Below are 1,153,433 nucleotides of genomic sequence, written 5' to 3'. Positions count from 1 at the left end.
TTTTTTCAAATTATTTGTTTATAGCACAAATGATTCCACTTTTCCTGGTGTCTGTCCCTAATTTTAGCTGTTTTGGCAGCATTTTGGCCCCCTTGAAGGTGTTGTCTATGCATTTGGTTTCATCTCCTGTTGAAGTCAATGGGGTGGGGATATGTTGAACTGTTTGGCATACATTGGTAAGTTCACCGATCTGAACCAAACTGAACCAAACCTTGAAAGGTTCGCTCATCTCTAATGGTAATGACCAGGGCTGGCTCCAGGTTTTTGAGGGCTCCGGGCGAAAGAGTCTCAGTGGGCCCCCCCTTTAACACATACCACCACGATTCATGATGCACAGATACAGCAGAGAAATATAGGTATAGTACAATGCCAGATTTCACTTTTTACATGAGTGATAGCTATTGTAAATTCTACAGTACCATACAGCAGAGGGGCTTTATATAAGTCAACCCTTATATGCCAATTTTTGTGACCAGCTCCCTCTTCCTCAGTTACCAGTAGGCATTTTATTGTTAGCTGAACTTGCTGCAAAGAAAAAACTGCATATATTGAATATGACAAATTTTTAATGGAAAACTTTTTAAAGTAAACATTAGAAAGTATTAACATAGAACATTTGTAAAAGTGCAAAATGGGTTGCAGCATCGCAACACATCAGTATTCGTTGTCCCATTGTTTTGAATTCACTGTCGATTTGTAGTGCTGATGAGTGACCCCAATAAGTGACATGTGTAAAAATACAGCTTAAGGCTGCCGTCACACTAGCAGTATTTGGTCAGTATTTTACATCAGTATTTGCAAGCCAAAACCAGGAGTGGAACAATCAGAGGAAAAGTATAATAGAAACATATGCATCACTTCAGGATTTATCTCCCACTCCTGGTTTTGGCTTACAAAGACTGATGTAAAATACTGACCAAATACTGCTAGTGTGACGGCAGCCTAAGAGCTATAAAACTAAAAAACTAAAAAAAATAAACCAATAGTGGAATTCGGTGGCAAACCAAAGATTTGATTTGAAAATTGCTACCACCACAGTGATCGAATAATGTCACATACAAGAAACAAATACCACAACACCATGACCAGACCACATATTACCACCACAAAGTGACCAAATAGCACATACAAGGGACAAATACAGCAACACCATGTCCAGACCACATATTACCAACACATAATGACTGAATACTACAATACTGATCAGTAATAAAAAAACACAATACTAATATGACCATAAGTGCCATTATACACAGGAGGTCTGTACTTAGTATGCAGTGTCTGTGTACAGGTAATACAGTGATTACCGTGACATTATACACAGGAGATCCATGATCCTGCACGATCTGTCACCAACCCTGCCCCATCTGTCTTCAATCCTGACCCCAGTGTCTCCAATCATGCCGCCATGTCTTTCATCCTGCCCCGTGTCTCCAATCATGCCCCGTATCTCCATTCAGACCCGTGTCTCCAATCATGCCATTATCTCCATTCCTGTCTCCATTCCTGCCCCATCTGTCCTCAATCCTGCCCCCAGTGTCTCCAGTCATGCCAACAGTGTCTCCAGTCATGCCCTCATGTCTTTCATCCTACCCCTGTGTCTCCAATCATGCCCGTGTCCAGAATTCTGCCCCCGTGTCCAGCATTCTGCCCCCTTTGTCCAGGATTCTGTCCTGTGTCCTGCATTCTGCCCCATGTCCAGCATTCTGCCCCCATGTCCAGCACTCTGCCCCCATGTCCAGCATTCTGTCCCCGTGTCCAGCATTCTGTCCCTGTGTCCAGTATTCTGCCCCCCATGTCCAGCATTCTGTCCCCCATGTCCAGCATTCTGTTGCCATGTCCAGCATTCTTCCCATGTAGCATATAACACAGCACACCTAGTATATAGCACAGCCCACGTAGTATATAGCAGCCACGTAGTATATAACACAGCCACATAGTATATAACATAGCCCACGTAGTATATAGCACAGGCCACATAGTATATATCACAGCCACGTAGTATATAACACAGCCACATATTATATAGCACAGCCCAAGTAGTATATAGCAGCCACGTAGTATATAACACAGCCACGTAGTATATAGCACAGCCCATGTAGTATATAGCAACCACATAGTATATAACACAGCCACATAGTATATAGCAGTGTGGCCACCATATCTCTGTTAAGAATTAAAATAAAAAATAGTTATATACTCACCTTCTGGCGGCCCCCGTATCGAGCCTAGGCCTTAGCGATGCTTCTGCCAGCTCCCGTTCCCAGTGATGCTTTGCGACAATAACCTGTGATGACGTAGTGGTCTCGCGTGATCCTACGTAATCTGGGATCATTTCGCAAGGCATAACTGGGAACGGGAGCTGCCGTGAGCATTGCAAAGATTGGGAAGGCTGCGGGGGCCGCCGGAAGGTGAGAATAGCACGTTTTTTTATTTTTTTTAATTAATTTTAACATTATATATATACATTATATATATATATAGGAAAATGTTGGTTACACTTGTCAAAATAGCCCCCCTCCCATCTCGCTAGGGCCCCGGCACTTGCCCGGGTGCACCGGGTGCTGACGCCGGCCTGGTAATGACACCTAAATGTCTGCTGTATTGTTTATCATGCTTTAGGATTTTGTAAATGAATTACAGTGCAGAAAACATACTGTTCACTGATTTTCTGAAAACATAAAAGTGGGTTCAGAGATATTATTATATGATTGGAATCTGAAAGATCAACTTTAAGTTTCGCATGCTCCCACGAATTTTAACACTCTGCTTTTTGATTTGTAAGGATTACGTAAGACAAATGTCTGCCGCCATTTCAAACTTTGCTGAATATTCAGTGGGTTATTGATGTCAGGAGTGACCACGCAATCTTTCCCATAATACCCTGCAGTTATCATATGACCTGATTTAACACAGCCAATGACAATTTAAGATGAGGGCCTGCCAAGGCAACCATTGCTGCTCGTTCTCAAATGGTCCCCTGATGAGCCCCGGTGCTGGGAAGGAGCGAAACGCGTAGGGATGGAAGCATGAGACATATTTATGCCAGATGTATTCAGATAAGTGAAATGTTTTTTGCATAGCAGTTCTATATCTGGTGTTTCTTGGTGGCACTTTACAGAACACTATTATGTGGTAGCCACGAGAGACCAGTAAAACCGCCTAGATATGTGTTTTTTTTTCTAGGTCTGCACGTTTGGGACAGAGGTATAAGATACTGAATGCTATATATTTGGCAGCATATTGGTGGCTGCAGCAGCATGTGTCTGGCATTCTCTGATAGTATTTCTGCCTAAAGATGCGTTAAACCTGTTTTCTTGTGGTGCTGATTGGAAACAGTAAATATCTTCCATTTATATAAAGTCGTTTCCATTTCTGCTATGTTTGTTTACTGGGTCATGGCAATTATGCTGGGCTCATTTGTGGCTCATTTGTGGCAACAGAATAAATTATAGTAATGATGGCAGTACAATAGTACATATGCACAATAGCACTTTATCAAATACTATGGCCTGTAAATAATCAGGTGTATAAGTCCCTCTCTGCCCAACAAATTAGGATACATACTGTATTTTACAAGATAGGTTCAGCCATTAGTTTGGCCCCTTGATGTGGTCAGTAGAAAATTAGAGGGCCTATTTTTTGATTTTTGTCAACATCTTAGTCAGTGCAGCAATCTATTACAGTTTTCGCTGCTGACACTATTCTAACCAGTGTACTAATATTGTCTGCTTCATTTATTTTTTATTTTTTATTTTTTTCACTTCACAGCGTGACCTAGGTTTCTGTTGTGTGAATGGTGTTGGGATGTGGGCGTGGGTAGATGCCAGGGTCTGATTAGCGCCAGAAGGGACAGCCGACGTTGAGTGGGGGCGCTAAGTCGAATTTTAGGGTGCCAACCTCCACTGTCAGGAAGGAAATCAGTATAGTAGGAGTCCTGACAGGGATTTAGCCAGGAATAATTGTTTATATTAATAGAGTTCCTGTAACACTCCGGCTGGAGCATCGGCCCACCCAGACCTATAGTTTTGTGGTGTTGGTAGTTCCATTTATTTAATTATCTATTTAGGTATTTTATGATGAAACATTAAAGTTATATTTTTGGGGGCGTTTTTTTCTCTTTTGGTTTACGTGTATGATATACCACTATACTATTTATTTTTTATTTTTTTCTGTAAATCTAGAAGAGCAGGGGCCCTAGGACTGAGCCTTGTGGGACTCCGACAGATAGGGGGAGAGGTGAGGAGGTGATGTGTGAGTGGGAGACGCTGAATGTCCTGTCTGTTAGGTATGATGAGATCCAGGATAGGGCCAAGTCTGTGATGCCAAGGGATGAGAGGGTCTGTAATAATAGGGAATAGCCCACTGTGTCAAAGGCAGCCGACAGGTCCAGGAGGAGCAGGACAGAGTAGTGTCGCTTGCTCTTGGCAGTTAAGAGGTCATTGGTGACCTTAGTTAGGGCAGTTTCAGTGGAGTGGTGTGACTGGAAGCCAGATTGTAAGCGGTCGAAGAGGGAGCAAGAAGAGAGATGGGAGGACAGTTCAAGGTAGATGTGTTGTTCCAGTAGTTTGGAGGCATAGGGGAGAAGTGATATAGGGCGATAGCTAGATACAAAGGATGGGTCAAGAGAGGGCTTTTTGAGGATAGGTGTGATAGAGGCATGTTTAAAGCTTGAGGGGAAAACACCAGTTGTTAGTGATAGGTTGAAGAGATGGGTTAGGGTTGGGATGAAGACTGTGGTGAGGTTTCGCATGAAGTGGGATGGGATCGGGTCAAGTGCACAGGTGGTGAGATGTGATCTTGAGAGTAGAGTGGAGAGTCGATCTTCTGTAATGGTGGAGAAGTTGCTTTTGGAGGTGGAGGGCTGGGAAGTCGGGAGGAAGGGCTCTGGGGGTTGTTGACCAAAACTGTCTCTGATGTTATCAATCTTCTGCTTGACAAATGAGGCAAAGTCTTCAGCTGAGATGAGTGGGGATGGAGGAGGTGCTGGGGGATGGAGGAGAGAATTTAAGGTGCTGAATAACTGTTTAGGGTTGTGAGACAGGAAGGATATGTGAGATGAGAAGTAGGTTTGTTTAGCTGTGGCGAGTGTGGTCTTGAAAGTAGTGAGGGACTGTTTGAATGCGATGAAGTGCTCGTTGGAGTGGGATCTTTTCCATCTGCGCTCAGCAGCCCAGTTCTTTGGTGAGGCTGGTGTGCCAGGGCTGTCTGTTGATTTTGCGAGCTTTGGTATGTGTAAGTGGGGCAGCAGATTCCAAAGCTACAGCTATTGTGGTGTTATATAGAGCGGCAGCGTCATCCGCATTTTGTAAGGAACTTATATCTGTGAGAGGGAGGAGGGATTCAGAGAATGAGTGTAGGTCAAGGTGTTTAAGATTTCTGCGAGGGTGTGAAAGTTTGTGGGGTGAGGATTGTAGACATGAAGTGAAGAGGGAAGAGAATGTGAGAAGGTTGTGGTCAGAGAGAGGAAGAGGTGAGTTAGAGAGTTTAGATACAGAGCAGAGGCGGGTGAAGATGAGGTCCAGTGTGTGGCCATCTTTGTGAGTGGCTGCAGCAGACCATTGAGTGAGGCCGAAGGAGGAAGTGAGAGATAGAAGTTTAGTGGCAGCTGAGAGGGAAGTGTCAATGGGGATGTTGAAGTCGCCCATAATGATAGTAGGGATGTCCGCGGAAAGGAAATGAAGTAGCCAGGTGGTGAAGTGGTCAAAGAAGATGGTGGCTGGCCCTGGGGGGCAGTAGATGACAGCCAGTTGGAGGTTGGAGGGGGAGTAGATGCGCACAAAGGAAGTGCACCTCAAAGGAAGGGAGGATAACAGAGGGTGGCAGTGGGATTGGGGTGAAGGAGCAGGTATCTGACATGAGAAAACCAACTCCTCCACCATGTTTGCTGCTGGAGCGGGGGGGGGGGGGTGAGAAAGGTGGATGCCACCATACGAAAGTGCTGCAGGAGAGGCTGTGTCAGAAGGGGTGAGCCAGGTTTCGGTGATGGCGAGGAAGGAAAGTTTGGCAGTAACAAAAAGATCATGGATGTAGGAAAGCTTGTTGCAGACAGAGCGAGCGTTCCACAGAGCTCCTGTTAGTGGGACTGGGGAAGCGGGGGCTGGGTGAATGGGTATAAGGTTAGAGAGGTTACGGAAGGTTGTGATAGAGCGTGGATGGGAGGTAGAAATGACTGTGGGAATGTGGTGAGGAGGACCAGGATTTGGAGAGATATCACCAGCAGTGAGAAGGAGCAGATAAAGTGTTAGCAGGTGGGAGCAGGACAGGGCATGAGGGGGCTGTCTGTGTTTGTAGACAGAGGATTGTATGTTAAGGAACAGTTTTGACGAGGAGGTGAGGTGGATGGGGAGGATTGAAGAAGAGATGAACAGTTCCTTACTGTAGGGATCAGGGGAGTTAGCAGAAAGTGAAGGATTATAAGGGTAAAAGTGAAAACAAATAGAAACATTGTTTACAGTGACTGGCCAGTTACCTTCAGTTCCCTTCTGGTTCAATTCTGGTTTTAATTCTAAAATTAATCTTCACACTTCAAATTTTGTGTGAATGCAGATTGCACATTTTCTGTTAGTACAATAAACCTCATTTCAAGGCAGAAACATTACTGTGTCCAACAATTATTAGATATATGAAACTGAAATAGCTGTTGCAAAAAAAAAACAATTTTTATAAAACATTAAGCTTAAGATTAATAGGGGTGCCCAAACTTTTTCATATAACTGTATACCCTCCATCACTTTACCAGTGACTTTGTCACAATATGTAAATATTGGCATATTTAGCCACCACACAAGCCCCTGAGGAAGCTGTTGTGTGGGTCAGTGCAAATACATTGATACTATATTTATGCAGCTTTGTTATGTTTGGTTGCTATCATACACTAAAAGACACTTTTTTTGGGCAAAACAAATTATTTGGATCACCATATTTTGGGAGTTATAATTTTTCTACAGTTCAGTCACTTTTACACAATAAAAACTATTTTATTATGTACTGTCTTTTGAAAACAAATCATGTGCACTCAAGTGTCAATGGAATTCACCATTATTTATTGTACAAAAAAGCTAACCCTGCTAGGTTTTGGCATACCATGCAATATTTTTTCAACTGCAAAATTTATAGGATTTTGTGCATTAATTTTTTTTTATACAAATCCCCTACTTTTTAATTTTGAATTAAGTTAATTTTTTGTGACTGCATCTTGGGTGAATTTTCAAGGTAGCATTCTGATTAGTATTTCGAGAAAGGGCAAAATTGTTGAAAATTATCAAAGCAAAATTCTTTGAATTCTTTAAGTTAAATTAAATATAAAAATGTTTTCCAACATTATCCAGAAATTTTTGAGGCAATTGCCATATTACCAAGAATCGAATTTCACCTGTCAGAAGTGTAGACTAGTGGCCCTTTTAGAAGAAAAGGTGCGGAGTCTGGAAGAAAGAATAGCAACTTTGAGACTCATCAAAGAGAATGAAGACTTCCTAGACATAACAGAAGCATCTCTACTGGTCACAGAAGGTGAAAAAAGTGTCAGAGAACCTCCAAAAGCAGATGAGTGGAAGCATGTGACCAAAAGAAGCAAGAAGACCATGGAGAAATCACCAACCACACAACTGAAGAACCGATATCAAATCTTTGTAGAGGTTGAAGATGGCACACCTAAGGATGAAGCAATACCAGCAAGCAAAAAAGAAAAGGGCACACAGCAACAAGTGACAGCAAAAAGTACAGCCAAGAAGCAACGAAGAGTGGTGGTGGTGGGAGACTCACTACTGAGAGGCACAGAAGCAGCCATCTGCAGACCGGACATAACTGCAAGAGAAGTATGCTGCCTTCCAGGTGCGATGATCAAGGATGTGACCGATAGGATACCAAAGCTCTTCAGCTCCAAGGACGTCCACCCATTTCTTCTGATACATGTTGGCACCAATGACACGGCAAGGAATGACCTACCGACAATCTGCAAGGACTTTGAAGAGTTGGGGAAGAAAGTAAAGGAACTGGATGCACAGGTAGTTTTTTCTTCTATCCTTCCAGTAGACGGGCATGGCACCAGGAGATGGAACAGGATCCTTCATGCGAACAACTGGCTAAGACGATGGTGCAGACAACAAGGATTCGGATTCCTGGACCACGGTGTGAATTACTTGTACGATGGACTCCTCGCCAGAGATGGACTACACCTCAACAAACCTGGGAAACACACATTCGCCAGAAGACTCGCTACACTCATCAGGAGGGCATTAAACTAGAAGAAGAGGGGACGGGAAGAAAAACATTAGACTCGAACAAAGAAGACCCAGGAAAACATACTCAGAAGGGAGGTAAGAACATTTCTAAAACAATCCACAGCGAGGAGATTGGAACAAAACAAAATCCTCTAAACTGCATGCTCGCAAACGCCAGAAGCCTGACAAACAAGATGGAAGAACTAGAAGCAGAAATATCTACAGGTAACTTTGACATAGTGGGAATAACCGAGACATGGTTAGATGAAAGCTATGACTGGGCAGTTAACTTACAGGGTTACAGTCTGTTTAGAAAGGATCGTAAAAATCGGAGAAGAGGAGGGGTCTCTATGTAAAGTCTTGTCTAAAGTCCACTTTAAGGGAGGATATTAGCGAAGGGAATGAGGATGTCGAGTCCATATGGGTCGAAATTCATGGAGGGAAAAATGGTAACAAAATTCTCATTGGGGTCTGTTACAAACCCCCAAATATAACAGAAACCATGGAAAGTCTACTTCTAAAGCAGATAGATGAAGCTGCAACCCATAATGAGGTCCTGGTTATGGGGGACTTTAACTACCCGGATATTAACTGGGAAACAGAAACCTGTGAAACCCATAAATGCAACAGGTTTCTGCTAATAACCAAGAAAAATTATCTTTCACAATTGGTGCAGAATCCAACCAGAGGAGCAGCACTTTTAGACCTAATACTATCTAATAGACCTGACAGAATAACAAATCTGCAGGTGGTCGGGCATCTAGGAAATAGCGACCACAATATTGTACAGTTTCACCTGTCTTTCACTAGGGGGACTTGTCAGGGAGTCACAAAAACACTGAACTTTAGGAAGGCAAAGTTTGACCAGCTTAGAGATGCCTTAATCTGGTAGACTGGGACAATATCCTCAGAAATAAAAATACAGATAATAAATGGAAAATGTTTAAGAACATCCTAAATAGGCACTGTAAGCGGTTTATACCTTGTGGGAATAAAAGGACTAGAAATAGGAAAAACCCAATGTGGCTAAACAAAGAAGTAAGACGGGCAATTAACAGTAAAAAGAAAGCATTTGCACTACTAAAGCAGGATGGCACCATTGAAACTCTAAAAAACTATGGGGAGAAAAATACTTTATCTAAAAAACTAATTAAAGCTTCCAAAAAGGAAACAGAGAAGCACATTGCTAAGGAGAGTAAAACTAATCCCAAACTGTTCTTCACCTATATCAATAGTAAAAGAATAAAAACTGAAAATGTAGGCCCCTTAAAAAATAGTGAGGAAAGAATGGTTGTAGATGATGAGGAAAAAGCTAACATATTAAACACCTTCTTCTCCACGGTATTCACGGTGGAAAATGAAATGCTAGATGAAATCCCAAGAAACAATGAAAACCCTATATTAAGGGTCACCAATCTAACCCAAGAAGAGGTGCGAAACCGGTTAAATAAGATTAAAATAGATAAATCTCCGGGTCCTGATGGCATACACCCACGAGTACTAAGAGAACTAAGTAATGTAATAGATAAACCATTATTTCTTATTTTTAGGGACTCTATAGTGACGGGGTCTGTTCCGCAGAATAACTGTTTAACTCCATATCAGCATGGGTTTATGAGAAATCGCTCCTGTCAAACCAATCTAATCAGTTTTTATGAAGAGGTAAGCTATAGGCTGGACCACGGTGAGTCATTGGACGTGGTATATCTCGATTTTTCCAAAGCGTTTGATACCGTGCCGCACAAGAGGTTGGTACACAAAATGAGAATGCTTGGTCTGGGGGAAAATGTGTGTAAATGGGTTAGTAACTGGCTTAGTGATAAAAAGCAGAGGGTGGTTATGAATGGTATAGTCTCTAACTGGGTCGCTGTGACCAGTGGGGTACCGCAGGTTGTCAGTATTGGGACCTGTTCTCTTCAACATATTCATTAATGATCTGGTAGAAGGTTTACACAGTAAAATATCGATATTTGCAGATGATTCAAAACTATGTAAAGCAGTTAATACAAGAGAATATAGTATTCTGCTACAGATGGATCTGGATAAGTTGGAAACTTGGGCTGAAAGGTGGCAGATGAGGTTTAACAATGATAAATGTAAGGTCATACACGTGGGAAGAAGGAATCAATATCACCATTACACACTGAACGGGAAACCACTGGGTAAATCTGACAGGGAGAAGGACTTGGGGATCCTACTTAATGATAAACTTACCTGGAGCAGCCAGTGCCAGGCAGCAGCTGCCAAGGCAAACAGGATCATGGGGTGCATTAAAAGAGGTCTGGATACACATGATGAGAGCATTATACTGCCTCTGTACAAATCCCTAGTTAGACCGCACATGGAGTACTGTGTCCAGTTTTGGGCACCGGTGCTCAGGAAGGATATAATGGAACTAGAGAGAGTACAAAGGAGGGCAACAAAATTAATAAAGGGGATGGGAGAACTACAATACCCAGATAGATTAGCGAAATTAGGATTATTTAGTCTAGAAAAAAGACGACTGAGGGGCGATCTAATAACGATGTATAAGTATATAAGGGGACAATACAAATATCTCGCTGAGGATCTGTTTATACCAAGGAAGGTGACGGGCACAAGGGGGCATTCTTTGCGTCTGGAGGAGAGAAGGTTTTTCCACCAACATAGAAGAGGATTCTTTACTGTTAGGGCAGTGAGAATCTGGAATTGCTTGCCTGAGGAGGTGGTGATGGCGAACTCAGTCGAGGGGTTCAAGAGAGGCCTGGATGTCTTCCTGGAGCAGAACAATATTGTATCATACAATTATTAGGTTCTGTAGAAGGACGTAGATCTGGGGATTTATTATGATGGAATATAGGCTGAACTGGATGGACAACTGTCTTTTTTCGGCCTTACTAACTATGTTACTATGTTACTATGTTACTGTGTTACCAGGAAAATCAGTATTACCAAATTGATCAAATGTTGCTCAGTGGACAGTTGATGATTAGAGATGAGTGAATATTTCAATGTTTGGTTCAGTTTGCAATAGCTGAATTTGCAATATTCACCGATTTATTTGTAATAATAATAATAATAATAATAATTTTATTTATATAGCGCCAACATATTCCGCAGAGCTTTCCAAATTATAGAGGGGACTTGTACAGACAATAAACATTACAGCATACAATAGACATCACAGCATAGCAGAAATCACAGTTCAAAATAGATACCAAGAGGAGTGAGGGCCCTGCTCACAAGCTTACAAACTATGAGGAAAAGGGGAGACACGAGAGGTGGATGGTAACAATTGCTTTAGTTAAGTTTGGAAATCTGAGGAAGCAGATACTTGTTTTTGACAGTGACTTTATTTAACCTTTGGAAATTGATCCCGGGTCACAACAATCAAACCTTTTACTGAACAGAGAAGAATCCAGCTCAAGCAGGATCCAAATGGGGGCAGATAAATCCCCTTTCTGTTTCCTTTAATATATACAGACAATAATGCATACACCCTGCCTCGAGGAGGAACAATTGGGAAGTCATATAACCTGTGTGGAGGCAAAGTCATAAAAAGGACATAAAAAGAACATGAATAAAATTTAGGCAATTGAGCCAAATCTTGCACCTTACGCTGAGTCATGAGTGGACAAATAACTTGCATCCAACGAAGTTGCATGGTCCTAGTAATTTTGCCAAGGTTCCAGTTTACGAATATAGTCCATAAGGACAGAGACACAGCGATGTTGGAGCAGAGTTGAATTAGAGATTTTAACCCCTTCATGACCCAGCCTATTTTGACCTTAAAGACCTTGCCAATTATTGCAATTCTGACCAGTGTCCCTTTATGAGGTAATAACTCAGGAATGCTTCAACGGATCCTAGCGGTTCTGAGATTGTTTTTTCGTGAGATATTGGGCTTCATGTTAGTGGTAAATTTAGGTCAATAAATTCTGCATTTATTTGTGATAAAAATGGAAATTTGGCGAAAATTTTGAAAATTTCGCAATTTTCACATTTTGAATTTTTATTCTGTTAAACCAGAGAGTTATGTGACACAAAATAGTTAATAAATAACATTTCACACATGTTTACTTTACATCAGCACAATTTTGGAAACAAAATTTTTTTTTGCTAGGAAGTTATAAGGGTTAAAATTTGACCAGCGATTTCTCATTTTTACAACGAAATTTACAAAACCATTTTTTTTAGGGACCACCTCACATTTGAAGTCAGTTTGAGGGGTCTATATGGCTGAAAATACCCAAAAGTGACACCATTCTAAAAACTGCACCCCTCAAGGTACTCAAAACCACATTCAAGAAGTTTATTAACCCTTCAGGTGCTTCACAGCAGCAGAAGCAACATGGAAGGAAAAAATGAACATTTAACTTTTTAGTCACAAAAATTATCTTTTAGCAACAATTTTTTTATTTTCCCAATGGTAAAAGGAGAAACTGAACCACGAAAGTTGTTGTCCAATTTGTCCTGAGTACGCTGATACCTCATATGTGGGGGTAAACCACTGTTTGGGCGCACGGCAGGGCTTGGAAGGGAAGGAGCGCCACTTGACTTTTTGAATCAAAAATTGGCTCCACTCTTTAGCGGACACCATGTCACGTTTGGAGAGCCCCCGTGTGCCTAAAAATTGGAGCTCCCCCACAAGTGACCCCATTTTGGAAACTAGACGCCCCAAGGAACTTATCTAGATGCATAGTGAGCACTTTGAACCCCCAGGTGCTTCACAAATTGATCCGTAAAAATGAAAAAGTACTTTTTTTTCACAAAAAAATTCTTTTAGCCTCAATTTTTTCATTTTCACATGGGCAACAGGATAAAGTGGATCCTAAAATTTGTTGGGCAATTTCTCCTGAGTACACTGATATCTTATATGTGGGGGTAAACCACTGTTTGGGCACATGGTAAGCCTCGGAAGGGAAGGAGCGCCATTTGACTTTTTGAATGAAAAATTATCTCCATCGTTAGCGGACACCATGTTGCGTTTGGAGAGCCCCTGTGTGCCTAAACATTGGAGCTCCCCCACAAGTGAGCCCATTTTGGAAACTAGACCCCCCAAGGAACTTATCTAGATGCATATTGAGCATTTTAAACCCCCAGGTGCTTCACAGAAGTTTATAACGCAGAGCCATGAAAATAAAAAATAATTTTTCTTTCCTCAAAAATGATTTTTTAGCCTGGAATTTCCTATTTTGCCAAGGGTAATAGGAGAAACTGGACCATAAGTGTTGTTGTCCAGTTTGTCCTGAGTACGCTGATACCCCATATGTGGGGGTAAACCACTGTTTGGGCGCACGGCAGGGCTCGGAAGGGAAGGCATGCCATTTGGCTTTTTAAATGGAAAATTAGCTCCAATCATTAGCGGACACCATGTCACGTTTGGAGAGCCCCTGTGTGCCTAAACATTGGAGATCCCCCAGAAATGACCCCATTTTGGAAACTAGTCCACCAAAGGAACTAATCTAGATGTGCAGTGAGGACTTTGAACCCCCAAGTGCTTCACAGAAGTTTATAACGCAGAGCCATGAAAATAAAAATAAAAAATTATTTTCTCAAAAATGATCTTTTAGCCTGCAATTTTTTATTTTCCCAAGGGTAACAGGAGAAATTTGACCCCAAAAGTTGTTGTCCAATTTCTCCTGAGTACGGTGATACCCCATATGTGGGGGTAAACTACTGTTTGGGCACATGCCGGGGCTCGGAAGTGAGGGAGCACCATTTGACTTTTTGAATACGAGATTGGCTGGAATCAATGGTGGCGCCATGTTGCGTTTGGAGACCCCTGATGTGCCTAAACAGTGGTAACCCCTCAATTCTACCTCCAACACTAACCCCAACACACCCCTAACCCTAATCCCAACTGTAGCCATAACCCTAATCACAACCCTAACCACAACACACCCCTAACCCTAATCCCAACTGTAGCCATAACCCTAATCACACCCCTAACCACAAGCCTAACCCTAAGGCTATGTGCCCACGTTGCGGATTCGTGTGAGATTTTTCAGCATCATTTTTGAAAAATCTGCGGGTAAAAGGCACTGCGTTTTACCTGCGGATTTTCCGCGGATTTCCAGTATTTTTTGTGCGGATTTCACCTGCGGATTCCTATTGAGGAACACGTGTAAAACGCTGCGGAATCCGCACAAAGAATTGACATGCTGCGGAAAATACAACGCAGCGTTTCCGCGCGGTATTTTCCGCACCATGGGCACAGCGGATTTTGTTTCCATATGTTTACATGGAACTGTAAACCTGATGGAACACTGCTGCGGATCTGCAGCCAAATCCGCACCGTGTGCACATAGCCTAATTCTAAAGGGTATGTGCACACGCTGCGGAAAACGCTGCGGATCCGCTACAGTTTCCCATGAGTTTACAGTTCAATGTAAACCTATGGGAAACAAAAATCGCTGTACACATGCTGCGGAAAAACTGCACGTAAACGCAGCGGTTTACATTCCGCAGCATGTCACTTCTTTCTGCGGATTCCGCAGCGGTTTTACAACTGCTGAAATAGAAAATCGCAGTTGTAAAACCGCAGTGAAATGCGCAGAAAAAATGCGGTAAATCCGCCATAAATACGCAGCGGTTTAGCACTGCGGATTTATCAAATCCGCAGCGGAAAAATCTGCAGAGGACCAGAATACGTGTGCACATACCAAAACCCTAACCCTAGCCCTAACCCTACCCCTACCCCTAACCCTAGCCCTAACCCTACCCCTAACCCTACTCCTAACCCTAGCCCTAACCCTAACCCTACCCCTAACCCTACCCCTAACCCTAGCCCTAACCCTACCCCTAACCCTACCCCTAACCCTAACCCTAGCCCTAACCCTAACCCTACCCCTAACCCTATTCTAACATTAGTGGAAAAAAAAAAATCTTTATTTTTTATTGTCCCTACCTATGGGGGGGGGGGGTCATTTATTATTTTTTTTATTTTGATCACTGAGATATAATCTATCTCAGTGATCAAAATGCACTTTGGAACAAATCTGCCGGCCGGCAGATTCGGCGGGCGCACTGCGCATGCGCCCGCCATTTTGGAAGATGGCGGCGCCCGGGGAGAAGACGGACGGACCCCGGCAGGATCGGTAAGTATGATGGGGTGGGGGGAGCACGGGGGGGGGGATCGGAGCATGGGGGGGTGGATCGGAGCGCGGGAGGGGTGGAACGGAGCACGGGGGGGTGGAACGGAGCACGGGGGGTTGGAACGGAGCACGGGGGGGTGGAACAGAGCACGGGGGGTGGATCGGAGTGCAGGGGGGGTGATTGGAGCACGGGGAGGGTGATTGGAGCATGGGGGGAGCGGACAAAAGCACGGGGGGAGCGGAGCACAGGACGGCAGGGAGCCGGAGCAGTGTACCGGCCAGATTGGAGGGCTGGGGGGCGATCGGTGGGGTGGGGGCACATTATTGTTTCCAGCCATGGCCGATGATATTGCAGCATCGGCCATGGCTGGATTGTAATATTTCACCAGTTATAATAGGTAAAATATTACAAATCGCTCTGATCGGCAGTTTCACTTTCAACAGCCAATCAGAGCGATCGTAGCCACGGGGGGGTGAAGCCACCCCCCCTGGGCTAAACTACCACTCCCCCTGTCCCTGCAGATCGGGTGAAATGGGAGTTAACCCTTTCACCCGGCCTGCAGGGACGCGATCTTTCCATGACGCCACATAGGCGTCACAGGTCGGATTGGCACCGACTTTCGTGACGCCTACGTGGCGTCAAAGGTCGGGAAGGGGTTAAAGTAGAACTGATCCAACATGAAAACAGTGTAAAAGGGGTTGTACACTACCCGGACAATGCATTTTTAAGTTAAATTGTCCCCCTTGTAAAATAATAGCATCTTCATCTCAAGATAATAACACTAAGACATTGGAGAAAATTAGGAGGAAGAAAATCTCATTTGATCTTCATCCCATTACATTGGCAAAATATCGCACGAGTCACATTTCCAGGTCTAACCAGGAACCTACTCTTTTTTTCTCATATTCTGCAATAAATTAGAGAAAATTTTGAAAAAAGCTTCCTCTGACATTATTCTTCTTGTCCGGTCACTGACACTGACGTGGGGTCTTCACATTTTGCTCCTTCAGAACTTTCCTGATGATCCTGGGGGACATTTTCCTCCTTCTCTGACCAATCCTGGGAATATAAAGGACTGGGACCTCTCTCCGGGGGATTTCTTGGACTGGATCCATCTGGAGATGTGATGGACCGGTGATCTTCCATCATTGCGTCCTTGTACAGATCCTTGTTTCCTTCTATGTACTCCCACTCCTCCATGGAGAAATAGACGGTGATGTCCTGACACCTAATAGGAACCTCTCCGCTTAGCAGCTCAGTGATCCTATTGGTCATTTCTAGGATCTTCTGCTCATGTATCAGTGAATGAGGTGGAGGCTCGGTGATGTCACTCGGGGTCCTGCTCCACCCTCCTGACACACGGGGGGTCACACACTCCCCAGATGACGTCTTCACTACTGTGTGATCCTCTCCAGTGATCCAGTAGATTATCTCCAGGGTGAGGTCTAATATCCGAGCCGCCATGTGGTCTCTGTCCTGCTCCATCCTCGGGGGATCACTGATGGAGAGGACCATCGTCCGACCGGTCACTGATCAGATGTGACCTCCTACAATATTTGCCAAAACGTAACTGAATGCCATTACAATCACTGGGAGGCAAAAACAAAGGTACGCACAAAATCTTCAAATGGCCCCAAAGGCTACCAAGACACATCAAATGAGGGACAGACACCAGAAAAGTGGCCTCAATTTACCCATAGTACAAATTGTAGCATGGCACTGCAGCAATCAGCCATGCATGAAGTATTGGGGTCTGGGCTAGCATTTACAGCTTTCAATTGAATGTCAAAGTAAGACGAGATGGGTGAGGGATCAGGGTAGGCCTGCTGTGCTGGGAGCCCTGATACCACATGCAACAGCTGAATCTGCTTTCATGCTAAGCCACACTCAGGTAGCACAATGTAAGTTTCATAAACTACTATTGTCAGAAAAATCTAAGTATAGTAACAAGGGTAGTTGACTTAAAGGAAGTACAGTCCAGATGGTCTCAGAGGCCTACTGCTACAGGTAACATGCATGAAGAAGACCCAAGCAGGAGTCTACACATTTACAAACATTAGTGGCAGACAACAAAGTGAAATCAATTGCAATAGATTAGAACTAGTATAGTGGGGACAGACATTTCTTCCACTACAGCCAACCCAGCAGATGGAGACTGTAATGGGCAAGGTGGTGGAACCACTGTGCTGTATCGCTCGCAAAAGCCTGGAGTGGTGTATCTAGGTGGCCTACCAAATCCCAACTTGGATAAGTGGCAGCAGGCAAAAACTGCGACCTAAGGAGGGACAAGGAGGTAGCACCAGGTGCTACTCCAGGGCTGATCTACAGAACGTGGCAGCTGACCCCCTACAGCGGTTAGACTGCTGCGGCCTGAAGTAGGTATGAAGAATGCAGGCAGGTACTGTAGGGACACTGTAACCATGTGTGCAGATGGGACCGTTTGAGGAATAGAAAAGCAGGTGCAGGCTAGACTGGGTGTTAGATAGATGAGCTCTGGCAGGTGCGATCTGAGCCACGTGATGAACAGAAGAGCACAGATAGGTATGAGCAGATGGGCATAGACAGGTACGAGCAGAAGGGTACAGGGTAGAGTAGCAGACGGGCGGAGCTGGGGAACCTGCCAACTATGAAGCATGCAAAGCAAACTAACAACATATCTCAGACACCTCCATTTCGGAGAAGCCATAAATAGAAGGTGTCGCCCAGCTATAGGATGGGAATACCTTAGGCTGATGTGAACGGTCCGTTTAAGAGGGAGGGATCATGCGCTCACCCTAAGCAGAGTACCCAGTCCTACAACTAAACCTTGGGGGAGAACCGACACATAAGGGGCAGGATGAGGAGGTGATGTGTGAGTGGGAGACATTGAATGTCCTGTCTGTTAGGTATGAGGATGGGACCGACTAAGAAAAAGAAAAGCAGGTGCGGGCTAGACCAGGTGTTAGATAGATGAACTCAGGCAGGTGCGATCTGAGCCAGGTGATGAACAGAATAGCACAGACAGGTATGAGCAGACAAGCATAGACAGGTACAAGCAGAAGGGTACAGGTTAGACTAGTAGACGGGTGGACCTGGGGAACCTGCCAACTATGAAGCATGCAAAGCAAACTAACAACATAGCTCAGACACCTCCATATTGGAGGATAAGCCTTAAATAGAAGGTGTCACCCAGCTATAGGATGGGAATACCTTAGGTTTACGTGGACGGTCCCTTTAAAAGGGAGGTATCATGCGCGCGCCCTAAGCATAGTGCCCGGTCCTACAACTAAATCTTGTGGCAGAACCTACACATACGGGCAGGATGAGAAGGTGGTGTGTAAGTGGGAGACACTGAATGTCCTGTCTGATAGGTATGAGGAGATTCAAAAAGGGCCAAGTTGGTAATGGCAAGAGATCAGAAAGTCTATAGTATGAGGGAATGGTCCACTGTGTCAAAGGAAGATGCCAGTCCCAGGAGAAAGAGGAAGACAAACTTGCATCGCTTTCATTTGGCTGTTAGTAGTTGATTGGTGACTTTAGTGAGGATCTTTTCATTGAAATGGTGCAGAAGACAGATTGTAAGTGGTCAAAGAGGGAGCAAGAGGAGTGGTGGGAGGACAGTTAAAAATTGACATGTTGTTCCAGTAGTTTGGAGGTATAGGGGAGAAATGATATGGCGCGATAGCTAGACACAGAGAATGGGTCAAGGGTGGGCTTTTTGAGTATGGGCGTGATTGAGGTATGTTTCAATCAGGAGGGAAGGCATCAGTTGTTAGTGATAGGTTGAAGAGATGAGCTATGCTTGTTATGAAGAATGTGGTAAGGTTTGGAATTAGGTGGGATGTTATTGTGCCGAGTTGACAGGTGATGAGGCAAAGTCTTCAGGTTAGATAAGAGGAGAGGGTGGTTGATGGTAGATGGAAGAAAGAATTGAAAGTACTGAATAGCTGTTTAGGGTTGTGATACTGGTATGATATGAAGGATGAGAAGTTGGTTTGTTTTGTTGCAGTGAGCAAGTGCAACTTCTGTTACATGTGCTCCAGTAGATGGCAAGCACTGCATTAAGTGGCCTCTGCTCCTCTTCCTCCACCTTAACATCACACACAGTACAGTCCTCAGTAATGGCACCTCAATTACCCTTGTTTTCCCCATGTCACAACTTTCCAACCACCCAATTGACTTTTGGGAGCCACAGATGGCTGAGTCTGTAGAACTGTTCACACATTGTGTCCCATGTGCATCAGAAGTGTACTCCAAAGATTCACAGAGTCAAGAGGAGGAAATCTGTCATGATAAGGTGATTCAGTACCACAATGGACATTGAGGTCAGAGCACATACAGTGACCTGACAATAACCCAAAAACATAGAACGAGCTCTGAGACGTGGAAACTCTGCTGACCGCAATCCCTAATCCTCTCCAACACACTAAAGGCAGCCGTGGATTGCGCCTAACGCTCCCTATGCAACTCGGCACAGCCTGAGAAACTAGCTAGCCTGAAGATAGAAAATAAGCCTACCTTGCCTCAGAGAAATACCCCAAAGGAAAAGGCAGCCCCCACATATAATGACTGTGAGTAAAGATGAAAAGACAAACGTAGAGATGAAATAGATTTAGCAAAGTGAGGCCCGACTTTCTAAACAGAGCGAGGATAGAAAGGTAACTTTGCGGTCAACACAAAACCCTACAAAAACCACGCAAAGGGGGCAAAAAGACCCTCCGTACCGAACTAACGGCACGGAGGTACACCCTCTGCGTCCCAGAGCTCCCAGCAAGCAGGAAAAAACAAATAGACAAGCTGGACAGAAAAAAACAGCAAACAAAATAGCAAAGCGGAACTTAGCTATGCAGAGCAGCAGGCCACAGGAACGATCCAGGAGGAAACAGGTCCAATACTAGAACATTGACTGGAGGCCAGGATCAAAGCACAAGGTGGAGTTAAATAGAGCAGCACCTAATGACTTCACCACATCACCTGAGGAAGGAAACTCAGAAGCAGCAGTACCACTTTCCTCCACCAACGGAAGCTCACAGAGAGAATCAGCCAAAGTACCACTTGTAACCACAGGAGGGAGCTCTGCCACAGAATTCACAACAGAAATCTTCTGCACTGATGGCCAAATTTTTTCTCAGTTTGATCTAGGGCCGTATAAAGTTGGGTCCGAGCATAATCCACACCCTCGTGAACAGACGTTAACCCAGTTGGGTGAAGGTGATTCATTCGTGATGAGACTCAGATACCTGAGGTGCTGGTAGACTCTACTGTGCTGTTAGGGCGGGAAGAGAAGACAGGTGACTCTCAGGGTGAGGAGTGGGAGAACAAAGAGGATGCTGATGAGGTAGTAGATCACACTTGGATTAAACACAGAGGCATGCAGCTGAGTAGCTCAGCAGTGGATGAGGAGGAGGACAAGAAGGTTACGCAGACACAGATTTATGCATCTGCAGCACCCCATGGTCCCGGTCGTTGCAGTAATATCATTCTTTCACCAGGGAGAGTGATGTTACGTTTGAAGGCAATAAAGGAGATCACTTTACCAGGTTTCACAAACCATAAAACACACTTCACACTCCAGTCCACCAGGGGGGAGCTATGCTCCTATTTATTAGGGCACTCTTCAAAATTAGGTAAAACTGGTGGTCTGGATAAGTCAGTCAGTCCCTGTCAGGCAGACAGAGGGAAAGGAGGAAAACCTAGCAGTTTCTGACAGAGTGGTCCCTGACAGGGGTGGGATCCTGTCAGAGGCCTAGACAGAAGGCCACGGAGCTGCGCCTGCCCGACTTGCGGCATCCTAAGAAAGAGACACGAACAGCGAATTGTATTGTAGAGGATGAGAAACGAAGTCTTAGCAAAAGGAGAGGAAACCAGAAGGAGTTCTGCCCTATACAGGCTGCCTCCTTCTGAGGCGCAGGATCCGGTAGCCAGACCACCGAAGGAGCAATCATCTCCATACCTTGCTCCAGAGATGGGCAGGACAGATAACTCCACGTTACCTGCCCGACCTATACCCAGGAGGTACAGTGGCAACTTGTGGGGGCTAGGGCATGCTAGAGTCCCTGTAAAAAGCCTCAGGCCACCAGTCATACGGGTTTGTTCCTATCCATCTGGGGGACAGAGAGAAAGACATAACATTTAGAACATCTACATCAGTTGTGAGGACCTTACCGAGAAGATCAGCAGGAAGGTACTACAACACCCAGGCTCTAGAGGAAGGCTACTGATTTCCACCTGGATAAGGGGACTCTGGATCTGCCTTCAGACTGGCCGGACTCTGCCTGCCCTGTGATCTGGTGCTCTGGACTGTGGATGCTGAAACCTTCAGTAAAAAGGTAAAGAGACTGCAACCTTGTGTCCTCGTTCTTCTCTGCGCATCTCACCTTCCACCACATACACACTAGGGAGCCCAGGGGACATACTTCACCTGTGGGAAGGTATACAATCTAGCTGCCATAACATCACCCCAGCGGACCCCTTAAAGCAGCGTCGGTCACCCTGACCAAATACCACAGGTGGCGTCACAAACATATCCCCTTTAAATACCTTTCCCTTTAATTAACGGACCTCCCGAGGGCCACGAACGGGACAGCCACTGTGACATTCCCCTTGAGAACCGAAGGACCCGGTACCGAGTACCCCTAGCCCTTGGGGGGCTCCAACTTTGGCATCACGAACAGGATCTACTTAAGCCTGAAAAATCAGGTCATGTGTGCCTAAGAACTGTGCCAGAATTGTGCTTGAACTGTGATTTACTAAAAGACTGTGTACTGAAAAAGACCGCCAAAATTCCCGCCAAAACCGCCACCATTATAGCGCCATGTGGCATGCAGGGGGAGTGGGGCATGTCATCGTGGGCGTAGCCTGGAAGATTGGTGCGAAAATGGAACAGGCCCCTCACAGATATTACTATGTCCGATAGATATGCCCATCAATGAGGAAGGTCCGCCTCCTGGTCTGGGATGGCGAAGTGAGAAGAAGGAACCGCCCTCCAGAAGAGGAGGAGCTGCAACAACAAGAAGACATTTGGCAGAACCTGGTTGGCAACATGGCAAGCGGAGGTCGGCCAGAAGAGGGGGAAAAAACCCACAGCTGCCCGGCCAATGGGAACAGAGCAGGACCCTACCCGGCTGTATGAACCAGTAAGTTCTTGGAGCAGAGGTGGAAGAGCTGTGTCATCAGCTCCAGAGCTTGTGGCATCACTCGACCACCGGCAACCAGGAGCAGCGATGCAGCTAGCCGCCAGAGCACCAGCCTGCAGAGGAGGATACCAGCACCGGAGACGCCGCGGAGGCAGGTAATGATGTCATCCCTGCCCGGTAGCCAAGAAACCCCTGCTAGTGGTCGTAGACTCACCCCCACCACCACCACCCGGCCGGGTGTGTAGCCGCATCAAGTGTGAAAGGCCCTCGGAGACCCTGAGGACCTCCGACGTCCCGCTGCAGCCCACTAAGCAGACTGTGAACGTCCAGGGAGAGTGGCTGATATTCAGATGGACCCATACCACCACCAACCTGATCGGGTTCCCTGGGGAGGCCCAGCCAGAAGGGGAGAGCATTGAGGTAATCTCCCAGCAAGATTACCACCAACAGCTGGCCCTGCAGCGTGAGGAGTGGGAGGGAATGAAGCAACTCAAATGCCAGGCAGACTGTGAGAAAGGCCTACAGGCCAAAGCCCAGACCAGGCAGATGAGTCAGGAGGACTGGGGCCCACAGCATTATGGGATGGTCGTGACATTCCGCCTTCAAGGAGGCTGGGGTTTCATCAAAGAGCCAGGTCTCTATCCTGATGTTTTTGTGAACCGGCATGATGTGGAGGCGCACCTAATGGAGGGACACCCAGGCCGGGATCTGTATCTGTGTCACATACACGCGACATTGAGGGGACAAAGGATGATAAGCCCTCCATGTCTATAAGTACAAGCCTGAAACCGCAGCATCGCCACCTCACAGCCCTGATTCAGCACCATCAGGAACATCACAATCTCCACCTGAACAGGTGACCCCTGCACCGGTCACCAGGTGCTCCAAGTGCACCCAAACAAATGTGGCACGGAGAACTGTGAGCACACAGACCCCCATCAGGAGTGCGGATGCACTCTATGTAGTACCAGGTGGTCACCAGTACCCAATGGGACTACCTCCGCCAGTACTACCTCCGGAGCAATTCAAATAGAAGAACACTGAAAAGACTGTAGTTACAAAACTTTCCCTTTTCTACTTTAAAACCTGCTTAGGGTTATTCCTTAAAGGGGTCCTCAGTTAAAGAGGATTCCAAGTTCTGCACACGTCCAGGGTTATTTCTACAAGGGGTCCCCTGTTAAAGAGATCCTATGTTTTGTTTGCATTAGTTTTACACAAGTTCAGCGTTACCTTAACCCCTTAGCGACCGAGCCAAATTTTTGAAATCTGACCAGTGTCACTTTATGTGGTAATAACTCTGCAACGCTTCAACAAATCCCAGTGATTTTGAGATTGTTTTTTCGTGACACATTATACTTTATGATAATGGTAAATTTAGTTCAACATTTTTTGTGTTTATTTATAAAAAATATAAAAAATTTGAGAAAAATGTTAAAAAATTAGCAATTTTCTAAATTTGATTAATTATCCCTTTAATCCAGATAGTCATACCACAGCAAACCATTCATAAATAACATTTCCCACATGTCTGCTTTACATCAGCACCATTTGTAAAATGTTATTTTATTTTGTTAGCATTTTAGGAGGTTTAAAAATGTAGCAGCAATTTTTCATTTTTTCAAAGAAATTTACCACATTTATTTTTTTAGGGCCTTATCCATGTTTAAAGTGGCTTTAGGGGTCCCATATATTGGGAAGCCCCCAAATGTGATACCATTTTAAAAACAGCACCCCTAAACATATTGAAAACTGCTGTCAGGTAGTTTATTAACCCTTCAGGTGCTTTACAGGAATTAATGCAAAATGGCATGACAGAAATGAAAATGTGTATTTTTACCACCTAAATGTTGCAAACTTCTAAACAGATTACTATAGCCGGCAGACTCTAAGGCCACTATTTGGTCATGAATTGCCATCGCAAACATCAGGACAACAAAATCATGATCCGAGGGCACCAATTGGGATAAAGAAGAAGCCCCCACACTCTGTTAACCATTTATAATGATGTAGTCACTATTGACAGCAGCATCTAAGGGGTTAAACAGATTTAGAAGGCGCAAATACTGATCGTGGCTGATACAGCAAGTTGTCAGCTATAGTGTACAACCAACAGATGCTGGATTGTCATCTGAATGGGGAGGCTATTCTCTTATATCTCAGGTCAGTTAAAAGACGTATTGGCGGTCATTAAGGTTTAAAGACTGTAGGATCATGGACAGTGAATGATTCCTGAACTGCTTGTAAATAGTTTGCACCTTCTTAAGGGTGCTTCCTACTGGTTTTACAAAGGAAGCTTTTACACAGACTGCCTCTAACAGAGACCACTACTATCCTTGTTGTAAGATTTGCTTTGTTTTACAGACCTGAAGAAAAACCCGTTGGTGCGGCAGAATTCCGGGTCAGGATACACGTCTTGTAGCCAATGTTGGGAGTTCGTCACGGGTCCCTCACATCACGTCACTCATAATGCTAAAACTGACTTGAATTTTGATGATGTGATTGTTTGCACTACCTCATTGAAAGACTTGAGTTTGCCCTTAAAGGGAATGATGAATAGTTGCACTTTGCCAGAATAGAGTTTATATAATAGATAGAATTAAGTTTACATAGTTAATAGTATGTAGCTTGAAGTAAAATTTTTGATAATGCACTTTTGAATAAAAGGGAGTTTGTCACGGAACATCAGCTAGGCAGAGTTGGTATGTTAGGAGAACAGCTGAGCAGACGTGAGAGTCTGTAGCTCCTGGTAGAAAGAAGGAACTGAGAGTTAATTTGAATCTGACGTTTGATATACTTGTGAATAAATTAAAGGAAAATGCAGTGAGCCCGTGCGGGTTGATAGACTGTTAAAGTAAACCCGTGGGGGTTGGTTAACATTTTGCACTTAGAAGAATAAGGAAAATAAATGTTGATTTGCACTTTGAGGTTCTACTTTAGTATACCCTTAGAGGGTACTTGCACTTAGTAAATAGTATACCTGTACGGGTAATTGTGTTTTATAGCTAGATAATAATTGTTTTCTACTTGACTTAAAGTCGCGCACGAAATGTAAATATGTTTTTGTTTGCAACGTTCACGTGTCCTCACCTCCCATAAAGGGAAGCAACAGTTAAATTAATTTGTTATATTGCATTTCAAAAATGTTTATGTCTTCTTGCTAATGTATTGTTATTTTCTTTTCCTAGTCCCGGAGTACTGGATTTAACAGGGGGGGGGGGAGTGCAGCACCCCAGGGTCCTGGTCGTTGCAGTAATATCATTCTTCCACCAGGGGGAATGATGTTACATTTGAAGGCAATAAAGGAGATCACTTTACCAGGTATCACAAACCATACAACACACTTCACACTCCAGTCCACCAGGGGGAGCTATGCTCCTATTTATTAGGGCACTCTTCACAATTAGGTAAAACTGGTGGTCTGGATAGGAAGTCAGTCAGTCCCTGTCAGGCAGACAGAGGGAAAGGAGGAACACCTAGCAGTTGCCGACAGAGTGGTCCCTGACAGGGGTGGGATCCTGTCAGAGGCTTAGACAGAAGGCCACGGAGCTGCGCCTGCCCGACGTGTGGCAGCATCCTAAGAAAGAGACACGAACAGCGAATTGTACTGTAGAGTGTGAGAAACAAAGTCTTAGCAAAAGGAGAGGAAACCAGAAGGAGTTCTGCCCTATACAGGCTGCCTCCTTCTGAGACGCAGGATGCGGTAGCTGGAACACCGAGGGAGCAATCATCTCCATGCCTTGCTCCAGAGACCGGCAGGACAGCTAATTCCACGTTACCTTCCCGACCTATACCCAGGAGGCACGGTGGCAACTTGTGGGGGCTGGGCCGTGCTAGAGTCCCTGTAAAAAGCCTCAGTCCACCAGTCATACGGGTTTGTTCCTATCCATCTGGGGGACAGAGAGAAATACATAACATTTAGAACATCTACATCAGTTGTAAGGACCTTATCAAGAAGCTCAGCAGGAAGGTACTACAACACCCAGGCACTAGAGGAAGGCTACTGATTTCCACCTGGATAAGGGGACTCTGGATCTGCCTTCAGACCGGCCGGACTCTGCCTGCCCTGTGATCTGGTGCTCTGGACTGTGGATGCTGAAGCCTTCAGTAAAAAAGTAAAGAGACTGCAACCTTGTGTCCTCGTTCTTCTCTGCGCCTCTCACCTTCCACCACATACACACTGGGGAGCCCTGGGGACATACTTCACCTGTGGGAAGGTATACCATCTAGCTGCCATAACATCACCCCATCGGACCCCTTAAAGCAGCGTCGGTCACCCTGACCGAATACCACAGGTGGCGTCACGAACATTTCCTCTTTAAAGGCCTTTCCCTTTAATTAACGGACCTCCTGAGTGCCACGGACCGGGTCAGCCACCGTGACATCCCCCTTGAGAACCGAAGGACTCGGTACCGAGTACCCCTCGCCCTTGGCGGCGCTCCACATCCATGACAACCAATGCATTACGAGCCCCAACTCTAGCAGTGGACAGCAGCATTTGTGGTTCTGCAGTTACCTAGCATTATCTTTTTTTTTTTCAGACCAGCAAAAATCTAAAAATAATACGAAATCTCTCAACTTTTTTAAGAACGACATAGTAGAGTTTAAAAAGATTAAATAATTTGAGTACTACATGCATGAAGTGGCACATACGCAATTAGCATGCATTAATCTGGGAATGTCACTGTGCTAAAATGCAAACTAGCAGGCCTTGCTAACCACTGTTCTTCCCATCCACCTTATCTTCTGATTCTTCCTCCTCCCTCATCGTGACAAGTGTTGTCACACAAATCTCCGGCCGCAGAACCTCCACTTCTTTACACCCTACAGTTGGGGTGACTGAGAGTCTGTCAGCTGATATGGAAGTGGACATGCCTGCTGTTTTTGACTGATCTTACATACCAAGGACACCCTATCTTTCTCAATCCACATTACTATCTCTGCCTGCACCTCTCTCACAGTCCAGAAGCTTGTCATGTTCACCCTACTCCACCTTATGTCAGCACAGCAGCAAGCCCTTTGTGCATTTGTGCTCATGTAGAAGATTCTTTCCTCCTACACATGGCAAAGTTAACAGCTTGAACTTCACCATCTTCAATCTACTAATAATAATAACCTTTATTTATATATTGCAAACATATTCCGCCTAGCTTTACAAGTCAGCAGTTCATACTAACAATCAAAAGTTAGCAAGTTTAAGATAATCAAACAATTATAGCAAAAATAATGATGGCCCTGCTCTTCAAAGCTTACCATCTACAATGAGATGAGGGTGAAAAAAAATTACACAGAGTCCTGTGATTATATCGCAAAAAAAAAACAAAAAAAAAAAAAACTGAGCCTTCTGCGTATCCTGCCGACTACGCCAAATTATGTATTGCAAAGTTTTTAACACTAAGGTTCTGATACGGCTTTAAAGAAGGCTACTACTTGCGATATAACGCAATTTTATTTCAAAATACAAAATTAAAGGAATAATATGATTGGATAGTATGATTGCATACACATTTGTATATTTTAAGATACAAAGTACATATAAGGATTAAATTCATATAATGATTAAGGACATATACTCACATCATCCATCACCAAGGGGCTTTTAAACATCATCTGTCTGGAAAATCAGAGAAGCAACACCAAGACAGAGAAACCCTGGAAAATTCACAACACTGCACGGGCGTCCCCAATTATTATTATTATTATTATACATTTTTATAGCGCCATTTATTCCATGGTGCTTTACATGTGAATACGAGGCAAATATAGACAAATACATTAAACATGAGCAGATAACAGGCACACGGGTACATAAGGAGGGAGGACCCTGCCCGCGAGGGCTCACAGTCTGCAGGGGATGGGTGATGAAACACTAGGAGAGGGTAGGGCAGGTTGCGCGGCGGTTCAGTAACTTCAGGATCACTGCAGGCTGTAGGCTTGTCGGAAGAGGTGGGTCTTCAGGTTCTTTTTGAAGGTTTCTATGGTAGGCGAGAGTCTGATGTGTTGGGGTAGAGAGTTCCAGAGTATGGGGCAGGCACGGGAGAAGTCTTGGATGCGGTTGTGAGAAGAAGAGATGAGAGGGGAGTAGAGAAGGAGGTCTAGAGAGGATCGGAGGTTGCGTGTAGGTAGGTACCGGGAGACCATGTCACAGATGTATGGAGGAGAAAGGTTGTGGATGGCTTTGTATGTCATTGTGAGGGTTTTGAACTGGAGTCTCTGGGCGATAGGAAGCCAGTGAAGGGCTTGACATAGGGGAGAGGCTGGGGAATAGCGGGGAGACAGGTAGATTAGTCGGGCAGCAGAGTGTAGGATGGATTGGAGCGGTGCCAGAGTGCTAGAGGGGAGTCCAGAGAGTAGGAGGTTGCAGGTATCTCAACACTGTACACATGTAAGTACAGATACACCAGTTTATGCTTCTGTCTTAGTCATGTTTCTCTGGCCTTACATATATAGTGATTTGCACTATGTTTAGCCCCTTCCCGACCTGTCACGCCATGTAGGCATCCTGAAAGTCAGTACCAATCCGACCTGTGACGCCGATGTGACGTCATGGAGGGATCACGTCCCTGCAGATCGGGTGAAAGGGTTAACTCCAATTTCACCCGATCCGCAGGGACAGGGGGAGTGGCTTTACCACCACATGGCTACGGTCGCTCTGATTGGCTTTTGAAAGTGCAACAGCCAATCAGAGCAATTTGTAATATTTCACCTATGAAATTTGGTGAAATATTACAATCCAGCCATGGCCGATGCTGCAATATTATCAGACATGGCTGGAGACCACGATCTGACCCCCCCACCAACTGACAGCAGCAATCTGCCGCCACTGTCAGTCTTTCCTCCACTCCGTTTTGTGCTCCGTTGCCCTCTGCTGCTTTCCTCTCCCCTCCTCTCCTGTGCTCCCCGCTGTCTGATCCCAGCCCCCCGTACCACTGGAGTCCCGGAGACCCTCCAGGTGTCCGTGCGGCATCTTCGATGGGCGCCGCCATCTTCCAAAATGGCGGGCACATGCGCAGTGCGCCCGCCGAATCTGCTTGCTGGCAAATTCGTTACAGGTACATTTTGATCACTGTAATATAAGCTATCACAGTGATCAAAATAAAAAAAAATAGTAAATAAAGCCCCCCCTTATCACCCCCATAAGTAGGAAAATAATAAAGTAAATAAAATAAATTTATTTTATTTTTCCACTAGGGTTAGGGTTAGAACTAGGATTAGGGCTAGGGTTAGGGTTAGTGTTAGGGATAGGGTTAGGGTTAGGGCTAGGGTTAGGGTTAGGTTTTCGGCTAGGGTTGCAATTAGGGTTAGAATTAGGCTATGTGCACATGGTGCGGATTCATGGCAGTTTTCCATCACGTTTACAGTACCATATAAACCTATGGAAAACCAAATCCACTGTGCCCATGGTGCGGAAAATACAGTGCGAAAACACTGCGCTGTATTTTCTGCAACATGTCAATTCTTTGTGTGGATTCCGCAACGATGTATACCTGTTCCTCAATAGGAATCCGCAGGTGAAATCCGCACAAAAACACTGGAAATCCGCAGTAAATCCACAAGTAAAACGCATGGTGGTCATGCAGTCAAATGTAAACATGAAACTCCTCGCCGGAGGTGCCAGCATTCTAGGGGCTTGACTGCATACAAAACATGACCACACTGGCGCTGAGCTCATACATGAATTGACACTAGCGCATGGCCGTGCGGTCATGAGAACCCTTTATAGCTGTAGTACCTACAGGACCTTCCAAGAAGGACCAATGGAAGGCTGCGACAGAACTTGATCAGGTACAGGGCCTTCCTGTAGGACCAATGGAAGTTGCTGCAGTATCTGAGCATGTGACCCTTGATCTCCACTGAGAGATCTTGCCCTGGGCATGCTCAGTGTGTGCAAAAGCAGGACTTAGTCCCAGAAAAGCCTGCTCGCCGCAGACCAGTGCAGGGTACAATAGTAAAGCCTGGAGAGGCAGCAGTAACCCTTTGCACAGTATCAGATTCAGTGAGACGCTGGGACCGACGTCTCTGCTGAGCAGGCTCCACTGCGGCAGATGCAGAATGGGAGACCGCAGCAGACATGGTTTGAGATTCCCCCTGTGCAGCGGCGGGAACTCAACTCCTAACATCCGCTAGTCTGATCCATTGCATCAGTGTTTCACAATCTGCAACGGATCCATTGAGCCAACGGATTGTCACTGACGGAAAAAAACTGATGTGTGAAAGGGGCCTAACACAAGCCATTATGTCAGGACTTTGTTGCTGTTTCCTGTGCCCTGATTGGCTAGCCACAATGTGCACACGTAAAGTTAGAAAATATTTTTATTAAATACTGTTTACAAGCATGCCGCGCCTATGAGCTCTGCAAACCCCCTCCCCTCTTCAAACACGTGGCCTTTGCTCATGATACACCATCATTATCATAGCCAAAGTGCTGAAAATACATTAGTGACAACACAAATATTTTAACACACTGTTTACCGAATATTACCGATTTTATCCATTTTTATAACATTTTGCTTGTGCTTCCGATCACGAAACCGAATGTGCCATATTCGTGATGAATTCATGTTTGCCGATCGTTTTTCAAACAAATTCATCCATCATTATTGATGATGACTACATGATATGTGACCAATTGATTACTGTCCACTCCATGCAGAGTCAACACTTCGGTATGTATACAGTCTCTGGAAGGCAGGCAGGTCAGAAAAGAAAAAATTATCAAAAATGATTAGAAAATTGTTTCAAGTGATCAAATTATCAAACTAAAATATTTTGAAATCTGTAAATGGAATTTTCTGTAACAAAATAAACATAACCCAGGAATCAGTAGCACCAATTTACAATATAATATACAGCTCTGACAAAAATTAAGAGACCACCACATCAAAACCCTGTCATGGGCAGCCCAATCTCCAGACCTGAACCCCATTGAAAACCTCTGGAATGTAATCAAAAGGATAATGGATAGTCACAAGCCATCAAACAAAGAAGAACTGCTTAAATTTTTGCGCCAGAAGCAGTGTGAAAGACTGGTGGAAAGCATGCCAAGACGCATGAAAGCTGTGATTAAAAATCATGGTTATTCAACAAAATATTGATTCCTGAACTCTTCCTGAGTTAAAACATTAGTATTGTTGTTTCTAAATGATTATTACCTTGTTTTTTTTTGCATTATTTGAAGTCTGAAAGCACTGTGTTTTTTTAACTTTGACCATTTTTCTTTGTCAGAAAAAAATACAAAATGTATTGCTTGGAAATTTGGAGACATATCGTCAGAAGTTTATAGAATAAAAGAGCAATTTACATTTTATTCAAAAATATACCTATAAAGAGAAAGATCAGAAAAACTGAACATTTTGCAGTGGTCTCTTAATTTTTGCCAGAGCTGTATTTGACATCATGGACCAGTTGGTTTATCTGCTGGTGAAACAAACTGATGCACATAAGCAAAGTTGTACTGCCGGAACAGCCAAATTCAGTTATACCTGCACTGTGTCCTTTCTCAAGAAAATACCCTGAACTCTGATACAATGAACTTCTGGATTAGCAGATTGAAAAAGTGGAAAGAAGTGACACAGTTTGCTGCATGCATACTTTCATGTCCAGCCTCCAGTGTACTGCCTTACAAGGGATTCAGAATGGGCGCTGACTTTGTCACAACAAAATAGACAGGTTATGCCTGTGTCAGTGAGCTTCATCCACCTACGACTGCTCCCACTAATTAAATGTGCCATACAATCTGCCTGCCTCATTGTCTGCTGTCTGTCTTCTATACTACTCTGCTACCACTGGTGCCAATGACCTAAGCTCGGCCAGGCATCTGCTGCTTGTTCATCATTTCTTTTATACTGTAGGACTGTTGCTTTCAGAGCTTCCATTTCGGGTACTGCACTGCCACACCTCTCTTTTCCTGCCCCATCATATCCCTTTAAATTGCCATTTGGGCTGTGATCTAACCAGGCCAGCTACACATCTCCTGGCTAACCACTGTGTTTTACAGCTACAACATACAGCGGATGTGAAGGATACTAACCTGAACATACATAAGCATGAAACAGCTCCCAAAATCTGGCTAATTTTTGAAAGGCTTTTTGAAAAGACATTATTTTTTCACTGCTCCCTACAAATGAGGATCATTTTTAGTCAGCTTGATAAAAGTCTTTGAACTTGTCAATTGCTTATTTTGTGAAAAGTAAACCTGTTTCAGATCCTAAAAAAGGATAATTTTTGTGATACGAAGTTGAGTAGCTATTACTTATTCACATTCAAAACAATACATCTTTTTGCCTGCAAACAACAAAGCTTTTGATACTTCCCAAACAATGATCATTTTTTTATTCAGCTGTGTGAAAATGCCACGGCTTCTTCTGTTTGCTCTGCTTATGCATACACACCAGAAAGGCAGGTATCTTCACTCCCAAAAAAGGATAATTTTATCACTTTTTCTACAATTGAAATAGCATGACAAGCCTGAAAATTCATTGTGGTATTAAATAGCCGATTCTTTTACCACTGGTTATATTACCAGCCATTGTAACCTGGCCAGATAGGTTGAGGTCATTTGGAAATTAGCCCTTTCATGACATGCGATGTGCATGTACTGCACATGTCATATCTCCCCCTTTGATGTGGGCTCTGGCGCTGAGCCCACATTTTTCCCAACACATGTCAGATGCCCAGTACAGCCGTCGGTGGAATTGCGATCCACCCGCAGCTATTATCCTGTTAAATGCCACTGTCAAACTGATAGCAACATTTAATGCACGTTTCTGGCAATCGGAATGGAAATCCGCCCATCGTTGACCTCATCATGTGATTGTGGTTCACCGATGGGTTGGCATGACAACCAGAGGTCTCCTACAGACCTCTATGGTTGTCATTGCCGGCTTGCTAGGAACACCACCTGGTGGTCGGCACGCATAGCAAGTTAGCAATTCTGCTACATACAGGTGATCTGATCATCGTCTGAATGTAGCAGAGCCGATTGGGTTATGGCAGCTTCTAGTCTCCTACGGAGATGAATGAAGCATGCCAAAAGTAAAAAAAAGTTCTTAAAAATATAAAAAATATAAAAAATATATAAAAGTTCAAATCCCCCCCCTTTCGCCCTATTCAAAATAAAACAATTTTAATAAAACTCAAACATACACATATATGGTATCCCCGAGTTCAGAATCGCCCGACCTATCACTATTAAAAAAAGAATTAACCCGATCGCTAAACATCGTAGCCAGAAAAAAAGTAAAAACACCAGAATTACATTTTTATGGTCACTGCAACATTGCACTAAAATACAATAATGGGCGATCAAAAGATCATATCTGCACCAAGATGGTATCTTTAAAAACATCAGTTCAGCACACAAAATATAAACCCTCACTGAACCTGAGATCACGAAAAATGGAGATGCTATGGGTCTCGGAAAATGACGCAAATTTTTAATTTATTTTTTAACAAACTATGGATTTTTTTTCACCACTTGAATAAAAAAGAACCTGCACATGTTTGGTGTCTACAAACTCGTAATGGCCTGGAGAATTATAATGGCAGGTCAGTTTTAGAATTTGGTAAACATGGTTAAAAAAAAAATCAAAAAAACTGTTGTGGAATTGCACTTTTATTCCAATTTCACCGCAATTGGAATTTTTTCCCTTTTTTGAGTACATGATATGGTAAAACCAATGGTGTCCTTCAAAAGTACAACTTGTCCAGCAAATAAACAATCCCTTATATGCCCATATTAATGGAAAATAAAAAAGTTATGGCTCTGGGAAGAAGGAGAGCGAAAAACAAATACAAAAATGAAAAAAGGCTCCATCTTCAAGGGGTTAATAAAGTTGTGCTTGTTTTACAAATCTCACAACAGGTTCAATACAAACCTAGGAGAAGTACAAATTAGAGGGGTTTTAGAATTGTCAATTGCTGCAAATTAACTTCCAACAAAAACAATTCTTAAATTCGGCAAAGCCAGCAAATATGATTTTCAAGTGATATGCTCATCTCTAGTCATGTTCTGTTTAGGAGATTTTCCTTATTTATAAAGATAAATTAGTGCATGTTTATGGAGAAAGCTTTTCACAGTATTTTACAATAATAACTGTGGAATTAATGTCATACATACTGTACCCTTATTAGCTTTAATACTTTAAGAAACTGTTTCTTTAAATATTCAACACTTGCTCACTTCTCGAACCATTTACAGATCTCCAGAGAACATCACTATAACCAGAAGTGAGTATGACAAATTACACCTTCAATACACTTTTCCCTTGATTCACACTCCAGTACTTCAACTTCACTCATCCTATTAATGTAACTGTTCTCAGCAACTCTATTTAGTCAGTTACTATTTTCTTTCTATGATTTCCTTTGTGTAACAAATAATACTGTAGAAAAACAATCACAAATCACAATCACTTCCTCAAAATCCATAGATATTTTTTACTCACCTATCAATTCCAGAGAGTTTAAGCTCAATTATATGTTAGAAAGCAGAAATACCTTCTAATTATGCTGATTTGAGGGCACTATGATTATCTTTTATATCTAAATGACTTAACTAACTTAAAAAACAATCAATAATGTTCAAATACAATGCCAGAAGTTATTATGGTATTACTATTATTTTTAAGGTTTAGCGTGACATGTCTAAGATTAGGTTTCCTTTATCTGCCTGTGACAATTAAGGAACATAGTGCTCAGTTACTGGTTTTGATCAAAATAATGGCTCAGCACAGTCAATACATTTTTCACGCTTTGACCCAAAAAGAAATCACAGCATGACTGCAGTGCTTCCATCAAAGGCAAGAGAAAAAAAATCTAAAGTAGCTGTTTATTGTGGGTAATCAAGATTTTCCTTTATTCCTGATTAACTGTCTTCCATGGGCACTGAAATCATAATGGTGTCTTCTGCTATCATAACTTCAACATTTTCATTGACTGGTTTGGGAATTTAAAGAGTAGATTCACTTTCAAATATCATGATTTTTGACACTTGCTGATATAAAAAGTATTTCAAGCTCTCCTTCTAATGCAGCTTGCCTTACAAAGAGCACAGAGCTCCTATTCTCAAATCTATGCATCTCCTCACAATATTATATACCTCCTGACAGTTGAATAGCTATAAGAGGAGAATGGGAAAAAGTGGGCAATCTTCTAGGACCACTTACATAGTAGGACCAACCTGGATCGACTACCACTCTAAACTGTATCAACATGCATAAGACGCCAATACAATTAGAGAGGATATCCAAGCACTAACAGGCATGCAGTTGCTAATAGAGGCAAACACCTTCCTCTTGTACTCGGCACTAGAGTTGAGCGACTTTTACTTTTTTCGGATCGAGTCGGGTTTCGCGAAACCCGACTTTGTCAAAAGTCGGGTAGGGTGAAATCGGCCGATTATTGCAAAAAGTCGGGGGCCGACTGAAACACGAAACCCAATGCAAATCAATGGGGAATCAAAGTCATCCTCAGAGGAGGACAGGAAAACACCTACAGTGCCCATTTTAATGCCAAAAACATCAATTCTTATTATTTAAGATTGTCAATCTTAATTTACTTTATAACAGCTAAGCATTGAAAACTGGGGGTCATTTGGCTAAAGTTGTGGGGGGGTGAGGCTGGCTCAAGATTTTCGTGGGCCCAGGAAACGCAGAATATGCCACTGCGGTGGAGCAAGGAGAGGTAAGTATTTCAACTTTGTCTTAAAGCAGTTCAAAATTGGTAACAGAACTAAGCAGGCGGCATTGCTTTGTTCAGTGGAAGACAACTGTAATGAGTGGCAGACACAGATAGTAGGCCCAAATAATAAAATAGGCTAAATGCAGTTCAAAACTGGTAACAGGACTAAATAGGCGGCATTGCTTTGTTCAGTGGAGGACAACTGTAATGAGTAGGGTTGAGCGAAACGGGTCGAAAATTTTCAGAAGTCGCCGACTTTTGGCAAGGTCGGGTTTCATGAAACCCGACCCGACCCCTGTGTGGGGTCGGCCATGAAGTCGGCGATCTTCTGAATCTGGAATCGGAATTCCGATACCGATTCCCGATATGTTTAAGATATCGGGAATTGGTATCGGAATTCAGATTTAAGTGTAAAATAAAGAATTAAAATAAAAAATATCGCCATACTTACCCTCTGACGCGCCCTGGTACTAACCAGAAACCTTCCTTCCTTAGAATCAGCCTTCCAAGACCTTGCGGTGACGTCGCGGCTTGTGATTGGTCGCGCGGCCGCCCATGTGACGGCTCGCGCAACCAATCACAAGCCGCGACGTCACCGCGACGTCACCGAAGGTCCTAAAAGGGCTGATTCTTAGGAAGGAAGGCTGCCGGAAAGAAGCAGGGCGCGTCCGAGGGTAAGTATATACCTAATAGGAATATACTTACCATCTGACGCGCCCTGCTTGTTTCCGGCAGCCTTCCTTCCTAAGAATCAGCCCTTCCAGGACCTTCGGTGACGTCGCGGTGACGTCGCGGCTTGTGATTGGTCGCGCGAGCCGTCACATGGGCGGCCGCGCGACCAATCACAAGCCGCGACGTCACCGCAAGGTCTTGGAAGGCTGATTCTAAGGAAGGAAGCTTTCCGGTTAGTACTAGGGAGCGTCAGAGGGTAAGTATGGCGATATTTTTTATTTTAATTCTTTATTTTACACTTAATTATGGATCCCAAGGCCTGAAAGAGAGTTTCCGCTCCTTCAGACCCTGGGAACCATTGGAAACCCAATGCACTGCATTGGGTTTCGAGTTTCGGCCGACCCCGACCCCGACTTTTCTATAGGATCGGCCGATTTCACTCGACCCGACTTTTGAAAAAGTCGGGTTTCGTGAAACCCGACCCGATCCTATAACAGTAAAGGTCGCTCAACCCTAGTAATGAGTGGAAGACACAGTTAGTAGGCCCAAATAATAAAGTAGGCTAAATGCAGTTCAAAATTGGTAACAGGACTAAACAGGTGGCATTGCTTTGTTCAGTGGAGGACAACTGTAATGAGTGGCAGACACAGTTATTGGGCCCAAATAATAAAGTAGGCTAAATGCAGTTCAAAATTGGTAACAGAACTAAACAGGCGGTATTGCTTTGTTCAGTGGAGGACAACTGTAATGAGTGGCAGACACATTGAGTAGGCCCAAAAAATAAAGTAGGCTAAATGCAGTTCAAAATTGGTAACAGGACTAAACAGGCGGCATTGCTTTGTTCAGTGGAGGACAACTGTAATGAGTGGCAGACACAGTTAGTAGGCCCAAATATTAAAATAGGCCAAATGCAGTTCAAAATTGGTAACAGTACTAAACAGGCGGCATTGCTTTGTTCAATGGAGGACAACTGTAATGAGTGGCAGACAAAGTTAGTAGGCCCAAATAATAAAGTAGGCTAAATGCAGTTCAAAATTGGTAACAGGACTAAACGGACGGCATTGCTTTGTTCAGTGGAGGACAACTGTAATGAATGGCAGACACAGTTAGTAGGTCAAAATAATAAAGTAGGCTAAATGCAGTTCAAAATTGGTAACAGGACTAAATATGCGGCATTGCTTTGTTTAGTGGAGGACAACTGTAATGAGTGGCAGACACAGCTAGTAGGCCCAAATAATAAAAAAAACTAAATATAGTTCAAAATTGGTAAAAGGACTAAACAGGTGGCAATGCTTTGTTCGGTGGAGGACAACTGTAATGAGTGGCAGACACAGTTAGTAGGCCCAAATAATAAAGTAGGCTAAATGTAGGTCAAAATTGGTAACAGGACTAAACAGGTGGCATTGCTTTGTTCAGTGGAGGACAACTGTAATGAGTGGCAGACACAGTTAGTAGGCCCAAATAATAAAGTAGGCTAAATGCAGTTCAAAATTGGTAACAGGACTAAACAGGCGGCATTGCTTTGTTCAGTGGATGACAACTGTAATGATTGGCAGACACAGTTAGTAGGCCCAAATAATAAAGTAGGTTAAATGCAGTTCAAAATTGGTAACAGGACAAAACAGGTGGCATTGCTTTGTTCAGTGGAGGACAACTGTAATGAATGGCAGACACAGTTAGTAGGCCCAAATAATAAAGTAGGCTAAATGCAGTTCAAAATTGGTAACAGGACTAAACAGGCGGCATTGCTTTGTTCAGTGGAGGACAACTGTAATGAGTGGCAGTCACAGTTAGTAGGCCCAAATAATAAAGTAGGCTAAATGCAGTTCAAAATTGGTAACAGGACAAAACAGGTGGCATTGCTTTGTTCAGTGGAGGACAACTGTAATGAATGGCAGACACAGTTAGTAGGCCCAAATAATAAAGTAGGCTAAATGCAGTTCAAAATTGGTAACAGGACTAAACAGGCGGAATTGCTTTGTTCAGTGGAGGACAACTGTAATGAGTGGCAGACACAGTTAGTAGGCCCAAATATTAAAATAGGCCAAATGCAGTTCAAAATTGGTAACAGTACTAAACAGGCGGCATTGCTTTGTTCAGTGGCGGACAAATGTAATGAGTGGCAGACAAAGTTAGTAGGCCCAAATAATAAAGTAGGCTAAATGCAGTTCAAAATTGGTAACAGGACTAAACGGACGGCATTGCTTTGTTCAGTGGAGGACAACTGTAATGAATGGCAGACACAGTTAGTAGGTCAAAATAATAAAGTAGGCTAAATGCAGTTCAAAATTGGTAACAGGACTAAACAGGCGGCATTGCTTTGTTTAGTGGAGGACTACTGTAATGAGTGGCAGACACAGCTAGTAGGCCCAAATAATAAAAAAAACTAAACATAGTTCAAAATTGGTAAAAGGACTAAACAGGTGGCAATGCTTTGTTCGGTGGAGGACTACTGTAATGAGTGGCAGACACAGTTAGTAGGCCCAAATAATAAAGTAGGCTAAATGTAGGTCAAAATTGGTAACAGGACTAAACAGGTGGCATTGCTTTGTTCAGTGGAGGACAACTGTAATGAGTGGCAGACACAGTTAGTAGGCCCAAATAATAAAGTAGGCTAAATGCAGTTCAAAATTGGTAACCGGACTAAACAGGCGGCATTGCTTTGTTCAGTGGATGACAACTGTAATGATTGGCAGACACAGTTAGTAGGCCCAAATAATAAAGTAGGTTAAATGCAGTTCAAAATTGGTAACAGGACAAAACAGGCGGAATTGCTTTGTTCAGTGGAGGACAACTGTAATGAGTGGCAGACACAGTTAGTAGGCCCAAATAATAAAGTAGGCTAAATGCAGTTCAAAATTGGTAACAGGACTAAACGGACGGCATTGCTTTGTTCAGTGGAGGACAACTGTAATGAGTGGCAGACACAGTTAGTAGGCCCAAATAATAAAGTAGGCTAAATGCAGTTCAAAATTGGTAACAGGACTAAACAGGCGGCATTGCTTTGTTTAGTGGAGGACAACTGTAATGAGGGGCAGACACAGCTAGTAGGCCCAAATAATAAAAAAAACTAAATATAGTTCAAAATTGGTAAAAGGACTAAACAGGTGGCAATGCTTTGTTCAGTGGAGGACAACTGTAATGAGTGGCAGACACAGTTAGTAGGCCCAAATATTAAAATAGGCTAAATGCAGTTCAAAATTCGTAACAGTACTAAACAGGCGGCATTGCTTTGTTCAGTGGAGGACAACTGTAATAAGTGGCAGACAAAGTTAGTAGGCTCAAATAATAAAGTAGGCTAAATGCAGTTCAAAATTGGTAACAGGACTAAACGGACGGCATTGCTTTGTTCAGTGGAGGACAACTGTAATGAGTGGCAGACACAGTTAGTAGGCCCAAATAATAAAGTAGGCTAAATGCAGTTCAAAATTGGTAACAGGACTAAACAGGCGGCATTGCTTTGTTTAGTGGAGGACAACTGTAATGAGTGGCAGACACAGCTAGTAGGCCCAAATAATAAAAAAAACTAAATATAGTTCAAAATTGGTAAAAGGACTAAACAGGTGGCAATGCTTTGTTCAGTGGAGGACAACTGTAATGAGTGGCAGACACAGTTAGTAGGCCCAAATAATAAAGTAGGCTAAATGTAGGTCAAAATTGGTAACAGGACTAAACAGGTGGCATTGCTTTGTTCAGTGGAGGACACCTGTAATGAGTGGCAGACACAGTTAGTAGGCCCAAATATTAAAATAAGCTAAATGCAGTTCAAAATTTGTAACAGTACTAAAAAGGCGGCATTGCTTTGTTCAGTGGAGGACAACTGTAATGAGTGGCAGACAAAGTTAGTAGGCCCAAATAATAAAGTAGGCTAAATGCAGTTCAAAATTGGTAACAGGACTAAACGGACGGCATTGCTTTGTTCAGTGGAGGACAACTGTAATGAGTGGCAGACACAGTTAGTAGGCCCAAATAATAAAGTAGGCTAAATGCAGTTCAAAATTGGTAACAGGACTAAACAGGCGGCATTGCTTTGTTTAGAGGAGGACAACTGTAATGAGTGGCAGACACAGCTAGTAGGCCCAAATAATAAAAAAATCTAAATATAGTTCAAAATTGGTAAAAGGACTAAACAGGTGGCAATGCTTTGTTCGGTGGAGGACAACTGTAATGAGTGGCAGACACAGTTAGTAGGCCCAAATAATAAAGTAGGCTAAATGTAGGTCAAAATTGGTAACAGGACTAAACAGGTGGCATTGCTTTGTTCAGTGGAGGACACCTGTAATGAGTGGCAGACACAGTTAGTAGGCCCAAATAATAAAGTAGGCTAAATGCAGTTCAAAATTGGTAACCGGACTAAACAGGCGGCATTGCTTTGTTCAGTGGATGACAACTGTAATGATTGGCAGACACAGTTAGTATGCCCAAATAATAAAGTAGGTTAAATGCAGTTCAAAATTGGTAACAGGACTAAACAGGCGGCATTGCTTTGTTCAGTGGAGGACAACTGTAATGAGTGGCAGTCACAGTTAGTAGGCCCAAATAATAAAGTAGGCTAAATGCAGTTCAAAATTGGTAACAGGACAAAACAGGTGGCATTGCTTTGTTCAGTGGACGACAACTGTAATGAATGGCAGACACAGTTAGTAGGCCCAAATAATAAAGTAGGCTAAATGCAGTTCAAAATTGGTAACAGGACTAAACAGGCGGCATTGCTTTGTTCAGTGGAGGACAACTGTAATGAGTGGCAGACAAAGTTAGTAGGTCCAAATAATAAAGTAGGCTAAATGCAGTTCAAAATTGGTAACAGGACTAAACGGACGGCATTGCTTTGTTCAGTGGAGGACAACTGTAATGAGTGGCAGACACAGTTAGTAGGCCCAAATAATAAAGTAGGCTAAATGCAGTTCAAAATTGGTAACAGGACTAAACAGGCGGCATTGCTTTGTTTAGTGGAGGACAACTGTAATGAGTGGCAGACACAGCTAGTAGGCCCAAATAATAAAAAAAACTAAATATAGTTCAAAATTGGTAAAAGGACTAAACAGGTGGCAATGCTTTGTTCAGTGGAGGACAACTGTAATGAGTGGCAGACACAGTTAGTAGGCCCAAATAATAAAGTAGGCTAAATGCAGGTCAAAATTGGTAACATGACTAAACAGGTGGCATTGCTTTATTCAGTGGAGGACAACTGTAATGAGTGGCAGACACAGTTAGTAGGCCCAAATAATAAAGTAGGCTAAATGCAGTTCAAAATTGGTAACTGGACTAAACAGGCGGCATTGCTTTGTTCAGTGGATGACAACTGTAATGATTGGCAGTCACAGTTAGTAGGTCCAAATAATAAAGTAGGCTAAATGCAGTTCAAAATTGGTAACAGGACAAAACAGGCAGCATTGCTTTGTTCAGTGGAGGACAACTGTAATGAATGGCAGACACAGTTAGTAGGCCCAAATAATAAACTAGGCTAAATGCAGTTCAAAATTGGTAACAGGACAAAACAGGCAGCATTGCTTTGTTCAGTGGAGGACAACTGTAATGAATGGCAGACACAGTTAGTAGGCCCAAATAATAAAGTAGGCTAAATGCAGTTCAAAATTGGTAACAGAAATAAACAGGCAGCATTGCTTTGTTCAGTGGAGGACAACTGTAATGAGTGGCAGACACAGTTAGTAGGCCCAAAAAATAAAGTAGGTTAAATGCATTTCAAAATTAGTAACAAGTCTAAACAGGAGGCATTGCTTTGTTCAGTGGAGGACAACTGTAGTGAGTGGCAGATACAGTTAATAGGCCCAAATAATAAAGTAGGCTAAATGCAGTTCAAAATTGGTAACAGGACTAAACAGGCAGCATTGCTTTGTTCAGTGGAGGACAACTGTAATGAGTTGCATACACAGTTAGTAGGCCCAAAAAATAAAGTAGGTTAAATGCAGTTCAAAATTAGTAACAAGACTAAACAGGAGGCATTGCTTTGTTCAGTGGAGGACAACTGTAGTGAGTGGCAGACACAGTTAGTAGGCCCAAATAATAAAGTAGGCTAAATGCAGTTCAAAATTGGTAACAGGACTAAACAGGTGGCATTGCTTTGTTCAGTGGAGGACAACTGTAATGAGTGGCAGACACAGTTAGTAGACCCAAATTAAAAAGTAGGCTAAAAAAAAGTTCAAAATTGGTAACAAGTGATTTGCACACTTAGTCATGCACCGACGAGCTCCTCTCCCTAATGCTCTCAATGTTCAGTGAAAAACAGAGGAAAAGCTCGTTGTCATAGGACCACAAGTATGAAAATCACATATGAGTGAAGTGTCCATGTGATGACTACTGGAACCTGCAGAGCTGAATCCTGACATTGCAGGCTTCTGAATTCTCACAACGCATGCACTGCACACTTTTAGGTTTCTCCCTTGCTGGTGGACAGTCATGTCAGCACAAGCTTGTGATTTGTATACTTCTGACCACATTCTGACTAGACGTGCGCGGCCTCGCTCCGTTCATTTTCATTGACGGAGGCCACATATGTCTAGTCAGTATGTGACCACATTAATGTAGATCCCCAGCACGAGAGAATCCTGACAGCGTGCAGTGTGCACTGTGAGAATTCAGAACTCTGCAGTCACAAAGAATTACTGCAGACTCATCACAAACCTGGACATCCCCTTTAATGCTCCTAACATAGATAAAAACATGAGAGTTATTATCACAAATAACATTTACATCCAGGTACCTTATAGATGATGTCGCCTCTGGAGCCGTTCTTCTTTTCTTCATCTTGTCCAGACCTCATGATGAGTTTACTCATCCACAGCCGTCTCTGCAGACTTACATTTTCTCTGCTCTTTTGCAGAAAATCTCCACATGACACCCTTAAAGATACAAGTGTCATTATAATGCTCCTGAATAAAAAATTGCCCCTCACTATATTGTCTGCACAAAATATGACCCCCACACTGTCCCTCTTATGGTACATGCTTTTCACACTGACCTCTCCTTTCCATACTAGCCCCCCTCTTCACATTGTCCTCTCACACTGTGTCCCCCTATAGGGCTCAGTATTTATAATGTACTCTCTCATCACACTCCCCCTCCTTGGTATACTGTCCCTTCCTGGCTGTGCCCTTACACTATCCCTCCATGCAACGCCCCCACTACTCAGTTTCTATTCTGTGCCCACTCACTTTTCTGCCCCTCACACTATTTCCCTCCCTACTCATACTGTCTCCTCTCACATCCCCCCTGTTCACCATCCTGTCTCCTCATATATTTACCCCCTCACTTTATATACTGCCTACTCACCTGACTCCCCATATTTTGTCTGCACACATCCCATCACCCTCACTCCCCGTAATCTGTCCACATCCATTTTTCACATCGCTACTCATACTGTGTCCACACACATTCCCTTGTTCACTCCCATACTGTTTGCACCCTTCCCCCATATTGTTTCCTCATATATGCCCCCATTCCCCAATACTGTTTTCTCATATATGCCCCCCATCCCCCAGTACTGTTTCCTCATACATGTCCCCCATCCTCCCATCCTGTATGCATGGCTCAGCTCCCCCATCTTGTATGCATGGCTAGGCTCCCCCATCCTCCTACCCTGTATGCATGGTTCCCCCATCCTGTATGCATGGCTCCCCCATCCTCCCACCCTGTATGCATTGCTCCCCCATCCTACCATCTTGTATGCATGGCTTTGCTCCTCCATCCTCCTATCCTGTATGCATGGTTCTCCCATCCTCCCACCCTGTATGCACGGCTCCTCCATCCTCCCACCCTGTATGCACGGCTCCCCCGTCCTCCCACCCTGTGTGCACGGCTCTCCCATCCTCCCACGGTGTGTGCACAGCTCCCCCATCCTCCCATGGTGTGTGCACATCTCCTCCATCCTCCCACGGTGTGTGCACGGCTCCCCCATCCTCCCACGGTGTGTGCATGGCTCCCCCATCCTCCCACCCTGTGTGCACTGCTCCTCCATCCTCCCACCCTGTGTGCATGGCTCCCCCATCTCCTCCCCTGTCATACTCACCTTTCTCTCACCGCGCGGCGCAGAACTTCCCGGCATCTCTGCAGCGTCTTCCTTCCTGTATGAGCGGTCATGTGGTACCGCTCATTAATAGTAATAATAATCTTTATTTTTATATAGCGCTAACATATTCCGCAGCGCTTTATAATTTTGCACACATTATCATCGCTGTCCCCAATGGGGCTCACAATCTACATTCCCTATCAGTATGTCTTTGGAATGTGGGAGGAAACTGGAGTGCCCGGAGGAAACCCACGCAAACACGGGGAAGACATACAAACTCCTTGCAGATGTTGTCCAAGGTGGGATTAGAACCCAGGACTCCAGCGCTGCAAGGCTGCAGTGCTATCCACTGAGCCACCGTGCTGCCCTGCATCCATATTCATCACCTTAATGAGCAGTACCACGTGACGGCTGAGGACAGGACGAGCTGCCAGCGCTGAGACGGAGTTGCAGCAGGCACCGCTGGAGGAGGGTGAGTATGAAGTCTTCAGGGAGGGGGCGGGAGGGAGGGGGGGACGGGCGTTTGACCCCGGACTGTATGAAAAAAAAACCTTGCTCAAGTGCGCCCCCCGCATCCTGCTGCCCTTGGCACGTGCCCTCAAGTGCCTAGTGGCAAATACGGCCCTGTATGCTGGTGTGTTTAAATGAGGAGGGAAAGATACCAGATGAGAGAGAGGTGTTGAATATATTAGTTAGGTTATTGAATAGGGTCAATGGTGTAAGTAATAGGGCGAGAAGATGCAAGGAGCCTGATCACTTCTTCTTCAGTAACTGGTTCAAATACAGAGAGTGAGCTAGATGCAGTGGGGGAGGGAGGACAGTGCATGGTATTAAGGGATTGGGAGAAAATTTCCTGTCGGATACGGTCAAATTTTTTATTTTAAATAATTGCCCAGATTGTCAGCGCTGAGGTCATTGGTCGGACCCTGTACTCTTTGATGGAGGAGGGAATGAAAAGTGTCAGAGACGTTTAGGATTGTTTTATGTAGTGAGATAATGTGGGTGTTGAAATAGGTTTGTCTAGAGAGGTGAAAGCCAGAGTTGTATGTCTTAAGCATAAACTTATAATGGATGAAATCTTTATCCAGATTGGATCTTCTCCACAGACCTCCGCGCACCTAGAGCACTGCTGAAGGAAATGTGTTTGCAGTATGTGTCGCCATTTCCATTGTCGCCATTTATCAGCATCAAAGCTTCGAATCTGGTCCTTTCTTGTATCTAGACAAACGGATACTGAATGGAGACTGGATCAGGCAGCTTTACATGAACACTCTTGTTTTAAAGATGACTGGACCCTACAGTACAGCACGTTTTACCTTCTTTTTACCATTCATATTTCCTTATAGAATGTAATATCTTGTTTGTATTGCTGAATTATGTGATAGTCTATAATGTCTGATATTATATGTACATATACCCTGCGAATTGTAAAGTGATACAAAATATGTTTGTGCTATATAAATAAAATTATTGTCATCATCACCATCATCATTTCCATAAATATCACCCCATTTCTAGACTCTGGGCTTTTGCTAGTGTTAGTGCTGGTGGGTCATTTGCCCCTGCTGATGGGTACATCAGCAGGGGGCAACAAGCCACTCAGCTTTAGCCAAGGAACATATCTAAAAGACTAGGGCTGTATGTTTAAACTAAGTCAATGAGGGTATACTGTATGCACGTGACTTCATTTTTAGGCAGACACACGCCATAATCCACCTGGAAATGTACTAAATAAATGTTTAAAAGAATTAACAAATGCACTACAATATAAAATTGACATGTTGAGAATACGTTCATTCGTTTCAGCGTCTTTTAATTTCTTCACATTTTTAAAGCCACAAAGCAGTAAAAAGAAGTGACATTACAATTCTATATACAAATATTAGGTTCTGTAGAAGGACGTAGATCTGGGGATTTATTATGATGGAATATAGGCTGAACTGGATGGACAAATGTCTTTTTTTCGGCCTTACTAACTATGTTACTATCTCTTCAAGTAGCAGGTCCCGAGTGCCGGTGGCAGTGCCAGGTATTGATGCAAGTTTCTCGCATTGCATTTGCACGCGTGACCCCGACCTTAGCATAAGTGTAATGTGTAGGTGCACATTCGGACTGCTGCCACTAAGGGCATAACCTAGAATAAAAACAGTGAATAGATATCCTGCATTAAGTAAATAAATAGTAGTAATACATGTAACTAACATAGGGTACTTAGTTGACACCATTGTGATTTAAAAAAAGTGCAAAAACGATCCGAGTGCAAATATTAGTACCCAATCAAGAATGATGCCAACTCTAGTGACTGACCTCGGCATGTTCCATCAGTTGAAAAGTGTGCAAAACCGTAATAGGTCTTGGCCAAAAAATTAAAAGACATTGAGGAGTGATAATTAGGGTTGAGCGACCTTGACCTTTTTAGAGTCGAGGCGTGTTTCGCGAAACCCTACTATCTTAGAAGTCGAGTCGAGTGGAATCGGCCGATTATCGCGAAAAGTCGGGTATCGACCGAAACACGAAACCCAATGCAAGTCAATGGGGGAGCATAGTCGGCAGTGAGTAGAGGCCAGAAAAACATGTACAGAGCCCATTGTATTGGCAAAAACATCCATTCTTGCTACTGAAGCTTGTCAATCGTAATTTAGCTTATAATAATTGTAAGGCATTTGAAATTGGGGGTCATTTGGCTAAAGTTGTGGGGGGTAGGGCTGGTTCAAGCAATTAGTGGGCCAAGGACATCTGGACCACGTCACGGCAGTGGAGCAGGGAGAGGTAAGTATTTCAACTTTGCAAGTGCTGTGATCCTGAGCAAGCAGGGGGGGGGGCACTCGTTGGCATTGGCACTGGCACAGGGCCCCTCAAAGTACAGCGGTGTGTTTGCACGGCGGAGGCGCCTCCCACCGGCAGCAACACTTTTGCGTACTATGAGAGGCCCTGTGCCAGTGACGTCGCCAACGAGTATTCCTCCCCCCACCTGATGAAGGAACCTGCACCTTCATCTGCACCTTCCTCTTTGTCCCCGTGTAATGTGGTATGGTATGCGGGAAGGGGGACCTGACTTTCAGCAGGGTCACAATCTTGCAGTGTAGCGTGCACGGGGAATGTTGCCTTATGGGTCAATGTACCAGCAGACTCATCTATCACTGGCTGGGCAATGGGCAGGATGAGGGGGAAACAGATATGGGCCCAAAGAACAAAGTGGGCTAAATGCAGTTCAAAATTGGTAACAGGACTAACCAGGGGGCATTGCTTTGTTCAGTGGAGGACAACTGGAATGAGAGGCTGACACAGAGAGTAGGCCCAAATCAGTAAGTATTCTAAATGCAGTTCAAAATTGGCAACAGTAATAAACCGGCGGCACAGCTTTGTTCGCTGGAGGAGAACAGCAAGGAGCGGCAGACACAGATAGAAGGCCCCAACCCAACTAGTAGGCCTAATACAGTGTTGTTTTCAACAACTACTAAACGAGAGTCGGAAGACCGAAGCAATGGAGAGGAAACCTGGGGAACACCTTGGAGTGGAACACACTGTCTCTACACCCCATACCCAATTTGTAGGCCTAATGCAGTGTAGTTTTCAACAACTACTAAACGAGAGTCGGAAGACCGAAGCAATGGAGAGGAAACCTGGGGAACACCTTGGAGTGGAACACACCGTCTCTACACCCCATACCCAATTTGTAGGCCTAATGCAGTGTAGTTTTCAACAACTACTAAACGATAGTCGGAAGACCCAAGCAATGGAGAGGAAACCTGGGGAACACCTTGGAGTGGAACACACCGTCTCTACACCCCATACCCAATTTGTAGGCCTAATGCAGTGTAGTTTTCAACAACTACTAAACGAGAGTCGGAAGACCGAAGCAATGTGGACGAAACCTGGGGAACACCTTGGAGTGTATCACACCATCTCTCTACACCCCATACCCAATTTGTAGGCCTAATGCAGTGTAGTTTTCTACAACTACTAAACGAGAGTCGGAAGACCGAAGCAATGTGGACGAAACCTGGGGAACACCTTGGAGTGTATCACACCATCTCTCTACACCCCATACCCAATTTGTAGGCCTAATGCAGTGTAGTTTCCAACAACTACTAAACGAGAGCCTGAAGATAGAAGCTCAGGAAAGGCAACCTGGAGAACACCTTGGAGTGGAACACACCGTCTCTACACCCCATACCCAATTTGTAGGCCTAATGCAGTGTAGTTTTCACCAACTACTAAACGAGAGTAGGAAGATCGAAGCAATGTGGACGAAACCTTGGGAACACCTTGGGGCGGCAGACACCGTTAGTAGGCCCTACCAAAGTTGTACCCCCAATGCAGTTTTAAAATTCCTAGAGGCTGAAAACAAGACTATTGACGCTCAGCTTTTCTAAAAGGAACACAGCTGAATTGAGTGTCGCAGACAGACACAGGTAGTAGGCCTTAAACCAAAAATGTGGCTCACTGCAGCTTAAAAAAGGTTACAGGGGTACACAGGCAGCATTGCTCTGGCAGTGGAGGACAATTTCAATAGTGGAAAGCAGACAGACTTTGTACGCCTACTATTAAAAAAAGGATGCTCTATGCAATAAAAAATAGGTTCCAGGGCTACACAGGCAGCAGTAGACTGGTCAGTGTAGTAGTAGTGGAAAGAAGGTGCCGCAGACAGGCTTCAAAGGCCTAACATAAAAAAAAAATTGGACTGTAGGCACTTTAACATTGGTTCCAGGGGTACACGGGCAGCAGTACACTGGTCAGTGTAGTAGTTGTGGAAAGAACGGGCCGCAGACAGGCTTCAAAGGCCTAACATAAAAAAAAATTGGACTGTAGGCACTTTAACATTGGTTCCAGGGGTACACGGGCAGCAGTACACTGGTCAGTGTAGTAGTTGTGGAAAGAACGGGCCGCAGACAGGCTTCAAAGGCCTAACTTAAAAAAAAATTGGACTGTAGGCACTTTAACATTGGTTCCAGGGGTACACGGGCAGCAGTACACTGGTCAGTGTAGTAGTAGTGGAAAGAACGGGCCGCAGACAGGCTTCAAAGGCCTAACTTAAAAAAAAATTGGACTGTAGGCACTTTAACATTGGTTCCAGGGGTACACGGGCAGCAGTACACTGGTCAGTGTAGTAGTAGTGGAAAGAACGGGCCGCAGACAGGCTTCAAAGGCCTAACATAAAAAATATTGTGCTGTAGGCACTTTAACATTGGTTCCAGGGGTACACGGGCAGCAGTAGACAGGTCAGTGGAGGCCTAGTGGAAGGAGGGACCGCAGACAGGCTTCGAAGGCCTAATATAATAAAATGGGCTGGCTGTAGGCAATTTAAAATTGGTTCCAGGGGTACACGGGCAGCAGTAGACAGGTCAGTGGAGGCCTAGTGGAAGGAGGGACCGCAGACAGGCTTCGAAGGCCTAACATAATAAAATGGGCTGGCTGTAGGCAATTTAAAATTGGTTCCAGGGGTACACGGGCAGCAGTAGACAGGTCAGTGGAGGCCTAGTGGAAGGAGGGACCGCAGACAGGCTTCGAAGGCCTAACATAATAAAATGGGCTGGCTGTAGGCATTTTAAAATTGATTCCAGGGGTACACGGGCAGCAGTAGACAGGTCAGTGGAGGCCTAGTGGAAGGAGGGACCGCAGACAGGCTTCGAAGGCCTAACATAATAAAATGGGCTGGCTGTAGGCATTTTAAAATTGGTTCCAGGGGTACACGGGCAGCAGTAGACAGGTCAGTGGAGGCCTAGTGGAAGGAGGGACCGCAGACAGGCTTCGAAGGCCTAACATAATAAAATGGGCTGGCTGTAGACAATTTAAAATTGGTTCCAGGGGTACACGGGCAGCAGTAGACAGGTCAGTGGAGGCCTAGTGGAAGGAGGGACAGCAGACAGGCTTCGAAGGCCTAACATAATAAAATGGGCTGGCTGTAGGCATTTTAAAATTGGTTCCAGGGGTACACGGGTAGCAGTAGACAGGTCAGTGGAGGCCTAGTGGAAAGAAGGACAGCAGACAGGCTTCGAAGGCCTAACATAATAAAATTGGCTGGCTGTAGGCATTTTAAAATTGGTTCCAGTGGTACACGGGCAGCAGTAGACAGGTCAGTGGAGGCCTAGTGGAAAGAAGGACAGCAGACAGGCTTCGAAGGCCTAACATAATAAAATGGGCTGGCTGTAGGCAATTTAAAATTGGTTCCAGGGGTACATGGGCAGCAGTAGACAGGTCAGTGGAGGCCTAGTGGAAGGAGGGACCGCAGACAGGCTTCGAAGGCCTAACATAATAAAATGGGCTGGCTGTAGGCAATTTAAAATTGGTTCCAGGGGTACACGGGCAGCAGTAGACAGGTCAGTGGAGGCCTAGTGGAAGGAGGGACCGCAGACAGGCTTCGAAGGCCTAACATAATAAAATGGGCTGGCTGTAGGCATTTTAAAATTGGTTCCAGGGGTACACGGGCAGCAGTAGACAGGTCAGTGGAGGCCTAGTGGAAAGAAGGACAGCAGACAGGCTTTGAAGGCCTAACATAATAAAATGGGCTGGCTGTAGGCAATTTAAAATTGGTTCCAGGGGTACACGGGCAGCAGTAGACAGGTCAGTGGAGGCCGATTGTAATGAGTGTCTGCCAGTTAGTAGTCCAAAACAATAAATAAATGTGAATGTCTCGCATTAAAACAAAACGAAAACACTAAAGGGTGCAATCATTAGGTTCAGGGGTGGGATCCTCTGCGTAGTTTCAGACCTACTAATATAACGCAAAGTATTTACTGTGGTAAATAGAGGACACTGCCCCTGACTATGTTAAGTACCATCATACATGTCAACACAATGGTATTGTCAGTGGCAGGAATGGAAGGATGTCAGCGCATAATCTAAACATTGGTGGAAGTGTGAGAGATAACTGTGGAAGTGGTAGAGCAATGTTTGACCTGGGGGTGGGTGAACTCTCTTGTGGCCGGCGGTACAGGCCCAGGGCCCCTCATGTTACAACAGTGTGTCTGACGTTGGGTGCGCACCACCACCGCCAGAGACACTTTATTGTACTATGAGGGACCCAGTGGCATTGCCGTCGACCAAAAGCGGGCACACCCACCTCTTAAGACAAACAGCACTCTCACGGTTGCTTGCGCCAAGTCGCGATACCACGGCCCCTTGTGGGGAGTTTAGCCATTTAGGGAGGTGTAAACATGTCGTATGCTGGACAATCAGCTGCAGCAAATTAGACATTAGAAAAGTAATTCACAGTAGTCCACAGGCAAGAGCTTTTCATAGGAAAGCTATGTGTCGGAAGGGCAAGGTGGGGCAAAATAATTCGAAATCCAGTTGTGGTTCATTTTAATGAATGTTAGATCATCAACATTTTGGGTAGCCAGACGAGTCCTTTTTTCGGTTAATATTGAACCTGCAGCACTGAATACTCTTTCTGATAGGACACTAGCTGCCGGGCAAGCAAGCTCCTGCAATGCATATTCTGCCAATTCTGGCCAGGTGTCTAATTTTGATGCCCAGTAATCAAATGGGAATAACGGTTGAGGGAGAACATCGATAAGGGATGAAAAATAGTTAGTAACCATACTGGACAAAAGTTGTCTCCTGTCACTTTCAATTGATGCAGCAGTACCTGTCCTGTCTGCGGTCATAGCAAAATCACTCCACAACCTGGTCAGAAAACCCCTCTGTCCAACGCCACTTCTGATGTGTGCACCCCTAACACTCCTGGTCTGCTGCCCCCTGGAGCTCGTGTGAGAACGATCACGTGCGCTGTGTGCTGGGAATGCCTGAAGCAAACGGTCAACAAGAGTTGATTGTTTGGTTGCTAATATTAGTTCCAAGTTCTCATGTGGCATAATATTTTGCAATTTGCCTTTATAGCGTGGATCAAGGAGGCAGGCCAACCAGTAATTGTCATCGTTCATCATTTTCGTAATGCGTGTGTCCCTTTTGAGGATACGTAAGGCATAATCCGCCATGTGGGCCAAAGTTCCAGTTGTCAAATCTGTGGTTGTGATTGGTTGAGGGGCAGTTTCAGGCAAATCTACGTTACTTGTGTCCCTCAAAAAACCAGAACCCGGCCTTGCCACGCAACCAATTTCCAGTGCCCCCGGGAAAGGTTCCTCATTAAAATATACTCATCCCCATCATCCTCCTCGTCCTCCACCTCCTCTTCGCCCGCTACCTCGTCCTGTACACAGCCCTGACCAGACAATGGCTGACTGTCATCAAGGCTTTCCTCTTCCTCTGGTGCAGACGCCTGATCCTTTATGTGCGTCAAACTTTGCATCAGCAGACACATTAGGGGGATGCTCATGCTTATTATGGCGTTGTCTGCACTAACCAGCCGTGTGCATTCCTCAAAACACTGAAGGACTTGACACATGTCTTGTATCTTCGACCACTGCACACCTGACAACTCCATGTCTGCCATCCTACTGCCTGCCCGTGTATGTGTATCCTCCCACAAAAACATAACAGCCCGCCTCTGTTGGCACAGTCTCTGAAGCATGTGCAGTGTTGAGTTCCACCTTGTTGCAACGTCTATGATTAGGCGATGCTGGGGAAGGTTCAAAGACCGCTGATAGGTCTGCATACGGCTGGAGTGTACAGGCGAACGTCGGATATGTGAGCAAAGTCCACGCACTTTGAGGAGCAGGTCGGAGAACCCAGGATAAGTTTTCAATAAGCACTGCACCACCAGGTTTAAGGTGTGAGCCAGGCAAGGAATGTGTTTCAGTTGGGAAAGGGAGATGGCAGCCATGAAATTCCTTCCGTTATCACTCACTACCTTGCCTGCCTCAAGATCTACTGTGCCCGGCCACGACTGCGTTTCTTGTTGCAAGAACTCGGACAGAACTTCCGCGGTGTGTCTGTTGTCGCCCAAACACTTCATAGCCAATACAGCCTGCTGACGCTTGCCAGTAGCTGGCCCATAATGGGACAACTGGTGTGCAACAGTGTCAGCTGCCGATGGAGTGGTTGGCCGACTGCGGTCTGTGGAAGAGCTGTCGCTTCTGCAGGAGGATGAGGAGGAGGAGGGGGTGCGAACGCCTACAGCCAACTGTTTCCTAGACCGTGGGCTAGGCACAACTGTCCCGAAATTGATGTCCCCTGTGGACCCTGCATCCACCACATTCACCCAGTGTGCCGTGATGGACACGTAACGTCCCTGGCCATGCCTACTGGACCCTGCATCCACCACATTCACCCAGTGTGCCGTGATGGACACGTAACGTCCCTGGCCATGCCTACTGGTCCATGCATCTGTAGTCAGGTGCACCTTTGTACTCACAGATTGCCTGAGTGCATGGACGATGCGCTGTTTAACATGCTGGTGCAGGGCTGGGATGGCTTTTCTGGAAAAAAAGTGACGACTGGGTAGCTCGTAGCGTGGTTCAGCGTACTCCATCAGGGCTTTGAAAGCTTCGCTTTCAACTAACCGGTAGGGCATCATCTCTAACGAGATTAGTCTAGCTATGTGGGCGTTCAAACCCTGTGTACGCGGATGCGAGGATAAGTACTTCCTTTTTCTAACCAGAGTCTCATGTAGGGTGAGCTGGACTGGAGAGCTGGAGATCGTGGAACTAGCGGGTGTGCCGGTGGACATGGCAGACTGAGAGACGGTTGGAGACGGTATTGTTTCCGCCGGTGCCCTAGATGCAATATTTCCTCCTACAAAACTGGTGATTCCCTGACCCTGACTGCTTTTGGCTGGCAAAGAAACCTGCACAGATACTGCCGGTGGTGCGGAAAATGGTGGCTTTACAGTGACGGAAGGGATGTTGCATTGCTGACTAGCTTCATTGGCCGAGGGTGCTACAACCTTAAGGGACGTTTGGTAGTTAGTCCAGGCTTGAAAATGCATGGTGGTTAAATGTCTATGCATGCAACTTTCTATTGAGACTTTTCAGATTCTGACCTCTTAAGTTGAACATTTTTGACAAATGACTTTGCGCTGATCAATTGGATGTTGTTTAAAAAAATGCCAGACTGCACTCTTCCTAGCATCGGATCCCTTTTCAGGGATTGCAGACTGAGCTTTAACCGGATGGCCACGCTGTCCTCCAACAGGTTTTGGCTTTGACACGCGTTTTGGGCCAGATACGGGCCCGGCAGATGGAACCTGTTGCGATGTTGATGCCTGCTGCGGCCCCTCCTCCACCTCCGCTTCTGAACTACTGCCACCTGCACCCTGTTCCCCCAATGGCTGCCAATCGGGGTCAACAACTGGGTCATCTATTACCTCCTCTTCTAGCTCGTGTTCAACTTCGTCTGTGTCACCGTCTCGGTTGGTGGTATAGCGTTCGTGACGGGGCAATGTTGTGGTCTGAGTCAAAGGACCAGCATTGTAGTCTGGCTGTGGCTGTGCATCAGTGCACTCCATGTCAGAATCTACTTGTAATGGGTATGGCCTGTTAAGTGTTTCACTTTCTAAGCCAGGGACGGTATGTGTAAAGAGCTCCGTGGAGTAACCCGTTGTGTCGCCTGCTGCATCCTTCTCTCTTGTTGTTGTTTTTGCTGAAGAGGACAATGAAGCGACTTGTCCCTGACCGTGAACATCCACAAGCGACGCGCTGCTTTTACATTTACCAGTTTCAGAAGAGGAGGCAAAAGAGCTAGAGGCTGAGTCTGCAAGGTAAGCCAAAACTTGCTGTTGCTGCTCCGGCTTTAAAAGCGGTTTTCCTACTCCCAGAAAAGAGAGCGTTCGAGGCCTTGTGTAGCCAGACGATGAACCTGGCTCCACAGCTCCAGACTTAGGTGGAATATTTTTTTCCCACGACCACATGATGCTCCACTACCACTACCATCATTACCAGCTGACAATGTATGGCCACGGCCTCTTGCACCAGACTTCCTCATTGGTTTAAAAACTTAACCTAAGTAACTTTGTTTGTTGCTGTCAAACAACTTACACGGTGAGCTATAACTTCAGTATGATTTCAATATCCCTTTACAGGTTGGTGAGACCACAAGGAAAATCAGGCACAATGTGACACACTCTGTTTTCTGTGGCACCAAATCACAGAGATGCCACACACGCAGGACTGTCACTCAAGCACTAATGTCAATATTAATCTCCCACCTATTTTTTTTTTTTTTCAGGGAGACTTTAGAAACAAAATAAAATAAAATGATTTTTTCAGGAAGAATTTAGAAACAAAATAAAATAAAATGATTTTTTCAGGAAGAATTTAGAAACCAAATAATATAAAATGATTTTTTCAGGGACAATTTAGAAACCAAATAAAAAAAAAAAAAAGGCTTTCTATGGCACACTGAGTGAGAGATGGCACACACAGGAGTCAGGAGTGGCACACAAGCCCAGAGGCCAATATTTTTCTCCCACTGATTGATTTATTGATTTTTACAGGTAGATTTTTGAACCTAAATGAAGCAAAAAAATTAATAGGCTTTCTATGGCCCACAATTTGAGAGAGAGAGAGAGAGATGGCACACCCAGGAGTCAAGACTGGCACAGAAGCAGAAAGGGCAATATTAATCTCCCACTGTTTTTTTTTTCAGGGAGACGTTAGAGACAAAATAAAATAAAATGATTTTTTCAGGAGGAATTTAGAAACCAAATAAAAAAAAAAGATTTTTTCAGGGACAATTTAGAAACCAAATAAAAAAAAGGCTTTCTATGGCCCACTGAGTGAGAGATGGCACACACAGGAGTCAGGAGTGGCACACAAGCCCAGAGGCCAATATTTTTCTCCCACTGATTGATTTATTGATTTTTACAGGTAGATTTTTGAACCCAAATCAAGCAAAAAAATTAATAGGCTTTCTATGGCCCACAATTTGAGAGAGAGAGAGAGAGAGATGGCACACCCAGGAGTCAAGACTGGCACAGAAGCAGAAAGGGCAATATTAACCTCCCACTGTTTTTTTTTTTTCAGGGAGACGTTAGAAACAAAATAAAATAAAATGATTTTTTCAGGAAGAATTTAGAAACCAAATAAAATAAAATGATTTTTTCAGGGACAATTTAGAAACCAAATTAAAAAAAAAAGGCTTTCTATGGCCCACTGAGTGAGAGATGGCACACACAGGAGTCAGGAGTGGCACACAAGCCCAGAGGCCAATATTTTTCTCCCACTGATTGATGTAGTGATTTTTTCAGGTAGATTTTAGAACCCAAATCAAGCAAAAGAATAAATAGGCTTTCTATGGCCCACTGAGTGAGAGATGGCACACGCAGGAGTCAGGAGTGGCACACAAGCCCTGAGGCCAATATTTTTCTCCCACTGATTGATGTAGTGATTTTTTCAGGTAGATTTTAGAACCCAAATCAAGCAAAAAAATAAATAGGCTTTCTATGGCCCACTGAGTGAGAGATGGCACACACAGGAGTCAGGAGTGGCACACAAGCCCAGAGGACAATATTTATCTCCCACTGATTGATTTATTGATTTTTACAGGTAGATTTTAGAACCCAAATCAAGCAAAAAAATAAATAGGCTTTCTATGGCCCACTGAGTGAGAGATGGCACACACAGGAGTCAGGAGTGGCACACAAGCCCTGGGGCCAATATTTTTCTCCCACTGATTGATGTAGTGATTTTTTCAGGTAGATTTTAGAACCCAAATCAAGCAAAAAAAAAAAATAGGCTTTCTATGGCCCACAATTTGTGAGAGAGAGAGAGATGGCACACCCAGGAGTCAAGACTGGCACAGAAGCAGAAAGGGCAATATTAATCTCCCACTGTTTTTTTTTGTTTGTTTTTTGTTTTTTTCAGGGAGACGTTAGAAACAAAATAAAATAAAATGATTTTTTCAGGAAGAATTTAGAAACCAAATAAAATAAAATGATTTTTTCAGGGACAATTTAGAAACCAAATTAAAAAAAAAAAGGCTTTCTATGGCCCACTGAGTGAGAGATGGCACACACAGGAGTCAGGAGTGGCACACAAGCCCAGAGGCCAATATTTTTCTCCCACTGATTGATGTAGTGATTTTTTCAGGTAGATTTTAGAACCCAAATCAAGCAAAAGAATAAATAGGCTTTCTATGGCCCACTGAGTGAGAGATGGCACACACAGGAGTCAGGAGTGGCACACAAGCCCAGAGGCCAATATTTTTCTCCCACTGATTGATGTAGTGATTTTTTCAGGTAGATTTTAGAACCCAAATCAAGCAAAAAAATAAATAGGCTTTCTATGGCCCACTGAGTGAGAGATGGCACACACAGGAGTCAGGAGTGGCACACAAGCCCAGAGGACAATATTTATCTCCCACTGATTGATTTATTGATTTTTACAGGTAGATTTTAGAACCCAAATCAAGCAAAAAAATAAATAGGCTTTCTATGGCCCACTGAGTGAGAGATGGCACACACAGGAGTCAGGAGTGGCACACAAGCCCTGGGGCCAATATTTTTCTCCCACTGATTGATGTAGTGATTTTTTCAGGTAGATTTTAGAACCCAAATCAAGCAAAAAAAAAAAATAGGCTTTCTATGGCCCACAATTTGTGAGAGAGAGAGAGATGGCACACCCAGGAGTCAAGACTGGCACAGAAGCAGAAAGGGCAATATTAATCTCCCACTGTTTTTTTTTGTTTGTTTTTTGTTTTTTTCAGGGAGACGTTAGAAACAAAATAAAATAAAATGATTTTTGCAGGAAGAATTTAGAAACCAAATAAAATAAAATGATTTTTTCAGGGACAATTTAGAAACCAAAAAAAAAAAAAAACAAGGACTGTCCTACAATTACTATCTCCCTGCAGTAATCTCAGCCAGGTATGGCAGGCAGCAATAAGGAGTGGACTGATGCACAAATTAACCCCTTCCCGACCTTTGACGCCACGTAGGCGTCATGAAAGTCGGTGCCAATCCGACCTGTGACGCCTATGTGGCGTCATGGAAAGATCATGTCCCTGCAGGCCGGGTGAAAGGGTTAACTCCCATTTCACCCGATCTGCAGGGACAGGGGGAGTGGTAGTTTAGCCCAGGGGGGGTGGCTTCACCCCCCCGTGGCTACGATCGCTCTGATTGGCTGTTGAAAGTGAAACTGCCGATCAGAGCGATTTGTAATATTTCACCTATTATAACTGGTGAAATATTACAATCCAGCCATGGCTGATGCTGCAATATCATCGGCCATGGCTGGAAACAATAATGTGCCCCCACCCCACCCCACCGATCGCCCCCCCAGCCCTCCAATCTGGCCGGTACACTGCTCCGGCTCCCCGCCGTCCTGTGCTCCGCTCCCCCCGTGCTTTTGTCCACTCTCCCCGTGCTCGAATCACCCTCCCCGTGCTCCAATCACCCCCCCTGCACTCCGATCCACCCCCCGTGCTCCGTTCCACCCCCCCGTGCTCCGTTCCAACCCCCCGTGCTCCGTTCCACCCCCCCGTGCTCCGTTCCACCCCTCCTGCGCTCCGATCCACCCCCCCATGCTCCGATCCCCCCCCCCGTGCTCCCCCCACCCCATCATACTTACCGATCCTGCCGGGGTCCGTCCGTCTTCTCCCCGGGCGCCGCCATCTTCCAAAATGGCGGGCGCATACGCAGTGCGCCCGCCGAATCTGCCGGCCGGCAGATTCGTTCCAAAGTGCATTTTGATCACTGAGATAGATTATATCTCAGTGATCAAAATAAAAAAAATAATAAATGACCCCCCACATAGGTAGGGACAATAAAAAATAAAGATTTTTTTTTTTCCACTAATGTTAGAATAGGGTTAGGGGTAGGGTTAGGGTTAGGGCTAGGGTTAGGGTTAGGGGTAGGGTTAGGGGTAGGGTTAGGGGTAGGGTTAGGGCTAGGGTTAGGGGTAGGGTTAGGGGTAGGGTTAGGGTTAGGGCTAGGGTTAGGAGTAGGGTTAGGGGTAGGGTTAGGGCTAGGGTTAGGGGTAGGGGTAGGGTTAGGGCTAGGGTTAGGGCTAGGGTTAGGGTTTCGGTATGTGCACACGTATTCTGGTCCTCTACAGATTTTTCCGCTGCGGATTTGATAAATCCGCAGTGCTAAACCGCTGCGTATTTATGGCGGATTTACCGCGTTTTTTCTGCGCATTTCACTGCGGTTTTACAACTGCGATTTTCTATTTCAGCAGTTGTAAAACCGCTGCGGAATCCGCAGAAAGAAGTGACATGCTGCGGAATGTAAACCGCTGCGTTTCCGTGCAGTTTTTCCGCAGCATGTGTACAGCGATTTTTGTTTCCCATAGGTTTACATTGAACTGTAAACTCATGGGAAACTGTAGCGGATCCGCAGCGTTTTCCGCAGCGTGTGCACATACCCTTTAGAATTAGGCTATGTGCACACGGAGCGGATTTGGCTGCAGATCCGCAGCAGTGTTCCATCAGGTTTACAGTTCCATGTAAACATATGGAAACCAAATCCGCTGTGCCCATGGTGCGGAAAATACCGCGCGGAAACGCTGCGTTGTATTTTCCGCAGCATGTCAATTCTTTGTGCGGATTCCGCAGCATTTTACACCTGTTCCTCAATAGGAATCCGCAGGTGAAATCCGCACAAAAAATACTGGAAATCCGCGGAAAATCCGCAGGTAAAACGCAGTGCCTTTTACCCGCGGATTTTTCAAAAATGATGCTGAAAAATCTCACACGAATCCGCAACGTGGGCACATAGCCTTAGGGTTAGGCTTGTGGTTAGGGGTGTGATTAGGGTTATGGCTACAGTTGGGATTAGGGTTAGGGGTGTGTTGTGGTTAGGGTTGTGATTAGGGTTATGGCTACAGTTGGGATTAGGGTTAGGGGTGTGTTGGGGTTAGTGTTGGAGGTAGAATTGAGGGGTTACCACTGTTTAGGCACATCAGGGGTCTCCAAACGCAACATGGCGCCACCATTGATTCCAGCCAATCTCGTATTCAAAAAGTCAAATGGTGCTCCCTCACTTCCGAGCCCCGACGTGTGCCCAAACAGTGGTTTACCCCCACATATGGGGTACCAGCATACTCAGGATAAACTGCGCAACAATTACTGGGGTCCAATTTCTCCTGTTACCCTTGTGAAAATAAAAAAATGCTTGCTAAAACATCATTTTTGAGGGAAGAAAAATGATTTTTTATTTTCACGGCTCTGCGTTGTAAACGTCTGTGAAGCACTTGGGGGTTCAAAGTGCTCACCACATATCTAGATAAGTTCCTTGGGGGGTCTAGTTTCTAAAATGGGGTCACTTGTGGGGGGTTTCTACTGTTTAGGCACACCAAGGGCTCTGCAAACGCAACGTGACGACCGCAGACCATTCCATCAAAGTCTGCATTTCAAAAGTCACTACTTCCCTTCTGAGCCCCGACGTGTGCCCAAACAGTGGTTTACCTCCACACATGGGGTATCAGCGTACTCAGGAGAAACTGGACAACAACTTTTGGGGTCCAATTTCTCCTGTAACCCTTGGGAAAATAAAAAATTCTGGGCTAAATAATTATTTTTGAGGAAAGAAAACGTATTTATTATTTTCACGGCTCTGCATTATAAACTTCTATGAAGCACTTGGGGGTTCAAAGTGCTCACCACACATCTAGATAAGTTCCTTTCGGGGTCTAGTTTCCAAAATGGGGTCACTTGTGGGGGGTTTCTACTGTTTAGCCACATCAGGGGCTCTGCAAACGCAACGTGACGCCCGCAGAGCATTCCATCAAAGTCTGCATTTCAAAACGTCACTACTTCAATACCGAGCCCCGGCATGTGCCCAAACAGTAGTTTACCCCCACATATGGGGTATCACCGTACTCAGGAGAAATTGGACAACAACTTTTGGGGTCAAATTTCTCCTGTTACCCTTGGGAAAATAAAAAATTGCAGGCTAAAAGATCATTTTTGAGAAAATAATTTTTTATTTTTATTTTCATGGCTCTGCGTTATAAACTTCTGTGAAGCACTTGGGGGTTCAAAGTCCTCACTACACATCTAGATTAGTTCCTTTGGTGGACTAGTTTCCAAAATGGGGTCATTTCTGGGGGATCTCCAATGTTTAGGCACACAGGGGCTCTCCAAACGTGACATGGTGTCCGCTAATGATTGGAGCTAATTTTCCATTTAAAAAGCCAAATGGCGTGCCTTCCCTTCCGAGCCCTGCCGTGCGCCCAAACAGTGGTTTACCCCCACATATGGGGTATCAGCGTACTCAGGACAAACTGGACAACAACATTTATGGTCCAGTTTCTCCTATTACCCTTGGCAAAATAGGAAATTCCAGGCTAAAAAATCATTTTTGAGGAAAGAAAAATTATTTTTTATTTTCATGGCTCTGCGTTATAAACTTCTGTGAAGCACCTGGGGGTTTAAAGTGCTCAATATGCATCTAGATAAGTTCCTTGGGGGGTCTAGTTTCCAAAATGGGGTCACTTGTGGGGGAGCTCCAATGTTTAGGCACACAGGGGCTCTCCAAACGCAGCATGGTGTCCGCTAACGATGGAGATAATTTATCATTCAAAAAGTCAAATGGCGCTCCTTCTCTTCCGAGCCTTACCATGTGCCCAAACAGTGGTTTACCCCCACATATAAGATATCAGTGTACTCAGGAGAAATTGCCCAACAAATTTTAGGATCCACTTTATCCTGTTGCCCATGTGAAAATGAAAAAATTGAGGCTAAAAGAATTTTTTTGTGAAAAAAAAGTACTTTTTCATTTTTACGGATCAATTTGTGAAGCACCTGGGGGTTCAAAGTGCTCACTATGCATCTATATAAGTTCCTTGGGGCGTCTAGTTTCCAAAATGGGGTCACTTGTGGGGGAGCTCCAATTTTTAGGCACACGGGGGCTCTCCAAACGTGACATGGTGTCCGCTAAAGAGTGGAGCCAATTTTTGATTCAAAAAGTCAAGTGGCGCTCCTTCCCTTCCAAGCCCTGCCGTGCGCCCAAACAGTGGTTTACCCCCACATATGAGGTATCAGCGCACTCAGGACAAATTGGACAACAACTTTCGTGGTCCAGTTTCTCCTTTTACCATTGGGAAAATAAAAAAATTGTTGCTAAAAGATAATTTTTGTGACTAAAAAGTTAAATGTTCATTTTTTCCTTCCATGTTGCTTCTGCTGCTGTGAAGCACCTGAAGGGTTAATAAACTTCTTGAATGTGGTTTTGAGTACCTTGAGGGGTGCAGTTTTTAGAATGGTGTCACTTTTGGGTATTTTCAGCCATATAGACCCCTCAAACTGACTTCAAATGTGAGGTGGTCCCTAAAAAAAATGGTTTTGTAAATTTCGTTGTAAAAATGAGAAATCGCTGGTCAAATTTTAACCCTTATAACTTCCTAGCAAAAAAAAATTTTGTTTCCAAAATTGTGCTGCTGTAATGTAAACATGTGGGAAATGTTATTTATTAACTATTCTGTGTCACATAACTCTCTGGTTTAACAGAATAAAAATTCAAAATGTGAAAATTGCAAAATTTTCAAAATTTTTGCCAAATTTCCATTTTTATCACAAATAAATGCAGAATTTATTGACCTAAATTTACCACTAACATGAAGCCCAATATGTCACGAAAAAACAATCTCAGAACCGCTAGGATCCGTTGAAGCATTCCTGAGTTATTACCTCATAATGGGACACTGGTCAGAATTGCAAAAAATGGCAAGGTCTTTAAGGTCAAAATAGGCTGGGTCATGAAGGGGTTAAATAAAAAGTGTGGACAAACAAAAAAGATAGCTGTGCAGAAAGGAAGGAACAAGAGGATTTGTGCTTTGAAAAAAGCAGTTGGTTTGCACAGCGGCGTACACACAGCAATGCAGCTATCAGGGAGCCTTCTAGGGCAGCCCAATGAGCTACAGCGCTGAGGAAAAAAAAAAATGTAGCTTCCACTGTCCCTGCACACCGAAGGTGGTGTTGGACAGTGGAAATCGCTACAGAACAAGCGGTTTGGTGGTTAATGGACCCTGCCTAACGCTATCCCTGCTTCTGACGAAGCGGCAGCAACCTCTCCCTAAGCTCAGATCAGCAGCAGTAAGATGGCGGTCGGCGGGAACGCCCCTTTATAGCCCCTGTGACGCCGCAGACAGCAAGCCAATCACTGCAATGCCCTTCTCTAAGATGGTGGGGACCAGGACCTATGTCATCACGCTGCCCACACTCTGCGTTCACCTTCATTGGCTGAGAAATGGCGCTTTTTGCGTCATTGAAACGCGACTTTGGCGCGAAAGTCGCGTACCGCATGGCCGACCACGCACAGGGGTCGGATCGGGTTTCATGAAACCCGACTTTGCCAAAAGTCGGCGACTTTTGAAAATGAACCACCCGTTTCGCTCAACCCTAGTGATAATACAATATTATGCCCCTACTAAATTACCAACTGTTAGACTGTTTCATATCTTTCACAATGGTGGCAATAACCTGTATGCATAATAAAGTAACAATTACAATATATACAGTAGTGCAGAGTTTCCAATTCATTCATTATATTTAGGATAGTTATTAGAATATATAAATCATCTGGTTCAAAGCTTTGATTCATTTTGTTTTTCATTACTTGACATTACCAGGCATAACCAGAAAGTTATTACAGCCAGAATTCCTCTTTGCACCTGTACAATTCCTGTCTGCAAATACATGACAAATGTGCTAATATCTTGAAAAACATATATATTGCTGTTTCAAAAGTGTAAATTAAACTATATCCAGGACCCAGCATTGTAGCAGAACTGAGGGCATATTTTTCATCTCTTGGATGCTGTAATTACAATTTCTGAAATCTCAATTAAAAGTAACAATATCAATCATTTTTGATTTTCATATTTAAAAATGGATGGGAATATATCAATTCTGCATCAATTATAGAATGTGGACAAGTGACAAATAGGAAGTACTTCTGGAGGCAGATTTAATGCATTATAAATGGGAAATTCAAGTTAAATCTTAAAATCCTAGTCCAGAAATTATTAGTGGAAAGACCTGTGCTTAAACATATCATCAAAACATACCGCTGATTGAGGTCTTCTTTTCACTCAGAGTCTTTTGTTATACTGAATAACTCAGATAACGCAATTTTAAGAACTCAATAAAATGCATAATATAGGTATATTTACAAGACGAAAAATGTTATGTGATCCATTATTCACTTTTACAGTTGCCACATGACTTGAGTGTACATAATGAAGTTCATTTATAGCCAGTGATGATTTTAGTACTTCCAAAAAGTTAACCAGCTCATTGGTTGTAGATAGGCATAATCCAAGGCACGGACCATGCCTCTATGTAGTATTCCAATGAGTATCCAAACATGCATCTTTAGTCCAGTGACATTGACAGAGCATAACATCTTCTTTATTGAATAATGAGCAAAAACAGGTTTTAAAAGAGTGACATCATAAAATAATGTATGCAGCATCATTGTATGATGTCACCTTGTTGCAACATGTTTTACTCAATATTCAAAAAAGAAGAACGGGTGCGCACACTCCCCAGGTCTTAAAGGGGCAGTGCATGCACATGGTAAATGAACCCAGCAACCGCTGAGAGGCATTAACTTAAATGTGCATTCACCTGCAAGGTGTATCCCAGCCAATAGCTGGCAGACATCTTGTATAAAAGGCATCCATTTCTACTGGGAGGTGCCTGAGCAACACCTATAGTTCTGTTAGGTGGTCAGTGGTAGCTGTTTGTTGCCAGGTCCCCTTTGCCTAGTCTGTTAGTGTCCCATACCCCGTATCCCTTTATCCCACTAGTCCGCTATAGTTAACTTATTTCCTGTAGCCGCTTCGGTGGTGGCGGTACCTGTTTTCCATGCTGGAGGCTGAATACCCTGGCCGGAACTGTGAACTTATCCCTGTGGCTGCCCTGTCTGCACATGGAGAATCTGTCCCAGTGGCCATACTGTGTGATCTTGTCCCAAGTGGACGTTCTGTCTGAACTTGTTCCGTTAGGCCATCCTCTTTGAACTTGTCCCATGTGGCCATCCAACTTTGTCCGAGTATCTGAAGTGACTTCTTTGTGCCTTTGGAGTCAACAGCCACTGCCGGATGTCACCCTGGAGTGGTATCCTGCAGCTACCTGCCGTACAAGTCTGACCTCACCACTAGAGGATATAGTGAACACCTAGGTAGCTGCTTAGTCATGCCCTTCCAGGTTAAGTCTGGCCTGTGGCACAGTGGGTCCACAAACCATGTGCACCACCTATGAGCTTAACTGATAGCCATGAGTCCTAAATCTGTTGTGACCTTGAAGCTTTGAAAGTGTCCTAAAATGCATATAATACTGTGCAGAGTTCTTATAGTAATATTTTTTCTGATATTTACTAGTGATGAGCGAATATACTCGTTACTCGAGATTTCCTGAGCACGCTTGGGTGTCCTCTGAGTATTTTTTAGTGCTCGGGGTTTTAGTTTTTAGCGCCGCAGCTGAATGATTTACATCTGTTAGCCAGCATAAGTACATGTGGGGGTTGCCTGGTTGCTAGGGAATCCCCACATTTACTTATGCTGGCTAAGAGATGTAAATCATTCAGCTGCGGCGCTAAAAACTAAATCTCCGAGCACTAAAAAATACTCGGAGGACACCCGAGCATGCTCAGGAAATCTCGAGTAACGAGTATATTCACTTATCACTAATATTTACGCATTTTCTTCTATTGCCATCATGTTCGTGCACTTCTAATATCCACTGCGGACAAAAGTGTTGCTATTCAGAGTATCTAAAGGAAATCTTTACTAGCATGTTGGTAGATATATTTGTTTAATTAGTACATTTCACCTAGAGGTTGAGTTTTAGCAATGTTTAGCACTTTTGATTTGTACAGTAATGTACAGTGCTAATCTATTGACTTTCAAGGTGGTTTGGTGTCTATTAAGAAAGGTTTCTTTTGAAAACAATTTAGTATTTTATAGCTGTGTTTAGTTCCTACATTTATGTTGCCCAAGGGTTACAGGATGTACGGCTGTGTGTTATTGAATATCAAGGTGTTTTGTTCTCCATTATTCAAAGTGTTCCATTTCCTCTTGAAAGCCTGTTAACAAAGATGTCCTTCTACTGTGAAGGAACATATTGATTGTGCATTGCTTACAATGTACATGTTGCATTGTGTATTTCCATCTTTGGATCTAACTGAGCTATTAACAGACCTTTTACTGAATGCATTTTTGTCTTGAATATGATGTGATGAAGATTTGCTGCAGGCTATAAAGCTGTTTTTATTGGACTATAGTCATATTGCATATAGCCAGAGAATGTTATATAATGATCTATATACTGTAGAAGTAAACTCTTCGCAAGAAGCATGACCTGAAAATTATTTTTACAAAAACATTATCTTATGTGTCATTATTACAATAACAAGTGTCCAAACAAGCCTATCAATACAATCAATGCTAACTCTGTTGCCAAGGGTACAGCATAATCTGAAAACATAACACTTATTGCCAATAATTATTTGTTTTGCTTTTCAAATGTCTTCAATAAGATGATGCTTCTTAGGAAACAATAACATGAAAAAAGTCAATATTACTTACAACAATCGCCATGGTATTTCCTCTTCTGACATGCTACTCTGATTCACATTACAATTCACATGTAAAAAAAATAATAAACTAAATGAAATCTACATTTTTCAAGTTCCTAGTATAATTTATTTTCCTCTCCTGAGAGTAATTGACTTAGCAGATGTGTGGGGCATGGTCCGCTTTATTTCTGACTTGGAATTTGTAAACTAATCCTAATCTATTAAAAGTACCAGAGAACATCACATAGTTAAAAGAGGTTGCCTTTCTTAGAAAATCCCTTTACATATGTCGTAATCAGGGCCGTATTTAGAGTTTCTGCTGCCCTAGGCACTTTTGTCCTGCCTCCCCCATTGGTGAGTATGACACTATCGGCAGTGACTTTGGCAAAAATCGCTGATGTGAAAGTAGCCTTTCGCAGCAGATCTGGCAGTTTTTCCACATCTGCCGCGTAACGGATCACTTATGGCAACACTGCGTTTGGCCTCATTCATTCCCTATGGGACTTGTGGAGATGTGTGGCACTTGCGGTTTTGCCACGATCCAGCAAATGCGGTGCTTGCAGCAATTGAAAAAATATGCTGCTAGCAGTGTTTTTTGTCTCACTGCAAGTGCCGCACATGTCCGCAAGTAGCCATCACTACCTGTCCCTGCACCTTGCTAGCTCATCCTTAACCATCCCAATCTGACCTAAAACTACACCATAAAGTTTTAGAAAAGCTATTTATTACCTGACATATTCCTATGACAATGAGGGCTCCGGGCTACGGCGTACACTGGGATGGGCAGTCTCCGGGTCTCCATTCTCTCTCTGTGTACACCCTCAGTCCCTGCCTCACTGCCTGTGCTGCACTGTGTATAAAGGCACGGATGATTGACCTCGTGGAGATCAAAACATCCAACACCGCGGAGACACCATCACGTGTTTCTCAACGCAGTGATCCAGAACACTGCCCCCAAATATGCAAATGCACTTAGAGGAGCTGCGAAGACACCATCACGTGTTTCTCAACGCAGGCAGTGAATAGCCAGGCCTTTCCCCGGGAAGGAATAACCAAGGGAAGGGCAGCATCCAATAAAGGAAAACATCCAATAAAGGAAAACCACCTATGCCAAGCATGGTATCCATCCACAGACAGCTGTTTCGGGGTTTTTGCCCCTCATCAGTGTGGAGTAGGAAACTGGCTATCAGGAGCAGTGCCTAGTAGAAAGTCTATAAAGGCACGGATGATTGAACTCGTGGAGACCAAAACATCCAACACCGCGGAGACACCATCACGTGTTTCTCAACGCAGTGATCCAGAACACTGCCCCCAAATATGCAAATGCATGTAGAGGAGCTGCGAAGACACCATCACGTGTTTCTCAACGCAGGCAGTGAATAGCCAGGCCTTTCCCCGGGAAGGAACAACCAAGGGAAGGGCAGCATCCAATAAAGGAAAACATCCAATAAAGGAAAACCACCTATGCCAAGCATGGTATCCATCCACAGACAGCTGTTTCGGGGTTTTTGCCCCTCATCAGTGTGGAGTAGGAAACTGGCTATCAGGAGCAGTGTCTAGTAGAAAGTCTATAAAGGCACGGATGATTGACCTCGTGGAGACCAAAACATCCAACACCGCAGAGACACCATCACAGCTGTCTGTTAATGGATACCATGCTTGGCATAGGTGGTTTTCCTTTATTGGATGTTTTCCTTTATTGGATGCTGCCCTTCCCTTGGTTGTTCCTTCCCGGGGAAAGGCCTGGCTATTCACTGCCTGCGTTGAGAAACACGTGATGGTGTTTCCACAGCTCCTCTACATGTGCTGCACTGTGCACAGACATCCCTCCACCGGACCCAGTAATCACCACTCGCAGTAGCATACCAGCAGAGGTGTATCTAGGTTTTCTGGCACCCGTGTCAAGAATTCATTTTGGCGCCCCCCCAAGTACATATGCGATTTGCACACTTAGTCATGTACCCACAAGCTCCTCTCCCTAATGCTCTCAATGGTCAGTGAAAAACAGAGAAGCAGAAGAGAAGCTCATTGTCACAGGACCACAAGTATGAAAATCGTATATGGGTGAAGCGTCCATGTGATGACTACTGGAACCTGCAGAGCTGAATGCTGGCATCGCAGGCTTCTGAATTCTCACAAGTAATGCACTGCACACTTTTAGGATTCTCCCTTGCCAGTGGACAGTCATGTCAGCACAAGCATGCGATTTGTATACCTCTGACCATATTCTCACTAGATGTGCCCGGCCTCGCTCAGTTAATTTTCATTGGGTGAGGCCTCACTTGTCTAGTCAGCGCACGACTGCATGTATTTAAATCTCCAGCATGAGAGAATCCTGACAGCTTGCACTGTGCACTGTGAGAATTCAGAAGTCTGCAGTCACAATGAATGACTGCAGACTCATTACAAACCTGGACATTCCCTTTAATGCTCCTAACATAAATAAAAACATGAGAATTAGTTAGTATCAAAAATAAGATTTACATCCAGGTACCTTATTGATAACGTCTTCTCTGGAATCATTCTCCTTCTTTTCTTCATCTTGTACAGACCCCATGATGAGTTTTCTCATCCACAGCTCGTCTCTGCAGACTTCCATCTTCTCCTCTCTTTTGTAGAAAATCTCCACATGATGCCCTTAAAGATAGAAGTGACATTATAATGCTCCTGAATAAAAAAAAGTCCCACTATATTGTCTGCACAAAATATGACCCCCACACTGTCTCTCTTATGGTACATGCTCTTTACACTGACCTCTCCTTTCCATACTGGCCCCCTCTTCACACTGTCCTTTCATAATGTGTCCCCTCTATAGGGCCCAGTATTTATACTGTACTCACAATCTCCCTTCTTAGTATACTGTCCTGGATGTGCCCTTACACTGTCCCTCCAAGCTACGCCCCCACTACTCAGTTTCTATTCTGTGCCCACTCACTTTTCTACCCCCATACCGTCTCCTCACACTATTCCTATCCCTCCTCATACTGTCTCCTCTCACATCCCCCTGTTCACCATACTGTCTCCTCATATATTTACCCCATCACTTTCTATACTGCCTGTCTGCTCACCTGACTCCCCATACTGTGTCTGCACACATCCCATCACCTTCACTCCCCATACTCTGTCCACATACATTTTTCACATCACTACTCATACTGTGTCCACATACACTCCCCGTTCGCTCCCCTTAGTGTCTACACCCATCCCCCCATACTGTTTCCCTAATATATGCCCCCCATTTCCCCATACTGTTTTCTCATGTATGCCCCCCATTCACCAGTACTGTTTCCCCATACATGCCCTCATTCATCCATAGTGTTTCCTCATACATGCCCCCACTCCCTAGTACTGTTTCCTCATACATGCCCTCATTCCCCCATACTGTTTCCTCTTATATGCCCCCATCTCCCCCTTTGCTCTTTATTTTGTGTCCTCAAATCTCCCCCACACATTAAATCCCCCATCCCCACTACAAATCTCCCCACACACAATAAATAACCACATCTCCACTCCAAATCTCACCCTACACATTAAACACCCCATCCCCACTCCAATTCTCCCCATACACATTAAAAACCACATCCCCACTCCAAATCTCCCCACACATAATAAATCCACCCATCCCCACTCAAATTCTCCCCACACACAATAAATTCCTCCATCCCCACTCCAATTCTCCCCACACATAATAAATCCCCGCATCCCCACTCAAATTCTCCCCACACATAACTAAATTCCCCTGTTCTCACTCAAATTCTCCCCACACATAATAAATCCCCCCATCCCCACTCACTTTGTCCCCCCATGCAATCAATCTTCGGTGTCTTCAGCTCCACTGGAGCACTTACCACCAGTGTTCGCCTCAGCAGTGTGAGTGAGCGACATCAGCAGCATGACCACATGATCTGATCACGCTGCTAGCGTCGCTCTGACCCGGCAGTCAGTGCCTCAATTTAACTCACTTTTGTAAGGTGCAAGTACAATTGATCCCTGGGCAGGGGCGGACACAGACAGCTTGGGGCCCCTGTGCAAAATATGTGTATGGGCCCCCTACTTTTTTGGTGACAAAGCTATATACACTACCGTTCAAAAGTTTAGGGTCAATTAGAAATGACCTTATTTTTGAAAGAAATGCACAGTTTTTTCCAATGAAGCTAACATTAAATGATTTAGAAATACACTCTATACATCCAAGTTTGAGGTGTTTGGATCACACAGAAAAACATTTGTGAGATGCAGAACAACTGAGTGCCTGACACCATCTGTCAAGCATGGTGGAGGTAATGTGATGGTCTGGGGTTACTTTTGGGCTGGAAAAGTGGAAGATTTGTACAAGGTAAAAGGGATATTGAATAAGGAAGGCTATCACTCCATTTTGCAATGTCATGTCATACCCTGTGGACAGCGCTTGATTGGAGCCAATTTCATCCTACGACAGGCCAATGACCCAAAGCACACCTCCAACTTATGCATGAACTATTTAGGGAAGAAGCAGGCAGCTGGTATTCTCTCTGTAATGGAGTGGCCAGCGCAATCACCAGATCTCAACCCCATTGAGCTGTTGTGGGAGCAGCTTGACCATATGGTGCGCAAAAAGTGCCCATCAAGCCAAACCAACTTGTGGGAGGGATTCTGGAAGCATGGGGTGAAATTTCTCCAGATTACCTCGGCAAATTAACTGCTAGAATGCCAAAGGTCTGCAATGCCGTAATTACTGCAAAAGGAGCATTCATTGACAAAAGCAAAGTTTGAAGGAGAAAATTATTATTTCAAATAAAAAATTTTTTTTTGAACCTTGTCTTGACTAGATTTTAAATTCATTTAGCAACTCATTTAATTAATAAAAGTATCAGTTTTCATGGAAAACACAAAATTGTCTGGGTGACCCTAAACGTTTGAATGGCAGTGTATATATGTAGCCACATATACATGTGTATATATTACATAATCTACTTTATTATGTATATTGCCATCCCTTATTATACAGTGCCCTCTCTCGTTATGTACAGTACCATCCCTTACATATTGAATTATACAGAACCCTGTTTTTTATTACACACCATTCTCTCTTGTTAGCTGTATAATGCAATGATGGCTAATGGAACATGGGAAAGCTTCTTTTCTAATGGAGGAGCTGATGAACTGATCGTATGGTCACCGACTCCTCCATCAGCAGTCATTTTATATCTAAATAGAGAGGGGACTATGTTAAAGAGGGTGCTGTGAATAACAAAATTATCAATAATACACTATGTAAGAGACAGTACTGTACATAACAGCATAGGAAGCTATATAATAAGGGACAACACCATAAATAACTAGAGATGATGGTATATATAAGGGACAATGTTATATATAATAAAAGAGGAAACTATGTAACTAAGGATGGTGTTATACAGAATAAGTGAGTACACTATATACTAAGGGAATGTACAATATATAATAAGTGAGTACACTATATACTAAGGGACTGTGTTATAATTAATAGGAATGTACATTCTATACTAAGAGACTGTGTTAGACATAAGTGATAATAATGTCTTCCTCCACTTCCCCCTGTCCCTAAGTTCGTTATAAGTCCCCATTCCTCCCATCCCAATCCCCAACACCCCTCATTGTCCCCCTCCCCCGCATCCCATTACTGTCCTCTACCCCACCCCATCATTGCCCTTTCACTACCTCTATCATTGCCTTCTCCACCACCACCCCATACTTGCGGCCGACCCGGACTTAAAAAAATAAAAATAACTTGCTCAGGTGCCGCCCCCCGCATCCTGGTGCCCTAGGCACATGCACTCAAGTGCCTAGTGGCAAATACTGGTCATAATAGGCATCGGATGTAGTTATACAATTGATTTAATGATGCAAGAATAAATATGTTTGCATACACAATCGCTAAATGATGTAATACAGCATACTTAAAGGGGTAGTGTCAAGTTATTATATACCTTTAATTAGTCAAATATCCTAAAAATAAGCAAGTCTGCAATTGTCTATCTGTTGTTATTCTCCTGCTATGGGAGCTTTTATCTTTCACAGTGTACAGCTGGCCTCCATGGAGCTCAGCCATTATTACCTGCCCAATCCCTGACTGAAAGTTGGCAGTAATTACATTCAGGAGAGAAGTTAACTCCTAACATACCAACCGCCTTTCTCTTGAACATTCATTTGTATACAGCAGTAATCTACTATCCTGCCACACTTTCTGAGAGTGTTACTGCAGAATTTGTGCTGAGATTTATAGTTCTACTAACACTGCATCTCTGCTGCTTACCAGAAATGTCATTCAAGGAGAAATTACAACCTTGCCAGAAGCCAGGAAATAATGAGACTGTTTAGCTCTGAGCTTCTCAATAAACACCTTCAAAATACGCCTTTAAGTGAAAATCATAACAAAAATATACAAAAAAACAAAACAAAGCAATACGCAGATGAACCACTCATCGCATTTCCTCTCTGGCTAAAAACGGGTTTCTGAAGAACAAGCCCTTTAAACTCCCAGAATCCATCTGTTAATGCTTCAGAATTTAGTTTTTCTTTGGCTTTCTGCCAATTCCCTGTTTTCTACTGTAATAATAGACAGGCTAGCATAGTATTACGATACATTTTTCAAATGACAAACTTAATTCAATACAACTGACATGGACAGTTTTGCTGCATCTGCACTACTCAAATAGGCTGTTATATAATTAGAAAGCATTTTCCTGCCACATTAAATCTCAGTTTTATTAATATTCTTTGTTCAACAAATGGAGATTAAAGTCAAGAATAATAAAGTGAATTAGTCACTGATGCTATACACGAGAGAATAGATGAAAACTGATTGGTCAAAATTATTGTTAGATTCATACCTTTGAGCAAAGTAGGCCTATAATAATGTTGTGGATATATGGATAATTTTACATAAAGGGGCAGGGAAATTTCGACAATTTTTTTTAAATTTTTTACAGTGAATCACTAAATGACATATAGAGTGGCATATAAAAGTTTGGGCACCCCTGGTCAAAATTACTGTTACTGTGAACAGTTAAGCGAGTTAAAGATGAAATATTCTCTAAAAGGCCTAAAGTTAAAGATGACACATTTTCTTTGAATTTTAGGCAAAAAATATATAAATACAGGGTGGAGCGCGGTAATTTGCTGATTTGGGAATGAAATAAAAAAATTATGATCATTAGAAAAATTTATTTTATATTTTAATTATACTGAACAGTAATGGAATTTTTAAATTACATGGTTTTAAATAGTGTATCTGGCAAATGTCGACCTTCGCTATCCACATACTGCTGCATACGTTTTCTGAAGTTTTCATGAACTCTAACAAGCATGTCCACTGGTATTCTGCCAATTTCAGCTTCAATATTGTTCCTTAGGTCTTCCAAGGTGTTGGGACGGTTGATATACACCTTAGACTTCAGGTAACCCCAAAGGAAAAAATCGCATGGGGCTAAATCTGGTGAGCGTGCTGGCCAGTTCACATCTCCCCTCAAAGAGATAAGCCGTCCAGGAAACATTTGCCTCAAACAATTCATGGTAACCCTCGCTGTGTGTGCAGTGGCACCATCCTGTTGGAACCATGTATCCTCTAGTTCCATTGCCTCAAGAGCCGGCTGAAAATAATCCTGTATCATAGACAAGTACCGTTCGGAGTTCACAGTTATGGCACGACCATTATCCTGAAAAAAGTAAGGACCAATGATGCCTACTCGTGCTCGTGATATGGCGCACCACACAGTGACGCGGTCCGAATGCAGAGGTCTCTCGTGAACTTCTCTGGGGTTTGTTTCACTCCAGTAACGCATATTTTGTTTGTTTACACACCCACTGAGGTGAAAATGTGCCTCATCAGAAAAAAACACAATTGCGTCACGGGGTATCGTTGCTAACATGTCTTCACAAGAGGTCCGCCGTGTCAAATAGTCCCATGCTGACAAATGTTGGACCACGCACATTTTATACGGGTAAAAATTCAGTTCATCATGAAGAATCCAGTGGAGAGAACGTCTTGAAATGCCAAGAGCAAATGATTGCTTCCGAGCAGAGCGTTTCGGAGATTGCAGTACTGCTGCTCTAACTCTCTCGATGTTTTGTGGTGTTGTAATCCTTCTCTCAGGTCCCCTTCATACACATGACACATTCCCTGCTGTTCTGAATGCATTCACCCAATTTACAATTGATTGCCGTCCAGGAACACGTCCGCGTGGAGGAACAGCGAATTGTAAACGAAAAGCACGCTGCACTGCAATGATCGAGTGGGCATTTGAAAAATACGCTTCAACACAAAATGACCTCTCCTCACGTGTCCACTGCATGATGGCAACTGAAAGGCAGAGGAATACAAATCTCCCATCAGCCACTGTAAGCCACACCCACTCTCCCCTCTCTTCGACCGACAGTGCCACCACAGCATGCAGTGCAAAAAAGCAAAATACCGCGCTCCACCCTGTACATATATTGTCATTTTTAAAATTACAAAAAGGAAAATGGGCCAATGCAAAATGTTGGGCACCCTTTGAGTTTTGTGTGCACAGATAACTTTTACAAAGGTTTCAAACTTTAATTAGCTTGTTAGGTTTATGGCTTGTTCACTATCTTCATTAAGAAAGGCAAGGCGATGCAAATTTCCCATCTTTATAAAAACCCAGCCTCCTCTAGACTTGTGCCAAAAGACATCAGCCATAGGTTCTGTTAAGCAGCTGCCTAGCACTCTGAAAATGAAAATGGTGGAGGCCTACAAAGCAGGAGAAGGCTATAAGAAGACAGCAAAGCGTTTTCAAGTTGTCATTTTCTCAGTTCAACATGTAATAAAGAAATGGCAATTAACAGAAAAATTGGAGGTCAATATAAGGTCTGGAAGACCAAACAAAATTTCAGTGAGCGCTGCTTGTAGGATTTCTAGAGAGGCAAATCAGTACCCCCTCTTCACTACAAAAGGCCTTCGGAAAGATTTAGCAGACTCTGGAGTTGTTGTACAGACTGAAGATATGGATGAACTCTTTTTACATCAGATATCTCTGTCCTCAAAAAAGTACAACATAGTGATCATGGGAGATTTTAACTATCCAGATATTTGTTGGGAATCTCTCTAAAGCGAAAGTAATGAGTCCAGAAAATTCTTATCTTCTCTTGCTGACAACTTTATCTTTCAAAAGGTAGAAGAGAGAGCAAGAGGATCTGCAATCTTGGACCTAATTCTTACCAACATGGAGGAAATGGTTGAGCAAGTAAAGGTGGCTGGGAAATTAGCAGACAGCGATCATGCTATCTTTACATTTTTGATTACAAAAGGAGGAAGACCAGTGAGAACTTTAAAGTTAAACTTAAGAAAGGCAGATTTTAATGGACTCACAAAGAGGGTAGGAAAGGTCTAATGGCTGAATGTTCTAATGGACAGAATGTTCAAGAAGGATGGGAGTTTTTGCTAAATGAAATTCTCACAGCACAATCAGTAACACTTCTGAAAAGAATTGGAAGCATTTTGTCACGACTCTGTTGTCAGGGGTACTGAGACAAGGGCCTCCTTCCCTTTCCTTAACGCTAGGGGAACCGTAGCTGGACCTATTACCTGGATTACTTCTGACGGTAAAGTCTGATTGGTATATTATGGTGTACTAACAAGGTAATATGAACAGGGGTAACGAAAAATACCAATCATACAAATATACTTACACATTCAACAGAGGAATGCATTGGGGATTGGAGGATGGGGTAAACCAAATTGGGAGAAGAAAGGGAATTATCACACACTCAAAACCTAGCAGCAGTCACAGATAAATCCACCAAACGCCTTCTCCAATAATAACCAACAACCTACAGTCATGCAGCCTAAGCTAATTCTGACAGTGAGTGCTAGTCAGGGCCCAGTTTACATAGAAGGTGGGAGTGGCGAACAGAGCACAGTTGAGAGCCTTAACGTAGGAAAGCTTTCAGAAGCTCTCAATTGAGCATAGTAACCCCTGCACTGCTAAAATAAACTTACATAATTTAATATGAAGGTGAAGTGCTTCTAATCAGTGCAGGAGTAGAATAGATCAGACACTGAGGTCTTCTGGTTCCTCTCTGTTGTGGTAAACCTGTGACACATTTTAAAGTGACCAGAATGCATGAACACAGAACTTAATCACTTATTTAGAAGGAAAAAAATAAATATACTGTATATTAAATAGTAAGAGGGGAGCATATCTAAAGAAGAATATAGTGTTATTGGCAGGGAATACAGGCCAAGCATTAGAAAAGCTAAATCCAGTAATAAAGTGAGGCTTGAAAAGGAGACCAAAAGCAGATAAAATAGGATTTGGGGGTATGTCAAATGCAAAAGAAAAGTGAAAGATGCTACAGGATTTTTACAGGATGAAAAGGGTGATGTGGCGAAAAACGATCTTGAGAAGGCAGAATTTTTAAATTCCTATTTTGCATCTGTGCTCTCTAAGAAAGTAATTGTAATATAAACTGATCTTTATGGTAACATCGAAGGAATAAAAGAAACCACACTATCTATAAACAGAGAGATGGTGAGGGAACACTTAGCTAAGTTAAATTAATTTAAACCTACGGGTCCAGATTAATTATATCCTAGGTTACTGAGTTAGCAGAGGAAATAGCAGAACCACTAGCCAGAATCTTTGAAAAATCCTGAAGAACAGAAGTCCCAGAAGATTGGAGAAGGGGAATTGTTGTCCCTATCTTCGAAGATGAAAAGAAGATGGAGCTCAGAAATTACAGGCCAGTGAGCCTTGCTTCTATTCCAGGAGAATATTTGAACAAATTATTAAACAGCATGCATGTAAGTACTTGGATAAGAATTCAGTAATTAATCAAAGCCAGTATGGGTTTGTAGCAAACAAGTCATGCTAGACTAATCAAATTTCCTTCTATGATGGAATCACTGGATCAGGGAAATACGGAAGATATAGTATGTCTCAACTTCAGCAAAGCATTGCATAAAGTATCTCATACTATCCTTATCAAAAAGATGACCAAGTATGGTATTCACAATGCTACGGTTAGGTGGATTCATAACTGGCTCAGTGATCATACTCAATGAGTGGTGATAAATGGTTGCACATCCAATTGGAAGAGTGTTTCAAGTGGAGTTCCAGAAGGCTCTGACCTGGCCCCAGTGCTGTGCAACATTTTTATAAATGATATAAATAAGAGAACTGAAGGAAAACTAATCAAATTTGCAGACAATGCAAAGCTAGGAGGGATAATTAACACTAAAGAAGACAAAGAAAGGATGCAGTTGGATCTAGATAAGCCTGAACAATGGGCAGTGACTAATAGAATGGTATTTAACAAGGAGAAATACAAGATTCTACATCTGGACAAGAAAAACAAAAATTATATCTAGAGAATGGGAGGAATAGAACTGAGCAACAGCAAATGTGAAAAATACTTGGGTATAGTAATAGATCACAGACTGCACATGAGCCAACAGTGTTATGCAGCCACAAAAAAGGCAAACACAGTTCTAGGATGTATTAAGAGAAGCATAGAGTCTAGATCACATGAAGCAATTATCCACATCTATACCTCCTTGGTCAGACCTCATGTAGAATACTGTGACCAGTTCTGGGCAACACATTTTAAAAAATGGAGCAATTTCATAGAAGAGCTACCAGAATCATGAGTGAAATGGAAGGTATGCTCTGTGAGGAATGATGAAAGGATCTGGGAATGTTTAGCTTGCAAAAAAGAAGGCTAAAAGGGGACTTAAAAGCGGTCTTCAAATATCTGAAGGGACATCACAGTGTAGAGGGATCATCCTTATTCTCAATTGCATATGGAAACACAAGAAGCAGAAGCAATGGAATGAAGCTGAAAGGGATAAGGCTAGGTTCCCAATGCGTTAGCGCAATCCGTTTAGCGCATAGCGCTAACGCAATGTATTTTTTTGGGTCGTGTTTAACGTCCCCGCTAGCGCAGATCCCCGATCTGCAAGAGCGGGGAATGAACCTAGGGCGCGCCACAAAAGAACGGCACATCGCTAGCGCGTGCCAAAAATGGCACGCGCTAGCGATGTGCGTTAACATTGCTGCCAATGGGTGCGCTAACGGACGCGTTGCACAGCATTAATTTCGCCGTGGAACGCTGTCCGTTAGAGCTGTCCCATTAATGCAATGGGAACCTAGCCTAAGATATAGATTAGATATTAGAAATGTCTTTTTCACGGGATTTGGATGTTTCGCCCCCAGCAGTTCGCCCCCAGCAGTTCACCCCCAGCAGTTCGCCCCTGGGTACATTTCGCCCCCGAACATTTCGTCCCTAGCATTTGGCCCCAGGATGTTTCGCCCCCGCACATTTGACCCCCGCACATTTTGCCCCCAGCAGTATGCCCTTGGGTACATTTCGTCCCCGCACATTTCATCCCCAGCATTTGGCCCCCAGGATGTTTCGCCCCTGGCAGTTCACCCCCAGCAGTTCGCCCCCGGATGTTTGTACTTTTCGACCCCAAATATTTCATCCTCAGCATTTGGCCCCCAGGATGTTTCGCCCCCGCACATTTCACAATTTTTTGCATTTTTTTCCGGAGGTTACCAATGCAATAATATAGTTGAAATCGACAAAAAATATGCAAAATTAATGAACATGCTGTGTTTTTTACCGTGATGCGTTTTTTTTTACAGAAAAAATGCGACGTGTACAAAATTGCAGAATGCATTATAAATTCCGAGTGTGCTCCATTAATAACCACCCTTTGTTTCCTATCCCTGAGCCAGCTCTCAACCCACTTGCACATATTTTCCCCTATCCCCATTATTCTCATTTTACGTATCAACCTTTTGTGTGGCACCGTATCAAAAGCTTTTGAAAAGTCCATATACACTACATCCACTGGGTTCCCTTGGTCCAATCTGGAACTTACCTCTTCATTGAAACTGATCAAATTAGTCTGACATTAACGGTCCCTAGTAAACCCGTGCTGATACTGGGTCATGAGGTTATTCCTCTTCAGATACTCCAGTATAGCGTCCCTTAGAATGCCCTCCAGGATTTTACCCACAGTAGAGGTTAAGCTTACTGGCCTATAATTTCCGAGTTCAGTTTTTGTTCCCATTTTGAATATTGGCACCACATTTGCTATACGCCAGTCCTGTGACACAGACCCTGTTATTATGGAGTCTTTAAAGATTAAAAATAATGGTCCATCAATGACTGTACTTAATTCCTGCAGTACTCGAGGGTGTATCGCATCCGGGCCCAGAGATTTGTCAATTTTAGTGATTTTTAGACGCCGCCGCACCTCCTGCTGGGTTAAGCAGGTGACATTTAATTGGGAATTTTTATCACTAGACATTTTGTCTGCCATGGGATTTTCTTGTGTAAATACTGATGAAAAAAAGTCATTTAGCATATTGGCTTTTTCCTCATCCTCATCCACCATCTCACCCAGACTATTTTTAAGGGGGCCAACACTATCATTTTTTAGTTTCTTACTATTTATGTAGTCAAAGAATATTTTAGGATTATTTTTACTCTCTCTGGCAATGAGTCTCTCTGTCTCAATCTTTGCTGCCTTGATTTGCTTTTTACAGAATTTATTTAATTTTCTGTATTTATTTAATGCCTCCTCACTACCTACTTCCTTTAATTCTCTAAATGCTTTCTTTTTGACACTTATTGCGCCCCTTACAGCTCTATTTATCCATATTGGTTTCCTCCTATTTCTAGTATGTTTATTCCCATACGGTATATACTGTGCACAGGTCCTATCCAGGATGCTAATAAACGTCTCCCATTTTCTTTGTGTATTTTTGTGTCTCAGGACATCGTCCCAGTTAATTGCACCAAGATCCTCTCTCATCCATTGGAAATTTGCCCTCCTGAAATTTAGTGTCCTTGTAACCCCTCTACTACACATCTTTTTAAAGGATACATGAAAACTTATTATTTTGTGATCGCTATTTCCCAAGTGACCCCCAACCCTTATATTTGATATGCGGTCTGGCCTGTTGGTTAATATTAGGTCTAGCAGTGCTCCCTTTCTTGTTGGGTCCTGAACCAGTTGTGAAAGGTAATTGTCTCTCATAGTTGTCAAAAACCGAATACCTTTGCTGGAACTGCAGGTTTCTGTTCCCCAATCTAGTTCAGGGTAGTTGAAGTCCCCATTGTCATGATCCAGTTCTGAGATTATGTTCAGCTCTCTTGTCTCTGGACTGGTCATGTGGGAGTTAATCCTCTCTGCCTCACCCTGGAGCTGGCTGTGCTATTTAAGTCCTCTGCAGCCTGGGGGCCAGTGTCAGCTATAAGTTCATCCTGCACTGTTTGAGCTCCTGACCTGGATCCCTGTTCTAAGTGTTCCTCTTTGCCTCTGACTGACTGCACCCGTTTGTTACTTGTTCTGACCTTTGGCCTGTACCCCGACTCTGTCTTACGCCTCACGTTTTGGTTACCACGTTCCCGGTAGGTTCTGACATCTTGCTTGCCCTCGACGATTCTCTGCTCGCCCCTTCTGTACCGCGCTGCTTTCTCCGTGTATGACCTTGGCTTGTTTCATGTCCCTTTCATTACCTGTGACACCTGTGTTGTTGTTCAGTGTAGCTGTGCTGTGTGTGCAGCCTCCTTTCCTTATCCAGCACCCCCTGGTGGAGATTGCTCCATACTGCACTGCAGCAGCACATCACATCCATAATAATGACTTCTCCTTGAGTCGCAGCTTCATCTATTTGCTTTATGAGGATATTCTCCATTGCTTCCACTAATTTTGGAGATTTATAACAAACCCCTATCAGTAATTTATTATTTTTCCCCCTCCCCTTATCTCCACCCACAGGGATTCTACATTTTCATTAAATTCACCTATATTATCGCGCAGGATGGGTTTTAAGGACGATTTTACATACAGACACACCCCTCCCCCTCGCTTATCTGTACGATCATTTCTGAACAGGCTATAGCCCTGCAAGTTAACAGCCCTGTCATGGCTCTCATCCAGCCACGCTTCAGATATCCCCACCATGTCATAATTATGCTCCAACAACATTAGTTCTAATTCGTCCATTTTGTTGGCGAGGCTTCTGGCATTAGTATACATGCACTTTATGTTCCTCTCTGTACTTCTATTTCTTAAATTATTAACTGTTCTGACCCCACCCCCCATGCCACCGCCACCCCCAACTTCCTTATTTGCGCCCAGGTCTCTGTCTGCACTATCTTCCCCTCCTATAAAATGAATACCCTCCCCCCAATTCCTAGTTTAAACACTCCTCCAACCTTCTAGCCATTCTCTCCCCCAGCACAGCTGCACCCTCCCCATTGAGGTGCAGCCTGTCCCTAGCGTAGAGCCTGTAGCCAACTGAGAAGTCGGCCCAGTTCTGCAGGAAACTGACACTAAACTCTGCAGGTTAATCAATACAGAGGAGGACAATTTTATATTACAGGATGATTTATGTAAACTAGAAGCTTGGGCTGATAAATGGCAAATGAGCTTTAATGGGGATAAATGTAAGGTCATGCACTTGGGTAGAAGTAATAAGATGTATAATTATGTGCTTAATTCTAAAACTCTGGGCAAAACCGTCAATGAAAAAGACCTGGGTGTATGGGTGGATGACAAACTCATATTCAGGGGCCAGTGTCAGGCAGCTACTACAAAGGCAAATAAAATAATGGGATGCATTAAAAGAGGCATAGATGCTCATGAGGAGAATATAATTTTGCCTCTATACAAGTCACTAGTTCGACCACACTTAGAATACTGTGCACAGTTCTGGTCTCCGGTGTATAAGAAAGACATAGCTGAACTGGAGCGGGTGCAGAGAAGAGCGACCAAGGTTATTAGAGGACTGGGGGGTCTGCAATACCAAGATAGGTTATTACACTTGGGGCTATTTAGTTTGGAAAAACGAAGACTAAGGGGTGATCTCATTTTAATGTATAAATATATGAGGGGACAGTACAAAGACCTTTCTGATGATCTTTTTAATCATAGACCTGAAACAGGGACAAGGGGGCATCCTCTGCGTTTGGAGGAAAAAAGGTTTAAGCATAATAACAGACGCGGATTCTTTACTGTAAGAGCAGTTAGACTATGGAATTCTCTGCCATATGATGTTGTAATGAGTGATTCATTACTTAAATTTAAGAGGGGACTGGATACCTTTCTGGAAAAGTATAATGTTACAGGGTATATACACTAGATTCCTTGATAGGGCGTTGATCCAGGGAACTAGTCTGATTGCCGTATGTGGAGTCGGGAAGGAATTTTTTTCCCCAATGTGGAGCTTACTCTTTGCCACATGGGGTTTTTTTTGCCTTCCTCTGGATCAACATGTTAGGGCATGTTAGGTTAGGCTATGGGTTGAACTAGATGGACATATAGTCTTCCTTCAACCTTAATAACTATGTAACTATGTAACTATGATGTAATGCATATGTATGCGTTTTTTCTGCAAGAAATCCGCATGTGTTTTTTCGCGTTGTAACCACTTTTTTTTCCAGAGCTTTCCCAATGCATTATATAGCAGTAAAAACATGAAAAAATGCAAAATTAATGAACATGCTGCGTTTTTTTACCACGACGCATTTTTTTTGCGGAAAAAAACGCAACATATGCACAAAAATTGCAGAATGCATTATAAATGATGGGATGCATATGTATGCATTTTTAAAGCATTTTTATCATGTTTTTATAGTGAAAAACATGAAAAAACATGAAAAATCATGAACGTGTGCACATAGCCTAAATGATGGGATGCATATTTATGTGTTTTTAAGCGTTTTTCTCGCATTTTTTGCACGGATTTTTTGCGTTTTTTCCGGAGGTTCCCAATGCAATAATGTAGTGGGAAATCTACAAAAAAGCTGCAAAATTAATGAATATGCTGCGTTTTTAACCACTATGCTTGCTTGGAATTGCTTGCCTGAGGAGGTGGTGATGGCGAACTCAGTCGAGGGGTTCAAGAGAGGCCTGGATGTCTTCCTGGAGCAGAACAATATTGTATCATACAATTATGTTCTGTAGAAGGACGTAGATCTGGGGATTTATTATGATGGAATATAGGCTGAACTGGATGGACAAATGTCTTTTTTCGGCCTTACTAACTATGTTACTATGTTACTATGCGTTTTTTTCACAGAAAAAACGCGACATATGTACAAAAATTGCAGAATGCATTATAAATGATGGGATGCATATGTTTGCATTTTTTAAGCGTTTTTATAGCGAAAAAACACGAAAAAAGGCAAAAAATCCTGAATGTGTGCACACAGGCTTATTAAAGTTTTGGAAAATGTCTTGTTAAAATTGCGGGCAAAATGCTATGACAGTATAATGCAATCAGTTGTAAGGTTTACAGATGGAAACAGTTGATTAAACATGTCATAAAAGTGCAGCACTCTGTACAATACTTTTGTGGCATGTGGATTGATGACGGATGGGTATTCATGAACCACAAGGACAAACTGGCGAAACATCCAAACACAAAATTCTGGGGGCAAAACAGGGTACAAACATCCGGGGGCGAATTGCTGGGGGCGAAACATTGATGACAGATGGGAATTCATGAACCACAAGGGTACAAACATCCTGGGGCGAACTGCCGGGGGAGAAACATTGATGACGGAGGGGAATTCATGAACCACAAGGGTACAAACATCCGGGGGCGAACTGCCGGGGGTGAACTGCCGGAGACAAAATTGGCGAACTGCTGGGGGCGAAATGTGTGGGGGTAAAATGCGGGGGCGAAACATCCTGGGGAGCCAAATGCTGGGGACAAAATGTGCAGGGACGAAATGTGCAGGGGTGAAATGTACCCAGGGGTGAACTGCTGGGGGCGAACTTCTGGGGGGCGAAATGTGCGGGTGCAAAACATCCTGGGGCCAAATGCTGGGGATGAAATGTGCAGGGGCGAAATGTACTGAGGGGCAAACTGCTGGGGGCACACTGCTGGGGGTGAACTGCTGGGGGCGAAACATCCTATAACCCTTTTTGACAGTGAGGGTGATCAATGAATGGAACAGGCTGCCACCAGAGGTGGTTAGTTCTCTTTCAAACAGAGGCTGGACAGACATCTGTCTGAAATGACTTAGTGAATTCTGCTCTGCATTGAGCAGGGAATTGGACACAGTGACTCTTGAGGTCCCTTCCAACTCTAACATTCTATGATTCTACTGTTCAGAGCCACTTTCACAAATTTGGCCTTCATGGAAGAGTCGTTGGAAGAAAACTTCTCCTGCCTCCTGACAAGTGGGGGCTACATGATTAATAGGGTCTTCTGATACTTTATCCAATTCTGGCCATCAGGGAGTTTCCTGCCACACTGGTGGAGCTCATTACTATCTCTACCCACATCGACCTTTGTTTTAACGAGTGGAGGTTAGAGCGGACCCAGTGTAGGCAGAGGTTCCGGTTGGCTCCTACCTTCGCCAGCCCTCTGGAATCTCCTGTTCAGGCATCCGACGCCCATGAGGCCATGGAGGTCTCTCGAGCAGGACCCAAGTCCCAGGCCGTTCGAGTACCCGTGGTTTGTAATATTTGCAAACAGTTAGGACATTATGCCAATAAATGTCCTCAGCGGTCGGGAAAACGATCACATCTAGTAACCATTGGAGGAGGTTCACTAGACACAGTGGCATTTTCCTCCAAGTTGTCCTTTAAAGGGGCAATCACTTTAGGCTCTTCCACTCTCACAGTCGAGCTTTGTGTGGACTCTGGGGCGGAGGGGATTTTTATGGCCTCTGCCTGCGCCCAGCGCCATGCCATACCCCTGGTGATGCTCGCCAGGCCAGTGGAATTGGATGGCGAACTGGCTGACCATGGACGAACCCTGTGTAATTGCCAACAGTTGGAGTGCCATATCGTGGGTGATACGAGATCCTAAAAAGACCTGTTTCAAAGTGTCCAGAAAGGGAGGAGCACTCTGCACCACACGATCATCACGCTACCACAGCAGCGTAGCCCATTCCAATGCCCTGCCCTACAAAAGGGATATGATAAATCCCACCTTAGCCCATTCCGTAGGAAAACATGCAGCCAGAAGCTCAAGAAGTATGGTGCACTGGCTCACGAATCCACGACATAGCTTACTGTCACCAGCAAACTTGTCTGGTAGTGGGAGATGGGATAACGTCAGAGCAGGGGTGGCAGAGGATAAACTGGCTGCAGCTACACTAGCAGCCTGAACAGCGACTGCGGTAACATCCACAGCTGAGGTTGTGGGCTCAAGAGCCACCAACCTACCCTCCAGCTGCTGGATGTACCGCTGTAGACGCTGATCGTCCACCATTTTCTAGCCAGACCCTGGCGCTAGTATTCTGTGAGGACTGGCGGAATGCACGAAGTTAATATGGATGTTATAATTGGTGCGTTCGCAGCCTGGGGTCCACTGTGCAGGGGACAACCTGCTGTTAGAAAATGACAGCACTATATGGTGGTATAAGTGAACTCAGTTACTTCACTGAACCAGAACATGCTGTGCCCTGTTAGCATTACAGGGGAACACAGCTCACTGCTGAGCTGATGGCAGTTAGTGGTCACGCACACAGAGAAGCACACAAAAACTCACCGGAGGTGTTGGTATACTAGGGGCTTATTTCTGCCTGGTCCCTGAATACAATCATACAGGCGTGACCACAATTAGCAAGATCATAACATGAAGTGATACTAGCGCATGGCCGTGCGGCCATGCAAACCTTTTATAGCTGCCACAGCTTCAGGACCTTCCTAGAGGACCAATAGAAGCTGATACAATACCAGAGCAACTTCAGGACCTTCCTAGAGGACCAATGGGAGCTGCAGCAGTACCTGAGCATGAGACCCCTGACCTCCAATGAGAGGTCTTACCTTGGACATGCTCAGAAGGGAAAAAGCAGGACTTAGTCCCAGAAACATCTGCTCGCCGCTGACCAGTACTGGCTACAATGGCTGAGCCTGGGAAATCAGTAGAAACCAACTGCACAGTATCAGGCTGAGCCAGACGCTGGGACTGATGTCTCCCATTGGTCTAGCCCATTTTGGCTCTCACTGAAGAGCTGGAGGAAGGTGAGCTTTAGTGCTCCTTTCATTTTGGTGCTGGTGCTGTGTGGCAGCCATTGTTGACGTGGCTTTGTGCTGGTGGGGCGGCGCAGTCTGGAGTCATGGGGGCTCAGTCTTGCAGCATGGGTGCTGGGGGGCAACAGGCCATCTGCCGTGCTGGTGCATTGCCGCTGTGGCGGTGGTCACCGCACGGCTCTGCTCCATTAGGGCGGTAGGACCCACTACGAGGTTTGCCGTGATGAGGCAGTGGGCTTCATACAGTCTGATCAGAATGTTAAACTGAAAACTTTAGATCAACGTATGATTTTTGGAGGTATGGTTAATGCTTTTTTTTTCTTTTTGGACTGACGTCTCCGCTGAACAGGTTCCACTGCAGCTGGAGAAGAATGGGAGACCTCAGAGGAGATGGCTCGAGATTCCTCCTGTGCAGAGGCGGGAACTCGACCCCTAATGGTATGCCTGCGAATAAAAGATTTCTCCACCACAGATACACCAGGCATCAGTCTGAGATAACAGACTATATTTTTTTGTGTGTTTTTTGTGAGTTTTTGAAAACAATAAAAAATGAGTAGAACAAGGCTAGCAGACAGAACTATGCAACGTATGCCTGCGAATAAAAGATTTTTCCACCACAGATACATCAGGCCTCAGCGTGACATAAAAGACTGTTTAATTTTTTTAATGTTTTTTGTGAATTTTTGAAAACAATAAAAAATGAGTAAAACAAGGCTAGCAGACAGAACTTTATCACATTACAAAAAGACATCAGAAACTAATAAATCGAGAGTCCTACTGGATTTTCAAGTTATCCACACTGGCAAATGAAAGGTTAAATGAAATAATTGAAAATCCAATATAGGGTCTCAAGTTCCTACATGAAATGGACTACTAAAATATTTGAAAACCTCAATACAAATGAGAAAATGAGAAAATGAGAAAAATTATATATGATCAGTGTGCCTTCAAAGCGAAGATTTTTCCACTACAGATACACCAGGCCTCAGCCTGAGATAACAGACTGTATAATTTTTTTTTATGTTTGTGGGTAATTTTGGAAAACAATAAAAAAAAGAGTAGAACAAGGCTATCAGCCAGAGCTATGCAACGTATGCCTGCGAATAAAAGATTTTTCCACCACAGATACACCAGCCGTCAGCCTGAGATAACAGACTGATCAAAAGGTGGCCTTAATTTTTTTGTACACACCAAAATTGTGTCAACAAGTTGGCTATGACACAAAAAAAAGGAGTACTAAAATTTAAAGATATTTTGCGCAATTATATGCGATGTGTGTGGCATATAACTCACAGTGATAAATCTAATAACTGTAGATAAATATTTTTGGGCCAGCTACAGATTTTTGGGGCAGCAAAATGGTGTCCAAAAATGTTGCAAGACACTGAAAAATATTAGATAGCACCAAAAAAAAGGACAGATTTTTTGGCACACTCACATCTGATGCCCGGGACAAAAAAAAATTAAAAATTAAATTCAAAGATTTGCACGCTCTTCTATTACAATGACCTGGCTGTAGTCTGCAGCGTGACCAAGCAAATAAATGTAGAAAAAAGGGGGCTATGCATTCCTTTAGAATAAAATGAGCAGGTATAAGCTGCAAAAAAAAGGCCACACTAGGTATAGCAGCTAGGTATATATTAAATAAGCAGCAGCAGCAGACAGTAATGGAGCTTTGAGAGATATGCAGTGAGATCTATATACTCACACACAGTGCCTGCAGGCCTTGCACTGATGTGGATATGTGCACATAGATTCCCCTGCCTACCAAGCTCTGCAATCTCAGGACCCCTGAATTAGCCCTAAAAAGGACTGTTGGTTTCTCAGGATTTGTGGACTGAACACTAGCAGACCCATACTAACTATTAAAAGGATGATTCTGAACCTATCTTGGCAGCAGCGCTCTCTACAATACCTAAGTCTGGAGCAGAATGCGTAGAGAAGGGCGGCGCCAGGTCTCTAATAAACCTGATGATGCTGTGTGGCCAGCCAATCACTATAATACCACAACAAAAATGGCTGCAGCATTAAAGTGCATGGCAGACAATCCCTGCATTCTCATAGGTGCTCTAAAGACCTGAGCTCCCACCGAATAAACCCAGAAATACTTTGTTAGGTCTCGAGTTCCCGCTTCTGCACAGGGGGAATCTCAAGCCATCTCCGCTGCGGTCTCCCATTCTTATCCAGCCGCAGTGGAGTCTGCTCAGCAGGGATGTCGGTCCCAGCGTCTTGCTCAGTCTCACTCTGTACAGAGAGTTACTGCTGCTTCTTCAGCTTCTGCCATTAAAGCCAGTGCTGGTCAGCAGCGAGCGGACTTCTCTGGGACTAAGTCCTTGTCTGCACACACTGAGCATGCCCAGGGCAAGATCTTCCGTTGGAGATCGAGGGTCATGTGCTCAGGCTCTGCAGCACATTCCATTGGTCCTCTTGGTAGGTCTTGGAAGGGCAAAGTTTCTGTGGCCACTTCCTGTGCTGCAACTATATAAACTGCGCATGACCGCACGGCCATGCGCTAGTGTACATTTGCTTACGTGTGTTTATTTTTGTGAGTGCAAGTCGTCCTGGGATACCCCTTCCCTATTGAATGTCTGTTTGCGGAAGGTGTATGGTTGCTATCTAGCGCCCGACTTATCCTACAGCACTAATCACACGTTACAGCGTCCAGTTGCTGTGACCGCCAGTACGGCGCCGTGCACTTCCTCTGTGCTTTCCTTACCCAAGCCTGGGTGGTTAGTGGCGTTCGTCAGTGCGGCACCGCATGCACTCTTGTGCCCTAATATTGTTATTCAGCTTCCTTACACACCCAGTTGCGGTGTTGTGCCAGCAAGGGTCTAATCGGACTTCAATCCTAGTTGGGGTTGAGTTCGCTGACTACTTGCTCGCCTTCTATGTGCGGTACCGTGATCCTGTGACGCAACAGGATCGCTTCCTTCACGCTGGGTAAAGTTTAACCCACGTGTGTATACTTATGAGTACCGCCATATAGTCTGTCATTACTTAGCAGCAGGTTCCATCTCTGCACAGTGGACCCCGGGCTGCGAACGCACCATACACTATCTGTCTTATTATTTGGTGCGTTCCGCTAGCCCTAACATTACACTAGCGCCAGGGTCTGGCTAGTAATGACGGACAAACAGCAATCCTTGCGGTATATCCAGCAGCTGGAGGGTAGGTTGGCAGCTCTTGAGAGCGCAACCTCAGCTGTGGATGTTACCGCAGTTGCTGTACAGGCTGTTAGCGTGGCTGCAGCAACCCTGTCCATTGCCACCCCTGCTCCGACATTTTCTCGCCTCCGGCTGCCAGAAAATTTTTCTGGTGATAGCAAGTTTTGTAGGGGATTTGTGAGTCAGTGCTCTATTCACCTCGAGCTCCTGGCTGCACGTTTTCCCACAGAGCGGGCTGAGGTGGGATTTATAGTGTCTCTCTTGTCGGACAGGGCGTTGGAATGGGCTACGACGCTGTGGGAGCGTGGTGATCATGTGGTGCAGAGTGCTCCGCTGCTTCTGAGCACTCTGAAACAGGTCTTTTTAGGACCTCAAGTCACCCATGATACTGCGCTCCAACTGCTGGCATTAACTCAGGGTGAGTCCTTGGTCAGTCATTTTGCCGTCCAATTCCGCACTTTAGCTACTGAGCTGGATTGGTCGGATAAAGCTCTTATCCCCATATTTTGGAGGGGCCTGGCTGACCACGTTAAGGACGCTCTGGCCACTAGGGAGATTCCTGCCACACTGGAGGAGTTAATAACTGTCTCCACTTGATTTGACCTCCGTTTTAACGAGCGGAGGTTAGAGCGAGCCCAGTGTAGGCAGAGGTTTCGGCTGGCTCCTACCTTCGCCAAACCTCTGGAATCTCCGGTCCTGGTTCCTGAGTCACATGAGGCCAGGGAAGTGTCACAAGCGGGATCTAAGTCTCGGACCGCTTGTGCACTCAAGGTCTGTCATGTTTGCCAGCAGTCAGGACATCTAGCCACCAGATGTTCTCAGCGGTCGAGGAAACGTCAGCGTCTAGTGGTAGTAGGTGGAGGTACACTAGACACGGCGACGTTTGCCTCTAAATTGTGCTTTAAGGGGACAATTACTATAGGCTCATTCTCCCACTCGGTAGAGCTCTGCGTGGATTCTGGGGCGGAGGGCAATTTTATGTCTTCTGCCTTCGCCCAACGTCACGCAATACCCCTGGTTATGCTAGCTCAACCAGTAACGGTACGAGTGGTGAATGGGTCGACACTGCCCTCACAGATAACACACCAGACCATCCCTTTTACTCTGTCCATGTCGCCATCTCATCAGGAGATTATATCTCTGCTCGTCATTCCAGAGGGAATTGATGAGGTCCTGTTGGGAATACCTTGGCTACGGTACCACTCTCCTCATATCGAGTGGTCCTCTTGCAGAATCCTGGGATGGGGTGAATCTTGTGGGGGTAGGTGTCAGAGGGAGTGCGTTCAGGTTGCTACTACAGAGGTACCCGCAGATCTTTCCTCTCTCCCCAAGCAGTATTGGTCTTGTGCAGACGTGTTCTCCAAAAAGGCGGCGGAGATCCTTCCGCCCCATCGCCCCTATGACTGTCCTATTGATCTCTTGCCTGGTGCTGAGCTTCCCCGGGGTCGAGTCTATCCGCTATCTCTCCCGGAGACGGAGGCAATGTCACAGTACATCCAGGAAAATCTGGCAAGAGGATTCATTAGGAAGTCAGTGTCACCTGCTGGGGCAGGGTTCTTCTTCGTGCAGAAGAAGAATGGGGAATTGCGTCCATGCATAGACTACAGGGGTCTTAACGCTATCACCGTTAAAAATAAGTATCCTTTGCCCTTGATATCTGAGCTCTTCGATAGGCTTCGGGGAGCAAGGGTATTTACTAAACTAGATCTGCAGGGTGCTTACAACCTGATTCGCATCCGTGAGGGGGACGAATGGAAGACGGCTTTTAACACCAGGGATGGGCACTATGAATATCTGGTGATGCCCTTCGGGGTCTGTAATGCCCCAGCCGTTTTCCAAGACTTTGTGAACGATATCTTCCGGGATATGCTTTCCACCTCGGTCGTAGTCTATCTGGATGATATTCTCATCTACTCTCCAGATATTGACTCCCACCGGAGAGATGTTTGCAAAGTCTTCGACCTCCTATGGGCAAACTCCCTCTATGCCAACTTGGAGAAGTGTATGTTTGAGCAGGAGTCCCTACCTTTCCTAGGCTACATCATCTCTGCCCAGGGATTGGCTATGGATCCTGCCAAACTACAGGCTGTGATGGACTGGCAGGAACCCCATTCTCTTAAAGCGGTGCAGCGCTTTATGGGGTTCATTAATTATTATCGCCAGTTCATTCCGCACTTCTCAACTTTGGTAGCTCCCTTGGTTGCCCTCACCAAGAAGGGGGCGAATCCCAAATTGTGGTCTGAGGAGGTCTCCAAGGCATTTAACTCTATAAAGTCACACTTCGCTAGCGCTCCCATCCTACATCGCCCCGATGTTGATAAGTAGTGTTGAGCATTCCGATACCGCAAGTATCGGGTATCGGCCGATACTTGCGGTATCGGAATTCCGATACCGAGATCCGATATTTTTGTGATATCGGGTATCGGTATCGGAAGTGTAAAATAAAGAATTAAAATAAAAAATATTGTTATATTCACCTCTCCGGCGGCCCCTGGACATCAGCGGGAGGATCCGGCGTCCGGCACGGCTTCTTTCTTCAAAATGCGCGCCTTCAGGACCTGTGGAATGACGTCCCGGCTTCTGATTGGTCGCGTGCCGCCCATGTGACCGCCACGCGACCAATCAGAAGCCGCGACGTCATTCCTCAGCTAAAGTCCTAGAATGAGCGCCTTCTAGGACCTGAGGAATGACGTCGCGGCTTCTGATTGGTCGCGTGGCGGTCACATGGGCGGCACGCGACCAATCAGAAGCCGGGACGCCATTCCACAGGTCCTGAAGGCGCGCATTTTGAAGAAAGAAGCCGTGCCGGACGCCGGATCCTCCCGCTGATGTCCAGGGGCCGCCGGAGAGGTGAATATAACAATATTTTTTATTTTAATTCTTTATTTTACACTTTAATATGGATCCCAGGGCCTGAAGGAGAGTTTCCTCTCCTTCAGACCCTGGGATCCATGAGGATACATTCCGATACTTGATGTCCCATTGACTTGTATTGGTATCGGATATCGGTATCGGCGATATCCGATATTTTTCGGGTATCGGCCGATACTATCCGATACCGATACTTTCAAGTATCGGACGGTATCGCTCAACACTATTGATAAGCCATTTATCATGGAGGTGGATGCCTCTTCTGTTGGTGCTGGAGCAGTCCTCTTCCAAAAGGATGCTCAAGGTCGGAAGCATCCTTGCTTCTTTTTCTCCAAAACCTTCTCACCAGCAGAGAGGAATTATTCCATCGGGGACAGGGAGTTGCTAGCCATGAAGTTGGCTTTCTCGGAGTGGAGACATCTCTTGAAGGGAGCATGTTTTCCCTTCCAAGTCTTCACAGACCATAAAAATTTGGTGTACCTGCAGACAGCCCAGCGGTTGAATTCTCGCCAGGCCAGATGGTCCTTATTCTTCTCCCGGTTTCATTTCACCCTCCATTTTCTTTCTGGGGAGAAGAACATTCGGGCCGACGCTCTCTCTCGCTCCGTTGTGTCATCTGCGGAGGAGGAGGAGGAGCCTCAGCTTATTGTCCCCACCGAGAGCTTGAGAACTGTGGCCCCGGTTTCGCTAGAGTCTGTGCCCCCGGGCAAGACTTTTGTTCCATCCAATTTGCGACCGGAGGTTCTCTCTTGGGCACACTCGTCCAGGGTGGGTGAACATTTTGGTACCAAAAGGACATCTGAGTTACTGGCGAGGACGTACTGGTGGCCGCATATGGCTCGTGATGTCGCAGAGTATGTTCGGGCGTGTGTCTCTTGCGCCAAGAACAAGACTCCTCGGCAACGGCCAGCTGGTTTGCTTTTTCCTCTGCCGGTGGCGGACAGGCCCTGGGAGATGGTCGAGATGGACTTTGTGGTGGGCTTACCCAAGTCTCGTAACTGCACCATTATCTGGGTGATCACCGACCATTTTTCCAAAATGGTGCACTTGGTGCCTCTTCCACGGCTACCTTCTGCACGGGCGTTGGCTGTCTTGTTCGTCAAGCATATCTTTCGCCTACACGATATGCCAGACAAAATTGTTAGTGACCGGGGTCCCCAGTTTGCGTCTCGATTCTGGAGAGAGCTTTGTCGTCTACTCAGTATTGAGTTGAATCTCTCTTCGGCATATCATCCCGAGACGAATGGGTTGGTAGAGAGGGCCAACCAGACCTTGGTCACATATTTACGACATTTTGTTTCTGCCAGGCAGGATGACTGGGCATCCTTGCTACCGTGGGCAGAGTTTGCACTTAACAATGCCGTAGCCGACTCCACCGGTCAGACTCCATTCCTCCTAAATTACGGCCAGCATCCGCGTGTTCCTGTGCCCATGCCTGTGTCTTCTGCTGACTCCAGGGTGGCAGACTGGGCTGTGGAGGCACGGGACATTTGGGACCGCACGCAGGATGCCATTCGGGCCTCCAAGGAGAGAATGAGGTCCTCCGCCCATGTTCATCGGTGCCCCGCTCCGACCTTTGCTCCTGGCGACTTGGTGTGGCTCTCCGCCCGTAACATCAGGCTGCGAGTTGAGTCCACTAAGTTTGCTCCTCGCTACTTGGGTCCCTTCAAGGTTCTCGAACAGGTTAATCCTGTGGTCTACCATTTGGCTCTTCCTCCACGCTTGGGTATCACCGACACCTTTCATGTGTCCCTCTTGAAACCCATATACATGTCCCGGTTTTCCCAGTCAACTGCCGGGACATCGGGTTCGTCTACGGACAATTACGAGGTGAACGCTATTTTGGGGTGCAAGGTGGTACGTGGCAAAAAGTTCTATCTGGTGGATTGGAAGGGTTATGGCCCAGAGGACAGGTCATGGGAGCCTGCTGAAAACATTCGGGCCCCACAGCTCATTGCTGCCTTCGAGCGTAGCGAGGCCCAAGGGGGGGGGGCCCTAGGAGGGGGGATAATGTTAGGTCTCGAGTTCCCACTTCTGCACAGGGGGAATATCGAGCCATCTCCGCTGCGGTCTCCCATTCTTATCCAGCCGCAGTGGAGTCTGCTCAGCAGGGACGTCGGTCCCAGCGTCTTGCTCAGTCTCACTCTGTACAGAGAGTTACTGCTGCTTCTTCAGCTTCTGCCATTAAAGCCAGTGCTGGTCAGCAGCGAGTGGACTTCTCTGGGACTAAGTCCTTGTCTGCACACACTGAGCATGCCCAGGGCAAGATCTCCCGTTGGAGATCGAGGGTCATGTGCTCAGGCTCTGCAGCACATTCCATTGGTCCTCTTGGCAGGTCTTGGAAGGGCAATGTTTCTGTGGCCACTTCCTGTGCTGCAACTATATAAACTGCGCATGACCGCACGGCCATGCGCTAGTGTACATTTGCTTACGTGTGTTTGTTGTGAGTGCAAGTCGTCCTTGGATACCCCTTCCCTATTGAATGTCTGTTCGCGGAAGGTGTATGGTTGCTATCTAGCGCCCGACTTATCCTACAGCACTAATCACACGTTACAGCGTCCAGTTGCTGTGACCGCCAGTACGACGCCGTGCACTTCCTCTGTGCTTTCCTTACCCAAGCCTGGGTGGTTAGTGGCGTTCGTCAGTGCGGCACCGCATGCACTCTTGTGCCCTAATATTGTTATTCAGCTTCCTTACACACCCAGTTGTGGTGTTGTGCCAGCAAGGGTCTAATCGGACTTCAATCCTAGTTGGGGTTGAGTTCGCTGACTACTTGCTCACCTTCTATGTGCGGTACCGCGATCCTGTGACGCAACAGGATCGCTTCCTTCATGCTGGGTGAAGTTTAACCCACGTGTGTATACTTATGAGTACCGCCATATAGTCCGTCATTACTTAGCAGCAGGTTCCATCTCTGCACGGTGGACCCCGGGCTGCGAACGCACCATACACTATCTGTCTTATTATTTGGTGCGTTCCGCTAGCCCTAACATACTTGGTGCTTGCCGAGTATACCGAGCACAGTGATACTCTGGCAAGTACTGAGTAGTGGCGAGCACATTTGCTCATCACTAGTAATAATGTATCCATCCTGGCCCCATTCTATAATAATAGCTCCCATCTTGTAATAATGTCCCTCATCCTGTAACAATGACCCCCATCCAGGCCTATAATTTCCCCCAGTCTGACCTCTATTCTGTAATTATGTCCCCCATCCTAGAAAAGATGTCAGCTGTCAAATAATAATGCATCCTGGCTTTCCTCTTGGCCTTCATGCTATAATAATGTGCCTCATACTGTAAGAATGTGCCCCATCCTAAGATAATGTCCCCCATTCTGGCTTCCATCTAATAATAATGTTCCCCTTCCAACATATTCAAAAAAACACCCTGCTCCGCAAAACATTTCAACTGAATGTGCATCCAAGGATGTACCTTAGCTGAAACAGCGCTGGTGTCAGTAAGCCCCCTGACTCCATGGACCCGGTCACAGTCGCACCCTCTATTACAGTGATTATTAAGCCCCTGTCTCCTCCTCCTTAGTAACAGTCTGCTCATCCTCTCCTGAAATGCTGTGGAATGAAGATAAGGGGGACCTTGCTTTCTTCCTACTGGTTTACCTCTGCTGCAGTGCACTTACACACTGTGATTGTGTAAAGCGATCGCAGGTGTTAGCCATGACCGAGCTGCTACTTCACATCACCCTGGCACTTTACAGGAAAATTGTGTCCCAGTCTCAGTGTGCTGCCCAGTGTGGGGTGAATCACACGAGTAGGCAATGTGCCTCCACTGTTTCCAGGCCTCCATGTAACGGAACCACCACGCATAATTTAGGGGACACCAAGTTCATATTAACCAACAACGGTATACTGGATAGCTCAAGTTCATAATATTTCAACATGCGGTATTCTGAACTCCAGAGAATAAGGCACTCTTCTCACCTATACCGAGCCCTGGGCGCTGGATTCTGCAGCAATGTCTGCAAGGGATTCTGGTAAAGCATCCCACTGCCTTGAACAATAGTTGCTTGCTGGCACCAGAATCCAACTTAACCATCATTACTGCAATTTCCTATCTGACTAACTATCAGAAAGTGCTTGATTTATACTAGCATTAGCTCCCTCCCATTGTGGGCTAGTCCCAAATATTATCTGTACCTTTCCCTATGTCCCCAGCTAACTACAGTTACTATTTTATACGAGTATGTACTAAGTCTATTGTCCTTTTCTTATGTCCTAAATCCTAATCTATACAGTATTTTACCCTATGCTGTACACTGCCATATCACAATACCTTACACACGATATATAAAAGACGCATAAAACTTGTTTACTAGTGTTGAGCGATACCGTCCGATATTTGAAAGTATCGGTATCGGATGGTATCGGCCGATATCCGAAAAATATCGGATATCGCCGATACCGATATCCGATACCAATACAAGTCAATGGGACACAAATATCGGAAGGTATCCTGTAATGGATCCCAGGGTCTGAAGGAGAGGACACTCTCCTTCAGGCCCTGGGATCCATATTCATGTGTAAAATAAAGAATAAAAATAAAAAATATTGATTTACTTACCCTCTGACGCGCCCTGGGCGCGATTTACTTACCCTCTGGGCGCCACATGACCGCTCAGCGACCAATCACAAGCCGCGACGTCATCGAAGGCCCTTTACGCGCTCATTCTTCGGAACGAAAGCAAGGCGGTTGCAGCGGTGACGACCAGGGCGCGGCAGAGGGTAAGTATATCAATATTTTTTATTTTTATTCTTTATTTTACACATTAATCTTAATCCCGATACCGATTCCCGATATCACAAAAATATCGGAACTCGGTATCGGAATTCCGATACGGCAAATATCGGCCGATACCCGATACTTGCGGTATCGGAATGCTCAACACTATTGTTTACATGATGCGATTGACTTCAGGGTGTAGAAACACAATAGTACAGTTCACCAGTACACAATTTTCTCAGCTCAGTGGAGAAGGTGCACTGAAGAGGGAACTTTCTCCTAATCATTTATCAGTAGCCTAGACTGAACTAAGAACGGTGCACACATCTACTAGAGTGAAAGTGTGAGGTGGCTAGGGTGGTAGTTATGGCGAAGGGCTACTGATCCAGCACACCCTGGCACCCCGCAAAGAAAACACAATGTCCCATTTTTTGTGTGATTTGTGTGCACTTCAAGTCACTCACTTTTAGGTCGGAGTTCTCCTCTGGTTGCACGGTTCCAGTTCTAGCTGTCATCACACACTGATTGACAGTGTCAAAGTCCATTTTCAACAAAACAACTTTACTCAGCAAGTTCAGTTCAGTCACAGACGTGACACAGTAATTCTCACTAATCATAGATCTTGTTCCTCTGTGCTGTCCTATGCTCTCCTGGCAATCTTTGTTCCAGTAACGTATTATCCGGGACCGCAGCTTTCCTACTAGCCAGACTAGTTCTTATCTGAGGGTCCCCGCCCATTTTTCCCCTCCGAGGGCAAAATAAAGGAAGGCTCTTCCAAACTTTTTCCAAATCATAAGTATCGGACTTTCCGGGATTTCCCACTGAACCTAATTGTTTTCGCTCTCATGCTGCTCCTGTTCCCTCATACTCATGTGACTTCCAGCCCCGAGGCCCTGAACTGCTGAACTCTTCTTCTAAAACTTGTTCCTAAAATAACCTTACTGTTCGCCATCCAACTTTCTAACTGACTAACACCAGGAAGTGTCTCAACTATCACTATTCTGGTCCCTCCAAACTTGGAAATACTTTATTCTCTTAGCCAGTTCTTATGCTAACCTTATCTAATCTCCTAATCAACAGTGCTCCCTAGGGTTGAGCGACCTTGACCTTTTTAGAGTCGAGCCGTGTTTCGCGAAACCCGACTATCTTAGAAGTCGAGTCGAGTGGAATCGGCCGATTATCGCGAAAAGTCGGGTATCGCCCGAAACACGAAACCCAATGCAAGTCAATGGGGGAGCATAGTCGGCAGTGAGTGGAGGCCAGGAAAACACCTACACTGCCCATTTTAATGGCAAAAACATCCATTCTTGTTAAAGAAGCTTGTCAATCGTAATTTACCTTATAATAATTGGAAGGCATTTGAAATTGGGGGTCATTTGGCTAAAGTTGTGGGGGGTAGGGCTGGTTCAAGTAATTAGTGGGCCCAGTAAATCTGGACCACGTCACGGCAGTGGAGCAGGGAGAGGTAAGTATTTCAACTTTGCAAGTGCTGTGATCCTGAGCAAGCAGGGGGGGCCCACTCGTTGGCATTGGCACTGGCACAGGGCCCCTCAAAGTACAGCGGTGTGTTTGCATGGCGGGGGCGCCTCCCACCGGCAGCAACACTTTTGCGTACTATGAGAGGCCCTGTGCCAGTGACGTCGCCAACTAGTATTCCTCCCCCCACCTGATGAAGGAACCTGCACTTTCATCTGCACCTTCCTCTTTGTCCCCGTGTAAGGTGGTATGGTATGCGGGAAGAGGAACCTGACTTTCAGCAGGGTCACAATCTTGCTGTGTAGCGTGCACGGGGAATTTTGCGTTATGGGTCAATGTACCAGCAGACTCATCTATCACTGGCTGGGCAATGGGCAGGATGAGGAGGAAACACAGATATAGGGCCAAAGAATAAAGTGGGCTAAATGCAGTTCAAAATTGGTAACACAGGACTAACCAGGGGGCATTGCAGTGGAGGACAACTGGAATGAGAGGCTGACACAGAGAGTAGGCCCAAATCAGTAAGTAGTCGAAATGCAGTTCAAAATTGGCAACCGTAGTAAACAGGCGGCACAGCTTTGTTCAGTGGAGGAGAACAGCAAGGAGTGGCAGACACCGATAGTAGGCCCCAACCCAACTAGTAGGCCAAATGCAGTCTAACATTAACAACTACTTAACGAGAGCCTGAAAATGGAATGTCAGGACAGGAAACCAGGAGAACAGCAAGGAGTGGCAGACACCGATAGTAGGCCCCAAACCAACTAGTACGCCAAATGCAGTTGTTCCGTTTAACCACAATTTAATGAGAGCCTGAAGATAGAAGTTCAGGAAAGGCAACCTGGAGAACACCTTGGAGTGTAACACACCATCTCTCTACACCCCATACCCAATTTGTAGGCCTAATGCAGCGTAGTTTCCAACAACTACTAAACGAGAGGCGGAAGATCGAAGCTCAGGAAAGGCAACCTGGAGAACACCTTGGAGTGGAACACACCATCTCTCTACACCCCATACCCAATTTGTAGGCCTAATGCAGTGTAGTTTCCAACAACTACTAAACGAGAGCATGAAGATCGAAGCATTGGCGAGGAAACCTGGGGAACACCTTGGAGTGGAACACACCATATCTCTACACCCCATACCCAATTTGTAGGCCTAATGCAGCGTAGTTTCCAACAACTACTAAACGAGAGCCGGAAGATCGAAGCTCAGGATAGGCAACCTGGAGAACACCTTGGAGTGGAACACACCATCTCTCTACACCCCATACCCAATTTGTAGGCCTAATGCAGTGTAGTTTCCAACAACTACTAAACGAGAGCATGAAGATCGAAGCATTGGCGAGGAAACCTGGGGAACACCTTGGAGTGGAACACACCATATCTCTACACCCCATACCCAATTTGTAGGCCTAATGCAGCGTAGTTTCCAACAACTACTAAACGAGAGGCGGAAGATCGAAGCTCAGGAAAGGCAACCTGGAGAACACCTTGGAGTGGAACACACCATCTCTCTACACCCCATACCCAATTTGTAGGCCTAATGCAGTGTAGTTTCCAACAACTACTAAACGAGAGCATGAAGATCGAAGCATTGGCGAGGAAACCTGGGGAACACCTTGGAGTGGAACACACCATATCTCTACACCCCATACCCAATTTGTAGGCCTAATGCAGCGTAGTTTCCAACAACTACTAAACGAGAGCCGGAAGATCGAAGCTCAGGATAGGCAACCTGGAGAACACCTTGGAGTGGAACACACCATCTCTCTACACCCCATACCCAATTTGTAGGCCTAATGCAGCGTAGTTTCCAACAACTACTAAACGAGAGCCGGAAGATCGAAGCTCAGGAAAGGCAACCTGGAGAACACCTTGGAGTGGAACACACCATCTCTCTACACCCCATACCCAATTTGTAGGCCTAATGCAGTGTAGTTTCCAAGAACTACTAAACGAGAGCCGGAAGATCGAAGCTCAGGAAAGGCAACCTGGAGAACACCTTGGAGTGGAACACACCATCTCTCTACACCCCATACCCAATTTGTAGGCCTAATGCAGTGTAGTTTCCAACAACTACTAAACGAGAGCATGAAGATCGAAGCATTGGCGAGGAAACCTGGGGAACACCTTGGAGTGGAACACACCATCTCTCTACACCCCATACCCAATTTGTAGGCCTAATGCAGCGTAGTTTCCAACAACTACTAAACGAGAGCCGGAAGATCGAAGCTCAGGAAAGGCAACCTGGAGAACACCTTGGAGTAGAACACACCATCTCTCTACACCCCATACCCAATTTGTAGGCCTAATGCAGTGTAGTTTCCAACAACTACTAAACGAGAGCCGGAAGATCGGAGCTCAGGAAAGGTAACCTGGAGAAAACCTTGGAGTGGAACACACCATCTCTCTACACCCCATACCCAATTTGTAGGCCTAATGCAGCGTAGTTTCCAACAACTACTAAACGAGAGGCGGAAGATCGAAGCTCAGGAAAGGCAACCTGGAGAACACCTTGGAGTGGAACACACCATCTCTCTACACCCCATACCCAATTTGTAGGCCTAATGCAGTGTAGTTTCCAAGAACTACTAAACGAGAGCCGGAAGATCGAAGCTCAGGAAAGGCAACCTGGAGAACACCTTGGAGTGGAACACACCATCTCTCTACACCCCATACCCAATTTGTAGGCCTAATGCAGTGTAGTTTCCAACAACTACTAAACGAGAGCATGAAGATCGAAGCTCAGGAAAGGCAACCTGGAGAACACCTTGGAGTGGAACACACCATCTCTCTACACCCCATACCCAATTTGTAGGCCTAATGCAGCGTAGTTTCCAACAACTACTAAACGAGAGGCGGAAGATCGAAGCTCAGGAAAGGCAACCTGGAGAACACCTTGGAGTGGAACACACCATCTCTCTACACCCCATACCCAATTTGTAGGCCTAATGCAGTGTAGTTTCCAACAACTACTAAACGAGAGCATGAAGATCGAAGCATTGGCGAGGAAACCTGGGGAACACCTTGGAGTGGAACACACCATCTCTCTACACCCCATACCCAATTTGTAGGCCAAATGCAGCGTAGTTTCCAACAACTACTAAACGAGAGCCGGAAGATCGAAGCTCAGGAAAGGCAACCTGGAGAACACCTTGGAGTGGAACACACCATCTCTCTACACCCCATACCCAATTTGTAGGCCTAATGCAGTGTAGTTTCCAAGAACTACTATACGAGAGCCGGAAGATCGAAGCTCAGGAAAGGCAACCTGGAGAACACCTTGGAGTGGAACACACCATCTCTCTACACCCCATACCCAATTTGTAGGCCTAATGCAGTGTAGTTTCCAACAACTACTAAACGATAGCATGAAGATCGAAGCATTGGCGAGGAAACCTGGGGAACACCTTGGAGTGGAACACACCATCTCTCTACACCCCATACCCAATTTGTAGGCCTAATGCAGCGTAGTTTCCAACAACTACTAAACGAGAGTCGGAAGATCGAAGCTCAGGAAAGGCAACCTGGAGAACACCTTGGAGTGGAACACACCATCTCTCTACACCCCATACCCAATTTGTAGGCCTAATGCAGTGTAGTTTCCAAGAACTACTAAACGAGAGTCGGAAGATCGAAGCTCAGGAAAGGCAACCTGGAGAACACCTTGGAGTGGAGCACACCATCTCTCTACACCCCATACCCAATTTGTAGGCCTAATGCAGTGTAGTTTCCAACAACTACTAAACGAGAGCATGAAGATCGAAGCTCAGGAAAGGCAACCTGGAGAACACCTTGGAGTGGAACACACCATCTCTCTACACCCCATACCCAATTTGTAGGCCTAATGCAGTGTAGTTTCCAACAACTACTAAACGAGAGCCGGAAGATCGGAGCTCAGGAAAGGTAACCTGGAGAACACCTTGGAGTGGAACACACCATCTCTCTACACCCCATACCCAATTTGTAGGCCTAATGCAGCGTAGTTTCCAACAACTACTAAACGAGAGCCGGAAGATCGAAGCTCAGGAAAGGCAACCTGGAGAACACCTTGGAGTGGAACACACCATCTCTCTACACCCCATACCCAATTTGTAGGCCTAATGCAGTGTAGTTTCCAACAACTACTAAACGAGAGCATGAAGATCGAAGCATTGGCGAGGAAACCTGGGGAACACCTTGGAGTGGAACACACCATCTCTCTACACCCCATACCCAATTTGTAGGCCTAATGCAGCGTAGTTTCCAACAACTACTAAACGAGAGCCGGAAGATCGAAGCTCAGGAAAGGCAACCTGGAGAACACCTTGGAGTGGAACACACCATCGCTCTACACCCCATACCCAATTTGTAGGCCTAATGCAGTGTAGTTTCCAAGAACTACTAAACGAGAGCCGGAAGATCGAAGCTCAGGAAAGGCAACCTGGAGAACACCTTGGAGTGGAACACACCATCTCTCTACACCCCATACCCAATTTGTAGGCCTAATGCAGTGTAGTTTCCAAGAACTACTAAACGAGAGCCGGAAGATCGAAGCTCAGGAAAGGCAACCTGGAGAACACCTTGGAGTGGAACACACCATCTCTCTACACCCCATACCCAATTTGTAGGCCTAATGCAGTGTAGTTTCCAACATCTACTAAACGAGAGCATGAAGATCGAAGCATTGGTGAGGAAACCTGGGGAACACCTTGGAGTGGAACACACCATCTCTCTACACCCCATACCCAATTTGTAGGCCTAATGCAGCGTAGTTTCCAACAACTACTAAACGAGAGCCGGAAGATCGAAGCTCAGGAAAGGCAACCTGGAGAACACCTTGGAGTGGAACACACCATCTCTCTACACCCCATACCCAATTTGTAGGCCTAATGCAGTGTAGTTTCCAACAACTACTAAACGAGAGCCGGAAGATCGGAGCTCAGGAAAGGTAACCTGGAGAAAACCTTGGAGTGGAACACACCATCTCTCTACACCCCATACCCAATTTGTAGGCCTAATGCAGCGTAGTTTCCAACAACTACTAAACGAGAGCCGGAAGATCGAAGCTCAGGAAAGGCAACCTGGAGAACACCTTGGAGTGGAACACACCATCTCTCTACACCCCATACCCAATTTGTAGGCCTAATGCAGTGTAGTTTCCAAGAACTACTAAACGAGAGCCGGAAGATCGGAGCTCAGGAAAGGCAACCTGGAGAACACCTTGGAGTGGAACACACCATCTCTCTACACCCCATACCCAATTTGTAGGCCTAATGCAGTGTAGTTTCCAACAACTACTAAACGAGAGCATGAAGATCGAAGCTCAGGAAAGGCAACCTGGAGAACACCTTGGAGTGGAACACACCATCTTTCTACACCCCATACCCAATTTGTAGGCCTAATGCAGCGTAGTTTCCAACAACTACTAAACGAGAGGCGGAAGATCGAAGCTCAGGAAAGGCAACCTGGAGAACACCTTGGAGTGGAACACACCATCTCTCTACACCCCATACCCAATTTGTAGGCCTAATGCAGTGTAGTTTCCAACAACTACTAAACGATAGCATGAAGATCGAAGCATTGGCGAGGAAACCTGGGGAACACCTTGGAGTGGAACACACCATCTCTCTACACCCCATACCCAATTTGTAGGCCTAATGCAGCGTAGTTTCCAACAACTACTAAACGAGAGCCGGAAGATCGAAGCTCAGGAAAGGCAACCTGGAGAACACCTTGGAGTGGAACACACCATCTCTCTACACCCCATACCCAATTTGTAGGCCTAATGCAGTGTAGTTTCCAAGAACTACTAAACGAGAGTCGGAAGATCGAAGCTCAGGAAAGGCAACCTGGAGAACACCTTGGAGTGGAGCACACCATCTCTCTACACCCCATACCCAATTTGTAGGCCTAATGCAGCGTAGTTTCCAACAACTACTAAACGAGAGCCGGAAGATCGGAGCTCAGGAAAGGTAACCTGGAGAACACCTTGGAGTGGAACACACCATCTCTCTACACCCCATACCCAATTTGTAGGCCTAATGCAGTGTAGTTTCCAACAACTACTAAACGAGAGCATGAAGATCGAAGCATTGGCGAGGAAACCTGGGGAACACCTTGGAGTGGAACACACCATCTCTCTACACCCCATACCCAATTTGTAGGCCTAATGCAGCGTAGTTTCCAACAACTACTAAACGAGAGCCGGAAGATCGAAGCTCAGGAAAGGCAACCTGGAGAACACCTTGGAGTGGAACACACCATCTCTCTACACCCCATACCCAATTTGTAGGCCTAATGCAGTGTAGTTTCCAAGAACTACTAAACGAGAGTCGGAAGATCGAAGCTCAGGAAAGGCAACCTGGAGAACACCTTGGAGTGGAGCACACCATCTCTCTACACCCCATACCCAATTTGTAGGCCTAATGCAGCGTAGTTTCCAACAACTACTAAACGAGAGCCGGAAGATCGGAGCTCAGGAAAGGTAACCTGGAGAACACCTTGGAGTGGAACACACCATCTCTCTACACCCCATACCCAATTTGTAGGCCTAATGCAGTGTAGTTTCCAACAACTACTAAACGAGAGCATGAAGATCGAAGCATTGGCGAGGAAACCTGGGGAACACCTTGGAGTGGAACACACCATCTCTCTACACCCCATACCCAATTTGTAGGCCTAATGCAGCGTAGTTTCCAACAACTACTAAACGAGAGCCGGAAGATCGAAGCTCAGGAAAGGCAACCTGGAGAACACCTTGGAGTGGAACACACCATCGCTCTTCACCCCATACCCAATTTGTAGGCCTAATGCAGTGTAGTTTCCAAGAACTACTAAACGAGAGCCGGAAGATCGAAGCTCAGGAAAGGCAACCTGGAGAACACCTTGGAGTGGAACACACCATCTCTCTACACCCCATACCCAATTTGTAGGCCTAATGCAGTGTAGTTTCCAACAACTACTAAACGAGAGCATGAAGATCGAAGCTCAGGAAAGGCGACCTGGAGAACACCTTGGAGTGGAACACACCATCTCTCTACACCCCATACCCAATTTGTAGGCCTAATGCAGTGTAGTTTCCAACAACTACTAAACGAGAGCCGGAAGATCGGAGCTCAGGAAAGGTAACCTGGAGAACACCTTGGAGTGGAACACACCATCTCTCTACACCCCATACCCAATTTGTAGGCCTAATGCAGTGTAGTTTCCAACAACTACTAAACGAGAGCATTAAGATCGAAGCAATGGCGAGGAAACCTGGGGCACACCTTGGGGAGGCAGACACCGTTAGTAGGCCCTACCAAAGTTGTACCCCCAATGCAGTTTTAAAATTCCTAGAGGCTGAAAACAAGACTATTGACGCTCAGCTTTTTTCAAAGGAACACAGCTGAATTGAGTGGCGCAGACAGACACAGGTAGTAGGACTTAACCCAAAAATGTGGCTCACTGCAGCTTAAAAAAGTTACAGGGGTACACAAGCAGCAGTGCTCTGGGCAGTGGAGGACAATTTCAATAGTGGACCGCAGACAGACTTTGTACGCCTACTATTAAAAAAAGGATGCTCTATGCAATTAAAAATAGGTTAAAGGGGTCCACGGGCAGCAGTGGTGTGGTCAGTGGACGAGTATTGGAAGGAGGGACTGCAGACAGGCGTAGTAGGCCTAACATAACAAAATTAGGCTGTAGACACTGTAAAATTGGTTCCAGGGGTACACGGGCAGCAGTGGTGTGGTCAGCGTAGGAAAATTGGAATTAGGGACTGCAGACAGACTTTGTAGGCTGTCCCCTGTGGACCATGCATCCAACACATTAACCCAGTGCGCCGTAATGGACACGTAACTTTTTGTGGACATGCCTACTGGTCCATGCGTCTCTTGTCAGGTGCACCTTTCTACTGTTTGATTGCCTGAGTGCTATGACAATGCAGAGTTTTTCATGCCGGTGGAGGGCTGGGATGGCTTTTCTTGCAAAAGAAATGTCGACTGGGTAGCTTGAACCGTTGCACAGCGTAGTTCATCTGGGCTTTCTAAATATAAAACAAAGAAAAAAAGGAGGCTACATGCACTTTCAGCTGGGTTCCAGGGGTACACGGCCAGCATTGGTCTGGTCAGTGGAGAACTATTGGAAGGAGTGACCGCAGACAGGCATCGAAGGCCTAAAATAAAAAAATTGGGCTGGCTGTAGGCAATTTTAAATTGGTTCCAGGGGTACACGGGCAGCAGTGGTGTGGTCAGTGGAGGCCTAGTGGAAGGAGTGACCGCAGACAGGCATCGAAGGCCTAAAATAATAACACATGGCTGTAGGCAATTTTAAATTGGTTCCAGGGGTACACGGGCAGCAGTGGCCTGGTCAGTGTAGTAGTAGTAGAAAGAACGGACCGCAGACAGGCATCGAAGGCCTAAAATAAAAAAATTGGGCTGGCTGTAGGCAATTTTAAATTGGTTCCAGGGGTACACGGGCAGCAGTGGTGTGGTCAGTGGAGGCATATTGTAAAGAGTGACTGCAGACAGGCATCGAAGGCCTAAAATAATAACACATGGCTGTAGGCAATTTTAAATTGGTTCCAGGGGTACACGGGCAGCAGTGGTGTGGTCAGTGGAGGCCTAGTGGAAGGAGTGACGGCAGACAGGCATCGAAGGCCTAAAATAATAACACATGGCTGTAGGCAATTTTAAATTGGTTCCAGGGGTACACGGGCAGCAGTGGTGTGGTCAGTGGAGGCCTAGTGGAAGGAGTGACCGCAGACAGGCATCGAAGGCCTAAAATAAAAAAATTGGGCTGGCTGTAGGCAATTTTAAATTGGTTCCAGGGGTACACGGGCAGCAGTGGTGTGGTCAGTGGAGGCCTAGTGGAAGGAGTGACCGCAGACAGGCATCGAAGGCCTAAAATAATAACACATGGCTGTAGGCAATTTTAAATTGGTTCCAGGGGTACACGGGCAGCAGTGGTGTGGTCAGTGGAGGCCTAGTGGAAGGAGTGACCGCAGACAGGCATCGAAGGCCTAAAATAAAAAAATTGGGCTGGCTGTAGGCAATTTTAAATTGGTTCCAGGGGTACACGGGCAGCAGTGGTGTGGTCAGTGGAGGCATATTGTAAGGAGTGACTGCAGACAGGCATCGAAGGCCTAAAATAATAACACATGGCTGTAGGCAATTTTAAATTGGTTCCAGGGTACACGGGCAGCAGTGGTGTGGTCAGTGGAGGCCTAGTGGAAGGAGTGACCGCAGACAGGCATCGAAGGCCTAAAATAATAACACATGGCTGTAGGCAATTTTAAATTGGTTCCAGGGGTACACGGGCAGCAGTGGTGTGGTCAGTGGAGGCCTAGTGGAAGGAGTGACCGCAGACAGGCATCGAAGGCCTAAAATAAAAAAATTGGGCTGGCTGTAGGCAATTTTAAATTGGTTCCAGGGGTACACGGGCAGCAGTGGTGTGGTCAGTGGAGGCCTAGTGGAAGGAGTGACCGCAGACAGGCATCGAAGGCCTAAAATAATAACACATGGCTGTAGGCAATTTTAAATTGGTTCCAGGGGTACACGGGCAGCAGTGGTGTGGTCAGTGGAGGCATAGTGGAAGGAGTGACCGCAGACAGGCATCGAAGGCCTAAAATAAAAAAATTGGGCTGGCTGTAGGCAATTTTAAATTGGTTCCAGGGGTACACGGGCAGCAGTGGTGTGGTCAGTGGAGGCATAGTGGAAGGAGTGACCGCAGACAGGCTTCGAAGGCCTAACATAACAAAAATGTCAATACAATGGTATTGTCAGTGGCAGGCATTGAATGATGTCAGCGCATAGACTAAACATTGGTGGAGCTGTGAGATAATTTTGCAAGTGGTAGAGCACTGTTTGAGCTGGGGGGGGGGACTGTCTTGTGGCCGGCGGTACAGGCCCAGGGCCCCTCATATTACAACGGTGTGTCTGACGTTGGGTGCGCACCACCACCGCCAGAGACACTTTATTGTACTAGGAGGGACCCAGTGGCAGTGCCGTCGACCAAAAGCGGGCACACCCACCTCTTCAGACAAACAGCACTCTCACGGGTGCTGTCGCCAAGTGTCGATACCACGGCCCCGTGTGGGGAGTTTGGCCATTTAGTGAGGTGTAAACATGTCGTATGCTGGACAATCAGGTGCAGAAAATTACGAGATTGGAAAAGGCATTCAGAATAGTCCACAGGCAAGACCTTTTCATAGGAAAGCTAGGTGTCAGCCGGGCAAGGTGGGGCAAAAGATTTCGAAATCCAGTTGTGGTTAATTTTAATGAAGGTTAGATCATCTACATTTTGGGTAGCCAGACGAGTCCTTTTTTCTGTTAGTATTGAACCTGCAGCACTGAATACTCTTTCTGATAGGACACTAGCTGCCGGGCAAGCAAGCTCCTGCAATGCATATTCTGCCAATTCTGGCCAGGTGTCTAATTTTGATACCCAGTAATCAAATGGGAATGACGGTTGAGGGAGAACATCGACAAGGGATGAAAAATAGTTTGTAACCATACTGGACAAATGTTGTCTCCTGTCACTTTGAATTGATGCTGCAGTACCTGTCCTGTCTGCGGTCATAGCAAAATCACTCCACAACCTGGTCAGAAAACCCCTCTGGCCAACGCCACTTCTGATTTCTGCCCCTCTAACTCCTCTGGTCTGCTGGCCCCTGCAGCTCGTGTGAGAACGATCACGGGCGCTGTGTGCAGGGAATGCCAGAAGCAAACGGTCAACAAGAGTTGATTGTTTGGTTGCTAATATTAGTTCCAAGTTCTCATGTGGCATTATATTTTGCAATTTGCCTTTATAGCGAGGATGAAGTAGGCAGGCCAACCAGTAATCATCATCGTTCATCATTTTAGTTATGCGTGTGTCCCTTTTGAGGATACGTAAGGCATAATCCGCCATGTGGGCCAAAGTTCCAGTTCTCAAATCTGCAGTTGTGCTTGGTTGAGGGGCAGTTTCAGGCAAATCCACATCACTTGTGTCCCTCCAAAAACCAGAACCCGGCCTTGCCGCGCCACCAATTTCCAGTGGCCCCGGAAAAGCTTTCTCATTAAAAATATAATCATCCCCATCATCCTCCTCGTCCTCCTCCTCCTCTTCGCCCGCTAACTCGTCCTGTACACTGCCCTGGCCAGACAATGGCTGACTGTCATCAAGGCTTTCCTCTTCCTCTGCTGCAGACGCCTGATCCTTTATGTGCGTCAAACTTTGCATCAGCAGACGCATTAGGGGGATGCTCATGCTTGGCGTTGTCTGCACTAACCAGCCGTGTGCATTCCTCAAAACACTGAAGGACTTGACACATGTCTTGAATCTTCGACCACTGCACACCTGACAACTCCATGTCTGCCATCCTACTGCCTGCCCGTGTATGTGTATCCTCCCACAAAAACATAACAGCCCGCCTCTGTTCGCACAGTCTCTGAAGCATGTGCAGTGTTGAGTTCCACCTTGTTGCAACGTCTATGATTAGGCGATGCTGGGGAAGGTTCAAAGAACACTGATAGGTCTGCATACGGCTGGAGTGTACGGGTGAACGGCGGATATGTGAGCAAAGTCCACGCACTTTGAGGAGCAGGTCGGATAACCCCGGATAACTTTTCAGGAAGCACTGCACCACCAGGTTTAAGGTGTGAGCCAGGCAAGGAATGTGTTTCAGTTGGGAAAGGGAGATGGCAGCCATGAAATTCCTTCCGTTATCACTCACTACCTTGCCTGCCTCAAGATCTACAGTGCCCAGCCACGACTGCGTTTCTTTCTGCAAGAACTCGGACAGAACTTCCGCGGTGTGTCTGTTGTCGCCCAAACACTTCATAGCCAATACAGCCTGCTGACGTTTGCCAGTAGCTGCCCCATGATGGGAGACCTGGTGTGCAACAGTGGCAGCTGCGGATGGAGTGGTTGTGCGACTGCGGTCTGTGGACGAGCTCTCGCTTCTGCAGGAGGACGAGGAGGAGGAGGAGGGGGTGCGAATGGCTACAGCCAACTGTTTCCTAGACCGTGGGCTAGGCAGAACTGTCCCAAAATTGCTGTCCCCTGTGGACCCTGCATCCACAACATTCACCCAGTGTGCCGTGATGGACACGTAACGTCCCTGGCCATGCCTACTGGTCCATGCATCTGTTGTCAGGTGCACCTTTGTGCTCACAGATTGCCTGAGTGCATGGACGATGCGCTCTTTAACATGCTGGTGGAGGGCTGGGATGGCTTTTCTGGAAAAAAAGTGTCGACTGGGTAGCTCGTAGCGTGGTACAGCGTAGTCCATCAGGGCTTTGAAAGCTTCGCTTTCAACTAACCGGTAGGGCATCATCTCTAACGAGATTAGTCTAGCTATGTGGGCGTTCAAACCCTGTGTACGCGGATGCGAGGCTAAGTACTTCCTTTTTCTAACCATAGTCTCATGTAGGGTGAGCTGGACTGGAGAGCTTGAGATCGTGGAACTAGCGGGGGTGCCGGTGGACATGGCAGACTGAGAGACGGTGGGAGATGGTATTGTTGCCGCCGGTGCCCTAGATGCAGTGTTTCCTACTACGAAACTGGTGATTCCCTGACCCTGACTGCTTTGGCCTGGCAAAGAAACCTGCACAGATACTGCAGATGGTGCGGAAAATGGTGGCCCTACACTGCCGGAAGGGATGTTGCGTTGCTGACTAGCTTCATTGGCCGAGGGTGCTACAACCTTAAGGGACGTTTGGTAGTTAGTCCAGGCTTGCAAATGCATGGTGGTTAAATGTCTATGCATGCAACTTGTATTGAGACTTTTCAGATTCTGTCCTCTGCTTAAGGTAGTTGAACATTTTTGACAGATGACTTTGCGCTGATCAATTGGATGTTGTTTAAAAAAATGCCAGACTGCACTCTTTCTAGCATCGGATACCTTTTCAGGCATTGCAGACTGAGCTTTAACCGGATGGCCACGCTGTCCTCCAACAGGTTTTGGCTTTGCCACGCGTTTTGGGCAAGATACGGGCCCGGCAGATGGAACCTGTTGCGATGTTGATGCCTGCTGCGGCCCCTCCTCCTCCGCTTCAGAACTGCTGCCGCCTGCACCCTGTTCCCCCAATGGCTGCCAATCGGGGTCAAGAACTGGGTCATCTATTACCTCTTCTTGTAGCTCGTGTGCAACTTCGTCTGTGTCACCGTGTCGGTCGGTGGTATAGCGTTCGTGATGGGGCAACATAGTCTCATCAGGGTCTGATTCTTGATCATTACCCTGCGAGGGCAATGTTGTGGTCTGAGTCAAAGGACCAGCATAGTAGTCTGGCTGTGGCTGTGCATCAGTGCACTCCATGTCAGATTCAACTTGTAATGGGCATGGACTGTTAACTGCTTCACTTTCTAAGCCAGGGACGGTATGTGTAAAGAGCTCCATGGAGTAACCCGTTGTGTCACCTGCTGCATTCTTCTCTGTTGTTGTTTTTGCTGAAGAGGACAAGGAAGCGACTTGTCCCTGACCGTGAACATCCATGTTGTGAGTTCTGTTTTTGGGCTTCCTCTGGTGGTTACTGATGGTACTGGGTGACTTGTCTTTCCTGGGTTTCTGGGTTCCACCTGTTCCATCAGCATATGGGAGTTTCCTATTTAACCTGGCTTTGCTGGCATTTCCTCGCCGGTTATCAATGTATCCAGTGTGTCTTGTTACCTCTGCTCCCTGCTCCTAGAACCTTCTGGACAAGCTAAGTTTGGATTTTCCTGTTTTGTGTTTTGCTTATTTTGGTTTTTAGTCCAGCCTGCAGATATGTGATTCTCTGCTGCTGGTTGCTCTAGTGGGCTGAAATTGCTTTTCATGTACCATGAGTTGGCACATGAGTTCAAGTAATTTCAGGATGGTTTTTTGAAGGGTTTTTCGCTGACCGCGCAGTTCACTTTTGTATCCTCTGCTATCTAGCTTTAGCGGGCCTCATTTTGCTGAAACTGTTTTCATACTACGTATGTGCTTTCCTCTCATTTCACCGTCATTATATGTGGGGGGCTGCTATTTGCTGTGGGGTATTTCTCTGGAGGCAAGAGAGGTCTGTGTTTCTTCTGATAGGGGAAGTTAGATCTTCGGCTGGAGCGAGACGTCTAGGATCATCGTAGGCACGTTCCCCGGCTACTTTTATTTGTGTGTTAGGTTCAGGGTCGCGGTCAGCTCAGGTTCCATCGCCCTAGAGCTTGTTTGTATCTGTGCTTGTCCTTTTTGTGATCCCCTGCCATTGGGATCATGACAGTATAACCGGCCCACAAAGTGTTAATTGTATTGGCTGAAGTAGGAGGATAAGTAGTCTGAGGAAGTTTTTTTTTTTTTTTTTCCCCTCAGAGTTTGCTGCCTAGCCTTATTGCAGCCTGGCTACTTCCTCCTCCTCTTAATCTTTGAATGGCTCTGATCTCAGCTGTTTATCATGGACGTCCAGAGTTTGGCTTCCAGCCTGAATAATCTTGCCACTAAGGTTCAAAATATACAGGATTTTGTTGTAGATGCTCCTATGTCTGAACCTAGAATTCCTGTCCCAGAGTTTTTTTCTGGAGATAGATCTCGTTTTCTGAATTTTAGGAACAATTGCAAGTTGTTTCTTTCTTTGAAATCTCGCTCCTCTGGAGACCCTGCTCAGCAAGTCAAGATAATTATATCTTTCCTGCGGGGTGACCCTCAGGATTGGGCATTTGCATTGGCACCAGGGGACCCTGCGTTGCTTAATGCAGATGCGTTTTTTCTGGCATTGGGTTTGCTCTATGAGGAACCTAACCAAGAGATTCAGGCTGAAAAAGCTTTGTTGGCCCTCTCTCAGGGGCAAGATGAAGCAGAAATTTATTGTCAAAAATTTCGGAAGTGGTCGGTACTTACTCAGTGGAATGAGTGCGCTCTGGCTGTAAAGTTTAGAGATGGCCTTTCTGAGGCCATTAAAGATGTTATGGTGAGGTTCCCTGCGCCTGCTGGTCTGAATGAGTCTATGACTATGGCTGTTCAGATTGATCGGCGTTTACGGGAGCGCAAACCTGTGCATCATTTGGCGGTGTCGTCTGAACCGTCACCTGAGATAATGCAATGTGATAGAATTCAGTCCAGAAGTGAACGGCAAAAGTATAGGCGGAAAAAAGGGTTGTGCTTTTATTGTGGTGATTCAGCTCATGTTATATCAGCATGCTCTAAACGCACAAAAAAGGTTGATAAGTCTGTTGCCATTAGTACTTTACAGTCTAAGTTCATTCTGTCTGTGACTCTGATTTGTTCATTATCATCCATTTCCGTCGATGCCTATGTGGATTCAGGCGCTGCCCTGAGTCTTATGGATTGGTCATTTGCCAATCGCTGTGGGTTTAGTCTGGAGCCTCTGGAAGTCCCTATTCCTTTGAAGGGAATTGACTCTACACCTTTGGCTATGAATAAACCTCAGTACTGGACAAAAGTGACCATGCGTATGACTCCCGTTCATCAGGAGGTGATTCGCTTCCTGGTACTGTATAATTTGCATGATGTTCTAGTACTTGGTCTGCCATGGTTACAAACTCATAATCCAGTCCTTGACTGGAAATCAGTGTCTGTGTTAAGCTGGGGTTGTCAGGGGGTTCATGATGATGCACCTCCGATTTCTATCGCTTCATCTACTCCTTCTGAGATTCCTGTGTTTTTGTCTGACTATCGGGATGTTTTTGAGGAGCCTAAGCTCAGTTCGCTTCCTCCTCACAGGGATTGCGATTGTGCTATAAATTTAATTCCGGGCAGTAAATTTCCTAAAGGTCGTTTGTTCAATCTGTCAGTGCCAGAGCATACTGCTATGCGGGATTATGTTAAGGAGTCCTTGGAAAAGGGACATATCCGTCCATCTTTGTCCCCTTTGGGAGCAGGTTTTTTTTTCGTGGCCAAGAAAGATGGTTCCTTGAGGCCTTGTATAGATTATCGTCTTTTGAATAAGATTACCGTAAAATATCAGTATCCTTTGCCATTGTTGACTGATTTGTTTGCTCGCATTAAGGGGGCTAAATGGTTCACTAAGATTGATCTTCGGGGTGCGTATAATCTTATACGAATAAAGCAAGGTGATGAGTGGAAAACCGCATTTAATACGCCTGAGGGCCATTTTGAGTATTTGGTAATGCCTTTTGGACTTTCTAATGCTCCTTCAGTCTTCCAGTCCTTTATGCACGATATTTTCCGTGAATATCTGGAAAAATTTATGATTGTGTATTTGGATGATATTTTGGTTTTTTCTGATGACTGGGAGTCTCATGTTCAGCAGGTCAGGAAGGTGTTTCAGGTCCTGCGGGCCAATTCCTTGTTTGTAAAAGGCTCAAAGTGTCTCTTTGGAGTCCAGAAGATTTCTTTCTTGGGGTATATTTTTTCCCCTTCTACTATTGAGATGGATCCCGTCAAGGTTCAGGCTATTTGTGACTGGACGCAGCCTACATCTCTTAAGAGTCTACAGAAGTTCTTGGGCTTTGCTAATTTCTATCGTCGTTTTATAACTAATTTTTCTAGTGTTGTTAAGCCTTTGACGGATTTGACTAAGAAGGGTGCTGATGTTGCTGATTGGTCTCCTGCGGCTGTGGAGGCCTTTCAGGAACTTAAGCGCCGGTTTTCTTCTGCTCCTGTGTTGCGTCAGCCAGATGTTTCGCTCCCTTTTCAGGTTGAGGTTGATGCTTCCGAGATTGGAGCGGGGGCGGTCTTGTCACAGAGAAGCTCCGATGGCTCAGTGATGAAGCCATGCGCGTTTTTTTCTAGAAAGTTTTCGCCGGCTGAGCGGAATTATGATGTTGGTAATCGGGAACTTTTGGCCATGAAGTGGGCATTTGAGGAGTGGCGTCATTGGCTAGAGGGTGCTAGACATCGTGTGGTGGTCTTGACTGATCACAAAAATTTGATTTACCTTGAGTCTGCCAGGCGTCTGAATCCTAGACAGGCTCGTTGGTCACTGTTTTTCTCTCGTTTCAATTTTGTGGTTTCATACCTGCCAGGTTCTAAGAATGTGAAGGCGGATGCTCTTTCTAGGAGTTTTGTGCCTGACTCCCTTGGAAATTCTGAGCCCTCTGGTATCCTTAGGGATGGGGTGATTTTGTCTGCTGTCTCCCCAGACTTGCGACGTGCTTTGCAGGAGTTTCAGGTGGCTAAACCTGATCGTTGTCCGCCTGAGAGACTGTTTGTTCCTGATAATTGGACCAGTAGAGTCATCTCCGAGGTCCATTCTTCTGCGTTGGCAGGTCATCCTGGAATATTTGGTACTAGAGACTTGGTGGCCAGGTCTTTTTGGTGGCCTTCCTTGTCGAGGGATGTGTGTTCTTTTGTGCAGTCTTGTGAGGTTTGTGCTCGGGCTAAGCCTTGCTGTTCTCGGGCAAGTGGATTGTTGTCACCTTTGCCTATCCCGAAGAGGCCTTGGACGCACATTTCCATGGACTTTATTTCGGATCTCCCTGTCTCTCAAAAAATGTCCGTCATCTGGGTTGTGTGTGATCGCTTTTCTAAAATGGTTCATCTGGTACCCTTGCCTAAGTTGCCTTCCTCCTCTGAGTTGGTCCCTCTGTTTTTTCAGAATGTGGTTCGTTTGCATGGGATTCCTGAGAACATCGTTTCTGACAGGGGATCCCAGTTTGTGTCTAGATTTTGGCGGACTTTCTGTGCTAAGATGGGCATTGATTTGTCCTTTTCGTCTGCATTCCATCCTCAGACGAATGGCCAGACTGAACGAACTAATCAGACCTTGGAAACTTATTTAAGGTGTTTTTGTTTCTGCTGATCAGGATGACTGGGTTACCTTTTTGCCGCTGGCCGAGTTTTTTAATAATCGGGCTAGTTCTGCTACCTTGGTTTCTCCTTTCTTTTGTAATTCGGGGTTTCATCCTCGTTTTTCCTCTGGTCAGGTGGAACCTTCTGATTGTCCTGGAGTGGACATGGTGGTGGATAGGTTGCATCGGATTTGGAGTCATGTGGTGGACAATTTGAAGTTGTCCCAGGAGAAGGCTCAGCAGTTTGCTAATCGCCGTCGCCGCGTGGGTCCTCGACTTCTTGTTGGTGACTTGGTGTGGTTGTCTTCTCGTTTTGTTCCTATGAAGGTCTCTTCTCCTAAGTTCAAGCCTCGGTTCATCGGTCCCTATAGGATCTTGGAAATTCTTAACCCTGTGTCGTTTCGTTTGGATCTCCCGGCATCGTTTGCTATTCATAATGTGTTTCATCGGTCGTTGTTGCGGAAGTATGAGGTACCTGTTGTTCCTTCTCTTGAGCCTCCTGCTCCAGTGCTGGTGGAGGGAGAATTGGAGTATGTTGTGGAGAAGATCTTGGATTCTCGTGTTTCCAGACGGAAACTCCAGTATTTGGTCAAGTGGAAGGGTTATGGTCAGGAGGATAATTCTTGGGTGGTTGCCTCGGATGTTCATGCTGATGATTTGGTTCGCGCTTTTCATAGGGCTCATCCTGGTCGCCCTGGTGGTTCTCGTGAGGGTTCGGTGACCCCTCCTCAAGGGGGGGGTACTGTTGTGAGTTCTGTTTTTGGGCTTCCTCTGGTGGTTACTGATGGTACTGGGTGACTTGTCTTTCCTGGGTTTCTGGGTTCCACCTGTTCCATCAGCATATGGGAGTTTCCTATTTAACCTGGCTTTGCTGGCATTTCCTCGCCGGTTATCAATGTATCCAGTGTGTCTTGTTACCTCTGCTCCCTGCTCCTAGAACCTTCTGGACAAGCTAAGTTTGGATTTTCCTGTTTTGTGTTTTGCTTATTTTGGTTTTTAGTCCAGCCTGCAGATATGTGATTCTCTGCTGCTGGTTGCTCTAGTGGGCTGAAATTGCTTTTCATGTACCATGAGTTGGCACATGAGTTCAAGTAATTTCAGGATGGTTTTTTGAAGGGTTTTTCGCTGACCGCGCAGTTCACTTTTGTATCCTCTGCTATCTAGCTTTAGCGGGCCTCATTTTGCTGAAACTGTTTTCATACTACGTATGTGCTTTCCTCTCATTTCACCGTCATTATATGTGGGGGGCTGCTATTTGCTGTGGGGTATTTCTCTGGAGGCAAGAGAGGTCTGTGTTTCTTCTGATAGGGGAAGTTAGATCTTCGGCTGGAGCGAGACGTCTAGGATCATCGTAGGCACGTTCCCCGGCTACTTTTATTTGTGTGTTAGCTTCAGGGTCGCGGTCAGCTCAGGTTCCATCGCCCTAGAGCTTGTTTGTATCTGTGCTTGTCCTTTTTGTGATCCCCTGCCATTGGGATCATGACACATCCACTAACGACGCGCTGCTTTGACATTTACCAGTATCACGAGAGGAGGCAAAAGAGCTAGAGGCTGAGTCAGCAAGATAAGCCAAAACTTGCTCTTGCTGCTCCGGCTTTAAAAGCGGTTTTCCTACTCCCAGAATAGGGAGCGTTCGAGGCCTTGTGTAGCCAGACGACGAACCTGGCTCCACAGCTCCAGACTTAGGTGCAATATTTTTTTTCCCACGACCAGCTGATGCTCCACCACTACCACTACCCTCATTACCAGCTGACAATGAACGCCCCCGGCCACGACCTCTTCCACCAGACTTCCTCATTGTTTTAAAAACGTAACCAAACTAACGGTATTTGTTGCTGTCACACAACTTACACGGTGAGCTATAACTTCAGTATGATTTAGCTACCCCTTTACAGGTGAGTGAGACCACAACGAAAATCAGGCACAATATTACACACTCTGTTGTTGGTGGCAACAAATGAGAGAGATGCCACACACGCAGGACTGTCACTGAAGCACAAATGTAAATATTAATCTCCCACTGATTTGATTTTTTTTTTTTTCAGGGAGACTTTAGGAAAAAAAATAATAGAATAAAATGATTTTTTCAGGAAGAATTTAGAAACCAAATAAAATAAAATGATTTTTTCAGGGAGAATTTAGAAAACAAATAAAACAAAAAAAGGCTTTCTATGGCCCACTGAGTGAGAGATGACGCACACAGGAGTCAGGAGTGGCACACAAGCCCAGAGGCCAATATTTATCTCCCACTGATTGATGTAGTGATTTTTTCAGGTAGATTTTGGAACCCAAATCAAGCTAAAAAATAATAGGCTTTCTATGGCCCACAATTGGAGAGAGAGAGAGATGGCACACCCAGGAGTCAAGACTGGCACACAAGCAGAAAGGGCAATATTAATCTCCCACTGATTTGTTTTTTTTTGTTTTTCAGGGAGACTTTAGGAAAAAAAAATAATAGAATAAAATGATTTTTTCAGGAAGAATTTAGAAACCAAATAAAATAAAATGATTTTTTCAGGGAGAATTTAGAAAACAAATAAAACAAAAAAAGGCTTTCTATGGCCCACTGAGTGAGAGATGATGCACACAGGAGTCAGGAGTGGCACACAAGCCCAGAGGCCAATATTTATCTCCCACTGATTGATGTAGTGATTTTTTCAGGTAGATTTTGGAACCCAAATCAAGCTAAAAAAATAATAGGCTTTCTATGGCCCACAATTGGAGAGAGAGAGAGAGATGGCACACCCAGGAGTCAAGACTGGCACACAAGCAGAAAGGGCAATATTAATCTCCCACTGATTTGTTTTTTTTTGTTTTTTCAGGGAGACTTTAGGAAAAAAAAAAATAGAATAAAATGATTTTTTCAGGAAGAATTTAGAAACCAAATAAAATAAAATGATTTTTTCAGGGAGAATTTAGAAAACAAATAAAACAAAAAAAGGCATTCTATGGCCCACTGAGTGAGAGATGACGCACACAGGAGTCAGGAGTGGTACACAAGCCCAGAGGCCAATATTTATCTCCCACTGATTGATGTAGTGATTTTTTCAGGTAGATTTTGGAACCCAAATCAAGCTAAAAAAATAATAGGCTTTCTATGGCCCACAATTGGAGAGAGAGAGAGATGGCACACCCAGGAGTCAAGACTGGCACACAAGCAGAAAGGGCAATATTAATCTCCCACTGATTTTTTTTATTTTTTTTTTTCAGGGAGACTTTAGGAAAAAAAATAATAGAATAAAATGATTTTTTCAGGAAGAATTTAGAAACCAAATAAAATAAAATGATTTTTTCAGGGAGAATTTAGAAAACAAATAAAACAAAAAAAGGCTTTCTATGGCCCACTGAGTGAGAGATGACGCACACAGGAGTCAGGAGTGGCACACAAGCCCAGAGGCCAATATTTATCTCCCACTGATTGATGTAGTGATTTTTTCAGGTAGATTTTGGAACCCAAATCAAGCTAAAAAATAATAGGCTTTCTATGGCCCACAATTGGAGAGAGAGAGAGATGGCACACCCAGGAGTCAAGACTGGCACACAAGCAGAAAGGGCAATATTAATCTCCCACTGATTTGTTTGTTTTTTTTTCAGGGAGACTTTAGGAAAAAAAAATAATAGAATAAAATGATTTTTTCAGGAAGAATTTAGAAACCAAATAAAATAAAATGATTTTTTCAGGGAGAATTTAGAAAACAAATAAAACAAAAAAAGGCTTTCTATGGCCCACTGAGTGAGAGATGACGCACACAGGAGTCAGGAGTGGCACACAAGCCCAGAGGCCAATATTTATCTCCCACTGATTGATGTAGTGATTTTTTCAGGTAGATTTTGGAACCCAAATCAAGCTAAAAAAATAATAGGCTTTCTATGGCCCACAATTGGAGAGAGAGAGAGAGATGGCACACCCAGGAGTCAAGACTGGCACACAAGCAGAAAGGGCAATATTAATCTCCCACTGATTTGTTTTTTTTTGTTTTTTTCAGGGAGACTTTAGGAAAAAAAATAATAGAATAAAATGATTTTTTCAGGAAGAATTTAGAAACCAAATAAAATAAAATGATTTTTTCAGGGAGAATTTAGAAAACAAATAAAACAAAAAAAGGCTTTCTATGGCCCACTGAGTGAGAGATGACGCACACAGGAGTCAGGAGTGGCACACAAGCCCAGAGGCCAATATTTATCTCCCACTGATTGATTTATTGATTTTTTCAGGTAGAATTTAGAACCCAAATCAACCAAAAACATAAATAGGCTTTCTATGGCCCACTATCTGAGAGAGAGAGATGGCACGCTTAGGACTGGCACACAAGCCCAAAGGCCAATATTAATCTCCCTTTTTTTTTCAGGGAGAATTTATAAAACCAAAAAATAAAAAATAAATATGCTTTCTATGGCCCACTATTTGTGAGAGAGATGGCACGCTCAGGACTGGCACACAAGCCCAGAGGCCAATATTAATCTCCCACTTTTTTTTTTTTGTTCCAGGGAAAATTTATAAACCCAATAAAAAAAATTATAAATAGGCTTTCTATGGCCCACTATCTGAGAGAGAGAGATGGCACGCTTAGGACTGGCACACAAGCCCAAAGGCCAATATTAATCTCCCACTGATTGATTTATTGTTTTTTTCAGGTAGAATTTAGAACCCAAATAAAGCAAAAAAAAAAAATGGGCTTTCTATGGCCCACTGAGTGAGTGATGATGCACACAGGAGTCAGGAGTGGCACACAAGCCCTGAGGCCAATATTTTTCTCCCACTGATTGATGTAGTGATTTTTTCAGGTAGATTTTAGAACCCAAATCAAGCAAAAAAATAATAGGCTTTCTATGGCCCACTGAGTGAGAGATGGCACACACAGGGATGGCACTCTAGCAGAAATGTCAATCTTAATCTCCCACAAAAAAAAAAAAAAAAAAAAACAGGGAGTGTCCAACAATTACTATCTCCCTGCAGTAATCTCAGCCAGGTATGGCAGGCAGCAATAAGGAGTGGACTGATGCACAAATTAAATAAAAAGTGTGGACAAACAAAAAAGATAGCTGTGCAGAAAGGAAGGAACAAGAGGATTTGTGCTTTGAAAAAAGCAGTTGGTTTGCACAACGGCGTACACACAGCAATGCAGCTATCAGGGAGCCTTCTAGGGCATCCCAATGAGCTACAGCGCTGAGGGGAAAAAAAAAAAAAATGTAGCTTCCACTGTCCCTGCACACCGAAGGTGGTGTTGGGCAGTGGAAATCGCTACAGCACAAGCGGTTTGGTGGTTAATGGACCCTGCCTAACGCTATCCCTGCTTCTGACGAAGCGGCAGCAACCTCTCCCTAAGCTCAGATCAGCAGCAGTAACATGGCGGTCGGCGGGAACGCCCCTTTATAGCCCCTGTGACGCCGCAGACAGCAAGCCAATCACTGCAATGCCCTTCTCTAAGATGGTGGGGACCAGGACCTATGTCATCACGCTGCCCACACTCTGCGTTTACCTTCATTGGCTGAGAAATGGCGCTTTTCGCGTCATTGAAACGCGACTTTGGCGCGAAAGTCGCGTACCGCATGGCCGACCCCGCACAGGGGTCGGATCGGGTTTCATGAAACCCGACTTTGCCAAAAGTCGGCGACTTTTGAAAATGAACGACCCGTTTCGCTCAACCCTAGTGCTCCCCACTGTAATAAACCCTAACTACCAGTTACTATTGCTCTCACTAAATCCTACACTTATTATGTATTTCCCCAACTCTATCCCTAATTCATAAAGATGCATAGCTACACATTATACATACATCACTACATCATAAAGCATCTTACTACACAATTGAGATATTGATTTGGCTTTTATCCTAAGTCATATTGCACAACTCGTTAAAGGGTTGATTGTGACTTTTAGGATCGCTACTTCCAACAGGTGGCGCTATAGAGTTTAAGTCCTCTTTTTCTCAGAAGAGGCAATTTGCATACTACACAATAAAGCATTATCACATAATACACCATCTCATACGTAACATGTACCTACCCGCTTTACCAGGAAGGGATGCAGGGCATGACTTGACCCCAACACACCCTTATAAAAGAAAGAGATGGGCACCAATTAGCGAGCAGCATAAGGCATGAAAGAGGAAAAATCAGGTAGTATATTATATTACAAATTAGTTTAATATAGTTAGATCCTCAGTGCTATTTAATAAAAATCTAAATGACAATCGCTGTTTAAGGCTTTGCTTTACAAATTCCAAATGTAGTAGATCCTAGGTTTCTCTTTTTGTAACTAATCATTGATTACTAATGTGTTGTATGGTCACATCCTGCCTTTTTGGATAATCATTGTGAACAAAAGAAACACTTCATTGAAAGAAAAATCTTGTAATAATCTATCTATTTAGAAACTGTTCATCATATAGCGCCAAAATAGTGCTCAGTGTGGTACAGAGATCATCATTCACATCAATCCTATTGTTCGAAGTCTGGGAAAAGGCCACAGAGCACAGAGGAAAGCTACACAATCATGGGGAGAATATGCAAATTTCATGCAGATGTTTTCCTTGGCAGAATTCGAATGCATGAGCCTAAACAACAGCAATGCCAACACCTCAGCAAATATCAACGATGCTGCAATGTTCCAATATACTTCCAGTAATGGATACTTTTATCCAAAGTTTGGCTCCAAATACGTCTAAAATGTGCATAGAATTATTTCTTTGTAAATTGGTAGATTGCTATGAAACAATGAATACAGTGGGTACGGAAAGTATTATTATTATTATTTATTTATTTAGCACCATTAATTCCATGGTGCTGTACATTAGACAGGGTTACATCAAAGTATAAATATTACTTACAGTAAACAAAGCTAACAATGAGAGACTGAAACAGAGGGAAGAGGACCTACAGAATTATGGGGAAGGAGACAGTAGGTCGGGGGTTGCAGTAGCTCCAATGGTGTTGAGGTGGCCGTGTGGTCATTACAGGTTGTAAGCTTTTAAAAAAAATGGGTTTTCAGTTTCCGTTTGAAGGATCCAAGTGTGTTGGATAACTGGACGTGTTGGGGCACAGAATTCTAAATGATGGGGGATATTCGGGAGAAGTCTTGGAGGCGATTGAGTGAGGAGCGAATAAGCATGGAATAGAGAAGGAGGTCTTGGGAAGATCAGAGATTACGGGAGGGAAGATATTGAGAGATTAATTCAGAAATATACAGAGGAGAAAGGATATGGATGGCTTTGTAGGTCAGTGTTAGTAGTTTAAACTGGATACGCTGGGAAATTGGGAGCCAGTGAAGGGATTTGCAAAGAGGGGAAGCAGAAGTGCAGTGAGGCGAGAGATTAATTAGTTGGACAGCAGAGTTAAGGATGGACTGGAGGGATGCGAGAGTGTTAGACGGTAGGCCACGGAGGATGTTTCTATAGTCAAGGTGGGAGATGATTAGGGCATGCACAAGCATTTTGGTAGAGTGAGGGTTGAGGAAAGGATGGATTTTGGAGACATTTTTGAGCTGGAGGCGACAGGAGGTGGTGAGATCTTTAATGTGCGGTTTGAAGGACAGGGAAGAGTCAAGGGTTACTCTGAGGCAGCAGATTACTGGAACAGGGGAAAGTGTAAATTCATTTATTGTGATAGATAGATCAGGTAGGGAGGGTATGCGAGATGGAGGAAAGATAATTAGTTCAGATTTGTCCACAGTGAGTTTATGGAAGCAAGAGGAGAAGAAGGAGGACATGGCTGATAGACACTCTGGGACTCTGGAGAGCAGAGAGGTGACATCTGGGCCAGAAAGGCAGATCTGAGTGTCATCAGCATATAGATGGTACTGGAAGCCATAGGACTTTATGAGTTGTCCCTGGCCAAAGGTATAGATTGAGAAGGGAATGGTCCTAGGACAGAGCCTTGAGGGACACCAACAGAGATGGGGCGAGATGAAGAGGTAGTATGGGAGTAGCAAACGCTAAATGTGCAGTTGGTAAGGTATGAGGAGATCCAGGATAGGGCATGGTCTTTGACACCAAAGGAAGAGAGGATCTGTAGTAGGAGGCAGTGGTCAACTGTGTCAAAGGCAGAGGACAGGTCTAGAAGGAGGAGTATAAAGAATTGTCTGCTAGCTTTGGCTGTAAGTAAGTTGTTTGTAAGTTTGGTCAGGGCAGTCTCAGTGGAATGGTGGGGACGGAAGCCAGATTGTAGTGAGTTAGATGCAGGGTGAGAGGAAAGTTCGGGGTAGAAATTCTGCTCAAGGAGTTTGGAAGCAAATGGGAGCAAAGATATGGGGCAATAGCTGGACATAGCGCTCGGGTCAAGGGATGGCTATTTGAGGATAGGTGTGATGGTGGCATGTTTGAAAGCAGAGTGGAAGGTACCAGAAGTTAGTGAAAGAGTGAAGAGATGGGTTAGGGATGGGATTAGTGTGATGGTGAGGTTGGGGAGGAGGTGGGATGGGATGGGGTCAAGTGTACAAGTGGTGAGGTGTGATTTGGAGAGAAGATGAGCAAGCTGTCCTTCTGTGATTTTGGAGAGGGAAGTTATGGGATTAGGGCATTGGTCTGGCATATAAAGGGGTTGTGGTGGTTGGACAACAAAGACTTGCCTTGTTTGGTCTATCTTATTTTTGAAGTGCTTGGTAAAGTCCTCGGCAGAGATTAGGGCAGTCAGAAGGGGCAGTGGTGGGTGGAGGAGGGAGTTAAAAGTGTTGAACAACTGTTTGGTGAGAGCTGATTTGAATGCGAGCATTGCTTGTTTTTGTGCAATGAAATCATTTTGCGAATACATTTTCTTCCAATGCCGTTCTGCAATTCTGGATACTTGCTGAAGCTTTTTAGTGATGTTATTGTGCAAGGGTTGTCTATTGATTCATCGCACTCTGCTATGCATGACAGGGGCAACCGATGGTTGATGCAAGAGTGGCATTGTAGAAACTAGTGGCCGTGTCTGTGTCATGGAGAGAGGCTATGGAGGACAGTGGCTGAATAGAGTGAGAGAGTGTGGAAGTGTCTAGATGTGTTAGGTCTCTGCAGGGGTGCGCATGTTGTTTGACATGGGTGACAGGTGTGGAGGACAGGGATGAGAAAGTGAGCAGATGGTGGTCAGATAGAGGGAGAGGGGAGGTTGTGAAGTTAGATAGGGAGCAGAAATGGGTGAAGACCAGGTCTAATGTGTGTCCCTCTGTGTGGGTGGCTGAGGAGGTCCACTGAGTAAGTCCAAAAGATGAAGTAAGCGACAGGAGTTTGGAGGCTGCTAACTGGTGGGTGTCAATGGGGATGTTGAAGTCACCCATGATGATGGTGGGAATGTCAGCAGAGAGAAAGTGAAGAAGCCAGGTGGAGACGGCAATTTGGAGGTTGGAGGGAGAGTAGATGCGGACAGAGTGGACTTCAAAAGAGGGGAGGATAATGGAGGGAAGAGGTGGGATTTGGTTAAAGGTGCAGTTAGAAGAAGGGAGAAGGCCAACTCCTCTACCATGTCTGTTGCTAGGGCGAGAAGTGTGGGTGAAGTGGAGGCCACCATTACATAGCGCAGCAGGGGAGGCTGTTAGCCATGTTTCGGTGAGGCCCAGGAAGGAAAGATTATGAGAGGTAAAGAGGTTGTAAATCACGTGGAGTTTATTGCAGACGGAGCGGGCATTCCAGAGTGATCCAGAGAGAGGGAGCAGAGTGCTGGGCGCCAATGGCACGGGTTTGAGGTGGGCAAGACTTTGGGTGTTTATATTGGGTTGTGAGCGATAGAAGGGGGTGATAATTGGAGGTATGACATTTGTCGTCCAGGATTTGAAGATATGTAGCCAGCAGTGAGGAGAAGTAGAGAAAGAGCAGGTGGGAGAAAGAGAGTGGGTGGCTTGTTTGTGTTTTATTAGGAGAGATCTGAGGTTGAGGAGCAGGTCAGCAGAGGAAGTCAGGTGGGGAGGCAAGAGGGAAGGAGAGATTATTACTTGGCTAGCAGGTGCTGGGGTTTGGGGATAGCAAAGGAGTAATGGAGCCAAAACTGTTAGAGTGTATGTCAGCATGATGAGAGTAAGTGTGGAGGAAAGAGAAATAAATTTAGTATATTTAATAACCGTGGTTGGGTGTACCTTTTGTTCGCTTCTGGCTCATTTCTGGCATATTTCTGCTGTATACTTTTAGAGACATCCCTACTATTCCTTAGTATTCAGACCCCTTTACATTTTTCACTATTTGTTTCATTGCAGCCATTTGGTAAATTCAAAAAAGTTCATTTTTTTCTCATTAATGTAGACTCTGCACCCCATCTTGACTGAGAAAAACAGAAATGAAGAAATTTTTGCAAATTACAAAAGAAAAACTGAAATATCACATATCACATGGTCATAAGTATTCAGACCCTTTGCTCAGTATTGAGTAGAAGAACCCTTTTGGGTTAGTAAAGCCATGAGTCGTCTAAGGAATGATGCAACAAGTTCTTCACACCTGGATTCGGGGATCCTCTGCAATTCTTCCTTGCAGATCCTCTCTAGTTCCATCAGGTTGGATGGTGAACGTTGGTGGACAGCCATTTATTGCATTTTTGCAATAAAACAAAGAGTGAAAATTTAAAGGGGTTTGAATACTTTCCGTACCCACTGTATTAGCTGCTAAAAGTTTCTCACTTTTTTCTTTTAAATATTCAAATTAATGGTTGTGCTGTTGGTCTATTAATAACGCTTTGCCATTCTAATATTTCAGTCCAATATTTTGTCCAAGTTTTTAATTGTGTGTATGTGATGTGCATTTTAATTCCAAAATAAAAATAAAAAGCAACCAACTAAGCACAGCCTTGGTTTAAGGTGTTAAAATCACAGTCTTATTCTTTAATATGATGTGATTAGTACCATCTGGACCCTTTATTTATTCTGTTTTAATTTTAAATTCTCTTACAAGTTTTTCCTTTGTATACATATGCTCAGTCCATCCACTGATATTTATTTATAATCTTTTATGTTTTGGTCATAATGCATTATGACATAATATAATACATCTTTCCCTTTTTGTTTAATGGTTACTATGTGTGGCCAATGTATCTCCACATTTATTGAATTTTAGAAAATGTTTTATAGTGTTTCTTTTCTTGAAATGTCAACTTATTGTTAAATTTAAATTATTGTTCATCTTCAGAATTCTGTAGTGTAGAGTAGCTATTTTTACATATTACAAATATTGCGAAAAAAATTTCTAAGTTAAATACGTCAGAATTCTGACTTCATTTGCATCAAGAAGACGATCTTAATTGCCTTGTATTAAATTATTTACGTGTTTTTTACAATTTTTTTCCAACTAACTGAACAAAGGCATAATGCGGGCAGCTTGTTAGGAAACGGGCATGCCTTTATGGGAAAAGGATGTGGCTTTAAATGTGGCACACTGTATCAAAATTATGTAAATTTTTGGAGCAAAGTCACTAGTGATGAGTGAACACATGAATATTCTGGTATGCCAGGTTTGGGCTGACTTTTAAAAAGATCGGTTTGAGGCCTTAGCTTGACCCCAGGCTCCGAACCCCATTCAAGTGAATGGGAACCTGAAGTTCAGTGCTGTAAAATGGCTGTAAAATTGTCAGATTAAGGAATAGGCTCTGCAAAAGGAAGTAAAATGGGAGAAAGAGCAGGACATTTGCCTGCAAATAAATATAGATAGAAAAATTATTTAAAAGGGTCCTGTTACCATAGCAATCATTGTAAAACAGGAACTACAGTTGAAACTAGAAATTTACATACACTATAAAAAAAGACACATATGCATGTTGTTCTCAATATCTGACATGAAATCAGAATAAACCTTTCCCATTGTAGGTCAATTAGGAATACCATAATTATTAACATTTGCAAATGCCAGAATAATGAGAGAGAGAGAGAGTGTTTTAAGGCATTTTTATTACTTACTGCAAAGTCTAAAGTTTACATACATTTCATTAATATTTGGTACAATTGCCCTTAAACTGAATGACTTGGGTCAAAAGTTTGGGATCTCCTTCCACAAGCTTCTCACAATAGTTGGTCGGAATTTGGGCCTATTTCTCCTGACAAAACTGGTGTAACTGATCCCGGTTTGTAGGTCACCTTGCTCGCACCTGACTTTTCAGCTTTGCCTACACATTTTCAATAGGATTAAGATCTGATCTTTGTGATGACTACTACAAAACATTGATTTTGCTATCCTTAACCCCTTTACCCCCAAGGATGGTTTGCACGTTAATGAACGGGCCAATTTTTACAATTCTGACCACTGTCCCTTTATGAGGTTATAACTCTGGAACGCTTCAACGGATCCCAATGATTCTGACATTGTTGACATATTGTACTTCATGATAGTGGTAAAATTTATTTGATATTACTAATGTTCATATGTGAAAAAAATGGACATTTGGTGAAAATTTGAAAACTTTGAATTTTTATGCCCTTAAATCACAGAGATATGTTACACAAAATACTTAATAAGTAACATTTCCCACATGTCTACGTTACATCAGCACAATTTTGGAACCAACATTTTTTTTGTTAAGGAGTTATAAGGGTTAAAAGTTGACCAGCGATTTCTCATTTTTGCAACACTATTTTTTTTAGGGACCACATCCCATTTTAAGTAACTTTGAGGGGTCTATATGATATAAAATACCAAAAAGTTACACCATTCTAAAAACTGCACCCCACAAGTTGCTCAAAACCACATTTAAGAAGTTTATTAACCCTTCAGGTGCTTCACAGGAATTATTGGAATGTTTAAAAAAAAAGAACATGTTGCGTTTGGAGAGCCCCTGATGTGCCTAAACAGTGGAAACCCCTCACAAGTGACACCATTTTGCAAAGTAGACCCCCTAAGGAACTTATATAGATGTGTGGTGAGCACTGTGATCCCCCAAGTGCTTCACAGAAGTTCATAATGTAGAGCCATAAAAATAAAAAATCATATTTTTTTCACAATAATGATCTTTTCGCCCCCAATTTTTTATTTCCCCAAGGGTAACAGGAGAAATTGGACCACAATAGTTGTTGTGCAGTTTGTCCTGAGTACACTGATACCCCATATGTGGGGGTAAACCACTGTTTGGGGGCATGACAGAGCTCAGAAGGGAAAGAGCATCGTTTGACTTTTTCAACGCAGAATTGGCTGGAACTGAGATCAGACGCCATGTCGCGTTTGGAGAGCCCCTGATGTGCCTAAACAGTGGAAATCCCCCAAAAGTAACCCTATTTTGGAAAGTAGGCCACCTGAGGAACTTATCTAGATGTGTTGTGTGCACTTTGAACCCCCAATTGTTTCACTAAAGTTTATAATGTAGAGCCGTGAAAATAAAAAATCTTTTTTTTCCACAAAAATGATTTTTTAGCCCCCAGTTTTGTATTTTTCCAAGGGCATCCATAGAAATTGCACCCCAAAAGTTGTGCAATTTGTCCTGAGCATGCTGTTACCCCTTATGTGGGAAAAAACTATGGTTTGGGCATATGTTTGGGCTCAGAAGTGAAGAAGTCGTTTTGGAATGCAGACTTTGATGGAATGGTCTGCAGGGGTCATGTTCCATTTGCAGAGCCCCCGATGAACCTAAACAGTAGAAACCCCCCACAAGTGACCCCATATTGGAAACTAGACCCCCCAAGGAACTTATCTAGATGTGTTGTGAGAACTTTGAGCCCCCAAGTGTTTCACTAAAGTTTATAACGCAGAGCCATGAAAATAAAAAATCTTTTTTTCCCACAGGAAAATTTGGACCGTAAAAGTGGTTGTACAATTTGTACTGAGTAAGCTGATACCATACATGTGTGGGTAAACCACTGTTTGGGTGCACGGCAGAGCTTGTAATGGAAGGAGCAATGTTTCACTTTGTCAGCGCAGAATTGGATGGAATTGAGATCGGATGTCATGTTGCGTTTGCAGAGTCCCTGATGTGCCTAAACAGTGGAAACCCGCCAATTATAACTACAACCCTAACCCCAACACACCCATAACCCTAATCCCAACCCTAACCACACCCCTAACCCCAACACACCCCTAACCTCAACATAGCCCTAACCCTAATCCCAATTGTTGTGAATTCTGTTGTCGAACTCCCTCCTGTGGTCGTGAGTGGTACTTCAGCGAGTTCTGTGTATGGGCTCCCTCTGGTGGCTATGAGTGAAGCTGCTGCTTCTGAGGTTCCTTACACAGGTGACGTGGGTTGTCCTTTGGCTGGCTGCTCTATTTAACTCCTCTCAGATCGTTACTCCATGCCAGCTGTCAATGTTTTTGCATTTGTTCAGCTGGCTCCTGGATCTCTCTGGTGACCTGCCTTCTCCTGCAGAAGCTAAGTTCCTGATAGTCATTATTTGTTCACTGTTTTCTTGTCCAGCTGGTTTTCATGATTTTGTCATTTTTGTCATGATTTTGAACCCCGCTCCTCTGGTGACCCCGTTCAACAGGTAAAAATTATTATTTCTTTGTTGCGTGGTGACCCTCAAGACTGGGCATTTTCCCTTGCGCCAGGAGATCCTGCATTGCGTGATGTTGATGCATTTTTTCTGGCGCTTGGATTGCTTTATGATGAACCTAATTCAGTGGATCAGGCAGAGAAAATCTTGCTGGCTTTGTGTCAGGGTCAGGATGAAGCGGAGTTTTACTGTCAAAAGTTTAGAAAGTGGTCTGTGCTTACTCAGTGGAATGAATGTGCCCTGGCGGCAATTTTCAGAAAGGGTCTTTCTGAAGCCCTTAAGGATGTCATGGTGGGATTTCCCACGCCTGCTGGTCTGAATGAGTCTATGTCTATGTCTTTGGCCATTCAGATCGATCGGCGCATGCGTGAGCGCAAAGCTGTGCACCATCTGGCGGTATTCTCTGAGCATAGGCCTGAGCCTATGCAGTGTGATAGAACTTTGACCAGAGCTGAACGGCAAGAACACAGACGTCGGAACGGGCTGTGTTTTTACTGTGGTGAATCCACTCATGCTATCTCCGATTGTCCTAAGCGCACTAAGCGGTTCGCTAGGTCTGCCACCATTGGTACGGTACAGTCTAAATTTCTTTTGTCCGTTACTCTGATCTGCTCTCTGTCGTCCTATTCTGTTATGGCATTTGTGGATTCAGGCGCTGTCCTGAATTTGATGGACTTGGAGTTTGCCAGGCGCTGTGGTTTTTTTCTTGGAGCCCTTGCAGTATCCTATTCCATTGAGAGGAATTGATGCTACGCCTTTGGCCAAGAATAAGCCTCAGTACTGGACTCAATTGACCATGTGCATGGCTCCTGCACATCAGGAGGATATTCGCTTTTTGGTGTTGCATAATCTGCATGATTTTGGGGTTGCCATGGCTACAGGTCCATAATCCAGTGTTGGATTGGAAATCTATGTCTGTGTCCAGTTGGGGTTTTCAGGGGGTACATGGTGATGTTCCATTGCTCTCAATTTCACCTTCCACTCCTTCTGAAGTCCCTGAGTTTTTATCAGATTACCGGGATGTATTTGAAGAGCCCAAATCTGGTGCCCTCCTCCTCATAGGGATTGCGACTGTGCTATTGATTTGATTCCTGGTAGTAAGTTTCCTAAGGGTCGTCTGTTTAATTTATCTGTGCCAGAGCACGCTGCTATGCGGAGATATGTAAAGGAATCCTTGGAGAAGGGTCATATTCGCCCGTCGTCGTCACCATTGGGAGCAGGGTTCTTTTTTGTGGCCAAGAAGGATGGTTCTTTGAGACCTTGTATTGATTACCGCCTTCTTAATAAGATCACAGTCAAATTTCAGTATCCTTTGCCACTGCTGTCTGATTTATTTGCTCGGATTAAGGGGGCTAGTTGGTTCACCAAGATAGATCTTCGTGGTGCGTATAATCTTGTGCGAATTAAACAGGGTGATGAATGGAAGACGGCATTTAATACGCCCGAGGGCCATTTTGAGTACCTGGTTATGCCATTCGGGCTTTATAATGCTCCATCTGTGTTTCAGTCCTTTATGCATGACATCTTCCGAGAGTACCTGGATAGATTCATGATTGTATATTTGGATGATATTTTGGTCTTTTCGGATGATTGGGAATCCCATGTGAAGCAGGTCAGAATGGTGTTCCAGGTCCTTCGTGCGAATTCCTTGTTTGTGAAGGGGTCAAAGTGTCTCTTTGGAGTTCAGAAGGTTTCATTTTTAGGTTTCATTTTTTCCCCTTCTACTATCGAGATGGACCCTGTTAAGGTTCAGGCCATTTACGATTGGACTCAGCCGACATCTGTGAAGAGCTTGCAGAAGTTCCTGGGCTTTGCTAATTTTTATCGTCGCTTCATCACTAACTTTTCCAGTGTTGCTAAGCCGTTGACTGATTTGACCAAGAAAGGTGCTGATGTGGTCAATTGGTCCTCTGCGGCTGTAGAGGCTTTTCAGGAGTTGAAGCGTCGTTTTGCTTCTGCCCCTGTGTTGTGCCAGCCAGATGTTTCGCTTCCTTTTCAGGTGGAGGTTGATGCTTCTGAAATTGGAGCAGGGGCTGTTTTGTCGCAAAGAAGTTCTGATGGCTCGGTGATGAAACCCTGTGTCTTCTTTTCTAGAAAATTCTCGCCTGCTGAGCGCAATTATGATGTGGGCAATAGGGAGTTGTTGGCCATGAAGTGGGCATTCGAGGAGTGGCGACATTGGCTTGAAGGAGCTAAACATCGCGTGGTGGTCTTGACGGATCACAAGAATTTAACTTATCTCGAGTCTGCCAAACGGTTGAACCCTAGACAGGCTCGATGGTCGCTCTTTTTCTCCCGTTTTGATTTTGTGGTTTCATACCTTCCGGGATCTAAGAATGTGAAGGCTGACGCCCTGTCAAGGAGTTTTGTGCCTGACTCTCCAGGTGTTCCGGAGCCGGCGGGTATTTTTAAAGGAGGGGTAATTTTGTCTGCCATTTCCCCTGATTTGCGGCATGTGCTGCAAAAGTTTCAGGTTGATAGACCTGACCGTTGTCCTACGGAGAAACTGTTTGTCCCTGATAGATGGACTAGTAGAGTTATCTCGGAGATTCATTGCTCAGTATTGGCTGGTTATCCTGGAATCTTTGGTACCAGAGATTTGATGGCTAGATCCTTTTGGTGGCCTTCTTTGTCACGGGATGTGCGTTCTTTTGTGTAGTCCTGTGGGATTTGTGCTCGGGCTAAGCCCTGCTGTTCTCGTGCCAGTGGGTTGCTTTTGCCCTTGCCGATCCCGAAGAGGCCCTGGACGCATATTTCCATGGATTTTATTTCTGATCTCCCTGTTTCTCAAAAGATGTCGGTCATTTGGGTGGTTTGTGATCGCTTCTCTAAGATGGTCCATTTGGTACCCTTATCTAAATTGCCTTCCTCCTCTGATTTGGTGCCATTGTTTTTCCAGCATGTGGTTCGTTTGCATGGCATTCCAGAGAACATCGTGTCGGACAGAGGTTCCCAGTTTGTTTCGAGGTTTTGGCGGTCCTTTTGCGCTAAGATGGGCATTGATTTGTCTTTTTCTTCGGCTATCCATCCTCAGACTAATGGCCAAACCGAACAAACTAATCAGACTTTGGAGACATATCTGAGATGCTTTGTTTCTGCTGATCAGGATGATTGGGTGTCTTTCTTGCCTTTGGCTGAGTTCGCCCTTAATAATTGGGCCAGCTCGGCTACTTTAGTTTCTCCGTTTTTCTGTAATTCTGGTTTCCATCCTCGTTTTTCTTCAGGGCAGGTTGAGTCTTCGGACTGTCCTGGTGTGGATGCGGTGGTGGACAGGCTGCAGCAGATTTGGACTCATGTGGTGGACAATTTGACATTGTCCCAAGAGAAGGCTCAACGTTTCGCTAACCGCCGGCGTTGTGTTGGTCCCCGACTTCGTGTTGGGGATTTGGTTTGGTTGTCATCTCGTCAAGTTCCTATGAAGGTTTCCTCTCCTAAGTTTAAGCCTCGTTTCATTGGACCATATAAGATTTCTGAAGTTCTTAATCCTGTGTCATTTCGTTTGGATCTTCCAGTTTCTTTTGCTATCCATAATGTGTTCCATAGGTCGTTGTTGCGGAGATACGTGGCGCCTATGGTTCCCTCCGTTGATCCTCCTGCCCCGGTGTTGGTCGAGGGGGAGTTGGAGTATGTGGTGGAGAAGATTTTGGATTCTTGTGTTTCGAGACGGAAACTCCAGTACCTTGTCAAGTGGAAGGGTTATGGTCAGGAAGATAATTCATGGGGTTTTGCCTCTGATGTTCATGCTGCCGATCTTGTTCATGCCTTTCATTTGGCTCATCCTGATCGGCCTGGGGGCTCTGATGAGGGTTCGGTGACCCCTCCTCAAGGGGGGGTACTGTTGTGAATTCTGTTGTCGAACTCCCTCCTGTGGTCGTGAGTGGTACTTCAGCGAGTTCTGTGTATGGGCTCCCTCTGGTGGCTATGAGTGAAACTGCTGCTTCTGAGGTTCCTTACACAGGTGACGTGGGTTGTCCTTTGGCTGGCTGCTCTATTTAACTCCTCTCAGATCGTTACTCCATGCCAGCTGTCAATGTTTTTGCATTTGTTCAGCTGGCTCCTGGATCTCTCTGGTGACCTGCCTTCTCCTGCAGAAGCTAAGTTCCTGATAGTCATTATTTGTTCACTGTTTTCTTGTCCAGCTGGTTTTCATGATTTTGTCTTGCTAGCTGGAAGCTCTGGGATGCAGAGTGGTCCCTCCGCACCGTGAGTCGGTGCGGAGGTCTTTTTTCTACACTCTGCGTGGTCTTTTGTAGGTTTTTGTGCTGATCGCAAAGTTACCTTTCCTATCCTCTGTCTATTTAGTAAGTCTGGCCTCCCTTTGCTGAAACCTGTTTCATCTCTGCGTTTGTGACTTTCATCTTTACTCACAGTCAATATATGTGGGGGGGTTCCTTTACCTTTGGGGAATTTATCTGAGGCAAGGTAGGCTTTATTTTCTATATCTAGGGCTAGATAGTTCTTAGGCTGTGACGAGGCGCCTAGGTCTGGTCAGGAGCGCTCCACGGCTATTTTTAGTGTGTGTGATAGGATTAGGGCTTGCGGTCAGCAGAGCTCCCACATCCCAGAGCTCGTCCTGTATGAGGTTTAACTATCAGGTCATTCCGGGTGCTCCTAACCACCAGGTAAAAACACCCAACCATAACCATAACCCTAATCACACCCCTAACCCTGACATACCCCTAACCAAACCGTAAACATAATCCAAACCCTAACCCCAACCCTAAGCTTAACTTTAGCCCCAACGCTAACCCGAACTTTAGCCCCAACTCTAACCCTAACTTTAGCCCCAACTCCAGCCCTAACTTTAGCACCAACTCTAACTCTAACTTTAGCCCCAACCCTAACCCTAATGGGAAAATGGAAATAAATACATTTTTTTATTTTATTATTTTTTCCCTAACTAAGGCAGTGATAAAGGGGGCTTGATTTACTATTTATAGCTGGTTTTTATAGCGCGTTTTTATATTTGGCAGCTGTCACACACTGAAAGAGGCTTTTTATTGCAAAAAATTGTTTTGCGTGACCACATTTTGAGAGCTATAATTTTTCCATATTTTGGTCCACAGAGTCATGTGAGGTCTTGTCTCTTTTGCAGGATGAGTTGACAATTTTATTGGTATCATTTTCGGGCATATGACATTTTTTGATCGCTTTTCGCAATTCATGAATTTCTTTTCGGGGGCGTTTATACCATTCTGCCTGTGGTAAAATTGATAAAGCAGTTTTATTCTTCGAGTTAGTACGATTACAGCGATACCTCGTTTATATATTTTTTATATTTTGGCGCTTCTATACAATAAAAGCTATTTTATATAAAAAATTATTATTTTTGCATCTCTTTATTCTCGCTACAACTTTTTTTTTTTTTTGCTGATGACGCTGTATGGCAGCTAATTTTTTGTGGGACAAGATGACATTTTCAGCGGTATCATGATTATTTATATTTGTCTTTATCATTGCGTGTTATTCCACTTTTTGTTCGGCGGTAAGATGATAAAACATTGTTTTTTGCCTCGCTTTTTATTTATTTTTTTACTGCGTTCACTGAAGGGGTTATCTAGTGGGACAGTTTTATAGGCCGGGTATTTATGGATGTGGCGATACTAAATATGTGTACTTTTATTGTTTTTTTACTTACATAAAGAAATGTATGAATTGGAACAATATATATATTTTTTTTTCTTTGTTTAGGAATCTTTTTAATATTTTTACACAGTGCAATATTTTTAAACTTTTTTACATTGTCCCAGGGTGGGACATCACTATATAGTGTCAGATCACTGATCTGACACTTTGCAGTCCGTGACTGCTCCTGGCACATAGTGCCGGATGTCAGCTATGATAATCTGCTGACATCTGGCCACGATCGGCCGCGCTCCCCCCCGGGAGCATGGCTGATAGTATATGATGTACTATCCCGACGATGGTCAAACAGGCCCAGGTCGCTCAACGGGATAGTACGTCTAATGTCAGAAAGGGGTTAAGCCACTTTGTTATCATTTTGGCAGTATGTTTTGGTACATTGTCCATTTGGAAAACCCATTTCCACCCAAGCTTTAACTTCCTGGCTGATGTATTGAGATGTTACTTCAGTATTGCCATGTAATCTTCTTTTCTCATGATGCCATCTGTTATGTGCAGTGCAACAGTGCCTTCTGCAGCAAAACAACCCCACAACATGATACCTCTGTGTTTCACACTTGGAATGGTGTTTTTAGGCTTCCAAGCTTCTTCCTTTTTCCTCCTAATGTAACGATGCTCATTATGCCAAAAAGTTAAATGTTAGTTTCTTCAGACCACAGAACACGTGTCCACAAATTAAGATTTGTGTTCCTGTTTGTATTTGCAAACATTAATCTGGCTTTTTTATGTTTCTTTTGAAGTAACGGCTTCTTCCTGGCAGAGTGGCCTTTCAGGTCATGTTGATACAGTACTCAATTCACTGTGGATATTGACACAATCTTACCAGCTTCCACCACCATCTTCACAAGGTCTTTTGTTTTTGTCCTTGGGTTGATATGCACATGTTGGACCAAAGTACCTTCATCTCTGGGACACAGAACTCGTCTCCTTCCTGAGCAGTATGATGGCTGGACATTCCCATCTTATTTGTACTTGCGTATAATTGTTTGTACAGATGAATGAGGCACCTTCAGGTATTTTGAAATTTTACCCAAGGATTAGCCAGACTTGTGCAAGTCCTCAATTCTCTTCTAGATATCTTGACTAATTTCTTTAGGCTTTCCTGTGATGCTAAGTAAATAAACAGTGTGTTTCGGGTGTGCATTAAAATACATCCACAGGTGTGTCTCTAATTAGCTCAGATGCTGCCAAAAACAGAAGCTTCCAAACACATGACATCATAATTTGGGCCGGTCAGAATTGTTTAACGTCATAGTAATCTTAGTGTATGTAAAGTTTTGACTTTGCAGTAAGTAATAAAAATGTGTTTAAACATTTTCTCTCTCATTATTCTGGCATTTGGCAAAAATTAATAGTTATGGAAATCCTAATTGACCTAAAACGGGACAGGTTTCTTTTGATTTCATGTCAGATATTGAGAAAAACATGCACAGGTCAGCACAGTTTCTCAGTGGTTAGCACTGCAGCCTTGCAGTGCTGGGGTTCTGGGTTCAAATCCCACCAAAGACAACATCTGCAAGGAGTTTGTATGTTCTCCTCTTGTTTGTGTGGGTTTCCTCCTGGTGCTCTGTTTTCCTCCCACCCTCCAAAGACATGTTGATAGGGAACCTAGATTGTGAGCCCCAATGCAGACAGTGTCAATAATGTCTGTAAAGTGCTGTGGAATTAATGGCACCAACAGAGCCAAAATTTTATCTTACAGTAGAGCAACTACTGATTAAAAAAAACAACTCGTAGTTTGATTCTGGATACAGCTGGTGGTCCGCCGAGAAGCTTGCTCCCATCAGTCCCAGCCCCTTTGCATTGGGATGCCTCCCCAATGCTGTTGCCTTAAGGTCCAGGGGGCCCAAAGTGTTTCTCTTGAAAAAATTAGTGTTCAAAGCAGTCAAACACACCTGAATACTATAGCTAGGGATAATAGAATTGTATTCCATTTCTATTTTTTGGATTGTTTAAACTGGGTCCATAATTAAAAATGGACCGGGTGGAACACAGTGAGCAAACTGGAGGCACTCTCAGCTATTTAATCTCAAACCATCCACAGGCGGGGTTGCAGAGTACATACGTGTAACAGAGAATCAGGTTTATATTCCAGAGACGCAACCTGATAAATGTGTACCACATCCAAGAATCACAGCAGTCAAGTAGATCCTAAGGCCATGTTCACATGTTGCGTTTTTTACCGTGGATACACAGTGTTTTTGACGCTGCGGATCTGCAGCAGTTTTCCATGCGTTCAACAGTACCATGTAAACCTATGTAAAACCAAATCCGCTGTGCACATGCTGTGGAAAAAAACGAGCGGAAACGCAGCGTGGTTTTTTCCGCAGCATGTCAATTCTTTGCGCGGAACTGCAGCGTTTCTGCACCCATTGACTTGCATTGAGTCGGGCACTTCCGCAGCAAAATCGCAGATGTAAAAAAGATCTGCGGTTTAGCTGAGGAGGAAATGCTGCAGTTTGGGAGGGGGGAAGAGTGTGGGCGGAGTGTGGGCAGTGACTGTGTGCGTGTGTGTGTGCAGGCGGGTTCTGCGAGCTCTTCGTACCGGGTTTGCGAGCTGTCCGGGTGGTCTGCGGGCTGTCTGGGGTCTGCCATCTCTCTGTACCTGGTCTGCGAGCTGTCCTGGTGGTGTACGGCCTGTCTGGGGGTCTGCCGTCTCTCCGTGCCGGGTCTGTGGGCTTTCTGGGTGGTCTGTGGCCTGTCCGGGGGTCTGCTGTCTTTCCATGCTGGGTCTGCGTCTTGTCTGGGTGGTCTGCGGCCTGTGTGGATGGTCTGCTTCCTGTCCGGGTGGTCTGCGGGCTGTCCGGGTGTGTGTGGCATTGTGTGTGTGTGGCATTGTGTGTGTGTGGCATTGTCCCATCGGGCTATGCCTGTAACTGTGACAGTGATTGACAAATTGGCCAATGATGGGACAGTTGTAGTCCCATCATCCGGCTAATGTGTTGAATGTATAAAAAAACACAAACATGCATACAACATATTACATACAACCTGCATACTACATACATACAGCATGTGATGGTGTCTCCGCGGCTTTTCTACATGCATTTGGATATTTCCCATAAGGGATGGGGGCAGTGTTCTGGATCACTGCATTGAGAAACATGTGATGGTGTCTCCGTGGTGTTGGATGTTTTGATCTCCCCGAGGTCATTCATCCTTATGTTTATAGTCCTTTTACTAGGCACTGCTCCTAATAGCCAGTTTCCTGCTCCACACTGATGAGGGGCAAATACCCCGAAACAGCTGTCTGTGGATGGATACCATGTTTTGGCATAGGTGGTTTTCCTTTTGGATGCTGCCCTTCCCGTGGTTGTTCCTTCCCGGTGAAAGACCTGGCTATAATTGCTTGCATTGAGAAACACATGATGGTGTCTCTGCAGCTTTTCTACATGCATTTGCATATTTCCCATAAGGAATGGAGGCAGTGTTCTGGATCACTGCATTGAGAAACACGTGATGGTGTTGGCTGTGGTGCTGGATGTTTTGATCTCCGCGGTGTTGGATGTTTTGATCTCCCCGTGGTCATTAATCCTTATGTTTATAGTCCTTTCACTAGGCAGTTCTCCTAATAGCCAGTTTCCTACTCCACACTGATGAGGTGCATATACCCTGAAACAGCTGTCTTTGGATGGATACCATGTTTTGGCATAGGTGATTTTCCTTTTGGATGCTGCCCTTCCCGTGGTTGTTCATTCCCAGTGAAAGACCTGGCTATTTATTGCTTACGTTGAGAAACACGTGATGGTGTCTCTATGGCTTTTCTACATGCATTTGCATATTTCCCATAAGGCATGGGGCAGTGTTCTGGATCACTGCGTTGAGAAACATGTGATGGTGTCTCCGCGGTGTTGGATGGTTTGATCTCCCCGAGGTCATTCATCCTTATGTTTATAGTCCTTTTACTAGGCACTGCTCCTAATAGCCAGTTTCCTACTCCAAACTGATGAGGGGCAAATACCCTGAAACAACTGTCTGTGGATGGATACCATGTTTTGGCATAGGTGGTTTTCCTTTTGGATGCTGCCCTTCCCGTGGTTGTTCCTTCCCGGTGAAAGACCTGGCTATATATTGCTTGCATTGAGAAACAAGTGATGGTGTCTCTGCGGTTTTTCTACATGCTACATACATATAACATACTACATGCATGCAACATACTACATACATGCAACATACTAAATACATACAACCTATATACAACATACTACATACATGCATTATACTACATACATACAACATGCAATATACATACAACATGCAACATACTACATACATGCAACATACATACAACATGCAACATACTACATACATGCAACATACTACATACATGCAACATACTACATACACCCAACATACTACATACATATGACATACTACATACATGCAACATGCTACATACATGCAACATACTACATACATGCAACATACATACTACATACTACATACTACAAACATGCAACATACGACATACATACAACATGATACATACATGCAACATACTACATACATGGAACATACTGCATACATACAACATAATACATGCATACAAGATACTACATATATGCAACATGCAACATACTACATACATACAACATACTACATACTACATACATACAACACACTACATACATGCAACATACATGCAACATACATACAACATGCAACATGCTACATACATACTAGATACAACATACTACATACATACAACATATCAAATGCAACATACATACAACATCTAGACATACAGTACATATAACATAGAGTACATACTCACCATCACTTGTCACTTTGATCCCCGAAGTTTCACTTGTGGCACTGCTGTGTGAGAAAGTTCCCACGCAGCAATGCCATAAAGTGAGACCAATGAACTCAGGTAACCTCAGTGATGCACTGCAGGAGCCATTGTCTCCAGTCAGTGTGTCATTGGAGGGTCTATAGAGCAGTGACATCACCTGATGTCACTGTTCTATAGGGGAGATTGTCGTGGGACACTCGTTATTAATTGGACTGCGTCAGACAGGGAGTATAAGGTTTATTATTTTTAATGTTTTACAGGCGATCGAGTATGGTAAGTATGGCTAAATTAAAAATATTAAAATACTTTTTCTGGCTGTGTCTTTATTTTTTTTAACTCTTTCACTACTCTAGGATTAATAATGGATAGGCGTCTTATTGACTCCACTCCATTATTAACCAGGCTTAATGTCACCTTACAATAGCAAGGTGACATTAACCCCTTATTATCCCATATCCCACCGCTACTCAGGAGTGGGAAGAGAGGGACTAAGTGCCGGAATTGGCGCATCTTACAGATGCGCCATTTCTGGGGCAGCTGGGGGCTGGTATTTGTAGCCGGGGGGCCAATATCCATGGCCCCTCTAGGCTATGAATATCAGCCCACAGCTGTCTGCGTAGCCTTTCTGGCTATAAAATAAAGGGGGACCCCACATCATTTACCAAACCTCATGCTATTGTGCAGAAAAATGAAGGCAGCACTCCAATAAAAATAATAAAAGTGGTTTATTGGCCCGTGTGTGACGTTTCAGTCCAGGGTGTGGACCTGCTTGAGAAAGGTCCACACCCTGGACTGAAACATCGCACATAAACCACTTTTATTTTTTCTATTGGAGTGCTGCCTTCATTTTTCTGGACATATATCTATCTGGCTACTTTCACACATTCACACATTTTTGCCGTCAGGCACAATCCGGCGAGTTATGAAAAAACGGATCCGTGTTTTTTTTCCACTGGATCCGTTTTTCTCATAGAGTTGTATTAGCGCCAGATTGCGCCTGATGGCCACACGTTTCATCCGTTTATTTGGTGGATCCATCAGAAAAGCTGTTTCCAGCAGACAGAGAAAAAGTAGAAGAATGATTTTTCTGTCCGGCGAATCCGGGGAAAAACGTATGAAACTGAGATGTGAAATGATGAATCCGACCTCCGAATCTGGTTTTTCATGCATGTTTCCATTCAAATCTATTATTATGATTTATTTATATAGCACCATTGATTCCATGGTGCTGTACATGAGAAGGGGTTACATACAAGTTACAAATATCACATACAGTAAACAAACTAACAATGACGGACTGATACAGAGGGGCGAGGACCCTGCCCTTGCGGGCTTACATTCTACAGGATTATGGGGAAGGAGACAGTAGGTTGAGGGTTGCAGGAGCTCCGGTGTTGGTGAGGCGGTAGCTCCGGTGTTGGTGAGGCGGTAGCTCCGGTGTTGTTGAGGCGGTAGCTTCGTTGGTGATGAGGCAGCAGCGGTGTCAGTGCAGGCTGTAGGCTTTCCTGAAGAGATGAGTTTTCAGGTTCCGTCTGAAGGATCCGACTGTGGTTGATAGTCGGACGTGTTGGGGCAGAGAGTTCCAGAGGATGGGGGATATTCGTGAGAAGTCTTGGAGGCGATTGGATGAGGAGCGAATAAGTGTGGAGGAGAGAAGGAGGTCTTGGGAGGACCGGAGGTCACGTGAGGGAAGATATCGAGAGATTAGTTCAGAGATATGTGGAGGAGACAGGTTGTGGATGGCTTTGTAGGTCCGTATTAGCAATTTGAACTGGATACGCTGAGGGAATGGGAGCCAGTGAAGAGATTTGCAGAGGGGGGAAGCGGAGGAGTAGCGAGGAGAGAGATGGATTAGTCGGGCAGCAGAGTTAAGGATGGACTGGAGAGGTGCAAGGGTGTTAGCAGGGAGGCCACAGAAAAGGATGTTGCAGTAGTCAAGGCGGGAAATGATGAAGGCGTGCACAAGCATTTTAGTAGATCGGGGGTTGAGGAAAGGACGGATCCTGGAGATATTTTTGAGCTGGAGGCGACAGGAGGTGGAAAGAGCTTGGATGTGTGGTTTGAAGGACAGGGCAGAGTCGAAGGTTACTCCGAGGCAGCGGACTTCGGGTACAGGGGAAAGCATGATGTCATTGACTGCGATAGATAGGTCAAGTAAGGAAGATTTGTGGGATGGAGGAAAGATGATGAGTTCAGATTTGTCCACATTGAGTTTGAGGAAGCGAGAGGAGATAGGCACTCTGGGATTCTGGACAGCAGAGCGGTGACGTCTGGGCCAGAGAGGTAGATCTGAGTGTCGTCAGCATAGAGGTGGTACTGGAATCCATGGGACTTTATGAGTTGTCCCAAGCCAAGTGTATAGATTGAGAAGAGTAGGGGTCCTAGAACAGAGCCTTGGGGGACTCCAACAGAGAGAGGGTGGGATGAGGAGGTAGTATGGGAGTGGGAGACGCTGAATGTGCGGTTGGAAAGGTACGAGGCGATCCAGGAAAGGGCGAGGTCTTTGATGCCAAAGGAGGAGAGGATCTGTAGTAGGAGGCAGTGGTCAACTGTGTCGAAAGCAGAGGACAGGTCTAGAAGGAGGAGTACAGAGTATTGTCCAGTAGCTTTGGCGGTAAGTAGGTCGTTAGTGATTTTGGTCAGGGCAGTCTCAGTTGAGTGATGGGGGCGGAAACCAGATTGTAGATTGTCGTACAACAAGTTAGATGAGAGGTGGGAGGAGAGTTCAGCATGGACGTGCTGCTCCAGGAGTTTGGAAGCAAATGGGAGCAGCGATATTGGGCGATAGCTGGACATAGCAGTTGGATCGAGGGTTGGCTTTTTAAGGATAGGCGTGATTGTGGCATGTTTGAACGCAGAGGGGAAGGTGCCAGAAGTTAGTGATAGGTTGAAGAGGTGGGTTAGGGATGGGATAAGTGTGGTGGTGAGGTTGGGGAGGAGGTGGGATGGGATGGGGTCGAGCGCACAGGTGGTGAGGTGGGATTTGGAGAGGAGACAATTAAGTCCCCCTTCAGTGATGTTGGATTGGGAGGTTATGGGGTTTGGGCATTGGTCTGGTATACAAAGGGGTTGTGGTGGTAGAACAATAAAGTCTTGCCTTGTCTGGTCGATCTTATTTTTAAAGTGTGTGGCAAAGTCCTCAGCAGAGATGAGGGAGGTTGGAGGGGGCAGTGGGGGGCGGAGGAGGGAGTTAAATGTTTTCAATAACTGTTTGGGGTTGTGGGATAGGGAAGATACGAGGGTTGTGAAGTAGGCCTGTTTAGCAGAGGTGAGTGCAGATTTAAAAGCGAGTGTTGCTTGTTTGAATACAGTGAAGTCGTGTTGCGAGTGTGTTCTCTTCCAATGCCGCTCCGCAACCCTGGACACTTGCCTTAGCTTTTTGGTGGTGTTATTATGCCAAGGTTGTCTATTGATACGTCGCGCTCTGCCATGGACGAGAGCGGCAACCGTGTCAATAGCTGATGCGAGAGTGGCATTGTAGAAAGCAGCAGTACCGTCTGTGTCGTGGAGTGAGGATATGGATGCCAGCGGTAGGATGGTGTCAGAGAGTGTGTGGGTGCCTAGGTGTGCAAGGTTTCTGCGTGGGTGCGCATGTTGCTGGATATGGATGATTGGTGAGGAGGACAGGGATGAGAAGGTGAGCAGATGGTGGTCAGATAGAGGGAGAGGGGAGGTGGTGAAGTTAGATAGAGAGCAGAGACGGGTGAATACCAGGTCTAGTGTATGCCCATCCGTGTGGGTGGCTGCGGAGGACCACTGAGTAAGTCCAAAGGATGAGGTAAGGGACAGAAGTTTGGAGGCTGTTGACTGAAGGGTATCAATGGGGATGTTGAAGTCACCCATGATGATGGTGGGAGTGTCAGCAGAGAGAAAGTGAAGAAGCCAGGTGGAGAATTGGTCAATAAAGGCAGTGGCCGGGCCCGGAGGTCGGTATATGACGGCCACTTGGAGGTTGGAGGGAGAGTAGATGCGGACAGAATGGACTTCAAAAGAGGGGAGGAATAGGGAGGGAAGAGGTGGGATTGGGTTAGAGGTGCAGTTTGAAGAAAGGAGAAGACCCACTCCTCCACCATGTTTGTTGCCGGGTCGAGGGGTGTGGGTGAAGTGGAGGCCTCCGTAACACAGCGCAGCAGGGGAGGCGGTGTCAGAGGGTGTTAGCCATGTTTCTGTGAGGCCAAGGAAGGCAAGATTGCGGGAGAGAAAAAGGTCGTGAATCACATGAAGCTTATTGCAGATTGAGCGGGCATTCCAGAGTGCTCCAGAGAGAGGGAGCAGGGGGGTGGGCGTCAGGGGCACGGGTTTTATGTTGGAAAGAGTGCGGAAGTTCATGTTGGATAGGGAGTGATAGGAGGGAGTAGTAATGGGAGGTATGAGATGTGGGGGTCCAGGGATGGGAGATATGTCTCCAGCAGTGAGGAGAAGGAGAGAGAGAGAGCAGGTGGGAGAAAGAGAGTGGCCGACTTGTTTTATGTGTTTGTTGGACAGATTTGAGGTTGAGGAGCAGGTCAGCAGAGGAGGACAGGTGGGGAGGTAAGAGGGAAGGGGAGATGATTATTAGGTTAGGGAGTGCTGGGATTTGTGATAGCGAAGGAGAGAGAGGACTAGAGGAGCAAACAATGTAGGGGCATAGGTAAACATGGCAAAGAAGTAAGATGGGTTAATAGAAAGCTAGATTCAAGTAATAAGAAGTGCTTACTCGGAAGACGCACCCAGAAGAAACAGAACATAGAGTGGGGTCCTGACTCCTGCCGTGACTAACTGCCGTTGAAATAACTGCGGCGTCTGTATGCTTAGCTGCCGTGATGCTTTGCTGCAAGGGATGCGCGTGCCTGACCCCACACGCGTGCACCCCTTAAGATGCTACTAAATTTATAGGACTGACTGAAGGATCAGGTGAGAGGGATTGTGGGTCCTTATTTGGGATAAATTAGCAATTGGCCAACACCCCGGGGGAGGTTACAAGATCAAAGGCACTAGACCTGGCTGCAAACATTTGCTCTAACACCATGAACACAATAATGTCTCCTGTGGCCCCAGCATGGATGGACAGCAGTAAGTAATACAATGCAACAAATGCATTTAGCATACAGTCAACAGGCACATTAAAGGGAAGGGTGCAGGATTAGGGGCGGCAGATAACAGCGAGTAGCAGAGATGTTCGTACCATTAAATCATGCACATTTTCCATTCTCTCTCTCTCAAAAAAACGGATCAGTTGCATCAGTTTTTCACAATTTGCAACGCATCCGTTTTTTCAAAAAATTTGCTGGATCCTGCCTGATGGATAGATGTAGATAGATATATCTATGGATAGTTAGGCTACTTTCACACATCGGTTTGTTTCCGTCAGGCAAGATCGAGCACATTTTTGAAAAAACGGATCCGTTGCAAATAGTGAAAACTGATGCAAGTGATCTGTTTGTTTTTTTAGAGAGAGAGCGAGAGAGAGAACGGAAAATGTACATGATTTCAATGGAAAAAATGCGTGAAAAACGGATTCGGAGGCCAGATTCTTCATTTCACATCTCAGTTTCATACGTTTTTTGCTGGATCCATCGCTGTGTGTTTTTTCGCTGGACAGAAAAAACTTTCCTGTGTACGTTTTCTCCGTCCACCTGAAAGAGTTTCTTTTGATGGATCCGGCAAAAAACGGATGAAACGTGTGGCCATCAGGTGCAATCCGGCGCTAATACAACTTTATGAGAAAAAAAACAGATCCAGCGAGAAAAAAAAACGGATCTGGTTTTTTCAAAACTCGCTAGATTATGCCTGACGGCAAAAACCTGATGTGTGAAAGTAGCCTAACTATTTGTTTGCACCACTATAGTAGACCTAAAGATTTTTACGTGGAAATCTGGCCTTCTGATTTGCCATTGAAAAATAGTTTTAGCACAAACGATTTGGAGTAGCTAGTTGCTCCTTGTGGTTGTACCACTGTATTCGGCCTAACAATTTTTAAGTGGAAATCTAGCCCTCAGATTTGCTACTGAAACATAGATTTAGTATAAATGATTTGGAGCAGCCAACTGAGTCTCTTGGCCGCACCACTATATTTTGCCTAATGATTTTTACATGGAACTCTGGCCTTCTAATTTTCCACTAAAACACAGTTTTAGCACAAACGATTTGTAGTAGCTAATTGCCCCTAGTGGTTGCACCATTATATTAGGCCTAACAATTTTTAAGTGGAAATCTTGGCTTTCTGATTTGCCACTGAAACACAGTTTCAGCATAAACCATTTGGAGTACCTAATTTGGCCTTCTTGCTGCACCACTATATTAGGCCTAATGATTTTTACGTGGAAACCTGGCATTCCGATTTGCCACTGAAACACAGTGTTAGCAGAAATGATTTGCAGTAGCCAATGGGACTTCCGGAGACTGTCACACAGTTTTTGCGCAATCTACTTTGATGGTGGAAGATCGATTTCACACAGGATAAGTCCTTTTTCTGCACCAGCTCTAGCGCAGAAGCGACCTCTCTGCACTGTGACACTGAGCAAATGGCGCCAGCAAAACAAGATGTCCGCTTTTTATATGGCCAGTTACCTGTGACTTTGGCAACCAAACACAGAAGACTTTTTGTCATGACGTGGATTTTTTCTACACCCTGACTATATGCCAGAATCAACACACATAAAGTTAAGGGAAGAAAAAAAAATCTGTAGTCTCTTTAGACGTTCCTCTGTCCTAGAGACATTATTTACCCTCATCAAACTCGTCCCGCCGCACCTCCGCTCTTCATACAGCACTACTAACTTAGCCAAAGTAATAACAAAAGCATTAGTGGAAACGCAATGATTTACCAAATTGTGACAGACTTTAGCCGACTTTGAGTAAAAATGCGTGAGAAAGCGTTCAAGAATCCGAATATGCTACGTTTGCGCCGAATTTGACATTGTCGAACGTTTTCCAAACACGTTCGCTCATCTCTAATACTCATCACAGTCCTGCTGACAGGTTCACTTTAAAAAGTCGGTGTCAAAACAGGTTCAATAGACTCCAAGAGAAATTTAGAGTGCAAGTCACATTTTACAGGCAACTATAGGCTTTCTATTTATGTGATTCAGGGCAAATTTATTTGCTGGGAACTAAATTTTGGGGGAACATTCAGCAGCGCCTGTGCATTTGAAAGTCAAAAAATAAGCTACTGTCTAGTGATTCCTTCTACAGACTTGGTGATATGAACATGAGGCATAAAAGAGGATTTATGTAATTAAATTTAAACGTTATATATTGAAAAAGATAAGTCATGCAGCTAATGGGAACTTTACTATTAACAAGAGGCTAAAACCAGCAGAGCACCAATACAGTTTTCTGCCAGTTTTATAAAATCAAGGCTATCCTTAATATCCAAGGCTATCGACTGAACAAGGAAGAGAAATATATTGCTATTGATTTATTTAGTTTACTGAAGATCAACTTGACACAGTTACAGTGAACTCTCAGTTTTTTACATAAATGCAGTGATTAAAATAAATAAAAATAAATTAAAAATAAAGGAAAATGTGGCACGTGCTCGCTTGAACTCTTGACCTAATGTTACATTTTTTTAATTCTCAGAACCCATTTAGTGTGACAAAATATGCAATATTAGACGACTTCTTGCTTTTTCTAAGCAATGTAGTCATTAGAGTAGACCAAAGATCAAAAGAAAACTGCGGTCTGAATGATTATGTGATTTAAAGGCATTCAAAATCAATAACATGAGATCTCCTGGGGCAGCTTTTGTACTGGTACACCTGGATTAACAGGATTAATGGGAAAAGATTCCTGCAATTATTTTACTATGTGTGGTACCTAGAGGGAAGTATGGTAATTAAAGGTTATTAGTGAATTCATGACTCAGAAATAGTAAGTCATACACTAGATTTTTCGTACCTTAAAATAACTGATTTTTAAATAGTTTTACTCTACACATTCAGCTTAGTATAAAATAGGTAACAAATAGTGAAGGGCAAACTCACCAGCTGTCTTAACTGCAGTTGCCAGCATTCTTATTCAAACTTTATTGCAAACTAGTAAAATTCTGCCGTTTGCAATAAACCAAACAAGAACAATTTAAAGTTTGGAGTTCATACCATACACCTAGTGTCGGTTGCTAAAATGTGGACTTCTCCTGGAAAAGAGAGAGGATTTCCTGCTCCAAAGTTCAAGAAAGCACAGGTAAAGATGGCTCCAATATAATCCAAATGATATAAATAAACTTTTAAAAAATTGTTACTCTGTTCTGTGTAGCAATAAAAAAAAAACTAGAAATTTTTGAGCTTTTGGATCAGTAGGATGTCTGGAAGAGTAAAAATAAAGCTTACTCTGAAAAGAACACCCTACCTACAGTGCAGTATTGCAGTGGCAGAGGGATGCTCCAGTGCTGCATTGCTTCCACTGGCAAACTAGCAAAATGTGGAAGGCAAGATGGATTCATTCAAGTTTTCAGAAAATCCTAGAAGAGAATGTCATGCCTTCTGTGAGAAAGCTGAAGCTTTGTCATCTTTGGACGTTCAAAAAAGGACATTGATCCTAAGCATACTTAGGCCTTTCTTGATTCCAATAAAAAATTTGGGATGGATTTTAAGAACTCAATTGCAGAACAAAATTAAAGAATATCAGTGAACTAATGGCCATTGCCCAGGAGTAAAGATGAGAAGATCGGTTTTTGTAGGATTGACTCTGAGTCGAATTTCCTAAAATTCGCAGGTAAGCATGAATTCAAACTCTACAATTTGATTCTTTAGGATAATCCCCACACTCAGAAATTTGGGCTAATGACATTAGGTGTGGACACACAGGGTTTTCCATAGTGCCCTGCAGCTATTGTAAGGAGGTTGCTTTCCCTGCTCTTTACCTGGAACCACTTAGTCAGACAGCTGGGTTGTTGGGGGGAAGACTTTCTGCCCTGGACAGAAGGGACCAAGTGACTGCTGGGGGCAGAGAGGAAGAGAGAGGGGTGTGGTCAGAAAAGAGCAGGAGAGCAGAGCGCACGGAACAGAGGGGACAGCGCACCAGAAAGAGAGCAGGCTGCAGCGCCACACTCCCCAAAAGAGAGTGCTCCCCGTCAGGGCACTGAGGCTGAGATACCAGCCGTAGTGAAGGCTGGATGTGAGAGTGTGGACTTGGAAGCCTCCATAATCAGAGAAGACGTGACCTAAGTGCGCAGCCCCGTTGACTGCAGTGACAAGCCAGGACCCCTGAGTGTGACAAAGTAAACTGCTCAGTGTGTGCGTAGCATTGCTGCTGCAGAGAGAGGCTGCCAGCCTGATATACAGAGACTCGCAGCAGAGTGGCTGTTACTTCCTGCTTCCAGCTTCACTGGGAGAAAAGACTGCAAAGACTTATCCCCGGAGTCTCCAGTTCTGAGGAGACACTTCAGGATCTTCAAGTGCTGCTGGTGACTGTAACCACGTTGGAATAAAGACCTTCCAGTCAGGACTGCCCTGGACTGATAAGTTACAAGAACATTCGTTAACCGTTTTGATTCCGATTAACTGTTTAATGTTTGCTTTATCTCTATTAACCCCCTGTTTACTCCGTGTGAGAAGAATCTTACTCCTGTTAATAAATTCCCCACAACAGTTGGTCTGTCTGTTCCGTGGTGACATACTCAACCCTGAACTCTATTACACTATCACATATCATGGTCTTGCACAGCAAATCAGAATGGCTGTCACAGACAGAATAAAAGATTTTGGCCAGTCAAGGAGCACTATTTTATGCATGTACAGAGTAGGGATAGAAGGTCACTGCAGTGCAAAAGTACATTAAAAATGGGAGTACTAGTTTCAGACTGAGAATAATAATCCAAAGATTCAAGTGATGTATAGGAGGTTCCATACCTATATATGGTAGTTACTCGGTGTGACTAAGAATTGATTGATTTAAGATATATTACAGTAACAGCACCTTAAAAACATCCATTTTTTATTACCGTATATACTCGAGTATAAGCTGACCCGAGTATAAGCCGACCACCCTAATTTTGCCACAAAAAACTGGGAAAACTTAATGACTCGAGTATAAGCCTAGGGTAGAAAATGCAGCAGCTACCGGTAAATTTAAAAAATAAAAATAGGTACCAATAAAAGTAAAATTAATTGAGATATCAGTAGGTTAAGTGTTTTTGAATATCCATATTGAATCAGGAGCCCCATAAGATGCTCCATACAGTTTATGATGGGCCCCATAAGATGCTCCATATTAAAATATGCCCCATACAGTTAGGTCCATATATATTTGGACAGAGACAACATTTTTCTAATTTTGGTTATAGACATTACTACAATGAATTTTAAACAAAACAATTTAGATGCAGTTGAAGTTCAGACTTTCAGCTTTCATTTGAGGGTATCCACATTAAAATTGGATGAAGGGTTTAGGAGTTTCAGCTCCATAACATGTGCCACCCTGTTTTTAAAGGGACCAAAAGTAATTGGACAATTGACTCCAAGGCTATTTCATGGACAGGTGTGGGCAATCCCTTCGTTATGTCATTCTCAATTAAACAGATAAAAGGCCTGGAGTTGATTTGAGGTGTGGTGCATGCATTTGGAAGGTTTTGCGGTGAAGTAAACATGTGGTCAAAGGTGCTCTCCATGCAGGTGAAACAAGCCATCCTTAAGCTGCGAAAACAGAAAAAACCCATCTGAGAAATTACTACAATATTAGGAGTGGCAAAATCTACAGTTTGGTACATCCTGAGAAAGAAAGAGAGCTCTGGTGAACTCATCAATGCAAAAAGACCTGGGCGCCCACAGAAGACAACAGTGGTGGATGATTGCAGAGTTATCTCCATGGTGAAGAGAAACCCCTTCACAACAGCCAACCAAGTGACCAACACTCTCCAGGAGGTCGGCGTATCAATATCCAAATCTACCATAAAGAGAAGACTGCATGAAAGTAAATACAGAGGGTTCACTGCACGGTTCAAGCCACTCATAAGCATCAAGAATAAAAAGGCTAAACTGGACTTTGCTAAAAAACATCTAAAAAAGCCAGCACAGTTCTGGAAGAACATTCTTTGGACAGATGAAACCAACATCAACCTCTACTAGAATGATGGAAAGAGAAAAGTATGGCGAAGGCGTGGTACAGCTCATGATCCAAAGCATACCACATCATCTGTAAAACACGGCGAAGGCAGTGTGATGGCTTGGGCATGCATGGCAGCCAGTGGCACTAGGTCACTAGTGATTATTGATGATGTGACACAGGACAGAAGCAGCCAAATGAATTCTGAGGTATTCAGAGACATACTGTGTGTTCAGATCCAGCCAAATGCAGCCAAACTGATTGGTCGTCATTAGTGTTGAGCATTCCGATACCGCAAGTATCGGGTATCGGCCGATACTTGCGGTATCGGAATTCCGATACCGAGATCCGATATTTTTGTGATATCGGGTATCGGTATCGGAAGTGTAAAATAAAGAATTAAAATAAAAAATATTGTTATATTCACCTCTCCGGCGGCCCCTGGACATCAGCGGGAGGATCCGGCGTCCGGGACGGCTTCTTTCTTCAAAATGCGCGCCTTTAGGACCTGTGGTATGACGTCCCGGCTTCTGATTGGTCGCGTGCCGCCCATGTGACCGCCACGCGACCAATCAGAAGCCGCGACGTCATTCCTCAGCTAAAGTCCTAGAATGAGCGCCTTCTAGGACCTGAGGAATGACGTCGCGGCTTCTGATTGGTCGCGTGGCGGTCACATGGGCGGCACGCGACCAATCAGAAGCCGGGACGTCATTCCACAGGTCCTGAAGGCGCGCATTTTGAAGAAAGAAGCCGTGCCGGACGCCGGATCCTCCCGCTGATGTCCAGGGGCCGCCGGAGAGGTGAATATAACAATATTTTTTATTTTAATTCTTTATTTTACACTTTAATATGGATCCCAGGGCCTGAAGGAGAGTTTTCTCTCCTTCAGACCCTGGGATCCATGAGGATACATTCCGATACTTGATGTCCCATTGACTTGTATTGGTATCGGATATCGGTATCGGCGATATCCGATATTTTTCGGGTATCGGCCGATACTATCCGATACCGATACTTTCAAGTATCGGACGGTATCGCTCAACACTAGTCGTCATTTCATACTACAGATGGACAATGACCCAAAACATAAAGCCAAAGCAACCCAGGAGTTTATTAAAGCAAAGAAGTGGAATATTCTTGAATGGCCAAGTCAGTCACCTGATCTCAACCCAATTGAGCAGCATTTAACTTGTTAAAGACTAAACTTCAGACAGAAAGGCCCACGAACTAACAGCAACTGAAAACCACCGCAGTGAAGGCCTGGCCGAGCATCAAATAGGAGGAAACCCAGCATCTGGTGATGTCCATTCAAGACTTCAGGCAGTCATTGCCAACAAAGGGTTTTCAACCCAAGAACTAAAAATGAACATTTTATTTAAAATAATTGAATCTGTCCAATAACTTTTGGTCCCTTTAAAAACAGGGTGGCATATGTTAAGGAGCTGAAACTCCTAAACCCGTCATCCAATTTTAATGTGGATACCCTCAAATGAAAGCTGAAAGTCTGAACTTCAACTGCATCTGAATTGTTTTGTTTAAAACTCATTGTGGTAATGTCTATAACCAAAATTAGAAAAATGTTGTCTCTGTCCAAATATATATGGACCTAACTGTATAATGCTGCACAAAGGTTTATAATGGCCCCATAAGATGTTCCATAGACACATTTGTGTTGTGAATTCTGTGGCAGAGCTCCCTCCTGTGGTCACAAGTGGTACTTCGGCTGATTCTCTCTGTGAGCTTCTGTTGGTGGAGGGAAGTGGTACTGCGGCTTCTGAGTTTCCTCCCTCAGGTGATCTGGTGAGGTCGTTAGGTGCTTCTCTACTTAACTCCACCTAATGCTTTGATCCTGGCTTCCTGTCAATGTTCCAGTGTTGGACTTGCTTTTCCCTGGATCATTCCTGTGGCCTGCTGCTCTGCATAGCTAAGTTCTTCTTTGCTATTTGTTTGCTATTTTTTCTGTCCAGCTTGTCTAATTTGTTGCTGGAAGCTCTGGGACGCAAAGGGTGTACCTCCGTGCCGTTAGTTCGGTACGGAGGGTCTTTTTGCCCCCTTTGCGTGGTTTTCTTTAGGGTTTTGTGTAGACCGCAAAGTTACCTTTTCTATCCTCGATCTGTTAAGAAAGTCGGGCCTCACTTTGCTGAATCTATTTCATCTCTACGTTTGTCTTTTCATCTTAACTCACAGTCATTATATGTGGGGGGCTGCCTTTTCCTTTGGGGTATTTCTCTGAGGCAAGGTAGGCTTATTTTCTATCTTCAGGCTAGTTAGTTTCTCAGGCTGTGCCGAGTTGCATAGGCAGAGTTAGGCGCAATCCACGGCTGCCTCTAGTGTTGTTTGGAGAGGATTAGGGATTGCGGTCTGCAGAGTTCCCACGTCTCAGAGCTCGTTCTATGATTTTGGGTTATTGTCAGATCACTGTATGTGCTCTGACCGCTATGTCCATTGTAGTACTGAATTGCCTTTCATAACACATTTGCCCCATACAGTACTGCATAAAGGTTAATAAGGGCCCCATAAAATGCTCCATAGAGCACATGTCACCTGTCTTATCCATGTTTTTTTTCTGTTTTTTCTTTTTTTTTCTGTGATGTGTTGTGCGTAAAGATGTGATTCTCCAGAATTTCTTTTAGTCTAGCCTGATGAAGAGACCTGTGTAGTCTCGAAAGCTTGCAATTTGTTGCCATCTTTTCAGTTAGCAATTAAAAGGTATCAACTACTGAGGACTCTCAATTCCAAATATTTTTTTATCCACTGGCTAACACGGTACCAAGATATATATCTTTCCTGTACCAATGTCTACTAATACACCTAGGAACAAATGACACAGCAAAAAAGGATGTGGAGACTATATGCAGAGACTTTGAAGACCTTGTTAGGTGTTGAGTTCCCGCCTCTGCACAGGGAGAATCTCAAACCATCTCTGCTGCGGTCTCCCATTCTTCTCCAGCCGCAGTGGAGTCTGCTTAGCAGAGACATCAGTCCCAGCATCTTGCTCAGTCTTACTCTGTGCATAGGGTTACTGCTACTTTTCCTGCTTCTGCCATTGAAGTCAGTGCTGGGCAGCAGCGAGCAGACGCTTTTGGGACTAAGTCCTGCTTTTCCCCTTCTGAGCATGCCCAGGGCAAGATCTCCCATTGGAGACACATGCTCAGATACTGCAGCAGATCCCATTGATCCTTTATTGGAAGGTCCTGAAGGTGCTAAACTTCTGTGGCAGCTTCCCATTAATCCTTTATTGGAAAGTCCTGAACGTGCTGCAGCTATATAAGCTTCGCATGACCGCACAGCCATGCGCTAGTATACATTTGTAAACGTGTGTGTGTTGTGAGTGAAAGTCGTTCTTTAAAATCCCCTCCCTATTGTATGACTGCTCGCGGAAGGTGGATGATTGCTATCTAGCGCCCGACTTAGCCATCAGCACATAACACACAATACAGCATCTAATTGCTGTGACCGCCAGTGCGGCACCGTGCGCTTTCACAGCGCTTTCCTGACCCAAGCCTGGATAGTTAGTGGCGTCCGCCAGTGCGGCACTGCACGCACTCTCGTGCATCTTTATTATTATTATTATTTCTGTCACTCTGACACCCCAGTTGCGGTGTCGAGCGCATGAGGTTTATATGAACTTAAATCCTGTGTCTTGGGATTGAGTTCTGAGACTCCTTGCTTGCGCTCTTGGTGCGGTACTGCGGCCCTGTGACGCAACAGGGTTCACTTCCTTCACACAGGGTGAAGTTAACCCGTGTGTGTATTCACATTGTACCGCCATATAGTCCGTCATTACTTGGCAGCAGGTTCCATCTCTGCTGCGAACGCACCTTACTCTATCTGTCTTATTATTTGGTGCGTTCCGCTAGCCCTAACAGACCTAGGCCAGAAAGTAAAGGAATTGGGAGTACAGATCGCATTTTCGTCCATCCTTCCAGTGGATGGACATGGACATGGACCAAGGTGAGTGAACAGGATTCTATATTTGAACGACTGGCTATGTCGTAGGTGCTGTGAGCAATGTTTTGTAATCATTGACTATGGAGTGAATTACCTGTATAATGGATTCCTTGCTAGAGATGGGTTGCATCTGATGAAAAATGGAAAACACATATTTCCCAGACACCTTGCTACAATCATCAGGACAATTTTAAACTAGAGCAATATGGTACGGGAAATATACGGCCAGAACAAAATATGCAGCTCCTGAATTCTTTTGAGACCCCTGCTATTACAAAGTGAAATAAACAACAAATTCTGAAAGATGATAGATGAGCAAGATAAACCGACTACAAACTAAAATGTTTATACAAATGCACAGATCATGAAAGACAAACAAGGAGAATTGGAGCTGCTAAGACAGGAAGAGACATGTATGATGTCATAGGGATCACCGAAAGTTGGTGGAATGATACAGATGATTGGAATACAAATCTTGAAGGCTACAACGTATTTATTAGAAAAAAGATTAACAGCAGGGGAAGAGGTGTTTCATTGTATGTTAGGAAAACTTATGTCTCTCTCCACAGAAATCCAAGCTTCAGAGAATGGTAGCCCCACTGTTTGGGTTAAATACAAGGAGAAACAAACAGAGAAGACACTATTGTAGGTGTTAACTATAGGCCACCTGAACAGATAGAAGATATGGATGAACTATTTTTACATCAGATGTCTCTGTTCTCAAAAAAGTATGACATAGTGATCATGGGAGATTTTAACTATTCAGATATTTGTTGGGAATCTCTCTCCGGCATAAGTAATGGGGTCCAGAAAATACTTATCTTCACTTGCTGGCAACTTTATCTTTCAAAAGGTAGAAGATAGAACAAGTCGATCAGCAATCTTCTTCCTAATTCTTACCAACAGGGAGCAAGTAGTTGAGGAACTAAAGGTGGCCAGAAATTTAGGAGGCAGTGATCATGCTATCCTCGAACTTTGGATTACAAGAGGAGGAAGACCAGCGAGAAGTCAGACTTTAAGGATGAACTTCAGAAAACCAGTTTTAATGGACTCAGAAAGAGGGTAGGAAAGGTCCAATTGCTGGATCTTCTGAAGGACAGAAATGTTCAAGAAGGATGGGAGATTTTGCTAAACGTAATTCTCACTGCACAATCAGTAGCAATCCCCAAAAAGAAGGAAGAATTGGAAGCGTTTAAAGAGATCAGGATGGATGAACACAGAACTTAACCCCTTTGCAACATTCGCCGTACTAGTACTGCTCTGCGGGAGGTGCGTTCATGCCCAGAGCAGGACTAGTACAGCGCCGTGATGGCATGGCCTCATGGGTCAGCTGACACTCCGCAGCAACGCCCACGGTCAGTGCTAGCAGTGACAGCGGCATATAGAAGCACCACGCAGGGAGGGAGCTCACTGCACGCTTCCCTCCGAACAACGCAATGCGATCGCGTTGTTCTAATGGTCTCAATGGAGACTCCTGGCACCAAGATGGCCACGGGGTCCTTCTGGGTCCTGCAAGGAGGTGGCTTATGATCGCCTGCTGAGAGCAGGCACTGGCATGGCTCCTTTTCTGCCTGTCAGATCGCAGGGCAGAGTGTCAGATCAGCGATCTGATGTAATATAGTAATGTCTCATACTGTGACAATGTAATAAAGTAAAAAAATATATATATTTTAATGTGTAAAAATATTTTGTTTTAAATCCCCAAATAAAGAAAAAAAATGTTACCAATAAATACATATATTTATGTAAATTTAACCCCTTTCTGCCAGCTGACGGAATAGTACGCCAACTGGCAGTATCCCCTGCTTTGAGGTGGGCTCGGGCGGTGAGCCCACCTAAAAGCTGTGACATGTCAGCTGTTTTCAACAGCTGACGGGTGCGCAATGGGCGCAAGCTGAATCACCCGCGCCCATTAACTAGTTAAATGCCACTGTCTAGCTCTAACAGCGGCATTGAACAAGCGCTGCCGGCTGGAAGTACTCGCACTGCTAACCCCCGTCACGTAATCAGGGGTCATCGGTGCATTGCCATCACAACCAGAGGTCTCCTCGAGACGTCTATGATTGTTGATGGCAGATTTCTATGAGCGCCACCCTGTGGCAAGCCTGTAATTCTGCTGCATAGAGGTGATCTGTGCATCACCTCTATGTAGCAGAGGCGATCGAGTAGTGCACGCTTCTAGCCTCCCATGGAGGCTATTGAAGCATACAAAAATTTTAAAAAGATGTGTTTATAAATATAAAAAAACAAAAAATTACATAAAAGTTCAAATCACCCCCCTTTCGCCCCAATTGAAATAAAACAATAAAAAAATCAAACCTACACATATTTGGTATCTCCGCGTTCAGAATCGCCCGATCTATTAACAAAAAACAAGGATTAACCTGATTGCTAAATGACGTAGCGATAAAAAAATCAAAATGCCAAAATTAAGTTTTTTTGGTCACCGTGAAATTGCATTAAAATGACATAACGGGCGATCAAAAGAAAGTATCTGCACCAAAATGGTTTCATTAAAAACATCAGGTCGGCACACAAAAAATAAGCCTCACCTGACCCCAGATCAAGAAAAATGGAGACATTACCGTTATCGGAAAATTGCGCACATTTTTTTTAGCAAATTTTGGAATTTTTTTTTACCACTTAGATAAAAGAGAACCTAGAAATATTTGGTGTCTATGAACTCATAATGACCTGGAGAATCATAATGGCTGGTCAGTTTTAGCATTTATTGAACCTAGCAAAAAAGCCAAACAAAAAACAAGTGTGGGATTGCAATTTCTTTGGAATTTCATAGCACTTGGAATATTTTTCCTGTTTTCTGTTACACGACATGGTAAACCAATGGTATCATTAAAAAGTACAACTCGACCCACAAAAAATAAGCCCCCACATGACCATATTGACAGAAAAATAAAAAAGTTATGGCTCTGGAAAGAAGGGGAGCGAAAAACGAAAACGAAAAAAGCTCCCGGGGTTAAAAAAAACAATAAAAGTACACATAATTGCATCGCTATGTCCATAACGAGGCAAAAAACAATGCTTTATCATCATACTGAGAAATAAAAAGTGCAATAAAACGCGATCAAAAAGACAGATGTAAATAAAAATGGTACGGCTGAAAACATCATCTTGTCCCACAAAAAACAAGCTGTCATACAGCTCTATCAGGAGAAAAATAAATAAGTTATAGCTCTTAGAATAACCAATGCAAAAATAATTATTATTTCTATAAAATTGTTTTTATTGTGTAAAATTATGCAAAACAAAAAAAAGATATATATGAGGTATCGCTGTAATCGTACTAACCCAAAGAATAAACCTGTCTTACCAATTTTACCACATGCGGAATGGTATAAAAAAAAGGAATTCCTGAATTGCTGGTTTTTGATCATTCTGTCTCACAAAAATCAGAATAGAAAGCGATCAAAACATGTCATGTGCCCGAAAATGGTACCAATAGAAACGTCAGCTAATCCCACAAAAAACAAGCCCTCCTATGACTCTGTCAGCTGAAATAGGAAAAAATTCTAGCTCTCAAAATGTGGTAATGCAAAAACTAGTTTTCGCAATAAAAAGCATCTTAGTGTGTGACTGTTGCCAAACATAAAAACCCAATATAAATCTGGTATCGTTGTAATCGCACCAACCCGAAGCATAAAGTCGCCTAATCACTTATACCGCATGAGGAATGGCATAAAAAAATAAATAAAACCAATTCTTCACATGCTGTTGATTTTTTCATTCTGCCTCCCAAAGATCGCAGTAAGGCTCGTTTCACATTTATCCTGCGCTCTGCGCTGAGTGCTTACACAGGGTTTTCCATGTAAATCTCTGAAGTACGTGATTCAGACAGAACCTCTGGTGGAAGATTCCCTATAATGAGGCAGATGGAGGCACTTTGGGCACCATAGGACCTGTGATCCGACAGTGTCAGTCTTATTAGGATTGCATAAAACTGTCGTCAGCCACAGTCTTGTGCACTTCTGAAAAAATGACAGCGCGAACAGAGGCCAGAAAGACTCCAGAGTAACTCTGCTGCCTCACTATAGTGAATTAATCCATTGGAGGTTTTCTGAATCACGTCACTCAGAGATTTAGATGGAAACACAAAAGTACCATAAGTGGTCGGCGTAGAGTGCCGGATAACTGTAATCCAAAACGTACTGTAAAATGTTCCCCAAAAAAGCTTCCACTCAATCCACAAAAAAACAACTCCCCACTCAGATATATCATCTGTTAATGGAAATATAGTGAGCATCCAAGTTACTGGTAGCACAAATGCTCTGGAAAAGTGAAATGGTTCCTCACCCGCCAAAGGAAATTCAGCAAATTTTCCGCTCCCAAATCCAAATGCCCCCCTCTTCTGAACCCCAATGTGCCTAAACAACAATTAGCGCCGAAATGTTTGGCATTTCTGTAGTGATGAAAGCCCACCTACTTTACAGGTGCATGCCTCTAGAAGCATGAGCTGGGCATAATGTACTGGTCACCACAACGGCAGTTTGCAATTTTTACTCAGCAACATCCACTGCTGCCTATTTCTGGAAAACACCTATGGAGTCAAAATCGTCACTACATGTGTAGATAAATTCCCAAAGAGTTATAATTTCCAAAATGGGGTCACGTGTGGGGAGATTCTACTTCTCTGGCACTTATGGGCTCTTTATATGGAATGCATAATCTAGTCTAGAAAAATCTGCGTTTCAGGAGGCAAATGGCACTCTGTCCCTCCCGAGTCACTCCATATGGCAAAGTAGTACTGTACAGCAACATATGGGATATTTCTACATTCAGCAGAAATTGTGGGACAAATTCTGGTGCCATTTTTACCCATTTCCCAGTGTGAAAATATAAAACTTGGGGCTAGCATGCAATCTTGTTGGTAAAAATGTAAATTATTTTTTCTTCACTTCCCAATGGTGTAAACGTTTGTGACACACCTGTGGTGTCAATATAATCACTGCACCCCTAGATTAGTTCATTGAGAGGTTTATTTGGTAAAATGGGGTCACTTATGGGGGGCTTTTGCTGTTCTGGTACCACAGGGGCTCTGTCAATGTAACATGGCACCATCAAACAAGTGCACCAAAATCTGCACTGTGATATGGCGCTACTTCCCTTCTGAGCTTTGCACTGTGCCTCAAAACTAGTTTTCGACCAAATATGGGGTATCTTTGAACTCAGGAGAAATTGCACAACAAACCTTGAGGCCCATTCTCTCATTTTGCCCTCGTGAAAATGCAACATTTGTAGCTAAAATAGATTTTTGTGGGAAAAATGTAATTTTTTTTTTTTATTTTCTCAGCTCGATGTTATCAACTCCTGTGAAGCACCTGAGGGTTCAAGGTGCTCAATACACATCTAGATAAGTCCCAAAGGGGTCTAGATTCCAAAATGGTGTCACTTGTGTGGGTTTCCTCTGTTTAGGCACATCAGGGGCTCTTCAAACGCGACATGGCATCCGCTAGTTATTCCATCAAATTATGCATTCAAAAAGTCAAATGGCGCTCCTTCCCTTCCAAGCCCTGCCGTGCACACAAACAGTAGTATTCCCCCACTTGTGGGGTATCAGTGTACTCAAGAGAAAAAAATGTATTTGGGAAAAATGTGATTTTTTTTTTTTATTTCCACGGCTCTACGCAATAAACTTCTGTAAAGCACCTGTGGGTTCAATGTGCTCAATACACATCTAGATAAGTTATATAAGGGGTCTAGTTTCCAAAATGGTGTCACTTGTTGGGAGTTCCCACTGTTCTGCGAAGAATGGTTAAAGGATCTGGGAATGTTTAGCTTGCAAAAAAGAAGGCTAAGAGGATACTTAATAGCTGTCTACAAATATTAGAAGGGATGTCACAGTCTAGAGGGATCATCCTTATTCTCATTTTCACATGGAAATATGAGAAGCAATGGAATGAAACTGAAAGGGAGAAGAAATATGTTATTGTTAGGACTGGCGGAACGCACCAAGACAGATGGTATAGATGCGTTCGCAGTCCGGGGTCCACCGTGCAGGTGAAAACCTGCTGCTAGCAATTAGCAGACTATATGGCGGTACACTAGAGTATACACGCGTGGGTTAACCTCACCCAGCGTGAAAGAAGCAATCCTGTTAAGGCACAGGACCGCGGTACCGCACCTAAAGCGCGAGCAAGTAGTCAGCGAACTCAACCCCAACTGGGATTGAAGTCCGATTAGACCCTTGCTGGCGCAACACCGCAATTGGGTGTGAAATGAAACAGAAGAGCATGCAGTGCCGCACCGACGAACGCCACTAACCACCCAGGCTTGGGTAAGGAAAGCACAGAGGAAGTGCACGGCGCCGTACTGGCGGTCACAGCAACTGGACGCTATAATGTGTGACTAGTGCTGTAGGATAAGTCGGGCGCTAGGTAGCAGCCATACACCTTCCGCGAACAGTCATACTATAGGGTAGGGGTATCCAAGGACGACTTGCACTCACAACATACACACATTAGCAATTGTTTGACAATACTAGCGCATGGCCGTGCGGTCATGCACAGTTTATATAGCAGCAGCACAGGAAGTGGCCACAGCACTTTTGCCCTTCTAGGACCTGCCAAGAGGACCAATGGAATGTGCTGCAGAGCCTGAGCACATGACCCTCGATCTCCAACGGGAGACCTTACGCTGGGCATGCTCAGTACGTGCAGACAAGGACTTAATCCCAGAGAAGTCTGCTCGCTGCTGACCAGCACAGACTTTAATAGCAGAGACTGGAGAAGCAGCAGTAACTCTCAGAACAGAGTGAGAATGAGCAAGACGCTGGGACCGACGTCCTTGCTGAGCAGACTCCACTGCGGCTGGACAAGAATGGGAGACCGCAGCGGAGGTGGCTCGAGATTAACCCTGTGGAGAAGCGGGAACTCGATCCCTAACAGTTATATATTAGAAAAAAAACATTTTCACAGTGAGGGTGATCAATGAGTGAAACAGGCTGCCATGAGAAGTGGTGAGTTCTCCTTCAATGGAAGTCTTCAGAAAGTGTCTAAATAGACATCTGTCTGAGATAGTTTAGTGAATCCTGCATTGAGCAGGGAGTTAGACATGAGGACCCTTCCAACTTTAAGATTCTATGATTCAGGGCATTCTCCCACAGAATTTGAGGAATGTGGGCGTGTGGTAATTCCTCATTTTTCAATTGTTCAAATAATAAGAGTCAACGTACAGGCTCATATGCAACACTGGCTCATGTCCCTTGATCTACTGAACAAAGGAACAGTATATCTGGCATGATAAGAATAATACACCCCTGCACCAGTGGCCAGGGTGGTGCTGTGTCATCACAGGACATATACCAGGATGGGGGTCACCAAAACAAATATTGCAATGGGGCCCATCAGACACTAGTTGTGTTCCTGGGGTTTATGTGGCATCAGGAGCTTCAGCTCTAAGTTAAGATGACAGAATACCTGAGGAGTACCCGTGAAGAACCAGACATGCAGACAACCCAATGAGGGGCTGCAGTGGCAGAATAGGTGAGCAGCAAGGTTTGTTATTTACCTTATGGTTATTATTCTCTTTGGTCCAGAGAATTCCCACAGCATAATGAAGAGCATTTTATTTGCATCGAATAACTTTGATTGAATGTATTTCCTGATCACATTCAAGCATACTGACATATTAGCATTTTGGCAAATTCACAAAATTACTATATGCAGCAGGTCATAACAGCCAAAGAGTCCTTTACTAAGTAATACAGACACTTGTCAGGAAGAGGTTGAATAATTCTATTTGTTCGGTAGTAATTAAAAGTGTCATTTTGTGATGAATTTGGAGAAACCACTTGTTATATTAGTTGTGTTCAGTTATTTAAAATGTTTTTGTTTCATTGCTTTATTGCAAACAGCAGAAAGTTTATAAATTTTGCTAATAAGCTTAATTCGTAGTGGGGGTTGAATAATTTGGCTTGCAACTGTAATTAGTTGTCTAGATAAACTTACAGGAAATATTTAACTATTGAGTTTCAAATAAAACTGTGAATTTTTATGTTTCTTTCTGTGCCACTTGCAATTTCTAGAGTCCTTAAAGGATATTATGAACCTGGTTGTTCAAGGTTGCCCTTTTACATTACAACTAGGGATGAGCGAGCACTACAATACTCGGATGATTGTTACTCGAACCAAGCAATTCCTAATGCTCGGATGCTCATTTAGAATAACGAGTATAATGGTAGTCAATGGGAAATGTTGATGGAAAAAGTGCTGAGCGGAAGGGAAACAGCATGGAGAAAACTAGAGATGAGCAAACTTGTTCGGAAAACTTTTGCCAATCTCAAATTCGGCACGAACATGGCTCATGCGGATTCGTGTTCACATCCCCAAGCATTTTCCCTCAAAGTTGGTGAAATTCGGAGACAGTTCGGTAAGTGATAGCGTTTCCACTAATGCTTTTGTTAGGACTTTGGCTAGGATAGTGGTGCTGTATGATGAGCGGGGGAGTACGTGATTGATGAGGGGCAAGGGTGGGAAAAGGTCAGAGGAGCTCTGGACTGCTATTTCTTTTTTTTTATTATTAACTTAATGTGTGGAGATTCCGGCAGCAATTTCATCGCATTTGGAATTTTTTTCCCATTTTCTGTTACAAAACATGGTAAAACCAATAGTACCCTTTAAAAGAACAACTCGTCCCACAAAAAATAAGCCCCCACATGACCATATTGATGGAAAAATAAAAAAGTTATGGCTCTGGAAAGAAGGGGAGCAAAAAACGAAAACGAAAAAAGCTTTGGGAGTTAAAAAAAAACAATAAAAGTACACATAATTGCATCGCCACGTCCATAATGACCCGCTCTATGAAAACGGTCCCACTAGTTAACCTCTTCAGTGAACACCCTAAAAATAAAAAAATGAGGCAAAAAACAATGCTTTATCATCATACTGAGAAATAAAAAGTGCAATAAAACGCGATCAAAAAGACAGATGTAAATGAAAATGGTACGGCTGAAAACATCATCTTGTCCCACAAAAAAAAACAGGTGCCATACAGCTGTATCAGGAGAAAAATAAAAAAGTTATAGCTCTTAGAATAACCTATGCAAAAATAATTATTCTTTCTATAAAATCGTTTTTATTGTGTAAAATTGTGCAAAACAAAAAAAAGATATAAATGAGGTATCGCTGTAATCGTACTAACCCAAAGAATAAACCTGTCTTACCAATTTTACCACATGCGGAATGGTATAAAAAAGCAATTCCTGAATTACTGGTTTTTGTTCATTCTGTCTCACAAAAACAGCAGAAAGTTTATAAATTTTGCTAATAAGCTTAATTCGTAGTGGGGATTGAATAATTTGGATTGGACACAGGTGAAGGACCTCTGCATCCTTCTGCACAGTTTCGAAATGGCTCCTAAGATGGTTAGCACTGATTCTGGTAAGCTACATGCTGGAGCACACTTTGAATAGACTGTGTGAGAAGGTGGTGGTCCCAGAGGAAGAGGTGGAAGCAGAGGAAGATGCGGAAGGGATAACAATATCTTTAAGTTCCGGACTCTCGTTGCACAGGTGGGTGCCTTGGGATGGTGGATTACAACGATCGAGGGGGGCTCATGGTACCAGACAAACTGTTACTGAAAGTGCAGCAACCATGGAATAAATGGAGTAGGACGAGGAAGATGTTATGGGCGCTCAACAGTCAGGAGATGAAGAGGATAATGATCCCCTCTCTGTTGTCCATGGTTGGCGGGAGGAGATGGAGGAAACAAGCTTGAGTGTTAGCCCACCACCAACACACCGCACCATGGAATTGGACCTGATGGAAGTGCTCGACAGGTGAGCGCTTTCTTGCTGCACTATCTACAACATGATGCCCATGTTATTAGGTTTAGAAATAGTGCTAACAAGTGGGTTGCCACGCTGTTAGATCCACGGTGCAAGAGTAAATTTTGCCAGATACTTTCCCCTCTGGAAAGGGATGCGTGCATACTGGAGTATCAAAACACGCTTGTAAACAATCTTAAGAGTGGGTTTTCCCCAAGACAGCAATAAGGCACAAAGTGTGCATCGCAGTTATAAAATTATAAACCATGAGAATATCGAGTTGTCAATGCAAAAACATTAGCAGCAGCAGTTGAAGTAGCAGAAGCAATTTCTGTGAATCATTTCACACATTTTTTAGGCCAGCCCGCCTGTCACACCTTGGAGGTTTTGTCATGCCCGGCAGCCAGTGTTCTCTCAGAACATGTCTTCAGCATTGCTGGTGGTGTCCTCACGGATAAATGCATACGGCTGTCTCCTTAAGGCTGTGTGCACACGTTGCTGATTTTTCATGTTTTTTTCACGATAAAAACGCTATAATACCGCAAAAAAACAGCATACAATAAGCATTCCATCATTTAGAATGAATTCTGCATGTTTTGTGCACATGATGCGTTTTTTTTCCGCGAAAAAATGCATCGCGGTAAAAAATGCAGCATGTTCATTAATTTTGCGGGGTTTTTTGCGGATTTCCCACTATAAAATGCATTGGGAAATGTCCGGAAAAAAACGCATCAAAAACGCACCAAAAAACGCATGCAGATTTCTTGCAGATTTCTTGCAGAAAATTTCAGGTTTTTCTCAGGAATTTTCTGCAAGAAATCCTGAACGTGTGCACATAGCCTAAAAGCAAATGTGACCTCCTCCCTGCACCACAATTTAAGCACACTATTAGCACAAACGAGTTATATGCTGGAAGATCAATTTTCCACAGGATCCTATTTAGATTAACTAACTGACAATAAACCACTTAGCTTACTATATGACTGCTTGCAGCAGGAGCAGCCACTCGTGTTGTGCTGTTACAAAATGGCGCCAAAACAACATGTCCACTTTTTATAGGGAGAGGCACATATGACTTTGGCTTGTGGTTTCTGTGCCCTGATTAGCGGCCAGAATCTCCACCCAATAAGTAAAAAAAAAATTACAGTCCGCCACTACTCCCCCTCTTCCACCCACCCCCTTATCAAACACGTCCCCCCATCATACAGCATTACAATCCTAGCAAAAGTCGCAACAAAAGCATTAGTGGAAACGCGATCATTAACCGAACTGTATCCGAATTTTGCTGACTTTGAGGGAAAATGCTGTGGAATCTGAACATGAATCTGAATGTAATATGTTTGTGCCAAATTTGAGGTTGATGACTGTGTTCAAAACAAGTTCGCTCATCTCTATTAGCTACCATGTTTCCAGGAAAATAAGACAAGGATGTATATTTTTTCCTCCACAAGATCATTTAGGGTCTATTTTCAGGGAATGTCTTATTGTTATTTCCATGATAAACAATCCACAAAAGAATCAACATTTATTCAAATACAATCATGTCAGCGATACACACTGTACATCCATATGTATATTGCACACATACACATGAATATACTCATACACTGCACACACATGCCCATGTATATTCATACACACAGTGGGGAAAATAAGTATTTGAAACACTGATGATATTGCAAGTTTGGGAAAAGAATGCAGAGGTCTGTAATTTTTATCGTAGGTACAAATCAACTATGAGAGACAGAATCTAAAAACTAAAAAAAAAAACAGAAAATCTCATTGTATGGTTTTTAAATACTTAAGTTGCATTTTAGTGCATGAAATAAGTATTTGATGCAATAGGAAAACAGAACTTTGGCACAGAAACATTTGTTTGAAATTAAAGAGATCAGGCAGTTCCTGTAGTTCTTAACCAAGTTTGCATACCCTGCAGTAGGGATTTTGACCAACTCCTCCATACAGATCTTCTCCATACAGATCTTCTCCAGATCTTTCACGTTTCGGGCTGTCGCTGGCAACAAGAAGTTTCCGCTCTCTCCAAAGATTTTCTATTGGGTTTGGGTCTCGAGACTGGCTGGGCCACACCAGGACCTTGAAATGTTTCCTACGGCACCACTCCTTTGTTGCTCTGGCTGTGTTTCGGGTCATTGTCATGCTGGAAGATTCCGCCATGACCCATCTTCAATGATCTTACTGAAGGGAAGGAGATACATGGCCCCATACATCCTCCCTTCAATACAGTGCAGTCATCCTGTCCGCTTTGCAGAAAAGCACCACTAACGTGTGATGTTTCCCCACCATGCTTCATGGTTGAGACAGTGTTCTTGTGGTTTAACTTATCCTTCTTTTACCTATAAGCATGGTGAGCGGAGTTGGTACAAAAAATTTTTTAGTTTGGTCTCATCTGGCCAAATGGGACTGGACATGTGCTGGCGTGAGCAGGGGGACCTTGCATGCCCTGCATGGTTTTTATCCATGATGGTGTAGTGTGTTGCTAATGTTTGAGACTTTGGTAATAGCTCTCTTCAGGTCATTAACCAGGTCCTCCCATGTAGGTCTGGGCTGATTACTGACATTTCTCAGAATCATCCTTATCTCATGAGGCAAGATCTTGAATGGATCCCCAGACTGGGGAAGATTGACCGTCATCTTGTGTTTCTTTCATTTTCTAACAATTATGCCCACAGTTGTTGCCTTCTCACCAAGCTGCTTGACTGTTGTCCTGTAGCCCATCCCAGCCATGTGCATGTCTGCAATTTAATACCTGGTGTCCTTTAACAGATCTTTGGTCTTGCCCATGGTAGAGAGGCTTTAGTGTGATTGATTGAATGTGTGGACAGTTTTTTTTTTATACAGGTAATGGGTTCAAACAGGTGTAATTAAAACAGGTAATGAGTGCAGAGTATGAGGGCTTCCTAAAGAAAAACTAACAGGTCTGTGATAGAATTCTTGCTGGTTTGTAGGTGATCAAATACTTATTTCAATCATGTAATAAAATGCAATTTAATTATTTAAAAATTAAAAATCATACAATGTGATTTTCTGGTTCTTAGTTTTAGAAACTGTCTCTCACAGTTGAAGTGCACCTGCCATAAAAATTTCACACCTCTCCATTCTTCGTAGGAGGGAAAACTTGCAAAATGGTCAGTGTATCAAATACTTGTTTTCCCCACTGTACATACCCTTATATATACACACATTTCGCATATAGTACATTCCAACCTGTCTCCTCTTCAGTTCCTCTAAACCTTCCCAATTAAAGAACTTTTGGAGACATCATGGTCACATGACCGTGATGTCACTGAAGGTCCTTAAAGGGAATCTGTCAACAGGTTTTTTTCTATGTAATCTGAGTACACCATGAGATAGGGGATAAAACACAGAATTCAATGATGTGTCACATGTCAAGCAGTGTGCTGCTGTGTATTTCGATAATTTTTTTACCACCTGGTGATTATCATTGTTGTGACTAAATACTCTGATTGTGTCAAAATGTCTGTTCTGTTCCCAATAAACACATTGATACATTGCTGGATTCCCGGTCTTTTTGTCTACATCATGCTTCTTTCAGATGAGGTAGCAAAAGCTTGCTGGCAGATTTTCTTTAAGCAGCCTAAAAATTAGAATAGAACTCTTGGGGGCCCCTAAGACAGTGGAAGTTCTGAGAAATTGCCCCTTGCCTTGAATACGGGCCCTGCATGCCAGCCTGTCTCATCTTCAGTTCCTTGAGACTTCAACAGTTAAAGGACCTAAGGTGATATATCATGGTCACTTGACTGATGCCACCAAAGGTCTTTAGGCAGTATTAACATCAAAACAAAAAATGCTGGGGGCCCAAGAGAGGGGGGCCCTGAGCTATTGCCCAATTTATACCTTTCCCCAATGCGGGCCATGACTGTAAATAGGGCATATTTTTGGTTTAGGGCTTATATTTCAAGCACGCTACAAAAATTCTGTAAAATCATGCTAGGGCTTATTTTAAAGGGAACCTGTCACCCCGTTTTTTCAGATTGAGATATAAATACTGTTAAATAGGGCCTGCGCTGTGCGTTACTATAGTGTATGTAGTGTACCCTGATTCCCCACCTATGCTGCGAAATACATTACCAAAGTCGCCGTTTTCGCCTGTCAATCAGGCTGGTCAGGTCAGGTGGGCGTGGTGACATCGCTCTTTTCTTCCCCAGCTTTCCGTTGGTGGCGTAGTGGTGTGCGCATGTCGCAGTGACGAATCCACTGCGCGCACGTGAAGAAGCAGCGCGCGATCTGCGCTATTACCCCCTGTCATCGGTGGGGGCGGCCATCTTCCTGGGGCCGCGCGTTCGCAGATGGAGTGCTCTGCTGCACGGGGCTTCAGGAAAATGGCCGCGGGATGCCGCGCGTGCGTAGAAGAGATCGCGGCGGCCATTTTCCCAAAGCCGAGATGCAAACTCACGTGTGCGCAGTGGATTCGTTACTGCGACATGCGCACACCACTACGCCACAAACGGAAAGCTGGGGAAGAAAAGAGCGATGTCACCACGCCCACCTGACCTGACCAGCCTGATTGACAGGCGAAAACGGCGACTTTGGTAATGTATTTCTCAGCATAGGTGGGGAATCAGGGTACACTACATACACTATAGTAACGCACAGCGCAGGCCCTATTTAACAGTATTTATATTGGCTTGCAAACGCCAGAAGCCTGACAAACAAGATGGAAGAACTAGAAGCAGAAATATCTACAGGTAACTTTGACATAGTGGGAATAACCGAGACATGGTTATATGAAAGCTATGACTGGGCAGTTAACTTACAGGGTTACAGTCTGTTTAGAAAGGATCGTAAAAATCGGAGAGGAGGAGGGGTTTGTCTCTATGTAAAGTCTTGTCTAAAGTCCACTTTAAGAGAGGATATTAGCGAAGGAAATGAGGATGTCGAGTCCATATGGGTCGAAATTCATGGAGGGAAAAATGGTAACAAAATTCTCATTGGGGTCTGTTACAAACCCCCAAATATAACAGAAACCATGGAAAGTCTACTTCTAAAGCAGATAGATGAAGCTGCAACCCATAATGAGGTCCTGGTTATGGGGGACTTTAACTACCCGGATATTAACTGGGAAACAGAAACCTGTGAAACCCATAAAGGCAACAGGTTTCTGCTAATAACCAAGAAAAATTATCTTTCACAATTGGTGCAGAATCCAACCAGAGGAGCAGCACTTTTAGACCTAATACTATCTAATAGACCTGACAGAATAACAAATCTGCAGGTGGTCGGGCATCTAGGAAATAGCGACCACAATATTGTACAGTTTCACCTGTCTTTCACTAGGGGGACTTGTCAGGGAGTCACAAAAACACTGAACTTTAGGAAGGCAAAGTTTGACCAGCTTAGAGATGCCCTTAATCTGGTAGACTGGGACAATATCCTCAGAAATAAGAATACAGATAATAAATGGGAAATGTTTAAGAACATCCTAAATAGGCACTGCAAGCGGTTTATACCTTGTGGGAATAAAAGGACTAGAAATAGGAAAAACCCAATGTGGCTAAACAAAGAAGTAAGACAGGCAATTAACAGTAAAAAGAAAGCATTTGCACTACTAAAGCAGGATGGCACCATTGAAGCTCTAAAAAACTATAGGGAGAAAAATAATTTATCTAAAAAACTAATTAAAGCTGCCAAAAAGGAAACAGAGAAGCACATTGCTAAGGAGAGTAAAACTAATCCCAAACTGTTCTTCAACTATATCAATAGTAAAAGAATAAAAGCTGAAAATGTAGGCCCCTTAAAAAATAGTGAGGAAAGAATGGTTGTAGATGACGAGGAAAAAGCTAACATATTAAACACCTTCTTCTCCACGGTATTCACGGTGGAAAATGAAATGCTAGGTGAAATCCCAAGAAACAATGAAAACCCTATATTAAGGGTCACCAATCTAACCCAAGAAGAGGTGCGAAACCGGCTAAATAAGATTAAAATAGATAAATCTCCGGGTCCGGATGGCATACACCCACGAGTACTAAGGGAACTAAGTAATGTAATAGATAAACCATTATTTCTTATTTTTAGGGACTCTATAGCGACAGGGTCTGTTCCGCAGGATTGGCGCATAGCAAATGTGGTGCCAATATTCAAAAAGGGCTCTAAAAGTGAACCTGGAAATTATAGGCCAGTAAGTCTAACCTCTATTGTTGGTAAAATATTTGAAGGGTTTCTGAGGGATGTTATTCTGGATTATCTCAATGAGAATAACTGTTTAACTCCATATCAGCTTGGGTTTATGAGAAATCGCTCCTGTCAAACCAATCTAATCAGTTTTTATGAAGAGGTAAGCTATAGGCTGGACCACGGTGAGTCATTGGACGTGGTATATCTCGATTTTTCCAAAGCATTTGATACCGTGCCGCACAAGAGGTTGGTACACAAAATGAGAATGCTTGGTCTGGGGGAAAATGTGTGTAAATGGGTTAGTAACTGGCTTAGTGATAGAAAGCAGAGGGTGGTTATAAATGGTATAGTCTCTAACTGGGTCGCTGTGACCAGTGGGGTACCGCAGGGGTCGGTATTGGGACCTGTTCTCTTCAACATATTCATTAATGATCTGGTAGAAGGTTTACACAGTAAAATATCGATATTTGCACATGATACAAAACTATGTAAAGCAGTTAATACAAGAGAAGATAGTATTCTGCTACAGATGGATCTGGATAAGTTGGAAACTTGGGCTGAAAGGTGGCAGATGAGGTTTAACAATGATAAATGTAAGGTTATACACATGGGAAGAAGGAATCAATGTCACCATTACACACTGAATGGGAAACCACTGGGTAAATCTGACAGGGAGAAGGACTTGGGGATCCTAGTTAATGATAAACTTACCTGGAGCAGCCAGTGCCAGGCAGCAGCTGCCAAGGCAAACAGGATCATGGGGTGCATTAAAAGAGGTCTGGATACACATGATGAGAGCATTATACTGCCTCTGTACAAATCCCTAGTTAGACCGCACATGGAGTACTGTGTCCAGTTTTGGGCACCGGTGCTCAGGAAGGATATAATGGAACTAGAGAGAGTACAAAGGAGGGCAACAAAATTAATAAAGGGGATGGGAGAACTACAATACCCAGATAGATTAGCAAAATTAGGATTATTTAGTCTAGAAAAAAGACGACTGAGGGGCGATCTAATAACCATGTATAAGTATATAAGGGGACAATACAAATATCTCGCTGAGGATCTGTTTATACCAAGGAAGGTGACGGGCACAAGGGGGCATTCTTTGCGTCTGGAGGAGAGAAGGTTTTTCCACCAACATAGAAGAGGATTCTTTACTGTTAGGGCAGTGAGAATCTGGAATTGCTTGCCTGAGGAGGTGGTGATGGCGAACTCAGTCGGGGGGTTCAAGAGAGGCCTGGATGTCTTCCTGGAGCAGAACAATATTGTATCATACAATTAGGTTCTGTAGAAGGACGTAGATCTGGGGATTTATTATGATGGAATATAGGCTGAACTGGATGGACAAATGTCTTTTTTCGGCCTTACTAACTATGTTACTATGTTACTATGTTTATATCTCAATCTGAAAAAACGGGGTGACAGGTTACCTTTAAGGGGAAGATAGTTTTTTCCTATTTGAATTGATAGGCATGAAAAGTGTAAGGGAAATTCTGAACCTGCTCTTTATTGTAATTTTTTAGTTTAATTTTATTTTGCTATTTTTTAAGATTCTGCAAATTTCAATAAGATCCTCTTAATAATTTGTGAATTCTATGATCATTGAAGAGAAATCTGAGTTACAGTTCATCTTCACACATTCTACGATTTCAGGACAACGTATCAGTTTAGTTTTAATATTTTATACACAGCGATATATTTTCTTACTAGATTTCGTTTTCTCATGTAATTAATAAAGAAAAAGGTATGACCTTATCAACCCAATTTACTGTTTTTACCCAGTAAGGACATTTTAAGCACTCACTGCATCCATTGCGAAAATCTAACAAATGTATTTTGCTTTACAATAAGGCAATCAAGGGAAGCATTATGGCAAGGAATATGTTAAATAGTATTGCTCTTTGGTGCTTAATATACATAAGCTTTATTATTGCCTAATTTCTAAAAGTGACATTATAATTTACTATTCTTTGAGATTTGTCCTCTGTGAGAAAATCAGCTTAGACTACACAGATATATTTTACATCTTTGGTGATGGAATTGTTGTGATTCATAGGCCTAAATGTGGTTTTAGACACTTAATTTGAATGTTCTTTATTCTACAATTAAGCTTTATTTGCATTATCTTTAAAACCACCTTAATGCTTAACCCCTCCAAAAAAAGTTATGTTTTTTGGCACTTTTGTTCCCTCCCCCTTTGTTTCAAGACCCACAACATTTTTGGAGGCTTGTTTATTTGTTGGATGAGTTGTAGTTTAACCCCTTAGTGACAGAGCCAATTTGGTACTTAATGACCAGGCCAATTTTTGCAATTCTGACCACTGTCACTTTATGAGGTTATAACTCTGGAACGCTTCAACGGATCCCGCTGATTCTGAGATTGTTTTTTCGTGACATATTGTACTTCATGGTAGTGGTAACATTTATTCGATATTACTTGCGATTATTTATGAAAAAAATATGGCGAAAATTTTTAAAATTTTGCAATTTTCAAACTTTGTATTTTTATGCCCTTAAATCAGAGAGATATGTCACGAAAAATAGTTAATAAATAACATTTCCCACATGTCTACTTTACATCAGCACAATTTTGGAAACAAAATTTTTTTTTGATAGGGAGTTATAAGGGTTAAAAGTTGACCAGCAATTTCTCATTTTTACAACACCATTTTTTTTTAGGGACCACATCACATTTGAAGTCATTTTGAGGGGTCTATATGATAGAAAATAATAGAAAATAATGAAGTGTGACACCATTCTAAAAACTACACCCCTCAAGGTTAATAAACTTCCACATTCAAGAAGTTTATTAACCCTTTACGTGCTTCACAGGAACTGAAACAATGTGGAAGGAAAAAATGAACATTTAACTTTTTTTTGCAAACATCTTAATTCAGAACCATTTTTTTTATTTTCACAAGTGTAAAAACAGAAATGTAACCATAAATTTTGTTAAGCAATTTCTCCTGAATACGCCAATACCCCATATGTGGGGGTAAACCACTGTTAGGGCGCACCGCAGAACTTAGAAGTGAAGGAGCGCCGTTTGACTTTTTCAATGCAGAATTGGCTGGAATTGAGATCGGACGCCATGTTGCGTTTGGAGAGCCCCTGATGTGCCTAAACAGTAGAAATCCCCCACAAGTGACCCCATTGTGGAAACTAGACCCCCCATGGAACTTATCTAGATGTGTGGTGAGCACTTTGAACCCCCAAGTGCTTCACAGAAGTTTATAACGTAGAGCCGTGAAAATAAAAAATCGCTTTTGTTTACACAAAAATGATCTTTTCGCCCACAAATTCTTATTTTCACAAGAGTAACAGGAGAAATTAGACCACAAAAGTTGTTGTGCAATTTCTCCTGAGTACGCTGATACCCAATATGTGGGGGTAAACCACTGTTAGGGCGCACCGCAGAGCTTGGAAGAGAAGGAGTGCCGTTTTACTTTTTCAATGTAGAATTGGCTGGAATTGAGATTGGACGCCATGTCGCGTTTGGAGAGCCCCTCATGTGCCTAAACAGTGGAAACCCCCCACAAGTGACACCATTTTGGAAACTAGACCCCTTAAGGAACTTATCTAGATGTGTGGCGAGCACTTTGAACCCCCATGTGCTTCACAGAAGTTTATAACGTAGAGCCGTGAAAAAAAAAATTTGCATTTTTTCTACAAAGATGATCTTTTTGCCCACAAATTTTTATTTTCACAAGGGTAACAGGAGAAATTAGACCACTAAAGTTGTTGTGCAATTTCTCCTGAGTACGTTGATACCCAATATGTGGGGGTAAACCACTGTTTGGGCGCACCGCAGAGCTTGGAAGAGAAAGAGTGCCGTTTTACTTTTTCAATGTAGAATTGGCTGGAATTGAGATCGGATGCCATGTCGTGTTTGGAGAGCCCCTGATGTGCCTAAACAGTAGAAATCCCCCACAAGTGACCCCATTGTGGAAACTAGACCCCCCATGGAACTTATCTAGATGTGTGGTGAGAACCTTGAATGCCCAAGTGCTTCACAGAAGTTTAGAATGCAGAGTCGTGAAAATAAAAAATTTTTTTTTTTCCACAAAAAAGATATTGTAGCCCCAAGTTTTTATTTTCACAAGGGTAACAGGAGAAATTGGACTGCAATAGTTGTTGTCCAATTTATCCCGAGTACGCTGATGCGCCATATGTGGGGGTAAACCACTGTTTGGGCGCACGGCAGAGCTCGGAAGGGAAGGAGCGCCTTTTGGAATGCAGACTTTGATAGAATGGTCTGTGGGCATTATGTTGCAATTGCAGAGCCCCTGATGTACCTAAACTGTAGTAACCCCCCACAAGTGACCCCATTTTGGAAACTAGACCCCCTAAGGAACTTATCTAGATGTGTGGTGAGAACTTTGAATGCCCAAGTGCTTCACAGAAGTTTAGAATGCAGAGTCGTGAAAATAAAAAATATTTTTTTTCCACAAAAAAGATATTGTAGCCCCCAAGTTTTTATTTTCACAAGGGTAACAGGAGAAATTGGACTGCAATAGTTGTTGTCCAATTTATCCCGAGTACGCTGATGCGCCATATGTGGGGGTAAACCACTGTTTGGGCGCACGGCAGAGCTCGGAAGGGAAGGAGTGCCTTTTTGGAATGCAGACTTTGATAGAATGGTCTGTGGGCATTATGTTGCGATTGCAGAGCCCCTGATATACCTAAACTGTAGTAACCCCCCACAAGTGACTCCATTTTGGAAACTAGACCCCCCAAGGAACTTATATAGATGTGTGGTGAGAACTTTGAATGCCCAAGTGCTTCACAGAAGTTTAGAATGCAGAGTCGTGAAAATAAAAAATATTTTTTTTTTCACAAAAAAGATTTTGTAGCCCCCAAGTTTTTATTTTCACAAGGGTAAGAAGAGAAATTGGACCCCAGAAGTTGTTGTCAAATTTATCCCGAGTACGCTGATGCCCCATATGTGGGGGTAACCCACTGTTTGGGCGCACGGCAGAGCTCAGAAGGGAGGGAGCACCATTTGACTTTTTGAGCGCAAAATTGGCTGTCGTGTTTGGAGACCCCCTGATGTACCTAAACAGTGGAAACCCCCCCAATTCTAGCTCCAACCCTAACCCCAACACACCCCTAACCCTAATCCCAACCTGATCCATAATCCTAATCACTAACCCTAACCATAATCACAACCCTTACCCCAAAACAACCCTAATGTCAACCCTAACCGTAACCCTAATCAAAACCCTAAATCCAACACACCCCTAATCCTAATCTCAACCCTAACCTCAAACCTAACCCTAATCCCAATACACCCCTAATCACAACCCTAACCTTAACCCTAATCCCAAACCTAACCCTAATCCCAAGCGTAACCCTAATGCCAACCCTAACCCTAATACCAACCCTAATCCAAACCCTAACCCTAATCCCAGCTCTAACCCTAATTTTAGCCCCAACCCTAGCCCTAACTTTAGCCCCAACCCTAACCCTAGCCCTAAGGCTACTTTCACACTTGCGTCGTTTGGCATTCCGTCTCAATCCGTCGTTTTGGACAAGAAACGGATCCTGCAAATGTGCCCGCAGGATGCGTTTTTTGCCCATAGACTTGTATTGCCGACGGATCGTGACGGAAGGCCACACGTCGCGTCCGTCGTGCACTGGATCAGTTGTGTTTTGGCGGAGCGTCGGCACAAAAAAACGTTCAATGAAACATTTTTTTGTACGTCGCATCCGCCATTTCTGACCGCGCATGCGTGGCCGTAACTCCGCCCCCTCCTCCCCAGGACATAGATTGGGCAGCGGATGCGTTGAAAAACTACAGCTGCTGCCCACGTTGTGCACAATTTTCACAACGTGCGTCGGTATGTCGGGCCGACGCATTGCGACGGCCCCGTACCGACGTAAGTGTGAAAGAAGCCTAACCCTAAATTTAGCCCCAACCCTAACCCTAAATTTAGCCCCAACCCTAACCCTAAATTTAGCCCCAACCCTAGCCCTAACCCTAGCCCTAACCCTAGCCCTAACCCTACCCCTAACCCTAGCCCTACCCCTAACCCTACCCCTAACCCTACCCCTAACCCTACCCCTAACCCTACCCCTAACCCTAACCCTACCCCTAACCCTAACCCTACCCCTAACTCTACCCCTAACCCTAACCCTAACCCTAACCCTACCCCTAACCCTACCCCTAACCCTACCCCTATCCCTAACCCTAATTTTAGCCCCAACTGCTGTTCTCCTGCCGGCCGGCAGATGGAGACAGATGGCGGGCGCACTGGGCATGCGTCCGCCATGTTCTTCTGCCGGCGGCCAGGAAGAGCAGCAAGAGGATCCAGGGACCTAGGTGAGTATGCTAGGGTCCCCGAATCCCCCTATTTCTCTGTCCTCTGATGTGCGATCACATCAGAGGACAGAGAATTACACTTTACTTTTTTTTTTTTTTTTTGCCGTCGCCGGTAAACAGTTAATTACCGGCGATCGCCAAACAGGGGTCGGTAATACCGACCCCGATCATGCTCTTTGGGGTCTCGGCTACCCCCGGCAGCCGAGACCCCAAAGATTCTCCCGGTGCCGGCCGACGGGCACAATGCGCATGCGCCCGCCATTTTGAAGATGGCGGCACCCACCGGGAGACACGAGGAGCATCGGGGGAGCTAGGTGAGTATTGGGGGGCCACCTGGGACCCCTTTTCTCTGTCCTCCGATGTGCGATCCCATCGGAGGACAGAGAAATTAAAAAGAGATCACTTTTTTTTTTTTTTTTTTGCGATCGCCGGTAAACGGTTAATTACCGGCGATCGCAAATGCGGGGTGGGTTAAAAAACCCCCGAATCATGTTCTCTGGGGTCTCGGCTACCCTCGGCAGCCGAGACCCCGGAGAAAATCGGCCTCTGGGGGGCGCTATTGACTTTTTCCACAGCGCCGTTAATTAACGGCGCTGTGGTTTAAGTACCCTTAGCGGCCGCCGTTAAAAGGCGTATCGGCGGTCGCTAAGGGGTTAAATAGCACCATTCATTTTAATGTGGAATGAACTGGAAAATTATAGCAACATTCGAAGTGAGATACAATAGCTAAAAAGAACTGTTCCACCTTTATTTTTGGGTTCTTATTTTTACATTGTTCATTTTGTTTTAAAGATTACCTGGCAATGGCAAAATTATTTTCCAGGTCAGTGTAATTAAAGGTCTACCAAACTTGCCTATTTTATTATTTTAGTAGTGAAAAAAAATTCAGAAATTTGTAACAACATGTTTTGTATGTGTTGCCATTTTCTGAGACCCATAACTTTTTCATTTTTAAATACACAGACCTGAGTGGCACTTATTTTTTGTGCCCTGATCTAATGACTTTATGGACAGGATTTGGGGTCATACTTACATTTTAATCATTTTGTATTCTATGTTTGAGGGACAGTGCTGTAATAAAAAAAAAATGTAACGTATTTTTTGGATTATAGGACACACGTTTTTCCTCAAAATTTAGGGGGGAAATAGGGGTGCGTCTGATGGAGCGGGGTCTGTTATGAAAGGCAATTCAGAATCACAATGGACATGGAGGTCAGAGCACATACAGTGATCTGACAATAACCCAAAATAATAGAACGAGCTCTGAGACGTGGGAACTCTGCAGACCGCAATCCCTACTCCTATCAAACCACACTAAAGGTAGCCGTGGAGCGCTCCTGACCAGAACCTAGGCGCCTCGTCACAGCCTGAGAAACTAGCTAGTCCTGAAGATAGAAAAATAAGCCTACCTTGCCTCAGAGAAATTCCCCAAAGGAAAAGGCAGCCCCCCACATATAATGACTGTGAGTAAGATGAAAACACAAACATAGAGATGAAACAGATTTAGCAAAGTGAGGCCCGACTAGCTGAATAGAACGAGGATAGGGAAGATAACTTTGCGGTCAGCACAAAAACCTATAAATAACCACGCAGAGGGGACAAAAAGACTCTCCGCACCGACTAACGGTACGGAGGTGGTCCCTCTGCGTCTCAAAGCTTCCAGCAGGCGAGAAAAACCAATAAAGCAAGCTGGACTGAAAAATAGCAACAAAATAACATAAGCAAAACTTAGCTTTGCAGAGCAGCAGGCCAAAGGAATGATCCAGGGAAAAAACAAGTCCTACACTGGAACATTGACAGGAAGCATGGATCAAAGCATCAGGTGGAGTTAAGTAGAGAAGAAGCTAACAAGCTCACCAGATCACCTGAGGGAGGAAACTCAGAAGCTGCAGTACCACTTTCCTCCACAAACGGAAGATCCCAGAGAGAATCAGCCGAAGTACCACTTGTGACCACAGGAGTGAACTCTGCCACAGAATTCACAACAGGGGTCCCAGAGTCGCTGCTGGAGGAGGTAAGAGTGGAGCATTGCTGCAGGCCGTAGGCTGGGATGAGTGGATGTTCAGATGTCCACTGAGATCTCATCTCCCGAGATCTTGATCTGTTGATGAGCCTCCCGGGTAGCCATTTTCCCAGAGTCCACCACATAGTAAACCATGTAAGTGTGGGGGCTCTGGGCTTTCACAAAATGACTGCAGAGCCACCGCACCACCGAACACCCGCAGCGCACCGGCGCATATCCGAACACCCCCTCAGTGCCTGTGCTGCATAATAAGTAATAAGACATAGTAAGCAATAAGACACATTGATTATAAAAAGCACAACATTTTATTAAATAAAGTTTTTTCCTATTTTTCTCCTCAAAATTTGGAGTGTGTCTTATAATCCAGTGCTTCTTGTAATCTGCAAAATACGGCAATCCTGCAGTTTCATTTTTTGACAGAAGGGACCTTTTTGGACATGATGATCCCAAATGTGTTTATTTTATCATTTTTAAACAAAATTAATGGAGAAAAGGGGGAAGAATAGCATTTTTTTTTTTAAAAAGGAATATTATTTAACCCTTTTATGCTCAAGCCTGTTTTCACCCACATGCCCAAGCCAAATTTTAACATTCTGACCAGTGTCATTTTATGGAGTAGCAACTCTGGAATGTTCAGCGGTATCCCAGTGATTTTAGGTCAATATATTTTGTGTTTATTTGTGAAAAAAAAATGGAATTTCTGTCAAAGTTTGAAAATTTTGCAATTTTCAAACTTTTATTTTTTATGCCCTTAAAACCAGATATTTTTATGACACAAAATAGTAAATAATATTTGCCACATGTCTACTTTACATAAGTCATTTTTTAAACGTAATTTTTTAGGAAGTTAAAAGGGTTAAAAATGTATCAGCAATTTCAAATTTTTCCAACAAAGTTTAGAAAATCAACTTTTTTAAAGACCACATCATATTTGAAGTGACTTTGAGAGGTCTATGTGACAGAAAATACCCCACAATTATGCAATATTAAAATCTGCACTCTCAAAGTGCTTAAAACCACATTCAAGAAATGTTTTAACCCTTCAGGTGCTTCACAGGAATTAAAGCAATGCGGAAGAAAAAAGTTATAATATTACTCAGTCCCAGAAAAATGTTGCTTTATCTCAAAATTTGGCATTTTCACAAGAATACCAGTAGAAAATGAACCATATAATTTGTTAAGCAATTTCTCCTGGGTACGCTGATACCTGATATGTGGTGGAAAACTACTGTTTGGACACACAGTAGGGCTCAGAAGGGAAGGAGCAGAAACTAACTTTTGGAGGCCAAAATTGATTCAAATAGCGGATATCGTGTCACGATTGCACAGCTTCCGATATGCCTAATCAGTTGAAACACCAATCAAGTGACCCCATATTGAAAACTACACCCCTCACTGAACTTATTTAGAGTTGTGGTGAGTATCTTGAACCCAAAGATACTTCACAGAGATTTAGAATGTTGAGCCTTGAAAATTAAAACAATTTACCACAAAAATGTTCTTTCAGCCATAAATTTTTCATTATTGCAGGGGTTTCTTCCACTAAGGTTGGGGTAAAAACTAGGGTTAGGGTTAGGGTTAGGGTTTGGGTTTCGGTATGTGCACACGTATTCTGGTCCTCTGCGGATTTTTCCGCTGCGGATTTGATAAATCCGCAGTGCTAAACCGCTGCGGATTTATCGCGGATTTACCACGGTTTTTTTGCGCATTTCGCTGCGGTTTTACAACTGCGATTTTCAAATGGAGCAGTTGTAAAACCGCTGCGCAATCCGCAGAAAGAAGCGACATGCTGCGGAATGTAAACCGCTGCGTTTCCGTGCAGTTTTTCTGCAGCATGTGTACAGCGATTTTTGTTTCCCATAGGTTTACATTGAAATATAAACTCATGGGAAACTGCTGCGGATCCGCAGCATTTTCCGCAGCGTGTGCACATACCTTTAGAATTAGGCTATGTGCACACGGTGCGGATTTGGCTGCGGATCCACAGCGGATTGGCTGCTGCAGCGTTCCATCAGGTTTACAGTTCCATGTAAACCTATGGAACACCAAATCCGCTGTGCCCATTGTGCGGAAAATACCACGCGGAAACGCTGCGTTGTATTTTCCGTAGCATGTCAATTCTTTGTGCGGATTCCGCAGCGTTTTACACCTGTTCCTCAATAGGAATCCGCAGGTGAAATCCGCACAATAAACACTGGAAATCCACGGTAAATCCGCAGGTAAAACGTGACATGGTGTCCGCTAATGATTGGAGCTAATTTTCCATTTAAAAAGCCAAATGGCGTGCCTTCCCTTCTGAGCCCTGCCGTGCGCCCAAACAGTGGTTTACCCCCACATATGGGGTATCAGCGTACTCAGGACAAACTGGACAACAACATTTGGGGTCCAATTTCTCCTATTACCCTTGGCAAAATAGGAAATTCCAGGCTAAAAAATCATTTTTGAGGAAAGAAAAGTTATTTTTTATTTTCATGGCTCTGCGTTATAAACTTGTGAGGCACCTGGGGGTTTAAAGTGCTCAATATGCATCTAGATAAGTTCCTTGGGGGGTCTAGTTTCCAAAATGGGGTCACTTGTGGGGGAGCTCCAATGTTTAGGCACACAGGGGCTCTCCAAACGCGACATGGTGTCCGCTAACAATTGGAGCTAATTTTCCATTCAAAAAGTCAAATGGCGCGCCTTCCCTTCCGAGCCCTGCCGTGTGCCCAAACAGTGGTTTACCCCCACATATGAGGTATCGGCGAACTCGGCAGAAATTGTTCAACAAACTTTATGATCCATTTTATCCTATTGCCCATGTGAAAATGAAAAAATTGAGGCGAAAATAAATTTTTTGTGAAAAAAAAGTACTTTTTCATTTTTACAGATCAATTTGTGAAGCACCTGGGGGTTTAAAGTGCTCACTAGGCATCTAGATAAGTTCCTTGGGGGGTCTAGTTTCCAAAATGGGGTCACTTCTGGGGGAGCACTAATGTTTAGGCACACAGGGGCTCTCCAAACGCGACATGGTGTCCGCTAACGATGGAGATAATTTTTCATTCAAAAAGTCAAATGGCGCTCCTTCCCTTCTAAGCCTTACCATGTGCCCAAACAGTGGTTTATCCCCACATGTGAGGTATCAGTGTACTCAGGAGAAATTGCCCAACATATTTTAGGATCCATTTTATCCTGTTGCCCAAGTGAAAATGAAAAAAATGAGGCTAAAAGGATTTTTTTGTGAAAAAAAGTACTTTTTCATTTTTACGGATCAATTTGTGAAGCACCTGGGGGTTCAAAGTGCTCACTATGCATCTAGATAAGTTCCTTGGGGTGTCTAGTTTCCAAAATGGGGTCACTTGTGAGGAAGCTCCAATTTTTAGGCACAAGGGGGCTCTCCAAACATGGAGAGTGGAGCCAATTTTCATTCAAAAAGTCAAATGGCGCTCCTTCCCTTCCAAGCCCTGCCGTGCGCCCAAACAGTGGTTACCCCTACATATGAGGTATCAGCGTACTCAGGACAAATTGGACAACAACTTTTGTGGTTCAGTTTCTCCTTTTACCATTGTGAAATCAAAAAAATTGTTGCTAAAAATAATTTTTGTGACTAAAACCTGAAGGGTTAATAAACTTCTTGAATGTGGTTTTGTGCACCTTGAGGGGTGCAGTTTTTAGAATGGTGTCACTTTTTGGTATTTTCAGCCATATAGACCCCGTAAACTGACTTCAAATGTGAGGTGGTCCCTAAAAAATATGGTTTTGTAAATTTTGTTGTAAAAATGAGAAATCGCTGGTCAAATTTTAACCCTTATAACTTCCTAGCAAAAAAAAAAAATTTGTTTCCAAAATTGTGCTGAAGTAAAGTATACATGTGGGAAATGTTATTTATTAACTATTTTGTGTCACATAACTCTCTGGTTTAACAGAATAAAAATTCAAATTGTGAAAATTGCGAAATTTTCAAAATTTTCATCAAATTTCCGTTTTTATTACAAATAAACGCATAATTTATTGACCTAAATTTACCACTAACATGAAGCCCAATATGTCACGAAAAAACCATCTCAGAACCGCTAGGATCCGTTGAAGCGTTCCTGAGTTATTACCTCAAAAAGGGACACTGGTGTTATGTTTGCTAATGACAGGTGTTATGAAGGCAATCCAGAAACACAGTGTGCTTAGCGATCAGAGCGCACACAGTGATCTGACAAATAACCAAAAATACAAGAACGAGCTCTGAGACGTGGAAACTCTGTAGACTGCACACCTGATCCTATCCTAAACACAACTAAAAGCGGCTGTGGATTGCGCCTAACAACTACCTAGGCAACTCGGCACAGCCTAAGAAACTAGCTAGCCTGAAGATAGAAAAATAGGCCTGACTTGCCCCAGAGAAATTCCCCAAAGGAAAAGGCAGCCCCCCACATATAATGACTGTGAGTAAGATGAAAAGACAAAACGTAGGGATGAAATAGATTCAGCAAAGTGGGGCCCGATATTCTAGGACAGAGCGAGAACAGTAAAGCGAACTTTGCAGTCTACAAAAAACCCTAAAGCAAAACCACGCAAAGGGGGCAAAAAAAACCCACCGTGCCGAACTAACGGCACGGCGGTACACCCTTTGCGTCTCAGAGCTTCCAGCAAAACAAAAGACAAGCTGGACAGAAAAAAAGCAACAAAAAAGCAAAAAGCACTTAGCTATACAGAGCAGCAGGTCACAGGAACAATCAGGAGAAGCTCAGATCCAACACTGAAACATTGACAAGGAGCAAGGATAGCAGCATCAGGCGGAGTTAAGTAATGAAGCAGTTAACGAGCTCACCAGAACACCTGAGGGAGGAAGCTCAGAAGCTGCAGTACCACTTGTGACCACAGGAGTGAATTCAGCCACAGAATTCACAACACACTGGTCAGAATTGCAAAAACGGCCAGGTCATTAAGGTCAAAATAGGCTGGGTCATGAAGGGGTTAAACCCACTCAGACAAGACGCTAGCAGCAAGGCAGCACAATGCCTCCAATACATAGAGGGACATGCCAGGTGTCCAGCTTTGAGACCCAATAGTTGAAGTTCCCAGAAGAATTATAGAGTATGGTGGTTTTGTCTGCCAGGTATTGCTTGACCATCATTAAAAACTTTTCTCTCTTTGTCAAAAATATCCAGTCATCAGGGCATGGACACTGGGAAAGTGTCCTGATATTGGCCCAGGCCTTTATCAGTGTACCCCTGCATATGCTGTACCTGCTGTGTGTCTCCCTCGCTTCTCCTCTTTGGTTGGGCAAGAAAGCTTGCCCCCTGCAGCTAGCGCTGTGTGATGGGAGTTTTATCAGCCTATTTTCCACAATGACCTTCTGGTAAAGCACCATTTCACTAGATCTCTTTGCCTTAAGAAAGATAAATGCTAAGTTCTCATTGTAGAGTGGGTCTAGTAAGATGAACAACCAGTACTCTTTTTTGGCCAAGATGAATGTATCGCGAAGGTCATGGGAAAGGCAGCACTACATAAAGTTGGTCATATGTGCCAAGCTCCCTATAGCCTACACTTTCACCACGATCAAAAGAAATGTAGGAACAAACAGAGTCCTCCAAGATTGATTTTCATAAAGACATAATTTTATTAAAGTACATAAATTTAGTTAAAAACACATTAAAAGTTGGAAATGCAATGCTTAGCCACTACATATACAGTTAGGTCCATATATATTTGGACAGAGACAACATTTTTCTAATTTTGGTTATAGACATTACCACAATGAATTTTAAACAAAACAATTCAGATGCAGTTGAAGTTCAGACTTTCAGCTTTCATTTGAGGGTATCCACATTAAAATTGGATGAAGGGTTTAGGAGTTTCAGCTCCTTAACATGTGCCACCCTGTTTTTAAAGGGACCAAAAGTAATTGGACAATTGACTCCAAGGCTATTTCATGGACAGGTGTGGGCAATCCCTTCGTTATGTCATTCTCAATTAAACAGATAAAAGGCCTGAAGTTGATTTGAGGTGTGGTGCATGCATTTGGAAGGTTTTGCTGTGAAGTAAACATGTGGTTAAAGGAGCTCTCCATGCAGGTGAAACAAGCCATCCTTAAGCTGCGAAAACAGAAAAAACCCATCCAAGAAATTGCTGCAATATTAGGAGTGGCAAAATCTACAGTTTGGTACATCCTGAAAAAGAAAGAAAGCTCTGGTGAACTCATCAATGCAAAATGACCTGGGCGCCCACAGAAGACAACAGTGGTGGATGATCGTAGAATAATCTCCATGGTGAAGAGAAAACCCTTCACAACAGCCAACCAAGAGAACAACACTCTCCAGGAGGTAGGCGTATAAATATTCAAATCTACCATAAAGAGAAGACTGCATGAAAGTAAATGCAGAGGGTTCACTTTATGGTGCAAGCAACTCATAAGCATCAAGAATAAGAAGGCTACACTGGACTTTGCTAAAAAAAACATCTAAAAAAGCCAGCACAGTTCTGGAAGAACATTCTTTGGACAGATGAAACCAACATCAACCTCTACTAGAATGATGGAAAGAGAAAAGTATGGCGAAGGCGTGGTACAGCTCATGATCCAAAGCATAGCACATCATCTGTAAAACACGGCGGAGGCAGTGTGATGGCTTGGGCATGCATGGCTGCCAGTGGCACTGGGTCACTTGTGTTTATTGATGATGTGACACAGGACAGAAGCAGCCAAATGAATTCTGAGGTATTCAGAGACATACTGTGTGTTCAGATCCAGCCAAATGCAGCCAAACTGATTGGTCGTCATTTCATACTACAGATGGACAATGACCCAAAACATAAAGCCAAAGCAACCCAGGAGTTTATTAAAGCAAAGAAGTGGAATATTCTTGAATGGCCAAGTCAGTCACCTGATCTCAACCCAATTGAGCATGCATTTCACTTGTTAAAGACTAAACTTCAGACAGAAAGGCCCACGAACAAACAGCAACTGAAAACCACCACAGTGAAGGCCTGGCAGAGCTTCAAAAAGGATGAAACACAGCATCTGGTGATGTCCATGAGTTCAACACTTCAGGCAGTCATTGCCAACAAAGGGGTTTCAACCCAAGTACTAAAAATGAACATTTTATTTAAAATTATTGAATCTGTCCAATAACTTTTGGTCCCTTTAAAAACAGGGTGGCACATGTTAAGGAGCTGAAACTCCTAAACCCTTCATCCAATTTTAATGTGGATACCCTCAAATTAAATCTGAAAGTCTGAACTTCAACTGTATGTGAATTGTTTTGTTTAAAACTCATTGTAGTAATGTCTATAACCAAAATTAGAAAAATGTTGTCTCTGTCCAAATATATATGGACCTAACTGTATACTACATACATACTACATACATACATACTACATACATACTACATACATACTAAATACATACTACATACCACATACATACTACATACTATATACATGCTACACACATACTACACACATACTACATACAACATACATACTGTTGTGAATTCTGTTGTCGGGCTCCCCCCTGTGGTCATGAATGGTACTTCGGCTGGTTCTATCCATGGACTTTCTCTGGTGGGTGTTTCTGAGTTTCCTTCCACAGGTGACGAGGTTAATTCGTTAGCTGGCTGCTCTATTTAACTCCACTTAGATCTTTGCTCCATGCCACCTGTCAATGTTCCAGTATTGGTCTAGTTCACTCCTGGATCGTTCTTGTGACCTGTCTTCCCAACAGAAGCTAAGTTCCTGTTTGTTTTCCTTTGGTTTGCTATTTTTCTGTCCAGCCTTGCTATTTTTATTGTTGTCTTGCTTGCTGGAAGCTCTGGGACGCAGAGGGAGCGCTGTTGTGAATTCTGTTGTCGGGCTCCCTCCTGTGGTCATGAATGGTTCTTCGGCTGGTTCTGTCCATGGACTTTCTCTGGCGGCTGTGGGTGTTTCTGAGTTTCCTTCCACAGGTGACGAGGTTAATTCGTTAGCTGGCTCCTCTATTTAACTCCACTTAGATCTTTGCTCCATGCCACCTGTCAATGTTCCAGTATTGGTCTAGTTCACTCCTGGATCTTTCTTGTGACCTGTCTTCCCAGCAGAAGCTAAGTGACTGCTTGTTTTTCTCTGGTTTGCTATTTTTCTGTCCAGCTTGCTATTTGGATTGTTGTCTTGCTTGCTGGAAGCTCTGGGACGCAGAGGGAGCGCCTCCGCACCGTGAGTCGGTGCGGAGGGTCTTTTTGCGCCCTCTGCGTGGTCTTTTTGTAGGTTTTTGTGCTGACCGCAAAGCTACCTTTCCTATCCTCAGTCTGTTCAGTAAGTCGGGCCTCACTTTGCTTAATCTATTTCATCTCTGTGTTTGTATTTTCATCTTTACTCACAGTCATTATATGTGGGGGGCTGCCTTATCCTTTGGGGAATTTCTCTGAGGCAAGGTGGGCTTTATTTTTCTATCTTTAGGGCTAGCTAGTTCCTTAGGCTGTGCCGAGTTGCATAGGGAGCGTTAGGAGCAATCCACGGCTATTTCTAGTGTGGTTGATAGGATTAGGGATTGCGGTCAGCAGAGTTCCCACGTCCCAGAGCTCGTCCTATATTATCAGTAACTATCAGGTCATTCCGTGTGCTCTTAACCACCAGGTCCATTGTTGTCCTGACCACCAGGTCATAACAACATACTACATACATACAACATACATACTACATACATACTACATACATACTACATACATATTACATACGTAATACATACGTACTACAGACATACTACATACATTACATTCATACATTACATACAATACAAACATACAGACATACAGTACAGGGCTCGGTGTGTGCCTACTGGGGCTCTGTGTGGCCTGCCAGGGCTCTGTGCGTGCCTGCCGGGGCTCTGTGCCGCCTGCCGGGGCTCTGTGCGGGCTGCCGGGCTCTGTGCGTGCCTGCTGGGGCTCTGTGGGCTGTCGGGGGTCTGTGCTTGTGTGCAGGCATCGTCCGATGGGACTACAAGTGACGATGCCTGCAACAGTGACAGTGATTGACACATTAGCCAATGATGGGACAGTAGTAGTCCCATCATCCGGCTAGTGTGTTGAATGTAAAAAAAAAACAAAATATACATGCTACATACATACATACTACATACATATTACATACATATTACATACGTACCACATACATACTACAGACATTACATTCAAACATTACATACAATACATACATACAGAAATACAGTACATTAAACATTGAGTACATAATCACCATCACTTGTCACTTTGTTCCTCGAAGCCAGTGTCACATGTAAAAAAGATTAAAATAACAAACAACCAATATACTCCCTGTCCGCTTTCCCCTCTGGCGCAGAAAATTGCGCGGGGACTGGTTTTTTTCATTTTTTTTTAAATTCAACGCTCATTAAGGAATTTTTCACACTTGCGTCGGTACGGGTCCGTCGCTAAGCGTCGGTCCGATGTACCGACGGACGTTGTGAAATTTGTGCACGACGTGGGCAGCGGATGCAGTTTTTCAACTTATCCACTGCCCATTCTGAAGTCCGGGGAGGATGGGGCGGAGTTTTGGCCACGCATGCACTGTAGAAAATGGTGGATGCGACGGACAAAAAAGTTCACTTGAACGTTATTGTGCCGACAGTCGCTAATACCAGTCTATGGGTAAAAAATGCATCCTGCAAGCACATTTGCAGGATCCATTTTTTTCCCAAAACAACGGATTGCTAAAAAACGCAAGTGTGAAAGTAGCCTTAGAAACATCGGCCTTTCTATTATATATCTATGGATATATCTATCTATAGATGTATTTATAGATAGATATATCTATAGATACATAGATGTATCTATCCATATATCTGGCGGCTTTCACACATCAGGTTTTTGCCGTCAGGCACAATCCGGAGAGTTTTGAAAAAAACTGATTTGTTTTCTTCCGCAGGATCCATTTTTTTCCACTGGATCTGTTTTTTTTCCACGGAATCAATTTTTTCCACAGGATCCGTTTTTTTCTGCCGGATCCATTTTTTTTCCGCAGGATCCATTTTTTTCCACCGGATCCGTTTTTTTCTGCTGGATCCATTTTTCCCACAGGATCCATTTTTTTCCACCGGATCCATTTTTTTCCTCCGGATCCATTTTTTCTGCAGGATCCGTTTTTTTCTGCCGGATCCATTTTTTTTCCACCGGATCCATTTTTGTCCACCGGATCTGTTTTTTTCCGCAGGATCCGGTTTTTTCCACCGAGTTGTTTTTTTCCGCAGGATCCGTTTTTTCCACCGGATCCGTTTTTTCTGCCAGATCCGTTTTTTTCTGCCGACCCCGCTTTGTTTTCAAAACTCGTCGGATTGTGCCTGACGGCAAAAACCTGATGTGTGAAAGCAGCCAGATATATGGATATATACATCTATGTATCTATAGATATATTTATCTATAAATATATCTATAGATAGATATATCCATATGCTTGAGAAAAGTCCACACCCTGGACTGAAATGTCGCACATGGGCCAATAAATCACCCTTACTTTTTCTATTAGAGTGCAGCATTCATTTTTCTGGACAAAAGCATGAGGTTTGGTATATACCTGGAAGGATTTTTTGCACCCTTTGTCTTCTTTTGGTGCTGCTTTTTGTCTTCTTTTTCTAGATATATCCATAGATATATAATAGAAAGGCCGATGTTTCTAAGGCTACTTTCACACTTGTGTTTTTAGCAATCCGTCGCAATCCGTCATTTTGGGAAAAAACAGATCCTGCAAAAGTGCTTGCAGGATGCGTTTTTTAGGCATAGACTTGTATTAGCGACGCATCGCCACGGATGGCCACACGTGAAAAACTGCATCCGCTGCCCATGTCATGCACAAATTTCACAACGTGCGTCGGTACGTCAGCCCGACGCATAGTGATGGACCCGTACCGACGCAAGTGTGAAAGATTCCTTAATGAGTGTTGAATTTTTTAAAAAAACGGCGTGGGCTCCCGCGCAATTTTCTGCACCAGAGTGGGAAAGCCGACAGCCGGGGGCCAATATTTGTAGCCTGCTATGAATATCAGCCCGCAGCTGTCTGCGTAGCTTTTACTGGCTATTAAAATAGGGGGACTCCCCCAAAAAGTGATGTGGGGTCCCCCTATATTTTATAGCCAGAAAGGCTACGCAAACAGCTGCGGGCTGATATTCATAGCCTAGAGAGGGGCCATGGACATTGCTCCCCCCCCCCCGGCTACAAATACCAGTCCGCAGCTGCCGCAGAAATGGCACATCTGTAAGATGCACCAATTCTGGCACTTAGCCCCTCTCTTCCCACTCCCGTGTAGCGGTGGGATATGGGGTAATAAGGGGTTAATGTCACCTTGCTATTGTAATGTGACATTAAGCCGGGTTAACAATGGAGAGGCGTCAATAAGACGCCTATCCATTATTAATCCAATAGTAGGAAAGGGTTAATAAAACACGCACACATTAGGAAAAAAGTATTTTAATATTCTTCATTTAACCATACTTACCATACTTCAGCGCCTGCAAAAAACGTAAAATAATAAATCGTATACTACCTGTCCGCCGTACTCCATTAATAATGAGTGTCCCACGACGATCTCCCCTATAGAACAGTGACATCGGGTGATGTCACCGCTCTATAGGACCTTCAGTGATACACTGACAGGAAACAATGGCTCCTGCAGTGCATCACTTAGAGATTACTTTAGGACAAAGTCTCACTTTATGGCAATTGCTGCATGGGAAAATTTCTTACACAGCAATGCCAAAAGTGAGACTAGGGGCTATTTTTTTACAGCGGCGGAGGAATACAGTGCGGAAGGATACCTTCCTCCCGTCATTGTGTTCCTGGAGCCCCTAGAGAGTGGTCGCATCAGCTGATGCTGCCGTTCTCCATGGGAGATCATCATGGGACACTCATGGATTTCTGCAGACAGGAAGTATATTGGTTGTTTGTTATTTTAATCTTTTTTACATGTGACACTGGCTTCGGGGAACAAAGTGACAAGTAATGGTGATTATGTACTCAATGTTTAATGTACTGTATTTCTGTATGTATGTATTGTATGTAATGTTTGAATGTAATGTCTGTAGTATGTATGTGGTACATATGTAATATGTATGTAGTATGTATGTAGTATGTATGTATGTAGCATGTATGTTTTTTGTTTTTTTTACATTCAACACACTAGCCGGATGATGGGACTACTACTGTCCCATCATTGGCTAATGTGTCAATCACTGTCACTGTTGCAGGCATCGTCCGATGGGACTTGTAGTCCCATCGGACGATGCCTGCACACAAGCACAGACCCCCGACAGCCCACAGAGCCCCAGCAGGCACGCACAGAGCCCGGCAGCCCGCACAGAGCCCCGGCAGGCGGCACAGAGCCCCGGCAGGCACGCACAGAGCCCTGGCAGGCCACACAGAGCCCCGGTAGGCACACACCGAGCACTGGCTGGCCGCACAGAGCCCCAGCAGGCATGTACAGAGCCCCGGTAGACCGCACAGAGCCCCGGCAGAGCCACACAGAGCCCCGGCAGGCCGCACAGAGCCCTGGCAGGCACACACAGAGCCCCGGCAGGCACGCACAGAGCCCCGGCAAGCCGCACAGAGCCCCGGCAGGCACGCACACCCCCCAGCACGCCGCACAGAACCCCGGCAGGCCGCACAGAGCCCCAGCAGGCACGCACAGAGCCCCGGCAGCCCGCACAGAGCCCCAGCAGGCACGCACAGAGCCCCGGCAGCCCGCACAGAGCCCCGGCAGGCACGCACAGACCCCCGAGATGCCTGTACAAATCCCCGGCAGGCCCGCACACACAGACACGCACAGTGTCTGCCCATGCACCGTTCACACTCTTCCCTCCTCCAGAACAGGATCTAGAAGGACAGAAAGGACTTATTTACATTACGATATTTGTGTCCCATTGACTTGCATTGGTATCGGGTATCGGTATCGGTGATTTCTGATATTTTTTGGATATCGGCCGATCCAATCCGATACCGATACTTCTGGATATCGGAAGGTATCGCTCAACACTAGTTCTAACACAGCATATCTTGGCCAGAAGATGTGGTAAATCTGGGTAGGTTTTCTGAAACTGCTGATACACCACATTTAGATTGTGGGCCAAGCATGGTATGTGTGTGAGCTTGCTATGCTTCATAGCCACCACCTGGTTACGGTAATTATCACACACGACCATGTCCGGTGGGAGTTTCACTGACGAGAGACACAGATCTGTGTGGTCTTTTATTTCTTTCAATAAATCTGCTACATTGTCTCTTAGACAAATTAGATTCAACAGAGCCCGTTGCTGCTTTGCTGATGCTATGCTGTAGAGCTAAGGCTGGTGTGGAAAAAGTGCTCTGCAATACCAAATCAGAGATGGAGGATGAGGTGAAGCAGAAGGGAGTGTAAGAACTACTGCAGGAGGTAGAGAAACCCTGTAAGAAGTAAGGCCAGCAATCCTCAAGATCAATAATACATATGCTGTGCAAGGGTGGGACTCGGCCCTGGTCTCCACAATGTTCACACAGTGTGACATCAGGAACATTTAGCATCTCTCGCCACAAATGCTACCTCTATTAATCAGCGGAAATCCATCTGGAAATGTGCCCATTTAGCCTTTGGGCCTGTGGGTAGGAGGGTGGAAACTTTCTGTTTCATTGCAAAACCTTAGATGACATGTGCCTAAGATGACAATGGTCAGGCTCAAGGTAGTCAGATCCATGCTGATCTTGGCATGGCACCAGTTGCAAATAACCATTTTTTTTGCCTCAGAGCTCGTTAAAAAAGTCACCGACTGGTGAACACATACCTCTTTGATGGAGAAATTAGGTGTATCTGGGCTCTGCGGAACAGTTGCCCACCTTCTACCTTTGGTCACTGCACTGCCTCTTCCTGTCTGTTTCGGTGCTGCTGATCCCTCTCCTTTAGCGCTGCTGGCCACAGTTTGGATGCCAGATTCCAGGTTAGGTCAGTGACTTTGTCATCCACCACCTCGTCTTCCACCACCACACCTTGGTCCTTCTCACTTGGTGAATTAATAACAACAACCTGACATATTGGCAACTGTGTCTCATCCTCATTTTCCTCCTTAGACAAACTTTGCTGTTCCCCATCATCATCTTCTTGTGGTCATGGCTGCTCTACGGTTTGTGTACCACTTTACAGCATCTCCTCCTATACCGCTTGGAACATGCTGGGTGAGCTGCCAAAATCAAGAAATGATGTTGTAAAGAGCTCTTTGGCATGTCCTAGTGTGTGATCACTGGTCTCCTGGGACTCAAAATGGAGGGAGGGAAGAGGATGAGAGTGAGGATTAAATGATCCAGACTTTTGGCTGGTGAGACTAGACTGTTTGGAAGATTGGGTGGTGCTGCCAAGCATGCTGGAAACATTATCTGCTATCTAACCAACCACTTGTTCGCCCTTCTCTGTCTTCAGAAATGGTGTACCATGCCTCCCTGCAAAGTAGGACAGGAACCTATGTGTTGTGGATGGGCGTGTTTTTTTTTGCTCCAGCAACAGGTGTTGTCGCACCTGCCTCATGTCCTCGGCGTCTGCGTGCATCATCATAAGCGCTTTCACTTCCCATCTAATACTGCATTCTTAATTGCATTTTCTAATTGCTAGTTTGTTGAAACCAAATTTATTTGGTAAAAAAAAGCTGGTAACCTGCAGCAGTCAAAACTTTTTTTGTATAATACCATAGTTATGTACCAAAAATCACATAATACTCTTTGGATGAGTAACTGACTCCATAAAATTTTCTCAACACTTTTTTGTAGTGTTATATACCACCAAAATGTACCACAAAGCACGTAGTATTCTATAGATGAGTAATTGAATCTAGAAACATTTTTATACACTTTTTGGAGTGTTATATACCACTGAAATGTACCCCAGGGCATGTTATACTGTATGGATGAGCAATTTTATCCAGGCAAATTTTTCAATGCTTTTTTGAAGTGTTAAATACCACCAAACTGTAACACAAATCACATAATACTCTATGGATGAGTAATTGAATCCTGAATGTTTTAATGCTTCTTTATAGTGTAATATACCACAGAAATGTACCACAAAGCACGTAATACTCTGAGTGAATAATTGATCCCAGAAACATTTTTCAACGCTTTTTGAAGTGTTACCAACAAAATGTATCAATGAGCAAGTAATACTGTATGGATGAGTAATTGAATCCAGAAAAAAATGTCAACACTTTTTTGAAGCTTTATATACCATACAAATGTAACACAAAGCACATAATACTCTAAGGATGATTAATTGAATCCAAAAACATTTTTCAACAATTTTTGGGAGTGTTGTATACAACTAAAATGTACCACAAAGCACATAATACTCTATGGATAACAATATAGTCCATTTTTTCACTCTTACCAAAAAATAATTTGGACACGGGCAGCAGATATAAATTTAACAATGGACTGCAAAGCACTAAGCCCTGTCTAGAGACTGTGTTCGGCCACTCTCTCTTTCTGTCCCTAAGCTAAATGAAAAATGTATCTGATAGGAACAGCAGAGCACAGATTTAACCCTTACAAGGGCTGTTATTATGGTGGTTCTGAATGAGCAACAGTAACAATGCAAGAGGACTCTGATCACTTCAACAGTCCTGGACAAGTACTCTCCCTCCAATACGAACTGTCCCTGAGGAGCTGTGCAGTGGTGTCAGTGTGCAAGTGTGGTGGCGCCTGTCATTTTATAACCTTATATGATGTCATATGGCCAGCCAATCAAAGTAATGCCACTGCCAAGATGGCTACCGCATTACAGTGACTCACAGGCAGGGCCGGCGTTATGCACAGGCAAACCAGGCAGCTGCCTGGGGCCCCCGCCCCTCCAAGGGCCCCCTGCTGGTTCCATGACCACAATGGAGCTTGCTTACAATTAAAATAGCACAAGGCAGTGCTTTGCTTTGCAGAAGAGGCAGACATAAGTGCATCTGTCTCTTATCTGTTCTGCAATTGTGAGTGTTTCCTGGCGGTGCTGACTGCCTTGTGTTATCTATGTCAGCTCAGCGGCTGCAATCCCTGAGGCAGAAGCAGTCAGGCGTGTTCTCCTGACCTGACCTGCGCTCTGCATGTTCTCCTGTTCTTCCGCTGTGGCCGTCCATCCTCACTCTGCAGCAGGCTTCAGGTTATAATTTATACTGTGTCCTGGGCTGGCAGCTGCTGTTCAGCGGCAGGACCTTCCTATGTGACACCGTCACCTGACCACTGGCGTTGTCCTGACGCTGCACAGCAGTCAGCAGCCCCTGTCAGGGACACAAAAATGCAGGAGCTGTGCTGCCACCCAGAAGACAAGTGTTCCCATTCACTGCTGCTTACTGGTGAGTTTTTTTCAACTGCACTACCACACCAGTCACACACTGCAGTCTGCAGCAACCAAAACTCCAATGTAATTAACGTGAAAAAGAAATGAAAAAAAAAGTGATATAAAAAAATGAATGATACCTACTACTGTCTGTCACTCGTCAGCATCCTGCACAGGCTGCTCTGCAGTGTGCGCTGGCACCAGGAGTGATGCGCTGGCACCAGGAGTGATGATGTCACTGATCGCTAGCCACGGGACCACTTTGTTCTGTGAGGCTATATGTGCACACTTTGCGGATTCCATTGTGGATTTTTCCACGTGGATTCTGAAGAATCAGCAGGTAAAACCCCTGCCTTTTACCTGCAGATTCACCGCGGATTATCTGCGGATTTTATGCAGAATTTGTTCGGATTCCACCTGCGTTTTTACACCTTTGTATTCCTATTATGGAATACATGTAAAACGCTGCAGAATCCACACAAAGAATTGACATGCTGCGGAAAATAAACCGGAGCGTTTCCGTGTGGAATTTTCCACAGCATGGGCACAGCGGATTTGGTTTTCCATAGGTTTACATAGTACTGTACACCAAATGTAAAACTGCTCCGAATCCGCAGGGCCAAGTCCGCTGCAGATCCGCAGCCAAATCCGCAATGTGTGCACATAGCCTTATAGGGGTCGCTCACAGTAACTAAACCTGCGTCTGAGATGCGGGCCCGCACGGCAATAAAGCGCCAGCCAATTGGAGGCTGACAGCTGACGTCAGCACGCACGCCACCGGCGTATTACAACATTGTCATTGGCCGGCGAGGGCGAGCTTGAAACGCTTGGAGGGATCATCGCCGCAGGAGAGCAGCCAGGTAAGGAGAAAGGTTTTTTTTTAAATTATATTTACTGAAAGCAGCAAGATGCAATATGTTTCGCCGGCAGGATGGAGACACATAGACCATATGTCTCCATTCTGCCCAGGGCAGAATGGAGAGTCGGGGGCAGGATTGGAGACACGGGGGCATGATGGAGACACAGGCAGGATGGAGACAGGCAGAATGAGAGACACGGGGGCAGGATGTGTCTGTGTGCATACATCAGACTGAACTCAGATAACATCTGAGTGCAGTCCGATGTCTTACATGTCCACACACTTGTATAGGTGCTGATAGAATATAACATTACTCAACAACAAGACTGTTAATATGAGGCATACAGGTAGCACTAGTGTAACATTTCTTTTACCTGTATGTAGGATACAACTAGAGTGAGGATACCCGAGAAAATGTGTTTTTAGTGACTTAACTAGTTGTAGTCAACAAAGAACAAACCCAACCTTGTGATATGTTTTACTCCTTGGACAGAAATTTTGTCTTTGTTATTTAGTGGCTTCTTGGGGGTTAAAGATGTTGCTACTAGTTAAAAACTCACTTAAATGCACTGAATTGACTGTAGTGTGGTTGTTAGTGCAATGTTTCAGAATTTGGGGCCCCACTTTGAATTTTGCCTAGGGGCCCACTTTGTCTAAAACCGGCCCTGCTCACAGGCAATACCTGCATGCTGATTGGCTGTGTATCAGACACTAAACATGTGAGGCAAGTATTCGAGTTTCAAATTTTCGAGTACCGAGTACATCCAAGCACCTAGCTACTCAAGTGATATCTGAGCATCAATGAGCACATTCGCTCATCCCTGCTCACCATCTGTGCTCTATAGAACTACTATTGCCAATTAGAGAATAGCTTCAATGAGGCTTGTATTTGCCTTTCTTTATAGGTATTCACTGATCCTTGTAATGGATTTATCTCCATTTTTATCCCTACATATTTTAGTCGCTTCTCTCCCTACCATATATTGTATATATTTGTGAAATATTGTAATATTCATTAATACACTTTTTTATTCACATTTTTTCTTATACCCATTTAGCTGTTTTTTTCTCTAATTATTTTGCACTGTAATTTTTGGTGTATTGGGGAAAAAAAATCAGTTTTTGGTTTAGATACTTTCTTTACTTTCCTACCGATATAGCTTGATAGAGCCCAATTGGTGGGCCGTATGGTGGCTCAGTAGTTAGCTCTGCAACCATTCAGGGATTGCGATCTTGGATTAAACTCCCATCTAGGACAAACATCTATAAGGTGTTTGTATGTTCTCCCATGTTTAAATTGGTTTCCTCCACTCTGATTGGAAATTTAGATTGTGAGCGCCCAATGGTAACAGTGATGACGAGTTCCGTAAACCACTGAGGAGATTAAAGATGTGATCTAAGCAAGTAAAATATCGGTAAAAAATAGATACAAGAGTGTGAAAATAACAAAAAAATTAGGCAACGCGTGTCAAGAAAAAAAGAGATGCAAACAATATTTAAATATCCCAATGAGAATTTTTTTTACAGCTCTTTAAACTGCATGTATGAAAAAATCCCAAAATGTGCCTGGTCAGGGATAAGTGAAAATGGCCTGGTTTTGAACTAGTTAAAGCTGTAGGAGAAGCTGAAATAGTATTCATATGGTCACTAAAGGTCATTATATCAATAGTGAAAAGTCTATAATAAATTACTTGGATGTGCTGCACAATTGATCTTTCTTCATTTTATATTATCAGGAAGTTTGTCAGCCCTTATCTAATGAGGTTAGATCTTTCTACCTCCCTGAGCTATGCATCTGCCTGTCATACCTGCCAAGTGGATCCTGTCATTTGCTTGTTGTTGCCAGTCCCTTCTCTGTCCTTTCCTGCCAGCCTGCGTGACTCTTCCTTATCTGTCCTCTTATCTGTTAGTAGCTCTTCCCTTTTCTTGCATGCATAATTCATATGTCAGTAGACTCCAAGTTATATTTAAGAAAGGAAATAGTCCATGTAAGAAATTCATGAGCTTTCTGTATATTGTTTTATGAAGCCATTAAGTTAAAAATCACACACTTGTCAGAAAAAACATGCCACATTTCTGATCTGATTTGCAATTTTAGTCATCTAAAATATTTATCCATTTATTATTTAATATGAAAATAAATATAAGCAGTATTAATATAGATACAAGGAAATATGTGATTTAATATGGGATCCAGTAATGCCAGTAATACAATCCACAATAAATGGGTTCCTTTGGAAGTTATCCTGGTGTAAGGGGGTGCAACGCCTCCAACCCCTTAAAAATGTATAGTTTTATAATAAGTTATGTTACTATCTGTAAGCCACATTGTTATGTGTATATAGTGATAGGGTATGTGTAGTACCCTTAGTTGGAAACTAGATGGGGCACAATATTATACATGGTTATGTAGGAGGGGCTGTCTGTGTTAATTGGAAAGTGTCTTCCTGTTTAGAGGCAGAAGGACCTAGTGCCTGTGCTGGGCAGACAAGCTCCACAACGTTCAAGTGTTATACCCAGCCATTCAGAGTCCGGATGGACAGCAAGTGCAGCTGTGCCAGCAGTGTAATTACAGTTCCGGACAGAAGCTAGAGAAGTGGTCCTTGTCCAGTACAGGGACGCAGGTCACCCACCATGTGGCAGTCATTGCTTGGGCTAATGCCCTCAGTACCGGTGTGAAACGGACAAGGGAACACTCAAATGTCATGAGCTTGCACAGGGAGGACTCTGTATTATTGCACGAGGTGATACGACCCCATAATGTACTACAGGACATAGGAGAATGCGTAGGGAGAGCTGAGAATGCGAACGGTTTGGGGACCTAATGCTTATAATGTAACTTATTGGAATGTGCTGCGACAAGTGAAAAGTAAAGTTTATCATTTTAAATTGGAAAAGGACTCTGTCTCTTATTCTACAATGGGAGCAGTGGAACTTCAGCGAGCCCGATGGGACCCAGATGGTGCAGAGGGTGAAGTGGAAGGTAGGCTGCAGAAGGCACATTGCAAGTAACTGGGGGCCAGGACATGTGTAACCAATTGTCCTCAGACACGACTCCGGTCCTGGCCCTGCCTTTTACACAGGCATCACCTCCAATGATACACTATATCAGAGGTAATCCTACTGCAGTTTTTACCACTAGAAATAAGCAAGTGTGCTGAAATTTGATTAGCCAAATTCACTCAAATATGGGTGGGAAATTGAGGTGCTTCCAGTAATCCCCCCAGGGGAAGGGACCCATATCCCACTCACGCGTTTCCGGGTCGAATGATGCGGACTCAGGAACTCTGCCAGCCGCGTAGACGGTCGGGTCAAAAGTCGGCGGAACGCCGATCCCCGGTCGGCCAGGACACCGAGCTCTCTCACAGGTGGGGGCTCTGTCGGCTCCACGCCGCTCCTCAGGGGCTGCCATCTGATCTGGTGCAGGCGGTGGGGGCTCCGCGGACAGCTCCCAGGGCTCGATCTTCTCCCACGGCGGCATGCCGGTATAATCCTCCGGTGATGGGGATCTAGACTGGGCCATCTTTTTCCGTAGGCCTTCTCTGTTCTCCAGCTCCACTCCATCTGAGTCATAGTTTCATTTCTTCGGTCTCCGCTTGCCATACAGAATTAGGAGGCAGACCTTGGCTGCTGACGGACACATCCTCAGGACACAGAAATATTTAGACTGGGCGGCCATTACATTTCGCACTTCTCAGTTCTTCCATGCCCACAACTTCCACGCCCTTCTTCTTCTCCTGCGCTCCTCGTGGCACTATAATGGTGGCAGTTTTGGCGGGAATCCTTGCGGCAATCAGCAATGCACAGTCTTTGCAATAAATCACAGTTCAAGCACAATTCCAACACAGTTCCAAGGCACACATGACCCAATTCTTCAGGCTTAAGTACGATCCTGTTCGTGACGCCAAGTTGGAGCCCCCCCAGACGCAGGGCCGTGGGTTACTCGGTACCGGTCCTCTCTGTCTCAGTTCTTGGGTTGTCACGGTGGCTGGACCCGGTCCATGACCCTGCCAAGGGGCGTCCAATAAAAGGAGTGATGAAAGTCGGCTAAAGTTTCGTGATGCCACCTGTGGTATTCGGTCAGGTCGACCGACACTGCTTGGGGTCCACTGGGGTGATGTGATGGCAGCTAGATGGAATACCTTCCCACAGGTGAAGTATATCCCCAGGGCTTCCCAGTAGAGTAGGTGGTGATGGTGTGAGGTGCAGTCAATAACGAGGACACAGGGTTGCAGTCTCTTTACCTTTTACTGAAGACTTCGGGATCCGCAATCCAGAGCACTGTCAACAGGGCTGTCTGAGACCGGCCGGTCTGACGGCACATCCAGAGTTCCCTTTGCAGGTGGAAATCGTTGCCTACCACTAGCGCCTGTGTATTGTAGTTCTTCCCTGCTGAGCATTCGGGATAGTCCTCACAACTTCTGCTCTCGTTCTTTCACTTTCTCTCTCTCTCTCCGTCCCCCAAGTTTATCTGGATAGGACGCACCCGTTTGACGGGAAGGCTCGGAGCTATTCTGGGACTCTAGAAACGCCCCTCTCCACGCTTGCCCCCTATGTCTGCTTAGGTGATGTATGGTAGACAGCCAACCTATAATTAACTGTCCTGTGGTATTTGAAGTAAGGCATGAAGTCAGTTACTTCCTCGGTGTTCCGGTCACCGGCTACGTGCCTCAGTAGGATGTTGCCGTTCTTGGGGCACGACTCCTACTGGCTCTCCTTTGTGCTTAATCTCGTTTCTCACTGTCCACAATATCCTTCTCTTCTTGTCCTTTCTTAGGATACCGCCGCAAGGTAGTGCAGGCGCGGTTCCGTTGCTTTCTATTCGTTCTGCTAGGCCCCTGTCAGGAACCCACCCCTGACAGGTCCTCCCTGGACTCTCCCCAGGCTGCGTTCTGTCCTAACTTCCTATCCGACCCCTAGTTTTACCAGTGTGAGGAGTGGCCTAATACATAGTGCCTTTTGCTCCCCTTAGTGGCCGGAGTGTGAAGTGTAATTTGTGCTTGTGATACCTGGTCAGGTGAACTCCTTTAGTGCAATCAGACATAACATCACCCTCCTTAGCGGCAGAGCGACATTACTGTAACGACCTGGTCTCTGGGGCGCTGCAGATAGATAGATAGATAGATAGATATATCTATAGATACATCTATGGATAGATATACCGTATATACTCGAGTATAAGCCGACCCGAGTATAAGCCGACCCCCCTAATTTTGCCACAAAAAACTGGGAAAACTTATTGACTCGAGTATAAGCCTAGGGTGGAAAATGCAGCAGCTACTCGTAAATTTCAAAAATAAAAATAGATGCTCCATACCGTTCATTATTGCCCCATAGATGCTCCATATACAACTGTGCTATATAGAATGCTCTGCACCGTTCATTATTGCCCCATAGATGCTCCTTATAAAGCTGTGCCATATAGAATGCTCTGCACCGTTGATTATGGCCCCATAGATGCTCCTTATAATGCTGTGCCATATATGCTCTGCACCTTTGATTATGGCCCCATAGATGCTCCTTATAATGCTGTGCCATATATGCTCTGCACCTTTGATTATGGCCCCATAGATGCTCCTTATAATGCTGTGCCATATATGCTCTGCACCTTTGATTATGGCCCCATAAATGCTCCTTATAATGCTGTGCCATATATGCTCTGCACCTTTGATTATGGCCCCATAGATGCCCCTTATAATGCTGTGCCATATATGCTCTGCACCTTTGATTATGGCCCCATAGATGCCCCTTATAATGCTGTGCCATATATGCTCTGCACCTTTGATTATGGCCCCATAGATGCCCCTTATAATGCTGTGCCATATATGCTCTGCACCTTTGATTATGGCCCCATAGATGCCCCTTATAATGTTGTGCCATATATGCTCTGCACCTTTGATTATGGCCCCATAGGTGCTCCTTATAATGCTGTGCCATAAAGGCTCTGCACCTTTGATTATGGCCCCATAGGTGCTCCTTATAATGCTGTGCCATATATGCTCTGCACCTTTGATTATGGCCCCATAAATGCCCCTTATAATGCTGTGCCATATATGCTCTGCACCTTTGATTATGGCCCCATAGATGCCCCTTATAATGCTGTGCCATATATGCTCTGCACCTTTGATTATGGCCCCATAAATGCCCCTTATAATGCTGTGCCATATATGCTCTGCACCTTTGATTATGGCCCCATAGATGCCCCTTATAATGCTGTGCCATATATGCTCTGCACCTTTGATTATGGCCCCATAGGTGCTCCTTATAATGTTGTGCCATATATGCTCTGCACCTTTGATTATGGCCCCATAGGTGCTCCTTATAATGCTGTGCCATATAGAATGCGGCTGCAATAAAAAAAAAAAATCACATACCCACCTCTCTTCTCAGGACGCCGGCGCTTTCAATAATTACCTGCTCCTCTGCGGCTCCGTCTCCAGCACTGACGCTCAGCAGAGGGCGCGCACTGACTACGTCACAGCGCCCTCTAACCTGAGCGTCACTGCTAGAGGACGCTGCAGACGGAGCCGCACCGGAGCGAGGAGCAGGTAATTATAGCGCTGCGCTCCCCTTACCTGCTGCGGCGCGGTCCCTGCAGTCCCTGGCTTCTCCGGCGCTGCAGCTTCTTCCTGTAATTGAGCGGTCACATGGCACCGATCATTTACAGCAATGAATATGCGGCTCCTCCCCTGTGGGGGTGGAGCCGCCTATTCATTTCTGTAATGAGCGGTGCCATGTGACCGCTCAGTACAGGAAGAATCTGCAGCACCGGAGAAGCCAGGGACTGCAGGGACCGCGCCGCAGCAGGTAAGTATGACTACACAGCCCCCGCTCCCCCTCCCCTGCCGACACCCGGGTATATGACTCGAGTATAAGCCGAGAGGGGGACTTTCAGCCCAAAAAAATGGGCTGAAAATCTCGGCTTATACTCGAGTATATACGGTAGATAGATATATCTATCTGTAGATAGATATATCTATCTATAGATCTATATATATAATTGTCTAAGGATTTTTCCGTCTGTCTGTCTGTCCTGGAAATCCCGTGTCTCTGATTGGTCGAGGCCGCCAGGCACAGCGACGATGATGTCATAATGGTTGCCATGGCGACGATGATGTCATAAAGGTTGCATCGATCAATCAGCGACGAACACAGTCTGCCGCGAATTCTGGAATCATCATTGTCCATATACTACGGGGACATGCATATTCTAGAATACCCGATGCGTTAGAATCGGGCCACAATCTAGTATATATATATATATCTATACCTATATCTATATAGCTATAGATATACAGTATCTATCTATATATATATACTGTATCTATCTAAAGATATATCTATAGATATACAGTGCCTTGTGAAGGTATTCGGCCCCCTGGAACTTTTCAACGTTTTCCCACATATGCTTCAAACATAAAGATACCAAATGTACATTTTTGGTGAAGAATCAACAAGTGGACCACAATTGTGAAGTTAAGAAATGTATTGGTTATTTTACATTTTTGTGGAAATTCAAAAACTGAAAAGTGGGGCGTGCAATATTATTCGGCCCCTTTACTTTCAGTGCAGCAAACTCACTCCAGTGGATCTCTGAATGATCCAATGTTGTCCTAAATGCCTAATGATGATAAATATAATCCCCCTGTGTGTAATCAAGTCTCTGTATAAATGCACCTGCTCTCTGATAGTCTCAGGGTTCTATTTCAAGCACAGAGAGCATCATGAAGATCAAAGATCACAACAGGCAGGTCCATGATACTGTTGTGAAGAAGTTTTGGATACAAAATGATTTCTAAAACTTTAAACATCCCAAGGAGCATTGTGCAAGCAATCATATTGAAATGGAAGGAGTATCATACCACTGCAAATCTACCAAGACCCGGTCGTCCCTCTAAACTTTCATCTCAAACAAGGAGAAGACTGATCAGAGATGCAGCCAAGAGGCCCATGATCACTCTGGATGAACTGCAGAGATCTACAGTTGAGGTGGGACAGTCTGTCCATAGGACAACAATCAGTTCTACACTGCACAAATCTGGCCTCTATGGAAAAGTGGCAAGAAGAATGCCATTTCTCAAACATATCCAAAAAAAGTGTTGTTTAAAGTTTGCAACAAGCCACCTGGGAGACGCACCAATCATGTGGAAGAAGGTGCTCTGGTCAGATGAAACCAAAATCGAACTTTTTGACAACAATGCCAAATGATAAGTTTGGCGTAAAGGCAACATAGCTCATCACCCTGAACACACAATCCCCACTGTCAAACATGGTGGTGGCAGCATCATGATTTGGGCCTGCTTTTCTTCAAGGGCAGGGAAGATTGTTAAAATTGATGGGAAGACGAATGGAGCAAAATACAGGACCATTCTTGAAGAAAACCTGTTGGAGTCTGCAGAAGACCTGAGACAGGGACAGAGATTTGTCTTTCAACAAGACAATGATCCCAAACATAACGCAAAATCTACAATGGAATGGTTCACAAAATAAACGTATCCAGGTGTTAGAATGGCCAAGTCAAAGTCCAGACCTCAATCCAAACGAAAATCTGTGGAAAGAGCTGAAAACTGCTGTTCACAAACGATCTCAATCAAACCTCACTGAACTCGAGCTGTTTGCCAAGGAAGAATGGGCAAGAACTTCATTCTCTCAATGTACAAAACTGATAGAGACATGCCCCAAATGACTTGCAGCTGTAATCACAGGAAAAGGTGCCGCAGCAAAGTAATAAGTTAAAGGGGCCGAATAATATTGCATGCCCCACTTTTCAGTTTTGAATTTCCACAAAAAATTTAAATAACCGATAAATTTTGTTCAACTTCACAATTGTGTTCCACTTGTTGATTCTTCACCAAAAATTTACATTTGGTATCTTTATGTTTGAATCATGATATTTGGGAAAAGGTTGAAAAGTTCCAGGGAGCCGAATACTTTCGCAAGGCACTGTACTGTATGTATCTGTCAATCTATCTATAGATCTATCTATCTATCGATCTATCTATAGGTCTATCTATCGATCTATCTATCTATCGTGTTAGGCCGAGGTCACACTTTACGAGAAACACGCACAAGTCTCACACCTCAATACCCGGCACTGCCACCGGCACTCGGACCGGAGTGTTCAGCTGCATAGAAATACATGCAGCCGCACACTCCGGTCCCGAGTGCCAGCGGCAGTGACGGGTATTGAGGTGCGAGACTTGTGCTAGTTTCCCGCAACTGTGACCCCGGCTTTAAATACAATATCTGTTTAATTTTTAAAAAATGGAAAAAAAAATGCAATTTTCAAGTCAAGAGTGGGAAAGCCGGTGACTGGGGGCTGGTGTTTATAGCCTGGGAAGTGGGTAATACCCATGGATCTTCCCAGGCTATGAATATCAGCCCACAGCTGTCTGCATAGCCTTTACTGGCTATTAAAATAGGGGGACCACCCAAAAAAAAGGTTTAGGGTCCCCCTATAATTTATAGCCAGAAAGGCTACACAGACAGCTGAAGAGGGGCCATGGATATTGCACCCCTCGGCTACAAATACCAGCTATCACTAAGGGAGTTATAAGTGATACTCACCGATGCCATCTCCTGGGAAGAGAGGACCCGGAGAGCCACAGACTCCCAGGAATGCGTGGAGAGATATTGCTTCAGGCCTGACAGGACCTAACGCAACAGACTGCTGAGGAGCGTGGCTTAAACTCCAGGGAGCTAGAAGCTGAAGGAAAACTCCTAGAAAGGTAACAAAAGAACAGAACTACCAAGGGGCACAGACAGGGACATAAACAGATCAGGCCGGGGTCAGAGCAAGGGATTGCGTAATGGTACCAAGGGACTAGACAGAAAGGATAGTAGGTGCCAAGCAAAGGTCAATACCAAAAGGACAGAGAAAGTACAGAGACGAAATCCAACAAACAGTATCCAGAGAATAGACCAAGTCAAAAAGCCAAGGGATCAAGCAAACCAGCACACAGCACAAAACTCACTCAGGGGTCAATACACTTAGCCAAGGGCGGAAGTATGACTGACAAAGGAAACTCCCAGATGGAGGCTATAAAAAGTCCACCTAGGATCAGTGTGAGGCTACAGGAATTAACCCTAGAAGAACTGACCTAGACAAACCATGACAGTGCCCCCCTCTCAATGAGGGCTCACTGAACCCCCAGGCTTACCAGGATACCTAGAATGAAATGCACAAACCAGGCGATCTGCGTGTTCCAAACGGGCCGTAACCCAGGACCTGTCCTCCGGCCCATACCCCTTCCAGTGAACCAGATACTGTACCGACCGCCGCACCAACCTAGAATCCATGATGTGATCAATCTCATATTCCATGTGTCCCTCAATCAAAACAGGAGGAGCAGCGGACCTGGACTTCCCCCAAACTGCCACAAAAGGTTTCAGTAGGGATTTATGGAATACATTAGGGATTTTGAATGAGACTGGTAGACACAACCTGTAAGCTACTGGATTGATCTTTTCCACAATCTTGTAAGGGCCCAACTTGGTTGATGGAACCTTCAACTTAATGTTTTGCGTGGAGAGCCAAACCTTGTCCCCAACCCGAAACACAGGACCTGGGGTTCTTTTTCTGTCAGCAAAAAAATTATATCTCCCTTGAGACCTGGAGATATTCTGCTGGACCTCCACCCATGAACCCTCAGCCCATGGACACCCATAATCCAAATGAGAAAACTTGCCGAAATATGGAATAAATCCATAATTGATCATGAAAGGAGACATACCGGTAGATTGGCTCGCCCGACTATTGAAGGCGAACTCCGCCAAAGGCAGAACATCACACCAGTCATTTTGTCTCGCGGAATTCAGACATCTGAGGATCTGTTCCAGAGACTGATTTGTGCGTTCTGTCTGACCATTGCTCTCTGGATGGTATGCAGATGAAAAGGACAGAGAAAGCTCCAATTTCTTACAAAAAGCAAACCAAAACTTTGCCACAAACTGCACCACACGATCAGACACCACATTCAGGGGTACCCCATGCAACCTGATTACATGCTGCACAAACAATCTGGACAAAGTCTCAGCTGAAGGTAGTGCGGTCAAGGGTACAAAATGAGCCTGCTTCGAGAACCTGTCCACCACTACTCATACCACTGTATTGCCCCTAGACGGGGAAGATTGGAAATAAAGTCCATGGACAAGTGAGTCCATGGCCTTTCGGGAACTGCCAAGGACATAAGTTCCCCAGCTCGCCGGCTGTGTGAGTTTTTAGAATGAACGCAGACCCCACAACCAGAAATGAATCTTTTAACACCAAAACTTAGAGTAGGCCACCAAAAGATCTTAGCCACCACCAGGCGCATGGCCGAGTTACCAGGGTGAGCTCTAAGCTTGGATTCATGAACTCCTGCAGGAGATTAAGCCGAAGTTGCAATGGGACAAACAACTTACCCCTCGGCTTAGCAGCAGGAGCCAGAGACTGGGCCCCCTCAAGCTCCCATTCCAACTCAGACAAGACCCTTGCCAACACTAATCCAGGGCGAAGAATGGAGGACAGTGGCTCAGGTGGAGACACCGGATGAATTTTATGAGATAAGGCATCAGCCTTGATATTCTTTGACCCCGGGTGAAACATAGTTGTAAACTGAAAGCGGGAGAAAAAAGTGACCAACGGGCCTGTCTGGGCATAAGTCTTTCTGCAGACTCGATATATGATAAATTTTTATGGTCGGTAATCACAGTGACCGGGTGACTGGCCCCCTCCAAAAATTGCCTCCATTCTTCAAACACCATTTTGATGGCAAGAAACTCTCTATTGCCTATATCATAATTCCTTTCAGCAGCAGAGAACTTCCTGGAAAAAAACCCACATGGCCTAAGGTTGGTCAGAGTGACGGGCCCTTAGGACAACACAGCACCCACCCTCACCTCAGAGGCGTCCAGTTCCACAATAAATGGTTTGGACGGATCTGGCTGTACCAAAATCGTGATCTTAGTAAAGCATTTCTTCAGAGCAGCAAAGGCCTCTTTTGCGGGCTAGGATCAATTTTTCACATCTGCACATTTGCATGTTAAATCTGTGAGTGGTTTGACCACCTGCGAAAACACCCTAATAAATTTACGATAATAATTGGCAAACCCAAAGAAGCTCCGGAGCCCTTTAAGATCTCGGGTTGCACCCAATCAGCATTGGCCTGCACCTTCTTGGGGTCCATACAAAAACCCACACAGGACACAATCAACCCCAGAAAAGATAACTCTAGAACAAAAAACAAACATTTCTCCAATTTGGAAAACAGATGATTTTCCCTAAGTTTTTGGAGGACAGTTCATACATGAATCATATGAGACTGACTGTCAGATGAGTATATCATCTAAGTAAATCACAACAAAACAACCAATGAGATCAGCAAATACAACATTGATGAAATTCTGAAATATGGCGGGGGCGTTGGTAAGACCAAATGGCATGACTAAATTTTCAAAAATTTCCTCAAATGTCAGGAACGCAGTTTTTCATTCGTCCCACTCCTGGACTCAAATTATATGCTCCCCAAAGATCCAGTTTGGAGAACCTTTAAGCACCTGATAGTTGATTACATAAATCAGGCATCAATGGAAGGGGATACATATTCTGAACTGTTATCTTATTAGGTTCACGAAAGTCGATACAGGGACATAAACCGCCATCTTTTTTTACAAAAAAGAACGCCGCCGCCACTGGTGAGACAGAGGGATGTATATGTCCGTTGCAAAGACTTTCTGCAATATAATTTTTTATAGCTAAGCGCTCCGGGCCAGACAAATTAAACAGATGGGCTTTAGGTAGTTTAGACCCGGGACTAACTCAATGGCACAATCAAAAGGTCTATGTGGCAGCAAAGTCTCGTCCTCGCTTTCTGAGAACACATCTTCGAAGTCTATCAGGTACTCCGGAATACCTTCTAGCTCGACAGATGACACAGACACAGATTTGACAGGTTCAACCAACAGTGCAGATTTATAACATAACGTAGAACAATTAGACCTCCATTGAACAATCTCCCCTGTTTTCCAATCAATTTCTGGGTTATAGCTTTGTAACCAGGGCATGCCCAACACCAACTCCACTGGCAGATTGTCCAGAACTAAACAACTTAACTTTTCCTCGTGAGCAGCACCCTCTTTGAGCGAAAACAAATTAGACATAAAGAGAATTCCCTCTTTCGTGAGGGGGGAGGAGTCAATGGCCACCACCCTGATCAAAGTCTTGAGCCTAGCTATCCCTATCTTGCAACATGTGACCAATTGAGAGTAAATCAGATTGATGGAAGACCCACAGTTCACAAACTCTGTAGAGAAAGAAGAATAACCATCCACTAACAGTTCCACATGAAGCAACACCTTAGAAAACGAGGAAAAGTGTACCTGTGGGACTGAGAAGTCTCCTCGATAACTACCCAGACCTAGTCGTTTCCTGCCGACGATGATGGGCAGGAAGGATACTCCTTCTTCCAATGTCCAGCTTCACCGCAGTAGAAGCATAACTGCTTTTCCCACCGGCACTTTCTCTCTTTTTCCTTTAAGATGAGAGAGCCTACTTCCATGGGCTCAGGAACAGTCTCTTTTCCACTGGGAAACAACAGAGTCTCCATCTGCATTAACCATCTGGCCCGCAACCTGTGGTCCATCCAGAACAGACTGAGTCATGGCGTCCTCAAGAGAGTTTGGTGGGGGGTGCAACGCCAGGGCATCCTGCAGCTGCTCGGACAAGCATTTTTGAAAGAGTCCTCGGAGAGCTTCGTCATCCCAAGAAACCTCCATGGCTGAGTGGTTCCCCTGACAGACACTCATCACCATGTCCTCTGCCAATCGCACTCGGTCAGGATCATCATATAAGTGCCCAAGGGTCTCAAAGAACGCATTCACTGACACTCTCTCAGGGGCGGTGGGAGAAAAAGAGAATACCAAAGCCTGTGGGGACCTTCTTAACAGGGACATGATGACCCCTACCCTCTGACTTTCATCCCCAGAGGATCGTGGTCTTAAATTGAAGAAGAGTTTACAACCCTCTTTGAAAACGCTAAACTTCGTCTTGTCCCCAGAAAAAAAGTCAGGCAATTTAACAGGAGGTTCTAGGGACCCTTGACGTGGGTTGCCGGCTTACGTATTGAGGCCCCAATATAAACCAATACCTTACATACATTGATATGTGGTTTTCTTTTTGCACTTTATCTTGCAGGGCACAGTTGGACAAAGATGGCTCTGTAAACCATTGGCCCCTGTTCGCACAGCATGCATTTTGGAGCACTGGGCAGCCCGCCTGTATGTGCGTTACTAATAGGCTGTATACCAGATGCTCTGCATTGCTTGTGTGAATTATGCCATATACAGACTAGTATCTCTTATCTTTTTGTGCACTAATGCCAAACAGCCAACACTGGATTGAAAGTGGTTGTTTCATCGGTATTTTTTGCACCTGTGTGTTTGCCATCATTTATCAGGTCCGCTGTGCCCTGTTGGTGCATTTGGTTGGAGGCTTCAGCAGGTAAACATCTCTGCTTTTTTCTCTGTGACTTTTTTGAGGTTCTAGGGACATCAGCAACATCACTTCACTCACCATAGCCCCCTGAAGACCAGAAGACAATGCCCCCTGCACAGTCTCATTGACCTGCAGCTGAGAACGAGAAAGGGCCTGCTGCTCCAGAGTTAAAGCCTGAAACATATGATTCAGTTTTTTCATCTGTTTAGATAAAGACTGTATGGGATCCATAATCCTCCCCACAACGCACACCCCAAACTCAGCAGTGAAACAGAAATAACTTAGTAGTCAGTGATAATATCATGAAGGGAGTTATAAGTGACACTCACCGATGCTATCTCCTGGGAATATACAAAAAAAGGTTGCACTCTATCATGCCAAAGCATGTCCAATATGAAATACATGAAATATGAATAGCAAAATGGCTTTTTGAACATTAGGAAAAATATTTATGAAACGCTGTTAGGTGTCGAGATTCCACCTCTGCACAGGGGGAATCTCGAACCTTCTCCAGCCGCAGTGGAGTCTGTTCAGCAGAGATATCGGTCCCAGCGTCTAGCTCAGGCTGATACTGGACAACTGGTTACTGCTGCCTTTCCAGCTTCTGCCATTGTAGCCAGTACTGGGCAGCGGCGAGCAGACGTGTTTGGGACTAAGTCCTGCTCTTCCCTTTCTGAGCATGCCCAGGGCAAGATCTCTCATTGGAGATCAAAGGCCACATGCTTAGATACTGCAACAAATCCCATTGGTCCTTTAGGAAGGTCCTGAAGGTGATCTTCTTCTGTGGCTGACTCCCATTGGTCCTTCTGGGAAGGTCCTGTTCTTGCTGCAGCTATAAAAGGTTTGCATGGCCGCACAACCATGCGCTAGTGTACATTTGGAATCATGTGTGTGTTGATGAGTGCAAGTCGTACTATAAAATCCCCTCCCTTGTGTATGACTGTTTACAAAAGGTGGATGCTTGCTGTCTAGCGCCCGACTAAGCTGTCAACATAAAGACACATGATACAGCGTCTATTGCTGTAACCGCCAGCGCGGCGCCATGCGCTTATAGAGCGCTTTCCTATCCCAAGTCTGGGTGGTTAGTAGCGTCCGCCAAAGCGGCACAGCACACACTCTTGCACTTTAAGTTATATTTTCTGTTAGTTTGACACCCCAGTTGCGGTGTCGAGCGCAAGTAGTCTGAACATACTCTAACCCTGTGTCTTGGGATAGAGTCCTGAGACTCCTTGCTTGCGCTCTTGGTGCAGTACCGCGGCCCTGTGACGCAACATGGTTTGCTTCCTTCACACAGGGTGAAGTTAACCCGTGTGTGTATCCACATTGTACCGCCATATAGTCCATCATTACTTAGCAGCAGGTTCCATCTCTGCACAGTGAACCCCGGGCTGCGAACGCACCTTATGCCATCTCTCTTATAATTTGGTGCGTTCCGCTAGCCCTAACAGACGCTTTGCACAGAACTTGGCCAAATAGTATGAGCCCATGAACCATCATCAAGGTGGCCTCATTAATCTGATGGGTCCCTGACCTCCCTGTCCAAATGTGAACACTTACCTAAGGCTTATGTCTGTATGCATGGGTGAATGTGGACACCTCTCTCAGTAAAGCCTACATATATGGGTTGGCCGGAACCAAGTGTGATTAGATGTAATTAAAAACCACATGGTGAAGGGAGGAGTGCTCAGTCATTGAAGCTAAGTTCACACTTTGCGGATTCCACTGCGGATTTTTCCGCAGCGGAATTCCAAAATCCGCAGTGAAAACCCGTTGCGGTTTTTACTGCGGATTTATCGCGGTTTTTACTGCGGATTCTTATGCGGATTTTCATCTGCAGTTTCCTATTGGAGCAGGTGAAAATCCACAGAAAAGAAGTGACATGCTGCGGAATGTAATCCACAGCGTTTCCGCGCTGTTTTTTCCACAGCATGTGAATAGCGTTTTTTGTTTCCCATAGGTTTACATTGTACTGTAAACTCATGGGAAACTGCTGCGGATCCGCAGCGGTCAAATCCGCTGTGGATCCGCAGCAAAATCCGCAAAGTGTGAACATAGCCTAAGCTAACATAGAAATGACAGAAAAACGACTGGCACATCCAAACTGGTGTGAATAGGTGCATACCAGGAGCTACCTCCATATACAATATACAAAAAAAAGGTTGCACTCTATCGTGCCAAAGCATGTCCAATATGAAATACATGAAATATGAATAGCAAAATGGCTTTTTGAACATTAGGAAAAATATTTATGAGACGCTTAGCACAGAACTTGGCCAAATAGTGTGAGCCCATCAACCATCGTCAAGGTAGCCTCATTAATAGAGATGAGCGGTGTTAGAGTCACCAGTCTCTAATTCGAGCTGTTTTGGGCGGTGTTCAAGTCGTTCGACGAACCTGAACAATTTGCACACAAGCAAGGGCATGTGTCATTGGCTGTGTATGTCACGTGTCCTTGCCCTATAAGAACCAGCCTTCATCAAAGAAAAGAAAGAAGAAAGGTGTATCCGTGGGGGGTTCATGTTTTAACACCCTATTAACAAAGTGGCTGACAAAAAAACAAAACACAATAGCATTTTTTATATATATTTTTGTATATAAAATTTGTAAGTTTTAACCATATGGATAATATCTATATGAATTCACAATACGACTAAGGGTGAAAACTCCTGACAATAATTCCAGTTATATGAAAAAGTTTGGGCATCCCTATTAAACTTAAGCTTAATGTTTTATAAAAAATTGTTTTTTTTTTGCAACAGCTATTTCAGTTTCATATATCTAATAACTGTTGGACACAGTAATGTTTCTGGCTTGAAATGAAGTTTATTGTACTAACAGAAAATGTGCAATCTGCATTCAAACAAAATTTGACAGGTGCATAAGTATGGGCACCCTTATCATTTTCTTGTTTTAAATACTCCTACCTACTTTTTACTGACTTACTAAAGCACTTTTTTTTTGGTTTTCTAACCTCATTGAGCTTTGAACTTCATAGCCAGGTGTATGCAATCATGAGAAAAGCTACTTAAAGTGGCCACTTGCAAGTTGTTCTCCTGTTTGAATCTCCTCTAAAAAGTGGCATCATGGGCTCCTATAAACAACTATCTAATGATCTGAAAACAAAGATTATTCAACATAGTTGTTCAGGGGAAGTATACAAAAAGCTGTCTCCGAGATTTAACCTGTCAATTTCCACTGTGAGGAACATAGTAAGGAACTGTAAGAACACAGGTACAGTTCTTGTTAAGGCCAGAAGTGGCAGGCCAAGAAAAACATCAGAAAGGCAGAGAAGAAGAATGGTGAGATCGGTCAAGGACAATCCTCAGACCACCTCCAGATAGCTGCAGCATCAACTTGCTGCAGATGGTGTCACTGTGCATCGGTCAACTATACAACGCACTTTGCACAAGGAGAAGCTGTATGGGAGAGTGATGCGAAAGAAGCCGTTTCTGCCACAAACAGAGTCAGCTGAGGTATGCAAAAGCACATTTGGAGAAGCCAATTTCTTTTTGGAAGAAGGTCCTGTGGACTGATGAAACCAAGATTGAGTTGTTTGGTCATACAAAAAGGCGTTATGCATGGTGGCCAAAAACCACAGCATTCCAAGAAAAACACTTGCTACCCACAGTAAAATTTGGTGGAGGTTCCGTCATGCTTTGGGGCTGTGTGGCCAATGCCGGCACCGGGAATCTTGTTAAAGTTGAGGGACATATGGATTCCTCTCAGTATCAGCAGATTCTTGACAATAATGTTCATGAATCAGTGACAAAGTTGAAGTTATGCAGGGGATGGATCTTTCAGCAAGACAATGATCCAAAACACCGCTCCAAATCTGCTCAGGCATTCATGCAGAGGAACAATTACAATGTTCTGCAATGGCCATCCCAGTCCCCAGACCTGAATATCATTGAACATCTGTGGGATCATTTGAAGAGGGCTGTCCATGCTCGGCGACCATCAAACTTAACTGAACTGGAATTGTTTTGTAAAGAGGAATGGTCAAAAATACCTTCATCCAAGAACTTATTAAAAGCTACAGGAAGCGACTAGAGGCTGTTATTTTTGCAAAAGGAGGATCTACTAAATATTAATGTCACTTTTCTGGTGGGGTGCCCATACTTATGCACCTGTCAAATTTTGTTGAATGCAGATTGCACATTTTCTGTTAGTACAATAAACCTCATTTCAAGGCAGAAACATTACTGTGTCCACTGTCCAACAGTTATTAGATATATGAAACTGAAATAGCTGTTGCAAAAAAAAAACAATTTTTATAAAACATTAAGCTTAAGATTAATAGGGGTGCCCAAACTTTTTCATATAACTGTATGTGTACAAAAAGGGAATGTAAATGATGGTAGCCATATACAATAGAAGTCCTGTTAGGCCGGGGACACACACAATGTATTTAAAAACGGTCCGTTTTTGACGGACGAGAATCGCACAAATTTTTACAAAACAGTGATCCGTGTGCAGTGCGAGGATGCCATTTTCTCGCATCAAATGATCCGTTTGACATCCGTGTGACATCCGTATGGCATCCGTATGGCGAGTTTTTCTCGCAGGCTTGCAAAATGGACATATAACGGTTTTTCCACCTGAAAAAATTTAAATCATCACCAAGAACATTATTTAATGGCCCTAAACACAGGTGCCACCCACCAATCTATGCAGTAGAGTCCCTGCTTGTGTTGGTGCACTTCGGATTGATGAGCAACATGTTTGATCGACTGACTTTCAACACCACAGAGCGTGTGCTTTTCAACTGGGTACTTTCCCAACGTTTTGGCCAGCCATACCCAGTTATTGTAGATCCGAGGAGGCGGAGACGGATGTGGGTACATCCACTTATCAAGCAACGTATCACTAAAGGCCATTTCAGCCATCTGTATGCTGCTCTGAGGACTAATCCGGACAAGTTCTTCAACTATTGTCGGATGAGGATTCAAACCTTTGACATTTTGTTGGAGATTTTGCGTCCAGGGATCACGAAGAAGGACACCAGGAGGCGCAAATCGATTTCAGCTGAGGAGCGCCTTATCCTTACCTTGCGGTATGCCTTAATACTAATTGACCCAATCTGTTACACATTTTTTGGTCGATACCCCTTATTCAAATTAGATACTTAAATGGTTAAGTAACTTCAACATCATTTGTCCTTCTTTTAGTAACTTAAATTTTTGCAAAGATCAAAGCTATAGCATCTCCTTTTTTTTTTTTTAAAGGGTTTTATTGCCCCATGTAACCCTGTATTGTGTTAATTTTATATTTGAAAACAATATTCTTTTGTCTTTTAGCTTCCTTGCCACTCTCCTATCATATGCGGCCCTGCATTTAGAGTTTTTATTGGGAAAATCTACAATTTCTGGGATTGTGCGGGATACATGCACGGAAATCTGGAGAAGACTCCATCAAGAGGTGATGGCTGAACCCAAAATTGCAGACTGGTTATGTATTGCTCAAGGATTTCAGGACACATGCCAGTTTCCGCACTGTATTGGGGCTCTTGACGGAAAGCACATCCGTGTGCGTAAGCCGCCAGGTTCAGGGACCCAATTCTATAATTATAAACAGTTTTTCTCTGTAGTGCTGTTGGCCCTAGTCGACAGCAACTACAGGTTTATAATTGTAGATATTGGGGCCTATGGGAGAACTGGAGACTCTAGAGTCTTTAGTTCTTCCATTATGGGTCGGCGGCTGCGCAACAATGAATTGGATCTCCCACCCCCAAGTCACATACCAGGGGCTAATTTGGATACGGTCCCTTACATGATGGTTGCAGATGAGGCCTTTCAATTATCAAGGAACGTCATGAGACCCTATCCACGGAGAGGCCTGGACTACCGGCGCAGAATCTTTAATTTGCGTCTTTCCCGTGCCCGCCGTCTGGTCGAGTGTTCATTTCGGCATTCTCAGTGCAAAATGGCGGGTCCTTCAGTCTGCAATCCAACTGAGTGAAGGCAATGTAAATGGCGTGATTAAAGCATGTGTTGTTCTTCACAACTTTACAAGAGACCATGATTGCCCATCATCTGCTGCAGATGACATTGATTATGCAAATACTGTCTTGACAACTACACGTGTTCGTCCTTCACGTCGTCAGCCCTCTGGCCTAAAAGTTCGTGATGTTTTAACCAATTTTTTTGTGTCACCAAAGGGATCTACGGTTTGGCAAGACAATGCTGTTTTGCCTTAATTTTATTTTAGATTGTAAGTTAATAAATCACATAATTTGCTTCAGAAATTGGTGTAATATGTATCTGATGATGAAAAGATGTAAGTGTGTAAAGTTGACAAATCATGTATGTAGCTGGACCAAGACATAAGACTCTGTTTTCCGAACAAATTTTTACTGCTCAGCGCATATATATATGTATTCAAACAACATATTTCCTTTCTCATATGTAATTTGAGAAAAATAAACAACACAGCTTTACATGCCATGGTCACAAAAAACTAAGGCCAACAAAAAGCCAAAGTGACAGCCAAAATATAACATCCAAAACATTACAGGTTATGGTAGGTTGGGGGTGGTGATGGTGATGGCGGGTGTCCAGCATGTGCGGAACTTGGCCTGGGTGGTTGACCAACCACTCTGTCTACCTGTGTTAGTGCAGATATAAATTGCGGGTGTTGCTGCAAGTTGCGATCATGTGTATGAACTAACACTTGATGTGGAGGGTAGAAGGGCATCAAGTCCTGGCTACTGGATTGACCCATTTGGTCAGAACCCCCAATATGGCCATGTCGAGCAGACACATGTTGGGACCAGCCTCCAAACATGTGTCTGTTCAAGTGGTCAGATTGGGGATGTGCTGCAAAATCATAACTACCCCTGTTTTGGGCTTGTTGTGTGGTTTGTGCAGGCTGTTGTTGGGGAGCTAGAGGTTGCGGGGGTGGTGCTGACACAGTTTGTGATTGGTCCTGTGGAAGGTCTTGCACCGCCAGAAGGTTTGTAGATGATATTTGCCACCGTTCTAGATAATTAAAGATATTAGTGGGGTTGTTCGGGGGTGTTGCCGCATCTAGCAAAATTTGGATGCAACCTCTGGTCCGCAGCCTGAGCGAGCGGGGAATGGGCCGTAAATAGCGGGCAAGACTGCGGAAGTAAGCTTCCTCCCCATCGTCATTGGCAGCTCGGGACAAATAGTCCAACACCCCGGTATCAACTTGCCTCCTGGTGCCAATGTTCAAAGCCACCCTTCTGCGACGACCACGGTTTGGTCTGGTAGTAGGCTGTGGTGATGTATCCAGAGCCAATGTTGGACTGCTGCTCTGGCCTCCTTCATCAACCTCAGGATTTGCCTCCTGTGGAGCGGAAGACGCTGCTGCTGGTTGTGGTGGTGGTGGTGGGTGGTTGCTGCCTGCTGCTTGCCCAGATGGTCCAGCCATTTCTGCATCTTCAGCAACAGGGTCAATCAGCAACTCTGAGTCAGATCCAGTCTCTCTTTCAGTCAGATTTGACTCTGTTCTGTATTTCACAAAAGATTATTTATATTAAAAAATACCTACATATTCACATCATAAGATGTGTAAAATATTTGTAGACATGCATGCACTTACGGTCGTAGCTCCATCACCGGGGCAAGAAAATTTAGACGGTCATAATAAAGGTATTTCCTTTTTTGGGGGGCTGCATCACCACTCCGACCAGAAAGTTGTCGTTCATGGCGGTATTGGTCCCGGCAACTCCGCCAGCGTCTATTTACATCATTGACTGCAAATATACAAAATATTTGATATAAATATCACACACAAACAGTTACAGGGTTTGCAATAACACATGGGCCCAGGAGGCTAGGGGGACATAAAATTCCTTTGGCCCTATATTAACGGACTATAGCTAAAATAATTTCAAACCATATTTGTGTCTCTTGGTAATGTTTTTGCATCTTCAACCAAGAGCATGGATGATTTACTCCCATCATAAACAAAACACATATGATGGTTTCAGGCTTATTTTTTTATCATGAAAAATCAAATAAGAAACATCATTTTTTGGTGAAGAATGGTACTTACATATTTCTTGCTGAACCTCTTGAGGTCGCTCATCAAAATCAGGGAACATGTGGTGACATATTGCCCTCCATGCTGCGTCTTTACGTGCACGGTCCGCATAATGTGCGTCGCGTTGGTCCCATAATTCGGGCCTATCATGGACCAGAGCAATGAGCATCTCCACATTAATATGCCTGGCCATGCTGCTACAACAGAACACTCCGTGGAGGCGTGCTTCCTGGTTTGCAATCCAGCGTGGGCCAGAAATTAGCATGCCAAAGCTTCCTGATAATGGATGATTCAATTTCCTGTCACCTGGAGAAGTCTTCCGTATTTCTCGCAATGCACACGCATGGTCCGTATCTAATCCGATTTTTTTCTCGCACCCATAGACTTGCATTGGCGATTCTCGGCCGAGATACGCTGACAATCGCAGCATGCTGCAATTTCACTCGGATCCGGAATACGGCCGAGAAAATATCGGATGATGGGAGCTGCCCCATAGATTAACATTGGGACGAGTGCTATGCGATTTTTTAGCGCACTGCACTCGTCCGTAATACGGTCTAGTGTGACCCCGGCCTAATACATATAAAACTTATGATTAGAGATGTGCTGACCAGACACAAATCTTAATTCACCTGTTTGCAATGATTTTTATTAGAAATTTGTTTAGTGGATAACTAAGTCTCTGCATTCCTCACCATCACCTCTTTGGTCCTCGTCATGGAGAAAATAGATTTTTGTAAAATTCAAATAGAATTAAATTCTACTGAAATAAATTTGTACAAATTTAACTTGGGAGACAAAATATGGGTCAGAAGCCACAAATAAACTGTGCATTAGCTGGATGCAACTTCCAATCCATATTTTGTCTCTCATAGAATATTAAAAGACACCTGAAGTATTAATAAGGTATAAAGCTTGAAAAAAGGAAGTTAAGTGATTCTATATAAACTGAGCAGTATAAATAAAATACTGGCAATTCATCAATGTTTTTTGTCAAATTTCTGGCAAAAAAGGTTTGAAAAAGTGCAAATTTTTTCGCAAAGCGAGGTTTCTAAAAATGCGGCATTTTCATACCATTCTTGTCCAAGCTACAATAAAGTGAGTGAAGTTGGAGAATGTGGGGCATGGTGATCAGCAGTGTTCAGTAAGCCACAACTCTTGCTCAGTAGAGGCTGGAGTAAGTCTTATGGCAAAGAGCACATAGCACTTCACTCTTTACCTGATTCATTAAGAGGCTTGAACCTCTTAACTTCTTAATGACCAAGCTAATTTTGACCTTAATGACTAGGCCAAATTTTAGAAGTCTGAAGAGAGTTTCTTTATGTTGTAATAACTCTGGAATGCTTCAACGAATCCCACTGATTCTTTTTCGTGACATATTGTACTTAATTATCGTGGTAAAATTTGGTCGACATGACTTGCATTTATTTGTAAAAATATTACAATTTTGGTAAAGATTTTGAATAAAAAAATGAAATTTGCAAACTTTTAATCTTTACATCCTTATAGCAGTTAGTTATGCTGTACAACAAAAATAATAAATGACATTTTCCATATGTCTACTTTTCATCTGCATCATTTTTCAAACGTCAATTTGTTTGGTATGATGTTAGAGGGGTTAAAAAATTTTTGAAAACTAAATCCTTCAAGGATTTTTTTCCAGGGATATAGTGAGGATTTTGAAGCCAAAGGCAATGAACAGAATTTGATAACATTAGGTCGCCATAATGAATATGTAGTCATTAGCATCAGTTGAGCGCAAGTGCTTGTTCTGCAAGTATCCATCGGGTACACTGGTATGCACCGAGTATTGTGGGTGTTCGAGTGACATGCTCGAGTCCCTGTTCCTAATATTTTGTGGCTGCTAGACAGCCAGAAAACATGCAGGGATTGCCCATGTATGGTAGGCAATCCCTGCTTGTTTTCTTTGGTTGGTTAAAAATTGCAAAACATACATGGCGGGGACTCGAGCATGTCATTCAAGCACCCAGGATACTCAATGCAAATTCAAATAGCGAGCACTTGTTTTCAACAGTAGTCATTATATCATTTTTTTTTTAAACTTTTGAAAAAACCCTATCATTAACCCTAAACTTAAGCCCAACCCAAACCCCAATCACAATAACCCTGAGCCCAACTCTAAGCCTAATCCTAATCTTAACCCCTTAATCCCATATGACGTACTATCCCGTCCAGGTGACCTGGGACTTAATTCCCAGTGACAGGATAGTACGTCATATGCGATCGGCCGCGCTCACGGGGGGAGCGCGGCCGATCGCGGCCGGGTGTCAGCTGACTATCGCAGCTGACATCCGGCACTATGTGCCAGGAGCGGTCACAGACCGCTCCCGGCACATTAACACCCGGCACACCGCGATCAAACATGATCGCGATGTGCCGGCGGTACAGGGAAGCATCGCGCAGGGAGGGGGCTCCCTGCGGGCTTCCCTGAGACGATCGGTACACGGTGATGTACTCACCGTGTACCGAGCGTCTTCTCCCTGCAGTCCCCGGATCCAAAATGGCCACGGGCTGCATCCGGGTCCTGCAGGGAGCACTTCCGGGTCCCATGCAGGCACTTGGTAACGCTGCAGCGATGAATGAGATCGCCGATCTTACAGAGTGCTGTGCAAACTGTAAGATCGGCGATCTGTGATGTCCCCCCCTGGGACAAAGTTAAAAAGTTAAAAAAAAAATTTCCACATGTGTAAAAAAAAAAAAAAAAAAATACTAAATAAATAAATTAAAAAAAAAATATTATTCCCATAAATACATTTCTTTATCTAAAAAAAAAAAAAAAAACAATAAAAGTACACATATTTAGTATCGCCGCATCTGTAACGACCCGACCTATAAAACTGTCCCACTAGTTAACCCCTTCAGTGAACACCGTAAAAAAAAAAAAAAAAAAAACGAGCCAAAAAACAACGCTTTATTATCATACCACCGAACAAAAAGTGGAATAACACGCGATCAAAAAGACGGATATAAATAACCATGATACCGCTGAAAACGTCATCTTGTCCCGCAAAAAATGAGCCGCCACAAAGCATAATAAGCAAAAAAATAAAAAAGTTATAGTCCTGAGAATAAAGCGATGCCAAAATAATTATTTTTTCTTTAAAATAGCTTTTATCGTATAAAAGCGCCAAAACATAAAAAAATGATATAAATGAGGTATCGCTGTAATCGTACTGACCCGACGAATAAAACTGCTTCATCCACTTTACCAAACGCGGAACGGTATAAACGCCTCCCCCAAAAGAAATTCATGAATAGCTGGTTTTTGGTCATTCTGCCTCACAAAAATCGGAATAAAAAGTGAACAAAAACTGTCATGTGTCCAAAAATGTTACCAATAAAAACGTCAACTCGTCCCACAAAAAACAAGACCTCACATGACTCTGTGAACCAAAATATGGAAAAATTATAGGTCTCAAAATGTGGAGACGCAAAAACTTTTTTGCTATAAAAAAGCGTATTTTAGTGTGTGACGGCTGCCAATCATAAAAATCCGATATAAAAAAAGCTATAAAAGTAAATCAAACCCCCCTTCATCACCCCCTTAGTTAGGGAAAAATAATAAAATTAAAAAAATGTATTTATTTTCATTTTCCCATCAGGGCTAGGGTTAGGGCTAGGGTTAGGGCTAGGGTTAGGGTTGGGGCTAGGGTTAGGGCTAGGGTTAGGGCTAAGGTTAGGGCTAGGGTTGGGGCTAGGGTTGGGGCTAGGGTTGGGGTTGGGGCTAGGGTTAGGGCTAGGGTTAGGGCTAGGGTTAGGGCTAGGGTTGGGGCTAGGGTTGGGGCTAGGGTTGGGGTTAGGGTTGGGGCTAGGGTTAGGGCTAGGGTTAGGGTTGGGGCTAGGGTTAGGGTTGGGGTTAGGGTTGGAGCTAAAGTTAGGGTTAGGGTTGGGGCTAAAGTTAGGGTTAGGGTTGGGGCTAAAGTTAGGGTTAGGGTTGGGGCTAAAGTTAGGGTTAGGGTTTGGATTATATTTACGGTTGGGATTAGGGTTGGGATTAGAATTAGGGGTGTGTCAGGGTTAGGGGTGTGATTAGGGTTACCGTTGGGATTAGGGTTAGGGGTGTGTTAGGGTTAGGATTTCAGGTAGAATTGGGGAGTTTCCACTGTTCAGGCACATCAGGGGCTCTCCAAACGCGACATGGCGTCCGATCTCAATTCCAGCCAATTCTGCGTTGAAAAAGTAAAACAGTGCTCCTTCCCTTCCGAGCTCTCCGTTGCGCCCAAACAGGGGTTTACCCCAACATTTGGGGTATCAGCGTACTCAGGACAAATTGGACAACAACTTTTGGGGTCCAAGTTCTCTTGTTATCCTTGGGAAAATAAAAATGTGGGGGACTAAAAATCATTTTTGTGGGAAAAATAAGACTTTTTTTATTTTTGCAGCTCTGCGTTGTAAACTGCAGTGAAACACTTGGGGGTTCAATGTTCTCACAACACATCTAGATAGGTTCCTTGGGAGGTCTAGTTTCCAATATGTTGGGGGTTTGTACTGTTTGGGTACATCAGGGGCTCTGCAAATGCAACGTGACGCCTGCAGACCAATCCATCTAAGTCTGTATTCCAAATGGCGCTCCTTCCCTTCCGAGCTCTGCCATGCGCCCAAACAGTGCTTCCCCCCCACATATGGGGTATCAGCGTACTCAGGACAAATTGGACAACAACTTTTGGGGTCCAATTTATCCTGTTACCCTTGTGAAAATACATAACTGGGGGCTAAAAAATCATTTTTGTGAAAAAAAATTTTTTTTTATTTTCACGGCTCTGCGTTATAAACTGTAATGAAAAACTTGGGGGTTCAAAGTTCTCTCAACACATCTAGATAAGTTCCTTGGGGGGTCTAGTTTCCAATATGGGGTCACTTGTGGGGGGTTTCTACTGTTTGGGTACATCAGGGGCTCTGCAACTGCAACGTGACGTCTGCAGACCAATCCATCTAAGTCTGTATTCCAAATGGCGCTCCTCCCCTTCCGAGCTCTGCCATGCGCCCAAACAGTGCTTCCCCCCCACATATGGGGTATCAGCGTACTCAGGACAAATTGGACAACAACTTTTGGGGTCCAATTTATCCTGTTACCCTTGTGAAAATACAAAACTGGGGACTAAAAAATCATTTTTGTGAAAAAAAAAAGAATTTTTATTTTCACGGCTCTGCGTTATAAACTGTAGTGAAAAACTTGGGGGTTCAAAGTTCTCACAACACATCTAGATAAGTTCCTTGGGGGGTCTAGTTTCCAATATGGGGTCACTTGTGGGGGGTTTCTACTGTTTGGGTACATCAGGGGCTCTGCAAATGCAACGTGACGCCTGCAGACCAATCCATCTAAGTCTGTATTCCAAATGGCGCTCCTTCCCTTCCGAGCTCTGCCATGCGCCCAAACAGTGGTTCCCCCCCACATATAGGGTATCAGCGTACTCAGGACAAATTGGACAACAACTTTTGGGGTCCAATTTATCCTGTTACCCTTGTGAAAATACAAAACTGGGGACTAAAAAATCATTTTTGTGAAAAACAAAAAGAATTTTATTTTCACGGCTCTGCGTTATAAACTGTAGTGAAACACTTGGGGGCTCAAAGATCTCAAAACACATCTAGATAAGTTCCTTAGGGGGTCTACTTTCCAAAATGGTGTCACTTTTGGGTGGTTTCAATGTTTAGGCACATCAGGGGCTCTCCAAACGCAACATGGCGTCCCATCGCAATTCCAGTCAATTTTGCATTGAAAAGTCAAATGGCACTCCTTCCCTTCCGAGCTCTGCCATGCCCCCAAACAATGGTTTACACCCACATATGGGGTATCAGCGTACTCAGGACAAATTGCACAACAACTTTTGTTGTCTAATTTCTTCTTTTACCCTTGGGGAAATAAAAAATTGGGGGCAAAAAGATCATTTTTGTGAAAAAATATGATTTTTTATTTTTACGGCTCTGCATTATAAACTTCTATGAAGCACTTGGTGGGTCAAAGTGCTCACCACACATCTAGATAAGTTCCTTAAGGGGTCTACTTTCCAAAATGGTGTCACTTGTGGGGGGTTTCAATGTTTAGGCACATCAGGGGCTCTCCAAACGCAACATGGCGTCCCATCTCAATTCCAGTCAATTTTGCATTGAAAAGTCAAATGTCGCTCCTTCCCTTCCGAGCTCTGCCATGCGCCCAAACAATGGTTTACACCCACATATGGGGTATCAGCGTACTCAGGACAAATTGTACAACAACTTTTGTGGTCCAATTTCTTCTCTGACCCTTGGGAAAATAAAAAATTGGGGGCAAAAAGATCATTTTTGTGAAAAAATATGATTTTTTATTTTTACGGCTCTGCATTATAAACTTCTATGAAGCACTTGGTGGGTCAAAGTGCTCACCACAGATCTAGATAAGTTCCTTAAGGGGTCTACTTTCCAAAATGGTGTCACTTGTGGGGGTCTCAATGTTTAGGCATATCAGGGGCTCTCCAAACGCAACATGGCGTCCCATCTCAATTCCAGTCAATTTTGCATTGAAAAGTCAAATGGCGCTCCTTTCCTTCCGAGCTCTGCCATGCGCCCAAACAGTGGTTTATCCCCACATATGGGGTATCAACGTACTCAGGACAAATTGTACAACAAATTTTGGGGTCCATTTTCTCCTGTTACCCTTGGTAAAATAAAACAAATTGGAGCTGAAATAAATTTTGTGTGAAAAAAAGTTAAATGTTTATTTTTATTTAAACATTCCAAAAATTCCTGTAAAACACCTGAAGGGTTAATAAACTTCTTGAATGTGGTTTTGAGCACCTTGAGGGGTGCAGTTTTTAGAATGGTGTCACACTTGGGTATTTTCTATCATATAGACCCCTCAAAATGACTTCAAATGAGATGTGGTCCCTAAAAAAAAAATGGTGTTGCAAAAATGAGAAATTGCTGGTCAACTTTTAACCCTTATAACTCCCTAACAAAAAAAATTTTGGTTCCAAAATTGTGCTTATGTAAAGTAGACATGTGGGAAATGTTACTTATTAAGTATTTTGCATGACATATCTCTGTGATTTAAGGGTATAAAAATTCAAAGTTGGAAAATTGCGAAATTTTCAAAATTTTCGCCAAATTTCCATTTTTTTCACAAATAAACGCAAGTTATATCGAATAAATTTTACCACTAACATGAAGAACAATACGTCACGAGAAAACAATGTCAGAATCGCCAAGATCCGTTGAAGCGTTCCAGAGTTATAACCTCATAAAGGGACAGTGGTCAGAATTGTAAAAATTGGCACGGTCATTAACGTGCAAACCACCCTTGGGGCTTAAGGGGTTAAACCTGACCCCAACCCAAAACCCAACCCTAACCATGAGACCAACTCTAACCCTAAGCCCAACCCTAACCTTAAGCCCAATGCTAACCCTAAGCCCAACTCTAAACTTGAGCCCAATCCTAACCCTTAGTCTAACCTTAACCCTAATGACAAAGAATGAAAGAAATAAAATTTATAAAATATTTTTTTTTTATCTGACTAAGGGGATGACATGGGGATGATTTGCTAATTATTGGCTTTTGATCACTGTGATAGGGTCTATCACAGCGATCAAGTCAGGAACCAATAGTAAAATTCCCGCTGTTGCAGCCAGCAGATCTCGGTGGACAGACTGCGCATGTGCCAGACATTTTTTTTAGGAAGAGGACACAGAGGGCTGGGGGATGGAGCAGGAGGGTCCGGGAGATGGTGAAAGTACTGGGAGGTGGGTTTGGGGACATAATATCTTTTCTCTGACATGTATATCATGTCAGAAGAGAGAGAAATTATTTTAATAGTGGGCGCACTTTTTTTTATACGTGATCGCTAGTCGGAAAATCTAGCCCTAATCGTGTTCTCCAGGGTTTTAGCTACCCCTCGTAGCTGAAAAAAATGAGATTTTGGACTTTGGGGGTACTATACCCATATTTCCGATCACCAGCGGGAATAAGGCCCCTTGACAGCTCCCGTTTTAATGTGTATTGGCGGTCGATAAGGGGTTAATGAATCAGGAGCATTTTCTCCAAAGCACCTCCTCATCAAGACCTGCCAGAGACTTTAATTCCAAAGTCTAGTTGGAAATATTATACACAATGTTAAAATCTTTAAGCTACCAAAACATTTGGCAGAATAATCCTTTTGTGAGTCATTGATGTATGATATCAAAATGCAAAAAGAGTCTTTCATATTTTAACACAAATATTGTTGGAATTTAGACTATGCATAATACTTGAGGTAGGCGATAGACGCAGCTGAGTGAATCATAGCCTTCCTTTACAAGATGGATAGAAAGAAATATAGCTAAACGAGAACATTTTTTTTAAAAACAAGATTAGGTAAAATAAATAATAGGCTATAAAATCTCCACCTCCGTCACTAAAAGATTACAACTTCAACACATGACCATATTTATCTGAGAACAATGCATTGAATGCATTTGTTGTTCTTTTGTAATTAAAATTTCTCCATCATAACACAGCTACTATCTTAACCTGCTGCATCCCTGATCCACTGTTTTTTACAGCAATGTCTTCTGAATCAGAACCTTACTCTGTTATTTGAGCTATTTTGATTGACAGTCTCTAATCTTCTCGCTGCTCATTAATCTGCATGAATGCTAGAACAAAAGAATTCTGGGTGATGCTGCTTTTTATTATTTTGATTTTGATGAATGCTCTCACTACTTTACCTTCTATGACACACAAATTTTTCAGAATTTGTAAGTGATGCACTATTTCTATTCAGAAAGTAAAATAAACATGTTAATGAATTTTTCCTTTCCTTTTCACCTTATTTTTAGCCCAAAGCTCGGTGCTCTGTAAAATGTCAAACTGTGCTTTATTATCCTTCCTGGGCCTAGCACTGTGTCTCTGGCTCCGACCTGGGCTTTGCTGATGGGCTGCAGCGAGATGTCAAAGCAACAGGACTTTAGCCAAATACTGAATTCGTCAGCTAGTGTAATCTACATCGGCTGAGACAACGAGCTCAGAGATTGGCTGCAGCGCTGTTTATGTGACGTCTCAATGTAACTGATTAACAAAGGGCAGCAGTAGAGAAGCAAATACTGGATCTGAGAAGGGTAAGTAAAACTTTGTCTAATAATTTACATAATGCTGCACATGTGGGCTAGTGACTGGTGAACCAGGACAATACCTTTAATAATTAAATAAGAGAAAAGTAAAATTATCCCACTAAGATTATCATGGCTCATAGCAACCCTTGTGAAATCATAAAAAGCAGAAAAAACCCAATAAGGGGACACTCATGGGCAGTGTTGTACAGAAAAAGGACATTTTCAAGTTAAAGCTTTTAATAATGCGCTCACATTGCATAATGTTTTTGCACATCTGGTGACTGCAGCTTTATCCTCTGCCTGGGGGCTGTGCGTGGTCAGGAAAAGATTACACTGAAGAGAAAGAAGAGGAGGATATTGACTTGTACACAAAGATATTGCGGAAAAGCAGCAGAACTATTGTATATTAAAGGGGTTATCCAGTGATTATTTTTATGTGGGGCTAAGAACTAACAGGCAGCTAGTTGCTAACTATCAGGAATGATCTCTCCTGGGTCAACCGGTGATTGCCCTGCTTCATTTTACTTCCTGTTGTAAGGGCAACCTCTTCTCTTCCACTCTGTTGATGAGAAGTTTCTGTAGACGTCATGCTGATTGATACCTAGCTCCCCGTAATTGGGTAACAGGGAGCCGGTAGTCAATCAGCATGACTTTGGCAGTGACACTCCATTGATGGAGCAAAGCAGAAGAGAAGGTGCTCCGATGTTGACATGATGTCAGTGGAAGCAGGGGATTCATCGGCAAGATCAGTCCGTGACAGCTCCGAGTCGGCAGAAATTATCATCAGGCAGAACAGGCAGGTAGACTGCAATTATCTGCCCGTTTTTCCTTAGTTCCAGATAACAATAATGCTCAAATCATGGAAATAATTTTCATATCATGGAAAAGTTTCCAGAGTAAACAATAGTAGTGTAGATTTTTTGTGAAGTAAAAAAAAACTGAAGCATGTCCTATGTGCCTTATCTTTATGATTCAATAGTATTTCAAGTTGTCTAGAAAAAAAATATTTGCTTTTTAGATATTTTTAGGTTTATTGTCCAGAAAAAGATGAAATATAAGGTTGGCAACTTTGACCAAGAAGAGAGATATCATGGAGTGTTTCACCGTCTTTTACGTTTGCTAATTAGTTTATACATAATCTTTATACATAATCAATTTCACAATCTGCTTTCATTTTTAGAAGAAATTATTTTTTTCATAATCCATTTGATTTAAACAATAAGTCATATTCTGATTATAGATGCCCTGTGTGAAAGTAAAGTATTTCTGTTAAGCTTGCATGATGGCAAGATTCTGGGACTGCATAATGAAGGAAATCAGCATGGAATCGAGACTCCCCCCATTGCGCTCAGCAGAACTAGAGCATCATTATTAGCAATGCATTTCTTTATGAGCACTGGAAGCTCCAAATCATGGAGGCATCAGGCTGGATTACAAAATTTCAGATAAAGCAGCACTATACCAGCAGTAGAAAAAAGGTCAATTTTATAAAGGGCATTGAAAGTCTAAGATAAACTTTTGTACACTATTTTCACCTTCTATGTTTTTCAAAGTTGACTTACATTAAAGGGGTTTTCTGTTTTAAGAAAACTCCAGTCCTCAAGCACAGTTTGGCTCTTTTTTTAAAAAGTCACCCCCCTCAGGTCCAGTGCTGAGTCTCCGCTGCTGCTCCTGGTGTCAGTTACTGTATCTGCTGACATTTCATCTATGGAATCCAGTTGGATGAAACTCATTATATAGGCTGCACTGCTGGAGTAAACCGATTCTTCAACAACGATGGTAATAAGGTTTTTTTTTATCACAACGCGTTACAATGTCGCATCAACTTCTTTATCAAGTGGAAAAAGAAAATTGATTATGATAATGAACCGGTGCGGCATTGAAATGTGTTGAGATAAAAAAAAAACCTCATTATCATCGTTGTTGAAGAATGGGTTTAATCCAGCATTGCAGCTCACCTAATGTGTTTTATCTAACTGGATGCAATATTTCACAAAGCATCAAAATTCTAGCCAAACGTCATCAGCAGCTGATTTTCTTCATGCCTACATAGCTGTTCCTGTGACTACTTCACCAGGTGAGCATTAACAAAGCCCTTACCCAACTCTCCTGCCATCGGGTATTATCTTATTGTGCTCTCTGTTCTCCACATCTAGAGTTCATCGACATTTCTTCTATAGCATGGCAACCAATCAGTGAGCTTTCCCGGAGTAGATGGGCACGAGCCACTGAGAGCCGCTTAACTTGTATGTAAAAGCACGGACCCTTATTGATCGGTATTTTTTTAATGAGAGTTCCATAAGTGTTGGTCAATGGCAGTTTTAATATTAGTGTTTCATCAGTGATTGGGTTGATCCTATGTGTACATCATTCTGTGCATATAAAACATCATGTTTCAGCAGCACATGTCTGTCCTGTTTACTTACATGGGACAAAGTGCTGCAGAGAACAATGATTTTTAAAAGGATTGCTGTAACTCTATATAACTGCATACTGCGGAGATATCAATGTGCCTAGTTAGGAGAAAGATCCTACTCAATGTTGTTGAATACATCTTCAAGAGATTAACAAGGTTAAACAACTATGTTGTGAAGGCATCAATTCTTCAATGGCTTCTAGTTCAACGGAATTTACAATAGTTATTAGTGATGACGAGTGAATATACTCGTTACTCGAGATTTCTCAAGCATGCTCAGGGGTCCTCCGAGTATTTTTTAGTGCTCGGAGATTTAGTTTTTCTTGCCCCAGCTGAATGATTTACATCTGTTAGCCAGCATAAGTACATGTGGGGGTTTACTGGTTGCTAGGGAATCCCCACAAGTACTTATGCTGGCTAACACTAAAAAATACTCAGAGGACTTCCGAGCGTGCTCGAGAAATCTCGAGTAACAACAAGTATATTCGCTCATCACAAATAGTTATGTCAGGATTAAAACCTAGCAGCTCCTGTGCACCAGGCAGCAGCTCTTCCCTCTGAGCTATTAAGCTCACTGGACAGTTCCATGCTAACCCAAATACTTGTACCTATGTTGTTGCTGATGTCTCCACCCTGAGTTTCCTGTTGGTTACCACCCTGAGTTCCTGATTGGCTCATCCTGGTTGCTCACCCTATTTAAACCTAGCCTTGCTCTCCTTTCCTTGCATGATTATTGATCTACTAGACTCTAGTTCAGCTTCTTTCCACCCGCTGCTTATTCCTTCAAATGACACTGCTGCTCCTGATATCGACCTCTGGCTTTCCTGACAATGCTTACTCTCTTCGCACAGGATGCAATACTGTTGTAACTACCAGGCGGCAGTGCAGCGCAGGAGGCAAGACCTTAGGAACAAGGACCTGCTGGAAAGCAGGGTCAGTGCTGCAAAAATGCTCTGTGACCAAGCCAGTGAGGAGACTACCAGTTACCCGGGACCTGGACCGAGGATGAGAGCAGTGCCAGATATGAGTCTACGGAGGCCGGCGGGGGTGAGCGTCAAATGAGAGGGAGAGATGTTGTGAGTTCTGTTTTTGGGCTCCCTCTGGTGGTTACTGATGGTGCTGGGTGATTTGTGCTCTGCTGTCTCTGGTGTCCACCTGTTCTATTAGGCTTTGGGAGTTTCCTATTTAACCGGGCTTTCTTGTCATTTCCCCGCCGGCTATCAAGGTTATCAGAGTGTTTTGTTACCTCAGCTTCTGGCTTCAGTAATCTTCAGGACAAGCTAAGTTTTTGATTTTCTTGTTCCACGTTTTGCTTTATTTTTGTCTTGTCCAGCTTGCATATAATTGTTTCTTTGCTGCTGGTTGCTCTAGCGGGCTGTAATTGCTCCTCATGTTCCATGAGTTGGAACATGAGTTCAAGTAATTACAGGATGGTTTTTTGAAGGGTTTTTTGCTGACCGCGCAGTTTACTTTTGTATCCTCTGCTATCTAGTTTTAGCGGGCCTCATTTTGCTGAATCTGTTTTCATACTGTGTATGTGCCTTCCTCTCATTTCACCGTCATTATATGTGGGGGGCTGCTATTTCTGTGGGGTATTTCTCTGGAGGCAAGAGAGGTCTGTGTTTCTTCTAATAGGGGAAGTTAGATCTTCGGCTGGTGCGAGACGTCTAGGATCAACGTAGGCACGTTCCCCGGCTATTTTTATTTGTGTGTTCAGGTTTAGGGTCGCGGTCAGCTCAGGTTCCATCACCCTAGAGCTCGTTGGTGCTTGTCCTTTTGTGATTCCCTGCCATTGGAATCATGACAGTATAGCCGGCCTAAAATGTTTGGGCTGAAGTAGGAGGAAAAGTAGTCTGAGGAAGTTTTTTTTTTTTTTTTTTTTTTTCTCCTCTGAGGTTGCTGCCTACCCCTAATTGCAGCCTGGCTGATTTTTTTTTTTTTTTCCTCCTCTTAATCCTTGAATGGCTCTGACCTTAGCTGTTTATCATGGACGTCCAGAGTTTAGCTTCCAGCTTGAATAATCTTGCTGCTAAGGTTCAAAATATACAAGATTTTGTTGTACATGCTCCTATGTCTGAACCTAGAATTCCTATTCCAGAGTTCTTTGCTGGAGATAGATCTAGTTTTCTGAATTTTAGGAACAATTGCAAGCTGTTCCTTTCTTTGAAATCTCGCTCTTCTGGAGACCCTGCTCAGCAGGTTAAGATTATTATATCTTTCCTGCGGGGTGACCCTCAAAATTGGGCATTTGCATTGGCACCAGGGGATCCTGCGTTGCTTAATGTGGATGCGTTTTTTCTGGCATTGGGTTTGCTCTATGAGGAACCTAACCAAGAGATTCAGGCTGAAAAAGCTTTATTAGCTCTCTCTCAGGGGCAAGATGAAGCAGAAATATATTGTCAAAAATTTCGGAAATGGTCAGTGCTTACTCAGTGGAATGAGTGCGCCCTGGCTGCAAAGTTCAGAGATGGCCTTTCTGAGGCCATTAAAGATGTTATGGTGAAGTTCCCTGCGCCTACGGGTCTGAATGAGTCTATGACTATGGCTATTCAGATTGATCGGCGTTTACGGGAGCGCAAACCTGTGCACCATTTGGTGGTGTCTTCTGAACAGGCACTTGAGACAATGCAATGTGATAGAGTTCAGTCTAGAAGTGAACGGCAAAACTATAGGCGGAAAAATGGGTTGTGCTTTTATTGTGGTGATTCAGCTCATGTTATATCAGCATGCTCTAAACGCACAAAAAAGGTTGATAAGTCTGTTGCCATTAGTACGTTACAGTCTAAGTTCATTCTGTCTGTGACTCTGATTTGCTCATTATCATCCATTTCCGTCGATGCCTATGTAGATTCAGGCGCTGCCCTGAGTCTTATGGATTGGTCATTTGCCAAGCGATGTGGGTTTAGTCTTGAGCCTCTGGAAGTCCCTATTCCTTTGAAGGGAATTGACTCTACACCTTTAGCTATGAATAAACCTCAGTACTGGACACAAGTGACCATGCGTATGACTCCCGTTCATCAGGAGGTGATTCGCTTCCTGGTATTGTATAATTTACATGATGTTCTAGTACTTGGTCTGCCATGGTTACAAACTCATAATCCAGTCCTTGACTGGAAAACAATGTCTGTGTTAAGCTGGGGATGTCAGGGGGTTCATGATGATGCACCTCCGATTTCTATCGCTTCATCTACTCCTTCTGAGGTTCCTGTATTTTTGTCGGATTATCGGGATGTTTTTGAGGAGCCTAAGCTCAGTTCGCTTCCTCCTCACAGGGATTGCGATTGTGCTATAGATTTATATCCTGGTAGTAAATTTCCTAAAGGTCATTTGTTCAATCTGTCAGTGCCAGAGCATACTGCTATGCGGGATTATGTTAAGGAGTCCTTGGAAAAGGGACATATCCGTCCATCTTCGTCCCCTTTGGGAGCAGGTTTTTTTTTCGTGGCCAAGAAAGATGGGTCCTTGAGGCCTTGTATAGATTATCGTCTTTTGAATAAGATTACCGTAAAATATCAGTATCCTTTGCCTTTGTTGACTGATTTGTTTGCTCGCATTAAGGGGGCTAAATGGTTCACTAAGATTGATCTCCGGGGTGCGTATAATCTTATACGAATAAAGCAAGGTGATGAGTGGAAAACCGCATTTAATACGCCTGAGGGCCATTTTGAGTATTTGGTAATGCCTTTCGGACTTTCTAATGCTCCTTCAGTCTTCCAGTCCTTTATGCACGATATTTTCCGTGAATATCTGGATAAATTTATGATTGTGTATTTGGATGATATTTTGTTTTTTTCTGATGACTGGGAGTCTCATGTTCAGCAGGTCAGGAAGGTGTTTCAGGTCCTGCGGGCTAATTCCTTGTTTGTAAAGGGCTCAAAGTGTCTCTTTGGAGTCCAGAAGATTTCTTTCTTGGGGTATATTTTTTCCCCTTCTACTATTGAGATGGATCCCGTCAAAGTTCGGGCTATTTGTGACTGGACGCAGCCTGCATCTCTTAAGAGTTTGCAGAAGTTCTTGGGCTTTGCTAATTTCTATCGTCGTTTTATAACTAATTTTTCTAGTGTTGTTAAGCCGTTGACGGATTTGACTAAGATGGGTGCTGATGTTGCTGATTGGTCTCCTGCGGCTGTGGAGGCCTTTCAGGAACTTAAACGCCGGTTTTCTTCTGCTCCTGTGTTGCGTCAGCCTGATGTTTCGCTTCCTTTCCAAGTTGAGGTTGATGCTTCCGAGATTGGAGCGGGGGCGGTTTTGTCACAGAGAAGCTCCGATTGCTCGGTGATGAAGCCATGTGCGTTCTTTTCTAGGAAATTTTCGCCCGCTGAGCGGAATTATGATGTGGGTAATCGGGAACTTTTGGCCATGAAGTGGGCATTTGAGGAGTGGCGTCATTGGCTGGAGGGTGCTAGACATCGTGTGGTGGTCTTGACTGATCACAAAAATCTGATTTACCTTGAGTCTGCCAGGCGTCTGAATCCTAGACAGGCTCGTTGGTCACTGTTTTTCTCTCATTTCAATTTTGTGGTTTCATACCTGCCAGGTTCAAAGAATGTGAAGGCGGATGCTCTTTCTAGGAGTTTTGTGCCTGACTCCCCTGGAAATTCTGAGCCCACTGGTATCCTTAGGGATGGGGTGATTTTGTTGGCCGTCTTCCCAGACTTGCGACGTGCTTTGCAGGAGTTTCAGGCGGGTAAACCTGATCGTTGTCCGCCTGAGAGACTGTTTGTTCCGGATAGTTGGACCAGTAGAGTCATCTCCGAGGTCCATTCTTCTGCGTTGGCAGGTCATCCTGGAATATTTGGTACTAGAGACTTGGTGGCCAGGTCTTTTTGGTGGCCTTCCTTGTCGAGGGATGTGCGTTCTTTTGTGCAGTCTTGTGAGGTTTGTGCTCGGGCTAAGCCTTGCTGTTCTCGAGCCAGTGGATTGTTGTCACCTTTGCCTATCCCGAAGAGGCCTTGGACACACATTTCCATGGACTTTATTTCGGATCTCCCTGTCTCTCAAAAAATGTCCGTCATCTGGGTTGTGTGTGACCGCTTTTCTAAAATGGTTCATCTTGTACCCTTGCCTAAGTTGCCTTCCTCCTCTGAGTTGGTCCCTCTGTTTTTCCAGAACGTGGTTCGTTTGCATGGGATTCCGGAGAACATCGTTTCTGACAGGGGATCCCAGTTTGTGTCTAGATTTTGGCGGACGTTCTGTGCTAAGATGGGCATTGATTTGTCCTTTTCGTCTGCATTCCACCCTCAGACGAATGGCCAGACGGAGCGAACTAATCAGACCTTGGAAACTTATTTGAGGTGTTTTGTTTCTGCTGATCAGGATGACTGGGTTACCTTTTTGCCGCTGGCCGAGTTTGCCCTTAATAATCGGGCTAGTTCTGCTACCTTGGTTTCTCCTTTCTTTTGTAATTCGGGGTTTCATCCTCGTTTTTCCTCTGGTCAGGTTCTGATTGTCCTGGAGTGGACATGGTGGTGGATAGGTTGCATCAGATTTGGAGTCATGTGGTGGACAATTTGAAGTTGTCCCAGGAGAAGGCTCAGCAGTTTGCTAATCGCCGTCGCCGCGTGGGTCCTCGACTTCGTGTTGGGGACTTGGTGTGGTTGTCTTCTCGTTTTGTTCATATGAAGGTCTCTTCTCCTAAGTTCAAGCCTCGGTTCATCGGTCCTTATAGGATCTTGGAAATTCTTAACCCTGTGTCGTTTCGTTTGGATCTCCCGGCATCGTTTGCTATTCATAATGTGTTCCATCGGTCGTTGTTGCGGAGGTATGAGGTACCTGTTGTTCCTTCGCTTGAGCCTCCTGCTCCGGTGCTGGTGGAGGGAGAATTGGAGTATGTTGTGGAAAAGATCTTGGATTCTCGTGTTTCCAGACGGAAACTCCAATATTTGGTCAAGTGGAAGGGTTATGGTCAGGAGGATAATTCTTGGGTGGTTGCCTCTGATGTTCATGCTGATGATTTGGTCCGCGCTTTTCATAGGGCTCATCCTGGTCGCCCTGGTGGTTCTCGTGAGGGTTCGGTGACCCCTCCTCAAGGGGGGGGTACTGTTGTGAGTTCTGTTTTTGGGCTCCCTCTGGTGGTTACTGATGGTGCTGGGTGATTTGTGTTCTGCTGTCTCTGGTGTTCACCTGTTCTATTAGGATTTGGGAGTTTCCTATTTAACCGGGCTTTCTTGTCATTTCCCCGCCGGCTATCAAGGTTATCAGAGTGTTTTGTTACCTCAGCTTCTGGCTTCAGTAATCTTCAGGACAAGCTAAGTTTTTGATTTTCTTGTTCCACGTTTTGCTATATTTTTGTCTTGTCCAGCTTGCATATAATTGTTTCTTTGCTGCTGGTTGCTCTAGCGGGCTGTAATTGCTCCTCATGTTCCATGAGTTGGAACATGAGTTCAAGTAATTACAGGATGGTTTTTTGAAGGGTTTTTTGCTGACCGCGCAGTTTACTTTTGTATCCTCTGCTATCTAGTTTTAGCGGGCCTCATTTTGCTGAATCTGTTTTCATACTGTGTATGTGCCTTCCTCTCATTTCACCGTCATTATATGTGGGGGGCTGCTATTTCTGTGGGGTATTTCTCTGGAGGCAAGAGAGGTCTGTGTTTCTTCTAATAGGGGAAGTTAGATCTTCGGCTGGTGCGAGATGTCTAGGATCAACGTAGGCACGTTCCCCGGCTATTGTTATTTGTGTGTTCAGGTTTAGGGTCGCGGTCAGCTCAGGTTCCATCACCCTAGAGCTCGTTGGTGCTTGTCCTTTTGTGATTCCCTGCCATTGGAATCATGACAGAGAGACAAGAGCCTGGTGACTGAAAAGCCAGGGGGTCGAGAACCAGCCAGGAGGACAGAGAGACAGGTCAAAAAATGAGCAGAGTCATACACGTGGGAGTCAAGCATACATAGAGATATAGGGCAGGGGCACAGGGAAATGGGGCAGACACTACACAGGAAGATTGGGAACAACAGAATCACACAGAGTAACCTAGGTCAGCTGCTCTAGCCGAGGTACTGGAACTATCACTGACAACGGGCCAGGACGGTAAGGAAGCAAACCCCATCCTGGATCATTACAAATGCTTATTCCTTCAAACGACACTGCTGTTCCTGATATCGATCTCTGGATTTTCTGACTACGATTACTGCTTATTCCTTCAAACTACATTGCTGTTCCTGTGTATCGACTCCTTGGTTATTCCTGACTATGCTACCTGCTGGTGCTGCCATTAGTGTTTGCAATATCGCTACTCCAAACCAGGTCAGTCCATAACAGGTTAATTCTTCTGGATTTGGAGTATCTATTGCCTGTTTTTCAGCTACAGCAAACTGCTCCATTGCAGCTTCTTCATTCAGTAGTGTCATTTTACTGTCACTAACTTATATTGTTGGATAGGATAATCACATAAGTAATCGAACCCTGACACAGACATAGTGTTATTTTCACAATATTGGAAAGTTGTAAATAAATCCAGGATCCTACATACTTCGTAAAATGCATGGCCAATCAGGCTTGGTTGTGGACCAAAGGGTTAGGCAGCTGAATTCATAGTTGGTCCCTTTGCAAAAAATTTCAATCATTCTTGTGGACTTACAGGTAGCAACAGAATGGTGTGTCTGATGACAAAAAAATAGGAGGGTTAATTTTTGGACCTTTTTTTGTTTTTGTTTTAAAAAGCATGACACATCTGTGCAGTATGTTATCAAACAGACAGTTGGTGCCTCCTGTTATTATGTTGAGGGCACTTTGAAATTACTAAGACTATGGTCCTTAAAAAGTCCTAGGAAACCTCAGAGTGCTACACATCTTTTCTAGTCAATAAAACGCTTAGAAATAGTTGTGATTCATTTCAAATATTGTTTTCTGGAAAAACTAATTGAAGCTGGCAAATTTTAATTCCAAAAGATTCCATCATCTCTAGTAATTAGTGTTGAGCGATACCGTCCAATACTTGAAAGTATCGGTATCGGATAGTATCGGCCGATACCCGAAAAGTATCGGATATCGCCGATACCGATATCCGATACCAATACAAGTCAATGGGACATCAAGTATCGGAAGGTATCCTGATGGTTCCCAGGGTCTGAAGGAGAGGAAACTCTCCTTCAGGCCCTGGGATCCATAGTGAGGTGTAAAATAAAGAATTAAAATAAAAAATATTGTTATATTCACCTCTCCGGCGGCCCCTGGAACATCACCGCGAGGAACCGGCGTCCGGCAGGCTTCTTTGTTCAAAATGAGCGCCTTTAGGACCTGCGGAATGACGTCGCGGCTTCTGATTGGTCGCGTGCCGCCCATGTGACCGCCACGCGACCAATCAGAAGCCGCGACGTCATTCCACAGGTCCTAAAGGCGCTCATTCTAGGAATTTATCTGAGGAATGACGTTGCGGCTTCTGATTGGTCGCGTGGCTGTCACATGGGCGGCACGCGACCAATCAGAAGCCGCGACGTCATTCCGCAGGTCCTAAAGGCGCTCATTTTGAACAAAGAAGCCTGCCGGACGCCGGTGACTCGCGGTGATGTTCCAGGGGCCGCCGGAGAGGTGAATATAACAATATTTTTTATTTTAATTCTTTATTTTACACCTCCGATACCGATACCCGATACCACAAAAATATCGGATCTCGGTATCGGAATTCCGATACCGCAAGTATCGGCCGATACCCGATACTTGCGGTATCGGAATGCTCAACACTACTAGTAATAAATGTTAAAGTAGTAAGATCCAACAACTCGGACATTCACTGATTGCTTAATCAATGCACCCTGTTTCTTTGTCCTCAGAAGCATAACCATGTCAAGGGAGAGTTTAAATGGAAAACAGATTAGCGATGGAAGCAGACAAGTTCCTGGTTGTACTGTGGCTGCTACGTCCCTTTATAATAGGATTATAAGGACAGTTTTCACATGCACCTGACCCAATTCACAAAGCAATACTGTATACTACCGTATATGTATATATTGCAAGGAAACATTAAGATTACATCACATTTTACATTTTTGCTCCATTAATTTTGTCTTTTGCTTCACGCATGTAAAAAAAATGCAAATTACATGCTTATAATCATAATATGTAGCATAATTATTAATATTTCTTGTGCACTCTTGTCTCATAAGGGTTAAACTAAACTTGATCATGGGCTGAAAGATGTGCAAGCTATGTCAATAATGGCTGTGCAGACATTCGGACATATCAAAGGCAGAAAGCGCAAAGAAATTCTATCTGTCTGGAAATTATTCTTTCTTTTATTACCAGTAAACAGACTCTCTGCTCATTATCTCCATTTATATATATTTTTACCACTTCAAACAAAGCTCTATTGCATCTTTTTATGTATTTTTTTAATTACGGTATGTTTGCATTGTGTGCTTTAAGGCATTGCAGTAATTTGACAAAGCAAAACAATAGGTACACATTGAGAAGTATAATATGGCCTCTATTGGTTGCGATTTCAGATCTAGTGAAATTAGAGATAGGGTCATGGAATCATGGTATCGAGAGTACTATTGACATTGGCTTATGCAGTAACTTTGCTCTGTATGTACTTAATGCTCCAGGACTGTTATTACTATTTCTCTCAGTTTAATAAATGAGGTATAGTAGGATTTCATAATAATTATTTTCATATTTTTAACAAACTGACCGTGTGTTACCAAGTCATACTAATGAGCATTCCTACAGTACTTTGATCCACGGAGTATTTTATTCAGTTTAAAGTAAGGCCATTTTTCCTCATTTGTGAACAAGGAATTTAAAAAAAAAATTTTTATTTTTTCACACGCGGCTTTAAGAGATCACTTTTTTCTCATTCCATTATCCAAAAAACTTTGGGCCTAGTTTTTGTCATTATTAAATTCATTTTTCATGATATTGTAAAAAGGTGTAGAGGAAAAAGGAAATACATGTCTGTTTTTGACAATTACAATTTTTTTGTATGTGAAACCATTCTTTTTATGATCTAGAAATTATGACTTAGGCTGACCGTGGTTTTGGTGTCTTTTTTATTTTTTTCTATTTTTAGTTTTCTTCCTTTCTTTATGTATTTTTTATGTATTTCACACATTTTGACCCACCATAATAAATACATTATTATTATTACTGATCTGCACTGTAAATATAGATGGGATATATGCCCAGTTATATGCACTGCTCAAAAAAATAAAGGGAACACCAAAATACTACATCCTAGATATCACTGAATGAAATATTTCATTTGTAAATCTTTATTCAGTAAATAGTGGAATGTGTTGAGAACAATAAAACATAAAAATGATCAATGTAAATAAAAATGAATGTCTCATGGAGGTCTGGAGTTGGAATGATGCTCAAAATTAAAGTGGAAAATCAAATTACAGGCTGGTCCAACTTCAGTGGAAATGCCTCAAGACAAGGAAATGATGTTCTGGTGTGTGAGGCCTCCAAGTGTCTGTATGACCTCCATACAATGCCTGGGCATGCTCCTGATGAGGCGGCAGATGGTCTCCTGAGGGATCACCTCCCAGACCTGGACTAAAGCATCCACCAACTCCTGAACAGTCTGTGGTGCAATGAGACGTTGGTGGATGGTGCGAGACATGATGTCCCAGATGTGTTCAATCAGATTCAGGTCTGGGGAATGGGAGGGTTAGTCCATTGCTTCAATGCCATCATCTTGCAGGAACTGCTGACACACTCCAGCCACATGAGGTCTGGCATTGTCCTGCATTAGGAAGAACCCAGTGCCAACCACACAAGCATCTGGTCTCAGAAGGTGTCTGAGGATCTCATCTCAGTACCTAATGACAGTCAGGCTACCTCTGGCAAGCACATGGAGGGCTGTGCCGCACTCCAAAGAAATGCTACCCCACACCATTACTGCCAAACCGGTCATGCTGACGGATGATGCAGGCAGAAGAACGCTCTCCACGGAGTCTCCAGACTCTGTCACGTCTGTCACATGTGCTTAGTGTGAACCTGCTTTCATCTGTGAAGAGCACAGGGCGCCAGTGGCGAATTTGACAATCCTGGTGTTCTGTGTTCTGTGTCAAATGCCAAGTGTCCTGCACAGTGTTGGGCTGTGAGCACAACCCCCATCTGTAGACGTCGGGCACTCAAACCATTCTCATGGAGTCGGTTTCTAACCGTTTGTGCAGACACATGCACATTTGTGGCCTGCTGGAGGTCATTTTACAGGGCTCTGGCAGTGCTCCTCCTGTTCCTTCTTGCACACATGTTGAGGTAGCAGTCCTGCTTCTGGGTTGTTGCCGTCCTATGGCCCCCTCCACATCTCTTTGTGTACTGGCCTGTCTCCTGGTAGCGTCTCCAACCTCTGGACACTACGCTGACAGACACAGCAAACCCTCTTGCCACAGCTCGCATTGATGTCCCATCCTGGATGAGCTGCACTACCTGAGCCACTTGTGTGGGTTGCAGAGTCCTTCTCATGGTACCACGAGTGTGAAAGCACAAACAACATTCAAAAGTGACCAAAACATCAGCCAGAAAGAATTGGTACTGAGATGTGGTCTGTGGTCCCCACCTGCAGAACCACTCCTTTTTGAGTGTGTCTTGATAATTGCCAATAATTTCCATCTCTTGTCTATTCCATTTGCACAACAGCATGTGAAATTGATTGTCAAACAGTGTTGCTTCCTAAGTGGACAGTTTGGTTTCACAGAAGTTTTTTAACATATTTTTTAATGATCTTGTAGGGGGCATACAGAGTAGAATTTCAATATTTACAGATGACACTAAACTCTGCAGGGTAATTTATACAGAGGAGGACAATTTGATATTACAGGATGATTTAAGTAAACTAGAAGCTTGGGCTGATAAATGGCAAATGAGCTTTAATGGGGATAAATGTAAGGTCATGCACTTGGGTAGAAGTAATAAGATGTATAACTATGTGCTTAATTCTAAAACTCTGGGCAAAACCATCAATGAAAAAGACCTGGGAGTATGGGTGGATGACAAACTCACATTTAGTGGCCAGTGTCAGGCAGCTGCTACAAAGGCAAATAAAATAATGGGATGCATTAAAAGAGGCATAGATGCTCATGAGGAGAACATAATTTTACCTCTATACAAGTCACTAGTTCGACCACACTTAGAATACTGTGCACAGTTCTGGTCTCCGGTGTATAAGAAAGACATAGCTGAACTGGAGCGGGTGCAGAGAAGAGCGACCAAGGTTATTAGAGGACTGGGGGGTCTGCAATACCAAGATAGGTTATTACACTTGGGGCTATTTAATTTGGAAAAACGAAGACTAAGGGGTGATCTTATTTTAATGTATAAATATATGAGGGGACAGTACAAAGACCTTTCTGATGATCTTTTAAATCATAGACCTGAGTCAGGACAAGGTGGCATCATCTACGTCTGGAGGAAAGAAGGTTTAAGCATAATAACATACGCGGATTCTTTACTGTAAGAGCAGTGAGACTATGGAACTCTCTGCCATTTGATGTTGTAATGAGTGATTCATTACTTAAATTTAAGAGGGGACTGGATGCCTTTCTTGAAAAGTATAATGTTACAGGGTAAATATATTCTAGATTCCTTGTTAAGGTGTTGATCCAGGGAACTAGTCTGATTGCCGTATGTGGAGTTGGAAAGGAATTTTTTCCCCAATGTGGAGCTTACTCTTTGCCACATGGGTTTTTTTGCCTTCCTCTGGATCAACATGTTAGGGCATGTTAGGTTAGGCTATGGGTTGAACTATATGGACTTAACGTCTTACTTCAACCTTAATAACGATGTTACTATGTTACTATGTTACTATGTTTGATTTATTTGCCGTTATATTCTGTTGTTTAAGTGTTCCCTTTATTTTTTTGAGCAGTGTAGTAAAGTCAGCCTCCTGCAGAACTTCCTATATTTGCTACCACCAAGCAGCTACTGTTTCATCTTAACACCTGGAGATCAGCAGGAGGAAACTTTGTGAGTAGTGACGGGCGAGAACTAAAATGTTTGGGTGCTCATTGCTCAGGTCAAGCAAATTGGAATACTCGGGTACTCGATCCAAGCAACGAGCCCAATGTAAGTCTGTGGGAAACCTGAGCATTTTTGCCGCAATCCCCCCGGAGGTCCTTTTAGGGTCTAAAAGCATATGAAATTGATGGGAACAGTGCTCAAATGATACGGGAACATCATTGGGAAGACCCCTGGAAGCATTTCTGACTCCTGGGTCACAGCTGTGACCAATGGTGTCAGAGTGTGACACCACTTTTACAGGCGCACACTAAAACATACAAAAACGAAACCAAAATGGATTTTTGGGGGGAAATATGTCAAAGAACATCCTTTCCAGGGTAATAATTTGTATGTAAGGCAAAATAAAGAGCACCCCCCAAAAAAATGTTCCTCCACCATTTGGGCTATGTTCACACGCAATGTTTTTGATGCGTTTTTCAACGATAGCATTGCTTTCAACCAATACAAATGCATTCCCTGGAAATGTCATTGCAACATTTAACAACCTGAGCTGGCTATGTGGTGTGTAACACATCATCAGACACACATCTTGTTTGATTTATGAAGGAGGGACTTTTAAAGTCACAAAGTCTATTTTTATAGTGGCATCAGGCAGCATTCATATTCTTAAGGGCCATTATTAAACAGTGGGTCTCCTATACGGCTATTGCCTATGCAGTGCGTGGCTGGGCTGGCAAAAATTAGCACGTACCACAATACCCCTTTCACGGGACGTAAAGGAGGGCCTCCTGAAAAAATGTTCCCACTATAAGAAAGTGGGTCTCCCATAGAGTTTGCCTATGCATTGAATGCAAGGCTTGGCGTGTACCAAAGTTACACGCATGCCAATAAGCCTTTGAGCCCATGTACTGGATGGCCACAGGAAAACCTAGTTCACATTATTCATTTGGTATTGCCATTTTGGTTGCCTATGCATTGAATGCAAGGCCTGCCCTGCCCTAAAGTTACATGCACCCCAATAAGCCTTTGAGTCCACGTACTAAATGGCCACAGGAAAATCTAGTTCACATTATTAATTTGGTATTTGCCATACTGGTTGCCTATGCATTAAATGCAAGGCCTGCACTGCCCCAAAGTTACATGCACCCCAATAAGCCTTTGAATCCACGTACAGGATGGCCACATGAAAGCAAAGATCACATTATTATAAATTTTTTAAGTCACATAACAACTGCAGATGAAGTGAATACAAGGCCTGCCCCAAATTTTTATCCACTCCTATCACTCAATGAAGAAATGTGGAAGATGGCCTCCGAAAAATGTTTTCCCAGTTTAAAGGAACAGGTCTCCTCTACTTGTAATGCCCATAAATAAAAACAAATGGGCTACTTGCACATTGAACAAGTCTGTAGGAACATGTTCACACCACCAAAAAACTTGAAGACACAAAAGAGCACAGTGTGGTCAAAAATACTCTGTTGTAAAAAAAATCACAGTAATAAGCAAGCGCTAGTCAAAAGAAGGAAAAAACAGGGTATTTATTTGATACTTTTTTTGCAAAAAAATGTATACTAAGCTGCTCCACCAATCGTCAAGGTATACCCATATAGAGCAGTCCTAACTAATGTATATAATCCCTATCTGATGTATTTAAAAACCTGATCATCTGTATAGTACCTGTATAAGCAGGGTTCAGAGAAGGAATATCCATGTGGACATGCTGGATGGAACAGCTTTGATGCAAATGGCCCACAGAGGAGTGGTGGACTCCCCAGTCTTGTAGAAACAAGAGAACAATTGTAGAACCAAAAACACATGGGCTACTTGCACGTTGAACAAGTCTGTAAGAACATGTTCACACCAACAAGAAACTTGAAGACAAAAAAGAGCACAGTGAGGTCAAAAATACTCAGTTTAAAAAAAATCACAGTAACAAACAAGTGCTAGTCAAAAGATGGAAAAAAACAGGGTATTTAGTTGATACGTTTTTTTTGCAAAAAAAAAATGTATACTAAGCTGCTCCAACAATCCTCAAGGTATACCCATATAGAGCAGTCCTAACTAATGTATATAATCCATATCTGATGTATTTAAAAACCTGATCATCTGTATAGTACCTGTATAAGCGGGGATAAGAGAGGGAAAATCCATGTGGACCTGCTAGATGGAACAGCTTTAGTGCAAATGACCCACAAAGGAGTGGTGGACTCCCCAGTCTTGTAAAAACAAGAGAACAACTAAAGAACCAAAAACACATGGGCTACTTGCACATTGAACAAGTCTGTAGGAACATGTTCACACCACCCAGAAACTTGAAGACACAAAAGAGCACAGTGAGGTCAAAAATACTCTGTTGTAAAAAAAATCACAGTAATAAGCAAGTGCTAGTCAAAAGATGGAAAAAAACAGGGTATTTAGTTGATACGTTTTTCTTACAACAGAGTATTTTTTACCTCACTGTGCTCTTTTGTGTCTTCAATTTTCTTTGTGGTGTGAACATGTTCCTACAGACTTGTTCAATGTGCAAGTAGCCCATGTGTTTTTGGTTCTATAATTGTTCTCTTGTTTCTACAAGACTGGGGAGTTAGTAGGTCACCTGATCATCTTATTATTTCAGTTAGTGTTCACCCTGCATGATGCCCCAGCTCTGCCTTCTTTTGATTATGTGACTTCTGGCTTTTGGCCTCTGGAATGCAAGCAGGCTGCATCACCCTTACATGATGCCATGACCTCACAGCCACGGTGCCCGAAATACCTAAAGTTTGAAGTGCAGGGGGAATGTGCATGCGCACCATCAACGCAATAAGCATGTAATTATATGCGGGAATAAAGTGTTTGAATTTATAATATATAAAAGTCTGCCATGACCTGAGATATGTGTTTTATTTAGCATATGGGTGAGCAAACAGCTTTGAAGGAAATGCAGATTTGGCAAGATGTGGTATTCAAACCATACAACAAAGGCAATAATTTGGTCATATGGCATAATAACTAGTGTTGAGCATTCCGATACTGCAAATATCAGGTATCACCGATATTCGCTGTATCGGAATTCCGATACCGAGATCCTATACTTTTGCGATATCGGATACCGGAATCGGAAGTTCCGATAGTGCAATTATGCACTATGATGAAGTGTGGGTGGTGTGTGGGTGGTGCGTGGGCGTAGACTGCGTGTGTGTGCGGGCGGTGTCTGTGCGTGACCATGGGGCTCTGTGCGTGTGTGCCGGGGCTCTGTGCGTGAGTGCCGGGGCTCTGTGTGGGCTGCCGTGGCTCTGTGCAGGCTGCCGTGGCTCTGTGCAGGATGCCTTGGCTCTGTGCGGGCTGCCGTGGCTCTGTGCGTGTGTGCCGGGGCTCTCTGCGTGTGTGCAGACATCGTCCGATGGGACTATAAGTCCCATCGGACGATGCCTGCTACACTGACAGTGATTGACACATTAGCCAATCATGGGACAGTACTAGTCTCATCATCCGGCTAATGTGTTGAATGAAAAAAAAAAAACTCCATACATACTCCAATCATACTCCATACATACTCCATACATACTCCATCCTACATACATACTACATACATACTACATATATACTACATACATACATACATACATACTACATACATACCACATACAACATACATACTACATACATACTATATACATACTACATACATACTGCATACATACATACTACATACATACTACATACATACATGCTACATACATACAACATACATACTACATACATACTATAAACATACTACATACATACATACTACATACATACTACATACATACATACATAATACATACATACTTCATACATACAGTGGGGCAAAAAAGTATTTAGTCAGTCAGCAATAGTGCAAGTTCCACCACTTAAAAAGATGAGAGGCGTCTGTAATTTACATCATAGGTAGACCTCAACTATGGGAGACAAACTGTGAAAAAAAAATCCAGAAAATCACATTGTCTGTTTTTTTAACATTTTATTTGCATATTATGGTGGAAAATAAGTATTTGGTCAGAAACAAACAATCAAGATTTCTGGCTCTCACAGACCTGTAACTTCTTCTTTAAGAGTCTCCTCTTTCCTCCACTCATTACCTGTAGTAATGGCACCTGCTTAAACTTGTTATCAGTATAAAAAGACACCTGTGCACACCCTCAAACAGTCTGACTCCAAACTCCACTATGGTGAAGACCAAAGAGCTGTCAAAGGACACCAGAAACAAAATTGTAGCCCTGCACCAGGCTGGGAAGACTGAATTTGCAATAGCCAACCAGCTTGGAGTGAAGAAATCAACAGTGGGAGCAATAATTAGAAAATGGAAGACATACAAGACCACTGATAATCTCCCTCGATCTGGGGCTCCATGCAAAATCTCACCCCGTGGGGTCAGAATGATCACAAGAACGGTGAGCAAAAATCCCAGAACCACGCGGGGGGACCTAGTGAATGAACTGCAGAGAGCTGGGACCAATGTAACAAGGCCTACCATAAGTAACACACTACGCCACCATGGACTCAGATCCTGCAGTGCCAGACGTGTCCCACTGCTTAAGCCAGTACATGTCCGGGCCCGTCTGAACTTTGCTAGAGAGCATTTGGATGATCCAGAGGAGTTTTGGGAGAATGTTACTATGTTACTATGTTACTATGTTAATGTCCTATGGTCTGATGAAACCAAACTGGAACTGTTTGGTAGAAACACAACTTGTCGTGTTTGGAGGAAAAAGAATACTGAGTTGCATCCATCAAACACCATACCTACTGTAAAGCATGGTGGTGGAAACATCATGCTTTGGGGCTGTTTCTCTGCAAAGGGGCCAGGACGACTGATCCGGGTACATGAAAGAATGAATGGGGCCATGTATCATGAGATTTTGAGTGCAAACCTCCTTCCATCAGCAAGGGCATTGAAGATGAAACGTGGCTGGGTCTTTCAACATGACAATGATCCAAAGCACACCGCCAGGGCAACGAAGGAGTGGCTTCGTAAGAAGCATTTCAAGGTCCTGGAGTGGCCTAGCCAGTCTCCAGATCTCAACCCTATAGAAAACCTTTGGAGGGAGTTGAAAGTCCGTGTTGCCAAGCGAAAAGCCAAAAACATCACTTCTCTAGAGGAGATCTGCATGGAGGAATGGGCCAACATACCAACAACAGTGTGTGGCAACCTTGTGAAGACTTACAGAAAACGTTTGACCTCTGTCATTGCCCACAAAGGATATATTACAAAGTATTGAGATGAAATTTTGTTTCTGACCAAATACTTATTTTCCACCATAATATGCAAATAAAATGTTAAAAAAACAGACAATGTGATTTTCTGGATTTTTTTTTTCTCAGTTTGTCTCCCATAGTTGAGGTCTACCTATGATGTAAATTACAGACGCCTCACATCTTTTTAAGTGGTGGAACTTGCACTATTGCTGACTGACTAAATACTTTTTTGCCCCACTGTATATACATACTACATACATACTACATACATACATACTACATTGTTATGAACAGGTGATTCAGAACCACAATGGACCTAGTGGTTAAGAGCACACAAAGTGACCTGATAGTTACAAACATAGGACGAGCTCTGAGACGTGGGAACTCTGCTGACCGCAATCCCTAATCCTATCATACCACACTAGAGTTAGCCGTGGATTGCGCCTAACGCTCCCTATGCAACTCGGCACAGCCTGAGAAACTAACTAGCCCTGAAGATAGAAAAATAAGCCTACCTTGCCTCAGAGAAATTCCCCAAAGGAAAAGGCAGCCCCCCACATATAATGACTGTGAGTTAAGATGAAAATACAAACACAGAGATTAAATAGATTTAGCAAAGTGAGGCCCGACTTACTGAATAGACCGAGGATAGGAAAGATAGCTTTGCGGTCAACACAAAAACCTACAAACAACCACGCAGAGGGGCAAAAAGACCCTCCACACCGACTAACGGTACGGAGGTGCTCCCTCTGCGTCTCAGAGCTTCCAGCAAACTAGAAAAACCAATATAGCAAGCTGGACAGAAAATATTGCAAACAAAAGTAACACAAGCAGAACTTAGCTTATGCAAGGCAGACAGGCCACAAGAACGATCCAGGAGAGAGCAAGACCAATACTGGAACATTGACTGGAGGCCAGGAACAAAGAACTAGGTGGAGTTAAATAGAGCAGCAACTAACGACTTAGCCTCGTCACCTGAGGAAGGAAACTCAGAAGCCGCAGCCCCACTCACATATACCAGCGGAAGCTCATAGACAGAACCAGCTGAAGTACCACTCATGACCACAGGAGGGAGCTTGACCACAGAATTCACAACAGTACCCCCCCTTGAGGAGGGGTCACCGAACCCTCACCAGAGCCCCCAGGCCGACCAGGATGAGCCAAATGAAAGGCACGAACCAGATCGGCAGCATGAACATCAGAGGCAAAGACCCAGGAATTATCTTCCTGACCATAACCCTTCCACTTAACCAGGTACTGAAGTTTCCGTCTCGAAATACGAGAATCCAAAATCTTCTCCACTATATACTCCAACTCCCCCTCAACCAAAACCGGGGCAGGAGGATCAACGGATGGAACCACAGGTGCCACGTATCTCCGCAACAATGACCTATGGAATACGTTATGGATGGAAAAAGAAGCTGGAAGGGTCAAACGAAAAGACACAGGATTAAGAACCTCAGAAATCCTATACGGACCAATGAAACGAGGCTTAAACTTAGGAGAGGAAACTTTCATAGGAATATAACGAGATGACAACCAAACCAAATCCCCAACACGAAGTCGGGGACCCACACAGCGCCTGCGGTTAGCGAAACGTTGAGCCTTCTCCTGAGACAATGTCAAATTGTCCACCACATGAGTTCAAATCTGCTGCAACCTATCCACCACAGTATCCACACCAGGACAGTCAGAAGACTCAACCTGCCCTGAAGAGAAACGAGGATGGAAACCAGAATTGCAGAAAAACGGCGAAACCAAAGTAGCCGAGCTGGCCCGATTATTAAGGGTGAACTCAGCCAAAGGCAAAAAAGACACCCAATCATCCTGATCGGCAGAAACAAAACATCTCAGATATGTTTCCAAGGTCTGATTGGTTCGTTCAGTCTGGCCATTTGTCTGAGGATGGAAAGCCGAGGAAAAAGACAAATCAATGCCCATCCTAGCACAAAAGGCTCGCCAAAACCTCGAAACAAACTGGGAACCTCTGTCAGAAACGATGTTCTCCGGAATGCCATGTAAACGAACCACATGCTGGAAGAACAATGGTACCAAATCAGAGGAGGAAGGCAATTTAGACAAGGGTACCAAATGGACCATCTTCGAGAAGCGATCACAAACAACCCAAATGACCGACATTTTTTGAGAGACGGGGAGATCCGAAATAATATCCATAGAGATACAGTTAGGGCCAGAAATATTTGGACAGTGACACAAGTTTTGTTATTTTAGCTGTTTACAAAAACATGTTCAGAAATACAATTATATATATAATATGGGCTGAAAGTGCACACTCCCAGCTGCAATATGATAGTTTCCACATCCAAATCGGAGAAAGGGTTTAGGAATCATAGCTCTGTAATGCATAGCATCCTCTTTTTCAAGGGACCAAAAGTAATTGGACAATGGACTCTAAGGGCTGCAATTAACTCTGAAGGCGTCTCCCTCGTTAACCTGTAATCAATGAAGTAGTTAAAAGGTCAGGGGTGGATTCCAGGTGTGTGGTTTTGCATTTGGAAGCTGTTGCTGTGAGCAGATAACATGCGGTCAAAGGAACTCTCAATTGAGGTGAAGCAGAACATCCTGAGGCTGAAAAAAAAGAAAAAATCCATCAGAGAGATAGCAGACATGCTTGGAGTAGCAAAATCAACAGTTGGGTACATTCTGAGAAAAAAGGAATTGACTGGTGAGCTTGGGAACTCAAAAAGGCCTGGGCGTCCACGGATGACAACAGTGGTGGATGATCGCCGCATACTTAATTTGGTGAAGAAGAACCCGTTCACAACATCAACTGAAGTCCAGAACACTCTCAGTGAAGTAGGTGTATCTGTCTCTAAGCCAACAGTAAAGAGAAGACTCCATGACAGTAAATACAAAGGGTTCACATCTAGATGCAAACCATTCATCAATACCAAAAATAGACAGGCCAGAGTTAAATTTGCAGAAAAACACCTCAAGAAGCCAGCTCAGTTCTGGAAAAGTATTCTATGGACAGATGAGACAAAGATCAACCTGTACCAGAATGATGGGAAGAAAAAAGTTTGGAGAAGAAAGGGAACGGCACATGATCCAAGGCACACCACATCCTCTGTAAAACATGGTGGAGGCAACGTGATGGAATGGGCATGCATGGCTTTCAGTGGCACTGGGTCACTTGTGTTTATTGATGACATAAGAGCAGACAAGAGTAGCCGGATGAATTCTGAAGTGTACCGGGATATACTTTCAGCCGAGATTCAGCCAAATGCTGCAAAGTTGATTGGACGGCGCTTTATAGTACAGATGGACAATGACCCCAAGCATACAGCCAAAGCTACCCAGGAGTTCATGAGTGCCAAAAAGTGGCACATTCTGCAATGGCCAAGTCAATCTCCAGATCTAAACCCAATTGAGCATGCATTTCACTTGCTCAAATCCAGACTTAAGACGGAAAGACCCACAAATAAGCAAGACCTGAAGGCTGCGGCTGTAAAGGCCTGGCAAAGCATTAAGAAGGAGGAAACCCAGCGTTTGGTGATGTCCATGGGTTCCAGACTTAAGGCAGTGATTGCCTCCAAAGGATTTGCAACAAAATATTGAAAATAAAAATATTTGTTTGGGTTATGTTTATTTGTCCAATTACTTTTGACCTCCTAAAATGTGGAGTGTTTGTAAAGAAATGTGTACAATTCCTACATTTTCTATCAGATATTTTTGTTCAACCCTTCAAATTAAACGTTACAATCTGCACTTGAATTCTGTTGTAGAGGTTTCAGTTCAAATCCAATGTGGTGGCATGCAGAGCCCAACTCGCGAAAATTGTGTCACTGTCCAAATATTTCTGGCCCTAACTGTATGTGTCCAGGGCCTCTTTGGGACTGGCAAGGGCAAAAGCAACCCACTGGCACGAGAACAGCAGGGCTTAGCCCGAGCACAAATCCCACAGGACTGCACAAATGAACACACATCCCACGACAGAGACGGCCACCAAAAGGATCTAGCCACCAAATCTCTGGTAGCAAAGATTCCAGGTTGACCAGCCAACACCGAACCATGAACCTCAGAGATAACTCTACTCGTCCATTTATCAGAGACAAACAGTTTCTCCGCTGGGCAACGGTCAGGTCTATTAGCCTGAAATTTTTGCAGCACCCGCCGCAAATCAGGGGAGATGGCAGACAAAAATACCCCCTCCTTGAGAACACCCGTCGGCTCAGACAAACCCGGAGAGTCGGGCACAAAACTCCTAGACAGGGCATCCGCCTTCACATTTTTAGAGCCCGGAAGGTACGAAACCACAAAGTCAAAACGGGAGAAAAACAGCGACCAACGAGCCTGTCTAGGATTCAACCGTTTGGCAGACTCGAGATAAGTCAAGTTCTTATGATCAGTCAAGACCACCACGCGATGCTTAGCTCCTTCAAGCCAATGACGCCACTCCTCGAATGCCCACTTCATGGCCAGCAACTCTCGATTGCCAACATCATAATTACGCTCAGCAGGCGAAAACTTCCTGGAAAAGAAGGCGCATGGTTTCATCACCGAGCTATCAGAACTTCTTTGCGACAAAACAGCCCCTGCTCCAATCTCAGAAGCATCAACCTCGACCTGGAACGGGAGCAAAACATCTGGTTGACACAACACAGGGGCAGAAGAAAAACGACACTTCAACTCTTGAAAAGCTTCCACAGCAGCAGAAGACCAATTGACCACATCAGCACCCTTCTTGGTTAAATCAGTCAATGGTTTAGCAATACTAGAAAAATTATTGATGAAGCGACGATAAAAATTAGCAAAGCCCAGGATCTTTTGCAGACTCTTCAGAGATGTCGGCTGAGTCCAATCATAAATGGCCTGAACTTTAACAGGGTCCATCTCGATAGTAGAAGGGGAAAAAATTAAACCCAAAAATGAAACCTTCTGAACACCAAAGAGACACTTTGACCCCTTCACAAACAAAGAATTCGCACGCAGGACCTGGAACACCATTCTGACCTGCCTCACGTGAGACTCCCAATCATCCGAGAAGACCAAAATATCATCCAAGTATACAATCAGGAATTTATCCAGGTACTCTCGGAAGATGTCATGCATAAAGGACTGAAACACTGATGGAGCATTAGAAAGCCCGAATGGCATAACCAGGTACTCAAAATGGCCCTCGGGCATATTAAATGCTGTTTTCCATTCATCGCCCTGTTTAATGCGCACAAGATTAAACGCACCACGAAGATCTATCTTGGTGAACCAACTAGCCCCCTGAATCCGAGCAAACAAATCAGACAGCAGCGGCAAGGGGTACTGAAATTTGACCGTGATTTTATTTAGAAGGCGGTAATCAATACAAGGTCTCAGCGAACCATCCTTCTTGGCCACAAAAAAGAACCCTGCTCCCAATGGCGACGACGACGGGCGAATATGACCCTTCTCCAAGGATTCCTTTACGTAACTCCGCATAGCGGCGTGCTCAGGCACAGACAAATTAAACAGTCGACCTTTAGGAAACTTACTACCAGGAATCAAATCGATAGCGCAATCACAATCCCTATGCGGAGGTAGGGCTCTGGGCTTGGGCTCATCAAATACATCCCGGTAATCCGACAAGAACTCTGGGACCTCAGAAGGGGTGGATGATGAAATAGACAGAAATGGAACATCACCATGTACCCCCTGACAACCCCAGCTGGACACAGACATTGATTTCCAATCCAATACTGGGTTATGGACTTGTAGCCATGGCAACCCCAACACGACCACATCATGCAGATTATGCAACACCAAAAAGCGAATATCCTCCTGATGCGCAGGAGCCATGCACATGGTCAGTTGGGTCCAGTACTGAAGCTTATTCTTGGCCAAAGGCGTAGCATCAATAGGATACTGCAAGGGCTCCAAGAAAAACCCACAGCGCCTAGCATACTCCAAGTCCATCAAATTCAGGGCAGCGCCTGAATCCACAAATGCCATGACAGAATAGGATGACAAAGAGCAGATCAATGTAACGGACAAAAGAAATTTCGACTGTACCGTACCAATGGTGGCAGAGCTAGCGAACCGCTTAGTGTGCTTAGGACAATCGGAGATAGCATGAGTGGAATCACCACAGTAAAAACACAGCCCATTCCGTTGTCTGTGTTCTTGCTGTTCAGCTCTGGTCAAAGTCCTATTGCATTGCATAGGCTCAGGTTTATGCTCAGATAATACCGGCAAATGGTGCACAGTTTTACGCTCATGTAAGCGTCGATCGATCTGAATGGCCAAAAACATAGACTCATTCAGACCAGCAGGCATAGGAAATCCCACCATGACATCCTTAAGGGCTTCAGAGAGACCCTTTCTGAAAATTGCTGCCAAAGCACATTCATTCCATTGAGTGAGCACAGACCACTTCCTAAATTTCTGACAATATATCTCTACCTCATCCTGACCCTGACACAGAGCCAGCAAGATTTTCTCTGCCTGATCCACTGAATTAGGTTCGTCATAAAGCAATCCAAGCGCCAGGAAAAACGCATCAACATCACGCAATGCCGGATCCCCTGGCGCAAGGGAAAATGCCCAGTCTTGAGGGTCGCCACGTAATAAAGAAATAATGATCTTTACTTGTTGAACTGGGTCACTAGAGGAGCGGGGTTTCAAAGCCAGAAATAGTTTACAATTATTTTTGAAATTCAGAAACTTAGCTCTATCTCCAGAAAATAACTCAGGAATAGGAATTTTAGGTTCTAACATAGGATTCTGAACCACTAAATCTTGAATGTTCTGAACACTTATAGCGAGATTATCCATCAAAGAGGACAGACCTTGAATGTCCATGTCTACACCTGTGTTCTGAACCACCCTGATGTAAAGGGGAAAAGAAAGACAAAACACAGTGCAAAGAAAAAAAAATGGTCTCAGAACTTCTCTTTTCCCTCTATTGAGAAGCATTAGTACTTTGGGCCTCCAGTACTGTTATGAACAGGTGATTCAGAACCACAATGGACCTAGTGGTTAAGAGCACACAAAGTGACCTGATAGTTACTAACATAGGACGAGCTCTGGGACGTGGGAACTCTGCTGACCGCAATCCCTAATCCTATCATACCACACTAGAGGTAGCCATGGATTGCGCCTAACGCTCCCTATGCAACTCGGCACAGCCTGAGAAACTAACTAGCCCTGAAGATAGAAAAATAAGCTTACCTTGCCTCAGAGAAATTCCCCAAAGGAAAAGGCAGCCCCCCACATATAATGACTGTGAGTTAAGATGAAAATACAAACACAGAGATGAAATAGATTTAGCAAAGTGAGGCCCGACTTACTGAATAGACCGAGGATAGGAAAGATAGCTTTGCGGTCAACACAAAAACCTACAAACAACCACGCAGAGGGGCAAAAAGACCCTCCGCACCGACTAACGGTACGGAGGTGCTCCCTCTGTGTCTCAGAGCTTCCAGCAAGCAAGAAAAACCAATATAGCAAGCTGGACAGAAAATATAGCAAACAAAAGTAACACAAGCAGAACTTAGCTTATGCAGGGCAGACAGGCCTCAAGAACGATCCAGGAGAGAGCAAGACCAATACTGGAACATTGACTGGAGGCCAGGAACAAAGAACTAGGTGGAGTTAAATAGAGCAGCACCTAACGACTTAACCTCGTCACCTGAGGAAGGAAACTCAGACGCCGCAGCCCCACTCACATATACCAGCGGAAGCTCATAGACAGAACCAGCCGAAGTACCACTCATGACCACAGGAGGGAGCTTGACCACAGAATTCACAACACTACATACAGTACATTCATACATTACATACATGACATACATATAGACATACAGAACATTAAGCATAGATTACATACTCACCATTACTTGTCATTTTGATCCCAGAAGCCAGTGTCAACCTGTAAAAAATATGAAAAAAACAAACAACCAATATACTCCCTGTCCGCAGAAATCCACGAGTGTCCCACGATAATCTCCCATGGAGAGCAGCATCAGATGATGCGACTGCTCTCCAGGGGCTCCAGAAACACAATGACGGGAGGAAGACATTCCTCCTCAGCTGTAAAAAAATAGTCCCTAGTCTCACTTTTGGCATTGCTGGGTGAGACATTTTCCCACGCAGCAATTGCCATAAAGTAAGAATTTGAGCTTTAGTAACCTCAGTGATGCACTGCAGGAGCCATTGTCTCCTGTCAGTGTGTCACTGAGGGTCCTATAGAGCAGTGACATCGCCCAATGTCACTTTTCTATAGGGGAGATCGTTGTGGGACACTCGTTATTAATTGGACTACGGCGGTCAGATAGAATACGGTTTATTATTTTACATTTTTTGCAGGCGCTGAAGTATGGTAAGTATGGTTAAATGAAGAATATTAAAATACTTTTTTCCTAATGTGTGCGTGTTTTATTAACCCTTTCTTACTATTGGATTTATAATGGATAGGTGTCTTATTGATGCCTCTCCATTATTAACCCGGCTTAATGTCTCAATAGCAAGGTGACATTAACCCCTTATTACCCCATATCCCACTGCTACATGGGAGTGGGAAGAGAGGGGCTAAGTGCCGGAATTGGCGCATCTTACTTATAGTCATGAGAAAAGAAAAGAGGTGGAGGAGTAAAAGGAGGAGGAGACACAGATACAGGCATGTCATGCCCTTCTAAAATCAAGAAAGGCTGGAGTAAAAATCTAAACTCACTCTACCAACACCCAGACGTCTTGACAAAAAAAATTAAAAAATAAATATCTTTAGGTAGAATGGCGGTGGGTCCATTCAGAAAACTTTCCTTAGAAGACGTAGTGGTACCCCCATTGGGAGTTGTGCCAACAGTGAACCCAATACATTCAGACTAATCCACCATTTGTCATATCCAAGGGGCAAATTCTGTGCAAAGCATCTCATAAATATTTTTCCTAATGTTCAAAAAGCCATTTTGCTATTCATTTTTCATGTATTTCATATTGGACATACTTTGGCAAGATCGAGTGCAACCTTTTTTTGTATATTGTGTATGGAGGTAGCTGCTCCTGGTATGCACCTATTCACACTAGTTTGGATGTGCCAGTTGTTTTTCTGTCATTTCTATGTTAGCTTACTGTCTAAGCACTCCTCCATTCACCATGTGGTTTTTAATTACATCTATTCACACTTGGTTTAGTCAATAGTTTCACTTACCAGTTCACACAGGCCTTTATTTCCAGCAACTATCGGTCTTCTGGGTGGATCTTGAGGATTATTTTGGACTTTCCAGATGAGATAAAAAGTTGGCAGACATGTATTCATAGCTCAAATGATATCAACCATTTTTCTCGGGATGATTACGTGCTCAAATGCTTTTTCCAGTATATGTAACTAGCTATTGAACCCGTTCTACGCCAGGGTGGTGAGCATTTATATTGGTATATGGTCTCCATCCTGGTATGTGCTGCTCCATCCTGCGTCCCCATCCTGTCATGTGCTGCTCCATCCTGCGTCCCCATCCTGTCATGAGCTGCTCCATCCTGCGCCCCCATCCTGTCATGTGCTGCTCCATCCTGCGTCCCCATCCTGTCATGTGCTGCACCCATCCTGCGCCCCCATTCTTTCATGTGCTGCTCCCATCCTGCGCCCCCATTCTGACATGTGCTGCTCCCATCCTGCGCCCCCATTCTGACATGTGCTGCACCCATCCTGCGCCTCCATTCTGACATGTGCTGCACCCACCCTGCGCCTCCATTCTGACATGTGCTGCACCCATCCTGCGCCTCCATTCTGTCACTGGCTGCTCCCATCCTGCGTCCCCATCCTGTCATGTGCTGCTCCCATCCTGCGCCCCCGTTCTGTCATGTGCTGCTTCCATCCTGCATTCCCGTTCTGTCATGTGCTGCTTCCATCCTGCACCCCCGTTCTGACATGTGCTGCTCCCATCCTGCGCTCCCGTTGTCATGTGCTGCTGCCATCCTGCGCCCCCGTTCTGACATGTGCTGCTCCCATCCTGCGCTCCCGTTGTCATGTGCTGCTGCCATCCTGCGCCCCCGTTCTGTCATGTGCTGCTTCCATCCTGCACCCCCATTCTGTCATGTGCTGCTGCCATCCTGCACCCCCGTTCTGTCATGTGCTGCCCTATTCTGTCATGTGCTGCTCCCATCCTGTGCCCCCGTTCTGTCATGTGCTGCTGCCATCCTGCACCCCTGTTCTGTCATGTGCTGCCATATTCTGTCATGTGCTGCTCCCATCCTGTGCCCCCGTTCTGTCATGTGCTGCTGCCATCCTGCACCCCTGTTCTGTCATGTGCTGCCATATTCTGTCATGTGCTGCTCCCATCCTGTGCCCCCGTTCTGTCATGTGCTGCTGCCATCCTGCACCCCTGTTCTGTCATGTGCTGCCATATTCTGTCATGTGCTGCTCCCATCCTGTGCCCCCGTTCTGTCATGTGCTGCTGCCATCCTGCACCCCCGTTCTGTCATGTGCTGCCCTATTCTGTCATGTGCTGCTCCCATCCTGCGCCCCCGTTCTGTCATGTGCTCCTCCCATCCATATGCCCCATACGCTGCTCCATAAAGGTTTATGACCCCCATCAGGTGGCATAAGTAACAAACAGCCTCATGGCACAGCAATTTGTTACTTACGCTACATGATTCATTTCCGGCGCCATTGTCTCGCTCCTCCTGGTGCCGGAATCGGCGCCTGCGCAGTCCGCGCTTACTGGCGCCATTTTCTTGAAGACACACTGCTGTGTGTCTTCAAGAAAATGGCGCCGGAAAGCGCGGACTGCGCAGGCGCCAATTCCGGCATCGGGAGGAGCAAGACAATGGCGCCGGAAAGGAATGGCGTAAGTAACAAATTGCTGTGGCATGAAGTGCCACAGCCTCATGGCACAGCAAGTTTTTACTTACGCTATTCGTTTCGGGCGCCATTGTCTTGCTCCTGGTGCCGGAATCGGCGCCTGCGCAGTCCGCGCTTTCCGGCGCCGGAAAGAGCGGACTGCGCAGGCGCCGATTCCGGCACCAGGAGGAGCAAGACAATGGCGCCCGAAACGAATAGCGTAAGTAAAAACTTACTATGGCGGCGGATTATTTGCATAATCAGGGCGCAAATATGTAGACGGCGTCCCCGTGCTCCCGACCCCCTGCTCTCGGCGGCATTTTTTCTATAATGTAACGCTAGGAGCGTCGCGCCTGCGCAGTCTATTAAGGCTTCGGACAGAGTGACGCTCCCAGCGTTATATTATAGATAATCCCATGTAGAATGAGACAAGGGGATTGGCAGTTAACTTCTTGTAGCAACCTGTGTTATTCACTAACTTGTTGGCTTGTTTTTTATACATTATTGTTGTTGAGCGATACCTTCCGATACCCAGAAGTACTTTTTTTTTGGCTGTGTCTTTAATTTTTTTCAACCCTTTCACTACTATAGGATTAGTAGTGGATAGGCATCATACAATAGCAAGGTGACATTAACCCCTTATTACCCAATATCCCACTGCTACTCGGGAGTGGGAAGAGAGGGGCTAAGTGCCGGAATTGGTGCATCTAACAGATGCACCATTTCTGGGGTGGGTGCGGGATGGTATTTGTAGCCAGGGGGGGGCAATATCCGTGGCCCCTTTCTAGGCTATGAATATCAGCCCGCAGCTGTCTGCGTGGCCTTTCTGGCTATAAAATATAGGGGGACCCCACATCATTTTTTGGGGGGGTCCCCCTATTTTAATATCCAAGAGTGAGCAAAGCAGTCATCAAAGCAAAAGGTGGCTACTTTGAAGAGCCTAGAATATAAGACATAATTTTAGTTGTTTCACACTTTTTTGTTAAGTATATAATTCCACATGTGTTAATTCATAGTTTTGATGCCTTCAGTGTGAATGTTCAATTTTCATGGTCATGAAAATACAGAAAAATCTTTAAATCTTTAAACTTTTTATCTGTACTGTATATCTATGGATAGATATATCTATTGATAGATGTATGGATAGTGTAGGGTGCGTGTCCACTGTCCGAATTACATCCAGGTTAGCTGCACATTGGATGCTGCATACTTGTAGTCCCATCGGATGATGCCTGCACACAAACACACACCCCCAAAGACCCACCGCACAGACCCGCACACACCCTGACAGTCCCGCACACACCCAAACAGTCCCGCACACACCCGAACAGTCCCACACAGCGCTGCACACATCTGAACAGCCCGAAGACCCCGCCCGCACACACATACATGCACAGTCTCCGCCCACACTCCACCCACACTCTTCCCTCCTCCCGAACTGCAGCGTTTCTCTGACCCACATCCGCATCAAAACTGCAGATCTGTTTACATCTGTGGTTTTCCTGTGGATGTGCCCAACTCAATGCAAGTCTATGGGTGCAGAAACGCTGCAGTTCTGCACAAAAGAAGTGACATGCTGTGGATAAAAAAGCTGCGTTTAAGTACGGCTTTTTCCACAGTATGTGCACAACAAGTCTCCGGCTTCCATAGACTTACATTTGTTGTGCACTACACTGCTGATTTGATGCAAATCCGTGTGGCAAAAAACGCTGCGATCTGCAATCAAAACCACAACGTGTGCACACAGCCTTAGCATTTGTGGCAAAATTAGGGGGATCGGCTTATACTCGGGTCGGCTTATACTCGAGTATATACAGTACACATTTTTTATTCATGCACTAGAAAGCAAAGCAGGACAGCACAATAATTTTTCTAAAAAAAAAAAGAAATTTGTGTCAGACACTGTGCATGCTTGTCACAAGGAACCGTACTGAATTTTTGCATTCCTTATGCAATCGTTTTTTGCAGAGGGAGGAGTAAACCTATATATACTGTATAAAGGTGAGAGTATCTGTGTGCATGTATGTATCAAGCCACGGCCACTCACATAGCCCTGCCTACTCCGCATAGCCACACTCACTCCACATACAAAGTCCTGTCCAAACGGCCCATGCTGTCAGCAGACATGGATGAAGACACATTTACCTCTAAAGCCACCCAGGTAAACTCACCGGCTGCGACATTCCAGCCACTGAAAGCTACACCGCCTTCAGAATATCAGTGCACAGCAGGCACAGGCCACATTTAGCTCTGTTGTGACTAGAAAGGAGTTGCTCCTGTGAGGCATGACTTCAAGGGAAAGGAATGAGCCTCATGGATTACACCGCTGTGCTCATAACAGGAAGTTGCTGTGCACATGTTTGGGGATTAGAGGAGTGAGGTAAAAATGAGAGGAGAGAGGTAAAAATGAGAAGAGTGGGGGGAAAATGAGAGGAGTGAGGGAAATATAGTGGAGTGTGTGAAAAATGAGAGGTGAAAATGAAGAGGTGTGAGTGAAAAATGAGAGAAGTGAGGGGAAAATAGTGGAGTGATCAGAATATGACAGGTGTGAAGGGGGAAAATGAGATGAGTGAGGGGGAACGTGAGGGGTGTGATGGCAAAAATGACAGGAGTGAGGGGAAAATGAGAGATGTGAGGAGGAAAATGACAAATGTTAGTGGGAAAATGAGAGGCGTTTTGTGGCAAAATTAGGGGGGTCGGCTTATACTCTGGTTGGCTTATACTCGAGTATATACGGTATTTAAAACTGTTTTCTTATTTAATTTGATCTATTGGTTCGACAACGTGAGGAAGTTCAACATGTTATTAACAATGACCTACTCATTCCACTGGTTCAAGAACGTGTAGCATTGTGGGACCCCCAGTGATCGTAATCATTCCGACTCAGTATTGATTCGACGACTCTGGGAAGAAGTGGCCAGATCGCTGTTGGATGACTGGGACCATGCAAGGCCAAAAGTCAGAAAGGATTTTCGTAAGTATTACAATGTGGTCTCTGGTTTGCTGTAAATGTTGCTGTGTTTTTTTTACAATTAATTTTTTTTTCTTCCCCCTTCACAGTGAAGAGAGTAAATGTTCGTTGATGTTCGATGAAGGATCGCTTCAATAAGGATATTAGTCAGGAGATGCAGGCTAAAAGTGGTGTTGCTCCACAGCTTTCGAATTATAAATACAATCGTATGCTGTCTTTTCTGAGGCCTGCGCTTGCTCAGCCAGCCTGAATATTTTTTTCTGTTATCTGACTATTATAGAAACTTTTAGAAAAATTTTAGTAATATTTTTCTTTTATTTTCCACACAGAACTTGGAACAGCACTAAAGCACCTGGATCTTCCTCTGTTGGAGCAGCCCCTCATCGACCAATCAGTTCCAATCATTCACCAGCAATCAAGCAACCAGGCAGGCTTCCCAGGCTGGGGAACAGGTAGCCGGTTCATCAGGTTTTCCCATCACCCAGCCCTCTGCCACTGCTTTTGTTGGGACTTCTCGTCAGTGGTAGAGGGCCTGGGAGAGGTCAGTCATGCCCGAGTTTATTCACTTAAGCTCGGTCTTCCAGGATGGAATGAAAGTGATTGGAGATAGACTGGACAGTGGGTTCACTCAGGTGAACACACTTTTCCAGGATGTCCACAAATGCTTTGACCGCCTGGAAGCCGACCTTCAGAGGCCGGCGAGACTTTGTTTTTCAGCAATAGAGCGTGGCGTGCTGGAAAACCTTACGCCTGGCTGCTTACAGCCAGGCAATACAGCAGCAGCAATCCCAAAGCTATCATCCGCAGGCTGGATTTTACCAGCATTAACAAGCACAGCATCACTGGCCTGTTCCCCTAGTTCACAGCTACACCATGCTCCAGAGTGCAGCAGCCCTGCAGCAAGCAGCATCTACCACGCTCCAGAATGCAGCATCCACCTCGCTCCAGAGTGCAGCACCCCTGCAGCAAGCGGCATCCACCACACTCCAGAGTGCAGCATCCACCTCGCTCCAGAGTGCAGCACCCCTGCAGCAAGCAGCATCTGCCATGCTGCACAGTCCAGCACCACGTGCTACTCCTACTCATACAACAAAGAAACTCAGAAAGACTCCCACTAGTGACTTGGTGCTGCACTGTAAAATGAAGACCAGGAGCTAGAAATGTCAGCCAAAAATGGTCCTACCACCTCCACCCTCACCTCCTAATATGTCTCTGTTGTCTAATATGTCACTATCTTCCCTTTGTTGTTTCCCTCCCAATTTGTATATCACTTCCAACAGATCAACTCCTAATGTGTCATCTACTCCCAATGTGCCCAGTCACAAACAGGAGCCAATCCTTCAATTTATTGCCCCTTCCCTTGTAACTTCTTCATCATCAAATGTTACTCAAATGTTACTCAATCATCACAGCTCAACACTCCTAAGGTCCACAATATATCACCATCATACAAACCCCAAACATAAAACCAATTGTTTGCTGTTAAATAAATGTTTTATTTTGTTTGCACAATCCCTATTTTCTTTGTCTCTTTATGCGAAAACACACATGTGTGTATTGTGTTGTTGAGTCAAGGTGTTTAACTGGAGGTGTTTTATTAGTAGTAAAGTCAGCAAACATATAGCATTTAATTAATGTGTATTAAACCATATTGTCTTGCCATGCCATGTCCAATATCCAAAAAAACTAAGCAGCAAACTTATCCCTCATGTGGGCAACTTCCACTGTAGTCCTCAGAGGGTGATCACGGTAATCCTACCAAGTGGTATCAACAGGTTCATCAAGTTCTAATTGTAGTCGCTCTTTTGCAAGGAGGTAATTGTGCATGACAACACACACTTTGACCACATCATCAATTGTCTCAATTTTTAGATTGATTGGTGTTCCGAAAACGTGCCATTTTGATGCCAGCAAACCAAAGGCACACTTCGCAGTTCTCTGTGCCCTTGTCATTTGGTAGTTGAAAACCCTTTTAGTGTCATTCAAGTCCCGACTTGAGTATGGTTTTATGAGGTTGGCACACATTTGAAACGCCTCATCCCCAACCACAACAAATGGCATTGGCGGTCCTCCAGTGTTCGGAAGAGGTTGTGGTGGTATAAAATTAAAATTATTACCATACAAACGTTGGCCCATGTCAGAGTTTTTGAAAGTCTGTGAGTCATTTCCTCATCCAAGTGAGCCAACGTCAATGGTGACAAATCGACACCCAGCATCTGCAATCGCCTTGAGAAAAATCGAAAAGTATTTTTTCTAATTGAAATACTCGGATACACTTCCAGCAGGTTTCAGAATCCGAATGTGTTTGCCGTCCACAGCCCTCAAACAGTTAGGAAAATTACAAATTAACTTGAATTTTGCTGCATTTTTCAGCCAGAATTCAGTTGTGGGTTGGGGGAGGAATTCTGCACGCAGAACGTCACATAAATCCGGAATTGGAAATGTAGAGATCTTAAGGTCTCTCCGGTAGCTAGGAATCTGATGAACAGAAAATGGGGGAAAAAAAATCAGTACATGACTTTTCTAACAATAATACAGATGACATGTTTATTTTTCAAAATTACGTACTTCACGGTCACCAACAGATGCTCCTCATCAGGAATTGCTCTACGTAGCTGCGTGTCCTGCCTGGTGATGGATCCTCGCACATGTTGCCGCAATTCATCGAAGCTCTGTTCAGACATCCTCATGTATTCTAATAACTTCTCCGGGTTTTAACGTAGCTCGGTGTTCAACTAGTGGTAGGCTCCACAGCTCTATTGGACTTCAACCATGCGGTGTTGCCAGTAGCGATGACGACGTCTTCTACGTCTTGCTCTTCTTCTTTCTTCATCATAAACCACAGCAAAAGGCAAAAACCAATTTCAATTCCAAATCCAGATTACGATAGACGCTCTCCATGAAAGGATCCATCTTGCAGCTAGATACAGCAGCAAAACATGAGGATTTCATCTGTGTAGGGTCTATATAAACAGAATCCCCATGAGACATGCCCATTGGGTGTGGCTTTTGTCAAGGAAATTCGCCTGGAACAGCATTTTCCGCATAACAAAATTCTTTGAAAATTCGAACGCATGAGCTGAAAAAACGCAAATGCATGCAAAAACGCATACATACGCATGCACAAGCAGTATTTATTTGGCGTCATGCATAAGCTAATGTGGATAAAAAACGCAGCCTAACCATGAGTTTGAATGCGTTTTGGCATGCGTTTGTGCATGCAGATGATACGCTGCGCACAGAGACGCTAATGTGAACTTAGTCTAACCCATGTCTGTGGGAGTTCTTTGTCAATAGCAGCTGTATGTATTCTTTAACCCATATCTGTGGGAGTACTGTGCATTTAAAGGGAACCTGTCACCCCCCCAGGCGTTTGTAACTAAAAGTGCCACCTTGTGCAGCACTGAGGCTGCATTATGAAAAGGTGGCTCTTTTAGTTCGGGTCTCTGGCACTGCTGAAATAATCGTTTTTGAAATTTGTCCCTCATACCTCGAAATCGACAGGGAGGCAGGTCTTTGCCCCCTAATCCAGACACCTACCAGCTGTCATTCATGGCCTCTGCACGCCGGGCGCTGCCTCCTCTTCCTTTATTAGCATTCTCTTTTAGTTACAAACGCCTGGGAGGGAGACGGGTTCCCTTTAAGCCACTGTGTGGGCTCTGCAATCCTTCCAGTGTGGGTTCTGTGCCCCATTCTTTAGGTGTGACATTTTTAATCTGCTTTCTCACAGAAATATGGAAACATTCTTTCCGGGTGAAATATGTTATTATGTTCCGTGGCATAAATGTGGAAACATGTTCTGTGGGTGAAATTTGTTATGCAGCTTCTGATGGATAAATGTGGAAACATGGACTGTGGGCAGTGGCGTAACTACAAAGTTATGGGCCCCGGTGCGAACTTTCAAATGGGGCCCCCCCCGCCAAAATATTTTTCACCCAAATCCACATCCTGCCCATGCTCCTGCCCCATCCGACTCCGCACTCTGCCCCATCTGACTCCGCACTCTGCCCCATCCGACTCCGCACTCTGCCCCATCAGACTCCGCACTCTGCCCCATCAGACTCCGCACTCTGCCCCATCCGACTCCTCACTCTGCCCCATCCGACTCCTCACTCTGCCCCATCTGACTCCTCACTCTGCCCGATCCGACTCCTCACTCTGCCCCATCCGACTCCGCACTCTGCCCCATCCGACTCCGCACTCTGCCCCATCCGACTCCGCACTCTGCCCCATCCGACTCCTCACTCTGCCCCATCCGACTCCTCACTCTGCCCCATCCGACTCCTCACTCTGCCCCATCCGTCTCCGCATTCTGCCCCATCCGTCTCCGCATTCTGCCCCATCCGTCTCCCCATTCTGCCCCATCCGTCTCCGCATTCTGCCCCATCCGTCTCCACATTCTGCCCCATCCGTCTCCACATTCTGCCCCATCCGTCTCCACATTCTGCCCCTGTCTCCACATCTCACCAGAACAGCAGGAACCGGAAATCTGCTGCTGGTTGATACCAGAGAACACGAGCTGCACACAACCAGGACTGAGCTGCTGAGAGCTGAAGGACCTGTGGTGACGTCATCGTCATGTGATCAGGAGGCGGAGCTGATAAATGGTGAAAGCCCTATGATAGTGATGACGTCACCACAGGATCTTCAGCTCTTCCTTTCAGATCAGGCGTCGGCTGCTGATCTGATGTGTGCGCCCGGCAGGTCAGGTGGAGGGCCGGTCTGTCTGTTGCCGTGCGGGAGGAATCACCTGCACGGCAACAGTTTTTAACTTTTTGCTGGTGTCGGCGTGCATCTGACCTGCCGGGGCCCCTGACTTCCCCCGGGCCCGGTCGCAGTGGCGACTGCTGCGACCGTGGTAGTTACGCCACTGACTGTGGGTGAAATTTATCAGCTTCTGTGGGATAAATGTGGAAACATGTTCTGTGGGTGAAATTTATCAGCTTCTGTGGGATAAATGTGGAAACATGGACTGTGGGTGAAATTTATCAGCTTCTGTGGGATAGATGTGGAAACATGGACTGTGGGTGAAATTTATCAGCTTCTGTGGGATAGATGTGGTAACATTCTCTGTGGGTGAAATGTTTTATCAGCTTCTGTGTGGGAAATGTGAAAACATGCTCTATGGGTGAAATTTGGTTTGAGCTTCTAGGGGGAAATGTAGAAACATGCTCTGTGGGTGAAATGTTTAACTGGACTACCAGTAGCAAGCTTTGCTGCGTACTGCTGGCTCAATCCAAGATCATACTATTAGCTTTTCATCGGTGGCATTTGTAATGTACGCTACTGGAGCTGTTTACTGTGTCCCATGATGAAGTTTTTAACTGGACTGGCGGTAGCAAGTCTTATTCTCTGTGAAGGCACTACTAAAATGTTAATTTTATTAATTTACTTCCAATTTTACTATGATTGCTATGGTGACAGAGCCCATTTAAGTCATTTCCTAATCCACATTTGTTTGCAGGGCAATTGTCCTGCTTTTTAACCCATTTCTCTTTGTTTTGCAGCCCCCTAGCCCTTATTCCTACCATTTCACATCCATTTTACAGCACTGAAGTTCGGGTCCCTAATTACTTTTATGAGGTTCAGTGTCTGGGGTCAAGTTCCGGTCCCGAACAGGACTTTTTAAAAAGTCCGACTGAATCAGGCAAACTGAAACATATTTTATATCGCTGAAAAGAACAAGATAAATGCTTTATTTGTGACTTATTGACATGTGTGGCTATGAAAGCATGCATGACTTAGCAGTTTATCCACTCCAAAGGTAATGTAATTCATCTTATATTTACTGTTTATCAATCCCTATTTGGCTTCACAAGATAAGAAAAGAAAATGTGTTGGCAAGAAAATTTAATACAACTCGATCTAACTGCAGCATTGTCACTGGGCGAGTTAGTGTGGGTGATGATCCTCAACTTAATGCATTTATCCTAGAGAAGAGAAGGCTCAGGGCTGATATGATATCTTTATAGACATTGGTAAACGACACCTTTAAAAACTAGTGTATTAAGTTATTCTTTTTGTACATCCACAGTGAGCTAAAAGTCGCTGCCTATGTTTAAGAGAAATGTAATTTCTGGATGATTGAATCGATCCGCTGCATATCAACTTCAAATCAAATTTCATGAAATTTGTGGTCCCTGAGATTGCGATCAATTTGAAATTTGATTCTCGTGAATCATCAAAAAATGTCTGGTACCATTTCACACATTACCAAGGACTGCATGAGCCGCAGGTTCAAATAACAAAAAGCACTGTTGCGAAGGTTTCTCCATTCTGCTTTGTAGCCATTACAGTACATTGTCTAGTGCAGGGAGTTTGGAGGGGACTATCACATTAAACATAGGGATAGAATATTGCTACCAGTACCACTACAGTACTGAAGAATGTAGAATATGGGAGTGATAGTCTCAGAACTTGAATAAGAATACATACATAGATTCAAGTGATAGGGGGAGACAGAGATGCCATAGGTGCAGGAGATGCAGAGTCTATGTGACTGGATAGATTATTATTAGTGATGAGCGAGTATACTCCTTGCTCGGGTTTTCCCGAGCACACTCGGGTGATCTCCGAGTATTTGTTATTGCTCGGAGATATAGTTTTCATCGCCTCAGTTGCATGATTTACGGCTTCCAGATACGCTGAATACATGTGAGGAATGCCTGTTTGTTAGGGAATTCCCACATGTGTTCAGTGTATCTGGAAGCTGTAAATCATGCTGCTGAGGCGATGAAAACTATATCTCAGAGCAATAACAAATACTCGGAGGTCACCAGAGCGTGCTCGGGAAAACCCGAGCAATGAGTACACTTTCTCATCACTAGGGTTGAGCGAAACGGGTCGTTCATTTTCAAAAGTCACCGACTTTTGGCAAAGTCGGGTTTCATGAAACCCGATCCGACCCCTGTGCGTGGTCGGCCATGCGGTACGCGACTTTCGCGCCAAAGTCGCGTTTCAATGACGCGAAAAGCGCCATTTCTCAGCCAATGAAGGTGAACGCAGAGTGTGGGCAGCGTGATGACATAGGTCCTGGTCCCCACCATCTTAGAGAAGGGCATTGCAGTGATTGGCTTGCTGTCTGCGGCGTCACAGGGGCTATAAAGGGGCGTTCCCGCCGACCGCCATCTTACTGCTGCTGATCTGAGCTTAGGGAGAGGTTGCTGCCGCTTCGTCAGAAGCAGGGATAGTGTTAGGCAGGGTCCATTAACCACCAAACCGCTTGTGCTGTAGCGATTTCCACTGTCCAACACCACCTTCGGTGTGCAGGGACAGTGGAAGCTACATTTTTTTTTTTTTCTCAGCGCTGTAGCTCATTGGGCTGCCCTAGAAGGCTCCCTGATAGCTGCATTGCTGTGTGTACGCCGCTGTGCAAACCAACTGCTTTTTTCAAAGCACAAATCCTGTTGTTCTGCACAGCTATCTTGTTTGTTTGTCCACACTTTTTATTTAATTTGTGCATCAGTCCACTCCTTATTGCTGCCTGCCATACCAGGCTGAGATTACTGAAGGGAGATAGTAATTGTAGGACAGTCCCTGTTGTTTTTTTTTTTTTTTTTTTTTTTGTGGGAGATTAAGATTGGCATTTCTGCTACAGTGCCATCCCTGTGTGTGCCATCTCTCACTCAGTGGGCCATAGAAAGCCTATTTATTTTTTTGCTTGATTTGGGTTCTAAAATCTACCTGAAAAAATCACTACATCAATCAGTGGGAGAAAAATATTGGCCTCAGGGCTTGTGTGCCACTCCTGACTCCTGTGTGTGCCATCTCTCACTCAGTGGGCCATAGAAAGCCTATTTATTTTTTTGCTTGATTTGGGTTCTAAAATCTACCTGAAAAAATCACTACATCAATCAGTGGGAGAAAAATATTGGCCTCAGGGCTTGTGTGCCACTCCTGACTCCTGTGTGTGCCATCTCTCACTCAGTGGGCCATAGAAAGCCTATTTATTTTTTTGCGTGATTTGGGTTCTAAAATCTAACTGAAAAAATCACTACATCAATCAGTGGGAGATAAATATTGGCCTCTGGGCTTGTGTGCCACTCCTGACTCCTGTGTGTGCCATCTCTCAGTCAGTGGGCCATAGAAAGCCTATTTATTTTTTTCCTTGATTTGGGTTCTAAAATCTACCTGAAAAAATCACTACATCAATCAGTGGGAGATAAATATTGGCCTCTGGGCTTGTGTGCCACTCCTGACTCCTGTGTGTGCCATCTCTCACTCAGTGGGCCATAGAAAGCCTATTTATTATTTTGCTTGATTTGGGTTCTAAAATCTACCTGAAAAAATCACTACATCAATCAGTGGGAGATAAATATTGGCCTCAGGGCTTGTGTGCCACTCCTGACTCCTGTGTGTGCCATCTCTCACTCAGTGGGCCATAGAAAGCCTATTTATTTTTTTGCTTGATTTGGGTTCTAAAATCTACCTGAAAAAATCACTACATCAATCAGTGGGAGAAAAATATTGGCCTCAGGGCTTGTGTGCCACTCCTGTGTGTGCCATCTCTCACTCAGTGGGCCATAGAAAGCCTATTGATTTTTTTGCTTGATTTGGGTTCTAAAATCTACCTGAAAAAATCACTACATCAATCAGTGGGAGAAAAATATTGGCCTCAGGGCTTGTGTGCCACTGCTGACTCCTGTGTGTGCTGTTGTGATAGGCAATTCAGTATCACTATGGACATGGAGGTCAGAGCACATACAGTGATCTGACAATAACCCAAAATAATAGAACGAGCTCTGAGACGTGGGAACTCTGCAGACCGCAATCCCTGATCCTCTCCAAACACAACTAGAGGCAGCCGTGGATTGCGCCTAACGCTCCCTATGCAACTCGGCACAGCCTGAGAAACTAACTAGCCTGAAGATAGAAAAAATAAGCCTACCTTGCCTCAGAGAAATACCCCAAAGGAAAAGGCAGCCCCCCACATATAATGACTGTGAGTAAGATGAAAAGACAAACGTAGGGATGAAATAGATTCAGCAAAGTGAGGCCCGATATTCTAGACAGAACGAGGATAGGAAAGATAACTTTGCGGTCTACACAAAACCCTAAAGAAAACCACGCAAAGGGGCAAAAAGACCCTCCGTACCGAACTAACGGCACGGAGGTACACCCTTTGCGTCCAAGAGCTTCCAGCAAAACAAATAGACAAGCTGGACAAAAAAAAATAGCAACAAATAGCAAAGAAGCACTTAGCTATGCAGAGCAGCAGGCCACAGGAATGATCCAGAGAAACACAAGTCCAACACTGGAACATTGACAGGAAGCATGAATCAAAGCATTAGGCGGGGTTAAGTAGAGAAACACCTAACGACCTCACCAGATCACCTGAGGGAGGAAACTCAGAAGCAGCAGTACCAGTTTCCTCCACAAACGGAAGCTCCCAGAGAGAATCAGCCGAAGTACCAAATGTGACCACAGGAGGGAGCTCTGCCACAGAATTCACAACAGTGTGCCATCTCTCACTCAGTGGGCCATAGAAAGCCTATTTATTTTTTTGCTTGATTTGGGTTCTAAAATCTACCTGAAAAAATCACTACATCAATCAGTGGGAGAAAAATATTGGCCTCAGGGCTTGTGTGCCACTCCTAACTCCTGTGTGTGCCATCTCTCACTCAGTGGGCCATAGAAAGCCTATTTATTTTTTTGCTTGATTTGGGTTCTAAAATCTACCTGAAAAAATCACTACATCAATCAGTGGGAGATAAATATTGGCCTCTGGGCTTGTGTGCCACTCCTGACTCCTGTGTGTGCCATCTCTCACTCAGTGGGCCATAGAAAGCCTATTTATTTTTTTGCTTGATTTGGGTTCTAAAATCTACCTGAAAAAATCACTACATCAATCAGTGGGAGATAAATATTGGCCTCAGGGCTTGTGTGCCACTCCTGACTCCTGTGTGTGCCATCTCTCACTCAGTGGGCCATAGAAAGCCTATTTATTTTTTTCCTTGATTTGGGTTCTAAAATCTACCTGAAAAAATCACTACATCAATCAGTGGGAGAAAAATATTGGCCTCAGGGCTTGTGTGCCACTCCTGACTCATGTGTGTGCCATCTCTCAATCAGTGGGCCATAGAAAGCCTATTGATTTTTTTGCTTGATTTGGGTTCTAAAATCTACCTGAAAAAATCACTACATCAATCAGTGGGAGATAAATATTGGCCTCAGGGCTTGTGTGCCACTCCTGACTCCTCTGTGTGCCATCTCTCACTCAGTGGGCCATAGAAAGCCTATTTATTTTTTTGCTTGATTTGGGTTCTAAAATCTACCTGAAAAAATCACTACATCAATCAGTGGGAGAAAAATATTGGCCTCAGGGCTTGTGTGCCACTCCTGACTCCTGTGTGTGCCATCTCTCACTCAGTGGGCCATAGAAAGCCTATTTATTTTTTTGCTTGATTTGGGTTCTAAAATCTACCTGAAAAAATCACTACATCAATCAGTGGGAGATAAATATTGGCCTCAGGGCTTGTGTGCCACTCCTGACTCCTGTGTGTGCCATCTCTCACTCAGTGGGCCATAGAAAGCCTATTTATTTTTTTGCTTGATTTGGGTTCTAAAATCTACCTGAAAAAATCACTACATCAATCAGTGGGAGATAAATATTGGCCTCTGGGCTTGTGTGCCACTCCTGACTCCTGTGTGTGCCATCTCTCACTTAGTGGGCCATAGAAAGCCTATTTATTTTTTTGCTTGATTTGGGTTCTAAAATCTACCTGAAAAAATCACTACATCAATCAGTGGGAGATAAATATTGGCCTCTGGGCATGTGTGCCACTCCTGACTCCTGTGTGTGCCATCTCTCACTCAGTGGGCCATAGAAAGCCTATTTATTTTTTTGCTTGATTTGGGTTCTAAAATCTACCTGAAAAAATCACTACATCAATCAGTGGGAGATAAATATTGGCCTCAGGGCTTGTGTGCCACTCCTGACTCCTGTGTGTGCCATCTCTCACTCAGTGGGCCATAGAAAGCCTATTTATTTTTTTGCTTGATTTGGGTTCTAAAATCTACCTGAAAAAATCACTACATCAATCAGTGGGAGAAAAATATTGGCCTCTGGGCTTGTGTGCCACTCCTGACTCCTGTGTGTGCCATCTCTCACTCAGTGGGCCATAGAAAGCCTATTGATTTTTTTGCTTGATTTGGGTTCTAAAATCTACCTGAAAAAATCACTACATCAATCAGTGGGAGATAAATATTGGCCTCTGGGCTTGTGTGCCACTCCTGACTCCTGTGTGTGCCATCTCTCACTCAGTGGGCCATAGAAAGCCTATTTATTTTTTTGCTTGATTTGGGTTCTAAAATCTACCTGAAAAAATCACTACATCAATCAGTGGGAGAAAAATATTGGCCTCTGGGCTTGTGTGCCACTCCTGACTCCTGTGTGTGCCATCTCTTACTCAGTGGGGCATAGAAAGCCTTTTTTTTTTTTTTTTTTTTTTTTATTTGGTTTCTAAATTCTTCCTGAAAAAATCTTTTTTTTTAATTTTGTTTCTAAAGTCTCCCTGAAAAAAAAAAAAACAGTGGGAGATTAATATTGACATTTGTGCTTGAGTGACAGTCCTGCGTGTGTGGCATCTCTGTGATTTGGTGCCACAGAAAACAGAGTGTGTAACATTGTGCCTGATTTTCCTTGTGGTCTCACCAACCTGTAAAGGGATATTGAAATCATACTGAAGTTATAGGTCACCGTGTAAGTTGTTTTACAGCAACAAATAAAGTTACTTTTGTTAAGTTTTTAAAACAATGAGGAAGTCTGGTGCAAGAGGTCGTGGCCGTGGGCGTTCATTGTCAGCTGGTAATGATGGTAGTGGTAGTGGAGCATCAGGTGGTCGTGGGAAAAAAAAATATTGCACCTAAGTCTGGAGCTGTGGAGCCAGGTTCGTCGTCTGGCTACACAAGGCCTCGAACGCTCTCTATTCTGGGAGTAGGAAAACCGCTTTTAAAGCCGGAGCAGCAACAGCAAGTTTTGGCTTACCTTGCAGACTCAGCCTCTAGCTCTTTTGCCTCCTCTTCTGAAACTGGTAAATGTAAAAGCAGCGCGTCGCTTGTGGATGTTCACGGTCAGGGACAAGTCGCTTCCTTGTCCTCTTCAGCAAAAACAACAACAAGAGAGAAGGATGCAGCAGGCAACACAACGGGTTACTCCATGGAGCTCTTTACACATACTGTCCCTGGCTTAGAAAGTGAAACACTTAACAGGCCATGCCCATTACAAGTAGATTCTGACATGGAGGGCACTGATGCACAGCCACAGCCTGACTACTATGCTGGTCCTTTAACTCAGACCACAACATTGCCCTCTCAGGGTACTGATCCACAATCAGACCCTGATGAGACTATGTTGCCCCATCACGAACGCTATACCACCGACCGACACGGGGACACAGACGAAGTTGCACACGAGCTAGAAGAGGAGGTAATAGATGACCCAGTTGTTGACCCCGATTGGCAGCCATTGGGGGAACAGGGTGCAGGTGGCAGTAGTTCAGAAGCGGAGGTGGAGGAGGGGCCGCAGCAGGCATCAACATCGCAACAGGTTCCATCTGCCGAGCCCGTATCTGGCCCACAACGCGTGTCAAAGCCAAAACCTGTTGGAGGACAGCGTGCCCTTCCGGTTAAAGCTCAGTCTGCAATCCCTGAAAAGGGATCCGATGCTAGGAAGAGTGCAGTCTGGCATTTTTTTAAACAACATCCAATTGATCAGCGCAAAGTCATCTGTCAAAAATGTTCAACTAGCTTAAGCAGAGGTCAGAATCTGAAAAGTCTCAATACAAGTTGCATGCATAGACATTTAACCACCATGCATTTTCAAGCCTGGACTAACTACCAAACGTCCCTTAAGGTTGTAGCACCCTCGGCCAATGAAGCTAGTCAGCAACGCAACATCCCTTCCCTCACTGTAAGGCCACCATTTTCCGCACCACCGGCAGTATCTGTGCAGGTTTCTTTGCCAGCCAAAAGCAGTCAGGGTCTGGGAATCACCAGTTTTGTAGGAGGAAATATTGCATCTAGGGCACCGGCGGAAACAATACCGTCTCCAACCGTCTCTCAGTCTGCCATGTCCACCGGCACACCCGCAAGTTCCACGATCTCCAGCTCTCCAGTCCAGCTCACCCTACATGAGACTCTGGTTAGAAAAAGGAAGTACTTATCCTCGCATCCGCGTACACAGGGTTTTAACGCCCACATAGCTAGACTAATCTCGTTAGAGATGATGCCCTACCGGTTAGTTGAAAGTGAAGCTTTCAAAGCCGTGATGGAGTACGCTGAACCACGCTACGAGCTACCCAGTCGACACTTTTTTCCAGAAAAGCCATCCCAGCCCTGCACCAGCATGTTAAACAGCGCATCGTCCATGCACTCAGGCAATCTGTGAGTACAAAGGTGCACCTGACTACAGATGCATGGACCAGTAGGCATGGCCAGGGACGTTACGTGTCCATCACAGCACACTGGGTGAATGTGGTGGATGCAGGGTCCACAGGGGACATCAATTTCGGGACAGTTGTGCCTAGCCCACGGTCTAGGAAACAGTTGGCTGTAGGCGTTCTCACCCCCTCTTCCTCCTCCTCGTCCTCCTGCAGAAGCGACAGCTCTTCCACAGACCGCAGTCGGCCAACCACTCCATCGGCAGCTGACACTGTTGCACACCAGTTGTCCCATTATGGGCCAGCTACTGGCAAGCGTCAGCAGGCTGTATTGGCTATGAAGTGTTTGGGCGACAACAGACACACCGCGGAAGTTCTGTCCGAGTTCTTGCAACAAGAAACGCAGTCGTGGCTGGGCACAGTAGATCTTGAGGCAGGCAAGGTAGTGAGTGATAACGGAAGGAATTTCATGGCTGCCATCTCCCTTTCCCAACTGAAACACATTCCTTGCCTGGCTCACACCTTAAACCTGGTGGTGCAGTGCTTATTGAAAACTTATCCTGGGTTCTCCGACCTGCTCATCAAAGTGCGTGGACTTTGCTCACATATCCGACGTTCACCTGTACACTCCAGCCGTATGCAGACCTATCAGCGGTCTTTGAACCTTCCCCAGCATCGCCTAATCATAGACGTTGCAACAAGGTGGAACTCAACACTGCACATGCTTCAGAGACTGTGCCAACAGAGGCGGGCTGTTATGTTTTTGTGGGAGGATACACATACACGGGCAGGCAGTAGGATGGCAGACATGGAGTTGTCAGGTGTGCAGTGGTCGAAGATACAAGACATGTGTCAAGTCCTTCAGTGTTTTGAGGAATGCACACGGCTGGTTAGTGCAGACAACGCCATAATAAGCATGAGCATCCCCCTAATGTGTCTGCTGATGCAAAGTTTGACGCACATAAAGGATCAGGCGTCTGCACCAGAGGAAGAGGAAAGCCTTGATGACAGTCAGCCATTGTCTGGTCAGGGCAGTGTACAGGACGAGGTAGCGGGCGAAGAGGAGGTGGAGGATGAGGAGGATGATGGGGATGAGTATATTTTTAATGAGGAAGCTTTCCCGGGGGCACTGGAAATTGGTTGCGTGGCAAGGCCGGGTTCTGGTTTTTTGAGGGACACAAGTGACGTAGATTTGCCTGAAACTGCCCCTCAACCAATCACAACCGCAGATTTGACAACTGGAACTTTGGCCCACATGGCGGATTATGCCTTACGTATCCTCAAAAGGGACACACGCATTACTAAAATGATGAACGATGATGATTACTGGTTGGCCTGCCTCCTTGATCCTCGCTATAAAGGCAAATTGCAAAATATTATGCCACATGAGAACTTGGAACTAATATTAGCAACCAAACAATCAGCTCTTGTTGACCGTTTGCTTCCGGCATTCCCAGCACACAGCGCCCGTGATCGTTCTCACACGAGCTCCAGGGGGCAGCAGACCAGGAGTGTTAGGGGTGCACACATCAGAAGTGGCGTTGGACAGAGGGGTTTTCTGACCAGGTTGTGGAGTGATTTTGCTATGACCGCAGACAGGACAGGTACTGCTGCATCAATTGAAAGTGACAGGAGACAACATTTGTCCAGTATGGTTACTAACTATTTTTCATCCCTTATTGATGTTCTCCCTCAACCGTCATTCCCATTTGATTACTGGGCATCAAAATTAGACACCTGGCCAGAATTGGCAGAATATGCATTGCAGGAGCTTGCTTGCCCGGCAGCTAGTGTCCTATCAGAAAGAGTATTCAGTGCTGCAGGTTCAATATTAACCGAAAAAAGGACTCGTCTGGCTACCCAAAATGTTGATGATCTAACATTCATTAAAATGAACCACAACTGGATTTCGAATTCTTTTGCCCCACCTTGCCCGGCAGACACCTAGCTTTCCTACGAAAAGCTCTTGCCTGTGGACTACTGTGAATTACTTTTCGAATGTCTAATTTGCTGCAGCTGATTGTCCAGCATACGACATGTTTACACCTCCCTAAATGGCCAAACTCCCCACACGGGGTCGTGGTATCGCGACTTGGCGCAAGCACCCGTGAGAGTGCTGTTTGTCTGAAGAGGTGGGTGTGCCCGCTTTTGGTCGACGGCACTGCCACTGGGTCCCTCATAGTGCAATAAAGTGTCTCTGGCGGTGGTGGTGCACACCCAACGTCAGACACACTGTTGTAACATGAGGGGCCCTGGGCCTGTACCGCCGGCCACAAGAGAGTTCACCCAACCCCAGGTCAAACATTGCTCTACCACTTCCACAGTTATCTCTCACACTTCCACCAATGTTTAGTCTATGCGCTGACATCCTTCCATTCCTGCCACTGACAATACCATTGTGTTGACATGTATGATGGTACTAAACATAGTCAGGGGCAGTGTCCTCTATTTACCACAGTAAATACTTTGCGCTAAATTAGTAGGTCTGAAACTACGCAGAGGATCCCACCCCTGAACCTATTGATTGCACCCTTTAGTGTTTTTATTTGTTTTAATGCGAGACATTCACATTTATTTATTGTTTTGGACTACTAACTGGCAGACACTCATTACAATCGGCCTCTGCTGACCAGACCACTGCTGCCCGTCTACCCCTGGAACCAATTTTAAATTGCCTACAGCCAGCCCATTTTATTATGTTAGGCCTTCGAAGCCTGTCTGCGGCCCGTTCTTTCAACTACTACTACACTGACCTGTCTAATGCTGCCCGTGTACTCCTGGAACCAATTATAAAGTGCCTACAGCCTGTCCAATTTTTTTATGTTAGGCCTTCGAAGCCTGTCTGCGGTCCCTCCTTCCACTAGGACTCCACTGACCATTCTACTGCTGCCCGTGTACCCCTGGAACCAATTTTAAATTGCCTACAGCCCAATTTTTTTATGTTAGGCCTTTGAAGCCTGTCTGCGGTCCCTCCTTCCACTAGGCCTCCACTGACCATTCTACTGCTGCCCGTGTACCCTTGGAACCAATTTTAAATTGCCTACAGCCAGACCAATTTTTTTTATGTTAGGCCTTCGAAGCCTGTCTGCGGTCCCTCCTTCCACTAGGCCTCCACTGACCATTCTACTGCTGCCTGTGTACCCCTGGAACCAATTTTAAATTGCCTACAGCCCGATTTTTTTATGTTAGGCCTTTGAAGCCTGTCTGCGGTCCCTCCTTCCACTAGGCCTCCACTGACCATTCTACTGCTGCCCGTGTACCCCTGGAACCAATTTTAAATTGCCTACAGCCAGCCCAATTTTTTTTATGTTAGGCCTTCGAAGCCTGTCTGCGGTCCCTCCTTCCACTAGGACTCCACTGACCATTTTACTGCTGCCCGTGTATCCCTGGAACCAATTTTAAATTGCCAACAGCCCTATTTTGTTATGTTAGGCCTTCGAAGCCTGTCTGCGGTCCCTCCTTCCACAAGGCCTCCACTGACCATTCTACTGCTGCCCGTGTACCCCTGGAACCAATTTTAAATTGCCTACAGCCAGCCCAATTTTTTTTATGTTAGGCCTTCGAAGCCTGTCTGCGGTCCCTCCTTCCACTAGGCCTCCACTGACCATTCTACTGCTGCCCGTGTACCCCTGGAACCAATTTTAAATTGCCAACAGCCCTATTTTGTTATGTTAGGCCTTCGAAGCCTGTCTGCGGTCCCTTCTTTCTACTACTCCTACACTGACCAGACCATTGCTGCCCGTGTACCCCTGGAAGCAATTTTAAATTGCCAACAGCCCTATTTTGTTATGTTAGGCCTTCAAAGCCTGTCTGCGGTCCCTCCTTCCACAAGGCCTCCACTGACCATTCTACTGCTGCCCGTGTACCCCTGGAACCAATTTCAAATTGCCAACAGCCCTATTTTGTTATGTTAGGCCTTCGAAGCCTCTCTGCGGTCCCTTCTTTCTACTACTACTACACTGACCAGACCATTGCTGCCCGTGTACCCCTGGAACCAATTTTAAATTGCCAACAGCCCTATTTTGTTATGTTAGGCCTTGGAAGCCTGTCTGCGGTCCCTTCTTTCTACTACTCCTACACTGACCAGACCACTGCTACCCGTGTACCCCTGGAACCTATTTTTTATTGCATAGAGCATCCTTTTTTTAATAGTAGGCGTACAAAGTCTGTCTGCGGTCCACTATTGAAATTGTCCTCCACTGCCCAGAGCAATGCTGCCTGTGTACCCCTGTAACCTTTTTTAAACTGCAGTGAGCCACAATTTTTGGTTTAAGGCCTACTACCTGTGTCTGTCTGCGCCACTCAATTCAGCTGTGTTCCTTTGAAAAAAGCTGAGCGTCAATAGTCTTGTTTTCAGCCTCTAGGAATTTTAAAACTGCATTGGGGGTACAACTTTGGTAGGGCCTACTAACGGTGTCTGCCGCCCCAAGGTGTGCCCCAGGTTTCGTCCACATTGCTTCGGTCTTCCGACTCTCGTTCAGTGGTTGTAGAAAACTACACTGCATTAGGCCTACAAATTGGGTATGGGGTGTAGAGAGATGGTGTGTACCACTCCAAGGTGTTCCCCAGGTTTCCTCGCCATTGCTTCGATCTTAATGCTCTCGTTTAGTAGTTGTTGGAAACTACACTGCATTAGGCCTAGAAATTGTGTATGGGGTGTAGAGACGGTGTGTTCCACTCTAAGGTGTTCTCCAGGTTGCCTTTCCTGAGCTTCTATCTTCAGGCTCTCGTTTAGTAGTTGTTGGAAACTACACTGCATTAGGCCTACAAAATGGGTATGGGGTGTAGAGAGATGCTGTGTTCCACTCCAAGGTGTTCCCCAGGTTTCCTCGCCATTGCTTCGATCTTAATGCTCTCGTTTAGTAGTTGTTGGAAACTACACTGCATTAGGCCTACAAATTGTGTATGGGGTGTAGAGACGGTGTGTTCCACTCCAAGGTGTTCTCCAGGTTGCCTTTCCTGAGCTTCTATCTTCAGGCTCTCGTTTAGTAGTTGTTGGAAACTACACTGCATTAGGCCTACAAAATGGGTATGGGGTGTAGAGAGATGGTGTGTTCCACTCCAAGGTGTTCCCCAGGTTTCCTCGCCATTGCTTCGATCTTAATGCTCTCGTTTAGTAGTTGTTGGAAACTACACTGCATTAGGCCTACAAATTGTGTATGGGGTTGTAAGACTCATGCTGGTGTGGTAGATGGAGGCAGGTATATCTCGCCCAGGTGTTTGTCCTATGTGAATTAGGCCACTCAGTATCTTCAGGGTGCTAATGGGTTAATGATTGCAGGAATAAAAGATGACCAGCTGGGTGTTTCCAGTGTCTGCCTGGGGCACACAGATTGCCTGCCTGTGTGAGACAAACGTGAGTGAAGAGCTCTGCTCAAGATCTGTATGATGTTAGCTGGGTGGGAGAAGCCCCCCCAGTTGTTGAGATAGCAACGTATTTGTTTAGTTAGTGCCGGACAGGCTAGGGTTTATTTTTATGTTTTGTTTTTTTGTGTTGCTTTCACGTTAATAAATCTGACCTGAGGTCAGCCTGCTCAGAAACCTGCTGTACGCCTCAGATTCAATGCACAAACCACGTGTCCTTTGACCCCAGCAAAGGCGATCCCAGAGTGTTTTGTCACATTGTGGTGGAGAATGCGGGCATACCGTGGCACAGGCGACAGCATGGAAGACGTGGTGAAAGCCTTAGTACAGTCCACTGCCGTACAGCGGCAGGCCACTGCCGCACAGCACGAAGCTAATCGCTTGATGGCCGCACAGCTGAAGGAGTTACTGGACATGATAGTTGCAGACCGCCAACTTCTCCAACAGGTGGCGCAGCGCCTGGTGAGCATGCCTGACGCTGACCCGGAAGCAGAGTCCAGAAGGATCCATGTGAGTCGATACTGGCAAAAGCTGACTGCAGAAGATGACGTCGAGGCATATCTGACAACTTTTGAGCGGACGGCATTGAGAGAGAAGTGGCCGAAGGCACGATGGGCCGATTTGATTTGCCCGTTTCTCTCCGGCGAGGCCCAAAAAGCTTACCATGATTTGGACCCGGAGGTCGCTCAGGACTTTGAGAAGCTGAAAGCTGAGATCCTGGCCCGGCTGGGTGTGACGACGGCTGTCCGTGCACAGAGGGTACATCAGTGGACATACCAGCAAGATAAACCAGCGCGGTCTCAGATGTTCGACCTGATCTACTTGACAAAGAAATGGCTGCAACCCGAGGTACTGACAATACCCGAAATAATCCAGCGGGTTGTCCTGGACAAGTACCTGAGAGAACTACCCCCAGCGCTGAAAAGGTGGGTAAGCCAAGGAAATCCCACGACAGCGGATCAACTTGTGGAGTTGGTCGAGCGTTATTCCGTGGCAGAAGGACTTCCCGACGACACCGCCAAACCCCGGACTGTGCCTCCTCCTCGTGGAACCGGTAAGACTGTTCCAGGGACCACGGGTGAAGGAAAATCGCTTAAAACTGTGGGGGAGGAGTCCGGGACTGCTCGCACTCCGAGACCAAGAGTATTGGACGGTGGTCTCAGTAGGGGACCTGTTAGGTGTTTCCGCTGCCATGAGAAGGGTCATGTTTCTGCGAACTGTCCTGTTACCGCTGAACCCATGCAGTGCGACGTTATAGACTCTAGAAAACGCATGTCTTTGGTTACACAGCTAGTGAGTGTGAATGCGGGTCAAAATGATACAGTGAAACACCTGTGTGAATTATCTGTTGATGGGAAAAATGTTGTGGCATTACTAGACTCTGGAAGTGTGGTGACTCTGGTGAAAGCTAGTCTGGTGGCACTTCCGTCTGGTCCGTCTGACAAGTTTTCTGTGACGTGTGTGCATGGTGACACCCGCTCGTACTTAACAGCGGTCATATGGATTTCTACTCCCTATGGGTCAGTGCAGCACAAAGTGGGACTCGTTCCCGCATTGTTACATGATGTAATCCTGGGCAGGGATTTTCCCTATTTTTGGCAGTTGTGGGAGAATCAGTTACTCCTTCACGGTAGCTGTACCCGTGAATCTTCTCCCATGCCATCTGGAGGTCCCGAGTCCCTAGAGGAGACCCCACAGGAAGATGTTGCTGGGGAGGTTAGTGAATCTAACCTTCAGTACCCCTTCTCCGTCATGGCGGGGGAAACAGAGGAAACTGAGGAACCTCAGCGAGAGGCGGAGGCAGACAGCCATCCGGCACCCTGCCTGCCAGATTTGGGAGTCCAGGTGGATGACTTCCACAGCGAGCAAATGAAAGATCCTACCCTGACTCCGGCTAGGAAAAATGTAAAAATGATAGATGGGGTACCCGTAGAACCTGACACTAGGCTAGCATACCCATATATGGTTCTTGAAAATGATTTGCTCTACCAGGTAGAAAAAAAAGGGGAAGACACAGTGCAACGGTTAGTGGTACCCAAACCTTATCGGCGGAAGGTACTGGATTTGGCCCACGGACATATAATGGGGGGACATCTGGGGGTACAGAAAACCACAGAAAGGATATTGCATTGTTTTGTGTGGCCTGGAATACATTGTGATGTGCGTAACTATTGTGAGTCCTGTCTAGAGTGCCAAATCGCGGCCCCTAAATCTCAGTTCCGTAGCCCTTTGGTACCCCTTCCTATCATCGGGGTCCCTTTTGAGAGAATTGGGATGGATTTGGTTGGGCCCCTTCCCCGATCCGCACGTGGGCACCAACATATTCTCGTCATCATGGACTATGCCACTCGTTACCCGGAAGCCGTCCCTTTGCGTAACACAGCTACCAAGACGATCGCCAAGGAATTGGTACAAGTGTTTAGTCGGGTGGGAATTCCAAAACAGATACTCACCGACCAGGGGACTCCCTTTATGTCGAGGGTAATGAAGGAGCTCTGCAGGCTCTTACAAATAGACCCGTTGCGTACGTCTGTCTATCACCCTCAAACAGATGGCCTGGTTGAGCGCTTCAACAAAACCTTAAAACAGATGCTCCGGAAGGCGATAGACAAAGATGGGAAGAACTGGGATTACTTGTTACCCTATTTGCTGTTTGCCATTAGGGAAGTTCCCCAGTCTTCCACAGGATTTTCGCCTTTCGAACTGTTGTACGCCCGTCGTCCCCGGGGACTGCTGGACGTCGCAAAAGAAACCTGGGAAGGTCAAGTCACTCCCTTTAAAACGGTGATCGACCATGTAACACAAATGCAGGATCGTATTGCCGCTGTCATGCCCATTGTTAGGGACCATATGTTACAGGCCCAGGGAGCCCAGAGGCAAAGTTATGATAGAGGCGCTAAGGTCCGTACATTTGCACCCGGCGATAGGGTGTTGGTCCTAATCCCTACGGTGGATAGTAAATTCCTGGCGAAATGGCAGGGCCCATTTGAGGTCCGAGAAAGAGTTGGTGAAGTGAACTATAAAGTGTACCAGCCGGGTAAGAGAAAACCGGAACAGATTTATCATGTGAATCTGATAAAATCCTGGAAAGACCGCTCTGCCCTAACGGCGGATCTGCCCCGTCCGGTTTGTTCACCTACTGTACCAGAGGTGCAGGTTGCTGAGACTCTCTCAGAACGACAAAAATCTGAGGTTAAGCAATTTTTGTTACAGAACCGACAGTTTTTCTCCGAAAAACCTGGCCGGACGAAGTTGGTGAAACATGAGATTGTCACAGAGCCTGGCGTCACTGTTCATGTGAAGCCCTACCGGATTCCGGAAGCCCGCCGTGAAGCTGTCTCCCGGGAAGTGATGGCAATGTTGGACTTAGGAGTCATTGAGGAGTCACACAGCGCCTGGTCCAGTCCAATTGTGTTGATACCTAAACTGGATGGCTCCATCCGGTTTTGTAATGACTTTAGGAAACTGAATGCAGTTTCTAAATTTGATGCGTACCCTATGCCCCGGGTCGATGAGTTGATCGACCGGCTTGGTAGAGCCCGATACATTACGACCCTGGATTTAACAAAGGGGTACTGGCAGATTCCTCTGGCCGAGGCGGCCAGAGAGAAGACGGCATTTGCTACACCGGAAGGTCTGTTCCAGTATGTCTATATGCCGTTTGGACTTCACGGAGCTCCCGCAACGTTCCAGAGATTGATGGATCGAGTCTTGAGGCCTCACAGACAGTACGCTTCTGCCTACCTGGATGACATCGTAATTTACAGCATGGACTGGGAAACTCATCTCCAGAAGGTACAAGCCGTGATTGATGACCTGCGAGATGCAGGTTTAACGGCAAACCCCAAGAAATGCCACATCGGGCTTGAAGAAGCCCGATACTTGGGCTACGTGATTGGCCGAGGAGTGGTTAAACCCCAGATCGACAAAATACAGGCAATTCAGGGCTGGCCACAACCAGTGAACAAGAAACAAGTGCAGGCTTTCCTGGGGATTGCCGGCTATTATCGCCGGTTCATACCCAATTTTGCAGCCATGGCTACTCCCTTGACGGATCTTACCAAGGGGAAGGGTTCCGTCATGGTAAAATGGACCTCAGCTGCTGAAGAGGCCTTCCACAGCCTGAAACGGGCTTTGTGCTCTCAGCCCGTACTAGTGACTCCTGATTTCAGCAGCGAGTTTGTGGTACAAACTGATGCCTCTGATACTGGTGTCGGAGCTGTACTTTCCCAGGTGAGGGACGGAGTCGAACACCCGGTCCTCTATCTCAGTCGGAAACTGAATGTACATGAGCAGAGGTATGCCGTGGTTGAAAAAGAGTGCCTAGCCATTAAATGGGCTCTCGACTCCCTCAAGTATTACCTGGCTGGTAGGAAGTTTAGGCTGGTCACAGACCATGCCCCTCTCAAGTGGATGCACCTCCACAAGGACCGTAATAGTCGGGTAACCAGGTGGTTCCTTGCCCCGCAGGCTTACTCTTTTACGGTGGAGCACCGACCTGGGGTGCAGATGGGGAACGCCGATGCCCTATCCCGAGTGCACTGTTTCAAAAGTGTTCTTGCTCGACCGGAGTGGTCTGAGCAAGGGGGGGGGATATGTAAGACTCATGCTGGTGTGGTAGATGGAGGCAGGTATATCTCGCCCAGGTGTTTGTCCTATGTGAATTAGGCCACTCAGTATCTTCAGGGTGCTAATGGGTTAATGATTGCAGGAATAAAAGATGACCAGCTGGGTGTTTCCAGTGTCTGCCTGGGGCACACAGATTGCCTGCCTGTGTGAGACAAACGTGAGTGAAGAGCTCTGCTCAAGATCTGTATGATGTTAGCTGGGTGGGAGAAGCCCCCCCAGTTGTTGAGATAGCAACGTATTTGTTTAGTTAGTGCCGGACAGGCTAGGGTTTATTTTTATGTTTTGTTTTTTTGTGTTGCTTTCACGTTAATAAATCTGACCTGAGGTCAGCCTGCTCAGAAACCTGCTGTACGCCTCAGATTCAATGCACAAACCACGTGTCCTTTGACCCCAGCAAAGGCGATCCCAGAGTGTTTTGTCACAGGGGTGTAGAGACGGTGTGTTCCACTCCAAGGTGTTCTCCAGGTTGCCTTTCCTGAGCTTCTATCTTCAGGCTCTCGTTTAGTAGTTGTTGGAAACTACACTGCATTAGGCCTACAAAATGGGTATGGGGTGTAGAGAGATGGTGTGTTCCACTCCAAGGTGTTCCCCAGGTTTCCTCGCCATTGCTTCGATCTTAATGCTCTCGTTTAGTAGTTGTTGGAAACTACACTGCATTAGGCCTACAAATTGTGTATGGGGTGTAGAGACGGTGTGTTCCACTCCAAGGTGTTCTCCAGGTTGCCTTTCCTGAGCTTCTATCTTCAGGCTCTCGTTTAGTAGTTGTTGGAAACTACACTGCATTAGGCCTACAAAATGGGTATGGGGTGTAGAGAGATGGTGTGTTCCACTCCAAGGTGTTCCCCAGGTTTCCTCACCATTGCTTCGATCTTAATGCTCTCGTTTAGTAGTTGTTGGAAACTACACTGCATTAGGCCTACAAATTGTGTATGGGGTGTAGAGACGGTGTGTTCCACTCCAAGGTGTTCTCCAGGTTGCCTTTCCTGAGCTTCTATCTTCAGGCTCTCGTTTAGTAGTTGTTGGAAACTACACTGCATTAGGCCTACAAAATGGGTGTGGGGTGTAGAGAGATGGTGTGTTCCACTCCAAGGTGTTCCCCAGGTTTCCTCTCCATTGCTTCGATCTTAATGCTCTCGTTTAGTAGTTGTTGGAAACTACACTGCATTAGGCCTACAAATTGGGTATGGGGTGTAGAGACGGTGTGTTCCACTCCAAGGTGTTCTCCAGGTTTCCTTTCCTGAGCTTCTATCTTCAGGCTCTCGTTTAGTAGTTGTTGGAAACTACACTGCATTAGGCCTACAAAATGGGTATGGGGTGTAGAGAGATGGTGTGTTCCACTCCAAGGTGTTCCCCAGGTTTCCTCGCATTGCTTCGATCTTAATGCTCTCGTTTAGTAGTTGTTGGAAACTACACTGCATTAGGCCTACAAATTGGGTATGGGGTGTAGAGACGGTGTGTTCCACTCCAAGGTGTTCTCCAGGTTGCCTTTCCTGAGCTTCTATCTTCAGGCTCTCGTTTAGTAGTTGTTAGAAACTACACTGCATTAGGCCTACAAAATGGGTATGGGGTTTAGAGAGATGGTGTGTTCCACTCCAAGGTGTTCCCCAGGTTTCCTCGCCATTGCTTCGATCTTAATGCTCTCATTTAGTAGTAGTTGGAAACTACACTGCATTAGGCCTACAAATTGGGTATGGGGAGTAGAGACGGTGTGTACCACTCCAAGGTGTTCTCCAGGTTGCCTTTCCTGAGCTTCTATCTTCAGGCTCTCGTTTAGTAGTTGTTGGAAACTACACTGCATTAGGCCTACAAAATGGGTATGGGGTGTAGAGAGATGGTGTGTTCCACTCCAAGGTGTTCCCAGGGTTTCCTCGCCATTGCTTCGATCTTAATGCTCTCGTTTAGTAGTTGTTGGAAACTACACTGCATTAGGCCTACAAATTGTGTATGGGGTGTAGAGACGGTGTGTTCCACTCCAAGGTGTTCTCCAGGTTGCCTTTCCTGAGCTTCTATCTTCAGGCTCTCGTTTAGTAGTTGTTGGAAACTACACTGCATTAGGCCTACAAATTGGGCATGGGGTGTAGAGAGATGGTGTGTTCCACTCCAAGGTGTTCCCCAGGTTTCCTCGCCATTGCTTCGATCTTAATGCTCTCGTTTAGTAGTTGTTGGAAACTATGCTGCATTAGGCCTACAAATTGGGTATGGGGTGTAGAGAGATGGTGTGTTCCACTCCAAGGTGTTCCCCAGGTTTCCTCGCCATTGCTTCGATCTTAATGCTCTCGTTTAGTAGTTGTTGGAAACTACGCTGCATTAGGCCTACAAATTGGGTATGGGGTGTAGAGAGATGGTGTGTTACACTCCAAGGTGTTCCCCAGGTTTCCTCTCCATTGCTTCGATCTTCTGGCTCTCGTTTAGTAGTTGTTGGAAACTACACTGCATTAGGCCTACAAATTTGGTATGGGGTGTAGAGAGATGGTGTGTTCCACTCCAAGGTGTTCCCCAGGTTTCATCCACATTGCTTCGGTCTTCCGACTCTCATTTAGTAGTTGTAGAAAACTACACTGCATTAGGCCTACAAATTGGGTATGGGGTGTAGAGAGATGGTGTGTTACACTCCAAGGTGTTCCCCAGGTTTCGTCCACATTGCTTCGGTCTTCCGACTCTCGTTTAGTAGTTGTAGAAAACTACACTGCATTAGGCCTACAAATTGGGTATGGGGTGTAGAGAGATGGTGTGTTCCACTCCAAGGTGTTCCCCAGGTTTCCTCGCCATTGCTTCGATCTTAATGCTCTTGTTTAGTACTTGTTGGAAGCTACACTGCATTAGGCCTACAAATTGGGTATGGGGTGTAGAGACGGTGTGTTCCACTCCAAGGTGTTCTCCAGGTTGCCTTTCCTGAGCTTCTATCTTCAGGCTCTCGTTTAGTAGTTGTTGGAAACTACACTGCATTAGGCCTACAAAATGGGTATGGGGTGTAGAGAGATGGTGTGTTCCACTCCAAGGTGTTCCCCAGGTTTCCTCGCCATTGCTTCGATCTTAATGCTCTCGTTTAGTAGTTGTTGGAAACTACACTGCATTAGGCCTACAAATTGGGTATGGGGTGTAGAGAGATGGTGTGTTCCACTCCAAGGTGTTCTCCAGGTTGCCTTTCCTGAGCTTCTATCTTCAGGCTCTCGTTTAGTAGTTGTTGGAAACTACACTGCATTAGGCCTACAAATTGGGTATGGGGTGTAGAGAGATGGTGTGTTCCACTCCAAGGTGTTCCCCAGGTTTCCTCGCCATTGCTTCGATCTTAATGCTCTCGTTTAGTAGTTGTTGGAAACTACGCTGCATTACGCCTACAAATTGGGTATGGGGTGTAGAGAGATGGTGTGTTCCACTGCAAGGTGTTCCCCAGGTTTCCTCACCATTGCTTCGATCTTAATGCTCTCGTTTAGTAGTTGTTGGAAACTACGCTGCATTAGGCCTACAAATTGGGTATGGGGTGTAGAGAGATGGTGTGTTACACTCCAAGGTGTTCCCCAGGTTTCCTCTCCATTGCTTCGATCTTCTGGCTCTCGTTTAGTAGTTGTTGGAAACTACACTGCATTAGGCCTACAAATTGGGTATGGGGTGTAGAGAGATGGTGTGTTCCACTCCAAAGTGTTCCCCAGGTTTCGTCCACATTGCTTCGGTCTTCCGAATCTCGTTTAGTAGTTGTAGAAAACTACACTGCATTAGGCCTACAAATTGGGTATGGGGTGTAGAGAGATGGTGTGTTCCACTCCAAGGTGTTCCCCAGGTTTCCTCGCCATTGCTTCGATCTTAATGCTCTCGTTTAGTAGTTGTTGGAAACTACACTGCATTAGGCCTACAAATTGTGTATGGGGTGTAGAGACGGTGTGTTCCACTCCAAGGTGTTCTCCAGGTTGCCTTTCCTGAGCTTCTATCTTCAGGCTCTTGTTAAATAGTGGTTAAATGGAACAACTGCATTTGGCGTACTAGTTGGTTTGGGGCCTACTAACAGTGTCTGCCGCTCCTTGCTGTTCTCCTGGTTTCCTGTCCTGAAATTCCATTTTCAGGCTCTCGTTAAGTAGTTGTTAATGTTAGACTGCATTTGGCCTACTAGTTGGGTTGGGGCCTACTATCGGTGTCTGCCACTCCTTGCTGTTCTCCTCCACTGAACAAAGCTGTGCCGCCTGTTTACTACGGTTGCCAATTTTGAACTGCATTTCGACTACTTACTGATTTGGGCCTACTCTCTGTGTCAGCCTCTCATTCCAGTTGTCCTCCACTGCAATGCCCCCTGGTTAGTCCTGTGTTACCAATTTTGAACTGCATTTAGCCCACTTTATTCTTTGGGCCTATATCTGTGTTTCCTCCTCGTCCTGCCCATTGCCCAGCCAGTGATAGATGAGTCTGCTGGTACATTGACCCATAACGCAAAATTCCCCGTGCACGCTACACAGCAAGATTGTGACCCTGCTGAAAGTCAGGTTCCTCTTCCCGCATACCATACCACCTTACACGGGGACAAAGAGGAAGGTGCAGATGAAAGTGCAGGTTCCTTCATCAGGTGAGGGGAGGAATACTAGTTGGCGACGTCACTGGCACAGGGCCTCTCATAGTACGCAAAAGTGTTGCTGCCGGTGGGAGGCGCCCCCGCCGTGCAAACACACCGCTGTACTTTGAGGGGCCCTGTGCCAGTGCCAATGCCAACGTGTGGGCCCCCCCTGCTTGCTCAGGATCTCAGCACTTGCAAAGTTGAAATACTTACCTCTCCCTGCTCCACTGCAGTGACGTGGTCCAGATTTCCTGGGCCCACTAATTACTTGAACCAGCCCTACCCCCCACAACTTTAGCCAAATGACCCCCAATTTCAAATGCCTTCCAATTATTATAAGGTAAATTACGATTGACAAGCTTCTGTAACAAGAATGGATGTTTTTGCCATTAAAATGGGCAGTGTAGGTGTTTTCCTGGCCTCCACTCACTGCCGACTATGCTCCCCCATTGACTTGCATTGGGTTTCGTGTTTCGGACGATACCCGACTTTTCGCGATAATCGGCCGATTCCACTCGGCTCAACTTCTAAGATAGTCGGGTTTCGCGAAACACGGCTCGACTCTAAAAAGGTCAAGGTCGCTCAACCCTAGTCAAGGTCGCTCAACCCTACTCATCAATAATTATTATGTGATATACTTCTGTGCCACAGCAGATTTTCCAGCCTTTTAACTTAATTGCACAAATTTCTGACATTCTTAATGTCCTATAATTTTTTAAAGGAACTTGAAAGCTGATACATGGTGCCTGATTACAAAGATGTAACTTTTTTTTGCACACTTTGTATTAATAGTCCAATTTTACATCCATATGCAGGCCTGTAAGAGGAGGACATAATTTTCGATATTCATACTTCATAAATTCATAGCCATGAGTCTGACCAGACGTGTCTGACCATCTTAGAAATTGCATTTTTAAATTGCAGTTTTTTAATTGCTATGAATTAGACTAGAATTCCATGGGGCATTTGAGCATTCATCACTGCTGTACTTTCATCATCCTCATCACCACCTGTATCCTCTAATCAAGCTGTTTTGTCTACCCACAGGTATGCTGCTGTCCATCTACTCTGCCTTTCCTGCAATGTGTGTTTATGTGAACTGCATATAATTCCCACCTGGTATGCTGCTGTCCATCTACTCTGCCTTTCCTGCAATGTGTGTTTATGTGAACTGCATATAATTCCCACCTGGTATGCTGCTGTCCATCTACTCTGCCTTTCCTGCAATGTGTGTTTATGTGAACTGCATATAATTCCCACCTGGTATGCTGCTGTCCATCTACTCTGCCTTTCCTGCAATGTGTGTTTATGTGAACTGCATATAATTCCCACCTGGTATGCTGCTGTCCATCTACTCTGCCTTTCCTGCAATGTGTGTTTATGTGAACTGCATATAATTCCCACCTGGTATGCTGCTGTCCATCTACTCTGCCTTTCCTGCAATGTGTGTTTATGTGAACTGCATATAATTCCCACCTGGTATGCTGCTGTCCATCTACTCTGCCTTTCCTGCAATGTGTGTTTATGTGAACTGCATATAATTCCCACCTGGTATGCTTTGCTTACCCATTGTTTTCTATCCATTTGTATTTCACTTCCCTTGCTTCTTGCTTGCATACCTGAGTGGCCATCTACCCCACCCCCTCTTTATGACCTGGCTTAACTGTGAACATGTGCTCTAGACACACACGCCCACATCCTCCCTCTCAGCTGTGAGCCCTTAGGTGCCCATAAATTCATAGCCATGAGTCTGACCAGACGTGTCTGACCATCTTAGAAATTGCATTTTTAAATTGCAGTTTTTTAATTGCTATGAATTAGACTAGAATTGGACTGGAATTGACTGGAAGGTAAAGGAATAGAAAACCACTATAATGTTTCGGTTTCTTTTCACATTCACCCCCATACTACTCTATTTCTTCCTATCTCCTGTAGTCCCTCCACCCAGTAAAGAACTAGTCATTTCTCCCTCCATCCTCCCCAGTCATCTCACCTCCTCCACAGAACTATTCCTCCACATACAATCCTTTCTCGCCAGGCACACACGGCCACATCACGACCTATCCAGCTCACACCTTCTAACGCTCTGTCTGCTGCTCCTCATTGCTGGCGACATATCCCCAAATCCTGGCCCTCCTCATCACATCCCCACATTCATTTCTAATCCCCTGCCACGATCCTCTACACGTCCTCGCAACCACAGTAACCTCATACCCATTCATCCTGCCCCCGCTCCCCCAATTTCCCTATCTGGAGCACTATGGAACGCACGCTCTGTCTGCAATAAACTTCCATTTATCCATGACCTCTTTATCAATAACAAACTCTCCTTCCTCGGCATCACTGAAACCTGGCTCACCCCTTCTGACACAGCCTCCCCTGCGGCACTTTCTTACGGTGGCTTCCACCTTTCTCACACACCCCGCCCCAGCAGCAAGCATGGCGGAGGAGTTGGTTTTCTCCTGTCAGATAACTGCTCCTTCACCCCAATCCCACTGCCACCCTCTGTTATCCTCCCTTCCTTTGAGGTGCACTCTGTGCGCATCTACTCCCCCTCCAACCTCCAACTGGCTGTCATCTACCGTCCCCCAGGGCCAGCCACCACCTTCTTCGACCACTTCACCACCTGGCTACTCCACTTCCTCGCCGCTGACATCCCCACTATCATCATGGGCGACTTCAACATCCCCATTGACACTTCCCTCTCAGCTGCCACTAAACTTCTATCTCTCACTTCCTCCTTTGGCCTCACTCAATGGTCTTCTACAGCCACCCACAAAGATGGTCACACACTGGAACTCATTCTCACCCGCCTCTGCTCCCTATCTAACCTCTCAAACTCACCTCTTCCTCTTTCTGACCACAACCTACTTACATTCTCTTCCCTTTCCACTCCTTGTCTACAACCCCCACCCCACAAACTCTCACACCCTCGCAGAAATCTTAAACACCTTGATCTTCACTCACTCTCTGAATCCCTCCTCCCTCTCACAGACATAAGCTCCCTACACAATGCGGATGATGCTGCCGCTCTATATAACACCACAATAGCTGCAGCTTTGGAATCTCTTGCCCCTCTCACACATACCAAAGCTCGCAAAATCAACAGACAACCCTGGCACACCAGCATGACAAAAGAACTGAGGCGAGCTTCCAGAGCTGCTGAGCGCAGATGGAAAAGATCCCACTCCATCGAGCACTTCATCGCATTCAAACAGTCCCTCACTGCTTTCAAAACCATGCTCGCCACAGCAAAACAAACCTACTTCTCATCTCTCATATCCTCCCTGTCTCACAACCCCAAACAGTTATTCAACACCTTCAACTCTCTCCTCCGTCCCCCAGCACCTCCTCCCTCCCCACTCATCTCAGCTGAAGACTTCGCCTCATTTTTCAAGCAGAAAATTGAGAACATCAGAGACAATTTTAGTAAACAACCCCCAGAACCCTTCCTCCCAACTACCCAGCCCTCCACCTCCAAAACCAACTTCTCCACCATTACAGAAGACGGACTCTCCACTCTACTCTCAAGATCGCATCTCACCACCTGTGCACTTGACCCACTCCCATCCCACATCATCCCAAACCTCACCACAGTCTTCATCCCAACCCTAACCCATCTCTTTAACCTATCACTAACAACTGGCATTTTCCCCTCAAGCTTTAAACATGCCACAATCACACCTATCCTCAAAAAGCCCTCTCTTGACCCATCCTCTGTATCTAGCTATCGCCCTATATCACTTCTCCCCTTTGCCTCAAAACTACTGGAACAACATGTCCATATTGAACTGTCCTCCCATCTATCTTCCTGCTCCTTCTTCGACCGCTTTCAATCAGGCTTCCGGTCACACCACTCCACTGAAACTGCCCTAACTAAGGTCACCAATGACCTATTAACCGCCAAGAGCAAGCGACACTACTCTGTCCTCCTCCTCCTGGACCTGTCCTCTGCCTTTGACACAGTGGACCATTCTCTGCTGCTGCAGACCCTCTCATCCCTTGGCATCACAGAATTGGCCCTATCCTGGATCTCATCATACCTAACTGACCGTACATTCAGCGTCTCCCACTCACACACCACCTCCTCACCTCGCCCCCTATCTGTCGGAGTCCCGCAAGGTTCAGTTCTAGGACCCCTGCTCTTCTCCATTTACACCTTTGGCCTGGGACAGCTCATAGAATCTCACGGCTTTCAGTATCATCTCTATGCTGACGACACACAGATCTACATCTCTGGACCAGATATCACCTCCCTACTAACCAGAATCCCTCAATGTCTGTCTGCTATTTCATCCTTCTTCTCCACTAGATTTCTAAAACTTAACATGGACAAAACAGAATTCATCATCTTTCCCCCATCTCACGCGATCTCCCCAAAGAACCTATCCATTACAGTAAACGGCTGCCCACTCTCCCCAGTCCCACAAGCCCGCTGTCTTGGGGTAATCCTTGACACTGATCTCTCCTTTAAACCACATATCCAAACCCTTTCCACTTCCTGCCGCCTCCAACTCAAAAATATTTCACGGATCCGCACATTCCTAAACCAAGAATCTGCAAAAACCCTAGTCCATGCCCTCATCATCTCCCGCCTTGACTACTGTAACCTCCTGCTCTGTGGCCTCCCCTCTAACACTCTTGCACCCCTCCAATCTATTCTAAACTCTGCTGCCCGACTAATCCACCTGTCCCCCCGCTATTCCCCGGCCTCTCCCCTCTGTCAATCCCTGCACTGGCTCCCCATCACCCAGAGACTCCAGTACAAAAGCCTAACCATGACATATAAAGCCATCCACAACCTGTCTCCTCCATACATCTGTGACCTCGTCTCCCGGTACTTTCCCGCACGCAACCTCCGATCCTCACAAGATCTCCTTCTCTACTCCCCTATTATCTCCTCTTCCCACAATCGCATACAAGATTTCTCTCGTGCATCCCCCCTACTCTGGAATGCTCTACCACAACATATCAGACTCTCGCCTACCATCCAAACCTTCAAAAAGAACCTGAAGACCCACCTCTTCCGACAAGCCTACAACCTGCAGTAACCACCGATTGACCAAACCGCTGCACGGCCAGCTCTACCCTCACCTACTGTATCCTCACCCATCCCTTGTAGATTGTGAGCCCTCGCGGGCAGGGTCCTCTCTCCTCCTGTACCAGTTGTGACTTGTATTTTCAAGATTATTGTACTTGTTTTATTATGTATACCCCTCCTCACATGTAAAGCGCCATGGAATAAATGGCGCTATAATAATAAATAATAATAATAATAATAATAATATGTGATGCTTTATATAATTGTTCGCTTGTTTCTGGGAAGTAAAGGAATCATGCAGATTTAACATCTTACAGCAATACTTTGGCAAAAGTCAACTATTAGGACAGCTAAACATTGTACCCGAGTAGAGTCCTTACCCTCCAGAATCTCTTACACTACAATCGGCATCAATAAGATGGTTGCCATAGATCAACCTTGAGTGAACTGAATCGGGTGGGAAAAGACTAGGTTCTGAACAGAAAAGGTTCCTCCAAAGTGCTAATGAGTGGCTACACAACATAGTGGAGGACAAGTAAATTCACAGAGAACTTTGTGCTAGCATGGTTTCAGGGCTGGAATGTGGAAAGCCTGGAAGAACAGTTAATCCAATGTATGGTGGTTACCTCTGTTAAGCTCAGAGGATTTGGGTGTATTCGAGAGCATGCTACGGGTTTGGATATTTATGTTAATCGAAATGGGATTATCTACCCCAATGTCTAAATAGCCTGAGATCACAGTAGAGGTGATGGACTTCCTTAAGATGCTCTGCCGAAAATAAGTTTTGCCACTAGTCTAACCTATATCAAGAAGGATAGGAAGAACACTCTGACTGTACAGAGTCTTATGGATTTCACCAAGAAGTGGGAAGTTATCGGTATGGGCCATTGCCACGCACAAAAGAGAAAAATGTCTCAACTACAGAAACCTCCAAAGAGTGAGTGGAAAGTGTCTGTCTAAGGGTAAGCTACAATGGGCCACAGATCAGGAGAGATGAATAGCAGAAGGGATTCAATAGCAACCAGCACCCCAACATGGCAGCCTCCAAGTCTAGTAAGCAGAGGCCAGCAATTTTAGTGTTCTGCAGAAGATAAGCAGAATTGGCAACAAATACCTTTATATGATGAGAGGAGAAGAAAATCATAATACAGTCATGGCCAAAAGTATTCACACCCCTGCAATTCTGTCAGATAATACTCAGTTTCTTCCTGAAAATGATTGCAATCACAAATTCTTTGGTATTATTATCTTCATTTAATTTGTCTTAAATGAAAAAAACACAAAAAGAATTGTCCTAAAGCCAAATTGGACATAATTCAACACCAAACATAAAAAAGGGGGTGGACAAAGGTATTGGCACCCTTTGAAAAATCATGTTATGCTTCTCTAATTTGTGTAATTAACAGCACCTGTAACTTACCTGTGGCACCTAACAGGTGTTGGCAATAACTAAATCACACTTGCAGCCAGTTGACATGGATTAAAGTTGACTCAACCTCTGTCCTGTGTCCTTGTGTGTACCACATTGAGCATGGAGAAAAGAAAGAAGACCAAAGAACTGTCTGAGGACTTGAGAAACCAAATTGTGAGGAAGCATGAGCAATCTCAAGGCTACAAGTCCATCTCTAAAGACCTGAATGTTCCTGTGTCTAGCGTGCGCAGTGTCATCAAGAAGTGTAAAGCCCATGGCACTGTGGCTATCCTCCCTAGATGTGGACGGAAAAGAAAAATTGACAAGAGATTTCAACGCAAGATTGTGCGGATGTTGGATAAAGAACCTAGACTAACATCCAAACAAGTTCAAGCTGCCCTGCAGTCCGAGGGTACAACAGTGTCAACGCGTACTATCCATCGGCGTCTGAATGAAAAGGGACTGTATGGTAGGAGAACCAGGAAGACCCCACTTCTTACCCCGAGACATAATAAAGCCAGGCTGGAGTTTGCCAAAACATACCTGAAAAGGCCTAAAATGTTTTGGAAGAATGTTCTCTGGTCAGATGAGACAAAAGTAGAGCTTTTTGAGCAAAGGCATCAACATAGAGTTTACAGGAGAAAAAAAGAGGCATTCAAAGAAAAGAACACTGTCCCTACAGTCAAACATGGCAGAGGTTCCCTGATGTTTTGGGGTTGCTTTGCTGCCTCTGGCACTGGACTGCTTGACCGTGTGCATGGCATTATGAAGTCTGAAGACTACCAACAAATGTTTCAGCATAATGCAGGGCCCATTGTGAGAAAGCAGGATCTCCCTCAGAGGTCATGGGTCTTCCAGCAGGACCCAAAACACACTTCAAAAAGCACTAGAAAATGGTTTGAGAGAAAGCACTGGAGGCTTCTAAGGTGGCCAGCAATGAGTCCAGACCTGAATCCCATAGAACACCTGTGGAGAGATCTAAAAATGGCGGTTTGGAGAAGGCACCCTTCAAATATCAGGGACCTGGAGCAGTTTGCCAAAGTAGAATGGTCTAAAATTCCAGCAGAGCATTGTAAGAAACTCATTGATGGTTACCGGAAGCGGTTGGTCGCAGTTATTTTGGCTAAAGGTTGTGCAACCAAGTATTAGGCTGAGGGTGCCAATACTTTTGTCTGGCCCATTTTTGGAGTTTTGTGTTAAATGATCAATGTTTTGCTTTTTGCTTCATTCTCTTTTGTGCTTTTTCATTTAAGACAAATTAAATGAAGATAATAATAAAGAATTTGTGTTTGCGATCATTTTCAGGAAGAAACTGAGTATTATCTGACAGAATTGCAGGGGTGTGAATACTTTTGGCCATGACTGTAATGTTCAATGTGTAGTACTTCAAGTAATAATACCCGCTTGGTGTGCCTTTAAAGTAGAAATGCCCACTTACAGTATAAAAACTAATAATATCCTTTGAAACCTCTTTGAAAGTAATAATGGTCCCTGAATGCCCCCTCAAAACTTATAATGCACCCTGAGTGCCCCTTCAAAACAAGTAATGCTCCCAGTGTTTCCTTGAAAACTAGTAATGCCCCTTGAATCCTCAAAACTAATAATTCTCCCTAATAATGCCTCCTGACTTTCCTCTTCAAAATGAATTATACCCCTTGAATGCTTTTACATAGAATATGAAAAAAAGGCTTATACTCATGTAGGAAAATGGACAAAATGGACCGGGCGGGTGATCCCTCTCCTGTGTCGGTTCCGGAACTATCAGAACTGTCACCATTGCTGCTGGGGGAAAAGCTTTCTGACCCAGACAGACTTTTGCACTCAACTGTAGGGGACGCATCAGGGATTAAAGGGATAGTGCACGGGAAAGCAGGACACTTGGCGAGAAGACAGAACGCGCAGCAGGAGAAGGTTGACTCACTCTCCGTGGGGCTACACGATAGTACAGGCCTGCGCTGCAGCTCCTCAGTCCTTGCGCACACTGACAATGAGGGACGTAACTTCATGTGCCCACTCACCCCTGTGACTGAGGGTCTGACCCACATCGTTCCACTGACTGCCACAAGTGCGCGGCCTAAATCTGAACAGGCAAACCACCTAGAACCGGGTAGTTTCATCCCCGTCACCACCACTGGACTGAGACACCTTCCGGCAGTGTCAGAGACTGCTTCACTTCGCGTGTGTCATCCCAGTAACCCAGGACCTCACCTCAGAGAACATGGATGCGCTGCTTCTGTCACTTACGGCGCCACCGTGGGATTTCAAGCCTCCACAGCCCGGAAACCATCAGACTGATAAGTTTACCTGTTTCATAACCGTTTGTTCTTACCCTGACACAATATCTAGTTTTACTCCCCTCTTAACCCTTTCTCTCCCTGTGTGGAGTATTCTTTGTAATAAACCTTAACTCTTGTTCTGCTGACTGCTCATCACTGCATCCCGCGTTCCTGCTATTCAACACTCACCAATCATGATTCCCCCTCCCATCAACTGCAGTCTCCAAGCCCTCTTCTGACTTGCATAGACAAAGCATACAGCAGCTTGCAACATATAAAACAGAGAGTGGTAGGACAGGGATCCTGTAGATCCCATCTCTCCCACATGACCAAACAGTATCGGCATCGTGTTTACGTCAGTACAGTTCAAAGTGGTGATTCAAAAAAGTCCGGGACACTGAGCAAGAAGTCCAGTGACATAGTCCCAGATTTTTAGGGTTAGAAACTCAATTATTTCTTAGCAAACTATATTGTATATTATATAGAGATATACAGCCTTCCTGGATTCCTTATACTTACCAAGGTTTTTATGGATGGGATCAGGGTGTTGTGACTGTGCCCTTGGAGGATGCAGATCCTCCGCTGCCTATTTTTATTTATTTTTTATAATCATTTTTATTGTGGGTACATTATTACTGTATGGAGGCAGGAATGGTGTATGATAGTGTGGCGCCCCAGGGTCCTGGTCGTTACAGTGGTATTGCTTTCCTCTCGGGGAGAGTGATGCTACGTTTGGAGGCAAGAAAGGATAACTGCATCCAGGTATCACAAACACTTTCACACTTCTGGCCACCAGGGGGAGATTCTGCTCCTATTTATTAGGTCACTCCCCATATATATATAACTGGTAGTCTGTAGCGAAAGGGAGAGAGAAAGTTCCAGACAGTAGTCTGAGGAGGACAGAGGGTCCACAGAGCTATGCATGCCCACAGAGCTGTAACTCCCAGAAAGAGACATTTTGAAGGATGGTATTGCAGCGAGCATGAAGGGAGTTGAAGAAAAGGAGAGGATACCAGAAGGGGACCAGCCCCAAACAGTCTGCCTCCTTCTGAGGCGCAGAACCCCGGTAGCCGGGACACCGAGGGAATAAGGACCTCTACGCCTTATTTCAGAGACCGACAGGACAGCTAATTGCAGGTTACCTGTTCGCACCTATACCCAGGAGGCACGGTGACACCCCACAGAGCCGGGTTATCTAAGAGACCCTATAAACATGCTCAAGTCACCAGTCATACGGGTTTTGTCCTATCCTATATAGGGGACAGCGAGAGCAAAACATCACATCTGTGAGACCCTTTTGTGAAGCCATAGGCAGTAAGGGACTACATCACTACAGCGCAAGGGAAGGCTACTGATTTCCACCTGGACAAGGGAAATCTGGACTAGCCTCTAAACCGGCCGGACTCTGCCTACCCTGTGGTCTGGTGCTCTCGACTGTGGATGCTGAAGTCTTCAGTAAAGATAAAGAGACTGCAACCTTGTGTCCTCGTTATTCACCGTGCCTTACATCATCCACCATCCTCCATCTACACTCTGGGAAGCCCTGGGGACATACTTCACCTGTGGGAAGGTATGCCATCTAGCTGCCATAACATCACCCCAGCGGACCCCTAAGCAGCGTCGGTCACCCTGACCGAATAACACAGGTGACATCACGAACATAAACTTTATCCCTTTAAAGACCTTTCCCTTTTATACGGACATCCCAGGGACACGGACCGGGTCAGCCACCATGACATCCCCCTGTGAAGTACCGAGTACCCCTTTGCCCTGACGGGGCGCTACAATAATACTGTATTCTATTTTTGCCACTAGTTGCGGGGGTGCATTACTGGTCTATTTGAGCACAGAGACAGACATTACTACTGTATGGGGGCATGAAGAGGGAATTTACTATTGAACAAGGGCCACAAAATAAGTGAAATGCATTAAAGGGAATCTCCCAGCAGGTTTTTGCTATGTTATCTGAGGATCTGAGGGCTGCATTAAGTCAGGGCTTAAATACAGATTTCAGGGATGTGTCACTTATTAGACTGTGTGCTGTTGTTTCCGTTCAATTAATGTTTTATCACCAGAAGATTATCACTGCTCCCTACTGCCAAGTGGTCTGACCATGCCCCCTTCTCTGATAAGCATCTTGTTTTCAATATATAATGCACACAAAAAGCTGTAGCATGGATGTTGTTTGCTTTCTGAGCTCTGTTACATGCGCCAACTAACAACTCTGACTGTGTTACAACTGTTGCACTCAGTAAACTAAATGATACATCATAGGAATCAGTCTTTTTTATTATATTATGGTGCTATCAGATAAGGTAACAAAAACCTTTTAACAAATTCCTTTTCATAATGTATAGGGGCCACAGAAGGAACATTTCTATTGTAAGGGGGTCCCAAAGAGAGGCATCACTACTATAATACACTTTAGTTTTGCTGATATTTTTACCGGGGAAGGAACAAAAGAGAAGTAATGTTACTATGTAATTCTATGCAGTATGATGAGGTACTACTGTAATTCTCTACTTCATCAGGCACAGCTAAAGTTGGCGAAAAAAGTGTAGAAGATGCTGAAGAAGTGATCAATCAATAGATACAGTATATGTATGTTACTTTCTGCAGAGATGTGTCCTATCTCGAAAAAGTCATATCAGTCTGTGCCAGAAAAAGAAAAGCAAATATCAATGAGTTCAATTGGAGGTGTTATGCAAAAGTCACTGGTTTTACCATATACATTATCAGGGCCGGACTGGCCATCTGGCAATTCTGGCAAATGCCAGAAGGGCCAGTCTGGTTGTGGGCTGGCTTGTCTGCTACGTTGTTAGCAGAATCGGTGTTCTCAAGACACCCATACTGTTAAGAGTTGTGACGGAGCACAAAGTCACTGATTCTATCACTTACCCCAATAGGCCACAGGTATCATTAGAAATATTGTTCTGGTGCTTGTGGACGGAGACAATATGGGCCTGTGTGATTTCAAATGCCAAGGCTGAATTTCAGCCCCGATCCGCACCTGTACATTATGCAAACTACAGAGCTCCTGTGTGATAACTGTCACTGATGGTGATAATATTAGTGCAAGTACTGTGTTTTTTTATAGTAATCAATATTCAGCTACTATATGATGGTATTATGTGATCTAGTCATGATGTGGCAGTATTTGTCAATTAATTGTATGTGGTAATATTACTATATTCGTCTTTGTATAATGGATTTTGCACAGTAACAGGATGGTGATTATACTCAGACACTATGTAGCGATAATATATGGTCTTTGTATGGCGGTATTTATCTCTTTCATTTGTTTTTTATTTTTATAATAGTTTTGGCATAGCTGACTTGTTCAGCTACAATATGGTGATATTTGTTATGTATGACTACTACCGTATTTATAAGTATTACTTAGAAAATGATTTTATTGCTGTGTTTGCTTCTTTTCAGCTAACTCTCCACCAGGAACTACCTCACCAGTCACCAATGTCCATTACACCTCGTCAACTCTGGGCCGGTTCTACAGTTAACCCTGTCTCCCCCTAACAGGAAACTGCCGTCTACATGAGGATAAAACACACAGTAAAATACAATTTGCACACAATAAAACAGAGGTCTTCAGAGTGGGTGCTGGTCCATCATCTTCACCTTTACACATGCATACAGTATCCATATAAACCGGTATGTGCATTTGGTAAATGTCTACTTAGTCATTATTCACCTAGTATATAAAAATAGATGGAAATCATATAAGATTAGCACCAGTATAATCTTTTTTTTTTCTCCAAATATCTGTAATAGGCATTAAACAAAAAAGCATTAAGCCAAGATTGAGTCTGTACTTTCAAATTGATGCAGAAAAACTCAATCTTGGTTTTCATCTGCCCTTCAGTCTTTCAGATCAATCATTTTATTGTGCACAGCCTTTAGATTCTCACTATACAAAAGCCTTGAACTGAAGTCAATTTTAGGCCCCTTATGTGAATGAAATGGTGTTAGTCATTTCTTTTTGTAAGATTTAAATTCCGCATTATCTTCAACGTTCTCGTCTTCTCCTAGCAACCCAACACTGCCAATCTGTACTTCCATCTCATCTGCACTTCAGAGGTTACGTCTGCCTCCCTTATCTCCCCTTCCTTGTTCTCTTCCCCTCTCTTCATGTCTAATTTCTCTATCGCTTTCCTCATGGTTTAATCTACAGTTATTGATGCACACAGGAGTTGTGCCTTCCTGTATTTTATGCCATTGATACATTTTATATAATATCTTTTTCTTTCCTTTTTTTTTTACCCTCAGCTGATTTCATGCTCTTGTGGTAAATTACAACGTCTTGTAAAGACCACTTTATATGAAGACTAATTGAATATCATGTGAATTAATATCATTTTAGAACACCATGGGTTAAGCTAGAATTAACAAAAGGTAAAAAAAAATAAAAGAACAATCCAGGGAGAAAGGAAAGCAACTCCTAGTGATGGGGAAGAGTGCAGAGCAGCTGCTAGGAAAATGGTTTTCAAAGAACTAATGGGATTTCAAGAACAATTTCTGGAAAGTTCATTTTTTTCCGCTTGGCAGGACAAGTTAGAGAAAATGAAAGAAATTTGTTTAGTGAACCTTAATCTACTCTCTCAGCACACTGCAGCTTCCTGAGGCTGTAATCTGTCACATACATTACAGTGTCACCCTACAGTGGGAGGAACGGGTTCTTGGAGAACAAAACTTCCTTATCGGTAATCAAATCAAAGACTCACTGGGGTATTCATGATGACCAAAAAGTAGACAACTTGTCAAGATATCACCCCATGAGTGTAAATGGACAGTTAGAATTGTTCGACTAGCTTCCAGGAATAAAAGACAGCATATGGCATCCTGAGAGAGCGGATGAGGTATAGTGAGACCATCATTGTAAAGGAAATAATCCTCATTAAAATATAATGACTAACGCTGCGTGATGTCAGCCGTACACGAACTGAAAAGAGGCAGCAGTATTTGTTGTATTGATTTGCAGAAAATGGTAAAAAAGGCTAGATATAAATCCAGTTTGAGGATTATTAGTAGTCTGGGTATTTGTGATGCCCTGTATATTACAAAGTCTGAGGAATATAGGAAAAAAAGGCGAAAAGGAGCGCTTCTGAGGAGGGAGTAGGGGAAGAAAAGCCAAAAAAACACACTAAATAGATATGTTGAATGTGTACAACTTGTTACAGCTCAATCAGCCTGCTGATCAGGTGCCGTATTGTAAGACGGCTGAAAAAACAAACAAAAAAAGGAGCTCCAGCCGAAGAGCACAGTGAGTCCACACGGGGAGATGGGGAGTTGAAGGATTGAAGCTCTACTCACTTTGTAGGGGTAGAAAGATTCCTATCCCCCCTTCTTCCAGGTCAGCCTCTCCTCCTTGCACATAGACCAATGCAGTGAAAGTTAAACCATATACCAGAGTGATTGTCAATCCAGAAATAGACTCGTAGAATTCATTTAATGGATAAAAAACTTTTACAGCTCAATAACAAATAAACAAACAAAGCCAAAGTTTGACAAATGCCCGACTAATCCACCTGTCTCCCCATTGTTCCCCAGCCTCTCCTCTCTGCCAGCCCCTTCACTGGCTTCCTATTGCACAGAGGCTACAGTTCAAAACACTAACAATGACATACAAAGCCATTCACAATCTGACTCCTCCATACATCTGTGACATGGTCTCCCGTTACCTACCTACACGCAACCTTCGATCATCTCATGATCTCCTTCTCTACTCCTCTCTCATCTCTTCCTCCCAAAACCGCATCCAAGAATTCTCCAGTGCTTCCCCTATACTCTGGAACTCTCTACCCCAACACATCAGGCTCTCACCTACCACGGAAACCTTCAAAAGGAACCTGAAGACCCACCTCTTCCGACAAGCCTACATCCTGCAGTGATCCCCAGTATACTGAACCGCCACGTGACCAGCTCTACCCTCACCTAGTGTATCCTCACTCATCCCCTGTAGACTGTGAGCCCTCGCGGGTAGGGTCTTCTCTCCTCCTGTACTTGTGTGTGCCTTCTAGGGTTGAGCGAAACGGGTCGGTCATTTTCAGAAGTCGCCGACTTTTGGCAAAGTCAAGTTTCATGAAACCCGATCCCTGTGTGGGGTCGGCCATGCGGTACGCGACTTTCGCGCCAAAGTCGCGTTTCAATGACGCGAAAAGCGCCATTTCTCAGCCAATGATGGTGGACGCAGAGTGTGGGCAGCGTGATGACATAGGTCTCAGTCCCCACCATCTTAGAGAAGGGAATTGCAGTGATTGGTTTGCTTTCTGCGGCGTCACAGGGGCTATAAAGGGGCGTTCCCGCCGACCGCCATCTTACTGATGCTGATCTGAGCATAGGGAGAGGTTACTGCCGCTTCGTCAGAAACAGGGATAGCGTTAGGCAGGGTACATTAACCCCCAAACCGCTTGTGCTGTAGCGAATTCCACTGTCCAACACCACCTTTTCTTAGCAGGGACAGTGGAGGCTACATTTTTTTTCCTCAGCGCTGTAGCTCATTGGGCTGCCCTAGAAGGCTCCCTGATAGCTGCATTGCTGTTTGTACACCACTGTGCAAACCAACTGCTTTTTTCAAAGCACAAATCCTGTTGCTCCTTCCTTTCTGCACAGCTTTCTTGTTTGTTTGTCCACACTTTTGACTTTTTTGTGCAGCAGTCCACTCCTTGTTATTGCTGCCTGCCTTACATTGCTGAGATTACTGCAGGGAGATAGTAATTGTAGGACAGTCCCTTTTTTTTATTGTTTCGTTATATCTCTTCAAGCCACTTTCTGCCACAGAAAATATACTCTAATACAGTGGCCCAGATTTATTCACTAGTCTCTCTGAAGAAAAAAAAAAGGGTGCAGATTAAAATTGGCAAATCTGTATCAGTGGCAGTCCTGTGTGTGGCATCTGTGTCTCATTTTGTGCCACATTAAACCTAGTGTGTAATACTGGGCCAGATTTCTTTGAAATTCTCCCTGAAAAAATAAAAATAGTGGGAGATTAAGATTGGCATTTCTGCTTCAGTGCCACTCCTGTGTGTGCCACCTGTCTCAAATTTTGTGCCACATTAAACCTAATGTGTAATACTGGGCCAGATTTATTTTCAATTCTCCCTGAAAAAATAAAAATAGTGGGAGATTAAGATTGGCATTTCTGCTTCAGTGCCACTCCTGTGTGTGCCACCTGTCTCAAATTTTGTGCCACATTAAACCTAGTGTGTAATACTGGGCCAGATTTCTTTTCAATTCTCCCTGAAAAAATAAAAATAGTGGGAGATTAAGATTGGCATTTCTGCCTCATTGTCAGTGCTGTGTGTGCCACCTGTCTCAAATTTTGTGCCACATTAAACCTAGTGTGTAATACTGGGCCAGATTTCTTTTCAATTCTCCCTGAAAAAATAAAAATAGTGGGAGATTAAGATTGGCATTTCTGCTTCAGTGCCACTCCTGTGTGTGCCACCTGTCTCAAATTTTGTGCCACATTAAACCTAGTGTGTAATACTGGGCCAGATTTCTTTTAAATTCTCCCTGAAAAAAAAAACGTAGTGGGAGATTAAGATTGGCATTTCTGCTTCAGTGCCACTTCGGTGTGTGCCACCTGTCTCAAATTTTGTGCCACATTAAACCTAGTGTGTAATACTGGGCCAGATTTCTTTTAAATTTTCCCTGAAAAAAAAAATAGTGGAGATTAAGATTGGCAATTCTGCCTCATTGCCAGTGCTGTGTGTGGCATCTGTCTCTAATTTTGTGCCACAGAATATATACTGTATAAGAGTGGGCCACATTTCTTCAATATTCTCCCAGAAAAAATAAAAAGGGGGAGATTTTAATTGTTAGTGTCTGCATCAGCGTCAGTCCTGTTAGTGGCATCCCTGCAGTCTCACCCACCTATAAAGAGATATATAAATCCAACAGAAGTTTGAGTTCACCTTGTAACTGGTTTTACAGTAACAAATACCGTTACTTTGGTTACGTTTTTCAAACAATGAGGAAGTCTGGTGGAAGAGGTCGTGGCCGTGGGCGGTCATTGCCAGGTGGTAATGATGGTAGTGGTGGTGGAGCATCAGGTGGTCGTGGAAAAAGCAATATAGCACCTGAGTCTCGAGTTGTTGAGCCAGGTTCGTCGTCTGGCTACACAAGGCCTCGAACGCTCCCTTTTCTGGGAGTAGGAAAACCTCTTTTAAAGCCGGAGCAGCAAGAACAAGTTTTGGCTTTCCTTGCTGACTCCGCCTCTAGCTCTTTTGCCTCCTCTTCTGAAACTGGTAAATGTAAAAGCAGCGCGTCGTTAGTGGATGTTCACGGTCAGGGACAAGTCGCTTCCTTGTCTTCTTCACCAAAAACAACAGAGAAGGATGCGTCAGGCAACACAACGGGTTACTCCATGGAGCTCTTTACACATACCGTTCCTGGGTTAGAAAGTGAAACAGTTAACAGGCCATGCCCATTACAAGTTGAATCGAACATGGAGTGCACTGATGCACAGCCACAGCCAGATTACTATGCTGTTCCTTTGACTCAGACCAGAACATTGCTCTCGCAGTGTACTGATCCAGAATCAAACCCTGATGAGACTATGGTGCCCCTCACGAACGCTATACCACCGGCTTACACGGTGACACAGACAAAGTTGCACACGAGATAGAAGAGGAGGTCATAGATGACCCAGTTGTTGACCCCGATTGGCAGCCATTGGGGGAACAGGGTGCAGGCGGCAGTACCTCTGAAGCGGAAGAGGAGGAGCCGCAGAAGGCATCAACATCGCAACAGGTTCCATCTGCCAGGCCCGTATCTGGCCAAAAACGCGTGGCAAAACCAAAACCAGTTGTAGGACAGCGTGGACATCCGGTTAATGAAGCTCAGTCTGCAATGCCTGAAAAGGTATCCTATAGTAGAAAGAGTGCAGTCTGGCATTTTTTTAAGCAACATCCAAATGATCAGCGCAAAGTCATCTGTCAAAAATGTTCAACTACCTTAAGCAGAGGTCAGAATCTTAACCCCTTCATGACCCAGCCTATTTTGACCTTAAAGACCTTGCCGTTTTTTGCAATTCTGACCAGTGTCCCTTTATGAGGTAATAACTCAGGAACGCTTCAACGGATCCTAGCGGTTCTGAGATAGTTTTTTCGTGACATATTGGGCTTCATGTTAGTGGTAAATTTAGGTCAATAAATTATGCGTTTATTTGTGATAAAAACGGAAACTTGGCGAAAATTTTGAAAATTTTGCAATTTTCACATTTTGAATTTTTATTCTGTTAAACCAGAGAGATATGTGACACAAAATAGTTAATAAATAACATTTCCCACATGTTTACTTTAGATTAGCACAATTTTGGAAACAAAATTTTTTTTTGTTAGGAAGTTATAAGGGTTAAAATTTGACCAGCGATTTGTCATTTTTACAACGAAATTTACAAAACCATTTTTTTAGGGACCACCTCACATTTGAAGTCAGTTTGAGGGGTCTATATGGCTGAAAATACCCAAAAGTGACACCATTCTAAAAACTGCACCCCTCAAGGTACTCAAAACCACATTCAAGAAGTTTATTAACCCTTCAGGTGCTTCACAGCAGCAGAAGCAACATGGAAGGAAAAAATGAACATTTAACTTTTTAGTCACAAAAATTATCTTTTAGCAACAATTTTTTTATTTTCCCAATGGTAAAAGGAGAAACTGAACCACGAAAGTTGTTGTCCAATTTGTCCTGAGTACGCTGATACCTCATATGTGGGGGTAAACCACTGTTTGGGCGCACGGCAGGGCTTGGAAGGGAAGGAGCGCCATTTGACTTTTTGAATCAAAAATTGGCTCCACTCTTTAGCGGACACCATGTCACGTTTGGAAAGCCCCCGTGTGCCTAAAAATTGGAGCTCCCCCACAAGTGACCCCATTTTGGAAACTAGACATCCCAAGGAACTTATCTAGATGCATAGTGAGCACTTTGAACCCCCAGGTGCTTCACAAATTGATCCGTAAAAATGAAAAAGTACTTTTTTTTCACAAAAAAATTCTTTTAGCCTCAATTTTTTCATTTTCACATGGGCAACAGGATAAAATGGATCCTAAAATGTGTTGGGCAATTTCTCCTGAGTACACCAATACCTCACATGTGGGGGTAAACCACTGTTTGGGCACATGGTAAGGCTCGGAAGGGAAGGAGCGCCATTTGACTTTTTGAATGAAAAATTATTTCCATCGTTAGCGGACACCATGTCGCGTTTGGATAGCTCCTGTGTGCCTAAACATTGGCGCTCCCCCACAAGTGACCCCATTTTGGAAACTAGACCCCCCAAGGAACTTATTTAGATGCCTAGTGAGCACTTTAAACCCTCAGGTGCTTCACAAATTGATCTGTAAAAATGAAAAAGTACTTTTTTTTCACAAAAAAATTATTTTCGCCTCAATTTTTTCATTTTCACATGGGCAGTAGGATAAAATGGATCATAAAATTTGTTGGGCAATTTCTCCCGAGTACGCCGATACCTCATATGTGGGGGTAAACCACTGTTTGGGCACTCGGCAGGGCTCAGAAGGGAAGGCGCGCCATTTGACTTTTTGAATGGAAAATTAGCTCCAATTGTTAGCGGACACCATGTCGCGTTTGGAGAGCCCCTGTGTGCCTAAGCTTTGGAGCTCCCCCACAAGTGACCCCATTTTGGAAACTAGACCCCCCAAGGAACTTATCTAGATGCATATTGAGCACTTTAAACCCCCAGGTGCTTCACAGAAGTTTATAACGCAGAGCCATGAAAATAAAAAATAATTTTTCTTTCCTCAAAAATGATTTTTTAGCCTGGAATTTCCTATTTTGCCAAGGATAATAGGAGAAATAGGACCCCAAATATTGTTGTCCAGTTTGTCCTGAGTATGCTGATACCCCATATGTGGGGGTAAACCACTGTTTGGGCGCACGGCAGGGCTCGGAAGGGATGGCACGCCATTTGGCTTTTTAAATGGAAAATTAGCTCCAATCATTAGCGGACACCATGCCACGTTTGGAGAGCCCCTGTGTGCCTAAACATTGGAGATCCCCCAGAAATGACACCATTTTGGAAACTAGACCCCCAAAGGAACTAATCTAGATGTGTGGTGAGGACTTTGAACCCCCAAGTGCTTCACAGAAGTTTATAACGCAGAGCCATGAAAATAAAAAAAAAAAATTATTTTCTCAAAAATGATCTTTTAGCCTGCAATTTTTTATTTTCCCAAGGGTAACAGGAGAAATTTGACCCCAAAAGTTGTTGTCCAGTTTCTCCTGAGTACGCTGATACCCCATATGTGGGGGTAAATCACTGTTTGGGCACATGCTGGGGCTCGGAAGTGAAGTAGTGACGTTTTGAAATGCAGACTTTGATGGAATGCTCTGTGGGCGTCACGTTGCGTTTGCAAAGCCCCTGATGTGGCTTAACAGTAGAAACCCCCCACAAGTGACCCCATTTTGGAAACTAGACCCCCAAAGGAACTTATCTAGATGTGTGGTGAGCACTTTGAACCCCCAAGTGCTTCATAGAAGTTTATAATGCAGAGCCGTGAAAATAATAAATACGTTTTCTTTCCTCAAAAATAATTATTTAGCCCAGAATTTTTTATTTTCCCAAGGGTTACAGAAGAAATTGGACCCCAAAAGTTGTTGTCCAGTTTCTCCTGAGTACGCTGATACCCCATATGAGGGGGTAAACCACTGTTTGGGCACATGCCGAGGCTCGGAAGTGAAGTAGTGACGTTTTGAAATGCAGACTTTGATGGAATGCTCTGTGGGCGTCACGTTGCGTTTGCAGAGCCCCTGATGTGGCTTAACAGTAGAAACCCCCCACAAGTGACCCCATTTTGGAAACTAGACCCCGAAAGGAACTTATCTAGATGTGTGGTGAGCACTTTGAACCCCCAAGCGCTTCATAGAAGTTTATAATGCAGAGCCGTGAAAATAATAAATACGTTTTCTTTCCTCAAAAATAATTATTTAGCCCAGAATTTTTTATTTTCCCAAGGGTTACAGGAGAAATTGGACCCCAAAAGTTGTTGTCCAGTTTCTCCTGAATACGCTAATACCCCATGAGTGGGGGTAAACCACTGTTTGGGCACACGTCGGGGCTCAGAAGGGAAGTAGTGACTTTTGAAATGCAGACTTTGATGGAATGGTCTACGGGTGTCACGTTGCGTTTGCAGAGCCCCTGGTGTGCCTAAACAGTAGAAACCCCCACAAGTGACCCCATTTTAGAAACTAGACCCCCCAAGGAACTTATCTAGATATGTGGTGAGCACTTTGAACCCCCAAGTGCTTCACAGACGTTTACAACGCAGAGCCGTGAAAATAAAAAATCATTTTTCTTTCCTCAAAAATTATGTTTTAGCAAGCATTTTTTTAGATTCACAAGGGTAACAGGAGAAATTGGACCCCAGTAATTGTTGCGCAGTTTGTCCTGAGTATGCTGGTACCCCATATGTGGGGGTAAACCACTGTTTGGGCACACTTCAGGGCTCGGAAGTGAGGGAGCACCATTTGACTTTTTGAATACGAGATTGGCTGGAATCAATGGTGGCGCCATGTTGCGTTTGGAGACCCCTGATGTGCCTAAACAGTGGTAACCCCTCAATTCTACCTCCAACACTAACCCCAACACACCCCTAACTCTAATCCCAACTGTAGCCATAACCCTAATCACAACCCTAACCGCAACACACCCCTAACCACAACCCTAACCCCAACACACCCCTAACCCTAACCACAACCCTAATTCCAACCCTAACCCTAAGGCTATGTGCCCACGTTGCGGATTCGTGTGAGATATTTCCGCACCATTTTTGAAAAATCCGCGGGTAAAAGGCACTGCGTTTTACCTGCGGATTTTCCGCGGATTTCCAGTGTTTTTTGTGCGGATTTCAGCTGCGGATTCCTATTGAGGAACAGGTGTAAAACGCTGCGGAATCCGCACAAAGAATTGACATGCTGCGGAAAATACAACGCAGCATTTCCGCGCGGTATTTTCCGCACCATGGGCACAGCGGATTTCGTTTTTCATATGTTTACATGGTACTGTAAACCTGATGGAACACTGCTGCGAATCCGCAGCCAAATCCGCACCGTGTGCACATAGCCTAATTCTAAAGGTATGTGCACACGCTGCGGAAAATGCTGCGGATCCGCAGCAGTTTCCCATGAGTTTACAGTTCAATGTAAACCTATGGGAAACAAAAATCGCTGTACACATGCTGCGGAAAAACTGCACGGAAACGCAGCGGTTTACATTCCGCAGCATGTCACTTCTTTTGTGCGGATTCCGCAGCGGTTTTACAACTGCTCCAATAGAAAATCGCAGTTGTAAAACCGCAGTGAAATGCGCAGAAAATAACGCGGTAAATCTGCCATAAATCCGCAGCGGTTTAGCACTGCGGATTTATCAAATCCGCAGCGGAAAAATCCGCAGAGGACCAGAATACGTGTGCACATACCGAAACCCTAACCCTAGCCCTAACCCTAACCCTACCCCTAGCCCTAACCCTAGCCCTAACCCTACCCCTAACCCTACCCCTAACCCTACCCCTACCCCTAGCCCTAACCCTAACCCTAACCCTACCCCTAACCCTACCCCTAACCCTAACCCTACCCCTAACCCTAACCCTATTCTAACATTAGTGGAAAAAAAAATTTCTTTATTTTTTTATTGTCCCTACCTATGGGGGTGACAAAGGGGGGGGTCATTTATTATTTTTTTTATTTTGATCACTGAGATAGATTATATCTCAGTGATCAAAATGCACTTTGGAACGAATCTGCCGGCCGGCAGATTCGGCGGGCGCACTGCACATGCGCCCGCCATTTTGGAAGATGGCGGCGCCCAGGGAGAAGACGGACGGGACCCCGGCTGGATCGGTAAGTATGATGGGGTGGGGGGGGGACCACGGGGGGGGATCGGAGCACGGGGGGGATCGGAGCACGGGGGGGGGGAATCGGAGCGCGGGAGGAGTGGAACGGAGCACGGGGGGGCTGGAATGGAGCACGGGGTGGCTGGAATGGAGCACGGGGGGGTGGAACGGAGCACCGGGGGGGGTGGATCGGAGTGCAGGGGGGGTGATTGGAGCACGGGGGGGTGATTGGAGCACGGGGGGAGCGGACGAGAGCACGGGGGGGAGTGGAGCACTGGACGGAGGGGAGCCGGAGCAGTGTACCGGCCAGATCGGGGGGCTGCGGGGGCGATCGGTGGGGTGGGGTGGGGTGGGGGCACATTAGTATTTCCAGCCATGGCCGATGATATTTCAGCATCGGCCATGGCTGGATTGTAATATTTCACCCGTTATAATAGGTGAAATATTACAAATCGCTCTGATTGGCAGTTTCACTTTCAACAGCCAATCAGAGCGATCGTAGCCACGAGGGGGTGAAGCCACCCCCCCTGGGCTAAACTACCACTCCCCCTGTCCCTGCAGATCGGGTGAAATGGGAGTTAACCCTTTCACCCGGCCTGCAGGGACGCGATCTTTCCATGACGCCGCATAGGCGTCATGGGTCGGATTGGCACCGACTTTCATGACGCCTACGTGGCGTCATGGGTCGGGAAGGGGTTAAAAGTCTAAATACAAGTTGCATGCGTAGACATTTAACCACCATGCATTTGAAAGCCTGGACTAACTACCAAACGTCCCTTAAGGTTGTAGCACCCTCGGCCAATGAAGCTAGTCAGCAATGCTACATCCCTTCCCTCACTGTAAGCCCACCATTTCCCGCACCACCTGCAGTAAATGTGCAGATTTCATCGCCAGGCCAAAGCAGTCAGGGAATCACCAGTTTCGTAGTAGGAAACACTGCATGTAGGGCTCCAGCAAGAATACCATCTCCAACCCTCTCTCAGTCTGCCATGTCCACCGGCACCCCCGCTAGTTCCACGATCTGCAGCTCTCCAGTCCAGCTCACCCTACATGAGACTCTCGTTAGGAAAAGGAAGTACTCATCCTCGCATCCGCGTACACAGGGTTTGAACGCCCACATTGCTAGACTAATCTCATTAGAGATGATGCCCTACCGGTTAGTTGAAAGCGAAGCTTTCAAAGCCATGATGGACTACGCTGAACCACGCTACGAGCTACCCAGTCGACACTTCTTTTCGAGAAAAGCCATCCCAGCCCTCCACCAGCATGTAAAAGACCGCATCGTCCATGCACTCAGGCAATCTGTGAGTACAAAGGTGCACCTGACAACAGATGCATGGACCAGTAGGCATGGCCAGGGACGTTACGTGTCCATCACGGCACACTGGGTTAATGTGTTGGATGCAGGGTCCACAGGGGACAGCAATATTGGGACAGTTCTGCCTAGCCCACGGTCTAGGAAACAGTTGGCTGTAGGCGTTCGCCCCCCCTCCTCCTCCTCCTCGTCCTCCTGCAGAAGCGAGAGCTCGTCCACAGACCGCAGTCGCACAACCACTCCGTCCGCAGCTGCCACTGTTGCACACCAGGTGTCCCATTATGGGACAGCTAGTGGCAAGCGTCAGCAGGCTGTATTGGCAATGAAGTGTTTGGGCGACAACAGACACACCACGGAAGTTCTGTCCGAGTTCTTGCAGAAAGAAACTCAGTCATGGCTGGGCACTGTACATCTTGAGGCAGGCAGGGTAGTGAGTGATAACGGAAGGAATTTTATGGCTGCCATAGCCCTTTCACAACTGAAACACATTCCTTGCCTGGCTCACACCTTAAACCTGGTGGTGCAGTGCTTCCTGAAAAGTTATCCGGGGTTACCCGACCTGCTCCTCCAAGTGCGCAGACTTTGCTCGCATAGCCACCGTTCGCCCGTGCAATCCAGCCGTATGCAGAACCATCAGCGGTCTTTGAACCTTCCCCAGCATTGCCTAATCATCGACATTGCAACAAGGTGGAACTCCACACTGCACATGCTTCAGAGACTGTGCGAACAGAGGCGTGCTGTTATGTATTTGTGGGAGGATACACATACACGGGCAGGCAGTTGGATGGCAGACATGGAGTTGTCAGGTGTGCAGTGGTCGAAGGTACAAGACCTGTGTCAAGTCCTTCAGTGTTTTGAGGAATGCACACCGCTGGTTAGTGCAGACAACGCCATAATAAGCATGAGCATCCCTCTAATGCGTCTGCTGATGCAAAGTTTGACGCACATAAAGGAGCAGGCGTCTGCAGCTGAGGAAGAGGGAAGCCTTGATGACAGTCAGCCATTGTCTGGTCAGGGCAGTCTACAGGATGAGGTAGTGGGCGAAGAGGAGGAGGACGAGGGGGATGATGGGGATGAGTATTTTTTGAATGAGGAAGCTTCTCCGGGGCCAATAGCAACTGGTGGCGTTGCAAGGCCGGGTTCAGGTTTTTTGAGCGAGACAAGTGATGTAGATTTGCCTGAAACTGCCCCTCAACCCAGCACAACCGCAGATTTGACACTGGAACTTTGGCCCACATGGCGGATTATGCCTTACGTATCCTCAAAAGGGACCCACGCATTATTAAAATGATGACTGATGATGATTACTGGTTGGCCTGCCTCCTTGATCCTCGCTATAAAGGCAAATTGCAAAATATCATGCCACATGAGAACCTCGAACAAATATTAGCAACCAAACAAGCAACTCTTGTTGACCGTTTGATTCAGGCATTCCCAGCACACAGCGCCGGTGATGGTTCTCACACGGGCTGTAGGGGGCAACAGGGCAGAGGTGTTAGAGTTGCACAAATCAGAAGTGGCGTTGGACAGAGGGGTTTTCTGACCAGGTTGTGGAGTGATTTCGCAATGACCGCAGACAGGACAGGTACTGCAGCATCAATTCAAAGTGACAGGAGACAACATTTGTCCAGTATGGTTACTAACTATTTTTCATCCCTTATCGATGTTCTCCCTCAACCGTCATTCCCATTTAATTACTGGGCATCCAAAATAGACACCTGGCCTGAATTAGCAGAATATGCATTGCAGGAGCTTGCTTGCCCAGCAGCTAGTGTGCTATCAGAAAGAGTATTCAGTGCTGCTGGTTCAATATTGACTGAAAAAAGGACTCGTCTGGCTACCCAAAATGTTGATGATCTAACCTTCATTAAAATGAGCCACTCATGGATTTCTAATTATTTTGCCCCACCTTGCCCGGCTGACACCTAGCTTTCCTATAAAAAGGTCTTGCTTGTGGACTGGTCTTACTGACTGTTCCAATCTCTTAATTTGCAGCAGCTGTTTGTCCAGCATACGACATGTTTACACCTACCTAAATGGGCTAACTCCCCCCACGGGGCCGTGGTCTCGCCACTTGGCGCACGCACCCGTGAGAGTGCCGTTTGTCTGAAGAGGTGGGTGTGCCAGCTTTTGGTCGACGGCACTGCCACTGGGTCCCTCATAGTACAATAAAGTGTCTCTGGCGGTGGTGGTGCGCACCCAACGTCAGACACACCGTTGTAACATGAGGGGCCCTGGGCCTGTACCGCCGGCCACAAGAGAGTTCCCCCCCAGCTCAAACAGTGCTCTACCACTTGCAAAATTATCTCTCACAGCTCCAACAATGTTTAGTCTACGCGCTGACATCCTTCAATGCCTGGCACTGACAATACCAATTTGTTGACATGTATGATGCTAGTTAAAAAAGTCAGGGTCAGTGTCCTATATTGACACCAGTAAATACTTAGCGCCAAATTACTATGTCTGAAACTCAGCAGAGGAGCCCACCCCTCTACCTAAGTATGCCACCCTTTTGTTTTTTGGTTTTGTTGTTTTGCGAGACATTAACATCTATTTATTTTTTGGAGTACTAACTGTGTCAGACACTCCTTCCAATCATCCTCCGCTGACGACACCAATGCTGCCTGTGTACCCCTGCCACATAATCGAAGGTGCTTTGAGCCTATTTTTTTTAATTTTAGGCCTACTAAGTGTGTCTGTGGTCCCTCCTTCCATTTGTCCTCTGCTGAGCACACCAATGCCGACCGTGTACCCATGTAACTTTTTTTCAACCTGCAGTGAGCCTACTTTGTGGTGTAAGGCCTACTAGCAGTGTCTGTCTGCGCCACTTAATACAGCTGTCCTCCTCTAAAAAAAAAAAAAAAAAAAGGCTGGTTTTCAGCCTGTCAGAATTATAAAACTGCATTGGGGCACAAGTTTCGTTGTGGTCTACAAACTGAGTCTTCCGCTCCAAGGTGTTCTCCTGATTGCCTTTACTGAGCTTCTATCTTCAGGCTCTTGTTAAATAGTTTTTTAATCGAACAACTGCAGTGGGGCTACTAGTTTGGTTGGGGCCTATTAACAGTGTCTGCTGCTCCAAGGTGTTCTCCTGGTTGCCTTTCCTGAGCTTCAATCTTCAGGCTCTTGTTAAATAGTTGTTAAATGGAACAACTGCATTTGGCCTACTAGTTGGGTTGGGGCCTACTAACGGTGTCTGCCGCTCCTTGCTGTTCTCCTGGTTTCCTGTCCTGAAATTCCATTTTCAGGCTCTCCTTAAGTAGTTGTTAATATTACACTGAATTTGGCCTACTAGTGTGGTTGGGGCCTACTATCGGTGTATGCCGCTCTGTGCTGTTCTCATGGTTTCTTGTCCTGAAATTCCATTTTCAGGCTCTCGTTAAGTAGTTGTTGAAACAACACTGCATTAGGCCTACAAGTTGGGTCTGGTTTGTAGAGACGGTGTCTGCTGCTCCAAGGTGTTCTCCAGGTTGCCTCTCCCTAGCTTCTATCTTGAAGCTCTCATTAAGTAGTTGTTGAAACAACACTGCATTAGGCCTACAAGTTGTGTCTGGGTTGTAGAGATGGTGTCTGCCGCTCCAAGGTGTTCTCCAGGTTGCCTCTCCCTAGCTTCTATCTTGAAGCTCTTGTTAAGTAGTTGTTGAAACAACACTGCATTAGGCCTACAAGTTGGGTCTGGGTTCTACAAACGGTGTCTTCCGCTCCAAGGTGTTCTCCAGGTTGCCTTTCCCTAGCTTCTATCTTCAGGCTCTCGTTAAATTGTTTTTAATATAACACTGCATTTGGCCTACTTGTTTTGTTGGCCCTACTAACGGTGTCTGTCGCTCCTTGATGTTCTCCTACACTGAACAAACCAGTGCCGCCTGTTTACTTCTGTTACCAATTTTGAACTGCATTTAGCCTACTTACTGATTTGGGCCTACTCTCTGTGTCTGCCTCTCATTACAGTAGTACTCCACTGAACAAAGCAATGCCCCCTGGTTAGTCCTGTTACCAATTTTCAACTGCATTTAGCCCACTTTATTATTTGGGCCTATATCTGTGTTTCCTCCTCATCCTGCCCATTGCCCAGCCAGTGATAGATGAGTCTGCTGGTACATTGACCCATAATGCAACATTCCCCGTGCACGCTACACAGCAAAATTGTGACCCTGCTGAAAGTCAGGTTACCCTTCCCGCATACCATAACACCTTACACGGGGACAAAGAGGAAGGTGCAGATGAAAGTGCAGGTTCCTTCATCAGGTGTGGGGGGGGGAACTCGTTGGCGACGTCACTGGCACAGGGCCCCTCATAGTACGCAAAAGTGTCGCTGCCGGTGGGAGGCGCCCCCGCCGTGCAAACACACCACCGTACTTTGAGGGGCCCTGTGCCAGTGCCAATGCCAACGAGTGGGCCCCCCCTGCTTGCTCAGGATCACAGCACTTGCAAAGTTAAAATACTTACCTCTCCCTGCTCCACTGCCATGACGTGGTCCAGATTTCCTGGGCCCACTAAATACTTGAACCAGCTCTACCCCCCACAACTTTAGCCAAATGTCCCCCAATTTCCAATGCCTAACTATTATTATAAGGTAAATTAAGATTGACAAGCTTCAGTAACAAGAATGTATGTTTTTGCCATTAAAATGGGCACTGTACATGTTTTCCTGGCCTCCAATCACTGCCGACTATGCTCCCCCATTGACTTGCATTGGGTTTCGTATTTCGGTTAATCCCCGACTTTTCGCGATAATCGGCCGATTTCACTCGACTCGACTTTTGAGATAGTCTGGTTTCGCGAAACCCGACTCGACCCTAAAAAACTAAAAGTCGCTCAACCCTAGTGCCTTCTTTTACTCATGTTTATTGTACTTGTCTATATTTGCACCGTTCACATGTAAAGCGCCATGGAATAAATGGCGCTATAAAAATGAATAATAATAATAATAATAATAATAAATAAGAACTGATGCTCAGAACTGTGTCGGTGTTGCTTTAGCAGTCCATCAGATTATTTCTTTTCCAAAGTCAAACGAAAGCTGCAATCTGTAATCACTATGGGTAGAGGCCTGGTAGTAGTAACATTTATTGCATGGATAATTGGATATTACTATGTTATTCATACTGCTTGTGGACTGTAAACGTCCAGGCTGTACCATTCCTACTCTTCAGTGACATTCTTCGACATCACTGCATAGCCGCACAGCTACACGTGATTCTGTAACTACAGAAGCTGGCGACGCTTCTTCCTCCATGCACAGCATTCATGTGATCGCTGTGTACAGAGAGGGAGCAGGAGCTGCTGAAAGCCAGAAAGCTACATTTACCTTGTAACTGGGGCTAATATACCAGGTACAAAGGAAAACCACACCCGTTTAAAAAAAATAAATAAATAAGTGCCCATTAAAGAATGGGGAAAAAAATTTAAATGTATAAAAAAACATTATTTTACCTTTCACATCGATATCAGCCAAAAAAAAAACAAAAGAGAAAATATGACAGTGACACAAAACTGAAACCTCATATATCACAAAATAAGATGGAAAAATTATTTGAATATTCAAAATGAAAAAAATTGCATAGGTCTTTTAACAACCTGTTAAAAAAAATTAGCCTGATCAGGAGCAGTGATAAATGGTATGGTCTTGAACTGGTTAAGATAAGTCATCTCTATCAGAACATGGGGTCAGATACAGACACTGTGATCAGAAGCGTAGCTACCGGGGGGCAGAGGAGGCGATTGCCCCGGGCCTCGCAATCTGAGGGGGCGCACCCAGAGCCTGTATCGGCATGCACAGTGCATCTATACAGTTATATTCTGCGGCAGAGCAGGGAGAATCAATCTCCCTGCACTGCTGCCCAGTCTATTTGGGTCCCTGAGCAGGCGGAGGGGCTCGGTGCCAGCAGTGGCTCCCCCTGTCCATGATCTCAAGATCAACTGTAGCAGCTAGATGCCGATACAGCTGACTGCATTGATGAGAGAAGAAGAGTTAACCTCCATCTCCCATCATCCCTCTCTCAGTATCTGACGACACTGACGTTGACACTGACAGGGTGTCACGATAACGTCGCTTCTCGGTGCCCGCTGTCCGTAAATGTGTCGGCACTCAGAGCAGCGGAGGAATCAGGAGGAAAGGTGAGTATTGCATTTATATATTATGGGCTGCATTATACTATAGAGTCTACCTATGGGGGTGCATTATATTAGGGGCTGCATTATACTATAGAGGCTGCCTATGGGGTGAATTATATTAGGTGCTGCATTATACTATAGAGGCTACCCATGGGGATGTATTGTATTTAGGGCTACATTATACTATAGAGTCTGCCTATGGGGGTGCATTATATTAGGGGCTGTATTATACTATAGAAGCTGCCTATAGGAGGTGCGTTATATTAAGGGCTGTATTATACTATAGAGGCTGCCTATGGGGGTGCATTATATTAAGGGGTGTATTATACTATGGAGTCTGCCTATGGACGTGCATTATATTAGGGGCTTCATTATGCTATAGAGTCTGCCTATGGGGATGCATTATACTATAATGGCTATCTATGGGAGTGCATTGTATTAGGGTCTGCATTATACTATAGAGTCTGCCTATGGAGGTTCATTATACTATAGAGGCTAACTATGGGGGTGCATTATATTAGGGGCTGCATTATTCTGTAGAGGCTACCAATGGGGATGCATTATATTTGGGGCTGCATAATACTATAGAGGCTGCCTATGGGGGTGCATTATATTAGGGGCTGCATTATACTATAGAGGCTGCATATGGGGAAGTATTATATTCAGGGCTGCACTATACTATAGAGTTTGCCTATGGGGGTGCATTATAATAGAGGCTGCATTATACTATAGAGGTTGCCAAAAGGGGGTGCATTATATTAGGGGCTGCTTTATATTAGGGACTGCATTATACTATAGAGGCTGCCCATGGGGATGCTTTATGTTAGGGGCTGCATTATACTATAGAGGCTGACGATGGGGATGCATTATATTAAGGGCTGTATTATACTATAGAGTCTGCCTATGGGGGTGCATTATACTATAGAAGCTACCTATGGGGGTGCATTATATTAAGGGCTGCATTATTCTATAGACGCTGCCTATGTGGGTGCTTTTAATTGGGGTCTGCATTATTCTATAGAGGCTGCCTATGGAGGTGCATTATATTAGGGGCTGCAATATACTATAGATCAGTGTTCCCCAACTCCGGTCCTCAAGAGCCACCAACAGGTCATGTTTTCAGGATTTCCTTAGTATTGCACAGGTGATAATTGAATCACCTGGACAGGCAAGCATTCAATCACCTGTGCAATACTAAGGAAATCCTGAAAACATAACCTGTTGGTGGCTCTTGAGGAGCGGAGTTGGGGAACACTGCTATAGATGCTGCCTATGGGGATGCATTATATTAAGGGCTGTATTATACTATAGAATCTGCCTATGGGGGTGCATTATACTATAGAGTCTGCCTATGGGGGTGCATTATTTTAGGGGCTGCATTATATTACACAGGCTGCCTATGGGGAGTGAATTATACTATAGAGTCTGCCTGTGGGGGGTACATTATATTATAGAGCCTGCCTATGGGGGTGCATTACACTATATAGTCTACCAATGGGAAGTGCATTATACTATATGGAGGACTAAATGGAGGATTGTCTGGTGCATTATACTATATGGAAGCTATCTATGGGGTCATCATACAGTGAGGAGATTACAGTGTTGGAGTTATCAAACAGTTTGGGGGATACTAAAAAGTCAGTATATATACAGCGAGGGGACATTAGACTGTGTATAAGAGAGCATCATGCTCTGTATAGGGGAGCTATACAGGGGGAGACTTGGGACATTATTAAATGTAAAGTGGGCAGTTATTGTTATAGGGGAACTCAGGTGACTGTGACTGTCAAAGAGGCACACAGAGGGCATTATTAATTTCTAGATGGCAAACTGTGGGCACTGTGTTCAAGGGCTCTTGCACACAGCATTACTATATTCTAGAGAGTTGCTTTAGAATTTAGAGGGCACAGAGAACCACACAATAGGTGCAGTAGTAGGGACACAAATGGAAGCAGTGGCTCTGAATTGGGGTATCAGCAGGATGAGCAGTTTGTGCAAGTTGGGAATAATACCATTGGTGACAGTGCAGAAAATGCTAGTGAAATATGTCTTTGTTGTAATCTCTGCAGCCGAATCCTGGCTAGATGAAGTTGTCATGTCGGTCTGGGCCAGATGGAAAAGATGTGAAAAGTGAACAATTCCATGAGAAAGAACGTCAGCGATAAGTCATTATCTGTATTTGTGCTTTGATTAGTGATGAGCGAATATACTCGCTACTCGAGATTTCCCGAGCACACTCGGGTGTTCTCCGAGTATTTGTAAGTGCTCGGAGATTTAGTTTTCATCGCCGCAGCTGAATGATTTATATCTGTTAGCCAACTTGATTACATGTGGGAATTCCCTAGCAACCAGGCAATCCTCACATGTACTTTTGCTGGCTAACAGATGTAAAACATTCAGCTGCGGTGATGAAAACTAAATCTCCGAGCACTAAAAAATACTCGGAGGACACCCGAGCATGCTCAAGAAATCTCGACTAACGAGTATATTCGCTCATCACTAGCTGTGATCTCTTATATGTTCTGTAGGACTGGGATCAATCACTGACCATATGGCGGTAATATCAATAATGGTCTTTATATAGAAGTTATTTTCAGCAATAGTGCGGTCATCTGCTGAGGTTCTCCTACGTCCACAATTATGGTGCGTCACCCAGTCATAATCAAGGTTATCTGGTTAGGGGCCCACTTAGAAGTTTCACCCCTCCTGAACCAAAACCCTAGCTATGCCTCTGACTGTGATGGAGTGTAACGTGACTCTGTGAATCTAATGAGCGGTATAGTTATTGATTTCACCGCTGTTCAGGGCCTCTGGGTCTCACGGGAGCCAGCAACTTTGAATCTATACAGCAACCTATGGAGCATCGTTCTGAGGATGAAGCTTCAAAGGTCACTTCTGGTGATGTCTCACGAGAGATGACGTTACTGACTTACTGATGTCATCACTTGTGAGACATGACCGGGATGAACCTATGAAGCGTCGTTCTGAGAACAAGGCTCCATAGATTGTGTTACAGAATTGGTGGACATTGTGGGAATGCCATGGATTACATTGGAGCTGCAGGGACAATTTTTTAATAATAAATTGGTGAATGAGATAGTGTTTCTTGTTTTAATTTCTTTACCCCTCTCTTTTTTTGTCTTTCAGGTTCCATTTGTGGACTACGTCGGAATCCCTCGACTGGATGTTTTTTTTTTCATAGATTGGTGAAATAGGGCTAGAGTCGGGTGGGGTGTTTTTTTTTAAATAAAATATATACAGTACAGACCAAAAGTTTGGACACACCTTCTCATTTAAAGATTTTTCTGTATTTTCATGACTATGAAAATTGTACATTCACACTGAAGGCATCAAAATTATGAATTAACACATGTGGAATTATATACTTAACAAAAAAGTGTGAAACAACTGAAATTATGTCTTATATTCTAGGTTCTTCAAAGTAGCCACCTTTTACTTTGATGACTGCTTTGCACACTCTTGGCATTCTCTTGATGAGCTTCAAGAGGTAGTCACTGGGAATGGTCTTCCAACAATCTTGAAGGAGTTCCCAGAGATGCTTAGCCCTTGTTGCCCTTTTGCCTTCACTCTGCGGTCCAGCTCACCCCAAACCATCTCGATAGGGTTCAGGTCTGGTGACTGTGACTTTAAATGAGGTGTGTCCAAACTTTTTGTCTGTACTGTACTGTATATATGTATTTTTTTCTTTGAATTTACTGGGTTAGTAATGGGTGTGTCTGACATTACATAGCTGGCATCTGCCCCATAAACCATTATCCTGATTGTCACCACACCAGGCAATCAGTAAGAGCCAGTGCGAAGTGCTGGAACTGGCGCATCTAATGTGATGCACCAATTTGGGAGTGGCTGTGGGCTGGTACTTTTAGGCTGGGAAGGGTCCAATAACCAGGGACCTTCCGAGCCTGATTATATAAATCTGCAGCTGTTTGCTTTACCTTGGCTAGTTATCAAAAATAGGGGGTCATTTGTAAAATTATTTATTTATTTCGCAGATTAAATAAGGTTAAACTCCTTTAGTGCTAAATGAAAGTCACTAAAGGGTGCTAATTTATTATATGTAGGGGGTTTGTGACATTAAATATCTACAGGTCATTTATCCCATCTATTTATCTATCCTATCTATTCTATTTATTATATCTATTCTATTCTCATGGTTCTGGCTCTGAATTTACTGCACTAGGTTTATGAAATTTCTTGTTTCCTTTGAGATTTGTGTCCGATTTTTATCTTTCACATATTGACTTGCATTGGCGAGTGCGATCCAATTTTTGCATCCACTCAACATGCTGCAATTTTTTCCTCAAAACTCGCAGATGAGCATTGACTCATTTAAAAACATTGGTTTCAGTGCAATGCGATATTTTCTCACGTTCAGGCTTGCTTCAGGCTTTGGTCAGGATTTTATGCAGGTAAAATCCTGACCAAAACTGCACCTGAGGTCACTGGCAGGTCACCTGCGGTGTTCTTGCGTGTTTTGCTCATTGTAACAACATGCTGCGTTCTGAAAAAACGCGCCGCATGTGCGTTTTCGCGCCTATGCCGCATGCATTTTTTCCTGCATAGTGGAGACTAGAGTTGAGCGACCTTGACCTTTTTAGAGTCGAGCCGGGTTTCGCGAAACCAGACTATCTCAAAAGTCGAGTCGAGTGGAATCGGCCGATTATCGCGAAAAGTCGGGGATCGACCGAAACACGAAACCCAATGCAAGTCAATGGGGGAGCATAGTCGGCAGTGAGTAGAGGCCAGGAAAACATGTACAGAGCCCATTGTATTGGCAAAAACATCCATTCTTGCTACTGAAGCTTGTCAATCGTAATTTAGCTTATAATAATTGTAAGGCATTTGAAATTGGGGGTCATTTGGCTAAAGTTGTGGGGGGTAGGGCTGGTTCAAGCAATTAGTGGGCCCAGGACATCTGGACCACGTCACGGCAGTGGAGCAGGGAGAGGTAAGTATTTCAACTTTGCAAGTGCTGTGATCCTGAGCAAGAAGGGGGGGCCCCCTCGTTGGCATTGGTTCTGGCACGGGGCCCCTCAAAGTACAGCGGTGTGTTTGCACGGCGGGGGCGCCTCCCACCGGCAGCAACACTTTTGCGTACTATGAGGGGCCCTGTGCCAGTGACGTCGCCAACGAGTATTCCTCCCCCCAACTGATGAAGGAACCTGCACCTTCATCTGCACCTTCCTCTTTGTCCCCGCGTAAGGTGGTATGGTATGCCGGAAGGGGGACCTGACTTTCAGCAGGATCACAATCTTGCAGTGTAGCGAGCACGGGGAATGTTGCGTTATGGGTCAATGTACCAGCAGACTCATCTATCACTGGCTGGGCAATGGGCAGGAAGAGGAGGAAACACAGATATAGTCCCAAAGACTAAAGTGGGCTAAATGCAGTTCAAAATTGGTAACAGGACTAACCAGGGGGCATTGTTTTGTTCAGTGGAGCACAACTGGAATGAGAGGCTGACACAGAGAGTAGGCCCAAATCTATAAGTAGTCTAAATGCAGTTCAAAATTGGCAAGAGTAGTAAACAGGCGGCACAGCTTTGTTCACTGAAGGAGAACAGCAAGGAGCGGCAGACACAGATAGAAGGCCCCAACCCAACTAGTAGGCCCACTGCAGTTTTAAAATCCCGATAGGCTGAAAACCAGATAATTGTAGGTAATTTTTTGTAAAGAGAACAGCTGTATTGAGTGGCGCAGCCAGACGCTACAAGTAGGCCTTAAACCACAAAGTTGGCTCAACGCTGGTTTAAAAATGGTTACATGGGTACACGTTCTGCATTGTTGTGCTCAGTGGAGGAAAATTGGAAGGAGGGACCGCAGAACGACTTTGTAGGCGTAAAATTACAAAATAGGCTCTATGCAGCTTCGATTAAGTGGCAACCTGGAGAACACCTTGGAGCGGCAGACAACGTCTCTACGACCCAGACCCAACTTGTAGGCCTAATGTAGTGTTGTTTCAACAACTACGTAAGACGAGCATGAAGATTGAAGCTATGGAGAGGAAACCTGGAGAACACCTTGGAGCGGAAGACACCGTCTCTACAACCCAGACCCAACTTGTAGGCCGAATGCAGTGTTGTTTTCAACAACTACTAAACAAGAGCTTTAAGATTGAAGCAATGGAGAGGCAACCTGGGGAACACCTTGGAGTGGAACACACCGTCTCTACACCCCTGACCCAACTTGTAGGCCGAATGCAGTGTTGTTTTCAACAACTACTAAACGAGAGCCAGAAGATTGAAGCAATGGAGAGGCAACCTGGGGAACACCTTGGAGTGGAACACACCTTCTCTACCCCTGACCCAACTTGTAGGCCGAATGCAGTGTTGTTTTCAACAACTACTAAACGAGAGCCAGAAGATTGAAGCAATGGAGAGGAAACCCGGGGAACACCTTGGAGTGGAACACACCGTCTCTACACCCCTGACCCAACTTGTAGGCCGAATGCAGTGTTGTTTTCAACAACTACTAAACGAGAGCCTTAAGATTGAAGCAATGGAGAGGCAACCTGGGGAACACCTTGGAGTGGAACACACCTTCTCTACACCCCTGACCCAACTTGTAGGCCGAATGCAGTGTTGTTTTCAACAACTACTAAACGAGAGCCAGAAGATTGAAGCAATGGAGAGGCAACCTGGGGAACACCTTGGAGTGGAACACACCTTCTCTACACCCCTGACTCAACTTGTAGGCCGAATGCAGTGTTGTTTTCAACAACTACTAAACGAGAGCCTTAAGATTGAAGCAATGGAGAGGCAACCTGGGGAACACCTTGGAGTGGAACACACCTTCTCTACACCCCTGACCCAACTTGTAGGCCGAATGCAGTGTTGTTTTCAACAACTACTAAACGAGAGCCAGAAGATTGAAGCAATGGAGAGGCAACCTGGGGAACACCTTGGAGTGGAACACACCTTCTCTACACCCCTGACCCAACTTGTAGGCCGAATGCAGTGTTGTTTTCAACAACTACTAAACGAGAGCTTTAAGATTGAAGCAATGGAGAGGAAACCTGGGGAACACCTTGGAGTGGAACACACCGTCTCTACACCCCTGACCCAACTTGTAGGCCGAATGCAGTGTTGTTTTCAACAACTACTAAACGAGAGCCAGAAGATTGAAGCAATGGAGAGGCAACCTGGGGAACACCTTGGAGTGGAACACACCTTCTCTACACCCCTGACCCAACTTGTAGGCCGAATGCAGTGTTGTTTTCAACAACTACTAAACGAGAGCCTTAAGATTGAAGCAATGGAGAGGCAACCTGGGGAACACCTTGGAGTGGAACACACCTTCTCTACACCCCTGACCCAACTTGTAGGCCGAATGCAGTGTTGTTTTCAACAACTACTAAACGAGAGCCAGAAGATTGAAGCAATGGAGAGGCAACCTGGGGAACACCTTGGAGTGGAACACACCTTCTCTACACCCCTAACTCAACTTGTAGGCCGAATGCAGTGTTGTTTTCAACAACTACTAAATGAGAGCCTTAAGATTGAAGCAATGGAGAGGCAACCTGGGGAACACCTTGGAGTGGAACACACCTTCTCTACACCCCTGACCCAACTTGTAGGCCGAATGCAGTGTTGTTTTCAACAACTACTAAACGAGAGCCAGAAGATTGAAGCAATGGAGAGGCAACCTGGGGAACACCTTGGAGTGGAACACACCTTCTCTACACCCCTGACCCAACTTGTAGGCCGAATGCAGTGTTGTTTTCAACAACTGCTAAACGAGAGCCAGATGATTGAAGCAATGGAGAGGAAACCTGGGGAACACCTTGGAGTGGAACACACCGTCTCTACACCCCTGACCCAACTTGTAGGCCGAATGCAGTGTTGTTTTCAACAACTACTAAACAAGAGCTTTAAGATTGAAGCAATGGAGAGGCAACCTGGGGAGCACCTTGGAGTGGAACACACCGTCTCTACACCCCTGACCCAACTTGTAGGCCGAATGCAGTGTTGTTTTCAACAACTACTAAACGAGAGTTAGAAGATCGAAGCAATGGCGAGGAAACCTGGGGAACACCTTGGAGCGGCAGACACCGTTAGTAGGCCCTACTGAAGTAGTAGCCCCAATGCAGTTTTCAAATTCCTAGAGGCTGAAAACAAGACTATTGACGCTCAGCTTTTTTCAAAGGAGGACAGCTGTATTGAGAGGCATAGACAGACACAGGTAGTAGGCCTTAAAACAAAAATGTGGCTCAATGCAGTTTAAAAAAGGTTACAGGGGAACACAGGCAGCAGTAGACAGGTCAGTGGACGCCTAGTGGAAGGAGGGACCGCAGACAGGCTTCGAAGGCCTAACATAATAAAATTTGGCTGTAGGCACTTTAAAATTGGTTCCAGGGGTACACGGGCAGCAGTGGTCTGGTCAGTGGAGGACTAGTGGAAGGAGGGACCGCAGACAGGCTTCGAAGGCCTAACATAATAAAATTGGGCTGTAGGCACTTTCAGCTGAGTTCCAGGGGTACACGGGCAGCAGTGGTTTGGTCAGTGGAGGACTAGTGGAAGGAGGGACCGCAGACAGGCTTCGAAGGCCTAACATAATAACATTGGGCTGTAGGCACTTTATAATTGATTCCAGGGGTACATGGGCAGCAGTGGTCTGGTCAGTGGAGGACTAGTGGAAAGAGGGACCACAGACAGGCTTCGAAGGCCTAACATAATAAAATTTGGCTGTAGGCACTTTATAATTGGTTCCAGGGGTACACGGGCAGCAGTAGACAGGTCAGTGGAGGCCTAGTGGAAGGAGGGACCGCAGACAGGCTTCGAAGGCCTAACATAATAAAATTGGGCTGTAGGCACTTTCAGCTGAGTTCCAGGGGTACACGGGCAGCAGTGGTCTGGTCAGTGGAGGACTAGTGGAAGGAGGGACCGCAGACAGGCTTCGAAAGCCTAACATAATAAAATTGGGCTGTAGGCACTTTCAGCTGAGTTCCAGGGGTACACGGGCAGCAGTGGTCTGGTCAGTGGAGGACTAGTGGAAGGAGGGACCGCAGACAGGCTTCGAAGGCCTAACATAATAACATTGGGCTGTAGGCACTTTATAATTGATTCCAGGGGTACATGGGCAGCAGTGGTCTGGTCAGTGGAGGACTAGTGGAAGGAGGGACCACAGACAGGCTTCGACGGCCTAACATAATAAAATTGGGCTGTAGGCACTTTATAATTGGTTCCAGGGGTACACGGGCAGCAGTGGTGTGGTCAGCGGAGGACAATTTGAATTAGGGACTGCAGACAGACTTTGTAGGCTGTCCCCTGTGGACCATGCATCCAACACATTAACCCAGTGCGCCGTAATGGACACGAAACTTTTTGTGGACATGCCTACTGGTCCATGCGTCTCTTGTCAGGTGCACCTTTCTACTGTTTGATTGCCTGAGTGCTATGACAATGCAGACTTTTTCATGCCGGTGGAGGGCTGGGATGGCTTTTCTCGCAAAAGAAATGTCGACTGGGTAGCTTGAACCGTTGCACAGCGTAGTTCATCTGGGCTTTCTAAATATAAAACAAAGAAAAAAAGGAGGCTACATGCACTTTCAGCTGGGTTCCAGGGGTACACGGCCAGCATTGGTCTGGTCAGTGGAGAACTATTGGAAGGAGGGACCGCAGACAGGCTTACAAGGCCTAACATAATAAAATTGGGCTGTAGGCACTTTAAAATTGGTTCCAGGGGTACACGGGCAGCAGTAGACAGGTCAGTGGAGGCCTAGTGGAAGGAGGGACCGCAGACAGGCTTCGAAGGCCTAACATAATAAAATTTGGCTGTAGGCACTTTAAAATTGGTTCCAGGGGTACACGGGCAGCAGTGGTCTGGTCAGTGGAGGACTAGTGGAAGGAGGGACCGCAGACAGGCTTCGAAGGCCTAACATAATAAAATTGGGCTGTTGGCACTTTCAGCTGAGTTCCAGGGGTACACGGGCAGCAGTGGTCTGGTCAGTGGAGGACTAGTGGAAGGAGGGACCGCAGACAGGCTTCGAAGGCCTAACATAATAACATTGGGCTGTAGGCACTTAATAATTGATTCCAGGGGTACATGGGCAGCAGTGGTCTGGTCAGTGGAGGACTAGTGGAAGGAGGGACCACAGACAGGCTTCGAAGGCCTAACATAATAACATTTGGCTGTAGGCACTTTAAAATTGGTTCCATGGGCACACGGGCAGCAGTAGACAGGTCAGTGGAGGCCTAGTGGAAGGAGGGACCGCAGACAGGCTTCGAAGGCCTAACATAGAAAAATTGGGCTGTAGGCACTTTAAAATTGGTTCCAGGGGTACACGGGCAGCAGTAGACAGGTCAGTGGAGGCCTAGTGGAAGGAGGGACCGCAGACAGGCTTCGAAGGCCTAACATAATAAAATTGGGCTGTAGGCACTTTAAAATTGGTTCCAGGGGCACACAGGCAGCAGTGGTCTGGTCAGTGGAGGCCTAGTGTAAGGAGGGACCGCAGACAGGCTTCGAAGGCCTAACATAATAAAATGTGGCTGTAGGCACTTTAAAATTGGTTCCAGGGGCACACGGGCAGCAGTAGACAGGTCAGTGGAGGCCTAGTGGAAGGAGGGACCGCAGACAGGCTTCGAAGGCCTAACATAATAAAATTGGGCTGTAGGCACTTTAAAATTGGTTCCAGGGGCACACGGGCAGCAGTAGACAGGTCAGTGGAGGCCTAGTGGAAGGAGGGACCGCAGACAGGCTTCGAAGGCCTAACATAATAAAATGTGGCTGTAGGCACTTTAAAATTGGTTCCAGGGGCACACGGGCAGCAGTAGACAGGTCAGTGGAGGCCTAGTGGAAGGAGGGACCGCAGACAGGCTTTGAAGGCTTAACATAATAAAATTTGGCTGTAGGCACTTTGAATTCTCTTGCAGGGGTACACAGGCAGCATTGGTGTTGTCAGCGTAGGCCGATTGTAATGAGTGTCTGCCAGTTAGTAGTCCCAAACAATAAATACAAGTTAATGTCTCGCATTACAACAAAACGAAAACACAAAAGGGTGCAATCATTAGGTACAGGGGTGGGCTCCTCTGCGTAGTTTCAGACCTAGTAATTTGGCGCAAAGTATTTACTTGGGTAAATATAGGACACGGCTCCTGGCTATGTTAAGTACCATCATACATGTCAACACAATGGTATTGTCAGTGGCAGGAATTTAAGGATGTCAGCGCATAGACTAAACATTGGTGGAACTGTGAGAGATAATTGTGCAAGTGGTAGAGCAATGTTTGAGCTGGGGGTGGGGGAACTCTCTTGTGGCCGGCGGTACAGGCCCAGGGCCCCTCATGTTACAACAGTGTGTCTGACGTTGGGTGCGCACCACCACCGCCAGAGACACTATATTGTACTATGAGGGACCCAGTGGCAGTGCCGTCGACCAAAAGCGGGCACACCCACCTCTTCAGACAAACAGCACTCTCACGGGTGCTTGCGCCAAGTGGCGATACCACGGCCCCGTGTGGGCAGTTTGGCCATTTAGGGAGGTGTAAACATGTCGTATGCTGGACAATCAGCTGCTGCAAATTACAAGATTGGTAAAGTCATTCAGAGTAGTCCACAGGCAATACCTTTTCCTAGGAAAGCTAGGTGTCGGCCGGGCAAGGTGGGGCAAAAGAATTCGAAATCCAGTTGTGGTTCATTTTAATGAAGGTTAGATCATCAACATTTTGGGTAGCCAGATGAGTCCTTTTTTCGGTTAATATTGAACCTGCAGCACTGAATACTCCTTCTGATAGGACACTAGCTGCCGGGCAAGCAAGCTCCTGCAATGCATATTCTGCCAATTCTGGCCAGGTGTCTAATTTGGATGCCCAGTAATCAAATGGGAATGACAGTTGAGGTAGAACATCGATAAGGGATGAAAAATAGTTAGTAACCATACTGGACAAATGTTGTCTCCTGTCACATTGAATTGATGCAGCAGTACCTGTCCTGTCTGCGGTCATAGCAAAATCACTCCACAACCTGGTCAGAAAACCCCTCTGTCCAACGCCACTTCTGATTTCTGCACCTCTAACACTTCTGGTCTGCTGCCCCCTGCAGCTCGTGTGAGAACGATCACGGGCGCTGTGTGCTGGGAATGCCTGAAGCAAACGGTCAACAAGAGTTGATTGTTTGGTTGCTAATATTAGTTCCAAGTTCTCATGTGGCATAATATTTTGCAATTTGCCTTTATAGCGAGGATCAAGGAGGCAGGCCAACCAGTAATCGTCATCGTTCATCATTTTCGTAATGCGTGTGTCCCTTTTGAGGATACGTAAGGCATAATCCGCCATGTGTGCCAAAGTTCCAGTTGTCAAATCTGCGGTTGTGCTTGGTTGAGGGGCAGTTTCAGGCAAATCTACGTCACTTGTGTCCCTCAAAAAACCAGAACCCGGCCTTGCCACGCCACCAATTTCCAGTGGCCCCGGAGAAGCTTCCTCATTAAAAAAATACTCATCCCCATCATCCTCCTCATTCTCCTCCTCCTGTTCGCCCGCTACCTCATCCTGTACACTGCCCTGACCAGACAATGGCTGACTGTCATCATGGCTTTCCTCTTCCTCGGCTGCAGATGCCTGCTCCTTTATGTGCGTCAAACTTTGCATCAGCAGACGCATTAGGGGGATGCTCATGCTTATTATGGCGTTGTCTGCACTAACCAGCCGTGTGCATTCCTCAAAACACTGAAGGACTTGACACAGGTCTTGTATCTTCGACCACTGCACACCTGACAACTCCATGTCTGCCATCCTACTGCCTGCCCGTGTATGTGTATCCTCCCACAAAAACATAACAGCCCGCCTCTGTTCGCACAGTCTCTGAAGCATGTGCAGTGTGGAGTTCCACCTTGTTGCAACGTCTATGATTAGGCGATGCTGGGGAAGGTTCAAAGACCGCTGATAGGTCTGCATACGGCTGGAGTGTACGGGCGAACGGCGGATATGTGAGCAAAGTCCGCGCACTTTGAGGAGCAGGTCGGATAACCCTGGATAACTTTTCAGGAAGCACTGCACCACCAGGTTTAAGGTGTGAGCCAGGCAAGGAATGTGTTGCAGTTGGGAAAGGGAGATGGCAGCCAAGAAATTCCTTCCGTTATCACTCACTACCTTGCCTGCCTCAAGATCTACTGTGCCCAGCCACGACTTCGTTTCTCTCTGCAAGAACTCGGACAGAACTTCCGCGGTGTGTCTGTTGTCGCCCAAACACTTCATAGCCAATACAGCCTGCTGACGCTTGCCAGTAGCTGGCCCATAATGGGACAACTGGTGTGCAACAGTGGCAGCTGCGGATGGAGTGGTTGGGCGACTGCGGTCTGTGGACGAGCTCTCGCTTCTGCAGAAGGACGAGGAGGAGGGGGTGCGAACACCTACAGCCAACTGTTTCCTAGACCGTGGGCTAGGCAGAACTGTCCCAAAATTGATGTCCCCTGTGGACCCTGCATCCACCACATTCACCCAGTGTGCCGTGATGGACACGTAACGTCCCTGGCCATGCCTACTGGTCCATGCATCTGTTGTCAGGTGCACGTTTGTACTCACAGATTGCCTGAGTGCATGGACGATGCGCTCTTTAACATGCTGGTGGAGGGCTGGGATGGCTTTTCTCGAAAAGAAGTGTCGACTGGTTAGCTCGTAGCGTGGTACAGCGTAGTCCATCAGGGCTTTGAAAGCTTCACTTTCAACTAACCGGTAGGGCATCATCTCTAACGAGATTAGTCTAGCTATGTGGGCGTTCAAACCCTGTGTACGCAGATGCGAGGATAAGTACTTCCTTTTTCTAACCAGAGTCTCATGTAGGGTGAACTGGACTGGAGAGCTGCAGATCGTGGAACTAGCGGGTGTGCCGGTGGACATGGCAGACTGAGAGACGGTTGGAGACGGTATTGTTTCCGCCTGTGCCCTAGATGCAGTGTTTCCTACTACGAAACTGGTGATTCCCTGACCCTGACTGCTTTGGCCTGGCAAAGAAACCTGCACAGATACTGCAGGTGGTGCGGAAAATGGTGGCCTTACAGTGACGGCAGGGATGTAGCGTTGGTGACTAGCTTCATTGGCCGAGGGTGTTACAACCTTAAGGGACGTTTGGTAGTTAGTCCAGGCTTGCAAATGCATGGTGGTTAAATGTCTATGCATGCAACTTGTATTGAGACTTTTCAGATTCTGACCTCTGCTTAAGGTAGTTGAACATTTTTGACAGATGACTTTGTGCGGATCAATTGGATGTTGTTTAAAAAAATGCCAGACTGCACTCTTTCGAGCCTCGGATCCCTTTTCAGGCATTGCAGACTGAGCTTTAACCGGATGGCCACGCTGTCCTCCAACAGTTTTTGGCTTTGCCACGCGTTTTGTCCCATCTACGGGCCCGGCAGATGGAACCTGTTGCGATGTTGATGCCTGCTGCGGCCCCTCCTCCTCCGCTTCAGAACTACTGCCGCCTGCACCCTGTTCCCCCAATGGCTGCCAATCGGGGTCAACAACTGGGTCATCTATAACCTCCTCTTCTAGCTCGTGCGCAACGTCGTCTGTGTCACCGTGTAAGTCGGTGGTAGAGCGTTCGTGACGGGGCAACATAGTCTCATCAGGGTCTGATTCTGGATCAGTACCCTGCGAGGGCAATGTTGTGGTCTGAGTCAAAGGACCAGCATAGTAGTCTGGCTGTGGCTGTGCATCAGTGCACTCCATGTCAGATTCAACTTGTAATGGGCATGGCCTGTTAACTGCTTCACTTTCTAAGCCAGGGACGGTATGTGTAAAGAGCTCCATGGAGTAACCCATTGTGTCGCCTGCTGCATCCTTCTCTGTTGTTGTTTTTGCTGAAGAGGACAAGGAAGCGACTTGTCCCTGACCGTGAACATCCACTAACGACGCGCTGCTTTTACATTTACCAGTTTCAAAAGAGGAGGCAAAAGAGCTAGAGGCTGAGTCTGCAAGGTAAGCCAAAACTTGCTCTTGCTGCTCCGGCTTTAAAAGCGGTTTTCCTACTCCCAGAAAAGGGAGCGTTCGAGGCCTTCTGTAGCCAGACGACGAACCTGGCTCCACAGCTCCAGACTTAGGTGCAATATTTTTTTTCCCACGACCACCTGATGCTCCACTACCACTACCATCATTACCAGCCGACAATGAACGCCCACGGCCACGACCTCTTCCACCAGACTTCCTCATTGTTTTAAAAACGTAACCAAAGTAATGGTATTTGTTGCTGTCAAACAACTTACACGGTGAGCTATAACTTCAGTATGATTTAGATATCCCTTCACAGGTGGGTGAGACCGCAAGGAAAATCAGGCACAATGTTACTCACTCTGTTTTCGGTGGCACCAAATGAGAGAGATGCCACACACGCAGGACTGTCACTCAAGCAGAAATGTCAATATTGATATCCCACTTTTTTTTTTTTTTTTTTCAGGGAGAATTTAGAAACCAAATAAAAAAAATGATTTTTTCAGGGAGAATTTAGAAACCAAATTTAAAAAAAATAGGCTTTCTATGGCTCACTATTTGAGAGAGAGAGATGGCACACCCAGGAGTCAGGAGTGGCACACAAGCAGAAAGGGCAATATTAATCTCCCACTGATTTTTTTTTATTTTTTCAGGGAGACTTTAGAAACAAAATAAAAAAAATGATTTTTTCAGGAAGAATTTAGAAACCAAATTAAAAAAAAATGATTTTTTCAGGGAGAATTTAGAAACCAAATAAAAAAAATAGGCTTTCTATGACCCACTATTTGAGAGAGAGAGATGGCACACCCAGGAGTCAGGAGTGGCACACAAGCAGAAAGGGCAATATTAATCTCCCACTGATTTTTTTTTTATTTTTTCAGGGAAAATTTAGAAACCAAATAAAAAAAAAATAGGCTTTCTATGGCCCACTATTTGAGAGAGAGAGATGGCACACCCAGGAGTCAGGAGTGGCACACAAGCAGAAAGGGCAATATTAATCTCCCACTGATTTTTTTTATTTTTTCAGGGAAAATTTAGAAACCAAAAAAAAAAAATTAATAGGCTTTCTATGGCCCACTATTTGAGAGAGAGATGGCACACTCAGGACTGGCACACAAGCCCAAAGGCCAATATTAATCTCCCACTGTTTTTTTTTTTTCAGGGAGAATTTATAAACCCCACAAAAAAAAAACAGAAAAATAAAAAGGCTTTCTATGGCCCACTATGTGAGAGAGATGGCACACGCAGGGATGGCACTCTAGCAGAAATACCAATCTTAATCTCCCACAACTTATTTTTTTAGGGAGAAAAAAAAAACAAAAACAGGGACTGTCCTACAATTACTATCTCCCTGCAGTAATCTCAGCCAGGTATGGCAGGCAGCAATAAGGAGTGGACTGATGCACAAATTAAATAAAAAGTGTGGACAAACAAACAAGATAGCTGTGCAGAAAGGAAGGAACAACCGGATTTGTGCTTTGAAAAAAGCAGTTGGTTTGCACAGCGGCGTACACACAGCAATGCAGCTATCAGGGAGCCTTCTAGGGCAGCCCAATGAGCTACAGCGCTGAGGAAAAAAAAATGTAGCTTCCACTGGCCCTGCAAACAAAGGTGGTGTTGGACAGTGGAAATCGCTACAGCACAAGCGGTTTGGTGGTTAATGGACCCTGCACAACGCTATCCCTGCTTCTGACGAAGCGACAGCAACCTTTCCCTAGGCTCAGATCAGCAGCAGTAAGATGGCGGTCGGCGGGAACGCCTATTTATAGCCCCTGTGACGCCGCAGACAGCAAGCCAATCACTGCAATGCCCTTCTTTAAGATAGTGGGGACCAGGACCTATGTCATCACGCTGCCCACACTCTGCGTCCACCTTCATTGGCTGAGAAATGGCGCTTTTCGCGTCATTGAAACGCGACTTTGGCGCGAAAGTCGCGTACCGCATGGCCGACCCCACACAGGGGTCGGGTCGGGTTTCATGAAACCCAACTTTGCCAAAAGTCGGCGACTTTTAAAAATGAACGATCCGTTTCGCTCAACCCTAGTGGAGACGGGATTTCATTAAATATCCTCCACTATGCTGTAACATCTGGACGCTGCGTTTTTGACGCTGCGGCTCAACGCAGCATCAAAAACCGCAGCGTTTCCTGAACGTGGAAACATACCCTTAGGGTATGTTTCCACGTTCAGGATTGCATTAGGATTTGATCAGGATTTGACGCAGGTAAAATCTGCACCAAATCTGCACCTGAGGTCACTGGCAGGCCACCTGCGTTTTTGATGCGTTTTTCATGCGTTTTTCATGCGTTTTTTTATGCGGATTTGTCCGTGTTTTTGTAAGCTCAATAAACATATACCAAAAAAAAGGGTGATGTAATTTCTTGTCCAACCTCTTCATTTACATACTCCATTGAAGAATAATGTTTACACACAGACAGATAGATGATAGATAGATAGATGATAGGTATGGGATAGATATGGAATAGATAGATAGATAGATAGATAGATAGATAGATAGATAGATAGATAGATAGATAGATAGATAGATAGATAGATAGATAGATCGGTTCTATCGCATCTATCTATCGTATCTATCATATCTATGTATCTATCTATCGTATCTATTATCCATCTATCAATATATCTATCGATAGATACTGTATATCTATAGATAGCTAGATAGATATATTGATAGATAGATAATAGATAGATAAATAGATAGATGATAGATAGATAATAGATAGATAGGATAGATAGATAGATAATGCCAAGCCCGATGTTTAGTATATCTATGTATCTATAGATATATCTATTTATACAGTAAATATATCTATAGATAGATTTTCCATCTATCTATATAATCATCTAAAGGGTACTTCTGTCTGTTTGTCTGTCTGTCTTTCTATCTGTAACAGAAATCCTGAGTCGCTGATTGGGCGCAGCTGGCAGGCCGCGAGCAATCAGCGACAGGTTTAGTCTGGCCGCGAATTGACCCCTCCCTACTCCCCTCCAGTCAGCGCCAGTGTGTCGCCCCATCCCGGACCAACTTTTCACTATTGATGCTGGCTATGCAGCATCAATAGTAAAGAGATATAATGTTAAAAATAATAATAATAAAAAAAAATCATGCTATTCTGACCTTCCGTTGCCTCCGCAGCTTTCCCGCTCCTCCTGATGCTCTCGGCAGCTTCCGTTCCCAGAGATGCATTGTGAAATTACCCAGATGACTTAGCGGTCTCTGACTAAGACTGCTAAGTCATCTGGGTAATTTTGCAATGCATCTCTGGGAACGGAAGCTGCCGGCCGCATTGCGAGGAGCGGGACAGCTTCGGTGGACGACGGAAGGTGAGTATATAACTATTTTTTATTTTAATTCTTTTTTTCACAGGGATATGGTGCCCACACTGCTGTATACTACATGAGCTATGTTATATACTATGTGGCCGGTGTTATATACTATGTGGGCTGTGTTATACAGTACGTGGCTGCTGTATACTACGTGGCTGCTATATACTACGTGGCTGTGCTATCTACTGTGTGGGCTGTGCTATATACTACGTGGGCTGTGTTATATACTATGTGGGCTGTGCTATATACTACATCGCTGAGGTGTATACTATGTGGCTGTGCTATATACTACGTGGCTGCTATATACTACGTGGCTGTGCTATATACTACGCGGCCGGCTGCGAGCAATCAGCGATATTGGCATGAAATTTAACCCCCACTCACAGCGCGATGTACATGCATACATACATATTTTAGAATACCCTCTGCATTAGAATTGGGCCACCATCTAGTAGATATGTAATAGCAAGGCCGATGTTTATGAATGAACGTTTAATTAAAAAAATGGGAAAAAATGGCATGGGCTCCAGCGCAATTTTCTGTGCCAGAGGGGGAAAGCCAATGGCTGAGGGCCAATATTTCTAGCCTAGGAAGGGGGTAATACCCATGGCCCCTCTCTAGGCTATGAATATCAGCCCGCAGCTGTCTGCGTAGCCTTTACTGGCTATTAAATTAAGGGGACCTCCAAAAAAATGATGTGGAGTCCCCCTATATTTTATAGCCAGATAGGCTACACAGACAGCTGCAGGCTGATATTCATAGCCTAGGGAGGTGCCATACTCATTGCCACCCCCGGCTACAAATACCAGCCCCCAGTCACCCCAGAAATGGTGCATCTGTAAGATACGCCAATTCCGGCACTTAGCCCCCTATCCTCCCACTCCCTTGTAGCGGTGGGATATGTGGTAATAAGGGGTTAATGTCACCTTGCTATTGTAAGGTGACATTAAGCCTGGTTAATAATGCTGAGGCGTCAATAAGACGCCTAACCATTATTAATCCTAGAGTAGTGAAAGGGTTAAAAAATAGACACAGCCAGAAAAAAATATTTTAATATTCTTAATTTTACCATACTTACCATACTCGATCGCTGCATAAAAATTTTAAATAATAAACCAACCGTATACTACCTGTCCGCCGTAGTCCAATTAATAACGAATGTCCCATGACGATCTCCCCTATAGAGCAGTGATATCAGGTGATGTCACTGCTCTATAGGCCCTCCAGTGACACACTGACAGGAGACAATGGCTCCTGCTGTGTATCACTGAGGTTACCTTAGTTCAGGGTCTCACTTTATGGCAAAGGCTGTGTGGGAATTTTCCCACACAGCAGTGCCACAAGTGAGACTAGGGATTTCTCACAGGGGTGTAGGAATACATTTCTGAAGGATACCTTCTGTCATTGTATTCCTGGAGCCCCAGGAGAGTGGTCACATCAGCTGATATGGCTGCTCTCCTCGGGAGATCGTCGTGGGACACTCGTTTTAATTGGATATCTGCGGACTCAGGGAGTATAGTGTTTGTTTATTTAATATTTTTTACGGTGACAATGGCTTCAGGGATCAAGGTGATGTTGAGTATGTACTCTGTTATATGTACTGTATGTCTATATGTATGTAGTGTATATATGTGCTGTATGGTGTATGTTGCATGTTGTATGTTGCATGGTGCATGGTGCATGTCACATGGTGCATGTCGTATGTCGCATGGTGCATGTTATTATTATTATTATTAATTGTTATAGCGCCATTTATTCCATGGCGCTTTACATGTGAGGAGGGGTATACATAATAAAAACAAGTACAATAATCTTAAACAATACAAGTCATAACTGGTACAGGAGGAGAGAGGACCCTGCCCGCGAAGTCTCACAATCTACAAGGGATGGGTGAGAATACAGTAGGCGAGGGTAGAGCTGATCATGCAGCGGTTTGGTCGATCGGTGGTTACTGCAGGTTATTGGCTTGCCGGAAGAGGTAGGTCCTCAGGTTCTTTTTGAAGGTTTCGATGGTAGTTGAGAGTCTGATATGTTGGGGTAGAGGGTTCCAGAGTAGGGGTGATTCGCGAGAGAAATCTTGTATACGATTGTGGGGAAAGGAGATAAGAGGGGAGTAGAGAAGGAGGTCTTGTGAGGATCGGAGGTTGCGTGTAGGTAAGTACCGGGAGACGAGGTCACAGATGTATGGAGGAGACAGGTTGTGGATGGCTTTGTATGTCATGGTTAGGGTTTTGTACTGGAGTCTCTGGGCAATGGGGAGCCAGTGAAGGGATTGACAGAGAGGAGAAGCTGGGGAATAGCGGGGGGACAGGTGGATTAGTCGGGCAGCAGAGTTTAGAATAGATTGGAGGGGTGCAAGAGTGTTCGAGGGGAGGCCACAGAGCAGGAGGTTGCAGTAGTCAAGGCGAGAGATGATGAGGGCATGGACAAGGGTTTTTGCAGATTCTTGGTTGAGGAATGTACGGATTCGTGAAATATTTTTGAGTTGAAGTCGGCAGGAAGTGAAAAGTGCTTGGATATGTGGTTTGAAGGAGAGATCAGCATCAAGGATTACCCCGAGGCAGCGAGCTTGTGGGACTGGGGAGAGTGGGCAGCTAATTACTGTAACAGATAGATTTGTTGAGGGGGTCACGTGAGATGGGGGAAAGATGATGAATTCTGTTTTGTCCATGTTAAGTTTCAGAAATCTAGCAGAGAAGAAGGATGAAATAGTGGACAGACATTGAGGGACAGACATTGTTAGTAGGGAGGTGATATCTGGTTCAGAGATGTAGATCTGTGTGTCATCAGCATAGAGATGATACTGAAAGCCATAAGATTCTATGAGCTGTCCCAGGCCAAAGGTGTAAATGGAGAAGAGCAGGGGTCCTAGGTCTGAACCTTGTGGGACTCCGACAGATAGGGGGCGAGGTGAGGAGGTGGTGTGTGAGTGGGAGACGCTGAATGTCCGGTCTGTTAGGTAAGATGAGATCCAGGATAGGGCCAAATCTGTGATGCCAAGGGATGAGAGGGTCTGTAATAATATGGAATGGTCCACTGTGTCAAAGGCAGCCGACAGGTCCAGAAGGAGGAGGACAGAGTAGTGTTGCTTGCTCTTGGTGGTTAAGAGGTCATTGGTGACCTTAGTTAGGGCAGTTTCAGTGGAGTGGTGTGACCAGAAGCCAGATTGTAAGCAGTCGAAGAGGGAGCAAGAAGAGAGATGGGAAGACAGTTCAAGGTAGACATGTTGTTCCAGTAGCTTGGAGGCATAGGGGAGATAGGGCGATAGCTAGATACAGAGGATGGGTCAAGAGAGGGCTTTTTAAGGATAGGTGTGATGGAGGCATGTTTAAAGCTTGAGTGGAAAACACCAGTTGTTAGTGATAGGTTGAAGAGATGGGTTAGGGTTGGGATGAAGACTGTGGTGAGGTTTGGGATGAAGTGGGATGGGATCGGGTCAAGTGCACAGGTGGTGAGATGTGATCTTGAGAGTAGAGTGGAGAGTCGATCTTCTGTAATGGTGGAGAAGTTTTTGGAGGTGGAGGGCTAGGAAGTCGCAAGGAAGGGCACTGGGGGTTGTTGACCAAAACTGTCTCTGATGTTATCAATCTTCTGCTTGAAAAATGAGGCAAAGTCTTCAGCTGAGATGAGTGGGGAGGGAGGAGGTGCTGGGGGATGGAGGAGAGAATTGAAGGTGTTGAATAACTGTTTAGGGTTGTGAGACAGGGAGGATATGAGAGATGAGAAGTAGGTTTGTTTAGCTGTGGCGAGTGTGGTCTCGACAGTAGTGAGGGACTGTTTGAATGCGATGAAGTGCTCGTTGGGTGGGATCTTTTCCATCTGCACTGAGCAGCCCTGGAAGCTCTCCTCAGTTCTTTGGTCAGGCTGGTGTGCCAGGGCTGTCTGTTGATTTTGCGAGCTTTGGTGTGTGTAAGTGGGCAGCAGATTCCAAAGCTACAGCTATTGTGGTGTTATATAGTGGCAGCATCATCTGCATTGTGTAAGGAACTTACAGTACCTACAAGTAGTATTCAACCCCCTGCAGATTTAGCAGGTTTACATATTTGGAATTAACTTGGTATTGTGACATTTGGACTGTAGATCAGCCTGGAAGTGTGAAATGCACTGCAGCAAAAAAGAATGTTATTTCTTTGTTTATTTTTTTTTTAAATTGTGAAAAGTCTTTTCAGAGGGTCATTTATTATTCAACCCCTCAACCCACCAGAATTCTGTTTGGTTCCCATAAAGTATTAAGAAGTAGTTCAGGCACAAAGAACAATGAGCTTCACATGTTTGGATTAATTATCTCTTTTTCCAGCCTTTTCTGACTATTTAAGACCCTCCCCAAACTTGTGAACAGCACTCATACATGGTCAACATGGGAAAGACAAAGGAGCATTCCAAGGCCATCAGAGACAAGATCGTGGAGGGTCACAAGGCTGGCAAGGGGTACAAAACCCTTTCCAAGGAGTTGGGCCTACCTGTCTCCACTGTTGGGAGCATCATCCGGAAGTGGAAGGCTTATGGAACTACTGTTAGCCTTCCACGGCCTGGAAAGCCTTTGAAAGTTTCCTCCCGTGCCAAGGCCAGGCTTGTCCGAAGAGTCAAGGCTAACCCAAGGACAACAAGGAAGGAGCTCCGGGAAGATCTCATGGCAGTGGGGACATTGGTTTCAGTCAATACCATAAGTAACGTACTCCACCGCAATGGTCTCCGTTCCAGACGAGCCCGTAAGGTACCTTTACTTTCAAAGCGTCATGTCAAGGCTCGTCTACAGTTTGCTCATGATCACTTGGAGGACTCTGAGACTGACTGGTTCAAGGTTCTCTGGTCTGATGAGACCAAGATCGAGATCTTTGGTGCCAACCACACACGTGACGTTTGGAGACTGGATGGCACTGCATACGACCCCAAGAATACCATCCCTACAGTCAAGCATGGTGGTGGCAGCATCATGCTGTGGGGCTGTTTCTCAGCCAAGGGGCCTGGCCATCTGGTCCACATCCATGGGAAGATGGATAGCACGGCCTACCTGGAGATTTTGGCCAAGAACCTCCGCTCCTCCATCAAGGATCTTAAGATGGGTCGTCATTTCATCTTCCAACAAGACAACGACCCAAAGCACACAGCCAAGAAAACCAAGGCCTGGTTCAAGAGGCAAAAAATCAAGGTGTTGCAGTGGCCTAGTCAGTCTCCTGACCTTAACCCAATTGAAAACTTGTGGAAGGAGCTCAAGATTAAAGTCAACATGAGACACCCAAAGAACCTAGATAACTTGGAGAAGATCTGCATGGAGGAGTGGGCCAAGATAACTCCAGAGACCTGTGCCGGCCTGATCAGGTCTTATAAAAGACGATTATTAGCTGTAATTGCAAACAAAGGTTATTCCACAAAATATTAAACCTAGGGGTTGAATAATAATTGACCCACACTTTTATGTTTAAAATTTATTAAAATTTAACTGAGCAACAAAACTTTTTGGTTTGTAAGATTTATGCATCTGTTAATAAATCCTGCTCTTGTTTGAAGTTTGAAGGCTCTAACTTATTTGCATCTTATTAAACCTGCTAAATCTGCAGGGGGTTGAATACTACTTGTAGGCATTGTATATCTGTGAGAGGGAGGAGGGATTCAGAGAATGAATGTAGGTCAAGGTGTTTAAGATTTCTGCGAGGGTGTGAAAGTTTGTGGGGTGGAGATTGTAGTCATGGAGTGGAGAGGGAAGAGAATGTGAGAAGGTTGTGGTCAGAGAGAGGAAGAGGTGAGATAGAGAGGTTAGATAGGGAGCAGAGGCGGGTGAAGATGAGGTCCAGTGTGTGGCCATCTTTGTGGATGGCTGCAGAAGACCATTGAGTGAGTCAATGGGGATGTTGAAGTCGCCCATGATGATAGTAGGGATATCCGCGGAAAGGAAATGAAGTAGCCAGGTGGTGAAGTGGTCAAAGAAGGTGGTGGCTGGCCCTGGGGGGTGGTAGATGACAGCCAGTTGGAGGTTGGAGGGTGTTGTATGGTGCATGTCACATGTTGTATGTTGCATGTTGCATGTCGCATGTTGTATGTTGCATGTCGTATGTCTCATGTTGCATGTCGCATGTTGTATGTCACATGTTGCATGTCACATGTCATAACTCTATGTTATGTATAGAGTACCATATGTACCTATGTTATATGTACTGTATGTCTGTATGTAGTGTATGTATGTGTTGTATGGTGCATGTCGCATGGTGCATGTTGCATGTCGTATGTCGCATGGTGCATGTTGTATGGTGCATGTCGCATGTTGTATGTCACATGTTGCATGTCACATGTTGCATGTCACATGTTGCATGTCGCATGTTGCATGTCGTATGTCACATGTCTCATGTTGCATGTCTCATGTCGTATGTCGCATGTTGTATGTTGCATGTTGTATGTCACATGTCACATGGTGCATGTTGCATGGTGCATGTTGTATGTCGCATGTCACATGGTACATGTTGTATGTCGCATGGTGCATGTCTTATGTTGCATGTCGTATGTTGCATGGTATATGTTGCATGGTGTATGTTGTGTGTTGTATGTTGTGTGTGCACACAGTCTAGACGAGTCCAGCTCTACTACATCTGGATGCCTGACATCCAGATGTAGCAGAGCCTGTAGATGATCGCTGGAGATAACTTCCCAATGATCACCAACACTACAGCGTTCTCACAATCAGCAGATCAGCTATTTGTGAGAACCAATCTAGTGACCAGAGGTAAGTCCCGGTCACGTGCGCGGCAGTTCTCGCGATAAGATAAGTTATCGCGAGAACTGCAGTGGACGAGGGACTTCCAGTGGCGGGACAGGTGAGCCGCCAGACATGAGTAGTAAGCTGCATTTACGCAGTTTCTAAGCATGTGACTAATCATTAGATGCGGTTTTACCGCATCTAATGATAGACTATGGGTAATTTACGGCGTGGCGACGGAGCTTCGCCGTGTTGTAAACAGACATGCTGCATTCTGAAAAGAAGTGCCGCATGTACATTTACGTGGGTCTGCCAACTGTGTGTTTTACTGCATAGTGGAGACGGGATTTCATGAAATCGCCTCCACTATGCTGTAACATCTGGGCGCTGCTTGTTTGATGCTGCGGCTCTACACAGCGTCAAACACGCAGCGTTTCCTGAAGGTGGAAACATACCCAAATACACCAGTGTGAGCGAACCCTAATGAGTTGTGAAAAAGTCTGCACCAAAAACGCATTTTAAAAACACATAAAGAATGCACCTATTTTTCGCTGTGCTTTTCCTGTGAAGAGATGGAGACATGGGGCAGAAATTTCTGCACCAATCACTGGATGTGTGCACATACCCTAAGGTGGCAAGCAGATGAGGGTTCTGATGAACAAAGCATTTAAAAAATAAATCTAATATTATGATAGCTTTAGTATGTTAACATGTATAAAAAGCTTATTAGTAATGGTAGTTGAGATCTATATTCAGGCATTTAACAGTCGGTTAGCTGAATGAAAATCTTTTACTGGATTTTTGCAAATATTTATCTAGAATGGCTAATTCCCCATGGGTAACGAGTAGCTGTAATATAATCATAATTGTATAGCCATAAAGAGGATGCTATTTTTACCAAAAGGGGAAGCAAGGGAGTTATTCGGACCAGAAGCATTATGATATTAATCAAAATATAGACCTTACAGAACAGGATGACCTCATTTGAAGTACACGGATAACACTAGCATAACACCAGTATCATTTCATTTTTTTTCAGTATGGATTGGAAAATTGATACATTTTTCTGCATGAGTTGTCCAATGCTAATTCCATCAATCTTAATGTAAAATAGAAAAAACAGTGTATTTTTTTCTATGGGAAGAATCATACAGAGTAACCCAGCAATCAATCCTTTCCATACTGAAACACCTAGCAGAAGTTCATATTATAAAACACTTCTAGTGTTAATTAAGTCTTATGAACCCTTTATACACAGCTCAAAAAATAAAGGGAACACTAAAATCCCTCATCCTAGATATCACTGAATGAAATATTCCAGTTGTAAATATTCATTACATAGTGGAATGTGTTGAGAACAATAAAATCTAAAAATTATCAATGTAAATCACAACTAATATCCCACGGAGGTCTGGAGTTGGAATGATGCTCAAAATCAAAGTGGAAAATTACAGGCTGATCCAACTTTAGTGGAAATGCCTCAAGACAAGGAAATGATGCTCAGTAGTGTGTGTGGCCTCCACGTGCCTGTATGACCTCCCTACAATGCCTGGGTATGCTCCTGATGTGGATAGTCTCTTGAGGGATCTCCTCCCAGGCCTGGACTAAAACAACTGCCAAATCCTGGACATTCTGTGGAGCAACGTGACATTGGTGGATGGTGTGAGACATGATGTCCAAGATGTATACAGTCGGATTCAGGTCTGGGGAATGGGCGGGCCAGTCCATAGCTTCAATGCCTTCATCTTGCAGGAACTGTTGACACTCTCCAGCCACATGAGGTCTGGCATTGTCCTGCATTAGGAGGAACCCAGGGCCAACTGCACCAGCATATGGTCTCACAAGGGGTCTGAGGATCTCATCTCGGTACCTAATGGCAGTCAGGCTACATCTGGCGAGCACATGGAGGGCTATGTGGCCCTCCAAATAAATGCCACCCCACCATTACTGACCCACTGAAAAAAACCGGTCATGCTGAAGGATGTTGCAGGCAGCAGATCGCTCTCCACGGCGCCTCCAGACTCTCTCACGTCTGTCACATGTGGTCAGTGTGAGCCTGCTTTCATCTGTGAAGAGCACAGGACACCAGTGGTGAATTTGCCAATCCTGGTGTTCTGTGGCAAATGCCAAGTGTCCTGCACGGTGTTGGGCTGTGAGCACAACCCCTATCTGTAGATGTCGGGCACTCAGACCATCGTCATGGAATCGGTTTCTAACCATTTGTGCAGACACATGCACATTTGTGGCCTGCTGGAGGTCAATTTGCAGGGCTCTGGCGCTGCTCCTCCTGTTCCTCCTTGCACAAAGGCTGAGGTAGCGGTCCTGCTGCTGGGTTGTTGCCCTCCTACGGCCCCCTCCACGTCTCATGGTGTACTGGCCTGTATCCTGGTAGTGCCTCCAGCCTCTGAACACTACGCTGACACTCTCAGCAAACCACAGCTTGCATTGATGTGCCATCCTGGATGAGTTGCACTACCTGAGCCACTTGTGTGGATTGTAGAGTCCGTCTCATGCTACCATGAGTGTGAAAGCACAACCAACATTCAAAAGTTATAAAAACATCAGCCAGAAAGCATTGGTACTGAGATGTGGTCTGTTGTCCCCACCTGCAGAATGACTCCTTTATTGAGTGTGCCTTGATAATTACCAATAATTTACATCTGTTGGTTATTCCATTTGCACAACAGCATGTGAAATTGATTGCCAAACAGTGTTGCTTCCTAAGTGGACAGTTTGATTTCATAGACGTTTGATTTACATGGAGTTATATTCTGTTGTTTAAATGTTCCCTTTATTTTTTTGAGCAGTGTATAATGTCCATTGTTGTTTAGCTTGAATATATGATGACTTTTTATAAATGTCAATTTACAGTGGGTATGGAAATTATTCATACCCCTTTAAATTTTTCACTCTTTGTGTCATTGCAGCCATTTGGTAAATTCAAAAAAGTTCATTTTTTCTCATTAATGTACACTCTGCACCCCATCTTGACTGAAAAAAACAGAAATTTTGTAATTTTTGCAAATTTATTAAAAAAGAAAAGCTTTTAACAAAGGTAGCAGGGGAAAATGGACTCCAAAAATTGTTGTTCAATTTTTCTTGATTATGTTGATACCTCATGTGTGGAGGAAGACCACTGTTTGGGCACATGGCAGGACCCGGAAGTGAAGGAGCAAGGTTTGACTTTTTGAACACAAAATCAAAATTGCCTGGAATCGAGAGCGGACGCCGTGTCACTTTTGGTGGGCCCCTGATGTGTCTAAACAGTGGAAACCCCCACAAGTGATATTATTTTGGAAACTAGACCCCTCAAGGAACTTATCTAGTTGTGTGATGTGCATCTTGAATCACCAGGTGCTCTACAGAAGTCTATAACAGAGCTAAGAAAATTTTAAAAAATAACATTTTCCCGCAAATTTTTACTTTTAGCTACACATTTTTTTTTCTCATGGGTAACAGGAAAAAATGGACCCAAAAATTTGTTGCGCAATTTCTCCTGAGTGTGCCAATACCCCATGTTTGGGTGAAAACTACTTTTGACGCACAGTGCAAAGCTCAAAAGGGAAGAAGCGCCATATTACAGTGCAGATTTTAATATTATGATTTGAGGGTGCCCTGACCAACTGGGAGAGCCCCTGAAGTGCCAGAACAGCAGAACTCCTTGTATGTGACCCCATTATACAAAATACACCTCTTGTTGAATTAATCTATGGGTGCAGTGATCATTTTGACACTTCTGGTGAGTCACAGAGTTTTATACCAGTGAATAAAAAAATATTACATTTTTACCACAAATTGTTGTTTTAGCCCTAGATTTAACATTTTCACACAATAAATGGGTAAAATTGGCACCAGAATTTGTTCCACAATTTCTGATGAAAATAGAAATACCCTATATGTGGCTGTACAGTACTGCTTAGCAATATGGAGAGTCTTGGTAGGCATGGAGTGCTATTTGCCTCCTGCAGTGCAGATTTTCCTTGAATAGTTTGTGGACTCCATATTCAGAGCCCCTAAGTGCTAGAGGGCAGAATCCCCCCCAATTAACCACACCTGCCAAATGTGCACGCTAAAGGTGGTTTATGCATCGCTGAAATGTTTGGGGGTAGGGCAAGGAGTAATTTTGCTTTTACAGAGCCTTTCTGCTTCCAGTAATGTGGAAGCCCCCTATATGATGACAGACCTGAGAGGGGACTTGCTTTTTTTTTGTGGATGAGTTGAAGAACATTTCTCATAATTGGGAACATTTCTCATAATATGTGGGATCACATTTATCCGGCTCTCTATGCTGAGCACTTACTTAGGGATGTCCTTCTAAATCTCTGACTGACATGACAGATGAAACCCCCAAGGGATCCAATCACTGTAATGAGGTAGCAGAGTTAATCTGGACTCCGTCTGGTATCTGTTCAGCGTTGTCCTTCCTTTCAGAGGTGCACAAAACTATGATGGACCACGTTTTTATGCACACCTAAAAAGAAGGATACTGCTGGATCATAGGTCCTATGGCGTTCACAGTGCCTCCATCTGCCTCTTCATAGGGAATCTTCCATCGGCGGTTCTGTCTGAATCACATATTTCAGAGATTTACACGGAAACCCTGGTGTAAGCGCTCAGTGTAGAGCACAGGATAAATGTGCGCCGAGCCTCACTGCGATCTATGGGAGGCAGAATGAACAACTGGTGTTATTTATTTTTTACGCCGTTTCTCGTGCATTATAAGTGAATAGATGACTTTATTTTTCGGGTCGGCGCGATTACAGGGATACCAGATTTATATCGTTTTTTTTATGTTTGGCTGCTTTTACACACTAAACGACGCATTTTTTTGCAAGAAGAAGTTTTTGCACCGCCATATTTTGAGAGCTATAATTTTTCCGAATTTCGTCCCACAGAGTCAAGTGGGGGCTAGTGTTTTGCGGGACAAGTTGACTTTTGTATTGGTATCATTTTTAGGCACATGCCATTTTTTGATCACTTTCTATTCCAATTTTTGGGAGGCAGAATGAACAAAAACCAGCAATTCAGAAATTGTTTTGTTTTTTTCCCTCCTGTGTGAGGTAAAATTGATATGGTTGCTTTATTTTTCGGGTCCGTACAATTACAGTGATGCCACATTTATATAGTTTTTTGTGATTTGACGCTTTTACGCAATAAAAACGTTTATAGATAAAATAATTATTTTTGCATTGATTTGTTCTGAGAGCTATGGAGTTTTCAGTGATACTATTTTTATTTACATTCGTCTTTTTTATGGCGTTTTATTGCAATTTTTCCAAGTGGTATTAATATAAGGCATAATTTGCTACTTTTTTTGGTGGTTTTTTTTGTGGAGTTCTCTGAAGGGATTAACTAGCATGAGAGTTTTATAGATCGGATTGTTCGGGACGCTGCGATACCAAACATGTACTTTTTTTTTTACTTAATTTTTTTTTTACATAAAAATGTGTATTTATTAGTGGATGTATTATTGTTATTATTATTAATATTTTGTAGTGGTTTTTATTACATATCTTTTTTATTTTTTTTTTCCTTTTTTATCTAGTCCCTTTTTTTCTTTAGTTGCAGGTATAATGCATTGCACTAGCATTGCACTGCACTATGCCTACTGTATACTGAAAGCTTCTGACACCATGCTGTGAGCATGATCTTAGAAACTTTCTGTAACTTGGTGACCCGGGGGTCATCATGATGACCCCGGGTTACCATGGCAACGATCAGGCTCCTGTGAATACATTGTGGGGACACCCCTCTGAAGGCAGAGGGAGCTTCTTTCCATCTGCCTCCTTCCTGAATGCTGCGATCGCACTCGATTGCATGATTGAGGTGGTGAACAGCCAGGGTCAGCCGATGCTGACTGCTCCTGGCTGTTAGTGCAAACGCTCGGCCACTGACAGAGCTGAGCTGCTACACTGATCTGGCAGGAAGTGCTAATATTTGAGCATCTCCTGCACAATCGTGCTATCTATGATCAGTCATTCAGATTGACTGACTGATCACAGTGATCTGGGTGCAAGGATCGACAGCATGGGCCTCAGCACTTCTTCCCGTGCCTCTCAGCTGTCATAGACAGCCTTTGGCCACCAAACACGTAGTTACAGTTTAAATTCATGATCATAGCCCGTCCTGTTGCAAGAATCAACACCCTGCCATGACAGGCTATCCCCGGGTTAATATGCTATCCTACCACTTGAGAAAAACACATTGGCAAAATGTGATGTTCATACCCTTTCAATATTTTCAAGTGGGGACGGGTCACACAAAAAAAAAATAGATGTTGTCAAAGTCATACAGTGAAGCTGACAACTCTAAAAAAGAATAAAACATACTGTCAATGTCTGGCTATGTGGCTTGTATGTTCTATGTGATTTAACATGTTTCCATTAGCTGAAAAGAACATGAGAAATGCTTTCTTTGTGTCTTAATATTTGTAGATCACACAGTTAAATAAGTAAGAAGGATATATGATTTTACCTTTCGGATGGATAAACGGCCATTCCCTTTGTCTTATATTTTCTGATTCTCAATTATTTCTTTTTATACATGAGGTAAGATATTATTGTGCAGGGAAGAAGATTTAAAACCGCTTGATCTATTTGAAGCAGTGTCCCTAGATGATTTACTGTGAGTGATGATTTCTAAACTTATAGAAGACTTTTCTCAGTTTAAGAACTTAAACTGGCCACATGATGGAATAGCGGCTGCAGAAGTGAATTAAACATTTTTTATTTTCTTTATTTCTTATCTCAATTGTAGAAATGTTAGCTCATAAAGTTTAGATTTTTATTTTCCCGCTCAATCAATGGGACATTAGCAGAGCTTCTTTTCATGGGGTGGTTACTTTTCCCCCTGCATGAAACCTCCTGCTTATGATTGGTCAACATCAGGCAGGGAAAAAAATTATCCTGAAAAAAAAGAAAAAACCTGCTGAATGAGAAGGTCAGAACTAGCTTTTTTCACCCTTTTATCAGAGAAAGATATGTGACGACAAATAGTTCTGCTCTCACTGATCTCTATAACAGCTTTTCCTGTATTTACAAGGAGGGGAGGTCATTACAAACACATCTGAATCTACATGTCTCATCCATCAGTTCTGTTTGACTTCCTGTTCTGTCACACAGAAAATGCCATTAGATGAGATCTACAGATTCAGATTTTTTTGTAATGACACACAGCTTTGTGCTGTTCCCTTCCCCTGCATGTAATCAAAGCAGTTTCCGGCATTGAGATCAGTGAGGAGAGTTGGGTTATCTGTTATTACATGTCTCACACACAGAATGCCAGTCTGATCTTCCTCCGAAGCTCAGAGGAAGGGTAACTCCCACGCAAAATGTCTGTAAGCCAAATTTTATCTCCACAATCTCTGTAATGAAAGTTCCAAGTATCACTACACACATACACTCATACACCATACACCCACACGTCTGTTTCTGCATTTCTTGGAACATAGACATCCACTATTTACAGTGATACAGTACCGTATGATTTAACTAATTTAACACAAAAAGAAGTACACCAACGTCTGAGTAATTTAAACATTATTATTATAATTACTATTATTATTATTAATAATTATGATAATTATTTATATAGCACCACGGATTCTGAGTTGTCCACCAGGGCAGTGGGGTACTCGGTACCGGGTCTGGTCACACTTAAAGGGGATGTCACGGTGGCTGCGACCCGGTCTGTGGCCCTGGTCGCTCAATGGGGAACGGTCTTTAAAGGGAATTGTGATGAAGTCTGTCGTGATGCCACCTGTGGTTCTCGGTCAGTAGGGACCGAAGCCACTTTAAGGGGTCCTCTGGGGTGATGATATGGCGGCTAGATGGTGTTGCTTCCCACAGGTGAAGCGGGGTCCCCAGGGCTCCCAAGGTGTGTGGCAAAGATGGTGTATCCTGACAAATAAGTGGAGGACAAAAGTTATAAAGTCTTTACCTGGTTTACTGTCGTTAGCAGGCCACAGTCCATGGTACCAGGCACAGGTGGTGCTGTGGTTTGGCCGGCTTGGAGGCAAAGATGATCCCTCTCCCAGGTGAGGTCCGTAAGCCTTTCCTACTTGCGCTAAGATGGTGAGGTCTCTGCTGCTTCTAGCTTACAGGCAAGGTATCCTCTCTCCCTGTCCTGGGACAGTTACCTGCATGGTAGGCAGTTTGAGCCTTTTTATAGGGTCTCTACCATGACCCAGGCTCTTAAAGTACTGCTGTACCTCAGGCGTGGTGCGGGCAGTTAACGTTTAGTCTTGTGCGTTCTGGTTCTGCTCATGTCTTAGAGTCCCACAAAAGCCTCGGGCTCCCGGTAACCGGTTTCTGCGCTCTGGCTCTGAGGGTGCCTGGTCACATTTCCCCTCTGAGGTCTGTTCCACTCCTGTGCTCCTTTCCTCAATTCTCCACTGTATGCAACAACCTTTCAGGTTCTCCTCTTCCCAGGAGCCGCAGCACAGTCCTGGATGCACGGCTCCGCTCTCAGCTCTCTCTGACTTCCTTCTCCTAGGTCTCCCTGCACCAAATGTCCTTGTCCACTGTCTGTGAACAACTGGCTTGCTTGGTCTCCCTGGACCAACTGGCTTCCTCCGCGCTCTCCCTCCAACTGGCTAACTCCTCCTCCAGACCAGGATACTTAAAGCTGAGGGAAGCTCCCCTGAATCCGGGTCCTGAGCTCCCCCTCCTGGCCTGGATTCAGAATGTGTTGCATGTGTGTGCTTACCTGGTAAAGAGAATCCTCTTTGCCTCCACTCATGATATCTCCCTCCCTGAAAGGAAGGCAACATCACTGTAACAACCGGTTACCTGGGGTGTCACAATTCCATGGTGCTGTACATGAGAAGGGATTGCATCAAAATACAAATATCACTTACAGTAGAGAAACTAACAATGGTAGATTGGTACAGAGGGAAGAGGATCCTGCCCTTGTGGGCTTACATTTTACAGGATGATGGGGAAATAGACAGTAGCTTTTGGGTTGCAGCAGCTACGATGGTGGTGAGGTGGCTGCATGATCATTGCAGGTTGTATGCTTTCTTGAAGAGATGAGTTTTCAGGTTCTGTCTGAAGGATCCAAATGTAGTTGATAGTCGGATGTGTTGGGGCACAGAATTCCAGATGATTTGGGATATTCTGGAGAAGTCTTGGAGACAAGTGGGTGAGGAGCGAATAAGTGTGGAGGAGAGAAGGAGGTCTTGGGAGGACCGGAGATTACGTGAGGGAAGATATCGGGAGATTAGTTCGGAGATATATGGAGGAGAAGGGTTATGGATGGCTTTGTAGGTCAGTATTAGTAATTTGAACTGGATATGCGGGGAAATTGGGAGCCAGTGAAGGGATTTGCAAAGGGGGGGAGCAGGAGTGTTGTGAGGAGAAAGATTAATTAGTCGGGTAGCAGAGTTAAGAATTGACTAATCCCTGGCCCAGATGGCATTCATCCACTATTACTGAGGGAATTGAGCTCAATAATTGTCAGACCACCGTATCTCATATTCTTAGATGCTCTTGTAAGAGGGGTGGTGCCACAGGATTGGAGGATGGCTGATGTGGTACCGATGTTTATGAAATGTAAGAACATGGATCCAGGCAACTACCGTCCAGTAAACCTGACATCAGTACTGTGCAACATTTTTGAGGGCATTATAAGTGATGACCTGCAGAAATATATTGGACATAATAATATAACAACTGGCAACCAGCATGGATTTATGAAGAATAAGTCATGTCTAACTAAAATGTTGGGTTTCTATGAGGCTGTAAGTGCAAATGTGGATGCTGGTAATACGGCTAGGAACGATTCTTTTTAACCTCTTCATTGAGAGGAAAGTGTCAATCTTTGCTGAAGAAACCAAACTATGTAGAATATTAAAATTTGACCTTGACTTTGCAATATTGCAAAACGATCTGGATAAGATGACTGAAAGGGAAAACACTTAGCAACTGAGGTTTAATTTAGATAAATGTAAAGTAATGCATCTAGGATGGAGTAATCCTATTGCTGCTGTAAGGAGAAGACCCAGATACGGCGTACCTACTCCGTGACGGATCCAGAACTGTCGGGGCCGTCACCCAGGTTGCATGGGGGAAAACATAAGGCCCGGACCGACTTTTGCATCCGGGTGTATGGGGCGTGACTAAGTTAAAAGAGCTGCAGCGGGCGGGAAAGCTGTCAGTCAGAGCGGGAACACACAGCGTGCAGGAGGATAGTGTCATGGCTCTTACTATTGGACCTTCAGGCAAGGCAGACCACAGTCAGAGGGGTCTACGAGCTGTGCTACTGCTAGTCCAGTTAAAATTTTCACTCACAGATCATGGGCTACAATACCCCTACATTTGCAAATTTCATCCACAGAGCATGTTTCCACATTTATCTCACAGAAGCTGATAACAAATTTCACCCACAGAGCTTGTTCCATATTTATCCCACAGAAGCTAATAATTTATCTTGTAGATGATGTTTCCACAGTTTTTCCAAAGAAGCTGATATCAAATTTCACCCACAGAGTATGTTTCTCCATTTATCCCACAGAAGCTAATAACAAATTTCACCCACAGAGAAAGCTGAAGATAAATTTCATACCCAGACAATGTGGTGTGATGAGAGAAAGCAGACCCAAAAATGCAGACAAGCTGAAGGCTGCTATCAAAGCAACCTGGGCTTCCATAACACCTCAGCAGTGCCACAGGCTGATTGCTTCCATGCCACACTGGATTGATGCAGTAATTGATGCAAAAGGAGCTCCGACCAAGTATTAAGTGCATTTACTGAACATACAGTTCAGTAGGCCAACATTTCAGATTTTAAAATCATTTTTCAATCTGGTGTTATAATGTATTCCAATTTACTGAGGTAATGACTTTTGGGTTTTCATTGGCTGTAAGCCATAATCATCAACATTAACAGAAATAAACACTTGAAATAGATCACTCTGTTTGTAATGACTCTAAATAATATGAGTTTCACTTTTTGTATTGAAGAACTAAAATAAGTTAACTTTTTGATTATATTCTAATTTTATGAGAAGCACTTGTATATGAGTGAGAAAGAGGGAGAATATGTTCCCAAAATAAACTAACATGGCGGTGTAGGTGGAATATGCAGCGGAGGAGTAGGTAGCCAACACAATGTATTGAATTTTTTGAGGAGGCACACAATTGAAACAAATGGCAAATAGAGTTGAAGACTGTATGGCCGTGCCTGTCACAGTTGTCTAGTTATCCGAAGGTATGGCCAAGTTCTGTGGAAGCCACGCCTGGTTCATTTTAAGGAATTTTAGCTTCCCCACGTTGGATGTAGACAGGCTGATGCACCTGTCAGTGATGACACCCCCTGCTGTGCTAAGTACATGTTCCAATAGTACACTTCCCACATGCCAGGCCTGCACCTCCAAGCCTTAAAGGCCAAACTCAGCCCATGTGTCCAATTTGGAGACGCAGATATTAATGCGGCAGACCCATCTGTTACTATGTTTAGACTTGTACTCTTCCACCATGTTGTCATAATGCTGCCTTCTGCTAATACAGACAATATCAGGTGGTGGTGCTGGACGTTTTGACATGCTCATAAAGTTTTTTCACATTTTGGCCACACTAACCCTAGCTTTTGAGATGCTGGCAGAGTAATAGCTGCGTTGGTGTCTTTCTCCTCCACCTCTGTCATGTTGTTCCACTGAGCCCCTGCTGTAAGGTGGGAAAGCTATTAGAAGTTTTTCTAACAGCATGTGCTTGCATGTAGGCATTTTGTGATCCCTCTCCAATGACAAAAATAATAATAGTAAATTGTCTTTGTAGTGAGTATCCAGCATGGTGGCCACCCAGTAATCTGCACTGGTAACAATATGGGCAACTTGACAGTCATTGTGCAGGCACTGCAACATGTATTCACTCATCTATGTCAGGCTACCCAGAGACAACAACAGCTGTCCTTGGTAGGAGGTATATTGTCTGGGTACTCTGTATCCACCCAGCCACACTGCAGTGATGCCTGTGAGCTGGTCTGAGTGCCACCCAGCTGTTAACATGGTTGTTCTTTCTACCCAACCTACTCTTCCTCATCATCACCCTCCCAAACTGTTCCCTTGCCTATACAGTTAGGTACCTAGCCGATGATGGGACAGGACCCCACCCTCCGAGCCATGTGTGAATGACAGGACTGATAATGGTGTGAATTGGCTCTGCTCCTCCTCATTCTCCATTTCCTCTTGTGTCACCACATCATCCATCATGGCCTGAATTATATTTTCCAGCAGGCATATAAGTGGTATAGTAACGGTGAAGATGGCATGTCAACTAGATGGCTGATGACAATTATTTATTTCACAAACTAGTAAAAAACAGACACCAGTCCAAAAAAATATTTTGGGCCCTAGAAATGGCAAGTAACCAGCTGATGCCAATTACTAATTTCATAGACTACTAAAAAACACAACACACCAGTCAAGAAAAATTATTTTTGGGGGCCTAGAAGTGGCAACAAGATGGCTGATGCCAATTATTTATTTCACAGGCTAGTAAAAGGCAACCACCAGTCCAGAAAAAAATATTTTTGGGGCCTAGAAACAGCAACAAGATGGCTAATGCCGATTATATATTTCACAAACTAGTAAAAAGCAATCACCAATCCCAAAAAATATTTTTTGGGCCTAGAAATGAGAATTAGATGGCTGATGCAATATATTTCTTTGCAAACTACTAGAAAACACACAGCGGTCCCAAAAAATTCTTTATTTGGACTACCATAGGCAATGAGATGCCTAATGCAAATAATTTATTTCTTAGACTACTAGAGAACACACATTGCTTAAAGGACAGTACTCCCACAGGTGAGGGGTGCAGAGTACACAGCGGTTTAAAGGACAGGACTCCCACAGGCTGGGGGGAGTGAAGAGTATACACAGTGGCTTAAGGAACAGTATTCCCACAAGTGGAGGGGTTCAGAGTAGACAGCGGTTTAAAGAACAGGGCTTCCAGATGCAGGGTGGTTCAGAATACACACAGTTTTTAGCACAGTATTTTCACAGACTGATTTGTAGAGAATACACAACACGGCTTTTACAACAGTACAAGTACATTACTAGCATATATATGAGTTGCAGAGTGCACACTGATTTTTTTTGCACAGTGCACAATCAGAATCTGTCCCTCACTCCAGCTGCATCCTATCGCTACATTAATGAGAGCATAATGGTGGCGGCACTCATGATCCAGCCTTAATGCAGGCCGGGTCACGTGCTGTACTGGCCAATACTTGGATGGCTGTGATAGTTCTGGAAGTGCCCACAGTCTAAAGGTTTGCTGATTGTCTGCGTTGCTCGCAAACTTTATCAAACTGACGAACATGAAACAGAGAACCATACAGTAAAAAGTCCATGTTCGGTAATGGACACTTTATTCCAGTTCGGGTTCACTCTTCGCTACTTCTGAACAATAGCTGTATTTTTACTTTTTCCCTAATTAAGCCATTTGCACAGCAATAGCACGTAAATTACACTAATTACATGTTTACTTACATTTTTTATGTTTTTATTAGCTCTCATTTTAGTAAGATATTAGTTAAGGTACTATTTTGTACCACATTGCACTATGATCTATTTTTTAATTCCCGAGCATGTGCAATTATATATCCTGTTATGACCTGGTGGTTAGGAGCACCCGGCACGACCTGATAGTTAAACTGACACAAGACAAGCTCTGGGATGTGGGAGCTCTGCTGACCGCAACCCCTAATCCTATCACACACACTAGAAATAGCCGTGGAGCGTTCCTGACTCTCCCTAGACGCCTCTTCACAGTCTAAGAGCTAGCTAGCCCTAGAGATAGAAAATAAAGCCTACCTTGCCTCAGAGAAATTCCCCAAAGGTAAATGAAGCCCCCCACATATATTGACTGTGAGTTAAGATGAAGTCACAAACATAGAAATGAAACAGATTTCAGCAAAGGGAGGCAAGACTTACTAAACAGACAGAGGATAGGAAAGGTATCTTTGCGGTCAGCATCAGCACAAAAAACTACAAAAGACCACACAGAGTGTGCAAAAAGACCTCCGCAGCGACTAACGGTGTGAAGATGCCACTCTGCATCCCAGAGCTTCCAGCTAGCAAGATAAAATCATGATATCCAGCTGGACAAGGAAACAATGAACAAATAATAACTAGCAGGAACTTAGCTTCTGCTGGAATAGACAGGTCACCATAAAGATCCAAGAGCGAACTGAACCAATGCAGGAACATTGACAGCTGGCATGGAGTAACGATCTGAGTGGAGTTAAATAGAGCAGCCAACCACAGGATAAACCACGTCACCTGTGCAGAAGCAGCACCTCCACTCACAGCCACCAGAGGGAGTCCATAGACAGAACTCGCCGAAGTACCATTCACGACCACAGGAGGGAGCTCGACAACAGAATTCACAACAATATCCCTAAAGTACTGCTCTTGCTCTCTTGCACAAAAATAGTGAATCTGGCAAATACAATTTATTGGGGCCAATATACCCAAACTATTTTTGTCACAGATAAGAAAATGTACTTATTTAAAGGATTTTTTGTGGCTTCAACTAAATGTATGCAGTCTCTCTATGTGACTAAAAATTGCTCAAACATGACAGTGTGAAATGTGCACACCGGCAGGATTCCGAACTATTATTTGCTCAAGCAGTTGTCACATAACAATTTTCATGCTTATGTGTTATGAACTGGTGATTCAGAACCACAATGGACCTAGTGATTAAGAGCACACAAGTGACCTGATAGTTACTAACATAGGACGAGCTCTGAGACGTGGGAACTCTGCTGACCGCAATCCCTAATCCTATCATACCACACTAGAGGTAGCCGTGGAGTGCTCCTGACCAGACCTAGGCACCTCGGGCACAGCCTGAGAAACTAGCTAGCCCTGAAGATAGAAAGATAAGCCTACCTTGCCTCAGAGAAATTCCCCAAAGGAAAAGGCAGCCCCCCACATATAATGACTGTGAGTAAAGATGAAAATACAAACACAGAGATGAAATAGATTTTAGCAAAGTGAGGCCCGACTTACTGAATAGACCGAGGATAGGAAAGACAGCTTTGCGGTCAACACAAAAACCTACAAACAACCACGCAGAGGGCGCAAAAAGACCCTCCGCACTGACTAACGGTACAGAGGTGCTCCCTCTGCGTCTCAGAGCTTCCAGCAAGCAAGAAAAACCAATATAGCAAGCTGGACAGAAAATATAGCAAACAAAAGTAACACAAGCAAAACTTAGCTTATGCAGGGCAGACAGGCCACAAGAACGATCCAGGAGAAAGCAAGACCAATACTGGAACATTGACTGGAGGCCAGGAACAAAGAACTAGGTGGAGTTAAATAGAGCAGCACCTAACGACTTAACCTCGGAAGGAAACTCAGAAGCCGCAGCCCCACTCACATCCACCAGAGGAAGCTCATAGACAGAACCAGCCGAAGTACCACTCATGACCACAGGAGGGAGCTTGACCACAGAATTCACAACAGTACCCCCCCCTTGAAGAGGGGTCACCGAACCCTCACCAGAGCCCCCAGTCCGACCAGGATGAGCCAAATGAAAGGCATGAACCAGATCGGCAGCATGAACATCAGAGACAAAGACCCAGGAATTATCTTCCTGACCATAACCCTTCCACTTAACCAGGTACTGGAGTTTCCGTCTCGAAATACGAGAATCCAAAATCTTCTCTACTATATACTCCAACTCCCCCTCAACCAAAACCGGGGCAGGAGGATCAACGGATGGAACCACAGGTGCCACGTATCTCCGCAACAATGACCTATGGAATACGTTATGGATGGAAAAAGAAGCTGGAAGGGTCAAACGAAAAGACACAGGATTAAGAACCTCAGAAATCCTATACGGACCAATGAAACGAGGCTTAAACTTAGGAGAGGAAACTTTCATAGGCATATAACGAGATGACAACCAAACCAAATCCCCAACACAAAGTCGGGGACCCACACAGCGCCTGCGGTTAGCGAAACGTTGAGCCTTCTCCTGGGACAACGTCAAATTGTCCACTACATGAGTCCAAATCTGCTGCAACCTATCCACCACAGTATCCACACCAGGACAGTCTGAAGACTCAACCTGCCATGAAGAGAAACGAGGATGGAAACCAGAATTGCAGAAAAACGGCGAAACCAAAGTAGCCGAGCTGGCCCGATTATTAAGGGCGAACTCAGCCAAAGGCAAAAAGGACACCCAATCATCCTGATCAGCAGAAACAAAACATCTCAGATATGTTTCCAAGGTCTGATTGGTTCGTTCAGTCTGGCCATTTGTCTGAGGATGGAAAGCCGAGGAAAAAGACAAATCAATGCCCATCCTAGCACAAAAGGCTCGCCAAAACCTCGAAACAAACTGGGAACCTCTGTCAGAAACGATGTTCTCCGGAATGCCATGTAAACGAACCACATGCTGGAAGAACAATGGCACCAAATCAGAGGAGGAAAGCAATTTATACAAGGGTACCAAATGGACCATCTTAGAGAAGCGATCACAAACCACCCAAATGACCGACATTTTTTGAGAGACGGGGAGATCCGAAATAAAATCCATAGAGATATGTGTCCAGGGCCTCTTCGGGACTGGCAAGGGCAAAAGCAACCCACTGGCACAAGAACAGCAGGGCTTAGCCCGAGCACAAATCCCACAGGACTGCACAAACGAACGCACATCCCGCGACAGAGACGGCCACCAAAAGGATCTAGCCACCAAATCTCTGGTACCAAAGATTCCAGGGTGACCAGCCAACACCGAACAATGAACCTCAGAGATAACTCTACTCGTCCATTTATCAGACACAAACAGTTTCTCCGCTGGGCAACGGTCAGTTCTATTAGCCTGAAATTTTTGCAGCACCCGCCACAAATCAGGGGAGATGGCAGACAAAATCACCCCCTCTTTGAGAATACCCGCCGGCTCAGGCAAACCCGGAGAGTCGGGCACAAAACTCCTAGACAGGGCATCCGCCTTCACATTTTTAGAGCCCGGAAGGTACGAAACCACAAAGTCAAAATGGGAGAAAAACAGCGACCAACGAGCCTGTCTAGGATTCAACCGTTTGGCAGACTCGAGATAAGTCAGGTTCTTGTGATCAGTCAAGACCACCACGCGATGCTTAGCTCCTTCAAGCCAATGACGCCACTCCTCGAATGCCCACTTCATGGCCAGCAACTCTCGATTGCCAACATCATAATTACGCTCAGCAGGCGAAAACTTCCTGGAAAAGAAGGCACACGGTTTCATCACTGAGCCATCGGAACTTCTTTGCGAGAAAACAGCCCCTGCTCCAATTTCAGAAGCATCCACCTCGACCTGGAACGGGAGCAAAACATCTGGCTGGAACAATACAGGGGCAGAAGAAAAACGACGCTTCAACTCCTGAAAAGCTTCCACAGCAGCAGAAGACCAATTGACCACATCAGCACCCTTCTTGGTTAAATCAGTCAACGGTTTAGCAATACTAGAAAAATTATTGATGAAGCGACGATAAAAATTAGCAAAGCCCAGGAACTTTTGCAGACTCTTCAGAGATGTCGGCTGAGTCCAATCATAAATGGCCTGAACTTTAACAGGGTCCATCTCGATAGTAGAAGGGGAAAAAATGAAACCCAAAAATGAAATCTTCTGAACACCAAAGAGACACTTTGACCCCTTCACAAGCAAAGAATTCGCACGCAGGACCTGGAACACCATTCTAACCTGCTTCACGTGCCACTCCCAATCATCCGAGAAGACCAAAATATCATCCAAGTATACAATCAGGAATTTATCCAGGTACTCTCGGAAGATGTCATGCATAAAGGACTGAAACACTGATGGAGCATTGGAAAGCCCCAATGGCATAACCAGGTACTCAAAATGGCCCTCGGGCGTATTAAATGCTGTTTTCCATTCATCGCCCTGTTTTATACGCACAAGATTATACGCACCACGAAGATCTATCTTGGTGAACCAACTAGCCCCCTTAATCCGAGCAAACAAATCAGACAGCAGCGGCAAGGGGTACTGAAATTTGACTGTGATTTTATTTAGAAGGCGGTAATCAATACAAGGTCTCAATGAACCATCCTTCTTGGCCACAAAAAAGAACCCTGCCCCCAATGGCGACGACGACGGGCGAATATGACCCTTCTCCAAGGATTCCTTAACGTAACTCCGCATAGCGGCGTGATCAGGTACAGACAAATTAAACAGTACCTTTAGGAAACTTACTACCAGAAATCAAATCGATAGCACAATCACAATCCCTATGCGGAGGTAGGGCATTGGACTTGGGCTCATCAAATACATCCCGGTAATCTGACAAGAACTCTGGGACCTCAGAAGGGGTGGATGATGAAATAGACAGAAATGGAACATCACCATGTATCCCCTGACAACCCCAGCTGGACACAGACATTGATTTCCAATCCAATACTGGGTTATGGACTTGTAGCCATGGCAACCCCAAAACGACCACATCATGCAGATTCTGCAACACCAAAAAGCGAATATCCTCCTGATGTGCAGGAGCCATGCACATGGTCAATTGAGTCCAGTACTGAGGCTTATTCTTGACCAAAGGCGTAGCATCAATTCCTCTCAATGGAATAGGATACTGCAAGGGCTCCAAGAAAAAACCACAGCGCCAGGCAAACTCCAAGTCCATCAAATTCAGGGCAGCGCCTGAATCCACAAATGCCATAACAGAATAGGACGACAAAGAGCAAATCAGAGTAACGGACAAAATAAATTTAGACTGTACCGTACCAATGGTAATCAGTTTTTATGAAGAGGTAAGCTATAGGCTGGACCACGGTGAGTCATTGGACGTGGTATATCTCGATTTTTCCAAAGCGTTTGATACCGTGCCGCACAAGAGGTTGGTACACAAAATGAGAATGCTTGGTCTGGGGGAAAATGTGTGTAAATGGGTTAGTAACTGGCTTAGTGATAGAAAGCAGAGGGTGGTTATAAATGGTATAGTCTCTAACTGGGTCGCTGTCACCAGTGGGGTACCGCAGGGGTCGATATTGGGACCTGTTCTCTTCAACATATTCATTAATGATCTGGTAGAAGGTTTACACAGTAAAATATCGATATTTGCAGATGATACAAAACTATGTAAAGCAGTTAATACAAGAGAAGATAGTATTCTGCTACGGATGGATCTGGATAAGTTGGAAACTTGGGCTGAAAGGTGGCAGATGAGGTTTAACAATGATAAATGTAAGGTTATACACATGGGAAGAAGGAATCAATATCACCATTACACACTGAACGGGAAACCACTGGGTAAATCTGACAGGGAGAAGGACTTGGGGATCCTAGTTAATGATAAACTTACCTGGAGCAGCCAGTGCCAGGAAGCAGCTGCCAAGGCAAACAGGATCATGGGGTGCATTAAAATAGGTCTGGATACACATGATGAGAGCATTATACTGCCTCTGTACAAATCCCTAGTTAGACCGCACATGGAGTACTGTGTCCAGTTTTGGGCACCGGTGCTCAGGAAGGATATAATGGAACTAGAGAGAGTACAAAGGAGGGCAACAAAATTAATAAAGGGGATGGGAGAACTACAATACACAGATAGATTAGCGAAATTAGGATTATTTAGTCTAGAAAAAAGACGACTGAGGGGCGATCTAATAACCATGTATAAGTATATAAGGGGACAATACAAATATCTCGCTTAGGATCTGTTTATACCAAGGGGTTCAAGAGAGGCCTGGATGTCTTCCTGGAGCAGAACAATATTGTATCATACAATTATTAGGTTCTGTAGAAGGACGTAGATCTGGGGATTTATTATGATGGAATATAGGCTGAACTGGATGGACAAATGTCTTTTTTCGGCCTTACTAACTATGTTACTATGTTACTATGTAATGGTGGCAGAACTAGCGAACCGCTTAGTGCGCTTAGGACAATCGGAGATAGCATGAGTGGAATCACCACAGTAAAAACACAGCCCATTCCGACGTCTGTGTTCTTGCCGTTCAGCTCTGGTCAAAGTCCTATCACATTGCATAGGCTCAGGCCTATGCTCAGAGAATACCGCCAAATGGTGCACAGCTTTGCGCTCACACAAGCGCCGATGGCCAAGGACATAGACTCATTCAGACAAGCAGGCGTGGGAAATCCCACCATGACATCCTTAAGGGCTTCAGAAAGACCCTTTCTGAAAATTGCCGCCAGGGCACACTCATTCCACTGAGTAAGCACAGACCACTTTCTAAACTTCTGACAATATACCTCCGCTTCATCCTGACCCTGACACAAAGCCAGCAAGATTTTCTCTGCCTGATCCACTGAATTTGGTTCATCATAAAGCAATCCAAGCGCCAGAAAAAACGCATCTACATCACGCAATGCAGGATCTCCTGGCGTAAGGGGTCGCCACGCAACAAAGAAATAATGATTTTTACTTGTTGAACGGGGTCACCAGAGGAGCGGGGTTTCAAAGCAAGAAACAGTTTACAATTATTTTTGAAATTCAGGAACTTAGATCTATCCCCAGAAAACAAATCAGGAATTGGAATTCTAGGCTCTAACATCAGATTCTGAACCACAAAATCTTGAATGTTTTGTACCCTTGCAGTGAGATGATCCACACAAGAGGACAGACCTTGAATGTCCATATCTACACCTGTGTCCTGAACCCAGAGGTTAAGGGGAAAAGAAAGACAAAACACACTGCAGAGAAAAAAAAATGGTCTCAGAACTTCTCTTATCCCTCTATTGAGATGCATTAACACTTTTGGCCAGCTGTACTGTTATGAACTGGTGATTCAGAACCACAATGGACCTAGTGATTAAGAGCACACAAGTGACCTGATAGTTACTAACATAGGACGAGCTCTGAGACATGGGAACTCTGCTGACCGCAATCCCTTATCCTATCATACCACGCTAGAGGTAGCCGTGGAGCGCTCCTGACCAGACCTAGGCGCCTCGGGCACAGCCTGAGAAACTAGCTAGCCCTGAAGATAGAAAGATAAGCCTACCTTGCCTCAGAGAAATTCCCCAAAGGAAAAGGCAGCCCCCCACATATAATGACTGTGAGTAAAGATGAAAATACAAACACAGAGATGAAATAGATTTTAGCAAAGTGAGGCCCGACTTACTGAATAGACCGAGTATAGGAAAGATAGCTTTGCGGTCAACACAAAAACCTACAAACAACCACGCAGAGGGCGCAAAAAGACCCTCCGCACCGACTAACGGTACAGAGGTGCTCCCTCTGCGTCTCAGAGCTTCCAGCAAGCAAGAAAAACCAATATAGCAAGCTGGACAGAAAATATAGCAAACAAAAGTAACACAAGCAAAACTTAGCTTATGCAGGGCAGACAGGCCACAAGAACGATCCAGGAGAAAGCAAGACCAATACTGGAACATTGACTGGAGGCCAGGAACAAAGAACTAGGTGGAGTTAAATAGAGCAGCATCTAACGACTTAACCTCGTCACCTGATGAAGGAAACTCAGAAGCCGCAGCCCCACTCACATCCACCAGAGGAAGCTCATAGACAGAACCAGCTGAAGTACCACTCATGGCCACAGGAGGGAGCTTGACCACAGAATTCACAACACTTATGGTCATGACTCTGGTTTCGTACCATTGAGCCTGTGCTTTTTAATCAGCTTCTCTATCCGTGGAGTGACAACAGGTTACACGTGTTCTTTGGGTGTTTATTATCTGTTATACTTGCTTTAGTCTTTTTAGGCTAACATGTGTTTTTATTTATTCATTTGTCTGCCCAATCACCTTTCGGGTGCGACTACATTTTGCCCTTCTGGTATTTCCTGCTGGTTATAATCTCAGTTGGATGTCCAACCAAACTACCGTTGTTTATGCTAGTCAGTGAAAGTCCAGCTAGGGTTTATCTCTCTGCTGATTATGCTTTTCACCCTGCACCTATCTTCTGTTTCTTGTTTGGGAAGTAGGCGGCATACTATCTAACAGTATGTACCTTATGTTTTAGTTTTGTACTTTGTGGTTTGTTTTAACTCATTCTGGTATCTCTTTCCATCTTAGCACTTTTGCTTCTGTAGGTAAATTGAACTTTGCTTTGCCATCCGATTACTTAGGAGGAGCGTAAAACGCTCAACAGCCTTTCAGGCAGCATAGGTCCGAGATGCCATTGTTTAGCCTTTTGTTAGGGCTATTCCAGCCCACATAGGAACCACTAGGGACTGTGAAGTCAGAATCTCTAGTCTGTACAGGAACAAACTGGGCCAGTTACAGTTTTTTAATGTTTTGCCTTTATTCCCTTATGAGTTGTTACGCAAACCTAATACTTGTGTTCACACAAGCCAACTGGAAACTTTTCTTGTTTCTTTCAATATTCTATTAAAGAGAAGTGAATGAGAAGCTCGTTGATATGTAACCACAGCCATGCAAACTGCATACTTGCAGTCACATGAAAACTTCTCAAACAGACAGAGTGGAAACCTGATAGTACATATATTGCAATATCATGATTTGGCAATCTGCAATTACTCTATGAAGCTGGAACCTGCAATATAGCTTTAATAAGAAAATATACAGAATGTGACCTTTTGTGTTTGGGACAGTTAGTCATCTTGCTTAAAGTGAACCTGACAGTAAATTAGTGCTGCCTAAACCACGGGCAGCATGAATCAGAGCCCAGCTACAAAATAGTCTTAAAAGTGGGTCAGGAACTAAAGAGAGAGACTTGACTGCTCTGGCATCTCCCCACACTGCTCTAATTGATAGGCAGATCTCTCTGTATACATATATTGGAGAGACTTGTCAATCAACTGGAGTGGGGCAAGGATAAGCTAGTTGAATGAGACAGGTCTCTCCTTTTCGTTCCCAGACAAGTTTTCAGTATATGTTTCTCTAAAACATAGTTTCAGAGTCAAAAATACCTGTCTGCAATTGCTTAGACAGGCTCTGATTTATGCTGCCCATGGTTCCGGCAGCATAAATCTAGTTACAGATTCCCTTTAATTCAAACTATATGTCAGATTTCAAATATCTATTGCTTTATATTTATACAACATTTTCTTTACTTTTTCCAGACTCATATTCAAGCATTGTGTAAGCACCACACCATTAAAATGGCTTGGCAACTAATACTAGAAAAAAATGTTTGCATGCTGTTTTTTTATGCTAGGTGCTTGTACTGATTCCTTTGTGCATAGCAAAGTAATCAGTAAACCTAACAGAACAAGACTTATCTTTAATATTGGCCATACTTACAGCAAGTACTATTTGTAATGTATTTATCTACAAAAATTCAAATACTGTAGGTTGGAAAATATTAAAGTTGACTCGTCTATTCAAAATTTGTGTTTGCTCCCCTCTCCCCTGTTTTCCCTACGAATGGCCGTTACATTACTTTTTACTCCCTAATCTTTTACTGATGCATTTTCTCTGCTTGCAATCTTTAGCATTCAGCACCAGCCGTAGACGCCTGATTCAAAGAATCATTTTTTTCCCACCTGTCTTCTTTCTGCAAGAAATGACAGAAAAGTACAGATAAAACAAGGATGTCACATATCTGGTTTTTAATAACTCATAGTGCTTCCTTGCTTTAATGTTATCATTCTAAACATAAAAAAAACTATATACTGATGGACATTGAGAATAACTCTCTTACTCTTTTTTGCTGTCCAATAGGGCAGAAGTGTAAAAGTGTAAAATGTTAAATTAAGCCCTAAATCAACAACTACTAGTCCCACTTCCAATGACTTGAAATGAAATATCTTGTATCATTCCTTTTATTTATGACTTTTCCTCTTATGCTGAATTTACAAAATCTTACCGTGACCATTAAACGACCACACATCTGCTATAAGAAAATTGGTTATTTAATGACCTATTGAGACCAGCTGACAGCACTAACATAAGCACATAACTTTTGCTAATACCATCATTCTACAATTATAGAATGCCATTGTTCTCGGCAGCATGTATCATGCTTACAGCGGCACAATGATCTCGGCAGCATATGTCACGTTTACAGCCGCACGATGATGTGCCGCCGAGAACAATACATTTAAATGTGGCTAAATAATCATCATCATTGTACAACTATGAGTTGCTATATAGCCCTAGCCTAATTTTATCCTTTTTTTAGTTCTATTTGTGTAATTTATCATTGCCACTTTATATAAATGTATATATTGTGGCAGCTCAGGGGAGATATCGCTCATTGGGTCACAATCCTCTGAGTAAGCTGTGTTTATACTGTATATTTCCCCTATGTTTGGCATGCACTCCAGGAAAGCTCCTGACAGGGCTGGCTGTTGTGAATTCTGTTATCGAACTCCCTCCGAATGGTACTTCGGCGAGTTCTGTCCATGGACTCCCTCTGGTGGCTGTGAGTGGAGCTGCTGCTTCTGAGGTTCCTTCCACAGGTGACTTAGTTTATTCTTTGGCTGGCTGCTCTATTTAACTCCACTCAGATCGTTACTCCATGCCAGCTGTCAATGTTCTTGTACTGGTTCAGTTCGCTCTTGGATCTTTCTGGTGACCTGTCTACTCCAGCAGAAGCTAAGTCCCTGCTAGTTAATTATTTGTTCATTGTTTTCTTGTCCAGCTTGCTATCATGATTTTGCCTTGCTAGCTGGAAGGTCTGGGATGCAGAGTGGCACCTCCGCACCGTGAGTTAGTGCGGGGGTCTTTTTGCACACTCTGCGTGGTCTTTTTGTAGTTTTTGTGCTGACCGCAAAGATAACTTTCCTATCCTCAGTCTGTTTAGTAAGTCTGGCCTTCTTTGCTGAAACCTGTTTCATTTCTGTGTTTGTGACTTTCATCTTAACTCACAGTCAATATATGTGGGGGGCTGCCTTTTCCTTTGGGGAATTTCTCTGAGGCAAGGTAGGCTTTATTTTCTATCTCTAGGGCTAGTTAGCTCTTAGGCTGTGAAGAGGCGTCTAGGCAGAGTTAGGTACGCTCCACGGCTATTTCTAGTGTGTGTGATAGGATTAGGGGTTGCGGTCAGCAGAGCTCCCACTTCCCAGAGCTTGTCCTGTGTTAGTTTAACCATCAGGTCGTTCCGGGTGCTCCTAACCACCAAGTCCATAACAGTACAGCTGGCCAAAAGTGTTAATGCATCTCAATAGAGGGATAAGAGAAGTTCTGAGACCATTTTTTTTTCTCTGCAGTGTGTTTTGTCTTTCTTTTCCCCTTAACCTCTGGGTTCAGGACACAGGTGTAGATATGGACATTCAAGGTCTGTCCTCTTGTGTGGATCATCTCACTGCAAGGGTACAAAACATTCAAGATTTTGTGGTTCAGAATCTGATGTTAGAGCCTAGAATTCCAATTCCTGATTTGTTTTCTGGGGATAGATCTAAGTTCCTGAATTTCAAAAATAATTGTAAACTGTTTCTTGCTTTGAAACCCCGCTCCTCTGGTGACCCCGTTCAACAAGTAAAAATCATTATTTCTTTGTTGCGTGGCGACCCCTTACGCCAGGAGATCCTGCATTGCGTGATGTAGATGCGTTTTTTCTGGCGCTTGGATTGCTTTATGATGAACCAAATTCAGTGGATCAGGCAGAGAAAATCTTGCTGGCTTTGTGTCAGGGTCAGGATGAAGCGGAGGTATATTGTCAGAAGTTTAGAAAGTGGTCTGTGCTTACTCAGTGGAATGAGTGTGCCCTGGCGGCAATTTTCAGAAAGGGTCTTTCTGAAGCCCTTAAGGATGTCATGGTGGGATTTCCCACGCCTGCTTGTCTGAATGAGTCTATGTCCTTGGCCATCGGCGCTTGTGTGAGCGCAAAGCTGTGCACCATTTGGCGGTATTCTCTGAGCATAGGCCTGAGCCTATGCAATGTGATAGGACTTTGACCAGAGCTGAACGGCAAGAACACAGACGTCGGAATGGGCTGTGTTTTTACTGTGGTGATTCCACTCATGCTATCTCCGATTGTCCTAAGCGCACTAAGCGGTTCGCTAGTTCTGCCACCATTACATAGTAACATAGTAACATAGTTAGTAAGGCCGAAAAAAGACATTTGTCCATCCAGTTCAGCCTATATTCCATCATAATAAATCCCCAGATCTACGTCCTTCTACAGAACCTAATAATTGTATGATACAATATTGTTCTGCTCCAGGAAGACATCCAGGCCTCTCTTGAACCCCTTGGTATAAACAGATCCTAAGCGAGATATTTGTATTGTCCCCTTATATACTTATACATGGTTATTAGATCGCCCCTCAGTCGTCTTTTTTCTAGACTAAATAATCCTAATTTCGCTAATCTATCTGTGTATTGTAGTTCTCCCATCCCCTTTATTAATTTTGTTGCCCTCCTTTGTACTCTCTCTAGTTCCATTATATCCTTCCTGAGCACCGGTGCCCAAAACTGGACACAGTACTCCATGTGCGGTCTAACTAGGGATTTGTACAGAGGCAGTATAATGCTCTCATCATGTGTATCCAGACCTATTTTAATGCACCCCATGATCCTGTTTGCCTTGGCAGCTGCTTCCTGGCACTGGCTGCTCCAGGTAAGTTTATCATTAACTAGGATCCCCAAGTCCTTCTCCCTGTCAGATTTACCCAGTGGTTTCCCGTTCAGTGTGTAATGGTGATATTGATTCCTTCTTCCCATGTGTATAACCTTACATTTATCATTGTTAAACCTCATCTGCCACCTTTCAGCCCAAGTTTCCAACTTATCCAGATCCATCCGTAGCAGAATACTATCTTCTCTTGTATTAACTGCTTTACATAGTTTTGTATCATCTGCAAATATCGATATTTTACTGTGTAAACCTTCTACCAGATCATTAATGAATATGTTGAAGAGAACAGGTCCCAATATCGACCCCTGCGGTACCCCACTGGTGACAGCGACCCAGTTAGAGACTATACCATTTATAACCACCCTCTGCTTTCTATCACTAAGCCAGTTACTAACCCATTTACACACATTTTCCCCCAGACCAAGCATTCTCATTTTGTGTACCAACCTCTTGTGCGGCACGGTATCAAACGCTTTGGAAAAATCGAGATATACCACGTCCAATGACTCACCGTGGTCCAGCCTATAGCTTACCTCTTCATAAAAACTGATTACCATTGGTACGGTACAGTCTAAATTTATTTTGTCCGTTACTCTGATTTGCTCTTTGTCGTCCTATTCTGTTATGGCATTTGTGGATTCAGGCGCTCCCCTGAATTTGATGGACTTGGAGTTTGCCTGGCGCTGTGGTTTTTTCTTGGAGCCCTTGCAGTATCCTATTCCATTGAGAGGAATTGATGCTACGCCTTTGGTCAAGAATAAGCCTCAGTACTGGACTCAATTGACCATGTGCATGGCTCCTGCACATCAGGAGGATATTCGCTTTTTGGTGTTGCATAATCTGCATGATGTGGTCGTTTTGGGGTTGCCATGGCTACAGGTCCATAATCGAGTATTGGATTGGAAATCTATGTCTGTGTCCAGCTCGGGTTGTCAAGGGGTACATGGTGATGTTCCATTGCTGTCAATTTCGTCTTCCACTCCTTCTGAAGTCCCTGAGTTTTTGTCGGATTACCGGGATGTATTTGATGAGCCCAAATCCAGTGCCCTACCTCCTCATAGGGATTGCGATTGTGCTATTAATTTGATTCCTGGTTGTAAGTTTCCTAAGGGTCGACTGTTCAATTTATCTGTGCCAGAGCACGCCGCTATGCAGAGTTATATAAAGGAATCCTTGGAGAAAGTTCATATTTGCCCGTCGTCATCCCCGTTGGGAGCAGGGTTCTTTTTTGTGGCCAAGAAGGATGGTTCTTTGAGACCTTGTATTGATTACCGCCTTCTTAATAAAATCACGGTCAAATTTCAGTACCCTTTGCCGCTGCTGTCTGATTTGTTTGCTCGGATTAAGGGGGCTAGTTGGTTCACCAAGATAGATCTTCAAGGGGCGTATAATCTTGTGCGTATTAAACAGGGCGATGAATGGAAAACAGCATTTAATACGCCCGAGGGCCATTTTGAGTACCTGGTGATGCCATTGGGGCTTTCTAATGCTCCATCTGTGTTTCAGTCCTTTATGCATGACATCTTCCGAAAGTACCTGGATAGATTCATGATTGTATATTTGGATGATATTTTGGTCTTTTCAGATGATTGGGAGTCTTATGTGAAGCAGGTCAGAATGGTGTTCCAGGTCCTTCGTGCGAATTCCTTGTTTGTGAAGGGGTCAAAATGTCTCTTTGGAGTTCAGAAGGTTTCATTTTTGGGTTTCATTTTTTCCCCTTCTACTATCGAGATGGACCCTGTTAAAGTTCAGGCCATTTATGATTGGACTCAGCCGACATCTGTGAAGAGCTTGCAGAAGTTCATGGGCTTTGCTAATTTTTACCGTCGCTTCATCGCTAATTTTTCTAGTGTTGCTAAACCGTTGAGTGATTTGACCAAGAAAGGTGCTGATGTGGTCAATTGGTCCTCTGCGGCCGTAGAGGCTTTTCAGGAGTTGAAGCGTCATTTTTCTTCTGCCCCTGTGTTGTGCCAGCCAGATGTTTCGCTCCCGTTTCAGGTCGAGGTTGATGCTTCTGAGATTGGAGCAGGGGCTGTTTTGTCTCAAAGAAGTTCTGATGGCTCGGTGATGAAACCATGTGCCTTCTTTTCTAGAAAGTTCTCGCCTGCTGAGCGCAATTATGATGTTGGTAATCGAGAGTTGTTGGCCATGAAGTGGGCATTCGAGGAGTGGCGACATTGGCTTGAAGGAGCCAAGCATCGCGTGATGGTCTTGATGGATCACAAGAATTTGACTTATCTCGAGTCTGCCAAACGGTTGAATCCTAGACAGGCTCGATGGTCGCTGTTTTCCTCCCTTTTTGATTTTGTGGTTTCGTACCTTCCGGGCTCTAAGAATGTGAAGGCTGATGCCCTGTCAAGGAGTTTTGTGCCTGACTCTCTGGGTGTTCCTGAGCCGGCGGGTATTCTCAAAGAGGGGGTAATTTTGTCTGCCATCTCCCCTCATTTGCGGTGGGTGCTGCAGAAGTTTCAGGCTGATAGACCTGACCGTTGTCCAGCGGAGAAACTGTTTGTCCCTGATAGATGGACTAGTAGAGTTATCTCTGAGGTTCATTGTTCGGTGTTGGCTGGTCATCCTGGAATCTTTGGTACCAGAGATTTGGTGGCTAGATCCTTTTGGTGGCCTTCTTTGTCATGGGATGTGCGTTCTTTTGTGCAGTCCTGTGGGACTTGTGCTCGGGCTAAGCCCTGCTGTTCTCGTGCCAGTGGGTTGCTTTTGCCCTTGCCGGTCCCGAAGAGGCCCTGGACGCATATTTCCATGGATTTTATTTCAGATCTCCCTGTCTCTCAAAGGATGTCGGTCATTTGGGTGGTTTGTGATCGCTTCTCTAAGATGGTCCATTTGGTACCCTTGTCTAAATTGCCTTCCTCCTCTGATTTGGTGCCATTGTTTTTCCAGCATGTGGTTCGTTTGCATGGCATTCCGGAGAATATTGTTTCTGACAGAGGTTCCCAGTTTGTTTCGAGGTTTTGGCTGTCCTTTTGTGCTAAGATGGGCATTGATTTGTCTTTTTCTTCGGCTTTCCATCCTCAGACAAATGGCCAAACCGAACGAACTAATCAGACTTTGGAAACATATCTGAGATGCTTTGTTTCTGCTGATCAGGATGATTGGGTGTCCTTCTTGCCTTTGGCTGAGTTCGCCCTTAATAATCGGGCCAGCTCGGCTACTTTGGTTTCGCCTTTTTTCTGTAATTCTGGTTTCCACCCTCGTTTCTCTTCAGGGCAGGTTGAGCCTTCGGACTGTCCTGGTGTGGATTCTGTGGTGGACATGTTGCAGCAGATTTGGACTCATGTGGTGGACAATTTGACGTTGTCCCAGGAGAAGGCTCAACGTTTCGCTAACCGCCGGCGCTGTGTTGGTCCCCGAATTCATGTTGGGGATTTGGTTTGGTTGTCGTCTCGTTATGTTCCTATGAAGGTTTCCTCTCCTAAGTTTAAGCCTCATTTCATTGGTCCGTATAAGATTTCTGAAGTTCTCAATTCTGTGTCATTTCGTTTGGCCCTTCCAGCTTCTTTTGCCATCCATAATGTGTTCCATAGGTCGTTATTGTGGAGATACATGGCGCCTATGGTTCCCTCCGTTGATCCTCCTGCCCCGGTGTTGGTCGAGGGGGAGTTGGAGTATGTGGTGGAGAAGATTTTGGATTCTTGTATTTCGAGACGGAAACTCCAGTACCTGGTCAAGTGGAAGGGTTATGGTCAGGAAGATAATTCCTGGGTTTTTGCCTCTGATGTTCATGCTGCTGATCTAGTTCGTGCCTTTCATTTGGCTCGTCCTGATTGGCCTGGGGGCTCTGGTGAGGATTCGGTGACCCCTCCTCAAGGGGGGGTACTGTTGTGAATTCTGTTATCGAACTCCCTCCTGTGGTCATGAATGGTACTTCGGCGAGTTCTGTCCATGGACTCCCTCTGGTGGCTGTGAGTGGAGCTGCTGCTTCTGAGGTTCCTTCCACAGGTGACTTAGTTTATTCTTTGGCTGGCTGCTCTATTTAACTCCACTCAGATCGTTACTCCATGCCAGCTGTCAATGTTCTTGTACTGGTTCAGTTCGCTCTTGGATCTTTCTGGTGACCTGTCTACTCCAGCAGAAGCTAATTCCCTGCTAGTTAATTATTTGTTCATTGTTTTCTTGTCCAGCTTGCTATCATGATTTTGCCTTGCTAGCTGGAAGCTCTGGGATGCAGAGTGGCACCTCCGCACCGTGAGTCGGTGCGGGGGTCTTTTTGCACACTCTGTGTGGTCTTTTTGTAGTTTTTGTGCTGACCGCAAAGATACCTTTCCTATCCTCAGTCTGTTTAGTAAGTCTGGCCTCCTTTGCTGAAACCTGTTTCATTTCTGTGTTTGTGACTTTCATCTTAACTCACAGTCAATATATGTGGGGGGCTGCCTTTTCCTTTGGGGAATTTCTCTGAGGCAAGGTAGGCTTTATTTTCTATCTCTAGGGCTAGTTAGCTCTTAGGCTGTGAAGAGGCGTCTAGGCAGAGTTAGGTACGTTCCACGGCTATTTCTAGTGTGTGTGATAGGATTAGGGGTTGCGGTCAGCAGAGCTCCCACTTCCCAGAGCTTGTCCTGTGTTAGTTTAACCATCAGGTCGTTCCGGGTCCTCCTAACCACCAGGTCCATAACAGCTGGCATCAGCACCCGGCGCACCTGGGCATGTGACGGGGTCCTGGCGAGACTGGGGGGCCCATAACGGTAAGACACTTTTTATGCCGGCATTGCCGACACTGATGTGCAGCGCATCATGCGCTCCTGGGGGGCCCCCGAAGCCGGACTACATCATTCCCGAGTCCGACCCTCCCTTCCTGTGCTAGTGTGCTGTGTGTGACTCCAGCCAGGACTCGGAGGTGGAGCTGGAGCGGATATATGATTCCCGACACTGGCAGCAGGAGGCGGGACTCACTGACTGGGACTCACTGCAGCAGGAATCACCGTCCATGGGGAAAGTAGAGTCACTTCCGGGCCGGCGGTCGTCACTTCCGGGTTAGAGTGAGGAGCTCGTCAATCCTAAGAAGAGCAGCGCTGACACACAGATCGCGTCACGACATGGTCCAGGACCCAGGTCCACCATCCAGTTCCAGCACAGCGAGCAGCAGAAGACGAGCAGCATTCGTCAGTGCATGTGCGCAGATCCTGAGTCCACAACAGTCAGGGGCGACGGCGATGGCGTGGTGGTGGGTGAGCTGGGCTGCCTGTGTTATATACTACGTGGGCTGCCTGTGTTATATACTACATACGTGCCTGGGCTGCCTGTGTTATATACTATGTGGGCTGCCTGTGTTATATACTACGTGGCTGTGCTATATGCTACGTGGCGGCCTGTGTTATATACTATGTACGTGAGCTGCCTGTGTTATATACTACGTATGTGCCTGGGCTGCCTGTGTTATGTACTAAGTGGGCTGCCTGTGTTAAATACTACGTGGGCTGCCTGTGTTATATACTACGTACGTGGGCTGCCTGTGTTATATACTACGTGGCTGTGCTATATACTACATGGCTGGGCAATATATTATGTGGCTGTGCAATATATTACGTGGCTGTGCAATATACTATGTGGCTGTACAATATATTACGTGGCAGGGCAATATACTACATGTCTGTGCTATATACTACGTGTCTGTGCTATATACTATGTGGCTGTGCTATATACTATGTGTCTGTGCTATATACTATGTGTCTGTGCTATATACTATGTGTCTGTGCTATATACTACGTGGCTGGGCAATATACTACGTGGCTGGGCAATATACTATGTGACTGGGCAATATACTACGTGTCTGTGCTATATACTACGTGGGCTGTGCTATATACTACGTGGCTGTGCTATTTACTACGTGGCTGCGTTATATACTACGTGGGCTGTGCTATATACCAGTGGCTGTGTTATATACTATGTGGGCTGTGCTATACGCTACGTGGGCTGTGCTATATTTCTCTGCTGTATCTGTGCATCATGAATTGTTTTATGTGTTAAAGAGGGGGGGCCGACTGAGATTCTTTCGCCCAGGGCCCTCAAAAACCTGGAGCCGGCCCTGGCTCCTGATGTACACACTAACATGACTATAAGGCTGTATAACCAAACAGGTGCCAACAGGGTCAGACTGGAATACATGGCCAGCACCAGTCGTAAGTCTGCAGTTCACAGGGACAGCAAGGATTGCCTACCCCTGACCTTTTTTGAGACCGCAAAGGATGACCAAACTCACGTTATCTGGCAAAATTGCCCAAAAAAACTCAGTAGAGGCAAAAATTGCAATCAATTGACAATTTCATGCATGAATCTGCACATGTGGGATCAACATGCCTTAGTCTGGGAATCTAACTGTGCTAAAATGCCGACTAACCGACCTCGCCAACCAATGGTCATCCCGTCAACCACATCTTCTGCTTCTTCCTCCTCTGTCACCCTCTTTCGGCCTACCAGTTAACTGTATGATTTGCAGTGTTCCAACACAGTGGAATTGCACTCTGCACATGTTGCAGTGACTGTGGCAGCAGCGACGAGCACTGGTGTAGTATGTCCTTTTGCATAACCCGGGCCAACGCAGTACAGACATGGTGCAAATCACTCTTGCAGAGTGGACACAGATGAAGTACCTCTGCACCCTTCCGCACAGTTTTGGTTAGCACTGACGATGTCATCATCAGCAACACTATTCCAGTCATCTATATGCTGGAGCATGCTTTGAATAGTCTGCATGAGGTTGATGGTGGTCATAGAGGAAGAGGTGGAAGCGGAGGAGGAAGCAGAAGGGATAACAATATCAGAGGCCTATTAGACTGTTTCTACGCTGTGGAAATTAATTCCACTTTAGTGGTGTGTTTGACAATTTTTTGAAATATGGGGAATCTCGTAGAAAAAGGACTCACAGACAGGCAGGCCTACACTTAAGCTCACTCAACTACCTGTGTTGCAATCCTTACATTTTTCTGCCAATAGTACTCTAGGAAACTGATGTTTGTGCCATTTCAAGTTGGAACTGTTGCATGAGGTGTCAGAGCTCCCAGCAAAGAAGGCTTACACCACTCACTTAAACACCAGGTCTTCTTTGAAACCTTAATTCAAAGCTAGACATGCTGGCCCAGACCCTAATGCCATATGCATGTCCCATGGCTGAATGCTTCTGTGCCATTATAAAATGTTCTACCGTGAGTCAATTGATTAGTAAACTATTTGTATTACTTTCCTTACATTGTTATACCAATAGTACTCTATGAAAATTATGTTTGTGCCATCTGAGAGTCGCTGGGAAAAAAAATTTATTTGATCCTCTTTGCTGCTGGAAGCGGTAAAATACGGTCAGTAGTATATAGAGGACCTCTTGTGTGTGTTGTAGTACACAGATGATCTCTCCTGTAAGGTGCTGTATATAGAGGATCTATTCCATAAAGTGTAGTATCCAGAGAATGTGTCCAGTGCAGTGTAGTATATAGAGAATGTATCCTGTGTGGTGCAGTATATAGAGAATGTGTCCTGAGTGGTATAGTATAAAGAGGATGTGTCCCATGTGGTGTAGTATATAGAGGATGTGTACTGTACGGTAGGGTTGAGCGACTTTTACTTTTATAGGATCGGGTCGGGTTTCACGAAACCCGACTTTCTCAAAAGTCGGGTCGAGTGAAATCGGCCGATCCTATAGAAAAGTCGGGGTCAGGGTCGGCCGAAACACGAAACCCAATGCAGTGCAATGGGATACTATGGTTCCCAGGGTCTGAAGGAGAGGAAACTCTCTTTCAGGCCCTGGGATCCATATTTAAGTGTAAAATAAAGAATTAAAATAAAAAGTATTGCTATACTTACCCTCTGACGCGCCCTGGTACTAACCGGCAGCCATCCTTCCTTAGAATCAGCGCGTGAAGGACCTTAGATGACGTCGCGGCTTGTGATTGGTCGCGCGACTATTAGGTATATACTCACCCTCGGACGCGCCCTGCTTCTTTCTGGCAGCCTTCCTTCCTAAGAATCAGTGCTTGAAGGACCTTCGGTGACGTCGCGGCTTGTGATTGGTCGCGTGAGCGGTCACATGGGCGGCCGCGCGACCAATCACAAGCCGCGACGTCATCTAAGGTCCTTCACGCGCTGATTCTAAGGAAGGAAGGCTGCCGGTTAGTACCAGGGCGCGTCAGAGGGTAAGTATAGCAATATTTTTTGTTTTAATTCTTTAATTTACACTTAAATATGGATTCCGATACCGATTTCCGATATTGCAAACATATCGGAACTCGGTATCGGAATTCCGATACCAGATTCAGAAGATCGCCGACCTAATGGCCGACCCCACACAGGGGTCGGGTCGGGTTTCATGAAACCCGACTTTGCCAAAAATCGGCGACTTCTGAAAATGGCCGACCCGTTTCGCTCAACCCTACTGTACGGTATTGTATATAGAGGATGTGTTCCATGCAGTGTAGTTTCTAGAGAATGTGTCCAGTGTAGTGTAGTATATAGAGCAGGGGTCTCAAACTGCATTCCTCGAGGGCTGCAAACAGGTCATGTTTTCAGGATTTCCTTGTACTGCACAGGTGATAATTTAATCACCTACACACATAATGATTGCAGCACCTTGTGCAAAGCTAAGGAAATCTTGAAAACACGCATGGTTTGCGGCCCTCGAGGAATGTAGTTTGACACCCCAGATATAGAGGATGTATCCAGTGTGGTGTAACATATAGAGGATGTATCCAGTGTGGTGTAGTATATAGAGGATGTGTCCTGAGTGGTATAGTATAAAGCAGGGGTGTCAAACTACATTCCTCAAGGGCTGCAAACAGGTCATGTTTTCAGGATTTCCTTGTACTGCACAGGTGATAATTTAATCACCTACACAAATAATGAGTTGGTGATTAAATTATCACCTGTGCAGTACAAGGAAATCCTGAAAACATGACCTGTTTGCAGCCCTCGAGGAATGCAGTTTAACACCTTTGGTATAAAGAGGATGTGTTCCATGTGGTGTAGTATATAGAGGATTTGTCCTGTGTGGTGTAGAATATAGAGGATGTGTCCTGTGTGGTGTAGAGTATGGAGGATACATCCTGTGTGGTGTAGTATATAGAGGTTTTGTGCTGTGTGGTATAGTATATAGAGGATGTGTCCTGTGTGGTGTAGTATATAGAGGATGTGTCCCGTGTGGTATAGTATATAGAAGATACATCCTGTGTGGTGTAGTATATAGAGGTTTTGTGCTGTGTGGTATAGTATATAGAGGATGTGTCCTGTGTGGTGTAGTATATAGAGGATGTGTGCCGTGTTATATAGTATATAGAGGATATGTCTTGTGTGGTATAATATATAGAGGATTTGTCCCGTGTGGTGCAGTAAATAGAGGATGTGTTCCATGTGGTGTTGTATATAGAGGATGTGTCCTGTGCGGTGTAGTATATAGATGATGTGTCCTGTGTGGTGTAGTATATAGAGGTTTTGTGCTGTGTGGTGTAGTATATAGAGGATGTGTCCCGTGTGGTGTAGTATATAGCGGATGTGTCCCGTGTGGTGTAGTATATAGCGGATGTGTCCTGTGTGGTGTTGTATATAGAGGATGTGTCCCTTGTGGTGTAGTATATAGAAGATGTGTCACATATGGTCCTGTATATAGAGGATGTGTCCCATGTGGTGTAGTCTTTTGAGGATGTGTCCCGTGTGGTGTAACATATAGAGGATGTGTCCCGTGTGGTGTAGTATATAGAGGATGTGTCCCTTGTGGTATAGTATATAGAGGTTTTGTGCTGTGTGGTATAGTATATAGAGGATGTGTCCTGTGTGGTGTAGTATATAGAGGATGTGTCCCTTGTGGTATAGTATATAGAGGATGTGTCCCTTGTAGTATAGTATATAGAGGATGTGTCCTGTGTGGTGTAGTATATAGAGGATGTGTCCCTTGTGGTATAGTATATAGAGGATGTGTCCCTTGTAGTATAGTATATAGAGGATGTGTCCTGTGTGGTGTAGTATATAGAGGATGTGTCCCTTGTGGTATAGTATATAGAGGATGTGTCCCTTGTAGTATAGTATATAGAGGATGTGTCCTGTGTGGTGTAGAATATAGAGGATGTGTCCTGTGCGGTGTAGTATATAGAGGATGTGTGCCGTGTGGTGTAGTATATAGAGGATGTGTCACTTGTGGTGTAGTATATAGAGGATGTGTCCCATGTGGTGTAGTATATAGAGGATGTGTCACTTGTGGTATAGTATATAGAGGATGTGTCCCATGTGGTGTAGAATATAGAGGATGTGTCCCGTGTGGTGTAGTATATAGAGGATGTGTGCCGTGTGGTGTAGTATATAGAGGATGTGTCACTTGTGGTGTAGTATATAGAGGATGTGTCCCATGTGGTGTAGTATATAGAGGATGTGTCCCGTGTGGTGTAGTATATAGAGGATGTGTCACTTGTGGTGTAGTATATAGAGGATGTGTGCCGTGTGGTGTAGTATATAGAGGATGTGTCCTGTGTGGTGTAGTATATAGAGGATGTGTCCCGTGTGGTGCAGTATATAGAGGATGTGTCACTTGTGGTGTAGTATATAGAGGATGTGTCCTGTGTGGTGCAGTATATAGAGGATGTGTCACTTGTGGTGTAGTATATAGAAGATGTGTCGCTTGTGGTATAGTATATAGAGGATGTGTCCCTTGTAGTATAGTATATAGAGGATGTGTCACTTGTGGTGTAGTATATAGAGGATGTGTCCCATGTGGTGCAGTATATAGAGGATGTGTCACTTGTGGTGTAGTATATAGAGGATGTGTCCTGTGTGGTGTAGTATATAGAGGATGTGTCCTGTGTGGTGCAGTATATAGAGGATGTGTCCTGTGTGGTGCAGTATATAGAGGATGTGTCCCATGTGGTGCAGTATATAGAGGATGTGTCACTTGTGGTGTAGTATATAGAGGATGTGTCCTGTGTGGTGTAGTATATAGAGGATGTGTCCTGTGTGGTGCAGTATATAGAGAATGTGTCCCGTGTGGTGCAGTATATAGAGGATGGGTCCCGTGTGGTGTAGTATATAGAGGATGTGTCCCTTGTGGTATAGTATATAGAGGATGTGTCCCTTGTAGTATAGTATATAGAGGATGTGTCCCGTGTGGTGTAGTATATAGAGGATGTGTCCCGTGTGGTGTAGTATATAGAGGATGTGTCACTTGTGGTGTAGTATATAGAGGATGTGTCCCGTGTGGTGTAGTATATAGAGGATGTGTCACTTGTGGTGTAGTATATAGAAGATGTGTCCTGTGCGGTGCAGTATATAGAGGATGTGTCCTGTGTGGTGCAGTATATAGAGAATGTGTCCCGTGTGGTGCAGTATATAGAGAATGTGTCCCGTGTGGTGCAGTATATAGAGGATGGGTCCCGTGCGGTGTAGTATATAGAGGATGTGTCCCTTGTGGTATAGTATATAGAGGATGTGTCCCTTGTAGTATAGTATATAGAGGATGTGTCCCGTGTGGTGTAGTATATAGAGGATGTGTCCCGTGTGGTGTAGTATATAGAGGATGTGTCACTTGTGGTGTAGTATATAGAGGATGTGTCCCGTGTGGTGTAGTATATAGAGGATGTGTCACTTGTGGTGTAGTATATAGAAGATGTGTCCTGTGCGGTGCAGTATATAGAGGATGTGTGCCGTGTGGTGTAGTATATAGAGGATGTGTCCCATGTGGTGTAGTATATAGAGGATGTGTCCCGTGTGGTATAGTATATAGAGGATACATCCTGTGTGGTGTAGTATATAGAGGTTTTGTGCTGTGTGGTATAGTATATAGAGCATGGGCGGACATACCGCCGGTTCAACTGGTGCGCCTGCACCGGGGCCCAGAGGCTCCAGGGGGCCCCTGCAGGGCAGCTAATAATAAGGGCAATCTGACCAGTTTATCCGGCCCCAAAGGGCCCCTGGCCAGATTGCTCTCATGTGCGGCGGCTAGGGAGCAATCCCTGCACTCCGCTGCCTGCAACAGAAAATGGGAGCAGAACTGCAGGGAATTGATCCATTTCACTCTCACTTCCTGCCTTTCTTGCTGCAGTGAGAGTGCTGACTGAATGATCCTCCCACAATCCTCTGCACATTGTGGGGGGCGGGGCCACAAGATCCCAGGAAATTCAGAGGCCCATTTGCGTGGCTGCTCCCGACACCATGGCAACCACAAGCACAACTGGGGCCCCCAGGAGCCAGCTGCGCAGTCCGCTGCAGGTGAGGAGCGGCGTCCATCCCCGAGGTGGGGGGTGTACGGATATGAAGCAACGAGGACGAGACGTCTGCTGTATAATTGGGGGACAGAGCACAAGCTGGTGCCATACACCCGAGTTATCAGAAGTCAAAGCATGCCCGCCAGGTTGGATCTGGAGCTGTTATGACTCGCACAGCAGCGGCTGAATGACATCATCTTTCAGCACTGCAGCTGTGCGAGACAAGAAGCTGCCGGCGATGGTTTGATTTGGGATACCGTGTGGTGAGGTGTGTGTATGTAGAGAGGTGACTGGTGCTGTGTGTGTGTGTGTAGGTGGAGGAGAGGGCAATATTGGGGGTGATGGGGCAGAAGGCAGTGATTGGGTTGAGGGCAATGATGGGGCAGAAGGCAATGATTGGGTTGACAGAGAGGGTAATGATAGGGTTGGTGAGGGAGAAGGAAATGTTGGAGGTTGTGAATGGGCAATAATGGGGGTGGTGGGGAGGAGGAAATGATGGAGGTTGTGAATGGGCAATAATGGGGTGGTGGGGGAGGAGGAAATGATGGAGGTGGTGGAATAGGTAATGATGGCATGGTGGGGGAGAAGGCAATGATGGTGGCAGTGGAAAGGACAATGATGGGGTGATGGGGAGGAGGCAATGATGGAGTTGGTGGAATGGGCAATAATGGGGTGGTGAGGAGAAAGCAATAATGGGGGTGGGGGAGAGGGTAATAATGGGATGCGAGGGGGAGGAGGACAATGAGGGGTGTGGGGGATTGGGATGGGAGGAAGGGGGATTTATAATGCATTTAGGATCAGGGGAAGGTGGAGGAAGATGTTTTTGTCAATTATTATGCCTAACCCAGTCCCTTAGTATAAAGTGTACTCACTTATGTATAGCACAGTCCCTTAGTGTGTGTGTTTGTATATATATATATATATATATATATATATATATATATATATATATATATCTTTGTTGCCTTAAAAGGATGGGGGCACAGACACATTTTCTGCACAGGGGCCCCAAGCTCTCTGTGTCCGCCCCTGATATAGAGGATGTGTCCTGTGTGGTGCAGTATATAGAGGATGTGTCCTGTGTGGTATAGTATATAGAGGATACATCCTGTGTGGTGTAGTATATAGAGGTTTTGTGCTGTGTGCTTTAGTATATAGAGGATGTGTCCTGTGTGGTGTAGTATATAGAGGATGTGTCCTGTGTGGTGTAGTATATTGAGGATGTGTCCTGTGTGGTGCAGTATATAGAGGATGTGTCCTGTGTGGTGTAGTATATAGAGGATGTGTCCTGTGTGGTGCAGTATATAGAGGATGTGTCCCTTGTGGTGTAGTATATAGAGCAGGGGTGTCAAACTACATTCCTCGAGGGCCGCAAACCATGCATGTTTTCAAGATTTCCTTAGCATTGCACAAGGTGCTGCAATCATTATGTGTGTAGGTGATTAAATTATCGCCTGTGCAGTACAAGGAAATCATGAAAACATGACCTGTTTGCAGCCCTCGAGGAATGCAGTTTGATACCCCTGATATAGAGGATGTGTCCCATGTGGTGAAGTATATAGAGGATGTGTCCCTTGTGGTGTAGTATATAGAGGATGTGTCCCATGTGGTGTAGTATATAGAGGATGTGTCACATATAGTGCAGTATATAGAGGATGTGTCCCATGTGGTGCAGTATATAGAGGATGTGTCCCATGTGGTGCAGTATATAGAGGATATGTCCCTTGTGGTGTAGTATATAGAGGATTTGTCCTGTGTGGTGTAGTATATAGAGGATGTGTGCCGTGTGGTATAGTATATAGAGGATACATCCTGTGTGGTGTAGTATATACAGGATGTGTCCCGTGTGTGTAGTATATACAGGATGTGTCCCGTGTGTGTAGTATATAGAGGATGTGTCCCGTGTGGTGTAGTATATAGAGGATGTGTCCTGTGTGGTGTAGTATATAGAGGATGTGTCCTGTGTGGTGTAGTATATAGAGGATGTGTCCCGTGTGGTGTAGTATATAGAGGATGTGTCCTGTGTGGTGTAGTGTATAGAGAATGTGTCCCGTGTGGTGTAGTATATAGAGGATGTGTCCTGTGTGGTGTAGTATATAGAGGATGTGTCCTGTGTGGTGTAGTATATAGAGGATGTGTCCCGTATTTTGTAGTATATAGAGGATGTGTCCCGTTTGGTGCAGTATATAGAGGATGTGTCCTGTGTGGTGTAGTATATAGAGGATGTGTCCCGTATGGTGTAGTATATAGAGGATGTGTCCCGTGTGGTGTAGTATATAGAGGATGTGTCCTGTGTGGTGTAGTATATAAAGTATGTGTCCTGTGTGGTGTAGTACCTGGAGGATGTGTCCTGTGCGGTGTAGTATATAGAGGAGGTGTCCTGTGTGATGTAGTATATAGAGGATGTGCCGTGTGGTGTAGTATATAGAGGATGTGTCCTGTGTGGTGTAGTATATAGAGGATGTGTCTCATGTAGTGTAGTATATAGAGGAAGTGTCCCGTGTGGTGTAGAATATAGAGGATGTGCCCTGTGTGGTGTAGTATATAGAGGATGTGTCCCGTGTGGTGTAGTATATAGAGGATGTGTCCCGTGTGGTGTAGCACATAGAGGATGTGTCCTGTGTGGTGTAGTATATAGAGGATGTGTCACTTGTGGTGTAGTATATAGAGGATGTGTCCTGTGTGGTGTAGTATATAGAGGATGTGTCACTTGTGGTGCAGTATATAGAGGTGTTCCATGTGGTGTAGTATATAGAGGATGTGTCCCGTGTGGTGTAGTATATAGAGGATGTGTCACTTGTGGTGTAGTATATAGAGGTGTTCCGTGTGGTGCAGTATATAGAGGATGTGTCCCGTATGGTGTAGTATATAGAGGATGTGTCCCGTATGGTGTAGTATATAGAGGATGTGTCCTGTGTGGTGTAGAATATAAAGGATGTGTCCTGTGTGGTGTAGTATATAGAGGATGTGTCCCGTGTGGTGTAGAATATAAAGGATGTGTCCTGTGTGGTGTAGTATATAGAGGTGTTCCATGTGGTGTAGTATATAGAGGATGTGTCCAGTATGGTGTAGTATATAGAGGATGTGTCCTGTGTGGTGTAGAATATAAAGGATGTGTCCTGTGTGGTGTAGTATATAGAGGATGTGTCCCGTGTGGTGTAGAATATAAAGGATGTGTCCTGTGTGGTGTAGTATATAGAGGTGTTCCATGTGGTGTAGTATATAGAGGATGTGTCCAGTATGGTGTAGTATATAGAGGATGTGTCCTGTGTGGTGTAGAATATAAAGGATGTGTCCTGTGTGGTGTAGTATATAGAGGATGTGTCCTGTGTGGTGTAGAATATAAAGGATGTGTCCTGTGTGGTGTAGTATATAGAGGATGTGTCCCGTGTGGTGTAGAATATAAAGGATGTGTCCTGTGTGGTGCAGTATATAGAGGATGTGTCCTGTGTGGTGTAGTATATGGAGGATGTGTCCTGTGCGGTGTAGTATATAGAGGATGTGTCCTGTGTGGTGTAGTATATAAAGTATGTGTCCTGTGTGGTGTAGTACCTGGAGGATGTGTCCTGTGCGGTGTAGTATATAGAGGAGGTGTCCTGTGTGGTGTAGTATATAGAGGATGTGTCCTGTGTGGTGTAGTATATAGAGGATGTGTCCCGTATGGTGTAGTATATAGAGGATGTGTCCCGTGTGGTGTAGTATATAGAGGATGTGTCCTGTGTGGTGTAGTATATAGAGGATGTGTCCTGTGTGGTGTAGTATATAAAGTATGTGTCCTGTGTGGTGTAGTACCTGGAGGATGTGTCCTGTGCGGTGTAGTATATAGAGGATGTGCCGTGTGGTGTAGTATATAGAGGATGTGTCCTGTGTGATGTAGTATATAGAGGATGTGCCGTGTGGTGTAGTATATAGAGGATGTGTACTGTGTGGTGTAGTATATAGAGGATGTGTCCTGTGTTGTATAGTATATAGAGGATGTGTTCCATGTGGTGCAGTATATAGAGGATGTGTCCTGTGTGGTGCAGTATATAGAGGATGTGTCCTGTGTGGTGTAGTATATAGAGGATGTGTCCTGTGTGGTGTAGTATATAGAGGATGTGTTCCATGTGGTGTAGTATATAGAGGATGTGTTCCATGTGGTGCAGTATATAGAGGATGTGTCCTGTGTGGTGTAGTATATAGAGGATGTGTCACCTATGGTGCAGTATATAGAGGATGTGTCTTGTGTGGTACAGTATATAGAGAATGTGTCCTGTGTGGTGTAGTATATAGAGGATGTGTCCTGTGTGGTGTAGTATATAGAGGATGTGTTCCATGTGGTGTAGTATATAGAGGATGTGTTCCATGTGGTGCAGTATATAGAGGATGTGTCCTGTGTGGTATAGTATATAGAGGATGTATCCCGAGTGGTGCAGTATATAGAGTATGTGTCCTGTGTGGTGCAGTATATAGAGGATGTGTCCTGTGTGGTGTAGTATATAGAGGATGTGTCCTGTGTGGTGTAGTATATAAAGTATGTGTCCCTTGTGGTGCAGTATATAAAGGATGTGTCCCGTGTGGTGTAGTATATAGAGGATGTGTCCCATGTGGTGTAGTATATAGAGGATGTGTCCCGTGTGGTGTAGTATATAAAGGATGTGTCCCGTGTGGTGTAGTATATAGAGGATGTGCCGTGTGGTGCAGTATATAGAGGATGTGTTCCGTGTGGTATTGTATATAGAGGATGTGTCCTGTGTGGTGTAGTATATAGAGGATGTGCCGTGTGGCGCAGTATATAGAGGATGTGTCCCGTGTGGTATAGTATATATAGAGGATGTGTCCTGTGTGGTGTAGTATATAGAGGATGTGTTCTATGTGGTGTAGTATATAGGGAATGTGTCCCGTATGGTGTAGTATATAGAGGATGTGTCCTGTGTGGTGTAGTATATAGAGGATGTGTCCCGTGTGGTGCAGTATATAGAGGATGTGTCCCGTGTGGTGTAGTATATAGAGGATGTGTCCTGTGTGGTGCAGTATATAGAGGATGTGTCCTGTGTGGTGTAGTATGTAGAGGATGTGTTCCATGTGGTGTAGTATATAGAGAATGTGTCCAGTATGGTGTAGTATATAGAGGATGTGTCCTGTGTGGTGTAGAATATAAAGGATGTGTCCTGTGTGGTGTAGTATATAGAGGATGTGTCCTGTGTGGTGTAGAATATAAAGGATGTGTCCTGTGTGGTGTAGTATATAGAGGATGTGTCCCGTGTGGTGTAGAATATAAAGGATGTGTCCTGTGTGGTGCAGTATATAGAGGATGTGTCCTGTGTGGTGTAGTATATGGAGGATGTGTCCTGTGCGGTGTAGTATATAGAGGATGTGTCCTGTGTGGTGTAGTATATAAAGTATGTGTCCTGTGTGGTGTAGTACCTGGAGGATGTGTCCTGTGCGGTGTAGTATATAGAGGAGGTGTCCTGTGTGGTGTAGTATATAGAGGATGTGTCCTGTGTGGTGTAGTATATAGAGGATGTGTCCCGTATGGTGTAGTATATAGAGGATGTGTCCCGTGTGGTGTAGTATATAGAGGATGTGTCCTGTGTGGTGTAGTATATAGAGGATGTGTCCTGTGTGGTGTAGTATATAAAGTATGTGTCCTGTGTGGTGTAGTACCTGGAGGATGTGTCCTGTGCGGTGTAGTATATAGAGGAGGTGTCCTGTGTGATGTAGTATATAGAGGATGTGCCGTGTGGTGTAGTATATAGAGGATGTGTACTGTGTGGTGTAGTATATAGAGGATGTGTCCTGTGTTGTATAGTATATAGAGGATGTGTTCCATGTGGTGCAGTATATAGAGGATGTGTCCTGTGTGGTGCAGTATATAGAGGATGTGTCCTGTGTGGTGTAGTATATAGAGGATGTGTCCTGTGTGGTGTAGTATATAGAGGATGTGTTCCATGTGGTGTAGTATATAGAGGATGTGTTCCATGTGGTGCAGTATATAGAGGATGTGTCCTGTGTGGTGTAGTATATAGAGGATGTGTCACCTATGGTGCAGTATATAGAGGATGTGTCTTGTGTGGTACAGTATATAGAGAATGTGTCCTGTGTGGTGTAGTATATAGAGGATGTGTCCTGTGTGGTGTAGTATATAGAGGATGTGTTCCATGTGGTGTAGTATATAGAGGATGTGTTCCATGTGGTGCAGTATATAGAGGATGTGTCCTGTGTGGTATAGTATATAGAGGATGTATCCCGAGTGGTGCAGTATATAGAGTATGTGTCCTGTGTGGTGCAGTATATAGAGGATGTGTCCTGTGTGGTGTAGTATATAGAGGATGTGTCCTGTGTGGTGTAGTATATAAAGTATGTGTCCCTTGTGGTGCAGTATATAAAGGATGTGTCCCGTGTGGTGTAGTATATAGAGGATGTGTCCCATGTGGTGTAGTATATAGAGGATGTGTCCCGTGTGGTGTAGTATATAAAGGATGTGTCCCGTGTGGTGTAGTATATAGAGGATGTGCCGTGTGGTGCAGTATATAGAGGATGTGTTCCGTGTGGTATTGTATATAGAGGATGTGTCCTGTGTGGTGTAGTATATAGAGGATGTGCCGTGTGGCGCAGTATATAGAGGATGTGTCCCGTGTGGTATAGTATATATAGAGGATGTGTCCTGTGTGGTGTAGTATATAGAGGATGTGTTCTATGTGGTGTAGTATATAGGGAATGTGTCCCGTATGGTGTAGTATATAGAGGATGTGTCCTGTGTGGTGTAGTATATAGAGGATGTGTCCCGTGTGGTGCAGTATATAGAGGATGTGTCCCGTGTGGTGTAGTATATAGAGGATGTGTCCTGTGTGGTGCAGTATATAGAGGATGTGTCCTGTGTGGTGTAGTATGTAGAGGATGTGTTCCATGTGGTGTAGTATATAGAGAATGTGTCCCGTATGGTGTAGTATATAGAGGATGTGTCCCGTGTGGCGCAGTATATAGAGGATGTGTCCCGTGTGGTGCAGTATATAGAGGATGTGTCCTGTGTGGTGTAGTATATAGAGGATGTGTTCCATGTGGTGTAGTATATAGGGAATGTGTCCCGTATGGTGTAGTATATAGAGGATGTGTCATGTGTGGTGTAGTATATAGAGGATATGTCCTGTGTGGTGTAGTATATAGAGGATGTGTCCTGTGTGGTGTAGTATATAGAGGATATGTCCTGTGTGGTGTAGTATATAGAGGATGTGTGCCATGTGGCGCAGTATATAGAGGATGTGTCCCGTGTGGTATAGTATATAGAGGATGTGTCCCGTGTGGTGTAGTATATAGAGAATGTGTCCCGTGTGGTATAGTATATAGAGGATGTGTCCTGTGTGGTGTAGTATATAGAGGATGTGTCCCGTGTGGTATAGTATATAGAGGATGTGTCCTGTGTGGTGTAGTATATAGAGGATGTGTCCTGTGTGGTGCAGTATATAGAGGATGTGTCCTGTGTGGTGTAGTATATAGAGGATGTGCCGTGTGGCGCAGTATATAGAGGATGTGTCCCGTGTGGTATAGTATATAGAGGATGTGTCCCGTGTGGTGTAGTATATAGAGAATGTGTCCCGTGTGGTGTAGTATATAGAGGATGTGTCCCGTGTGGTATAGTATATAGAGAATGTGTCCCGTGTGGTGTAGTATATAGAGGATGTGTCCTGTATGGTGTAGTATATAGAGGATGTGTCCCGTGTGGTATAGTATATAGAGGAGGTGTCCCGTGTGGTGTAGTATATAGAGGATGTGTCCCGTGTGGCGTAGTATATAGAGGAGGTGTCCCGTGTGGTGTAGTATATAGAGGAGGTGTCCCGTGTGGTGTAGTATATAGAGGATGTGTCCCGTGTGGTGTAGTATATAGAGGATGTGTCCTGTGTGGTGTAGTATATAGAGGATGTGTCCCGTGTGGTGTAGTATATAGAGGATGTGTCCCGTGTGGTTTAGTATATAGAGGATGTGCCGTGTGGTGTAGTATATAGAGGATGTGTCCTGTGTGGTGCAGTATATAAAGGATGTGTCCTGTGTGGTGTAGTATATAGAGGATGTGTCCTGTGTGGTGTAGTATATAGAGGATGTGTCCCGTGTGGTGTAGTATATAGAGGATGTGCCGTGTGGTGTAGAATATAAAGGATGTGTCCTGTGTGGTGTAGTGTATAGAGGATGTGTCCAGTGTGGGGTAGTATATGGAGGATGTGTCCCGTGTGGTATAGTATATAGAGGATGTGTCCCGTGTGGTGTAGTATATAGAGGATGTGCCGTGTAGTGTAGTGTATAGAGGATGTGTCCCGTGTGGTGTAGTATATGGAGGATGTGTCCCGTGTGGTATAGTATATAGAGGATGTGTCCCGTGTGGTGTAGTATATAGAGGATGTGCCGTGTGGTGTAGTGTATAGAGGATGTGTCCCGTGTGGTGTAGTGTATAGAGGATGTGTCCCGCACTCCCGTGTGGTGTAGTATATAGAGGATGTGTCCCGTGTGGTATAGTATATAGAGGATGTGTCCTGTGTGGTGTAGTATATAGAGGATGTGTCCTGTGTGGTGTAGTATATAGAGGATGTGCCGTATGGTGTAGTATATAGAGCATGTGTCCCGTGTGGTGTAGTATATAGAGGATGTGTCCTGTGTGGTGTAGTATATAGAGGATGTGTCCCGTGTGCTGTAGTATATAGAGGATGTGTCCTGTGTGATGTAGTATATAGAGAATGTGTCCTGTGTGGTGTAGTATATAGAGGATGTGTCTCATGCAGTGTAGTATATAGAGGAAGTGTCCCGTGTGGTGTAGTATATAGAGGATGTGTCCCGTGTGGTGTAGTATATAGAAGATGTGTCACTTGTGGTGCAGTATATAGAGGTGTTCCATGTGGTGTAGTATATAGAGGATGTGTCCCGTGTGGAATAGTATATAGAGGATGTGCCGTGTGGTGTAGTATATAGAGGATGTGTCCTGTGTGGTGTAGTATATAGAGGATGTGTCCTGTGTGGTGTAGTATATAGAGGATGTGTCCTGTGTGGTGTAGTATATAGAGAATGTGCCGTGTGGTGTAGTATATAGAGGATGTGTCCCGTGTGGTGTAGTATATAGAGGATGTGTCCCGTGTGGTGTAGTATATAGAGGATGTGTCCTGTGTGGTGTAGTATATAGAGGATGTGTCCCGTGTGGTATAGTATATAGAGGATGTGTCCCGTGTGGTGCAGTATATAGAGGATGTGTCCAGTGTGGTGTAGTATATAGAGGATGTGTCCCGTGTGGTGTAGTATATAGAGGATGTGTCCCGTGTGGTGTAGTATATAGAGGATGTGTCCTGTGTGGTATTGTATATAGAGGATGTGTCCCGTGTGGTGTAGTATATAGAGGATGTGTCCCGTGTGGTGTAGTATATAGAGGATGTGTCCTGTGTGGTGTAGTATATAGAGGATGTGTCCTGTGTGGTGCAGTATATAGAGGTTGTTGTGAATTCTGTGGCTGAATTCACTCCTGTGGTCACAAGTGGTACTGCAGCTTCTGAGCTTCCTCCCTCAGGTGTTCTGGTGAGCTCGTTGGCTGCTTTGTTATTTAACTCCACCTGATTCTGTCTTCCTTGCTCCTTGTCAATGTTCCAGTGTTGGACCTGAGCTTCTGGATTTTTCCTGTGGCCTGCTGCTCTGCTTAGATAAGTGCTTCTTTGCTTTTGTTGCTACTTTTTCTGTCCAGCTTGTCTATTCGTTTTTGCTGGAAGCTCTGAGACGCAAAGGGTGCACCGCCGTGCCGTTAGTTCGGCATGGTGGGTCTTTTTGCCCCCTTTGCGTGGTTTTTTGCTTTAGGGTTTTTTGTAGACTGCAAAGTTCTCTTTGCTATCCTCGCTCTATCTAGAATATCGGGCCTCACTTTGCTGAATCTATTTCATCCCTACGTTTGTCTTTTCATCTTGCTAACAATCATTATATGTGGGGGGCTGCCTTTTCCTTTGGGGTATTTCTCTGAGGCAAGTCAGGCTTGTTTTTCTATCTTCAGGCTAGTCAGCTCCTCAGGCTGTGCCGAGTTGCATAGGTAGTGACAGGCGCAATCCACAGCTGCCTTTAGTTGTGTTTAGGATAGGTTCAGGTATTGCGGTCTACAGAGATTCCACGTCTCAGAGCTCGTTCTATTGTTTTTGGGTTATTGTCAGATCACTGTATGTGCTCTGATTGCTGGCACACTGTGTCACTGGATTGCCTACATAACAGTACAAGGAGCCAACCTAATGATTCTCAATAGAGGGAAAAAAGAAGTTCTGACATCATTTTTTTTTCTCAGCTCTGTGTTCAGTCTTTTTTTTCCCCTAGACATTTGGGTGTTTCAGGACACAGGTGTGGACATGGATATTCAGGGTCTGTGCTCTTCAATGGATAATCTCGTTACAAATGTAAAAAGGATTCAAGATACTATTGATCAGAAATCTATGTTAGAACCAAGAATTCCTATTCCTGATTTGTTTTTTGGTGATCGAACTAAGTTTCTTAATTTCAAAAATAATTGTAAGCTATTTCTGGCCTTGAAACCTCATTCTTCTGGTAATCCTATTCAACAGGTATTGATTATTATTTCTTTTTTGCGCGGCGACCATCAGGACTGGGCATTTTCTCTTGCGCCAGGAGACCCTGCATTGAGTAATGTAAATGCGTTTTTCCTGGCGCTCGGATTGCTTTACGATGAGCCTAATTCAGTGGATCAGGCTGAGAAAAATTTGCTGGCTTTGTGCCAGGGTCAGGATGATATAGAAGTATATTGTCAGAAATTTAGGAAGTGGTCAGTACTCACTCTGTGGAATGAATCTGCGCTGGCAGCTTTGTTCAGAAAGGGTCTCTCTGAGGCTCTTAAGGATGTGATGGTGGGTTTTCCTATGCCTGCTGGTTTGAATGAGTCTATGTCTTTGGCCATTCAGATCGGTCGACGCTTGCGCGAGCGTAAATCTGTGCACCATTTGGCGGTATTGTCTAAGATTGAACCTGAGCCTATGCAGTGCGATAGGACTATGACCAGAGTTGAACGGCAAGAACACAGACGTCTGAATGGTCTGTGTTTCTACTGCGGTGATTCCACTCATGCTATTTCTGATTGTCCTAAGCGCACTAAGCGGTTCGATAGGTCTGCCGTCATTGGTACTGTACAATCCAAATTCCTTCTGTCCATTACCTTGATATGCTCTTTGTCATCGTATTCTGTCATGGCGTTTGTGGATTCAGGCGCTGCCCTGAATCTGATGGATTTGGATTATGCTAAACGTTGTGGGTTTTTCTTGGAGCCTTTGCGGTATCCTATTCCGTTGAGAGGAATTGATGCTACACCTTTGGCCAAGAATAAACCTCAGTACTGGACCCAGCTGACCATGTGCATGGCTCCTGCACATCAGGAAGTTATTCGCTTTCTGGTGCTACATAATCTGCATGATGTGGTCGTGTTGGGGTTGCCATGGCTGCAAACCCATAATCCAGTATTGGATTGGAACTCTATGTCGGTATCCAGCTGGGGTTGTCAGGGGGTACATGGTGATGTTCCATTTTTGTCTATTTCGTCATCCACTCCTTCTGAGGTCCCAGAGTTCTTGTCTGATTATCAGGATGTATTTGAAGAGCCCAAGTCCGATGCCCTACCTCCGCATAGGGATTGTGATTGTGCTATCAATTTGATTCCTGGTAGTAAATTCCCTAAAGGTCGATTATTTAATTTATCCGTGCCTGAACACTCCGCTATGCGCAGTTATGTGAAGGAATCCCTGGAGAAGGGACATATTCGCCCATCGTCATCACCACTGGGAGCAGGGTTCTTTTTTGTAGCCAAGAAGGATGGTTCGCTGAGACCATGTATTGATTACCGCCTTCTTAATAAGATCACTGTTAAATTTCAGTATCCCTTGCCATTGTTATCTGACTTGTTTGCTCGGATTAAGGGGGCTAGTTGGTTCACTAAGATAGATCTTCGTGGTGCGTATAATCTGGTGAGAATCAGGCAAGGAGATGAATGGAAAACTGCATTTAATACGCCCGAGGGTCATTTTGAGTATCTAGTGATGCCGTTCGGACTTGCCAATGCTCCATCTGTGTTTCAGTCTTTTATGCATGACATCTTCCGTGAGTATCTGGATAAATTCCTGATTGTTTACTTGGATGACATTTTGATCTTCTCAGATGATTGGGACTCTCATGTGAAGCAGGTCAGAATGGTTTTCCAGGTCCTGCGTGCTAATTCTTTGTTTGTGAAGGGATCAAAGTGTCTCTTCGGTGTGCAGAAAGTTTCATTTTTGGGGTTCATCTTTTCCCCTTCTACTATCGAGATGGATCCGGTTAAGGTCCAAGCCATCCAGGATTGGACTCAGCCGACATCTCTGAAAAGTCTGCAAAAATTCCTGGGCTTTGCTAATTTTTATCGTCGCTTCATCTGTAATTTTTCTAGCATTGCCAAACCATTGACCGATTTGACCAAGAAGGGTGCTGATTTGGTTAATTGGTCTTCTGCTGCTGTGGAAGCTTTTCAGGAGTTGAAGCATCGTTTTTGTTCTGCCCCTGTGTTGTGTCTACCAGATGTTTCTCTTCCGTTCCAGGTCAAGGTTGATGCTTCTGAGATTGGAGCAGGGGCGGTTTTGGCACAGAGAGATTCTGGTTGCTCAGTGTTGAAACCATGTGCTTTCTTTTCCAGGAAGTTTTCGGCTGCTGAGCGTAATTATGATGTGGGCAACCGAGAGTTGCTGGCCATGAAGTGGGCATTCGAGGAATGGTGTCATTGGCTTGAAGGAGCTAAGCATCGCGTGGTGGTATTGACTGATCATAAGAACCTTACTTATCTCGAGTCTGCCAAGCGCTTGAATCCTAGACAGGCCCGTTGGTCGTTATTTTTTGCCCGCTTCGATTTTGTGATTTCGTACCTTCCGGGCTCTAAAAATGTGAAGGCGGATGCTCTGTCTAGGAGTTTTGTGCCCGACTCTCCGGGTTCATCTGAGCCGGCGAGTATCCTCAAGGAAGGAGTCATTGTGTCTGCCATCTCCCCTGATTTGCGGCGAGTGTTGCAAAAATTTCAGGCGAATAAACCTGATCGTTGTCCGGCCGAGAAACTGTTCGTCCCTGATAGGTGGACTACTAAAGTTATCTCTGAACTTCATTATTCGGTGTTGGCTGGTCATCCTGGAATATTTGGTACCAGAGAGTTAGTGGCTAGATCCTTCTGGTGGCCATCTCTGTCACGGGATGTACGTACTTTTGTGCAGTCCTGTGGGATTTGTGCTAGGGCTAAGCCCTGCTGTTCACGTGCCAGTGGGTTGCTTTTGCCCTTGCCGGTCCCAAAGAGGCCTTGGACACATATTTCGATGGATTTCATTTCTGACCTTCCCGTTTCTTAAAAGATGTCAGTCATTTGGGTGGTCTGTGATCGCTTTTCTAAAATGGTCCATCTGGTGCCCTTGGTTAAATTGCCTTCCTCCTCTGATTTGGTGCCTTTGTTCTTCCAGCATGTGGTTCGTTTGCATGGCATTCCTGAGAATATTGTTTCTGACAGAGGTTCCCAGTTTGTTTCGAGGTTTTGGCGAGCCTTTTGTGGCAGGATGGGCATTGACCTGTCTTTTTCCTCGGCTTTCCATCCTCAGACTAATGGCCAGACCGAACGAACCAATCAGACCTTGGAGACATATCTGAGATGTTTTGATTCTGCAGACCAGGATGATTGGGTGTCCTTTTTGCCGTTGGCTGAGTTCGCCCTTAATAATCGGGCCAGCTCGGCTACCTTGGTCTCTCCATTTTTCTGCAATTCTGGGTTCCATCCTCGTTTCTCTTCAGGACAGGTTGAGTCTTCGGACTGTCCTGGTGTGGATTCTGTGGTGGACAGGTTGCAGCAGATCTGGACTCAGGTAGTGGACAATTTGGCCTTGTCCCAGGAGAAGGCTCAACTTTTCGCTAATCGCAGACGCCGTGTGGGTCCCCGACTTCGTGTTGGGGATCTGGTTTGGTTATCTTCTCGTCATATTCCTATGAAGGTTTCCTCTCCTAAATTTAAACCTCGTTTTATTGGTCCGTATAGGATTTCTGAGATTCTCAATCCTGTGTCTTTTCGTCTGACCCTCCCAGACTCCTTTTCCATACATAATGTATTCCATAGGTCGTTGTTGCGGAGATACGTGGCACCTATGGTTCCATCTGTTGAACCTCCTGCCCCGGTTTTGGTGTTGGGGGAATTGGAGTATATTGTGGAGAAAATTTTGGATTCTCGTGTTTCTAGACGGAAACTCCAGTATCTGGTTAAATGGAAGGGTTATGCTCAGGAAGATAATTCCTGGGTTTTTGCCTCTGATGTCCATGCTCCAGATCTTGTTCGTGCCTTTCATGTGGCTCATCCTGGTCGGCCTGGGGGCTCTGGTGAGGGTTCGGTGACCCCTCCTCAAGGGGGGGGTACTGTTGTGAATTCTGTGGCTGAATTCACTCCTGTGGTCACAAGTGGTACTGCAGCTTCTGAGCTTCCTCCCTCAGGTGTTCTGGTGAGCTCGTTGGCTGCTTTGTTATTTAACTCCACCTGATTCTGTCTTCCTTGCTCCTTGTCAATGTTCCAGTGTTGGACCTGAGCTTCTGGATTTTTCCTGTGGCCTGCTGCTCTGCTTAGATAAGTGCTTCTTTGCTTTTGTTGCTACTTTTTCTGTCCAGCTTGTCTATTCGTTTTTGCTGGAAGCTCTGAGACGCAAAGGGTGCACCGCCGTGCCGTTAGTTCGGCACGGTGGGTCTTTTTGCCCACTTTGCGTGGTTTTTTGCTTTAGGGTTTTTTGTAGACTGCAAAGTTCTCTTTGCTATCCTCGCTCTATCTAGAATATCGGGCCTCACTTTGCTGAATCTATTTCATCCCTACGTTTGTCTTTTCATCTTGCTAACAATCATTATATGTGGGGGGCTGCCTTTTCCTTTGGGGTACTTCTCTGAGGCAAGTCAGGCTTGTTTTTCTATCTTCAGGCTAGTCAGCTCCTCAGGCTGTGCCGAGTTGCATAGGTAGTGACAGGCGCAATCCACAGCTGCCTTTAGTTGTGTTTAGGATAGGTTCAGGTATTGCGGTCTACAGAGATTCCACGTCTCAGAGCTCGTTCTATTGTTTTTGGGTTATTGTCAGATCACTGTATGTGCTCTGATTGCTGGCGCACTGTGTCACTGGATTGCCTACATAACAAGAGGTGTTCCGTGTGGTGTAGTATATAGAGGATGTGTCCCGTGTGCTGTAGTATATAAAGGATGTGTCCTGTGTGATATAGTATATAGAGGATGAGTCCTGTGTGGTGTAGTATATAGAGGATGTGTCCTGTGTGGTGTAGTATATAGAGGATGTGTGCTGTGTGGTATAGTATATAGAGGATGTGTCCCGTGTGGTGTAGAATATAGAGGATGTGTCCTGTGTGGTGTAGTATATAGAGGATGTGTCCTGTGTGGTGTAGTATACAGAGGATGTGTCCTGTGTGGTATAGTATATAGAGGATGTGTCCTGTGTGGTGTAGTATATAGAGGTTTTGTGCTGTGTGCTATAGTATATAGAGGATGTGTCCTGTGTGGTGTAGTATATAGAGGATGTGTCCCGTGTGGTGCAGTATATAGAGGATGTGTCCCATGTGGTGTAGTATATAGAGGATGTGTCCGGTGTGGTGCAGTATATAGAGGTGTTCCGTGTGGTGTAGTATATAGAGGATGTGTCCCGTGTGCTGTAGTATATAAAGGATGTGTCCTGTGTGATATAGTATATAGAGGATGAGTCCTGTGTGGTGTAGTATATAGAGGATGTGTCCTGTGTGGTGTAGTATATAGAGGATGTGTGCTGTGTGGTATAGTATATAGAGGATGTGTCCCGTGTGGTGTAGAATATAGAGGATGTGTCCTGTGTGGTGTAGTATATAGAGGATGTGTCCTGTGTGGTGTAGTATACAGAGGATGTGTCCTGTGTGGTATAGTATATAGAGGATGTGTCCTGTGTGGTGTAGTATATAGAGGATGTGTTCCATGTGGTGTAGTATATAGAGGATGTGTCCCGTGTGGTATAGTATATAGAGGATACATCCTGTGTGGTGTAGTATATAGAGGATGTGTCCAGTGCGGTGTAGTATATAGAGGATGTGTCCTGTGTGGTGTAGTATATAGAGGATGTGTCCTGTGCGGTGTAGTATATAGAGGATGTGTCCCGTGTGCTGTAGTATATAAAGGATGTGTCCCGTGTGGTGTAGTATATAGAGGATGTGTCCTGTGTGGTGTAGTATATAGAGGATGTGTCCTGTGCGGTGTAGTATATAGAGGATGTGTCCCGTGTGCTGTAGTATATAAAGGATGTGTCCTGTGTGATGTAGTATATAGAGGATGTGTCCTGTGTGGTGTAGTATATAGAGGATACATCCTGTGTGGTGTAGTATATAGAGGATGTGTCCCGTGTGGTGTAGTTTATAGAGGATGTGTCCTGTGTGATGTAGTATATAGAGGATGAGTCCTGTGTGGTGTAGTATATAGAGGATGTGTCCTGTGTGGTGTAGTATATAGAGGATGTGTCCTGTGTGGTGTAGTATATAGAGGATGTGTCCTGTGTGGTGTAGTATATAGAGGATGTGTCCTGTGTGGTATTGTATATAGAGGATGTGTCCCGTGTGGTGTAGTGTATAGAGGATGTGTCCTGTGTGGTGTAGTATATAGAGGATGTGTCCTGTGTGGTATTGTATATAGAGGATGTGTCCCGTGTGGTGTAGTATATAGAGGATGTGTCCCGTGTGGTGTAGTATATAAAGGATGTGTCCTGTGTGCTGTAGTATATAGAGGATGTGTCCCGTATGGTGTAGTATATAAAGGATGTGTCCTGTGTGGTGTAGTATATAGAGGATGTGTCCTGTGTGGTGTAGTATATAGAGCATGTGTCCTGTGTGGTGTAGTATATAGAGGATGTGTCCTGTGTGGTGTAGTATATAGAGGATGTGTCCTGTGTGGTGTAGTATATAGAGGATGTGTCCTGTGTGGTGTAGTATATAGAGGATGTGTCCTGTGTGGTGTAGTATATAGAGGATGTGTCCTGTGTGCTGTAGTATATAGAGGATGTGTCCCGTGTGGTTTAGTATATAAAGGATGTGTCCTGTGTGGTGTAGTATATAGAGGATGTGTCCTGTGTGGTGTAGTATATAGAGGATGTGTCCCGTGTAGTGTAGTATATAAAGGATGTGTCCTGTGTGGTGTAGTATATAGAGGATGTGTCCTGTGTGGTGTAGTATATAGAGGATGTGTCCTGTGTGATGTAGTATATAGAGGATGTGTCCTGTGTGGTGTAGTATATAGAGGATGTGTCCTGTGTGGTGTAGTATATAGAGGATGTGTCCTGTGTGGTGTAGTATATAGAGGATGTGTCCTGTGTGGTGTAGTATATAGAGCATGTGTCCCGTGTGGTGTAGTATATAGAGGATGTGTCCTGTGTGGTATTGTATATAGAGGATGTGTCCCATGTGGTGTAGTATATAGAGGATGAGTCCTGTGTGGTGTAGTATATAGAGGATGTGTCCTGTGTGGTGTAGTATATAGAGGATGTGTCCTGTGTGGTATTGTATATAGAGGATGTGTCCCGTGTGGTGTAGTATATAGAGGATGTGTCCCGTGTGGTGTAGTATATAGAGGATGTGTCCTGTGTGGTGTAGTATATAGAGGATGTGTCCCGTGTGGTGTAGTATATAGAGGATGTGTCCTGTGTGATGTAGTATATAGAGGATGAGTCCTGTGTGGTGTAGTATATAGAGGATGTGTCCTGTGTGGTGTAGTATATAGAGGATGTGTCCTGTGTGGTGTAGTATATAGAGGATGTGTCCTGTGTGGTGTAGTATATAGAGGATGTGTCCTGTGTGGTATTGTATATAGAGGATGTGTCCCGTGTGGTGTAGTGTATAGAGGATGTGTCCTGTGTGGTGTAGTATATAGAGGATGTGTCCTGTGTGGTATTGTATATAGAGGATGTGTCCCGTGTGGTGTAGTATATAGAGGATGTGTCCTGTGTGATGTAGTATATAGAGGATGTGTCCTGTGTGGTGTAGTATATAGAGGATGTGTCCTGTGTGGTGTAGTATATAGAGGATGTGTCCTGTGTGGTGTAGTATATAGAGGATGTGTCCTGTGTGGTGTAGTATATAGAGGATGTGTCCCGTGTGGTGTAATATATAGAGGATACATCCTGTGTGGTGTAGTATATAGAGGATGTGTCCCGTGTGGTGTAGTATATAGAGGATGTGTCCTGTGTGATGTAGTATATAGAGGATGAGTCCTGTGTGGTGTAGTATATAGAGGATGAGTCCTGTGTGGTGTAGTATATAGAGGATGTGTCCTGTGTGGTATTGTATATAGAGGATGTGTCCCGTGTGGTGCAGTATATAGAGGATGTGTCACTTGTGGTGCAGTATATAGAGGTGTTCCATGTGGTGTAGTATATAGAGGATGTGTCCCGTGTGGTGTAGTATATAGAGGATGTGTCCTGTGTGATGTAGTATATAGAGGATGAGTCCTGTGTGGTGTAGTATATAGAGGATGAGTCCTGTGTGGTGTAGTATATAGAGGATGTGTCCTGTGTGGTATTGTATATAGAGGATGTGTCCCGTGTGGTGTAGTATATAGAGGATGGGTCCCGTGTGGTGTAGTATATAGAAGATGTGTCCTGTGTGGTGTAGTATATAGAGGATGTGTCCCGTGTGGTGTAGTATATAGAGGATGTGTCCCGTGTGGTGTAGTATATAAAGTATGTGTCCCGTGTGGTGTAGTATATAGAGGATGTGTCACTTGTGGTGTAGTATATAGAGGATGTGTCCTGTTTGGTGTAGTATATAGAGGATGTGTCACTTGTGGTGTAGTATATAGAGGATGTGTCCCGTGTGGTGTAGTATATAGAGGATGTGTCACTTAAGGTGCAGTATATAGAGGTGTTCTGTGTGGTGCAGTATATAGAGGATGTGTCCCATGTGGTGTAGTATATAATGTATGTGTCCCGTGTGGTGTCATATATAGAGGATTTGTACCGTGTGCTGTATTATTTAGATGATATGCTAATACCACTTTTTGCAACAGAATTGGTGGCCTTGTATTATTTCTATATATCTGCATGATGGGCACCTGGCTTCAGACATCATATATTTTATTTACTTATTCACAGACATGACACACTCACACTGCAGTCATTAATGTTGTCCTTCTCCTCCTCTAAACAATATGTGTGTGCTGCTTGGGCAGGACAGCCGACCAATCACAGCCCAGCTCCTTGCTTGAGTTGTGCTGTGAGGTCACACAAAGAAACCTAACACTCTGCAGCCAACCAGCATTAGACCACCTCTGTCCAGGATTTTGTGGAAGAGGAGCCAGAGACTCAGAACAGGAAACAGTTGACTGCAGTTTGCAGGTCTGCTGTTGTGTGTGTGCCTTATCTCAGACTCACTTCCCCTTGAGAAAGCTGAACACCAGCGTCAGCGAAACGCGCGTCGGGGACTTCTCTGCTCCCGGCCCGGTACACCCTGCCTCCCTGCAGTGCATTCTATTTGGTAAGCGCTGCCTTGTTGCTAGTATTTTATCCTGTGGGGGGTATACTAGTTACCCACAGGAAGACACAAAAGAGAATAGTAAAACCAAAAACACTCAGTTTGAAAAAATGTTGCAGTAATCCGCAAGTGCTAGTAAAAGATGTAAAAAACAGGGTATTTGGTTGATACGTTTTTTGCAAAAAATGTATACTAAGCTGCTCTACCAATCTTCACGGTATACCCTTATCAGAGCAGTCCTAACTAATGTATGCAATCCCTATCTGATGTATTTAAAAACCTGATCATCTGTATATAACCTGTGTGAACAGGGTTCGGAGAGGAAAAATCCATGTGTGCATACAGGGTAGAACAGCTTTTGTGCAGATAGCCCAAGAGGAGTGGTGGAACTCCCCAGTCTTGTAGACACAAGAGAACAATTATGGAAACAGGAACACATGGGCTACTTGCACAGTGAACAAGTCTGTATGATCATGTTCACACACCACCAAGAAACCTGAAGACACAAAAGAGAATAGTAAAACCAAAAACACTCAGTTTGAAAAAATGTTGCAGTAATCCGGAAGTGCTAGTAAAAGATGTAAAAAACAGGGTATTTGGTTGATACGTTTTTTGCAAAAAATGTATACTAAGCTGCTCTACCAATCTTCACGGTATACCCTTATCAGAGCAGTCCTAACTAATGTATGCAATCCCTATCTGATGTATTTTAAAACCTGATCATCTGTATATAACCTGTGTGAACCCTGCGGATTACTGCAACATTTTTTCAAACTGAGTGTTTTTGGTTTTACTATTCTCTTTTGTGAAGAAGGCTAAAGAATACATTTCAAAAACCTGACCGGCACATCCAAACATAGACTAAGTGTGAACAGGTGCTGAACCCAGAGTCGCCAACTCGTATATAGTTAAGTAAATAAGGCAGCACACTGCAGCGCTAAAACATGCAAACTTGAAAACACGAAATTTGAACTGCATTACTGCACTAGAAATATGAAAAATGAGAGCTTTTAGCGCATACAAATGGCCAATTTTATGTGTACCTGGTAGCCCCTTTACGGCATCTCTCTTATACCAGGTCCTACGCTTGCCTTACCTCGCTGAGAATAAACGTCTCCATCTGAATGGGTACATGTGAAACCTCTTCTTAGACTAAAATTCTCTCTCTCTGTGGAGGGGTATTGGACCTGCTGTAATTAAAACACCTGAAGCTAGGAGGCGGAGTGCACGATCAGAAGGCTAAAGAATACATTTCAAAAACCTGACCGGCACATCCAAACATAGACTAAGTGTGAACAGGTGCTGAACCCAGAGTCGCCAACTCGCATATAGTTAAGTAAATAAGGCAGCACACTGCAGCGCTAAAACATGCAAACTTGAAAACACGAAATTTGAACTGCATTACTGCACTAGAAATATGAAAAATGAGAGCTTATTTATTTAACTATATACGAGTTGGCGACTCTGGGTTCAGCACCTGTTCACACTTAGTCTATGTTTGGATGTGCCGGTCAGGTTTTTGAAATGTATTCTTTAGCCTTCTGATCGTGCACTCCGCCTCCTAGCTTCAGGTGTTTTAATTACAGCAGGTCCAATACCATTCCACAGAGAGAGAGAATTTTAGTCTAAGAAGAGGTTTCACATGTACCCATTCAGATGGAGACGTTTATTCTCAGCGAGGTAAGGCAAGCGTAGGACCTGGTATAAGAGAGATGCCGTAAAGGGGCTACCAGGTACACATAAAATTGGCCATTTGTATGCGCTAAAAGCTCTCATTTTTCATATTTCTAGTGCAGTAATGCAGTTCAAATTTCGTGTTTTCAAGTTTGCATGTTTTAGCGCTGCAGTGTGCTGCCTTATTTACTTAACTATATACGAGTTGGCGACTCTGGGTTCAGCACCTGTTCACACTTAGTCTATGTTTGGATGTGCCGGTCAGGTTTTTGAAATGTATTCTTTAGCCTTCTGATCGTGCACTCCGCCTCCTAGCTTCAGGTGTTTTAATTACAGCAGGTCCAATACCCCTCCACAGAGAGAGAGAATTTTAGTCTAAGAAGAGGTTTCACATGTACCCATTCAGATGGAGACGTTTATTCTCAGCGAGGTAAGGCAAGCGTAGGACCTGGTATAAGAGAGATGCCGTAAAGGGGCTACCAGGTACACATAAAATTGGCCATTTGTATGCGCTAAAAGCTCTCATTTTTCATATTTCTAGTGCAGTAATGCAGTTCAAATTTCGTGTTTTCAAGTTTGCATGTTTTAGCGCTGCAGTGTGCTGCCTTATTTACTTAACTATATACGAGTTGGCGACTCTGGGTTCAGCACCTGTTCACACTTAGTCTATGTTTGGATGTGCCGGTCAGGTTTTTGAAATGTATTCTTTAGCCTTCTGATCGTGCACTCCGCCTCCTAGCTTCAGGTGTTTTAATTACAGCAGGTCCAATACCCCTCCACAGAGAGAGAGAATTTTAGTCTAAGAAGAGGTTTCACATGTACCCATTCAGATGGAGACGTTAATCTCAGCGAGGTAAGGCAAGCGTAGGACCTGGTATAAGAGAGATGCCGTAAAGGGGCTACCAGGTACACATAAAATTGGCCATTTGTATGCGCTAAAAGCTCTCATTTTTCATATTTCTAGTGCAGTAATGCAGTTCAAATTTCGTGTTTTCAAGTTTGCATGTTTTAGCGCTGCAGTGTGCTGCCTTATTTACTTAACTATATACGAGTTGGCGACTCTGGGTTCAGCACCTGTTCACACTTAGTCTATGTTTGGATGTGCCGGTCAGGTTTTTGAAATGTATTCTTTAGCCTTCTGATCGTGCACTCCGCCTCCTAGCTTCAGGTGTTTTAATTACAGCAGGTCCAATACCCCTCCACAGAGAGAGAGAATTTTAGTCTAAGAAGAGGTTTCACATGTACCCATTCAGATGGAGACGTTAATCTCAGCGAGGTAAGGCAAGCGTAGGACCTGGTATAAGAGAGATGCCGTAAAGGGGCTACCAGGTACACATAAAATTGGCCATTTGTATGCGCTAAAAGCTCTCATTTTTCATATTTCTAGTGCAGTAATGCAGTTCAAATTTCGTGTTTTCAAGTTTGCATTTTTAGCGCTGCAGTGTGCTGCCTTATTTACTTAACTATATACGAGTTGGCGACTCTGGGTTCAGCACCTGTTCACACTTAGTCTATGTTTGGATGTGCCGGTCAGGTTTTTGAAATGTATTCTTTAGCCTTCTGATCGTGCACTCCGCCTCCTAGCTTCAGGTGTTTTAATTACAGCAGGTCCAATACCCCTCCACAGAGAGAGAGAATTTTAGTCTAAGAAGAGGTTTCACATGTACCCATTCAGATGGAGACGTTTATTCTCAGCGAGGTAAGGCAAGCGTAGGACCTGGTATAAGAGAGATGCCGTAAAGGGGCTACCAGGTACACATAAAATTGGCCATTTGTATGCGCTAAAAGCTCTCATTTTTCATATTTCTAGTGCAGTAATGCAGTTCAAATTTCGTGTTTTCAAGTTTGCATGTTTTAGCGCTGCAGTGTGCTGCCTTATTTACTTAACTATATACGAGTTGGCGACTCTGGGTTCAGCACCTGTTCACACTTAGTCTATGTTTGGATGTGCCGGTCAGGTTTTTGAAATGTATTCTTTAGCCTTCTGATCGTGCACTCCGCCTCCTAGCTTCAGGTGTTTTAATTACAGCAGGTCCAATACCCCTCCACAGAGAGAGAGAATTTTAGTCTAAGAAGAGGTTTCACATGTACCCATTCAGATGGAGACGTTTATTCTCAGCGAGGTAAGGCAAGCGTAGGACCTGGTATAAGAGAGATGCCGTAAAGGGGCTACCAGGTACACATAAAATTGGCCATTTGTATGCGCTAAAAGCTCTCATTTTTCATATTTCTAGTGCAGTAATGCAGTTCAAATTTCGTGTTTTCAAGTTTGCATGTTTTAGCGCTGCAGTGTGCTGCCTTATTTACTTAACTATATACGAGTTGGCGACTCTGGGTTCAGCACCTGTTCACACTTAGTCTATGTTTGGATGTGCCGGTCAGGTTTTTGAAATGTATTCTTTAGCCTTCTGATCGTGCACTCCGCCTCCTAGCTTCAGGTGTTTTAATTACAGCAGGTCCAATACCCCTCCACAGAGAGAGAGAATTTTAGTCTAAGAAGAGGTTTCACATGTACCCATTCAGATGGAGACGTTTATTCTCAGCGAGGTAAGGCAAGCGTAGGACCTGGTATAAGAGAGATGCCGTAAAGGGGCTACCAGGTACACATAAAATTGGCCATTTGTATGCGCTAAAAGCTCTCATTTTTCATATTTCTAGTGCAGTAATGCAGTTCAAATTTCGTGTTTTCAAGTTTGCATGTTTTAGCGCTGCAGTGTGCTGCCTTATTTACTTAACTATATACGAGTTGGCGACTCTGGGTTCAGCACCTGTTCACACTTAGTCTATGTTTGGATGTGCCGGTCAGGTTTTTGAAATGTATTCTTTAGCCTTCTGATCGTGCACTCCGCCTCCTAGCTTCAGGTGTTTTAATTACAGCAGGTCCAATTCCCCTCCACAGAGAGAGAGAATTTTAGTCTAAGAAGAGGTTTCACATGTACCCATTCAGATGGAGACGTTTATTCTCAGCGAGGTAAGGCAAGCGTAGGACCTGGTATAAGAGAGATGCCGTAAAGGGGCTACCAGGTACACATAAAATTGGCCATTTGTATGCGCTAAAAGCTCTCATTTTTCATATTTCTAGTGCAGTAATGCAGTTCAAATTTCGTGTTTTCAAGTTTGCATTTTTAGCGCTGCAGTGTGCTGCCTTATTTACTTAACTATATACGAGTTGGCGACTCTGGGTTCAGCACCTGTTCACACTTAGTCTATGTTTGGATGTGCCGGTCAGGTTTTTGAAATGTATTCTTTAGCCTTCTGATCGTGCACTCCGCCTCCTAGCTTCAGGTGTTTTAATTACAGCAGGTCCAATACCCCTCCACAGAGAGAGAAAATTTTAGTCTAAGAAGAGGTTTCACATGTACCCATTCAGATGGAGACGTTAATCTCAGCGAGGTAAGGCAAGCGTAGGACCTGGTATAAGAGAGATGCCGTAAAGGGGCTACCAGGTACACATAAAATTGGCCATTTGTATGCGCTAAAAGCTCTCATTTTTCATATTTCTAGTGCAGTAATGCAGTTCAAATTTCGTGTTTTCAAGTTTGCATGTTTTAGCGCTGCAGTGTGCTGCCTTATTTACTTAACTATATACGAGTTGGCGACTCTGGGTTCAGCACCTGTTCACACTTAGTCTATGTTTGGATGTGCAGGTCAGGTTTTTGAAATGTATTCTTTAGCCTTCTGATCGTGCACTCCGCCTCCTAGCTTCAGGTGTTTTAATTACAGCAGGTCCAATACCCCTCCACAGAGAGAGAGAATTTTAGTCTAAGAAGAGGTTTCACATGTACCCATTCAGATGGAGACGTTAATCTCAGCGAGGTAAGGCAAGCGTAGGACCTGGTATAAGAGAGATGCCGTAAAGGGGCTACCAGGTACACATAAAATTGGCCATTTGTATGCGCTAAAGGCTCTCATTTTTCATATTTCTAGTGCAGTAATGCAGTTCAAATTTCGTGTTTTCAAGTTTGCATGTTTTAGCGCTGCAGTGTGCTGCCTTATTTACTTAACTATATACGAGTTGGCGACTCTGGGTTCAGCACCTGTTCACACTTAGTCTATGTTTGGATGTGCCGGTCAGGTTTTTGAAATGTATTCTTTAGCCTTCTGATCGTGCACTCCGCCTCCTAGCTTCAGGTGTTTTAATTACAGCAGGTCCAATACCCCTCCACAGAGAGAGAGAATTTTAGTCTAAGAAGAGGTTTCACATGTACCCATTCAGATGGAGACGTTAATCTCAGCGAGGTAAGGCAAGCGTAGGACCTGGTATAAGAGAGATGCCGTAAAGGGGCTACCAGGTACACATAAAATTGGCCATTTGTATGCGCTAAAAGCACTCATTTTTCATATTTCTAGTGCAGTAATGCAGTTCAAATTTCGTGTTTTCAAGTTTGCATGTTTTAGCGCTGCAGTGTGCTGCCTTATTTACTTAACTATATACGAGTTGGCGACTCTGGGTTCAGCACCTGTTCACACTTAGTCTATGTTTGGATGTGCCGGTCAGGTTTTTGAAATGTATTCTTTAGCCTTCTGATCGTGCACTCCGCCTCCTAGCTTCAGGTGTTTTAATTACAGCAGGTCCAATACCCCTCCACAGAGAGAGAGAATTTTAGTCTAAGAAGAGGTATCACATGTACCCATTCAGATGGAGACGTTAATCTCAGCGAGGTAAGGCAAGCGTAGGACCTGGTATAAGAGAGATGCCGTAAAGGGGCTACCAGGTACACATAAAATTGGCCATTTGTATGCGCTAAAAGCTCTCATTTTTCATATTTCTAGTGCAGTAATGCAGTTCAAATTTCGTGTTTTCAAGTTTGCATGTTTTAGCGCTGCAGTGTGCTGCCTTATTTACTTAACTATATACGAGTTGGCGACTCTGGGTTCAGCACCTGTTCACACTTAGTCTATGTTTGGATGTGCCGGTCAGGTTTTTGAAATGTATTCTTTAGCCTTCTGATCGTGCACTCCGCCTCCTAGCTTCAGGTGTTTTAATTACAGCAGGTCCAATACCCCTCCACAGAGAGAGAGAATTTTAGTCTAAGAAGAGGTTTCACATGTACCCATTCAGATGGAGACGTTAATCTCAGCGAGGTAAGGCAAGCGTAGGACCTGGTATAAGAGAGATGCCGTAAAGGGGCTACCAGGTACACATAAAATTGGCCATTTGTATGCGCTAAAAGCTCTCATTTTTCATATTTCTAGTGCAGTAATGCAGTTCAAATTTCGTGTTTTCAAGTTTGCATTTTTAGCGCTGCAGTGTGCTGCCTTATTTACTTAACTATATACGAGTTGGCGACTCTGGGTTCAGCACCTGTTCACACTTAGTCTATGTTTGGATGTGCCGGTCAGGTTTTTGAAATGTATTCTTTAGCCTTCTGATCGTGCACTCCGCCTCCTAGCTTCAGGTGTTTTAATTACAGCAGGTCCAATACCCCTCCACAGAGAGAGAGAATTTTAGTCTAAGAAGAGGTTTCACATGTACCCATTCAGATGGAGACGTTTATTCTCAGCGAGGTAAGGCAAGCGTAGGACCTGGTATAAGAGAGATGGCGTAAAGGGGCTACCAGGTACACATAAAATTGGCCATTTGTATGCGCTAAAAGCTCTCATTTTTCATATTTCTAGTGCAGTAATGCAGTTCAAATTTCGTGTTTTCAAGTTTGCATGTTTTAGCGCTGCAGTGTGCTGCCTTATTTACTTAACTATATACGAGTTGGCGACTCTGGGTTCAGCACCTGTTCACACTTAGTCTATGTTTGGATGTGCCGGTCAGGTTTTTGAAATGTATTCTTTAGCCTTCTGATCGTGCACTCCGCCTCCTAGCTTCAGGTGTTTTAATTACAGCAGGTCCAATACCCCTCCACAGAGAGAGAGAATTTTAGTCTAAGAAGAGGTTTCACATGTACCCATTCAGATGGAGACGTTTATTCTCAGCGAGGTAAGGCAAGCGTAGGACCTGGTATAAGAGAGATGCCGTAAAGGGGCTACCAGGTACACATAAAATTGGCCATTTGTATGCGCTAAAAGCTCTCATTTTTCATATTTCTAGTGCAGTAATGCAGTTCAAATTTCGTGTTTTCAAGTTTGCATGTTTTAGCGCTGCAGTGTGCTGCCTTATTTACTTAACTATATACGAGTTGGCGACTCTGGGTTCAGCACCTGTTCACACTTAGTCTATGTTTGGATGTGCCGGTCAGGTTTTTGAAATGTATTCTTTAGCCTTCTGATCGTGCACTCCGCCGTCTAGCTTCAGGTGTTTTAATTACAGCAGGTCCAATACCCCTCCACAGAGAGAGAGAATTTTAGTCTAAGAAGAGGTTTCACATGTACCCATTCAGATGGAGACGTTTATTCTCAGCGAGGTAAGGCAAGCGTAGGACCTGGTATAAGAGAGATGCCGTAAAGGGGCTACCAGGTACACATAAAATTGGCCATTTGTATGCGCTAAAAGCTCTCATTTTTCATATTTCTAGTGCAGTAATGCAGTTCAAATTTCGTGTTTTCAAGTTTGCATGTTTTAGCGCTGCAGTGTGCTGCCTTATTTACTTAACTATATACGAGTTGGCGACTCTGGGTTCAGCACCTGTTCACACTTAGTCTATGTTTGGATGTGCCGGTCAGGTTTTTGAAATGTATTCTTTAGCCTTCTGATCGTGCACTCCGCCTCCTAGCTTCAGGTGTTTTAATTACAGCAGGTCCAATACCCCTCCACAGAGAGAGAGAATTTTAGTCTAAGAAGAGGTTTCACATGTACCCATTCAGATGGAGACGTTTATTCTCAGCGAGGTAAGGCAAGCGTAGGACCTGGTATAAGAGAGATGCCGTAAAGGGGCTACCAGGTACACATAAAATTGGCCATTTGTATGCGCTAAAAGCTCTCATTTTTCATATTTCTAGTGCAGTAATGCAGTTCAAATTTCGTGTTTTCAAGTTTGCATGTTTTAGCGCTGCAGTGTGCTGCCTTATTTACTTAACTATATACGAGTTGGCGACTCTGGGTTCAGCACCTGTTCACACTTAGTCTATGTTTGGATGTGCCGGTCAGGTTTTTGAAATGTATTCTTTAGCCTTCTGATCGTGCACTCCGCCTCCTAGCTTCAGGTGTTTTAATTACAGCAGGTCCAATACCCCTCCACAGAGAGAGAGAATTTTAGTCTAAGAAGAGGTTTCACATGTACCCATTCAGATGGAGACGTTTATTCTCAGCGAGGTAAGGCAAGCGTAGGACCTGGTATAAGAGAGATGCCGTAAAGGGGCTACCAGGTACACATAAAATTGGCCATTTGTATGCGCTAAAAGCTCTCATTTTTCATATTTCTAGTGCAGTAATGCAGTTCAAATTTCGTGTTTTCAAGTTTGCATTTTTAGCGCTGCAGTGTGCTGCCTTATTTACTTAACTATATACGAGTTGGCGACTCTGGGTTCAGCACCTGTTCACACTTAGTCTATGTTTGGATGTGCCGGTCAGGTTTTTGAAATGTATTCTTTAGCCTTCTGATCGTGCACTCCGCCTCCTAGCTTCAGGTGTTTTAATTACAGCAGGTCCAATACCCCTCCACAGAGAGAGAGAATTTTAGTCTAAGAAGAGGTTTCACATGTACCCATTCAGATGGAGACGTTTATTCTCAGCGAGGTAAGGCAAGCGTAGGACCTGGTATAAGAGAGATGACGTAAAGGGGCTACCAGGTACACATAAAATTGGCCATTTGTATGCGCTAAAAGCTCTCATTTTTCATATTTCTAGTGCAGTAATGCAGTTCAAATTTCGTGTTTTCAAGTTTGCATGTTTTAGCGCTGCAGTGTGCTGCCTTATTTACTTAACTATATACGAGTTGGCGACTCTGGGTTCAGCACCTGTTCACACTTAGTCTATGTTTGGATGTGCCGGTCAGGTTTTTGAAATGTATTCTTTAGCCTTCTGATCATGCACTCCGCCTCCTAGCTTCAGGTTTTTTAATTACAGCAGGTCCAATACCCCTCAACAGAGAGAGAGAATTTTAGTCTAAGAAGAGGTTTCACATGTACCCATTCAGATGGAGACATTTATTCTCAGCGAGGTAAGGCAAGCGTAGGACCTGGTATAAGAGAGATGCCGTAAAGGGGCTACCAGGTACACATAAAATTGGCCATTTGTATGCGCTAAAAGCTCTCATTTTTCATATTTCTAGTGCAGTAATGCAGTTCAAATTTCGTGTTTTCAAGTTTGCATGTTTTAGCGCTGCAGTGTGCTGCCTTATTTACTTAACTATATACGAGTTGGCGACTCTGGGTTCAGCACCTGTTCACACTTAGTCTATGTTTGGATGTGCCGGTCAGGTTTTTGAAATGTATTCTTTAGCCTTCTGATCGTGCACTCCGCCTCCTAGCTTCAGGTGTTTTAATTACAGCAGGTCCAATACCCCTCCACAGAGAGAGAGAATTTTAGTCTAAGAAGAGGTTTCACATGTACCCATTCAGATGGAGACGTTAATCTCAGCGAGGTAAGGCAAGCGTAGGACCTGGTATAAGAGAGATGCCGTAAAGGGGCTACCAGGTACACATAAAATTGGCCATTTGTATGCGCTAAAAGCTCTCATTTTTCATATTTCTAGTGCAGTAATGCAGTTCAAATTTCGTGTTTTCAAGTTTGCATGTTTTAGCGCTGCAGTGTGCTGCCTTATTTACTTAACTATATACGAGTTGGCGACTCTGGGTTCAGCACCTGTTCACACTTAGTCTATGTTTGGATGTGCCGGTCAGGTTTTTGAAATGTATTCTTTAGCCTTCTGATCGTGCACTCCGCCTCCTAGCTTCAGGTGTTTTAATTACAGCAGGTCCAATACCCCTCCACAGAGAGAGAGAATTTTAGTCTAAGACGAGGTTTCACATGTACCCATTCAGATGGAGACGTTAATCTCAGCGAGGTAAGGCAAGCGTAGGACCTGGTATAAGAGAGATGCCGTAAAGGGGCTACCAGGTACACATAAAATTGGCCATTTGTATGCGCTAAAAGCTCTCATTTTTCATATTTCTAGTGCAGTAATGCAGTTCAAATTTCGTGTTTTCAAGTTTGCATTTTTAGCGCTGCAGTGTGCTGCCTTATTTACTTAACTATATACGAGTTGGCGACTCTGGGTTCAGCACCTGTTCACACTTAGTCTATGTTTGGATGTGCCGGTCAGGTTTTTGAAATGTATTCTTTAGCCTTCTGATCGTGCACTCCGCCTCCTAGCTTCAGGTGTTTTAATTACAGCAGGTCCAATACCCCTCCACAGAGAGAGAGAATTTTAGTCTAAGAAGAGGTTTCACATGTACCCATTCAGATGGAGACGTTTATTCTCAGCGAGGTAAGGCAAGCGTAGGACCTGGTATAAGAGAGATGCCGTAAAGGGGCTACCAGGTACACATAAAATTGGCCATTTGTATGCGCTAAAAGCTCTCATTTTTCATATTTCTAGTGCAGTAATGCAGTTCAAATTTCGTGTTTTCAAGTTTGCATGTTTTAGCGCTGCAGTGTGCTGCCTTATTTACTTAACTATATACGAGTTGGCGACTCTGGGTTCAGCACCTGTTCACACTTAGTCTATGTTTGGATGTGCCGGTCAGGTTTTTGAAATGTATTCTTTAGCCTTCTGATCATGCACTCCGCCTCCTAGCTTCAGGTTTTTTAATTACAGCAGGTCCAATACCCCTCAACAGAGAGAGAGAATTTTAGTCTAAGAAGAGGTTTCACATGTACCCATTCAGATGGAGACATTTATTCTCAGCGAGGTAAGGCAAGCGTAGGACCTGGTATAAGAGAGATGCCGTAAAGGGGCTACCAGGTACACATAAAATTGGCCATTTGTATGCGCTAAAAGCTCTCATTTTTCATATTTCTAGTGCAGTAATGCAGTTCAAATTTCGTGTTTTCAAGTTTGCATGTTTTAGCGCTGCAGTGTGCTGCCTTATTTACTTAACTATATACGAGTTGGCGACTCTGGGTTCAGCACCTGTTCACACTTAGTCTATGTTTGGATGTGCCGGTCAGGTTTTTGAAATGTATTCTTTAGCCTTCTGATCGTGCACTCCGCCTCCTAGCTTCAGGTGTTTTAATTACAGCAGGTCCAATACCCCTCCACAGAGAGAGAGAATTTTAGTCTAAGAAGAGGTTTCACATGTACCCATTCAGATGGAGACGTTAATCTCAGCGAGGTAAGGCAAGCGTAGGACCTGGTATAAGAGAGATGCCGTAAAGGGGCTACCAGGTACACATAAAATTGGCCATTTGTATGCGCTAAAAGCTCTCATTTTTCATATTTCTAGTGCAGTAATGCAGTTCAAATTTCGTGTTTTCAAGTTTGCATGTTTTAGCGCTGCAGTGTGCTGCCTTATTTACTTAACTATATACGAGTTGGCGACTCTGGGTTCAGCACCTGTTCACACTTAGTCTATGTTTGGATGTGCCGGTCAGGTTTTTGAAATGTATTCTTTAGCCTTCTGATCGTGCACTCCGCCTCCTAGCTTCAGGTGTTTTAATTACAGCAGGTCCAATACCCCTCCACAGAGAGAGAGAATTTTAGTCTAAGATGAGGTTTCACATGTACCCATTCAGATGGAGACGTTAATCTCAGCGAGGTAAGGCAAGCGTAGGACCTGGTATAAGAGAGATGCCGTAAAGGAGCTACCAGGTACACATAAAATTGGCCATTTGTATGCGCTAAAAGCTCTCATTTTTCATATTTCTAGTGCAGTAATGCAGTTCAAATTTCGTGTTTTCAAGTTTGCATGTTTTAGCGCTGCAGTGTGCTGCCTTATTTACTTAACTATATACGAGTTGGCGACTCTGGGTTCAGCACCTGTTCACACTTAGTCTATGTTTGGATGTGCCGGTCAGGTTTTTGAAATGTATTCTTTAGCCTTCTGATCGTGCACTCCGCCTCCTAGCTTCAGGTGTTTTAATTACAGCAGGTCCAATACCCCTCCACAGAGAGAGAGAATTTTAGTCTAAGAAGAGGTTTCACATGTACCCATTCAGATGGAGACGTTAATCTCAGCGAGGTAAGGCAAGCGTAGGACCTGGTATAAGAGAGATGCCGTAAAGGGGCTACCAGGTACACATAAAATTGGCCATTTGTATGCGCTAAAAGCTCTCATTTTTCATATTTCTAGTGCAGTAATGCAGTTCAAATTTCGTGTTTTCAAGTTTGCATGTTTTAGCGCTGCAGTGTGCTGCCTTATTTACTTAACTATATACGAGTTGGCGACTCTGGGTTCAGCACCTGTTCACACTTAGTCTATGTTTGGATGTGCCGGTCAGGTTTTTGAAATGTATTCTTTAGCCTTCTGATCGTGCACTCCGCCTCCTAGCTTCAGGTGTTTTAATTACAGCAGGTCCAATACCCCTCCACAGAGAGAGAGAATTTTAGTCTAAGAAGAGGTTTCACATGTACCCATTCAGATGGAGACGTTAATCTCAGCGAGGTAAGGCAAGCGTAGGACCTGGTATAAGAGAGATGCCGTAAAGGGGCTACCAGGTACACATAAAATTGGCCATTTGTATGCGCTAAAAGCTCTCATTTTTCATATTTCTAGTGCAGTAATGCAGTTCAAATTTCGTGTTTTCAAGTTTGCATGTTTTAGCGCTGCAGTGTGCTGCCTTATTTACTTAACTATATACGAGTTGGCGACTCTGGGTTCAGCACCTGTTCACACTTAGTCTATGTTTGGATGTGCCGGTCAGGTTTTTGAAATGTATTCTTTAGCCTTCTGATCATGCACTCCGCCTCCTAGCTTCAGGTGTTTTAATTACAGCAGGTCCAATACCCCTCAACAGAGAGAGAGAATTTTAGTCTAAGAAGAGGTTTCACATGTACCCATTCAGATGGAGACGTTTATTCTCAGCGAGGTAAGGCAAGCGTAGGACCTGGTATAAGAGAGATGCCGTAAAGGGGCTACCAGGTACACATAAAATTGGCCATTTGTATGCGCTAAAAGCTCTCATTTTTCATATTTCTAGTGCAGTAATGCAGTTCAAATTTCGTGTTTTCAAGTTTGCATGTTTTAGCGCTGCAGTGTGCTGCCTTATTTACTTAACTATATACGAGTTGGCGACTCTGGGTTCAGCACCTGTTCACACTTAGTCTATGTTTGGATGTGCCGGTCAGGTTTTTGAAATGTATTCTTTAGCCTTCTGATCGTGCACTCCGCCTCCTAGCTTCAGGTGTTTTAATTACAGCAGGTCCAATACCCCTCCACAGAGAGAGAGAATTTTAGTCTAAGAAGAGGTTTCACATGTACCCATTCAGATGGAGACGTTAATCTCAGCGAGGTAAGGCAAGCGTAGGACCTGGTATAAGAGAGATGCCGTAAAGGGGCTACCAGGTACACATAAAATTGGCCATTTGTATGCGCTAAAAGCTCTCATTTTTCATATTTCTAGTGCAGTAATGCAGTTCAAATTTCGTGTTTTCAAGTTTGCATGTTTTAGCGCTGCAGTGTGCTGCCTTATTTACTTAACTATATACGAGTTGGCGACTCTGGGTTCAGCACCTGTTCACACTTAGTCTATGTTTGGATGTGCCGGTCAGGTTTTTGAAATGTATTCTTTAGCCTTCTGATCGTGCACTCCGCCTCCTAGCTTCAGGTGTTTTAATTACAGCAGGTCCAATACCCCTCCACAGAGAGAGAGAATTTTAGTCTAAGAAGAGGTTTCACATGTACCCATTCAGATGGAGACGTTAATCTCAGCGAGGTAAGGCAAGCGTAGGACCTGGTATAAGAGAGATGCCGTAAAGGGGCTACCAGGTACACATAAAATTGGCCATTTGTATGCGCTAAAAGCTCTCATTTTTCATATTTCTAGTGCAGTAATGCAGTTCAAATTTCGTGTTTTCAAGTTTGCATGTTTTAGCGCTGCAGTGTGCTGCCTTATTTACTTAACTATATACGAGTTGGCGACTCTGGGTTCAGCACCTGTTCACACTTAGTCTATGTTTGGATGTGCCGGTCAGGTTTTTGAAATGTATTCTTTAGCCTTCTGATCGTGCACTCCGCCTCCTAGCTTCAGGTGTTTTAATTACAGCAGGTCCAATACCCCTCCACAGAGAGAGAGAATTTTAGTCTAAGAAGAGGTTTCACATGTACCCATTCAGATGGAGACGTTAATCTCAGCGAGGTAAGGCAAGCGTAGGACCTGGTATAAGAGAGATGCCGTAAAGGGGCTACCAGGTACACATAAAATTGGCCATTTGTATGCGCTAAAAGCTCTCATTTTTCATATTTCTAGTGCAGTAATGCAGTTCAAATTTCGTGTTTTCAAGTTTGCATGTTTTAGCGCTGCAGTGTGCTGCCTTATTTACTTAACTATATACGAGTTGGCGACTCTGGGTTCAGCACCTGTTCACACTTAGTCTATGTTTGGATGTGCCGGTCAGGTTTTTGAAATGTATTCTTTAGCCTTCTGATCGTGCACTCCGCCTCCTAGCTTCAGGTGTTTTAATTACAGCAGGTCCAATACCCCTCCACAGAGAGAGAGAATTTTAGTCTAAGAAGAGGTTTCACATGTACCCATTCAGATGGAGACGTTAATCTCAGCGAGGTAAGGCAAGCGTAGGACCTGGTATAAGAGAGATGCCGTAAAGGGGCTACCAGGTACACATAAAATTGGCCATTTGTATGCGCTAAAAGCTCTCATTTTTCATATTTCTAGTGCAGTAATGCAGTTCAAATTTCGTGTTTTCAAGTTTGCATGTTTTAGCGCTGCAGTGTGCTGCCTTATTTACTTAACTATATACGAGTTGGCGACTCTGGGTTCAGCACCTGTTCACACTTAGTCTATGTTTGGATGTGCCGGTCAGGTTTTTGAAATGTATTCTTTAGCCTTCTGATCGTGCACTCCGCCTCCTAGCTTCAGGTGTTTTAATTACAGCAGGTCCAATACCCCTCAACAGAGAGAGAGAATTTTAGTCTAAGAAGAGGTTTCACATGTACCCATTCAGATGGAGACGTTTATTCTCAGCGAGGTAAGGCAAGCGTAGGACCTGGTATAAGAGAGATGCCGTAAAGGGGCTACCAGGTACACATAAAATTGGCCATTTGTATGCGCTAAAAGCTCTCATTTTTCATATTTCTAGTGCAGTAATGCAGTTCAAATTTCGTGTTTTCAAGTTTGCATGTTTTAGCGCTGCAGTGTGCTGCCTTATTTACTTAACTATATACGAGTTGGCGACTCTGGGTTCAGCACCTGTTCACACTTAGTCTATGTTTGGATGTGCCGGTCAGGTTTTTGAAATGTATTCTTTAGCCTTCTGATCGTGCACTCCGCCTCCTAGCTTCAGGTGTTTTAATTACAGCAGGTCCAATACCCCTCCACAGAGAGAGAGAATTTTAGTCTAAGAAGAGGTTTCACATGTACCCATTCAGATGGAGACGTTTATTCTCAGCGAGGTAAGGCAAGCGTAGGACCTGGTATAAGAGAGATGCCGTAAAGGGGCTACCAGGTACACATAAAATTGGCCATTTGTATGCGCTAAAAGCTCTCATTTTTCATATTTCTAGTGCAGTAATGCAGTTCAAATTTCGTGTTTTCAAGTTTGCATGTTTTAGCGCTGCAGTGTGCTGCCTTATTTACTTAACTATATACGAGTTGGCGACTCTGGGTTCAGCACCTGTTCACACTTAGTCTATGTTTGGATGTGCCGGTCAGGTTTTTGAAATGTATTCTTTAGCCTTCTGATCGTGCACTCCGCCTCCTAGCTTCAGGTGTTTTAATTACAGCAGGTCCAATACCCCTCAACAGAGAGAGAGAATTTTAGTCTAAGAAGAGGTTTCACATGTACCCATTCAGATGGAGACGTTTATTCTCAGCGAGGTAAGGCAAGCGTAGGACCTGGTATAAGAGAGATGCCGTAAAGGGGCTACCAGGTACACATAAAATTGGCCATTTGTATGCGCTAAAAGCTCTCATTTTTCATATTTCTAGTGCAGTAATGCAGTTCAAATTTCGTGTTTTCAAGTTTGCATGTTTTAGCGCTGCAGTGTGCTGCCTTATTTACTTAACTATATACGAGTTGGCGACTCTGGGTTCAGCACCTGTTCACACTTAGTCTATGTTTGGATGTGCCGGTCAGGTTTTTGAAATGTATTCTTTAGCCTTCTGATCGTGCACTCCGCCTCCTAGCTTCAGGTGTTTTAATTACAGCAGGTCCAATACCCCTCCACAGAGAGAGAGAATTTTAGTCTAAGAAGAGGTTTCACATGTACCCATTCAGATGGAGACGTTTATTCTCAGCGAGGTAAGGCAAGCGTAGGACCTGGTATAAGAGAGATGCCGTAAAGGGGCTACCAGGTACACATAAAATTGGCCATTTGTATGCGCTAAAAGCTCTCATTTTTCATATTTCTAGTGCAGTAATGCAGTTCAAATTTCGTGTTTTCAAGTTTGCATGTTTTAGCGCTGCAGTGTGCTGCCTTATTTACTTAACTATATACGAGTTGGCGACTCTGGGTTCAGCACCTGTTCACACTTAGTCTATGTTTGGATGTGCCGGTCAGGTTTTTGAAATGTATTCTTTAGCCTTCTGATCGTGCACTCCGCCTCCTAGCTTCAGGTGTTTTAATTACAGCAGGTCCAATACCCCTCAACAGAGAGAGAGAATTTTAGTCTAAGAAGAGGTTTCACATGTACCCATTCAGATGGAGACGTTTATTCTCAGCGAGGTAAGGCAAGCGTAGGACCTGGTATAAGAGAGATGCCGTAAAGGGGCTACCAGGTACACATAAAATTGGCCATTTGTATGCGCTAAAAGCTCTCATTTTTCATATTTCTAGTGCAGTAATGCAGTTCAAATTTCGTGTTTTCAAGTTTGCATGTTTTAGCGCTGCAGTGTGCTGCCTTATTTACTTAACTATATACGAGTTGGCGACTCTGGGTTCAGCACCTGTTCACACTTAGTCTATGTTTGGATGTGCCGGTCAGGTTTTTGAAATGTATTCTTTAGCCTTCTGATCGTGCACTCCGCCTCCTAGCTTCAGGTGTTTTAATTACAGCAGGTCCAATACCCCTCCACAGAGAGAGAGAATTTTAGTCTAAGAAGAGGTTTCACATGTACCCATTCAGATGGAGACGTTTATTCTCAGCGAGGTAAGGCAAGCGTAGGACCTGGTATAAGAGAGATGCCGTAAAGGGGCTACCAGGTACACATAAAATTGGCCATTTGTATGCGCTAAAAGCTCTCATTTTTCATATTTCTAGTGCAGTAATGCAGTTTAAATTTCGTGTTTTCAAGTTTGCATGTTTTAGCGCTGCAGTGTGCTGCCTTATTTACTTAACTATATACGAGTTGGCGACTCTGGGTTCAGCACCTGTTCACACTTAGTCTATGTTTGGATGTGCCGGTCAGGTTTTTGAAATGTATTCTTTAGCCTTCTGATCGTGCACTCCGCCTCCTAGCTTCAGGTGTTTTAATTACAGCAGGTCCAATACCCCTCCACAGAGAGAGAGAATTTTAGTCTAAGAAGAGGTTTCACATGTACCCATTCAGATGGAGACGTTAATCTCAGCGAGGTAAGGCAAGCGTAGGACCTGGTATAAGAGAGATGCCGTAAAGGGGCTACCAGGTACACATAAAATTGGCCATTTGTATGCGCTAAAAGCTCTCATTTTTCATATTTCTAGTGCAGTAATGCAGTTCAAATTTCGTGTTTTCAAGTTTGCATGTTTTAGCGCTGCAGTGTGCTGCCTTATTTACTTAACTATATACGAGTTGGCGACTCTGGGTTCAGCACCTGTTCACACTTAGTCTATGTTTGGATGTGCCGGTCAGGTTTTTGAAATGTATTCTTTAGCCTTCTGATCGTGCACTCCGCCTCCTAGCTTCAGGTGTTTTAATTACAGCAGGTCCAATACCCCTCCACAGAGAGAGAGAATTTTAGTCTAAGAAGAGGTTTCACATGTACCCATTCAGATGGAGACGTTAATCTCAGCGAGGTAAGGCAAGCGTAGGACCTGGTATAAGAGAGATGCCGTAAAGGGGCTACCAGGTACACATAAAATTGGCCATTTGTATGCGCTAAAAGCTCTCATTTTTCATATTTCTAGTGCAGTAATGCAGTTCAAATTTCGTGTTTTCAAGTTTGCATGTTTTAGCGCTGCAGTGTGCTGCCTTATTTACTTAACTATATACGAGTTGGCGACTCTGGGTTCAGCACCTGTTCACACTTAGTCTATGTTTGGATGTACCGGTCAGGTTCTTGGACAGTATACAGACCCATAGAGTTTAATGAATATATACACACATCCGTGAAAAACATTTATCCAAGTGTAAAAACCATGAGTTCAGAGAATGTCCTATTCTGGTTCATGATTTCATATCAGAAATGGCCATTTATGTCAATGGAGATCTGTGAAACACGGATGCATAAAGGAAGGTTTCCGATTAACTTCTGAATTTGTATCCGTGTCTCATAGATGTGTGGCTTGGTGATGAATTTGAGCAAAAACTTCTGACCTTTCCGGGGCCTTTTTTGTTGGTTTGGGAACAAAGAAATTCCTTTAATAAAAAAAAAATTATTAGAAAAAAATTTATGTAACACAGACGCCACATGGAGGCAATACGGATGATAGGAAAAAATTGTGCATTTCTCATGGATGGTAAATTTCACATATAAGTGTAAAAGTAGCCTGTAAGCGATGATGTACATGTAAGAGTTACTTTAATAATTGTTTTGAGCATATCGGGAACATAACACCATCATCATTGGTAACTGAGATTGTGTGCAGGGGAATATTTACACGTGGAGAAAAAACTACACTTTGAGGCTTGGGTCACACCAGCAAATTTTCTCTAATCCGAGAGAATCAGGTCAATTATGCAAATCACTTTCTGATCAAACTCTGATCAGTGTTTAATCAGTGTTTAATCAGTGCAATTCAGCGTGGTGTACAGTAAAATCACACTGACAGCTTAGATTAGCGTAGATATATACACATAGAATAGGTATATATACATATATATATGTCAGGAAGACACCTATATATATATATTTATATTTAATGCAGCGCTAGATAGCTTAAAAGCCGGTAATTCAATTGCTGGCTTTTCCTATCTCCTTCCTAAACCCAACATGATATGAGACATGGTTTACATACAGTAAACCATCTCATATCCCCATTTTTTTTTACATATTCCACACTACTAATGTTAGTAGTGTGTATGTGCAAAATTTGGGCGCTCTAGCTATTATATTTAAGGGTTAAATCGCGGAAAAAATTGGCATGGGCTCCCGCGCAATTTTCTATGCCAGAGCGGTAAAGCCAGTGACTGAAGGCAGATATTAATAGCCTGGAGAGGGTCCATTGTTATTGACTTCCCTGGCTAAAAACATCTGCCCCCTGCCACCCCAGAAAAGGCACATCTGGAAGATGTGCCTATTCTGGCACTTGGCCACTCTTCCCATTCCCATGTAGCGGTGGGATATGGGGTAATGAAGGGTTAATGTCACCTTGCTATTGTAAGGTGACATTAAGCCATATTAATAATGGAGACATTATGACACCTATCCATTATTAATCCAATAGTCTGAAATGGTTAAAAAAAACACACACACAATATTAAAAAGTCTTTTAATGAAATAAAAACACAGGTTGTTGGAATATTTTATTATCCTGGTAACCCACCTGAAGACCCTCGCTCTGTAACAAAGGAAAAATAAAAAAACAACAATATCTCATACCTTCCGATGATCTGTCACGTCCCACGATGTAAATCCATCTGAAGGGGTTAAAAAATTTTACAGGCAGGAGCTCTGCTTATACAGCTGTGCTCCTGGCTGTAAAACTTGTAGGTCAATGACCTGTAGTTACCTTCATTCACGGTGATGCGCCCTCTGCTGGTTGTCATCATATGAACTCGAGCCTGGGAACTTTTCTGATTTTTCCCACGCTCGAAGGACATCCAGCAGAGGGCGCATCACTGCGAATGAAGGTAACTACAGGTCATTGACCTAGTTTCCATTCATTCGCTGGGGTTTTACAGCCAGGAGCACAGCTGCATTATAGCAGAGCTCCTGCCTGTAAAAAATTTTACCCACCTTCAGATGGATTTACATCGTGGGATGTGACAGATCATCGGAAGGTATGAGATATTGTTGTTTTTTTATTTTTTCTTTGTTACAGAGAGAGGGTCTTCAGGTGGATTACCAGTTTAATAAAATATTCCAACAACCTGTGTTTTTATTTCATTGAAAGACTTTTTAATAATGTGTGTGTGTTTTTTTTAACCATTTCAGACTATTGGATTAATAATGGATAGGTGTCATAATTGACGCCTCTCCATTATTAATCTGGCTTAATGTCACCTTACAATAGCAAGGCGACATTAAACCTTCATTACCCCATATCCCACCGCTACACGGGAATGGGAAGAGAGTGGCCAAGTGCCAGAATGGGCGCATCTTCCAGATGTGCCTTTTCTGGGGTGGCTGGGGGCAGATGTTTTTAGCCAGGGGGGGCCAATAACCGTGGACCCTCTCTAGGCTATTAATATCTGCCCTCAGTCACTGGTTTTACCACTCTGGCGGAGAAAATTGCGCAGGAGCCCACGCCAATTTTTTCCGCGATTTAACCCTTAAATATAATAGCTAGAGCGCCCAAATTTTGCACATACACACTACTAACATTAGTAGTGTGGAATATGCAAAAAAAAATATATGAGATGGTTTACTGTATGTAAACCATGTCTCATATCATGTCGGATTTAGGAAGGAGATTGCAAAAGCCGGCAATTGAATTACCGGCTTTTAAGCTATCTAGCACTGCATTAAATATAGATATACATATATATAGGTGTCTCCCTGACATATATATATATATATATGCGAGTTCAAGAGAAAGAAAAGTAGCGCACACCTCGGTCCAGACGAAAAACTTTTACTTTAATAGGACATCTTACAAAGGAAGGCGGGCGGGAGGAGACGTGTTGGGGGAAGAAGGACTACAGCTGTTTCGCGCAGCAAGCGCTTCTACAGGTCCTAATGACGAACGGAAATGGGGAGGAGGGATTTATAGTCTTACCAAGGTATGGTTACCTCCCCAAGTTACCGTACAACGAAAGTGATACACAAAAGTTGTTAAAATTACAACAAAACAGGGAACATTTAACCACATTACAAAGATACTTAAACAGTACTTAAAAACAAAGTGGGATGTGCTAGTTTGTTTCACATTGAGCATCGCAAAAAGATAGAGAAGAAAAAGAGAAGAAAAAACATGAGTGTAAATGCGGTTTATAAAAACACTGACATGTCAATGCGTTCATTTAAACCCAATGGGCCGGTAGCGTTAGTACGCATAATCCAACGGGCTTCGCATCTCAGGAGGATTTGATTCAAATTCCCCCCTTGTTGCGGTGAAAAAACCCGTGCGATGCCAGCAAAACGCAGTGTGTGAGTGTTACCTGCATGACACTGTCTGACATGATTTATCAGACGGGGGACTCCTTTTCCTGTTCGAACTGACGCAAAATGTTCTTTGATACGAATATATAGAGGACGAATGGTCTTACCTATATAATAGAAGCCACACTGGCAGAAAATAACATAAACTGTATAGGTAGTTTTACACGAAATGAAATCTTTAACTGTATGCCTTATTGGCCCTATCTGAACAGTGTTACCTGTTATATGTTGTACAGTGGGGCAAAAAAGTATTTAGTCAGTCAGCAATAGTGCAAGTTCCACCACTTAAAAAGATGAGAGGCGTCTGTAATTTACATCATAGGTAGACCTCAACTATGGGAGACAAACTGAGAAAAAAAATCCAGAAAATCACATTGTCTGTTTTTTTAAAATTTTATTTGCATATTATGGTGGAAAATAAGTATTTGGTCAGAAACAAACAATCAAGATTTCTGGCTCTCACAGACCTGTAACTTCTTCTTTAAGAGTCTCCTCTTTCCTCCACTCATTACCTGTACTAATGGCACCTGATTAAACTTGTTATCAGTATAAAAAGACACCTGTGCACACCCTCAAACAGTCTGACTCCAAACTCCACTATGGTGAAGACCAAAGAGCTGTCAAAGGACACCAGAAACAAAATTGTAGCCCTGCACCAGGCTGGGAAGACTGAATCTGCAATAGCCAACCAGCTTGGAGTGAAGAAATCAACAGTGGGAGCAATAATTAGAAAATGGAAGACATACAAGACCACTGATAATCTCCCTCGATCTGGGGCTCCACGCAAAATCCCACCCCATGGGGTCAGAATGATCACAAGAACGGTGAGCAATAATCCCAGAACCACGCGGGGGGACCTAGTGAATGAACTGCAGAGAGCTGGGACCAATGTAACAAGGCCTACCATAAGTAACACACTACGCCACCATGGACTCAGATCCTGCAGTGCCAGACGTGTCCCACTGCTTAAGCCAGTACATGTCCGGGCCCGTCTGAAGTTTGCTAGAGAGCATTTGGATGATCCAGAGGAGTTTTGGGAGAATGTCCTATGGTCTGATGAAACCAAACTGGAACTGTTTGGTAGAAACACAACTTGTCGTGTTTACATAGTTACATAGTTATTAAGGTTGAAGGAAGACTATATGTCCATCTAGTTCAACCCATAGCCTAACCTAACATGTTGATCCAGAGGAAGGCAAAAAAAACCCATGTGCAAAGAGTTAGCTCCACATTGGGGAGAAAAATTCCTTCCCGACTCCACATACGGCAATCAGACTAGTTCCCTGGATCAACGCCCTATCAAGGAATCTAGTGTATATACCCTGTAACATTATACTTTTCCAGAAAGGTATCCAGTCCCCTCTTAAATTTAAGTAATGAATCACTCATTACAACATCATACGGCAGAGAGTTCCATAGTCTCACTGCTCTTACAGTAAAGAATCCGCGTCTGTTATTATGCTTAAACCTTTTTTCCTCCAACCGCAGAGGATGCCCCCTTGTCCCTGTTTCAGGTCTATGATTAAAAAGATCATCAGAAAGGTCTTTGTACTGTCCCCTCATATATTTATACATTAAAATAAGATCACCCCTTAGTCTTCGTTTTTCCAAACTAAATAGCCCCAAGTGTAATAACCTATCTTGGTATTGCAGACCCCCCAGTCCTCTAATAACCTTGGTCGCTCTTCTCTGCACCCGCTCCAGTTCAGCTATGTCTTTCTTAAACACCGGAGACCAGAACTGTGCACAGTATTCTAAGTGTGGTCGAACTAGTGACTTGTATAGAGGTAAAATTATGTTCTCCTCATGAGCATCTATGCCTCTTTTAATGCATCCCATTATTTTATTTGCCTTTGTAGCAGCTGCCTGACACTGGCCACTGAATTTAAGTTTGTCATCCACCCATACACCCAGGTCTTTTTCATTGACGGTTTTGCCCAGAGTTTTAGAATTAAGCACATAATTATACATCTTATTACTTCTACCCAAGTGCATGACCTTACATTTATCCCCATTAAAGCTCATTTGCCATTTATCAGCCCAAGCTTCTAGTTTACATAAATCATCCTGTAATATAAAATTGTCCTCCTCTGTATTGATTACCCTGCAGAGTTTAGTGTCATCTGCAAATATTGAAATTCTACTCTGAATGCCCCCTACAAGGTCATTAATAAATATGTTAAAAAGAAGAGGGCCCAATACTGACCCCTGTGGTACCCCACTGCTAACCGCTACCCAGTCCGAGTGTGCTCCATTAATAACCACCCTTTGTTTCCTATCCCTGAGCCAGCTCTCAACCCACTTGCACATATTTTCCCCTATCCCCATTATTCTCATTTTATGTATCAACCTTTTGTGTGGCACCGTATCAAAAGCTTTTGAAAAGTCCATATACACTACATCCACTGGGTTCCCTTGGTCCAATCTGGAACTTACCTCTTCATAGAAACTGATCAAATTAGTCTGACATGAACGGTCCCTAGTAAACCCGTGCTGATACTGGGTCATGAGGTTATTCCTCTTCAGATACTCCAGTATAGCATCCCTTAGAATGCCCTCCAGTATTTTACCCACAGTAGAGGTTAAGCTTACTGGCCTATAATTTCCGAGTTCAGTTTTTGTCCCCTTTTTGAATATTGGCACCACATTTGCTATACGCCAGTCCTGTGGCACAGACCCTGTTATTATGGAGTCTTTAAAGATTAAAAATAATGGTCTATCAATGACTGTACTTAATTCCTGCAGTACTCGAGGGTGTATCCCATCCGGGCCCGGAGATTTGTCAATTTTAGTGATTTTTAGACACCGCCGCACTTCCTGCTGGTTTGGAGGAAAAAGAATACTGAGTTGCATCCATCAAACACCATACCTACTGTAAAGCATGGTGGTGGAAACATCATGCTTTGGGGCTGTTTCTCTGCAAAGGGGCCAGGACGACTGATCCGGGTACATGAAAGAATGAATGGGGCCATGTATCGTGAGATTTTGAGTGCAAACCTCCTTCCATCAGCAAGGGCATTGAAGATGAAACGTGGCTGGGTCTTTCAACATGACAATGATCCAAAGCACACCGCCAGGGCAACGAAGGAGTGGCTTGATAAGAAGCATTTCAAGGTCCTGGAGTGGCCTAGCCAGTCTCCAGATCTCAACCCTATAGAAAACCTTTGGAGGGAGTTGAAAGTCCGTGTTGCCAAGCGAAAAGCCAAAAACATCACTGCTCTAGAGGAGATCTGCATGGAGGAATGGGCCAACATACCAACAACAGTGTGTGGCAACCTTGTGAAGACTTACAGAAAACGTTTGACCTCTGTCATTGCCAACAAAGGATATATTACAAAGTATTGAGATTAAATTTTGGTTCTGACCAAATACTTATTGTCCACCATAATATGCAAATAAAATATTAAAAAAACAGACAATGTGATTTTCTGGATTTTTTTTTTCAGTTTGTCTCCCATAGTTGAGGTCTACCTATGATGTAAATTACAGACACCTCTCATCTTTTTAAGTGGTGGAACTTGCACTATTGCTGACTGACTAAATACTTTTTGCCCCACTGTATACAAAGGCTACATTGTCCACATTTAAAGTTGCCCTTAGGGGTATCTTTATTGAGCCAATTTTTGTGGTCAGTAGTAACACGATTCCGTACCAACATGTCCCCTATATTTTTACTACGTCGACTAGCAAAAAGCGGACCCTTTTGAAGTCTATCTGCTAGCTCAGCATCCTTACCCAGGATATGCCAATTTTTCCTAATTATGGACCTAATATACGTGTCCATTGGACCATATTTAAAGCTGAAGACAAATGGTTTGTCATCACTGACATTTGTGTGGTTTTCAAATTTTTTGGGGCGGGAAGCCTCTTTTTCCGCCTTAGCTAGGGCTGCGTCCAAGAGGGGACGTGGATAACCTCGATTTTCAAAGCGCTTGTATAGCATTTGAGATTCTTTTCTAAAACCACCTTTTGAGCTGTTTATTCTTTTGACTCTTAAAAATTGGCTGAAGGGCAGAGCCTGTTTTGTATAAAAGGGGTGTGCGCTTTGAAAGTGTAGAAGTGCATTAGATGAGGTGGGCTTACGATAAACCTCTGTGTTTATTTCACCCGCTTCAATGAAGATCTTGACATCAAGGAATTCCAGACTCAGATTACCGTATTTGGAAGTGAAATTCATATTCATAGAATTGTTTTCAGACAAAAACTGTACAAAGTTGGTAAACTCATCCGCTGTGCCGTCCCAGACTACCAAGACATCATCCACATATCTAATAAATAGTTTTATGTGTTTTAAAAAAGGATTGGTATCTGAATAGACGTATTTGTCCTCAAAAAATGCCAAATAAAGGTTAGCCAGGGTACATGCGACTGACGTACCCATGGCTGTACCTTCTCTCTGAACATACCATTGATTGTCAAACAAAAAGGCATTATGTTTCAGGACAAATGTCAAACTATCACATATGAAATTGATAGTCCGGGTATCTGTTGGTGTTTTTTGTAAGATCTCCCTTGTAACAGTTACCCCTAAATTTTGAGGGATCCTAGTGTATAAACTCTCTACATCTATAGAAGCTAAACTAAAAGTTTCTTGCCAAGTGAAATTTTTAATTACCCGTAATAGGTGGTTGGTGTCTTTGATGTAGGAGGGTATATCTTGGAGGAGGGGGCGCAGTAACCAATCCAGATATCTAGAAAGAGGCTCCGTGAGAGAGCCCACCTCTGAAACTATAGGTCGTCCTGGGGGATTGGTGGCCAATTTATGAACCTTGGGTAGATGGTACCAATGAGGTTTATTAGGAGATTCTGGTATTAATTTTTCTGCTTGCTTCTTTGAAATTGTCCCCCCCTCAACGTGCATCCTCAGAAGAGATCTTAGTTCATTATGAAACTTTAGTGTGGGGTCACTCTTAATTTTCTCATACGTTTTATTATCTGTCAATTGTCTAAGGGCCTCCGACATGTAATAATTCTTTGTCAAAAGGACAATATTTCCTCCTTTGTCAGATGCCCGGACTACTGTATCCTGCCAACCCTGTATCTCTTTCAGAGCTTTGTTTTCTTTTATAGACAAATTTGGTGGCATCGTCCGGTACAGTAGCGCTTCCATCTCCTTATTAACTTGTGCCTCAAAGATATCCACTGGATTGCCAGGGGCAACCAGTGGGACATATGTGGACTTGACACCTCCCAAAAATGGCTCAATTGAGGATTTATGTTTGTATACTAATTCTGCTGTGGGATTTGCCAAATCCAATAGCAGTAAGGCATCCTCTCGTGTGTCATCTGTTTGACCATCTTGGGGCAAAAACCCCAGTGGACCTATTTGGCACGGGATTTCTCCTGGCAGAGTTACTGCATTAATTTTATTTTTATTAGTTTTATACATTTTATATAGGTGTATTTTCCTTACTGCTTTATACATGTCAATCTTGAAATCTACCAAATTGAATGGTTCGGGAAGACAAAAGTTAAGACCCTTAGATAAGACAGAAAGATGAGAAGAATGTAACAAGTGATTAGTCAAGTTTAGCACTGTATTAGGTGACTCAAAGTCTATGTCAGGGGCTTCCAAGAGACTTGCTTCCTTTTGCCTTTTCTTTGCGATCTTGTTGCGATACCTCCGACCTCCCCGCCGTGTTCTACGTCTAAAGGGAGTGAATGTGTAGAGAGTGCTTCCTCGGGGTCCGTTGTTAAGGCAGAATCTTCATTTGCACTGGAGTCGGAGTCTGTGGTGAGGTAATCCCTTTTGGGATATGTCTTGTTGTTTCTATTATACGGTGTATATCTGTGAAATCTTTTCACAAAAGTTTTATTACCTTGACCGGGACCTCTTTTGTTCCAGTTAAATATATTTCCTGACTCAAAGTCTGTTCTGTCCCGAATAAATTTGTCCTAGCTAAGGCGGAAAAAGAGGCTTCCCGCCCCAAAAAATTTGAAAACCACACAAATGTCAGTGATGACAAACCATTTGTCTTCAGCTTTAAATATGGTCCAATGGACACGTATATTAGGTCCATAATTAGGAAAAATTGGCATATCCTGGGTAAGGATGCTGAGCTAGCAGATAGACTTCAAAAGGGTCCGCTTTTTGCCAGTCGACGTAGTAAAAATATAGGGGACATATTGGTACGGAATCGTGTTACTACTGACCACAAAAATTGGCTCAATAAAGATACCCCTAAGGGCAACTTTAAATGTGGACAATGTAGCCTTTGTATACAACATATAACAGGTAACACTGTTCAGATAGGGCCAATAAGGCATACAGTTAAAGATTTCATTTCGTGTAAAACTACCTATACAGTTTATGTTATTTTCTGCCAGTGTGGCTTCTATTATATAGGTAAGACCATTCGTCCTCTATATATTCGTATCAAAGAACATTTTGCGTCAGTTCGAACAGGAAAAGGAGTCCCCCGTCTGATAAATCATGTCAGACAGTGTCATGCAGGTAACACTCACACACTGCGTTTTGCTGGCATCGCACGGGTTTTTTCACCGCAACAAGGGGGGAATTTGAATCAAATCCTCCTGAGATGCGAAGCCCGTTGGATTATGCGTACTAACGCTACCGGCCCATTGGGTTTAAATGAACGCATTGACATGTCAGTGTTTTTATAAACCGCATTTACACTCATGTTTTTTCTTCTCTTTTTCTTCTCTATCTTTTTGCGATGCTCAATGTGAAACAAACTAGCACATCCCACTTTGTTTTTAAGTACTGTTTAAGTATCTTTGTAATGTGGTTAAATGTTCCCTGTTTTGTTGTAATTTTAACAACTTTTGTGTATCACTTTCGTTGTACGGTAACTTGGGGAGGTAACCATACCTTGGTAAGACTATAAATCCCTCCTCCCCATTTCCGTTCGTCATTAGGACCTGTAGAAGCGCTTGCTGCGCGAAACAGCTGTAGTCCTTCTTCCCCCAACACGTCTCCTCCCGCCCGCCTTCCTTTGTAAGATGTCCTATAAAAGTAAAAGTTTTTCGTCTGGACCGAGGTGTGCGCTACTTTTCTTTCTCTTGAACTCGCAACTATGGTTTTCTTTGGATGTAGCACCCTCACAGAGCCGACCACATGAGAGGACAGAGTCTCAGCTTTTTGGATCATTTATACACACGAGGGGTAAGTGCACTACAGCGGTGCTGTATTTTCTTCTTTTTTCTATCCCTTGATATATATATATGTATATATACCTATTCTATGTGTATATATCTACTCTAATCTAAGCTGTCAGTGTGATTTTACTGTACACTGCGCTGAATTACCGGCTTTTCAAAGGAGATCCATGCGTAAAAATCGGACAGCAATACAGATGTCATACGGATGTTGCAATAAAAAAATCGCATGACACTTGCATGACACTTGCATGACACTCGCAGACGTTACATCTGTTTTTTCGGTCCGTAATTCGGACCGTTTTTTTGCTCACAAGTGGAAAGGGGCCCTTAGGGTGATAACTTTTCCAGTTAGGTAAGTATTTTCCATCGATTGCTAAGCCTGTAAGGAGTTCTAGTCACACGTCATGTTGCCCATTGTGTAACATTGGTAAAAACTGTTTAAAATCATTTTGACCTGTAACATACATTTTCATCATTGGTTCATTAGGAAAGTTTGAAGCAGACTCAGGAGGTGAGTCTACTTCAAACAATGCAGATGCCGGCTGTGTTAGGCTGGAGTCACACACAATATATAAAAAATCTGTCTGCCGAGAATTGCACAAATGTTCTCTGTATGGTGATCCGTATGTCATCCGTGTGCAATGCCAGGATATGTTTTTTTCTCAATAAAGTATCCGTGTGTCATCCGTATGTCATCAGTATGGTGAGATTTTCTCACACAATTGCAAAATGAGCAAATAATGGCTGAGCCAATTTCTTGTCACCTGCCCAATGCCTGAGAATTTCTCGCAAGTGACACGCATTGTCCATGTGCTGTATGATTTTTTTCTCGCACCCATAGACTTGCATTGCCGTTTCTCGGCAGAGATACTGTATGCAGACAATCGCAGCATGCTGCAATTTCACTCGCAAGTATAATACGGAAGAGAAAAAAACAGATGATGGGAGCTGCCCCATAGATTAACATTGGTCCGAGTGCTATGCGATTTTTGATCTCTTAGCACTCGTCCGTATTATGCTGTAGTGTGACCCCGGTCTTAGATAGCTGGTATATGCTTGCAGCTGCTGTGATAAGAGCTTGCACCAAATGCTGCAGTTTAGTCATGTAAATGCAGTTGTCAGTCTTTGACAGCAGCATTTAAATTATGCTTCCATGGGCCCTCACTATGCCATAGGTTATCTGATAAGTGATAGGTTATCATGACTGCTGAAAGCCCCCATCATTGCCATGTTAGTTTTCCTAGAAAGCTCCACCACAAAATAAAAGGGATTTCATTTTATGTTGCAATACAAATTATGCGAAGGGTGCCCTCTCCTAACAGCAATTTTAAGATCTCACCACATGTGTTCAATGGGATTTAGATCCAGACTCATTGCTGGCCACTTCAGGACTCTCCAGCACTTTGTTTTCAGCCATTTCTGGGTGCCTCTTGAAATATGTTTATGGTCATTATCTTGCTTGAAGACTCATGACCTAGAACGCAAACCAGGCTTTATGACACTGGGCACTACATTGCAAACCAAAATCCTTTTGATAATCTTCAGATTTCATTATACAGTGTACACAGTCAAGGCACCCAGAGGCAGCAACAAAACCCCAAAACATCTTTGAACCTCCACCATATTTGAATGTAAGTACTGCGTTCTTTTCTTTGTAGGCCTCATTTCATTTTTAGTAACAGTAGAATGATGTGCTTTACCAAACAGCTCTAGCTTGGTCTTGTCTGTCCACAAGACACTTTCCTGGAAGAATTTTTGCTTACTCATGTACATTTTGGCAAACTGAAGTCTAAGTTTTTTATGTTTTTGTGTCAGCAGTGGGGTCCTCATGGGTCTTCTGCCATAGCATTTTATTTTACTCAAATGTGGACAGATAGTTCGCTCTGACATTGATGCACCCTGAGCCTTCAGGACAGCTTGAATTTTTTTGGAACTTGATTGGGGTTGCTTATCCACCATGTGGACTATCCTGCTTTATTATTATTATTATTATTATTTATTTTTATAACGCCATTTATTCCATGGCGCTTTACATGTGAGGAGGGGTATACATAGTAAAAAAGTACAATAATCTTAAACAATACAAGTCATAACTGGTACAGGAGGAGAGAGGACCCTGCCTGCGAAGGCTAACAATCTACAAGGGATGGGTGAGAATACAGTAGGCGAGGGTAGAGCTGGTCATGCAGCAGTTTTGTCGATCGGTGGTTACTGCAGGTTGTAGGCTTGTCTGAAGAGGTGGGTCTTCAGGTTCTTTTTGAAGGTTTTGATGCTTTGCAACCTTTCATCATTTTTTCTCTGCTGTTCACGCCCAGGGAGAGTAGCTACAGTTCCATGAGTTGTAAACTTCTTGAATATGTTGCACACTGTAGACCAAGGAACATTAAGATCCCTGAAGATGAACTTGTAACCTTGAGATTGTTGATATTTTTAAACAATTTTGGTTCTCACATCCTCAGGCAGTTTTCTTTTTCTGCTTTTTATATGCTTTTATGCACACTTACAAACAATGCAAAGATTGAGTCAACTTCTCCTTTTATTTGGTTTTAGGCATAATTTTATATTAGTTGCCATAGGTGAGTTTGAACGAGCATCACATGCTTGAAACAAAGTTGTTTACACACAATTTTGGAAAGAGCCTGATTTGGGGGTGTTTATGTGAAATACTGCGTAATTTGTCTTTTTCTCCATGCTTTTTTGTGTTTTTCCAATACACACAAAGGAAATAAAAATGCTTATGACAAAACATGTGTAATTGAAATAATTGTCTGGGAGAAATACTTCATCTTCTTGAAAATTTTAAATGTGCCAACAATTTCAGCCGTGACTGTAGTGCAAGTGACTACACAATCACAGTTTCAATTTCCCTGCAGAGATGTAAATAAAAAATATATATATATATGTATAATATAATATATATATATATATATTATTATTATCATTATTTATTGTTATAGCGCCATTTGTTCCATGGCGCTTTACATGTGAGGAGGGGTATACATAATGAAAACAAGTACAATAATCTTAAACAATACAAGTCATAACTGGTACAGGAGGAATGAGGACCCTGACCGCGAAGGCTCACAATCTACAAGGGATGGGTGAGAATACAGTAGGTGAGGGTAGAGATGGTCATGCAGCGGTTTGGTCGATCGGTGGTAACTGCAGGTTGTAGGCTTGTCTGAAGAGGTGGGTCTTCAGGTTCTTTTTGAAGGTTTTGATGGTAGGCGAGAGTCTGATGTGTTGTGGTAGAGGGTTCCAGAGTAGGGGTGATACGCGAGAGAAATCTTGTATACGATTGTGGGAAGAGGAGATAAGAGGGGAGTAGAGTAGGAGATCTTGTGAGGATCGGAGGTTGCGGGTAGGTAAGTACCGGGAGACGAGGTCACAGATGTATGGAGGAGACAGGTTGTGGATGGCTTTGTACGTCATGGTTAGGGTTTTGTAGTGGAGTCTCTGGGCAATGGGGAGCCAGTGAAGGGATTGACAGAGGGGAGAGGCCGGGGAATAGCGGGGGGACAGGTGGATTAGTCGGGCAGCAGAGTTTAGAATAGATTGGAGGGGTGCGAGAGTGTTAGAGGGGAGGCCACAGAGCAGGAGGTTGCAGTAGTCAAGGCGAGAGATGATGAGGGCATGGACTAGGGTTTTTGCAGATTCATGGTTGAGGAATGAACGGATTCGTGAAATATTTTTGAGTTGAAGTCAGCAGGAAGTGGAAAGGGCTTGGATATGTGGTTTGAAGGAGAGATCAGCGTCAAGGATTACCCCGAGGCAGCGAGCTTGTGGGACTGGGGAGAGTGGGCAGCCATTTACTGAAATGGATAGGTTCGTTGGGGGGGTCGCGTGAGATGGGGGAAAGATGATGAATTCTGTTTTGTCCATGTTAAGTTTCAGAAATCTAGCGGAGAAGAAGGATGAAATAGTGGACAGACATTGAGGGATTCTGGTTAGAAGGGAGGCAATATCTGGTCCAGAGATGTAGATCTGTGTGTCGTCAGCATAGAGGTGATACTGAAAGCCATGAGATTCTATGAGCTGTCCCAGGCCAAAGGTGTAAATGGAGAAGAGCAGGGGCCCTAGGACTGAACCTTGTGGGACTCCGACAGATAGGGGGCGAGGTGAGGAGGTGGTGTGTGAGTGGGAGACGCTGAATGTCCGGTCTGTTAGGTATGATGAGATCCAGGATAGGGCCAAGTCTGCGATGCCAAGGGATGAGAGGGTTTGTAATAATAGGGAATGGTCCACTGTGTCAAAGGCAGCCGACAGGTCGAGGAGGAGGAGGACAGAGTAGTGTCGCTTGCTCTTGGCGGTTAAGAGGTCATTGGTGACTTTAGTTAGGGCAGTTTCGGTGGAATGGTGTGACTGGAAGCCAGATTGTAGGCGGTCAAAGAGGGAGCAAGAAGAGAGATGGGAGGACAGTTCAAGGTAGACGTGTTGTTCCAGTAGTTTTGAGGCATAGGGGAGAAGTGATATAGGGCGATAGCTAGATACAGAGGATGGGTCAAGAGAGGGCTTTTTGAGGATAGGTGTGATGGAGGCATGTTTAAAGCTTGAGGGGAAAACACCAGTTGTTAGTGATAGGTTGAAGAGATGGGTTAGGGTTGGGATGAAGATTGTGGTGAGGTTTGGGATGAGGTGTGATGGGAGTGGGTCAAGTGCACAGGTGGTGAGATGTGATCTTGAGAGTAGAGTGGAGAGTTGATCTTCTGTAATGGTGGAGAAGTTGGTGTTGGAGGTGGAGGGCTGGGAAATCGGGAGGAAGGGCTCTGGGGGTTGTTGACCAAAACTGTCTCTAATGCTATCAATCTTCTGCTTGAAAAATGAGGCAAAGTCTTCAGCAGAGATAAGTGGGAAGGGAGGAGGTGCTGGGGGACGGAGGAGAGAATTGAAGGTGTTGAATAACTGTTTAGGGTTGTGAGACAGGGAGGATATGAGAGATGAGAAGTAGGTTTGTTTAGCTGTGGCGAGTGTGGTCTTGAAAGTAGTGAGGGACTGTTTGAATGCGATGAAGTGCTCGTTAGAGTGGGATCTTTTCCATCTGCGCTCAGCAGCCCTGGAAGCTCGCCTCAGTTCTTTGGTCAGGCTGGTGTGCCAGGGCTGTCTGTTGATTTTGCGAGCTTTGGTATGTGTAAGTGGGGCAGCAGATTCCAAAGCTACAGCTATTGTGGTGTTATATAGAGCAGCAGCGTCATCCGCATTGTGTATGGAACTTATGCTTGTGAGGGGGAGGAGGGATTCAGAGAATGAATGTAGGTCAAGATGTTTAATATTTCTGCGAGGGTGTGAAAGTTTGTGGGGTGGGGATTGTAGACATGGAGTGGAGAGAGATGAGAATGTGAGAAAGTTGTGGTCAGAGAGTGGAAGAGGTGAGTTAGAGAGGTTAGATAGAGAGCAGAGGCGGGTGAAGATGAGGTCCAGTGTGTGACCGTCTTTGTGAGTGGCTGCAGAAGACCATTGAGTGAGGCCGAAGTAGGAAGTGAGAGTTAGAAGTTTAGTGGCAGCTGAGAGGGAAGTGTCAATGGGTATGTTGAAGTCGCCCATGATGATAGTGGGGATGTCCGCAGAAAGGAAGTGAAGTAGCCAGGTGGTGAAGTGGTCAAAGAAGATGGTGGCTGGCCCTGGGGGGCGGTAAATGACAGCCAGTTGGAGGTTGGTGGGGGAATAAATGCGCACAGAGTGCACCTCAAAGGAAGGGAGGGTAACGAGTGCAGCAGGGGAGACTGAGTCAGAAGGGGTGAGCCAGGTTTCGGTGATGGCAAGGAAGGAAAGTTTGGTAGTAACAAAGAGATCATGGATGTAGGAGAGCTTGTTACAGACAGAGCGGGCGTTCCACAGAGCTCCTGTTAGTGGGACTGGGGAGGCGGGGGCTGGGCAAATGGGTATAAGGTTAGAGAGGTTACGGAAGTTTGTGATAGAGCGTGGATGGGAGGTAGAAATGATTGTGGGAATATGGTGAGGAGGACCAGGATTTGGAGAGATATCACCAGCAGTAAGAAGGAGCAGAGAAAGTGTTAGCAGGTGGGAGAAGGAGAGGGCATGAGGGGGCTGTCTGTGCTTGGAGACAGAGGATTGTATGTTAAGGAACAGTTTGGAGGAGGAGGTGAGGTGGATGGGGAGGATTGAAGAGGAGATGAATAGTTCCTTACTTGGTGTAGGGATCAGGGGAGTTAGCAGAAAGTGAAGGATTATAGGGGTGAAAGTGAAAACAAACAGAAACATTGTTTTCAGTGGCTTGCCAGTTCCCTTCAGTTCCAATTCAGGTTTTAATTCTACTGTAATCCACACTTTTAAGGACACACTTCTAAGGGATCACACTGCAGACTGAAGTCCATGCAGACTTCTACTATGCAATATATGGCAAACTAAGTGCGTTCAGGTGTGAAGCAGAGAGGAATGGTCTCTGCTCATCTTGGTCAGAGAATTAAGAGTGGACCAGATGCATAAAATCAGGCCTGAGTAAACAAGGTCATAAATATCACAGGGTAAGCTGGGGTTAGCTGAAAAGCATACCATGAGAATGCTAGGAGCAGAGGAAAGTCTGTGTGGAAAGCTGGGTGATGTAATTATGTGCACTTCATAGACAGCAGCAGAGCTGGCTGGATAAACATACCATGAGAATGCTAGGAGCAGAGGAAAGTCTGTGTGGAAAGCTGGGTGATGTAATTATGTGCACTTCATATATATATATATATATATATATATATATATATATATATATATATATATATATATATTCAAATCAACCTCTTTTCACCCTAAAAAATAAAGAAATATATACAGAACTCTTAATGGTTGGTAGGGGATCAAATACTTATTTCTCACTGAAAAATGCAAATAAATTCATATAATTTATGCAATGTGATTTTCTGGATTTATGTTTTATATTCTATCTCTCAATGTTAAAATTAACCTACCCTTAAAATTCTAGACTGTTCATGTCTTTGTCAGTGGGCAAACTTACAAAATCAGCAAGGGATCAAATAATTATTTCCTTCACTGTAGTTGTGTTTCCTTATATTGCCTGTAAGGACTTTGTCCTCCACCCATACAATGAGTTATATGATTAAAATAACTTATATTTCTTATTTCATTACAGACAATAAGGATGACTCCTGTGCATTAGAACATTACATGAGTGTAACATCCCAACAACTCATAAGTAATTCAGTAAAATACAAGCCATCATATATTTAAGCGAATAAAAACAGAACCAAAGTATTGTAAAGTAAAAGCAGCCTGTCAATTGATTTCAGACATAAAATAATGTCTCAGAAGAAAATTAACTTTTGCAAAAACAAATAAAAGTAGCAAGAATTTATTATCCCCAACTTCAGTCTTTAGCTCAAACACTTTTAATTAAGACCAATGACAGCAAGGCTACTAAAACTGTATTGTAAATGTCAGAATATGCCAGGAATTATTTCATGACCTCAACCCTCAATACTCAGATAAAGAAAAAGAAGATAATGTAAAATTAATACTTTCAATTGGGCTAATTTAATTATGATTTAGGAACGAAAACATTTTCTAACAATTATTAGACCAAGAACTTGAAATAGGAAATCTCAAATCAAGAATGTAACAATATACACTGATTGCAGCTGATGCACATTTATTATATCAGCGCCACAGGACAATGGATGCAGAGTAAAATATCTCAAGAAGTCATCTTCACTTACCTTTTTACTGATTTATCCAGCCATAATCAGTATGTGATTATTCTTATGGTAGTAAGATGCTGGTGGACATGTTGGAATTAAGCAGATGAAACATTGTAAAAGTTCTTAACAGGTCAGAAAATCTATTAAGAATGTTGGGATCTCAATGATTTGCAGAAACCAAATAAGAAAAAGAAGTTGACCAAGATGCCAGTGCTTGGCATAAACCAAGTCACAAATTGTCCAAAAACTCGCAAAAAGTCACAAATTGTGCAAGATGTCCAATTTTTGCATCATGCTTACACAAAGTTGAGAAAGTGGCTATATCGCGTATCAGGGCAGGTTGTGGCCAACAACGGTGTCATTTATTAAGCTATGCAAATCTACAGCTGCACATAGGATTTCCTAGCTGATTCATTAGGACAGACATTGTGCAAGTCCATTAAGAGGCTCATTGGTGTATGATGCACTAATTCATTAAGAGGTGCACGCTTGCTCATGTCCAACCCATGTTACCTCCCTATTTGTGTAGCTGCCAGAGACTGGCATGTGAATGCCAAATGTTGCAATATTTGAGCAACTGTCGAGTTGCACAACAATATTGAGACTAATTAAGTTGTTTCACTCCATAATTCTGACACCTTAATAAATCGCCCCCTAGATTTTATAAAAGTGCATGTAAAACCAACTTAAAGACACAGATCTTGGAAACCTCACGCATATAGTTGTCCTATAGCTCTACAAAACCTTCAGGTTGTAATAAGGCACCCATAGTAGTCTAAGTGACTGAAATGTACCTCTGTTCATATAACTTATTTTAAAAAGAGGCATGAAAAGCTTTTTCTATGAGATTGCACATGGCTCTGGTAAAAAAAATTATGGCATCAGCTGCTGTGTTACTTCTGGAGGACCATATTCCAAAGAGTTCAGGGTCACACGAGCATATACATCGGACTCGTACTTGGACAAATGTTAATCAATGTGACAGTGCTAATGACCAATTTTTTTCACTGACAGAATTTGTCTGTGAAAACACATTGCAATATGCTGCAATTTCACACTGAAATAGGAAGACACTCATCCATTCAAGTTTTCGGGTGCGTGGAAAACATTGAAATGTACTCGATTGATATTTGAGTGCAGTCCAATTTCCGCAAAACTCACTGAATGGAGAAAATGGAGAAATTTTGTTCTCCATCTTCCCCTCACAGTGTTCTCCAATTTTCTTTATCCAAGAGAATCGGAGAACACTATGTTGGCACTCTGCGCAGAGTGTGATCAGAGTTTGATCAGATTGTCACTGGCATAATCCACCTGATTCTCTTGGAAGAATCTACGGTTGTGTGACCCTGGCCTTATACGGTGTTGGGTTGGGGCACTGCCTGTTTGTGGGGACCCTGTGGGCTTCTTTACAGGCTACAAGCTCTGTGCACATTGCCCTGTTGTGTGTCTAAATCCTACCCAATGACCTGATATAGGTAATACCAATACTACAACAAGTGAGTTGATTGCCTTGAATAAAATTGCAACTATTTAATAGACATGTAAATGACTTACTGTGGTAGAACATTAAGAAATCATATCTTTGTACTGCATAAATACCTCTGAATTGAATCCATATTTGGACTATTAAAAGAGGAGTACAATTTCTTTTTAATCAGCAATTTCAAAATGAGCTCCATGGTTCGTTAGCCGATGCCGGACAGGCTCCCACGCATGAACATTATGAAATAAAAAAGATGTTAACTATGTTTTCTTTGCATTAACAGCGCATTAAAAGTTAATGGCGTCTGCAAAAAAACAAGGAGCCATCAAGCGTCTTCAAAGATATGACATGACGGAAGCAATATAATTCAAGCAAAAATATTAACTCTTTTTCCAGTTTATTATTACATCAGTCACTTTATTTGCTTCTTTAGCTATTCATTTTTTTGATACATTTCAGATCCCTATGAAATAAAGTATCTGAACTGATTTTCACATAAAATGGATTATTATATTTGTGAAGTGTGCATAAGAAAATTTCTGCCATCATTCAGGCTTGCTTTCAGTAATGAACTAAAGAGATGCCAATTGGGAGTTTTTGAAATTGTTTAATATGGTAGATCAGGGGTCCCCAACTCCAGGCCTCGAGGGCCGCCAACAGTGCAGGTTTTCAGGATTTCTTTAGTATTGCATTGGTGGTAATGTGATCATCTGCACAGGTGATGATTCCAACCCCTGTGCAATACTAAGGAAATCCTGAAAACCTGCACTGTTGGCGGCCCTCGAGGCCTGGAGTTGGGGACCACTGTGGTAGATATTCCTGACTGATCCTACTACAAGGTCTATGACGCTTGGAGCACATCATTCAGTCTGATGCGAGGTGCATATAAGTGTACCTTGTGAATCTGAGATACTGATCAAGATTAAAGATTATCAAATCCTTAAATATGCAGATCACTGATTTGAGGCAAATCTTCAATTTGACAAAGTAACTCCACTATATGCATTTTTTTTGCATTGCCCATGGGCACAACAGTCCACTTTCCCCTTTTATTGTGCCTATTTTTAAAGAGAAAATTAGAAAAATAGGTTCAAACTGACGCAGTTGAGTACCAAACGATTTTCTGGTAAGACTAGGTGTCACATAATGGTCCCCAAGACAGACCAGAAGACATCACCATTGAAACTAATCAAGAAACGTATCTCTTGTTACAAAGTGATGGGTTAGAAAACATGATTCACAAATAACCTATTTAACCATACAAACAATATGTTTTGTATGTAACACAAGTGGAGAGCACATGTTCTAAATTGAGGGGGTGGTAGTCAAGCATTGGGCACGGATGAAAGCGGAGAGGATGCAATATAAACTGTGTTGCTGGAATTTTCATTGCTTTCTATAACAAACTTGCATGTCCCCTCTCCTGCATCGGCTGCCTCCTCTACTGGGTGTCACTGATTTAGCCTTTTGATTGTCGAATGCAGCTTCTCTGGAGGAGGAGTGATCTGCCCTTATGCTGGGTGTGTAACTAATGCATGAGTGTTCAGTAGAACAAAATCAGATTTGTCGGCCAATGGGGGCACACAACACCTGTATTTTAATCGTTATAATCCACCTTTCCCTTGTCAGTTATTGTATTGTATGTACAGTAGCCCTTATTCTTAGATTGAATCATTGCATTCTTACCATTGTTCCTCTTTCATTTGTTGCTTTACCCCTTGGATGTCTTTCCGGTCATCACCTTGGACTATTTTGTGCCTCTGCAATTGACCCTAATTATTGGCTACATCCCTGGTATACGATTCTGGTTTTGAGACTTTTCAGCAACTGCTTCATGCCTGCATCCTCTGGGCTTTTGCAACGATGGCCTGATCCGCATAGGGGCTGGAAGGGTTCATGCACAGTACCCCCAGTACCTATTGACTAGAGATGTGCGCAGTGAGCAGAGTCTTTCTGTGGAAGCTTACTTGAATTACCGCAAACTATGGCATAACTCAAAGATTGTGGACCCAATGCAAAATCTCTAATTGGGTCCCAATTATCATGCATCTTTAGTAGTATTACTCTTATTATATGAGAACTTGAAAATCAATTTTTTAATTTTTTTTCCAAAAGGCAGTGAGATGTGCACAATGCGTTATTGGAGCTGCCTTAAACCAGTTGCACAACTAGACAGTTGTCACATCTGGAGCAAATGTGGATTTGCTTATACAGCTCTGGCAAAAATTAAGAGACCACCACAAAACCCTGTCTTGGGCAGCCCAATCTCCAGACCTGAACCCCAGTGAAAACCTCTGAAATGTAATCAAGAGGATGATGGATAGTAACAACCCATCAAACAAAGAAGAATTGCTTATATTTTTGCTCCAGAAGCAGTGTGAAAGACTGGTGGAAAGCATGCCAAGACGCATGAAAGCTGTGATTAAAAATCATGGTTATTCCACAAAATATTGATTTATGAACTGTTCCCGAGTTAAATCATTAGTATTGTTGTTTCTAAATGATTATGAACTTGTTTTCTTTGAATTATTTGAGGTCTGAAAGCACGTTTTTTTTTTTTGACTATTCTTCTTTATCAGAAAAAAAAATACAATATATATTGTTTGGAAATTTGGAGACGTTGTCAGAAGTTTATAGAGTAAGAGAACAATTTACATTTTACTCAAAAATATACCGTATTTTTCGGACTATAAGACGCACCGGACCATAAGACGCACCCCAAATTTGGGGTGAAAATTGAAGAAAAAAAGATTTTTTATAACATGGGGGTCCGTCTTATTGTCCGAATTTACAGTATCTTATGGCGGTGGCAGAGCAGGGTCACAGGAGGCAAGGTGGGGTGATGCTGGGATGAGGAGGTGCTGGGATGAGAAGGTGCTGGGATGAGAAGGTGCTGGGATGAGAAGGTGCTGGGATGAGGAGGTGCTGGGATCAGGAGGTGCTGGGATCAGGAGGTGCTGGGATCAGGAGGTGCTGGGATCAGGAGGTGCTGGGATGAGAAGGTGCTGGGATCAGGAGGTGCTGGGATCAGGAGGTGCTGGGATCAGGAGGTGCTGGGATCAGGAGGTGCAGTGAGAGGTATGGCGTGAGAGGGGTCCCTGGCGTACCATGCAGGTTTACCTAGGTGGCAGAGGTGCGGTGGCAGAGGTCCGGTGGCAGAGGTGCGGTGGCGGGGGTGTGGCAGCAGAGGAGGCGCAGGAAGCGGGGTCCCTTTCCCCGGTATGGTGATGCAGCAGGCCCGGTATGCAGCAGAGCCGGGTGAATCCTCTTGTTATCGGTGGGCGCGGCCATCTTCCTGAGGCCGCGCGTGTGCAGATGAAGCGCTCTGCTCCCGGGGCTTCAGGAAAATGGCCGCGGGAGGCCGCGCGTGCGCAGATGGAGATCGCGGCGGCCATTTTCCTGAAGCCCCGGGAAGCAGAGCGCTCCATCTGCGCACGCGCGGCCTCCGGAAAATGGCCGCCACCACCGATAACAAGAGGATTCACCCGGCTCTGCTGCATACCGGGCCTGCTGCATCACCATACCGGGGAAAGGGACCCCGCTTACTGCGCCTCCTCTGCCGCCACACCCCCGCAACCGCACCTCTGCCACCGGACCTCTGCCACCGCACCTCTGCCACCTAGGTAAGCCTGCATTGCGACTATTAGACGCACCCCCCATTTTCCCCCCTTTTTTGGGGGGGAAAAAGTGCGTCTTTTAGTCCGAAAAATACGGTACCTATAAAGAGAAAAATCAGACAAATTGGACATTTTGCAGTGATCTCTTAATTTTTGCCAGAGCTGTATATCAGATAAAATATACAGACCTCAGTGACTTTTTCCTGTACACCAAAAAAGACCGTTCTTTTTTATTTTTGAGACACAGTTTGCAAAAAAAAATGGACATGTGAATGGTACCATACACTATAATGAGAATGTGTTCAATCCGTGAAAAATACGAATAGAATACATATGTGAAAAATAGACATTTTATCATATAAAAATGGCAAGAAAAATGCTCATTGATGTTCAAAGAAAGTGGAATCATTTTAGAAAGTCTTTACGGAATTACTGAAAATACTTAAGTTCATCTACTTTGTTTTCATTCATCAATCAACTAATTGCACAAGGGACTGATCCTTTAACCTGTTCAACTTGTCCCTGTCATTAAATGACTTTGTTGGTGCAAAAAACTGACCCTTTTACAGATTAATCATGCCACTTCCATTAGGTTAAACTGATATTAAGTAATCCAGACAGGACTTCAGCACAGCTTTGTTACATGGACATGTCAAAAACTTAGTTTCTAATAAAATGCAGCATTGAGTTGTTTAAGGCTGGATTTGGGCAAGTACAGTTGTGTGAAAAAGTGTTTGCCTCCTTTTCAATTCTTTTGCATGTTTGTCACAATTACTGTAAGTGTTTCAGATCACCAAATAAACTTAAATATTAGACAAAGATAACATAAAAAAAGACAAAATGCAATTTTTTTAATGAAGGTATTTATTATTAAGTGAAAAAAAATCAAATCTACAGTGACCTGTGTGAAAAGTGATTGCCCCTAAACCTATTAATTGGTTGGACCACCCTTAGCAACAACAACTGCAACCAGAGATTGTGATAACTGGCAATGAGTAGTGTTGAGCGATACCGTCCGATACTTGAAAGTATCGGTATCGGATAGTATCGGCCAATAACCGAAAAGTATCGGATATCGCCGATACCGATATCCGATACCAATACAAGTCAATGGGGCACCAAGTATCGGAAGGTATCCTGATGGTTCCCAGGGTCTGAAGGAGAGGAAACTCTCCTTCAGGCCCTGGGATCCATAATAGTGTGTAAAATAAAGAATTAAAATAAAAAATATTGATATATTCACCTCTCCATTGGCCCCTGGACATCACCGCGGGTAACCGGCAGGCTTCTTTGTTTAAAATGAGCGCGTTTAGGACCTGAGAATGACGTCGCGGCTTCTGATGGGTCGCGTGCCACCCATGTGACCGCCACGCGACCAATCAGAAGCCGCGACGTCATTCCTCAGGTCCTAAATTCCTAGAATGAGGAGTTTAGAGCCTGAGAATGACGTCGCGGCTTCTGATTGGTCGCGTGGCGGTCACATGGGCGGCACGCGACCAATCAGAAGCCGCGACGTCATTCTCAGGTCCTAAACGCGCTCATATTAAACAAAGAAGCCTGCCGGTTACCCGCGGTGATGTCCAGGGGCCGCCGGAGAGGTGAATATATCAATATTTTTTATTTTAATTCTTTATTTTACACCTCACTATGGATCCGATACCGATACCCGATACCACAAAAGTATCGGATCTCGGTATCGGAATTCCGATACCGCAAGTATCGGCTGATACCCGGTACTTGCGGTATCGGAATGCTCAACACTAGCAATGAGTCTTTTACAACTCTCTAGAGGAAGTTTGGCCCAATTAATGTTTGCAGAATTGTTTTAATTCAGCCACATTGTAGGGTGGAACCGCCTTTTTAAGGTCAAGCCACAACAACTCAATCAGATTAAGCCCTTCATGACCCAGCCTATTTTGACCTTAAAGACCTGGCCGTTTTTTGCAATTCTGACCAGTATCCCTTTATGAGGTAATAACTCAGGAACGCTTTAATGGATCCTAGCGGTTCTGAGATTGTTTTTTCGTGACATATTGGGCTTCATGTTAGTGGTAAATTTAGGTCAATAAATTCTGCGTTTATTTGTGATAAAAACGGAAATTTGGCGAAAATTTTGAAAATTTCGCAATTTTCACATTTTTAATTTTTATTCTGTTAAACCACAGATTTATGTGACACAAAATAGTTAATAAATAACATTTCCCACATGTGTACTTTACATCAGCACAATTTTGGAAACAATATTTTTTTTTGCTAGGAAGTTATAAGGGTTAAAATTTGACCAGCGATTTCTCATTTTTACAACGAAATTTACAAAACCATTTTTTTTAGGGACCACATTTGAAGTCAGTTTGAGGGGTCTATATGGCTGAAAATACCCAAAAGTGACACCATTCTAAAAACTGCACCCCTCAAGGTGCACAAAACCACATTCAAGAAGTTTATTAACCCTTCAGGTGCTTCACAGCAGCAGAAGCAACATGGAAGGAAAAAATGAACATTTAACTTTTTAGTCACAAAAATGATTTTTAGCAACAATATTTTTATTTTCCCAATGGTAAAAGGAGAAACTGAACCACGAAAGTTGTTGTCCAATTTGTCCTGAGTACGCTGATCCCTCATATGTGGGGGTAAACCACTGTTTGGGCGCACGGCAGGGCTTGGAAGGGAAGGAGCGCCATTTGACTTTTTGAATGAAAAATTGGCTGCACTCTTTAGCGGACACCATGTCGCGTTTGGAGAGCCCCCGTGTGCCTAAAAATTGGAGCTCCCCCACATGTGACCCCATTTTGGAAACTAGACACCCCAAGGAACTTATCCAGATGCATAGTGAGCACTTTAAATCCCCAGGTGCTTCACAAATTGATCCGTAAAAATGAAAAAGTACTTTTTTTTCACAAAAAAATTCTTTTAGCCTCAATTTTTTCATTTTCACATGGGCAACAGGATAAAATGGATCCTAAAATTTGTTGGGCAATTTCTCCTGAGTACACCGATACCTCACATGTGGGGGTAAACCACTGTTTGGGCACATGGTAAGGCTCGGAAGGGAAGGAGCGCCATTTGACTTTTTGTATGAAAAATTATCTCCATCGTTGGCGGACACCATGTCGCGTTTGGTGAGACTCTGTGTGCCTAAACATTGGAGCTCCCCCACAAGTGACCCCATTTTGGAAACTAGACCCCGAAAGGAACTTATCTAGATGTGTGGTGAACACTTTCAACCCCCAAGTGCTTCACAGAAGTTTATAACGCAGAGCTGTGAAAATAATAAATACATTTTCTTTCCTCAAAAATAATTTTTTAGCCCAGAATTTTTTAATTTTCCCAAGGGTAACAGGAGAAATTTGACCCCAATATTTGTTGTCCAGTTTCTCCTGAGTACGGTGATACCCCATATGTGAGGGTAAACTACTGTTTGGGCACATGCCAGGGCTCAGAAGTGAAGTAGTGACGTTTTGAAATGCAGACTTTGATGGAATGCTCTACGGGCATAACGTTGCGTTTGCAGAGCCCCTGATGTGGCTAAACAATAGAAACCCCCCACAAGTGACCCCATTTTGGAAACTAGACCCCCCAAGGAACTTATCTAGATATGTGGTGAGCACTTTCAACCCCCAAGTGCTTCACAGAAGTTCATAACGCGGAGCCGTGAAAATAATAAATACGTTTTCTTTCCTCAAAAATAATTTTTTAGCCCAGAATTTTTTATTTTCCCAAGGATTACAGGAGAAATTGGACCCCAAAAGTTGTTGTCCAGTTTCTCCTGAGTATGCTGATACCCCATGTGTGGGGGTAAACCACTGTTTGGGCACACGTCGGGGCTCAGAAGGGAAGTAGTGACTTTTGAAATGCAGACTTTGATGGAATGGTCTGCGGACGTCACGTTGCGTTTGCAGAGCCCCTAGTGTGCCTAAACAGTAGAAACCCCCCAAACGTGACCCCATTTTGTAAACTAGACCCCCCAAGGAACTTATCTAGATATGTGGTGAGCACTTTGAACCCCCAAGTGCTTCACAGACGTTTACAACGCAGAGCCGTGAAAATAAAAAATCATTCTTCTTTCCTCAAAAATGATGTTTTAGCAAGCAATTTTTTATTTTCTCAAGGGTAACAGGAGAAATTGGACCCCAATAATTGTTGCGCAGTTTATCCTGAGTATGCTGGTACCCCATGTGTGGGGGTAAACCACTGTTTGGGCACACGTCGGGGCTCAGAAGTGAAGTAGTGACTTTTGAAATGCAGACTTTGATGGAATGGTCTGCGGACGTCACGTTGCGTTTGCAGAGCCCCTGGTGTGCCTAAACAGTAGAAACCCCCCAAACGTGACCCCATTTTGTAAACTAGACCCCCCAAGGAACTTATCTAGATATGTGGTGAGCACTTTGAACCCCCAAGTGCTTCACAGACGTTTACAACGCAGAGCCATGAAAATAAAAAATCATTCTTCTTTCCTCAAAAATGATGTTTTAGCAAGCAATTTTTTATTTTCTCAAGGGTAACAGGAGAAATTGGACCCCAATAATTGTTGCGCAGTTTGTTCTGAGTATGCTGGTACCCCATATGTGGAGGTAAACCACTGTTTGGGCACACGTCGGGGCTCGGAAGTGAGGGAGCACCATTTGACTTTTTGAATACAAGATTGGCTGGAATCAATGGTGGTGCCATGTTGCGTTTGGAGACCCCTGATGTGCCTAAACAGTGGAAACCCCTCAATTCTACCTCCAACACTAACCCCAACACACCCCTAACCCTAATCCCAACTGCAGCCATAACCCTAATTACAACCCTAACCCCAACACACCCCTAACCACAACCCTAACCTCAACACACCCCTAACCCTAACCACAACCCTAATTCCAACCCTAACCCTAAGGCTATGTGCCCACGTTGCGGATTCGTGTGAGATTTTTCAGCACCATTTTTGAAAAATCCGCGGGTAAAAGGCACTGCGTTTTACCTGCGGATTTACCGCGGATAGCCAGTGTTTTTTGTGCGGATTTCACCTGCGGATTCCTATTGAGGAACAGGTGTAAAACGCTGCGGAATCCGCACAAAGAATTGACATGCTGCGGAAAATACAACGCAGCGTTTCCGCAGGGTATTTTCCGCACCATGGGCACAGCGGATTTGGTTTTCCATATGTTTACATGGTACTGTAAACCTGATGGAACACTGCTGCGAATCCTCAGCCAAATCCGCACCGTGTGCACATAGCCTAAATCTAAAGGTATGTGCAAACGCTGCGGATCCGCAGCAGTTTCCCATGAGTTTACAGTTCAATGTAAACCTATGGGAAACAAAAATCGCTGTACACATGCTGCAGAAAAACTGCACGGAAACGCAGTGGTTTACATTCCGCAGCATGTCACTTCTTTCTGCGGATTCCGCAGCGGTTTTACAACTGCTCCAATAGAAAATCGCAGTTGTAAAACCGCAGTGAAATGCGCAGAAAAACCGCGGTAAATCAGCGATAAATCCACAGCGGTTTAGCACTGCGGATTTATCAAAATCCGCTGTGGAAAAATCCGCAGAGGACCAGAGTACGTGTGCACATACCGAAACCCTGACCCTCACCCTATCCCTAGTTCTAACTCCAACCTTAGTGGAAAAAAAAAATTCTTTATTTTATTATTGTCCCTACCTATGGGGAAGACAAAGGGGGGAGTCATTTTCTGTTTTTTTTTTTTTTATTTTGATCACTGTGAGGTTTTATCACAGTGATCAAATTTCACATTGGAACGAATCTGCCGGCCGGCAGATTCGTCGGGCGCACTACGCATGCGCCCGCCATTTTGGAAGATGGCGGCGCCCAGGAAAGAAGACGGACGGACCCCGGGAGGCTCAGTAAGTATGATGGCATAGGGGGGGGGGGAAGCACGGGGGGGTGGATCGGGGCATGGGGGGGTGGATCGGAACACGGGGGGGTGGATCGAAACACGGGGGGTGGATCGGAGCACAGGGGGGGTGGATCGCAGTGCGTGGGGGTGGATCGCAGTGCGTGGGGGTGGATTGCAGTGCGGGGAGGTGGATCGGAGTGCAGGGGGGTTGGATTGGAGCACGGGGGGTGGGATTGGAGCACGGGGGGAGCGGACAGGAGGACGGGGGAGCGGAGCACAGGACGGAGGGGAGCAGACCACAGATCGGGGGGCTGGGGGGACGATCGGTGGGGTGGGGGCACATTAGTGTTTCCAGCCATGGCCGATGATATTGCAGCATCGGCCATGGCTGGATTGTAATATTTCACCAGTTTTTTAGGTGAAATATTACAAATCGCTCTGATTGGCAGTTTCACTTTCAACAGCCAATCAGAGCGATCGTAGCCACGGGGGGGTGAAGTCACCCCCCCCTGGGCTAAAGTACAACTCCTCCTGTCCCTGCAGGCCGGGTGAAATTACAGTTAACCCTTTCACCCGGCCTGCAGGAGCCCAATCCGGCCATGACGCATATGCTGCGTCACAGGTCGGAATGGCACAGGTTTTCATGACGCATACGGTGCGTCAAAGGTCGGGAACGGGGTAAGGTCATGACTTTGCCTAGGCCACTCCAAAGCCTTTATTTTGCTTTTCTTAAGCCACTCGTAGGTGAACTTGCTGGTGTGTTTTGAATCATTGCCCTGCTGCACAACCCAAGTGCGCTTCAGCTTGAAGTCACGAACAGATAGCATGATATTCTTTTTCAGGATTTTTTTATAGGCAGCAGAATTCATGATTCTTTTTACCACAAAAAAATCTTCCAGGTCCTAAAGCCACAGACCATCACACTACAACCACCATATTTTACTGTTGGTATGATGTTCTTTTTCTGAAATACTGTGTTATTTCTATACCAGATGTTATGGGACATACACTTTCCAAAAAGTTCAAGTTTTTTCTCATCAATGTACAGAGTATTCTCTCAAATGTCTTGGGTATCATCAAGATGTTTTCTGACAAAACTGAGATGAGACTTTATATGCAGGCCAGTTTTTCCAAGTCTCTTTCTTATGGTGGAGTCATGAACATTGACCATAACTGAGGCAATTGAGGAATGCTGTTCTTGGATTGTTGTGGTGCGATCTTGCATTTGTTCCAGAATTTCTTGGGATCGCAGCATGATGTCTAGCTTTTGAGGCTCTTTTGATATACATCACTTTGTCAGGCAGGTCCTATTAAGTGATTTCTTGATGTAGAACAGGTGTGGCAGTAATCAGGCCTGGGTGTGGCTAGGGAATTTGAACTCAGCATCCCAAAGATGTGATAGACCACAGTTAATTTATGTTATAAGGGAGGGGGAAATCAGTTTTTTACACAGGGCCCTATAGGTTTGGATTTCTTTTTCCCTTAATAATAAAGCCCTTCATTTAAAAACTGCATTCTATGTTTACTTGTGTTATATTTGTCTGATATTTTAATTTGTTTAGTGATCTGAAACATTTAAGTGTGACAAACATGCAAAAGAATAGGAAATCGGGAAGGGGCAAACACTTTTTCACCCAACTGTACATGAAAAAGCATTCATTCTTCTTGCAGAAAAAAAAATAATTATTCCATGTGTCAATTTTTCATATCCATATATCATCCATATATGTAGTTTTCACATCCGTATGACAGCCATGATATTTTTTTGCAACAAAAAAAAAATTATAAACAAAATATCATTTCCTGTGTCATCTTTGCAACTAATTCAGTAAAAAAATAATGCCATATACAAAGGTTTAACTGGAAAGTTGTAGGCCCTATGCAAAATCTTCAACATGGCCTCCAAGTACCACAGGCTATAATATTAATAGGCTTTTCATATGAGCCAAAGGGACCTTTTGGGTTTCCGAGGCTCCAGGGTTGTGCTGCAATTGCAACGAATGCATCTTTCATAGTTGCACTACTGGCCATATGGATGGTGTGCACATGACTTCCTGTTTTTTTACACCCATTTAGTTTAATGTATGATTCTCATCCAAATAAATGTAGAAACTCATGCAAGCTGCCTCTTTTTCACAGACACTGTGAAAAAAGTGCTCAACTGAATCAGCCCATTAAATTTCATTATTCTATGTGCTCTCTATGCGATATCCATTTTGCGCAGAAAGAGCAAACTGACCCCCAAAAATGGTCATGAGAATTCAGACATCCGGGTTGCACATGTGTTCTATACATGTTTTTCACGGATACAGCTCGTATCTATTATAATCTAGGGTGTGGTTCACATATCTAAAAAAAAAAAATCTTTATTTTTATATAGCGCTAACATATTCCGCAGCGCTTTACAGGTTGCATACATTATCATCGCTGTCCCCAATGGGGCTCACAATCTAAATTCCCTATCAGTATGTCTTTGGAATGTGGGAGGAAACATACAAACTCTTTGCAAATGTTGTCCTGGGTGGGATTAAAACCCATGACTCCAGCGCTGCAAAGCTGCTGTGCTAACAACTGAGCCACCGTGCTGCCCGTATCTGTTTTTTTATAAGCACCTTGTGATCGTGCAAAACACCCATGTCCGTTTTTTTGCCATTTTCATAAATGAAAATTGCTAATGTTGTCTATGGGTCCTTAACACACGCGTACAGCACACCGATGGCATCAGTGTATCGTCCATGTTCTGTCCATATATACCATTGCAAAGTATAGTGGTATTGTTTAATTTGTTTATTTATCCATCTGTGAAAAACACTGATGACACTCATGGTAAAAATTGATACATGCACCATACACCGATGACACAATGATCCAAAACATTAATGAGACTGTACTACTTTTTCAAATGCGTGTTTTACTCCCATCCCTATAAGAATTTGGGACACTGCGGCTCATGCCGCTGTCCCCTGACTGCTGCGCCTTCCCCACGCTTGTTGGTGAGAGATCTCCCATCGAGTGAGGCAAGGATGAATACGGGGTTAACTCCCCGAGGAGGGGGCGGGGCTTATCTCCTGCTCTTGGCGCCAGGAAGCGCCGGAATCACATCCGATCCCAGGACCCGGACCTGTTGGGCTGCCGGTGTGATGGACCCGCTGGAGAGTGCAGTGAGGGAGAGGATTGGCAGGGAAGGCAGCGCTTGGCTAGCAGCTTTGCTGACCAGGAGCGACTCCTTCCCTGCCATAATGCAGATGGCGGTGCCGCCGGAGGGTCGGCGCTCTCGCAGAGCCACCCGGCCTCCGGCACGGCTGAGCCCGCCAGCGATTTAAAAAAAGAGCGCGCGCAGCTCTCGTGCGCGCGCCTCTGCTGCTCTCGGCGCCAGCGGGACGGGAGGAAGTGAACTGCAGCAGGTGGGGGAGACACAAGAGTCGGGGACTAGCGACATAAGCTTTATTCCCCCTTCTGCCCCGGGCACAATAAGAGGGAGTGCAGGACTGCAGGTGCCAGCAGTATTAGCTAGAGCTGGGCACCTAACTAGAAACAGCATGGGGGGAGTTCAAGGAACGTCTGCTTCATCACAGGACTCAGGGACGGCAGGAAAGGAGACTGAGGCTCCACAGGGAGGTATTCCTCCACTTTCAAGCAAAGCAGGGGAAGCTAATGCTAATACTGTCAGGGACAAGGATGGGGCAGCGGTAGCACAGCAGAACATGGGATCACCCCACATAATATTAGCATCAGGTCAGCACGGTGCATACTCCCAGACTAGTATAGGGGGCGACTCACAGTTTCCACCTTACCCACTTATTTTTAGCACACCGTATTCACAAATACCGGGCGGGCAAATTATTCCCTCGCAGGCGGCATTAGGGGAACACCAGAACGCCTCAGCGTCAATATCACTGATGGCAACCGGTGTTCGTGCCCCAAGTCAGGGTGCTGGCACCCCGGCTCTGGATAGCAGACAGAGTGCGGGTATCCGCCCCGCGCGCAGATCATCATCGTCATCATCGTCATCCCCTAGAGAGCATCGCAGAAGCAGGCATAGGAAGCGCAATCGTCATGGTAGCAAACGGCGTTCATATAGATCTAGGTCCAGCCGACGTAGCAGACGGTCTAGAGCTTCACGTTGGCGCTCGCCTTCTTCATCTGATAGTTCTTCAGGCAGGTCACACAGGCAGGAGTCCTCTCGTCGTAGGTCCATACAGCGCATGGAACGCCAAGGTCCGTCGACTCCCGTGGCACGGGAAGTAAGCTGTCCGGAGGCCAATGCACCGATCGGTGAGTACCCCTTTGTCGGGGCATGGGGAGGGGAGAAAACCAACACCAATATTTCAGATGCAGCAGCAAATGCGGCCACAGGGGGCAGGATCTATGTCAACCCAAAATTGCTACAACCAGTGGGACCTTGCAGGCAACCCCCTCCGCCCCGCCCAGAGGTGTACAAGGATGGCCTATTCTGTGGGATCCCTCCGTTAGGAGCCCACTTGGATAGCGCCATCAAGGAACAAATTTGGGCTAATGATTTCATTGACATATGGTCCCTGGTCTCCACGGACCAGCACTCGATAGATAGAGAGAGGCGGTTGGGAGAAAAAACATATGAACGTAAACCAAAAGTTGCAAAAACCATCAATAACTGGCTGCAAGCGTTTGCGGTCCTGGGATGCGTTATGGGGGAGAAGCACCCCGAAAGGTGCTCCGAGCTATTTATATACCTAGATAGCATCTACAACTCCTATAAGGCACACGGGGGATCAGCATGGTGGAAATATGATGAGGATTTCCGCCGTCGCTTGGCCGCCAACCCCCAATTAGGCTGGGATATGAAAGCCACGGATTCGTGGCTCCGCTTGATGATGGCGCAAAGAGCAACCCAATCCTTTCACGGGCCCGCTGCCGGGTCCGGTAACAACGCGGCAGCAACAGTCATGCGTAGACCAGGTTCATGCTGGTTATTTAATGAAGGACACTATAAGTTTTATGGGCTCTGCAAATATAGACATGAGTGTTCAGCGTGCGGAGGTTCCCACCCTGTGGCAAAATGCACACGACCACCCCAAAAAGCTAACTCCGGAAAAAATCCCTCTACAGGTGAGGTTAACGACGCCAGTGAGCGTAAAAAGAATGGAGCCGTGGCTGGACAAATATCCCAATAAAGCGGCTGCGGGGCAACTGCGTTTCGGTTTTTCATATGGGTTCTTCATCCCATTTAATTGGTCCCCGGAGCCACAATCGGCCACAAACTTGCAATCCGCAAAGGAATTACCCGACGTACTAGCAGCGAAGTTGGACAAGGAAATCAGGTTGGGTCGCTTTCGCGGTCCCTTCAATTCCCCACCTTTTCCTAACTTACGGGTTTCCCCATTGGGTATAGTTCCCAAAAAAGAGTCAGGTAAATACTGATTAATTCATCACCTATCATACCCCAAGGGTATGTCGGTTAACGATGGTATACCCAGGGATGAAACAGCCGTCACTTACATTTCCTTTGACAAAGCGATCGACTTAGTCAGAAGCGCGGGCCCGGGGGCCCTTATGGCAAAATCGGACATAGAATCCGCGTTCTGGCTGCTTCCGGTACACCCGGACTGTCACCACCTACTGGGAGCTAAATTTGAGGATCTATACTATTATGACACATGTCTTCCCATGGGGTGTTCTATTTCCTGTTTTTATTTCGAATTATTTAGTACGTTTTTAGAATGGGTTGCTCGCAAAATCACTCGGCAAACCGCCATCACGCACTATCTCGATGACTTTTTGATAGTTGGTCCAGCTGGATCAGATGTTTGCTCCACAACCCTAGCCCAATTCAAAGATGCCATGGAACATTTCGGGGTCCCACTTTCCCCTGAAAAAACGATTGGGCCAGTATCAGTGATCACATTCCTCGGGATCGAAATCGATTCGGTCGCCATGGAATTTAGGTTGCCGATGGAAAAAATTAAGAAACTGCTGGAACTCATTAGCGGATGTATTTCGGTTGGTATAGTCACATTGACGCAAATGCAGTCAATGCTTGGCTCCTTGAATTTTGCCTGTAGGGTCATGCCAGCGGGCAGGATCTTCTCGCGCAGATTAATGATAGCCACGAGAGGAGTGAAACAAAGCCACCATAGAATCAGGATTACAGCACATCTACGTTCTGATTTAAACACATGGAAGCTGTTCCTCAACAACTACAATGGTAGGACTTGCTTTCAGGAGTCAGAATGCTCAAATGAGGACATGGGTTTGTTTTTTGCGGCGTCAAGCCACACTGGTTTCAGCATTCGTCTGGGTAACAAATTGTGTTCAGCGAATTGGCCTGCTTTATGGGGTCACAGGAATTGGCACGCAGAGCCAACCCTGATTGACCTCCTTCCGGTGGCAGTGGCCATGGAAATCTGGGGTTCACAATTGGCCAACAAGCGTATTCGTCTTCACCTTAAAACCGTTAGCGGGGCTCATGCCATCAACTACCTAGCATCTCCTTCATCGTTGGTGTTAGACCTAATTAGGTTCATAGTATTGAAATGTTTAACATTTAATGTTTGGTTTAAAGCGAACGCACTAATCGTCAGCAATGAGAAGGTGTCTGAGTTACTAACTGGGTCTCACTCGCAGGATGTACTGGGACGGCGCATTCAGGAGCCCTTGGAGGAGGTGGAATGCCCACAGTCGATATGGGATGTCCTGGGGACCTGATGCCGCTAATACGATCTTCGATAGCCCCGTCAACAAAGCATATGGTAAGGTGTGGGAGGAGTGGTGCTTTTTAGCAGAAGGAAAACCAGTGGGGTCTTCAGAGGAGGCTCGAATGCAGGTGACAATGGGGTTCTTATCCAAGATGTATGCTATGGGAGTGTCGGGTTCAGTGGCGCGCAATCGTATGTCTGCGCTAGCGTTCCATTTCAAGCTGCGAGGCTGGCCGGATTCCACGAAACATTTTCTGGTTAGCCAGATACTGAAAGGTTGGCGACGAGCAAATAAGCACGGTGATAACAGGCGTCCTATATCCTTTGATTTGTTAGTGAACTTGGTTAAGGCAACGGATTCTGTTTGCGATTCCAAATACGAAGCTGCGCTAACATCAGCGGCGTTTGGCCTAGCATTTTTTGGGGCCATGCGGGTCAGTGAGAGTGTTCCTACTGCTTTGAATAAACCGGGTGGCCTTAGGCGGGAGGACATTCTGATTTGCAACAACGGTCTAAGGATTAGAATACGTAAATCCAAAACTGATCAAGAAGGTAGGGGAACTTGGTTCCCTATATTTGCCATCAACAAGGACATATGCCCGTTAATGCTAATTTTGAATTACACGCGAGTTAGGAAGGATGGTTCTCAATTTTTCGTACATGAAAATGGGGTTCCACTAGTGTCGGGCCAATTTTTAGTTATAATGAGACGTACGTTGTCAATGGTTGGAATGCCCGCAGCAGAATTTGGGACTCACTCATTTCGTATAGGCGCAGCAACAGAAGCATCTAGAGCGGGTTTGTTCGAATCAGAAATTCAAAGGGTGGGTAGATGGAGATCTCGCTGTTTTAATAGATACATCAGGCCTGACTTATTGCTATAAAAAAATTTGGGTTGTTTTTTAGTACTATCATAATACGGGAGCAGCTTTGGTAATACATCGGTTAATTTCCTTTGATTGTCGGTTATTGTCTAACTGTTTGCATTTTATTTCCAGATGGGGTGCGACCCAGTGTCTGGATAGTGGGTCACTCATACGTCTATTGGGCTGCCCGCCGCGCTGAATTGGGCCCAGGAGGGCGATCCCTGGGGTTCAACGATGTCGACGTGATATGGCGTGGCATGAGAGGCATGATGTGGTCCCAAGTCCTTCCGGAGGTGGTTCATATTGCACGGGTGGCTTCATCCCCCACCATTGTCGTCATCCATGCCGGAGGAAACGACCTGGCTTCGTCCCCACTGGCTGAACTACTTACACTGATCAGATCAGACATGGACAAGTTTCCGAGTTTTTCCCATTGATGCGTCTGGTCTGGTCCGAAGTTATCCCAAGGCTGGTGTGGCGGGGGGCCAGGGAGTTGAATGCCATGGAGAGATCCAGACGCACGTCGAATCAGAGGATATCGCGTTTTGTAAGGTTTAAAAATGGTATAGTTGTTCGGCACCATCGGCTGGAAGGGGACAATTCCGGTTTTCTGCTTCCAGACGGAGTTCATTTGAATGAGGCGGGAATAGATATCTTCCTCAATGGTATTAGAGAAGGCGTGGTTCAGGCGGTGCATGCATTGGGGGGGGTCGTAGCTCTCTAGGTTCGCTCCTCCTTGGCGGAAGGGTGGAGTTTTTGTTGGTGGTGAAGATACCTGCCCGGGAGACCGGAAGGCAGTAATCTCCCTACACCCCTGTTGTTGGCAGATACTGCCGGTTTAAGCTGCGACCAAAAAATATTTACCCAAAGTAAAAGATGGAAATGTTATGAGTATATTTCCCAATAAAGTTTTAAAAGTTACGATAACTGTTGTGTGTGTCACTTGATGGGAGAAAACGGTCTTGGGTCGTAGCAGTCTCTGTTCACACAGAACTTTTTGCTGTAGATTTTGAAGCAGAGTCTGCTCCAAAAACCAAATCAAGAACTGCTTTAAATACTCTTGCAATAATATTCCAGTTGAATGAAAAACACCTACAGTGCATATGGCGCTGCTTTTTTCCATGTGTTTTTTTCCATGTGTTTCTTTTTTTGGTCAAATGTTTATTTCTAACTAAAAAAACACTACACATTTGACCACTAAATGAATTAAAGCAGAAAAAATAAATCCTCCATATACTAAAAATGTGTAAAAATCTATAACTATGAATTTTTAAGGCATGGTGGGTTATTTTTTCAATTTGTTATTGTTGCACATTTTGGGCAACCATCTACCGGACCTTAATAATAAAAACAACAGCATGTAGCATATTATTACTATTCAAAACTCTGCTTAAGTGAGCTCTAACAATTTTGACTTATTATTAGTGTTGAGCGATACCGTCCGATACTTGAAAGTATCGGTATCGGATAGTATCGGCCGATACCCGAAAAAAATCGGATATCGCCGATACCGATATCCGATACCAATACAAGTCAATGGGACATCAAGTATCGGAAGGTATTCTCATGGTTCCCAGGGTCTGAAGGAGAGGAAACTCTCCTTCAGGCCCTGGGATCCATAGGGATGTGTAAAATAAAGAATTAAAATAAAACATATTGATATATTTACCTCTCCGGCGGCCCCTGAACTCAGCGCGGGTAACCGGCAGGCTTCTTTGTTCAAAATCAGCGCTTTTAGGACCTGAGAATCACGTCCCGGCTTCTGATTGGTCGCGGGCCGCCCATGTGACCGCCACGCGACCAATCACAAGCCGTGACGTCATTCGCAGGTCCTTAACGCGCTCATTTTTTAAAAATGAGCGCGGTAATGACTTTCAAAGACGTAGCGGCTTGTGATTGGTCGCGGCCACGCGACCAATCACAAGCCGCGACGTCACCGCAAGCTATTAACGCGCTCATTTTTAAAAATGAGCGCGTTAATGACTTTCAAAGACGTAGCGGCTTGTGATTGGTCGCGTGGCCGCGACCAATCACAAGCCGCTACGTCTTTGAAAGCCATTAACGCGCTCATTTTTAAAAATGAGCGCGTTAATAGCTTGCGGTGACGTCGTGGCTTGTGATTGGTCGCGTGGCGGTCACATGGGCGGCCCGCGACCAATCAGAAGCCGGGACGTGATTCTCAGGTCCTAAAAGCGCTGATTTTGAACAACGAAGCCTGCCGGTTACCCACGCTGAGTCCAGGGGCCGCCGGAGAGGTAAATATATCAATATTTTTTATTTTAATTCTTTATTTTACACATCTCTATGTATCCGATACCGATACCCGATACCACAAAAGTATCGGATCTCGGTATCGGAATTCCGATACCGCAAGTATCGGCCGATACCCGATACTTGCGGTATCGGAATGCTCAACACTACTTATTATACATTTATGTAACATCTACTTTTTGAATTTTTACTTAACTTCAACTTTCTTTTCAGTGAAATTGGATGACACCTCCTCAGGGCACCGCATTGCTCATGAGGTTGTCGCTTTTGGGTCTAAGCTGACTGGATTGGCAGTGAAGAAATGCACGGTTATGGTTGAGCAGGATTGTCAAATTACATGTTCTATTGATTTTCTATGCTAAAAGGAGTTAACATAACCTGTACAATAAGAAAAATGTAAAAACATTACACAATATAGCCCATGTTCATTTTCTTGTTTAGTGTCCAATGCTATTATGCCTCAAGCTCTAATGTCCAGTGGTTTATTATCCTTTGTTTTATTGTCCTAACCCATAGTATCTTATAGTTTATGTCCTACTCTCTAGTGTATAGTGAATTGATTTTTCTACGCCCAACGATTTTGCATCATAATGATATATCAAGGCCATTATGAAGGCCAAAGATGATCCAGTTTTCTGCTAGGTGAGAGAAGCAAAAGTAATGCTGACTTGGAGCTATATAAAACTGCTGCACTCATCAAAGTTTTTATCCTCTTAATATATTGCAGTCATCATATTACATAGCACTGTATACTTTCAATTGCTCATTTTGCCTTTCTACCCAGCTAACTCTTCCATGTCCCTACAGCTGAAAAACATCCCCACAGCATGATGCTGCAACCATCATGTTTCACTGTTGGAATGGTGTTCTTGGGGTGATGAGCTGTGTTGGTTTGGCACCAAACATAGCATTTCCCTAGTTGACCAAAAGTTCAATTTTGCTCTCATGTGACCACAGCACCTTCCTCAATACAAAAAATGAGCCGTACAATTTTTGTGTACCTATAGGATTTTTTATCTTCAATAAACGCCAACTCTATGGAGTGTATGGCTTATTGTGGTCATATGGACAGATACTGCAGTCTCTGCTTGGGTACTCTGCACCTCCTTTAGGGTTACCTTTGATCTTTGTGCTGCCTCTCTGATTAATGCCCTTCTTGCCCAGGCTGAAAGTTTTGGTGGGTGTCCCTCTCTTTGCAGTTTTTTTGCGGTATCATGTTCTTTCCATTTGATGATAATGGATTGGATGGTGCTCTAGAGCATCATCGGAGACTGGGATATTTTTTGTATAACCCAACTGTCACAGGGTTACTGCAACAATAGAGGAGCCAGAAGACCACAGCGAATTTTCCTACTCCTGAGCTGAATACAAGCACTTCACCTTCTTATTATATGGTGTAAATTTGCTTGGGCAGTAGAGGTGTTAATCTGCTCTCTTGAGAGCTCTGGGAACTGAGCCTCTCAGCTGTGCACTGTTAGCCACTCCCATCTTCTACATATTCCTGACTAACACATATTTTGAAAAGACGGTTGGTGGGTTTATCTGTGACTTGCCTGTTTTTTGTGAGTGAGATTATTCCCTTTCTTCTACTTTGGTTTAACCCCATCCTTCACCCCTCGGTGCATAACTCTGTTATATGGGAGTGTATATTTGTATGTTTCGTACTTTCCGTTACCCCTGTTTGTGATACCTTGTTTGTCTGGTTTAGTGTACTATGGTGCACTACTACTCCCCTCTTCTCTTTGGAGAAGGGTACAGACAGAGATTCAGGATCTAAGGCAAAGTAGGTACGTGGCCCCAGCATCTTCACCTTCAGAAGTACCACGGGAGCAGGGTGAACTAAGTCGCCCCCTAGTGTTAGGAAGGGGAAGGCGCCCCTGGTCTTAGGACACTCGATAATAGAGGAGGGATGTGTTTGGAGATCTCCTTGGTTTTTGGGATGTTATATGGTTAATAGTTCCTCTTGCGTAATGGTGTTGCAGCCTCTGCGTCCTTTCAGAAAAGATGCTGTGATGACACAGCATGCTGTGATGACACAGCATTTAATCTTAATCATGCAAGACGTATATTTTCAATAGCCCAGGAGACATATGCTATTGTCTGAATATTGACTACTAAATGTGTTTTTCTTCGGTGGGTCACGAGCCATAGCCTATTGTCATATGTGTTAGGTGTCGAGTTCCCGCCGCTGCAGAGAGGGAATCTCGAACCATGTCCTCTGCGGTCTCCCATTCTTCCCCAGCCACAGAGGAGCCTGCTCAGCAGAGACCTCGGTCCCAGCGTCTTGGTCAAGCTGGTGCTGTGCATCTGGTTACTGCTGCCATCCCAGGTCCAGCTATTGTAACCAGCATTAGTTAGTGGTGAGCAGATGTTCCTGGGACTAAGTCCTGTTGTTTGCCTACTGAGCATGCCCATGGGATGACCTCTTTTTGGAGGTCGGGGGTCACATGCACAAGTCCTCAGGCGGCTCCAAGTGGACCACTGTGAAGGTTACGAAAGGCTGCAACTATAAAAGTTTTGCATGGCCGCTCTGCCATGCGCTAGTATAACCTCAAAACGTGTGTATGGATGCATGTATGTTCTGGTGAAAGCTCCTAATTGAATCCCTTCCCTAGTGTTGTTGTCTGAGTGTGGGTGATTGCAGCTGACTAGAGTCAGTTAAGTGCCATCCAGCACTGAGCACGTTTCCTACAGCATCATTAGCAGCGCTCGCCAGTGCGGCACCTAATGCTAGTGGGTCTAGAGGGACTCTAACCCCGTGTACTTGGGACAAAGTTGTGTGACTGAACACTAGCATTCGTTCAGCAGTATGTCTGTCTCCATACACTCAGGGTAACGATAACCCATGTGTGTACTCATTATACCACCATATACTGTCCGCCATTACCGGGCAGCAGGTAATATCTCTGCACGGAGGACCCCTGGCTGTGAACGCACCTTATATCTTCCTTTATATTATTTGGTGCGTTCTGCTAGCCTTAACACTATACTAGTGCCAGGGTCTGGCTAGTAATGGCGGACGAGCAGCGACTGCAGCAGTACATCCAGCAATTGGAGGGCAGCTTGGCGGCTCTCGAGTGCACAACCTCAGCTGTGGATGTTACCACAATAGCTGTTCAGACTGCTAGTATGGCTGCAGCCAGTCAGTCCGCTGCCACCCCTGTTCCGACCTTATCCCACCTCCCGCTGCCAGATAAGTTCTCTCGCAACAGCAAGTCGTGTAGGGGATTCGTGAGACAGTGTGTAATACACCGTGAGCTCCTGGCTGCACGTTTGCCCACAGAGCGGGCAAAAGTGGGATTTATAATATCCCTCTTGTCGGACAGGGTGTTGGAGTGGGCTACGCCAATGTGGGAGAGCGATGATCATGTGGTGCAGAGTGCTTCACGGTTCCTGAGCCCTCTGAAACAGGTCTTTTTGGGACCTCAAGTCACCCATGATACGACGCTCCAACTGCTGGCACTGACACAGGACTCGTCCATGGTCAGCCATTTTGCCATCCCCTTCCGGACTTTAGCATCTGAGCTGGACTGGCAGGATAAAGTCTTCATCCCAGTATGGAGGGGGCTGGCTGACCATGTGAAGGATGCTTTGACCACTAGGGAGATTCCCACCATACTGGAGGAACTAATAGCGGTATCCACTCGCATCAACCTTAATTTTAATGAGCGAAGGTTAGAGCGAGCCCAGTGTAGGCAGAGGTTTCAGCTGGCTCCCACCTTTACCAGACCTCTGGAATCTCCGGATCTGGTGTCCAAGCTACATGAGGCCATGGAAGTTTCTCGAGCGGAATCTAAGTACCGGGTCGCTCAGGAACCCATGGTCTGTCCTATCTGCCAGCAGTCGAGACATTATGCCAAGAAATGTCCCCAGTGGTTGGGAAATGACTGCATCTAGTGACCATAGGAGGAGGTTCACTTGACACAGTGACATTTTCTTCCAAATTGTCCTTCAAGGGGACAATTACCATAGGCCCATCCATTCATACGGTAGAGATTTGTGTGGATTCCAGGGTGGAGGGCAACTTCAAGCCTTTTGTCTTTGCACTATGGCACGCAATACCCCTGGTGATGCTCACCAAACCAGTGACCGTATGAGTGGTAAATGGGTCGACACTGCCCTCACAGATAACACACCAAACCATCTCATTCACTCTTTCCATGTCTCCTTCCCATCAGGAGATTATCTCCCTGCTAGTCATTCCCGAAGGAATTGATGAGATTCTCTTAGGGATACCCTGGCTACGTTATCACTCCCCTCATATAGAGTGGACCTCAGGGAGAATTCTGAGATGGAGTGAATCTTGTGAGGGTAGATGTTTGAGTGAAAACGTTCAGGTTGCTACAGCCGAGGTACCTGCAGATCTTTCCTTTCTCCCCAAGCACTATTGGCACTATGCGAACGCCTATTCCAAGAAGGCAGCAGAGACCCATCCGCCTCACTGCCCCTATGACTGTCCTATTGACCTCTTGCCTGGTGCTGAGACTCCCCGGGGTTGAGTCTATCCATTATTTCTCCCAGAGACGGAGGCAATGTCTCAGTACATCCAGGAGAATCTGGCAAGAGGATTCATTAGAAAGTCAGTGTCACCTGCGGGGGCTGGGTTCTTCTTTGTGCAGAAGAGGAATGGAGAACTACGTCCATGCATAGATTACAGGGGTCTTAATGTAATTACCATTAAGAAAAAGTACCCTCTGCTATTTGAGCTCTTTGATAGGTTGCAGGGAGCAAGGGTTTTTACTAAGCTTGATCTGCGGGGTGCTTACAACCTGATTTGCATCTGTGAGCGGGACGAATGGAAGACAGCTTTTAACACCAGGGATGGCCACTATGAGTACCTGGTGATGTCCTTTGGGCTCTGTAAAGCCCCGGCCATTTTCCAAGACATTGTGAATGATATCTTCCGGGATATGCTCACCACCTCGGTCGTAGTCTATTTGGTTGATGTTCTCATCTACTTTCCAGATATAGACTCCCACCGGAGAAATGTTTGCAAAGCCTTCGACCTCCTACGGGCAAACTCCCTCTATGCCAAGTTGGAGAAGTGTGTGTTTGAGCAGGAGTCCTTGCCTTTCCTAGGCTTTATCATCTCAGCCCAGGGATTGGCCATGGATCCTGCTAAATTACAGGCTGTGATGGACTGGCAGGAACCCCATTCTCTCAAAGCGGTGCAGCGCTTTATGGGGTTCATTAACTATTATGGCAATTCATTCCCCACTTCTCAACTTTGGTAGCTCCCTTGGTTGCCCTCACCAAGAAGGGAGCAAATCCCAAATTGTGGTCGGGAGAGGTTTCCAAGGCTTTCCTCTCTATCAAGTCACACTTCGCTAGTGCTCCCATTTTACACATCTCCGAAGTTGATAAACCATTTATTATGGAGGTCAATGCCTCTTCTGTTGGTCCTGAAGCAGTCCTCTTCCAATAGGATGCTCAAGTTTGGAAGCATCCCTGCTTCTTCTTCTTTATAAGACTTTCTCACCGGCGGAGAGGAACTATTCCATCAGGGACTGGGAGTTGCTAGCCATTAAGTTGGCCTTTTCAGAGTGGAGACACCTCCTGGAGGGTGCTCGTTTTCCCTTCCAAGTGTACACTGACCACAAGAATTTGGTTTATTTACAAACTGCCCAGCGGCTAATCTCTCGCCAGGCTAGATGGTCCGGTTCTTCTACTGGTTCAACTTCACCCTCCATTTTCTTTCCGGGGAGAAGAATATCCATGCTGACACTCTCTCCCACTCTGTAGTGTCATCAGAGGAGGATAAGCCTCGGCTAATTGTCCCTTCAGAGAGCCTGAGAAATGTGGCTCCGGTCTCGCTAGAGTCTGTGCCCCACGGGCAAGACCATTGTGCCACCTAATTTGCAACCGGAGGTTCTCTTTGGGGCTCACTCATCCAGGGTGGGTGGACATTTTGGGACCAAGAGGACATCTGAGCTCCTGGTGAGGATATACTGGTGGCAGCATATGGCCCGTGATGTCAGAGACTATATTCGGGCATGTATCTCCTGCACCAAAAATAAGTCTTCTCGGCAAAGGCCTGCTGGGCTACTTTACCGCTTGCCGGTGGCAGACAGGCCCTGGGAAATTGGCGGGATGGACTTTGTGGTGGGCTTACCTAAGTACCGTAGCTGCACTGTTATCTGGGTAGTCACCGATAATTTTTCCAAAATGTTGCACCTGGCGCCTCTTTTGCGGGTACCTTCTGCATAGGCCTTGGAGACATTATTCATTAAGCATGTTTTTTGCCTACACGGTATGCCTGACAAAATTGTCAGTGACCGGAGTCCCCAGTTTGCGTCTCGGTTCTGGAGAGAGCTTTGTCTGTTATGACCTGGTGGTTAGGAGCATCCAGCACGACCTGATAGTTAAACCTCATACAGGACAAGCTCTGGGAAGTGGGAGCTCTGCTGACCGCAATCCCTAATCCTATCACAAACACTAGAAATAGCCGTGGAGCGCTCCTGACCAGACCTAGGCGCCTCGTCACAGCCTAAGAACTATCTAGCCCTAGAAAGAGAAAATAAAGCCTACCTTGCCTCAGAGAAATTCCCCAAAGGTAAAGGAAGCCCCCCACATATATTGACTGTGAGTAAAGATGAAAGTCACAAACGCAGAAATGAAACAGGTTTCAGCAAACGGAGGCCAGACTTACTAAATAGACAGAGGATAGGAAAGGTAACTTTGCGATCAGCACAACAACCTACAAAAGACCACGCAGAGTGTGCAAAAAAGACCTCCGCACCGACTCACGGTGCGGAGGGGCCACTCTGCATCCCAGAGCTTCCAGCTAGCAAGACAAAATCATGAAAACCAGCTGGACAAGAAAACAGTGAACAAATAATGACTATTAGGAACTTAGCTTCTGCTGGAATAGACAGGTCACCAGAGAGATCCAGGAGCGAACTGAACAAATGCAAAAACATTGACAGCTGGCATGGAGTAACGATCTGAGAGGAGTTAAATAGAGCAGCCAACCAAAGGATAACCCATGTCACCTGTGTAAGGAACCTCAGTAGCAGCATCTTCACTCATAGCCACCAGAGGGAGCCCATAGACAGAACTCGCCGAAGTACTATTCACGACCACAGGAGGGAGTTCGACAACAGAATTCTCAACAGTACCCCCCCATTGAGGAGGGGTCACCGAACCCTCACCAGAGCCCCCAGGCCGATCAGGATGAGCCAAATGAAAGGCACGAACAAGATCGGCAGCATGAACATCAGAGGCAAAAACCCAGGAATTATGTTCCTGACCATAACCCTTCCACTTGACCAGGTACTGGAGTTTCCGTCTCGAAACACGAGAATCCAAAATTTTCTCCACCACATACTCCAACTCCCAACAAAAAGGCTTATTCTTGGCCAAAGGCGTAGCATCAATTCCTCTCAATGGAATAGGATACTGCAAGGGCTCAAAGAAAAAACCACAGCGCCTGGCAAACTCCAAGTCCATCAAATTCAGGGCAGCGCCTCAATCCAAAAATGCCATTACAGAATAGGACGACAGAGAGCAAATCAGAGTAATGGACAAAAGAAATTTAGACTGTACCGTACCAATGGTGGCAGACCTAGCGAACCGCTTAGTGCGCTTAGGACAATCGGAGATAGCATGAGTGGATTACCACAGTAAAAACACAGCCCATTCCGACGTCTGTGTTCTTGCCGTTCAGCTCTGGTCAAAGTCCTATCACACTGCATAGGCTCAGGCCTATGCTCAGAGAATACCGCCAGATGGTGCACAGCTTTGCGCTCACGCATGCGCCGATCGATCTGAATGGCCAAAGACATAGACTCATTCAGACCAGCAGGCGTGGGAAATCCCACCATGACATCCTTAAGGGCTTCAGAAAGACCCTTTCTGAAAATTGCCGCCAGGGCACATTCATTCCACTGAGTAAGCACAGACCACTTTCTAAACTTCTGACAGTAAACCTCCGCTTCATCCTGACCCTGACACAAAGCCAGCAAGATTTTCTCTGCCTGATCCACTGAATTTGGTTCATCATAAAGCAATCCAAGCGCCAGAAAAAACGCATCAACATCACGCAATGCAGGATCTCCTGGCGCAAGGGAAAATGCCCAGTCTTGAGGGTCACCACGCAACAAAGAAATAATGATTTTTACCTGTTGAACAGGGTCACCAGAGGAGCGGGGTTTCAAAGCTAGAAACAGTTTACAATTATTTTTGAAATTTAAGAACCTAGATCTATCCCCAGAAAATAAGTCAGGAATAGGAATTCTAGGCTCTAACATAGGATTCTGAACCACAAAATCTTGAATGTTTTGTACCCTTTCAGTGAGATGATCCACACAAGAGGACAGACCTTGAATGTCCATATCTACACCTGTGTCCTGAACCACCCAAAGGTCTAGGGGAAAAGAAAGACAAAACACAGTGCAAAGAAAAAAAAATGGTCTCAGAAGTTCTCTTATCCCTCTATTGAGATGCATTAATACTTTGGGCCAGCTGTACTGTTATGACCTGGTGGTTAGGAGCACCCGGCACGACCTGATAGTTAAACCTCATACAGGACAAGCTCTGGGAAGTGGGAGCTGTTATGACCTGGTGGTCAGGACAATAATGGACCTGGTGGTTAAGAGCACACGGAATGACCTGATAGTTACTGATAATAAGGACGAGCTCTGGGACGTGGGAACACTGCTGACCGCAATCCCTAAACCTATCAAACACACTAGAAATAGCCGTGGATTGCGCCTAACGCTCCCTATGCAACTCGGCACAGCCTAAGAAACTAGCTAGCCCTGAAGATAGAAAAATAATGCCTACCTTGCCTCAGAGAAATTCCCCAAAGGAAAAGGCAGCCCCCCACATATAATGACTGTGAGTAAAGATGAAAATACAAACACAGAGATGAAATCGATTTAGCAAAGTGAGGCCCGACTTACTGAACAGACCGAGGATAGGAAAGGTTACTTTGCGGTCAGCACAAAAACCTACAAAAAGACCACGCAGAGGTCGCAAAAAGACCCTCCGCACCGACTCACGGTGCGGAGGCGCTCCCTCTGCGTCCCAGAGCTTCCAGCAAGCAAGACAACAAATTAAATAGCAAGCTGGACAGAAAAATAGCAAACCAAAGAAATACAAGCTGGAACTTAGCTTCTGATGGGAAGACAGGTCACAAGAATGATCCAGGAGTGAACAGACCAATACTGGAACATTGACAGGTGGCATGGAGCAAAGATCTAAGTGGAGTTAAATAGAGCAGCAGCTAACGAATTAACCTCGTCACCTGTGAAACTCAGAAACACCCACCAGAGGAAGTCTGTTGTGAATTCTGTGGCTGAATTCACTCCTGTGGTCACAAGTGGTACTGCAGCTTCTGAGCTTCCTCCCTCAGGTGTTCTGGTGAGCTCGTTGGCTGCTTTGTTATTTAACTCCACCTGATTCTGTCTTCCTTGCTCCTTGTCAATGTTCCAGTGTTGGACCTGAGCTTCTGGATCTTTCCTGTGGCCTGCTGCTCTGCTTAGATAAGTGCTTTTTGCTTTTGTTGCTACTTTTTCTGTCCAGCTTGTCTATTCGTTTTTGCTGGAAGCTCTGAGACGCAAAGGGTGCACCGCCGTGCCGTTAGTTCGGCACGGTGGGTCTTTTTGCCCCCTTTGCGTGGTTTTTTGCTTTAGGGTTTTTTGTAGACTGCAAAGTTCTCTTTGCTATCCTCGCTCTATCTAGAATATCGGGCCTCACTTTGCTGAATCTATTTCATCCCTACGTTTGTCTTTTCATCTTGCTAACAGTCATTATATGTGGGGGGCTGCCTTTTCCTTTGGGGTATTTCTCTGAGGCAAGTCAGGCTTGTTTTTCTATCTTCAGGCTAGTCAGCTCCTCAGGCTGTGCCGAGTTGCATAGGTAGTGACAGGCGCAATCCACAGCTGCCTTTAGTTGTGTTTAGGATAGGTTCAGGTATTGCGGTCTACAGAGATTCCACGTCTCAGAGCTCGTTCTATTGTTTTTGGGTTATTGTCAGATCACTGTATGTGCTCTGATTGCTGGCACACTGTGTCACTGGATTGCCTACATAACAGAAGTCCATGGACAGAACCAGCCATTGTACCATTCATGACCACAGGAGGGAGCCCAACAACAGAATTCACAACAGTACTTCCCCCTTGAGGAGGGGTCACCGAACCCTCACCAGAGCCCCCAGGCCGACCAGGATGAGCCAAATGAAAGGCACGAACCAGATCAGCAGCATGAACATCAGAGGCAAAAACCCAGGAATTATCTTCCTGACCATAACCCTTCCACTTGACCAGGTACTGGAGTTTCCGTCTCGAAACACGAGAATCCAAAATCTTCTCCACCACATACTCCAACTCCCCCTCAACTAACGCCGGGGCAGGAGGATCAACGGATGGAACCACAGGCGCCATGTATCTCCGCAATAACGACCTATGGAACACATTATGGATGGCAAAAGAAGCAGGAAGGGCCAAACGAAATGACACAGGATTGATAACCTCAGAAATCCTATATGGACCAATGAAAGGAGGCTTAAACTTAGGAGAGGAAACCTTCACAGGAACATAACGAGACGACAACCAAACCAAATCCCCAACAGAAAGTCGGGGACCCACACAGCGCCGGCGGTTAGCGAAACGTTGAGCCTTCTCCTGGGACAATGTCAAATTGTCCACCACATGAGTCCAAATCTGCTGCAACCTATCCACCACAGTATCTACACCAGGACAGTCTGAAGACTCAACCTGCCCTGAAGAGAAACGAGGATGGAAACCAGAATTGCAGAAAAACGGCGAAACCAAAGTAGCCGAGCTGGCCCGATTATTAAGGGCGAACTCAGCCAACGGCAAAAAGGACACCCAATCATCCTGATCAGCAGAAACAAAGCATCTCAGATATGTTTCCAAAGTTTGATTAGTTCGTTTGGTTTGGCCATTTGTCTGAGGATGGAAAGCCGAGGAAAAAGACAAATCAATGCCCATCCTAGCACAAAAGGATCGCCAAAACCTTGAAACAAACTGGGAACCTCTGTCAGAAACGATGTTCTCCGGGATACCATGTAAACGAACCACATGCTGGAAAAATAATGGCACCAAATCAGAGGAGGAAGGCAATTTAGACAAAGGTACCAAATGGACCATCTTAGAAAAGCGATCACAAACCACCCAAATGACCGACATCTTTTGAGAGACGGGGAGATCCGAAATAAAATCCATAGAAATATGCGTCCAGGGCCTCTTCGGGACCGGCAAGGGCAAAAGCAACCCACTGGCACGAGAACAGCAGGGCTTAGCCCGAGCACAAGTCCCACAGGACTGCACAAAAGAACGCACATCCCGCGACAAAGACGGCCACCAGAAGGATCTAGCCACCAAATCTCTGGTACCAAAGATTCCAGGATGCCCAGCCAACACTGAACAATGAATCTCAGAGATAACTCTACTAGTCCATCTATCAGGGACAAACAGTTTCTCCGCTGGGCAACGGTCAGGTCTATCAGCCTGAAATTTTTGCAGCACCCGCCGCAAATCAGGGGAGATGGCAGACAAAATTACCCCCTCTTTGAGAATACCCGCCGGCTCAGGAACACCCGGAGAGTCAGGCACAAAACTCCTTGACAGGGCATCAGCCTTCACATTCTTAGAGCCCGGAAGGTACGAAACCACAAAATCAAAACGGGAGAAAAAAAATGACCATCGAGCCTGTCTCGGATTCAACCGTTTGGCAGACTCAAGATAAGTCAAATTCTTGTGATCTGTCAAGACCACCACGCGATGCTTGGCTCCTTCCAGCCAATGACGCCACTCCTCGAATGCCCACTTCTTGGCCAACAATTCACGATTACCAACATCATAGTTATGCTCAGCAGGTGAAAACTTTCTAGAAAAGAAAGCACATGGCTTCATCACCGAGCCCTCAGAACTTCTTTGCGACAAAACAGCCCCTGCTCCAATCTCAGAAGCATCAACCTCAACCTGAAACGGGAGCTAAACATCTGGCTGGCACAACACAGGGGCAGAAGAAAAACGACGCTTCAACTCCTGAAAAGCCTCTACAGCCGCAGAAGACCAATTGACCACATCAGCACCCTTCTTGGTCAAATCAGTCAACGGTTTAGCAACAGTAGAAAAATTAGCGATGAAGCGCCGATAAAAATTAGCAAAGCCCAGGAACTTTTGCAGGCTCTTCACAGATGTCGGCTGAGTCCAATCTTAAATGGCCTGGACTTTAACAGGGTCCATCTCGATAGTAGAAGGGGAAAAAATGAACCCCAAAAATGAAACCTTCTGAACTCCAAAGAGACATTTTGACCCCTTCACAAACAAGGAATTCGCACGAAGGACCTGGAACACCATTCTGACCTGCTTCACATGAGACTCCCAATCATCCGAAAAGACCAAAATATCATCCAAATACACAATCAGGAATTTATCCAGGTACTCTCGGAAGATGTCATGCATAAAGGACTGAAATACTGATGGAGCATTGGAAAGCCCGAATGGCATAACCAGGTACTCAAAATGGCCCTCGGGCGTATTAAATGCTGTTTTCCATTCATCGCCTTGTTTAATACGCTCAAGATTATACGCCCCTCGAAGATCTATCTTGGTGAACCAACTAGCCCCTTTAATACGAGCAAACTGGGAAAATAGACTGGGACAATATCCTCAGAAATAAGAATACAGATAGTAAATGGGAAATGTTTAAGAACATCCTAAATAGGCAGTGTAAGCGGTTTATACCTTGTGGGAATAAAAGGACTAGAAATAGGAAAAACCCAATGTGGCTAAACAAAGAAGTAAGACAGGCAACTAACAGTAAAAAGAAAGCATTTGCACTACTAAAGCAGGATGGCACCATTGAAGCTCTAAAAAACTATAGGGAGAAAAATACTTTATCTAAAAAACTAATTAAAGCTGCCAAAAAGGAAACAGAGAAGCACATTGCTAAGGAGAGTAAAACTAATCCCAAACTGTTCTTCAACTATATCAGTAGTAAAAGAATAAAAACTGAAAATGTAGGCCCCTTAAAAAATAGTGAGGAAAGAATGGTTGTAGATGACGAGGAAAAAGCTAACATATTAAACACCTTCTTCTCCACGGTATTCACGGTGGAAAATGAAATGCTAGGTGAAATCCCAAGAAACACTGAAAACCCTATATTAAGGGTCACCAATCTAACCCAAGAAGAGGTGCGAAACCGGCTAAATAAGATCAAAATAGATAAATCTCCTGGTCCGGATGGCATACACCCACGAGTACTAAGAGAACTAAGTAATGTAATAGATAAACCATTATTTCTTATTTTTAGGGACTCTATAGCGACGGGATCTGTTCCGCAGGACTGGCGCATAGCAAATGTGGTGCCAATATTCAAAAAGGGCTCTAAAAGTGAACCTGGAAATTATAGGCCAGTAAGTCTAACCTCTATTGTTGGTAAAATATTTGAAGGGTTTCTGAGGGATGTTATTCTGGATTATCTCAATGAGAATAACTGTTTAACTCCATATCAGCATGGGTTTATGAGAAATCGCTCCTGTCAAACCAATCTAATCAGTTTTTATGAAGAGGTAAGCTATAGGCTGGACCACGGTGAGTCATTGGACGTGGTCTATCTCGATTTTTCCAAAGCGTTTGATACCGTGCCGCACAAGAGGTTGGTACACAAAATGAGAATGCTTGGTCTGGGGGAAAATGTGTGTAAATGGGTTAGTAACTGGCTTAGTGATAGAAAGCAGAGGGTGGTTATAAATGGTATAGTCTCTAACTGGGTCGCTGTGACCAGTGGGGTACCGCAGGGGTCAGTATTGGGACCTGTTCTCTTCAACATATTCATTAATGATCTGGTAGAAGGTTTACACAGTAAAATATCGATATTTGCAGATGATACAAAACTATGTAAAGCAGTTAATACAAGAGAAGATAGTATTCTGCTACAGATGGATCTGGATAAGTTGGAAACTTGGGCTGAAAGGTGGCAGATGAGGTTTAACAATGATAAATGTAAGGTTATACACATGGGAAGAAGGAATCAATATCACCATTACACACTGAATGGGAAACCACTGGGTAAATCTGACAGGGAGAAGGACTTGGGGATCCTAGTTAATGATAAACTTACCTGGAGCAGCCAGTGCCAGGCAGCAGCTGCCAAGGCAAACAGGATCATGGGGTGCATTAAAAGAGGTCTGGATACACATGATGAGAGCATTATACTGCCTCTGTACAAATCCCTAGTTAGACCGCACATGGAGTACTGTGTCCAGTTTTGGGCACCGGTGCTCAGGAAGGATATAATGGAACTAGAGAGAGTACAAAGGAGGGCAACAAAATTAATAAAGGGGATGGGAAAACTACAATACCCAGATAGATTAGTGAAATTAGGATTATTTAGTCTAGAAAAAAGACGACTGAGGGGCGATGTAATAACCATGTATAAGTATATAAGGGGACAATACAAATATCTCGCTGAGGATCTGTTTATACCAAGGAAGGTGACGGGCACAAGGGGGCATTCTTTGCGTCTGGAGGAGAGAAGGTTTTTCCACCAACATAGAAGAGGATTCTTTACTGTTAGGGCAGTGAGAATCTGGAATTGCTTGCCTGAGGAGGTGGTGATGGCGAACTCAGTCGAGGGGTTCAAGAGAGGCCTGGATGTCTTTCTGGAGCAGAACAATATTGTATCATACAATTATTAGGTTCTGTAGAAGGACGTAGATCTGGGGATTTATTATGATGGAATATAGGCTGAACTGGATGGACAAATGTTTTTTTTCGGCCTTACTAACTATGTTACTATGTTACTATGTTACTAGTGCACGCGGAAGACACAGCGGCGTGCGGCAGTGGAATGAAGACAGGTGAATATTGCAAGTGCTGGGGGCCTGAGCGAAGAGAGGTGAGTATGTCACTTTTTTTTTAATCGCAGCAACAGCATATGGGGCAAATATCTCTATGGATCATCTTATGGGGCCATAATCAGCACTTGTGCTGCATTATATGGGGCATATTTGAATATGGAGCATCGTTTGGGGCCCATCAGAAACTTTATGGCTCATTAAATGGGGCGTAGTTTGTATGGAGCGTCTTATGGGGCCATCATGAACTGCATGGAGCATTATATGGGGCTCCTGATTCAATATGGATATTCAAAAACACTTAACCTACTGATATCTCAATTAATTTTACTTTTATTGGTATCTATTTTTATTTTTGAAATTTGCCAGTAGCTGCTGCATTTCCCACCCTAGGCTTATACTCGAGTCATTAAGTTTTCCCAGTTATTTGTGGCAAAGTTAGGGGTCTAGGCTTATACTCGGGTTGGCTTATACTCTAGCATATATGGTACATATATATGTGTGTGTCACTGACATATTTATGTACATCTATTCTATGTGTATATATCTGTTCTATCTATTCTATTCTATCTTGTTACTCCGTGATTATACTGTTCACGGCAGATGATTTGCCAGCTTTTCTATCTATCTATTATACATTATACATATATGTGTGTGTTTGTTTTGACGAGTATTGCCTTTGAAAACAATGTGTAAATGACATAGAGAATTGCTGTATGTAAAAGTTCATGTTAAAATCGCATTGCAATCAGATTGCAATCACAGTGCATTCGGTTGTAAATCGGATGCTTGGTGGGAAAATGGGATTGTACTTACATAAAAAAACACATGACACTTGCATTACACTCGTCTGACTCTCCTGCATCAAAATCGGACCGATTTTAAAATTGCTACTGTGTCTCCAGCGTAACAGCATTTTTCCTGGTGACAGGTTCCCTTTACACAGCTACATAATATCACTGAATGAGTATGGCAGAATGTGGTGACATTTAGCAATGTAAATGACAGGACCACCTCTTTTGTAGGGTCGATCTGTTCCAGGAAATTAGCACTAGTCAGGTCAGTAATCATATGAATCCAAATTGACTCAAGGACTATGCATCCTTCTGGCAATGGTTTGTCTTTTCACTGCAGACATAGAAAGCTGCTCAGCATGCAGAAGGCAATTCGGCTGCAAGTAAAGGGTTATTTTTTTGTACTCTTCACACCTGCTCAGCATCAATTTCATGCAATCTCAGTAATGTTCCCAAGAAAGCCCAAAGGTTTACAATAAAGCATTTAACTGGGAAATTGAAAATCTGACTAATACTCATTGAAAGACGGAGAAAGTAAAACAATACAGAACGACAGGGACAATAGAGAGGTGCGGCAAACTGAGACAGAGAGAGGATGAAAGACACAGCAGCTTTCTGAAGAATCTGATTATGGACGCTGCTGTACAAGCACTGTACATAAATGTAACACATATATGAGTGGATATGAATGCAAATTCACATATTACATGTGAGGTTATACATGGGATATCTGAAACCTCCAAGAGAAATGTATTAATTCCAACTATGCTTTATTAAATACTTCAATTTTGTAGGTCATTGTGCCTCGCTATTTTGGGGGTTTGCTTTCGAGGGAGCTAGCATGCTGCAATTAGTACTTCCAGTATATGGACGCACATATGTAAATTTTACTAAAAAATTCCACAGAAGGCAGAACACTATAGTCTGTATTGCCTTACTGAGTCCATTACAGTATGGAGACCCATATATAATTTATATAATTCCCAAATAAAATGAAATACTACCAGCACATGCAAGCCAAGTGATTTTTTCAAAATTCCTTTGTTTTTTACATTATAGTGGGTCAATAAAATTTAAGTGGCTGTAGCATTCTTAAAGGGTTGGTGTCATCTTGATTTTCTAGAGCGCTTATCATGAGGCTGCTGACTTCTTGGGTTCTGGGGATAGGTTATACTGCTTGATTTACAGTTCTGACCAGTAGCATTGTCACAATGTTGGCCCAAATTGTGCATTCTGATGCCGCTATATGAGGTGTTTGCCTCTCTGGCATTGGAAGCACAATGGCACTGATGCTAGCTAGGATTGCTAGTTCACAGTGTCTTCCAGTGATCTGAGTATGTTTCAGTATACTTCTTAAAGGGGTGTACTCATCTTCAGTGATTAGTGACACACTGCTCACTGCTCCCCTGCCTCCCAGCTTGCTGTTTGCTTATGGTGGTGTGTCCACGAAGACTGAAAGTGCAGACCAATAGCATAGTAACACACTCTCCAATGCTAAAAGCAGTTTTGCCTCTGCAGCATAGGAAGAATGAAGGGGCTCTGAAGCTGAATACATTGATGCAGCCAACTTCAGAGCAGTTCTTGCAAGCTTTGAAGTATATAGCTTGAAAGCACATGATCCTTGCTGTTATGGGCTCACCTGATGAGGTGAATTCTTTAAGCCATAAGTCTGGGTGAGCAGCTCAGAGTGGAGGTGACAGCGCATTGGGGCTTGTCTTGACAGACAACATGTGAAACAGCGATGGCAAGGAGAGCAGGGTATGCAGGACTGCAGACAAAAAGATGAGCAAGTAAGACAGTTGGAGTAGAATCCGGTGTGTTGATATACATAGGTTAAGTAGTAGTAGTATCTCCCCTTCATCTCTAAACTCTTGGAGCGTCTAGTCTACTCCCGCCTTACCCGTTATCTCTCCACTCACTCCCTCCTAGACCCTTCACAGTCCGGTTTCCGCCCCCTACATTCGACAGAAACAGCACTCATGCAAGTGACCAACGACCTTCTGACAGCAAAATGTAACAGTGACCACTCTCTGCTCATTCTTCTTGACCTTTCTGCAGCTTTCAACACTGTTGACCACCCTCTCCTTCTCTCTAGGCTCCTGTCACTAGGCATTAAGGACACTATTCTCTCCTGGTTCTCTTCCTATCTTTCTGACTGCTCCTTCAGTGTTCTGTTTGCTGGCTCCACTTCATCTCCTCTTCCTCTCACTGCTGGGGTACCTCAGGGTTCAGTCCTTGGCCCCCTTCTCTTCTCCCTCTACACGGCCCAATTGGACAAACCATCAGCAGATTTGGCTTTCAGTACCATCTTTATGCTGATGACACACAACTATACACGTCATCCCCTGACCTTACCCCCGCTGTATTACAGAACGCCACTGACTGTCCGCAGTCTCCAACAACATGTCCACTCTCTATCTGAAACTCAACCTTTCCAAAACCGAACTTCTTCTACTCCCGCCGTCTACTAACCTCCCTAAATCTGACATTTCCCTCTCCGTGGGTGGCACCACAATAACGCCCCGGCAGCAGACATGATGTCTGAGTGTTATGTTTGACACCAATCTCTTCTTCACCTCCCATATACAATCTCTTGCCCACTCTTGCCGCTTACACCTAAAGAACATTTCTAGAATCCTCCCCTTTCTCACAATGGAATCAACAAAAACCCTCACTGTCGCCCTGATCCACTTCCGCCTAGACTACTGTAACGCTCTATTAATTGGTTTCCCCCTTAGGGCAGTCCCACACGTCCAGATAATTCCGGTACCGGAAAAATCGGTACCGGAATTATCCGTGTCCGTGTGCCCGTGCGTTTCTGTGGCACATCAGTGTGGCACACGTGCGGCACACGTGTGCCGCCCGTGTGCCGACTGGGTACCACACGCACTGTGCAGGAGACAGCGCTAGAGATAAGCGCTGTCCCCTGCATCTGGTGCTGAAGCTGCCATTCATATCTTCTCTGCAGCAGCATTTGCTGTAGAGAAGATATGAATAATCCTTTTTTTTTTGTTTCTCGTGTTTAAAATAAAGATCCATGTCCCCACCTCCCTCCCACCCCTTGTGCGCCCACCCGCTGTTATTAAAATACTCACTCGGCTCCCTCGCTGGCGCTGCTTCTTGTCCTGGCCGCACCTTCTACTGTATGAGCGGTCACGTGGGGCCGCTCATTTACAGTAATGAATATGCGGTGGAGCTGCATATTCATGACTGTAATCGGCGGCCCCATGTGACCGCATACAGGAGAAGCTGCGGCCAGGACAGAACACTGCGAGGGAGCCGGGTGAAAACTGGAAACTGTCACCTCACGTACCGGAGCCACTGACATGTGAAACCGGCCTTACTCGACTTTCCCTTCTCCATTCCAATCTTAATGCAGCAGCCAGGGTCATCCACCTGTCTAATCATTACTTGGAAGCATCCACTCTTCGCCAGTCATTACACTGGTTGCCCATTCATTATAGGATCCAATTCAAAGTACTTGTTCTCACTCACAAAGCTCTTCACAGTACGGCACCCTCTCATTTCTGCCTAACCGACCACTGCGTTCTTCAAACGACTTTCGACTAACCTCTGCACTATTCCAATGAAATTAGGACCAGCCACAACTTGCATAGTTTTAGGTGCTCCCTCAAAACACATTTGTTCAGAGCAGCCTATAACATTCTCTAATCAAAGTCATTTTATGTGTAAGTGTGCGTGTGTAGCCCATTCACTATCTCCACCTATCCCCCACCCCCTGAAGATGGCTGGACCATCATTGCAAATACATCATTGTAAATACACACCTGTACTTTGTATCTCCCCCTCCTCATTGTAGATTGTAAGCTCTTACGAGCAGGGTTGTTTTATTTTGCTTTTATTGTTATATTATTGTTAAAGCTGTTATTTATGACTGTTGTGTTTGAAACTGTTTAACTATAAAGTGCTGCGGAATATGTTGGCGCTATATAAAGATTATTATTATTATTATAGTAAAAGAAAGAAATTGGTATCTTCTGAAAGAGAAGCAGTTAATCATGGACTACAATCTGGTATCTCTCAGCAGGGAAATAATGAACCACAGATGTGACTGAGAAGTAAATGCATTCTGGTATCTTCTGACAGGACATTAGTTAATAATAGCAGTATTGTAACACAGAAATAAATTCAGCATTGTATCTTGCAGCAGGACAATGGTTAATAGCAGCAATGCAACAGAAATAAATACAATCTGGTATATTCCATCAAGGTAATGTTTAATAGTAAAGTAACAGAGAAGTAAATGCAATGTGCTATTTGACAGCAAAGAAATACTTAGCAGCAATGTAACATAGAAGCAAATGTAGTCTGCTATCTACCAGCAAGTCAATGATTAATCATAGGAATTCAATTAAATTTAAAGGGAACCTGTCACCAGGAATAACACTGTTAACCTGCAGATATCGGGTTAATCTGCAGATTAACAGCGTTATGATACTGCCCGTCGACTGCACACAGTCGAATACAGTGGGGAGAAAATGATCTTTATTCTCCGGGCTAGAATTTGGTATTTAGTTATAGGAGTGGGGGCTGCACTGGACCAGTCACCACTCTGAGAATGCAGAGCAGCCGTTGTAATCGTGTCTCCGGCCCTGACTGACGGAAAGCCGCAATATATAGCCAGTGGCAGTCAGGGCCGGGGGCACAGTTACAGTGGCCGCTATGCATTCTCACTGAACCAACACTGCCCCGCCCCCATGACTGAATACCTAATGCTGGCAAAAAGAATAAAGATAATTTTCTCCTCACTGCATTCAGCTGTATGCAGTCACCGGCCAGTATCATAACGCTGCCTGTTAACCTGAAGATTAACTGAAAAACTGCAGGTTAACAGCATTTTTTCTACTGACAGGTTCCATTTAAACTAGAGGCTCACTTGAAGAGATGCATTATCTTTTAGGCAAAGAAAACGTGTGAACAGTTGGAAGAACTTGGTAATTTTCCGAGAGGTTGGTCTGAACAACTCTTAAGTAAAATGTACTGAGCTTGGAAATATCATTGTAGCATGAAAATCAGGAGAAGCTGAGGAGATGACAGAAACTTAGCTGGAGGTGAACCGAGTGAAGTAGAAGCAAACTTCTGAATAACTTGAGGCAACTGAAACACTACTACTTAATGCCAAACACCTGATGCCTGAAGAGTCTTCTGGGTCACCTGAAAATCCCAATGTTGCCTGTGAATGGGACGGCCATAGGAGAAGGAAGTAGATCCCGGCGTTGGTGTCCCGACAGGTGAGTAACACTTGCCTAGGAGATCGGTCACCACTAATACAAAGCAGAAGTAGCCAGTAATGTAGGCAACAAGCTGTAATCTAAAGAATTAAAAAATCCCTACAGTTTAGGGAACAGAGGGATTTTTAATATGTTAAATAGCAAAGGTGCTTGTGTTTAAAGCACTTTGCAATTTTACCCACCAAACATGAGATAACCCCTTTAAAAGCTTAAAGAAACGAGTAAGCACTGCACATATTTCCCCACCGCTGCTAGACCACAGAGGTCGCCAATATCCTAAGTAACAAACTGTGGACAAAACTACTAAAGGCCATACTGTAAATTGAAGAGTTGCTTGTTTTTTCAATTTTCAAGTTTACCTTTCTTTGAAGATGGGAATAAATAACCATATGGACACGTATATTTTTTATTTGTGTGTGTGTATTACTTGAATGCATACATTTTTGGTTAGGAATAATATTTGCATCATAATTTAGTTTAAGATTTTGAACTGTGCAGACTGCAGAATGAGTTAACAAGTGAATCATCAGTCAGTGAGACAATGATTGTAAGCATTATGACTAAGATTCATTAGGACTAGCACTGTGCAGGCCAAGCTTAATAATTTGCGTGCAAGAGAAAGATACACATATAATAATAAGAGCCACATGCCACTGAATGAATTTGGCATATTTTGTCACTGGTGGGCGCCTTTGTGTGCCTCTCTAGTGACTAGAGTAACATTTCTACCATAAGTTATGCCACAACATTTGATGCATTTGTGGTACCCCAGGAGTCCGGTTACCACAATGGGAAGGGGGGGTGATGTCATACCTGGAGGTAAGGAGGGATCCCCTTAGCAGGTAACACAAACATACAACTCCTTCCTGACTCCAGACGAGAAGGGGGAGCTCCCGGTTCACGGATTGAGTGGAACTTCCCTATAAGTTCTGGTGTGGAGGTGGGGTTAGGGAGTGAAGTGTGAGACTGTGAAGGGAGAGGAAGCTTGTGAGGAGAGAGAATGGGAGCGGAGCTGTGATTATTATTATTATTATATATTAGTATTTATTTACAGTAGATTGAGCTCTTCCCAGGATTAAGCGCAGAAGAAGCTGGACACTGGAGTCCGTGGTTGCACGGGAACTAAAGGCCAGCAACTAGAACTGGAGGGCAGGAGATTGCAGGTCTCCTGGCCCATCTAACACCTGGAGGCACCACAGCAGGACAGGAGCCTGGGGCTGCCAGTGAGAAGAGAGTGCCCATGAAAGGCTCATGCTGTCAACCATACGGGTTTGGAGTAAAAGACACTGAGAGGAACTTGTGTAAAGCTTCAGGCAGCAAGGGACAGTGAATACAGCACAAAAAGGAAGGACTCCGAACCCACCTGGCTAGGTGGATCCCAAGTTACTCCCAGGTCACCCGACCCCATCTACACTTGTAACCTGTGCCCCGAACTGCACCTGCAATTCACCAGTATAAAGGTAAAGGAAACTGCAATCAATCTGTCCTCCATTTATTTCCTGTACCCTCAGTCCTGCACCCCACCAACTATCTTCCCTTACCAACTGCACTGGTAGCCCTGGGGTCCCCCGCTCCACCTGTGGGGAACAGAACCATCCTCGCTGCGTTACCATCTGCCCCAGTGGTCCCTTTAAGTAGTGTCGGCCATCCTGGCCAAACACCACAGGTTGCACCACGAATTGCCCCTCATAGACTTTATTTTACACTTCCCTTCATCATTTTTGTTGGACGCCCAGGACCACAGACCGGGTCACTGCCTCCGTGACCACCCCTTTAAGTACTACTGGACCCTGCCAGAGTACCCCATGGTTGTAGCGGGCACTTAACATTTATCAAGCAGGCTTCACCATGCCCTGTCCAGCACATGTTCTGCTCACTTTGTTGATGCTGGATGAAACTGGTGTGAAAACACCAAAAGGCAATAACATTTTTGCACATTGCTTTTATCATATTGGTAGGAATAAAAAATATTTCCCGAACTAATACCTGAACCTCCATTCTAGGTTTATGCATTGCATCATTTGTTCTGTTTACATATTTATATGATTTCCCTTAAGTTATGATCCAAATCCCCAATTTATGCATATTCCTTAAATACATTACATTGTTTCTCCAACTTATGACCATTACTTTATTATGACGGCTGATGATGCAGCATGTGAGAGAGAGAGATCACCTGCACAGAATGCAATCCATTAATTTTTCATAGTATGCACAGTATAAGGTGCACTGTCAGTTTACTACCATCAGAGACATGATGTATCATAGACTTTACTGACTGGTGGAACTTTACCATGTGCCACACAATTTTTGACAGATGAAATCTACTACAATGTCTAAAATGGTGTCAGACTTTTTTTGGCCGTTCGAGCTAATTGAATCACTCATTGTTTGAAGTTGCTGAAAACCCGCAGATCTCAGGAGCTTCAGCTTGAATTTGACTTACATCAAATCGATTAGATGATCTCTAATAGATATTGTTGGTTTATTGAACTGCTGGCTATTTTAGTTTGATCTCCATTAGAAAACCCTCAAGTATACTAGTTCCACTTCTGTTTTATCCCTGGCTTGTAAGGACTTGTATCTGGATCTGCCTTCTCATGCTGCTGTGGAACAGTTGTTGAGCGTTCATTGCCGAACCTTGATTATGCACACTACTGCTCCCAATTCGTACCATCAATTCACACCACTCAAAGCAATGAAAACAAGTGAATTCATTGTGGGTAAAAGGTAGTCATCCTTTTTAGTAACTTTTAAGAATAAGCAGTCCTGTGTACATGTAGCGTGGCAGGAGCTGTGGGCGAGACACTCATCTTCTCCTGTGATGTTTTGGTGCTACATGAAAGAGTGGGTCCTGACTGGGTGTTAGTGCTGTCAGGGCCTTACGCCTGTGCAGGCTGACTGTAGCTGGTGGTGTGGGCTAGCCAGGACCATAGGTTCCACAGGTCAATAACGGAGACTGTCGCTCAAACATAGAGTCATTGCTATATGGTTACTTGGTAAGGTTTATGTTCAAGGCATAGCAGGTACAAAGTATTATAGACATTTTCTTCAAAGTATGAAGCATTTTCTTTCACACACTATCCTTCCACTGGAGTTCTACGCCAGATCTCTGCAACTTATCTGGTCCATCCTACATTGTTACAACCGAGCTTCAACACCACAGTGCTTATCAGTGAATCTTCCTACATGCATAACGATTCCATGCCCTATTCCTTCCACTACCGGTGCCTTGCAACGCGCGCTCTCAGGATCCCCTCTAGTCTGTTGTACTCAGTACTGATTAGGTCCATTTCCTTTTCCGTTGCAAGCTCAGGGGTTCATGACTCAGTGTTCTATTTGAGAACACCTCACAGAAAGTCACTCAGTCTCATCAGTACTTCTCTTGAGGATCTCACTGTCCTTTGACTTCAGTCTCCTCTTCCTGTGGATCACCCCTGTTAGCAGTACTGCTCATTCTGCACTTCAAACTTTAATTGTGTTAATTCCAGGAAGCAGTCACTTACCTTAACACTAACTCCACCCTATATGGGCTAGTCCCAACACTTAACTCTATATTACCTTATTGTCACTATCTAAAATACAGTCGCTAACTTATCCTACCTATCTTATGTCTTAAGCCCTAACCTATATTTTACCCTTTGTGGTACACCATGTCAAACACTATACATTATCAATGCTACTCATGCCATTACAAATTATATAGGCAAACATATCACATGACACAATATATACAATAGACGCATGACGCTATTCACATTATACAATACACATGACACTATTGGTGTCTTCAGGGGTAGGAATGCGACATCCATTGTCCAAAATCCTTGCATGTGTACTGTATATATATATATATATATATATATATATATATATATATGTGCATATATGTATATATTACTGGACATTATATAGATATGACAGAAAGTGTTGGCACCCTTGAAAATGTTCAGGAGAATTAAGTATTTTGCCCAGAAAATTATTGCAATTACCCATGTTTTGTCATACACATGCTTATATCCTTTGTGTGTATTAGAACAACACAGAAAAGAGAAAAAAAAGGCAAATTGGACATAATTTCACACAAAACTCCAAAAAAATGGGCTGGACAAAAAAGTTGACTCAATCTTTGTATTGTGTGTCTGTGTGTGCCACACTAAACATGGAGAACAATAAGAGGAGAAGAAAACTCACTGAGGACTTGAGAGCCAAAATTGTTGAAAAATCAACAATCTCAAGGTTACAAGTCCATCTCTAGAGATCTTCATGTTCCTTTGCCCATGGTGTGCAATATAATCGCCCTGGATGTGGATGGCAGAGAAAAATTGATGAAAGGATGTAACTCAGGATAGTCCAGATGGTGGATAAGCAACCCCAATCAAGTTCCAAAGATATTCAAGCTGTCCTGCAGCCTCAGGATGCATCAGTGTTAACACAATTTATTTGTAGTCATTTGAATGAAATGAAACGCTATGGCAGGAGACCCAGAACGACACCACTGCTGAATCAAAGACATAAAAAAGCTAGATTGCAGTTTGCCAAAATGTACATAGATAAGACAATATTCTTCTGAGAAAACATCTTGTGGACAGATGAGATCAAGATAGAGCTTTTTGGTAAAGCATATTATTCTACTGTTTACTGAAATTGGAATGAGGTCTACAAAGAAAAAACACAGTACCTACAGTCACATATGGTGGAGAGTCAAATATGTTTTGGGGTTGTTTTGCTGTCTCTGGCAATAGGTGCAAGGCATCATGAAATCTAAAAATTACCAAAGGATTTTGGTTTGCAATGTAGTACCCAGTGTCATAAAGCTAGGTTTGTGTTCTAGGACATGGGTCTTCCTGCAGATAATGACCCCAAACACACCCAGAAATGGATGGAATCAAAGTGGCCAGCTATGAGTGTGGATCTAAATCCCACTGAACACCTGTGGAGAGATCATAAAGTTGCTGTTGAAAGAAGGCACCCTTCAAATATGAGTGACATGGAGCAGTTTGCAAAAGAAAAGTTGTTCAAAATTCCACTTGAGAGGTGTTAGAAGCTTATTAATAGTTATAGAAAGAGATTGATTGCACTGATTTCTTCAAAATGGTTTGGAACCAAATATTTAGTTGAGAATGCCAACAACTGTGTAGTTTTTGTGTGAAATTATGTCCAATTTGCCTTCTCTTCTCGATTTTTTTTGTGTTGTTCCAATACATAAAAAGGAAATAAACATGTATAACAAAATGTGTAATTCATATAATTTTCTGGGAGAAATACTTCATTTTCTGGAACAATTTTGAGATTGCCAACACGTTCGGCCATGACTGTATGCCTCGTAACTTTCATTTTAACCAGTTTTCCCCTCTGCATGCTCTGTCTCTAATTTGCAGTACACTAGGAGTTGTGAGGTGATGGCTGATCTCTGTAATCTCTGCCATACACAGCACAGACAGGGGGGTTCCTGCTCTTTATTCATTTTTTAGCATACAGAGACAAGTTGGAGCAGCATGGAGGATATTATACAGCAGTACTGAGATGTCTTGATCTGAATCATGTTATGATGTGAAGCAAAATACTTATTAGGGAGCTCTACAAAATGTTTCTATCTCCCTCTGCCTTTTTCCTCTCCCTGCTCCTTCCCTCTCCATAGAGTATAATGTGCTATGACATCTGCAGTCCGCCTTGTCTAAGCAAGAGGCATTTGAACAGGTTTTTAAGAGTGTTTAAAAATTTGAGAAGGAAGCGGGAAGGGAAGAAGACTCTTATAAATGTGGAATAAAACTGATTTATCTGATAAGGTATATTACATAGTTTCTTATATTCACCTGTAGTGATGAGCGAGTATATACCCTACTCGGGATTTCCTGAGCATGATTGAGTGATCTCCGAGTATTTGGATGTGCTTGGGGATTTAGTTTCTGTCGCCGTAGCTGCATGATTTGCTGCTCCTAGACAACCTGAATACATGTGGGGATTCCCTAACAAACAGGCAAACCCCACATGTATTCAAGCTGTCTAGCAGCCACAAATCATACAGCTACAGCAACAGAAACTAAATCTTGAAGCACATCCAATTACTCAGAGATCACCCAAGCATGCTCGGGAAATCTCGAGTAACGAGTATACTCGCTCATCACTATTGACCTATACTATTGATTTATGAAATGTTTGTTGAAAGTAGTCTTCCATTTTAGGTCCACACCTCCATGAAAAAAACTAAAGGATGAAGCCCACATAATTCTTTAGATCATGTGCCTGGTTTAGCAAATAATCATAACCAGAGGATCCAATGCTGCTGCAGGTAGCATAACTATTTCTCTGTGATCATCATAAGATAATACTTTGGAGTATCCATGTTATCAATCTTCTTGTTACATATAATTGAAGATGAAACTTTCTGACCCTTTCACTTACTATACAATCCTTGCCCTCTTGCGCTTTATAGGTCCTATAGAACATATTCGCTAAAACAAAGGTGGGGAATCTTTTTTATGCTAAGGGCCATTTGGACATTTATACAATCCTTTAGGGGCCATACAAATTTGTGTCCACCCACAAAGTACATCCTGACGCTGGTGCTGCTGTCAGGATATACTGTATATACTAGTGTATAAGCTGAGTTTATCAGCACATTTTTTTGTGCTGAAAACCCCCTCCTTGGCTTATAAACGAGTCAATTGTCCAGAAAGCTGGCGGGGGAGCGGCGGAGCAGCGGGTCACAGGAGGCAGAAGCCGGTGGCTGCGGCTGTAACTGTGCCCACTGCTAAAGAGAAATTAATATTAATTTATCTTATAGCAGAGCACAGTGACAGTCGCCGGCTTCCAGAAGACATCCTATACACCCATCAGCGTGTCCTCGCAGCATCTCAGTGGTCCCTGCGCCTTTGCAGCATCTCGTTTGTTCCGGTTTACAGCGGCTCTTCCGGCATGATCACGTGGCGCTGCTAATTGAGGTAATGAATATGCAAGCGTCTCCACTCCCATAGGACGTGGAGCACATTTTCCTTACCTTAATTAGCAGCGCAACATGATCACTCAGCACAGGAACAGTGCAGGAAGCTGGAACCATCGAGATGCTGCGAAGGCGCCGGGACCACCGAGATGCTGTGAGGGCATGCTAGAGGGTGAGTAGGATAGGTGATAAGGAGCCATGCATACCAGGATGGGATGGGGGAGCCATGCATAGCAGGACAGGGAGCAGGGAGCCATGCATAGCAGGACAGGGAGCGGGGAGCCATGAATAGCAGGACAAGGACGGGGGAGCCATGCATGCCAGGACAGCTATGGGGGAGCCATGCATACCAGGACAGGGATGGGGAAGCCATGCATACCAGGACAGGGATGAGGGGACAATGCATACCCGGCTTATACTCGACTCAATAAGCTTACCCAGTTTTCCATGACAAAATAAGGTGCCTCAGCTTATACTCGAGTCAGCTTATACTCAAGTATATACGGTAATATTTCATGGCATGCTTTTCAGCGTTCAGTAGTGCGTGCTCACAGAGCAAGAAGAACCTAATGGGCCAGTGGCCAGCAAAATACAGCTTCTGACCAAAGCGCTGCATTCCCCGGGAATCTGCCTGGGGGCCCAATAAAAGGTCATAGATGACCACACCTCGGCTCTAAAAGTACTGTTCTTCAAGAACCTGTCCCATGGGCCAATCGCACAGGGGTGGCATGAAAGCAAATTTGCATTAAGGAAGGGGAATATGGTGACATGTGTGCCAGGACAATAAAATCGCAGTGTCACATTGCAAGAGACCTGTCAATCACCTAGAGCAAAGCTGAGAGAAGCTGACCAATGGTGGAGCCAAACTAGTCTTATCTCTGGCTATGTACTCCTTGTAGACCGCTTAATATACTGCAATCATATTACAGTGCCGGCACAAAAAAATCTTTACAACTTCAATGAAACCACAAAATCTTAATATTCAAGTGGATTCAAGTGTTTTATTGTGGATATTTTATTACAATTAGTATTTTGTCATGTCACCCTTACATTTTATCACCATCTGCAGTCGTTTAGGCATGGATTTAGCACCTCACACCATCACACTGTCAGGGTGTTTAGCAGTCTTAACTGTATATTTTGGGTCATACCGTGACACAGTACTCGGACGACGCACAACCTTTGAGCCTCCCCTGACCAGCCTGAAAGTGCTCTCATCGCTAAACATCACTTTCTTCCACTCTTCAGATGTCCAATCTTGATACTTCTTACAAAAGGCAAGCCCGTTCTTCATTGCTGCTGTGAGCAGGGGCTTCTTTGCGGCACGGCATCTTGGTAGACCCGGGTCCTTCTGCAGGCGGTGACGAATTGTCCTAGTTGCGATGTTCTGGAGGAGCATAGGGTACTTGTTTTTTAGTTCAACGGCAGTTACGATATGATACGATACGATACACTTTATTGATCCCGTGGGAAATTATGGTATCACAGCAGCACAACTTAAATCATAAAAATCATAAAGGAATTACATAGTTTACATGACAGTGGAGTTGACAGAAGAACATTATACATTATACATTAGAATAGGACATCACTTCACGCTTCAGAAGCTTATCAGTCCTTGGTGAAGTCTTCTTACGTGCGCCAGAGCCTGACTTCCTCTGTGGTACCATCCCAGGAGGCAATGATGCCGCTGACCGCTTCAGTTGATAAATTGCTTCTCTTGACACTCCCAGATCTCCAGCTACAGCAATCACCGAATCCCCCTTCTTGAGCAGAGTCAAGGCACGGGATTTCTCTTCCATTTTAAGCTTCTTTCGACCCATTGTGGGAGATAATAAAAAACTGAGGGAGATAATAAAAGACTGCCTAATAGCAAAACTGGCTGAGCTGCACATAACAACCAATCAGAGTGCAGCTTTCGCTTTACCAGAGAAGTGAAAACTGAGCGTTGATTGGTTGATATTTGCAACAAAGCCTGCTTTAATATTAGACCGTTTTTTTTATTATCTCCCCCATTGTGTACACTTTTAAAAAGTGAAATTACGATGTGGATTTTATATGTAAAGTTTTTTTTTGCTGCGCAAGTGTAAAGATTTTTTTTGCCGGCACTGTATATTGCATTCTGTACTTACTATTTTTTCTGTCTACCAAGCTAATTCATCTCTTTTCCATTAGGTCTATAACATCATGTGATTAAAAACTGACTAGCTGAACCCTTCCAAGCTCTATGTAGAGAATGTAAATTTTTCCTGTATGAGTCATGAGTCACTGCAAAAGTTCTTGGCAGGTGGGAAAAGGCAGCAGCTGGGTCAGGAGTTGCAGAGGGAAATGAATCATGCAGGGACAAGGTAATTCCTGTTATTTACATAGAGCAAAGGAAAGAGAAGAATTTACTGGGTAGAAAGGCAAAATGAGCAATTGTAAGTACACAGTGCTGTATAATATGATTATTTAAATATATTAAAAAGATAATTTTGATGGGTTTGCTTCTTTAAGTGTATTTTCTTTGAAAAGCAGGAGTGTTTTGGAGAAAAATATAATCGTCTGCAATCGAGCAGCGAAGCAATGGTTCATGCTGGCTGTGTTTTTTTTCTGATAGCATTTAACCCCTTAGCGACCGCCGATACGCCTTTTAACGGCGGCCGCTAAGGGTACTTAAACCACAGCGCCGTTAATTAACGGCGCTGTGGAAAAAGTCCATAGCGCCCCCCAGAGGCCGATTTTCTCCGGGGTCTCGGCTGCCGAGGGTAGCCGAGACCCCAGAGAACATGATTCGGGGGGGTTTTAACCCACCCCGCATTTGCGATCGCCGGTAATTAACCGTTTACCGGCGATCGCAAAAAAAAAAAAAAAAAAAAGCGATCTCTTTTTAATTTCTCTGTCCTCCGATGTGATCGCACATCGGAGGACAGAGAAAAGGGGTCCCAGGTGGCCCCCTAATACTCACCTAGCTCCCCCGATGCTCCTCGTGTCTCCCGGTGGGCGCCGCCATCTTCAAAATGGCGGGCGCATGCGCAGTGCGCCCGCCGGCCGGCACCGGGAGAATCTTTGGGGTCTCGGCTGCCGGGGGTAGCCGAGACCCCAAAGAGCACGATCGGGGTCGGTATTACCGACCCCTGTTTTGCGATCGCCGGTAATTAACTGTTTACCGGCGACCGCAAAAAAAAAAAAAAAGTAAAGTGTAATTCTCTGTCCTCTGATGTGATCGCACATCAGAGGACAGAGAAATAGGGGGATTCGGGGACCCTAGCATACTCACCTAGGTCCCTGGATCCTCTTGCTGCTCCTCCTGGCCGCCGGCAGCAGAACATGGCGGACGCATGCCCAGTGCGCCCGCCATCTGTCTCCATCTGCCGGCCGGCAGGAGAACAGCAGTTGGGGCTAAAATTAGGGGTAGGGTTAGGGTTAGGGTTAGGGGTAGGGTTAAGGTTAGGTTAGGGTTAGGTTAGGGGTAGGGTTAGGTTAGGGTTAGGGGTAGGGTTAGGTTAGGGTTAGGGGTAGGGTTAGGGTTAGGTTAGGGTTAGGTTAGGGGTAGGGTTAGGGGTAGGGTTAGGTTAGGGTTAGGGTTAGGGGTAGGGTTAGGGTTAGGGGTAGGGTTAGGGGTAGGGTTAGGGGTAGGGTTAGGGTTTGGTTAGGGTTAGGGGTAGGGTTAGGGGTAGGGTTAGGGGTAGGGTTAGGTTAGGGGTAGGGGTAGGGTTAGGTTAGGGGTAGGGCTAGGGTTGGGGCTAAATTTAGGGTTAGGGTTGGGGCTAAATTTAGGGTTAGGGTTGGGGCTAAACTTAGGGTTAGGCTTCTTTCACACTTGCGTCGGTACGGGGCCGTCGCAATGCGTCGGCCCGACATACCGACGCACGTTGTGAAAATTGTGCACAACGTGGGCAGCAGCTGTAGTTTTTCAACACATCCGCTGCCCAATCTATGTCCTGGGGAGGAGGGGGCGGAGTTACGGCCACGCATGCGCGGTCAGAAATGGCGGATGCGACGTAGAAAAAAACGTTTCATTGAACGTTTTTTTGTGCCGACGCTCCGCCAAAACACAACTGATCCAGTGCACGACGGACGCGACGTGTGGCCATCCGTCACGATCCGTCGGCAATACAAGTCTATGGGCAAAAAACGCATCCTGCGGGCACATTTGCAGGATCCGTTTCTTGTCCAAAACGACGGATTGCGACGGAATGCCAAACGACGCAAGTGTGAAAGTAGCCCTAGGGCTAGGGTTAGGGTTGGGGCTAAAGTTAGGGCTAGGGTTGGGGCTAAAGTTAGGGTTAGAGCTGGGATTAGGGTTAGGGTTTGGATTAGGGTTCGTATTAGGGTTAGGGTTGGCATTAGGGTTACGCTTGGGATTAGGGTTAGGTTTGGGATTAGGGTTAAGGTTAGGGTTGTGATTAGGGGTGTATTGGGATTAGGGTTAGGTTTGAGGTTAGGGTTGAGATTAGGATTAGGGGTGTGTTGGATTTAGGGTTTTGACTAGGGTTATGGTTAGGGTTGACATTAGGGTTGTTTTGGGGTAAGGGTTGTGATTATGGTTAGGGTTAGTGATTAGGATTATGGATGAGGTTGGGATTAGGGTTAGGGGTGTGTTGGGGTTAGGGTTGGAGCTAGAATTGGGGGGTTTCCACTGTTTAGGTACATCAGGGGGTCTCCAAACACGACAGCCAATTTTGCGCTCAAAAAGTCAAATGGTGCTCCCTCCCTTCTGAGCTCTGCCGTGCGCCCAAACAGTGGGTTACCCCCACATATGGGGCATCAGCGTACTCGGGATAAATTGGACAACAACTTCTGGGGTCCAATTTCTCTTGTTACCCTTGTGAAAATAAAAACTTGGGGGCTACAAAATCTTTTTTGTGAAAAAAAAAATATTTTTTATTTTCACGACTCTGCATTCTAAACTTCTGTGAAGCACTTGGGCATTCAAAGTTCTCACCACACATCTAGATAAGTTCCTTGGGGGCAGGAACACATGGGCTACTTGCACAGTGAACAAGTCTGTATGATCATGTTCACACACCACCAAGAAACCTGAAGACACAAAAGAGAATAGTAAAACCAAAAACACTCAGTTTGAAAAAATGTTGCAGTAATCCGCAAGTGCTAGTAAAAGATGTAAAAAACAGGGTATTTGGTTGATACGTTTTTTGCAAAAAATGTATACTAAGCTGCTCTACCAATCTTCACGGTATACCCTTATCAGAGCAGTCCTAACTAATGTATGCAATCCCTATCTGATGTATTTAAAAACCTGATCATCTGTATATAACCTGTGTGAACAGGGTTCAGAGAGGAAAAATCCATGTGTGCATACAGGGTAGAACAGCTTTTGTGCAGATAGCCCAAGAGGAGTGGTGGAACTCCCCAGTCTTGTAGACACAAGAGAACAATTATGGAAACAGGAACACATGGGCTACTTGCACAGTGAACAAGTCTGTATGATCATGTTCACACACCACCAAGAAACAGGAAGACACAAAAGAGAATAGTAAAACCAAAAACACTCAGTTTGAAAAAATGTTGCAGTAATCCGCAAGTGCTAGTAAAAGATGTAAAAAACAGGGTATTTGGTTGATACGTTTTTTGCAAAAAATGTATACTAAGCTGCTCTACCAATCTTCACGGTATACCCTTATCAGAGCAGTCCTAACTAATGTATGCAATCCCTATCTGATGAATTTAAAAACCTGATCATCTGTATATAACCTGTGTGAACAGGGTTCAGAGAGGAAAAATCCATGTGTGCATACAGGGTAGAACAGCTTTTGTGCAGATAGCCCAAGAGGAGTGGTGGAACTCCCCAGTCTTGTAGACACAAGAGAACAATTATGGAAACAGGAACACATGGACTACTTGCACAGTGAACAAGTCTGTATGATCATGTTCACACACCACCAAGAAACCTGAAGACACAAAAGAGAATAGTAAAACCAAAAACACTCAGTTTGAAAAAATGTTGCAGTAATCCGCAAGTGCTAGTAAAAGATGTAAAAAACAGGGTATTTGGTTGATACGTTTTTTGCAAAAAATGTATACTAAGCTGCTCTACCAATCTTCACGGTATACCCTTATCAGAGCAGTCCTAACTAATGTATGCAATCCCTATCTGATGTATTTAAAAACCTGATCATCTGTATATAACCTGTGTAAACAGGGTTCAGAGAGGAAAAATCCATGTGTGCATACAGGGTAGAACAGCTTTTGTGCAGATAGCCCAAGAGGAGTGGTGGAACTCCCCAGTCTTGTAGACACAAGAGAACAATTATGGAAACAGGAACACATGGGCTACTTGCACAGTGAACAAGTCTGTATGATCATGTTCACACACCACCAAGAAACCTGAAGACACAAAAGAGAATAGTAAAACCAAAAACACTCAGTTTGAAAAAATGTTGCAGTAATCCGCAAGTGCTAGTAAAAGATGTAAAAAACAGGGTATTTGGTTGATACGTTTTTTGCAAAAAATGTATACTAAGCTGCTCTACCAATCTTCACGGTATACCCTTATCAGAGCAGTCCTAACTAATGTATGCAATCCCTATCTGATGTATTTAAAAACCTGATCATCTGTATATAACCTGTGTGAACAGGGTTCAGAGAGGAAAAATCCATGTGTGCATACAGGGTAGAACAGCTTTTGTGCAGATAGCCCAAGAGGAGTGGTGGAACTCCCCAGTCTTGTAGACACAAGAGAACAATTATGGAAACAGGAACACATGGGCTACTTGCACAGTGAACAAGTCTGTATGATCATGTTCACACACCACCAAGAAACCTGAAGACACAAAAGAGAATAGTAAAACCAAAAACACTCAGTTTGAAAAAATGTTGCAGTAATCCGCAAGTGCTAGTAAAAGATGTAAAAAACAGGGTATTTGGTTGATACGTTTTTTGCAAAAATTGGATACTAAGCTGCTCTACCAATCTTCACGGTATACCCTTATCAGAGCAGTCCTAAATAATGTATGCAATCCCTATCTGATGTATTTAAAAACCTGATCATCTGTATATAACCTGTGTGAACAGGGTTCAGAGAGGAAAAATCCATGTGTGCATACAGGGTAGAACAGCTTTTGTGCAGATAGCCCAAGAGGAGTGGTGGAACTCCCCAGTCTTGTAGACACAAGAGAACAATTATGGAAACAGGAACACATGGGCTACTTGCACAGTGAACAAGTCTGTATGATCATGTTCACACACCACCAAGAAACCTGAAGACACAAAAGAGAATAGTAAAACCAAAAACACTCAGTTTGAAAAAATGTTGCAGTAATCCGCAAGTGCTAGTAAAAGATGTAAAAAACAGGGTATTTGGTTGATACGTTTTTTGCAAAAAATGTATACTAAGCTGCTCTACCAATCTTCACGGTATACCCTTATCAGAGCAGTCCTAACTAATGTATGCAATCCCTATCTGATGTATTTAAAAACCTGATCATCTGTATATAACCTGTGTGAACAGGGTTCAGAGAGGAAAAATCCATGTGTGCATACAGGGTAGAACAGCTTTTGTGCAGATAGCCCAAGAGGAGTGGTGGAACTCCCCAGTCTTGTAGACACAAGAGAACAATTATGGAAACAGGAACACATGGGCTACTTGCACAGTGAACAAGTCTGTATGATCATGTTCACACACCACCAAGAAACCTGAAGACACAAAAGAGAATAGTAAAACCAAAAACACTCAGTTTGAAAAAATGTTGCAGTAATCCGCAAGTGCTAGTAAAAGATGTAAAAAACAGGGTATTTGGTTGATACGTTTTTTGCAAAAAATGTATACTAAGCTGCTCTACCAATCTTCACGGTATACCCTTATCAGAGCAGTCCTAACTAATGTATGCAATCCCTATCTGATGTATTTAAAAACCTGATTATCTGTATATAACCTGTGTGAACAGGGTTCAGAGAGGAAAAATCCATGTGTGCATACAGGGTAGAACAGCTTTTGTGCAGATAGCCCAAGAGGAGTGGTGGAACTCCCCAGTCTTGTAGACACAAGAGAACAATTATGGAAACAGGAACACATGGGCTACTTGCACAGTGAACAAGTCTGTATGATCATGTTCACACACCACCAAGAAACCTGAAGACACAAAAGAGAATAGTAAAACCAAAAACACTCAGTTTGAAAAAATGTTGCAGTAATCCGCAAGTGCTAGTAAAAGATGTAAAAAACAGGGTATTTGGTTGATACGTTTTTTGCAAAAAATGTATACTAAGCTGCTCTACCAATCTTCACGGTATACCCTTATCAGAGCAGTCCTAACTAATGTATGCAATCCCTATCTGATGTATTTAAAAACCTGATCATCTGTATATAACCTGTGTGAACAGGGTTCAGAGAGGAAAAATCCATGTGTGCATACAGGGTAGAACAGCTTTTGTGCAGATAGCCCAAGAGGAGTGGTGGAACTCCCCAGTCTTGTAGACACAAGAGAACAATTATGGAAACAGGAACACATGGGCTACTTGCACAGTGAACAAGTCTGTATGATCATGTTCACACACCACCAAGAAACCTGAAGACACAAAAGAGAATAGTAAAACCAAAAACACTCAGTTTGAAAAAATGTTGCAGTAATCCGCAAGTGCTAGTAAAAGATGTAAAAAACAGGGTATTTGGTTGATACGTTTTTTGCAAAAAATGTATACTAAGCTGCTCTACCAATCTTCACGGTATACCCTTATCAGAGCAGTCCTAACTAATGTATGCAATCCCTATCTGATGTATTTAAAAACCTGATCATCTGTATATAACCTGTGTGAACAGGGTTCAGAGAGGAAAAATCCATGTGTGCATACAGGGTAGAACAGCTTTTGTGCAGATAGCCCAAGAGGAGTGGTGGAACTCCCCAGTCTTGTAGACACAAGAGAACAATTATGGAAACAGGAACACATGGGCTACTTGCACAGTGAACAAGTCTGTATGATCATGTTCACACACCACCAAGAAACCTGAAGACACAAAAGAGAATAGTAAAACCAAAAACACTCAGTTTGAAAAAATGTTGCAGTAATCCGCAAGTGCTAGTAAAAGATGTAAAAAACAGGGTATTTGGTTGATACGTTTTTTGCAAAAAATGTATACTAAGCTGCTCTACCAATCTTCACGGTATACCCTTATCAGAGCAGTCCTAACTAATGTATGCAATCCCTATCTGATGTATTTAAAAACCTGATCATCTGTATATAACCTGTGTGAACAGGGTTCAGAGAGGAAAAATCCATGTGTGCATACAGGGTAGAACAGCTTTTGTGCAGATAGCCCAAGAGGAGTGGTGGAACTCCCCAGTCTTGTAGACACAAGAGAACAATTATGGAAACAGGAACACATGGGCTACTTGCACAGTGAACAAGTCTGTATGATCATGTTCACACACCACCAAGAAACCTGAAGACACAAAAGAGAATAGTAAAACCAAAAACACTCAGTTTGAAAAAATGTTGCAGTAGCAGGTTTCTTGGTGGTGTGTGAACATGATCATACAGACTTGTTCACTGTGCAAGTAGCCCATGTGTTCCTGTTTCCATAATTGTTCTCTTGTGTCTACAAGACTGGGGAGTTCCACCACTCCTCTTGGGCTATCTGCACAAAAGCTGTTCTACCCTGTATGCACACATGGATTTTTCCTCTCTGAACCCTGTTCACACAGGTTATATACAGATGATCAGGTTTTTAAATTCATCAGATAGGGATTGCATACATTAGTTAGGACTGCTCTGATAAGGGTATACCGTGAAGATTGGTAGAGCAGCTTAGTATACATTTTTTGCAAAAAAAGGAATCAACCAAATACCCTGTTTTTTACATCTTTTACTAGCACTTGCGGATTACTGCAACATTTTTTCAAACTGAGTGTTTTTGGTTTTACTATTCTCTTTTGTGTCTTCAAGTTCCTTGGGGGGTCTAGTTTCCAAAATGGGGTCACTTGTGGGGGGTTACTACAGTTTAGGTACATCAGGGGCTCTGCAATCGCAACATAATGCCCACAGACCATTCTATCAAAGTCTGCATTCCAAAAAGGCGCTCCTTCCCTTCCGAGCTCTGCCGTGCGCCCAAACAGTGGTTTACCGCCACATATGGTGCATCAGCGTACTCGGGATAAATTGGACAACAACTATTGCAGTCCAATTTCTCCTGTTACCCTTGTGAAAATAAAAACTTGGGGGCTACAATATCTTTTTTGTGGAAAAAAAAATATTTTTTATTTTCACGACTCTGCATTCTAAACTTCTGTGAAGCACTTGGGCATTCAAAGTTCTCACCACACATCTAGATAAGTTCCTTGGGGGGTCTAGTTTCCAAAATGGGGTCACTTGTGGAGGGTTTCTACTGGTTAGGTACATCAGGGGCTCTGCAAACGCAACATAATACCCGCAGACCATTCTATCAAAGTCTGCATTCCAAAACGGCGCTCCTTCCTTCCGAGCTCTGCCGTGCGCCCAAACAGTGGTTTACCCCCACATATGGGGTACCAGCATACTCAGGACAAATTGGACAACAACATTTGGGGTCCAGTTTCTCTTGTTACCCTTGTGAAAATAAAAATTTGGTGGCTAAAAAATCTTTTTTGTGGAAAAAAAAATTTTTTTTTATTTTCACGGCTCTGCATTATAAACTTCTGTGAAGCACTTGGGCATTCAAGGTTCTCACCACACATCTAGATAAGTTCCATGGGGGGTCTAGTTTCCAAAATGGGGTCACTTGTGGGGGATTTCTACTGTTTAGGCACATCAGGGGCTCTCCAAACGCGACATGGCGTCCGATCTCAATTCCAGCCAATTCTACATTGAAAAAGTAAAACGGCACTCTTTCTCTTCCAAGCTCTGCGGTGCGCCCAAACAGTGGTTTACCCCCACATATTGGGTATCGACGTACTCAGGAGAAATTGCACAACAACTTTTGTGGTCTAATTTCTCCTGTTACCCTTGTGAAAATAAAAATTTGTGGGCAAAAAGATAATTTTTGTAGAAAAAATGCAATTTTTTTTTTTCACGGCTCTACGTTATAAACTTCTGTGAAGCACATGGGGGTTCAAAGTGCTCGCCACACATCTAGATAAGTTCCTTAAGGGGTCTAGTTTCCAAAATGGTGTCACTTGTGGGGGGTTTCCACTGTTTAGGCACATCAGGGGCTCTCCAAACGCGACATGGCGTCCGATCTCAATTCCAGCCAATTCTACATTGAAAAAGTAAAACGGCACTCTTTCTCTTCCAAGCTCTGCGGTGCGCCCTAACAGTTGTTTACCCCCACATATTGGGTATCAGCGTACTCAGGAGAAATTGCACAACAACTTTTGTGGTCTAATTTCTCCTGTTACCCTTGTGAAAATAAGAATTTGTGGGCAAAAAGATCATTTTTGTGTAAACAAAAGCGATTTTTTATTTTCACGGCTCTACGTTATAAACTTCTGTGAAGCACTTGGGGGTTCAAAGTGCTCACCACACATCTAGATAAGTTCCTTAAGGGGTCTAGTTTCCAAAATGGTGTCACTTGTGGGGAGTTTCCACTGTTTAGTAGTGTTGAGCATTCCGATACCGCAAGTATCGGGTATCGGCCGATACTTGCGGTATCGGAATTCCGATACCGAGATCCGATATTTTTGTGATATCGGGTATCGGTATCGGAAGTGTAAAATAAAGAATTAAAATAAAAAATATTGTTATATTCACCTCTCCGGCGGCCCCTGGACATCAGCGGGAGGATCCGGCGTCCGGCACGGCTTCTTTCTTCAAAATGCGCGCCTTCAGGACCTGTGGAATGACGTCCCGGCTTCTGATTGGTCGCGTGCCGCCCATGTGACCGCCACGCGACCAATCAGAAGCCGCGACGTCATTCCTCAGCTAAAGTCCTAGAATGAGCGCCTTCTAGGACCTGAGGAATGACGTCGCGGCTTCTGATTGGTCGCGTGGCGGTCACATGGGCGGCACGCGACCAATCAGAAGCCGGGACGTCATTCCACAGGTCCTGAAGGCGCGCATTTTGAAGAAAGAAGCCGTGCCGGACGCCGGATCCTCCCGCTGATGTCCAGGGGCCGCCGGAGAGGTGAATATAACAATATTTTTTATTTTAATTCTTTATTTTACACTTTAATATGGATCCCAGGGCCTGAAGGAGAGTTTCCTCTCCTTCAGACCCTGGGATCCATGAGGATACATTCCGATACTTGATGTCCCATTGACTTGTATTGGTATCGGATATCGGTATCGGCGATATCCGATATTTTTCGGGTATCGGCCGATACTATCCGATACCGATACTTTCAAGTATCGGACGGTATCGCTCAACACTACTGTTTAGGTACATCAGGGGCTCTCTAAATGTGACATGGTGTCCGATCTCAATTCCAGCCAATTCTGCATTGAAAAAGTCAAACGGCGCTCCTTCACTTCTAAGTTCTGCGGTGCGCCCTAACAGTGGTTTACCCCCACATATGGGGTATTGGCGTATTCAGGAGAAATTGCATAACAAAATTTATGGTTACATTTCTGTTTTTACACTTGTGAAAATAAAAAAAATGGTTCTGAATTAAGATGTTTGCAAAAAAAGTTAAATGTTCATTTTTTCCTTCCACATTGTTTCAGTTCCTGTGAAGCACGTAAAGGGTTAATAAACTTCTTGAATGTGGTTTTGAGAACCTTGAGGGGTGTAGTTTTTAGAATGGTGTCACACTTCATTATTTTCTATCATATAGACCCCTCAAAATGACTTCAAATGTGATGTGGTCCCTAAAAAAAAATGGTGTTGTAAAAATGAGAAATTGCTGGTCAAGTTTTAACCCTTATAACTCCCTAACAAAAAAAAATTTTGTTTCCAAAATTGTGCTGATGTAAAGTAGACATGTGGGAAATGTTATTTATTAACTATTTTTTATGACATATCTCTCTGATTTAAGGGCATAAAAATACAAAGTTTGAAAATTGCAAAATTTTAAAAATTTTCGCCATATTTCCGTTTTTTTCATAAATAATCGCAAGTAATATCGAAGAAATGTTACCACTAACATGAAGTACAATATGTCACGAAAAAACAATCTCAGAATCAGCGGGATCCGTTGAAGCATTCCAGAGTTATAACCTCATAAAGTGACAGTGGTCAGAATTGCAAAAATTGGCCTGGTCATTAAGTACCAAATTGGCTCTGTCACTAAGGGGTTAAACAGGTTTTGTAAAATGAGATCTCTGTGTTTCTTCATACTTTACTGCTATAGTCTTATACATGTGAATATTCATATTTGACAGAGATCATAGAAAGAAAACAATTTATGTGTTTTGACTGTATAATATAACAGTTGGATATGAAGGTCATCCTTATTTTGCACTTTAAATGTCAGGATTATTTATATGCTTTTAATTCATGTCAATGACCTTCTTTCCGTTTTGTTATCCTATATTTCTTTTGTATTGTTTTACTGCTGTTAATGCAAACATTGATGTTATGCAAATAAACTTCTGCACACATGATCCAGAAGACGATGCATCGCATTTTTTTAATTCATCCTATTATCAGACATTGACATCATTTGAATTTAAAATGTGTATAGCTGCTCCTTAATGTAGTCCATAAAATTACTGAAATGATCATTATCCAGTGAAATTGCACCGGTTATCACCATATAAATAGTGGGTTTAATGACATCAGTATAAACAGAAGTCATTAACATTTGTATACATAATAATATGTAAGCCAATTGCATGTGTCATTTTGCTTTACGGCTTTTTTTTTCAACCTTTGCCAGTCCTTGCTACATTCTGTCTCAACACATAATCTTTCTAGCAGCATCCACTTTGCTTATAAAACATAAGTAAATAATTTATGTGCGGCTGCTTCTTTCACCCCTAAGTTCCAGAACAAAATAAAACATTAAAAGTCATTAAAGATCTTGTGGGTCAAGCATGATGGCCCCATAAATTCTGTTATGATAATAAAACATTTATACAACTGATGTCTACAAAACTTTTGATGTATTACAGAATTTTTAAAGGGACACTAGCCCTTCAATTTCCCTATCATTATAACATTGTATATTGTATATTATCTACTGGGGCCAAAGGGGGAAACGTTTCTCCTCATTTCTCCTTGTGGAAAGTGACATGCCTGACATGCCTGGGAAATTGAATATTCTAATACTCGCTTTGCACTGAGGAGGGGCAACACCCTGAAACACGTTTCTGCAAATGGAGTTTGTTTTTGCTTCTTAAGGTACCGTCACACTAGACGATATCGCTAGCGATCCGTGACGTTGCAGCGTCCTCGCTAGCGATATCGTCCAGTGTGACAGGCAGCAGCGATCAGGCCCCTGCTGCGATATCGCTGGTCGGGGAAGAAAGTCCAGCACTTTATTTAGTCGCTGGATCTCCCGCTGACATCGCTGAATCGGCGTGTGTGACGCCGATTCAGCGATGTCTTCGCTGGTAACCAGGGTAAATATCGGGTAACTAAGCGCAGGGCCGCGCTTAGTAACCTGATGTTTACCCTGGTTACCATCATTAAAGTAAAAAAAAAAACCACTACATACTTACCTACCGTTGTCTGTCCCCGGCGCTGTGCTTCTCTGCTCTGGCTGTGAGCACAGCAGCCGGAAAGCAGAGCGGTGACGTCACCGCTCTGCTTTCCGGCTGCCCGGCGCTCACAGCCAGAGCAGAGAAGCTGAGCACCGGGGACAGACAGGGGAAGGTAAGTATGTAGTGGTTGTTTTTTTTACTTTAACGATGGTAACCAGGGTAAACATCGGGTTACTAAGCACGGCCCTGCGCTTAGTAACCCGATGTTTACCCTGGTTACCGGCATCGTTGGTCGCTGGAGAGCTGTCTGTGTGACAGCTCTCCAGCGACCAAACAGCGACGCTGCAGCGATCCGGATCGTTGTCGGTATCGCTGCAGCGTCGCTTAGTGTGACGGTACTTTTATCCTAAGCCATGTGGCAAGGCTCAATAAATGGTCAATATTGACTTTTAGGATTATTACATCCAATAGATGGTGCCAGAAATCCTATTGGGGACAGAAGCATCTTTTTTTGCTGAAGAGAGGCTGAATCTAATGGTCTTAAATGCATTTGGTGACACAGCACAACAGTTTTTTTCTCGTATGCGGTATCTGCTTGACCAATTGATCTCTATAGGCAATGTAGTAGCATTTCATAACATGTCATACTTGCTGTCCACTGCATGTTGTCAAACCGAATCCCTCTCTAGCAGCAAACATGAATTATAGAAAGTGGGAATGGGTCTTTTTCTCTCTGCTCCTCCTCTCTTATCTATCAATCTGCATAAAGTTATAACAGAGATATAGACTTTCAGCTTGAAGCAGACAAGACATCGGGCAAAGGAACACAAATTTATCATGGGAATTTTGGGAAATGAAGTTCCACTACCTAAAGTTCTGGGAGAATGCTAATAAGGAACTATTTACACAACAAAAGTGGATAGTGATTTACTGAGTATGAGAATTGGGAAAGTGACTAGGCATATTAGAGTAGCATATGAACAAAATTGAATTTTCACCTCTATATTGTATATACAGCAGTCAGAGTATCACCTGCATAATGTAAAGACTACTGTATGTGATACAGCGACACTGCGGGAACAGCGCCGGCATGGGAGGTGAGCAAAGGCTTTATTATTTTATAGGAGCATAACATTTAAGAGGTTGTCCTAGCAGTGGACAACCCCTTAAAGCTTTGGTGCTGCTTAGTATATGTATATATACTAAATGGTAGCCCGATTCTAACGCATCGGGTATTCTTGATTATGTATCAAGTTTATTTATGAAGATTTTAGAATACATTGAATACACAGGATTCGGCCGGCTGCGACCATTTAGCGAAGAGTGGTTCAAATCCTGCGCCAATTCACGGCCGGACTGCACCTGTCGCTGATTGTTCGCGGCCAGCCACATAGTATATAGCACAGCCATGTAGTATATAACAGCCCCCGTAGTATATTGCACAGCCACGTAGTATATTGCACAGCCACGTAGTATATTGCACAGCCACGTAGTATATAGCACAGACCACGGAGTATATAGCACAGACCACGGAGTATATAGCACAGACCACGGAGTATATAGCACAGACCACGGAGTACATAGCACAGCCATTTAGTATATAACAGCCCACAGAGTATATAGCACAGCCCATGTAGTATATTGCCCAGCCCACATAGTATATTGCACAGCCACGTAGTATATTGCACAGCCCACATAGTATATTGCCCAGCCCACGTAGTATATTGCACAGCCACATAGTATATTGCACAGCCCATGTAGAATATTGCCCAGTCCACGTAGTATATTGCACAGCCCACGTAGTATATTGCCCAGCCCACATAGTATATTGCACAACCACGTAGTATATAGCACAGCCACGTAGTATATTGCACAGCCCATGTAGTATATTGCACAGCCCACGTCATCATCTCGCGAGATCGCAATGCATGGAGCGGTCACCGGAGCATCGCGAGGAGCGGAAAGGGCTGTTCTGGATCTGAGGGGCCAACAGACGGTGAGTATATAACGATTTTGGTATTTATTTTTTGTTATTTTTAACATTAGATCTTTTTACTATTGATGCTGCATAGGCAGCATCAATAGTAAAAAGTTGGTCACACAGGGTTAATAGCAGCGTTAATGGAGTGCGTTACACTGCGGCATAACGCAGTCCATTAGCGCTGCCATTAACCCTGTGTGAGCGCTGACTGGAGGGGATTACGGAGCGGGCACTGACTGCGGGGAGTAAGGAGCAGCCATTTTGCCACCAGACTGTGTTGTGAATTCTGCTTTTGGGCTCCCTCTGGTGGTTGTAGGTGGTAATGCAGTTGTCTCTGGGCTGCAGTCCTGGACAGGTGTATCTGCTGATTGCAGTTCTGACTGGAGTATTTAGGTTTTGCAGGACTCATTAGTCCTTGCCAGTTGTCAATGTTTCTTGGGAAGTATTGGATCTCTTTCTGGCTTCTCCTGCTTAGCTGCCAATTCAGCAAAGATAAGTGTCTGTTTCTTTTTCTATGGCACACAAGCTTTGTGCTTGTTTTTGATTGTATTCCTGCTCTGAGTTTAGTAGTCTCTGGAGTTGCAGATATACGTTCCACGTCTTTAGTTGATGGAGGAATTTTTGTATAATCTGCTGTGGATATTTTTGGAAGGGTTTTAATACTGACCGCACAGAACTCTGTCCTATCCTATTTTAGCTAGAGCAGCCTCTTGTGCTAAAGCCTGTTTTCTGACTGTGTGTGTCTTTCCTCTCCTACTCACAGCCAATATTTGTGGGGGGCTGCCTATCCTTTGGGGTTCTGCTCTGAGGCAAGATAGTATTCCTATTTCCATCTTTAGGGGTATTTAGTCCTCCGGTTGTGACGAGGTGTCTAGGGCTTGTTAGGTACACCCCACGGCTACTTCTAGTTGCGGTGTTAAGATCAGGATTTGCGGTCAGTATAGTTACCACCTACTCCAGTGAAAGTTTTCATGCTGCTCCAAGGTCACCGGATCATAACAGTACAACTGGCCAATAATGAGTTAAATGCATCTCAGAAGAAGGGAAGAAAGGTGTTAAACCTTTTTTTTTTCTTCAGTCTGCTTTATCTTCTCTTCCCTCTTTATCTCTGGGTGGCTGAGGAGCCTTGTGCAAGCATGGATGTTCAGGAATTAGTTTCTCGTGTAGACCAGCTTGCTGCTAGGGTACAGGGTATTTCTGATTATATTGTTCAAACTCCTGTTTTAGAGCTGAAGATTCCTACTTCTGATTTGTTTTTTGGAGACAGGTTCAAATTTTTGAGTTTTAAAAACAACTGTAAACTATTTTTTGCTCTGAGACCTCGATCCTCTGGTGATTCCATTCAGCAGGTTAAAATCGTCATCTCCCTGCTGCGTGGTGACCCGCAGGATTGGGCGTTTTCCCTGGAATCTGGGAATCCGGCTTTGCTTAATGTAGACTCCTTTTTTCAGGCTTTAGGATTACAGGTCCTTCTCAAAAAATTAGCATATAGTGTTAAATTTCATTATTTACCATAATGTAATGATTACAATTAAACTTTCATATATTATAGATTCATTATCCACCAACTGAAATTTGTCAGGTCTTTTATTGTTTTAATACTGATGATTTTGGCATACAACTCCTGATAACCCAAAAAACCTGTCTCAATAAATTAGCATATTTCACCCATCCAATCAAATAAAAGTGTTTTTTAATAACAAACAAAAAAACATCAAATAATAATGTTCAGTTATGCACTCAATACTTGGTCGGGAATCCTTTGGCAGAAATGACTGCTTCAATGCGGCGTGGCATGTAGGCAATCAGCCTGTGACACTGCTGAGATGTTATGGAGGCCCAGGATGCTTCAATAGCGGCCTTAAGCTCATCCAGAGTGTTGGGTCTTGCGTCTCTCAACTTTCTCTTCACAATATCCCACAGATTCTCTATGGGGTTCAGGTCAGGAGAGTTGGCAGGCCAATTGAGCACAGTAATACCATGGTCAGTAAACCATTTACCAGTGGTTTTGGCACTGTGAGCAGGTGCCAGGTCGTGCTGAAAAATGAAATCTTCATCTCCATAAAGCATTTCAGCCGATGGAAGCATGAAGTGCTCCAAAATCTCCTGATAGCTAGCTGCATTGACCCTGCCCTTGATGAAACACAGTGGACCAACACCAGCAGCTGACATGGCACCCCACACCATCACTGACTGTGGGTACTTGACACTGGACTTCAGGCATTTTGGCATTTCCTTCTCCCCAGTCTTCCTCCAGCAGAATTGTATTGTCAGAAATTCAGAAAATGGTCTGTGTTGACTAAATGGAATAATGATGCTTTGGCGGCAATTTTCAGAAAGGGTCTTTCTGAATCCGTTAAAGATGTTATGGTGGGGTTTCCCACGCCTTCCAATCTGAGTGATTCTATGTCTCTGGCCATTCAGATTGACCGGCGCTTACGGGAGCGCAGAACTGTGCGCGCTGTGGCGTTGTTCTCAGAGCAGACTCCTGAGCCAATGCAGTGTGATAGGATTCTGTCTAAAACGGAACGACAAGGATTCAGAAGTCAGAATAGGTTGTGTTATTATTGTGGCAACGCTTCTCATGTCATTTCAGTCTGCCCTAACCGGACAAAGAGGATCGCTAGTTCATTTACCATCAGTACTGTACAACCTAAATTTCTGTTATCTGTGTCCTTGATCTGCTCATTGTCATCATTTTCTGTCATGGCGTTTGTGGATTCAGGCGCCGCCTTGAATTTAATGGACTTTGAGTTTGCCAGGCATTGTGGTTTTCCCTTGCAGCCTTTGCAGAACCTTATTCCTTTAAGGGGCATTGATGCTACACCCTTGGCTAAAAATAAGCCCCAGTTTTGGACACAGGTGACCATGCGCATGGCGCCAGCCCATCAGGAAATTGTCGATTTCTGGTGTTGTATAATTTGCATGATGCTATTGTGCTGGGTTTTCCGTGGTTGCAGGTACATAATCCTGTGTTGGATTGGAAGTCCATGTCTGTGACTAGTTGGGGTTGTCAGGGGGTTCATAATGATGTTCCTTTGATGTCAATCTCCTCTTCTTCCTCTTCTGAAATTCCAGAGTTTTTGTCTGATTTTCAGGATGGATCCGATGAGCCCAAGTCCAGTTTCCTTCCACCGCACAGGGACTGCGATTGTGCTATTGACTTGATTCCAGGCTGTAAGTTTCCTAAGGGTCAACTTTTCAACCTGTCTGTGCCTGAACATACCGCCATGCGGAGCTATATTAAGGAGTCTTTGGAGAAAGGGCATATTCGGCCATCTTCTTCACCGTTGGGAGCGGGGTTGTTTTTTGTTGCTAAAAAAGATGGGTCCTTGAGACCCTGTATTGATTATCGCCTCTTGAATAAAATCACAGTCAAGTTTCAATACCCTTTACCTTTGCTTACCGATTTGTTTGCTAGGATTAAGGGAGCTAGTTGGTTTACGAAGATTGACCTTCGGGGGGCATATAATCTTGTTCGTATTAAGCAAGGTGATGAATGGAAAACTGCGTTTAACACGCCCGAAGGCCATTTTGAATACCTTGTGATGCCATTCGGGCTCACTAATGCTCCATCTGTTTTTCAGTCCTTCATGCATGATATTTTCCGGACTTATATTGATAAGTTCTTGATTGTATATTTGGACGATATTTTGATTTTTTCCGATGATTGGGAGTCTCATGTGAAACAGGTCAGGATGGTATTTCAGATCCTTCATGGCAATGCCCTGTTTGTGAAAGAGTCTAAGTGTCTCTTTGGGGTGCAGAAGGTTTTTTTTTTGGGCTTTATTTTTTCTCCCTCGTCTATAGAGATGGATCCGGTTAAGGTTCAGGCCATTCATGATTGGATTCAGCCCACATCCGTGAAGAGCCTTCAGAAATTTTTGGGTTTTGCAAATTTTTATTGCCGTTTCATTGCTAATTTTTCCAGCGTGGTTAAACCCTTGACCGATTTGACGAAGAAAGGCGCTGATGTGGCGAATTGGTCCTTTGCGGCTGTCTCTGCCTTTCAGGAGCTTAAACGTCGATTTACTTCTGCTCCGGTGTTGCGCCAACCGGATGTTTCTCTTCCGTTTCAGGTTGAGGTTGACGCTTCTGAGATTGGGGCAGGGGCCGTTTTGTCTCAGAGGGATCCTGTTGGTTCCTTAATGAAACCGTGTGCCTTCTTTTCCCGTAAGTTTTCGCCTGCTGAACGCAATTATGATGTCGGCAATCGGGAGTTGTTGGCTATGAAGTGTTCGTTTGAGGAGTGGTGACATTGGCTTGAGGGAGCTAAGCACCGTATTGTGGTCTTGACCGATCACAAGAATTTGATTTACCTCGAGTCTGCCAAACGACTGAATCCTAGACAGGCTCGATGGTCCTTGTTTTTTTCCCGTTTTGATTTCGTGGTCTCGAAGCTTCCGGGTTCTAAGAACATTAAGGCTGATGCCCTCTCTAGGAGTTTTTCGCCTGATTCTCCTGAGGTCTTAGAACCGGTCGGTATTTTGAAAGAAGGGGTGGTCCTTTCTGCTATTTCCCCTGATTTACGACGGGTTCTTCAGGAATTTCAGGCTGACAAACCTGACTGCTGTCCTGTGGGGAAACGGTTTGTTCCTGACAGAGAGTGATTTCTGAGGTTCACTGTTCCGTGTTGGCTGGTCATCCTGGCATTTTTGGTACCAGAGACTTGGTTGGTAGGTCCTTTTGGTGGCCTTCTTTGTCGCGTGATGTGCGTTCTTTTGTGCAGTCCTGTGGGACTTGTGCGCGGGCCAAGCCTTGTTGTTCCCGTGCTAGTGGGTTGCTTTTGCCATTGCCGGTCCCTGAGAGGCCCTGGACGCATATTTCTATGGATTTTATATCCGATCTTCTGGTTTCCCAGAGGATGTCGGTTATCTGGGTTGTTTGTGACCGGTTCTCTAAGATGGTTCATTTGGTGCCTTTGCCTAAATTGCCTTCCTCTTCGGATTTGGTTCCTTTGTTTTTTCAGCATGTGGTCCGTTTGCATGGTATTCCGGAGAATAATGTGTCCGACAGAGGTTCCCAGTTTGTTTCTAGATTTTGGCGGGCCTTTTGTGCTAGGCTGGGCATTGATTTGTCTTTTTCGTCTGCGTTTCATACTCAGACAAATGGTCAGACCGAGCGAACTAATCAGACTTTGGAGACTTATTTGAGATGCTTTGTGTCTGCTGATCAGGATGATTGGGTGGCTTTCTTGCCATTGGCCGAGTTTGCCCTTAATAATCGGGCTAGGTCGGCTACTTTGGTTTCACCTTTCTTTTGTAATTTTGGTTTTCATCCTCGTTTTTCTTCTGGGCAGGTTGAGCCTTCTGACTGTCCTGGTGTGGATTCTGTGGTTGACAGGTTGCAGCAGATTTGGGCTCATGTGGTGGACAATTTGGTGTCGTCTCAGGAGGAGGCTCAACGTTTTGCTAACCGTCGTCGGTGTGTTGGTTCCCGGCTTCGGGTTGGGGATCTGGTCTGGTTGTCTTCCCGTCATGTTCCCATGAAGGTTTCTTCTCCTAAGTTTAAGCCTTGGTTTATTGGTCCTTATAGGATTTCTGAGATTATTAATCCAGTGTCTTTTCGACTGGCGCTTCCGGCTTCTTTTGCTATCCATAATGTCTTCCATAGATCTTTATTGCGGAAATATGTGGAGCCCATTGTTCCCTCTGTTGATCCTCCGGCCCCTGTGTTGGTTGATGGGGAATTGGAATATGTTGTTGAGAAGATTTTGGATTCCCATTTTTCGAGGCGGAAGCTTCAGTACCTTGTCAATTGGAAGGGCTATGGCCAGGAGGATAATTCTTGGGTTTTTGCCTCTGATGTCCATGCCGCTGATTTGGTTTGTGCCTTTCATCTGGCTCATCCTGATCGGCCTGGGAGCTCTGGTGAGGGTTCGGTGACCCCTCCTCAAGGGGGGGGGGGGGTACTGTTGTGAATTCTGCTTTTGGGCTCCCTCCGGTGGTTGTAGGTGGTAATGCAGTTGTTTCTGGGCTGCAGTCCTGGACAGGTGTATCTGCTGATTGCAGTTCTGACTGGAGTATTTAGGTTTGCAGGACTCATTAGTCCTTGCCAGTTGTCAATGTTTCTTGGGAAGTATTGGATCTCTTTCTGGCTTCTCATGCTTAGCTGCCAATTCAGCAAAGATAAGTGTCTGTTTCTTTTTCTATGGCACACAAGCTGTGTGCTTGTTTTTGATTGTATTCCTGCTCTGAGTTTAGTAGTCTCTGGAGTTGCAGATATACGTTCCACGTCTTTAGTTGATGGAGGAATTTTTGTATAATCTGCTGTGGATATTTTTGGAAGGGTTTTAATACTGACCGCACAGAACTCTGTCCTATCCTTTCCTATTTTAGCTAGAGCGGCCTCTTGTGCTAAATCCTGTTTTCTGACTGTGTGTGTCTTTCCTCTCCTACTCACAGCCAATATTTGTGGGGGGCTGCCTATCCTTTGGGGTTCTGCTCTGAGGCAAGATAGTATTCCTATTTCCATCTTTAGGGGTTATTTAGTCCTCCAGCTGTGACGAAGTGTCTAGGGCTTGTTAGGTACACCCCACAGCTACTTCTAGTTGCGGTGTTAAGATCAGGATTTGCGGTCAGTATAGTTACCACCTACTCCAGTGAAAGTTTTCATGCTGCTCCAAGGTCACCGGATCATAATAGGACTGTGCCCGTCGTGATTGGTCGTGGCTGTTTTGCCACGACCAATCAGCGACTTTGATTTCCATGACAGACAGAGGCCGCAACCAGTGAATATCCACGACAGACAGAAAGACAGACGTAACTGACCCTTAGACAATTATATAGTAGATATATATATACAGTTAGGTCCATATATAATTGGACAGAGACAACATTTTTCTAATTTTGGTTATAGACATTACCACAATGAATTTTAAACAAAACAATTCAGATGCAGTTGAAGTTCAGACGTTCAGCTTTCATTTGAGGGTATCCACATTAAAATTGGATGAAGGGTTTAGGAGTATCAGCTCCTTAACACGTGCCATCCTGTTTTTAAAGGGACCAAAAGTAATTTGACAATTGACTCCAAGGCTATTTCATGGACACGTGTGGGCAATCCCTTCGTTATTTCATTCTCAATTAAGCAGATAAAAGGTTTGGAGTTGATTTGAGGTGTGGTGCTTGCATTTGGAAGGTTTTGCTGTGAAGTAAACATGAGGTCAAAGGAGCTCTCCATGCAGGTGAAACAAGCCATCTTTAAGCTGCGAAAACAGAAAAAACCCATCCGAGAATTTGCTACAATATTAGGAATGGCAAAATCTACAGTTTGATAGAAAGCACTGGGGAACTCATCAATGCAAAAAGACCTGGGCGCCCACGGAAGGCAACAGTGGTGGATGATCGCAGAATAATCTCCATGGTGAAGAAAAACCCCTTCACAACAGCCAACCAAGTGAACAACACTCTCCAGGGGGTCGGCGTATCAATATCCAAATCTACCATAAAGAGAAGACTGCATGAAAGTAAATACAGAGGGTTCACTGAACGGTGCAAGCCACTCATAAGCATCAAGAATAAAAAGGCTAGACTGGACTTTGCTAAAAAACATCTAAAAAAGCCAGCACAGTTCTGGAAGAACATTCTTTGGACAGATGAAACCAAGATCAACCTCTATCAGAATGATGGAAAGAGAAAAGTATGGTGAAGGCGTGGTACAGCGCATGATCCAAAGCATACCACATCATCTGTAAAACACGGTGGAGGCAGTGTGATGGCTTGGGCATGCATGGCTGCCGGTGGCACTGGGTCACTAGTGTTTATTGATGGCGTGACACAGGACAGAAGCAGCCGAATGAATTCTGAGGTATTCAGAGACATACTGTGTGCTCAGATCCAGCCAAATGCAGCCAAACTGATTGGTCGTCGTTTCATACTACAGATGGACAATGACCCAAAACATAAAGCCAAAGCAACCCAGGAGTTTATTAAAGCAAAGAAGTGCAATATTCTTGATTGGCCAAGTCAGTCACCTGATCTCCACCCAATTGAGCATGCATTTCACTTGTTAAAGACTAAACTTCAGACAGAAAGGCCCACAAACAAACAGCAACTGAAAACCACCGCAGTGAAGGCCTGGCAGAGCGTCAAAAATGAGGAAACACAGCGTTTGGTGATGTCCATGAGTTCAAGATTTCAGGCAGTCATTGCCAACAAAGGGTTTTCAACCAAGTACTAGAAATGAACATTTTATTTAAAATTATTGAATCTGTCCAATTACTTTTGGTCCCTTTAAAAACAGGGTGGCACATGTTAAGGAGCTGAAACTCCTAAACCCTTCATTCAATTTTAATGTGGATACCCTCAAATGAAAGCTGAAAGTCTGAACTTCAACTGCATCTGAATTGTTTTGTTTAAAATTCATTGTGGTGATGTCTATAACCAAAATTAGAAAAATGTTGTCTCTGTCCAAATGTATATGGACCTAACTGTATATATATTGCTTGTGTGGTGTAACTCTAAGTATCTGTAAATATACACTGCACAGCACCACTTCTCCAGTCCTGCATATACACACTGCACAGGATCACTTCTCCTGGCCTCTATATACAAACTGCGCATGATCACTCCTTCTGTCCTGTATATATACACTGCACAGTACCACTCCTGCTGTCCTGTATGTATACACTGCACAATACTTCTCCTGTCCTGTATATACACCGCACAGTACCACTCCTGCCCTTTCATATACACACTGCACAATACCACTTCTCCTATCCTGTATATATACACTGCACAATACCACTTCTACTGTCCTATATATACTGTATACTACACAGTACCACTTCTCCTGTCCTGTATATATACACTGTACAGTATTACTTCTCCTTTCCTGTATATATACACTGCACAGTACCGCTCCTCCTGTCCTGTATATACACAGAGCACAGTACCACTCCTCCTGTCCTGTATATATACACTGCACAGTACCACTCCTCCTGTCCTGTATATATACAGAGCACAGTACCACTCCTCCTGTCCTGTATATATACACTGCACAGTACCACTCCTCCTGTCCTGTATATATACACTGCACAGTACCACTCCTCCTGTCCTGTATATATACAGAGCACAGTACCACTCCTCCTGTCCTGTATATATACACTGCACAGTACCACTCCTCCTGTCCTGTATGCATACACTGCACAGTACCACTCCTCCTTTCCTTTATATATACACTACACAGTGCCATTCATCCTGTCCTGTATGTGTACACTGCACAGTACCACTCCTCCTCTCCTGTATATACACTGCACAGTACCACACCTCCTCTCCTGTATATATACACTGCACAGTACCACTCCTCCTGTCCTGTATACAGTGGGGCAAAAAAGTATTTAGTCAGTCAGCAATAGTGCAAGTTCCACCACTTAAAAAGACGAGAGGCGTCTGTAATTTACATCATAGGTAGACCTCAACTATGGGAGACAAACTGAGAAAAAAAATCCAGAAAATCACATTGTCTGTTTTTTTTATCATTTTATTTGCATATTATGGTGGAAAATAAGTATTTGGTCAGAAACAAAATTTCATCTCAATACTTTGTAATATATCCTTTGTTGGCAATGACAGAGGTCAAACGTTTTCTGTAAGTCTTAACAAGGTTGCCACACACTGTTGTTGGTATGTTGGCCCATTCCTCCATGCAGATCTCCTCTAGAGCAGTGATGTTTTTGGCTTTTCGCTTGGCAACACGGACTTTCAACTCCCTCCAAAGGTTTTCTATAGGGTTGAGATCTGGAGAATGGCTAGTCCACTCCAGGACCTTGAAATGCTTCTTACGAAGCCACTCCTTCGTTGCCCTGGCGGTGTGCTTTGGATCATTGTCATGTTGAAAGACCCAGCCACGTTTCATCTTCAATGCCCTTGCTGATGGAAGGAGGTTTGCACTCAAAATCTCACGATACATGGCCCCATTCATTCTTTCAGTCGTCCTGGCCCCTTTGCAGAGAAACAGCCCCAAAGCATGATGTTTCCACCACCATGCTTTACAGTAGGTATGGTGTTTGATGGATGCAACTCAGTATTATTTTTCCTCCAAACACGACAAGTTGTGTTTCTACCAAACAGTTCCAGTTTGGTTTCATCAGACCATAGGACATTCTCCCAAAACTCCTCTGGATCATCCAAATGCTCTCTAGCAAACTTCAGACGGGCCCGGACATGTACTGGTTTAAGCAGTGGGACACGTCTGGCACTGCAGGATCTGAGTCCATGGTGGCGTAGTGTGTTACTTATGGTTGGCCTTGTTACATTGGTCCCAGCTCTCTGCAGTTCATTCACTAGGTCCCCCCGCGTGGTTCTGGGATTTTTGCTCACCGTTCTTGTGATCATTCTGACCCCACGGGGTGGGATTTTGCGTGGAGCCCCAGATCGAGGGAGATTATCAGTGGTCTTGTATGTCTTCCATTTTCTAATTATTGCTCCCACTGTTGATTTCTTCACTCCAAGCTGGTTGGCTATTGCAGATTCAGTCTTCCCAGCCTGGTGCAGGGCTACAATTTTGTTTCTGGTGTCCTTTGACAGCTCTTTGGTCTTCACCATAGTGTAGTTTGGAGTCAGACTGTTTGAGGGTGTGCACAGGTGTCTTTTTATACTGATAACAAGTTTAAACAGGTGCCATTACTACAGGTAATGAGTGGAGGAAAGAGGAGACTCTTAAAGAAGAAGTTACAGGTCTGTGAGAGCCAGAAATCTTGATTGTTTGTTTCTGACCAAATACTTATTTTCCACCATAATATGCAAATAAAATGTTAAAAAAACAGACAATGTGATTTTCTGGATTTTTTTTTCTCAGTTTGTCTCCCATAGTTGAGGTCTACCTATGATGTAAATTACAGACGCCTCTCATCTTTTTAAGTGGTGGAACTTGCACTATTGCTGACTGACTAAATACTTTTTTCCCCACTGTATATATACTGCACAATACCACTCCTTCTGTCCTGTATATATACACTGCCCAGTACCACTTCTCCTGTCCTGTATACACAGTGCACAGTACCACTTCTCCTGTCCTGTATATATACACTGCCCAGTACCACTTCTCCTGTCCTGTATACACAGTGCACAGTACCACTCCTCCTGTCCTGTATATACACACTGCACAGTACCACTTCTCCTGTCCTGTATATATACACTGCACAGTACCACTCCTCCTGTCCTGTATATATACACTGCACAGTACAATTTTTCCTGTCCTGTTGTCGGAGAGGTGACTTTGGACTTTGGGAGGGTCAATATTGGTTTATTATTTTCAATATTCCTTCGAGAAAATAAAAATAAATATTGGAAAACCCTTTTAAATGGACTTTCCCAAGTATTCTGAGATCTTTCCAATTGCTGGGGGTCTGACATCCGGGACCCCCATGATCCCGAAAACCGAAGCTCTAAAGAGCACCATGTAAATGAAGCTGTGGTCGATCAAACGCACTCGGGTGCCATTCACATGTGGCTCTGCAAATGACTCCTTTAAGAGGAGTGTAGAGGGGCAAAGTGTAGCAAAATTCGCTGATCGGGGGTGGGGAGTATTATAGTATGTGGGCTGCTGGGGTTTGTGTGGTAGGGCTGCTTTTTTGTTCCAGTCTGGCCCTGGAAATAAAGACACTCAGACCAAGCTTTCCCACAAATTTGAGAAAGAACTTTAAAATAACATTTCAATTTCACAATTCACTCCATTTTTTCTGATTTAAATATGGTAAATTAATGATAAAGTTATTTCTTAAGGGGTTAGATGCTTTACATTTATTTCAATGTATTGAGGACATAATTTGTTGCACCTGCTAACAAATCAGTATGACAGGTTGTCTTTCAGTACTTGTTAGTGCAGCTTTCGTTACAGACTGCACAGTTCTCCTATCCAAAAAATAGCTGCTTAATTGGGATGTATGTGACTTTACAAGTCAATCAGTACCCATCAATTTAAAAACAGCATTACTGTGTGAAACATTTTTCAACTGAGCATGTTGATTGACTGGTCAAGTCAGGAGGACGGCTCTTTGATGGATCAAACAGGGGAAGGGGTGAGTGGACTTCACTTACCTCTGGGGAGAGGGGAGAAGGACCCAGCAGGGATCGGCACTGTGGTGCCACCACTTGCCCCAGGTCAGTCAGGGAACTGCATCAAGGGCAAATAGTCGCTGGAATGATTCACCTTATAGGTGCGAGTTATTGAGGCGCTCCCAGTGATGGGGGATATACACCATCAGTCCAGTCTGGGGATATATATATATATATAAACCTTCCAGACGTCACTGTCAGGACTCCTCACTAACACGGTACGGTATGCTGCCACCAGTTCCTCATTCGATATAAGCCCCGTCCAACGGCAGGCATATATCGGCTCAGAAATCAACCCGGGTAACGTATAATAACTAGTGTTGAGCATTCCGATACCGCAAGTATCGGGTATCGGCCGATACTTGCGGTATCGGAATTCCGATACCGAGATCCGATACTTTTGTGATATCGGGTATCGGTATCGGATCAATAGGGATGTGTAAAATAAAGAATTAAAATAAAAAATATTGATATGCTCACCTCTCCGGCGGCCCTTGGACATCATGCTGCTAACCGGGAGGCTTCTTTGTTTAAAAATGCGCGCCTTTAGGACCTGGGAATGACGTCCCGGGTTCTGATTGGTCGCGTGCCGCCCATGTGACCGGCATGCGACCAATCAGAAGCCGTGACGTCATTCGCAGGTCCTCAATTCCTAGAATTAGGAGTTTTTGTGAATGAGAATGACGTCGCGGCTTCTGATTGGTCGCGTGCCGGTCACATGGGCGGCACGCGACCAATCAGAACCCGGGATGTCATTCCCAGGTCCTAAAGGCGCGCATTTTAAACAAAGAAGCCTCCCGGTTAGCAGCATGATGTCCAGGGGCCGCCGGAGAGGTGAGCATATCAATATTTTTTATTTTAATTCTTTATTTTACACATCCCTATGGATCCCAGGGCCTGAAGGAGAGTTTCCTCTCCTTCAGACCCTGGGAACCATGAGAATACCTTCCGATACTTGATGTCCCATTGACTTGTATTGGTATCGGATATCGGTATCGGCGATATCCGATATTTTTCGGGTATCGGCCGATACTATCTGATACCGATACTTTCAAGTATCGGACGGTATCGCTCAACACTAATAATAACCAACTGAGCGTATGGGGATAAATTTTATATTTAATCGCTGAAAGGTATACTAGAACGATACAGGTATATATTTAGAAAAGCAGATATACAGGTATACAGTCAAGAGGTAGTATAAGCGTAGGGATACAGATAGATTGCAATTACAGTGTTATATAGCTTGTGACCACAGGGAGGCTCTGATGGATCACAGGTCCAAATCTGTGCTGCGAGATTCTCTGGCAGCGTCTGTTAATGGGCCTCCTGCTAGTAGAAAGACTGAGTCCAAAATGAGGAGCTGCCTATTATCCCCTAGGCTGCCCCTTTGCATTAAATAGATAGGCATTTAGGCTAAAAATTAATTTGTGTTTCAGACCACCCCTTTAAGAAAATGTGCTAATGAATTAATTGGTGCACAATTAGTTAGAAATTGTTAGAGATGCATAAGGGAACGCTCTCTCACGAGATATTGGAGAACAGTGGGCCTAGATTCAGTTCTTACCCATGGGCCCTATGCTGTCTGTGCCTGCCATGCTGTTCTTCCATTCTATAAATATATTTTTGATAAAGTGATTTTATTTCATTGCAGAATACGTATTTGTTATCTTGTACGCTCTTTCTATTCCACCTCTTCACTTATCTATATTTTCTCCTTCAATCAATTAAAATACCTGCCTCAAACATACACTATTCCTAAACGTGTGAATAAATCAATCTGGAATTAGAGACGGGAATTTCGGCCATGCATAACAATGTTATTTAGAAAATGACTGTTTTGTTTTGCCGCTTTGTTTATTTGGTCTTTGAAGACTCATGTATCTTCTTATTTGTTACCGACGCGCATCTCCCAACATCCCAGAGGTTGCAGTTAAAGAAAGTTAGTGACAGCAGATGAGATGAATTGGATCTTCATCACTATCACTGCCTCAAAGGTTGTGTAAGTATTCTCTTGACCATTTTACGACAATAATATATTTGTCGAAGCGATATTGTGGTGTTAATATTCTGCTATAATAAATTTATAATCAACTTGATATTCAACAAACATTTTGCCACTGCTTAAAATAAAGATTTATTTTTAAACACACAGTATATTTAATGTTTTGCAGTTTTGGAAAGGTAACAATTGATTTGTAGAAGGAAAATCAGATATTCTGTTGTTTTCCATTCAGCCTACCAACATTGTATAAGATTTATATCAGTGCCAGCCTATTTTCTCAGTTGCGTACTTTAGGCTGCCATAAACCACAGCTTGAATTCTGTGTTTATATTCAAACACTCTTAACTGCCCTAAAGTGCAGTCTGTAGTCTGTGTACTCTTTCATGCATTGTAGGCTGCCATGAAAAGCAACCTCTTTGGCCTCAGATCATTAAAATGTCATGACTCAGCTTGGGGATTCAATTCAGTGACCTATTGCTGCATGGTCTGTTCCCCTTTCTGCTAAGCTATTGGTCTTTATTTCCTGTCCAAATGCTGATGGTTTCAATTATCTTTGTATTCCTTCTTGGTTTGCTCCTCCCCAGATTTTTCTCATTTTCCCATTTTGATTTGCCCTATTACAATCTGTGTGGGGTTTTAATATGTTCAACCTTCACTGCACTTCCCTGCTGGCTATACCTCTTGGTGGATGAGTGTTCAGGATTTCCAAGAATTCAGGTAAAGAGCTTACTTTGCATTCCTTCAGTGAGCTTGCTTACTTTCCTTCCCAGTTCCTTTTTGTTTTCCCCACTGTTAGGTTTCTGGAAGGTTATACTTGCTCCTGTTATTTTTGGTTCTCCTTAGCTTTCCCTCTCTACCCTACATGAAAGTGTTTTAGTTCTCACCCTGGGTTTTTGTATCTCACTTGGTGGTGTGCTGCGGCCTTCCCTCTGGTTCCTCAGGAGGTACAAGAAACCCCTCGATGGCCTTTAAGAGAGAAGTGGTGGTTCCAAAGTGGTGTTTTTAGTTGTGCAGCTTGGGCATTCCTAGTCTGTACAGAAACCGGTTGGGTTTAGGTGTGGCATCTACTTGTGGTAGAACTCTCCTTTTTACATTACCCATGTGTGAGTGTCTATACGTTCATAACACAAACCTTTGTTGTAATAAGCTCTGAAATTGTGCATTTTTGTGCAATGTATGATTGCTCAGAAATTGTGCAAGGTTTGAAATTTTCACTATATTTTTTCAATGCTTTGAAAAAGTGGGCAGGAAAAGGGTGAAAATGGCTTTGGTGACCCAAGTTCATAGTGGTTTTTCTTGCACCACAAATCTTTCTTGAGTTCCTGTGCACTTTGCAACTTGCCTGATTCATTAAAAGGCATGCGTCTCTTAGCTAATCAAGTGTCTCACTCTCCATTTTCTCTCACTAAGTGTTTATTTCAGATTTTTTTCCATGTTTAATGTGACATATAATCTGTACAATTCAATTGAGAAAGAAATCACTGTGAAGAGGAAAATAAAAATAACACAAAAATATAATATAAATGTGTACATCCTTTTATAATTGGGGTGCAGTTGTGTTTACAATTAGCCAATCACATTTAAACTCATGTTAAATAGTAGTCAGTGCACACGTGTCATCATTTAAAGGCATTCTGATTAGCCCAATATAAAGTTTAGCTGTTCTAGTAGGATATTCCTGACATTTACTTAGCTGCATTTTACACCAAAATCCATGGTTCATAAACAGCTGAAAACACAGAAAAAGGATCTCATTGTTGAAATGTATCAGTCAGAAGAAAGATATAATTTTTTTTCAAAGCATTAGATATACCATGGATCACTCTGAAGATGATCAACATAAAAGGCTTCAATTTGCAAAACAGTGACATTACCTAGAACTGGACACCCCTCAAAAATTGATGATAAGTCTACAGCAACATTAAAAGATAAAAAAACATTTCTGGAAAGTACTGATTGTGTCTTGCATGTGACAACATTCTTATGTATTTTTATATATCTGGCCTGTGGGGTAAAGTGGTAAGATAGAAGCCTTTTCTTACAAAGAAGAACATCCAACCCTGGTTATGTTTTTGCCAAAACCTTCATCAAGTCTGCCAAATGCATGTGGGAAAATGTATTATGGTCCAATGAAAGCAAGGTTGAACTTTTTGACTATAATTCTAAAAGGTATGTTTGACAGGAAGCCAACACTACGCATCACCAAAAGAGCACCATACCCACAGTGAAGCATGGTGGAGGCAGCATTATGCTTTGGGGAGGTTTTATGGCAACTACAATTGGGGCTTTAAATAATTTTGAAGAATTCCAAATATCAGCAAATTTTGCAACAAAACCTTCAGGCCTCTGCTAAAAAGCTGAAAATGAAGAACAATTAAACCTTTTAGAATTGCAATGACCCTAAACATAGCTCCAAATCAATAAAAGAATGGCTTCACCAGAACATCAAAGTCAGAGTCCAGACCTAAATCCAATGGAAAATCTGTGGTGCACCTGAGGAGGGCTGTACACGGGAGATGCCCTCGCAATCTGACTGATTTGGAGCAGAACTAAAAGGAAGAGTGGGCAAAGATTATGAATTATAAATGTGCCATGCGGATTAGTTTAAGGGTGTGTATATGTATGACACCACATTATTTTAGTTATTATTTTCTTTTTCTACCATAAACTATTTACTTTTCAATTGAATTGTGCAGATTATGGGTGACATTGAAGATGAAACAAGTTTTGAAATGATTCTTCTTGGATTTTTTTGTATGGCAGAATCCTGGCATTTTAATAGTGATTTATAACAAAAACCAATCCAGCGGATGTAATTGTAAGTGTAACCAACCCTTCTAAATGAGGTGCCCATTGCACCTCAAACGGGGCGAAAAAGAGGGGCAATACTCCCTCATACATAAGGTCCTAAGAAACAACTGAGCGCATGCTGCCCCATAGATAGTAAAACATACACCGTTTAGTTATAAAACGTACAAATTTTATTGAAAAAACTACAGAAATAGATAAAACAATGAGAAATACTAGTGATGAGTATAAGGTAGATGACTAGAAGACACGTCCACAAGGAGACACATACCAAAAATATTAAGGTGCAAAAATAGTACAGACCGTGAAGCAAGTGCTTCACTAGTGGGGCAGGGATATAATGGAGTGCCCCCCGAGGAAGCTCACAACGCGAAACACGCATCGGGGCTATCTAGCTGACACCTCCTGAGGGAGACTACATCATGGGTAAGCATTATTAGCGGTAGCTTTATTGGCTTTAGTTGCACGTCACTGGGTTGTGCATAAACAAGTGGGGTTTGTAGTCACTTTATGGAGTTACATATAGGAATCTCTTAGCAAGTGAGCTGATGGTTGATGCAGCATCTTGCACTCCATTATATCCCTGCCCCACTAGTGAAGCACTTGCTTCACGATCTGTACTATATTTGCACCTTAATATTTTTGGTATGTGTCTCCTTGTGGACGTGTCTTCTAGTCATCTACCTTATACTCATCACTAGTATTTCTCATTATTTTATCTATTTCTGTAGTTTTTTCAATAAAATTTGTACGTTTTATAACTAAACGGTGTATGTTTTACTATCTATGGGGCAGCATGCGCTCAGTTGTTTCTTAGGACCTTTAATAGTGATGTGTAGACTTTTTATATCCACTGTACATGATAAGCTGCAATATACTATAGTCTGTAGTCTCTTTCAATTGATAGATTGCAGGCTATCATAGACTACTGTCATGATCCAGACCGGGTTTTGAGTCCTGTCTTTCCTCTTCCCGGTCTGATCATGTCAGGGGTTAACTTTTCTCAGCCTCAGTCTGGTCTCAGGTTTGCTATTTATCTTCACTGCATACTGCAGGCCGTGTCAGTTATAGCTTCTGCCTACGGCGTGAGTAGCGGACTCTAGTTATATCCTGATTTGTACTGCTGCGATTCCTGGCTGTTCCCCTGTCTGTTCATTCCTCTTTCCCCGTTCCAACTCAGTGTTTTCCCTTTGTGTTTGGACTCTCACTCTGCTTTGTCTCTGACCTGACCCTGTCTTTTGCTCCTGGTACTTCTGCTTCTGTCTGGTATTGAACCTCTGGCGCGTCTCTGACTCTGAGTTGATTTTCCCCTTTGTACTATGTTACTCTCCTGGTTTTGACGCTGCTTGTTTGACTACCCTGTTGCCACCTGGTGGTGGCCTCGCTGCAGGTCTGCTCTGGCAAGTGTTGCAGTCTTCCCTCCACTCTACTGTCATCTAGTGGAGAGTGCATCTACCTGCATAGCTGCGGTGTGACAACTGCAGCCTGAAGACTGTCTTTTCATTCATACTCTACAGTCTGTGTACTTTTTAATCATCACAAAGATTCTTTACTGTGTAAGCAGTGAGATTATGGAACTCTCTGCCTAAGCAAGTTTTAATGGTCGATTCTTTAGACAAGTTCAAAGAGGGCCTAAATAACTTTCTTGAACAATATAATATCACAGATTATGGCTACTATATTCTGTGATAGGACGTTGATCAAGAAAACTAGGGTTATTGACTTATCTGGAGTCAAAGCCCTAGACAATAAGAGATAGACAATAAACCCCGCCCATCGGACCGTGGGGGGTCAAGGGGTCACCTGATAAATTCTCTGCTGTTGCAAAGCTCCGTTTCTATCTTCCGTCTATGTGAAAAGTGAATCTTAAGGCCACTCCATACACATTTGACCAATATGTGTTGTCTTGACCAATAGTCAAATGTGTATTTGGGCCTACTGACTCTCCTTTGACAGTAGATATTGGGAATCTAAAGTTTCGACAGGCACAATTTCGGATGCCTGAGCCTCTTGTCTTAGCAAGATAAGCCCACAGAGGGGTCTAACTTCTCTCCTGCAGAGAATACAGCCGAGCGCCACTGTATATGGAGGACTGTGGAGTGATAGCTGCTAGCCAAGCCATCATTTGACTGACAGCTGTCTAATATATATTTTGGGCTTTTTACAATCACTTTAAAGGGGTTGTCCAGGTTTGGAACGAAAGTCTTCAATCACTCTTAGTGACTGCAGATTTCTGAATAATTTCAGCATGTGATGTGCACCCTGTCACGATTCTCCTGCATTTCCAGTGCATGTGACTGCATGGAATCAATTTTCATATTTTCGGTCATGTACTGACTAGATACATTTGGATTTTCTCAGTATTAGTAAATTGAGAGAAACTTGACATATTTAGTTGGCATGTGATAACAAGTATGCAAATCTCTTAAAACGGTCACATGATCACCCTCTCAAAGCGGAAATACCTGGAAATTGTGACAGTATGCACATCACAATTAAAGGGATTGTCTTTTGAAAAAAGTCTGCAGTCACTCTTTGTGACTGCAGGATTCTGGATCCTTACAGCGCGCACACTGCATACTGTCAGGATTCTCAGTTGTAGCCACCGAGAGCGAACAATCACATGATCACAAGTATACGATTTGCAGACTTCTGGTCACATTCCGACTAACGGTGCTCTGCCTGGCTCCATTCACTAGTATTGAGCAATGCCATGCACATCTTGTTGGCATGCGATCTCTTGTGCAAATCATAAACTTGCAATCACGTTAGCACCGGCTCTCGCCATCAGGCTGGAGAATCCTGACAGCAGCATGCGCACCGCAAGCTAAGATCCAGAAGTCTGCAGCCACACAAAGTGTCTGAAGACTTTTATAAAAAGAACGGACAACCCCTTAATGGAGTCTACAGTCACATAGAATGACTATGGATTTTTGCCTGGACAATCCCTTTAACAAAGGCCTGAAGAGAATGTCTTCTATGAAGTCCAGCAGGTAACAATAATTAATACCTAATTTTACTACTGATTGTATCCAGCCTGCTGCGAATGTTCTCGGCAGAGTTTCACAAAGGAAAAATCAGGCAAATTAGAGACTGTAATGAAAGTTAAACTGTTTACTGCTCTGGAATATGTAGAGAGTAAATGTTATAAAGTAGATGTTTGTTTCTATACATAGCTAATAAAAAGTAATCGCATAATAGGTGTTGGAAATCCGTTAATGTAATAAAATGGTATGGGTACCCTTGTTACCAACATTCTACATGTTTTCCCTACACATACTGGAATAGTGGACACAATGCAGTGCCAATAGAAGATATGTATCTGCTGCCCCTGCCTGGTGATGCCGGCACACTGCAAAGCCTCCAGCCAGGAGCTTGTGCTCATACAGCACTGAGGGACAAAACACCAGGGGAATTCTTGCCATCATACTGTGAAAATGCTTCACAAATTGAGCTCAGCACAAAATGAAGGTCACGTATGAAATAGCAGATAATGAGACAAAACGAACACATAACTGACTGAATGTGCTCCTTTCACACATTGGTAAACAGCCGCATTGTGATTGCTGGCATTGCCCTCCACAATAGCCTCCTGAACCTGCTTTTCATATTCAGTCTCTTTCTTGTTTCACCAAAAGGGCTGTTTATAATGCTTTCAAATATCCAAAGAGACATTAACACGTTTATTCTGTTATTTTGTATGAATTGTTTTTAGTATATTCAGGGCCGGCGTCAGCACCCGCTGCACCTGGGCAAGAGTGGGGCCCTGGCGAGATGGGAGGGCCCACTAACGCTGTCTGGGATACAGGCGACTCACCCCCCGCCAGCGCCGACTCCCCTCTCCCCCCCCCCGACAGCACCGACTCACCCCCCGTCAGTGCCGCCGCATTCAACTATACCAGCGTCTATGAGGCCAGTGCAGTTCAATGCAATGATGGAGGAGAGAGCGTCAGATGACACTCCCTCTCCCATCATTCCCCTCTGCCTCTGACACTGCGGGTGCGCAATGATGTCATATCATCGCATACCTGCTGTGTCCCGGGCAGACTGCAGCTGCTGAGACCAGAGCTGAGCCTGGAGCACCTGGAGCGCGGGGCACAAGGAGTGGTGAGGATTGTGTGTTTTTTTTTTTAAATCTATCAATGAGTGATAACTGGATTGTGGGGTCATTCTGTGGGGGCTACATTATTTTCTATGGGGGTTGTATTATATTCTATGGGGGGTTGTGTTATATTTTATGGGGGACTGTACTAAATTACATTCTATGGGGGCTGCATTACATTACATTATATGGGGGCTGTATTGCATTCTATGGGGGCTGTATTATATTCTATGGGGTGCTGTATTATATTCTATGGGATGGCTGTATTATATTCTATGGGGGGCTGTATTATATTCTATGGGGGGCTTGTATTACAGTTATATGAAAAAGTTTGGGCACCCCTTTTAATCTTAAGTTTAATGTTTTAAAAAAATTGTTTTTTTTTGCAACAGCTATTTCAGTCTCATATATCTAATAACTCTTGGACACAGTAATGTTTCTGCCTTGAAATGAGGTTTATTGTACTAACAGAAAATGTGCAATCTGCATTCAAACAAAATTTGACAGGTGCATAAGTATGGGCACCCTTATAATTTTCTTGTTTTAAATACTCCTATCTACTTTTTACTGACATACTAAAGCACTTTTTTTGGTTTTCTAACGTCATTGAGCCTTGAACTTCATAGCAAGGTGTATGCAATCATGAGAAAAGCTACTTAAAGTGGCCACTTGCAAGTTGTTCTCCTGTTTAAATCTCCTCTGAAAAGTGGCATCATGGGCTCCTCAAAACAACTGTCTAATGATCTGAAAACAAAGATTATTCAACATAGTTGTTCAGGGGATGGATACAAAAAGCTGTCTCAGAGATTTAACCTGTCAATTTCCACTGTGAGGAACATAGTAAGTGTTATGTTTGCTAATGACAGGTGTTATGAAGGCAATCCAGAAACACAGTGTGCTTAGCGATCAGAGCGCACACAGTGATCTGACAAATACCCAAAAATACAAGAACGAGCTCTGAGACGTGGAAACTCTGTAGACTGCACACCTGATCCTATCCTAAACACAACTAAAAGCGGCTGTGGATTGCGCCTAACAACTACCTAGGCAACTCGGCACAGCCTAAGAAACTAGCTAGCCTGAAGATAGAAAAATAGGCCTGACTTGCCCCAGAGAAATTCCCCAAAGGAAAAGGCAGCCCCCCACATATAATGACTGTGAGTAAGATGAAAAGACAAAACGTAGGGATGAAATAGATTCAACAAAGTGGGGCCCGATATTCTAGGACAGAGCGAGGACAGTAAAGCGAACTTTGCAGTCTACAAAAAACCCTAAAGTAAAACCACGCAAAGGGGGCAAAAAAACCCACCGTGCCGAACTAACGGCACGGCGGTACACCCTTTGCATCTCAGAGCTTCCAGCAAAACAAAAGACAAGCTGGACAGAAAAAATGCAACAAAAAAGCAAAAGGCACTTAGCTATACAGAGCAGCAGGTCACAGGAACAATCAGGAGAAGCTCAGATCCAACACTGAAACATTGACAAGGAGCAAGGATAGCAGCATCAGGCGGAGTTAAGTAATGAAGCAGTAACGAGCTCACCAGAACACCTGAGGGAGGAAGCTCAGAAGCTGCAGTACCACTTGTGACCACAGGAGTGAATTCAGCCACAGAATTCACAACAGTACCCCCCCCCCTTGAGGAGGGGTCACCGAACCCTCACCAGAGCCCCCAGGCCGACCAGGATGAGCCGCATGAAAGGCACGAACAAGATCGGAAGCATGAACATCAGAGGCAAAAACCCAGGAATTATCTTCCTGAGCATAACCCTTCCATTTAACCAGATACTGGAGTTTCCGTCTAGAAACACGAGAATCCAAAATCTTCTCCACAATATACTCCAATTCCCCCTCCACCAAAACCGGGGCAGGAGGCTCAACAGATGGAACCATAGGTGCCACGTATCTCCGCAACAACGACCTATGGAATACATTATGTATGGAAAAGGAGTCTGGGAGGGTCAAACGAAAAGACACAGGATTGAGAACCTCAGAAATCCTATACGGACCAATAAAACGAGGTTTAAATTTAGGAGAGGAAACCTTCATAGGAATATGACGAGAAGATAACCAAACCAGATCCCCAACACGAAGTCGGGGACCCACACGGCGTCTGCGATTAGCGAAAAGTTGAGCTTTCTCCTGGGACAAGATCAAATTGTCCACTACCTGAGTCCAGATCTGCTGCAACCTATCCACCACAGAATCCACACCAGGACAGTCCGAAGACTCAACCTGTCCTGAAGAGAAACGAGGATGGAACCCAGAATTGCAAAAAAATGGAGAAACCAAGGTAGCCGAGCTGGCCCGATTATTAAGGGCGAACTCAGCCAACGGCAAAAAGGACACCCAATCATCCTGGTCTGCAGAAACAAAACATCTCAGATATGTTTCCAAGGTCTGATTGGTTCGTTCGGTCTGGCCATTAGTCTGAGGATGGAAAGCCGAGGAAAAGGATAGGTCAATGCCCATCCTACCACAAAAGGCTCGCCAAAACCTTGAAACAAACTGGGAACCTCTGTCAGAAACAATATTCTCAGGAATGCCATGCAACCGAACCACATGCTGAAAGAACAAAGGTACCAAATCAGAGGAGGAAGGCAATTTAGCCAAGGGCACCAGATGGACCATTTTAGAAAAGCGATCACAGACCACCCAAATGACTGACATCTTTTGAGAAACGGGAAGGTCAGAAATGAAATCCATCGAAATATGTGTCCAAGGCCTCTTTGGGACCGGCAAGGGCAAAAGCAACCCACTGGCACGAGAACAGCAGGGCTTAGCCCTAGCACAAATCCCACAGGACTGCACAAAAGTACGTACATTCCGTGACAGAGATGGCCACCAGAAGGATCTAGCCACTAACTCTCTGGTACCAAAGATTCCAGGATGACCAGCCAACACCGAACAATGAAGTTCAGAGATAAGTTTATTAGTCCACCTATCAGGGACGAACAGTTTCTCTGCTGGACAACGATCAGGTTTATTCGCCTGAAATTTTTGCAGCACCCGCCGCAAATCAGGGGAGATGGCAGACACAATGACTCCTTCCTTGAGGATACCCGCTGGCTCAGATAAACCCGGAGAGTCGGGCACAAAACTCCTAGACAGAGCATCCGCCTTCACATTTTTAGAGCCCGGAAGGTACGAAATCACAAAGTCGAAGCGGGCAAAAAATAACGACCAACGGGCCTGTCTAGGATTCAAGCGCTTGGCAGACTCGAGATAAGTCAAGTTCTTATGATCAGTCAATACCACCACGCGATGCTTAGCTCCTTCAAGCCAATGACGCCACTCCTCGAATGCCCACTTCATGGTCAGCAACTCTCGATTGCCCACATCATAATTACGCTCAGCGGGCGAAAACTTCCTGGAAAAGAAAGCACATGGTTTCATCACTGAGCAATCAGAACCTCTCTGTGACAAAACCGCCCCTGCTCCAATCTCAGAAGCATCAACCTCGACCTGGAACGGAAGAGAAACATCTGGCTGACACAACACAGGGGCAGAACAAAAACGACGCTTCAACTCCTGAAAAGCTTCCACAGCAGCAGAAGACCAATTAACCAAATCAGCACCCTTCTTGGTCAAATCGGTCAATGGTTTGGCAATGCTAGAAAAATTACAGATGAAGCGACGATAAAAATTAGCAAAGCCCAGGAACTTTTGCAGACTTTTCAGAGATGTCGGCTGAATCCAATCCTGGATGGCTTGGACCTTAACTGGATCCATCTCGATAGTAGAAGGGGTAAAGATGAACCCTAAAAATGAAACTTTCTGCACACCGAAGAGACACTTTGATCCCTTCACAAACAAAGAGTTAGCACGCAGGACCTGAAAAACCATTCTGACCTGCTTCACATGAGACTCCCAATCATCTGAGAAGATCAAAATGTCATCCAAGTAAACAATCAGGAATTTATCCAGATACTCACGGAAGATGTCATGCATAAAAGACTGAAACACAGATGGAGCATTGGCAAGTCCGAACGGCATCACTAGATACTCAAAATGACCCTCGGGCGTATTGAATGCAGTTTTCCATTCATCTCCTTGCCTGATTCTCACCAGATTATACGCACCACGAAGATCTATCTTAGTGAACCAACTAGCCCCCTTAATCCGAGCAAACAAGTCAGATAACAATGGCAAGGGATACTGAAATTTAACAGTGATCTTATTAAGAAGGCGGTAATCAATACACGGTCTCAGCGAACCATCCTTCTTGGCTACAAAGAAGAACCCTGCTCCCAGTGGTGATGACGATGGGCGAATATGTCCCTTCTCCAGGGATTCCTTCACATAACTGCGCATAGCGGCGTGTTCGGGCACGGATAAATTAAATAATCGACCTTTAGGGAATTTACTACCAGGAATCAAATTGATAGCGCAATCACAATCCCTATGCGGAGGTAGAGCATCGGACTTGGGCTCTTCAAATACATCCTGATAATCAGACAAGAACTCTGGGACCTCAGAAGGGGTGGATGACGAAATCGACAAAAATGGAACATCACCATGTACCCCCTGACAACCCCAGCTGGATACCGACATGGAATTCCAATCCAATACTGGATTATGGGTTTGTAGCCATGGCAACCCCAACACGACCACATCATGCAGATTATGCAACACCAGAAAGCGAATAACTTCCTGATGTGCAGGAGCCATGCACATGGTCAGCTGGGCCCAGTATTGAGGTTTATTCTTGGCCAAAGGTGTAGCATCAATTCCTCTCAATGGAATAGGACACCGCAAAGGCTCCAAGAAAAACCCACAACGTTTAGCATAATCCAAATCCATCAGATTCAGGGCAGCGCCCGAATCCACAAACGCCATGACAGAAAACGACGACAAAGAGCATATCAAGGTAATGGACAGAAGGAATTTGGACTGTACAGTACCAATGACGGCAGACCTAGCGGACCGCTTAGTGCGCTTAGGACAATCAGAAATAGCATGAGTGGAATCACCACACTAGAAACACAGACCATTCAGACGTCTGTATTCCTGCCGTTCAACTCTAGTCATAGTCCTATCGCACTGCATAGGCTCAGGTTTAACCTCAGGCAGTACCGCCAAATGGTGCACAGATTTACGCTCGCGCAAGCGTCGACCGATCTGAATGGCCAAAGACAAAGACTCATTCAAACCAGCAGGCATAGGAAATCCCACCATGACATCCTTAAGAGCCTCAGAGAGACCCTTTCTGAACAAAGCTGCCAGCGCAGATTCATTCCACTGAGTGAGTACTGACCATTTCCTAAATTTCTGACAATATACTTCTATATCATCCTGACCCTGGCACAAAGCCAGCAAATTTTTCTCAGCCTGATCCACTGAATTAGGCTCATTGTACAGCAATCCGAGCGCCAGGAAAAACGCATCGACACTACTCAATGCAGGGTCTCCTGGCGCAAGAGAAAATGCCCAGTCTTGAGGGTCGCCGCGCAAAAAAGAAATAATAATCAAAACCTGTTGAATAGGATTACCAGAAGAATGAGGTTTCAAGGCCAGAAATAGCTTACAATTATTTTTGAAACTTAGAAACTTAGTTCTATCTCCAAAAAACAAATCAGGAATAGGAATTCTTGGTTCTAACATAGATTTCTGATCAATAGTATCTTGAATTTTTTGTACATTTATAACGAGATTATCCATTGAAGAGCACAGACCCTGAATATCCATGTCCACACCTGTGTCCAGAATCACCCAAATGTCTAGGGGAAAAAAAAAAAAGTGATCACAGAGCAGAAAAAAAAAAAAAAAAAAAATGATGTCAGAACTTTTTCTTTCCCTCTATTGAGAATCATTAGTTGGCTCCTTGTACTGTTATGTTTGCTAATGACAGGTGTTATGAAGGCAATCCAGAAACACAGTGTGCTTAGCGATCAGAGCGCACACAGTGATCTGACAAATACCCAAAAATACAAGAACGAGCTCTGAGACGTGGAAACTCTGTAGACTGCACACCTGATCCTATCCTAAACACAACTAAAAGCGGCTGTGGATTGCGCCTAACAACTACCTAGGCAACTCGGCACAGCCTAAGAAACTAGCTAGCCTGAAGATAGAAAAATAGGCCTGACTTGCCCCAGAGAAATTCCCCAAAGGAAAAGGCAGCCCCCCACATATAATGACTGTGAGTAAGATGAAAAGACAAAACGTAGGAATGAAATAGATTCAGCAAAGTGGGGCCCGATATTCTAGGACAGAGCGAGGACAGTAAAGCGAACTTTGCAGTCTACAAAAAACCCTAAAGCAAAACCACGCAAAGGGGGCAAAAAAACCCACCGTGCCGAACTAACGGCACGGCGGTACACCCTTTGCGTCTCAGAGCTTCCAGCAAAACAAAAGACAAGCTGGACAGAAAAAAAGCAACAAAAAAGCAAAAGGCACTTAGCTATACAGAGCAGCAGGTCACAGGAACAATCAGGAGAAGCTCAGATCCAACACTGAAACATTGACAAGGAGCAAAGATAGCAGCATCAGGCGGAGTTAAGTAATGAAGCAGTAACGAGCTCACCAGAACACCTGAGGGAGGAAGCTCAGAAGCTGCAGTACCACTTGTGACCACAGGAGTGAATTCAGCCACAGAATTCACAACAAGTAAGGAAATGGAAGAACACAGGTACAGTTCTTGTTAAGGCCAGAAGTGGCAGGCCAAGAAAAACATCAGAAAGGCAGAGAAGAAGAATGGTGAGATCAGTCAAGGACAATCCTCAGACCACCTCCAGAGAGCTGCAGCATCAACTTGCTGCAGATGGTGTCACTGTGCATCGGTCAACTATACAACGCACTTTGCACAAGGAGAAGCTGTATGGAGAGAGAAGCGAAAGAAGCCGTTTCTGCAAGCACGCCACAAACCGAGTCGGCTGAGGTATACAAAAGCACATTTGGAGAAGCCAATTTCTTTTTGGAAGAAGGTCCTGTGGACTGATGAAACCAAGATTGAGTTGTTTGGTCATACAAAAAGGCGTTATGCATGGCGGCCAAAAAAACACAGCATTCCAAGAAAAGCACTTGCTACCCACAGTAAAACTTGGTGGAGGTTCCATCATGCTTTGGGGCTGTGTGGCCAATGCCGGCACTGGGAATCTTGTTAAAGTTGAGGGACGCATGGATTTCCCTCAGTATCAGCAGATTCTTGACAATAATGTTCATGAATCAGTGACAAAGTTGAAGTTACGCTGGGGATGGATCTTTCAGCAAGACAATGATCCAAAACACCGCTCCAAATCTACTCAGGCATTCATGCAGAGGAACAATTACACTGTTCTGGAATGGCCATCCCAGTCCCCAGACCTGAATATCATTGAACATCTGTGGAATCATTTGAAGAGGGCTGTCCATGCTCGGCGACCATCAAACTTAACTGAACTGGAATTGGTTTGTAAAGAGGAATGGTCAAAAATACCTTCATCCAGGAACCAGGAACTCATTAAAAGCTACAGGAAGTGACTAGAGGCTGTTATTTTTGCAAAAGGAGGATCTACTAAATATTAATGTCACTTTTCTGGTGGGGTGCCCATACTTATGCACCTGTCAAATTTTGTTTGAATGCAGATTGCACATTTTCTGTTAGTACAATAAACCTCATTTCAAGGCAGAAACATTACTGTGTCCAACAGTTATTAGATATATAAAACTGAAATAGCTGTTGCAAAAAAAACAAGTTTTATAAAACATTAAGCTTAAGATTAAAAGGGGTGCCCAAACTTTTTCATATAACTGTATATTCTATAGGGGATGTATTATATTCTATGGGGGCTGTATTATATTCTATGGGGGGGCTGTATTATATTCTATGGGGGGGCTGTATTATATTCTATGGGGTGCTGTATTATATTCTATGGGGTGCTTGTATTATATTCTGTGGGGGGCTGTATTATATTCTATGGGGGCTGTATTACATTCTATGGGAGGCTGTATTATTTTCTTTGGGGGGCTCTATTATATTCTATGGGGGACTGTATTTTATTCTATGGGGTGCTGTATTATATTCTGTGGGTTGCTGTATTATATTCTATGGGGGGCTGCATTATACTATATGAGGGGACGGCATTATATTCTCTGGGGGGCTGTATTATATTCTATGGGGGGCTGTATTATATTCTATGGGGTGCTGTATTATATTCTGGGGGGGCTGTATTATATTCTATGGGGGGCTGCATTATATTCTGTAGGGGGCTGTATTATATTCTGTGGGGGGCTGTTTTATATTCTATAGGGGCTGTATTATATTCTATGGGGTGTTGTATTATTTTCTGTAGGGGGTTGTATGGGCTGTGTTATATTCTATGGGGGCTGTATTACATTCTATGGGGGGCTGTATTATATTCTGTGGGGGGCTCTATTTTATTCTATGGGGTGCTGTATTATATTTTATGGGGGCAGCATTATACTATATGAGAGGGCTGCATTACATTCTCTTGGGGTTACATTATACTCGGGGGCTACAATATATTCTGTGGGGTGGCTGCATTATACTCTGTGAGGTGGCAGCATTATACTATATGTGGGCTGCATTATACTGTATTGAGGACTATGGGGAAAACATAATACTATATGAAGAACTATGGGGTGCATTATACTATGGGAAGTGAATTGTACTACATGGATGACTATGGCGGTGCATTATACTATATGGAGCACTATGAGGAGTGTATTATACTATATGGAGTACTGAGCACTTTTTTAATATATGGAGGACTATGAGAAGTGTAGTGTACTCTATGGAGGACTAAGGAGTGTTTTATACTACATGGAGGACTGAGGAGTGTAGTATAGTATATGGAGGATTGAGGAGTGTATTATACTATATAGAGGACTGTGGTGAACATTATAATATATGGACGACTATGGGGTGTATTATACTAAACAAGCAAAATGCTGCCCATTCATCAAGTTGCATGCATACAGGTGCTGCTCACAAAATTAGAATATCATCAAAGTTAATTTATTTCAGTTCCTCAATACAAAAAATGAAACTCCATATTATATAGTCATTATAAACATAGTGATCTATTTCAAGTGTTTATTTCTGTTAATGTAGATATTTATGGTTTAGGCCTCTTTCACACTTCCGTCTTTGTAGTCCCGTCGAGATACGTTGCTTTTTGAGAAAACAGGATCCTGCAAAAAAATTTGCAGGATCCTGCATTTTCTCATAGACTTGTATTAGCGACGTATCACGATGGATGGCCACACGTTTGGTCCGTCGTGACCTGGATCCTGTGGAAGTGACGGCCCATCTTTTCCAATAAACGTTCCATGAAACGTTTTTTGTCTGCAGTGGAAAAACATTCCCTGACACCTCCTGCGGCATATGTCGTTCCACAGAATGGGAGCCTATGGACACTGGATCCTGCGCACACTGTGAAATGCAGGAATCCAGTGACGGATGCAGTTTTTACTCCTGACCATGCCTGGAAGCATATTCCAACCCGGGGAAAAGTGTGTGTGTCTCTCTCTCTCTCTCTCTCTCGTGTCCCGGAAATTTCTCCATTGAAATTGAGGCAACAACGTGTGTAACGCATCCGTCAAAACACTGGATGCGTTACACACGCTTTTCACTATTTTCACGACGTCCGTCGATACATCACAACAACGCATTATGATGCCCGCCAGCAGACGGAAGTGTGAAAGAGGCCTTACAGCCAATGAAAACCCAAAAGTATTCTATAATGTTGATTTGCCTCTAATATTACAGGTACTGATACCCTGAGATCTGTGGACCTTAGATCACCAGAGTTAGCCTTCTGCTAAAGCACAGGATCTACATGTCACCTACTCCAAGAGTGACACAGTGCAGAAATGCCACTATCAGGACTTATTTTCCAGAACACACACGTAGACTAGTAAGTGACAAAGTGACCAATCGTTACTATATATTAGGTCAGACTCGGAGTTCCACTAGCGAGAGCCTTGCATCACTTCACCCTGCACAGCCGCCCATTCTTTGGACAGGAGTGTGCAGCTGCATAGAAATACGGACGTTTCGGGTGATGCAATGCAAGACTCGCGCATTGCTCTCGCATAATTGGCATATAAGGGGTTGACTTATATAAAGCCCCTCTGCTGTATGGTATTGTAGAATTTATAATAGTTATCACTCATGTAAGAAGTGAAATCTGGCATTGTACTATACCTATATTTCTCTGCTGTATCTGTGCATCATGAATTGTGGTATGTGTAAAAGGGGGTGCCCACTGAGACTCTTTCGCCCGGGGCCCTCAAAAACCTGGAGCTGGCCATGATATCAGTAGAAGGCCACATTCAGATATTCATGTTCTATCTGTATTTTTCATGGATACAACACGTTTCCATTACAATCTATGAAGCTGTTCACGTGTAAAAGGTTTTTTACAGACTAAGTGGTTATCAAAAAAGTCAAGGAGACATGTCCATTTTTGATCCGAGCAACAAATATTACCCATAGAAGCATACAGGAGACAGATGACACATGGCTCATTAAAGGGTCGACATTGACTGTCAGGATTGCTACTTCCAATAGGTGGCACTAGAGTTCTAGTCCTCTTCCTCTCTCAAGAGACAATTTGCATATTTCCCAGAGGAGCATTGCGGCTTTAAGTCTCCTCACCTCAGATTGCTGGACACACTGGGGGTAATATTCTGGACACACTGGGGGCAATGCTGGACACACTGGGGCAATGCTGGAGACCCTGGGGCAGATTTCTGGACACACTGGGGCAATGCTGGACACTGGGGCAATGCCGAACACTGGGGTAGATTGCTGGACACACTGGGGGTAATATGCTGGACACACTTGGGGTAATATGCTGGACACACTGGGGGTAATATGCTGGACACACTGGGGGTAATATGCTGGACACACTTGGGGTAATATGCTGGACACACTGGGGCAGATTGCTGGACACACTGTTCAGGGGCAATACTGGACACACTGGGGCAATATGCTTGACATACTGGGGCAGATTGCTGGACACACTGTCTAGGGGCAATGCTGGACACACTGGGGCAGATTGCTGGACACTGGGGCAATATGCTGGACATACTGGGGCAGGTTGCTGGACACACTGGGGGTAATATGCTGGACACACTAGGGGTAATATGCTGGACACACTGGGGGCAGGACTGGAGGCATGAGCAGAATGTAGACACGGGGCATGATTGGAGACACGGGGCAGAATGAAAGACATGGGGCACATTTGGATCATGGGGCAGGATTTATACGATGGAGACTGGTGGGGCAGGATGGGGAGATCATATGGGGCAGGATGGATACTCATGAGGGCAGGATGCGAGAACATATGGCTGGAGCCAGGAATGAGATTAACGGGGCCAGGGTGGGAATATTATTACCATAGGGGCTAATTAAGGGATATTATTACTGCAGTGATGTATTTATTTTAATTTTTGAGTATACTCTTTTAAATGGGGGGGCGGTCCTGTTACTGTGCAGAGTGACACTATATCACCTTTTTTTCTTCATGTGGTGTAATGTAGAAGTTGTTAAAAATTAAGTAATGTGTTCTGCAAGCGGAGCTTGAGATAACTGTGTTATTTCCTGCAGAAACGAGTCCTGGCTGCAAGAAATGATGGCGGTCTGTGCTGGATGAAAGATGAAGGACTTCACCTAGAGACATCACTGGTGAGTCAGTGTTACCTATACACTGACACTATACACTGTATACTATATAGCAAAGAAGAAAAAAAGCCAGCTCACCAAGTAGCCACCGCAGGAGCACGGAACCCAACGCTGATCCACGCAGTCATCTCATGAAGAAAAGAAAAAATCATTCCAGCTCCAAATAGTAAAATCCAAATTCCAACTTTATTAAGCCAATATAAAAGCAACGGTGGACATATGCTCTACATGTGCATATCAGGACACGTGTCCTGATATGCACATGTAGAGCATATGTCCACCGTTGTTTTTATATTGGCTTAATAAAGTTGGAATTTGGATTTTACTATTTGGAGCTGGAACGATTTTTTCTTTTCTTCACTGTATACTATATACAGCGGTCCTGTGTACAATGTCACCAGTGATCACTGTATTTCCTATACATTATATACAGAGCTCCTGTGTATAATACCACCAGTGATCTCTGTATTACCTCTACACAGACACTGCATACTAAGTACAGATCTCCTGTGAATACTGGCACTTATGGTGATAGTATTGTGTTTTTTTTTATTACTGATCAGTATTGTAGTATTCAGTCACTATGTGGTGGTAATATGTGGTCTGGAAATGGTGTTGTGGTATTTGTCCCTTGTATGTGCTGTTTGGTCACCAAGTGGTGGTAATATGTGATCTGTTCATGGTGTGGCGGTATTTGTCCCTTGTATATAGTATTATTCGGTCACTATGTGGTCTGGTCATGGTGTCGTGGTGTTTCTTCCTGTATGTGATATTATTGGTCTTGGTATAGTGGATTGTGTTGTGTATGGCGGTCATTTGTTCTCTCTGATATTAATTAGGAGAAGATTCTTTATTTCCATTAGTTTTAATGCTTTGTACACAGCGGCGGAGATGCACTTACAGGGGGTTTCCTGTGGAAAAAAGTAATCACCTCTCCACAGGATAAGTGATAACGTATTGATTGGTGGAGGTCTGACTGCTTGGACCCATTCAGCAAAATGTGGAACTTTTTATCCCCATTAGACTGGAGTGGCATGTCCGACTAGATCACTGATCCATTCATTCACTCTGTGGCTGCACTTGTTTTTTTCTGGAAGCCCCACAGAGAAAGAATGGAGTTGCGGTCAGAAATCCCACCTGCCGCTGCATTTTAAAATAGTGATAAAAGTGTCCTGTCAGGGATAAAACTTCCCCATTCTTCCGATCGGTGCAGTTTCTAATGATCGGATCTAAGCGATCACCTATCCTGTGGAGCCCATGGATCAGTGATAACTTGTTTTAACCAAGAACCCCATTAATGTAAACGACCATAATTATATATCGCAGTTATTGGGGCACACGGTAGATGTGCAGCCGCCGCCGGTGTTTTACAGCCGATGCTCCACTATAATGACAGATATTTGCATCTAGCTGTAGGGTGGGCCCCTAGAGTCCATTCCTCTGATGGGCCCCAGACACCCCAGTCCGACCCTGGCTGCAGCTGTTTAACGCTATTGACGTGCGGGCCCGCACGTCAATAGTTAACAGCCGCCAGCCAATCTGAGGCTGGCAGCTGACGTCAGTCCCAGCGTGCATGTCGCCGGCATCTGACATCATTGTCAGTCGCCGGCTAGTGCACGCTTTAGCTGCGTGGAGAGAGCAGGAGCGCGGTCAGGTAAGCACTGAGTGAAAATTTGCATTACAGTTGGGGATTTACCCCCTGGCGCCTATACATTTAGCGTATTGTGCATAGCATATGCACAGCACACAGGTGGCATAAGTGCAAAAGGCGCCCCCCCATCACCAGTCGTTCAACCTGTCAGATGCTGCAGCCTACATGGTCCGCTGTACCTAAGCGGTTAGACCGATGAAGTGCACCTGTGATGTTATGACACAGTGATGATTATGGGCAACCATATCATTCATTGTCATTAAGAAAAGTCACAGGTTTGGCATGTGGGGGTGACACCATTAGGCCCAGTTTAAGTTCTACAAAACAGGAAAACTATTTTTGGTAACCTTTGTGTGTATTGAGCCGGGGGGAAGGGGAGGGGGCGCCAAACTCGGGAACAGCCCCGGGCGGCAAAAGCTCTAGCTACGCCTCTGCACTCTCCGCAAGGAGAAACGATACTTCTTGGATCCCGGAGAGTTGTAGCATATAAGCTTTGCTGCATCTTTCTCAAAGAGTTTATTGTTCCCTTTACTTCCAGATTAACTCAATAGCTTGGGAAAAGTTTTGCAAAACATACACTACCTATTTTAAGTGATACCCCAAAGTTTCTTTTGTTTAGGGTTCACAGTATTTTGCTCTATAGCGTGAAGAATTTCAGAAGTGACATTTTGTTTCAGATGAAGTATTACAGTTGACTGAAATCGTATCATTCATTATCCAAAGTCATTGTTAGATACAGTACCTGTCGATTCACATCTACTGTACCTAATGTGTTTCATATTTTGTGCTTCGTTTATGCTAATAACTTGTGATACGCTTAGTAAGCTTGCTCAGCAAGATGCAGTATGCCCAATAATTTCACAGCATTAAGTAATTACCCAGCAATATCGAACATACTAGTAATTTCTCGGCAAGATATGGTAACTAGTAAACTCCCAGGAGGTTGCTCACTCATCCATTAGCTCATATTGTATCACAGTCAAAGCTTCACAGCTGCCTTCCTCATGTGTCCTGACACTGACCTTTTCTCCTGTTATGTTATTTTACTTTCCTAAGTGTTCATTTCAGCATTGCCGTAGCAAAATTAGCGATGTCCTCCACAGCTATTTACCTGGACCTTGCAAGGGCACACATTATCAATCACTTACACAGCTAAGGATAAATATGGAACCTACCGTAGAGCCTCAGATAATAAAGGTTATAAAAACACTTAAACATGAGAACAGGATATTCAAGAGAAATGTCCTTCGTAAGAGGATTCAAGCATTCCATCGGGAGTTTAAAGGACTTCTTTTTAAAAGAAATCTTCAAAAATGTAATCCTGTTATGTTTATCTTTTCAAGAGGACCTCGGCTCTTCTGACTTGTCTGTGTTAGTAAATATTTGTGTTCTCCATGAAATAACAATTGGAGCACCTTTTTGCAGTTCCCCTGTTGCAAATAGTCAATTGGGTGTTACTATTCTAACCTTGTCAGCACTGATTGGACGGTGTCAAGGCATAAAGGACACACTCCATTGAGCGGAGAGTAAGACCACTGTCAACTTTTATCTTTTCGGAGGAACGAGATGAGGCAGAGCTTTAAGACAACACGGCTCGCAATAATGCTGTCTGTCGGCTCGATTATGCTAATGACACTGGACTCACGTGAACACATGCGGAATCACCGCGCGCACAACAAGGGGCGGCGCTATGGGCGGAGCAGGGTATCCGCTGCATCCAAAGCGCAGGGAATCCTGAACATGGAGACATAGGCTAAAACATTATTTTTGTATGCTATATTTTTAGAAGTGAAACAGGCAGTAAAATTCATCCATATCTACGTCCATGCATTACATTTTCCATACATGTGTAAACATAAATAAATAAAATTTGTAGGCATCATAACACACACATATATATATATATATATATATATACTGTATATATATACACATATATATTCACATATGTTTACTTTCACTATCATTTACTTGTGTTAGTTTATTGAAGGTATTGTGTGTGAATTGAGTAATAGTAATATTGCAGCATATGTTGTAGATTGCGGGGGAACGCTCAGTAGGTCACTTCTCTTTTATTCTCTCTGTATACTGGATATTTCTGTTTCTGCTTGAGCACATATTAGTTCCGCTTGATCCCAAGCATGCGCCTGTCTCTGCAGAGCTGTCTGCCTATGAGAGAGCAATATGTTTAGAACATATTGCTCTGCTCCAGGAGAACATAATGCCCTGGATACCAAGCAAATAAAATAGCCTAGTGGACATGAGAGAAGATCTCTCTGAAATATTCCTGAAAATATTGCAGCACCACCACAGCACAAAGTGAAAAATAGCAAAATAAATGTTTCATCTGCATTCCTATATGATTTGAACTCTTACACATGTAGGTCAGTGAGACATCCCTGTTCTATAACCCCATATTGTGATGTGGTCAGATCTTTCCAATGGAAAACTCAAGGATTGAATTATTTCAAAGACATTTTTAGACACGTTGGAAAATCCATTTACCGCATGTTCATAGACTAAGTCTCTAGTTTGTATTGATCATCAGAAAAAAATCATTGCAGCTTGTATGGCACTGCTGGATTTAAGGGCTGAAAAGGAGGCCCAGGAAGTTTACCTGTGGAGGAATAGGCTTTTTCGGCATGTTTTATCATTGGCGTATCTGTGCACTATGGCAATATTAACCATGGGGTGTTTAAGCATTTGATGATAATTTACTCCTTGCGTACGAAGAACTTCCACTGCCAACAGTAAAGGTTCATTGCCTAGCACTGTTAAATACAATTCCAACTCTGTTCGATAAAAGGTGCTACTATCCGGCCAAGTGTAAGCTCTGCAAGCAATAAGAACTATTGAGGGAAAGTAGCAGTCATAGTTATATAGAGTATTTGTTTATTATTGCAACAAGTAGAGTATCAGCCTTGAGGCCATTAGAAAATGAATAGTTTAATAGAATTGTGTTAAGCATCATACAGAATAAATGGGGTTAAATGGAAATTTGAAAAAAATATAAAATACTTATGCAAATATTTCTAAAAAGGGAAACATTACAATGGCATGATATGCTCACAATCTATGGGTACACTGACAAAGAACTCACCAGGAAGAGAGCATGTGGATAACACAGTCATGCACTATGCTGGTGTATATTTAAGTCTGAAGCATTGTGTAGCTGTAACCAATGTCCAGGTGGCGTATGTACAGTGATTTGGGTAACATGGGAGGTGTGTTAGGCCAAGAAGGGAAGAGAAGAGAAGACACAGTGGACTGTGGATCAAATGAGATCTAGGAGAGTAGTCATGGCCCTGGGGAATTGGGAAGTACTAGTAAAGGCAGATGAGACTGGAGTAGTACTTTGGTTCAACAGAAAAAGGGGATGTGGCTACATCCAGTCAGATCGTAGGTCTATCAAAAGGTACATGAAGTGGCCATGCGTGCCAAAAGAACAGAAGCTTAACTTTAAGGGAGACAATGTGGAGTTACCACCAGAACTGAAGGTCTTTATGGACTGTGTGCTTCAGTGGTCACCCAGCTGGAACAAGTGTATAAACAAAACCAGCCCAGGGGTGTTGGACACACTGGTGTTTGCTAACCCATTTCCAGAATCAAAGAATGAATCAGTGAATAATTATGAAAGGCATTTAGGGCTACTACTGACATGGGGAGAATTTGTGGCTCTGACTGTTTTGAAGGTTAATTATGAAATATTCCACAGAAAACAGATATAGGTCAAATCCAGACAATAGTCAGCTGCATTTTTAAAAAGAACGCATACATCAACATACAGTGCCTTGCGAAAGTATTCGCCCCCCTGGAACTTTTCAACTTTTTACCACATATCATGCTTCAAACATAAAGATGCCAAATGTAAATTTTTGGTCAAGAATCAACAAGTGGAACACAATTGTGAAGCTGAACAAAATTTATTGGTTATTTTACATTTTTGTGGAAATTCAAAAACTGAAAAGTGGGGCGTGCAATATTATTCGGCCCCTTTACTTTCAGTGCAGCAAACTCACTCCAGACAATCATTGTGGATCTCTGAATGATCCAATGTTGTCCTAAATGCCTAATGAGGATAAATATAATATACCTGTGTGTAGTCAAGTCTCCGTATAAATGCACCTGCTCTGTGATAGTCTCAGGGTTCTGTTTGAAGCACAGAGAGCATCATGAAGACCAAGGAACACAACAGGCAGGCCCGTGATAGTGTTGTGGAGAAGTTTAAAGTCGGATTTGGATACAAAATGATTTCCAAAACTTTAAACATCCCAAGGAGCACTGTGCAAGCAATCATATTGAAAGGGAAGGAGCATCATACCACTGCAAATCTACCAAGATCCGGCCGTCCCTCTAAACTTTCATCTCAAACAAGGAGAAGACTGATCAGATATGCAGCCAAGAGGCCCATGATCACTCTGGATAAACTGCAGAGATCTACAGCTGAGTTGGGGCAGTCTGTCCATAGGACAACAATCAGTCGTACACTGCACAAATCTGGCCTTTATGGAAGAGGGGCAAGAAGAAAGCCATTTCTCAAAGATATCCATGAAAAGTGTAATTTAAAGTTTTCAGCAAGCCACCTGGGAGACACACCAAACATGTGGAAGAATGTTGTGAATTCTGTTGTTAAGCTCCCTCCTATGGTCATGAATGGTACTTCGGCTGGTTCTGTCCATGGGCTTCCTCTGGTGGTTGTGAGTGGAGCTGCGGCTTCTGAGGTTCCTTCCACATGTGACGAGGTTAATTCGTTAGCTGGCTGCTCTATTTAACTCCACCTAGATCATTGCTCCATGCCACCTGTCAATGTTCCAGTATTGGTCTAGTTCGCTCCTGGATCATTCTTGTGACCTGTCTTCCCAGCAGAAGCTAAGTTCCTGCTTGTTTTTCTCTGTTTGCTATTTTTTCTGTCCAGCTTGCTATTTTGATTTTTGTCTTGCTTGCTTGAAGCTCTGGGACGCAGAGGGAGCGCCTCCGCACCGTGAGTCGGTGCGGAGGATCTTATTGCGCCCTCTGCGTGGTCTTTTTGTAGTTTTTTGTGCTGACCGCAAAGTTACCTTTCCTATCCTCTGTCTGTTCAGTAAGTCGGGCCTCACTTTGCTAAATCTATTTGATCTCTGTGTTTGTAATTTTCATCTTAACTCACAGTCATTATATGTGAGGGGCTGCCTGTTCCTTTGGGGAATTTCTCTGAGGCAAGGTAGGCTTTATTTTTCTATCTTTAGGGCTAGCTAGTTCCTTAGGCTGTGACGAGGCGCCTAGGGAGCGTCAGGAGCGCTCCACGGCTATTTCCAGTGTGTGTGATAGGTTTAGGGATTGCGGTCAGCAGAGATCCCACGTCTCAGAGCTTGTCCTGTATTATTAGTAACTATCAGGTCATTCCGTGTGCTCTTAACCACCAGGTCCATTATTGTCCTCACCACCAGGTCATAACAGTACAGGCGGCCAAAAGTATTAATGCATCTCAATAGAGGGATAAGAGAAGTTCTGAGACCATTTTTTTTTCTTTGCAGTGTGTTTTGTCTCTCTTTTCCCCTTTACCTCTGGGTGGTTCAGGATACAGGTGTAGATATGGACATTCAAGGTCTGTCCTCTTGTATGGATAATCTCACTGCAAGGGTACAAAACATTCAAGATTTTGTGGTTCAGAATCCGATGTCAGAGCCTAGGATTCCAATTCCTGATTTGTTTTTTGGGGATAGATCTAAGTTTCTGAATTTCAAAAATAATTGTAAATTGTTTCTTGCTTTGAAACCTCGCTCCTCAGGTGACCCTGTTCAACAAGTGAAAATCATTAATAATAATAATCTTTATTTAATAATAATAATAATCTTTATTTTTATATAGCGCTAACATATTCCGCAGCGCTTTACAGTTTGCACACATTATCATCGCTGTCCCCGACGGGCTCACAATCTAAATTCCCTATCTGTATGTCTTTGGAATGTGGGTGGAAACCGGAGTACCCGGAGGAAACCCACACAAACACAGAGAGAACATACAAACTCTTTGCAGATGTTGTCCTTGGTGGGGTTTGAACCCAGGACTCCAGCGCTGCAAGGCTATAGTGCTAACCACTGTGCCACCGTGCTTATTTCTTTGTTACGTGGCGACCCTCAAGACTGGGCATTTTCCCTTGCGCCAGGAGATCCGGCATTGCGTGATGTTGATGCGTTTTTTCTGGGGCTTGGATTGCTTTATGATGAACCAAATTCAGTGGATCAGGCAGAGAAAATCTTGCTGGCTCTGTGTCAGGGTCAGGATGAGGTAGAGATATATTGTCAGAAGTTTAGGAAGTGGTCTGTACTCACTCAGTGGAATGAATGTGCGCTGGCAGCAATTTTCAGAAAGGGTCTCTCTGAAGCCCTTAAGGATGTCATGGTGGGATTTCCCATGCCTGCTGGTCTGAATGAGTCTATGTCATTGGCCATTCAGATCGATCGACGCTTGCGTGAGCGTAAAGTTGTGCACCATTTGGCGGTATTATCTGAGCATAGACCTGAGCCTATGCAATGTGATAGGACTTTGACCAGAGCTGAATGGCAAGAACACAGACGTCGGAATGGGCTGTGTTTTTACTGTGGGGATTCCACTCATGCTATCTCCAATTGTCCTAAGCGCACTAAGCGGTTCGCTAGGTCTGCCACCATTGGTACGGTACAGTCGAAATTTCTTTTGTCCGTTACTCTGATTTGCTCTTTGTCATCCTATTCTGTTATGGCATTTGTGGATTCAGGCGCTGCCCTGAATTTGATGGACTTGGAGTTTGCTAGGCGCTGTGGTTTTTTTTTGGAGCCCTTGCAGTATCCTATTCCATTGAGAGGAATTGATGCTACGCCTTTGGCCAAGAATAAGCCCCAGTACTGGACCCAATTGACATTGTGCATGGCTCCTGCACATCAGGAGGATATTCGCTTTTTGGTGTTGCATAATCTGCATGATGTGGTCGTTTTGGGGTTGCCATGGCTACAGGTCCATAATCCAGTATTGGATTGGAAATCTATGTCTGTGTCCAGCTGGGGTTGTCAGGGGGTACATGGTGATGTTCCATTTTTGTCTATTTCGTCATCCACCCCTTCTGAAGTCCCGGAGTTTTTGTCGGATTACCGGGATGTATTTGATGAGCCCAAATCCAGTGCCCTACCTCCTCATTGCGATTGTGCTATCAATTTGATTCCTGGTAGTAAGTTTCCTAAGGGCCGACTATTCAATTTATCTGTGCCAGAACACGCCGCTAAGCGGAGTTATATAAAGGAATCCTTGGAGAAGGGTCATATTCGCCCGTCGTTGTCACCATTGGGAGCAGGGTTCTTTTTTGTGGCCAAGAAGGATGGTTCTTTGAGACCTTGTATTGATTACCGCCTTCTTAATAAGATCACGGTCAAATTTCAGTACCCTTTGCCGCTGCTGTCTAATTTATTTGCTCGGATTAAGGGGGCTAGTTGGTTCACCAAGATAGATCTTCGTGGTGCGTATAATCTTGTGTGTATTAAACAGGGCGATGAATGGAAAACAGCATTTAATACGCCCGAGGGCCATTTTGAGTACCTGGTTATGCCATTCGGGCTTTCCAATGCTCCATCAGTATTTCAGTCCTTTATGCATGACGTCTTCCGAGAGTACCTGGATAAATTCCTGATTGTATATTTGGATGATATTTTGGTCTTCTCGAATGATTGGGAGTCTCACGTGAAGCAGGTCAGAATGGTGTTCCAGGTCCTTCGTGCTAATTCTTTGTTTGTGAAGGGGTCTAAGTGTCTCTTTGGAGTTCAGAAGGTTTCATTTTTGGGTTTCATTTTTTCCCCTTCTACTATCGAGATGGACCCTGTTAAAGTCCAGGCCATTTATGATTGGACTCAGCCGACATCTGTGAAGAGTCTGCAAAAGTTCCTGGGCTTTGCTAATTTTTATCGTCGCTTCATCAGTAATTTTTCTAGTGTTGCTAAACCGTTGACTGATTTGACCAAGAAGGGTGCTGATGTGGTCAATTGGTCTTCTGCGGCTGTGGAAGCTTTTCAGGAGTTGAAGCGTCGTTTTTCTTCTGCCCCTGTGTTGTGCCAGCCAGATGTTTCGCTCCCGTTTCAGGTCGAGGTTGATGCTTCTGAGATTGGAGCAGGAGCTGTTTTGTTGCAAAGAAGTTCTGATGGCTCGGTGATGAAACCTTGTGCCTTCTTTTCTAGAAAGTTTTCGCCTGCTGAGCGCAATTATATGTTGGCAATAGAGAGTTGTTGGCCATGAAGTGGGCATTCGAGGAGTGGCGTCATTGGCTTGAAGGAGCCAAGCATCACGTGGTGGTCTTGACGGATCACAAGAATTTGACTTATCTCGAGTCTGCCAAACGGTTGAATCCTAGACAGGCTTGTTGGTCGCTATTTTTCTCCCGTTTTGATTTTGTGGTTTCGTACCTTCTGGGCTCTAAGAATGTGAAGGCTGATGGCCTGTCAAGGAGTTTTGTGCCCGACTCTCCGGGTGTTCCTGAGCTGGCGGGTATTCTCAAAGAGGGGGTAATTTTGTGTGCCATCTCCCCTGATTTGCGGCGGGTGCTGCAAAAATTTCAGGCTAATACACCTGACCGTTGCCCAGCGGAGAAACTGTTTGTCCCTGATAAATGGACTAGTAGAGTTATCTCTGAGGTTCATTGTTCGGTGTTGGCTGGTCATCCTGGAATCTTTGGTACCAGAGATTTGGTGGCTAGATCCTTTTGGTGGCCGTCTTTGTCGCGGGATGTGCGTTCTTTTGTGCAGTCCTGTGGGACTTGTGCTCGGGCTAAGCCCAGCTGTTCTCGTGCCAGTGGGTTGCTTTTGCCCTTGCCGGTCCCGAAGAGGCCCTGGACGCATATTTCTATGGATTTTATTTCGGATCTCCCTGTCTCTCAAAAGATGTCGGTCATTTGGGTGGTTTGTGATCGCTTCTCTAAGATGGTCCATTTGGTACCCTTGTCTAAATTGCCTTCCTCCTCTGATTTGGTGCCGTTGTTTTTCCAGCATGTGGTTCGTTTACATGGCATTCCGGAGAACATCGTTTCGGACAGAGTTTCCCAGTTTGTTTCGAGGTTTTGGCGATCCTTTTGTGCTAGGATGGGCATTGATTTGTCTTTTTCCTCGGCTTTCCATCCTCAGACTAATGGCCAAACCGAACGTACTAATCAGACTTTGGAAACATATCTGAGATGCTTTGTTTCTGCTGATCAGGATGATTGGGTGTCCTTTTTGCCTTTGGCTGAGTTCGCCCTTAATAATCGGGCCAGATCAGCTACTTTGGTTTTGCCGTTTTTCTGCAATTCTGGTTTCCATCCTCGTTTCTCTTCAGGGCAGGTTGAGTCTTCGGACTGTCCTGGTGTAGATACTGTGGTGGATAGGTTGCAGCAGATTTGGACTCATGTGGTGGACAATTTGACATTGTCCCAGGAGAAGGCTCAACGTTTCGCTAACCGCCGGCGCTGTGTGGGTCCCCGACTTCGTGTTGGGGATTTGGTTTGGTTGTCGTCTCGTTATGTTCCTATGAAGGTTTCCTCTCCTAAGTTTAAGCCTCGTTTCATTGGTCCGTATAAGATTTCTGAGGTTCTCAATCCTGTGTCATTTCGTTTGACCCTTCCAGCTTCTTTTGCCATCCATAATGTATTCCATAGGTCGCTGTTGCGGAGATACGTGGCGCCTGTGGTTCCATCCGTTGATCCTCCTGCCCCTGTGTTGGTTGAGGGGGAGTTGGAGTATGTGGTGGAGAAGATTTTGGATTCTCGTATTTCGAGACGGAAACTCCAGTACCTGGTCAAGTGGAAGGGTTAAGGGTTTGCCTCTGATGTTCATGCTGCCGATCTGGTTCGTGCCTTTCATTTGGCTCGTCCTGGTCGGCCTGGGGGCTCTGGTGAGGGTTCGGTGACCCCTCCTCAAGGGGGGGTACTGTTGTGAATTCTGTTGTTAAGCTCCCTCCTGTGGTCATGAATGGTACTTCGGCTGGTTCTGTCCATGGGCTTCCTCTGGTGGTTGTGAGTGGAGCTGCGACTTCTGAGGTTCCTTCCACAGGTGATGAGGTTAATTCGTTAGCTGGCTGCTCTATTTAACTCCACCTAGATCATTGCTCCATGCCACCTGTCAATGTTCCAGTATTGGTCTAGTTCTCTCCTGGATCGTTCTTGTGACCTGTCTTCCCAGCAGAAGCTAAGTTCCTGCTTGTTTTTCTCTGTTTGCTATTTTTTCTGTCCAGCTTGCTATTTTGATTTTTGTCTTGCTTGCTGGAAGCTCTGGGACGCAGAGGGAGCGCCTCCGCACCGTGAGTCGGTGCGGAGGGTCTTTTTGCGCCCTCTGCGTGGTCTTTTTGTAGTTTTTTGTGCTGACCGAAAAGTTACCTTTCCTATCCTCTGTCTGTTCAGTAAGTCGGGCCTCACTTTGCTAAATCTATTTCATCTCTGTGTTTGTAATTTTCATCTTAACTCACAGTCATTATATGTGGGGGGCTGCCTTTTCCTTTGGGGAATTTCTCTGAGGCAAGGTAGGCTTTATTTTTCTTTCTTTAGGGCTAGCTAGTTCCTTAGGCTGTGACGAGGCGCCTAGGGAGCGTCAGGAGCGCTCCACGGCTATTTCTAGTGTGTGTGATAGGTTTAGGGATTGCGGTCAGCAGAGTTCCCACGTCTCAGAGCTTGTCCTGTATTATTAGTAACTATCAGGTCATTCCGTGTGCTCTTAACCACCAGGTCCATTATTGTCCTCACCACCAGGTCATAACAGAAGAAGGTGCTGTGGTCAGATGAAACCAAAATCAAACTTTTTGGCAACAATGCCAAACGATATGTTTGGCGTAAAATCAACACAGCTCATCACCCTGAACACATCATCCCCACTGTCAAACATGGTGGTGGCAGCATCATGGCTGGGCCTGCTTTTCTTCAGCAGGGACAGAGAAGATGGTTAAAATTGATGGGAAGATGGATGGAGCCAAATACAGGACCATTCTTGAAGAAAACCTGCTGGAGTCTGCAAAAGACCTGAGACTGAGACGGAGATTTGTCTTCCTACAAGACAATGATCCCAAACATAAAGCAAAATCTACAATGGAATGGTTCACAAATAAATGTTTCCAGGTGTTAGAACGGCCAAGTCAAAGTCCAGACCTCAATCAAATCTAGAATCTGTGGAAAGAGCTGAAAACTGCTGTTCACAAACGATCTCCATCAAACCTCACTGAGCTCGAGCTGTTTGCCAAGGAAGAATGGGCAAGAATTTCAGTCTCTCAATGCACAAAACTGATAGAGACATACCCCAAGCGACTTGCAGTTGTAATAGCAGCAAAAGGTGGTGCAACAAAGTAATAAGTTAAAGGGGCCAAATAATATTGCACGCCCCACTTTTCAGTTTTTGAATTTCCACAAAAATGTAAAGTAACCAATACATTTCATTCAACTTCACAATTGTGTTCCACTTGTTGTTGATTCTTAACCAAAAATTTACATTTGGTATCTTTATGTTTGAAGCATGATATGTGAGAAAAGTTGAAAAGTTCCAGGGGGCCGAATACTTTCGCAAGGCACTGTATGTAGCCTACTGCCTGGGTGAACCTACAGACGAGCTTGCAAACTATGAATAATGCCGTGAAGTGGGGATGAGGGAAACTAGGTAGGGCAGCAGTCTACATGTAATAATGATATTTTTAAATGTTATATGTGCATTTTTTTCTCAACTTTGGGAATGTGACCAATAAATGTACCTTTTTAAGTAGTAAGAGTGCACTATGGCCACTTGTTGATGAGTGGACCGTTGTTGTCGACTTGTTGTCGAGTGGACATACGCCACCACAGTCTTTCTTTACTATACAGTATTTATCCTTATGTGAAAGGTAAGTCTTTTATACAATAATGTGTGAGGCAGTGAGGGGAACTATATGCGAGGGTCGGTATGTATCCCCCAGGATGCACATAGAAGCATATTGAGGCAGCTGGAGTGCATTGCAGTCACAGGCATAGCTATGGTTGCAGTGCAGAATAAAAGTAAGTTTGGTCTTGGACAAGCAATTTTGCCAAAGCAAATTTAAGAAAAACCAGGCATGGGCTTTTATTTTTGGAGTGAACTGCAGGATGATAGTGGGGCGGTTCACTTCCTCCAGCCGGGCATTACAAGTGGCTCTTGGCCACAGATTCCATTTAAAAACCCTGCAGCAAAGGGTTTGTTGTGTCATTGTTTGTTTGCAAGCTGCAGAGCAGGTGGTTCTGTGAAGTCGACACAGAGCCAAGTGGTGCAGTCGCCTACGGCAACCGGTCTCGGATACAGACTGGTTTGATGCCCTGGCAGTGATCCAGAGGATACCGTTAGCGCTTTTCATTTGTGAGTTTTTTTTGGACATTAAATGTATTTGCTTTGAACTTTAATGGGTCACTGCCTCATTACCGCACGGTGTGAACACCGCCGCACTACACATGTTTCTACTGCATCATACGATTTGTGAGGAACCTTCAATGAAAGGTGACATAAATTCAAAGAAAGTGAGACTGACCTGATGTGCAATATTGTGAGACAAAATTTTGATTAAAATTTATGGGGCAAAGTAAGCCTACTAATAGTTGGGATAAACTTTCACTATATAGACTAATAATGTGCCCAATTTCTTAAACAGCATGAACCACAGTGATAAATCTGGAGCATTTTAAGATGGTCTAGTCTACGTTTGCACTGTCTAAGAATTAGACAGCATTGATAAATACGCCCCATTGTGTTTTTCAGTCATGTGAACCTATCAAATCCAAGCTGTCAATCTGTTAAGTACAAATTAGAAAAAGTACTGTAATTTGCAATGATTTTCATGTGAGATGCCCAATGTGCATAAATATGCCGTAATACACAGTACATATAGGTATAGTTTTAGAAATTAGCATTTTATCAATGCCATACTGTAAGATGCAAAGTATTCCGCTATGTAAACTCCAGTTTTATTTTTGTCTTGTACCATATCTCAACAGGAAGCTAATATTTAAGTTATTAAAGAGTGCCTCTTACAGGGAATGTTAGCATACTGAATACAAGTGAAAATTAATTTTCTCGACAAGCTTTACAAAGGCATCTAAGCTGTAATGCAGAACGGAAATTCACAGGCACTAATATAAATAGCTGCAGAGACGTTATTAATTTTGCCACGTCTTCCCCCTCCTTCCTGTTTTTCTCTAATGATTCTCACTCTCTCTTTATATATCCTATCATTCCCACACACAGCCCCGCTGCAGAGATTCATAGCAGAAATGTGGAGCAAAATGAAATGCCTCCCTTAAACAAGCTTGGATATAAAAATTCTCCATTGCATCCCATCCAGCAAGCGAAATTAGGCTAATAAGAGCTGCGGTGTAGAAGTACAAGATGTTCAGGCTGTGGAAGACCTCTGAGATTTAAATGCCTTTGATATGAAACATCACAAGTTTCTGGTTCATGTGTACCATCACAGCCATAGAGTTAATGGTTCCTACTTTCCCTTTTGCTCATTTTAGTCATTTTAGTAATAAGGCCGGCTGTGTTGGCAGTGACCCATCCCACAAGAATCAAGTTTGCAGATATTCACTAAGGAATTGCTGAAGTTTCATATCTGAATGACAGAATACAAGACAAAAGAGAATTTGAAATATATTGAATGTAAAAGCAATACAGGCCAGCTCAGTAATACCAAGGGCCTTTACATAATTACTATTTTAATACCGCATATGCAGACAGGCCAAAATGCAAGCATGACAAAAAAAAACAGAAAGGGTTTGCGAAAAATGAAAACTGATAAGATGGAACAAGTAAAAAGAATCTTTAAAGTAACACTAAACACAGAAAATCTTTACAAATAAATGGATGAAATGTTCCCGCAATTTGCAACTTAACCTCTTCCTTTTATTGTATTCTATTTTGTCTCCTATTACAATTAACCCTGCTGTTCTGTTCGGGTCATAGTGACCCGAACAGACTTTTTGCGGCCCTGTAGATTTTTTTCTGTAAGTCTATAAAACTTGAGACTCCTTGACTTTTCCTCATTTGGGGGGACCTAGCTATGAGTATTTTTTATTTATTTTTTTCGGTTACTTTTTGCTACACGCAAAAAGTTACACTTATTGTGTTCGGGTCATAGTGACCCAACATCGTTTTTTACAGCTGTGAGGCCATATTTTCAGTGAAATAAAGGAGTTATAACCTCAGTTGGGTCTATTTATTGCATCTACTATTGTATATCAATTGATTTATTTCCTAAATTATTTCAATGGGGTCGTACACGCGCTCTACCGGGGGTATGCATTGAGATCTGCGCACCATAAAAATGGCTTTATATTGATTATTTTTGGTGCGCAGTCTATTCTAAAATGTAGAGTGCATCCGGAGAGATCACTAGGTGTGCACTACACGTGTATATTATGCGCAGAACGGACTGTTCAGAACGCACTGTCTAAGACGTTTTTTTTTGTAAAGCTGAGCTGTAAAGTCTTGCAAATAATTTTTTTTTGCTAAGTAAGTCTGTCTTCCTGGCTTATCTGCTTGTTTTCAGAAGGGTTCTTATCTTCTCTGCTCTTATCAGTACACATATACTAGCCCAGACATGTTACCTTTCAGTTTCTTTGGAGAGCAGCTGTGTACATACAGTTAGGGCCAGAAATATTTGGACAGTGACACAATTTTCGCGAGTTGGGCTCTGCATGCCACCACATTGGATTTGAAATGAAACCTCTACAACAGAATTCAAGTGCAGATTGTAACGTTTAATTTGAAGGGTTGAACAAAAATATCTGATAGAAAATGTAGGAATTGTACACATTTCTTTACAAACACTCCACATTTTAGGAGGTCAAAAGTAATTGGACAAATAAACATAACCCAAACAAAATATTTTTATTTTCAATATTTTGTTGCAAATCCTTTGGAGGCAATCACTGCCTTAAGTCTGGAACCCATGGACATCACCAAACGCTGGGTTTCCTCCTTCTTAATGCTTTGCCAGGCCTTTACAGCCGCAGCCTTCAGGTCTTGCTTGTTTGTGGGTCTTTCCGTCTTAAGTCTGGATTTGAGCAAGTGAAATGCATGATCAATTGGGTTTAGATCTGGAGATTGACTTGGCCATTGCAGAATGTTCCACTTTTTGGCACTCATGAACTCCTGGGTAGCTTTGGCTGTATGCTTGGGGTCATTGTCCATCTGTAATATGAAGCGCCGTCCAATCAACTTTGCAGCATTTGGCTGAATCTGGGCTGAAAGTATATCCCGGTACACTTCAGAATTCATCCGGCTACTCTTGTCTGCTCTTATGTCATCAATAAACACAAGTGACCCAGTGCCATTGAAAGCCATGCATGCCCATGCCATCACGTTGCCTCCACCATGTTTTACAGAGGATGTGGTGTGCATTGGATCATGTGCCGTTCCCTTTCCTCTCCAAACTTTTTTCTTCCCATCATTCTGGTACAGGTTGATCTTTGTCTCATCTGTCCATAGAATACTTTTCCAGAACTGAGCTGGCTTCTTGAGGTGTTTTTCTGCAAATTTAACTCTGGCCTGTCTATTTTTGGTATTGATGAATGGTTTGCATCTAGATGTGAACCCTTTGTATTTACTGTCATGGAGTCTTCTCTTTACTGTTGACTTAGAGACAGATACACCTACTTCACTGAGAGTGTTCTGGACTTCAGTTGATGTTGTGAACGGGTTCTTCTTCACCACATTAAGTATGCGGCGATCATCCACCACTGTTGTCATCCGTGGACGCCCAGGCCTTTTTGAGTTCCCAAGCTCACCAGTCAATTCCTTTTTTCTCAGAATGTACCCAACTGTTGATTTTGCTACTCTTAGCATGTCTTCTATCTCTCTGATGGATTTTTTCTTTTTTTTCAGCCTCAGGATGTTCTGCTTCACCTCAATTGAGAGTTCCTTTGACCGCATGTTGTCTGCTCACAGCAACAGCTTCCAAATGCAAAACCACACATCTGGAATCCACCCCTGACCTTTTAACTACTTCATTGATTACAGGTTAACGAGGGAGACGCCTTCAGAGTTAATTGCAGCCCTTAGAGTCCATTGTCCAATTACTTTTGGTCCCTTGAAAAAGAGGACGCTATGCATTACAGAGCTATGATTCCTAAACCCTTTCTCCGATTTGGATGTGGAAACTATCATATTGCAGCTGGGAGTGTGCACTTTCAGCCCATATTATATATATAATTGTATTTCTGAACATGTTTTTGTAAACAGCTAAAATAACAAAACTTGTGTCACTGTCCAAATATTTCTGGCCCTAACTGTATATAAAACTATTATACCATTGAGATCCATTGTGTCAATGAGCCATGGGTTCCAGTTCTTTTGTGATACTCTCTTCAACAGTTGGTGGTCGAAGTGAAACTGTGCCACTGCACAGACCACACATCTCAAAGGCCCCGTAATGGTTGCATGGCTGTCATTAGTAGAGAAAGTAATTTCTCTCTTATCTTGTAGATTGTGAGCCCTCGCGGGCAGGGTCCTCTCTCCTCCTGTACCAGTTATGACTTGTATTGTTCAAGATTATTGTACCTGTTTTTATTATGTATACCCCTCCTCACATGTAAAACACCATGGAATAAATGGCGCTATAATAATAAATAATAATAATATTGTGAATCGTATATACAATATACACATAAAGACGTGTTCTTGGCATAATAAACTGTAGATGAGCAGATCAGGAAAAATTTCAATTAGCCTGTTCATGATGATTTACCAACCAGTAAAATTGATTTTCAGACAAATTATTCTCTAGAAATGTAATGTCTCTTATTAGGCTCTGGGGTCTCACAATAACAAACCCCAGAGCATAATAACCTTTAAATGTAAAAAATAGTAATACAAATATACATATACTCATCTTATCACTCAGCTTCCCCCCCTCCACCTCAGTGTCACCTGTCCAGTTTTCATTGCATCTTCTTATCACTGATGTGAGCCATAATTTCCACAGTATTCTGACGCTATAGTGGGACTTAATGGTTCAACTCTACAAAGAGATAGTCAGCCTGTGCATGAGATTTCAGAAGTGTTATTCATTTTGATGGTACATTGAAATGCAAAGTATAAATAAGCCCTTAGTGTCTTAAAACATCTGCAGCAATCAGAAAAGCCCTCTAACTAGTGTTGAGCGATACCTTCCGATATCGGAAAGTATCGGTATCGGATAGGATCGGCCAATATTCAAAAAATATCGGATATCGCCGATACCGATACCCGATCCCAATGCAAGTCAATGGGACCAAAATATCGGAATTAAAATAAACCCTTTCTTGCCTTGTAGGTTCATTCTACATGAAGGAAAACAACTAAGAATAATGTCGGATGTATTTGGGGAGGTGGCGGAGACATTAAAGTCATAGAGGTTTATCCCAATCAAATAGAATAGCATGTTTTTTGTTTTTTTTAAAGACGTTCGGAGTGACAAAGATATTGACTATGTAAATTTTTTTTTATTTTGTCAGATATTGATGTTTCACTATTCCACGCCCTTCCCCTTCTTTTTTTTTACTTTTCCCACACTTTCATCTTCATCATCATCAGCATCTTTGACATCAACTTCTTCTTCACCTTATTCATCTTCTTCTTCATCTTCTACCTATTTTTTTTATTACATTCTTCATATTCATTTTATTCAACTATTATTATTCTTCCTATTCTACATATTCATTTTATTCAACTGTTATTATTCTTCCTATTCTAATTCTTCATCATATTCTCATTTGTGACAGGCATTCCCGTAGTTGTTATCTATAAAAGTTTGAAGATTACACCTTCCGTTCTGCCAGTCACAAAAGTTACATTTGTCCGCGTTCAGTTTGGCCTGCAGCATCAGGCTTTATCCAGGGGCACCACGAGGAGGAACGGACTCACCCCCATACACTGCTTAGTCTTCTTCTGCATATAATGTAGATAATATATTTTGCTCTGATATTAAGTCTTATGCTTAATGTTCTTCTGCTCTTTGTTCTGCAGCCTCTTGTTCTTCTGCTTCTCGGTCTTCCATGTCGTCGTCTCCAGGGTCGTCGTCTCCAGTGTCGTCATCTCCGCCGTCGTCGTCTCAGCCGTCGTCGTCTCCGCCGTCGTCGTCTCCGCCGTCGTCGTCGTCGTCATCGGGGTGGTCTTCCGGGTCGTCGTCATCGTCATCGGGGTGGTCTTCCGGGTCGTCGACTTTAGGGTCTTCAACTTGGAAATGTAGCAGAAGGTACAAGAAGGCTGAGAAAATGCCAAGAACCAGCTGATGGAACTGGAACTCGGATGGCTACCCGAAGGTTCAAGAGCCTATGGAACTACCGAGGACCAGCTGACGTTACTGGAACCCGGCTAATAAGCAGGAGGTACCCGTGCTAAAAAGCACTACCAAGGACCGCCTGACGTTGGCGGAACTCGGATACCCAGAAGGAGGCACCTAAGCCAAAGGCTCTGCCCGGAACCAGCTGACGGTACTGGAACCAGGATGGGGAGCAGAAGGTACAAGAGCAAAAGACACTGCCGAGAACCAGCTGATGGTACTGGAACCTGGATGGGTAGCCGAAGGTCCAAGAGCCAATGGAACTACCGAGGACCAGCTGACGTTACTGGAACCCGGTTACTAAGCAGGAGGTACCCGTGCCTGAAAGCACTACCAAGGACCACCTGACGTTGGTGGAACTTGGATACCCAGAAGGAGGCACCTAAGCCAAAGGCTCTGCCCGGAACCAGCTGACGGTAATGGAACCAGGATGGGGAGCAGAAGGTACAAGAGCAAAAGACACTGCCGAGAACCAGCTGACGGTACTGGAACCAGGTGGTGGACCTGAAGGCCCACAGGAGAGGAGAGAACAGCTAGGCCGCAAGGCAGCCGCAGTTACCGAACCCCAACAGTCCTACAGGGGGAACTGGGCCTACTGGCACTACAGAACCAGCCTTGACTACCAGTTCACGCAGCCCACATAGGAAGCTCCTAAACTGGAGGCACCCTGGAGTTGGCTAACCCGACCGCACCACGATGGGGCAAGCATAGGCGTCTCAGTGAACTTGACACAACCCGGAAACAGCTGACGGTGCTGAAACCAGGCTTGGCATGAGGGAGTACCTGTGACAAGAACACTGCCGAGAACCAGCTGGCGGTGCTGGAACCCAGATGCGTTGCCCCAGTGTGCAAGAGCCAATGGCACCGAGGACCAGCTGGCGGTGCTGGAACCCGGTTACTAAGCTGTAGGTGCCCGCGCTTAAAAGCACTACCAAGGACCGCCTGGCGTTGGGGCGAACTCGGATACCCAGGAGGAGGCACCTAAACCAAAAGCTCGGCCTGGAACCAGCTGACGGTGCTGGAACCAGGAGGTGGACCCGAAGGCCCACAGGAGAGGAGAGAACAGCTAGGCCGCGAGGCAGCCGCAGTTACCGAACCCCAACAGTCCTACAGGGGGAGCTGGGCCTACTGGCACTACAGAACCAGCCTTGACTACCAGTTCACGCAGCCCACATAGGAAGCTCCTAAACTGGAGGCACCCTGGAGTTGGCTAACCCGACAGCACCACGACGGGGCAAGCATAGGCGTCTCAGTGAGCTTGACACAACCCGGAAACAGCTGACGGTGCTGAAACCAGGCTTGGCACGAGGGAGTACCTGTGTCAAAAACACTGCTGAGAACCAGCTGGCGTTGCTGGAACCCAGATGCGTTGCCCCAGTGTGCAAGAGCCAATGGCACGACCGAGGACCAGCTGACGGTGCTGGAACCCGGTTACTAAGCTGTAGGTGCCCGCGCTTAAAAGCACTACCAAGGACCGCCTGACGTTGGTGGAACTCGGATACCCAGGAGGAGGCACCTAAGCCAAAGGCTCGGCCCGGAACCAGCTGACGGTGCTGGAACCAGGAGGTGGACCCGAAGGCCCACAGGAGAGGAGAGAACAGCTAGGCCGCGAGGCAGCCGCAGTTACCGAACCCCAACAGTCCTACAGGGGGAGCTGGGCCTACTGGCACTACAGAACCAGCCTTGACTACCAGTTCACGCAGCCCACATAGGAAGCTCCTAAACTGGAGGCACCCTGGAGTTGGCTAACCAGACCGCACCACGACGGGGCAAGCATAGGCGTCTCAGTGAACTTGACACAACCCGGAAACAGCTGACGGTGCTGAAACCAGGCTTGGCACGAGGGAGTACCTGTGACAAGAACACTGCCGAGAACCAGCTGGCGGTGCTGGAACCCAGATGCGTTGCCCCAGTGTGCAAGAGCCAATGGCACGACCGAGGACCAGCTGGCGGTGCTGGAACCCGGTTACTAAGCTGTAGGTGCCCGCGCTTAAAAGCACTACCAAGGACCGCCTGACGTTGGCGGAACTCGGATACCCAGGAGGAGGCACCTAAGCCAAAGGCTCAGCCCGGAACCAGCTGACGGTGCTGGAACCAGGAGGTGGACCCGAAGGCCCACAGGAGAGGAGAGAACAGCTAGGCCGCGAGGCAGCCGCAGATACCGAACCCCAACAGTCCTACAGGGGGAGCTGGGCCTATTGGCACTACAGAACCAGCCTTGACTACCAGTTCACGCAGCCCACATAGGAAGCTCCTAAACTGGAGGCACCCTGGAGTTGGCTAACCCGACCGCACCACGACGGGGCAAGCATAGGCGTCTCAGTGAACTTGACACAACCCGGAAACAGCTGACGGTGCTGAAACCAGGCTTGGCACGAGGGAGTACCTGTGACAAGAACACTGCCGAGAACCAGCTGGCGGTGCTGGAACCCAGATGCGTTGCCCCAGTGTGCAAGAGCCAATGGCACCGAGGACCAGCTGGCGGTGCTGGAACCGGTTACTAAGCTGTAGGTGCCCGCGCTTAAAAGCACTACCAAGGACCGCCTGGCGTTGGCGGAACTCGGATACCCAGGAGGAGGCACCTAAGCCAAAGGCTCGGCCTGGAACCAGCTGACGGTGCTGGAACCAGGAGGTGGACCCGAAGGCCCACAGGAGAGGAGAGAACAGCTAGGCCGCGAGTCAGCCGCAGTTACCGAACCCCAACAGTCCTACAGGGGGAGCTGGGCCTACTGGCACTACAGAACCAGCCTTGACTACCAGTTCACGCAGCCCACATAGGAAGCTCCTAAACTGGAGGCACCCTGGAGTTGGCTAACCAGACCGCACCACGACGGGGCAAGCATAGGCGTCTCAGTGAACTTGACACAACCCGGAAACAGCTGACGGTGCTGAAACCAGGCTTGGCACGAGGGAGTACCTGTGACAAGAACACTGCCGAGAACCAGCTGGCGGTGCTGGAACCCAGATGCGTTGCCCCAGTGTGCAAGAGCCAATGGCACCGAGGACCAGCTGGCAGTGCTGGAACCCGGTTACTAAGCTGTAGGTGCCCGCGCTTAAAAGCACTACCAAGGACCGCCTGGCATTGGCGGAACTCGGATACCCAGGAGGAGGCACCTAAGCCAAAGGCTCGGCCTGGAACCAGCTGACGGTGCTGGAACCAGGAGGTGGACCCGAAGGCCCACAGGAGAGGAGAGAACAGCTAGGCCGCGAGTCAGCCGCAGTTACCGAACCCCAACAGTCCTACAGGGGGAGCTGGGCCTACTGGCACTACAGAACCAGCCTTGACTACCAGTTCACGCAGCCCACATAGGAAGCTCCTAAACTGGAGGCACCCTGGAGTTGGCTAACCCGACCGCACCACGACGGGGCAAGCATAGGCGTCTCAGTGAACTTGACACAACCCGGAAACAGCTGACGGTGCTGAAACCAGGCTTGGCACGAGGGAGTACCTGTGACAAGAACACTGCCGAGAACCAGCTGGCGGTGCTGGAACCCAGATGCGTTGCCCCAGTGTGCAAGAGCCAATGGCACGACCGAGGACCAGCTGACGGTGCTGGAACCCGGTTACTAAGCTGTAGGTGCCCGCGCTTAAAAGCACTACCAAGGACCGCCTGACGTTGGCGGAACTCGGATACCCAGGAGGAGGCACCTAAGCCAAAGGCTCGGCCCGGAACCAGCTGACGGTGCTGGAACCAGGAGGTGGACCCGAAGGCCCACAGGAGAGGAGAGAACAGCTAGGCCGCGAGGCAGCCGCAGTTACCGAACCCCAACAGTCCTACAGGGGGAGCTGGGCCTACTGGCACTACAGAACCAGCCTTGACTACCAGTTCACGCAGCCCACATAGGAAGCTCCTAAACTGGAGGCACCCTGGAGTTGGCTAACCCGACCGCACCACGACGGGGCAAGCATAGGCGTCTCAGTGAACTTGACACAACCCGGAAACAGCTGACGGTGCTGAAACCAGGCTTGGCACGAGGGAGTACCTGTGACAAGAACACTGCCGAGAACCAGCTGGCGGTGCTGGAACCCAGATGCGTTGCCCCAGTGTGCAAGAGCCAATGGCACCGAGGACCAGCTGGCGGTGCTGGAACCCGGTTACTAAGCTGTAGGTGCCCGCGCTTAAAAGCACTACCAAGGACCGCCTGGCGTTGGCGGAACTCGGATACCCAGGAGGAGGCACCTAAGCCAAAGGCTCGGCCTGGAACCAGCTGACGGTGCTGGAACCAGGAGGTGGACCCGAAGGCCCACAGGAGAGGAGAGAACAGCTAGGCCGCGAGTCAGCCGCAGTTACCGAACCCCAACAGTCCTACAGGGGGAGCTGGGCCTACTGGCACTACAGAACCAGCCTTGACTACCAGTTCACGCAGCCCACATAGGAAGCTCCTAAACTGGAGGCACCCTGGAGTTGGCTAACCCGACAGCACCACGACGGGGCAAGCATAGGCGTCTCAGTGAGCTTGACACAACCCGGAAACAGCTGACGGTGCTGAAACCAGGCTTGGCACGAGGGAGTACCTGTGTCAAAAACACTGCCGAGAACCAGCTGGCGTTGCTGGAACCCAGATGCGTTGCCCCAGTGTGCAAGAGCCAATGGCACGACCGAGGACCAGCTGACGGTGCTGGAACCCGGTTACTAAGCTGTAGGTGCCCGCGCTTAAAAGCACTACCAAGGACCGCCTGATGTTGGCGGAACTCGGATACCCAGGAGGAGGCACCTAAGCCAAAGGCTCGGCCCGGAACCAGCTGACGGTGCTGGAACCAGGAGGTGGACCCGAAGGCCCACAGGAGAGGAGAGAACAGCTAGGCCGCGAGGCAGCCGCAGTTACCGAACCCCAACAGTCCTACAGGGGGAGCTGGGCCTACTGGCACTACAGAACCAGCCTTGACTACCAGTTCACGCAGCCCACATAGGAAGCTCCTAAACTGGAGGCACCCTGGAGTTGGCTAACCCGACCGCACCACGACGGGGCAAGCATAGGCGTCTCAGTGAACTTGACACAACCCGGAAACAGCTGACGGTGCTGAAACCAGGCTTGGCACGAGGGAGTACCTGTGACAAGAACACTGCCGAGAACCAGCTGGCGGTGCTGGAACCCAGGTGCGTTGCCCCAGTGTGCAAGAGCCAATGGCACCGAGGACCAGCTGGCGGTGCTGGAACCCGGTTACTAAGCTGTAGGTGCCCGCGCTTAAAAGCACTACCAAGGACCGCCTGACGTTGGCGGAACTCGGATACCCAGGAGGAGGCACCTAAGCCAAAGGCTCGGCCCGGAACCAGCTGACGGTGCTGGAACCAGGAGGTGGACCCGAAGGCCCACAGGAGAGGAGAGAACAGCTAGGCCGCGAGGCAGCCGCAGTTACCGAACCCCAACAGTCCTACAGGGAGAGCTGGGCCTACTGGCACTACAGAACCAGCCTTGACTACCAGTTCACGCAGCCCACATAGGAAGCTCCTAAACTGGAGGCACCCTGGAGTTGGCTAACCCGACCGCACCACGACGGGGCAAGCATAGGCGTCTCAGTGAACTTGACACAACCCGGAAACAGCTGACGGTGCTGAAACCAGGCTTGGCACGAGGGAGTACCTGTGACAAGAACACTGCCGAGAAACAGCTGGCGGTGCTGGAACCCAGATGCGTTGCCCCAGTGTGCAAGAGCCAATGGCACCGAGGACCAGCTGGCGGTGCTGGAACCCGGTTACTAAGCTGTAGGTGCCCGCGCTTAAAAGCACTACCAAGGACCGCCTGACGTTGTCGGAACTCGGATACCCAGGAGGAGGCACCTAAGCCAAAGGCTCGGCCTGGAACCAGCTGACGGTGCTGGAACCAGGTGGTGGACCCGAAGGCCCACAGGAGAGGAGAGAACAGCTAGGCCACGAGGCAGCCGCAGTTACCGAACCCCAACAGTCCTACAGGGGGAGCTGGGCCTACTGGCACTACAGAACCAGCCTTGACTACCAATTCATGCAGCCCACATAGGAAGCTCCTAAACTGGAGGCACCCTGGAGTTGGCTAACCCGACCGCAACACGACGGGGCAAGCATAGGCGTCTCAGCGAGTTTGACACAACCCGGAAACAGCTGACGGTGCTGATACCAGGCTGGGCACGAGGGAGTACCTGTGACAAAAACACTGCCGAGAACCAGCTGGCGGTGCTGGAACCTGGATGCTTTGCCTATCAAACATTTTCTTCCTACAGCCCCAACTAGCGGTGTTGGAGCAAAGGGTAAGCAGGGGGAGCAAAGTGTAGGCCGAAGCCTGCACTGGAGTCAGCTTTGTGTCTGCGTTGCGTTTGCAGGACACTTTGCCGGCTACACAGTGGTGGAACAGCAGGCGGTGCTGAACCCCACTAACACATTGGCTGGTGTTTCTCTCTGTGCAGCTAGCACTTCCGGGCAAAAACTAGCGTTGTTACAGCCCAGGGTCAGCAGGAGGAGGAGAGGAGCAGAGTGTAGGCCGAAGCCTAGTTGAACCAATTTCAAAGGTAACCTTTAACCCCCCCTCAGGTGTTACAAAGTACAAAAGCCACACCTTGTGCAGCATTAATGCTGCACAAGAAAAGGTTGCTCTATTAATTTGTCTACTTGCACACGCTGAATGCAACACGTACACAATTTAGCCCATTCTACAGTCAAACTGTAGTTGAGGCGTGACTTGTATTTTTAAGGAGACGCAGCATAGGTGTCCCAAATAACGCCTTTGTGCTAGGCGCTGCTTCCTGAGCGTTGTTTTTTGCTGTACAGGAGTCTGCGCTCTTGTGTTATCCCTTGGCAATGCCCTGTTAGCGCTGCCCGTCTTATGACCTCATTTCATGTTGGCCGGTGCGGTTAACGATGGCCATAAATCCCAGACCCACAGTGCCTTTCCATAAAGTCACACTGCGGTGCTGGGATTCGTGGCCTTGTGCAGTAAATATGTTCGCCGCTCACACATGTCCTTACACCTGCTTCAGACTGGGCGGCCTCAGCTGATCCCTTATTGCCTGCTACGGTCATGAGGCCGCACAGTCTGAAGAAGGCGGAAGGAGGGGAGTGAAGACAGGCGAACATATGCACTGCTCGTGCCCATCAATCACACCCTCGCAGTCAAAATATATGAGACAACGAGGGGCGTTGTGTCGGGCAGGGCGGACGCACAGGCACAGCCAGCCAACCAATGATGTCTGAAGACGGGCAGCGCTAACAATGGGGGTGCTGCGTGTCATTAAAAAGGAAAGTCACACCTCAGGGACATTGTAATGGTCTCTAATGAGACACATTTTGTACGTGTTGAGTTCCACGTGGGCAAGGAGAAAAAGTCAGCCACCTTGTACAAATGCAGCAGTACAGCTGTACAAGGTGGCTGTTATACATAGAAACACCTGGGGGTGGGGGGCAGGCTCACTTCAATTTCAGTTCATGTGCCTGCGTGGCGTTTGCAGGACACGTTGCCAGCTACACAGCAGGGGAACAGCTGGCGTTGCTGAACCCCACTGACACATTGGCTGGTGTTTTTCTCTGTGCAGCTCGCATGTCCGGGCAAAAACTGGCGGTGTTAGAGCCCAGGGTCAGCAGGAGGAGAGGAGCAAAGTGTAGGCCGAAGCCTGCACTGGTGGCAGCTTTTGGTCAGTTGTGCCAGCGTGGCTTGTGCTGGACACGATGCAGGCTACACAGCAGGGGAACAGCTGGCGGTGCTGAACCCCACTAACACATTGGCTGGTGTTTTTCTCTGTGCAGCTAGCAATTCCGGGCAAAAACTAGCGTTGTTAGAGCCCAGGGTCAGCAGGAGGAGGAGAGGAGCAGAGTGTAGGCCGAAGCCTGCACTGGTGGCAGCTTTTGTTCTGTTGTGCCTGCGTGGCGTTTGCAGGTCACGTTGCCGGCTACACAGCTGGGGAACAGCTGGCGGTGCTGAACTCCACTAACACATTGGCTGGTGTTTTTCTCTGTGCAGCTAGCAATTCCGGGCAAAAACTAGCGGTGTTAGAGCCCAGGGTCAGCAGGAGGAGGAGATGAGCAGAGTGTAGGCCGAAGCCTCCACTGGTGGCAGCTTTTGTTCTGTTGTGCCAGCGTGGCTTGTGCTGGACACGTTGCCGACTACACAGCAGGGGAACAGCTGGCGGTGCTGAACCCCACTGACACATCACCTAGTGTTTTTTCTGTGTAGACAACACTTCCAGGTGGCAACTGACAGTGTTGAAACCCAGGGAATCAAAGAGGAGCAGAGTGTAGGCCGAAGCCTGCAGTGGAGCAAGTTGAAAGGGAACCTTTAACCCCCCCCCCAGGCATTTGTTGCTGAAAGAGCCATCTTGTACAGCAGTAATACTGCACATGGAAAATGGTGGCTCCGAAAATTATGCTCCTTGCAAACGCTGAAGTACACACTCATATAATGTGTCCCCTCACACCGTCAAACCATCCCGGAAGTAAGACTTTCCTTTGTAATGTGACACAGCACAGCCGTCATTCCAACCCCCTTAATGCCGGGCGCCACCTCCTCAACGTTGTTTGGTTCTGTCACGGAGCCCGCGCTGTAATGTTATCCCTTGGCCATGCACAGTTAGCGGTGCCCGTCTTCTGACATCATGTAGGTGTCAGGCTGGCAGTGCCTGTGCGTCCAAGCTGCCCGAGATCCAACCTTGCAGTGTAATCTAATGTAGTCCCACTGCGGGCCAGGGATCCATGGGCATGCGCAGTGCATATCATCGCCTCTCACTCACCTCCTTCATGCTTCTTCAGACTGTGCGGCGTCACGGGCGTGGCATGCTATTAGGGATCAGCTGACGCCGCCTAGTCTGAAGAAGCGTGAAGAAGGGGAGTGAGAGGCTAGTATATGCACTGCGCATGGCCATGGATACCAGGCCCACTGTGGGATCACATTAGACGACACTGCGAGGTGTGATTTCGGGCAGCGTGGATGCACAGGCGCAGCCAGGACGACAACAAATGATGTCAGAGGACGGGCAGCGCAAACTGTGCATGGCCAAGGGATAACATAACAGCGCAGGGTCCATGACGGAATGAAACAACGCTAAGGAGGCAGCGCACGGTGCCAAGGGGGTAGCAATAACGGCTGTGCTGCGTCACATTACAAAGGAAAGTCCCACCTCCGGGACGGTTGGACGGTGTGAGGGGACACATTACATGAGTGTGTAGTTCAGCGTTTGCAAGGAGCATAATTTCAAGAGCGACCTTTCCCTTGTGCAGTATTAGTGCTGCACATGGTGGCTCTTTCAGTAACAAACGCCTAGGGGGGGGGGGACAGGTCCCCTTACATTTTAGTTGTGCCAGCGTGGCGGTCGCATGACACGTTGCCGGATACACAGCTGGGGATCAGCTGACGTTACTGAACCCCAATAACAGAGGAGCGACTGTTGACTGTGCACACAGCACTTCCAGTCACCAACTGGCGGTGTTAGAGCCCAGGGACAGCAGGAGGAGCAGATTGGAGGTATTGCCGCACACACAGCTGGGGATCAGCTGACGTTACTGAACCCCAATAACAGAGGAGCGACTGTTGACTGTGCACACAGCACTTCCAGGCACCAACTGGCGGTGTTAGAGCCCAGGGACAGCAGGAGGAGCAGATTGGAGGTATTGCCGCACACACAGCTAGGGATCAGCTGACGTTACTGAACCCCAATAACAGAGGAGCGACTGTTGACTGTGCACACAGCACTTCCAGGCACCAACTGGCGGTGTTAGAGCCCAGGGACAGCAGGAGGAGCAGAGGAACAGAGTGTAGGCCGAAGCCTGATTGGAGCAAGTTGAAAGGGAACCTTTAACCCCCCCCCAAGACGTTTGTAGCTGAAAGAGCCATCTTGTGCAGCACTAAGGATGCAAAAGGAAAAGGTGGTTCTTTTAATTATGCTCCTTGCAAACACCGAAGTAAACACTAAAAATGTGTCCCCTTATACCGTTAAACCATCCCGGAGGTGCGAATTTCCTTCGTAATGGGACACAGCACAGCTGTCATTCCTATCCCCTTGGTGCCGTGCGCTGCCTCCTCAGCGTTGTTTTAAGCTGTCACGGAGCCTGCGCTGTTCTGTTAGCCCTTGGCCATGCCCAATTAGCGCTGCATGTCTTCTGACATAATTTGGTGTCAGGCTGTCAGTGCCTGTGCGTCCACGCTGCTCCAGATCCCACCTCGCAGTCTCGTCTAACGTAATCCCACTGCGGGCCTTGGAACCATGGGCATGCACAGTGCATATCCTCGACTCTCACTCCCCTCCTTCCCTCTTCTTCAGACTGTGCGGTGTCACGGCCGTGGCATGCTATTAGGGATCAGCTGACGGCGCACAGTCTAAAGAAGGCGGAGGTAAATGAGCGAGACCCCGAGGGGAAGATATGCACTGCGCATGCCCATGGATCCCAGGCCCGCAGTGTGACTCAATCAGAAGACACTGCGAGGCGGGATCTCGGGCAGCGCGGCCGCACAGGCGCAGCCAGCCTGACACCAAATTATGTCAGAAGACAGGCAGCGCAAATAGGGCATGCCCAAGGGATAACAGAACAGCGCAGGCTCCGTGACAGCTTAAAACAACGCTGAGGAGGCAGCGCATGGCACCAAGGGGGTAGGAATGACGGCTGTGCTGCGTCACATTACGAAGGAAAGTCCCAGCTCCGGGACAGTATAACGGTATCAGTGAACACATTTTATAAGTGTTAAGTTCTGCGTGTGCAAGGAGCTAAAAAAAAAGAGCTACCTTTTCCTTGTGCAGCATTACTGCTGCACAAGATGGCTCTTTCAGTAACAAACGACGGGGGGGGGGGACAGGTTCCCTTACATTTAGGTTGTTGTGCCAGCGTGGCGGTCGCAGGACACATTGCCGGCTACACAGCTGGGGATCAGCTGACGTTACTGAAACCCAATAACACTGGGTCGTATGTTTTTACTGTGCAGCCTGCACTTCTGAGCCGCAACTGGCGGTGTTGGAGCCCAGGAATAGCAGTTCAGGTGGTAGAAAGATGAACACAGCAGGAGACCTGGATGACACCCAATTACTTAATCAGGCAGAGGAGTGGCAAATTCCTGCGAGATCCAGGCCTGGTTCATTTTCAGGAAAGTAAGCCGGTCAACGTTATCGGAGGATAGTTGCATGCGACGGTCTGTTAGTACACCACCTGCGGCACTAAAGACACGTTCCGATAAGACACTAGCCGCAGGGCAAGCCAGCACCTCCAATGCATACTGGCTTAGCTCTGGCCATGTATCCAGCTTAGAGACCCAAAACTTGAACGGGGAAGAGCCGTCTGGGAGTACAGTAAGAGGGCAAGCCATGTAGTCTGTCACCATCTGACGGAACCGTTGCCTCCTGCTGACTGGAGCCGCCGGTGATGGTGTAGACATTTGGGGCGGGCACACAAAAGTGTGCCAGAGTTGTGCCATACTGGGCTTGCCTTGGGCAGAGGCACTGCTTCTGCTCCCTCTTTGGGCAGAGCCTCCCCCACTGCCTCGATGCACTGAGCTGCTTTGTAAAGCACTAGCAGCACTCCTCTCAGTTGGACAGGAGAAGATGATGGAATTCACCAGTGTGTCGTGGTACTCCCGCAATTTACGCTCCCGGGTCAACGCAGGGATGAGGTTTTGGACGTTGTCCCGGTAGCGAGGATCGAGGAGGGTGAACACCCAATAATCAGGCATGTTGAGAATGTGGTCGATGCGGCGGTCGTTTCTCAGGCACTGCAGCATGAAATCCACCATGTGCTGCAGAGTGCCAACTGGCCCAGAAACGCTGTCCCCTGCTTGAGACATGATCTCTGCCCGCTCGTCATCACCCCACCCTCGCTGTACACACTGACCACTGGACAATTGTGTCGCTCCCTCCTCTGGACGGAGCTCTTCCTCCTCCATTGACTCCTCCTCATCCTCCTCACAAATTGGCCCCTGCGTACCCCTTTGTGAGGAACCACGTGGCGCTAACTCTCCAGAAGCTGATGGAAAAGGTGACTCCTCATCCTCCACCTCTTCCACAACATCATCCCTTAACCCTTGCAAAGTTTGCTGAAGCAGGCAGATAAGGGGGACAGTCATGCTGACTAGTGCATCATCTGCACTTGCCATCCACGTGGAATAATCAAAAGGACGCAAAACCTGGCAGACGTCCTTCATAGTGGCCCACTCTGTGGTTGTGAAGTCTGATCGGCGCTGACTGCGACTTCTTTGCGCCTGATGCAGCTGGTACTCCATAACTGCTTGCTGCTGCTCACACAACCGCTCCAACATATGTAACGTGGAATTCCACCGGGTAGGTAGGTCACATATGATGCGGTGTTCCGGAAGGTGGAATCGGCGCTGCAGAGCAGCAATGCGGGATCTGGCCAAGCTGGAACGCCGCAAGTGAGCACACTCTAGGCGGACCTTGTGCAGCAGGGCATCAAGATCCGGATAGTCCCTCAGAAAACTCTGCACAACCAAATTGAGCACATGTGCCAGACATGGGATGTGAGTGAGGTTGCCAAGGGCCAAAGCTGCCACCAGATTTCGGCCATTGTCACACACTACCATGCCTGGCTGGAGATTCGCTGGCAGTAACCACACATCGCTCTCCTGCTTGATGGCATTCCAGAGCTCCTGCGCTGTGTGGCTTCGATGCCCCAATGAAACTAGTTTCAAGACGGCCTGCTGACGTTTGGCCATGGCTGTGCTCATGTCGGTCATAGGTAAACGTTCACGGGTCCATGTGGAGGTGGACTGTGACGGATCCTGCAGAGAGGAATCTGAGGAACTGGTGTAAGAGGAGGAGTCGATGCGTACAGACTGGATTCCTGCAATCCTTGGAGTGGGCAGGACACGTCCTGCGCCACTCGCACGATCTGTACCTGGCTCAACAACATTAACCCAATGGGCAGTGAGGGAAACATATCGCCCCTGTCCATGCTGACTGGTCCACGCATCGGTGGTGAGGTGGACCTTGCTACTGACGGCGTTCAGTAGCGCATGTTTTATGTTTGCCTCAACATGCCTGTGCAGGGCAGGGACAGCCTGCCTGCTGAAGTAAAAGCGGCTGGGCACCTTGTACTGTGGGACTGCCAATGCCATCAAGTCACGGAAGCTGTCAGTCTCCACCAGCCTGAACGAGAGCATTTCCAGGGACAACAGTTTGGCAATGCATGCATTCAGAGCCTGTGCTCGGGGGTGGTTGGCCGAGAATGCCCGCCTTTTCTCCCATGCCTGTACTACCGATGGCTGTAGAGTAGACTGGGAGTGTGAGGATGACTGGGAAGGTGGTGCTGTGGGTGGAATTACACAAGGTCTCTGGACAACAGTGCCAGAGGTTCTTCCATGGCGATCCTGGGAGGAAGCCAAACCAGCTGTGCGTGAGCTGGAGGAAGAGGCAACACGAGCTGAAGAGGTGGTAGCTGCCGCTGTTGGTTGGCCTACATCTTCAGTCTGTTTCTGTAACTCCACCGCGTGCCTGGTCCGCACATGTTTCCACATATTTGTGGTATTGAGGTTGCTGACATTTTTCCCTCTTTTTACTTTCTGATGACACAGCTTGCATTTGACAAAACTAATGTCATCTGCAACTGTGTCAAAAAAGGACCAGGCACTGCAAGTCTTGGGAGCGCCCTTTTTGGCTTTGGAAAGAGACAGGCTCCTAACGGGTGCCAAAGTGGAGGCTACAGGCTCCGCAGTCTTCCCCCTCCCTCTCCCTCTTTGGCCCGTAAGGGGAAGCTCTTCCTCAGAGCTGCTCCCACCACCTTCCTGTTCCTCACGCCACGATGGGTCAAGGACCTCATCATCTCCACTACCCTCTGCCACCAACTGCTCCTCCTGGGTAGTCTCGGCAGCACAGTACGCTTTTGAAAGCGGCACCTGAGTTTCATCATCAGATGCGTACTGCGCTGTGGTCACCGGAGCCACTGGCCCACCTGCCTCTTCAGAGTCAGAGAGAAAAAGCTGTTGGGCATCACTGCACACTGCCTCTTCTTCCATTTCTCCAATGCTGCTTGGCTGGCCCCCTGTTTCCAAGCCAAGAGATTCAGAGAACAGAAGTAGAGACGGCTCCTGTCCTGGGCTCTCTGACTGCCTGGCCAATTTGGCAGGTGGTGAAGAGACAGATGGCTGCTCTCCAGTGCTCTGTGCCTGAGAGAATGTGGCACTAACTGAAGTCGATGCCAAGGCGTTAGCTGCCATCCACCCGACAACGGCTTCAATTTGGTCTTCACGCAGCAGCGATGCACGGCGCTCTCCGACAAAGCTGCGCATGAAGGACTGTTCCCTGCTGAAACTGAGTGACGACGAGTCACCGGCGCCCGCAGCAGGCACAGAATCACCACGTCCTCTCCCTGCTCCTCTCCCTGCTCCGCGCCCACACCCACGTGCCTTACTCCCTGCCCTCTTCATCTTGGTTGACAGATAAAGATAAGCAGAAAAGTACTAAGGCCTTAGTGTGCTTATTCCTGAAATGCTCCTCCTAACAGGTGTAAGAAACACTAATGTTGTAAAGTGTGGACTAAACTTTATTATTTTTCAAATGTGGCCTACACAAGTGTTAAGTTGTGTTTGGTGAACTTTACTTTTTTTTTTGTGCAGATCGGGCTACAGAGCTAGTTTAAATCACACGGAGACCGTGCAGACAGACGTAAACGGCGCTGCAAGGCCAAAAAACCCTCCTCTAGGTTATCCTATATAGTGTTTTTCCACTATTTAGCTGGAGACGGGTGGAAAGACACTAATAGGATTTTTTTTTTTTAAATTTTAAACAGGCTGCACTATTTGAAAAAAAGGAAATTGTTTTTCAAGGTATGAGGCAGTAACGCACCCTGAGCTGAATCCAACCGGCTATGGCTGCACACAGACTACAGGGCGAGCTGCGCTCACACAGAGACCGTGCAGACAGCCGTAAACAGCGCTGCAAGGCCCAATAAACCCCCTCTAGGTTATCCTATGTTGTGTTTTTCCACTATTTAGCTGGAGACGGGTGGAAAAACACTAATAGGGAATTTTTTTAAAATTTTTTAAACAGGCTGCACTATTTGAAAAAAAGGAAAATTTTTCTCAAGGTATGAGGCAGTAACGAACCCTGAGCTGAATCCAACCGGCTATGGCTGCACACAGACTACAGGGCGAGCTGGGCTCACACGGAGACCGTGCAGACAGCCGTAAACGGCGCTGCAAGGCCCAAAAACCCCCCTCTAGGTTATCCTATGTAGTGTTTTTCCACAATTTAGCTGGAGACGGGTGGAAAAACACTAATAGGAAATTTGAGAAAAAATGTGCAGCAGGCTGCACTATGAGCAAAAAAGGACAACTGTGTGAGGCAGTGTGAACCCCCCCTGAGCTGAATACAACCGGGTATATGGCTGCACACAGACTACAGAGTGAGCTGCACACACACACACACAGAGACCTTGCAGAACGCTGTTAAAACAGCGCTGCAAGGCAAGAGCAAGGTAAACAGTGAAGAACACACAGCGTTTTGCTAAATTAGCCTTTGGAAAGGAAAATAAAGCAATTAGCTAGCTCAATTGGCCCTCAGTTAGAACACAGCGTCCTGTCCCTAACTGAAATCACAGCAGAGTGAGCGCAAAATGGCGGCAGCGTTTTTTATAGTGCAGAGTGATATCATTTCAGCAGCCAATCACAGCCTTGCCAGTACTTACATGCCCACCATGCTAAACAGGATGTGCCCACACTTCCAATCATTCCTCATTGGCTGCTGCGTTCAGTTTGAATTCTGGGAACTTCCGATTCCGGTATCCGATACGCGGGAAGTATCGGAATTCGGTATCGGAATTCCGATACCGCAAATATCGGCCGATACCCGATACTTGCGGTATCGGAATGCTCAACACTACCTCTAACCCCTACACAACATTTGATATACCTATACATTATAGTTGGATAAGGGTTCCCAACCGATGACGTATAGGTACGAAATGGCAATCATGTGTTGCATTGAGTTCGGCTTACATAATGACCGAAATCTACCTCTCACAGCCAGAGGTGATGCCCACATCGCCCCCGGATGTTTAACCCCCTAAAGGCCGCGATTGATATCGATTGCAACATTTAGGAGGCTAGGACAGGGAGGGGGCTCCCTCTCCTATCTGATTGGCGCCCCTGCGGCGTCACCACAAGGGCTCGATCATCGTTATGGCAATCCAAGATTGTTATGACGACATCCAGGTCACCAAGCTACGGTAAGCCTGTTAGACCATGCTCAGAGCTGTTGCATTGCAATGCATTATACCAGCGATCATAGCAATCACTTAAAGTACCATAGAAGGACTAAGAATAAAAGTATACAAAAATGTAAAAAAAAATTTTTTTAAATTACAAAATAAAAAAATTATACCCACAAACAAGTATTTTTAATGTAAAAACAAAAATAAACAAAAACAGTATATGTATTTGGTATCACAGTGTCCAGAACGGCCTCATCTATGAAACTGTTACACTAGCTAATCCCTTTTTAAACACCGTAAAAAAATAAAGAAAACGCTATGCTTTTTCATTATACCGCTGAACAAAAAGTGGAATAAAACAAGATCAAAAAGATGAATGCAAATAAAAATGGCATTTCTGAAAAAGCCATATTATCCCACAAAAAACAAGTCACCATGCAGCTCCACCAGTGGAAAAATCAAAAAGTTATAGCTCTGAGAAAACAGTGATGCAAAATCATTTTTTTTCTATAAAATACTTTTCATTGTGTTAAAGAGGCAAAACATTAAAAAATATATATATATACCGTAAATGTGGTATCTCGGTAAACGAACTAACACAAAAAATAAAGCTGTGTTAACAATTTTACCACACAGTATGGAATGGAAAAAAAATACAGGAATGGCTGTTTTTTCATTTTGCCTTCCAAAAATCGGAATAGAAAGTGAAATGTCATGTGCCAAAAAACAGGACCAAAAAACGAAAACTCGTTCAACAAAAAACAAGCCTTCATGTGGCAGCAGAAATATAGAAAATTTGTAGCTCCCATTATGGCAATGCAAAAACGTTTTATTACAAAGGAAATACGTATTTTAGTATGTGATAGCAGCCAATCAAAAAATAAAAATAAAAAACAAAACAAAAAAATATTCTTGACCTGCTGTTGATTTATTTATTGTGAATTCAAAATATTGCAGTAAGGCTTGGCACACATTTATCCTGCGCTTTATGCTGAGGGCTTACACCGGGGTTTCCTTGTCAGTCTCTAAAATGCAGGATTCATATGGATCTTCTGGTGAAAGATTTCCTATTATGAAGCAGATGGAAACACTGTGGACACCGTCTGGCCTTTGATCTTTGGTGTCCGTGTTTTTAAACGTGCTTAAAAACGCAGTCCAGAGTAACTCTGCTGCCTCATTATAGTGAATGGATCCTCTCGGGGGTTTCATCTGAATCACAACATTCGGAAATTTAGATGGAAACACCAATATAAGTGTTCAGCGTAGAGCTCAGAATAAGTGTGATTGCAAATGTTATGTAATATGTTCCCAACAAAAGCTTCAACTCAATAAAAAAAAACAAGTCCCCTCTCAGGTCTGTCATCTGTCAATGGAAATATAGGGAACGTCCACGTTACTAGTAGCACAAAGGCTCAGAAAAGTGAAATGGCTCCTCACCCGCCAAAAGAACTCCAGAAAATTCTGCTCTCCCAAATCCAAATGCCCCCTTCCTTTCTGAGCCCCACATTAAGTCTAAACCACAGTTAGCATCTACGTTTGGCATTTCTGTAGCCATGAGAACCTGCTTAATTTATGAGTGCATGTCTTCAGAAGCACAAAATGAGCACAATGTGTGCGTACTTCAATGTATTGGCAGTATTGCCACGATCAGCAGAAATTTTGTGACAAATTTTGCTGCCATTTTTCCCAATTTCCCCATATGACAATGTAAAATCTGGGGCTAAAACAACATTTTTGTGGTAAAAATGTAATAATTTTTTCTTCACGGCCCAATAGTATAAAATTCTGTGACAAAAATGTGGTGTCAATATGCTCACTGCACCCCTGCAGAGAGTTCCATAGTCTCACTGCTCTTACAGCATAGAATCTGCATCTGTTATTATGCCTAAACCTTCTTTCCTCCAAACGCAGAGGATGCCCCCTTGTCCCTGTCTCAGGTCTATGATTAAAAAGATCATCAGAAAGGTCATTGTACTGTCCCTTCATATATTTATACATTAAAATAAGATCACCCCTTAGTCTTCATTTTTCCAAACTAAATAGCCCCAAGTGTAATAACCTGTCTTGGTATTGCAGACCCCCCAGTACTCTAATAACCTTGGTCGCTCTTCTCTGCACCCGCTCCAGTTCAGCTATGTCTTTCTTATACACCGGAGACCAGAACTGTGCACAGTATTCTAAGTGTGGTCGAACTAGTGACTCGTATAGAGGTAAAATTATGTTCTCCTTGTCATGATCCAGTTCTGAGTTTATGTTCAGCTGTCTTATCTCTGGACTGGTCATGTGGGAGTTAATCCCCTCTGCCTCTATTTGAAGCTGGCTGAGCTATTTAAGTCCGCTGCAGCCTGTGGGCCAGTGTCAGCTATAGTTCATGCTGCACGGTTTGAGCACCTGACCTGGTGTTCCTTTTTCCTCTGTCTGCCTGCATCCGTTTATGACTTATTCTGACCTCTGGCTTGTACCCCGACTCCGTCTTACGTCTCACGTTTTGGTTACCACGTTCCCGGTAGGTTCTGACTACTTGCTTGTTCCTGACTATTCTCTGCTCGCCCCTTCAGTACCGCACAGCTATCTCCGTGTATGACCTTGGCTTGTCTGACATCCCTTTCATTACCTGTGACACCAGTGTTGTTGTTCAGTGTTGCTGCGCTGTGTGTACAACCTATTTTCCTTAACCAGCACCCCCTGGTGGAGGTTGCTCTATACTGCACTGCAGCAGCACATTACACTCCTCATGAGCATCTATGCCTCTTTTAATGCATCCAATTATTTTATTTGCCTTTGTAGCAGCTGCCTGACATTGGCCACTAAATGTGAGTTTGTCATCCACCCATACACCCAGGTCTTTTTCAGTGACAGTTTTGCCCAGTGTTTTACAATTAAGCACATAGTTATACATCTTATTTCTTCTGCCCAAGTGCATGACCTTAGATTTATTACCATTAAAGCTCATTTGCCATTTATCAGCCCAAGCTTCTAGTCTACAAAAATCTTCCTGTAATTTTAAATTGTCCTAATCTGTATGCCCCCTACAAGGTCATTAATAAATATGTTAAAAAGTAGCGGGCCCAACACTGACCCCTGTGGTACCCCACTGCTAACCGCGACCCAGTCCAAGTCCCATCCCTGTCCAAGCATTAATAACCACCCTTTGTTTCCTATCCCTGAGCCAGCTCTTAACCCACTTAAACATATTTTCCCCTATCCCCATTGTTCTCATTTTATGTATCAACCTTTTGTGTGGCATCGTATCAAAAGCTTTTGAAAACTCAATATACACCACGTCCACTGCACTTCCTTGGTCCAGTCTAGAACTTACCTCTTCATAGAAGCATATCAGATTATCAGTTGTATCAAATTGTGAAACTTTCACCAAGATTCCGATATTTTCACAAAAATTTTTGACCTCTCGCTGAGGATCTGTTTATACCAAGGAAGGTGACGGGCACAAGGGGGCATTCTTTGCGTCTGGAGGAGAGAAGGTTTTTCCACCAACATAGAAGAGGATTCTTTACTGTTAGGGCAGTGAGAATCTGGAATTGCTTGCCTGAGGAGGTGGTGATGGCGAACTCAGTCGAGGGGTTCAAGAGAGGCCTGGATGTCTTCCTGGAGCAGAACAATATTGTATCATACAATTATTAGGTTCTGTAGAAGGACGTAGATCTGGGGATTTATTATGATGGAATATAGGCTGAACTGGATGGACAAATGTCTTTTTTCGGCCTTACTAACTATGTTACTATGTTACCTAAATGTACCACTAACATAAAGGAAAATGTGCCACGAAAAAAACAATCTCAGAGTCCATTGGATTTTTTTAAGGGTTCCATAGTTATTACCACATAAACTGACACTGCTCAGAATTGTAAAACTCGGCCTGGTCATGAAGGAGAAAACAGGTTCAGGGGCTACATGTGTGCTCATTTCTGTCCTGAAATAAACAATATATAATTTCCATGCTTTTAATGTTTTGTTTTTTTTAGCCTCATTTCTATTTCTTCTAGATAAGTATGTATTAAGTTATTGCTTAAAATTAAACAAAAGTTATAGTTTGGCTGATTTTTCACCTTTTGTCATTTCAAAACATTCTGGAACAATAGATACTAATGATGCATTTAAAAGAAAAGTGCAATTTTCCTGATTAAACGCTGATTGTATTGATTTTACGCAGGTCATAAAAATGACTAAACCTTGCTGCCAAAAGTGGAACGACATTGATTACTGTATTGTAACTATAATTCCAAATTGCGTTTGTACACTACATGAAATACCTCGCTGGTAATAAAATGTGTAATGTTTCCAAGAAGAACAATAACAATACTGCAGCAAATCCAATGCATATAAAAACTTGACTAGATTGTGGGTACAGGACTGCTCCTTCTATTATTAAAATAACAGCATGGAAACAGCATTTCACACAGAACTGCAGAGGCTTATAAAGAATCTAGTGAATCAAATCAGTTTGTTGACCACATGGTAGATCATAGATGGCCTATGTTGACATATCATAGAATGTGAAGGCCTACCTGATGGTGCGAAATCCAACTAATAGCAACTGAAAAAATTGATGACATGCTAAGCCAGGGGTGTCAAACTGCATTCCTCGAGGGCCTCAAACCATGCGTGTTTTCAAGATTTCCTTAGCATTGCACAAGGTGCTGGAATCATTCTGTGCAGGTGAGTAAATTATCAACTGTGCAATGCAAGGAAATCCTGAAAACATGACCTGTTTGCAGCCCTCAAGGAATGCAGCTTGACACCCCTGTGCTAAGCAACCTCTCATCATCTACAATTCTCTGTTCTTGTGTTTAATGAGTTGTGATACTCACTGAATAACCTGAATGACGTTCATTTTGTATCATTTTAATGGAGTTTTGGACATCAGTAAGAGCAGCTTAATTATGTAGACTAATAAGGTGCTGCATGGGGGATAATGTCAAGGGGATACCATGAAAGAAAAGGGCCAGAAGATCGAGGCGTCTGGTTACAGAAACTCCTTGTACTGATTAGAACTACTTCACAGTGCAGATTTTCCTTGCTCTGTCATTGTAAGGGTTAATCAGTTCAGTTGATATCCTGGAGCTCTCCATCTTGAATTGTCTCAGTTGTTCTGTTTTGGCCTTTCCCTTCTGATTGCACCGGACACTTGGAAGTTGCCAGTGATAGCTGTTCTACATCCTGGTTTGAAGTTGGAGGATAAGTTCAGTGTTTGGAGAAGGTGGCTGGAGAGTTTTTCAAGAGATTTCTGGTGGAGTTGGTTTGCCTCCTATTCCTCTGCTATTTCACTCTCTGTTGCTTTGTGAGTGTATTTGTATGATATTTTATCCCTGTCTGTTAACCCCTGTCTAGTTACTGTTTTCCAATACATTTCAGCCTCGCACCTCCTTCGGTGGATTGAACAGATAAATGTTAACATAAGAGCATAGCAAGGTATGAGACCCTGGTGTCTCCACCATCCGTAGTAATCCTGAGGACATGGATAACTTAGGATGCACCTAGTTTGAGGTATCGCGTAGGGGCTCCATGTCCCTTGTCACTACGTGAGAGATAACATTAGTTGAGTTAGTTGTATAATGACTTTTAGAAAGATCTAATAGCACTTGATTGATCCAGTGATATCAATGTAGATAATTATTGACCTCATGGGTTACCTAATTTATTCTGCATAACAAATGTTCTAGTTGTTTGCAGCAGGAAAATGCATCATGACTATGTCATGAAGTGGCTGAAAAAAGGTCACATATGTTGAAAATGTTTACTTGGCTTCATTGATCCGTGCAATCACCAACTCAACTCCAGCAACATCTAGTGGAATTAACTATATGTGGTCCGACCATACTATCTGCTATAGTATCAGCACAATGCCATTGTGTTGGCATGGGCATCATCCTCATAGCATTTTTTTATCCACTTTAAGAAATGTTTTCATTTTCAAAACAATTTAGTTATTCACTTATATAGCGCCATTCCATATCACCTTACAGACGTTATAATCACTGTCCCCATTGAGGCTCACACACAATCTAAGTTCTCTATCAGCATATCTTTGGAGTGTGGGAGGAAATCTACACAAGTACAGGGAGAATACAGGGTGGGCCATTTATATGGATACACCTAAATAAAATGGGAATGGTTGGTGATATCAACTTCCTGTTTGTGGCACATTAGTATATGGGAGGGGGAAAACTTTTCAAGATGGGTGGTGATCATGGTGGCCTTTTTGAAGTTGGCCATTTTGGATCCAACTTTATTTTTTCCAATGGGAAAAGGGTCATGTGACACATCAAACTTATTGAGAATTTCACAAGAAAAAACTATGGTGTGCTTGGTTTTAATGTAACTTTATTCTTTCATAAATTATTTACAAGTTGATGACCACTTATAAAATGTGTTCAAAGTGCTGCCCATTGTGTTAGATTGTTAATGCAGCCCTCTTCTCCAACTCTTGACACAATGATAGCAACACTGCAGAAGAAATGCTAGCACAGGCTTCCAGTATCTGTTGTTTCAGATGCTGCACATCTCGTATCTTCACAGCAAAGACAATCGCCTTCAGATCACCCCAAAGATAATAGTTCCTACATGAACAGTTTCCAGGAAAGTGGATAGGTCGTTGTGGGGGAGTTGAATGGCCACCAAGGTCTCCCGATCTGACCCCCTTAGACTTTTACCTTTGGGGTGCGTGTCCTCTCTGTATGGACTATGGGTAAGCACTAGTGATGAACCAGTGTGCTCGGGTTTTCCAAGCATGCTTGGGTGGTCTCCGATTATTTATGGCATCCTCGGAGAATATGTTTGGGTCGCCACAGCTGCATGATTTGCGGCAACTAGACAGCCTGAATACATGTGGAGATAGCCTGTTTGTTAGCCATGATTAGTAAGCACTATTAGGGTAGAGATGACTTAATTTTGATGATTTTTTTGTTGGAAGTACTAATGTTCATCCCAACCCCATAACAGGATTAGCACTTTGCACTTCACCATGTATCTGTCCGTTTGTACCTGGACACCTTTAGCGAGAACTTACCTGATCCTGCTGTTTTTTATGACTCATGTACTCTTCAATTTACTTGGTTATTACGTGTTGTGTTTATAGTAATTATGTGTATAATAAAATTATACCTTTTTACATATTTTTCGACTGTGTACTCCAATGTTCCTTGTTTTTATTCCTGCCTGGCTCAGCCTAATTGACAGTTCTCATATTTTTATTTCAGAGTCAAACACTGATGGTCAGAATATGGAAGTAAAGGTTCCCTATGTTCTACAAGGTACCAAAAAGCATAGACTGTAATGTCTTGAAAATTAGTAAAGACTGGACACATTTGTATTATTATAAGATGCGGACATTTAAAGAAACCTGTCACTAGGTTTTTCTCATATAAAGTACAGCCACCACAGTTAGGGCCTCTTTAATATCATACTCTACCGGTCCGGTGGGTCTTGATCCAACACCTCCTCTTTTCTTGCAATTATTGTCCTCTTTCCCTGTTTCATGTGAATGATGTGTCCTATTTCATACTGTGTCCTCATCATGCTTCTGGGCAAGCATGCTTTCCTCTGCCTTGCTGACGGAAAAGGCCAAAGCACAAAAGAGCCCCAATAACATGGAAGTAAAGCTGGTAAATGTGCACTAAAGTACTTTGCTATGCCCTTGTGCTGGCTTGGACGCGTCACTCACATGAAGTATGGAAGGAGGACCGTGCCTGCAAGAAGAGAGGAGGTGCCAGATCAAGAGTAGAGATGCCCATCGGACCGGACCATGTCATCTGTTAGTATTATAAAAGTTTTTTTTGTGATCTGCAGAGTTGATTGGGGACTTTTTAACAGCATTCTAGTATGCTGCAAAAGAGACCTGACTGTAGTGGCTGTAGTTTATATGGAAAAAAAACTGGTGGCAGGTTCCCTTTAAATGAATGGTTTGATGTATATCAAGGATTACAAGTATAACAACTTTGTGCAAGACAGGAGTAACTTAGATATTGCAATGCCATGCAATGTAGGAACACCAGGAATTTGTATGGACCTCTTTTGATAGTGATTTTCTATTTCCAGTATCAAAAAGTGTCAGGCTATCATCCTTTTGCATCTTGGCATCATGGCACCACTGAGGGAATCTATAAAACTGAATTGCTGTGATTGTGTCTGCATATATAAAGTAATGGCTTGTAAAAATCAAATGTGGATAACGATTTATAAAATAGAAATATCGCAGCAGAAGAGAAATAATGAACAACATGCTCAGGATGAAATGCAATGTCTGGAATCGGTGTGTTTTGTACTAATGTAAACAGGAGTAATTTAGAAACTATATGCAATGTATATAATAAAAATATCCATGTTGATCTCCACATTTAGATAACTAAACAGTTTATCAATGGGCTATTTTGCATCACTGCTCTCTTCATAAAATATTTGCCAAATAAACAAACCAGTGAAGCAGTGAGGCGCATAGAGCCATCTGGAGGAAAGAGAAGCAATATCCAAATCTTCTCATAAATATGTAGCCCCATTGAAATTCTACAGCATCCATTTATAATATACAACCAGACTAGTGCATTATTAGGAGCAAACTGGCAAGCCAATATTGATGCATGATATGAAGTAGAGCACCACAATATTTGGTAAATGGTTCATATTAACTTATAAAAGAGATTGTGCAAATCCAAATACAACAGGTGGATACAGTAGGTTTCGTAAGAATATAATATTTTACTGTAATTGATAGTGATGGGAGAACCCCTGGATGTTTGGGTGTGGCGGGTTTGGCCGGACAGTTAAAACATTTTTGGTTCAGGTAGCAGAACAGTACCTGAACTCGAGCCTGGATCCCATTCAGATGAATGGGGGCCCGAACATCTATTGTTTGCCATGCTGTCATCTGCATGACCGAGCGGCAAACACTGCCTATGATCGGCAATTAAATCATTACCTCCTTTCAGTAAGCTGCAGTTCCCACGCTTTCAGATGACAGTGTGAGCCAGCAGTTAAAAAATGTACCTCCGGTCACAGTTGTCGGCCTGATGCCGCTAGTAACATCGAAAGCAGAGTATTCATCAGCCGGCGCCTACACTTTAAATAACAAAAAAAGTTGTAGATTCCCCTCTGTTTTTGATAACCAGCATGTCAAAACTGACAGCTGCAAGCTGCAACCCTCAGCTGACAGCTTTACCATGGCTGGTTATCAAGAAGAGAGGGATCTCCACACTGTTTTTTTTATTATTTTTGACAACCAGCCAAGCTAAAGCAGACAGCTGGGGGCTGGTATTCTCAGGCTGATGAGGGGCCATGGATATTGAATGTAGACATCTCTCCATTACTAATCCATGAGCTTGATGTCAGCTGACAATACAAAGCTGACACATGGCAAGTGGGAAGAACCGGCCAAATAGTCAGAATTGGCACATCTAAAAGATGCACCTTTTCTAAGGTGGCTACAGGTTGCTATTTTCAGACTGGTGGTGGGGGCATTAACCACAGCCCCTTACCAGCCTGAGAATACTAACCCCCAGCTGTCTGGTATAGCATGGCTGGTTGTCAAAAAATAGGGGGGACCCCATGGCATTTTTTTAAATTATTTAAATAATTTTAAAAAACAGCATGGGGACCCATTTATTCTTGAAAACCAGCCATCATAAGCTGACACCTGAGGGTTGCAGCCCATAGCTGTCAGTTTTGACATGCTGTTTATCAAAAATAGAGGGGAATCCATGCTTTATTTATAGAGCAGGCTTCGGCTGTTGAATACTCCCATCAGCGGTGCCTGCTCTCGCTGTTATTAGCGGCAGCAGGTGTAGGCTGATGGGAGTTGTACCTCTGTGACCAGAGGTAAAAACTTTTTATCACCGATCAAAGGTGCTGGTGCTCTGACAGTGGAAATAATTTTACCACTGATCAGAGCCGCTGGTGCTTCTCACTTTGTCATACATCTGACAGCGTGGGAAACACCCGATGTTCAGGGTGCTAAACCCGAACAGTAACACAGACATCCCAGGGAAGTCCGTTTATGGGGTCCGTGACCGAACAGTAGGTGTTTGGTACAGACCCTGAACTTTATTGTTCGGGTTTGCCCATGTCTAGTAATTGCCTTAAAATAGTGACATTAGATAGAATACTGCCTGAGATGTATTTAAATACCAAAAACCGAATCTCTGTTCTATTCTGATTACAGTACATTCTCACCCTGCTTTATATTCATTGCTGAAAGGATACTGTAACTTGTCTTCTTATGTTATTTCCAATTTCCACATAATAGATGTCTCTCTATACTGCTCTATAATTGTCTTTCAATAACTATTGTTTGCCCAATAGAGGAGGCAACGTAAAACAATCAAGGTTATGTCATGTCTAGTAGTCTCATTGTGTCCAATACTTAAGCCAGAAATCAGATGATGTACTATGGCACTAATGACCTAGCTACTTTAAAGGGAAATTACATCCTAATAGTACACAGGGTTATTACCTGTCAACATGATGTATTATTCACTAGCAAGAGTCATTCTAGGAAGCTCATATCTATTCATCAGCTATTTTGTGTCCAAAACAAGGAGATGTAAAGCCTATTTAATCTCCCTAACTCATCCATGGCAGTCATTTCTGCACCTTACATCAAACTTAGGCAAGATCTCAGCAGCCATGATATTGAATTTAGATGTACTGCAAGCAAAATCTTTGTTTAATATTAAGTTGTGTCAGATTAAAGTTTGTGATCTTTCCCTAAAAGCAAATAACTATGCAAAACCTTAAAGCGGCTGTACATAACTACTAAATTGATGACTTAACCTTCAGATAGGTCATCAATATCAAATTGGTGGAGTGTGACACCTTGGAACATCACTGATAAGCTGTTAGCAGGTCTACAAGCTGTCAGAAGTGCACAATATACAGAGCCAGAATACCACAGCTCTCTACACCTCATAGTGGCTGTTATCGGGTACTGCAGCACCTATTTACTCCATAGCTGCTTTCATTATCTTAGTGATAGTGGGGCTCAGCAGCACCACCTGACAACATCATCCTTTTTTCAGTGCCATTTAGAAACAGAGCTGATTTGCTGAGAGGGGACTGCTCCAATGTTTATAGTCAATGAGTAAGTTACAATACTCAAAAATTTGATTTATGATGATTTTCAGATGGTAACATACTTTGTACAATCAGAAATGAAAAAAAGAACTTAAAATAATAATTGTAGATGCTTAAGAGGAATGAGAATTAATAATATAATAGAGAAAAATATATACTGCCAGATTGCATGTATTTATAGCTAATCATAGTCAATATTGTGTAAATGACATCCTCAAAAATGTAGAAAAAAGAGTAATTTGTAAAATATAGCTCATTACCGCATATACAATTTGAGAGGAGTTCCTTATACAAGATGCCTATGATTTACACTAGCTGTAGCCAACAAGAATCCATCAGGTCAACCCTTTCCCATATTCTCTATTAGGGAAAATGGATATAATGGAAATAATAAAATGGAGTTATCTACTCATATTACCCTTCTATGAACAATATAATACTACAAATGTATAGCCAGCAATGCTCAGCTATTTTCTTAATTGCCATATGTAACATACTTTAAATCACCTCCATGGGCAGGGTGTCCGTAAGTTCTCAATAAGTCACAGTGCCTCCACCCAAATCTTACTGGGATGTCTTGGAGAATGCAGAAAGGTTCTTCTCTTCTGCTAGGGATCGACTTATGGAAACCCCTGTCCAAAAATCCATACACTCACTCAAAAATAGATAATTAAAAACACATGGGTTTATTTATAAGGGGATAAATGGTGACAATTACATGGGAAATAATGAGGAACAGCAAACAGATAATATTACACAATCTACTATACAGGTACAAGATGTGCTTTTCAAAACATCTGAATGTTAGAGATGAGGCTTCCCCTTTAAATTACAACAGGCACACTCCTAACTAATCAATTTCAACCTTCAAAAAATGCAGTCCCAAGCTGGGACCCCAATTGCCGTGGATGGCGCACTTTCAGGAACCATTGGCACACTTAATACAATAACAACTAAATCCCTTCCATGGCTGGTCCTATGATAAACTCCTGTTCATGGAACCACAAGTCACTGCATTGATCGCTTATAGATAATTTTATAATGCTCCCCAAAAGGGGAACCATAAGTCCCAGCAGTAGCTACTCACTAATGATGATGTAGCAAGTCTGTAGTCACCTAGAGTTCCATCCTGAGGCTTCAGGGACTTTAACGGGCTGGGTGGTGGAGCCACTGTGCCAAAGCCCAAGTAAGACCTCACCCAATCTGACCACGGATACGCAGCAGCTAACGACACTGAGAAGTAGAGATAAGGGAGGTGGTTCAGGTGTTACTCCATGACTGACCTTTGGTAGGTGGCAGCTGACCCCTAGGAATGGGTAGTTGTGGCAGCCCAAAGGTATGTCCAACAAATGCAGAAGGGGAGCAAGATGACAGGTACCGCAGATGCAGATGGGACCGGTTGATGGAGAGATGAGCGCTAGGCAGGTGCAACGGGACTGGCTTACATTGAGAAGAGAACTGGTGGGTGCAGTGGCACTGGCTACCATTGAGATGAGCACTGGCAGGAGCAACTGGAGCGGCTGCCATTGAAATGAGCACTGGCAGGTGCAACTTGACCGGCTGCCATAGAGATGAGCACTGGCCAGTGCAACGGAAATGGCTGCCATTGAGATGAGGAGTGGCAGGTGCAGCGGGACTGGCTGGTATAGAGATGAGTGCTGGCAGTTGCAATTAGACTGGATGCCATTGAGATGAGCCCTGGCGGGTGCAGCGGGCTGTGATACGACACTGGGACCTGAGAATTCACAAGAGTGTTAGGAAACAAACTCACAACATTGCACAGGCACCTCCATGTTGGAGGAGGTGCTTTAAATAGTAAGTGTCCTCCAGCTATTGGCTGGAGACACTTTAGAGGAACGTGCATGGCCCCTTTAAGAAAGAGAAAGTGTGCGCGCGTGCCCTTGGGGAACTGCGTGCGGTGCATGCAACCCGGGTAGCAGCAACCCAGATGGAGTAGCACGGGGGCCACTGTGGTGAGTAAGCTGATGTGTCTGCATGGGGAGAGGGACTGCAGGCACTACAGGGACAAGGGGCTTGATGACATAAGGAATGGAAGCTAGGTGGGGGCAGGCAACTCTTGGTAACCAAGCTGGCTTGTACTTGTTGTGCAACTTCAGGGCTCACTGTCCTTTCACATAGGGCTGCAGAACTGTCAGCAAGCACCCTTTGCTTCTATCCTAGATCATCACTGTCTCTCTCCAGCAATAGTCATCAACCTCCATGTTGTGCAGTACAGTTAGCTTCACATCTTCACCAGCTTGCTCCGCCAATCCGCCCTCTCCTCTGCTTTTACTCTACCAGGTTGCTCCTAGCTTCACCAGTCTCTCTACACCATGTTCCCTCTACATGGGTTACACATAGACTTTAAAGGTTTAAAACTATAACAGAAAATAGGTAGTCGTATTGACCAACACAGGCTAGAAAACGAATGCACTTACAGGATGCTATGGCCCTCCTTGATAAAGGCAGAAGCAACACAGATGCAAAATGCTGATGAAACAACCACTTAACACCAATTCATGGAGGGTTGTGGTCGCCTAATTTTAGAATTGCACACATGGTTTGCACCTCATGATTATCATTTATATTTTTCTGCACACTTTACATTTTTAAGCAGGACGCAGCCAAGCCCATCATCGTTGACCTTATAAACTAGGGTGCCTGTGGGGTGCAGTTATATAGTGCTGGGCAGTCTGCCTGACCAAATAGTATGGGTGTCAGACACTATGCACTACTTGTGTGTGATCAGTGCTCTATTCACGCATAATCCATGTGCAATACTAAGCGATCACCCCTCCATGAATTGGTAATTGTGTGAGTGGTTGTTTCATCAGTATTTTGCAAAGTGTTGCCTCCACATTTTTTAAGGGGGGCTACTGCATTCTATAAGTGCATTAGTTTGACGATCTGTGTTTGTTAATACTGCTGTCTTTTTTCTGTTATGTTTTTTTTAATTTAGGGTGTCCTTTTGCTGGGTTTTAGACTTTAACGGTTAAATAAACATTTTCACAGAATTCTTTTATTGTTCATATGCTTCCAAAATATAAGTTTAAGGAATTTTCTAGATAGTATGTATTATATACTGTATGTTCTTTCATTTTGCAGCTGCTGGGCTTATGTTAAGGCCCCCATACACACCCAAAAGCTATCGACTAAAGGATCATTCGAGCAAGTGTTCCTAAGTTCTGTATTAATTCTGAGTTCTTTGGCTCCTTCTCTTCCTTGACATCATCTGTCAGCGCAGAGTCAGGGGGTACCCATACACATTAGACTTTCAGCCAATCACGCTGATATCAGAATAGGTCTGACGTATGTGTGGCCCTTTAGTCCTTGATCTAGCTCAGTGCTTTGCAAAACTAATACAAATTCATCAAAGTGCTTTCTCTTGATGCTTCTATGTTTCCCTTCCATTTTCTCCATGTAAGAAATTTCAGGTGGGAAGTGTTTGGGGTTGTATAGACTGGCGGTGTTTGGGGGCCAAAGTATATAAAGTTGTCTGGGGATCAGAGACAATAGGCTACAGACAAGGATGAAAGCACTTAGAGATGAAATAAGTGCAACATTGGATCTGTTCTGATGTATGAAAGCAAGTGAAGACCTTGGCACCATGAATATACACAGAGCTCACACCCAGCATGTATTACTGGGAGGGACACTCCAACAAGAGAAAAAATCTGAAACTTGGACTAACTGAATATTAAAGGGTCTGAAGATGGATGGCAAAATAAAGAGTGTAGACTTAAACCTAGTCAAGAAAATTGCACTAACCTATAGAAAAACATGTTCTTCATGTCAAAGGTGTCCATTGCCTTTAAATTCATTTCCTCCTAAGCAAAATGTTAGGTGTCGTGTTACCGACTCTGCACAGGGGGAATCTCGGGCCATTTCTGCTGCGGTCTCCCATTCTTCTCCAGCCGCAGTGGAGTCTGCTCAGCAGAGACGTTGGTCCCAGCGTCTTGCTCAGTCTCACTCTGTGCATAGGGTTGCTGCTGCTCTTCCAGCTTCTGCCATTAAAGCCAGTGCTGGGCAGCGGCGAGCAGACGCTGCCCAGCACGACGAAGTCCCACTCTGCACACACTGAGCATGCCCAGGGCAAGATCTCTCAGTGGAGATCTAGGGTCACATGCTCAGGTACTGCAGCGACTTCCATTGGTCCTTCTCACGGAAGGTCCTGTAGGTACTAGGACTAAGTTCTGCTTTGCACACTGAGCATGCCCAGGGCAAGATCTCTCAGTGGAGATCTAGGGTCACATGCTCAGGTACTGCAGCGACTTCCATTGGTCCTTCTTTTGAAAGGTCCTATACGTGCTGCAGCTATTTAAGGCTCGTATGGCCGCACGGCCATGCGCTAGTGTACATTTGTAAACGTGTGTGTGTTGTGAGTGAAAGTCGCTCTTTAAATAACCCTCCCTATTGGATGACTGTTCGCGGAAGGTGTATGATTGCTATCTAGCGCCCGACTTATCCAACAGCACGTTACACACTAATACAGCGTCTAGTTGCTGTGTCCGCCAGTGCAGCACCATGCGCTTTCACAGCGCTTTCCTGACCCAAGCCTGGGTGGTAAGTGGCGTCCGCCAGTGCGGCACCGCACGCACTCTCGTGCATTCCTTTATTATTACATTGGTTACACTGACACCCCATTAGCGGTGTCGACCGCAAGTAGTCTACACAGACTCAGATCCCAAGTCTTAGGACTGAGCTCGGTGACTCCTTGCTTGTGCTCTTGTGTGCGGTACCGCGGCCCTGTGACTTAACAGGGTTCGCTTCCTTCACACAGGGTGAAGTTAACCTATGTGTATTCACATTGTACCGCCATATAGTCAGTCATTACTTGGCAGCAGGTTCCATCTCTGCACGGTGGACCCCGGGCTGCGAACGCACCTTATTCTACCTATCTTATTATTTGGTGCGTTCCGCTAGCCCTAACACAAAGTCTTGAAACTGGGGTTTAAAGGGGCACGGGACCATCCCACTTATCCCATATTTCTGTTTTTTTTCCTTCTCTTAAAGGTGAAAACAAAACATCTGTTCCTGTATCACTGTATTTCTATTAAAAATACCTGCTTTTCACATTATGAAAATAGCAGTCTATTATCTATTAGACCTCCTAAGCATCAACCTGACTGAACCACACAAGCGGCGATTGGTCAATCTTTTTTTTAAAAATACATGAGGATTTTATTTCATATTTACATGCATACAAATTTACAGTACAGTCAATGGACATGACATACAATAACAAATCCTTTACTACATACATTTATTTTACATTTATAATTGTGGTAAATACAACTTACGCTGGTAGGCAACAATCTACATTTTTACCACGTAAAGATATAAGGGCCATTAAACCCAAAAGTTCGTTCTTAGCAAAATAACGATGTTTTAAATATGTGTTCTCCATTGATTCTCTAGAAATAAAAAAATCTCTTTGGAGAATGAATTCTGCAATCTTCTTATAGAGAAGCATTATGCAATTATTATTAGTTATAATAAAATGTATTGCTATCGGTATACCATTGGAATGGAATATATTGCCAAGCCATTAGACAAGTATCACAATTTCAAAGAATAGATGTAAAAGTCATTGAAATGTAATTTTTTAGCTACGTGTGCAGTGACATTTTCATATGGAACTAAAAGGTGGTAGGATTTAAAAAAAAAAAAAAAATTCCAGTTAGGGATATGGCAAATGACATTTGTTGAAGTGTTCCAACACTGAAGCAACCTTGAACAGAGGAGATGAAGGATAAAGTTGTGCAGAAGATATATGTCTTTATATAAGAACAAAGACATAAAAAGGCATAAAAAAATGCCAGTAAATCTGAAGGTTAAGAACACTGCAAGTTTTTATGGAGTGTGGACCTGTGTTCAGCAATTCATACTATGTCCAAATGATAAAACAACATGTACTCTATAAGAATTAATATTTCTTATATGAACAAACAAGAAGAAGTGCACAATTCTGAACAGAAAGTTCCAATTACAACATATTATATGCTGTGAGATGAAATAATGGAAACTGGGCTTCATTTGATACCATGCAAATCTGCGTTTCATTTCTGACAGTTCTAGGCTGTAGGCCCTTTTACTAACGGATGAAAGCAGTTCATTATCCTACCTTTATAGCAACTGCCTTTCAAAAAAAGCTGAATTTTTCAATTTCTTATTCTCCCATAGGAATTCTAGAATACGTCCTAGCGATATGATTAACATTTTCTGATCAAATTCTTCTCCAAATGATCTGTTTGTCAGCAATAATTAAATTTTACCTCTACTTAACATTAAAATCCACCAAAAACAACTGCCCACAATGTTGGTTATAATACAACAACTTTATTAATGTTACATAAACTACCAATAAAACCACAAACATAAGAATAGGGGTAAAGTACAGGAGAAAAACCTGGTGGGTATGGCTACAAAAAAGAAAGAAAATGGACCATGTATGCAATCACTAAACTATATTAATCTGTTAGAATATATATATATATATACATATAGAGAGAGGAGCATATAGAAACAAAGCAGGCAGCAGCCATCAGGCAATCCATAAATATAAATATAAAGTGCGTTCATATGATAGTTACAATCAATAAATAGTGTAAGAGCGTAAATGGCATACACCTGAGTGCGGCTGCCCGCCGTTCTTAACAAGATAAACAAGCAAGGTCCGTATGTAATAAATAACTAGCAAGTGCTTACCAAATACAAACCAGGAGCCAGGGACCCACCACACCCGACGCGCGTTTTGCTATAGAAAGCTTCGTCCAGCTATTTCTCTACTTAACATTGTAAAACCCTTTTAGGATAAGTAGCTCAATGTGCAATTATAAGCTATTAATTAACCTCTTCACCCCAAAGCCTGTTTTCACCCAAGCGACGGCCAATTTTTACAATTCTGACCATTGTCACTTTATGAGGTAATAACTCTGAAACGCTTCAACAGATCCTGATGATTTTGACATTGTTTTCTCCTGACATATTGTATTTTATAATAGTGGCAAAATTTCTTTGATACTACTTGCGTTTATTTGTGAAAAAAATGGAAATTTGGTGAAAATTCTGAAAATTTTGCAATTTTCAAGCTTTGAATTTTTATACCCTTGCATCAGAGACTCATATCGCACAAATTAGTTAATAAATAACATTTCCCACATGTCTACTTTACATCGGCACAATTTTGGACCCACATTTTTTATTGTTATGGAGTTATAAAGGTTAAAATTTAAACAGCGATTTCTCATTTTTTCAACAAACTTTACAAAACCATTTTTTTTAGGGACCACATCACATTTGAAGTCACTTTGAGGGGCTTATATGATTTAAAATACCCAAAAGTGACACCATTCTAAAAACTACACCCCTCGTGGTACTAAAAATTACATTCATGAAGTTTATTTACCCTTCAGGTGCTTCACAGGAATTAACGGAATGTGAAAGGAAAAAATGAACATTTAACTTTTTTTCACATAATGATCTTTTAGCAACAATTTTTTTTATTTTCGCAAGGGTAAAAGGAGAAAATGGACCACTAAAGTTGTTTTGCAATTTCTCCTGAATACACTGATACCCCATATGTGGGGGAAAACCACTGTTTGGGCACATGGCAGGGCTCTGAATGTGGAAATTTTTTTTTTAACTTTTTTACTTTGTCCCAGGGGGGGACATCACAGATCGCTGATCTGACAGTTTGCACAGCACTCTGTCAGATCAGCGATCTGACTTACAGCACTGCAGGCTTAACAAGCGCCTGCTCTGAGCAGGCACTTGGTAAGCCACCTCCCTCCCGGCAGGACCCGGATGCCGCGGCCATTTTGGATCCGGGCCTGCTGCAGGGAGGAGAGTTAAGAGACCCTCGCAGCAACGCAATCACATCGCGTTGCTGCGGGGGTCTCCGGGAAGCCCGCAGGGAGCCCCCTCCCTGCGTGATGCTTTCCTATACCGCCGGCACACCACGATCATGTTTGATCGTGGTGTGCCAGGGGTTAATGTGCCGGGGGCGGTCCATGACCGGTCCTGGCACATAGTGCCGGATGTCATCGCGTATGACATACTATCCCATCGGTGGTCATATGGGCCCACCCGACCTCGACGGGATAGTACGTCATATATCAGAAAGGGGTTAATGGGGTTGTCCACTGCCTTGACAACTTCTTAAATTTTGTTGTTACTCGATTAAAATGAAAAAACGTATGGTGTTCTCTTGCACCAGCATCAATTCCTTCCTACAAAACGCAAACATTCAGGGGAGGTATGGGAACTTCATCCTTTTAGCATTCATGTGACATAATAATCTCACAAGAGCACCCTGAGACCCTGTGCCAACAATGCTGGAACAATGACAGTACAATTTTATTTATTTCACTAAGGGGACTACAGCAAGGAGAAGGTGTCTGCCCACCAACTGTCCTTATTACGATCATTGTCTTTATTATATTGATCTCTGAGTCTTTGAATGTCTTCTAACTTTAACTTTAACTTCATAGTGCTATTGGGATCTATATAATGACAGCAAGCGAATCCAATAACCTGACACATACCACCCTGTGCTGCTGTAATCCAGTACTACAGTGTGTTGATTAGTGACTATGATAAGTTGGTTTTGGACAGCAACAGTAGTATTAAGTATATCCAATATATCCCAAATTTGGTCATCTAGATAGTCTGTGGCCCTAACCGATTTATCCCACATTTGTGTAATCATAGGGTAAATGAAAATAGAACTGACAGTTTTATTGGCTATACCCATCTGTACTACATGTGGTCTCCCCAAAGAGAAAAACCAAAACATTATATCCCCTTGTTTGCCACTAGTCTGTTTGACCAGCTTGCAGTGCGATGCGTGGATCCAAGTCGGTCTTCCTTCCAGCTTTACTGATGTAGGAGTGATAAGGAGGACTTGATAGGGACCGTCATACAAGGGTTCTAGTCTGTGTTTTCTGACATGCCTTTTCACGACCACAAAATCACCAGGCTTCAAGTTGTGACAAGTGTCGGTTTCTGCTGAATCTGGAAGGGAAGAAGAAACTAGAGCATGGGTGTTAGAAAGATTTTTACTAAGCTTAATAACATATTGAACAGTATGGTAAGTTTCTTCTGACAACTGCTGAGGCTGGAAATTTGCAACTGGGGACCTAGCACCAAACAATATCTCATATGGGGACATGCCATGTTTTGCAATAGGGGTAGTACGAATGTGGTACAGTACAATGGGTAGGAGCTCTGGCCATGGAGCCGTAGTCTCCTGCATAATTTTGGTCAATTGTCCCTTCAGTGTGCCATTCAGCCTCTCAACTTTCCCACTAGATTGTGGATGGTACGGAGTATGGAGGGCTACAGTGGATGCAAGCATTGTCAGAAACTTCTGATTCATATGAGAAGAAAAGGCCGGGCCTTGGTCACTTTCAACAACTTCTGGGACACCATATCTGCATATAACTTCCATCACCAGTTTCTTTGCTGTAGTTTTTGCAGTCATGTTGGTAACAGGGAATGCTTCCGGCCAACTGGAGAACATGTCGACAACCACCAGATATTCATACCTTCCAGACTTAGGCAACGTGAGGTGGTCCACCTGGAACTTTTGGAAAGGATAGTCGGGCTTAGCAACATGCTTCGGGGGTACACGCTGAAGTTCACCGGGATTGCAGGTCTGACAGATATTACATGCACGATAGAGTGCTGTCAGGACTGTAGAAATACCTGGAGCCCAGTAGAATTTTTGTACCAGGGCTAGGGCCTGTTTTTTTCCTCGATGTGTTTGCCCATGTGCCCATGTGGCAATAGCAGGAAGACACACAAGTTGGTCCTTTTTCCAGAGACCATTGTCCATACGTGCCCCATCAGCCTTCCACTGCTTCACTTCTTCCTTTGGGGATATTCTCTGCATCGTCATTAAGCGGTCTCGCGGGGTCCGGCAGAAAACCTCAGTCTGGCGCAGATCATCAGGTTCCTGTAGAGTCAGTGTTTCTTGTAACTGTTTACGCTGAGAGCGTGTGGTCACCATAGTTGGTATGGTGGTCAGTTCAACGGGTAGGAGAGCAGCAGCTTTTGCTTGCATATCCGCAAAGGCGTTACCAACAGTCTGTGGACTGTTCCTAGGACTGTGCGCCTTAACTTTGTTAATGGCCACCTGAGTAGGTAATTTGATTGAGTCCATGAGGGTTTTAACAGCTTCAGCATTCTTCACTGGAGTCTCGGTGGTAGTAATAAACCCTCGATTGGCCCATAGGGCTCCGAAATCATGAGCAATACCAAATGCATGCTGTGAGTCCATGTATATATTAGCCCGCCTGTCTTTGGCCAGAACACATGCAGTAGACAGAGACAGTAGTTCTGCTTCTTGTGCTGACTGTGAGGGAGGGAATGCTGCTGCGTGCACTATAGTGTCTTCCGTAGTAGCGGCGTTTCCGGTGTGGAATCTGCCAAACTCATCAGCATATCTTGAACCATCCGTGTATAACACCAGATCAGGATTTGGAAGTGGATTTTCGCTGACATTTAATGGAGTAGCTGTTTCTTCAGTTAGGAGTTGGGAACAGTCATGTTGGAGATAATCCTCATCACTGCCATCTTTCTTGGGGCCCGGAGGTAAAGTAGCGGGGCTGATTGTAGTACAGCGATGCAACTTGACGTAGTCAGGCAAAAGGAGTGAACACTGCAGTCTCCGGTGTCGTTGTACAGTCAAATGTCTTGGCTGTTGGAGTGTCAGTATTGCCGCAATATCATGCGGGGAAAAAATGTGCATCTCATGTCCAAGAATTATGTCTGCATTCTTGTCAAGCAACGAGTGAGTGACGTGAACTGCCCTCATGCAACTTGGTGATGCTAGGGCCACGGGGTCGAGGCGGGCCAAATTATAGCCCACTGGCCATTGCCTATTGCCATGCGACCGTGTGAGTACCCCTACTGCGTGTCCTTCATTTTCAGACACATACAAATGGAACGGTCGAGTATAGTCCGGGATGCCCTAGGCAGGGGCAGAAGCAATAAGCTGCTTTAATTCAGAGAAGGCACGATAAATGCTTTCCATACAAACCAGTGATCTTTCCTTATAGTTCATTATACCATCTTTCAGGGCATTGTAGAGAGGTTGCATTATGCGGAATGCATCCAGTATCCACTGACTACAATAAGTACATAGTTCCAAAAAACGCTGGAGTTCAGTTTCATCTTTCGGAAAAGGAAGGGAGCTGATGGCTCTTTCTTCTGTGAGGTGTCTGACACCCTGAACAAGACAGTGACCCAAAAATATCACTTGACCAAGGCAGAACTGAAGTTTCGAGGCCGAAACCCGACAGTTCAGGTCTGCCAGATACTTGAGGAGGCTAACAGTGGCAGCAATGGCTTCCTGCTCTGTTCGTGCACACAACAAAAGGTCATCCACATACTGAAGCAGCGTGACATAAGGGTGATTTAACTGCCAGGGTAAAAGACACTCGCCCATATTTTTTGCAAACTGATTGGGACTGTTTTGGGCCCCTTGTGGCATAACTATCCACGTCAATTGTCGTCCCTGATAAGTGAATGCAAGCAGAAACTGGCAATCTGGGTGTAATGGAATGCTGAAGAATGCATGAGCAAGATCGATGACTGTGAACTGAGCAGCATCCTGAGGTATCTGGGACAAAAGATTATGTGGATTAGGCACCACCGGAGTTTCCAGAACAGTAGCTGCATTAACTGCCCGTAGATCTTGTACCAGCCGGTACACAGGGGGTTGGCCGGGTGGAGTCTTCTTAACGGGAAACAAGGGCATGTTACATGGGGAAACACAGGGTACCAGGACACCATTATTGAGTAACGTTTGTATTTGCCCCTTGAGGCCCGGCTCCTGATCATGTTTCAAATGGTACTGATGGACTTTGGGAAAAGGAGTACCTGGTTTGAGAAACACTTTACTGGTTCTACAGGCATTTTCCCTATATCATCTGGCCCTTTTGACCAAAGTTTGGGTGGTATCTCTGAGAGATATGGGGTGAGTCACTGGTCCTCAGGCATTATTTGGGGTGGATCTGGGCCTATCAGGGCCATCATAACTGTGGGAAGGGTATGTAAGATACTGATCTCCTCATTGTGTTCATCTGCATAGGGGTTATATAACGTAAGAACCATCTGACCATCATCTTGGAATTGTATTCTGGAGCAGAACTGTGATAATAAATCTGCCCCCAGTATATTTACAGGACATATGGGAGAGATTACGAACTGAGCAGTGAGCTCAGGGAAAGGTCCCACAGGGATGGGTTTTGTAAAAGTATGTTTATTGGGTCTGCCATCTACTCCAATTAAAACAAGCTCTTGGTCTGAGAATTGACATGGCGGGGCTGGAGAGTGAGATTCCCAGACACAGGGTTAAAAGGGATATTGGAGTAGGAATCGCTGCAGCTACTGGTTTAACTTTTAATTTCCCTGCTGATACAGAGCAGGCTAAATTCTTCTGAAAACTTTTTCATCATCATCTGGAGTGGAAGTCTCGATGTCAGGTCTAACTGACATTATTGCCTCTTTCAATTCAGATTTAAGGCCAGACATTAAAGCTGCCACAAAAAGGTGTGAATGGGCTTTATTATACAATGAGAATCCCAAATCTTTAAACACTACCATAAGACGCCCATAAAACTTCTCGGCAGTCTCCCCCTTGTCCTGTGTGACATCTATGAAGGAGGTAGTTTGGTCCACTAATCTATCTTGTGCCCAAACTTTTAAAACATTGCAGAAATCAACACCACTCTCATAGGTTCCCCTATCCAGGTTCACATTATATGTTATGCCACCCTCAATAATTGGAAAATACCCCTCCCAAGCCTTCACCTGGAGTAAGTGTAACAGATCTCTCCAAGGAGTGGAATAAATCTCTCAATTCGCTGCCATTTGTCTATAAAAGGCCATGGGGAGGTTTCTGGATCGGGTAACTGGTTACAAAGGTTGTCTATCTGGGATGGAGAAAAGGGGTGTACTTTGGCCTGTCAGGAGTAGATTTCACATCATCTTCTTCAAACTCTGATATTACTGACTCGGGAGCGGGAGGAGGTGGCGGTAGTACAGGCACAAGAGGCATCTGCTGCGGAGGCGGAGCAGGAGGCTCTGTTACAGTTAGAGATTGTACTGCCTGATGGGCCGTTAGGCGGCTATAGAGGACGAATCGGAGCTCCTCCAATTTTATGGGGTTTTTCTGTATACACTGCTCTATTGCTGATACTATCCCCATGGCGGCATCCTTCCTGGGATATTGAAAGATACCGGCAGAGATTAATGGTATGGCCATTGTACGTTGAGGCATCGTACTGGGGGGGACAGAGGAGGCATACAGGATTGCATTCTGGACAGCCTCAGTAAGTAATTGTTGGGACCTGGGAATGTTGGTAGAATTATATCGTGGTCCCACTGCATGTATTACATATTGACACGGCAGCGGTCCTGCGCTGGTTGCTGCGACCTGTCCTGTTTCTACCTGGCCATAAGTTTGTATATATGAATTAGATTCTTCCTGTATCATGGGTCCTCCTTTCTGTGAATTTGTTGCGGCCAGTCCTCCAGCATGGCAGAGTTGGTTATCTGCGGCATTCACTATAGCCTGTTATGAACAGGTAATTCAGAACCACAATGGACCTTGAAGTTCTGAGCACACAAAGTGACCTGACAATTACCAAAAACATAGGACGAGCTCTGAGACGTGGGAACTCTGCTGACCGCAATCCCTAATCCTATCCAACCACACTAAAGGCAGCCGTGGAGCGCTCCTGACCAGTCCTATGCGCCTCGAGCACAGCCTGAGAAACTAGCTAGCCCTAAGAAAGAAAAATAAGCCTACCTTGCCTCAGAGAAATACCCCAAAGGAAAAGGCAGCCCCCCACATATAATGACTGTGAGTTGAGATGAAAATACAAACGCAGAGATGAAATAGATTTAGCAAAGTGAGGCCCAACTTACTGAACAGACCGAAGATAGGAAAGATTGCTTTGCGGTCAACACAAAACCCTACAAACAACCACGCAGAGGGGGCAAAAAGACCCTCCGCACCGACTAACGGTACGGAGGTGCTCCCTCTGCGTCTCAGAGCTTCCAGCAAGCAAGAAAAACCAATATAGCAAGCTGGACAGAAAAAATAGCAAACAAAAATAACACAAGCAAAACTTAGCTTATGCAGGATAGACAGGCCACAGGAACGATGCAGGAGGAAGCAAAACCAATACTAGAACATTGACTGGAGGCCAGGATCAAAGCACTAGGTGGAGTTAAATAGAGCAGCACCTAACGACTTAACCTCATCACCTGAGGAAGGAAACTCAGAAGCCGCAGTACCACTCTCATCCACCAAAGGAAGCTCATAGACAGAACCAGCCGAAGTACCACTCACGACCACAGGAGAGAGCTTGGCCACAGAATTCACAACAATAGCCCCAACATGTTGTTTTGTGAGATCCCCTATCCCTATCCTAAAGAGCACATCATGACGGTGGGGTCCAGGAATAACATTAGAATACATTTCCTGGAAATATTCTATCTCTTCTGTATATCCTGTCTCTAACCGAGTGACTAAGAATCTACATAACCACTAGCAATACTAGGCATGACAGAAGCTGGTGCTGGCAGTGGCCGATAATAAGTGCCGTCAGCGTTTAGCAAGGGACAGGTGGGGGCTACAACTCCGGGTCTCCTCGCTCCACAATTGTAACAGACCTCTCTTCACCCTCTCTCCACTGAGAATTAGTAACTCCGCATATATCACAAATCCACCTGGCAGGATCATAAGGTGAAGGCGCACTAAGTTTTGGCAACCCAGGATATATTGGTCCTTTGTGATTGAGGGGCACGGAGCTTACAGTCGGGAGGAGAGGCTTGATTTCCTGGGGAGGGACCATATCATCTAACAGGGAGCCCCCCCTGTCCCAGATCATTATTTTAAATTATTTGTCTTTCTAGCACATTACTCTCAATCACTTCCTCAATTCCTTCCAGCACCACAAAACATCCAGCCACTTTCTCAGTCTTTGTCATAGTAGTAGACAGCTTTCCTTTTTCAATGTAACTGTAACAAAAACAACTAGAATTCACTTCCTCTTCCACTTCCACATAATCTTCATCACACAATTCATGTGCCAGACCACGGAATTCCTCTGCTCTGCATCTTTAAGCAAACCACCATCAGTTAACCTTCCCTTGTTCTTTCTGATACCTTCATCCCATAACGTAGGCTGTAGTCTCCCACCCTTAGGAAAACCCATGATTGAGAATATTTCTCCTGCATTCCTGATAGATTTCTTTCCCTGTCTTTGAATCATGAGACTAATAGTATCAGTTCCTTCACACAAATTCAAATTGATCTTTTTCTTCCACGGGAACATGATTCTCCTTTAGCGCTAAATATCCTTACATCAGTTGTGCACAGTACTGGAGCGGCCGTTCAGTCTGTTCCACTGGGTCTACCTGTCCCCCACTGGGACAACCCAAAATTCAACACGTTACTCAGTGAAAGGAGGAGGGCGCCTCAGACCATTCCTCCGGATACCCCTGGACATATATATATCTATATATTCCTGAGTTACGTATCCTACCCAATCTTCGATCACCTCACCACGCCTAATTCTAACAATGATCAGGGTTTCAGGATATTTTGACTATAAAGAGAACTACAATCACTGGTCAATCCGGGGTGTACGTCCCTTATGAGATACGGTTCGAGCACTGGGCCCCCAACAGAACTACACCTCTATATGATTCCACCCAAAAATCACCCCACTATTGTGGACAACCTCAGATCCTCTTTGCAGCAACAAACACAGGAATACCACACCAAATGGTCAGTCTGAACAGTATAATTGCCAACTTACCGTGGTTGTCGTGGGGGATGATCAGTTCCAATTTCCAGTGCCTGTGTCCGGTCCAAGTGTACTTTGTCTTGTTGTCCTCCGGGGGGAGAGGCGTCCCTGTTGGGGGCCCCACGTTGGGTGCCAAGCTGTAGAGGGAGGTTCTGAAGTGATCTTTCGCGGTTGACCTAGTGATTTCCAAATTGATCCACAGAGCGTTGCCGGCAACTGAAAATGACCAGATGGAGACATGTGTCTCTGTTGGGGGGATCAAAAGCAGATCTCTGAGCCCCGTTTATTGTGTCGCACTTTTCATAATCTTAAAAAGTTACACTTCAACCAATCAACATAAAAACACACTCACAGTTCTATAAGAATGCAGGAACAGCCTGTCCGTCAAGGTCTTCGTAGAACAATACACCCTCAGTCTCATGCCTTGTTCAGGTTGAAACGATCAAGGTCTCATAACAACTATGAACTTTAGCCTAGTAACAAAATTTATCTTAAAACAGCAAGATGGAGTCGAAAAGCACAAAATGAAGCCTGCTTTAATTTTTCTTAGTTTAACCCTTCACAGTACGACTGGTCAAAAATTAGTCATTTAATTCACTGTCATTTTAGTTCACTTTGACACCATTAACGCTCCAAAAATAATATTTTGTGGATATTGTTAATGCTTTGTCCATGTTCTCGTTTATTCTTTTCCATATCTCTGATATCGACTGAGCCCAATGCAATGTTATATATAGATATACTGTGTATCAGTTTGTTAAATCTTGATCTTGCTGCACTGTATAAATATATGGACATGTCTCTTGAAATTCGTCTGATAAATGATACATTTATTATATCTAGTCATGAGAAGATCAATGTTAACCTACATAGATTTATGAGGGAAAAAGCTGCAATTTGGTATCTGGCTCTTAATTTGTATAGAGGATGCTGTACTGTTTATATGTTAACTGAATAAAACAATGCACCAATGTACGTACCTTCCATGACCCAGAAATTGCGTTTCCAGCTGTAATTGCCCTTGGGAGATGTATGTGCTGTGCAAAATATTGTGATCTGTTTTAAAACATAATTATGGGAACCTTCATATAAGCTTTCACTCTGAGCAGATTTTGTTTGTGATTTAATACCATGAAACTGAGTTTAATTGGCCTATTAGCAAAAGAAGCAACAAAGTAATTGCTTTTAGATTAGCAGCTTTAATGGAGCACTATCATTTTTCTATCACAACTTTCACTTGTTGACATCATAACACAAATATAGCCAAACCATTCATCTAAATATGACACTGTGCTCCTGACATTATTAACTTCCTGTAAGCGATACACTCACCAAATGCTGATTTACTGTTGTGATATCCCACCAACATTAATAGCATCACATTTCAACTCTTCTTTGGAAAAAATATATGTATAAAAAGCCCTGAGCATTGGTTAAATGTACTAATTCTTCTTCTATTTCCTCCTGATCTTGGGAGCTTAGCAATACCATGGCACTACTTTACTATATGTGGCATCAATCTTGGAACAATGATAATCTTATGTCCATAGAATAAGTATTTCATCTGTTCTGAAATTTCAATGGTAAACTTAAACAGGTGGCTCAAAGGGCTTGTCCATTTTTAGACTTCTTTTATAATATCCATAATCCCCTATATCACTTCTTCCCAAATGGATCCGTAACATCCCGTATGGGCAGTATTGGCGCATAAGAAAAAATTGCACAAGAGACAAGGATTTTTTTGAAGAGGCCAAAGTCTTAGAGCAACGTTTTTTACAAAAAGGCTACCCTAAAAAACTGGTTCAAGATGCCCTTTCTAAAACAGGAATATTGTCCCAATATGAATGTATACATAAAATTAAAAGTAAAACTAGTATGGGTGCTAAATCCGTGACCTCTGAATTTGCCAAGTGGAGCTTGGTTACAACCTTTAATCAATCTCATGCTACTATCCAAAGACTTTTGAAAAAATATTGGTTCATATTGGAAGGTGACCCGATATTCTCAGGTCACATCCCTACCCACCCTAGAATAATTTATAGGCGGAATCGCACACTCCGCAACCTAGTTGCACCCAGCAATACAGTTATTAGCCCCAGTGCCACATCCGCGACCCAGCTAACAAAAAATCACGGCTGTTTTGCTTGCAGATCTGCAAAATGTCTGTGTTGTAACTCCATCAGATATGGTGTTAAAGAATTCACATCCAATACTACTAATATTAATTACAGAATCAACTACCATGTCAACTGTCAATCCTCATTTGTAGTATATCTAATAGAATGCGAATGTGGGCTCCAATATGTTGGACGGACTATACAGACCATGCACACAAGACTGAACAAGCATCGCCAAAATATTAGGAATGGTTTTATGTTGCATATCCTATCAAAGCATTTTTTAACCAAGCACCAAAAAAAATTAGAATCTCTGAAACTGACGATTATAGATTTTATACCAGAAAAGGTATCTGATCGGTATGGGAGCTTGATTAATAGGGAACGTTTCTGGATTTTTAAGTTGGGGACTCTGGCGCCAGAAGGGTTAAATCTTACCATTGAAAGGGTTAACAGGTGATCTCTCTGTTTTTAATAGTTTCTATAGTGTTTTTATAGTGTAATTTTATTATATGTTGTCTTATTTTTGCATTTTACCATGTTTTATATTTTAGTGAGGTCTAGGGGCTTTATTTAATCTTTTTTTATAAATACATAGTTTTGTTCCTATTGTGTTTTTACCATGTGACCTTACTATTTTATCATGTGACTTGTTCTTAACATGTGACCTGCTGACTGTGAATTTTATTGGTTGCTATTTGTTTAAATACCCCTTCCTGTTCTCCTTTAATAAACCTTCACCTGATGAAGACGGTTTAACCGTTGAAACGCGTTGTGGTTCAACACTAAAATCCTTATTTTGGTCTCATTTCCAGCGCTCCTAGGACCGTTATTACTATTTACTGGATGAATAAGTGGAGGACACAGAGTGGTAAAGTCTTTACCTGGTTTATTGGTGGTAGTAGTCCACAGTCCACGGTACCAGGTACAGGTGTCCTGTGGTCCGGCCGGCTCAGAGGCAATGGTAGAATCTCCTGTTGTGAATTCAGCTTTTTGGCTCCCTCCGGTGGTTGTAGAGGGTAATGCAGTTGTGCCTGGACTGCAGGAGTGGACAGGTGTATCTACTAATTGCAAAACTGACTGGGGTATATAGCTTTGCAGGATCCTTTAGTCAGTGCCAGTTGTCCATTGTTTTTGAAGGATTTACTTCCCTGCTGGTCTCTCCAGTTTGCTGTGCTTTTCTACAAAGATAAGTCTTGGTTTTTGTTTTTGCTGTCCACCTGCTATGGACCTTATAGTCTGTGCATTTTCATGTTTTTGTTTTGTCCAGCTTGGTCTGTGAAGGATTTTTTGCAGCCAAGCTATTTCTCTGGAGATGGAGATATACCCTCCATGTCTTTAGTCAGATGTGGTGACTTGTATTTTCTGTGGTGGATATTTTCTAGTGTTTTAATACTGACCGCATAGTACTCTGTTCTATTCTTTCTTTTTAGCTAGTATGGCCTCCTATGCTAAAATCTGATTTCATATCTGCGTATGTTATTTCCCTCTCCTCTCACAGTCAATATTTGTGGGGGGCTATCTATCCTTTGGGGATTTTCTCTGAGGCAAGATAGGTTTCCTGTTTCTGTCTTTAGGGGTAGTTAGATCTTAGGCTGTGCCGAGGGGTCCTGGGAGTGTTAGGTACCCCCCACGGCTACTTCTAGTTGCGCTGCTAGGTTCAGGGTTTGCGGTCAGTACAGGGACCAACTTCTCCAGAGTCCGTCTAATGCTGCTCCTAGGCCACCAGATCATAACAGTACAACTGGCCAACAATGAGTTAATTGCATCTCAGAAGAAGGGAAGGAAGCTTTTGAGCCATTTTTTTTTCCTTAGCCTGTTTGGTATTTTCCTCCCTCTTTACCTCTGGGTGGCTACGGAATCCAGTATTAACATGAATGTTCAGGTGTTAGTTTCTCGGGTGGATCAGCTTGCTGCTAGGGTACAGGGTATTTCAGATTTCATTGTTCAGACTCCTGCCTTAGAACCTAAGATTCCCACTCCTGATTTATTCTTTGGTGACAGATCCAAATTTTTGAGTTTCAAAAATAACTGTCAACTGTTTTTTGCATTAAGACCCCGGTCTTCTGGTGATCTTATTCAGCAGGTTAAAATCATCATATATCTGCTGCATGGTGACCCACAGGATTGGGCATTTTCCCTGGAATCTGGCAATCCTGCTTTGCTTAATGTTGATTCGTTCTTTTAGGCATTGGGTTGTTGTATGATGAGCCTAATTCTGCGGATCAGGCTGAGAAAATCTTATTAGCCCTGTGTCAAGGTCAAGAAGTGGCAGAATCATATTGCCAGAAATTTAGAAAATGGTCTGCACTGACTAAATGGAATGAGGATGCCTTGGCGGCAATTTTCAGAAAGGGTCTTTCTGAATCCGTTAATGATGTTATGGTGGGGTTCCCCACGCCTGCTGGTCTGAGTGATTTTATGTCTCTGGCCATTTAGATTGATCGGTGCTTGCACGAGCGCAGAGTTGTGCACACTGTGGCGTTGTCATCTGAGCAGAGCCCTGAGCCTATGCAGTGTGATAGGATTTTGTCTAGAGCTGAACGTCAAACATTCAGGCATCAGAATAGGTTGTGTTTTACTGCGGCGATTCTGCTCATGTTATTTCTGATTGCCCTAAGCGTACTAAGGGAATCGCTAGTTCTGTTGCCATCAGTACTATACAACCTAAATTTCTGTTATCTGTGACCTTAATCTGCTCATTATCATCATTTTCTGTCATGGCATTTGTGGATTCAGGCGCCGCTCTGAACTTAATGGACTTAGAATTTGCCAGACGTTGTGGTTTTCCCTTGCAGCCTTTGCAGAACCCTATTCCTTTTAGGGGGATTGATGCTACACCGTTGGCTAAAAATAAACCTCAGTTTTGGACACAGCTGACCATGCGCATGGCGCCAGCCCATCAGGAAGATTGTCGTTTTCTGGTGTTGCATAATTTGCATGATGATATTGTGCTGGGTTTTCCATCGTTGCAGCTACATAATCCGGTGTTAGATTGGAAATCCATGTCTGTGACTAGTTGGGGTTGTCAGGGGGTTCATGATCAGGTTCCTTTGATGTCAATTTCCTCTTCCCTCTCTTCTGAAGTTCCTGAGTTTTTGTCTGACTTCCAGGATGTATTCGATGAGCCCTAATCCAGTTCCCTTCCACCGCATAGGGACTGTGATTGTGCTATTGACCTGATTCCAGGTTGTAAGTTCCCTAAGGGCCGACTTTTCAACCTGTCTGTGCCTGAACATACTGCCATGCGGAGCTAAATTAAGGAGTCTTTGGAGAAAGGGCATATTCGGCCATCTTCTTCACCGTTGGGAGCGGGGTTCTTTTTTGTTGCCAAGAAGGATGGCTCCTTGAGACCCTGTATTGATTATCGCCTCTTGAATAAGATCACGGTTAAATTTCAATACTCCTTGCCTTTGCTTACTGATTTGATTGCTAGGATTAAGGTGGCTGGCTGGTTTACTAAGATTGACCTTCGAGGGGCATATAATCTTATTCATATCAAGCAGGGTGACGAATGGAAAACTGCATTTAATATGCCCGAAGGCCATTTAGAATACCTTGTGATGCAATTCGGACTCTCTAATGCCCCATCTGTGTTCCAATCCTTCATGCATGATATCTTTTGGAGTTATCTTGATAAATTCATGGTTGTATATTTGGATGATATTTTGATTTTTTCCAATGATTGGGAGTCTCATGTGAAACAGGTCAGGATGGTATTTCAGATCCTCCGTAATAATGCTTTATTTGTGAAGGGGTTGAAGTGCCTCTTTGGAGTGCAGAAGGTTTCTTTTTTGGGTTTAATTTTTTCTCCCTCATCTATAGAAATGGATCCGATTAAGGTTCAGGCCATTCATGATTGGATTCAGCCCACATCTGTGAAGAGCCTTCAGAAATTCTTGGGCTTTGCTAATTTTTATCGTCGTTTCATTGCTAACTTCTCCAGTGTGGTTAAACCTCTAACCGATTTGACCAAGAAAGGCGCTGATGTGGCGAATTGGTCCTCCACGGCTGTTTCTGCCTTTCAGGAGCTTAAGCGCCGATTTACTTCTGCCCCTGTGTTGCGTCAGCCAGATGTTTCTCTTCCATTTCAGGTTGAGGTTGACGCGTCTGAGATTGGGGCAGAAGCCGTTTTGTCTCAGAGGAATTCTGGTGGTTCCTTGATGAAACCGTGTGCCTTCTTTTCTCGGAAGTTTTTGCCTGCAGAACGTAATTATGATGTCGGCAATCGGGAGTTGTTGGCTATGAAGTGGGCATTTGAGGAGTGGCGACATTGGCTTGAGGGGGCCAAGCACCGTATTGTGGTCCTGACCGATCATAAGAATCTGATTTACCTCGAGTCTGCCAAACGGCTGAATCCTAGACAGGCTCGATGGTCCCTGTTTTTCTCTCATTTTGATTTTGTGGTCTCGTACATTCCTGGTACTAAGAATGTTAAGTCGGATGCCCTCTCTAGGAGTTTTTTTCCTGATTCCCCTGGGGTTCTTGAGCCGGTCGGCATTTTGATGGAAGGGGTGATTCTTTCTGCCATCTCCCCTGATTTGCGACGGGTTCGTCAGGAATTTCAGGCTGATAAGCCTGACCGCTGTCTTGTGGGGAAACTGTTTGTTCCTGATAGATGGACTAGTAAAGTGATTTCTGAGGTTCATTGTTCTGTGTTGGCTGGCCATCCTGGGATTTTTGGTACCAGAGATTTGGTTAGTAGGTCCTTTTGGTGGCCTTCTTTGTCATGGGATGTGCGTTCTTTTGTGCAGTCCTGTGGGATTTGTGCGCGGGCTAAGCCTTGCTGTTCCCACGCTAGTGGGTTGCTTTTGCCATTGCCGGTCCCTGAGAGACCTTGGACGCATATTTCTATGGATTTTATTTCCGATCTTCCTGTTTCCCAAAGAATGTCGGTTATCTGGGTTGTCTGTGACCGATTTTCTAAGATGGTTCATTTGGTGCCTTTGCCTTCTTCTGATTTGGTTCCGTTGTTTTTTCAGCATGTGGTACGTTTGCATGGTATTCCGGAGAATATTGTGTCCGACAGAGGTTCCCAGTTTGTTTCTAGTTTTTGGCGGGCCTTTTGTGCCAAGCTGGGCATTGATTTGTCTTTTTCTTCTGCATTTCATCCTCAGACAAATGGCCAGACTGAGCGAACTAATCAGACCTTGGAGACCTATTTGAGATGCTTTGTGTCTGCTGATCAGCATGATTGGGTGGCTTTTTTGCCATTGGCCGAGTTTGCCCTTAATAATCGGGCTAGTTCGGCTACTTTGGTTTCGCCTTTTTTTTGTAATTTTGGTTTTCATCCTCGTTTTTCTTCTGGGCAGGTTGAGCCTTCTGACCTTCCTGGTGTGGATTCTGTGGTCGACAGGTTGCAGCAGATTTGGGCTTATGTGGTGGACAATTTGGTGCTGTCTCAGGAGGAGGCTCAGCGTTTTGCTAATCGTCGTCGGTGTGTTGGTTCCCGGCTTCGGGTTGGTGATCTGGTTTGGTTATCTTCCCGTCATGTTCCTATGAAGTTTAAGCCTCGATTTATTGGTCCTTATAGGATTTCTGAGATTATTAATCCGGTGTCCTTTCGCCTGGCGCTTCCGGCCTCTTTTGCTATTCATAATGTCTTCCATAGATCTTTGTTGTGGAAATATGTGGAGCCCGTTGTTCCCTCTGTTGATCCTCCGGCCCCTGTATTGGTCGATGGGTAGTTGGAATATGTTGTTGAGAAGATTTTGGATTCTCGTTTTTCGAGGCGGAAGCTTCAGTACCTTGTCAACTGGAAGGGTTATGGCCAGGAGGATAATTCTTGGGTTTCTGCCTCTGATGTCCATGCCGTTGATTTGGTTCGTGCCTTTCATCGGGCTCATCCTGATCGGCCTGGGAACTCTGGTGAGGGTTCGGTGACCCCTCCTCAAGGGGAGAGGTACTGTTGTGAATTTGGCTTTTTGGCTCCCTCCGGTGGTTGTAGAGGGTAATGCAGTTGTGCCTGGACTGCAGGAGTGGACAGGTGTATCTAATAATTGCAAAACTGACTGGGGTATATAGCTTTGCAGGATCCTTTAGTCAGTGCCAGTTGTCCATTGTTTTTGAAGGATTCACTTCCCTGCTGGTCTCTCCAGTTTGCTGTGCTTTTCTACAAAGATAAGTCCTGGTTTTGTTTTTGCTGTCCACCTGCTGTGGACCTTATAGTCTGTGCATTTTCATGTTTTTTGTTTTGTCCAGCTTGGTCTGTGAAGGATTTTTTGCAGCCAAGCTATTTCTCTGGAGATGCAGATATACCCTCCGGGTCACCGGTGTGGGCTTTGGGTTCTCCATCGGTGTCGTCTCACTCTCCAGCAGTGTCTCACTTTCTGGCTCCATCGGTGTTAGAAGTGCAGGCTCCAGGTTCTCCGTTGGCTGCGTCACCTTTTCTGGTAGTTCCTTGCTTTCCGGCTCCACCAAGGTCAAAGGCACAGGCTCCGCCAAGGCTGGGAGCGCGACTGGTGAGTATTGTCGTTGAGGCTGGGCAGTCATCATTCTCCGGACCAGGGACTCCTTCTGTTGTGAATTCTGTGGCAGAGCTCCCTCCTGTGGTCACAAGTGGTACTTCGGCTGGTTCTCTCTGTGAGCTTTCGTTGGTGGAGGAAAGTGGTACTGCGGCTTCTGAGTTTCCTTTCTCAGGTGATGTGGTGAAGTCGTTGGGTGCTGCTCTATTTAACTCCACCTAGTGCTTTGATCCTGGCCTCCAGTCAATGTTCTAGTATTGGACCTGTTTCCTCCTGGATCGTTCCTGTGGCCTGCTGCTCTGCATAGCTAAGTTCCTCTTTGCTATTTGTTTGCTGTTTTTTTCTGTCCAGCTTGTCAATTTGTTTTTTACTGCTTGCTGGAAGCTCTGGGACGCAGATGGTGTACTTCCGTGCCGTTAGTTCGGTACGGAGGGTCTTTTTGCCCCCTTTGCGTGGTGTTTGTAGGGTTTTGTGTTGACCGCAAAGTTTCCTTTCCTATCCTCGCTCTGTTCAGAAAGTTGGGCCTCACTTTGCTAAATCTATTTCATCTCTACGTTTGTCTTTTCATCTTAACTCACAGTCATTATATGTGGGGGCTGCCTTTTCCTTTGGGGTATTTCTCTGAGGCAAGGTAGGCTTATTTTCTATCTTAAGGCTAGCTAGTTTCTCAGGCCGTGCCGAGTTGCATAGGGAGCGTTAGGCGCAATCCACGGCTGCCTTTAGTGTGGTTTGAGAGGATTAGGGATTGCGGTCAACAGAGTTCCCACGTCTCAGAGCTCGTTCTTGTTTTTTGGGTTATTGCCAGGTCACTGTATGTGCGCTGACCTCTATGTCCATTGTGGTACTGAATTACCTTTCACAACAGTACTGGAGGCCTAAAGTACTAATGATTCCCAATAGAGGGAAAAAAGAAGTTCTGAGACCATTTTTTTTTCCTTGCACTGTGTTTTGCCTTTTTTTTCCCCTAGACATTTGGGTGGTTCAGGACACAGGTGTAGCAATGGACATTAAAGGTCTGTCTTCATGTGTGGATCAGCTCACGGCAAGAGTACAAAGTATTCAAGACTTTGTGGTTCAGAATTCTATGTTAGAACCGAGAATTCCTATTCCTGATTTGTTTTTTGGAGATAGAACTAAATTTCTGAGTTTCAAAAATAATTGTAAACTATTTCTGGCTTTGAAACCTCGCTCCTCTGGTGACCCAGTTCAACAAGTTAGGATCGTTATTTCTTTTTTGCGTGGCGACCCTCAGGACTGGGCATTTTCTCTTGCGTCAGGAGATCCTGCATTAAGTAATATCGATGCATTTTTCCTGGCGCTCGGATTGCTGTACGATGAGCCTAATTCTGTGGATCAGGCAGAGAAAAATTTGCTGGCTCTGTGTCAGGGTCAGGATGAAATAGAGGTATATTGTCAGAAATTTAGAAAGTGGTCCGTACTCACTCAGTGGAATGAAGGTGCGCTCGCAGCTATTTTCAGAAAATGTCTCTCTGAAGCCCTTAAGGATGTCATGGTGGGATTTCCTATGCCTGCTGGTCTGAATGAGTCTATGTCTTTGGCCATTCAGATCGGTCGACGCTTGCGCGAGCGTAAATCTGTGCACCATTTGGCTGTATTACCTGAGCTTAAACCTGAGCCTATTCAGTGCGATAGGACTTTGACCAGAGTTGAACGGCAAGAACACAGACGTCTCAATGGGCTGTGTTTCTACTGTGGTGATTCCACTCATGCTATCTCTGATTGTCCTAAGCGCACTAAGCAGTTCGCTAGGTCTTCCACCATTGGTACGGTACAGTCAAAATTTCTTTTGTCTGTTACCTTGATCTGCTCTTTGTCATCGTATTCTGTCATGGCATTTGTGGACTCAGGCACTGCTCTGAATTTGATGGACTTGGAGTATGCTAGGCGTTGTGGGTTTTTCTTGGAGCCCTAGCAGTGTCCTATTCCATTGAGAGGAATTGATGCTACGCCTTTGGCCAAGAATAAGCCTCAGTACTGGACCCAGCTGACCATGTGCATGGCTCCTGCACATCAGGAGGTTATTCGCTTTCTGGTGTTGCATAATCTGCATGATGTGGTCGTGTTGGGGTTGCCATGGCTACAAGTCCATAATCCAGTATTAGATTGGAAATCCATGTCTGTGTCCAGCTGGGGTTGTCAGGGGGTACATGGTGATGTCCCATTTCTGACTATTTCGTCATCCACCCCTTCTGAGGTTCCTGAGTTCTTGTCTGATTACCGGGATTTATTTGATGAGCCCAAGTCCGATACCCTACCTCCGCATAGGGATTGTGATTGTGCTATCGATTTGATTCCTGGTAGTAAATTCCCAAAAGGTCGACTGTTTAATTTATCTGTGCCTGAGCACGCCGCTATGCGGAGTTATGTGAAGGAGTCTTTGGAGAAAGGGCATATTCGCCAGTCATCGTCGCCATTAGGAGCAGGGTTCTTTTTTGTAGCCAAGAAGGATGGTTCCTTGAGACCTTGTATAGATTACCGCCTTCTAAATAAGATCACGGTTAAATTTCAGTACCCCTTGCCATTGTTATCTGATTTGTTTGCTCGGATTAAGGGGGCTAGTTGGTTCACCAAGATAGATCTTCGTGGTGCGTATAATCTTGTGCGTATTAAGCGAGGCGATGAGTGGAAAACTGCATTTAATACGCCCGAGGGCCATTTTGAGTATTTAGTAATGCCATTCAGACTTGCCAATGCTCCATCAGTGTTTCAGTCCTTTATGCATGACATCTTCCGAGAGTACCTGGATAAATTCCTGATTGTGTACTTAGATGACATTTTGATCTTCTCGGATGATTGGGAGTCTCATGTGAAGCAGGTCAGAACGGTGTTTCAGGTCCTGCGTGCTAATTCTTTGTTTGTGAAGGGATCAAAGTGTCTCTTTGGTGTTCAGAAGGTTTCATTTTTGGGGTTCATCTTTTCCCCTTCTACTATCGAGATGGACCCTGTTAAGGTCCAAGCCATCCATAATTGGACTCAGCCGACATCTCTGAAAAGTCTGCAAAAGTTCCTGGGCTTTGCTGATTTTTATCGTCGCTTCATCTGCAATTTTTCAAGTATTGCTAAACCATTGACCGATTTGACCAAGAAAGGTGCTGATTTGGTCAATTGGTCTTCTGCTGCAGTGGAAGCTTTTCAAGAGTTGAAGCGTCGTTTTTCTTCTGCCCCTGTGTTGTGTCAACCAGATGTTTCGCTTCCGTTCCAGGTCGAGGTTGATGCTTCTGAGATTGGAGCAGGGGCTGTTTTGTCGCAGAGAAGTTTTGATTGCTCGGTGATGAAACCATGCGCCTTCTTTTCCAGGAAGTTTTCGCCTGCTGAGCGAAATTATGATGTGGGCAATCGAGAGTTGCTGGCCATGAAGTGGGCATTCGAGAAGTGGCGTCATTGGCTTGAAGGAGCTAAGCATCGCGTGGTGGTCTTGACTGATCATAAGAACTTGACTTATCTCGAGTCCGCCAAGCGGTTAAATCCTAGACAAGCTCGTTGGTCGTTGTTTTTTGCCTGTTTTGACTTTGTGATTTCATACCTTCCGGGCTCTAAAAATGTGAAGGCGGATGCTCTGTCTAGGAGTTTTGTGCCCGACTCTCCGGGTGTATCTGAGCCGGCGGGTATCCTCAAAGAGGGAGTAATTGTGTCTGCCATCTCCCCTGATTTGCGGCGGGTGCTGCAAAAATTTCAGGCTAGTAAACCTGATCGTTGCCCAGCGGAGAAACTGTTTGTCCCTGATAGGTGGACGAATAAAGTTATCTCTGAGGTTCATTGTTCGGTGTTGGCTGGTCATCCTGGAATCTTTGGTACCAGAGAGTTAGTGGCTAGATCCTTTTGGTGGCCATATCTGTCGCGGGATGTGCGGACTTTTGTGCAGTCCTGTGGGATTTGTGCTCGGGCTAAGCCCTGCTGTTCTCATGCCAGTGGGTTGCTTTTGCCCTTGCCGGTCCCGAAGAGGCCTTGGACACATATCTCTATGGATTTTATTTCAGATCTTCCCGTCTCTCAAAAGATGTCAGTCATTTGGGTGGTCTGTGATCGCTTCTCTAAGATGGTCCATTTGGTACCCTTGTCTAAATTGCCTTCCTCCTCTGATTTGGTGCCATTGTTTTTCCAGCATGTGGTTCGTTTACATGGCATTCCAGAGAATATCGTTTCTGACAGAGGTTCCCAGTTTGTTTCGAGGTTTTGGCGAGCCTTTTGTGGTAGGATGGGCATTGACTTGTCTTTTTCCTCAGCTTTCCATCCTCAGACTAATGGCCAGACCGAACGAACCAATCAGACCTTGGAAACATATCTGAGATGCTTTGTTTCTGCTGATCAGGATGACTGGGTGTCCTTTTTGCCTTTGGCTGAGTTCGCCCTTAATAATCGGGCCAGCTCGGCTACCTTGGTTTCACCGTTTTTCTGCAACTCTGGGTTCCATCCTCGTTTCTCTTCAGGGCAGGTTGAGTCTTCGGACTGTCCTGGTGTGGATACTGTGGTGGACAGGTTGCAGCAGATTTGGACTCATGTAGTGGACAATTTGACTTTGTCCCAGGAGAAGGCTCAACGTTTCGCTAATCGCAGACACTGTGTGGGTCCCCGACTTCGGGTTGGGGACTTGGTTTGGTTATCTTCTCGTCATATTCCTATGAAGGTTTCCTCTCCTAAGTTTAAACCTCGTTTTATTGGTCCGTATAGGATTTCTGAGGTTCTTAATCCTGTGTCTTTTCGTCTGACCCTTCCAGATTCTTTTTCCATACATAACGTATTCCATAGGTCATTGTAGCGGAGATACGTGGTACCTATGGTTCCATCTGTTGATCCTCCTGCCCCGGTTTTGGTGGAGGGGGAGTTGGAGTATATTGTGGAGAAGATTTTGGATTCTCGTGTTTCAAGGCGGAAACTCCAGTATCTGGTTAAGTGGAAGGGTTATGCTCAGGAAGATAATTCCTGGGTCTTTGCCTCTGATGTCCATGCTCCCGATCTTGTTCGTGCCTTTCATATGGCTCATCCTGGTCGTCCTGGGAGCTCTGGTGAGGGTTCGGTGACCCCTCCTCAAGGGGGGGTACTGTTGTGAATTCTGTGGCAGAGCTCCCTCCTGTGGTCACAAGTGGTACTTCGGCTGGTTCTCTCTGTGAGCTTCCGTTGGTGGAGGAAAGTGGTACTGCGGCTTCTGAGTTTCCTTCCTCAGGTGATGTGGTGAAGTCGTTGGGTGCTGCTCTATTTAACTCCACCTAGTGCTTTGATCCTGGCCTCCAGTCAATGTTCTAGTATTGGACCTGTTTCCTCCTGGATCGTTCCTGTGGCCTGCTGCTCTGCATAGCTAAGTTCCTCTTTGCTATTTGCTTGCTGTTTTTTTCTGTCCAGCTTGTCAATTTGTTTTTTGCTGCTTGTTGGAAGCTCTGGGACGCAGAGGGTGTACCTCCGTGCCGTTAGTTCGGTACGGAGGGTCTTTTTGCCCCCTTTGCGTGGTGTTTGTAGGGTTTTGTGTTGACCGCAAAGTTTCCTTTCCTATCCTCGCTCTGTTCAGAAAGTTGGGCCTCACTTTGCTAAATCTATTTCATCTCTACGTTTGTCTTTTCATCTTAACTCACAGTCATTATATGTGGGGGCTGCCTTTTCCTTTGGGGTATTTCTCTGAGGCAAGGTAGGCTTATTTTCTATCTTCAGGCTAGCTAGTTTCTCAGGCCGTGCCGAGTTGCATAGGGAGCGTTAGGCGCAATCCACGGCTGCCTTTAGTGTGGTTTGAGAGGATTAGGGATTGCGGTCAACAGAGTTCCCACGTCTCAGAGCTCGTTCTTGTTTTTTGGGTTATTGCCAGGTCACTGTATGTGCGCTGACCTCTATGTCCATTGTGGTACTGAATTACCTTTCACAACATCCTTCCATGCGGCCACTGCTGTCATCTGGGTCTGCAGAAGTCACTGAGCCAACTGTGTCATCTCCGCGGCGAGGAGTTCCGCATCCAATGTAGGCTTCAGGTCCGAGGTTTCTTGACACTGTGGACCGGGGACATCTCCGTAAGTGTCTGCAGTTTTCCTTATGGTTACCAGGTAGCATGCAGCCATGCTGCGGCCACACTTTCCCACGTCCTCCTCATTCTTCTCTCTATGGCTTTCTGGGTGGTGTCTCCCGCACTTTCCCACCAGCCATCTCTTGGGGCGGATCCATCCTGGTGACCGACATGTTCTATTGGAAGTACAGTCTCTGTAGGGGGTGAGTCCTGCTTTTGCACCGGTTCTTGAACTCCACCCATGGCAACACATCTTCTTCCTCCTTTATCCACCTTGTGGTTCAGCAATGGTGGCTATTAACAATTTTACACAGTTCATTATAATCCATGGTGCACAGGACCCATTCCAATGGGTCAGTCCATCTTTTTCATGATGCCAAAGTTGAGTCGCCCACCAGGGCACCGAGGTACTCAGTACTCGGTGAAGCGGGATCCCCAGGGCTCCCAATGTGTGTGGCAAAGATGTTGCATGCCGACGAATAAGTGGAGGACACAGAGTGATAAAGTCTTTACCTGGTTTACTGGTGGTAGTATTCCGCAGTTCAGGGTGCCAGGTACAGTTGACTTGTGGTCCGGCCGGCTCAGAGGCAATGGGAGAATCTCCGTCCCAGTTGAGGTCCATGAGCCTTTCCTCCTTTGCCTGTTTTGTGAGGTCCCTGCTGCCTGAAGCTTTCTAACAAGGTCCTCATTCTTTTCCCCTGTCCTGAGACAGGTACCTGCATGATGGGCAGCTTGAGCCGTTTTACAGGGACTCTATCATACCCTGGGCTCTTCAGGTGCTGCTGCGTCTCAGGTGTGGTGTGGGCCAATTAAATACAGTTCTGGGCCCTCCGGTTCTGCTCTGTGTCTTAGAGTCCCACAAAAGCCTTGGGCTCCCGGTACCCAGTTGCTGTGCTCTGGCTCTCAGGGTGTCTGATCGCAGTTCCCCTCTGAGCCCTTTACCACTCCTCTGCTCCTTTCCTCTGTAGCTCCACCACATACAACCCCCCTTCGGGGTCTCTCACTCCTTCCAGAGGCTGCAGCTCCCTCATGGCTGCTCGGCCTCTCTGTCTGCTCTCAGTTCCAGACTTCCTTCTTCTTCAGTGTCTCTATCAGTCTGTCCTACTCCTCCTCCAGATCAGGATCTTTATGCAAGGAAGCTGCTCTAAAACCAGGTTTTGAGCTCCCCTCCTGGCCTGGATTTGGAATGTGTTGTGTATGGGTGCCTTACCTGGTAAAGGAACTCCATTGCCTCTAAGCATGATATTATCCTCCCCGAAGGAAAAGCAACATCACTGTAGCAACCGGTTACCTGGGGTGCTACAGTAACATGACACCTGGGCAACTTCAATCAAAGAGATTCACACCCCCACAAGCAAGCTGGTATGCAACCTTCTGCAGGAAGACCCATTGTGGATCCATGTTATGATGCCTGAGTAATTTGTTCAGCCAGCTAGGATTTCATAAAGGAGTTATGAAAATACTATACATCCTAGCTATACATCGTGTATATTTCAGAGATCCCACGAACAGGGCAAGTGCCCGCCTAGGTCTCGAGTCATTCTAACATGCACGAGAAGGGAGATACATAGAACAGCCACTAGAAGCTAGGTAGCAAAATTGCGTTTAGTCTCTAGGAATAGCAGGGGCCGGTTGGATCCGATGGTGCCAGAACCGCTGCCCTAGGACTGCCCAGAAAGGCGTTATGAACTTTCATAAGTTTTGAGAGATTTATTTCCAAACCTCTAGGGTAGGGGATTCAGGTTCAGCCCAGAGGGCAGGAGGGGAGTGAACCAGAGGGTTAAATGCTTGTGTGAAGCATATCCTATTGATTTTCCTCTGGGAGGTCGCATGGACACATCCTGTGAGAAGTCACACACAAAGGGGACCACAAGCCTCCCATGTGGCAGCCCCTCCCCCACAAGTCAGGCCTTTCATCTAACTGGTAACTGACCATGTGTTTTGCTTATACCTTTTGTCCTAACACTATTGTATTTGCATATCTGACCACCATATATATACAGTGGGGCAAAAAAGTATTTAGTCAGTCAGCAATAGTGCAAGTTCCACCACTTAAAAAGATGAGAGGCGTCTGTAATTTACATCATAGGTAGACCTCAACTATGGGAGACAAACTGAGAAAAAAAAATCCAGAAAATCACATTGTCTGTTTTTTTATCATTTTATTTGCATATTATGGTGGAAAATAAGTATTTGGTCAGAAACAAAATTTCATCTCAATACTTTGTAATATATCCTTTGTTGGCAATGACAGAGGTCAAACGTTTTCTGTAAGTCTTCACAAGGTTGCCACACACTGTTGTTGGTATGTTGGCCCATTCCTCCATGCAGATCTCCTCTAGTGCAGTGATGTTTTTGGCTTTTCGCTTGGCAACACGGACTTTCAACTCCCTCCAAAGGTTTTCTATAGGGTTGAGATCTGGAGACTGGCTAGGCCACTCCAGGACCTTGAAATGCTTCTTACGAAGCCACTCCTTCGTTGCCCTGGCGGTGTGCTTTGGATCATTGTCATGTTGAAAGACCCAGCCACGTTTCATCTTCAATGCCCTTGCTGATGGAAGGAGGTTTGCACTCAAAATCTCACGATACATGGCCCCATTCATTCTTTCATGTACCCAGATCAGTCGTCCTGGCCCCTTTGCAGAGAAACAGCCCCAAAGCATGTTTCCACCACCATGCTTTACAGTAGGTATGGTGTTTGATGGATGCAACTCAGTATTCTTTTTCCTCCAAACACGACAAGTTGTGTTTCTACCAAACAGTTCCAGTTTGGTTTCATCAGACCATAGGACATTCTCCCAAAACTCCTCTGGATCATCCAAATGCTCTCTAGCAAACTTCAGACGGGCCCGGACATGTACTGGCTTAAGCAGTGGGGCACGTCTGGCACTGCAGGATCTGAGTCTATGGTGGCGTAGTGTGTTACTTATGGTAGGCCTTGTTACATTGGTCCCAGCTCTCTGCAGTTCATTCACTAAGTCCCCCCGCGTGGTTCTGGGATTTTTGCTCACCGTTCTTGTGATCATTCTGACCCCACGGGGTGGGATTTTGCGTGGAGCCCCAGATCGAGGGAGATTATCAGTGGTCTTGTATGTCTTCCATTTTCTAATTATTGCTCCCACTGTTGATTTCTTCACTCCAAGCTGGTTGGCTATTGCAGATTCAGTCTTCCCAGCCTGGTGCAGGGCTACAATTTTGTTTCTGGTGTCCTTTGACAGCTCTTTGGTCTTCACCATAGTGGAGTTTGGAGTCAGACTGTTTGAGGGTGTGCACAGGTGTCTTTTTATACTGATAACAAGTTTAAACAGGTGCCATTACTACAGGTAATGAGTGGAGGAAAGAGGAGACTCTTAAAGAAGAAGTTACAGGTCTGTGAGAGCCAGAAATCTTGATTGTTTGTTTCTGACCAAATACTTATTTTCCACCATAATCTGCAAATAAAATGATGAAAAAAACAGACAGTGATTTTCTGGATTTTTTTTTTTCAGTTTGCCTCCCATAGTTGAGGTCTACCTATGATGTAAATTACAGACGCCTCTCATCTTTTTAAGTGGTGGAACTTGCACTATTGCTGACTGACTAAATACTTTTTTGCCCCACTGTATATATATATATATATATATATATATGTATGTATATATATATATATATATATATATATATATGTGTATAAACATTGTGTATGTATAGTGTATTGTCTAGTGTGGCCTTAAGGTGATTAAATATATCATTTAACCATGGGCTGCTCTCTTATCTTCATTTACGAATCCACATTTCCATTTCTTGACCTAATCTCACATGCTATTGGGGGCTGATTACTAGCCCGATATAACCCTGTTAGCTGACCAAGCATGTATCAACTGAGGAACTGTTGTCAGTCCTACTGAGCTGATAAGGCTCTGTTCCACTGGTGCTAGTGAAAGAGGCCTCTCAGCCTGTCAGGGTACCTGGGCCTGTGTGGACGGGGGGGGGGGGGGTCTGTGTAAAACTGTGCCAAGCTGACCTTACGTGTCCCCAGGGGGTGCGGAATGTCACGTTGGTACAAATAGGGAGACCTTACCACGTGATCCCGCCAAAGTAATATTGATGTCAGTTGGAGTGGCGAAATGTGGATCCTTCACATTCTTCTATATGTTTTACAGATATAGACCAAGATTGACATTCTCCTTGGCAGTTATGGGACTCTTGCAGCTCTGTATCTGTCTGACTAGACTTTTTTTTTCAAATTTACAGGTCAGCATCTGCTTAGGAAGAAGGGGGTTACAAGAAGGGGCTGAGCAACATTGAGGAGTGGAGCACAAATCAGACTACAAAATCAGCATAAAGCTGTCATTTCCCACCACTGCTGACATTGGATTGGTTACAATCAATATGTATTGCTTAAAAACAGTATGTTCAAGATTATATGGTTTACATTGTTTTTCTTTTTGGAGAGTAGTGGGAGGGGGTGTTTTCTATGTCAACAAACATATTAATTAAAATATATATTTAGTTAGAAAAATAATGACATTACATATTGCAGTGTATCATACTGGACAATAAAAACCTTTTTATTTATATACATCATTAATGATACAATTCTCATGTCTGCCATGGTGTTGACATAAATTGATAAACACCAGAAACAAAACAAGACAATTTATGAATTTAGATTTTTTTTCTCCATTAATTAGCACTTGTATACATGTTGGCCTTTGTGACCAAATGGAGGAGTGATGCTGGATTTAGGATGGCCCCATATACAAGGTCGAGGCAAGCAACAACTATTTATCACCATGCACATTAACTGATCTTACTAGACATATACAAAAATAAATAAATAGTAAGTAAATGAAAAAAATAATAAGCTATTTGTTTATTTATTTAAAAAAAAAAAACCCTTTTATTTAAATATATCAGTAAATTCTTGGACTTCTAGTTTTTACCAATTTGTGTGCATGTAGCTATAGTATATCTAATAATTGTAGATATGTGTTGTTAAAGTCTAATTGTGCCAGTCTACCGTTTCGCGATACAAACTATAACATGAAATCTATATTAATGCTAAGTTTTTGAAAATAATTCAGCAATTCCAGATGTTCAGACAAGTTTATACAGAATACGAAGCCAGATTTACTGTATGTAACCATTTACCACTGAGTTTTCTTGGCAGCTTCAATTCATTTGTCATTCAAGAGTTTTATTCCTGTCACTGGGAATAACATTTTGCAATGGCACTGAACATCAGATATGCTGCCTGTACTTATACTCCCAGCACTCTGTGCTGCACTAGTCTGTATTTTTTTTTTTACTTTCAGGGCACTTTCTATTTCAAACTATCCCAATTAATTCTTTCCTGAGAAGTGTCATAAAACATAACATCTTGGTTGATAAATACATAACATATTAATGTACTCGGTCAGCACCTACTTCACATCTATTATTTGTCTTGATGTAATATTATGATACACAACCATGGCCGCACTTGCCACGAGGCACCAGGCATCTGGTACCTATGGGAGCAGATTGCATTGGAAGGACATCATGGGTGGGAGAGTGTGAAGACTGGTCACAGTAGAGAGGAGACTGCATGATGGGATTGAGTAAAGAACAGCCAGCAAGGAGGAACAGTATATAGAGAGGGCAGAATGGGTGGGATAGTGTTAAGAGGGGGAACAGTTAGGAGAGAATTCAGAATTTGTGGGACAGTGGGGAGAAAATGGTAGTGTGAAGTGGGTACAGTGTGAAGGTCATAGTTCATAAGAGAGGATAGTGTGCTATGTATAATTCATAAAAGAGGTGTTAAGATAAGTATAATTCATTGGGGCAACAATGAGGTAGATATAATTCAAAAGGGTGCAGCGTGTCGTGTACAAGTGGGGCAGTGTGACAGTTGTAGTTGATAATGAGGATGGTGTCACACTCGTCATAGTACATAAGGTGAGATAGTGTGATGGCCAAAGTATATAAGACGCAATGTATGGAGTCAATATTTTATAGGAGAAAGAGTGTGGAAGCCAAGTATCATAAAAGGGTAAGAGTGGGGATCATTTCTTGGGCAGGGAACACAGTGTGGGGCAAATACAGTATGTGATCATGGACAAAGCGTAAGGCTTATTTAGGGCGCTGCATGGGTGATTATGTTTTTTTACAGGGAAATAATGACGATACTGTTATAATTAAGGTCACTGGGTTGGGATATGTTTCAGGAGACCGGAGAAGAGGTTAGTCTGCAGATATGAGCTGAGGATATGAAAAGTCTCCAATTGACGAAGAAAAGGATGTGAACAACTCCAATTAGAGATGTCACCTATAAGGTTTCTGGATCTAAGGAAAAATATATATTTGTATCTTGTAAGCCAGTAGATAGAAAATTATTAAAAATTATGAGTCCTCAGTGTTCAATATCTTTAAATAGCTAACTGAAAAGATGGTAAAACGTAGAAAGCTGTAGAGACTACTCAGGGTCTCTTCATCAGGCATAGTACTTGTTACCATCTTTCAGTCAGCCATTAAAAAGTGTCAACCACCAAGGACACTTTATTTTTCACATTTTTGGATCTAAGTGTGCATTTACACTGGCCAATCGCAGCTTTGTAATGACTGCCATCAAGCTATATGAATCCGATTGGCAGTCAATTAATAGCCTGTTTAGACAAATTAAACGGACTTTCAAGAACACTGAATGATGGCATTGTTCTCAATAGCGAATGTCATGTTTACTCAGCAGCACAATATGCTGACAAGGATGATGATATTTAATCAAGCATGGTTCTGGTAACACTGGGGAACACAATTTTCATTGAATTAGATCTGACACTTGTTTTTGATTAACTTTTTAAGCTACAGGATACCTTCCCTTTGTCTCCAAAACTGTACAAAATGAACATACAGTGGAAAATACTGCAAAAAATAACCTGATATCTAGATTACCATATAGAAAACACTCAGTTTAAGTGCAATAAATAAGAATTTTATTGAATATATACTTTTAAAATAAGAATAAAATACAATTGGAAAACCAGAGACTGCAAAGCTCAAATGCAGGAGATCCTAACCAATATTGCATGTACATTTTCACCTAGCACTTTATCATATGCCTTAGCATATATGCAAATGGCAGCTCTTTATAACTAATGCACCTTAATAGACTATCATCTATATCATATATATAGGCTACCATCTATACGCATGTGTATAGACATACATTTATTCTCACCGTGGTTTAATATTAGTTGGTATCTCCTGCATTTGAGCTTTGCAGCCTCTGGTATTCCAATTGTATTTTATTCTTCTTTTTAAAAATGTGCAATCAATAAAATTTATTTTTGGAACTTAACCTCTTACAATTCTGACCACTGTCCCTCTATGAGGTTATAACTCTGGATCACTTTAATGGATCCTGGTGAATCTGAGATTCTTTTCTCGTGACATATTGTGCTTCATGACAGTGGTAAAAATTATTTGGTATCATTTGCGTTTATCTGTGAAAAAAATGGAAATTTGGCAAAAATTTAGCAATTTTCCAACTTTGAATCTTCATGCCTTTAAATCACAAAGATATGTCTCATAAAATACGCAATAATTAATATTTCCCACATGTCTACTTTACATCAGGACAATTTTGGAACCAAAGTTTTATTTTGTTAGGAAGTTATAAGGGTTAAAAGTTAAACAGCGATTTCTCATTTTAACAACACCATTTTTTTTAGGGACGACATCACATTTGAAGACACATTGAGGGGGCTACAGTATATGATAGAAGATGCCAAAAAGTGACACCATTCTAAAAACTACACCCCTCAAGGTGCTCAAATCCACATTCAAAAAGTTCATTAACCCTTCAGGTGCTTCATGAGGATTTTTGAAATGAAATGTTTTAAAAAAAAATGAACATTTAACTTTTTTTCACCAAATTGTTTATTTCAGATCCCAATTTTTTTTTATTTTCCCAATGGTAAGAGGAGAAATTGGACCCCAAAGGTTGTTGTGGAATTTGTCCTGAGTACGCTGATACCCCATATGTGGGGGAAAATCACTGTTTTAGTACATGGCAGAGCTTGGAAAGGAAGGAGCGGCATTTGAATTTTTTCAACGCAAAATTGGCTGGAATTGAGATCAGACGCCATGTTGCGTTTGGAGAGATCCTGATGTGCCTAAACAGTGGAAATACCCCACAAATGACCCACTTTTGGAAACTGCACCTCCCAAGGAACTTATCTAAATGTGTGGTGAGCACTTTGAACCCCCAGGTGCTTCACAAAAGTATGACGTAGAGCCATGAAAATGAAAAATCATATTTTTTCCACAAAAATGATATTTTCACCCCCAATTTTTTATTTTCCCAAGGGTAACAGAAGAAATTTGACCCAAACATTGTTGTGCAATTTGTCCTGAGTACACTTATACCCCATATGTGGGTGTAAACCACTGCTTGGGCGCATGGCAGATCTCGGAAGGGAAGGAGCGCCGTTTGACTTTTTCAATGCAAAATTGGCTGGAATTGACATCGGATGCCATGTCGTGTTTGGAGAGCCCCTGATGTGCCTAAACATTGAAAGGTTTATTTAGAGCTAATTTGTTCATCCAAAAGATATATTGCTACTGTTTATGCTTATTGCATTTCCTGGAGTGTTCAATCTGTGGATTGTCTCGCCTGATGCTTCAACAATAGACAGCAATCATAAGTGCATCACATCTAACCTGATACCAACCCCACATGACCTTTAAATCTTGGTGAAATCGTTCACCTTGCTCATCACTAACTGCAACAAGGTTTTCAGGGAAGTTATAGAGATGGTTATGCAGAAAATACACTGTGATGCTCATGTTACAACCAATTATTTTTAGGTCTCCAAGAGTTTCTGGACACTAGCTGTATAATTGTTTGATATTGTATTTCCAAGAAAGTCCTTGACAAGGTCTTTGAATGTTAACCAAGCATTCTTTTGGAGTTCTGAAACTGTCCTAATGAAATGTTCTTCTTTGATGAGCTGCTGAATCTGTGGACTATCAAACACACCAGCCTTTATTTTTTTCAAATGACAGGCTAGGAAATTCCAAAATGATGTACTTGTGGAAACAAAGAAAACAGGGAGCACACATGTAAAAGGGGGTAAATTATTAAAAGGGCCAAAAGGCCTCTCACATTTTGGGGTTGTGCACCCATGCACAACCCCTGCATGTGGGAGACTCCACAAACATATGGAAGAACAGGCTGTGATCAGATGAGACCAAAATTGAACTTTTTGTCCACCAAGGTAAAAGCTATGTCTGGCACCAAGCTAACACAGCTCATCACCCCAGGCACACCATCCCCACAGTAAAATATGATGGTGGCAGCATCATGTTGTGAGGAGGTTTTTCTGCAGCAAGGATAGGTTAAATGGTCTGAGTTGAGGGGAAGATGGATTTTTTTGCAAAACCTGTTTCCGTCTGTCAGTGATTTGAGTCTAGGATGGAGGTTCACCTTCCAACAAGACAATGACCAAAAGCATGCTGCTAAAAGAACAATCGAGTGGTTTACAGGAAAACATAAAAATGTTTTGGAGTGTCCTTGTCAAAGTCCAATCCTTAATCCAATTGAGAATCTGTGGTCAGACTTGAAGATTGCTGTTCACCAGAGGAAACCTTCTAACTTGAAGGAGCTGGAGCAATTCCTCAAGTAAACCATGTATGTTATAGCAATACACAAATTCACTGTCACTTCTAAAGTATTGCAGAAATTCACTTTCTCTGGATCAAAAGTATAATACCTTTGCTCCTTTTTCATGTACGTTTTTCTTATGCAGCTCCTTCAGGCACCTGCTCTGAAGCCTTTTTTGATAGTACCAAATATTGTGCCAAATCATTTAACTCATACTGGTCAAATCAATTATGAACTGAGACATCTTGAATTTCAAAATCTTCATCATTGTGTTACTTTGTTCTTCACTATAATGTTGTTCTTGAAAAAAGGGTAGTTCAAGGAAAACTGCCACTGGAATTTCAGCTGAATGAGGCACGGGATGCTTAGCTGATGGTAGAATAGGAAACTCTATTTTATATTTATTTTTCTTTTTATATTCTGGAGTTTCCACTTTAGAAACATATCAGTCACTGGAATGATCTCTTGGCTCTCGGCAAACCATAGGTATACCAAATGGCATCTTATCATCTTATAATTGGCATGGATGTGATCGTATAGGAAGAGCTCACACGCTAGTAGCTTGTTGCAGCCTTTCAACAAACTTCATTAGGCATCTGAACCCAAACAGCAAACTGGACATTCTGCTAAAAGTATGTGTTCAGGATTTCATACTGGACACTAATTGTCCAGTACCAACCCTGAACTTTAAATTTTAGGTTCGCTCTTCCCTACTGATCATGCTTCTGGTGATGTATTCATGTATTGATGATGGTTCTCGTGCTGTATTCATGTACTGATTGTTCTTTTTATTCCTGTACTGAATGTGTCTTTGGTGCTGTATTCCTGTACTGAATGTGTCTTTGGTGCTGTATTTATGCACTGATAGTGGTTCTGGTGTTGTATTTCTTTGGTCCTGTTTATGTATTCATGTACTGATGATGGTTGTAGTTATGTATTCATGTATTGATGATTCTTCTAGTTTTGTAGTCATGTACTAATGATAAATCTGGTAGCTTATTCATGTACTTATGGTGGTCCTGGTAGGTTTTCATTTACTGATAAAGTGTTTTTTGAACCATTTTCATGTACTAATGATTGTGCTGTATTCATGTTCTGATTGATAAAGATTCTGGTATTGTGTTCATGTACTGATAGTGGTTTGGTGCTGTATTCATGTACTGATGATGGTTCTAGTGCTATGTTCCTGTTCTGATGGTGGTTTTGGTGATGTATGTGTAATGATGATGTTTATGGTTCTGTATCCCTTTACTGATAGTGGTTCTGATTATGCAATCATTACTGGTATTGTATTCAAATACAAGTGATAGCACTGATCCAGTATTAACATACTGATAGCTCTGCTGCTGTATTCATGTACTTATGGTGGTTATGTTACTGTACTGATTGTGGTTCTGGTGCAGTATTCATGTACTAATAGTGGATCTAGTGCTATATTTGTGTACTGATGATGGTTCTGGTATTGTATTCATATATTGATGTTTTTGTTGCTGCATTTATCTACTGATGGTAGTTCTAGTGATGTATGCATGTACTAATTGTTTTTCTGGTCCTATATTCAGATACAGATGGCGGCTCTAGTGATTTATTCATGTAGTGATGATGGTTCTTACACTGTACTAATGGTGGCTCTGATGCAGTATCCATGTACTAATGGTGGATCTAGAGCTATCTTTGTATACTGATGATGGTTCTGTTATTGTACTCATTTATTAATGATGTTTCTGGTACTGTATTCATATACAGATTGTGATTCTGGCAATTTATTCATTATCTAATTGCAGTTCTGTATTTACGTACTAATTGTAATTTTGATTATGTATCCCTAAGCTGATGGTGGTTATGGTGCTGTATTCTGCTGCATTCATGCACTATCGGTGGTTCCAGTCATGTACTGATGTTGGTTCTGATCCAGTACTAATGTAGATGAAGCTATAGTGATCCTTTATTTGTTGAACTTTATAATAGATCATCAATGCGTGCATGGGCAACACAAACACTAAGGGTACCGTCACACAGTGGCACTTTGATCGCTAGGACGGCTCGATCCGTGACGTTCCAGCGATATCCTTATGATCTCGCTGTGTCTGACACGCTCCTGCGATCAGGGACCCCACTGAGAATCGTACGTCGTAGCAGATCGTTTGAAACTTTCTTTCGTCGCTGGATCTCCCGCTGACATTGCTGAATCAGCGTGTGTGACGCCGATTCAGCAATGTCTTTACTGGTAATCAGGGTAAACATCGGGTTACTAAGCGCAGGGCCGCGCTTAGTAACCCGATGTTTACCCTGGTTACCAGCGTAAATGTAAAAAAAACAAACACTACATACTTACCTTCCGTGTCTGTCCTCCGGCGCTGTGCTTCTCTGCACTGGCTGTGAGCGCTGGCCAGCCGGAAAGCACAGCGGTGACGTCACTGCTCTGCTTTACGGCTGACCGGCACTGACAGTGCAGAGGAAAGCACAGCGCCGGAGGACAGACATGGAAGGTAAGTATGTAGTGTTTGTTTTTTTTACGTTTACGCTGGTGACCAGGGTAAACATTGGGTTACTAAGTGCGGCCCTGCGCTTAGTAACACGATGTTTACCCTGGTTAGCAGGGGACTTCGGGATCGTTGGTCGCTGGAGAGCGGTCTATGTGACAGCTCTCCAGTGACCACACAGCGACGCTGCAGCGATCGACATCGTTGTCGTATCGCTGCAGCGTCGTTTCAGTGTGACGGTACCCTAAAAACTTAGCTATCTGAGCTTGGCCATATATGTCTGCGGATCAAGTGTTTGACAAAAGCTACCATACACTTTATATAGTTGGTTAGATACCTATGTGCTGAATGATGGCTGTCCCAATCAATCGGCCATCAGCTATCTCGCTCAACTCTTCCATACAAGGGATTTCACACTCCGCCTAGTACTCCTGTGTTATCTAGGATAGAAATACTGTCAGCTTATCTCTTGCAGAACAAAAAGATCTCCAGTCCGAAATTGAACATGCAGGATCCTTGTTTCCATACACTCTTTACATTCAGCCAGAGCTGATAACATCACTGATCTGATATTGGTAGCCAATGCTAAGGTTAGGGCATCAATATCACTGTCCTGGACAACCTTTTTAATTTGTTTTTATTTTGCCACTAATCTACTACAGTAAATGAGAGGTAACATAGCCCTTAACACATCATTGTACCATGTTTGATCCAAGGAAATAGGAAAAAGAGCATTTAGTGATACAAATTGCTGCAATTATTGCATGTGAGCAGTTATTTTGTTTTGAATTTACTAGGAATTACATAGTTACATAGGTTGAAAAAAAGACCTAGGTCCATTAAGTTCCACCTTTCTCCACCAATTATAGATAATTTAGTGACAAACAATGTATAACTCACAATGTGTGCTGAGGAAATCATCCAGCCCTTTTACAAAAGCTGTTAAGGTACCTTCACACTAAACGATATCGCTAGCGATCCGTGACGTTGCAGCGTCCCGGATAGCGATATCGTTCGTTTTGACACGCAGCAGTGATCAGAATCCTGCTGTGATGTCGTTGGTCGGGGCTAGAAGGCCAGAACTTTATTTGGTCGCTGGCTCTCCCGATGACATCGCTGAATCGGCGTGTGTGACACCGATTCAGCGATGTCTTCGCTGGTAACCAGGGTAAACATCGGGTTACTAAGCGCAGGGCTGCGCTTAGTAACCCGATGTTTACACTGGTTACCATCCTAAAAGTAAAAAAAACAAACACTTCATACTTACCTTCCGCTGTCTGTCCTCCGGCGCTGTGCTTTCCTGCACTCACTGTGAGCACAGCGGCCGGAAAGCAGAGCGGTGACATCACCGCTCTGCTTTCCGGCCGCTGTGCTCACAGGCAGTACAGAGAAGCACAGCGCCGGGGACAGACAGCGGAAGGTAAGTATGAAGCGTTTGGTTTTTTTACTTTTAGGATGGTAACCAGGGTAAACATCGGGTTACTAAGCGCGGCCCTGTGCTTAGTAACCCGACGTTTACCCTGGTTACCGGCATCGTTGGTCGCTGGAGAGCGGTCTGTGTGACAGCTCTCCAGCGACCAAACAGCGACGCTGCAGCGATCCGGATCATTGTCTGGATCGCTGCAGCGCCGTTTAGTGTGAAGGTACCTTAATAGTGTCTTCCATTACCACCTCTTGTAGTAATGCATTCCACAGTCTGACTGCTTTAACTGTAAAGAACCCTTTCCTATTTAGCTGCCAGAATCACCTTTCTTCCACCTGTAATGAGTGCCCCCTGGTCCTTAGTATAGTCTTTGGAAAGAATAAGTCATGTGTAAGTTCATTGTATTGACCACACATGTATTTCTGCATATGTCTTTTGTCCTCTGAGACATCTTTTTCTAAACTAAAGAAACCCAACTTTTCCAACCTCTCATAATATGAGAGACCTATCAATCTTTTGTACTAATCTAGTTGCCTGCCTTTGAACTGACTCTAACTTATGAATATCCTTTTTAAAACGTGGAGCTCAAAACTGGATCCCATATTCTCGATGTGGTCTTACAAGTGATTAATAGAAAAGTAACAATACATTGGGATCACAGGATTTTATCTCTTTTTATACACCCTAAAATCTTGTTTGCTTTTGCAGCTGCAGCTTGACATTGAGTACTGCTGCTTAGCTTACTTGTAACCAGAATACCCAAGTCTTGAGTATACTCCTATTTAAAGTATATGCAGCAATAGGATTACTCCATCCTAGGTGGATTACTCTACATTAAATATCATTTTGCCAAGTGTTTGCCCATCCAGTCATCTTATCTAAATCATTTTGCAATATTGTACGGCCAAGGTAAGTTTTTAATATCCTACATAGTTTGGTGTGGTCAGCAAAGACTGACACTTTACTCTCAATCCTATCGACAAGGTCATTTATAAAGAGGTTAATAAGAATTGGTCTTAGCACAGATCCCTGTGGTCCCCACTGCTGACTAAATCCCATTTAAAGAATGTACTATTTACAACGACTCCTTGTTTCCTGTTTTTTTAGCCAACTTTTTACCCACCTACATATAGTTTCCACCAGTACTTGCCTCTGTAGCTTCAGTATAAAGCTGTTGTGTGGTACAGTATCACATGCGTTTACGAAGTCCAGGTAAATCGCATCAGCCGCATTACCATTTACAGGCGTACCTGTTCCTTTAGATCTATAGGCTTTCCTCCTTAAATCTGTGATACCTCATTGCACGGGCCCCTTTTTCATATTTACCGCATGTATTGTCTTTTCACTCAGCTCCTATTATGGGACTAAGTTAGTAAGGAAGTACATATAGATTATTTGACACTTTATGGGGGCAGTACACATACAGTATATGAGGTTACACCGGAGCATTAGGTGTCTGGGTTCATGACGGTATATATGTATTAGGTTTTGAGCATACTCATAATATACTGCAGGCTACCATTTAGTTATACCTCATATATAAGATCTTATACTCTGGTACCAGGCTCTTGTTTACATTACACTATATTGACTTTCTATGGGGCCATTATAGTACCCAGGCATGTTTAAAGCACATTGTATGTAACTATTTAGTTCCATTTCTAATTATCGTGCTCTTGCCAGTATGCCATTGTTGTATTTGGTTCTCTAGTTATTAGATCTATGGAGCAAGAGTTATTGTTGATATTGTGCATCTGTATAACCAATTGTATTGTTTACCTTGATTTGTATTTGTAATTCATCTTTTGGTTATGTCACACTTCATTTGGTATATGACTACTTAAGGGGTGTCAGCTATTGGTCTCATAGTTAGGCCTTTTTAAATGGTTTTATTGTGTGTCTGTCTTTTTGAGGTATAATAAAAGTTTGTTCTATTTTTCTTATTATTGGCTGGTGTGCATACCATTTATTAGTCAAGTCTTTCTTCTTCTTTTTGTATAAGTGTTGTTCATACAGACTAGGTTTTGCACTTTGCACTATTACTGTTATAGGAGGGCAACCTATGTTATTATTATTATTTATTATTATAGCGCCATTTTTTCCATGGCTCTTTACTTGTGAGGAGGAGTGTACATAATAAAACAAGTACAATAATCTTGAACAATACAAGTCACAACTGGTACAGGAGGAGAGAGGACCCTGTCCGTGAGGGCCCACAATCTACAAGGGATGGGTGAGAATACAGTAGGTGAGGATAGAGCTAGTCATGCAGCGGTATGGTCAATCGGTGGTTACTGCAGGTTATAGGCTTGTCGGAAGAGGTAGGTCTTCAGGTTCTTTTTGAAGGTTACGATGGTAGGCGAGAGTCTGATGTGTTGTGGTAGAGGGTTCCAGAGTAAGGGGGATGCACGAGAGAAATCTTATATGCGATTGTGGGAAGAGGAGATAAGAGGGGAGTAGAGAAGGAGATCTTGTGAGGATCAGAGGTTGCGTGCAGGAAGGTACCGGGAGACGAGGTCACAGATGTATGGAGGAGACAGCTTGTGGATGGCTTTGTATGTCATGGTTAGGCTTTTGCACTGGAGTCTCTGGGTGATGGGGAGCCAGTGCAGGGATTGACAGAGGGGAGAGGCCGGGGAATAGCGGGGGGACAGGTGGATTAGTCGGGCAGCAGAGTTTAGAATAGATTGGAGGGGTGCAAGAGTGTTAGAGGGGAGGCCACAGAGCAGGAGGTTACAGTAGTCGAGGCGGGAGATGATGAGGGCATGGACTAGCGTTTTTGCAGATTCTTGGTTTAGGAATGTACGGATCCGTGAAATATTTTTGAGTTGGAGGCGGCAGGAAGTGGAAAGGGTTTGGATATGTGGTTTGAAAGAGAGATCAGTGTCAAGGATTACCCCAAGACAGCGGGCTTGTGGGACTGGGGAGAGTGGGCAGCCATTTACTGTAATGGATAGGTTCATTGGGGAGGTCGTGTGAGATGGGGGAAAGACGATGAATTCTGTTTTGTCCATGTTAAGTTTTAGAAATCTAGCGGAGAAGAAGGATGAAATAGCGGATAGACATTGAGGGATTCTGGATAGTAGGGTGGTGATATCTGGTCCAGAGATGTAGATCTGTGTGTCGTCAGCATAGAGATAATACTGAAAACCGTGAGATTCTATGAGCTGTCCCAGGCCAAAGGTGTAAATGGAGAAGAGCAGGGGCCCTAGAACTGAACCTTGTGGGACTCCGACAGATAGGGGACGAGGTGAGGAGGTGATGTGTGAGTGGGAGACGCTGAATGTCCATCAGTTAGGTATGACGAGATCCAGGATAGGGCCAAATCTGTGATGCCAAGGGATGAGAGGGTCTACAGCAGCAGGGAATGGTCCACTGTGTCAAAGGCAGAGGACAGGTCCAGGAGGAGGAGGATAGAGTAGTGTTGCTTGCTCTTGGCAGTTAATAGGTCATTGGTGACCTTAGTTAGGGCAGTTCCAGTGGAGTGGTGTGACCAGAAGCCTGATTGAAAGTGGTCGAAGAGGGAGCAGGAAGATAGATGGGAGGACAGTTCAAGATGGACATGTTGTTCCAGTAGTTTTGAGGCAAAGGGGAGAAGTGATATAGGGCGATAGCTAGATACAGGGGATGGGTCAAGCGAGGGCTTTTTGAGGATAGGTGTGATTGAGGCATGTTTAAAGCTTGAGGGGAAAACACCAGTTGTTAGTGATAGGTTGAGGAGATGGGTTAGGGTTGGGATGAAGACTGTGGCGAGGTTAGGGATGAAGTGGGATGGGATCGGATCAAGTGCACAGGTGGTGAGATGCGATCTTGAGAGTAGAGTGGAGAGTCCGTCTTCTGTAATGGTGGAGAAGTTGGTTTTGGAGGTGGAGGGCTGGGTAGTTGGGAGGAAGGGTTCTGGGGGTTGTTTACTAAAACTGTCTCTGATGTTCTCAATCTTCTGCTTGAAAAATGAGGCAAAGTCTTCACCCTATGTATACATATTCATCAGCCGCATTACCAACATCCAGATTTGCACTAATCTACTCATAGAAACCGAACATGTTGGTTAGATACGACCCATCTTTCATGAATCCATGCCGGTTGTCAGTTATTATATTATTCTCTGCAATAGATTTCCGCTGGTCATCTTTCATAAACTTTGCACACTACTGATGTCAGACTTACTGGATGGTAGTTGCCTGAATCCACCTTCTAACCTTCCTTCAATATTGGTCCATGAAGATGAGATACAGGGGTCTGTCAGTTATTGAGCTCAATTCCCTCAGTATCTGTGGATTAATGCCATTTGGCAGAGAGAATATATCAACGTTTAATTTGCTCAGAAGCAGACATTCTTTTTCTTGTGTTAAACTACCATAGTTATATCAGGTGCTGAACTTTGATTTTTGCCTTGTTGAATGATCCCTGAAAGAGTTCATTGGATCCATTAGGTTTAGTGTATAGAAATACCTGTAATTACATAGGAAACTTAACTCTGGACAAAGTGATGCCAATATCCTTGTATGAGCTCTCTAATGTCACCCTTGGTTGTAAACTAGTGTATTTATTGGCAAAAGCAATAAAACCAGAAATTGCACATGAGAGATGTTCTGCTTCAGCTCAAACTGAATTTATGAAATGGCTTCAGGAATGGCCGTTTTGTATGTCGTGATCTTCTTAGCACAGATGGAATGTAATTTATCTCTTTACAGAAGAACCAAGGATTGAATGATAGACATTCAAGAACTTTTTAACAACAGGTACAAATTGGAATATAGTATGCACACTTCACAGTGGTGACATTTTTAATTACAGTATTGCTATTTATTAAAGTGTTCTTCAATTTACAAGAATGTCTCTAAAATGAGAAAACCATTAAGAAGGCAATGCTACTTGCTAGTGCGTGCATAACAGCTTCCCATTGGCCCCCACTCAGCATGACATATGGGTTACCATGACATTCAGGGGCCTGCTGATAGCCCCCATAACTACCTTCTTAGTCCTCCTGTGAAGATTATCCACGGACTGAGCTTCATAGAAGAGTCTCAATCTTTCTATACACTGATTAAAAATTGCAGTGTATAGTATAAGTGATCTAAAGATTGTAGGTTCAAGCAGGGCCACCATCAGAGCATTACTGCCCTTACGCCCGCAGCGGACCCCCTCTGTTCTGCTCACCGGGCCCCAGCGGCAGCTTCAGTAAGTGATTGCGCATCCTCCGACACACGATCAGTTAAAATCTGTTGCCGTGCAGGAGAGTCAGTTGATAGCTATGCGGATGCATTATATTATCATGGTGCATTATACAATGAGGGTGCATTATAGTATTATAGGGTACATAATAATGCTATGGGGGTGCATTAGACTACTATGAGGGTGTATTATACTGCTATAGGGCTGCATTATTGCATTATACTCCTATGTGGGTACATTATACTCCTATGGGGGTGCATTATACTGCTATGGGTGTGTATTATACTACTATGGTGGTGCATTATATTATGGGGTGCATTATAACACTATAGAGTGCATTATATTGCTATGGGGTGCATTAAAATACTATAGGGTGCATTATACTGCTATGGAGGTGCATTATACTGCTATGGGGTGCATTAAAATACGACAGGTGCATTATACTGCTATGGGGGTGCATTATACTACTATGAAGGTGTGGGGCTGAGGTGGAGCCTGGGCTGACTCTCAAGGGGGCCCCGAAAATTTTGTCAGTATGGGGCTCCAAAATTCCTAGTGGCATATCTAGGTTCAAGTCCTCTAATGGTACTAAAAATTAAAGCAAAAGTGAAAAAAAGATTTTATAAATTAAAAAATAACATGCATCACCCCTTTTTTACCCTATTAAAAATAAAAACATTACAAAATAAAGATATTTGGCTTCATCGTGCAAGTCCAATCTATCAAAATACAAAATTATTGAAACCACAAGTTAAAAGCTGTAAAAAGTGAAAAAAACGTCAAAGTGCCAGGATTGCTGCTTTTTGGTCACCACACTTCCCCCCAAAAAATACATTAACCCCTTCACTGCTTTGGAATTTTCCTTTTTTTGGTGTTTTCCCTTTTTCGCTCCCCTTCTTTCCAAGAACCATAACTTTTTTAATGTTCTGTAAATGTGGCTATGTGAGGGCTTATTTTTTGTGGAGTCAATTGTACTTTTGAACGACATCATTAATTTTACCATTTAGTGTACTGGAAAACAGTAAAAAAAAGTGTGGTGAAATTGCAAAAAAACTGCAATTATATAATTGTTTTTTTTTTACCTTGCTCACTAAATGCTAAAAGTGACTTGACATTACGATTCTCCACGTCATTCCGAGTTTGCAGTTACCAAATATGTACAGGGTTTTATTTAAGTGGTGAACAAAAATCCCAAATTTGTAAAAATAAAAAATGTAAAAAAAACAGGTGCCGTTTTCTGAGACCTATAGCGACTTCATTTTTCAAGATTTGGGGCTGGGTGAGGGCCTATTTTTGTGCAGCAAGCTGACGTTTTTATTGATACTATTTTGGGGTAGATTAAATGTTTTGATTGCCTGCATTTTATTACCATGTGGTGATGAAGAAAAGATAAAAATTAGTCTGCTCACCTTTCAGGGTGTGAAGCTTCACGTTTCCAGCATGAATGAAGTCAGAGAAGCTGCAGTGCAAGTATCCAAGACCAAAAAGTGTTCAGCGGGAAGAATTTACTGTATTTTAAAGCATAGCTTTTATTTCTGTCATATAAAAAGGAATGGACCATGAATAAAACTCTTCGTCAAAACGCGTAGGCCTGTGACCTCCTATTGCACTATATTGCCAAACAGTTCATTATGGAGCATTCCTTTTTATATGGCTGAAATAAAAGCTATGTTTTAAAATAATTTCTTCCCGTTGAACACTTTTTGCTCTTGGATATTTTATTACCATGTTGCAGCAGCCAAGAAAATTCTAACATTTTTTTCCCGTTAAGCCATTTATCAAATGGATTACCGTATATACTCGAGTATAAGCCGAGATTTTCAGCCCATTTTTTTGGGCTGAAAGTCCCCCTCTCGGCTTATACTCGAGTCATATACCCGGGGGTCGGCAGGTGAGGGGGAGCGGGGGCTGTGTTGTGAATTCTGTGGCCAGGCTCCCTCCTGTGGTCGAGAGTGGTACTTCGGCTGGTTCTGTCTATGAGCTTCCTCTGGTGGATGAGAGTGGTACTGCGGCTTCTGAGTTTCCTTCTTCAGGTGATGAGGTTAAGTCGTTAGGTGCTGCTCTATTTAACTCCACCTGGTGCTTTGATCCTGGCCTCCAGTCAATGTTCTAGTATTGGTCTTGCTTCCTCCTGGATCGTTCCTGTGGCCTGTCTATCCTGCATAAGCTAAGTTTTGCTTATGTTATTTTTGTTGCTATTTTTTCTGTCCAGCTTGCTATATTGGTTTTTCTTGCTTGCTGGAGGCTCTGAGACACAGAGGGAGCACCTCCGTACCGTTAGTCGGTGCGGAGGGTCTTTTTGCCCCTCTGCGTGGTTGTTTGTAGGTTTTTGTGTTGACCGCAAAGCTATCTTTCCTATCCTCGGTCTATTCAGTAAGTCGGGCCTCACTTTGCTAAATCTATTTCATCTCTGTGTTTGTATTTTCATCTTTACTCACAGTCATTATATGTGGGGGGCTGCCTTTTCCTTTGGGGAATTTCTCTGAGGCAAGGTAGGTTGCAGCAGATTTGGACTCATGTAGTGGACAATCTGACTTTGTCCCAGGAGAAGGCTCAACGTTTCGCTAACCGCAGGCGCTGTGTGGGTCCCCGACTTCGTGTTGGGGATTTGGTTTGGTTGTCATCTCGTTATATTCCTATGAAGGTTTCCTCTCCTAAATTTAAGCCTCGTTTCATTGGTCCATATAGGATTTCTGAGGTTCTTAATCCTGTGTCTTTTCGTTTGACTCTTCCAGCTTCTTTTTCCATCCATAACATGTTCCATAGGTCATTGTTGCGGAGATACGTGGCACCTGTGGTTCCATCTATTGATCCTCCTGCTCCGGTTTTGGTTGAAGGGGAATTGGAGTATATAGTGGAGAAGATTTTGGATTCTCGTGTTTCGAGACGGAAACTCCAGTATCTGGTTAAGTGGAAAGGTTATGGTCAGGAAGATAATTCCTGGGTCTTTGCCTCTGATGTCCATGCTGCCGATCTGGTTCGTGCCTTTCATGTGGCTCATCCTGGTCGGCCTGGGGGCTCTGGTGAGGGTTCGGTGACCCCTCCTCAAGGGGGGGGTAATGTTGTGAATTCTGTGGCCAGGCTCCCTCCTGTGGTCGAGAGTGGTACTTCGGCTGGTTCTGTCTATGAGCTTCCTTTGGTGGATGAGAGTGGTACTGCGGCTTCTGAGTTTCCTTCTTCAGATGATGAGGTTAAGTCGTTAGGTGCTGCTCTATTTAACTCCACCTGGTGCTTTGATCCTGGCCTCCAGTCAATGTTCTAGTATTGGTCTTGCTTCCTCCTGGATCGTTCCTGTGGCCTGTCTATCCTGCATAAGCTAAGTTTTGCTTATGTTATTTTTGTTGCTATTTTTTCTGTCCAGCTTGCTATATTGGTTTTTCTTGCTTGCTGGAGGCTCTGAGAAGCAGAGGGAGCACCTCCGTACCGTTAGTCGGTGCGGAGGGTCTTTTTGCCCCTCTGCGTGGTTGTTTGTAGGTTTTTGTGTTGACCGCAAAGCTATCTTTCCTATCCTCGGTCTATTCAGTAAGTCGGGCCTCACTTTGCTAAATCTATTTCATCTCTGTGTTTGTATTTTCATCTTTACTCACAGTCATTATATGTGGGGGGCTGCCTTTTCCTTTGGGGAATTTCTCTGAGGCAAGGTAGGTTGCAGCAGATTTGGACTCATGTAGTGGACAATCTGACTTTGTCCCAGGAGAAGGCTCAACGTTTCGCTAACCGCAGGCGCTGTGTGGGTCCCCGACTTCGTGTTGGGGATTTGGTTTGGTTGTCATCTCGTTATATTCCTATGAAGGTTTCCTCTCCTAAATTTAAGCCTCGTTTCATTGGTCCATATAGGATTTCTGAGGTTCTTAATCCTGTGTCTTTTCGTTTGACTCTTCCAGCTTCTTTTTCCATCCATAACATGTTCCATAGGTCATTGTTGCGGAGATACGTGGCACCTGTGGTTCCATCTATTGATCCTCCTGCTCCGGTTTTGGTTGAAGGGGAATTGGAGTATATAGTGGAGAAGATTTTGGATTCTCGTGTTTCGAGACGGAAACTCCAGTATCTGGTTAAGTGGAAAGGTTATGGTCAGGAAGATAATTCCTGGGTCTTTGCCTCTGATGTCCATGCTGCCGATCTGGTTCGTGCCTTTCATGTGGCTCATCCTGGTCGGCCTGGGGGCTCTGGTGAGGGTTCGGTGACCCCTCCTCAAGGGGGGGGTAATGTTGTGAATTCTGTGGCCAGGCTCCCTCCTGTGGTCGAGAGTGGTACTTCGGCTGGTTCTGTCTATGAGCTTCCTTTGGTGGATGAGAGTGGTACTGCGGCTTCTGAGTTTCCTTCTTCAGGTGATGAGGTTAAGTCGTTAGGTGCTGCTCTATTTAACTCCACCTGGTGCTTTGATCCTGGCCTCCAGTCAATGTTCTAGTATTGGTCTTGCTTCCTCCTGGATCGTTCCTGTGGCCTGTCTATCCTGCATAAGCTAAGTTTTGCTTGTGTTATTTTTGTTGCTATTTTTTCTGTCCAGCTTGCTATATTGGTTTTTCTTGCTTGCTGGAGGCTCTGAGACGCAGAGAGAGCACCTCCGTACCGTTAGTCGGTGCGGAGGGTCTTTTTGCCCCTCTGCGTGGTTGTTTGTAGGTTTTTGTGTTGACCGCAAAGCTATCTTTCCTATCCTCGGTCTATTCAGTAAGTCGGGCCTCACTTTGCTAAATCTATTTCATCTCTGTGTTTGTATTTTCATCTTTACTCACAGTCATTATATGTGGGGGGCTGCCTTTTCCTTTGGGGAATTTCTCTGAGGCAAGGTAGGTTGCAGCAGATTTGGACTCATGTAGTGGACAATCTGACTTTGTCCCAGGAGAAGGCTCAACGTTTTGCTAACCGCAGGCGCTGTGTGGGTCCCCGACTTCGTGTTGGGGATTTGGTTTGGTTGTCATCTCGTTATATTCCTATGAAGGTTTCCTCTCCTAAATTTAAGCCTCGTTTCATTGGTCCATATAGGATTTCTGAGGTTCTTAATCCTGTGTCTTTTCGTTTGACTCTTCCAGCTTCTTTTTCCATCCATAACATGTTCCATAGGTCATTGTTGCGGAGATACGTGGCACCTGTGGTTCCATCTATTGATCCTCCTGCTCCGGTTTTGGTTGAAGGGGAATTGGAGTATATAGTGGAGAAGATTTTGGATTCTCGTGTTTCGAGACGGAAACTCCAGTATCTGGTTAAGTGGAAAGGTTATGGTCAGGAAGATAATTCCTGGGTCTTTGCCTCTGATGTCCATGCTGCCGATCTGGTTCGTGCCTTTCATGTGGCTCATCCTGGTCGGCCTGGGGGCTCTGGTGAGGGTTCGGTGACCCCTCCTCAAGGGGGGGGTAATGTTGTGAATTCTGTGGCCAGGCTCCCTCCTGTGGTCGAGAGTGGTACTTCGGCTGGTTCTGTCTATGAGCTTCCTTTGGTGGATGAGAGTGGTACTGCGGCTTCTGAGTTTCCTTCTTCAGGTGATGAGGTTAAGTCGTTAGGTGCTGCTCTATTTAACTCCACCTGGTGCTTTGATCCTGGCCTCCAGTCAATGTTCTAGTATTGGTCTTGCTTCCTCCTGGATCGTTCCTGTGGCCTGTCTATCCTGCATAAGCTAAGTTTTGCTTATGTTATTTTTGTTGCTATTTTTTCTGTCCAGCTTGCTATATTGGTTTTTCTTGCTTGCTGGAGGCTCTGAGAAGCAGAGGGAGCACCTCCGTACCGTTAGTCGGTGCGGAGGGTCTTTTTGCCCCTCTGCGTGGTTGTTTGTAGGTTTTTGTGTTGACCGCAAAGCTATCTTTCCTATCCTCGGTCTATTCAGTAAGTCGGGCCTCACTTTGCTAAATCTATTTCATCTCTGTGTTTGTATTTTCATCTTTACTCACAGTCATTATATGTGGGGGGCTGCCTTTTCCTTTGGGGAATTTCTCTGAGGCAAGGTAGGTTGCAGCAGATTTGGACTCATGTAGTGGACAATCTGACTTTGTCCCAGGAGAAGGCTCAACGTTTCGCTAACCGCAGGCGCTGTGTGGGTCCCCGACTTCGTGTTGGGGATTTGGTTTGGTTGTCATCTCGTTATATTCCTATGAAGGTTTCCTCTCCTAAATTTAAGCCTCGTTTCATTGGTCCATATAGGATTTCTGAGGTTCTTAATCCTGTGTCTTTTCGTTTGACTCTTCCAGCTTCTTTTTCCATCCATAACATGTTCCATAGGTCATTGTTGCGGAGATACGTGGCACCTGTGGTTCCATCTATTGATCCTCCTGCTCCGGTTTTGGTTGAAGGGGAATTGGAGTATATAGTGGAGAAGATTTTGGATTCTCGTGTTTCGAGACGGAAACTCCAGTATCTGGTTAAGTGGAAAGGTTATGGTCAGGAAGATAATTCCTGGGTCTTTGCCTCTGATGTCCATGCTGCCGATCTGGTTCGTGCCTTTCATGTAGCTCATCCTGGTCGGCCTGGGGGCTCTGGTGAGGGTTCGGTGACCCCTCCTCAAGGGGGGGGTAATGTTGTGAATTCTGTGGCCAGGCTCCCTCCTGTGGTCGAGAGTGGTACTTCGGCTGGTTCTGTCTATGAGCTTCCTTTGGTGGATGAGAGTGGTACTGCGGCTTCTGAGTTTCCTTCTTCAGGTGATGAGGTTAAGTCGTTAGGTGCTGCTCTATTTAACTCCACCTGGTGCTTTGATCCTGGCCTCCAGTCAATGTTCTAGTATTGGTCTTGCTTCCTCCTGGATCGTTCCTGTGGCCTGTCTATCCTGCATAAGCTAAGTTTTGCTTGTGTTATTTTTGTTGCTATTTTTTCTGTCCAGCTTGCTATATTGGTTTTTCTTGCTTGCTGGAGGCTCTGAGACGCAGAGAGAGCACCTCCGTACCGTTAGTCGGTGCGGAGGGTCTTTTTGCCCCTCTGCGTGGTTGTTTGTAGGTTTTTGTGTTGACCGCAAAGCTATCTTTCCTATCCTCGGTCTATTCAGTAAGTCGGGCCTCACTTTGCTAAATCTATTTCATCTCTGTGTTTGTATTTTCATCTTTACTCACAGTCATTATATGTGGGGGGCTGCCTTTTCCTTTGGGGAATTTCTCTGAGGCAAGGTAGGTTGCAGCAGATTTGGACTCATGTAGTGGACAATCTGACTTTGTCCCAGGAGAAGGCTCAACGTTTCGCTAACCGCAGGCGCTGTGTGGGTCCCCGACTTCGTGTTGGGGATTTGGTTTGGTTGTCATCTCGTTATATTCCTATGAAGGTTTCCTCTCCTAAATTTAAGCCTCGTTTCATTGGTCCATATAGGATTTCTGAGGTTCTTAATCCTGTGTCTTTTCGTTTGACTCTTCCAGCTTCTTTTTCCATCCATAACATGTTCCATAGGTCATTGTTGCGGAGATACGTGGCACCTGTGGTTCCATCTATTGATCCTCCTGCTCCGGTTTTGGTTGAAGGGGAATTGGAGTATATAGTGGAGAAGATTTTGGATTCTCGTGTTTCGAGACGGAAACTCCAGTATCTGGTTAAGTGGAAAGGTTATGGTCAGGAAGATAATTCCTGGGTCTTTGCCTCTGATGTCCATGCTGCCGATCTGGTTCGTGCCTTTCATGTGGCTCATCCTGGTCGGCCTGGGGGCTCTGGTGAGGGTTCGGTGACCCCTCCTCAAGGGGGGGGTAATGTTGTGAATTCTGTGGCCAGGCTCCCTCCTGTGGTCGAGAGTGGTACTTCGGCTGGTTCTGTCTATGAGCTTCCTTTGGTGGATGAGAGTGGTACTGCGGCTTCTGAGTTTCCTTCTTCAGGTGATGAGGTTAAGTCGTTAGGTGCTGCTCTATTTAACTCCACCTGGTGCTTTGATCCTGGCCTCCAGTCAATGTTCTAGTATTGGTCTTGCTTCCTCCTGGATCGTTCCTGTGGCCTGTCTATCCTGCATAAGCTAAGTTTTGCTTGTGTTATTTTTGTTGCTATTTTTTCTGTCCAGCTTGCTATATTGGTTTTTCTTGCTTGCTGGAGGCTCTGAGACGCACAGAGAGCACCTCCGTACCGTTAGTCGGTGCGGAGGGTCTTTTTGCCCCTCTGCGTGGTTGTTTGTAGGTTTTTGTGTTGACCGCAAAGCTATCTTTCCTATCCTCGGTCTATTCAGTAAGTCGGGCCTCACTTTGCTAAATCTATTTCATCTCTGTGTTTGTATTTTCATCTTTACTCACAGCCATTATATGTGGGGGGCTGCCTTTTCCTTTGGGGAATTTCTCTGAGGCAAGGTAGGCTTATTTTTCTATCTTCAGGGCTAGTTAGTTTCTCAGGCTGTGCCGAGTTGCATAGGGAGCGTTAGGCGCAATCCACGGCTACCTCTAGTGTGGTGTGATAGGATTAGGGATTGCGGTCAGCAGAGCTCCCACGTCTCAGAGCTCGTCCTATGTTTTTGGTAATTGTCAGGTCACTTTGTGTGCTCTGAACTTCAATGTCCATTGTGGTTCCGAATTACCTGTTCATAACAGGGCTGTGTAATTATACTTACCTGCTCCTGGCGCGGTCCCTGCAGTCCCTGGCTTCCCCGGCGCTGCAGATTCTTCCTGTACTGAGTGGTCACATGGCACCGCTCATTACAGAAATGAATAGGCGGCTCCACCTCCCATAGGGGTGGAGCCGCATATTTATTACTGTAATGATCGGTAACTGTGACCGCTCAATTGCAGGAAGAAGCTGCAGCGCCGGGGAAGCCAGGGACTGCTGGGACCGCGCCAGGAGCAGGTAAGTATACAGGGAGAGCAGTGCTGCGCTATATTTACCTGCTCCTCGCTCTGGTGCGGCTCCCTCTGCAGCGTCCTCTAGCAGTGACGCTCAGGTTAGAGGGCGCGGTGACGTAGTCAGTGCGCGCCCTCTGCTGAGCGTCAGTGCTGGAGACGGAGCCGCGCGAGGAGCAGGTAAATATTGAAAGCGCCAGGGGTCCTGAGCGAAGAGAGGTGAGTATGTGATTTTTTTTTTTATTGCAGCACCAGCAGCATACAATATGGCACAGCATTATATATGGAGCATCTATGGGGCCATAATCAATGGTGCAGAGCAATATATATGGGGCACAGCTTTATAAGGAGCATCTATGGGGCCATAATCAACGGTGCAGAGCAATAAATATATGGGGCACAGCTTTATAAGGAGCATCTATGGGGCCATAATCAACAGTGCAGAGCAATATATATGGGGCACAGCTTTCTATGGAGCATCTATGGGGCCATAATCAACGGTGCAGAGCAATATATATGGGGCACAGCTTTATAAGGAGCATCTATGGGGCCATAATCAACGGTGCAGAGCAATATATATATGGCACAGCTTTCTATGAAGCATCTATGGGGCCATAATGAACGGTATAGAGCATTCTATATGGCACAGCTTTCTATGGATCATCTATGGGGCAATAATGAACGGTATAGAGCATTCCATATGGCACAGCTTTATGTGGAGCATCTATGGGGCCATACTGAATGGTGCAGAGCATTCTATATAGCACAGTTGTATATGGAGCATCTATGGGGCAATAATGAACGGTATGTAGCATCTATTTTTATTTTTGAAATTTACCAGTAGCTGCTGCATTTCCTACCCTAGGCTTATACTCGAGTCAATAAGTTTTCTCAGTTTTTTGTGGCAAAATTAGGGGGGTCGGCTTATACTCGGGTCGGCTTATACTCGAGTATATACGGTAATTATTTTTAGATTTTGATAGATCGGGAATTCTGTACACAGCAATACCAAATATTTATATTTTTTTATTGTTTTCTTTTGAATGGGGCAAAGGGAGATGATTTGAAATTACAGTATATACATTTTTAAAAAACTTTTAACTTGCGTTAATAATCTCTTTAGGAGACTTGAAGCTGCGATCTTCTGAAGCTCTGCTAGGTGTAGCACAAATGAGCATCTGCTACGAATACTGGCCATAGTGTGGTGCTCATAGCAGATCTGAAATGCCAAACCATTGGCACCCCGTGATTATGTGACATGGGCGCCGACAAGCTTGGTTTGTGACTCGCTTCTGGCAAGCACATATTAATTGCCGCTGTCAAATATTGACATCGGCATTTAACATGTTAACAGCTGCACGTGGATCGTGATTCCACCCTCAGCTGTTAGTATGACAGCTGAACAGATCAGTTGTCTTGTGCCTGAAAAAAGCCCACATCAAAGAGGGAGTGGCATGCTATGACGGTGACAAACAACTTTTTTTTTTACAAATTTGAGATTAATTTTCACCATTACAATAACAAAAAAAATTGTTTGGCATGATCATGTTTGTTTTGACCTGAAGAATCATGTTTATTGGTCATTTTACCACACAATGTATAAAAACACCACCCAAAAAACAATGGCAGAATTGAGATTTTTCAACATTGTACAGCACTTTAAAAAAAAAAGTCATAATTTTTCAATAAATTATATGATAAAATGACCGGTGTTACTCCAAGTTGTCGTGCAAAAAACAGGCTCAAACTAAAGGTTTTACAATGGCTCTCACAGTCTTCTGATCTGAACATTATTGAAAATCTGTGGCTAGACCTCAAAATAGCAATGCATGCAAGACGATCCAGGGAATCTCACAGAACTGGAAGAATTTTCCAAGGAAGAATGAATGGAAAACCCTCAAACAAAAATTGAAAGACTCCTGGCTGGCTACAAAAAGCTTTTACAAGCGGTGAGACTAGGTACAAACCAATCAGGGTATCCAAACTTTTAATTCTGCCCATTTTCCTTTTTGTACTTTTTAAAATGTAAAATATGAAAATATGTATAATTTTTGGCCAAAAATACAAAGGAAATGTGTCATCTTTAACTTTAGGATTTTAGAGATCATTTCATTTTCAGCTTGCTTAACTGTTCACAATAACATTAATTTTGACCAGGGGTGCCCAGACTTTTACATGTCACTGTATATGTAATGTTACCATGCATTTAGTTACTTACTAGAGGGTATTTGCTCATATTTTTTTCTTCTGTTCTGTCTCTTAAGTAGTCACAGTGTGAACATGTTGCCTACACCTTACACACATGTTTTGGCTCATTTCTTTGGTTTACCATTATAGATAGGTTACTGTTTAACATTGGTTTCCTTCATGAGGAAACGTGCCCATTAGGTTGTTCCACTCTGTCTTTTTCCCCTACCCCAGCTTACTAACAATTCATTTTTCTATGTGAATAAGACTGTCAATCTCAGTGCTTCGGGCCGGCAGAAGCTAGAAGTGACTTTGTCAGCAGATACATCAAGCACAGCATAAAACACTAGTCATCAGTCAATGTGAAAAAACATTTTTTCCAGCCACAGATCTTGTCTATTTTCAGGTTATATCAGCCCACAGGTTGTTAATGCTTTAAAATAACAACAAAGCCTTGTTTACCTTTGGATGCCCCTGCCGCTCCAGTGCCACCTCTCCAATGCTCCAAATAGGTGTTGTTTACTGGTTTGCAGCGATGACGTCTCCTACTGTCTATCATGACCTTACCGCTGCAGTGGAATGGGGAACCTGTCACTAAAGGATGCTGCCTGTGGGGAGGATAGTCCGAGCTTCTTGACAGGTGCAGTTTTATTTGTATATATACAAGATAAGAGGGAAAGTATATATATATATGTATATATATATATATATATATAAACTAGATTGTGGCCCGATTCTAACGCATCGGGTATTCTAGAATATGCATGTCCCCGTAGTATATGGACAATGATGATTCCAGAATTCGCGGCAGACTGTGCCCGTCGCTGATTGGTCGGGGCAACCTTTATGACATCATCGTCGCCATGGCAACCATTATGACATCTACGTCGATACTGTGCCCGTCGCTGAATCAGAAACGTGGGATTTCTACGTCCTTTATGACATCATCGTCGCTGTGCCCGTTGCTGATTGGTCGAGGCCTGGCGGCCTCGACCAATCAGACGCGGGATGTCTACGTCCTTTATGACATCATCGTCGCTGTGCCCGTTGCTGATTGGTCGAGGCCTGGCGGCCTCGACCAATCAGAGAGCTGGGATTTCTAGGACAGACAGACAGACAGACGGAAAAACCCTTAGACAATTATATATATAGATAAAAGTAACATAACATGTAAAGCATATGTAGTACAATTTGATGCACCCGGATTCAAACTACACCAATAAAATGTATTCTAGTTGTTCTGGGAGAAAAAAAAAATCCTTCCTTGACAGCTTTTCATGCATGTTAAGTTTTGAATAAAAACAAATATCGATCTTACCTGAAATACATACTCTTCTTGGAGGCTCAATTAGAGCCAGTGGACAGTGTAATGCAGTGGCTTTCAAGTCCGAGTCACAATGAGGTAGCAACCAAAGAAAGTTCAACTGAAACGTCTTTATTTTCAAAACTCATAAAATAAAGGCAAACATCATCCTCCGGATTGCAGCTCGGCTATCCATAACAGTCCGTATCAGACACGCTGCCATGGGCGACTGCACCTTCGTATCACTAGCGGGTGCGTCAGTGGCTTTGCCTTCTCTGGCCTGTGTTCAGTCTTCACACAGACCTTTTCTGCACAGATCTCCCTTCTCAGATGCTTGCAGACAATACACTGACACACCGAAACCTCAACTGAAAGTTTAAATAGGTTTCGTGGGCATGGGCCACTCCCAAGACCCGGAGTGCAGGGAGATATCTGCCCCACTACCAATCCTGCAGATCTCCCTAAAAATAAAAGCCCTTGTTGGGTTTTCCTAAAATCTGACTTGGTCAAATAATTTGACCAAATCCACACTTTTATTCTGCATGGCTGCAATCACAATGCACTCCAGTGGGTTTCGGTATGCCCCTATGCATTTCCTGGGGGACACATGTTGGCCCTCGTGTATGATTCCCCTGACTGCCTCACAACAGATATTATAGCAAATGGGGTCCATCGGGGGCTGCTGGTATTCGTCATACGATAGATGCTGTCCTTGCTTCATTACCCTTTTTTGTGCCTAAAACAGAATGAGAACAATGAAACAGAAATCCCAGTGCAGATGTGACCATAGACTCTCCTGCATTTTCATTGCCCTTTCCTGTTTCAGTAAATGTACATTTTGCTGTTGATCTTCCTGAAGTGATGCAAGGTCCAACTGCATCTGGACCTCTGCTCCGCTCCTCATGCTGCTCCACCTATGCACTGAGGGACTCACGGGATTTATCATCTTTATTGTACCAGTCTTACATTTTTCACATTTATTTCAATTTATGTAAACAAAATAACATTAATGGTACACTTTAAAATGTTTAAAGATGTAATCCGTAACAAGAACTTATCAGGTAACCTATAAAAAAATATTACAAATAAATCAGATACTTTTTATATAAAAATTGCTAAGCAGATCAAACATCATAAAAGACTTACATTTTAGTTTGTCTATAACACTTGTGCATTGGATATTTTCCTATTCACACATTGTTTTATCTATTTTATTAGATTATTTTTGTGCGATTTGTTTATGGCTGCCTCCTACATCTCCAGCAGAGTTCAATGACTAAAGGATTGCAAACTGTCCCAAAACACATTTGCACCTCCATGTATAACAATCTGTTTTTCACTGCATGAGGCAATGATCTGCAAACTGTCTAACAGCCTACATGTCATTATGCTACTATTAATATATACAGAAAACAGGGATATCTGATGCTATAGTTACAGTGGATAGGGACATAGAGTGGGGGAAATGAGTATTTGATCTCTTGCTGATTTTGTAAGTTTGCCCATTCACAAAGACATGAACAGCCTATAACTTTAAGGGTAGGCTAATTTTAACATTGAGAGATAGAATATCAAAAAAGACATCCAGAAAATCATATTGTATAAATTATATAAATTAATTAGCATTTTCCAGTGAGAAGTAAGTATTTGATCCCCTACCAACCATTAAGAGTTCTAGCTCCTACAGAACACCCCTAATCAACTCGTTACCTGCATTAAAGACAGATGTTTTACATAGTCACCTTTATAAAAGACTCCTGTCCACAGACTCAATTAATCAGTCAGACTCTAACCTCTATTGTGATATCTGAGGACATTGTTACATTGTATTGTGATAACTGAGGCTATTGTTACTTTATATTGTTATATCTGTGGCTATTGATTCTTTGTATTGTGATATCTGAGGACATTGTTACATTGTATTGTGATATCTGAGGACATTGTTACATTATATTGTGATATCTGAGCAGGGCCGGCCTGGGACTAAAATTCAGCCCTGGCATTTGAAGTTACACATGCCCACTTGTCACATGGTGACTGTATAATATATTTGTACACTTGTAGGTTACAAGAAGTGAGGGGAGTGTATCACGACTATATAACATATAATTACAGCTGTACCCAGCATTACAGCTCAGCCCCCATAGAATGTAATGCAGCCTGTCCCCATAGAATGTAATGCAGCACAGCCCCATAGAATGTAATGCAGCACAGCCCAATAGAATGTAATGTAGCCAGTCCCCATAGAATGTAATGCAGCACAGCCCCATAGAATGTAATGCAGCCAGCCCCCATAGAATGTAATACAGCACAGCCCCCATAGAATGTAATGCAGCACAGCCCCCATAGAATGTAATGCAGCACAGCCCAATAGAATGTAATGTAGCCAGTCCCCATAGAATGTAATGCAGCCAGCCCCCATAGAATGTAATGCAGCCAGTCCCCATAGAATGTAATGCAGCCAGCCCCCATAGAATGTAATGCAGCCAGCCCCCATAGAATGTAATGCAGCTAGTCCCCAAAGAATGTAATGCAGCCAGCCCCCATAGAATGTAATGCAGCACAGCCCCCATACAATGTAATGCAGCCCAGCCCCATAGAATGTAATGCAGCCAGCCCCCATAGAATGTAATGCAGCACAGGCCCCATAGAATGTAATGCAGCACAGCCCCCATAGAATGTAATGCAGTACAGCCCCATAGAATGTAATGTAGCCAGTCCCCATAGAATGTAATGCAGCACAGCCCCATAGAATGTAATGCAGCCAGCCCCCATAGAATGTAATGCAGCACAGGCCCCATAGAATGTAATGCAGCACAGCCCCCATAGAATGTAATGCAGCACAGCCCCATAGAATGTAATGCAGCCAACCCCATAGATTGTAATGCAGCCAGCCCCCATAGAATGTAATGCAGCACAGCCCCCATAGAATGTAATGCAGCCAGCCCCCATAGAATGTAATGCAGCACAGCCCCCATAGAATGTAATGCAGCACAGCCCCATAGAATGTAATGTAGCCAGTCCCCATAGAATGTAATGCAGCCAGTCCCCATAGAATCTAATGCAGCACAGCCACCATACAATATAATGCAGCGCTGCCCAGCCCCATAGAATGTAATGCAGTCATGCCATGTAATAATAATAAAAAAAAAACACTGACTCTACTCACCTTTCCTCTTGCCCCGCACTGCTCCTGGCTCCGGTCTCAGCAGCTGCAGTCTGCCTGCCCGGTCACACAGCAGGTGCGCGATGATATGACGTCATCGCGCACCCGCAGTGTAAGCGGCAGACAGAGCGGGGGATGAGGAGGAAACACATATATAAACCCAAAGAATAAAGTAGGTTAAATGCAGTTCAAAATTGGTAACAGGACTAAACAGGCGGCATAGCTTTGTTCAGTGGAGGACAACTGTAATGAGTGGTGCAAACACAGTTAGTAGGCCCAAAATAAAAAAGTAGGCTAATTGCAGTTCAAAATTGGTAACAGGACTAAACAGGCGGCATAGCTTTGTTCAGTGGAGGACAACTGTAATGAGTGGCGCAAACACAGTTAGTAGGCCCAAAATAAAAAAGTAGGCTAATTGCAGTTCAAAATTGGTAACAGGACTAAACAGGCGGCATTGCTTTGTTCAGTGGAGGACAACTGTAATGAGTGGTGCAGACACAGTTAGTAGGCCCAAATAATAAATTAGGCTAAAAGCAGTTCAAAATTGGTAACAGGACTAACCAGGCGGCATAGCTAGGTACTGGGGTGGGCTTCTCTGCTGAGTAGCAGACAGTGGTAGTAGGCGCAAAGTATTAACTGGTCTAAATGGAGGCCAGGGCCCCTGTATATTTTAACTATCATCTATCATTGCAACAAATTTGTATTGGCAGTGCCATTGAAGGATTTAACAGCAGAGACTACACAGTGGTGGAGCAGGGAGAGGTAAGTATTGCAAGTGGTAGAGCACTGATCGAGCTGGGGGGAGCACTCTCTCGTGGGCGGCGGTATTGGCACAGGGCCCCTCATATTATGACGGTATGTCTGACTTTGGTTGTGCACCACCACCATCAGAGGCACTTCATTGTACTATGAGGGACCCTGTGCCAGTGCCGTCAACTGTTATGACCTGGTGGTCAGGACAATAATGGACCTGGTGGTTAAGAGCACACGGAATTACCAGATAGTTACTGATAATAAAGGACGAGCTCTGGGACGTGGGAACTCTGCTGACCGCAATCCCTAATCCTATCAAACACACTAGAAATAGCCGTGGATTGCGCCTAACGCTCCCTATGCAACTCGGCACAGCCTAAGGAACTAGCTAACCCTGAACATAGAAAAATAAAGCCTACCTTGCCTCAGAGAAATTCCCCAAAGGAAAAGGCAGCCCCCCACATATAATGACTGTGAGTAAAGATGAAAATACAAACACAGAGATGAAATAGATTTAGCAAAGTGAGGCCCGACTTTCTGAACAGACCGAGGATAGGAAAGGTTACTTTGCCGTCAGCACAAAAACCTACAAAAAGACCATGCAGAGGGCGCAAAAAGACCCTCCACACCGACTCACGGTGCGGAGGCGCTCCCTCTGCATCCCAGAGCTTCCAGCAAGCAAGACAACAAATAAAAATAGCAAGCTGGACAGAAAAATAGCAAACCAAAGAAATACAAGCTGGAACTTAGCTTCTGCTGGGAAGACAGGTCACAAGAACGATCCAGGAGTGAACTAGACCAATACTGGAACATTGACAGGTGGAATGGAGCAAAGATCTAAGTGGAGTTAAATAGAGCAGCCAGCTAACGACAACCTCGTCACCTGTGGAAGGAAACTCAGAAACACCCACCAGAGGAAGTCCATGGACAGAACCAGCCGAAGTACCATTCATGACCACAGGAGGGAGCCCGACAACAGAAGTCACAACAGTCACGCAAGAGTGGGTGCACCCACCAGTCCAGGCAAACGGCACTCGCACGGGTGCTTGCGCCAGATGGTGACCACGGCCCTGTGGGGGGAGTCAGCCCATTTAGGGAGGTATAAAAATGTCCTGTGGTGGACATTCAGCAGCTGCAAATGGCGGAATTGGAGAAGTCAGTAAGAGGAGGCCAAAAGCAAAACATTTTTCAGGCAAGCTACGTGTCAGCAGGGGAAGGTGTGGCAAAATAGTTTGAAATCCATGATTGGTTGATTTTAATGAAGGTTAGATCATCAACATTCTGGGTAGACATACGTGTCCTTTTTTCAGTCAGTATTGAACGAGCAGCACTGAAGACTCTTTCTGATAGCACAGTAGAAGCAGGGCAAGCGAGCTCCTGTAATGCATATTCTGCCAATTCAGGCCAGGTGTCTATTTTAGATGCCCAGTAATCAAAGGGGAATGACCTGTGAGGGAGAACATCGAGAAGGGAGGAGAAAGGAGATAGTTCATAACCATACTGGACAAATGCTGTCTCCTGTCACTTTGAATCGATGCAGTGGCAGAAAGTGGATGGAAGATATATGAAAAAATACAAGGACTGTAGTACAATTTCAATCTCCCTACAATGATCTCAGGACTAGAGTTGAGCGAAACGGGTCGTTCATTTGCAAAAGTCGCCGACTTTTGGCAAAGTCGGGTTTCATGAAACCCGATCCGACCCCTGTGTGGGGTCGGCCATGCGGTACGCGACTTAAGCGCCAAAGTCACGTTTCAATGACGCTAAAAGCGCCATTTCTCAGCCAATGAAGGTGAACGCAGAGTGTGGGCAGCGTGATGACATAGGTCCTGGTCCCCACCACCTTAGAGAAGGGCATTGCAGTGATTGGCTTGTTGTCTGCGGCGTCACAGGGGCTATAAAGAGGCGTTCCCGCCGACCGCCATCTTACTGCTGCTGATCTGAGCTTAGGGAGAGGTTGCTGCCGCTTCGTCAGAAGCAGGGATAGCGTTAGGCAGGGTCCATTAACCACCAAACCGCTTGTGCTGTAGCGATTTCCACTGTCCAACACCACCTTCGGTTTGCAGGGACAGTGGAGGCTACCTTTTTTTTTTTTTTCTCAGCGCTGTAGCTCATTGGGCTGCCCTAGAAGGCTCCCTGATAGCTGCATTGCTGTTTGTACGCCGCTGTGCAAACCAACTGCTTTTTTCAAAGCACAAATCCTCTTGTTCCTTCCTTTCTGCACAGCTATCTTTTTTGTTTGTCCACACTTTTTATTTCATTTGTGCATCAGTCCACTCCTTATTGCTGCCTGCCATACCTGGCTGAGATTACTGCAGGGAGATAGTAATTGTAGGACAGTCCCTGTTTTTTTTTTTTTTGTGGGAAATTAAGATTGGCATTTCTGCTAGAGTGCCATCCCTGTGTGTGCCATCTCTCACTCAGTGGGCCATAGAAAGCCTATTTATTTTTTTGGTTGATTTGGGTTCTAAATTCCACCTGAAAAAATCAATAAATCAATCAGTGGGAGATAAATATTGGCCTCTGGGCTTGTGTGCCACTCCTGACTCCTGTGTGTGCCATCTCTCACTCAGTGGGCCATAGAAAGCCTATTTATTTTTTTGGTTGATTTGGGTTCTAAATTCTACCTGTAAAAATCAATAAATCAATCAGTGGGAGATAAATATTGGCCTCTGGGCTTGTGTGCCACTCCTGACTCCTGTGTGTGCCATCTCTCACTCAGTGGGCCATAGAAAGCCTATTTATTTTTTTGGTTGATTTGGGTTCTAAATTCTACCTGAAAAAATCAATAAATCAATCAGTGGGAGAAAAATATTGGCCTCTGGGCTTGTGTGCCACTCCTGACTCCTGTGTGTGCCATCTCTCACTCAGTGGGCCATAGAAAGCCTATTTATTTTTTTGGTTGATTTGGGTTCTAAATTCTACCTGAAAAAATCAATAAATCAATCAGTGGGAGATAAATATTGGTCTCTGGGCTTGTGTGCCACTCCTGACTCCTGTGTGTGCCATTTCTCACTCAGTGGGCCATAGAAAGCCTATTTATTTTTTTGGTTGATTTGGGTTCTAAATTCTACCTGAAAAAATCAATAAATCAATCAGTGGGAGATAAATATTGGCCTCTGGGCTTGTGTGCCACTCCTGACTCCTGTGTGTGCCATCTCTCACTCAGTGGGCCATAGAAAGCCTATTTATTTTTTTGGTTGATTTGGGTTCTAAATTCTACCTGTAAAAATCAATAAATCAATCAGTGGGAGATAAATATTGGCCTCTGGGCTTGTGTGCCACTCCTGACTCCTGTGTGTGCCATCTCTCACTCAGTGGGCCATAGAAAGCCTATTTATTTTTTTGGTTGATTTGGTTTCTAAATTCTCCCTGAAAAAATCATTTTATTTTATTTGGTTTCTAAATTCTTCCTGAAAAAATCATTTTATTTTATTTTGTTTCTAAAGTCTCCCTGAAAAAAAAAAATAAAAATCAGTGGGAGATTAATACTGCCCTTTCTGCTTGTGTGCCAGTCTTGACTCCTGGGAGTGCCATCTCTCTCTCTCAAATAGTGGGCCATAGAAAGCCTATTTATTTTTTTGGTTGATTTGGTTTCTAAATTCTACTTGTAAAAATCAATAAATCAATCAGTGGGAGATAAATATTGGCCTCTGGGCTTGTGTGCCACTCCTGACTCCTGTGTGTGCCATCTCTCACTCAGTGGGCCATAGAAAGCCTATTTTTTTTATTTGGTTTCTAAATTCTCCCTGAAAAAATCATTTTATTTTATTTGTTTTCTAAATTCTTCCTGAAAAAATCATTTTATTTTATTTTGTTTCTAAAGTCTCCCTGAAAAAAAAAAAATCAGTGGGAGATTAATATTGCCCTTTCTGCTTGTGTGCCAGTCTTGACTCCTGGGTGTGCCATCTCTCTCTCTCAAATAGTGGGCCATAAAAAGCCTATTTATTTTTTTGGTTGATTTGGTTTCTAAATTCTACCTGAAAAAATCAATAAATCAATCAGTGGGAGATAAATATTGGCCTCTGGGCTTGTGTGCCACTCCTGACTCCTGTGTGTGCTATCTCTCACTCAGTGGGCCATAGAAAGCCTATTTTTTTTTTATTTGGTTTCTAAATTCTCCCTGAAGAAATCATTTTGTTTTATTTGGTTTCTAAATTCTTCCTGAAAAAATCATTTTATTTTATTTTGTTTCTAAATTCTCCCAGGAAAAAAAAAAATGGGAGATTAATATTGACATTTGTGCTTGAGTGACAGTCCTGCGTGTGTGGCAAATCTGTGATTTGGTGCCACAGAAAACAGAGTGTGTAACATTGTGCCTGATTTTCCTTGCGGTCTCACCAACCTGTAAAGGGATATCAAAATCATACTGAAGTTATAGCTCACCGTGTAAGTTGTTTGACAGCAACAAATATAGTTACTTTGGTTAAGTTTTTAAAACAATGAGGAAGTCTGGTGCAAGAGGTCATGGCCGTGGGCGTTCATTGTCAGCTGGTAATGATGGTAGTGGTAGTGGAGCATCAGGTGGTCGTGGGAAAAAAAATATTCCACCTAAGTCTGGAGCTGTGGAGCCAGGTTCGTCGTCTGGCTACACAAGGCCTCGAACGCTCTCTTTTCTGGGAGTAGGAAAACCGCTTTTAAAGCCGGAGCAGCAACAGCAAGTTTTGGCTTACCTTGCTGACTCAGCCTCTAGCTCTTTTGCCTCCTCTTCTGAAACTGGTAAATGTAAAAGCAGCGCATCGTTTGTGGATGTTCACGGTCAGGGACCAGTCGCTTCCTTGTCCTCTTCAGCAAAAACAACAACAAGAGAGAAGGATGCAGCAGGCGACACAACTCCATGGAGTTCTTTACACATACCGTCCCTGGCTTAGAAAGTGAAACAGTTAACAGGCCATGACCATTACAAGTAGATTCTGACATGGAGTGCACTGATGCACAGCCACAGCCAGACTACTATGCTGGTCCTTTGACTCAGACCACAACATTGCCCTCTCAGGGTACTGATCCAGAATCAGACCCTGATGAGACTATGTTGCCCCGTCACGAACGCTATACCACCGACCGACACGGTGACACAGACGAAGTTGCACATGAGCTAGAAGAGGAGGTTATAGATGACCCAGTTGTTGACCCCGATTGGCAGCCATTGGGGGAACAGGGTGCAGGCGGCAGTAGTTCTGAAGCGGAGGTGGAGGAGGGGCCGCAGCAGGCATCAACATCGCAACAGGTTCCATCTGCTGGGCCCGTATCTGGCCCAAAACGCGTGGCAAAGCCAAAACCTGTTGGAGGACAGCGTGGCCATCCGGTTAAAGCTCAGTCTGCAATTCCTGAAAAGGGATCCGATGCTAGGAAGAGTGCAGTCTGGCATTTTTTAAACAACATCCAATTTATCAGCGCAAAGTCATCTGTCAAAAATGTTCAACTAGCTTAAGCAGAGGTCAGAATCTGAGAAGTCTCAATACAAGTTGCATGCATAGACATTTAACCACCATGCATTTGCAAGCCTGGACTAACTACCAAACGTCCCTTAAGGTTGTAGCACCCTCGGCCAATGAAGCTAGTCAGCAACGCAACATCCCTTCCGTCACTGTAAGGCCACCATTTTCCGCACCACCGGCAGTATCTGTGCAGGTTTCTTTGCCAGCTCAAAGCAGTCAGGGTCAGGGAATCACCAGTTTTGTAGGAGGAAATACTGCATCTAGGGCACCGGCGGAAACAATACCGTCTCCAACCGTCTCTCAGTCTGCCATGTCCACCGGCACACCCGCTAGTTCCACGATCTCCAGCTCTCCAGTCCAGCTCACCCTACATGAGACTCTGGTTAGAAAAAGGAAGTACTTATCCTCGCATCCGTGTACATAGGGTTTTAACGCCCACATAGCTAGACTAATCTCGTTAGAGATGATGCCCTACCGGTTAGTTGAAAGCGAAGCTTTCAAAGCCCCGATGGAGTACGCTAAACCACGCTACGAGCTACCCAGTCGACACTTTTTTTCCAGAAAAGCCATCCCAGCCCTGCACCAGCATGTTAAACAGCGCATCGTCCATGCACTCAGGCAATCTGTGAGTACAAAGGTGCACCTGACTACAGATGCATGGACCAGTAGGCATGGCCAGGGACGTTACGTGTCCATCACGGCACACTGGGTGAATGTGGTGGATGCAGGGTCCACAGGGGACATCGATTTCAGGACAGTTGTGCCTAGCCCACGGTCTAGGAAACAGTTGGCTGTAAGCGTTCGCACCCCCTCCTCCTCCTCCTCGTCCTCCTGCAGAAGCGAGAGCTCTTCCACAGACCACAGTCGCCCAACCACTCCATCGGCAGCTGTCACTGTTGCACACCAGTTGTCCCATTATGGGCCAGCTACTGGCAAGCGTCAGCAGGCTGTATTGGCTATGAAGTGTTTGGGCGACAACAGACACACCGCGGAAGTTCTGTCCGAGTTCTTGCAGCAAGAAACGCAGTCGTGGCTGGGAACAGTAAATCTTGAAGCAGGCAAGATAGTGAGTGATAACGGAAGGAATTTCATGGCTGCCATCTCCCTTTCCCAACTGAAACACATTCCTTACCTGGCACACACCTTAAACCTGGTGGTGCAGTGCTTATTGAAAACTTATCCTAGGTTCTCCGACCTGCTCCTCAAAGTGCGTGGACTTTGCTCACATATCCACCGTTCGCCTGTACACTCCAGCCGTATGCAGACCTATCAGCGGTCTTTGAACCTTCCCCAGCATCGCCTAATCATAGACGTTGCAACAAGGTGGAACTCAACACTGCACATGCTTCAGAGACTGTGCGAACAGAGGCGGGCTGTTATGTTTTTGTGGGAGGATACACATACACGGGCAGGCAGTAGGATGGCAGACATGGAGTTGTCAGGTGTGCAGTGGTCGAAGATACAAGACATGTGTCAAGTCCTTCAGTGTTTTGAGGAATGCACACGGCTGGTTAGTGCAGACAACGCCATAATAAGCATGAGCATCCCCCTAATGTGTCTGCTGATGCAAAGTTTGACGCACATAAAGGATCAGGCGTCTGCACCAGAGGAAGAGGAAAGCCTTGATGACAGTCAGCCATTGTCTGGTCAGGGCAGTGTACAGGACGAGGTAGCGGGCGAAGAGGAGCTGGAGGACGAGGAGGATGATGGGGATGAGTATATTTTTAATGAGGAAGCTTTCCCGGGGGCACTGGAAATTGGTTGCGTGGCAAGGCCGGGTTCTGGTTTTTTGAGGGACACAAGTGACGTAGATTTGCCTGAAACTGCCCCTCAACCAATCACAACCGCAGATTTGACAACTGGAACTTTGGTCCACATGGCGGATTATGCCTTACGTATCCTCAAAAGGGACACACGCATTACTAAAATGATGAACGATGACGATTACTGGTTGGCCTGCCTCCTTGATCCTCGCTATAAAGGCAAATTGCAAAATATTATGCCACAGGAGAACTTGGAACAAATATTAGCAACCAAACAATCAACTCTTTTTGACCGTTTGCTTCAGGCATTCCCAGCACACAGCGCCCGTGATCGTTCTCACACGAGCTCCAGAGGGCAGCAGACCAGGAGTGTTAGGGGTGCACACATCAGAAGTGGCGTTGGACAGAGGGGTTTTCTGACCAGGTTGTGGAGTGATTTTGCTATGACCGCAGACAGGACAGGTACTGCTGCATCAATTGAAAGTGACAGGAGACAACATTTGTCCAGTATGGTTACAAACTATTTTTCATCCCTTATCGATGTTCTCCCTCAACCGTCATTCCCATTTGATTACTGGGCATCCAAATTAGACACCTGGCCAGAATTGGCAGAATATGCATTGCAGGAGCTTTCTTGCCCGGCAGCTAGTGTCCTATCAGAAAGAGTATTCAGTGCTGCAGGTTCAATATTAACCGAAAAAAGGACTCGTCTGGCTACCCAAAATGTTGATGATCTAACATTCATTAAAATGAACCACAACTGGATTTCGAATTCTTTTGCCCCACCTTGCCCGGCCGACACCTAGCTTTCCTATGAAAAGCTCTTGCCTGTGGACTACTGTGAATTACTTTTCTAATGTCTTAATTTGCTGCAGCTGATTGTCCAGCATACGACATGTTTACACCTCCCTAAATGGCCAAACTCCCCACACGGGGCCAAGGTATCGCGACTTGGCGCAAGCACCCGTGAGAGTGCTGTTTGTCTGAAGAGGTGGGTGTGCCCGCTTTTGGTCGACAGCACTGCCACTGGGTCCCTCATAGTACAATAAAGTGTCTCTGGCGGTGGTGGTGCACACCCAACGTCAGACACACTGTTGTAACATGAGGGGCCCTGGGCCTGTACCGCCGGCCACAAGAGAGTTCACCCACCCCCAGGTCAAACATTGCTCTACCACTTCCACAGTTATCTCTCACACTTCCACCAATGTTTAGTCTATGCGCTGACATCCTTCCATTCCTGCCACTGACAATACCATTGTGTTGACATGTATGATGGTACTTAACATAGTCAGGGGCAGTGTCCTCTATTTACCAAAGTAAATACTTTGCGCCAAATTAGTAGGTCTGAAACTACACAGAGGATCCCACCCCTGTACCTAATGATTGCACCCTTTAGTGTTTTTGTTTTGTTTTAATGCGAGACATTCACATTTATTTATTGTTTTGGACTACTAACTGGCAGACACTCATTACAATCGGCCTCCGCTGACCAGACCACTGCTGCCCGTGTACCCCTTGGAACCAATTTTAAATTGCCTACAGCCAGCCCAATTTTATTATGTTAGGCCTTCGAAGCCTGTCTGCGGTCCCTCCTTCCACTAGGCCTCCACTGACCTGTCTACTGCTGCCTGTGTACCCCTGGAACCAATTATAAAGTGCCTACAGCCAGTCCAATTTTATTATGTTAGGCCTTCGAAGCCTGTCTGCGGTCCCTCCTTCCACTAGGCCTCCACTGACCTGTCTACTGCTGCCCGTGTACCCCTGGAACCAATTATATCGTGCCTACAGCCAGTCCAATTTTATTATGTTAGGCCTTCGAAGCCTGTCTGCGGTCCCTCCTTCCACTAGGCCTCCACTGACCATACCACTGCTGCCCGTGTACCCCTTGAACCAATTTTAAATTGCCTACAGCCAGCTCAATTTATTATGTTAGGCCTTCGAAGCCTGTCTGCGGTCCCTCCTTCCACTAGGCCTCCACTGACCAGACCACTGCTGCCCGTGTACCGCTGGAACCAATTATAAAGTGCCTACAGCCATATGTTATTATGTTAGACCTTAGAAGCCTGTCTGCAGCCCGTTCTTTCTACTACTCCTACACTGACCAGACCACTGCTGCCCGTGTACCCCTGGAACCTATTTAAAAGTGCCTACAGCCCAATTTTTTTTTATGTTAGGCCTTCGAAGCCTGTCTGCGGTCCCTCCTTCCACTAGGCCTCCACTGACCATATCACTGCTGCCCGTGTACCCCTGGAACCAATTATAAAGTGCCTACAGCCATATGTTATTATGTTAGGCCTTAGAAGCCTGTCTGCGGCCTGTTCTTTCTACTACTCCTCCACTGACCAGACCACTGCTGCCCGTGTACCCCTGGAATCTATTTTTGATTACATAGAGCATCCTTTTTTTAATAGTAGGCGTACAAAGTCTGTCTGTGGTCCACTATTGAAATTGTCCTCCACTGCCCAGAGCAATGCTGCCTGTGTACCCCTGTAACCTTTTTTAAACTGCAGTGAGCCACATTTTTGGTTTAAGGCCTACTATCTGTGTCTGTCTGCGCCACTCAATACAGCTGTCTTCCTTTGAAAAAAGCAGAGCGTCAATAGTCTTGTTTTCAGCCTCTAGGAATTGTAAAACTGCATTGGGGTACAACTTTGGTAGGGCCTACTAACGGTGTCTGCCGCCCCAAGGTGTGCCCCATGTTTCGTCCACATTGCTTCGATCTTCCTACTCTCGTTTAGTAGTTGTTGCAAACTACACTGCATTAGGCCTACAAATTTGGTATGGGGTGTAGAGAGACGGTGTGTTACACTCCAAGGTGTTCCCCATGTTTCGTCCACATTGCTTCGATCTTCCTACTCTCGTTTAGTAGTTGGTGAAAACTACACTGCATTAGGCCTACAAATTTGGTATGGGGTGTAGAGAGACGGTGTGTTACACTCCAAGGTGTTCCCCATGTTTCGTCCACATTGCTTCGATCTTCCTACTCTCGTTTAGTAGTTGGTGAAAACTACACTTCATTAGGCCTACAAATTGGGTATGGGGTGTAGAGACGGTGTCTTCCGCTCCAAGGTGTTCTCCAGGTTGCCTTTCCTAAGCTTCTATCTTCAGGCTCTTGTTAAATAGTGCTTAAATGGAACAACTGCATTTGGCGTACTAGTTGGTTTGGGGCCTACTAACAGTGTCTGCCGCTCCTTGCTGTTCTCCTGGTTTCCTGTCCTGAAATTCCATTTTCAGGCTCTCGTTAAGTAGTTGTTAATGTTAGACTGCATTTGGCCTACTAGTTGGGTTGGGGCCTACTATCGGTGTCTGCCACTCCTTGCTGTTCTCCTCCACTGAACAAAGCTGTGCCGCCTGTTTACTACTGTTGCCAATTTTGAACTGCATTTCGACTACTTACTGATTTGGGCCTACTCTCTGTGTCAGCCTCTCATTCCAGTTGTCCTCCACTGCAATGCCCCCTGATTAGTCCTGTCTTACCAATTTTGAACTGCATTTAGCCCACTTTATTCTTTGGGCCTATATCTGTGTTTCCTCCTCATCCTGCCCATTGCCCAGCCAGTGATAGATGAGTCTGCTGGTACATTGACCCATAACGCAACATTTCCCGTGCACGCTACACTGCAAGATTGTGACCCTGCTGAAAGTCAGGTCCCCCTTCCCGCATACCATACCACCTTACACGGGGACAAAGAGGAAGGTGCAGATGAAAGTGCAGGTTCCTTCATCAGGTGGGGGGAGGAATACTAGTTGGCGATGTCACTGGCACAGGGCCTCTCATAATACGCAAAAGTGTTGCTGCCGGTGGGAGGCGCCCCCGCCGTGCAAACACACCGCTGTACTTTGAGGGGCCCTGTGCCAGTGCCAATGCCAACGAGTGGGCCCCCCCTGCTTGCCCAGGATCACAGCACTTGCAAAGTTGAAATACTTACCTCTCCCTGCTCCACTGCCGTGACGTGGTCCAGATTTACTGGGCCCACTAATTACTTGAACCAGTCCTACCCCCCACAACTTTAGCCAAATGACCCCCAATTTCAAATGCCTTCCAATTATTATACGCTAAATTACGATTGACAAGCTTCTGTAACAAGAATGGATGTTTTTGCCTTTAAAATGGGCAGTGTAGGTGTTTTCCTGGCCTCCACTCACTGCCGACTATGCTCCCCCATTGACTTGCATTGGGTTTCGTGTTTCGGTCGATCCCCGACTTTTCGCGATAATCGGCCGATTCCACTCGACTCGACTTTTAAGATAGTCGGGTTTCGCGAAACACGGCTCGACTCCAAAAAGGTCAAGGTCGCTCAACCCTACTCAGGACAAGTATGGCAGCAATAAAAAGGACTGCTGCACACAAAAGTGTGGACAAATAAACAAGATAACTGTGCAGAAAGGAGCAACAGGATTTTTGCTTTTAAAAAAGCAGTTGGTTTGCACAGCGGTGTACAAACAGCAATGCAGCTATCAGGGAGCCTTATAAGGCAGCCAAAGAAGCTACAGAGCTGATGCACAAAAATATAAACTCCACTGTCCCTGCAAAGAAAAGGTGGTGTTGGACAGTGGAAATCGCTACAGCACAAGCAGTTTCGGGGTTAATCTTCCCTCCCTAACTATATCCCTTCTTCTGATGCAGCTGCAGCAACCTCTCCCTATGCTGCGATCGGTTGAAGGAAGATGGCGGTCGGCGTGCACGCCCCTTTATAGCCCCTGTGACGCCGCAGAAAGCAAGCCAATCACTGTCATGCCCTTCTCTAAGATGGTGGGGACCGAGAACTATGTCATCACGCTGCCCACACTCTGCATCCTCCTTCATTGGCTGAAAAATGGCGCTGAACGCTTCATACGAAATGCAACTTTGGTGCGAAGATCGCCGACCTCATGGCCGATCCCACACTAGGATCGGGTCGGGTTTCACGAAACCCGACTTTGCCGAAAGTCGGCGATTTTTCAATTTGTCCGACCCGTTTCGCTCAACCCTAATTGTTTCATTATATTGCTATATCTGAGGACATTGTTACATTATATTGTTATATCTGAGGACATTGTTACGTTGTATTGCGATATCTGAAGACATAGTTACATTATTTTGTGTTATCTGAGGCTATTGTTACTTTGAACTGTATTTATGTTATGCTGTAATGTCTATTGTCTGTACAAGTCCCCTCTATAATTTGTAAAGTGCTGCGGAATATGTTGGCGCTATATAAATAAAAATTATTATTATTATTATTATTATTACTTTATATTGTGATATCTGAGACTATTGTTACATTGTGATAGCTGAGGACATTGTCACTTTATATTGTTATATCTCAGGCTATTGTTACATTGTATTGTTATATCTGAGGCTATTGTTACATTATATTGTGATATCTGAGGACATAGTTACATTATATTGTGATATCTGAGGACATTGTTACATTATATTGTGATATCTGAGGCTATTGCTACTTTATATTGTGATATCTGAGGACATTGTTACATTGTATTGTGATATCTGAGGACATTGTTCCAAAATATTGTTATATCTGAGGCTATTGTTACTTTATATTGTTATATCTCAGGCTATTGTTACATTGTATTGTGATATCTGAGGACATTGTTACATTATATTGTTATATCAGAGGATATTGTTACATTGTATTGTGATATCTGAGGACATTGTTACATTATATTGTTATTTCTGAGGCTATTGTTAAATTGTATTGTGATATCTGAGGACATTGTTACATTATATTGTGATATCTGAGGCTTATGTTACAGCATATTGTGATATCTGAGGATTTTGCCACAGTGGATCTTGATATCTGAGTCTATTGTAACAGTCGATCGGTATATTTGAGGCTATTGTTGCAGTATAGTGTGATAATTGAAGGTATTACAACAGTATATCATGATATCTGAAGCTATTGTTACAGTATATCATGATATCTGAGGCTATTGTTACAGTATATCATGATATCTGAGGCTATTGTTGCTGTAGATCATGATATCTGAGTCTATTGTAACAGTCGATCGGTATATTTGAGGCTATTGTTGCAGTATAGTGTGATAATTGAAGGTATTACAACAGTATATCATGATATCTGAAGCTATTGTTACAGTATATCATGATATCTGAGGCTATTGTTACAGTATATCATGATATCTGAGGCTATTGTTGCTGTAGATCATGATATCTGAGTCTATTGTAACAGTCGATCGGTATATTTGAGGCTATTGTTGCAGTATAGTGTGATAATTGAAGGTATTACAACAGTATATCATGATATCTGAAGCTATTGTTACAGTATATCATGATATCTGAGGCTATTGTTACAGTATATCATGATATCTGAGGCTATTGTTGCTGTAGATCATGATATCTGAGGCTATTGTTACAGTATAGTGTTATATCTGAGGGCACTGTTACAGTGCATCAGGGTGTTTGAGGCTATTGTTTCAGTATATTGTGATATTTGAAGCTATTGTGACAGTATAAAATGATCTCTGAGACTATTGTTGCAGTGGATTAGGATATCTGAGGCTATTGGTTTTGCTACAATCTACATAATGAACGTATTTCATGTTTGTCATTCATGTGTCCTTTTACTGTCTGGATGCACAAAACATATGCTATAGCCATCTGTATAACATTGTCAACTGCAGCATTCATGTAGTAACCCCGATTTAACACAAGATGGCGGTAGTTGCTATGTAGAATCTACGTGGAAAAAGTGTTTAAAAGGATGGATACAAATCAAAATAATTTACCACGATATCCATAACATATAATCTCGGTATTTAATTAATATCAGTACTCATGGAATTTGATTTAATTACTTAGAAGATAATGAATGAAAATGCAAAAAATTGTGTATAATAAACTACTTTCTAATCAAATTCCTGACTAATGAAGCAAGGAAATCATACTGCATGAATAATCTCTAGTTTCATATCAATGAATTTAATTAAGGTAGTAAAAGTGCTTGCAAGCAAAAGATATTACAGAGTGCTTAAAAATCGATTTTTTAATGATTTTGGCAAACATTATTGAGATAAAAGATTCAAATTAAAGTTGCACAAAATAACATTTGAATTTTTACTGCTACCATGTGCAGAAAGTGCAGCCAACCAATGGTAATTATAAGCCTTTTAATAATAGGGTGAAGGGTGCCACAAGAGGTTAGAAGGCGTTAGAGCGCGACACAAAAACGAGGTGAAAAGGACCTAGATGACACTCCTTCTGGACCTACTCAAGAAGTAGAGACTACAACATGTACTTTTCGTGTTCAGTAGTAGAGATGAGCGAACCTTTCAAGGTTTGATTCGGATTCGCCAAACGGACCACAAGGGTCAGACTGGCCCATGGGAGAACTGCAGGACTCTCCGGAGGTCCCAGGCACTGACACCTGCTGGCATACAGGGCCAGCAGCTGCCTAGGGCCCCCCACTGCTTCAGGGGCCCCAGCCAGTGATGTGTCACTAATAGTGGCACTGGCACACCAAGCAGCTGTTATGGGGGTCCCCAGTGCCTGCGGAGCAGCAGTGGGTGACAATGTTATCCGCAGGCGCCGGCTTCCTGCAGCTGCCGGATGTTCACGTGTGCTGCTACTAAAGGGAATGAATATCCACTGCATTCCATGCCTATGGGAGTGCAAAGCAGAAAATATTCATTGCTTTGAGTAGTGGGCACACAAGAACGCCCAGCAGCTGCAGGAAGCTGGCTGCTGAGGCTAACAGCATGTCTGCTATTAAACAGAAATGAATATTCACTGCCCTACATGCCCACAGGCGTGGAATACAGTGAATATTCATTTCTTTTTAACAGCGGGCACAGGAGTTAGCTGCAGCCGCCTCCTGTGACCTGCTGCTCTGCTGTTGCCGCTCCCCCTCCTTTCCACCAGAGCCAGAGCAGGTACATCCATGCTATAAGACGCACCCCCCATTTTCCTCCACATTTTTGAAGGAAAAAAGTGCATCTTATAAGCTAAAAAATATGACAGTTTCCAAAATGGTGTCAATTTCCACTGTTTAAGCACATCAGCGGCTCTTGAAATGCAACATGGAGTTCGCAAATTATTCCAGCAAATTTTACATTCAAAAAGTCAAATGGCATTCCTTTCCTTCCGAGCTTTGCCGTGTGCCAAATCAATAGTTTCCCCCCACATATGGGGTATCGGCGTTCTCAGGAGAAATTTCACAACATATTTTGTGATCCATATTTTCCTGTTACTGTTGCAAAAATTGAGTCTAATGTAAATTTAAATGCTCAATTTTTCCTTTCACATTCCATTAATTCCTGTTATGCACCTGAAGGGTTAATTAACTTCTTGAATGTGGTTTTCAACACTTTGAGAGGTGCAGATTTTAGAATGTTGTCGCTTTTGGTTATTTTCTGTCTTATAGGCCCCTCAAAGGCACTTCAAATGTGATGTGATTTTGTAAATTTTTGTTGGAAAAATTAGAAATCGTTGGTAAACTTTTAACCCCTATAAACTCCTAACAAAAAAATTATGCTTCAAAGATTGTGCTGATGTAAAGTAGACATGTGGGAAATGTTATTTATAAACTATTTTGTGTGACATTACTCTTTAATTTAAGGGCATAAAAATTAAAAGATTGAAAATTACTAAATTTTCCAAATTTTTGCCAAATTTCCAATATTTTTACAGATAAATGTTAGTCATATCAAACAACTGCAATGACTATCATGAAGTACAATATTTCATGAGAAAACGTTCTCAGAATCAGTGGGATGCATTGAAGCATTCCACAGTTATTAACACATAAATTAAGGTGAAACAGACTTTGGGCTCAACGTGTTAAAAACATGACTTAAAAAAAACAGAGAAAAAAATAATAAACAAAAAATTTACAATAATAAAAAAATATCTAATCATGAGGCAGAGATTCAAATGGAGGTAGGGTGGAGATGTACATGTTCGAGTATGTGGAAGAGGGGGGAGCCAACCATGTTTAGAATTTTTTTGTTTTTGTTTTATTTGGGGATGCAAAAAATAACTGCAAAATACAGTGTAACCATGGCTTCCTGCGGCTGGTATAACTGTATATTCAAAATTAGGAAGAACGGCACTCCTTAGACGAAAAAGAGGTGCACAGATAGAGTCCCAATCCTTACCATACAAAATATATTGAATCCTGCACTTTAAAAAAAGGACTACATTTTATTGAAATCAAGAAACGTGCACCAAATATATTGACATTTCAGTCTAATTGACATTCATCAGATACACACTGCAACAACAAGACAAAACAAATATACAAAATGATTAAACATTACCTGGACAAGCAATGCCTAAGAGACAATAAAAATGGAAAACAAAAGAACAAAAAAAGAAGTACAAATCAGGAACAAGTGCAAGCAACGGTATGCATGATTACCTTGTAGCATATAATTTTATACATGTCTAAAGATTAGACTCTGGCTGTTTACATTTAAAATAGCAGCCTGTAAAAGACAAAAATAATGTTTAAAAAAACAGAAACTGCAGCCGTGGCAACCGGCCATTCAGCACGCTGAGCTTCCCAATCAGAGGCCATTCTTATGGCCACCGCATATGGCCCTCGGGGCCCCTGTTCTTTGATAAATGCAACATGGTCCCCAATCCGCAGAGGACCGTTGAAAGTCAGAGACCCGGCATTCACATAGACTTTTATTCCAGTCTCCAGCTCCTGAATGAACCGGTATCCATGGGTTTAGTCGAGATGCTGGACCACATCGGTGGTCATCCGGCTAGCTGCAGCTCCCCAGCCGGTCGTTGCAATTCATTGATGATGCGGCGCTCCCGCCACTTCTTCTCCCATATGACTCCTTGGATCCATTGGGTCTCTGCAGCCGTGGGCACACAAAGGTCCCTCCAGGTACAAGCCACTGGTGGTGGATGGGGCTGACGCAGGCTGCGAGGCCGCAGGAGGCGACCGTACCGGAGACGATGGGGGAGTCGGGAGTCATGACAGAGTTAGGGAGGGCGATGACACAGGAGCCGACACAGCCACCAAAACGACCACAGCTTCTTCACTTATCGTTGTCGCTCCTGATGGTGATCTCCTTCCACAGCCAAAAAAGGCAGGAACAATAGTGGCGGTGACTTCCCTCAGCACGGCCTTCAACATCTTCCGGACCTCTTCTGCTATCTCGGATAGCATGACACTCAGGCCTTTGAACCATTCCTCCAGCCAGCCTCTGGGACAAGGGGCCGGTCTCAGCTCAAGCCGCAAATCGCTCCCAGTCCTGGCTTCCTATTCCTCCTCTGCGGGACATCTTCCCTCGTGACATTGCAACAGGTAATGGCATCTCTCTTCCGGATATGCCGGCTTGTTCTCCTGGGCCCCATCCTTGATTTTCGCACCAACGGCCACTATCTTTCAAGCAGCAGTCAGTGCCATCATTGTTCCATTTTCCATAGTCACTGATTCATAAGTTCCAAAAGTCTTTGTCTGCGATCTTGCAATGGCGAGGCTGCGGAGGTCCATCATGTTGACTACACCAAAATGTAGTAAGGTGACACATGGTGGTATTTTCAGCCGAGTCAACGAAGCCACTGTCAGTATACACCCTTGCAACTTGTACAGAAAAAGACAGGACAGACACAATGCTAGGCTCAATTTGCAATCCAACAGGGAAACGGATTAATTAAAGGATTAAAGAAAGTGCAACATCAATTTCCTGCTCTCTCAAATAAATCAGGCCATTGTGGTACCTGTCCTAACGTTCCGTCAACCGAGACCACCAGAACTAAATGTGGTGCCAGGGCAGCTGGACCCGCCAGAGCAGCCAACCCAACCAGAAGATGCGATGCCAACGGTCGAACCAGCGGGTCCTCCCTCTGTCATCGGTGAATCTGCCATGCCCACCACTAATAGTGGTAGCACTGAGGACTCCAGTATGCCAGTGCTGCCCAGACTCACTAGAAGTGTAGCTAGAAGACAGTGCACTACACTAGCGATAGGAAGCGTAGCAGGTTCTGTCAGGCCAGTGGCAGCCCCTGCGCTGCAGAAGTCCAGGTGTAGCACCAAGAATCAGACTCCACTTCGTTATAGACCTTGGCGATATTAACGATAGTTGTTATTTGGTTTAAAATGCTTGTGTAAATATCTGTGTTATAGGTTAAAAATGGACAATGGCGTGATGGACAGTGAATCGCTGCAAAACTTTCACAGGGGCCCCTTTGTTTACCCGGGGTCCCTGCTATTCTATGGTTGCACCTACAGAACTGGGAGTCATGGACTGTGCATGACCAATCTATTGCAACGTTCAAGTGTCCTTACCTTCCATAACAGAAAGCACTGTTATATTTATTTGTTAGAGTATATATAAGAATTTTTGTGTGTTTTCTGTTAACATGTATTGTTGTTCTTCTTTTCCCAGTCCGGGAGTACAGGATTTAACCGGGGGGAAGTGCAGCGCCCCAGAGATCTGGTCGTTGCAGTAACGTCGCTCTGCCACTAAGGGGAGTGATGGTACGTCTGACTGCACTAAAGGAGTTCTTTGACCAGGTATCACCAGCACACATTACACTTCACACTCCGGCCACTAGGGGGAGTAAAAGGCTTATTTATTGGGCCACTCCTCACATTGGTAAAACAAGGGGTTGGACAGGAAGTTAGACAGAACGAAGCCTGGGAGAGCTCCAGGGAGGACCTGTCAGAACTGGGAAATCTGGCAGGTACCTAGCGAACAGAACAGAACGTTACGGAACCGCGCCTGCACTACCTTGCGGCGGTATCCTAAGAAAGAGATACGAAGCGAAGGATATTGTGGAACAGTGAGAAACGAGATCAGCACAAAGGAGATCCAGTAGGAGTCGTGCCCCGAGAACGGCAACATTCTACTGAGGCGCATAGCCAGTGGCCGGAGCACCGAAGAAGTAACAGTCTCCACGCATTACTTCAAACAGCGGCAGGACAGTTAATTACAGGTTGGCTGTCTACCATACAACACCTAAGAAGGACATAGGAGGCAATCGTGGGAGAGGGGCGACACTAGGGTTCCAGAATAACTCCAGGCCTACCTGTCATAAAGGTGCATCCTAGCCATAACATACCTGGGGGACGGAGAAAGGAAAGATCTAGAGAGAATGAGAACAGAAGTTGTGAGGACTATCCTGAATGCTCAGCAGGGAAACACTACAACACACAGGCGCTAGTGGGTAGAGACTGACTTCCACCTGCAAAGGGAACTCCGGATGTGCCTTCGGACCGGCCGGTCTCAGACAGCCCCGTTGGCAGGGCCCTGGATTGAGGATCCTGAAACCTTCAGTAAAAGGTAAAGAGACTGAACCCTGTGTCCTCGTTATTCCTCGCACTACGCACCATCACCCCCTTATTTGATGCCCCTTAGCAGGGTCACGGATCGGGTCCAGCCACCGTGACATCCCCAGAACTGAGCCAGCAGAGGACCGGTACCGAGTAACCCGCGGCCCTGCGTCTGGGGGCGATCCAGAAGTAATGACCCAAATGATGAAGAAATAAATAAAATAAAAATTAAAAATAAAATAAAATAGAAAATTAAAAATGAGAGGTGAATAAACAAGAAGAAAATAAGAAGAAAAATAAAAAATAAAAATATGTGCACTTTGTTGGTCTTTATACCCGAGCTAAATCTGCTACCCCTTTTATTTTTTTCCCTCCTCCACCACCTTTTTTTTATTTGTTTGATTTTCCTTGTTTCTTCATCATTTGGGTCAATATTTCCCCATTGTATTATGCATCATTTTCCCATAGACATCTGTTAGACTCATAAATATTCTATTGTCCTCACATATCACATAGCTGTGTAATTCTCCCATTTAGTCCTAATTAATATATAATGTAGCTCTGGCAAACATCATCAGTATATTGCAAGGTCATGTAATTCCTGCGCATCATGTGATGAGTATGAGTTCAAACACATTAATTACTATTTGCCATTGTAATGACATTTAGCCTCTATCCCTTGATGACGCCATGTCTCTGGCGAAACATGTCGGGGAGGCATTAGGGCAATTTTTTATTTACACTGGTCAGATGCGTATGGTGATTCTGAATGCAATTAGGTAGTGGTCGCACCAAGAAATCCCTATATACCATGATACAGGTCAATGAATATTAGTAAGGAGACAAGATCGTTGCATGATGCAACAATGCAGCCTGCCATCTAGATGGGTGGGGTCTGCTCCAGCAGATGTCTACAATTCTCAGGGGCTAAGACCATTCACATACCCAGAGGTTCCTGCTCCCATTTTTGCCTCCCCAACAAAACTTCCAAGTGAAGCAGGTTCTGAATAGATGTAGCAGAGCTAGACCCGTCACTGGACAGATGGATTATTATCTTCTCATCGGACAGTTAAGGAATACTGTGGTTTATTATTTTACTTCTGAAACAGGAGACATTGGCTTCTGTGGACAAAGGCAATGACGTGAGTAAGGTTTAATTTAGATTTATTAAAGGAGATTGTGTCATTCTTCTAATTAAAGGACTTTTTTCTGACTGTGTGTTTATTTACATTATAACTATAGTTTAGTAGATTAGTAATATATAGGTGTCTTATAGACGCAATAATGGGCATCTGCACTGAAATGGTATCATTAAAAACGTCAGCTCAGCATGCAAAAAATAAGCCCTCACCCGACCCGAGATCACGAAAAATGGAGACGCTACGGCAAAGTTTGGAATTTTTTTCTTTACCACTTAGATAAAAAAATTACCCAGACATGTAATATAAACATAAGGATGAATGACCTCGGGGAGATCAAAACATCCAACACCGCGGAGACACCATCATGTGTTTCTCAACGCAGTGATCCAGAACACTGCCCCCATCCCTAATGGGAAATATGCAAATGCATGTAGAATGTCTGTGGACGATACCATGTTTTGTCATAGGTGGTTTTCCCTTTTGGGATGCTGCCCTTCCCGTGGTTGTTCCTTCCCGGTGAAAGACCTGGCTATTTATTGCTTGCATTGAGAAACACGTGATGGTGTCTCCGTGGCTTTTCTACATCCATATGAACACATAATGACATGGAGAATCAAAGTGGCAGGTCAGTTTTAACATTTAGTGAACCTAGCAAAAAAGCTAAACAAAAAACAAGTGTGGGATTGCACTTTTTTGTAATTTCACCGCACTTGGATTTTTTTTCCTGTTTTCTAGTACACGACATGCTAAAATCAATGATGTTGTTCAAAAGTACAAATTGTCCCGCAAAAAATAAGCTCTCACATGGCCATATTGACAGAAAAATAAAAAAGTTATGACTCTGGGAAGGAGGGGAACCAAAAACTAAAACGAAAAACCGAAAAAAGCTGGGGTCATGATGAGGTTAAATAATAAAAAAAGTGGAGTGGAGACCACTGTATTCTTGATAACCAGCCTTGGTAATACTGAAAGCTGAGGTTTGCAGTCTGCAGCTGTCAGTTTTGCCTGGCTGGTTATCAAAAATACAGGGTATCAACACGTCATTTTTTTCATAGTATATTTATTTACATATAGAGCATGCGATTGCTCATAACCAGCTGAGGGAAAGCTGATTACTGGGGGCTGAAGTTAATATTATGGGAACAGGCCAATAGCCCTAAAGGTTCCCAGGCCATTAGTATCAACTCACAGCTGTTTGCTTAGCCTTTACTGGTTATTATAGGGGAGATCACACAAAAAAATGTTGTGGAGTCCCACTATATTCAAAAGCCAGCAAAGTCTAAACAGATAGCTGAAAGCTGATACTAATAGACTAGGAAAGGGCCATGGATGTTGCCTCCCAAACTAATAACATCAGCCCTCAGCCTCACCAGAAATGGCACATCCATTAGATGCGCCAAATTTGGCATTTATCCTCGGCTCTTCCCACTTGCTCTGGTGCGGTGGCAAGTGGGGTAATATTTTTGTGGGGTTGATGTCAGCTTTGTAATGTCAGCTGACATCAAGTCCAGAGGTTAGTAATGTAGAGATATCTATAACATGCCCCCATTACTAACTCCATCGTGAAAATTGAAATAAACACACAGAAAAAAATCTTTTTTTGAACTAAACACTCCCCACCCTCTTTTACCCATTTATTAGTGTAAAATTAAAAATAATAAACACCATATTCCTCACCTGTCTGCTAGTAATCCATTTGTCCCATGAAGAGCCCAACTCTGCATCATCTGGATTGCATGACTGAGCAGTGGCATGACTGAGCAGTGGCATGATGCAACCGATCAGCCGTAAATCCAGAAGACACTGAAGTAAACCTGAGAACTCAGCTGCTTGTCACGTCAATGACATCACCACAGATCACTGAAGCTGTGCCATCAGGCTCACCTCATTTTTCCTGGATTTATGTCTGAGCACAATGGCATGGTGCAATCAAAGGGGTAGCATTTCTCTTTGTTCAGAGTGACATACCAGGTCATAGGGTGGGAGACTTATTTGTGTGCAGGAGGAGTCTACCCTTTTCTGACAGTAGATGTCGATGTTGTTACTGTTATATGCTTAGTTGAATGTAATGCATACACTTGTTGTACTTTGGTTTCATTTTGCTCTGGTAAAAGGTATTTCAGACTTCCTGTTATGCTGTATTAAGAAGCTGATGCATGTACCTCATGTTCTGTGAAGATAAAGTTGAATTACCCCATATAATCTACTCTCACAAGTTTCTTCTGTGACCAAACTATGCAACAAGCGGGAAATCATTGTTGCCTCTTTTCTGTGTACTGATAAATTTTACAGTCACTTCGAGGGGCTTCTGTAGGTGATATACAGTGGGTACTGAAAGTATTCAAACCCCTTTAAATTTTTCACTCTTTGTTTCATTGCACCCATTTGGTAAATTCAAAAAAGTTCATTTTTTCACATTAATGTACACTCTGCAAAAAAAATCAGAAATGTAGAATTTTTTTGCAAATTTAATAAAGAGTAAAAACTGAAATATCACATGGTCACAAGTATTCAGACCCTTTGCTCAGACAGTCATATTTAAGTCTCATGCTGTCCATTTCCTTGTGATCATCCTTGAAATAGTTCAACTCCTTCATTGGAATCCAGCTGTGTTTAGTTAAACAGATAGGACTTGATTTGTGAAGGCACACACCTGTCTATATAAGACCTCACAGCTCACAGTGCATGTCAGACCAAATGAGAATCATGAGGTCAAAGGAACTGGCCAAGGAGCTCAGAGACAGAATTTTGGCAAGGTACAGATCTGGCCAAGGTTACAACAGAATTTCTGCAGTACTCAAGGATCTTAAGAGCACAGTGGCCTCCATAATCCTTAAATGGAATAAGTTTGGGACCACCAGAAGTCTTCCTAGACTGGCCATCCAGCCAAACTGAGCAATCATTGAAGAGCCTTGGTGAGAGAGGTAAAGAAAAATCCAAATATCACTGTGGCTCAGCTCCAGAGATGCAGTAGAGAGATGGGAGTAAGTTCCACAAAGTCAACTATCACTGCAGCCCTCCACCAGTCAGGCCTTTATGGCAGAGTGGCCTGACAGAAGCCTCTCCTCAGTGCATATGAAAGCCCCCATAGAGTTTGCTAAAAAAAAACACATGAAGGACTCCTAGACTATGCAAAATAAGATTCTCTGGTCTGATGAGACAAAGATAGACCTTTTTGGTGATAATTCTAAGCGGTATGTGTGGAGAAAACGAGGTACTGCTCATCACCTGCCCAATACAATCCCAACAGTGAAACATGGTGGTGGCAGCATCATACTATGGGGGTGTTTTTCAGCTGCAGGGACATGACGACTGGATGTCATTGATTGAAACACGAATGCGACCAGAGATATCCTGGATGAAAACCTCTTCCAGAGTGCTCTGAACCTCAGACTTGGCCGAAGGTTCACCTTCCAACAAGACAATGACCCTAAGCACACAGCTACAATAACAAAGTAGTGGCTTCAAAACAACTCTGTGACCATTCTTGACTGGCCCAGCCAGAGCCCTGACCTAAACCAATTGAGCATCTCTGGAGAGACTTGAAAATGGCTGTCCACCAACATTCACCATCCAACCTGATGAAACTGGAGAGGATCTGCAAGGAAGAATGGCAGAAGATCCCCAAATCCAGGTGTGAAAAACTTGTTGCATCATTCCCAAGAAGACTCATGGTTGTACTAGCTCAAAGGGGTGCTTCTACTTAATACTGAGGGTTTGAATACTTATGACCATGTGATATTTCAGTTTTTCTTCTTTAATAAATTTGCAAAAATTACTTAATTTCTGTTTTTTTTCAGTCAAGATGGAGCGCAGAGTGTACATTAATGAGAAAAAATATATATATAGTTGATCATCGTTTTATGCTGCTAGCACAGATGCTCCAATATATGCAGGAAACATACTCTGGTCAATCACTGAGCTCAGCATCTCATGCACTGAGCTCAGCAGCACTGAGCTCAGATATTAACTATAGGAATCTCGTAAGCAGAAAGAAAGCGGATCTGTACACTCTGCTCTATGTGCACCCCGAGCCGTAAAGATTTTATCGCAATAAAGAGTTACCTGTTTTGAAGATTGGTGAGTGCTGCCGCTTTCTTTCTGTTTATGAGATGTACTTGCATGCTTTCTTGGCCAAGCACCCGAGATCAAGTGGCCAGCTTCTGCTGACGGCCGGAGGTTTCAGTAAGCAAGTGCTCTGGTGGTGCAGTCAGCTGTTTTCTTTGTGAATGTTAACTATAGGAATGATGCATGCTATTGACCTGACATCACTGCTCCAACCAAAGCATTTTGACCAATTGGTGGCGCTAGACCCAGAGTGCGTGAGTACCTGCAGAGCTTGCTATTTTATAAGTTTATGACCCTTTTTACTGAAAATGGAGAAATTTAATCTACCTTTTTGGTTTATAGCATTTCAAGAATGAATTAAAAAATTGTGTAATTTATTCACAGACATCTAAAAAAGGAGCCCACTGCCCTAGTTGAATACATCACTTTCTGTTCAATTAACACAGAGACTTTAGTTCCATACAACACTTCTATCACTCATTTCCCCTAGCAAATTAAGTACTTGTGGCCAGGTTACTAGAATATAGCACGCAGATATAGACAAAACGGTAGTAACCAGCTAAGTTACTTAATTTTCTAACACGAAAGTGAAGGGGTTAATAGTGTAGAGGGTAACAAGTCACACAATCTCAGCAGTAATAGAAATAACAGCAATTTAACAGTTCCAATATATTATTCTCTATTCTATCTAACTATCTATGATTATTAACAGCGACTTAATGTCCTTCTGTTTCTAGCTTACACAGGCGGTGCTCACAATGGTAGGCCCATCACTGCAATAAGTCTTTCAATCAATTTCAGTTACTATACTGGCAGTAATGGATGGCCCCGGTATTTCCCGCTAGGCTGCAAGTCTCTAGCAGTATCACTCTAGTTAACACTCTACATGCGCTATTCAAACTGGATGGCCCCATTCCCTTCCACTGCACGGACCCATCCCACACCCTGTACCGTGAATCTATGCTAGAAGTAATGGCCCCGTCCACTTGTGCCTCCTGGTCAACACGTGAGATGCCCGACCCCACTCGATGTCCAGAGTTCGACCTTTGGTGCTTGACCGGCATGGTCTGGGCTCCGAGTCTTAACAAGCGTAGTTTTGACTTCAGTGCTGGACATTCGATGTCCCGCTGGTCTCAGTTTCCAGCCTCTTCTCAGTCTCTTTCTCTGCATTCCACTGTTCACACATCCTTATTCCCTCACTGCTGGTGCCAACTGCTTTCTCGCCTTACAACTCTGCCCTATTTTATTTGGTAACTGAGCCACAGCTACCACTTGACTGCTCCTTTCAACTTCGTGCCATCATAAATGCTTCCTTCATCTTCCAGTGAGACCTTACTCGACTTGCTCAGCAGATGGTGACATTTAGTTGCAAGTGTCACAGAACTGTGATGAACCGCACCTTTGACTCCCCATCCCTTTGCATATCATTGGCAGGCTACTACTATCACCATTTTCTGTCTTAACAGTGCTGCAGTAGTTGTCTAGTCTGTTTTAGGCCTTTTTGTTCAGCTGAGCTGTGTGGATAAAGTCCTTTCTCTAGGCTGTGAAACTCTAAGATAGCTGCAGCTTTCCTTGCATCAGCTTTTTTAAAGGCTTTTATAGCTCCTCCTGATTGCTAAGCTATACAATATGATGTGATAGCTGCAAGACATTTCGGGAGGCCTGTGTGGGTGGGCCTGACATAATGAGAGCAATTTTTGTCAATGTGTAAAATAGCATTTTTTGGACTTTTAGCACGAATCAAGATCACAAATTGTTCAAATACGACTAGTAAATTTCATGAAATTGAACTCAACATTAATTCGATTTGCTCATCTCTACTATCTAGTGTAATTCTTACAACATTATTGCTAGATCTGCAACAGTGTCTCTTACTATAAAACAGCACAGACCAAAAATGCATTCTCATGGAATCCAGTACGTTACAAAAAATTATTTTCTCCTTGTTTTGATCCCAGGAATAGCCCATTAATATAACTCTTTTAAGGCACAAATAATATTCCATCGATCCAGTGACTGATCAGACTTTAAGATTTAATAGTGGTATACTCATATATATTTCGCCAACTAGAAATAAGCTTGATACAAGTATATGGGGTTGTGCATGACATTTTACTATAGCCATACAACAATTTCTGCAACAAGCTTATATGCCCTAATAATCTTTTTTCTTAAATTAATCCCTCAAGTATTTGTATTTGACGAATTTTCCCTCACATCCCTCTGTTTTTGGCTCAACAAGATATCCAGATTCATTTCTGTTAAGTTTAATGTCAGACTCAAAGCAGAACCATAGATTTTAAACCAATTATTCATCTTGAAATGTCTAATGACTTTTTATCTGCAAATTGTATGCCGTTCAATTAGGAAGCAGACTTACTTCACCATATGTTGAAGTTTTATTAACTTTTTCTGCCGTTTATTATCAGCAATACTTTACTGCAAAATTTCAAGTGAAATTTCAGGAGCCAGATGTAAAAAAAAACCATTAATCCCTAATATATTATGTCAAAGATTAATGGAGGACTGAACATTGCTCGATGATTTATATGTGTGATTTAACTATTCATTTTGTCTATTTTTTACATATTTGCTGATAATGAAAATTGTGCAATTGTACAGCCAGAACAGTTTTAGAGTTACAGGTCCTTCTCAAAAAATTAGCATATAGTGTTAAATTTCATTATTTACCATAATGTAATGATTACAATTAAACTTTCATATATTATAGATTCATTATCCACCAACTGAAATTTGTCAGGTCTTTTATTGTTTTAATACTGATGATTTTGGCATACAGCTCCTGATAACCCAAAAAACCTGTCTCAATAAATTAGCATATCAAGAAAAGGGTCTCTAAACGACCTATTACCCTAATCTTCTGAATCAATTAATTAACTCTAAACACATGCAAAAGATACCTGAGGCTTTTATAAACTCCCTGCCTGGTTCATTACTCAAAACCCCCATCATGGGTAAGACTAGCGACCTGACAGATGTCAAGAAGGCCATCATTGACACCCTCAAGCAAGAGGGTAAGACCCAGAAAGAAATTTCTCAACAAATAGGCTGTTCCCAGAGTGCTGTATCAAGGCACCTCAATGGTAAGTCTGTTGGAAGGAAACAATGTGGCAGAAAACGCTGTACAACGAGAAGAGGAGACCGGACCCTGAGGAAGATTGTGGAGAAGGACCGATTCCAGACCTTGGGGAACCTGAGGAAGCAGTGGACTGAGTCTGGTGTGGAAACATCCAGAGCCACCGTGCACAGGCGTGTGCAGGAAATGGGCTACAGGTGCCGCATTCCCCAGGTAAAGCCACTTTTGAACCATAAACAGCGGCAGAGGCGCCTGACCTGGGCTACAGAGAAGCAGCACTGGACTGTTGCTAAGTGGTCCCAAGTACTTTTTTCTGATGAAAGCAAATTTTGCATGTCATTCGGAAATCAAGGTGCCAGAGTCTGGAGGAAGACTGGGGAGAAGGAAATGCCAAAATGCCTGAAGTCCAGTGTCAAGTACCCACAGTCAGTGATGGTGTGGGGTGCCATGTCAGCTGCTGGTGTTGGTCCACTGTGTTTCATCAAGGGCAGGGTCAATGCAGATAGCTATCAGGAGATTTTGGAGCACTTCATGCTTCCATCAGCTGAAATGCTTTATGGAGATGAAGATTTCATTTTTCAGCACGACCTGGCACCTGCTCACAGTGCCAAAACCACTGGTAAATGGTTTACTGACCATGGTATTACTGTGCTCAATTGGCCTGCCAACTCTCCTGACCTGAACCCCATAGAGAATCTGTGGGATATTGTGAAGAGAAAGTTGAGAGACGCAAGACCCAACACTCTGGATGAGCTTAAGGCCGCTATTGAAGCATCCTGGGCCTCCATAACATCTCAGCAGTGTCACAGGCTGATTGCCTCCATGCCACGCCGCATTGAAGCAGTCATTTCTGCCAAAGGATTCCCGACCAAGTATTGAGTGCATAACTGAACATTATTATTTGATGTTTTTTTTGTTTGTTATTAAAAAACACTTTCATTTGATTGGATGGGTGAAATATGCTAATTTATTGAGACAGGTTTTTTGGGTTATCAGGAGTTGTATGCCAAAATCATCAGTATTAAAACAATTAAAGACCTGACAAATTTCAGTTGGTGGATAATGAATCTATAATATATGAAAGTTTAATTGTAATCATTACATTATGGTAAATAATGAAATTTAACACTATATGCTAATTTTTTGAGAAGGACCTGTATTTACTACAGATCATTATGGTGAGAGGTGGAGCTAAAATTAAAAAAATAATGTACAAACAAATCATGAAAGTGATTCCCCGGAGCTGATACAAACTAAATATGGCCCCTGTGCAAGAACAATATATGGGTCCTTTACAGTCCAATAAAGTGACTCTGACAGGAGCGATTTGCTGCTTTGGATGTGAAAGTAGGGCCTCTCTTTGACTGCATAGGTTGCACCAGTGTTTTGTCCACCCCTGGTTATGACTGCTTGTGGTGATACCTATTGGATCTATACCCACTTCACCTCAACCCTGGCCTGTTCAGTGCCACAGCCACTGTCCACTTCAGTTCATGCTCATGCCTCCCCATATTGTGCCCTTACTCGTTATACTGAGCACCCAAATTGTGCCCTGACTCTCTATACAGAGCTCGTCATACTGTGCCAACAAAAGTATGCCCTCAACTCTCTATATAGAGTCCTTATAAGGTGCCCCTACTCTCTTTTCTGAACCTCCATACTGTGCCTCAGTCTCTAAACTATTCCTCATACTGCACCTGCATACTGTGCCCTCACTTTCTGTTCTGCCCCCTCCATACTGCCAATTCCATACTGTTCTCTCATTTATTATACTGCCTCATACTGTGCCCTCATTCACTATACTGCTCCCAGATACTGTGCCCACACTCTCTTTACTGTCCCCATACCCTCACTTTCTATACTGCCACACATAATATGCCCTCACTCTATATACTGAACCCTCCATACTGCTCCTTTTATACTGTTTTTGCATTCATCATACTACCCCCATACTGTACCCTTATTCATTATATTGTTACCACATACTGTGCTCTCATTCTCTATACTACTTCATACTATACCTTCACTTTCTATACTGCTGCACATAATATACCCTCGCTCTCTATACTGCCCCTCCATACTGCCTCTTTCATATTGTTTTTGCATTCATCATACTACTGTAAGAGGGTGGTGCTGATATAGACAGTAAGGAACACGCTGTCACTTTAAGAGACTGCCCCGCCTTGTCTGGCGTGATGGAATGTTCTGCTTCTCCCCTGCAATAGACTGTGTGAATGAGCTGGACTGAGCAGAGGGTGGGGGTGAAGCCTGGACATCGTGTGTGAGCTGGAGCTGCTGCAGAGAGAACTTTGCGCTTATAGCTGCAAGAGAGGACCCACAGCCTGTAACGTAGTGGACTTGTGATATTTGACAGACTTTTCCAGGTGCAGCAAGAGTGGCTGTCCTGTGTGAGTTTGAGAAGCCACGAAGATACCGACTGAGGGATTTACAGTTTCCAGGAGCACCTCCAGGACCCCGAAGCAAGGATAAGAGCATGTTCCACGGAGCTGGCAGAAATCCGTGCGCACCAGCGAACTAGACTGTTGGGGGCCCCTCGGGACTGGATCTGAGTCCCCAACATCACCGTGAGTTTGTTCTTGTTTTGTGCACACATCAGGGCCTAGTGTAGGCTTCAATAGTCAGTACACGGGAGCCCTGTGGCCTGCTTAGTAGAGGCCAGGGAGGTTATACGTAGAGTAGCATCATTATTTGTTTATTGCTTGCATTTGCTTGTGTGGCATATATTGAATCTGTAACAGTTGGATCACCGTGCTATGTTACGGACAAGCTAAAGAATATAACTCAAGTAAATTATCTTTTGCCATTGCATACCCCTGTTTGCATCTTCCACATCCACTTCATTCCTTGTCTTCCAATAAATCACCCTTTGTTGTTTGCCCCTCATCTTGTGTACGGTAGTCTTCCTGCACCGTGGTGGTCCCCCGGCCATCGCTTCACTACCCCCATACTGTGCCCTTATTCATCATATTGTTCCAACATACTGTACTCTCACTTTCTATACTGCTTCATAATATACTTTCACTTTCTATACTGCCGCACATAATATACCTTCACTCTCTACACTACCCTTCCATACTGTGCTTGCATTCATTATACTGCCCCATACTGTGCCATCATTTTCTACATTACTCCCCCTTACCGTACCCTCACTTTGCATACTGCCCACCATAGTGTGCCATCACTCTCTATTAGTGTTGTTGAGCATTCCGATACTGCAAATATTGGGTATCGGCCGGTATTCGCGGTATCGGAATTCCGATACTGAGTTCCAATACTTTTGCAATATCGGATACCGGAATCGGAAGTTCCCATAATGCTATGAGCCAGTTTCATTTAATTCAGCCAATGAGGATTCCTAAGAAGTGTGGGCACATCCTGTTATGCATGTTAGTCATGTAACTACTAGCATGGCTGTGATTGGCTGCTGAAATGATGTCATGATGCACTATAAAAGTCACCGCCATTTTGGGTTCACTCTGCTGTGAATTCAGTTAGGGACAGGACGCTGTGTTCTGACTGAGAGCCAGTTTGAGATTGCAATTTGCTTCATTGTGCCTTACCCAGGCTAATTTAGCAACCGCTGTGTGAGAACCTTGTTTTTGCCTTGCAGCGCTGTTCACGGCTGTCTGCAAAGTCTCTCTGTGTGAGTGCAGCTCACTTTGTAGTCTGTTCTGCAGCCACAGATGGTTGTAGACAGCTCAGTGTGCGTCACTGCCTCATACTGTTCCATTGTCCTTTTTTCAATTAGTGCTGCCTGCTCAACATTTTGTCCTGATTTATCCTATTAGTGGGTTTCCATCCGTATCCTTCTAGATTGTGGAAAACCACTATATAGGACTACATAGAGGAGCTTTTTAGGCCTTGCAGCGCTGTTCACGGCTGTCTGAGAATGGTCATAGTAACATAACATAGTAACATAGTTAGTAAGGTCTCTGTGTGAGTGCAGGTCACTCTGTAGTCTGTTTTGCAGCCACAGCCGGTTGTAGACAGCTCAGTGTGCGTCACTGCCTCATACTGTTCCATTGTCCATTTTTCAATTAGTGCTGCCTGCTGCACATTGTTCCTGATTTATCCTATTAGTGGGTTTCCATCCGTATCCTGCTAGATTGTGGAAAAACACTATATAGGATTACATACAAGAGCTTTTTTTGGCCTTGCAGCTCCGTTCACGGCTGTCTGCAAGGTCTCTGTGTCAGTTCAGCTTACGCTGTAGTCTGTTCTGCGAAAAAAACAAAAAGGTAATAAAGTTCACCAAATACTCCACTTTACAGTTGTGTAGGCCACATTAGCTCATATTAAAGTCTAGTTCACACTTTCTAAAATTAGTGTTCCTTACCTGTTAGCAGCTGTTCAGGAATAAGCCCACTAAGCCCTTAGAACTATTCAGCCTATCTTTATCAGTCTACCAAGATGAAGAAGGCAGGGATTAAGGCACGTGGTCTGCAAGGAGAGTACGTGGGGATTCTTTGCCTGCTGCGGGCACCGGTGAATCATCATCCCCCAGTTTTAGCAGGGAACAGTCCTTCATGCGCAGCTTTGTAAGAGTTCGCCGTACCCCACTGCTGCTGGACAAACAAATTGAAGCCGTTGTCAAATGGATGGCAGCTGACGCATCAACTTCAATTAGTGCCACATCCTCTCAGGCACAGAGCACTGAAGATCACCCATCTGTCTCTTCACCACCAAATTGCCCAGGCAGTCAGAGAGCCCTGTACAGGAGCCATCTCTACTTCTGTTCTCTGAATCTCTTGGCTTGAAAAGAGGGGGCCAGCCAAGCAGCATTCAAGAAATGGAAGAAGAGGCAGTATGCAGTGATGCCCAACTGCTTTGTCTCTCTGATATTGAAGAGGCGGGTGGGCCAGTGCCTCCAGTCAGCACACCTCAGTACGCATCTGATGATGAGACTCAGGTGCCACTTTCTAGTGCGTACTGTGCTGCCGAGACTACCCAGGAGAAGCAGTTGTTTAAAGAGGGTAGTGTAGATGATGAGGTCCTTGACCCATCATGGCGTGAGGTACAGGAAGGTGGTGGGAGCAGCTCTGAGGAAGATTCCCCGAATGGCCCAAAAAGGAGGGAGAGGGAGGGGGAAGACTGCGTTGTCTGTAGCCTCCACTTCACCACCTATTAGGAGCATGCCTCTTCCAAAAGGCAAAACGGGCGCTCCCAAGACTTGCAGTGCCTGGTCATTTTTTGACACAGTTGCAGTTAACATTTGCTTTGTCAAATGCAAGCTGTGTAATCAGAAAGTCAAAAGAGGGAAAAGTGTCAGCAACCTCAATACCACAAATATGTGGAAACATGTGCTGACCAAGCACGTAGTGGAGTTACAAAAACACACTGAAGACCTAGGCCAACCTACAGCGGCACCTACCACCTCTTCAGCTCATGTTGTATCCTCTTCCTCCAGCTCACACACAGCTGGTTCGGCTTCCTCACAGGATCGCCATAGAAGAACCTCTGGCACTGTTATACAGAGACCCAGTGTAATTCCATCCACAGCACCACGTTCCCTGTCATCTGTTATGATCAGGTGGCCTTGGAGCAGCATGAAATGACCTTCGCTGGAGCAGTGGTAACTTTACTGACCGCAAACCCTGATCCTATCACCGCAACTAGAAGTAGCCGTGGGGTGTGCCAAACCAGACCTAGACACCTTGACACAGCTGGAGGACTAAATATCCCTAAAGATGGAAATAGGAAAACTCTCTTGCCTCAGAGTAGACCCCCAAAGGATAGGTAGCCCCCCACAAATAATGACTGTGAGTAGGAGAGGAAAAGACACATGCAGACAGAAAACAGGGATAAGCAAAGGAGGCCACTTCTACCTAGATAGTAAAGGATAGTACAGGATACTATGCGGTCAGCATAAAACACTACAAAATTTCCACAGCAGAAATATACAAAAACTCCACCACCTAACTAAAGATGTGGAGAGTATATCTGCGACTCCAGCGAATCCAACTAGACTGAGAAAAACATCAGGCACAGTCTATCAGGAACAAAATAGAAACAAGATCAGCACAGAAAATAAACACACAGCAGTGTGTCTAAAAAAATGAAGCAAACACTTATCTTTGCTGAATTGGCAGCAAGCAGGAGAGGCCAGGCAGAGGACCAACACTTCCAAAGGAACATTGACTACTGGCAAGGACTAATAAGTCCTGCAAAGCTAAATACCCCAGTCCGAATTGCAATTAGCAGAAACACCTGTCCAAGACTGCTGCTCAGGAATAACTGCATTACCATCAACAACCACCGGAGGGAGCCCAAGAGCAGAATTCACAACAGTCATCCTCACATTCCCAGCCTAGTCTACAGCCATCGGTAGCACAGGCATGGGAGAAAAAGCAGCCATTCTCGGCAAACCACCCCCGAGCACAGGCTCTGAATGCTGGCATTGCAAAACTACTGTCCCTTGAAATGCTGTCATTCAGGCTGGTGGAGACGGACACCTTCCGTAACTTGATGCATTGGCAGTCCCACAATACAATGTGCCCAGCCGCTTTTACTTCAGCAGGCAAGCCGTCCCTGCCCTGCAAAAGCATGTGGAGGGAAACATTAAACATATGCTACTAAACGCATCAGTAGCAAGGTCCACCTCACCACCGATGCGTGGACCAGTCACCATGGGCAGGGACGATACCTTTCCCTCACTGCCCATTGGGTCAATGTTGTGGAGCTGGGTATATCTTGCGAGTGGCACTGTACGTGTTCTGCCAACTCCAAGGATTGCAGGAATCCAGTCTGTACACATTGACTCATCCTCATACTCCAGTTCCTCTGAAGCAGCGCTGCAGGAGCCGTCACAGTCCACCTCCACATGGACCCGTGAAACCTTACCTGTTATGACTGATATGAGCACAGCCGTGGCCAAATGTCAACAGGCCATATTAAAATTAATTTCTTTGGGGAATGGAAGCCAAACAGCGCAGGAGCTCTGGAATGCCATCAAGCAGGAGAGCGACATGTGGTTTGTGCCAGCGAATCTCCAGCCAGGCATGGTAGTGTGTGACAATGGCCGAAATCTGGTGGCAGCTCTGGGCCTAGGCAACCTCACTCACATCCCATGTCTGGCACATGTGCTCAACTTGGTCGTGCAGAGTTTTTTGAGGGACTATCTGGATCTTGATGCACTGCTGCACAAGGTCCGCCTAGAGTGTGCTCACTTGCGGCGTTCCAGCATGGCAAGATCGCGCATTGCAGCTCTGCAGTGGCGATTTCACCTTCCGGAACATCGCATCATATGTGACCTACCCACCAGGTGGAATTCAACGTTACATATGTTGGAGCGGTTGTGTGAGCAGCAGCCAGCAGTAATGGAGTAAGCTGCATCAGGCGCAAAGAAGTCGCACTGCGTGCCATTCAGACTTCACAACCACTGAGTGGGCTACTATGAAGGACATCTGCCAGGTTTTGCGTGCCTTCGATGATTCCACGCGGATGCTGAGTGCAGATGATGCACTAGTCAGCATGACTATCCCCCTTATCTGCCTGCTTGAAAAAACACTGCAAGCGATAAGGGATGATGTTGTGGAAGAGGTGGAGGATGAGGAGTCACAAATGCCATCTCCTTCTAGACAGTCTGTGTAACGTGGTTCCTCACAAAGACCTAGGCAGGGGACACTTTGTGAGAAGGATGAGGAGGAGTCAATGGAGGAGGAAGACATCTGTCCAGAGGATGGAGTTACACAATGCTCCAGTAGTCAGTATGTAGAGCGAGGGTGGGCTGATGCAGAGCAGGCAGAGATCACGCCTTAAGCAGGGTACAGCGTTTCTTGGCCAGTTGGCAGTCTGCAGCACATGGTTGATTTCATGAAGCAGTAGCTGAGAAACGACCGCCACATCGCCCACATTCTCAACACGGCTGATTATTGTGTGTACACCCTCCTAGATCATCGCTACCGGGACAACTTACAAAGCCTCATCACACCGTTGAACCAGGAGCATAAAATGCTGGAGTACCAAGACACACTGGTGCATTCCATCATCTTCTCCAGTGCAACCGAGAGCAGTGCTGCTAGTGCTTTACAAAGCAGCTCAGTGCGTTGAGGCAGTGGAGGAAGCTCTGCACAAAGAGGGAGCAGAAGCAGTGCCTCAGCACAAGGCAAGACCAGTATGGCCCAACTGTGGCAAAATTTTGTGTGCCCGCTACAAATGTCTACACCATCACAGACGGCTCCAGTCAGAAGGAGGCAACGTTTCCGTCAGATGGTGACAGACTACATGTCTTGCCCTCTCAGTGTAGTACTCCCAGACGGCTCTTCCCCCTTCAAGTTTTGGGTCTCTAAGCTGGATACATGGCCAGAGCTTAGCCAGTTTGCATTGGAGGTGCTGGCTTGCCCTGCTGCTAGTGTATTATCGGAAAACGTCTTTAGTGCCGCAGGTGGTGTACTAACAGACCGTCGCATGCAACTATCCACCGATAACGTTGACCGCCTTACTTTTCTGAAAATGAACAAGGCCTGGATCTCGCAGGAATTTGCCACTCCTCTTCAAGATTAAATAATTGGTTGGCAACAGTATCCAGTAATCCCTGGGCTCCAATACCGCCACTTGCTGCTCAGAAGTGCCGTTTGCACAGAGAAAAACACTAGCTCCTGTGTTAGTGGGGTTCAGTAACGTCAGCTGCTCCCCTGCTGTGTATCCTGCAATTGCTCCTGCTACCTCCACATTCACACTACTTCAGAAATTAAAATTGCTCCAATTAGGCCTCGGCCTACACCATGATTGACTTTGGGCTCCAACACCGCCAGTTGCTGCTCAGAAGTGCCTTCTGCACAGTGAACACTTGCTGCCATGTTATTGGGTTTCAGTAACGTCAGCTGCTCCCCTGCTGTGTGTGCGGCAAGTTCTCCACTCAGTTTCTAGCATTGACCCTGGGCTCCAACACCGCCAGTTGCTGCCTGGAAGAGCTGTCTGCACAGTCAACAGTTGCTCCTCTGTTATTGAGGTTCAGTAACGCCAGCTGCTCCCCTGCTGTGTGTGTGGCAAGTTCTTCACTCAGTTTCTAGCATTGACCCTGGAATCCAACACCACCAGTTGCTGCTCGGACGTGCTGTCTGCACAGTCAACCGTTGCTCCTCTGTTATTGGGGTTCAGTAATGCCAGCTGCTCCCCTGCTGTGTGTGCGGCAAGTTCTCCACTCAGTTTCTAGCATTGACCCTGGGCTCCAACACCGCCAGTTGCTGCCCAGAACTGCTGTCTGCACAGTCAACACCTGCTCCAGTGTTATTGGGGTTCAGTAACGTCAGCTGATCCCCAGCTGTGTATCTGGCAATTGCTCCTGCTCCCTCCACACTCACACAACTATAGATTAGAAACTTGCTCCAATTAGGCCTCGGCCTACACTCTGTTTCTCCTGTAATCCCTGGGCTCCAACACCACCAGTTGCTGCTCGGAAGTGCTGTCTGCACAGTCAACACTTGCTGCCGTGTTATTGGAGTTCAGTAATGTCAGCTGATCCCCTGCTGTGTATCCGGCTATTTCTCATGCTCCCTCCACACTCACACTACAACTGATATTAAAAGGAACCTGTCCCCCCCAGGCATTTGGAACTAAAAGAGCCATCTTGTGCAGCACTAATGCTGCACAAGGAAAAGGTGGCTCTACTAGTTATGCTCCTTGCACATGCTGAACTAAACACTTATAAAATGTGTCCCCCCATATCGTGAAAGTCCCGGAGGCGGGACTTTCCTTCCTAATCAGACGGGGCACAGCTGTCATTCATACCACCTTGGCACCATGCGCCGCCTCCTGAGCGTTGTTAGAATCTGTCCCGGAGCCTGCGCTGTTATGTGATCCCTTGGCCATGCGCAGTTAGCGCTGCCCATCTTCTGACATCATTTGATGTCAGGCTGACTGCACCTGTAAGGCCGCGCTGCCCGAGATCCCACACCGCAGTGTCTTCTGATTTATTTACACTGCGGGGCTGGGATTCATGAGCATGCGCAGTGCATATCATCGCCTCTCACTCATCTCCCTCCACCTTCTTCAGACTGTGCGGCGTCAGCTGATCCCTAAGCTCATGCCACGGCGATTAGGGATCAGCTGGCGCCGCACAGTCTGAAGAAGGTGGAGGGAGTTGAGTGAGAGGTGAAGATATGCACTGCGCATGCCCATGAATCCCAGCCCTGCAGTGTGAATAAATCAGAAGACACTGCGGGGCGGGATCTCAGGCAGCGCGACCGCACAGGCGCAGTCAGCCTGACAACAAATGATGTCAGAAAACTGGCAGCGCTAACTGCGCAAGGACCAAGGGATAACATAACAGCGCAGGCTCTGGGATTCAAACAACGCTGAGGAGACGGCGCCCAGCGCCAAGGGGGTATGAATGACGACTGCTGCGTCTCATTAAGAAGGAAAGTCCCGCCTCTGGGATGGTTTCACGGTATGAGGGGGCACATTTTATAAGTGTTAACTTCAGCGTGTGCAAGGAGCCTAAGTAAAAGAGCCACCTTTTCCTTGTGCAGCATTAGTGCTGCACAAGGTGGCTCTTTTAGCTACAAACGCCTGGGGGGATACAGGTTCCCTTTCAACTTGCTCCAACTAGGCCTCAGCCTACACTTTGTTTCTCATGTAATCCCTGGGCTCCAACACCACCAGTTGCTGCTCAGAAGTGTCTTCGGCATGGGTAATCCCTCCTACCCAGCATGGTTCCAGCACTCCAGCTGTTTCCAGCTAGTGTCAAGGTCACTTTGCCTCCAATACGTTGTCCTGTCGGGTTGCGGTCAGGGTAGCCAACTCTATGGTGCCTGCAGTTTAGGTGCTTCCTATGTGGGCTGTGAGAACTGGAAATCAAGGCTGGTTCCGTAGTGCCAATAGGACAAGCTCCCCCTGTAAGACCGTGGGTTTTCGGTAACTACGGCCAGCTTGCGGCCTAGCAATTTTTTTTTACTGTGGACCTTCTGCTGCCTATCTGAGTTCCAGCATAATTAGCTGGTTCTTTGGAAGACAATCTTGAATAGGTCCCCCTGGTTCCAGTACCGTCAGCTGGTTCCAGGCAGAGCCTTTGGCTTAGGTGCCTCCTTCTGGGTATCCGAGTTCCACCAACGTTTGGTGGTCCTTGGTAGTGCTTTCTGGCATGGGTACCTCCTGCTTAGTAACCGGGTTCCAGTACCGTCAGCTGGTCCTTGGTATTTCCATTGGCTCTTGTACATTCGGGTAGCCATCCGAGTTCCAGTACCGTCAGCTGGTTCTCGGCAGTTCCTCAGCCTTCTTGTACCTTCTGCTACATTTCCACATTCAACACCCTAAAGACGACGACCCTGAAGACCACCCCGAAGAAGACGACGACCCCGGAGACAACGACCCTGGAGACGACGACCCTGAAGACCACCCCAAAGAAGACGACGACCCCGGAGACGACGACCCTGGAGACGACGACCCTGAAGACTAAGAAGCAGAAGAACAAGGAGCTGCAGAACAAAAAGCAGAAGTACATTAAGCATAAGACTAAAAGTCAGAGCAAAAGATATTATCTAAATTATAAGCAGAAGAAGACTAAGAAATGTATGGGGGTGAGTCCGTTCCTCCTCGTGGTGCCCCTGGAAAAAACCTGCTGCTGCAGGCCAATTTCAACGCGGACAAATCCTGTTGTAAATCTTTTGTGACAGGCAGAATGGAAGGTGTAATCTTCAAACCTTTATAGATAACAACTACAGGAATGCCTGTCACAAATAAGAATATGATGAAGAAGAAGAATATGAAGAAGATGAAGAAATAGAATATGAAGAAGAAGAATAGTTGAATAAAAAGAATATGAAGAATGTAAAAAAATAGAATAATAGGAAGAAGGTGAAGAAGAAGATGAATAAGGTGAAGAAGTTGATGAAAAAGATGCTGCTGCTCAGGATGATGAAGAAGAAAGTGTGGGAGAAGTAAAAAAGAAGGTGAAGAGCATGGAATTAGTGAAACATAAATGTCTGACAAAAAATAAAAAATCTTAGCATAGTCAATATCTTTGTAACTCCGAACGTCTTAAAAAAAATTAATTCCTGCTATTCCATTTGATAGGGCTAAACCTCTATGCCTTTAATGTCTCCTCCACCTCCCCCAATACATCCTACATTATTCTTAGTTGTTTTCCTTCATGTAGAATTAACCTACAAAAAAAGAAATGGTTTAATTTAATTCCGATATTTTTGTCCCATTGACTTGCATTGGTATCGGGTATCGGTATCGGCGATATCCGATATTTTTTAGATATCGGCCGATCCAATCCGATACTGATATTTCCGAATATCTGAAGGTATCGCTCAACACTACTCTCTATACTACCCCTTCCATAATGTGTCCATATTTATTATAAATGACTAATAAAATAACTTGCAGGGAAGAAGCGCAAATAATGTCTTCTCTCACAAATTATAGCAGATTTATCTGTAAAATTAACTGCTCACCTGATGTAGAATATTCACAAGCATATATTGCCGGATTCTGCAGATCCACCGGTCGGCATGCGGTTGTAGTTAGATCGTAGAAAAGGAGGATTTGTGGATTTTGATCTGTGCTACCAGCACATCCAAAAACAGACCAATTGTACAGTTGAACAGTGGTTTATACTGCGCATTTTGCAGTACACATGACTCCTTCCTCAGGAAATACCACAAGTCACTGTGTACTCCAAAATGCGTAGAATAAACCACTGTTCAACTATACAATTGGTCTGTTTTTGGATGTGCTGGTAGCACGGATCAAAATCCACAAATCCTCCTTTTCAGCATTCTTATTTATTATACTACCCCCATACTGTTCCCTCATTCTTTATACTGCCCCCACATATTGTGCCCTCACTCTATCTGCTAACACTCTTGCACCTCCTCCCCAGTATATAGTATAAGCTCCTTGATGTCTCCAGCATGATGATGTGACCATTTTGCCCTGCAGCATAGTCATCAGCATGATCACATGCTCCTCTGACCACAGATATGCTGCCAATATGATCACAAGTTCATTTGTGGTCATTTGTTAACGAAGCAAATACAAACTAAATGAGCCCCTCCCCTACACTCAGCAAGGCAAAAAAGGCACTCATTTTGATGTGTGGTCTGGCAGAGGGGATGAGTAATAATTTATTTATTTGCTTTTTTCCATTTCCTGCTGCCTCTGGTGTCTAGTGGCAAATACAGGTCTGGCTCTTAGTCATATCCTGCTAATGAAGAATATTGAGGTACACACTTTACGGGTGGTTGGTTGATTTGGTATGGGCTTGAGGTTTTATACATGTTTGTTTTGTTGTAAGGGGGTAGACATTGTTTCTGTTATGCCTAGCCTTTCTATCTTGTTCCGGTACCATTTGTTATATCTATATATATAATTGTCTAAGGGTCTGTTTGTCTGTAACCGAAATCCCGCATTGCTGATTGGTCGCGCCCGGCCGGCCTCGACCAATCAACGTTCATAAATAAACTACATACATATATTAGAACGAGAATAACAAGAAGGACAGTGTGTGAGGGAGAGAATAACATGGAGGACAGTCTGTGAGGTAGAGAATAACATGGAGGACAGTCTGTGAGGGAGAGAATAACATGGAGGACAATGTGTGAGGTACAGAATAACAAGGAGGACAGTCTGTGAGGGAGAAAATAACATGGAGGACAGTGTGTAAGAGAGAGAATAACATGGAGGACGGTGTGTGAGGGAGAAAATAACATGGAGAACAGTCTGTGAGGGAGAGAATAACATGGAGGACAGTCTGTGAGGGACAGAATAACATGGAGGACAGTCTGTAAGTGAGAGAAAAACATGGAGGACTGTCTGTGAGAAAGAGAAAAACATGGAGGACAGTGTGAGAGAGAGAGAATAACATGGAGGACAGTGTGTGAGGGAGAAAATAACATGGAGAACAGTCTGTGAGGGAGAGAATAACATGGAGGACAGTCTGTGAGGGATAGAATAACATGGAGGACAGTCTATGAGGGAGAGAATAACATGGAGGTAAGTCTGTGAGGGCAAAAATAATATGCAGGACAGTCTGTGAGGGAGAGAATAACATGGAGGACAGTGTGTGAGGGAGAGAATAACATGGAGGACAGCGTGTGAGGGAGAAAATAACATGAAGGACAGTCTGTGAGGGAGAAAATAACATGGAGGACAGTCTGTGAGAAAGAGAACAACATGGAGGACAGTGTGTAAGGGAGAGAATAAAAATTGTCCCCGTTTTTAAGTTTATCATATGGTAAAATAAATGGTATCTTTGAAAACTATAAGTCATCCTGTAGAAAACAAGCTGTCATACAGCGATAGATGACTAATAAAGTGTTGACTAGTGTTGAGCGATACCGTCCGATATTTGAAAGTTATAAAGGCACAGATGATTGGCCTCGGGGAGACCAAAACATCCAACACCGCGGAGACACCATCACGTGTTTCTCAACACAGTGATTCCAGAACACTGCCCCCATCCCTTATGGGAAATATGCAGATGCATGTAAAGAAGCTGCGGAGACACCATCACGTGTTTCTCGACGCAAGCAGTGAATAGCCAGGCCTTTCCCTGGGAAGGAACAACCACGGGAAGGGCAGCATCCTATGAAGGAAAGCCACCTATGCCAAGCATGGTATCCATCCACAGCGATATTGGCACGGGATTTAAACACAGCTTCACTGATAATGTATATATTTTACCTGGAAAATCCTGTGTATTCACTGCATTATACTTAAATCTTCATAAATAAACTACATACATATTCTAGAATACCCGATGCGTTAGAATCGGGCCACCATCTATATATATAATTGTCTAAGGGTCTGTTTGTCTGTAACCAAAATCCCGCATTGCTGATTGGTCGCGCCCGGCCAGCCTCGACCAATCATCGTTCATAAATAAACTGCATACATATACTACATCGAGAATAATAATAATGGTGCTGGTCAGATTTGACTTTAGTCAGATGTGACACCATTTGAAGTGACATTTTTAAGTGTATCTTCAGAAATATGCCACAAATAGTCCAGAAATCAGCCAGACAGTAAGACTAATCACTGTATTCCAATTTTACTTGCTTATCCTTTCTTCCCCTGCTATTTAACCATACTCACATTTGCCCTTACTATTTTTGCTCTGATCTCTTTACTTCCCGCGACCTTTCCTTCCTGGCCCTCACTGAGTCCTGGCGGACTCCCCCTGACACGGCCTCCCCTGCTGCACTGAGTTACGGTGGCCTCCACTTTACCCACACTCCTCGGTCTGGCAACAGACATGGCGGGGGAGTGGGTTTCCTTCTTTCCAAAAACTGTTACTTCAACCCTATCCAACCCCCACCCTCCCTTATCCTCCCTTCTTTCTAGGTTCACTCTGTCCGTATCTACTCTTCCTCTAATCTCCAAATGGCTGTCATATACCGACCACCGGGCTCAGCCACTGCCTTCCTTAAACAATTCTCCACCTGGCTTCTTCATTTTCTCTCTGCTGACATCCCCACCATCATAATGGGTGACTTTAATGTCCCTACTGACACCCACCAGCCAGCAGCCTCCAAGCTCCTGGCTCTTACCTCATCCTTTGGACTTACTCAGTGGTCCTTCACAGCCACCCACACAGACGGACTTACACTACAGATAGGAAAATGACAGCGCTCCATCCGGGTGTAATCCAAATATGAAAATTTATTAAGCCATAAAACAGCAAACAGCAACGTTCGACCTAACAGGTCTTTATCAAGCATGACCTGTTGCTGTTGCTTTGACAACGTTTCAAAGACCTGTTAGGTCGAAACGTTGCTGTTTGCTGTTTTATGGCTTAATAAATTTTCATATTTGGATTACACCCGGATGGAGCGCTGTCATTTTCCTATCTTCAGACTTCTACGGTCCTAGTGGGTTCCCTGGACTTGGACTGGCGCTCCGGTCAAGTGAAGTGCGGTTAGCCATCTTGCTTGTTTTGGACTTACACTACAGTCATGGACAAAAATTTTGAGAATAAGACAAATATTAATTTTTCCAAAGTCTACTGCTTCATTATTTCTAATGGCAATTTGCATATACTCCTGAATGTCAGAGTGATCAGCTTAACAGCAATTACTGTACTTGCAAAGTCAATATTTGCCTAGAAAATGAACTTTAACCCCCAAAACACATTTCAACATCATTGCAGTCCTGCCTTAAAAGGAGCAGCTAACTTCGTTTTAGTGATTGATCCATTAACACAGGTGTGGGTGTTGATGAGGACAGGGCTGGCGATCAATCAGTCATGATTAAGTAAGAATGACATCACCGGACACTTTAAAAGGAGGCTGGTGCTTGGTATCATTGTTTCTCTTCAGTTAACCATGGTTATCTCTAAAGAAACATGTGCAGCCATCATTGCACTGCAGAAAAATGGCCTAACAGGGAAGAGTATCGCAGCTACAAAGATTGCACCTCAGTCAACAATCTATCGCATCATCAAGAACTTCAAGGAGAGAGCTTCCATTGTTGTCAAAAAGGCTCCAGGGCGCCCAAGAAAGACCAGCAAGCACCAGGACCGTATCTTAAAACTGTTTCAGCTGCGGGATCGGACTACCAGTAGTGCCGAGCTTGCTCAGGAATAGCAGCAGGCTGGTGTGAGTGCTTCTGCACGCACTGTGAGGCGGATACTCTTTGAGCAAGGCCTGGTTTCAAGAAGGGCAGCAAAGAAGCCACTTCTCTCCAGAAAAAACATCAGGGACCGACTGATATTCTGCAAAAGGTACAGGGAGTGGACTGCTGAGGACTGGGGCAAAGTCATTTTCTCTGATGAATCCCCTTTTCGATTGTTTGGGACATCAGTAGAGTTGAGCGACCTTGACCTTTTTAGAGTCGAGCCGGGTTTTGCGAAACCCGACTATGTCCAAAGTCGGGTCGAGTGAAATCGGCCGATTATGACGTAAAGTCGGGATCGACCGAAACACGAAACCCAATGCAAGTCAATGGGGCAGCATAGTCGGCAGTGAGTGGGGGCCAGGAAAACACCTAGAGTGCCCATTTTAATGTCAAAACCATCCATTCTTCTTAATGAAGCTTGTCAAGCGTAATTTACCTTAAAATAATTGGAAGGCATTTGAAATTGGGGGTCATTTGGCTAAAGTTGTGGGGGGTAGGGCTGGTTCAAGTAATTAGTGGGCCCAGTAAATCTGGACCACGTCACGGCAGTGGAGCAGGGAGAGGTAAGTATTTCAACTTTGCAAGTGCTGTGATCCTGAGCAAGCAGGGGGGGGCCCACTCGTTGGCATTGGCACTGGCACAGGGCCCCTCAAAGTACAGCGGTGTGTTTGCACGGCGGGGGCGCCTCCCACCGGCAGCAACACTTTTGCGTACTATGAGAGGCCCTGTGCCAGTGACGTCGCCAACTAGTATTCCTCCCCCCACCTGATGAAGGAACCTGCACTTTCATCTGCACCTTCCTCTTTGTCCCCGTGTAAGGTGGTATGGTATGCGGGAAGAGCAACCTGACTTTCAGCAGGGTCACAATGTTGTTGTGTAGCGTGCACGGGGAATGTTGCGTTATGGGTCAATGTACCAGCAGACTCATCTATCACTGGCTGGGCAATGGGCACGATGAAGTGGAAACACAGATATAGGCCCAAAGAAGAAAGTGGGCTAAATGCAGTTCAAAATTGGTAACACAGGAATAACCAGGGGGCATTGCAGTGGAGGACAACTGGAATGAGAGGCTGACACAGAGAGTAGGGCCAAATCAGTAAGTAGTCGAAATGCAGTTCAAAATTGGCAACCGTAGTAAACAGGCGGCACAGCTTTGTTCAGTGGAGGAGAACAGCAAGGAGTGGCAGACACCGATAGTAGGCCCCAACCCAACTAGTAGGCCAAATGCAGTCTAACATTAACAACTACTTAACGAGAGGCTGAAAATGGAATTTCAGGACAGGAAACCAGGAGAACAGCAAGGAGTGGCAGACACCGATAGTAGGCCCCAAACCAACTAGTACGCCAAATGCAGTTGTTCCATTTAACCACAATTTAATGAGAGCCTGAAGATAGAAGCTCAGGAAAGGCAACCTGGGGAACACCTTGGAGTGTAACACACCATCTCTCTCCACCCCATACCCATTTTGTAGGCCTAATGCTGTGTACTTTTCTACAACTACTAAACGAGAGTCGGAAGACCGAAGCAATGGCAAGGAAACCTGGGGAACACCTTGGAGTGTAACACACCATCTCTCTCCACCCCATACCCAATTTGTAGGCCTAATGCAGCCTACTTTCCGACACCTACTAAACGAGAGCATGAAGATCGAAGCTCAGGAAAGGCAACCTGGGGAACACCTTGGAGTGTAACACACCATCTCTCTCCACCCCATACCCATTTTTTAGGCCTAATGCAGTGTACTTTTCTACAACTACTAAACGAGAGTCGGAAGACCGAAGCAATGGCAAGGAAACCTGGGGAACACCTTGGAGTGTAACACACCATCTCTCTCCACCCCATTCCCCATTTTTTAGGCCTAATGCAGCCTACTTTCCGACACCTACTAAACGAGAGCATGAAGATCGAAGCTCAGGAAAGGCAACCTGGGGAACACCTTGGAGTGTAACACACCATCTCTCTCCACCCCATACCCATTTTGTAGGCCTAATGCTGTGTACTTTTCTACAACTACTAAACGAGAGTTGGAAGACCGAAGCAATGGCAAGGAAACCTGGGGAACACCTTGGAGTGTAACACACCATCTCTCTCCACCCCATACCCAATTTGTAGGCCTAATGCAGCCTACTTTCCGACACCTACTAAACGAGAGCATGAAGATCGAAGCTCAGGAAAGGCAACCTGGTGAAAACCTTGGAGTGTAACACAACCTGTCTCTACACCCCATACACAATTAGTAGGCCTAATGCAGCGTAGTTTCCAACAGCTACTAAACGAGAGCCGGAAGATCGAAGCTCAGGAAAGGCAACCTGGGGAACACCTTGGAGTGTAACACAACCTCTCTCTACACCACAGAAGGGCTGATTCTTAGGAAGGAAGGCTGTTGTAAATAAGCATTGCGCGTCCGAGGGTGATTATATTCTTATTCGGTATCTACTCACCCTCGGACGCGCCATGCTTCTTGATTTGTAATTAATGTTTATTTGCAATGTGCTTTTGACTTACTCAATTATTTTTTTAATTATTGATTTTATTAAATTAATAGTTTAACATCTTATTGGAAATAATTTAAAGGAGACGCGACAGGACAACACTCGGTGGATGCCATATCTGTGTTAACAACTCCAAAAAACTTTCAGTTAACTTCTTGCAGGAGAAAGAAATTGTAGCTGTTGGACCTTTGTAGTACAGTTCCAGATATTTGTTGTGTGTTTGTTTTGATTGTTAAAATGTCTGCATTTGAGATCTCAACACGATCTTATTTTTTATAATCAAATTAATTTTTTAAATATTTTATTAGGTTGGTTCAAGGGGTATACGGGCCGCAGTAGACAGGTCAGTGGAGGCCTAGTGGAAGGAGGGACCACAGACAGGCATCGAAGGCCTAAAATAATAACACATGGCTGTAGGCAATTTTAAATTGGTTCCAGGGGTACACGGGCAGCAGTGCCCTGGTCAGTGTAGTAGTAGTTGAAAGAATGGACCGCAGACAGGCATCGAAGGCCTAAAATAAAAAAATTGGGCTGGCTGTAGGCAATTTTAAATTGGTTCCAGGGGTACACGGGCAGCAGTGGTGTGGTCAGTGGAGGCCTAGTGGAAGGAGTGACCGCAGACAGGCATCGAAGGCCTAAAATATTAACACATGGCTGTAGTCAATTTTAAATTGGTTCCAGGGGTACTTGGGCAGCAGTGCCCTGGTCAGTGTAGTAGTAGTTGAACGAATGGACCGCAGACAGGCATCGAAGGCCTAAAATAAAAAAATTGGGCTGGCTGTAGGCAATTTTAAATTGGTTCCAGGGGTACACGGGCAGCAGTGGTGTGGTCAGTGGAGGCCTAGTGGAAGGAGTGACCGCAGACAGGCATCGAAGGCCTAAAATAATCACACATGGCTGTAGGCAATTTTAAATTGGTTCCAGGGGTACACGGGCAGCAGTGGTGTGGTCAGTGGAGGCCTAGTGGAAGGAGTGACCGCAGACAGGCATCGAAGGCCTAAAATAATAACACATGGCTGTAGGCAATTTTAAATTGGTTCCAGGGGTACACGGGCAGCAGTGGTGTGGTCAGTGGAGGCCTAGTGGAAGGAGTGACCGCAGACAGGCATCGAAGGCCTAAAATAATAACACATGGCTGTAGGCAATTTTAAATTGGTTCCAGGGGTACACGGGCAGCAGTGCCCTGGTCAGTGTAATAGTAGTTGAAAGAATGGACCGCAGACAGGCATCGAAGGCCTAAAATAAAAAAATTGGGCTGGCTGTAGGCAATTTTAAATTGGTTCCAGGGGTACACGGGCAGCAGTGGTGTGGTCAGTGGAGGCCTAGTGGAAGGAGTGACCGCAGACAGGCATCGAAGGCCTAAAATAATAACACATGGCTGTAGGCAATTTTAAATTGGTTCCAGGGTTACACGGGCAGCAGTGGTGTGGTCAGTGGAGGCCTAGTGGAAGGAGTGACCGCAGACAGGCATCGAAGGCCTAAAATAATCACACATGGCTGTAGGCAATTTTAAATTGGTTCCAGGGGTACACGGGCAGCAGTGGTGTGGTCAGTGGAGGCCTAGTGGAAGGAGTGACCACAGACAGGCATCGAAGGCCTAAAATATTAACACATGGCTGTAGTCAATTTTAAATTGGTTCCAGGGGTACTTGGGCAGCAGTGCCCTGGTCAGTGTAGTAGTAGTTGAAAGAATGGACCGCAGACAGGCATCGAAGGCCTAAAATAAAAAAATTGGGCTGGCTGTAGGCAATTTTAAATTGGTTCCAGGGGTACACGGGCAGCAGTGGTGTGGTCAGTGGAGGCCTAGTGGAAGGAGTGACCGCAGACAGGCATCGAAGGCCTAAAATAATAACACATGGCTGTAGGCAATTTTAAATTGGTTCCAGGGTTACACGGGCAGCAGTGGTGTGGTCAGTGGAGGCCTAGTGGAAGGAGTGACCGCAGACAGGCATCGAAGGCCTAAAATAATAACACATGGCTGTAGGCAATTTTAAATTGGTTCCAGGGTTACACGGGCAGCAGTGGTGTGGTCAGTGGAGGCCTAGTGGAAGGAGTGACCGCAGACAGGCATCGAAGGCCTAAAATAATCACACATGGCTGTAGGCAATTTTAAATTGGTTCCAGGGGTACACGGGCAGCAGTGGTGTGGTCAGTGGAGGCCTAGTGGAAGGAGTGACCACAGACAGGCATCGAAGGCCTAAAATATTAACACATGGCTGTAGTCAATTTTAAATTGGTTCCAGGGGTACTTGGGCAGCAGTGCCCTGGTCAGTGTAGTAGTAGTTGAAAGAATGGACCGCAGACAGGCATCGAAGGCCTAAAATAAAAAAATTGGGCTGGCTGTAGGCAATTTTAAATTGGTTCCAGGGGTACACGGGCAGCAGTGGTGTGGTCAGTGGAGGCCTAGTGGAAGGAGTGACCGCAGACAGGCATCGAAGGCCTAAAATAATAAAACATGGCTGTAGGCAATTTTAAATTGGTTCCAGGGGTACACGGGCAGCAGTGGTGTGGTCAGTGGAAGTCTAGTGGAAGGAGTGACCGCAGACAGGCTTCGAAGGCCTAACATAACAAACTTGGGCTGGCTGTAGGCACTTTTAAATTGGTTCCAGGGGTACACGGGCAGCAGTGTATGGTCAGTGGAAGTCTAGTGGAAGGAGTGACCGCAGACAGGCTTCCAAGGCCTAACATAACAAACTTGGGCTGGCTGTAGGCACTTTTAAATTGGTTCCAGGGGTACACGGGCAGCAGTGGTCTGGTCAGTGGAAGTCTAGTGGAAGGAGTGACCGCAGACAGGCTTCCAAGGCCTAACATAACAAACTTGGGCTGGCTGTAGGCACTTTTAAATTGGTTCCAGGGGTACACGGGCAGCAGTGGTCTGGTCAGTGGAAGTCTAGTGGAAGGAGTGACCGCAGACAGGCTTCGAAGGCCTAACATAACAAACTTGGGCTGGCTGTAGGCACTTTTAAATTGGTTCCAGGGGTACATGGGCAGCAGTGTATGGTCAGTGGAAGTCTAGTGGAAGGAGTGACCGCAGACAGGCTTCCAAGGCCTAACATAACAAACTTGGGCTGGCTGTAGGCACTTTTAAATTGGTTCCAGGGGTACATGGGCAGCAGTGGTCTGGTCAGTGGAAGTCTAGTGGAAGGAGTGACCGCAGACAGGCTTCCAAGGCCTAACATAACAAAATTGGGCTGGCTGTAGGCACTTTAAATTGGTTCCAGGGGTACATGGGCAGCAGTGTATGGTCAGTGGAAGTCTAGTGGAAGGAGTGACGGCAGACAGTCTTCGAAGGCCTAACATAACAAAATTGGGCTGACTATAGGCACTTTTAAATTGGTTCCAGGGTAACACGGCCAGCAGTGGCCTGGTCAGTGTAGTAGTTGTAGAAAGAAGGGACCGCAGACAGGCTTCGAAGGCCTAACATAACAAAAATGTCAAAACAATGGTATTGTCAGTGCCAGGCATTGAAGGATGTCAGCGCCTAGACTACACATTGGTGAAGCTGTGAGAGATAATTTTGCTAGTGGTAGAGCACTGTTTGAGCTGGGGGGGGAACTGGCTTGTGGCCGGCGGTACAGGCACAGGGCCCTTCATATTACAACGGTGTGTCTGACGTTGGGTGCGCACCACCACCGCCAGAGACACTTTATTGTACTATGAGGGACCCAGTGGCAGTGCCGTCGACCAAAAGCGGCCACACCCACCTCTTCAGACAAACAGCACTCTCAAGGGTCCAAGCGCAAAGTGGCGATAGCACGGCCCCGTGTGGGGAGTTTGGCCATTTCGTGAGGTGGAAACATGTCGTATGCTGGACAATCAGGTGAAGAAAATTACGAGATTGGAAAAGTCATTCAGAATAGTCCACAGGCAAGACCTTTTCATAGGAAAGCTAGGTGTCAGCCGGGCAGGGTGGGGCAAAAGATTTTGAAATCCAGTTGTGGTTCATTTTAATGAAGGTTAGATCATCTACATTTTGGGTAGCCAGACGAGTCCTTTTTTCTGTTAGTATTGAACCTGCAGCACTGAATACTCTTTCTGATAGGACACTAGCTGCCGGGCAAGCAAGCTCCTGCAATGCATATTCTGCCAATTCTGGCCAGGTGTCTAATTTGGATGCCCAGTAATCAAATGGGAATGACGGTTGAGGGAGAACGTCGATAAGGGATGAAAAATAGTTTGTAACCATACTGGACAAATGTTGTCTCCTGTCACTTTGAATTGATGCTGCAGTACCTGTCCTGTCTGCGGTCATAGAAAAATCACTCCACAACCTGGTCAGAAAACCCCTCTGGCCAACGCCACTTCTGATTTCTGCCCCTCTAACACCTCTGGTCTGCTGGCCCCTGGAGCTCGTGTGAGAACGATCACGGGCGCTGTGTGCAGGGAATGCCAGAAGCAAACGGTCAACAAGAGTTGATTGTTTTGTTGCTAATATTAGTTCCAAGTTCTCATGTGGCATAATATTTTGCAATTTGCCTTTATAGCGAGGATCAAGGAGGCAGGCCAACCAGTAATCGTCATCGTTCATCATTTTTGTAATGCGTGTGTCCCTTTTGAGGATACGCAAGGCATAATCCGCCATGTGGGCCAAAGTTCCCGTTGTCAAATCTGCGGTTGTGCTTGGTTGAGGGGCATTTGCAGGCAAATCTACGTCACTTGTGTCCCTCAAAAAACCAGAACCCGGCCTTGCCACGCCACCAATTTCCCGTGCCCCCGGGAAAGCTTCCTCATTAAAAATATACTCATCCCCATCATCCTCCTCATCCTCCACCTCCTCTTCGCCCGGTACCTCGTCATGTACACTGCCCTGACCAGACAATCGCTGACTGTCATCAAGGCTTTCCTCTTCCTCTGGTGCAGACGCCTGATCCTTTATGTGCGTCAAACTTTGCATCAGCAGACGCATTAGGGGGATGCTCATGCTTATTATGGCGTTGTCTGCACTAACCAGCCGTGTGCATTCCTCAAAACACTGAAGGACTTGACACATGTCTTGAATCTTCGACCACTGCACACCTGACAACTCCATGTCTGCCATCCTACTGCCTGCCCGTGTATGTGTATCCTCCCACAAAAACATAACAGCCCGCCTCTGTTCGCACAGTCTCTGAAGCATGTGCAGTGTTGAGTTCCACCTTGTTGCAACGTCTATGATTAGGCGATGCTGGGGAAGGTTCAAAGAACGCTGATAGGTCTGCATACGGCTGGAGTGTACAGGCGAACGGCGGATATGTGCGCAAAGTCCACGCACTTTGAGGAGCAGGTCGGATAACCCCGGATAACTTTTCAGGAAGCACTGCACCACCAGGTTTAAGGTGTGAGCCAGGCAAGGAATGTGTTTCAGTTGGGAAAGGGAGATGGCAGCCATGAAATTCCTTCCGTTATCACTCACTACCTTGCCTGCCTCAAGATCTACAGTGCCCAGCCACGACTGCGTTTCTTGCTGCAAGAACTCGGACAGAACTTCCGCGGTGTGTCTATTGTCGCCCAAACACTTCATAGCCAATACAGCCTGCTGACGTATGCCAGTAGCTGCCCCATAATGGGAGACCTGGTGTGCAACAGTGGCAGGTGCGGATGGAGTGTTTGTGCGACTGCGGTCTGTGGACGAGCTCTTGCTTCTGCAGGAGGACGAGGAGGAGGAGGAGGAGGAGGGGGTGCGAACGGCTACAGACAACTGTTTACTAGACCGTGGGCTAGGCAGAACTGTCCCAAACTTGCTGTCCCCTGTGGACCCTGAATCCACCACATTTACCCAGTGTGCCGTGATGGACACGTAACGTCCCTGGCCATGCCTACTGGTCCATGCATCTGTTGTCAGGTGCACCTTTGTGCTCACAGATTGCCTGAGTGCATGGACGATGCGCTCTTTAACATGCTGGTGGAGGGCTGGGATGGCTTTTCTGGAAAAAAAGTGTCGACTGGGTAGCTCGTAGCGTGGTACAGCGTAGTCCATCAGGTCTTTGAAAGCTTCGCTTTCAACTAACCGGTAGGGCATCATCTCTAACGAGATTAGTCTAGCTATGTGGGCGTTCAAACCCTGTGTACGCGGATGCGAGGCTAAGTACTTCCTTTTTCTAACCATAGTCTCATGTAGGGTGAGCTGGACTGGAGAGATGGAGATCGTGGAACTAGCGGGGGTGCCGGTGGACATGGCAGACTGAGAGACGGTGGGAGATGGTATTGTTGCCGCCGGTGCCCTAGATGCAGTGTTTCCTACTACGAAACTGGTGATTCCCTGACCCTGACTGCTTTGGCCTGGCAAAGATACCTGCACAGATACAGCAGGTGGTGCGCTAAATGGTGGTCCTACACTGCCGGAAGGGATGTTGCGTTGATGACTAGCTTTATTGGCCGAGGGTGCAACAACCTTAAGGGACGTTTGGTAGTTAGTCCAAGCTTTCAAATGCATGGTGGTTAAATGTCTATGCATGCAACTAGTATTGAGACTTTTCAGATTCTGACCTCTGCTTAAGGAAGTAGAACATTTTTGACAGATGACTTTGCGCTGATCAATTGGATGTTGTTTAAAAAAATGCCAGACTGCACTCTTTCTAGCATCGGATACCTTTTCAGGCATTGCAGACTGAGCTTTAACCGGATGGCCACGCTGTCCTCCACCAGGTTTTGGCTTTGCCACGCGTTTTGGGCAAGATACGGGCCCGGCAGATGGAACCTGTGGCGATGTTGATGCCTGCTGCGGCCCCTCCTCCTCCTCTGCTTCAGAACTGCTGCCGCCTGCACCCTGTTCCCCCAATGGCTGCCAATCGGGGTCAAGAACTGGGTCATCTAATAACTCTTCTTGTACCTCCTGCGCAACTTCGTCTGTGTCACCGTGTCGTTCGGTGGTATAGCGTTCGTGATGGGGCAACATAGTCTCATCAGGGTCTGATTCTTGATCAGCACCCTGCGAGGGCAATGTTGTGGTCTGAGTCAAAGGACCAGCATAGTAGTCTGGCTGTGGCTGTGCGTCAGTGCACTCCATGTCAGATTCAATTTGTAATGGGCATGGACTGTTAACTGCTTCACTTTCTAAGCCAGGGACGGTATGTGTAAAGAGCTCCATGGAGTAACCCGTTGTGTCGCCTGCTGCATTCTTCTCTGTTGTTGTTTTTGCTGAAGAGGACAAGGAAGTGACTTGTCCCTGACCGTGAACATCCACTAACGACGCGCTGCTTTTACTTTTACCAGTTTCACGAGAGGAGGCAAAAGAGCTAGAGGCTGAGTCAGCAAGATAAGCCAAAACTTGCTCTTGCTGCTCCGGCTTTAAAAGCGGTTTTCCTAATCCCAGAAAAGGGAGCGTTCGAGGCCTTGTGTAGCCGGACGACGAACCTGGCTCCACAGCTCCAGACTTAGGTGCAATATTTTTTTCCCCACGACCACCTGATGCTCCACCACTACCACTACCCTCATTACCAGCTGACAATGAACGCCCCCGGCCACGACCTCTTCCACTAGACTTCCTCATTGTTTTAAAAACGTAACCAAACTAACGTTATTTGTTGCAGTCACACAACTTACACGGTGAGCTATAACTTCAGTATGATTTAGCTACCCCTTTACAGGTTGGTGAGACCACAGCGAAAATCAGGCCCAATGTTACACACTCTTTTTTTGGTGGCTGCAAATTAGAGAGATGCCCCACACGCAGGACTGTCACTGAAGCACAAATGTTAATATTAATGTCACACTATTATTTTTTTTTTATTTTTATTTTTTTCAGGAACACTTTAGAAACCCCCCCAAAAAAAAAACATTGATTTTTGCAGGGAGAATTTAGAAAACAAATGTAACAAACTATATGCTTTCTATGGGCCACTGAGTGAGAGATGACGCACACAGGAATCAGGAGTGGCACACAAGCCCAGAGGCCAATATTTTTCTACCAATGATTGATGGAGTTATTTTCTCTGGTAGATTTTGGAACCCAAATCAAGGAAAAAAAATATAGGCTTTCTATGGACCACAATTGGAGAGAGAGAGAGAGAGAGAGAGAGAGAGAGAGAGAGAGATGGCACACCCAGGAGTCAAGACTGGCACACAAGCAGAAAGGCCAATATTAATCTCCCACTGTTTTTTTTGGTTGTTTTTTTTTTTTTTTTTTCAGGGAGACTTTAGAAAAAAAAATAATAAAAAAAATATGATTTTGTCAGGAAGAATTTAGAAACCAAATAAAATAAAATGATTTTTTCAGGGAGAATTTATAAAACAAATAAAACCAAAAATAGGCGTTCTATGGCCCACTGACTAAGAGAGAGAGAGAGAGATGGAACGCTTAGTACTGGCACACAAGCCCAAAGGGCAATATTAATCTCCCTTTTTTTTTCCAGGGAGAATTTCTAAAACCCCCCAAAAAAAAAAAATAGGCTTTCTATGGCCCACTATTTGTGAGAGAGATGGGACGCTCAGGACTGGCACAGATGGCACGCTCAGGACTGGCACAGAAGCCCAGAGGCCAATATTAATCTCCCTTTTTTTCTGGGAGAATTTATAAAACCAAAAAAATATTTAAATAGGCTTTCTATGGCCCACTATTTGTGAGAGAGATGGCACGCTCAGGACTGGCACAGATGGCACGCTCACAACTGGCACACAAGCCCAGAGGCCAATATTAATCTCCCTTTTTTCAGGGAAAATTTATAAAACCAAAAAAAAAATTAAATAGGCTTTCTATGGCCCACTATTTGTGAGAGAGATGGCACGCTCAGGACTGGCACAGATGGCACGCTCACAACTGGCACACAAGCCCAGAGGCCAATATTAATCTCCCTTTTTTCAGGGAAAATTTATAAAACAAAAAAAAAAAAATTAAATAGGCTTTCTATGGCCCACTATTTGTGAGAGAGATGGCACGCTCAGGACTGGCACAGATGGCACGCTCAGGACTGGCACACAAGCCCAGAGGCCAATATTAATCTCCCTTTTTTTCAGGGAGAATTTATAAAACCCCAAAAAAAATAAAATAGGCTTTCTATGGCCCACTATTTGTGAGAGAGATGGCACACTCAGGACTGGCACACAAGCCCAAAGGCCAATATTAATCTCCCACTGTATTTTTATCAGGGAGAATTTATACACCCCACAAAAAAAAATACAGAAAAATGAAAAGGCTTTCTATGGCCCACTATGTGAGAGAGATGGCACACACAGGGATGGCACTCTAGCAGAAATGCCAAATTGCCAATCTTAATCTCCCACCAAAAAAAAAAAAAAAAAAAAACACAGGGAATGTCCTACAATTACTATCTCCCTGCCTGCAGTAATCTCAGCCAGGTATGGCAGGCAGCTACTATCTCCCTGCCTGCAGTAATCTCAGCCAGGTATGGCAGGCAGCAATAAGGAGTGGACTGATGCACAAATGAAATAAAAAGTGTGGACAAACAAAAAAGATAGCTGTGCAGAAAGGAAGGAACAAGAGGATTTGTGCTTTGAAAAAAGCAGTTGGTTTGCACAGCGGCGTACACACAGCAATGCAGCTATCAGGGAGCCTTCTAGGGCAGCCCAATGAGCTACAGCGCTGAGGGGAAAAAAAAAAAAAAAAAACTTCCACTGTCCCTGCACACCGAGGGTGGTGTTGGACAGTGCAAATCGCTGCAGCACAAGCGGTTTTGTGGTTAATGGACCCTGCCTAACGCTATCCCTGCTTCTGACAAAGCGGCAGCAACCTCTCCCTAAGCTCAGATCAGCAGCAGTAAGATGGCGGTCGGCGGGAACGCCTCTTTATAGCCCCTGTGACGTCGCAGACAGCAAGCCAATCACTGCAATGCCCTTCTCTAAGATGGTGGGGACCAGGACCTATGTCATCACGCTGCCCACACTCTGCGTTTACCTTCATTGGCTGAGAAATGGCGCTTTTCGCGTCATTGAAACGCGACTTTGGCGCGAAAGTCGCGTACCGCATGGCCGACCCCGCACAGGGGTCGGATCGGGTTTCATGAAACCCCGACTTAGCCAAAAGTCGGCGACTTTTGAAAATGTTCGACCCGTTTCGCTCAACCCTAGACATCAGGAAAACAGCTTATTCAGAGAAGAAGAGGTGAGCGCTACCACCAGTCTTGTCTCATGCCAACTGTAAAGCATCCTGCCACCATTCATGTGTGGGGTTGCTTCTCAGCCAAGGGAATCGACTCACTCACAGTCTTGCCTAAAAACACAGCCATGAATAAAGAATGGTACCAGAATGTCCTCCAAGAGCAACTTCTCCCAACCGTCCAAGAGCAGTTTGGCGCCCAACAATGCCTTTTCCAGCATGATGGAGCACCTTGCCATAAAGCAAAGGTGATAACTAAATGGCTCATGGAAAAAAACATGGCCTGGAAACTCCCAAGATTTTAATCCCATTGAGAACTTGTGGTCAATCATCAAGAGACGGGTGGACAAACAAAAACCAACAAATTCTGACAAAATGCAAGCATTGATTATGCAAGAATGGACTGCTATCAGTCAGGATTTGGTCCAGAAGTTGATTGAGAGCATGCCAGGGAGAATTGCAGAGGTCTTGAAGAAGAAGGGTCAACACTGCAAATATTGACTTGCTGCATTAACTCACTCTAACTGTCAATATAACCTATTGGTACTCATAATTAGGGTTGAGTGACTTTTCTTTTTATAGGATCGGGTCGGGTTTCACGAAACCCGACTTTTTCAAAAGTCGGGTCGAGTGAAATCGGCCGATCCTATAGAAAAGTCGGGGTCGGGGTCGGCTGAAACACGAAACCCAATGCAGTGCATTGGGTTTCTAATGGTTCCCAGGGTCTGAAGGAGAGGAAACTTTCCTTCAGGCCCTGGGATCCATATTTAAGTGTAAAATAAAGAATCAAAATGAAAAATATTGATATACTTACCCTCGGACGCACCCTGGTTCTCACCGGCAGCCTTCCTTCCTAAGAATTAGCACCTGAAGGACCTTAGATGACGTCGCGGCTTGTGATTGGTTGCGTGACGCCCATGTGACTGCTCACGCGACCAATCACAAGCCGCAACGTCATCGAAGGCCCTTCGGGCGCTCATTCTTAGGAAGGAAGGCTGCCGGTGAGAACCAGGGCGCGTCCGAGGGTGAATATATCAATATATATATATTTTTTTATTCTTTATTTTACACTTAAATATGAATTCCGATACCAATTCCCGATATCTTAAACATATCGGAACTCGGTATCGGAATTCCGACTCCAGATCAGAAGATCGCCGACCTCATGGCCAAACCCACACGGGGGTCGGGTCGGGTTCCATGAAACCCGACTTTTCCAAAAGTCGGCGACTTCTTAATCTGGCCGACCCGTTTTGCTCAACCCTACTTATAATATGATTGCAATTATATTTCTGTATGTGATATAAACATCAGACAAACACTAATAAAAACCAGAGGGCAGCAGATCATGTGAAAACATAATTTTGGTGTCATTCTCAAAAATTTTGGCCATGACTGTAGACCTCATCTTCACCCGCCTCTGTTCCTCATCTAATCTCACAACCTCTCCCTTCCATCTATCTGACCACCATCTACTCACCTTGTCTTCCTTGTCCTCCTCACCCGCCCCCACGTCCAGCCAGTACCACATCCTCGCAGAAACCTTGTACACCTAGACATTCACAGACTCTCAGACTCTTTTCTACCCCTATCCTTCATATCTTCACTTCACGACACAGATAGCACCACCGCTTTCTATAACTCCAACCTCACATCAGCCATAGACTCAGTCGCCCCTCTCATGCATGGCAAAGTGCGACAAATCACTAGGCAATCCTGGCATAACAACTTCACCAAAAAACTCTGACAAGCACCCAGGGTCGCGGAGCGGTGTTGGAAAAAAACACGCCTGCCAGATGACTTCACCACTTTCAAACAAGCTACACTTGTCTTCAAACTAGCCCTCCCTTCTGCTAAACAGACCTATTTCACTAACCTTGTATCTTCACTATCCTACAACCCAAAACAACTGTTCAGCACATTTAACTTTCTCCTCCGCCCGCCACTGCTACCTCCAACTCCCCTCATCTCTTCTGAGGACTTTGCCACCTACTTCAAAAACAACATCGACCAAACAAGGCAAACCTTTACTGTTCTACTGTTCCACCACCCCAACCACTCCATATACCAGACCTCTGCCCTTCCCCAATAACTTCCCTCTCCAACATCACTGAAGAACTTACTCGCCTCCTTTCCAAATCACACCTCACCACCTGTGCACTTGACCCCATCCCATCCCACCTGCTCCCCAACCTCACTAACATACTTATTCCAGCCCTAACCCATCTCTTCAACCTATCACTATCTTCTGGTACTTTCCCCTCTGCCTTCAAACATGCCACAATCACACCCATCCTCAAAAAAGCTAATCTTGACCCAACTGCTATGCCCATCTATCGCCCTATATCACTGCTCCCGTTTGCTTCCAAACTCCTTGAGCAGCATGTCCATGGTCAACTTTCCTCCCACATCTCATCTAACTCTGTCCTGGACAACCTCCAATCTGGCTTCCACCCCCACCACTCCACCGAAACTGCTGTGACCAAAATTACTAATTACTCACAGCCAAAGCTAACAGACAGTTCTCCATCCTCCTCCTTCTCGATCTGTCCTCTGCTTTCGACACAGTTGACCACTGCCTACTGCTACAGATTCTTTCTTCCCTCGGCATCAAAGGCCTTGCCCTGTCCTGGATTGCCTCATACCTTTCCGACCGCACAGTTAGCGTTTCCCACTTCCACACTACCTCCTCACCCTGCCCCCTCTCTGTTGGAGTCCCTCAAGACTCTGTCCTTGGGCCTCTACTTTTCTCCATCTTTACCCTTGGCCTAGGACAACTCATAAAGTCCCATGGTTTCTAGTACCACCTATTTGCGGATGACACTCAGATCTACCTCTCTGGCTCAAATGTCACCTCTCTTCTGTCCAGAATCCCGGAGTGTCTGTCAGCCATATCCTCCTTCAACTGTCGCTTCCGAAACTCAATGTAGACAAAACCGAACTCATCATCTTTCCCCCATCTTGCGTATCCCCCTCACCTGATCTATCTATTATGGTAAATGGCATCACGCTCTCTCCCGCACCTGAAATCCGCTGCCTCGGGGGAACTCTCGATTCTGCCCTGTCCTTCAAATCGCAGGTCCAAATTCTTGCCACCTCCTGTCACCTCCAACTCAAAAATATTGCCAGAATGCATCTCTTCCTCAGCCCACAATCTACTAAAATTCTTGTGCATGTCCTCATCATCTCCCACCTCGATTACTGCAACACCCTCCTCTGTGGCCTCCCCGCTAACTCCCTTGCACCACTCCAGTCTGTCCTCAACTCTGCTGCTCAGCTAACCCACCTCTCTCCTTGCTACTCCCCTGCTTCACCCCTCTGCAAATCCCTCCACTGGCTCCCAATTCCCCAACGAATCCAGCTCAAACTACTAACACTGAACTACAAAGCCATCCACAACCTGTCCCCTCCCTATATCTCTGAACTAATCTCCCACTATCTTCCCTCACGTAATCTTTGATCCTCCCAAGACCTCATACTCTCCTCCACACTTATTTGCTCCTCACACAACCGCCTCCAACATTTCTCCCGAATATCCCCCATCCTCTGGAACTCCACGCCTCAACACTTCTGATTATCCACCACCCTCGGATACTTCAAACGGAACCTGAAAACCCATCTCTTCAGGAAAGCCTACAGCCTGCAATAACCATTCTGCCGCCTCACCAACCACCCGAGCTGCCACCTCACCAACCACCCAAGCTGCCACGTCACCAACCACCCGAGCTGCCGCATCGCCACCGCCAGAGCTGCTGCCTCACCAACCACAATAGCTGCCGCCTCATCAACCACCCGAGCTGCCACCTCACCACCACTAGTGCTGCAGCACACCGACGTCCTGTCTCTTCCCCATTATCCCAAAGAATGTAAGTCCGCAGCGACAGGGTCCTCTCCCCTCTGTACCAGTCTGTCATTGTAAATTTGTTTACCATTAATAATATCTATAATCCTGAATGTAACCCCTTTTCACATGTACAGCACCATGGAATTAATGGTGCCATATAAATAAATAATAATAACATGGAGGACAGTGTTGTGAATTCTGTGGCTGAATTCACTCCTGTGGTCACAGGTGGTACTGCAGCTTCTGGGCTTCCTCCCTCAGGTGTTCTGGTGAGCTCGTTGGCTGCCTTGTTATTTAACTCCACCTGATTCTGTCTTCCTTGCTCCTTGTCAATGTTCCAGTGTTGGATCTGAGCTTCTGGATCTTTCCTGTGGCCTGCTGCTCTGCTTAGATAAGTGCTTCTTTGCTTTTGTTGCTGTTTTTTCTGTCCAGCTTGTCTATTCGTTTTTGCTGGAAGCTCTGAGACGCAAAGGGTGTACCGCCGTGCCGTTAGTTCGGCACGGTGGGTCTTTTTGCCCCTTTGCGTGGTTTTTTGCTTTAGGGTTTTTTGTAGACTGCAAAGTTCTCTTTGCTATCCTCGCTCTATCTAGAATATCGGGCCTCACTTTGCTGAATCTATTTCATCCCTACGTTTTGTCTTTTCATCTTGCTAACAGTCATTATATGTGGGGGGCTGCCTTTTCCTTTGGGGTATTTCTCTGAGGCAAGTCAGGCTTGTATTTCTATCTTCAGGCTAGTCAGTTCCTCAGGCTGTGCCGAGTTGCATAGGTAGTGTCAGGCTCAATCCACAGCTGCCTTTAGTTGTGTTTAGGATAGGTTCAGGTATTGCGGTCTACAGAGATTCCACGTCTCAGAGCTCGTTCTATTGTTTTTGGGTTATTGTCAGATCACTGTATGTGCTCTGATTACTGGCACACTGTGTTACTGGATTGCCTTCATAACAGTACAAGGAGACAAACTAATGATTCTCAATAGAGGGAAAAAAGAAGTTCTGACATCATTTTTTTTTCTCAGCTCTGTGTTCAGTCTTTTTTTTTCCCTAGACATTAGGGTGCTTCAGGACACAGCTGTGGACATGGATATTCAGGCTCTGTGCTCTTCAATGGATAATCACGTTATAAATAGTGTTGAGCATTCCAATACCGCAAGTATCGGGTATCGGCCGATATTTGCGGTATCGGAATTCCGATACCGAATTCCGATACTTCCCGCGTATCGGATACCGGAATCGGAAGTTCCCAGAATTCAAACTGCACGCAGCAGCCAATGAGGAATGATTGGAAGTGTGGGCACATCCTGTTTAGCATGGTGGGCATGTAAGTACTGGCAAGGCTGTGATTGGCTGCTGAAATGATGTCACTCTGCACTATAAAAAACGCTGCCGCCATTTTGCGCTCACTCTGCTGTGATTTCAATTAGGGACAGGACGCTGTGTTCTAACTGAGGGCCAGTTGAGCTAGCTAATTGCTTTATTTTCCTTTCCAAAGGCTAATTTAGCAAAACGCTGTGTGTTCTTCACTGTTCACCTTGCTCTTGCCTTGCAGCGCTGTTTTAACAGCGTTCTGCAAGGTCTCTGTGTGTGTGTGTGTGTGTGTGCAGCTCACTCTGTAGTCTGTGTGCAGCCATATACCCGGTTGTATTCAGCTCAGGGGGGATTCACACTGCCTCACACAGTTGTCCTTTTTTGCTCATAGTGCAGCCTGCTGCACATTTTTTTCTCAAATTTCCTATTAGTGTTTTTCCACCCGTCTCCAGCTAAATTGTGGAAAAACACTACATAGGATAACCTAGAGGGGGTTTTTTGGGCCTTGCAGCGCCGTTTACGGCTGTCTGCACGGTCTCCGTGTGAGCCCAGCTCGCCCTGTAGTCTGTGTGCAGCCATAGCCGGTTGGATTCAGCTCAGGGTTCGTTACTGGCTCATACCTTGAGAAAAATTTTCCTTTCTTTCAAATAGTGCAGCCTGTTTAAAAATTTAAAAAAAAATTCCCTATTAGTGTTTTTCCACCCGTCTCCAGCTAAATTGTGGAAAAACACTACATAGGATAACCTAGAGGGGTTTTTTTGGGCCTTGCAGCGCCGTTTACGGCTGTCTGCACGGTCTCCGTGTGAGCCCAGCTCGCCCTGTAGTCTGTGTGCAGCCATAGCCGGTTGGATTCAGCTCAGGGTTCGTTACTGGCTCATACCTTGAGAAAAATTTTCCTTTCTTTCAAATAGTGCAGCCTGTTTAAAAATTTTAAAAAAAATTCCCTATTAGTGTTTTTCCACCCGTCTCCAGCTAAATTGTGGAAAAACACTACATAGGATAACCTAGAGGGGGGTTTTTGGGCCTTGCAGCGCCGTTTATGGCTGTCTGCACGGTCTCCGTGTGAGCCCAGCTCGCCCTGTAGTCTGTGTGCAGCCATAGCCGGTTGGATTCAGCTCAGGGTTCGTTACTGGCTCATACCTTGAGAAAAATTTTCCGTTTTTTCAAATAGTGCAGCCTGTTTAAAAATTTAAAAAAAAATTCCCTATTAGTGTTTTTCCACCCGTCTCCAGCTAAATAGTGGAAAAACACTACATAGGATAACCTAGAGGGGGTTTATTGGGCCTTGCAGCGCCGTTTACGGCTGTCTGCACGGTCTCTGTGTGAGCGCAGCTCGCCCTGTAGTCTGTGTGCAGCTATAGCCGGTTGGATTCAGCTCAGGGTGCGTTACTGCCTCATACCTTGAAAAACAATTTCCTTTTTTTCAAATAGTGCAGCCTGTTTAAAATTAAAAAAAAAAAATTCCTATTAGTGTCTTTCCACCCGTCTCCAGCTAAATAGTGGAAAAACACTACATAGGATAACCTAGAGGAGGGTTTTTTGGCCTTGCAGCGCCGTTTACGGCTGTCTGCACGGTCTCCGTGTGATTTAAACTAGCTCTGTAGCCCGATCTGCACAAAAAAAAAAGTAAAGTTCACCAAACACAACTTAACACTTGTGTAGGCCACATTTGAAAAATAATAAAGTTTAGTCCACACTTTACAACATTAGTGTTTCTTACACCTGTTAGGAGGAGCATTTCAGGAATAAGCACGCTAAGGCCTTAGTACTTTTCTGCTTATCTTTATCTGTCAACCAAGATGAAGAGGGCAGGGAGTAAGGCACGTGGGCGTGGGCGAGGAGCAGGGAGAGGAGCAGGGAGAGGACGTGGTGATTCTGTGCCTGCTGCGGGTGCCGGTGACTCGTCGTCACTCAGTTTCAGCAGGGAACAGTCCTTCATGCGCAGCTTTGTCGGAGAGCGCCGTGCACCGCTGCTGCGTGAAGACCAAATTGAAGCCGTTGTCGGGTGGATGGCAGCTAACGCCTCGGCATCGACTTCAGTTAGTGCCACATCCTCTCAGGCACAGAGCACTGGAGAGCAGCCATCTGTCTCTTCACCACCTGCCAAATTGGCCAGGCAGTCAGAGAGCCCAGGACAGGAGCCGTCTCTACTTCTGTTCTCTGAATCTCTTGGCTTGGAAACAGGGGGCCAGCCAAGCAGCATTGGAGAAATGGAAGAAGAGGCAGTGTGAAGTGATGCCCAACAGCTTTTTCTCTCTGACTCTGAAGAGGCAGGTGGGCCAGTGCCTCCGGTGACCACAGCGCAGTACGCATCTGATGATGAAACTCAGGTGCCGCTTTCTGATGCGTACTGTGCTGCTGAGACTACCCAGGAGGAGCAGTTGGTGGCAGAGGGTAGTGGAGATGATGAGGTCCTTGACCCATCGTGGCGTGAGGAACAGGAAGGTGGTGGGAGCAGCTCTGAGGAAGAGCTTCCCCTTACGGGCCAAAGAGGGAGAGGGAGGGGGAAGACTGCGGAGCCTGTAGCCTCCACTTTGGCACCCGTTAGGAGCCTGTCTCTTTCCAAAGCCAAAAAGGGCGCTCCCAAGACTTGCAGTGCCTGGTCCTTTTTTGACACAGTTGCAGATGACATTTGTTTTGTCAAATGCAAGCTGTGTCATCAGAAAGTAAAAAGAGGGAAAAATGTCAGCAACCTCAATACCACAAATATGTGGAAACATGTGCGGACCAGGCACGCGGTGGAGTTACAGAAACACAGTGAAGACGTAGGCCAACCAACAGCGGCAGCTACCACCTCTTCATCTCGTGTTGCCTCTTCCTCCACTGTTGTCCAGAGACCTAGTGTAATTCCACCCACAGCACCACCTTCCCAGTCATCCTCACACTCCCAGTCTACTCTACAGCCATCGGTAGTACAGGCATGGGAGAAAAGGCGGGCATTCTCGGCCAACCACCCCCGAGCACAGGCTCTGAATGCAGGCATTGCCAAACTGTTGTCCCTGGAAATGCTCTCGTTCAGGCTGGTGGAGACTGACAGCTTCCGTGACTTGATGGCATTGGCAGTCCCACAGTACAAGGTGCCCAGCCGCTTTTACTTCAGCAGGCAGGCTGTCCCTGCCCTGCACAGGCATGTTGAGGCAAACATAAAACATGCGCTACTGAACGCCGTCAGTAGCAAGGTCCACCTCACCACCGATGCGTGGACCAGTCAGCATGGACAGGGGCGATATGTTTCCCTCACTGCCCATTGGGTTAATGTTGTTGAGCCAGGTACAGATCGTGCGAGTGGCGCAGGACGTGTCCTGCCCACTCCAAGGATTGCAGGAATCCAGTCTGTACGCATCGACTCCTCCTCTTACACCAGTTCCTCAGATTCCTCTCTGCAGGATCCGTCACAGTCCACCTCCACATGGACCCGTGAACGTTTACCTATGACCGACATGAGCACAGCCGTGGCCAAACGTCAGCAGGCCGTCTTGAAACTAGTTTCATTGGGGTATCGAAGCCACACAGCGCAGGAGCTCTGGAATGCCATCAAGCAGGAGAGCGATGTGTGGTTACTGCCAGCGAATCTCCAGCCAGGCATGGTAGTGTGTGACAATGGCCGAAATCTGGTGGCAGCTTTGGCCCTTGGCAACCTCACTCACATCCCATGTCTGGCACATGTGCTCAATTTGGTTGTGCAGAGTTTTCTGAGGGACTATCCGGATCTTGATGCCCTGCTGCACAAGGTCCGCCTAGAGTGTGCTCACTTGCGGCGTTCCAGCTTGGCCAGATCCCGCATTGCTGCTCTGCAGCGCCGATTCCGCCTTCCGGAACACCGCATCATATGTGACCTACCTACCCGGTGGAATTCCACGTTACATATGTTGGAGCGGTTGTGTGAGCAGCAGCAAGCAGTTATGGAGTACCAGCTGCATCAGGCGCAAAGAAGTCGCAGTCAGCGCCGATCAGACTTCACAACCACAGAGTGGGCCACTATGAAGGACGTCTGCCAGGTTTTGCGTCCTTTTGATTATTCCACGCGGATGGCAAGTGCAGATGATGCACTAGTCAGCATGACTGTCCCCCTTATCTGCCTGCTTCAGCAAACTTTGCAAGGGTTAAGGGATGATGTTGTGGAAGAGGTGGAGGATGAGGAGTCACCTTTTCCATCAGCTTCTGGAGAGTCAGCGCCACGTGGTTCCTCACAAAGGGATACGCAGGGGCCAATTTGTGAGGAGGATGAGGAGGAGTCAATGGAGGAGGAAGAGCTCCGTCCAGAGGAGGGAGCGACACAATTGTCCAGTGGTCAGTGTGTACAGCGAGGGTGGGGTGATGACGAGCGGGCAGAGATCATGTCTCAAGCAGGGGACAGCGTTTCTGGGCCAGTTGGCACTCTGCAGCACATGGTGGATTTCATGCTGCAGTGCCTGAGAAACGACCGCCGCATCGACCACATTCTCAACATGCCTGATTATTGGGTGTTCACCCTCCTCGATCCTCGCTACCGGGACAACGTCCAAAACCTCATCCCTGCGTTGACCCGGGAGCGTAAATTGCGGGAGTACCACGACACACTGGTGAATTCCATCATCTTCTCCTGTCCAACTGAGAGGAGTGCTGCTAGTGCTTTACAAAGCAGCTCAGTGCGTCGAGGCAGTGGGGGAGGCTCTGCCCAAAGAGGGAGCAGAAGCAGTGCCTCTGCCCAAGGCAAGCCCAGTATGGCACAACTCTGGCACACTTTTGTGTGCCCGCCCCAAATGTCTACACCATCACCGGCGGCTCCAGTCAGCAGGAGGCAACGGTTCCGTCAGATGGTGACAGACTACATGGCTTGCCCTCTTACTGTACTCCCAGACGGCTCTTCCCCGTTCAAGTTTTGGGTCTCTAAGCTGGATACATGGCCAGTGCTAAGCCAGTATGCATTGGAGGTGCTGGCTTGCCCTGCGGCTAGTGTCTTATCGGAACGTGTCTTTAGTGCCGCAGGTGGTGTACTAACAGACCGTCGCATGCGACTATCCTCCGATAACGTTGACCGGCTTACTTTCCTGAAAATGAACCAGGCCTGGATCTCGCAGGAATTTGCCACTCCTCTGCCTGATTAAGTAATTGGGTGTCATCCAGGTCTCCTGCTGTGTTCATCTTTCTACCACCTGAACTGCTATTCCTGGGCTCCAACACCGCCAGTTGCGGCTCAGAAGTGCAGGCTGCACAGTAAAAACATACGACCCAGTGTTATTGGGTTTCAGTAACGTCAGCTGATCCCCAGCTGTGTAGCCGGCAATGTGTCCTGCGACCGCCACGCTGGCACAACAACCTAAATGTAAGGGAACCTGTCCCCCCTCCCCCGTCGTTTGTTACTGAAAGAGCCATCTTGTGCAGCAGTAATGCTGCACAAGGAAAAGGTAGCTCTTTTTTTTTAGCTCCTTGCACATGCAGAACTTAACACTTATAAAATGTGTTCACTGATACCGTTATACTGTCCCGGAGCTGGGACTTTCCTTCACAATGTGACGCAGCACAGCCGTCATTCCTACCCCCTTGGTGCCATGCGCTGCCTCCTCAGCGTTGTTTTAAGCTGTCACAGAGCCTGCGCTGTTCTGTTATCCCTTGGGCATGCCCTATTTGCGCTGCCTGTCTTCTGACATAATTTGGTGTCAGGCTGGCTGCGCCTGTGCGGCCGCGCTGCCCGAGATCCCGCCTCACTGTGTCTTCTGATTGAGTCACACTGCGGGCCTGGGATCCATGGGCATGCGCAGTGCATATCTTCCCCTCGGGCTCTCGCTCATTTCCCTCCGCCTTCTTTAGACTGTGCGCCGTCAGCTGATCCCTAATAGCATGCCACGGCCGTGACACCGCACAGTCTGAAGAAGAGGGAAGGAGGGGAGTGAGAGTCGAGGATATGCACTGTGCATGTCCATGGTTCCAAGGCCCGCAGTGGGATTACGTTGGACGAGACTGCGAGGTGGGATCTGGAGCAGCGTGGACGCACAGGCAGTGACAGCCTGACACCAAATTATGTCAGAAGACAGGCAGCGCTAATTGGGCATGGCCAAGGGCTAACAGAACAGCGCAGGCTCCGTGACAGCTTAAAACAACGCTGAGGAGGCAGCGCACGGCACCAAGGGGATAGGAATGTCAGCTGTGCTGTGTCCCATTACGAAGGAAATTCGCACCTCCGGGACGGTTTAACGGTATAAGGGGACACATTTTTAGTGTTTACTTCGGTGTTTGCAAGGAGCATAATTAAAAGAACCACCTTTTCCTTTTGCATCGTTAGTGCTGCACAAGATGGCTCTTTCAGCTACAAACGTCTTGGGGGGGGGGTTAAAGGTTCCCTTTCAACTTGCTACAATCAGGCTTCGGCCTACACTCTGTTCCTCTGCTCCTCCTGCTGTCCCTGGGCTCTAACACCGCCAGTTGGTGCCTGGAAGTGCTGTCTGCACAGTCAACAGTCGCTCCTCTGTTATTGGGGTTCAGTAACGTCAGCTGATCCCCAGCTGTGTGTGCGGCAATACCTCCAATCTGCTCCTCCTGCTGTCCCTGGGCTCTAACACCGCCAGTTGGTGCCTGGAAGTGCTGTGTGCACAGTCAACAGTCGCTCCTCTGTTATTGGGGTTCAGTAACGTCAGCTGATCCCCAGCTGTGTATCCGGCAACGTGTCATGTGACCGCCACGCTGGCACAACTAAAATGTAAGGGGACCTGTCCCCCCCCCCCCTAGGCGTTTGTTACTGAAAGAGCCACCATGTGCAGCACTAATACTGCACAAGGGAAAGGTCGCTCTTGAAATTATGCTCCTTGCAAACGCTGAACTACACACTCATGTAATGTGTCCCCTCACACCGTCCAACCGTCCCGGAGGTGGGACTTTCCTTTGTAATGTGACGCAGCACAGCCGTCATTGCTACCCCCTTGGCACCGTGCGCTGCCTCCTTAGCGTTGTTTGATTCCGTCATGGACCCTGCGCTGTTATGTTATCCCTTGGCCATGCACAGTTTGCGCTGCCCGTCCTCTGACATCATTTGTTGTCGTCCTGGCTGCGCCTGTGCGTCCACGCTGCCCGAAATCACACCTCGCAGTGTCGTCTAATGTGATCCCACAGTGGGCCTGGTATCCATGGCCATGCGCAGTGCATCTACTAGCCTCTCACTCCCCTTCTTCACGCTTCTTCAGACTAGGCGGCGTCAGCTGATCCCTAATAGCATGCCACGGCCGTGACGCCGCACAGTCTGAAGAAGCAGGAAGGAGGTGAGTGAGAGGCGATGATATGCACTGCGCATGCCCATGGATCCCTGGCCCGCAGTGGGACTACATTAGATGACACTGCAAGGTTTTATCTAGGGCAGCTTGGATGCACAGGCACTGCCAGCCTGACACCTACATGATGTCAGAAGACGGCCACCGCTAACTGTGCATGGCCAAGGGATAACATTACAGCGCGGGCTCCGTGACAGAACCAAACAACGTTAAGGAGGTGGCGCCCGGCACCAAGGGGGTTGGAATGATGGCTGTGCTGTGTCACATTACAAAGGAAAGTCCCACTTCCGGGATGGTTTGACGGTGTGAGGGGACACATTATATGAGTGTGTACTTCAGCGTTTGCAAGGAGCATAATTTTCGGAGCCACCATTTTCCATGTGCAGTATTACTGCTGTACAAGATGGCTCTTTCAGCAACAAATGCCTGGGGGGGGGGGGGTTAAAGGTTCCCTTTCAACTTGCTCCACTGCAGGCTTCGGTCTACACTCTGCTCCTCTTTGATTCCCTGGGTTTCAACACTGTCAGTTGCCACCTGGAAGTGTTGTCTACACAGAAAAAACACTAGGTGATGTGTCAGTGGGGTTCAGCACCGCCAGCTGTTCCCCTGCTGTGTAGTCGGCAACGTGTCCAGCACAAGCCACGCTGGCACCACAGAACAAAAGCTGCCACCAGTGGAGGCTTCGGCCTACACTCTGCTCCTCTCCTCCTCCTGCTGACCCTGGGCTCAAACACCGCTAGTTTTTGCCCGGAAGTGCTAGCTGCACAGAGAAAAACACCAGCCAATGTGTTAGTAGGGTCCAGCAACGCCAGCTGTTCCCCTGCTGTGTAGCCGGCAACGTGACCTGCAAACGCCACGCAGGCACATGAACTGAAATTAAAGGGAACCTGGCCCCACCCCCCCAGGTGTTTCTATGTATAACAGCCACCTAGTACAGCAGTACTGCTGCATTTGTACAAGGTGGCTGACTTTTTCTCCTTGCCCACGTTGAACTCAACACGTACAAAATGTGTCTCATTGAGACCATTCCACTGTCCCTGAGGTGTGACTTTCCTTTCTAATGATACGCAGCACCCCCCTTGGTAGCGTTTCCCGTCTTTTGTCATCATGGTTAGCTGGCTGCGCCTGTGCATCCGCCCTGCTAGAAACAACGCCCCTCGTTGTCATATTTATTTTGTCAGCGAGGGTGTGGTTTATGGGCACGAGCAGTGCATATATTCGCCTGTCTTAACTCATCTACTTCCGCCTTCTTCAGACTGTGCGGCCTCCTGGTCGTGGTAGGCGATAAGGGATCAGCTGAGGCCGCCCAGTCTGAATCAGGTGTAAGGACATGTGTGAGCGGCAAACCTATTTACTGCACAAGGCCACGAATCCCAGCCACGCAGTGTGATTTTTTGAAAACACACTGTCTGTCTGGGATTCATGTCCATCGCTAACCGCAATGGCCGACATGAAATGAGGTCAGAAGACAGGAAGCGCTCACAGCGCATGGCCAAGGGATCACAATAGCGCAGACTCCTGTACAGCAAATAACAACGCTCAGGAATCTGCGCCCAGCAGCTAGGTGTAAATTTTGACACCTGTGCTGCATCTCCTTAAAAAGACAAGTCACGCCTCCACTACTGTTTGACAGTATAGTGGGCTAAATAGTGTACGTGTTTTATTCAGCGTGTGAAAGGAGCAAATTAAATAGAGCAACCTTTTACTTGTGCAGCATTAATGCTGCACAAGGTGTGGTTCTTGTACCTTGCAACACCTGAGGGGGGGTTAAAGGTAACCTTTGAAATTGGTTCAACTAGGCTTCGGCCTACACTCTGCTCCTCTCCTGCTGACCCTGGGCTCAAACACCGCTAGTTTTTGCCCGGAACTGCTAGCTGCACAGAGAAAAACACCAGTCAATGTGTTAGTGGGGTTCAGCAACGCCAGCTGTTCCCCTGCTGTGTAGTTGGCATCGTGTCCAGCACAAGCCACGCTGGCACAACTGACCAAAAGCTGCCACCAGTGCAGGCTTCGGCCTACACTCTGCTCCTCTCCTCCTCCTGCTGACCCTGGGCTCAAACACCGCCAGTTTCTGCCCGGACATGCTAGTTGCACAGAGAAAAACACCCACCATTGTGTTAGTGGGGTTCAGCACCGCCAGCTGTTCCCCGCTGTGTAGCCGGCATCGTGTCCAGCACAAGCCACGCTGGCACAACTGACCAAAAGCTGCCACCAGTGCAGGCTTCGGCCTACACTCTGCTCCTCTCCTCCTCCTGCTGACCCTGGGCTCAAACACCTCCAGTTTCTGCCCGGAAGTGCTAGCTGCACAGAGAAAAACACCAGTCAATGTGTTAGTGGGGTTCAGCACCGCCAGCTGTTCCCCTGCTGTGTAGTCGGCATCGTGTCCAGCACAAGCCACGCTGGCACAACTGACCAAAAGCTGCCACCAGTGCAGGCTTCGGCCTACACTCTGCTCCTCTCCTCCTCCTGCTGACCCTGGGCTCAAACACCTCCAGTTTCTGCCCGGAAGTGCTAGCTGCACAGAGAAAAACACCAGCCAATGTGTTAGTGGGGTTCAGCAACGCCAGCTGTTCCCCTGCTGTGTAGCTTGCAACGTGACCTGCAAACGCCACGCAGGCACATGAACTGAAATTGAAGGGAGCCTGCCCCCCACCCCCAGGTGTTTCTATGTATAACAGCCACCTTGTACAGCAGTACTGCTGCATTTGTACAAGGTGGCTGACTTTTTTCTCCTTGCCCACGTGGAACTCAACACGTACAAAATGTGTCTCATTAGAGACCATTCCACTGTCCCTGAGGTGTGACTTTCCTTTCTAATGACACGCAGCACCCCCATTGTTAGCGCTGCCCGTCTTCTGACATCATTGGTTGGCTGGCTGTGCCTGTGCGTCCGCCCTGCCCGACACAACGCCCCTCGTTGTCTCATATATTTTGACTGCGAGGGTGTGGTTGATGGGCACGAGCAGTGCATATGTTCCCCTGTCTTCACTCCCCTCCTTCCGCCTTCTTCTGACTGTGCGGCCTCATGGCCGCGGCATGCGATAAGGGATCAGCTGAGGCCGCCCAGTCTGAAGCTGGTGTAAGGACATGTGTGAGCGGCGAACATATTTACTGCACAAGGCCACGAATCCCAGCACCGCAGTGTGACTTTAGGAAAAGGCACTGTGGGTCTGGGATTTATGGCCATCGTTAACCGCACCGGCCAACATGAAATGAGGTCATGAGACGGCCTGCACTAACAGGGTATTGCCAAGGGATAACACAAGAGCGCAGTTTCCTGTACTGCAAATAACAACGGTAAGGAATCTGCGCCCAGCACCTAGGTGTAAATTTGTACACCTGTGCTGCGTCTCCTTAAAAAGACAAGTCACGCCTCCACTACTGTTTGACAGTATAATGGGCTAAATAGTGTACGTGTTTTATTCAGCGTGTGCAAGGAGCAAAATTAAGAGAGCAACCTTTGACTTGTGCATCATTAATGCAGTTCAAGGTGTGGCTCTTGTACCTTGCAACACCTGAGGGGGGGTTAAAGGTTACCTTTGAAATTGGTTCAACTAGGCTTCGGCCTACACTCTGCTCCTCTCCTCCTCCTGCTGACCTTGGGCTATAACACCGCCAGTTGTAGCCTGGTAGTGCTAGCTGCACAGAGAAAAACACCAGCCAATGTGTTAGTGGGGTTCAGCACCGCCAGCTGTTCCCCTGCTGTGTAGCCGGCATCGTGTCCAGCACAAGCCACGCTGGCACAACCGACCAAAAGCTGCCACCAGTGCAGGCTTCGGCCTACACTCTGCTCCTCTCCTCCTCCTGCTGACTCTGGGCTCAAACACCGCTAGTTTTTGCCCGGAACTGCTACCTGCACAGAGAAAAACACCAGCCAATGTGTTAGTGGGGTTCAGCACCGCCAGCTGTTCCCCTGCTGTGTAGCCGGCATCGTGTCCAGCACAAGCCACGCTGGCACAACCGACCAAAAGCTGCCACCAGTGCAGGCTTCGGCCTACACTCTGCTCCTCTCCTCCTCCTGCTGACCCTGGGCTCAAACACCGCTAGTTTTTGCCCGGAACTGCTAGCTGCACAGAGAAAAACACCAGCCAATGTGTTAGTGGGGTTCAGCACCGCCAGCTGTTCCCCTGCTGTGTAGTCGGCATCGTGTCCAGCACAAGCCACGCAGGCACAACTGACCAAAAGCTGCCACCAGTGCAGGCTTCGGCCTACACTCTGCTCCTCTCCTCCTCCTGCTGACCCTGGGCTCAAACACCTCCAGTTTCTGCCTGGAAGTGCTAGCTGCACAGAGAAAAACACCAGCCAATGTGTTAGTGGGGTTCAGCAACGCCAGCTGTTCCCCTGCTGTGTAGCCGGCAACGTGTCCTACAAATGCCACGCAGGCACATGAACTGAAATTGAAGGGAGCCTGCCCCCCACCCCCAGGTGTTTCTATGTATAACAGCCACCTTGTACAGCAGTACTGCTGCATTTGTACAAGGTGGCTGACTTTTTTCTCCTTGCCCACGTGGAACTCAACACGTACAAAATGTGTCTCATTAGAGACCATTCCACTGTCCCTGAGGTGTGACTTTCCTTTCTAATGACACGCAGCACCCCCATTGTTAGCGCTGCCCGTCTTCTGACATCATTGGTTGGCTGGCTGTGCCTGTGCGTCCGCCCTGCCCGACACAACGCCCCTCGTTGTCTCATATATTTTGACTGCGAGGGTGTGATTGATGGGCACGAGCAGTGCATATGTTCCCCTGTCTTCACTCCCCTCCTTCCGCCTTCTTCTGACTGTGCGGCCTCATGGCCGCGGCATGCGATAAGGGATCAGCTGAAGCCGCCCAGTCTGAAGCTGGTGTAAGGACATGTGTGAGTGGCGAACATATTTACTGCACAAGGCCACGAATCCCAGCACCGCAGTGTGACTTTAGGAAAAGGCACTGTGGGTCTGGGATTTATGGCCATCGTTAACCGCACCGGCCAACATGAAATGAGGTCATGAGACGGCCTGCACTAACAGGGTATTGCCAAGGGATAACACAAGAGCGCAGTTTCCTGTACTGCAAATAACAACGGTAAGGAATCTGCGCCCAGCACCTAGGTGTAAATTTGTACACCTGTGCTGCGTCTCCTTAAAAAGACAAGTCACGCCTCCACTACTGTTTGACAGTATAATGGGCTAAATAGTGTACGTGTTTTATTCAGCGTGTGCAAGGAGCAAAGTTAAGAGAGCAACCTTTGACTTGTGCATCATTAATGCAGTTCAAGGTGTGGCTCTTGTACCTTGCAACACCTGAGGGGGGGTTAAAGGTTACCTTTGAAATTGGTTCAACTAGGCTTCGGCCTACACTCTGCTTCTCTCCTCCTCCTGCTGACCCTGGGCTATAACACCGCCAGTTGTAGCCTGGTAGTGCTAGCTGCACAGAGAAAAACACCAGCCAATGTGTTAGTGGGGTTCAGCACCGCCAGCTGTTCCCCTGCTGTGTAGCCGGCATCGTGTCCAGCACAAGCCACGCTGGCACAACTGACCAAAAGCTGCCACCAGTGCAGGCTTCGGCCTACACTCTGCTCCTCTCCTCCTCCTGCTGACCCTGGGCTCAAACACCTCCAGTTTCTGCCTGGAAGTGCTAGCTGCACAGAGAAAAACACCAGCCAATGTGTTAGTGGGGTTCAGCACCGCCAGCTGTTCCCCTACTGTGTAGCCGGCAACGTGTCCTGCAAACGCCACGCAGGCACATGAACTGAAATTGAAGGGAGCCTGGCCCCCACCCCCAGGTGTTTCTATGTATAACAGCCACCTTGTACAGCAGTACTGCTGCATTTGTACAAGGTGGCTGACTTTTTTCTCCTTGCCCACGTGGAACTCAACACGTACAAAATGTGTCTCATTAGAGACCATTCCACTGTCCCTGAGGTGTGACTTTCCTTTCTAATGACACGCAGCACCCCCATTGTTAGCGCTGCCCGTCTTCTGACATCATTGGTTGGCTGGCTGTGCCTGTGCGTCCGCCCTGCCCGACACAACGCCCCTCGTTGTCTCATATATTTTGACTGCGAGGGTGTGATTGATGGGCACGAGCAGTGCATATGTTCCCCTGTCTTCACTCCCCTCCTTCCGCCTTCTTCTGACTGTGCGGCCTCATGGCCGCGGCATGCGATAAGGGATCAGCTGAGGCCGCCCAGTCTGAAGCTGGTGTAAGGACATGTGTGAGTGGCGAACATATTTACTGCACAAGGCCACGAATCCCAGCACCGCAGTGTGACTTTAGGAAAAGGCACTGTGGGTCTGGGATTTATGGCCATCGTTAACCGCACCGGCCAACATGAAATGAGATCATAAGACGGGCAGCTCTAACAGGGCATTGCCAAGGGATAACACAAGAGTGCTGACTCCTGTACAGCAAATAACAACGCTCAGGAAGCTGCGCCAAGCACCAAGGCGTTATTTAGGACACCTGTGCTGCGTCTCCTTAAAAAGCCAAGTCACGCATCCACTACAGTTTGACTGTAGAATGGGCAAAATTGTGTACGTCTTTCATACAGCGTGTGCAAGTAGACAAATTAATAGAGCAACCTTTCACTTGTGCAGCATTAATACTGCACAAGGTGTGTCTCTTGTACTTTGTAACACCTGAGGGGGGGTTAAAGGTTTCCTTTGAAATTGGTTCAACTAGGCTTCGGCCTACACTCTGCTCCTCTCCTCCTCCTCCTCCTGCTTCACCACGGGCTCTAACATCGCTAGTTTTTGCCCGCAAGTGCTAGCTGCACAGAGAAAAACACCCGCCATTGTGTTAGTGGTGTTCAGCAACGCCAGCTGTTCCCACACTGTGTAGCCGGCAAAGTGTCCTGCAAACGCAACGCTGACACAAAGCTGCCTCCAGTGCAGGCTTCGGCCTACACTCTGCTCCCCCTGCTTACCCTTTGCTCCAGCACCGCTAGTTGGGGCTCTAGGAAGACAATCTTTAATAGGCAACGCATCTGGATTCCAGCACCGCCAGCTGGTTCTCGGCAGTGTTTTCGTCACAGGTACTCCCTCGTGCCAAGCCTGGTTTCAGCACCGTCAGCTGTTTCCGGGTTGTGTCAAGCTCACTGAGACGCCTATGCTTGCCCCGTCGTGGTGCGGTCGGGTTAGCCAACTCCAGGGTGCCTCCAGTTTAGGAGCTTCCTATGTGGGCTGCGTGAACTGGTAGTCAAGGCTGGTTCTGTAGTGCCAGTAGGCCCAGCTCCCCCTGTAGGACTGTTGGGGTTCGGTAACTGCGGCTGCCTCGCGGCCTAGCTGTTCTCTCCTCTCCTGTGGGCCTTCGGGTCCACCACCTGGTTCCAGCACCGTCAGCTGGTTCCAGGCCGAGCCTTTGGCTTAGGTGCCTCCTCCTGGGTATCCGAGTTCAGCCAACGTCAGGCGGTCCTTGGTAGTGCTTTTAAGCGCGGGCACCTACAGCTTAGTAACCGGGTTCCAGCACCGCCAGCTGGTCCTCGGTCGTGCCATTGGCTCTTGCACACTGGGGCAACGCATCTGGGTTCCAGCACCGCCAGCTGGTTCTCAGCAGTGTTCTTGACACAGGTACTCCCTCGTGCCAAGCCTGGTTTCAGCACCGTCAGCTGTTTCCGGGTTGTATCAAGCTCACTGAGACGCCTATGCTTGCCCCGTCGTGGTGCGGTCGGGTTAGCCAACTCCAGGGTGCCTCCAGTTTAGGAGCTTCCTATGTGGGCTGCGTGAACTGGTAGTCAAGGCTGGTTCTGTAGTGCCAGTAGGCCCAGCTCCCCCTGTAGGACTGTTGGGGTTCGGTAACTGCGGCTGCCTCGCGGCCTAGCTGTTCTCTCCTCTCCTGTGGGCCTTCGGGTCCACCTCCTGGTTCCAGCACCGTCAGCTGGTTCCAGGCCGAGCCTTTGGCTTAGGTGCCTCCTTCTGGGTATCCGAGTTCCGCCAACGTCAGGCGGTCCTTGGTAGTGCTTTTAAGCGCGGGCATCTACAGCTTAGTAACCGTGTTCCAGCACCGCCAGCTGGTCCTCGGTCGTGCCATTGGCTCTTGCACACTGGGGCAACGCATCTGGGTTCCAGCACCGCCAGCTGGCTCTCGGCAGTGTTCTTGTCACAGGTACTCCCTCGTGCCAAGCCTGGTTTCAGCACCGTCAGCTGTTTCCGGGTTGTGTCAAGTTCACTGAGACGCCTATGCTTGCCCCGTCGTGGTGCAGTCGGGTTAGCCAACTCCAGGGTGCCTCCAGTTTAAGAGCTTCCTATGTGGGCTGCGTGAACTGGTAGTCAAGGCTGGTTCTGTAGTGCCAGTAGGCCCAGCTCCCCCTGTAGGACTGTTGGGTTCGGTAACTGCGGCTGCCTCGCGGCCTAGCTGTTCTCTCCTCTCCTGTGGGCCTTCGGGTCCACCTCCTGGTTCCAGCACCGTCAGCTGGTTCCAGGCCGAGCCTTTGGCTTAGGTGCCTCCTCCTGGGTATCCGAGTTCCGCCAACGTCAGGCGGTCCTTGGTAGTGCTTTTAAGCGCGGGCACCTACAGCTTAGTAACCGGGTTCCAGCACCGCCAGCTGGTCCTCGGTCGTGCCATTGGCTCTTGCACACTGGGGCAACGCATCTGGGTTCCAGCACCGCCAGCTGGTTCTCGGCAGTGTTCTTGACACAGGTACTCCCTCGTGCCAAGCCTGGTTTCAGCACCGTCAGCTGTTTCCGGGTTGTGTCAAGCTCACTGAGACGCCTATGCTTGCCCCGTCGTGGTGCGGTCGGGTTAGCCAACTCCAGGGTGCCTCCAGTTTAGGAGCTTCCTATGTGGGCTGCGTGAACTGGTAGTCAAGGCTGGTTCTGTAGTGCCAGTAGGCCCAGCTCCCCCTGTAGGACTGTTGGGGTTTGGTAACTGCGGCTGCCTCGCGGCCTAGCTGTTCTCTCCTCTCCTGTGGGCCTTCGGGTCCACCTCCTGGTTCCAGCACCGTCAGCTGGTTCCAGGCCGAGCCTTTGGCATAGGTGCCTCCTTCTGGGTATCCGAGTTCCGCCAACGTCAGGCGGTCCTTGGTAGTGCTTTTAAGCGTGGGCACCTACAGCTTAGTAACCGGGTTCCAGCACCGCCAGCTGGTCCTCGGTCGTGCCATTGGCTCTTGCACACTGGGGCAACGCATCTGGGTTCCAGCACCGCCAGCTGGTTCTCGGCAGTGTTCTTGTCACAGGTACTCCCTCGTGCCAAGCCTGGTTTCAGCAACGTCAGCTGTTTCCGGGTTGTGTCAAGTTCACTGAGACGCCTATGCTTGCCCCGTCGTGGTGCAGTCGGGTTAGCCAACTCCAGGGTGCCTCCAGTTTAGGAGCTTCCTATGTGGGCTGCGTGAACTGGTAGTCAAGGCTGGTTCTGTAGTGCCAGTAGGCCCAGCTCCCCCTGTAGGACTGTTGGGTTCGGTAACTGCGGCTGCCTCGCGGCCTAGCTGTTCTCTCCTCTCCTGTGGGCATTCGGGTCCACCTCCTGGTTCCAGCACCGTCAGCTGGTTCCAGGCCGAGCCTTTGGCTTAGGTGCCTCCTCCTGGGTATCCGAGTTCCGCCAACGTCAGGCGGTCCTTGGTAGTGCTTTTAAGCGCGGGCACCTACAGCTTAGTAACCGGGTTCCAGCACCGTCAGCTGGTCCTCGGTCGTGCCATTGGCTCTTGCACACTGGGGCAACGCATCTGGGTTCCAGCAACGCCAGCTGGTTCTCGGCAGTGTTTTTGACACAGGTACTCCCTCGTGCCAAGCCTGGTTTCAGCACCGTCAGCTGTTTCCGGGTTGTGTCTAGCTCACTGAGACGCCTATGCTTGCCCCGTCGTGGTGCGGTCGGGTTAGCCAACTCCAGGGTGCCTCCAGTTTAGGAGCTTCCTATGTGGGCTGCGTGAACTGGTAGTCAAGGCTGGTTCTGTAGTGCCAGTAGGCCCAGCTTCCCCTGTAGGACTGTTGGGGTTCGGTAACTGCAGCTGCCTCGCGGCCTAGCTGTTCTCTCCTCTCCTGTGGGCCTTCGGGTCCACCACCTGGTTCCAGCACCGTCAGCTGGTTCCAGGCCGAGCCTTTGACTTAGGTGCCTCCTCCTGGGTATCCGAGTTCCGCCAACGTCAGGCGGTCCTTGGTAGTGCTTTTAAGCGCGGGCACCTACAGTTTAGTAACCGGGTTCCAGCACCGCCAGCTGGTCCTCGGTCGTGCCATTGGCTCTTGCACACTGGGGCAACGCATCTGGGTTCCAGCACCGCCAGCTGGTTCTCGGCAGTGTTCTTGACACAGGTACTCCCTCGTGCCAAGCCTGGTTTCAGCACCGTCAGCTGTTTCCGGGTTGTGTCAAGCTCACTGAGACGCCTATGCTTGCCCCGTCGTGGTGCGGTCGGGTTAGCCAACTCCAGGGTGCCTCCAGTTTAGGAGCTTCCTATGTGGGCTGCGTGAACTGGTAGTCAAGGCTGGTTCTGTAGTGCCAGTAGGCCCAGCTCCCCCTGTAGGACTGTTGGGGTTCGGTAACTGCGGCTGCCTCGCGGCCTAGCTGTTCTCTCCTCTCCTGTGGGCCTTCGGGTCCACCTCCTGGTTCCAGCACCGTCAGCTGGTTCCAGGCCGAGCCTTTGGCTTAGGTGCCTCCTCCTGGGTATCCGAGTTCCGCCAACGTCAGGCGGTCCTTGGTAGTGCTTTTAAGCGTGGGCACCTACAGCTTAGTAACCGGGTTCCAGCACCGTCAGCTGGTCCTCGGTCGTGCCATTGGCTCTTGCACACTGGGGCAACGCATCTGGGTTCCAGCAACGCCAGCTGGTTCTCGGCAGTGTTTTTGACACAGGTACTCCCTCGTGCCAAGCCTGGTTTCAGCACCGTCAGCTGTTTCCGGGTTGTGTCAAGCTCACTGAGACGCCTATGCTTGCCCCGTCGTGGTGCGGTCGGGTTAGCCAACTCCAGGGTGCCTCCAGTTTAGGAGCTTCCTATGTGGGCTGCGTGAACTGGTAGTCAAGGCTGGTTCTGTAGTGCCAGTAGGCCCAGCTCCCCCTGTAGGACTGTTGGGGTTCGGTAACTGCGGCTGCCTCGCGGCCTAGCTGTTCTCTCCTCTCCTGTGGGCCTTCAGGTCCACCACCTGGTTCCAGCACCGTCAGCTGGTTCTCGGCAGTGTCTTTTGCTCTTGTACCTTCTGCTCCCCATCCTGGTTCCAGTACCGTCAGCTGGTTCCGGGCAGAGCCTTTGGCTTAGGTGCCTCCTTCTGGGTATCCAAGTTCCACCAACGTCAGGTGGTCCTTGGTAGTGCTTTCAGGCACGGGTACCTCCTGCTTAGTAACCGGGTTCCAGTAACGTCAGCTGGTCCTCGGTAGTTCCATTGGCTCTTGGACCTTCGGCTACCCATCCGGGTTCCAGTACTGTCAGCTGGTTCTCGGCAGTGTCTTTTGCTCTTGTACCTTCTGCTCCCAATCCTGGTTCCAGTACCGTCAGCTGGTTCCGGGCAGAGCCTTTGGCTTAGGTGCCTCCTTCTGGGTATCCGAGTTCCGCCAACGTCAGGCGGTCCTTGGTAGTGCTTTTTAGCACGGGTACCTCCTGCTTAGTAACCAGGTTCCAGTAACGTCAGCTGGTCCTCGGTAGTTCCATAGGCTCTTGAACCTTCGGGTAGCCATCCGAGTTCCAGTTCCATCAGCTGGTTCTTGGCATTTTCTCAGCCTTCTTGTACCTTCTGCTACATTTCCAAGTTGAAGACCCTAAAGTCGACGACCCGGAAGACCACCCCGATGACGACGACGATGACCCGGAAGACCACCCCGATGACGACGACGACGACGGCGGAGACGACGACGGCGGAGACGACGACGGCTGAGACGACGACGGCGGAGATGACGACACTGGAGACGACGACCCTGGAGTCGACGACATGGAAGACCGAGAAGCAGAAGAACAAGAGGCTGCAGAACAAAGAGCAGAAGAACATTAAGCATAAGACTTAATATCAGAGCAAAAGATATTATCTAAATTATATGCAGAAGAAGACTAAGCAGTGTATGGGGGTGAGTCCGTTCCTCCTCGTGGTGCCCCTGGATAAAGCCTGATGCTGCAGGCCAAACTGAACGCGGACAAATGTAACTTTTGTAACTGGCAGAACGGAAGGTGTAATCTTCCAACTTTTATAGATAACAACTACGGGAATGCCTGTCACAAATGAGAATATGATGAAGAAGTAGAATAGGAAGAATAATAACAGTGGAATAAAAAGAATATGTAGAATAGGAAGAATAATAATAGTTGAAGAAAATGAATATGAAGAATGTAATCAAAAAAAAAAAAAAGGTAAAGGATGAAGAAGAAGATGAATAAGGTGAAGAAGAAGTTGATGTCAAAGATGATGATGATGAAGATGAAAGTGTGGGAAAAGTAAAAAAAAAAAGAAGGGGAAGGGCGTGGAATAGTGAAACATCAATATCTGACAAAATAAAAAAAATATTTACATAGTCAATATCTTTGTCACTCCGAACGTCTTAAAAAAAAAAAAAAAAACATGCTATTCTATTTGATTGGGCTAAACCTCTATGACTTTAATGTCTCCGCCACCTCCCCAAATACATCCTGCATTATTCTTACTTGTTTTCCTTCATGTAGAATGAACCTACAAGGAAAGAAAGGGTTTATTTTAATTCCGATATTTTGGTCCCATTGACTTGCATTGGGATCGGGTATCGGTATCGGCGATATCCGTTTTTTTTTGAATATCGGCCGATCCAATCCGATACCGATACTTTCCGATATCGGAAGGTATCGCTCAACACTAGTTATAAATGTACAAAAGATTCAAGATACAATTGATCAGAAATCTATGTTAGAACCAAGAATTCCTATTCCTGATTTGTTTTTTGGTGATAGAACTAAGTTTCTGAGCTTCAAAAATAATTGTAAGCTATTTCTGGCCTTGAAACCTCATTCTTCTGGTAATTCAGTTCAACAGGTTTTGATTATTATTTCTTTTTTGCGCGGCGACCCTCAGGACTGGGCATTTTCTCTTGCGCCAGGAGACCCTGCATTGAGTGGTGTCGATGCGTTTTTCCTGGCGCTCGGATTGCTGTACGATGAGCCTAATTCAGTGGATCAGGCTGAGAAAAATTTGTTGGCTTTGTGCCAGGGTCAGGATGATATAGAAGTATATTGTCAGAAATTTAGGAAGTGGTCAGTACTCACTCTGTGGAATGAATCTGCGCTGGCAGCTTTGTTCAGAAAGGGTCTCTCTGAGGCTCTTAAGGATCTCATGGTGGGTTTTCCTATGACTGCTGGTTTGAATGAGTCTATGTCTTTGGCCATTCAGATCGGTCGTCGCTTGCGCGAGCGTAAATCTGTGCACCATCTGGCGGTATTGTCTGAGATTAAACCTGAGCCTATGCAGTGCGATAGGACTATGACCAGAGTTGAACGGCAAGAACACAGACGTCTGAATGGGCTGTGTTTCTACTGTGGTGATTCCACTCATGCTATCTCCGATTGTCCTAAGCGCACTAAGCGGTTCGCTAGGTCTGCCACCATTGGTACTCTACAATCCAAATTCCTTCTGTCCATTACCTTGATATGCTCTTTGTCATCGTATTCTGTCATGGCGTTTGTGGATTCAGGCGCTGCCCTGAATCTGATGGATTTGGATTATGCTAAACGTTGTGGGTTTTTCTTGGAGCCTTTGCGGTGTCCTATTCCGTTGAGAGGAATTGATGCCACACCTTTGGCCAAGAATAAACCTCAGTACTGGGCCCAGCTGACCATGTGCATGGCTCCTGCACATCAGGAAGTTATTCGCTTTCTGGTGCTACATAATCTGCATGATGTGGTCGTGTTGGGGTTGCCATGGCTACAAACCCATAATCCAGTATTGGATTGGAACTCTATGTCGGTATCCAGCTGGGGTTGTCAGGGGGTACATGGTGATGTTCCATTTTTGTCTATTTCGTCATCCACTCCTTCTGAGGTCCCAGAGTTCTTGTCTGATTATCAGGATGTATTTGAAGAGCCCAAGTCCGATGCCCTACCTCCGCATAGGGATTGTGATTGTGCTATCAATTTGATTCCTGGTAGTAAATTCCCTAAAGGTCGTTTATTTAATTTACCTGTGCCTGAACACACCGCTATGCGCAGTTATGTGAAGGAATCCCTGGAGAAGGGACATATTCGCCCATCGTCATCACCACTGGGAGCAGGGTTCTTTTTTGTAGCCAAGAAGGATGGTTCGCTGAGACCGTGTATTGATTACCGCCTTCTTAATAAGAACACTGTTAAGTTTCAGTATCCCTTGCCATGGTTATCTGACTTGTTTGCTCGGATTAAGGGGGCTAGTTGGTTCACTAAGATAGATCTTCGTGGTGCGTATAATCTGGTGAGAATCAGGCAAGGAGATGAATGGAAAACGGCATTTAATACGCCCGAGGGTCATTTTGAGTATCTAGTGATGCCGTTCGGACTTGCCAATGCTCCATCTGTTTTTCAGTCTTTTATGCATGACATCTTCCGTGAGTATCTGGATAAATTCCTGATTGTTTACTTGGATGACATTTTGATCTTCTCAGATGATTGGGAGTCTCATGTGAAGCAGGTCAGAATGGTTTTCCAGGTCCTGCGTGCTAATTCTTTGTTCGTGAAGGGATCAAAGTGTCTCTTCGGTGTGCAGAAAGTTTCATTTTTGGGGTTCATCTTTTCCCCTTCTACTATCGAGATGGATCCGGTTAAGGTCCAAGCCATCCAGGATTGGACTCAGCCGACATCTCTGAAAAGTCTGCAAAAGTTCCTGGGCTTTGCTAATTTTTATCGTCGCTTCATCTGTAATTTTTCTAGCATTGCCAAACCATTGACCGATTTGACCAAGAAGGGTGCTGATTTGGTTAATTGGTCTTCTGCTGCCGTGGAAGCTTTTCAGGAGTTGAAGCGTCGTTTTTGTTCTGCCCCTGTGTTGTGTCAACCAGATGTTTCTCTTCCGTTCCAGGTCGAGGTTGATGCTTCTGAGATTGGAGCAGGGGCGGTTTTGTCACAGAGAGGTTCTGGTTGCTCAGTGTTGAAACCATGTGCTTTCTTTTCCAGGAAGTTTTCTGCTGCTGAGCGTAATTATGATGTGGGCAACCGAGAGTTGCTGGCCATGAAGTGGGCATTCGAGGAGTGGCGTCATTGGCTTGAAGGAGCTAAGCATCGCGTGGTGGTATTGACTGATCATAAGAACCTTACTTATCTCGAGTCTGCCAAGCGCTTGAATCCTAGACAGGCCCGTTGGTCGTTATTTTTTGCTCGCTTCGATTTTGTGATTTCGTACCTTCCGGGCTCTAAAAATGTGAAGGCGGATGCTCTGTCTAGGAGTTTTGTGCCCGACTCTCCGGGTTTATCTGAGCCGGCGAGTATCCTCAAGGAAGGAGTCATTGTGTCTGCCATCTCCCCTGATTTGCGGCGAGTGTTGCAAAAATTTCAGGCTAATAAACCTGATCGTTGTCCGGCCGAGAAACTGTTCGTCCCTGATGGGTGGACTAGTAAAGTTATCTCTGAACTTCATTGTTCGGTGTTGGCTGGTCATCCAGGAATCTTTGGTACCAGAGAGTTAGTGGCTAGATCCTTCTGGTGGCCATCTCTGTCACGGGATGTACGTACTTTTGTGCAGTCCTGTGGGATTTGTGCTAGGGCTAAGCCCTGCTGTTCACGTGCCAGTGGGTTGCTTTTGCCCTTGCCGGTCCCGAAGAGGCCTTGGACACATATTTCGATGGATTTCATTTCTGACCTTCCCGTTTCTCAAAAGATGTCAGTCATTTGGGTGGTCTGTGATCGCTTTTCTAAAATGGTCCATCTGGTGCCCTTGGTTAAATTGCCTTCCTCCTCTGATTTGGTGCCTTTGTTCTTCCAGCATGTGGTTCGTTTGCATGGCATTCCTGAGAATATTGTTTCTGACAGAGGTTCCCAGTTTGTTTCGAGGTTCTGGCGAGCCTTTTGTGGTAGGATGGGCATTGACCTGTCTTTTTCCTCGGCTTTCCATCCTCAGACTAATGGCCAGACCGAACGAACCAATCAGACCTTGGAAACATATCTGAGATGTTTTGTTTCTGCAGACCAGGATGATTGGGTGTCCTTTTTGCCGTTTGCTGAGTTCGCCCTTAATAATCGGGCCAGCTCGGCTACCTTGGTCTCTCCATTTTTCTGCAATTCTGGGTTCCATCCTCATTTCTCTTCAGGACAGGTTGAGTCTTCGGACTGTCCTGGTGTGGATTCTGTGGTGGACAGGTTGCAGCAGATCTGGACTCAGGTAGTGGACAATTTGACCTTGTCCCAGGAGAAGGCTCAACTTTTCGCTAATCGCAGACGCCGTGTGGGTCCCCGACTTCGTGTTGGGGATCTGGTTTGGTTATCTTCTCGTCATATTCCTATGAAGGTTTCCTCTCCTAAATTTAAACCTCGTTTTATTGGTCCGTATAGGATTTCTGAGATTCTCAATCCTGTGTCCTTTCGTCTGACCCTCCCGGACTCCTTTTCCATACATAATGTATTCCATAGGTCGTTGTTGCGGAGATACGTGGCACCTATGGTTCCATCTGTTGAGCCTCCTGCCCCTGTTTTGGTGGAGGGGGAATTGGAGTATATTGTGGAGAAAATTTTGGATTCTCGTGTCTCTAGACGGAAACTCCAGTATCTGGTTAAATGGAAGGGTTATGCTCAGGAAGATAATTCCTGGGTTTTTGCCTCTGATGTCCATGCTCCAGATCTTGTTTGTGCCTTTCATGTGGCTCATCCTGGTCGGCCTGGGGGCTCTGGTGAGGGTTCGGTGACCCCTCCTCAAGGGGGGAGTACTGTTGTGAATTCTGTGGCTGAATTCACTCCTGTGGTCACAGGTGGTACTGCAGCTTCTGGGCTTCCTCCCTCAGGTGTTCTGGTGAGCTCGTTGGCTGCCTTGTTATTTAACTCCACCTGATTCTGTCTTCCTTGCTCCTTGTCAATGTTCCAATGTTGGATCTGAGCTTCTGGATCTTTCCTGTGGCCTGCTGCTCTGCTTAGATAAGTGCTTCTTTGCTTTTGTTGCTGTTTTTTCTGTCCAGCTTGTCTATTCGTTTTTGCTGGAAGCTGTGAGACGCAAAGGGTGTACCGCCGTGCCGTTAGTTCGGCACGGTGGGTCTTTTTGCCCCTTTGCGTGGTTTTTTGCTTTAGGGTTTTTTGTAGACTGCAAAGTTCTCTTTGCTATCCTCGCTCTATCTAGAATATCGGGCCTCACTTTGCTGAATCTATTTCATCCCTACGTTTTGTCTTTTCATCTTGCTAACAGTCATTATATGTGGGGGGCTGCCTTTTCCTTTGGGGTATTTCTCTGAGGCAAGTCAGGCTTGTATTTCTATCTTCAGGCTAGTCAGTTCCTCAGGCTGTGCCGAGTTGCATAGGTAGTGTCAGGCGCAATCCACAGCTGCCTTTAGTTGTGTTTAGGATAGGTTCAGGTATTGCGGTCTACAGAGATTCCACGTCTCAGAGCTCGTTCTATTGTTTTTGGGTTATTGTCAGATCACTGTATGTGCTCTGATTACTGGCACACTGTGTTACTGGATTGCCTTCATAACAGGACAGTATGTGAGGGAGAGAATAACATGGAGGTCAGTCTGTGAGGGCGAGAATAACATGAAGGACAGTTTGTGAGGGAGAGAATAACATGGAGGACAGTGTGTGAGGGAGAGAATAACATGGAGGACAGTCTGTGAGGGAGAAAATAACAGGGAGGACAATCTGTGAGGGAGAGAATAACATGGAGGACAGTCTGTGAGGGAGAGAATAACATGGAGGACAGTCTATGAGGGAGAAAATAGCATGGAGGTCAGTCTGTGATAGCGAGAATAATATGAAGGACAGGGTGTGAGGGAGAGAATAACATGGAGAAAAGTGTGCGAGGGAGAGAATAACATGGAGAACAGTGTGTGAGGGAGAGAATAACATGGAGGACAGTGTGTGAGGGAGAAAATAACATGGAGAACAGTCTGTGAGGGAGAGAATGACATGAAGGACAGTCTGTTAGGGAGAAAATAACATGGAGGACAGTCTGTGAGGGAGAGAATAACATAGAGGACAGTCTGTGAGGGAGAGAATAACATGGAGGACAGTCTGTGAGGGAGAGAATAACATGGAGGTCAGTCTGTGAGGGCAAGAATGAGATGAAGGACAGTCTGTGAGGGAGAGAATAACATGGAGGACAGTGTGTCAGGGAGAGAATAACATGGAGGACAGTGTGTGAGGGAGAAAATAACATGGAGGACAGTCTGTGAGAGAGAGAAGAACATAGAGGACAGTCTGTGAGGGAGAGAATAACATGGAGGACAGTCTGTGAGGGAGAGAATAACATGGAGGTCAGTCTGTGAGGGCAAGAATAACATGAAGGACAGTCTGTGAGGGCGAGAATAACATGGAGGACAGTCTGTGAGGGCGAGAATAACATGAAGGACAGTCTGTGAGAGAGAGAATAACATGGAGGACAGTCTGTGAGGGAGAGAATAACATGGAGGACAGTCTGTGAGGGAGAGAATAACATGGACGACAGTCTGTGAGAGAGAATAATATGGAGGACAATCTGTGCGGGAGAGAGCAACATGAAGGACAGTGTGTAGGGGAGAGAATAAAAATTTTCCCCGTTTTTAAGTTTAACATATGGTAAAATAAATTGTGTCTTTGAAAACTATAAGTCATCCTGAAGAAAACAAGCTGTCATACAGCGATAGATGACTAATAAAGTTTTGACTCTTAAAATATAAACAGGAGAAAAACAATGGCAGTGTGTCCAATGGGTTAACCCCTTAGTGACAGAGCCAATTTGGTACTTAATGACCAGGCCAATTTTTGCAATTCTGACCACTGTCACTTTATGAGGTTATAACTCTGGAACGCTTCAACGGATGCCGCTGATTCTGAGATTGTTTTTTCGTGACATATTGTACTTCATGTTAGTGGTAACATTTCTTCGATATTACTTGCGATTATTTATGAAAAAAACGGAAATATGGCGAAAATTTTTAAAATTTTGCAATTTTCAAACTTTGTATTTTTATGCCCTTAAATCAGAGAGATATGTCACAAAAAATAGTTAATAAATAACATTTCCCACATGTCTACTTTACATCAGCACAATTTTGGAAACAAAATTTTTTTTTGTTAGGGAGTTATAAGGGTTAAAACTTGACCAGCAATTTCTCATTTTTACAACACCATTTTTTTTTAGGGACCACATCACATTTGAAGTCATTTTGAGGGGTCTATATGATAGAAAATAATGAAGTGTGACACCATTCTAAAAACTACACCCCTCAAGGTTCTCAAAACCACATTCAAGAAGTTTATTAACCCTTTACGTGCTTCACAGGAACTGAAACAATGTGGAAGGAAAAAATTAACATTTAACTTTTTTTTGCAAACATCTTCATTCAGAACCATTTTTTTTATTTTCACAAGTGTAAAAACAGAAATGTAACCATAAATTTTGTTATGCAATTTCTCCTGAATACGCCAATATCCAATATGTGGGGGTAAACCACTGTAAGGGCGCACCGCAGAACTTAGAAGTGAAGGAGCGCCGTTTGACTTTTTCAATGCAGAATTGGCTGGAATTGAGATCGGACGCCATGTCACGTTTAGAGAGCCCCTGATGAGCCTAAACAGTGGAAACTCCCCACAAGTGACACCATTTTGGAAACTAGACCCCTTAAGGAACTTATCTAGATGTATAGTGAGCACTTTGAACCCCCAAGTGCTTCACAGAAGTTTATAACGTAGAGCCGTGAAAATAAAAAATCGCTTTTGTTTACACAAAAATGATCTTTTCGCCCACAAATTCTTATTTTCACAAGGGTAACAGGAGAAATTAGACCACAAAAATTGTTGTCCGATTTCTCCTGAATACGTCGATACCCCATATGTGAGGGTAAACCACTGTTTGGGCGCACCGCAGAGCTTGGAAGTGAAGGAGCGCCGTTTTACTTTTTCAATGTTGAATTGGCTGGAATTGAGATCGGATGCCATGTCGCGTTTGGAGAGCCCCTGATGTGCCTAAACAGTGGAAACCCCCCACAAGTGACACCATTTTGGAAACTAGACCCCTTAAGGAACTTATCTAGATGTGTGGCGAGCACTTTGAACCCCCATGTGCTTCACAGAAGTTTATAACGTAGAGCCATGAAAAAAAAATCGCATTTTTTCTACAAAAATGATCTTTTTGCCCACAAATTTTTATTTTCACAAGGGTAACAGGAGAAATTAGACCACAAAAGTTGTTGTGCAATTTCTCCTGAGTATGCTGATACCCAATATGTGGGGGTAAACAACTGTTAGGGCGCACCGCAGAGCTTGGAAGAGAAGGAGTGCCGTTTTACTTTTTCAATGTTGAATTGGCTGGAATTGAGATTGGACGCCATGTCGCGTTTGGAGAGCCCCTGATGTGCCTAAACAGTGGAAACCCCCACAAGTGACACCATTTTGGAAACTAGACCCCTTAAGGAACTTATCTAGATGTGTGGCGAGCACTTTGAACCCCCATGTGCTTCACAGAAGTTTATAACGTAGAGCCGTGAAAAAAAAAATTGCATTTTTTTCTACAAAAATGATCTTTTTGCCCACAAATTTTTATTTTCACAAGGGTAACAGGAGAAATTAGACCACTAAAGTTGTTGTGCAATTTCTCCTGAGTACATCAATACCCAATATGTGGGGGTAAACCACTGTTTGGGCGCACCGCAGAGCTTGGAAGAGAAAGAGTGCCGTTTTACTTTTTCAATGTAGAATTGGCTGGAATTGAGATCGGACGCCATGTCGCGTTTGGAGAGCCCCTGATGTGCCTAAACTGTAGTAACCCCCCACAAGTGACCCCATTTTGGAAACTAGACACCCCCAAGGAACTTATCTAGATGTGTGGTGAGAACTTTGAATGCCCAAGTGCTTCACAGAAGTTTAGAATGCAGAGTCGTGAAAATAAAAAATATTTTTTTTTCACAAAAAAGATATTGCAGCCCCCAAGTTTTTATTTTCACAAGGGTAACAAGAGAAATTGGACCCCAGAAGTTGTTGTCCAATTTATCCCGAGTACGCTGATGCCCCATATGTGGGGGTAACCCACTGTTTGGGCGCACGGCAGAGCTCAGAAGGGAGGGAGCACCATTTGACTTTTTGAGCGCAAAATTGGCTGTCGTGTTTGGAGACCCCCTGATGTACCTAAACAGTGGAAACCCCCCAATTCTAGCTCCAACCCTAACCCCAACACACCCCTAACCCTAATCCCAACCTGATCCATAATCCTAATCACTAACCCTAACCATAATCACAACCCTTACCCCAAAACAACCCTAATGTCAACCCTAACCATAACCCTAATCAAAACCCTAAATCCAACACACCCCTAATCCTAATCTCAACCCTAACCTCAAACCTAACCCTAATCCCAATACACCCCTAATCACAACCCTAACCTTAACCCTAATCCCAAACCTAACCCTAATCCCAAGCGTAACCCTAATGCCAACCCTAACCCTAATACCAACCCTAATCCAAACCCTAACCCTAATCCCAGCTCTAACCCTAACTTTAGCCCCAACCCTAGCCCTAACTTTAGCCCCAACCCTAACCCTAGCCCTAAGGCTACTTTCACACTTGCGTCGTTTGGCATTCCGTCGCAATCCGTCGTTTTGGACAAGAAACGGATCCTGCAAATGTGCCCGCAGGATGCGTTTTTTGCCCATAGACTTGTATTGGCGACGGATCGTGACGGATGGCCACACGTCGCATCCGTCGTGCACTGGATCAGTTGTGTTTTGGCGGAGCGTCGGCACAAAAAAACGTTCAATGAAACGTTTTTTTGTACGTCGCATCCGCCATTTCTGACCGCGCATGCGTGGCCGTAACTCCGCCCCCTCCTCCCCAGGACATAGATTGGGCAGCGGATGCGTTGAAAAACTACAGCTGCTGCCCACGTTGTGCACAATTTTCACAACGTGCGTCGGTATGTCGGGCCGACGCATTGCGACGGCCCCGTCCCGACGTAAGTGTGAAAGAAGCCTAACCCTAAATTTAGCCCCAACCCTAACCCTAAATTTAGCCCCAACCCTAACCCTAAATTTAGCCCCAACCCTAGCCCTAACCCTAGCCCTAACCCTACCCCTACCCCTAACCCTACCCCTAACCCTACCCCTAACCCTACCCCTACCCCTAACCCTACCCCTACCCCTACCCCTAACCCTACCCCTACCCCTAACCCTACCCCTACCCCTACCCCTAACCCTACCCCTAACCCTAACCCTACCCCTAACCCTACCCCTACCCCTAACCCTACCCCTAACCCTACCCCTAACCCTAACCCTACCCCTACCCCTAACCCTACCCCTAACCCTACCCCTACCCCTAACCCTAATTTTAGCCCCAACTGCTGTTCTCCTGCCGGCCGGCAGATGGAGACAGATGGCGGGCGCACTGGGCATGCGTCCGCCATGTTCTTCTGCCGGCGGCCAGGAGGAGCAGCAAGAGGATCCAGGGACCTAGGTGAGTATGCTAGGGTCCCCGAATCCCCCTATTTCTCTGTCTTCTGATGTGCAATCACATCGGAGGACAGAGAAATTAAAAAGAGATCGCGTTTTTGTTTTTTTTTGCGATCGCCGGTAAACGGTTAATTACCGGCGATCGCAAATGCGGGGTGGGTTAAAAAAACCCCGAATCATGTTCTCTGGGGTCTCGGCTACCCTCGGCAGCCGAGACCCCGGAGAAAATCGGCCTCTGGGGGGCGCTATGGACTTTTTCCACAGGGCCGTTAATTAACGGCGCTGTGGTTTAAGTACCCTTAGCGGCCGCCGTTAAAAGGCGTATCGGCGGTCGCTAAGGGGTTAAAACATAAATGTAAGCAGCAATGTTTTTATGAATACTAGATGATGGCCCGATTCTAACGCATCAGGTATCTACTATATAATCGTCTAATTCTGTCTGTTTGTCTGTAACGGAAATCCTGCATCGCTGATTGGTCTCGCCAGCTGCCCGCGACCAATCAGGGACAGGCGCAGTCCAGCCGCGAATTGGCACGGGATTTGAACCTTTCTTCACTGATTGGTCGCACCTGGCCAGCCGCGACCAATCAGCGACAGGCGCAACCCGGCCACGAATTGGCCTGAGATTTGAACCACGCTTCACTGATTGGTCGCGCCCAGCCAGCCGCGACCAATCAACGATATTGGCACGGGATTTAAACACCGCTTCACTGATAATGTATATATTTTACCTGGAAAATCCTGTGTATTCATTGCATTATTCTTATGTCTAGGTATAATGTTATATCGGTACTGCTACACTATTATGTGTGTTACCATTCTTCTTAGTATGTGTATTTTATTGGTACTGCTACACAACTATGTGCATTACAATTCTTGCTAATTGATTATTGCATATTTGTACTGCTATGTATAGTGTATAGGGTAAGTGCAGTTATTGGACTGGCCACTAGATGGGGGCATCATAGTGTACAGAGCTTTCATCTAGTGTGTAGTGTAGGAAATGGTGAACATAGGAGTGGCTGCTGTGTAGTAAGTTAGGAACATTTCCTTAAGGAGGCGGAAGGGCCAGGGCACCCGAATAGTCCACATGAGCTCTAGGCCCAGGACACCACAGCAGCCATGCAATGTTATAAGGAGGGAAGCTTAGCTATTCGGAGTCTATAGGACAGAAGTATGGTATCAAGCAGCAGGATTGCAGCATCCCATAGCTGGAGAAAGGAAGCGTTCCGGAATAGTACAGGGCGCAGATTGTTCAATATGTGGCAGACTATTGCATGGGCCAATGCTCTCAGGAGCGGGGAGAAATGGACTAGAGATTCCCCAGGCACAGTGAGTCTGAACAGGGAGAATGCTGCAATACCTCCTAAGGCGCTATTATCCCATAATGTACTGGAGGACTTGGAACTGAGTGCAGGGAAAGAGCAGAATGTGAACTGTACGGGACCTGCTTTTGATGTTGTTACTGACAAGAATGTGCTGCCAAGTTATTCAAGGAAAGTTTCACATGTTTTTTCGGCCTTACTAACTATGTTACTATTATTGTATCATACAATTATTAGGTTCTGTAGAAGGACGTAAATCTGGGGATTTATTATGATGGAATATAGGCTGAACTGGATGGACAAATGTCTATTTTCGGCCTTACTATGTTACATGTTGCATATGAACCGGACTGTGTCTCAATTCTTGTGAAGCCAATTGCAGAAAGGCCTCAGCACCACAGCGGTATCCCTGATGGCGCAGTGGGAGAAGACACAAGTATGCTGGTTAATGAATGCTGTTTTCATGTGAGAGGAGGCCAGGGCACAGACACACCGGAGTGCTCGGCCATGACTACGGCCCAGGCAGCCTTTTACATTGTATTTATTTATAAATAATAATAAAGTAAAAAATAAATATTGCATTTCAAAAAGAACCTAAGAATCAGTTTAGATTAGCACTTGCATGCTTAACTTTGTAAAAGACATGATTTTATTGAAATAGTAATATGAGGCAGTAGACATGAGTAGGTTCATACAGGTCATTTGCATAGTGTTTTTAACAAAATGACATTTTATTGTCACCTAATCAAATTCCTGGTCTTTGTATGCGAAAGTAGGGTATTTTATTCACGAAGTGAATTAAATCATAGCTGTGCCCACATCGTTTCTTCAGGTGCTATTTCATTTTTGTGCTGGATTCTAAGACAAAAATACGTAGCTGTAAATCTTCTATGGGCTTTTGTTGAGAGCAGCTGCATTGAGCAATGATATTCCTTGTTAAGTGAAAACTAGGTATTATCATGCACATAAATTTGCAATGCAATGGAATGATGACATTCATATTGCAGAGAAATATTATTAAAATTGGATTTATAGATATGTACCATTACTACCGCTCAGTGGAGGGGTTAGAGTGAACCTTATGATATAGCCTGCCAATTCACCAAGCATTCAAGCATGTAATATTTACACTCTAGTTAAGATCGTACATAAATATTGTATACCCTATATTCCCTGTGTGAAAAACGACTCTGTCAGTGATCCTGTATGCCTAATTTGTGCATTTTTGTTTATCCTGTGAATAGTATAATTGTCTACAATGCATAGTCAATATTTCAGTTGCTTATTTATTACTATATGTGATCTGAATGGGTCATCTACCAAAAATCCATTCTAAAAACACAAACTTTAGTGTATCTCATGCTCAGGTCTACAATAGGAGATCGGATCTTGTGAGGTTTTCTAATCACACATGCATGAACTAAACAAGGGCAGAGCTATCGCGATAGCAGGCATGACAGCTGCAACTATGTGCTAGGTTTGCCAACTTGACTTTATATTTTTTCTGGACAGCTCATCCAGAAATCACGGACAGACAATATTTTTTATGGACGCATTGGAAAACCATAATAAGTTTCTTCAGCTTCAAGAAAATCGCCTTAATTGGTTTTGTGGACAGGGCAGAAAAGTACACTATTGTATTGTTATGGACTGTCCTGGAATTTCTAGATGGTTGGCAACCATGCTATAGAAGCCAATCTCTATTTAACGCCTTAATCCCATTGGACATACTATCCCGTCGAGGTGACCTGAGACTTAATTCCCAGTGACTGGATAGTACGTCCAGCGTCATCAGCCGCGCTCACGGGGGGAACATGGCTGATCGCCGCAGGGTGTCAGCTGATTATTACAGCTGACATCCGGCACTATCAGCAACCGGCATTATTACAGCTGATGGCTACTGGCACATTAACCCCCAGAACACTGCGATCAAACATGATCGCAGCATTCCGGCAGCACAGGGAAGCATTGCCCAGGGAGGGGGCTCTCTGCGTGCTCCCTGAGACCCTCGGAGCAATGCGCTGTGATTGCATTGCTCCGAAAGTCTCCTACCTCCTCCTCCCTGCAGGCCCCGATCCAAAATGGCCTGCGGGGGGGCCTTCCAGATCCTTCAGGGAGGTGGCTTGCAAGCGCCTGCTTAGAGCAGGCGCCGGCAAACCTCCCTGGAGTGCCTGTGTGATCGCTGATCTGACACAGTGCACTGCAAAGTGTCAGATCAGTGATCTGACCCTATATAGTCATGTCCCCCCCAGGACAAAGTAAAAAAAAAATATTTAGATGTGTAAAAAAGAAAAAAAATCCTAAATAAAGAAAAAAAATATTTTTCCAATAAATACATTTCTTTATCTAAATAAAAAAAAGTACACATATTTAGTATCGCCGTGTCCATAACGACCTAACCTATAAAACTGTCCCACTAGTTAACCCCTTCAGTGAACACCATAAAAAGGAGGCAAAAAACAACGCATTATTATCATACCGCCGAACAAAAAGTGGAATAACACGCGATCAAAAAGAAGACGGATATAAATAACCATGGTACCGCTGAAAACGTCATCTTGTCCCGCAAAAAAAACGAGCTGCCATGCAGCATCATCAGCAAAAAAATAAAAAAGTTATAGTCCTCAGAATAAAGCGATGCAAAAAAAATTTTTTTTTTATATAAAATAGAATAAAAGCGCCAAAACATAAAAAAAATATAAATGAGGTAACGCTGTAATCGTACTGACCCAAAGAATAAAACTGCTTTATCAATTTTACCAAACGTGGAATGGTATAAATGCTCTCCCCCCCCCCCTTTTCATGAATAGCTGGTTTTTGGTCATTCTGCCTCACAAAAATCGTAAAGTGACAAAAAAAGTAATGTGCCTGAAAATGGTACCAATAAAAACATCAACCCGTCCCGCAAAAACAAGACCTCACGTGACTCTGTGGACAAAAATATGGAAAAAATTATAGCTCAAAATGTGGAGACGCAAAAACTATTTTTTGCAATAAAAAGCGTCTTTTAGTATGTGATGGCTGCCAATCATAAAAATCCGCTAAAAACCTGCTATAAAAGTAAATCAAACCCCCCTTTATCACCCCTTCAGTTAGGGAAAAATAAAAAAAATTTAAAAAGTTAAATATTAATTATTAATTGATTTACTCTTATTCTCAATTCTGTACTGAGCACATTGCTTCTTGCTGATATTACAAAAAGCTATTTCTGTGTATGTAGCTCAGAGTATAAGTCAACACCATATAGAGGGAACACGTGATCTGTGGGACATATAAATAACGTCTCTTAGGAGGGTGTGGGGGCTTGTCACGTGGGAGTTATCACCTCCTGCCTTCACCATCATTCTCCATGAACGTCAAACAAGTCACACAAGGAAGGAACAGCTGATAGCCATGACTCTACTCCATGAAAGAAAGATGATTTCTATTGCATCTCTGAAACGAAGAGGAACAAGCGCTGATAGGAACAAATGGACAATCTGTTCGTAACTATTTCATCTATTTTTATGTTTTGCTGCAATGTGGATTTTCTGTGGACAATTCAATAAACCACTACATTTTATATGAAAATCTCATGACATTTTTTCTTTAAGACTAACACACCTGGTATAGTCCTGATTAAAAAAAATGTAAAAAATAAGCATATTTAACATTGGCCAAGCCAGCCAGCTTTGATTTTCTGTGCTATTTTTGCGTGAATTTCCTTCACCTTGCACACGGGGGAAAAGAAGAGCTTTGCTAAACGTCAATTGTGCAAGTTTTCCGGAATTCCACTACAAAACTTCAAGTCACAAAGATCTCACAGAACCTATGAGTAAGGAAACTTAACAGGTGCCAGATGGATTGACAAGTAGTAGGAGTACTACAAGTGCCAGACGTGCTGATGAACAGAGCCCAGCGTTGTCCAGCGAAAGAACTACAAGCTCAGATATTTCAAGGTAAGAAAAATTGATTTAATTAATACGTATTCTAAGTCAAGTTCGCTGGAATTTTTAAGTCTAGGTGAAAAGTCTTAAAACTTAGAAATATTTTGGCTTAGCTTATTTGCAGAATGCAAGATAGCAAATCTAAAGATAGATTCTAGGCTAATATCTAGAAAAAAAAGAAAAAGAGTAAATTAAAAATGTTTTACATATGGTTAACGTATTTCACAAGTTCGTTTCAGAAAAATCAAAAAATGACCGTGTAAAAATAGTATCAGATGATACTAATGATGTTCCCAAGATTGACTGTAATGTAAAGAGTGAACAAGATGTGACACACGTGTCTGTAATGGCCACTCAAGGTGACCTTTTGTCTCATGATGAAAAACAAGATGGGGGAAACGTAGGAGACATGACAACTGACAAAGATGATGTACAAGAAACAAATGTACAAGGGTCACTAAAAATAGAAGACGACTCAGAGTCCCAACAACTCCTTCAAACTAAATCTAGGAAAATCTTGTTAAAATTATGCAAAATCATTCCTGCATATGATGACAAAATCCAGTGCAGAAATTCTGAGATATTTGAAAGTTTTGCTGATAAGTTTGATTTGACTAATGAGGAGAAAAATCAGTTGTTTAAAATGTGGTTTCCAGTAACTTTTTCCAGAACGTTCTCATTAAAAATGCAGAATGATGAGTTCCATGAAGAAATGACTGATGTAGAAAGATTAAAAATTTTGCTGTTCTGTGGATTAAAAGAAAATTATCCAGATATTGATATTCTTCTAAAATTAAGGATTGGCCGGAAAGAATGTACTTTTACATTCATGTCCATATTTGACAAGTTGTACAAAACTGTCATTACAAATTTCAATAAACAATCAATGATAAATTGTTTTGTAAACAAATTTGGATTCTTAAATCCTGCATCTCGTGTTATTGCGTCACAAAAAGATTCTTTATTTGAATGTGCGCAATCCCTTGATTTTTCTAGGAAACATGAGAATTTTGAAAGGAAAACAAATTATACTAAGTTTTTGAAAACTAATAACATAATTCAATCTTATCAGAAGCCAAAATCAAAATCTCCAAAACTGACCCAAAATCACATCTATGAAGTACGAAGAAAATTAAATATTTGTTTAAAAGCCTTATAAAATGATTCAGGGGTCCTCTACTGAAGTTGCTCTAAAAGGGTTAAAAGCTGAAGGGTCAGATCTCTCTGTAAAGATGGCGGAAATTGACAGACAGAAACAGGTGAGCATGGTGGGTGAACTGAACACTTCATTATCACAGCTCTTAAAAAAATCCATAAGTCTAAAAATGGCAATTTTAAATAGAGGTTTTCAACAAATTATCGACAGAGAGGTAAATTTTGGTTTAGGAATTTGCTAAAAATGTAATTATATTATATGATGTGAAAATGAGTTATACAATGTATAATCTATTAATATGTAATTATTTTATACAATATAATTCCGCAGTTATATATATTAATATAGTATACAGTAAATACTGTAGCATATTTGTATAAGTAGAGATTATATTAACTGTATTTTTATATGTATAGTGAAATAATTAAAATTTACTCCAGTAATAATATTTAGAACTACATTAAATACATGTATTAAATATATACATATGTATAAGATATCTAAATTATTTTGTTTTTAAATAAATATGAAATTAACCTTTATCTTTTATTTTTCCTTAGAGTTTTAATTTTAAAGCAGGAATTGAACAAAAAACCTCTTACATGGTGTGGCGTGACTGGTGGTCACGTGGTTAATGGGAGGTATGTGTCACAGGGATGGATGCTCCCTGCAATGCAACCCGGAGTATTTTGGCCTTAGTGCATGTGAGCACTAAATATTTTGTTTAGTGTACCTGGGTCCGGGTTGCGGGTAGCTATGAGAGATGGGAGGGTCTGGCTACCCACATGCCTCACCTCTGGGTGAGGGTGCTTACTGTACCCCTTTTCCCTGCAGGAAGTGCTTGAGTTTGAGGACCTGCAGTGATGTCATGATCATGTGACCAGTGCATGTGATGTTACCTCACCTGTGGGTGTGGTTACGGGCTACCTAAAGGAGATGTGTTTAGCACATGGTAGTGAGTGTTTGGGAGTCTGCCAGTGTGGACAGACTTCCATGTGTGCCGGCTGGACACTACAGAGAGACCGTGTTTAGACTGTAGAGCCTGTGTGCTGGAAATAGCACAGCCTGTGTGCCCACAGACCTGAGAGAGCGGAGCTCTACTATGGACATTGAGGATCTATCTGTCTGATGTAAGACTGTTTATCGTTTGTTCATCTTTCTATGGTTTATGGAGAGAATAAACCAAACAGACTGCTTTAAGTGGAAAAACCGTGCCTGAGTGCTTGAATCCCGTGCCAAGCGAGTCTCCCCCAAGACACGTAGTATGTGAAATGCTACAATTGGTGCTAGACTGCGGGCAAGGATCCTGGGAGCACATGATGAAGCGCTGGCGAGTCTGAGCCAGAAGAATGGACGGTCTTGACTCTTGACAACCGTGAGTAATACTGACCAGAGTCAGTGAGAGACTATGTTTGGGCTGTAAAGCCAGGTGTGTAACAGACAGGAGTCTGTGCTATGCTGACCGGGGTCAGTGAGAGACTGTTTTTCTTATAAAGCACGTGTACAGGTGTTTGCTGTGGACTCGCGGGTCCATGTGTTTTTTTTTTGTTCTCTGATCAACTTGCTGTGGCTCGGCGGGGCCACAAAGACTGAAGGCATCTGGTGGTAACTCGGCGGGATTACGAAGTTTGCTGTGGATCGGCGGGTCCATGAAGTCTGCGGTGGTTACGTGCAGTACAGTTGCAGCAAGAGGTTCTGCAGCAGCCGGAGTTGCTGTGGCAGCAGCAGCGGCTTGTGATCGGCAGCCGGAGGTGACCGGTGGTTTGTGTCTCCTTCTCCTAGTCGCTGGAGACATCTCTCCAAACCCCGGCCCCCCATGTTATAGCCAGTCAAACCTCCCAATTGTTACACCCAGAAACCCCTCTAACCTTATTAATATTCCCTGCATGCCTTCTGTCTCTTTGAATTGTGCCCTTTGGAATTCTCGCTCTGTGTGTAATAAACTCTCCTTCATTCATGACTTCTTCCTTTCTAACTCTCTTAATCTCCTGGCTCTTACTGAAACCTGGATCCAGCAGTCAGATACCACCGCTGCTGCTGCTCTTTCATATGGTGGACTACATTTTTCTCATACCCCAAGATCGGACAACAGAGCAGGTGAAGGCGTTGGTCTGCTCCTTTCACCCAAATGTACTTTCCAAGTTATCCCCCAAGTACCCTCACTTGTCTTCCCTTCCTTTGAGGTCCATGTGGTCAGACTCTACATCCCCTTCTCCATGCGAGTGGCGGTGGTGTATCGTCCTCCCGGCCCCTTTCATCAGTTCCTGGATCACTTTGCCACCTGGCTTCCACACTTTCTCTCCTGTGACACCCCCACCCTTATCATGGGTGATTTCAACATAACCACTGCCTCTTCCCCCTCCCCATCTGCTTCTCACCTTTTATCTCTAACTCCTCTTTCGGCCTCTCACAGCATACTAACTCTCCAACACATGAAGATGGAAACTCCCTTGACTTGGTCTTTTCCCGGCTTTGCTCAGTGGATGATTTCACAAACTCCCCTCTCCCACTCTCTGACCACAACCTTCTTTCATTCTCTATCAAGAACTGCCATCCCGCTCAGGTCACCCCCACTTTCCACACTTATAGAAACATACAGGCCATTAACACCCAGAAACTTATGAAGAACTTGCAGTCCTCATTGGCCCCAATCTTCTCCATCTCATGTCCTGATTCTGCTCTGAAGCATTACAATGAAACCCTGCAAAGTGCTCTGGATGAAGCTGCTCCTCCTATACATAAAACAACTCGGCACAGACGGCAACAACCGTGGCACACGCTGCAAACACGTTTCCTGCAGCGGTGCTCCAGGTGCGCAGAACGTCTGTGGAGAAAATCTAATCTACCCGAAGATTTCATCCATTATAAGTTCATGCTAAAGACATACAATTCTGCCCTTCACCTCTCCAAACAAACCTACTTCAACACCCTCATCACCTCCCTGTCCAATAACCCTAAACGTCTCTTTGACACGTTCCAGTCCCTACTCAACCCAAGAGAGCAGGCCCCAACCACGGATCTCCATGCTGACGATCTGGCCAATTACTTCAAAGAAAAAATTGACCACATTCGACAGGAAATCATCTCCCAATCTCTTCATACCATGCACTGTCCTCCCTCCCCCACTGCATCTAGTTCACTCTCTGACTTTGAAGCAGTTACAGAAGAAGAAGTAAGCAGGCTCCTTGCATCTTCTCGCCCGACCACTTGCACCAGTGACCCCATTCCGTCACATCTCCTCCAGTCCCTTTCCCCGGCTGTCACCTCTCACCTAACAAAAATATTCAACCTTTCCCTCACTTCCGGTATTTTTCCCTCCTCATTTAAGCATGCCATCATACATCCATTACTTAAAAAACCATCCCTCGATCAAAACTGTGCCGCTAATTATAGACCTGTCTCTAATCTTCCCTTCATCTCTAAACTCCTCGAACGCCTGGTCCACTCCCGTCTTACCCGCTATCTCTCAGATAACTCTCTTCTCGACCCTCTTCAATCTGGCTTCCGCTCTTTACACTCTACTGAAACTGCCCTCACTAAAGTCTCTAATGACCTACTAACAGCTAAATCTAATGGTCACTACTCCATGCTAATTCTCTTGGATCTCTCTGCAGCATTCGATACTGTGGATCATCAGCTCCTCCTCACTATGCTCCGCTCCATCGGCCTCAAGGACACCGTTCTCTCCTGGTTCTCCTCCTATCTCTCTGACCGATCCTTCACTGTATGTTTTGCTGGTTCCTCCTCCTCTCACCTTCCCCTTACTGTTGGGGTTCCTCAAGGATCAGTCCTAGGCCCCCTCCTCTTCTCGTTGTATACTGCCCCTATTGGACAAACAATCAGTAGATTTGGTTTCCAGTACCATCTCTATGCTGACGACACCCAATTATACACCTCTTCTCCTGTTGTCACGCCGACCTTTTTAGAAAACACCAGTGATTGTCTTACCGCTGTCTCTAACATCATGTCCTCCCTCTATCTGAAACTAAACCTGTCAAAAACTGAACTCCTCATGTTCTCTCCCTCTACTAACCTACCTTTGCCTGACATTGCCATCTCCGTGTGCGGTTCCACCATTACTCCAAAGCAACATGGCCGCTGCCTTGGGGTCATCCTTGATTCTGACCTTTCATTCACCCCCCACATCCGATCACTGGCTCGCTCTTCTTACCTGCATCTCAAAAACATTTCTAGAATTCGCCCTTTTCTTACTTTCGACTCTGCAAAAACTCTTACTGTTTCACTTATTCATTCTCGTCTGGACTATTGTAACTCTCTACTAATCGGCCTCCCTCTTACCAAACTTTCCCCGCTCCAATCTGTCCTGAATGCTGCTGCCAGGATCATATTCCTCACCAACCGTTACACCGATGCCTCTACCCTGTGCCAGTCATTACACTGGCTACCCATCCACTCCAGAATCCAGTACAAAACTACTACCCTCATCCACAAAGCACTCCATGGCTCAGCACCACCCTACATCTCCTCTCTGGTCTCAGTCTACCACCCTACCCGTGCCCTCCGCTCCGCTAATGACCTCAGGTTAGCATCCTCAATAATCAGAACCTCCCACTCCCGTCTCCAAGACTTTACACGTGCTGCGCCGATTCTTTGGAATGCACTACCTAGGTTAATACGATTAATCCCCAATCCCCACAGTTTTAAGCGTTCCCTAAAAACTCATTTGTTCAGACTGGCCTACCGTCTCAATGTATTAACCTAACGATCCCTGTGTGGCCTATTTAAAAAAAAAAAAAACCTATTGTTTTTATTTATTTTTTTTAAATAGGCAATCAGGTTCCTCGCATCATGTTCTCATTCACTTTATGCAGTTAATAGCCCTCTGTGTCTGTACTGCTACATACTTAGGCAGTTAACTGGCTCATGCAGCTTTACATGAACACCCGAGCCTTACACTATGGCCGGTCCGAATAACTAAAGCAATTGTTACCATCCACCTCTCGTGTCTCCCCTTTTCCTCATAGTTTGTAAGCTTGCGAGCAGGGCCCTCATTCCTCCTGGTATCTGTTTTGAACTGTATTTCTGTTATGCTGTAATGTCTATTGTCTGTACAAGTCCCCTCTATAATTTGTAAAGCGCTGCGGAATATGTTGGCGCTATATAAATAAAAATTATTATTATTATTATTACAGCGGGAGCTGTGGTAGCACCAGTAGGAACTGGTGAGGTGTCGGAAAAGACATTGCCGGACCAGGTCGTGCAGACTCTTAAATGGCCAGTGCTGACCTAAAGAGATATACTGTGGTACAGTTGGGGCCTGAAAGTACCGTGGGGGTGTCCACGGGGTGTACCCCAGAGTGGGGTGGTGTCCCTAAAGGGGGTGGAGTCCCAAAACAGAGCGGTGACCCCAAATATTTATGGTTGGCCAAAAAGGGGCTGCATCCCAAAAGGGGGTAGTTGCCCAAAAGGGGGTGGAGTCCCCAAAAGGGGTGGTGACACTAAAGGAGAAAATGATCCCCAAGGGGGCGCTAACCCAAAAGGGGGTGGCTACCCAAATAGGGGTGGTGGCCCAAAAAGGGGCGGTGGTGAATTCGCTGATGAACTGTTGCCAGGTTCAGTGTTCGAACAGCGCATGTCCAGAATATTGTACTGACTTTCCATCTGACAAGATGTCACAGAGCTGTTCTGTAGAAGTCAATGGAGTGTGCGTGACTGGACTTTTGGACTCAGGGAGCCTGGTGACGCTGGTGAGCACCACACTCCCTGTCTATCTGATTCCCGGAAGGAAGATGGAAGTCCACTGCGTTCATGGGGTCGCTAGGGATTATCCGGTGTCCAGGGTAATCATTGAGACGCCTACTATTTTTTCCAACCATGATGTACCTGTAGTCCCAGACTTGCCATTTTCTGTAGTAATAGGCCAGGACTTTGAAAGGTTTTGGGACTTGTGGGAGGAAAGGGGAGTGTCTGATTGCTCAAAAAGGATCCAGAATGACCCTAAGGGAGCCCCACCATAACAGGCGGCTGTAGTGATTCCAGAGCGTATGATGTGTGAAAAGGAGATAGCGACACCTATGGTTGATTGTCCAGAGTTCCGGGTGGCTGGAAGAAAGTGTGGGTCTGACACTTGTTTAAGTGGGGAATTGCTGTTCCAGGATGACAGAGTAAAAGGGGGTGACTCCTATTCAGACTGTGACTCAAGCGCAAGGGAAAAAGAGTGCAGTAAGGAGGAGCCGAGTAAAAATCACAGATCTTCATCTCATCACGGGGGCCGCAGAAAGGCGGGACAGGTTACACCCTCTGAGAAGAGGGATGATGAGGAGGAGATACGGTCAGGTGCAGATCACGTTATTGTCCTTGATGAGGAGGTCACTTTATCTCTGACAAACCCTAGCACTGAGGAAGTTGGTGACGGGCTGGGGTTAGAACAGACCTTTAGTAGACCCACATCTGCAATGCCCGGAAAGGGTGAAGTGGCTCAGTATGATGAAGGCTCCAGAGTACCTGATGCTGAAGAGATGGAGAACTCTGAAGTTACCAAGAGTCAAGAGGTACCTAAGAGTAAACAGACAGAGAGCCCTGCAGAGACCATAGATGTGGGTGCAGAAACACGTGGAACCCTGCAGAGTGTGGGTGAGCAAGAGACCCCATCTGAAAGTTTAATTAAAGAACTGGTGTTGCGACATGTGTTAGCCAAAAGAGAGCAGGACCATAACATAGAGCTGCTTAAAGAAACAGTCGAACGAGAAAGGGTCCTGAGGCAAGCAATTGAACACAGAGTGGGTGACCTAGAGAAGGAAGTCTCTGAGCTCAGAGGTCACCTATCAGCATGTCAAAACATGAACAAGGCCATGTTGAAAGATATGGAGGTGTTCAGAGAGGCCCAAGAGAAGAATCAGCAGGAGCTTCTCCAGAGAGAGGATGAGCGTCGCTGCTTGGTAGAGGAGCAAGATAAAGTTCTCCAAGAGCTCAAGACAAAGGAGACTAATCAACAGCTCCAGAAATCCACGGATGACCGGGAAATCAAACTGTTGCGCTCTCCCGATCTGATCGCTATGAAGGAGTGTGAGCTGGAGAGGCTGACCAAAGAAGGGGCCTCCACGGAGGAAGAAATCCAGCAAGGGAAGTGCCATGCAGATGGCCGAACAAAGGACATCGAGGTTTTGGAAAACTGCGCTGACTCTAAGGATGAGGAGATCCAACGATATGACCAAGAAGGTGAGACTTCGATTTTCAAGTGAGTAATAGACGTACCCGAAGACATACAAGAAGCGTGTGCCAGTGAAGGGGTGCATGAAGCTTTTAAAAAGGCGGTCGAAGCGTGTAGGGTGCACTGGGCACCAGAGACTCATCAACTGGTCATACTGTCGACTAGGGAAGTCACAGTGAAGCGGGTGGCTGTCCTGAGAGAGCTGCATCTACAATGCCTACGCACAAAACAAATGATCACGTTGAAGAATGAGGAAGCCGCTCGACATCTGGAGCTAGCGAGGGAAGCTCAAAGTTGGTTGGGTATTGTAGAAGACATCGTGCAAGTGCCCAGAGGTCTGGTGAGGAAAGTCATCGGAAGATTTGGGAAGGTGATGCAGGAGATGGTGAATAGGTCCGGTGTTATGAGAGTGAGCATTCCGGCTGATGACGAAGTCAGGGTCGTGGATGAAGATGGGATTGTTCCATTCCTGGTCATCGGATCCATGGAGAGCCTTGGGAATATTCGAATGCTCCTGGGGTATCGCGTGGTATACCTGAAACAGATAGAGCAGCTAAGACGTGAGAGGGAGCAGATCAATATAGAGCTGCAGGAATTGGCAAACAGATTACCACCACCTTCAACTTGCGGTATAGAGAGACAAAGAGGTTCTCTAAAGACTGGAAGTCCTCAAGCTAACAGAGGATATATAGATAAAGGGAAGAACTGCTCTCCGAAGAAAGACAATAGGGAAGATCACCAACAGAGGGAGAACTGAAGGTGGCCAGATGGAAGCGCTAGAAATAGTGACTCCTCAGTTAGCTCAGGGCTCAGTGACATAAGCGGGAGATCCTGTAGCAGATGAAATGACAAAGGGTCATCTTTATCAAAGGATGTGACGGAAATGGTTGACGAATGCCGACGAAAGGGTTTAGTAACAGGCCCTGACTTAGACAGACGGTTTGACTGTCAGGGACCACTGAGAAGGGTCTCTGGTCGGTTTAGGACAAGTGTTCAACCCCACAGGTTTGAACAGACCGGGGGAATATATGGTGTGACTGGAGGTCACGTGGTTAATGGGAGGCATGTGTCTCAGGGATGGATGCTCCCTGCAGTGCAACCCGGAGTATTTTGTTTTTAGTGCATGTGAGCACTAAATATGTCGTTTAGTGCACCTGGGTCCGGGTTGCGGGTAGCTATGAGAGATGGGAGGGTCTGGCTACCCACATGCCTCACCTCTGGGTGAGGGTGCTTACTGTACCCCTTTTCCCTGCGGGAAGTGCTTGAGTTTGAGGACCTGCAGTGATGTCATGATCATATGACCAGTGCATGTGATGTTACCTCACCTGTGGATGTGGTTACAGGCTACCTAAAGGAGATGTGTTTAGCACATGGTAGTGAGTGTTTGGGAGTCTGCCAGTGTGGACAGACTTCCGTGTGTCCCGGCTGGACACTACAAAGAGACCGTGTTTAGACTGTAGAGCCTGCGTGCAGGACATAGCACAGCCTGCGTGCCCACAGACCTGAGAGAGCAGAGCTCTACTATGGACATTGAGGATCTATCTGTCTGATGTAAGGCTGTTTATCGTTTGTTCATCTTTCTATGGTTTATGGAGAGAATAAACCAATCAGACTGCTTTAAGTTGAAAAACCGTGCCTGAGTGCTTGAATCCCTTGCCAAGCGAGTGTCCCCTAAGACACGTAGTATGCGAAATGCTACAATGGATTTATGTCTTTATTTACACAGGAAGTTATAACAACTGCATGATTTTATATATATATATATATATATATATATATATATCTATATATATATATTTAACACTTAATGAAATAGACATAACTAACAATCTAAAATTTGTGTACTGTAATTTTTTTCCTGTAACAATCTAAAACTTGTTTTTTTTTCTTTTGCATGGTAATAATATTTTTTCTCCACTGCATGGTGCATGACATGTGACAACTGTGGGTTAAAAATAAGGATACCATATACCCTTGTTTTAGTTTAAGAAGAAGCTTTTGAAGCTCCTCAGCCTTTACAAGTTAAATGGATTCAGTTGCAGGCCCTGTACCAAATATAGCTGTAGAACAAATGCTCAAGTTCTTATGAGTCCTATCTATAGGTTAGAACAAAGTGTTAGGAAATGTGTATTTGGGGGAATATTCAAAGAAATATTAAAATATTAAATGTAATAGTTTACAATGTGCGTTGATAATTAGGATACAGTAATTTGGGTTAATATACATGTATTCTTATTCTTTGTATGTGAAATATGTAGTTTCAACTTCTATGTGTGTCACAGTCTGAGAGACAGATGACAGATGAGTGTATGAGCAGCTTCTAAGAGTGAAGTTAAAGGGAACCTGTCACCCCGAAAATCGCGGGTGAGGTAATCCCACCGGCATCAGGGGCTTATCTGCAGCATTCTGTAATGCTGTAGATAAGCCCCCGATGTTACCTGAAAAAGGAGAAAAAGACGTTAGATTATACTCACCCAGGGGCGGTCCCGCTGCTGGTCAGGTCGGATGGGCGTCTCCGGTCCGCTCCGGCGCCTCCTATCTTCTTTCCATGACGTCCTCTTCTGATCTTCAGCCACGGCTCCGGCGCAGGCGTACTTTGCTCTGCCCTGTTGAGGGCAGACAAAGTACTGCAGTGCGCAGGCGCCGGGCCTCTGACCTTTTCGGCGCCTGCGCACTGCAGTACTATCCTCTGCCCTCAAGAGGGCAGAGCAAAGTACGCCTGCGCCGGAGCCGTGGCTGAAGATCAGAAGAGGACGTCATGGAAAGAAGATAGGTGGCGCCGGAGCGGACCGGAGACGCCCATCCGACCTGACCAGCAGCGGGACCGCCCCTGGGTGTGGATAATCTAACGTCTTTTTCTCCTTTTTCAGGTAACATCGGGGGCTTATCTACAGCATTACAGAATGCTGCAGATAAGCCCCTGATGCCGGTGGGATTACCTCACCCGCGATTTTCGGGGTGACAGGTTCCCTTTAACGTAAGATTAATGTGGAATGTATGCACAATATGAAAGAGGCCTCATGATTCATGGTATGTTGGAAAAAAGAAAAAAAAAACTTGTGTTTATGGGAAATAATGCGATTCAGTTAAATTATTAGAATATCTATATATATAATTGCCTAAGGGTTTTTCCGTCTGTCTGTCTGTCTGTCTGTCTGTCCTGGAAATCCCGCGTCTCTGATTGGTCGAGGCCGCCAGGCCTCGACCAATCAGCGACGGGCACAGCGACGATGATGTCATAAAGGACGTAGACATCCCGCGTCTCTGATTGGTCGAGGCCGCCAGGCCTCGACCAGTCAGCGACGGGCACAGTATCGACATAGATGTCATAATGGTTGCCATGGCGATGATGATGTCATAAAGGTTGCCTTGACCAATCAGCGACGGGCACAGTCTGCCGCGAATTCTGGAATCATCATTGTCCATATACTACGGGGACATGCATATTCTAGAATAAACGATGCGTTAGAATCGGGCCACAATCTAGTTAAGATATATTTAAATATTATCTACTCAACATATATTTCAATATTTATTATTTCTTGATTTAATTAATAGTGAATAAGTGCAATCACACATCAATATGGTTTATCAAGAAAATCTACATTTAGAACAACATTTTTCCAAATGATAATTTTATGGTATTCAGTGTTTTTTTAATGGTTATATAGATGGGTACACATCTTCAAACAAATATATGGCACAAGCTGATATGACAGTTATAAAATTAATTATTTTTAATTTTGGTTTTTATAAATTAATTTTTTCATAAAATAATATTTTTTGGTAATAAGGGGGAAATGTGTTTTTGATCCTGATTACACATTTCATCAATATCTCTTTTTCACACATTTTAATAAAGAAAAAAATATTAATAAGGTATTATTGAGTATAATAACATTAAGTATTATATAAGTAATTTTTTTCTCTAACGAAGGGTATTATATGCAAAGCTGCATAATTTCAATATTTTGGTAATCCAAGGTTATGACAACATCTAGATAATGGAAATATTAAGGGAATGTGTTAGTGAGACATGACCTCTGCATTTATCATCAACATATAAAGGCCTTATTTTTATTTTTATTCTCATTTTTATTTTTCATTTTTAATTTTTTCTTATTTTATTTTTATTAATTTTAATTTTTTTATCTCAAGAAGAAAAAATCAGTATTTAATAAATTAATGTCTAGTACAAGAATATTGCTTTATTAAATATAGTGATCATATGGTTTCATTATATAAGAAATGTTTCAATTCTGAGTTAAATACAACAATTCTTTCACTCATTCAGTCATTAATATATATTCTTATTTTGGTTCATGGCTATACATTCTTACATATTATTGGTCTACTAAATATAGTTTATTAATAAAATTTTAGTAATAAAGATGGAAATACTTGGTACATAAAAAGACACACTGACATCTATGGGTTCAAAAAGAAATTACACCTATGACATAAACATGTCCTATCACATGAAGAATATGGTTAATAATGTATTATTTTATTTTTCCAAATATGAATTCCATATTAATATTTTGATAATAATTATATGGATATTATTGATTGCTATGGTACGCTGTGATATTATAAGTGAGGTAAATTACCAGATTTGGTATAGAATAGGGAATGAAGACTTCAATCAAGATACTGAAGTTACATTAATAAAGACTTTTCATATTTCTAAATGTAATTGATTCTTAAAAGTTGCAAGAAGAAAAAGCCGTTATCCAGAAGTTCCACAAGGTAACAAAGCTATAATTTCTGAGTAATAATAGACTGTGTCAAATTCAATTCATGTCACCATTGACAACTACAACTGCAGCATCCATCACTGACAACTATGAGTACAGTATCTAAACTTACAACCACAATTAGAAAGGACGATGATCCTATGATGCTAAGATGAACTGATTTCTTATCACCTATAAGACATCCATGAAAGCTGGTGAACAATCAGGTAATTGTCAGGACGCTACAACCCTGACATGTGTCCTGTGCACTAAGGACTGGTTATGGTGCTATGTTTAGCAAGGAAAAGTCAATTTAACCCTTGCTGTGCTGACCACAGACATCACATCTGTTCCAAGACCAATGCGGATGATATGGAAGGATTCCAGATCCAAGACGAGCCAATGTAAGTCCAGGTCTTTAAAGGAGACAATGCACAGATATTAAAGCTACATTTCATCTATGAACTTTGTTTTCTTATCAACATTTGAATTTATGGACTTTGATTGACACATGACATACGATCTCTACAATATCTACATGCTATCATTTATTTCAAAAGAATTATAATAAAGATTGTTTTAAAAGAACCAAGAAGAAGACATCAAGATGAAGACCAGATGACATCAGATGATGATCAAACCTGAGATGCTTCATATATATATAGGGTGTTAGGACTGGCGGAACGCACCAAGACAGGTGACAAAGATGCGTTCGCAGTCCGGGGTCCACCGTGCAGGTGAGAACCTGCTGCTAGCAATTTGCAGACTATATAGCGGTACACTAAAGTAAACACGCGTGGGTTAAACCTCACCCAGCGTGAGGAAAGCGATCCTGTTAATTCACAGGACCGCAATACCGCACTAGAGTGCGAGCAAGTGGCCAGCGGACTTAACCCCAGAAGGGATTGAAGCCCGATTAGGCCCTTGCTGGCACAACACCGCAACTGGGTGTGTAGAGAACCTTCAGAAATATAAGCGCACAAGTGCGCGAGCGATGCCGCACTAACGGACGCCACTAACCACCCAGACTTGGGTATGGAAAGCGCAAGGCAGGCGCACGGCGCCGTACTGGCAGGCACAGCTACAGGACGCTGTGATGTGTGTTTAGTGTAGTAGGCTAAGTCGGGCGCTAGATAGCAGCCGTACACCTTCCGCGAACAGACATTCAATAGGGAAGGGGTAACCAAGAACGACTTGCACTCACACATACACACATATCAATTGTAAGACAATACTAGCGCATGGCCGTGCGGTCATGCGCAGTTTATATAGCTGCAGCACAGGAAATGGCTATAGAACTTTTGCCCTTCTAGGACCTGCCAAGAGGACCAATGGAATGTGCCGCAGAGCCTGAGCACATGACCCTCGATCTCCAACGGGAGATCTTGCCCTGGGCATGCTCAGTGTGTGCAGATAAGGACTTAGTCCCAGAGAAGTCCGCTCGCTGCTGACCAGAATAGGCTTCAAAGGCAGAAGCTGGAGAAGCAGCAATAACTCTTCTCACAGAGTCAGACTGAGCGAGACGCTGGGATCGACGTCCCTGCTGAGCAGACTCCACTGCGGCTGGAGGGGAATGGGAGACCGCAGCGGAGACGGATCGAGATTCCCCCTGTGCAGCAGAGGAAACTCGACTCCTAACATTACCCCCCCTCCTAGGGCCCCCCCCTCCTTGGGCCTCGCCACGCTCGAAGGCAGCAATGAGCTGTGGGGCCCGAATGTTTTCAGCAGGCTCCCAAGACCTGTCCTCTGGACCATAACCCTTCCAATCCACCAAATAAAACTTTTTGCCGCGTACCACCTTGCACCCCAAAATAGCGTTCACCTCGTAATCGTCCGTAGACGAACCCGATGTCCCGGCAGATGACTCGGAAAACCGGGACATGTATACGGGTTTCAAGAGGGACACATGAAAGGTGTCGGTGATACCCAAGCGTGGAGGAAGAGCCAGGCGGTAGACCACGGGATTAACCTGCTCGAGGACCTTGAATGGGCCCAAGTAGCGAGGAGCAAACTTAGTGGACTCAACTCGCAGCCTGATGTTACGGGCGGAGAGCCACACCAAGTCGCCAGGAGCAAAGGCCGGGGCAGGGCGCCGATGTGCATCGGCGGAGGACCTCATTCTCTCCTTCGAGGCCCGAATGGCATCCTGAGTGCGGTCCCAAATGTCCCGTGCCTCCACTGCCCAGTCTGCCACCCTGGAGTCAGCAGAGGACACGGGCATAGGCACAGGAACCCGCGGATGCTGGCCGTAATTAAGGAGGAAAGGAGTCTGACCGGTGGAATCGGCTACAGCGTTATTAAGGGCGAACTCTGCCCATGGTAATAAAGATGCCCAGTCATCCTGCCTGGCAGAAACAAAATGTCGCAGATATGTGACCAGAGTCTGATTGGCCCTCTCTACCAACCCATTCGTCTCGGGATGATATGCGGAAGAGAGATTTAACTCAATGCTGAGAAGACAACAAAGCTCTCTCCAGAACCGAGACGCAAACTGGGGACCCCGGTCACTGACAATTTTGTCTGGCATGCCGTGTAGGCGGAAGATGTGTCTTATGAACAACGCTGCCAAGGCCCGTGCAGAAGGTAACCGTGGGAGCGGCACCAAGTGCACCATTTTCGAGAAATGATCGGTAATTACCCAAATGACGGTACAGCCGCGAGACTTGGGCAAACCCACTACAAAGTCCATCCCGACCATCTCCCAGGGCCTGTCTGCCACCGGCAAGGGATAGAGTAACCCAGACGGCCGTTGTCGAGGAGACTTATTTTTGGCGCATGAGACACACGCCAGAACGTAATCCCTGACATCTCGCAGCATATGCGGCCACCAGTACGTCCTCGCCAGCAGCTCAGATGTCCTTTTAGTCCCAAAGTGTCCACCCACCCTGGAGGAATGAGCCCAAGAGAGAACCTCCGGTCGCAAATTTATGGGCACAAAAGTCTTGCCCGGAGGCACAGACTCAAGCGACACCGGAGCCACGATTCTCAAGCTCTCAGAAGGAACAATAAGCCGAGGCTCTCCTTCCTCCTCCTCAGATGACACAACAGAGCGAGAAAGAGCATCAGCTCGAATGTTCTTCTCCCCAGCGACATTATGGAGGGTGAAGTGGAATCGGGAGAAGAATAAGGACCATCTGGCCTGGCGAGAATTTAGCCTCTGGGCTGTTTGCAAATATAGCAAATTTTTATGGTCTGTAAATACTTGAAAGGGAAAACGAGCCCCCTCCAAGAGATGTCTCCACTCAGAGAAAGCCAATTTCATCGCTAGCAACTCCCTGTCCCCGATGGAATAATTCCTCTCCGCTGGTGTGAAGGTCTTGGAGAAGAAAAAGCACGGATGCTTCCGACCTTGAGCATCCTTCTGGAAGAGGACTGCTCCAGCACCAACGGAAGAGGCATCCACCTCCATTATAAACGGCTTATCGACATCGGGACGATGTAGGATGGGAGCGCTAGCAAAATGAGACTTAGTAGAAGAAAAGGCCCTGGAGACCTCTTCAGACCACACTTTGGGATTTGCTCCCTTCTTGGTGAGGGCTACCAAGGGAGCTACCAAAGTTGAGAAATGGGGGATGAACTGGCGGTAATAATTAATGAACCCCATAAAGCGCTGCACCGCTTTAAGTGAATGGGGTTCTTGCCAGTCCATCACAGCCTGTAGTTTGGCAGGATCCATAGCCAATCCTTGGGCAGAGATGATATAGCCCAGGAAAGGTAAAGACTCCTGCTCAAACACACACTTCTCCAACTTTGCGTAAAGAGAGTTTGCCCGTAAGAGGTCGAAGACTCTGCCAACATCTCTCCGGTGGGAGTCAATATCTGGAGAGAAGATGAGAATATCATCCAGATAGACTACGACCGAGGTGGAAAGCATATCCCGGAAGATGTCGTTGACAAAGTCTTGGAAAACGGCTGGGGCATTACAGAGCCCGAAGGGCATCACCAGATACTCATAATGCCCATCTCTGGTGTTAAACGCCGTCTTCCATTCGTCCCCCTCACGAATGCGAATCAGGTTATAAGCTCCCCGCAGGTCTAATTTGGTAAATACCTTAGCTCCCCGTAGCCTATCAAAAAGCTCAGAAATCAGGGGCAGCGGGTACTTATTTTTAACGGTGATGGCGTTAAGACCCCTGTAGTCTATGCAAGGACGCAACTCTCCATTCTTCTTCTGTACGAAGAAGAACCCTGCCCCAGCTGGTGACACTGACTTCCTAATAAATCCTCTTGCCAAATTCTCCTGGATGTATTGGGACATAGCCTCCGTTTCCGGGAGAGAGAGGGGATAGACACGTCCCCGAGGAGGTTCTGCTCCAGGCAAGAGATCTATAGGACAGTCATAGGGACGGTGAGGCGGAAGGGTCTCCGCGGCTTTTTTGGAAAAGACGTCTGCATAAGACCAATAGTGTTTGGGGAGAGTAGAGAGATCTGCGGGTATCTCAGTGGTGGAAACCTGAACGCACTCTTTCACACATCTGCCCTTGCAGGATTCACTCCAACCCAATATCCTCCCAGAGGTCCACTCAATATGTGGGGAGTGGAAACGAAGCCAGGGCATTCCCAGCAGAATCTCATCCATTCCCTCGGGAAGGACAAGAAGGGAAATAGTCTCCTGGTGGGATGGGGACATGGCTAACGTGAAAGGGACAGTCTGATGTGTGATCTGTAATGGAAGTGTCGACCCATTCACCACTCTCACGGTTACTGGTTTGGCTAGCATAGCCAGAGGTATTGCGTGGCGCTGAGCAAAAGCAGAAGACATAAAATTTCCCTCTGCTCCTGAATCCACACAAAGCTCTACTGTAAGAGTGGATGTGCCTAACAGGATTGTCCCTTTAAAGGACAATTTTGAGGAAAATGCCGCGGTGTCCAGTGAACCTCCTCCAATGGACACTAGACGCGATCGTTTTCCCGACCGCCGTGGACATTTATTAGCGAAATGTCCCGGTTGCTGGCAATTTTTACATAGCACAGGTACTCGAGCGGTCTGAGACCTAGATCCCGCTCGAGAAACCTCCATGGCCTCATGGGAGTCGGACGCCATAACAGGAGATTCTAGAGGTTTGGCAAAGATGGGAGCCAGCCGAAACCTCTGCCTACACTGGGTCCGCTCCAACCTCCGCTCGTTAAAACGGAGATCGATGCGGGTAGCTATAGTAATAAGCTCCTCCAGTGTGGCGGGAATCTCCCTGGTGGCCAAGGCGTCCTTCACATGATCTGCCAGTCCTTTCCAGAACACCGGAATAAGGACTTTATCCGGCCATTCCAGCTCAGAAGCTAGAGTCCGGAATAGGATGGCAAACTGGCTGACCATGGACGAAGCCTGAGTAATTGCCAACAATTGGAGCGCGGTATCGTGGGTGACACGAGGTCCCAGAAAGACCTGCCTCAGAGCGTCCAGGAAGATAGGAGCACTCTGCACCACACGATCACCACGTTCCCAAAGCGGCGTTGCCCACTCCAACGCCCTGCCCGACAAGAGAGATATAATGAATCCCACTTTCGCCCGTTCCGTAGGAAAACGTGCAGCCAGCAGCTCGAGATGTATGGAGCACTGGCTCACGAATCCCCGACATGGCTTACTGTCACCAGCAAACTTGTCTGGAAGCGGGAGACGGGATAAGGTCGGAGCAGGGGTGGCAGCGGACAAACTGGCTGCAGCTGCACTTGCAGCCTGAACAGCAACAGCAGTAACGTCCACAGCTGAGGTTGTGCGCTCGAGAGCCGCCAACCTACCCTCCAGCTGCTGGATGTACTGCTGTAGACGCTGACCGTCTGCCATTTACTAGCCAGACCCTGGCGCTAGTATTATGTTAGGACTGGCGGAACGCACCAAGACAGGTGACAAAGATGCGTTCGCAGTCCGGGGTCCACCGTGCAGGTGAGAACCTGCTGCTAGCAATTTGCAGACTATATAGCGGTACACTAAAGTAAACACGCGTGGGTTAAACCTCACCCAGCGTGAGGAAAGCGATCCTGTTAATTCACAGGACCGCAATACCGCACTAGAGTGCGAGCAAGTGGCCAGCGGACTTAACCCCAGAAGGGATTGAAGCCCGATTAGGCCCTTGCTGGCACAACACCGCAACTGGGTGTGTAGAGAACCTTCAGAAATATAAGCGCACAAGTGCGCGAGCGATGCCGCACTAACGGACGCCACTAACCACCCAGACTTGGGTATGGAAAGCGCAAGGCAGGCGCACGGCGCCGTACTGGCAGGCACAGCTACAGGACGCTGTGATGTGTGTTTAGTGTAGTAGGCTAAGTCGGGCGCTAGATAGCAGCCGTACACCTTCCGCGAACAGACATTCAATAGGGAAGGGGTAACCAAGAACGACTTGCACTCACACATACACACATATCAATTGTAAGACAATACTAGCGCATGGCCGTGCGGTCATGCGCAGTTTATATAGCTGCAGCACAGGAAATGGCTATAGAACTTTTGCCCTTCTAGGACCTGCCAAGAGGACCAATGGAATGTGCCGCAGAGCCTGAGCACATGACCCTCGATCTCCAACGGGAGATCTTGCCCTGGGCATGCTCAGTGTGTGCAGATAAGGACTTAGTCCCAGAGAAGTCCGCTCGCTGCTGACCAGAATAGGCTTCAAAGGCAGAAGCTGGAGAAGCAGCAATAACTCTTCTCACAGAGTCAGACTGAGCGAGACGCTGGGATCGACGTCCCTGCTGAGCAGGCTCCACTGCGGCTGGAGGGGAATGGGAGACCGCAGCGGAGACGGATCGAGATTCCCCCTGTGCAGCAGAGGAAACTCGACTCCTAACATAGGGAAGCATAATTTTATATATATATATATATATTTTATATGAATATTAGTCACGGCTTACCATTACATGAATTTACATATCATTATATTATTGGGTACGTATAACAATATTATCATTATTATTTATATTATTATTATGAACATTAAATTATTTTGCCAAAGAAGAAGAAAAGAAGAAAGAAAATCTAATATGTTTACTTTGAGGGTTCCAATCAATGTCTGTCACCCTCAAAAGGGGAATTGTTAAATATTAATTATTAATTGAATTATTCTTATCCTCAGTTCTGTACTGAGCACATTGCTTCTTGCTGACATTACAAAAAGCTATTTCTGTGTATGTAGCTCAGAATATAAGTCAGCAACACCATATAGGTAACACGTGATCTGTGGGACATATAAATAACGTCTCTTAGGAGGGTGTGGGGGCTTGTCACATGGGAGCTATCACCTCCTGCCTTCACCATCGTTCTCCATGGACGTCAGACAAGTCACACAAGGAAGGAGCAGCTGATAGCCATGCCTCTACTCCATGAAAGAAAGATTATTTCTATTACATCTCTGAAACGAAGAGGAACAAGCGCTGATAGGAACAAATGGACAATCTGTTCGTAACTATTTCATCTATTTTCATCTGTTTTGCTGCAATGTGGTTTTTCTGTGGACAATTCAATAAACCACTACATTATTTATGAAAATCTCATGACATTTTTTCTTTAAGAGTAATGCACCTGGTAAAGTCCTGATTAAATAAATGTGAGAAATAAGCATATTTAACATTATTTCCATTTTCCCATTAGAGTTAGGTTTGGGGCTAAAGTTAGGGTTAGGGTTGGGGCTAAAGTTAGGGTTAGGGTTGGGGCTAAAGTTAGGGTTAGGGTTGGGGCTAAGTAAGGGTTGGGGCTAAAGTTAGGGTTAGGGCTACAGTTAGGGTTGGGGCTACAGTTAGGGCTGGAGCTACAGTTAGGGTTAGGGTTGGGACTAAAGTTAGGGTTAGGGTTGGGGCTAAAATTTGGGTTAGGGTTGGGGCTAAAGTTAGGGTTAGGGCTGGGGCTAAAGTTAGGGTTTGGATAACATTTATGGTTGGAATTAGGGTTGGGATTAGGGTTAGGGGTGTGGTAAGGGTTATGGTTGGGATTAGGGTTAGGGGTGTGTTGGAGCTAGGGGTGTGGTTAAGGTTGGGATTAGGGTTAGGGGTGTGTTGGGGTTAGGGGTGTGCTGGGGTTAGGGGTGTGGTTGGGATTAGGGCTAGGGCCATGTTCGGGTTAGGGGTGTGCTTAGAGTTATGGTTAGGGTTGGGATTAGGGTTAGGGGTGTGTTTGGGTTAGGGTTTCAGTTAGAATTCGGGGGTTTCCACTGTTTAGGCACATCAGGGGCTCTCCAAATGCGACATGGCGTCCGATCTCAATTCCAGCCAATTCTGCATTGAAAAAGTAAAATAGTGCTCCTTCCCTTCCGAGCTCTCCAGTGCTCCCAAACAGGGGTTTACCCCAACATATGGGGTATCAGTGTACTCAAGACAAATTGGACAACAACTTTTGGGGTCCAATTTCTCCTGTTACCCTTGGGAAAATACAAAACCGGGAACTTAAATATAATTTTTGTGGAAAAAAAGGATTTTTTTATTTTCACAGCTCTGCGTTATAAACTGTAGTGAAACACTCGGGGGTTCAACGTTCTCACAACTCATCTAGATAAGTTCCTTGTGGGGTCTAGTTTCCAATATGGGGTTACTTGTGGGGGGTTTCTACTGTTTAGGTACATCAGGGGCTCTGCAAATGCAATGTGACGCTTGCAGACCAATCCATCTAAGTCTGCATTCCAAACAGCGTCCTTCCCTTCCGAGGTCTGCCATGCATTCAAATGGTGGTTCCCCCCACATGTGGGGTAGCAGTGTACTCAGGACAAATTGTACAACAACTTTTGGGGTCCAATTTCTCCTGTTACCCTTGGGAAAATATAAAACTGGAGGCTAAAAAATTATTTTTGTGGAAAAAAAGATTTTTTATTTTCTCAGCTCTGCATTATAAACTGTAGTGAAACCCTTGGGGTTCAAAGTTCTCAAAACACATCTAGATAAGTTCCTTAGGGGGTCTACTTTCCAAAATGGTGTCACTTGTAGGGGGTTTCAATGTTTAGGCACATTAGGGGCTCTCCAAACATGACTTGGCATCCCATCTCAATTTCAGTCAATTTTGCATTGAAAAGTCAAATGGCGCTCATTCCTTTCCGAGCTCTGCCATGCGCCCAAACAGTGGTTTCCCCCCATATGGGGTATCAGTGTACTCAGGACAAATTGCACAACTTTTCAGGTCCAATTTCTTCTGGTACCTTTTGGAAAAATGAAAAATTGGGGGCAACAATTTCATTTTTGTTGAAAAACAAGATTTCTTATTTTACGGCTCTATATTATAAACTTCTGTGAAGCACTTGGTGGGTCAAAGTGATCACCACACATCTAGATAAGTTCCTTAGGGCATCTACTTTCCAAAATGGTGTCACGTGTTGGGGGTTTCAATGTTTAGGCACATCAGGGGCTCTCCAAACTCGACATGATGTCCCATCTTAATTCCAGTCAATTTTGCATTGAAAAGTCAAACGGAGCTCCTTCCCTTCCGAGCTCGGCCATGCGCCCAAACAGTGGTTTACCCCCACATGTCGGGTATCAGCGTATTCAGGACAAATTGAACAACAACATTTGGGGTCCAATTTCTTCTGTTACCCTTGGGAAAATAAAATATTTGGGGCAAAAAAATCATTTTTTGTGAAAAAATATGATTTTTTATTTTTACGGTTCTGCATTATAAATTTCTGTGAAGCACTTGGTGGGTCAAAGTGCTCACCACACATCTAGATAAGTTCCTTAGGGGGTCTACTTTCCAAAATGGTGTCACTTGTGGGGGTTTCAATGTTTAGGTAAATCAGGGGCTCTCCAAACGCGACATGGCATCCGATCTCAATTCCAGTCAAATTTGCATTGAAAAGTCAAATGGCGCTCCTTCCCTTCCGAGCTCTGCCATGCGCCCAAACAGTGGTTTACCCTCACATGGGGTATCAGCATACTCAGGACACATTGCAAAACAACTGTTTTGGTCCAGTTTATCCTGTTACCCTTGGTAAAATAAATCAAATTGGGGCTGAATTAAATTTTTTGTGAAAAAAAGTTAAATGATCATTTTTTTTAAACATTCCAAAAATTCCTGTGAAAGACCTGAAGGGTTGATAAACTTCTTGAATGTGGTTTTGAGCATCTTGAGATATGCAGTTTTTAGAATGGTGTCACACTTGGTTATTTTCTATCATATAGACCCCTCAAAGTGACTTCAAATGTGATGTGGTCCCTAAAAAAAATGGTGTTGTAAAAATGAGAAATTGCTGGTCAACTTTTAACCCTTATAACTCCCTAACAAAAAAATGTTGGTTCCAAAATTGTGCTGATGTAAAGAAGATATATTTGAAATGTTACTTATTAAGTATTTTGTGTGACATATCTCTGTGATTTAAGGGCATAAAAATTCAAAGTTGGAAAATTTCAAAATTTTCCCCAAATTTCCATTTTTTTCACAAATAAACGCAAGTAATATCAAATAAATTTTACCACTATCATGAAGTACAATATGTTTCGAGAAAACATTGTCAGAATCATCAGGATCTGTTGAAGCGTTCCAGAGTTATAACCTTATAAAGGGACAGTGGGGGTTAAGGGGTTAAACATACTCAAAGTTACAGTTAGTGATAACTATGGACAAGGCTAGAATGGGATTAAAAAGCAGCCTTGGCACAATCTCTACCAACCCCACTTCCATAGTTGAAAAATATTGACGCAGTATGCTTGCTGCAGTACCATTGGAATTAACTCTACTTTGTCACTCCACTCCCTATGTTGAGAACGCCATCCTTTAAGAGGGAAATAAAAGTGATACATAAACAAAACAAATCACATGGTCAAGGAAATGGTTAAACTGGCTTCAGGTGTGTGGTGCCACTACACAAACATCACTACAAGCAATAATACAGTTATACAGTGACCATATAGTGGTCAGCTACCAGTTCTAGATGGTCTGTAAAATATTCTGAACCTGCAGACTAGACAAGGGATTACAGCATTCAAATGACTCGGTTATAGGCAGAATATAAAGCAAAGAGGACCTGTTACCTCTCCTGAGGTGTCTGTTTTAGAAGATATTTGCATTCCCCACGAAATAACAATTGTGTTGTTCCATTTCTCTGCATTGAGTGACAGCTGCAGGCTGAAAAATAGCATGAAATTCAATGCATGATTTTGTCCTGCAGCTGTAGCACCATAGTTTTCAGCTATGTCACAAAAGGTCTCAATGTACATCATGCATTATTCATATATTTCTAGAAGGCATAAAAGAGTGCACTATGCCAACATTAAAAGAGTAAAATAAGTGCCGAATTCACTAAGAGGAACATGCCACCTAATCAATTCAATGCTTTTTCTGAATAGCACATATTTTCGAGCACAGGGACTGGAGAAGCATTTCTAGTGTAAAAAAAGCGCCACTATTTTTCATGAGTAGGATAAAGGACGTGACCATGTCATGCCCTGTCCCACTCCTATTCCTCCCAGCTCCACCCATCTCAGCAGAGCTGATCCAAAGTGGTATAAAAATGCCTAAAGTCACAGATTTTTTGCGCAAATCCACAGAGCACAAAAAAATGCTACTTTTCAAATCTTTAATGCTACTGTTGTGGCATAAAAAGCTTTGATAAATTGGCCCCTTAGGCTGCTTTTACACATCAGGTTTTTGCCGGCAGGCTCAATCTGGCAAATTTTGGAAAAAACGGATCCGTCGCAAATTGTGAGAAACTGATGCGACGGATCTAGCTTATCTGGTCCGGAGCTGAATAGCTGGTCTGGAGAGAGCGAGAATGGAAAATGCATGCTTAGTTAAAAAAAACAGAATCCGTCTCTGGATTCCATTATTTGACGGATCCGGCGCCATAGGGTTCAATTATAGCAAACGACGGATGATGACAGATCCGTGGCTGTCTGTTTTTTCGACGGACACAAAAAACTTTACTATGTCGTTTTTTGTGTCCGGCGAAAAAATGGACAGCGAAGGATCCAGCCAAAAATGGATGAAATGTGAGGCCATCTGTCGCAATCTGTTGCAAATACAAGTCAATGAGAAAAAAACGGATCCGGCGACAATTTTTGCCGTATCCGTTTTTTCAAAATTCGCCGAATTGCGCCTGATGGCAAAAACCTGATGTGGGAAAGCAGCCTTAGAATACACTAGTACTTAGGGCTTGTGTAGATGACTGTAGTTTCAGTCACAGTGCGATCTGTCTAAACATTGGATCTCACCCGGACCATTGTCATTCAATGCACATGTCCGAGTGGTCCGAGGAAAAAAATCACAACATACACGATATGCCTTCGATATCAGATGGCAATCGCCTATTCATGTCTGTGGGTTCATTGAAAACATTGGATTGCACTTGGATAACTTCTGATTATAGTCCAATTTTCATGGATAAACTGAATGGGGAAGATAGAGAAACTTTTTTTTAAATTCTCGAAATCTTAGAACAATGGATCACACTCTTATCATTCTCTGATCAAAGTTTGATCAGAATGTGATTATTGTAATCTGCCTGACTTTCTTGAATGCACCTTCCCCTACTGTAACAGACATATAAAGAGAGATGACAGCTCTTCTATAAAACCAAAGCTTTTACTAGACCCATTACATGCCAAGCACCAGCAGGCCTCAGTCTACCCCAGTGACCATAGCAGTAGTAGTTAGATTTTCATCATGGGGTCCAGCATTTTACTGCATGCTGCACTAATTTACCTAGCAATCTTGATCTTATCTACAAGTCATGTTTTTTTTTACATTTTATTCTTGGCAGCTGTCATGGGTTTGCCGCAACAGAGAGGAGCCAGAAGACCATAGCATCTGAGTTCTCACACTTCTGCACTGAAAAGAAGCACTTCTTAAACTTCAGGTTGGATTCTCTGTAGCTTTCTGCTTGGAGGATCTCAGCTGTGCAGTATCAGTGACTCCCCTCTCCTTTATATTCTCACCTCCGGCAATCTGGATTGCCAGTGTTAAGTCTTGTATTGCGTGGTGTAGGAGTGGAGGTTGCAGTTGTTGGGAGAGGTGTTTTGAAGAGTTGTTCTGTGACTGTTGCTAGGTGTCTTGGCTGTGTGTAATCCCCCATCCTCTCCTATTTAGTTTCCCTGTCTTTTTTATCTGGTGTTCCCCTCTGTTGTCTGTGAGTGCATATTTGTATCATTGCTATATTCATTTATCCCTGTACATCCATTCTTGTTTATCTGGTTTGTGTACATACATACACTATTTTTCCCCACTTTCCTGGGAGGGGGAGAGGACAGATAAGGGCTGATTCAGAAGTGCAGCAAGGTCTATGGCCCCAACAACTTCACCATCAGAACTAACCTGGAGAGGAGGGATAGCTAGGGTGCCCCTAGCATTAAAGAAAGGGTAGCAGCCCCTGGCCCCAGATTATCAGACAACAGAATCATGACAGCAGCTTTCTGTTTTAAGAAAATGAAGGAGCACTGCAATTGTCTGCATAATTCCTCACTTGGGGTGGTCATTGGATGCTGTGAATAACACAAGAGTTAAGGCTTGATCACATATCCGCATATTCAGTCTGTGTACTGTCCATAAAAAAAAGACTACACTCGGACCAATGTTATTAAATGGGGCAGCGCAGGCAAGTTATTTTTTCATAGACCGAATATGAGTGAAATCAGTTCTTTTCATTAATATGTTTAGACTCACCCATTCAGGTCTATAATTGCGTTAAAAAAATTCATACCATATGGAGTCACAGTACAGCTTCCATTTTTTATGATGTGAAGCAGTGACTCCTGTTACAGCTAGGGGGTGCTATTTGTGCTCTCCAGAATGTGCACAGAGGCATAGTGAGGCCATGAGGGCGTATTGCAGTCACAGGTGTAGCTATGATTAGAATGGTGAAGCATTGACAGACTGTCTGCAGAGCATGTGTGAGGCAACACAGGGGCAAGAGGAACCAAAGAGACTGACACCCTGCATCTCGGGCTGTCATTTGTTTACCCAGCTGCGATCCAGAGGATACAGCGTGTTGTGCACTGAATGAGTGAAAAGACTTGGTCCCGGCGTGCGGTCGCCCAGCGAAACTGGACAAATGGAAGTCCGGCCTGTTTAGGAACTGCAAACTAAAGCCATGTACTATGTATTCTAATGGACTGTGTGAAGTAACACATTAAAGGAACGTTTTGTTTTGAACTTGCTTGGGTCGCTGTCGCTTCACTGCGCACGGTTGCTGGAGAAATGAAGGAACTTTTGGAGCAGGTTGTGCTCAATCAGCAAAGGCAAGAGCGAGAAGTGCTGCAGTTTCAGCTGTCACAGCAAGAGCTTCTGCAGCAGCAAGAGCAGCAGTTACAGCAGCAGGAGCTGCAGTTGCAGAGGCAGCAGGAGGTGCTGCATTGGAAGTTAGCGGAGCTTCAGCATGGTAAAGAGGAGACCCCTAAGATGAGGGGCGATCAGCAGAGTCATGGAGAGACCTCAAAGGTAAGGGGCAATCATTGGGTGTACCAGTGGTCCTATGTAAAGTCTCGATGCACCAGGTCTCAGGCAAATGACTTGTTGCAGTTGGTGGAGGAATGGCTCCAGCCTGAGTTTTTTCCCCATTCAAGATGATGGAGAGAATTGTGGCTGACCGGATGGTAAGGGCTCTGCTGGCCACCATGCAGCATTGGGTCGGGCTGAGGGACCTAGGCATCCTGGAACTGCTGATAGAGTTGATTGAGTGGAATAAACCCACTCAGGACGTTGCACCAGAGCTCAGGCATGGGGCTAGTAACTGTTTGGTGACATCAAAGCCCATGGACTGCGGGAACACTTGCCATGTGTCTATGTGTGCTCAACTAGCTGGTATTCAGCATAGTCAGTTTCAGTTTAGAAATAATATGTTAAGGGCGGAAAAATTGGCCATAAATAGTCTCAAGTCTAATAGAAATTTGATAATCAAACCCGCGGACAAAGGTGGAGCGGTGGTAGTGATGGATAGACATTATTACATAAGTGAGAGTCGGTCACAATTGAGCGATTCGGACACATATCTTCCCATTTCTCATGATCCCACTTTTAATATTGCTAGGGAAATTCGGACAATTGCCATCAATTTAGTACGTTGGGGGTGATAGACCAGAAATTAGACAAATTTTTGATTACCCGAATCCTGTTTGTCCAGTACTATATACTTTACCTAAAGTCCATAAGAACCTTACCAGTCCTCCGGGTAGACCGATCGTAGCTTCAATTGGATCACTTCTTTCCCCTTTGGCAATGGTCTTGGAGAAAATTTTATCCCCATTGATGTGTCATATTCCCTCCTTCCTCCGTGATATGTCTCATTTCCTGACTTCCATTCAGGATTTAGGTATAATGCCCACTGATTGCTATCTAGTAACTCTGGATGTTAATAACCTATACACGAATATTAATAATGAGAAGGGCATTCAAGTCGTTGAAGATTTTCTTAATGCGAAAACCCAATTTCACCATGATTTGAGGTTATTCTGTAGGACATTACTCACATTTATTTTGACTAAGAATTTTTTTCTTTTTGAGGATGAGTTTTTTATACAACGGAATGGGACCGCCATGGGCAGTAACGTGGCGCCACCTTATGCCAACATTTATATGGCCAAGTTTGAGTCAAAGTTTGTCTATGTACATCCTCTCTTCCAACATTATTGTAGACTGTGGGAGAGGTACATAGACGACATTTTTCTCATTTGGTGTGGAGATATTGATTCTCTCCTGTTGTTTCACCAATTTATTAACCAGAGTGTAACCAAACTAACCTTCACCATACAATATGACCTTAGGTCCATTCCATTTCTGGATACTCTAGTCATCATTAACGAGGACGGAGTGTTATCTACTGATCTTTATGTCAAACCGACAGATAAAAATAGCTTGTTGCTCTATACGAGTTGCCATCCTCGCCATATTAAAAAGGCCCTTCCCAAATCTCAGTTCCAGAGGATAAATCGTATTGTGTCCGACCATTCACAACGTTCTCTCAGACTCAATGACATGGCCTCTAAATTTCGCAATCGAGGTTATCCGGATTCTCTTTTAAATTTTTCTTCTGACAGTACACCTTCTACAGTTACATGCTCTAGCAGACAGAGAGTTGCCTTTGTGAATACCCACCACCCATTTATGCAGTTATTTTATAAGATTATATACAAACATTGGCCTTTACTCGGTTTATCACACCCTAACATTCCTGAATTTCTTGCTCCCCCTCTTATATGTCATAAAAAACCACCTAACCTACGGAATCTCCTCGTTTCAGCGAATGTTGGTAGTGCAAGGACCACTATTAAACAAACCTTTCTTACTTCAGCCCGTAAGGGCACATATCCCTGTTTGCATTGCCTTCAGTGCTCCAATATTACAAGAGGAGATACATTTACTCACCCTAGATCTGGCAAGCGATTTCCAATTCACAGCTTTTACAGCTGTGAATCAACATATGTCATATATCTCATTAAATGTCCGTGCGGTCTCGGATATGTTGGAGAGACTACCCAACATATCCGAGACCGTATATCTCAACATAAATCGACAATTTGATGTAAGAGAACAATGCTACCCATCCCAGCTCATTTTATAGCACATAATCACAATGTTTCACAACTCTGATATCAAATTATCGATAGCGTTCCAATAATGAGAAGAGGAGGCAATAGGGTATTGAAATTGAAAGAGAAAGAGGCCTATTGGATTTACACTTTGAACACTCTAGAACCCAATGGCCTCAATAGAGAATATGAAGTATTTTATTAATATTTAGTTGTGTAGGTTTCTCTAGGACCTATAGGTACCCCTGGGTATACTTGAGGGAACTGGATTCCTTGAGTTCATTTTATCTACATTATGTACCTTTATGCAGAAATATATCAATATCTGTAAAACACATTATGTATTTTGGTATATATTGTACATAAGTACATTAGATATGTTATTCATTATATTTTTTTTCTCTTTGCCTTTTACCTTATAGACCTAGTCCAATGGTGTTCCATACCTGGGGTGCACATCTTTCTCTTAAGGTTTGTGGGCACTTATTTTCACTCTTACCACGATGGTTTCACGTGACACTATAGCCGGTATGTCTTAGCTAATATAGCATTTTATATGGCTTATAATCCTTTTGGATATGCCGGTACTTACGCTAGTGGCGTAAGGATACACTCACATTGGATTTAGGAGGCACTAGCTATAGATCGCGCATGCGCACTGGGAGATGTCTGCGCTTGCGCAATAGCTTTACATGGTCTTGCCCCTCTTCCGGTCTTCTTCTGCCTCACTTCCGTCGGCTCTTGTAACCTGCGCGTGCGCATCGGGATATACTCTCACGCGCACACTATATTCCTTTGGGCTGGGTCTCACTTCCGGTCTCGGCGCTCCTTCCGGTGAGTGCACGGCATGTTCTATATAAATCACGCCATGGCGGTTATACGGCACACCGTCTCCATACTGCGGCTGTATCTCGGGATCCCGCGTACCCCACTTCCTACAGGTACGGGTTACTTACATCCTTTGGTTACCTTGCTTTCTTTAGGGCACGTACGCTTACATACTTCCATTTATGCTCTCATTACAGCTCCTATCTCTTGCACCACCATACAGGTAATTATGGTGATTTTGGTGGTTTTTCTACACTTCTTTGTTTCCACCTAGGACAGTCTTGATATGGTCTCTCTCCCCCCCCCTTTTTTTTGACCTATAACCCTCATATGGGTTATGTTCATTATACAGATATATGGATACATGGTGACTGCTTTATTTAGCGCCTTCTGTTTGTTATTGATGTGACCTTCTGTATATAGCCACAGGGTCAATTCTATCTACAATACTGATGTATCCTACATAGGTTTATTGCACCTTGTATTTATGTTTTTCCTCATGTACATACTTCTGATTTGTGTTCTTCTGACCAATGTAACCACACGGTTATTTTTGTATGTTTCTCTGTTTTCTTGATCACATAATGATTATTAGTTTTCTGATTATATCTATAGATCTCTACCTTGATAAAGGCCTACTTGGGCCAAAACGTTAGTTACTGTATGCTTGGTCAAATAAAATTATTTTTGGCAAACAATTTTTGGAGCCTCGGATTGATCAATATTATTATAGCTTTTTTCCAAGGACTGAACTGTACTATCTAGCCGATTGGCTGAACCTTAGACCCCCTGATTTATTATTTATGTGTGCTCAGCCAGTCTGTATCATCACTACAGAAACAGCTGGCAGTGAACCATGATTGTGCCAGGTACTTGTGAATGGGTGCCGAATAGAGGCTCTCCTGGACACAGGGAGTAAAGTGACTCTGGTACATAGGTCCCTTGTTACCGGGAAGAACCCCAAAGGACCGAAAGTGGACGTGATGGGTTCCACGGGGAAATCTGTGAGTACCCGACCATCGAGGTTAATTTTTCCACACCATGTGTAGGACATTAAACATGTGGTGAAGTAAATCAGGCAGCACACTGCAGCGCTAAAACATGCAAACGTGAAACACGAAAATTGAACTGCATTACTGCACTAGAAATATGAAAAATGAGAGCATTTAGCGCATAAAAATGGCCAATTTTATGTGTACCTGGTAGCCACTTTACGGCATCTCTCTTACACCAGGTCCTAAACTTGCCTTTCCTCGCTGAAAATAAATGTCTCCATCTGAATGGGTACCTGTGAAACCTCTTCTTAGACTAAAATTCTCTCTCTCTGTGGAGGGGTATTGGACCTGCTGTAATTAAAACACCTGTGGCTAGGAGGCGGAGTGCTCGATCAGAAGGCTAAAGAATACATTTAAAAAAATGCCAACGTAGGGACAGAGTGTAATCCTGTTAGGCTCCCCCTAGAGGTAATGGCAGGAGAAACTGAAGACGTTGTTTCAGGCGTAGAACCCGAAGATGTTAAGATGTCGGCCACAGGGGTCGCCAATTTAGGGTTAGAGTGTAACCCCAATAGGCTCCCTCTAGAGGATGTGACAGTAGAGGTCGCGGGGACCCCATTGAACCACAAGCTGAAAGTATTTCCTGGTAAGGTCAGGACAGCTCAGATCCAGGTTCCCACACGAAGATGCAGGTATAAAAAATGCAGGTATGAAAAGAGCCAGGAGTGTGTGGTCACAGAGGCGAGTGGGGACGTGTGCACGAGGAAGCCCCTGGCACCGGTCAAGGATGGGGCCGGGGGTCAGGGAAAATTAGATAGAGTGTTCACTAGACAGCAGTGTCAGGAGGCTCAGGTTTTAGTGCGATGTAATACAGAAATATGCTCGGAGTTGCCCGTGCGGTCCATGGCGGTTCAGCATGATATAGTCACTGAGGCACGGGTAATGGTACAGAGGAAACATTACCAGGGGCCCGAATGCAGATACTTAGATGACGGGATGACCCACGGGGTTAGTGAACCCAAAATAAACAAGGGCGAGACCACACAAAACTGGCCCAAATCTACGGTTAAACAGAAAAAAAGGCTTGGCTTCTTCAATGGAGAACGGGGTGGGTGGTCCCGTAATGAAGTGTGGAGGAAAAACGCAAAGGGGAGGGATGCATTCGCCGATTAATGGTTCCGGTCCCTACTTTGGTTTCTTAGTGTAGCAGTTCACAGAGAGACACTGAGAATACGGTGCTCAGTGTCTGCTGGATGACAGGCTCCATGGTCGTATCATGCAACCATGTAGCCTGCCATCTAGATGTAGCAGAGCTGGACCCATCATGGGACAAATGGATTAAAAGCATCTCTGCGGAAAGGTGAGGAATGCCAATGTTTGTTTTTTTTACCTCTTTTGCAGATGACGAGGGCATTGGGGAATGGGGGAGGTTGTAACTATGGTTTAAGTCAGAATATTAAAGGAGTCTGTGTCATTCTTTCAAATAAAGGACTTTTTGATGCCTCTCCATTACTAACCTCGGGCTTGATGTCACCTGACAATAGAAAGGTGACTTTAACCCCCTCCAACTATCACCCCACTTGCCACCTTCACAGGGCAAATGGGAAGAGCGAGGCTAAGTGCCAGAATTGGTGCATATCAGAGATAGGCCTTTTCTGGGGCAGGTGAGAGCAAATGATTTTAGCCTGGGGGGAAGTATCCATGGCCCCTTCCTAGGCTATTAATGTCAGCCGGCAGCTGTCTGCATAGCCTTTGCTGGCTAATAATTAAAGGTGGACCCTACTTAATTTTTTTTAGGGTCCCTCATTTTAATAGCCAGTAAAGGCTATGTATGCAGCTGTGAGATTATGTCAATAGCCTATGAAGCTCCATGGATATTACTCCCTTCCCAGGATACAAAGATTAGCCTCCTGCCGTCGGCTTTCACTCTGCTGGTTACAAAAATTAAAAAAAAATATTTATTAATTAAATACATATCCAGTAATTTGCACACACACTGTACTAATTGTATTTGTCACAGTCATCTGTATATCTACCTATTCTATTTGTATTTACTGTATGTTATCCATCTCTTCTATCCTGTCGGGTCCTTCAGTGATTTTACAGAACATGGCAGATGAACGGTTTGATGCTGCGGCTGTACACAGCGTTTACTGATCGTGGAAATGAGTCGCCCATCAGGGCAGTGGAGATACTCGGTACAGGGTCCGGTCGCAATTAAAGGGGTGGTCATAGTGGCAGCAACCTGGTCCGCAGCCCTGGGCACCCAAGTACAAGGGATGGTCTTTAAAGGGGTTGTGGAAATAATGAAAGTTCATGACACCACCCGTGGTTTTCGGTCACAGGTGACCGACGCTGCTTAAAGGGATCCTCTGGGGGCGATGGTGCTACAGCAAAGATGGTGTCACTTCCCACAGGTGAAGTGGGGTCCCCAGGGCTCCCGGTGTGTTTGGCCGGGATGGTGAATGCCTGCAAGTAAATGGAGGACACAGAGTTGCAGTCTTTACCTGGTTTACTGGTGTTAAGCAGCCTCAGTCCAGGGTACTGGCAACAGGTATAGATGGAGTCCAGGCAGCATGAAGACAAGTGGAAATCCGTTTGCGCTTGTCTGTAGTCCCTTGCTGCCTGTAGTTGTCTAACAAGGTCCTCTTTTTCCTCTGTCGAGGGACAGTACCTGCACAGTAGGCAACTCAATCCGTCTCTTTGGTGTCTCTGTCCACGGTGACTCCGGGCTCTGATTGCTGCTGTACCTCAGGTATTGTGTGGGCAAGTCACTTTTAGTTTCTTGCCCTGCAGTTCTGCCGTGGGACCTGTAGTTTCTCATGACCTTGGGCTCACCAGTGCTCAGTTTCTGCGCTCAGCTTAGAGACGCCCAGTCGCTGGCCTCCTCTAGCTCCTAAGTCTTTCTGTGCTCCTTTACTTTCTGCTACCAACTGTCAACTGTCTGCTTGTCTGCACCAGACTAAGTGACTCCTCCTCCAGGCCAGGATATATAGGGAAGTTCCCCTTAATCTGAGTTTAGAGCTCCCCCTTCTGGCCTTGAGTCAGAAAGTGTTGCATGTAAGATTACCTGCCAAAGGGATCCCTCCTGTCTCCAGGCATGCCACTACCCTCCCCGAGAGGAAGGCAGCACCACTGTGGCAATCTTGCCTTGCGCAGGCGTGTACTATGGAGGACAGAGAATGAACTTCAATCCAATATTGCAGCCAGCATGCAGCCAGCGGGTAAGGAAAGGGTGAATCAAACACCCGAAAACCCCGCCTCTATGGCTGAAAATTGTTCCCTCCAAATTCAGGTGACAGAGTCCCTTTAAGGCTATGCTACTGGGAATTCTGGGTAGCAAAGGTGTAACAGATCTTCTAGGAGTACCGTTGCTCACTGTGGGAATGACAGATTCACCGATAGCAGGGGTGGATTCTTTGGTTCCACTGCTGGTGTGCTTGAGCCCGCTGGTGTGAAGTCTCTTCTGTTTCAGGATGGTTTTGAGTCACATTTTGTTCTGGTATTTTCAACTGGGGAAAAGTCAAAACAGGCACTACTATTGCTTGATTTACCTGAGTCCATGACTGGGGAAAGTCTCCAAGAACAGTATGGATTCTCTTTTCCTCTTCTTCCATAGGTTGAGAAGTACCTGGGTCTTTTTCCTTGTCTCTCAGTTTTTAGGGCACACTTTAAGATGATCCCTTGATACCGCAGTCGAGGTTTCTCCTCCATCTGTGCTTAAGAGACAGACTTTAGTATTATCAAAGTTTGATGGTAAGATGGTGTATGGTTCTGCTTCCCACTGGTCATCAAGTTTGTGCATTCTTCTTTTCCGCTTTAGCACTTGCTCACCTGGTGACAAGGGAATTGCAGGGGCACGCTGATTATATTTTCTCTCTTGTTTTTGTCTTGCCTGGGACAAGCTTCTTTCCACTCACTCTTGTACTTGGCGGTATTTCTGCTGTCGCTCAGTATCCAAATTTGCATTTGGTGATGTTGCTTCTGGTGTGAGGACTCTCATTTCAAGATCTTAATTTGCTAGATCTTCCTCTCATCAGGTAGGCTGGAGTGCAGTTGGTGGAATTCACTGGGATGTGATTGTAAAGATCTACCAAGTCTGGCAGTTTCTCTGGCCATAAGTTTCTCTCTTCTTAAGGCAAGGTTTTCAACAGGTCGATTACCACTTGATTCATCTTCTCACACATACCATTTGTTCGTGCGTGATACGGTGTTGTTCTTATCTTCGTGCACCCGTACAGGTTGCAGAACTTCTGGAACACTTCCGCTTCAAAGACTGGGCCTTGGATGGTAAGTACCTTTTCAGGGTAACCCTGAAATTTTTGCCGTATCCGTTTTTTTCAAAATTCGCCGAATTGCGCCTGATGGCAAAAACCTGATGTGGGAAAGTAGCCTTAGAATACACTAGTACTTAGGGCTTGTGTAGATGACTGTAGTTTCAGTCACAGTGCGATCTGTCTAAACATTGGATCTCACCCGGACCATTGTCATTCAATGCACATGTCCGAGTGGTCCGAGTAAAAAAATCACAACATACACGATATGCCTTCGATATCAGATGGCAATCGCCTATTCATGTCTGTGGGTTCATTGAAAACATTGGATTGCACTTGGATAACTTCTGATTATAGTCCAATTTTCATGGATAAACTGAATGGGGAAGATAGAGAAACTTTTTTTTAAATTCTCGAAATCTTAGAACAATGGATCACACTCTTATCATTCTCTGATCAAAGTTTGATCAGAATGTGATTATTGTAATCTGCCTGACTTTCTTGAATGCACCTTCCCCTACTGTAACAGACATATAAAGAGAGATGACAGCTCTTCTATAAAACCAAAGCTTTTACTAGACCCATTACATGGCAAGCACCAGCAGGCCTCAGTCTACCCCAGTGACCATAGCAGTAGTAGTTAGATTTTCATCATGGGGTCCAGCATTTTACTGCATGCTGCACTAATTTACCTAGCAATCTTGATCTTATCTACAAGTCATGTTTTTTTTTACATTTTATTCTTGGCAGCTGTCATGGGTTTGCTGCAACAGAGAGGAGCCAGAAGACCATAGCATCTGAGTTCTCACACTTCTGCACTGAAAAGAAGCACTTCTTAAACTTCAGGTTGGATTCTCTGTAGCTTTCTGCTTGGAGGATCTCAGCTGTGCAGTATCAGTGACTCCCCTCTCCTATATATTCTCACCTCCGGCAATCTGGATTGCCAGTGTTAAGTCTTGTATTGCGTGGTGTAGGAGTGGAGGTTGCAGTTGTTGGGAGAGGTGTTTTGAAGAGTTGTTCTGTGACTGTTGCTAGGTGTCTTGGCTGTGTGTAATCCCCCATCCTCTCCTATTTAGTTTCCCTGTCGTTTTTATCTGGTGTTTCCCTCTGTTGTCTGTGAGTGGATATTTGTATCATTGCTATATTTATTTATCCCTGTACATCCATTCTTGTTTATCTGGTTTGTGTACATACATACACTATTTTTCCCCACTTTCCTGGGAGGGGGAGAGGACAGATAAGGGTTAATTCAGAAGTGCAGCAAGGTCTATGGCCCCAACAACTTCACCATCAGAACTAACCTGGAGAGCAGGGATAGCTAGGGTGCCCCTAGCATTAAAGAAAGGGTAGCAGCCCCTGGCCCCAGATTATCAGACAACAGAATCATGACAGCAGCTTTCTGTTTTAAGAAAATGAAGGAGCACTGCAATTGTCTGCATAATTCCTCACTTGGGGTGGTCATTGGATGCTGTGAATAACACAAGAGTTAAGGCTTGATCACACATCCGCATATTCAGTCTGTGTACTGTCCATAAAAAAAAGACTACACTCGGACCAATGTTATTAAATGGGGCAGCGCAGGCAAGTTATTTTTTCATAGACCGAATATGAGTGAAATCAGTTCTTTTCATTAATCTGTTTAGGCTCACCCATTCAGGTCTATAATTGCGTTAAAAAAATTCATACCATATGGAGTCACAGTACAGCTTCCATTTTTTATGATGTGAAGCAGTGACTCCTGTTACAGCTAGGGGGTGCTATTTGTGCTCTCCAGAATGCGCACAGAGGCATAGTGAGGCCATGAGGGCGTATTGCAGTCACAGGTGTAGCTATGATTAGAATGGTGACGCATTGACAGACTGACTGTGTTGGTCTGGGAAGCAGACAGATCAGTTGTCTGCAGAGCATGTGTGAGGCAACACAGGGGCAAGAGGAACCAAAGAGACTGACACCCTGCATCTCGGGCTGTCATTTGTTTACCCAGCTGCGATCCACAGGATACAGCGTGTTGTGCACTGCGTGAGTGAAAAGACTTGGTCCCGGCGTCCGGTCGCCCAGCGAAATTGGACAAAGGGAAGTCCGGCCTGTTTAGGGACTGCAAACTAAAGCCATGTACTATGTATTCTAATGGACTGTGTGAAGTAACACATTAAAGGAACGTTTTGTTTTGAACTTGCTTGGGTCGCTGTCGCTTCACTGCGCACGGTTGCTGGAGAAATGAAGGAACTTTTGGAGCAGGTTGTGCTCAATCAGCAAAGGCAAGAGCGAGAAGTGCTGCAGTTTCAGCTGTCACAGCAAGAGCTTCTGCAGCAGCAAGAGCAGCAGTTACAGCAGCAGGAGCTGCAGTTGCAGAGGCAGCAGGGGGTGCTGCATTGGAAGTTAGCGGAGCTTCAGCATGGTAAAGAGGAGACCCCTAAGATGAGGGGCGATCAGCAGAGTCATGAAGAGACCCCAAAGATAAGGGGCAATCATTGGGTGTACCAGTGGTCCTATGTAAAGTCTCGATGCACCAGGTCTCAGGCAAATGACTTGTTGCAGTTGGTGGAGGAATGGCTCCAGCCTGAGTTTTTTCCCCATTCAAGATGATGGAGAGAATTGTGGCTGACCGGATGGTAAAGGCTCTGCTGGCCACCATGCAGAATTGGGTCAGGCTGAGGGACCTAGGCATCCTGGAACTGCTGATAGAGTTGATTGAGTGGAATAAACCCACTCAGGACGTTGCACCAGAGCTTTGGCATGGGGCTAGTAACTGTTTGGTGACATCAAAGCCCATGGACTGCGGGAACACTTGCCATGAGTCTATGTGTGCTCAACTAGCTGGTATTCAGCATAGTCAGTTTCACATTAGAAGTAATATGTCAAGGGCGGAAAAATTGGCCATAAATAGTCTCAAGTATAATAGAAATTTGATAATCAAACCCGCGGACAAAGGCGGAGCAGTGGTAGTGATGGATAGACATTATTACATAAGTGAGATTCGGTCACAATTGAGCGATTAGGACACATATCTTCCCATTTCTCATGATCCCACTTTTAATATTGCTAGGGAAATTCGGACAATTTCCCATCAATTTAGTACGTTGGGGGTGATAGACCAGAAATTAGACAAATTTTTGATTACCCGAATCCTGTTTGTCCAGTACTATATACTTTACCTAAAGTCCATAAGAACCTTACCAGTCCTCCGGGTAGACCGATCGTAGCTTCGATCGGATCACTTCTTTCCCCTTTGGCAATGGTCTTGGAGAAAATTTTATCCCCATTGATGTGTCATATTCCCTCCTTCCTCCGTGATATGTCTCATTTCCTGACTTCCATTCAGGATTTAGGTATAATGCCCACTGATTGCTATCTAGTAACTCTGGATGTTAATAACCTATACACGAATATTAATAATGAGAAGGGCATTGAAGTCGTTGAAGATTTTCTTAATGAGAAAACCCAATTTCACCATGATTTGAGGTTATTCTGTAGGACATTACTCACATTTATTTTGACTAAGAATTTTTTTCTTTTTGAGGATGAGTTTTTTATACAACGGAATGGGACCGCCATGGGCAGTAACGTGGCGCCACCTTATGCCAACATTTATATGGCCGAGTTTGAGTCAAAGTTTGTCTATGTACATCCTCTCTTCCAACATTATTGTAGACTGTGGGAGAGGTACATAGACGACATTTTTCTCATTTGGTGTGGAGATATTGATTCTCTCCTGTTGTTTCACCAATTTATTAACCAGAGTGTAACCAAACTAACCTTCACCATACAATATGACCTTAGGTCCATTCCATTTCTGGATACTCTAGTCATCATTAACGAGGACGGAGTGTTATCTACTGATCTTTATGTCAAACCGACAGATAAAAATAGCTTGTTGCTCTATACGAGTTGCCATCCTCGCCATATTAAAAAGGCCCTTCCCAAATCTCAGTTCCAGAGGATAAATCGTATTGTGTCCGACCATTCACAACGTTCTCTCTAAATTTCACAATCGAGGTTATCCGGATTCTTTTTTAAATTTTTCTTCTGACAGTACACCTTCTACAGTTACACGCTCTAGCAGACAGAGAGTTGCCTTTGTGAATACCCACCACCCGTTTATGCAGTTATTTTATAAGATTATATACAAACATTGGCCTTTACTCGGTTTATCATACCCTAACATTCCTGAATTTCTTGCTCCCCCTCTTATATGTCATAAAAAAACCACCTAACCTACGGAATCTCCTCGTTTCAGCGAATGTTGGTAGTGCAAGGACCACTATTAAACAAACCTTTCTTACTTCAGCCCGTAAGGGCACATATCCTTGTTTGCATTGCCTTCAGTGCTCCAATATTACAAGAGGAGATACATTTACTCACCCTAGATCTGGCAAGCGATTTCCAATTCACAGCTTTTACAGCTGTGAATCAACATATGTCATATATCTCAGTAAATGTCCGTGCGGTCTCGGATATGTTGGAGAGACTACCCAACATATCCGAGACCGTATATCTCAACATAAATCGACAATTCGATGTAAGAGAACAATGCTACCCATCCCAGCTCATTTTATAGCACATAATCACAATGTTTCACAACTCCGATATCAAATTATCGAGAGCGTTCCAATAATGAGAAGAGGAGGCAATAGGGTATTGAAATTGAAAGAGAAAGAGGCCTATTGGATTTACACTTTGAACACTCTAGAACCCAATGGCCTCAATAGAGAATATGAAGCATTTTATTAATATTTAGTTGTGTAGGTTTCTCTGGGACCTATAGGTACCCCTGGGTATACTTGAGGGAACTGGATTCCTTGAGTTCATTTTATCTACATTATGTACCTTTATGCAGAAATATATCAATATCTGTAAAACACATTATGTATTTTGGTATATATTGTACATAAGTACATTAGATATGTTATTCATTATATTTTTTTTCTCTTTGCCTTTTTCCTTATAGACCTAGTCCGATGGTGTTCCATACCTGGGGTGCACATCTTTCTCTTAAGGTTTGTGGGCACTTATTTTCACTCTTACCACGATGGTTTCACGTGACACTATAGCCGGTATGTCTTAGCTAATATAGCATTTTATATGGCTTATAATCCTTTTGGATATGCCGGTACTTACGCTAGTGGCGTAAGGATACACTCACATTGGATTTAGGAGGCACTAGCTATAGATCGCGCATGCACACTGGGAGATGTCTGCGCTTGCGCAATAGCTTTACATGGTCTTGCCCCTCTTCCGGTCTTCTTCTGCCTCACTTCCGTCGGCTCTTGTAACCTGCGCGTGCGCATCGGGATTTACTCTCACGCGCACACTATATTCCTTTGGGCTGCGTCTCACTTCCGGTCTCAGCGCTCCTTCCGGTGAGTGCACGGCATGTTCTATATAAATCACGCCATGGCGGTTATACGGCACACCGTCTCCATACTGCGGCTGTATCTCGGGATCCCGCATACCCCACTTCCTACAGGTACGGGTTACTTACATCCTTTGGTTACCTTGCTTTCTTTAGGGCACGTACGCTTACATACTTCCATTTATGCTCTCGTTACAGCTCCTATCTCTTGCACCACCATACAGGTAATTATGGTGATTTTGGTAGTTTTTCTACACTTCTTTGTTTCCACCTAGGACAGTCTTGATATGGTCTCTCTTCCCCCCCCCCCTTTTTTTTGACCTATAACCCTCATGTGGGTTATGTTCATTATACAGATATATGGATACATGGTGACTGCTTTATTTAGCGCCTTCTGTTTGTTATTGATGTGACCTTCTGTATATAGCCACAGGGTCAATTCTATCTACAATACTGATGTATCCTACATAGGTTTATTGCACCTTGTATTTATGTTTTTCCTCATGTACATACTTCTGATTTGTGTTCTTCTGACCAATGTAACCACACGGTTATTTTTGTATGTTTCTCTGTTTTCTTGAACACATAATGATTATTTGTTTTCTGATTATATCTATAGATCTCTACCTTGATAAAGGCCTACTTGGGCCAAAACGTTGGTTACTGTATGCTTGGTCAAATAAAATTATTTTTGGCAAACAATTTTTGGAGCCTCGGATTGATCAATATTATTATAGCTTTTTTCCAAGGACTGAACTGTACTATCTAGCCGATTGGCTGAACCTTAGACCCCCCTGATTTATAATCTATGTGTGCTCAGCCAGTCTGTATCATCACTACAGACACAGCTGGCAGTGAACCACGATTGTGCCAGGTACTTGTGAATGGGTGCCGAATAGAGGCTCTCCTGGACACAGGGAGTAAAGTGACTCTGGTACATAGGTCCCTTGTTACCGGGAAGAACCCCAAAGGACCAAAAGTGGAGGTGATGGGTTCCACGGGGAAATCTGTGAGTACCCGACCATCGAGGTTAATTTTTCCACACCATGTGTGGGACATTAAACATGTGGTGAAGTAAATCAGGCAGCACACTGCAGCGCTAAAACGTGCAAACATGAAACACGAAAATTGAACTGCATTACTGCACTAGAAATATGAAAAATGAGAGCGTTTAGCGCATAAAAATGGCCAATTTTATGTGTACCTGGTAGCCACTTTACGGCATCTCTCTTACACCAGGTCCTAAACTTGCCTTTCCTTGCTGAGAATAAATGTCTCCATCTGAATGGGTACCTGTGAAACCTCTTCTTAGACTAAAATTCTCTCTCTCTGTGGAGGGGTATTGGACCTGCTGTAATTAAAACACCTGTGGCTAGGAGGCGGAGTGCTCGATCAGAAGGCTAAAGAATGCATTTAAAAAAATGCCAACGTAGGAACAGAGTGTAATCCTGTTAGGCTCCCCCTAGAGGTAATGGCAGGAGAAACTGAAGACGTTTTTTCAGGCGTAGAACCCGAAGATGTTAAGATGTCGGCCACAGGGGTCGCCAATTTAGGGTTAGAGTGTAACCCCAATAGGCTCCCTCTAGAGGATGTGGCAGTAGAGGTCGCAGGGACCCCATTGAACCACAAGCTGAAAATATTTCCTGGTAAGGTCAGGACAGCTCAGATCAAGGTTCCCACACGAAGAAGCAGGTATAAAAAATGCAGGTTTGAAAAGAGCCAGGAGTGTGTGGTCACGGAGGCGAGTGGGGACGTGTGCACGAGGAAGCCCCTGGCTCCGGTCAAGGATGGGGCCGGGGGTCAGGGAAAATTAGATAGAGTGTTCACTAGACAGCAGTGTCAGGAGGCTCAGGTTTGGGTGCGATGTAATACAGAAATATGCTCGGAGTTGCCCGTGCGGTCCATGGCAGTTCAGCATGATATAGTCACTGAGGCACGGGTAATGGTACAGAGGAAACAGTACCAGGGGCCCGAAAGCAGATACTTAGATGACGGGATGACCCACGTGGTTAGTGAACCCAAAATAAACAAGGGCGAGACCACACAAAACTGGCCCAAATCTACGGTTAAACAGAAAAGAGGGCTTGGCTTCTTCAATAGAGAACGGGGTGGGTGGTCCCGTAATGAAGTGTGGAGGAAAAACGCAAAGGGGAGGGATGCATTCGCCGATTAATGGTTCCGGTCCCTACTTTGGTTTCTTAGTGTAGCAGTTCACAGAGAGACACTGAGAATACGGTGCTCAGTGTCTGCTGGATGACAGGCTCCATGGTCGTATCATGCAACCATGTAGCCTGCCATCTAGATGTAGCAGAGCTGGACCCATCATGGGACAAATGGATTAAAAGCATCTCTGCGGAAAGGTGAGGAATGCCAATGTTTGTTTTTTTACCTCTTTTGCAGATGACGAGGGCATTGGGGAATGGGGGAGGTTGTAACTATGGTTTAAGTCAGAATATTAAAGGAGTCTGTGTCATTCTTTCAATTAAAGGACTTTTTGATGCCTCTCCATTACTAACCTCAGGCTTGATGTCACCTGACAATAGAAAGGTGACATTAACCCCCTCCAACTATCACCCCACTTGCCACCTTCATAGGGCAAATGGGAAGAGCGAGGCTAAGTGCCAGAATTGGTGCATATCAGAAATAGGCCTTTTCTGGGGCAGGTGAGAGCAAATGATTTTAGCCTGGGGGTAAGTATCCATGGCCCCTTCCTAGGCTATTAATGTCAGCCGGCAGCTGTCTGCATAGCCTTTGCTGGCTAATAATTAAAGGGGGACTCTACTTAATTTTTTTAGGGTCCCTCATTTTAATAGCCAGTAAAGGCTATGTATGCAGCTGTGAGATTATGTCACTAGCCTATGAAGCTCCATGGATATTACCCTGTTGTGAATTCTGTGGTCAAGCTCCCTCCTGTGGTCATGAGTGGTACTTCGGCTGGTTCTGTCTATGAGCTTCCTCTGGTAGATGTGAGTGGGGCTGCGGTTTCTGAGTTTCCTTCCTCAGGTGACGAGGTTAGGTCGTTAGGTGCTGCTCTATTTAACTCCACCTAGTTCTTTGTTCCTGGCCTCCAGTCAATGTTCCAGTATTGGTCTTGCTTTCTCCTGGATCGTTCTTGTGGCCTGTCTGCCCTGCATAAGCTAAGTTTTGCTTGTGTTACTTTTGTTTCCTATATTTTCTGTCCAGCTTGCTATATTGGTTTTTCTTGCTTGCTGGAAGCTCTGAGATGCAGAGGGAGCACCTCCGTACCGTTAGTCGGTGCGGAGGGTCTTTTTGCCCCCTCTGCGTGGTTGTTTGTAGGTTTTTGTGTTGACCGCAAAGCTATCTTTCCTATCCTCGGTCTATTCAGTAAGTCGGGCCTCACTTTGCTAAAATCTATTTCATCTCTGTGTTTGTATTTTCATCTTAACTCACAGTCATTATATGTGGGGGGCTGCCTTTTCCTTTGGGGAATTTCTCTGAGGCAAGGTAGGCTTATTTTTCTGTCTTCAGGGCTAGCTAGTTTCTCAGGCTGTGCCGAGTTGCATAGGGAGCGTTAGGCGCAATCCACGGCTACCTCTAGTGTGGTATGATAGGATTAGGGATTGCGGTCAGCAGAGTTCCCACGTCTCAGAGCTCGTCCTATGTTAGTAACTATCAGGTCACTTTGTGTGCTCTTAACCACTAGGTCCATTGTGGTTCTGAATCACCTGTTCATAACAGTACTGGAGGCCCAAAGTACTAATGCTTCTCAATAGAGGGAAAAGAGAAGTTCTGAGACCATTTTTTTTTCTCTGTACTGTGTTTTGTCTTTCTTTTCCCCTAGACATTTGGGTGGTTCAGGACACAGGTGTAGTGATGGACATTAAAGATCTGTCTTCTTGTGTGGATCATCTCACTGCAAGAGTACAAAATATTCAAGACTTTGTGGTTCAGAATTCTATGTTAGAGCCAAGAATTCCTATTCCTGATTTGTTTTCTGGAGATAGAGATAAGTTTCTGAGTTTTAAGAATAATTGTAAACTGTTTCTGGCTTTGAAACCCCGCTCCTCTGGTGACCCAGTTCAACAAGTTAAGATCATTATTTCTTTATTACGTGGCGACCCTCAAGACTGGGCATTTTCCCTTGCGCCAGGAGATCCTGCATTATGTAATATTGATGCGTTTTTTCTGGCGCTCGGATTGCTGTATGATGAACCTAATTCAGTGGATCAGGCAGAGAAAAATTTGCTGGCTCTGTCTCAGGGTCAGGATGAGGTAGAGATATATTGTCAGAAGTTTAGGAAGTGGTCTGTGCTCACTCAATGGAATGAATGTGCGCTGGCAGCAATTTTCAGAAAAGGTCTCTCTGAAGCCCTTAAGGATGTCATGGTGGGATTTCCTATGCCTGCTGGTCTGAATGAGTCTATGTCATTGGCCATTCAGATCGGTCAACACTTGCGTGAGCGTAAAACTGTGCACCATTTGGCGGTATTATCTGAGCATGGACCTGAGCCTATGCAGTGCAATAGGACTTTGACCAGAGCTGAACGGCAAGAACACAGACGTCAGAATGGGCTGTGTTTTTACTGTGGTGATTCATAGTAACATAGTAACATAGTAACATAGTTAGTAAGGCCGAAAAAAGACATTTGTCCATCCAGTTCAGCCTATATTCCATCATAATAAATACCCAGATCTACGTCCTTCTACAGAACCTAATAATTGTATGATACAATATTGTTCTGCTCCAGGAAGACATCCAGGCCTCTCTTGAACCCCTCGACTGAGTTCGCCATCACCACCTCCTCAGGCAAGCAATTCCAGATTCTCACTGCCCTAACAGTAAAGAATCCTCTTCTATGTTGGTGGAAAAACCTTCTCTCCTCCAGACGCAAAGAATGCCCCCTTGTGCCCGTCACCTTCCTTGGTATAAACAGATCCTCAGCGAGATATTTGTATTGTCCCCTTATATACTTATACATGGTTATTAGATCGCCCCTCAGTCGTCTTTTTTCTAGACTAAATAATCCTAACTTCGCTAATCTATCTGGGTATTGTAGTTCTCCCATCCCCTTTATTAATTTTGTTGCCCTCCTTTGTACTCTCTCTAGTTCCATTATATCCTTCCTGAGCACCGGTGCCCAAAACTGGACACAGTACTCCATGTGCGGTCTAACTAGGGATTTGTACAGAGGCAGTATAATGCTCTCATCATGTGTATCCAGACCTCTTTTAATGCACCCCATGATCCTGTTTGCCTTGGCAGCTGCTGCCTGGCACTGGCTGCTCCAGGTAAGTTTATCATTAACTAGGATCCCCAAGTCCTTCTCCCTGTCAGATTTACCCAGTGGTTTCCCGTTCAGTGTGTAATGGTGATATTGATTCCCTCTTCCCATGTGTATAACCTTACATTTATCATTGTTAAACCTCATCTGCCACCTTTCAGCCCAAGTTTCCAACTTATCCAGATCCATCTGTAGCAGAATACTATCTTCTCTTGTATTAACTGCTTTACATAGTTTTGTATCATCTGCAAATATCGATATTTTACTGTGTAAACCTTCTACCAGATCATTAATGAATATGTTGAAGAGAACAGGTCCCAATACTGACCCCTGCGGTACCCCACTGGTCACAGCGACCCAGTTAGAGACTATACCATTTATAACCACCCTCTGCTTTCTATCACTAAGCCAGTTACTAACCCATTTACACACATTTTCCCCCAGACCAAGCATTCTCATTTTGTGTACCAACCTCTTGTGCGGCACGGTATCAAACGCTTTGGAAAAATCGAGATATACCACGTCCAATGACTCACCGTGGTCCAGTCTATAGCTTACCTCTTCATAAAAACTGATTAGATTGGTTTGACAGGAGCGATTTCTCATAAACCCATGCTGATATGGAGTTAAACAGTTATTCTCATTGAGATAATCCAGAATAACATCCCTCAGAAACCCTTCAAATATTTTACCAACAATAGAGGTTAGACTTACTGGCCTATAATTTCCAGGTTCACTTTTAGAGCCCTTTTTGAATATTGGCACCACATTTGCTATGCGCCAGTCCTGCGGAACAGACCCTGTCGCTATAGAGTCACTAAAAATAAGAAATAATGGTTTATCTATTACATTACTTAGTTCTCTTAGTACTCGTGGGTGTATGCCATCTGGACCCGGAGATTTATCTATTTTAATCTTATTTAGCCGGTTTCGCACCTCTTCTTGGGTTAGATTGGTGACCCTTAATATAGGGTTTTCATTGTTTCTTGGGATTTCACCTAGCATTTCATTTTCCACCGTGAATACCGTGGAGAAGAAGGTGTTTAATATTTTAGCTTTTTCCTCGTCATCTACAACCATTCTTTCCTCACGATTCCACTCATGCTATCTCCGATTGTCCTAAGCGCACTAAGCGGTTCGCTAGGTCTGCCACCATTGGTACGGTACAGTCGAAATTTCTTTTGTCCGTTACTTTGATCTGCTCTTTGTCATCCTATTCTGTCATGGCATTTGTGGATTCAGGCGCTGCCCTGAATTTGATGGACTTGGAGTATGCTAGGCGCTGTGGGTTTTTCTTGGAGCCCTTGCAGTATCCTATTCCATTGAGAGGAATTGATGCTACACCTTTGGCCAAGAATAAGCCTCAGTACTGGACCCAGCTGACCATGTGCATGGCTCCTGCGCATCAGGAGGATATTCGCTTTTTGGTGTTGCATAATCTACATGATGTGGTCGTGTTGGGGTTGCCATGGCTACAAGTCCATAACCCAGTATTGGATTGGAAATCAATGTCTGTGTCCAGCTGGGGTTGTCAGGGGGTACATGGTGATGTTCCTTTTCTGTCTATTTCATCATCCACCCCTTCTGAGGTCCCAGAGTTCTTGTCAGATTACCGGGATGTATTTGATGAGCCCAAGTCCAGTGCCCTACCTCCGCATAGGGATTGTGATTGTGCTAACGATTTGATTCCTGGTATTAAGTTTCCTAAGGGTCGACTGTTTAATTTGTCTGTGCCTGAGCACGCCGCTATGCGGAGTTACGTAAAGGAATCCTTGGAGAAGGGTCATATTCGCCCGTCGTCGTCGCCATTGGGAGCAGGGTTCTTTTTTGTGGCCAAGAAGGATGGTTCGCTGAGACCTTGTATTGATTACTGCCTTCTAAATAAAATCACGGTCAAATTTCAGTACCCCTTGCCGCTGCTGTCTGATTTGTTTGCTCGGATTAAGGGGGCTAGTTGGTTCACCAAGATAGATCTTCGTGGTGCGTATAATCTTGTGCGTATTAAACAGGGCGATGAATGGAAAGCAGCATTTAATACGCCAGAGGGCCATTTTGAGTACCTGGTTATGCCATTCTGGCTTTCTAATGCTCCATCAGTGTTTCAGTCCTTTATGCATGACATCTTCCGAGAGTACCTGGATAAATTCCTGATTGTATACTTGGATGATATTTTGGTCTTCTCGGATGATTGGGAATCTCACGTGAAGCAGGTCAGAATGGTGTTCCAGGTTTTGCGTGCGAATTCTTTGTTTGTGAAGGGGTCGAAATGTCTCTTTGGTGTTCAGAAGGTTTCATTTTTGGGGTTCATTTTTTCCCCTTCTACTATCGAGATGGACCCTGTTAAAGTTCAGGCCATTTATGATTGGACTCAGCTGACATCTCTGAAGAGTCTGCAAAAGTTCCTGGGCTTTGCTAATTTTTATCGTCGCTTCATCAATAATTTTTCTAGTATTGCTAAACCGTTGACTGAGTTAACCAAGAAGGGTGCTGATGTGGTCAATTGGTCTTCTGCTGCTGTGGAAGCTTTTCAAGAGTTGAAGCGTCGTTTTTCTTCTGCCCCTGTGTTGTGCCAACCAGATGTTTCGCTCCCGTTCCAGGTCGAGGTTGATGCTTCTGAGATTGGAGCAGGGGCTGTTTTGTCGCAAAGAAGTTCTGATGGCTCGGTGATGAAACCATGCGCCTTCTTTTCCAGGAAGTTTTCGCCTGCTGAGCGTAATTATGATGTTGGCAATCGAGAGTTGCTGGCCATGAAGTGGGCATTCGAGGAGTGGCGTCATTGGCTTGAAGGAGCTAAGCATCGCGTGGTGGTCTTGACTGATCACAAGAACTTGACTTATCTCGAGTCTGCCAAACGGTTGAATCCTAGACAGGCTCGTTGGTCGCTGTTTTTCTCCCATTTTGACTTTGTAGTTTTGTACCTTCCGGGCTCTAAAAATGTGAAGGCGGATGCCCTGTCTAGTAGTTTTGTGGCTGACTCTCCGGGTTTGTCTGAGCCGGCGGGTATTCTCAAAGAGGGGGTAATTTTGTCTGCCATCTCCCCTGATTTGCGGTGGGTGCTGCAAAAATTTCAGGATAATAGACCTGACCGTTGCCCAGCGGAGAAACTGTTTGTCCCTGATAAATGGACGAGTAAAGTTATCTCCGAGGTTCATTGTTCGGTGTTGGCTGGTCATCCTGGAATCTTTGGTACCAGATATTTGGTGGCTAGATCCTTTTGGTGGCCGTCTCTGTCGCGGGATGTGCGTTCGTTTGTGCAGTCCTGTGGGATTTGTGCTCGGGCTAAGCCCTGCTGTTCTCGTGCCAGTGGGTTGCTTTTGCCCTTGCCAGTCCCGAAGAGGCCCTGGACACATATCTCTATGGATTTTATTTCGGATCTCCCCGTCTCTCAAAAAATGTCGGTCATTTGGGTTGTTTGTGATCGCTTCTCTAAGATGGTCCATTTTGTACCCTTGTCTAAATTGCCTTCCTCCTCTGATTTGGTGCCATTGTTCTTCCTGCATGTGGTTCGTTTACATGGCATTCCGGAGAACATCGTTTCTGACAGAGGTTCCCAGTTTGTTTCGAGGTTTTGGCGAGCCTTTTGTGCTAGGATGGGCATTGATTTGTCTTTTTCCTCGGCTTTCCATCCTCAGACAAATGGCCAGACTGAGCGAACCAATCAGACCTTGGAAACATATCTGAGATGTTTTGTTTCTGCCGATCAGGATGATTGGGTGTCCTTTTTGCCTTTGGCTGAGTTCGCCCTTAATAATCGGGCCAGCTCGGCTACTTTGGTTTCGCCGTTTTTCTGCAATTCTGGTTTCCATCCTCGTTTCTCTTCAGGGCAGGTTGAGTCTTCTGACTGTCCTGGTGTGGATACTGTGGTGGATAGGTTGCAGCAGATTTGGACTCATGTGGTGGACAATTTGACATTGTCTCAGGAGAAGGCTCAACGTTTCGCTAACCACAGGCGCTGTGTGGGTCCCCGACTTCGTGTTGGGGATTTGGTTTGGTTGTCATCTCGTTATATTCCTATGAAAGTTTCCTCTCCTAAGTTTAAGCCTCGTTTCATTGGTCCGTATAGGATTTCTGAGGTTCTTAATCCTGTGTCTTTTCGTTTGACCCTTCCAGCTTCTTTTTCCATTCATAACGTATTCCATAGGTCATTGTTGCGGAGATACGTGGCACCTGTGGTTCCATCCGTTGATCCTCCTGCCCCGGTTTTGGTTGAGGGGGAGTTGGAGTATATAGTGGAGAAGATTTTGGATTCTCGTATTTCGAGACGGAAACTCCAGTACCTGGCTAAGTGGAAGGGTTATGGTCAGGAAGATAATTCCTGGGTCTTTGCCTCTGATGTTCATGCTGCCGATCTGGTTCGTGCCTTTCATTTGGCTCATCCTGGTCGGCCTGGGGGCTCTGGTGAGGGTTCGGTGACCCCTCCTCAAGGGGGGGGTACTTTTGTGAATTCTGTGGTCAAGCTCCCTCCTGTGGTCATGAGTGGTACTTCGGCTGGTTCTGTCTATGAGCTTCTTCTGGTAGATGTGAGTGGAGCTGCGGTTTCTGAGTTTCCTTCCTCAGGTGACGAGGTTAGGTCGTTAGGTGCTGCTCTATTTAACTCCACCTAGTTCTTTGTTCCTGGCCTCCAGTCAATGTTCCAGTATTGGTCTTGCTTTCTCCTGGATCGTTCTTGTGGCCTGTCTGCCCTGCATAAGCTAAGTTTTGCTTGTGTTACTTTTGTTTCCTATATTTTCTGTCCAGCTTGCTATATTGGTTTTTCTTGCTTGCTGGAAGCTCTGAGATGTAGAGGGAGCACCTCCGTACCGTGAGTCGGTGCAGAGGGTCTTTTTGCCCCCTCTGCGTGGTTGTTTGTAGGTTTTTGTGTTGACCGCAAAGCTATCTTTCCTATCCTCTGTCTATTCAGTAAGTCGGGCCTCACTTTGCTAAAATCTATTTCATCTCTGTGTTTGTATTTTCATCTTAACTCACAGTCATTATATGTGGGGGGCTGCCTTTTCCTTTGGGGAATTTCTCTGAGGCAAGGTAGGCTTATTTTTCTGTCTTCAGGGCTAGCTAGTTTCTCAGGCTGTGCCGAGTTGCATAGGGAGCGTTAGGCGCAATCCACGGCTACCTCTAGTGTGGTATGATAGGATTAGGGATTGCGGTCAGCAGAGTTCCCACGTCTCAGAGCTCGTCCTATGTTAGTAACTATCAGGTCACTTTGTGTGCTCTTAACCACTAGGTCCATTGTGGTTCTGAATCACCTGTTCATAACATTACCCCCTTCCCAGGATACAAAGATTAGCCTCCTGCCGTCGGCTTTCACTCTGCTGGTTACAAAAATTAAAAAAATATATTTATTAATTAAATACATGTCCAGTAATTTGCACACACACTGTACTAATTGTATTTGTCACAGTCATCTGTATATCTACCTATTCTATTTGTATTTACTGTATGTTATCCATCTCTTCTATCCTGTCGGGTCCTTCAGTGATTTTACAGAACATGGCAGATGAACGGTTTGATGCTGCGGCTGTACACAGCGTTTACTGATCGTGGAAATGAGTCGCCCATCAGGGCAGTGGAGATACTTGGTATAGGGTCCGGTCGCAATTAAAGGGGTGGTCATAGTGGCGGCAACCCGGTCCGCAGCCCTGGGCACGCAAGTAAAAGGGATGGTCTTTAAAGGGGTTGTGGAAATAATGAAAGTTCATGACACCACCCGTGGTTTTCAGTCACAGGTGACCGACGCTGCTTAAAGGGGTCCTCTGGGGGTGATGGTGCTACAGCAAAGATGGTGTCACTTCCCACAGGTGAAGCGGGGTTCCCAGGGCTCCCAGTGTGTTTGGCCGGGATGGTGAATGCCTGCAAATAAATGGAGGACACAGAGTTGCAGTCTTTACCTGGTTTACTGGTGTTAAGCAGCCTCAGTCCAGGGTACTGGCAACAGGTATAGATGGAGTCCAGGCAGCATGAAGACAAGTGGAAATCCGTTTGCGCTTGTCTGTAGTCCCTTGCTGCCTGTAGTTGTCTAACAAGGTCCTCTTTTTCCTCTGTCGAGGGACAGTACCTGCACAGTAGGCAACTCGATCCGTCTCTTTGGGGTCTCTGTCCACGGTGACTCCGGGCTCTGATTGCTGCTGTACCTCAGGTATTATGTGGGCAAGTCCCTTTTAGTTTTTTGCCCTGCAGTTCTGCCGTGGGACCTGTAGTTTCTCATGACCTTGGGCTCACCAGTGCCCAGTTTCTGCGCTCAGCTTAGAGACGCCCAGTCGCTGGCCTCCTCTAGCTCCTAAGTCTTTCTGTGCTCCTTTACTTTCTGCTACCAACTGTCAACTGTCTGCTTGTCTGCACCAGACTAAGTGACTCCTCCTCCAGACAAGGATATATATAGGGAAGTTCCCCTTAATCTGAGTTTAGAGCTCCCCTTCTGGCCTTGAGTCAGAAAGTGTTGCATGTAGGATTACCTGCCAAAGGGATCCCTCCTGTCTCCAGGCATGGCACTACCCTCCCCGAGAGGAAGGCAGCCCCACTGTGGCAATCTTGCCTTGCGCAGGCGTGTACTATGGAGGACAGAGAATGAACTTCAATCCAATATTGCAGCCAGCATGCAGCCAGCGGGTAAGGAAAGGGTGAATCAAACACCCGAAAACCCCGCCTCTATGGCTGAAAATTGTTCCCTCCAAATTCAGGTGACAGAGTCCCTTTAAGGCTAAGCTACTGGGAATTCTGGGTAGCACAGGTGTAACAGATCTTCTAGGAGTACCATTGCTCACTGTGGGAATGACAGATTCACCGATAGCAGGGGTGGATTCTTTGGTTCCACTGCTGGTGTGCTTGAGCCCGCTGGTGTGAAGTCTCTTCTGTTTCAGGATGGTTTTGAGTCACATTTTGTTCTGGTATTTTCAACTGGGGAAAAGTCAAAACAGGCACTACTACTGCTTGATTTACCTGAGTCCATGACTGGGGAAAGTCTCCAAGAACAGTATGGATTCTCTTTTCCTCTTCTTCCATAGGTTGAGAAGTACCTGGGTCTTTTTCCTTGTCTCTCAGTTTTTAGGGCATACTTTAAGATGATCCCTTGATACCGCAGTCGAGGTTTCTCCTCCATCTGTGCTTAAGAGACAGACTTTAGTATTATCAAAGCTTGATGGTAAGATGGTATATGATTCTGCTTCCCACTGGTCATCAAGTTTGTGCATTCTTCTTTTCCGCTTTAGCACTTGCTCACCTGGTGACAAGGGAATTGCAGGGGCACGCTGATTATATTTTCTCTCTTGTTTTTGTCTTGCCTGGGACAAGCTTCTTTCCACACACTCTTGTACTTGGCGGTATTTCTGCTGTCGCTCAGTATCCCAATCTGCATTTGGTGATGTTGCTTCTGGTGTGAGGACTCTCATTTCAAGATCAACAGGTAATTTGTTAGATCTTCCTCTCATCAGGTAGGCTGGAGTGCAGTTGGTGGAATTCACTGGGATGTGATTGTACAGATCTACCAAGTCTGGCAGTTTCTCTGGCCATAAGTTTCTCTCTTCTAAAGGCAAGGTTTTCAACAGGTCGATTACCACTTGATTCATCTTCTCACACATACCATTTGTTCGTGCGTGATACGGTATTGATCTTATCTTCGTGCACCCGTACAGGTTGCAGAACTTCTGGAACACTTCCGCTTCAAAGACTGGGCCTTGGATGGTAAGTACCTTTTCAGGGTAACCCTTTGGTCAACAAAAGTGTTGATGGAAGGCCTTGGCTGCCGTCTTCGCTGTCTGGTCCTTGACAGGCATGACTACCAGGAATCTGGAGTAATGGTCCACAGTGGTTAGAGCATAGACATAACCTGACCGGCTTGGAGTTAGCTTCACGTGGTCTAAGGCCACCAGTTCAAGTGGCTGTTTGGTGACTATGGGCTGTAGGGGAGCGCTCTGGCTGTCACGGTCCTTTCTGCACAGGCTGCATGGGCCATACTCTCGGCACCACTCTTAATGGCTTTTCTCATGCCAGTCCAGTAGAACCTTCCACAAAGTAGGACCTCCAGCTTCTTCCATCCGAAGTGTACTGCTCCATCATGGTACCCTTCCAAGACCATTGGTGCATCTTGTCTCAGGATTACCACCTGCGAGACCAGCTCGTGAGTGCGTGGGTTAGTATTCCTCCCACGCAGCTTACCATCGTAGATAAACAATTTTGCCTTCTCCTTCCACAGCTGTTGAGTCTCTTGTGGAGCATCTGGACCAGGGTGCAAATCAGCTTGTGTCAACCATTCTTTTACCAGACGGACTGCTGGGTCACTATCCTGAGCCTCTGCCCATCCATGGTGGGGCAATGGGTTCAGCGTGGCTTCTCGCTTGTTATTGCGCTTGTTCCTCACATAATGGGAGTACTGAGTTGCCCGGGGCGATGGAGTGCTGGTAACTCAATCTCTTCAAGTGCTTCTGGATCTTTTTCCACCTCTGGTAAGTTGGGCATCCTAGACAGCGCATTGGCACTTGCATTCTTGTGCCCTGAGCGGTACTTGATGGTGAATTCATAGTTGGACAACCGGGCCATCCATCACTGCTCCAATGCACCTAGTTTTGCTGTCTCCAGGTGAGTCAGTGGATTGTTGTTCGTGAACACGGTTAATCTTGCTGAGGCCAGGTAGTGCTTGAACTGCTCTGTTACCTCCCAGACTATGGCGAGGCATTCCAGCTTGAAGGAACTGTAGTTTTCAGGGTTCCTTCCAGTGGGGCGAAGCTTCCGATGGCATAGGCAATTACCCTTTCTTTGTCTTTCTGCACCTGGGACAACACTGCTTCCTGTCCCATGTTTCTGGCGTCTATGTAGAGCACAAACAGTTGGTCATAGTCAAGGATAGCCAGTATATCATCTCCCGTGAGAGCAAACTTCAACTGAGTGAAGGATCCTTCCAGCCTGTCGTTCCATTCAAATGGAGGACCATTGTTCTTGATCTTCTTGGATTGGCCCGCTAACAGGTCTTGCAGGGGTGCGGCTATCTTAGTGAAGTCCTTAATGAACCTTTGGTAGTAATAATAATAATAATAATTTTTATTTATATAGCGCCAACATATTCCGCAGCACTTTACAATTAAGCGGGGACATGTACAGACAATAAATTCAGTACAAGTTAAGACAATTTAAACAGTGACATTAGAGGTGAGGTCCCTGCTCGCAAGCTTACAATCTACAATCTAGTAGCCTACCAACTCGAGGAACTGCCAAACTTTGTGGATGTTGCTAGGTTTTGGCCAGTCCCTTATCATGGTGGCCTTGTCAGGGTCTGGTGCCACACACCTCGCCGAGGTGTTTGAAGCTCTGTCTAACTTTGGCCTGAAGGTAAAGCTGTCTAAGTGTCACCTGTTAAAGACCTGTACTTTGGTCTTTAACAGGTGACACTTAGACAGCTTTACCTTCAGGCCAAAGTTAGACAGAGCTTCAAACACCTCGGCGAGGTGCTTCAGGTGGTCTTCATATGTCTTGGAGAAGACGATGACATCATCCAGGTACAATAGGACGGTTTCAAAATTCTTGTGCCAGAGACAGCATTCCATCATCCTCTGGAATGTTCCTGGTGCGTTGCAAAGTCCGAACGGCATGTAGTTGAATTCAGAGAGGCCCATCGGTGTCATGAAGGTAGTCTTTTCCTTATCCGCCTCTGCCACGGAAACCTGCCAATACCCACTAGTGAAATCTAAGGTGGAGAAATAGCAGATTTTAAAGCAGCTAAAGACTCTTCAATTCTGGGCATTGGAAAGCATCCTTGTGTGTAATGTGGTTTATCTACCTGTAATCAACACACATCCTCATTGTGCCATCCTTTATCCTGATGAGGACTAATGGAGCTTCCCAGAGGCTACAACTATCTCTGATTACCCCAGCCTCCTTCATCTCTGGTAACATAATTTTGAGTGCCTGTCAGGACAGTGGGGATACTCAGTACCGGGTCCGGTCGCAAATAAAGTGGTCACGGTGGCAGCGACCCGATCCGTGGCCTTGGGTGCCCAAGTAAAAGGCACGGGGTTGTGTAAATAATTAAAGTTTGTGACACCACCTGTGGCTTTCGTTCAGTGGTGACCGACGCTGCTTAAAGGGGTTCTCTGGGGGCGATGGTGCTGCAGCAAAGATAGTGTCGCTTCCCACAGGTGAATTAGGGTCCCCAGGGCTCCCAATGTGTTTGGCAGGGATGGTGAATGCGGGCAAATAAATGGAGGACACAGGGTTGCAGTCTTTACCTGGTTTACTGGTGTTAAGCAGCCTCAGTTCAGGGTATCAGCAACAGGTGTAGATGGAGTCCAGGCAGCCAGAAGACAAGTGGAAATCTCTTTGACAGGTCAGGTTGGGAGCATTCCACTATCCGCTGGTCTGTAGTCCCTTGCTGCCTGTAGTTGTATAGCAAGGTCTTCTTTTTTTCCCCTGTTCAGGGACAGTATCTGCATGGTATGCAACTTGAGCCATCTCTTTGGGGTCTCTGTCCACGGTGACTCTGGGCTCTGATTGCTGCTGTACCTCAGGTATTATGTGGGCAAGTCCCTTTTCATTTCCTACCGTCCGGTTCTGCCGTGGAAGCTGTAGTTCCTCATGACCTCGAGATCCTGGTGCCCGGTTTCTGCGCTCAGCTTAGAGAGGCCCAGTCGCAGGCCTCCTCTAGCTCCTAAGTCTTTCTGTGCTCCTTCACTGTCTGCTACCAACTGGCAACTGTCTGCTTGTCTGCACCAGACTATGTGACTCCTCCTCCAGACCAGGATGTATATAGGGAAGTTCCACTTAATCTGGGTTTAGAGCTCTCCCTTCTGGCCTGGAGTCAGAAAGTGTTGCATGTAAGATTACCTGCCAAAAGGATCCCTCCTGTCTCTAGGCACGGCATTACCCTCCCCGAGAGGAAGGCAGCACCACTGTGGTACCCGAACTACTGGGGTGCCACAGAAACATACTCTAATACTTTGAAATGTTAAATACAAACAGCACACGGAAGCCATCAATGTGCTGGAGGTGTTTTTCACAGACCTATGGTCTTGCATTCGTACTTGTTATCCATGCGAAAAACAGACATGTCTTTGTGAGTATTGCATGGACACACGGTCCATGAAAAAACACAGACATGCGCATAGCACATTAGATTATAATGCACATATGTCCTATCAGTGAAAATACGGACAGAACACCAATGTGCAACAGGGACTTCTGAATGAGGCATTACATGCAGAAAGTCCAGGTGCCAACACTTTTGGCCATGAATATATCTACATAAAAAAAATCCAACAAGAATGCACATATTTATAGAATCCATACATATAACATGCCTTCTTATAAAATTAGACTAGCATAAAGATTTATAAGGCCCTATAGTAGTCGGTGGATGCTATCTTGATTTTGTACAACTCGGAGGTTATACTAAGCTCTAGTATGACCCCCATGTGTATATAATTAACAATTACTAATTCTTTCCATATGCATTCATTAGCTGTTTTTATTAGTTTGTGATTAGTAGGTATATTGCTTACATGCATTTTATTACCAGTGGAGTCCCAGTAAGTGACGTAAACTGTAATTTAATCATTTAATGTGAATCCTGGACTAAAAAATGTAATAACATTACATATTATTATCCAAAAAAATCCCATAACATTGTATATATTATTATACTTTTACTATATATGCTTAATATAAATGTATTTTAAATAGGGATGCGAAAACGTGCTCGGTGATACTTGTATATCACTCGAGTATCACGGTGCTCGGATGTACTCGTTACTCGGCGAACATTGGCTGGTGCTTGATTTAAAACTCGAAGCCCTGACCTGCATATTTGGCACCTGTTACAAAGCCAATAAATATGCGGGGATTGCCTGCGCATTACTGTAATGCCGTAGCCATCATGGTTGTAGCATAACTGTGATTGGCTGGCTGAGTGACATCATCAGAGGTCATAAAAGAACAGGCGCCACCCAGATTGGCACACTGACACCATTGCACAGCTCTGTGGCACTTCGTATTGGAGGGAGAGAGTGCTTGTCCAGGTCTGTGAGCACAATATAATGAATCAGAGTCCTCTAGGGATGAGACAGTGAATGAACCGAGATAAGCAAAGGGATCAGAGAACCAGGAAGGACAGGGCAGTACAGAGAAGAACACAGAGGCAGAAGTCAGGGGACGAACCGGGTCATACACAGAAAAGCTTACAGGCGCAGAGGCATGACGATTACAGATGAGTAACTTGGGTCAGCAATCCCTAGCCGAGTAAACTGATGTATCTCCGACACTGGACCCAGGAAATACAAGCATTAAATAGCTGTCCCAGAACCCAAGAGTGGTGAAGTATCTTATCCCTGACCTGACTAGGACAGAGCCAGAACCACCCCGTCCTGAGTCATGACAAAACTTTGTAGACAGGGATGAGAGCTGTGTAGTCCCTTGCAAAATACAGTGATAAGCAAAAGGATAACAATGTTTAGAACTTTTGCCTTTCAGGCTCCATATTTCACCATCCACTACTACTTTGAATGTGAGACTACTGTCATTTTGTAGACAATCATCTTGGCTATCTCATACATAAATTTTACTTGCAACTATTTATCATATGATTAGATATGCCTGTTTTGCTCCTAAGAAGCTAAATTTATTTTTTATAATCTTATTAGTATTTTGCCTGAATCCTTTTGAGCATGCTCTCAATCAAATTCAAACATGTCTTGACCAAAGTTTGAACCCAGGTCTCTTCTACACATTCCCAAAATTGGTGCATACTGGTCGACTCACTTGGGTACGCATACAGTTTTTTTTTTACAACTCTATCCAAAAGTGTTCGATTGAGTTGAGTTCTGGGGACTGTAGGGACCAATCTAGAGCCTTTAATTCATTGTTATTGAACCATTTCTCCATTAATATCGTCATATGCTTCGGGTTGTTGGCCTGCTGGAACACTATGTCATACCCATAGTACTCAAGTGAACAAAGTAATTTTTCTTATGGACACTCAACAATATCTCAGTATTACGACAACCATCAATCCTGGTAAAGTATCCTATACCTTTGCCTGTGAAACAGACCCATATCATCAAGCTTCCTCCACCGAGCTTGACAGTTCCTTCAATTTCTCAATCCCCTTTTCACTTGTTTCCTCACCCATCAGAGTCTAGTCTATTGACTTTCATCTCATTGCTCTAAACCACCCATTTCCATTCTTCTACTGCCCACTTTTCATACTTTTTTGAAAACTCAAGCCGATGCTGATTATGACGATTTTGAAGTCGAGGTTTCTTCACTTTTTTTCAAGCCATCATTCCAGGCTTGAGTAATGTGTGCTGTACGGTGTGCATAGATGTCTGTGATAACACTATTACAAAGCTTAAGAGTCACCTCCACTGCTATGTTCATCGCGACAGAACTGATAGACCTTGTAAGGAACCGACTTGTTGATATTGTCGATATTTTGCCTGGAAGCCCACCTCTTGGCTTCTGAATGGATGAAGGCACTTTATTTTGTATTCTTACAATTGTCATAGCAATAACTTAATGCTGTCTGGCAATTTTCTGGGCAGAGAGAACGCTATTGATGAGCTGGACGATGCAATTTCTATTTCTCTTCATGGCTGCTTCTCAATTTGAACCAGTCATCTTTCGCTTAGGAATCAACCTATTAACACACTGAGTTATTAGGAAATGTGAGCTTTGTTTTGTAGAATACAAGAAGAAAAAGATTTTTCCACCACCAGGAGTAAAACAGTGACAATGCACTGACATGAAAAGAATCTGCATAACTAATAATATGCTAAATAGTTGCAAGTCTAATTTATTTGTGAGATAGCCAAGTTGATGGTCTATAAAATGATGGTAGTCTCACATTCGAAGCAGTAGTGGATGGTGATATATGGAGCTGGAAATTAAAAGTTCAAAACATTGTTACCCTTTTGATGATCACTGTATATAGTGGGGGCATGTTTTATTTTTGTGAAAATATTGAATATATTGTGTGATCCATCGAGTATTAAGTGCTTTGTGGTACATTTTGGTGTTATATAACACTCAAAAAAGTAGCATTTTTTTCAGGAATAAACTAATCATCCAGAGAGTATTCTGTGCACTGGGGTACATTTTTGTGATATCTAACACTCAAAAAAAGCTTTCAAAAGTTTTGCTGTGTTAAATTTCTAACCAATACCATATTCCATGTTCTAGGATGCATTACTATGATATCTTTCAGTCCAAAAAGGCATTAAAAAATTTTGCTGGATTAAATTTTTCAGCCATACAGTATTCCATGATCTGAGTTACATTTTTGTGATATATGACACGCCAAAAACATCATTTAAAAAATGTTGTTGGGTTAAATTCTTCAGCCATACCTCAATCTTTGGTCTGAGGTACATTTTGGTGACATACAACACTCAAAAAAAGCATTTTTTTTTGCTAGATTAAATTTCTTAGTCATATAGTTTTTCATGGTCTGGGGTACATTTTTGTTCTATACAACACTCCGAAAAAAGCGTTTAAAAATTTTGTGGGGTTAAATTTCTCACCCCTTTAGTATTCCATTTTGTGGTAATAGTAGCACACTTACGCAGTAATGAGGCAGTGACCCAGCACAGTTGCAAACAAAAAATTTCTTTAATGCATTTACTTCACAGTGTTAAATGTCCAACTCACAAAAACACAGCATTAATGTCCAAGTCACAGCTCTACATAGTAAACGATATCTGTTGTGAATTCTGTGGCAGAGCTCCCTCCTGTGGTCACAAGTGGTACTTCGGCTGATTCTCTCTGTGAGCTTCTGTTGGTGGAGGGAAGTGGTCCTGCGGCTTCTGAGTTTCCTCCCTCAGGTGATCTGGTGAGTGTGCTTCTCTACTTAACTCCACCTAATGCTTTGATCCTGGCTTCCTGTCAATGTTCCAGTGTTGGACTTGCTTTTCCCTGGATCATTCCTGTGGCCTGCTGCTCTGCATAGCTAAGTTCTTCTTTGCTATTTGTTTGCTATTTTTTCTGTCCAGCTTGTCTAATTTTTTGCTGGAAGCTCTGGGGTGTACCTCCGTGCCGTTAGTTCGGTACGGAGGGTCTTTTTGCCCCCTTTGCGTGGTTTTCTTTAGGGTTTTGTGTAGACCGCAAAGTTACCTTTTCTATCCTCGATCTGTTAAGAAAGTCGGGCCTCACTTTGCTGAATCTATTTCATCTCTACGTTTGTCCTTTCATCTTAACTCACAGTCATTATATGTGGGGGGCTGCCTTTTCCTTTGGGGTATTTCTCTGAGGCAAGGTAGGCTTATTTTCTATCTTCAGGCTAGTTAGTTTCTCTGGCTGTGCCGATTTGCATAGGCAGAGTTAGGCGCAATCCACGGCTGCCTCTAGTGTTGTTTGGAGAGGATTAGGGATTGCGGTCTGCAGAGTTCCCACGTCTCAGAGCTCGTTCTATGATTTTGGGTTATTGTCAGATCACTGTATGTGCTCTGACCGCTATGTCCATTGTAGTACTGAATTGCCTTTCATAACAGTACAGGAAGCCAAAAGTACTAATGATTCTCAATAGAGGGAAAAAAGAAGTTCTGAGACCATTTTTTTTTCTTTGCACTGTGTTTTGCCTTTTTTTTCCCCTAGACATTTGAGTGGTTCAGTACACAGGTGTAGCGATGGACATTAGAAGTCTGTCTTCATTTGTGGATCAGCTCTCGGCAAGAGTACAAAAGATTCAAGACACTATTGATCAGAAAGCTATGATGGAACCAAGAATTCCTATTCCTGATTTGTTTTTTGGAGATAGAACTAAGTTTCTGAGTTTCAAAAATAATTGTAAATTATTTCTGGCCTTGAAACCTCGCTCCTCTGGTGATCCAGTTCAACAGGTTTTGATTGTTATTTCTTTTTTGCGTGGCGACCCTCAGGACTGGGCATTTTCTCTTGCGCCAGGAGATCCTGCATTGAGTAATATCGATGCGTTTTTCCTGGCGCTCGGATTGCTGTACGATGAACCTAATTCAGTGGATCAGGCAGAGAAAAATTTGCTGGCTCTTTGTCAGGGTCAGGTATTGTCAGAAATTTAGAAAGTGGTCCGTGCTCACTCAATGGAATGAATCTGCACTGGCAGCTATGTTCAGAAAGGGTCTCTCTGAAGCCCTTAAGGATGTCATGGTGGGATTTCCTATGCCTGCTGGTTTGAATGAGTCTATGTCTTTGGCCATTCAGATCGGTCGACGCTTGCGTGAGCGTAAATCTGTGCACCATTTGGCGGTATTACCTGAGCTTAAACCTGAGCCTATGCAGTGCGATAGGACTTTGACCAGAGTTAAACGGCAAGAACACAGACGTCTGAATGGGTTGTGTTTCTACTGTGGTGATTCCACTCATGCTATCTCTGATTGTCCTAAGCACACTAAGCGGTTCGCTAGGTCTGCCACCATTGGTACGGTACAGTCAAAATTTCTTCTGTCCGTTACCTTGATCTGCTCTTTGTCATCGTATTCTGTCATGGCATTTGTGGATTCAGGCGCTGCCCTGAATTTGATGCACTTGGAGTATGCTAAGCGTTGTGGGTTTCTCTTAGAGCCCTTGCAGTGTCCTATTCCATTGAGAGGAATTGATGCCACGCCTTTGGCCAAGAATAAGCCTCAATACTGGACCCAGCTGACCATGTGCATGGCTCCTGCACATCAGGAGGTTATTCGCTTTCTGGTGTTGCATAATCTGCATGATGTGGTCGTGTTGGGGTTGCCATGGCTACAAGCCCATAATCCAGTATTAGAATGGAAATCCATGTCGGTGTCCAGCTGGGGTTGTCAGGGGGTACATGGTGATGTTCCATTTCTGTCAATTTCGTCATCCACCCCTTCTGAGGTTCCAGAGTTCTTGTCTGATTACCGGGATGTATTTGATTTGCCCAAGTCCGATGCCCTACCTCCGCATAGGGATTGTGATTGTGCTATCAATTTGATTCCTGGTAGTAAATTCCCAAAAGGTCGACTGTTTAATTTATCCGTGCCTGAGCACGCCGCTATGCGCAGTTATGTGAAGGAATCCCTGGAGAAGGGGCATATTCGCCCGTCATCTTCACCATTAGGAGCAGGGTTCTTTTTTGTAGCCAAGAAGGATGGTTCGCTGAGACCTTGTATAGATTACCGCCTTCTAAATAAGATCACGGTTAAATTTCAGTACCCCTTGCCATTGTTGTCTGATTTGTTTGCTCGGATTAAGGGGGCTAGTTGGTTCACCAAGATAGATCTTCGTGGTGCGTATAATCTGGTGCGAATCAGGCGAGGAGATGAATGGAAAACTGCATTTAATACGCCTGAGGGTCATTTTGAGTATCTAGTGATGCCATTCGGACTTGCCAATGCTCCATCAGTGTTTCAGTCCTTTATGCATGACATCTTCCGAGAGTACCTGGATAAATTCCTGATTGTGTACTTGGATGACATTTTGATCTTCTCGGATGATTGGGAGTCTCATGTGAAGCAGGTCAGAACAGTTTTTCAGGTCCTGCGTGCTAATTCTTTGTTTGTGAAGGGATCAAAGTGTCTCTTTGGTGTGCAGAAGGTTTCATTTTTGGGGTTCATCTTTTCCCCTTCTACTATCGAGATGGATCCTGTTAAGGTCCAAGCCATCCATGATTGGACTCAGCCGACATCTCTGAAAAGTCTGCAAAAGTTCCTGGGCTTTGCTAATTTTTATCGTCGCTTCATCTGCAATTTTTCTAGTATTGCCAAACCATTGACCGATTTGACCAAGAAGGGTGCTGATTTGGTCAATTGGTCTTCTGCTGCTGTGGAAGCTTTTCAAGATTTGAAGCGTCGTTTTTCTTCTGCCCCTGTGTTGTGTCAACCAGATGTTTCTCTTCCGTTCCAGGTCGAGGTTGATGCTTCTGAGATTGGAGCAGGGGCTGTTTTGTCGCAGAGAGGTTCTGATTGCTCAGTGATGAAACCATGCGCTTTTTTTTCCAGGAAGTTTTCGCCTGCTGAGCGAAATTATGATGTGGGCAACCGAGAGTTGCTGGCCATGAAGTGGGCATTCGAGGAGTGGCGTCATTGGCTTGAAGGAGCTAAGCATCGCGTGGTGGTATTGACTGATCATAAGAACTTGACTTATCTTGACTCTGCTAAGCGGTTGAATCCTAGACAGGCTCGTTGGTCGCTGTTTTTTGCCCGTTTTGACTTTGTGATTTCGTACCTTCCGGGCTCTAAAAATGTGAAGGTGGATGCTCTGTCTAGGAGTTTTGTGCCCGACTCTCCGGGTTTGTCTGAGCCGGCGGGTATCCTCAAGGAAGGAGTTATTGTGTCTGCCATCTCCCCTGATTTGCGGCGGGTGCTGCAAAAATTTCAGGCTAATAAACCTGATCGTTGTCCAGCGGAGAGACTGTTTGTCCCTGATAGGTGGACCAATAAAGTTATCTCTGAGGTTCATTGTTCGGTGTTGGCTGGTCATCCTGGAATCTTTGGTACCAGAGAGGTGGTGGCTAGATCCTTTTGGTGGCCGTCTCTGTCGCGGGATGTGCGTGTTTTTGTGCAGTCCTGTGGGATTTGTGCTCGGGCTAAGCCCTGCTGTTCTCGTGCCAGTGGGTTGCTTTTGCCCTTGCCGGTCCCGAAGAGGCCTTGGACACATATCTCTATGGATTTTATTTCTGATCTTCCCGTTTCTCAAAAGATGTCAGTCATTTGGGTGGTCTGTGATCGCTTTTCTAAGATGGTCCATCTGATACCCTTGTCTAAATTGCCTTCCTCCTCTGATTTGGTGCCATTGTTCTTCCAGCATGTGGTTCGTTTACATGGCATTCCAGAGAATATTGATTCTGACAGAGGTTCCCAGTTTGTTTCAAGGTTTTGGCGAGCCTTTTGTGGTAGGATGGGCATTGACTTGTCTTTTTCCTCGGCTTTCCATCCTCAGACTAATGGCCAGACCGAACGAACCAATCAGACCTTGGAAACATATCTGAGATGCTTTGTTTCTGCCGATCAGGATGACTGGGTGTCCTTTTTGCCTTTGGCTGAGTTCGCCCTTAATAATCGGGCCAGCTCGGCTACCTTGGTTTCGCCATTTTTCTGCAATTCTGGGTTCCATCCTCGTTTCTCTTCAGGACAGGTTGAGTCTTCAGACTGTCCTGGTGTGGATACTGTGGTGGACAGGTTGCAGCAGATTTGGACTCATGTAGTGGACAATTTGACCTTGTCCCAGGAGAAGGCTCAACGTTTCGCTAATCGCAGATGCCGTGTGGGTCCCCGACTTCGTGTTGGGGATCTGGTTTGGTTATCTTCTCGTCATATTCCTATGAAGGTTTCCTCTCCTAAGTTTAAACCTCGTTTCATTGGTCCGTATAGGATTTCTGAGGTTCTTAATCCTGTGTCTTTTCGTCTGACCCTTCCAGATTCTTTTTCCATACATAACGTATTCCATAGGTCATTGTTGCGGAGATACGTGGCACCTATGGTTCCATCTGTTGATCCTCCTGCCCCGGTTTTGGTGGAGGGGGAATTGGAGCATATTGTGGAGAAGATTTTGGATTCTCGTGTTTCTAGACGGAAACTCCAGTATCTGTTTAAATGGAAGGGTTATGCTCAGGAAGATAATTCCTGGGTTTTTGCCTCTGATGTCCATGCTCCCGATCTTGTTCGTGCCTTTCATGTGGCTCATCCTGGTCGGCCTGGGGGCTCTGGTGAGGGTTCGGTGACCCCTCCTCAAGGGGGGGGTACTGTTGTGAATTCTGTGGCAGAGCTCCCTCCTGTGGTCACAAGTGGTACTTCGGCTGATTCTCTCTGTGAGCTTCTGTTGGTGGAGGGAAGTGGTACTGCGGCTTCTGAGTTTCCTCCCTCAGGTGATCTGGTGAGGTCGTTAGGTGCTTCTCTACTTAACTCCACCTAATGCTTTGATCCTGGCTTCCTGTCAATGTTCCAGTGTTGGACTTGCTTTTCCCTGGATCATTCCTGTGGCCTGCTGCTCTGCATAGCTAAGTTCTTCTTTGCTATTTGTTTGCTATTTTTTCTGTTCAGCTTGTCTAATTTTTTGCTGGAAGCTCTGGGACGCAAAGGGTGTACCTCCGTGCCGTTAGTTCGGTACGGAGGGTCTTTTTGCCCCCTTTGCGTGGTTTTCTTTAGGGTTTTGTGTAGACCGCAAAGTTACCTTTTCTATCCTCGATCTGTTAAGAAAGTCGGGCCTCACTTTGCTGAATCTATTTCATCTCTACGTTTGTCCTTTCATCTTAACTCACAGTCATTATATGTGGGGGGCTGCCTTTTCCTTTGGGGTATTTCTCTGAGGCAAGGTAGGCTTATTTTCTATCTTCAGGCTAGTTAGTTTCTCAGGCTGTGCCGAGTTGCATAGTCAGAGTTAGGCGCAATCCACGGCTGCCTCTAGTGTTGTTTGGAGAGGATTAGGGATTGCGGTCTGCAGAGTTCCCACGTCTCAGAGCTCGTTCTATGATTTTGGGTTATTGTCAGATCACTGTATGTGCTCTGACCGCTATGTCCATTGTAGTACTGAATTGCCTTTCATAACAGATATCCTCTGGATTGCAACTGGAAACCATATCCTCCAGATTACAGTCCCTAAATACGTCAGCCTACCTGTGACCTGTTTCCGTGGGCGACTGCACCGCTGTGTACGCTGTGAGTACCAGGAGTTCGCTCTGCTGGGCTCTTTGTTACTCTCACACAGATCTGAGCTTTTGCAGAGCCGTCTGCTTTGCTTGCTGCAAACTCTACTCTGATACTGACACACCCAAACCCTTTACTGCAGGGATTTTGAACTAGAATCTGTGGCCTTCAGCTACATTGAAAACCTGGACCGGGACTGAAATGAACTGCAAGACTACCATCCTACAGTCTGTTTCAAAACACCAAAAAAGCTAGAGCAGGTTTTCCCTAAATCTGGCTTGGACACTAGCATGTACAAGACCTATACTTATCTTTTATTCTGCATTGCAATCACAGCTACGACTGTGACTGCAATGCACACTCAAACTGGAATATGTGGCCTTAGGCCACTTGTAAGACCTGTCTTGGAGGAAACGGACCAACCCCACATCCTTCCTACAGTCTGTTTCCAAAATAAAAGCCCATACCGGCTTTTCCTGAACAATCCCAGGCCAAATACCTTGACCAGGTCCACGCTTACTTTTATTTTGCCCTGTGACTCACAGGCATCCTGCTGTGACCATAAGGCACGCCAGTGGGTCTAATAGTGCTCTGTCCAAATTTTGGGGGTGGAACACACACCGACCCCTACATGTGACACCGGTCACTGCCTCACATGGGGTACATTTCTGTGAGATTCAATTCCTCATCCATACAGTGTTACATGGTCTGTGGTCCATTTATTTAGTATATAACACTCACAAAAAGCATTGTAAAATTATTCTTGATTGAATTTCTCATACATACAGTATTATGTGCTCTGTGGTAAATAACGGTGGTATTAAACTCCAAAAAATGCAGGGGAAGGTTCGACTATGCCTGTTGCTGGAGCGCAAGAAACTCTCCCATCCACGACACATAGTTTCCTCTCCAACTTTTCCAAGGAGGCACTGTACACCACTTCTAAAGCCAGAGCAGTACGAGCAGGTGGTCGGTTGGATAGGAGATAATGCTTCCAGCATGCTTAGCAGCACCATACAGTCTTTCACAGGGTCCAGTCTCACCAGCCAACAATTTGGATCACTTCATCCTCACCATGATCCTTCTTTTTCCCACCATCTTGAGTGCCAGGAGACTAGTGATTACACACTAGGACACTAGGAGGAGTGTGATTAATCATTTCTTGCTTGTTGCCCATCACTCTGCATGTTCCAAGAGGGACAGGAGGACATGCTGTATAGTGATGCATAAAACTTACAGCAGCCACGGATACAAGAAGATAACAATGGGGAGTGGCAAATTTTGGCTAAGGAGGAAGATAATGATGAGATCCAGATGCTGATAAGTCAGCTTGCTGTTGTCAAGTCACCAAGTCATGAGTACCAGGGTGCAGCGGTGGAAGATGAGGTGGTGTATAACGACCAAAATTGGGAATCTGGCATGCAGAGCGAGGCCAGCAGTGCTGAGGGGGAGAGATCGTCATCATCTAAACAGGCAGGAATGGGCACTGGTGTGGCCAAAGGGACAAGGCAGGCAAGTGTTCCGTAGAGCACCGACAATCCTGAATTTCTACATCAAAGAGTTAGCTGTTCCCGAGTCTGGGATTTTTTTAAAGAGAATTCTGAGGCAAAAAAATGGTTGTTTGAAACATGTGCCACGCCAAGATAAGCAGGGTCCTGTCCTAACCACCACCAGCATGATCAGGCACAAGTCACCCAAGCAACCGACTCAGTGTTCCAGATGCTTGGGTCAACAATTAGTGCCATCGGGTGACACCACTGCATCTTCACTTGCGCCAATTCCTTGTCCATAACACTTGCGCAGGTACCTCCACCCCTCACTTATCGTTGAACATTCTGACTTACCATCATCAGGCACTTCCAAATCCTTGTCCCAGCACAGCATTCAGTTTTTCCTGCCCCAGGCCTTGGAATGAAAGAGAAAGTTCCCAGCCACCCAACAACGGGCTCAAAGGCTAAACTGACACATTTCCTGGCTGCTTGCTGTTGAAATGTTGCCGTTTCAGCTTGTTGACATGTAGGACTTACGCTGAGTCATAGCAGCAGCTGTTCCTCAGTGCTCGATTTCAAGATGGCACTTTTTCTCCCAGTGTGGTATCCCCACCTAGTACCAGCATGTGTCCAGGAACATCAATCATGCCCTTACCATCGCACTTACTGGGATGGTCCACTTAATGACCGACAGATGAACAAGCGCTTGCGGCCAGGGGTGCTTCATTTCAATGACAGCATGCTGGGTAAACATTATAAAGGCCAGGGCCAAATCCCACCCTGGCACAGCACAGTCACAAAATATTTTTGGAAAAAACATTGATTATTTTCATATATATTGTAGAACCTGCTTTGTGCGAAATTTCGTTGGTTTAAATTAAAAACCAAAATGAGTCTGTTGCAGATCTACACTTTCTTAATATTTTAATTATGCCATCCAGGTGTTGCCTTCAAGTTTGTATGGATGACCCTGTTTGAAATTTTTAGCAGGATTTGCACTGTTCAGAACTTTTATGAGTGTAGGAGTACCATAAATATATTGTGCTCACAATTAGGGTTGAGCAAAACGGACAAATTCAAAAATCGCCGACTTTCGGCAAAGTCGGGTTTTGTGAAACCCGACCCGATCCTAGTGTGGGATCGGCCATGAGGTCAGCGATCTTCACGCCAAAGTCACGTTTCGTATGACGCTATCAGCTCCATTTTTCAGCCAATGAAGGAGGACGCACAGTGTGGGCAGCGTGATGACATAGGTCTCGGTCTCCACCATCTTAGAGAAGGGCATGACAGTGATTGGCTTGCTTTCTGCGGCGTCACAGGGGCTATAAAGGGGCATGCACGCCGACCGCCATCTTACTTCTGTCGATCATAGCATAGGGAGAGGTTGCCGCAGTTGCATCAGAAGAAGGGATATAGTTAGGGAGGGAAGATTAACCCCTTCAAGACCCAGCCTATTTTGACCTTAAAGACCTTGCCGTTTTTTGCAATTCTGACCAGTGTCCCTTTATGAGGTAATAACTCAGGAACGCTTCAACGGATCCTAGCGGTTCTGAGATTGTTTTTTCGTGACATATTGGGCTTCATGTTAGTGGTAAATTTAGGTCAATAAATTCTGCGTTTATTTGTGATAAACACGGAAATTTGGCGAAAATTTTGAAAATTTCGCAATTTTCACATTTTGAATTTTTATTCTGTTAAACCAGAGAGATATGTGACACAAAATAGTTAATAAATAACATTTCCCACATGTTTACTTTACATCAGCACAATTTTGGAAACAAAATTTTTTTTTGTTAGGAAGTTATAAGGGTTAAAATTCGACCAGCGATTTGTCATTTTTACAACGAAATTTACAAAACCATTTTTTTTAGGGACCACCTCACATTTGAAGTCAGTTTGAGGGGTCTATATGGCTGAAAATACCCAAAAGTGACACCATTCTAAAAACTGCACCCCTCAAGGTACTCAAAACCACATTCAAGAAGTTTATTAACCCTTCAGGTGCTTCACAGCAGCAGAAGCAACATGGAAGGAAAAAATGAACATTTAACTTTTTAGTCACAAAAATTATCTTTTAGCAACAATTTTTTTATTTTCCCAATGGTAAAAGGAGAAACTGAACCATGAAAGTTGTTGTCCAATTTGTCCTGAGTACGCTGATACCTCATATGTGGGGGTAAACCACTGTTTTGGCGCATGGCAGGGCTTGGAAGGGAAGGAGCGCCATTTGACTTTTTGAATCAAAAATTGGCTCCACTCTTTAGCGGACACCATGTCACGTTTGGAGAGCCCCCGTGTGCCTAAAAATTGGAGCTCCCCCACAAGTGACCCCATTTTGGAAACTAGACGCCCCAAGGAACTTATCTAGATGCATAGTGAGCACTTTGAACCCCCAGGTGCTTCACAAATTGATCCGTAAAAATGAAAAAGTACTTTTTTTTCACAAAAAAATTCTTTTAGCCTCAATTTTTTCATTTTCACGTGGGCAACAGGATAAAATGGATCCTAAAATGAGTTGGGCAATTTCTCCTGAGTACACCAATACCTCACATGTGGAGGTAAACCACTGTTTGGGCACATGGTAAGGCTCGGAAGGGAAGGAGCGCCATTTGACTTTTTGAATGAAAAATTATTTCCATCGTTAGCGGACACCATGTCGCGTTTGGATAGCTCCTGTGTGCCTAAACATTGGCGCTCCCCCACAAGTGACCCCATTTTGGAAACTAGACCCCCCAAGGAACTAATTTAGATGCCTAGTGAGCACTTTAAACCCTCAGGTGCTTCACAAATTGATCTGTAAAAATGAAAAAGTAATTTTTTTTCACAAAAAAATTCTTTTCGCCTCAATTTTTTCATTTTCACATGGGCAGTAGGATAAAATGGATCATAAAATTTGTTGGGCAATTTCTCCCGAGTACGCCGATACCTCATATGTGGGGGTAAACCACTGTTTGGGCACTCGGCAGGGCTCGGAAGAGAAGGCGCGCCATTTGGCTTTTTAAATGGAAAATTAGCTCCAATCATTAGCGGACACCATGTCACGTTTGGAGAGCCCCTGTGTGCCTAAACATTGGAGATCCCCCAGAAATGACACCATTTTAGAAACTAGACCCCCAAAGGAACTAATCTAGATGTGTGGTGAGGACTTTGAACCCCCAAGTGCTTCACAGAAGTTTATAACGCAGAGCCATGAAAATAAAAAAAAAAATTATTTTCTCAAAAATGATCTTTTAGCCTGCAATTTTTTATTTTCCCAAGGGTAACAGGAGAAATTTGACCCCAAAAGTTGTTTTCCAGTTTCTCCTGAGTACGCTGATACCCCATATGTGGGGGTAAATCACTGTTTGGGCACATGCCGGGGCTCGGAAGTGAAGTAGTGACGTTTTGAAATGCAGACTTTGATGGAATGCTCTGTGGGCGTCACGTTGCGTTTGCAGAGCCCCTGATGTGGCTTAACAGTAGAAACCCCCCACAAGTGACCCCATTTTGGAAACTAGACCCCCAAAGGAACTTATCTAGATGTGTGGTGAGCACTTTGAACCCCCAAGTGCTTCATAGAAGTTTATAATGCAGAGCCGTGAAAATAATAAATACGTTTTCTTTCCTCAAAAATAATTATTTAGCCCAGAATTTTTTAATTTTCCCAAGGGTAACAGGAGAAATTTGACCCCAATATTTGTTGTCCAGTTTCTCCTGAGTACGGTGATACCCCATATGTGGGGGTAAACTACTGTTTGGGCACATGCCGGGGCTTGGAATTGAAGTAGTGACGTTTTGAAATGCAGACTTTGATGGAATGCTCTGCGGGCGTCACGTTGCGTTTGCAGAGCCCCTGATGTGCCTAAACAGTAGAAACCCCCCACAAGTGACCCCATTTTGGAAACTAGACCCTGAAAGGAACTTATCTAGATGTGTGATGAGCACTTTGAACCCCCAAGTGCTTCATAGAAGTTTATAATGCAGAGCCGTGAAAATAATAAATACGTTTTCTTTCCTCAAAAATAATTATTTAGCCCAGAATATTTTATTTTCCCAAGGGTTACAGGAGAAATTGGACCCCAAAAGTTGTTGTCCAGTTTCTCCTGAGTACGCTGATACCCCATATGTGGGGGTAAACCACTGTTTGGGCACACGTCGGGGCTCAGAAGGGAAGTAGTCACTTTTGAAATGCAGACTTTGATGGAATGGTCTGCGGGTGTCACGTTGCGTTTGCAGAGCCCCTGGTGTGCCTAAACAGTAGAAACCCCCCACAAGTGACCCCATTTTAGAAACTAGACCCCCCAAGGAACTTATCTAGATATGTGGTGAGCACTTTGAACCTCCAAGTGCTTCACAGACGTTTACAACGCAGAGCCGTGAAAATAAAAAATCATTTTTCTTTCCTCAAAAATTATGTTTTAGCAAGCATTTTTTTATTTTCACAAGGGTAACAGGAGAAATTGGACCCCAGTAATTGTTGCGCAGTTTGTCCTGAGTATGCTGGTACCCCATATGTGGGGGTAAACCACTGTTTGGGCACACGTCAGGGCTCGGAAGTGAGGGAGCACCATTTGACTTTTTGAATACGAGATTGGCTGGAATCAATGGTGGCGCCATGTTGCGTTTGGAGACCCCTGATGTGCCTAAACAGTGGTAACCCCTCAATTCTAACTCCAACACTAACCCCAACACACCCCTAACCCTAATCCCAACTGTAGCCATAACCCTAATCACAACCCTAACCCCAACACACCCCTAACCACAACACTAACCCCAACACACCCCTAACCCTAACCACAACCCTAATTCCAACCCTAACCCTAAGGCTATGTGCCCACGTTGCGGATTCGTGTGAGATATTTCCGCACCATTTTTGAAAAATCTGCGGGTAAAAGGCACTGCGTTTTACCTGCGGATTTTCCGCGGATTTCCAGTGTTTTTTGTGCGGATTTCACCTGCGGATTCCTATTGAGGAACAGGTGTAAAACGCTGCGGAATCCGCACAAAGAATTGACATGCTGCGGAAAATACAACGCAGCGTTCCCGCGCGGTATTTTCCGCACCATGGGCACAGCGGATTTGGTTTTTCATATGTTTACATGGTACTGTAAACCTGATGGAACACTGCTGCGAATCCGCAGCCAAATCCGCACCGTGTGCACATAGCCTAATTCTAAAGGTATGTGCACACGCTGCGGAAAACGCTGCGGATCCGCAGCAGTTTCCCATGAGTGTACAGTTCAATGTAAACCTACGGGAAACAAAAATCGCTGTACACATGCTGCGGAAAAACTGCACGGAAACGCAGCGGTTTACATTCCGCAGCATGTCACTTCTTTGTGCGGATTCCGCAGCGGTTTTACAACTGCTCCAATAGAAAATCGCAATTGTAAAACCGCAGTGAAATGCGCAGAAAAAAACGCGGTAAATCCGCCATAAATCCGCAGCGGTTTAGCACTGCGGATTTATCAAATCCGCAGCGGAAAAATCCGCAGAGGACCAGAATACGTGTGCACATTCCTAACCCTAACCCTAACCCTAGCCCTAACCCTAGCCCTACCCCTAACCCTAACCCTACCCCTAACCCTAACCCTACCCCTACCCCTAACCCTAACCCTACCCCTAACCCTACCCCTAACCCTAACCCTACCCCTACCCCTAACCCTAACCCTATTCTAACATTAGTGGGAAAAAAAAAATTTCTTTATTTTTTTATTGTCCCTACCTATGGGGGTGACAAAGGGGGGGGGTCATTTATTATTTTTTTTATTTTGATCACTGAGATAGATTATATCTCAGTGATCAAAATGCACTTTGGAACGAATCTGCCGGCCGGCAGATTCGGCGGGCGCACTGCGCATGCGCCCGCCATTTTGGAAGATGGCGGCGCCCGGGAGAAGACGGACGGGACCCCGGCTGGATCGGTAAGTATGATAGGGTGGGGGGGGACCACGGGGGGGGGGATCGGAGCACGGGGGGGGGAATCGGAGCGCGGGAGGGGTGGAACGGAGCGCGGGGGCGTGGAACGGAGCACGGGGGGGCTGGAACGGAGCACGGGGGGGTGGAACGGAGCACGGGGGGGGTGGATCGGAGTGCAGGGGGGGTGATTGGAGCACGGGGGGGTGATTGGAGCACGGGGCGAGCGGACACGAGCACGGGGGGGAGCGGAGCACAGGGCGGAGGGGAGCCGGAGCAGTGTACCGGCCAGATCGGGGGGGTGGGGGGGCGATCGGAGGGGTGGGGTGGGGGCACACTAGTATTTCCAGCCATGGCCGATGATATTTCAGCATCGGCCATGGCTGGATTGTAATATTTCACCCGTTATAATGGGTGAAATATTACAAATCGCTCTGATTGGCAGTTTCACTTTCAACAGCCAATCAGAGCGATCGTAGCCACGAGGGGGTGAAGCCACCCCCCCTGGGCTAAACTACCACTCCCCCTGTCCCTGCAGATCGGGTGAAATGGGAGTTAACCCTTTCACCCGGCCTGCAGGGACGCGATCTTTCCATGACGCCGCATAGGCGTCATGGGTCGGAATGGCACCGACTTTCATGACGCCTACGTGGCGTCATGGGTCGGGAAGGGGTTAAGCCCCGAAACTCCTTGTGCTGTAGCAATTTCCACTGTCCAACACCACCATTTGTTTGCAGGGACAGTGGAGTTTATATTTTCGTTCATCAGCTCTGTAGCTTATTAGGCTGCCTTATAAGGCTCCCTGATAGCTGCATTGCTGTTTGTACGCCACTGTGCAAACCAACTGCTTTTTTAAAAGCAAAAATCCTGTTGCTCCATTCTGCACAGTTATCTTGTTTATTTGTCCACACTTTTGTGTGCAGCAGTCCTCTTTATTGCTGCCATACTTGTCCTGAGATCATTGTAGGGAGATTAAAATTGTACTACAGTCCTACAGCCACGTTCTGCCACTTATATGATGAAGTGTTGTACACTGGGCCTGAGTTTTGGTGCATTCTCCCCCCAAAAAAGGGAGATTTAAATTGTCACAAAGTGGATCTACGTCAGTTCTGTTAGTTTGTCGTATATCAGCCAGCCTTGTTCTGCCACTTACATTGTGTAGTGTTATACACTGGGGCTGAGTTTTGGTGCAGTCTCCCCACCAAAAAAAGGGAGATTTAAATTGTCACAAAGTGGATCTACGTCATTTCTGTTAGTTTGTTGTACATCAGTTAGCCACATTCTGCCATTTACATTGTGTAGTGTTATACACTGGGCCTGAGTTTTGGTGCAGTCTCCCCCCCCAAAAAAAGGGAGATTTAAATTGTCACAAAGTGGATCTACGTCAGTTCTGTTAGTTTGTCGTATATCAGCCAGCCTCATTCTGCCACTTACATTGTGTAGTGTTATACACTGGGCCTGAGTTTTGGTGCAGTCTCCCACCCAAAAAAGGGAGATTTAAATTGTCACAAAGTGGATCTACGTCAGTTCTGTTAGTTTGTCGTATATCAGCCAGCCACGTTCTGCCACTTACATTGTGTAATGTTATACACAGGGCCTGAGTTTTGGTTCAGTCTCCCCCCCAAAAAAGGGAGATTTAAATTCTCAAAAAGTTTATATACACCTTCTACCTAGTTTTACAGTACCATATAACGGTTGTTATTTTGGTTAGATTTTCCCCAAAATGAGGAAGTCTGGTGGAAGAGGCCGTGGGCGGTCGCTGCCAGCTGGTACTGATGGTGGTGGTGGTGGAGCATCTGGTGGTAGTGGGAAAAGCAAAATAGCACCTTAGGCTCGAGGTGTTCAGCCAGTGTCATCATCTGGCTACACAAGGCCTCGAAGGCTCCCTTATCTGGGAGTAGGAAAACCGCTTTTAAAGCCAGAGCATCAGGAAAAAGTTTTGGCTTTCCTTGCTGACTCAGCCTCTAGCTCTTTCGCCTCCTCTTCAGAAAGTTCCAAATATAAAAGCAGCGAGTCGTCAGTGGATGCTCCCGGTCAGGAACAAGTCGCCTCTTTGTGTCCTTCACACAAACCAAAAGTGAAGGATGCAGTAGGCGACACTACAGTTTACTCCATGGAGCTCTTTACACATACTGTGCCTGGGTTAGAAAGGGAAATTGTTAACAGCCCATTACAAGATGACTCGGACATGGGGTGCACTGATTCACAGCTACAGCTAGATTATTATGCTGTTCCATTGACTCAGATCACTACATTGCCCTCGCAGTGTACTGAGCCAGAAACTGACCCTGATGAGACTATGGTGCCCCGTCGCGAACGCTATAGCACCTTACACGGTGACACAGAGAAAGGTGCACATGACATTGCAGAGGAGGTGATAGATGACCTAATTGTTGACCCAGATTGGCAGCCATTGGGGAAGAGGGTGCCACTGCCAGTAGCTCAGAAGCGGAGGAGGATGATCCGCAGCAGGCATCTACATTGTAACAGCTTTCATCTGGCGGGCCCGTATCAGGCCAAAAATGTTTGTCAAAAACAAAAACAGTTTTAGGACAGCGTGGCCATTAGGTGAAAGTAGCACAGCGTGCAATGCCTGAAAAGGTGTTCCATAGTAGGAAGAGTGTAGTGTGGCAATTTTTTAACCAAGATCCGAATGATGAGTGCAAAGTTATCTGTAAGAAATGCTCAAAGACCATTAGCAGAGGGAAGAATCTCCAAAATTTAAATACAACGTGCATGCTTAGACATTTAACCAGCATGTACTTGCAAGCCTGGACTAAACACCAAATGTCCCGTACCGTTGGTGCACCTGCTCAGAATGAAGGTAGTCAGCAACGATACATTGCTTCCCTCACTGTAAGCCCACTGGTTAGGACACCACCAGCAGCAAATGTGGAGGCATTGTCGCAAGGTCAAAGCAGTCAGGGAATCACAAGGTTCTTGGTAGGAAACACTGTATGTAGGCCAACATCTAGAATACCATCACCAACCCTCTCTCAATCTGCCATGTCCACCACCACCCCCGCTAGTTCCACCATATGCAGCTCTCCAGTCCAGCTCACCCTTCAAGAGACTCTCATTAGGAAAAGAAAGTACTCATCCTCTCACCCGCGTACACAGGGTTTGAATGCCAACATTGCTAGACTAATCTCGTTAGAGATGATGCCCTACTGGTTGGTTGAAAGCGAAGCTTTCAAAGCCCTGATGGCCTACGCAGTACCACGCTATGACCTACCCAGTCGACACTTCTTTGCGAGAAAAGCCATCCCAGCCCTCCACCAGCATGTCAAAGACCGCATTGTCCATGCACTGAGGCAATCAGTCAGTAGAAAGGTGCACCTCACAACAGATGCATGGACCAGTAGGCATGGCCAGGGACGTTACGTGTCCATCACGGCACACTGGGTTAATGTGGTGGATGCAGGGTCCACAGGGGACAGCCATAGTGGGACAGTTCTGCCTAGCCCACGGTTTAGGAAACAGTTGGCTGTTGGCATTCGCCGCCCCTCCTCCTCCTCCTCCAGAAGTGAAAGCTCGTCCACAGAGCGCAGTCGCACAACCACTCCATCCGCAGCTGCCAGTGTTGCACACGAGGTGTCCCATTATCGAACGGCTAGTGGTAAACGTCAGCAGGCTGTGTTAGAAATGAAGTGTTTGGGCAACAACAGACACACCGTGGAAGTACTGGCCGAGTACTTGCAGCAGCAAACTCAGTCATGGCTGGGCAGTGTAGATCTTGAGGCAGGCAAGGTAGTCAGTGATAACGGAAGGAATTTTATGGCTGCCATAGCCCTTACAGAACTGAAACACATACCTTGCCTGGCTCACACCTTGAACCTGGTGGTGCAGTGCTTCCTGAAAAATTATCCGGGGTTACCAGCCCTGCTCCTGAAGGTGCGAAGACTTTGCTCGAACATCCGCCGGTCGCCCGTACACTCCAGCCGTATGCTGAACCATCAGCGATCGCTGAATCTTCCCCAGCACCGCCTAATAATCGACATTGCAACAAGGTGGAACTCCACACTGCACATGCTTCAGAGGCTGTGCGACCAGAGGTGTGCTATAATTTATTTGTGGGAGGATACATATACAAGGGCAGGCAGTTGGATGGCAGACATGGAGTTGTCTGGTGTGCAGTGGTCAAAGCTACAAGACCTCTGTCAAGTCCTTCAGTGTTTTGAGGAATGCACACGGCTGGTAAGTGCAGACGATGACATCATAAGCATGAGCATCTGCGTCTGCTGATGCAAAGTTTGATGCACATTAAGGAGCAGGCGTCTGCAGCCGAGGAGGAGGGAAGCCTTGATGACAGTCAGCCACTGTCTGGTCAGGGAACTCTCCTGGACGAGGTGGCGGATGAAGAGGAGGATGATGGGGATGAATATTTATGGGAGGAGGATGCTTCTCAGGGGGAAATAAAAACTGGTGGCGTTGCAAGGTCAGGTACAGGGTTTTTGCGGGACACAAGTGATGTTGATTTGCAAGAAAGTGCTCCTCAACCCAGCACAAGCAGTGAATTAACACCTGAAACATTGGCCCACATGGCTGAGTATGCCTTGCGTATCCTAAAAAGGGACCCCCGTATTATCAAAATGATGACCGATGACGATTACTGGTTGTCCTGCCTCCTGGATCCACGATACAAAGGCAAATTACAAAGTATCATGCCACATGAGGACCTTGAGCAAATATTGGCTACTAAACAAGCAACTCTTGTAGACCATTTGGTTCAGGCATTCCCAGCACACAGCGGCGGTGATGGTTCTCACACAAGCCGTAGGGGGCAACATGGCAGAGGTGTTGGACAGAGGGGTTTTATGACCAGGATGTGGAGTGATTTCGCAATAACCGCAGACACGACAGGTACTGTTGCATCAATTCAAATTGACAGGAGACAGCATTTGTCCAGTATGGTTACGAACTATTTTTCCTCCCTTATTGATGTTCTCCCTCACAGGTCATTCCCCTTTGATTACTGGGCATCTAAAATAGACAAGTGGCCTGAATTGGCAGAATATGCATTACAGGAGCTCGCTTGCCCAGCTGCTAGTGTGCTATCAGAAAGAGTCTTCAGTGCTGCTGGTTCAATATTGACCAAAAAAAGGATACATCTGGCTACCCGAAATGTTGATGATCTAACCTTCATTAAAATGAACCAATCATGGATTTCAAATTATTTTATTATTATTTTGCCCCACCTTCCCCTGCTGACACGTAGCTTGCTTGAAAAATGTCTTGCTTTTGGCCTCCTCTTACTGACTGCTACAATTCCTCCATTTGCAGTTGCTGAATGTCCAGCATAGGCCATTTTTATACCTCCCTAAATGGACTGACTCCCCCCACAGGGCCGTGGTCACCACTTGGCACAAGCACCCGTGCGAGTGCCGTTTGCCTGGACAGGTGGGTGTGCTCACTCTTGGGCGATGGCACTGGTACAGGGTCCCTCATAGTACAATGAAGTGTCCTGATGGTGGTGGTGCACAACCAACGTCAGACACACCGTCGTAATATGAGGGGCCCTGTGCCAGTACCGCCACCCACGAGACACTTACCTCTCCCTGCTCCACCACTATGTAGTCTGTGCTGTTAAATAGGGTTGAGCTAAACAGGTCGGCCACTTTCAGAAGTCGCCAACTTTTGTCAAAGTCGGGTTTCATGAAACCCGACCCGACCCCTGTTTGGGGTCGGCCATTAAGTCGGCGATCTTCTGAATGTGGTATCGGAATTCCGATCCCGGGTTCCGATATGTTTGCAATATCGGAAATCGGTATCGGAATCCATATTTAATGTAAAATAAAGAATTAAAATAAAAAATATTGCTATACTTACCCTCTGACGCGCCCTGGTACTAACCGGGAACCTTCCTTCCTTCGAATCAGCGCTTGCAGGACCTTGCGGTGACGTCGAGGTGACGTCGCGGCTTGTGATTGGTCGCGCGGCCGCCCATGTGACCGCTCGCGCGACCAATCACAAGCCGCGACGTCACCGTGACGTCACGCAAGGTCCTGCAAGCGCTGATTCTTAGGAAGGAAGGCTGCCGGAAAGAAGCAGGGCGCGTCCGAGGGTGAGTATATTGTACTTCATGATAGTGGTAAAATTTCTTCGATGTAACTTGTCTGTGAAAAAAATAGAAATTTGGGGAAAATTTAGAAAATTTTGCAATTTTCCAACTTTGAATTTTTATGCCCTTAAAGCACAGAGATATGTCATGTAAAATAATTAATAAGTAACATTTCCCACATGTCTACTTTACATCAGCACAATTTTGGAACCCTAAATGTTTTTTCATTGGGAATTATAAAGGGTTAAAAGTTGACCAGCAGTTTCTAATTTTTAAAACACCAATATTTTTTAGGGACTACATCACATTTGAAATCATTTTGAGGGGTCTATATGATAGAAAATAACCAAGTGTGACACCATTCTAAAAACTGCACCCCTCAAGGTGCTAAAAACACATTCAAGAAGTTTATTAACCCTTCAGGTGTTTTACAGTAATTTTTGGAATGTTTAAAAATAAATTAACATTTAACTTTTTTTCACAAAAAATTTACTTCAGCTCCATTTTGTTTTATTTTCCCAAGCATAAGAGAAGAAATTGGAGCCCAAAAGTTGTTGTGCCATTTCTTCTGAGTACGCCGATATCCCACATGTGGGGGTAAACCACTGTATGGGCGCATGGCAGAGCTAGGAAGGGAAGGAGCGCCGTTTGACTTTTCAGTGCAAAATTAACTGGAATTGAGATGAGACGCCATGTTGCGTTTGGAGAGCCCCTGATGTGCCTAAACATTGAAACCCCCTACAAGTGACACCATTTTGGAAAGTAGACCCCCTAAGGAACTTATCTAGATGTGTGGTGAGCACTTTGACCCACCAAGTGCTTCACAGAAGTTTATAATGCAGAGCCGTAAAAATAAAACATCATATTTTTTCACAAAAATTATCTTTTCGCCCCCAATTTTTTATTTTCCCAAGGGTAAGAGATGAAATTAGACCCCAAAAATTGTTGTACAATTTGTCCTGAGTACGCTGATACCCCATATGTGGGGTTAAACCACTGTTTGGGCGCATGGGAGAGCTCGGAAGGGAAGGAGCGCCGTTTGACTTTTCAATGCAAAATTGACAGGAATTGAGATGGGATGCCATGTTGCGTTTGGAGAGCCACTGATGTGCCTAAACATTGAAACCCCCCACAAATGACACCATTATGGAAAGTAGACCCCCTAAGGAACTTATCTAGATGTGTGGTGAGCACTTTGACCCACCTAGGGCTTCACAGAAGTTTATAATTCTGAGCCGTAAAAATAAAAAAATAAATTTTCCCACAAAAATTATTTTTTAGCCCCCAGTTTTATATTTTCCTATGGGTAACAGGAGAAATTGGACCCCAAAAGTTGTTTATCAATTTGTCCTGAGTACGCTGATACCCCATATGTGTTTGGGTGCATGGGAGGGCTTGGAAGGGAAGCAGCGCCATTTGGAATGCAGACTTAGATGGAATGGCCTGAAGGCATCACATTGCGTTTGCAGAACCCCTAATGTACCTAAGCAGTAAAAAAAAACCACAACTGACCCCATATTGGAAACTAGACACCCCAAGAAACTTATCTAGATGTGTTGTTAGAACTTTGAACCCCCAAGTGTTTCACTACAGTTTATAACGCAGAGCTGTGAAAATAAAAAATCTTTTTTTCCCACAAAAATTATTTTTTATCCACCAGTTTTGTATTTTCCCAAGGGTAACTGTTATGATCAGGTGACCTTGGAGCAGCATGAAAACTTTCACTGGAGTAGGTGGTAACTATACTGACCGCAAACCCTGATCTTAACACCGCAACTAGAAGTAGCCGTGGGGTGTGCCTAACAAAACCTAGACACCTCGACACAGCCGGAGGACTAAATACCCCTATAGATGGAAATAGGAATTCTACGTTGCCTCAGAGCAGAACCCCAAAGGATAGGCAGCCCCCACAAATATTGACTGTGAGTAGTAGAGGAAAAGACACACTCAGGCAGGAAACATGATTTAGCAAATGAGGCCACACTAGCTAAACAGGAAAGGATAGGACAGGATACTAAGCGGTCAGTATTAAAAATCCTTCCAAAAATATCCACAGCAGAAAATACAAAAACTCCACCATCTAACTAAAGATGTGGAGCGTATATCTGCAACTCCAGAGAATCCAACAAGACTGAGAAAACACTGACACAGTATAAGCTGGACAAGAGAAAAACAAATGAATAGCACAGAATATAAGCACACTGCATGTGTGCCACAGAAAAAGAAACAGACACTTATCTTTGCTGAATTGGCAGCTAAGCAGGAGAAGCCAGAAAGTGATCCAACACTTCACAAGAAACATTGGCAACTGGCAAGGACTAAAGAATCCTGCACACCTAAATATCCCAGTCAGAACTGCAATCAGCAGATACACCTGGCCAGGACTGTGACTCAGAGACAACTGCATTCCCACCTACAACCACTGGAGGGAACCCAAAAGCAGAATTCACAACAGTACCCCCCCCCCTTGAGGAGGGGTCACCGAACCCTCACCAGGGCCCCCAGGACGATCAGGATGAGCCAGATGAAAGGCACGGACCAAATCAGCAGCATGGACATCAGAGGCAAAAACCCAAGAATTATCCTCCTGGCCATAACCCTTCCATTTGACAAGGTACTGAAGCCTCCGCCTCGAAAAACGAGAATCCAAAATCTTCTCAACCACATACTCCAACTCTCCATCAACCAACACGGGGGCCGGAGGATCAACAGAGGGAACAACGGGCTCCACATATTTCCGCAATACAGATCTATGGAAGACATTATGGATAGCAAAAGAGGCCGGAAGCGCCAAACGAAAAGACACCGGATTAATAATTTCAGAAATCTTATAAGGACCAATAAACCGAGGCTTAAACTTAGGGGAAGAAACCTTCATAGGAACATGATGGGAAGACAACCAGACCAGATCCCCAACCCGAAGCCGGGAGCCAGCACACCGACGACGGTTAGCAAAACGTTGAGCCTCCTCCTGAGACAACACCAAATTGTCCACCACATGAGCCCAAATCTGCTGCAACCTGTCAACCACAGAATCAACACCAGGACAGTCAGAAGGCTCAACCTGCCCAGAAGAAAAACGAGGATGGAAACCAAAATTACAAAAGAAAGGCGAAACCAAAGTAGCCAAACTAGCCCGATTATTAAGGGCAAACTCGGCCAATGGCAAGAAGGCCACCCAATCATCCTGATCAGCAGACACAAAGCATCTCAAATAAGTCTCCAAAGTCTGATTAGTTCGCTCGGTCTGGCCATTTGTCTGAGGATGAAATGCAGAAGAAAAAGACAAATCAATGCCCAGCCTAGCACAAAAGGCCCGCCAAAACCTAGAAACAAACTGGGAACCTCTGTCAGACACAATATTCTCCGGAATACCATGCAAACGAACTACATACTGAAAAAACAACGGAACCAAATCTGAAGAGGAAGGCAATTTAGGCAAAGGCACCAAATGAACCATCTTAGAGAACTGGTCACAAACAACCCAGATAACAGACATCTTCTGGGGGACCGGAAGATCAGAAATAAAATCCATCGAAATATGCATCCAGGGCCTCTCAGGGACTGGCAATGGCAAAAGCAACCCACTAGTACGGGAACAACAAGGCTTGGCCCGCGCACAAGTCCCACAGGTCTGCACAAAAAACGCACATCACGCGACAAAGAAGACCACCAAAAGGACCTACCAACCAAGTCTCTGGTACCAAAAATGCCAGGATGACCAGCCAACACGGAACAGTGAACCTCAGAAATCACTCTACTAGTCCATCTGTCAGGAACAAACAGTTTCCCCACAGGACAGCGGTCTGGTTTGTCAGCCTGAAATTCCTGAAGAACCCGTCGTAAATCAGGGGAAATGGCAGAAAGGACCACCCCTTCTTTCAGAATACCGACCGGTTCTAAGACATCAGGAGAATCAGGCAAAAAACTCCTAGAGAGGGCATCAGCCTTAATATTCTTAGAACCCGGAAGGTACGAGACCACGAAATCAAAACGGGAAAAAAACAAGGACCATCGAGCCTGTCTAGGATTCAGCCGTTTGGCAGACTCGAGGTAAATCAGATTCTTATGATCGGTCAAGACCACAATACGGTGCTTAGCTCCCTCAAGCCAATGTCGCCACTCCTCAAATGCCCACTTCATAGCCAACAACTCCCGATTGCCGACATAATTGCGTTCAGCAGGCGAAAACTTACGGGAAAAGAAGGCACACGGTTTCATTAAGGAACCAACAGGATCCCTCTGAGACAAAATGGCCCCTGCCCCAATCTCAGAAGTGTCAACCTCAACCTGAAACGGAAGAGAAACATCCGGTTGGCGCAACACCGGAGCAGAAGTAAATCGACGTTTAAGCTCCTGAAAGGCAGAGACAGCCGCAGAGGACCAATTCGCCACATCAGCGCCTTTCTTCATCAAATTGGTCAAGGTTTTAACTATGCTGGAAAAATTAGCAATGAAACGGCGATAAAAATTTGCAAAACCCAAAAATTTCTGAAGGCTCTTCACGGATGTGGGCTGAATCCAATCATGAATGGCCTGAACCTTAACCGGATCCATCTCTATAGACGAGGGAGAAAAAATAAAGCCCAAAAAAGAAACCTTCTGCACCCCAAAGAGACCCTTTCACAAACAAAGCATTGTCACGAAGGATCTGAAATACCATCCTGACCTGTTGCACATGAGACTCCCACTCATCGGAAAAAATCAAAATATCGTCCAAATATACAATCAAGAATTTATCAAGATAAGTCCGGAAGATATCATGCATGAAGGACTGAAAAACAGATGGAGCATTAGAGAGTCCGAATGGCATCACAAGGTACTCAAAATGGCCTTCGGGTGTGTTAAATGCAGTTTTCCATTCATCACCCTGCTTAATACGAACAAGATTATATGCCCCCCGAAGGTCAATCTTCGTAAACCAACTCGCTCCCTTAATCCTAGCAAACAAATCGGAAAGCAAAGGTAAAGGGTATTGAAACTTGACCGTGATCTTATTCAAGAGGCAATAATCAATACAGGGTCTCAAGGAACCATCTTTTTTAGCAACAAAAAAGAACCCCGCTCCCAACGGTGAAGAAGATAGTCGAATATGCCCTTTCTCCAAAGACTCCTTAATATAGCTCCGCATAGCGGTATGTTCAGGCACAGACAGGTTGAAAAGTTGACCCTTAGGAAACTTACAGCCTGGAATTAAGTCAATAGCACAATCGCAGTCCCTGTGCAGTGGAAGAAAACTGGACTTGGGCTCATCGAATACATCCTGAAAATCAGACAAAAACTCTGGAATTTCAGAAGAGGAAGAAGAGGAGATTGACATCAAAGGAACATCATTATGAACCCCCTGACAACCCCAACTAGTCACAGACATGGACTTCCAATCCAACACAGGATTATGTACCTGCAACCACGGTAAACCCAGCACGATAGCATCATGCAAATTATGCAACACCAGAAATCGACAATCTTCCTGATGGGCTGGCGCCATGCGCATGGTCACCTGTGTCCAAAACTGGGGCTTATTTTTAGCCAAGAGTATAGCATCAATGCCCCTTAAAGGAATAGGGTTCTGCAAAGGCTGCAAGGGAAAACCACAACACTTGGCAAACTTAAAGTCCATTAAGTTCAAGGCGGCGCCTGAATCCACAAACGCCATGAGAGAAAATGATGACAATGAGCAGATCAAGGACACAGATAACAAAAATTTAGGTTGTACAGTACTGATGGTAATTGAACTGGCGATCCTCTTTGTCCGCTTAGGGCAGACAGAAATGACATGAGACGCGTCGCCACAATAATAACACAACCTATTCTGACGTCTGAAACCTTGTCGTTCCGTTCTAGACCGAATCCTATCACACTGCATTGGCTCAGGAATTTGCTCTGGAGATAACGCCACAGCGCGCACAGTTCTGCGCTCCCGCAAGCGCCGGTCAATCTGAATGGCCAGAGACATAGACTCACTCAGACCGGAAGGCGTGGGAAACCCCACCATAACATCTTTAACGGATTCAGAAAGACCCTTTCTGAAAATTGCCGCCAAAGCATCATTATTCCATTTAGTCAACACCGACCATTTTCTGAATTTCTGACAATACAATTCTGCCGCCTCTTGACCCTGAGACAGGGCCAACAAGGTCTTCTCAGCTTGATCCACAGAATTAGGTTCATCATATAACAATCCCAAACCTTGAAAAAAGGAGTCTACATCAAGCAAAGCCGGATTCCCAGATTCCAGGGAAAATGCCCAATCCTGCGGGTCGCCACGCAGCAGGGATATGACGATTTTAACCTGCTGAATGGAATCACCGGAGGATCGAGGTCTCAAAGCAAAAAACAGCTTACAGTTGTTTTTAAAACTCAAAAATTTGGACCTGTCACCAAAAAACAAATCAGGAGTAGGAATCTTCGGTTCTAAAACAGGAGTCTGAACAATATAATCAGAAATACAAGCAAGCTGGTATACACGAGAAGCTAATTCCTGAACATTCATGCTAGCACAAGGATCTTCAGCCACCCAGAGATAAAGAGGGAGGAGAAGACAAAGTAGACTGAAGAAAAAAAATGGCTCAAGACCTTTCTTCCCTTCTTCTGAGATGCATTTAACTCATTATGGGCCAGTTGTACTGTTATGATCAGGTGACCTTGGAGCAGCATGAAAACTTTCACTGGAGTAGGTGGTAACTATACTGACCGCAAACCCTGATCTTAACACCGCAACTAGAAGTAGCCATGGGGTGTGCCTAACAAAACCTAGACACCTCGACACAGCCGGAGGACTAAATACCCCTATAGATGGAAATAGGAATTCTACCTTGCCTCAGAGCAGAACCCCAAAGGATAGGCAGCCCCCACAAATATTGACTGTGAGTAGAAGAGGAAAAGACACACACAGGCAGGAAACAGGATTTAGCAAATGAGGCCACACTACCTAAACAGGAAAGGATAGGACGGGATACTAAGTGGTCAGTATTAAAAATCCTTCCAAAAATATCCACAGCAGAAAATACAAAAACTTCACCATCTAACTAAAGATCTGGAGCGTATATCTGCAACTCCAGAGAATCCAACAAGACTGAGAAAACACTGACACAGTCTAAGCTGGACAAGAGAAAAACAAATGAATAGCACAGAATATAAGCACACTGCATGTGTGCCACAGAAAAAGAAACAGACACTTATCTTTGCTGAATTGGCAGCTAAGCAGGAGAAGCCAGAAAGTGATCCAACACTTCACAAGAAACATTGACAACTAGCAAGGACTAAAGAATCCTGCACACCTAAATATCCCAGTCAGAACTGCAATCAGCAGATACACCTGGCCAGGACTGCGACTCAGAGACAACTGCATTCCCACCTACAACCACTGGAGGGAACCCAAAAGCAGAATTCCCAACAGGTAACAGGAGAAATTGGACCATAAAAGTTGTTGTCCAATTTGTCCTGAGTACGCTGATACCCTATATGTTGGGCTAAACCCCTGTTTGGGCACACGGGAGAGCTCGGAAGGGAAGAAGCACTGTTTTACTTTTTCAACGCAGAATTAGCTGGAATTGAGATCGGAAGCCATGTTGCATTTGGAGAGCCCCTGATGTGCCTAAACAGTGAAAAAAAAACAATTATAACTGAAACCCTAATCCAAACACACCCCTAACCCTAATCCCAATGGTAACCCTAACCACACCTCTAACCCTGACACACCCCTAGCCCTAATCCCAACCCTATTCCCAACTGTAAATGTAGCCCCAACTCTAACTTTAGCCCCAACCCTAACCCTAACTTTGGCCCAAATCCTAACTGTAGCCTTAACCCTAGCCCCAACCCTATCCCTAGCCCTAACCCTAGTCCTAACCCTAACCCTAGCCCTAACCCTAGCTCTAGCCCTAACCCTTGCCCTAACCCTAGCCCTAGCCCTAACCCTAGCCCTAACCCTAATGGGAAAATGGAAATAAATACATTTTTTAAAATTTTTTAATTTTTCCCTAACTAAGGGGGTGATGAAGGGGGGTTTGATTTACTTTTATAGCAGGTTTTTTAGCGGATTATTATGATTGGCAGCCGTCACACACTGAAAGACGCTTTTTATTGCAAAAAATATTTTTTGCGTTACCACATTTTGAGAGCTATAATTTTTCCATATTTAGGTCCCCAGAGTCATGTGAGGTCTTGTTTTTTGTGTGACGAGTTGACGTTTTTATTGGTAATATTTTCGGGCACGTGACATTTTTTGATCGCTTTTTATTCCGATTTTTGTGAGGCAGAATAACCAAAAAACAGTTATTCATGAAATTCTTTTGGGGGAGGCATTTATACCTTTCCGCGTTTGGTAAAATTGATAAAGCAGTTTTATTCTTTGGGTCAGTACGATTACAGCGATACCTCATCTATATTTTTTTTATGTTTTGGTGCTTTTATACGATGAAAACTATTTTATAGAAAAAATAATTATTTTTGCATCGCTTTATTCTGAGGACTATAACTTTTTTTTTTTTTTGCTGATGATGCTGTATGGTGGCTCGTTTTTGTTGTGGGACAAAATGATGTTTTCAGCGGTACCATGGTTATTTATATCTGTCTTTTTGATCGCGTGTTATTCCACTTTTTGTTTGGCGTTATGAGAATAAAGCGTTGTTTTTTGCCTCGTTTTTTTTTTACGGTGTTCACTGAAGGGGTTAACTAGTGATATAGTTTTATAGGTGGGGTCGTTATGGATGCGGCGATACTAAATATGTTTACTTTTATTGTTTGTTTTTTTATTTAGAAATGTATTTATAGGAAGAATTTTTTTTTTTTTGGAATTTTTAAAAAAAAATTTTTACACAAATTTTTTACACATGTGAATATTTTTTTTTACACTATAACATTGCCCCAGGGGGGCATCATGTTATAGTGTAAGATCGCTGATCTGACAATTTGCTGTGCACTGAGTCAGATCAGCGATCATCGATCTGACGTGCACTTCTCCTGGCTTCCCGGCGCCTGCTCTGAGCAGGAGGAGGAGGTAAGAGACCTTCGCAGCAACGCGATCACATCGCATTTCTCCGGGGGTGTCAGGGAAGCACGCAGCGAGCCCCCTCCCTGCGCGATGCTTCCCTATACCGCCGGCACACTGCGATCATGTTTGATCGCAGTGTCCCGGGGGTCAATGTGTCGGGGGCTGTCCGTGACCGCTCCTGGCACATAGTGCCGGATGTCAGCTGCGATAGTCAGCTGACACCCGGCCGCGATCGGCCGCGCTCCCCCCGTGAGCGCGGCCGATCGCTATGACGTACTATCCCATCGAAGGTCAGATAGGCCCAGGTCACCTCGACGGGATAGTACGTCTAAGGTCAGAAAGGGGTTAAGCAGCAATCTAGGAGACAGAGATGCTTCCAGGGGTCTTCCCCATCCTGTTCTCCTTCCAATCAGCATTTTTTCCATCCATTTCAACATTTTCAGTGCCCACAGACCTCTTTGTAGGGTCTGCCAGAAAGATGCTTGGATTTCCCATGACTCTTATTATGTTTGTTACTCAAAACGAGCATTCAAGCATTAGAAATTGCTCGGTACAAGTAACGAGCATAAAAGCATTTTAGTGCTCGCACATCTCTAATTTTAAATATTTATTGCAGAATTCCCATGATGCTGATTTATCTGAGCTATGAACAGTTCTGGTTATTATTTGAGCACCACAAGCCTGGACAGCACTCCATATAGTTACAACCAAATGACAATTTCTGGTGGTAACTAACAGTAAATGTAATTGGGATAATGCTATACATGTGACACAAAGATTATAAAAGAGATAGCTTCTTCATTTACATGTATAAGCAGAATGCTTCAGAAATTCTTATCATAAAATGTGCTCAGCTAATATGACAAGAGACAAGCCAAGCTCTAATAGTTTCCATTACATCTTAATGTTTTATGTACATTTACTCTGTTACAATTCTCTTCTTCCTTCCATCTGCCAGATCAAAAACTAATGCACATGAGACACACACACAGTAATATCACTTAATAACACTGGAAATAAGAAAATGTCTCATTTTTTACCAGTAATTTAAAGTAAAAATGAAAATGATGGTTCACGTTGATGATCAGAGCCGTTCTCACTGATTACTCTATGAGCAGATCTTATTTGCTTTGATATTGATTTCATAATTTATTAAAGAAAAATGCAGAACACAGTCATGCTGTCTAGCTCAAAAAATACACATGTAAACATGACAGGGAACTAACCCATTTCCAAACGTCAGACCAAATCATGTGAATATGCACTGTTGTACAAGTCATCCAAACCATCAGATAATAAACAATCTAGAACTTTTGTTATTTGATTTTGCAATACTGTTAGGTTCATACAGAAACTGCTATAATGGGTTCACACCACAACCATCACTGTGAGCAGCTTAAAGGGAATCTGTCAATAGAATTAACTCTCCTAAGTCATCTTTATGGCCAGCAAGGTCATAGGAAGGCAAATAAATTGATATGTTGATATCTGCGATCCGATGTTTTATTCCTGTGAAATCCACATTTTTCTTAATATTTACAGTAAGGAAGGAATGTATTGAGACCCCTTTAAATTTTTCACTCTTTTGTTTAATTGCAGCCATTGGGTAAATTCAAAAAAGTTCATTTTTTTCTCATTAATGTACACTCTGCGCCCCATCTTGACAGAAAAAAACAGAAATGTAGTAATTTTTGCAAAGTTATTAAAAAAAAAAACTGAAATATCACATGGTCATACGTATTGAGACCCTTTGCTGAGTATTGAGTAGAAGCCCCCTTTTGAGCTAGTACAGCCATGAGTCTTCTTGGGAATGACGCAACAAGTTTTTCAAATATCAAAAAACTGACCGTCACATCCAAACATAGACTAAATGTGAACAGGTGCTAACCTACAGTCACCAACTCATGCACAATAAAATAAATAACGCAGCACTATGTAGCGCCAAAACTTGCAGACATGAAATATGAAAATTGAACTGCATTACTGCACAAGAAATCTAAAAAAAGACACAGTTTGGTATAGTATTCAGACCCTTTGCTCAGTATTGAGTAGAATCACCCTTTTGAGCTAGTACAGCCATGAGTCTTCTTGGGAATGATGCAACAAGTTTTTCACACCTGGATGTGGGGATCCTCTGCCATTCTTTTTTGCAGATCCTCTCCAGTTCTGTTAGGTTGGATGTGAACATTGGTGGAAAGCTATTTTCAAGTGTCTCCAGAGAGGCTCAATTGGGTTTAGGTTAGGGCTCTGGCTGGGCCAGTCAAGAATGATCACAGAGTTGTTCTGGAGCCACTCCTTTGTTATTTTAGCTGTGTGCTTACGGTCATTGTCTTGTTGGAAGATGAACCTTCAGCCAAGTCTGAGGTCCAGAGCACTCTGGAAGAGGTTTTTATCCAGGATATCTTTGTACTTGGCCACATTCATGTTTCCTTCAATGACAATCAGTTGTCCTGTCCCTGCAGCTGAAAACCACCCCCATATACGGCCACCACCATGTTTCACTGTTGGGATTGTATTGGGCAGGTGATGAGCAGTGCCTGGTTTTCTCCACACATACCGCTTAGAATTATCACCAAAAAGGTCTATTTTCATCTCATCAGACCAGAGAATCTTATTTCTCATAGCCTGGGAGTCCTTCATGTGTTTTTTAGCAAACTCTATGTGGGCTTTCATATGTCTTACACTGAGGAGAGACTTCAGGAGTGCCCCCAGACACAGGGCCACGAGTTCTCGGTACCGGGCCTCTCTGGTTCGGTTCTGAGGCTGTGATGGTGGCTAGACCCGGTCCGCGACCCTCCAATAAAGGTGGTGCAGTCTGTCAGGGGTTCGTGACGCCACCTGTGGTGTTCGGTCAGGGTGACCGACGCTGCTGTGGGGTCCGCTGGGGTGATGGAATGGCAGCTGGATGGTATACCTTCCCACAGGTGAAGTATGTCCCCAGGGCTTCCCAGTAAGGTGGATGGTAATGATGTAGGGTGCAGTCAATAACGAGGACATAGAGTTGCAGTTTCTTTACCTCTTTACTGAAGACTTCAGGATCCTCAATCCAGAGCACGCTTAACAGGGCTATCTGAGACCGGCCGGTCCGATGGACACATCCAGAGTTTCCTTCGCAGATGGAAATCTTTGCCTACCACTAGCGCCTGTGTGTTGTAGTCCTACCCTACTAAACATTCGGAATAGTCCTCACAACTGCTGTTCTCGTTCGTTCATTCTCTACAGCTCTCTCTCTCTTTGGTTCCAGATGTTTCTAGTTTCAACGTCCCCCAGGTATGTTATGGCTAGGACGCACCCGTATGACGGGAAGGTCTGGAGGTCTTCCGGGACCCTAAAGATGCCCCTCTCCCACTGTTGCCCCCTATGTCTTCGTAGGTGTAGTAAGGTAAACAGCCAACCTATAATTAACTGTCCTGCGGAGTTCGAAGTAAGGCCTAGAGTCAGTTACTCCCGCGGTGTTCCGGCCACCAGCTACGCGCCTCAGTTGGATGTTACCTCAGTCTCACGGCACGACTCCTACTGGTACTCCTTTGTGCTTGATCTCGTTTACACTGTTCCACAATATCCTTCCCTTTGTGTCTCTCTCTTGGATACCGCCGCGGGGTGTGCAGGCATGGTTCCGTTACGTTCTGTTCTGTTCGCTAGGCACCTGCCAGGTTTCCACGCCTGACAGGGACCCCCCTGTGTCTTCTCCCTGCAACACCCCCTGCCCCGGGATGTTGCCTGAATCCAACCCAGTCAGCTTCTGACTAACTTCCTCCCCAACCCCCAGTTTTACCAGTGTGAGGAGTGGCCCAATAAATAAAGCCTTTTTCTCCCCCTAGTGGCCGGAGTGTGAAGTGTAATGTGTTCTGGTGATACCTGGTCAGGAGAACTCCTTAGTGCCATCAGACATACCATCACTCCTCTTAGTGGCAGAGCGTCATCTTGCAACGACCAGATCTCTGGGGCGCTGCACTTCCATCAGGCCACCCTGCCATAAAGGCCCAATTGGTGGAGGGCTGCAGTGATAGTTGACTTTGTGGAACTTTCTCCCATCTCCCTACTGCATCTCTGGAGCTCAGCCACAGTGATCTTCTAACACGATTGCTCAGTTTAGCTGGACTGCCAGGTCTAGGAAGACTTCTGGTGAGTCCAAACTCTTCCATTTAAGGGTTATGGAGGCCACTGTGCTCTTAGGAACCGTGAGTACTGCAGAAATTCTGTTGTAACCTTGGCCAGATCTGTGCCTTGCCACAATTCAGTCTCTGAGCTCCTTGGCCAGTTCCTTTGACCTCATGATTCTCATTTGGTCTGACATGCACTGTGAGCTGTGAGGTCTTATATAGACAAGTGTGTGTCTTTCCAAATCAAGTCCTGTCAGTTTAATTAAACACAGTTGGCCTCCAATGAAGCAGTAGATCCATCTCAAGGTGGATCACAAAGAAATGGACAGCATGTGACTTAAATATGAGTGTCTGATCAAAGGGTCTGAATCCTTATGACCATGTGATATTTCAGTTTTTCTTTTTTTTAACCCCTTTTCGCCATCAGATGTACTATTCCGCCCATGTGACCCGTGCCCTAATTCCTGTGGATGGAATAGTGCATCATACGCGATCAGCCATGCTCATGGGAGGAGCGCGGCCGATCACGGCCGGGTGTCAGCTGATTATCACAGCTGACATCCGGGACTATGTGCCAGGAGCGCTCCCGACACATTAACCTCCGAAACATTGCGATTAAACATGTGCCCTCTGAACAACGCAATGTGATCCTGCTGTTTAGAGGGTCTCCTACCTCCTCCTCCCTGCAGGCCCTGGATCCAAGATGGCCACGGGGCTCCTTCCGGGTCCTGCAGGGAGGTGGCTTGTGGACGCCTGCTGACAGCAGGCTCCGGCAAGCCTGCAGCACTAAGTAAAAATGTAAAAAAAAAATCATGTGTAAAAATATTTTTGAAAAATTCCTAAATAAAGAAAAAAAATTAAAATAAATATTGTTCCAATAAATAAATTTCTTTGAGTAAAAAGAAAAAAAATAAAAGTACACATATTTAGCATCGCCGCGTCCGCATCAACCCATTATATAAAACTTTCCCACTAGTTAACCCCTTCAGTGAACACTGTAAAAAAAAAAAAAAAAAAACGAGGCAAAAAGCAATGCTTTATCATCATACCGCCAAAGAAAAAGTGGAATAACACATAATCAAAAACACGGATATAACTAAGCATGGTACCGCTGAAAACATCATCTTGTCTCGCAAAAAACAAGCTGCCATACAGCATCATCAGCAAAAATAAAAAAAGTTATAGCCCTCAGAATAAAGCGATGCAAAAACAATTATTTTTTATACAAAATAGTTTTTATTGTATAAAAGCGCCAAAACATAAAAAAATTATATAAATGAGATATCGCTGTAATCGTACTAACCCAAAGAATAAAACTGCTTTATTAATTTTGACGCATATGGAATGGTATAAATGCCCCACCCAAAAGAAATTCATGAATTGCTGGTTTTTGTTCATTCTGCCTCCCAAAAATCGGAATAAAAAGTTATTAAAAAATGTCATGTGCCCGAAAATGGTACCAATAAAAACGTCATCCGCAAAAAACAAGACCTCACATGACTCTGTGGACCAAAATATGGAAAAATTATAACTCTTAAAATGTGGTGATGCAAAAAATATTTTTTGCAATAAAAAGCGTCTTTTAGCGTGTGACAGCTGCCAAACAAAAACCTGCTAAAAAACCGCTATAAATAGTAAATCAAACCCCCCTTCATCACCACCTTAGTTAGGGAAAAAAATAATAAAATTAAAAATGTATTTATTTCTATTTTCCCATTAGGGTTAGGGATAGGGTTAGGGTTGGGGCTAAATTTAAGGTTAGGGTTGGGGCTAAAGTTAGGGTTAGGGTTGGGGCTAAAGTTAGGGTTAGGGTTTGGGCTCAGGTTAGGGTTGGGGCTAGAGATGGGGTTAGGGTTTGAATTATGTTGGGATTAGAGTTAGGGGTGTGTCAGTGTTAGGGGTGAGGTTAGGGTTAGGGTTGGGATTAGAGTTAGGGGTGTGTTGGGGTTAGAGATGTGCTGGGGTTAGTAGTGTGGTTAGGGTTATGGTTGGGATAAGGTTTAGGGGTGTGTTCAGGTTAGGGGCGTGTTCACGTTAGGGGTGTGGTTAGGGTTATGGTTAGGGTTGGGATTAGGGTTAGGAGTGTGTTCGGGTTAGGGTTGGAGTGAATTGGGGGGTTTCCACTGTTTAGGCACATCAAGGGCTATTCAAACGCGACATGACATCCATCTCAATTCCAGCCAATTCTGTGTTGAAAACGTAGGTAAAAAGTTTACCTCCGGTCACTGGCGTTGGCTGATGGGACTACTGCTCCCATCAGCCTACGCCTGGTGCTGCTAATAACAGCAAGAGTAGGCAGTGGCTGATGGGAGTATTCATTAGTCTGCATTTGCGCTCTAAATAAATCATTTAAAAAAGAAATGGTGTGGGTTCCCCTGTATTTTTGATTGCCAGCCATTCAAGACTGACAGCTGCGGGATGCAACCCTCAGAGGGTCCCCGGGCTGTGTTTTAATTATTATATATATATTATATATAATTTAAAAAAAATGGCATGGGGTCCCAATCATTTTTGACAACCAGCCCTGCTAAAGCAGACAGCTGGGGGCTGGTATTCTCAGGCTGGTAAAGTGCCGATATAGCCCCTCTAGCCTAAAAAGATCAACCCCCAGCCACCCAGAAAAGGCACTTCTATTGCCCATGGCAAAATTAGACACCTATCCATTACTTATCCTATAGTTATATTGTAAATAATCACACAGCCAGAATAAAGTCTTTTATTTTAAATAAAAACTAAACTTGGTGGCTTAGTGGTTAGCACTGCAGCCTTGCAGCGCTAGAGTCCTGAGTTCAAATCCCACCAAGTACAATATCTGCAAAGAGTTTGCATGTTCTCTCCGTGTTTGCGTGGGTTTCGTCCGGGCACTCCAGTTTCCTCCCACATTCCAAAGACGTACTGATAGGGAATTTAGATTGTGAGCCCCACTGGGGACAGTGATGATAATGTCTGCGGAATATGTTAGCACTATATAAAGATAAAGATTATTATTAAACACACTTTTCCTTTTTTATTTAAAAATAATAAACAGTTATATTTCCATTGACTCCCTTGTCTCCTGTAATAAAGCAAAAATAAAAAACAAGAATATCCCTTTATCTGTCTGACTAGTGGTAACGTCATCAAGGTTCACTGAGGATGTGTTCCCAGCAGGGCAAATGAACTGTGTTGACCTCAGAAAAAATCTTACGGTGCAGAAGTGAGTTTACTGCATTTCTCTGGGAGAATTTCAGTGCAGTGAATTTGAACTGCGGTGAACTTGCCTCTGCACAGTGAGACTTTTTCTCATGGTGCTGAAGTCACCACAGTTCATTGCCCCAGCTGGGAATGCAGCCTCAGTGACCTGCAGTAACCTCGATGGGGTCACCGCTGCACACTAGCGCTGCACTCAACTCATTCATCAGTGGTTCTTAGCCTGGATGGTTGCATCTTGGCACTGGTCTGGGACAGCATTTACAGCTTTCTAATGAATGTCACAGTAAGACGAGTTGTTGGCCTCCTTTGCTGGGGACCCTGATACCACATGCAACACCTCTACCTGCCTTCATGCTGAGCCACACTCAGGTGGCACAAATATCAATTTTGTAGGCTTCCATTGTCAGAAAAATGTAAGGATTTACTATCCTTACATTTTTATGACAATGATAGCCTACACAATTAAATTGATATTTGTGCCACCTGAATGTAGTAGTAGTTTAGTCCATGGAAGTGGAAGCCTGACGGTCTCGGAGGCCTACTGCTACAGGCAACAGGCAACCAGGAGTGTTCACATTTCCAAAAATTATTGGCAGACACCACCAAAGTGGCATTAATTTCACCACAGTAGAAATAGTATAATAGGGACCGACAGTTCTTCCACTACACCCAATGCAGCAGATGGACACCCAACCAAGAGTGTTCACGCTTCCAATTATTGGCAGACACCACCAATGTGGCATCAATTTCACCACAGTAGAAATAGTATAATAGGGACTGACAGGTCTTTCACTACACCCAAATCCAGCAGATGGACACCCTACAAGGAGTGTTCACATTTAGAGAAAAGTGGACCTTACACCACAGAAGTGGCATCAATTTCACCACAGTAGAAATAGTATAATAGGGACTGACAGGTCTTCCACTACTCCCAATCCAGCAGAAGGACAACCTACAAGTAGTGTTCACATTTATAGAAATGAGAGCCTTACACCGCAGAAGTGCCATCAATTTCACCACAGTAGAAATAGTACAAAAGGGACCGACAGGTCTTCCACTACACCCAAATCCAGCAGATGGACACCCTACCAGGAGTGTTCACATTTTAAAAAATGAGGACCTGACACCTCCGAAGTGGAATAACTGTCAAGAGACTGGAAACAGTATATTTGGGACTGAAACATCTTCCACTGCAGCTAACCTAGCAGATGTAGACCAACCAAGACTGTTGACGTTTCCACAAATTTGTGTTAACATCAGCACCAGCCACAGAAGCGGCACTAAAGATATCACAGAGTGAAGTTACAGTGCCTTGCGAAAGTATTCGGCTCCCTGGAACTTTTCAAACTTTTCCCACATATCATACTTAAAACATAAAGATAACAAATGTAAATTTTTGGTGAAGAATCAACAACAAGTGGAACACAATTGTGACATTGAACGAAATTTATTGGTTATTTTACATTTTTGTGGAAATTCAAAAACTGAAAAGTGGGGCGTGCAATATTATTCGGCCCCTTTAACTTAATACCTTGTTGCACCACCTTTTGCTGTTATTACAGCTGCAAGTCACTTGGGGTATGTCTCTATCAGTTTTGTACATCGAGAGACTGAAATTCTTGCCCATTCTACTTTGGCAAACAGCTCGAGCTCAGTGAGGTTTGATAGAGATTGTTTGTGAACAGCAGTTTTCAGCTCTTTCCACAGATTCTCGTTTGGATTGAGGTCTGGACTTTTACTTGGCCATTCTAACACCTGGATACGTTTATTAGTAAACCATTCCATTGTAGATTTTGCTTTATGTTTGGGATCATTGTCTTGTTGGAAGACAAATCTCCGCCCCAGTCTCAGGTCTTTTGCAGACTCAAACAGGTTTTCTTCAAGAATGGTCCTGTATTTGGCTCCATCCACCTTCGCATCCATTTTATCCATCTTCTCTGTCCCTGCTGAAGAAAGGCAGGCCCAAACCATGATGCTGCCACCACCATGTTTGACAGTGGGGATGGTGTGTTCAGGGTAATGAGATGTGCTGCCTTTACGCCAAACATATCGTTTGGCATTGTTGCCAAAAAATTCTATTTTGCTTTCATCTGACCAGAGCACCTTCTCCCACATGTTTGGTATGTCTCCCAGGTAGCTTGTTGCAAACTTTAAATCACACTTTTTATGGACATCTTTGAGAAATGGCTTTCTTCTTGCCACTCTTCCATAAAGGCCAGATTTGTGCAGTGTACAACTGATTGATGTCCTATGGACAGACTGTCCCACCTCAGCTGTAGATCTCTGCATTTCATCCAGAGTGATCATGGGCCTCTCCTCCATTTTGGAAGACCAAAATGTGAAAGGTCCAAACCCTCCGTGATATTATTGCTATTTAGTTCTAGATACTCCTGCACCATCCATTCGTTCACCACGTGTAAGACTTGGACTCTGTTGTGCTGGTGCACGAGTTGGTCTAAAAAGTGTCAATGGACCCACAGAAATTGTCTCTTCCACTTCGACCACTGTTGCTGCTAATGTTTTGGCATTGACAAATTGACGGGCTAGAGGTTGGAAGTCTACAGCTGCGATGCGAACTGTGTGCTTCACTACTGTCTTGGGGAAAAGGTCTCTTAAAGTTGTATAAAAGCGTGTTTCGAACTCCAGCATTAGCGAGTCCCTTTCTTGGGTGGTAATCAACTGGCAAAATTTGGTTTTATTTTGTGGATCTAATAACATGGCAACCCAGTAGTCAGCATTATTCCTAATCATAACTATATGGGATCATGTTGCAGATAGTGCACCAAGAAGGCTCGCATATGTCGGGCTCTACCATGAGGTCTGAGCTCATTTCCTCTGTCCCCTCCTGCCAACCTTGAACAACAGAGAGGGGAGGATTATCCTTTTCATCTGACAGTTGCTCGCCCATCACCACCTCCTTCTCCATTTGTTCCTCGGATCTTGCATCTTCGATAACATTTTGTCTATTATAACCAGCCCCCATTGATCGCAGTAATCCACCCTCCCTTGGCACCCGACAGTGTGACGACAGTTACATAGTTACATAGTTATTAAGGTTGAAGGAAGACTATAAGTCCATCTAGTTCAACCCATAGCCTAACCTAACATGCCCTAACATGTTGACCAAGAGGAAGGCAAAAAAAAAAAAACCCCATGTGGCAAAGAGTAAGCTCCACATTGGGGAAAAAAATTCCTTCCCGACTCCACATACGGCAATCAGACTAGTTCCCTGGATCAACGCCCTATCAAGGAATCTAGTGTATATACCCTGTAACATTATACTTTTCCAGGAAGGTATCCAGTCCCCTCTTAAATTTAAGTAATGAATCACTCATTACAACATCATACGGCAGAGAGTTCCATAGTCTCACTGCTCTTACAGTAAAGAATCCACGTCTGTTATTATGCTTAAACCTTTTTTCCTCCAAACGCAGAGGATGCCCCCTTGTCCCGGTTTCAGGTCTATGATTAAAAAGATCATCAGAAAGGTCTTTGTACTGTCCCCTCATATATTTATACATTAACATAAGATCACCCCTTAGTCTTCGTTTTTTCAAACTAAATAGCCCCAAGTGTAATAACCTATCTTGGTATTGCAGACCCCTCAGTCCTCTAATATCCTTGGTCGCTCTTCTCTGCACCCGCTCCAGTTCAGCTATGTCTTTCTTATACACCAGAGACCAGAACTGTGCACAGTATTCTAAGTGTGGTCGAACTAGTGACTTGTATAGAGGTAAAATTATGTTCTCCTCATGAGCATCTATGCCTCTTTTAATGCATCCCATTATTTTATTTGCCTTTGTAACAGCTGCCTGACACTAGCCACTGAATATGAGTTTGTCATCCACCCATACACCGAGGTCTTTTTCATTGACGGTTTTGCCCAGAGTTTTAGAATTAAGCACATAATTATACATCTTATTACTTCTACCCAAGTGCATGACCTTACATTTATCCCCATTAAAGCTCATTTGCCATTTATCAGCCCACGCTTCTAGTTTACATAAATCATCCTGTAATATAATATTAGAGACAATGTTATCCCTTCCGCAGCCTCCTCTGCTTCCTCCTCTTGTTCTGGGACCACCATCTACTCCCACAGGCTATTCAAAGTCTGCTCCAGCAAATAGATGACCGGAATAGTGACGCTGATGACAGCTTCTTCAACGCTAACCATCTTAGTAGCTATTTCAAAACTGGGCAGAAGGGTGCAGAAGTCCTTAATCTGTGTGCATTCCGTAAACGTGATATGCGCCACGTCCATACTGCATTGGCCCAGGCTATTCTACATGACATACTGCGTCAGGGCCCATTGCTGCTGCCACAGTCATTGCAACATATGCAGAGTGGAATTAAACTGTGTTGGCACATTGCATATCAACCTGTTAACTGGCATGGACAAAGACCTCTGTATAGATGCAAGTCATTTAGCAGAGGGGTGCGAACCATGGAAATGAGCACACAGCTTACATGCTTTCTGGAGCAGCTCACCCAGGACAGAATAGTGACTGAAAAAATGCTGTACCACCAGGTTGAGGATGTGAGCCATGCAAGGCACATGTGTGAGCTTGCCTCACCATAGGGCCGCACCAGGTTCACTCCGTTATCAGACACGGCCTTCCCTGGATGCATGATCAGCGGAGACAGCCAAATCAAATTCAGCCTGGAGAGCTGTCCACAACTCTTCAGTTGTATGACTGCGATCTCCATATCAATTTTAAGACTGCCTGATTGCAGTGAGCCCTGGCTGCACAGTACAAAGGTGATTGCGGTTCACTATGTACTGTTGAAACACGTGTCTCATGAAGGCAGTGGTTGAAAGTGCAGGTGGAGGCCCTAAAGGAGATAGAGGTGGCAGAAGCAATGGAGAAAGTATTAAATGTAGAGGTTTGTCCTGCAAGCTTTGAGGATTCCAAGACTTGGGGAGCAGTACCTGTCCCCACAGCCACCAGAGTCACCCAGGACTCAGACAGCGAGATATTACCCCCTTGGCCATGCTTACTCGTCCAAGTGTCTGTGGTGAAATGCACCCTGGCAGGCAAAGATTTTGTCAAGGAACGGGTGATGTTGCCTGCGACATGCCGGTGTAGTGCAGGTACAGCATTCTTAGAAAAGTAATGGCGAATGGGTAATTAGTACTAGGGGACTGTGACGGAAATCAGCATTTGGATGCTGTCTGTATCCACCAGGCAGAAAGACAGCATTCCCATGGCCAACAAATTGGAGATGGTGGAGTTCAACCTCTTAGCTATGTCATGCATAGGAGGAAACAATATTTTCCATGTTTTCCATGACCGCAACTGCAGAACCATGGGCTGGCTACACTGCTGTGAGAGGGCAGAGTACGGTGAAGCAGACAAACTGCTGAACTGTGAGAGAAGTACAGGCGGAGATGTGACTGTGGATTGAGAAAATTGTGATGTGATCATGGATCGCCCCCGTAGGGCTGTGGGGTACTCGGTACCAGGTCCTTTGGTTCTCAAGGGGGATGTCACGGTGGCTGACCCGGTCCGTGGCCCTCAGGAGGTCCATTAATAAAAGGGGGGAAAGGTCTTTAAAGGGGAAATGTTCATGACGCCAACTGTGGTATTCGGTCAGGGTGACCGACGCTGCTTAGGGGTTTGCTGGGGTGATGTTATACCTTCTCACAGGTGAAGTATATCCCCAGGGCTTCCCAGAGTGTAGATGGTGGATGGTGTAAGGCGCAGTGAAGAACGAGGACACAAGGTTGCAGTCTCTTTACCTTTTACTGAAGGCTTCAGCATCCACAGTCCAGAGCACCAGATCACAGGGCAGGCAGAGTCCGGCCGGTTTGAAGGCAAATCCAGAGTCCCCTTATCCAGGTGGAAATCAGTAGCCTTCCTCTAGCGCATGAGTGTTGTAGTACCTTCCTGCTGAGCTTCTCGGTAAGGTCCTCACAACTGATGTTGGTGTTCTAGATGTTATGTCTCTCTCTGTCCCCAAGATGGATAGGAACAAACCCATATGACTGGTGGCCTGGGGCTTTTTACAGGGACTCCAGCACGCCCCGGCCCCCATAAGTTGCCACCGTGCCTCCTGGGTATGGGTTGGGCAGGTAACGTGGAATTAGCTGTCCTGCCTGTCTCTGGAGCAAGGCATGAAGACGATTGCTCCTTCGGTGTTCCGGCTACCGGATCCTGCGCCTCAGAAGGAAGCAGCCTGTGTAGGGCAGAACTCCTTCTGGTTTCCTCTCCTTTTGCTATGACTTCGTTTCTCACCCTCTACAATACAATTCGCTGTTCGTGTCTCTTTCTTAGGATGCTGCTGCACGTGGGGCAGACGCAGCTCCGTATCCTTCTGTCTAGGCCTCTGACAGGATCCCACCCCTGTCAGGGACCACCCTATCAGCAACTGCTAGATGTTCCTCCTCCTTTCCCTCTGTCTGCCTGATAGGGACTGACTGAGTGAAGCTCAGCCAGCTTCTGACTAACTTCCTATCCAGACCACCAGTTTTACCTAATTGTGAGGAGTGCCCTAATAAATAGGAGCATAGCTCCCCTGGTGGACTGGAGTGTGAAGTGTGTTGCATGGTTTGTGATACCTGGCAAAGAGATCTCCTTTATTGCCTTCAAACGTAACATCACTCCCCCCTAGAGGAGCATGATATTACTGCAACGACCAGGACCCTGGGGCGCTGCAATCGTTCTCTGAGATCGGTCAAAAACAGCAGGCATGTCCGCTTATGTTACAGCTGAAGGCGGCCTCTCATTCAGCATGACTCAATCAGGTAGAGAACCCGAGGTTCTGTGGTCAAAGACCTGCGTCTCAATAGTTGGCACGCTAACAGAGGAGGAGGAAGCAGCAGATGCGATTGATGGGGCAGGTGATGGTTGTTGAGGTCCGCTGGTCTGCATTTTTGCGCAATGGGATTCCCACAGTAAAGCATGTTTATTGCGCATGTGAAGGTTCATACATGTAGTAGTTAAATTATTGTACTTTTTACCTCAACTCAGTTTTTTTTTGCAAAGATGGCAGATTACGTGAGATGACTCGTCCTTTGCAGTGTCAAAAAATGCCCTGGCTAGGCAACCCTTGCCACCCCTGCGAGCTGCAAAACCTGCAGACACTGCTGGTTAGAGTCACAGTTGGGTCTGAGGATGCATCGCTCATTGTGGCTGCATCACTACAAGTCTTAGACGGACGGCGCAACTTAACTTCCTCATCTTCCTCCTCAGATGACCTACTCAGCTGTATGCCTCTATCTAACTGGGATCTAACTGGGATCTAACACCTCATCATCATCCTCTGTGTTATCACATTCCTTGCCATTGGAGTCACCCTCCTCCACTTCTTGCCCTGACAGCACAGAACAGGGGTTAACGTCTGATGATGAGAGTCAGGATGCTGTTCAGACTGTACTTCTTCTTCATGCCCCGGATCCAAGTTAAAAAAAATTGTGCATCAGTGCAAATTTCCTCATCTTACCTCTCCAAAGCTTTTGAGTACAGTTCGGGTGAACATGGCATAGAATGCGTGAACAGCTCTTGAAACTCACTCATATGTGGTTCCGTACAGTCAGTTGAATGGTTGGATAGTTGGGATGCAGGGGAAACTAAGGGGAATTTGGGTACCACATCTGTGGACTGTACTGGGTGTGATGCTGAGGTGGAGGAAGAGTAGAGGCCACTTGAAGCTGCACTTGCCATTATCTTGAGTACATGCTCTTTCTGGGCATGATCGACAAGGCGTACCGCTGTGCATCTGCCAAAGAATGGTAGTTGTGTAGCCTGTCCAGTAGCATAAGTTGTCAGATATCTTTGCGTAGGACGTGACGTTGCTTCACTAGTGTTTTCACAAACATTACCACCTACCCCACGTACACCTTGAACACGAAGCATAATTCCCCTTATACCACGACCTCACTTTTTCCCAGTCATGTTGCTTAGATAGTATGGTAGGAGCACAGTATTAGCACTGTATGACGTTAATAACAGAAGAATTTGTTTCTGGCCTATGGATCAGGCCTCTATAACACACTAGATGCTACAAACTATTTTTAAAGTTGGGTCCCTTACTGTATGATGTTAATAACAGAAGAATTTGTTTTGGACAAAGGATCAGACCTCTGTAACACATTAGATACTACAAACTATTTTTAAATTTGGGTCGCTTACTGTATGATGTTAATAACAGAAGAATTTTTTGGGACCAAGGATCATTGGCCATAAAACATACAAAAACCTACAAGAAACAAAATGAGCAAAAACCCTACTCTAATTAAATAAGTAAAACGCAAAAGTGCATTTAAGTAACACAGAGTTCTTAGTAATACTGTTTTTGATCAAGAATAGCATAAAAGCCATCAACCGTGACAAGGTGATCAGGAGGTCCAACACTGTCTAAAATTAAAAACCTTACCCTGTGTCAGTGTTAACCTCAGTGTGTGAATAAAGGCAGACAAAAGGACCTGGTCTCAACCAGTAGACACCAGTCTGGGGAAGCCTTTAAATGTGATTTCCAGCTCAAGGAAAGGGAAGCCACACCCCAGTTTGCACAGAATGCAAAAAAAATATTATTTAAAAAAAAAAAATTGTTGCATCATTGCCAAGAAGACCCATGGCAGTACGAGCTCAAAAGAGTGCTTCTGCTCAATACTGAGCAAAGGGTCTGAATATTTATGAACAGGACCAGTGTTAGGGGCAGGCAGACCAAGCAGCTGCCTAGGGCCCCCGCTTCACCAGGGGCCCTCAGTTAGTGTCAGATTATGCAGCCACTATGGGGCCCCTGTGAGGCAGGGGGGCCCGACTGCCGCCAGCGCCGACTCCCCTGCCACTGCATTGAACTATACCGGCGTGTTTGAAAATTGTACACTCACACTGAAGGCATGAAAACTATGAATTAACACGTGGAATTATATACTTAGCAAAAAAAGTGTGAAACAACTGAAATTATGTCTTATATTCTAGGTTCTTCAAAGTAGCCACCTTTAGCTTTGATGACTGCTTTGCACACTTTTGGCATTCTCTTGATGAGCTTCAAGAGGTAGTAACCGGGAATGGTTTTCACTTCACAGGTGTGCCCTGTCAGGTTTAATAAGTGGAATTTCTTGCTTTATAAATGGGGTTGGGACCATCAGTTGTGTCGTGGAACACGGCAGAGAACACAAGGCTGGCAGGAACACGGCAGAGAACACAAGGCTGGCAGGAACACGGCAGAGAACACAGGGCTGGCTAGGACGGTAGGAACACAGATCTGGAAGGCACGGCAAGACTGGCAGGAACACTGGATTGGAAGGCACGGCAGAGAACACAGGACTGATTGATGTGGTGTATGAAGGAACAGGTAGGGACCTGTTCACACTGGAGGTGCAGGAACGGATATGAAATATGAAGGAACAGGTAGGGACCTGTTCACACAGGAGGTGCAGGTACAGATATGTAGAATGAATAAACAGGAAGGGACCTGTTCACACTGGAGGTGCTGGTACAGAAATGTAATATGGAGGAACGGGTAGGGACCTGTTCACATAGGAGGTGCAGATAATGGCAATGGCACAGAGGAAAGCCTCCAGAGAGGGAGTAACTCAGAGCAAGGCCTGGCAAACTCAGCGGCTAAACACTAACTGAGCTAACACATTGCACAGGGCCAGTCCACTGGGTGGAGCTGCACTATATACTGGAGACCTCTTGGTAATTGGTCAGGAACAGATTAGACAGATGCACCTGATTCCTATAAGAACCAGAGAGTTCAGGCGCCGGCCCCCTATGCACACAGCCAGGAAGCATGCATAGAGCAGAGAGACAGAACATGCAGCTGGCATGAAACAGAAACCACATCATGGCCTGGAGCAGTGGGTAAGATTGTGTGAGAAATGAGAGGCCATGCCGTGATGCCAGCAGAGTTGTTACAGTACCCCTCCCTTTATGGCCCCTCTTCTTCAAGCCTGCCAGAATAACTTGTAGAAGAAGGATAGGAGCACACATAGTCAGAGCCATCACAATATTTCTCTGGTGGAATGAGGTATATGAGACATTAGAGATCTCAGGTTGCCCAGTCTCTTTGAGTCCAGTAAGATCAGCTTCCCACTCAGAAGACACAAGGGACAGGACTTCTTTCACCTGGTTAACTGAAAGCCGGAACTTGGAAGCTTGTGATTTGACCACAACAAAATCTGATTCTTTGAACACTGAAGACACCTTCACTGGATCCAATTTAAGCCCATCATCACAAGAAAATTGGACCTCCTCCTTTAGACCGGTGGGAAGCAGAGATGAGAGCACTTCTGTCTTGGGATCTTCACCCAATTGCCAGATGGAAACTGGAGGCATACATACAGGAAACATCTTCAGCCTGGTACCCTGAAAAAACTGGACCTCCTCTTCTAGGTTAGAGGATGAGTAAGTATCTGTCCTAATATCAAGAAGCCACTTGGAAGCAGAAGGCATACATTCAGGAAGCCCCATAAGCCTGTTATTCTGACAAAACTGGACCATCTCTTCCTCTGGATTGGCGAAGAACAGAGATACAAGAGCTTCTGCTTCAACTTTTTCATCCACCTGCCACATGGAGTCTGAAGGCATCTTTACAGAAAGCATCTTCTGCCCATAGTTCAGAGAAAAACTTTTAAGTGACAGGGATGTTCCTGGAAACTGGTCACTGGTATTGTCACTGGAGGTGTGCGTAGAGGACGCCAGTGCTTCCTTTACTTCAGTGAGGTCAGCACACTGACTCAATAGCCAGCAGATTAGGTGGAGAAGACATCAACACTGTAGATTGACCTTGCAGTTTAGGAATAAGAAACTTCTGGAGACTTGATAGTTCCAAACACAGAACTACACTGGGTCTTCGGACTGGAATGGGCAGCAGAGTATCCAGTTCAGAACGACCATCGGGCGGACTGGTCAACAAGTGGAAGACAAATTTCTCCGCATATAATGCTCCGATTTGGAGCTGTAGTTGTCCCTTCGACACTGGACTGTTCATAAGTAAGACTCGGCAATCACCAAACACCTTCACAGGATTCTGGAGCTGTGGAACAGTAACCACACTTAGACTCTGTCTGGTTTGCAGCTTGAACACATCTGCAGGACCGAAGCTCCCACAAGGCACCGGAACAGACACAGACTTTAGCGGAAGGGAGTTATTCTCACCAAGGGCAGCCTCTCCTACTGACCCAAGGTTTTGGAACTTTAGATCCCCTGGACAAAGACCATCCAGGTGTTCCTCACAACTGCAGCAACACCGTATGCCCTTCTTATGGCTGATTTCAGGCTGCTGCTTTGCCAGCCCACTCTCATCAACCTTCTTAGGCTTCACTCGGGTAGCTGCTTTCACGAGTAGAGGAACAGGAGGATCACAGACGGTCATGGCTTGATGTGGAGGTTTCTTCACAGGTTTCGCCCGTCTGGAGCGCCTCTCAGATCTAGATGGGGAAGATTTCACAGGAGCAGCAGGACGAGGTATGTCAAAGACTCTACGGAAGGCCACCAGGAAGGCCTCCAAGTCCGTGATGATGGGATCCCCTGCTTCAAAGAGGGGGTTGATCCATTCCAAAGCATCTCCTGCTAGGTAGGACATTATGTATGCCACCTTGAACAGATCAGATGGGAAATCGGAAGCATACCATTCAAAGTTCAGCATACACTGCTCCAGGAACACATGGCACAGTTTTGGATCCCCATAGTACCTAGGCGGATCCACAGGAGCTTGCTTTTCATAGGCCAGAAGTTTCTTGAATAGAGCATTAGAGACTATAATTGGGTCAGAAGTCTCTTCAATCTGAACCACTCTTGCTGGAACAAATCTTACAAGTTGCTCATACGAGCAGGAAAAAAGTTCATCATGCTCTGCGAGCGGTAGGACATGAGATACAGCGGAGGCCATGGCCTGTGCAAACTGTCACACTCACGCCCTGATTGGTAGGCGTGAGCTCGGGGGGTTTGTGGCCCCACTGCGCCACAAACCAGACTACCCTGGAAGGGGCGTGACTATGACAGCTGCCTGGGTTTTCACTGGAGCCTCTGATGGTGAGGTCAGGCTTGTGCAGCAGGCAGCTGCCAGGTGTTACTCCAGGGTGGTGTCTGGCTGTGGCTGCTGATCCCACTTGGGAGACAGGAACACTAGGATTGGTGCGGGCATCAGGCAGGGCTAGCAGATGAGCACGGATGAGATTCAGATGAGTAGGCTGGCACGGCTGAGACACAGAGCTGGTAGAGACATGGCAGAGGATACAGGGCTGGCAGGAACACGGCAGAGAACACAAGGCTGGCAGGAACATGGCAGAGAACACAAGGCTGGCAGGAACACGGCAGAGAACACAAGGCTGGCGGGAACATGGCAGAGAACACAGGGCTGGCTAGGACAGTAGGAACACAGAACTGGAAGGCACGGCAAGACTGGCAGGAACACTGCATTGGAAGGCACGGCAGAGAGCACAGGACTGATTGATGTGGTGTATGAAGGAACAGGTAGGGACCTGTTCACACTGGAGGTGCAGGAACGGATATGAAATATGAAGGAACAGGTAGGGACCTGTTCACACAGGAGGTGCAGGTACAGATATGTAGAATGAATAAACAGGAAGTGACCTGTTCACATTGGAGGTGCAGATACGGAAATGTAGTATGAAAGAAGTAAGAGGGAACAGGTTGGGACCTGTTCAGACTGGAAGAGAACTGCAAGGCTGCGAATAGGAGCGGTAGAGCAGCAAGAGATAGCACAGCAATAAAAGCTAAGCGGAGCGGAGCCACAAGTAATGTGGAGAGGAGCTGCAGGAGGCGATACTGCAGAAGCTAAGCAGAATGGAACCGCAAGGATTGCGGAGAGGAGCTGCAGCAAGAGATTAGTGCAGCAACGGGAGCGGAGCAGAGCAGAATGGAGCAGAACCGCAGGAGTGCGGAGTAGAGATAAAGCCACAAAGGTACAGAGCAGGCAGAGCCGCAAGAGTGCGGAGCCTAAGCAGACTGAGAACACAAGGAAAGACACAGCAGGGAAGGAAGCCACAAACAAGGAGACCGAGATAGGACAAAGTACAGACAAGGCAATGGAACAAGACACAAGGACAAAGACACAGGGACCAGGATATTCTGCCTCCTGAAGGGCGGACAACAAGATCAAGGCAATAGTACAGAGGAAAGCCTCCAGAGAGGGAGTAACTCAGAGCAAGGCCTGGCAAACTCAGCAGCTAAACACTAACTGAGCTAACACATCGCACAGGCCCAGTCCACTGGGTGGAGCTGCACTATATACAGGAGGCCTCTTGGTAATTGGTCAGGAACAGATTAGACAGATGCACCTGATTCCTATAAGAACCAGAGAGTTCAGGCGCCGGCCCCCTATGCACACAGCCAGGAAGCATGCATAGAGCAGAGAGACAGAACATGCAGCTGGCATGAAACAGAAACCACATCATGGCCTGGAGCAGTGGGTAAGATTGTGTGAGAAATGAGAGGCCATGCTGTGATGCCAGCAGAGTTGCTACAGTGCAGCAGGTCTTCATGGTAAATAGCTGCTAGGAAACCCCTGCTAGGCAACAAGCAGAAGAGACTTGTTTGGACTAAAGAACACAAGGAATGGACGTTAGACCAGTGGAAATCTGTGCTTTGGTCTGATGAGTCCAAATTTGAGATCTTTGGTTCCAACCTCCGTGTCTTTGTGCGACGCAGAAAAGGTGAACGGATGGACTCAACATGCCTGGCGCACACCGTGAAGCATGGAGGAGGAGGTGTGATGGTGTGGGGGTGCTTTGCTGGTGACACTGTTGGGGATTTATTCAAAATTGAAGGCATACTGAACCAGCATGGCTACCACAGCATCTTGCAGCGGCATGCTATTCCATCCGGTTTACATTTAGTTGGACCATAATTTATTTTTCAACAGGACAATGACCTCAAACACACCTTCAGGCTGTGTAAGGGCTATTTGACCAAGAAGGAGATTGATGGGGTGCTACGCCAGATGACCTGGTCTCCACAGTCACCAGACCTGAACCCAATCGAGATGATTTGGGGTGAGCTGGACCGCAGAGTGAAGGCAAAAGGGCCAACAAGTGCTTAGCATCTCTGGGAACTCCTTCAAGATTGTTGGAAGACCCTTTCTGGTGACTACCTCTTGAAGCTCATGCCAAGAGTGTGCAAAGCAGTAATCAAAGCAAAAGGTGGCTACTTTGAAGAGCCTAGAATATAAGACATAATTTCAGTTGTTTCACACTTTTTTGTTAAGTATATAATTCCACATGTGTTAATTCATAGTTTTGATGCCTTCAGTGTGAATGTACAATTTTCATAGTCATGAAAATACAGAAAAATCTTTAAATGAGAAGGTGTGTCCAAACTTTTGGTCTGTACTGTATATATGTTACAAAGATAGAAAAAAAGCCGGCAATTTGTCTGCCATGAACTGTAAATTCACTGCAGGAGCTGATAGAATAAAATAGATGAATTACATATAGCAAATACACATAGAATAGATATTTATACAGGTGTCATGAACATATGCAATTAGTACAGTGTGTGCAGCTTACTGCACATGCCTTTAATTAATAAAAGATTATTTTTCTGAAAAAAAAATGGCGTGGGCTCCTTCGTAATTTCCTTAATCAAAAGAGGGAAAGCAGATGGCTGGGGGACAATGTTTATAGCCTGGAAAGGGGATAATACCCATGGAGCTTCCCAGGCTATTAATATCAGCTCACAGCTGTATACTTAGCCTTTACTAGCTATTAAAATGGGGGACCCGAAAAAAATGACGTAGGGTCCCCCTATAATTAAAAACCAGCAAAGACTATGCAGACAGCTGCGGGCTGATATTAATAGCCTAGGAAGGGGCCATGGATACTGCCCCAGGCTGAAAACATCAGCCTTCAGCCACCCCAGAAAAGGCACATCTTTAAAATGTGCCAATTCTGACACTTAACCTCGCTCTTTCCATTTGCACTTTAGTGGTGGCAAGTAAGGTGATAGTTGGGGGAGTTGATGTGACCTGTATTGTCAGGTGAAATCTCTAACCCCATAGTCATTTCTAACACCATAGTCACATTGTATGAAAACACAGACACCCAGAATAAAGTCTTTTAATTTGTAAGAATGGCAGACTTCTTTAATAAATCTTAATTAAACCATACTTACGACATTGCCAATTCCCTAGACGCTCTTGTCTTCTGCAAAAGAGTTCAAAATAAAAAACAACAATATTCCTCACCTTTCCGCAGAGATGCTGCTAATCCATTTGTCCAACGACAGGTCCAGCTCCGCTACATCTAGATGGAAGGCTGCATGGTTGCATGATGCGACCATACAGCCTGTCATCCAACAGAGAGATCGAGCACTCCTATTACGGGCTCATTCTTATATGCAAGATACTCAGATGAATCTCGCATGTCAATACCCGGCACTGCACCCGGCATTCAGGAGAGGAGCGTGCGGCTGCATGTATTTCTATGTGGCCACACGCTCTGATCTGAGTGCCAGGTGCAGTGTCGGGTATTGATGTGCGAGACTCATCCGAGTTTCTCGCATGTGAGAATGAGCCCAACCTGTCTGAGTGCACCGCGAGCGTGAGAAAGTTCTCCTGCTCATGGTGCAGTCAGACAGGTCCTCGTAGTTCACAGCCAGTGAATTCACTTCACCTTTCTGACATCAGTGTGATCGTCGTGAGAAGCATGCTCCTCTCAAGATAGTCAATTGTCCTCAGTGTTGCATTTTACTCCTTCATGTCTCTAATAACAGCTTCCAGGTGGGTAAACTCTGCCAAAATGGTATTTTCCCTGAAACTCTTGCTCAAGTTTTGTATACATATGACATGTTGTGCAATGAGGAAAACACCCAATCTTGCTATTATACAGTGCCTTGCGAAAGTATTTGGCCGCCTGGAACTTTTCAACCTTTTCCCACATATCATGCTTCAAACATAAAGATACCAAACGGAAATTTTTGGTGAAGAATCAACCACAAGTGGAACACAATTGTGAAGTTCAATGAAATTTATTGGTTATTTTAAATTTTTTTGGAAATTCAAAAACTGAAAGTGGGGCGTGCAATATTATTCGGCCCCTTTAACTTAATACTTTGCTGCACTACCTTTTGCTACAATTACAGCTGCAAGTCACTTGGGGTATGTCTCTATCAGTTTTGTACATCGATATACTGAAATTCTTGCCCATTCTACTTTGGCAAACAGCTCGAGCTCAGTGAGGTTTGATGGAGATCATTTGTGAACAGCAGTTTTCAGCTCGTTCCACAGATTCTTGATAGGATTGAGGTCTGGACTTTGACTTGGCCATGCTAACACCTGGATACGTTTATATGTGAACCATTCCTTTGTAGATTTAGCTTTATATTTGGGATCATTGTCTTGTTGGAAGACAAATCTCCATCTCAGTCTTAGGTCTTCAGTCAACAGGTTTTCTTCAAGAATATTCCTGTATTTCACTCCATCCATCTTCCCATCAATTTTAACCATCTTCCCTGTCCCTGATGAAGAAACCATGATGCTGCCACCACCATGTTTGACAGTGGGGATGGTGTGTTCAGGGAGATGAGCTGTGTTGCCTTTACGCCAAATATATCTCTTGGCATTGTTGTCAAAAAGTTTGATTTTGTTTTCATCTGACCAGAGCACCTTCTTCCACATGTTTGGTGTGTCTCCCAGGTGGCTTATTGCAAACTTTAAACAACACTTTTTATGGATATCTTTGAGAAATGGCTTTCTTCTTGCCACTCTTCCATAAAAGCCAGATTTGCGCAGTGTACGACTGATTGTTGTCCTATGGACAGACTGTTCCACCTCAGCTGTAGATCTCTGCAGTTCATCCAGAGTGATCATGGGCCTCTTGGCTGCATCTCTGATCACTCTTCTCCATGTTTGAGATGAAAGTTTAGAGGGACGGCCGGGTTTTGGTAGATTTGCAGTGGTATGATACTCCTTCCATTTTAATATGATCGTTTGCACAGTGCTCCTTGGGATGTTTAAAATTTTGGAAATTATTTTGTATTCAAATCCAGCTTTAAACTTTTCCACAACAGTATCACCGACCTGCCTGTTGTGTTCTGTGGTCTTCATGATGCTTTCTGTGCTTCAAGCATACAGAGACTTGATTACACACAGGTGAATTATGTTTATATTCATTAGGCATTTAGGACAACATTGGATCATTCAGAAATCCACAATTAAAGGGAACCTGTCACCTGAATTTGGCGGGACCGGTTTTCGGTCATATGGGCGGAGTTTTCAGGTGTTTGATTCACCCTTTCCTTACCCACTGGCTGCATGCTGGCCGCAATATTGGATTTAAGTTCATTCTCTGTCCTCCATAGTACACGCCTGCACAAGGCAAGATTGCCTTGCGCAGGCGTGTACTACAGAGGACAGAGAATGACCTTCAATCCAATATTGCGGCCAGCATGCAGCCAGCGCGTAAGGAAAGGGTTAATCAAACACCCGAAAACTCCGCCCATATGGCCGAAAACCGGTCCCACCAAACTCAGGTGACAAGTTCCCTTTAACTTCTGGAGTGAGTTTGCTGCACTGAAAGTAAAGAGGCCGAATAATATTGCACGCTTCACTTTTCAGTTTTTGATTTTCCACAAAAATTTAAAATAACCAATAAATTTCATTCAACTTCATAATTGTGTCCCACTTGTTGTTGATTCTTCACCAAAAATTTACATTTGGTATCTTTATGTATGAAGCATGATATGTGGGAAAAGGTTGATAAATTCCAGGGGGCCGAATACTTTCGCAAGGCACTGTATATCCACTCAAACAAAAAAAAGTAAAAAAAAGTAATGAAAAAATTACGGCAAGTATTTACAAGTCTGTTTTTATAATTCCACTTGATTCTCAAACTATTTTGAGATCAATTGTCAGGAAGTGAGCAAGGCTAAGGCTGGGTTCACCTTAGCGTCTGTGTGCACAGCATGCGATCCGCATCGATCTGCATGCATCATGTGTAACATATCTTTAACATTGTGTACGCGGTGACAAGTTTTTGCATGCTTTCGCTTGCGGATGTGTACGCATGCATCGTTTGGAGGTGTGCGGTGGGTTCTTTGGTGGTGTGAACACACTTGTTCACTATGCAAGTAGCCCATGTGTTTTTGGTTCTATAATTGTTCTCTTGTTTCTACAAGACTGGGGAGTCCACTACTCCTCTGTGGGTCATTTGCATTGTAGCTGTTCCATCCTGCATGTCCACATGTATATTTTTTCTCTCTGAACCCTGCTTATACAGGTACTATACAGATGATCAGGTTTTTAAATACATGAGATAGGGATTATATACATTAGATAGGACTCCTCTATTATGGGTATACCTTGGCGATTGGTGGAGCAGCTTAACATACATTTTTTTGCAAAAAAACGTATTAACTAAATACCCTGTATTTTTTTCATTTTTTGACTAGCACTTGCTTATTTACTGTGACTTTTTTTACAACAGAGTATTTTTGACCTCTCTGTGCGTTTTTGTGTCTTCAAGTTCTTTGGTGGTGTGAACAGGTTTCTACAGACTTGTTCACTATGTATTAAATCATGTATTTTCTTTACAGTACCTGACACTTTTGAAGAGCAGGAGCAGTCAAGTGGAAATGATTCTTCCCAGGGCCATCGGCCTCAAGTTGCTGAGGAGGAAAGATGGGGTGTAAGTATCCTTTATCAGAGTTGTTATTGAATTTGTTGTCATTTATTACTAACAAATTCTTTTTTTGTATTTCATCTATAGGTTCCACAACGTGACCTAGATAATGACCGACTGATTCAGGCAGTGCAAGAATGAGCAGCGTTGTGGGACCCCCGTGATCGGATTCATTACAACTCAGTCTTGATCCAATGACTCTGGGAAGAAGTGGCCAGATCGATGCTGGATGATTGGGACCATACAACACCAAAAGTCAGAAAGGATTTTGGTAAGTATAACTATTTTGTCCGCCTCTGTTTTTCTGTAAATTTTGCTGTCGTTTAACAATTTTCTTCCCCCTTCACAGAGAAGAGAATAAAAGTTTGTTGCCGTTCAATGAAGGATTGCTTCAATAAGTACATGAGAGAGGAGATTCGGGTTTGAAGTGGTGCAGCACGAAAACTAAGAAAATACAAATATCATAAAGAGCTTTCTTTTCTGAAGCCAGCGCTTTCTCAGCGAACGTGAGTATGTTTTGTGTTGTCTTTCACTATTATTTAATTTACTCTTTTCTGTAATAATCTTTTTTTATTTAATTTCCACACGGAACCTGGAGCAACACTGTAGAACCAGGATCTTCCTCTGTTGGAGCGGCCCCTCATCGACCAGCCAGCGAACCGGAACCATCACAATCATCCACCAATGATTCAGCAACCAGGCAGGCTTCACAGGCTGGGGAACAGGAAGCCAGTCCTTCTGATTTTCCCTTCTCCCAGCCTTTTGCCACCACTTTACTTGGGTCTGCTCATCAGCGGCAGAGGACTTAGGAGAGGTCAGTCATGCCCGAGTTTATTCACTTAAGCTCGGTCTTCCAGGCTGGTATCAAGGTGGTTGTGGATAGGATGGAGAGTGGGTTTACTCATGTGAACACATTCTTACAGGAAGTCACAAACACCTTGACCTCATGGAAGGTGATCTTAATAGACCGGCGTGACATTATTTTTCCACTATAGAACGGGGTGTGATGGAAAACCTTAGTTCTGATCTTCAGCTGTTTGTAATGAAGGCCTGTCAGGATGCTTATACCGAGGCCATGCAGCGGTCCCGATATCAGCAGCAGGCACAAAGTTCTTTCCCTACAAGGCAACAAGCTCCAGGACAGCATCTGTGGCAGAATCCACCAGCACCCACTCGCCAAGGGACTTATCTACCACCACCACCACCACCGCTGAACATTACATGGCCAAGAATACCTAGCCCATGCAGCTGAGTGCAGCAGCCTAGCCATCCACATCCCCCACCATGCAGCAGAGTGCAGCAGTCCAGCCGTCCTGTTCCACCATCATGCCAAGTGCAGCAGCCAACACTTCTCCTACACCAACACAGCACCAGGGAAAAAAGCAGCAAAAACCAAGTCCCAGGGAAGAAAAAACGGGAAAAAAATATTACCAGCACCCTCTCAACCCTCACTTCCTAATGTGTCGGTGTTTTCTAGTCTGTCCACACCTTCGCTTCATTCTTTCCCTTCCAATGTGTCAACCCCTTCTAACTTGTTTTCCACTCCTAATGTGTCCTCTTCCCCAATGTGTCTTGCCCCAGTGTGTCTTCCCCCAATGTATCTGACCCAATCCTCCAATTGTCTTACACTTCCCCTGTAACAACTTCCCCAAACACTCCTAACGTACCATCACAACCTGACACCCCCCTGGTCCACCATGTTACTCCCTCTCACAGACTCTGAAAGTAATTAATCATTTTTCCTTTTTTAAAAAAAATTGCTAATTTTTTACTTCCATTAGTAAAAATTGTTTTGATTCACAATACCGGTCTCATTGTGTTTTCTTTATCTCTTTATTTAACCATGTGTGTATTGTTGAGTGAAGTATGAATGGGTGTATCAGCTAAGGTGTTTATTATCCAAGTTAGATTCAAGGTGTTAATATTAGAGTCAGAAGACATTACAGGTACATAACATTACAGGCACATAACATTACAAGTACATAACATTAAAAGTACATAACATTACAGGTACATTTTATTTACAAGTTAAACCATATAATCTTGCCATGACACATGTCTACTATCAGAAACAAAATAGGCTGCAAATTTATCCCTCATTTGGGCAACTTCAACTATAGTCCTTAGAGGGTGATGTTGGTAATCCTTCAATATAGTTGTTCTGTCCTCACTAAATAAGGAAGGCTCACGTAGCTATACAGGCAGCGAAACCGCTATACCGGAGTCCAATAAGGAGACTGCGGTTGAGTCTGTGCTTTATTAAACGTAGTGGTATATTGATGTGGTGAAACTGTAAATAATGATATACATGGAATCAGTGCATGGTATAGAAGAAATACATACTACACATGATGTACATTATGCATAACATTTAGAAAGCTAGTAACTGAACTAGGAGTACAACTGGCTAGGCTAGGCTAATATAGAGCAGGAATTATCTAGAGAAAACATAAAGACATACCGGCAATGCAATCGCAAGGGGATGAAGTGCAAGCGTCTTTCCTTGAAAGCAGACTGAAGGAAGTGAAGAGAAAATGGAGGGAGATGGAGGCTGAGCTACCATAATGCATTGCAAAGGGTGAGGAGAATCAGACATGGAAAATAGGAAAAACAGAAATAGAAGTGTGAACATGACTCTGACCGCTAGAGGGAGCCAAAACACTGCAAACAATAAAAGTATGAACAAATTAGATGGCTGAGACAGAACAATGGTATTAACAGTTTCTTCAAGTTCAAAGTGGGGTTGCACTTTTGACAGGATGTACTTATGCAGAACAACACATGCTTTCACAACCTCATCAATTGTGTTTATTTTTAGATTTATGGCTGTGCCCAAAATGCATCATTAGATTTAGATTGGGTGTCCTGACTGCTGATGTATCCTCGGACACATTGCAGCAAATCTTCGAAGCTGTGTTGCGACATCCTTGTGTCAAAAAACTTTGCTGGGTTTTCACAAAGCTCTGTGTACAATGAGTGAAAGGCTCCATGGTTCTGTTGGAGTTCAACAATGGGGTGCTGCCAAAAGCAATGACTAAATCTTCTCCTTCTTTCTCTTCTCCTTTCTTCCTCACAAGCCACAGCGAAAGAAAAAGCCAATTTCAAAGATAAATCCAGATTCATATTGAAGATCTCCACGCTCTCCATCTTGCAGCAGCAGCAGCATCCCGCATCTATATATAGAAAATCCATAAGCCACGCCCATTTGGAAATGCCATACGCATGCACATAATCAACGCAAATGCATACAAACGCATGCAATCGCAGTGTTTTTTTTACATCATGCATAAGAACATGCAGATAAAAAACGCTTCGTACACATTCATTTGCGCATGCAGATGATACGCAAATGTGAATCTTCTGTGTGTCTGGAATAGATGCAGAGAAGCATATTTAATGTCATTACACTGCAGCTTTCCTTCCCCTGCACATGGAATCACATTAGGTGCCAGCAGTGAGATTGCAATGTGATCGGGTGAGATATGTTAGAATCTCTGTTAATGCCCCTTGGTTAAAGAGGAAATTAATATATGCATCTTACAAGCTTAGATCTTTGTAATAGAGACCAGAAATAAATATCAGGATGTGGTCATGCAAAATGGTGATAGGTCTTCGTTAAGTCATTTTGCAATAACTTTGAAAAAATTATTATTTTTAATTCTGTAATTCTCAATTTCTTATGAGTCACAAGACCGATTTATGCCCAAGCTTTAATTTCTTGACTGATATCTCGAGATGGTTCTACAGTAACTCCACCAAATTTTTCTCCATTGTAATCTCAAGTATTTTGTCAAGTGCATTAGTTCCTCCTGTAAGAAAGCAGCCCTACAACATGATGCTGAAACCCTAAGGCCGGCGTCACACTCAGCGTATGAAAATACGGTCCGTATATTATGGCCGTAATACGCTGAAAAGTCCCCAAAATAGTGGTCCATAGCTCCTCCGTAGGCAGGGTGTTTCAGCGTTTTTTGCGCATGGCATCCTCCGTATGTAATCCGTATGGCATCCGTACTGCGTGTTTTTCTCGCAGGCTTGCAAAACCGACATACGGCTATACAAGGGATCCATGTGTTAAAAAAATATATATATACTGTCTATATATATATATATATATATATGTCAGTAGACACATATATGTATATATATTAATATTTCATACAGCGCGAGGTAGCTTTAAAGCCGGTAATTCAATTGCCGGCTTTTGCTATCTCCTTCCTAAAACCTGACATGATATGAGACATGGTTTACATACATTAAACCATCTCATATCACCATTTTTTTTGCATATTCCACACTACTAATGTTAGTAGTGTGTATATGCAAAATTTGGCCGTTCTAGCTATTAAAATAAAGGGTTAAATGGCGGAAAAAATTGGCGTGGGCTCCCGCGCAATTTTCTCCACCAGAGTAGTAAAGCCAGTGACTGAGGGCAGATATTAATAGCCTGGAGAGGGTCCATGGTTATTGGCCCCCCCTGGCTAAAAACATCTGCCCCCAGCCTCCCCAGAAAAGGCACATCTGGAAGATGCGCCTATTCTGGCACTTGGCCACTCTCTTCCCATTCCCGTGTAGCGGTGGGATATGAGGTAATGAAGGGTTAATGCCACCTTGCTATTGTAAGGTGACATTAAGCCAAACTAATAATGGAGAGGTGTCAATTATGACACCTATCCATTATTAATCCTATAGTAGTAAAGGGTTAAAAAAAACACAAACACATTGTTAGGGCTAGCGGAACGCACCAAATAATAAGACTGATAGTGTACGGTGCGTTCGTAGCCCGGGGTCCACCGTGCAGAGATGGAACCTGCTGCTGAGTAATGACGGACTATATGGCGGTACTCATAAGTATACTCGCGTGGGTTAAACTTCACCCAACGTGAAGGAAGCGATCCTGTTGCGTCACAGGATCGCGGTACCGCACATAGAAGGCGAGCAAGCAGTCAGCGAACTTAACCCCAACTAGGATTGAAGTCCGATTAGACCACTTGCTGACACAACACCGCAACAGGGTGTGTTAGGCAACTCTTATAATTAGAGCACCGAAGTGCGAACTGTGCCGTGCTGGCAGGCACCACTAAGCACCCAGACGTGGGTCAGGAAGCGCACTACTGGCGCGTGGCGCCGCACTGACGGTCACAGCAATAGACGCTGATACGTGTGTGACACGTTGAGTGATTTGTCGGGCGCTAGATAGCAGCCATACTCCATACGCGAACAGTCATACAATAGGGTAGGGGTATTTAATGAACGACTTGCACTCACAACAAACACACGTATTCAATTGTACACTAGCGCATGGCCGTGCGGTCATGCGCAGTTTATATAGTTGCAGCACAGGAAGTGGCCACAGAAACTTTGCCCTTCCAAGACCTGCCAAGAGGTCCAATGGAATGTGCTGCAGAGCCTGAGCACATGACCCTCGATCTCCAACGGGAGATCTTGCCCTGGGCATGCTCAGTGTGCGCAAACAAGGACTTAGTCCCAGGGAAGTCCGCTCGCCGCTGACCAGCACTGACTTGAATGGCAGGAGCTGAAGAAGCAGCAGTAACTCTCTGTACAGAGTGAGAGCGAGCAAGACACTGGGAGCGACGTCCCCGCTGAGCAGACTCCACTGCGGCCGGAGGAGAATGGGAGACCGCAGCGGAGACGGATCGAGATTCCCCCTGTGCAGCAGAGGAAACTCGACTCCTAACATGCCCCCCCCCTCCTTGGGCCTCACTACGCTCGAAGGCAGCAATGAGCTGTGGGGCCCGAATGTTTTCAGCAGGCTCCCAAGACCTGTCCTCTGGACCATAACCCTTCCAATCCACCAAATAAAACTTTTTGCCGCGTACCACCTTGCACCCCAAAATAGCGTTCACCTCGTAATCGTCCATAGACGAACCCGATGTCCCGGCAGATGACTCGGAAAACCGGGACATGTATACGGGTTTCAAGAGGGACACATGAAAGGTGTCGGTGATACCCAAGCGTGGAGGAAGAGCCAGGCGGTAGACCACAGGATTAACCTGTTCGAGAACCTTGAAGGGACCCAAGTAGCGAGGAGCAAACTTAGTGGACTCAACTCGCAGCCTGATGTTACGGGCGGAGAGCCACACCAAGTCGCCAGGGGCAAAAGTCGGAGCGGGGCGCCGATGAACATTGGCGGAGAACCTCATTCTCTCCTTGGAGGCCCGAATGGCATCCTGAGTGCGATCCCAAATGTCCCGTGCCTCCACAGCCCAGTCTGCCACCCTGGGATCAGCGGAAGACACAGGCATGGGCACAGGAACACGCGGATGCTGGCCGTAATTTAAGAGGAATGGAGTCTGACCGGTGGAGTCGGCTATGGCATTGTTAAGTGCAAACTCTGCCCATGGTAGCAAGGATGCCCAGTCATCCTGTCTGGCAGAAACAAAATGTCGCAGATATGTGACCAAGGTCTGGTTGGCCCTTTCTACCAACCCATTCGTCTCGGGATGATATGCCGAAGAGAGACTTAACTCAATACTGAGTAGACGACATAGCTCCCTCCAGAATCGAGACGCAAACTGGGGACCCCGGTCACTAACAATTTTGTCTGGCATATCGTGTAAGCGAAAGATATGCTTGATAAACAAGACAGCCAACGCCCGTGCAGATGGTAGCCGTGGAAGAGGCACCAAATGCACCATTTTGGAAAAATGATCGGTGATCACCCAGATAATGGTGCAATTACGAGACTTGGGTAAGCCAACCACAAAGTCCATCCCGACCATCTCCCAGGGCCTGTCAGCCACGGGCAGAGGATAAGGCAAACCAGCTGGCCGTTGCCGAGGAGTCTTGTTCCTGGCGCAAGAGACACACGCCCGAACGTACTCCGCGACATCACGAGCCATATGCGGCCACCAGTATGTCCTCGCCAGTAACTCTGATGTCCTTTTAGTACCAAAATGTCCACCCACCCTGGACGAGTGCGCCCAAGAGAGAACCTCCGGTCGCAAACTAGATGGAACAAAAGTCTTGCCCGGGGGCACAGACGCCAGCGAAACCGGGGCCACGGTTCTCAAACTCTCGGTGGGGACAATAAGCCGAGGCTCCTCCTCCTCCTCCGCAGATGACACAACGGAGCGAGAGAGAGCGTCGGCCCGAATGTTCTTCTCCCCAGAAAGGAAATGGAGGGTGAAATGAAACCGGGAGAAGAACAAGGACCATCTGGCCTGGCGAGAATTCAACCGCTGAGCTGTCTGCAGATACACCAAATTTTTGTGATCTGTGAAGACTTGGAAGGGAAAACGTGCTCCCTCCAAGAGATGTCTCCACTCCGAGAAAGCCAACTTCATGGCTAGCAACTCCCTGTCCCCGATGGAATAATTCCTCTCTGCTGGTGCGAAGGTCTTGGAGAAAAAGAAGCAAGGATGCTTCCGACCTTGAGCATCCCTTTGGAAGAGGACTGCTCCAGCACCAACAGAAGAGGCATCCACTTCCATGATTAATGGCTTATCAACATCGAGGCGATGAAGAATGGGAGCGTTAGCGAAGTGTGACTTTATAGAGATAAAGGCCTTGGAGACCTCCTCAGACCACAATTTGGGATTCGCCCCCTTCTTGGTGAGGGCAACCAAGGGAGCTACCAAAGTTGAGAAATGCGGGATGAACTGGCGATAATAATTGATGAACCCCATAAAGCGCTGCACCGCTTTAAGAGAATGGGGTTCCTGCCAGTCCATCACAGCCTGTAGTTTGGCAGGATCCATAGCCAATCCCTGGGCTGAGATGATGTAGCCTAGGAAAGGTAAGGACTCCTGCTCAAACATACACTTCTCCAACTTGGCATAGAGGGAGTTTGCCCGTAGGAGGTCGAAGACTTTGCAAACATCTCTCCGGTGGGAGTCAATATCTGGAGAGTAGATGAGAATATCATCCAGATAGACTACGACCAAGGTGGAAAGCATATCCCGGAAGATATCGTTAACAAAGTCTTGGAAAACGGCTGGGGCATTACAGAGCCCAAAGGGCATCACCAGATATTCATAGTGCCCATCCCTGGTGTTAAAAGCCGTCTTCCATTCGTCCCCCTCACGGATGCGAATCAGGTTGTAAGCACCCCGCAGATCTAATTTAGTAAATACCCTTGCTCCCCGAAGCCTATCGAACAGTTCAGATATCAAAGGCAAAGGGCATTTATTCTTAACGGTGATGGCGTTAAGACCCCTGTAGTCTATGCATGGACGCAATTCCCCACTCTTCTTCTGCACAAAGAAGAACCCTGCCCCAGCAGGTGACACTGACTTCCTGATGAACCCTCTTGCCAGATTTTCCTGGATGTACTGTGACATTGCCTCCGTCTCCGGGAGAGATAGCGGATAGACTCAACCCCGGGGAGGCTCAGCACCAGGCAAGAGGTCAATAGGACAGTCATAGGGGCGATGGGGCGGAAGGGTCTCCGACGCCTTTTTGGAGAATACGTCTGCATACGACCAATACTGCTTAGGGAGAGAGGAAAGATCTGCGGGTACCTCAGTTGTAGCTACCTGAACGCACTCCCTCTGACACCTACCCCCACAAGATTCACCCCATCCCAGAATTCTGCCTGAGGACCACTCGATATGAGGAGAGTGGTACCGTAGCCAAGGTATTCCCAACAGGACCTCATCAATTCCCTCTGGAATGACGAGCAGAGAAATAATCTCCTGATGAGATGGCGACATGGACAGAGTAAAAGGGATGGTCTGGTGAGTTATCTGTGAGGGCAGAGTCGACCCATTCACCACTCGTACCGTTACAGGTTGAGCTAGCATAACCAGAGGTATTGCGTGGCGTTGGGCGAAGGCAGAAGACATAAAATTGCCCTCCGCCCCAGAATCCACGCAGAGCTCTACCGAGTGGGAGAATGAGCCTAAAGTAATTGTCCCCTTAAAGGACAATTTAGAGGCAAACGTCGCCGTGTCTAGTGTACCTCCACCTACGACCACTAGACGCTGACGTTTCCTCGACCGCTGAGGACATCTGGTGGCTAAATGTCCAGACTGCTGGCAAACATGACAGACCCTGAGTGCACAAGCGGTCCGGGACTTAGGTCCCGCTTGTGACACTTCCCTGGCCTCATGTGACTCAGGAACCAGGACCGGAGATTCCAGAGGTTTGGCGAAAGTAGGAGCCAGCCGAAACCTCTGCCTACACTGGGCTCGCTCTAACCTCCGCTCGTTAAAACGGAGGTCAATTCGAGTGGAGACTGTTATTAACACCTCCAGTGTGGCAGGAATCTCCCTAGTGGCCAGAGCGTCCTTTACATGGTCAGCCAAGCCCCTCCAAAATATGGGGATAAGAGCTTTATCCGACCATTCCAGCTCAGATGCTAAAGTGCGGAATTGGACGGCAAAATCACTGACCAAGGACCCACCCTGAGTTAATGCCAGCAGTTGGAGCGCAGTGTCATGGGTGACTTGAGGTCCTAAAAAGACCTGTTTTAAAGTACTCAAAAACAGAGGAGCACTCTGCACCACATGATCGCCACGCTCCCACAGCGGCGTAGCCCATTCCAACGCCCTGTCCGACAATAGAGACACAATAAATCCCACCTTAGCCCGCTCTGTGGGGAAACGTGCAGCCAGAAGCTCGAGATGAATAGAGCACTGACTCACGAATCCCCTACAAAATTTGCTATTACCAGAAAATTTTTCTGGCAGCGGGAGGCGAGAAAATGTCGGAACAGGGGTGGCAATGGACAAAGTTGCTGCAGCCACGCTGGCAGCCTGTACAGCAACTGCGGTAACATCCACAGCTGAGGTTGCGCTCTCGAGAGCCGCCAACCTACCCTCCAGCTGCTGTATATACCGCAGGGATTGCTGTTTGTCCGTCATCACTAGCCAGACCCTGGCACTAGTGTAATGTTAGGGCTAGCGGAACGCACCAAATAATAAGACTGATAGTGTACGGTGCGTTCGTAGCCCGGGGTCCACCGTGCAGAGATGGAACCTGCTGCTGAGTAATGACGGACTATATGGCGGTACTCATAAGTATACTCGCATGGGTTAAACTTCACCCAACGTGAAGGAAGCGATCCTGTTGCGTCACAGGATCGCGGTACCGCACATAGAAGGCGAGCAAGCAGTCAGCGAACTTAACCCCAACTAGGATTGAAGTCCGATTAGACCACTTGCTGACACAACACCGCAACAGGGTGTGTTAGGCAACTCTTATAATTAGAGCACCGAAGTGCGAACTGTGCCGTGCTGGCAGGCACCACTAAGCACCCAGACGTGGGTCAGGAAGCGCACTACTGGCGCGTGGCGCCGCACTGGCGGTCACAGCAATAGACGCTGATACGTGTGTGACACGTTGAGTGATTTGTCGGGCGCTAGATAGCAGCCATACTCCATACGCGAACAGTCATACAATAGGGTAGGGGTATTTAATGAACGACTTGCACTCACAACAAACACACGTATTCAATTGTACACTAGCGCATGGCCGTGCGGTCATGCGCAGTTTATATAGTTGCAGCACAGGAAGTGGCCACAGAAACTTTGCCCTTCCAAGACCTGCCAAGAGGTCCAATGGAATGTGCTGCAGAGCCTGAGCACATGACCCTCGATCTCCAACGGGAGATCTTGCCCTGGGCATGCTCAGTGTGCGCAAACAAGGACTTAGTCCCAGGGAAGTCCGCTCGCCGCTGACCAGCACTGACTTTAATGGCAGGAGCTGAAGAAGCAGCAGTAACTCTCTGTACAGAGTGAGAGCGAGCAAGACACTGGGAGCGACATCCCCGCTGAGCAGACTCCACTGCGGCCGGAGGAGAATGGGAGACCGCAGCGGAGACGGATCGAGATTCCCCATGTGCAGCAGAGGAAACTCGACTCCTAACACACATTATTTAAAAGTATTTTAATGCAATTAAAAACAAAGGTTGCTGTAATAATTTATTCTACACTCAATCCATCTGAAGACCCTCGCTCTGTAACAAAGAAAAAATAATAAACCAACAATATACATACCTTCCGAAGATCTGTAACGTCCCACGATGTAAATCCATCTGAAGGGGTAAAAATATTTTGCAGCCAGGAGCTCTGTTAATGCAGCGGTGCTCCTGGCTGCAAAACCCCGGGGAATGAAGGTAAAGTAGGTCAATGACCTATATTAACCTTCATTTGCGGTGAGGCACCCTCTGCTGGTTGTTCCTCGAGCGTTGGAACTTTCCTAGAAAGCTCCCAAGCTCGAGTTCATATGAGGACAACCAGCAGAGGGCGCCTCTCCGCATATGAAGGTAAATATAGGTCATTGACCTACTTTACCTTCATTCCCCGGGGTTTTGCAGCCAAGAGCACCGCTGCATTAGCAGAGCTCCTGGCTGCAAAATGTTTTAACCCCTTCAGATGGATTTACATCGTGGGACGTTACAGATCTTCGGAAGGTATATATATTGTTGGTTTATTATTTTTTCTTTGTTACAGAGCAAGGGTCTTCAGATGGATTGAGCGTAGAATAAATTATTACAACAACCTTTGTTTTTATTTCATTAAAATACTTTTAAATAATGTGTTTGTGTTTTTTTAACCCTTTACTACTATAGGATTAATAATGGATAGGTGTCATAATTGACGCCTCTCCATTATTAATTTGGCTTAATGTCACCTTACAATAGTAAGGTGGCATTAACCCTTCATTACCCCATATCCCACCGCTACACGGGAATGGGAAGAGAGTGGCCAAGTGCCAGAATAGGCGCATCTTCCAGATGTGCCTTTTCTGGGGTGGCTGGGGGCAGATGTTTTTAGCCAGGGGGGGCCAATAACCATGGACCCTCTCCAGGTAGTGGAGTGTGGAATATACAAAAAAATGGTGATATGAGATGGTTTACTGTATGTAAACCATGTCTCATATCATGTCGGGTTTAGGAAGGAGACAGCAAAAGCCGGTAATTGAATTACCGGCTTTAAAGCTATCTAGCGCTGTATGAAATAATAATACATATACATGTATGTGTCTCACTGACATATATACATATATATACCTATTCTATGTGTACACATTTATTCTACCTATTCTACTGTAAGCTGTCAGTGTGATTTTACTGTACACCGCACTGAATTGCCGTCTTTTCTCTCTAACACCGCTGCGTATTTCTCACAAGTCACACTGCTGGTCCGTGTGTAATCCGTATTTTTGGGGCTTCCATAGACTTTCATTGGCGTTTTTTTTTGCGCAATACGGTGACAAACGCAGCATGCTGCGATTTTCTACGGCCGTAGAAAGCCGTATAATACTGATCAGTAAAATACGGCAGATAGGAGCAGGGGCATAGAGAATAATTGGGACGTTTGTTAGGCGTGTTTTACGGATGTATTTTATGCGCTCATACGTCCGTAAAACTCGCTAGTGTGACGCCGGCCTTATACTTAATGATTGGGATGGTGTTCTAGGGTTTACAAGTCTTGCCCTTTTTCTCCATACATAATGTTGGTTATTAATTCCAAACAGTTCCATCTTTTGTATCATCAGACATTACATTTTTTTAAAATGGACAATCTCTTTAAACTCCTTTACATTTATCAATACATCAGATACAACTTTTTAAAATGTTTATTTTTTCTGCATAATGTTTTTCTTTATAATAATCCTTTCACATGTTTACCAGCTTTACATCAATTTTATAAACTGTGATGCTACGCCATGGCTCAATAGTAATAGTTACTTTAATAAATATTTCAGTCCTAAAACACAACATTGCACAACATATTGAGCTTGAAATGATAGCCAAAAGCATGGAAATAATATTTTCCACAGATAGAACCTTAGACTTAAATTTGAATTCACAGAAGCAATGCTGTTTTATAACACATAGTTGGCCAATTCTTAAAAGAGTCCCCCCTCATTAAAAATTAAAATTTAATGGGTCTAGAGTGGCATAACAAATAGAAAAAAAATTATGGACATTTCCCAAACAGTTTCTGATCCTCCATATCTGGTACTCGGTCTCCCACTAGTCTCCTACCATCTATATCTGGCAACCAATCAGTGCTTTCTGATTAACTGCAGCAGTCATATGATCTTGATGTTAGGAGATCAGAAGGAGAAACTGCTCCTAGTGCGGAGGAATGGCAACAGTTCAGGAATGAGTATAGGTTTGTTTTATTTTTGGTTTATTGCAACACCTTGTCACAGAATCTAACTGATAGGGCTAGCGGAACTCACCGAGTATAGATCGGTAGCTACAAGGTGCGTTCGCCCCGGGGTCCACCGTGCAAAGTAATGGCGGATAACCTTTGAGCTCACATGTGGGATAAGCTTCACCCCGTGTGAACTGGAAGCGATCTCTGTTGACTGACAGTGCACAAAACTGTTATCCTAACTACGGGTTGTGCTTGCTCTGGAACTCTTCTGTGCTAACCGCATACATGAAGGAACCAGATGCTAAGCCAAGGCTAATTGCCCCCACTGATGCTATCTACCTGCCTGAGTGTACAGTCCCAAAGCTACAGCCTCAAACCACATATGTATAGCGTGATATAGTATCCACTGGCATAAGCCAAACACATTTGATACTAGCGCCGTGCGGCCATGCAAACCTTTTATAGTTGCAGCTCTGCAGGAAGTTCCTGGTGGACCAAAAGGAGCTGAAACAGGGCCTGAGCATGTGACCCCCAACCTCCAATGAGAGGACCTTCCGTGGGCATGCTAGGTGCTTGAAAAGCAGGACTTAGTCCCAGAAAAGCCTGTTCGCCGCTGACCAGTGCTGGCTACAAGGGCAGAGCCTGGAAAGGCAACAGTAATCATTTGCACAGTATCAGGCTGAGCCAGACGCTGGGACTGACATTTCCGCTGAGCAGGTTCCACTGCGGCTGGAGGAGAATGGGAAACCGCAGCAGATATGGTTCGAGATTCCTCCCGGTGCAGCGGCGGGAACTCAACACCTCACCCTAATAATGCTGTAATGGGCCAAAGTCCTCCTGTGACAGTTAAGTAACACTAAACATATATTTCCACCAGTGGAAATACCAAACTTTGGATGTTGCCTAATTAAAGTATACTTACTGTTTAAAAAAATGTATTAATGAGGCGGCATAGTCCTGCCAATCGGTGTGCATCGAAATGGTCAAAACGTAATTTCGTAAGTCTCTGGATCCATTCATTGCTCTGTTCGTGCGGTTTACAAAATTTTAGACTTACTATTGAACCTGTACAATGTGTGTGCATGAGCAATGAACACAGCAGTATAGGAGGGTTCAACAGTAAGTCCATGGATACATTGCAATGTGTACATGCAATGGGGTTGACTAAAGCACTGAAATATGTTATGGATATTTAATGTTTATTTATGCTTTTAAATATTGTATTGCTTCTAATATTTATTAGTGAGAGTGTAGTACCCAATTTGTCCCACTAGATGGAGGTATAGTGTTAATAGTTAGGTGGGAGGAGCTAACGGCCGTTAACCTGGAAAACATCTAGAATTTGAATCAGTTGGGCAGGAGCGCCCTGACAGGGCAGTTAGCTCCATAACGTTTTAAAACAGGAGCCCTGCCATCCATAGCCACAGGCCAGGACAGCAACGGGTCAGGAAAACAGCAAGATAGAGCTACAGTGGGAAACAGCAGTGTGGTGCAGAAGCTGAAGGAAAGGCCAGGAGAGTTCAGGGATGCAGGAGACTCAGAGAGGATCCTGAGTTACCGATAAAGGCAGTAGGTCACCGTAATGTACTGGAGGCCATAAGAAGTACCACAGGAAAAGCTATGGCAGTATAGAAGGGCAGGTCACTCGCCATGTGGCAACTGACTTTGAGTACAGGTAATCTGACTTCTCGTGCGAAACAGACAGAAGAGTGTTTAACTGTGCCAGAGGCAAACAGGGAAGATACTGAGAGACTGTCTGGGACGGTCCGACCCGGGTACATGCTGTGCAGCCATGAGAGAAGTGCAGGGAAAGATGAGGATAAGTGTAATGTGCAGCCTGTGATAAAAAGCTGTGGAGTACAAGGATGTGCTGTGTAAAGCAACTAGTAAAGTCATTTATTTAAAAGTTGCAATGGACTATGCCTCAGTTAGTGTGAAATCGTCTTTAGAGAGTCCCCTGCAGAAGAGAGGAGACTCTGAAGGAGTTGGACCTGGAGACACAGGTACACTTATTAATGAACTCTATATTTATGTGAGGGGAGGCCAGTGTGTGATGGAGCAGAAGTCCTTAGCCACGACTACTGCCCTGGCCTACCCTTACATATAGACACAGATACTTACTATTATTCCTGTACTGTACACCACTTTGCGTGCAATTCATCCAGTATCTGTGCACTTGAAGTGATGGCCGGGGAACCACCAAGGTGCTGGGAGACTACAGTAAACAAGATGAGGTGCAAACAACAAAGGGTACATTTATTGGAAGGCAAGGAATGAAGTGGAAGAGGATGGTGCCAACAGGGGTATGCAATGGCAAAAAATAATTTACAAGAGTTGTATTCTTTTGCTGGGCCGTCAAATAGCACGGTGCTACAACTTTTACAGAATCAATATACGTACACAAGCAAATGCAAACAATAAACAAAGAATGATGCTACTCTACGTATAGCCTCCCTGGCCTATACTAAGCAGGCCACATGGCTGCCGTGTTCTGTCTGTTGAAGACTACATTAGGCCTTGACATGTGCACAAAACAGGAACAAACTCACGGTGATGTTGGGGACTCAGATTCAGTCCCGGGGCCCCCAACAGTCTAGTACGGGGGTGTGCAAGGCTCTCTGCCAGCTCTGTGAAACGTGGTCTTCTCCTTGCTTCTGGGTCCTCCTTGCTTCTGGGTTCTCCTTGCTTCTGGGTCCTGGAGGTGCTCCTGGAAACTGTAAATCCATTTCTCGGTATCTTCATGGCTTCTCAGACTAGCACAGGACAGCCACCCTTGCTACAGCCGAATAGTCTGTCCAATTTCACGAGTCAACTCCATCCCAGGCTGTGGGTCCTCTTTCACAGCTACAAGCACAGACGTTCTCTGCAGGAGCTTTAGCTCACACGCTCTAAAGGCTCAACCCCTCCCCTCAGCACAGGGCAGTTCATTCACACAGTCTATTGCAGAGGGAAGCAGAACATTCCATCACACCAGACAGGGGATGCTGTCTCCTAAGTGGCAGCATGTTCCTTACTGTCCATAACAGCACCACCCTGTTGTGAGTTCTGTTTTTGGGCTCCCTCTGGTGGTTACTGATGGTACTGGGTGACTTGTGTTCTCTGCGGTCTCTGGTGTCCACCTGTTCCATCAGGTTATGGGAGTTTCCTATTTAACCTGGCTTTTTTGTCATTTCCTCGCCGGCTATCAATGTAATCAGCGTGTCTTTTTACCTCTGCTCCCTGCGTCTGTTATCTTCAGGACAAGCTAAGTTTTGATTTTCCTGTTCCACGTTTTGCTTAATTTTTGTCTTAGTCAAGCTTGCAGATATGTGATTCCTTGGTGCTGGTTGCTCTAGTGGGCTGAAATTACTCCTCATGTTCCATGAGTTGGCACATGAGTTCAAGTAATTTCAGGATGGTTTTTTGAAGGGTTTTTCTCTGACCGCGCAGTTCACTTTTGCATCCTCTGCTATCTAGCTTTAGCGGGCCTCATTTTTGCTGATTCTATTTTCATAACTACGTATGTGCTTTCCTCTCATTTCACCGTTATTACATGTGGGGGGCTGCTATTTCTGTGGGGTGTTTCTCTGGAGGCAAGTGAGGTCTGTGTTTCTTCTTATAGGGGAAGTTAATCCTTCGGCTGGCGCGAGACGTCTAGGAATCATCGTAGGCACGTTCCCCGGCTACTACTAGTTGTGTGTTTAGGTTCAGGATCGCGGTCAGCTCAGGTTCCATCACCCTAGAGCTTATTTTGTTTTTGTGCTTGTCCTTTTGTGATCCCCTGCCATTGGGATCATGACAGTATAGCCGGCCAGAAAAAATTGGTCATCGTTTTGGCTGAAGTAGGAGGAAAGGTAGTCTGAGGAAGTTTTTTTTTTTTTTTCCCCCTCCTCAGTGTTTGCTGCCTAGCCTTAATTGCAGCTTGACTGCTTCTTTCCTCCTCTTAATCCTTGAATGGGTCTGACCTCAGCTGTTTATCATGGACGTCCAGAGTTTGGCATCCAGCCTGAATAATCTTGCTGCTAAGGTTATTATTATTATACATTTTTATAGCGCCATTTATTCCATGGCGCTTTACATGTGAATACGGGGCAAATATAGACAAATACATTAAACATGAGCAGATAACAAGGCACACGAGTACATAAGGAGGGAGGACCCTGCCCGCGAGGGCTCACAGTCTGCAGGGGGTGGGTGAGGATACACTAGGAGAGGGTTCAAAATATACAAGATTTTGTTGTACATACGCCTATGTCTGAACCTAGAATTCCTGTCCCAGAGTTTTTTTCTGGAGATAGATCTAGTTTTCTGAATTTTAGGAACAATTGCAAGTTGTTTCTTTCCTTGAAATCTCGCTCCTCTGGAGACCCTGCTCAGCAGGTCAAGATTGTTATATCTTTCCTGCGGGGTGACCCTCAGAATTGGGCATTTGCATTGGCACCAGGGGATCCTGCGTTGCTCAATGTGGATGCGTTTTTTCTGGCATTGGGTTTGCTCTATGAGGAACCTAATCTAGAGATTCAGGCTGAAAAAGCTTTATTGGCTCTCTTTCAGGGGCAAGATGAAGTAGAAATATATTGTCAGAAATTTCGGAAATGGTCGGTGCTTACTCAGTGGAATGAGTGCGCTCTGGCTGCAAAATTCAGAGATGGCCTTTCTGAGGCCATTAAAGATGTTATGGTGGGGTTCCCGGCACCTACAGGTCTGAATGAGTCCATGACTATGGCTATTCAGATTGATCGGCGTTTACGGGAGCGCAAACCTGTGCACCATTTGGCGGTGTCTTCTGAACAGGCACCTGAGATAATGCAATGTGATAGAATTCTGTCCAGAAGTGAACGGCAAAATTATAGGCGGAAAAATGGATTGTGTTTTTATTGTGGTGATTCAGCTCATGTTATCTCAGCATGCTCTAAACGCTCAAAAAAGGTTGATAAGTCTGTTGCCATTGGTACTTTACAGTCTAAGTTCATTCTGTCTGTGACGCTGATTTGTTCATTATCATCCATTTCCGTCGATGCCTATGTGGATTCAGGCGCTGCCCTGAGTCTTATGGATTGGTCATTTGCCAATCGCTGTGGGTTTAGTCTGGAACCTCTGGAAGTTCCTATTCCTTTGAAAGGAATTGACTCTACACCTTTGGCTATGAATAAACCTCAGTACTGGACACAAGTGACCATGCGTATGACTCCCGTTCATCAGGAGGTGATTCGCTTCCTGGTACTGTATAATTTACATGATGTCTTAGTGCTTGGTCTGCCATGGTTACAAACTCATAACCCAGTCCTGGACTGGAAAACAATGTCTGTGTTAAGCTGGGGATGTCAGGGGGTTCATGATTATGCATCTCCGATTTCTATCGCTTCATCTACTCCTTCTGAGGTTCCGGTATTTTCGTCTGATTATCGGGAGGTTTTTGAGGAGCCTAAGCTCAGTTCGCTTCCTCCTCACAGGGATTGCGATTGTGCTATAGATTTGATTCCTGGCAGTAAATTCCCTAAAGGTCGTTTGTTCAATCTGTCAGTGCCAGAGCATACTGCTATGCGGAATTATGTTAAGGAGTCCTTGGAAAAGGGACATATCCGTCCATCTTCGTCCCCTTTGGGAGCAGGTTTTTTTTTTGTGGCCAAAAAAGATGGTTCCTTGAGGCCTTGCATAGATTATCGTCTTTTGAATAAGATTACAGTCAAATATCAGTATCCTTTGCCATTGTTGACTGATTTGTTCGCTCGCATTAAGGGGGCTAAATGGTTCACTAAGATTGATCTTCGGGGTGCGTATAATCTTGTGCGGATAAGGCAGGGTGATGAGTGGAAAACCGCATTTAATACGCCTGAGGGCCATTTCGAGTATTTGGTGATGCCTTTTGGACTTTCTAATGCTCCTTCTGTCTTCCAGTCTTTTATGCACGATATTTTCCGTGAATATCTGGATAAATTTATTATCGTGTATTTGGATGATGTTTTGGTTTTTTCTGATGACTGGGAGTCTCATGTTCAGCAGGTCAGGAAGGTGTTTCAGGTCCTGCGGGCCAATTCTTTGTTTGTAAAGGGTTCTAAATGTCTCTTTGGAGTCCAGAAGATTTCTCTTTTGGGGTATATTTTTTCCCCTTCTACTATTGAGATGGATCCCGTCAAGGTTCAGGCTATTTGTGACTGGACGCTGCCTACATCTCTTAAGAGTCTACAGAAGTTCTTGGGCTTTGCTAATTTTTATCGTCGCTTCATAACTAATTTTTCTAGTGTTGTTAAGCCTTTGACGGATTTGACTAAAAAGGGTGCTGATGTTACTGATTGGTCTCCTGCGGCTGTGGAGGCCTTTCGGGAACTTAAGCGCCGGTTTTCTTCTGCTCCTGTGTTGCGTCAGCCAGATACGTCGCTTCCTTTTCAGGTTGAGGTTGATGCTTCCGAGATCGGAGCGGGGGTGGTTTTGTCACAGAGAAGCTCCGATGGCTCAGTGATGAAGCCATGTGCGTTCTTTTCTAGAAAATTTTCGCCCGCTGAACGGAATTATGATGTTGGTAATCGGGAGCTTTTGGCCATGAAGTGGGCATTTGAGGAGTGGCGTCATTGGCTTGAGGGTGCTAGACATCGTGTGGTGGTCTTGACTGATCACAAAAATCTGATGTACCTTGAGTCTGCCAAGCGTCTGAATCCTAGACAGGCTCGTTGGTCACTGTTTTTCTCCCGTTTCAATTTTGTGGTTTCATACCTGCCAGGTTCAAAGAATGTGAAGGCGGATGCTCTTTCTAGGAGTTTTGTGCCTGACTCCCCTGGAAATTCTGAGCCCACTGGTATCCTTAGGGATGGGGTGATTTTGTCGGCTGTCTCCCCAGACTTGCGACGTGCTTTGCAGGAGTTTCAGGCGGATAAACCTGATCGTTGTCCGCCGGAAAGACTGTTTGTTCCGGATAATTGGACCAGTAGAGTCATCTCCGAGGTCCATTCTTCTGTGTTGGCAGGTCATCCTGGAATATTTGGTACTAGAGACTTGGTGGCCAGGTCTTTTTGGTGGCCTTCCTTGTCGAGGGATGTGCGTTCTTTCGTGCAGTCTTGTGGAGTTTGCGCTCAGGCTAAGCCTTGCTGTTCTCGGGCCAGTGGATTGTTGTTGCCTTTGCCTATCCCGAAGAGGCCTTGGACGCACATTTCCATGGACTTTATTTCGGATCTCCCTGTCTCTCAAAAAATGTCCGTCATATGGGTTGTGTGTGACCGCTTTTCTAAGATGGTTCATCTGGTACCCTTGCCTAAGTTACCTTCCTCCTCTGAGTTGGTCCCTCTGTTTTTTCAAAACGTGGTCCGTTTGCATGGCATTCCGGAGAACATCGTTTCTGACAGGGGATCCCAGTTTGTGTCTAGATTTTGGCGGACGTTCTGTGCTAAGATGGGCATTGATTTGTCCTTTTCGTTTGCATTCCATCCCCAGACGAACGGCCAGACGGAACGAACTAATCAGACTTTAGAAACTTATTTAAGGTGTTTTGTTTCTGCTGATCAAGATGACTGGGTTTCCTTTTTGCCGCTTGCCGAGTTTGCCGGCTAGTTCTGCTACCTTGGTTTCTCCTTTCTTTTGTAATTCGGGGTTTCATCCTCGTTTTTCCTCTGGTCAGGTGGAGCCTTCTGATTGTCCTGGAGTGGACATGGTGGTGGATAGGTTGCATCGGATTTGGAGTCATGTGGTGGACAATTTGAAGTTGTCCCAGGAGGGGGCTCAGCAGTTTGCTAATCGCCGTCGCCGCGTGGGTCCTCGACTTCTTGTTGGGGACTTGGTGTGGTTGTCTTCTCGTTTTGTTCCTATGAAGGTCTCTTCTCCTAAGTTCAAGCCTCGGTTCATCGGTCCCTATAGGATCTTGGAAATTCTTAACCCTGTGTCGTTTCGTTTGGATCTCCCGGCATCGTTTGCTATTCATAATGTGTTCCATCGGTCGTTGTTGCGGAAGTATGAGGTACCTGTCGTTCCTTCGCTTGAGCCTCTTGCTCCGGTGCTGGTGGAGGGTGAATTGGAGTATGATGTGGAGAAGATCTTGGATTCTCGTGTTTCCAGACGGAAACTCCAGTATTTGGTCAAGTGGAAGGGTTATGGTCAGGAGGATAATTCTTGGGTGATTGCCTCTCATGTTCATGCTGCCGATTTGGTCCGTGCTTTTCATAGGGCTCATCCTGGTCGCCCTCGTGGTTCTCGTGAGGGTTCGGTGACCCCTCCTCAAGGGGGGGGTACTGTTGTGAGTTCTGTTTTTGGGCTCCCTCTGGTGGTTACTGATGGTACTGGGTGACTTGTGTTCTCTGCGGTCTCTGGTGTCCACCTGTTCCATCAGGTTATGGGAGTTTCCTATTTAACCTGGCTTTTTTGTCATTTCCTCGCCGGCTATCAATGTAATCAGCGTGTCTTTTTACCTCTGCTCCCTGCGTCTGTTATCTTCAGGACAAGCTAAGTTTTGATTTTCCTGTTCCACGTTTTGCTTAATTTTTGTCTTAGTCCAGCTTGTAGATATGTGATTCCTTGGTGCTGGTTGCTCTAGTGGGCTGAAATTACTCCTCATGTTCCATGAGTTGGCACATGAGTTCAAGTAATTTCAGGATGGTTTTTTGAAGGGTTTTTCGCTGACCGCGCAGTTCACTTTTGTATCCTCTGCTATCTAGCTTTAGCGGGCCTCATTTTTGCTGATTCTATTTTCATAACTACGTATGTGCTTTCCTCTCATTTCACCGTTATTACATGTGGGGGGCTGCTATTTCTGTGGGGTGTTTCTCTGGAGGCAAGTGAGGTCTGTGTTTCTTCTTATAGGGGAAGTTAATCCTTCGGCTGGCGCGAGACGTCTAGGAATCATCGTAGGCACGTTCCCCGGCTACTACTAGTTGTGTGTTTAGGTTCAGGATCGCGGTCAGCTCAGGTTCCATCACCCTAGAGCTTGTTTTGTTTTTGTGCTTGTCCTTTTGTGATCCCCTGCCATTGGGATTATGACACCACCACCCTACACAGTACAGTGCAGTGTTTTGACTGTTTGTGTCCACACCTATCAACAGCACTACACAGTCTTTACAATATCTAAAAAGTTTTCTGGGAATATAGGTACACTTCTCAATACCCAAGATGACTTTTTTAAATCCATTAAAATCAGTTTCCATTATGCCCACTTTAGTCCATACTGTATATGAAAGATCCAGGAAACATGCCATCCCATACAGATAATGGGCGGCAGCTTCCTGAAATAAATTTGTTCCTATATGGACATACTATACACTACTAATATCAGGGATTCCTCTGTAGTTTATTGACCACACTTCTTCACCACTATTTTGTCTGAGGACAAAAAACTTAGAGTTGAACTGGAATATAAGTTATCATGCTTGCAGCGTGTAGGCACATGTTGACACTGGCCCCTAAGCAGACAAAACCATAAATAAAAACTTAATATGAAATTACCCTGCAGTAAATAAAAAAAAGCAATAACAAATGAAAATAATACATAAGGTAAATAATTAACATCATTTTGATCAAGAAAACATAAAAGCCATCCCACCATGTCAAAGTGACCCTATTCAGGACGGTCCTATCCTCTAGTCTTAAAAACTTACAATATGTCAAGTGACGTACATGTGGATAAGGGCTGAGACCAGACTAATGGACACCCAGACATGAGGAAATAAATGAATGTAATGTCTAGCTCAAACAAAAGCCCCTAGGACAAGAGAACAAATGAAGTAAAATAAAGGTAAAATAAGTTACTATAGTCATCGAGCATAATAGCCTGTTTAGTGCAGCTTTCAGAAAGGCCTCATTCACATGTCTGTGTTATCAGTATGTGTTGTATCCGTTTTTTTTCCTGGATACCACATGTACCCCCATTTTATCCTTAGCTGCTATGCACATGTCCGTGTTTTTGCATGAACAGTGTGTCCATGGAAAACAGTCCGAGACATGTCTGTTTTTTCTGGCAGCACAGATGATAAAGGCCTATACAAGTTTATGTGTCCATGTAAAAACACATACTGTACAACACACAGATGGCATTCATATTGTATCCATGTGCTATCCGTGTTTAACACTGCAAAGTATAAGAGAAGCTTTGTAATTTAATTCTCTTTATCCATACTGGAAAAATACTGATGACATACTGATGGCAAAAATGAACACACTGATGACACATTAATGACAATCTGCTGACAAACTGATGGCAAACATGGATACACTGATGGAAAATACTGAAGGCACCAGTGTAAACAAGGACGTGTGAAGGAGGCCTAAGGTGTTGTTCCATATGTTCTCATTGCTTCTCCCATCCTGCAGATTATGTTTTCATGTTAGACATTCGTGTTTTGTTTTTCATATCCATTATTTCCAGACCCCTCGCTAACGCATCTTCATTAACTATATCCTGTTATTAACCTGCATACAATGGGGAAAATAAGTATTTTTCAAGTTTCAAGACAGAATCTTTAAAAAAAATCCAGAAAATCAAATTGTATGATTTTTACATAATTAATTTGCATTTTATTGCATGAAATAAGTATTTGATGCAATAGAAAAATAGAACTTAATATTTGGTACAGAAACCTTTGTTTGCAATTGCAGAGGTAAGATGTTTTCTGTAGTTCTTGACCAAATTTGTACACATTGCAGCAGGGATTTTGACCCACTCCTCCATATAGATCCTCTCCAGATCTTTCAGGTTTCGGGTCTGTCGCTGGGCAACATTGACTTTCAGCTCCCTCGAAATATTTTCTATTGAGTTCAGGTCTGGAGATTGGCTAGGCCACTTCAGGACCTTGAAATGCTTCTTACGGAGCCACTCCTTCGTTGACCTGGCTGTGGGTTTCAGGTTATTGTCTTGCTAGAAGACCCAGCCACAACCCATCATCAATGCTCTTACTGAGGAAAGGAGGCTGTTGGGCAAAATCTTGCGATACATGACCACATCCATCCTCACAGCAATATGGTGCAGTCATCCTGGCCTCAAAGTATGATGTTTTCCCCACCATGCTTCATGGTTGGGACGGTGTTCTTGGGGTTGTACTCACCCTTCTTCTTCCTCCAAACAATGTGATTGATTGAGTGTGTGGACAGGTGTCTTTTATACAGGTAACAATGTTGAAACAGGTGCAATTAATGAGTGCAGAGCAGGAGGGCTTCTTAAAGAAAATCTAACGGTTCTGGGAGAGTCAGAATTCTTGCTGGTTGGTAGGTGATAAAATACATATTTGATGCAATAAAATTAAGATTCTGTCTCTCACAGTTGAAGTGTACCTACAATAAAAATCTCAGACCTCTCCATTCTTTGGAAGTTGGAAAACTTGCAAAATTGGCAGTGTATCCAATACTTATTTCCCCCACTGTACGTATGGGGATATTTAAATGACAATCATGTGCCATCCAATTTTATCAGATTCGATTATATCCCAAATCAGCAGAGAAAGAACAGTGTAAAAGCTGATAAAACATTCTTCATTGTCCATGTTCATTTTATATATCCTAAATTGCTAGTAAAATATGAAAAATGAGCGAAAATATATTTTAAAAAGGAAATGTTCATAAATTGATACATGGCTTTATCGTGTCATTTTTAATATCATTTTTATATGCAGATACCTAACATACAGTAGTTTGAAAAATATATTTCTACGCATCCCTAGAAGTGATGCTTCTAATTCATGTATTTTGGAACGAGTGATAACAAAAAAATCTCCATTTTGCAATTTTACATATTATGCTTAATTCTAAAATAATTTAATGCTGGTTCTTGAGTTTTCAAAACAGCAGAAATCGAATATGCAATGCATGGAAAAAAAAAGAAATGTTCTGGAATAAGGGGAAATTCCCAGTGCACGAACGCCCCATAGAAGCAAGCCTTCGTTCCTGACAGCTATCTGCTAAGCATTTTCTATTTTTAGCTCTATAGCTCTGTTGCTATACAGTGATAGACCGGGGTCTGGAAAAAAAAAAGAAGGCAGAATGCAATATATTTTCTAAATGCATACGTACATCCATCCATATAAATAGAGATATGTATAGATAGATATAAATATAGATAGATATACATAGGAGTTGCTTTTGTTCTGAGAATAGCCTGCACAGAAAAGATAAAGCAGATCCTGGCAGGGAAGTGGAAGAAGGGGGCGTTAAAATCAGAGTTTAATGCTGAGCTTCAGATAGATCCTTCACTGGCAGAATTAATGTGCTGCTATATATAGAAGCCTAGTGTTCCTAGGGGGAAACTTAATGATGCAATGACGTCACTGCAGGTCAGCTCCAGACTGGTGGAAGTCAGTTGCATGCATCTGGCTGCAGAATATTAGCAGGATGGGAAGGTACAGAGAGGGAATCACAGCCTGTACACCTAGGAACAAGAAGCTTTGCTATGCAATGCCCTGCAGCCACATCCAGACCCACATATTCCAGAGAAATATGCTTAGAATAGTCATATAGTTGATCAACGGGGATGCAAAAGCCTGAAGAATCCCAAAAGAGGGGGGATCCCATTCGCACACACACGTCAGTGATATTCTCGTCTCCGGCTCTTAATTAAAGGTACGTAACATTTGTTCTTATTCTATGCATGCTAAGATGTATGATCTTGCTGGTCCTTGGGAGGATTCTGTGATCTGGCCCTTTCTCAACTTGACATGTATATCAACCTCGGCTTGTCCTCATTTCTTATTATAGAGTCCTATCAGTTGGATGCTCTAGTATTATTGATCTTAGGAGACATGGCATGTGAACAGGTTTCATATTGTACTCCTGCTATACCGAGATTTCGTCACGACCTGTTGTTTTTAACACTCAAGGTTTCCACCAGTTGCAACGTCAACAGCGTTATCAAATAAAAGCAAACATCACAAGGGCTTTTAGCCCATCTCCCACGATTCGACACAAAACAGATTTCAGATTGCTTCCAAAACGGGTATTTCTCTTTGGAAAAATCACAAGCCCTTGATAAAAGCTATGGTCACATTTTAGAAATCTGCCACTGGCTATAGTGAAAATAACAGACAGTAAAGTAAACCTCGCCTTCTAATGGGTTTACGATAGGAACAGAGGTAGCAGAAAACAATTTGGTGTTTTTTTTTCCTCTTGACATTTGATGTAAAAATAGAAATGCAATATTATAGAGGACGTGTGTGCATTAACGTGCCCTTGAGCACCATCCATACATCCTTCTAATAGTGTCTACAGTATTACAGATACATTGATACATTTTAGTTGCATGTCCTAGGACTCAGCTGTATATCCCATATTTTACACCTTTTAATATACTAAGTTGTGTTTTTCCCAGACAATACTATAATGAATGACCAGCTCAGATCCTGGACAGTTCTCTTCGCTATTTATCTTGTGGTAATGATAAATGATTACGTATTTACCACTATGATAGAAAATAATCTTTTTAAGATATGCCAAAAAAAAAAAAATAAATAAAAAACAACAATCTGTGTCTTGTTTAGCAGTTTATGTGCTTCATACCCTGCTGAGTATATTTCAGGTTTTTCCTAAGATCCATGGTCATATTTCTTTTAGTAATTAGTCATTGATACATGTCATTGACTTTTAAATAAGCAGCACACGATTAGATGTTGTACAGTACTATGCAAACCTTTTAGGCAGATGTTGCAAAAATGTTTTAAAAAATAGAAGTGTTTAATAGTTTATTTTTAGCATTTAACAAAATTCAATGTGAATGAACAAAAGAGAAATCTAAATCAAATCAGTATTTGATGTGACCTTCTTTTACTTTCAAATAAGCATCAATTCGTCAAAGTACATTTGTACTCCGTTTTTGAAAAAGTTCATCAGGGACGATATTTCAATCCAAACATCCTGGAGACGTAACCACTGATCTTCTGTTTTTTCAAGTAATTGCAGGCAGACTTGATGATGTTGAGGTCAGGGCTCTGTGAGGTCATACCATTGCTTTCAGTACTTGTGGTTCTTCTTTACTCCAAAGATAGCCAAGACTAACTGTATGTATTGGGTAGATGAAGAAATTAGGGGCCAATCAGACGCTTCCCTGATGATACACCATGATGGATAAGTATCTACCTGTACTCCTCAGAATTGAGGACAACAAGAAATAGCAACGTAGAGGACCGTAGACACAGTGGTCAGCCAAGAAAGTTAGTGCCACAGATTAAATACACATGATGCTTACTTCCTTTTGAAATTGGAAGATGTAAAGCAGTGCCACCAGCTCAAAACTGGCAGCAAACAGTAGGACCAAGTTACAACCATCTACTTCATGGAAGAAATGTGGACAAAAAACATACATTGGACACTGAAACAAGACCACAGGACTCATGTGTGTATGTAAATATAAGAACTGTAGTGAAGAAAAATTGGCAGCAAGTGCTCCAAACCGATGAGTTAAAACGTGAAATATTTGGTTGTAACAGAAACCAGTTTGCTCGCGAAACGCTGAAGAATGGTACAATAATGAGAATCTGTACACAAAAGTGAAGTATGGTGGAGGTAACTTGCAAATTTGGGGCTGCATTTTAGCAAATGAAGTTGGGGATTTGGACGGAATTTGGCCTCAACGCTGAGAAATACAGACAGATACATATCAATCATGAAATACCATCGATAAGGTGTCTGATTGGCTTCAAATTTATTGTGCAACAGGACAAAGACCTCAAACATACATCCAAAAACATTAAGAATTTTCTTCCAGCCAAAGTCATTAAAGAGAATCTCTCACCCCCGGGACGAATATAACCTATTAATATGGGCATACAGGTGATAGAAATGATAAATTAGTCATACCTATATGTCTCTTATTTGCGGTCTTGTTGTGGAGAAATCATCTTTTATTTCTTCATGCTAATGATTTCTTCCAGGCTCTGGAGCATGGGGTTCCTGGAAGAAATCCCTGCCTCCTGTGTTCATTATCATACCACCCCACTCCCATCAGTGTCACATAACCTGTGATGTGTAATTGTGGACCTGGTATCCTGCGCCTGCGCACTGCAATAACGTGATTATACAGTACCTATTCTGCCCTTCTATGGGCATTGGCTTCAGAGTTCTTCTGTGCCGGCCCCGGAAAGCGCGGCGATAAGGTGCTTTCTCCACTTCTTTCCTCTCTGCATATTTAGGAACCATACAGTTTCTGATGCTCCTGTCACCCATGTATGCATGGTGGGGAGGGCACCTTATCACTATGCATGCCAGAGGTCACTGTAATGGAAGTGGCAGTGACTCGCCGGCTCCTGCGCAGAAGAACGCTGAAGCCAATGACAATAGAAGGGCAGAACAGGTACTGTATAATTGGGATATTGCAGTGCGCATGCATTGGATTTCGAGGTCACCATTACACATCACAGGGCACTGTGACACTGATGGGAGGGGGTGGCGTGATAATGAAGACAGGAGGCAGAGATTTCTTCCAGGCACCACACGCCCCGCAGCCTGTAAGATATCATTATCATGCTGAAATAAAAGAGGATTTCTCCACAACAAGACCACAAATATGAGGCATACAGGTAGAACTAGCGTAACATTTCCATCACCTGTATGCCTTTTTAATAGGTTATGTACATCCCAGGGGGTAACAGATTCCCTTTAACAACTATCTTCCACCTAAAGTCATTAAGAACTTTCTTTGATGTAAAGTAGAACAAGAAGTCCTGATAGTGATGATTTGGCCCTTACAAGGCTCCAATCTTAACTTCATTAAGATTACATGAAGATCCAGAAGGATTTACCCAAGCCTATATCAACAGAAGATCTGCAGTTAGTTCTCCAAGATGTTTGAACCAACGTCCATTCAAAGCTACATGTAAGTGTGACTTGAATTGATGCTTTGATCCTGTTTTGAAGGATTGATGGATGAAAGGATTTGGATTACATTGGCATAAATTTCATAATGAAGGGATAATTGTATTGTTTTACTTAAAGTATGCATACAGATCTCATTATATACAGTATACAATGGGTACCACTTCATAGAGTTGGAATTAAACAATGGCAAATACTCGCTGGGTATTGGATTTTGTGGACTGATTCCACCTGTAAGTACAATGAAATAATCCTGGAGAAGGATATATCAATTCCATAAAGTGGGATACATCAGCTATGGTACAGCCAGCATTTTATGGAGATGTCATGGATAGGGACTTGGCTTGCAAACTTGCAACATTTTGGGGTCTAAACACTTTTTCATGATTGAAAAAGGGGTCCGCTCCCAAAATCTTGCAACACATGCATGTTTGCACAACAAATCCCTTTCCATGACTTCTGTATGAAACACTTAGGAATACTGTACCATCATGTACCATATGGTTTCAAAAGTCTAAAATAACAAATGGCGCCGCTGTGTACTCACCCTACTCTGGTCCAATCTGCCTATCTCTGCTTTTTGCTGACTGACATAAGCCTCTGAGTTCAGTGATTAGCTGCAGCAGTTACAAATGCTGTAGATGTGATGTTATAGCTGTAGTAAATTACAAAAGACTAGAGCAGTAGTGGAAAGTCATCGCTGAACTGAGAGAGAGGGACTAACAGCTCATAATATTATTCTAGACACATCCCTATGGTACAAGGGACAATCCATCTAAAGTGAACATGTCAGCTGATACATGCTGCTCAATCCATGGGCAGCATGTGTCAGGCTTTGGCTGAATTGTCTCAGCCAGATATGTTTGGCTCTGAAAGGCTGTGGCTTTTCAGAGAAAAACATACTTTAATAGCTGCCGCGGAAGACTAGCTAAACAGGCGAATCCCCAGTGGCCTCTCCCCGCCCTCTGCCCTGAATTGATAGGTCTCTGCCTCTACTCGCTTTATTAAAGTATGTTTTTCTCTGAAATGCTAAGTTCATACAACCAGTGCCTGATTTATGCTGCCCAATCTGTGGGCAGTATTTATTAGTTGACAGGTTCACTTTAATTGTAATAGATTGCTTCAGATGTGTCCTGAACCCCATCCATCATTAGGACATGAATTTACATTCATTCTGTAAAGGGGACTTCATGTGTGTTGGGTGCTCAGGAACTGAGCTACCGCCACATGTGGTTTGGTATTAGTCATTAACAGCTGCAGCTCGAGCTGACTTTTGTCCACCAATGTTAACCACTAGTGATGAGCGAGTATACTCGTTGCTCGGGTTTTCTTGAGCACGCTCGGGTGGTCTCTGAGTATTTGTGACTGCTCAGAGATTTAGTTTTTGTTGACACAGCTGAATGATTTGCGGCTAGTAGACAGCTTGATTACATGTGGGGATTCCCTAGCAACCAGGCAACCCCCACATGTACTCAGGCTGGCTAGCAGCTGTAAATCATGCAGCTGTGTCAACAAAAACTACATCTCCAAGCAGTCACAAGTACTCGGAGACCACCCCAGCGTGCTCAAGAAAACCCGAGCAACGAGTACACTCGCTCATTACTATTAACTACTTAAATGTCATGTGTCAATCTCTGACAGCAGCATATTGATGCCAAAGCATAATGGTGCTTGCTCGCGCCAGTTCCCATAACCCACCTCTCCCATATGACAGCTGGGGGTCTGCTGAAGATCCCCATTGCTGTCATCTCAATCCTCCTTTAAAGGGGTTGCCCAGGTTCGGCATGAAAGTGTGCCTCATGGCAAACATAGCACATGCTGTCAGAATTCTCCAGTGCGGCATCACTAGCAAGTTGTCCTGTGACCACTTGTTTCTATACATACAGTATACTAATGGCCATATTCAGACTAGACATACATGGCATCACTCAATTCACTTGTAGTGAGAGAGGCAGCACACGTCTAGTTGGAATGTGACCGGAAGTATGCATATTGCATACAGTAACTTCCAGTCACATGACCACCCAATCTCTGCGCTGGCACAGGATAATCCTTATAGTGTACTCTCTGCAGGCTGTGAGGATTCATTTTCATGCACATGCTGTGAGGATTCACAAGTCTGCAGTAACATAAAGTGACTGCATACTTTTGCGCCAAACCTGAATAATCCCTTTGAGCAACAGGATGAGCTCCATAAGAGACCAAGGTTTTCACTAAATACTGCAATACTGTGGTATTGCAGTATATAGTACAAGCGATCAAATGATGACAAGTTGAAGTTTTCTAGGGCAATAAATAAGTAAAAAGTTTTATAAATATAGAAAAATTAGCAAGTTCAAATCACTACCCTTTTCCCCTTTTAGAAATAATGAAAGGCAACAATAAAAAATAAAGATAATTGATATTGCCACTTATTAAAATATAAAATATATTTATCTGAATGGTAAACCTGTAAAAAGTAAAAATATCAAAACCACAGAACTGAGTTTTTTTTGGTCAACCCACCTCCCTAAATAAATGTAATAATAAGCAAAGTGTCACTTGTTCACAAATTTGGTGTTAATAAAAACTTCAGTTTAACATTCAAAACACAAGCCCTCACTCACCCCATCACTCAGCAAAAAAATTATAATGATATGGGTCTTGGACAATAGCAACACTAAACATTTTTTTTTTTTTTTTAAAGTCTGAATATTGTAAAATCATTTTTTTTGCTATTAATTAGATAAAAATGGATGCATGTTTGTTATCATCATAACTGTACTCACCTGGACAATTATGTTCCCAGGTCATGTTTTTGCCACTCAATGAACGCTGTAAAAATAAAATCCCCCAAAAAATATAGCGTAATTGCATTTTTTTTACCATTTCTCCACAGTTGGATTTTTTTTCCTTTGTTTCAGAACATTATAAAGTAGAGTGAATAGTGTATCTATGTCGATAAAAAAGTAACAACGTTATGGCTTTTGGAAAATCAGAAGCGTAAAAATTCCATGAAGATGGTTAAAATCTATTCTGATTTTCACTTTTGGAAGAAATGTTTTTTCTCTAAGTGTGTACAATTGACTTCTATAGTGTAGGAGTAGTTCTGCCTTCCTCAGGGTCAACACTGTTGCATTATAGCATGAGCTAGATGAACTTTTGGAATTTTTCAGCTTTACTTTGTTATTAACTTTCTATAAGGTTACTCTATTTTGCATAAAAATAACATTTTGTCATACAACTTAAAACATAAAATTTGCAGAAATAAAATTTGTATGCAGGCTTTGTTTTCAATCTTTAGAATGAATATCTGCAATGTTGGTTCTAAGTCCAAGGTTCTCAGTTCTCCAATTTATTTCTAATTATATCTTGAAAGCAGTCAGACCTCCTTGTATCTGATATATACAGTCATGGTCAAAAGTGTTAGCGCCCCTGAAATTGTTCCAGAAAAAAGTATTTCTCCCAGAAAATTATTGAAATTACACGTCTTGATATACACATGTTTATTTCCTTTGTGTGTATTGGAGTAACAGAAAAAAGGCAAATTAGACATAATTTCACACAAAACCCTCAAAATTGGCAGGATAAAATTGTTGGCACCCTCAACTTAATATTTGGTTGCACATCCTTTGAAATAAACTGCAATCAATCTCTTCCTATAACCATTAACAAGCTTCTTACACTTCTCAACTGTAATTTTGGACTACTCCTATTTTGCAAACTGCTCCAGAGTGCATCTCTTGCAAACTCCTGGAAGTCCCATGACCTAGGGTGCAAACTCAGCTTTATCACACTGAGCACTATGTTGCCACGTACAATCCTTTGGTATTCTTCAGATTTCATGATGCTTTGCACACAGTAAAATGGTGAGTCAAAAGACATGAGCACAGCTACTAGGGTGCACGGGTAGGTTCCCAAACCATATGCATATAGATATAAAGAACCCGGCACTCAACTTGAATTAAACCCGGGCTTTCACGCCGACAGCGCGTCAGGACCCGGCCACTCTCAGCTCACAGCTGCGCTTTAAGCGGACCACCATTAAGTGATAACCCACGGATCTATCACACATACTGAGGTTATTCTCAGTCATCCTTCAGTACGTAACTGACGAAGGCCACAATAGGCCGAAACGTTTTTTCGTACTATGGAAAAAAAAACCTCAAGTTTAATTCAAGTTGAGTGCCAGGTTCTTTATATCTATTTGCACACAGTAAAGGCACCTAGTGCCAGAGGCAGCAAAACAACCCCAAAACATCTATGAACCTCCACTGTATTTGACTGCAGGTACTGTGTTCTTTTCTTTGTAGGCCTCATTCCATACTTGCTAAACAGTAGAATAATGTGGTTTAGCAAAAAACCTCTATCTTGGTCTCATCTGTCCAAAAGATGCTTTCACAGAAGAATTTTAGCTTAATTATATTTTGGCAAACTGCTGTCCAGCTTTTTTATGTCTCTGTGTCAGCAGTGGGGTCCACCTGGGTCTCGTTCTATAGCATTTAATTTCATGCAGATGTTGATGGATAGTTCACGCTGACACTGATGCATTCTAAGCCTGAAAGACAGCTTGAATTTCTTTGGGAGTTGATTGGGGCTGCTTATCCACTATCTAGACTATCCTGCATTGCTCCAGTGCTGTGGGTGGTAAACCTCTTGATTGTGTTACGCACCGTGGACAAAGGAACATCAATATTTCTGCAGATGGACTTATAACCTTGAGATTGTTGATATTTTCAACAATTTTTATTCTCAAGTCCTCATACATTTCCCTTCTTCTCTTTCTGTTCTTCATGCTTAGAGTGACACATACAGACACACAATGCAAGGATAGAGTCAGCTTCTCCCCTTTTTATCTGGTTTCAGGTGTGATTTTCATATTCAGAAATTGCTAGAGTAATGGACAAAATTAAGGACCATTGTACAGAATGTGGGGAACTACAAATACAATTAGAGCAATACGAAAAAATGTAGCATGTATACGCCAATGGAGTGGTGCCTTCACCGGTTTGACTGCCTACTAATATTAAAATGTGTGCACAATTTAAACCTAATTTTTAATCATTTTAATAAAATACAAATATTTTATATGATTTAGGCTCATTACAATTCTTTCCACTCCTTTCGGGTATACATTCGTGATTTTCATATTGCCCTCAACTATTGCTTGCCACAGGTGAGTTTGAACAAGCATCACGTGCTTGAAACAAAGTTGTTTACCCACCATTTTGGAAAGTTGCAAACAATTTTGTCCTGCCCATTTTTGGAGTTGTGTGAAATGATGTCTATTTTGCCTTTTTTCTGCTTTTTTTGTGACCCAATACTCACAAAAAAGTGTAATTGCAATAATTTTCTGGAATAAATACTTTATTTTCTGGAACAATTTCAAGAGTGCCAACACTTTTGGCCATAACTATATGTCCAAATATAATAGCCATATATGAGAAAATTCAGGCTGCCACTGAGAGGAAAAACGCATCAGCTTATTTTAAAGGGAATCTATCACCACATTTGACCAATCTAAACTCTTACTATAGGCATACAGGCTATAGAATGCTGAAAACAGTTCTACCTTTATCTCTCACATCAGATGTGATGTTGCTGAGATATCACCATTTATCACTTTATGTACGTGACCTCTTCCAGGCTGCTGGCCGGATGGTGCCTGGAAGAGAACTCTGCCCCCAGAGCTTGTTTTAAATATAAGGAGGACTTAACAGTGTGATGTGTAATGGTCGCTCTTAGCTCTGCTGAACTCACTGCAGAGCTGTGTGTGATTATACCTGACACATCTGCAGGTTCCTCTCAGCTTCAGCTTCCGTCTCACAGGCTGACAGGATGCAATATTGTTCTGTGTGGGTTACTTGTCACACTGGTACCTCGCCCTTCATGTAAAACAAGCTCTGTAGGCAGAGTTATCTCCAGGCAGCTTCCACCTGGAACAGGTCATTTATATGCAGTGATAAAAGATGATTTCTCAGCAACAACACATCTGATATGAGACATACAGGTAGGACTTTTTTCAGCAGTCTATAGCCTGTATGCCCTTATTACTAGTTTACTTAGGTTAAATGTGTTGACAGATTCCCTCTAACAGTTTACACCTACAATTCAATAAGAACACAGTAAGCTTTTAAGCATCCTCTAGTGGCAGCTGGAATAAAATATTAACTCTGTAATTGAAAAATAAAACTGTTTTTTTCTTAATTTATAAAACAAACAAAATGGTGTTCACTGATGAAAATTCTCTTTATCATACCTCCTAAAATTTGAATGCCTCATTACATACATTAGAGCTACATCTGGGAACACCCAAGAATGCTCAAAAATGCATAGGAACACACCCCCAAACAACCATTGCAACAAGCGGATGCTTTTATTTTAAAGAGGTTGTCCAGTACCTATGAAATCTTTTATAGCTACCTATCTCTAAAGGGATTTTCCCACCAACAAAGTACATTTTAATCAATAGATCTCGGAATAATAACTCCCATAACTGGAGGTGTTAAAAAAAATGTCCCTGTGCTGAGATAATCTTATAAATGTGCCCTTGCTGTGTACTGTGTTTTAGCTAGCTGTGACCATGCAGGGACATGGTCTGACCATGCCACAGCTCATGGATAGCGGAGAATGCAAAAGAAATAATACAGACATTACAACGGGGTATCACAGCTGATTCTTTCTTTGAGGTAAAACATTGGTAATTTAAATGCAGTGAAATATTTTGCCTCACAAATAGAATAGGCCGTGATCCCATGCTGTAATGTTTGTATACTCTCTTTTGCTTCATCACCAGCCCATGAAATGTGGTATGATCAGACCATGTTCCTGCACAGTCAGACATAGTTCCCCAACATTCTCTGTATCCTGCCAGTCCCTATATCTGTTTTTTTTTTTATTCACTTCCTGTGATGTTTCAAAAGGATATTACAGGAGGCTGGGGCTGCACTCACTTCTCTACAGCTTCTATCACCCATCCCGAAACAGGACATCATTAGGGATCGGCGTAGCAGTCATATACCACAGCTGCTGTCACTGATGTCCCTTGATGACAACCTAATTAAGTAGAGGTGATCGAGAAGTGACAATATCTCCAGTCACAAACTGGAAAAAGCAGAGTTCAGCACTCAGCAGCCGCAAAGCAAATTAATGGAGTGGTGGCCGAGAATGCACACTGCTACTTTGTTCTCAATTTTGTCAATTGGCATGGATCCCACCTGTTGGACACCCACCGATCAAGAAATTTTCACCTATCCTGTGTATGGGTGGTTGCCTATTTTCACCTGACAGCTTGTTTTTCTTGTTTACAATATACTTTTGTCTTTCTTTTGAATATATTGGCTTGTGAAATTATTGAGAAAGGCAATCTTTATTTCTTTTGTTCTACATCTCTGCAAATAATAAAATGTATTTCAGAAAAAAAACTATGAGATATATAAAAAGGGGTTTAAGCTTGCTCCACACATAGTTGAGGAGAAACCAAAACACCGGAATTCGGGCATAGTATGCCCCTTAAACTAGTCTTTAATGACCTGCTCCATGTTTTATTTTCAGTTACTTTCTGCACCTTGTCTGATAAGAGGGCATAGTTTGTCAGAAAATGGAAATGACCTAACATGCATCACTGTGTCAAAATTTTGAAGCAAATTTCTGGCAAACAACTAATAGGTGGTGTAAATTTATCTGCACCAGATGTATCAAACAGCATAAACCTGTCTGATAAATTGATACACTTGACACATTTGTCTACGTAGTCTACGGTGCCATAGCCTAAAAATTGTAAAGTATTGTTTACTGTGTGACACTGGAAGTTGTAGAAGTTTTAGTAGGAGCTGAAGATATAGGGTAAATCAGCCATAAAAAAATCTTATAAAATTGTTAAAAGCTCTCCAAAGTGTTTTTTTTATTACCGTAATGTATTTAATTGGCTATTAAAAATGAAAATAACTAACATTTTGAAATATAGAGGCATATTTATTTTATTTTCTAACATTTTGCATTGATATCACTAAACATATTAATATAAAAATGACATAAAAATTAGGTCACATGTATCATAGGAAAAATAGGCATAAATTATTTGATTACCCAGAATAGAAAAAAACAAACACTTGTTAAAAAGCAAAGCTGTGGTTGGTCATGAATACGTGAATATGGACCAGTTTTATCTGATTAATGACATGTTTATCAAAGAATCCATTTATCTAAAAATTCAGAGGTCTTTTGGGTTGCTTTGGCGTTTCAAGTTTTAAAAACGGCTATTTTCGAAAACATCACCGGAAAAGATACAGCCTTACGAGACGCGTTCATTAACGATTTCCCCTGACCCACTTCCTGTGGACTGAGAGCAAAGTGACACACACTTCTTCCATCTCTTTAAGCAACTTTAAACACCTTGCTTGTAGAAGTCGACAGGTTGCTCCAAAAGCCACAATGTGACTTTGGAAATCACTAATCTTGACATTTTGGGCTAGATGGCGAATGGTTATGCGGCGATTTTCCACAATGGCGACCTCAACTTGCTTGATGGTGTGTTTATCAATAGCAGAGTGGGCTCGCCCTGGAATTGGAGCTGTTTGAACCGAAGTCTGACCACGTTTGAATTGACGATGACAGTTCTTGACAACATCATATGATGGGAAATCATCACCATAAACTTCTTTCATCTCATCACCTTTGAGGTGTGGCCTTTCAAGTAAGGGAACTTGATGACTGCTCTATATTCCACTGAGTGCGTTATCAAACCTCACATCACTTCAGCCCCTGTAAAATCAAGACCAGTTATAAGTTCAGATTTAGAAATTGGCACGTAACCTATAGAGGTTTATATCATTACCCATGAGCAGTTTCAGCATCCTGTGATAAATAGAACTGGGTCATAGGAAATCTTTAATGAATGCCCCTCATTCCAACACCAAATCAAATTACAAATGCACTGCATCACACCCCCATGATAAAGTTGGGGGCAGCACAGGGGCAAAATTCTGGTGGAGCAACCACTCACAGGGTATTAAAAAAAAGTGGGATCAATGTATTTTGTCCAAGAGCAAAGCTTTTTCCTTCACCCTAATGAACCACCTTGTTTTGCATCGGAAGGGATTTTTAGTTAGTGGGTCAGATTAGCTTAAAGTAGAATTATTGTTCATTTTGATTTTTTTCATATTTGCCAAGTATCCTGGAAACGTCCTCAAAGATCTAAGGAAAAGGACTCCAGAAGAGTTGGCAAATTTCCTATCCGCCACATAAACCCCATGAAAATCTCACGTAAACACTGATTCCAGAAAGATTTCTGTGCCTGACACTGGTGTCAAGAAGGGTGGGAAATAGGTTATGGTGGGGGCATAAATGGCTGTGGAGGAGGCATGGTGTTAGGACTGGCGGAACGCACCAAGACAGATGGTATAGATGCGTTCGCAGTCCGGGGTCCACCGTGCAGGTGAAAACCTGCTGCTAGCAATTAGCAGACTATATGGCGGTACACTAGAGTATACACGCGTGGGTTATCCTCACCCAGCGTGAAAGAAGCAATCCTGTTAAGGCACAGGACCGCGGTACCGCACCTAAAGCGCGAGCAAGCAGTCAGCGAACTCAACCCCAACTGGGATTGAAGTCCGATTAGACCCTTGCTGGCGCAACACCGCAACTGGGTGTGAAATGAAACAGAAGAGCATGCAGTGCCGCACTGACGAACGCCACTAACCACCCAGGCTTGGGTAAGGAAAGCACAGAGGAAGTGCACGGCGCCGTACTGGCGGTCACAGCAACTGGACGCTATAATGTGTGACTAGTGCTGTAGGATAAGTCAGGCGCTAGGTAGCAGCCATATACCGTCCGCGAACAGTCATACTATAGGGTAGGGGTATCCAAGGACGACTTGCACTCACAACATACACACATTAGCAATTGTTTGACAATACTAGCGCATGGCCGTGCGGTCATGCGCAGTTTATATAGCAGCAGCACAGGAAGTGGCCACAGCACTTTTGCCCTTCTAGGACCTGCCAAGAGGACCAATGGAATGTGCTGCAGAGCCTGAGCACATGACCCTCGATCTCCAACGGGAGACCTTACGCTGGGCATGCTCAGTACGTGCAGACAAGGACTTAGTCCCAGAGAAGTCCGCTCGCTGCTGACCAGCACAGACTTTAATAGCAGAGACTGGAGAAGCAGCAGTAACTCTCAGAACAGAGTGAGAATGAGCAAGACGCTGGGACCGACGTCCTTGCTGAGCAGACTCCACTGCGGCTGGACAAGAATGGGAGACCGCAGCGGAGGTTGCTCGAGATTCCCCCCGTGCAGAAGCGGGAACTCGACCCCCAACATTACCCCCCCTCCTAGGGCCCCCCCCTCCTTGGGCCTCGCTACGTTCGAAGGCAGCAATGAGCTGCGGAGCCCGAATGTGCTCAGCAGGCTCCCAGGACCTATCCTCAGTGCCGTAACCCTTCCAGTCCACCCAAAAAAATTTTTTGCCACATACCACCTTGCACCCCAAGATAGCGTTCACCTCGAAATCGTCCGTAGACGAACCCGATGTCCCGGCAGATGACTCAGAAAACCGAGACATGTATACGGGCTTAAGGAGGGACACATGAAAGGTGTCGGTGATACCAAGGCGTGGAGGAAGGGCCAGACTGTAGACCACAGGATTAACCTGTTCGAGGACCTTGAAGGGACCCAAGTAGCGAGGAGCAAATTTAGTGGACTCAACTCGAAGCCTGATGTTACGGGCGGAGAGCCACACCAATTGCCAGGAGCAAAGGACGGGGCGGGGCGCCGATGAGCATCGGCGGAGGACCTCATTCTCTCCTTAGAGGCCCGAATGGCATCCTGAGTGCGGTCCCAAATATCCCGTGCCTCCACAGCCCAGTCTGCCACCCTGGAGTCTGCGGAAGACACGGGCATAGGCACAGGTACCCGTGGATGCTGACCATAGTTGAGGAGGAATGGGGTTTGTCCAGTGGAGTCAGCTATGGCGTTGTTCAGCGCAAACTCTGCCCATGATAGCAAGGATGCCCAGTCATCCTGCCTGGCTGAAACAAAATGTCGCAGGTATGTGACCAAGGTCTGGTTGGCCCTCTCTACCAACCCATTCGTCTCGGGATGATAAGCGGAAGAGAGATTCAACTCAATACTGAGAAGACGACACAGCTCTCTCCAGAACCGAGACGCAAACTGGGGACCCCGGTCACTGACAATTTTGTCAGGCATACCATGTAGGCGGAAGATGTGCTTAATGAACAACGCAGCCAAGGCCCGTGCAGAAGGTAACCGTGGTAGCGGCACCAAATGCACCATTTTCGAGAAATGATCGGTGATGACCCAAATGATGGTACAGCCGCGAGACTTGGGCAAACCCACGACAAAGTCCATCCCGACCATCTCCCAGGGCCTATCTGCCACCGGCAAGGGATAGAGCAACCCAGCTGGCCTTTGACGCGGAGATTTATTTTTGGCGCACGAGACACACGCCAGAATATAATCCCTGACATCCCGGACCATATGCGGCCACCAGTACGTCCTCGCCAGTAGCTCAGATGTCCTCTTTGTCCCAAAGTGTCCACCCACTCTGGACGAATGAGCCCAAGAGAGAACCTCCGGTCGCAAATTAATGGGCACAAAAGTCTTGCCCGGAGGCACAGACTCAAGCGAAACCGGTGCTACGGTTCTCAGGCTCTCAGAGGGAACAATAAGCCGAGGCTCCTCTTCCTCCTCTTCAGTTGACATAAGGGAGCGAGAGAGAGCATCAGCACGAATATTCTTCTCCCCGGCGAGAAAATGAAGAGAAAAGTGTAACCGGGAAAAGAACAAGGACCATCTGGCTTGGCGAGAATTTAGCCGCTGGGCTGTCTGTAAGTAGACCAAATTTTTGTGGTCAGTGTAAACCTGGAAGGGAAACCACGCACCTTCCAGAAGATGTCTCCACTCTGAAAAGGCCAACTTCATTGCTAGCAGCTCCCTATCCCCGATGGAGTAGTTTCTCTCCGCTGGCGAGAAAGTCTTAGAGAAGAAGAAGCATGGATGCTTCCGACCTTGAGCATCCTTCTGGTAGAGGACTGCTCCAGCACCAACGGACGAGGCATCCACCTCCATTAGGAATGGCTTATCCACATCGGGACGATGTAAGATGGGAGCGCTAGCAAAGTGGGACTTAATAGAAGTGAAGGCCTTGGAGACCTCTTCCGACCACAATTTAGGATTCGCTCCCTTCTTGGTGAGGGCTACCAAGGGAGCTACCAGAGTTGAGAAGTGGGGTATGAACTGGCGGTAATAGTTAATGAACCCCATAAAGCGCTGCACCGCTTTAAGAGAATGGGGCTCTTGCCAGTCCATCACAGCCTGTAGTTTGGCAGGATCCATAGCCAATCCCTGGGGGGAGATGATATAGCCAAGGAACGGCAAAGACTCCTGCTCAAACATACACTTCTCCAACTTAGCGTAAAGAGAGTTTGCCCGTAGGAGGTCGAAGACTCTGCCAACATCTCTCCGGTGGGAGTCAATATCTGGAGAAAAGATGAGAATATCATCCAGATAGACTACATCTGAGGTGGAAAGCATATCCCGGAAGATGTCGTTGACAAAGTCTTGAAAAACGGCTGGGGCATTACAGAGCCCGAAGGGCATCACCAGATACTCATAGTGCCCATCTCTGGTGTTAAACGCCGTTTTCCATTCGTCCCCCTCACGGATGCGAATCAGGTTGTAAGCACCCCGCAGATCTAATTTAGTAAATACCCTTGCTCCCCGAAGCCTATCGAAGAGCTCAGATATCAAGGGCAAAGGATACTTGTTCTTAACGGTGATAGCGTTAAGACCCCTGTAGTCTATGCATGGACGTAGCTCCCCATTCTTCTTCTGCACGAAGAAGAACCCTGCCCCAGCAGGTGACACTGACTTCCTGATAAACCCTCTTGCCAGATTCTCTTGAATGTACTGAGACATGGCCTCCATCTCCGGGAGAGATAATGGATAAACTCGACCCCGGGGAGGCTCCGCACCAGGCAAGAGATCGATTGGACAGTCATAGGGGCGATGGGGCGGAAGGGTCTCCGCCGCCTTCTTGGAGAACACGTCTGCGTAAGACCAATATTGCTTGGGGAGAGAGGATAGATCTGCGGGTACCTCAGTAGTAGCAACCTGAATGCACTCTCGGTGACACCTACCCCCACATGATTCACCCCATCCCAGAATTCTGCCTGAGGACCACTCGATGTGAGGAGAGTGGTACCGTAGCCAAGGTATCCCCAACAGGAGCTCATCAATACCCTCAGGAATGACGAGCAGAGAAATAATCTCCTGATGGGATGGCGACAGGGACAGAGTAACAGGGATGGTCTGATGTGTTATCTGTGCGGGGAGTGTCGACCCATTCACCACTCGTACCGTTACTGGTTGAGATAGCATAACCAGGGGTATTGCGTGACGTTGGGCGAAGGCAGAAGACATAAAATTGCCCTCCGCCCCAGAATCCATGCAGAGGTCTACCGAGTGGGAGGATGAGCCAAAGGTAATTGTCCCCTTAAAGGACAATTTGGAGGCAAACGTCGCAGTGTCTAGTGCACCTCCACCTACTACCACTAGACGCTGACGTTTCCTCGACCGCTGATGACATCTGGTGGCAAGATGTCCTGACTGTTGGCAAACATGGCAACCCTGGAGTGCACGAGCGGTCTGGGACTTAGATCCCGCTCGTGACACCACCGTAGGTTCCTGGAACTCAGGAGCCTGGACTGGAGATTCCAAAGGTTTGGCGAAGGTGGGAGCCAGCCGAAACCTCTGCCTACACTGGGCTCGCTCTAACCTCCGCTCGTGAAAACGGAGGTCAATGCGAGTAGATACTGCTATTAACTCCTCCAGTGTGGCGGGAATCTCCCTAGTGGCCAGAGCATCCTTAACGTGGTCAGCCAGCCCCCTCCAAAATATAGGGATAAGGGCTTTATCCGACCACTCCAGCTCAGATGCCAGAGTGCGGAAATGGACGGCAAAAAGGCTGACCAAGGACGAGCCCTGAGTCAGTGCCAACAGTTGGAGCGCCGTGTCATGGGTGACACGAGGTCCTAGAAAGACCTGTTTCAGAGTGCTCAGGAATAACGGAGCACTCTGCACCACATGATCGCCACGCTCCCACAGCGGCATAGCCCACTGCAACGCCCTGTCCGACAATAAGGAAATTATAAAGCCCACCTTAGCCCGCTCTGTAGGGAATCGAGAGGCCAGAAGCTCGAGATGTATTGAGCACTGACTCACGAAACCCCTACAGGACTTACTGTCACCAGAAAATTTCTCTGGTAGCGGGAGGCGAGATAGCGTCGGTACAGGAGCGGCAGTGGACAAGGTAGCTGCAGCCACACTTGCAGCCTGAACAGCGACAGCAGTAACATCCACAGCTGAGGTTGAACGCTCAAAAGCCGCCAACCTTCCCTCCAGCTGCTGGATGTACCGCTGTAAACGCTGGTCGTCCGCCATTTTACTAGCCAGACCCTGGCGCTAGTATTCTGTTAGGACTGGCGGAACGCACCAAGACAGATGGTATAGATGCGTTCGCAGTCCGGGGTCCACCGTGCAGGTGAAAACCTGCTGCTAGCAATTAGCAGACTATATGGCGGTACACTAGAGTATACACGCGTGGGTTAACCTCACCCAGCGTGAAAGAAGCAATCCTGTTAAGGCACAGGACCGCGGTACCGCACCTAAAGCGCGAGCAAGTAGTCAGCGAACTCAACCCCAACTGGGATTGAAGTCCGATTAGACCCTTGCTGGCGCAACACCGCAACTGGGTGTGAAATGAAACAGAAGAGCATGCAGTGTCGCACTGACGAACGCCACTAACCACCCAGGCTTGGGTAAGGAAAGCACAGAGGAAGTGCACGGCGCCGTACTGGCGGTCACAGCAACTGGACGCTATAATGCGTGACTAGTGCTGTAGGATAAGTCGGGCGCTAGGTAGCAGCCATACACCTTCCGCGAACAGTCATACTATAGGGTAGGGGTATCCAAGGATGACTTGCACTCACAACATACACACATTAGCAATTGTTTGACAATACTAGCGCATGGCCGTGCGGTCATGCGCAGTTTATATAGCAGCAGCACAGGAAGTGGCCACAGCACTTTTGCCCTTCTAGGACCTGCCAAGAGGACCAATGGAATGTGCTGCAGAGCCTGAGCACATGACCCTCGATCTCCAACGGGAGACCTTACGCTGGGCATGCTCAGTACGTGCAGACAAGGACTTATTCCCAGGGAAGTCCGCTCGCTGCTGACCAGCACAGACTTTAATAGCAGAGACTGGAGAAGCAGCAGTAACTCTCAGAACAGAGTGAGAATGAGCATGACGCTGGGACCGACGTCCTTGCTGAGCAGACTCCACTGCGGCTGGACAAGAATGGGAGACCGCAGCGGAGGTGGCTCGAGATTCCCCCCGTGCAGAAGCGGGAACTTGACCCCCAACACATGGTTTCTCAAGAGGGCATGGGTATTCATAAACATTTTTTATGACAATCTTAGAGAACCACCAATATTTTCATCTCCCAGACACAATCCTGTGAAAGTTGGCAAGATATGATTTATTCTGTTAACACTAACTCAGAAAAATGTAATATTTTACCTCCAAGTGTTTCATTTTTTCAGTTTTATGATTTGTCTCCTGGAGTAAACATTCCCAACATCCCCGAACCAGACACATGTAAAATGAATTTTTTTATATTCATGGTTTATAGTGACTGAAATATGCAAACAACAGACTTATGTGCAGTAGGTAAAGGCATGTGCGCTGCTAATTTACCATCTGCTCTGTTATTTTTTGACAGTGGACAAGAAATATGTAAAAAAATGAATGTAGCTGATGACAAAAGTTATTGGTTGAACAGTCTTTGCCCCCAGGGAATAGTTTAAAAATAAATAGTAAATAATGAAAACAGCCATATTGGGAAAACACTTCCTTCCTGTATAGTCTGTAAAAAAATTCAGCAAAATGTTTGCGTTACGCAAGCTGCAATAAATGTCAATATAAATTAAGCGGCTGATAAGTCTTCAGGAAAAGATGGAAATATTTCAAGTAACAATAAGGCCGGGGTCACACTAGAGAGTTTTACGAACGTATGAGAGGCGCAAAAACAACGCATTGCATACGGACCAATGATTCTCTATGGGGCAGCTCCTATCTGGCATATATTACGCAATCGTATTTTACGGCCGTATAAAATTGCAGCATGCTGCGTTTGTCAGCGTATTGCGCAAAAAATACACCAATGAAAGTCTATGGGTGCGAGAAAACTACGGATTACACATGGACCAACAGTGTGACTTGCGTAAAATCCGCAAGAGTACAGCAGGTGACAGGAAATCTTCCAAGCCCTCAATCAGGAAGCTCAGACATGCTAATTAGCTGAAAAAGCCAGACAGACATCCCGGAAGTCTGCCGCACGCCTCCACGGAGTCTTCAGCATCATGGCCAATATTATAAATGTGGAAATGCTCTTGGTCCTGGTGCAAGAGAGGCCCGAAATTTGAGATCAGAGAGATGCCCATTACTCCAACCGGGCCAGAAAAGAGGCGGCATGGAGGAGCATACGTGGGATCCTTTTCCCAGAATATGAGCAGCGGCCACATGAGGTCCAGAGGCAGATAAGTAAGTACACTCATGTTTCTCTATGAATAATATTGCAAACAGCATTACCAACATAAATGTGGTCATAATGTTCTTTAAATTAATCTAATTTATTTATATAGCACCATTAATTACGTGGTTCTGGACATGAGAATGGGGTTCCGTTCATAATTGTTTACATGTCGTTTACATTTTACAAATTTACAATCACATACTGCTAAAATCTGTAATATCAATGACACATTGTGGTACCACTGTGCACAATGGCCTTATACATTTTTTTTGCCCTTTCATTGGAGTGAAAGATGCTATGAGACGATGGCGCAGCATACGCGACCAATATAGGCGCGAAAGACAGCAGAGGGCCAGGAGTGGGTCAGCAGCGCCTTCCAAAAAGAGAAAATATATATATTATGACCAACTTTCCTTTTTGGACCCCAGTATGGATCTGAGACTGTAAGTAAAAACATCATAAAACATAACACATATCTTTAATAAAGGTAAAATTGTAAATTTAACAAAAGTATTCATAAACTTTACAAACAGAACACAGTCCAACCTCACTGAGAGGGAGACCGGCTCAGACTCAGAGGCCCTGATAGATCCGGTTGGGGAAGGAGAAGAGGTGGCTGGCCCATCTTCTCATCCTTCTAGTCACATCACTCCTGCATCCACTTCAGTTGCACCACAACATCCGGCAACAACCGGCGAAGAAGCTGCTTCACCACCCACAGCAGGACCGCATCCAGTAAGCCAAGAAGATCAAGGAAACAGTAGCAGCCCTACTGTTCCACTGGAGACATCCCCACAGCCTGCTGTCATTTCCCGGCATGGCCGCAGAAGGATAGAGCTGCAAGACTATCGCAGAAATGTGGACATTGAGGTCCTTAATTATTTGGCCAGGGCTGCACAGGATGATGGTGAGGAGGCCTAAGCAAGGAGCCTGGCCTGTTACCTCCATACCATACCCCGTGAGATGAGGCTACGTGTGAGAGGGTGTTTTCAAATACTTATTGATGCATGTACCACACCAAATGAACCTTATGAATTGTTTGAGTTAATTGAGAGATGTCAGCTGTCAGCACGTAACGTCCTGCGCCTTTCATCATCTCAACAGGTGCATGCTCAACAAGTATTTGAAGCACCCCTCCATGTGTGCATACACCTCTACCCCTTCCCACCCAAAACCCACCAAGGCCAGCACATTACCATATGCCATCATACCATCAACCTTTCCAATATTGCCACTTGTCCAGACCCAGTGCTGGAGGCTGGTCCCAACCTGAGTTTGGACGACATGGTCATATTGGTGGGGGTTATGAGGCAAGGCCTTATTTCCAACATCATGAGGGCGATAGTCAAAGCCCTTATTATTTGAGCCAACACACAACTGGCCAATATGAGCAAGGGCATCGTTTAGAGTAGGGTCAGACATCATACTCCCAGGATGATGTACAATTGGCCCAACAAAGGCCACCTGACCAGGACCCTGAGCTTCCGCCATCACCTCCACCAACTTACAGAAATCTGTAAGGTAAATTGGTTTATGAGGCTTGGTTTTATATTTTGCTGTAAGAATTTATTTTATTTTATTCTGCTGTGATAGCACTTTGGTATGTTTTTGTTTACAAATGGTTTTTTGATGCTTACATTTAGATATAAAACCATATGATATCAATATGGTGTTTGAAAAAAAAGGCTTTTCATATAAGTAAAATTATATATTCAAAAGTCAATTTTATGCTGTTGGACCAATCATTACAATATCATACTCAATTACTTGGTTGATAACAATCAGGCCATTAAATCACAGAAACACACATAGTTAACTAATTTAAGTAATTTATGCATTATGAGAAAAAAATAAGAATATATATATATATGTATATATATATATATATATATATAAAGAAAAAAAATTGGAACAGCACAATGCTCACCGATGGGTGCCTGGCCTCCTGGGTCAAGTGGTCCGCTATCCCCAAATAAATACAAAAAAGCAAAGGAAGGCAGCACTCTAAATATCATAAGGTGAAAATAGTGAGGTTTATTCAGCCCACATCTTCATGCAGCGACGTTTCGGCTCACACTGAGCCTTTCTCAAGCAGTGAATGATACCAACAACCGTGTTTTTATATACATAATCTACAATTAATTACATCATTATTCATAAAATTTCATTGTATACATAATCAATCAATGTGTAATAAAATCCAATATATGTGCCATAATTAAGGTGCATTGTGCTAAAGTGCTAATGTTATTACTATTATATGTCCTCCCATCCATAATCACAACTTTCTTCTTATGAGCTTCAATTAGTTCATCCACTTATCCATCACATGTTATTATTAATATGCATATTTATTTCTATTACGCTATCTTACCCTGCCGCCCACAGAGCACACCACATGGAAGACGCTGATCGCCATTCACGGCGTTCACTAATTCCTACTGCGCATGTCTCAGCGTCATACTATTCTGTCATAGCTTGCCAGCCAATCCAAAAGACTCCTACAGACATTTCCACTCGCGCCTGCGCACTCTGTTTCTGTCAGTGCCGCGACGCCATCTTGAGTGTGGCAACCAATTCAAAGCTTCCTACGGGCACTACATTTGCGCCTGCATATTCAAGTTCTATCAGTGCCGCCATCCTCAGTGTGGCTAACTGCATATACATTTCAATATACCACTATGTATCCTCAAAGACATTCGTACGGCTAAATAGTTTACTATTGCACCATGGCACAACGGACGACACCTTACTCAGGCTGTCTCCGCTCACCCATGCCCCCTTTGAGCTAGTTTAGTAGCCCATAACGGCCAAAAAACCTCGCATCAGGGTACACAAAAGCGCTTTTATATTGCCAAGTGTCTATACATATGAGGAGAAGACAGCTCCAATGGATTTCATTATGCTTTACTTTATTAGACAAAGCTATTGGCAGACAGTAGTGACACAAAAAAAATATAAATGCTTAAGGAAAAAATAATAATTCAATATCCGCCTCCATGTGGTTATGCTCCATACGCCGCAGGGGTAACCATGTTGTACATCTCCATAGATACGAGGACATATCTAAAAAACAATAAAAAAACATTAAAAATTGGAATAACATTATGAGACCCTGTCTCTACAATACATTCCAAATATTAAACTAGGAGCCCATATACACCTGATTCCTAGGTATACTTCAGTGGGACTAATACATACTAGGATTAATTCTAAATTCCATATTGAGTCCTTTTGGTTTCAAAGTATTTAACTCATGAATCCACTTCAGTTCCTGTTTCTTCAAGAGGGATACTCTGTCCCCTCCTCTTCTCTGTATAGGGACCTTATCTATTATTCTAAATTTTAAATCCTTCTCTGCGTGGCCTAGTTCAGTAAAGTGTTTTGAGACCGGGAGGTCAAGCCGCTTCTTTCTAATTGAGTGTCGATGATTATTAATTCGTACTTTTAGCTCGCATGTTGTCTCCCCCACATACCACAATTTGCAGGGACATTCTAACAAATATATTACATGGTCAGAGTTACATGTTAGAAACTATTTAATTGTATATTTTTTATTCGTCTCCGGATGCTTAAATGTGGAACCTTTCAGCATATAAGCACAGTTCACACACGACAAGCATGGGAAGCAGCCCTTTTGACTTATTCCAGTAAGTGTACTTTGACAACTGTTCTTTAAGGGACCAATGTCAGATTTGACCACATGATCTTTACTGTTTTTACCCCGACGGTATGAGAATAGTGGGGGCTCTCTAAATTCTTTTATGTCTGGTAGACAGTTTCTCAGCATCCCCCAATGCTTTTTAATTATCGCTGCTATTTTATCACTTTCCTCCGTATATGTCATGACTAGTGTTGAGCATTCCGATACCGCAAGTATCGGGTATCGGCCGATACTTGCGGTATCGGAATTCCGATACCGAGATCCGATATTTTTGTGATATCGGGTATCGGTATCGGAAGTGTAAAATAAAGAATTAAAATAAAAAATATTGTTATATTCACCTCTCCGGCGGCCCCTGGACATCAGCGGGAGGATCCGGCGTCCGGCACGGCTTCTTTCTTCAAAATGCGCGCCTTTAGGACCTGTGGTATGACGTCCCGGCTTCTGATTGGTCGCGTGCCGCCCATGTGACCGCCACGCGACCAATCAGAAGCCGCGACGTCATTCCTCAGCTAAAGTCCTAGAATGAGCGCCTTTTAGGACCTGAGGAATGACGTCGCGGCTTCTGATTGGTCGCGTGGCGGTCACATGGGCGGCACGCGACCAATCAGAAGCCGGGACGTCATTCCACAGGTCCTGAAGGCGCGCATTTTGAAGAAAGAAGCCGTGCCGGACGCCGGATCCTCCCGCTGATGTCCAGGGGCCGCCGGAGAGGTGAATATAACAATATTTTTTATTTTAATTCTTTATTTTACACTTTAATATGGATCCCAGGGCCTGAAGGAGAGTTTCCTCTCCTTCAGACCCTGGGATCCATGAGGATACATTCCGATACTTGATGTCCCATTGACTTGACTTGTACCGATATCCGATATTTTTCGGGTATCGGCCGATACTATCCGATACCGATACTTTCAAGTATCGGACGGTATCGCTCAACACTAGTCATGACACATGGTATTCTATTTGTAGATTTCTTATTGTTTTGTTGTCCTCCCCACAGTAATTCTTTCCTATCTTTATTCCGGACCACATTTTTTGCTCTATAGAGTATATCTCGTGGGTAGCCTCTCTTCAGGAACTTTTCAACCAACATATCCATAACCTCATCTATCTCTTCCCTTTTTTTGACAATCCTTCGTACTCTTAGCAGTTGACTCAATGGAATTGATTTAACCATACTACGAGGGTGCTGACTGTCATACGTCAATAAATTATTTCTATTGGTTTCTTTAACGTATAAGGTGGTTATGAGCTCCCCATTCATTTGTCTAACCAGAACATCCAAGAACTGTAATTCAGTCCTAGATGAGGTCAATGTAAATTTAATAGTTTCATCTATTATATTAAGGTATTGATGGAAATCCTCAAGTTCCTTTTCCGTGCCACTCCATAGGAGGAAGACATCGTCTATGTACCTCCACCACACCAGCACATGCCGGAAGTGGTGGGACACATAGACGAGGTCCGCCTCCAAGGCACTCATCACCAGATTCGCATACGTGGGGGCCATATTGGCCCCCATCGCCGTACCGCGTTTTTGTTTATAAAATGTGTCGCCAAATAAGAAGTAACTCCGCTTCAAAATTATTTCCAACAGACTGATACCGAACATTTTACCTATGTCTGATATTTCGACAGTTTCCAACTTCTTTTTTACCACCCTTATTCCAGAAGAGTGTCCAATTGAGGTGTAAAGTGAAATGACATCAAATGATGCCATAATCACCTCCCCCCCCAAATCAACCAACTCTAATTTCTTTAAGAAGTCCGTAGTGTCTTTAATATATGAATCCACTTTTTTAGCAATAGGATTGAGAATTCTGTCCAAAAATGTGCCTATCCTACTAAAAACTGAGTCCACTCCTGACACTATTGGTCGCCCAGGCGGGTCGACCAATGTTTTGTGGATCTTAGGAATTATATATAGTACTGGAGTCCTGGGGAATTCTAGGCATAGATAATTCATCAATTCCTGATCAATTATTCCATTTTCCAATGCTTCTTTTAAACAATTTTTTATCTCCCCCATTATATTAAATTTAGGGTCTCCCTCCAATTTATCATATACATTTACATCACTAAGTTGTCTATTGATTTCTGCAATGTATTTAGACCTGTCCATGATGATGATGACAGCACCCCCCTTATCCGCGGGCTTAATGATGATACCGTCATCATGGACAAGCTCCTGTAATGCCCTATGTTCCTCTTTTGTTATATTGGGCCGTTTGAACATGTTAGGGACCCCATTTTTAATCTCTTCAATCTCATTATTTACTACTTTCTCAAAGGCATCTATAATAGTTAATACCTTAATATAATAGATGAAACTATTAAATTTACATTGACCTCATCTAGGACTGAATTACAGTTCTTGGATGTTCTGGTTAGACAAATGAATGGGGAGCTCATAACCACCTTATACGTTAAAGAAACCGATAGAAATAATTTATTGACGTATGACAGTCAGCACCCTCGTAGTATGGTTAAATCAATTCCATTGAGTCAACTGCTAAGGGTACGAAGGATTGTCAAAAAATGGGAAGAGATAGATGAGGTTATGGATATGTTGGTTGAAAAGTTCCTGAAGAGAGGCTACCCACGAGATATACTCTATAGAGCAAAAAATGTGGTCCGGAATAAAGATAGGAAAGAATTACTGTGGGGAGGACAACAAAACAATAAGAAATCTACAAATAGAATACCATGTGTCATGACATATACGGAGGAAAGTGATAAAATAGCAGCGATAATTAAAAAGCATTGGGGGATGCTGAGAAACTGTCTACCAGACATAAAAGAATTTAGAGAGCCCCCACTATTCTCATACCATCGGGGTAAAAACAGTAAAGATCATGTGGTCAAATCTGACATTGGTCCCTTAAAGAACAGTTGTCAAAGTACACTTACTGGAATAAGTCAAAAGGGCTGCTTCCCATGCTTGTCGTGTGTGAACTGTGCTTATATGCTGAAAGGTTCCACATTTAAGCATCCGGAGACGAATAAAAAATATACAATTAAACAGTTTCTAACATGTAACTCTGACCATGTAATATATTTGTTAGAATGTCCCTGCAAATTGTGGTATGTGGGGGAGACAACATGCGAGCTAAAAGTACGAATTAATAATCATCGACACTCAATTAGAAAGAAGCGGCTTGACCTCCCGGTCTCAAAACACTTTACTGAACTAGGCCACGCAGAGAAGGATTTAAAATTTAGAATAATAGATAAGGTCCCTATACAGAGAAGAGGAGGGGACAGAGTATCCGTCTTGAAGAAACAGGAACTGAAGTGGATTCATGAGTTAAATACTTTGAAACCAAAAGGACTCAATATGGAATTTAGAATTAATCCTAGTATGTATTAGTCCCACTGAAGTATACCTAGGAATCAGGTGTATATGGGCTCCTAGTTTAATATTTGGAATGTATTGTAGAGACAGGGTCTCATAATGTTATTCCAATTTTTAATGTTTTTTTATTGTTTTTTAGATATGTCCTCGTATCTATGGAGATGTACAACATGGTTACCCCTGCGGCGTATGGAGCATAACCACATGGAGGCGGATATTGAATTATTATTTTTTCCTTAAGCATTTATATTTTTTTTGTGTCACTACTGTCTGCCAATAGCTTTGTCTAATAAAGTAAAGCATAATGAAATCCATTGGAGCTGTCTTCTCCTCATATGTATAGACACTTGGCAATATAAAAGCGCTTTTGTGTACCCTGATGCGAGGTTTTTTGGCCGTTATGGGCTACTAAACTAGCTCAAAGGGGGCATGGGTGAGCGGAGACAGCCTGAGTAAGGTGTTGTCCGTTGTGCCATGGTGCAATAGTAAACTATTTAGCCGTACGAGTGTCTTTGAGGATACATAGTGGTATATTGAAATGTATATGCAGTTAGCCACACTGAGGATGGCGGCACTGATAGAACTTGAATACGTAGGCGCAAATGTAGTGCCCGTAGGAAGCTTTGAATTGGTTGCCACACTCAAGATGGCGTTGCGGCACTGACAGAAACAGAGTGCGCAGGCGCGAGTGGAAATGTCTGTAGGAGTCTTTTGGATTGGCTGGCAAGCTATGACAGAATAGTATGACGCTGAGACATGCGCAGTAGGAATTAGTGAACGCCGTGAATGGCGATCAGCGTCTTCCATGTGGTGTGCTCTGTGGGCGGCAGGGTAAGATAGCGTAATAGAAATAAATATGCATATTAATAATAACATGTGATGGATAAGTGGATGAACTAATTGAAGCACATAAGAAGAAAGCTGTGATTATGGATGGGAGGACATATAATAGTAATAACATTAGCACTTTAGCACAATGCACCTTAATTATGGCACAGATATTGGATTTTATTACACATTGATTGATTATGTATACAATGAAATTTTATGAATAATGATGTAATTAATTGTAGATTATGTATATAAAAACACGGTTGTTGGTATCATTCACTGCTTGAGAAAGGCTCAGTGTGAGCCGAAACGTCGCTGCATGAAGATGTGGGCTGAATAAACCTCACTATTTTCACCTTATGATATTTGGAGTGCTGCCTTCCTTTGCTTTTTTGTGTGTGTATATATATATATATATATATATATATATATATATATATATATATATAAATAAATATATAGATATGAAAGCATTACAACAAAGAAACAGCATTATCTTACCAGGGAGTAGCTCCATTAGGAGAAACAAAATAATTTGTAAAAAGATCCCTAACTTTTAAGCCAGAAAGGGGGCGCCGCGAAGGAAGGACTTGTGTTGTAGGCCTACCCATATTATCCAAAATGCCTTCAACACAATCAGCTGAGGAACACTCATGAATTGTTGTGAAGTTGTGCAGAACAACACAAGCTTTAATTACTTCATTTACATTTTGCTCACTCAGCTGAATGGCAGACTGGAGAACACGCCATTTAGATGCCAGAATGCCAAAGGTGCACTCCACCAGTCGCCGTGCCCGTGAAAGTCTGATATTAAATACACGCCGCCAGTGGTCCAGGTTGCGCCGGGGATAAGGCCTCATGACATTCCTGCTCAATTGGAAGGCCTCATCTGCCACAAGAACATATGGGACTGCTTCAGCATTGGAGCCTGGGAGTTGTCGTGGTGGTGGGAGGTCCAACAGGTTTTCACGTAGCCGCCGACCCATAATGGATGCATTGAAGACTCTAGAGTCTCCAGTTCGCCCATAGGCCCCAATATCTACAATTTATAAACTTGTAGTTACTGTCAACTACAGCTAACAGAACTACAGAGAAAAACTGCTTATAATTATAGAATTGGGTGCCTGAGTTTAGCGGTTTAAGCACCCTGATATGTTTCCCATCCAGAGCTCCAATACAGTGTGGAAATTGACAATCATCAGAAAAACCATGGGCTATTTTCAGCCAATCCTCCATATTGGGCTCAAGCATCATAAGTTCATGTAGCTTGTCCCATATTTGCACACATGTATTCCGCACTATGCCTGAAATAGTGGAACGTCCTATGAGAAATTCTAGATGTAGTCCCGCATAAGATAATCCAGTTGACAGGAATCTGAAAGCACACAAAAAACAAAAATTAGCTAAGTAACAGTGTTTTTCTAAAACCCTAGTAGACAAAAGTATTATGAGGAAAACAAAAGACAGGAGACGAGTGTACCTTCATAAATTTACAATGGATACTAACATTTAACATTTACTACATATTTAGATATGCTTTCTTAAAAATTTAATGATATAATTTAAATCAGATGGTATGAAAAGAAAAATAGTAACTAAAACATCATCTACATACAGTGTGTGAGTATGGTGAATACATACCGTAATTTAAGTAGAAGACGCTCCTCTGCAGATATGCATTTCCACATCCTTGTATCCTGATAGGTGATTCCAAAACGTACTGTCTCCAACAAGATATCAAATGTGAGTATTGTCATGCGACAGTACTGGAGGAATTTTTCTGGATGTGTCCGCAGAGTTGAATATAGCCTGTGAAAATAGCCTTTAGTGAGGCGTTGCCGCAAAAGTGGATGCACCCACATTCTTCTTCTCCTCCTTCGCGGATCAACTATCACGGGGTATGGGTGGCCAAAGCGGCGTGACAAGACCCAATTAAATAACATCCGCTGAGTTGGTGTGAATTGCAGGAGGTCACACATGTTGCCCAAGTACCACCAAAACACCTACACAAGCACAGCAACAAAATGGCCATATGGGAGGGTTCCACCTGTTGTAGAGGCCTTAAATAGGATTATGCTGATGATTTAAATTAATTTCAGGCCTCAAAACCGTTAAATGTCCATTTTGTCTGGTTGCGTCAAAAAAACGCATTACGGATGCCATACGGATTACATACTGAGGTTAACAAGCGTAAAATACGCAGACACATCCTGCCTACAGCTGACATACGGATCACTGTTTTGGGATCATTTCTGCGTATTACGCATGTAATACTGGCCGTATTTCCCTACGTTGAGTGTGACGCCGGCCTATTAATGAGAATGATCATTTTATTTATATAGCGCTATCATATGCTGCTGCAATTTCCAAGTAAGCAGGGACATGTACAGACTATAAAGATATTACAGAGTAACACATAATTAAACAGCTACAGGGGGAGTGAGGGCTCTGCTCTCAAATTTATAATCTATAAGGAAAATGGGGGGACACAATATGTTAAAAAGTGCTTGTCATGTATGGTCCAACCATCATTATAATAAATTAAGTTATTCAAATACAGCTGCATGAACCGATCATCAGTCAGTATCTGTACAAGTACAGTTGCCAAGCGCTATTGGTTGTATAGAGGATGAAGAGACAGATGTATAGGAGGGATCAGATTCTGAAAAAAATTTAGAAAGAAGGAACAGGGAAGAGTTTTATGAGTGAAGTGAGATGATAGACCTATCTACAGAGATGAGTTTTTACAGCACACTTAAAAATGTGGGGGCTATGTGTTATGAAAGGCAATTCAGTACTACAATGGACATAGCGGTCAGAGCACATACAGTGATCTGACAATAACCCAAAATCATAGAACGAGCTCTGAGACGTGGGAACTCTGCAGACCGCAATCCCTAATCCTCTCCAAACAACACTAGAGGCAGCCGTGGATTGCGCCTAACTCTGCCTATGCAACTCGGCACAGCCTGAGAAACTAACTAGACTGAAGATAGAAAATAAGCCTACCTTGCCTCAGAGAAATACCCCAAAGGAAAAGGCAGCCCCCCACATATAATGACTGTGAGTTAAGATGAAAAGACAAACGTAGAGGTGAAATAGATTCAGCAAAGTGAGGCCCGACTTTCTTAACAGATCGAGGATACAAAAGGTAACTTTGCGGTCTACACAAAACCCTAAAGAAAACCACGCAAAGGGGGCAAAAAGACCTTCCGTACCGAACTAACGGCACGGAGGTACACCCTTTGCGTCCCAGAGCTTCCAGCAACAAATTAGACAAGCTGGACAGAAAAAATAGCAAACAAATAGCAAAGAAGAACTTAGCTATGCAGAGCAGCAGGCCACAGGAATGATCCAGGGAAAAGCAAGTCCAACACTGGAACATTGACAGGAAACCAGGATCAAAGCATTAGGTGGAGTTAAGTAGAGAAGCACCTAACGACCTCACCAGATCACCTGAGGGAGGAAACTCAGAAGCCGCAGTACCACTTCCCTCCACCAACAGAAGCTCACAGAGAGAATCAGCCGAAGTACCACTTGTGACCACAGGAGGGAGCTCTGCCACAGAATTCACAACAGTACCCCCCCTTGAGGAGGGGTCACCGAACCCTCACCAGAGCCCCCAGGCCGACCAGGATGAGCCACATGAAAGGCACGAACAAGATCGGGAGCATGGACATCAGAGGCAAAAACCCAGGAATTATCTTCCTGAGCATAACCCTTCCATTTAACCAGATACTGGAGTTTCCGTCTAGAAACACGAGAATCCAAAATCTTCTCCACAATATACTCCAATTCCCCCTCCACCAAAACCGGGGCAGGAGGATCAACAGATGGAACCATAGGTGCCACGTATCTCCGCAACAATGACCTATGGAATACGTTATGTATGGAAAAAGAATCTGGAAGGGTCAGACGAAAAGACACAGGATTAAGAACCTCAGAAATCCTATACGGACCAATGAAACGAGGTTTAAACTTAGGAGAGGAAACCTTCATAGGAATATGACGAGAAGATAACCAAACCAGATCCCCAACACAAAGTCGGGGACCCACACGGCGTCTGCGATTAGCGAAACGTTGAGCCTTCTCCTGGGACAAGGTCAAATTGTCCACTACATGAGTCCAAATCTGCTGCAACCTGTCCACCACAGTATCCACACCAGGACAGTCCGAAGACTCAACCTGTCCTGAAGAGAAACGAGGATGGAACCCAGAATTGCAGAAAAATGGCGAAACCAAGGTAGCCGAGCTGGCCCGATTATTAAGGGCGAACTCAGCCAAAGGCAAAAAGGACACCCAGTCATCCTGATCGGCAGAAACAAAGCATCTCAGATATGTTTCCAAGGTCTGATTGGTTCGTTCGGTCTGGCCATTAGTCTGAGGATGGAAAGCCGAGGAAAAAGACAAGTCAATGCCCATCCTACCACAAAAGGCTCGCCAAAACCTTGAAACAAACTGGGAACCTCTGTCAGAAACGATATTCTCTGGAATGCCATGTAAACGAACATGTTGGAAGAACAATGGCACCAAATCAGAGGAGGAAGGCAATTTAGACAAGGGTACCAGATGGACCATCTTAGAAAAGCAATCACAGACCACCCAAATGACTGACATCTTTTGAGAAACGGGAAGATCAGAAATAAAATCCATAGAGATATGTGTCCAAGGCCTCTTCGGGACCGGCAAGGGCAAAAGCAACCCACTGGCACGAGAACAGCAGGGCTTAGCCCGAGCACAAATCCCACAGGACTGCACAAAAACACGCACATCCCGCGACAGAGACGGCCACCAAAAGGATCTAGCCACCAACTCTCTGGTACCAAAGATTCCAGGATGACCAGCCAACACCGAACAATGAACCTCAGAGATAACTTTATTGGTCCACCTATCAGGGACAAACAGTCTCTCCGCTGGACAACGATCAGGTTTATTAGCCTGAAATTTTTGCAGCACCCGCCGCAAATCAGGGGAGATGGCAGACACAATTACTCCTTCCTTGAGGATACCCGCCGGCTCAGACAAACCCGGAGAGTCGGGCACAAAACTCCTAGACAGAGCATTCGCCTTCACATTTTTAGAGCCCGGAAGGTACGAAATCACAAAGTCAAAACGGGCAAAAAACAGCGACCAACGAGCCTGTCTAGGATTCAACCGCTTAGCAGACTCAAGATAAGTCAAGTTCTTATGATCAGTCAATACCACCACGCGATGCTTAGCTTCTTCAAGCCAATGACGCCACTCCTCGAATGCCGACTTCATGGCCAGCAACTCTCGGTTGCCCACATCATAATTTCGCTCAGCAGGCGAAAACTTCCTGGAAAAAAAAGCGCATGGTTTCATCACTGAGCAATCAGAACCTCTCTGCGACAAAACAGCCCCTGCTCCAATCTCAGAAGCATCAACCTCGACCTGGAACGGAAGAGAAACATCTGGTTGACACAACACAGGGGCAGAAGAAAAACGACGCTTCAAGTCTTGAAAAGCTTCCACAGCAGCAGAAGACCAATTGACCAAATCAGCACCCTTCTTGGTCAAATCGGTCAATGGTTTGGCAATACTAGAAAAATTGCAGATGAAGCGACGATAAAAATTAGCAAAGCCCAGGAACTTTTGCAGACTTTTCAGAGATGTCAGCTGAGTCCAATCATGGATGGCTTGGACCTTAACAGGATCCATCTCGATAGTAGAAGGGGAAAAGATGAACCCCAAAAATGAAACCTTCTGCACACCAAAGAGACACTTTGATCCCTTCACAAACAAAGAATTACCACGCAGGACCTGAAAAACTGTTCTGACCTGCTTCACATGAGACTCCCAATCATCCGAGAAGATCAAAATGTCATCCAAGTACACAATCAGGAATTTATCCAGGTACTCTCTGAAGATGTCATGCATAAAGGACTGAAACACTGATGGAGCATTGGCAAGTCCGAATGGCATCACTAGATACTCAAAATGACCCTCGGGCGTATTAAATGCAGTTTTCCATTCATCTCCTCGCCTGATTCGCACCAGATTATACGCACCACGAAGATCTATCTTGGTGAACCAACTAGCCCCCTTAATCCGAGCAAACAAATCAGATAACAATGGCAAGGGGTACTGAAATTTAACCGTGATCTTATTTAGAAGGCGGTAATCTATACAAGGTCTCAGCGAACCATCCTTCTTGGCTACAAAAAAGAACCCTGCTCCTAATGGTGACGATGACGGGCGAATATGCCCCTTCTCCAGGGATTCCTTCACATAACTGCGCATAGCGGCGTGCTCAGGCACGGATAAATTAAACAGTCGACCTTTTGGGAATTTATTACCAGGAATCAAATTGATAGCACAATCACAATCCCTATGCGGAGGTAGGGCATCGGACTTGGGCTCATCAAATACATCCCGGTAATCAGACAAGAACTCTGGAACCTCAGAAGGGGTGGATGACGAAATTGACAGAAATGGAACATCACCATGTACCCCCTGACAACCCCAGCTCGACACCGACATGGATTTCCAATCTAATACTGGATTATGGGCTTGTAGCCATGGCAACCCCAACACGACCACATCATGCAGATTATGCAACACCAGAAAGCGAATAACCTCCTGATGTGCAGGAGCCATGCACATGGTCAGCTGGGTCCAGTATTGAGGCTTATTCTTGGCCAAAGGCATGGCATCAATTCCTCTCAATGGAATAGGACACTGCAAGGGCTCTAAGAGAAACCCACAACGCTTAGCATACTCCAAGTCCATCAAATTCAGGGCAGCGCCTGAATCCACAAATGTCATGACAGAATACGATGACAAAGAGCAGATCAAGGTAACGGACAGAAGAAATTTTGACTGTACCGTACCAATGGTGGCAGACCTAGCGAACCGCTTAGTGCGCTTAGGACAATCAGAGATAGCATGAGTGGAATCACCACAGTAGAAACACAGCCCATTCAGACGTCTGTGTTCTTGCCGTTTAACTCTGGTCAAAGTCCTATCGCACTGCATAGGCTCAGGTTTAAGCTCAGGTAATACCGCCAAATGGTGCACAGATTTACGCTCACGCAAGCGTCGACCGATCTGAATGGCCAAAGACATAGACTCATTCAAACCAGCAGGCATAGGAAATCCCACCATGACATCCTTAAGGGCTTCAGAGAGACCCTTTCTGAACATAGCTGCCAGCGCAGATTCATTCCATTGAGTGAGCACAGACCACTTTCTAAATTTCTGACAATATACCTCTATCTCATCCTGACCCTGACAAAGAGCCAGCAAATTTTTCTCTGCCTGATCCACTGAATTAGGTTCATCGTACAGCAATCCGAGCGCCAGGAAAAACGCATCGATATTACTCAATGCAGGATCTCCTGGCGCAAGAGAAAATGCCCAGTCCTGAGGGTCGCCGCGCAAAAAAGAAATAACAATCAAAACCTGTTGAACTGGATCACCAGAGGAGCGAGGTTTCAAGGCCAGAAATAATTTACAATTATTTTTGAAACTCAGAAACTTAGTTCTATCTCGAAAAAACAAATCAGGAATAGGAATTCTTGGTTCAAACATAGCTTTCTGATCAATAGTGTCTTGAATCTTTTGTACTCTTGCCGAGAGCTGATCCACAAATGAAGACAGACTTCTAATGTCCATCGCTACACCTGTGTACTGAACCACCCAAATGTCTAGGGGAAAAAAAAGGCAAAACACAGTGCAAAGAAAAAAAAATGGTCTCAGAACTTCTTTTTTCCCTCTATTGAGAATCATTAGTACTTTTGGCTTCCTGTACTGTTATGAAAGGCAATTCAGTACTACAATGGACATAGCGGTCAGAGCACATACAGTGATCTGACAATAACCCAAAATCATAGAACGAGCTCTGAGACGTGGGAACTCTGCAGACCGCAATCCCTAATCCTCTCCAAACAACACTAGAGGCAGCCGTGGATTGCGCCTAACTCTGCCTATGCAACTCGGCACAGCCCGAGAAACTAACTAGCCTGAAGATAGAAAATAAGCCTACCTTGCCTCAGAGAAATACCCCAAAGGAAAAGGCAGCCCCCCACATATAATGACTGTGAGTTAAGATGAAAAGACAAACGTAGAGATGAAATAGATTCAGCAAAGTGAGGCCCGACTTTCTTAACAGATCGAGGATACAAAAGGTAACTTTGCGGTCTACACAAAACCCTAAAGAAAACCACGCAAAGGGGGCAAAAAGACCCTCCGTACCGAACTAACGGCACAGAGGTACACCCTTTGCGTCCCAGAGCTTCCAGCAACAAATTAGAGAAGCTGGACAGAAAAAATAGCAAACAAATAGCAAAGAAGAACTTAGCTATGCAGAGCAGCAGGCCACAGGAATGATCCAGGGAAAAGCAAGTCCAACACTGGAACATTGACAGGAAGCCAGGATCAAAGCATTAGGTGGAGTTAAGTAGAGAAGCACCTAACGACCTCACCAGATCACCTGAGGGAGGATACTCAGAAGCCGCAGTACCACTTCCCTCCACCAACAGAAGCTCACAGAGAGAATCAGCCAAAGTACCACTTGTGACCACAGGAGGGAGCTCTGCCACAGAATTCACAACAGCTATGTATTCATCAGATTGTCTAAGGTACTGCACTCTTAGATCAATTGCAGACAGGAGAGCATGATTAGTGTGAAAGACATAACTGAGGATGGAGATCTAGTGTGATGCAGAACAGTAGAGAGATTTGTGAGTGAAAGTGATAACTTATATTGCACTCTGTAGCTGATGGGTAACCTGTGCAATGACTAGCATAGGATGGAGTCATTGGTGTAGTGGCTGGACAGAAATATGAACCGGGCTGCTCCATTCAGGATGGATTAGAGAGGAGAAAGTTTAGTAAGAGGGAGACCGATTAGCAGAGAGTTGCAGAAGTCCAAGCAAGAATTAATAAGAGCAACAATAAAAGTTTTTACAATTTCAAAGGTGAGAAAAGGTTGGATTCTAGAGATGTTTTAAAGTGCAGGTAATATGAGCAAGTGGGTGACTTGATATAGGGAATAAAGAAAAGTTCTGTATCAAATATGACTCCAAGACAGCTAGCATGCTGCCAGGGAGTTATGGTTGAACCAATCAAGGAAATTGTTATATTGAGTATACTGTAGGTAGGTTACTAGGGGGAGGAAACATGAGAAGTTTAGTTATGGAAATATTCATTTCAGGTAGAGGAAGGGCTTGATGTGACAGATAGCAGATAGACAATCCCTGTTATTTTAAATTAAGGTGGGGTGATGTCAGAAGAAGAGGTGTATAATTGTGTATCATTAGCATATAGATGTTACTGAAAGCCAAATCCGCCGATGGTTTGTCTAATAGTGTATAGAGAAGAGGGGCCTAGGACTGAACCTTGTGGAATCCCAACAGTAAGGGGAAGAGGAGAGGAAGAGTGGCTGGCAAATATACACTGCCGGAGTAGCATGAGTTGTAGGAAGAGAACCAAGAGAGAAGTTTCTTTGAGGTCCAGAGCATGGCGCATAGTGAAGATGTGCTGGCTGTTCATAGTGTCAAATGTGGTTGAGAGATCCAGCAAAATCAGCAGGGATTAGTGACTAGTGATGGGCGAATCCTTGGATGTTCAGGTCCTGCGGGTTTGACCGAACGGTTAAAAAAAGGTTTGGTTCAGGTACCAAAACAGTACCTGAAACCCAAACCAGGACTGCATTCACAACATCCCAACATCCAGTTTTAACCATGCTGTCATGTGGATGACAGCTCGGAAAACACTGCCTTTGATTGGCGGTAAGATTAATATCGTCGGTCAGATAGCCATGGCACACATGCTGTCAGATGACAGCATGAGCCTGCAGCTGTGATTGGAGGTAAAAATTTTACCTTCATGTGTAGGAGAATTAGTAAGTTGGGAAAGGCCAAAAGAGAAGGTTAGAGAAAAAATGAGTAGCAGATGCAGAAAGTGGATAATCAATGGAGATGTTAAAGTTCCCAATCTTGAGAGTGGGAATATCACAGGATAGTTTGTGGAAATTGTGGAAGCCAGGTTGCAAAGTTATTTATGATCTGAATGGGTTTGAAGAGGGTTTGCTTTGAACCTCAAAACAAGAAAACATAAGCGATGGTACTGGGAGGATAATCTGGAAAGACCAACACTTCCATCTGATCTTAGGTTTCGGGGTATGAGAAAAATGTACCCCACCATACAAGAGAGCAGCAGTGATGGTGGTTGGCTGGGTGCTGGATCTAGGTTTCAGGAAGAGCCATAAGAGAACTGAAAAAGGAAGAAGTCATGGATATAGGAGAGTTTGTTACACACTGACCATGTGTTTAAGAGGTCGCACATAAAGAAACAGAAGGTATGCAATGAATGTTAACAAGATTAGCAGGGCTTCTATGTGCAGCAGGAAGAAAGTTATAGTGCCTTGTGAAAGTATTCGGCCCCCTGGAACTTTTCAACCTTTTCCCACATATCATGCTTCAAACATAAAGATACCAAATGTAAATTTTTGGTGAAGAATCAACAACAAGTGGAACACAATTGTGAAGTTGAACGAAATTTATTGGTTATTTTAATTTTTTTTTTTAATTCAAAAACTGAAAAGTGGGGCGTGCAATATTATTCGGCCCCTTTAACTTAATACTTTGTTGCGCCACCTTTTGCTACGATTACAGCTGCAAGTTGCTTGGGATATGTCTCTATCAGTTTTGTACATCGAGAGACTGAAATTCTTGCCCATTCATCCTTGACAAACAGCTCGAGCTCGGTTTGATGGAGATCGTTTGTGAACAGCAGTTTTCAGCTCTTTCCACAGATTCTCGATTGGATTGAGGTCTGGACTTTGACTTGGCCATTCTAACACCTGGATAAGTTTATTTGTGAACCATTCCACTGTAGATTTTGCTTTATCTTTGGGATCATTGTCTCATTGGAAGAAAAATCTCTGTCCCAGTCTCAGTTCTTTTGCAGACTCCATCCGGTTTTCTTCAAGAATGGTCCTGTATTTGGCTTCATCCATCTTCCCATCAATTTTAACCATCTTCCCTGTCCCTGATGAAAAAAAGCAGGCCCAAACCAAGATGCTGCCACCACCATGTTTGACAGTGGGAATGGTGTGTTCAGGGTGATGAGCTGTGTTGCCTTTACGCCAAACATATTGTTTGGCATTGTTGCCAAAAAGTATGATTTCGGTTTCATCTAACCAGAGCATCTTCTTCCACATGTTTGATGTGTCTCCCAGGTGGCTTGTTGCAAACTTTAAATTACACTTTTTATGGATATCTTTGAGAAATGGCTTTCTTCTTGCCACTCTTCCATAAAGGCCAGATTTGTGCAGTTTACGACTCATTGTTGTCCTATGGACAGACTGTCCCACATCAGCTGTAGATCTCAGCAGTTCATCCATACTGATCATGGGCCTCTTGGCTGCATCTCTGATCAGTCTTCTCCTTGTTTGAGATGAAAGTTTAGAGGGACGGCCGGCTCTTGGTAGATTTGCAGTGGTATGATACTCCTTCCATTTCAATATGATCGCTTGCACAGTGCTCCTTGAGATGCTTAAAGTTTTGGAAATCATTTTGTATCCAAATCCAGCTTTAAACTTCTCCACAACAGTATCATGGACCTGCCTGTTGTGTTCCTTGGCCTTCATGATGCTCTCTGTGCTTCAAACAGAACTCTGAGACTATCACAGAGCAGGTGCATTTATATGGAGACTTGATTACACACATCATTAGGCATTTAGGACAACATTGGATCCTTCAGAGATCCACAATGAACTTCCGGAGTGAGTTTGCTGCACTTAAAGTAAAGGGGCAGAATTATATTGCATGCCCCACTTTTCAGTTTTTGAATTTCCACAAAAATTTAAAATCACCAATACATTTTGTTTAACTTCACAATTGTGTTCCACTTGTTGATGATTCTTCACCAAAAATTGACATTTGGTATCTTTATTTTTGAAGCATATGTGGGAAAAGGTTGAAAAGTTCCAGGGGACCTAATACTTTCGCGAGGCACTGCATATTTACTAGTACAAAGAGGGCCCGGATTGGGGAGATGTCCAGGGACTAGGAGAAAGAGAATAAAGAGAATGAGCATGTGGTTCAGCAATTTGTGCAAGCATTTTGTGCACTGTATGGTGTTAGTGGTTGGCTTTGAATGTTTCAGAAATGTGAGTAGAACATGAAAGCTATTAATGGAAAAGGGGAGGAGAGGGACTGATGTCGAGGGAGTGTACAGAATGTGCAAAAGGGTGGTAGATTTGAAAGAAAGCAGCAGCTAGGACATAGAAGAAGATAAGAGATATGAAAAAATACATTATGCAGCACAACTAAAAAAGTAGCATGTTGGTTTGAACATTTTGCATAGGATATTTGCCTGACAGCTTGGAGCCCCTATGCAAGAAATGTCTCGAGGGTGACAAAGCCACATATATAATATATATATATATATATATATATATATATATATATATATACTGTATATAGCCACACACACAAACATGTATAAATCTTACATAGTCTCCTTTATTATGTATATTGCCATGTATATTGCTCAGTGCCCTCTCCTGTTATGTATAGCTCCATCCTTTACATATCAGTTTATACAGAGCCATGTTCTGTATTACATACCATCATGTCTTGTTAGATATATAATGCAATGATGGCTGATGAAGCATGGCAAAGCTTCTTTTCTAATGGAGGAGCTGATGCACTGCTCATCTGGTCACCAGCTGCCCCATCAGCAGTCATTTTATATTCTAACAAGAGAGGGGACTATGTAATAAAAGAGGGCACTGTGAATAGCAAAAATAACAAGAATACACTATGTAAGAGACAGTGCTATACATTACAGCAGAGGACGCTATATAATAAGTGATGGCACCATATATAACTAGAGAGGATGGTACGTAATAAGTGACGGTGTTATACATAATAAAAGATTAAACTATGTAACTAAGACGGCACTATACATAATAAGTGAGTACACTACGTATGTACCCCACCATTAAAAATGTATTTAGTCTCCGATTCTGCCCAATTAACTGTAAGGCAATGTACATATGCTACGTTTGTTATGGAAAATAGGAAAGGTTTTATAGTACAAGCAAAGTGAATGAGATCCCTCACGTCTCATGCACAAGTTGATTATTTTTTCCTTGCAGCTTTGCAGCAAATTCAAATCTGCATAATGTCAATTCTCGCAGCTTATTTCACACATACTAATGGGGGGAAAATTATGTAACAAAAGAATGGCAAAAATGTTGCCAAAAAATAAATGTCTTTTACATAGCGTCCTTCCTGCCAAAACATTTGGATATGCAGCAGAATTTTCTCCTGCACATCCTGAATGTGTGCACATAGCCTTAGTATTGTGTCCCTCCAATTAGTATAGGTCCTTGATAGCATCATAATGAATTTGGGGGTGGGAGAAGATACTATCAGGTACTGAGCATCCTCGGCCACCTCCAAATTCATTACAAGTCCCTGACAGAGTCTTCTCCCACCTTTCAGTTCATTATAAAGGGTCCTAGGCATCTTACCCCCTCCTATCCCTAATAAATTTTAAGTCCTCAATAGCATCACAATGAATTGTGAGATGGGGAAGATGCTATCAGGGGCTTAGCACCCTCTTCCACCACCCAATTCATTTCACATCCATATCTAAAGTCCTCCTCTGCCTCCTCCTATTCATAAGTCCATTATACAGTAAGTCCTCCTTACTCCAATCCCAATCCCTCACATCACTTATTATCCTCTCCCCAAATCCTTCATTGTCCTCTCCACCACACCGATTATTGCCCTCTCCACCACCTCCATCATTGTCCTCTCCACTATCCCAATCATTGTTCTCCCCCACCACCTCCATCATTGCCCTCTCCACCACCCCAATCATTGTTATCACCCACCACCTCCATCATTGCCCTCTCCAACACCCCAATCATTGTTCTCCCCCACCACTCCCATCATTGTCTTTTCTCCCAGCCCATCATTGTTCTCCCACACCACACCCATCATTATCCTTTCCATCATCTCCATCATTGCCTTCTCCCCACCACCCTCATCATTGCCCTTTCCACCACCTCTATTATTGCCTCTTCCCCCACCACCCGCATCATTGCCCTTTCCACCACCACTACCATTGCCCTTTCTACCACCAGCATCATTGCCTTGTTCCCCACAACCCCATCAATGCCCTTTCTACCACCTCCATCATTGCTTTCTCCCTCACCACCCCCATCATTGTCCTCTCCACCACCTACACACACACATACACACACACAGCACCACTCATCTCTTTGCCCATTCCCCGCAGCATCACCGTCACTGACAGCTTTCTATCTGACACAGAAGTGCACTCAGTGCTGATGTCATCCAGCCATTTGGCTGTGTCAGACAGAATGTGCGGGCAGGAAGCAGAGGACGGATCCTTTCAGCTCTGCACTGCTGCCATATTCTCATACTCTCCTGTAGGCAGTGGAGTTGCACATGAGTACAATCTGGCCAGGGGCCCCCCGAAGCCTCTGGGCGGGAGAAACAGACCAGATTGCCCTCATTTTCTAGCTGCCCTGCAGGGGCCTCCTTCCACCTTCTGGTCCTGGCGCAGCTGCATTGGTTGCACATGTGGTATGTTCACACCTGCTGCCTCCTGCCCTGTGTAACTGCCATGTGTATACACTTTAACAGTAATGTACTCAGACAGATATTGCCCACATGCCCCCCAGCACTAATTCACTGCTGAGCCAGCTGTCAGTCAGTGCCTGGGTGGTTACAGCCGCCGGTCACTGTGTACTGAGCAGTTGCTGGAGCCATGCCAAGATGATTTTTTAGAACGCTGTATTATCTATGTATGGCTATATTTAAGAAAAATCTTATGGAAAGTGTTGAGGACCTTATCCTTGAAACCAATGACATTTTGTGCCGCTGCCTACATGATGGGTAAATACTACCGTGGTGTTCATTTTATCAATGACAAGTCTGGCTCATCTTATCTTAACTCATTTACTGTTCCTTGGCCACAAGAAACGCCTATATCATTGTGCGGAGAATGGCATCACAGGAGGGTCATCCATGATACTGGAAATGAGACTTTCCTTAGTGTTCTAGATAAGTAAATCATCCTTCACACTTGTCTGCTGCTCTGTCTGAACATGTCATCACTGTTCGCTGTAATCAGAATATATCTTTTAGCACATTTTTGCTCCAATCAATCAAACAGCAAACAAAACGATTACATTACCTAGATGTCAACTCTTGCCTTTTGGCTTTTTAGCTGTTGAACTTTGCACAGAAAATAGATATAAATAGAAATGGAATGGAATGATAAAAGGCATGTTTTGAAGGTCACACAATAAAGAGAGAAGTACAAAATAATAAAGAGTTGTTTGAGTGATAAGCTGTGATGAGCGAACGTGCTTAGATAAGGTCTTATCCAAGCATGCTCGGGTACTAACCAAGTGCCTTCATCGTGCTCGAAGAAAATGTTCGAGTCCCCGCTGTTAGACAGCCACAACACATGTAGAGATTAACTAACAAACAGGCAATCCCTGCATGTGTAGCGGCTATTGAACAGCCACAAGTCATTCAGCTGCGGGGACTCAAAACATATTTTTCGAGCACTGAGAAGACATTATGGCCCAGATGTATCAAATCTTTTACATCAGTCAGAAGTCTGGCATAAAAATCTTTGAAAAGTCATAATTGTTTTGCACAACATGATGCTGCACAAAATTTTGGCGACTTTTATCGTTTTCACAACAAAATCGCTCAGCTATGACAAAGTGGGCAGAGCTGGGGAAGTACAGAAGTGTGGTGACCCCATGTACATTACACCACAAATCTTTCTCCAGTCTCCATAGTGCACAAAGATTCACATGCAAAGCGGCACCTGACCTGCTTGTCATTAATTGGATGAACGAGGGGATTGCCATGCACCCATCCCAACCAATTTTTACTCATATTGTCATAGCTGGGCAAAAATGGGGTGAAGATGCCAAAAGCCGCAACACTTTTGAGTGTTGCTCAAAGATATTATATCTTTTCAAAGATTCTTATGCCAGAGCTCCTGAGACTCGAAATGGAAAGCTGGAAATTTCTTTATTTATGTAGGCCCTAATCAGGTTTGTTATGAGAAATTAAGCAAAAAATAACCACCATTTTCTGGATTTTGGTCTGTAAATGCTCTGTAAAATGTATTAAAAAAGTAGTAAAAAATTTGACTCCTCTCTATATCCAAAAATATAACAACGTCCATAACTTTTTAGGAACTTTTAGAGGTTTCTCTGCCAGAATGAAATATGGGATAAATGTAAATTACCAAAATATGTGTTAATAGCCAAATTCTCATATATTTATATACTGCATAATTGTTGTTTTAATTATTATTATATATTTCTTATTCTTATTTTTGCACTGGCAATAGATATGCAGTCATGGCCGAAAGTGTTGGCAGCCTTGTTGTTGTTCCAATACACCAAAAACATATAACCATGCGTTTAACAAAACTTGTGTAATTGCAATAATTTTACTGGAGAAATACTTATTTTTCTGGAATAATTTCAAGGGTACCAACACTTTCATCCATGACTGTATATGGAAGGCATTGTCTGGTAATTCAAATAAACTAAAACTAATGACCTTCCCTTCTCTTAAATTTCTTATATTTAAACATTCTTCTGTTAAAACCTAAAAAGACAGCCCTCATCATTATTATTATTATTATTATTCATTATTATAGCGCCAATTTATTCCATGGAGCTTTACATGTGAGGAGGGGTAAACCACAAAAAGGTCCCAAACCACAAACTGGGCACTTCAATTCATAGTACAAACCAATTTTCCATATTACTCCATAAAAGATGGAAATACGAAGAGATCCCACAATAAAGATAAAATTTAACGTTTATTGAAAACTGCATAAAAATAGATATAAAAAGCAATTGTACTGTTAATGGACACTGAACAGCTGGTGGGCGCGAAACGAGTACACTTGTGCAGAATCTGATGAGCACATAGCACTTTCTGTCATGGATAATTCTGATGCGTCTGTATTGATCCTTCTTAATATTCCCTATTTTTTCCACATTATAGATATGTATATTCCATGTCAGTTTGACAATTGATATATGAAGTTATGGCTATTTATTTATTTATATTCTATTACTATCACACGGCTATATTTGGTATGTCTATGTGACCAGCTGTTCGGTGTCCATTAACAGTACAATTGCTTTTTTATCTATTTTTATGTAGTTTTCATTAAAAGTTAATTTTTATCTTTATTGTGGGATCTCTTCGTATTTCCATCTTTTATGGAGTAATATGGAAAATTGGTTTGTAATGTGAGGAGGGGTATATACAGTACAAACCAAATGTTTGGACACACCTTCTCATTTAAAGATTTTTCTGTATTTTCATGACTATGAAAATTGTACATTCACACTGATGGCATCAAAACTATGAATTAACACATGTGGAATTATATACTTAACAAATAAGTGTGATAGAACTGAAATTATGTCTTATATTCTAGGTTCTTCAAAGTAGCCACCTTTTGCTTTGATGACTGCTTTGCACACTCATGGCATTCTCTTCATGAACTTCAAGAGGTAGTCACCGGGAATAGTCTTCCAACAATTTTGAAGGAGTTCCCAGAGATGCTTAGCACTTGTTGGCCCTTTTGCCTTCACTCTGCAATCGAGATCACCCCAAACCATCTCGACTGGGTTCAGGTCTGTGACTGTGGAGGCCAGGACAACTTTGTAAGATCTGGTCCTGGCCAACCAAAGTCAACGGTATAATGTGGCCTGCAAGGGTATGACGCCCCATAACTAAAGTCCACACACACAGCTAGGACTTCATGTAATGTGCCAGGGCATGAAAGATGAGTTCCTCGTCCACGGCTGAGTCCACTTTAAACTAGCATAACCAATAATGATTTTTGGGTCAAGAAAGATATTTCTCTTGGTGCAGCTCATGTGAGTTTTCTTTGTGCAGATGGGACCACACTACATCCGAATGATGTATTGCATTGAGTGCAAATGGCCATCTGCAATCACATCCTGCAGATTCATACTTATCATCCCCTCACAACTGATACCCAGTGGGGCAACTTTATCAATACTTTCTAGTACTTGGTGCAAACTTTGACTAGACAGTGTAAAACTGCAGCAAATTTATGAAAGTGGTTCACACTGTTTGATAAGTCTCATTTTAAGACGGTCTAACCTACATTAATGACACCTATGGCTTGTTTTGTTAAAAAATACTGGTGCATTTTGGAGGAACTTAACTTCCTCCCCCTTTTTACCAGTAAACCATGCGCCTTTTAGCGAGGTCAAACCCCCTTGTCATGCAAGGCACAAAAATGGTCTGCGCCATACAAAATATGGTACAAGGCATGAAAAACAGATATTGGGGGCCCAAATTACTCTAGAATTTTGCCACATTTAGCTTGATAAATTTGCCCCAGTATGGCTTTCCAGTATGCCACTTTTGCACCACACCATATATTTTGCTTTTTGTAAAAAAGAAAAGGTTTGGAAATTGAGCAGATTAACAGCTCTATGTTTCTATGAATGAACCAGTGTGTGCATAGCCCTTCACCATTGCAATCTAATACAGCATATTGGATACACGCACACAACACTACTGCCCTCTACAAAAATACCACAGAGAAAGATGTGACGTGCCTCATTAATATTAAACTACTTTGGTTAAATGAAAGTTGAGCTCAGACTTGTTGCAATGGGAAGAAAAGACAGTTGTACTATAATGTAGCTGTCATGAATGTCAACTGATAAAGTGTATCATGTGAAAACTACACAAGAGAAATAGTTTTTCATGGTCCACTCTATTTTATTCAGCAATATAAAACAACACCAAACTTTTCATAATCATTGGCCTGAACAGTTCTGTTATGGTTTCCAGGTTTGGAAGAAAAGTCGTCAGTCACTCTATGTGTCTGCATACTGCTAAATAGAAACAGCATGGAGTGTGCATGCTGTTACAGTTCGTGGTTTTCCACATGTTAGCCAGCGGAAATTATCATACTTGTGGTCATGCACTGACTTGTTGCATCTGGCTTCTCTCAATTCACTTCTACAGAGTGAAGCCAAAAGTGTCTAGCTGTCCCGTGGCTACAAGTGTGCAAATCGCATACATACATTCATGTGACCACCAATTTTTGCAGAGGGAATTATTGGGAATCTTGACAGTGTACACACTGCACGCTGTAACAATTTGTCAGTCTGCTGTCACATACTGCAGGATTTGTCCCAAGCCCTTATAATTAGTGTTGAGCATTCCGATACCGCAAGTATCGGGTATCCGCTGATACTTGCGGTATCGGAATTCCGATACCGAGATCCGATACTTTTGTGATATCGGGTATCGGATCAATAGGGATGTGTAAAATAAAGAATTAAAATAAAAAATATTGATATGTTCACCTCTCCGGCGGCCCCTGGACATCACGCTGCTAACCGGGAGGCTTCTTTGTTTAAAATGCGCGCCTTTAGGACCTGCGAATGACGTCGCGGCTTCTGATTGGTCGCGTGCCGCCCATATGACCGGCACGCGACCAATCAGAAGCCGCGACGTCATTCTCATTCACAAAAACTCCTAATTCTAGAAATTAAGGACCTGCGAATGACGTCGCGGCTTCTGATTGGTCGCGTGCCGGTCACATGGGCGGCACGCGACCAATCAGAAGCCGGGACGTCATTCGCAGGTCCTAAAGGCGCGCATTTTAAACAAAGAAGCCTCCCGGTTAGCAGCGTGATGTCCAGGGGCCGCCGGGGAGGTGAGCATATCAATATTTTTTATTTTAATTCTTTATTTTACACATCCCTATGGATCCCAGGGCCTGAAGGAGAGTTTCCTCTCCTTCAGACCCTGGGAACCATGAGAATACCTTCCGATACTTGATGTCCCATTGACTTGTATTGGTATCGGATATCGGTATCGGCGATATCTGATATTTTTCGGGTATCGGCCGATACTATCCGATACCGATACTTTCAAGTATCGGACGGTATCGCTCAACACTACTTATAATCCATGTAACTGTATTATGGTTTGTAACCAAGACAGTTAGGCGGATTGTTTGAAATTCAAATTCACCAGTTTCACATAATTTTAACAAAGAATCACAAAACTGAAAAGCCTCTAAATGACTATAAAATATGTGTTTAACACTCTGAGGTCTCCTAGAACTCTATTGAACCCTTTTAGAGCTTTTTAATGCAAACACAGCCTTATTAATGCCAAAATGACTTCAACCATGGCCAGGGCATGGTAACCAATGGTAATCAACAGTAGTATTGGGTGGGCTTAATTTTGTGCTTACATTTCTTGGCTATAGAGATTTTTCTTTTTGACTTAAAAAAATAATATAAATTATGGCTTGCCCATCTCACAGTGGAGGAAGAACATTTTCTGAGACACCCAAGCCTTGGTTTCATAATTTTTGTTTAGCAGGAAAACTAGCAGTGAGATGTTTCATATTGTACTTTTCTGCAGTGTGTGAAAAATAGAAAAGGCTGCTGTAATGCAACTGCAAAGCAGTTGCACGCAACCTCCACCAGGGGGCGCGGGTAAAGGGGAAAGGGTAGCATTCACAGTGTAGCACGACAGTGCAAAGCGAGCAGCGCTATCAGGAGGTGGTAGGGTAGTCAGACAGGCCGGTCAGCAACAAACAGGAAGACGAAGTGCCAGAAGTCACAGCAATGAACGTGGTCAGAGACAAGCCAGAGATCAGAACCAGACGGGAGCGCCGGATCCAAAACGTGAGACAAACGTGGTACGGGCCAAAGAGTCAAAGCCAGATGGGAAACATAATAGCAGAGAAGGAAAGCAGGAGGCAGGGTTCAGAATTCAAGCCGAGTCATACACTGTATGAACCACCAAACACACAATAAGTCAGGGATAGGGAACAGGTCAGGCACAAAAACGGGTAATCAGAGGCAGAAGGATCACTAGGTTATACGGGTCAGCTGCTCAAGCCAGGGACTGGAACTATCCCTGACAAATGCTACAGGGAGTGGCACCAATAAATAGCCACCCACGAACCAAAGAGAGGCAGGAAATGTTAATCCCATCATAACCAGCCGGGGAAGGAAAAGCAAGAAGCAAACCCCGACCTGTATCATGACAGGTGCTATTAAGGAGATGCTGCTGCAGTATATCTCAGATCAATCAATTCACAGTAAAATTGTACAAGTACACTATATAGTCACACTATGCAGGTACAGATCACTTGAATATTTGCATTATTATTCATAGACTGAGACTGCTACTGCAATTGTCAATCTGCTTTAGTGAGCTATAGTACATCAAAATAAGATTAGAGTTTATTATTTCCCTATGGAATGAACTGTGCGCTCTGACATCCTAGCCCTATGCTAGAAAAGTCTAAAATTGTGCTCCTTGGCCTCAACATCTTTTAAGCTAGGTACAATAGTCCACCTTGACTGGATACACTGGACCATGTGCCATGTGATGTATTAGCTGCAAGTCATTATGGGTAAGCCTGCACTGCTAGACCTGATGTCATTAGCTAGCTCACTGAGGTTTCAGCAGTTGGTGAAATGGTGCTAGGTCCTTTTTTTGGACCATCCTTGCTAACCAAATTTGCCTGAACCTCTGAATTTCAGGAAATTCAACTCAAAGTCAGTCCTGCACGGATCAATCTGCACATGTCTAGCCTAGACATTTTGGATGCTAATATAGAAGGTATTTGACAGATGCAACCAGAAAAGCACCTAATTTGGAGCAGAAGAGGAACTCACACGAGACAATTGCTGTAATTATATTTCATGGCATCTTATATTTGCCCCATATGTTCCATGTTGTTTTGTCTTTGAACTTTGACTTCAAAGTCCATATAGCGTAGAGTGCTGTATATGCTGTTCTGTGAAACGTCTACTAATTCCCTATCCACGTGACCATACAAGAGTACTTTAAGTAGAGCTGCTTATTCCTTTTTGTGCAAAACATGGACTTGGAGAGGAACAGTAAACCATCTGAACAGATGAAGACAGACCTGCTGTCAGTGCTTTGCTGCCATGTTATTCCATAGGGCGCGCACAGTACAGGAGCCACAAGAAATAGTTTGGTCACTTAGGCAGGTATTTTAAACATGTCTAAATAAAGGGGGCTCAAGTTGGTCATTATGATTGCACTGTTCTACAGCCAAATCGTTTCAGAGACGAAAACAGTTGAACTTATATAATTTTGTAAAGCTGAATAGAATATGATGCTTAAATTTGCTGATTGGCTCCAATTTTTCAAGATCCGAAAGAGGTTGTTATTACTTATTATACCTTTCATGCAGGCTTATAGAAAAAAATGTGTCTTTATTATTTCATCATCATTATTGCATTGTTAGTAGCTAGTCTATTACATCATCTATTTAGTCTATTGAGCGCTAGGTATTCTATCATCTTAGGGTGACCAATGAAAAAATGTCAACTTAGCTCCAATGACGTAATCCTAATTACAGTTGCATCACGTACTTTTATAAATGCTCTCTGTGTAAGACATACAGCTTTAGTATTTTTTTTGCTTAGTTTTCTAGCATATTCACATGTTTATATATGTTTTTTCAGATATATCTCATTTTTGCATTAACAAAGTGGATAGTTTTAGCTACATATGTGAAGTCACTTTGGTCTCAAAGATGAAACATGACTATCGTGATAAGAAAAGCCTAGAAGCTGTATTTTGGCTGCAGAACAGGCGATCAGGACATGACTTAGGCTCCACACATATGCTGCAATAGATGTGCATCACACCTTACCCAGTAGTTGCATTGGAAGATGAAATCTATGCCTTTTTCCTTCCAAATGATTTGGAGAGAACCATACAATCACACTGCCAAATGCTGTTTCTGCATGGTGCCCACCATTAGGTAAGGAGTTTCAAGGAAGTAGGCTTTACAGTATCCAAGGATTCCATGTGCAATATGCCCAGTATCACATACAGAAGAAATGCTGGTCTAAGAGCACCAGAAACATTTTCAGTCAAGTCAAGTGAGGAAGACGAGGGCACTTGGTGTCATGGAGCATCTTCCTCTCATGACCCAGACTTTCTGTCAGCAAACTTAATTTAAAAGAAAAAAATCTCCAGCTTCACCGAATCCATGAAAAAAAGTTTTATTTATTTACAAACTTGAACATGGAGGATACAAACTTCAGCACAAACCATATGGGTAAGAATCTCAACGCGGTTCTGGAGACTCTGATTGATGTCATGATTGAGGGAGCTTAGTCTCCAGAAACGCGTTGAGATTCTTACCCATATGGTTTGTGCTGAAGTTTGTATCCTTAATGTTCAAGATTGTGAATAAAGAAAACTTTTTTTCATGGATTCAGTGAAGCTGGACATTTTTTTCTTTTGGATTGTACACACCTGGACACAGCGGGTCCATGCTCCCGAAACTCAGCTTATGCATCACGAGTGAGCTGGTTTATATTCCTTCTCTTCAAACCTCAATTTAACCACACCTTATAACACAAAGTGAACTGAAGGATCTTGTTAGAGATTTGGATTTGCCCAAGAGTAAGGCTAAGCTCTTAGGTTCCAGGCAACAGCAGTAGAAGGTGATGTTTGAATTTCTTTGCTCTGCAACCTTTATTAACCTCTTCATGACCCAGCCTATTTTGTCCTTAATGACCTGCCCATTTTTTGCAATTCTGACCAGTGTCCCTTTATGAGGTAATAACTCAGGAATGCTTAAACGGATCCTAGCGGTTCTGAGATTGTTTTTTCGGGACATATCGGGCTTCACGTTAGTGGTAAATTTAGGTCGATAATTTTTGCGTTTATTTGTGAAAAAATGGAAATTTGGCTAAAATTTTGAAAATTTCACAATTTTCAAATTGTGAATTTTTATTCTGTTAAACGAGAGAGTTATGTGACACAAAATAGTTAATAAATAACATTACCCACATGTCTACTTTACATCAGCACAATTTTGGAAACAAAATTTTTTTTGCTAGGAAGTTATAAGGGTTAAAATTTGACCAGCGATTTCTCATTTTTACAAAAAATTTACAAACCATTTTTTTAGGGACCACCTCACATTTGAAGTCGGTTTGAGGGGTCTATATAGCTGAAAATACCCAAAAGTGACACCATTCTAAAAACGGCATCCCTCAAGGTGCTCAAAACCACATTCAAGAAGTTTATTAACCCTTCAGGTGCTTCACAGCAGCAGAAGCAACATGGAAGGAAAAAATGAACATTTAACTTTTTAGTCACAAAAATGATATTTTAGCAACAATTTTTTTATTTTCCCAAGGGTAAAAAGAGAAACTGGATCCCAAAACTTATTGTACAATTTGTCCTGAGTGCGCCGATACCCCATATGTAGGGGTGAACCACTGTTTGGGCACACCATAGGGCTCGAAATGGAAGGAGCGCCATTTGACTTTTTCAATGAAAAATTGGCTGCAATCTTTAGCAGACACCATGTCGCGTTTGGAGAGCCCCTGTGTGCCTAAACATTGGAGCTCCCCCACAAGTGACCGCATTTTGGAAACTAGACCCCCCAAGGAACTTATCTAGATGCATAGTGAGCACTTTGAACCCCCAGGTGCTTCACAAATTGATCCGTAAAAATGAAAAAGTACTTTTTTTTCACAAAAAATTTCTTTTAGCCTCAATTTGTTCATTTCCACATGGGCAACAGGATGAAATGGATCCTAAAATGTGTTGGGCAATTTCTCCTGAGTACACCGATACCCCATATATGGTCACAAACTACTGTTTGTGCACACAACAAGGCTCGGAAGGGAAGGAGCGCCATTTGACTTTTGAATGAAAAATTTGCTCCAATCGTTAGCGGACACAATGTCGAATTTGGAGAGCCCCTGTGTGCCTAAACATTGGAGCTCCCCCACATGTGACCCCATTTTAGAAACTAGACCTCCCATGGAACTAATCTAAATGTGCAGTGACCACTTTAAACCCCCTAGTGCTTCACAGAAGTTTATAACGCAGAGCCGTGAAAATAAAAAATAATTTTTCTTTCCGCAAAAATAATTTTTTAGCCTGCAATTTTTTATTTTCACAAGAGTAACAGGAGAAATTGGACCCCAAAAGTTGTTGTCCAGATTGTCCTGAGTACGCTGATACCCCATATGTGGGGGGGAACCACTGTTTTGGCACACGTCGGGGCTCGGAAGGGAAGTAGTGATGTTTTGGAATGCAGACTTTGATGAAATGGTCTGCGGGCATCATGTTACGTTTGCAGAGCCCCTGATGTGCCTAAACAGTAGAAATCCCCCACACGTGACCCCATTTTGGAAACTAGACCCCCCAAGAAACTTATCTAGATATGTGGTGAGCACTTTGAACCCCCAAGTGCTTCACAGAAGTTTACAACGCAGAGCCATGAAAATAAAAAAATCATTTTTCTTTCCTCAAAAATGATTTTTAGCAAGCAGTTTTTTATTTTCACAAGGGTAACAGGAGAAATTGGACCCCAATAGTTGTTGCCCAGTTTGTCCTGAGTATGCTGGTACCCCATATGTGGGGGTAAACCTCTGTTTGGGTGCACATCGGGGCTCAGAATGGAGGGAGCACCATTTGACTTTTTGAACGCAAGATTGGCTGGAATCAATGGTGGCGCCATGTTGCGCTTGGAGACCCCTGATGTGCCTAAACAGTGGAAACCCCTCAATTCTAACTCCAACACTAACCCCAACACACCCCTAACCCTAATCCCAACTCTAGCCATAACACTAATCACAACCCTAACCCCAACACACCGCTAACCACAACCCTAACCCCAACACACCCCTAACCCTAATACCAACCCTAACCCTAATCCTAACCCTAATCCCAACCCTAATCACAACTGTAACCCCAACACACCCCTAACCCTAACCATAACCCTAACCACAAGCCTAATCTTAACCCTATTTCCAACCCTAGGCCTAATTCCAACCCTAACTCTAATTCCAACTCTAACCCTAAGGTTATGTGCCCACGTTGCGGATTCGTGTGAGATTTTTCAGCACCATTTTTTAAAAATCCGCAGGTAAAAGGCACTGCGTTTTACCTGCGGATTTACCTTGCATTTCCAGTGTTTTTTGTGCAGATTTCACCTGCGGACTCCTATTGAGGAACAGGTGTAAAACGCTGCGGAATCCGCACAAAGAATTGACATGCTGCGGAAAATACAATGCAGCGTTTCCGCGTGATATTTTCCGCACCATGGGCACAGCGGATTTGGTTTTCCATAGGTTTACATGGTACTGTAAACCTGATGGAAAACTGCTACGAATCCGCAGCGGCCAATCTGCGGCGGATCCGCAGCCAAATCCGCACCGTGTGCACGTAGCCTAATTCTAAGGCTATGTACACACGCTGCGGAAAACGCTGCGGATCCGCAGCGTTTCCGCAGCTGCGGGTCTGCAGCAGTTTCCCATGAGTTTACAGTTCAAAATTTGGTATTTTTATGTTTGAAGCATGATATGTGGGAAAAGGTTGAAAAGTTCCAGGGGGCCGAGTACATTTGCAAGGCACAGTAACTATTTTTTTTTTTTGGGGGGGGGAAATCAAAAGCAAGTAACAATGAAGAATTGGGGGGAACATCTTCTCATAGAATATAAGCATCTTGGCTGTAACATGTCCTTAAAGATTAATTTCTTACATTTGTATCTAGACTGTTTTCCACCAAACTGTGGAGCAGTGAGTGACCGACAAACACGCTGAAAGATTTCACCAAGATATTACAGCTATGGAGAAAAGATGCCAAGGAAAGTGGAATGCATCAGATTACTGTTGGACAATTGTAATAGATGATCCAATGCAGGAGTAGAAGAGGCAAGCAAAACAGAGTTGTCACTGAATGAGGACCACATTTTGTAGTGTAATTTCTATGTTTATAATTCGCAATAGTATTTAGACATGTTTTAGTTATTTGAATTATTGCTAATTTCTACTAAATATATATCAGAAAATTGAATTTGCAAAATATTATGCATCTTTATATTTGCAAAAATAATATTTCAAAAGGAAAATTCTTTGATATCATAGAAATAAGAGCCAACTAAAAATGTAACTCTCAGATTTGAATTCATGAGGTCAAAATCATTAAAAAATGGCTCAGTTCATAAATGAACATGAAAACGTTTTAAAATACGTAGCACAGTGTTATCATTTAATTAGGATAACATAATCGGCCTGCTAACAGATCTGATTTGTAGGTTAAGTGTGTGGTGTGCGGAAGTTACTACTCTATCATGGCAGTGACACAAAAAAGATAAGAAAGGAAAGTTTGTGACTCCATGGTGCACTTAATTAACCTCTGGTTCTTGGTAGTGTGATGTAATGTGGTATACTCCAAGTAGTCCAGAAAACAGGGAGGCCACAGGAGCAGTTGGAAACATTTATTTGTAAGAATACTCATACACATCCAGCTTATTGGTTACGGTATGGAGGTTAAATCCTTATGCATCAAACACAATTACTATCCAGTGAGGTGGTAATTCTCAGACAAGGCCCTGGTACAGTTATATATTTGGGGCAGCGATTCCTCAAGCTTTTCTAATCTACATGTACAGTTGTGTGAAAAAGTGTTTGCCCCCTTCCTGATTTCCTATTCTTTTACACATGTAAAGGTTTCATATAACCAAACAAATTTAACATTGGACAAAGACAGCAAAGTAAACACAAAATATGATTTTTAAATGAAGGTCTTTATTATTAAGGGAAAAAGAAATCCAAACCTACAGGGCACTGTGTAAAAAAGTGATTGACTTCCCCTCCTTAAAATATAGATTAAAGAGGTTGTCCTCCCACAGCACAGTCAATCAAAATAGGTGAGTGCATCTGGGTCACGCCCGGGGGCATGCAGGAGATCTGGAACTTGACATGACATCAGCGGATGTCAACCGTGGCTGCAGCCGGGGTCATGTGATGATGAGTGAGCAGTCAGCGATAGCGCCACTCACAGGCACAGAAGGCAACTAGTGGTATTTACAAAAATACTTCTTTAAAAAGGTTTAAATCGGTTGGGGCATTATACAATGTAGTGGACAGCCAAACAGTGGTTTATCATATTTTTGGGAAGCTGAGTTAAAATTCCCTAGCCACATCCAGGCCTGATTACTGCTTTACTGCTACACCTGTTCTCAATTAAGAAATCACTTAAATAGGACCTGCCTGATAAAGTGAAGTAGAACAAAAGATTCTCAAAAGCTAGACATAATGCCGCTATCAAAGAAATTCTGGAGCAAATGAGAAGCAAAGTAAATGAGATCTATCAGTCTGGAAAAGGTTATAAAGCTATTTCTAATACTTTGGGACTCCAGCAAACTACAGTGATGGCAATTACCCACAAATGGCAAAAACATGGAACAGTGGTGAACCTTCCAGAAGTGGCCGACCAACTAAAATTACCCCAAGAGCACAATAATGACTTATTCAAGAGGTCACAAAAGACCCCACGACAACATCCAAAGAACTGCAGGCCTCACTTGCCTCAGTTAAGGTCAGTGTTCATGACTCCACCATAAGAAAGAGACTGGGCAAAAATGGTCTGCATTTTGGTCAGAGTTCAAAGACAAAAACCAGTGCTGAGCAATAAGAACATAAAGGCTCTTCTCAGTTTTGCCATAAAGCACCTTGATGATCCCCAAGACTTTTGGGGAATACTCTGTGGACTGAGGAGGCACAAGTTGAAGTTTTTGGAAAGTGTATGTGCCATTACATCTGGCATAGAAGTAATACAGCAATTCAGAAAAGGAACATCATACTAACAGTATAATATGGTGGTGGTAGTTTTGTGGTCTGCTTTGCTGCTTCAGGACTTGGATGACTTGCTGTGGTAAATCGAACCATAAAAACTACTGTCTACCAAAAATCCTGAATTTCTGATCATCTGTTCATGACCTCAAGCTGCAGTTCACTTGCGTTATGCAGCAGTGCAATGATCCAAAACACATCAGCAAGTCCACCTTGAAGGGAATAAGGAAAACAAAATTAAGACTTTGGAGTGGCCTAGTCAAAGTCCTGACCTTAAGCTGATTGAGATGCTGAGATGCTGAAACCCTCAAATGTCACTGAATTACAACAATTCTGCAAAGATGAGTGGGCCAAAATTTATCCAGAGCGTTGTAAAAGACTCATTGTGAGTTTTTGTAAATGCTTGATTGCAATTGTTGCTGATAAGGGTGGCCCAACCAGTTATTAGGTTTAGGCAACAATAACAGTACCCTGTAGGTTTGTATTTTTTCCCTTAATAATAAAGACCTTCATTTAAAAATGTCATTTTATGTTTGCTTGCGTTATCTTTGTCTAATATTTAAATTTGTTTGGTGATCTGAAACACGTAAGTGTGACAAACATGTAAAAGAATATGAAATCAGAAAGAGGCAAACACTTTTTTACACAATTGTATGTCCAATTCTTGTCGACACTACTGTATTCAGCTGAGACCTTGGTTCCTCACTTTATAGGAGCTATGGTCGCTTTCCTACCTGCTTCCTCAGTTGCCTATATCATGTCTCCTTCACTTCACTACTAGGCCCAGAGCCAAGTTATGTGGTTTAACCATGTGACCTTATTTTCACATATGGAAAGCAGAGCCGCTTCATTAATTCATTACTACCTCCTAATGGCACAACACAAATACATCATTTTCTACTTTACCTGCAAAGGGAAACATTAGTAAAATGCAAACATAATCACTTAGCTGACGGCTGTGCTACATCTTAATGGCACATATAGTACAACTTTTGGCATTACAAGTGCACACCCCATTTACCGTATTTTTCCGACTATAAGACGCACTTTTTCCCGAAAAAAATTGTGAGGAAAATGGGGGGTGCGTCTTATAGTTGGAAGGTAGGCTTACCGGCATTGTGGCGGCGACAGAGGTGCGGGGATGATGTGGCGCGCTGACCGGTATGGCGTGAGCAGGGTCCTGTCCACATTTGAGGTGAATCCGTGGCCCGGTATTGAAGGAGAGAAGCAGAGCTGGGTGAGTTACGGTTTTCCCGGTGGTGGCGGCCTTCTAACTGAGGCCGCGCGTGCGCAGATTGAGTTTTCTGCTTCCTCGCACTTCAGGAAAATGGCCGCGGGAGGCCGCGCATGCGCAGATAGAGATCGCGGCGGCCATTTTCCTGAAGCCGAGTTCGCAGATTGAGATCTCGGCTTCAGGAAAATGGCCGCCGCAATCTCTATCTGTGCACGCGCGGCCGCCCGTGGCCATTTTCCTGAAGCCCTGGGAAGCAGAGTACTGAATCTGCGCACGCGCGGCCTCAGAGAGATGGCCGCCGCCACCGGGAAAACCATAACTCACCCAGCTCTGCTGCTCTTCTTCAATACCGGGCCGCGGATTCACCTCAAATGTGGATGGGACCCTGCTCACGCCATACTGGTCACTGCGCCACAGCATCCCTGCACCTCTGTCGCCGCCACAATGCCGGTATGCCCGCCACCACCGGGAAAACCGTGACTCACCCAGCTCTGATGCTCTCCTTCAATACTGCCGTGGCGTCACCTCAAATGTGGAAGGGTCCCTGGCTGCCGCCACCTGAGGATGTGACCGCACATCTGCCGCCGCCACAGCACTGCCGCAACCTCCCCATGGACACCAGGCCATGGCGTCGCCCACCTAAGCAGGATGGGACCCTGCTCAGGTGCACACCGTTCTGCCCACCACACCTCAGCATCACCTCACCTCTGCCACCACCATGCCTCCTGTGACCCTGCTCTGCCACTGCCTGCCCTCAGGTAAGAGATCTTAAATTCGGACAATAAGACGGACCCCCATCTTATAAAAAAATCTTTTTTTCTGCAATTTTCACCCCAAATTTGGGGTGCGTCTTATGGTACGGTGCGTCTTATAGTCCGAAAAATACGGTATTCACTTAGCCAAAAGTATACTGGGAGGTTTTCCTGACATATACAGCTCTGGCAAAAATTAAGAGACCACTGCAAAATGTTCAGTTTGTCTGATTTTTCTCTTCATAGGTATATTTTTGAGTAAAATGTAAATTGTTCTTTTATTCTATAAACTTCTGACATGTCTCTGAATTTCCAAGCAATAAATTTTGTATTTTTTCCGAAAAGGAGAAATGGTTAAAATTAAAAACAAAACAAAACAGTGCTTTCAGTCTTCAAGTAATGCAAAGAAAACAAGTTAATTTAGAAACAACAATACTAATATATGTTGTAACTCGGTAAGAGTTCAGAAATCAATATTTTGTGGAATAACCATGATTTTTAATCACAGCTTTCATACGTCTTGGCATTCTTTCCTGTGACATAGAAATAAGCAGTAGTGAGCAGGTAAAGGGTTTTCCTGAGTTTTTAACTTTATTCCTGCAGTAAAAAGTGAAATGAGGTAATCTCAACCTGAAAAATGTTTCTTATCTCTGCTTGATATTGTAGAAGCAAGTATTTTGCTTGTTTTTCTAACTGTTAATATTGTCTTTACAGGTTTGTGGACTTGAGCCTACCATTCATATCTCTCTCTTAAAGCTTTTTGCGGTCTGGGCTTGCTGTTTTGATCTAAGTAGCCAGGAAGCCCTTATCCCAAAAAGAATTTGCGAGGGAGGATTTTCTGCACAAGACAAGGATTTATCAGGTAATTATTGCACTACAAAAAAATGAAGGTTGATATCCCAGCTCCTTAAACGAATTCTTTATTTGTAGATATTTAAAACATAGTATGCGGCATGATCCTCAGATAGTGGATGTGCACATGAGCACCGACAGTTCAGCGACACGTTTCGATCTAAGAAGATCTTTTTCACAGCTAAAGTCATTGCACTATGCATGAAAACGACATAACCATCAATGAGACCTGTCTATAACAGATTCCAAAATATTTCATTTTCATTTTTGCACATTTTTAAAATGCATTTCAAATTAACACATTGATTAAAGAAACAAAATAGTAAAGAATGAGCACAACCCCCCAACTTTCATATGGATGTAATGGTGGCTCTTGCTCAGTAGTCTAGCTACCAGGGGCCAGAGGGTGCAGTTGCCCCTGGCCCCGAGGTCAGCGGGGCCCACTCAAAGCTACGCATTCCTTGATCAGTGAATCCTCCAATGGGTCCCGCTGCAAGAGAAGGAAGCCACCATGAATTCCAATAAGCTGAGCAGTGCTTACATAATAAGGTTGCTAAATTACCCAACGTCTCCCGGAGAGCTTGCAGAGGTGACGTCAATGAAAAGAGGAGCAGCACAGTGCTTGATCCTGGAGAAAGCAGTGGTAGGTGAGTATTTTAATACACTTACACTACATTACACTACAGTACATGCACATATACACAAAATTAAAGAGGTTGTCTCACAAACAAAAGTTCGTTTTAATGAATAGATCTTGGAATAATAATAATTTCCACAGTTGGATGTATTTAAAAAAATGTTCCTGAGCTGAGATAATCTTATAAATGTGTCCCTGCTGTGTACTGTGTAATGGCTGTGTCTGACCATACAGGAACATGGTCTGATCATATGACAGCTACTGGCAGGGGAGGAGAAAAAAGTCTACAGACTTTGCAGCAGGTGATCAAAGCTGATTCTTTAAGGCCGGTGGTTACACTTTCGAGTGTGATGAGAGAAACTTGTGCAAGTCTCTTGCATCAATCGGCACTCGGGACTGGAGCGTAAAGCTGCATAGAAATACATGCAGCAGCACGCTCTGGTCCCAAGTTCCGGCGGCTGTGCTGGGTATTTATGCGAGAGACTCGAGTGAGTTTCTCGCATCACACTCGCAAGTGTGACTCCGGCCTAAAGTAAAATATTGTTTAAAAACAGGCAGGGAAATGTTTTACCTCACAAAAAGAATCAGCTGTGATCATCTGCTGTAATGTCTGTATATCTTATTTTGCTTTCTTCCTCCTCTGCCCAGGAGCTGTGGTATGATCAGACCATGTTCCTGCACAGTCAGACACAGCCATTACACAGTACACAGCAGGGGCACACTTATAAGATTATCTCAGCACAGGAACATTTTTTTAAATACATTCAACTGTGGAAATTATTATTATTCCAAGATCTATTCATTAAAATTAACTTTTGTTCCTGGGAAAATCCCTTTAATTAATAAATTATTCAGAGCAAAACCATTTCCATTAACTGTGAAATATGCCAAGATATCCATCTTTACAGCAGTCACTTTAAAAGAATTGTAGGATCTTTTTTGGAGTTCAAAATATTTCAATTTAACCCCTTCATGACCCAGCCTATTTTGACCTTAAAGACCTTGCCGTTTTTTGCAATTCTGACCAGTGTCCCTTTATGAGGTAATAACTCAGGAACGCTTCAACGGATCCTAGCGGTTCTGAGATTGTTTTTTCGTGACATACTGGGCTTCATGTTAGTGGTAAATTTAGGTCAATAAATTCTGCATTTATTTGTGATAAAAACGGAAATTTGGCGAAAATTTTGAAAATTTTGCAATTTTCACATTTTGAATTTTTATTCTGTTAAACCAGAGAGATATGTGACACAAAATAGTTAATAAATAACATTTCCCACATGTTTACTTTACATCAGCACAATTTTGGAAACAAAATTTTTTTTTGTTAGGAAGTTATAAGGGTTAAAATTTGACCAGCGATTTGTCATTTTTACAACGAAATTTACAAAACCATTTTTTTTAGGGACCACCTCACATTTGAAGTCAGTTTGAGGGGTCTATATGGCTGAAAATACCCAAAAGTGACACCATTCTAAAAACTGCACCCCTCAAGGTTCTCAAAACCACATTCAAGAAGATTATTAACCCTTCAGGTGCTTCACAGCAGCAGAAGCAACATGGAAGGAAAAAATGAACATTTAACTTTTTAGTCACAAAAATTATCTTTTAGCAACAATTTTTTTATTTTCCCAATGGTAAAAGGAGAAACTGAACCACGAAAGTTGTTGTCCAATTTGTCCTGAGTACGCTGATACCTCATATGTGGGGGTAAACCACTGTTTGGGCGCATGGCAGGGCTTGGAAGGGAAGGAGCGCCATTTGACTTTTTGAATTAAAAATTGGCTCCACTCTTTAGCGGACACCATGTCACGTTTGGAGAGCACCCGTGTGCCTAAAAATTGGAGCTCCCCCACAAGTGACCCCATTTTGGAAACTAGACGCCCCAAGGAACTTATCTAGATGCATAGTGAGCACTTTGAACCCCCAGGTGCTTCACAAATTGATCCGTAAAAATGAAAAAGTACTTTTTTTTCACAAAAAATTTCTTTTAGCCTAAATTTTTTCATTTTTACATGGGCAACAGGATAAAATGGATCCTAAAATGTGTTGGGCAATTTCTCCAGAGTACACCAATACCTCACATGTGGGGGTAAACCACTGTTTGGGCACATGGTAAGGCTCGGAAGGGAAGGAGCGCCATTTGACTTTTTGAATGAAAAATTATTTCCATCGTTAGCGGACACCATGTCGCGTTTGGATAGCTCCTGTGTGCCTAAACATTGGCGCTCCCCCACAAGTGACCCCATTTTGGAAACTAGACCCCCCAAGGAACTTATTTAGATGCCTAGTGAGCACTTTAAACCCTCAGGTGCTTCACAAATTGATCTGTAAAAATGAAAAAGTACTTTTTTTTACAAAAAATTATTTTCGCCTCAATTTTTGCATTTTCACATGGGCAGTAGGATAAAATGGATCATAAAATTTGTTGGGCAATTTCTCCCGAGTACGTCGATACCTCATATGTGGGGGTAAACCACTGTTTGGGCACATGGTAAGGCTCGGAAGGGAAGGCGCGCCATTTGACTTTTTGAATGGAAAATTAGCTCCAATTGTTAGCGGACACCATGTCGCGTTTGGAGAGCCCCTGTGTGCCTAAACATTGGAGCTCCCCCACAAGTGACCCCATTTTGGAAACTAGACCCCCCAAGGAACTTATCTAGATGCATATTGAGCACTTTAAACCCCCAGGTGCTTCACAGAAGTTTATAACGCAGAGCCATGAAAATAAAAAATAATTTTTCTTTCCTCAAAAATGATTTTTTAGCCTGGAATTTCCTATTTTGCCAAGGATAATAGGAGAAATTGGACCACAAATATTGTTGTCCAGTTTGTCCTGAGTACGCTGATACCCCATATGTGGGGGTAAACCACTGTTTGGGCGCACGGCAGGGCTCGGAAGGGATGGCACGCCATTTGGCTTTTTAAATGGAAAATTAGCTCCAATCATTAGCGGACACCATGTCACGTTTGGAGAGCCCCTGTGTGCCTAAAAATTGGAGATCCCCCAGAAATGACCCCATTTTGGAAACTAGACCCCCAAAGGAACTAATCTAGATGTGTGGTGAGGACTTTGAACCCCCAAGTGCTTCACAGAAGTTTATAACGCAGAGCCATGAAAATAAAAAATAAAAAATATTTTCTCAAAAATGATCTTTTAGCCTGCAATTTTTTATTTTCCCAAGGGTAACAGGAGAAATTTGACCCCAAAAGTTGTTGTCCAGTTTCTCCTGAGTACGCTGATACCCCATATGTGGGGGTAAATGACTGTTTGGGCACATGCCGGGGCTCGGAAGTGAAGTAGTGACGTTTTGAAATGCAGACTTTGATGGAATGCTCTGTGGGCGTCACGTTGCGTTTGCAGAGCCCCTGATGTGGCTTAACAGTAGAAACCCCCCACAAGTGACCCCATTTTGGAAACTAGACCCCCAAAGGAACTTATCTAGATGTGTGGTGAGTAGTGTTGAGCGATACCTTCCGATATCGGAAAGTATCGGTATCGGATAGGATCGGCCGATATTCAAAAAATATCGGATATCGCCGATACCGATACCCGATCCCAATGCAAGTCAATGGGACCAAAATATCGGAATTAAAATAAACCCTTTTTTGCCTTGTAGGTTCATTCTACATGAAGGAAAACAACTAAGAATAATGTAGGATGTATTGTGGGAGGTGGCGGAGACATTAAAGGCAATGAGGTTTAGCCCAATCAAATAGAATAGCATGTTTTGTTTTTTTTTTAAGACGTTCGGAGTGAAAAAGATATTGAGTATGTTTATTTTTTTATTTATTTTGTCAGATATTGATGTTTCACTATTCCACGCCCTTCCCCTTCTTTTTTTTTCTTTTTTTTTTTTACTTTTCCCACACTTTCATCTTCATCATCATCAGCATCTTTGACATCAACTTCTTCTTCACCTTATTCATCTTCTTCTTCATCTTCTACCTATTTTTTTTTTTTATTACATTCTTCATATTCATTTTATTCAACTATTATTATTCTTCCTATTCTACATATTCTTTTTATTCCACTGTTATTATTCTTCCTATTCTACTTCTTCATCATATTCTCATTTGTGACAGGCATTCCCGTAGTTGTTATCTATAAAAGTTGGAAGATTACACCTTCCGTTCTGCCAGTCACAAAAGTTACATTTGTCCGCGTTCAGTTTGGCCTGCAGCATCAGGCTTTATCCAGGGGCACCACGAGGAGGAACGGACTCACCCCCATACACTGCTTAGTCTTCTTCTGCATATAATTTAGATAATATCTTTTGCTCTGATATTAAGTCTTATGCTTAATGTTCTTCTGCTCTTTGTTCTGCAGCCTCTTGTTCTTCTGCTTCTCGGTCTTCCATGTCGTCGTCTCCAGGGTCGTCGTCTCCAGTGTCGTCATCTCCGCCGTCGTCGTCTCAGCCGTCGTCGTCTCCGCCGTCGTCGTCGTCGTCGTCATCGGGGTGGTCTTCCGGGTCGTCGTCGTCGTCATCGGGGTGGTTTTCCGGGTCGTCGACTTTAGGGTCTTCAACTTGGAAATGTAGCAGAAGGTACAAGAAGGCTGAGAAAATGCCAAGAACCAGCTGATGGAACTGGAACTCGGATGGCTACCTGAAGGTTCAAGAGCCTATGGAACTACCGAGGACCAGCTGACGTTAATGGAACCCGGTTACTAAGCAGGAGGTACCCGTGCTAAAAAGCACTACCAAGGATCGCCTGACGTTGGCGGAACTCGGATACCCAGAAGGAGGCACCTAAGCCAAAGGCTCTGCCCGGAACCAGCTGACGGTACTGGAACCAGGATGGGGAGCAGAAGGTACAAGAGCAAAAGACACTGCCGAGAACCAGCTGACGGTGCTGGAACCAGGTGGTGGACCTGAAGGTCCACAGGAGAGGAGAGAACAGCTAGGCCGCGAGGCAGCCGCAGTTACCGAACCCCAACAGTCCTACAGGGGGAGCTGGGCCTACTGGCACTACAGAACCAGCCTTGACTACCAGTTCACGCAGCCCACATACGAAGCTCCTAAACTGGAGGCACCCTGGAGTTGGCTAACCCGACCGCACCACAACGGGGCAAGCATAGGCGTCTCAGTGAGCTTGACACAACCCGGAAACAGCTGGCGGTGCTGAAACCAGGCTTGGCACGAGGGAGTACCTGTGACAAGAACACTGCCGAGAACCAGCTGGCGGTGCTGGAACCCAGATGCGTTGCCCCAGTGTGCAAGAGCCAATGGCACGACCGAGGACCAGCTGGCGGTGCTGGAACCCGGTTACTAAGCTGTAGGTGCCCGCGCTTAAAAGCACTACCAAGGACCGCCTGACGTTGGCGGAACTCGGATACCCAGGAGGAGGCACCTAAGCCAAAGGCTCGGCCCGGAACCAGCTGACGGTGCTGGAACCAGGTGGTGGACCCCAAGGCCCACAGGAGAGGAGAGAACAGCTAGGCCGCGAGGCAGCCGCAGTTACCGAACCCCAACAGTCCGACAGGGGGAGCTGGGCCTACTGGCACTACAGAACCAGCCTTGACTACCAGTTCACGCAGCCCACATAGGAAGCTCCTAAACTGGAGGCACCCTGGAGTTGGCTAACCCGACCGCACCACGACGGGGCAAGCATAGGCGTCTCAGTGAGCTTGACACAACCCGGAAACAGCTGACGGTGCTGAAACCAGGCTTGGCACGAGGGAGTACCTGTGACAAGAACACTGCCGAGAACCAGCTGGCGGTGCTGGAACCCAGATGCGTTGCCCCAGTGTGCAAGAGCCAATGGCACGACCGAGGACCAGCTGGCGGTGCTGGAACCCGGTTACTAAGCTGTAGGTGCCCGCGCTTAAAAGCACTACCAAGGACCGCCTGACGTTGGCGGAACTCGGATACCCAGGAGGAGGCACCTAAGCCAAAGGCTCGGCCTGGAACCAACTGACGGTGCTGGAACCAGGTGGTGGACCTGAAGGTCCACAGGAGAGGAGAGAACAGCTAGGCCGCGAGGCAGCCGCAGTTATCAAACCCCAACAGTCCTACAGGGGGAGCTGGGCCTACTGGCACTACAGAACCAGCCTTGACTACCAGTTCACGCAGCCCACATAGGAAGCTCCTAAACTGGAGGCACCCTGGAGTTGGCTAACCCGACCGCACCACGACGGGGCAAGCATAGGCGTCTCAGTGAGCTTGACACAACCCGGAAACAGCTGGCGGTGCTGAAACCAGGCTTGGCACGAGGGAGTACCTGTGTCAAGAACACTGCCGAGAACCAGCTGGCGATGCTGGAACCCAGATGCGTTGCCCCAGTGTGCAAGAGCCAATGGCACGACCGAGGACCAGCTGGCGGTGCTGGAACCCGGTTACTAAGCTGTAGGTGCCCGCGCTTAAAAGCACTACCAAGGACCGCCTGACGTTGGCGGAACTCGGACACCCAGGAGGAGGCACCTAAGCCAAAGGCTCGGCCCGGAACCAGCTGACGGTGCTGGAACCAGGTGGTGGACCCGAAGGCCCACAGGAGAGGAGAGAACAGCTAGGCCGCGAGGCAGCCGCAGTTACCGAACCCCAACAGTCCGACAGGGGGAGCTGGGCCTACTGGCACTACAGAACCAGCCTTGACTACCAGTTCACGCAGCCCACATAGGAAGCTCCTAAACTGGAGGCACCCTGGAGTTGGCTAACCCGACCGCACCACGACGGGGCAAGCATAGGCGTCTCAGTGAGCTTGACACAACCTGGAAACAGCTGGCGGTGCTGAAACCAGGCTTGGCACGAGGGAGTACCTGTGTCAAGAACACTGCCGAGAACTGGCTGGCGGTGCTGGAACCCAGATGCGTTGCCCCAGTGTGCAAGAGCCAATGGCACGACCGAGGACCAGCTGCCGGTGCTGGAACCCGGTTACTAAGCTGTAGGTGCCCGCGCTTAAAAGCACTACCAAGGACCGCCTGACGTTGGCGGAACTCGGATACCCAGGAGGAGGCACCTAAGCCAAAGGCTCGGCCCGGAACCAGCTGACGGTGCTGGAACCAGGTGGTGGACCCCAAGGCCCACAGGAGAGGAGAGAACAGCTAGGCCGCGAGGCAGCCGCAGTTACCGAACCCCAACAGTCCGACAGGGGGAGCTGGGCCTACTGGCACTACAGAACCAGCCTTGACTACCAGTTCACGCAGCCCACATAGGAAGCTCCTAAACTGGAGGCACCCTGGAGTTGGCTAACCCGACCGCACCACGACGGGGCAAGCATAGGCGTCTCAGTGAGCTTGACACAACCCGGAAACAGCTGGCGGTGCTGAAACCAGGCTTGGCACGAGGGAGTACCTGTGTCAAGAACACTGCCGAGAACCAGATGGCGGTGCTGGAACCCAGATGCGTTGCCCCAGTGTGCAAGAGCCAATGGCACGACCGAGGACCAGCTGGCGGTGCTGGAACCCGGTTACTAAGCTGTAGGTGCCCGCGCTTAAAAGCACTACCAAGGACCACCTGACGTTGGCGGAACTCGGATACCCAGGAGGAGGCACCTAAGCCAAAGGCTCGGCCTGGAACCAGCTGACGTTACTGGAACCAGGATGGGGAGCAGAAGGTACAAGAGCAAAAGACACTGCCTAGAACCAGCTGACGGTGCTGGAACCAGGTGGTGGACCCGAAGGCCCACAGGAGAGGAGAGAACAGCTAGGCCGCGAGGCAGCCGCAGTTACCGAACCCCAACAGTCCTACAGGGGGAGCTGGGCCTACTGGCACTACAGAACCAGCCTTGACTACCAGTTCACGCAGCCCACATAGGAAGCTCCTAAACTGGAGGCACCCTGGAGTTGGCTAACCCGACCGCACCATGACGGGGCAAGCATAGGCGTCTCAGTGAGCTTGACACAACCCGGAAACAGCTGACGGTGCTGAAACCAGGCTTGGCACGAGGGAGTACCTGTGACAAGAACACTGCTGGCGGTGCTGGAACCCAGATGCGTTGCCTATTAAAGATTGTCTTCCTAGAGCCCCAACTAGCGGTGTTGGAGCTAAGGGTAAGCAGGGGGAGCAGAGTGTAGGCCGAAGCCTGCACTGGAGGCAGCTTTGTGTCTGCGTTGCGTTTGCAGGACACTTTGCCGGCTACACAGTGGGGGAACAGCTGGCGTTGCTGAACCCCACTAACACAATGGCGTGTGTTTTTCTCTGTGCAGCTAGCACTTGCGGTCAAAAACTAGCGATGTTAGAGCCCGTGTTGAAGCAGGAGGAGGAGGAGAGGAGCAGAGTGTAGGCCGAAGCCTATTTGAACCAATTTCAAAGGAAACCTTTAACCCCCCCTCAGGTGTTACAAAGTACAAGAGACACACCTTGTGCAGTATTAATGCTGCACAAGTGAAAGGTTGCTCTATTAATTTGTCTACTTGCACACGCTGAATGAAAGACGTACACAATTTAGCCCATTCTACAGTCAAACTGTAGTGGATGCGTGACTTGGCTTTTTAAGGAGACGCAGCACAGGTGTCCCAAATAACGCCTTGGTGCTTGGCGCAGCTTCCTGAGCGTTGTTATTTGCTGTACAGGAGTCTGCGCTCTTGTGTTATCCCTTGGCAATGCCCTGTTAGAGCTGCCCGTCTTATGACCTCATTTCATGTTGGCCGGTGCGGTTAACGATGGCCATAAATCCCAGACCCACAGTGCCTTTTCATAAAATCACACTGCGGTGCTGTGATTCGTGGCCTTGAGCAGTAAATATTTTGGCCGCTCACACACGTCCTTACACCTGCTTCAGACTGGGCGGCCTCTGCTGATCCCTTCTCGCATGCCGCGGCCATGAGGCTGCACAGTCTGAAGAAGGCGGAAGGAGATGAGTTAAGACAGGTGAAGATATGCACTGCTCGTGCCCATCAATCACACCCTCGCAGTCAAAATAAGACAACGAGGAGCATTGTTTCAGGCAGGGCGGACACACAGGCGCAACAAGCCAACCAATGATGTCAGAAGACGGGAAGCGCTACCAAGGGGGGTGCTGCATATCATTAGAAAGGAAAGTCACACCTCAGGGACAGTGGAATGGTCTCAATGAGACACATTTTGTACGTTTTGAGTTCCACGTGGGCAAGGACAAAAAGTCAGCCACCTTGTACAAATGCAGCAGTACTGCTGTACAAGGTGGCTGTTATACATAGAAACACCTGGGGGTGGGGGGCAGGCTCCCTTCAATTTCAGTTCATGTGCCTGCGTGGCGTTTGCAGGACACGTTGCCAGCTACACAGCAGGGGAACAGCTGGCGGTGCTGAACCCCACTAACACATTGGCTGGTGTTTTTCTCTGTGCAGCTAGCATATCCGGGCAGAAACTGGCGTTGTTTGAGCCCAGGGTCAGCAGGAGGAGGAGAGGAGCAAAGTGTAGGCCGAAGCCTGCACTGGTGGCAGCTTTTGTTCAGTTGTGCCAGCGTGGCTTGTGCTGGACACGATGCCGACTACACAGCAGGGGAACAGCTGGCTGTGCTGAACCCCACTAACACATTGGCTGGTGTTTTTCTCTGTGCAGCTAGCATGTCCGGGCAGAAACTGGCGTTGTTTGAGCCCAGGGTCAGCAGGAGGAGGAGAGGAGCAAAGTGTAGACCGAAGCCTGCACTGGTGGCAGCTTTTGTTCTGTTGTGCCAGCGTGGCTTGTGCTGGACACGTTGCCGACTACACAGCAGGGGAACAGCTGGCGTTGCTGAACCCCACTAACACATTGACTGGTGTTTTTCTCTGTGCAGCTAGCAGTTCCGGGCAAAAACTAGCGGTGTTTGAGCCCAGGGTCAGCAGGAGGAGTAGAGGAGCAGAGTGTAGGCCGAAGCCTAGTTGAACCAATTTCAAAGGTTACCTTTAACCCCCCCCTCAGGTGTTGCAAGGTACAAGAGCCACACCTTGAACAGCATTAATGATGCACAAGTCAAAGGTTGCTCTATTTAATTTTGCTCCTTGCACACGCTGAAAAACAGTATACCATATGGACAACTTCTCAGAGCAAAACGTATATGTTCGGAGGACAATTTATACCAAAAACAAGCGGAAGATATTTCTAACCGATTCTTGGATCGTGGTTACTCGTCTAGGACTATCAGACGGTGTAGGAGGAGAGCTTCTCGAGTTGACAGAGCGAGTCTCCTTGGTACCAAGAAGGAATCTCAAACAACCACTGAGGTGAGGTTTGTCGCTACCTTTTCAAATAAATCCACAGAAGTTAGGGAAATATTGGGAAAATATTGGCCAATTATAAAACAGGATTCTACTCTGACTAAATGTCTAACTAATACTCCTTCTGTCACGTACCGAAGGAATAAAAATTTGAGAGATCTCCTCACTCACAGTTACTATAGGGGCCCTAAATCAATTGGTGCATTTGGCTCTAGAGGCCCGAGATGGGGCTTCTTCCCATGTCGGGACTGTAGGGCATGCGCGAATTTGGAACGTTGTTTTACGTGCTTATCCAGCGATGGGTCTAAAGAATTTAGGATTACCCAGCACATCACTTGTTCTACGGATCATGTGATATATTACGCTACCTGCCCTTGCGGCCTTATCTATGTCGGCCTTACATCACGCCAACTGCGTATAAGAATCCGAGAGCATGCCCGGGACATCAAAGCAGCTCTCAACTCATCGGCTGATGAGTTCCTCAAGCCCATTCCCCGGCATTTCAAAGAAAAACACGGGTGTAATAGTCACCTCCTGAGAGTACGCGGCATAGATCGTGTCCTAATGGATGGACGAGGTGGCGATATGAGGAAAAGACTTGCCCAGTTGGAAGCCCAATGGATCGTCCGCATAGATTGCATTCGCCCTAAGGGGCTTAATGAAGTTTTAAGTTTTGTCCCATTCCTGTAGTTTTTTATAGCTCTATTGATATTATGTTCGCTATAATAAACTTTTAACTAGTGTTTTGTGGTTTTTTCCTTTTTTTTTATATCCTTTTAACAGTTGTCTTTTTATGTTATTAATATATTTCTCTTTTTATCTATTCAACAGATTTTTTACGTCCTTTACTAATCCTCCTTTATGATTCAGGAAGCGCGGTCAGATGCTGCTTTCAAGAAAACAAGAGTCTATATGTGGATGTTATTGTTGTATTTTTCTTTTTGGCTCGTGTCTTTTACTCTGGGGCCTTTTTTATTTTTTTTATTTTATTATTTTTTTTTTATTTTTTTTTTGTTTCTTATTGTATCCCTGTTAGTTTGCAAACCTGTATGGTTTTCAAATATTCGACTTTTTATATATGTATTTATCTCTAATATCATGTTATTAGTATTTGTGTACCGCACCTTGTTACACTCAGCACAGCCTTCGGCCTTTATTACTTCTCCTTTTATAGCTTAGGTCTGCAGTGTTTTACACTGCTTTGATCTCACTTTTTTATTATTATTATCATTTTTATCCTTTTTGCCTAATACTCTATGTGCACTTTACCATATATATTATGGCTGTGGCCTTCACTACTTTTTTAGGTCTGCAGTATATTTTACTGCTATGACCTCTCCCCCAATCTCATTTTTTCGCTTCATATTTAATGTGTATGTATCACATTTCACCTTTGAACCGGCTCTGACTATCTTACTATTGCCCCATGTTTGTCTAGTGACATATATCGGTGTTTTCCATCACTTGGCGCCATGCGTCTTTCTTGCATTTACACTGCTGCCCATTTAGCACTTAATGCCTATCACTCCTTGGCCCCGACCATGTTAGCATTTCGCATACATTAGTGCCTTGCACCACCCAGCGTTACTCTTACCAGCATCTTTTCAGCAGTTATACTGCTGCCAATTTAGTTTTATTAACCCTTTGTTTATTATCCCTTTGCCCTGACTATGTCAGTATTTCTCATGTCACTGCGGTTATATCTTACCTCACTCTCTATTATTACCCTTACTATACGAGCCAGATCTTGTGTACGTCCTCTTTTAGACTCTTTGCAGCCTTCTCCAGCTCTTCTGCCTTCCTGCTCTCTGGAGCGGCGTGCGCTTCACTCGGTGGGCGTGGCTTGGTTGCCGTGGACACGCGTCCTCTTCGCGTCGCACGGCTGGCCCCTCCCACTGACGCGTCAGTGCGGGGCGCGGCTGTGTGACGTTGGACGCCGCCTCTGCCGCCTCCAGCCACAGCCGCACGGGATGCAGCGCCGCCATTGCCGCCAGGAGATCAATTACAGAGCGGTATTTAAGGACCCCCCTCCCACACTTCCCTAGCGCCCCCCGAGGAAGCAACTATTGCGAAACGCGCGTCGGGGCTCCCTCTTCCACGCATGATAGCAGCAGGTTGGTATATGCCTTAACCCCATACTGGCTTAGTCTTCTCCTTTTGCATGGGACTTCCCAGGATTACATGTGGTACCTGATAGATTATTACTTTAGGAGTTTATAGACTCACACGCCATACTTGTTGGATTATATAGACTTTTATACCCTGTGGGATTTACTTTTGTGCACTGTGCTTTTAGGGGATCTTCCCATATAGTAGTCTATACATATGCATGTTCCTCCTGCTGCCTGGCTAGTAATTTGGAGCTTTGTCATTTATCACTACTTATGTAGCTGTCACGTTTACTTATTTTTAGGTCTTATAGCCTACTATTCTTTACTATTTTGTCATCTCGACTACATTTGTATGGCCTTCTGACCTTATAGCAACTAATGACTTGCCCTGGAGTGCACTTTTATATCAGTGCGTGGTACTAGGTTCGCCTCTATTTTTATCTATTGCATCTTTTGTGTCTTACATATGGTATTTTGCATATATTTATTGTTGTTAGTCTTTATTTGTTCTTAATAAAGTTGTTTATCTTGTTACTTTGAGCTCTTGTGTCCATTGTTTTCTCGGTTTTCTTACGTACACTATTTAGCCCATTATACTGTCAAACAGTAGTGGAGGCGTGACTACTAGTCTTTTTAAGGAGATGCAGCACAGGTGTCAAAATTTACACCTAGCTGCTGTGCGCAGATTCCTGAGCGTTGTTATTTGCTGTACAGGAGTCTGCGCTATTGGGATCCCTTGGCCATGCGCTGTGAGCGCTTCCTGTCTTCTGACCTCATTTAATGTCGGCCGTTACGGTTAGCGATGGACATGAATCCCAGACCCACAGTGTGTTTTCAAAAAATCACACTGCGTGGCTGGGATTCGTGGCCTTGTTCAGTAAATATGTTCGCCGCTCACACATGTCCTTACACCTGCTTCAGACTGGGCGGCCTCATCTGATCCCTTATCGCCTGCCGTGGCCATGAGGCCGCACAGTCAGAAGAAGGCGGAAGGAGGGGAGTGAAGACAGGGGAACATATGCACTGCTCGTGCCCATCAATCACACCCTCGCAGTCAAAATATATGAGACAACGGGGGGCGTTGTGTCGGGCAGGGGGGACGCACAGGCACAGCCAGCCAACCAATGATGTCAGGAGACGGGCAGCGCTAACAATGGGGGTGCTGCGTGTCATTAAAAAGGAAAGTCACACCTCAGGGACATTGTAATGGTCTGTAATGAGACACATTTTGTACTTGTTGAGTTCCACGTGTGCAAGGAGAAAAAGTCAGCCACCTTGTACAAATGCAGCAGTACTGCTGTACAAGGTGGCTGTTATACATAGAAACACCTGGGGGGGTGGGGGGCAGGCTCCCTTCAATTTCAGTTCATGTGCCTGCGTGGCGTTTGCAGGACACGTTGCCAGCTACACAGCAGGGGAACAGCTGGTGGTGCTGAACCCCACTAACACATTGGCTGGTGTTTTTCTCTGTGCAGCTAGCATGTCCGGGCAGAAACTGGCGTTGTTTGAGCCCAGGGTCAGCAGGAGGAGGAGAGGAGCAAAGTGTAGGCCGAAGCCTGCACTGGTGGCAGCTTTTGTTCAGTTGTGCCAGCGTGGCTTGTGCTGGACACGATGCCAACTACACAGCAGGGGAACAGCTGGCGGTGCTGAACCCCACGAACACATTGACTGGTGTTTTTCTCTGTGCAGCTAGCAGTTCCGGGCAGAAACTAGCGGTGTTTGAGCCCAGGGTCAGAAGGAGGAGTAGAGGAGCAGAGTTTAGGCCGAAGCCTAGTTGAACCAATTTCAAAGGTTACCTTTAACCCCCCTTCAGGTGTTGCAAGGTACAAGAGCCACACCTTGAACAGCATTAATGATGCACAAGTCAAAGGTTGCTCTATTTAATTTTGCTCCTTGCACACGCTGAATTAAACACGTACACTATTTAGCCCATTATACTGTCAAACAGTAGTGGAGGCGTGACTAGTCTACTAGTCTTTTTAAGGAGACGCAGCACAGGTGTACAAATTTACACCTAGGTGCTGTGCGCAGATTCCTTACCGTTGTTATTTGCAGTACAGGAAACTGCGCTCTTGTGTTATCCCTTGGCAATACCCTGTTAGTGCAGGCCGTCTCATGACCTCATTTCATGTTGGCCGGTGCGGTTAACGATGGCCATAAATCCCAGACCCACAGTGGCTTTTCCTAAAGTCACACTGCGGTGCTGGGATTCGTGGCCTTGTGCAGTAAATATGTTCGCCGCTCACACATGTCCTTACACCTGCTTCAGACTGGGCGGCCTCAGCTGATCCCTTATCGCATGCCGCGGCCATGAGGCCGCACAGTCAGAAGAAGGCGGAAGGAGGGGAGTGAAGACAGGGGAACATATGCACTGCTCGTGCCCATCAATCACACCCTCGCAGTCAAAATATATGAGATAACGGGGGGCGTTGTGTCGGGCAGGGGGGACGCACAGGCACAGCCAGCCAACCAATGATGTCAGGAGACGGGCAGCGCTAACAATGGGGGTGCTGCGTGTCATTAAAAAGGAAAGTCACACCTCAGGGACATTGTAATGGTCTGTAATGAGACACATTTTGTACTTGTTGAGTTCCACGTGTGCAAGGAGAAAAAGTCAGCCACCTTGTACAAATGCAGCAGTACTGCTGTACAAGGTGGCTGTTATACATAGAAACACCTGGGGGGGTGGGGGGCAAGCTCCCTTCAATTTCAGTTCATGTGCCTGCGTGGCGTTTGCAGGACACGTTGCCAGCTACACAGCAGGGGAACAGCTGGCGGTGCTGAACCCCACTAACACATTGGCTGGTGTTTTTCTCTGTGCAGCTAGCATGTCCGGGCAGAAACTGGCGTTGTTTGAGCCCAGGGTCAGCAGGAGGAGGAGAGGAGTAAAGTGTAGGCCGAAGCCTGCACTGGTGGCAGCTTTTGGTCAGTTGTGCCAGCGTGGCTTGTGCTGGACACGATGCCGACTACACAGCAGGGGAACAGCTGGCGGTGCTCAAACCCACTAACACATTGGCTGGTGTTTTTCTCTGTGCAGCTAGCATGTCCGGGCAGAAACTGGCATTGTTTGAGCCCAGGGTCAGCAGGAGGAGGAGAGGAGCAAAGTGTAGGCCGAAGCCTGCACTGGTGGCAGCTTTTGGTCAGTTGTGCCAGCGTGGCTTGTGCTGGACACGATGCCGACTACACAGCAGGGGAACAGCTGGCGGTGCTGAACCCCACTAACACATTGGCTGGTGTTTTTCTCTGTGCAGCTAGCATGTCCGGGCAGAAACTGGCGTTGTTTGAGCCCAGGGTCAGCAGGAGGAGTAGAGGAGCAGAGTGTAGGCCGAAGCCTAGTTGAACCAATTTCAAAGGTTACCTTTAACCCCCCCCTCAGTTGTTGCAAGGTACAAGAGCCACACCTTGAACAGCATTAATGATGCACAAGTCAAAGGTTGCTCTATTTAATTTTGCTCCTTGCACACGCTGAATAAAACACGTACACTATTTAGCCCATTATACTGTCAAACAGTAGTGGAGGCGTGACTACTAGTCTTTTTAAGGAGCTGCAGCACAGGTGTCAAAATTTACACCTAGCTGCTGTGCGCAGATTCCTGAGCGTTGTTATTTGCTGTACAGGAGTCTGCGCTATTGGGATCCCTTGGCCATGCGCTGTGAGCGCTTCCTGTCTTCTGACCTCATTTAATGTCGGCCGTTACGGTTAGCGATGGACATGAATCCCAGACCCACAGTGTGTTTTCAAAAAATCACACTGCTTCAGACTGGGCGGCCTCATCTGATCCCTTATCGCCTGCCGCGGCCATGAGGACACCCAGTCTGAAGAAGGCAGAAGGAGATGAGTGAACACAGGCAAACATATGCACTGCACATGCCCATCAATCACACCCTCGCTGTTCAAAAAAATAAGACACCGAGGGGCGTTGTTTCGAGCAGGGCAGACGCACAGGCGCAGCCAGCTAACCAATGATGTCAAAAGACGGGCAGCGCTAACAAGGGTGGTGCTGCGTATCATTAGAAAGGAAAGTCACACCTCAGGGACAGTGGAATGGTCTCAATGAGACACATTTTGTACGTGTTGAGTTCCACGTGGGCAAGGAGAAAAAGTCAGCCACCTTGTACAAATGCAGCAGTACTGCTGTACAAGGTGGCTGTTTTACATAGAAACACCTGGGGGTGGGGGGCAGGCTCCCTTCAATTTCAGTTCATGTGCCTGCGTGGCGTTTGCAGGTCACGTTGCAAGCTACACAGCAGGGGAACAGCTGGCGGTGCTGAACCCCACTGACACATTGACTGGTGTTTTTCTCTGTGCAGCTCGCATGTCCGGGCAAAAACTGGTGGTGTTAGAGCCCAGGGTCAGCAGGAGGAGGAGAGGAGCAATGTGTAGGCCGAAGCCTGCACTGGTGGCAGCTTTTGGTCAGTTGTGCCAGCGTGGCTTGTGCTGGACACGATGCCGACTACACAGCAGGGGAACAGCTGGCGGTGCTGAACCTCACTAACACATTGACTGGTGTTTTTCTCTGTGCAGCTAGCAGTTCCGGGCAAAAACTAGCGGTGTTTGAGCCCAGGGTCAGCAGGAGAGGAGCAGAGTGTAGGCCGAAGCCTAGTTGAACCAATTTCAAAGGTTACCTTTAACCACCCTCAGGTGTTGCAAGGTACAAGAGCCACACCTTGTGCAGCATTAATGCTGCACAAGTAAAAGGTTGCTCTATTTGTTTTGCTCCTTGCACACGCTGACTAAAACACGTACACTATTTAGCCCATTATACTGTCAAACAGTTGTGGAGGCGTGACTTGTCTTTTTAAGGAGACGCAGCACAGGTGTCAAAATTTGCACCTAGGTACTGGGCGCAGATTCCTGAGCATTGTTATTTGCTGTACAGGAGTCTGCGCTATTGTGATCCCTTGGCCATGCGCTGTGAGCGCTTCCTGTCTTCTGACCTCATTTCATTTCGGCCGTTGCGGTTAGCGATGGACATGAATCCCAGACCCACAGTGTGTTTTCAAAAAATCACACTGCGTGGCTGTGATTCGTGGCCTTGTGCAGTAAATAGGTTTGCCGCTTACACATGTCCTTACACCTGCTCCAGACTGGGCGGCCTCAGCTGATCCCTTATCGCCTACCACGGCCAGGAGGCCGCACAGTCTGAAGAAGGCGGAAGGAGATGAGTTAAGACAGGCGAACATATGCACTGCTCGTGCCCATAAACCACACCCTCGCTGACAAAATAAATATGACAACGAGGGGCGTTGTTTTTAGCAGGGCGGATGCACAGGCGCAGCCAGCTAACCATGATGACAAAAGACGGGAAACGCTACCAAGGGGGGTGCTGCGTATCATTAGAAAGGAAAGTCACACCTCAGGGACAGTGGAATGGTCTCAATGAGACACATTTTGTACGTGTTGAGTTCCACGTGGGCAAGGAGAAAAAGTCAGCCACCTTGTACAAATGCAGCAGTACTGCTGTACTAGGTGGCTGTTATACATAGAAACACCTGGGGGGGTGGGGCCAGGTTCCCTTTAATTTCAGTTCATGTGCCTGCGTGGCGTTTGCAGGTCACGTTGCCGGCTACACAGCAGGGGAACAGCTGGCGTTGCTGAACCCCACTAACACATTGGCTGGTGTTTTTCTCTGTGCAGCTAGCACTTCCGGGCAAAAACTAGCGGTGTTTGAGCCCAGGGTCAGCAGGAGGAGGAGAGGAGCAGAGTGTAGGCCGAAGCCTGCACTGGTGGCAGCTTTTGTTCTGTTGTGCCAGCGTGGCTTGTGCTGGACACGTTGCCGACTACACAGCAGGGGAACAGCTGGCGGTGCTGAACCCCACTGACACATCACCTAGTGTTTTTTCTGTGTAGACAACACTTCCAGGTGGCAACTGACAGTGTTGAAACCCAGGGAATCAAAGAGGAGCAGAGTGTAGGCCGAAGCCTGCAGTGGAGCAAGTTGAAAGGGAACCTTTAACCCCCCCCCCAGGCATTTGTTGCTGAAAGAGCCATCTTGTACAGCAGTAATACTGCACATGGAAAATGGTGGCTCCGAAAATTATGCTCCTTGCAAACGCTGAAGTACACACTCATATAATGTGTCCCCTCACACCGTCAAACCATCCCGGAAGTGGGACTTTCCTTTGTAATGTGACACAGCACAGCCGTCATTCCAACCCCCTTGGTGCCGGGCGCCACCTCCTCAACGTTGTTTGGTTCTGTCACGGAGCCCGCGCTGTAATGTTATCCCTTGGCCATGCACAGTTAGCGGTGCCCGTCTTCTGACATCATGTAGGTGTCAGGCTGGCAGTGCCTGTGCGTCCAAGCTGCCCGAGATCCAACCTTGCAGTGTCATCTAATGTAGTCCCACTGCGGGCCAGGGATCCATGGGCATGCGCAGTGCATATCATCGCCTCTCACTCACCTCCTTCCTGCTTCTTCAGACTGTGCGGCGTCACGGCCGTGGCATGCTATTAGGGATCAGCTGACGCCGCCTAGTCTGAAGAAGCGTGAAGAAGGGGAGTGAGAGGCTAGTATATGCACTGCGCATGGCCATGGATACCAGGCCCACTGTGGGATCACATTAGACGACACTGCGAGGTGTGATTTCGGGCAGCGTGGACGCACAGGCGCAGCCAGGACGACAACAAATGATGTCAGAGGACGGGCAGCGCAAACTGTGCATGGCCAAGGGATAACATAACAGCGCAGGGTCCATGACGGAATCAAACAACGCTAAGGAGGCAGCGCACGGTGCCAAGGGGGTAGCAATGACGGCTGTGCTGCGTCACATTACAAAGGAAAGTCCCACCTCCGGGACGGTTGGACGGTGTGAGGGGACACATTACATGAGTGTGTAGTTCAGCGTTTGCAAGGAGCATAATTTCAAGAGCGACCTTTCCCTTGTGCAGTATTAGTGCTGCACATGGTGGCTCTTTCAGTAACAAACGCCTAGGGGGGGGGGGGACAGGTCCCCTTACATTTTAGTTGTGCCAGCGTGGCGGTCGCATGACACGTTGCCGGATACACAGCTGGGGATCAGCTGACGTTACTGAACCCCAATAACAGAGGAGCGACTGTTGACTGTGCACACAGCACTTCCAGGCACCAAATGGCGGTGTTAGAGCCCAGGGACAGCGGGAGGAGCAGATTGGAGGTATTGCCGCACACACAGCTGGGGATCAGCTGACGTTACTGAACCCCAATAACAGAGGAGCGACTGTTGACTGTGCACACAGCACTTCCAGGCACCAACTGGCGGTGTTAGAGCCCAGGGACAGCAGGAGGAGCAGATTGGAGGTATTGCCGCACACACAGCTGGGGATCAGCTGACGTTACTGAACCCCAATAACAGAGGAGCGACTGTTGACTGTGCACACAGCACTTCCAGGCACCAACTGGCGGTGTTAGAGCCCAGGGACAGCAGGAGGAGCAGATTGGAGGTATTGCCGCACACACAGCTGGGGATCAGCTGACGTTACTGAACCCCAATAACAGAGGAGCGACTGTTGACTGTGCACACAGCACTTCCAGGCACCAACTGGCGGTGTTAGAGCCCAGGGACAGCAGGAGGAGCAGAGGAACAGAGTGTAGGCCGAAGCCTGATTGGAGCAAGTTGAAAGGAAACCTTTAACCCCCCCCCCCAAGACGTTTGTAGCTGAAAGAGCCATCTTGTGCAGCACTAAGGATGCAAAAGGAAAAGGTTGCTCTTTTAATTATGCTCCTTGCAAACACCGAAGTAAACACTAAAAATGTGTCCCTTTATACCGTTAAACCGTTCCGGAGGTGCGAATTTCCTTCATAATGGGACACAGCACAGCTGTCATTCCTATCCCCTTGATGCCGTGCGCTGCCTCCTCAGCGTTGTTTTAAGCTGTCACGGAGCCTGCGCTGTTCTGTTAGCCCTTGGCCATGCCCAATTAGCGCTGCCTGTCTTCTGACATAATTTGGTGTCAGGCTGTCAGTGCCTGTGCGTCCACGCTGCTCCAGATCCCACCTCGCAGTCTTGTCTAACGTAATCCCACTGCGGGCCTTGGAACCATGGGCATGCACAGTGCATAACCTCGACTCTCACTCCCCTCCTTCCCTCTTCTTCAGACTGTGCGGTGTCACGGCTGTGGCATTCTAGGGATCAGCTGACGGCGCACAGTCTAAAGAAGGCGGAGGGAAATGAGCGAGAGCCCGAGGGGAAGATATGCACTGCGCATGCCCATGGATTTCAGGCCCGCAGTGTGACTCAATCAGAAGACACTGCGAGGCGGGATCTCGGGCAGCGCGGCCGCACAGGCGCAGCCAGCCTGACACCAAATTATGTCAGAAGACAGGCAGCGCAAATAGGGCATGCCCAAGGGATAACAGAACAGCGCAGGCTCCGTGACAGCTTAAAACAACGCTGAGGAGGCAGCGCATGGCACCAAGGGGGTAGGAATGACGGCTGTGCTGCGTCACATTACGAAGGAAAGTCCCAGCTCCGGGACGGTATAACGGTATCAGTGAACACATTTTATAAGTGTTAAGTTCTGCGTGTGCAAAGAGCTAAAAAAAAAGAGCTACCTTTTCCTTGTGCAGCATTACTGCTGCACAAGATGGCTCTTTCAGTAACAAATGACGGGGGGGAGGGGGACAGGTTACATTTAGGTTGTTGTGCCAGCGTGGCGGTCGCAGGACACATTGCCGGCTACACAGCTGGGGATCAGCTGACGTTACTGAAACCCAATAACACTGGGTCGTATGTTTTTACTGTGCAGCCTGCACTTCTGAGCCGCAACTGGCGGTGTTGGAGCCCAGGAATAGCAGTTCAGGTAGTAGAAAGATGAACACAGCAGGAGACCTGGATGACACCCAATTACTTAATCAGGCAGAGGAGTGGCAAATTCCTGCGAGATCCAGGCCTGGTTCATTTTCAGGAAAGTAAGCCGGTCAACGTTATCGGAGGATAGTCGCATGCGACGGTCTGTTAGTACACCACCTGCGGCACTAAAGACACGTTCTGATAAGACACTAGCCGCAATGCAAGCCAGCACCTCCAATGCATACTGGCTTAGCTCTGGCCATGTATCCAGCTTAGAGACCCAAAACTTGAACGGGGAAGAGCCGTCTGGGAGTACAGTAAGAGGGCAAGCCATGTAGTCTGTCACCATCTGACGGAACCGTTGCCTCCTGCTGACTGGAGCCGCCGGTGATGGTGTAGACATTTGGGGCGGGCACACAAAAGTGTGCCAGAGTTGTGCCATACTGGGCTTGCCTTGGGCAGAGACACTGCTTCTGCTCCCTCTTTGGGCAGAGCCTCCCCCACTGCCTCGACGCACTGAGCTGCTTTGTAAAGCACTAGCAGCACTCCTCTCAGTTGGACAGGAGAAGATGATGGAATTCACCAGTGTGTCGTGGTACTCCCGCAATTTACGCTCCCGGGTCAACGCAGGGATGAGGTTTTGGACGTTGTCCCGGTAGCGAGGATCGAGGAGGGTGAACACCCAATAATCAGGCATGTTGAGAATGTGGTCGATGCGGCGGTCGTTTCTCAGGCACTGCAGCATGAAATCCACCATGTGCTGCAGAGTGCCAACTGGCCCAGAAACGCTGTCCCCTGCTTGAGACATGATCTCTGCCCGCTCGTCATCACCCCACCCTCGCTGTACACACTGACCACTGGACAATTGTGTCGCTCCCTCCTCTGGACGGAGCTCTTCCTCCTCCATTGACTCCTCCTCATCCTCCTCACAAATTGGCCCCTGCGTACCCCTTTGTGAGGAACCACGTGGCGCTGACTCTCCAGAAGCTGATGGAAAAGGTGACTCCTCATCCTCCACCTCTTCCACCACATCATCCCTTAACCCTTGCAAAGTTTGCTGAAGCAGGCAGATAAGGGGGACAGTCATGCTGACTAGTGCATCATCTGCACTTGCCATCCGCGTGGAATAATCAAAAGGACGCAAAACCTGGCAGACGTCCTTCATAGTGGCCCACTCTGTGGTTGTGAAGTCTGATCGGCGCTGACTGCGACTTCTTTGCGCCTGATGCAGCTGGTACTCCATAACTGCTTGCTGCTGCTCACACAACCGCTCCAACATATGTAACGTGGAATTCCACCGGGTAGGTAGGTCACATATGATGCGATGTTCCGGAAGGCGGAATCGGCGCGGCAGAGCAGCAATGCGGGATCTGGCCAAGCTGGAACGCCGCAAGTGAGCACACTCTAGGCGGACCTTGTGCAGCAGGGCATCAAGATCCGGATAGTCCCTCAGAAAACTCTGCACAACCAAATTGAGCACATGTGCCAGACATGGGATGTGAGTGAGGTTGCCAAGGGCCAAAGCTGCCACCAGATTTCGGCCATTGTCACACACTACCATGCCTGGCTGGAGATTCGCTGGCAGTAACCACACATCGCTCTCCTGCTTGATGGCATTCCAGAGCTCCTGCGCTGTGTGGCTTCGATGCCCCAATGAAACTAGTTTCAAGACGGCCTGCTGACGTTTGGCCACGGCTGTGCTCATGTCGGTCATAGGTAAACGTTCACGGGTCCATGTGGAGGTGGACTGTGACGGATCCTGCAGAGAGGAATCAGAGGAACTGGTGTAAGAGGAGGAGTCGATGCGTACAGACTGGATTCCTGCAATCCTTGGAGTGGGCAGGACACGTCCTGCGCCACTCGCACGATCTGTACCTGGCTCAACAACATTAACCCAATGGGCAGTGAGGGAAACATATCGCCCCTGTCCATGCTGACTGGTCCACGCATCGGTGGTGAGGTGGACCTTGCTACTGACGGCGTTCAGTAGCGCATGTTTTATGTTTGCCTCAACATGCCTGTGCAGGGCAGGGACAGCCTGCCTGCTGAAGTAAAAGCGGCTGGGCACCTTGTACTGTGGGACTGCCAATGCCATCAAGTCACGGAAGCTGTCAGTCTCCACCAGCCTGAACGAGAGCATTTCCAGGGACAACAGTTTGGCAATGCCTGCATTCAGAGCCTGTGCTCGGGGGTGGTTGGCCGAGAATGCCCGCCTTTTCTCCCATGCCTGGACTACCGATGGCTGTAGAGTAGACTGGGAGTGTGAGGATGACTGGGAAGGTGGTGCTGTGGGTGGAATTACACTAGGTCTCTGGACAACAGTGGAGGAAGAGGCAACACGAGATGAAGAGGTGGTAGCTGCCGCTGTTGGTTGGCCTACGTCTTCACTGTGTTTCTGTAACTCCACCGCGTGCCTGTTCCACACATGTTTCCACATATTTGTGGTATTGAGGTTGCTGACACTTTTACCTCTTTTTACTTTCTGATGACACAGCTTGCATTTGACAAAACAAATGTCATCTGCAACTGTGTCAAAAAAGGACCAGGCACTGCAAGTCTTGGGAGCGCCCTTTTTGGCTTTGGAAAGAGACAGGCTCCTAACGTGTGCCAAAGTGGAGGCTACAGGCTCCGCAGTCTTCCCCCTCCCTCTCCCTCTTTGGCCCGTAAGGGGAAGCTCTTCCTCAGAGCTGCTCCCACCACCTTCCTGTTCCTCACGCCACGATGGGTCAAGGACCTCATCATCTCCACTACCCTCTGCCACCAACTGCTCCTCCTGGGTAGTCTCGGCAGCACAGTACGCATCAGAAAGCGGCACCTGAGTTTCATCATCAGATGCGTACTGCGCTGTGGTCACCGGAGGCACTGGCCCACCTGCCTCTTCAGAGTCAGAGAGATAAAGCTTTTGGGCATCACTGCACACTGCCTCTTCTTCCATTTCTCCAATGCTGCTTGGCTGGCCCCCTGTTTCCAAGCCAAGAGATTCAGAGAACAGAAGTAGAGACGGCTCCTGTCCTGGGCTCTCTGACTGCCTGGCCAATTTGGCAGGTGGTGAAGAGACAGATGGCTGCTCTCCAGTGCTCTGTGCCTGAGAGGATGTGGCACTAACTGAAGTCGATGCCGAGGCGTTAGCTGCCATCCACCCGACAACGGCTTCAATTTGGTCTTCACGTAGCAGCGGTGCACGGCGCTCTCCGACAAAGCTGCGCATGAAGGACTGTTCCCTGCTGAAACTGAGTGACGACGAGTCACCGGCGCCCGCAGCAGGCACAGAATCACCACGTCCTCTCCCTGCTCCTCTCCCTGCTCCGCGCCCACGCCCACGTGCCTTACTCCCTGCCCTCTTCATCTTGGTTGACAGATAAAGATAAGCAGAAAAGTACTAAGGCCTTAGTGTGCTTATTCCTGAAATGCTCCTCCTAACAGGTGTAAGAAACACTAATGTTGTAAATTGTGGACTAAACTTTATTATTTTTCAAATGTGGCCTACACAAGTGTTAAGTTGTGTTTGGTGAACTTAACTTTTTTTTTGGTGCAGATCGGGCTACAGAGCTAGTTTAAATCACACGGAGACCGTGTAGACAGCCGTAAACGGCGCTGCAAGGCCAAAAAACCCTCCTCTCGGTTATCCTATATAGTGTTTTTCCACTATTTAGCTGGATACGAGTGGAAAGACACTAATAGGATTTTTTTTTTCAAATTTTAAACTGGCTGCACTATTTGAAAAAAAGGAAATTGTTTTTCAAGGTATGAGGCAGTAACGCACCCTGAGCTGAATCCAACCGGCTATGGCTGCACACAGACTACAGGGCGAGCTGGGCTCACACGGAGACCGTGCAGACAGCCGTAAACGGCGCTGCAAGGCCAAAAAAACCTCCTCTAGGTTATCCTATATAGTGTTTTTCCACTATTTAGCTGGATACGAGTGGAAAGACACTAATAGGAATTTTTTTTTTCAAATTTTAAACTGGCTGCACTATTTGAAAAATAGTAAAATTTTTCTCAAGGTATGAGGCAGTAACGAACCCTGAGCTGAATCCTACCGGCTATGGCTGCACACAGACTACAGGGCGAGCTGGGCTCACACGGAGACCGTGCAGACAGCCGTAAACGGCGCTGCAAGGCCAAAAAACCCTCCTCTAGGTTATCCTATATAGTGTTTTTCCACTATTTAGCTGGATACGAGTGGAAAGACAGTAATAGGAATTTTTTTTTTTCAAATTTTAAACAGGCTGCACTATTTGAAAAAAAGTAAAATTTTTCTCAAGGTATGAGCCAGTAACGAACCCTGAGCTGAATCCAACCGGCTATGGCTGCACACAGACTACAGGGCGAGCTGGGCTCACACGGAGACCGTGCAGACAGCCGTAAACGGCGCTGCAAGGCCCAAAAAAAACCCTCTAGGTTATCCTATGTAGTGTTTTTCCACAATAGAGCTGGAGACTGGTGGAAAAACACTAATAGGAAATTTGAGAAAAAATGTGCAGCAGGCTGCACTAAGAGCAAAAAAGGACAACTGTGTGAGGCAGTGTGAACCCCCCTTGAGCTGAATACAACCGGGTATATGGCTGCACACAGACTACAGAGTGAGCTGCACACACACACACACACAGAGACCTTGCAGAACGCTGTTAAAACAGCGCTGCAAGGCAAGAGCAAGGTGAACAGTGAAGAACACACAGCGTTTTGCTAAATTAGCCTTTGGAAAGGAAAATAAAGCAATTAGCTAGCTCGACTGGCCCTCAGTTAGAACACAGCGTCCTGTCCCTAACTGAAATCACAGCAGAGTGAGCGCAAAATGGCGGCAGCGTTTTTTATAGTGCAGAGTGACATCATTTCAGCAGCTAATCCAAGCCTTGCCAGTACTTACATGCCCACCATGCTAAACAGGATGTGCCCACACTTCCAATCATTCCTCATTGGCTGCTGCGTTCAGTTTGAATTCTGGGAACTTCCGATTCCGGTATCCGATACGCGGGAAGTATCGGAATTCGGTATCGGAATTCCGATACCGCAAATATCGGCCGATACCCGATACTTGCGGTATCGGAATGCTCAACACTACTCACCACTAGTGTTGAGCATTCCGATACCGCAAGTATCGGGTATCGGCCGATATTTGCGGTATCGGAATTCCGATACCGAATTCCGATACTTCCCGCGTATCGGATACCGGAATCGGAAGTTCCCAGAATTCAAACTGAACGCAGCAGCCAATGAGGAATGATTGGAAGTGTGGGCACATCCTGTTTAGCATGGTGGGCATGTAAGTACTGGCAAGGCTTGGATTGGCTGCTGAAATGATGTCACTCTGCACTATAAAAAACGCTGCCGCCATTTTGCGCTCACTCTGCTGTGATTTCAGTTAGGGACAGGACGCTGTGTTCTAACTGAGGGCTAGCTAATTGCTTTATTTTCCATTCCAAAGGCTAATTTAGCAAAACGCTGTGTGTTCTTCACTGTTCACCTTGCTCTTGCCTTGCAGCGCTGTTTTAACAGCGTTCTGCAAGTCTCTGTGTGTGTGTGTGTGCAGCTCACTCTGTAGTCTGTGTGCAGCCATATACCCGGTTGTACTCAGCTCAGGGGGGGTTCACACTGCCTCACACAGTTGTCCTTTTTTGCTCTTAGTGCAGCCTGCTGCACATTTTTTCTCAAATTTCCTAATAGTGTTTTTCCACCAGTCTCCAGCTCTATTGTGGAAAAACACTACATAGGATAACCTAGAGGGGTTTTTTTGGGCCTTGCAGCGCCGTTTACGGCTGTCTGCACGGTCTCCGTGTGAGCCCAGCTCGCCCTGTAGTCTGTGTGCAGCCATAGCCGGTTGGATTCAGCTCAGGGTTCGTTACTGGCTCATACCTTGAGAAAAATTTTACTTTTTTTCAAATAGTGCAGCCTGTTTAAAATTTGAAAAAAAAAAATTCCTATTAGTGTCTTTCCACTCGTATCCAGCTAAACAGTGGAAAAACACTATATAGAATAACCTAGAGGAGGGTTTTTTGGCCTTGCAGTGCCGTTTACGGCTGTCTGCACGGTCTCCGTGTGAGCCCAGCTCGCCCTGTAGTCTGTGTGCAGCCATAGCCGGTTGGATTCAGCTCAGGGTTCGTTACTGGCTCATACCTTGAGAAAAATTTTACTTTTTTTCAAATAGTGCAGCCTGTTTAAAATTTGAAAAACAAAAATTCCTATTAGTGTCTTTCCACTCGTATCCAGCTAAATAGTGGAAAAACACTATATAGGATAACCTAGAGGAGGGTTTTTTGGCCTTGCAGCGCCGTTTACAGCTGTCTGCACGGTCTCTGTGTGAGCGCAGCTCGCCCTGTAGTCTGTGTGCAGCCATAGCCGGTTGGATTCAGCTCAGGGTGCGTTACTGCCTCATACCTTGAAAAACAATTTCCTTTTTTTCAAATAGTGCAGCCAGTTTAAAATTTGAAAAAAAAAATTCCTATTAGTGTCTTTCCACTCGTATCCAGCTAAATAGTGGAAAAACACTATATAGGATAACCTAGAGGAGGGTTTGTTGGCCTTGCAGCGCCGTTTACGGCTGTCTGCACGGTCTCTGTGTGAGCGCAGCTCGCCCTGTAGTCTGTGTGCAGCCATAGCCGGTTGGATTCAGCTCAGGGTTCGTTACTGCCTCATACCTTGAGAAAAATTTTACTTTTTTTCAAATAGTGCAGCCTGTTTAAAATTTGAAAAAAAAAAATTCCTATTAGTGTCTTTCCACTCGTATCCAGCTAAATAGTGGAAAAACACTATATAGGATAACCGAGAGGAGGGTTTTTTGGCCTTGCAGCGCCGTTTACGGCTGTCTACACGGTCTCCGTGTGATTTAAACTAGCTCTGTAGCCCGATCTGCACCAAAAAAAAAGTTAAGTTCACCAAACACAACTTAACACTTGTGTAGGCCACATTTGAAAAATAATAAAGTTTAGTCCACAATTTACAACATTAGTGTTTCTTACACCTGTTAGGAGGAGCATTTCAGGAATAAGCACACTAAGGCCTTAGTACTTTTCTGCTTATCTTTATCTGTCAACCAAGATGAAGAGGGCAGGGAGTAAGGCACGTGGGCGTGGGCGCGGAGCAGGGAGAAGAGCAGGGAGAGGACGTGGTGATTCTGTGCCTGCTGCGGGCGCCGGTGACTCGTCGTCACTCAGTTTCAGCAGGGAACAGTCCTTCATGCGCAGCTTTGTCGGAGAGCGCCGTGCACCGCTGCTACGTGAAGACCAAATTGAAGCCGTTGTCGGGTGGATGGCAGCTAACGCCTCGGCATCGACTTCAGTTAGTGCCACATCCTCTCAGGCACAGAGCACTGGAGAGCAGCCATCTGTCTCTTCACCACCTACCAAATTGGCCAGGCAGTCAGAGAGCCCAGGACAGGAGCCGTCTCTACTTCTGTTCTCTGAATCTCTTGGCTTGGAAACAGGGGGCCAGCCAAGCAGCATTGGAGAAATGGAAGAAGAGGCAGTGTGCAGTGATGCCCAAAAGCTTTATCTCTCTGACTCTGAAGAGGCAGGTGGGCCAGTGCCTCCGGTGACCACAGCGCAGTACGCATCTGATGATGAAACTCAGGTGCCGCTTTCTGATGCGTACTGTGCTGCCGAGACTACCCAGGAGGAGCAGTTGGTGGCAGAGGGTAGTGGAGATGATGAGGTCCTTGACCCATCGTGGCGTGAGGAATAGGAAGGTGGTGGGAGCAGCTCTGAGGAAGAGCTTCCCCTTACGGGCCAAAGAGGGAGAGGGAGGGGGAAGACTGCGGAGCCTGTAGCCTCCACTTTGGCACCCGTTAGGAGCCTGTCTCTTTCCAAAGCCAAAAAGGGCGCTCCCAAGACTTGCAGTGCCTGGTCCTTTTTTGACACAGTTGCAGATGACATTTGTTTTGTCAAATGCAAGCTGTGTCATCAGAAAGTAAAAAGAGGTAAAAGTGTCAGCAACCTCAATACCACAAATATGTGGAAACATGTGCGGAACAGGCACGCGGTGGAGTTACAGAAACACAGTGAAGACGTAGGCCAACCAACAGCGGCAGCTACCACCTCTTCATCTCGTGTTGCCTCTTCCTCCACTGTTGTCCAGAGACCTAGTGTAATTCCACCCACAGCACCACCTTCCCAGTCATCCTCACACTCCCAGTCTACTCTACAGCCATCGGTAGTCCAGGCATGGGAGAAAAGGCGGGCATTCTCGGCCAACCACCCCCGAGCACAGGCTCTGAATGCAGGCATTGCCAAACTGTTGTCCCTGGAAATGCTCTCGTTCAGGCTGGTGGAGACTGACAGCTTCCGTGACTTGATGGCATTGGCAGTCCCACAGTACAAGGTGCCCAGCCGCTTTTACTTCAGCAGGCAGGCTGTCCCTGCCCTGCACAGGCATGTTGAGGCAAACATAAAACATGCGCCACTGAACGCCGTCAGTAGCAAGGTCCACCTCACCACCGATGCGTGGACCAGTCAGCATGGACAGGGGTGATATGTTTCCCTCACTGCCCATTGGGTTAATGTTGTTGAGCCAGGTACAGATCGTGCGAGTGGCGCAGGACGTCTCCTGCCCACTCCAAGGATTGCAGGAATCCAGTCTGTACGCATCAACTCCTCCTCTTACACCAGTTCCTCTGATTCCTCTCTGCAGGATCCGTCACAGTCCACCTCCACATGGACCCGTGAACGTTTACCTATGACCGACATGAGCACAGCCGTGGCCAAACGTCAGCAGGCCGTCTTGAAACTAGTTTCATTGGGGCATCGAAGCCACACAGCGCAGGAGCTCTGGAATGCCATCAAGCAGGAGAGCGATGTGTGGTTACTGCCAGCGAATCTCCAGCCAGGCATGGTAGTGTGTGACAATGGCCGAAATCTGGTGGCAGCTTTGGCCCTTGGCAACCTCACTCACATCCCATGTCTGGCACATGTGCTCAATTTGGTTGTGCAGAGTTTTCTGAGGGACTATCCGGATCTTGATGCCCTGCTGCACAAGGTCCGCCTAGAGTGTGCTCACTTGCGGCGTTCCAGCTTGGCCAGATCCCGCATTGCTGCTCTGTAGCGCCGATTCCGCCTTCCGGAACACCGCATCATATGTGACCTACCTACCCGGTGGAATTCCACGTTACATATGTTGGAGCGGTTGTGTGAGCAGCAGCAAGCAGTTATGGAGTACCAGCTGCATCAGGCGCAAAGAAGTCGCAGTCAGCGCCGATCAGACTTCACAACCACAGAGTGGGCCACTATGAAGGACGTCTGCCAGGTTTTGCGTCCTTTTGATTATTCCACGCGGATGGCAAGTGCAGATGATGCACTAGTCAGCATGACTGTCCCCCTTATGTGCCTGCTTCAGCAAACTTTGCAAGGGTTAAGGGATGATGTGGTGGAAGAGGTGGAGGATGAGGAGTCACCTTTTCCATCAGCTTCTGGAGAGTCAGCGCCACGTGGTTCCTCACAAAGGGGTACGCAGGGGCCAATTTGTGAGGAGGATGAGGAGGAGTCAATGGAGGAGGAAGAGCTCCATCCAGAGGAGGGAGCGACACAATTGTCCAGTGGTCAGTGTGTACAGCGAGGGTGGGGTGATGACGAGCGGGCAGAGATCATGTCTCAAGCAGGGGACAGCGTTTCTGGGCCAGTTGGCACTCTGCAGCACATGGTGGATTTCATGCTGCAGTGCCTGAGAAACGACCGCCGCATCGACCACATTCTCAACATGCCTGATTATTGGGTGTTCACCCTCCTCGATCCTCGCTACCGGGACAACGTCCAAAACCTCATCCCTGCGTTGACCCGGGAGCGTAAATTGCGGGAGTACCACGACACACTGGTGAATTCCATCATCTTCTCCTGTCCAACTGAGAGGAGTGCTGCTAGTGCTTTACAAAGCAGCTCAGTGCGTCGAGGCAGTGGGGGAGGCTCTGCCCAAAGAGGGAGCAGAAGCAGTGCCTCTGCCCAAGGCAAGCCCAGTATGGCACAACTCTGGCACACTTTTGTGTGCCCGCCCCAAATGTCTACACCATCACCGGCGGCTCCAGTCAGCAGGAGGCAACGGTTCCGTCAGATGGTGACAGACTACATGGCTTGCCCACTTACTGTACTCCCAGACGGCTCTTCCCCGTTCAAGTTTTGGGTCTCTAAGCTGGATACATGGCCAGAGCTAAGCCAGTATGCATTGGAGGTGCTGGCTTGCCCTGCGGCTAGTGTCTTATCGGAACGTGTCTTTAGTGCCGCAGGTGGTGTACTAACAGACCGTCGCATGCGACTATCCTCCGATAACGTTGACCGGCTTACTTTCCTGAAAATGAACCAGGCCTGGATCTCGCAGGAATTTGCCACTCCTCTGCCTGATTAAGTAATTGGGTGTCATCCAGGTCTCCTGCTGTGTTCATCTTTCTACCACCTGAACTGCTATTCCTGGGCTCCAACACCGCCAGTTGCGGCTCAGAAGTGCAGGCTGCACAGTAAAAACATACGACCCAGTGTTATTGGGTTTCAGTAACATCAGCTGATCCCCAGCTGTGTAGCCGGCAATGTGTCCTGCGACCGCCACGCTGGCACAACAACCTAAATGTAAGGGAACCTGTCCCCCCCCCCTGTCGTTTGTTACTGAAAGAGCCATCTTGTGCAGCAGTAATGCTGCACAAGGAAAAGGTAGCTCTTTTTTTTTAGCTCTTTGCACACGCAGAACTTAACACTTATAAAATGTGTTCACTGATACCGTTATACCGTCCCGGAGCTGGGACTTTCCTTCGTAATGTGACGCAGCACAGCCGTCATTCCTACCCCCTTGGTGCCATGCGCTGCCTCCTCAGCGTTGTTTTAAGCTGTCACGGAGCCTGCGCTGTTCTGTTATCCCTTGGGCATGCCCTATTTGCGCTGCCTGTCTTCTGACATAATTTGGTGTCAGGCTGGCTGCGCCTGTGCGGCCGCGCTGCCCGAGATCCCGCCTCGCAGTGTCTTCTGATTGAGTCACACTGCGGGCCTGGGATCCATGGGCATGCGCAGTGCATATCTTCCCCTCGGGCTCTCGCTCATTTCCCTCCGCCTACTTTAGACTGTGCGCCGTCAGCTGATCCCTAGCATGCCACGGCCGTGACACCGCACAGTCTGAAGAAGAGGGAAGGAGGGGAGTGAGAGTCGAGGTTATGCACTGTGCATGCCCATGGTTCCAAGGCCCGCAGTGGGATTACGTTAGACGAGACTGCGAGGTGGGATCTGGAGCAGCGTGGACGCACAGGCACTGACAGCCTGACACCAAATTATGTCAGAAGACAGGCAGCGCTAATTGGGCATGGCCAAGGGCTAACAGAACAGCGCAGGCTCTGTGACAGCTTAAAACAACGCTGAGGAGGCAGCGCACGGCATCAAGGGGATAGGAATGACAGCTGTGCTGTGTCCCATTACGAAGGAAATTCGCACCTCCGGAACGGTTTAACGGTATAAAGGGACACATTTTTAGTGTTTACTTTGGTGTTTGCAAGGAGCATAATTAAAAGAGCAACCTTTTCCTTTTGCATCCTTAGTGCTGCACAAGATGGCTCTTTCAGCTACAAACGTCTTGGGGGGGGGGGTTAAAGGTTTCCTTTCAACTTGCTCCAATCAGGCTTCGGCCTACACTCTGTTCCTCAGCTCCTCCTGCTGTCCCTGGGCTCTAACACCGCCAGTTGATGCCTGGAAGTGCTGTGTGCACAGTCAACAGTCGCTCCTCTGTTATTGGGGTTCAGTAACGTCAGCTGATCCCCAGCTGTGTGTGCGGCAATACCTCCAATCTGCTCCTCCTGCTGTCCCTGGGCTCTAACACCGCCAGTTGGTGCCTGGAAGTGCTGTGTGCACAGTCAACAGTCGCTCCTCTGTTATTGGGGTTCAGTAACGTCAGCTGATCCCCAGCTGTGTGTGCGGCAATACCTCCAATCTGCTCCTCCTGCTGTCCCTGGGCTCTAACACCGCCAGTTGGTGCCTGGAAGTGCTGTGTGCACAGTCAACAGTCGCTCCTCTGTTATTGGGGTTCAGTAACGTCAGCTGATCCCCAGCTGTGTGTGCGGCAATACCTCCAATCTGCTCCTCCTGCTGTCCCTGGGCTCTAACACCGCCAGTTGGTGCCTGGAAGTGCTGTGTGCACAGTCAACAGTCGCTCCTCTGTTATTGGGGTTCAGTAACGTCAGCTGATCCCCAGCTGTGTATCCGACAACGTGTCATGCGACCGCCACGCTGGCACAACTAAAATGTAAGGGGACCTGTCCCCCCCCCCCTAGGCGTTTGTTACTGAAAGAGCCACCATGTGCAGCACTAATACTGCACAAGGGAAAGGTCGCTCTTGAAATTGTGCTCCTTGCAAACGCTGAACTACACACTCATGTAATGTGTCCCCTCACACCGTCCAACCGTCCCGGAGGTGGGACTTTCCTTTGTAATGTGACGCAGCACAGCCGTCATTGCTACCCCCTTGGCACCGTGCGCTGCCTCCTTAGCGTTGTTTGATTCCGTCATGGACCCTGCGCTGTTATGTTATCCCTTGGCCATGCACAGTTTGCGCTGCCCGTCCTCTGACATCATTTGTTGTCGTCCTGGCTGCGCCTGTGCGTCCACGCTGCCCGAAATCACACCTCGCAGTGTCGTCTAATGTGATCCCACAGTGGGCCTGGTATCCATGGCCATGCGCAGTGCATATACTAGCCTCTCACTCCCCTTCTTCACGCTTCTTCAGACTAGGCGGCGTCAGCTGATCCCTAATAGCATGCCACGGCCGTGACGCCGCACAGTCTGAAGAAGCAGGAAGGAGGTGAGTGAGAGGCGATGATATGCACTGCGCATGCCCATGGATCCCTGGCCCGCAGTGGGACTACATTAGATGACACTGCAAGGTTGGATCTCGGGCAGCTTGGACGCACAGGCACTGCCAGCCTGACACCTACATGATGTCAGAAGACGGGCACCGCTAACTGTGCATGGCCAAGGGATAACATTACAGCGCGGGCTCCGTGACAGAACCAAACAACGTTGAGGAGGTGGCGCCCGGCACCAAGGGGGTTGGAATGACGGCTGTGCTGTGTCACATTACAAAGGAAAGTCCCACTTCCGGGATGGTTTGACGGTGTGAGGGGACACATTATATGAGTGTGTACTTCAGCGTTTGCAAGGAGCATAATTTTCGGAGCCACCATTTTCCATGTGCAGTATTACTGCTGTACAAGATGGCTCTTTCAGCAACAAATGCCTGGGGGGGGGGGGTTAAAGGTTCCCTTTCAACTTGCTCCACTGCAGGCTTCGGCCTACACTCTGCTCCTCTTTGATTCCCTGGGTTTCAACACTGTCAGTTGCCACCTGGAAGTGTTGTCTACACAGAAAAAACACTAGGTGATGTGTCAGTGGGGTTCAGCACCGCCAGCTGTTCCCCTGCTGTGTAGTCGGCAACGTGTCCAGCACAAGCCACGCTGGCACAACAGAACAAAAGCTGCCACCAGTGCAGGCTTCGGCCTACACTCTGCTCCTCTCCTCCTCCTGCTGACCCTGGGCTCAAACACCGCTAGTTTTTGCCCGGAAGTGCTAGCTGCACAGAGAAAAACACCAGCCAATGTGTTAGTGGGGTTCAGCAACGCCAGCTGTTCCCCTGCTGTGTAGCCGGCAACGTGACCTGCAAACGCCACGCAGGCACATGAACTGAAATTAAAGGGAACCTGGCCCCACCCCCCCAGGTGTTTCTATGTATAACAGCCACCTAGTACAGCAGTACTGCTGCATTTGTACAAGGTGGCTGACTTTTTCTCCTTGCCCACGTGGAACTCAAAACGTACAAAATGTGTCTCATTGAGACCATTCCACTGTCCCTGAGGTGTGACTTTCCTTTCTAATGATACGCAGCACCCCCCTTGGTAGCGTTTCCCGTCTTTTGTCATCATGGTTAGCTGGCTGCGCCTGTGCATCCGCCCTGCTAGAAACAACGCCCCTCGTTGTCATATTTATTTTGTCAGCGAGGGTGTGGTTTATGGGCACGAGCAGTGCATATGTTCGCCTGTCTTAACTCATCTCCTTCCGCCTTCTTCAGACTGTGCGGCCTCCTGGCCGTGGTAGGCGATAAGGGATCAGCTGAGGCCGCCCAGTCTGGAGCAGGTGTAAGGACATGTGTAAGCGGCAAACCTATTTACTGCACAAGGCCACGAATCACAGCCACGCAGTGTGATTTTTTGAAAACACACTGTGGGTCTGGGATTCATGTCCATCGCTAACCGCAACGGCCGAAATGAAATGAGGTCAGAAGACAGGAAGCGCTCACAGCGCATGGCCAAGGGATCACAATAGCGCAGACTCCTGTACAGCAAATAACAACGCTCAGGAATCTGCGCCCAGTACCTAGGTGCAAATTTTGACACCTGTGCTGCGTCTCCTTAAAAAGACAAGTCACGCCTCCAAAACTGTTTGACAGTATAATGGGCTAAATAGTGTACGTGTTTTAGTCAGCGTGTGCAAGGAGCAAAACAAATAGAGCAACCTTTTACTTGTGCAGCATTAATGCTGCACAAGGTGTGGCTCTTGTACCTTGCAACACCTGAGGGTGGTTAAAGGTAACCTTTGAAATTGGTTCAACTAGGCTTCGGCCTACACTCTGCTCCTCTCCTGCTGACCCTGGGCTCAAACACCGCTAGTTTTTGCCCGGAACTGCTAGCTGCACAGAGAAAAACACCAGTCAATGTGTTAGTGAGGTTCAGCACCGCCAGCTGTTCCCCTGCTGTGTAGTCGGCATCGTGTCCAGCACAAGCCACGCTGGCACAACTGACCAAAAGCTGCCACCAGTGCAGGCTTCGGCCTACACTCTGCTCCTCTCCTCCTCCTGCTGACCCTGGGCTCAAACACCGCCAGTTTCTGCCCGGAAGTGCTAGCTGCACAGAGAAAAACACCAGCCAATGTGTTAGTGGGGTTCAGCACCGCCAGCTGTTCCCCTGCTGTGTAGTCGGCAACGTGTCCAGCACAAGCCACGCTGGCACAACAGAACAAAAGCTGCCACCAGTGCAGGCTTCGGCCTACACTCTGCTCCTCTCCTCCTCCTGCTGACCCTGGGCTCAAACACCGCTAGTTTTTGCCCGGAAGTGCTAGCTGCACAGAGAAAAACACCAGCCAATGTGTTAGTGGGGTTCAGCAACGCCAGCTGTTCCCCTGCTGTGTAGCCGGCAACGTGACCTGCAAACGCCACGCAGGCACATGAACTGAAATTAAAGGGAACCTGGCCCCACCCCCCCAGGTGTTTCTATGTATAACAGCCACCTAGTACAGCAGTACTGCTGCATTTGTACAAGGTGGCTGACTTTTTCTCCTTGCCCACGTGGAACTCAACACGTACAAAATGTGTCTCATTGAGACCATTCCACTGTCCCTGAGGTGTGACTTTCCTTTCTAATGATACGCAGCACCCCCCTTGGTAGCGTTTCCCGTCTTTTGTCATCATGGTTAGCTGGCTGCGCCTGTGCATCCGCCCTGCTAGAAACAACGCCCCTCGTTGTCATATTTATTTTGTCAGCGAGGGTGTGGTTTATGGGCACGAGCAGTGCATATGTTCGCCTGTCTTAACTCATCTCCTTCCGCCTTCTTCAGACTGTGCGGCCTCCTGGCCGTGGTAGGCGATAAGGGATCAGCTGAGGCCGCCCAGTCTGGAGCAGGTGTAAGGACATGTGTAAGCGGCAAACCTATTTACTGCACAAGGCCACGAATCACAGCCACGCAGTGTGATTTTTTGAAAACACACTGTGGGTCTGGGATTCATGTCCATCGCTAACCGCAACGGCCGAAATGAAATGAGGTCAGAAGACAGGAAGCGCTCACAGCGCATGGCCAAGGGATCACAATAGCGCAGACTCCTGTACAGCAAATAACAACGCTCAGGAATCTGCGCCCAGTACCTAGGTGCAAATTTTGACACCTGTGCTGCGTCTCCTTAAAAAGACAAGTCACGCCTCCACAACTGTTTGACAGTATAATGGGCTAAATAGTGTACGTGTTTTAGTCAGCGTGTGCAAGGAGCAAAACAAATAGAGCAACCTTTTACTTGTGCAGCATTAATGCTGCACAAGGTGTGGCTCTTGTACCTTGCAACACCTGAGGGGGGTTAAGGGTAACCTTTGAAATTGGTTCAACTAGGCTTCGGCCTACACTCTGCTCCTCTCCTGCTGACCCTGGGCTCAAACACCGCTAGTTTTTGCCCGGAACTGCTAGCTGCACAGAGAAAAACACCAGTCAATGTGTTAGTGAGGTTCAGCACCGCCAGCTGTTCCCCTGCTGTGTAGTCGGCATCGTGTCCAGCACAAGCCACGCTGGCACAACTGACCAAAAGCTGCCACCAGTGCAGGCTTCGGCCTACACTCTGCTCCTCTCCTCCTCCTGCTGACCCTGGGCTCAAACACCGCCAGTTTCTGCCCGGAAGTGCTAGCTGCACAGAGAAAAACACCAGCCAATGTGTTAGTGGGGTTCAGCACCGCCAGCTGTTCCCCCGCTGTGTAGCCGGCATCGTGTCCAGCACAAGCCACGCTGGCACAACTGACCAAAAGCTGCCACCAGTGCAGGCTTCGGCCTACACATTGCTCCTCTCCTCCTCCTGCTGACCCTGGGCTCTAACACCGCCAGTCTTTGCCCGGACATGCGAGCTGCACAGAGAAAAACACCAGTCAATGTGTCAGTGGGGTTCAGCACCGCCAGCTGTTCCCCTGCTGTGTAGCTTGCAACGTGACCTGCAAACGCCACGCAGGCACATGAACTGAAATTAAAGGGAGCCTGCCCCCCACCCCCAGGTTTTTCTATGTAAAACAGCCACCTTGTACAGCAGTACTGCTGCATTTGTACAAGGTGGCTGACTTTTTCTCCTTGCCCACGTGGAACTCAACACGTACAAAATGTGTCTCATTGAGACCATTCCACTGTCCCTGAGGTGTGACTTTCCTTTCTAATGATACGCAGCACCACCCTTGTTAGCGCTGCCCGTCTTTTGACATCATTGGTTAGCTGGCTGCGCTTGTGCGTCTGCCCTGCTCGAAACAACGCCCCTCGGTGTCTTATTTTTTTGAACAGCGAGTGTGTGATTGATGGGCATGTGCAGTGCATATGTTTGCCTGTGTTCACTCATCTCCTTCCGCCTTCTTCAGACTGGGTGTCCTCATGGCCGCGGCAGGCGATAAGGGATCAGATGAGGCCGCCCAGTCTGAAGCAGGTGTAAGGACATGTGTGAGCGTCAAACATATTTACTGAACAAGGCCACGAATCCCAGCCACGCAGTGTGATTTTTTGAAAACACACTGTGGGTCTGGGATTCATGTCCATCGCTAACCGTAACGGCCGACATTAAATGAGGTCAGAAGACAGGAAGCGCTCACAGCGCATGGCCAAGGGATCCCAATAGCGCAGACTCCTGTACAGCAAATAACAACGCTCAGGAATCTGCGCACAGCAGCTAGGTGTAAATTTTGACACCTGTGCTGCATCTCCTTAAAAAGACTAGTAGTCACGCCTCCACTACTGTTTGACAGTATAATGGGCTAAATAGTGTACGTGTTTTATTCAGCGTGTGCAAGGAGCAAAATTAAATAGAGCAACCTTTGACTTGTGCATCATTAATGCTGTTCAAGGTGTGGCTCTTGTACCTTGCAACACCTGAGGGGGGGGGGTTAAAGGTAACCTTTGAAATTGGTTCAACTAGGCTTCGGCCTACACTCTGCTCCTCTACTCCTCCTGCTGACCCTGGGCTCAAACAACGCCAGTTTCTGCCCGGACATGCTAGCTGCACAGAGAAAAACACCAGCCAATGTGTTAGTGGGGTTCAGCACCGCCAGCTGTTCCCCTGCTGTGTAGTCGGCATCGTGTCCAGCACAAGCCACGCTGGCACAACTGACCAAAAGCTGCCACCAGTGCAGGCTTCGGCCTACACTTTGCTCCTCTCCTCCTCCTGCTGACCCTGGGCTCAAACAACGCCAGTTTCTGCCCGGACATGCTAGCTGCACAGAGAAAAACACCAGCCAATGTGTTAGTGGGGTTCAGCACCGCCAGCTGTTCCCCTGCTGTGTAGTCGGCATCGTGTCCAGCACAAGCCACGCTGGCACAACTGACCAAAAGCTGCCACCAGTGCAGGCTTCGGCCTACACTTTGCTCCTCTCCTCCTCCTGCTGACCCTGGGCTCAAACAACGCCAGTTTCTGCCCGGACATGCTAGCTGCACAGAGAAAAACACCAGCCAATGTGTTAGTGGGGTTCAGCACCGCCAGCTGTTCCCCTGCTGTGTATCTGGCAACGTGTCCTGCAAACGCCACGCAGGCACTTGAACTGAAATTGAAGGGAGCCTGCCCCCCACCCCCCCCAGGTGTTTCTATGTATAACAGCCACCTTGTACAGCAGTACTGCTGCATTTGTACAAGGTGGCTGACTTTTTCTCCTTGCACACGTGGAACTCAACAAGTACAAAATGTGTCTCATTACAGACCATTACAATGTCCCTGAGGTGTGACTTTCCTTTTTAATGACACGCAGCACCCCCATTGTTAGCGCTGCCCGTCTCCTGACATCATTGGTTGGCTGGCTGTGCCTGTGCGTCCCCCCTGCCCAACACAACGCCCCCCGTTGTCTCATATATTTTGACTGCGAGGGTGTGATTGATGGGCACGAGCAGTGCATATGTTCCCCTGTCTTCACTCCCCTCCTTCCGCCTTCTTCTGACTGTGCGGCCTCATGGCCGCGGCATGCGATAAGGGATCAGCTGAGGCCGCCCAGTCTGAAGCAGGTGTAATGACATGTGTGAGCGGCGAACATATTTACTGAACAAGGCCACGAATCCCAGCACCGCAGTGTGACTTTAGGAAAAGCCACTGTGGGTCTGGGATTTATGGCCATCGTTAACCGCACCGGCCAACATGAAATGAGGTCATGAGATGGCCTGCACTAATAGGGTATTGCCAAGGGATAACACAAGAGCGCAGTTTCCTGTACTGCAAATAACAACGGTAAGGAATCTGCGCACAGCAGCTAGGTGTAAATTTTGACACCTGTGCTGCATCTTCTTAAAAAGACTAGTAGTCACGCCTCCGCTACTGTTTGACAGTATAATGGGCTAAATAGTGTACGTGTTTTATTCAGCGTGTGCAAGGAGCAAAATTAAATAGAGCAACCTTTGACTTGTGCATCATTAATGCTGTTCAAGGTGTGGCTCTTGTACCTTGCAACACCTGAGGGGGGGGTTAAAGGTAACCTTTGAAATTGGTTCAACTAGGCTTCGGCCTACACTCTGCTCCTCTACTCCTCCTGCTGACCCTGGGCTCAAACACCGCTAGTTTTTGCCCGGAACTGCTAGCTGCACAGAGAAAAACACCAGTCAATGTGTTAGTGGGGTTCAGCAACGCCAGCTGTTCCCCTGCTGTGTAGTCGGCAACGTGTCCAGCACAAGCCACGCTGGCACAACAGAACAAAAGCTGCCACCAGTGCAGGCTTCGGCCTACACTTTGCTCCTCTCCTCCTCCTGCTGACCCTGGGCTCAAACAACGCCAGTTTCTGCCCGGACATGCTAGCTGCACAGAGAAAAACACCAGCCAATGTGTTAGTGGGGTTCAGCACCGCCAGCTGTTCCCCTGCTGTGTAGTCGGCATCGTGTCCAGCACAAGCCACGCTGGCACAACTGAACAAAAGCTGCCACCAGTGCAGGCTTCGGCCTACACTTTGCTCCTCTCCTCCTCCTGCTGACCCTGGGCTCAAACAACGCCAGTTTCTGCCCGGACATGCTAGCTGCACAGAGAAAAACACCAGCCAATGTGTTAGTGGGGTTCAGCACCGCCAGCTGTTCCCCTGCTGTGTAGCTGGCAACGTGTCCTGCAAACGCCACGCAGGCACATGAACTGAAATTGAAGGGAGCCTGCCCCCCACCCCCCCCAGGTGTTTCTATGTATAACAGCCACCTTGTACAGCAGTACTGCTGCATTTGTACAAGGTGGCTGACTTTTTGTCCTTGCCCACGTGGAACTCAAAACGTACAAAATGTGTCTCATTGAGACCATTCCACTGTCCCTGAGGTGTGACTTTCCTTTCTAATGATACGCAGCACCCCCCTTGGTAGCGCTTCCCGTCTTCTGACATCATTGGTTGGCTTGTTGCGCCTGTGCGTCCGCCCTGCCTGAAACAATGCTCCTCGTTGTCTTATTTTGACTGCGAGGGTGTGATTGATGGGCACGAGCAGTGCATATCTTCACCTGTCTTAACTCATCTCCTTCCGCCTTCTTCAGACTGCGCAGCCTCATGGCCGCGGCATGCGAGAAGGGATCAGCAGAGGCCGCCCAGTCTGAAGCAGGTGTAAGGACGTGTGTGAGCGGCCAAAATATTTACTGCTCAAGGCCACGAATCACAGCACCGCAGTGTGACTTTATGAAAAGGCACTGTGGGTCTGGGATTTATGGCCATCGTTAACCGCACCGGCCAACATGAAATGAGGTCATAAGACGGGCAGCTCTAACAGGGCATTGCCAAGGGATAACACAAGAGCGCAGACTCCTGTACAGCAAATAACAACGCTCAGGAAGCTGCGCCAAGCACCAAGGCATTATTTGGGACACCTGTGCTGCGTCTCCTTAAAAGCCAAGTCACGCATCCACTACAGTTTGACTGTAGAATGGGCTAAATTGTGTACGTCTTTCATTCAGCGTGTGCAAGTAGACAAATTAATAGAGCAACCTTTCACTTGTGCAGCATTAATACTGCACAAGGTGTGTCTCTTGTACTTTGTAACACCTGAGGGGGGGTTAAAGGTTTCCTTTGAAATTGGTTCAAATAGGCTTCGGCCTACACTCTGCTCCTCTACTCCTCCTCCTGCTTCAACACGGGCTCTAACATCGCTAGTTTTTGACCGCAAGTGCTAGCTGCACAGAGAAAAACACACGCCATTGTGTTAGTGGGGTTCAGCAACGCCAGCTGTTCCCCCACTGAATAGCCGGCAAAGTGTCCTGCAAACGCAACGCAGACACAAAGCTGCCTCCAGTGCAGGCTTCGGCCTACACTCTGCTCCCCCTGCTTACCCTTAGCTCCAACACCGCTAGTTGGGGCTCTAGGAAGACAATCTTTAATAGGCAACGCATCTGGGTTCCAGCACCGCCAGCTGGTTCTCGGCAGTGTTCTTGTCACAGGTACTCCCTCGTGCCAAGCCTGGTTTCAGCACCGTCAGCTGTTTCCAGGTTGTGTCAAGCTCACTGAGACGCCTATGCTTGCCCCGTCGTGGTGCGGTCGGGTTAGCCAACTCCAGCGTGCCTCCAGTTTAGGAGCTTCCTATGTGGGCTGCGTGAACTGGTAGTCAAGGCTGGTTCTGTAGTGCCAGTAGGCCCAGCTCCCCCTGTCGGACTGTTGGGGTTCGGTAACTGCGGCTGCCTCGCGGCCTAGCTGTTCTCTCCTCTCCTGTGGGCCTTGTGGTCCACCACCTGGTTCCAGCACCGTCAGCTGGTTCCAGGCCGAGCCTTTGGCTTAGGTGCCTCCTCCTGGGTATCCGAGTTCCGCCAACGTCAGGCGGTCCTTGGTAGTGCTTTTAAGCGCGGGCACCTACAGCTTAGTAACCGGGTTCCAGCACCGCCAGCTGGTCCTCGGTCGTGCCATTGGCTCTTGCACACTGGGGCAACGCATCTGGGTTCCAGCACCGCCAGCTGGTTCTCGGCAGTGTTCTTGACACAGGTACTCCCTCGTGCCAAGCCTGGTTTCAGCACCGCCAGCTGTTTCCGGGTTGTGTCAAGCTCACTGAGACGCCTATGCTTGCCCCGTCGTGGTGCGGTCGGGTTAGCCAACTCCAGGGTGCCTCCAGTTTAGGAGCTTCCTATGTGGGCTGCGTGAACTGGTAGTCAAGGCTGGTTCTGTAGTGCCAGTAGGCCCAGCTCCCCCTGTAGGACTGTTGGGGTTTGGTAACTGCGGCTGCCTCGCGGCCTAGCTGTTCTCTCCTCTCCTGTGGACCTTCAGGTCCACCACCTGGTTCCAGCACCGTCATGACGCTGGTTCCAGGCCGAGCCTTTGGCTTAGGTGCCTCCTCCTGGGTATCCGAGTTCCGCCAACGTCAGGCGGTCCTTGGTAGTGCTTTTAAGCGCGGGCACCTACAGCTTAGTAACCGGGTTCCAGCACCGCCAGCTGGTCCTCGGTCGTGCCATTGGCTCTTGCACACTGGGGCAACGCATCTGGGTTCCAGCACCACCAGCTGGTTCTCGGCAGTGTTCTTGTCACAGGTACTCCCTCGTGCCAAGCCTGGTTTCAGCACCGTCAGCTGTTTCCGGGTTGTGTCAAGCTCACTGAGACGCCTATGCTTGCCCCGTCGTGGTGCGGTCGGGTTAGCCAACTCCAGGGTGCCTCCAGTTTAGGAGCTTCCTATGTGGGCTGCGTGAACTGGTAGTCAAGGCTGGTTCTGTAGTGCCAGTAGGCCCAGCTCCCCCTGTCGGACTGTTGGGGTTCGGTAACTGCGGCTGCCTCGCGGCCTAGCTGTTCTCTCCTCTCCTGTGGGCCTTGGGGTCCACCACCTGGTTCCAGCACCGTCAGCTGGTTCCGGGCCGAGCCTTTGGCTTAGGTGCCTCCTCCTGGGTATCCGAGTTCCGCCAACGTCAGGCGGTCCTTGGTAGTGCTTTTAAGCGCGGGCACCTACAGCTTAGTAACCGGGTTCCAGCACCGCCAGCTGGTCCTCGGTCGTGCCATTGGCTCTTGCACACTGGGGCAACGCATCTGGGTTCCAGCACCGCCAGCTGGTTCTCGGCAGTGTTCTTGTCACAGGTACTCCCTCGTGCCAAGCCTGGTTTCAGCACCGCCAGCTGTTTCCGGGTTGTGTCAAGCTCACTGAGACGCCTATGCTTGCCCCGTCGTGGTGCGGTCGGGTTAGCCAACTCCAGGATGCCTCCAGTTTAGGAGCTTCCTATGTGGGCTGCGTGAACTGGTAGTCAAGGCTGGTTCTGTAGTGCCAGTAGGCCCAGCTCCCCCTGTAGGACTGTTGGGGTTCGGTAACTGCGGCTGCCTCGCGGCCTAGCTGTTCTCTCCTCTCCTGTGGACCTTCAGGTCCACCACCTGGTTCCAGCACCGTCAGCTGGTTCTCGGCAGTGTCTTTTGCTCTTGTACCTTCTGCTCCCCATCCTGGTTCCAGTACCGTCAGCTGGTTCCAGGCCGAGCCTTTGGCTTAGGTGCCTCCTCCTGGGTATCCGAGTTCCGCCAACGTCAGGCGGTCCTTGGTAGTGCTTTTAAGCGCGGGCACCTACAGCTTAGTAACCGGGTTCCAGCACCGCCAGCTGGTCCTCGGTCGTGCCATTGGCTCTTGCACACTGGGGCAACGCATCTGGGTTCCAGCACCGCCAGCTGGTTCTCGGCAGTGTTCTTGACACAGGTACTCCCTCGTGCCAAGCCTGGTTTCAGCACCGCCAGCTGTTTCCGGGTTGTGTCAAGCTCACTGAGACGCCTATGCTTGCCCCGTCGTGGTGCGGTCGGGTTAGCCAACTCCAGGGTGCCTCCAGTTTAGGAGCTTCCTATGTGGGCTGCGTGAACTGGTAGTCAAGGCTGGTTCTGTAGTGCCAGTAGGCCCAGCTCCCCCTGTAGGACTGTTGGGGTTTGGTAACTGCGGCTGCCTCGCGGCCTAGCTGTTCTCTCCTCTCCTGTGGACCTTCAGGTCCACCACCTGGTTCCAGCACCGTCATGACGCTGGTTCCAGGCCGAGCCTTTGGCTTAGGTGCCTCCTCCTGGGTATCCGAGTTCCGCCAACGTCAGGCGGTCCTTGGTAGTGCTTTTAAGCGCGGGCACCTACAGCTTAGTAACCGGGTTCCAGCACCGCCAGCTGGTCCTCGGTCGTGCCATTGGCTCTTGCACACTGGGGCAACGCATCTGGGTTTCAGCACCGCCAGCTGGTTCTCGGCAGTGTTCTTGTCACAGGTACTCCCTCGTGCCAAGCCTGGTTTCAGCACCGTCAGCTGTTTCCGGGTTGTGTCAAGCTCACTGAGACGCCTATGCTTGCCCCGTCGTGGTGCGGTCGGGTTAGCCAACTCCAGGGTGCCTCCAGTTTAGGAGCTTCCTATGTGGGCTGCGTGAACTGGTAGTCAAGGCTGGTTCTGTAGTGCCAGTAGGCCCAGCTCCCCCTGTCGGACTGTTGGGGTTCGGTAACTGCGGCTGCCTCGCGGCCTAGCTGTTCTCTCCTCTCCTGTGGGCCTTGGGGTCCACCACCTGGTTCCAGCACCGTCAGCTGGTTCCGGGCCGAGCCTTTGGCTTAGGTGCCTCCTCCTGGGTATCCGAGTTCCGCCAACGTCAGGCGGTCCTTGGTAGTGCTTTTAAGCGCGGGCACCTACAGCTTAGTAACCGGGTTTCAGCACCGCCAGCTGGTCCTCGGTCGTGCCATTGGCTCTTGCACACTGGGGCAACGCATCTGGGTTTCAGCACCGCCAGCTGGTTCTCGGCAGTGTTCTTGTCACAGGTACTCCCTCGTGCCAAGCCTGGTTTCAGCACCGCCAGCTGTTTCCGGGTTGTGTCAAGCTCACTGAGACGCCTATGCTTGCCCCGTCGTGGTGCGGTCGGGTTAGCCAACTCCAGGGTGCCTCCAGTTTAGGAGCTTCCTATGTGGGCTGCGTGAACTGGTAGTCAAGGCTGGTTCTGTAGTGCCAGTAGGCCCAGCTCCCCCTGTAGGACTGTTGGGGTTCGGTAACTGCGGCTGCCTCGCGGCCTAGCTGTTCTCTCCTCTCCTGTGGACCTTCAGGTCCACCACCTGGTTCCAGCACCGTCAGCTGGTTCTCGGCAGTGTCTTTTGCTCTTGTACCTTCTGCTCCCCATCCTGGTTCCAGTACCGTCAGCTGGTTCCGGGCAGAGCCTTTGGCTTAGGTGCCTCCTTCTGGGTATCCAAGTTCCACCAACGTCAGGTGGTCCTTGGTAGTGCTTTCGGGCACGGGTACCTCCTGCTTAGTAACCGGGTTCCAGTAACGTCAGCTGGTCCTCGGTAGTTCCATTGGCTCTTGGACCTTCGGCTACCCATCCGGGTTCCAGTACCGTCAGCTGGTTCTCGGCAGTGTCTTTTGCTCTTGTACCTTCTGCTCCCCATCCTGGTTCCAGTACCGTCAGCTGGTTCCGGGCAGAGCCTTTGGCTTAGGTGCCTCCTTCTGGGTATCCGAGTTCCGCCAACGTCAGGCGGTCCTTGGTAGTGCTTTTTAGCACGGGTACCTCCTGCTTAGTAACCGGGTTCCAGTAACGTCAGCTGGTCCTCGGTAGTTCCATAGGCTCTTGAACCTTCGGGTAGCCATCCGAGTTCCAGTTCCATCAGCTGGTTCTTGGCATTTTCTCAGCCTTCTTGTACCTTCTGCTACATTTCCAAGTTGAAGACCCTAAAGTCGACAACCCGGAAAACCACCCCGATGACGACGACGACGACCCGGAAGACCACCCCGATGACGACGACGACGACGACGGCGGAGACGACGACGGCTGAGACGACGACGGCGGAGATGACGACACTGGAGACGACGACCCTGGAGACGACGACATGGAAGACCGAGAAGCAGAAGAACAAGAGGCTGCAGAACAAAGAGCAGAAGAACATTAAGCATAAGACTTAATATCAGAGCAAAAGATATTATCTAAATTATATGCAGAAGAAGACTAAGCAGTGTATGGGGGTGAGTCCGTTCCTCCTCGTGGTGCCCCTGGATAAAGCCTGATGCTGCAGGCCAAACTGAACGCGGACAAATGTAACTTTTGTGACTGGCAGAACGGAAGGTGTAATCTTCCAACTTTTATAGATAACAACTACGGGAATGCCTGTCACAAATGAGAATATGATGAAGAAGTAGAATAGGAAGAATAATAACAGTGGAATAAAAAGAATATGTAGAATAGGAAGAATAATAATAGTTGAATAAAATGAATATGAAGAATGTAATAAAAAAAAAAAATAGGTAGAAGATGAAGAAGAAGATGAATAAGGTGAAGAAGAAGTTGATGTCAAAGATGCTGATGATGATGAAGATGAAAGTGTGGGAAAAGTAAAAAAAAAAAAGAAAAAAAAAGAAGGGGAAGGGCGTGGAATAGTGAAACATCAATATCTGACAAAATAAATAAAAAAATAAACATACTCAATATCTTTTTCACTCCGAACGTCTTAAAAAAAAACAAAAACATGCTATTCTATTTGATTGGGCTAAACCTCATTGCCTTTAATATCTCCGCCACCTCCCACAATACATCCTACATTATTCTTAGTTGTTTTCCTTCATGTAGAATGAACCTACAAGGCAAGAAAGGGTTTATTTTAATTCCGATATTTTGGTCCCATTGACTTGCATTGGGATCGGGTATCGGTATCGGCGATATCCGATATTTTTTGAATATCGGCCGATCCTATCCGATACCGATACTTTCCGATATCGGAAGGTATCGCTCAACACTAGTGGTGAGCACTTTGAACCCCCAATCGCTTCATAGAAGTTTATAATGCAGAGCCGTGAAAATAATAAATACGTTTTCTTTCCTCAAAAATAATTATTTAGCCCAGAATTTTTTAATTTTCCCAAGGGTAACAGGAGAAATTTGACCCCAATATTTGTTGTCCAGTTTCTCCTGAGTACGGTGATACCCCATATGTGGGGGTAAACTACTGTTTGGGCACATGCCGGGGCTTGGAATTGAAGTAGTGACGTTTTGAAATGCAGACTTTGATGGAATGCTCTGCGGGCGTCACGTTGCCTTTGCAGAGCCCCTGATGTGCCTAAACAGTAGAAACCCCCCACAAGTGACCCCATTTTGGAAACTAGACCCCGAAAGGAACTTATCTAGATGTGTGGTGAGCACTTTGAACCCCCAAGTGCTTCATAGAAGTTTATAATGCAGAGCCGTGAAAATAATAAATACGTTTTCTTTCCTCAAAAATAATTATTTAGCCCAGAATTTTTTATTTTCCCAAGGGTTACAGGAGAAATTGGACCCCAAAAGTTGTTGTCCAGTTTCTCCTGAGTACGCTGATACCCCATGAGTGGGGGTAAACCACTCTTTGGGCACACGTCGGGGCTCAGAAGGGAAGTAGTGACTTTTGAAATGCAGACTTTGATGGAATGGTCTGCGGGTGTCACGTTGCGTTTGCAGAGCCCCTGGTGTGCCTAAACAGTAGAAACCCCCACAAGTGACCCCATTTTAGAAACTAGACCCCCCAAGGAACTTATCTAGATATGTGGTGAGCACTTTGAACCCCCAAGTGCTTCACAGACGTTTACAACGCAGAGCCGTGAAAATAAAAAATCATTTTTCTTTCCTCAAAAATTATGTTTTAGCAAGCATTTTTTTAGATTCACAAGGGTAACAGGAGAAATTGGACCCCAGTAATTGTTGCGCAGTTTGTCCTGAGTATGCTGGTACCCCATATGTGGGGGTAAACCACTGTTTGGGCACACATCAGGGCTCGGAAGTGAGGGAGCACCATTTGACTTTTTGAATACGAGATTGGCTGGAATCAATGGTGGTGCCATGTTGCGTTTGGAGACCCCTGATGTGCCTAAACAGTGGTAACCCCTCAATTCTAACTCCAACACTAACCCCAACACACCCCTAACCCTAATCCCAACTGTAGCCATAACCCTAATCACAACCCTAACCCCAACACACCCGTAACCCTAATCCCAACCCTAACCCCAACACACCCCTAACCACAACCCTAATTCCAACCCTAACCCTAAGGCTATGTGCCCACGTTGCGGATTCGTGTGAGATATTTCCGCACCATTTTTGAAAAATCCGCGGGTAAAAGGCACTGCGTTTTACCTGCGGATTTTCCGCGGATTTCCAGTGTTTTTTGTGCGGATTTCACCTGCGGATTCCTATTGAAGAACAGTTGTAAAACGCTGCGGAATCCGCACAAAGAATTGACATGCTGTGGAAAATACAACGCAGCGTTTCCGCGCGGTATTTTCCGCACCATGGGCACAGCGGATTTGGTTTTCCATAGGTTTACATGGTACTGTAAACCTGATGGAACACTGCTGCGAATCCGCAGCGGCCAATCCGCTGCAGATCCGCAGCCAAATCCGCACCGTGTGCACATAGCCTAATTCTAAAGGTATGTGCACACGCTGCGGAAAACGCTGCGGATCCGCAGCAGTTTCCCATGAGTTTACAGTTCAATGTAAACCTACGGGAAACAAAAATCGCTGTACACATGCTGCGGAAAAACTGCACGGAAATGCAGCGGTTTACATTCCGCAGCATGTCACTTCTTTGTGCGGATTCCACAGCGGTTTTACAACTGCTCCAATAGAAAATCGCAGTTGTAAAACCGCAGTGAAATGCGCAGAAAAAAACGCGGTAAATCCGCCATAAATCCGCAGCGGTTTAGCACTGCGGATTTATCAAATCCGCAGTGGAAAAATCCGCAGAGGACCAGAATACGTGTGCACATACCGAAACCCTAACCCTAACCCTACCCCTAACCCTACCCCTAGCCCTAACCCTACCCCTAACCCTAACCCTACCCCTAACCCTACCCCTAACCCTAACCCTAACCCTACCCCTAACCCTACCCCTAACCCTACCCCTAACCCTAACCCTACCCCTAACCCTAACCCTATTCTAACATTAGTGGAAAAAAAAAAATTCTTTATTTTTTTATTGTCCCTACCTATGGGGGTGACAAAGGGGGGGGGTCATTTATTATTTTTTTTTTATTTTGATCACTGAGATATAATCTATCTCAGTGATCAAAATGCACTTTGGAACGAATCTGCCGGCCGGCAGATTCGGCGGGCGCACTGCGCATGCGCCCGCCATTTTGGAAGATGGCGGCGCCCAGGGAGAAGACGGACGGGACCCCGGCTGGATCGGTAAGTATGATGGGGTGGGGGGGGACCACGGGGGGGGGATCGGAGCACGGGGGGAATCGGAGCGCGGGAGGGGTGGAACGGAGCACGGGGGCGTGGAACGGAGCACGGGGGGGCTGGAACGGAGCACGGGGGGGTGGAACGGAGCACCGGGGGGGTGGATCGGAGTGCAAGGGGGGTGATTGGAGCACGGGGGGGTGATTGGAGCACGGGGGTGAGCGGAGCACAGGACGGAGGGGAGCAGGGCAGTGTACCGGGCAGATCGGAGGGCTGGGGGGGCGATCGGAGGGGTGGGGTGGGGGCACATTAGTATTTCCAGCCATGGCCGATGATATTTCAGCATCGGCCATGGCTGGATTGTAATATTTCACCAGTTATAATAGGTGAAATATTACAAATCGCTCTGATTGGCAGTTTCACTTTCAACAGCCAATCAGAGCGATCGTAGCCACGAGGGGGTGAAGCCACCCCCCCTGGGCTAAACTACCACTCCCCCTGTCCCTGCAGATCGGGTGAAATGGGAGTTAACCCTTTCACCCGGCCTGCAGGGACGCGATCTTTCCATGACGCCACGTAGGCGTCATGGGTCGGATTGGCACCGACTTTCATGACGCCTACGTGGCGTCATGGGTCGGGAAGGGGTTAGATAAAGATCTACTCCCAAATAGTGAAGTTGAAAGTAGAGATCGGTGGGGTAATTCGCAGGACTCTGTCCCATCATCCAAGTAAGTGATACCTAGAGACTAATTAAGTGGTCCGCAAATCTTTTCCTTCTGGACTCCTTGTGCAGCATCTGATTTGTCAGGGCTGAGGCTACACTATCTGTGCCCTTGATAATCAAAAGTCACCCTGGGGATTCTGGAGGTTAAGAAATTTGCTCCCTTCCTGTTTAGTCACTAGATAACACTGACCTGGCCCTGTACCAGAGTCCCACAAAACGGTTTGCTCTTTTCTAGTTGCAACAATAAGAAGAATGAAATAAATGGAAATAAAATTTTCAAAGCATTTCAATTTATTAAGAGTTAAATATAAGTGCTAGACACAGAAATATCCACCATTACACACCATTGCATGCTATAAATGAGATTATCAATGGTGGTCAGAGGAAAGTTCTGCCAAATTGATTGTACTTGGGCATAGAAGACATCAAGATCTGCTGCCTTCACCTGCCTTTGCAATTACCCACCAATGGTGTACCAGATGTGCCTGAAGATAGACAAGTCAAATGATTCTGAAGGTCATATTAACACATTTGGGCCATGCAGATTACTCATAATAACATAAGAAGCAAACAGCTTGGCGTTGTTGTGTTGAAAAATAGCCATACATTTAGTTATGTATAATAATGAGAAATAACACATTATAGAAATATTGAACACATGAAGAAAGAGAGGAGCAAAAAGCCATGAAACTCATGATGACACAGCTGATATGTATCAGTAATTAGAAAGCAACCCTGCCAGTTAGTGACAAATAATATCAGCTGGTTCAACTGATGGCCTATAAAAGATGTCTCATTACCAAGATGCCACACGAGAAACATCTCATGACTGCTAAATCCAGTGAGCTGTCTCCAGACCTTTTCAACCTTATTGTTGCAAAATATACTGATGGCATTGGTTACAGAAGAATTTCTAAATTGGATGCTCAATTGGGTTTAGGTCAGGGCTCTGGCTGGGCCAGTCAAGAATGGTCACAGATTTGTTCTGAAGCCACTCCTTTGTTATTTTAGCTGTGTGCTTAGGGTCATTGTCTTGTTGGAAGGTGAACCTTAGGCCAAGTCTGAAGTCCAGAGCACTCTGGAAGAGGTTTTCATCCAGGTTATCTCTGTACTTGGCCACATTCATGTTTCATGTGATTCCATGTTCAATGACAACCAGTCGTCCTGTCCCTGCAGCTGAAAAGCACCCCTATAGCATGATGCTGCCACCACCATGTTTCACTGATGGGATTGTATTGGGCAGATGATGAGCAGTGCCTGGTTTTCTCCACACATACCGCTTAGAATTATCACCAAAAAGGTCTATCATTGTCTCATCAGACCAGATAATCTTATTTCTCATAGTCTGGGAGTCCTTCATGTGTTTTTTTTAGCAAACTCTATATGGGCTTTCACATGTCTTGCACTGAGGAGAGGCTTTTGTCGGGCCACTCTGCCATAAAGGCCCGACTGATGGAGGGTTGCAGCGATAGTCAACTTTGTAGAACTTTCGCTCATCTCCCTACTGCATCTCTGGAGCTCAGGCACAGTGATCTTGGGGTTCCTCTTTACCTCTCTCACCAAGGCTCTTCTCCCACGATTGCTCAGTTTGTCTGGTCAGCCAGGTCTAAGAAGACTTCTGGTGATCCCAAACTTGTTTCACTTAAGGATTATGGAGGTCACTGTACTCTTATGAACCTTGAGTACTGCAGAAATTGTTTTGTAACCCTGGCCAAATCTGTATCTTGCCACAATCAATTCTGTCTCTGAGCTCCTTGGCCAGTTCCTTTGACCTCATGATTCTCATTTGGTCTGACACGCACTGTGAGCTGTGTGGTCTTATATTACAGGTGTGCCTTTCCAAATCAAGTCCTATCAGTATAATTAAACACAGCTGGACTCCAATGAAGGAGTAGAACCATCTGTCTGAGCAAAGGGTCTGAATAGTTATGAATAGGGTTGAGCGAAACGGGTCGTTCATTTTCAAAAGTCGCCGACTTTTGGCAAAGTCGGGTTTCATGAAACCCGATCCGACCCCTGTGCGGGGTCGGCCATGCGGTACGCGACTTTCGCGCCAAAGTCGCGTTTCAATGACGCGAAAAGCGCCATTTCTCAGCCAATGAAGGTAAACGCAGAGTGTGGGCAGCGTGATGACATAGGTCCTGGTCCCCACCATCTTAGAGAAGGGCATTGCAGTGATTGGCTTGCTGTCTGCGGCGTCACAGGGGCTATAAAGGGGAGTTCCCGCCGACCGCCATGTTACTGCTGCTGATCTGAGCTTAGGGAGAGGTTGCTGCCGCTTCGTCAGAAGCAGGGATAGCGTTAGGCAGGGTCCATTAACCACCAAACCGCTTGTGCTGTAGCGATTTCCACTGCCCAACACCACCTTCGGTGTGCAGGGACAGTGGAAGCTACATTTTTTTTTTTCCCCCTCAGCGCTGTAGCTCATTGGGCTGCCCTAGAAGGCTCCCTGATAGCTGCATTGCTGTGTGTACGCCGCTGTGCAAACCAACTGCTTTTTTCAAAGCACAAATCCTCTTGTTCCTTCCTTTCTGCACAGCTATCTTTTTGGTTTGTACACACTTTTTATTTAATTTGTGCATCAGTCCACTCCTTATTGCTGCCTGCCATACCTGGCTGAGATTACTGCAGGGAGATAGTAATTGAAGGACACTCCCTGTTTTTTTTTTTTTTTGTGGGAGATTAAGATTGACATTTCTGCTAGAGTGCCATCCCTGTCTGTGTCATCTCTCACTCAGTGGGCCATAGAAAGCCTATTTATTTTTTTGCTTGATTTGGGTTCTAAAATCTACCTGAAAAAATCACTACATCAATCAGTGGGAGAAAAATATTGGCCTCAGGGCTTGTGTGCCACTCTTGACTCCTGTGTGCATCATCACTCACTCAGTGGGCCATAGAAAGCCTATTTATTTTTTTGCTTGATTTTGGTTCTAAAATCTACCTGAAAAAATCACTACATCAATCAGTGGGAGAAAAATATTGGCCTCAGGGCTTGTGTGCCACTCCTGACTCCTGTGTGCATCATCACTCACTCAGTGGGCCATAGAAAGCCCATTTTTTTTTTTTTTTTTTTGCTTTATTTGGGTTCTAAATTCTACCTGAAAAAATCAATAAATCAATCAGTGGGAGATTAATATTGGCCTTTGGGCTTGTGTGCCAGTCCTAAGCGTGCCATCTCTCTCTCTCAGATAGTGGGCCATAGAAAGCCTATTTATTTTTATTTTTTTTTATTGGGTTTATAAATTAAAAAAGTGGGAGATTAATATTGGCCTCTGGGCTTGTGTGCCAGTCCTGAGCGTGCCATCTCTCTCACAAATAGTGGGCCATAGAAAGCCTATTTATTTATTTTTTTTTGGTTTTATAAATTCTCCCTTACAAAAAAAAAGGGAGATTAATATTGGCCTTTGGGCTTGTGTGCCAGTCCTAAGCGTGCCATCTCTCTCTCTCAGATAGTGGGCCATAGAAAGCCTATTTATTATTTTTTTGTTTTATTGGGTTTATAAATTTTCCCTGGAAAAAAAAAAAAAATGGGAGATTAATATTGGCCTCTGGGCTTGTGTGCCAGTCCTGAGCGTGCCATCTCTCTCACAAATAGTGGGCCATAGAAAGCCTATTTATTTTTTTTTTTTTGGTTTTATAAATTCTCCCTTACATAAAAAAAGGGATATTAATATTGGCCTTTGGGCTTGTGTGCCAGTCCTAAGCGTGCCATCTCTCTCTGTCTCTCAGATAGTGGGCCATAGAAAGCCTATTTATTATTTTTTTTATTGGGTTTATAAATTTTCCCTGGAACAAAAAAAAAAAAGTGGGAGATAAATATTGGCCTCTGGGCTTGTGTGCCACTCCTGACTCCTGTGTGCGTCATCTCTCACTCAGTGGGCCATAGAAAGCCTTTTTTTGTTTAATTTGTTTTCTAAATTCTCCCTGAAAAAATCATTTTATTTTATTTGGTTTCTAAATTCTTCCTGAAAAAATCATTTTATTCTATTTTTTTTTTCCTAAAGTCTCCCTGAAAAAAAAAAAAAACAAAAAAAAACAAATCAGTGGGAGATTAATATTGCCCTTTCTGCTTGTGTGCCAGTCTTGACTCCTGGGTGTGCCATCTCTCTCTCTCTCTCCAATTGTGGGCCATAGAAAGCCTATTATTTTTTTAGCTTGATTTGGGTTCCAAAATCTACCTGAAAAAATCACTACATCAATCAGTGGGAGATAAATATTGGCCTCTGGGCTTGTGTGCCACTCCTGACTCCTGTGTGCATCATCTCTCACTCAGTGGGCCATAGAAAGCCTTTTTTTGTTTTATTTGTTTTCTAAATTCTCCCTGAAAAAATCATTTTATTTTATTTGGTTTCTAAATTCTTCCTGAAAAAATCATTTTATTCTATTTTTTTTTCCTAAAGTCTCCCTGAAAAAAAAAAAACAAAAAAAAAACAAATCAGTGGGAGATTAATATTGCCCTTTCTGCTTGTGTGCCAGTCTTGACTCCTGGGTGTGCCATCTCTCTCTCTCTCTCCAATTGTGGGCCATAGAAAGCCTATTATTTTTTTAGCTTGATTTGGGTTCCAAAATCTACCTGAAAAAATCACTACATCAATCAGTGGGAGATAAATATTGGCCTCTGGGCTTGTGTGCCACTCCTGACTCCTGTGTGCGTCATCTCTCACTCAGTGGGCCATAGAAAGCCTTTTTTTGTTTTATTTGTTTTCTAAATTCTCCCTGAAAAAATCATTTTATTTTATTTGGTTTCTAAATTCTTCCTGAAAAAATCATTTTATTCTATTTTTTTTTTCCTAAAGTCTCCCTGAAAAAAAAAAAAAACAAACAAATCAGTGGGAGATTAATATTGCCCTTTCTGCTTGTGTGCCAGTCTTGACTCCTGGGTGTGCCATCTCTCTCTCTCTCTCCAATTGTGGGCCATAGAAAGCCTATTATTTTTTTAGCTTGATTTGGGTTCCAAAATCTACCTGAAAAAATCACTACATCAATCAGTGGGAGATAAATATTGGCCTCTGGGCTTGTGTGCCACTCCTGACTCCTGTGTGCGTCATCTCTCACTCAGTGGGCCATAGAAAGCCTTTTTTTGTTTTATTTGTTTTCTAAATTCTCCCTGAAAAAATCATTTTATTTTATTTGGTTTCTAAATTCTTCCTGAAAAAATCATTTTATTCTATTTTTTTTTTCCTAAAGTCTCCCTGAAAAAAAAAAAAAAAAAAAAAACAAATCAGTGGGAGATTAATATTGCCCTTTCTGCTTGTGTGCCAGTCTTGACTCCTGGGTGTGCCATCTCTCTCTCTCTCTCTCTCTCTCCAATTGTGGGCCATAGAAAGCCTATTATTTTTTTTAGCTTGATTTGGGTTCCAAAATCTACCTGAAAAAATCACTACATCAATCAGTGGGAGATAAATATTGGCCTCTGGGCTTGTGTGCCACTCCTGACTCCTGTGTGCATCATCTCTCACTCAGTGGGCCATAGAAAGCCTTTTTTTGTTTTATTTGTTTTCTAAATTCTCCCTGAAAAAATCATTTTATTTTATTTGGTTTCTAAATTCTTCCTGAAAAAATCATTTTATTCTATTTTTTTTTTCCTAAAGTCTCCCTGAAAAAAAAACAAACAAACAAATCAGTGGGAGATTAATATAGCCCTTTCTGCTTGTGTGCCAGTCTTGACTCCTGGGTGTGCCATCTCTCTCTCTCTCTCCAATTGTGGGCCATAGAAAGCCTATTATTTTCTTAGCTTGATTTGGGTTCCAAAATCTACCTGAAAAAATCACTACATCAATCAGTGGGAGATAAATATTGGCCTCTGGGCTTGTGTGCCACTCCTGACTCCTGTGTGCGTCATCTCTCACTCAGTGGGCCATAGAAAGCCTTTTTTTGTTTTATTTGTTTTCTAAATTCTCCCTGAAAAAATCATTTTATTTTATTTGGTTTCTAAATTGTTCCTGAAAAAATCATTTTATTCTATTTTTTTTTTCCTAAAGTCTCCCTGAAAAAAAACAAAAAAAAAAAACAAATCAGTGGGAGATTAATATGGCCCTTTCTGCTTGTGTGCCAGTCTTGACTCCTGGGTGTGCCATCTCTCTCTCTCTCTCTCTCCAATTGTGGGCCATAGAAAGCCTATTATTTTTTTAGCTTGATTTGGGTTCCAAAATCTACCTGAAAAAATCACTACATCAATCAGTGGGAGATAAATATTGGCCTCTGGGCTTGTGTGCCACTCCTGACTCCTGTGTGCGTCATCTCTCACTCAGTGGGCCATAGAAAGCCTTTTTTTGTTTTATTTGTTTTCTAAATTCTCCCTGAAAAAATCATTTTATTTTATTTGGTTTCTAAATTCTTCCTGAAAAAATCATTTTATTCTATTTTTTTTTTCCTAAAGTCTCCCTGAAAAAAAAAAAAAAAAAAACAAATCAGTGGGAGATTAATATTGCCCTTTCTGCTTGTGTGCCAGTCTTGACTCCTGGGTGTGCCATCTCTCTCTCTCTCTCCAATTGTGGGCCATAGAAAGCCTATTATTTTTTTAGCTTGATTTGGGTTCCAAAATCTACCTGAAAAAATCACTACATCAATCAGTGGGAGATAAATATTGGCCTCTGGGCTTGTGTGCCACTCCTGACTCCTGTGTGCGTCATCTCTCACTCAGTGGGCCATAGAAAGCCTTTTTTTGTTTTATTTGTTTTCTAAATTCTCCCTGAAAAAATCATTTTATTTTATTTGGTTTCTAAATTGTTCCTGAAAAAATCATTTTATTCTATTTTTTTTTTCCTAAAGTCTCCCTGAAAAAACAAACAAAAAAAAAACAAATCAGTGGGAGATTAATATTGCCCTTTCTGCTTGTGTGCCAGTCTTGACTCCTGGGTGTGCCATCTCTCTCTCTCTCTCTCTCTCTCCAATTGTGGGCCATAGAAAGCCTATTATTTTTTTTAGCTTGATTTGGGTTCCAAAATCTACATGAAAAAATCACTACATCAATCAGTGGGAGATAAATATTGGCCTCTGGGCTTGTGTGCCACTCCTGACTCCTGTGTGCGTCATCTCTCACTCAGTGGGCCATAGAAAGCCTTTTTTTGTTTTATTTGTTTTCTAAATTCTCCCTGAAAAAATCATTTTATTTTATTTGGTTTCTAAATTCTTCCTGAAAAAATCATTTTATTCTATTTTTTTTTTCCTAAAGTCTCCCTGAAAAAAAAAAAAAAAAAAAAACAAATCAGTGGGAGATTAATATTGCCCTTTCTGCTTGTGTGCCAGTCTTGACTCCTGGGTGTGCCATCTCTCTCTCTCTCTCTCTCTCTCCAATTGTGGGCCATAGAAAGCCTATTATTTTTTTTAGCTTGATTTGGGTTCCAAAATCTACATGAAAAAATCACTACATCAATCAGTGGGAGATAAATATTGGCCTCTGGGCTTGTGTGCCACTCCTGACTCCTGTGTGCGTCATCTCTCACTCAGTGGGCCATAGAAAGCCTTTTTTTGTTTTATTTGTTTTCTAAATTCTCCCTGAAAAAATCATTTTATTTTATTTGGTTTCTAAATTCTTCCTGAAAAAATCATTTTATTCTATTTTTTTTTTTCCTAAAGTCTCCCTGAAAAAAAAAAAAAAAAAAAAACAAATCAGTGGGAGATTAATATTGCCCTTTCTGCTTGTGTGCCAGTCTTGACTCCTGGGTGTGCCATCTCTCTCTCTCTCTCCAATTGTGGGCCATAGAAAGCCTATTATTTTTTTAGCTTGATTTGGGTTCCAAAATCTACCTGAAAAAATCACTACATCAATCAGTGGGAGATAAATATTGGCCTCTGGGCTTGTGTGCCACTCCTGACTCCAGTGTGCGTCATCTCTCACTCAGTGGGCCATAGAAAGCCTTTTTTTGTTTTATTTGTTTTCTAAATTCTCCCTGAAAAAATCATTTTATTTTATTTGGTTTCTAAATTCTTCCTGAAAAAATCATTTTATTCTATTTTTTTTTTTCCTAAAGTCTCCCTGAAAAAAAAAAAAAAAAAACAAATCAGTGGGAGATTAATATAGCCCTTTCTGCTTGTGTGCCAGTCTTGACTCCTGGGTGTGCCATCTCTCTCTCTCTCTCCAATTGTGGGCCATAGAAAGCCTATTATTTTTTTAGCTTGATTTGGGTTCCAAAATCTACCTGAAAAAATCACTACATCAATCAGTGGGAGATAAATATTGGCCTCTGGGCTTGTGTGCCACTCCTGACTCCTGTGTGCGTCATCTCTCACTCAGTGGGCCATAGAAAGCCTTTTTTTGTTTTATTTGTTTTCTAAATTCTCCCTGAAAAAATCATTTTATTTTCTTTGGTTTCTAAATTCTTCCTGAAAAAATCATTTTATTCTATTATTTTTTTTTTCCTAAAGTCTCCCTGAAAAAAAAAAAAAAATCAAATCAGTGGGAGATTAATATTTACATTTGTGCTTCAGTGACAGTCCTGCGTGTGTGGCATCTCTCTCATTTGTTGCCACCAACAACAGAGTGTGTTACATTGTGCCTGATTTTCGTTGTGGTCTCACTCACCTGTAAAGGGGTAGCTAAATCATACTGAAGTTATAGCTCACCGTGTAATTTGTGTGACAGCAACAAATACCGTTAGTTTGTTTACGTTTTTAAAACAATGAGGAAGTATGGTGGAAGAGGTCGTGGCCGGGGGCGTTCATTGTCAGCTGGTAATGAGGGTAGTGGTAGTGGTGGAGCATCAGCTGGTCGTGGGAAAAAAAATATTGCACCTAAGTCTGGAGCTGTGGAGCCAGGTTCGTCGTCTGGCTACACAAGGCCTCGAACGCTCCCTTTTATGGGAGTAGGAAAACCGCTTTTAAAGCCGGAGCAGCAAGAGCAAGTTTTGGCTTATCTTGCTGACTCAGCCTCTAGCTCTTTTGCCTCCTCTCGTGAAACTGGTAAATGTCAAAGCAGCGCGTCGTTAGTGGATGTTCACGGTCAGGGACAAGTCGCTTCCTTGTCCTCTTCAGCAAAAACAACAACAGAGAAGAATGCAGCAGGCGACACAACGGGTTACTCCATGGAGCTCTTTACACATACCGTCCCTGGCTTAGAAAGTGAAGCAGTTAACAGTCCATGCCCATTACAAGTTGAATCTGACATGGAGTGCACTGATGCACAGCCACAGCCAGACTACTATGCTGGTCCTTTGACTCAGACCACAACATTGCCCTCGCAGGGTGCTGATCAAGAATCAGACCCTGATGAGACTATGTTGCCCCATCACGAACGCTATACCACCGACCGACACGGTGACACAGACGAAGTTGCACACGAGCTACAAGAAGAGGTAATAGATGACCCAGTTCTTGACCCCGATTGGCAGCCATTGGGGGAACAGGGTGCAGGCGGCAGCAGTTCTGAAGCGGAGGAGGAGGGGCCGCAGCAGGCATCAACATCGCAACAGGTTCCATCTGCCGGGCCCGTATCTTGCCCAAAACACGTGGCAAAGCTAAAACCTGTTGGAGGACAGCGTGGCCATCCGGTTAAAGCTCAGTCTGCAATGCCTGAAAAGGTATCCGATGCTAGAAAGAGTGCAGTCTGGCATTTTTTTAAACAACATCCAATTAATCAGCGCAAAGTCATCTGTCAAAAATGTTCAACTACCTTAAGCAGAGGACAGAATCTGAAAAGTCTCAATACAAGTTGCATGCATAGACATTTAACCACCATGCATTTGCAAGCCTGGACTAACTACCAAACGTCCCTTAAGGTTGTAGCACCCTCGGCCAATGAAGCTAGTCAGCAACGCAACATCCCTTCCGGCAGTGTAGGGCCACCATTTTCCGCACCACCTGCAGTATCTGTGCAGGTTTCTTTGCCAGGCCAAAGCCGTCAGGGTCAGGGAATCACCAGTTTCGTAGTAGGAAACACTGCATCTAGGGCACCGGTGGCAACAATACCATCTCCCACCGTCTCTCAGTCTGCCATGTCCACCGGCACCCCTGCTAGTTCCACGATCTCCAGCTCTCCAGTCCAGCTCACCCTACATGAGACTATGGTTAGAAAAAGGAAGTACTTAGCCTCGCATCCGCGTACACAGGGTTTGAACGCACACATAGCTAGACTAATCTCGTTAGAGATGATGCCCTACCGGTTAGTTGAAAGCGAAGCTTTCAAAGCCCTGATGGACTACGCTGTACCACGCTACGAGCTACCCAGTCGACACTTTTTTTCCAGAAAAGCCATCCCAGCCCTCCACCAGCATGTTAAAGAGCGCATCGTCCATGCACTCAGGCAATCTGTGAGCACAAAGGTGCACCTGACAACAGATGCATGGACCAGTAGCAGTAGGCATGGCCAGGGACGTTACGTGTCCATCACGGCACACTGGGTAAATGTGGTGGATGCAGAGTCCACAGGGGACAGCAAGTTTGGGACAGTTCTGCCTAGCCCACGGTCTAGGAAACAATTGGCTGTAGCCGTTCGCACCCCCTCCTCCTCCTCTTCGTCCTCCTGCAGAAGCGAGAGCTCGTCCACAGACCGCAGTCGCACAACCACTCCATCCGCAGCTGCCACTGTTGCACACCAGGTCTCCCATTATGGGGCAGCTACTGGCAAACGTCAGCAGGCTGTATTGGCTATGAAGTGTTTGGGCGACAACAGACACACCGCGGAAGTTCTGTCCGAGTTCTTGCAGAAAGAAACGCAGTCGTGGCTGGGCACTGTAGATCTTGAGGCAGGCAAGGTAGTGAGTGATAACGGAAGGAATTTCATGGCTGCCATCTCCCTTTCCCAACTGAAACACATTCCTTGCCTGGCTCACACCTTAAACCTGGTGGTGCAGTGCTTCCTGAAAAGTTATCCGGGGTTATCCGACCTGCTCCTCAAAGTGCGTGGACTTTGCTCACATATCCGCCGTTCGCCCGTACACTCCAGCCGTATGCAGACCTATCAGCGTTCTTTGAACCTTCCCCAGCATCGCCTAATCATAGACGTTGCAACAAGGTGGAACTCAACACTGCACATGCTTCAGAGACTGTGTGAACAGAGGCGGGCTGTTATGTTTTTGTGGGAGGATACACATACACGGGCAGGCAGTAGGATGGCAGACATGGAGTTGTCAGGTGTGCAGTGGTCGAAGATTCAAGACATGTGTCAAGTCCTTCAGTGTTTTGAGGAATGCACACGGCTGGTTAGTGCAGACAACGCCATAATAAGCATGAGCATCCCCTAATGCGTCTGCTGATGCAAAGTTTGACGCACATAAAGGATCAGGCGTCTGCAGCTGAGGAAGAGGAAAGCCTTGATGACAGTCAGCCATTGTCTGGCCAGGGCAGTGTACAGGATGAGGTAGCGGGCGAAGAGGAGGAGGAGGACGAGGAGGATGATGGGGATGATTATATTTTTAATGAGGAAGCTTTTCCGGGGCCACTGGAAATTGGTGGCGCGGCAAGGCCGGGTTCTGGTTTTTTGAGGGACACAAGTGACGTTGATTTGCCTGAAACTGCCCCTCAACCAAGCACAACCGCAGATTTGAGAACTGGAACTTTGGCCCACATGGCGGATTATGCCTTACGTATCCTCAAAAGGGACACACGCATAACTAAAATGATGAATGATGACGATTACTGGTTGGCCTGCCTCCTTGATCCTCGCTATAAAGGCAAATTGCAAAATATAATGCCACATGAGAACTTGGAACTAATATTAGCAACCAAACAATCAACTCTTGTTGACCGTTTGCTTCTGACATTCCCTGCACACAGCGCCCGTGATCGTTCTCACACGAGCTGCAGGGGCCAGCAGACCAGAGGAGTTAGAGGGGCAGAAATCAGAAGTGGCGTTGGCCAGAGGGGTTTTCTGACCAGGTTGTGGAGTGATTTTGCTATGACCGCAGACAGGACAGGTACTGCAGCATCAATTCAAAGTGACAGGAGACAACATTTGTCCAGTATGGTTACAAACTATTTTTCATCCCTTATCGATGTTCTCCCTCAACCGTCATTCCCATTTGATTACTGGGCATCAAAATTAGATACCTGGCCAGAATTGGCAGAATATGCATTGCAGGAGCTTGCTTGCCCGGCAGCTAGTGTCCTATCAGAAAGAGTATTCAGTGCTGCAGGATCAATACTAACAGAAAAAAGGACTCGTCTGGCTACCCAAAATGTAGATGATCTAACCTTCATTAAAATGAACCACAACTGGATTTCGAAATCTTTTGCCCCACCTTGCCCGGCTGACACCTAGCTTTCCTATGAAAAGGTCTTGCCTGTGGACTATTCTGAATGCCTTTTCCAATCTCGTAATTTTCTGCACCTGATTGTCCAGCATACGACATGTTTACACCTCACTAAATGGCCAAACTCCCCACACTTGGCCGTGGTATCGACACTTGGCGCCAGCACCCGTGAGAGTGCAGTTTGTCTGAAGAGGTGGGTGAGCCCGCTTTTGGTCGACGGCACTGCCACTGGGTCCCTCCTAGTACAATAAAGTGTCTCTGGCGGTGGTGGTGCGCACCCAACGTCAGACACACCGTTGTAATATGAGGGGCCCTGGGCCTGTACCGCCGGCCACAAGACAGTTTCCCCCCACCCCAGCTCAAACAGTGCTCTACCACTTGCAAAATTATCTCACAGCTCCACCAATGTTTAGTCTATGCGCTGACATCCTTCAATGCCTGCCACTGACAATACCATTGTATTGACATTTTTGTTATGTTAGGCCTTCGATGCCTGTCTGTGGTCACTCCTTCCACTAGGCCTCCACTGACCACACCACTGCTGCCCGTGTACCCCTGTAACCAATTTAGAATTGCCTACAGCCATGTGTTATTATTTTAGGCCTTCGATGCCTGTCTGCGGTCACTCCTTCCACTAGGCCTCCACTGACCACACCACTGCTGCCCGTGTACCCCTGTAACCAATTTAGAATTGCCTACAGCCATGTGTTATTATTTTAGGCCTTCGATGCCTGTCTGCGGTCACTCCTTCCACTAGGCCTCCACTGACCACACCACTGCTGCCCGTGTACCCCTGGAACCAATTTAAAATTGCCTACAGCTATGTGTTATTATTTTAGGCCTTCGATGCCTGTCTGCGGTCACTCCTTCCACTAGGCCTCCACTGACCACACCACTGCTGCCCGTGTACCCCTGGAACCAATTTAAAATTGCCTACAGCCAGCCCAATGTTTTTATTTTAGGCCTTCGATGCCTGTCTGCGGTCCATTCTTTCAACTACTACTACACTGACCAGGGCACTGCTGCCCGTGTACCCCTGGAACCAATTTAAAATTGCCTACAGCCATGTGTTATTATTTTAGGCCTTCGATGCCTGTCTGCGGTCACTCCTTCCACTAGGCCTCCACTGACCACACCACTGCTGCCCGTGTACCCCTGGAACCATTTTAAAATTGCCTACAGCCATGTGTTATTATTTTAGGCCTTCGATGCCTGTCTGCGGTCCATTCTTTCAACTACTACTACACTGACCAGGGCACTGCTGCCCGTGTACCCCTGGAACCAATTTAAAATTGCCTACAGCCATGTGTTATTATTTTAGGCCTTCGATGCCTGTCTGCGGTCACTCCTTCCACTAGGCCTCCACTGACCACACCACTGCTGCCCGTGTACCCCTGGAACCAATTTAAAATTGCCTACAGCCAGCCCAATTTTTTTATTTTAGGCCTTCGATGCCTGTCTGCGGTCCATTCTTTCAACTACTACTACACTGACAAGGGCACTGCTGCCCGTGTACCCCTGGAACAAATTTAAAATTGCCTACAGCCATGTGTTATTATTTTAGGCCTTCGATGCCTGTCTGCGGTCACTCCTTCCACTAGGCCTCCACTGACCACACCACTGCTGCCCGTGTACCCCTGGAACCAATTTAAAATTGCCTACAGCCATGTGTTATTATTTTAGGCCTTCGATGCCTGTCTGCGGTCACTCCTTCCACTAGGCCTCCACTGACCACACCACTGCTGCCCGTGTACCCCTGTAACCAATTTAGAATTGCCTACAGCCATGTGTTATTATTTTAGGCCTTCGATGCCTGTCTGCGGTCACTCCTTCCACTAGGCCTCCACTGACCACACCACTCCTGCCCGTGTACCCCTGGAACCAATTTAAAATTGCCTACAGCCATGTGTTATTATTTTAGGCCTTCGATGCCTGTCTGCGGTCACTCCTTCCACTAGGCCTCCACTGACCACACCACTGCTGCCCGTGTACCCCTGGAACCAATTTAAAATTGCCTACAGCCAGCCCAATTTTTTTATTTTAGGCCTTCGATGCCTGTCTGCGGTCCATTCTTTCAACTACTACTACACTGACCAGGGCACTGCTGCCCGTGTACCCCTGGAACCAATTTAAAATTGCCTACAGCCATGTGTTATTATTTTAGGCCTTCGATGCCTGTCTGCGGTCACTCCTTCCACTAGGCCTCCACTGACCACACCACTGCTGCCCGTGTACCCCTGGAACCAATTTAAAATTGCCTACAGCCATGTGTTATTATTTTAGGCCTTCGATGCCTGTCTGCGGTCACTCCTTCCACTAGGCCTCCACTGACCACACCACTGCTGCCCGTGTACCCCTGGAACCAACATCAGAAAATATAAAAATAAGTATTTTGCTTATAAAAAAGAAAATACTGGAGAGATATCAAATGCAGACATTTTAACATTAAAAACAAACACATACAACAAAAATCTGGTACAGTACTAAAAATGGCCACCAGCTACAATAACTTTCTCCTGCAAGTAGTTAACTGAAAGGTTTTTTCAATTTTAAACACAGATATGGCATCCACCGAGTGTTGTCCTGTCGCGTCTTCTTTATATTATTGCCAAGAAGATGCAAAACAATGAAAATAATAAAATCATTATTTACCAAAAAAATAGAGTAAGTCAAAACCACATTGCAAATAAACATTCATTACAAATAAAGAAGCAGGGCGCGTCCGAGGGTGAGTATATACCTAATAAGAATATAATCACCCTCGGACGCGCCCTGCTTCTTTCCGACAGCCTTCTTTCCTAAGAATCAGCCCTTCCGTGGTGTAGAGAGAGGGTTTGTTACACTCCAAGGTGTTCCCCAGGTTGCCTTTCCTGAGCTTCGATCTTCCGGCTCTCGTTTAGTAGTTGTTGGAAACTACGCTGCATTGGGCCTACAAATTGGGTATGGGGTGTAGAGAGATGGTGTGTTCCACTCCAAGGTGTTCCCCAGGTTGCCTTTCCTGAGCTTCGATCTTCTGGCTCTCGTTTAGTAGTTGTTGGAAACTACGCTGCATTAGGCCTACAAATTGGGTATGGGGTGTAGAGAGATGGTGTGTTCCACTGTAGAGAGATGGTGTGTTCCACTCCAAGGTGTTCCCCAGGTTTCCTCTCCATTGCTTCGATCTTCCGGCTCTCGTTTAGTAGTTGTTGGAAACTACGCTGCATTAGGCCTACAAATTGGGTATGGGATATAGAGAGATGGTGTGTTACACTCCAAGGTGTTCCCCAGGTTTCCTCTCCATTGCTTCGATCTTCCGGCTCTCGTTTAGTAGTTGTTGGAAACTACGCTGCATTAGGCCTACAAATTGGGTATGGGGTGTAGAGAGATGGTGTGTTACACTCCAAGGTGTTCCCCAGGTTGCCTTTCCTGAGCTTCGATCTTCCGGCTCTCGTTTAGTAGTTGTTGGAAACTACGCTGCATTGGGCCTACAAATTGGGTATGGGGTGTAAAGAGATGGTGTGTTCCACTCCAAGGTGTTCTCCAGGTTGCCTTTCCTGAGCTTCGATCTTCCGGCTCTCGTTTAGTAGTTGTTGGAAACTACGCTGCATTAGGCCTACAAATTGGGTATGGGGTGTAGAGAGATGGTGTGTTACACTCCAAGGTGTTCCCCAGGTTTCCTCTCCATTGCTTCGATCTTCCGGCTCTCGTTTAGTAGTTGTTGGAAACTACGCTGCATTAGGCCTACAAATTGGGTATGGGGTGTAGAGAGATGGTGTGTTCCACTGTAGAGAGATGGTGTGTTCCACTCCAAGGTGTTCCCCAGGTTTCCTCGCCAATGCTTCGATCATCATGCTCTCGTTTAGTAGTTGTTGGAAACTACGCTGCATTAGGCCTACAAATTGGGTATGGGGTGTAGAGAGATGGTGTGTTCCACTCCAAGGTGTTCCCCAGGTTTCCTCGCCAATGCTTCGATCATCATGCTCTCGTTTAGTAGTTGTTGGAAACTACGCTGCATTAGACCTACAAATTGGGTATGGGGTGTAGAGAGATGGTGTGTTCCACTCCAAGGTGTTCTCCAGGTTGCCTTTCCTGAACTTCTATCTTCAGGCTCTCATTAAATTGTGGTTAAACGGAACAACTGCATTTGGCGTACTAGTTGGTTTGGGGCCTACTATCGGTGTCTGCCGCTCCTTGCTGTTCTCCTGGTTTCCTGTCCTGAAATTCCGTTTTCAGGCGCTCGTTAAGTAGTTGTTAATGTTAGACTGCATTTGACCTACTAGTTGGGTTGGGGCCTACTATCGGTGTCTGCCACTCCTTGCTGTTCTCCTCCACTGAACAAAGCTGTGCCGCCTGTTTACTACTGTTGCCAATTTTGAACTGCATTTCGACTACTTACTGATTTGGGCCTACTCTCTGTGTCAGCCTCTCATTCCAGTTGTCCTCCACTGCAATGCCCCCTGATTAGTCCTGTGTTACCAATTTTGAACTGCATTTAGCCCACTTTATTCTTTGGGCCTATATCTGTGTTTCCTCCTCATCCTGCCCATTGCCCAGCCAGTGATAGATGAGTCTGCTGGTACATTGACCCATAACGCAACATTTCCCGTGCACGCTACACTGCAAGATTGTGACCCTGCTGAAAGTCAGGTCCCCCTTCCCGCATACCATACCACCTTACACGGGGACAAACAGGAAGGTGCAGATGAAAGTGCAGGTTCCTTCATCAGGTGGGGGGAGGAATACTAGTTGGCGACGTCACTGGCACAGGGCCTCTCATGGTACGCAAAAGTGTTGCTGCCGGTGGGAGGCGCCCCCGCCGTGCAAACACACCGCTGTACTTTGAGGGGCCCTGTGCCAGTGCCAATGCCAACGAGTGGGCCCCCCCTGCTTGCTCAGGTTCACAGCACTTGCAAAGTTGAAATACTTACCTCTCCCTGCTCCACTGCCGTGACGTGGTCCAGATTTCCTGGGCCCACTAATTACTTGAACCAGCCCTACCCACCACAACTTTAGCCAAATGACCCCCAATTTCAAATGCCTTCCAATTATTATAAGGTAAATTACACTTGACAAGCTTCATTAAGAAGAATGGATGGTTTTGACATTAAAATGGGCACTCTAGGTGTTTTCCTGGCCCCCACTCACTGCCGACTATGCTGCCCCATTGACTTGCATTGGGTTTCGTGTTTCGGTCGATCCCGACTTTACGTCATAATCGGCCGATTTCACTCGACCCGACTTTTGAGATAGTCGGGTTTCGCGAAACCCGGCTCGACTCTAAAAAGGTCAAGGTCGCTCAACTCTAGTTATGAACATGTGATATTTCAGCTTTTCTTTTTTATTAAATTTGCAAAAATGTCTACATTTCTGTTCAGTCAAGATGGGGTGCAGAGTGTACATTAATGAGAACAAAATTAACTTTTGTGAATTTACCAAATGGCTGCAATCACATTTAGAACATAACAGTCTAAAAAGACGTGGAATATTTTCAATAGAACTGTGTTCCTTTACAAGTAATGGGCAAACTGTGCCTTCAATATTTCTTCTACTATTTTCAGACTAAGTCAGTGACCCATAACCAATGACATCACTCATCCTTTCCGCAAGGTTGAGTGATGTCAACCTGAATTATGAATGACATTCATGTCTTAACTTTTACCTTTTTAAATAAATTGTACTTACAAAAAATCCCAGGAAACTGTAAACTATACTACTAGCTGACTTTTCCAATATCTGACTACTTGATAGGTTTGGTCCTGCGGCTTACAAAACACAGCCTCAGCAGAGCTGAACTCATTTTACTGTCATTTCAAGCCTAGAGCTGCCTGTAAGGTATTGGACAGACATATGTATCCACTGAGGCACTGGTCGGGCATCAGAGGTGAATTGTCAGTTACATTTATACAATTCTCTATACTGGGTACTAGTCACCTTAACTTTAAGAATTATTCAACAGTGATAATTGAGTAATGATAATGGAATAAATTCACATTTTCTGATTTGAGTAAAATATTGTTGGAATATTTAACTTGCAATTACAATTGTCATTATTGGAAATCTCATCATAGGGTATTTCCAAGCAACTGAAAAGACTGCTGTAATAGGGTAATTTGTACGAAGGCTAAAGAATGATAACAAGCACAAAATATAACAAAATAAAGATGCTAAATACCTTAATTTGCGATTTATAAGATGCACTGGATTATAAGACGCACCTCAAATTTTGAGGAGAAAAATAGGAAAAAAAACGTTTTTAAATAAAATGGTGGTGCTTCTTACAATCCAGGTGTCTTATTGCTTACCGGGTTGGTGGTTGCGATGAAGCAGGATCCCATGTTTGCTGCTGGTGGAGGCAGAAGTGGGGTAATGCTGAGGACCCTAGACTGGGAGAAAGGGTTGTTCCGATGTGCGACGCTGCATGTGTTCAGTGGTGCAGGCCGCAGTGGAGAAGGATCCCAGGGTCACTGCTGGAGGAAGCAAGAGTAGCGCTGCAGGTGTTCGGTGCTGTGGGGGCTCCGCAACATTTTGTGAAAGCCCAGAGCCCCCGCACTGTTTACTATGTGGTGGACTCCGATAAAATGGCTGCGGGGGCGGCGTATGCACAGATGGAGATCTTGGTGCTGAGATCTCATCTCCCAAGATCTTTGTGCTGAGATCTCCATTTGCTCCGCATCCGCAGCCATTTTCCTGGAGACATCACATAGAGGCTGGTGTTAATGGAGATCTTGGCTTTTCTCCATCTGCGCCAAGTGAGAAGCCAAAAGCCGGACTGCAGACCCCAGAAGAAGAATAGCAGCTGCCGTAAGACTACCACTCACCTTCGTACCACATTCGTTTGCTGCCATACCACCACTGCAGGACCTCTGCTCACCGCCGTACCACCACCGCACAGCTCAGGGCCACCGCAACACCCCCAGCTCCAGGCCCGCAGCCTTGACCTCTCGGTAAGAACAGTGTTTGGTTTATAAGATGCACCCCCATTTTGCCCCTAATTTTGGGGGTCATAAAAGTGTGTCTTATAATCCAAAAAATATGGTGCATGAAATTAATAAATACTTTGCTGCATTTATACAATACGTATGTTTTTTTCCCAATTAAATGATGACCCAATTATAAATTTTGCTATGCCATACAACCATTGCTGTTGAGAAAGACTAAAAGGTTGCTTGGCACATAAACACAATTCATGGTTGCAGCTAAGGTTTATAGTTTCAAAGTTTTTAAGTTTGAAGGTAGATTTAAAGAAGTTGTCCACTGTAATGGGGTGTGTGACAGGACAGGCGGGGACAGGAGGCCGATGAGCAATCCAACAACTTTTATTGAGACGGGGAAAATATAACACCAAATGTAGATTCCTTAGAGTGTGCAAGGTGACCACAAAAAAAGGGACAAATCCGGGCACGTCACCCAGTAATCCGATGCCAAGAAATATGTAACAACAAACTCTAAATTCGGTCCTCAAATCCAGCTGGGTTGTAAGACATCCCAATCCCACGAGACAAATGGTTTTCCATCTCCATTCATGACACAGGACCTGGCCTCCACTTCAGATCCTCGCCCTTCCCAAGACACAGCATTCACTAACTCAACATGTGTCTTATTGTCCTACCACTCTCGGGACCAACCCCCTTTTTGTGCAGATATACTAACACCCACCCCCTTGAACATAACTCCCAGGATTAAGATTGTTCCAGAAACCCAGTCTCCAGCCTGTTTGCAGGTTTGTGTATTGGAGATACCCCCTGCAGCAGAGGGGAACAAAGACAAACATGACCCCACCAGATACGTGACAATGAATGTTAATGTAGGCCTGATTACAGTATGGTTCATGCAAACATGCTGGGGTGACTCTTTGTTACATCCACTACTTGGACAACCCCTTCTTATACCCCACGTTTCACCCTGATAAAATAAAAAAGCTTATACTCTCCTCCCATGCTGCCACTGTTGCAGCAGAGTTGACACTCGTGTTTCCATGTCTCTCCTGCTGTTGTTATGAATTTCTTCTTCTTGGTGTTTGATTTGTCCAAAGGCGCACATAGAGCACTGATTAGGCCCCAGGCTCACGTGTCATAACAACAGCACATGAGCCTCGGAAACACGAGTGATGACACCACTGGAATGGCGTCAGCATTGGAGGTGAGTATTAGCTTTTTTATTTTATCGGTGCCGAACATTTAGATCAAGAAGGGGTTGTCCTAGTTGACAACACCTTTAAGTAAATCCAGATCAACCTATAGGCTACCATATTGATCCATAGGAAGGCAAAAACCCCATGAGGTAGACTCCACTAGCTCCATATTAAGGGATAAAATCGTTCTTGTCTCCACATACGGCAATCAGACTAGTTCACTGGATCATCACCTCTTCACAGAATCCAGTGCTCTTCTTAAATTTTAGTAGTCAATCAATCATTACAGCAATAAGGTTACTTAAAATAAACATGTCATGTTGCAAATGGTATCTGATCAAAAGGCCATATGTTTAGCAGTAGGAGCTTATCAGATTGATATACATTTTGGGAGTGATTCCTTTCAGTAAAACTTGCATTTTAGTCATTGAAATGGCTGCTTTATAGACATGAGTCCAGTGGGCAGTCCTATTCAGTGATTGGCAGTCTTCCCTGTATGACTATGTAAGCAGAAATAGCTGTCAATCTCTGAGTAGGACCGCCCACTGGACTCATATTCATAGAAAGCAGGGATTTCAATGAATAAAATATAAGTTGTACTGAAACTTTGTCAGCAAGTCTCCAAGACCAATAAGTCTCATGGCCATCTGAGCATGATCATACATGTATGTACGGGTGATAAGGCTTACAATAATATATCCACGTAAGACAAATGGAAGAAACATTGTTTTAAGGACTCTTTAAAAGAGCAGGTGAACAAGGTAATCAATTCTCTCATCTGAGAAGCAAGAAAATTATGTAAATGACACTGACCAGAGTTTGCTCAGAGTGTCAGTAAGTGTGAGCTGATTCTCTCGGATGTGTGTGGATGTGCATTCCAAATAGTATGACCATGTCCCATGATAGCATCAATTCAGAGAAAAAAATAATATGGAACAGCACTGTTGTAGATTTGATACCTGACATAGAGTTTATTTAGTACATTACATAGAATCCACATGGAACCCCTGATAAATGACAGCGCATAGATTTGAGCATGTTTAGGTCATAGAAAAATAATTATTTTACTGTTATTAATCCTAAACAATTCACTAAATTATGTGAGTACTACTCAATTTCTTTTCTTTCTCTTTTTTGTTTTCACTCGGTTATTGAGCTGAAATGTGTCTTTTCTAGGAACTTGTATCTTTCAAGAGCTAGGTTCATTTCCAAGCAAGAAAAAATGACCATGCTGTTTGTATGAATGAGGTACAGGCTAAAAATCCCATAATACCTGTTACCTATTAACTTATGCAACCAGACCAATATGTGCATTAAGTTTGCACACTTTTGCTGTGTGAGAGGCAAAGACTGTTATACTTGCACAGCTTTTTATGTGTACAGTGTCCATTTAAGGACATGATCAAATATCAAAGTCAAACATCAGAATTTCAGTTTGAGGCTAAATACCCTGTCTGAGAACTGACTTTGACATCTGACTTTGATATGTGAATTTGACATCTGATATTGACATCTGACTCTGATATGTGACTTTGAGATCTGACTTTGACATCTTACTTTTATATCTGACACCTAACTTATTGTTTGCTTATTGTATATTTCTACTTAAATATCTATTCTATTAAATAATGAACCTATGGCTTAATGGTAAGGCATTTGTGTCACACATATTATTATAATCCTTAGCCGTATCTCGCTGTGTGTGATCCCGGCCTAACAATGTCTTTCAGATACCCCGGGTACTTGCATGGTTAATCCCATAAACTAAAAATAAGTGCTAGTCAGTATCACTTGAGCCTATGACTGAGTGGTGAGTTGATGTGCACACGATCAGTAAACGCTGTGGGTTGGATGCTGCATACTTGTTCAGCGTCCAACCCACAATGGCCAGAAGTTACAGCATAGTGAATGGGATTTCAAGAAATCCCATACCCATTATGCGTGCACAGACGCCTGCGGATCACCTGCAGAGACAGATATGGGACGCCTCTTTCCAGACTTTAGCATGTCAATTTCTCTTGCGGAGATGCGAGTCTCCATAAAATAAATATCACCCGTACAATGTATTGGATGTGGTGAATCCGCACGGTTCAGTGAACGCATGCGGATTCACCTGCATTCAATAGACAGCTGCACTTTGGACATAGCAAACATGCGCTGCTACATCTGGATCGTCTGCACATACCCTAAAATTTCTGTCTCATAAAGCAGAGCCTCTGGGTTCAAATCCGATGAACAGAATTTTTATTATTTTTAACATTATGCTGGCTAGCTCACAAACACTAGTCGTTTTTAATATTTGTCATTCTGATTGTCAGCATCCTGATGCATTAAGAAAGAGTTTCAGGCTTGCTGTGTATTTACATGGTATATCACATAGCAAAAAGAAATTGGGGGGTGGGAGGCACTAATTCCAAAAGTAGCTGTGAAATGTGATTTGCCGCTAGGGCAACTAGGATATTTTTCCTTTATACCAGTTTTGATTGATATGTCGCCCTCCTAGTTTTTTAGCATGTTTAGAAGTGTATCAATGGAAATTTATTTTCCAGATCAAACATATGGGTATATAAGGGGTTGCCCTTTGTGTGAGATTGATGGCATATTGCTAGGTTATGCTAGCAATTGTTCCTGTTGGTCCAACCACTTCAAAGTATAGTCTCACTTTTGCAAATGGCGTTTATCATGTAGAGAAAGTTAATACAAGGCACTAGAGTTTGTGTGTTAGCCAACATAAATGTAAAAGTAAAAAAAATGGCTGCTCTTCTGCTTTGAATATAGAATCTCTGAACTCTGAAACGGAAGGCTTACCATTCAGCCCTAGGTTCAGGTGAATCCAGCTGGCAATTTTTCTTGGCTTATGCAATTAACCATGCAAATACCCAGGGTGTCTGAAAGTCCCATTCTGATGTGTGAAGAAAGTCAGATATCAAAATCAAACGTCATTTTAATTTGGCTTGTGGCAAGTCAGTGTGAAAGTCCCAATGAGTTTCAGACACTTGTTTGAATTGGAAATCACAAAACCAAATTTAAGGCCAAGCTGTCTTCAAGTGAGTGTATAACTCAGTGGTAAGTGTGCTGGCTTACATACAGACTTTTGGGTTCAAGTTCCAGTAGTAGACAGTGATTTTTTAATGTCAAACCAAAACTTTGTGTGACACAGATGCCTTACCATTAAGCTGTAGGTTCATTACTTATTTGATTAGATATTAAGGTGGTAATATATAATAAGAAAACAAGTTAGGTGTCAGAGTCAGATATGAAAGTAAGATGTCAAAGTCAGGTATCAGATTACGACGTCAAAGTGAGACTTCAAAGTCAGATATCAAAGTCAGATGTCAGATTCAGATGTCAAAGTCAGATGTCAGATTCAGATGTCAAAGTCAGATGTCAGATTCAGATGTCAAAGTCAGATGTCAGAGTCAGATGTCAAAGTCAGATGTCAGATTCAGATGTCAAAGTCAGATGTCAGATTCGGATGTCAAAGTCAGATGTCAGAGTCAGATGTCAAAGTCAGATGTCAGATTCAGATGTCAGTCAAGTATCAAAGTCATATGTCAAAGTCGCATATCAGATTCCGATATCAGTCAGTTCTCAGACACAGTATTTAGCCTCAAACTGACATTATATTGATGTTTGAGTTTGATATGTGATCATGAAATGGACACTAAATATGTGGAATACCTCTAATACGGATGATAGACAAGCAACTACCCATAGGAAAAAAGTTGAATAGAAAGAAAATTGTCACTGATGTCATGTTGTAACACAATAAATACCACACTTGTTTGTACACCAATACATTTCTTTGTCAGGGTATGTGCTCATGACGTCTTCTAGATGCCAGACTACCTACTTAGTCTCTTTAAGAAATTGCCAGCGGTGTTTTTTGCTGATGCATTTTTTACATCTTTAGCAGTAGCTTTGCCACCAGTGTTTTTTTTATCGTAAGTATTAATTTTCAGCGGCAGTCAGAGGAATGTACCGGTTACTTCTCTTCGCAGCTTTGGAAGACTGATGCTGTTAAAAAATTTACAAATACCGAACATATGTAACAGCAAGCCGCTAGTACATTGCTGTGCATATGTTCATTATCACATTGTTTTAGCACTTTTTCAGGTGAGCTCCAGGCAAAATCAACCTGAAAAAGACATCATGTGCACATACTGTGTCACAATGTGCTAATGTTTCTGACAATAAATCACATAGTGACTCAGGGTTACAAGTCTACAACTTCTGGAGAAAATGTGTACTGATATGTAGTTTCTTACTGGAAAGCTGTCGCCATATATTGCATCGCACCCTAAATAATAGTAGCTCGTAAGACGTTTTAACATCAGGTTGTTGAGTTTATATAGTTCTACCAGTAAGGCATAAACAAAGAAATAGAGACTTCGAGATTGTACGTTTTATGTGCCACATTTGTAGAAAGCAAACATTTGGACTGTGGTTCTGTTACTAATAATGTAACACAAGGTTATCATTCATCCAGAAAGTTTGATGAAATGGAAATATTTTTTTTTCTACTATATAAATAAATTCCATCATCATGGTGTTTTATATGTGATTCTCTTATTACTACTCAAAGATATTCCTATTGACTAAAAATGTCAGAGAGTGTTACCATTTCTACCTTACACTAAATGACTTTTCTTTCGACAGCCTATTTTTGCTTGCTAGTCCATGGCTTGTTTTTTGCAGGAAGAGCTGTATTTTACATTAGTACCATTTACTATAAGAAAGTGAAGGTGATGTCCACACCCCCCTTCCCCCTTTCCTTGAATATATGTGTTATGATATAATGCATTCCACTGTTTTCAATGTGATTATGTCTGTTCAACAATTTCCATGCACTTTGTTGGGTACAGATAGAGAGTTAATAGTTTGGAATTGCCCAGCATGGGAAGTGCTACGTGGGTTGACAGCAGGGCCGGTTTTAGGCAAAGTGGAGCCCTAGGCAAACGATTAAAATGGGACCCCAAATGTTAATATATTGCACCACAACACAGAAACATTTTGGTTGTATTTACATGCACTGATTTCAGGCCGCTAAACGAGTGTGACAATATTGAAGTCGTTCGACACTTGTTTCCCGACCTCTTTACACCGGATGAGGAACAATGATGGAGACAGAATGATTACTGATAGATCAATCTGTCCCCTTACAATATCATGTTATCAGCAGCATATCTGCAGGTTACACCGGGCGATGTGCTGCTAAGAACAATGATTTTTGTTCCAGTATAACCAATCCAATCACTTGATGAATGATGAATAATCAGCATTTTGCTTGTTTAGTAAAATGTGCCCATAGTCCTCCACATAGTATAATATACTCCTCAGTCCTCCAAATAGTATAATGCACTCTGCACAGTTCTTCATGTAGTATAATGCATTTCCCATAGTACTCAATACAGTATAATGCAAGTTCCAAATAGTACATATAGTATAATGCACTGCCCATAGTCCTTAGTAAAGTATAATGTTGCCCCCTCAGAGTATAATACAGCCACCACAGAGTATAATGCAGCCACCCCGTTCAACATAATGCAGCCCTACAGTATACTGGCCACCACGTAATCAGTCACTGATATAAAAAAAACAAAACCAAAACTCACTTCTCCTCCTTGTTCTCCAGCTGCTCCAGGCTCTACAGAGCATCTCAGCAGCTGCACTGCTGAGCACACAAGGGTTGAGCTATGAAGTGACGTCATCGCGCACCCACTGTGTCAGAGGCAGAGGGGAATGATGGATGGAGGAAGCGTTGTATAACGCTCTCTCTTCCATTATTGCATTCAACTCTAGTGTCATCTATGATGCTGATACAGTTGAATGTGGTGCACACGGGGGCGATGGCACCCCCCTGACTAACGAGCCCCATTGTGGCCATTTGGTGTGCAGCTGTTAGTGGCATGCCACTGTCTGGGGCTTCCTGGGGGAGCGTGGGCCCTAAACAGCTGCCTAGTCTGCCTGCCCCTAATGCAGGCCCTGGGTGATGGCGAAAACTTCTTGATAGTGAGAGTTAGAGCCCAGTGTTCAGTAAAGACAGACCTAAGATCTCACAGTTGGCAGACTGACATGTTGTAGTGCGTTGTGTGTTAAGAGGGAAGAGCACAGGACATCAGATAATACTTCTGAAAAGAACAAGGAAATGTGAAGAGATATTGGACAGAGGCATTTTACAGATTGGAACCCAAGCTAGGGTACGGAACTTAACCCAGGGAGTGTAGAAGGCCCATATAAAGGGGATTGAAAGTGAAGGAATTGAATCAGCAGGACTTTATTCAGCAGTTGTCTACAGTGAAAGGGAACTCAATTGTGTGTATTGAAAGGAAGCAACAGTCACCATTTTGGGACTTAAACTCTCCTACAGAGAACAGAGTACTTTCGGGGTTCTAGTGAAGAATTGTATCAATGAACTCAAGCTGTGGGGTCCACATTAGTCAGCTGGGAACTAAGAGTAGCTGGGAAAGGCAACAGCAATACACCTTGACCTGTGTGGCTCTCTCAGGGGAGACAAAGTCTCCCATAATCATTTGCTGGATTGTCATGAGATGCAAGAGTGTAAAGTGTAAGAGAAATAAAGTGCTATTTAATGTAACCGAGAAGTGCCCATGCCTGATAATGAAAGAGAAAACCTTACTGAAGAAATATGTCTATTATCTGATGTACAGTCATGGCCAAAAGTATTGACACCCCTGCAATTCTGTCAGATAATGATCAGTTTCTTCCTGAAAATGATTGCAATCACAAATTCTTTGGTATTATTATCTTCATTTAATTTGTCATAAATGAAAAAACACAAAAGAGAATGAAGCAAAAAGCAAAACATTGATCATTTCAAACAAAACTCCAAAAATGGGCAAGAAAAAAGGAATTGGCACCCTCGGCCTAATACTTGGTTGCACAACCTTTCGCCAAAATAACTGCAACCAACTTCTTCCGGTAACCATCAATGAGTTTCTTACAATACTCTGCTGGAATTTTAGACCATTCTTCTTTGGCAAACTGCTCCAGGTCCCTGATATTTGAAGGGTGCCTTCTCCAATCTGCCATTTTTAGATCTCTCCACAGGTGTTCTATGGGATTTAGGTCTGGACTCATTGCTGGCCACCTTAGAAGTCTCCAGTGCTTTCTCTCAAACCATTTTCTAGTGCTTTTTGAAGTGTGTTTTGGGTCATTGTCCTGCTGGAAGACCCATGACCTCTGAGGGAGACCCAGCTTTCTCACACTGGGCCCTACATTATGCTGCAAAATTTGTTGATAGTCTTCAGACTTCATAATGCCATGCACACGGTCAAGCAGTCCAGTGCCAGAGGCAGCAAAGCAACCCCAAAACATCAGGGAACCTCCGCCATGTTTGACTGTAGGGACCGTGTTCTTTTCTTTGAATGCCTCTTTTTTTTCTCCTGTAAACTCAATGTTGATGCCTTTGCCCAAAAAGCTCTACTTTTGTCTCATCTGACCAGAGAACATTCTTCCAAAACGTTTTAGGCTTTTTCAGGTAAGTTTTGGCAAACTCCAGCCTGGCTTTTTTATGTCTCGGGGTAAGAAGTGGGGTCTTCCTGGGTCTCCTGCCATACAGTCCCTTTTCATTCAGACGCCGACGGATAGTACGGGTTGACACTGTTGTACCCTCGGACTGCAGGGCAGCTTGAACTTGTTTGGATGTTAGTCTAAGTTCTTTATCCAACATCCGCACAATCTTGTGTTGAAATCTCTTGTCAATTTTTCTTTTCCATCCACATCTAGGGAGGTTAGTCACAGTTCCATGGGCTTTAAACTTCTTGATGGCACTGCGCACGGTAGACACAGGAACATTCAGGTCTTTGGAGATGGACTTGTAGCCTTGAGATTGCTCATGCTTCCTCACAATTTGGTTTCTCAAGTCCTCAGACAGTTCTTTGGTCTTCTTTCTTTTCTCCATGCTCAATGTGGTACACACAAGGACACAGGACAGAGGTTAAGTCAACTTTAATCCATGTCAACTGGCTGCAAGTGTGATTTAGTTATTGCCAACACCTGTTAGGTGCCACAGGTAAGTTACAGGTGCTATTAATTACACAAATTAGAGAAGCATCACATGATTTTTCAAACGGTGCCAATACTTTTGTCCACCCCCTTTTTTTATATTTGGTGTGGAATTATATCCAATTTGGCTTTAGGACAATTATTTTTGTGTTTTTTCATTTAAGACAAATTAAATGAAGATAACAATACCAAAGAATTTGTGATTGCAATTAATGAGTATTATCTGACAGAATTGCAGGGGTGTTAATACTTTTGGCCATGACTGTACATACTGTAGTTCTTATGAAGTCTATGTTCATTAAAAAGTTGTTGTTTTTTTTGGAGATTTGTCTCCCTCAATTTATTCTCTAACATCTGGTCCTGGCCTGCCTGATATAGCGGCACCCTGCAGTCTGCAGAGATGTATCGCCCAGGAAACAAGAACACACATACATCCAGGACCCCCATTTTCATGACGCATGGCAGGGCATGGAAGAAGAGTACCTCACAGAAACATCACTTATAGCAATTCTAGCATTGTTTTTACCTTTTTTTTTGCAGAGTTTAATATTTCTACATAACTGTGTAGACTACATTGATATGGACAAAGCATTACCAATTATACAGATTTTGCATTTGCATCACTTAAATTGTTATATAATAAAGCCGGGAGAGTGTTGGTTTTTTTCTTAGAACTTTTACATTTTTCTTAAACCTAAGATTGCTTGTACAATACACCTTAAAACTCTTGTATTGCCATGTATTGTGGCCTATCAGCTCAAATTCTGCTATGCAAAATATTTGTACACTTTGTACAATGGCCACAAGTCCTGATGGATATGGAGGCCTACCAGACAGCACTTCTTTCAACTCTCTATGAATCTTCCGAATGCATGTACAGTTGAAACCCACTGGCTCCCTTTCCAACCACTTACACTAACAAGTCACAACCTGTTTTAGGCTTGAGACCTACTATAGGTCAGGGGGTGTGGTTGATGTCAGTCAGTGCTTTGAAATCACTTCATCGAGCTGCCTGTGCTGCTCTGAAAGCTGCAGGAAGAAGAAGCAGAGCATCATCGCTCATCATCATGTGAATAGATTTAGGCGAGTTTCATTTTATGGTATTGAAATAAATGGGCATTTTTATTGTATGAAGCCAGGCACAAAAATTGGATTATTATCATATAAATACAGGCACAAAGCATTATTAAGGCAGAGAGTGGGGCATTATCTATGGAGGTCCGGGGGGGGGGGGGAGGATGGGCAATATTAATACATAGAGACACAGAAAGGGTTATTATTATTACTTGGATGCACTGAAGGGGTATTATTATATTGAGGCTTACAATACATTATTTCTACTATATGGAGGGCATTATTATTAATATATTTTGACACAATTGGGATATTTTCATGGAGTCAGACATATAATTGGGTATTTTATGCAAATATGGAGGCACATAACAGGTATTTTATGGAGGCACAAAGGGGCCATTCCCATATATGGAGCCACAAAGGATGCAAAGTCACTGTGGCATCTCAGCAACAGCATCTCAGCATCTGATGGAGCAGCACAGGTCCAAACGTTGTTGTGAGGTCCAATACAGTAAATAAAGTCATTTGGGCTAAAGCACATGTCTTGACTTGCCACTACCTCCTTCTTAGGGAATATTCCTCCATCACCAGCAAGTCACTCTAGATACTTGGTGTCCTAAGGCATTGCTAGTGTCGGTAAAAAAGTATTACCAATATTACCATCATCCTTTTACTCAACAAAACCGCAATACCAATTTACGAATTATATCATAAAAAAGAGACTAATACTAAGCTCGGAGCACGGAATCGCTGTGTCAGGGCGTGGAGGAATCGAAAAAAATGAAGAATCCAGCTCAACGAGATAGTGAAAAAACCTTTTCTTTATTCACCTGGAAAATGTGCTCGGTGGAGGATAAAAACATCAGCAATAACAGAGGGTAAAATGCGATATCAACGCGTTTCTGGTGACTGAGCACCCTTAGATATCAAACGCAGTGAAAATATTGAACTGGATGGAAAAAGTGCTTAATGGAAGGAGAACAACAGGGAAGAGCCCTGGAATCAACTGTGATTTACAGGTCGCTGCTGAAACAATGGTATCACACTTTTATTTCACTTTAAGGACTAACAATAAAGCATTCAAAATCGACAAGGATTTCGAGTTTACAGAAAAATAAATTTAATAAACATTTTTTCCTATATAATGACTTGTTTATAAGGCAAAATTTTAAAAGGATTTAAAAAAAAATATGATTTAAGAAATCCAAATTTGAATTTTTTTATGTAAAAATTGTATATTTCAGTGTAATTTATGAAGGATGCAAGACGTGCCAAATATTAGGGACTCAGGTACACCCTTTATTAGAAACAAAGGAGGGCTTCATACACTTTTTTTTTCAAATTGTAATGTAGTGGTACTCTTAGACTCATAAAGGCAATGCACAAAATATTACAAGCAGGGTCATCAATACACCTTTGAAATATTGTGAGCAAAGTGTAGTTATGTTATACTCCTACACTCATAAAAGCTCTGCACACAGTGCAAAGCCTGCCAATAATTACAAGCAGGCTCATCTATACACCATTAAATGCACCTTCAAGGTGCCTCATTAAAAAATAAAAAAGTGTAGTTGTGGTACTTCGACACTCATAAAGGCTTTGCACAAAGTACAAAGCCCAGAAAAAAATATTAGTAGGGTCATCCAGTCAACCGTAGAAGGCAAGAACTGGCGAGCCTCATTCAAATATTGAACATTAAAAGCACTTCATGAGCTGCTGTAATCTGGTGGTGTGGAAAAGTAAGGTCTAATACAGTCTTTGACCATTGTTATCAGAGTAAGGGTACCGTCTCACAGTGGCACTTTGGTCGCTACGACGGCACGATCCGTGACGTTCCAACGATATACTTACGATCTCGCTGTGTCTGACACGCTACTGCGATCAGGGACCCCGCTGAGAATCGTACGTCGTAGCAGATTGTTTGAAACTTTCTTTCGTCGCCAAGTGTCCCGCTGTGGCGGCATGATCGCATCATGTAACAAAGGTATGCATGATATTCTCCACCTCCTCTGCTGATTCTACATCGCAAATATGTCATGAAATTATCGCTCCAGCGCCTTGCATTGCAAAGTGTGACCGCAGTCTACGACGCTGGAGCGATAATGGAGCGACGCTGGAGCGTCACGGATCATGCCGTCGTAGCGACCAAAGTGCCACTGTGAGACGGTACCTTAAGCCTGTCAGCACTTTCTGCTGACAGGCGAAAGTGCTTATCTGTTATGACTCTCCCGATGGCACTAAAAGCCCACTCATACAAGACATTAGCAGCAGGGCAGCACAATGCCTCCAAGGCATCGAAGTACAGCTCATGCCTGTTTTCAAGCATTGAGACCCAATAGCTGAAGGTCACAGATGAATTAGGGAGTATGCTTGATTTATTAGACAGTTATTGCTTGACCAACTTTATTTTTTTTCCTCCTTGTCAAAAATACCCAGTCATCAGGGCATGGATGCTGGGAGAGTGTCATGAAATTGATCCAGGCCTTTGACAATGTACCCCTGCCTCTGCTGCACCTGGTATATCTCCCTCACCTCTTCTCCTTCGTTGGGAAGCTTTCCCCCTGCTACTAGGGTTGTCTCATGACAATTTTTTCAACATATTTTCCACAATGGTCTTCTGCTATAGCACCATTTTAGAAGACCTCTCCACCTCAAGTAGAAGATATGCAAAGTTCTTCTTGTAGCATGGGGCTAGTAGAGTGAACAACCAGTACTCTTTTTGGGTCAATATTAATGTAATGCAAGGGTCATGGGAAAGGCAGCGATACATAAAGACTATCATACAGTTAGGTCCATATATATTTGGACAGAGACAACATTTTTCTAATTTTGGTTATAGACATTACCACAATGAATTTTAAACAAAACAATTCAGAAGCAGTTGAAGTTCAGACTTTCAGCTTTCATTTGAGGGTATCCACATTAAAATTGAATGTAGGGTTTAGGAGTTTCAGCTCCTTAACATGTGCCACCCTGTTTTTAAAGGGACCAAAAGTAATTGGACAGATTCAATAATTTTAAATAAAATGTTGAATTCTAGTACTTGGTTGAAAACCCTTTGTTGGCAATGACTGCCTGAAATCTTGAACACAAGGACATCACCAGACGCTGTGTTTCCTCCTTTTTGATGCTCTGCCAGGCCTTCACTGCGGTGGTTATCAGTTGCTGTTTGTTTGTGGACCTTTCTGTATGAAGTTTAGTTTTTAACATGTGAAATGCAAGCTCAATTGGGTTGAGATCAGGTGACTGACTTGGCAAATCAAGAATATTGCACTTCTTTGCTTTAATAAACTCCTGGGTTGCTTTGGCTTTATGTTTTGGGTCATTGTCCATCTGTAGTGTGAAACGACGACCGATCAGTTTGGCTGCATTTGGCTGGATCTGAGCACACAGTATGTTTCTGAATACCTCAGAATTCATTCGGCTGCTTCTGTCCTGTGTCACGTCATCAATAAACACTAGTGACCCAGTGCCACTGGCAGCCATGCATGCCCAAGCCATCACACTGCCTCCGCTGTGTTTTACAGATGATGTGGTATGCTTTGGATCATGAGCTGTACCACGCCTTCGCCATACTTTTATCTTTCCATCATTCTGGTAGAGGTTGACCTTGGTTACATCTGTCTAAAGAATGTTCTTCCAGAACTGTGCTGGCTTTTTTAGATGTTTTTTAGCAAAGTCCAGTCTAGCCTTTTTATTCTTGATGCTTATGAGTGGCTTGCACCGTGCAGTGAACCCTCTGTATTTCCTTTAATGCAGTCTTCTCTTTATGGTAGATTTGGATATTGATACACTGATCTCCTGGAGAGTGTTGTTCACTTGGTTGGCTGTTGTGATTATTCTGCGATCATCCATCACTGTTGCCTTCAGTGGGCGCCCAGGTTTTTTTTTGCATTGATGAGTTCCCCAGTGCTTTCTTTCTTTCTCAGGATGTACCAAACTGTAGATTTTGCCACTCCTAATATTGTAGCAATTTCTCGGATGGGTTTTTTCTGTTTTTGCAGCTTAAGGATGGCTTGTTTCACCTGCAATGAGAGCTCCTTTGACCGCATGTTTACTTCACAGCAAAACCTTCCAAATGCAAGCAACACACCTCAAATGAACTCCAAACCTTTTATCTGCTTAATTGAGAATGAAATAACGAAGGGATTGCCCACACGTGTCCATGAAATAACCTTGGAACCAATTGTCCAATTACTTTTGGTCCCTTTAAAAACAGGATGGCACATGTTAAGGAGCTGAAACTTCTAAACCCTTCATCTAATTTTAATGTGGATACCCTCAAATGAAAGCTGAATGTCTGAACTTCAACTGCATCTGAATGGTTTTGTTTAAAATTCATTGTGGTAATGTATATAACCAAAATTAGAAAAATGTTGTCTCTGTCCAAATATATATGGACCTAACTGTATGTGTCAAGAAGACCCCTACAGCCAACATTTCCCTGTCTCCACCATGATGACTACTTTCCATCTCCTCCTCCTGCCAGACATCCATTCCCACTCTTCAGTTGTTATGTGTGGAGGCTTACCAGAATATTGACAGGCTTGTTGGAGCTGGTATTCCACAACTGGCGTCTTAATGTCAGGAACACCGCACTGCACCTGCTAACTGAACCAGTGCGCGTGTTCTGAGTAAACAAACTGTGCACAAAGATACCTGTGGAGCAGGGCAGCAACGATGAAGCTGCGTGCTTCAGACAAACAGGATCTGAATCATGTGACTTCTGAGAGCATGGCCTAACTCAGGAAAGCTAGGAGGTGAAGGAAAACTCTGTCCAGATTAAACCTAAACCTATGTTTACCCACAAGCTAGGCAAACCATGACACTTCTGCTCACAAAGTCTTGCCAGCTTGTGCAGTGTGGAGCTCCAATGCATGGTCTCGTCGCACATCAATCAGTAAGCTGGCACTTGCATGTGTTACTTCAGCACTGCCAGAGCAGCAGCAGCTTTAGCTTACTTGCAGATATGGGAGCTGACATGGTGTACCTAGACCAGAAGCTCTGGAAAATCTGGGTAGATTTTCAGAAACCTCTGAACTACCAAGTTAAGCACATGGGCCAACCATGGTACGTGTGTGAGCTTGCCAAGCTTCACAGCCACCACCAGGTTATGCTCATTATCACACATAAATATGCCTGGTTATAGGCTCAGCAGCGAGAGCCACAGATCTGTCTAGTCTGTTATTCCTTTCAATAACTCTGCCACGGTGTGCGGTTTGTCTCCTAAACAAATTTGCTTCAACAGAGCCTGTTGCCGCTTTGCTGAGACAGTGCTGCAAAGCTTTCGGCTGATATGGCTGGCATGCTCTGAGATAGCACATCGGAGATGGAGGATGAGGAGGTGCAGGAGGGGGTGCAGGAATTTAGGGTGGAAACCCTGATAGAAGAAGGCCAGCAATCCTTGGCGTAGGTAGTTGATGAGCCATGCCAGGATAAGACTCGGCCCCGGCCTCCACAATGTTCAACCAATGTACCGTCAGGGAAATGTTGCATCGCTGACCACAAGCACTTGTCCACATGTTGGTCGTTACATGGACAATACCAATAACCGTATTGATAAGGGCATGGATGCTGTTCCTGGACATGTGCTGATACAAGACGGGGACCCCGCAGCGAGAGAAATAGTGCCGGCTGGGGACCAAGTACCGAGGGACCAAATTTGTACACCTGTAGCAGGACAATTTTTGTTTTTTATTTCAAACCAATGAAATTTCACACAAACCAAGCTCAACATTATATACGACAATGGTCCATTTTTTAACAACTAAATTTGTACACCTGTAGAAAGACAATTTTTAGGTTTGATTTCCAACCAACAAAATTTTACACAAACCAAGTTCAACAGTTTATATGACAACAGTCAATTTTTTGAAAAAAAAAATTTTGTGAACTGTACCAGGCCAAGACTTTAAGTATTTTAACACACCGTAATTTTACACAAAGCACGTTAAATTGTATGGATGACTAACTGAATCCAGAAAAAATTTTGAACGTCTTTTTTTAACTTTTAGATAGCACCGTAATGTAACAATAACCACGATAAACTGTATGGATTACTAATTGATTCCAGAAAAAAATTTTGAACATAAAAATTTGAAAGTGTAGTTGATGTACTGTATGTTAGGGCTAGCGGAATGTACTGAGTATAGGTAGGAAGCAACAAGGTGCGTTCGCAGCCTGGGGTCCACCATGCAGAGATATCTGCTGCAAAGTAATGGCGGATAAACTCTGAGCTCACACGTGGCGCTGTACACAAAAACTATTGCCCTAACTAGGGTTGTGCTTGCAAGCAAGCCAACGGCTAATTGCCCCCACTGACACTAACTGCCTGCCTCAGTGTACAGTCCCAGCGCTACAGTCTCACACCACATATATATATAGAGTGGTAAAGTATCCGTGCGGCCATGCAAGCCTTTTATAGTTGCAGCTCTTTCAGGACCTTCCTGGAGGACCAATAGGAGCTGCTACAGGGCCTGAGTGTGTCACCCCCGACCTCCAATGAGAGGTCCTCCCATGGGCATGCTCAGTGTGTGCAAAGCAGGACTTAGTCCCAGAAAAGCCTGCTTGCCACTGACCAGTGCTGGCTACAACGGGAGAGCCTGGAAAGGCAACAGTAACCCTTTGCATAGTATCAGGCTGAGCCAGATGCTGGGACCGACGTCTCCGCTGAGCAGGCTCCACTGCGGCTGGAGAAGAATGGGAGACTGCAGCAGACATGATTCGAGATTCCCCCTGTGCAGTGCCGCGAACTTGACACCTAATATTGTATTCCTCCATTCAAAAATGATTTGCAGAAAGTGCAAAGCAACGAATAATTATAAGGAGGGTGATACACTAATCCTCTTTAGGTGTCGGCTTCTTCTTCTTCTATATTGGGAGGCTGCAGGACTGCCTCCACCTGCTTCCTGGAACCCGATTCCCTGAGCAGTAAGTGACCCGGCCTCGAGAAGTGCTGAAGGCAATGACATATAGAAATGGATGACTGCCCTCTATGTGATCTGCACCATCGACTGCTCGCGCATAGCAGATGGGAAAACCAAGGACTGTACGATCTCTCAGGGGTGGTACCCCCATCTCAAGCTGCCTCGAGGAGCCTCTCCCAGACCCGTTCATTTCTCAAGAAAAGTTCATCCTGCACCCTTACATCTTGGATCACACCCAACGCATACCAGCTATGTTGACCCTCCATTTTGCAGAACATGACTTTGGTTCCAACCATCAGCTCTAGCAGCCTTCGAGGCAAGTGTTCCTTTTCTACTGCCCACTGATTGAATGATATGTGATGATGGATCACAAACTTTTCTATGGACCCCCATCTCTGCTGCCAGTCATACATAACGACCTCTCCCCGGTTGCCAACTGTCGGTACCTTACGGCTAGCAGTCCCACTAGCATTTCTCCAGCCCTGGTCCTGTCTCACCTCCTTCTCATTTCCAACCACCCTGCGGTCTGCTGAATAGTTGCTGTATTGTGAGTCTTCCGTCTGCAGTCCACAAGAAACCTATCAGTGATGGCTGCATCCTGGGCTCGTCCCTTGGTGGTTCTGTAAAAGTGGCCAGATGAATAACGAGTGGATGAGTAAAATGTCTATGTATTGGTAATATAATACCGAAAAAAATTGTAATACTTTTTTGGAGTATTATGTACCACCGAAGTATACCCACAGAATGTGACACTTTTCTGGAGGGTTATATTCTACTGAAATATACCCCAGAGGTGAGGCAGAGCAGATAGCAAGGAGAAGACCCTGGAGTCACAACAATTTAAAATAACCAATACATTTTGTTCAAGTTCACAATTGCGTTCCACTTGTTGTTGATTCTTCACCAAAAATTTACATTTGGTATCTTTATGTTTGAAGCATGATATGTGGGAAAAGGTTGAAAAGTTCCAGGGGGCCGAACACTTTCTCAAGGCACTGTATATACCACCGAATTGTACCCCAGAGCTTGTAATACTCTATATATGAGCAATATGATAACGAAAACATTTTGAATGTTTTTTTTTGGAGTGTTACATTTTAATGACCTTTTGGATGGGATTGAGAGTAAAGTGCCAGTCTTTGCTGACGACACCAAACTATGTAGGATATTAAAATCTGACCTTGACATTACAATATTGCAAAACGATCTGAATAAGATGACTGAATCGGCAAACACTTGGCAAATGAGATTTAATATAGACAAATATAAAGTAATGCACCTAGGATGAAGTAATCCTTTTGCTGCATATACATAAAAAGAGAGGATACTCGGGACTACAGATCAAGAGAAGGACTTGGGTATTCTCGTTCCAACTAAGGTGAGCAGCAGTACTCAATGTCAAACAGCAGCTGCAAAAGCAAACAAGATTTTATGATGTATAAAAAGATAGATAAAATCCTGTGATCCCAACATATTATTAGCCCTTTATAAATCACTAGAAAATGGGATCCAGTTTTTGGGCTCCACATTTTAAAAAGGACATTCAGATGTTAGAATCAGTTCAACGACGGGCAACTAGATTATTGAAAGGGAAAGAAGGCCTCTCATATGAGGAGAGGTTGAAAAAGTTGGGCTTGTTTAGCATGGAAAAAAGAAGCCTCAGAGGGGATCTCATTTACATTTATAAATATATGTGTGGCCAGTACAAAACACTGGCACAGGACTTGTTCCTTCCAAGGACTGTTCTGAGGACTTGGGGGCTCTTATTAAGGGTGGAAGAAAGGCGATTCCAACAGCTACACTGGAAAAGGTTCTTTATAGTTAGTTCCATGTGTAGTAGCAAAAAGAAGAAAGATGTGGCACTCACCAAGTAGTGTTGCAATCAAAGTCCTTTATTTGCTCTTATTTGGCTTGAGGATATTAAGCGGAGACGGCAGGGAAAGGCTAGGGTGCAGGATCGTGAAGGTGGACGACGGCCGTTTCGCGCAAACTGCACTTCAACGGGTCCAACCTTAATACCGTGTATTGCCCCCTCTAACATCAATGACAGCTTGAAGTCTTTTGTGGTAGTTGTTGATGAGGGACTTTATTTTCTCAGATGGTAAAGCTGCCCACTCTTCTTGGCAAAAAGAGTCCAGTTGCTGTAAATTCCTGGGCTGTCTAGCATGAACTGCATGCTTGACATCTCCCCAGAGTGGCTCACTGACATTGAGGTCAGGAGACAGACTGAGATGGCCACTCCAAAACCTTCACTTTGTACTGCAGTAGCCAATGACAGGTCAACTTAGCCTTGTGTTTTGGATTGTTGTCATGTTGAAACGTTCAAGTAGGTTCCCATGCGCAGCTTCTGGGCTGATGACTGCAAACTTGCCTCCAATATTTGCTGATAACATGCTGCATTCATCCTACCTTCAAATTTGACCAAGTTTCATTTGCTATTGTAGCTCACACATCTCCAAAACATCAGCGATCCACCTGCATGCTTTGCAGTTGGAATGGTGTTCCTTTCATCATATGCCTTGTTGACCTCTCTCCAAATGTAACATTTATGGTTGTGGCCAAAAAGTTAAATTTTGGTCTCATCACTCCAAATTACCTTGTTCTAGAGGTCTTGAGGCTTGTCTCAGTGCTGTTTTGTGTATTGTAGGTAGTTTGAATGCTGCTGACTGGCATTATCAATTCGTTGGATATCTTTTTGTATCCCTTTCCTGTTTTATAAAGTTCAACTATCATTTCCCGTAGATCCATTGACAATTCTTTTGCTTTCCCCATGACTCACAATCCAGAAATGTCAGTGGCTGGATGAAAGATGCAAGAGTCTGTCTGGATCCCAGAAACTCACTCAGCTTTTATGCACATACATTAATTAGAAGCATACAGGTCACAGGTGAGGATGTGCATGTTATCAGGCCAAAATCACCATGGTATGAGAACTTTTGATCAGCTGTCATTTGAAAATTTTGGGTTGTCATTATGAATTAAAAAAGAAAACAGAGTAGTTTGACAATAAATAGTTTCACCCAACCACTAACCATGAGTGGAGAAAACTTTTTGGTGTTATTATCATTCATATTCTCTGAAAAAAGGCCAAGAGTGCAAAAACTCTGCCGGGCTATGTAAACTTTTGAGCACATCATACACCTGAACAAAAAAGGGGTATAAAACACGATAAAAAAGATTGTGAATAAGTATGGTATCTTTTACAACATCATCTTGTCCCGCCAAAAAATAGCTGCCATACAGATAAATCAGTGGAAAAATAAAAAAAAATATAGCTCTCAGAATAAAGCAATGCAAAAATAATAATTGTTTCTATAGAAGATTTTATTGTGAAAAAGCACCAAAACATTAAAAAATTATATAAATGTGGTATCACTGTAATCGTACTGACCGGAAAAAAAAGCTGCCTTATCAATTTTATCACACGCAGAACAACATAAAAAGAAGCTACTGCTGCTTTATGTTCATTCTGCCTCCCATATATTGGAATAGAAAGTGATCAAAATATGCCATGTGGCCAAAAATAGTGCCAATAAAAATGTCAACTTGTCCAGCAAAAATCAAGCCCTCAAATAAATCTGTCGGCTGAAATATTGAAAAATTAGAGCTCTCAAAATATGGCGATGTAAAAACTAGTTTTTGCAAAAAAAGAATCTTTTAGTATGTGACGGCAGCCAAACATGGAAAAAAAAAAAACAATATAAATTTGGTATAGCTGAAATCCCACCGACCCGAAGAATAAAGTAATCTAATCACTTTTACTGCATGAGATATGGCGTGAAAAAACAACAATTCTTCACCTGCTGTTGATTTGCTCATTCTGCATCCCAAAGATTGCAGTTAGGCTGGGCTCACATTTATTCTGTGCTCTACACTGAGCGCTTCACTGGGGTTTCCGTATAAATATCTGAAATATTAATTTCAGAAGGAATCTCCGGTGGAAATTTCTCTATAATGAGGCAGATGGAGGCACTGTGGACATCATCTGACTTGTGATCCGGTAGTGTCCGTCTTTTTAGGTGTGCATAAAAGTGCCGCTGGCCACAGTTTTGTGTACTTCTGAAAAAAAGCACACAATCCAGAGTAACTCTTCTGCCCCATTTTAGTGAATGGATCCCTCTGGGGTTTCATCTGAATAACATCACTCGAAGATTTAGATGTAAACCCCAAAGTAAGTGCGCAGCATAGAGCAAAGGATTAATGCGATCCCAAATCAAAAATGTTCCCAAAAAAAGCTTCTGCTCAATCGGAAAAAAAAAGCAAGACCCCACTTAGGTCCGTCATCTGTTAAAGGAAATATAATGGGCTTCCACTTTTTTTAGTACAATGGCTCTGAAAAAGCGAAATGGCTCCTCAACCCAAAAGGAAATTCAGCAAATTCTGCATTCCTAAATCCAAATGCCCTCTCTGTTCTGAGCCCTATTGTGCTTAAACCGCATTTAAAGTTCACGTTTGCCATTTCTGTAGCTATGAGAACCAACAAGTTTGCAGGTGCATGAGCTCAGCACAATGTATGGGCACTATAACGTACTGGGCACTATAACACACTGGGCACTTTAACACACTGAGCACGATAATGCAGTGAGCACTAGAGATGAGCGGTGTTTGAGTCGAACTGTTCGCCAATCTCAAATTCGAGCTGTTTTGAGCGGTTTTCGAGTCGTTCGACGAACCCGAACAATTTGCTTAAAATTCGGCTGTTCGAGTTTCTGTACGATAAATGTTCATTCACCAAAAGCCTAACTTGATTTGTACATTAAAACTGTTTATCATTGTTAATAGACTGTTTCAGTGTATAGTGGGCGGGGGGGGGGAAGGGGATAGATCTGTAATAAAGCCGATCTCCATTTTTTTTTCTTTCCCGCATTTACAGTGGGGCGGTGCAGTCTCTCAGCCTATCAGCAGTGCACACGCACACAGCAATGTGCATGTCTCTACATTTCAGTTCACTCGTTGTGTATGTCCTATTCTAATGTATAATGTATAATGTTCTTCTGTCAACAAACTGTCATGTCAACTATGTAATTCCTTTATGATTTTTATGATTTAAGTTGTGCTGCTGTGATACCATAATTTCCCACGGGATCAATAAAGTGTATCGTATCGTATCGTATATGATGCACACAAGCAAGGGCATGTGTCATTGGCTGTGTATGTCACATGTCCTTGCCCTATAAGAACCAGCCATTTGCCCCATCGCCACCATTTGTTCACTGCTGCAGCTTAGTGTTAGATGGCACCACTGTTGCTGTGGGGGCTATCCAGACTAATAGTGTTTTTTTGGAGCACTCCCTGACGAAGCGGTTGCGAAACGTGCGTTGGAGTGCTGTGTGCGGGGGCTGCGGCACGCATATCTGGTTGGTAACGGCTGAGTTTACTTTATGCATTATATGCACGCTATCTTTATTTCTTTATAGGTATATCCACACACTTATTCATTACATTATTGTGCTATCTGCATCCTTGTATACTCTGGGGCTGTTATATAATCGGTTAGTGTTGATATTCCCATATATTCCCTTCCTTTTCTTGCACAGGTTTTGTATAGGATTTCTCAGCATATGAATTCACATCATTATATTTATACTCAGCTTTATTGTATGCACCAATAGTTAATATATATATATTTCTTTATTTCATTCATTCATGGTTTCACATTTAAAACACATTTATTATTAAATTACTTACACATATTTTATTTTTTAGTATTGATTTACACCTAGTTTTATTTTTTTATTATTTGGTTTTACATTTGTCTCTTTTTTTGCACATATTTTATTTTACAACACATATATACATATATATATATTTTTCCACTTCACATAAATTATTTTATTATTTTTTTATTGTTATTTTTTTATTATTTTTCATCATTTTTTTATTTTTGTATCACTTCCTATTCAATTTCCCCTATTTCTCATCATATTACCGATTGTATTAATTACATAAGATCTATTGGTAATGATCAGGTGTGTGGATTAATTCAGATATTGCTCATATTATCACATGAAATATTAAATATTATTTATTTATTATAATTATAATTTTATTGTATGAGTATATACCGTACTTATTTGTTTTTTGGTTCAGCCATATTATTATTATTTTCTCATCGATTATCAAGATTTCTTGTATTACTTTGTATATTTAATTGATGCTGGATATTATTTTTATGAATTTTTGCCAATCAGTTTCTGCGTGCCCTAGCCCCCTCGCATACTTGTTGTATTCTATATTTTTTAACCAATTTCTTGTATATTTGGATACTGTCATATACAATAATAAAATTAAAAAAGTGTTATTTGTTGTGTTCATGTCCTCTTTTTAATAAATAAAAGTATTTTATTAAATCTATGATTGGTTTGTCAGTAAATATTTTTTTAGGTCATATATATTTTGAGTAATATTTACTAAATTGGTCACATATTATATTTTGGTATTTCTTTTCTATATAGGATTTCTTCACAGGAGACAAAAAGTCTGACACACAGCCAACGCCTAGAGAGGATCTCCAAGATAACATCGATGCCATGACTTTGGAACTGGACCCTTGCTCATTTTGGGCTTCCAATCTTGAAAAATGGCCTGAGCTCGCCACTCACGCCTTGGAGATCTTGTCGTGCCCCGTAGCCAGCGTTCTCTCTGAATGTGTGTTCAGCGCTGCTGGTGGTGTGCTGACAGATTAGCACACGCTGCTGTCCAGTGCCAATGTAGACAGACTAACGTTCATCAAGATGAACAAATCCTGGATACGCAAGGACTTTTCTACCCCTGTGTCATCTTGGGGAGACTAAAAGCTTGATGATTTTTGAAAATCACCTCACCAACTGTTTTAAAAAACTCTGTTGAAATTGATGCCACTTAAGTGGTGTCTGTGGCCGATTTTTTTGGAAAAAATGGAGACTTTTTATTTAGTCCCCTTGCTGAGTTTTACATTACGTTGCCATCGTCAATTCCAGGTGGGTGGGGTCATCTGCAGAGTTGTTTACTCATACTATGGTCTGGGATTCAGAGGTCTGCTCCAAAGCTTCAGTGTCTGCTAGTCAGCAGAGTAGCCCACCCACCCACCGCCTGTTTACCTAAGTACTACTTTTAACGGCATCTGGCCTAGGAAATCCTTTTGGGCCTAGTAGAATTTAGTGCTACTCAGCAACGTACCCCCCCCATGAAGCAAGCTACACCGCCTGTTTACCTAACTACTATTTTGTTACGGCATCTAGCCCAGGAAATCCTTTTGGGCCTTGTAGAATTTGGTGCTACTCAGCAGCGTACCCCACCCATGAAGCAAGCTACACCGCCTGTTTACCTAAGTACTATTTTTTAACAGCATCTAGCCCAGGAAATCCTTTTGGGCCTAGTAGAATTTGGTGCAACTCAGCAACGTACCGCACCCACAAAGCAAGCTACACCGCCTGTTTTCCTAACTACTATTTTGTAAAGGTATCTAGCCCAGGAAATCCTTTTGGGCCTAGTATAATTTAGTGCTACTCAGCAGCGTACCGCACCCATGAAGCAAGCTACACCGCCTGTTTACCTAACTACTATTTTGTAACGGCATCTAGCCCAGGAAATCCTTTTGGACCTAGTAGAATTTGGTGCTACTCAGCAGCGTACCCCACCCATGAAGCAAACTACACCGCCTGTTTACCTAAGTACTATTTTTTAATGGCATCTGGCCCAGGAAATCCTTTTGGGCCTAGTAGCAATTTCTGCTACTCAGCAGAGTACCCCACCCATGAAGCAAGCTACACCGCCTTCTTTCTTTCTCAATCTAACCCCTCTGCTCAGGGGTGTCCACTCTGCCTCCAACTCTCTCCTTCTCACAGGTGGACTATCGCGTGTTTTCACACTGTGGCAAATCTTTTGGGCCCAGGCATAAGAAATCGTCGAGGTAATAGATAATATGTGCCGTCTTACAAATGTCCATGATGACACATTCGAGGAAGCAACTAAATGCCGCAAATAGTGAGCAGGATATGGAGCACCCCATGGGCAAACAGCAATCTATGTAGTATGCTCCTTCACAGAAGCAGCCCAATGGGAGGACACTATTCGGAGGCACAGGTAGTAACCGGAATGACCTCAATGTCTCTTTTGGCCATTAGGGTGCCCCTTACCAACCTCTTGACCCGCCTGATTGCCTCGTAAAAGGAGGTACAGTACATAATACTGTACTTGGTTCCGCGCCGATGTTGTCGTTTACTGACCTGACCTTACTAGTGTTGAGTCACCTCCCTAGTGTTCGGGTTCGGTTCGTCGAACAGGGACGTGTTCAACGAACTGTTCGTCGAACGTTCGACGAACTGTTAGTCGAACGTTCGACGAACACCATCGAACCCCATTGAAACTAATGGCAGGCAAACACAAACACATACAAACACATAGAAAACACATAGAAAACACCTTAAAAGGTGTCCAAAAGCTGACAAACTGCTCAGAAGACACAACAAACACATAGAAAAGTCACAACTACATATAGTCATGCGAAAAGAAAAGAGGTGGAGGAGTAAAAGGAGGAGGAGACACAGATATAGGCATGTTATGCCCTTCTAAAATCAAGAAAGGCTGGAGTAAAAATGTAAACTCACTCTACCAACACCCAGACGTCCTGACAAAAAAAATAAAATAAATATCTTTAGGTAGAATGGCGGCGGGTCCATTTAGAGCACTTTCCTTAGAAGACGTATTGGTACCCCCGTTGGGAGTTGTGCCAAAAAATGAACCCAATACATTCAGACTAATCCACCATTTGTCATATCCAAGGGGAAGGTCAGTAAAAGACAACATCGGCGCGGAACCAAGTACAGTACTATGTAATTCTCCTGGACCAACAATCCCATAATCCATTATAATCAGTTATAATCTGATATATAAAGATAAGAAGAAGCAGCACTCCATTAATAGGCAAGAGGTGTGGATTTTATTAGCCCATGTGGATAGAACTGAGAACCACACCCTGTCACATTCTTGGAATTTTTTCAACAAGCTTAAAGGAGTTTGCCAATTAATCATTATTTTAATAAATGTGTTGGGATTGAGGGCATCATATTGTGGCATCCACAAATATATATCGATCACCCCCAGACACAGGGCCACGCGTTCTCGGTACCGGGCCTCTCTGCTTCGGTTCTGTGGCTGTCACGGTAGCTAGACCCGGTCCGCGACCCTGCTAAGGGGCGTCCAATAAAGGTGGTGCAGTCTGTCAGGGGTTCGTGACGCCACCTGTGGTGTTCGGTCAGGGTGACCGACGCTGCTGTGGGGTCCGCTGGGGTGATGGAATGGCAGCTGGATGGTATACCTTCCCACAGGTGAAGTGTGTCCCCAGGGCTTCCCAGTAAGGTAGATGGTGATGGTGTGAGGTGCAGGCAATAACGAGGACACAAGGTTGCAGTCTCTTTACCTCTTTACTGTAGACTTCAGGATCCTCAATCCAGAGCACATTTAACAGGGCTATCTGAGACCGGCCGGTCCAATGGGCACTTCCAGAGTTTCCTTCGCAGATGGAAATCGTTGCCTACCACTAGCGCCTGTGTGTTGTAGTCCTGCCCTGCTGAGCATTTGGAATAGTCCTCATAACTGCTGTTCTCGTTCGTCGTTATCTACAGCTCTCTCTCTCTTTCTTTAGTTCCAGATGTTGCTAGTTTCTCGTCCCCTAGTATGTTTTGGCTAGGATGCACCCGTATGACGGGAAGGCCTGGAGGTCTTCCGGGACCCTAGAGACGCCCCTCTCCCACTGTTGCCCCCTATGTCTTCTTAGGAAATTTAAGGTAGACAGCCAACCTATAATTAACTGTCCTGCGGAGTTCGAAGTAAGGCCTAGAGTCAGTTACTCCCGCGGTGTTCCGACCACCGGCTACGCGCATCAGTAGGATGTTGCCTCGGTCTCACGGCACGATTCCTACTGGTACTCCTTTGTGCTTGATCTCGTTTACACTGTTCCACAATATCCTTCCATTCGTGTCTCTTTCTTAGGATACTGCCGCAAGGTAGTGCAGGCGCGGTTCCGTTACGTTCTGTTCTGTTCGCTAGGCACCTGCCAGGTTCCCACGCCTGACAGGGACCCCCCTGTGTCTTCTCCCTGCAATACCCCCTGCCACGGGATGTTGCCTGAATCCAACCCAGTCAGCTTCTGACTAACTTCCTCCCCAACCCCTAGTTTTACCAGTGTGAGGAGTGGCCCAATAAATAAAGCCTTTTTCTCCCCCTAGTGGCCAGAGTGTGAAGTGTAATGTGTTCTGGTGATACCTGGTCAGGAGAAATCCTTCAGTGCCATCAGACGTACCGTCACTCCCCTTAGCGGCAGAGCGTCATACTGCAACGACCAGATCTCTGGGGCGCTGCACTCCCTCCCGGTTAAATCCAGTACTCCTGGACTGGGAAGAAGAACAACAATACATAGCAGCAAAAGACATACAAAATTTTTGAAATGCTAAAACAAGTAAATAGAACAATGCTTCCCTTTATGGGAGGTGAGGACACTTGAACGTTACAAACAAAATTAAATATTTTTAAATAACAGGTTGACTATAAATAACTCTCAGTACCCAGCCGGGTATTCTACCAAGTGCAAACTTTGAACAATAATTTAACTTTTTCCTTTAAGGGCGCGTAAGCTGAACCCACTAAAGGCCTACTATAAAATACTATATAAATAACTCAACTTTTCTTTCCGTTCTAGCTTCCCCAATGCAGGACCGCCTAGCTCCTTGGCTGGGCCTGCTGTCATTGTGCCGACCATCTTTCTACAGTTCTCAGAAGGACTCTCTCTCTAACCCCTACGGGTTCACTTTCAAGCTTTCCTGTCCTCAGTCTCTATCAACATTATCAAACTTTCTAAATTTCAACATTATTAACATTTCAACTTTTATTAGAGCAATCATGCAACCATTCCCTTTAAGAGGGACCCAAGTCTCTAGGAGGTAGTGCAGATTATCTCTCTGTCTGCAAGTCCACTGAAAGCAAGACCTTCTGCGTCATGTCCAGAAGCATTATCTTCGCAAAGTCTTCTTTCGCTTGTAAAACCAGTAGGGAGCACCTTTAAGAAGGTGCAAACTATATACAAAAACAGTTTTGAATCATTCACCGTTCATGATCCGGCAGTCTTTAAGCAATGAGGAACTTGTACAAAAGAAAATATAAAACAATAGGGATCCCGGGTATACGAAAGGATCCCTTTAAGAAATAACACTGGTAGGGTTTAAAGCAGCAAAAGCAGGAAACAGTTAACTATTTACAGTTGTCGGGGTTTCAAGGTTTGTTACTGTAACTCAGGGGGTAGCACCGGTCAGAGTAGCCCAGCTGGATACTGGCGGCTACCAGGTGCTACATAAGGGGCTCCCTCACTCCAGATGGAGGCCTTATGGCTTTGCATGTCTCTTTTCTCATCCGATGCACTATCAATGTCACTAATCGGTTCTTCAGGTATAATCTGGGTTCGAATTTCAATTTTGGTAGTAGATTCAGTAGCAGCAATAATGCCCACTCTGGTAGTAGTATCAGGATTCATCAGTTCAGAGTTAATCTTAGTCATGGCAGCAGGTGGCGCTGCTACGGAGCTTATCAGTAGGTCTTCTGTCACTGGGGCAGGGTCGTTCTTCATACCTGCTTCAGATGCGGTCCCTCCGGTGCCGGCCTGCTCCGTCTCCGCTGGGATCTGGAACGCTGACTGCGGGACCTTGCGCTGTGGCGTTGTCATCTCTGTTTGCAGTATCTCGCTTTCCGGCAGGGCCTTGCTTTCTGGCTTCGGAGCGCTGGAACTTCTTTCTCGCTCCGGACCACACGAGGCTGCTGACAGACTTCTGGTGAGGATCCTGATGACGATCTCCTTCCGCCCGGCCTCAGCGCTCAGCTGCGTCCGCCGGAGTCGATCGCCGAGCTCGTCCACTCCGGCCTGCAGGAAGTCGGGGCTCACAGGTGATGCTTGGCCGCGGTATCTCTCTGGGTAGCTGGGGGAGTCCTCTGCTCCGACCCCACGCTCCGATCCCGATCCCGGTCAGCTGGCCATGTCATCTCCCACGTGGTTCACTTCTTCTCCCTCCTTGTTTTTTTCCCGCTCTCTCCTTCGTGGGCGGTTTCGTTTTCTTTGTCTCCACCCTCCACTGAGGATCAGGAGGCGGATCTCAGCTGCTGACGGACAAGTCCTCAAGGTACAGAAATGTTTAGACTGGGCGGCCATTATCTTTCGCGCTCTTCAGTTCTTTCACGCCCACTTCCACGCCCTTCTTCTTCTCCTGCGCTCCTTGTGGCACAGCAATGGACGGCGGTTTTGGCGGGAATCATGCGACAGATAGCAATACACAGTCTTTGCAATAACCACAGTCCAAACACGTTTCAATCACACTTCCAAGGCACACCAGACCTGCTTCTCAGGCTTAAGTACGATCCTGTTCGTGACGCCAAGTTGGATCGCCCCCAGACACAGGGCCATGCGTTCTCGGTACCGAGCCTCTCTGCTTCGGTTCTGAGGCTGTCACGGTGGCTAGACCCGGTCCGCGACCCTGCTAAGGGGCGTCCAATAAAGGTGGTGCAGTCTGTCAGGAGTTCGTGACGCACCTGTGGTGTTCGGTCAGGGTGACCGACGCTGCTGTGGGGTCCGCTGGGGTGATGGAATGGCAGCTGGGTGGTATACCTTCCCACAGGTGAAGTATGTCCCCAGGGCTTCCCAGTAAGGTAGATGGTGATGGTGTGAGGTGCAGGCAATAACGAGGACACAAGGTTGCAGTCTCTTTACCTCTTTACTGTAGACTTCAGGATCCTCAATCCAGAGCACGTTTAACAGGGCTATCTGAGACCGGCCGGTCTGATGGGCATTTCCAGAGTTTCCTTCGCAGATGGAAATCGTTGCCTACCAATAGCGCCTGTTTGTGTTGTAGTCCTACCCTGCTGAGCATTCGGAATAGTCCTCACAACTGCTGTTCTCGTTCGTCGTTCTCTACAGCTCTCTCTCTTTCTTTAGTTCCAGATGTTGCTAGTTTCTTGTCCCCCAGTATGTTTTGGCTAGGACGCACCCGTATGACAGGAAGGCCTGGAGGTCTTCCGGGACCCTAGAGACGCCCCTCTCTCACTGTTGCCCCCTATGTCTTCTTAGGAAATTTAAGGTAGACAGCCAACCTATAATTAACTGTCCTGCGGAGTTCGAAGTAAGGCCTAGAGTCAGTTACTCCCGCGGTGTTCCGGCCACCGGCTACGCGCCTCAGTAGGATGTTGCCTCGATCTCACGGCACGACTCCTACTGGTACTCCTTTGTGCTTGATCTCGTTTACACTGTTCCACAATATCTTTCCCTTCGTGTCTCTCTCTTGGATACCGCCGCGGGGTGTGCAGGTGTGGTTCCGTTACGTTCTGCTCTGTTCGCTAGGCACCTGCCAGGTTCCTACGCCTGACAGGGACCCCCCTGTGTCTTCTCCCTGCAACACCCCCTGCCACGGGATGTTGCCTGAATCCAACCCAGTCAGCTTCTGACTAACTTCCTCCCCAGCCCCTAGTTTTACCAGTGTGAGGAGTGGCCCAATAAATAAAGCCTTTTTCTCCCCCTAGTGGCCGGAATGTGAAATGTAATGTGTTCTGGTGACACCTGGTCAGGAAAATTCCTTCAGTGCCATCAGACGTACCATCACTCCCCTTAGCGGCAGAGTGTCATACTGCAACGAACAGATCTCTGGGGCGCTGCATATAGTTCAAGTATTGCATTTTCTTTCTCCTTCTTTACAAAGTGCCACTTGATTGTTAGTGTCTCCAACACATTTATTCAAATAAAGAAAATGGGGACAACCCCTTTAAATTATGTGAAAGACGTGACCGCAACCCTTACATCTCTTATAGTTATGCGCCTGGTAGCCCTATGGTTCTACTTAACTTATTGAGAGTGTGCAGGTAGATGTAAATCTATATAGATAAAACAAATGTATTCACCATTCAGAATCTCTGCAAAGTCAAATGACAAGCACTATGTGCACTCTAGTCACTGTCATATAAATTTGTTCATAGAGATGAGTAAATTACTTCAGGGTGAATCACATTCACAAAAAATTGCATTTGGCAAAATCTTAATTTTTTTGTATTCAATTTAAGGTTATACAGCAATTTGGTGCCCGGTGGCCGCATGACATCTGAACTGACACAGTGTGCTTCAGGGTGGGATGTCATAGAGTAAAGAATCAATGAAACTTGCATGGAGAAGACTGGAGGACTGTAATAATGTAGACTGGAATGACCAAGGGAGATGCATTGCCGACAAGGTGAGGGTGACTGTTAATTTATTATATTTTCTTTTTTACCCTTCGATTATATGCTCTGTGGTATAGAGAGGCCTCGGGACATATGAAGTCACATTTTATTTGCATAAATTCAATGCTAATCGTATTTCCGAGACAAATTTGAGTGAACTGCTAAATTCGATTTTCAGCAGGTTCACCCATTTTCACTCGATTTTCAGCAGGTTCACCCATTTTCACCCAATTTTCAGCAGGTTCGACCTTTGGAAAATCAGCATTTAGTAAACCCGGAAAATTCATAAATGTTATAAACAGCTATATTAAATATTTAAACACATCTAAAAAAGGTCAAATCAAGAACTTAAATGCCAGGGGAGGGTCACATGCCCAAGTGAAGATTTTCATAATGTTTTCTTTCCACAGTGTATGAAAGTCAGCATGACTGCTATCTGATGGTCGATCATTCATTAACCTACCTCAAAGGAAAGCCCACTTTCCGGACCCCGGGAGCTACAGAATTATCAATACATCAGTAAAAGAATCCAATTGATTACACAATCAATTGTGCAAAAGTTACATAATTTATTTAATCCATAAGTTGCTTCTTATGCATCAATGTGTTATATAAATATACACTGCTCCAAAAAATAAACAGAACACTAAAATCCCACATCCTAGATATCATTGAATGAAATATTACAGTTGTAAATCTTTATTCATTACATAGTGGAATGTGTTGAGAATAAATCAATGTAAATCACAACTAATATCCCACGGAGGTCTGGAATTGGAATTATGCTCAAAATCAAAGTGGAAAATGAAGTTACAGGCTGATCCAACTTCAGTGGAAATGCCTCAAGACAAATAAATGATGCTCAGTAGTGTGTGTGGCCTACACATGCCTGTATGACCTCCCTATGACACCTGGGCATTCTCCTGAAGAGGCGGTGGATGGTCTGCTGAGGGATCTCCTCCCAGACCTGGACTAAAGCATCCGCCAACTTCTGGACAGTCTGTGATGCAACGTGACGTTGGTGGATGGTGCGAGACATGATGTCCCAGATGTGTCCAATCGGATTCAGGTCTGGGGAATGGGCGGGCCAGTCCATAGCTTCAATGCCTTCATCTTACAGGAACTGCTGACATATTCCAGGCACATGAGGTCTGGCATTGTCCTGCATTAGGAGGAACCCAGGGCCTACTGCACCAGCATATGGTCTCACAAGGGGTATGAGGATCTCATCTAGATACTGAATGGCAGTCAGGCTACCTCTAGTTAGCACATGGAGGGCCGTGCGTTCCTCCAAAGAAATGCGACCCAGAACCATTACTGACCCACTGCCAAACCAATCATGCTAAAGGATGTTGCAGGCAGCAGATCGCTCTCCAAGGTGTCTCCAGACTCTGTCACATTAGTCACATGTGCTAAGTGTGAACCTGCTGCTTTCATCTGTGAAGAGCACAGGGCACCAGTGGAGAATTTTCAAATCCTGGTGTTCAATGGCAAATGCCAAGCGTCCTGCACGGTGTTGGGCTGTGAGCACAACCCCATCAGAGGACGTCAGGAACTCAGACCATCCTCATGGAGTTGGATTCTAACCATTTGAGCAGACACATGCACATTTGTGGCCTGCTGGAGATAATTTTGCATGGCTCTGGCAATGCTCCTCCTGTTCCTCCCTGCACAAAGTCTGAGGTAGCGGTCCTGCTGCTTGGTTGTTGCCCTCCTACTGCCACCCACCATGTCTCCTGGTGTACTGGCGTGTCTCCTAATAGCGCCTCCAGCCTCTGGACACTATGCTGACAGACACAGCAAACCTTCTTGACACAGCTCGCATTGATGTGCCATCCTGGATGAGCTGCACTTCCTGAGCCACTTGTGTGAGTTCTAGAGTCCGTCTCATGCTGCCACGAATGTGAAAGCACAACCAACATTCAAAAGTGACCAAAACATCACCCATAAAGCATTGGTACTGAGATGTGGTCTGTGGTCCCCACCTGCAGAACCACTCCTTTACTGAGTGTGTCTTGATAATTGCCAATAATTTCCATCTGTTTTCTATTCCATTTGCACAACAGCATGTGACATTGATTGTCAAACACTGTGGCTTCCTAAGTGGACAGTTTGATTTCACAGAAGTTTGATTTACTTGGAGTTATATTTTGTTGTTTAGGTGTTCACTTTATTTTTTGTGCAGTATACATACATATATATATATATATATATATATATATACACACTGGATACACTTATTTATACTAGAAACTAATTACATTTTGTATCTGTTTTTAAATATTGTAATATAAAGAGAGCTTGAGCACCTTAACTACATAAATTAGAGTCAAAGTCTTACTTTCAGAGCCATTGAAAATTACTTGCAAGAATTTGACCAACATGAATGCAATAATGCCTGTAAGGGAACATAGAGTATTCAATCACAGGCCACTTGCACATATTGGTCGGTTTTGGAGACTTTATCAGACGGGTCATCCAACCTATTGAGCTATCCATCTATCTCAGTGTACAGCCTGCATTATCTTCAAGGTAAAAGCAATGATAAGCAACAAAGAGTGCAAGAAAACTGAAGATCGGTACCAGTATTGTGTAGGACAACTGCTCACAAGTCACTTTAGAAGGATCTGTGGCTGTGCAAGTGCTGCCAGACTAATACCTATATTGTATTGATTATTAGTTTTCTACTTAATGTGTCATTCAATAAAAGGTGTTTCCACATCTTCTCTCTGAATGTATCACCAGCAATTTTATTTCATATCCTTCTCTCCAGCCATTGTAAAGTGACAAAATAATACTGTACTGTGGAATCCACTTGCCTTGCCTATTTTTAAGATATGGATTTAATTGATGTAATAATGAATAGATATGCAGTCTAATAGCATGTTTTTTCATGTAACGTACACTATTAAAATGACCACAAGGTGTCAGTATTTCAGCCCAAATGAATGTCATTTTTTCCCGAATGGGCCTATTTACAATGGACCGCTAGAGGGCACATGCTTCACAAATGTTATGCTCTCACCTTTTTATGCTTAATTATTAGCGCACGAAGGTGAATTTCATAGTCATTAAATAATATCTTGTAGTGAAACTTTAGATACAATGAGAGATGTGTTAATTGTCATATAAATAAGAAGTCTGCGAATACCATATTTTATACGAGAAATGTTAAATTTGTATTGCTGTGTATTTGATTTATTAAAGAAAGACCTGAGATGTGCTAACAAGACAAAAACATTTTAACAAAACATTGAGAATAACATTTTCTCTTCTAGGATATTGTACCTTCTTAGTCTATGCTTTGATGTTAAAGGCTATATGTGCTTTTAGCTGAAATATTTCCAATTGTTAAAATCCCTTTCATTCTAAAAATATCCAACTGTAAAAATGTCTATAGTCAAGTACTTTGTAAGGGGATAAAGAAAAGAGGTTATATGAGATTAGAAAAAAAAGAGTACATTTGTCCTGAAAGAACTCATGTCAAGGGCATGAGGCTGAGATTGCAATACCAGACAAGGACAAGTGTGGCGCTGTTTACGGGAAAGAGAAAAACAATCCAATTTTCACAATGCAGCACAACCTACTTAATACAAAAATCTGTCTTTGGACCCTATTTTTCTAATATGATATTGTATTGTCTAATTCATGTCTTTCACATACTTTTCTAATCATTTCCACTATTGAATCGTATGTATGTTACATATGTTACGTATGTTACATTTATCCTTTTAACCCCTTTTTGTGGTTCACAAGATTACTCACATATGTTATTTTATCACTACATTGATTTATCAGCTCTTCACTTTCATTTTCCATTTATATAAAGTGATGTAGCCCTTAGGCGTTGTGTGACTCACCCACATACCTGAAAAATTACAATTGTCAATAATAAAGGCTTTCCTGTAGGCAGGAGCAGATCAATCCGGGAAGATCGAGTTTGAGATGAAATTCCATAAATTCATGGATTCACGCTAATTCAAACACTTTGAAATTCGATTCCTGTTCACAAAAAAAACTTGCCCAGCAGTAACTTGCTTCTGATGTTGAAGCATCACGGAGCGGGCCAATGCCTTGTGGATCTCCCCATAATGTCCTGCAGCTATGACATCTTACGGATTATTATACCTTTTACAGAGGTGGTCAGTACCTGCACCATCGCAGATCAGCAGTTCCCAGTACAGAACAGTTTGTAGGGAAGAGTTGTTTTACATCCACAGAGTCATTGGGTATATCTCTCTCCTGTAGTGTTCAAGCTCTCATGGTTAGTGGGGTTCTCTCTCACTTCTGTAAAATATAAGATCTCATGGTCAGCGGAGTTCTCAGTCTCTTCTGTAAAATATAAGCTCTCATGGTCACTTTCTTCTGTAAAATATAAGATCTCATGGTCAGCGGGGTTATCACTCTCTTCTGTAAAATATAAGCTCTCATGGTCAGCGGGGTTATCACTCTCTTCTGTAAAATATAAGATCTCATGGTCAGCGGGGTTATCACTCTCTTCTGTAAAATATAAGCTCTCATGGTCAGCGGGGTCCTCTATCTTCGGTAAAATATAAGCTCTCATGGTCAGCGGGGTTATCACTCTCTTCTGTAAATTATAAGATCTGATGGTCAGCGGAGTTCTCACTCTCTTCTGTAAAATATAAGCTCTCATGGTCAGCGGGGTTATCACTCTCTTCTGTAAAATATAAGCTCTCATGGTCAGCGGGGTTATCACTCTCTTCTGTAAAATATAAGCTCTCATGGTCAGCGGGGTTATCACTCTCTTATGCAAAATATAAGATCTCATGGTCAGTGGAGTTCTCAGTCTCTTCTGTAAAATATAAGCTCTCATGGTCAGCTTGGTTATCACTCTCTTCTGTAAACTATAAGCTCTCATGGTCAGCGGGGTTCTCACTCTCCTCTGTAAAATATAAGCTCTCATGGTCAGCGGGGTTATCACTCTCTTCTGTAAAATATAAGCTCTCATGGTCAGCGGAGTTCTCACTCTCTTCTGTAAAATATAAGTTCTCATGATCAGCGGGGTTATCACTCTCTTCTGTAAAATATAAGCTCTCATGTTCAGCGGGGTTATCACTCTCTTCTGCAAAATATAAGATCTCATGCTCAGCGGAGTTCTCACTCTCTTCTGTAAAATATAAGCTCTCATGGTCAGCGGAGTTATCACTCTCTTCTGTAAAATATAAGCTCTCATGGTCAGCGGGGTTATCACTCTCTTCTGTAAAATATAAGCTCTCATAGTCAGCTGTTGTGAATTCCGCTCTTGGGATCCCTCCGGTGGTTGTAAGTGGCACTTTTGTGAGTTCTGCTCTTGGGCTCCCTCCGGTGGTTTTAAGTGGAATGGCTGCTCCTTGGATTTAGCAGTCAGCAGCTGCTTCCACTGATTGTCTTTTCTGCTCGGCTATTTAGCCTGGCTCTTTCTTTCAGCTTGTGCCACTTGTCCATGGTTCCTGGTTGGATTCACATCTCTTTGGATTTCCCTGTTATCCTGACCAGTTCAGCAAAGCTAAGTCCTTGCTTGCTCTTTTCTGTCCACAGGTTGTGGACTTAGCCGTTCTGTGCTTTCTATGTTTGTCCAGCTTGTCAGTATGAATTAATTCTGTGTTGCTGGAAGCTCTGGGAAGCAGATTTACCCTCCACACCTTTAGTCAGGTGTGGAGATTTTTGTAAACTCTGTGTGGATTTTTTGTAGTGTTTTATACTGACCGCACAGTAGTCGATCCTGTCCTATCTATCTAGCTAGACTGGCCTCCTGTGCTCATCCTGGTTTCATTCTGTGTATGTCTTTTCCCTCTCCACTCACAGTCATTACTTGTGGGGGGCTATCTATCCTTTGGGGATTTTCTCTGAGGCAAGATAGTTTTCCTGTTTCTATCTTTAGGGGTAGTTAGTTCTCAGGCTGTGACGAGGTGCCTAGGGAGTGTCAGGAGCATCCCACAGCTACTTCTAGTGTTGTGTTGAGCTTAGGGACAGCGGTCAGTACAGGTACCACTTCCTTCAGAGCTCGTCCCATGTTGCTCCTAAACCACCAGATCATAACAGTCAGCGGGGTTATCACTCTCTTCTGTAAAATATAAGCTCTCATGGTCAGCGGGGTTATCACTCTCTTCTGTAAAATATAAGATCTCATGGTCAGCGGAGTTCTCACTCTCTTCTGTAAAATATAAGCTCACATGGTCAGCGGGGTTATCACTCTCTTCTGTAAAATATAAGCTCTCATGGTCAGCGGGGTTATCACTCTCTTCTGTAAAATATAAGATCTCATGGTCAGCGAAGTTCTCACTCTCTTCTGTAAAATATAAGCTCTCATGGTCTGTGGAGTTCTCACTCTCTTCTGTAAAATATAAGCTATCATGGTCAGCGGGGTTCTCTCTTTTTTGTAAAATATAAGCTATCATGGTCAGCGGGGTTCTCTCTTTTCTGTAAAATATAAGAGCTCATAGTCAGCGGAGTTCTCAGTCTCTTCTGTAAAATCTAAACTTTCATGGTCAGTGGAGTCCTCTCTCTTCTACAAAATATAGGCTCTCATGGTCAGCGGGGTTCTTTCTCTTCTGTAAAATATAAGCTCCCATGGTCAGTGGGGTTCTCTCTCTTCTGTAAAATATAAACTCTCATGGTCAGTGGAGTCCTCTCTCTTCTGTAAAATCTCAGCTCCCATGGTCAGTGGGATTCTCTCTCTTCTATAAAATATAAGCTCTCATGGACAGCGGGGTTCTCTTCCTCTTCTATAAAATATATGCTCTCATGGTCAGCGGAGTTCTCACTCTATTCTGTAAAATAAAAGCTCTCATGGTCAGCGGAGTTCACACTCTCTACTGTAAAATATAATCTCCCATGGTCAGCGAGGTTCTCTCTCTTCTGTAAAATATTATCTCTTATGGTCAGCAGTGTACTATCTCTCTAATTTTGAGATTGGCGCAATTTTATTAATAGATAAAAACTCCGCGCTAACTAGGTGAAGGAAGTAAATAAATAATGAGAATCTACAATCAGGGGGGTAGGTAAACTTCCAGTTACGTGGTAATAGTATATAAAAGATGATCAGCAGTGGGGGCAGCCAGAAAATGGCCACAAACACCAGCAGAAAACAGTACTACGTGTAGTGGGAATATTTTCCCGGTAATCAATAGAAGACAATAATATCCGTAAAAGGAGCAAATGCTCACAGACCCAGCAGAATAATCTGTAATGGTAAAGTACTAAAGCATGTGGCAGATATACAGTGGGGCAAAAAAGTATTTAGTCAGTCAGCAATAGTGCAAGTTTCACCATTTAAAAAGATGAGAGGCATCTGTAATTTACATCATAGGTAGACCTCAACTATGGGAGACAAACTGAGAAAAAAAAATCCAGAAAATCACATTGTCTGTTTTTTTAACATTTTATTTGCATATTATGGTGGAAAATAAGTATTTGGTCAGAAACAAAATTTCATCTCAATACTTTGTAATATATCCTTTGTTGGCAATGACAGAGGTCAAACGTTTTCTGTAAGTCTTCACAAGGTTGCCACACACTGTTGTTGGTATGTTGGCCCATTCCTCCATGCAGATCTCCTCTAGAGCAGTGATGTTTTTGGCTTTTGGCTTGGCAACACGGATTTTCAACTCCCTCCAAAGGTTTTCTATAGGGTTGAGATCTGGAGACTGGCTAGGCCACTCCAGGACCTTGAAATGCTTCTTACGAAGCCACTCCTTCGTTGCCCTGGCGGTGTGCTTTGGATCATTGTCATGTTGAAAGACCCAGCCACGTTTCATCTTCAATGCCCTTGCTGATGGAAGGAGGTTTGCACTCAAAATCTCATGATACATGGCCCCATTCATTCTTTCATGTACCCGGATCAGTCGTCCTGGCCCCTTTGCAGAGAAACAGCCCCAAAGCATGATGTTTCCACCACCATGCTTTACAGTAGGTATGGTGTTTGATGGATGCAACTCAGTATTCTTTTTCCTCCAAACACGACAAGTTGTGTTTCTACCAAACAGTTCCAGTTTGGTTTCATCAGACCATAGGACATTCTCCCAAAACTCCTCTGGATCATCCAAATGTACTCTAGCAAACTTCAGACGGGCCCGGACATGTACTGGCTTAAGTAGTGGGACACGTCTGGCACTGCAGGATCTGAGTCCATGGTGGCGTAGTGTGTTACTTATGGTAGGCCTTGTTACATTGGTCCCAGCTCTCTGCAGTTCATTCACTAGGTCCCCCCGCGTGGTTCTGGGATTTTTGCTCACCGTTCTTGTGATCATTCTGACCCCACGGGGTGGGATTTTGCGTGGAGCCCCAGATCGATGGAGATTATCAGTGGTCTTGTATGTCTTCCATTTTCTAATTATTGCTCCCACTGTTGATTTCTTCACTCCAAGCTGGTTGGCTATTGCAGATTCAGTCTTCCCAACCTGGTGCAGGGCTACAATTTTGTTTCTGGTGTCCTTTGACAGCTCTTTGGTCTTCACCATAGTGGAGATTGGAGTCAGACTGTTTGAGGGTGTGCTTTTTATACTGATAACAAGTTTAAACAGGTGCCATTACTACAGGTAATGAGTGGAGGAAAGAGGAGACTCTTAAAGAAGAAGTTACAGGTCTGTGAGCGCCAGAAATCTTGATTGTTTGTTTCTGACCAAATACTTATTTTCCACCATAATATGCAAATAAAATGTTAAAAAAACAGACAATGTGATTTTCTGGATTTTTTTTTCTCAGTTTGTCTCCCATAGTTGAGGTCTACCTATGATGTAAATTACAGACGCCTCTCATCTTTTTAAGTGGTGGAACTTGCACTATTGCTGACTGACTAAATACTTTTTTGCCCCACTGTATATGGTAAATGAATGGTAAATGAATAAAAAGACCGCACACTTACTTAATAAAAGATAACTGCTGAGAGGCAGCTGGCGCTGTCCTGAGGAATATTGGCACTGTCCCAGGAAGTGGTAAGACAGGATCCCCAGCGGCCCGGGTAACTGGAACTGCAGGATCCAAAAGCGCAGCGTGAGGCGGCAACAACACCTGTAGATATGGGGAGCGTCCTCTCTGGTGAGTGCACAACCACCGTGCACCTGGAGCGCTGCTGGACGGCACACGTGTGAATATCTTATAACGAACAATAGCAAGGAACAACAGCGTTTCGGAGCGCTACAGCGGCTCCTTCCTCAGGGGGTCCTACACCCCCTGAGGAAGGAGCCGCTGTAGCGCTCCGAAACGCGCGTCGGGGTGGGCTCTGGTTCCCCCCTTGCTGTCACACTACCAGGTAATCTTTGGTAGTACACATGGCCATGTCTTTTTTGTAGATGGATATTTATATGGGGACAGCTGTGGACATATGGGGCGTTTGTGCCCATCTGCATTAGCAGTTCATTGTCATATATGTCCATTGTTGTTCCTTGCTATTGTTCGTTATAAGATATTCACACTTGGCTTGTGTTCCCATTTATATCCGGTATGACTAAACTTTTTTATTACTAGCAATATCCTGGGTGTGCCTTTGTCTAAAGGGGGCACCATGTAGCCCTTTTTGTGTATTGTGGTGCTACTTTTGGTTAGTTTTGACTAGCCCCATTTGTATTGCATGTACTTGTTCTGGTATAGTTTTTTATGTATAGACTAGCTGAAGAGCCCGGCGTTGCCTGGGCATAGTAAATATCTGTGGTTAGTTATAGCACCTCACTTCTCTTATTTTCCCATCACACCTCTCATTTTCCCAATCACATCTTTCATTTTCCCCCTCACATCTCTCATTTTCTCCCTCACTCCTCTCATTCCCCCCTAACACTTGTCATTTCGACCTCACATCTGTCATTTTCCGATCACTCCACTATTTTCCCTCACTCCTCTCATTTTGCACTCACACCTCTCATTTTCACCTCAGTATATACATGTTTGTCATCTCCTTTATATATAGTATACACCTGTATGTCATCTCCTGTATATAGTATATACCTGTATGTCATCTCCCCTGTATATAGTATATACCTGCTGTGTGTCATCTCCCCTGTATATAGTATATACCTGTATGTCATCTCCTCCTATATATAGTATATACCTGTATGTCATCTTCTTCTATATATAGTATATGTTAGGAGTCGAGTTTCCTCTGCTGCACAGGGGGAATCTCGATCCGTCTCCGCTGCGGTCTCCCATTCTCCTCTAGCCGCAGTGGAGCCTGCTCAGCAGGGACGTCGATCCCAGCGTCTCGCTCAGTCTGACTCTGTGAGAAGAGTTACTGCTGCTTCTCCAGCTTCTGCCTGTAAAGCCTATACTGGTCAGCGGTGAGTGGACTTCTCTGGGACTAAGTCCTTGTCTGCGCACACTGAGCATGCCCAGGGCAAGATCTCCCGTTGGAGATCAAGGGTCATGTGCTCAGACTCTGCAGCGCATTCTATTGGTCCTCTTGGCAGGTCTTGGAAGGGCAAAGTTTCTGTGGCCGCTTCCTGTCCTGCAACTATATAAACTGCGCATGACCGCACGGCCATGCGCTAGTGTACAATTTAATACGTGTGTTTGTTGTGAGTGCAAGTCGTTCTTTAAATACCCCTACCCTATTGTATGATTGTTCGCGTATGGAGTATGGCTGCTATCTAGCGCCCGACTTATCACTCAACGTGTCACACACGTGTCAGCGTCTACTGCTGTGACCGCCAGTGCGGTGCCACGCGCCAGTGTGCGCTTCCTGACCCACGTCTGGGTGCTTAGTGGTGCCTGCCAGCACGGCACAGTTCGCACTTCGGTGCCTTAATTATATAATTCCTTTCACACCCAGTTGCGGTGTAGTGCCAGCAAGGGTCTAATCGGACTACAATCCCTGTTGGGGTTTAGTTCGCTGACCACTTGCTCGCGCTCTATGTGCGGTACCGCGGTCCTGTGACGCAACAGGATCGCTTTCTTCACGCTGGGTGAGGTTTAACCCACGCGTGTATACTTTTGAATACCGCCATATTGTCTGTCATTTCCTAGCAGCAGGTTTCACCTGCACGGTGGACCCCGGACTGCGAACGCATCTATATCATCTCTCTTGGTGTGTTCCGCCAGTCCTAACATTACACTAGCGCCAGGGTCTGGCTAGTGATGACAGACAAACAGCAATCTCTGCGGCATATCCAGCAGCTGTAGGGTAGGTTGGCGGCTCTCGAGAGCGCGACCTCAGCTGTGGATGTTACTGCAGTAGCTGTACAGGCTGCCAGCGTGGCTGCAGCTACTATGTCCATTGCCACCCCTGTTCCGACATTATCTCGCCTCCCGCTGCCAGAAAAATTTTCTGGTGATAGCAAGTTTTGTAGGGGATTTGTGAGTCAGTGCTCTATTCACCTCGAGCTCCTGGCTACACGTTTTCCCACAGAGCGGGCTAAGGTGGGATTTATTCTGTCTCTATTGTCGGACAGGGCGTTGGAATGGGCTACGCCGCTGTGGGAGCGTGGCGATCATGTGGTGCAGAGTGCTCCTCTGTTTTTGAGCACTCTGAAACAGGTCTTTTTAGGACCTCAAGTCACCCATGATACTGCACTCCAACTGCTGGCATTAACTCAGGGTGAGTCCTTGGTCAGTCATTTTGCCGTCCAATTCCGCACCTTAGCATCTGAGCTGGATTGGTCGGATAAAGCTCTTATCCCCATATTTTGGAGGGGCTTGGCTGACCACGTAAAGGACGCTCTGGCCACTAGGGAGATTCCTGCCACACTGGAGGAGTTAATAACTGTCTCCACTCGAATTGACCTCCGTTTTAACGAGCGGAGGTTAGAGCGAGCCCAGTGTAGGCAGAGGTTTCGGCTGGCTCCTACTTTCGCCAAACCTCTGGAATTTCCGGTCCTGGTTCCTGAGTCACATGAGGCTAGGGAAGTGTCACAAGCAGGATCTAAGTCCCGGACCGCTTGTGCACTCAGGGTCTGTCATGTTTGCCAGCAGTCAGGACATCTAGCCTCCAGATGTCCTCAGCGGTCGAGGAAACGTCAGCGTCTAGTGGTAGTAGGTGGAGGTACACTAGACACGGCGACGTTTGCCTCTAAGTTGTCCTTTAAGGGGACAATTACTATTAGCTCATTCTCCCACTCGGTAGAGCTCTGCGTGGATTCTGGGGCGGAGGGCAATTTTATGTCTTCTGCCTTTGCCCAACGTCACGCAATACCCCTGGTTATGCTTGCTCAACCAGTAACGGTGCGAGTGGTGAATGGGTCGACATTGCCCTCACAGATAACACACCAGACCATCCCTTTTACTCTGTCCATGTCGCCATCTCATCAGGAGATAATTTCTCTGCTCATCATTCTGGAAGGAATTGATGAGGTCCTGTTGGGAATACCTTGGCTACGGTACCACTCTCCTCATATCGAGTGGTCCTCAGGCAGAATTCTGGGTTGGGGTGAATCTTGTGGGGGTAGGTGTCAGAGGGAGTGCGTTCAGGTTGCTACTACTAAGGTACCCGCAGATCTATCCTCTCTCCCCAAGCAGTATTGGTCTTATGCAGACGTGTTCTCCAAAAAGGCGGCGGAGATCCTTCCGCCCCATCGCCCCTATGACTGTCCTATTGATCTCTTGCCTGGTGCTGAGCCTCCCCGGGGTCGAGTTTATCCGCTATCTCTCCCGGAGACGGAGGCAATGTCACAGTACATCCAGGAAAATCTGGCAAGAGGATTCATTAGGAAGTCAGTGTCACCTGCTGGGGCAGGGTTCTTCTTCGTGCAGAAGAAGAATGGGGAATTGCGCCCATGCATAGACTACAGGGGTCTTAACGCCATCACCGTTAAGAATAAGTATCCTTTGCCCTTGATATCTGAGTTATTCGATAGACTTCGGGGAGCAAGGGTATTTACTAAATTAGATTTGCGGGGTGCTTACAACCTGATTCGCATCCGTGAGGGGGACGAATGGAAGACGGCCTTTAACACCAGGGATGGGCACTATGAGTATCTGGTGATGCCCTTCGGGCTCTGTAATGCCCCAGCCATTTTCCAAGACTTTGTGAACGATATCTTCCGGGATATGCTTTCCACCTCGGTTGTAGTCTATCTGGATGATATTCTTATCTACTCTCCAGATATTGACTCCCACCGGAGAGATGTTTGCAAAGTCTTCGACCTCCTACGGGCAAACTCCCTCTATGCCAAATTGGATAAGTGTATGTTTGAGCAGGAGTCTTTACCTTTCCTGGGCTACATCATCTCGGTCCAGGGATTGGCTATGGATCCTGCCAAACTACAGGCAGTGATGGACTGGCAGGAACCCCATTCTCTGAAAGCGGTGCAGCGCTTTATGGGGTTCATAAATTACTATCGTCAGTTCATCCCCCACTTCTCAACCCTGGTAGCTCCCTTGGTATCCCTCACCAAGAAGGGAGCGAATCCTAAATCGTGGTCCGAAGAGGTCTCCAAGGCCTTCACTTCTATTAAGTCCCACTTTGCTAGCGCTCCCATCTTACATCGTCCCGAGGTGGATAAGCCATTCCTAATGGAGGTGGATGCCTCTTCCGTTGGTGCAGGAGCAGTCCTCTATCAAAAGGATGCTCAAGGTCGGAAGCATCCATGCTTCTTCTTCTCAAAAACCTTCTCACCAGCGGAGTGAAATTACTACATCGGGGATAGGGAGTTGCTGGCAATGAAGTTGGCCTTTTCGGAATGGAGACATCTCTTGGAGTGTGCTCGGTTCCCATTCCAAGTCTACACGGACCACAAGAATTTGGTCTATTTACAGACAGCCCAGCGGCTGAATTCTCGCCAGGCCAGATGGTCCTTGTTTTTCTCCCGGTTCCACTTCACTCTACATTATCTCGCCGGGGAGAAGAACATTCGTGCTGACGCTCTCTCTCGCTCCCTGGTGTCAACTGTGGAGGAGGAGGACGAGCCTCGGCTCATTGTCCCTTCAGAGAGTCTGAGAACCGTAGCTCCGGTTTCGCTTGAGTCTGTGCCTCCGGGCAAGACTTTTGTCCCCATCAATTTGCGTCCGGAGGTTCTCTCGTGGGCTCATTCGTCCAGAGTGGGTGGACACTTTGGGGCAAAGAGGACATCTGAGTTGTTGGCGAGAATGTATTGGTGGCCACATATGGTTCGTGACGTTGGAGACTACGTTCGGGCATGTGTCTCTTGTGCCAAAAATAAGTCTCTCCGTCAACGGCCAGCTGGGTTGTTATACCCTCTGCCGGTGGCAGACAGGCCCTGGGAGATGGTCGGGATGGACTTTGTGGTGGGTTTGCCCAAGTCACGTGGCTGTACTGTCATTTGGGTTATCACCGACCATTTTTCTAAAATGGTGCATTTGGTGCCGCTTCCCCGGCTACCTTCTGCACGGGCCTTGGCAGCATTGTTTGTTAAACACATCTTCCGTCTTCACGGTATGCCAGACAAAATTGTCAGTGACCGGGGTCCCCAGTTTGCGTCTCGGTTCTGGAGAGAGCTTTGTCGCCTTCTCAGTATCGAGTTGAATCTCTCTTCGGCATATCATCCCGAGACGAATGGGTTGGTGGAGAGAGCCAACCAGACCTTGGTCACATATCTGCGACATTTTTGTCTCTGCTAAACAAGATGACTGGGCATCTTTGCTACCGTGGGTGGAGTTTGCCCTTAACAATGCTGTAGCTGACTCCACTGGACAGACCCCATTCCTCCTTAACTATGGTCAGCATCCGCGGGTACCTGTGCCCATGCCCGTGTCTTCCGCCGATTCCAGGGTGGCAGACTGGGCTGTGTAGGCACGGGACATTTGGGATCGCACTCAGGATGCCATTCGGGCTTCCAAGGAGAGAATGAGGTCCTCCGCCGATGTTCATCGGCGCCCCGCTCCGACCTTTGTTCCTGGCGACTTGGTGTGGCTCTCCGCCCGTAACATCAGGCTGCGAGTTGAGTCCACTAAGTTTGCGCCTCGCTACTTGGGTCCCTTCAAGGTTCTCGAACAGGTTAATCCTGTGGTCTACCGCCTGGCTCTTCCTCCACGCTTGGGTATCACCGACACCTTTCATGTGTCCCTCTTGAAACCCGTATACATGTCCCGGTTTTCCGAGTCATCTGCCGGGACATCGGGTTCGTCTACGGACGATTACAAGGTGAACGCTATTTTGGGGTGTAAGGTGGTACGCGGCAAAAAGTTCTATCTGGTGGATTGGAAGGGTTATGGTCCAGAGAACAGGTCATGGGAGCCTGCTGAAAACATTCGGGCCCCACAGCTCATTGCTGCCTTCGAACGTAGCGAGGCCCAAGGAGGGGGGGGCCCTAGGAGGGGGGGTAATGTTAGGAGTCGAGTTTCCTCTGCTGCACAGGGGGAATCTCGATCCGTCTCCGCTGCGGTCTCCCATTCTCCTCCAGCCGCAGTGGAGCCTGCTCAGCAGGGACGTCGATCCCAGCGTCTCGCTCAGTCTGACTCTGTGAGAAGAGTTACTGCTGTTTCTCCAGCTTCTGCCTGTAAAGCCTATACTGGTCAGCGGCGAGTGGACTTCTCTGGGACTAAGTCCTTGTCTGCGCACACTGAGCATGCCCAGGGCAAGATCTCCCGTTGGAGATCGAGGGTCATGTGCTCAGACTCTGCAGCGCATTCTATTGGTCCTCTTGGCAGGTCTTGGAAGGGCAAAGTTTCTGTGGCCGCTTCCTGTCCTGCAACTATATAAACTGCGCATGACCGCACGGCCATGCGCTAGTGTACAATTTAATACGTGTGTTTGTTGTGAGTGCAAGTCGTTCTTTAAATACCCCTACCCTATTGTATGATTGTTCGCGTATGGAGTATGGCTGCTATCTAGCGCCCGACTTATCACTCAACGTGTCACACACGTGTCAGCGTCTACTGCTGTGACCGCCAGTGCGGTGCCACGCGCCAGTGTGCGCTTCCTGACCCACGTCTGGGTGCTTAGTGGTGCCTGCCAGCACGGCACAGTTCGCACTTCGGTGCCTTAATTATATAATTCCTTTCACACCCAGTTGCGGTGTAGTGCCAGCAAGGGTCTAATCGGACTACAATCCCTGTTGGGGTTTAGTTCGCTGACCACTTGTTCGCGCTCTATGTGCGGTACCGCGGTCCTGTGACGCAACAGGATCACTTTCTTCACGCTGGGTGAGGTTTAACCCACGCGTGTATACTTTTGAATACCGGCATATTGTCTGTCATTTCCTAGCAGCAGGTTTCACCTGCACAGTGGACCCCGGACTGCGAACGCATCTATATCATCTCTCTTGGTGCGTTCCGCCAGTCCTAACAGTATATACCTGTATGTCATCTCCTCCTGTATATAGTATATACCTGTGTGTCTTCTCCCCTGTATATAGTATATATCTGTGTGTCATCTCCTCCTGTATATAGTATATACCTGTACGTCATCTCCTCCTCTATATAGTATATACCTGTGTGTCATCTCCCCTGTATATAGTATATACCTGTGTGTCATCTCCTCCTGTATTAGACCTCGTTCACACGTTGTTTACTCAGTATTTTTACCTCAGTATTTGTAAGCTAAATTGGCAGCCTGATAAATCCCCAGCCAACAGGAAGCCCTCCCCCTGGCAGTATATATTAGCTCACACATACACATAATAGACAGGTCATGTGACTGACAGCTGCCGTATTTCCTATATGGTACATTTGTTGCTCTTGTAGTTTGTCTGCTTATTAATCAGATTTTTATTTTTGAAGGATAATACCAGACTTGTGTGTGTTTTAGGGCGAGTTTCGTTCGTCAAGTTGTGTGTGTTGAGTTGCGTGTGGCGACATGCATGTAGCGACTTTTGTGAGATGAGCTTTGTGTGGCAACATGCGTGTAGCAACTTTTTGTGTGTCGAGTTGCATGTGACAGGTTAGTGCAGCAAGTTGTGTGCAGCAAGTTTTGCGCATGGCGAGTTTTTGCACGTGGCGAGTTTCATGTGTGGTGCCTTTTGAGTATGTGCAAGTTTTGTGTGAGGCAACTTTTGCATGTGTTGCAACTTTCGTGCATGTGGCAATTTTTGCGCGTGTGTAAGTTTTGCGTGTGGTGAGTTTTCCATGAGGTGAGTTTTGCACTTGTGGCGAGTTTTGCGTGAGCCTAGTTTTTGCATGTGGTGAGTTTTGCGCATGGCGAGTTTTGAGCGGCGACTTTTGTGTTTCGACTTTTATATGGCAAGGTTGGTGTATGTGTGGTGAAATGTGTGCTGAGGGTAATATGTGTTCAAGCATGTGGTAGTGTGTGGCGCATTTTGTGTGTGTTCATATCAACGTGTGTGGTGAGTATCCCATGTCGGGGCCCCACCTTAGCAACTGTCCGGTATATACTCTTTAGCGCCATTGCTCTCATTCTTTAAGTCCCCCTTGTTCACATCTGGCAGCTGTCAATTTGCCTCCAACACTTTTCCTTTCACTTTTCCCCATTATGTAGATAGGGGAAAAATTGTTTGGTGAATTGGAAAGCGCGGGGTTAAAATTTCACCTCACAACATAGCCTATGACGCTCTCAGGGTCCAGTCGTGTGACTGTGCAAAATTTTGTGGCTGTAGCTGCGACCCCTCCAACACTTTTCCTTTCACTTTTTTCCCCATTATGTAGATAGGGGCAAAATTGTTTGGTGAATTGGAAAGCGCGGGGTTAAAATTTCACCTCACAACATAGCCTATGACGCTCTCGGGGTCCAGACGTGTGACTGTGCAAAATTTTGTGGCTGTAGCTGCCACGCCTCCAACATCTGTCCTTTCACTTTTTTCCCCATTATGTAGATAGGGGCTGTTAGGACTGGCGGAACGCACCAAGAAAGATGATATAGATGCGTTCGCAGTCCGGGGTCCACCGTGCAGGCGAATCCCGCTGCTAGTAAATGACAGACTATATGGCGGTACTAAAAGAATAAACACGCGGGTTAAACCTCACCCAACGTGAAGAAAGCGATCCTGTTAAGTCATAGGACCGCGGTACCGCACATAGAGCGCGAGCAAGTAGTCAGCGAACTTAACCCCAAAAGGGATTGAAGTCCGATTAGACCCTTGCTGGCACAACACCGCAACTGGGTGTGAAAAGAACCTTAACAGTAATATAAGAGCACAAGAGTGCGTGCGATGCCGCACTGACGGACGCCACTAACCACCCAGGCTTGGGTATGGAAAGCGCAAGGCAAGCGCACGGCGCCGTACTGGCAGGCACAGCTAAAGGACGCTGTGATGTGTGTAACATACAGATGGATAGTCGGGCGCTATTGAGCTACCATCATCCGCGAGCAATCAACAACTCTAGGGAGGGATATTTAGGAGCTTTCATCCATCGACATACATCCATCTACACACACACATAATAATTGTACACTAGCGCATGGCTGTGCGGTCATGCGCAGTTTATATAGTTGCAGGACAGGAAGTGGCCACAGAAACTTTGCCCTTCCAAGACCTGCCAAGAGAACCAATGGAATGCGCTGCAGATCCTGAGCACATGACCCTCGATCTCCAACGGGAGATCTTGCCCTGGGCATGCTCAGTGTGCGCAAATAAGGACTTAGTTACAGAGAAGTCCGCTCGCTGCTGACCAGCACTGACTTTAATGGCAGGAGCTGAAGAAGCAGCAGTAACTCTCTGTACAGAGCGAGACCGAGCAAGACGCTGGGACCGACGTCCCTGCTGAGCAGACTCCACTGTGGCTGGATAGGAATGGGAGACCGCAGCGGAGACGGCCCGAGATTCCCCCTGTGCAGAAGTGGGAACTCGAGACCTAACATTACCCCCCCTCCTAGGGCCCCCCCTCCATGGGCCTCGCTACGCTCGAAGGCAGCAATGAGCTGCGGGGCCCGAATGTTCCCAGCAGGTTCCCATGACCTGTCCTCTGGGCCATAACCCTTCCAATCCACCAAATAGAACCGCTTTAAGAGAATGGGGTTCCTGCCAGTCCATCACAGCCTGTAGTTTGGCAGGATCCATAGCCAATCCCTGGGCTGAGATGATGTAGCCTAAGAAAGGTAAGGACTCCTGCTCAAACATACACTTCTCCAACTTGGCATAGAGGGAGTTTGCCCGTAGGAGGTCGAAGACTTTGCTAACATCTCTCCGGTGGGAGTCAATATCTGGAGAGTAGATGAGAATATCATCCAGATAGACTACGACCGAGGTGGTGAGCATATCCCGCAAGATGTCGTTCGCAAAGTCTTGGAAAACGGCTGGGGCATTACAGAGCCCGAAGGGCATCACCAGATATTCATAGTGCCCATCCCTGGTGTTAAACGCCGTCTTCCATTCGTCCCCCTCTCGGATGCGAATCAGGTTGTAAGCACCCCGCAGATCTAATTTAGTAGATACCCTTGCTCCCCGAAGCCTATCAAATAGCTCGGATATCAAAGGCAAAGGGTATTTATTCTTAACGGTGATGGCGTTAAGACCCCTGTAGTCTATGCATGGACGCAATTCCCCATTCTTCTTCTGCACGAAGAAGAATCCTGCCCCAGCAGGTGACACTGACTTCCTGATGAACCCTCTTGCCAGATTTTCCTGGATGTACTGTGACATTGCCTCCGTCTCCGGGAGAGATAGCGGATAGACTCTACCCCGGGGAGGCTCAGCACCAGGCAAGAGGTCAATAGGACAATCATAGGGGCGATGGGGCGGAAGGGTCTCCGCCGCCTTTTTGGAGAACACGTCTGCATAAGACCAATACTGCTTGGGGAGAGAGGATAGATCTGCGGGTACCTCTGTTGTAGCAACCTGAACGCACTCCCTCTGACACCTACCCCCACAAGATTCACCCCATCCCAGAATTCTGCCTGAGGACCACTCGATATGAGGAGAGTGGTACCGTAACCAAGGTATTCCCAACAGGACCTCATCAATTCCTTCTGGAATGACGAGCAGAGAAATAATTTCCTGATGAGATGGCGACATGGACAGAGTAAAAGGGATGGTCTGGTGTGTTATCTGTGAGGGCAGTGTCGACCCATTCACCACTCGTACCGTTACAGGTTGAGCTAGCATAACCAGGGGTATTGCGTGACATTGGGCGAAGGCAGAAGACATAAAATTGCCCTCCGCCCCAGAATCCACGCAGAGCCCTACCGAGTGGGAGAATGAGCCTATAGTAATTGTCCCCTTAAAGGACAATTTAGAGGCAAACGTCGCCGTGTCTAGTGTACCTCCACCTACGACCACTAGACGCTGACGTTTCCTCGACCTCTGAGGACATCTGGTGGCTAGATGTCCTGACTGCTGGCAAACATGACAGACCCTGAGTGCACAAGTGGTCCGGGACTTAGATCCCGCTTGTGACACTTCTCTGGCCTCATGTGACTCAGGAACCAGGACCGGAGATTCCAGAGGTTTGGCGAAAGTAGGAGCCAGCCGAAACCTCTGCCTACACTGGGCTCGCTCTAACCTCCGCTCGTTAAAACGGAGATCAATTCAAGTAGAGACTGTTATTAACTCCTCCAGTGTGGCAGGAATCTCCCTAGTGGCCAGAGCGTCCTTTACGTGATCAGCCAAGCCCCTCCAAAATATGGGGATAAGAGCTTTATCCGACCATTCCAGCTCAGATGCTAAAGTGCGGAATTGGACGGCAAAATGACTGACCAAGGACTCACCCTGAGTTAATGCCAGCAGTTAAAGCGCAGTATCATGGGTGACTTGAGGTCCTAAAAAGACCTGTTTCAGAGTGCTTAAAAACAGCGGAGCACTCTGCACCACATGATCGCCACGCTCCCACAGCGGCGTAGCCCATTCCAACGCCCTGTCCGACAATAGAGATACAATAAATCCCACCTTAGCCCGCTCTGTGGGGAAGCGTGCAGCCAGGAGCTCAAGATGAATAGAGCACTGACTCACAAATCCCCTACAAAATTTGCTATCACCAGAAAATTTTTCTGGCAGCGGGAGGTGAGAAAATGTCGGAACAGGGGTGGCAATGGACAAAGTTGCTGCAGCCACGCTGGCAGCCTGTACAGCAACTGCGGTAACATCCACAGCTGAGGTTGCGCTCTCGAGAGCCACCAACCTACCCTCCAGCTGCTGGATATACCGGAGGGATTGCTGTTTGTCTGTCATCACTAGCCAGACCCTGGCGCTAGTGTAATGTTAGGACTGGCGGAACGCACCAAGAAAGATGATATAGATGCGTTCGCAGTCCGGGGTCCACCGTGCAGGTGAAACCCGCTGCTAGTAAATGACAGACTATATGGCGGTACTAAAAGTATAAACACGCGGGTTAAACCTCACCCAACGTGAAGAAAGCGATCCTGTTAAGTCACAGGACCGCGGTACCGCACATAGAGCGCGAGCAAGTAGTCAGCGAACTTAACCCCAAAAGGGATTGAAGTCCGATTAGATCCTTGCTGGCACAACACCGCAACTGGGTGTGAAAAGAACCTTAACAGTAATATAAGAGCACAAGAGTGCATGCGATGCCGCACTGACGGACGCCACTAACCACCCAGGCTTGGGTATGGAAAGCGCAAGGCAAGCGCACGGCGCCGTACTGGCAGGCACAGCTAAAGGACGCTGTGATGTGTGTAACATACAGATGGATAGTCGGGCGCTAGAGAGCTACCATCATCCGCGAGCAATCAACAACTCTAGGGAGGGATATTTAGGAGCTGTCATCCATCGACATACATCCATCTACACACACACATAATAACTGTACACTAGCGCATGGCCGTGCGGTCATGCGTAGTTTATATAGTTGCAGGACAGGAAGTGGCCACAGAATCTTTGCCCTTCCAAGACCTGCCAAGAGAACCAATGGAATGCGCTGCAGATCCTGAGCACATGACCCTCGATCTCCAACGGGAGATCTTGCCCTGGGCATGCTCAGTGTGCGCAAATAAGGACTTAGTCCCAGAGAAGTCCGCTCGCTGCTGACCAGCACTGACTTTAATGGCAGGAGCTGAAGAAGCAGCAGTAACTCTCTGTACAGAGCGAGACCGAGCAAGACGCTGGGACCGACGTCCCTGCTGAGCAGACTCCACTGCGGCTGGATAGGAATGGGAGACCGCAGCGGAGACGGCCCGAGATTCCCCCTGTGCACAAGTGGGAACTCGAGACCTAACAGTGGCAAAATTGTTCGGTGAATTGGAATGCGCGGGGTTAAAATTTCGCCTCACAACATAGCCTATGACGCTTTCGGGGTCCAGACGTGTGACCGTGCAAAATTTTGTGGCTGTAGCTGCGACGGTGCAGATGCCAATCCCGGACATACACACACACATTCAGCTTTATATATTAGATATTTAATAAAGATTTACATTTTATACCTTATGGGACATATTGACTGTGTTCTTTCTGTGGTCTTGTATGATTCCTGTTATACAATTGTCCCTGTTAATTTGGTCCTTATATACACACATAGCACATCACACCTCGTTGTTACTATTAGTTACTGGTATTTATTTTGTTTGTATGTGACCTATGTGTGTAATATGTGTACTTCAATTCCTTTACCTAGTGTGAAGTTTCCAAGATCAGTGATGGTTTGGGGAGCCATGTTATCTGCCGGTGTAGGTCCACTGTGTTTCATTAAGACCAAAGTCAACGCAACCATATACCAGGAAATTTTAGAGCACTTCATGATTCCCTCTGCCAACAAGCTTTTTGGAGATGGAAATTTCATTCTCCAGCAGGATTGGCACCTGTCCACAGTGCCAAAAGTAGCAATACCTGGTTTAAAAACAATAGTATCACTGTGCTTGATTGGCCAGCAAACTTGCTTGGCCTTAACCTCATAGAGAATCAGATAAGCTGAAGGCTGCTATCAAAGCAACCTGGGCTTCCATAGCACCTCATCAGTGCCACAGGCTGATCACCTCCATGCCATAAATTTCAGTGGGACAACATTTCGGATTTTAACATTATTTTTCAAGCTGGTGTTACAAAGTATTCTAATTTACTGAGATCAAAACTTTTGGGTTTTTATTGGCTGTAAGCCATATTCATCAACATTAACAGAAAAAAACACTTGAAATAGATCACTCTGCGTGTAATGACTCTATATAATATATGAGTCACTTTTTGTATTGGAGAACTGAAATAAATTAACTTTTTGATGATATACTTATTTTGTGAGAAACACCTGTATATTAAAATCTGACAACATATAAACTTTATTAAGAATAAAAAGGTAAATTTACCTTTGAATCCAGTAGCATAAAACATAACGCATTATAACATTTCAGTATATGGGCTTCCCTGTTCTTGGCACATCTATGGCCCCCCTGGAGTCTGGATGCCACAATGGTATTGCCTTCTTCATGGGGGAGGTGATGTCATGTCTGGAAACAAGGAAGGATCCTTTAATCAGGCAATACTGACATGCAACACCATCCTGACTCCAGAGCAGAAAGGGGGAGCTCTAAACCCTGTTTCAGGGGAACTTCCCTGTAAATTCTGGTCAGGGGGAAGGGTTATACAGTCTGATAGTGAGTCTGTGTGCAGGACAGTGAGAGGAGAAGAGGCAGAGGACAGGAGCCTGGGGTCTGGAGCTGCGACTGGGCTCACCCCAGAGGAATGCGCCAGCAGAAAGGACCCTGAAGTCCGTAGTGTTGTGGGAATTGCAGACCCAGCCACTGAAACCGGAGGGCAGGAGATTGCACGTCTCCTGTCCCATTTATCACCTACAGGTACCACAGCAAGTGAGGAATCTGGGGCTTCTGGAGAAAGGACAGGGCCCTTGAAAGGTTCAAGCTTTCAAGCTGTCAGCCATACAGGTTGAGAATACAGACAGTGAGAGGACTCGTGCAGAGCTTCAGGCAGCAAGGGTCAGATATACAGTGCAGATGGAAGGCCTCCGAACCTACCTGGCTAAGTGGATCGCAAGCTGTTTCCAGGCTGCCCGGACCCCATCACCACCTGTTACCTGTACCCTGGACTGCACCTTCAACCTGAGATTAAAGGTAAAGGAAACTGCTATCCCTGTGTCCTGCAATTAATTCCTGCACCCTCAGTTCCCCACCCCTCCGCCAATCATGCCTTTTACCAACTACACCGGGAGCACTGGCGGACCAAGCTCTACCTGTGGGGAGCTATACCATCTAAGCTGCCAAACAATCAGCCCCAGAGGACCCCTTTAAGCAGCGTCAGCCACCCCTAGATGAATACCACAGGTGACGTCACGAACATACTACAGTACATTAAACTTTATTTCCATTTGCATTAATCCCCTTTTTACTGGACGTCCAGGGCCATGGAACGGGTCACTGCCACCATGACCACCCTTTTAAGAGCAGAAAGGCCCGGTACAGAGTACCCCACGGTCCTAGCGGGTGCTCCACATCAGATTCTGGAAATGTCCAGCGCTTGCTATATATTCGCAGTTTGATTATTGCTGTATGCCATGAGCAGAAATGACAAATGCAATTTCAGGACATTGATTCACAGGGTTCCTCCCTTTCTGTGTCTCAGTCTTTCTAGCCTTCAGCTATAGAGGTAGGAAATGTTAGTCATGTGATTCACTCTCTTTCTAATTATCGACTACACATAAGCATGTCTAGTCCTGACAATGAGATACTCCCAAGTTGCTCTTAGTGCGCATAGTTATATGAAAGACTTACTAAGGTGCTGAATTGTGGATTTTTTGCTAGCGCCTAACACAGCTAAATGCCTTTTTTACTGACGAAAGTTTGATTAAATGGAGAAATACAATTAGGCAAAAGTGAACCTCACCATTTACATTGATGACATCTGAAACATTACTATATCCAGAACTGTTGGTTTCAATAATATTTTAATCATACTGTGCCTTCTAGGCTCTTCTGAATTTGCCCTGTAGTAATGCAGTAATGTGCAAGGTAGCCGAAAACAAATGGATTTTATGACATTTCAATCATCCAAAGCAGTAAGATGTTGGTTGCTCAATATTACATAAACTAAAATCTAAGGCCCCGATTCATTAAGATTTGAGTCTTGCATGTCAATCTTAATGAGAGTTGTGCTGTAATAAGTTGAACCAAATGCATCAAGAAGCTCATGCCACTTAACCCCTGTACCCCCAAGGGTGGTTTGCACGTTAATGACCAAGCCAATTTTCACAATGCTGACCACTTTCACTTTATGAGGTTCTAACTCTGGAACGCTTAAATACGGTAGATCCCGGTGATTCTGAGAATGTTTTTCATGATATATTGTGTTTCATGATAGTGGTCAAACTTCTTCAGTATGACTTGCGTTTACTTGTGAAAAAAACAGACATTTTGGGAAAATTTGCAAAATTTCACAATTTTCCAACTTTTAAATTTCATGCCCTTAAATCACAGAGATATGTCACACAAAATAGTTAAACTATAACATTTCCCACATGTCTACTTTACATCAGCACAATTTTGGAACCAAAATTTTTTTTTGTTACAAAGTAACAAGTTGACCAGCGATTTTTCATTTTTCCAACAAAATTTACAAAACCAATTTTTAGGGCCTATATGACAGAAAATACCCAAGAGTGACACCATTCTACAAACTGTAACCTTCAAGGTGCTCAAAACGACATTCAAGATGTTTACTAACCCTTCAGGTGCTTCACAGGAATTTTTTGAAAAAAAAAAAATTAACATTTAACTTTTTTCACAAAAAATTGACTGCAGATCCAATTTTGTTTTATTTTGACAAGGGTAACAGGAAAAAATGGACGCCAATATTTATTGTATAATTTCTCCTGAGCATGCCGATACCCCATATCGGGGAGAAAACCACTGCTTGGGCCACAGCAGAGCTCGAAAGGGAAGGACTCTATGAATGCAACATTTGCTGGCACAATTGGCAGACACCATGTTGCGTTTGCAGAGCCCCTGATGTGCCTAAACAGTAAAAATCCCCCACAGGTGACACCATTTTGGAAACTAGACCCCTCAGGGAACGTATTTACATGTGTGGTGAGCATAATAAACCCTCAGGTGCTTCACAGAGGTTTATAACGTTGAGCCGTAAAAATAAAAAAATCAAATTTTCCCCACAAATATGTTTTTAGCACAAAATATTGCATTTTCATAAGGAAAACAGGAGAAATTACACCATACATATTGTTGTTAAGTTTCTCCTGTGTACGTCAATACGCAACATGATGAAGAAAACTACTGGGCTCAGAAGGGTAGGAGCACAATTTGACTTTTTGTAAAATTTCCTGGAATCATTAGTGGACTTGATGTCCCATTTTCAGAGCCCATGATGTGCCTAAACAGTGGAAGCCCCCTACATTTTCTTCACAAAAATATTGTTTGTAATTTTTCTAAACGTTAATCGAATTTTTTTTTTTACAACAAATTGAGGTCCATTTTTTTCCTGGGTGCGCCAATACCGTACATGTAATCGGGAAATATTTTTCAGGCACAGTGCAAAACTCAGAAAGCAAGGAGCGCCAGATTTTACTGTTATGGTTTGCAGGTGCCATGTCCAACTGGGAGAGCCCATGAGGTGCCAAAACAGCAGAACCCCCCCATAAATTACCCCATTTTACAAACTACACCTCTCAAAGAATTTATCTAGAGGTACAGTGATCATATTGACATCAGGGGTGTGTAACAGCATTTTATACCATTGGGCAGTGAGGACAAAATAACTACATTTTACCACCAAAATTTTGTTTTAGCCAAAGACTTTACATTTTCACAGAAGAAGGGGGTAAAAATGGCAACAAAATTTGTCCCACAATTTCTACTGAACGTTGCAATACCCCATATGTGGCTGTACATTACTGCTTAGCCATGCGCAGAGACTCAGGAGGAACAGAGCGCTACTTCCCTATTTATGTGAATGGGTCTGTGCACATGTCAGTGTGTTTCCACGGACCGTGTGTCCGTGGGCAACACACGCTGACATGTCCATTTTTTAATGTCAGCATGGGCCATAAAACGTCCCGCAAATGTGCATACACATAACTCATGGATGTCATCCATGTGACATGCATCAGCACCGGGGAAGAAGCATTACGGTAAGCGCTGTTCCCCAGTGCCGGGTGCTGAACACGGCTCTCCTCATTCTACCCTGCTCTGCCAGCGATCGGCATGAGCAGAGGAAAATGATGAGGGTTACATATAAGTAATAAAAGAGACAACAGGCGATGGCTAATGGGACTATTACTCCCATCAGCCTACCCCTGCTGCTGCTAATAACAGTGACATCAGGAGCGGCAGATAGGAGTATTCATCTGCCACTCCTGCGCTGTAAATAAATACGATAATTTTTTTAAAAATGGCATAGGTTCCCTCTCTATTTTTGATAACCAGCCAGACAAAACTCACAGCTGGAGGTTGCAACCCTCAGCTGTTAGCTTCAGCAAGGTTGGATATCAAGAACAGAGGGTTCCCCGCGCCATATTTTTTAATTATTGAAATAAATAATTATTAAAAAATGGCGTCTCTCTCCCGTTTTTAAAACCAGCCTTGCTAAAGCTCAAGCTGGGGGCTGCTATTCTCAGGCTGGTAAGGGGCTATGGATATTGACCCCCCAGTCTAAAAGTAGCAGCCCACAGCTGCCCAGAAAAGGCACATCAATTAGAAGCCCCAAATCTGGCACTTTGCCAAGCTCTTCCCACTTGCCCTATAGCGGTGGCAAGTGGGGTAATAGTTGTAGGGTTGATGTCTCCGGTGACATCAAGCTCCTGGCTTAGTAATGGAGAAGCATCTACACCTATTAATTACTAATCCTATAGTTGTATGGTAAATAAAGACAGCAAGAATAAAGTATTTTATTTGAAATAAAAATAAAACACAGTTTAACATTTTTATTATTACTCATCATCTAAGTCCCGGCTGAAAACCACTGATGCATGAGTAGCTTGGGAGCAGAGCTTCAGTGACTGGGGGTAACGTCGGTGATGTCATAGAGGTTACCTATGGTCACTGAGCTCTGTTCCTAGCCGGGATGAGCTGCAATGACTTCTGTGAGATCCCCGCTAGCATGGTGAGCCCTGAGCGCTCACTGTGCTAACAGGGATCTGATCGCAGTTCAGCTCGGCTGGGAATGGAGCTCAGTGACCAGAGGTAACCTATATGATGTCACCCCAAATCACTGAAGCTCCGTTCCCAAGCAGCTCATTCTTCAGTGGTTTTCAGCCGGGACGGTCGCATCTGTGCACCATCCAGGTTGAAAACTATATATCTTCTAGATATGGATTACTGCGTGGGGCACCACAACAGACAGGTATGGTATATTGTTTTTTTTTATTTTACTTTTATTACAGGAGACCGAGGGCTTTGCTTGGATTAGGCGTGGTTGTAAGTATGGTTTACTTAAGAATAATAAAGGTGTCTGTGTCATTTTTTATTCTGGTTGTGTCTTCATTTATCATTACAATTATAGGATTAGTAATGGATAGGTGTCTTATAGACGCTTCTTTATTACTAAGCCGTGTGCTTGATGTCACCGGTGACATCAACCCCACAACTATTACCCCACGTGCCACTGCTACAGGGCAAGTGGGAAGAAACGGGGAAAGCGCCAGAATTGACACATCTAATAGATGTGCCTTTTCTGGGCAGCTGTGGGCTGCTATTTTTAGGTTGGGAGCTTCAATATTCATGGCCCCTTACTAGCCTGAGAGTGTTAGAAAAAAGTTAAAAAATATTTTAATAATTGTAAAAATATTTTTTTTTTAAATAATAATAATATCAATATTTATTCTATCAATACACTATACACTATGGGGCAATCATTTATTGCAGGCTGATCGCTTCTATGGCAAGCAGATGAAGCAGCATCTGCATGCCATAGAAGCTGTCAGCGCTGCACGGACAGAGAGAGACTTTGTGGTCATGCACTGCGCATGATCACCAAGTTTCCTAGCTCTGGTGACCCAGATGTCGTCATGACAACATCGAGTCACCATGGCAACATCAGGACCCCAAGTCACGCCGCAGAGTCTCCGATGCGCCGGCTTCCGGAATTCTGCTATCGTGTTTGATCACAGCATTTCAGGGGTTAAAGTGCTGGGAGCGGTCTGTCACCGCTCGTAGCACCTAGTGTAGGGTGCCAGCTGGCAGAATCAGCTGACACCCGGCGGCGATTGGCCGCAATCCCCCCGTGATCGCAGCCAATCGCTGAGACATACTGTTCCATCCATGGACAAATTAGCCTGGGTCACATGGACAGAATAGTATGTCTGATGTCAGAAAAGGGTTAAAGAGGATATATCACCATGTTTCTCAATACATTCTGAGGAGGTTATTAAATAAATCTGATGAGGCTGGGGTGCTTACTTTGAAAATATATCCTGGAGTAGTTTGAAAATCATTTTGAAAGCCCTCCCATCCTGATTTTCAAAAGGGCAATTTATGAGTTTCAAGGGACACATACTATGCTCATTTTAATATTAGTATTATACAGTCCATTTTCTTTACAAAACATACCCCATACCAGGCCCTCACATAAATTCAGACACCAGATCCAGAACAGACTTCAAGAATGCAAGTTCAAACCCTGGACCAGACCCTTTAATACACTTACCTTCTTTTCTCCTGGGCTTTTTCTCAGCTTCATGCATGATTATAAATGCACCAGAACACTATGTGTCTCCACACACTAAGTCCTGATGAAACACGACTTCAGGGTGTACCTTGTTTTTTCATAAATGTATATGAATTATATTGTAGTTATGGCTAAAGGGACCTAGGGGTACAAAGTGTAGACCCATACAAAGTAAATTATACAATCGCATGCAAGTGCATAAGTAGGGCATATCATGAAAGGAGTATCCTCTGACAGTGACATTCTGGGATTGGCTAATATAGGCAGTCTTTTTGCGTAAGACCCAACTGTTAAGGAGCTAATGGAACTTCATACAGTACCTTGCCCCAGTAAACGTGCCACTGTTGTTAAGGAAAATCTTCATTTTAGACTTATCCCAATAGAGGAATTAGTTGCTGTGGCATATTGTACACCACTATTTTTTTTTCAAATATGCGACTCTTCAGATTTTGTGTTACTATGCCTGATGCCGAGATCTGAGTAGTCTCGAAAGCTGTTGTTCATCATCTTTGTTAACCAGTAAAAGCTATCAACCACTGATGACTCTCAAATTGCAATCACCTGAAATCTATAGATCTGCCCCAAACAGTGAGCTTCTCCTCCTATTGATCTTTCAAGTTGGCTGTCTGTAACGTTTTAAACAGGGTTCTTTTTTATGGTTTTTCTTATTTCTTGGGGTAACCTTGGACAGACTGGATCAAAACTATTTTCATGCCCCCTTGGCCAATTTAGCTTTCATTTAGACAAAGTAGTTTCTCTTGTCTTCTTGAGAGGAACGCCTTATCCAGTTCTTGAGATCTAATCACAAAGAAGGGAGATTTTCCAAACCAAAACCTGGGCACTCTCTACTCTCTATCCACTATACAGTATACAGTGTATGCCAAAGTTGGTAGCTTGGATTTTAGCTACAGTTGTGGCCAAAAGTAATGACACACCTGCAATTCTGTCAGATAATACTGAAAATGATTGCAAACACAATTTCTTTGTCATTATTATCTTCATTGTATTTGTCTTAAATGAAAAAACACAAAATGAATTGTCCTGAAGCCAAATTTAATATAATTCCACACCACACATAAAAAAGGGTTGGACAAAAGTATTGGCACTGTTAGAAAAATCATGTGATGCTTCTCTAATTTGTTACAGGAAAGAAATATATCTTGGTACCGTGTTAGCCAGTAGATAGAAAAATATTTAGAATTGAGAGTCCTCAGTGGTTGATACCTTTTAATGGCTAACTGAAAAGATGGTAACAAATTGCAAGCTTTCGAGACTGCATACGTCTCTTCATCAGGCAAAGACTAAAACAAATTCTGAAGAATCACATATTTATGGACGTAACTGTTTATCACCCATGGTAATTCTGCTTCATGTCACCTGGCTTATCCATGGTTTTTTCTTTCCCCTCTATTTTTTTTTTGTCTATACTATGTTGTGCATAAATATGTGATTCTTCAGAATTTGTTTTAGTCTTTGCCTGATGAAGAGACGTATATAGTCTCGAAAGCTTGCAATTTGTTACCATCTTTTCAGTTAGCCATTAAAAGGTATCAACCACTGAGGCTGGACTTTGCCAAAACTTACCTGAAAAAGCCTAAAATGTTTTGGAAGAATGTTCTCTGGTCAGATGAGACAAAAGTAGAGCTTTTTGGGCAAAGGCATCAACATAGAGTTTACAGGAGAAAAAAAGAGGCATTCAAAGAAAACACAGTCCCTACAGTCAAACATGGCGGAGGTTCCCTGATGTTTTGGGGTTGCTTTGCTGCCTCTGGCACTGGACTGCTTGATCGTGTGCATGGCATTATGAAGTCTGAAGACTACCAACAAATTTTGCAACATAATGTAGGGCCCAGTGTGAGAAAGCCAGGTCTCCCTCAGAAGTCATGGGTCTTCCAGCAGGACAATGACCCAAAACACACTTCAAAAAGCACTAGAAAATGGTTTGAGAGAAAGCACTGGAGACTTCTAAGGTGGCCAGCCATGAGTCCAGACCTGAATCCCATAAAACACCTGTGGAGAGATCTAAAAATGGCAGTTTGGAGAAGGCACCCTTCAAATATCAGGGACCTGGAGCAGTTTGCCAAAGAAGAATGATCTAAAATTCCAGCAAAGCATTGTAAGAAATTCATTGATGGTTACCGGAAGCGGTTGGTCACAGTTATTTTGGCTAAAGGTTGTGCAACCAAGTATTAGGCTGAGGGTGCCAATACTTTTGTCTGGCTCATTTTTGGAGTTTTGTGTGAAATGATCAATGTTTTGCTTTTTGCTTCATTCTTTTTTGTGTTTTTTTCATTTAAGACAAATTAAATGAAGATAATAATACCAAAGAATTTGTGATTGCAATCATTTTCAGGAAGAAACTGAGTATTATCTGACAGAATTGCAGGGGTGTCAATACTTTTGGCGACAACTGTACATGGGACACCATGGGCATCTCCTGAAGAAGGAAACAGCGAAACGCGCTTCGAGGTGGCAGGTTGGGGCTCCAGGTCTTCATTATCTTGAAGTAAGTGTAAACCGCCTAAATTTAGGTCTATCATACAGCTTGGCAGTCATTTTCATGGTGGGGACATAACATATGGCACATGCCGTTCTATAAACAAAGGAAAAAAGAAAAAAACTTGCTTCCTAAACTCCCCCATGTATAGCCAGCTATATACACAGTGACCTAGGCTATGTCTCACTTTCTTCATTAATTAAAGGGCCAAAACATCCTTTTTTGATCTGTTTATTATATATAGCAACTTTGTGTAGGAAACAATCTTATATATATGGATTTATATGGTACCTGTTATGAGAGCCCTCTTTCTGGACATTTATGCTTGTATAATATTGAGGGCATAAATTGTTATTTTTAACATACCTGGCTACATTTCCCCTCTAAACCTGTTTGGTTTGTGGTACTCTTACCGTATGTAAATTATTTGTGTTTGTACAATAAAAATATTTATATCTGTGAAAAAAATTCTCCTTACCTTATTGATTGATTGATTGATTGATTGATATGCAATAGAGGTTGGTGTGCTATAGTGAATTTTGGAGTTATACTGATATATGAGATCCCGTGGTGTATAATCACAACTGTACATGGTCAGGATGGTGAGGAATTTCCCACAAAGAAAAAGCAGATGTTTGTGAGAACTTGATATACAAATGATTATATTCAGTTCTCTGAAGATTCACTCTAATTGTTTTTTTTTTGTTTGTTTTTGTTTTTTTAATTATAAAATATTTGAAGAAGCATGCTGATAATTTTCAGCACGTTTCTATATATTTAAGCAGAAGTTTTAGCAGTTAAGGCTACTTTCACACATCCGTCATTCGGCGTCAGGCATAATCCGGCAAACTTTGGAAAAACTGGATCCGTCAAAAGATGCCACGGGATCCGTTTTTTTTCCATAGACTTGTATTAGTGCCGGATTGCGCCAGATGACCTTACGTTTCGTCCGGTTTTCGACGGATCCGGCAAAAATGTAGTTTCCGGTGTCTGGAAAAAACGTACACAGTAACGTTTTTGTCTCCAGCAATTTGCTGCAATGGAAGCCTATGGGCACCGAAATGCGCCGGATCCAGCAAAAGACAGATCAGGCGCCAGATTCCGTTTTTTTAACTGAGCATGCTCAGAAACAATTGGCCAGCCCTCAATTAGGAAACATATATAAAGCCAGCCAGGTAGGCCTTCACTCAACCATTTACCAGCCAGCAAGACAGAGACACAGAGAACCTGCTGCCATCGAGAGCTGAGACTGCTACCAACCAGAGTTGAACCTGCTGCCATCCAGAGCTAAACCTGCCGCCATCCAGAGCTAAACCTGCCGCCATCCAGAGCTGAACCTGCCCCAGGCCAGCCACAGCCAGTCGGCAAGCTACAGCCACCGCCAGCCAGCAGACAACCAGCCAGCTACAGCCGCAGCCAGCAGTCACCAGCCAGCTACAACCACAGCCAGCCAGCAGCAGCAAGCCATGTCTTCTTCTGGGAGCCCTCCCTCACATCGTCAGTGCTGTGAGGTAAATATATATCTTTTTGTTTTTTCTATTTGGTGATGTTCACCTAACAATATGCTTTAATTCTTAACAGGAACCTGCAGCGTCAGAGGTGCTTCTAGAAAGAGACAGAAGGGGTGGAGAGATACCCGGAGCGGGCGCGCGTGTAGTAAGCATCTAACTGCATCACAGAAGCACATCATCACAGACATCACAATACACACAACACATAACAGATAATTACAGACATCACTGAACACACAACACATAAGCCAACATCCAAGGACATCATTTTTTTGTTTTCCTTTTTTCTTTTAGTCTTCCGATTCTGGGGCTCGACCCAGAGGTCCTTAAAGCACCTCCCAGGGTCGTCAGCGTGAGCGTCGTGGCAGTCCCCACCGAGTAAGTATTTTTATTTTTTTTTATTTTTTCCACTTTTTTTATTTGAGTCTAATGTCTTTGTTTTTTTTTTCTTTTTTAGCAAGCTTCACAGCGGGCTTTTGACTCGGACGGTGAGGAGGCCGGTCTAAACATTGACCTCCTTATTGACCTTGTTTGAGAGCGGGAGCCGCTGTGGAACATGTGGGACCTCCGCTATGCTGATCTTGATTTTACCTGACAGTTCTGGTAGGAAGTCTGTGATCAGCTTGTGGACCACTGGGAGGACCTTGATGTTCGGGCCCAGAATCAAGCACGTAAGTATTCACAGTTCAGTTATGTTGCTGGATGTAATGGGTTGTATACTAACCAATTTGTGTTTTCACTTTACAGGCGAAAGAATTGTCAAGCAGTGGCGGTCAATCAAGGATCGCTTCAAGAAGGAATTCAACAAAGAGATGCAGGCCCCAAGTGGCACCGGAGGACGCAGGAGCAAATATAAATATGGCCGAGCCCTGTCGTTCCTCAGGACAATGATGGTGAGCAGAAGGTAAATATTACCCCCCATTTTAACATGTTTACATGTCTAACCTTATTTTTGGTTTTAGCCAGGGTAAAGCAATAACAATATATTAATTTCAATTTTTTTTCTTTTTTCCACAGCACCGTCTGCAGCACTCGGGAGCCTGCCTTCAGAAGCGATCCCTCAGGGGTCCGTCTGTTATGATCCGGTGACCTTGGAGCAGCATGAAAACTTTCACTGGAGTAGGTGGTAACTACAGTTAGGACCAGAAATATTTGGACAGTGACACAATTTTCGCGAGTTGGGCTCTGCATGCCACCACATTGGATTTGAAATGAAACCTCTACAACAGAATTCAAGTGCAGATTGTAACGTTTAATTTGAAGGGTTGAACAAAAATATCTGATAGAAAATGTAGGAATTGTACACATTTCTTTACAAACACTCCACATTTTAGGAGGTCAAAAGTAATTGGACAAATAAACATAACCCAAACAAAATATTTTTATTTTCAATATTTTGTTGCAAATCCTTTGGAGGCAATCACTGCCTTAAGTCTGGAACCCATGGACATCACCAAACGCTGGGTTTCCTCCTTCTTAATGCTTTGCCAGGCCTTTACAGCCGCAGCCTTCAGGTCTTGCTTGTTTGTGGGTCTTTCCGTCTTAAGTCTGGATTTGAGCAAGTGAAATGCATGCTCAATTGGGTTTAGATGTGGAGATTGACTTGGCCATTGCAGAATGTTCCACTTTTTGGCACTCATGAACTCCTGGGTAGCTTTGGCTGTATGCTTGGGGTCATTGTCCATCTGTACTATGAAGCGCCGTCCAATCAACTTTGCAGCATTTGGCTGAATCTGGGCTGAAAGTATATCCCGGTACACTTCAGAATTCATCCGGCTACTCTTGTCTGCTCTTATGTCATCAATAAACACAAGTGACCCAGTGCCATTGAAAGCCATGCATGCCCATGCCATCACGTTGCCTCCACCATGTTTTACAGAGGATGTGGTGTGCCTTGGATCATGTGCCGTTCCCTTTCTTCTACAAACTTTTTTCTTCCCATCATTCTGGTACAGGTTGATCTTTGTCTCATCTGTCCATAGAATACTTTTCCAGAACTGAGCTGGCTTCTTGAGGTGTTTTTCTGCAAATTTAACTCTGGCCTGTCTATTTTTGGTATTGATGAATGGTTTGCATCTAGATGTGAACCCTTTGTATTTACTGTCATGGAGTCTTCTCTTTACTGTTGACTTAGAGACAGATACACCTACTTCACTGAGAGTGTTCTGGACTTCAGTTGATGTTGTGAACGGGTTCTTCTTCACCAAATTAAGTATGCGGCGATCATCCACCACTGTTGTCATCCGTGGACGCCCAGGCCTTTTTGAGTTCCCAAGCTTACCAGTCAATTCCTTTTTTCTCAGAATGTACCCAACTGTTGATTTTGCTACTCCAAGCATGTCTGCTATCTCTCTGATGGATTTTTTCTTTTTTTTCAGCCTCAGGATGTTCTGCTTCACCTCAATTGAGAGTTCCTTTGACCGCATGTTGTCTGCTCACAGCAACAGCTTCCAAATGCAAAACCACACACCTGGAATCCACCCCTGACCTTTTAACTACTTCATTGATTACAGGTTAACGAGGGAGACGCCTTCAGAGTTAATTGCAGCCCTTAGAGTCCATTGTCCAATTACTTTTGGTCCCTTGAAAAAGAGGACGCTATGCATTACAGAGCTATGATTCCTAAACCCTTTCTCCGATTTGGATGTGGAAACTATCATATTGCAGCTGGGAGTGTGCACTTTCAGCCCATATTATATATATGGATATAAAGATCACTGCACACGTACAAAGCGAAGATATGTTCTCAAGTGGAAGTTTAGTATTGGTGGATGCAAGATAAAGCGACTGGTCAATTTTGACGTTTCGGCTAAGACATAGCCTTGGTCACAACGTCGCTAGAGTGCAGAGTCCGTCTCAGTTCAGGATAGTGCAGGTGTAGCACTGATACGAGGTAACAGCCCTGTGAAAGGCTTGAGCTCAGGGCTGAGCAATATATCTTTGCAAGAATGGTTAAATGGGTAAAGATCCAGGTCCTGTGCCAGAGGCCTGCGGGTATGTTTAGAGGCAAAAGCACTTTTCTAAGTGGTGTGCCAGAAAATTCACGTGTGGAGGTATTTACCCCAAGGAACATTAAGTAAATACCTCCACACGTGAATTTTCTGGCACACCACTTAGAAAAGTGCTCTTGCCTCTAAACATACCCGTTGTGACCAAGGCTATGTCTTAGCCGAAACGTCAAAATTGACCAGTCGCTTTATCTTGCATCCACCAATAATAAACTTCCACTTGAGAACATATCTTCGCTTTGTACGTGTGCAGTGATCTTTATATCCAGTGACTTCGGAACTTTCAGTTCCCTTCACTAGCACCGTCACCTCCACTCCAGTCGAGTGCTTGCCATCACAACCTTTGGACATATTATATATATAATTGTATTTCTGAACATGTTTTTGTAAACAGCTAAAATAACAAAACTTGTGTCACTGTCCAAATATTTCTGGCCCTAACTGTATACTGACCGCAAATCCTGATCTTAACACCGCAACTAGAAGTAGCCGTGGGGTGTACCTAACAAGCCCTAGACACCTCGTCACAGCCGGAGCACTAAATACCCCTAAAGATGGAAATAGGAATACTACCTTGCCTCAGAGCAGAACCCCAAAGGATAGGCAGCCCCCCACAAATATTGGCTGTAAGTAGGAGAGGAAAGACACACAGTCAGAAAACAGGATTTAGCACAAGAGGCCACTCTAGCTAAAATAGGAAAGGATAGGACAGAGTTCTGTGCGGTCAGTATTAAAACCCTTCCAAAAATATCCACAGCAGATTATACAAAAAAACTCCTCCATCTAACTAAAGATGTGGAACGTATAGCTGCAACTCCAGAGACTACTAAACTCAGAGCAGGAATACGATCAAAAAACAAGCACACACCTTGTGTGCCATAGAAAAAGAAACAGACACTTATCTTTGCTGAATTGGCAGCTAAGCAGGAGAAGCCAGACTTCCCAAGAAACATTGACAACTGGCAAGGACTAATGAGTCCTGCAAACCTAAATACCCCAGTCAGAACTGCAATCAGCAGATACACCTGTCCAGGACTGCAGCCCAGAGACAACTGCATTACCACCTACAACCACCAGAGGGAGCCCAAAAGCAGAATTCACAACATCCGCCACCGAGGGACACTCCGACAGACCCGACCCCTCTGCACCTTCCCAGCCTTCCCTCACATGCGATCCCTCAGTCCCATCCACCAGCGCTGGAGCATTGTGGCCAACTGCATTACATGAAGCTGCTGGTGAGAATATAGCTTTTCCTTTACCCCACCCCTCTGGTGCTGACACCTCTAGAACACCTGTGGGTTCTGGGCAGCAGCGCCAGAGGGGTCAGGTACAGAGCTATGTGCCCGTGTTCTTGCATCTGAATGTAGCCTTCTGTAACTGTCTGAAACTGTTGTCTGAGCAAATAACTGCTGGTTTAAATTTGCTCAGCAACAGTATTCTTGAGTTGCACACACGACTGGATAGGATGCATTCAGATGCAAGTCGATTGCCTAACCACTCGTTTTTCAAGGTGGTTGTTGAGCGCATAGACAAGCTTTTTCCTGACCAGCAGATGCATGTAATGCAAGCCTGTCAGTTTGCTCTCGCGCAGGTTAGATCCCGAGACCCAGTAGTTGCTCCTGCACCTGCCCCCCCTCGAGCCACTGTCCCTCCGCCACACCCTTTCCAATACCAGCAAACTGGCCAGTACCAGTCTGCCCCATACCAGCATCCTGCCCCATACCAGTTCCCTACCAGATCTGTGCCTCCACTCGCTGCCCAACCTGCACTCCGTGGCCTGTACCACCTGTCTCCTACACCACCCATCATGCCCCAAACACATACCTCTTCTCCACCCTCCACTTCTTCCGTCTCCCTATCCCTCCACTCCACCCCTCAAACCTTTCAAATTCCAAACACTACTCCCGGTTTCATGTCCACCCATTCTCTTACTTTCTCCACACCTTCACCTTCTGTTTTTCCTCCTGATCCTTCTCCACCACCATCCTCTCTCCACACTTCCACTGTTGAAGTGTCCAAATCTGACAGCCCCTCCAGTATTATCTCCACCCCACAGTTTTAAAATTTATGAAAGTTTTGTTAAAGTTTTAATAAACAAAGCACTTTTTTTGTTTTAAAAAACATTGTGTCATTTATTACATGATAAATGTAGGCCCCTTAAAAAATAGTGAGGAAAGAATGGTTGTAGATGACGAGGAAAAAGCTAACATATTAAACACCTTCTTCTCCACGGTATTCACGGTGGAAAATGAAATGCTAGGTGAAATCCCAAGAAACAATGAAAACCCTATATTAAGGGTCACCAATCTAACCCAAGAAGAGGTGCGAAATCGGCTAAATAAGATTAAAATAGATAAATCTCCGGGTCCGGATGGCATACACCCACGAGTACTAAGGGAACTAAGTAATGTAATAGATAAACCATTATTTCTTATTTTTAGGGACTCTATAGCGACAGGATCTGTTCCGCAGGACTGGCGCATAGCAAATGTGGTGCCAATATTCAAAAAGGGCTCTAAAAGTGAACCTGGAAATTATAGGCAAGTAAGTCTAACCTCTATTGTTGGTAAAATATTTGAAGGGTTTCTGAGGGATGTTATTCTGGATTATCTCAATGAGAATAACTGTTTAACTCCATATCAGCATGGGTTTATGAGAAATCGCTCCTGTCAAACCAATCTAATCAGTTTTTATGAAGAGGTAAGCTATAGGCTGGACCACGGTGAGTCATTGGACGTGGTATATCTCGATTTTTCCAAAGCGTTTGATACCGTGCCGCACAAGAGGTTGGTACACAAAATGAGAATGCTTGGTCTGGGGGAAAATGTGTGTAAATGGGTTAGTAACTGGCTTAGTGATAGAAAGCAGAGGGTGGTTATAAATGGTATAGTCTCTAACTGGGTCGCTGTGACCAGTGGGGTACCGCAGGGGTCAGTATTGGGACCTGTTCTCTTCAACATATTCATTAATGATCTGGTAGAAGGTTTACACAGTAAAATATCGATATTTGCAGATGATACAAAACTATGTAAAGCAGTTAATACAAGAGAAGATAGTATTCTGCTACAGATGGATCTGGATAAGTTGGAAACTTGGGCTGAAAGGTGGCAGATGAGGTTTAACAATGATAAATGTAAGGTTATACACATGGGAAGAAGGAATCAATATCACCATTACACACTGAATGGGAAACCACTGGGTAAATCTGACAGGGAGAAGGACTTGGGGATCCTAGTTAATGATAAACTTACCTGGAGCAGCCAGTGCCAGGCAGCAGCTGCCAAGGCAAACAGGATCATGGGGTGCATTAAAAGAGGTCTGGATACACATGATGAGAGCATTATACTGCCTCTGTACAAATCCCTAGTTAGACCGCACATGGAGTACTGTGTCCAGTTTTGGGCACCGGTGCTCATGAAGGATATAATGGAACTAGAGAGAGTACAAAGGAGGGCAACAAAATTAATAAAGGGGATGGGAGAACTACAATACCCAGATAGATTAGCGAAATTAGGATTATTTAGTCTAGAAAAAAGACGACTGAGGGGCGATCTAATAACCATGTATAAGTATATAAGGGGACAATACAAATATCTCGCTGAGGATCTGTTTATACCAAGGAAGGTGACGGGCACAAGGGGGCATTCTTTGCGTCTGGAGGAGAGAAGGTTTTTCCACCAACATAGAAGAGGATTCTTTACTGTTAGGGCAGTGAGAATCTGGAATTGCTTGCCTGAGGAGGTGGTGATGGCGAACTCAGTCGAGGGGTTCAAGAGAGGCCTGGATGTCTTCCTGGAGCAGAACAATATTGTATCATACAATTATTAGGTTCTGTAGAAGGACGTAGATCTGGGGATTTATTATGATGGAATATAGGCTGAACTGGATGGACAAATGTATTTTTTCGGCCCTACTAACTATGTTACTATGTTACTATGTTACTATGTTTAGTATGCATAAAACAGGTACAATACTTTGGGTTTTAAAAAGGTAATAAACATTTGGGAAAACCCAATAATATACAGTACATTGGTTAAAAAAGTAATAAACAACGTAATATTGGGTAAAAAAAGGTAATAAACATTGGGAAAATCCCAATCAGGTACAATATATTGGGTAAAACAGGTACAATACTTTGGGAAAAAGGTAATACTAATAAACTTTGGGAAATTCCTGGTAAAATACTTGTAGGTGGAAATTCAAAGGTGTTTCCATACAGATGACGCCCCATAGCAGACACTTTAAACACTTGTGAATCATTTGAGCGTCCATAGACTCCAATATCGACCGCAATAAATTTGTACTCAGCGTCTGCGATGGCCATGAGCATGATGGAGAAATATTTTTTGTAGTTAAAATATTCCGATCCCGATCCAGCAGGTTTGACTATGCGGTTTCCCGTCCACAGCTCCCAGGCAATTTGTAAACTGACAAATTTGTAGGAATTTGTCCGCGATCTCCAGCCAACTCTCCTTTGTGGGATGTGGTATAAATTCCGCATGTAGAGAGTCCCACAATGCATGGCAGGTGTGCTTGACAATTCCGGATATGGTGGAAATCCCAAGTCGGAACTGGAAATGGAGTGACAAAAGGGATTCTCCAGTTGCAAGGAATCTGTGACAAAAAAGGGAAAAATTAGTACAAAATACCAGTAATAAAGTTACAGTTATGAGTCAGCTACAACAGTTGGAGATACAAAAAAAATAATATATAAAAACTACCAGCAACAACATTACAGTTATAAGTGTGGTTTCACTTTAGGAGATACAATAAAAATGGCTTACAGTAGAGTCACCATCAAACGCTCTGCAGGAGAAATGGCAAAAGGTATCACTTCTTGCGATGAGGTGTCCAATCCGTTCCACCAACACGTCGAAGTTCTCAGTTTTCATCCGCACATAGTTGAAAAACTTCTCTGGGTCTCCTCATAGCTCCATGTGTAAAGTTAAAAATACTCCCCGCGTCATTCTCTGTGCTGTGATGGGGTGGATCCACAAACGCCATTGCCGCTGACGCATGATGTGCTGCTGTCTCTCTCGCTCCTTCTCCAGAACAATCGTTCTCAAACGATTCGCCTCCACAGTAAAATCCACGTTGATCTTCAGAATATTCGCAATAACGCCTTCCATCTTGCTCTCCAACCACTAGGTTTTCAGTAGCCAATCACATTTGGGAGCCTCCCATGGGCATTTTTCAAAACCGGATCCATCGTAAAACGGATAAAAAACGGACAAAACGGATGGAAAACTGATGAAAAGGATCCTTTTTTTGCCGGTTATGCTAGTCGGATCTGGCGGAAAAACGGATCTGTTTCATCAGTTTTTTACAATTTACGCCGCATCCGTCGCTCTGGCGCAACGAGGAACAAGCCTGACAGAAAAAACCTGATGTGTGAAAGTAGCCTAAGTAGAACAATATATACTTATAACATATATTAGATGTTCAGTCATACTGTATTATTCTCTTTACCCCTGTATTCTGTCTGTGTTGACCACATTCACTAATTTATACACAACTTTTGCTCCTTAATAGACAAAATATTGCCCCCCCAAAAGAACAAGGGGCAACTGGTACCATAAACAGAACAACTATCACAATGGTGCGATCAGAGAATGACAAAATGATCCCACAATGGTACTATGTAAAATAACAACTTTATTAAGTATTTGTAAATAACCATAAAAACATATGAATCACTACATAGAGAGACTGGTGCAAATCCTCAACAAATAGAGGGACTATTGAGCCTGAGTTAGACACAATAATACCAGGCCAGACAGACTGTGTAAACAATAAATCACATAATGCCACTAGATATTAAAGGGAGAGTAAACCAATGAGGTCTAACATATCCTGATTCAATGGATCTAACAGAGAGTCTCCATGTGAATGCCAAATGGATGGTAAAATACCCTCAATAGTAAAAATGCACAAAATCATGCCATGGTATTCACCCCCTATCTTATGCGGCAAAATGTGGCGCTATAGTAGAAGCAGGCATATTACCTCTATGTGGACCCGGTGCGTGCTCCTCGGCGTCCCTCTGGCCCGATGCGCGTTTCCCAGTCGCTTCTTCTGGAGGCGTGTCAGGGCAGGGGGTAAGCCGGTTTATATATGAATAAGCCTACCGTTCATTGGACGATCATGATGGTGGAACCTGCTGCAGCTGTACAAAAGTACATGTGGTGAGCGGGCAGACGCTGTGCGGCGGGATTGTGACTATTTCCACCCCTTGTACGGAGACCGGAAGTGCCACACAGCAATCTCTTATGTGAATGCCGTACAAGCGCTCCGGCTTACTGAGCACAAACCCCTGTACGGAAGCCGGAAATACCGGAAGTGCTCAGGAGCCGAGCGCTGTACGGAACACTAAAATGACAGGATAAAGCGGCGCATGCTCAGATGTGCCGATCCAGCTAAAATGGTGAGTCGGATCACGGTCTGGAGATCAGGAGCGTTCGGTCTTCCAAGTCCGACTCCACAACTCCGTTCTCCTGTAGTCCGTTAGCCGCCCTCACCACTGGTCTCCCATCTGGTCATGCGCACATCCTGGCAAAAAGGGGGGGTGGACAAGAAGAAGGGGGGAAAAGGAAGGGGAAAAGAAAAAAACTAATGAAATATGTATGAGATATGTGAATAAAAAAAGTGTGAATGCAGGGACTGATCTACAAAGTCCTGGCCTGGTATTATTGTGTCTAACTCAGGCTCAATAGTCCCTCTATTTGTTGAGGATTTGCACCAGTCTTACTATGTAGTGATTCATATGTTTTTATGGTTATTTACAAATACTTAATAGAGTTGTTATTTTACATAGTACCATTGTGGGATCATTTTGTCATTCTCTGATCGCACCATTGTGATAGTTGTTCTGTTTATGGTACCAGTTGCCCCTTGTTCTTTTGGGGGGGCAATATTTTGTCTCTTAAGGAGCAAAAGTTGTGTATATATTATTGTATTGGCTATTGTTTAAACAGAGCTCATATTATGGATTTCAAGGCCAAGGAAAGTTCCTGGCAAGCGAAAGCAACAAGTATGTTTAAGAAGGGTGCAGGTCCTCTTTGTCATGATCTGTACTTTTTTCCCTGTCCTGTATTTTGTATAATATGTCATGATGTGATGCGACTTCTCTTTCGTTGTATTTACTGTACATTTTGCAATGTCATGGGGTGTATGTAACTAACCTGTCTCCTTCCCCCAATACTTGCAGCCCTGAGCTATAATGTAATTAAGCTTTGTCCACACCACTAGGGAAAGAATAGCCATTCTTCCTCACAGCAGGTGGCTAGTCAAATGTAAATACTGCCTAGACTGCCTGGAGCCCACCAGTCTAGAATCTTCTGGTGGACCCAACTATTGAATAGAAGGTGAGACCCCCCTTTATGGGCGGATCCCAGGAGCTCAGACAATCCATTCTTATTTTGAGATCAGATGTGAGTTGATCCTTGAAGGAGAAGGAGTGGGGATTCTTAGCTGAGGCAAGACCCCATGTCCATCTGGGACTGCGGAAGCGAACGGGGCGAGACTTGAGCTGAGGACATATCTCGTCGTTCGTGAGATTGTTTTGGGATCCATTGGACTAATTGTGGACTATTGCTTTGTTACCTGGCACAAGGATTATCGGGAGGTGAACCTGAACCTGTTCCATTGGACTAATTGTGGACTCTGTAGATCTACCTGCATGTGCTGTTCCAGCGTTCTTGATAATAAATCTGTGGAATCATCCCTTGGCCTATTGTCCCTTCTTGCTCTGCCGTACACCCCGTCACACTCTTCCAACTTCCTCATCTTATAATCAACAAGAGAATATTAAAAAATATAAGAATATAGTGCACAGAAAAATCAAGATCTGGTGGACAAAAATTACCCTGGAAAATTATGTTTCACAACAAATTATTCCAAGAGGTTTACGAATACATTTATTTCCCACATTTAATCTGGACGATGAATCCCTCAAAGAAAGATGGATCAAGGCAGCGAATGTGTGTTCTGTTGAGTTTATGAAAATCATCATTGAGAGTAATACTAACACCTTGAAAACCATTGAGATAGAAATCGAGTCCCTACAGAGGATCTTACAGCAGGATCTCAATGTTGATTCCTTTCAGGAAATGGTTGGGAAACTGGATAAAGAAATCGAGAAATGGGAATGGGCCATAAGTCATAATAAACAGAAGAAATATGGGAGGGACTTAGCAGACTTTGAAACCAACAGTATATTTAAATGGAAAACTTATAAGACACCTGAAAGAAAAAGTGTATCGAGGAGTTCATCTATTGCCTCGGGCTCGTCCATGAGTGAAGGGGGTGATTCTACTTATAGTGGATACAAGGGACCCAAAACCCGCCAGTTTACCAAAAAAAGGATCTGCCCAAGGTGGTCACAATTACAAAGGAGATCATGTCAAGGTAATAAATTTATCTACACATATATTGACTACAGCTCAGGAAAGGGTGTTGCAGAAGGGTCTGAATTTTTCCCCGTCTTCTCACCTAGATTCGTTTATAACTATTAAAGACCTTCACCTCTTTGCGAGGAAGCTCGTATTGAAAAAATTACATCATAGAGACAATCTGGGAGGGACTATGGAGGATGATGGAGAGCGGGAGGCATTGGATGCGCTCGTGGCCCTGCTTGAGGAAAACAGCGCTGATACCAGTAAGTTTCCTTCTAATCTAATTAGCAAGTCCAATAAGTTTCCACCACTTACACTGGTTCCAGCTGTGGATAATTTCACTAAAATAGTTGCCAGTGAAATTGAGGATATGAAGTCTAAACCCAGCCATATTCATGCTGACAATCTTACCAGAGAGGAAAGAGTAGCGCTGGGAGAATTAAAAAGTTGGGATGACGTTGTCTTCAAAATTGCAGACAAAGGGGGCAATGTCGTCATATGGCCTAACCATATGTACGAAGCCCAGGCAGAAAAATTATTATCAAACACCAATGAATACAAATCACTTGCCTACAATCCTATGGTTAGGTTCAAGGAGGAACTAATAGACATTCTTACTAATGCAGTAGAGGGCAACGTCATCCCAAAAAAACTCCTAGACACATATACCAAGTTACACCCAAGATTGGCGACTTTATACAGTGGGGCAAAAAAGTATTTAGTCAGTCAGCAATAGTGCAAGTTCCACCACTTAAAAAGATGAGAGGCGTCTGTAATTTACATCATAGGTAGACCTCAACTATGGGAGACAAACTGAGAAAAAAAAATCCAGAAAATCACATTGTCTGTTTTTTTAACAATTTATTTGCATATTATGGTGGAAAATAAATATTTGGTCAGAAACAAACAATCAAGATCTCTGGCTCTCACAGACCTGTAACTTCTTCTTTAAGAGTCTCCTCTTTCCTCCACTCATTACCTGTAGTAATGGCACCTGTTTAAACATGTTATCAGTATAAAAAGACACCTTTGCACACCCTCCAACAGTCTGACTCCAAACTCCACTATGGTGAAGACCAAAGAGCTGTCAAAGGACACCAGAAACAAAATTGTAGCCCTGCACCAGGCTGGGAAGACTGAATCTGCAATAGCCAACCAGCTTGGAGTGAAGAAATCAACAGTGGGAGCAATAATTAGAAAATGGAAGACATACAAGACCACTGATAATTTCCCTCGATCTGGGGCTCCACGCAAAAGCCCACCCCGTGGGGTCAGAATGATCACAAGAACGGTGAGCAAAAATCCCAGAACCACACGGGGGGACCTAGTGAATGAACTGCAGAGATCTGGGACCAATGTAACAAGGCCTACCATAAGTAACACACTACGCCACCATGGACTCAGATCCTGCAGTGCCAGACGTGTCCCACTGCTTAAGCCAGTACATGTCCGGGCCCGTCTGAAGTTTGCTAGAGAGCATTTGGATGATCCAGAGGAGTTTTGGGGGAATGTCCTATGGTCTGATGAAACCAAACTGGAACTGTTTGGTAGAAACACAACTTGTCGTGTTTGGAGGAAAAATAATACTGAGTTGCATCCATCAAACACCATACCTACTGTAAAGCATGGTGGTGGAAACATCATGCTTTGGGGCTGTTTCTCTGCAAAGGGGCCAGGACGACTGATCCGGGTACATGAAAGAATAAATGGGGCCATGTATCGTGAGATTTTGAGTGCAAACCTCCTTCCATCAGCAAGGGCATTGAAGATGAAACGTGGCTGGGTCTTTCAACATGACAATGATCCAAAGCACACTGCCAGGGCAACGAAGGAGTGGCTTCGTAAGAAGCATTTCAAGGTCCTGGAGTGGCCTAGCCAGTCTCCAGATCTCAACCCTATAGAAAACCTTTGGAGGGAGTTGAAAGTCCGTGTTGCCAAGCGAAAAGCCAAAAACATCACTGCTCTAGAGGAGATCTGCATGGAGGAATGGGCCAACATACCAACAACAGTGTGTGGCAACCTTGTGAAGACTTATAGAAAACGTTTGACCTCTGTCATTGCCAATAAAGGATATATTACAAAGTATTGAGATGAAATTTTGTTTCTGACCAAATACTTATTTTCCACCATAATATGCAAATACATTGTTAAAAAAAACAGACAATGTGATTTTCTGGATTTTTTTTTCTCAGTTTGTCTCCCATAGTTGAGGTCTACCTATGATGTAAATTACAGACGCCTCTCATCTTTTTAAGTGGTGGAACTTGCACTATTGCTGACTGACTAAATACTTTTTTGCCCCACTGTACTTAGTACCCAAAGTCCACAAAAACCCGGGGGATCCTCCGGGTAGACCAATTGTGGCGGCAAACAAAGGGTTGTGTGAGATTATTTGCAATATAGTGGAATATTACCTGAAACCATTAGTTACACAACTACCGTCATACATTAAAGACACCACTGCTGCCCTGGGACATCTTGAGGGCATACAGCTCAATGAAGACATGATTTTGGTTGCGGCCGATGTAAAGGCCTTATACTCTAGTATTAGACATACAAACGGCCTACAGGCAGTAGGAAAATATCTAGCCCAGAGCAGCATTGATAAGGAGACATCTGAGTTCATTTTAGAACTATTGAAATTTATCCTCACACACAATGCCTTTATGTTTGCAGGGAAGGTGTACTTACAATTGCAGGGTACTGCGATGGGGGCCTCGTGTGCCCCCTTGTACGCCAACCTATTTATGGGTGCCTGGGAATGGTCCATTTTCCAGGAAAATGAGATCGAGGGGATGGAGTGAATCCATAATTGGATTCGCTTCATAGATGATATTTTGTTCATCTGGGAAGGCCCGGTGAATGCACTTGAAGCCCTTATGAGCAAATTAAACCAAAATGATAGGAACATCAGATTAACGTACAAGTATGGACATAAAATTGAATTCTTGGATTTGCTCATTTCAGCGTCAACAGAGGGGCATCTATCTACCACTGTATTTCGTAAATCCACCGCAACCAATTCCTTGTTGCACGCATCATCACTGCATCCCAAATCAACAACAAACAGCATACCGATTGGTCAATTTCTTCGGATTAAAATAATCTGCTCGGAGGATGAGCAATTTGAAGAACAGGCCAAACTACTAAGAAGCAGATTCCAGGATAGAGGCTACAACTGGCGTGTCATACAAAGGGGATATTGGAGGGCAAAAAACACTCCAAGACAACACCTATTGTACAAATATCAATCCACATCAACAAACAAAGAACAGGATAACCAGGTAAGATTTATTACCAATTTCAGTACTGAATGGGATGGTTTACGTGAAATAGATCCTATTCTGAAAAAAATCTTGCCTGAGCAACCGTCCCTAGTAGCTAGGAGGGCCCTTAGTCTAAGAGACATGCTGGTGCATAGCACATATGATCCTAAGAGGAAGGCCAGCAATGAAAAGGCTATCAATAGGAAGGGCTTCTTCCCGTGTGGCATCTGCAAGGGCTGTGCTAACATGAAAAAAAGCACAATTTTCAAAAATCATGACAACTCAAGGACCTTTGACATTAGAACGCATATTACATGCTCATCCAAGGGCGTTATTTATCATGCTGAATGCCTTTGTGGAAAGGTCTATATTGGAATGACGAGCCGTGTGCTCAAAGTTAGGGTGAGGGAGCATTGCCTAGATATTGATAAGGCTAAAACAGCCATTGACGATGCTACACTGAAGACCCTCCCCAAGCATTTTAAGAGCGACCATCAATGCAACTCTAGATTGCTGGTGTTCACGGGAATTGATAAGCTGGATTTGGGACCTAGAGGGGGTGATGTTGGCAAAAGATTGGCTAAAAAAGAATGCCAATGGATCTATCGTCTAGGAACATTGGTACCTCAGGGTTTAAATGAGGGCTTTGGTTTTGGTGCATTCTTATAATTTATTGAGGAAGTAGATAGGCAGGGGGTCTTGGTTTTATCGAAGTGTGGTTTCCACACGGGATATATGTTTTTATTTTAATCGTGTTTGTCGTTTTTTTTATTCATTTTATTCTTTTGTTATGTTTTGCTACAGTAATGATTTAGATCTTCATTTATGACTATCGCTTTGAGTGGTGGAGTGCGGAGGTTCGTACATGTACTGCGGAACAGGATCTTCTGAAGTTGCGGACGAAAAGCGGTATATACAACTAAGAAATTAGAGACAAGATCAAGATTCGAGCTTGGGACTTTTGTCTTTTAGGGGGAGGGGTTTGGTTGATTTTGTCTAATTTTTATATATAACGTGGGGTATATGTTTTTTTGTTCACCCCCTCTTTTATTTCCACTAATATTTCTTACACTTTAATATTCTCCATTGAATATGGTATATACTGTATAAGTATTCATAATATTTAATATAACATAGGACCCTTATTAGATGTTATGTATCATATGTATGACATTTTTTAGATATTTGTTGAGGCACGAGATAGATGGGGTGGCACCTCATAGTCCGGTCACTTTTTAGCATTTGGGCTTGGAGTCCTTTTAGCAGGATTATAGTACACATTATAGGATTTTGTAGATCAGTCCCTGCATTCACACTTTTTTTATTCACATATCTCATACATATTTCATTAGTTATTTTCTTTTCCCCTTCCTTTTCCCCCCCCTTCTTCTTGTCCACCCCCCCTTTTTGCCAGAATGTGCGCATGACCAGATGGGAGACCAGTGGTGAGGGCGGCAAACGGACTACAGGAGAACGGAGTTGTGGAGTCGGACTTGGACGACCGAACGCTCCTGATCCCCAGACCATGATCCGACTCACCATTTTAGCTGGATCGGCACATCTGAGCATGCGCCGCTTTATCCTGTCATTTTAGTGTTCCGTACAGCGCTCGGCTCCTGAGCACTTCCGGTATTTCCGGCTTCCGTACAGGGGTTTGTGCTCAGTAAGCCGGAGCGCTTGTACAGCATTCACATAAGAGATTGCTGTGTGGCAATTCCGGTCGCCGTACAAGGGGCGGAAATAGTCACAATCCCACCGCACAGCGTCTGCCCGCTCACCACATGTACTTTTGTACAGCTGCAGCAGGTTCCACCATCATGATCGTACAATGAACGGTAGGCTTATTCATATATAAACCGGCTTACCCCCTGCCCTGACACGCCTCCAGAAGAAGCGACTGCGAAACGCGCGTCGGGGCAGAGGGACGCCGAGGAGCACGCACCGGGTCCACATAGAGGTAATATGCCTGCTTCTACTATATCGCCACATTTTGCCGCATAAGATAGGGGGTGAATACCATGGCATGATTTTGTGCATTTTTACTATTGAGGGTATTTTACCATCCATTTGGCATTCACATGGAGACTCTCTGTTAGATCCATTGAATCAGGATATGTTAGACCTCATTGGTTTACTCTCCCTTTAATATCTAGTGGCATTATGCGATTTATTGTTTACACAGTCTGTCTGGCCTGGTATTATTGTGTCTAACTCAGGCTCAATAGTCCCTCTATTTGTTGAGGATTTGCACCAGTCTCTCTATGTAGTGATTCATATGTTTTTATGGTTATTTACAAATACTTAATAAAGTTGTTATTTTACATAGTACCATTGTGGGATCATTTTGTCATTCTCTGATCGCACCATTGTGATAGTGGTATACATTCACTAATTGCAGCGTATCCAACTAAACACATCAGTGTCAGTAATGTCAATGAAATTCATTTTCCCCAGGTTTCTAAATGCTTTCAACCTATAACAGCAGATCGGGTCACTACTCATCTGCTTTGTCCTATTGTGAATGCAACAAAGTGTGTTCATACAAGAGAGCTCCAGCTGTGGAGTGCCGATGCAGAATGCCAGTTTCTTATTCTTGTTGGTCACATACATATATGATAAAACTGACAAAATAATAGCTCTATTATCTGTGCTGGAAACCAGTGAAAGTCATATTTCTAGTGGTCACCTGAAGCACAGATCTAAAGGCCTCAACTCGCAAGGCATATTCTTTCTGTATATAATATTTTGTTGCTCCACAGTCAGTGTCCTCTGTATTGAGTTCTGTTAGATGACTGCATATAGTACAGATGTAGGACTGCTTTTCAACTATTTATTTGCAACACACCGTAAAGATCTGAGAAGTTTGGACTTCAAACACCACAAACCATGTACAAAAACAAATAACTACTAGCTACTGCTTGCTCATGCTGAAAATGAAGTGGTGTGCAGATTTTTCTATTATATTTTGGAGCTTTTTTCTAATATTCGTGATACTGCTTTAGTAGTTAGCACAGAACATTGTTACAGATCAGTCCACAGAGAAACGAGATTGAGTTGAATTTACTGGTTCCACGTGCATTCTAACACTATGCAATTCCATTTGTGAGGATTGGCAATAAAATATATGCCCAGGGCTATTTCACATAATGCTGCTGACAACTCAGTGAGCAGGTTAATGGCATCAACAGTGCCAACAATGCCCATGCATCCCCGTAATACCCTGAAGTAAGCAGATCCCATTGTCTAGCCCAGTCAATACAGACTGTATAAACAATAAGGGTCAGCTTAAGTGTAGAGGCAGGGCCACCATCAGGGCATTACTGCTCCTGCTGCTGTTTTTGGACTCAGTAAACAGAAGTAAAGAGTAGCCCCCCTCTTGTTCTTCTGCTCACCGAGCCTCAAGGTATCATGTTCCTGCATCTCAGTGCAGGGAGGCTTGGAACTCTCACGGTCGTCAAAACAGCCATGCAGGTCCAAGGGAGTCCCTCTGCCTTCCCTGTGATGTCCTGGTGAGGATGCAAACGTGATGACAACGTCATGTAAGAATGCCAGGTTGCCAGTCCAGAAATGAAGCTGCAGGGGTTCATATGAGAGGTAAGTATATAAAACGTTTCTTCCTTTATTAAATAGAGTTAAGTAAATGTTCTTGGGGGACAGCGAGTGATGAATTGGGAGTCAGGGGTGAGGAGAGCAAATTATGAATGGGGAGTAAGAGGAGAGCAAGTGACGAATTGGGAGTAGGAGGGGAGAGCAAATGATGACGAATTGGGAGTGGGGGGAACAAATGATGAATTGGGAGTGGGGGGGAGGAAATGACGAATTGGAATTAGTGGGAGAGCAAACAATGAATTAGGAGTGGGGAGTTAGGAGAGCATATGATAAATTTGAGGTGGGGAGAGCAAATGACAAATGAGGAGTGAGGGGAGCAAATGACTAATTGAGAGTGGGGGTGGGGAGCAGAGATAAGTGAACTTGTTCAGAAAACTTTTGCCAATTTGAAATTCGGCACGAATGTAGCTCATGCGGGTTCATGTTCAGATTCCCAAGCATTTTCTCTCAAAGTCGACAAAACTCGGGCATTGTTTGGTAAATGATAGCGTTTCTACTCATGTTTTTGTTAGGACTTTGGCTCATATAGGGGTGCTGTACATGTTTTATCAGGGTAGGGTATAAGTAGAGATTAGGGGACTGGCGGAGTGTAATTATTTCTTTTTTTAATTAACTTAATGTGCACGTGGGTTAGGTGGTAATGTTACTGAAAGCTCTACTGAACAAACACCGTCTCACCCTATCCATAGACAACTAGTAACATCTGTTACTGTATGGCCTTGTAGATGAGAGCCAGAAAGAGCATGTACTCCAGTGGATGGCAAGCTCTGCATCAAGTAGCCACTGATCCTCTTCCTTCACCTTAACATCACACACAGTACAATCCTCAAAGGTGGCACCCCAGTTACCATTGTTTTCCCCTCATGTCACAGTTCTCCAACCAGCCAACTGACTGAGGAGAACCGCAGATGGGTGAGTCTGCAGAGCTATTAACACATTCAATTCCAAGAGCATCAGAGCTCTGGTCCAAAAATTCACTCACTTTTTCCTGTTTGATCTGGAGCCTTACGAAGTAGGGTCTGAGCAGAATCTGTCACCAGAAGATAACCCCTTGGGGTGGAGGTGATACTGATGAGACTCAGATACTTGAGGTGCACCAGGACTGTACTGTGCTGTCAGGACAGGAAGAGAAAGAGGGTGACTCTCAGGATGAGGGGTGGGAGAACAGAGAGGATGATGTGTTGTGAATTCTGTGGCTGAATTCACTCCTGTGGTCACAAGTGGTACTGCAGCTTCTGAGCTTCCTCCCTCAGGTGTTCTGGTGAGCTCGTTAACTGCTTCATTACTTAACTCCGCCTGATGCTGCTATCCTTGCTCCTTGTCAATGTTTCAGTGTTGGATCTGAGCTTCTCCTGATTGTTCCTGTGACCTGCTGCTCTGTATAGCTAAGTGCTTTTTGCTTTTTTTGTTGCTTTTTTTCTGTCCAGCTTGTCTTTTGTTTTGCTGGAAGCTCTGAGACGCAAAGGGTGTACCGCCGTGCCGTTAGTTCGGCACGGTGGGTTTTTTTTTTGCCCCCTTTGCGTGGTTTTGCTTTAGGGTTTTTTGTAGACTGCAAAGTTCGCTTTACTGTCCTCGCTCTGTCCTAGAATATCGGGCCCCACTTTGCTGAATCTATTTCATCCCTACGTTTTGTCTTTTCATCTTACTCACAGTCATTATATGTGGGGGGCTGCCTTTTCCTTTGGGGAATTTCTCTGGGGCAAGTCAGGCCTATTTTTCTATCTTCAGGCTAGCTAGTTTCTTAGGCTGTGCCGAGTTGCCTAGGTAGTTGTTAGGCGCAATCCACAGCCGCTTTTAGTTGTGTTTAGGATAGGATCAGGTGTGCAGTCTACAGAGTTTCCACGTCTCAGAGCTCGTTCTTGTATTTTTGGGTATTTGTCAGATCACTGTGTGCGCTCTGATCGCTAAGCACACTGTGTTTCTGGATTGCCTTCATAACACCTGTCATTAGCAAACATAACAGTACAAGGAGCCCAACTAATGATTCTCAATAGAGGGAAAGAAAAAGTTCTGACATCATTTTTTTTTTTTTTCTGCTCTGTGTTCACTTTTTTTTTTTCCCCTAGACATTTGGGTGATTCTGGACACAGGTGTGGACATGGATATTCAGGGTCTGTGCTCTTCAATGGATAATCTCGTTATAAATGTACAAAAAATTCAAGATACTATTGATCAGAAATCTATGTTAGAACCAAGAATTCCTATTCCTGATTTGTTTTTTGGAGATAGAACTAAGTTTCTAAGTTTCAAAAATAATTGTAAGCTATTTCTGGCCTTGAAACCTCATTCTTCTGGTAATCCTATTCAACAGGTTTTGATTATTATTTCTTTTTTGCGCAGCGACCCTCAAGACTGGGCATTTTCTCTTGCGCCAGGAGACCCTGCATTGAGTAGTGTCGATGCGTTTTTCCTGGCGCTCGGATTGCTGTACGATGAGCCTAATTCAGTGGATCAGGCTGAGAAAAATTTGCTGACTTTGTGCCAGGGTCAGGATGATATAGAAGTATATTGTCAGAAATTTAGGAAATGGTCAGTACTCACTCAGTGGAATGAATCTGCACTGGCAGCTTTGTTCAGAAAGGGTCTCTCTGAGGCTCTTAAGGATGTCATGGTGGGATTTCCTATGCCTGCTGGTTTGAATGAGTCTTGTCTTTGGCCATTCAGATCGGTCGACGCTTGCGCGAGCGTAAATCTGTGCACCATTTGGCGGTACTGCCTGAGGTTAAACCTGAGCCTATGCAGTGCGATAGGACTATGACTAGAGTTGAACGGCAGGAATACAGACGTCTGAATGGTCTGTGTTTCTACTGTGGTGATTCCACTCATGCTATTTCTGATTGTCCTAAGCGCACTAAGCGGTCCGCTAGGTCTGCCGTCATTGGTACTGTACAGTCCAAATTCCTTCTGTCCATTACCTTGATATGCTCTTTGTCGTCGTTTTCTGTCATGGCGTTTGTGGATTCGGGCGCTGCCCTGAATCTGATGGATTTGGATTATGCTAAACGTTGTGGGTTTTTCTTGGAGCCTTTGCGGTGTCCTATTCCATTGAGAGGAATTGATGCTACACCTTTGGCCAAGAATAAACCTCAATACTGGGCCCAGCTGACCATGTGCATGGCTCCTGCACATCAGGAAGTTATTCGCTTTCTGGTGTTGCATAATCTGCATGATGTGGTCGTGTTGGGGTTGCCATGGCTACAAACCCATAATCCAGTATTGGATTGGAATTCCATGTCGGTATCCAGCTAGGGTTGTCAGGGGGTACATGGTGATGTTCCATTTTTGTCGATTTCGTCATCCACCCCTTCTGAGGTCCCAGAGTTCTTGTCTGATTATCAGGATGTATTTGAAGAGCCCAAGTCCGATGCTCTACCTCCGCATAGGGATTGTGATTGTGCTATCAATTTGATTCCTGGTAGTAAATTCCCTAAAGGTCGATTATTTAATTTATCCGTGCCCGAACACGCCGCTATGCGCAGTTATGTGAAGGAATCCCTGGAGAAGGGACATATTCGCCCATCGTCATCACCACTGGGAGCAGGGTTCTTCTTTGTAGCCAAGAAGGATGGTTCGCTGAGACCGTGTATTGATTACCGCCTTCTTAATAAGATCACTGTTAAATTTCAGTATCCCTTGCCATTGTTATCTGACTTGTTTGCTCGGATTAAGGGGGCTAGTTGGTTCACTAAGATAGATCTTCGTGGTGCGTATAATCTGGTGAGAATCAGGCAAGGAGATGAATGGAAAACTGCATTCAATACGCCCGAGGGTCATTTTGAGTATCTAGTGATGCCGTTCGGACTTGCCAATGCTCCATCTGTGTTTCAGTCTTTTATGCATGACATCTTCCGTGAGTATCTGGATAAATTCCTGATTGTTTACTTGGATGACATTTTGATCTTCTCAGATGATTGGGAGTCTCATGTGAAGCAGGTCAGAATGGTTTTTCAGGTCCTGCGTGCTAACTCTTTGTTTGTGAAGGGATCAAAGTGTCTCTTCGGTGTGCAGAAAGTTTCATTTTTGGGGTTCATCTTTACCCCTTCTACTATCGAGATGGATCCAGTTAAGGTCCAAGCCATCCAGGATTGGATTCAGCCGACATCTCTGAAAAGTCTGCAAAAGTTCCTGGGCTTTGCTAATTTTTATCGTCGCTTCATCTGTAATTTTTCTAGCATTGCCAAACCATTGACCGATTTGACCAAGAAGGGTGCTGATTTGGTTAATTGGTCTTCTGCTGCTGTGGAAGCTTTTCAGGAGTTGAAGCGTCGTTTTTGTTCTGCCCCTGTGTTGTGTCAGCCAGATGTTTCTCTTCCGTTCCAGGTCGAGGTTTATGCTTCTGAGATTGGAGCAGGGGCGGTTTTGTCACAGAGAGGTTCTGATTGCTCAGTGATGAAACCATGTGCTTTCTTTTCCAGGAAGTTTTCGCCCGCTGAGCGTAATTATGATGTGGGCAATCGAGAGTTGCTGGCCATGAAGTGGGCATTCGAGGAGTGGCGTCATTGGCTTGAAGGAGCTAAGCATCGCGTGGTGGTATTGACTGATCATAAGAACCTGACTTATCTCGAGTCTGCTAAGCGTTTGAATCCTAGACAGGCCGTTGGTCGTTATTTTTTGCCCGCTTCGACTTTGTGATTTCGTACCTTCCGGGCTCTAAAAATGTGAAGGCGGATGCTCTGTCTAGGAGTTTTGTGCCCGACTCTCCGGGTTTATCTGAGCCAGCGGGTATCCTCAAGGAAGGAGTCATTGTGTCTGCCATCTCCCCTGATTTGCGGCGGGTGCTGCAAAAATTTCAGGCGAATAAACCTGATCGTTGTCCAGCAGAGAAACTGTTTGTCCCTGATAGGTGGACTAATAAACTTATCTCTGAACTTCATTGTTCGGTGTTGGCTGGTCATCCTGGAATCTTTGGTACCAGAGAGTTAGTGGCTAGATCCTTCTGGTGGCCATCTCTGTCACGGGATGTACGTACTTTTGTGCAGTCCTGTGGGATTTGTGCTAGGGCTAAGCCCTGCTGTTCTCGTGCCAGTGGGTTGCTTTTGCCCTTGCCGGTCCCAAAGAGGCCTTGGACACATATTTTGATGGATTTCATTTCTGACCTTCCCGTTTCTCAAAAGATGTCAGTCATTTGGGTGGTCTGTGATCGCTTTTCTAAAATGGTCCATCTGGTGCCCTTGGCTAAATTGCCTTCCTCCTCTGATTTGGTACCTTTGTTCTTTCAGCATGTGGTTCGGTTGCATGGCATTCCTGAGAATATTGTTTCTGACAGAGGTTCCCAGTTTGTTTCAAGGTTTTGGCGAGCCTTTTGTGGTAGGATGGGCATTGACCTATCCTTTTCCTCGGCTTTCCATCCTCAGACTAATGGCCAGACCGAACGAACCAATCAGACCTTGGAAACATATCTGAGATGTTTTGTTTCTGCAGACCAGGATGATTGGGTGTCCTTTTTGCCGTTGGCTGAGTTCGCCCTTAATAATCGGGCCAGCTCGGCTACCTTGGTTTCTCCATTTTTTTGCAATTCTGGGTTCCATCCTCGTTTCTCTTCAGGACAGGTTGAGTCTTCGGACTGTCCTGGTGTGGATTCTGTGGTGGATAGGTTGCAGCAGATCTGGACTCAGGTAGTGGACAATTTGATCTTGTCCCAGGAGAAAGCTCAACTTTTCGCTAATCGCAGACGCCGTGTGGGTCCCCGACTTCGTGTTTGGGATCTGGTTTGGTTATCTTCTCGTCATATTCCTATGAAGGTTTCCTCTCCTAAATTTAAACCTCGTTTTATTGGTCCGTATAGGATTTCTGAGGTTCTCAATCCTGTGTCTTTTCGTTTGACCCTCCCAGACTCCTTTTCCATACATAATGTATTCCATAGGTCGTTGTTGCGGAGATACGTGGCACCTATTGTTCCATCTGTTGAGCCTCCTGCCCCGGTTTTGGTGGAGGGGGAATTGGAGTATATTGTGGAGAAGATTTTGGATTCTCGTGTTTCTAGACGGAAACTCCAGTATCTGGTTAAATGGAAGGGTTATGCTCAGGAAGATAATTCCTGGGTTTTTGCCTCTGATGTTCATGCTTCCGATCTTGTTCGTGCCTTTCATGCGGCTCATCCTGGTCGGCCTGGGGGCTCTGGTGAGGGTTCGGTGACCCCTCCTCAAGGGGGGGTACTGTTGTGAATTCTGTGGCTGAATTCACTCCTGTGGTCACAAGTGGTACTGCAGCTTCTGAGCTTCCTCCCTCAGGTGTTCTGGTGAGCTCGTTAACTGCTTCATTACTTAACTCCGCCTGATGCTGCTATCCTTGCTCCTTGTCAATGTTTCAGTGTTGGATCTGAGCTTCTCCTGATTGTTCCTGTGACCTGCTGCTCTGTATAGCTAAGTGCTTTTTGCTTTTTTTGTTGCTTTTTTTCTGTCCAGCTTGTCTTTTGTTTTGTTGGAAGCTCTGAGACGCAAAGGGTGTACCGCCGTGCCGTTAGTTCGGCACGGTGGGTTTTTTTTTTGCCCCCTTTGCGTGGTTTTGCTTTAGGGTTTTTTGTAGACTGCAAAGTTCGCTTTACTGTCCTCGCTCTGTCCTAGAATATCGGGACCCACTTTGCTGAATCTATTTCATCCCTACGTTTTGTCTTTTCATCTTACTCACAGTCATTATATGTGGGGGGCTGCCTTTTCCTTTGGGGAATTTCTCTGGGGCAAGTCAGGCCTATTTTTCTATCTTCAGGCTAGCTAGTTTCTTAGGCTGTGCCGAGTTGCCTAGGTAGTTGTTAGGCGCAATCCACAGCCGCTTTTAGTTGTGTTTAGGATAGGATCAGGTGTGCAGTCTACAGAGTTTCCACGTCTCAGAGCTCGTTCTTGTATTTTTGGGTATTTGTCAGATCACTGTGTGCGCTCTGATCGCTAAGCACACTGTGTTTCTGGATTGCCTTCATAACACCTGTCATTAGCAAACATAACAGTACAAGGAGCCAAAACTAATGATTCTCAATAGAGGGAAAGAAAAAGTTCTGACATCATTTTTTTTTTTTTTTTTTTTCTGCTCTGTGTTCACTTTTTTTTTTTCCCCCTAGACATTTGGGTGATTCTGGACACAGGTGTGGACATGGATATTCAGGGTCTGTGCTCTTCAATGGATAATCTCGTTATAAATGTACAAAAAATTCAAGATACTATTGATCAGAAATCTATGTTAGAACCAAGAATTCCTATTCCTGATTTGTTTTTTGGAGATAGAACTAAGTTTCTAAGTTTCAAAAATAATTGTAAGCTATTTCTGGCCTTGAAACCTCATTCTTCTGGTAATCCTATTCAACAGGTTTTGATTATTATTTCTTTTTTGCGCGGCGACCCTCAGGACTGGGCATTTTCTCTTGCGCCAGGAGACCCTGCATTGAGTAGTGTCGATGCGTTTTTCCTGGCGCTCGGATTGCTGTACGATGAGCCTAATTCAGTGGATCAGGCTGAGAAAAATTTGCTGGCTTTGTGCCAGGGTCAGGATGATATAGAAGTATATTGTCAGAAATTTAGGAAATGGTCAGTACTCACTCAGTGGAATGAATCTGCGCTGGCAGCTTTGTTCAGAAGGGGTCTCTCTGAGGCTCTTAAGGATGTCATGGTGTGATTTCCTATGCCTGCTGGTTTGAATGAGTCTTTGTCTTTGGCCATTCAGATCGGTCGACGCTTGCGCGAGCGTAAATCTGTGCACCATTTGGCGCTATTGCCTGAGGTTAAACCTGAGCCTATGCAGTGCGTTAGGACTATGACTAGAGTTGAACGGCAGGAATACAGACGTCTGAATGGTCTGTGTTTCTACTGTGGTGATTCCACTCATGCTATTTCTGATTGTCCTAAGCGCACTAAGCGGTCCGCTAGGTCTGCCGTCATTGGTACTGTACAGTCCAAATTCCTTCTGTCCATTACCTTGATATGCTCTTTGTCGTCGTTTTCTGTCATGGCGTTTGTGGATTCGGGCGCTGCCCTGAATCTGATGGATTTGGATTATGCTAAACGTTGTGGGTTTTTCTTGGAGCCTTTGCGGTGTCCTATTCCATTGAGAGGAATTGATGCTACACCTTTGGCCAAGAATAAACCTCAATACTGGGCCCAGCTGACCATGTGCATGGCTCCTGCACATCAGGAAGTTATTCGCTTTCTGGTGTTGCATAATCTGCATGATGTGGTCGTGTTGGGGTTGCCAAGGCTACAAACCCATAATCCAGTATTGGATTGGAATTCCATGTCGGTATCCAGCTGGGGTTGTCAGGGGGTACATGGTGATGTTCCATTTTTGTCGATTTCGTCATCCACCCCTTCTGAGGTCCCAGAGTTCTTGTCTGATTATCAGGATGTATTTGAAGAGCCCAAGTCCGATGCTCTACCTCCGCATAGGGATTGTGATTGTGCTATCAATTTGATTCCTGGTAGTAAATTCCCTAAAGGTCGATTATTTAATTTATCCGTGCCCGAACACGCCGCTATGCGCAGTTATGTGAAGGAATCCCTGGAGAAGGGACATATTCGCCCATCGTCATCACCACTGGGAGCAGGGTTCTTCTTTGTAGCCAAGAAGGATGGTTCACTGAGACCGTGTATTGATTACCGCCTTCTTAATAAGATCACTGTTAAATTTCAGTATCCCTTGCCATTGTTATCTGACTTGTTTGCTCGGATTAAGGGGGCTAGTTGGTTCACTAAGATAGATCTTCGTGGTGCGTATAATCTGGTGAGAATCAGGCAAGGAGATGAATGGAAAACTGCATTCAATACGCCCGAGGGTCATTTTGAGTATCTAGTGATGCCGTTCGGACTTGCCAATGCTCCATCTGTGTTTCAGTCTTTTATGCATGACATCTTCCGTGAGTATCTGGATAAATTCCTGATTGTTTACTTGGATGACATTTTGATCTTCTCAGATGATTGGGAGTCTCATGTGAAGCAGGTCAGAATGGTTTTTCAGGTCCTGCGTGCTAACTCTTTGTTTGTGAAGGGATCAAAGTGTCTCTTCGGTGTGCAGAAAGTTTCATTTTTGGGGTTCATCTTTACCCCTTCTACTATCGAGATGGATCCAGTTAAGGTCCAAGCCATCCAGGATTGGATTCAGCCGACATCTCTGAAAAGTCTGCAAAAGTTCCTGGGCTTTGCTAATTTTTATCGTCGCTTCATCTGTAATTTTTCTAGCATTGCCAAACCATTGACCGATTTGACCAAGAAGGGTGCTGATTTGGTTAATTGGTCTTCTGCTGCTGTGGAAGCTTTTCAGGAGTTGAAGCGTCGTTTTTGTTCTGCCCCTGTGTTGTGTCAGCCAGATGTTTCTCTTCCGTTCCAGGTCGAGGTTTATGCTTCTGAGATTGGAGCAGGGGCGGTTTTGTCACAGAGAGGTTCTGATTGCTCAGTGATGAAACCATGTGCTTTCTTTTCCAGGAAGTTTTCGCCCGCTGAGCGTAATTATGATGTGGGCAATCGAGAGTTGCTGGCCATGAAGTGGGCATTCGAGGAGTGGCGTCATTGGCTTGAAGGAGCTAAGCATCGCGTGGTGGTATTGACTGATCATAAGAACCTGACTTATCTCGAGTCTGCTAAGCGTTTGAATCCTAGACAGGCCGTTGGTCGTTATTTTTTGCCCGCTTCGACTTTGTGATTTCGTACCTTCCGGGCTCTAAAAATGTGAAGGCGGATGCTCTGTCTAGGAGTTTTGTGCCCGACTCTCCGGGTTTATCTGAGCCAGCGGGTATCCTCAAGGAAGGAGTCATTGTGTCTGCCATCTCCCCTGATTTGCGGCGGGTGCTGCAAAAATTTCAGGCGAATAAACCTGATCGTTGTCCAGCAGAGAAACTGTTCGTCCCTGATAGGTGGACTAATAAACTTATCTCTGAACTTCATTGTTCGGTGTTGGCTGGTCATCCTGGAATCTTTGGTACCAGAGAGTTAGTGGCTAGATCCTTCTGGTGGCCATCTCTGTCACGGGATGTACGTACTTTTGTGCAGTCCTGTGGGATTTGTGCTAGGGCTAAGCCCTGCTGTTCTCGTGCCAGTGGGTTGCTTTTGCCCTTGCCGGTCCCAAAGAGGCCTTGGACACATATTTTGATGGATTTCATTTCTGACCTTCCCGTTTCTCAAAAGATGTCAGTCATTTGGGTGGTCTGTGATCGCTTTTCTAAAATGGTCCATCTGGTGCCCTTGGCTAAATTGCCTTCCTCCTCTGATTTGGTACCTTTGTTCTTTCAGCATGTGGTTCGGTTGCATGGCATTCCTGAGAATATTGTTTCTGACAGAGGTTCCCAGTTTGTTTCAAGGTTTTGGCGAGCCTTTTGTGGTAGGATGGGCATTGACCTATCCTTTTCCTCGGCTTTCCATCCTCAGACTAATGGCCAGACCGAACGAACCAATCAGACCTTGGAAACATATCTGAGATGTTTTGTTTCTGCAGACCAGGATGATTGGGTGTCCTTTTTGCCGTTGGCTGAGTTCGCCCTTAATAATCGGGCCAGCTCGGCTACCTTGGTTTCTCCATTTTTTTGCAATTCTGGGTTCCATCCTCGTTTCTCTTCAGGACAGGTTGAGTCTTCGGACTGTCCTGGTGTGGATTCTGTGGTGGATAGGTTGCAGCAGATCTGGACTCAGGTAGTGGACAATTTGATCTTGTCCCAGGAGAAAGCTCAACTTTTCGCTAATCGCAGACGCCGTGTGGGTCCCCGACTTCGTGTTTGGGATCTGGTTTGGTTATCTTCTCGTCATATTCCTATGAAGGTTTCCTCTCCTAAATTTAAACCTCGTTTTATTGGTCCGTATAGGATTTCTGAGGTTCTCAATCCTGTGTCTTTTCGTTTGACCCTCCCAGACTCCTTTTCCATACATAATGTATTCCATAGGTCGTTGTTGCGGAGATACGTGGCACCTATTGTTCCATCTGTTGAGCCTCCTGCCCCGGTTTTGGTGGAGGGGGAATTGGAGTATATTGTGGAGAAGATTTTGGATTCTCGTGTTTCTAGACGGAAACTCCAGTATCTGGTTAAATGGAAGGGTTATGCTCAGGAAGATAATTCCTGGGTTTTTGCCTCTGATGTTCATGCTTCCGATCTTGTTCGTGCCTTTCATGCGGCTCATCCTGGTCGGCCTGGGGGCTCTGGTGAGGGTTCGGTGACCCCTCCTCAAGGGGGGGGTACTGTTGTGAATTCTGTGGCTGAATTCACTCCTGTGGTCACAAGTGGTACTGCAGCTTCTGAGCTTCCTCCCTCAGGTGTTCTGGTGAGCTCGTTAACTGCTTCATTACTTAACTCCGCCTGATGCTGCTATCCTTGCTCCTTGTCAATGTTTCAGTGTTGGATCTGAGCTTCTCCTGATTGTTCCTGTGACCTGCTGCTCTGTATAGCTAAGTGCTTTTTGCTTTTTTTGTTGCTTTTTTTCCGTCCAGTTTGTCTTTTGTTTTGCTGGAAGCTCTGAGACGCAAAGGGTGTACCGCCGTGCCGTTAGTTCGGCACGGTGGGTTTTTTTTTTGCCCCCTTTGCGTGGTTTTGCTTTAGGGTTTTTTGTAGACTGCAAAGTTCGCTTTACTGTCCTCGCTCTGTCCTAGAATATCGGGACCCACTTTGCTGAATCTATTTCATCCCTACGTTTTGTCTTTTCATCTTACTCACAGTCATTATATGTGGGGGGCTGCCTTTTCCTTTGGGGAATTTCTCTGGGGCAAGTCAGGCCTATTTTTCTATCTTCAGGCTAGCTAGTTTCTTAGGCTGTGCCGAGTTGCCTAGGTAGTTGTTAGGCGCAATCCACAGCCGCTTTTAGTTGTGTTTAGGATAGGATCAGGTGTGCAGTCTACAGAGTTTCCACGTCTCAGAGCTCGTTCTTGTATTTTTGGGTATTTGTCAGATCACTGTGTGCGCTCTGATCGCTAAGCACACTGTGTTTCTGGATTGCCTTCATAACACCTGTCATTAGCAAACATAACAATGATGATGAGGTTATAGATCCAACTTGGTGTGAAACTAGAAGCACACAGCAGAGTACAGTAGTTCAGCAGAGGAGGTAGAGGAGGAGAAAGATGAGGAGGTTTCTTTGCGGCTTGCCGCACATACACACTGCATCCTAAGCCACATCTCTGGCTGTGGCCAGCAGCATTTGTGAGTGTGCAGTTCTTTGGGTTGGCAAGGGTTACCCAGCCTGGGCCTCTTTTGAGACAGAAATGGATGACCCAACTCAAGTTATCTGCTGACTTTGCAAAAAAAACAACTCAGTAGATACAAAAATTGCTATAATTTGACTACTACATGCATGAATCGGCACATGCATGATCAACATGCAATAGTCTGGGAATCATACTGTGCAAAAATGCAGACTAGCGGGCCTCGTCAACCACCAGCTGTCCCATCAATCGCATCTGTGTCTAACACTTCTTCCACTGTTTCTGCCTCCTCCACCTCTTCTAAAGCCATCACCTGCACCCCCATCCTATCCCTTAGAGAGACACGCATTGCAACAGTGCAGAGAGAATCCCCCACCTCTGTACTGTGCAGCAATAACTTAGCGCAATCAGGCAGTGTTTAAATTATTATGTCTTGGAAATCGCAGTCACACAGCTTAAGAGTTTTGGACAGCTATGCAGACTGAGTTTCAGCAACAGCTGTCTCAATGGAACCTGGAGCCCGGGAAGGTCATGTGCGATAACAGTGCAAACCTGGGGGCAACCTCAGGTCATCGACTTTCATCGCTAAAGATTACTTTCAGCCTGCCGATTTACCATTTAAAATGCGATGTGCCGACAGGGCCGAATTCCCCCCTGCACATGTTGCAGCAACTGTGGCAGCAGCCTCAAGCCCTGGTGCAAAATGTCTTTTGCATAGCCTGGACTAACGCAGTACGGATGTGGTGCAAATCACACTTGTGAAGTGTGCACAGATGAAGGACTTCTCCACCCTTCTGCACAGTTTTGAAATGGCTACTAAGATGGTTAGCACTGATGATGCCATCATCAGCATCACTATTCCAGTCACCTACATGCTTTGAATATTTTGCAGGAGGAAGTGGTGGTCCCAGAGGAAGAGGTGGAAGCAAAGGAGGATGTAGAAGGGATACCAATATCTCTAAGTTCAGGACTGTCGTCGTACAGGCAGGTACCATGGGAGGGCTAATGGTACCAGACAAATTGCTAGTGAAGGTGAAGGAGCTGAGGAACAAATGGAGGACATAGTAAGGAGATAAAGAGGAAAATGATCCCCTCTCTGCTGTCCATGTTTGGCAGGAAGGGACAGAGAAATGATGCTCGAGTGTTACACTGTCACCAACACACCATGGAGTTGGTACTCATTGAAGCACTCAACACATGAGTGCCTTCTTGCTTCCCTAGCTGCAACATGTTGCCCATATTCTTAGGGTTAGAAATAGTGCTGACTAGGGTTGAGTGAAACGGATCGTTCATTTTCAAAAGTCGCCGACTTTTGGCAAAGTCGGGTTTCATGAAACCCGACCCGATCCCTATGTGGGGTCGGCCATGCGGTACGCGACTTTCGCACCAAAGTCGCGTTTCAATGACGCGAAAAGCGCCATTTCTCAGCCAATGAAGGTGGACGCAGAGTGTGGGCAGCGTGATGACATAGGTCCTGGTCCCCACCATCTTAGAGAAGGGCATTGCAGTGATTGGCTTGCTGTCTGCGGCGTCACAGGGGCTATAAAGGGGCGTTCCCGCCGACCGCCATCTTACTGCTGCTGATCTGAGCCCAGGGAGAGGTTGCTGCCGCTTCGTCAGAAGCAGGGATAGCGTTAGGCAGGGTCCATTAACCACCAAACCGCTTGTGCTGTAGCGATTTCCACTGTCCAACACCACCTTTTCTTTGCAGGGACAGTGGAAGCTACATTTTTTTTTCCTCAGCGCTGTAGCTCATTGGGCTGCCCTAGAAGGCTCCCTGATAGCTGCATTGCTGTGTGTACGCCGCTGTGCAAACCAACTGCTTTTTTCAAAGCACAAATCCTGTTGTTCCTTCCTTTCTGCACAGCTATCTTGTTTGTTTGTCCACACTTTTTATTTAATTTGTGCATCAGTCCACTCCTTACTGCTGCCTGCCATACCTGGCTGAGATTACTGCAGGGAGATAGTAATTGTAGGACAGTCCCTGTTTTTTTTTTTTTAATTCTCCCTAAAAAAATAAGTTGTGGGAGATTAAGATTGGCATTTCTGCTAGAGTGCCATCCCTGTGTGTGCCATCTCTCTCACATAGTGGGCCATAGAAAGCCTTTTCATTTTTCTGTTTTTTTTTTGTGGGGTTTATAAATTCTCCCTGAAAAAAAAAACAGTGGGAGATTAATATTGGCCTTTGGGCTTGTGTGCCAGTCCTGAGTGTGCCATCTCTCTCTCAAATAGTGGGCCATAGAAAGCCTATTATTTTTTTTTTATTGGGTTTCTAAATTCTCCCTGAAAAAATCAAAAAAAATCAGTGGGAGATTAATATTGCCCTTTCTGCTTGTGTGCCACTCCTGACTCCTGGGTGTGCCATCTCTCTCTCTCTCAACTAGTGGGCCATAGAAAGCCTTTTTTTTTTTATTGAGTTTCTAAATTCTCCCTGAAAAAATAAAAAAAAATCAGTGGGAGATTAATATTGCCCTTTCTGCTTGTGTGCCACTCCTGACTCCTGGGTGTGCCATCTCTCTCTCTCAAATAGTGGGCCATAGAAAGCCTATTTATTTATTTTTTTTCAAAAATTTGGTTTCTAAATTCTCCCAGAAAAAATAAAAAAAAACAGTGGGAGATTAATATTGGCCTTTCTGCTTGTGTGCCAGTCCTGACTCCTGGGTGTGCCATCTCTCTCTCTCTCAAATAGTGGGCCATAGAAAGCCTATTTTTTTTTATTGGGTTTCTAAATTCTCCCTGAAAAAATAAAAAAAAATCAGTGGGAGATTAATATTGCCCTTTCTGCTTGTGTGCCACTCCTGAATCCTGGGTGTGCCATCTCTCTCTCAACTAGTGGGCCATAGAAAGCCTTTTTTTTTTAATTTGGTTTCTAAATTCTCCCTGAAAAAATCATTTTTTTTTATTTGGTTTCTAAATTCTTCCTGAAAAAATCATTTTTTTTATATTTTGTTTCTAAAGTCTCCCTGAAAAAATAAAAAAAAATCAGTGGGAGATTAATATTGCCGTTTCTGCTTGTGTGCCAGTCTTGACTCCTGGGTGTGCCATCTCTCTCTCTCAAATAGTGGGCCATAGAAAGCCTTTTTTTTGTTTTTTTGATTGGGTTTCTAAATTCTCCCTGAAAAAAATTTAAAAAAAATCAGTGGGAGATTAATATTGCCCTTTCTGCTTGTGTGCCACTCCTGACTCTTGGGTGTGCCATCTCTCTCTCTCAACTAGTGGGCCATAGAAAGCCTTTTTTTTGTTTTTTTGATTGGGTTTCTAAATTCTCCCTGAAAAAATCATTTTTTTTTATTTGGTTTCTAAATTCTTCCTGAAAAAATCATTTTTTTAAAATTTTGTTTCTAAAGTCTCCCTGAAAAAATAAAAAAAATCAGTGGGAGATTAATATTGCCCTTTCTGCTTGTGTGCCAGTCTTGACTCCTGGGTGTGGCATCTCTCTCTCTCAAATAGTGGGCCATAGAAAGCCTTTTTTTTTGTTTTTTTGATTGGGTTTCTAAATTCTCCCTGAAAAAATTGAAAAAAAATCAGTGGGAGATTAATATTGCCCTTTCTGCTTGTGTGCCACTCCTGACTCCTGGGTGTGCCATCTCTCTCTCTCAAATAGTGGGCCATAGAAAGCCTATTTTTTTTTATTTGGTTTCTAAATTCTCCCTGAAAAAATCATTTTTTTAATTTGGTTTCTAAATTCTTCCTGAAAAAATCATTTTTTTAATTTTGTTTCTAAAGTCTCCCTGAAAAAATAAAAAAAAAATCAGTGGGAGATTAATATTGCCCTTTCTGCTTGTGTGCCACTCCTGACTCCTGGGTGTGCCATCTCTCTCTCTCAAATAGTGGGCCATAGAAAGCCTTTTTTATTGGGTTTCTAAATTCTCCCTGAAAAAAACTTTTTTTTTATTTGGTTTCTAAATTATTCCTGAAAAAAACTTTTTTTTTTTTTATTTTGCTTCTAAAGTCTCCCTGAAAAAATCAAAAAATAAAGTGGGAGATCAATATTGACATTTGTGCTTGAGTGACAGTCCTGCATGTGTGGCATTTCTCTCATTTGGTGCCACCGAAAACAGAGTGTGTAACATTTTGCCTGATTTTCCTTGCGGTCTCACCCACCTGTAAAGGGATATCTAAATCATACTGAAGTTATAGCTCACCGTGTAAGTTGTTTGACAGCAACAAATACCGTTACTTTGGTTACGTTTTTAAAACAATGAGGAAGTCTGGTGGAAGAGGTTGTGGCCGTGGGCGTTCATTGTCAGCTGGTAATGATGGTAGTGGTAGTGGAGCATCAGGTGGTCGTGGGAAAAAAAATATTGCACCTAAGTCTGGAGCTGTGGAGCCAGGTTCGTCATCTGGCTACAGAAGGCCTCGAACGCTCCCTTTTCTGGGAGTAGGAAAACCGCTTTTAAAGCCGGAGCAGCAACAGCAAGTTTTGGCTTACCTTGCAGACTCAGCCTCTAGCTCTTTTGCCTCCTCTTTTGAAACTGGTAAATGTAAAAGCAGCGCGTCGTTAGTGGATGTTCACGGTCAGGGACAAGTCGCTTCCTTGTCCTCTTCAGCAAAAACAACAACAGAGAAGGATGCAGCAGGCGACACAACGGGTTACTCCATGGAGCTCTTTACACATACCGTCCCTGGCTTAGAAAGTGAAGCAGTTAACAGGCCATGCCCATTACAAGTTGAATCTGACATGGAGTGCACTTATGCACAGCCACAGCCAGACTACTATGCTGGTCCTTTGACTCAGACCACAACATTGCACTCACAGGGTACTGATCCAGAATCAGACCCTGATGAGACTATGTTGCCCCGTCACGAACGCTCTACCACCGACTTACACGGTGACACAGACGAAGTTGCGCACGAGCTAGAAGAGGAGGTTATAGATGACCCAGTTGTTGAGCCCGATTGGCAGCCATTGGGGGAACAGGGTGCAGGCGGCAGTAGTTCTGAAGCGGAGGAGGAGGGGCCGCAGCAGGCATCAACATCGCAACAGGTTCCATCTGCCGGGCCCGTAGATGGGACAAAACGCGTGGCAAAGCCAAAAACTGTTGGAGGACAGCGTGGCCATCCGGTTAAAGCTCAGTCTGCAATGCCTGAAAAGGGATCCAAGGCTCGAAAGAGTGCAGTCTGGCATTTTTTTAAACAACATCCAATTGATCCGCACAAAGTCATCTGTCAAAAATGTTCAACTAGCTTAAGCAGAGGTCAGAATCTGAAAAGTCTGAATACAAGTTGCATGCATAGACATTTAACCACCATGCATTTGCAAGCCTGGACTAACTACCAAACGTCCCTTAAGGTTGTAGCACCCTCGGCCAATGAAGCTAGTCACCAACGCTACATCCCTGCCGTCACTGTAAGGCCACCATTTTCCGCACCACCTGCAGTATCTGTGCAGGTTTCTTTGCCAGGCCAAAGCAGTCAGGGTCAGGGAATCACCAGTTTCGTAGTAGGAAACACTGCATCTAGGGCACAGGCGGAAACAATACCGTCTCCAACCGTCTCTCAGTCTGCCATGTCCACCAGCACACCCGCTAGTTCCACGATCTCCAGCTCTCCAGTCCAGCTCACCCTACATGAGACTCTGGTTAGAAAAAGGAAGTACTTATCCTCGCATCCGCGTACACAGGGTTTGAACGCCCACATAGCTAGACTAATCTCGTTAGAGATGATGCCCTACCGGTTAGTTGAAAGTGAAGCTTTCAAAGACCTGATAGACTACGCTGTACCACGCTACGAGCTACCCAGTCGACACTTCTTTTCGAGAAAAGCCATCCCAGCCCTCCACCAGCATGTTAAAGAGCGCATCGTCCATGCACTCAGGCAATCTGTGAGTACAAAGGTGCACCTGACAACAGATGCATGGACCAGTAGGCATGGCCAGGGACGTTACGTGTCCATCACGGCACACTGGGTGAATGTGGTGGATGCAGGGTCCACAGGGGACATCAATTTCGGGACAGTTCTGCCTAGCCCATGGTCTAGGAAACAGTTGGCTGTAGGCGTTCGCACCCCCTCCTCCTCGTCCTCCTGCAGAAGCAAGAGCTCGTCCACAGATCGCAGTCGCCCAACCACTCCATCCGCAGCTGCCACTGTTGCACACCAGTTATCCCATTATGGGGCAGCTACTGGCAAGCGTCAGCAGGCTGTATTGGCTATGAAGTGTTTGGGCGACAACAGACACACCGCGGAAGTTCTGTCTGAGTTCTTGCAGAAAGAAACGCAGTCGTGGCTGGGCACAGTAGATCTTGAGGCAGGCAAGGTAGTGAGTGATAACGGAAGGAATTTCATGGCTGCCATCTCCCTTTCCCAACTGAAACACATTCCTTGCCTGGCTCACACCTTAAACCTGGTGGTGCAGTGCTTCCTGAAAAGTTATCCGGGGTTATCCGACCTGCTCCTCAAAGTGCGCGGACTTTGCTCACATATCCGCCATTCGCCCGTACACTCCAGCTGTATGCAGACCTATCAGCGGTCTTTGAACCTTCCCCAGCATCGCCTAATCATAGACGTTGCAACAAGGTGGAACTCAACACTGCACATGCTTCAGAGACTGTGCGAACAGAGGCGGGCTGTTATGTTTTTGTGGGAGGATACACTTACACGGGCAGGCAGTAGGATGGCAGACATGGAGTTGTCAGGTGTGCAGTGGTCGAAGATACAAGACATGTGTCAAGTCCTTCAGTGTTTTGAGGAATGCACACGGCTGGTTAGTGCAGACAACGCCATAATAAGCATGAGCATCCCCCTAATGCGTCTGCTGATGCAAAGTTTGAGAATAGAACAAAAGAACAAAGTCTGCTGATGCAAAGTTTGATGCACATAAAAAATCAGGCGTCTGCAGCAGAGGAAGAGGAAAGCCTTGATGACAGTCAGCCATTGTCTGGTCAGGGCAGTGTACAGGACGAGGTAGCGGGCGAAGAGAAGGAGGACGAGGAGGATGATGGGGATGAGTATATTTTTAATGAGGAAGCTTTTCCGGGGCCACTGGAAATTGGTGGCGTGGCAAGGCCGGGTTCTGGTTTTTTGAGGGACACAAGTGACGTAGATTTGCCTGAAACTGCCCCTCAACCAAGCACAACCGCAGATTTGACAACTGGAACTTTGGCCCACATGGCGGATTATGCCTTACGTATCCTCAAAAGGGACACACGCATTACTAAAATGATGAACGATGACGATTACTGGTTGGTCTGCCTCCTTGATCCTCGCTATAAAGGCAAATTGCAAAATATTATGCCACATGACAACTTGGAACTAATATTAGCAACCAAACAATCAACTCTTGTTGACCGTTTGCTTCAGGCATTCCCAGCACACAGCGCCCGTGATCGTTCTCACACGAGCAGCAGGGGGCAGCAGAACAGAAATGTTAGAGGTGCAGAAATCCGAAGTGGCGTTGGACAGAGGGGTTTTCTGACCAGGCTGTGGAGTGATTTTGCTATGACAGCAGACAGGACAGGTACTGCTGCATCAATTCAAAGTGACAGGAGACAACATTTGTCCAGTATGGTTACTAACTATTTTTCATCCCTTATCGATGTTCTACCTCAACCGTCATTCCCATTTGATTACTGGGCATCCAAATTAGACACCTGGCCAGAATTGGCAGAATATGCATTGCAGGAGCTTGCTTGCCCGGCAGCTAGTGTCCTATCAGAAAGAGTATTCAGTGCTGCAGGTTCAATATTAACCGAAAAAAGGACTCGTCTGGCCACCCAAAATGTTGATGATCTAACCTTCATTAAAATGAACCACAACTGGATTTCGAATTCTTTTGCCCCACCTTCCCCGGCCGACACCTAGCTTTCCTATGAAAAGGTATTGCCTGTGGACTACTCTGAATGACTTTACCAATCTCGTAATTTGCAGCAGCTGATTGTCCAGCATACGACATGTTTACATCTCCCTAAATGGCCAAACTCCCCACACGGGGCCATGGTATCGCCACTTGGCGCAAGCACCCGTGAGAGTGCTGTTTGTCTGAAGAGGTGGGTGTGCCCGCTTTTGGTCTACGGCACTGCCACTGGATCCCTCATAGTACAATAAAGTGTCTCTGGCGGTGTTGGTGCGCACCCAACGTCAGACACACTGTTGTAACATGAGGGGCCCTGGGCATGTACCGCCGGCCACAAGAGAGTACACCCACCCCCAGCTCAAACATTGCTCTACCACTTGCACAATTATCTCTCACAGTTACACCTATGTTTAGTCTATGCGCTGACATCCGTAAATTACTGCCACTGACAATACCATTGTGTTGACATGTATGATGGTACTTAACATAGTCAGGGGCAGTGTCCTATATTTACCCAAGTAAATACTTTGTGCCAAATTACTAGGTCTGAAACTACGCAGAGGAGCCCATCCCTGTACCTAATGATTGCACCCTTTTGGTTTTTCTTTTTGTTGTAATGCGAGACATTAACATGTATTGATTTTTTGGGACTACTAACTGGCAGACACTCATTACAATCGGCCGCCGCTGACAACACCAATGGTGCCCACTGCCTGTGTACCCCTGCAAGAGAATTCAAAGTGCCTACAGCCCAATTTTATTATGTTAGGCCTTCGAAGCCTGTCTGCGGTCCCTCCTTCCACTAGGCCTCCACTGACCAGTCTACTGCTGCCCGTGTACCCCTGGAACCAATGTTAAAGTGCCTACAGCCCTAATTTATTATGTTAGGCCTTCGAAGCCTGTCTGCGGTCCCTCCTTCCACTAAGCCTCCGCTGACCTGTCTACTGCTGCCCGTGTACCCCTGGAACCAATGTTAAAGTGCCTACAGCCCTAATTTATTATGTTAGGCCTTCGAAGCCTGTCTGCGGTCCCTCCTTCCAATAGTTCTCCACTGACCAGACGAATGCTGGCTGTGTACCCCTGGAACCCAGCTGAAAGTGCATGGAGCCTCCTTTTTTTCTTTGTTTTATATTTAGAAAGCCCAGATGAACTACGCTGTACCACGGTTCAAGCTACCCAGTCGACATTTCTTTTGCGAGAAAAGCCATCCCAGCCCTCCACCGGCATGAAAAAGTCTGCATTGTCATAGCACTCAGGCAATCAAACAGTAGAAAGGTGCACCTGACAAGAGACGCATGGACCAGTAGGCATGTCCACAAAAAGTTACGTGTCCATTACGGCGCACTGGGTTAATGTGTTGGATGCATGGTCCACAGGGGACAACCTACAAAGTCTGTCTGCATTCCCTAATTCAAATTGTCCTCCGCTGACCACATCACTGCTGCACGTGTACCCCTGGAACCAATTTTAAAGTGCCTACAACCTAATTTTGTTATGTTAGGCCTACTACGCCTGTCTGCGGTCCCTCCTTCCAATACTCGTCCACTGACCACACCACTGCTGCCCGTGTACCCCTGAAACCTATTTTTAATTGCATAGAGCATCCTTTTTTTAATTGTAGGCGTACAAAGTCTGTCTGCGGTACACTATTGAAATTGTTCTCCACTGACCAGAGCAATGCTGCCTGTGTACCCCTGGAACCTTTTTTAAACTGCAGTGAGCCACATTTTTGGTTTAAGGCCTGTGTCTGTCTGCGCCACTCAATACAGCTGTCCTCCTTTGAAAAAAGCAGAGCGTCAATAGTCTTGTTTTCAGCCTCTAGGAATTTGATAACTGCATTGGGGCTACTACTTTGGTAGGGCCTACTAAAGGTGTCTGCCGCTCCAAGGTGTGCCCCAGGTTTCCTCTCCATTGCTTCGATCTTCCGACTCTCGTTTAGTAGTTGTTGAAAACTACACTGCATTAGGCCTACAAATTGGGTATGGGGTGTAGAGAGATGGTGTGTTACACTCCAAGGTGTTCCCCAGGTTTCCTCTCCATTGCTTGGGTCTTCCGACTCTTGTTTAGTGGTTGTAGAAAACTACACTGCATTAGGCCTACAAATTGGGTATGGGGTGTAGAGACGGTGTGTTCCACTCCAAGGTGTTCCCCAGGTTTCCTCTACATTGCTTCGGTCTTCCGACTCTCGTTTAGTAGTTATTGAAAACTACACTGCATTAGGCCTACAAATTGGGTATGGGGTGTAGAGACGGTGTGTTCCACTCCAAGGTGTTCCCCAGGTTTCGTCCACATTGCTTCGATCTTCCGACTCTCGTTTAGTAGTTGTAGAAAACTACACTGCATTAGGCCTACAAATTGGGTATGGGGTGTAGAGACGGTGTGTTCCACTCCAAGGTGTTCCCCAGGTTTACTCTCCATTGCTTCGGTCTTCCGACTCTCGTTTAGTAGTTGTTGAAAACAACACTGCATTCGGCCTACAAGTTGGGTCTGGGGTGTAGAGACGGTGTCTTCCACTCCAAGGTGTTCCCCAGGTTTCCTCTCCATTGCTTCGATCTTCTGGCTCTCGTTTAGTAGTTGTTGAAAACAACACTGCATTAGGCCTACTAGTTGGGTTGGGGCCTTCTATCTGTGTCTGCCGCTCCTTGCTGTTCTCCTACAGTGAACAAAGCTGTGCCGCCGGTTTACTACTGTTGCCAATTTTGACCTGCATTTAGAATACTTACTGATTTGGGCCTACTCTCTGTGTCAGCCTCTCATTCCAGTTGTCCTCCACTGAACAAAACAATGCCCCCTGGTTAGTCCTGTTACCAATTTTGAACTGCATTTAGCCCACTTTATTCTTTGGGCCCATATCTGTTTCCCCCTCATCCTGCCCATTGCCCAGCCAGTGATAGATGAGTCTGCTGGTACATTGACCCATAATGCAACATTCCCCGTGCACGCTACACTGCAAGATTGTGACCCTGCTGAAAGTCAGGTCCCCCTTCCCGCATACCATACCACCTTACACGGGGACAAAGAGGAAGGTGCAGATGAAGGTGCAGGTTCCTTCATCAGGTGGGGGGAGGAATACTCGTTGGCGACGTCACTGGCACAGGGCCCCTCATAGTACGCAAAAGTGTTGCTGCCGGTGGGAGGCGCCCCCGCCGTGCAAACACACCGCTGTACTTTGAGGGGCCCTGTGCCAGTGCCAGTGCCAATGCCAACGAGTGGGCCCCCCCTGCTTGCTCAGGATCACAGCACTTGCAAAGTTGAAATACTTACCTCTCCCTGCTCCACTGCCGTGACGTGGTCCAGATTTACTGGGCACACTAATTACTTGAACCAGCCCTACCCCCCACAACTTTAGCCAAATGACCCCCAATTTCCAATGCCTTCCAATTATTATAAGCTAAATTACGATTGACAAGCTTCTGTAACAAGAATGGATGTTTTTGCCATTAAAATGGGCAGTGTAGGTGTTTTCCTTGCCTCCACTCACTGCCGACTATGCTCCCCCATTGACTTGCATTGGGTTTCGTGTTTCGGTCGATCCCCAACTTTTCGCGATAATCGGCCGATTCCACTCGACTCAACTTTTGAGATAGTCGGGTTTCGCGAAACCCGGCTCGACTCTAAAAGTGTCAAGGTCGCTCAACTCTAGTGCTGACTACTGGGTTGCCACTCTATAAAATTCATGGTACAAGAGTAAATTTTGCCAGATGATTTCCCCTTTGAAAGGGCTGCACGCATGCTGGAGTATCGAAACACGCTTCTAGACAATCTTAAAAGTGGTTTTCCCCAAGACAGCAGTGAGGCACACAGTGTGCATCGCAGTTATAGACTTCCAAACTTGGTAACGTCAAGTCATCATTGCAAAAACACTAACAGCAGCAGTGTAAGTGACATAAGCAATTTTTGTGAGTAATTTCACACATTTTTTAGACCAGCCTGTGCACTAGTAGAACAGAGTACAAGTCTGTGAACGACTGGAGAGATTGGTGCAGGAGTATCTCGAGCCCAATATCAATGCCATCAGAGGGAATTTGGACCCTTTTGCTTTTTGGTCTTCAAAAATGGAAGAGTGGCCTGTCACACCTTGGAGGTTTTGTGATGCTTGCAGCCAGCATTCTTTCAACATGTATCTTCAGCGCTGCAGGTGGTGTCCTGATGTATTAGCACATCCGGCTGTCCCCTGGAAGTGTAGACCACCTAACTTTCATCAAGATGAACAAGTCATGGATCTCCAATGACTTTTGCATCCCAGTCACTGACTGAACAGACTAGGTGATGGTGTAGTTTTTAGTGTGATGCATTGATCTCGAGTTTTTGCAGTCTGTGACACCTTTGTTGTGTCTTCTGTGCCTGCTGTTGCTACTGCTGCAGATGTTGCAAGCAATTTTTTGAAATGTGTAGACTTCAAGTTCGGTCTTCATCAGGTTGATTGCCTCTACTGGAAGGGGTGTCACAGGTCCATTACACTATGTACTTTGGTGAAATTGATGCCACTTTAGTGGTGTGTGACAATACTTTTTTGAAATGTGGAGACTCCAAGTTGGATCTCCATCTGGTTAATTGCCTGTAGTGGAAGGAATCTCAGAGTACCTTCATACTATTTCTACTCTAGGGAAATTGATGCCACTTTAGTGGTATGTGACAATAATTTTGTAAATGCGGAGACTGCAAGTTTGGTCTGCATCTGGTGGGTTGCCTGTAGTGGAAGGCATGTCAGAGGCACATTATACTGTTTCTACTCTGTGGAAATTGATGTCACTTTAGTGGTGTATGGCAATGATTTTTTGACATTTGTAGACTCCAAGTTGAGTCTCCATCTGGTGGGTTGCCTGTTATGGAAGAGGTGTCATAGACACATTATACTGTTTCTACTCTGTGGAAATTCATGCCACTTTAGTGGTGTATGGTAATAATTTTTTTTAAAGTTTGCACTCTAAATTAGGTCTCCTTCATGTGTGTTGCCAGTAGCAGTAGGACTCCCAGACCGGCAGGCCTGCACTTACTTTCAGTCAATTACCTGTATTACTATCATTAATTGTTTCTAACAATAGTAATCTGCAAAGCTGTTTTTTGTGCCACCTGAGTGTGGCTGAGCACAAAAGCAGTTTGAGATATTGTATGAGGTATCAGGGGTTCCAGCAAAGCAGGCTTACACTGGTCCCTCACCCACCTCATCTTATTTAAAACTTAAAATCAAAGCTGTAAATGCTGGCCCAGACCCTGATACCTCATGCATGGCCCATGGCTGACTACTGCTGTGCCATTATGAAGTTTCTATTGTGGGTCAATTGATCATCATCAGTCAACTACCTGTGTTACTATCCTTACATTTTTCTACCAATAGTAGTCTACAAAACTGACGTGTGTGGCACCTGAGTGTGGCTGAGCAGAAAAGCAGTTTGAGCTGTTGCATGAGGTATCAAGGCTCCACGCACAGCAGGCTTACACCAGTCCCTCACCCATCTCATCTTAATTTAAACTTAAATTCAAAGCTTTAAATGCTGGCCCAGACACACCTCATGCATTGCCCATGGCAGACTGCTGCTGTGCTATTATGAAATTTCTACTTTTGATCATAAGAGCGACAGCACTCAGTACCCTATAGGAGTATCCACCACTGTGGATCATCTTAGATATTTTGAGATACAAGGCACCATGTAAGTATGGAGACACTTTGTTCAAATCTCATTCTAGAGCAACCCAGGTTTTCCCTAGCTGGTGCCTTTTTCAACGGCAAGTACACTCCTCTGATGACTTCTCCTAATGGAGAAAGAAACGCGAAAGCGATTCACTGAGAACAAGGTATACTTGCATAACACCCTTGTTAGGGCAATAGTCAATGCAGAGGGCACGACAAGGCAGATTGAGGAATGTCTCGACTGAGAATTTTTGACAATTAGCCAAACTGAAGCTGACAGCTAGGGGTTGGTATTCTCAGACTAGTAAGGCGCCATGAATATTGGCCACCCAGCCTTAAAATAGCAGCCCAAAGCCATCCAGAAATGGCAATCACACAGCCTCAGTGATCGGCGGTAACCTCAATGACGTCACCCCTAGTCAGTGATGCTGCGCACGCAGCAGCTCATTCCACAGTTGTTCTCAGTCTGGACAGTCGCATCTTTGGACAGTCCAGGTTGAAAACTGTTTATCACCAGAAATGGATTACAGTGTGGGACAGAACGACAGCAGGTGAGGGATATGGTTGTTTTTTATTCCATTGACGAATGCTTCAATGGAATGGGTGTAAGGCGAGTATAGCTGTGTTTGTTATTTTTAAATAAAAAAGGAAAAGTGTGTTTTGTTATTTCAAATAAAGGACTTTATTCTGACTTTGTGTTTATTTGCAATATAACTAAAGGATTAGTAATGGATAGGCATCTTATAGATGCTTCTCCATTACTAAACCGTTGGCTTGATGTCACTGGACAATACAAAGGGGAAATCAACCCCACAAATATGAACCCCACTTGCTACCACCACAGGGCAAGTAGGAAGAGCCAGGCAAAATGCCAGAATTGGGGCATCTAATAGATGCGCCTTTTCTGGGGCAGCTGCGGGCTGCTATTTTTAGGCTGGTGGTACCAATATCAATGGTCCCTTACCAGCCTGAAAACACCAGCCCCCAGCTGTCTGCTTTAGCCTGGCTGATTGTCAAAAAATATGACAATATAACCCCTCTCTTCTTGATAACCAACCTTGCTGAATCTGACAGCTGAGTGTTGTAGCCCGCAGCGTTCAGTGTTGCCTTATCAAAAATATAGTGGAACCAAAAGTCATTTTTTTACATTATTTATTTATAGCACAGGCAGCTGATGAATACTCCCATCAGCTTCCGCCTGCTCTCGCTGTTAACAGTTGAACAACCCTCAAGATTTTCCCCTGATAACGCTGATCGCAGTGTCAGCAGGGGACAGTAATGTGACCTTTCTTCACTTCTTCCTGGTGCCGGGCAACAGCACAAACAGTACCGCTGATTCCCAGGCACCAATACGTGTCACACTGATGACACACGGGAATCTGAACACAAATCCGAATGTGCTACATTCGTGCCTCATTTGAGATTCATTAAGAGGTGCACGCTTCTTTTTGACTAAGGTGAATCTTGATGTAGCTCACAGTTCATTAAGAATGGCATACAAAAATGTACCATTGCTTTTTTTGCCTTTTTTTGGTGTGAATACTTTTTAAGTGCTGACTTTTAATTTGTGACAAATTCACCAAATGATTTTCTTTAATCTGTTTTAAAGTTGTCTTTTGTTGCTTACTTCGCTTATTTTTAAGTCAATATGGCTTTTCCGGATGTTTTAGACTGATTATTCAAATTGCAACTTTTGTAGAAAAAAAATGTGCAAAATTTGAAGCAAATATAAGACATTGCTCCTTTGGATTGATTTTGCTGCACCATTTTGTAAAATATGTGAATTATCGTGCCAAAAAGTAAAACAAAAGGAACAAAGGTGAAAAAACAATACCACCTCAGACTGAACTCCTTAATCCCTTTCTGCCATATGACGTACTATCCCGTCGAGGTGGGGTGGGCCGGTATGACCACCGATGGGATATTATGTCATTCACGATCAGCCGTACTCACGGGGGGAGCGCGGCCGATCGCGGCCGGGTGTCAGCTGCCTATCGCAGCTGACATCCGGCACTATGTGCCAGGAGTGGTCACGGACCTCCCCCGGCACATTAACCCCCGGCACACCGCGATCAAACATGATCGCGGTGTGTCGGCGGTGCAGGGAAGCATCGCACAGGGAGGGGGCTCCCTGCGGGCTTCCCTGAGACCCCTGCAGCAACGCGATGTGATTGCGTTGCTGCGAGAGTCTCCTTACCTCCCTCCCTGCAGCAGGCCTGGATCCAATATGGCCGCGGCATCCGGGTCCTGCAGGGAGGTGGCTTACCAAGTACCTGCTCAGAGCAGGCGCTTGGTAAGGCTGCAGTGCTCTGAGACAGATCGGTGATCTGACAGAGTGCTGTGCAAACTGTCAGATCAGCGATCTGTGATGTCCCCCCCTGGGACAAAGTAAAAAAGTTTAAAAAAAAAAATTTCCAAATGTGTAAAAAAAATGTTACAAAAATTACTAAATAATGAAAAAAAAAATATATATATATTATTCCCATAAATAAATTTCTTTATCTAAATAAAAAAAAACAATAAAAGTACACATATTTAGTATCGCCGCGTCCGTAACGACCTGACCTATAAAACTGGCCCACTAGTTAACTCCTTCAGTAAACACCGTAAGAAAAAAAAAAAACGAGGCAAATAACAACGCTTTATTATCATACCGCCGAACATAAAGTGGAATAACACGCGAAGACAGATATAAATAACAATGGTACCGCTGAAAATGTCATCTTGTCCCGCAAAAAACGAGCCACCATACAGCATCATCAGAAAAAAAATAAAAAGGTAATAGTCCTCAGAATAAAGTGATGCAAAAATGATTATTTTTTCTATAAAATAGTTTTTATCGTATAAAAGCGCCAAAACATAAAAAAATTATATAAATAAGGTATGGCTGTAATCGTACTGACCCAAAGAACAAAACTGCTTCATGAATTTTACCAAACGCGGAACGGTATAAACGCCTCCCCCAAAAGAATTTCATGAATAGCTGGTTTTTGGTCATTCTGCCCCATAAAAATCGGAATAAAAAGCGATCAAAAAATGTCACGTGCCCGAAAATGTTACCAATAAAAAAGTAAACTCGTCCTGCAAAAAACAAGACCTCACATGACTCTGTGGACCAAAATATGGAAAAATTATAGCTCTGAAAATGTGGTGTTGCAAAAAAAATTTTTTGCAATAAAAAGCGTCTTTCAGGGTGTGACAGCTGCCAATCATAAAAATCCGCTAAAAATCCACTAAAAAACCCGCTATAAAAGTAAATCAAACCCCCCTTCATCACCCCCTTAGTTAGGGAAAAATAAAAAAAAAATGTATTTATTTCCATTTTCCCATTAGGGCTAGGGTTAGGGTTAGGGCTAGGGTTAGGGTTAGGGTTATAGGGCTAGGTTTAGGGCTAGGGTTAGGGTTAGGGCTAGGGTTAGGGCTAGGGTTAGGGTTAGGGTTAGGGCTAGGGTTAGGGCTAGGGTTAGGGCTAGGGTTAGGGTTAGGGCTAGGGTTAAGGCTACAGTTAGGGTTGGGGCTAAAGTTAGGGTTAGGGTTGGGGCTAAGTTACGGTTAGGGTTTAGATTACATTTACGGTTGGGAATACGGTTGGGATTAGGGTTAGGGGTGTGCCAGGGTTAGAGGTGTGGTTAGGGTTACTGTTGGGATTAGGGTTAGGGGTTTTTTTTTGGATTAGGGTTTCAGTTATAATTGGGGGGTTTCCACTGTTTAGGCACATCAGGGGCTCTCCAAATGCGACATGGCGTCCGATCTCAATTCCAGCCAATTCTGCGTTGAAAAAGAAAAACAGTCCTCCTTCCCTTCCGAGCTCTCCCGTATGCCCAAACAGGGGTTTACCCCAACATATGGGGTATCAGCGTACTCAGGACAAATGGGACAACAACTGTTGGGGTCCAATTTCTCCTGTTACCCTTGGGAAAATACAAAACTGGGGGCTAAAAAATAATTTTTGTAGGAAAAAAAAAGATTTTTTATTTTCACAGCTCTGCGTTATAAACTGTAGTGAAACACTCGGGGGCTCAAAGTTCTCACAACACACATAGATAAGTTCCTTGGGGGGTCTAGTTTCAAATATGGGGTCACTTGTGGGGGTTTCTACTGTTTAGGTACATTAGGGGCTCTGCAAACGCAATGTGACGCCTGCAGACCATTCCATCTAAGTCTGCATTCCAAATGGCGCTCCTTCCCTTCCGAGCCCTCCCATGCGCCCAAACGGTGGTTCCCCCCCACATATGGGATATCAGCGTACTCAGGACAAATTGGACAACAACTTTTGGGGTCGAATTTCTCCTGTTACCCTCAGGAAAATACAAAACTGGGGACTAAAAAATAATTTTTGGGGGAAAGTTATTTTTTTTTTCATGGCTCTGCGTTATAAACTGTAGTGAAACACTTGGGGGTTCACAACTCTCACGACACATCTAGATAAGTTTCTTAGGGGGTCTACTTTCCAAAATAGTGTCACTTGTGGAGGGTTTCTACTGTTTAGGTACATTAGGGGCTCTGCAAATGCAATGTGACACCTGCAGGCCATTCATCTAAGTCTGCATTCCAAATGGCGCTCCTTCCCTTCCGAGCCCTCCCATGCGTCCAAACAGTGGTTCCCCCCACATATGGGGTATCAGCGCACTCAGGACAAATTGGCCAACAAATTTTGGTTTCCAATTTCTCCTGTTACCCTAAGGAAAATGCAAAACTTGGGGCTAAAAAATAATTTTTGTGGGAAAAAATTTTTGTTTTATTTTTACGGCTCTGCATTATAAACTTCTGTGAAGCCCTTGGTGGGTCAAAGCGCTCACCACACAGCTAGATAAGTTCCTTAGGGGGTCTACTTTCCAAACTGGTGTCACTTGTGGGGGGTTTCAGTGTTTAGGCACATCAGTGGCTCTCCAAAAGCAACATGGTGTCCCATATCAATTCCTGTCAATTTTGCATTGAAGAGTCAAATGGCGCTCCTTCCCTTCCGAGCTCTTCCATGCGCCCAAACAGTGGTTTAGCCCCACATATGGGGTATCAGCGTACTCAGGACAAATTGTACAACAACTGTTGGGGTCCAATTTCTTCTCTTACCCTTGGGAAAATAAAAAATTGTGGGCGAAAAGATAATTTTTGTGAAAAAATATGATTTTTTATTTTTACGGTTCTGCATTATAAACTTCAGTGAAGCACTTGGTGGGTCAAAGTGCTCACCACACCTCTAGATAAGTTCCTTAGGGGGTCTACTTTCCCAAAATGTTGTCACTTGTGGGGGGTTTCTACTGTTTAGGTACATTAGGGGCACTGCAAACGCAATGTGACACCTGCAGACCATTCCATCTAAGCCTGCATTCCAAATGGCGCTCCTTCCCTTCCGAGCCCTCCCATGCGCCCAAATAGTGGTTTTCCCCACATATGGGGTATCAGCGCACTCAGGACAAATTGGACAACACATTTTAGGGTCCAATTTCTCCTGTTACCCTCGGGAAAATACAAAACTGGGGGCTAAAAAATAATGTTTGTGGCAAAAAATTTTGTTTTATTTTTACGGCTCTGCATTATAAACTTCTGTGAAGCACTTAGTGGTTCAAAGTGCTCACCACACCTCTAGATAAGTTCCTTAGGGGGTCTACTTTCCAAAATGGTGTCACTTGTGGGGGGTTTCAGTGTTTAGGCACATCAGTGGCTCTCCAAACGCAGCATGGCGTCCCATCTCAATTCCTGCCAATTTTGCATTGAAAAGTCAAACGGCGCTCCTTCCCTTCCGAGCTCTCCCATGCGGCCAAACAGTGGTTTAGCCCCACATTTGGGGTATCAGCGTACTCAGGACAAATTGTACAACAACTTTTGGGGTCCAATTTCTTCTCTTACCCTTGGGAAAATAAGAAATTGTGGGCGAAAAGATAATTTTTGTGAAAAAATATGATTTTTTATTTTTACGGTTCTGCGTTATAAACTTCTGTGAAGCACTTAGTGGGTCAAAGTGCTCACCACACCTCTAGATACAGTGGGGCAAAAAAGTATTTAGTCAGTCAGCAATAGTGTAAGTTCCACCACTTAAAAAGATGAGAGGCGTCTGTAATTTACATCATAGGTAGACCTCAACTATGGGAGAAAAAATGAGAAAAAAAAATCCAGAAAATCACATTGTCTGTTTTTTTAACATTTTATTTGCATATTATTGTGGAAAATAAGTATTTGGTCAGAAACAAAATTTCATCTCAATACTTTGTAATATATCCTTTGTTGGCAATGACAGAGGTCAAACGTTTTCTGTAAGTCTTCACAAGGTTGCCACACACTGTTGTTGGTATGTTGGCCCATTCCTCCATGCAGATCTCCTCTAGAGCAGTGATGTTTTTGGCTTTTCGCTTGGCAACACGGACTTTCAACTCCCTCCAAAGGTTTTCTATAGGGTTGAGATCTGGAGACTGGCTAGGCCACTTGAAATGCTTCTTACGAAGCCACTCCTTCGTTGCCCTGGCGGTGTGCTTTGGATCATTGTCATGTTGAAAGACCCAGCCACGTTTCATCTTCAATGCCCTTGCTGATGGAAGGAGGTTTGCACTCAAAATCTCACGATACATGGCCCCATTCATTCTTTCATGTACCCGGATCAGTCGTCCTTGCCCCTTTGCAGAGAAACAGCCCCAAAGCATGATGTTTCCACCACCATGCTTTACAGTAGGTATGGTGTTTGATGGATGCAACTCAGTATTCTTTTTCCTCCAAACACGACAAGTTGTGTTTCTACCAAACAGTTCCAGTTTGGTTTCATAAGACCATAGGACATTCTCCCAAAACTCCTCTGGATCATCCAAATGCTCTCTAGCAAACTTCAGACGAGCCCGGACATGTACTGGCTTAAGCAGTGGGACACGTCTGGCACTGCAGGATCTGAGTCCATGGTGGCGTAGTGTGTTACTTATGGTAGGCCTTGTTACATTGGTCCCAGCTCTCTGCAATTCATTCACTAGGTCCCCCCGCGTGGTTCTGGGATTTTTGCTCACCGTTCTTGTGATCATTCTGACCCCACGGGGTGGGATTTTGCGTGGAGCCCCAGATCGAGGGAGATTATCAGTGGTCTTGTATGTCTTCCATTTTCTAATTATTGCTCCCACTGTTGATTTCTTCACTCCAAGCTAGTTGGCTATTGCAGATTCAGTCTTCCCAGCCTGGTGCAGGGCTACAATTTTGTTTCTGGTGTCCTTTGACAGCTCTTTGGTCTTCACCATAGTGGAGTTTGGAGTCAGACTGTTTGAGGGTGTGCACAGGTGTTTTTTTATACTGATAACAAGTTTAAACAGGTGCCATTACTACAGGTAATGAGTGGAGGAAAGAGGAGACTCTTAAAGAAGAAGTTACAGGTCTGTGAGAGCCAGAAATCTTGATTGTTTGTTTCTGACCAAATACTTATTTTCCACCATAATATGCAAAAAAAATGATAAAAAAACAGACAATGTGATTTTCTGGATTTTTTTTTCTCAGTTTGTCTCCCATAGTTGAGGTCTACCTATGATGTAAATTACAGACGCCTCTCATCTTTTTAAGTGGTGGAACTTGCACTATTGCTGACTGACTAAATACTTTTTTGCCCCACTGTAAGTTCCTTAGGGGGTCTACTTTCCAAAATGGTGTCACTTGTGGGGGGTTTCAATGTTTAGGCACATCAGTGGCTCTCCAAACCAACATGGCGTCCCATCTCAATTCCTGTCAATTTTGCATTGAAAAGTGAAACGGCGCTCCTTCCCTTCCAAGCTCTCCCATGTGCCCAAACAGTGGTTTACCCCCACATATGGGGTATTAGCGTACTCAGGACAAATTGTACAACAACTTTTGGGGTCCAATTTCTTCACTTACCCATGGGAAAATAAAAAATTGGGAGCGAAAATATAATTTTTGTGAAAAAATGATTTTTTATTTTTACGGTTCTGCATTATAAACTTCTCTAAAGCACTTGGTGAGTCAAAGTGCTCACCACACCTCTAGATAAGTTCCCTAGGGGGTCTACTTTCCAAAATGGTGTCACTTGTGGGGGGGTTTCAATGTTTAGGCACATCAGGGGCTCTCCAAATGCAATATGGTGTCCCATCTCGATTCTAGTCAATTTTGCATTGAAAAGTCAAATGGCGCTCCCTCGCTTCCGAGCTCTGTCATGCGCCCAAACAGTGGTTTACCCCCACATATGGGGTATCGGTGTACTCAGGACAAATTGTACAATAACTTTTTTGGTCCATTTTCTCCTGTTACCCTTGGTAAAATAAAACAAATTGGTGCTGAATTAAATTTTTTGTGAAAAAAAAGTTAAATGTTCATTTTTATTTAAACATTCCAAAAATTCATGTGAAGCACCAGAAGGGTTAATAAACTTCTTGAATATGGTTTTGAGCACCTTGAGGGGTGAAGTTTTTAGAATTGTGTCACACTTGGGTATTTTCTATCACATAGACCCCTCAAAATGACTTCAAATGAGATATGGTCCCTAAAAAAATGGTGTTGTAAAAATGAGAAATTGCTTGTCAACTTTTAACCCTTATAACTCCCTAACAAAAAAATGTTGGTTCCAAAATTGTGCTGATGTAAAGTAGACATGTGGGAAATGTTACCTATTAAGTATTTTGTGTGACATATCTCTGTGATTTAATTGCCTAAAAATTCAAAGTTGGAAAATTGCGAAATTTTCAAAATTTTTGCCAAATTTCCGTTTTTTCACAAATAAATGCAGTTAATATCAAAGAAGAAATTTTATGACTATCATGAAGTACAATATGTCATGAGGAAACATTGTCAGAATCACTGGGATCCATTGAAGCGTTCCAGAGTTATAACCTCATAAAGGGACAGTGGTCAGAATTGTAAACATTGGCCCGGTCATTAACGTGCAAACCACCCTTGGGGGTAAAGGGGTTAAAATGCATTTGAGGGGTTTCTCGTACCTCATGAGGAACCACAGGGGAGACCGCAAGACACTGATAGCAAGGAGAAGGGAAAGTGTGAAGAGAGATAAGAAAATCAAAGGTGACAAACTAAGACACATTCATATAGGGTAGAGAGGGAAAGTTGAGGAGAACCTACAATATATGAAACAAATATAACCTCCAGGAAACCTAACAATGGAAAAAGGAAAATGTGCTGGAAGGGAAAGCTAACAGACTTACTGCAACTGGAGTTTACAAAGCAAGTTAAACCTCTTTAATGAAGGGCTGAAACTCCTTAACACACATAAACAAAGAGGTATAGCCAGCAAGGAAGTGCAGTGGAGGGTGAACATATAAAACACCACCCACAATGTGATAGGGTAAACCAAATACAGGAAAATAAGAAACACCTGGAGAGGAAAAAACCAGGAAAGAAAAACAAAAAGACAAGAGAAACCATTAGCATTTGAACTGGGAAAAAGGGCAATTGCTCAGCAGACAGTGGAACTGATCACGCAGCAACAGGTCACCGGATTGAATCCCCAAACCGAGCTATGAGAAAGGTGCATACCACTTAATGAATTCAGCATATCTAGTATGTGGCTCTGTGCCAAAAAAGCAATTCCAGGCAAAGACCGTAGTAGCATTTTTGGCATACAAATACCTGATATTTTGGAAGAATTTGACTGGCAGATGAAGCCACACCCCCATTCTGCCCTAGAACTATCCAACACATTTCTGCAGAGCTGAGTCAAACTGTCATAAAAACACTAAACTCCTTGTTGCACAAAAATGTAAAAGCTTTTCAGAGTTTTACACCAGTTTTAAGCCAGAAAAGCTTTAATGACTTGGCCCAAATGTCTCTTTACTACACTTGTGTTAAACTTCCTTATATCTCTAAAGTTGGGATTTAGACCTACTAAGCTGATCACATGTTCTGGTTTTGCAGTGGATATGCAGTGAAGGATTCTAGTGCTCAAACAGCTCACTTAGGAATGTCAAGATAGTTTGTTTTGTTATTATTATGTTATGATATTTAAAGTATATTTTCTGTGAAATGCCGTTTGGTTTCAGAGAAAGTGATACCTTGCTGCATTTGTGTATCCAAGCTCTGATACATGCTGCCCATGGATTGGCCAACATGAATCAGCTGACAGGTTCCCTTTAACCAAGAATATATTTAAGAAATGAATAAAACATTTGTGTAATTTACTAACCTAAATAAATAGTTTTACTTTTAAAAGTGAAGTGATGTTTTGTCATACACTTGAGCAAGAAGCGTGCCACATAATTCCCATTGTTAAAGGCACACCCTCTTGGGCACGCACAATATCACCCTGAGGAATGCACAGAATGTGAAATTGCTTTGTGTAGATGATTCAGCCCAATGTAGAAAGTACAGGAAGGATTTATACCTCATAAATTACTCTAGCAATTATTAATCATTTGGGAAAGTTATTTCACATAAAATTAGATGACCTACAAGCTGAAGGAACCTTGAGAGTGGAAATGTACATATCCTGTAAAGAAATACCTCATGGAGTCAGGCCTCTTGATAAAATACCTTCATCTATGAGTTATAAAGAGTTAGAGATGGTTTAGCTAACTTTACCTAATTAAACTAACTGAAAGGAATTTGTAACCGCTCAATGAAAGAAGTATTTTGTACATGGTGATGTCTCACACATTTGTAATATATGACACAAACCCAAAAATTGAAATTATATTGGGCTATAATAAACGCAAATTATGTTGAATCACAGATTATTACAAACATACAAACATGCCACAATCACACCTATCCTCAAAATGCCATCCCTTGACCCAAGCGGTATGTCCAGCTATCGCCCCATATATTTGCTCCCATCTGCTTCCAAACTGCTTGAGCAGTACGTCCATGCTGAACTTTCCTCTCACTTTGCATCTAACTCTCTCTTCGACAACCTACAATCTGGCTTTCGTCCCCACCATTCCACTGAGACTGCCCTGACCAAAATTACTAACGACTTACTTACAGCCAAAGCTAACAGACAATTCTCTATACTCCTCCTCCTAGACCTGTCCTCTGCCTTCGACACAGTTGACCACTGCCTCCTACTACAGATCCTCTCTTCCTTTGGGGTCAAAGACCTTGCCCTATCTTGGATCTCCTCATACCTTTCCAACCGCACATTTAGTGTTTCCTACTCCCATACTACATCTTCATCTCGCCCCCTCTCTGTTGGAGTCCCCCAAGGCTCTGTCCTAGGACCCTTACTCTTCTCAATCTATACACTCGGCCTGGGACAACTCATAAGGTCCTATGGCTTCCAGTACCATCTGTATGCCGATGACACTCAGATCTACCTCTCTGGCCCAGATGTCACCACTCTGCTCTCAAGAATCCCAGAGTGTCAATCAGCCATATCCTACTTCTTCTCCTCTCACTTCCTCAAGCTCAATGTGGACAAATCTGAACTCATTATCTTTCCTCCATCGCGCATATCTTCCCTACCTGATCTATGTTTCAAAATAAATGAAATCACACTTTTCCCTGTCCCCAAAATACTTGACTCTGCCCTGTCCTTCAAACCGCACATCCAAGCTCTCGCCACCTCCTGTCGCCTCCAGCTCAAAAATATTTCCAGAATCCGTCCTTTCCTCAACCCACACTCTACCAAAATGCACGTGCATGCCCTAATCAACTCCCGCCTGGACTACTGCAACATACTCCTCTGTGGCCTACCTTCTAACACTCTCGCACCCCTCCAGTCCATCCTTAACTCTGCTGCCCGACTAATTAATCTCTCTCATCGCTACACTCCTGCTTCCCCTCTTTGCAAATCCCTTCACTGGCTCCCAATTTCCCAGCGTATCCAGTTTAAATTACTAACACTGACCTACAAAGCCATCCATAATCTTTCTCCTCCGTATATTTCCACACTAATCTCTCAATATCTTCCCTCACGTAATCTCCGGTCCTCCCAAGAACTCCTCCTCTCCTCTACGCTTATTCACTCCTCACCCAATCGCCTTCAAGACTTCTCCCGAATATCACCCATCCTCTGGAATTTAGTGCCCCAACACATCCGGTTATCCACTACTTTTGGATCCTTCAAAAGAAACCTGAAAACCCACCTCTTGAAGGAAGCTTACAGCCTGTAAAGACCACACGGCCACCTCAACACCATTGGAGCTACTGCAACTCTCGACCTACTGTCTCCTTCCCCATAATCCTGTAGAATGTAAGCCCACAAGGGCAGGGTCCTCGCCCCTATGTATCAGTCTGTCATTGTTAGCTTTGCTTACTGTAAGTAAACTGGGAATACAATTCAGCAAATTGAAAAATTGCACACATTACACTTTTCAATTACTCAAATTCAAAGTTAAACAATTAATAATTTGAAAATAATGACTGTTGTGAATTCTGTGGCAGAGCTCCCTCCTGTGGTCACAAGTGGTACTTTGGCTGGTTCTCTCTGTGAGCTTCCATTGGTGGAGGAAAGTGGTACTGCGGCTTCTGAGATTCCTTCCTCAGGTGATGTGGTGAAGTCGTTAGGTGCTTCTCTATTTAACTCCACCTAGTGCTTTGATCCTGGCTTCCAGTCAATGTTCTAGTATTGGACTTGTTTCCTCCTGGATCGTTCCTGTGGCCTGCTGCTCTGCATAGCTAGTTCCTCTTTGCTATTTGTTTGCTGTTTTTTTCTGTCCAGCTTGTCAATTTGTTTTTTTCTGCTTGCTGGAAGCTCTGGGACGCAGAGGGTGTACCTCCGTGCCGTTAGTTCAGTACGGAGGGTCTTTTTGCCCCCTTTGCGTAGTTTTTGTAGGGTTTTGTGTTGACCGCAAAGTTACCTTTCCTATCCTCGCTCTGTTCAGAAAGTTGGGCCTCACTTTGCTATATCTATTTCATCTCTACGTTTGTCTTTTCATCTTAACTCACAGTCATTATATGTGGGGGCTGCCTTTTCCTTTGGGGTATTTCTCTGAGGCAAGGTAGGCTTATTTTCTATCTTCAGGCTAGCTAGTTTCTCAGGCCGTGCCGAGTTGCATAGGCAGCGTTAGGCGCAATCCACGGCTGCCTTTAGTGTGGTTGGAGAGGATTAGGGATTGCGGTCAACAGAGTTCCCACGTCTCAGAGCTCGTTCTTGTTTTTTGGGTTATTGCCAGGTCACTGTATGTGCGCTGACCTCTATGTCCATTGTGGTACTGAATTACCTTTCATAACAGTACTGGAAGCCAAAGTACTAATGATTCTCAATAGAGGGAAAAAAGAAGTTCTGAGACCATTTTTTTTTCTTTGCACTGTGTTTTGCCTTTTTTTTCCCCTAGACATTTGGGTGGTTCAGGACACAGGTGTAGCAATGGACATTAAAGGTCTGTCTTCATGTGTGGATCAGCTCACGGCAAGAGTGCAAAGTATTCAAGACTTTGTGGTTCAGAATTCTATGTTAGAACCGAGAATCCCTATTCCTGATTTGTTTTTTGGAGATAGAACTAAATTTCTGAGTTTCAAAAATAATTGTAAACTATTTCTGGCTTTGAAACCTCGCTCCTCTGGTGACCCAGTTCAACAAGTTAGGATCGTTATTTCTTTTTTGCGTGGCAATCCTCAGGACTGGGCATTTTCCCTTGCGCCAGGGGATCCTGCATTAAGTAATATCGATGCATTTTTCCTGGCGCTCGGATTGCTGTACGATCAACCTAATTCTGTGGATCAGGCAGAGAAGAATTTGCTGGCTCTGTGTCAGGGTCAGAATGAAATAGAGGTATATTGTCAGTAATTTAGAAAGTGGTCCGTACTCACTCAGTGGAATGAAGGTGCGCTCACAGCTATTTTCAGAAAAGGTCTCTCTGAAGCCCTTAAAGATGTCATGGTGGGATTTCCTATGCCTGCTGGTCTGAATGAGTCTATGTCTTTGGCCATTCAGATCGGTCGACGCTTGCGCGAGCGTAAATCTGTGCACCATTTGGCGGTATTACCTGAGCTTAAACCTGAGCCTATGCAGTGCGATAGGACTTTGACCAGAGTTGAACGGCAAGAACACAGACATCTGAATGGGCTGTGTTTCTACTGTGGTGATTCCACTCATGCTATCTCTGATTGTCCTAAGCGCACTAAGCGGTTCGCTAGGTCTGCCACCATTGGTACGGTACAGTCAAAATTTCTTCTGTCCGTTACCTTGATCTGCTCTTTGTCATCGTATTCTGTCATGGCATTTGTGGACTCAGGCGCTGCTCTGAATTTGATGGACTTGGAGTATGCTAGGCGTTGTGGGTTTTTCTTGGAGCCCTTGCAGTGTCCTATTCCATTGAGAGGAATTGATGCTACGCCTTTAGCCAAGAATAAGCCTCAGTACTGGACCCAGCTGACCATGTGCATGGCTCCTGCACATCAGGAGGTTATTCGCTTTCTGGTGTTGCATAATATGCATGATGTGGTCGTGTTGGGGTTGCCATGGCTACAAGTCCATAATCCAGTTTTAGATTGGAAATCCATGTCTGTGTCCAGCTGGGGTTGTCAGGGGGTACATGGTGATGTCCCATTTCTGACTATTTCGTCATCCACCCCTTCTGAGGTTCCTGAGTTCTTGTCTGATTACCGGGATTTATTTGATGAGCCCAAGTCCGATACCCTACCTCCACATAGGGATTGTGATTGTGCTATCGATTTGATTCCTGGTAGTAAATTCCCAAAAGGTCGACTGTTTAATTTATCTGTGCCTGAGCACGCCGCTATGCGGAGTTATGTGAAGGAGTCTTTGGAGAAGGGGCATATTCGCCCGTCATCGTCGCCATTGGGAGCAGGGTTCTTTTTTGTAGCCAAGAAGGATGGTTCACTGAGACCTTGTATAGATTACCGCCTTCTAAATAAGATCACGGTTAAATTTCAGTACCCCTTGCCATTGTTATCTGATTTGTTTGCTCGGATTAAGGGGGCTAGTTGGTTCACCAAGATAGATCTTCGTGGTGCGTATAATCTTGTGCGTATTAAGCGAGGCGATGAGTGGAAAACTGCATTTAATACGCCCGAGGGCCATTTTGAGTATCTAGTAATGCCATTCGGACTTGCCAATGCTCCATCAGTGTTTCAGTCCTTTATGCATGACATCTTCCGAGAGTACCTGGATAAATTCCTGATTGTGTACTTAGATAACATTTTGATCTTCTCGGATGATTGGGAGTCTCATGTGAAGCAGGTCAGAACGGTGTTTCAGGTCCTGCGTGCTAATTCTTTGTTTGTGAAGGGATCAAAGTGTCTCTTTGGTGTTCAGAAGGTTTCATTTTTGGGGTTCATCTTTTCCCCTTCTACTATCGAGATGGATCCTGTTAAGGTCCAAGCCATCCATAATTGGACTCAGCCGACATCTCTGAAAAGTCTGCAAAAGTTCCTGGGCTTTGCTAATTTTTATCGTCACTTCATCTGCAATTTTTCTAGTATTGCTAAACCATTGACCGATTTGACCAAGAAAGGTGCTGATTTGGTCAATTGGTCTTCTGCTGCGGTGGAAGCTTTTCAAGAGTTGAAGCGTCGTTTTTCTTCTGCCCCTGTGTTGTGTCAACCAGATGTTTCGCTTCTGTTCCAGGTCGAGGTTGATGCTTCTGAGATTGGAGCAGGGGCTGTTTTGTCGCAGAGAAGTTCTGATTGCTCGGTGACGAAACCATGCGCCTTCTTTTCCAGGAAGTTTTCGCCTGCTGAGCGTAATTATGATGTGGGCAATCGAGAGTTGCTGGCCATGAAGTGGGCATTCGAGGAGTGGCGTCATTGGCTTGAAGGAGCTAAGCATCGCGTGGTGGTCTTGACTGATTATAAGAACTTGACTTATCTCGAGTCCGCCAAGCGGTTGAATCCTAGACAAGCTCGTTGGTCGTTGTTTTTTGCCCGTTTTGACTTTGTGATTTCATACCTTCCGGGCTCTAAAAATGTGAAGGCGGATGCTCTGTCTAGGAGTTTTGTGCCCGACTCTCCGGGTGTATCTGAGCCGGCGGGTATCCTCAAAGAGGGAGTAATTGTGTCTGCCATCTCCCCTGATTTGCGGCGGGTGCTGCAAAAATTTCAGGCTAATAAACCTGATCGTTGCCCAGCGGAGAAACTGTTTGTCCCTGATAGGTGGATGAATAAAGTTATCTCTGAGGTTCATTGTTCGGTGTTGGCTGGTCATCCTGGAATCTTTGGTACCAGAGAGTTGGTGGCTAGATCCTTTGGGTGGCCGTCTCTGTCGCGGGATGTGCGTACATTTGTGCAGTCCTGTGGGATTTGTGCTCGGGCTAAGCCCTGCTGTTCTCGTGCCAGTGGGTTGCTTTTGCCCTTGCCGGTCCCGAAGAGGCCTTGGACACATATCTCTATGGATTTTATTTCAGATCTTCCCATCTCTCAAAAGATGTCAGTCATTTGGGTGGTCTGTGATCGCTTCTCTAAGATGGTCCATTTGGTACCCTTGTCTAAATTGCCTTCCTCCTCTGATTTGGTGCCATTGTTTTTCCAGCATGTGGTTCGTTTGCATGGCATTCCGGAGAATATCGTTTCTGACAGAGGTTCCCAGTTTGTTTCGAGGTTTTGGCGAGCCTTTTGTGGTAGGATGGGCATTGACTTGTCTTTTTCCTCGGCTTTCCATCCTCAGACTAATGGCCAGACCGAATGAACCAATCAGACCTTGGAAACATATCTGAGATGCTTTGTTTCTGCTGATCAGGATGACTGGGTGTCCTTTTTGCCTTTGGCTGAGTTCGCCCTTAATAATCGGGCCAGCTCGGCTACCTTGGTTTCTCCGTTTTTCTGCAACTCTGGGTTCCATCCTCGTTTCTCTTCAGGGCAGGTTGAGTCTTCGGACTGTCCTGGTGTGGATACTGTGGTGGATAGGTTGCAGCAGATTTGGACTCATGTGGTGGACAATTTGACTTTATCCCAGGAGAAGGCTCAACGTTTCGCTAATCGCAGACGCTGTGTGGGTCCCCGACTTCGGGTTGGGGACTTGGTTTGGTTATCTTCTTGTCATATTCCTATGAAGGTTTCCTCTCCTAAGTTTAAACCTCGTTTTATTGGTCCGTATAGGATTTCTGAGGTTCTTAATCCTGTGTCTTTTCGTCTGACCCTTCCAGATTCATTTTCCATACATAACGTATTCCATAGGTCATTGTTGCGGAGATACGTGGCACCTATGGTTCCATCTGTTGATCCTCCTGCCCCGGTTTTGGTGGAGGGAGAGTTGGAGTATATTGTGGAGAAGATTTTGGATTCTCGTGTTTCAAGGCGGAAACTCCAGTATCTGGTTAAGTGGAAGGGTTATGCTCAGGAAGATAATTCCTGGGTCTTTGCCTCTGATGTCCATGCTCCCGATCTTGTTCGTGCCTTTCATATGGCTCATCCTGGTCGTCCTGGGAGCTCTGGTGAGGGTTCGGTGACCCCTCCTCAAGGGGGGGTACTGTTGTGAATTCTGTGGCAGAGCTCCCTCCTGTGGTCACAAGTGGTACTTCGGCTGGTTCTCTCTGTGAGCTTCCGTTGGTGGAGGAAAGTGGTACTGCGGCTTCTGAGGTTCCTTCCTCAGGCGATGTGGTGAAGTCGTTAGGTGCTTCTCTATTTAACTCCACCTAGTGCTTTGATCCTGGCTTCCAGTCAATGTTCTAGTATTGGACTTGTTTCCTCCTGGATCGTTCCTGTGGCCGGCTGCTCTGCATAGCTAGTTCCTCTTTGCTATTTGTTTACTGTTTTTTTCTGTCAGCTTGTCAATTTGTTTTTTTCTGCTTGCTGGAAGCTCTGGGACGCAGAGGGTGTACCTCCGTGCCGTTAGTTCAGTACGGAGGGTCTTTTTGCCCCCTTTGCGTGGTTTTTGTAGGGTTTTGTGTTGACCGCAAAGTTACCTTTCCTATCCTCGCTCTGTTCAGAAAGTTGGGCCTCACTTTGCTAAATCTATTTCATCTCTACGTTTGTCTTTTCATCTTAACTCACAGTCATTATATGTGGGGGCTGCCTTTTCCTTTGGGGTATTTCTCTGAGGCAAGGTAGGCTTATTTTCTATCTTCAGGCTAGCTAGTTTCTCAGGCCGTGCCGAGTTGCATAGGCAGCGTTAGGCGCAATCCACGGCTGCCTTTAGTGTGGTTGGAGAGGATTAGGGATTGCGGTCAACAGAGTTCCCACGTCTCAGAGCTCGTTCTTGTTTTTTGGGTTATTGCCAGGTCACTGTATGTGCGCTGACCTCTATGTCCATTGTGGTACTGAATTACCTTTCATAACAAATGACCCAATTTTTCAAATTGTACATTGCAAAATATTTGTGTAGCCCTTATGTCTGACAAAAGGCTGCCCCTTGTAGTCAAGGAATGCTGTTCACAAGACTGAACATATGCACAGTTTTTACATTGCCATGTACGAGGTGCGTTCATTAAAGATTTCCCCAGACCCACCTCCTATGAACTGAGAATAATGAAACTTGGCACAGTTATTTGTCCTTCTCTACATAGGTGCCACCTAGGGACACACTCTTCTCCCATCTCTTTAAGCAACTGTAAACATCTCATCATCTGGAAAATGCTTCCCTTCAAAAATAACTTCAATGATGGAAAGAGGTGGAAGTCCGATGGTGCGAGGTCGGGTGAATAAGGGGGGTGCGGTAGAATTTCAAAGCTACAGGAGCATTCTCCCATTTGGGCAACATGTGAGTTGTGAACTAGTGCATTGTCTTGCAGAAGGCGGACATCTTTGGTGAGCATGACACGTCTCTTGTTTTGAGGGCCTCCCCCAATTTCTGCTGCAGTGAAGCATAGTATGCCCCAGTGATCATGGTACCCTTTGCCAGGAAATTCATCAATACTACTCCTTGCTGGTCCCAAAATACTGTGAGCATGACCTTGCCTGCTGAGGGTTGGGCACTTGACTTCTTTGGAAGCGGTGAGTCATGATGCTTCCATTGCATCAACTGGACTTTATTCTCAGGATCATAGTGATGGACCCAGCTTTCATCGTGTGTGATCAGTCTGTTGAAAAAGTTCTCCTGGCTTCCATGGCACATCACCAATAGAGCCTGAGAGCATTTGACTCGTTCCTGTTTCGGGAAAGGTGTGAGAAGCCGGGGAACCCAGTGAGCGGATAACTTATGCATGTGAAGATGGACTTGGATAATTTTTTTTCCATGGATCCCACATTAATTTTGACATTTTGGGCTAGCTGGCGAATGGTTACATGGCGAATTTCCAAAATGGCAACCTCAACTTGTTGGATAGTGTGTTCATCAATAGCAGAGTGGGCTCGCCCTGGAATTGGAGCTATTTGCACCGAAGTCCGACCATATCTAACAATTGAAGATGCCAGTTCTTGACCACATCATTTGATGGGGAATCATCGCCATAAACTTCTTTCATTTCATCGAAACGTCTCCTTTGGTGTGCGGCCTTTCAAGTAAAGGAACTTGATGACTGCTCTGTATTCCACTGGGTCCATTATTAAACCTCACACCACTTCAGTTCATGTAAAATCAAGATCCTTATCAGTTCTGAGTTGCAAATTAGCACATAACCTATAGACTTACAGTATATCATTACACATGTGCAGTTTCAACGTCCTGTGATAAATAGAAGTGAGTCAGTGGAAATCTTTAATGAAATCCCCTCGTACATTCTTTTTCGTGTCTGTTTAACACTTTTTCAGGTGGGTAAGGCTAGGTTCACATTACGTTATGTGAACCCGTTAAACGGACTACGTTACACCGCGGCATAACGCGGTGTAACGTAGTCCGTTAACGCCGCCATTGCTTGTAATGGCGAACGCATCGCTAGCGCACGCCCACATTGGGCGTGCGCTAGCGATGTGCCGTCATTTGAGTGATGGACCTCGAACGCTGCTTGCAGCGTTCGCGGTCCGTTCCTCGCTTGCGCAGATCAGGCATCTGCACTAGCGGGATCGGCAAACGCGATCCCTTTTGGGACATTGCGTTAGCGCAGTCCGCAGCGCTATGCGCTAAACGGACTGCCCTAACGCAATGTGAACCTAGCCTTACGGAGAGTACTTTCCTGATAAAAACATCATGTGTACACACCCATACATCAGGGTTTCCTCTAAGCTGAGAAATCTGGAGAGGGAAAAATTAAAGCAAACTAATGGGGTTAATAAGCTCACATATAGATATTCCTGTCTGTAGAGTGTAATATTTTTAACTCTATCATTTCTAGAGCTCACAGCTTATGCTTTATTCACATATCCAGTTGTCACCCATTGTAATGAATCCAGTATTAAAGAAATTGATCTACAGGAAGGGGCCATCCACTCAGAAGTCAATGACAGTTATGTGAAAGAGGGTCTGCTCTCTCCTGTGGTTTTTGGACTTCCTTGGCTCACTCTGCACAACCCTGTTGTAGATTGGCAGATTCGGGAGGTGGCGATCGCCGAAAGCTATTACTGTGCAGGCAACAGCGGCCCATCTTGGAGGACGATATTTATTTTTTCGAGGGCAAGATGGCGCTGCCGGCACCTGCGCAGTAGCAGCTATCAGATCACCAATAGCTGCTACTGCGCAGGCACTAGTGGCGCCATCTTAGAGGAGGATTTTTTTTTTCGCTGGCAAGATGCCGCTGCCGGCACCTGCGCAGTAGCAGCTATCAGATCGCCTACAGCTTCTACTGTGCAGGTGCAGCCGGCGCCATTTTCAAACTGATTTTATTTTTTTATGAATTTATGGATACCTCTAAAGAAAGTAATTAAATACACATTATAGATGCGATCATGCTGCAGTACAGGTGCCACCTCCAGCACCTGCCTGCAGAAGGGGATTTTTTTCTTTTCAATATATAGAATATTCATTATGTAAAATATGGGGCAGGTGAGTGAAAGATCAATGACCTGTCAGAAGCCATACAAATTAATAGCTAAGTAGAGCACCACATGAAGACCCCTTCCCCCCCCCCCCCCCCCCCACACAGGCCTTCTCTGGAACATGAGCATATCATTAAAGGCCCCTTCACATTAAGCGACGCTGCAGCGATACCGACAACGATCCGGATCGCTGCAGCGTCGCTGTTTGGTCGCTGGAGAGCTGTCACACAGACCGCTCTCCAGCGACCAAGGATGCCGGTAACCAGGGTAAACATCGGGTAACTAAGCGCAGGGCCGCGCTTAGTAACCCGATGTTTACCCTGGTTACCATCCTAAAAGTAAAAAAAAACAAACACTACATACTTACCTACAGCCGTCTGTCCTCCAGCGCTGTGCTCTGCTCTCCTCCTGTACTGACTGTGAGCACAGCGGCCGGAAAGCAGAGCGGTGACGTCACCGCTCTGCTTTCCGGCTGACCGACGCTCACAGCCAGTACAGGAGGAGTGCAGAGCACAGCGCCGAGGACAGACGGCTGTAGGTAAGTATGTAGTGTTTGGTTTTTTTTACTTTTAGGATGGTAACCAGGGTAAACATCGGGTTACTAAGCGCGGCCCTGCGCTTAGTTACCCGATGTTTACCCTGGTTACCAGTGAAGACATCGCTGGATCGGTGTCACACACGCCGATCCAGCGATGTCAGCAGGAGTCCAGCGACGAAATAAAGTTCTGGACCAACGATCTCCCAGCAGGGGCCTGATCGTTGGTCGCTGTCACACATAACGATTTCATTAACGATATCGTTGCTACGTCACAAAAAGCAACAATATCGTTAACAATATCGTTATGTGTGAAGGTACCTTAACTTAAAACTGAAAATAAAGATTAAACAACCACAAGACGGATTTCATCAACCCAGGTATCATGTTAACCCCTTTCTGACATTAGATGCAATAATCCGTCCATGTGAAATTGGTCTATCTGACCATGGACGGATTATTACGTCTGTGCGATAGCTAGCGCACATGGGTGTTATGCGGGTGATCGCCACCGGTTGTCAGCTGATTCTGACAGCTGACACTTGGAACTAAGTGCCAGGAGCAGATATGCACCGCTACCAGCATTTTAACCCCTGAAACTCTGCAATCAAACGAGATTGCCGCATTATGGGAGCCAACAGAGGGCTGACAGCCCCTCTGCCTTTGAATCAGAGACCCCACAGCGTGATGTGGAGTTGCTATCGTTGCTATGGTGACCCGATGTTGTCATGATGACATCTGGGTTACTGGAGCTAGGAAACATGCTGATCATGCGCAGTGCACGATCAGCAAGTTTCTATGTCAGTGCAGAGCTGACAGTTTCTACATCCCCATGCTGTAGAAGCGATCAGCATGCAAAAAATGATAGTCCCATAGTGAGATAAAGTAAAAAAGCTTTAAAAAAGTTAACTTTTTTATTAACCCTTAAGCCCCGAGGGTGGTTTGCACGTTAATGACGGGCCAATTTTTAAAATTCTGACCACTGTCTTTTTATGAGGTTATAACTCTGGAAGGCTTCAACGGATCCCGATGATTCTGACATTGTCTTCTCGAGACATATTGTACTTCATGAAAGTGGTAAAATTTCTTTGATATTACCTGCATTTATTTGTGAAAAAAACAGAAATTTGGCGAAAATTTTTGGAATGTTTAAAAAAAAATGAACATAATTCTTTTTCTCAAAAAATTTACCTCAGCTCCAATTTGTTTCATTTTACCAAGGGTATCAGGAGAAAACGGACCCCAAACATTATTGTACAATTTGTTCTGAGACACCCCATATGTGGGGGTAAACCACTGTTTGGGCGCATGGCAGAGCTCGGAAGGGAAGGAGCGCCATTTGACTTTTCAATGCAAAATTGGCTGGAAATGATATGGGACGCCATGTTGCGTTTGGATAACCCCTGATGTGCCTAAACATTGATACCCCCCACAAGTGACACCATTTTGGAAAGTATACCCCCTTAAGGAACTTATCTAGATGTTTGGTGAGCACTTTGACCCACCAAGTGCTTCACAGAAGTTTATAATGTAGAGCCGTAAAAATAAAAAATAATATTTTTTCACAAAAATGAACTTTTCGCCCCCAATTTTTTTATTTTCCCAAGGGTGCCAGAAGAAATTGTACCCCAAACGTTGTTCTGCAATTTGTCCTGAGTACGCTGATACCCCTTGTGTGGGGGTAAACCACTGTTTGGGTGCATGGCAGAGCTTGGAAGGGAAGGAGCACCGTTTGACTTTTCAATGCAAAATTGGCTGGAATTGAGATGGGATGCCATGTTGTGTTTGGAGAGCCCCTGATGTGCCTAAACATTGAAACCCCCCACAAGTGACACCATTTTGGAAAGTAGACCCCCCACAGTTGACCCCATGTTGGAATCTAGACCCCCCCAAGGAACTTATCTAGATGTGTTGTGAGATCTTTGAAGCCCCAAGTGTTTCACTACAGTTAATCGTAGAGAGAAAATTACCGCACACTCAAAACTGGTATGATGCAAAAGGTATATGTCAAGTTTATTCAGAAGAACAAAAAAACAAAAAAGGTTGCCACATTGATATTTGTATATAGAAACCCGACGTTTCGACCCTCCCAGGTCTTATTCATGGGGTTACTAGGAAAGTAAATTGACAGTATAAGTAGCTGTTTGTCATATAACAACATTCTAAAAATTAAACCACAAGAGAAATTAAAAAAAACAATAAGAACAAAAGAGAAGAAAAATAATACACCAATATTAACAATACAATATATACAAGGCAACAAGGGGGCGATGAAGGGCATACTGTCAGGAGCAGTGAAAAATAAATATGTAGCAATGAGGTAGGTCTGGTAAGTCAATTACGTAATGATAGAGAAAATACATATTGTTTACCTTTAATCCTTTGATACACAAACATAGGGGTGGCAGTGATAGAGGGTAAGAAAGCGATCCCTTTAAGGCATAACCTGTCATTATGATAAAATATCAATGTTACATAATGTATAGGTAGTCAGACAGCCTATGTATTGGAGTTTTCTACGTATAGCAGGGCATAGCACGCAGAGCCGTGAAAATAAAAAATCTTTTTTTTTCCACAAAAATTATCTTTAACACCCAGTTTTGCATTTTCCCAAGGGTAACAGGAGAAATTGGTCCCCAAAAGTTGTTGTCCAATTTGTCCTGCGTACGCTGATACCCCATATGTGGGGGGAACCACTGATTGGGCACATGGCAGAGCTAGGAAGGGAAGGAGCGCCGTTTGGAAAGCAGACTTAGATGGAATGGTCTGCATGCATCACGTTGCATTTGCAGAGCCCCTGATGTACCTAAACAGTAGAAACCCCCCCACAAGTGACCCCATATTGAAACCTAGACCCCCCCAAGGATGTTATCTAGATATGTTGTGAAAACTTTGAACCCCCAAGTATTTCACTACAGTTTATAACGCAGAGCCGTGAAAATAAAAAATCATTTTTTTCCTACAAAAATGTTTTTTTAGCCCCCCAAATTTTTATTTTACCAAGGGTAACAAGAGAAATTGGACCCCAGAAGTTGTTGTCCAATTTGTCCTGAGTAGGCTGATACCCCATATGTTGGGGTTAATCCCTGTTTGGGCGCACGGGAGAGCTCGGATGGGAAGGAGCATTGTTTTACTTTTCAACGCAGAATTGGCTGGAATTGAGATCGGACACCATGTCGTGTCTGGAGAGCCCTGATGTGCCTAAACAGTGGAAACCCCCAATTCTAACTGAAACCCTAACCCAAACACTCCCCTAATCCCAACCACACCCCCAACCCCAACCCTAACCACACTCCTAACTCCAACAAACCCCTAACCCTAATCTCAACCATAACCCTAACCACACCCCTAACCATGACACACCCCTAACCCTAATCCCAACCCTAAATGTAATCCAAACCCTAACCCTAGAAACAACCCTAACCCTAGCCCCAACCCTAATCCTAACTCTAGCCCTAGCCCTAACTTTAACCCCAACCCTAGCCCTAGCCCTAATCCTAGCCCCAACCCTAGCCCTAAACCTAGCCCTAACCCTAGCCCTAACCCTAATGGGAAAATGGAAATAAATACATTTTATAGCGTTTTTTTAGCGGATGTTTATGATTGGCAGCTGTCACACACTAAAAGACGCTTTTTATTGCAAAAAATATTTTTTTGCGTTACCATATTTTGAGAGCTATAATTTTTCCATATTTGGATCCACAGAGTCATTTGAGGTCTTGTTTTTTGGGGGACGAGTTGACGTTTTTATTGGTAACATTTTCGGGCACGTGACTTTTTTGATCGCTTTTTATTCCGATTTTTGTGAGGCAGTATGACCAAAAACCAGTACGGTCACAGCGATACCTCATTTAGATTATTTTTTATGTTTTGGCACTTTTATACGATAAAAACTATTTTATAGAAAAAAGAATTATTTTATTTTTTCACTGATGACGTTGTATGGCGGCTCGTTTTTTGCGGGACAAGATGACGTTTTCAGCGGTTTCGTGGTTATTTATATTTGTCTTTTTGATCGCGTGCTATTCCATTTTTTGTTCAGCGGTATGATAATAAAGGGTGGTTTTTTGCCTTTTTTTTCAATTTTTCGGTGTTCACTGAAGGGGTTAACTAGTGGGACAGTTTTATAGGAGGGGTCGCTATGGATGCGGCGATACTAAATATGTGTACTTTTATCATTTTTTTATTTAGATAAAGGAATGTATTTATGGGAACAATATTTTTTTTTCTTTATTTAGGATTTTTTTTTTTTTTACACATGTGAATATTTTTTTTTTACTTAATAACATTGCCCTGGGGGGGGCATCATGTTATAGGGTTCTGGCTTGCTCTGAGCAGGCGCTGGTAAGCCACCTCCCTGCAGGACCCGGATGCAGCCACGTAGCCATTTTGGATCCGGGGCCTGCAGGGAGGAGACGCTCGGTACAAGGTGAGCCCATCACCTTGTACCGAGGGTCTCAGGGAAGCCCACAGGGAACACCCTCCCTGCGCGATGCTTCCCTATGCCCCCGGAACGCTGCGA

Source organism: Ranitomeya imitator, chromosome 4, assembly GCF_032444005.1.
Source record: "Ranitomeya imitator isolate aRanImi1 chromosome 4, aRanImi1.pri, whole genome shotgun sequence".
In the NCBI taxonomy this organism is placed as follows: domain Eukaryota; kingdom Metazoa; phylum Chordata; class Amphibia; order Anura; family Dendrobatidae; genus Ranitomeya; species Ranitomeya imitator.
Note: the sequence above shows the minus strand (reverse complement) of the source record.